Source organism: Triturus cristatus, chromosome 1_2, assembly GCF_964204655.1.
Source record: "Triturus cristatus chromosome 1_2, aTriCri1.1, whole genome shotgun sequence".
Taxonomy (NCBI): domain Eukaryota; kingdom Metazoa; phylum Chordata; class Amphibia; order Caudata; family Salamandridae; genus Triturus; species Triturus cristatus.
Genome location: NC_140580.1, coordinates 457,011,538 through 458,164,970, shown reverse-complemented (window position 1 = coordinate 458,164,970; position 1,153,433 = coordinate 457,011,538). Strand labels below are relative to the sequence as shown.

Sequence of the window (1,153,433 nt, the reverse complement as noted above, 5' to 3'; positions counted from 1 at the left end):
CCAGGAATGTGCCAACTACTTCCATCAGTTGTGTAAAGAAGTCGGGACTGTCAGAATTGGGGGCATAAACATTAATTAGACATATCCCCTGTCCCTCCCACTTCCCGTATATTATCACGTAGCATGCCTCTGGATCTGTCACATGTTGCATGTGTTGGAAATGTACCCCAGGAGCCACCCATAAAAGTGTCCCCCTAGGGACCCCAGAGAAAGACATTGCATATATCTGGCCTCTCCATCACCGCCAGACACATGGAATCACATCCCCCATACATGCACTTCTTGCAGACATGTAATCGCCACTCTGTAGCGTTTCAAATATTCTAGCACTCTTATCCTCTTCTGATAATTTCCCATGCTCCGTACATTCCATGTTATAATTTTCAGTTCTGGCGTTCCCATATTTGCTGGTAGTTTCTCCTGATCATCCTAGGTTCTGCACTCCATATGATGGTCCCCCCTTCCCCCCAGCTCTTTGATCGGTTCCCAGAATCAGACATTAGACTCTTTAACTTTGACTTAGACTTATGCATGCATCCCCAATTAAACACAACAACTAAACTCCCCTTCAACCCCCTCCCACTGGCCATTCCTGTAAGTCTCATCCCCCCTATATGGTGTGGGATATGGGCCTGCAAGTATGCCCTACTCCATCCACCACCCTAACTGTGAGTATCAACTTATTGTGCCTTTAACTAGGCAGTAGGCAGTCTCTTCTCAAAAGATCTTTTTGTACAAACCTAATGAGTGCTGTGCTAGCGGTCTAGTCGCCAAAGATTGTGCGAGGTGGAAACCTACAGCTCTTTCCAAGGGAACAGGCCCATTTGGGGGGGTTCCTCCCCGGGACAGCTCAACTTATCGATCACATATCTTTATTTAGCTTACATGTATGCTATGTCCATGTCTTTTACACATCATTATCTCTCTCACCTTTGCATTATTTCTCAAACCTCGCCCATCTGTTCAGTGTGTTCATCAGTCGTGTCCTGTTCTCTCGATAAGTTGTTTCAGCCCCCCCCCGAATCTAGTCTATTATCCTGGGTTGCAGTCTCCGACTCTTGTATTGTTTCAGTGTCTGAGGCCTGCAAAGTTCCATTGGGGCAAACTCTTACTCTGCCAGGACTTACTCAACGAGATTGTGATTTCTGGCTTCGGCCCCTGTGTCACTCCCGGTTGATGTCCCCCATCGACGATGACCTAGATGATCCCATGGACTGGACCAGACAGGCCCCCGGTATCCCACTGGAGTCTAGCCAGTTGCTTCTCTCATCTGCCGATTGAAAGAACAGAGTGCGGTCGGCTTTTTCTACCCTCAGCTTTGCAGGAAACAGCAGTCTATACTTCATGTTGAGCTCATGGAGGCGTCTTTTGACGTTTAGAAAGGTCTTCCTCTGCTCCTGCACTCGCTGTGTGTAGTCAGGATATATCGATATGGGATGTCCTTCGAATCGTATCGGCCCTTTAGTACGTATGGTCTGCAGGATCACATCACTATCCCTATAGTTGAAGAATCAGGCGATGATGGTGGTGCTCCTGGCCTTGGTGTGGGGGAGGCCAACAATTAATGTGCTCTTTCAATATTAAAAAACTTTGAGAGACGTTTGGGGGCTAGTTCTTTCAGGATCCACTCTCACAGGAAAGCTCTGCGGAGGGCTCCTCCGCCCATTCGGGTAAGCTCACAAATCAAAGATTATTCCCCCTGGACCTCCCGTCAGAGACCTCCGCTCTTGCATCCAGATGGACCACTCTTTTCTGTAGTACTAGTACTATGACCATATCCCTGAGGTTCCACACTTCTGTTTATAATGTCTCCATGTTTTCTTCCATGGTGGTTACTCTGTCGGACACCTTCAGCAGGTCACATCTGAGGAGATTAACATCAATGGCCACCGCATCTATTCTGTGTACCATATCTGCGCGCATGGACTGGATCACCTGCAGTACATCCGTTAATTATGGGGGCTCCATTTCTTTTGGTAGTTCTCCATTGTCACCTCCGCCCATATTTTTCTCTCAGAACTCTGGCCGCTGTAGAAGGGGTAATGCGTAGTTGCGCATTTTATTTGCCTGTGCTTTGGCTCATTTATACTTTACCATGATGGGATCCCATGGTGGAGTACCTCTGCCGTGATACTGAATTTGAGTTCTTTGGGGGTGCCCCTTGATTATCTCTCTCAAAGTGGTGCTTGAAATTATGCCAGTGCAGTATACCAGGTGCCTGCTGGGCACCTAGAGTGTACGATATCCTTCGGCAGTGCAGAACAGCGTGATCGCACATCGTGCCACCTATACCCAGGTCACCACTCACGTTGTAGGCACAGGTAGAATCATTTGCCGTCTTAGTGGCCTTCCATGGTAGCGCACCGGGAATATTGTCAGACTGTCCGTCACTGGTCACTGGGCCGTATTATTGGGTATCATGCAATGCGCTCCGATACTCCCAATGTTGGCAAATCTTCTATGTCCTCGGAAGTCCTATGCACTTGGGCCTTCAACCCCATCATTTGGGATGTTGTCTACCTGATCGGCGCTGCTCCGCTAGTCCTCCAAATTACTCCGCCATTGTCAAGGGTTTCAGGCTGCCCCACGGCAGGCAGTTCACAAGGCTGCACCCTGATTCTGGTGCGGTCCCTCAAGGTTAGTTATTACGGGCTTCATCCTTCTCAGGGTTCCAGTTTGAGCCGCCCCAGTCCAGCCCACAGTCTTGCAGCCACCGGTGCAATCTCCGGCGATGCGGCCACTCACCACAGCAGGTTTCCTCCTCTCCTGCTCCTGCTCCTAGGCCTCGGTCCCTCTTCTGGGAGGAAAGCTCGGGCCGTAGGCGCCCGTCAGGTCCTCAACTTACGATGCGGTCTCTCGGCCACTCGGACCCTCCCGGATTTCCACGCTTGTCCATCATTCATCAAACGTCATCCCTCTGACTCTCCAACTCTCGGGGGGTCTGGGCCGTCAAGAACCCGACCGAGGTGCTCTATCACACTTCGGTCATGCTATCGGACCGGTCCCCTTGCTTCTGGGCCTCAAACAGCCTCTGCACCTTACTTTCTAACATGAATCGTTAGTATACTGGTCCCAGCCTAAGGATCCACAGCCGCTGAAATGGCCCAATCCGCCAGCCTTCCTCGCCTGCCCAGTCGCAGTATGTGTACCATTCCAGCCAGACTCCAAGCACTCTCAGACTACAATATTTCCACGTCCTGTTCCGATGAGAACAGCACTCAGCCCGTCTTTCCTTCCAGGACGCCGCCCAGACAGGACGATGCCACACCTCACCGAATTCTATAGGTGAGTTGCAATGTCTACATTGCCATTATACCTACATATGAACAGTATTAATTGCGGATGCTGTTAAATTATTCTTCCATTCGGGGAGCTACAGCAGAGACGTCTATTCGGCCATCTTGAATGACCCCAACAGGGTTTCTCATTAAGCGAAGAAGAGCAGGTAGATACCTCCAAACATGTTAATAATACACAGCTTCATTGCAAGGATGAGCAATAGAAAATGACAAACTCACGCCAAATACATTCCTGTGTTCGAATTATCAATCTGTATGATCGAAGGTTCAGCATCTGAAGACCCCAACTGGGGAGTATGAAGATTAAAACTGCTTATCAGATGTAGCGGGCTCTCTTGCAGGTTAGGGAGAGGTGGCAAGGAACTACTCAGAAACCTTTGTGGTCCACTATAGATAGCTGACCGAATGGTGCAACTTGATCAAATCAATGGTAACTTGTTGCTTTTGTTTACACCCAGCAAGTATAAATCACAGTTCAAATACCTTGGTTGGTAAGGACAGGCACTCGTGCGTGATAGAATGTTCCAAACTCTTCTTGTATCTGCAATCTTCTCTCGAACTAGATCCCCAACTTTAGGAAGCCATCCAGAAACTGCTGGTTGCACCTTTACTTCATCAGTGGCAGATTGTTAAGAACTTAAATTCAAGTGCTCATCTCGGAAGTCCTGTAATTCCTGCAAGACAATGAAATGTTCATTGATGTCAGAGGGTGCATATTCTGCCACTGCACTAGAGTTATCAAGATCTGGGACAAACATTGGGACTCTAAACAACACTTTATATGAAGTACGGCCACCGAATATTCATCTAGGCAGATTATTTAAAGCTCTCTGTACAACATACAGATTATGAATTCAACTATGACTTAAACCTAATACTCTAGCTTTTAAGGACTGTTTTAAGTCACGGTTCTTCTGTTCCATGATCAAATTTTCTCAGGATGAGAGGGGGCGGAATAATGCACTGCAACGCTGAGGATGCCCATAGGGTCCCGGTATGCCTTAGAGGCAAAATATTGGCCATGGTCCAGGTGGTATGATGTCACATACCAGTACAGTCTTGCAAATCTTTAATAACAGTTTGAGCATCAGCCAAACGCTGTGCCCATGCCCATAGAAATCAAGAACAACAATCAACTGCCACTAAGATATATTTAAAGTCACCACCCATACAGAGTGATCAGCAGTGATCTACATAGACACAAAGTAATGGCTTATTTGAAACTAAAAGCGGTGTCTGCGGCGGACTTGCAACAGTAGAACTTTTAATTTGTTGACAGATGTGAAAATAAAGCACAGATTTTCTGGTCTGCTGGTAAAGACCCTGCCACCAATATTATATCTGTAATAAAGAAACAGTATCCATCACACCTGCATGGGCAGACGGCAAACCCTTATGAGCTGTTATTATTATCTGTAACCTGTGGTACCAAATGGATTTCACTCGATCACCCAGCCCGAGAATACGGGCAAAAGGAACATTTTGAGGACTCTATAGATAAGAGTTCTGAACTAAATAGTCTTTAGGTAAGGCCTCGCCACTAGCCGAGGCAATGACCACAGCCATAATGTCATCATCTATTCTTGTATGTGAATGAGCAATCGCAGCCACAAATACAGTCTGAACAGCGGCCTTGGCAGCTTCATCAGCCAAGTAATTTCCTGCAATGTGTATGCCAACATGTTGATCACTCAGTGTGTGAATCACATGAGCTTGTGGCAAAGCATCTTTCAAGTATGCCATTTTTCCCCAAAGAAGCTGATGTTTTATAGTATTGCCTTTTGAATTTCTGAATCCATTCAAGTGTCAATGACATCAATTATCATTGAAGGCCTGGACACAGTAATAAGAATTACACACTGTAAGTATAGGGAATCCTGAATCCGCATTCTACAAAGCCAGAACCAAAGCTTTCAATTCAGTCAGCTGAGCGGTACAGGCACTCAAAGTTTCTCTATATGTTGTCTGTACCTGAAACTCACCCTCTTTAATGACAGCCTTAACTACAGCAGATGTAGTTGAGTACTTGTGCTTTGTACTCACCGCTGGCTAGGCTGAACCATCAGTATAGATTATGAAAGCATACTCATTTAGAGGCACAATTTCACTGGACATTCCTGTTCATATTGGAGCTATTTCTGTGTTCTCAAACTAGGGTAAAAAATAAAACCTACATCAGTAGCTGTCAAGGCCTCCTGGATCCATCTGGGATGCAAAGCTTTTGCGTTTGGAAAGCTGACCTTGGTGGCAACCTCTAGGGCCGGAACAGGAGGCACGGCAATTATATGCACCTCCTTGTGCCAATGGAAGGCCCTTCAATACAGACATCTAAACTGCAGTAAAAAGAAATTCTGTAGATACAAAAAACACTTTCACATTGGAATATAAATGAGATTTATAAGCAATTGACAATGTTTTTCCTTTATTAAATAAAATATACCCATAATTATGGGGAACACTAAATTTGTAGAATTAACATGTGTATGTAAATGTTTATGCTCAAGCATTTGTTTATTCCAGAGAATACAACTATGTTCAGCAGTACAAATTATACCAGATAATTCAGCACTAATCAAATCATACAACGGTCTAATCCGCTGTGCATAATCTGGAATGTATGTTCTACCAAAATCCAGAAATCTTGAAAGCGATTGAAGGTTTTCAAAAGTATTTGATGGATACTATAGAGCACATTTCTCTAAGAAATGAGGTGCTAGACTTTTGCCTTTATTTGATAATTCAGATCTTAAAAAAGGACACTAAGAATGGCAATTTTAGATTTCATTTTAGATTTCTGAAAATGTAATTTATAGCTACGTTCAGCAGATCTCAGAATAATACCATAAACCCTGGCCAGATGCACGTTTAAATTATCATTCAAGATGTAAACGTCCTCAACATAAGACAATGCTTCTGAGTCAATATCTTGGAAAATTTACATCGCTCTGGCATGAAACAACCCTGAACTGTATTATAACCTTATGGGAGTCAACAGAACTGTCATGCTCCCAATGTGGAGAAAGCGGTCAAGTTCTGGCTTTCTGGGGCCACATTTTGATAGAAAAAAAACATTGGAAATTTCCAATGTAGCTTTGTATTTTTTACTATATTATTCATTAAGCCTGTGCTGTCGGAATTCTATACAGCAAAAGTCCTTGTATAAATGTTTAAATGTTGATAGTCTATGACTATCCAATAAGAAGGATCAGGGTTAAGCACTGGAAATAAGGGATTATTCATAGGGGAGGCACAAGGTTAAATGACACCTTGATATTCTAATTGTGATAGAATTTCCCTAACTGGGCTTTTAGCTTCATGTTTTATAGGATATGTGCTTACACCTGTGGGCTGGACCTTATTGGTATAACATCATAAGGTGAGTCTTTATCCCAATCCGCTTGACTATGATATAGAGCTGGGGCCTGCACAATAGCCCATTCTGCAGCACATGTTGCTTTCACCTCCTAAGGAACAAGAACGGAACAAGAATACCTCTTTTCCTTGTGAAACATTTCTAACAAACTCCAGAGGCCAATCAATCTCAGCCAAAAGCATGTTGTAATCAATTGTCAAATTATTCCAGAATATTACTTCAAAAGTTTACGGTATATTGCTCTCAATTTGAATATCCAAATCATAATTTCTATCTGGAGTGCTAAGCCACTGATCTGGCGTTTCCACTTGCACATATTCATCAGTTGGTCTCACAACCAGAAACTCTTGAAGAGTCAGGTGAACTATTGTGACCTCTGCTGCGGTGTCGAGAAGAGTTCTCACCCACGTCTTGATCCGAAAAAGAGTTCTGTGCATTTGTGACATTATTTGTGTGAATTCCCACCACCATTTCGTTTTAAATTGGGCTTTTTGTTGTGAAAGTTTTCTTTCTCCTTTATTTATACTGACATCAGAGGAGCGTTGTGAGTCCATCTTTGGTTTCACATACTCATGTCTGTCATCGCCTCAACCACCTCTCTCTGACCGTTTGTCTTGAAAATCCTGCAAGGAACGAGAAGGATGTGTATCAAAATGCTGATACCTATCACAGTCGCATAAATAATAAAGTTTCTCATAAGACTTCGATTGCAGAGATCCAGTCCATGTTTTAGTTCTAGTCTTTTCTATACCAGCATTTTTTTAGAAGACTCAGGTGTCTGCTTGGGATTATTGGCATCTGGCTTGCCTTTAATTTGCGGCTGATTTACTCTGGGTACCAAACTATCTCGACCTATAGAAGTATAGGTTTCAAAAATTATTTTAGGCAGCTCGATTTTTTGATCTACAGTGGTACCTAAAGCGAGCCATCACTTAAAATAATTCAGGACACTGTGGCACAATCGCCAATGAGTATCATCCCCAAATCTAGGGCAGGGGATGCTTCATGTTCAGTTTGAATCTTCAAGCAAAACACCATTAGAAGAAGTACCATGAGTACATACAGTACCCCATGTATTACACTGTTCAACTGGGGGAACCATACCAAGTAGAAGACACTTAGGGGCCGATTAAGATGTCAGTAGGAAAGGCTCCAAACTGCATTCAGATTCTCCTAAACCATTTCGGAACCTATGTTTCTGACTGATTTGGAAACCTTTCCGACCAACTGATTACGATAGAAGTTAACAGTTCGGGCTGTCTGAATCGGTTCCGATTGGCACTCGGAGAGCCCAATTCGGTCGGAGCCGATTCGTACTGCTCTATGGACACCATTTCCGACCGAGCGATTGGGAAGACCGAATCTGACAGCCGTTCTGAGTCGGCCTGCCCAACACAAAACGGCAGTCGGAAACTGACTTTGGGGACTTGTCACAGGCCCCCCTTCATCCTGATGTCTCTGGTTGGGGTCCGTGGGGGTTCCCAAGGGACCCCCTTTTAGAACCATGCACAGTGTGGCAGGCACCATGAGGTGCCTGCGACAGGATGCAAGGTTTTCTGCAACCACCCCTTTTTTCAATGGGAGCCTGTGTTCTCGTTCTGAACACAGGCTCCCATTGAAGTCAATGGGAGTCCGACCGAACGGCGTTCTGAAACATCATAATCTGTTAGTTGGACTCGCCTAACTCGAGTCGGTCAGAACCGATTCCGAAACTGAGTCGGTCAGAAGTATTTCCAACCGGCATCGTAATCGGCTCCATAGTGCGAATCCAAAATCTATCTTGGGGCCCCTTATTGGAAAAACTGCCTTAAGCTGATTTGTTTATTTGTGTCAGCCTATACCCAATCTGATCACATTTGGATGGGATCTTAACCATTATAGCATTAATGGTCATTGGACTAATTGCTTTCACAACTAATTGTGCCTGTCCCACTTGAGGAACCCTTGCTGGGGCAATATTTAAGGTACACTTTATGAACTGCATCAGACGTCAATACAGCCTAACCAATGGTTTAAGAGGGCAAGTGTCTCTTGCTGTGTAAAATGATTTGCATTCGGAAAAGGCGTAGGGGCTGCTAAGGTCTACCAGATCATGCCTTTGTTACTGAGTGGGCCTAGTCTACATTTCTATGGGTTTGCGGGTGGGAGCCTTGGAACCAAGTGCGATGTTCCTGGTAAGTTAATGCAATATCTAAATCCTCATAAAGTCATTATGCAGCTGGATCAGTAGTCACAGTATATCTGTGAAATGTCTGTGAATTTGCACTGACTGCAAAAAAATTATCCCAGGAATAAAAAATTTCACATTTCTATGCTTTGTTAGCCTCAACCACGGAGGTAACATCTCCACCGCCATTGGCGAGGCAAAATTTATTTAAATGATTAGTGACTACATGTCTACAATTAACAGCAATAATCACAGGATGTGCTGCTATATTAACAAATGCAATTCAAATAAAAGAAACACTATAGGGAACTACCCTCTGAAAAAACAAAGCTTGATCAACCTACAGAAATAAATAGGTGCTTCCTGTTAAAACAGAGGAGGATGAACCCTTATGACCACGGGTGTCTCTGTATAAAGGCAATAAAGGAGCCTTGGCCACTCAAGAGAAATTATTCAGGAGACCAATCAAATTGGTGATGGTGGCACCATGTTGTACATTTCCTATGAATTTAGTTGGACTGTGTATTAGATCAACAAAACTTTATCATATTGGGACTAAGTCTTCTTATATCATCAGTAAATGTTGGGTCGGCTAGCTCATAGTACTGCATCCAGTCTCCTAATCCTCCAGAATTATAGATGCTGTCAGCAACCTAGAAGATGACCACTCTTAATCCGGAAGGAATTTGTGGAAACAGATCTAACCCTTTCGTTTGTCACTTTTGCATGCCCCAGGATTCACAAAGAGAACACACAAAAATACATTTTCAAATGTTTCTTATAAAGATCCAATCTTGCGAGTAAAACATGAAATGCGATTAGTAGACAGATGAGACATATTGTTATAAGCACATTTAGACTGATGAAAACACCAGCAAATCAACCATGTTTATTGTTCCTAATATTATTCCTATTTTTCACTAATACCCCTACACTAGTGAGAGCATGGTGGGAGTAGCCTTTAGCCAGACCCAGTTGGAATGATCTAATTCCATACCTTGGTGTAATCTCTCAGGAAGCCGGCCTCAGTGCAATAACAGATGCACTCCACCACAGTGTGCAAGCCTGCACACATCTCTGCCTGTGCAGCCATCTTCCTTCATGGAATGAATGTTGGGCCTGTAGAGCCTCATCTCATTCAAAGCTCTCTGCAGCATTCATGATAACCCCGGTCTGATGTGCCTCTCACCGAATTTAATATGGACGCTGTTTAAATGATAAAACACTGGCCTTAACTCATTCTGCAAGAGACTCAGAAAAGCATCTTCACTTAGTCTGGGGATAAGAGTTGTCTCCAACTAGCACAAAATAAAGCCCCTGAAACTAACAGTGCAGACTATAGTATAACAATATCAAACTAAAATGAATGCATGTGGCATGTAGTCGTGTTAGTGAAAAGCATGTTCAAACCACCATCTTAAAAAGGTGCCAAGTTTAAAAGTAAAACTTAAATGGAGACTGAATGTCATCACTAAAAAACTACAAGCTTTCGAGGTTTTGGGGTTTTAAGAGCGGCAAGGACATCCATGGCCGAATGAACCCACTTATTGACTTTATCCACATCCTCTTCAATATAACCCATTAAGCTGTCAGTTGTCTGGCTTCATGCCTACATGACAATACTGACATTTTAAACACATCTTTGCTGTGTCTTGGGAGAATGACTTTCTATTTATGACACTAGACATATCTTTTTTATATACAAGTATTTCACATTCAGATGGTCCAAGGGCAGGTTAACACTATTTAAGATCGAGACCCATTAAATACTACCAGCACACACAAATGATTACGGAGCTGATGAAATTATGCCTGTATGAGAACATTTTCATATTCAATAAAGAAATGCTTTAGTTAGCAAAAAGGGATAGCTATGGGCACCTGTTTTGTCCCTAGCTACACTAATATGTATATGGGTCCAGCTATATTAAGTTATGGCTGAGATACATAGAAGATCACTTAATAATGTGAAGTGGGCCATAGAACCTCAGCACAGGAATTTATAAACCTAAAAATGTTTATGATTTGAATCTCCATTTCAGTAGTACAATCAGTGAAGAAACAGTGACTTTCCTTGATGTACAAGTATGATCACTGACAACAGAGTATGCACATTTGCCTATAGAAACCCACAGAAGGAAATAGTTTGTTACATTTCAAGAATTTCCATCCTATCCCCCTTAGGGAGAGCATCCCATATGGGAAGCTAATATCGGTTAAAAGAAATAGCAGTATGGAGGAAGCATACAGTGTAGCTAGGGATGACACCCTAAAGAGATGTAAAGTATGCACTTCTTTTTAAAACACACTAGGGTGGGCCATGGTCTGGGGTGAACAATGGTTAATGTTTCTTTGAGGTGTAGACACGCATTGGCCTCCTCTCTACGCTGTTTTGGCCCCCAGGACCCCATCCTTCAGGGCCCGATGTAATTTTCAGAGGGAGGAGGCCACACCACTCCCCTCCCCAGGCTGTGTTCTGCCCCCGGGACCTAATGCCCAGGAGCCCAGTGCATTTTTGAGGGGTGTGAGGCACTTGGACCCCTCCCTAAGCCGCACTCTTCAGAAAGGTTTAGCTTTGTTCAGACACAAGGAAGCACCCAGTATGAGTCAAAATAAAACCCAGTGCCTGTTTTGACAGCAAAAGGTTCCCGCAGGCGTTTTGATTGCCTGACTGCAACATGTTGCTCCCGTTACTCTGTCCCGATGTACTGATTGTCTTTTTTAAAAAGGTATAAGTAGCCAGGTAATTTTACCCTGACCTCCTTGGACCTTGTGCTGGGGTCCCAAAGGGACCCTCCTCAGGGTCAAAATAAAAAATAAATTGAGGGGGTTTCTCAATCTTGCAGGACTCTTTCAGGAGCCAGCATGGCGTCTGAACTTCCACAGGAACCAGGGCCTCGGTTTCTATCCAGAATAACCCTGCGGGATAAAAAAAATGGCTCATTGTTCAAAAAAGAGGGCGGGGCTTGCCATGCACAGGTGAAGGCCATGCATGCTGGTCCATGCTTGTCACCCCACATCTCACACCGCTAAAAGTCATGCATGTGACAGGGCATTGGGTTTATGTGAATTAATAAAATATTACTTAATTTTTTTTAAAAAGGCTAGAAATTCACTGAAAGAAGCAAAGCTTAAATGACGTTATCGTTAGAATGTTAATAATATCTTACTTTGCATTGGGAAAAAATCCCTGAAAAAGCAAGTTTAAAGTGACATTATATTTGGGTGAAAATGTTAGTTTAAACATAATGTTTTAAACTAAAAATAAACATTGCAATTCAACAGTGACAGTTATTTCAAGTATCTATGACTTGTGCCCTAGTCATTCACTGCTTATGACCTCACATATTACGACACGGATGACATATTCTGTGACATAATTGATAACATTACTAATGACAATTGAACTTATATCAGTGACGATAACACTGTGTGGCGGAGGCGTGACTTATACAAGTTTGGGACCAGTCTCTCATTCTTTTACAAATTAAGCACTGAAAGGGACTACCCAGCAGTGCGGTTAATAAAGTCATGTTTAAATTAAATTAATCAAATATTAATTCATTTAAAAAGTGCCAGCAGCTTCATAGTATCATTAATAAGTTGAAACAGACAGCAGGAAATGGAAGTCCCAGGCTTTGCCAGAATGCATCTCTGTGTGTATCCAGCAATCTGTGTGATGTGTTGACAGAATGGGGCCAGGGGATGCAAATAAAGAGGACTTGTGTTTTTGCAGTGAATATATTCATTTATATCCGAACTGTTTTATCGCTTGTCATTTTGTAGTTGCGTGGTGTATTGCTTCGACAAAATTATGGATGGCAGGAAAAGCGCCCACATTTGCATCGGAATTCATAAATGATTTGATAAACAGGCAAAATACGGTTTCTGTCCTAGAATATGTTTGCTTCCTATCTGCATAACTCATCCAAACACCCTTAACTCGGAACTTTGTCGAGAAAAGTTCTCATGTATCTTTTATGCCTCTAATCGGGAACGTTCAAGAGAGCTGGATGTGATATGCTAATTCTTCACAGAATGTGAGTTACTTAAATCAGGCGTTTTTTGAGAGCAACTAAGGTCTCTTTCTCCTTAAAAGAATGCAGCACTGCTCAATGCTGCTGAAAGCTATCGAGAGAGAAGTAATGCACAATTAAGTAAAGAATTGGGTGCTTCCACCCAGCACATCCTGACCCCCGAGGCGCATTGTGGAAAGGTGTGTAATCACAGAAACAGAATATTTCGACAAGGGCTGCACGACCTTCACCAGTGCATTGTTCAACGCAACATTGTAATTGAAATTGTATTGATGGTAAAGAAAGTTGGGCCTCCTTGTCAGTGCACATGTATGATCCATGATGCATTAAACCGTTCAACCATTCTGCATTGCTCAACGTCAATGATTCAAAGCAGTAGACCTCACTCACAACCAGCTGCGGTCCCTGCAGGTAACAGCGGTGGGGCGGTGGGGACGGGTGGGGGCAGTGGCATAGCAAGGCCAGGTGGTACCCGGTGCGGAATATTTTTGACACAAAATGGCAAAAATATGTGTTTAAAACACAAGATTTTGCTATTTTGTTACCCCCCCTCAGTGATGACACCCAGGGCGGCCTGCACTCACTGCACCCCCTTCCTACGCCACTGGGTGGGGGAGGATTCTGACGGCCAATGCAGAGGGAAAAGTAAATTAATAATTTTCCGTCTGCAGCGTCTGTCAGAATTCCACCCTCCCGGCCCCACCGCCCCACCGTTGTTACCTGCACAGACCACGGCGGCTCACAACCATTATGAAATTAGTAAATATCTACTTAAGGTGCATGGTTGCGAATTTTGAAAGCAAGTAAAAAGGTCTGCATTTTTTCATTTTTTGAGAGTGAGCCCAAGAAGCACAGTGAGGTATATTGCTCTATGATATTTACACATTGGATTGGGGTTGGTGACCAGCTAACCGTATCTCTGCTCCACAAGACTTCTGAATGTGGATACAATCGAGAAAATGTTAACGTGCGCATAGTGATGCCATAAGAGTTGATCACGCAGACAACCTCATCTGTGTGATGATTATAGAGAACTCCATGTACCAATCAAAACATGTAAGTATGAGTGTTTTGCAACTATGTGTGTCCTAAAGAATTTCTTTTCTGTATTATTGGCTGACACTTAACATTTTCAAGATGATTATACTCTCAGAAATTGTCATATGAAAATGGGAAGTATGATTTTCTGAACCCTGAATTGACCCTTTTCCTTGAATGGGTAGGGTATGATTACATTAAATTGAGGTAAAAAGTGCAGGATTGGTGTAGTGTCACCCCCTAAACATCTACAATTTAGTGAGTATTTCAGCACCTATGTATACTGTTCGATGTTTTTTCTATTTGTCTAGGCATTAGAAAGTTGTTATTAAATTGTGAATGGGGCATGCTTAACAACCAAATAAAAACGTGTTTGTTAGGTCTCAAAAGTATACTCATTGAAACTCTGCTCAACCCTTGGTAGCTATGGCACAAGCAGCAGTCAATTCCCCAGAGAAAGCAGCACAAACAATTTTGAAAACAAGAAAACAAAACAATGAAATTCACAAATCACACACATATACCCAAATAATTACAATTGAATAATGGGAACCAGGGATATTAGTATTCAAAGTTTAATGGCTAAAGCAATCTACAAAAAGAAAAGTGCCATTGAAAAATATCAGTTCACTATTAGCATAATTTTAGACCGACTGCAATGGAGCGGAGGGCAGAAACACCATGGTGGTTGTGCGAGTAAATGTTTTTTTCCTCTAGACTTTGAGCCGGCGATTAATTTTGTCAGGAGTCACTGTCTAAAATGCAATGGATATCTAACCACCCTATTACAATTACCATAGGATGTAATACACTTATATTAAGACAGGTTGGATATTTGTGATCTTTGTGATGGAGTAACTTGTCTGTCAAACTCTAACTACGGCACTCTGTCTGATTTTTGAAAGTCAAGGTCCAATGCTAAAGCCATCAAATGTCCTTTGAAGTTGGACATGTCATTGAGCTACCACTAAAGCCCTTGGGTTTGGCGCCATGAGCTGAGAGCAGGCAGTCGCAGCTGGCATGGCTTACGGGTTGGGGGCGGGTGCAGGGGGTGAGTCACTGCGCACTTAGGATTGGGCAAATCACTCAGCTCCGCCCAACTGCCCGCTACAAAGCAGCAGGACAGGAAACATAAAATGATAATAACTTTAGGTTATTGTCATTTTATATTGCTCACTGCTTAAAAGCAGTGGGGCGATGCTCCTCCGCCATAGCGGATGAGCCGCCCCTGAGAGCAGGGCAAAGCTTGATTTTGTAGCCCTCTGGGTTACTTTACAGATGGCATGGATTTACTGTCCCACCCCAGATCAAGTTTTAGGACATGGTCACTATTTTGGTTCTCAAAATCCTCCAGCAGGGCAAATATATAAACTGTAGTCTGGCAGTTCTAGACAAGGCCAAATACCTTTACTTCATTTAAAAAAAATTGAATTCACTGGAGGAAGAAGATTTTTAATAACTTTAGTGAAAAAGGGACTTTATAAAGGTGTACTGAGAGCATACTAGTTTAGAACTGGTTTGAATTCAACCCCTTGTTCAGCTGGCACCAGGAAGTCTAACTTTAAAAATGTTCAGCTCTGGTTCCATTTATTGTTTTGGTGACTTTTGGTTTACTACATTTTTTCTTTATTTCCTAATTTTCCTAAATTGCTTTGAGGTTTTCATGGAATATAATCTTTGCTATATGCATACTTTTTATCATTTGTACTGTAGCCTACACCTGAGACACCTATGTGAATTGTGTGATGCTTGGAAGTGGGGCTTTTAAGGTTAAAAGAATAGAAACATTGTTTTTTTCTTTTAAATTCAACAAAAAATATTTTAAAATGTAATGACATGAATAGAAGAAAAATGAAGAAAACTTAATGTAGAAATGAAAAGGTATAGCAAAATCAAAAAGCACTCCATAGAAATAATGGAAAAGTAAATTGTGATGTACACCTCTGGAATGAGGCCGGAAAATATCTCCAGATGGTAAATCTGAAGTCTGCTTATGAAAAAAGGACTCCACAAGATCAAATATGTTGATCAGATGGTCCTGCAGTATCCTCAAACTTGGAAAACAAAATGGGTCCCATTAGCCGGCGGTTATGAATGTGATGTCCTCACACACTTTTGGCACCTGTTGCATGTTAAATTCATTGAGATAAAAAACTTGCTCAGTTTTTTTCAAGATAATGGGAATAGTCAAAAACAGTTATCCAACATCACATTTACATACTATGAGTTGCTATTGGAACCTTGATTTTGATACCAAAATCATTGGTATAGGAACATAACAAAATTGAGCATGTCACCTTTGCACCTTGCCTGGATAAGATCCAGAGGTTTCTCCCTTAATCATTCTGTAAGAAAGGGAGTTACTGGTTAAGATGGGTGTAACCCTACTCAAGCAGCAACCACAATCTTTTTTCCGGTAAAGTTACAATCAAACTCTAAATTAACCTGCGCACAACCTTCTCGTAGCTTGGCACAGAGGAGTCAGGCCTAAAAAAGCATAGTGTAAAGCATTTCTGCGACACTTCCAACAGTAATAAAGTAAACACACAATACAAGACAAATGCCACAATAGTTTAGGAATATAGAGTACATTTTGATGAATAAATCAAGACCAAAATGACAGAAATTCCAACAGTAGAACCGGAGTAATGCAATTGTAAAAATGTAAGTGAAAATAGCACCAAAAAGCACAAAGCGCCTACTGTGGATGTGTGGGTTCGCTAGACCAGGACAAAGTCACTAGTCCAGGCCGAATTCAATGGAGTGTGGGCTGGCAATAGGGACCCAGTTAGGCCCGCTAAATAAGAGTACCTTAAATACTGGTGCGAAGAATTGCATAGTCCCATGTCACAGATGTGTTGCGCATCCAAGGAAATATGAGGTCCAGGTCGGAGATGTGACGCGCAGGGTTGGTTCCTAGGCATTTCGAGGCTGCAAGCGAGGTCCTGCATCATTTTCAAGGAGGCCGTCAAAGAAGGGCTTGTGATGTGAAATTCCGCATCGAGGATGTGTTACGCATTGGCTGGTTCAAAAGAAGCTGATGGGCTTGCAATGCAGAGTCCTGCTTCATTGTTGAGGCTGCTGTAGTCAAGAAGCTTGTGATATGAGGGCATGCATCACAAGATGTGTCGTGCAGATGTGATTCAGATGAGGCTGTGGACTGAGAAGGCTATGCGAAGTCCTTGAGCCAGGAAGGTTCACAGAGCAGAAGTGATGCATCTGTTCTGCTCGGGCTGCACTGCCCAGAAGAAGAGATGCGCTGATTCTGCTGGATCCACAGATGGGCTGGCAGAGCACCCACAGGCCCACTTCCAAGGGTCCAGGACTGGGTTGGCACAGCTTGGCAGGGTAGGACTCACAGATGGAAGAGTCCAGGTGCTGGGTTCAAGGATGTGGAGCCTTCTGTCTATGAGGCTCTAGTCAGGAGGTCTGCCAGCTAGCCCATGGAGTCTCTCTGAGGTACTGGGTTCAAAAGATGTGTAAAGAATGAGATTTTCAGACCATATTAGAATTGCACTTTAGAATGCATGTATACCATTGCAGAAATGTTTTCACATAGAAAAATAACACATAGGAAAAATGTGCTTGCTTTAAACGTGTAAAAGAATCACTTTTAGAATGCATTTCAGCTTTGATAAAATAATGTTTTTACAAAGAAAATAACACATAAGGAAAATGTGCTTGATTATATTTATATATACCGCAACGACCATCAGACAATCCAGCCGCATTCTACTCTGTTGCTCCAATAAAATGCCTTATCACAAAGTCCAGGTGCATTGTTGTTTTTTTATTTATTCTTTATTTCATGTGTCATAGCAACACCCCACATGGAACGCCTCCACATTTCGGTTCATGCCTTCAACTGGGCTATCCCAGAGCTCACACACTCTGTGTTTAAAAGGAAACCAAGGACGGATACATCCTCATGACTCACATCTTGTTATCAACATCTAGTGCACCTCCTTAACTTTAATGTCCTGGGATTTCAGCTACATTGGAATTTCCAAATACAAAATATTCATCTAAACACACACCATTCATGATTTCAAATTTGCAGCACACTACACAAGGGGATATACTGATCATTTTGATGCACTTTCTATAAAAAGAAATACCTTTATAGCCTCATATATAGAGGATGCATATGGAACCAGTCTGGGAGGACTGGGTTCTCACACCTAATATCTGGGTCTCTTGCGTTGTTATTAACCATGATATCAGCATGTGTGGCTCACCAGTGGCATTTATCTATCAATCAACATAATATCATCATAATTAATACAACACAGTATACTGATACATGATAATATAAATATTTTCTACAAGCACATAAAGTGTGAGTGCCTCATCCCCTGTTAATATTTGCAACAACCCCATAAAGTGCAAATACTAATTCCTCAACAATGTCATCAAACAGTGTCATTATTCAAACTGATACTGAATAACGTACAGTGTTAATTCCACTATCAACCTTAAAACAACCACTTTATCCACAGTAAAGTGCAAATGCTTCTGCAAACAACCCTCTCTGTTTTTAGGTCGAGCCTAGAGCAGCGCATGCGCTGCATGCTCGACTTTTAGTAGGGGGTACAAAAAGTGCTACCCACAAGCTTTTTGTGGCGTAAAGTTTGCGTGCATGTGCGCGCGAACGCGCGCAGTTGTCATCTGCCTTTCTTATCTCATTAAGCCTTCAAGCCGTCATGGCTCATTAAGTGCATTCGCGTGCAGCGCGCGTGCACACAACTCCCTCCGCCTCTCTCTCCCGCTGCAGCCCCCATCTATGCATTCCGCGCAGCCAATGCTTGTTACCCAGAGTTACCAATTCATCTTTGTTCTAACTTTTAAATTCTACATGACCTCACTCATTTTGGTGCATTATATCTCTTCAGCTCTATCTTTTATACTCTCTTTGGTTTGGAGACTTCTTACCTGGTTGTTGTTTTGGTGACCTGACGTGGCTGTGCCACATTCGTCTCCCCGAAGGAAGCCTGGCTGCTTTCTTTTTAGCATTTCTTTGTTTATTTTTTCCAGTTTACATTCCTAATAAATGGAACGTAAACAACAAAAAAAACGCGTAGACAACAATAAAAAGCGGCACATTTTACAGCGATCACTCATGTTGCAATGTCTCGTCAGCTGAATTACTCACATAGAGATCCATGGTGCATTTCTGATTTCCACTTATTGTGTATTACGAGTCAGTTTCACCCGGTGAGATGCTCGCGTGGTCTTGAGTCTGGCAGAAGGACGCTAACATATAATCCCTACTCGACTAAATCAGCTCTCAATGTTTCTCCAGACCTTGTTTTAATCAAGTGTACATTCTCAGCTTCAGACCAATCATCTTCATAGGCCACGCCTTCTCAATTAATGGGGGAAGGGAGGGGGCTCCTTTCCTTACCCTGCATAGGGCCCTCCTGCTTGAGACTGGCTAACAAGGATGAGTTGAGCATTTCTCACAGAAACCAAGCCACTCAGCCACATCTCACATTAAGAATGTAGCCTCCCCCCCCCCCATGGCTTAAGAAACAACTATTTGCAAAGCCAATCAGTATAATCTTTGGGACCTATTGGCTATGGAAATGGTTTTAGCAATGTGTTACTATATATACGTTGAATATATTCCATATGTAAACAGTTTGAATCTATGAATTTTTTTTAACTCTCTTAGGTTTAATGCAATTTTGTATTGTAATTGGCTTTATTAAGTACTAGCAAAACAAAGAGCTCTCGGCTCTGAAAGGCTAAGGTATTGGGTTTACCAGTGCTTGGATGGTACAATGAGCTGAGTGGCATGTTGATGTCTGGGTGAGATCTGGTTGTAGGAGGTTGTTCATGATGGGGCATGAGAGCTCTGGAGCTGAGGCTGACTGCAGTGTGAGTCAGCGGACCATAACAGGCTTCAGATTATATGCTCATACAATCCCTGGCCTCTCTCCGGGACACATATGGTGATAGTCCCGTATGTACCATTTGTAGTTACCAATTTGAATTATTTACAATAAAGCCTTTGTTGTCACGTGTTTATATGAAACTGCTCACAACCACTCCCAAAAGAACAAGCATTGGCATAGCCAATAGGTCTCGCTTTTGGGACCTTACAAGTGTTTAGCCATGCAACAGTTGATGTTGTTGCACCAAGGATATTGTGCTGCATAACTAAATACTTATAAGGTCCCAAAAGCGAGACCTATTGGCTATTCCAATGTTTGTTTCTATTTAGCGCTCAAAGAGAGAATCTCCCAATGCTCAAATATGATCATGAATCCAGCACCAGTAATGCAACAAACATTTAAATCTCATAAATATACACAAACAGGTTCAGTCCCGGCGCGCTCTACTGCGGGTGCTGGTGATGGGTTGAAGCTCTGAGCCCATGAAACATTTTGTATCCACAATGACGCCGCACTCAGAAGAATCGTGTATAGTTCTTCTTTATTCAGGCAACAACACTGCTACACAAATGCGTTTTGACCTCACAGGGACTTCTTTACGGTAAGTGAGTCTTTCTTCACTTCTCATATATGTACCTATGCCCATCATTAGCCCATAATAAGGCATTGTGATAGTTGTAGTTCAACAACATAACATTAAAAAATTACATTGGGTTTTTAAACTATTTTTGTGTGTATATATGGGTATCTTTGTTCTATACTATAATATTGTAAATGATGTTCAGTACTATGGTCAAACTAGTAATGTATGTTTACCAACATAACATCAATTCCTACTTTATTAGGCATCTCATGAATTCCTGGTATAGTACCAATTAAAGTACATAATTCCTTATCATTGGTCGACTGGAATGTATACATATTTGTACATTTTAAGGCAATCAGTTGTAATACCGCAAGTTGTATGTACTATATTAGGATCCGGTTCCTATAGTTAACCATACTCCAGTGATCAAATTATCAATAGTACATTTGTGATGTAGTATCAATGAAGCTGCCATACAGATATAGTACCAGAGTTCATCAAGTTAGGCTCACTTACTGTGAACCGTGAAAAAGACCCTCTGAGGTCAAAAAACGTTGGTGTAGCAGTGTTGTTCACTAAATAAAGAAGAACTTTACAGGATTCTTTTGAGTGCGGCGTCATTGTGGATACAATATATATATATGTATACATACAGGAATTCTGCCTGTTTTGCCGTGCTCCTGCCTATGACTCGTTGGTGCCAGGCGTGGCAGCAGAAACCACATATGTCGAGGAAATCCAAATCTCGATCGGGAAGGAATTGGCACACCAATTTCAACCCAGGAAGTTATATTTAGTTAAATCAGATTCAACGATAACATATAAATCATATATTGAAATTGAATTTAAACATTCATTGTTCTGATTATAGTCACTATGTCAAGAACATAAACATTATAATTGTGTTTCTATTTCTCACACAATAAGTTTAGTTTGTTAATCTGAACGCTCCTGATGCGTGCTGTTTTTTTTCAACATTTTCAATGTTGATAACTTTATGCGCTACCATCACAGTCAAAATAAATCCCTCAAGTTGGATTTTGTGATTAATCACTCAATTTATCTGGATTTAGAACCGACCTTCTGGTAACACGTATAACATTGGAAAATAAATCCCTCTGGTGGGAAGTGATAACGCCTTGTGACATTTCAAAATTGTGAATAATCATCGTTCTTGAACATTCATTTCTACTACTATACCCAGGTTAAAATAAACAAAATTCAAAATCAAAGAAAAAAGGGGACAGGAAGATTAAAAAGGGGTTAAAACCTAGTTTGTTGGAAAGTCAAAGTTTGTGCATTATTCTTGCTCATGAATGTACAAACAATTTCTCGTCCTGGTTCAAACTATGTGGGATATAGGTTCTGAGTTCCAATATCTGCCTGGATTCTCGTTGACATACTCTTTTTCTCTGTTACCTCCTCGTACATGTGCAGCCACTGTTTCTATGCCATAGAATGTTAGTTGTTTCCAATCACTGTTATGTTTCAACTCCATATGCTTTGCCACAGCATTGCTCCGATCTTTTGTCATTGTGGCTCTTACATGTTTGAGAATTCTTTTTTCAATTCGCAAATTGTGCTTCCCACATACTTTAGAGCACAAGGACACTCTATAACGTATACTAGGAATTGGGTTTTACAGGTTATCAATTTTTCAATTCTTTTTATTTGCCCATATAATTTCCTTGGTGTTCCTGGCAATTTTACAAACCTTACAATTGTAGCATTTAACGAAGCACTGTGTTGTTTTGTTACCTTTGTTTTTCCAATGGTGGCTTCGAACCAATGTATCTTTTAAGTTCCTTGCCTTCCTAAAGGTAATGTTGGGGTGATTCCCGATTAGACCTGCCACTGTGGGATCCAAAGGTAAGATTCTCCAGTTCTTTTTCAAAATGGCTGTGATTTGTTTCGACTCCTGTGAGTGTGTTGTTATCAGGCGGATCACATTAGGGATTTCCGTATGTATCTTAGCTTTGAGGATTTCTTCTCTGTCCTTTGTTTCTGTTTTCTCTCTGCATCTACCAACGATCTTTCTTGGGTAACCTCTTTGTCTTAATCTGTTACTTGTCCGATCTCGATGTTTTGCCCACTCTTCTTTTTCTGAGCAGATTCTTTTGATACGCAGAAACTCCCCAAATGGGATAATATTGATCAGTGTCATTTGATGGAAACATTGGGCCTGTAATATTGCATTGGCAGCTGTCTTTTTCCAATGCAGGGTGGTCTCAATTTTTTTATCTTTCACATGGATTTCAGTATCAAGAAAGGTAACTCGATCCTGACTGATTTCATAGGTAAACTTGAATTGTGCTTCAGTGTTGTTCAGAATCAAAAAGTATCTCTCAAACTCCATTTCAGTACCGTCCCATATAATCAGCAGGTCATCGATAAACCTGAACCAAATTACTATTTTGGTTACATGTTCGTCATTGTCAGGTGCCAGGCAAGTTGTTGCTCCCACCAACCCAATGCTAGGCATGCATAACTGGGGCTAAAGAAAAACACTATAGCGGTCTCTTTTGTTTGAATGTATATCTCTTCTCCAAAGAGAAATACATTTTTCATTAGACAAGATTTAATCATTTGCAACAACATCTGATTGTGTTGAGCCTATTGAATATTGCGCTTTTTGAGGAAGTACTTGCATGCTGTTAATCCAATGTGGTTTTCTATGTTGGTGTAATTACATCCATCGTAATTAATTTATAGGAATTCTGTCACGGTGTATTCTGCAAGTGTCTTAAGACGTCCCCCGTATCTTTTATATAAGATGATAGATTTTGTACAAATGGCAACAGAAAAAAATCCACATAGTTGGCAGTGGATTCAGATAACGAGCCATTGGCTGCAATTATTGGATGCCCAGGTGGTTTGGTGGCATTTTTATGTATTTTGGGCAAAAAATAAATTGTTGCCATTCTTGGATAATCCGTTTTCAGGTACTTGACCTCATCATCATCGAGTAAGTTTGTGTTGGACCATTCCTTCAAATGTTTACCCCATTGGTCTTTGAATTCCGTGGTTGGATTGTCATTTAATTTTGAACGTGTTGGTGTTATATGCTGTAATGAAGAAATTCACCCGTTTACTTGTGGATTAATAAAGAACTGTTACTAAAACTCTGCACTGAGTGCGCTCCACTTTATTCTTCCTGCTGGGAGAATCTGTAAAGGATATATATATATATTCACTGAAAAAACCATAGGTTTCAGGCACGTTATAGTTAGGAATTAGCATTTAAAAAACCTTAGAAATTCACTGAAAAAACCATAGGCTTCAGGGGCGTTATAGTTAGTTGGACATTTCCCTCGTACAAAACCCGTGAAATTCCCCCGTTATAGTTAGTTCAGCTAACTATAACTCGTGCGCCCGCAATGCACTGCTGATGACGTCACATATTACATCATTCATGACATGGTCAGTGACATCAATCATGACATCACTGATGACATCTCAAATGACATCACTGATGACATCATCCAGTGAATGTGTGTCTTTCAGAAAATTAAATATGTTTTATATATGTATATCTCAAGGTCGATGGAAGAATAAATGGGTATATAAGTGTCTAAATGGATGTTTTTTTGTGTAAAATTGATTGTATAACGGACTGATTAAGTGTATCTTAGTGAATACATGGGTTAATGAGTAATGCTTAAATATGTAAATATCTATATCGGTCTCTCACTTTGTGTATAAGTGACTGCATGGGTTGGTGAGTAGCTACATGAGTGTCTATATGGGTTATTACTTGTTTTTTCGAGTATCAGTATGTTATCTTATGTTATGTTAGGGACACTTCTAGAGCGCGCAACTCACCCGGGGGCATCTCTGCGCTATACTTAGTTATTCACTGAGAGGGAAGAGTAGGAAGAAGAAGCCACGATAAGTACTAAGGAGTCAGAAATAGAAAAGTTTTCAATTTTTTCCTAAAGATTGTAAGAGAGGGGCAGTTTCGAATGGCAATAGGAAGCGAGTTCCAGTAACGCAGCGCGAGACATGAGAAAGCCCTAGCCCCTGAACGGGAGCAGCGAATTCTAGGAATCTTCAAAAATTCCATGGTGTTAGACCTTAAATTGAGGATGGAGGTCTTTTTTATTAGTTTGTTTGCCAGGTATTTGGGACCTATACCGTTCAAGGCTTTGTAAGTAAGACAACAGGTCTTAAAGTGGGATCGTTTCACAATCGGGAGCCAATGGAGCTCTAATAGGAGAGGGGCTGAAGGCGTGCCTGCCGGACGATCGAGTATCATTCGGGCAGCGGTGTTCTGGATGACCTGTAGTTTCTTTAGCAGGGACGGGCCAAGTTCGGCGAGTATAGCGTTGCCGAAATCGAGGCGGCAGATCACCATTGCCTGAACTAGAGTTCTTCGGTGCTTGATGGGAAGATAAGGGAGAATCTTCCGTAAAAGCCGCAGGCTAAAATAACAGGAGCTGGTGATTGTAGCTACATGGTCTTTCATTGAGAGGGCCTGATCAAGTGTGAACCCCAGATTCTTCACTACTTGCTTAGGGACTGGAGCCGTACCAAGCTCTTGCGGCCACCAGACCTTGGACCAAGAAAGAGAGGCTTTCCCTACTAATAGAATGTCTGTCTTACTCAGGTTCAACTGGAGAAGATTCTCGGTCATCCAGTTTGAGATAGTGGTCATTCCTGCTGCAAAACGTAGGTGTTCTGACGTTGCATTTGGGTTGATTTTAAAGATAAGCTGGGTGTCGTCCGCGTATGAAATGATCTCAAACCCACAGAATTCAGCTATTTTAGCTAAAGGGGACATGTATGGATTGAATAAGGTAGAGCTGAGACATGATCCCTGAGGGACGCCTTTATCCAGGCCACGTTTGTTTGACCGGAATGGACCTAGCATAATTGTTTGATTTCTATCTGCCAGGAAGTTTTGTAGCCATGTCAGTGCTTGATCTTGTATGCCACAGGAACTCAATCTCTCCGACAACTTAGAATGGGATATCGTGTCAAATGCTGCGGAGAGATCTAAGAGGACCAGAATGGCTGATCCTCCCGCATCCATTTCTAGCCTCAGTGAGTCAGTAACTGCAAGAATAGCAGATCCAGTACTGAAGCCTGGCCGAAAACCTGACTGCGATGAGTCAGTGGCTCAGCTGTTTATTTATAGCTGCTTCAAGTGATTTGCCCAACAAGGGTAATAATGATATGGGCCGATAGTTAGCGAGCGTGAGGGGATCTGCTGTCGTTTTTTTGAGGATGGGGCGAACAAACGCTTCCTTCCAGATGGAGGGGATAATGCCCCACTTAATGGAACTATTGAAGATTGCTTGGATTTCCGAGGCACAGCATGGGGCAATAAGGGCCATGATTCTCGGGGGCACAAGTCACTAGGAGAACCAGACTTTGCCAATGAGAGTAAGGTGTTAACTTCCGTTATTGATAGGGGTTCAAATTGTTTGAGCTTGCCCGAAGTCTTTTGTTTGGTTTCGGCGGAGCTCATGAGGGGAATTTTGGTCTGTGTTGATAAAGATGAAAAATTTGCGTAAATCAGGTTAATTTTTTCCTCAAAGTGGGTTTCAAGAGAGTTGCAGAGGTCCTGTGACTCCATTTGAGGCAGCCTACATGCCTGAGGGTTGACAAAATCTACAACTATATTAAATAGAGTTTTTGAGGAGTTGGTGGCTTGGTCAATTTGTTTTAGAATGAAAGATTTCCTTGCTGATTTTATGTTCTGGTGATATTTAGATAATGAGTGTTTATAGGTCAGTCGGTCCGTAGGGGTTTGACTGGCTCTCCAGCATCTCTCCAGGGCTTTGCACCTCGATTTTTCCGCACTGAGTTCTCCAGTATACCAGGGGGCCAATTTTCGCTGTTTGGAGGGGCAGAACATTTTTACGGGGATTAGGGAGTCGAAGACTGTAGTTAGTTTGGTAGAAAGAATCTTCAACAGTTCTGGAGCATCTGAGCCTGTCGGTGGGGGAGCCTGGGGCAGGGCATTGTTGGTAGCCACGAAAGCTTCTAGGCATAGGTTATTCCAAGGTCTGCAAAGTTGCAAGGAGCGAGGTTCAGAATCCGGTAGAACAATTGAATACTGTTGTCGCATGGTGAAAGGGACCATGAAATGGTCAGACCATGTTAAGGGGAGGGGAGGGAGTCGATGAGGTGCACGATGTTAGAAAAGATCAGGTCAAGGGCGTGACCTGCTCTATGCATGGGGGCAGTTGAAAGGAGGGAGAGGCCGAGTTGTTTTAAGCTGTATAGGAGATTTTCCGTCTCTGGGTTCCCTGGGGCATCCCCGTGATAGTTGAAATCCCCAAGCAGAATGAAATTGCTGGATGCTATGGTTTGCAGGGCGATCAACTCCACTAATTCATTCGCGAAGTCGGTCCTGGGCCCCGGAGGCCAGTAGATCAGGGCCCCGTTCCAGCTGTCTGATGGCGATCTGACCAACTTAAAAAAGCCTAATTCTAGACTAGCCGTGCAGTGAGTAGCAGTCCAGTGGACTTTTAGGTGATCTTTGAAAGCTATTGCGATCCCGCCCCCGTTTTACCCTGCCTGTCTGAATGGATAAATTTGTATCCGTCGGGTATAGCTAAGCTGCTCTGGGGGTGGTTAGAGGGGTTTAGCCACGTTTCTGTAAAGAAACATAGGTCTGGGGAGTATGAGTTGACCATGTCCCAGATTTCAATAGGGTGTTTAGCTAAAGACCTGACGTTGCAGAGAATAAATGTTGGGCTGGCATGGTTTGCGTCTGGCGAGACGTTTGACTCAGGGCCAACAGGATCGTTTAATTTACAGCAGAAGGAACATGTCTTACATGTCACTGGTCCTTCCAGGTTGAGCGGAAAAGATTCTGGACAGTTCGCCCGGATAGTGGACTGTGGTATATGTCGGAATCTATAATCTATTAGTGCCTTTGAGGAATAGCTTATTCGAGTTGGTAGAGGCGGGGCACAGGATATTTGGGCAGAGGTTTCGGGCTTGGGGCTTGTAAGGGCGCGGACAGGCTTGCCTTGTGCACGCCTTCGGCGCGCCGGCGTGTCCGCTGCACGCGTGCGCTGCGCGCGCGCTGAGGTGTCGGCATTTTATGCCAATGGAGGTGACTACTAGACCGCCTCCCCCTTGTAGCCCCAAGATGGCGGCCGTCCCAAGGAGAAATCCGGTCTCTCCCCCGGTACCCAAGAGTGAGGCTCCCACGAGGTAACTCCGACTGTGCAGCGCGTGTGCAAAATAGCAAGTTTAAATTTAAAAAGTCAACAGGAGGTTTAGCAGCAACAACACAGTAAAATAGTATAAGCGATTTCAGTACCAGCTCTAAAAACGTATTATTCCCGGCTTCCGCCTCAGGAACTAAGTGCTGCGCGTGCGCTGAGGGGTCGGCATTTTATGCCAATGGAGCTGACTACTAGACCACCTCCCCCTTGTAGCCCCAAGATGGCGGCCGTCCCAAGGAGAAGTCCGGTCTCTCCCCCGGTGCCCAAGAGTGAGGCTCCCACGAGGTAACTCCGACTATGCAGCGCGTGTGCAAAATAGCAAGTTTAAATTTAAAAAGACACCAGGAGGTTTAGCAGCAACAACACAGTAAAATAGTATAAGCGATTTCAGTACCAGCTCTAAAAACGTATTATTCCCGGCTTCCGCCTCAGGAACTAAGTCTGAGTGTCTGAGTGTCTGAGTGTCTGTATGGTTCAGTGGAGGGTATTACTTAGTGCATAGATGCATGAATGAGTGCGTCACTGTTTGTATATGTTGAAGACAGTATGTGTGCAGGACTGTATGGGTGGATGAGTGTGTGTATGGGTGTGTTAGTGAGTGAATGACTGTCTCAATAGTGTCTTTATAAGTCTTATAGTCTTTCCTACGTTTTCTTTAACAGTCTTTTATTGCAACAAATCCAATTTCAGGAAATTGTCAGACTACGCTTTTCGTTCATAACAATGAACTTCTTCAGGGCATAGGATTATGTGGCGTCTCGTATAAAATTGAAGCGTGTACGATGGGCTGCGTGGGCCTCCTTGATAAGGGCTCATAATCTGTAGGACACAATATCTGCAGCCTTCTGCTCCGTCTGGTGTACATGCTTACATTTTATACGAGACGCCACATAATCCTATGCCCTGAAGAAGTTCATTGTTATGAACGAAATGCGTTGGCTGACAATTTCCTGAAATTATATATAACGCCCCTGAAACCTATGGTTTTTTCAGTGAATTTCTAAGGTTTTTTTAAAATGCTAATTCCTAACTATAACGTGCCTGAAATCTATGGCATTGTAAATGAATTTCAAAGGTTTTTTAAATGCTAGTTTCTAACTATGCCTACAGAGGTAGGACATGTGAAGAAAGAAGAATAAACGCACAGAAAGAAAAAAAAGAAATGCAGAAAGAAGCAACAGAAGTCCTCAAAGACGAAGAAAAGCGCAGAAAGAATAAAGACATGTGCAGAAAGAACCAACAGAGCAGCAGAAAGAGGCCTTGTTACAAAATCATCCTGTGCCCAACACTTTTTCAGATGGGTACTGCTGTTAACTGACTCTGACTAACCAGGCCTAGAGCCAGTGGTATGCTAAAAGATACTTAGAATACAAATGTAAATGTAAATGTCAAGGTACTTATAGAGCGCACTGTCACCAGACGGCCACCTTGCGGTGTCGCCTTTGCGGTTTCCTGGCGCTGATACTCATACCACTGTGGAACCCCTCCTGGCTTTCCCTGTGAAGTGTCCACTCCTGGGCACCCCCAGGGTGAAGCCAGGCATCCTTAGCGCTGTTGGGTTAAGCAAGCTATTGCCCAGAGTTGCAGCGTGGGGCCCATGATTAGAATAAGCACCAAGGCGAGAATAGACAGGTCCGAGGAAATTGAGCCCGAGCCCCGCCGAGGCGGGAATCGAACCCTGGTCCCTGGCCAGAACTCTGCTTCAGGGTCTGCCGCTCTAACCATTGAGCCACACTCCTCCACTGTGAAAACATCTACATACACTAGGGAACACTATGTGTTGGGGTACCCCTGTGATTAGCATAACCTCATCTGTAAGCCCCTAGTACATAATAGGGCAGGGGGATTAAAACTACCTTTTAAAACGTGAAACGGGGTGCGTTTGCACACTGGTGAAGGGGGGGGGGGAGCCTGAGGTGACATGTGTGCAAACACGCCCTGTGGGTGTTTTAAGTTGGGGGATAAGTTGGGGGATAAAGTCCCCTTGAATCTTGAGGGTCCCTGGGGTCCAACTAGCCCACTAGGTACCTCCAGTAAGCGCCACAGAGCTGCGTTACAGAGAGATGTAAAAAGGGGCACAGCCTAGACCACCTCTCTGCAACGCAGCACGGTGGTGCTTACTGGAAGCACCTGGTGGGCTAGTTGGCCGCCAGGGTCCCTCAGGATTGAAGGGGAATTATTTCCCCAACATAAAACGTGTCACAGGGCGTGTTTGCACACGTCACCTCAGGCCCGGTCCCCTCCCTTCACCACTGTTTAAACACACCCTGTGGCCATTTTAAGTTGGGAGATTAAGTCCCCTTGAATCCTGAGGGTACCGAGGGTCCAACTAGCCCACTAGGTACCTCCAGTAAGCGCCACAGAGCTGCATTGCAGGGAGGTGTAAAAAGGAGCACGGCCTAGACCACCTCTCTGCAACGCAGGGCAGTGGTGCTTACTGGAAGCACCTGGTGGGCTAGTTGGCCGCCAGGGTCCTTCAGGATTGAAGGGGAATTATTTCTCCAACTTAAAACGTGCCACAGGGCGTGTTTGCACAAGTCACCTCAGGCCCCGTCCCCTCCCTTCACCACTGTTTAAACACGCCCTATGGCCATTTTAAGTTGGGAGATGAAGTCCCCTTGAATCCTGAGGGTCCCGAGGGTCCAACTAGCCCACTAGGTACCTCCAGTAAGCGCCACAGAGCTGCATTGCAGGGAGGTGTAAAAAAGGGCACGACCTAGACCACCTCTCTGCACGCAGCGCAGTGGTGCTTACTGGAAGCACCTGGTGGGCTAGTTGGCCTCCAGGAGCCCTCAGGATTGAAGGGGAATTATTTCCCCAACTTAAAATGCACCACAGGGCGTGTTTGCACACGTCACCTCAGGCCCCGTCCCGTCCCTTCACCACTGTGTAAACACGCCCTGTGGCCGTTTTAAGTTGGGAAATTAAGTCCATTTGAATCCTGAGGGTGCCTAGGGTCCAAGTAGCCAACTAGGTACCTCCAGTAAGCACCACAGAGCTGCGTTGCAGAGAGGTTTAAAAAGTGGCACGGCCTGGACCACCTCTCTGCAACGCAGCGCAGTGGCACTTACTGGAAGCACCTGGTGCCCTAGTTGGCCCCCAGGGTCCCTCAGGATTGAAGGGGAATTATTTCCGCAACTTAAAACGTGCCACAGGGCGCGTTTGCACACGTCACCTCAGGCCCCGTCCCCTCCCTTCACCACTGTGTAAACGCACCCTTGGCCGTTCTAAGCTGAGAGATTAAGTCCCCTTGAATCCTAAGGGTCCCTAGGGTCAAACTAGCCCACTGGTACCTCCAGTAAGCGCCACAGAGCTGCATTGCAGAGAGGTGTAAAAAGGGGCATGGCCTCTGAACACCTGTCTGCAACGTAGCTCCCTGGCGCATACTGGAGATACCTGTTGGGCTAGTTGGCCCTCAGTATTGAAAGATAATTAATTCCCCAACTTACAAATCGCCACGGGGCGCGTTTGCACAATGGTGAAGGAAGGGGGCATGGCCTGAGGTGACATGTCTGAAAACACGCCCTGTGGCGTGTTTTAAATTGGAGAATTAATTCCTCCTCAATCCTCGGGGCCAACTAGCCCACCAGGTACCTCCAGTATGTGCCAGAGAGCTGCATTGCAGAGAGGTGTTCAGAGGCCATGCCCCTTTTTACAACACTCTGCATCGCAGCTCCGTGGCGCTTACTGGAGGTACCTGGTGGGCTAGTTGGCCCCAGGGACCCTCAGGATTGAAGAGGAATTAATTCCCCAACTTAAAAAGCGCCACAGGGTGTTTGCACACATGTCACCTCAGGCCCCGCCCCTCCCTTTACCACTGTGGCATCACGCCCCGTGGCGCATTTTAAATTGAGGGATTAACTCCCATTGAATCCTGGGGGTCCCTGAGGTGCAACTAGCCCACCATCTACCTCCATTAAGCGCCATAGAGCTGCGTTGCAGAGAGGTGTAAAAAGGGGTGTGGCCTCAGAACACCTCTCTGCAACAAAGCCCCCTGGCGCATACTGGAGGTTACTGGTGGGCTAGTTGGCCCCAGGGACCACCAGTATTTGAGGGAAATTAGTTCCCCATCTGCAAACGTGCCAGGGAGCGCGTGGCCTCTGGTGCGATGCCGGTCTTTTATTATTTTTTTTTTTAAGAAGGGTGGCTGTGTGGCCCCCCTTCTTTTTATAATTTATTGGCCCCCTATTTTTTTTTTTTTTTTTAAATTTGGAAGGGGGCCGCGTGGTGCCCCTCCTGAGGCCATTATCGGCCCCGGGGACCCCATCTCCCGGGACATGGCCATTTTTTTAACTTAATTTTATTGGAGGGGGGCTGCGTGGCCCCCCTCCTCAGGCCAATTTTGGCCCCGGGGACCCCATCCTCTGGGGCCGGCCCTATCCATTGGGGATCGTGGGGACCCCCAATCCCCCCACGGTCCCGCCGGCTCCCCACGTCCTGCGGGAGCCGGCATTGCTTTTCCACATGGGGAGCTGCTAAGATGCAGCTCCCCGTGTGGAAAAGCAATCGTCTTTGGTTTTTGGAAGAGAGAGCAGGTTTCCTGCTCTCTCTTCCAAAAACTGAAGCAGTTTGCTATGGCAGGGCGGGAGCTGTGAGGCTCCCGCCCTGCCATAGCAAACTACAGTGTCCCGGGGGTGGGCACCCCGGGACACTGCAAGAGCTGGCCCTGGGGGGTGGCGGTCACCAGGGCCATCAAGGGCTCCAGGAGGGGGGCTGCGCGGCCCATCTCCCAACATTTACAAAGCCCCCGGGGGGGGTCCCCCCCAAATTTAAAGACCTAGTGTCCCGGGGAGGTGGCGGTCAAGCCCCCCCACACAGGATTAGTTGTTTAAAAAAAAGCCCCGGGGATGGCAGTCCACGGGGAGGCGGGGGGCCGTGTGCCCCCGCATGCAATTATTTAATTAATGCCCCAGGGGGTGGTGCTCCCGGGGCTTGGGGGGGCTTTGATGCCCCCCGCAAATATTTTCTTAAAGCCCTGGGGGGTGGCGGTCCCCAGGGCTTGGGGGGCCTCTGAGCCCCCACCCATGGATTTTTGAAGCCCCGGGGGTGGCGGTCCCTGGGGCTGGGGGGGGCTGTGAGCCCCCAACATAATTTTGAAAATCCCCAGGGGGTGGTGGTCCCCGGGGCGTGGGGGCCCCTCTGGGCCCCCATTACAATTAAAATATTGGCCCCGGGACTTGGCCCATCCGGGGGCCACATAGTAATCAAGCGCAGGAGCCCGCGCTTTGTTTTTTTTTTCTTCGGCTGGATTCATGGATCCTCCACGGATTTTGCCGAATTAAAAAAAGAATTCTTGTCCCTGGGGGTCCTTGTGGGACCTAGAGGGCCTAGAGGGTCAGGGTGTTTCTACCCTGCCCCCTTTTCTTGTTTTGCGCTTTTTTGACTGATTTCTTGTGCCTCGGCTCAACCGAGGCACAAGATGGCTGCGAACACTTCCTGGTTTGGAGTGTTGACAGCCAATTAGCATACAGCTCGTGATCAGGGGGGTGCGTGTATCCTTGGCAGCCATAGATATTGAAACTTTTTTACTTTTGATTTTCTCAGCAACTACTGAAAGGATTTACACCATTTAACAAAAAGGGTTCTTTCTGAACCAAGATCTACCTCTTTGCCAAATTTGGGGTAATTGCGTTCAGCAGTTCGGGCTGTAGCTGTGTCTAAAGTTTCCTAAGGAAAATTGCATCGGGAAAACATGTTTTGGGACCCCCCTTTTTTCTCAGCCCCCGCTTTGCAAATCACCGCAAAACTTTCAGGATAGGAGCGGACCGGAGCTGGCCATAAGTTTTGAAAATTTTGCAATGATTCGTCAACCGGCGCCAAAGTTATTCCAAATAGAATGTTGCAGATTACCTATGGATAATAGGTCCTAACTATACCTACCCACTGGCGACCGCCAGTAGGTAATATATATATATATATATATCTATATATCTATCTATATATATATATATATATATATATATATATATATATATATATATATATATATATATATATATATATATATATTATCTACTGGCGGTCGCCAGTAGATAGTTATAGTTAGGACCGAGTTTCCATAGGAAATCTCAAAATTCTATTTTGAATAACTTTGGCGCCGGTTGACGAATACTCGCAAAATTGTCGAAACTAATGGGGCGCTCTGTTCAGCTCCTACCCTGAAAGTCTCGGGGTGATTCGTCAAGCGGGGGCCGAGAAAAAGGGGGGGTCCCAAAACGCGTTTTCCCCATGCATTTTTCCATAGGACCTTTAGTCGCAGCTACAGCCCGAACGGCTGAACATAATTACTTCAAATTTGGCAGAGAGGTAGCCATAAGGTCAAGGCAGTGCCTTTTGCAGGTCTGGTGTAAATCTGTTCAGTATTTCCTGAGAAAATAGCATTTAAAAGCATATCAATATCTATACGCGCGCAGCGTGCTCGCACTGTGCAAGCCCTGTGCGCGCACCCTGCTGTGCGCGAGCGAAATTCTGATTGGTTGTTAGATGTCAGTAAACATTCGAATCGGTCAAAATCAGGAAGTGTCGGCCGCCATTTTGTCTGTCGCACTGAAAAGGAAAGGTGGAGAACGTGAATAGGGGCAGAGTAGGGAGTTCTTGACCCCCTAGCCATTGTCAGAGGGTCACAGTAGGACCACGAAGGGCCAAAAAAAAGATTTTAATTTTTTTTAAAAACATCGCGGGGTGCGCGCACTCTGCGCGCACCCGAAAAAAAACATTACAAAAAATAGAAATAAAAATCAAGTTTAAGTGTTTAGATATTAGGTGGCTCTAAAAAGAGCCCTTGTGTTTATTGAGTGTTTTTCGGTACCTACAAGTAAGTACCGATGCAGAGTCTAAAGTTCAAGAGGAAGACTCTGTTGCCTTCATCATTGAAATGTACACCGTCTCCTCTATAAATGTCTTGCATGTTGTAACGCAAGTTGTTGTGGTATATATAACCCATACCATAGTCTCTGAGGAAAGCAGAAACAGACTTATTGATGTGCTTTCTTGCTTTGTCAATCTGTGGACAATGTTGGTTGGACCAGTTCCACTTTTGCCTTTGGCATATATTAGAATATACAAAGGCAGTTTGTGGAAAAAGTGACATCAATTGCACAAAGGTGTCCTTAATAAGCATTTCCAGACCTACCCCAGTTAAAGTGCCTAGGTCATTTCCACCACAGTGCACAATAATAAGGTTAGGCTGTGGGAGATGTAGAAAGGTTTTCACCAAAGGTATTAATTGGTGCCACTTTAACCCTCTCTGACCAATCCATTTAATGTCTACATTTGGCAAAGCAAGGTCTTTCACAATACCTCTTTTTTCTGCAAATTTTTCACTCCAGAAGACATAGCTATGACCTACAATCCACACTGTGAACATCTTTCAAGGAGATCTGGATGCACTCCGGAGGTGTCTTTCAGTAGAATGGCAATATGAAAAGAAAGACAGTTGAAAAATGGAGGCATACATATTTTTTTTAATAAAAAGAACTCATTGGCTGATTCAAACCATTTTACAGTTAAAACTAGGCTGTCTGTTTACATTTTTAAAAGCATGTTTTGGATTGGTTCAGAAAAATGTGTTCCCACTGAACATTACTTTGGATTTGCTGTTAGGTTTGAAAAGTCAAGCACTCTTGATCTTTGGATTTGAAACATTGTGTGCTGAACTTATGACCTCTCTGCTCACACCAGTGTTCCATGACCTGTTGCTATGGTAGCAGGCAGAAGTCATGTTGGGGGAAGGGATGATTTGGAAAAGGGTTGAAAGTTGCAACCAATAGAAATGTGTGATTCCATTAGAAAAAATGTGGGAAGGACTGTGATTTTACATTAACATGTATATGTGTGAAAAAAGAGAGGGAAACATTGCCATTTATTGGTTGAGGTGAGAGGAGAGAGGTGTACAGCTCTGAGATTCTGGCTCTGATAATCTGCTGTTTGAGTGCCACATTTCTTTCTCAACTAACTAATTTTAAAGGTGAGTTATGAGTTTGAGAGGGGATGTATGTGGTGATTTTTGATATAAATATTAGAATTGTCATTCTTCTTTTAAAGTTGTGTTTTACATTTTATGTTAAGGAAGATATTTAACTGCCTTGAACATGTTAGATATTATGGAGTATGTCTTCACTATAAGTTAAGGTGTACTGGTATCACTCAGGAATACTGTTTTGTGCCTAGAATCACATCATGAGAGAGTGTGCACACAGGAATTGTTATCAGAGATTTAATTCGTGTTGCTCTTGCTCTGTTACCCTTGCACTCGCAGGAAAGGGGCAGCTTGTTTTTTGTAACACATGGTCATGGTCTCAAGGAGCTGTTAGGACATGTGCTCTTTTCTGCTTGTCTAAAATATAAGAAAAATGTGTCAGGCTGTCACAGTAATTATCACTTGCTCCACCACAGTACTAAATGTGCTTTCAAATTGCCAAAGAAAATATCGCTTTCTGCCTAGAATCACACCATGAGTCTGTGTGCACACAGGAATTGTTGTCAGAGATTTAATTTGTGTTGCTGTTGTTTTGTAAAACTTGCACTTTCAAGAAAGGGCCAGCTTTTTTTCTTCAACTGTGATGGTTAGCACTCAGCAGAAATTAGAATCTCACAAATGAGAGGCAAATGCTAACACATTTGAAATCAACCATTAAGTGGGTCGCACACCGCTCGTCATACTAGCAAGTAGCCCCATAGGATTCTGGACAATGAAGTAGCAGCGGGGAGCAGGTCTGTATGTGGGGTGCCGGTAGACTGCCAAATATACAAGGTTAAATACCTTTCACGGCGCGCGGGTGCGGGATCCTGACTCGTCAGCCGTTTAGCTCGAGGGAGCTTTAAATTCAACCATTAAGTGGGTCGCACACTGCTCGTCATACTAGCAAGTAGCCCCATAGGATTCTGGACAATGAAGTAGCAGCGGCGAGTACACCTATGCTACGAGTGTTAAATAAATGCCATCCCTGGACACGTGTTTCGAGGTAGTTGCCTCTCGTCAGCAGGGAGCAGGTCTGTATGTGGGGTGCCGGTAGACTGCCAAATATACAAGGTTAAATACCTTTCATGGCGCGGGGGTGCGGGTTCCTGACTCGTCAGCCGTTTAGCTCGAAGGAGCTTTAAATTCAACCATTAAGTGGGTCGCACACCGCTCGTCATACTAGCAAGTAGCCCCATAGGATTCTGGACAAGGAAGTAGCAGCGGCGAGTACACCTATGCTACGAGTGTTAAATAAATGCCATCCCTGGACACGTGTTTCGAGGTAGTTGCCTCTCGTCAGAAGGGAGCAGGACCCATTAAGTGGGTCGCACACCAGAATCCTATGGGGCTACTTGCTAGTATGACGAGCGGTGTGCGACCCACTTAATGGTTGAATTTAAAGCTCCCTCGAGCTAAACGGCTGATGAGTCAGGGTTCCGCACCCGCGCGCCGTGAGAGGTATTTAACCTTGTATACTTGGCAGTCTACCGGCACCCCACATACAGACCTGCTCCCTGCTGACGAGAGGCAACTACCTCGAAACACGTGTCCAGGGATGGCATTTATTTAACACTCGTAGCATAGGTGTACTCGCCGCTGCTACTTCATTGTCCAGAATCCTATGGGGCTACTTGCTAGTATGACGAGCGGTGTGCGACCCACTTAATGGTTGAATTTAAAGCTCCCTCGAGCTAAACGGCTGACGAGTCAGGATCCCGCACCCGCGCGCCGTGAAAGGTATTTAACCTTGTATACTTGGCAGTCTACCGGCACCCCACATACAGACCTGCTCCCTGCTGACGAGAGGCAACTACCTCGAAACACGTGTCCAGGGATGGCATTTATTTAACACTCGTAGCATAGGTGTACTCGCCGCTGCTACTTCATTGTCCAGAATCCTATGGGGCTACTTGCTAGTATGACGAGCGGTGTGCGACCCACTTAATGGTTGAATTTAAAGCTCCCTCGAGCTAAACGGCTGACGAGTCAGGATCCCGCACCCGCGCGCCGTGAAAGGTATTTAACCTTGTATACTTGGCAGTCTACCGGCACCCCACATACAGACCTGCTCCCTGCTGACGAGAGGCAACTACCTCGAAACACGTGTCCAGGGATGGCATTTATTTAACACTCGTAGCATAGGTGTACTCGCCGCTGCTACTTCATTGTCCAGAATCCTATGGGGCTACTTGCTAGTATGACGAGCAGTGTGCGACCCACTTAATGGTTGAATTTAAAGCTCCCTCGAGCTAAACGGCTGACGAGTCAGGATCCCACACCCGCGCGCCGTGAGAGGTATTTAACCTTGTATACTTGGCAGTCTACCGGCACCCCACATACAGACCTGCTCCCTGCTGACGAGAGGCAACTACCTCGAAACACGTGTCCAGGGATGGCATTTATTTAACACTCGTAGCATAGGTGTACTCGCCGCTGCTACTTCATTGTCCAGAATCCTATGGGGCTACTTGCTAGTATGACGAGTGGTGTGCGACCCACTTAATGGTTGAATTTAAAGCTCCCTCGAGCTAAACGGCTGACAAGTCAGGATCCCGCACCCGCGCGCCGTGAAAGGTATTTAACCTTGTATACTTGCCAGTCTACCGGCACCCCACATACAGACCTGCTCCCTGCTGACGAGAGGCAACTACCTCGAAACACGTGTCCAGGGATGGCATTTATTTAACACTCGTAGCATAGGTGTACTCGCCGCTGCTACTTCATTGTCCAGAATCCTATGGGGCTACTTGCTAGTATGACGAGCGGTGTGCGACCCACTTAATGGTTGAATTTAAAGCTCCCTCGAGCTAAACGGCTGACGAGTCAGGATCCCGCACCCGCGCGCCGTGAAAGGTATTTAACCTTGTATACTTGGCAGTCTACCGGCACCCCACATACAGACCTGCTCCCTGCTGACGAGAGGCAACTACCTCGAAACACGTGTCCAGGGATGGCATTTATTTAACACTCATAGCATAGGTGTACTCGCCGCTGCTACTTCATTGTCCAGAATCCTATGGGGCTACTTGCTAGTATGACGAGCGGTGTGCGACCCACTTAATGGTTACATTTGAAATCAACAGGGTAGATTTTCCTTCCAATCTTGTAATGGGTGAGGTAGTTCCTACATGTTCGAAACTCCAATTAACCCTTACCACACATGTACTCTTACACACATATCTGCAGTCTTCATGCAGTTGTGGAAGTCTCCATGCAGATCTCTCTTGCACCTGACAATACACAGTCTCCAGAAACACACTCTTTGCACACATGCAGCAGCTTCTCCTACACTCCCATGCATACTACTCAGCTCTGTGTGGTGTTTCAGATAGCAGTGTGTAACGCAAACACATTCAACGTCACCAAGGCTCATTTCCTTTGCTGTAGTCTAATCACTCACCCTGTAACACATGGTCATGGTCTCAAGGAGCTGTTAGGAAATGTGCTCTTTTCTGTTTGTCTAACATATAAGAAAAATGTGTCAGGCTGTCACAGTAATTATCACTTGCTCCATAACAGTACTAAATGTGCTTTCAAATTGCCAAAAAAAATATCGCTTTCTGCCTAGAATCACACCATGAGTCTGTGTGCACACAGGAATTGTTGTCAGAGATTTAATTTGTGTTGCTGTTGTTCTTTAAAACTTGCACATTCAGGAAAGGGCCAGCTTGTTTTCTTCAGCTGTGATGGTTAGCACTCAGCAGAAATCAGAATCTCACAAATGAGAGGCAAATGCTAACACATTTGAAATCAACAGGGTAGATTTTCCTTCCAATCTTGTAATGGGTGAGGTAGTTCCTACATGTTCAAAACTCCAATTAACCCTTACCACACATGTACTCTTACACACATATCTGCAGTCTTCATGCAGTTGTGCAAGTCTCCATGCAGATCTCTCTTGCAACTGACAATACACAGTCGCCAGAAACACACTGTTTGCACACATGCAGCAGCTTCTCCTACACTCCCATGCGTAATACTCAGCTCTGTGTTGTGTTTCCGATAGCAGTGTGTAACGCAAACACATTCAACGTCATCAAGGCTCATTTCCTTTGCTGTAGTCTAATCACTCACCCTGTAACACATGGTCATGGTCTCAAGGAGCTGTTAGGACATGTGCTCTTTTTTGCTTGTCTAAAATATAAGAAAAATGTGTCAGGCTGTCACAGTAATTATCACTTGCTCCTCCACAGTACTAAATGTGCTTTCAAATTGCTAAAGGAAATATCGCTTTCTGCCTAGAATCACACCATGAGTCTGTGTGCACATAGCAATTGTTGTCAGAGATTTAATTCATGTTTCTCTTGTTTTGTAAGACTTGGACTCATAGGAAAGGGTCAGCTCATATGATAGGATTTGAAAAGCTGAAAAAAAAATTGTAATGAATTAAAATTACATAAAGGTATTTTTTTTTAGTTTCTTGCAGGTATTGCTGAGCAACAGTGAAACAATTTAAAGATGCCTATAAAGTCAAGAAAGAGAAAAGAAAAGCAACAACAACTATATTTGAAGACAACTGGTAAAAAAAAAATAGGAGGAGAAGCTCGTGTTGGAAAACAGAAAAAGTCTTCTGGTAAGCAGACTAAAGAATTTTTAAAAAATATCTTTAAAAAAAAAATGTTAGAAAGATATCTTCAAACAGTGTTTCAAGTACAAAACAACAATAGAGTCGACAGCGAAAACAAAATGCTAATGTAGAATCAGAAGTAAGAAAGAGTGACTTAACAGGAAAAATAGATTTTAAAAACATTCGTCGAAAAATGTTTCAGAAAAGAGTGATGTTAAATTTGCTAAAGGATGTGAAAAAATATAAGAAGAAAACCAAATTTTATAAGAAAAAGAAATTTATTGAAAGTATTGTTACGAAGGCTTTGGAAATAAAAAATAAACTATTCATTTTAATTTTGAACAGGATGCGTAGATTAGATAAATTAGTCAATGCAATGAAGTCACAAAGCAAAAGGAAAAGAGAAGTGAAAAAAATAACTTTTGTAAAGTGTTCTTAGGAGAATGGAAGCATAGTTCAAGTACTGAACCATTTTTTGATGAAGAGAGTTATCTTCAAAGTAATAGTTTGTTGCATGCAGTTGACACCAATGGTAGAGCATATGAAGTTAAAGATGGTTGTGTAGTGGAAAAGGAGAAAATGGTTCCAAGAAATGAGGAAGAAGTGATGGCTGCTGAGGTTATGGGGAGACGTCCTAAAGCCCCAGTGTACACTTGGAATTGTAGTAGTATTTGTACTGTGCGTCAGGAATCTATTGATAAATTACGTGACTTTCTAAGAGAATATAGTAAAAAGAGTGTTAAACAGAAGATTAAGGTGCTTCAAAGACTAGATCCATGCAGAGTGAGAGAGAATACTGGTTTGCAAGGACATTCTCTGGCTTGTCTATCTAGGAAAGTGTGTCAAAGTGTTTTTCACCATTTTAGGATGCTAGGATATCATACTGAAATGAGAATGTTTGTGAGAACATTGTATTTTTCTAAAAGTCCAGCACTAAAGTTAAATGAGTTGAATAATGCTCTGTTCCGTGGATCTGTATCAGATGTAGTGAAGGTTACTGATGTGATTCAGTTTTGTTACTTTGGTCCAGAACAAGAAAGTGCAGAAAATTACACAGTTATTGATGAAAATGTGGAAGAGAATGTAGAACTTACTGTTAGTAAAAATTTTGAAGATGAAATGACAAAATTTACTATCTTCTCTAATGAAAGACCAAATATTACTTGTATTTGTTGCCGCAGAAGCCATTATAAAATTTAAACAAGGAATGTTGATCTGTATAAAAAAAGTGAAAATAAAGATAATTATAAGTGGAAAGATTTTGCAACATAAATATTTCTGGAAAATTGTTTTGATTTGGGTGAAGATCAGCGTATTTGTAAATACTGTTATAACAAGTTAGAAGAAAATAGAATGCCAGCTAGAGCTGTACATAATAAATTAGAATTGGTTGATATTCCTCCAGAACTTTCTGATTTAAATACGTATGAGTCTATACTCATTCAATGTGTCCATCCATTTCAGACCATAGTGCGTATGGAGCCAAAAACAGGTAAATTACCTCCTTCGGATTTACAAAGAGGTTTAAAAGGAAGAGTTGTCTATTTGCCATTGGATTTGAAAAAAAATATGGAAACAAATGATGCAGATACTTTGGAAACTAAACCATTAGTTATTCTGGTTAATGGTGTACCTACAAAGAATAAGAACATTTGGCAGGAGCTGGTGGATGTACGAAAAGTACAAAGAGCAAATTTGTATTTGAAAAAAAATAATAAATGGTATGAAGCAATTTATATGGATGAAGATGAAGAAGTTTTACTAGAAGACACAGGAATACCAACTGGGCAAATTGAAAAAGTGGATAAGTCAAAAGAAGAAGAAATTTATGAACATTTCAGCATACATCCTCTTCATTCTAAAGAAGTTATGGGAAACGCTATTGATCTGTTTCAGATGAAGAAAGCAAAAGGAACTCCTGTGAGTGTATGGGAGGAGAGCTTGGAAGCTCGTTGTTTTCCCCAACTGTTTCCTACAGGAGAAGGTGGACGATATGATGAACGTCCAGTACAGATTCCGGCTTCGGAGTATCGGACTACAAGATTATATGCAGAAGATCCAAGATTTCGTCAAAGTATTCCTTATTTGTTCCATCTTTTATTTGAAAGTGACTTGTCTGCACTATCTTATGCAGTAAATCACATTTTGAAAACTGGAGTACATCTACATAATGTGTCAGCAAAGGACTTTATCAACAAAGTGCAACAGCGAGATGATCATTTGGAATCTCAATTGATCAATTTGATGGCTTGTCAGCGTGGGACTAATGAATATTGGTACCGACGCCACGGAGAATTGAAGTGTATGTTACGGAATTTAGGAACTCCTTCATGGTTCCTTACCCTAAGCTGTGCTGAGTACGCTTGGGATGATGTTCTAGATTTTCTTCGAGAGGCAAATTCAAACATTAAAAACATACAATACAAGACAGCAGGAGAATTGTGCTCATTGGATCCAGTTAATGTTTGCAGATATTTTAATCATAGATTTGAGGCTATGATGTCCTTCATCTGCAATAAAAAAAATCCACCTCTTGGAGAAGTTGTGGATTTCTTTTGGAGAAAAGAGTACCAAGCAAGAGGTGCTCCTCATATTCATATGCTGTTGTGGATCAAGGATGCCCCAAAATTTGGAACAGATGCTGATGAAGCAGTTTTATCTTTCATTGAAGAATATGCAACATGTGCTATACCTAAAAGCACAGAAGAGAAAAACTTAAAAGAGAAAGTTTTACGTTTCCAAAGTCATCGGTGTGGAAAATAGTGTCGGCGAAAATACAAGAGTAAAGATAAATTCTACACAAAATGTCGATTTGGATTTCCACGACCTGCTGTGCGACATACTATTACAAGAAAATCACCTAAGAATACCTACAACCTAAGAAGAAAAGAAGAGTCAAAATATATAAATGACTACAACCCAGTCATTTTATCCATGTGGAATGCTAACATGGATATACAGTATGTGGCTGACAATTCTATTGCTGTTGCTCGGTATGTCACATCTTACATCACTAAATCGGAGAAAACAGAATTGAAGGAAATGTGGGAAGAGATTTCTCACGAGAAGACTGTCAGTAAGAAGCTATACAGTTTCAGTTTAAAGATGTTATCGCATCGAGAAATTGGATCCTACGAATGCTGAGATAGGTTATCATCTGCAAGTCTGTACTCGAAATCCAGAAGAATAATTTGGGTAAGTTTAGGCCTTGCAAGAATGCGAAATCGGGTACTGAAATCTATTCGAGAAATTGAATATTTAGCAGAGTTCGAACCAGAAAGTACAGACATTTTAAGAACAAACATGTTGGACACATATTACCCACAAAGAAGTCATCACCTTGAGAACATGTGTCTCTATGAAGTGCTGCAGAACTTCATTTTTAAATGGAATGCCACAGAAGACATCAAAAATGGAAATTATAAAGTCAGTGGTGAGGAAGGATGTTTGGTGAAGCAAACAAAAGGAAGTTTGATAAATCACCAGAAGCTGAGTTGCGACACTCCTGACAAAAAGGAATTTTAATACTTGGCACTTTTGCAGCTGTTTAAACCATGGCGTTCAGAGGACGAACTATTTGGAGAATTCCAGAGTTATGAAGATTCCTTCAATGCTAGCAAAGACAGCATAGAATGCAGTACTTTCACAACTTATGTTCAAATGTTAAATGAAGAAATTGAACAAGAAGCAACAATTGCAGCTGAAGTAGCTAGAGACAGTTCTCAAGACAGTCAAAGTTCTGGGACGTTCAGTCAAGATCCTCTAGGACAACCAATCGTAGAAAATGAAGCAGCAATAGCCATGACTGAAGTCGAAACAGCTATGAATCAAGCTCAGGATGATTTAATAAACTTACCGAATTTGGAAGAACAACTGAATGATGAACAACAACAAATTTATGAAGAAGTCAGGAAAAAAATTGATCACGGATTACTACATGAAAATAAAGAGTGCTCATGCACATCTTTTGAACCAATGAGAATGTATGTAAGTGGACAAGCAGGAACTGGAAAAAGTTTCTTAATTAATGTAATTAGAAGCTACCTACAGAAGAAAACGGATTCAACTTTGTCTTGTGTTGTTACTGCTCCAACTGGGTTAGCAGCGTATAACATAAAAGGAGTTACCTTACATTGTTTGCTAATGTTACCAGTAGAGCATGAGAACAAAATACAATACCACAAACTAGCAGGAGAAGCATGCTTGGAAGTTTCAAGAGTATTGAAGAAAATGAAAGTACTCATTATTGATGAGGTAAGCATGGTATCAAACTTAATGCTTGCCTTTGTGCATTTAAGAATGCAGCAAATACTAAAGACAGACTATGACGTGTTATTTGGAGGAAAACACGTCATAGTTTTTGGGGATCTTTTGCAACTTACTCCAGTTAAAGGACAACCGGTATTCCATACACTTACACATGAAGACACGAAAAAGTCGTTAGGAAGTATAGGCAATGTAAATATTTGGACATATTTTGAGTATAAGGAACTCATTACCAATATGAGGCAAGCCAATGATGAGGATTATGCAAGTATTCTGAAAGATATATGAATTGGACTTCTCACAGAACATGGCAGAAAAGCATTACAGAGTCGATTGCTGAGTAATTTGTTTACAACAGAAGAAATAGTTCCAGAGAAAATATACAAGAAAATTGCTGAAAAAAATACTGTAATCTGCTTAATGCCAACACTACATGAATGCTCTGTATTCAATCAAGAACTTTTGAAATTGGAAAATGAAGAGATCATAAAACTGGAAGCTGTGGATAAAATTCAACATGAACGAATAACTATTATATTGACAGGCAAATTGGCTACTAAATTGGATTCTCTGGAGAAAAACATTTCAAAAACAGCTGGTTTGGAAAAGAATCTTTATGTATGTATGAACTGTAGAGTAATTTTAAGACGTAATTTGGATGTAGAAAAAGGTTTAGTGAATGGAGCTATGGGTAAAGTTGTGGGTTTTGTAAAGTACCAGAAAAAAGATGGAATTGAATTCTTAAAAATAAAATTTGATCAGATTGAAGAGGTTAAAGTCATTAGTCGTTGTTCAGTTCATTTTTTGCTAGTGAAAGACTTATATGTACGTAGGAAGCAGTTTCCGTTTTCTCTAGCATATGCTGTAACTATTCACAAGTCTCAAGGATTAACTGTAGATAGTGCTTTTGTAAACATTGGATCTAGTGTGTTTAAAGAAGGTATGGCATATGTTGCTTTGTCACGCGTGAAAAAATTATCTGGTTTATTCATGATAGACTTTGATGACTCAAAAGTAAGTGCTGATGCAAACTGTGTAAAGGAGTATAATAGATTAAGAGGAAGCTATGCTCCTCATTTAGGTCAGTATCCTGTGTTTGAAAAACGTGTTGTTTGTCGGAAAAGGAGATTTGAGAATATCTGTAATGAGGATGTACAGAAGAGAAAACAAAAAGACAGTGATGTGACTGCAAGCAAAAAGAAAAAGGACAGTGTGGAAGAGGTTGTTGGTTGTCATTTTGAAAATAGCTCTGGTGTCAACTGCTACGCAAATGTAGTGCTGAATGTTGTATTTTATCTTGAATTTTTGCAAGAGCAGATAATAGTAAATCAGGGAAAAAGATTCTGTTCTTTGCTGAGTCTCCTTTATGAGAAGCTGAGTAATGATAAAAATAAAATAGAAAGTGCTTCTGATGTTAGAAATCTTTTAGATGTATGTTCTGGATGTACACAGTTTACACAAAATGTCCAGCAAGATGCACAGGAATTCTTAATGTATATGCTGATGGTACTGGAAGATGAAGGGGTAGAAGTAGAAAATGTATTTGGTGTCTCTTATAAATGGGAACATTGCTGTGAAAACTGTATGAACACATGCAGTAGTAATGTTGATTCTGAAAGGTTCATATATTTACCATTACCAGAAAGTAAATCAGTGACTTTTAGTAAATTAGTTAAAGATGTTAATCACAACATGGAATGTTCTGAATGTAAATCTGAAATGTTGTCAACGTTATTTTTAAAGAAATATGGACAGTATGTAATTTTAATGGTACAACGTTGTAGAGCTGATGGAACAAAATTGGAAACTTTACTAAATAAGTTTGTTGGTAATCAATTATCTATATCTGGAAAAACTTTTGTAGCAGTTGCAATAATTTTTCATGATGGTCCTTCTATAACTTCTGGTCATTACACAGTTTATCTTAAATGTGAAAAAGGATGGACACTGTGTAATGATTCTCAATTGATTTTCAAGCAACATTTGCCTTATGATTTACCCAATTGTTACTTAATTTTTCTGAAACCCAAATTTTAAATAGTAAATTCAGCATCTGAAGAAAGCATTATTTAAATTTTAAAGGATTAAAATTGAATATTTCACTCAAAAAGGATTTTAAACTTACCATTTGGCCTCAAGGAAAGGTAAAACAAACAATTGTGGACTTCTGTGACAGATATTATTTTGGCATATGTTCTTTTGCAACAAGGTTTACAGACGTCATTTCTTGAAAATTGTTATTGTACTTAAAAGCTATTTTTAATACATCTGTGACATTTCTATCAATGTATGTTTTAGTGAGGATACATTTGGGCCTTTTTTAAACAATCTTTCAGATTGTTTTTTTTTTGCCCGCTGTTAAATGATGAATACAATTGATTTCACTATTTTCAGTGAAAATCAAAACATTCTGAAAACAGCAAAAATAGGGCAAAAAATTGCTTTGCTAAATATGAAAAAACATGTACTGTTTAATAAAATGTATTGTTGAATATTAATACTTTTTTCTTTTTTTCAGAAACTAGAAAGAAAATTTAGAAAATTTAATTCAGTGTCCTTGCAATTAAATAAAAACATTTATTTCTAAATAAGTTACTTTGATGGTCAGGTAAGTTTAAAATATCTGTATTTCTCACTCCTTTCGTTTCATGCTTCCTTTTCTTCACCTCTCCTTACTCTGCTTTTCTCATTTCTCTTCTCTCTCTCTCTTCCTGCTTTACTACTCTTTTGTAACTCCTTCTCTACTACTCCCCTACCTTTACTACCTCCATCACTAATTTTTCATCCATGTTTCTTTCTCTGTATCCATATGTCTTAGTCTTTTTATCTGCCTTACTCCTTCTCAGTTGTTTGCTCTCTGTCTCTGTATCTGTCACTCTCTGTTTGTCTGTTTTACCCTTAATTTCCTTAACATCTCTGGGCCAGATTTACAAGCCACCTGCGCCACCACTACGTCACTTTTCTTGACGTACTAGTGGCGCAGGGTGCTCCTCCATATTTACAAGGAGAGGATAAGCCACTCTGTGTGTCTTTCCTCTCCTTGTAAATACAGCCAATTCAAACGCAGCACTGTGTGTTGAAGGGGTATTCTATGGGTGTTGTTGTTTGTGTTCCCACACAACACTTATAGAACTACACCAATCTCCTTATTTACGAGAAATCATAAGTCTGAACTTGTGTGTGAATACTATGCCACCCTAGAGGTGGCATAGTGAAGCACAACAAGGAGAAATGTTTTCATTTCTCTTCATTTTTTCCTCTTTCAGTGCTTGCTGCATGCTACAGCATGTATTGAAAGAGGAAAAGCCTCTTGTGATTTTTTTTTTGGGAGGAAGGTGTCTCATCCTGCACAAGAACAGTTTCCCTACCACACAGGCATCCTTGCACCATGGTGCAAGTGAGCCTGCGTTGGCGTATGGCTGCAGTTTTGGCAACAGTGCAAGGGAAGCATAGAGATGCGACATTTTCTTGTAAATATATCGCATCTCTGTGCTTAAAAAGTAACGCAGCATGGCGCAGCATTATGACTTCCTGCACAATGTTGCGTACGTTTGTAAAAAATCTGCCCCTTTGTTTCTACCACTCCTCCTCTCTGCATCACTCATTTTCAATCTATGTTAATTTTTTAACCTTGTCCGTCATTCTCTTTCCCTCACCTTGCCTAACTGTTACTATCCTTTCCACATAGTCACTCCTATTCTCCTACTTCTCTTCCTTCTGTATGTATCTCACACTCCTTCTCCTTTTTGCAATCTTTCCTTCCATCTCCTTCACTCTGTTTTGCTCATCGACATCCTGACTCCCTTTCTCTCAGTGCTGTTTCCTAAATCCCTCCATCGCCTCACTCTCCATTTCTCATTTTCCCTTATCCCATTTTGTAATCCTCATGCTCTTTTTTTTAAAAACAAAAAAACACAAATTTAAATGTTTTGATGGTGGTTGGCTCTAAAATGAGCTATTATCTTTTTTGATAGGTTTAGGGTACCTATACGTAAGTACTGATGCAGAGTTTAAAGTTTAATAGGAAGACTCTCTTCCCTTCATCTGTGAAATGTACACCATCTCTTTTTTAATTACTTCGCCACTCCCCTCTCTCTGTCAGGGAGTCCCTGAAGGTTTATTAAAGGTGAAAAAAATGATTGATTTTTTTTAAAAACATCATTGGGTGCGCACAGGGTGCGCGAATCCCCCCCCAAAAAATTGACAAATAGATTCAAAAAACAAGTTTTTGTGTTTAGATTTTAGGTGGCTCTAAAAAGAGCGCTTGAGTTAATGTTGGGACAGAGGAAGAGAAAAACGAAAAAAAAAAAATAACAAAACTATGGCCTAGTGCAAGGGTGCGCCTCAAATTTTCTCTGAATGAGATCAACACTGCTCTCCCCCATAGTAATAAGAGTACCACAATCCATGCACCGTGTAGACATCCTCTCAAAACAAGGACGAATATCCAGAGGTGTGTAAGAAGGTGAAGGCACCATCGCAGAAGAAGTGCTCGGCTGAGCTGCCAAAGATGTGCTCGGCTGAGCTGCTGCAGATGTCGTTGGCTGAGCAGGTGGAGGGTTTGCCCCAGAAGCTTGATGAAAAGTCACAGGGTGCATTTTCTCAACGTGCCTCAACATTGTTGGAATACTAAAAGAGTACTTCTTATTAGCATTCCTACGTGATAAGGTCCGCTGACAAAGTATGCAGGTGACTTTTGGTGCATTCACCTTCTTTTGTCCCTCAGGAAAAGTGAAAAACTGCCATATAAAGGAGTCTTTCTGCTTCCTCTGCCTCTGTCTCTCAAGAGTGTCCTGTTCACTCTCAGAAGATGGCTGGTGCTCTGCCATTGTCTCACAAAAACAGAGTAGCTCCTTCTCCAAGGGAATCAGAACTCACAATGAGGGGAGTGGCTGTGGTTTTGGAAGAATCTGGAACTGAAAGTACTTTGAACCAATGAAAAGTGATGTTTCTTGATCACATGACTTGCCATGAGGGGATTGGGTGTGGTGTTGAAACAATCTGAAACTGAAAGTAATGAAAACCAATTAAAAGTGTTGTTTCATTAATCACATAACTCGAGGTGAGCGCACGGAGCAAGCTCAGAGCGCGCACGGTGCAATTACGCATGCGCGAACTTCAGCGCGCGTACTCCGCGCGTATGCACAAGTGTAGCGCGCGGAGCACATAAAAGGCACGCAAGCGAACGTACGCATGCGTACTGGGTGCGCGCTGCGAGCGCGTACTAAAACGTACATATGCGTACGTAGATAACATACGCATGCGTACACAGAAAACGTGCGCATGCATACTAGGTGCGCGCTGCGAGCGCGCACTAAAACGTATGTATTTGTACGTAGATAACGTACGCAGGCGTACATGAAAAACGTACGCATGCGTACTAGGTGCGCGCTCTGTGCGCGCACCCTAAAAATGTATAGAAAAAAAAAAGAATTAAAGTTTACATAAGTTAATAGAACATATTAACTATGCTGTTCAACTTTATCTAAATTCAAAGTAAAAAAAAAATGAGCCACACCAAATTAAAGGATACAGATAATCTATAAATGTATACATAGGGAAATTTTTGTAAAATAAATATATTAAAAATATATTACAAAATTCTAAAATTAGCATTTAAAAAACCTTTGAAATTCACTGAAAAAACCATAGGTTTCACACACGTTATAGTTAGGAATTAGCATTTAAAAAACCTTGCAAATTCACTGAAAAAACCATAGGTTTCACACATGTTATAGTTAGCTGGACATTTCACTCGTAAAAAACCAATGAAATTCCACCGTTATAGTTAGTTCACCTAACTATAACTCGCGCGCCCAAAATCCACTGCTGATGACGTCACATATTACATCACTCATGACATGGTCAGTGACATCACTGATGACATCACTGATAACATCTCAAATGACATCACTGATGACATCACTGATGACATCATCAATGTGATAAATTACTGCATCTTCTCACACCCTAATTTAACCGTTGATACACGAACTCAAAATTTTAGACGTCCATTCACAAAACCTTAGATACTCCAATACCAATAACTACATACCCACTTATTAACTCTTAGGTTTACATACACCTCCACTCATTCATATGTACAGTCACTCATACTTACAGTCACTCCGTACAAGACTATCATATGCATTTATGCACCTACATAGACACTCACACACCACCAATCATCCATAGAGGTACTGTCACACCTAGTCAGTCATGCAAATAATTAATCACACTCCCATCTACTCACCTATGCAGTTATACACACACAAGTTCACTTACTCATACAAATAGTACCACATTCTTACGCTCTTATACAATCATTGATACAAGCACACACTCATCCATACAGCCACTCTCACAATCACACACTCTCACATATACCCACTTATATACTCTTACACACATATATACTGCCTTTCACATATGTAGTTAGTCACAAATGTACCAATGAGATATACATTCAATCCCTAACACACCCATACATACACTCACTCAACCATACAGTTCATCACAGATGCACTGTTAAAACCATGCACCCACGGAATCACCCACTCACACATCTATGCACAGCGTCACACACAGCCTACCCACACAAACACTCAAGCAACCATTCAGATACTCAGACAACCAATCGATAACCCATATAGACACTCATATAGCTATTCACAAAACCATGCAGCCACTTATACACCAACAGACAGAAACATGAAGACATTCACACAGTTTAGTCACTAGTCTGCAGTGAGATACATTTAATGACTCCCTTTTCCAGTCAATTACGCACGTAGAAAATCATCCATTCACACACTTGTACAGCCACTCATTGTTCCACAGGCCTTTCACTATAAATATATAAAACATATTTAAATTTTACAGAAACACACAGTCACTGGATGATGTCATCAGTGATGTCATTTGAGATGTCATCAGTGATGTCATCAGTGATGTCACTGACCATGTCATGAGTGATGTAATATGTGACATCATCAGCAGTGGATTTCGTGCGCGCGAGTTATAGTTAGGTGAACTAACTATAATGGTGGAATTTCATTGGTTTTTTACGAGTGAAATGTCCAGCTAACTATAACATGTGTGAAACCTATGGTTTTTTCAGTGAATTTGCAAGGTTTTTAAATGCTAATTTCTAACTATAACATGTGTGAAACCTATGGTTTTTTCAGTGAATATATATGTATATATATATATGTAGGTAATATACATATATATATTACCTACTGGCGGTCGCCAGTAGGTAGTTATAGTTAGGACCTATTATCCATAGGAAATCCGCAACATTCTATTTGGATTAACTTTGGCGCCGGTTGACGAATGTTCGTGAAATTTTCAAAACTGGTGAGGCGCTCCAGTCCGCTCCTATCCTGAAAGTCTTGGGGTGATCCGTCAAGCGGGGGCCGATAAAAAAGGGGGGTCCCAAAACATGTTTTCCCCATGCAATTTTCCATAGGAACCTTTAATCGCAGCTACAGCCCGAACTGCTGAACGGAATTACACCAAATTTGACAAAATGGTAGCCCTTGGTTCACACTCATGCCTTTTGGTTAAATGGTATAAATCTGTTTAGTAGTTCCTGAGAAAATCAAAAGGAAAATCATAGATATATCTGGGCGGAGCCCAACCACACATCTAATCGTGAGATCTGATTGTCTGTCAGCGCTTCATCCAAGAAGTGTTGGCAGCCATCTTGGGACCAATATACATGATAGCACCTCATTAAAAAGCATTGTAGTTAATAGAAGGTTTTAAGAATTTAGTTACATTATAAATCATTTGTTGATGGTACCATACTCATTTTAGGAATTGTGGTGTGTTCTAAGGTGATTTTACCATGTGAAAAAGCCTTCTGCTGGGATATCATGAATCATGTTTGAGAGAAAACTATTTTCTCATGCTTTTCCCACAGAGGTTTGGAAGGTGATCTATAAGCTAAACTGAGAGCATATTTTCTGTAAATTCACATTATCTTTCTCAGTCATGCGAGAATGAAGTCTGACATTCTCAGTAAAACATGTGCATCCAACAAGGGCAGAGGCTGTCAGTTGATTCCTTTGTGTTCTACTGCAGCTTCCAAGAGTGTTCTAAAGAAGAACTAGAGCGCTAACAGTCCTACTTATGACAAACGTATGGCACGCCTGAAGCCATCTTGATTGGAATAAAGTGGTAACTCTTAAAACATTTAATTTAAAAAGGAACAAAATGAGGGGGTTCATATTGCCATAGAAAGTATGATTAGTGCTGCAGAAAGAAAAATTAGTGCACATTTTGAGTGACTTCTCAAATCCTCTTCTATTTCATTAAAATATTTTGGCATGCAGACTGAAACATGCACTTTCAATACCAGCAGCAGACTTCCCTGGTGAGCAGTAGCTTTACTACAGTGATCTAATGAGCAACTAGAGTGCTAACATTCTGGATTTATGGCAAATGTGTGACACATCTGAATGCCTTCTTGATGGAATCAAAGTAAAAAACTGAAAGTATTCCTACTGAGGAGACTGTAGTAAATGAGGAAATTAGGAAACTTCATAACAAATAAGTCTCCCAAGATGGCCACCAGAGACAAAAGAACCCAAATGTAGCACAAATATCACCCAGTAGCCCAAGTATAGCTCAATGACAGAATGTCCCAGAGTGTTCTAAAGAACAACTAGAGCGCTTACAGTCTTACTTATGACAAAAGTATGGCACACCTGAAGCCATCTTGATTGAAATAAAGTGGTAACACTTAAAACATTTTATTTGCAAAGGAACAAAATGAGGGGGTTCATTTTGCCATAGAAATTATGATTAGTGCTGCAGGAAGAAAAATTAGGGCGCATTTTGACTTCTCAAATCCTTTTCTATTTCATTAAAAAATTCTGACATGCAGACTGAAACATGTACTTTGAATACCAGCAGCAGACTTCCCTGGTGAGCAGTAGCTTTACTACAGTGATCTAATGAACAATTAGAGAGCTAACATTCAGAATTTATGGCAAATGTGTAACACATTTGAATGCCTTCTTGATGGAACCAAAGTAAACAAGCATTGAAAATGCAATAGGTCTCGCCCTCGATTAAGTGAGAGCAATTCTGTTTGCAATTAGGTGGCTTTTTAGCTTTGCTTTTATTAGTGTTTTTCACACTGTCATGTACATAACATGCATATGTATGCATATATGTATATGTATATCTATGCATGCATTTATAATTGTATTTATATAGACATGCAGATTATATATATGTTTATATATGTATGTATTACCCACTGGCGGTCGCCAGTAGGTAGTTATAGTTAGGACCTATTTTCCATAGGAAATCCGCAACATTCTGTTCCCAATAAATTTGGCGCCGATTGACGAATCTTCGTGAAATTTTCAAAACTTTTGGCCAGCTCCGGTCCGCTCCTATCCTGAAAGTCTTGGGACGATTCATGTAGTGGGGGCCGATAAAAAAGGGGGTCCCAAAACATGTTTTCCCCGTGCAATTTCCCATAGAACCTTTAGCCGCAGCTACACCCCGAACTGCTGAACGGAATTACACCAAATTTGGCAAAGATGTAGTCCTCAGTTCAGACTCGTGCCTTTTGATTAAATGGTGTCAATCTGTTCAGTAGTTCCTGAGAAAATTACAGTTAAAAGCCCATATATATCTATGGCCGCGCTGGATCCGCGCACCCTCCCGATCACGCGCTGAATGCTAATTGGCTGTCAAGTGGTTGTCAACATTCGAAACCAGGAATTGTTGGCAGCCATTTTGTGCCTCGGTAGAAGCGAGGCTGAAGAAGTCAGGGGGCAGGGCAGAAATACCCTGACCCTCTAGACCTGCTTAGGGGGTCCCAGAAGGACTCCCAGGACCTCCCCAATTATTATTATTTAAAAAAAAAAAAAAAAGTATGCATAGGGGGTGCGGATCCTGCAGTAAAAAAAAAGAACAGAGCTTTTTTTTATAATTAGCCCCCGAGGGGCCAAATTCAGGGGCAAAATTATTAAATTTAAAGGGGGCCCAGAGGGGCCCCCCAGCCCTGGGGACCGCCACTCCCCCAGGGGCTTCAAAATAAAGTGGGAGGGGCTCGAAAGCCCCTCCCAGTATAATTTGTGGGGGGCTCAACGGCCCCCCCAAGCCCTGGGGACCACCCCCTGGGGCTTTATGTATTGAGGGAGGGGGGCTGTGTGGCCCCCCTCCTGGAGCCCCCAAGGGCGCTGGGGACCGCCACCCCCCAGGGCCGGCTCCTGCAGTGTCCTGGGGTGCCCCTCCCAGGACACTTGTTTGCTATGAGAGGGCGGGAGTCTCCCACCCGCCCATAGAAAACTTGGTTTGGATTTTGAAAAAGAGCAGGGAAACCTGCTCTCTCTTTCAAAATCCAAACCATATTGCTTTTCCGTACGGGGAGCTGCATGTCACCAGCTCCCCATGTGGAAAAGCAATGCCGGCTCCCGAAGAAAGCGGGGAGCCGCCAGGGACTGTGGGGGCATTGGGGCTCCCCCCACGGTCCCCAACATTTTTTATAAGGGGGATGGGGTCCCCGGGGATAATAAAAATTATTGATAGGGGCTATTTTTTTTTATGGTAAAATTAGGAATCGCGCATCCAGCGCGGCCCCCTGGTGTGCACGCGTTGGATGCACGACTACTAACCTGCAGGTTGCTCGACTCCAGCGCGTTTAGTGCACGACTTCTACGAGTCAGATGCACGATTCTAAAGCGTTGGGTGAGCGACTTCAAAAAAAAGAAAAAAAACAATTAAAAATGAACATAAGTCTATTTAAAAGAATAGAAAATAATAGAGAAATATATATATTTATTTTTATCAAAAATATTTTTTTTAAATATGTGTAGTGTAATTTAAAAAAATATATAAAAGTAAGTAGATCAAAATGTAGTTAAAGAATATAAAAAAATTTAGAACAAGAAATACATTTTAAAATATCATTTAAAAAACCTTTGAAATTCACTGAAAAAACCATAAATTTCAGACATGTTATACTTAAGAATTAGCATTTAAAAAACCTTGAAATTCGTTGAAAAAACCATAGATTTCAGACATGTTATAGTTAGGAATTAGCATTTTAACAACCTTAGAAATTCACTGAAAAAAACATAGGTTTTAGGGGTGTTATAGTTAGCTGGACATTTCACTCGTACAAAACCATTGAAATTCCTCCGTTATAGTTAGTTCTACTAACTATAACTTGTGCGCCCGCAATCCCCTGCTGATGATGTCACATATTAAATCATTCCTGACATGGTCAGTGACATCACCGATGACATCACTGATGACATCTCAAATGACATCACTGATGACATCACTGATGACATCATCTAGTAGATGTAATATGTGATGTCATCAGAAGTGGATTGCGGGCGCGCGAGTTATAGTTAGTAGAACTAACTATAACAGAAGAATTTCAATGGTTTTGTATGAGTGAAATGTCCAGCTAACTATACCGCCCCTAAAACCTATGGTTTTTTCAGCGAATATATATATACACATACATATATATATAAATGCATATGCATATATATGCATATATATATATGCATATGTGTGCGTGTAGAGAGAGGTAGAGAGGTAGAGGTGTAGAGGTAGAGGTAGAGAGGTAGAGAGGTAGAGAGAGACATGCAGACTGAAACATGCACTTTGAATACCAGCAGCAGACTTCCCTGGTGAGCAGTAGCTTTACTACAGTGATCTAATGAGCACCTAGAGTGCTACCATTCTGAATTTATGGCAAATGTGTGACACGTCTGAATGCCTTCTTGATGGAACCAAAGTAAACAAGCATTGCAAATGCAATAGGTCTCACCCTTGTTTAAGTTAAAGCAATTCTGTTTGTAATTAGGTGGCTTTTTAGCTTTGCTTGTATTAGTGTTTTTCAAACTTTCATGTACATAACATGCATATGTATGCATATATGTATATGTGTATGTATGCATGCATTTATATGTGTATTTATATAGATATGCAGATTATATATTTGTTGATATATGTGTGTATATGTATATATACACATACATATATATAAATGCATATGCATATATTTGCATATATATGTGCATATGTGTGCATGTAGAGAGAGGTAGAGAGAGGTAGAGAGGTAGAGGTGTAGAGGTAGAGGTGTAGAGGTAGAGAGGTCGAGGTAGAGAGGTAGAGGTAGAGAGGTAGAGAGGCAGAGAGTACTGAGGTAGAGAGAGGTAGAGAGGTAGAGAGTGAGTAACAGAGAGTAGAGAGTGAGTAGTAGAGAGTAGTAGAGAGTGAGTAGTAGAGAGTAGTAGAGAGTGAGTAGTAGAGAGTGAGTAGTAGAGTGAGTAGTAGAGAGTAGTAGAGAGTAGTAGAGAGTGAGTAGTAGAGAGTGAGTAGTAGAGAATGAGTAGTAGAGAGTAGTAGAGAGTGAGTAGCAGAGAGAGAATAGTAGAGAGTAGTAGAGAGTGAGAAGTAGAGTGAGTAGTAGATCGTAGTAGAGAGTGAGTAATAGAGTAGTAGAGATTGAGTAGTAGAGAGTGAGTAGTAGAGTGAGTAGTAGAGAGAGAGTAGTAGAGAGTAAGTAGTAGAGAGTAGTAGAGAGTGAGTAGTAGAGAGTAGTAGAGAGTGAGTAGTAGAGAGTGAGTAGTAGAGAGAGAGTAGTAGAGAGTAGTAGAGAGTGAGTGGTAGGGAGAAGAAGAGAGTACTAGAGTGAGTAGTAGAGAGTAGTAGAGAATGAGTAGTAGAGAGTGAGTAGTAATGAGTAGTAGAGAGTAGTAGAGTGAGTAGTAGAGAGTAAGTAGTAGAGAGTAGTAGCGAGTGAGTAGTAGAGAGTGAGTAGAAGAGAGAGAGTAGTAGAGAGTAGTAGAGAGTGAGTAGTAGAGAGTGAATAGCAGAGAGTAGTAGAGAGTGAGTAGTAGAGAGAGAGCAGTAGAGAGAGAGTAGTAGAGAGTAGTAAAAAGTGAGTAATAGAGAGTGAGTAGTAGAGAGTGAGTAGTAGAGTTGAGAGTGAGTAGTGGAGAGTAGTAGAGTAGTAGAGAGTGAGTAGGAGTGAGTATTAGAGAGTGAGTAGTAGAGAGAGAGTAGTAGAGAGCGAGAAGTAGAGTAGTAGAGAGTAGTCAGTCAGTGTCAGTCAGTGTCAGTCAGTCAGTGTCAGTCAGTCAGTGTCAGTCAGTCACTCAGTTTCAGACAATCAGTGTCAGTCAGTGTCAGTCAATCAATGTCAGTCAGTGTCTATCAGTCAGTGTCAGTCAATCAGTGTCAGTCAGTGTCAGTCAGTGTCAGTCAGTGTCAGTCAATCAGTGTCAGTCATTGTCAGTCAGTCAGTGTCAGTCAATCAGTGTCAGTTAGTGTCAGTGTCAGTCAGTGTCAGTGTCAGTCAATCAGTGTCAGTCAGTGTCAATCAGTCAGTGTCAGTCAGTCAGTGTCAGCCAGAGCAGCTCTGCTGACCTGGTTCTCTGGCTCTAAAGCAGCTCTGCTGACCTGGTTCTCTCCCTCTAAAGCAGCGCTGCTGACTTGTTTTCTCTGGCTCTACAGCAGGTCTGCTGACCTGGTTCTCTGGCTCTAGAGCAGCTCTGCTGACCTAGTTCTTAGGCTACAGAGCAGCTCTGCTGATCTGGTTCTCTGGTTTCTACAACAGCTCTGCTGACCTGGTTCTCTGGCTCTAAAGCAGCTCTGCTGACCCGGTTCTATGGCTCTAAAGCAGTTCTGCTGACATGTTCTCTGGCTGTAGAGCAGCTCTCCTGACCTGGTTCTCTCGCTCTAGAGCAGCTCTGTTGACCTGGTTCTCTCCCTCCAAAGCAGCTCTACTGACCTGGTTTCTCTGGCTCTACAGCAGCTCTGCTGACCTGGCTCTCTGGCTCTAGAGCAGCTCTGCTGACCTGGTTCTTAGGCTCTAGAGCAGCTCTGCTGACCTGGTTCTCTGGCTCTAAAGCAGCTCTGCTGACCTGGTTCTATGGATCTAAAGCAGCTCTGCTGACTTGGTTCTCTGGCTCTAAAGCAGCTCTGCTGGCCTGGTTCTCTGGCTCTAAAGCAGCTCTGCTGGTCTGGTTTCTCTGGCTCTACAGCAGCTCTGCTGACCTGGTTCTATGGCTCCAGAGCAGCTCTGCTGACCTAGTTCTTGGGCTCTAGAGCAGCTCTGCTGACCTGGTTCTCTGGCTCTACAATAGCTCTGCTGACCTGGTTCTCTGGCTCTAAAGCAGCTCTGCTGACCTGGTTCTATGGCTCTAAAGCAGTTCTGTTGACCTGGTTCTCTGGCTCTAGAGCAGCTCTGCTGACCTGGTTCCTTGGCTCTAAAGCAGCTCTGCTGACCTGGTTCTCTCCCTCTAAAGCAGCTCTGCTGACCTGGTTCTCTCGCTCCAAAGCAGCTCTACTGACCTGGTTTCTTTGGCTCTACAGCAGTTCTGCTGACCTGGTTCTCTGGCTCTAGAGCAGCTCTGCTGACCTGGTTCTTATGCTCTAGAGCAGCGCTGCTGACCTGGTTCTCTGGCTCTAAAGCAGCTCTGATGACCTGGTTTTCTGGCTCTAAAGCAACTCTGCTGACCTGGTTCTTATTCTCTAGAGCAGCTCTGCTGACCTGGTTCTCTGGCTTGAGAGCAGCTCTGCTGACCTGGTTCTCTGACTCTAAAGCAACTCTGGTGACCTGGTTCTCTCCCTCTAAAGCAGCTCTGCTGACCTGGTTTCTCTGGCTCTAGAGCAGCTCTGCTGACCTGGTTCTCTGTCTCTAAAGCAGCTCTGCTGACCTGGTTCTCTCCCTCTAAAGCAGCTCTGCTGACCTGATTCTCTGCCTCTAGAGGAGCTTTGCTGACCTGGTTCTCTGGCTCTAAAGCAGCTCTGCTGACCTGGTTCTCTCACTCTAAAGCAGCTCTGCTGAACTGGTTTCTCTGGCTCAAGAGCAGCTCTGCTGACCTGGTTCTCTGTCTCTAAAGCAGCTCTGCTGACCTGGTTCTCTCCCTCTAAAGCAGCTCTGCTGACCTGATTCTCTGCCTCTAGAGCAGCTCTGCTGACCTGGTTCCCTGGCTCTAAAGCAGCTCTGCTGACCTGGTTCTATGGCTCTAAAGCAGCTCTGCTGACCTGGTTCTCTGGCTCTAGAGCATCTCTGCTGACCTGTTTCTCTGGCTCTAAAGCAGCTCTGCTGACCTGGTTCTCTCCCTCTAAAGAGCTCTACTGACCTGTTTCTCTGGCTCTAAAGCAGTTCTGCTGACCTGGTTCTCTGCCTCTAGAGCAGCTCCGCTGACCTGGTTCTATGGCTCTAAAGCAGCTCTGCTGACCTGGTTCTCTGGCTCTAGAGCAGCTCTGCTGACCTAGTTCTCTGGCTCTAAAGCAGTTCTGCTGACCTGGTTCTCTCCCTCTAAAGCAGCTCGCTGACCTGGTTTCTCTGGCTCTACAGCAGTTCTGCTGACCTGGTTCTCGGCCTCTAGAGCAGCTCTGCTGACCTGGGTCTCTGTCTCTAGAGCAGCTCTGCTGACCTGGGTCTCTGGTTCTAGAGCAGCTCTGCTGACCTGCTTCTTAGGCTCTAGAGCAGCTCTGCTGACCTGGTTCTCTGGCTCTACAACAGCTCTGCTGACCTGGTTTCTCTGGCTTTACAGCAGCTCTGCTGACCTGGTTCTTGGCCTCTAGAGCAGCTCTGCTGAACTGGGTCTCTGGCTCTAGGGCAGCTCTGCTGACCTGGGTCTTTGCTTCTAGAGCAGCTCTGCTGACCTGCTTCTTAGGCTCTACAACAGCTCTGCTGGCCTGGTTTTCTGCACTCACGATGCATGCACCCGACTTCGCGAAAATATATTTAAAAATAATATAAGTTTATTAAAAGTACAATTATAATATGCGGGAGTCGCGCACCCAGCGCGCCCCAGCACGTATATGATGTCACTCGGGACCTGCCACCATGCAAGCATCTCATACCGTAATGCGCATACCGTAATGCGCATGTGTCGCGAATGCGCGACAGCAGGAGTCACGGACTGGTCGCATACCAATCACGCACAACACGTAATATTAAATGTATATGATGTAACTGAAAAACACGCAGCCGTCGCACACCGTACGCGGATCCTTCACGACTTTTCTAAAATGGCGGCTAGAATCCACGTACCCACCGTGATGTGTACGCTTTGAGTGCACGACTCCGAAAAAAAAATTGTTTTAAAAAAAAAAGAAAATCATATAAATATATTAAAATAAAAAATGAAAACAACATTTTTTTATCAATATTTCAGTTTGAATTTTATTTTATTTTTGCAATTTTCAGAAAAATTTATAATGTTATTTAATGAATAAAACATTTAGAAATAAACAGTTAAAAAACTGTAGAACATCAGTACAAAATAATAGGTATAACTACTATCATACTTAGAAATTAGCATTTAAAAAACTTTATATATATATATATTCACTGAAAAAACCATAGGTTTCAGGGACGTTATAGGTAGTTGGACATTTCACTCGTACAAAACCATAGAAACTCCCCCGTTATAGTTAGTTCGGCTAACTATAACTTGCGCCCCGACAATGCACTGCTGATGACATCACATATTACATCATTCATGACATGGTCAGTGACATCACTGATGACATCACGGATGACATCTCAAATGACATCACTGATGACACGATAGAAGAATAAATGGGTATATAAGTGTCTAAATGGATGATTTGTTTTTGAAAAATTGATTGTATAACTGACTGATTAAGTGTATCTTAGTGAATACATGGCTTAGTTAGTAATGTTTAAATATGTAAATATCTGTATCAGTCTCTCACTTTGTGTATAAGTGGCTGCATGGGTTGGTGAGTAGCTACATGAGTGTCTATATAGGTTATTAGTTGGTTTTTTGAGTATCAGTATGAGTGTCTGTATGGTTTGTTGGGGGTATTACGTAGTGCATAGGTGCATGAATGAGTGACTCACTGTTTGTATGTGTTCAAGATAGCATGTGTGCAGGACTGTATGGGTGGATGAGTGTGTGCATGGGTGTGTTAGTGAGTGAATGACTGTCTCAATAGTGTCTTTATGAGGAACTACATATGTTTTAAACTAGTATATGTCACTATTGGTGTATATAAGTGAGTATATGTGAGAGTGAGAGATTGAAAGAGTTTCTGTATGAATAAGTATGTGTTTCTATAACTGATTGTTTAAAAGACTAAGTATGTGTAAGTTTCTGTAGAAGTAAGTGTGGTGGTGTGTGTATAACTGTATATGCAAGTAAATAGATGTTTGATTCTTTATTAGCATGAGTGACTATGTGTGTGAGTAACTCTATGGATGAGTGGCGTTGTGTAACAGGATGTATAGGTGTATGAGTACATATGATGAGTGAGTACATGTATGAGTGACTGTATAGGACTGTAGGTGAATGAGTGAATGTGCATGTGGATCTTAGAATTACTGAATAGGTTGTTGTAACTGGTATTGGTATGTCCATTGTTTTGAAAATTTTAGTTTCTATTTTTGAATGTGTGTATCAAAGGTTATATTAGGGGGAGAGGAGGTCTGCCACTCTATCACAAGGATGATGTCATCAGTGATGTCATCAGTGATGTCATTTGAGATGTCATCAGTGATGTCATGAGTGATGTCACTGACCATGTCATGAGTGATGTAATATGTGACGTCATCAGCAGTGCATTGCGAGCGCTCGAGTTATAGTTAGCTGAACTAACTATAACGGGGGAATTTCAATGGTTTTGTATGAGTGAAAAGTCCAGCTAACTATAACGCCCCTGAAACCTATGGTTTTTTCAGTGAATTTCTAAGGTTTTTTAAATGCTCATTCCTAACTATAACGTGTCTGAAACCTATGGTTTTTTCAGGGAATTTCAAAGGTTTTTTAAATGCTAATTTCTAACTATGCCTACAGAGATAGGACATGTGAAGATAGAAGAAAAAACGCACAGAAAGAAAAAAAAGAAATGCAGAAAGAAGCAACAGAAGTCCTCAAAGACGAAGAAAAGTGCAGGAAGAAGAATAACGTGCAGAAAGAACAAACAGAAGAGCAGAAAGAAGCCTTTTTGCAAAATCATCCTGTACCCTCAACTCTTTCAGAAGGATACTGGTGGTAACTAAGTCTGACTAACCAGTCCTAGAGCCAGTGCTATGTTAAAAGACACTCAGAATACTGTGAAAATACCTACATACACTAGGGAACACTATGCGTTGGGGTCCCCCTGTGATTAGCATGACCTCATCTGTAAGCCCCTAGTATATAATTGGGCAGGGGATTAAACTACCTCTTAAAACGCGCCACAAGGTGTGTTTGCACACATCACCTCAGGCCCTGTCCCCTCCCTTCTCCACTGTGTAAACACGCCCTGTGGCTGTTTTCAGTTGGGAGATTAAGTCCCCTTGAATCCTGAGGGTCCCTAGAGTCCAAGCAAACCACTAGGTACCTCCAGTCAGCCCCACAGACCTGCGTTGCAGAGAGATGTACAAAGGGGCACGGCCTAGACCACCTCTCTGCAACGCAGCGCAGTGGCGCTTACTGGAAGCACCTGGTGGGCTAGTTGGCCCCCAGGGTCCCTCAGCATTGAAGGGGAATCATTTCCCCAACTTAAAACGCGCCACAGGGCTTGTTTCCACATGTTAACTCAGGCCCCGTCCCCTCCCTTCACCACAGTGTAAACACGCCCTGTGGCCGTTTTTAGTTGGGAGATTAAGTTCATTTGAATCCTGAGGGTCCCTAGGGTCTAACTAGCCCACTAGGTACCTCCAGTAAGCGCCACAGAGCTGCGTTGCAGAGAGGTGTAAAAAGTGGCACGGCCTGGACCACCTCTCTGCAACGCAGCTCAGTGGCGCTTACTAGAAGCACCTGGTGGGCTAGTTAGCCCCCAGGGGCCCTCAGGATTGAAGGGGAATTATTTCCCCAACTTAAAACGTGCCTTAGGGCGTGATTGCACACGTCACCTCAGGCCCGTCCCCTCCCTTCCCCACTGTGTAAACACGCCCTGTGGCCATTTTTTAAGTTGGGAGATTAAGTCCCCTTGAATCCTGAGGGTCCCTAGGGGCAAAATAGCCCACTAGGTACGTCCAGTAAGCGCCATTGCAGAGAGGTGTAAAAAGGGGTACGGCCTGCACCACCTCTCTGCAACGCAGAGCAGTGGCGCTTACTGGAAGCACCTGGTGGGCTAGTTGGCCCCCATGGTCCTTCAGGATTGAAAGGGAATTATTTCCCAACTTAAAACGTGCCACAGAGCGTGTTTGCACACGTCACCTCAGGCCCGGTCCCCTCCCTTCACCACTGTGTAAACGCGCCCTGTGGCCGTTCTAAGTTGAGAGATTAAGTCCTCTTGAATCCTAAGGGTCCCTATGGTCAAACTAGCCCACTAGGTACCTCCAGTAAGCAGCTCCCTGGCGCATACTGGAGATACCTGTTGGGCTAGTTGGCCCTCAGGGACCCTCAGTATTGAAGGGGAATTAATTCCCCAACTTACAGGGGGCGCGTTTGCAGAGTGCTGCAAGGAGGGGGCATGACCTCTGGCGCGATGCCGGTCTTTTATTTATTTTATTTTTTTAAGAAGGAGGGCTGTGTGGCCCCCTTCTTTTTCTAATTTATTGGCCCTGGGAACCCCATCCCCCAGGGCCTGCACCCTAATTTTTTTTGTTGAAAATAATTAATTTGGCCCTCCCAAGGCCTTAATCGGCCCCGGGATCACCAACCCCTGGGTCATGGCCTTTTTAAAAAAAATTATTTAGGAGGGGGGCTGCGTTGCCCCCCTCCTCAGGCGACGTATGGCCCCGGGAACCCCATCCCCCGGGGCCGGCCTTTGTTTTTTATTATTTTTTTCTAAAATATATTTATAGAAACACCTAGGACATGCTGGACAAACCGTATGTACCTATCACCATGACGATTTGTGTGATATTCATTAAAAGGCGACAATGCATACAATGAATCCACGTGGAATGTATTTACACCGCTAGTGAAGCTCTGACGTGTCTGACGCCCTACCGTGCCTAATTCTGGCGCCCCCGCCGGTGGGTACTCTCCAAGTAGACACCATTGTCGTTTATTTATACAAACATGGGTAGCTATTGACGGGCACATTTAATACACACGCACACCAAGCCATTCTAAAGGGATTCGACAAAAATTCGACCACACTATACAACAAACCCCCCTCACGGTTAATAAAACACACATCCACCGCCGGATGTGTTATACTTTTTATTTTACTCTCTGGAGAGAAGACAAACCTCACTTGAGAGTCACAGTGTGCTCCTGGCTGAGCCCAATGCTGTGTTACACCCACCAGTGCCCGCCGAATGCCACACACCTCTGTGTTGTATTCCACCAACTAGTGCGTATGCTATGACACTCTCTAGCCCATGTGCACTGTAACACCACCCCGTGAATATGTCATGCCACACTTGCCTTCGAACAGGTTATATTGCCCCATCTAACGTGCCTTCCTCGATGCCTATGTTGTAACGCACAGCGCTATGTCATACATATTACAATCTGGGATCCATATCTTTGTCACAGTGCATATGCAACGTTACACTCCCGAGCACATATTTTATATTACAACTTTAGAGACTAGTTAGGTTACACAACACTGCCCTGTGCATATTACACTCCAAGGCGCATATCGCATAGCACGCGCTAGTGCCTGTGCTATCTCGCGCTCTCCAATGAATCTGTCATTGCGCACAATGTATTGCATATTAAATTTCACGCCCCGGTTCATCTTATATCACACTTTTTGGTGCATAGATTATACCATATACTATATCTAGTTTTCATTTTCAATCGTGCTCTCAGGACTATGTTCTATATAATACTGCGTCCACCTACCCTTTTCACGGGCATTACATTTTGCGATGGGGGGTGGAGGGTCAGAGGGTGTTTCTGCCAAGTGAGCCCGGAGCCACAGTCACAAACGTCTTCTTCTTCCTGAATAAAAGTGAGATTATGCTGCATAATTGTTCATATTTTAAGTAGTTCGCACAGACACACATTTTAAAAACAATAAAGTTCCTAATACCCACCTTCTCTGAACAGTTAGCTTGCTGCCCCATCCACCTCCTCCCTATCCTCTGTTGTCTGAATCCATGGACTAGCCTCCTCCCTCCTGCCATGCATGGTCTGATGTGCTGCCACTGCCCTCCATTTAGCATGATGTGCCAGTCCACTCCTCCTGCCCTCCATTGCCCAATTCTATGGCCCATCATTGACCTCCTGCTTAGCCTCTGTGCTTAGCTTGCTGCCCCTATTCTCCTTCCCCCTGCCCTCCGATGTCTTTGTGCATGCCCCTGCTCCATCCTTTTTGCCCACCATATTCCATGGACCTGCCACTCCTATCTACTCTGAGTGTTCTGTTGAGCTGCCACTCCCCTCCCACCTGCCTAGCATTGTCAGATGACTGTAACCTGTCCCTGCCACCTCCACCCTGCCTGTCCACATGGCATGCCCCTATCCCCTTCCTCCTGTCCTCCATGGTCCATTTTACTGCCACACCCTTCTGCCCTCCCTAGTCTGTTGTGCTGCAACTGCTCCTCCTGCCTGCCCTGCATGGTCTGTTGTGAGGCCCCTTCCCCTGAACTCTCTTGTCTGTGCCCAGGTCCTGACCCTCTCTTCTATCCTCCATGGTCCTTTGTGCATGCCCCTGCACCCTCCTTCTTGCCCATCATAGCCATTGGGCTGTCACTAACCCTCCCACTTGCCATGCATGGTCTTCTGTGCTGCCATGGCCCCTCCCACCTTCCCTGTGTGGTCAGCTAGCTGCCCCTGACCCGCTCCCACCTTCCCTCCATGGTCTGTGTGTATGCCATCACAGTCTCATTGTTGCTCTCCATGGTGTGTCTTGTTTCTAGTGCCCATCCGGCCTGACCTCCATGGTCATCTTGCTGCTCCTGCCCTGCCCCCTTGCCCCCAGCCCTCTGTTTCCATGTGCAGACCCCTATTCCCTCCCTCCTGGCTTGTCTGTTCCATTACAATGCCCCTGACCTGTCCCTCCTGCCCTTTATGGTCTGTTATGCTGCAGCTTTCTCTCCTGTCTGTCCATTATGGTCAGCTAGCTACCATTGCCTCTTTCCCCTCTGTTCTCTGTTGTCCATGTGCATGGTCCTGTCCCCTCCCTATTGCTTTCTATGGATTGTTGTGCTGCACTCCCATCCCGCATGCCCTGTGTGGTGTATTGCGCTGCTGCAAACCCTGATGCCTGCCCCGTAGGGTCAGTTTGGTGCACCTCTCCATGTCCCTCCTGTCCTCTGTTATCCGAGTCCATGTCCCTACCCCAATTCCTCCTGCCTTCCATGATCCAATGTACCATACTTGCGAACATTTTGAACTTTGTAAGAGGGAGATTTTGAAAACAAACGGGGGTATTGATTTTCCCCTTTGAGTTACATTGAAAAAGAGGAGATTGTAGACAGGAGACAGATCAAATAAAGCCCATTTGAGCTTAAAAACATTGGACGTTTCCTGGCTGAATCGGGTCTGTTGGCATGTATGATTGTACTAACACTTCCTCTTCCTTCTGCCCACAATGGTCTATTATATTACCAAAGCCTCTCTTGCCAGTCCTGTATTGTTGTTTTTTTGCCCAAGCCCCCCTTTCCACTGCCCTCCATTGTCTGTTGTGCTGCCACTGCCCTTCCTGCCTGGCCAGTGTGGTCAAATTGTTACCTCTGCACTCTCCTACCTGCCTTCGATTTTCAGAGTCTGTGCCCCTGGCCTCTGACTCTCAACAGTATCCCAATGAACAACTAGATTGCTAAGATTCTATATTAATTACAAAAGTGTGGAACGCCTGACGTCATCTTGATGTAATCAAAACTGTAATACCTAGAGCATTTCCTTTAGAAATTACATATATGAGAAGGTCTTATTTGCATCAAAATTATGGTTAGTGCTCTAAAAAATTAAAATGAGGACATATTTTCTGAGTTTTCAAATAGCGACAAAGAACTTTTAAATTATTTGTAATCTTTATGTTTTTTTATCCAGTTGACCACTTGATTAAATATTGCACCTAGGGGAGAGGATGTGGTGTTACTTCCAGAGCTGCAGACTTTGCAACTGGGGAACCAGGTTGGAGTTTCTGCTTCAGCTCAACATTCTGTGATTCTGGTCAAATCACTTAATCTCACCATGTCTACAACCAAAATGAATTTTGATCTTGTGTGATGTAACCAATGCTCATGTAAAGCACTCCATTACCTGACAAGTCTGCACTATATAAAACTGCAAATACAGAAAAAATAAGTGTTTTGCACACTTCTGTCATTGGGCTACATGTGGGCTACATCTGGGTGATATTTGTGCTGCATTTGGGCTCTTTTGTCTCTGGTGGCCATCTTGGGAGATTTATTTGTTATGAAGTTTCCTAATTTCCTCATTTACTGCAGTCTCCTCAGTAGGAAATGCTTTCAGTTTTTTAATTTGACTCCATCAAGAAGGTATTCAGATATGTCACATATTTGCCATAAATTCTGAATGTTAGCACTCTAGTTGCTCATTAGATCACTGTAGTAAAGCTACTGCTCACCACGGAAGTCTGCTGCTGGTATTAAAAGTGCATGTTTCAGTCTGCATATCAGAATTTTTTAATGAAATAGAAGAGGATTTGAGAAGTCACTCAAAATGTCCCCTAATTTTTCTTTCTTCAGCACTAATCATAATTTATATGGCAAAATGAACCCCCTCATTGTGTTCCTTTTTTAATTAAATGTTTTAAGTGTTACTAGTTTATTCCGATCAAGATGGCTTCAGGTGTGCCATACGTTTGTCATAAGTAAGACAGTAAGCGCTCTAGTTGTTCTTAAGAACACTCTGGGACATTCTGTCATTGGGCTATACTTGGGCTACATCTGGGTGATATTTGGGCTACATTTGGGCTCTTTTGTCTCTGGTGGCTATCTTGGGAGATTTATTTGTTATGAAGTTTCCTAATTCCCTCATTTACTGCAGTCTCCTCAGTAGGAAATACTTTCAGTTTTTTACTTTGATTCCATCAAGAAGGCATTCAGATGTGTCACACAGTTGCCATAAATTCAGAATGTTAGCACTCTAGTTGCTTATTAGATCACTGTAGTAAAGCTACTGCTCACCAGGGAAATCTGCTGCTGGTATTCAAAGTGCATGTTTCAGTCTGCATGTCAGATTTTTTTTATGAAATAGAAGAGGATTTGAGAAGTCAAAATGTCCCCTAATTTTTCTTTCTGCAGCACTAATCATAATTTCTATGGCAAAATGAACCCCCTCATTTTGTTGCTTTGTAAAATAAATGTTTTAAGTGTTACCACTTTATTCCAATCAAGATGGCTTCAGGTGTGCCATACTTTTGTCATAAGTAAGACTGTTGGCGCTCTAGTTGTTCGCTAGAACACTCTGGGACATTCTGTCATTGGGCTTTACTTCGGCTACATCTGGGTGATATTTGGGCTACATTTGGGCTCTTTTGTCTGGTGGCCATCTTGGGAGATTTATTTGTTATGAAGTTTCCTAATTTCCTCATTTACTGCAGTCTCCTCAGTAGGAAATGCTTTCAGTTTTTTACTTTGATTCCATCAAGAAGGTATTTAGATATGTCACACATTTGCCATAAATTCTGAATGTTAGCACTCTAGTTGCTCATTAGATCACAGTAGTAAAGCTACTGCTCACCAGGGAAATCTGCTGCTGGTATTCAAAGTGCATGTTTCAGTCTGCATGTCAGAATTTTTTTCATGAAATAGAAGAGGATTTGAGAAGTCAAAATGTGCCCTAATGTTTCTTTTTAAAGCACTAATCATAATTTCTATGGCAAAATTAACCCCCTCATTTTGTTCCTTTGTAAATTAAAGGTTTTACCACTTTTTTCCAATCAAGATGGCTTCAGGTGTACCATACTTTTGTCATAAGTAAGACTGTTAGCGCTCTAGTTGTTCGTTAGAACACTCTGGGACATTCTGTCATTGGGCTATACTTGGGCTACATCTGGGTGATATTTGGGCTACATTTGGGCTCTTTTGTCTCTGGTGGCCATTTTGGGAGACTTATTTGTTATGAAGTTTCCTAATTTCCTCCTTTACTACAGTCTCCTCAGTAGGAAATACTTTCAGTTTTTTACTTTGATTCCATCAAGAAGGCATTCAGATGTGTCACACAGTTGCCATCAATTCAGAATGTTAGCACTCTAGTTGCTTATTAGATCACTGTAGTAAAGCTACTGCTCACCAGGGACGTCTGCTGCTGGTATTGAAAGTGCATGTTTCAGTCTGCATGTCAGAATGTTTTAATGAAATAGAAGAGGATTTGAGAAGTCACTCAAAATGTGCCCTAATTTTTTTTTCTGCTGCACTAATCAAACTTTCTATGGCAAAATGAACCCCCTCATTTTGTTCCTTTTTAAATGAAATGTTTTAAGAGTTACCACTTTATTCCAATCAAGATGGCTTCAGGTGTGCAATGTGTTTGTCATAAGTAGGACTGTTAGCGCTCTAGTTGTTCTTTAGAACACTCTGGGAAGCTGCAGTAGAACACAAAGGAATCAACTGACAGTCTCTGCCCTTGTTGGATGTACATGTTTTACTGAGAATGTCAGACTTCATTCTCGCATGACTGAGAAAGATAATGTGAATTTACAGAAAATATGCTCTCAGTTTAGCTTATAGATCACCTTCCAAACCTCTGTGGGAAAAGCATGAGAAAATAGTTTGCTCTCAAACGTGGTTCATGATATCACAGCAGAAGGCTTTTTCATATGGTAAAATCACCTTAGAACATACCACAATTCCTAAAATGAGTATGGTACCATCAACAAATGATTTATAATGTAACTAAAGTCTTAAAACCTTCTATTAACTGCAATGCTTTTTAATGAGGTGCTATCATGTATATTGGTCCCAAGATGGCTGCCAACACTTCTTGGATGAAGTACTGAAAGCCAATCAGATCTCAGAATGAGATGTGTGGTTAGGCTCCGCCCAGATATATCTATCTTTTTAACTCTAATTTTCTCAGAAACTACTGAATGGATTTACACCATTTAAGCAAAAGGCCCAAGTCTGAACTTAGGACTACCTCTTTACCAAATTTGGTGTAATTCCGTTCAGCAGTTCGGGCTGTAGCTGCGTCAACAGGACCTATGGGAAAATGCACGGGAAAATGCGTTTTGGGACCCCCCTTTTTCTCGGCCCCCGCTTGACGAATCACCGTGAAATTTTCATGATAGGAGCGGACCGCAGCTGGCCAAAAGTTTAGAATTTTGCGAAGATTCGTCAATCGGCGCCAACGTTATTCCAAATAGAATGTTGCGGATTTCCTATGGAAAATAGGTCCTAACTATAATTACCTACTGGCGGGAAATTTTCAAAACAAATTCTTTGTTGAGATCAGCTTCTATGTTGAAAGTTTGGGGGTGATTCGTGAAGGGGGGGCCAAGAAAAAAGGGAGGTCCCAAAACGTGTTTTTTCAACGTTAATTTCCATAGGAAATTTTAGACAAGGCTACAGGTCGAACGGGTGAACGGAATTACCCCAAATTTGGAAGGGAGAAAGGTCTTGGTCTAGAAAGCACACTTTTGTTTATTTGGTGTAAATCTGTTCAGTAGTTTTTGAGAAATATTGAAATTTACAGATATCGATATCTGGGAATTCTGCCATCTGATTGGCTGAGGCGTTACAAGCTTGCTGGTGATTGGCTGCAAGCGGTGCGAGCGGTTGCAACTAGGAAGTGTTGGCCGCCATTTTGTGATTCCATTGAAGCGAGTAAGGGGAAAAAAGTGGGAAAGAGGAGGGTAGGAGCGCTGTGAGGTTTGTAGGGTGAGTAGGGTGTGCTATAGAGGGAGTGTGAAGCAAATTATTTATCCCTACTGGTGTCAAAGTGCTGTTTTGCCCACTGTGAGATGGTGCTGAGGTGCGGTGCCGGTACACTCTGGGTTGAAACCGTGCTTCTAAACTGTGAGCTGAGTGCTGTAAAGTGATGTGCTCTGGTCGCTGAAGCAGAGTGGGCGCTGTAGCATATCTGTGCAGGTGGTGTTAGTATGCGTTTAGAGTATAGCGGGAGTGGGAAGCAAAGTACTTAGTGGTATCGGTATGAAGACTCAGGGATGAAACTGTGAGTGTAAGTCATGAGTTTATTGCTGTGAAGTGATGTGCTGTGGGCGCTGTAGGATACTGGCCGCTGTAGCATACCTGTGTAAGTAGTGTTAGTGTGTGTTTATTCTATACAGGGAGTGTGAAACGAACTACTCATTCCTATTGGTCTGAAGAGTCGAATGTAGTGTTCTAGGAAGCAGGAACAAAGGAATAATCGTGAAGAATATAATGCAGAAGGTTGCAATGCCAGAGAAGGAAAATGGTAAAATGAGTTGTGTCTAAGAAAGTGGTTGTGTGTAATAAAGGGATGGAGTTTTAAAATTAAATAGAAACTGTCTTTATTTCAGTGCCATAATTGGACCCACTAGTGCAAGAGCTAGGGTATCCAGCTGATGCAAAGTTGAACCACTTCTACTGTATTCAAACGTAAGCTCTGGCATTGGTGAGTTGTATATTACATGTTACAGTTGCATGTGAAATAAGCAATAGCTATTACACTTGAATGACTCTACATTCTATAAAGAAAATAAAGGTAGGATACGATTACCACATGTATCGTTTAAGAAACGAAAGAAAGAAAAAGAAATTGCAAAATGTAGTCATCAAACTTTTTATGTACCTTGGCAGTGCTTTATTGTAACAGAAAATTAACAACAGTAGAATAGTTAGCAATCTGTTGTACAGTAGATTCAATGTGGTATGTGTCAGAATTGGTACTAGTTCTACCCACATTGGAACTTTGAGGATGAATACAAACATTTCGCTTCTGAGAAGCACATTCGGTACCTTTGTAGTCAAACCATACATTATTGTCTTCAGCTGTTTCAAAAAAACATTCTTGTGTAGAGACATAAGGCATCGAGCTGAGACAAACTCCAATTGCTTCTGCTGTAGTCAAATCGAAGCTCCTGCATCAGTGAATTGCTCATTATATGTTACAGTTCTCTGTGACCTACAGAATAGCTATTAGACATGAATAAATACATTGTATAATGAAAATAAAGGTAGTTTACGATTACCACACTGTGCCAACCAGTTCCTAAACAAAGTCGTCTTTTTACATTTTTATCGTGAGGTTCTGAGCAGAGGCTGACTTTGAGTAAAATTGTGTGAAAGAGCTTTGTGAATAACAGGCAGGTAGAGAGGTGTGTGTACAAAGAATAGATGTAAATAGCGTATTTGCATAGGCCATACATCACCGATTCCTGGTTAGACTGGAGACAAAGGGGGAATAATGAGGCTAGAGTTCAAATGACTGAGTATACTTAGAAAGTTATTATATCAAAGTAGTAGGACTGAAGTGTATTACAAAAAATTTAAAGGAAAAAGTAAAAAAAGATGAAAAAAAATCCATTCAAGAATAATGTGAGTTTCTTACAAGTCTTGGAGATTCCAGTCCAGTAGTTCTTCAGCTGCTTGAGATGCGTAATGTTCCAACAGGATATGTTGCCATCGTGTGAGAAAAGCGAAGAGATCCAATTCATATCCTTGAAGGGACAGTAATTTTCCTCGAATGTTGGAGTGGTAATTTGAATGGGCAGGCAATCTGCGATGTTGTGAAAGATCGCAAGTTGCAGGAGATCTTTCGCAGCTGCGCAGAAATCCCATTGCGCTGCGATTCCTTTTTGCATTGCATTCGCCATTGCTACGCTGCCAGAACAATCACGTTCATGGTTTTCAAGATACTCCAATACCTGCTGGATATCTGGAGCGATTGTTGAGATGTTGGCAAGGCATACATCCATTCGCCAGTCGAATGGGCAAGTTTTGCAATCAAACGATGGTTGTGCGCATATTGCATAAGTGTAGATACATTTTATGTTGTAGCTAGCTCCGATAATAGATAGAGGCAGGCAGCCGAAACGTTTTTCCGTTTTTTTTACAGTATTGAAGTAGCTTGGCGTAGAGGCATATTCTGTCGGACATAGGTGTTACCACAGAGAGCGTAGCCATTTCTACAAGTAGAATTAGTAGTTTGATGGCCGCAGAGAGGGTGAGAATTATGGGCACTGTTCCTGTTATTCCAGAGATGATCGAAAGAATGTCTGAATATAGTCTGGTATTAAAAGAAGAACAGTTTGAAAGCGTGTTAGAAGGCTGTAGGAGACCGTGTTAAAAAGTGTGCCAGACCTTGAGTGTGACATGTGTTGAAAATTGTGCAACAATTCACAAAGTGTAATTGGTGGTTCGTATTTAAAAGGGAGTGTATTTTATTTGACGTTTGTGGTATCTGCAGTTGATACATTTATTTTGCAGAAGTGAGGGAGACTTCTGTTCTGAACAAAGGTGCTTTTAGTTAGGTTTGTTTCTTGAAATGTGTTTTCAAACTAGGAATTGAAGGCCAAGTTGAAGTTTTGGAGTTAGTTTGTGTGGGTGGGAATAGATATTGCCACAGGAAGTTACTGTGTTTGAATCAGTAAGGACATGCGTTATGCCAGCTCATATTCCATAGGAGTGTATGTTATTGAGAAGCAGATAACTGTCGTTAGAAAGCTGTGTGAATGTTGGTGTGATTGTGGGAGTTGGCATCCTTTTAAGAAAGGACGCAAGATTGGTGGCTGTAAGCTTAGAAGTGCCGTGTAGTTGGACTTTCTTGGCTATGGTAATGAATGACTGCCATTGTGGTCGCTCTATTCACCTCTGAGAAACACTTTTGTATGCTCTTTAAGACAGCAATATGTAAATGGAATAATCCACTGCTCGTGAATAAACGTGCTACCTTATATAATGGCATTCAACATGACAAACAACATGTGCACGTAGCAGACTCAATGACACTACATACTATGGGAACCGTGGCTAGAAACTAAACATGGAATGGCACCTCTGCCTCACTATGCAGAATGTGGGGAGAGATGAGAGCAAAGTATGTGGGAAGGTGGCAAGTAATTCTCGAATATAAAAGTATACAATGCAAAGTCTTGAGGGGATGTGCCGGACAGACTTGAGTATGCAGAGCACAGACATGTACATGTCAAAATACACTGATGGTCTATTGAGTGAAGTGGACAGTGGACGCAACCATGATAGTACAGTCAGTAGGGAAGATTACGGAATGGCAGCGCGTACGTGCCTCCCCCCCAAAATGTTTAGGGAACTGGGCTGGCTCACCGTACGCAAGGCTAGCGTAGGGGTACGAATAAAAGGCACATTTCTTTGGGTGTGGTTCTCTTCCGGATTGGCGAACGTGTCTGCCAGGTCTGCACAGCTTACACCGCCGTGAGACTGACGCTGTGAGCGAAGGTGGGTGCGTGAATGATGCTCTCAGCCTGCTGGCACTCAGAAACCATCATGGCCGTTGTGACATATATATGCTCCACAGTTCACCTTTCGACACCGCTGTATGTGAAAGAGGGCCGACCACGTGTCGGCGGAAGGTCCTGGGCCGAGGTCTGCGAGCTCGGAAGGCTCCTGAGATTAACGCTGGCTACCGCGACACAGGCACACAGAGCTCAGCCTGAGGCCCAGGAACGTGGAGTGCTCTGTATAATAGTAACACGGTAGTCCGACAGGTACCGACAGTGGAACGGTGTTTTGGTACCATAGTGGACGATGTTAGAACTGTATCTGAGAGTGGAGATGAAGGTACTCCCTTCGACGAGCTGCAACCAACTCTGGGTCCCAACAGTGGAACGGTGTCTTGATCCCATAATGGATGATGTCCAATATTACCTGCTGGTGAGTTTTCAGAGCACTCCCTCGGTTGAGGTGCATCAGACTCTGTGCTTCCGTAGCTAATTGCTGCACATGATTATTGGGCTTGGTTGACTGCAGTCGGTGGAGTACACCGTGGTACAGCAGGTCGGAACAGTGAAACGTTGTCTTGATTCTATGATTGAGGATGTCATAAGTTAAAGTCTGTGATGATTTTTGTGTGCAACCAATTCCGTGCTTCCGAATCCAACGGTATGTGGCTGTGAGTTACAGTTTGTGATGATTTCAGTGTAACCCCTCCGATGAGGTGCAATCAACTCTAGGTCCCAACAGTGGAATGGTGTGGATGATGTTAGAACTGTATCTGAGAGTGGAGATGGAGGTATTCCCTTCTACCAGCTGCAACCAACTCTAGGTTCCAAAGGTAGAACGGTGTGTTGACTCCACAATGGATGATATTAGAACTGCATTTGAGAGTGCAGATGAAGGTACTCTCTTCGATCAGGTTCATCCAACTTTAGGTCCCAACTGTGGAACGGTGTCTTGATCCCACAATGGATGATGTCCGATATTACCTGCTGCTTGCTTTTTTCAGAAGTTGGTGTGTTGAGGTGCATCACAGTCTGTGATTCCATTGCTAACTGCTGCACATGATTATTGGGCTTGGTTGACAGTTGTCGGTGGAGTATACTGTGGTACAGCAGGTGCAAACAGTGAAATGGGGTCTTGATTCTATGATTGAGGATGTCATAAGTTAAAGTCAGTGATGATGTTTGTGTACCCCCTCTGATCAGGTGCAACCAACTCCGTGCTTCCGAATCCAACGGTATGTGACTGAGTTGTGAATGACCACTGGATTTGGTGTGGACTGCAGTTCGCAGGGTTCACAATTTAGATTGCGTGGTGATTGTTTAATTACAAAATCCAGTAGTTAAGTAATTAGAACGTCTATTGAAACATACAGAATATTGTTTTAGTATACTTGCTTCAAGACGTTTTTTTATATCAGTTATAGGTTTAGTGAAATGACCAAATTTATCTTGGAAGTCCAAAGGAACAGTGAATAGTGTAGTCTATGGAGAGATGAAATCCCAATTGTTTTGATTTATTCATTGTAGAGTTCTCTGTAATTGATGTTGTTTTATTTTGTAAAGAGGGAGTGTGAAAAAGTATTGATGGTTGTGTGTGTGAGTACTGCTTTTAAATAACAATGTAGACAGTAGTGTTCACAATTCAGATCGAGTTGCTATTGTAGATGATGCAGTCCTGTAAGAGAAGAGATTGCTGTAGTGTGCTCTGTCTGCACCACTCATACGCATCATAGCAGGCCCCGCACACGTTTTCTTTGCTTCGTGTATTGCAAACTGTAGTGCTCAAGTCAATGCTACGTGACTGTGGGCCCTTGCTGAACGCTTTCTCTGGCCTATGCTGCAGACTTCAGTGTTCACATTTGACATTGAGTCGGTATTGTAGATGATGCAGCCCAGTAGGAAAAGACATTGCTCCAGTGTGCTCTGTCTGCGGCACTCATATGCATCATTGTAGGCTCTGTACACGTTTTTTTTGGTGCGTGTATTGCAAACTGTAGAGGTCAAGTCAATGCCACGTGGCTGTGGGCCCTTGCTGAACGCTCTCTCTGGCCTATACTGCAGACTTCTGTGTCCACATTTGACATTGAGTCGGTATTGTAGATAATGCAGTCCTGTAGGAAAAGATATTGCTCCAGTGCGCTCTGTGTGCACCACTCATATGCATCATTACAGCTCTGCAAACGTTGTTTTTTAGTTTGTGTATTGCAAACTGTAGAGCTCAAGTGAATGCCATGTGGCTGTGGGCCCTTGTGACCGCTCACTCTGGCCTACACTGCAGACTGCAGTGTTCACAATTGAGATTGAGTCGCTATTCTAGATGAGGTAGTCCTGTAGGAAAAGTCATTGCTCCAGTGTGTACTGTCTGCACCATGCATATGTATCATTGCAGGCTTTGCACACTCTTTTTTGTTGCTTCGCTGACGACAAACTGGGTAGGTGAAGTCACTTTATGTATCTGTGGGTCCTTTGTGACCGCTCTCTATGGCCTACACTGCAGACAGCAGTGTTCATAATTCAGATTGAGTCGGTATTGCAGATGATGCAGTGTTGATGGCAACAGATATTGCTCCTAGTATGGCCTGTCTATAGCAAGCATTATTGGTGGCTGTGGACATGCTCAATGCTTTTGATGTGGTTGTGTGAGTGCACTAGAACTGATGGAGCGTTTATGATATAATCTTTTTTTGTATTATTTCAGATCTATTGATTGTGTGTCAGTATACCAGAAGTTGTTGTTCTTTTACGATGGAATTATTTCTGTATTATTTCACATCTACTGTCCCTACCTTACTGCAGCATAAATTATTGATTCTTTTAATATTGAATCTCTGTGTGTGATCCAATGATTACTGTTGTAGTTGAGGCTAGCAGCAACCATTATCTGAAGGCTGGTTTAGACTTACCGCACACACATCCAGCACAGACATCACTGGATATGTCACCATGGTAATAAAAAGGAGTCGAGCGTACGTGCCCGTATCCACTTCCACTATCTATCTGTGTCCGTGAGTTCATTATCTATGCATGATACTGTCTCTGGGCCGTACTATATTACGTTGTGTTGTGGACAGCGTATGCAACCATGTTACCTGTAGTATTGGAGACAATTTTGGTAATGTAACTTTTAGGTGTATGGGTATCATAGGTGGAAGGCTACTTTTCGGAGCATGAATATTGATGAAAATGATGGTTGCATGTTGTGTGTAGTGTAAGATATGTGTATATTGCAAAAAGTTTTGAACAAAGCTCTCTAAGCAGAAGAGGTGTGTCTCATGAAACACAGTACAGATATTGACTAAAATGGGTGGCGTTTTCGAACTGTTACAATGGGAAATGTTATGAACTAATGAAATGCTTTCTTTTTATGGTTACATGGCAATCGTGCAGCCAGTGGGCAATGAGACCGCACCCGATGTGATTTTGAGAAAATATATTTATTATAATATAAGTTTATTAGAGTTAGAAATATTTAACAGTTTAAAATATTTGTAATTATCACTTGCTCTCATGTACACTTTAAAGTTTTTTAGATATAGTTTTGAGACAAAAAAAATGAGGGAATGTGTCTGCGGCGTGATATCGTACGTCTATGACGTAACACAGGGTGTGGCAGAGTGCACTCATCGTATACACAATACGCAGCAGGCACGACCCTATACGTACATGACGTAATGTGCAGCTTGGTAGTGCTTACCCGTCACATACCAAAGTAGCAGCTGGCGCGACCGCATATGTACATGTTGTTACGCGGGACACGGTGCCACATACCCATCGGATACGAAATGCGCATCATTTAATTGTGGTGGATAGGATTCGCATGTTGATCGAGCTTGGTAGACTACCGGTACGGGACTTTAGTTTTCTCAAAAAAAAAAAAAGATATACATATTTTGTGGGGAAGATATAAAAGATTATATCATTTGTAAAGTTTAAAAAAAGGATGATAGAGTTGCAAAATATTAAAAAACAATTTGAAAAATTATAGGTTTTATAAATACTAAAATATGAAATTAACATTTAAAAAACCTTCGAAATTCACAGAAAAAAACACAGGTTTTACAGACGTTATAGGTAGGAATTAGCAATTAAAAAACCTTAGAAATTCACTGAAAAACCATAGGTTTCAGGGACGTTATAGTTAGTTGGACATTTGACTCATATAAAACCAGAGAAATTTGCCTCTTATAGTTAGTTGAGCTAATTATAACTCACGCGCCTGCAATGCACTGCTGATGACGTCACATATTACATCACTCATGACATGGTCAGTGACATCACTCATGACATCACTGATTCCATCTCAAATGACATCACTGATGACATCATCCACGTGATAGTCTGACACACCTCTTCACACTGTAATATAACCTTTAATAGATGCACTCTAAAATACAGACTACCATTTTGAAAAGCATAGACACACCAATACCAGATACTAGATATCCATCCACTGATTCCTATCTATATATTGTGAGCCAGATATACACTGATACAGTCACTCATACATGGTGTCACTCATCATTACATCAGTATAATATCCACTCATACATGTATATATACATTTACACAGTGCTACTGATCCATAGAGTTAGTCACACATCTATTCAGTCATGCCAAAAATCAACCATACACCCATGTACTCACCCATGCAGATATATACACAAAACCTGCCTTATTTATACACACATCACTTTCCTTATTTATATAGATACTATCACATACTTACTCTCTTATACAATCACTAATACATGTACACATTCGTGTATGTAGACACTCATGCAATCACTGTCTTTCACGTAGTCAATTATACACCACAACACTCACATATAGTGTGTAAAAACATATATAGTTACTCACATATATACAACTGAGACATCAATTCACTAATGAACACACCTGTTCACACAGTCAGCTATCTATACAGCCCTTCTGAGATGCACTTTTGAATCTATAGAACCAGTGAATCGGCCATTCAGACATGCATTCAGAGAGTCAGACACCACCCACACACCCACATAGACAGTCAGACCCCCATACAGATACTCATACAATCAAAGAAAAACACATATACTCACTGGTGTAGCTTCTCATCAAGCCATGCACCTGCTTACACACCAAGTGAGAGACTAAGAGAGACATTCACACAGTCTAGTCACTAATCCATGCATTCAGTAACATACATTCAATCAGTGACTTAAAGAGTCAGTCATGCATCTACTAAATAATGTATTCAGGTACTTTTACATCGACTTATTCTTGAATAGACCTTGGCATAGATATATATGAAAAATATTTATACTTTACAGAAACACACATTCACTGGATGATGTCATCAGTGATGTCATTTGAGATGTCATCAGTGATGTCATGAGTGATGTCACCGACCATGTCATGAGTGATGTAATATGTGATGTCATCAGCAGTGCATTGCAGGCGTGCGAGTTATAATTAGCTCAACTAACTATAAGAGGCAAATTTCTCTGGTTTTATATGAGTCAAATGTCCAACTAACTATAACGTCCCTGAAACCTATTGTTTTTCAGTGAATTTCTAAGGTTTTTTAAATTCTAATTCCTAACTATAACGTCTGTAAAACCTATATTTTTTCAGTGAATATATATATATATATATATATATATATATGATTTTACTTTTGATTTTCTCAGGAACTACTGAACGGATTTACACCATTTAACCAAAAGGCACAACTCTGAACCAAGGGCTACCTTTTTGCCAAATTTGGTGTAATTCCATTCAGCAGTTCGGGCTGTAGCTGCGACTAAAGGTTCCTATGGAAAATTGCATTGGGAAAACACGTTTTAGGACCCCCCTTTTTTCTCGGCTCCCACTTGACAAATCACCCCGAGACTTTCAGGATAGGAGCGGACCAGAGCTGGCCAAAAGTTTTGAAAATTTCGCGAAGATTCGTCAACCGGCGCCAAAGTTATTGGGAATAGAATGTTGCGGATTTCCTAGCGAAAATAGGAATAGGTCCTAACTAGAACTACCCACTGGCGAGTAGGTAATATATATATATATATATATATATACATATATATATATTCACTTAAAAAACCATAGGTTTCACACATGTTATAGTTAGTTGGATATTTCACTCGTAAAAAAACAATGAAATTCCCCCGTTATAGTTAGTTCAGATAACTATAACTCGCGCGCCCACAATCCACTGCTCATGACATCACATATTACATCACTCATGACATGGTCAGTGGCATCACTCATGACATCACTGATGACATCATCCTTGTGATAGAGTGGCGGTCGCGCGAGTTATAGTTATCTGAACTAACTATAACGGGGGAATTGTCCATCTAACTATAACCTGTGTGAAACCTATGGTTTTTTAAGTGAATTTGCAAGGTTTTTTAAATGCTAATTCCTAACTATAACGTGTGTGAAACCTATGGTTTTTTAAGTGAATTTGTACATTTTTTTAAATGCTAAGTTATGTATTTATTAATATATATATATATTTTTTAAGGTTTTTCACCGTGCACGCACCGTGCGCGCTAGGTGCGCTTCGCGCACCTTGCGCACGCTTTGGGTGCACGTGCGCGCACCCCGCGATTTTTATAAAAAAATATAAAATGTTTATTTCACCCATGGGGGTCCTTCTGTGACCCCCTGACAAAGGCTAGGGGGTCAGGAACTCTCTTCCCTGCCCCCTTTTCACGTTTTCCACCTTTGTCCCCCCCTTTCCTTTTCACTTCCTGATTTCGTCCGATTCGAATGTTGACTGACATCTAACAACCAATCAGAATTTCGCTCGCGCACGGCACCGTGCGCGCACGTGCGCGCGTATAGATATTTATATGCTTTTAAATGCTATTTTCTCAGGAAACACTGAACAGATTGACACCAGACCTGCAAAAGGCACTTCCCTGACCTGAGGACTACCTCTCTGCCAAATTTCAAGTAATTCTGTTCAGCCATTCGGGCTGTACTTTCGACTAAAGGTCCTATGGAAAAATGCATGGGGAAAACGCGTTTTGGGACCCCCCTTTTTTCTCGTCCCCGCTTGACGAATCACCCCGAGACTTTCAGGGTAGGAGCTGAGCGGAGCGCCCCATTAGTTTTGAAACTTTCGCGAAGATTCGTCAACCGGCGCCAAAGTTATTCAAAATAGAATTTTGAGATTTCCTATGGAAACACAGTCCTAACTATAACTATCTACTGGCGACCGCCAGTAGATAATATATATAATTAATTCTATAATTCACCAGCTATAGTTGCTGCCTAACAAAAAAATGAATGTGTCCATCTGTAACGCAATTGGTGCTCATGTAAAGCGCTCTGATACCTTTGGGTCTAGTTCAAGACATATAAAACTAAAAAAAAAAATCTCAAGTAACGATAACTCGTACCCTAAAGTAACTATAACATTCACCCCATGCATAGTTTTGTCATCAAAGTTGTCATTTCAGATGTTGCAGTGATGTCATCAATGGTGTCATAGAACATGTCATGAGTATGTAATACATGCGGTCATAAACAAGGCATGGTGAGGGAACAAGATCACCCTCATACCGTGCATGTTTTACCAACTCCCTTTTATTTGATAATGAGGCTTGGACGAAATTGTGGTTAAAAAGACTTGAGCTGTATGATGGTTCGAAAGGATCATTTGAAAATGTTACAGCAACTATCGGGCAAATGTAAAATGCTTGTTAATTAAAGAGACATGGGGTTGTGCTTGCAGGGGATCTGTTCTCCAAGGTACGGAGGAGTTAGATACCATTGAGGTTCTCAGCACTTCTGATGTCCTCCAACTTCACATGATATATACCCTGTGATTTTTATTCAAGTTGAATATCTCACACATATTTCCTGTGACTTTCCAGCTCTGGTTGAATTGAGATCTGTGAAAAAGTGCAGTTGTCTCTTTGATGAATTCGGAAAAAGGTCTTATTGTATCTCTATGAGCAAGCATGCTTGTGGTCAATGCACTTGTTTGTGAGCAAGCAGCTGGAATAAAATATATAAGATCGGTCTTTACATCATTCGAGATGTATAAAACGCGGTTTAGGGACAATAACACCTGCTAAGTAAGTGTTAATTGGCAATGTTGTTTGTGCAAAACTATGCATGACCAGCCAAGAGAATGTAATGCTTTAAGTACATTACATACAAATAAAAATGGCATGATTGCACTGAGAGCTCCACATCAATTCACCAAGCTTGGAAAACAGGTACCTGTGAAAAGAAAGGTAAGGAATCGGTTCCAATGATAGTGTTAGTTTATTTGAAAACCGCTCTTTGCACATATGACTCAAAGTGCCTGAAAATAACCCAAACCCAGCCTTTTTAAAAGTAAACACCTGCCCCACTGCCAAAAATTGAGTGACACCAAACACAAAGAACACTAATCTGTGATGTACATCTTGTAAGTAGCTCATCCGTCAGCATGTTATAGATAATATTAGACTGATGGGTAGTATATGAACAGGGAAGGTCAACAACAGAGCAAAAAAACACACAAAAATACTTCACGTCCTTTTCACAGTGCAGTTTCTCCTGCGCGCCTGTGAGTTACTGCACAACAGTTCTTTTTAATGTCAATTCCAGAGAAAAAAAAAGAACACAAAACACAGTCAATACCAGCTCTTTTCTTTCGAGAGAAAGAAAGAACTCGATGTCAAGCTTCAGCAGTGGTAATATTGACAAGCTCTCATGCACTCGTTCACAGGGGTGGTATTGACAGGTCACGTGAAGGCATCTCGCTCAGTGTGTTGTGGATGGTGAGGCATACATTTGGAACTGTACAACAGCTCACAGACCACACTACCCTGCTTCAAAGATACAACCTCGATACTGAGAGTGGCTTGATTCTAGGCAACATCTAGATACTAGACAGCATGTGCCAGTGAGGCCCCAGGAGCTAGCGCAAAGCACACGGCTAACCTATCACTTGCCTGACTAACAAGTGGCAGCCAATCAGGCCCCAGCAGTCAATGCATGGTACTCAGCTAACCTACCCTTTGTGTGACTAACAAGTGGCGGCCAATCAGGCTTTAGCAGTCAAAGCATAGAATGCGGCTAGCCTGTCCCTTGCCTGATTAACAAGTGGCAGCCAATCAGGCTTCAGCAGTCAATGTATGGCATGGGGCTACCCTGACCCTTGCCTGTCTAGCAAGTGTCAGGCTGACACCTTGCCAACAATGCTGCCAGAGAAAAATCAGTAACAAAGTGCTCACAACCTGTTTCAATGAAGAGTGAGGATTCTCTGTGCAATGCTGCTCACTCTGAAACAATCCCCACTCCCACACCTGCTGTGGCCCTTTACGTAGCTTTTCCCCAACAACACTAATCTAGTTCCCTCCCCACTCGTCTCCCTCCCTCCAACTGAACCAATAGTCAAGATACAAAATGAGGGTTGTGTCCGTCCACATCTCATGTCTACTGTGGCCTCTGCAGTAAAATCATAAATTTAGCAGTGTGGGCACATACAATTGACTCCACCCCCGGTTGAGAAAGAGAGGGTTGATGGGGTCAGGATGGGTTTGAGATAATCCCAGAAGATTCATCTGGTGCATGTAGTGTCTTCTGTTTATATTTGCTATTTTAAAAATGTACTGATTAGAGGAAAAACAGATTTAGGTGATTTTTCCTACTTTTGGTTTTGTACCACCCAAGACATTGAAATATTGGTCACACCAGTAAAAATCAGTCAGATGGTAACTCGGGTTACAATTGTCGCGCTACAAACCACAATTTACACTTAGATTTCTACCCTGGCGTTTAACCACCCGAGGGTTCATATTACAAAGGTAAATGAGATTTTAGTAGCCCGGGGCTACTGGGTGTTTTCAAGGGTGTTACTTCCGTCCCTGCGCATGAAAGCTCTCAATATAACCTATACTCTTTCACTCTCTTGTAAAAACATGAAATATCAGGTTTGATTAAAAAGAAAATTGAAAAAATCCCTCTAACATTGATGCAGCAGGTGCAGTGGCACCTGGGGCAAGAACTATGAGGGGCCAAGTGAACTCTGATTATTGATGTATTTTCCACCCGGTGCTGGATCTGAAATTATCTTACAGGGGTTAAGGAACCTGCGGCAGAGCTCGTTGTCAGGCCGTAACAAAAAGTTAAGATAACGCTGGTGATTAATGTGCTTGCGGGAGGGATCCAAGCCTTTCCTAGCCACAGTTTGACTCATTATAAAGTAGCATTGAGGGTTGATGTTCCTGCTCTAAACCACACTTCAGCATTCAGATCTCAGTTTTATATAGCCCAGTCTGTTTTCGCCACAACGATCATTTGGTTATTTGTAGATTATACGTGAGTATCCTTCCAATATAGTACAGCGAGCCGTAAAGCAGCTACAAAGAGCTTCTGGAAACTGCAGCGCCTAAAAAAGCATTGTTAATTTTCTCAATCTCCCTACATTTAACGGGCTGTTTTGTGTTCTTCCAGACTAAGCACACTTAACATATGCCAACCAGTACGGCGGACCTATCTGTATTTCCTGTACTTTGTAACAGAGACATGTCTTATATAACTTGCCTTATATATTAGTTCACACACTGTAATGATTCATTGCTCATTATAATTAGCTGTGTGTTGATGTAAAGCTCTCTGACTCACTAATTTGGTTTGAACAGCGCTATAAAAGAAATTAAATAAATGTGAAAGGGGGTAGTAAAAGATGAGGGTTGTTGGTAGTGAGGAATGTAGTGAAGGTCATGGAGCGGGCGGCAATAAAAACTGTCAAACTGGGAACCACCAGCGCTAAAGCCATCCCTGTCCTCTGTACTCCCGCCCCTCCTCTGAACACCAGCCCCCCTGCCCCTCCTCCGAAACCTAGCCCCACCTCCGAATTCCTGCGTGCCCTCCTCCCGAGCCCCTCCCACTTCAGACCAATTTAAACATCCTCCTAACGGCCCAGAGGGAGAGATTTGAGCCGGGATGAGAGTATGTTGCCATGGAACCCGAATACACAACGCGTTTATAAGGATCCCGACCAGAGAGCATGCGTATTCGAATCTCGCCATAGAGCAAGCTTCTAGGGCACCCACCTAAAAAGAACACATAGGGAACGCGACGGCACTTTTCGGGGGGTGTTATAAGTTTCTACGTATACATGGTGTGTGTTGCACTGGGCTATTGTCTAGGCTGCGTAGACGATGATCTCACACACATACAAAAAGCAACCCTTAGTCCTTAGCCCGGTGGGGGTTTCCATGACCCAGAGGCCATTCGAGACCTGGTTCCCCATCACAGAGCACACGCGTAAGGGGCCCAGTCAGAGACCCACTCCTACAAAGGCACTAGAGAGCAGTGTTGAACAGCACCGAAGCACAGAGCAGGATTACATGGACCCAGAATAAGGCACTGGTTACAGTGACCCCAGAACACTCCACACAGGCCCGTCACCAGCCACAGAACAAACCTGTATCAAGCAGCGGATACCCAGTGCCTTCATTCACTCTTATACAGACCCCAAAATCAGAGGACGCTCATACGGACACCGATAAACAAATGGCTTATATGACCCAACCATAGACCAGACTGATACAAGAAACATGTGCAGAGGGCTGGGAAGGGCCCTAGTGACAGAGGACAGTGCCAGGCTGTAAAATGCCCCCATCAGTCCCTGCTGTGGTGCTCGCCGGAACCTGGGCCGTGCACCATGGTTCTTCACAGCACATTCACTACAGGGACCTGGCGTATAGCACGGTCTCGTAGGACACTCGCTGTGCAACAAGCCCCAGTAGACGTGAAGGCAGAACGCACTGAAGGGTGCCCGTGCTCCGGGACACCACACTGTGGAACATGCTCGCAGGGACTGGATTGCGCGACACCTTCATCAGGAGCTGACAATGCACCACGAAAAGCCGGATGTGGACTGTGTTCCCCGGGGCCACACTCTGGGGTGTGCTCCCTGGGGCCACACTCTGGGGTGGGCTCCCAGGGACCAGATTATGTAACATGACCCCCGGGCTACCAGCTGTGGGTTGTGCTCCCAGGCACCAGACCACGGAACATGCACTCGTCGACAGACTGTGAGCTGTGCACTCCATGTCCCGCTATGGGACGTGCTCCCGGGCACCAGACTACGCAATACGAACCCGGGACAACACGTTCTCAGTGAGTAGAGCATGAAACGTGCTCCTAGAGGGCAGGCTGTGCTCCAAGGGGCAGACACTGTGTGGAACTCCCAGGGGTCAGACTATAGAGCGGGCCCCTAGGGGACAGACCGCAGACTGTGCTATGGGGGGTGCTCCAACGGGCTAGACTAAGTAACACAGACATCAAAGCAACACGATGCGACCCAATCCAGAGAGCAGACTGCGGAACATGCCTACCAGGGCCACACTACGACCCTGGGGGCCAGACCGTGAACTGTGCACTCTGGGACACAATCCCAGGAGTCAGACCTTGGAGCATGCTCCCAGGTGACTACCAGGAAAGGGACGACCCTATGGGGCATGCTCCCAGGCAACACCCAATGAGTCGTTCCCTATGTGACAGACTGTAGAGCTTTCCTATCAGGGAGCACACTATCCAATGTGCTCCTAGGGTACACACCGGGGATCGTGTTCCCAGGGACCGGACTATGTAACACGATACGGGGGCAACACTGGGTGATGCAAACCCAGGGGCCAGACTATGCCCCCCACACAATCTTTTTTCAGTGACTCCGGGAACTGGCCCACCCGGGGGCTTCAATATAACGAAGCGCCGGCCTCGGTTTTTTTTTTATTTTCTCAGCTGAATTTGCGACCCCAGACGATTTAAAAAAAAAAAAAAAGCTTTTTTGGGCCCTGTGGGTCCTTGTGGGACCACCTGAGCAGGTCTAGTGGGTTAGGGTGTCTCTACCCTGCCCCCTTTTCTTGTTTTTCACGTTTGTTTCACTGTTTTCTTGTGACTCGGTTCTACCGAGTCACAAGATGACTGCCAAAACGTCCTGGTTTGGAGTGTTGACAGCCAATTAGAATAAAGCTCGTGGTCGGGAGGGTCCGCGGATCCACCGTGACTCTAGATATTGATATTTTTATTTTTTGAATTCAGATTGTTTTTTGAATTTCTCAGCAACTACTAAACGGATTTACATAATTTTTAAAAAGATCGCTTTCTGAGCCAAGCAGTACCTTTTGCCAAATTTGGTGTAATTCCGTTCAGCAGTTCGGGCTGTAACCTTGGCTAATGTTTCCTATGGGAAATTGATTTTTTGACTCTTATTTTTTTAATTTCTCAGCAACTACTGAACGGATTTCCACCATTTAAAAAAAATGTTGCTTTCTGAACCAAGCGCTACCTTGGAAATTAACGTGGAGAAAACACTTTTTGGGACCCTCCTTTTTTCTCAGCCCCCACTTGACAAATCACCCCCAAACTGTGGGGAATTAATTCCTCTTCAATCCTGAGGGTCCCTGGGGGCCACCAACCCCACCAGGTACCTCCAGTAAGCGCCACTGCGCTGCGTTGCAGTGAGGTGGGCCAGGCCACGCCCCTTTTTACACCTCTCTGCAACGCAGCACTGTGGCACTTACTGGAGGTACATGGTAGGCTAATTGTACCCCAGGGACCGTCAGGATTCAAGGGGACTTAATCTCCCAACTTAAAACGTGCCACGGGGCGTGTTTGCACACATGTCACCTCAGGCCCCCCCCTCCCTTCATCACTGTGCAAATGCGCCCCGTAGCGCATTTAAAGAGGTAGTTTTAATCCCCCTGCCCTATTATGTACTAGGGACTTGCAGAGGAGGTCATGCTAATCACAGGGGTACCCCAACGCATAGTGTTCCCATGTGTATGTAGGTGTTTTCACTGTATTCTAAGTGTCTTTTAGCACTGGCTCTAGGCCTGTTTAGTCAGAGTCAGTTAGCACCAGTACCCGTCTGAAAAAGTTTTAGGCACAGGATGATTCTGCAACTAGGCCTCTTTCTGCTCCTCTGTTGGTTCTTTCTGCACATGTCTTGCTTCTTCCTGCACTATTCTTCGTATTTGTGGACTTCTGTTGCTTCTTTCTGCATTTCTTTTGCTTCTTTCTGTGCGTTTTTCTTCTTTCTTCACATGTCCTACCTCTGTAGGGATGGTTAGAAAATTGCATTTAAAAAAACCTTTGAAATTTACTTAAAAAAACTATAGGTTTCATGGCACGTTATAATTAGAAATTAGCATTTAAAAAACCATAGAAATTCACTGAAAAAACCATAGGTTTTAGGGAAAGTTATAGTTAGTTGCACATCATCCATGTGATAAATTGATGTATCTTCTCACACTCTCATATAACCTTTGATACCCCCACTCTAAATTAGAGACTGCCATTCTCAAAACCATAGACACACCAAAACCAATAACTACATACCCACTCACTGATTCTTAGGTTTACACACACATCCACTCACTCACCAGTACAGTCACTCATACTTATGGTCACTCAGTACACGACTATCATATGCACACATACACCTACATAGATACTCACACACTGCCATTCATCCATAGAGGTACTCACACACCTAGTCAGTCATGCAAATAATTAATCCCACTGCCATTTACTCACCTATACAGTTATACACACACCAGCTCACTTACTCATACAATTACTAGCACATTCTTACGCTCTTGAGCAATCGCTGATACAAGCACACACTCATCCATACAGCCGCTCTCGCAATCACACACTCTCAGTTATAGCCATTTATGTACTCCAACACACATATATACTGCTTTTCACATATGTAGTTACTCACACATGTACCATTGAAATATACATTCACTCACTAACACACCCATACACACACTCACTGACCCATACTGCCCATCACAGATGCACTATTGAAACCATGCACCCACTGAATCACCCACCCACTCACACATCAATGCACAGAGTCACACACACCCCACCCACACAAACACTCAGGCACCCATACAGATACTCAGACAACCAATCAATAACCCATATGGACACATGTAGCTATTTGCAAACCCATGCAGCCGCTTACACACCAACAGAGAGACGGATACAGACATTCACACAGTTTAGTCACTAACCCATGCATTCAGTAAGATATGTTTAATCACTCACTTATAGAGTCAGTCACACACCTACTAAATCATCCATTCAGACACTTATACACCCACTCATTCTTCATTAAGCCTTTCCCTATATATATTAAACATATTTAAACTTTACAGAAACACACAGTCACTGGATGATGTCATCAGTGATGTCACTGACCGTGTCATGAGTGATGTAATATGTGACGTCATCAGCAGTGCATTGCGGATGCGCGAGTTAGAGTTAACTGAACTAACAATAACGGGGGAATTTCTATGGTTTTGTACGAGTGAAATATCCAACTAACTATAACTTTCCCTAAAACCTATGGTTTTTACAGTATATATATATATATATATTCACTTAAAAAACCATAAGTTTCACACATGTTATAGTTAGCTGGACATTTCACTCGTGAAAAACCATTGAAATTCCCCCGTTATAGTTAGTGCAGGCAACTATAACTCACGCGACCGCAATCCTCTGCTGATGACGTCAGATATTACATCACTGTATTTACCCATGTCTTCTTCCATTAATTTTTAGCTATACATATATTACAAATATTTTTTTTCAGAAAGACACATATGTCCTCAGTGATGTAATATCTGACGTCATCAGCAGAGGATTGCGGTCGCGTGAGTTATAGTTGCCTGCACTAACTATAACGGGGGAATTTCAATGGTTTTTCACGAGTGAAATGTCCAGCTAACTATAACATGTGTGAAACCTATGGTTTTTTAAGTGAATTTGCAAGGTTTTTTAAATGCTAATTCCTAACTATAACATGTGTGAAACCTATGGTTTTTTCAGTGAATTTGTACGTTTTTTTAAATGCTAAGTTATGTATTATTTTTTTTTTAAGGTTTTTCACCGTGCGCGTACCATACGCGCACGGTGCGCTCCGCACGCCCACGTTACGCAGTTCGCGGAATTTTTCCGTTTCTACCGTACGTGCACGCTACGCGCACTCAAAATTAAAAGAAATTTTGGCCCTTGGGGGTCCTTCTGGGACCCCCTGACAAAGGCTAGGGGGTCAGGAATTGTCCACCCTGCCCCCTTTTCACGTTCTCCACCTTTGTTTTTCACCCCCTCAGACTGCGAGAGACAAAATGGCGGCCGACACTTCCTGGTTTCGACCGATTCGAATGTTTACTAAGATCTAACAACCAATCAGAATCGCGCTCGCGCACGGCAGCGTGCACGCTTATAGATATATATATGCTTTTAAATGCCATTTTCTCAGGAAATACTGAACAGATTTACACCAGACCTGCAAAAGGCACATCCCTGACCTGAGGACTACCTCTCTGCCAAATTTCAAGTAATTCTGTTCCGCCGTTCGGGCTGTAGCTTGGACTAAAGGTCCTATGGAAAAATGCATGGCCCCCGCTTGACGAATCCCCCCGAGACTTTCAGGGAAGGAGCGGAGCGGAGCGCCCCACCAATTTTGAAAATTTCGCTAGGATTCGTCAATCGGCGCCAAAGTTATTCCAAATAGAATGTTGCGGATTTCCTATGGAAACACGATCCTAACTATAACTATCTACTGGCGACCGCCAGTAGATAATATATATATATATATATATATATATATATATATATATATATATATATATATATATATATATATATATTGAGGCAGCTCGTAATTCTTTTCCTATTAGGAAATCACGGGCGCAGACCACTTGTTAAACCATCAGTTTGCGTTTATTTCCCTTTCGCGATGTCAATATATATATATATATAATCTACTGGCGGTCGCCAGTAGATAGTTATAGTTAGGACCGAGTTCCCATAGGAAATCTCAAAATTTTATTTTGAATAACTTTGGCACCGGTTGACGAATCCTCGCGAAATTTTCAAAACTAATGGGGCGCTCCGCTCAGCTCCTACCCTGAAAGTCTCGGGGTGATTCGTCAAGCGGGGGCTGAGAAAAAAGGGGGGTCCCAAAACGCGTTTTCCCCATGCATTTTCCCATAGGACCTTTAGTCGAAGGTACAGCCCGAACGGCTGAACAGAATTACTTGAAATTTGGCAAAGAGGTAGTCCTCAGGTCAGGCATGTGCCTTTTGCGCGCAATTATGCTCGCGCATGTTAAGGTGCGCGCATATAGATATTTATGTACTTTTAACTGCAATTTTCACAGGAACTACTGAACAGATTAGTTCAGTAGTTCCTGTGAAAATTGCAGTTAAAAGTACATAAATATCTATATGCGCGCACCTTAACATGCGCGAGCATAATTGTGATTGGTGGTTACATGTCAGTCAACATTCGAATCGGTCGAAATCAGGAAGTGTCGTCCGCCATTTTGTGTGTGACAGTGAAAAAGAAAGGTGGAGAACGTGAAAAGGGGGCAGGGTACAGAGTTCCTGACCCCCTAGCTTTTGTCAGGGGGTCCCTGAAGGACCCTGAAGGGTGAAAAAAACATTTTTTTAAATCGCGGGGTGCGCGCACCGTGTGCACATCGCGCGCGCACCATCGCGAGGTGCGCTCACGGTGCGCGCACGGCGGAGAAAAAATCATTAAAAAAATTGAATTAAAAATCGAATTTAAGTGTTTAGATGTTAGGTGGCTCTAAAAAGATCCATTGTGTTAATTGAGGAACAGAGGAACAAAAAAATGAAAAAAATTATAGGGTGCCGCATGTGTGCTGCTGTATCTTGCTCTCTATTAGGGGAATGCTGGTGTCCCCATAAGAGAGAAGAGCATTGCACGCATTGCACCGTATATGCACCCTCTTGAACAGAGGGTGTATATCCAGAGGAACAGAAGCAGGTGAAGCTGCCGCCGCAGATGAAGTGCTCGGCTGAGCTGCCGATGATGTGCTCAGCTGAGCTGCTGCGGATGTGCTCGGCTGAGCTGCTGGAGGGTTGTCTCTAGCAGCTCGAGCAAAAGCCACAGGATGTACTCCTTTAACGTGCCTGATCATAGTGAAAATACTAAAAGAGTATTTCTTTTTAGGATCCCCTCTTGATAAGACAACACCACAAATAGTACAGGTGACTTTTGGAGCAATCACCTTCTTCTGCCCCTCTGGAAATCAAAAAAATTGCCAGATAAAAGAGTCTTTCTGTTTCCTCTCTCTCACAAGGGTCTCTTGCTCACTCCCAGAAAATGACTGCTGCTCTGCCATTCTCAAGTACTGGAGTACTGGAAAAGCTGCTCAGCTCCTTCTCCCAGGGAATCAGAAGAAATAATGAGGGGAGTGGGTGTGGTGTTGGAAGTTTCTGGAACTGAATCTACTATAAACCAATGAAAAGTGTTGTTTCTTAATCACATGACCTGAAACTACTATAAACCAATGAAAAGTGTTGTTTCTAAATCACATGACTTGCCGTGCGCGCACCGTGCGCGCACGGAGCACGCGCGCATGCGCGTACAGAGCAGGCGCGTACGGAGCACGCACGACGTACGCATGCGCACACGGAGCACGTACGCATGCGTGCACCGTGTGCGCACCGTGCGCGCACGCTCAAAAACCCTTAAAAAAATACAAAAAATGTAAGTGTTTATAAGTTTATAGAAGATATTAACTATGCTGTTCAACTTTATCCAAATAAAAAAAAAAAAAAAGTGCTGAGCCATTCCATATTACAGGATAAAATCAATCTATAACTATATACATAGGTAGCTTATTGCTTAGTGATGTCATCAGTGATGTCATTGAGATGTCATCAGTGATGTCATGAGTGATGTCACTGACCATGTCATGAGTGATGTAATATGTGACGTCATCAGCAGTGGATTGCGGGCACGCGAGTTATAGTTAGCTGAACTAACTATAACCGGGGAATTTCATTGGTTTTTTACGAGTGAAATGTCCAGCTAACTATAACATGTGTGAAACCTATGTTTTTTTCAGTGAATTTGCAAGGTTTTTTAAATGCTAATTCCTAACTATAACGTGTGTGAAACCTATGGATTTTTCAGTGAATTTGTACGTTTTTTTAAATGCTAATTCCTAACTATAACGTGTGTGAAACCTATGGTTTTTTAAGTGAATATATATATATATACACACATACATGCATATATATATATATATAAGGAATCGTATATGAACACAGTCATTTCTGGGGGCAAGGTTTCTTATTTCCCGTGAGCAAGGCTTGATACCAGAGCTGAAACGCATTGGGACAAATAATGTTTGCAGGCAGTTTGAATACTGTGTTTAAATAAAGCGCTTTGGATTACCGAGAATCATGGCATTAATGGCTTTTTCTGGTGCAGAGAAAGGTTTGGTTGGATATTATATAAAGTGCAAGTGCATCCAACCCCATCTTTCTAAATCAAATAAGCTGCAATGAAAAACAAATCATTTATGGTTGCATATACATCCCCGGAATGTGGCTGTACTTTCCTCCCTTAAAAGGTTCAACTTACATCCATTGGCTAGTGGATTTTCAGTGTCATGCTGTGATTGGATATTGTCAATTTAAGTGCTGTCTTTACATTTGGAAAGGAATCATGTGAAATTAAAAGGTGTCGTTTGATTGCTAAAATTGACGTTTACCGAACAGAATCAAAATATTTGGGTTTCAGTGAAATTTGCTAAATTAAATTGTAACCATGTAATGTTTTAAAGATTTTAATAAATTGATATGGGGAGATGAGGTTACTCTGGCATATATTAGGACCACAGAACATGGGATAAACTCATGTTTGCGGCTTCGACAATAGAGTAGAAATATGGAAAATGAGGGTGCGTTGAGTTTTCCAAGGTATGGGACATTCAATACCAGAATCCTAGATCACTAGAAGGGCAAATTGTACAAGATGAAGCTGTCACCTCGACCCATGCAGTATGAGGCTTTCCATGCTTGGGAAAAAGTTGCAAGGGAGAAATATCAGAGAAGGATAGGAAGTGCAATGTAGAATTATGCAGACGCTAAATGGGATGAGGCACAGCGTAGATGGAGAAAGGGCATTATTGAAGGAGCCAGACTATATCTGGTTCTTACATCAGAGGGTGCGGAAGAGAATAAGGATACTGGGAGACAAGAAGGAGAGGAGTCAGATACAGATTCAGGAGGTAAGATATTAGAACCGATGTTGTTTTCCCAACCACCATCAGCTAATAGTTTTTCTGACCCAGGAGAGTTAAGTGCTAGTGCCAGTCAAACCATAGCTACAGCCTCAGCGGATCCAGATCCACTTCCAATTGAATGACCTTTACAAGTTTTACAAATTGCTCCACCAATTGTGAGAAGACCACTAGCTGTGGTCCCCATTGAGAATATTGCTTTTGCATCTCGAGCGGCTGCAAGTGCACCACCCCAGATTGATTGAAAGCCAGAAGTCTTAAAAACATCAGTTGATAGAAATGTATTGACAACCTAGAACACACAGTTAGTTCTGTTGAGACACCCACACAATTTGCTGGCTCTGGTAGAAGGAGGAGGAACTCTAGTCTTCAAGACTCCATTAGCTTCTAATGACTTAAGTGTCAATGAAGATGTATATCTACCAGCATGGCGTGAAAAGATTACAAGAAACAAAATGGCAGAGGTCACAGAGCAGCCAAGAGAATCAAAGACAATAAAAGATAGATCATTGGATATACCACAATTGAAGATAGAATTAGAAGATCTAATCAACGGTTGCCTGGGGTTTGATTATCTGGATCAATACCAGAGAAGTTAGTTAATCTACCTGTGTAGGGAGATTGCTTGAAGGGCTGCTATGGAACATGGCAGGGATAGCAAAGAAGTATGATATGGATCTTACAACGTGAATATTCATCGTAGCACAAGGGTTGAGTTGGATGATCAGGTGATAGAAAACGTGAGGATTACAGGAATCCATTTGCACCTTTTCGAACTGACCAAAGCAGTCGCAGATGGAAGTATGTAGAGAAGTTGGAACTTAGATGGGCAAAGAAAAATGAACAGAAGAAGTGGGAAGCAGAGGGAAAACAGGATTATTTGAATGGGAATGAGGCAGCATATCCATTGAGAAAAATATCTATTGGAATTTATGTACATGTACCATGGAATAGAGGTAATTTGATAGCATTTAAGAACAATTATCCGAAATTGAGAGACAACCAGTGCAGTGGTCTAGACAAATTAATATATTGATAAAGATTTCAAAGGTGTTGTGGAGGGATTTGGATATGTTCCTTGTCATTGTGGTAACAGCTGATTTATGGGCAGAATGAAGGGTACCAGCACAATGGCTGAAAGGGAACCATCTAGAGAGAAAGTGATCGGTGCACCATCACCACTGGTGATGGAGAAATATGATGTGGTTATTCAGTTTTTGAAAGGGAAAATACTTCCAAGGGATACTGATTCGCTAAACATTAAAAGAACCACAAAAGAGCCAAAGGAGACACTTCATGAGTACTATGAGAGGTTACTGCAGGTGTTTAAACAGCATAGTGGCTATGAGTACCCTGAAGAAAAGGATATAGGAATTTTTATGACTCCGTTCATATTAGGATTGAAGCCTGAAATTAGTGTCCACATTACGCAAAGTGGTGATCATGAGGCATACCAAGTCATTAGATGAAATCTTGCGTTATGCAAAATACTGTAATGATGAACTGGACATAAAGAAGGAAAATAAAGGGGAAATTCATGTTGGCCCAGACTAAGTTGGTTCAGCAAGGTTTTAAGAACCCGTCTTTTGCAGGAAATCAGGGAATGATGCAAGGAGTTGTTGCTCCACTTGCTGGATTTTGGGTAATTAAAGTTGGAATAAACATGTCCCATGGCAGAGGTAAAGGTTTTCCCATGGGTATGGAATATAGAATGGACATTGCTGCAATGAAAAGAGTTACTGCTTGTCAAGTCTATCACAGAGTGGGGCACTGGAAACGAGAATGTCGATTTATTCCCAAAAATGCTGGAGAATTAATGCAGAATTCACAAGGAATACCAGTTCCAGGAACGTCTATGCAACAAATACAAACTCCTATGCAGAATCAAGCCCATATGTTATCCCCTGCTACTGCACAAATGGCTAATCCCAGGTTTAGTTTAAATTAAATGCTGAAGTTTAATGCAAACCAGATTTAGAATGCTATGCCACAAATCCAAAATCAGAACAAGAATGTCGAGGCCAAATTCCCTTATTCAAGGCTAATAAATTTGCTTCTGATGATTCCCAATTAAGGTGCCTCAGAGAGCAATAAAATTGTGTACTTAGAGTAGTTTTCGAGGTAGACCAGAGTGATTGATTGTAGATGCAAATGTTTATGGTCACGATTTGTCATTTCTAATCGACACAGGAGCTACCCGCTCTACTGTTAGAACAGTGGAGGTACCAGACTTGCCTCACTCGGTGAAAATGATCCAAGTAGTTGGGTTTACAAATGAATAAATGCTAAATACGATTTCAGAAGAAGTTCCAGTGAAAATAGGAACCTGCAAAGACATGCATCAATTTGTGGTTTGTGATACAAGCCCAGTAAATCTGTTAGGGAGAGAACTGTTTTGTAAGTTAAATTGCACAATATGCTGCACACCGGATGGTGTGGCATTTCAGACACATTGGTCCATATGTAGGTAGCAACACATTTACCGATTCATAAATACCGAATTTTACCGATTCGGTATTTATGAATCTGTAAATGTGATGTAGGTAATGATTCGGTAAATTTTACCGAATCGGAAAAATTCGGTAAATATGAATCGGTATTTACCGATTCGGTAATGGGGCATACCTTCCCATTGATTCCTATGGGCCTGGAAGCTCATAGGAATCAATGGGAAGCCAGTCACCATTACCGATTTGGTAAATACCGATTCGGTAATGGGGGGAGCATATACAAGGGTGGCAGGGTGTCACATTGACACCCTGTTGCACCCCTGATTCTTGCATGTGTGCACATGTGGCGCACATACATGCCCTAAGGGCATGTATGTCTGCCACATGGCACTCTTACATCTGCAAAATCTTGCGTTTTGCAAGGTATTCGTTATTTATCACCAACCTGTATTTGGTGGTAAATAAGGAATTCTTAATTCTAATTTGCACTCTTTAGAGTGCTCCCTACATTCAGGATTCGGTATTTACCGATTCGGTATTTTACCGATTCGGTAATTTACCGAATCCTGAATTATGCCTCCTACATCCCAAATAGCTAAATACCGGTCGGTAACGGGATATTTACCGAATTTCGGCCGTTACCGACCGGTATTTAGCTACCTACATGAGGCCCATAATGAGGATTTTGACTTTAAAATGATCAGACAAAATGGTGAGACATGAGATCCCAAATCCTACCGGGTTTTGGAATCAGACCCTACCTCTAGACTTACTCTAGAGATCAAACAGCTGGTCGAGGAAGGGGAGGCAGAAGGGTGGATCACACCACATGAGGCCAAATTCTTGGTGACCAACAACTCTGTGATGCCCTACTTCTACTGCCTCCCCAAAATCCACAAACAGCAACGACCGCCTCCTGGACGTCCCATTATTTCTGGGATTGGTTCATTATTGGAACCTTTGTCCAAGTTTGTAGATGTATTTTTGCGGCCCATGGTCGCTGAGATGCCGACCTATCTCAAAGACACGTCTGATGTTCTACGGATCTTGCCTGGGATTGAATTCAATACTGATACTGATCTTTTGGCCAGCCTTGACGTGGAGTCACTCTATACGTGCATTCCACAATTAGAGACGCTCGATTCCATCAGAGGTCTTTTGGAAGCACGTATGTTGGATAGCATTACCCCCGTCACCTTTATTATGGAGTGTGCCAGATTGGCCATGATGGAGAACTTGATGGAGACATCAAACAGGCAGCGGGTACATTTCCATGGGCAACAGATGCACTGACTTGATAGCCAGGTATTGTGCACGGCTAGCATGCACATTTAATGGAGGTTTCCCATGCAAAGCTGAGGAAGAAAGTGCTTTTGCAATAATAATGGAATTAACTGACACTTGGGAGGAATTGAAAAGAGTACAGGAAAATGTGTCTCAGGCATAGCAGAATGGGTGGATCAGGCTGTGTAAGGAATGCAAATGACATCTGGATGTCAACAGATGGAAGGCCAGTGTTGCCTGATAGCTTGTTGTTTCCAATGGCACATTACTACAATGGCTGCACACATTTAGGAAGAGATGCCATGGTGAGATTCTTTTGACAAAGTTGGTACAACCCCAGGTTTCGAATAATTGCTGATGAAAATTGCAGAAAATGTATGATGTGTCAACAGCTGAATGTAGGGAAGAAAACATGCTAGAAGCACACATAGGGAGATCAAAGTGCCTTTTTAACAGACTACAGGTGGATTCCTTTGCGAATGCCTATGCATAACGGGTTGAGATATATCCTAGTGATTATCTGTGTTTTCTCAAAATGGGTGGAAGCCTACCCAAAGAGGAGAAACATGTGTCTCACTGTAGCTAAGCTGTTATTACGTGAACTCATTCTGAGATTCAGGTTGCAAGTCCTTCTTGAGTAAAATAGAGGAACACACTGCAACAGTGAAGTGATGAACATGTTATTTGCTGCTCTACAGATTGAACAACAGCTACATTGCAGAGTCAGATCAGAAGAGTCAGGCATAGTCAAAAAGATGAATAGAACAATCAAATCTAGACGCGAAGGTGTGTGCTTCAACTTCACTGAAATTTCCAGATGCATTACCCTTGGTGCTGATGAGCGTTCAAAATATACCAGACAAGAAGACAGGATTATTCCAACATGAAATCCTGATGAGAAAGACAATGAGACTGCCTGCTGTGCCCACAAATGCCCTTGTAAATATCACAGGTGATATGATATTTGACTGCTGCAAGACACTGGCTGTTCTAGTTCATTCTGTCTCTCATCTATTCAAGAGCCTCACTAAGAACAGTGCCATGACCTCAATCCTGGTGATTGGGCTGTGATCAAGAAGCACGTTAGGAAGACTTGTCTTGAACCCAGATGGAAAAGCTCATCTTTAGCACAAATTCCAGAAACAGTGCATGAGGAGAGTGAACAGAAGACAAAGGTGATTTTGATCCAAATCATCAAGTCCTAACAAGGTCAAGAAGGACTAGATTAACTTTGTAAAGATATTCAGCACCTGAATAGTCCTACACATAAATGCAGCATTGAATGTTACTTTGGAAGATTTGTGCAAAGTGAACCGTAAACTGTTACAACCCCCTTGAACTGCAGAGCCATTTCAATTTGGAAAAATCAAAAAAGATTAACTTAATACAAATTGAAGAAAAACTGTGAATTGTGCCTCTTAGATGTTTTTTATTTTAGTGGCTTATTTTTCAGAAGACTAACCTATGTCCGAGAAGAAAGTTACAGAAGTATAGGGATAACATCTTAGAAGAACACGGAGTAGGGTTAAGGATTGTATATTAGGGAACTGTGCTACTAAGAATAAAAGGAACTTAACAGCTTTAAGAAGATCATTTGCTAATCGTTTACATCAAGCTAATCAATTACTGACTCAGAACGATGCATTGCATCAAAAATAAGTGTAAATGTATCATCGGTGTGGTTTTTGTAATAACAGTTATAATGATCACAATAGTACTAATAGGATTTTACCTAACACCTGATTCAGAGCCATCCGCACAAATGTCACTAGTACACATGCACACAATATTAAGGACAGTATGGTTACTAAAATGTTTGTGAGTTACAAGAAAGACGATTTCTCTACTTATGTAGATTCTAGATTAGTACAAGAATTCACTAATGCCATGATTGTTAAATATTGCTTTGTATGCGCACACTTGCCGACTTCTGTTTCTGAAGAGGTCACATACTGTCACAAACCTATGCGGTTTCCTGTAGCATTTTGCTTTCACTATAGTATAATATGAACTACAACGTGTTCTGTTGGGTAATACATTTGCTTAGTATAAACAAGAATTATTCTAATGAAGACAGAACAATACTTTAGTTAAAGTGTACAGTAATGAATACTTAGCACTCATTATAAAGATTAAATTTAAGTCAACACACCACACAACATTGTTATTCAATTTATATATTCAAATTCATATTCTTAGAATAATATTTTTTTTGTATATGGCTGTCATACATGCATAAAACACAACAAACATAACATGGGGGCGTGGCCAAGCGGTCCATCCTGGCTGACGTGGCTTGGCCGAGCTCCCATAGCCGGTTACAATCCTACATGGTCCTGCCTGCTACGGGTGCTTATAACATCATATTTAGGACTCTTCTGAAGCTGTTGATGATCCGGGTCACAACATCGCTAATCTGCTGGTGAGAAGGAGTGGGGTACGCCGAGCCGGAGAGGGGTGGCGACCGGGCATGGGCCTAATCCAGAGAGTACAGATGCAGTGCTGGTGGTCTGAAGGGCGTAGCCGTGGACCCGCGGCTGTCGCGATTTTGTGCCTGACCTGGTGCGCGGACTGGAACAGCGAGGCTGGAGAAATCGACCTGGGGCTGTGCGATTGGGAAAGTCGGCGCTGCGTTGGCCTCACCCTGGGCCCTTTCCTCGAGGCATCATACCTGCAACTAGAGGGATGCTTCGGGGCCTACAGTCGCGAGGTCCAAGATTTGAGCCCGGGCCTGAGGGTGTGGCCCAGAACCTCCTACACCTAGTGGACAGCTCCGACGAAAGGAGGTAAGACCGGTGCCGGTGAAGAGGGGGCGAATGCCGCACACTCGTCCAGGGGGTGCCATCGGGGGCGAGGGCTGTCAGGGCTGGTATCCAGCCTGAGGTGTGGCCCCCCCATTGCTGCAATTGAAGTGCAGGGGGCGATAACCCAGAGGAGGAGATGAAGTGGGCCTGACTCAAGCCCTCTCCGGGGACGCCGGTTGGGGATGATGCAGCTCTGCGAGGCCTACCAGACAGGAACTTGACGAGGTAAGACGAGACCCCCAACTTCAGTGATGTCCTACATCAGGATGGAAGTCGATACCCCATGAGTGCCTGAGTAATATTTTCTATTTATTACAATCTCCTGCGTTGCTTCCCACAAAAGTCACTACCATTGGAATTATTGGTGGTGCAGCTTGCAGTGACTGAATGTGACGGACTGTACAACCTGCTAAAGATCCCCTGAGTCTCATGCCGCAAAACACTCCCTCAATGAACATTATTCGTGGCGTAGGCACCAATATCTGAATGTGATAGCTCCTATTCCGAAGTGGATTGTAGATGAGCTAAGGTGAGCACCCGATAGAGGTGGGGGGGACCTCACCTGCGGAGGCGGCCGGGCTAGGTTCCGGTGCGGCTTGTGAGTGGGGGAGACCCTCTCAGAGTGCTCGATTACCCCATACAGTACAGTCCCTCCGCTAGTGTAGGTCTTCACAATATTGGTGCCTAGAATCACACCACCTACGAAGTGCAGGCCCACAGCATATGCCAAAATTTCGAAGGGCTCGACTACTGGGGCTGCAATGAAACAGAGCACAATGGACAAATTTACCAGCGGCAACGTGAGCTCCATAACCCTGGGTGATGATCCAGCCCCTGGTACAGACACCGCCGCAATCCTATATGCGATCACGCAGTCACGAGACATGCTAGATGCCAAGATCAGTGCTGTGGGCGCGGATGTTATGCATCCACGACAAGATCTACGTAATGTCACGGACCGAGTGACTCACGCAGGGACAAGAATCTCTGGAACAGAAGATACTATCATCACTCTGCAAAATCGTGTCACGGCTCTTGAAATACGCACCCGCAGCCTGGCTACACAAATGGAGGATGCAGAGGGGAGAGCCCGCAGCAATAACACACGCTTTGTGGAATGTCTGGAGGGCTATGAGGGCACCGGCATGTGCCAATGTTTGGAACATTGGCTCAAATCCTGTATTCCTGAGGGGAAGCTTTCCTCTTGCTTCATCTGAGAATGTGCGCATCGGGCCCACACTTCTAGGCCGCTGCCTGGCACCCACCCTCGGCCTGTAATCGCACGGATACTAAACTATCACGATCGAGATACCATCTTACGGCAGGTCCAGATACAGAAGTCCCTTACGTATGAATCTCACTCAATAATGATCTTTACGGACTACACCAAACTTGTCCAACAGCAAAGACAGTCTTTTACAGCCACAAACAAACGCCTCCAAGAACTACAAATCCCTTACATGCTACTCTTTCCGGCCCGACTTAGAATCACCTACAAAAACAGCACCATATTCTTCCATACCCCGGAGGAGGTCTTCCAATGGGCTGACGAACATCAATATGTTAAACCTCATACACCACAACCCCGGGACTCAGACTCTTCCTCTTGGGATCCTCATCAATGTCAAGTCCATAACCAAAAAGATAAACAACGGCGCAGGTCGCGGTCCACTTGGGGATCCCGTTCCCGCGGTGATTAGCAAGCGAAGTCACAGAGAAAATGACATTGAGCCGCCTTCCAACAAACAGCATATGCTACGTCAAGAAATGTACAGGAGAGTCCGATTAACACTAATCACTACTAGCATGAAAATGGCTACATAATAAAAGAACTAACTGTTGTAGATTCCTTTGACATTTATTAGGGATGGGATTTTCTGGGATCCTTTGAATTGTCCCAGCTTCCCTTCTCTGTTGGGATAGGAGCTGTTTGCACTCCGCGACAGATGCTTCATTGTTATTTAAGGTATTGGGGTGGGTTTGGGTGGGATAGGGTGGGGGAGGGGCATACAGTTTTCAAGATGTTATAGATTATGGTTTTTGCAGTATCCGTGCAGTGTGAACAATCTTAGTTGTCGGTGTCCTCTATTTTATAATTCTGAATGTCACTTAACATGACAACACACGCTAATATAGCAAATCACATGGGGACAATTACGGTAATCACTTGAAATGTCAGAGGTCTTTTAGACAAGATTAAATGTGGGGCTGTGCTCAGACATGCCATACGCCGGGTGGAATTTCTGGTGATTCAGGAAACACACTTATTGGGAACTAGGGCACCATGCTTGGACCGATACGGATATGTTCATGTCTTCCATTCAGGGTTTACTAGAGGTTCCAAAGGGGATGCTATTTTGATTCATCATAGACTGTCTTACACACATATACATACCTGGGTGGACACCTTTGGAAGAATTATATTTTACAGGGTGTACTCAAAGGAGAATCAATAGTTTTGGGATGTGTATACGCCGCCCGCCACTTAGTCACACGATCACTGAAAGAATTTTGAAGCTGTGGAGCTCGATACCAGACGGCTTTTGCTTGATAGGAGGGGATTGGAATGACGTTATGAATCCAAACATCGATAGATGTTGACTTGCGGCTGCACAACATGCACTCAGGGAATTCCATTTATGGTGAGTGTGTCAGGGTGGACAGACACATGGCGAGTACTCCACCCTGATCCCGCTAATTACATGCTTTTCTCGACCGTACATGGTGATATATTTATCACTAGAGAACACATACATCGACTGACGAGCGCAGACATCCTTCCTAGTGGATTATAAGGCAATTCCCCTGTCCAAGTAAAACTTGAAATTGGTCCTGACGATCCCCAGTCCACTGGCGCCTGTCGCTGTGGCACTTACATAACTAGGACTATAAAACTAACCTGCAGAAAACCCTGACAGAATACTTTCTATTAAACGAGACATCAGTGAGCTCTACCATCATCCAATGGGAGGCCATGAAGCCCACCATTCGAGGCTTCGATATCAGCCACAATACGGCTGCCAAACGGGAAAAGCACCTGACATTAATGCAACTGGAATCCCAGATCCTACAAACTGAGTCGCGGGCGCTAGAACACATGGGAGAGGGTGCCTGTAGATAATTAGGAGCATTACAACGACAATATCAGAGCATCCAGTTAGACGAGGTTAAACGCATATGGCAAGCCACACAGAGTAGGATATACCAGTGGGATGATAAGTCAAGAAAATTCCTACATAGGTTATGCCAAAGTGCCCTAAAACCAACTCATATACCCATCATCACCTCACCCGGGTGAGGACATGATCATGGACCCACTGCACATTGCCCAAGCTTTCACAGAATACTACCAAGCACGAAGTATTAACCAAATTGCAGATAGAAGACTTCTTAAGGGATATCCCACCCAGGGCGCTGTCTAATGCTGCACGTGATACACTCGTGGAGCCACTCACGCAGGAGGAATTGGTCACAGCCAAAACAGACATGGCACAAGGTAAATCCCTGGGTCCAAATGGATTCCCCATTGAATACTTTAAAATGCATGCCACAATACTGGGCCCGCAATACCTCGCGGCCTTAATGAAGGCCGAGAGAACAAATGCCTGCCTTTGAACTGGAGAAACGCAGAAATTGTTTTCTTCTTAAAACCTGAACAGCCACCAGAACTATGCTCTTCATATCATCCAATTTCGCTCCTAAACATTGAATCCAAAATTCTTGCTAAAGTGCTAGCAAATAGACTTAAACCATATCTCTCAGATTTAGTTCATCCGGATCAGGCGGGTTTTCTGCCTCACAGAGCTACCTGTCACAATATACGCCAGGTGCACAATGCGATCGCAGCGGTCGACAGATTGGAGAGACCATCAGCCATTCTCTTGTTGGACATGGACAAGGCCTTTGACTCTGTCAGCTGGTCTTATATGTTCATATTACTACGACATATTAATATGGGGCCCGATACATTGCATTAGTGCGATTGTTGAACACCGAGCTCACCGCCTCCATCCACGTGGCTGGGACCTTGTCGGCACATTTACCAACAATTCAATGGGGCACTCGACAGGGGTGCCCTTTGTCCCCCATATTTTTGGATCTTGCCATAGAGCCCCTAGCTACATGGGTCAGAAAAGATGCACTTCTACGGGGATTTGATTGGACTCCCGAAATATCCGATCGTATTGCTTCGTATGCTGATGATGTCTTGTCTTTCTAATGGATCCCCAAAGCTCAGGCCCCAGAATACTCCAAGTAATGTGAATATTCGGAGAGACATCGGGTCTCTATATAAATACCTCTAAATCATCAATATGGCCCATTAGAGGATCCATAGGAGGTGGTTGATGGGCGGAGGGTCACACAGTCGTGACACATGTCTTCACCTACTCAGGTGTATATATATATATATATCAGATAACCAGGCTTTGCCCTGGCATCACAATATAGAGATAACTACAGAGAGGGTTAAGACTGAGGTGAGGAAGTGGTCAATACACTCCCATCCCTTTATAGTAGATCAGCAATTTGTAAGATGGTGTCTTTACCAGGTCTGTTATATCAATTGCAATCATACCCATATCCAATTCCAATATCATGGTTCCCACAAATAAATGCGATTATGACACATTTTCTATGGGGGTGGTAGCACCGCTCGGGTTGCATTGCGCACCTGCATGCAGTCCACATACTGTGGTGGCATTGCTGCTGCTGACACACAATCATATCATGCAGCAGCACACCTTCAAATATTGAATGAGTGGTGGTAGGGCCCAGAGTAGACCCAGCACTTGAAGTCGAACAATGGCTCATGGGCGACCCTTCTGTGCACTCTTTTATATATAGCGGGTCCGAACCCACGGACCTGCCTCCGGCGACAAAGGTTGTAATTATGACGTGGTGACAGGCGCTACATCGAATGGGCTGGTGGGGCCGCCTCACACAAGAAACCCCACTGTGGCGCAATCGTCTCCTTCCACAAGTTGCGGAGCTTCAAGGATTCCTCAGTTGGGATTGGATCGGCATCTCTACTCTGGGGCACATAATCAAGGGGACAGCACTAAAATCATTTGAAGATCTACGCAGGGAATTTTCCATGCCCGATTCACAATATTACAAATATTTACAATTACGACATGCCCTTCTCCCCTACATCAAAAATATAACAGATTTACCTGAATTTAGCCCATTGGAGGGTAACCTTCTTATGGGAGATTTACGGGAACACAAAGTATCTAAAACATACCAAACACTTGTGACTAACAGCCCCACGAATATTAACTCCCTTCAGGCTGCATGGGATGCCAATTTAGGCCCGATTGATGAGGATGACTGGACGGAGGCCCTCCAATCCCCACGGGAAGCGGCAATCTCAACTAGACTGAGATACATTCAGTTTAAGTGCTTACACATGGTGTATTTTGCACGGCACAGATTTGGAGAGCAGGATTGATTGAGTCACCACATTGCCTCTGGTGTCAGTGAGAAGAAGGCACATTCATACATACGGTCTGGCACTGTCCTAGATCGCTTTTGGAGAGGGGTATTGGCATGCTTGGGGGAGGTTTTGGCATGGGAGCTCCCGAGATCCCCCAAGTTCACAATGTTGCATTGCACAGAGGGGTGGGCGGAAACAGATATAAAAGACATCTTCCCTTCCTCTGCCTTACTATGGCAAAAGTGACATTGCCCAACAATGGAAAGCAGAGGGTTCTCCCCAAGTGTCCCTCTGGAAGGCTGGCATGGACCATGCAATGGACTTAGATTTCCTGATCTTCTGCAAGGGGCTGCCCTCAAAAACATACGCAAATCTGCACTAGGTGGGCTGCCTATAGGGGAATCCCCATGAACATATATTATGTCACAGATGGCTTGTCTGAAGGTGAAACTATTAAAACCGTGTGAATTTAGGGGAAAAGATCATCTGATTGGACACAAAAGCATTTGATGAGGGATATAAATGTAACTGTGATTTAAACCTAGACACTGCATGGTATGGGTTTATACCAGGGTTATGGTATAAAGTTTCTTGTGTTTACTCTGAGGGGTTCAAGAAAGATGGGATATTCTCATTGTATAGAGTCTATATTTGCTTACATTGCCTGTCTTATGTCACTTGAACACTTGGAACCTTTGTAAAATCAATAAAATTTGTTCCCAAAAAAACCCCCATCAAACATAAATACGTTACAGCAGCGTATTGTACAGAACAACAAAACAATTCATCAAAATGATGTTTGAGCATAAACAAATGTCTGTCCTTTTAAAACAATTGGTTTGACACACTCCCTCTATCTCCATTTGTTCTAATTTAAAGGTGACATGACATAGTACATGAACTGATCAGAATATCGTTGACGTTTTCAACCCCAGGTGTACACGCTAATAAATGTATATCACGGCGGGTCTTCTTCAGGACTGGTATAGGTATTGTAGACATCCTATACGGGAAGTCTCATGTAAGTATGGTGTGTATATTATGATTAAACTTCAATGAACTGTATGAGGGGGCAAATAGGCAACTCACCAGAAGGAACTAAAATAAATTCAGGGGACCTCCTCCATCCGAGAATGGAGTCCACAAGGAGGAGTCAATCAAGATTCAAAAATGGGGTGTTTTCGTTGAGGTCATCTCATGTCAACAAAACAACAATTCTATAGAATAAATAAGTACACTATCATGAATATAGGGAATCATGTATTCCTTATTTAACCATAAAGGCCCCAAATGGGTAAGGAAGCTCACCCATAAATCAGGAGGACAAACATCATTTGGCCCCCTTGTGTAATTTTTCAAATGGTCGGAGGCTGGAAGAAATCCGAGCACACTGTTGTGTTTTTGTTCGAGTGAATTGTAAAAGTAAAACGGAGAGGATGATAAATCAAAACTCCCCCACATGGAGGTGTCATGTAATAGGTGAAGTTTTGACTTACCTGAAATAACTCCATGCAATAAATGCAATCTTTTCTTGGCATGTGAATGCCACCCGCTGCAGGGAGAAGAGCTGGTTATGTAGCATGACAGTTTAGAAAAGATATCAAAAAATTTGTGTAATACTTGCTACATAAGAAGCAGCTGAAAACACTGATCAGACGCGGCCGCTCCATAAGTGTGCACATCCTAGTAACAGCTGCTATGATGCGTATGGCCCTGTCAGTGGCAAACAATGTCTAAGCCTCATAGTGTGTGGTGAACAAAAGTGGGTTCAATGAAAACAGCATCGCTGTGCCCATTAAGATGTTAGGAATTTTTGTATGTGTTCTGATTCAAACAATTTAGCAAGTGGTGCTCATCCATGCTAGATGTAATGATTTCTATTTGTGTATAGACTGCCACAAGCTAGCGAGACATCCCGATCAATTACACTCAAAAAGGAAATAACTGAAAATAGCCTTTTAGGGTGAAAATAATGTCGAATAGTAATCCCACTAATGTGTGGAGTTACCTATACATAGTGGTGTTTATTATTGTACACAAATCCGCATAGTTCAAACAAGACCTCTACTTCTATCATAAGAGTGTATTTGTGATAGGCATAGTTCCCAATTACAATAAGTAATGAACAAGTAACCTTGCAAATCTAAAATTACAGTAGTGTTAAAAACAAGGAAGCACAAGGACATGAGCATATAACAATGTGTTTAAAACATAAAAACAAAAAAAACTTGTGCATGTTTAAAGAAAAGAATGTAACAATATTATGCATGTATATAAAGCAATAACATTGTAAAGTTATTATCCCTATCAGAGAAACCACATGAGAAACTAATGACAATGTTATACATGTGTATAAACCACTTAGATTTAAAGTTGGTGTGCATCCAATGTGAGAGAAGGAATTTGATGTGCTAAGCAGCCCTGTTTGTCTGTTGGGCTCCTCAAATTCATTTAACCCTTGATTTACTGTATCAAAGGTATGAATCCATTTGCATTCTTTGATATTCAGAATGGATGAAGTGTCTCAACCTCTGGGATTACGGGTTATCTTTACAAGTACCAGCATTTCAGACTTTCTGCTCATTGGCCTGTGGTTTGGAAGTGTTCAACCAAGAGGGGCCCTTGAACTCTGCATCTAATCCTGCTGCAATGCTGCAGGATCCTCGCTTTCACTTTTTGCCTCATTTGCCCTACATATATTTTGTCACAGGGACATCTAATCGCGTAAATCACCTCAGAGCTGTTGCAATTAATATGGTGTGACAATGTATGTGTGCGATCTAAATGTGTGAATTCCTTTATCTCTTCTGTATGCTCACATGCCTTGCAATGTCCACATTTAAAATGATCCACTTGGAGTGGAAAGCTCAATTGTGTTCTGATGTTTGGTGCACATGTGGTTTTAGAAAAGGACTCACAGCAAATTCTTTTACATTTCTTCCTCTTTTGAAGGCAAAGAACATTTGTTTGTATCATGCCTAACTCCGTTGTCACCAAGTTCTAGTACTTGTTGATCAATTTTTTAATCTCAATACTCCTTGTGTTTAATTTGTTGACGCAAACTAGTTTATTCTTGCTGGTGTCATCCTTCTCCTTTACCTCAAGTCACATGTAGCCAGTGCCTTGCTGCAGGATAGCACAGGGCAGAAAGACCAGCCAGCTTTTGCGGCAGCAAGGAAGAGTGCTGTGCCCGTGGGGAGCTGGCAGGGGCAACAAGGTCTGGGTTCCTTGGGATGCCGATTCCACAATAGTAGCTGCTCCTAGGATAATGACCGAAAACTCTTTTAGGTATTAGCTGAGAATGCTGGCATCTCACAAAAAGTGAAGGACTGCCCTCACACACCACCAGGTGTCATGTTTCATCATTGGCAGTCCTCGCTCTCTAGAAACTTGGTTTGGTTGAGGGCGGGCCTTCACCTGGAGACAGGGAGGCACTTCTAAAGCTAAGTGGGGGCCCGTGAAAGTGAGTGAAGTTAAAAACCAGTCCAGTTACCAAATTACATTTAATAAGAGAGGTAGTTAAATGGTACTAAAATTACAGAAACTGTGACATTGGGGATATTATTGTCCCCTCACCATAGTGATTGCTATAGTCGACATGTTTCTGCCTTCTTGGCCCAATGGGTCCACAGCATTCATCTAGACTAAAAAGAAAAGGGCTCCGTTCTTACCAAATTGATGGTATGAATTTATCACTTGGTGGGATGACTAATATCATACTCCACCTGGGGAGGACTCTCAACAAGCCTGTAAAACAGAAGTGGAGAGAGACACAAAAATACCATCAAGAGGTTCGGTCATAGCCAATACAATTATATCCACATGCTCAAAATTTATACAAAGGGGCTAATATGTGTGTAACACGTGACACTGCAACTGTGAACACACAAAATAAAATGAACAATGCAACAAAATTCTCACATTCTTACCCTTAGGTTGTGTTCTACACACCCCATGGGAGGGGAGTGGAGGAGAGACCCCAGTTGTCAGACTCTGAAGAAAAGATGAGAATATAGAGCATGTCAGAGCTCTATTCTGATGTAAACAACATTATTACACATCCACACCTCCATGCACTCTCTTGCTACATCAAGGTGCGTCCCTCGTGGGTGCACCTAGTGGTGTACGCTCGCCCTCCCCGAAGATAAATGAGCTGTGTCGGAGCAAGGGTTTATATAGTGCTCTTAAATGGCGTAAATATGTAAACTAATAAATCGCCTACACATGCGTTAATAAGCCAAGGGGTTCCGGTGTCATGAGACTCCCTTCACTGCAAGTGGTTGAAGCAGGATCCGTTGTTCTAAATGTTCTGATGACCCCTGCATCAGCCTGATCGTGAGCCAATGGGGGCCATGCTCAGGGCGGAACCCATGTGGGAGGATAATGTGAGGACGCCGCGAGATGTGCGGGGTGTGTCTCATGCTGTTCATGGAGCGCATCTTTTGCCAACGATCGTCAGCCAGGGGCGTGACAGTTAAATGAGTAGCGTGCCTCACCAATCAAATGGTAGGTGGGTATATACCGCTTACGGCTCGTGAGTAGAAGGGAATAAACACGAGTCTAGTTCAGAGCAAAAGTTTATTACATGAGTGGTGCATGTCTTTAAGAAAAAGGCAGAAAAGCAAATCTACATGGAATCATGTATATAAGAATGTGCATTTATTGAGTTTCTCAAAAAGAATAAATATTTAGGAAACGAGTCATCAGGCGGTAATGCTACCGGTTTGGTATATGTAAAGCCCAGAGCGGTATTTTCCAAAAACTTGTTTTATGATTGCACAAATTATATGTGGGGACCAACCAGGTGTGTGTTCCGTTAATTCATGGTGACAACACAAGGATATCAATGTAGCGTCTTAAGGTACAGAGCAGTAAGGGGCATATTAATAAGGCGGCACTATAAAATTATCGCCGCTTTTGCAGCCGTTTTTGGCCGAAAAGCGGCAATAATTGTATTGCCTTATCAGCAAAGACACGCTATCACGTGTTTTGCTGACTTAGTGCCCGTTTCCAGCACGCCTAACTTTGCATCACTAATGAGATGCAAAGTAGGCGTGGCTGTGAAACCAACCAGGGAAAATATCGCGAAGGCAGCTTTGCGATATTAACAAGGAAGGGTAGCGAATATTTAAATCGTGTTAAGTATGCCTTAACACAGGAATTTAATGTCTGTTAAATTCCTGACGAAGGCATACTTAACATGTGGTGTGAATTCTGTGGCTAAGACCACAGGCCCTATCATCTAGGATATCGCCGTTTTCCACCATGGAAAACGGCAATATCCACACTATCTCTGGAATTTTTATTGCCTCGGCGATGCACATTGTTGATAACGCGCTAACCGGATGATAAATTCCAGAGATAGCCGGTGATAAATATGCAAGCGCTAAGCGCGCTTCGCGATATTTATTGCCGGCCCTTGTTAATATGCCCCTAAGTTTTTAAAGACTGAAAATAAAATGGAAATATGTGGATATAAGTAGACCGTTTTTTAGGGGAAAGGGCAGTCAGTTGTTAGTGAAAAAATGGTGGTTAAGGGTTCCATGAACCTAGATACAGTTTATTAATAGTGGAGCAGTCATGGTGTTTAGTATTTAAAACCCCATTGGACTACTCATTTGCCCATCTGGAGCCACAGGATCTCATCATTCAATCTCGTCTCCCATGAGCACAGGCAGTAAACCCAGCGCTGTTCTCTGATATGGAGAGACCTTGGGATGTCAGGTTGTGTTTTACTTATTACCTCCAGCACTAACCATTTCAGATCTGTGTCTTTATGGTTGTGTTCCAGGTAGTGCCTGGTCAGTTTCGTGTTGGTCTTCTTGCACCGAGCAGTGCTTCTGTGCTCAATGACACGAACCTTGATTATCCTTGTGGTCATGCCTACATACATAAGTTTACATGGCATGTTAGTAAATAGAAAACATTCTCGCTGTTGCAGTTACTAAAGTTCTTAAGTACCCAGGGTTTGTTGGTTTTTATATCAACCTGGTCTTTGGTGGCCCCAAAGTGTGGGTTGCTCTTCATGTTTAGGAGGTAGTGCTTTTGAGTGGACTAGTTTGTCACGAATGCTCCTGTTCCGCTTAAATGCAAACTGAGGGATGGGGCACTGTTTATCTGTACCATTCAAGATGTGCCAGTTTTTTTGTATGATATTCTGTACTTTGTTCGAAACACGGGGTGTATGTAGTCACACACACCATCCTGTTGTTCTTTTCCCTTTTCCCAGTCTTCCAAAAGGGCTTCCCGGTTATTGTTTTTGGCTCTCTTTTTTGCTTTCTGAATCATTTTCTTAAGGTAGTGTCGGGCGAGAAGTTTTTCTCTAGTGTTTCAGCCTGTTCCTCATATGTTTCTGTGTTGGAACAGTTCCTCCGAATCCTGAGGAATTGGCCTACCAGTAGGTTTTGCCAAAGAGATCTAGGGTAGAAGCTCTCAAATAGCAGTAAGGTGTTCTTGTCGGTGCACTTGTTGTGTTACTTTGTCTGGACGCCGTCCAATGTCATGGTTATAACCAGATCTAGGAAAACTGCCTGATCTTTACTGATTGAATGTGTGAACTTCAGATGTTCATCTTTTATGTTCACCCATTCTACGAAAGCCTCTGCTTCTTCTTGATTCCAGTGCCATACAATGAGAACTTCATCTATGTATCGCCACCAGGTTTGTAGTTGCGCTCCATATGGGTTATTCTGGTGAAAGATGAAGTCTTCCTCAAATTGGTGTACATAAAGGCATGCCATGGTGGGAGCGAAGGTGCTTCCCATGGACGTACCTTTAATCTGGTGGTATATCATGTCATCGTATTCGAAGAAATTCTTTGTCAGGGCCAACTCAGCGAACTCCATAATGAAATGTCTCGGTGTCATGAATTGCCAGTCTCTTTCCAAGAGGATTTGTTCTATCACAGTGAGAGTGCATCTCTGTGGTATGCTGGTGTATAATGCCTCTATGTCCATGTGAATGAATAGATCTTCGGCTGGATTGATCTCAAGATCTCTCAGGAGGCAGAGGACATCTTTCGTGTCTCTCAGGTAAGAGGCTAATTTCTGTACAATTGGTCTGAGAAACCAGTTGCAGAACTGCGACAGAGGTTCTAGAATTGAGCCTATACCCGACACTATAGGTCTCCCAGGTGGGGGCATCCTGTTCTTATGGATTTTTGGTAGGGTAGAGAATCTGGGAGTAGTTGGATTGTCACTCACCAGAAATTCTGCTTGTGTCTAGTTATCCAGTCGTTTGTTATTCCTTCATCCACCATACTCCTGATTCTATTCACTAGTCGAGCAGTGGGCGCAGTACGATATACTTCGTAACTGTTTGTGTCTGAGAGTAGTCTTATGTGTTCCTCGTGATACATAGCTTGATTCATAACGACAATTGCGCCTCCCTTGTCTGCCGGTTTAATGACAAGTTCCGTGTTTCATTTCAACTCCTGGAGTGCGTTACTTTCTCCTTTCTTCAGGTTCTGGAAGCATTTGATGTTCTGAAAGTCAATTTTTTCTTCTTCCTTGAGTACTGCTCGTTGAAAAGCCTGTACTTGGCATGAAATGACCTGTATGGGTGGGGTGAAGGTAGATTTCTTCCTTAGTCCTGTACTGGGGTTGTTGCGAAAGTCATTACTTGAGTCCTCGAAGTAGCTTCTGAGTTAAATTTTTCTAACAAACTGCGCCAATTCAGTGTTCAAGGCAAACGGATCATTCCTGGGGGTTGGGACAAATCCTAATCCCTTGGAGAGAACATATTCTCATCCTGTGATCATATGATCTCTTAGATTGACTATATTGGTGGGTCCCTGCTGGTTGTCGGACCTTGTTCTTTCCCCTTGCTCCGGGTTACCACTATGTTGGGTGTCTGATCTTCCCACTGTACTTTGGAGTGTTGTTTTGATTGTCTTTGTCTTCCTCTTCTCCTACCTCTGCCCCTGTATAAAAAAGGAGGTGGGCCTTGTGGGAATGAAAATCCTGGTGGGTAGTAGGGCTGTTGCCAATAGTCAAATGGATGCATCGGAGGGTGCATCAGTGGTTGTTGGTAATTTGGGTGTTGTCTCCCCTGTTGGCGTCCAGTAATTTAGTTACTGCTGCTGTCACTGCCACTTCTTTTCTCTCCAGAGCTGAAGGTCCAGTTCTGTGGGTTGGGTCTGAACTGTTGCTGTCTCCTACCTGCAGACGGTTGTTGTGGTTTCTCGTAATGCTCGTCTGTGATGTACGGGTAGACTGTTTCACGACTAAACTTCTGTACATCTTTTTTTTTTCAGAGCCAGAAACAATAATTGGGAAGACCAAAAAAGGGAAGAGAACAACAGGATAGTGTGTGTGACTACATACACGCCGGTGTCGAACAAAGTACAGAATATCATACAACAAAAATGCCACATCTAGAATGGTACAGAAAAACTGTGGGCCCCCGCTGTTTGCATTTAAGCGGAACAAGAGCATTTGTGACAAACTAGTCCACGCAAAAGCACTACCTCTTAAACATGGAGAGCAACCCACACTTTGTGGGCCACCAAAGACCATTTAGACACTACCCATGCAGAGGATGTGTGGCATGTCCATTCAAAAACCAACAAACACTGGGTACTTAAGAACTTTAGTAACTGCAACAGCGAGAATGTTATCTATTTACTATCATGCCCATGTAAACTTATGTACGTAGCAATGACCACAAGGAAAATCAAGGACCATGTCAACGAGCACAGAAGCACTATCTGGTGCAAGAAGACCAACACGAAACTGACCAGGCACTACCTGGAACACAATGATAAAGACACAGATCTGAAATGGGTAGTGCTGGAGGTAATGAGTAAAACACAACAAGACATCCCAAGGTCTCTCCATATCAGAGAACAGCGATTGAATGATGAGATCCCGTGGCTCCAGATGGGCAAATAAGTAGTCCAATGGGGTTTCAAATACTAAACACCATGACTGTTCCACTAATAATAACTGTATCTAGGTTCATGGAACCCTTAACCACCAACTGACTGCCCTGCCCCCCAAAAAACGGTCTACTTATATCCACTGATTTCCATTTTATCTCCAGTCTTTAATAACTGACTGCTCTGTACCTTAAGACGTTACATTGATTTCCTTGTGTTATCACCATGAATTAATGGAACACATGTAATGTTGTTTTCATCAGAATAGAGCTCTCACATGCTCTCTACTCTCATCTTTTCTCCAGAGTATGACAACAGGGGTCTCTCCTCCACTCCCCTCCGATGGGGTGTGCAGGACACAAACTAAGGGTGAGAATGTGAGAATTTTCTCGCAGTGTTCATCTTATTTTGTGTGTTCACAGTTGCAGTGTCACATGTTACACACATATTAGCCCCTTTGTATAAATTTTGAGCATGTGGTTATAATTGTATTGTCTATGACCGAACCTCTTGATGCTATTTTTGTGTTTCTCTCCACTTCTGTTTTACAGGCTTGTTGAGAGTCCTCCCCTGGTGGAGCATGATATAGGTCATCCCACCAAGTGGTAAATTCATACCATCAATTTGGAAGGAATGGAGCTTCTTTCTTTTTAGTCCTGATGAATGCCGCGGACACATTGGGCCAAGAAGGCAGAAAAATGTCAACTATAGCAATCACTACGGTGAGGAGACAATAATATCCCCAATTTCACAGTTTCTGTACTTTTAGTACCATATAGCTACCTCCCTTATTAAATGTAATTTGGTAACTGTACTGGTTTTTAACTTCACCCGCTTTCATGGGCCCCCACTTAGCTTTAGAAGTGCCTCCCTGTCTCCAGGTGAAGGCCCGCCCTCTACCAAACCGTGTTTCTAGAGGGTGAGGACTGCCGATGATGAAGCATGACTCCTGTTGGTGTGTGAGGACAGTCCTTCACTTTTTGTGGGATGCTAGCATTCTCAGCTAATACCTAAAAGAGTTTTTGGTCATTATCCTAGGAGCAGCTTCTATTGTGGAATCATAGTAGGCTGAAGGCTTGCTCACACCTAGTGTCCCGCACCTCTAGTTCCCTCTCCTAGGACTCACCTGGGGTTAGTGTGTTTTTTCCTTGGGATGCCCCCATCAGTGGGCCATTCCCCCATCTTTTGTAGAAGGACATGGGGTGACCCGGTGGGGCCAGGCACCCCAAAGAAAAGAGAAGATCACACTGAGGACAACAACAAAAAAGGAAAACCCAATTAGCGGCTCTCCTCGAAGCAGCCAGAGAGCAGATCATTGAATATTCATGCTACCAGGACGTAGCACCAACATAATGCCCTACAGAGCTTTATAATTTGGCATCTTTTTTTCCCCTTGTGATGATCCCCGGATGGCGGGCCACCACCATCAATACACAAAATATCTATGGAATCTGCAGGAGTGCAGCAACTTCCTGCAGGAGGCCCAAAACTGGGCTTAAAATGCACTGACCCTAAGTTTTCAGGGTTCATGAAGAGATTTGACAATGTTTAAAGTTTTCCATAGGCTGGAGCATGTGCTCTTCAGCTAGGAGAGCCACACGGTGTACTGGCTAAGTTTATGCCTACGTTTCTTGCAGCCTGAAGGTGGTTAAAGAAACATATGTGTTGTGCAGCACCCTCTAGCGGCCCAGGTAATGGTTACATGTTTTGTGACCAGAATGTGATGCACTCTAGGGGCTATTTAGAGAATTGAATTTTCAATGTTGCAAGTATATAAACAACAGACAAACCCATGAGAAATGCATATTGTGTGCGGTTCGTATTCGTACTTGTAACGTTTTCTCCAGAGACCCGCCAGCGCCGTCCGAGGCTTGGGTTTGGCTGTTCCACCTCACAGTGGGCAGTGGTGGTCATGGACGCGAAATCTTTAATTTTCTAATCGTCGTGAGGGGAACAGCTGTTTACCTCCATTTGCCCACCTGCATTTGCATCTTCATCTGCCTGCCGTGAGGGGAACGGCATTGAAACTGCCGCAATTCCGCTAGCCCGGACTCCAAATCCCAGAGGGCACAGAGCTTCCAGAGCGACGGACGCCATCAGAGGTCGCAGGAAGCCCTCATAAGCTGCGAGCGCCTCCTGCAGCGTGGGACACGTGCGGGCTCGCCCGGGCTCGCCCGGGCCAAGGGCGGGCCCGTCCTTGCCCATCACTGACAGGAACAGGCAGGGCTGGGCCACCCCCTCAACATTGACACTCAGCTTGTGCTTATAAGGTACTGTTGTGCTCTGTAGCTCCTAGGGCAAATGTAATAGTGTACTGCCTATGTCGTATTAATACTGGGTCTTCCCTCCTGCCGATATAGCACAGTTATTGTGTAGCTCGCTTTGTTTCCCTGTTTCTCTGTATTTTTGCTATCGCCTGGAGGCGGCTAAAATTTTGTTGCTGGACCTTGGTTTGCTTTCTATGAGATGACAGGGAAAGGGAAGCGCACAGGAGGGGGAGGGACAGTATCTGGTACCTTAGACCAGTTCATAACAGAGCCGTTTCGGTTTTGGAGCACGAAATTGCTATTACTGAGCCGCGTCTTTCTACCGAGCCTATGTATGCTAGACGCTCATCTATTGGGTCACTAGCATTAGCAAAATCCCCTATTAGGTTAGTAGGGCAGGGTACTAGTGATTTGGCTCAGCAGGGGGACGTTGTGGGTAGCCCTATTGCTATACAGGACAGTGGTAAGATCATGGAGGCCCCCGGTGAAGTTGTCTCTATAATTGACGGTTCTCCAAAGCCTGATGTAGCCTACCCCCAGACAAGGGCCAGTAAAAAAGCTACAAGATCTTCCAACTTGAAGAGGAAAAGAGACGGGGTTGCTCAAGGGGGGAGGCAGTCGAAAATTCCCAATGTTTCGAAAAATGTATCCAGCATGTTGGGTGATATACCAGCTGATGATCGTTTGTTTCTGGGCGAGGCAAATAAATGCCCCTCTGACCAGTCTCAAATAGGAGAAATGATCCCCCAGATAGAGCAGGTGGTGTTATCATTAATACTCCCCCTTTTAGAAAGGGTAAAACTGGTTAATGAAAGGGTCGAACGCCTTGAACAAACGAGCCTTGATTATTTCTGCTCATTAAAAAATGTGATCAAATTAGCCACTAAAGGCAGAGCAAAGCCTAACCCCATGCCCTCTGGTGCACCCACCATTCCTATATCTATCCCTTCTGTTGATCCTGTTGTGATAACCAAGGTTATTCCAGGAACTGTCCCTCACAAGGCTCCGGTCAATGATAATTATAACAACCTAGGGGCAGGTCAGAAAACCAATGATTCTGGGGGCAACATTAACATTAACAACGTAAGTAAGGGCGTGAGTGAAGGCGAAAACCGAGAGACTAGTGATAAATCTATTAAATCTCCTATGGTTCACATCCATCTCCCACCGGACTCCATTCCTTATGTTGCCGTACTGACTGGTGTCCCCGAACTAAAAGGTGGTAAACCCGAATCTTACCAGAACTTAAAAAACAAAGTAACATTCTGGTTAAATAAGAACAGACCCATCCCCAATTATATGAATGGGAAGATCCTCTTTGTCAGAAGGGTTAGCTGGGTGGAACCTAGATTAAAAGACGTCCCGGGTGACTCCATCATTGTTAATTTTGAAGACAGGCGCATAGTGCGCTTCATCTGTGACCATCCATCCTTTGGGGATTGGTCGGGTATTGGGGTGCACGACCTAAGGTATTTCTATAACCCAGCCCCTAATCCAGCTGGAAGTACTAGACAGGATTGGGTAAGAAGTGGTACAAAACCTGGGTTCATTATTCCCCCCTTTGATTACTACAATGGTATGTGTAATTTAGTAGATCTGGCCTGACTGGTGACAGAGGGGTCGATCCTAACAGTGTCTAGTAATGGAAATACCGCTGGAGATGCACCCATGGGTGGAGTAGATGTAGTCCATTCTGTATCTCCCAGGACGCCTAACTTAAAAGGGGCACAAAACTCAAGTCCGGACAGGGAGTACCTGAGGGAATGTGAAACAAGTCCTGATATTTCCCACCAGGCTAAAAGGTTCGGATCGGGGGCGGGTTCAATGATCTCTTGGAATGTTGCTGGTCTGAAGGCAAAAATGGATTCTCCTGAATGGGTCGAATTCATTGGTAGTTTTGATGTATGCCTTTTTCAAGAGACTTGGTCCTGCGAGCCCCAGTTTATGCAGGGATATCTGACTTTCTATGTTCCAGCAATTAAGGGACCTAAAGGGCACCCTATGGGTGGCCTGACAATTTGGGTTCGTCAAGATTTATTTTTGACGGTTATCGAAGTACCGACTGGGTCCCCTGATATCCAACTAGTTAGGCTATCATTGGGCCCCCTGGTTGATTTGGACATTTATAACCTGTATATGAGAGGGACCAAGGGGTCTGGATCACGGATCCTGGTCAGTTTGGATTCCCTTATAGACCAGCACTCGAGTGAGAGGGGAGTGCTTGTCGCTGGGGACTTGAATGTTACTTTTGAACCTCTCCTGGATCCAGACCTTGGGTGGGGTGTTGATCCTGAGGAAGACTAATTTTGGGGAATACCTGGGCTTGACCTCGAACCAATTAAAAGGTGGACTGAGGCCGTAGTCCAGGTCAATGCTCTTTGTTACGAGCAAGGACTGAGGGCGTTGAATGGTAGGACGCCGGGTGATAAATCAGAGGCCAATACATTTGACAATGGTCGTCATTCAAGTAGGATTGATTATGTCCTTTGTAGTTTGAAGCTATGGCGATCTATAAAGGACATGGTGGTCATATTAAGAGTTGAGAGCGACCACAATCCAATTTGCGTAACTCACTGGTGGTGGAAGAGTAGCCAATCAGCAGTAGAGGTGATGGAACCTAAGCCACCTGAAGTTGTCCCCTCAAATGACATGCGCAGGCTTAAGTAGCAGGAGGTCAAGATCAAGGACAAGGCCATTGCTGATATTGATAATAAATTAGCTAGAGCTACATTGGATCTAGATGGTGCCTTGGCCATCAAGACAGGTAGTGCTCTAGCTACTGGATTCCATGAAACATTGTTTGAGGGAATAAGTTTATACTTTATGAAACCAGTAAGAAAATCCAACAAGGCCCCACCCAAGCGGCTACGATGGTATGATGGTGATTGTAGGAGAGCCAGGGCTGATCTGGCTGCAGCCCTTTTTAGTAGACATAATGATCGTGTCCGAAAGGCCAGACAAATATATAAAAAATCCGTAAGACAGGCCAAAAAGAATTGGGACGAGCTCCACTGGCTTGATTTGAAGGGAGCGTGTAATGCTAGGGACAGCCGACTATTTTGGAATAATATTAAGTGGGATAGAGGAGGGCTGCCTGATAGACCCTCAAACCATGTCTCTCAAGAGGAATGGTTACAATATTTCAAACCACAATATGCTTGTAATCCTAAATTTAATTTCATTTGGGCTACAACCTATGTTTTTTATTCCCAAGGCCCTTTTAGCAGGAAAGATGCTCTAATGGCCCTGGGATCTGTTGCAAGTGGGTGCACTCCGGGACCAGATGGGGTTCCACCTGACGTCTTTCTCCACAATAAAGTTTGTTGGAGCAAGTACATTACTTTATTGGAAAATGCTGTGGCTGAAGGTGCGCCAGTCCCTAAATCATGGGGGGGGGGGGGGGGGGGGGGCAGTTATAATCCCCATGTTCAAGAAGGGAGACAAGGCACTCCCAGGTAACTATAGGCCAATTAGCCTGATAGACTCCATCCAGAAGGTTATAGGGAGGATGGTTTTAAACCAGATATTAGAGTGGATTGAAGACAACAAGATCCTGTCCCTCTTTCAAGCGGGTTTCCGTAAGCTAACCAGTACAGTGGACCAGGTTTTTCTTTTTGTCCAGCTCCACCGGAAGGTAGTTACTTTGGGAAAAGGCAGCCTCTATGCTGCTTTCATGGATTTGAGAGCTGCCTTCGATCTTGTGCCTCGCCTACGGTTGTGGGCAGTGCTAGAAATACTAGGTCTTCCCATAGAAATTTTGACCCTGGTAATGAGGTTACACGAATTTAATTTTGCCAGGATTCAGTGGGGTGGGCCTGGTGATGTCACTCCTGAGTTTCCGGTAGAGCGTGGTGTGCGCCAAGGTTGCACCATGGCACCCACGCTCTTTTCACTGTACATTAACGGGATAGTTGACCATATGCTCTGTGCTAGCACTGACGCCCCAAGGTTGGCTGGAGTCACCATCCCAATACTGATGTTTGCGGATGATACGCTTATTGTATTCAAAACCCCGAGCGGCTTGCAAAGAGCTTTGCTCGTGTTTGACGATTTTTGTCTTGGCCATGGTCTGGAGGTAAATGTGGCTAAAACGAAATTTATGGTTTTTAATCCACACCCAAGTTATAGAGGGAAAAGGCTATTTATGAATGGACAACCATTAGAGATGGTTAACAACTTTATGTACCTAGGCATGCACGTAGCAAATGATAATAAATGGAGTAAGCACATAGAGATGGCCGCCCTGAAATTTAGGCAACTATCGGGAGCCCTAAGCAGGGAGCACAAAAAATCTTTTACGAAACCAATAAATCCTGTGCTCCAAGTTTATGAGGCTAAGGCCTTAAGCTCTGTGCTTTACGGGGCAGAGCTATGGGGGTTTGACCAGCTGGCTTCTTTAACCAGAGTTGAAAATAAATTTTTTCGAAGTATAACTGGCCTTCCCCAGAGTACTCCTTTGGTACCTTTAAGATATGAACTAGGTAGGAAGGCCATTTCGGATATAGCAAAACTTCGGCCGGGTTTATACTGGCGGAGACTTTGGACCACTCCTGAGCTTTCCCACTATGCTAAAGGTCTCATGGACATCATTAAATTAGATGTGTTCCATAAGATCGGATGGCTGAAGAACCTCCATGAGACCCTGAATGATATGGGTATGGAGGGGTTATGGAGTGACCCGGTGGCTGCTCTGTTACCCTCAAAGAGATCCCTTAAAATGGCATACTGGGAAAGAGTTGAATATCAGGTATGGAGTAGAGCAAACCCTTCGGGGATGTCTGGCCATTATCTGGAGGCAAAAATTACATCTGCTCTAGGACCGTATTGGGACCTGGTTGCCAAACCTGGAGACAGGAAACTTTATTTTCAGTTTAGAGCTGGTTCTTTACCACTCAGGTCTCTGACAGGAAGGTGGTCCAGTGGATGTGAGGAAATATGTCCTGCCTGTGGGTTGCAAGTAGAAACAATTGCCCACTTCCGGTTTGTCTGCCCTGCATTTGCTACTCCAAGACGAGTTTGGTTTCCCCAATGTGCACGACTTTAGGTACTAGGAGTAGTGTTGTGGCATTAATATTTTGCGTACAAGCACCTTACCAATCATTTCTATAGCATTAGCAAAATTTTTGGGATGGGCGTGGATTTTAAGGAACAAAGCCATTAAGTAAACCCTTGAAGTCCTCTAACAAAAAACTGGGGCTCGGGTTCCTCCTCTTGCATTATGATATGTTTTTTTAAATAACGCAGTAATTTATACATTGCAGTAGACTCTTTTGTCATTTTTAACTATGTATTTCTACTTACCAGTCTTCTGACTTGTTTAATGCTTTTTTAAACTTTTCTAAGTATTTTTTTTTTTTTTTTTTTGAAACCGTTTATTGCAATCTCAAGAATATACAAGTATGGGCCTACAACCTTCCGGCCGGCCGCTAGAATGACAGGAGCATATGACATACGTTCAAAGACACTTGGCCGTGCAGAGAAGCCGAATCAGGAGGTATCAACGTCGTGGGCCACATCACTCTGACCCCACAATACGGTTTCATTTTATACAAACAACACGAAAAATCACACCCGCAAGGCAACCCGCAATCGAAAGTAACAGAACGTGCTCCCCGAATGGGGGACCCCAGCCATCCACAGGAGTCTAAAGAGGGGAAGGGGAACAGATCGAGGACTGGGGGAACTCTGTGCCCGGGGCTGGGGAAGGGAGTCAACTAAGGGGACGGGGTTGGTGAGGCAGTAGGCAGCAGTGGTGGCGCGCAGATACCCCCGCGGTAGGCGTTCCAGGGGCCCCATACTTTCACCCATGCCCCAGGCTTACCCCTCGCCACATACACCACCTTTTCTCGGAACATGCACCAATCCATGTGTTCTTTCCAGGCCGACACCGCCGGGGGCCTCTGGGATCCCCACAGTTGAGCAATGTCACGCTTAGCAATCATATATCCCAGAGTCACCCATCGCGTCTGCGGAACCGAGTAGTCAGTTGGTTCCCACACATTCAGCAGGCATCTCCTCGCTTCAGGCAGCAGCGCGACATGCGTAACCACTCGCAGGACCTCATGCACACCACGCCAGAATCGCTCCACCTTCGGGCATTCCCACAAAATATGCAAAAAAGTAGCCAAAGCACCACACCCACGCTTACACAACCCATCCTCAGCATAGCCCATACGCAGAAGCCTTGGCCCCGTCATGTAAACCCGGTGGAGTATCTTAAGCTGGACGAAGCGAAGGCGAGCCGGTATGGCCACCTCCTTCGGAGAGGCCACCGCGGAAATCCAGTCCTCGTCGTCCAACTCCAGCCCATCGGCAACCCAAGCCTCGCGGAGGCCAGTCAGCAAGCCCGATCGGTCATTAATCAATTTTTTGTAAATAAGGGAGATCGTGCTGTCCGGAACGTGGCCGTCCAGCACCCTATCTTCCAGGGGGGAGGACTCCGGGATGGAGGCGACGTCTGGGAAGACGGAGCCCAGTGCGTGACGGACCTGCAAGTACCGAAAGTATTCACTGCCCTGCAGCTGAAACTCCGTCTGCAGCGTCTCGAATGTTTTAAATCCCCCCTCATCCAGAGATCCCCCACTTTACTGATGCCTATCGTGTCCCACCTCTCGAAGCCCTTCGAGGTCCACAGGGAGCCCAATCTCTCAGACGCGTACAACGGTGATGCCCGGGTCAAACGGTCCTTCCACCCCATAGCTGCGTTAGCCGCGTGCCATACTCGCACCATGACACGCGTAGGTCCCGTTAGACGGGGGCCGGGCGCGCCAGAGTAGAGCGCTCGATTATAGTCGCCACCAGGCAGGAGCATCTTGTCCATTTCAAATGCCGGGTTTAAGGCGGGCCCGTAAAGGCCATGGTTAATTGCAGCTAGCTGGGAGGCCCAGTAATACCGTTTAATATCCGGGAGGGCAATCCCCCCGTCGTACCATGGGAGCGTCAACTTCGCCAGGGCAATACGCGGCCTCCCGTCCCAGAACAGGCGGCGCTGTAGACTCTCCACCTCACGGAAGTAGCGCGCTGGGACTAAATCCATAGTGTTCTGGAGAGCGTACAGGAAGCGTGGCAACGACATCATCTTAAACAATGCCGCCCGGCCGTGCGGCGAAAGCGGCAGGCGCCGCCAACGCGCGACGTCCTCCTTCAAGCGCTGGAGGGGGGGAAGCAAATTCCGCTCGTAGCGGGCCTCCGGGTCCAGAGTAATATAAACACCCAGGTACCGAAACCCCTGAGAGGCAATCTGGATCGGACAGCCCCGCGGGAGGACGGGAGCCTCCCCGGAAAGCACATACACACATGATTTAGCCCAGTTGATGACAAGGCCTGAGTTGCGGCCGAATGAGCGCAAAACATCAACCAGGACAATCAGTGATTTACGCGGGGAGGCTAGGTACAAAAGGATATCGTCAGCGTATAGGGACACGCGGTCCTCATACTTGGGGGTCCAACGGAGACCACGGATGAAAGGGTGCCACCGCAGCCACTCCGCCAGGGGTTCCAAGGCCAGCGCGAACAGGAGCGGCGACAAGGGGCAGCCCTGTCGCGTGCCCCGTCCCAGCTCGAATGGGACCGATACTCTTCCATTCACCACCACCTGCGCCAAAGGGCCCGAATACAACAATTTGACCCAGCTGATGAACCCCGGGCCAAATCCAAACTTCGCCAGCATCGCCCAAATGTATGGCCACTCGAGCGTGTCAAACGCCATGGTGGCGTCTAAGGACGCCAATACGGCCGGCTCCCGCACAAACGGGACACGCGCGAGAACCCCGTGCAGGCGCCGCAGATTGAGGGCCGTGTTGCGATGGGGAATAAAGCCGGACTGGTCTTGGTGGACCAGATCGCCCACCACGCCGACCAGCCGGTTGGCTAGCACCTTGGCGAGGATTTTGGGCTCCGCATTCAAGAGCGAGATGGGCCGATAGGATGTAACCCGGTCCCGGGGTCTCCCTTCCTTGTGGATCACCACGATTGTAGCCAGACGCTGGTCCGGCGGGAGGGAGCCCAGCGAGTGGGCCGCCAGGAACATCGCGCGGAGATGGGGTGCCAGTACATCCGGTCGCAGCTTATACAACTCGATAGGGATGCCGTTCGGGCCCATGGCCTTGCCGGATGCGACCGAGCGTATGGCGAGGGCAATTTCGTCGGAGGTGGGAGCGGCATCTAACGACACCCTGTCCTCCACCGAAAGGGAAGGCAGCGCGATATCCCTAAGCAGGGCATGGGAATCCTCCTCCGAGCAGGGAGAAACCGGGGAATACACATCGCGGAAATAATCCGCGAAACAAGAGACAATGTCTTCTGGCTCGGTGACACGCACACCATCCATCCTCTCAATCAGCGGGACCACGCGACTCGCTCTCTCCTTCTTATCCAACCACGCAAGCAGTTTACCAGCCTTATCACCCACATCATACAGTCGCCCCTGTTGCTCTCTACTGAGGCCCCTGGCCGCCTCCGTGACGAGGGCCCTGTAGGCCGCCTGCCTAAGTTGTAGGACATGTAGTGCAGCATCCGTCACCCCACCCTCTAGATCACCCTCCAATTCAGCAATTTCGGCCTCCACCCGGGTCACCTCCTCCTGCTCGCGCCTCCGGGCATGGGAGATAAAGGAGAGGGCCTCCCCTCTAAGAACTGTCTTGAAGGCTTCCCACAGGGAGATAGCCGAAGGGACGGACCCCACATTCTCATCAAAATACCGCTGCAAGGATTTAATCAAATCAGCGCGAATGGTGGGGTCGCGCAGGTACCAGGCGTTGATTGGAGCTACCCTGCCCTCCCCCCTCGGGAAGACATCAAAGTGTAACAGGAGCGGGGAGTGATCTGAAATACCCCGCGCCAAATGGCGTACCTCTCCTACCCTCCCCACATAGGCCGCAGGGACAAGGACATAATCAAGCCGAGAGAGGCTACCATGGGCACCCGAGTGGAAAGTGTACTGCAGCTGCGTGGGATGTTTTAAGCGCCAGCAGTCCACCAATCCCAGTGTATCTAGAAAGCCGGACATCCACGCCTGTGCCCGGGGGAGGTCCCTAGGGGGGTGGCGATCCACGGTCCCAGAAACCACCGCATTGAAGTCCCCCCCAACCACCAGAAGCCCCCCCGGAAGGTCAAGAAGGAGGCGCCCCAGGTCTGCAAAAGTGGTAGACTGTAACCCCGGTGGGACGTACACTGATACAAAGACAACTACTTTGCCCTCCATTCTCCCCACTAAGACAGTGTAGCGTCCCCTCTCATCATGGCGCACCTCGTCTATTTCCAACGGGAGCGAGTTCTTCACCATGATGCCCACCCCCCGTGAGCCCGACGTGAAGCCCGAGTGGGCCACCAAACTATAGCCACGCCGATTCATGGCACAAAAGGAATTACCAATAAGGTGTGTCTCCTGCAGAAAGACCACATCTGGCGAAGTTCGTTTCAGATACTGCAGGACCACACCTCGCTTGATCCTATCCCCCAGTCCATTAACGTTCCAAGACAATAAAGTCAGGTCCCTACCCCCCATCACGTACAGAAGCCATCATTCGTCCCCCTGAGAGCACCTTAAAAACACCAATACAATAAAGGGTTTGCCTTGCGGTAAAAACAAACAACACCCCACCCCAACCCACCCATCCCAACAAAACTCCCCCCTCCCTGCACCCCTGCATGAGCCCAAACAGCCCCCCCAAAGTGCAGTGTGCCTGTCGCCCCATAAATGATTAAACTAACTAGTCCCCCAGAGGAGGAGGGAGAGCCCCCAGGAGACCCCGTACTACCTCCACAGGAGGGGAACTTACACGAACAGTCAAAAGTGACGATAATGTTGTCCAGAGCGAGGCCTACTATTAGTCCCTCAGTCCTGATCCGGCGAGCCCTCCCCTCCAACCGCGCCCCCCCCCACCCCCCCGGCCCCGATCCCCGGGCAAAGAGTCCAACCAGTCCCCGGCCGCTTCGGGACGATCAAAAAAGTGCGTGCGGCCATCCACCTCCACCCGCAACTTAGCTGGAAAAAGCATCGCATACTTGAGGTTCAGGTCCCGTAGACGACGTTTAACTCCGAGAAAGCTCAGTCTCTGCTTCTGGACCGCTGGGGTGAAATCAGGATAGAAGTTTACGTCCATATTGTCGAGTCTGACCGGTCCTTGTAGCCGAGAAGTCTGCAGGATAGCGTCTCTGTCCCGAAAGTTGAAAATCCGGGCAATGAGAGGCCTCGGAGGGGCTCCGGCCTTAGGTCTTCCTCCGGGAACCCTGTGGGCACGTTCCACCGCAAAGAATTTACTCAGCCCCCGGGGCTGGAGATGGGTGAGAATCAGGTCCTCCACAAACAGGTCCGCCGCCGCCTCCTCACGTCCCTCCAGCACCCCGACAATGCGGACATTGTTCCTCCGGGCCCGACCCTCGGAATCTTCCAGTCGACGATCCATCAGGGCGCTCGCCTGGCCAAGCCGGCGCACCTCCTTTTGGAGGGCCGCTACGTCCGTTGTGAGGCCCGAGGTGGTGTGGGCCAAAGAATCGACCCGGTCATTAGTCTTGGATAGATCGGCCCTCACCAGGCCAACATCCACGTGGACCGAGTCAATCTTCTGCGCCAGTGTGTCAAAGCGCTGGTCCACCGAGGCCTTCATCTCGGCGATAGCACCCATGACATCTCGCAGGGTCAGATCCGCGGGCAGAGCAGGAGCATCAGTCGGGCCCTCAGGGGACCTACGCGGCACCTCAGGAGATCCCTTCTGGAGGGTGTAGCGGTCCATGTTGTTGGACTGATGGGCTGCGCCACGGCGGGTCGATTTCACCTTTGCCCGGTCGCCATCTTGCTTTGTGGACATGGTTTCAGTCCCCAAATCGTGCCAATCACCTCGGAAAAGGCCGACAAACCAGTTCACGGGCTCCGGGGGGGGGCAACCACAGGTCCGCAGGACGGATCACAGCCGGCGGGCCGGCAGGGCACCCCAACGAGGCCACACCACCGCACACCGCCCCGCAACCCAACCTCGCCTACGCAGCAAGGAGGGTGTAAAAGCGAAAGTGAAATTGCGGGGTACGCGAGTCGCCCGGCCCTGCCCGCCGCTGTTGATCACTTTGTCTCCGGATCGCCCCACAACTCCAATCCGGGGGGCCGGCGTGGAGAAGGCCGCAAACCTCACTCGGTGCTCCCGCCGGTGTCCGAGGTCTAATTTGGAAGCGGAAAACGGGTGACACCTCAGCTCGGGCTCACCAACACAGTCCCCTCATCTAGGACAGGATATTGTCAGGATTTATGTAGGAGGTCACGGAGGTCCTCGGGAGCCTCGCACCTACGCGGCCATCTTGGTTGCGCGCTAGGCTCCTCTTCTAAGTATTTATTGATGGTTTTTCTTATAACTTTTTTGGGCACAAGATGTTAAGTTCTGTTTTATGTTTGTGTCTTTTATGATCTTTTTAAAATCGAATAAAGACTGATGATGATGCATATTTAATTTTGTTGTAAATGCTTTATTGAATTAATGATGTTGTCAGAAGATCCTGGTCAAAGTACATATGCTTATTATCATTAATAAGTGCATTCATTCATGGTTAAATTTGATTATTGCATTAATGCCTACGATTTTTTTTGACATAGTGTTTGTTGTACTTGAACCCATCTGATCAGAGGTGATTAGACAATGTAATCAAATGGATTTCCAACAGCATAATGTAGATTTCAAATTACTGCATAGTTTGGAGTAGTGTGTGTGTAATAAATGTACTTTTAAAGAAAAAGCAGTCTAGACAGTCACTTATTGAGTGTTATTAATTGCATGCCAGAGAATGGTGATTACTAGCCCACACCACTTCCCCTGAGTAGGCCTTGGTCTGCTCCGCTACCCAGAAAGAGTCAGAAAACAATCTCTAAATTTGCAAACACATTCTGGCAAAAGAGCACTCAGTTCCCAGGGATCATTGGCTTTCAGTAGTAGACTCAAATCCAGCCCCACCTTATTTCCGTTTTGTTTGTGGAATCATTCATTCATTCCCCTCCTGAATGGGAATAGTGAAAATGGGCACTACCAGGGATAGGTCAAACGCAAAGTCACCCTATATTGAGAACACATATTGCTGGAATGAGTGGACAACATAGCCCGCAACCCATCACAAATTTCTCCTTGTGGAGCAGGCATGAGCCCTATAAAATATTGAGAAACCAAGGTTAATGGGGTAGCACATAACAAGACTCTGGGTTGAATGCCCCCATTGGCCAGCAAATCTGCTCCTCTCACTTACAGTCTCTTCCTCTCTTCATTTGCAGACACTGCTTCACCAGACATTCTGGAACCAGAGGTGTTAATCCTACAGTGGTTCAGAAAGCGGCTAATTCTTAAAAGCAACCAGGTTTTGGACAACCCCGCTCAGTGTACCATGATGGCCCTTGTGAGATTCATTTGGACCCCTGGGGTATTTCTCAGGTTGGTCCCTGCACAGCCTCTGCTCTGTCAAAAGTGTATCATGGTTTCATTAAAACACAATAGGGTAGATTTTCAAACATTTCGGGCTCAGTTAATGTCACAAGAATGACACTAACCATAAAAAAAAAATGTTTTTAATTACTTTCCAGCACCAAACTTGTTTTGCATTGTAAAGTACCCTAGAAGCAATGCAAAACAGCGTGAAGCATTACTTTGCGTTACTTAGCACCAAGGAGACGTTACATGGGTGGTACATTGGAGCTCCCATTTAATCACCCATGCCTTTTGATGCAAAACCCTATCTACAAAGAATTGTAGACAGGGTTTAGTGCCCAAAGTTAACACTATCTGAAAGGAGGCTTTAAGAGGAGAAATATTTTACTTTCTCCTTTCTTTGGCTACTTTGCATGCGTGCTGCACTGTGCAGCACACATACAAAGTAGGACAAGTGTTTGAACTTGTCTAGGCATAGTATTTTGGACAGGAAGGGTACCCTTCCTGGACAAAACCTAGACAAGACTCAGGCACACACCTTAACGCTATGGGTCTAAGGTGTGTGCCTGGTGCACGGCAGCTGAAATCAGCACTAGGGAAAGGGGAGGAGAGAGCCATATCTTTGTAGATATGGCGTTCCTCTGCTCCCTCCCTTTCACACAACGCAGCACAGTTTCTTTTGGTGGGATGCTGCGTTGTGTGCCAATTTTGAAAATCTGTCCCAATGAGTCGAATTTTAAATCAATTATTTCTCTCACATGATTACAGACACATTCACCAATCATACAATGTGTGACCTCAAGCAGCTCATGCAGCCACTTACCAGTTGCACAGCTCTTTGCCTCAGACAAATCATGATGTTCATTTCCTCATGCAAACAGACCGATCACATACTGAATCACCACAGGATTCACATCCAATCAGAACACTGCTCTGCCTTCCTCTAGGAAGCAAATTTCTACTGTCAAGGTCCATCTTACACATATTGGTATACTGGTGAACATGCATAGTCTTAGTCAGTTTACTAACCTAAAATCATTGCACTCAAAAGTCGGTGCCCATATATTTTGCAAATCAAACATGTCTTCCTATTTACTGGTTTCAATTACAAAAATCCCTATAGCACTGCTCTGCTTCACTTCAGCAGAGACACCCATACCATGTCTCCCTACAACAACAGAACACTTCCACTCAAAGAAACTTGGGGTTCATTTATGAGCTTTGTGACCCAGCGCAGCGCAGCTAGTCACCTTGCAGTGCTGCATGGTATGACAGGGCAGGAATGCGCCGCATTTAATACGTTGCATTTCTGTCCTTTCCCATGCGCTTGTGCCCAATGGGCTGCCTAGCCCCAACCCAGGCACCCTTGCACTATGATGCAGGGATGCCTGCGTTTTATGCAGGGTTGTTTTTGTGCAAGAAGGGTCACCTTTCTGTACAAAAACTATCCTAGGAAGAAGAATGGGGCATATCACCAACAACCGGCAATAATTGTCGCTAACGCACTTAGCGCTAGGATAATTATCGCCCGCTATCGCTGGTTTCTAACGCTGAGATAGCGCGATATCAGCGACGCTTATCTCTAAAGTCATAGAAATACCAGCGATAGCTACATATTTTGCGATTATCACTGGAAATCCAGCGAAAATCGCACAATGATTGGCGAAATGTTGGTGATAGGGCAGGACAGACTTAACCATTATATCCACCTTCCATTTGATATAATGGCTAAGTCAGATTAAAAGCATGCATAAGAAAAGAAGCGATAACCGCGGTTAGCGCTACTTTTCTTATCGCTCTGCAGGTTAGCGTGAAGCTAGATAATTGGAGAAGTGTCGCTTAGCGACATTTCTCCCGTTATTTGAGGGAAGAACGCCCACTTTGCATCTCATTAGAGATGCTCAGCTGGGCATTCAGGGAAATGTCAAAAATGCATGGGAACACGCGGTAATGTGTCCATGCTGATAGGGCGTTGAGATTATCGCCGCTTTCGCGGCAAAAAGTGCCGCTAAAGCGGCGATAATGCCCTTGCTGATATTCCTCCATATTCCTCTGTCTATGTGTGCTGTAGAATGCAGCACACATAGAAAGAGAAAGAAACAAGGTGAAATAGAGATATTTATCCATGTTACATCTCCCCTGGGAAGGTGCAAGATTTTGATGCATCCCCAGATTTACAAGATCTTGTTATGTTATGTTATGTTATGTTATAGAGGGTTTTATAGCGCGCTCAAATACTCGAGAGTGTCCTGGCACGTGCAGTTACCATAGCCCAATGGAGTGGAAAGTATGAATCAGCTAGTTGAAGAGAAAAGTTTTGAGTTGTTTCTTGAAAAGTCTAAAATCCTCAATATGCCACAATTCCAATGGGAGAGAATTCCAAGCCATAGCTGCTTTAACAGAGACGGACTGACCTCCCAACCGTGACCTGCGAAATCGGGGGATAATCACCCGACGTTGGACGGCTGAGCGCAAAGCTCTGCTGGGGACGTAGAAGCCAAACCGCTTCCTAATGTACAAAGGCCCCAAACCATGCAGGGCTCTGTGGGCCAACGTGAGAACTTTAAATTGCACTCTTTGGGCCACCAAAAGCCAATGCAGGTCTCGTAAGTGCTGTCTCACGCTGGATCTTCCAGAGATATTAAACAGAAGTCTAGCCGTGGCATTTTGTATGGTCTGCAGTTTTCTCAGCAAAGATCCAGAGATGCCAAAGTATAGCGCGTTGGCATAATCAATGCGAGAAACAATGAGTGCACGGGGGACCATTTCCTTGGCAGGCTTGGGAAGCAGGGGGATGAACCTTCTGAGTGACTTGAGAGTGCCGAAGCAAACTCCGGTGAGTTTCTTAATTTCCACCGAAAACCGATGGTCTTCGCCAAACCAGATCCCCAAGTTCTTAGCAGAGACGCCCTCTGACTTAGGTCGAGGGAAGTCTGGCGGCCACATAATTTCTCTGAGGGCAGGTGGAAATGAGCCATACAGAAGGACCTCCGGCTTATCCTCGTTGCACTTCAGTCGGGCACAAGCAAGTCACTGAAATACAGACGAAAGACAGTTCTGAACCAAAGTTGTCCACAAGTCGGAGTCCTTCCAGGTGAATAGGAGCTGGGTATCATCGGCATAGGCAATTATTTTAGCCCCCAGCTCCTCTGCCAAAAAAATTAGGATCACCAGATAGATGTTGAAAAGTAAAGGGCTCAGGGTAGAACCCTGAGGGACTCCCGTAGACACTTTTCTGGCTGCCGAAGAAAAAGGTGGCAGCCAGACCTGTTGTAAATTGTAACTTCGATGTGATTAAGCATTTACCAAAGACATGAATTCTCCTCCCTTACACATGTTCCTTTTGTTATGTTGACTGAAGTCTGGACTCCATTTTGTATTGTCATGTCTCCACGTGCTCAACACGAGGAGAGTCTTATCTTTGTGTTAGTTGCTCTTATAATCTGCCTAGTAACAGTCTATAAATAGTTCCTTTGTCCGTCTGGCGCATGCCCAGACTTGACCACATCTGTTATCAGTTAGTCCTTGCTTGACCATGTTTTCGCGGGCTCAAGGAGTATGTCAGCTCCGCCCACATATCGATCTTGTATTGCAAATGTCCATAAAAGGTAACATTCCTCGTCTCATGTCGTGCCCTCCCACTTATGAGCCCCTCTGTTGTGTATAAAAGGGGACCGTGTATGCAAGTTCTTTGTGCTACTCTATGCAATACTGAAGGGTATTGTATGGATTGTAGGACCACCCTTAAGGGTTAATAAACCTTGTCTTTGTACTTTGCAGTTTCCGTGCCAACTTCCTTATAGATTCCATTGCAGGAGAGCGAACCCTTTTGTCCTGCGGGCCTAGCTGGGGCCTGTATTCATCAATTGGCGCCCGTCACGTGGGGCTCATCGGCGACTCGGATGCTCGAAGGATTGGTTGCGACGAAGGTGAGGAATTTGGCCGGGGATGTGATCACTGCCAGAGGCACTTTAGTCCTGGCATCCCGAGGTTTTTCTTCCTTCCCTTCCGAGCTGACCATCTGGGTGGCGCCGGTCCTCGACTGAGACCTCTTCTGTCGGTTCTGCCGTGACAGCCGTTTGGGCGAATTTCGGAGCTTGGCAGTTGGAATCTGGACTCTTGATTGGTAAGAACCGTTGTACGGTACTTGCTCCGAGTTCTTGAAGCCTGGGTTGGCTATTTGAGTTTGATTTGTGATGACCGGTCATATCTTGTATTGATTATTGTGAGAATATATGCGTTGCAACACATATAGGCAGGTAATGTGGAGATATTTCTCCGGAACTGTGTAACTTTGATCAGCACAACGTTTAAGTGCCATTTTTTTGATAATACTGCATATTCTGCATTATTTTCGAGCATGCCTGCTTTTAGCGCACTCTGTAAGTGGTGCTGCTGCTTTGGAAACCGGTTAAACCTCGAGGAATCTGCTCCAGCTCCCCCAGAGGGGACTCCTAATAGGGATATGTATGTGAAGCATGGTCTTTCCTCCATAATGTACAGCACAGTATGGAGGAAATATACCAGAAAGGATCCTGAGTTACGGTGGCCGTTGTATGGGTCGTTTGATATACGTAAGATTGAGTATGTGGAACAGTGTATGTGTAAACGGCGTGCGCGGCAAGATATGTTTGAATGTGTGCGACTATGGGTGAAGGAAGTGCGTGAGCGAGAGAAACGCGAGAAAGCGCTGTTTGATAAAGAGCAACGAAAGAATGATCATGTGAGAGCGCAGGAAGCAAAGCGTCGGGAGGAAAGAGAACAGACGGAGAAACAAGAGAAAGAACATAGGTTACAAGTCTCGGGTCAATATGCTGTTCGTCAGCCACTCTATCCTGTCCTTAATAATCATGACGATGATTTTTATTTATTAGATCGTTCGCCGCCTCCTTATGTCGGCGCGTCTGCCCCGAGGCCGCAAGATTCTGGATCGGGTTCGAGTAAGGTAGACACGCGATCCATGTTATCGGCTGAGCGAATGGGTGAGCTTCGGCAGGTTTCTTATTGTGCATGTAAGGGCAAGTTATCCCTTGATGAACTGTTGGCTTCTTGGGCACCGTGGCAGGATAGAGAAAGGTTGTATTTCTTGGGACACTTTTCTGATGAAGTGATTGGCGCCTTTCGGAAATATTCCAGCGTCTTTGAACCTGACGATGTGGTATTGGATGCTAAAGCATTGCGTAATGGTGTTTTTTTCTCTCCCTCTAAGGCGCCTGAAGCGGTTCGGCGACTGTTTGCGTTGCGGGATGCGGCAGCAGACCTTAAAGAGAAAGCGCGCCAACATCTTGAGGAGGAAAGGCGGTCGGATTCGCGTACTGGAGGCGGCCATTCATCCATCTCTCAATCAGATAAGAGCGATCCAGTGCATGCTAAACCAATGCGCGAGGCGGCGCCTTTGTATGTTCCTCCTAAAGGAGCGGGGACTAGCTCGGATATTACCTCTGCTGATGCTAAGGGATATTTTGTGTATAATTGGGTTTATACTCCCTGGCACAGGGCTGACGTCATGGCATTAAAGAATGCGTTGCCTGATCCCCGCAAGAATCCAGCGGCCTTTTACGAAGAAGTCGAGGGGGCCTTGAATTCTTGTATTATGACCTTAGCGGATATAGATTTGTTCTTTGGGCTTATTCTACCACCAGATATGTGGCAATCCGTGCGAAAGGTAGATGATGTTGCCACTTTTAAGGCTCGATGGTCTGAACTGGAGGATGAGGATAGGGAGAGAAAGCCCGCGCAGAAACCACCTCAGATTATCTTAGATCTCCCCGCTGCTATTCTGACTAAGTTGAAGACCATCATTCCTCCTAAAAAGATTGACTGGAATATGCTAGCCTCGTGTAAGCAGAAAGCCGATGAATCAGTTGCAGATTTCTTTACGTGCTTTGAGGAGACGTTCCATGATTTTAGCGGTCAGTCCCTTACGGATGATACGGGTCGGCACCTTTTTGCTGACAAATATGTGGCGAATTTATTACCGGCAATTGCAGCTCGCCTCAAAGCGAGTGAAAGTTCTTGGTCCACTACGACCCCAACAGCCCTTCTGACTATAGCTCAATATTATGAGCGCCAGGAGCTAGAAGCGAAGGGGCAGGAGGAAAAGAAATCGAAGGATTTAAAAACGAAGGTGATGTTAGCACAAGTATATGGTCCGCCCCGACGGGGTGTAAATAGAGGTAGGGGAGGATTTTATGGTCCTCCCTCGGGCCGATCTGATCTGAATAGGAATCAATGTGCGTATTGTAAGCAATCGGGGCACTGGGCCAGAGAATGCCCAGCGTTGCATGCTTCACGGCAGGGGCACGGTCAGGGACACACTCAGAGTGGCCCAAGAGGTAGAGGGGGTTTTTCGAATTTTAGAGGGAATTCTAATGATCACGCTCGTTTTGACCTTGCTGGGCAGCAACGAGATAGGTCTAATGTTTTTGATCGACAAAATCAGTATCAAGTGTCGGGGATTGACCGGTCTGGGTATCATGATTCTCAGCATGCATAGGAATGCGTTGGATGGGGGTTAGAATCAGTTGAGGTGCCAGTTGATCAGAGGGGTCCTTACGTATCAGCTGAGGTTTTGGGCTCCACTGATCAGTTTCTAGTGGACACAGGAGCGACTCGTAGTGCGCTGTCTAAACAATTGGTTCCGAGGGCTCCCCCATCTGGCTTAATGGTTACATCGGTAGGGTTTGATGGAACACTCTCCCGAAGCCCTCTTTCGCAGCCCCTTGCATTTCGGGTTAATTCCTTTTCTGCACCCTGTCCGTTTTTGTTAGCTCCGAGCACGCCGGATAATATTATGGGCCTTGATATGCTGAAGCACTTCAGAGCTACGATCCGGTGTTCCCCTGCTGGAGTGCGGGTGATATTGAATGACAATTATCCCCTGTCTGAACGGATGTGTGTGGCTACAGAAGATGCTGTGTTAGCTGCCCTCCCCCGTGCTCTGTGGGCCACTTCGGATACTGATGTGGGACAGATGGTGATTCCGCCTGTTCACATTAGTGTCCAGGAGGGGGCGGTGTTACCACGCCTTCCACAGTATCGTATTTCGCAGGAGGGGGAAGAGGCTCTTATACAGATTGTGCAGGATTTGATTAAGGTGGGAGTGGTGGAAGAAGTTCCCTATAATGTTTGTAATAGCCCGATTCTACCCATTCTGAAAAAGGATACGGATGCTAAAGTTTACCGGTTTATCATTGATTTGAGAGAAGTAAACAAGATCGTGATACCCCAGTACCCAGTGGTTTCGGATATCACGACGTTGCTTACTTTGGTCCCACCTACGGCGACCACGTTTTCTGTTATTGATTTGAAAAATGCCTTCTTTTCCATTCCCATTCATCCCGATAGTCGATACCTTTTTGGTTTCACTCTCAATAATAGGTCTTACCGATTTTGTAGAATTCCCCAGGGCTATACGGAAAGCCCTAGCATCTACAGTCAAGCCTTGAAAAGACAATTGGACTCTTTTGTTCTGCCCGAGGGTGTCGCCCTCATTCAATATGTCGATGACATCTTGCTGGCGGCTGACACCCCGGAGTTGTGTGAAACGAGTACGTTGTCTTTGCTTTCCTTTTTGGCATCCCACAATCACAAGGTCTCTCGGAAAAAGTTGCAACTTTGTAGACCAAAGGTGACTTATCTAGGTCACCTTTTGTCTAAGGAGGGACGTGCACTCACACCAGACCGTGTTCAAGTGATTCTGGATACACCGACGCCGTCCACGCAGAAGGACGTGCGCGCATTTTTGGGTCTTGTCTCTTTTTGCAGGCAGTGGATATTAGGGTTTTCGTATATAGCCAAACCATTGTTAGCCCTTTTGACAAAAGATACACATATCCCGCTCCCATGGACGAATGAGTGTGACACTGCCTTTCAGAAACTGCGACAGGCCCTCTGTTCAGCACCAGTATTAGGAACACCTGATTATACCAAGCCTTTTTCGTTGTATGTGCATGAGAAAGATGGATGTGCATTATCAGTTTTAGTGCAGATGCACGGCGATAAGCAGCGCCCTTGTGCATATTTTTCGGCTGTACTTGATCCTGTTGCCCGAGCATTGCCTGGTTGTTTTCGCTCGGTTGCGGCGACAGCTGTGTCAATACGCCAGAGCGAGGGAATTGTGTTATCTCATAAGCTGTTGGTATTAGTCCCCCATGCTGTTGATGCCCTGCTTAATCAGACAAAGACGCAGCATTTGACCAGTGCCCGTTTAACGGGATATGAGTTGACGCTTTTGGCTCCTCATATCACGTTGAAGAGGTGCGTGACGCTAAATCCTGCCACATTGTTGCCATACCCCGAGACTCGGTCTGAGGCACGAGAAGCACATGATTGTATCCTCACGACCGAGGAACAAACGAAGGGTCGTATTGATCTCCAGGATACGCCCTTTTCAGATGTAGATGGAGAACTGTGGGTGGATGGGTCATGCCTGAAGCTACCAGATGGTACGACTTCAGCAGCGTATGCGATTACCACATTGCAAACAATAGTGGAGACAGCACGCATACCACAGAAATCAGCTCAAGCAGCGGAACTGATAGCATTAACACGAGCATGTGAGCTCAGTACAGGATTGTGTGTGAATGTTTATACAGATAGCCGCTATGCCTTCGGAGTAGCGCACGATTTCGGCCTGCTCTGGAAGGAAAGAGGGTTCTTAACGTCGCATGGAGTACAAATAATGCATGTGGAGTTAGTTCATAATCTTTTAACTGCATTGACATATCCGAAGAAAATTGCTATCATTAAATGTAGCGCCCATAGGAAAGTAGTCGATAAAGTTGGAGAAGGGAATGCGTTAGCAGACCGAGTGGCGCGGGAGACTGCGATGCAGCCCGGTGCTACTGCTATGTATGTAGTGAAGTCACAAGTAGAAAGATGGCATGATGCGAAGGAAGAAGTGCGAGAAATACAGAGGACCGCTTCTGACAAAGAACGGGAGAAATGGTCCAGTGAGGGAGAATTGGATGATGAGGGTTGCTGGAGAAATAAGCAGATGGATCGATGGAAATTACCCACAGCTTTTGTACAACCTATGGTTCAGATGGCACATGGGCTAGCACATGTTGGAGCTTCCGCAATTGTAAAATTGCTTACCCAAGTCTGGGAGCATCCAGAGATTGCTAGCACGGCAAAGAGGGTGGTACAGACCTGTATGATCTGCCTGAGATACAACCCAGGAAAGGGGACTCGGACCCCAGCAGGAGGGTTCGTAACGCCTACTGCACCCTTTGAGGTTTTACAGATGGATTACATTCAGCTCGAGCGTTGTAACAATTTGAAGTATGTCCTAGTAGTGGTGTGTGCCTTTAGCAAATGGGTTGAGGCCTACCCTACGAAAGACAATACTGCAATGACTACCGCTAAGATGCTGTTGAAGGAGTTCTTCCCTCGATATGGCGTTTGTAGACTTCTGTGGAGTGATAACGGGCCCCACTTTATAGCGGACGTTATAAAGTATGTTCTGAAGGGTCTAGGAATCACCCAGAAGTTCCATGCAGTATTCCACCCTCAATCTGCAGGACTGGTCGAGAAGTATAATGGTACACTGAAGCTCAAGATCGCTAAAATTCAAGCTTCAACGTCTTTGACTTGGCCAGACGCCTTACCGCTGGCATTGTTGTCAATTAGGTCGGTTCCGCACTCTCGAATCGGTCTTACACCGTATGAGATTGTCTTTGGACGTCCAATGAATATTTGGGGTCCACCAAAACCCAAGACTGTGTATGATGTACCTTGTGTGATGATGAATGACTATCTGGCACAGTTAACGGATAACTTGGTTTCCATTCATCAACAGGTCCGGGAGGCGCTCCCTGATCGGTCCACCGGCGAAGGACATAGTCTCCGGCCTGGAGACTATGTCATGCTGAAAATCTTCGACAGGACGAATAGCCTGGAGCCGAGATGGGTGGGCCCTGAGCAAGTCTTGCTGGCAACAAGGACGGCTGTGCGAGTTTCCAACAGAAAGAATTGGATCCATTCCCTGCACTGCCGCAAAGTACCGCCCGGATTGGTGGAGCCCGCTGTACTGACCGATCAACGAGAGATTCTGACCACAGAGAAAGGCCGTGCTGTGGAATCGAACGACGCTGAGGAGCTCTTTCCGGACCACGCGACTCCTGGAGGAAGGCGATATCATCTGAGGCCAAGAAAGTGAATCCTTCAGTAGCGGGACATGTTGTCAGAACGGCCCTTGGGTTAGTGAAACGGAGAGCCAGTGAGGCAAGGGGGGGGGATCAGCCCTGCATTAGTGTAGCGACACCCGTCTTGGCCCGTTGGTGAAGAAATCGACCGCTGCCCAAGGGGAAGAGTTCTGACAAACTTTTAGTTTCAGGAAGATATTGATTTTCTATTTCTGACATGGAGAAGAAGAAGATCCTCTGTGCAACAGGTTTTATGCTCACAGTAACTATTGTTGGGATAACCACATGGTTTGTGGAGAACGTGACTCCTGCCCGAGAGTTGCTTGTATTGACTACTCCAGTGCCTGCTGAGCACTATTTCTATACCCTTCCGTATCAAGAATTGAAGCATCGTCAGTCCTATTTGAATAACACTTTCATTCAGATGTTACATCATACCCATGTTGCCACCAATGCTACGAACTGTTGGATATGTGGTATGATGCCAGCTCATCAGAAGAAGGGAGGAACGCCATTTATACCTCTTCCTTTCTCTCATAATGGCTCTTGTAGAGCATGGTACACATTGCTTTTTGCCACTCGGAAACCCACAGTGGGACGATTACTCTTCAGACTCAATAAAGAATGTCATCAAAATAAAGATGGATATCCGCAAGCGAATGGGACAATTTGGGAATGGGAAGAGTATCGACCAGACAATGAATCGATTCCAGATGTTTTTACGAACACCAGAGACACTGTGGGAAAAGATAAATTTGTGATTCAAGTGGCACAAGCTCAAGCGGACCTGTGTGTCCAAAGTGTGGGTTATATTCCCGTCGGTGTTAGCGATTGTATTACCATATTAAACATCGATGGATTGAATAACAGTACTTTTTTAGCATCCCATAATACGTACTTTGTGTGTGGAACTAAAGGTTATTACCGTTTACCAGCCGGTTGGTCTGGAGTATGTTATGTATCATTCTTGTTACCTCCTGTATTTCTGGCACCTGCATCCTATCATAAGGATTTAAAGTTGTTGAATAATGTGACTGTAAATAGGTATAAACGTACTTTATCAATTGATGATGTGGATCAAACTGACACCAGTTTACAGCAGTATATCGACTTCAATCTAGGATTGTTTTTCTTCGTTGGAGCTGCCCTAAATAGTAGGAAAATTCGAAGATTAACACGAGTGGTAGAGGCTGTGACGAACCAAACCGCTGCTGCTCTTGGGAATCTTACGGAAGAATTACAGATTACTAGAATTGTTGCATTGCAGAATCGTATGGTGTTAGATGTTATGTTAGCTGATCGAGGTGGAGCTTGTAAAATTATCGGAAGTAGTTGCTGTGTGTTTATTCCTGACCACACACCTTCAGTCTACAATGCAATTAACAGGTTGCATAAAATTGCAGCTGAAATCCATACAGAAAATGGCACTTGGTCCTTTTCTGGATGGTTCTGGGCATTGATCACTGCTTGGGGTTGGAAGGTTTTGACTGGTCTTTGCATAATTATAGCAGTTCTGTTTTCTTGCTGTATCTGTATTCAATGTGGTCCCTTGCTCTGTTCTGTATGTGTATCATTTTGTATCCCCGATAAGAAAGCTATTGCCAATGTCACTTATCAGAAACGTTTATATATATGATGATTATTCTAACAAGTCGGATGTATTCAGTAAATGCTGAAAGGGTCGTCTGTTGTAAATTGTAACTTCGATGTGATTAAGCATTTACCAAAGACATGAATTCTCCTCCCTTACACATGTTCCTTTTGTTATGTTGACTGAAATCTGGACTCCATTTTGTATTGTCATGTCTCCACGTGCTCAACACGAGGAGAGTCTTATCTTTGTGTTAGTTGCTCTTATAATCTGCCTAGTAACAGTCTATAAATAGTTCCTTTGTCCGTCTGGCGCATGCCCAGACTTGACCACATCTGTTATCAGTTAGTCCTTGCTTGACCATGTTTTCGCGGGCTCAAGGAGTATGTCAGCTCCGCCCACATATCGATCTTGTATTGCAAATGTCCATAAATGGTAACATTCCTCGTCTCATGTCGTGCCCTCCCACTTATGAGCCCCTCTGTTGTGTATAAAAGGGGACCGTGTATGCAAGTTCTTTGTGCTACTCTATGCAATACTGAAGGGTATTGTATGGATTGTAGGACCACCCTTAAGGGTTAATAAACCTTGTCTTTGTACTTTGCAGTTTCCGTGCCAACTTCCTTATAGATTCCATTGCAGGAGAGCGAACCCTTGTGTCCTGCGGGCCTAGCTGGGGCCTGTATTCATCAGACCTGCTGAGAGCGTTCTTCCAGAAAAGATCTAAGCCAATCCAAGGCAGGACCAGCAATGCCAATATTTGAGAGACGAGTAAGGAGGAGTTGGTGGGGCACCGTATCAAAGGCGGCAGAGAGGTCAATCAAAATCAAGGCTGCCTTGCCGCCCTCGTCCAGGCATTCCCTGATTGCCTCTGCCATTTCCACTAGTGCAGTCTCGGTGCTAGAGGATTTCCTAAATCCGGACTGAGCCAGATGAAGGGCACCGGATGCTTCAATGAAGGTGTCAAGCTGACGAAAAACCATCTTTTCGCAGACCTTAGTCAGAGCCGGAAGGAGAGAAATGGGGCGATAATTGGCAACTTTGCCTGCTTTCAAATCAAAGGGACCCTCGCTGTGCGTAAAGAAAGGTTAATGATCAATGTTACTTCTGGATAGACGACCTCAGCAACTCCCGCTAGAACCCTGGCAGGACATGGGTCCGTCGGAAAGCCCGATTTAAGGGTTTTAAGAATAGCCAACATATCTGACCCAGCTATAGGAGAAAATCCTATAAATGAAGGTGGCACAGAGGACAATGTAGTGAGAGGCAGAGGGTAGGGGACACTCGGCCCCCGAACACTCTTCACCAAACTATCTTGGATAGATTGTATCTTTCCAATAATAAAGGAGGATAGCTCACCACACCATTGCAATGAGGCAGGTGAAGCCACTTGTTTGGCGCAAGGTGTCAGAAAGCTTCTAACAATGGAAAAGATCTTTTTAGCTTTGGCAATACATTCTGCATAAAAACTACTCTTCGCCAGTTTAATGGCTGCATAATATTCGCTCTGGGCTCTACGCAGGTCAATTTTGGCTAATGGAGAGTACTCCAGGCGCCAATGACGTTCCAATTTCTTACAGCTCAATTTAAGCTCTCTAAGTGCTCCGGTATACCCCGGTTGAGATGGAGAAGATCGCAACTGCCTTTTTGAAGTAGGATGGGAAACAGAGTCAACACCCTGGCTAATCCAGGTAGCAAAGCAGTCTACAGCCTCTTCCAAATCGTAAGGTAACATTGGACGGGAGAGTGAAAGGGCCGTAGAAAGGGACGAAATTTCAATCTTCGGTAAAGGTTTGCTTTGAGTCGAAGCGCTGAGGGTAGGAGGAATCCCCATAGACCAGGAAAAGTGGACCAAAAAATGGTCAAACCAAGTGACCTGGACAGGGTCCCCAATAGACAGGGCGAAGTTGGAACACACCAAGTCGATCGTATGCCCCCCTATATGAGAGGGAGACTTCAACCACTGGGTTAATTGCGCCAAATCAAGCAAATCCATTAGTTACCTGGCATCCGAAGTCTTGTAAACCTGGGGATGCTTCAAAATCCATGGGAAATGCGTTGAAACACCCATGAAACGCCCATGCAGGGCATTCCCAGGGCGCAGTAACACAACGCAGCGATTCGCTCTGTGTTGCGTAACTCCAAATATTTGGAGCTACACAAAGTAGATTTGCGTGGCTTCAGAAATCTGTCTTAATGTTTGCATCGCCTCATAAATAGGCCCCTTTATTTCTTATCCAATAAGACTTGAAATAAAAGGGCAAGAGAGTACTGTCATCTGCTAAACATAACGAAAAATCTTATGAAATGAAAACGTGATTTCAAACTAAAAAAAAAGAATAATAGAGCAAAAATGGCATCACAATGTAGTGAACAATTGACAACGGAAAGGCTGCTCTTCATAATAATTACAATTAAAATATTGGGCATAATTTGCAGAAAATAAACTTTTTTTTTTATCCCCAAATGTGGAGAAAGGTTACGTATTAAAACAAGCAAATTGCATTAATTTAAAGGTTGACTAGGTTGGCTGTTTCGCAGATTACATCTTAGATTAACACAGGGGCACTGTATGTCATGTGCTTGAGTTTAATGGCGGAGAGGCTCCCGTTTGCGCCCCGCTGCTGTTCTCCAGATTGGCCAACTGTGAAGAGATCAGACCTGACAAATCAGATTGACTTATGCATCGCTAATCCAAATAGATCAGCCACGTCTCTTGAAATGCAAATTTGAAAAGATGAATCCGAGGCTTTTAAAGGTATAATTGACGGGTTCTGTCTATTAGTTTGTATTTCTTGCCAAAGGAATCTCTGCAAACCTCAGAGAGATAGAAAAAAGGTCAACTCCAACAGCTGACTGGAAGCCTGCAGGCAAACATATCGCAAGGTGCTTGATTTTCCTTCTCCGGAGCCCGCAAAGGAATTCGATGCAGGGTTATTACAGATCCCGCATTGACAAGCACGAGAAACCTTTGCGCTGCTGTGAATACCTGCGCCGTTCCTCAAGGACAACATGAAAGATGCACTCGGTAAATCAGTCAAAAGGAAATATCCTCAGTCAGAAATAGAGCCACGTCAGAAGAACAAGAAAGGGACCACAGATGAGCTTATGTCGTTAATCAATATAGAACTCTCCTCACAGGTGTAAGGCATTTGTTGTTTTTGCTTTACCTTTCTCCAGGCTCTCACGCTGCGAAGATTATCCGGTCAAACAACCCATGCATTAATGCAGTCTGCAAGTCACTCTTCCTGCAAGAAGTATTTGCATGTAACGGCCTTTATTGTTCACATGCTTGTAAGTTAGAATGTGTAGCATTGCTTCACCATCAATTTAAAGAAAAATAAACTCCGTATATGCTTAAAAGCCCTTGTTCCTGGTTCATGAGGTTGGCCATGAAAGTTTCAGAACGTTGCGTTGTTGAACTAACAATAGTCATTGGCGATTTTTTTAATGCCGAACAGCTTCTTTGCAACATGAAGTGATGAGCCATTTACACGGCCACTGGAATTATGCGGCAGGCGAGGACCCAATTATGGGGCAATGATGACTAAATAATGTTCAACGAAAAGGAAAATTATGCGGTGTAATTCAACATATGTTGTGCTAGTCTTCATTTTTTTAAATTGTCATTTTTACACATTGTCACTGTGTGAGCAAAAGTTTAATTTCATTACCACCAGTTCAACACAAAAATGAGGCACATAACAGAAAAGTGTCCAGTCAGCCTCTACAAAGGGTCACCAACTGGTAGACAACATGAGTAGCTGAGTTCTTAGTAATTTTTTATCAGTTCAAGCTGGATCATGTTGCAAATGCGGCGGGTCAAACAACGGCAATTCGTCAAACAACGGCTAGAGATATTGTTTCATTGTATGCTTCAATTATCAGGCCATTATATTGGGAGTAGTCGATGTGAACATGACGTTGTCAGAGCAGAAATTATTTTTTATCTCTATGGCTACACTCAGATTATGTTTAGCAACTGTCTGGCTAGATCCCACACCTCCGTCAGAATATGAGTGGTTCAGTAAATTTATAAATGTTGGGAAATGGGAGCTTTTGGTTTACAGAAAGAGAGGCCCAAGGGCCCGCAGAAATGGGGAATCAGTTTGGGCACCTTTAATGAATTGGCTGGATGGTGCAAATTATGATGTTTGAATTAAGTCTAGATTGATACTGGTGTATATTTCTTGTATATATTGTATATATTGTGCTCTGAAGATATTAATTTATCGGGATAACTGGCTCAATGTTTAATTGATTTTCCATATCTATCTCCAATTCACAGCCTCTCTGGGGTGGCTGGGTGGGCTCCGTGGGGGGGTATGGGTTTGAAAATTGTAAAATACAGAGTCATGATGCTGATGATATAGATGATACATGTTCTTGTATCTCTTCTTTCTTTATGATATTTTATTTTGATGGATGATACCAGTGTCATGTTACTCTCTAATAAAATATTTAAAAAAAAAAAAAGCAAATGCGGCAAATCCATGAATATGTGGAAAACACCACTACAGCAAGATTGCATACTTCCAGTGACCCCGACTATATTAGCACCAACAAATGACGGTGTCTAACAGGTTGACAACCTTGACTCTTCTCCAGAATGTCGCAGGCTCCCGGTTTATGGAAGACATTGGTAATGGTGACAAAAGTTTTGCAACACATTTTCCGTCCACAATGCTGACAAAAGTTTTGCAACTCATTCTCGTTTCAACTTGGTGATGACAAAGGTCAGAAATGGTGGATTTTGTTTTCCGTTCAGTAAGAAAAATATTGAAGAGTCTAACTGCATTAATTTACCTTTCAATCAATCAATTATCCAGCATTTGTATGGCACAGCACTGTCGAAAAGCCAAGTCTTGAGATTCTTTCTGAAGTCTGCCAGGGAAGGAGTTGTTCCAAGGTGGAGTGGCAGGTCGGTCCAGATCTTGGCTGCGATGTAGGAGAAGGAGCAGGCCCTGCCGCGGCTGCGATGGATACGGGGGGGTGTGTGCGAGGGCAGTTGAAGAGGAGTGTAGGAGTCTTGCGGGCAGATGGAAGTTCAGTCGATTGTTGGTGTAAGACAGTCCTTGACAGTGTAGGGCTTTGAAAGCGTGGGTAAGGATCTTGAAATGGCATCTCTTGTAGATGGGGAGCCAGTGGAGGATTCTGAGTTGGGGGTGATGTGGATCCATTTGGAGAGGTCCAGGAGGAGCCTGGCTGCTATGTTCTATATGGTATGGAGTCTTCTGATGAGCTGCGTGGAAATTCCGATGTAGAGAACATTGCTGTAGTCGTGGTGGCTGGTGATGAAGGCCTGTGTGATGGTCTTTCTGGTGTTGATTGGGACCCACTGGAAGATTCTGCGGAGCAAGCGAAGAGTGTAGAAGCAGGAGGATGCAACTTCATTGACTTGTTGTTTCATGGTCAGTTGTCTGTGGAGGATAATGCCAAAGTTGCATGCATGGTCTGTAGGTGTGGGTGTTGGCCAGTGTTCCACTGGCTACCAGCTGTGGTCCTATATGGAGGTGTTCTTCCTGAACACAAGTACTTCTGTTTTGTCAGAGTTGATCATGGTGTTGCAACAATTGGTTTTGGTGTTGGAGGGGTCCTCAGTGAGCAGGAGGATTAGTTGAGTGTCTTCTGTGTAGGAGATTATCTTGAGTCCATGGGATCTGACAACGTCTGTGAGGGGGGTCATTTAGATGTTGATCAGGGTGGGGTTGAGGGATGTTCCTTGGGATATGCCACATATGATGTTCTTCAGTGCGGAGGTGAAGGGAGGCAGACAGATGCTCTCTGTGCATCCTGCAAGGAAAGAGGTGATCCACTTGAAGGCGTTTTGCTGTATGCTGATGTTGTAGAGTCTGTCAATGAGGGTGTGGTGGAAGACGGTGTCAAATGCAGAAGAGAGGTTAAGAAGGATCAGGGCCCCAGTTTCTACATGGTCGAGGAGGGTTCTGATGTCATCTGTGGCAGCAATCAGCACGGTCTCATTGCTGTAGTTGGCATGGAATCCTGATTATGAGGTGTTGAGAAGGTAGTTTTGTTCCCGGTATTCGGTGAGCTGTTGGTTGATGGCTTTCTCAAGAACTTTGGCTGGGTGAGGTAGCAGGAAGATTGTTCAGTAATTTTTGAGATCTCTGGAGTCAGTTGAGTGTTTCTTCAGTGGGGGTATGACCTCTGTATATTTCTATCTGTCAGGAAAAGTTGCATGGAGATGAACGTGTTGAGGACGCTGGTGAGTTTTTTAATGATTAGGTTGGCTCTAAAGTTGAGGTGGTGGTGGGGGAAGGAGCTGGGGGGCACCCCGGAGCGGATGTAGGACATGATGGCTGTCATGGTCAGGTTGGTGAGCGGAGACCAGGTGGTGATAGTTTGGCTGGTGTTGGCAGGTTGGTTGACACTGAGAGTGGTGGATTGAGGGCCAAACCTTCCCAGATGGTCTCCTGTTCAGTATGCGAACAATGAGGTGCAGTATGATAGGTGCTTGAATGATGATCTATGAAACAGGTCTCATTCCTCCTCTTTAAATTTAACTCATTGTTTTCCCAAAACAGAATCCTTCTGAGCACCATGAAAAATGTGATGCATGGAGTAGAGTTTTCTGTAGTCCACTAGTGGGACTAAGCCCACAATGGTAGCAGGCAAAGGTACCCTCTGAGAATTGTCCTATAGTGCTCTTGCCTCTAGAGAAGAACATTAGCTACTTTGGGCCACATTCTGAGCTCCCGCATATTTCTGTTTAGGCTGGTAACAGGAATTACAGCACCCACTGGAATTAAAAGATCCACAGAAACACCACAGGTCTGTTGTTCATCTGGACATTTTAACTAAGCGTTCTGCAGCCGGAATGTCTGGGTGAAACTCCAGAGAAAAATGAGGAACTACAGAAGGATTTGCTGCAGCATTTCTGATTCCCCCAGGGAATCCTAATTTCTCAAGGGATCTCTAGGTATCCCGACTTGATCCTGTGGTATCCCCACTGAAGTTACCAATGCCCCCGGCATCAGGAGGATACTGTGCTGAATTACAGCCATCTTTTACTGGGCTTTGTAGATATGTATTGCATATCCTTTCTACTGGTACTGTAGTTAATAAATAATGTTATTTATTGACTTCTCTGTTTTATTTTTAAATGTTTTATATTCAATGCTGAATTAAATAGCACTAGTTTTCTTATTGCTGGACATCTCTAGTTGAAGAGATGCCTCTTGGCAGGTGACAGGTTCCTGCACCTCGGAGCCCCCCCACCAAGATCTGGGGGAACTTCACTGTCCTGTGGAGTAGTGACACGCCAACTGAGAGGGCCGGAGAATGTTGAGGCCTGGAATACGGTGCCGGAGCCTGCTGATGCGAATCTCCGATTGACCCTGTCCCGCAGCCCTGGATATCGGTGCAGCCTGACAGCGAGGTGCAGCGGTTGTCGGCTGCCCGAAGAGATCCTCTGCCTGACGTGCCCGGCCCCTGCCCTCACAGGTAAGCCTGCCCGTGCTGCTTCCGGAGGTCCTGCGGTGACAAGGGGCCACGGGTGAGCCTGGGAGCCGGCCACTCAGCTGCATGGGCTGGCTCGTGGGTGCTTGTGCATTCGATTAGGACAACTTTATTTTGGATTTCAGCTACACACCGCATGTAGCCTACAGGATTTTCAATTATTAATGTTATTGGCAGTGTTTATTTGGACACCGCTAACAAGAAGTATCTGTTGCGTCGTGGAACCCTGACTCCTTTTCTAGTCTGGTGAGTGTTGATTTAGCCTTTTTTTTAAAATTTTAACACGATTACTGTCTAATCACTTTGAATCACGTGGCGTTTTTTGTAATACAGCAAGTTTGGTGCATGAGGCATCATGGACCTATCCCGCCATTACCGTGTGTAACACCTTTGGTGTAGGTCTACCTGTTTCTTCTATAATCTCTCCTCGATTGGTCATCTACTTTTAATGCTCTTTCTGTATGATTGATTGTAATCTACAATTGCTGACATCTATCATTATATAGGGTGTCTACCAATATGGCATCCTATGCAGTTGACTCTAATTCATGGTGTCTCTTCATTTCTTCCTCTATTACTTGTTTTAAGTAGGAGAAACAGTCATAGATAGTAGATGTGCCTGTATTAGTTGTTAAATATAAGAGCTTATGGACTGTATATGATGTTTATTTTCCAGCCTTGAAAAAGTCTGAATACTAATATGTACAGACGAAACACGTGTTGGCATTAAGAACTGCTGGGAAGTTGTCGTACATAAATAAAGGAGGTCTTTTTCATTCTAATTTGTGGATGGTCCTTTAAAAACCGACGTGGGATTGGAATAGGATATATCGCCTTTGAACTTTGAGACTTTTATACATATTGCTTTGATAAATTCTTATATGGAATACACGATTTGATTGACTTCATTGTGACTATTAAGGGTGTGCTACAACTGTACTTTTAGATATAATATGAGCCACATGGATACCTTTGTAGAAACCTTACTCACAGATTTATTTGGAAAAGAGTCCTTCACTTCCAGCTTTGTGGTTGAACGAGCGCATCGCAAGCATGGGCCTCGACCCAACTCAGGTTCTCGACCGAGACCGATATTAGCTTGCCTCTTGAACTTCCGTGACAGAGACACTACACTATGGTTAGCACGAGAAGGTCGCACTTTGTCCTGGAAGGGATCAACGATTACACTATTCCCAGACTTCACCGTTATGGTTCAGGAGGCGAGGAGAAAGTTTACCGGGGTGAAGGCCACACTCCAAGACCTAGGCCTCAGGTACGGCATGATCTACCCAGCTCGACTGCGAGTGGACATTGCGGGGAGGTCTAGGGTGTTTGATACACTCACACGGGTCAAGGAATTCTGTCGTGACTATAAAGGTACTGGTGGCACCCAAGAAAAAGATCTACTCAGAGTATCTCCTCCATGTAGCGGCTCGGCGGCCAGTGAGAAACTCTTCTCGACGGAGTGATCCGATCTGATACAATATGTATGGCCGGACAGACTAGCACTGGGCATTCATTTATTCAGGGCATATTGTGAACTTGTATTTACTCCTTTACAAAGTTGGGTAGGATGGCGAGGCGTTGCCTCTTGTTAAATGGTAGCGGCAGTTTCAGTCGATAACCCTTCAAGTATTGCCCGGCGGAAATCGCCTCTCATACCATTCGATAATTTACCAATGAAAGAGGCAGGCGCCGGAGACTGGAAGGCAGGAAACAAAGTTTTTATTCCGTCGGAGCAGAACACATCAGATCAGACAGCAAGGTATCGTCACGAGGTGCTCTAACTGCATCTCTGAGGCCTGGCCTCTTATACACAGGTTTATGACTTTATTGCAGGGTTATCATACATGGCACATTCTTGAGATTGTTTTGGAACATGAAAGAACATCCTCGGAATCCCCACTTCGAGCTCGCTCCCACACATATCTACAGTGGAAGTCCCCACCCCATCCACAGTAGGAGATGGCTATCACACAGCTGGACATTCCGCCAATTCCCGGGGGTGTGTGCGACCGGCCGGGTCTCAGGGGGTAGGGGCTTTGATCTACTGTAATCCCTTTGATGTGGGGTGTTTCCCTTACAGTAGGGGTAATAAACTGCATCCGCAGGGCTAGGTGATGGCCTGGGATCGGTTCGGACAATGGGGCGCAGAGGAAGGGGGTTATCAAAAGAGATGCATGACCATGTATGGGATGTCGGTCAGGCGTGGGATGTGGTTCTATGGCAGGGTCGCGCAGAGGGAGAGGGTTTATGGCCCGTGTATGAGAGAGCGGGGGTGGCCGGCGCGTGGGGGATGCTTGCAGCGCCAGGGGGACACGCTGGCGATCGGCAATGAGCAGGGAGAGACCAGGGTGCCTAAAATGGCTGCCGTGCGCTTTCCTGTGTGTCGCGCTGGGGAGAGACAAGATGGCGCAGATAATGTTCAGTTCGCAAGCTAAATTTCCACAGTCCTCCCTTTTAACATGTCTCGCCAGCTTGTCTAGTTTGGATCTACCCCCATAATACTACGAACTTCCATCTCATACAGAGCTTTCATTCGTTCCGCTTCAAAGTTCAAAGTCTTAGGGCAGATGCAGTTCATAAAAAGCGAGCATAAAGGTGGCAGACACTGAATCCCCAAGCAACATCCACATAGTATCACAATTGGTATTAGGATAAATGAGAACAGCCTCCATCCCCAATTTCTAATAGTGTCCCAAAACCAACTCCCCAGTGACCATTCTTCTTGCTCCTGATGAACCTCTGCGGAAAGTCTGTGGAGGTGTTCAATTGCTTTGTAGACTGAGGGTGAGTTATCCGGTACGTAGGTACAACAGCTGGACCCAATGATGCGGCATGCTCCTCCACGATCAGCCAGAACCACATCTAGAACGAGGCGGTTCTGAAGGGCCACTAGGCGGACAGCCTGGAGCTTGGCGGTGTTGTTGGCGAGGGCGCCAGCCGTAATGTTCATCGCCGTTTTGACTGCCTGGGTTAAGTGGCGGATGGCACGGCTGTTTGCCATTGGACCCCAAAGTGGAACAAGACCTTTTACTGCGTCCATGAACTGTGCTCCGGTGGAGTCGGCTTGCACAATGTCTTTGGCACGTTTCTGTCGGTGATGGTTTGCTGGAGCCACATATGTCGGAGGAAGGACAAAGGCGATGTAGCAGGTGCCTCCCCAACCTTTCGGAAGCCAGGTGTAGGCCTTAGTACCACAGCCGAAGTACATATTCGGGGAGGCAACAAAGGAGGGTGGATCAACTGAGTCCAATGTTCGGGTGATGAGGCAGGAGCTGCGGCCCACCAGCTGCGCCCCCAGGCCTTCGAGGCACACAAATCCAGTGATGTTGATGACGGACAGGGCCACTGTTAGGGTGGCGGCCGTCCGTTTCCGGAGGTAAGAGAAGGTGGGTCTGGCTGGGTTGTTGAACACTTGCATTTCAACTCATTCTTTGGTAGGGATGTCCATGCGAAAGGAAGTGTTTGATCTCAGAGGGCAGAAGGGGGCGGAAGTTCTTCCAGTTTTGTTCAGCCAGAACCCATGGTAGAAGTGTGACATGGTTCTGCCGGAAGTGGCATTGTCCTTGTAGCTTTCTTGCAGGAGGATTAGCCAGGCGAGGCAGGAACCATGGACAGAAAAAGGTGAAGGGATGAAAGGGATAGAGTGTCCAGTAGCATGTGGTAGCAATCCACAGATCCAGCAATTAGTGGCGTTGGCGGCAAGATTGTGTTGGTGGAGCAGCTGCACAAAAGAGTTATTCCAGAACTCCTTACGCCTTTCTCGGAGTTGGGCTGAAAGTGAGATCAGATGGTGTTCTTTCATGGTGGTAGGTTGAACGGTGGTCAGCAATGTCTTATGAGCGGGTGTGCTCTCCTCCATGATCCAGAAGGTGACCATGAGGAGAAGGCAAAAGAGAAGGGTAATGAAAAGTGTAATAGTTTTTGAGCTGTGCATTCTGTCAGTCTTTGGGTTTCTGTAGTGGATCTTCGGACATCCGGTTGCTTCCATCATCTTCATGTCGGGCGCTTCCATCACCTTCAAGAGACTCGGTAGCGGGCAGAACCATAGACTTTGTTTAGTTTCTCTCCTGGTGGCCTTTGAGGTGACTAGGCTACCGCTCTGTTGGACAGTTATACAAATAGTTATACATGAGGACGTCCGGGACGTCGTGGATGGATGTTGGTTTTGGTGCAGTCCAAAGGTTCATGGGCCGCCCAAAAACGACCTCGTAGGGGGTTAAGTGGTGTTTAGTGGGGGTGGAACGCATTGATAGCAATGCTAGCGGGAGAGCGTCTGGCCATTTCAGTCCTGTGGTGGCAACTATTTTTGCTATCTTAAGCTTCAATGTGGCATTATGTCGCTCAACCAGGCCTGCAGATTGGGGATGGAAGACCGCGTGGAATTTCTGTTTCACACCCAGCCCCTTTAGGATGAGTTGGATAACCTCGGCTACAAAGTGGGGGCCATTATCGCTCCACAAAATTCGACAAAGGCCGTATCGGGGGAAGAATTCTTTCAGTAGTACTTTTGCAGTTGTCATAGCGGTGTTGTTGTGGGTTGGGTAGGCCTCCACCCACTTGCTGAAGGCACACACAATGACAAGTACGTACTTAAAACCTTGGCACCTTTCTAACTGGACATAGTCCATTTGTAGGACTTCAAAGGGGTGATTGGGAACCCCAAACCCTCCCCGGGGTACAGCAGTTCCTTTCCCAGGGTTGTGTTGGAGGCATACTAGGCATTGTTGGACCAGACGTTTGGCTGAGTCTGGGATTTTGTCGTTGTGCCAGACTTTGGAGATGAGTTCGATCATGGGGGCAGACCCTATGTGTGCGGGGGAGTGTGCCATGGTCAGCATGGGGATCAAGTATGAGTCAGGTAGCAACCATTTGTTCGAGTCTTTAGTTCGCCAGCAACCGTCATCGTCCTTCAATCCCACCCGGGCCCATTCAGTTAATTCGTGTGGTGTGCTGGCTAGTTGGATATCCCTAATCGTTTCCCTAGCATCCTTCCATTTCTCAGTTTGTGACCTGGTCACGTACATACGGGCCGTGGACCTATTCTCGGCTGTGGTTCGGGCAGTAATGTCAGCTAGTGCATTTCCCTGTCCTATAATGTCTGTCACCTTCTTGTGCGCCTGGCATTTGATCACGGCCAGCCGTGTGGGGAGGAGGACTGCTTCAGTCAGGGCAGAGACTAGATCTCCATGCAGGATGGGTGTGCCGTGGGAAGTCAAGAATCCCCTCTCTTTCCATAAGAGCCCAAAGTGGTGAACTACCCCGAAGGCGTACTGACTGTCTGTGTAAAAGTTTGCGGTTGTCCCTGCTGCCAGGATGCATGCTCGTGTGAGGGCAATTAGTTCCGCCACCTGTGCGGATCGCTGTGTGATGCGGGCTGTCTCAACAACTGTTCGGGCTGTGGTGACTGCATAGGCAGCTGAGGTGGTGCCATCGGGGAGCTTGATACATGAGCCATCCACCGACAGTTCTCCGTCAGGGTCCGGGAAGGCAGTATCCCGGAGGTCAACCCTACTCTTGGTCTGTTCGTCGGTGAGGGTCACGCAGTCATGTATAGGGGACGCATTGGGGTCAGCGTCAGGGAGAGGTAGTAGAGTTGTTGGATTCAGAGTGGTGCATCGCTTCAATGTGATGTGGGGTGCAAGCAGAGTTAGTTCGTAACCAGTCAGTCGTGCGCTAGTCAGGTGTTGGGTCTTGGTTTGGTTTAGGAGGGTGTCAACCGCATGGGGTACCAATACTGTGAGTGGGTTCGAGAGCACGATCCCCTCACTTTGCCGGATAGAGACAGCAGCGGCGGCTACTGCTCGAAGGCAGGCGGGAAAAGCTCTGGCTACAGGGTCAAGAGTGGCAGAGAAGTAGGTACAAGGGCGTTGTTTAGGGCCTATGGACTGGGTTAGAACAGACAACGCACATCCCTCCCTTTCGTGGGTGTAGAGGGAGAAAGGTTTAGTGTAGTCTGGGGTTCCTAGGACTGGGGCCGAGCAGAGGGCGTCTCGTAATTCTTTGAAGGAGGATTGGCATTCGGATGTCCAGGGGAGGGGGAAGGGGACATCTTTAGCCAGCAGGGAAAGCAGAGGTTTTACGATAAGACTGAAGTTTGGCAACCATTGTCGACAAAAGGAGGTGAGGTCTACTAGGGACCTTACTTGCTTCTGAGTTTTGGGAACAGGGGTTTCTAGGATGGTCTGAATTCGGTCAGGGGTAAGTTTTCTCCCGTCTTTGGATAGTAGGTGGCCTAGATATGTTACTTGGAGTTGGCAGAATTGCAATTTCTTCCTGGAGACCTTGTGACCGTTCTCCGCAAGGAAGTGGAGGAGGTGAATGGTGGCTGTGACGGCAAGTGGAGTGGTGTCGGCCGCCAAAAGAATGTCATCGACGTACTGTATTAACACCACTCCATCGGGTAGTTGGACTGCATCTAGTTGCCTTTTGAGGGCTTGGCTATAAATGCTGGGACTCTCAGTGTAGCCTTGGGGTGCCCTACAGAATCTGTACGAACGGGCTTTTAAGGTGAAGCCGAACAGGTAGCGGCTGTCTGGGTGGATGGGGATGGAAAAGAATGCGTTCTTGAGATCAATAACGGTAAAAGTGGTGGCAGTGGACGGAATCAGGGTGAGGATGGTGGTGATGTCTGAGACCACGGGGTACTGAGGTATGACTACTTTGTTAACTTCTCGCAAGTCGACAATAAAGCGGTATGCTTTCTCATCTCCCTCGCCTTGCTTTTTTACAATGGGTAGGATAGGGCTGTTGCAAACATTACTGACTACTTCTTCTACCACTCCTGCATCGACTAGGGACTCGATGATTTCCACCAATGCCTTCTCGCCTTCGGGCGATATCCGATACTGTGGGAGTTTTGGGAGCACTGCGTCCGGTCGGACGGTTATGTGTACTGGGTCGATCACCATGCGCCCTACATCTGAGTCGGTTTTAGCCCATAGATGTGAAGGTAACGTGTCGAGTAGGGACAGGTCAGCATCGGTTATAGAGAGCATACGCCGTGTGTGACGAGGTCTGAATGGATCGGGGTTATCGTGCAGGATGACTCGAACTCCGTCTGGGGAGCATCTGATGGTAGCCCGAAAATGTTTTAGCAAATCAAGTCCCATAATAGCATCGGGGGTGTTGGAGGAGAGTAGAAAGGTCGTGTCAGTGACGTTATCTTCTAAGTCAAAGGAGATTGGTGCTGATAAGGGGGTAGTGGAGGGCGTTCCATCCAAGCCTATTGAGGTTACATGTGAGCCAGACAAGGGTGCCCTAGGAATCAGTCGTTTAGATAACGCACTATGTGTCGCCCCAGTATCTACCAGGAATGGAGACTTGGTGCCCAAGACCTTAGCAGTGACGTAAGGACCTTGCTGGTCAACACGGAGTTCGACTGGATCCCTCCCTTGTCCCTGGCGGTCCTATGCGAAGTCATGGGTGCTTTCGTAGTCGGACTGCTGACACTGGTTTTGTCGGGGGCGATCAAAAGTGTTTGGTCTGCCTGGCCTGTCGTTGATGGCGTCGTTCGTGTACCCTCGTCCCTGTCCTCTATTTCTGGGGTCATATGCTGTGTCTCTGGGGTCCCTATTTGTGTTCAATTCCTGAAGGACCGGGCACTGGGATTTCCAGTGTCCGAACCCTCTACAGAACGCGCATTGGTTCCCATCTAAGTCTCTCCGTCCGTTGTAGGGTGCAGGTGTATGGTCTCTATGGGGTAGCTTTCTAGGGGCGGTTGGTTAGTAATTCCCTTTCGGGGGTTCCCTTCCTATGGTCACCCCTTGCAACTGTGCTATCATTACCCTCTCCTTCAGTTCCTTTTTCTTTCTCTCGGACGCCCTATCGTTCTCATTCTTTTGGTTTTCGTAGTATTGGGCCATCTGGAGGATTGCTGCGGGTTTAGAGGCTGCCCAACTACTCTCGCTGGTCTGTAGCTTCTGGGAGACTTCTTGTGACAGACCCTTCACATAATTCTGAACAAAGAGGTGATGTCCGGTTGCAGTGGTCATGTCCTGGCCACTATAATCGGAAAACACAGTCTCGAATCTAGAGAAGTATTCAGACACATCCTCCTGGGGTTTCTGGCGACAAGCCGTCACTATCGACCAGTCTACCTTTCTTTCTGGGATTAGAGTCTTCAATTTCTGTACAATCTTGTCTGGGAGCTCCAATATGGCTTTCGGGGGTTTCTGTCCCGGTTCTCGCTGTTTATCTATGGTATCGAGTTGTACCCAGGTATATCCGAACGGTTCAGCGTGGTCAACTTTCCGGATTTGCTTCCACACATCAGCCGGCAGACATAATCCGAAGAACAAATCGATATCTGCTAAAGTCATTATTGTTGAGCCTAAGGCTGTACCTAGTTCGGTGTAGAAGGCAGTCGGGTTCTTTCTTAAGTCGGGTAGAGTTTTTCTAAAGGTCAAAATATCTTGTCGGTCCCATGGCTGGTAGACCCAATTATATACAACCCTTCCCTTCGCATCTTGGTGGTTGATGTCGTCATGAGTTCCCTGACCTCGTGGGGGGACCCAATAGGGGGCGGCCTCTTTGATGGGCATCATGGTATCAGTCCTTCCTTCCTGGGGCTTAGTTGCTACGGGGGTCTCTGCTTTAGTGGCCTGTCTGTGTTCTTTAAGGTGTCGATAGACCTCGAGTGTACGAGTGAAGAGGTTCGTCACATCGCCCTCTCCTTCTTCCCCAATGTCTACCTTCCTATATAGGGCCGCTAAGCCTTCGGGACCTTTATCGTGGTACCTATCCTCATATGTATTCAGGGCGTGATAACAGAGTCGCACGACAAAGTGTCGTCTGCGGCTGTCGGCATATGAGTTATACACGTCTGTTATATACTCCTCACTTTCCTTTCGCTCCACCAGTGTCCCTACTATCTTGTCGATTCCTGCTCGTTCCTCCCTTGTTAGTCGATTCATTCTGGTGGGATCTTTCTTTCTCATCTCAGGGTCATCCAACGTTATTGCCGATGTTGTGTTCAGTACAAGAGGCTCGGCCGGCGCGGAGGCCGTGAGGACCGAGGCCCCTGTACTGCTTTCGCTTGTGTTTAGGGGCTGTGGGTGTTGCACTACCGATTGGGAGGGTGCGTATGGAGGGGGCATGTAAATGATTGGGGGACCTAATAGTAATTCATCATTCGTCCGTTGCTTAGAGGACAACTCAGGGTAGAGCATAGAGGGGGTCCTAACAGCGTACTGGCCTGATGTTTCGGGCTCCTGTCTTAGTTTTGTTTCCCTTCTCTCCTTTATCTCTTCCTCTAACTTTCTAGCGGCAAGGTGAGCTGCCTTTCGTAATTCCTTTTCTGCTTTTACCTCTTCCCTCTTTTTCCGTTGCGTTGCTTCTTTGCGCCACATGCCGATACTGTCAAGCATAGTAGGCGTCGTTTTATTGCTACGCAAAGCTATTTCTAGCATTTCTATCTTATGGTCGTCGAAGGATCCCATCAGTGGCCACTGACTCTCGGGGTCCTTCCTTGTATATTTATGCCATAGCTTGCTATAAGCTACGGCGACTAGTCCATATTTAGTGAACATGTCCTTATTAGGGGTGCCTTCCAGTGGAGCCGGATGGTCCACCTCTAATAAGCGGTCCGGGCAGAACCAACTACCAATCAGTGGGGAGAAGATAGGCATGACGGGTTTCAACGGGGACAAAAGTCAGCACTACCTATCTTTTCACTGCTTGCAAAGACTAGACAGAATATCTCTATTCCTCGTTATTTGTAAGCAGAGAATACCTCCAAAGAACCAATATCGAACAACTAGTGTTCGGACAATCAATCAATTAATGGGGAGATAAAGATAGGCACGACGGGTTTCAACGGGGACAAAAGTCTGCGTTACCTACCCTTCACTATTTGCAAAGACTAGACAGAATATTTCTATTCTACGATATTTGCAAACAGAGAATATCTCAAAGAGCACTATTCTTCAAAACAATCAATGTTCGGACAATCAATCAGTGGGGAGATAAAGATAGGCACGACGGGTTACAACAGGGACAAAAGTCTGCGTTACCTACCCTTCACTATCTGCAAAGGGAGAGAGAGAGAGAATTTCTACTCCTCCCCGTTTGTAGACAGCGAATATCTCAAAGAGAACAATCAATGAGCAATACTAGTATTTCAGATAATCAATCAATTATTTCGCAATTTGTCGTGTTTCACGACCTCACCCGGACCGCGTGGACAGTTTCTCGTCTTCCGCCTCCAGAGCCCGATCGTCCTCTACTTTCCGTATTTGCCGCGGCACTCCTGATGGTTCCCAGTCAGGACCGTAGATCACTCGAGAGAGGTCTGCTCGGAACCAGTGAAGTTCGGATGATCGGCTGCCAGACGAGGGTCTATTGGGCAGGAGCTCTCCCGATCGTTGCAGTCGTTCACTCTGTCGTCGGAACCTCTCCCACTGGATCCACGTGTCGCTGATGGGCCCCACGTTTGGGACGCCAATTGTTAAATGGTAGCGGCAGTTTCAGTCGATAACCCTTCAAGTATTGCCCGGCGGAAATCGCCTCTCATACCATTCGATAATTTACCAATGAAAGAGGCAGGCGCCGGAGACTGGAAGGCAGGAAACAAAGTTTTTATTCCGTCGGAGCAGAACACATCAGATCAGACAGCAAGGTATCGTCACAAGGTGCTCTAACTGCATCTCTGAGGCCAGGCCTCTTATACACAGGTTTATGACTTTATTGCAGGGTTATCATACATGGCACATTCTTGAGATTGTTTTGGAACACGAAAGAACATCCTCGGAATCCCCACTTCGAGCTCGCTCCCACACATATCTACAGTGGAAGTCCCCACCCCATCCACAGTAGGAGATGGCTATCACACAGCTGGACATTCCGCCAATTCCCGGGGGTGTGCGCGACCGGCCGGGTCTCAGGGGGTAGGGGCTTTGATCTACTGTAATCCCTTTGATGTGGGGTGTTTCCCTTACAGTAGGGGTAATAAACTGCATCCGCAGGGCTAGGTGATGGCCTGGGATCGGTTCGGACAATGGGGCGCAGAGGAAGGGGTTATCAAAAGAGATGCATGACCATGTATGGGATGTCGGTCAGGCGTGGGATGTGGTTCTATGGCAGGGTCGCGCAGAAGGAGAGGGTTTATGGCCCGTGTATGAGAGAGCGGGGGTGGCCGGCGCGTGGGGGATGCTTGCAGCGCCAGGGGGACGCGCTGGCGATCGGCAATGAGCAGGGAGAGACCAGGGTGCCTAAAATGGCTGCCGTACGCTTTCCTGTGTGTCGCGCTGGGGAGAGACAAGATGGCGCAGATAATGTTCAGTTCGCAAGCTAAATTTCCACACTCTCTTCAAGCGTGTATCACATAGGATCAGATATACTGTTTAGAATGTATGACGCTTCTCTCCATTTTCCATACTTGGAGTTGTTTTCTATTACATTTCACTTATTAAGCATTGGTATGTTTCCCCGCGTTTGGGTGTGCAGGGATGGGTGGGGGTGGTGGAGGGTCTGTTTGTTTAGGTTATATACCATTGCTTTTGTCCCCAATAACTCAATGTGGCTGGTATGATGTATTGAAGATAGCGCACACAGTCTCAGTTTCAAATTTGGTAAATGACTGCATCGGGTAAATTGTCAACTTTTTCTGATATAACTCTGCTCACTTAGAACGTCAAGGGCTTAAACAACGCCAGGAAAGGGAAGCAGGTGCTGAATTACTTGCAGAGGCATCATGTAGATATTGCGTTTCTTCAAGAAACCCATTTGCCAACAACAACACCGTCGCGCTTTGCATCCTCCTGGGGCCCCCATAGGCACATTGCAAATTACAGCACATGCGCTAGAGGTACAGCAGTACTTATACATAAGCGCCTACCTTTCCAACACTCAGAGGTTGGCACTGACATTGAGGGCTGGTTCACTATGGTGGTGGGACACCTTATGGGGCGCCAGATGGCATTTATCTGCATCTATGCACCTAACGTAGATGATCCAGACTTCTTTCACACATAACATTCACACATCCTTCAATTAGAAGTGGATTACATTTGTATGGGTGGAGACTTTAATCTCCTTTTAGAAACTGCATCCGCCAGCACATCGGACTCCCCTGATACAAGCCTCGAGCTTGCTATGCCTTGCTAAAGCTGTGCGAAGCACTAGGCCTCATAGACGTGTGGCGACATTGTCGACCCGATGACTCAGCATACACACATTATTCATCGCCCTATCGCACTTGGACGCACTTGGATTTTGGGCTGGTAACCCCCAATTTGGCAGCTTGGTATAAGGAGTCCCAACACCTGCCTAGAGCTCTCTCTGACCACTCCCTGGTGGTATTGACACTCAGGGTCCCGCGGCCGGAGGGATGTGAGAGGCAGTGGAGGTTTCCTAGTCAGGCCTTGCTGGACAAAGTCTTCCATTCTGAACTACAAGACGCTATTATTGAATATTTTAATATAAATAACAGATCAGTTCAATCCTGGGCAACACTTTGGGAGGCTTTTAAAGCGTACCTACGAGGGGTATGCATCTCAAAACACGCTGGAGTCCTGCGCGACTTGAGGCGCACATTGACAAGTATTGAGCAGCAGCTGACTTCACTAGATCAGGAACAGGTGAGGTGTCCCGGACCAGCCCAACACGGCGATCGTTTGACACTCTTGATGGAGCTTAGGGAAGCTACGGAACGCGAGGCCCGCTTTTTAAATAAAAACGCTACTGCCCGCAGGTACAGGGAAGGAGATAGGCTGGGTCGCACACTACCGCGACTCCTGAGGTCCTCTGTCCGGCAATCATGTATTGCAAGTTTACACTCCTCACAGGGGCAGATTTTAACAGGCACTCCTGATATTCGTAACGATTTTTATGGCTATTACACTCAGTTATACTCGACGTTCATAGCACATAGTGAGGAAGACCGCGGTGCATATTTAGCCAACGTCGCATTAGTGTGACTTGAACAAGCCATGCAACAATTTTTGGCTGAACCATTTACCTCGGATGAAATTATTAGCGCCAATAATGCCATGAATGGCTCAACCGCACCTGGCCTTGATGGGTCTACTGGTAACTTCTACAAGGCCTACAAAACCATATTAGCTCCGTACTTGCTTGCAACAAGGCCCTCGAACGGCGGGAGCTCCCCCCTACACTGCAGGAAGCTGTGATCATTTTGCTCCCTAAGCCAGGCAAAGACTCGCTCCTTTGTGGGTCATTTAGGCTACTGTCATTATTAAATCTGGATTCTGAGATCTTGGCAAAAATGATAGCGTTATGACTGGCTCTGTTGCTAGATCGGATTATTTTACCTGCTCAGTCGGGCTTTGTCTGACACAGGTCCACGGCCCTGAACCTTCGGACTCTCTTTGACACTATCAACAGGAATGACCCTGACATTCCAGTGGCCGCAGTTCTGCTTGACACTGAAAAAGCCTTCGACTCCTTGGAGTGGCCTTTTTTTCTGGCGGTAATGATAAAGATGGTGATGCCGAAAGTATTTATTGAGATCACTGCTTTGCTCTATACTTCGCCCACTACTCAACTCTGGCTGAATGGCATGCTATCTCCCCAATTTCACCTAGACAGGGCTGCACACTCTCACAGTTACTTTTTATTATAGTACTATCTCACATTGTTAGTCAATAGCTAGAGCGACACTTACACAGAGGGCTTTAATTTAAAATTGGTCCTCTTTTAATTTTCCTCTATGCAGACGACATTATATTATATGTTCGTCACCCCCAAGAGAATCTAGACCCTCTAGTTAGGGAGGTTATCTGGTTTGGTGGATACTCAGGGTAGGGCATAAATTGGAGCAAATCCGAAATCTTTCTCCTGACGACTGGCACTGCTCGGTGGGAGTGTAAATTCCCACTGACGTGGTGCAATGACTCCACTAGATATTTAGGGATACAAATTCATATGGAGGCGGAGCAGATTGTTTTCTAAACTATGGCCCAGCACTATGCACGTTAAAACAACAAGTGGAACGTTGGATAAAGCTCCCCCTCTCCCTGGCCTGGAGAGTGGCAATAATTAAAATGATCCTGCTCTCTAAATCCTTGTACTTATTTCAGAAAATTCTCATCCCCTTACCCAACAGTGTTTTTCTGAACGCTTTGCTCAGGTCTGGGGCGGGGAAAGAGCCAGGATTAGCTGGGACACTTTTACACTGCCATATGATAGGGGAAGGGTGGGGGTCTAAAACTTTCAGATATATTATTTAGTTGCACAATGCAGTTATGCACACTCCTGGTACCATTCAGGTGCACATATCCCTTATACTAAGCTTGAAGCTGAATTGGTACATCCTGCCCTACTTAAAACGGTTTAACCAAAGGGATTTTCTAGAGACCTCAAGACATTCAGACCATGTCCACCACATGTGGGCCTGGAAGAAACTAGTACGAGTGACCGGTGGTCACACACTATACTTCTCTTTGCTGCCGATAGTCAACAACCCATGGTTGCCCGTCACGGAAGAAAAGCTGGTACAGCGCACACTTATTAAATACTCCCTAACACGAGCTGGGATCTATTTCCGAGTGGACATGTTTTTATAGCTCTGAGGACCCCAGGTTCAGCGAACTTCATACTTAGTAGGCTACGCAGTTCGCTAAGAGCTCTGACCACTGAGTCCCCGCTGGAACCGGAATCATTTCCACCACTGACACTGTTGATTACAAGCACAAGGGGGTACCACTTAATTTCAAAGTTACATAAAACCTGTTTGACTGTCATCCCCGCCAGAGACGTCTGGGAGATTTGGGAGCCTGACCTGGGACACCCTATAGAGGACTCCCATTGGACCTTTTTCTGTACCCAAACTAAGGAAGTCTCCCTGAATAGTCGACACAAACTGATTCACTTGAAGTTCCTATGGAGGGCATACATGTCCCCTGCTACACTTAAATCAATAGACCCCTCTCGATCACACAAATGTCCTAAATGCGGAGCACATCATGCTGACTTTGTCCACATGACCTGGAACTGTGAGAAGATAGGAGGGTATTGGAGAGCAGTGTTTACAATCCTTTCGCATATGGCACACCTTGATCTCCACCCCTCACCAGAAATGGATCTATTGGGGTATGTGCGCAACGTCCCCAAACAGGTGTGCCGATTCACTTCTATTGTGTTGCTGCTCGCTAAACGTGAAATAGTGTTACACTGGGGTAATGAGTTGATTCCCACCACTAAGGCCTGGCTGAATAGCCTCATTTACTGTAACACCAATTGTGAGCTGTTTGCATCAACCCTACCCGTGACATCGAGGCCCAAGGCTATATGGAGCTCTCTGAAGAACTACCTGCTGGAACTGTGGATGGCCACCCCATCGCAGCCACCTGCAGGGATAGTTCCTACTGGAGTAGGCTGACTCTCCTTCCCCGCGCTCAACTAGTTAAAGACATCTGTTATATGTTATCTGAAAATACACGGGGATCTTTCAAAAAGGCAATAGTTGATTTAGAATCTAGGTGAAACCACGTAAAAATTGCCGCTATCTGAAAGTGTTTATTGTGCTTTATAAGTTGATAACCGCCTGTTGTGCTGCAACTACTCTATAGCTACATTGAGAACATGCTTTAAATTGTCGTGATTTTGTATGAAAATGGTAAATAAAGTTTAAAACAAAAAGAAAAAGTTAGCACAATTCTTGATATTTCCAAGTTTCAGAAGAATCTGAAACCTACAAGATTGCTGCATAGATTTCCATTTTTCGTGCCACTTTCACCCTTAATCCGCTCTGCAAATTTCACCTGCTTCTGTCCAGTGAAATATTCATGGGTAAAAATATCAGGCATGCCCTGTTGTCGCATTTCTCATAATCCCAATTTGACCAGTAACTCCTGTTACCAGACGATAATGAATTATATTTAAACTTGGAATGCCAAGAGGGGGGTCACCAGAGAGCCAAGACACAAAATAGCTGCACTCCAGTGGGGCTCTAATAGCCGGAGAGCACAGTCCTCCTCAATCCTCTTTCCAGAGTCACTCTCGAAAAATGTGGGCAGCATTGAGCTTCACCCTTAGTAATCCTGCTGTGATAGGTAAATTAGTATGCGGACAAAGGTGCTGCAGGGCACTCAGAACTCAGACCCTTAACACGCCGCTAGCAGCTCAAGATTGCAGATGCTCATTCCTGACGGACACCGCTCTGAAAGTAACGTTACTGTGTGGGTGCCCCAGGACTGGATTAGCCCACAGTGCTTCCTGCCTGAAAGGGGTTGCCCCAACAGAGGGATCATTCAAAACCACACCAGTGTGCCTGCAGAATCTTCGGAGTGTGGCGGATCAGCAGGCCTGCACTGGAAGAGGGACCTAAGGCTGCATGGCAAGGTCAGAGAGGGGAGCCATGCACCCATTGTGCATCAAGAGAGTAGTTCGCCCCCTCTACCTCCTCTTCTCAATCCTGCTCCTGAATAGAGTCCCCTGCTGCCCCGACCCAGGACCGTAGTTAAACACCCCCCTCCCCTGGTGTCTATCCCCAGGAATAGTAGCCATTGTGATTGTGAGCTGTTTGCTGCTGCCTGCTGCCAGTGAGGTCCCTGGACTGATTCCAGCCCTAGTCAATTCAGGACCCGAGTGGTGTCACCTGGGCTCTTGCTTGTAGACGACCCCTACATTGAGCCCTCTGACTCTGTTCACCTCAGTCTAACAGTGGGTGACTCTTTGGATGAGGGCCCATTCCCTACAGACAGGATCATCTGGCAGTCGGGATCTGCTCATGCCCTTCTAAACTTTGTTTGGGGAGAAAGTGGGATCTCTAGAATTTGGCTGGTTTCAGCCCCCTATTCATCATCTATCTGGACTGCTGTATGTGTTGGGGTCCCAAGCCTGCCAGGTGGCATTGTACTTGGTCACCTGCCCCCTGACTTCCTTGGCCTGCAATCTTTTGGAGTGAGCCCTGGTTGCTCTACCCTATACTCCTCTTAGGTGGAAACGGTTTTCTACTTCTCCTCAGTCTGCACCTGACCGGTGAACAGCATGGGAACAAATTATACCAGCAGACCAAGCTATAGTTCGAGGACTGGAGGGTCTCTAGGGTGTCTGGGGCAATGGTGGAACCTGCATCAGTGTGACCCCTGCCTGCTGACCAGGACACACAGGATGGAGGCATGAAATCTTGACTCTGAGCAATGCAGGAAAGCCTTCAATCGATTGACTAAAAGATTGACTCATTAACCCCTAGAATGGATTCCATATCCAATAAATTTTAGAAGCATGACAGGAGAGTGAACTTGGTGGAATAGCGAGTATCGGATGTGGAAGACAATGACACTGAGAAAGGCAAAACCCTCCCCAACATGGAACAGATCCTGAATGTCATTGCTGTAAAAAATGAGGACCTTGAGGCTTGGTCCCGATGGAATAACATTTGAATCCTGATTGTTCCGGAACCAGCCAAAATGGGCAAATTTGAGGACTTTGTGAACCAGCTGTTGCTTGCCTTGTTTGGATTGTAGGCCTTGTTGTGTCTATTGGTGGTGGAAGCCCCTGCTCGACCGATGAATGCTAGGCTCATAATCTTTAGAGACAATGATAAAGCACTGGGACTTGCACGTGAAAAATGAGATCTTTTGTATGATGGAATCCATTTATCCCGTTTCACTGACTTCATATTTGCTGTGTAGGAAGCTAGGAGGAAGTTTGTCCCAGCTATAAAGCTCCTTCTAAAAAAAGCCATGAAATACACAATCCCATATTCCTGTCTCATGAAGGTAACACATCACAGCAACACTCATGTTTTGCCTCTCCTCTGAAGGCATTGGAATTCCAGCAACCCCTGGCTAAATCAAGTCCAGCTCGAAGTGATATGTGGGGGGTTATAGATCCCTGGCCTCCAGACAGCAAGACAATGGCTGATTGCATTCATCACTTGTCCAGCTCCACACTGTGGCACCCCTGCACTATCTGAGTGCATGATGTTTGTTTACTGTACACACCTGTAGGATCTGCTGGCTTACATGACAATGTTAACATTGTCCTTTGTCACTTATGGTGCCTCGCTATAATAGTCTCACATGCTTTGCCAGAATTGCTAACCTGCCACTTACTCTATGCATCCCTCTAATTTGCCTGGGCCTGCATGAGTTGGTTGCCATGCCTCCCTGTTTGCTCTTTTGCTGCTGTAAGACTTCATGTTCCGACTGTGTTCTTGACTGGCATGCAGAGTGCACACCTTCCCCCACTGGCCCCTCTGTTCTCATCTGTATTTGTGAGAGAGGGAATAGTGTGGGCTCCTGACAGCTGCAACTAGTGTAACCCCCTCAGATGTGGTTTAACCATCATATCTTATATTTTGTGGTATCATGCTCTCAGCATGGCTATTTATCTCTGTTACTGATTAGTTCTCCTTTATGGGCTATGTTCTGGTGGATTTAGGCTACCAGTGTGACTGGGGTATGGTTATTTTGTTGTTACCTTTTAGGGTTATGGGAAGCTTTAATTACACTGCTGTTCATGTTAACTCGCCACTTCGTATATCTCTTTGCTCATTATACTTTGCTCTGGCTCGCTCCTCTGGGACATGCTAGCTATCCTTACAGCAACATGCCACTTATACTACATGAATAATCCATCTGTTTTGTTTCTTACTTGGAATGTTAGGGATCTCAATAATCCCTGTAAAATCTGTTCCATCCTTTCCTACCTTGACGGCCATCAAATTAATATTGCCCTGCTATAAGAAACCCCCCTGACAAGACAAACTGAATCCACGCTTGCCACGCAATGGGAATTGTATCGGATAGTCGTATCATATTCCTCCTATACTCAAGGAGTGGCTATTTTGATGAAGAAGGGAGTTCCCTTCATTCTAATTGGCTCCCAGATGGGTAAATGTGGTAGGTATGCTACAACCTGGTGAACACTAGGAAGCTTCCACACCGTCTTTGTAAATTGGAATAGCCCGAATGTGGATGACCAAGCCTTCTTCAGCTCTTTATGGGGCAGGGTTCTCCCATCTGGGTCACATGCCCTCATCCGGGGGGGAGACTTCAACTGTGTACTCAATAGTTCCTTGGATAAAACATCTGTCATGTCTGGGGTATGCTTGTCTGCCATAGCTTCACTAAGACTCATAATGTCAGGGCATAACTTCATGGATGTATGGCCCCATAGGCACCCTGCTGCCTGGGAAGGCACCTTTTTCTCTGCAGTCCTTGCTACGTGATTTTGCCTTGATTATTGGCTAGTCTCAGCGGATGATGGGCCATGGGTCAGGGTGATTCATCATTTGGCTTGGACACTGTCTGACATTTCACCGGTCTTGTTTCAATTGGATGCTCCAGGACTCCCCCCTGAGAGCAAGATGTTGAGACTAGGGTCAGAGGCCTTGCTAGACCAACAATTCTGTGAGAAGCGTAGACAGACTATTGTGGAACATTTCCAAATTAATCAGGGATTGGTAGAACAGGTGGAATCCTCTGGGAGGCATTCAAGGTGGTTGTTTAGAGTAACTGCATAACTAGACAATGTGGGGTGCTAAAATCCCTAAGGTCACGCCTATCATGCTTGGAGAGAGAGATTAGGGATCAAGAATCAACAGCCATTCAGCAACCTGAAAGCCACAGGCTGAGTCGCATCAGAAACAAGATCACCAAATATTTGGAAGTTGCGCAGAAGGATTGCCACTTTAGGGGGAAATATGCATGTATGTGTGCTTATGGTGAAGGCGAAAGCCCTGAGAAAATCTCTAGCAAACATGATCAAGCGCCTACAGGCAGCTAATAATATTACCAAAATTATCAACAACTGGGGAGAGATGCATTTCACCTGCCTTACATCCTTGCAACATTCTCTGAATACTTTGGTGAGCTGTACTTCTCCTCCGAGGTCAGACCCTCTGGGTGTATCTCAGAGTATCTGTAGGATACTGGCCTAGCCTGGATTGATGATGCTCATCAGCATTTTCTGTCCTAACCATTCACACAAGACAAGATAAGCTTTTTCATTAGCTCGCTACCAGTGCGCTGGACACCCAGGCCGTATTGCGTTCTGGAAAAATTCTACTGGAAATTTCCTGATATAGTGGCTCCCCACTTCCTTGCAGTGTTTGAGGAAGCCATGGAGAGCTGAATCCTCCTTCATGTCATCAACAAGGCTATTCGTATAGCAATGCTAAAACCCAATAGGGTGGCCTCTAGCTATGGGTCATACAGACCTCTGCCCCCAAATCAAATGCACCACCAAAATGCTTGCTACACTTATTTCCAGTTGCCTGGTCCTCTTACTCCCTGATTTGGTGCAACCTGATCAATTTAGGTTTATTGTGGGCAGATTCACTCCCCAAAACATGTGCACCATTTTCCGATTAATCCAGGATCAAGAGCTTACTCTGGATGCCAACTCCCCACGTCAGAATCAATGGGGACACCTCTAAGAAGATGTCTAGTTTGAGAATGTTGAACCCAGTTGTTAGACCTGGCTCCTTGGCGTGAGTCTCCCTTCCACTTTTTGTCGCTGTGCCTCATGTGTTTTGCTGGTGTTAGCTGTTCAGAGCACTGTGCGACTGCCAACCAGTGCCACAGTGCAAGTGCTCCCTTTTTAAAATGTATATGTTGGTTGGTTCCCATGATTGGCTTATTTGGTTTATTGTCAGACCCCAGTAAAGTGCACCAGGAGTGCCCAGGGCTTGTAAATACAAATGCTGCGGGTGGGCTTGCAGCACTGGTTGTGCCACCCACAGAAGCGGCCTAGTAAAATGTGTCTAAGGTCTGCCATTGCAGAACCTGCGTGCAGTCTGGTACTGTCATGCTGACTGGGCAAGTGCACCCACTTCCCAGTCCCTAAACCTTCCCTTAACTTCATATTAGTCACCCCTATGGTAGGCCCAAGGGCTGGGTGCATTGTAAGTATAAGGTAGGACAAGCCCTGATGTGTGTGGCATGTCCTAATAGTGAATTGCAGCCATTTTCGTTTTTCACTATTGTAAGGCTACCTGTTCTCCATAGGCCAGAATGGGCTGTTAGAATTGTTACATCCTATGATCCTAACAGACCCAGGGAACATGGTAGAAAATCAAGTTTAGTATGCCTGAACTCAGAATAATAAAATACATCTTTTAGTAAAGTTTATTTTAATATTCTGTGTTTGCAAATACCACTTTTAGAACGTTGGTATTTGCTTGCCTAACCATTTCAGCCCGCCTCTGCTATGATGTGTATCTGCCTGTCTGGTTTGTGTGAGTGACAGGGCTGGGGAAACCCAGAGGGGCAGGGCTAGGTAGCCTGGTGGTGAATGGAGAGATTGACATCCAGATGGGTGGGAGGAGTGCACCTGGACTCTGAATAGGGCTGTGCTCTGCCACCACAATGCTGGCTCCACCTCCTGTGGAGCGGCTGATGTCGCTGCCCTGCACCCTGAATAGAAAGGCAGAGTCATGTCAACAAAGTGCTCAAGAACTGGTTTGGACTGGGCAAAAGCCCCTCTACCCCAGAGGAACACAGGAATTAGAGGTATAAGTATTGGGACCCTGCTCCCAAGAAATTAGATCCTGCTTGACAAGAAGAACCTCTGCCTGAGGAGAAGGAACTGGGAAAGCTGTAAGGAGGAGTACTGTCCCTGACCTGGGGGATTGGCCTGCAGTGGTTGCCTTGCTGCTGAAAGGAGAGGAGAAAAGACTACAAAGACTTTATCTCAACTTGTGCTTAAAAGATCCCCAAGGGCTTGTGCTGAGCTTGCCCCCTGAACGAAGTCCCAAGACCAGTGGACTTCACCCCCAGCTCCCCAGAGTCTTTTGGAAGTGCCTGCTGCTGTTGTTGGGCCTTCTGAGGGACTGCATGTCGCAAGGAGCTGGAAGCGCGACTCGAGAAGGAGAAGCGTGCCACCGTCGGAGCTGTTGTCGTCGCATCTCGCAAAGGGTGTCGCCACTGCAGCATCGCATCGAGCGGAAGCGTCTCGCATCATTCTGGAAGTATCTCGCAACGCCAAAGAAGCGTGTCACCATCGCAGCCATCGTAGCTGACGCATTACACCGCATCAAGAGAAGAGTCTCGCATCGAGGAAGAAGCGTGTCGCCATCGCACCCATCGTAGTTGTCGCATTGCACCGCATCAAGAAAAGCGGCTAGCATCCACGGAGAAGCGTGCCGCCGTCGGAGCTGCTGTCGTCGCATCGTGTAAAGGGGTGACGCCGCTGCAGCATCGCATCGAGCGGAAGCATCTCGCAAACGTCGGAGAAGAGTGCCACTACCAAGGCCGCTGTCGTCGCATCGCGTATAGGGGTGACGCCGCTGTAGCTGACGCATCGAGTCGAGTCTTCTCGCAACATCGGAGAAGCGTAACGCATCTGAAAGATCTTCACGTCTTTATTTCTTTGCACCAAAAACTTCATCGCATCAGCATCGTTGCAACACTTTCGTTGCCCTGCGTGTCGCATCTAAGGTACATTGACTTAAAGTGTCGCATTTAAGAACTTAAGAGAACTAAGCAAACTTCTACCATCTAAAGGAACAGTATTGTGTATTTTTGTTGTTTAATGGTCTTGTGGTAACTCTATATAAAGAATCCTTATTTTTAATATAAAAACCTGTGTGGTGTCCATTTGTAGTGTTGTCACTGGGTTACTGTATGTGTTCACAAATGCTTAACCTATAACGCTCTGAGATAAGCCTTGTCTGCTCGCGCCAAGCTACCTAGAGGGTGAGCAGGGGTTATTTTAGGAGTGTAACCCCTTACCCTGACTAGAGGAAAGGTTCCCTGCTTGTCACAAGTACCTACCTGTGCCAACCAGAGAACCCGGATTCTAACATTGGTGGTCAGCGGTGAGGATTCTGGACTTGCATTAGTGACTCATGTACAGTAATTTGTGAACACTACTTAGTGAGTGCAGACCTTAAACGCAACCAATACTTGTTGGTAGATTTCTTTTGGGACTGTCTATTTTTGAGCACTGCCAAGCTTAACCATGGTGGAGAAAGCAGCATCCATAGTCTCTGTTAATACTGAATTTGAATGGGAAGAAGAGAAACTGGAAATCTACAAGTTATCACAGCTGAAATTCTTTTGCAAGAAATTTAATGTTTGCACTACTGGATGTATCGGGCAGTACGTTCAATGATGGATTCACATGGTTTAAGGGATGTTTGGGGCAGCATAGAACCAGGGAATTCAGGTTTCACATATTTTTCCCACCCCTTTAAGAAATACTCCAAGCTAGACTATTTTATGATTACCGCCACTGAGATTAGCTCAGTAAAAATCTACAAATTACCCAAGATAATCTCAGACCACAATCCACTGGTACTAACAATAGCTTTTAATAGACCAGTTAAATCATTGAGGCCATGGACCTTTGATAAGAAGCTTTTACTGATAGTACATATATAGCATATATGAAGAATTGGTCACAGGCGTTTTTTGATGCTAATAGATATAGTGCATCGCGAAACTCTGTTTGGGACTGTTATAAAGCTGCCTTAAGGGGAGAAACCAGTAGCTACACCTCTCGCAACTGGAAACGACTTAACCTAGAAAGAGAGCAATTAATGAATAAATTAACAGCAGCGGAGGAACAGCATAGGAAAGATATATTGGATAGAAGGTCGGACATTACAAGTTTAGAAAAAGTGAGTATTATCAAAGCTGAGATACAAAAGCAATTAGCAGAAAAAGCTGCTGCTGAATACCAAGCACAGAGAAGGAAAATTTATGAGACGGGGGAGCAAGCTGGGAGAGCCTTGGCACTACGTATTAGACAAGTAACGTCAAAAAATATTATCCCACGCATAGCAGAGCACGGCAGGATTTATGAGCAGCCAAAGGATATTATAGAAGTCTTCAAAAGATATTATCAAATACTGTATCAGGAAGATATGGTGAGAGTGGAGCCATTGGGTGAGTGGACAGGATCAGAGATTAAATTGGCCCATAACGATAGAGAAAAGCTAGAACAACCTATCACTATGGATGAACTTTCAGATGCCTTACAAGATGTAGCAGCAGGGAAGGCCGCAGGCCCCGATGGGCTACCAATCGAGCTTTACAAAAGCTTTTTTGAAGAAACATCAATACTTTTGCTAGACCTTTTTAATGGGGTTATAAATACAGGTTTAATCCCCGAGTCATGGATGAACACCAATATAGTGGTGTTTCATAAAAAAGGTAAGCCCACGGAAAATCCGGGCTCATACAGACCCATATCCTTAATAAATGCCGATAATAAATTATATGCTAAGATCTTGGCAACCCGCCTAGGACGGATCGTTGGGTCCCTGGTCTCCCCTTGGCAGCACGGCTTCATCCCTGGTAGGGGAACCACAGATCATATCAGACGAGCTATTACACTGTTTGATATTCAAGCTGCCAGGGAAGGAGGGGTCGCAATGATCCTCCTAGATGCGGAGAAAGCTTTCGACCGCGTCAGATGGGAATTCTTGTGGAGTGTGCTTGTCGAATTGGGGTTTGGACCAAGGTTTATGAAGGCTATTCAAGCCATGTATGCCTCTCCAGTGGCGAAAATTCAAATGATGGGCGAGAGTTCAGATAAGATCTTTATCACGAGGGGGACAAGGCAGGGTTGTCCATGCTCACCCATATTATTCGCACTATACATTGACCCCCTAATACGCCAAATAATCAATAACACAGCAATTAAACCAGTAGTTACAAATGGATTTCAAACAAAAATTTTGGCATATGCCGATGATCTTGCTGTCATTACTATTGATCCCGAAACAGCTATGCGAGAAGTAGTGGGTACCACGAGTAAGTTTGGCGAACAATCTGGCTACCGTCTAAATGTGGGCAAGACACAGGTACTTTGCTCTAAGAATATAAACAAATTAGACGCCAGATTTGTCGACTCTGTGGTTTACTTGGGGATAACGATCAATGCACAGCCGGAGTTAATAATTAGAGACAACTTCATCCCTCTCATGGAATCCATGAAGGAGAATCTGAAAAGAATGGATACCCTACAACTCTCAATCATTGGCCGTGCCAATGTAATCAAAATGACTATGCTCCCCAAGGTGCTATACAAATTCCGGTCGATCCCCTTTAAAATAGAGGGGAAAATCATTAAGGAAATAGAATCCATCTTTATGAATTTCCTGTGGCAATACGGCAAGGTCAGAAGATCTTTGAAATACATGTCATTACCTCAGGAAAGGGGTGGTTTGGGAATGCCAAACGTTAGATACTATCATTGGTCTTGTCTTCTTACACAGATGGCTATCTTATTTGAACCAGTGGGAAGAAGCTCAAACTTCCAGAGAAGTCAAGACGCAATCCCATCTATTTTTGAATTACTACTTGGCAGTGAGGCCACTGGTGTTTTGCTAAGGAGAACCGACAGGAAATATTATAGTAAGAAGAGACTTAAGACACTCGAAGGAATTTGGGGGGTCTGGGCAGCAACTCAGAAAATATTTTCAATCTCCAAATACAACCACCATACCCCACTCTGGAATTCTGGCCTTTTTCCCAATCTAAGCAATGATGGGCCCTGGAGATACTGGGCTGGAAAAGGTATCCTGACACTGGGGCAAGTAATTCTTAGGGATGAGTGTAGAACTCTGGAAGAACTAAGACTAAGGCACTCCCTTCTGGGTGTACAAGATTATAAATATGCTCAGGTGGTCAGTACTATCAGATCAATAAGGCCCCGAATCGTCTTAAGGGAGAGGTGTAAGTTATTGGATTATTTGAAGGTTTGCGATCCTAGAATTAACGGTGTATACAGGCTGTTTTTGCAGGAATCCCAGGACGATATTGGTAAAACCGAGGCAGCCTGGGCTGCAAAGTTGGAGGATCCGGATATTGACCTGGATAGAGCCCTTGAAATGGATAGAAGAATCCTACGCTCCTCCAATTTAAGAGCTCAACATTTTAAAACATTATTCAATCTCTATTACACCCCCTCTAAACTTCATGATTGGGGCAAGAGGGACAATAGCAACTGTCCCAGATGCTGTAAAGGACCAGCCGACATCATTCATATGTTCTATAAGTGTGAGAAACTAGAATCAATTAAAAGAGAGATCGAATCATTCTGGTTAGGACTGCTGGATGCCCAGATAACCTTGTCTTCGACACTCATGATTATTGGATGTCAAAGTCAATTGAAATTAAATATTGAGACTGAAGCCCTAATTTTCATCTCTACTGCTGCACTCAGAATCTTAATCTCAGCAGCTTGGAAAGATACACAGGCCCCAACATTTCAAATGTGGTTATCCCGATTTCTAGGTATACATAATGTGGAGGCGGCTCTGTATCAACTTAAGGGGAAAAAATCAAGAGAATTGGGGTTGAAGATTTGGGCACCAGTGGCTGCCTGGCGCACTAGTAGATTGTCATAATCTTACTGATTTTCAGAATATAGCTACGTCTGTCTTCTAATATTTATATCTTCATTAGCTATACGTTCCTTCTCGCTCTCTTTCTTCCTCTGATTGTGGCAGATGGCTCTTTGTTTTACTATATGTATCTTAACTTCAATATCAACATCGATGCCACATCATTCTATGATTTACAACCTCCAATCTCAATTAGACACTAGAAATGTAATTCGTCAACCGACTTCTACATGCCTTGTTCTTGCTTTATCCATTTGTTTTTTTTTTTTGGCTATTTTTGTAATTTGCTTATACCTCATTCAGCTTTCTTATTTAGTCAAAATGTATTCATATTGTATTGCTATAGTGTAACATGAATCCTCAATAAAAATTATTTTAAAAAAAGGATGTAGAAACAAGGCAGAGTTCTACAAGGCGCTGAGGGCCTGGGTAGAAGCAAGGAATGCCACTGATGATAATATTGCAGAGGAGCAGCTGGATGGGCCAGTGGGTCCAAGAGGAAGGAGAACCCCTTCCCCTGCAGGTAGCAGTGTTTCTAGTAAAAGTTTATCTCCAGAGGAGTTGGCAGACAGGAAGGAAACCAGAGCTCATGAGATAGAGATGGCGAAACTAAATGGACAACTGGCAATGGAGCAAAAAAGGCTGGAAATGGAAGAGAGAAAAAGCCAAATGGAGCATGAGATGAAAATGAGGGAGCTGGAGTTGAAAGCCCAGGGCTTGGGAAGCACTTCCTCTGGTGGCAGCACACCCCAGTGCAGGTAGAGTCCAGAGTGTACATACCCAAAGATGTAGTGAAGGAATTTTTTTAAAATGATGATATAGGGCAGTGGTTCAAAGCCTACGAAGTAGCCATGTTCTCCCACCGGGTCCTTGAGAAGGATTGGGGAGCGGGGTTGTGGGGGCGGTTCTTGAGTGAAGGGTGGGACACACTGCTAGATTTGCCCTCAGATTCGCATAACTCTTACCCCCATATGAAGGATGCTTTAAAGGCTAGGTATGGGTTAACCCCTGAAATGTATAGATAGAGGTTCAGGGGTTGCACTAAGATTCCCAATAGTACGTATGTGGAGTATGTGACTTTTTTTGCAGAGCACTGGATGGTTGGGTGAAGGGTAGCAAGGTTGATCATTTTCAAGGGCTTCTTGATTTAATAGCATGGGAGCACTTGTCCAGTAATTGTTTTCCTGAGCTACGCCAGCACCTGATTAATAGTAGGCTGAGTAACCCTAGGAAGCTTGCTGAGGAGGCGGACCGCTGGGTCAGTACCAGGGTCCACAAGGGTCCTGTGGGAGACTCCGCCAAAGGTGGGCAGGGTCCCCAGCAGAAGAGCGGGGGGACAAGGATAAACAGAGGGAGTTCCAGAGGAGGCCCCAAAGTAATCCCCAAGGGAACCAAGGGAAAGGTTCTCAGCCTCCCCCACCCCAGAAACCGACTGGGGCCCCGACAGGTACCCCTGTGCAAAGAGGGCCCCCAACCTGTTACAGATGTGGTGAGCTGGGTCATTTTGCCAATGATCACAAGTGTCGCCAGTTTGGTAAACCAGCACCCCCTGGTGCAACCCCCCGGCAGACGGCTAGTGTAGCCCTGGGTGGAGAGATGGGTGTCCAAGGTGGGTGGGGTTCAGTAGAAATGTCCCTGGTCTCATTAGGAGACCGTGAAGTGGTCCCCAAAACCAAGCTGCCTGAGAACACTAAAAAATACAGGCAGTGTCTGACCATAAATGGCCATAGGGTGGAAGCTCTCAGAGACACAGGAGTCAGTGTGACGGCTGTCAAGCGCCACCTGGTGTCTCAGAAGCAGGTTGTCCCAGGAGTATTCTATCCGGTTGTTGCCGCGGACAACACCGAGAGTCACTGCCCGGTGGCTCAGGTTCCCTTTGAGTGGGGGGGGGAGTCTCTTGTACTCTTCAGGTAGCTGTGAGGCCCGCCATGTCTGTTAGGGAATGATCTGGAGAGCTCACCTTGGGCTAAGGTGGAGCGGATTGCTCACCTGGAAATGTTGGGTATGCCAGATTGGGCGTGTGTCACCACACAGTCCATGACAGCGAGTAGAGGTGCTCAAGAGGACCTGGAGCCTGAGAGGGAGGCCCAGGAACTGGCCTTAGGGAGAAGAGGCAGGGGGTGCGGGAAACCGGCCCCTGAAGTTCCCACGGTCCAGGAGGAAGCAGACCTTGAGGGGGATGCCCTGGAACCTACAGGGGAACAGATAGCTGAACTGGGGGACCAGCCTGAGCTTACCCATTGGCAGCAGGAAGGAGGACCCTCCAGGGAGTGCCCTTCTCTCGTGGGTATGCGGCAGCAGGCTGCAGACCAGGCCAACGGTGATCAGTCTGGAACACATTTCATTTACTGGGAGAACGACCTCCTGTATTCTGAGCCTAAGGTTGCTGAGCCTGGGTCAGCCCGTGTGCTGGTGGTACCCCAGCGCTTCAGAGCCTTCCTACTGGGGTTGGCTCACGATGTGCCATTGGCAGGACATTTGGGGCAGAACAAGACCTTTGAAACGCTTGTCACCCGCTTCTTTTGGCCCCAAATGCGCAGTAGTTCAGACACTCACTGCAGGACCTGCCAGACTTGCCAGGCAAGTGGGAGGAGTGGAAGGAAGCAGAAGGCTCCACTCCAGCCATTCCCTGTGGTCGGTACCCCATTCCAGCGAGTGGGGATTGACATTGTAGGGCCACTGGACCCCAGGACAGCGATGGGCAATAGGTTCATCCTGGTCCTGGTGGACCATGCCACCCGGTACCCGGAAGCCATCCCTCTGAGGACAGTGACAGCCCCCGTGGTGGGACGTGCGCTGATGGGAATTTTCTCCCGAGTGGGATTCCCTCTAGAGGTGGTGTCTGACCGGGGTACCAATTTCATATCTACATATATGAAATCCCTTTGGCAAGAGTGTGGTGTAACCTATAAGTTCACCACACCTTACCACCCCCAAGGAAACGGGTTGGTTGAGAGATTCAACCGAGCCCTAAAGGGCATGATAATGGGTCTTGAGGAACCCATAAGGCGTAAGTGGGTCCTTCATGTCAACCGCCTCAAGCCCCACTTGGAGAGGTCACAAGTGGGCATGCTCTTAGCGACAAATGCTGGGATGGAGGAGGAGACCGAGCCTCTTCCTGACCTCCTGTCAGCCAAGGAGCAAGATGGGTCAGTGGATGGTGTCATCCTCTCTTCCACCCTGACCCCTGAGCAACAGAACGATTGTCGCCAGTTACTGGGACAATTCTCTGACCTGTTTTCCCTGACTCCCTGTGTCACTGATTGGTGAGTCCATGATGTGGACACTGGGGATAGTACACCTGTGCGGCACAAGGCCTACAGGGTGACTGACAGGGTAAGGGCCTGCATCAAGGAGGAGGTCTCCAAGATGTTTGCCCTTGGGGTAATTGAGTCCTCAAGCAGTCCTTGGGCCAGCCCAGTGGTCTTGGTCCCAAAGGCTGCAGCGCCGGGAGCCACACCCGAACACCGGTTCTGTGTGGAATACAGAGGACTCAATTCAGTCACCAGGACTGACGCACACCCCATCCTCAGAGCTGATAAGCTCATAGATCGGCTAGGGGCTGCCAACTACCTCAGCACGTTTGATTTAACGTCTGGGTATTGGCAGATCGCCTTGACCGATGGGGTCAAAGAGAGGTCAGCATTTTCCACCCCTGATGGGCATTACCAGTTCCGGGTTATACCCTTTGGGATGAAGAATGCCCCTGCCACCTTCCAGAGGTTGGTCAACCAGGTGTTGGTTGGGCTGGATTCGTTCAGTGCAGCCTACCTGGATGACATCGCAGTGTTCAGCTCCACGTGGGAGGAACACCTGCGCCACCTCTGGGAAGTGTTGATAGCGCTGCGGAGGGCAGGCCTCACGATCAAGGCGAGTAAGTGCCAGATCGGGCAGGGTTCAGTGGTGTACTTGGGGCACCAAGTTGTGAGTGGCCAGGTGGCACCCCTTCAACCCAAGATAGAAACCATCCTGAATTGTGAGTCGCCCAAAACCCAGACAGAGGTGAGAGCCTTCCTAGGTCTCACCGGGTACTACAGGAGGTTTGTCAAGGGGTATGGCAACATTGTTGCCCCTTTGACAGCGCTGACTTCAAAGAAGCAGCCCAGGAAGGTGATTTGGACTGACACCTGTCAGAATTCTTTTGAGGCCCTGAAAGCTGCTATGTGCACGGTGCCCGTGCTTTTGGCTCCCAACTTCTCCAAAGAGTTTATCGTTCAGACAGACGCTTCAGAGCATGGTGTGGGGGCCGTTCTTTCACAGATTAATGAAGAGGGCCTAGATCAACCTGTAGCCTTTATTAGCAGGAGGTTACTACCACGGGAACAGAGATGGAGTGCTATTGAGCGTGAGGCATTTGCTGTGGTCTGGGCGCTGAAGAAGCTAAGACCCTACCTGTTTGGGTCTCACTTCCGGGTTCAGACAGACCACAGGCCCCTCAGATGGTTGATGCATATGTGGGGTGAGAATCCAAAGCTGTTGAGGTGGTCCATTTCCCTACAGGGTATGGAGTTCACGGTGGAACATCGCCCTGGTAGAGATCACGCCAATGCTGACGGTCTGTCCAGATTTTTCCGCCTTAGTGATGAGGAACTCCCTGGGGTAGGGTAGTTCCCCCCACTTTTCAGCTGGAGGGGACACGTGTTAGACCTGGCACCTTGGCGTGAGTCTCCCTTCCACTTTTTGTCGCTGTGCCTCATGTGTTTTGCTGGTGTTAGCTGTTCAGAGCACTGTGCGACTGCCAACCAGTGCCACAGTGCAAGTGCTCCCTTTTTAAAATGTATATGTTGGTTGGTTCCCATGATTGGCTTATTTGGTTTATTGTCAGACCCCAGTAAAGTGCACCAGGAGTGCCCAGGGCTTGTAAATACAAATGCTGCTGGTGGGCTTGCAGCACTGGTTGTGCCACCCACAGACGCGGCCTAGTAAAATGTGTCTAAGGTCTGCCATTGCAGAACCTGCGTGCAGTCTGGTACTGTCATGCTGACTGGGCAAGTGCACCCACTTCCCAGTCCCTAAACCTTCCCTTAACTTCATATTAGTCACCCCTATGGTAGGCCCAAGGGCAGGGTACATTGTAAGCATAAGGTAGGACAAGCCCTGATTTGTGTGGCATGTCCTAATAGTTAGTTTCAGCCATTTTCGTTTTTCACTATTGTAAGGTTACCTGTTCTCCATAGGCCAGAATGGGCTGTTAGAATTGTTACATCCTATGATCCTAACAGACCCAGGGAACATGGTAGAAAATCGAGTTTAGTATGCCTGAACTCAGAATAATAAAATACATCTTTTAGTAAAGTTTATTTTAATATTCTGTGTTTGAAAATACCACTTTTAGAAAGTTGGTATTTGCTTGCCTAACCATTTCAGCCCGCCTCTGCTATGATGTGTATCTGCCTGTCTGGTTTGTGTGAGTGACAGGGCTGGGGAAACCCAGAGGGGCAGGGCTAGGTAGCCTGGTGGTGAATGGAGAGATTGACATCCAGATGGGTGGGAGGAGTGCACCTGGACTCTGAATAGGGCTGTACTCTGCCACCACAATGCTGGCTCCACCTCTTGTGGAGCGGCTGATGTCTCTGCCCTACACCCTGAATAGAAAGGCAGAGTCATGTCAACAAAGTGCTCAAGAACTGGTTTGGACTGGGCAAAGGCCCCTCTACCCCAGAGGAACAAAGGAATTAGAGGTATAAGTATTGGGACCCTGCTCCCAAGAAATTAGATCCTGCTTGACTAGAAGAACCTCTGCCTGAGGAGAAGGAACTGGGAAAGCTGTAAGGAGGAGTACTGTCCCTGACCTGGGGGATTGGCCTGCAGTGGTTGCCTTGCTGCTGAAAGGAGAGGAGAAAAGACTACAAAGACTTTATCTCAACTTGTGCTTAAAAGATCCCCAAGGGCTTGTGCTGAGCTTGCCCCCTGAACGAAGTCCCAGGACCAGTGGACTTCACCCCCAGCTCTCCAAAGTCTTTTGGAAGTGCCTGCTGCTGTTGTTGGGCCTTCTGAGGGACTGCATGTCGCAAGGAGCTGGAAGCGCGACTCGAGAAGGAGAAGCGTGCCGCCGTCGGAGCTGTTGTCGTCGCATCTCGCAAAGGGTGTCACCGCTGCAGCATCGCATCGAGCGGAAGCGTCTTGCATCATTCCGGAAGTATCTCGCAACGCCGAAGAAGCGTGTCGCCATCGCAGCCATCGTAGCTGACGCATTGCGCCGCATCAAGAGAAGAGTCTCGCATCGAGGAAGAAGCGTGTCGCCATCGCAGCCATCGTAGTTGTCACATTGCACCGCATCAAGAAAAGCGCCTTGCATCCACGGAGAAGCGTGCCGCCGTCGGAGCTCCTGTCGTCGCATCGCGTAAAGGGATGACGCTGCTGCAGCTGACGCATCGAGTCGAGTCCTCTTGCAACATCGGAGAAGCGCAACGCATCTGGCAGTTCTTCACGTCTTTATTTCTTTGCACCAAAAACTTCATCGCATCAGCATCGTTGCAACACTTTCGTTGCCCTGCGTGTCGCATCTAAGGTACATTGACTTAAAGTGTTGCATTTAAGAACTTAAGAGAACTAAGCAAACTTCTACCATCTAAAGTAACAGTATTGTGTATTTTTGTCGTTTAATGGTCTTGTGGTAACTCTATATCAAGAATCCTTATTTTTAATATAAAAACCTGTGTGGTGTCCATTTTTAGGTCTCGCTGAGGCCAGCGCATGCGCTGGCTCGGAGAGACATTTTATAGTTGGGATTTTTCAAGTGCTGCCTGTGGCCTAAAGCTTGAGTGCACGTGAGCGTGCACGCGCGCAGCCGCCAGTCACTGCTGCGCGCGCACCACTCGCGTGCTTGCCACACAGCACTCCCGTCCAAGCGATCGCGATCAATTTCGCTTTGATCGCGATCGTTATTACTTTCGTTTTTACGGCCTCGCGGCCGAATGCTTGTTTACTTTTAGCGCGAGGCGCGCGCGCTTGTACTTTAGCTGTCTGACCCCGCTCCTCACTCTTCCCTCAGTTTCCTGCTCTCCCCACTCTTATCTTTCAATTTCTCACTCCTCTTTCTATTTCCGTCTTCACCATCGCCATTCCGCCGAGATGCACTGGTGACATTTCTTTATTTCCAAAGAGTCGGAAGTCGAGTCTTTGTCTGCCGAGTGTGGAGACTTTCTGTGCACAGCGAAGCATTTCAGCCGATCTCAGGTCTGGTAAACAATGTCGGAGTCCTAATTAAGGGACATGCGTAGGTTTGCCGACATTTGCTATTTTATTTTTATATAGCCAACTCTGATGCTGCGAACGAAGTGACAGGTGAGGCTGTAGTATGCGGCGCTCCGTTCAGTCACACACCATTGAGGCGCGCGCGCTTGTACTTTAGCTGTCTGACCCCGCTCCTCACTCTTCCCTCAGATTCCTGCTCTCCCCACTCTTATCTTTCCATTTCTCACTCCTCTTTCTATCTCCGTCTTCACCCTCGCCATTCCTCCACCTCTCTCCAGCCGCTCTTCCCCTGTAGCCCTCTGTCTCTCAGGCTCTCTTAGAGTGTCCCCTGTACTCAGTTAGAATGACTGACCTTAAGCTGCCGACACCCCAGAAAGGCATCTAAGATCAGAAGAAATTGAGGTCTCCTCGCCGCAGGACCCGCGCAGTGGAGACGCCGAGATGCACTGGTGACATTTCTTTATTTCCCCGCGCAGAGCTCTGAAATCCTCTCCTGAGCTGCCGATTAATGAGATGGTGGAAATTGAAGAGTCCGAAGTCGAGTCTTTGTCTGCCGAGTGTGGAGACTTTCTGTGCACAGCGAAGCATTTCAGCCGATCTCAGGTCTGGTAAACAATGTCGGAGTCCTAATTAAGGGACATGCGCAGGTTTGCCGACATTTGCTATTGTATTTTTATATAGCCAACTCTGATGCTGCGAACGAAGTGACCGGTGAGGCTGTAATATGCGGAGCTCCGTTCAGTCACACACCATTCTCCAAGAGTCTCGCTGCAGTCCAGCTCCAGCCACCGCTTTCAAGCAACGAAGTTAAAGCAGATATTTCTAAGAAATAAGGTCTGCTGCTTGGGAATCTCTCGCTATGCAGCTTTACAAAGGGAAAGAAGTCTGTCATTGCAGAAGAAATGCAATGGTATGTATTCGTGTATTTAAGCCCAACTGGTGTCTCCTAGTTAGATGAAACATTTCTTGCTGTCTCATAGAGGAAACATGTCAGAAATTCAATAAAAAGAACATTTGTCCGGAATCCAGTTAACCAACCACAATCTTCAGCAATCTTAACCAATCCAAAAAGATGGTCTAAGAAAGTAAATAAATAAATATACATATTCACTTCAGGTGAGGAGAAGTCATGGTTCAAACTAATAGATGAATGCAACTAAAACTGTCCAACTGTGATTAGCGATGCAGGGTTAACTCGCTTTCAGATGCACTGCTCATGACCTAACAGACGGCACTAGTTACATCATTGTAGTGGGCTGGGCCCACATGTTCAGGTGATGAAGTAGACGTAGCACTACTATCATCCATAATATTAGTGCTGCCATCACATTTGATCTCACCATATACTTCTCTATGGATACACAATTGTTTGTATATGTGCCCTTATTTACTGATTTTGCCTTGCTATATGCTATTATTGTTATCGCATATCACCTATACCCAGGTGTGGACAAAACCGCACTTCAGGGGTTGATCACAGGCCCTGCCCAGTGACCTGATCATGCAACTTCCTACCTAAACCCGGTTGATAAAATGCCCAACACACCACCATCAAATGTACAGAGTGGGGGGTTAGCACAGGTCCTTACCTTTGACCAGGGCATGTGCTGTAACCTGTGAGCTGGTGTGATTCTTAAAGATTTTAAACAATTCTGTACTTTGGCCATGTATATTTACAGTTACTGATTTACAAGGCTCTTAACTATTCAGTATGGGGCACTTGATAGCTTTGTATGATGTCATTTTTGTCTTATATTGCTCATGAATAGTTTTTTTTTTATAGTCGTAGGATGTGTATTTATTGTTTTATTATTATGATAGTATAAATTGTTGTTTATTGTTTTACGAGCTGGTGACTTAAATAAACAAACATTTTGGATATCTACTGGTTACCTGGTTTTGAGATATATGAAACATCTCTAAGAGCGTCTTAGAAAGCCTGTTAATTGTAAACAATGTTGCAGTTGTCTAATCATGCAATCAACAAAGATCCAATGAGATTTACCCAGCAGTCAGCTCAGAGGTATGTTGGAATGCTCTTGGGAAGGTAATGCTGCAAGCTGATGCCTTTACTGACTTAGGATGACTCTAAGATGAAGAAGATGACAATATTCCGTATTTTCTGTGACGTGGGTGGTGGCGCATTTGGGCTTAGGCTGAGTGGCCCCTCAAAGGTTGGTGTGTTGGTTCTGTTGCTCCCAACAGGAGGATTTCAGACAGTGTCAATTTCAGACATAGAAAGTTCTCCTTCATCCAGTGGAGCACGTGTCCCAGACAAAATTAATTTTGACGCATGTCATTTATAATTTTTCTAGCTGGAAATAGATTTGTGTATCATTTTACATTTGAAAATTTGCCAATGCTTTTCTATGAGATGGTCCTGAAGGCATACATACATATCGAACATCAGACAGGATAAAAAACAAGCATTGGCATAGCCAATAGGTCTCGCTTTTGGGACCTTATAAGTATTTACTTATACAGCACAATATCCTTGGTGCAACAACATCAACTGTTGCATGGTTAAACACTTATAAGATCCCAAAGGCGAGACCTATTGGCTATGCCAATGCTTGTTAGTGTTGTCACTGGGTTACTGTATGTGTTCACAAATGCTTAACCTATAACGCTCTGAGATAAGCCTTGTCTGCTCGCGTCAAGCTACCTAGAGGGTGAGCAGGGGTTATTTTAGGAGTGTAACCCCTTACCCTGACTAGTGGAAAGGTTCCCTGCTTGTCACAAGTACCTACCTGTGCCAACCAGAGAACCCGGATTCTAACACCAGTCCTTTCTTCGGAGTCACCACATATTTTGCCTTCCTTTGCTGAGCCCGTTTATGTTGGTGTTTTGGACTCTGCAATTTTTCCCTGCTAACCATGGTAAACAACTTGCATTTTCTCTCTAAAACATGGGAAAATGTACCTGCACCTGAGCGGTACATTTAATGTACATGTAAGTCCCGAGTTAATGCTGGTACTACATGTGCCCAGAGCCTGTAAATTGCTATTAATGGGCTGCAGCACTCCTTGTGCCACCCACTAAAGTAGCACTGTAAAACAGTTCTCAAGCCTGCCTCTCCAGCCTGTAATGCAGAAGTAAACTTTTGCCAAGCCTAAACCTTCCTTTTTGATACTTATAGGTCACTCATAAGGCAGGCCTTAAAGGCCCATATGGCAGGATGCATGGTAATTAAAAAGTAGTACATGTGGGTTAAGGATTTACATGTTCTGGCAGTGAAAACTCCTGAAGTCAATTTTAAATGTTGTAGGGCTATCTCTCCCATTGAACTAAAACTGGGTTATCTCATTACACTTAATAATTGGAAACTACAGATTGGGACCAGATAGAAACATGCTGCCTGCACTCAAATGGATTGCACATTCAAATAATCTTAATTGAATGTCAGATTTTAGGTTATCATATTGAAAATGGCACTTTTAGAAAGTTTGAATTTTTCTGCCTTAACCAAATGTGCCTTTTTGCAGGAGCGCAGGGTGACATGACTATGAATGACTCTCCTGTGGTGTTTTGTTTATTCCTTCCAGACATGGAGACACAGTGGCATTGGGTGTGGGGCAGCATATTTCTCTCCGGAGCAAGATGATCTGTGGGGATTGAACTCAGCTTTCCTGAGCTTAAAAGGTTAGCCTCAGGGCTTGCCCACCCTTCCAGACTTCTAAGGGATTCTAGCCTTGCCATTGACTCACACATAATCCTACCTGCCCTTTGTTACGCTAGATAGTTTGGAGCCAAACCTCACAAAAGATGGAAGGTGAAAGAAAGGGGGCATCCCCCACCCACAGACTGGCACTGGAAATACAAGTGACATCTTTAGAATCTCTCCTCAGAATACTCCTGGGCCTATGGAAGATTCAGTAGAAGGACTGCTCTGTTATCTGAAGAAGGGAGACTGGGCCTGCATGCCTTAAACCCAGGCTCCCCAGAGGCGACTCCAAGGGTCAGTTGTCTGAACTATTTGAGCTGAGGGGCACAAAAAGCTTCCAGAGGCCTCCCTGAACGGCCCAGCTGGCCAGCACCAACTACTAGACCTGCATGAACCGTACTGATAGCATCTGCTGGAGCTAGTCCGGAGCCCCAAGAGGTGCCCCCCAGGTCCTGGACACTTGGTTGGCATCAGAGAGTACTCCTCCTTATAAAACAGTGAAGTTATAGAGGTTTTGGGCACCTCCTGATGTGATCACAAAGTGACTGCTTCATGCTGAGAATCGACTGCCCACAATGACTGCAACAGGAAGCTCCAGCGGGACCTGTTCTTTATACAGTCAGCAACCGTCTACGACGACTGCCAATGTAATGCTCTATTGAGATCTGCTCTTCATGCTGACAGCGACAGCCCGTGTCAACCACCAATGTGAATGCCCAGTGATGACCAGCTCTTGACACTCAAATTTCTCCTCATGCTGACAATGTCCTCCTCATGGCCCCAGCTCACGGGAACGGCACTCTTCGCACAGACTTGAGACTGTAAATCTTCAGTTAGACAAATATGGTTCCTGTATCTGACCTGCACTCCATTGTGGTAGACTTGTTCTTGTGACTCTCTGCAAATCCCACACGACCAGATAACCGTGAGTGGAGCTTTGTGCTTTTTGGCTCCTGCAACTATAAAATCTCTTATCTCCAGTTCTACTAATCAGATTTTTGTCATTTTGGTGACACTGTATTTATTAAAATGTACTCTATTTTTCTAAATTTGTTTTGGATTTTTCTTATGCTGTGTTTTTACTTTATCACTGTTTGTTTGAGTGCTGCATACATACTTAACACATTGCCTCTATGCTAAGTCTGAATGCTTTTGTGCTAGAGGGTTCTGCACAGGTTTATTTAGTCACTCATATGGTTCACACTGACAAGGATTGTTTTTTTATTTGAGTGGGGTTTCTGAGGGGCATAAGACAGGGTTGCCCACTCTCTCCACTTCTTTTTGCTGTTGCCCTAGAATCCCTAGCTGCCCAAATATGAAAGTATTACTCTGCTCACAGTCTCAGGTACACAAGCTGACAAATCCTAGTTTCCATGTACATGGATTACATGCGCTGTGCCTTGGAAATCCTGGGTTTTGCCTTAATTTGATGTTGAGAGAATTCTTAACATTTGGCTTCTTCCCTGGCATGACTATAAACTGCAAGAACCCATACATTTTACTCCAGGCTTCCCTCGGCACTGGTGTGAGGACTTGTTAATGCACTGGGGCATCTGGATCAATAGGGATAAGGATGTGGTTATTGGGGAGAACTAAGGGTGGTCCTGGATAAACTATTTGTTCAGATGCCCTGATGGAAAGCCCTCCTGCTATTGTTAGCGGGCCAACTCTCGCTTTTGAAGATGGTAGTCATCCCGAAACTATCAAACCTCTTCATTAAAATTTCCATCTCACTCAGAAATCTCTTTTTCCAGATTCTTTGATTGGAAATGGTAGAACTGGCATGGAAAGGTTGTCAGGCTATGATTAAGTGGGAGATGCTAACATGCCCTTTCCCCCTTGACTGATTAGAGGCCCCTGACTTCCAATTTTATTATCTTTGTGAGCTGGCCCACTTTGCAAATTACTGATACCATCCATCCCTGTGTACTATACATGTCTCAGTTGAACTGGATAGTGCGGCCCACCTACCACTCTGTTCATTGCTCGGCCTGCCATCCCCTCGACCATCGCAATCTATAAGCACTGCCATGCGCACAGTACACACTTGAGCCTCACTGAGAAAAACTGTGAGTCACAACACTCTCTATGTCCAGGAGCTGCTGTTTCTTTACTGCCCCACACTGGAGGTTACACATGAACTGAAAGCTGTTTCACAGATGCCTTACCTAAGCTAGTGTCTTGGAGCACACTCTATAAAGAAGATGACTTTAAGCAATTGGATGATATTTGAGAAAGTCTCCCTTTGCTCCCCTCTGAATGTTTCCTTCTACTACCGTATTCAAAGGGATGGTAGATTTGTATTTTCAGTGGGTGCTGATGGTGTTTTAAACCCTGAAGAAATTTCTTGCAAAATCTACTATGAGGCAGATGGTTACTAAGCTTTCGCAATCAGTTCTGAGGGTGGTCCCCGACCCTGAGGACAGGGCTAAGTCCTGGTGGGAATTTGCTTTAGGGCAGGTGCTGCTGGACAAGGTTTGGTGCTTGTGCTGTAGACAGAGAGCTACGCTACCCACGAGTAGTTAGCTGAGAATCATCCATCTTAAATCCCTCCACCGGGTACACTACACCCCTTGCAGGATACACATGCATAGGCTCCAAGCACCCTCTAATTATGATAGATGCAGATCGCCCAATTTCGACTACCTCCACTTGGTTTCAGGGACATCTTAACGATTTTCAGACCCGGGCCAAGCGTATTGAGGAGGCTCCTGTTCATAACAGCTTTGTATTTATGATCCAGGTTCAGCGCTTTCATGCCCTCTTTGGCCAGGTCACTGACAGTGCACAGGCACACTTGTCTGAATTGTAAATGTGTTTGCTTCTAATATTCACTCGGGTATAGTGATGTGTGTTTTCAATATTGTAACACAGCAGCAGCTGACACTAATATTAGAGCAAATAATCTAGTTGACACCCTTCCATTTCTCATATGTGAGGTCCTGGTATGATCTAAAAGAACCTTTATTATGGGTGTTGCAAGAAACATAAGCACAACATTTCTCTGCAAAATGTCTGTAATAGACTAACAAATCACCCACAATAAAAATAAATTAAAGGAAAATGGTATTTAAGACAATCTGTTTAAGAATTATTCAAGGTCATCAGTGTAGGAGAGTAGGATCTGCTTCTTATAGTTACCCCCACTTTTTGCTGATGTTTCACTGTTTTTCGACTTTAGTTTGGCTGGGCCCATGCTAACCAGGGCACCAGCCTAGCTGCTTCCTCTCTAAAATGAGTGCATGTACTTTAGGTACACTCCAGATTGGATTCTGGGGTACCCTTATAAGTCTTTGGTATATGGTATACTATGTACCCAGGGCATAGGTACCCCAGAGGCCTACCAGGGGCTGCAGCATGTATTATGCCACCCCTGGGAAGCCATTTAAAATGACACAACAGGTCTGCTACAGCAGCCTGTGTAAAGTGATGTATGCACCCCTTACTGAGATATAGGTTCCCTATATCTCTCCATATCACTGCACATATCAACCTATCAGTCACCCCTATGGCAGACCTTATCAATCCTGAAGGCAGGGTGCTGGGTTTTACGTGAGAGGGTGCCCATGCATGAGCAGAGCTCCTCTGCAGCCTTTGGAACCTTTATTACTGGGTTGTTTGTGATGCAGCCAGACCATATACTCTTAAGTGCATTATAACCTCGCGGTAAATGTTATCTTTGGAATGGCTGCACAGAAACATGTCGTGTTTGGTGTCAAACACCTTGGAATCATACCCCCACACCAGTAACTGGTGTGGGAGGTATGATTCCACCCTACTAGTGGGAGAAATATGACAGCACCGGTATACCCGGTACCAGCTTTGCAAGCCCTGGCATCACAAAATGGATGCTGCCAGCCACAGAAACGAGTCGGTCCTCCTGCTGCTGACTGTATTTGGGCTGTGGTGGGTGCACTCCAAGAGTGCTTTGAAGTCTGCACTGGGGGCACATTTGGTGTCCCTGTGCATAGTCCAGCTCAAACCGGTTGCAGGGGCTACCAGCCCCTGCTCTGGTGCAAAACTGGATATGGGTGTAGCCACCCCTCTGTCTTGACCCTCCCATAGGTGGGTCCCCAGACTTTGTCCCACCCCTTCTTTGGGCATAAAGTAGGAACCCCTGACTACAGGACTTTACATTTACCTGGACGAAACTCTGCTACAGAATCCCAGAACTTCTAGTATCTACATGACGTTGGATGACCGAAGAATCTCCCTTGGAGTAAAGGAGTTACTCCCCTGCAAGGCAGGCACCAAAGACGCAACTATACGGTTTGCAACTACACAGCTTCTGAAGGACTCCGAAATTTTTGCAACGCAGGAGGTGGGTTTCCAAGCTTCCCTGAGGCTGGTCCGTGCTCTCAGCAAACCTGAGATCCAAAGCCCTCATGGGGACCGTGCAACCTGAACCCCTGGACACCACTACCAATTGCAGCAGTATATGTTTTTTTGGCGACCCCTACGGCTGTGCTTTGGGCTACTTGTAGTCCTGACCCCGAGCAGTGATTCCACTGAAGATTACTGGCCTACACTCCTCGAGTGACCCGTGGGTCGGTATTGAGTGATTCCTCTTGAGGTCCCTTCGCGATCCCTTGTCTGTTGACTTGTGGATCCCTGAGAAGGGTACTTTAACTTTCAACGGGCTTTCCTGGTTGCTCCAGATATGCCTTGACTCTCCATTGCTTGGGGAGTCCACAGGACCTTGCTGGTCCACACCAAAGCCATTTTCTCTCACCGCGTGGGTTGCCGTTGCCAAGGCTTGTTGGTCTCCAATCCGGACACCGACCCCCCAGCACTCGACGTCCTTCATGGGACAGCTTGCCTGCGGACTGTGGTCATCGTCGACGCCTCCTGGTCCCCGTGGCAGTGGAGGCAAGCTTCACCTCTTCGCACCTGAAACACCCGACATCGGTGGGCATTTGTCTATCGTGCCCCTGGTCACTGGCAAGAGACCCAGAGTCTGTCCCGTCTGCTTTCAGGCTCTTCATATCTTCAATCCAGGCTTGGATCACCTCGGACACTTCTCCTTTCCACGGCAGCAGCACTTTGCAGCACATCACCATTGAAATCAACAATTCTCGACATCATTTGACACCTATGCACCCGGCTTCCCTGGGTGAGGTAACACAAGTACTTTGGTGCTCCCGTGGCTGCTGGCCCTAGAACCCTCTAAGTCTAAGGGGGTTTGCTCAAAGTCCTCTCCTCAGTGTCCTTATTCTTTAAAATTCCAACCGCGACTTTCCTATTGAATTGTACGGGGCTCGCGGCTGTGTTCTCACACTGCACACGTCCCTCATGGGTCTCCTGTGTCACTGCCTTGGGTGGTTCCTTGGGGTCCCAGCTATTCTACGTGCTCTAGGCACTGTATCTAGTCAAGTCGTGGTTCTTATACCACTTTCTTAATATATGGTTTGGTCTCCTCCTGGGGCGTATTGTATATTGTGCTATTTACTGTAGTTTAATAACTGTATGATTGTGTGCCGTGCTCTCTAATCTCATAAAGAGGTTAGTAGAGGGTGTTTAGACATAAATACATATATTTTATATATATACCTTGTGTGCTTCTCCTTTCATTTAGTCATTCGGAAGGTTATAATCTGGTAAACCAAGCTGCTTTACACTCCTTCAAGACTTAGCCTGAAGGCTGCTCTCCATAGCTACCGCTAGTATAGCTTTCAATAAAGGTTGTCTTAATCCTAATCATCAATAAGGGTTGTTTTGACTGGTGCAAGGTGCCCACTAGAACTAGTGAACAGCATATACCAGGCCAACTTCTCACAATCAGGGTAAGACTCTCGGTAGAACAGAGCTGCTTGCATCAGGCTGGGGCCCTGGGCCAGAGCCCACTTTGCCCATGCCTTAGAATGCCTCTGCTTGGTTTGGTCATGCGACACACTGGTTGGAATAGTTGAATTAAAAATTCAATTGGAAATTTAACAGTTTTGTCTCAAATATCAGCTTATGAGTTTTGAATATACATATATTTTCATCTTAAATACACTCATCCCTGCAGCGGGCAAAACCAGCGGGCGCACAAACAGCTCACCAAAGGCTAATTTGTTTGTGCCCATCTGTGGCCGGAGAGCCCAAGCGCCAGAACCCCTGGCCTTTCAACCTCCCAAACTTGCACTAGAGCAGAACTGCTAGATGTTGGTAATCATGGTAAGTCAGCCTCTTGATCTCCTTTTAAGTTTAACCTACAAACTTCTCACTATTGTTATCAAAACTATAGTCTCTCTTTGTCCACCTCTCTGTGCATACGGCACGCTGGAGATAATGGTCGACTCCTGACATGCCCAGATAGCGCTGATAATTACACTAGATATGAGTTAAACTGATTGTTCCTTAACACACGATCTTTCATTAAACATAATGTGGACTTTGCCGATCTTATGGATTCAAAAAATCCTGATATCGTGAAACACTGGAGGACATTACCTCTGTCATTGCTGGGCCGAGCGGCCCTCTTCAAAATGTTAGCTCTCCCTCGTTTTTTATACATCCTTCAGAATTGCCCTTCAAAGTTCCCGAGTCCTAATTCCAGCATGTCGACAGTGAAGTCAGGACACTGCTATGGGACGGGAACACCACATATAGCTAGACACAAACTGACCAGAAACTGGCACGATGGGGGAATAGCGCTTCCTGATGTGCGCCTTTACTACTGGGCATCACAGCTAGTGGTTGTCAACCACTGGGTATATTATCCCCAGGCAGAACCAGCCTACCCACTGGATCACTATCAGATGGGGAAAGAGGGTTACAATGGGGCTCTATACTCACAGCCAAAGAAGGGATGCTACATCGGCCCAACTGCCTTAACAACTGACATATGGAGGCAAGCGAATAAAAATCTCGTCTGGCACAATAAATTAACACTCGCCACGCCGTTATGGTTCACCCAAAAACTCGGGAAACTCGGCAACCAACCGGGGTTTGATAGCTGGGACACCATCGGCATTTCCAATATTGGACACTTATTGAAAAAGGGAAAACCCTTAAAATTCTCTGAACTCCAGGTAGCATATGAAATAGATCCAAGGGAGGTATTCCAATACCTACAAATCCACCATGCCCTAAGTGCAGCACTCCCCACATCAGTGGAGCTGCCGGAGACATCTCCCCTTGAGGATAGAGTACTATCAGAACCCCTGAAGAAAAAGGCAATATCATTAATATACAGAAAATTGATTAACAATATGCCAGACCCACTCCAATCTCTACGTGAATGATGGCAGACTGACATAGGGCCTCTTGATGACGAAGAGTGGCAGGACGCACTAATGTCCCCACGAGAAGCGGCTATTCCATTGAATCTCCGCCTTATCCAACTCAAGATATTTCACAGAACCTACATGACTGAGCACACCTTACACAGGATTGTTCGCAGAGACGATACACTTTGCCTCCGACGCGTTGGGGGAAGAGGCCACATTCTACCATACAGTGTGGGACTATCCGAGTATAGCTCCATTCTGGGGGAAACTCACAGCAAATGCACAGGGCGATAGGTAAGGCTATACAACTAACACCCGGGTTGGGGCTCCTTAACATATGGGAGGCCATGGATCTCACCGAAATAGAGCAACAATGGATTACTTTGGGGTAAATGTTGGCCAAAAAATGTATAGCAATGCATTGGGGAGGTGCTAGGGGACCCACTCTGTCATCATGGACTAAAGAACTGGATAACTGTATGCTTGCAGAAAAAACAGTGTTCTACAATAGAGGGAATGGGACAAAAAATGGGGAAAATGGAACATCTATCAAGGTGGACTCTGTATCGCCACAACTGTTGAACTGGCGATGAAAGCGGTACCTGGTACAGAGTCAATATAAAGAACATGCTTCCTGTGACGGAGCCACAGGGAGACGTGAACGTGTGACCAAAGGTAATATATGTAATTTGTAATAACATCATGACAACCTGCATTGTTTCTTTTGTTAAATCAATAAAAAGAATTTATTTTTAAAAAAGCCTGATATCGCCATTCTGACGGAGACTTGAGCAGATGCAGCAGCTGACCCGGACTTTAAAGCGAGAATTCCTGAATTACACTGCCAGCGCACAGCAACAGCAGAAGACCTTCAATGAAGTCAAAGTCAAGATGTGAGCCATGCAAATGATGTTCACACCTCTTTTCCCTGCGTGGTTCAAGTCTAGTTATCAAGTGAAGGCATACTTTTTCGACACACAGAAGAGACCCAGGCATGGATAGAGGGTACACTGCCCTGACCTCAAGATTCAACAAGATACAAACATATAGTCACACACACCGGGGGGAGGTACGAGAGGGTAGCTTGGTTATATCATCGGGTTCTTTTACAAGCCCTTTTTCTCCCTGGCGCTTCCAACAGGCTCCATGCCTGACAGTTTTGGGAGGGTTCCTATGGGGGGGTTAAGGGGTGAAGGGGGTAGAGTAGGGCTCTGGGTGGGGAGCAGTGGGAGAAAATAAAATATCAGTCCTTATTTTACATATTATCAGGATCCATTTTTAAAATAGTGAAACTGAGGTCCTTTGGTCCAAGAAAGCTGGTGTACTTTAAGACTAATGGCCGGGAAGAATAATAATTTACAGATTGTAACCTGGAATGTCAATGGCCTAATATCTAAAAATAGACAGAGACTGGTAAAGAGATATCTGGAAGAATCTAAAGCTCATGTAGGTATTATACAAGAGAAGAGACCCACCTAACGGCGAGTGAGAGTAGGGGGCTATACCTACAACAAAGTTGAATAGGGAGTTATGCTGCCTCAGACCAATCAGAATACTCACAGGGAGTTGCAATAATAATTAGGAAAGGGTCAGGTGTCGAGATGATCTCATCTAAAACTGATAGCTCAGGTAGATGGGTCATGGCCACTCTTAGATGTTGGGGTTCCGAATTTGTCTGTGCTGGTTTTTATGGTCCAAATGTGGACGACCCCCAGTACATTGTGGATTTGCAACTCACGTTAGCTGGGGCAGCAGCCCCTATAATAGTAGGGGGTGATTTTAATACCCTCTTAGATCCAACTTTAGATAGGTCTACAAGTAGGAGAGGGGCCCAAGCCCAAGGGCCGAAGACGAGACAGGCCTTTAAACATATGCTATTTGAACTGGGTTTGGTCGACTCTTGGAGATATTTAATGCAAGATAAGAGAGGCTATACCTTCCATAGTAAAAAATATTATCATTTCTCACGATTGGATTACTTGTTAGTCGATAGAGAGTGAAATTAAAAGAGGTTTCTATACTCCCAGGGCATATTTCTGACCATGCTATGGTCGCTATTTCATTGAAGGGAGTTAACATGAGGAACAATACGAGATGGATGTTGAAAAGATCTGTTTTGTTAGATCCAGATGTTACCGCCCACCTGAAAAAGAAACCTTAGAATTTTTCCAGATTAATGCTCATTCGGCTCCAATTGGTGTTATTTGGGACACTTTTAAAGCCTATCTTCGGGGGTCCTTCAAAGTCAGGTCTCATTTAAAAATAATGTGGAAAGGGCTGAGTTAAAGAAATTGGAGGAGGAGATAGGGGCATTAGAAAGAAGTGCACAGCAAGAAGTACATAATGCACAATATATGGAGGAGATTTTGAAAACGTTGGAGGAAGCTAGACTGAATTGGAAGATCAAACTTGACACAAAATGTAGGGAAAGGTGGGCCACGGGGCGTATGCAACATTTTGAGTGCGGCAAAAAAGCTGGAGCACTTCTAGCTTGGAAGTCGAGAGCTGAGAGGGTGAGAAATCATATTGGGGAGCTGGTTATTAACCCAGAGGGGGTTTATTACGAACAAGGAGGATGAATACAGGAAAGTCTGGTCTCACTTTTTTTAGAGCCATATGCAGAATCAGGGAGACCAGACGAAGACGTCTTGAAGCACTGGCTAAAAGACGCAGGCCTCCTGGCCCTTGCAATAGAGTGCAGAAATAAGCTTGATGCCCCCATTACAGAGGGGGAAATAAGAGAAGAGCTTCAGCATATGAAGAGCGGAAAGGCGGCAGGCCCTAACTCCGTACCAGCCGAGGTCTACAAGTTGATAGCTGACGAGATAGTGTCGGAAATGAAAACTCTTTTTAATTCAGTCTATAAGGAGGAAGGGCTGATCCCGATTTCTTGGAGAGAAGCTATAATTACCCTGATTTTAAAACCAGCCAAGGACCCGAGGAGGGCTGTCTCATATCGGCCAATCTCCCTACTGAATGTGGATCAGAACATTTATACAGGCATTTTGGCTGGGAGATTGGCGAAGGTAGCACCCCAGTTGATTCATACGGACCAGAAAGGGTTTGTCCCGAAGAGGCAGATACTAGAACTCACTTTGTCACTGATTGGAACAATAGACCTAGCAGTCACTCGATCGATTCCGTTGGCGGTGATTACTATAGACGCCGCCAAGGCTTTTGATCGTGTTAGCTGGACATTTCTCTTGGCCATTTTAGATACAATGGGTTGTAGTACGAATTTTATTAGAGCAATCCAAAAACTATATGAGCACCCTACGGCCAAAATTCTCCTAAATAGCTCCCTAACAAGGAGTTTTGATATCCACAGAAGGCATACTTTTTCGACACAGCAGAAGAGACCCAGGCATGGATAGAGGGGACACTGCCCTGACCTCAAGATTCACAGAAGATCAAAGACCTTAGGGTTTGAGAGGTGTCAGAGGTGGAAAGGACGGACTAATTCAGCTCCAGGCCAAAAGCATGATTGGACTGAGAACATGAAACATCTGCATTTGATGACCAACTCCTGAATTCTAAAAACACATCTAATTGAAAAGAAACAGACCTGCAGCGGCCCAACACAATCTCGACCTCGCAGTCATCAGATCTGAAAAAAGAAAAAAGCCCTGCAAGGAATTAAATATGGTTCCTCTCCCTTCTGCATGTCAACTAGCAGATGGCAGAAGCAAATCAGTCAGTGGGCCCTCGACTAGAATGAATGAAAAAACATTTAAAAAGCGCATAGCTACCCTAAGGCATCGCAACGCTATGTGCAGCAGCGGACCGAAGAAGCATCTTTACTGTGCGATGCCTTGGAAAAGCCACGTTTTAAGGAGTTTTCGGAAAGGTAAATGGTTGGGTTCCCTGCGTTTGTAGGGAGGGAGGGAGTTCTGGAGTCTAGCGGCATTATAAGAAAAAAGAGCGGCCACCGCTTCTTGCTCTCTTTATTGTTGGAACTACGGTGAGCAAGAGGATCGCCGAGTGGAGGCTTCTGTTAGGGTACTAAGGGGTGGCGATCGATTGATTAATCGTCTGTCCTTTTCCCCAGAAGGACTTGTGGGTGATACATAAAGTCTTACATTTAATTCCCTCCAATATTGGCAACCAATGAAGAGTCTCCAGCACAGGCTTGGTGGATTGCCGATAAGGGATCTCGAGGAGCAGGAAAGCTGCGCAGTTTTGAATAACCTGCAGTTTAGAGGTAGTAGATTGGGGGACTCCCAGATAGAGCGCATTCCCATAGTCCAGACGTGAGAGAATCAAAGCTTGCACCATTATCCTTCTAGCAAGGAATGGGAGAAGAGGAAGAATTTTTTTAAGCATCCTCAAGATGCAATAGCATGCAGAAGACAATTTTGCCGCTTGATGGTCAAAGGTCAGAGAACGATTCAAGCCACAAGCCCAGACTCTTGATTTGATTATTTGGTGCTGAAGCAGGGCCGAGACAGTTTGGCCTCAGTAGCACTGAATTAAAAATTGGAGTGTTGCCTAGGATCATGAGCTCCGTCTTATCTCCATTTAGTTTCAGGCAGGAGAGCTCCATCCAATCAGCTACCTTCTCCAGACAGGGGCCTAAGGTGTAGAATGGATTTTTTGGGTGGTTTAAGGCCACAACAAGTTGCGTGTTGTCAGTGTAAGTAACTATTCTTATGCCAAATGGACAAACTATCTTGGCTAGCGCCCTCATGTATACATTAAATTAAGTAGGGCTCAAGGAGGATCCCTGAGGCACACCGCAGCTAGGAGACATACGTTTAGAGACAATATCTCCTTCGAAGACCTAAATTGACCTGTCCTCTAGAAGGACTGCAGCCAGGTGATAACACCCCCATCACTTCCAGACTCCTGAGTCTGAGGATCAAGATGTTATAATTGACGGTGTCGACTGCTGCGCTGAGATCCAGGAGAATGATAGCTGCTGAGCCACCCTGGTCCAAAATCCTCCTGGACTCTTCAGCCACCGCAAAAAGAGCTGTCTCTGTCCCATGTTGGGGCCAGAAACCCATCTGTGAGGAGTGAAGCCAGTTGTTAGACTCTAAGAACCCAGATAGCACTGAATTCACATGCCTCTCAAGGATTTTACTAATCACCGGGAGGAGGGAGATAGGACGATAATTCCCCCAGTGCTCCGGGTCAAGGTGTTTTTGCTTTCACCAACTGGCACATTTCCAGGGCGGGGGAACCACTCCCAAGGAGATAGAGGGGTTAATCAATTCGCAAATCACCAGAAGAATTGTTCCTGTCGCTAAGTTCAGAGCGTGGGGAGAGGCGGGGTCCCAAGGCGAGCCTGATTTCACACGAGCTAAGATGGATTCTAGGGATTCAAGGTCAAGCAGAGGAATATGTTCCAATGTCACTTGGGTACCAGAGGGAGAAATAACCATGAGGGGCAGGTTCTTATAAGTGGCTGCAAGAGGGAAGGTGAGATATATGTCGTGGATTTTCTTGTAAAAGAATTCTGCCAGATCGTTGCAGCGAGCAAGGGTGCCATCAACGGAGACTTGTGGAGACAGAGGTTTAATGAGAGTTTTAGCACTGCGGAAAATTTCACACGGAGAGTTGGCTGCGAAGCTAATTTTCTCACCATAATAAGCCGCTTGTGCGGATTTGATTTCAGCTTGGTAGGTTCTAATAGCCTCCCTATAATTTTGTTTACTAGATGCTGCTTAGTCCCTTCTCCGTTTCCTTTCTAATTTTTTACGTATCAACCCACTAACGAGCATGATCGATAGCAATTTTCTGTACAACAGTTATACTTGATAATGGAGCACAGCGGGGACCTGGGAGGTGGAAACAGATACCATTCCAGATCAGATAGGTTGGTGAGGTGGTCATTTTTGATTTGATATCTTCCGTGATTTATTTTGCCTCCTCTTTACGTACCGGTTTCTTTCTTGTTATATTAATAGGGAGCCTGCTTAGTGGAAGCATGCATTTGTAGGCAACACATATTTTAGTTTGGAGGGGGTTGTTGGATGGAGGTTTTCATGGTTTATTTGTGTTTGAGTTTTCACCCACTTATGGGTATGCAGCACTGCACGTATTTGCTCGTGGATTCTCTTTACCCACACCCCTAACGATACATGACACAGGCTCAGACACATTAACATTATTGCGCCCTCTCCTAGAAAGTAAATAGCTAAATGACAAAAACGAGTAGGCAGTGGTCCTCAGATTTGCTCAGACATGAGGCCCAGATGTCCTCCTAATTCATGAGACCATTGACTGGGTAAGAACTCCAACCTCCTTAATAAATATGGTTACGCCTGCGTTTACCATGCTAGAAGGGCAAGAGTAATAGCCATCCTTCTTTAACACTCCTTCCCCCTGATAGTTACCAGCTTACATGCTGATTGGCTAGGATGCCTTGTGACATTAAGTGATACACAAGAGGGTCATAACTGGCCATTTGTGAAAGTATACATACCTCTAAATCTGTTAAAATACTCACTAACCAAATTATCCGAAATATTGACATTGCAATCGACTGGCCAATTAATAACCGGTAGTGATTTTAACAGTGTCATGGACCCTGCCATTGAGTCCATCAGTGCTAGGAAGATACACATGGTGACCCCCATGGTGACTTGGGTAACCTCTATATGCTATACAGTGTGTGGTGCATATGCAACTGGACTGACAGACACTACACCTTTTTCTCTCACTCAGATTCCTCTTTCACCTGACTCGGATACTATGTTTTTCCAGCAACAGATGTGATGGGTGTGAAGGGAATTCTTATCCTCCGTTATACCAGACCACACACCAGTGGAACTAATCTTTAGAGCAGCTCCCTGGGTGAAACTCGGGAATTGCCTCTCAAATCCTGGTGGCAGGAGAATGCACACTTTGTAGACAAACTCAGGGAAGGGGATCACAAGCTACTTTGAGGCCAATATATAATCAATCAACTCTGCACTTACCATTCGGGAAGCACTTAAAGTGGTTATCTGTAGGCACATTAAATCTCTAATAATTGGGGAAATGCGGAACAAGGGCAGAGCCATTGCATACTTGAAATGTCTAGTGCAAGAACTTTAGCACACAGCAGTTCATACCCAAGAGGATCAGAACATTATGCTATTTAACTCCGAAGTCGAAGAGCTATGACATCTCAGGTTGGTGTAAGCTAGACTAACTTCGCTCACTTGCCACACAGCATCAGGTCTATGAAGAGGACAACAAATTGAGTAAATTACTGTACTGGCTTGCAACCCAAGACCTCACTAACCATGTGGTACCCAAGCTCCAGCGGAAAGATAGTGTGGTAGTCACAGATCCTGTACCTAGAGAAGCAGCATTTGGGCACTATTATGCCTCCCTTTATGCAGCACAGTCCACACCTGCTAGTGAGCAGTCTAACCTAATAGCGAACAACCTTGTTGTACATGCCATAGAATCTGACCAAAGGCGGACACTAAATGCTTCACTGACAATGGAAGAAAGCTAAGAAGCTATCATGGGTCTGAATACTGGGAAGGGTCCTGGTCCCAATAGGTTTCTTGCGGAACTCTAAAAAGTATTTAGTCTATTTTGGACCCTTACTTATTACTGATATATAGAAGCAGGTCAATGATCCCCAACTTTAGAAGCACTCTGATGGACACAATTCTAAAGCAGAGAAAGGACCCAGATGATTGCTCCTCATATATGCCCACGCCACTCATAAAAAGAGGCAAAAATCTTGGCCCGAATTCTAATGCAAGCGGTGGGATCCTTGATACATTATGACCAGAATGGATTTATGCCACATTGATGGATGCAAAACTGTATACAGCAATTTCAGTTTGTTCTGGCCAACACAGCACATTTGAGTGGGTCAGCAGGAGCAGTCCTAGTGGAGTGTGAAAAAGCTTTTGATTCAGTACACTTTCCCTTTCTGTTTCAGATCCTAGAGTGTATGAACTTTCTACCTCAGTTCCTCAGTAGTGTCCACATTTTTTATCGGCCCTCATGGGTGTCTGTTTGTGTCAATGGTGCACTATCCCATCTGTTCCCAATAGAAAGTGGCCCAAGTCAGGACAACCCTGTTTTGCCCCCTTCTCTTCGCACTTTCCATTGAGCCACCAACAGAATGGATCTGACAAGATTTGGGCTTACAGGGTTTCAGATGGCAATCAGGTCATGAGGATTGATTCTCCATATAAGCGGATCACCTCCTGGTCTATATCCAGTGGCCCAAATGCTCGCTGCCCCAGCTGCATGAAATGCTCAAAAAATATATAGTGAAATGCCTGCCTCCAAATTAATTCAAATAAATCACAATACATCCCGATTGCTTTGAGACAACCGGAGCTCCTGGTGAGATCACGTCTCATGGACCTGGGGATCTTCTTACAATATCTGGGTAAATATATGACCACTGACACAAATATGGTGTTACTCTAACATAGCACCCCAATGGCCCAAACTAAATCTATTAAGAACGTTTCTGCAAGTGAGATAATCAAGGGCTTGGATTAAAAATCCAGTATTTGATGACATGAAGCGGCCAGCTACAAAGCCAGATTGATCACTATGAATTAGCTCTTGAGCGGCTGCTGTAATCCGCAATAAAATCCCCTCAATGTTTATGATGGTCGATGCCGAGAAGGCTTTTGACCTCGTAAACTGGGAGGCATTATTTACTGGGCTCAATAAATTCGGATTTCCGCTCTCTGTCATTCACATGCTAAGGAATATATATCAGGGGGCTGAAGCCAGAATAGTTGTGAATGCTGAACAGATTGGGACAGTATCCATCAGGTGGGGGACCAGGCAGGGTTGTCCCCTGTCCCCCCTACTGTTCACTTTTTTTATTGAGCCATTGGCAATTAGAATTCGTGAAAACCCTGAAATTAGAGCGCCTATAGATGGGATGGAGAAACTGAAACTCTTCGCGGATGATATAATTCTTTATTTGCTTCCTGATAAATCTAATCTAGAGCGGCTTTTAGCCGAGTTTACTAGCTTTGAATCTATAGGGGGGTATAAAATTAATCAAAATAAAACAGAAATCATCACATTAAATATCAATGATAATTCTTTTTTACCACCCATTCTGCAAAAACAAGCATCTAAGTCAGCCCCCATACGCTATTTGGGTATTTTCATTTCTAAATCAATAGATCAACTGTTTACACTGAATTACACAGCTATGCTGATAAGAATAAAAAACCTGCTGGATAAATGGTCAGTACTTCCTTTGTCAGTTATAGGACGTGTGGCACAGATAAAAATGTCCATTCTCCCTCTTCTGGTGTTTCTTTTCAGTAATGTCCCTCTAAAAATTAATGCAAGCTATTTTAAAGAAATAGACTCTTTATTCAGGAACTTTATATGGGCTAAGAAGGCTCCTAGGGTGAAACTTGAAGTGTTGCAATTGGAGGTAGATAAAGGGGGGCTAGCACTTCCAAAAATTCGTACTTATTACGAGGCTGCAATCCTCGATATAGTAGCTCGCTTATTGGATTTCAATAATTTACAAGATCATTTTTTTCTAAATCGAATGGTTCAGGAGGCAGGTGAACAACTTCCTACTTTCTTAAAAATTATTAAATTGCCAAAAAACACAAGATATAAGACATTACGTGATCTGTCATCTAGACTTCAATTGTTATTTAAACAGCATACTTCTCCAGGCTGGGTTTATTTAAGGCTCCAGGAATGCAAGACCTTAGGCTTATTACTTCATCCCTCACGAATTTCGAAGTGGAAGGAGATTGGTATCGAGGAACTGGGTCATTTCTATACGAATAATAAGGTGATCTCGTGGCAGGAGGTCCAAACCAAGCTTATAGATCAAACTATACCCAATTTCCTTGACTACTTGCAGGCCATCAATTTTCTGAAAAAGGCCAATTTTCCCACCCCTTCCGCGACGATGAATTTGGCTTCCCTGCTCTATAAAACCAAAGTAAAAGGCATAGGAAAATGGTACACTTTGCTCCGGAAAGATAGTGAGATCCCTATCCTACGTATGTTTTTGGGGTAGGTTGAGCGTGAAACGGGGTGTGCATTGTCCGGTCAAGAATGGCAACTTCAAGCTTGGCTCGGCCATAAGGCTCTGAGAGCGGCTAATTTTAAACGGATGGCTTTTTTAAATAGATGGCTAGCATACTATACCCCCAAGACCTTGAGTAAACTATATCCAGATGTAGAAAATAGATGCTTTCGTTGTCAGGCCGAGGAGGAAGGAAATTGGCTTCACATTTTCTACACCTGTCCTAATCTTAATGAATTTTGGGGAAATATCTTTACAGCTATAAGTCAGGCCCTCCAAAAGCCGGTAGATCCTGAAGCCGAAATTGCCTTATTCGGAATCTCCAGAGTTAAACCAGGACTGACCAAATATGAAGAAGCATATGTGATGATGTGTTCAGTGATGGCACGTTCTTTAATTCTTCAAAACTGGAGGTCGCTAGAGATCCCCTCTTTTACGAAATGGGTCAATAAAATGAAGCGTACGAGGGGCTTTGAGGAAGCGTATGCTATGAGGGTGGGAGCAACAAGTACATTTCTTAAGATCTGGCAGTTATTTGACAACGGTACTATGTACACTCTTTAAGTAGACTCCTTCCAGCACACAATATTTTAAAACATTGCTTCACTGTAGTAAAAGAACTTCTATGTATAGGATTGACAGGAAAGAGGGTTTAATGTTCTACGATAATGCAACTATGGATGTTATCCAGTTCTGTGTATTGATTTAATATGGAGTTAGTATTATGCAGCAAATACTGTTTTAAAACGTATATGTATTGTACTGCGATATTTTTTGTAAGTAGCATTAGACTTTATGTTAAAATATCTTTAGCCCCTCTCTTGCGTTTTTTTTTTTTTTTTTTTAATCATAGTAGTGTAGTACATCAATGTCTTATGGTCTCAGGTGGTAGATTATTAGGATTATGACTGATTTGTATATGGAGAATTTTTCCTGATTGTTTGTTACTATCCCTGTTCTGCTCAATAATTAAAAACATTTTTTTAAAAAAAAGAACGTTTCTGGGGGAGTTCTTTCAACATCCTTTGAGACTCACACCAGATGAAGATTATTGACCTGAAGGCCTCAGACAAACCCTTCCTCTTGGTCATGGGCTGTGGCGCTCCATTTAAAACAGAGACCCTCCCAATTTTCCTCTATACCCTTCAAAGGTTCTCCTATATATTTTCGGACACTTGTTTTACAGACACAATGCTCTCAGACTTTCTCTTGGCAGTCCCCCAACCCCCAATCACACTCACCAAAAGTATTCAAATCCCTTATGTTGGAGGGCTGGGGGGGTCCTTCCGACCCATCATACAAACTAGAGAGGGACCCCATACAGACCTCTCCACCAGATGCAATCCCGTATAGCTCTTCGGTCTCGAGGGGGCTCACTGATCTCACCATGATACCTTTGAGCTGTAATTACATGGCCTTGAGAAACATTGATTGGTTTAAAAAGATCACTAGGGAAACTCCTCTGTGACGGGGTATCTGGCTGCCACAAGTTTTGAACCTTGCCAGTTTGGGTGATGGGATATTGTTGGTATATCAAAAGTGGGAGACATTTGGGAGGAGGAACATTCAAGGCATTTGACCAACTGACTGCAGATTATTATCTTCACCCTTTACAATTCCTCTGCTAGCTGCAGCTCCAGCATGCCTTTCATCCCTACCATCTTCTTCTGAGGCCACTGCCAGAATTCAACACCCTTAATCCTAAAATTATAATGCAGTCAATTGCTAAGAAAGGTATCTCACCTAAATACAGATCTCTAGTATTACACTCCCCTGACCCTCTCATAACACTAAGGGACAGATGTCTGTTGATATCGGTCCATTAGGGAAGATGAGTGGGTCGATGCAAAAATGCCAGCCCGATCAATGACTATATTGGTTAAAATCAAAATATTACAAATTAAATACTTCCATCATACTAATTATGACCCCACTAGCCACTGGTGCCTGGGCCGGCGCAAGGACCTGTCTTGCCCAAGCTCTAAACGGAAGCAAGCAGATTTTTCCCACCTGATCTGGAAATGCCCCAACATTGATTATTACTGGTCAGAGATATACTCCAGACTAACCAGAGTGGTGGGATACCTACTGAACCCTAACCCCGCACAGGCACTGCTGCAAGTCATGCAAGGAGGGGGACCTGATGCCTGCGTGCAACAGGATTACTGATTGCTAATGGGGACATACCTATCACTGGATCACGCCCCTGTCGCTACCCTAGATGAGTGGATACAAGGGATGGCCATCTGTGCAGCAGCAGAAACAATGGCAAACAAAGTGAGAGGCTGGTTATGAAAATTCCATAAAATATGGACAGATGGTTTGCACAGTACGAGTGATACAGGGGTGGAGAGTTGACGGTCGAGGAGGGAGGGTATTTGTGACACATGATAAATATTCTCATACTTTGCCATGGACCTTAGCCGTTGTGTTTGGATCTGTATGTGCTGCTTTGATTCTGGCTTACTATAATAACAATAAAAATATTTTATAAAATCGGTGGAAGCAATGTTTGTACATCTGAATGCTCAATTGATAATAAAGCAATTATAGGTACTTTCTTTACAGCATTTCTTCTTGGAAAGTGGTGCAATGCACGATACACAATAAACAGACCAGTTGTCGTGAATAATAGCTTTCATAATATCTGACCCAGAAGTTTGCCTTAGAAATTATTTATATATAAGACTTGATTCCAGTGTCTAGATAGCTAATAGTGTTAATTTTCTGCTCTGTATTAGTTGTAAAATGTTTTTGTAATTCATGTTTTGGATTGTCTTGTACCTTTCACGAGTTTTCCACAAGAAAAATAAGTCTATCACTTTAAGTTTCCAATTAATTTTTTAGCTAATTCATTTATTACTTAACACTTAGATGACTGGTTGACTTATTACTGTTGGTGATGGTAAACGATCTTCTAAAACGATGATATATTTTCATCCAAAGAGTGTATTATTATGTGCTTTAAGCAGCTCATACATTCTCAATTTTGAGACCAAAGTTAAGGCTTATCGTGACTAATAATTTGTATGTATATATTTCTTGAAATCCAACTAACATGTTGACTGGCTTCATCAGTTAGTTTTTGATGTTCAGGTCTATTATCATTTTGTACCAGTAACAATAAGAAGTGATGTAAATTCATACTTTTTATGTTAAAAGCTGCTAGCCAGTATGAAGTTACTAAATAGAATGTTGGAGAGCACAGCTACAGTGTACCCTGGCCGTATTATACAAAGGTTACACTTTCCCTGTTCGTTTGCACCACCGCTGGGTACAAACAGGACAAGCGTGCCCTATTATGCTGAATATTCTAATGTGCTGCTGTGAACGCATGCTGCCCTGGGGACAGCACATTCAAGTGAAATACCGAGCGGCTGCTTTACTCAGCTGCTTTGTGGTTCACTGTACAGGTGGCACCCAACTGCACTATCAAGAGGGCCGAGAGGACCCCTTGTAAGCAGGTGCAGCAAATGACTGCACCCACCTGCAGGGAGGTGTCTGGGGGGTCCATATGACCTCCCCTTTAACCCTTCCTGAGGGCTGCCCTCTGGGGGATAACTGACAGTACACCACCTTTTTGTGGTGCACTGTCGGTGCGCCTCCGACAACTTCTTTGTCTTTCCACCAATGTACATAATACGGCTCAGCGCAGAGGCAAAGGGATTCCCTCATTTGCATGGTTTTGCGCTCCCATTGAAATGAAGAAATGTCCTTTCATGAGTGCACTGGTGCACATGTGGGCCAGTGCTTTCAGTATCACAGAAGGGGCTGAACAAGCAGCTGCAGCCCCTTCTACAATAACAAAGTGGCCAGCGGGGGGGGTGCAAAGAGGGCGCACGTGCTCTTGTGCCCCGAGGGCACTTTGTGCAATACAGCTCCCTAAAAGTCGCTAGTACTTCAATAAGATACCTTTTGTACATGCCAGCGAACACGTTCACTGATAGACAAAAAATTCTGTGAATTGTTCAGACAAAGCATGGTGTTTCATATTGTTGCTATTCATATTTCTTGTATTTCATCAAAACAGCAGTAATTTGCGGTAACAATGTATTAAACTTGTTGTCTGCTGAAATTAATCTTGCTCCACTTCACAAATGTCTATTTCTGCTTCATTTTGAACAATTGGGTTTCCACATGGTGCAGGTGTTAATCATGTTGGCACAGCATTTCTTTCAGAAGTAATTGGTAGCAACTCACCTATGCACGTTTTTCTTAAGAGATTTCATCATTTAACATTTTTAAATATGTAGGTAAAAAAGGGGAAGTCAACGTCTGCTTCAGAGTTTCAAAACCGAATTAATGTGAGTGAATGTTGTCAAATATACTTTCCTTTTGTACATGGTAAAGAATGATGTCGTTTTCAAAAATAGTAATGTCATTATCAACTGCCGAGGTTGAAATAAGTTACGTTTTGTTTTCCCTAATTTTACCAAGCTCCCATCATAACCTTCCACTTCAAATTTTGAACTGTTGTCACCTTGTGAGACGTTTGCCTACATGTGATTTTTTTGTGTCATTTTAAACAGACACACCTGAGTTTTTCTCAATATTATAAATTGATCCACAACTCCAGTCTAATACTGTTCAGAGGTGTTTTAAGGATTGGGAAAAGTGGGCAATGGCCTCCGGCCTCCACCTTTCCATTTGTTTTATGCGTTGTGGTGTGACATTTGTCCTGCATGAGAATTGTTGAGCAATTTTACATAGATACCTTTTCATAGCTGGAAGAGCGTTTTAAATTGTGTGAGTTTTTACACACATTATCACTTAACGTAAAAAATGATGTACATGTCCAATGTAATACTGATCATAGACATGGGAAAAGTGTATTAGGTCCCCTGCCCACACCTTCCAAGAGGCCAACTAGTAAAGTAATATCTCTCTCTCGCTCTACTTATCACCATTGTCTATTTCTGTATCTCAATTTCTCTTCCCCTCTCTTTGTACCCCAAATATCTTTCACTCTCTATTACCTCACCACTCACTACCTTCCTAAATTCAACTCTTCTCTACGTATGTATCTCTTTTCCTACTGTTTTCCTCTCCCTCTTTACCAAATTACACTCCTCTTTACCTCTTTCTCTACTTCTATGTCTACCTCCTTATAACATACGCCTCACCTCACCTTCTATTGTCTACCTTGCCTCTTTCTCTACATCTCCCCATGCTTTCTAACTTACTCTCTCTATCTTGTTTCACCTTAATTCTCGCTATCTGACCAATCAATACATTTCCATCCTTGTCTCCACATCCTTCTATCTAGCCATCTCTCTGGCTATCTCGGTCACCTCTCGACCACTCTCTCTATCGCTTCAATCATCCTTCTGTAGCATGTCTGTCTCCTTACACCACCTCATATCTTCCAACATATCCCTCTGTTTCCCACTCTCTACTCCACATCTCTACTATACCTACACTATATGTATCTTACCTCTATCACTCTCTCTAACTGAATGTATGACAGTATTCCACATGCGTTTAGGATGCATGCGTTCCGAACACCGTCTTTTGTATGAGCACGTCTTTAAGACGCATTTATTTGTTGTGCAAGTCGTTTTAACGACTTGGCTTAGGGAGGTGCTGGATGTTTGAATACGTTAATTAGCTATTTCAACTCCAGTCTGTGCAGCAGTAGGAAAGGTGTTGGACTTTAAATCCAACACCATACCACCAATGCGCCCCCCTAAAAGCAAGCCATTGTTACGACTTGCGTGCTGAACGAATGCGTGCTAATGCCGCGTTTGCTCTTTTGCAGGCTCTGTGTTGGCACAATGTGATTCTGGCTTCGTCCCAAAGTGTGTTTCCCCTCTATCTGTACATCTCTATTTTACCTTCTCAAATCTCTCTACTCAATAAACTTAATCTCTCTCAACTTCATCTCTCTCTTTACTTCTATTCTCTATATCTGCGTCTCCCTATAACTCAACTCTTTCTACCCTTTTCTCACACTTCTCTCTGCCTTGCCACTCTCTTCCACACCTCTCCCAGTGCCGTATTCATCTCTCTACCGAACATTTCAATCACGTCCTGATTTCAATATACTCCATACTTCTTTCTCAACTACCTAATCTCTTAATGTAACTCACCATTTGTTTTCTCCACCTCCCCTCTTTCTGTCTCTGCTCCTTATCCCTCTTCATTCTCACTAACTTAGTAATTTCACACTAACTCTTTTAGAATGTCTACCTCTTTTTTTCTATCTATAAATAACTCCTATCTCTCTCTCCAAACTCTCTATGTTGCACCTCTAGATCAGTTCACATCCTCTACCTCACCATTCTCTCCATATCACGCTCTCTCTTTCCCACATCAAGCTCATCTCTCTTTTGCTACCTCAGCTATCTCTCTACTTCATCATGTGTCTCTCCAAAACGCATCTCTCTTTCTCTCCTTCACACTTCTCTCTCGAACTTTCTATCTGTATCATTATTTTTGGACCTGGCCCTTTTTGCAGGGTTATCCCCAAACTTTGCCTTCTTCCTCCTATTTTTTCTGACTCGTCGTTGCTGGCTTAGGACTGTGGGCACCCTACCAATGCTAATCAGTGCTAAAGTGCATGTGCGCTCTCTTCTTTGAGCATGGTATTATTGGTTTACACCGGTTTGGCAAATTTAATTTATTTTTTACTATTTAATAAGGGGGGGCAATATAGTCACTGTATATCTCTCCCCATGGGTGGCTTTGTTCTGTTATGTCCTGATCACCAGCATTGCAAGTCCAAGAGGCCACAAAGGGCCCTGGACTCAAGGGGATTTGGGTTTGCATCAGACCCGAGCGGTCCCTTGATAACATGCACCTTACTAGGGGCACTTTTTCTTTGGTTACGTGTGGACTTTTGGGGCGAGTCTTCGACAGAGGCCCCCCATCAGGATCGTGGTCCCGGGAAGGAGCTTACTATAATATACCTATTAGTAGGGAATACGTTTTTCATGCCTTAAAGGTATTATTGTTTATAGGTAAGACTGGAGAATTACTGTATATCCTGTAATAGGAGCACAGCAATGCTGTGCTCTATTCTTTCATTGTGCTAATGTGGTTATTCATGTATATTATAACCTGCTGCATTTTATGCCCTGATGTTTACTAATGTATGTTGTTTTGATCATTGCACTGTCAGGTTAACAAGTACTATCACAGGATTGCATAGTATGCACAGCATTTATGATTAATGTGTTTTTATGCTATAACCTGTTGTATTTCATAGCCTGATGCTATACTATATGTCATTTCGATTCTTGCCTTATCTGGATAATGCATACTGATTTAGTATTTGCGAGGATGCACAGTATTTATGATTTATGTCATTTTTGGTCTATGATTTATGTACAAAATATTTTCATATAATTCTGTGTGGAGTCTCTTTAGTGGTGTATTTGTTGTGTTACTGGTGTGATTGTGTTGCGCAAACGCTTTACACATTGCCTCTGGGATAAGCCTGACTGCTCTGGCCAAGCTACTAAGGAGGTGAGCAGGGGTTATCTTGGATGTGTAACTCCCTTACCCTGACTAGAGTTGTGAGTTTTGCCTGTCTTAGGTGCTTACCCTAGCCAACCAGAAACCCTATTTCCAACAATCACTCTATTTACTTGACATTTCTTTTTTTCTCAATTTGCCCCTCTCTCTACTTCCGCATTCTCTTACTAAATTGAATTTCTCCATATGCACAATAACAGTTTACCCGATTAGATGGCAGAGGACCAGAGAAGACGCAACACCTTGGAGGAGGTAAGGCACAACTCCATACATTGGGGTTCTCCTATACTTTGTTGTCTCTGGCCCTTCTATAAGTAGTGGACTCCAACTCAACTCATTTCTTCCCATCTCTGGAGAAAGCTTGGGTTTGGCTACACTCCAAGGGTGTACATGAATAACCCGAGGCATCTAGAGATAGCTTACAGAACTGGTCTGAGGCAGTACCCAAGCACTGCTGCCATCCATGCAAAACACTATCCCACCCTACTGAGGAGCAGGCAGCTCAACCCTTTGGTTTTGCTTTGTTCGCCCTAAGTTGTCAGGGTATGCCCAGACGTGGGTCACTTGCTCACTTTGCCACTGGATTCAAGCTAGCCTGGCTGATGACGGCTGATTAGCCAGAAACTGGTCCCAGGATGCTTGTTTCCGGTCCTGGGAAGACATGGCTTGGCAGTTCGGGCTGGACCGTTCCCCTGAGGCACAGGGTCAGACTGATCTGCATATGGCCATGTCTGAACTGGGGTGGAGGAGTGAGCTAAAGAATGATGATGGATTAAACCTAGATCAGTTGACTGGGGGTGAGTGCTTGCAATGTTCAACACTCTGTCCATCATCCCCTTTGGTTTTGGTTTGTTCGCCCTAAGTTGGCAGGGTATGCCCCGCCGTGGGTCCCTTGCTCACTTTGCACTGGATTCAAGCTAGCCTGGCAGATGATGGCTGATTAGCCAGAAACCGGTCCCAGGATACTTGTTTCCGGTCCAGGGCAGACATGGCTTGGCAGTTTGGGCTGGACTGTTCCCATGAGGCACAGGGTCAGACTGATTTGCATATGGCCATATCTGAACTGGGGTGGCGGAGTGAGCTAAAGAATGATGATGGATTAAACCCAGATAAGTTGACTGGGGGTGAGTGCTTGCAATGTTCAGCACTCCGTCCATCACCCCCTTTGGTTTTGCAAGAAAGGGCCCTGGCGATCACTGAGATTCAACACGTAGCACTAACAGATATCAGGCCCTGGCCACAGACACTGACTTGGACTCAGAGCTACAGGCTCCTGGCTCAATCTCTTCAGATGAGGGTTCCTTGATCACTCCACTGAGTCCCCCCCACAGAGCAATGCCAGATATGTGATGTGTTCTGGATGGTGAGTGCACTCAACCACTGAAGTGAGTGCTGGAACTGATCATGCCATGTGGGGTAAGCAAGTAAGCTTTGGATGAGACTGAGGTGGGGCTAGCTGTTTGATTCCTCGTTAGCTGGGCCTGGGAGGATTTACTTGGCATACTGTATCTCATTTTTCCACTGGGCCTGACCCGTCCCTCCAAATACATCCACACTGACTTATTATTGTTAAAGGCATGTATAATGTTTATGTTCTACTGTCGGGGACATTGTGGCACAATGCCTGTTGGAGTCTAAGTCTGGGGTAGGGGAGTTTTTGCTAAGTTCCAGTTTTGTGTTTTTCTTCTGGCTGGTATGGAGGGCATTGAGAGGGTGGTGGGAGTCCTTTTCATTGGGGAGGGTAGACCGCCTTGGAAATCGGAATAACAGGGAAATCTTTTGCAAATATGGCTACCTCCTTTAATATAGTAACCTCGAACATATGGGACATGGTGACCCAGGCATATTCACATTGCATGTCTCCAAGAAAAACAACTCACTAGAGGGTAATGGCTCTTGGCTCTAGGTAGGCAGCATTATTCCACCGTTACTGGTAAGTCTGTTTAAAGAGCCATGTCTTCAAAAGTTGTCTGAATCTGGTGTAGTAAGAGGTAGTCCTAAGCTCCAAGGGTAATGTATTTCATGCTCGAGGGGCAGTAACGGAAAACCTACACCCACCCGTCCTATGTTTTTTATGAGTGGGGATGACCAGGTGGAGTAGGTGACTGGATCTTAGTTCTCTGGTGGGGCAATACTTGGTGATCTGAGATTTTATGAAGGCAGGACGATTCAAATGTAAGGCTTAAAGACAAGAACAGCAGACATTGAACCTAGTTCTCTGTGCCTCTGACAACCAATGGAGGTCCTTGGTCACCCGAGATATGTGACCGCATATGGGCAGATGTAATATCAGCCGAGCGGCCTGATTTCGAATTAGCTGGACCCTGCGCTGAAGAAATCTGGGGAGTAGTGTCTTTGAATGAGTGAAGGATGTCCTCATCTTATAGATCCTCCACCTGAGCTATCCCTGTCTTCTGCCATGGTATCGGATCATGCATTCCCAACAGCACTCTCATAGCAGGGTAATCCCAAAGGGGGAGCTGTGGTGCATATGCGACCTGATTCTGCCTGGGCTGAATGTATCTGTTACAAACCATTTTGGCAAAGTGCATGAGTCTACCCATACCCCTCACGGGACCCCTGGACACAAGCAACCACTCCATCAAGCCCCTACATTCCAGCTCTGCCAGCACAGATCTACATTCCCCCATCATATCACCTGCTAGCCATCTCATTGGCCAATGCATTGTACCGCTGCAAATTACAATTCGAGGTCTGGCCACCCCAGGCCGCCCTCCATCGTCAGGCAATGAAGCACTTGAATCAAGATGCATTTCTGAGTGGGCCCTATACCAATTCAGATTCTAATTGTCTCAGATCCTCAAAAACTAATTCCAAGACATCCAGGATATCAATGGACTTGAATCGGGCTTCTTCGTTACTTACCATGTACTCACACTAGCACTTAGGGACACATGATCGGCGAGTGGCGGCAAACCAAAGCTACACCAGGGTTTGCAGTGTCTTCTCACACATGGATTAGGGCGATATCAGTACTTTATACTGCGCTGCTACCGGCAGGCGCAGACCTTGCACTTAGCAGTAAGTCGCGATGGGAGGATGGCCTGGGAGTTGAGCTAACCACCAAAAGATAGACGATGGTGCTGGAACACATGAAACGCAGGCCGCAGATTGCTCGAATATAGTTTACGCATTTTAATTATCTTCAGCAAACATACATCACACCACATCAGCCTCATGCAATATTTCCAAGGGTGACACTGGCATGCCCCAGATGTGGACATGCAGATGCCACATTTCTACATATGGTCTGGGAGTGTCCACCAATTCCACATGTATTGGTCCAGGTACTAGACCATAGAGCCACAGTGGTTGACATACGGCTACCTCTGATCCACTGCTATGCCTCCTAGAGATCACTAAGCATATCAAATGATGTAAATATCATTTAAAAATGGTGGACTTTGCCCTGGCCCTGGTTAAGAGATTGATAGTCATGGCCAGGAAGGCAACACAGCCACCTACGATACTTTGTTGGCTTCAGGCAACCCATACATGGGCATTAGCTGAGTCGGACCCTATGGTGTCTACTCAACAGCGGCAGGGAGGCGAGCGAGCCACCACAATCTGGGACACACATATACTCAAACTATTTTACAAACTGAAAATACCTCCCACCAGACCTCTTAGGCAGATGAAGAGGATCTGTCATTAACCCTACTGGTTAAAGTCCGGGGGATCAATTACGGCCGTACTGGATTGTCAGTGCCATTAGATACTACTAGATGACCTTTGCACCTTTTTCTGCTTCCCGCCTTCCTGCCACAAACCGGGGGATCCGTGATAATGAACCACGTCACGTTTTGCATACACCACCAGAATCTATGCACACCCACCTGGGGGCTAGTCCCAGCCAGAAGTTTACATACGTTTTAGCTTTTTTTCCAGTTACTAAGTAAAGAAGGCTACTGTTCTGATGGGCAGGACGTGATGGCCTGAATTGTGTTGTCAGTTGACTTAATTGATATGTCATGTTGTCCTAATTTATTGGTTCTGTATTTCGTTTTTGTCAGTTGCCAACAACGTTGCTATACTCATGGTATACGCGAGAGTACATATTATTGCCCAATGTATACCGATTGGTTTTGTTGTTTAAATGGCAATAAAGATATATACAAAAAAAATTACATTGAAATTGTACTTCGTGACATAGAAAAGACATTTTATATTGAGTATATTTTACGTGGGGGCATGTACATCCATATATATCTCCATAATGACTGTTAAACGACAAACTATTACTCAGCTTGCAGTTTTATTATGTTTTACAAATTCATTTGTTTTGAACTTGTGACACCATTGTTACATTTTAGTCAAAATCTGAGAAATATTTGACTTTTCTCAATACACTCAACATTATCTAAACTTATTTTATGGTGCTATCCTGCATTTGAGTTATTTTATTATACATTATCAATATGTTCCCATTGTTAACACTTCAACTATCTGGGCGTCTGAGTCCCTGTTCTTTTATAAGCAACATGTGAATATTTAATATGCTAAAAAATAATATTTACAAACAGTTCAAAGATGACTTGTAAGTCTTTATATCACTACAGACTCCCCATTTCAACAAATGCATTGTCAGGCTATCTGATTTGTGGAAATGAGTACAATTACATTAGCATGACCCGAGATATAAAAAATTACTACCAACAAAAACGACATAGTAAATTTTACAGTATTTTTTTCAAGTATGTACAGCTGAAAATTAGTTGTGCGATTTTATTTAAAAAGGGACATTGCTTTAAACCATTGAAAGTGACAAATAAGGGAATACATCATGTTTGATAACAAACCTATTAAATGTGTGTTGTCCTAAGATCACCCATTACATTTGAAATTGATTAGTAGCATTGGAATATTGAGGCAGACTTGAATTTCTTTCGGCACACCTTTTATTATTCTATGCCCAATATCCTCATACCAGTGCATTTATTTCTACCTAATACAAGTCACAGCGCAATAATGTCTGCGGGAATTGTTTACAATGGCAAGTTCAAGAGATAGCTCTATTTTAAAACTTTCAGTGCCAGTTAAAGTTATGGTTAACCATTCTATAAAAGTTTGTGTTATGCTCTCTGAAGTATGAATGGAGCTGATCCAGGACAGTGCTGTTCACAACAGGATGCGGGCGACCCTTGGACTCGTGCAAACATCTCTCCCGCCCATCACTTCGAATGCAATAAAATCCCTTAGTTTGGTTAAAATAAAAATTTGATGGCACAATCCTGGGCGGCAAATTGAGGAATTTTTCCACCTTTTGCAATTCAGGAAGTGGATCCTTAATCAATGTATTTCCATCCACAATGTGAATTTGATCCATGCTGAAATGCTTCAGCCATTTCTCCATATGAACATCATAAAGGCTTCTCTGAATGGCCTTATACTTGGTATTTAGCTCTCCGTTTTTAATTACGATGTTCTCAAAGGGTTGAACAGGTTTGTGACTTTCCAGCCTGTTGTAATACACTTGGGTGTAATCAGATATTACTCTCTCCGTTGGGTCTCTGAGGATAAGCAACAGTTTGATAGAGCTATTCATGGCATGGATCCTCTCCGGCGCATAGGGAGAAGTAAAATATCCTGGGGTCTTCTCTACTGTAATTTGGTTTTCATATGAAAATGGCATCAGACCTCTGTACCAGTCTACTCCTTTCATGTAATTCTCATCCCAGTCAAAGAAGTGAACTTCTGTCGCTGCGACTACAACATTAGGATGAATATCCAACATTTCCAAGAGAGCCCTGGTACCTCCTTTACGAACACCAATAATGATGGTGTGAGGTATTCTTCGACTTGTACCTGGTGGTTTCACCTGTGCTGAATAATGTTCACTTTTATTGCTTAACAATGTTACTTCACTTTTCAGTATCTCCAGAAGTCCCCCATTCTCTATCTCATAGTGGTCGATCGGTGCGCTGTGAGTCTGGGCCAGTAACAGAGCTGACAGAAGTAGGAAGGCCATGTGGAGAGCAGCTTGGGCAGTCACTTCAAGATGGAGATTTTGATGGGTGATGCAAAACTATTGTTGGTGTCTTCTGAAGATGTCCATGAAATGCCTGGATTAACAGTGTCTGTTAGACGCATCTACAAAATAAGGAAAACAAATGTTGATAAAGAGCACGCAAACATTTTGCTATATGATATTGTTAAGTACACTGTATATGACAAAACAGCTGATTTGCGCCATATAAATTATAGCAATCTCCAGGATGGTTACAAGTGTGCGAAATTTATGTAATTTCCATTAGGAAAATTATGTGAAACAGAAAAGTGAAATTTTGCACTTTTTTTTAATGCAAACTGCTACTTTGCTTCCAAAATTGATGCGAAGAAGCAATTTGCGCTATAAAATTAGAGTAAAATGCACAAGGGCAGCGAACAAGAGCCTCTCATGTTCTGTCCATGCTTGTTGCTGTGTTTACCGCTTGATAAACATTTTTACCTGAGTGATCACAATTACACCATGAGGAATAATAGTGGGATTTCGCAGAATTTAGAGTAATGATGATATCCTGGAAATTACACAAATTTTGCCCAAGCCTGTTGTTTTCATATACTTAGCAATCTACCTTCTGCGACTTTTGTAGGTAGAAAAACCTTTTGGGGTATGATAGGCATTCCAGACGGTTTATCAGAAGAGGAACATTTCCTAAAGTGAGCTATTTCTCATGATTATTGCAAACACACACAGGTATGGCTGTTAAATCATTCATTTGTAATGCATGTACTGTACTGGTAGGATCTGTCTTCACATACATTTTAAGAACATTATTAAAAGATAAGAATAGTCATTGGGCTCCAACCAGCTGCTACATCCATCTCAGTTGAGCTTCCACCCTGGGCACAGTATGGAAGCAACTTTGATTGAAGTATCCCATACCATCAAGCTAGCAGTGGACCAGGGGCAGCAGGTGGCCTATTGCTTTTGGATCTATCCACGGCATTCAATACGGTCTCCGATCCTTTTCTCCTTCAGCGACTGAGTAAACATCGGGATAGGTGGGGCAGCCTTGACATGGTTTGGATCATTTCTATCTGACAGAAGTCAATCAGTTTGGATACCACCTTTGCTTCTGACACTAAGGGGTCTATTATAGTAGCGGGCGGATCGCCACCGCCCGTATGCAATTTACCCCCTGCCTGATTATGTTGGTGGGGTCTACCACGGCAGACGGGAAGACCGTCTGCCGCTTTTCCGCCCGGTCGATGAGTCGACCGGGCGAAAAGTTTTGAATATGGTGGCGGTGTCTGTTAGACACCGCCATCCATATTACTATGCATGCGGGGATCAGCCTTTCCGTGGCGGCAAGGCATGCGGATTTCGCCCGCCACAATGATGTGGATGGGGGATGCCACCGCCACTGTGGCATCCTATTTGCCGGTGCGGGACCGCCGCACCACTGGCGGCCGGTCCCAGCACCACAAGGGTGGCGGGCAGACATAAGTCCTCCCGCCATCCTAATAGGCCCCTAAACCATTAAGATTTGGTGTCCCTCAGGGATCTGCCCTGAGCCCTATGTTATGTAATATGTACATGACTTTCCTAGCAGATTTGCTGCATCCCTGTCAGCAGTATTTCAGTGAATGTTACAGAGCAATCTCCAATGCAACACCAGTAGGATTGAAGTATTAGTCTTCGGCACCCCACTCAATCCTGGGGCAGTGAGTTTGGTCTAGCTCTGCTCCTTCTCCCCTCATACTTGTCATAGCTGCACGCAACCTGGGGGTCAAATTCAACAATAAACTATCCTTCATTTCCCCCAGGTGGACAGTTTGGCAAGAGCATGCTTCAGCCTCCTAAGATCCCTGAAAAAGTTTTTATTCTTGCTCCCTTCACATTGCCAGAAAAAAGTCATGCAGGCACTTATAATGGCAATACACTATTCTGGGGCCTTCCAGCGTACTAACTCAAGAGACTCCAGCTGGTGCAGATTGCTGCAGTTTGACTTCTCCTAAATCTCTGAAAACATAACCACATTCATCTGCACCTCAAGGATTTGCATTGGTTGCCACTCCGCCAAAGAGTTCATTTCAAGGGTCTTGGGATGGCTCACAGAGCTTTGTATAAGGCTCGACCCCACTTTTTGGCCAACATATTCATTCATTACCTTCCAACTAGAGCTCTGCGCTCCTCAGACATCTTGCTGGCTGCTGTGCCTAAAGCCAGGAGGAAGAAATGGGGCAGCTCATCCTTCTAGGCCCTTGCTGCCTCCAGCTGAAATGCACTTACCCTTCATCTATGAGCCACCAAAGATGAGAGCACCTTTAAATGGAGACTAAAATCCTGGCTGTTCAACTAGGCCTTCTAACAGTCAACCTTTCTCTGACTAGTGGTTACGGGACCTCAGCGCCGGGACACTCATGCGAGTAGCCGTGCGCTTTACAAAAAGCAAAAAAATAATTGAATAATCTTCATGCCCCTTACCAGCTGAAATAGAAATAGTCTTCAAAATCTCGTAAAGTACAAGAACAAGAATCTCATAATTTCATTTTAGAAAAAATTGGCAAGACTTGTGTAGTATCACCTATGAATGGCATTACGGAAAGAGGGGCAATAATAAAGGTCAGCTTAAAAACACACTCTACAGAGATAAACACATCAAATTGTGGTTACCTGTATAATATAATGCAAAATGCAATCTGGAATCTGATAATACCACCATGAGCCCAAGTGCAGTCATGTAACCTCGCCAGAATGCATTCCCTGCCCCTGTCCTCCATCAGTCTACTGATAGTGAGTATCAGTGCCATACTGGCTACCAGGCGTTTTGGTGGGCTGCCAAGCTGGTGGCTGGTGAGCATCCTCAAACTCACATGTGGCCTCTTCCTTTGCTCTTATATATCACATGTTCTAAATCATGTTCCTTCCACAATCCAGAACTAAGGTAGGCACTGATTTATGCTTCTTAACAATCACAACAGCTCTATTGCAAAGGCCTCATACAACATTTTTCCAACACAAACCAATACTTTCCTCAATGGCTGTAATATCCAAATTCCACTAGCTGATGCTAATAGCCCCAGCTTTACAGACCATACTATAATTGTTACTTTCTGCAGATATAATTTTTTTTTTATTTTGTGTTTTTTGTAAAGCACTACTAGCTTCCCTCCCATGGCCTCAAAGTGCTTTTAGCGTTGGTGCAATAATGTTTTGCAGAGCCTGGAATTCAAGATGTACGTTGTCCTTCAGGAAGGGTCGGGCATCCCAGGGTCACTCAATATCATTGTGTCCCAAAGGATGATAAAGCCTCAATGTACAGAATCTTGAAGCCAGGATTGAAGACAATATGCTGGACTTTTCTTTCCCGACAATTTCTGCCCATCACACTCCAAGATTTCTGGGATTAGCCCTCGCCAGTTTATTGGAATCTCTCATCAATACCATATTGCTTTCATCATTCAAGTCATGACATTTGCTGTGCAGCTAATCAAAATGTATGTGAATACATTTATCACATTGTACCGCATTATCCTGAAACCCTCTGTAAACTTTGCCTAGATTTATTGTGTATTACTCGGAGTAATGTTCTTATACTCATTGTGTGATTCCACAAAGAAAAATGTACCTCATTACGAGTGGCCTAGAGTAGTATCCCAAGTAGGATAATGCTTCAGGAAATCTCAAATCCTTGGGTGTTTCCAAATTTGGAATTACTGGGCCCACAAAACTCAAGTCTGGTAAAATTGGGTCTGGAAGCACTGAGTCTGGATTCAACCAGTGCCGCCAGGGCCAGCTTTAGCGTTGGTGGCACAGGGCTACAGTCTTTTTTGGCACCCCTCTTCCAATGACCTTCTCCTCGGATTCCCTCACTACCATCTGGCAAAAGTGCTCTCATCTCTCCATAGCTCATCTCTCACATACATTATATTTGTTTTAAAGCACTGGTAAAGGCTGGCTTTACTAATCCACTCACCTAGCCTCATAAATGCAGATCTGTTCTTTGCAGCAGGCATATCAACCCTCTGTGCTACTTTATGGTGAGTCAAAACTGCCACTAGACAAAACTCTGAACTCTTTCTCTAGCAGGAACATTAATCACAAGAATTATCTTGACATTTTAATTGCTGCCCCATGCATAAGGAACTCTGTAGCAGGCATTTTTAAATTATAAGAAGTTGCTAAACACAGAGCCCCTCCTTAGTACAGTGTTCCTCCCCCCTACAGGTCAGCGCCCAGTGCGGCCACACCAGTCGCACTGCCCTAAAGCCAGCCCTGAGTGCTGCTCCACACCCAGTTAAACTCCAATCAGTGGCTGTAAGCAGTGTCACAGCCCAGCCCCTGCTTGACCCATTCAGCAGTACACAGTGAGCAGGCAATGGTCCTGCCAGCATGGCCTGGCACTGCAGAGCACTCTTGCCAGCCCCTGACCACCGACCCTCAGCACTGCACCCCTGCTCAAAGGAGATAGCAAATGGCACAGTAAAAGGTTCTGGTAATTGACCATGATGTTGTGATGACGTGGAAAGGACCCAGTATTCCCTGATCCACACATTATTCCCGATTCTGGATGGAATAACTTGTAATGCCTGTTATTTGATATTTATATACTTGTAGGAATCGGAGATCATGTACCCCGCACCACATAACAGACGTCTCGTGATGTGGCCAGTTTTGTTCTTTCTTACCCTCTCTTTTAAACTGAACTTGTAACCCTCAACTTGCTTGTCCCTTGCAATCAGATTTCAGCTCATCTGAAATCCGTTGATAAAGTTTGTGCAAGTAACACACACTTATGCTCACAGATTGAGATTCTCATGACTTTGCTCACTATCCACCGTGTGCGGGATTACATTAAAATATCCTAGTGGCAGTAACATTCAAGAGATCATAATATTAGTTGCCAAACTGTTTTGTTATGCGTTTACTGTCAAAAATAAACATGAGGCATGAAAAAAAACCAAAGTACTGAAATGAAACTACTGAACTTTGCATATGCTTCTCCTATACAGGAAGAGAGTTGGGAGATACCATTTTTAAATGTTCATGTTTCTAATAGTAGCCACTTTCTGTTTGTAGAGACAATGCTTGCTTTTTGCTCTATGTCGCCCACCAGAGGTAATCTAGGCGATTATCCAGAATGTTTTTAAATCTTGCTGGCATTCTGCAGAATGTAACTGCCAGAAAATACAGCTGCTGCGGCTTTCATTTTTCTCTGTGTTGTAGGTCACAGGACGAGAAAAATGCATCAGTACAAAATGTCAATTCAAAGAGTCCGTCATCTGTTATTTCAGAAAGTTGACATTTTAAACTTCCGGAAATTCTGATGTGGTTGGACTGCAGCAACGTGGAAGGGACGCAAAAAAAGATGAAATATTCGACAAACCAGCTTGTTCGAGACGTGTCCACAGAAATAATTCCACGCTCGGTGGTAGAACAAGCGCTCTTCTTGCATGATGAGTGCAATTTTAACACGGATATGGAACATAGTAAAAAATGCCCAGTCTTTGAAAGGGAGAGGACGAGAAAGGCGGGAATATGAGAGAAAGAAAAACGTCATGCGGACTTTGACGAGAAATGGAAGTATGGAACCATTATTCAAATTATATCTGGCATCAAAATTGACAGTCTATAGTTTAAATTCTTGAGACGAAAAAGAAAATACGGAACAGCCCTTTCTCTATTTGATCCGTAAGGGCTTCATTAAGAGTGAGAAACTGACTGACTCCTTTGAAAGGACTTGACTGTGCAGGACGAAGCACTTACAAAAATGGATTCGTAAGAAGAAGCAAACACATTGAAATACAGAGATTGCTTTTTTCAGACTGTGCCAATTTAAAAGCTGCATTTGGAAATGGGAAAACATTCACTCATATTTGTCTTGTATTGCTTATGATTGCTACCAATCTGTTTCGTAAACACAGCCATTGCATTGCCTCGCGTTATAGAGCCATTACTAGCTGGAACACAGACGCGGATGGATACTTTGTGCCAAAGACTTAAAGAAACAGCTTAATATTCAACTTCATGGAGACAGGTTATATTATTCCACATGCAAGTTGAATTCAGAGTGCAGGCGACGACGTTTGACACTGCGACAAATCCAGCTACAGAGAAGTGGCAGTTGTTGGAAAGTGTGTTATTAGTAGTGGTAAATGTGCATCTACCACTGGCAATAAGGACACTAACACGGTCTAGGGCTCAATATACTTCTCTCTAACTTATTCCCATGCTCAATCCTTGGTAGCTTGACTGTAAGCAAGAAGGCTCAACTTCAGAGACAGGTATGTAAAGCATTTAAAAGCAACAATTCAGTAAATAATTAAGACACAACACATAATAAAAATCCTACACCAATTTATAAAAATAGGAAATAATGTTATCTTTAAAATGATAACAAAACAACAAAAATGTTTAAATATTACCACTTTATAGTGCTTAAAAGCCTATGGCGCCACTTTGGGACATCTGAGCGTGATTGAGTTGGATAAAGTGAAAGTTTCAGACCAACTGAGATGGAGTCCTGACCGGATGCACTAGGGGGGAGGCCCCAGTCAAAATGATACCTTCGCACTTAGAACCTTTTCTGGAGCTTTTGCTTCCAACACCCCTCACAGCGACTCAACAGGCTGGATTTGCACAGGGTTCACCGGCTTGAGTTTCTGCAAAGCTCCGGTCAAATCCTGGAAGTCGGAGCTCCAGAGCTTTTCAGCGGTACGTACCAGCAGTCCAGGCGGGGTAGTGGTTGAAAAAGGCCGGCTTGGCTCTCCCAGTTGAGTCGGTCACCTTCTGGAGTTTTTTCTGAAAAGTTCTCCAAATTTCAGGAGGTGTTTCCTGAAGGTCTCCTTGTGGGTTCAAAGTGTCCAAAACACAAAACCACGGGTCAAAAATATCCTGGATGGTCCTTGGAAGGTTGAGACCACAATTGCCACAATGCACCTGGCCAAATTCTTAAAAGCCCACTGGATGCACGTCAGGCTGGGGACTCTTGGTGGTGAAATCTGTTAACCTGTAGCTTGCAGGGAGTCCACTCTTTAATCATTTTGATGCAAGGTACATTCACAGGGCTGTAGTTCCAGACAGTGGAGCAGCCACAGTCACTCAGAATGCAGAGCCTGATTGTGCAAATCAAGTTTCCAGCATGGCAAGCCTTCTTTTTTTTAACTTAGTTTCAAGCAGCAGATCTGAGAGGCTCTGCACTTATCACATATTTATTGGGTGTTCTCTGGAGTCAAGCAGGAGAGCACTCCTGTCAATGAGGTGCAGGGCAACACCCCAGAGCATGACAACTTCCTCCAAAGTGTGGCATATTCTTGTCCCAGAAACCATTCCTCCAAATGTCACGATGGCTGGAATATCAGCAGAGAAGCAAGAACTAGCTAAGCCAAACTCCAGTGTGGCTCATTTCTACAGCTCTCCTCTTCTTAACATCTGCAGATTCCTTCCTTTAAGCCTGCTGTCTGGCTGTGTCACAGAGAATGGGTGTAGGTAGGCATGGCATTCCCTGCCTATCCTTTACAACCCTCCCCCTGTTCAGGCATTCCTGTGTGGCAGAGCCCTCTTCAGCAGATAGCCTCTCCCCTGGTGAGCCACTTATCACTTTATCAAAAACACCTGGCTAATCCCGTCAACTCTGACCAATCAGGAAACACAGCAGAAAGGCTGAAATTTGGCTAACAGACAAGAAAGTCTCATAACGTCTATTCTGTTCAATTTAGGATACATTCAGCAAAGGCATATTGTTGGATTTATCACTACTATTCTTCTGAGTCTTTGAATTATATTTCATTCAATTCCTACCAATATTTATGCATCCATAAACTATTGAATGTTTTCCTATGGGGTTAGGTATCTCCAATGGAAAAATAAAGTCTACAATTTGTCCATCACCAGGGCGAATAAAACATCTTTCATAAAGGTCCTGCTTATAATTACATGACTTCCCACCCCTTGGACACCAGAGAAGACATTGGGGGTCCTGGATATGTAAACATATTGTGGATCCTCACCCCACAGTGCTCATAGCACCAAAGTTGATTTTGGGAGGGCTTTTACTACAATGGGGGAATTGCAACGTGCAATGTCTCTATCCCCGTGGCATATAAAACATCTTCTATAAGGACTCTGCTTATAATTACATGACACCTCACCCCTGGGACATCCAGGGGAGACACAGGGGGTACCTAATATGTAAAAAGATTATCACTTTTTAAGTGCGCCTACCACCAAAGTTGAGTTTGGGTGCAATTTACATTTCAAAGCAGTGCTGCAGAGCAGGGCTGCTTTAAAAATGACCTCTGGCACTTAGCAGTGCACACATGCAAGTGCAACAAAGGCTGCTGGTCCCGAAACGTCCACGACCTATTATAATACTAGGGATTAAAAGGTAGTTTTAATCCCCCTTGCCTTATTATCTACTAGGGAATTAGAGGGAAGGTCATGCCAATTATAGGTGTACACTAACAGAGAGTGTACCCTAATGCATGTGCGTGTTTTCACTTGTGTTTTCAACGAAGCACTGGCCTGAACCTGTCAACAGAGTCCAGGGACACAGTCAGTCAGTTACCACAAGTACCATTCAGCAAAAAATGGGGGTGCACAGGGCACACAGGATGACTTTGCATCAGCAAATTTTTGGTGTCTTTATTGACGTTTATTAACCATAACAGTACCTAGGTCACTTCCTTTAGGCCTCCACCCCTTCTGGTGTTCTAGCTACATACATCATGATTTTCTGGAGACTCACATTTCTCTTTATAAACATAGACCTGCAAAAGGGACCCGCAGAGCAGTTGGAAAAAGCAGATTTTAGCTGGTAGAAGCCATAAAAATCTCTTAATTTCCCTAGAATTTTGGAGCACCCAAATAGTGCTTGACAGAAGGATATACAATGTGGCACCTATTGGATTTCAAAATTCAAGATTAAGGATAGTTTTCCCTAGGTAGATTCTCATAATCTATTTAGGCATTTATTTAGGTTTGGGTAAAAATAAAAAAAATCTTCCAGTTCCTGAAGAAAATATAATCCAGAACGAAGTAAATTCAGTAAGTGAATCTGCTGTTCCTCCGGAAAATGCACTATTGGTAAGACCATCCAACCTGAAAACAGGACCTTAGTGTAATGCACACATTTTATGGAACTACTAGATTTCCAAGTCTATATATTTTTTTATAATTTCTCATGTGATTGATAAAGACGTAGTGGGGTTATATAAGTGTGTTTCTATGTGATTTTTAAAACATATTATCTGAAAACAGACTTCTTTTTAGAGCCATTTAGTGGGCTTTGGGACTACAAGAGATATACACCATTTAATCATATTAACTTTACAATATTCAGAGCCTATTTCACACAACAAGGTGGCTCTGAACTTGCAGGTTTACTACCCAGAAAAGGTGCAGATTTATGAATTTTGTACATTCACAAAAGCTCCTCAGAATACATATAGCCCGAAGATAGTTGCAGGCTTCCAAAAGTACTCCTGGAAATGTTTTGTAGTTTTAAATATATTTATGCACCAGCAGATCTGGCTGAGTAATTGTAAATAGTGAGTGAATGCACAAACAAAAATGCATTTTCATCAGTGAAATGTAACTCTTATTTTTTTTTGATAGGGAAAATATTTTCACAACACTCTAATCAAAATTCAGAGTGGTCTTATCCAATTCAAATCATGAGAACAGATTTACTTCTGACTTTTAGAGGAATAACTTTTTTATTAAGGATGGGAATGGGTCATGGAGAATTTGTGAATGCCTACAAACTTGAGATGTCTCAAACCTTCCACAGAATCCATGTCTTGCAACATCTACCCATTGCTCACTTAGCCATCATTAATTGTTCAAAGATAAAAGCAATAAAAATATTTGGCGATATGTATTTGTATTTAATATTTAAGAATTGATTTTGAAAAGATTTTGTAAGAAATCTGCCTTTTCTGTGTGGTCACCCCAGATTTTATGCCCTTTGCCAGACCTTGTTTTACTACTGGCTTTTAGTCTCTGCACACTGGGGTATTGTCCAGTGGGCAGTAAGTGTAGGGTCCCCCAACCCTTAAATCATGGAGAAATTGGCTAATCCCTGATAGGAGTATTTAGCTTTTCTATAAGGCCATGGTATATGATGCATGGTATATGATGCACTCAAGGTATGAAAAGTTATCTGTCACCTGTAGACTGCAGCACTTATTGTGGCATCCACTAGTGTGACAAGAGAAAATATGGCATCAGGCCAACCCTGTGTAGCCTGACTGCGACAGTGTGATTTGTTAAAATAACCCTTTTGAGAAGTACAAATCTCGCTTTTAAATATTAGTAAGTCACCCATATGTAGGCCTTATAGCTCACAAGGTAGAGTGGGACGTATAGAAAATTAATATTACCATGTCCCCACAGTGACAATGCCCTAATAGCTATTTTCATTGTGACAGGCCTATCTGTCTTATGTAGAAAACCAGAGTACTGATTCTGCATCTTGGGAGTGGGACAAGCTAGAAAAAAAATGTAACCACAATTTTGAATAGTAATTAACAATTCAATTTAGAGGTGAAATCGTATTTTAAATAAATATTAAAGAAAAGTTACTTTTGAAAGTTGCCTTTTCCTGTCCGACGTTCTTGGAGACACATTTTCATTAGCTCTCCAGTAGTAGCCCATCCAGTGATCAGCCTAGAATAGGTATGAAAGAGGTGTGAAATTCCTCCCAAAAATAAAAAATAGGCTGACCTGAATGGGCAGTGGTGGCTCCTTCAAAAAGTGCGGGATGAGGGCTGCTATGGGCCTCCTGTGACATCACACTGTCAAATTCTGCTTGTGAAGTCTGTTGAGCCACATGTAACACTTGGGGCCCACTTGATAGGGAGGTAACAGTTTTGAGACGGAATCTAAAAAAAATTGTGATACAAAAATCATATTGCAGGGTCATCATGACGTTAAATATATTTTGTCAAACAAATTTGAGTGTAAGCATCTAATTTTTAGGTTTGTTTTTAATGTCATTATAATACATTCCGGTAGTTGTAAAATGTATTTTATGTGTTTAATTTTAAAATTTTTGATGTTATGTTTATTTATATTAAAATGTTATTGTATTGAAAACTGTTTATGATTATATCATGTATGCTTGTTTTCTTTCAAAATTTTCAAAACAAAAACATGTATATTAAAAAAAATTCAGAATTTTGGATTTATCGGGGAAAAAGGTGAAGAGATTTATAGAATATATTTATGTAAATATTAATTTTATTCAGATAATATAAAAATTACATATTTATTAAGTAATTTTAACATTTTCAAAGACAAAACTTTACATATATGTAAAGGTAAAAATAGTTTTTTTGGCTTTTTGATAATGTTTTAATGTTAACATTTATTTATTGCAAGTTATAAATTATGTTTTATACAGTCTTAGTTTAAAAGCTTTGTAGTTATTATTTATTTAATTGTATGTTTATGTTACATAATTTTATGTATATTTGTGTTTATGGTAATTATAAAAGAAATATTTAAAACATGTATTAATGTATCATTTTAATATTTAGTAATATTTTTATTCTAATTATCAATTAGTTTTCATTTTTTTTAAACAATGTTTACATTTCATTTAAATTTAATTTGTAAATAAAAAATGTGTACAAAATATATTTTTGGGATAAATTATTTTATGAACTTTAAGTTTTTATTCTTTTAATAAGATGATTAAAGATATTTTTATTAGTGGGATGTTGGGTTTATAGGAGGGTAGGGCGATTTGGGGATTTTTAAAGCATTTGATATTAGTTGTATATTTTAGATAATGATTTATATTTAAGTTATGGTACAAGTAATTATTTTTTAAAGAGTTACATTTTAAAATGTAAGGTTAAATATTGTTTTTCTTAAATTGTTACAATTCCATTAATTTCACATTATGTTTTTTAGGGCCTGATTAAGATGACTTTGGGACTGCCACTTACAGCCCGTCGGTGGAGGTCCCACAGCCATCGTAATAGTGTTTATCCGCCCACCACATTAGGATGGCAAGTGGACAGCCCCACTTACATTTCAAATGAGCTGCCTCAGCACACTCACAAACACCTCATTGGCTGCATCCTACAGCTTTATCTTGCTATAGATTTTCAACTTCCAAAAAAGGGACCATGTCCAAATGTACTCTTCACTGCTAGTTGTACAAATGTAGGAATTACTGAAATGCACTTCTGAACCACAATGATAACACAAAATCACTTTCTGCCTCTCAGATACTAGTTTACTTTCCTCTCCTCTATATGTATTGTGCTGGCACCCATTTCACATACTGTTTCAACTCTCGCTAAAACCCTTGATGAATGCCTGGATCACTCAATACCTTTAGCAATATGTATAGATTCCATTAGTGTGGGATTACAAAAACATAATAATTGTTCCAGAATGTTTTTACTGAAACTTTCTAATGACAACGAATCTCTTGAATAAGTATTAATTTTTGATTCAAAGTTACTGGAATATGCAAAACTCCTTGGAGTTGCTCTATATTCATCAATGGATCCCTCTCAGCTTTGTTTTCATGAACAAAATAAATCTCTCAACCACTGCATTAGGTTCTTCTGAATACTGTATTTCAAGTCTTTTCGCAGCATCCCAATACTTTCCCTATACTCCAAAGTTATCCTGTGATGGTTCTGTTTCAGGGGGATCAAACATTTCCTGCCTAGCTGCACCCAGAAAAATGAATAATAAAACTTTTTACCTTTCCAGATAATTCCCTGCGGGCTGTTTAGGGACTTCCTTAGGGTGATTCTATGTATTAAGAAGCAAATTGTAAGCCTGGCAAAGGGCTTATTTGTCAGGTCGAATGGGCAGTTTAAAACTGCACACAGGCTGCAATGGCAAGCCTGGGGCATGTTTTAAAAGGCTACTTAAGTAGGTGACACAATAAGTGTTGCAGGCCCACTAGTGGCAGATAATTTAAAGGCCCTGAGGTCATGTTCTATCACTTTAAGAGAGACCTATCAGTAAATTATATGTGCTAATAAGATGTAGGCCCATTTTATCATATTTTAATGAGTGAGCACAACCACCTTAGCACTGGTTAGAAGTAGTCCTAAAACCAACAAAAACAAATGTCAGTACACAGGAGGGGAAGAGGCAACACATTTAGGGGAAAGCCACCCTAAGGCTGACAGGTCTAACACCTACTATGTATTTTTCAGAAATGATTCTGCAACTTGGGTTCTAAGACAAACAGAAAGTTAAATTTCAGTGAGAATTAAAAATGCTTGCAAAGGAGGAGGTTGAGTAGAAGTCATGCCTAATGGAACATTTGGTGTACAATATCCATACCAAACATGTAAAAATCACAGATGGAGGAAACACTGTGTCTGCCCATCCTGGTCTGAGGCTTAATGCAAAAAGGCTTTCAAGACTCTTCTATCTGCTTTATAGACACAGATAAGGAAGACTGGCCACTGTGGAGGGGAGCTGCTCCTGAACTGAAACAAACTCCAAGGGTGGAAGAGGCATGCAGTATCATACAAATTTAAAGCATTGAGGGGATTCAAAGAGGAGCAGAGATTTGAAGTGTAGAGGAATTAGATTAGTGGCATGTTGAAAAATGGCCCTCTCTGAAGGGTCACCCCTAACTTTTTGCCTTCCTCCTCCTCTTTTTCTGGTCTTGTTTTTGTTAGCTTTAGATCTTTGAGCACTTTACCGTTGCTATCTATTGCTAATGTGCATGTGCTCTCTCCTATAAACATAGCTTAAGCGATACATCCACCTGTTTGGCATATTTAATATAGTGCCAGTACACGGGGTCACGTGTGCCCAAGGCCTGTACATTAAATGCTAGTAGTGGGCCTGCAAAACTGTTTGTGCCACCCACACAAGTAGCACATTCAACATCTCAGGCCTCCCGCTGTAGAGCCTGTGTGTACAATATACACTGCCATGTCGACACGGCATTTAAAACCCCCTGTCAAGCCCTAAACTCCCATTTGATTACATATAAGTCACCGCTTGAAAGGCCCTAGGTAGCCCATAGGGCAGAGTGCTGAGTAATTAAAAGGTAGGACATGTACTAATAAGTTTTGCATGTCCTGCTAGTGGAAAACACCTAATTTCATTTTTCACTACTGTGAGGCTTACCCCTCTCATAGGTTAGCTTTGGGGATTCTTTATTAAACTTATAAGTTGTAATTCCCGATTGAGAAGGAGTAGGTCAGTCATGTTTCATATCATTGAAAGGAGCAGGTCCTCATGCCAGCTCCCCCTGAGACAGTTCTTCTGTCCAGCTTGCCTGCAGTCCACTACCCTCTGCTCCCTGTCTACCTGCTGCCCTCTGTTTGTGTCTTCTCTGCTCGTTTCCTGCTGTGTTTTGCCTTTTTGTTCATTTCTGCTCTCCATTTTGCTTTTTCTTCTCATTTTTCTGCCCTCTGTTTTGCCCTCCTCTGCTCTGTTTTGCCTTTTCTGGTAGTTTGTTCTGCTCTCTGTTTTGCCTTTTCTGTGTGTTTTTCTGCTCTTCATTTTGTCTTTTCTGCTAGTTTTTCTGTCCTCTATTTTGCCATTTATACAAATTTTTCTGCCCACTGTTTTGCCCTCTTCTGCTATTTTTTGCCTTTTCTGCTTGTTTTTCTGCTGTCTGTTTTGCCTTTTCTGCTTGTTTCTCTGCCCTCTGTTTTGTCTTTTTCTGCTGGTTTCTTTCCATTTCTCACCGCTTCCCTCCTCCTGCCATTTCCCTCCTCCTGCCACCCAGGGCCCCATCTTCCCCCCAGGACCTACTCAGTGGAGGCCACAGCGTGACCCTATTGCCTTTTCTGCTCGTTATTCTGCCCGCTGTTTTTCATTTTACTAATTGTTTTTCTGCCCTCTGTTTTACCTTTTGCTGCTCATTTTTCTGCCCTCTGTTTTGCCTTTTTCCTGTCCTCTATTTTGCCTTTTCTGCTAGTTTTTCTTCCCTCTGTTTTTCCCTATTCTGCTCTGTTTTGCCTTTTCTGTTTCATTTCCTGCCCTCTGTTTTGCTTTTTTCTCCTCATTTTCTGCCCTTTGTTTTGCTATTTCTGCTCACTCGTTTTTCTGCCTTCTATTTTGCCTTTTTCTGCTTGCTTCTTCCCTCACTCTGCCGTTTCCTCAGGACTTGACTTTTCTACTGAAACCTCACACCCCAGCATTCAGATACCCCTACGGGTGACAGTGCCGTGCTCTAATAATGATGATTGAGTTATTCCCCTATTATCAGTACCCTACACAGAAACTCCTTAGAACTTGGAACTGATTTAATCTCCCTCATTTTATTTATTATACAGGTTGCTCTTCACCCTGTCCTGATGAAGACCCCTTATTAAGGAGTTAATTGGCCTACCTTCCATTTGGGGTCAAAACGTCGACACATACCTATTACCTATACCAGAAATACATAATTTGCTAAGGAAGATATTGTAGATCAGTATTAAAAGGAAGTTCCGGATAGGCATTTTTCACATGAATTTGTATACATTGATTATACCTATAATCTTTGTCTTCTACTTGACCTCTATAATGTGCACTTTTTATCAAAAGCTTTCCTACTCACGACACATACCTATTACCTATACCAGAAATACGTTTCGTATCTTTGCTCCAAGACATAATTTGCTAAGGAAGATATATTTATGAATTTCGGATAGGCATTTTTCATACGGATTTGTATATATTGATTTTACCTATAATCTTTGTCTTCTACTTGATCTTTACCACAATCACTTTTTTCTAATCACTTTCCAACTCTCTGGAGCAACTTATCAGAATTTCTAAAAAATAGAATGTACTTATGATCAAACAAATGATAAAATTCAACAGTTTTGCACATCTTTGAGTGTCTATTTTCCATATATTTCGGGTACTATCTATGTTGAAATAATCACATTGGGACCAATTGTTTTTGTACTAGGCCTGGCAGTTTAGGCTGGACTGTTCCAATAGGGAGCAGGGTCAAGAATGATGTGCATATGGCTGGTCCAAAATGGGGTGGCGTGGTGGCAAAACATTTTTTTTTTTGCTTGCAAACAAAAGCATTACATTATATTCAAATAAAAATGTATTTTTCTTGAAGTTATTACTTTTCAAACATTTAGGGGCTGATTCCGATCTCGCTCGGAAGGGCTTCGAACGCAATCCATCCAGAAAAAGTACAAGCCGTACGCGTGTTTACCGACCGACTCGCACAGCTGTACGAGCGAGCAAGTACGATGCGAGAAACGCGAAATCGCCGACCAACTCATTTCTGGGTCTGAACCGCTCCGTACATCTCGTCCGTAAGCAAACCGTGCCATGCAATGGTGGCGATTTCCGACCGAGCCAGTATGATGCACGATTCGGACAGCCGGATCGAGTCGGAGCCTCCGACACGTAAACGCACCGGGAAGCGGACTTCGGGGGTCTGTACCGGCCCCCCTTCACCCATAGCCTTACGAATCAGTCTCAGGGGGAGACCCAAGGGTCCCCCCACACATGCATGTATGGTGCGGATGGCACCAACGCGTACACACTACAGGTGGTGCCCTTGTTCGCAACGTACCCATTCAGTCAATGGCAGCTCGTGTACGCGTCGTACGACCGGCTCCCATTGACTTCTATGGGAATCCGAGCGACCCGAGTCTGTCAGCATACGGCTGCATCGTACTCGCTCGGTCGGACTCCAGGGGCACGGTTCGGTCGAAAAACCCTCTGGATCCGACTCGGACGGAGGGCTTTCCCAATGAGATTGGAATCGGCCCCTTAATGATAAATATTTCTTTGTAATCTTTTGGTCTGTCTAATTATTTCCTTAAACATATTTGTCCTGATTACTTACTGGTAATCTTCATTAGAGCCAACAACAACTAAAACACTGGTTCCAAACTCTAAAACATCTAAATCTCCCATAACCAGTCTCAATATGTGACACAAACATTGAACATATTCCCCAAGTGGCATCTTTTAATTATCCTGAAGAGGAGCACCCTCAACTTTTGTGCATTGAGCTGCCATACCATGGATGGAACAACCATGAATAACCCCAGGCGATGGAACTCCTTGGAACTCATAAGCTATAGAGATTACCTACCTGATCCAATGGCGTAAGGTCAAGGAAGAGCATGTTTGTCCTTTACGTAAAACACCAAAATTCATAAAAAGGGTATCTGATAGTCTGTGATTAAAAAAAGAATGCAATAGAGAGATCTGAACTGCACTAACAGCGTCACATAGGTGCAGTTTCTTCTGTTCTGAAGAGTGGTTCAGAAAAAAAAGATAAAGTAACTTTCTGTTCGGGTAGGAACTTGGGACTCAGATATGAAATATTAGAATCCTGAAAGAGTTAACTGACAAAAATAAAGTTTTGAGAATCAAACATTTAACATGCCCCTCCTCTACGGATACTAAAAGTAGAGACTGTAAAGTCTTAGGTACCAAAGGGAAATCCCAGGGTAGAACTGATCATTTTAAAGAGGGTCTCTGCAAGGGAAATACTTTTAACAAGTGAGATCTGAAAACCTGCATATTAGCTATTTCTCTCCAAGAGGAACGAACGGCCTTGATTGCTGTGCACTACACCTTAAAGGTTGCAGCAGCTAATCCTAAATTAAAGCCAGCCAATGAAGTGCCCATTTATGATCACAGGTGCATGGATCTAACTTATGGTTTGAGCACCAAGAAACAAATGAAACCCAATGATGATCTTAGATCTCACAAGGGGCTACAGTTTGGAAACAAATATGTGTGTAACAATTTCTGGAGGCTCCAATTCCATCAGAAGCAAATTATTTCTCTATTTATTTTCTAGCAGTTTTGGAGGAGGCATTACGGCCACCTGCCGGAACATACCTGAACTGGTTCCAGGTCATTCTTGTACAAGATGATGTAAATGATCTTGGAAATAACTGAGCGAGGACTTAAGTCTGAACACTGGATAAACTTGGCCCTTTCTACTGGTTCAGAGTCAGGTTTCTGAGCTGTCACATATTTAGGAGAGAGGTATGAAGATAATGATGAAGGTGTTGACAACAGCCCTGCAGAGACTGTGGAAAATGAAGAAACAATGAAACGTTATGCCACTGGACTCTCTATAGTGGTTGGTACCTCTACAATGCCTTTGTTAAAGACTTTATTAAGTCTGTATTTGGGCTTGAATTAATACAGAGGACGATTAGGCCCATTCCTTCTCCTTCTCATTGCACCTTCTCTTTCCTCGTCTTCTTTAGAAGCAATATGGTGATGCTTAGCTATGTGTTTGTGCGGCTCCATCATCTCAGCTGCTTCCTTGAAAGTTTTGGGGTGATCAGATATGTGTTTCCCTGCCCGCGCTCTTGGGGTCAGGGAAACTCAGACTGCTCCCTCGAAATGGGTGCATGCAAAAACAACTGCTCCCGCCAGGTGGGAGAAATGCTGGTTTCCTGATGCACCTAAGATGGGAACTAGTGGGCCGTGTGGCACTGAGTTATTCGCCCGCAGCCTTCAGTATAGTCTTTTATGTGTGCCCCGGGTTCACACTGGGGACCCACCTAAGACCCTGGGGTATGGGATCCCGGGGGCCACTATTGGCTCAGGGAAGGGGGCTGCATACTCACTTCCCTTAAAAAAGAAAAGGATCCAGGGTTGGGTCCCAAGGGCCCATAATGGTTTAAAATGGGGGCGATGTGTGTCCCTCTCCCCTTGATAAAAGAAAGTCCTGTGGGATGGGGCCCCTGGAGCCCCTAAGGCTTGGGTAGGAGGGCCACACACCCCTGCCCTTAATCGAAAAGAAAGGCCCTGGGGGATTGGGTCCCTGAGGCCTTAACGCCTAGGGAAGGGGATGGTGTGCCACATACCCTTAATTAAAGCAAATAGCCTGGGAGATGGAGTTCCCGGTGTCCTAAAAGCTTGGGGAGGAGGATCACATAAAAAATAATATGGACCCAGGTTCCCTCCCAAAAAAACAATACAGCCTTGGGGGATGGGATCCCTAGGGCATTTGAAGGCTTGGGGAAGAGGTACACACAACCCCTATCAACATTTAAATAAACAATTGTTGGTTCCTGCTGGCACTTAAGATGGGTGGCTGCAGGGGAACCGATGAGGCAGCGGTGACCCTAGGGCTCCTCTCACGACTCCTTGTGATTGTTTGTGGCCAGGTTGTGCAACCAACCCCACGGCACACATGGCTACGAGTGGCGTAAATTTGGCGTTTAACATTAAAAAACGTAAAAATCCAAAGGTTAAAGTGAGGATATAGTTAGGAATTGTAATTATATCGTACTTTACGTGAAAAAAAAACCCTTTAGAAATTCACTGAAAAAAGTAAGGTTAAAGGGATGTTATCGTTAGTGAACATATCGTTTTAAACAAACAAAACCACTAAAATTCACCAGTTATAGTTATGTCTGAAAGGCAGATTTGACTGCGTTCTTTGTTGCGAAATTGAAATTCTCTTATGAGATGAGTAAAGAAAGTGTAATTTTCTTGGATCTCAAATTGGAGATTGCAGATAGTCAGAAAATTACATCACTCAATAGAAGGCCCACTGCAGTAAACAGCACCTTAGATATAAGCTTTCTACCTGACCCAAAAATATGCAACATCACATATAGACGCTTAGGCAGAAACAAATATGTGGTACTGAAGACAAATTAAAAAATAGAGTTGGATTATAATTAATCGCTTTAAAGCAAGGGGCTACCCTGAAGCTATTCTCAACACAGACAAAATAGAGTGAAAACAGAAACAGGAGAGAACTTACTATTTGGCATATCAACCAAAATCAATGAGAAAAAACATATGGAAATTTTACAAAATGATGTGTGTTTCTTTACACTGTATAGCAGTAAACATGTATTGTGAGCAGTGTTATAAGGAAGCCTTTATAACATTTCTTGCTTACCTGATATTGTGCTACCACACACTCCCTTGGACCATAGTGCAACGGTGTGTGCTTTCTCTAAAGAAGAGAGTTTGTACTGGAAGGGGACCTTTCTACTTCAAAAAACTAACCTTTGAGACTTTTGCCACTTAGGGGTCGATTACAATGTCATCCAGAAAGGCTCCGAAGGGTATTCAATTAATTTGAATCCGATTTGGAACTCGCCTTTCGGACCGACCCAGACGCGTTTCCCAACAAGCTATTACGATGGCTGGGAAGCGCTTGAACTGTCCGACTCGGTTCCATAAGGCATTGAGAGTAACCAAGTCATTCGGAGTGGAAACGTATCAGTCTATGGAGCGTGTTTCCAGCCGAGTGATTAGGATGTCAGATTCCGACAGCCTTTCCGAATCGGTTGTTCCGAAATGAATCGGCTGTTGGAATATGATTTTGCGGACCCGTAGCAGGCCCTCCTACACCCTGAGCCCTCCAAATCAGGCTCTTTGGAGTACCCATGGGTCCCCCCTACCCATGCATGCACACTGTGGCAGGCACCATGGGGTACCCATGAAAGGGTGCAAGGTTTTTCCCCAACCACCCCTTTTGTCAATGAGAGCCTGTGCTCTCGTTCGGATCACAGGCTCCCATTGACGTCAATGGGAGTCCAACTGAATCATATCCGGAAGCATCCTGATGCATCAAACTCACTCCGTTGGACTTCCCGGATCCGAGTTGTTCGGAAAAGCATTTCAGAACAGAATCGGTCGGAATGCTATCTGGACGAGATCATAATCGGCACCTTAGTATGTGTGTTGTACAATGCAGAAAATATGCAAAGTTGGAAATATAAAGAGAAATAAAACATTTCTCCTTGTTACGTCAGCCTTAAAGTTTAATGCAAATCCCTGTCTATGAATGCTAGCAGATAGGAATTTGCATAAAAAACCATAGGTGTGTCCATGTGAACACCCATGTATCACCCATGGAACACCACCTTGATGAAAGTAGTGCGAAGCAGCAGATATCATAGCGTTCTGTTACTTTGGTGAACTTTCTAATGCAAATCCTGGATTGTGTTGCATAATATTTCCCACCTTTATAATTTGAGCTGGGTTTGCATCACCTTTGGAAAACGTTGGTAAATTTGGACTGTTGTGGATGTGTGGCACAGTTCAAATATGTAAGGACTGGGGACAACGTTGACCTGAGGAGTTCATATGTATACATCTATAGCAAATAAATCCCAAATTTATTATTGAAAAACAGTTGTCTTTGTTATTAATTTTAAGAAAAACCTAGTTCATATATAACCATAAAAACATTATTGTAAGCCTGTCGCTTTAATAATTTTATTACACCTCTGATTTATGTTTACCACTTGCTCTGTGCAGGTGGTAAAGTTAAATGCTAATTCCTCATGCGGAAGAGGTTCCCTATCAGCTTGTAAAAGCTGTTTTCCATTTCCACACTCCTGGTAAAATCACATGAGAAAAACTGCATACTCAAAATTTGCAGTTAGGAGAAGTGAAACTAACGCATAAAATCGTGCATTCATTTCGCCCTGCCTGATTCGTAACCAGGATTCATGGCTAGATTAGACTGGGCCATTTGTTTAGATATCTGTACCATCCACTCCCCAATGGCACAAAACAAGGTCACACAAGGTTACTGATCTGAACTTTCCTCTTTCAGCTTTTCTGCTTTCTGAAACAGCTCTGTTTTCTGCAGGCAGCAGATATATTCACACCTCATCAAGGCATAATTTCTATCAAGGGATGAACGCCATCAGAACTGAATTAATTAAAGATGATATTTCCAGGCAGTACATAGTACGGTTTTGAAAACTTAACGTTTCTAATCTAGTTATCTAAAATCTACCTTCACAATTGAATTAGATTTTTCATAAGTATTAAAACGGACATTAAATTTGCTTTTAGCCGTTTTCTGTCTGACACTGTAAAAATAAATATTTATACACAGCCAGGCCTCTCTAGAGAAAAATGGCAAATGTATAAAAAAAGGTTGCTTTCCAAATCGCAGATACATATCTCTGACATGTTACCACAGTGTTTTAATCTAAAATTAGCCAGGACACAATGGTGACCATAATCTCGCAATCATAAAGTTGTTTGCATATAAGAAATATACTGCAGCTTACATGAGAAAATTAACATCCAAACCAATGGTATAGTGTTTGAGCCAATTTCCATACATGTCCATTGGGTGCAGCCAATATTATATTGTTTTATGGGCAAGAATTACATGCAATGTGAAAGTAAAGAAAAGTGGCATGCGGCAAACAGTAAAAATACCAGCAAAAAACTATCTGATAAAGTGTGGGGGAAAACTGAAAAGATGCATTTCTAAGCTCAGGCAAGGTCAATTAATTGGTAGTGTCTCACACCCTCTTAAGGTGTTTATAGGGAAGGTCCATTAGGCCTCAGTCGACAGTTTAACATCAGCAAAGCCAGCTTGGAAACAAGGTATTTAGAGGAGAGCAAGAGAACAAAAATGCAACAGACATATAATGTAGTAAGAGCCGCTTTGCTATAAAGAGTGATACTGAGGGAGAGTCAATGGTTCTGGGTTTTTAATAAATGGACACTTTGATTTTTCAGTAACTTACATATAAAATGGGGGCATCTAGGTCAAGAAAGCTAACAGACCTAGCCAGAAACGTTGGGGACTTTAGCTTGGCCAAAGGAACTGAACTGAACTGTACTGAATACCTGCTGGGATAACATATATGTGCATCTTCCAAAGTCTTTAGGGCCTCCATTAGAAATACATTCACCACTTTTGCCACTGTTAAAGTATGATGATTCTTCAGTTAGCAACTAGATCCTGAGGCTGCACATCTTGATGTTTTTCTTCAACCATTGGTAAGTATTTTGGAGCATGGTCTTCCCCTATTGGTAATTATTCTCTGGACTAAATTACATGTCATGAGGGCTAAGGTTTTTTCTTGCATTAATGGCTGTCTATTTATTGGCTAATTCTAACACAGCTCACATATGGTTTCCACTGCTATTAAAGCTAACTGTTGATTTTTGCCAGTCTGATTAAACGTGTTCCCACATTTTCAATAAATCTGACTAGGAACACCTTTGACAAACTATTTCAGATCATCTGACCTTCTTACTATGCAGGATGTCTGCTGGCTGATATTGAAAGTCAACAGGGATTCGTAGGCTCCATCACCTCCACTGATTTATAGTCATAATTATAGACATGGTTGGAATGAGTTTCTTAGTTTCAGATTGGATATTTCTGTCCAGTACTTCTACCTGTAATGGTGGCAGTGAGTTTCTTGGCTCACGTATATGATGGTGGTAATGCTTAGTGGACTATTAATACTAACAGTTCAGCCATTTTGGTACATCATGCAATAGTTTAAGACATGACTGGTTAAATATCTCTTGATCATGATTATCTTTCATAATCAGGCGACCTTCTACTGGAATTTTCTCAATAAAATATTTGTACGCTAAGTAGATTTTGTTATTGTTCTTTATCATGTATCATAGAAAACCAAATCCTTTATACGGACAAGACGTTTCAAAAGAAGGGAATTCTTTTAATGTCATGATTCTCACAATGAATGTGACGGTTACCCTTCACTTTTTCTCCTAATGCAAAATTGTGTGTTGTAAAATATTAGGGCCCTGATTCATAGCCTGTCTGAATGAATTTGTTATTTAATGCACTTATCATGTGTTTTGGGGGAATGCCATGCAGATTTGTTACTTACCTCACCAAAATTAACATGGTACTGTAAATACTATGCACTTTTCCCTGTTAAATTGATACAGATTTGACCTGCCAGAATTTAATAAAGGGTGAGATATTTAAAGGACCAGGTAATTCCTTGTTGCGGAAAAAACCACCTAACTCAGAATTCCAGTCCCTGTGAAAACAAGAGTTTAAGGAGGGGTCAGAAAATTCAAATCAACTTGCAATCAGGCAAATAATGTGTTATAAAGCTAGAAGTCCAACATCAGATCCCTTATAGCCTCACAACTATCAATGCACTTTCAGATTACCTATTTTCCAGGTTCTTTCAGCTAGCTTGTCTCATCAGGGCTGACATGTATCATGCAGAAGACTGACATTGATGTGACCATTTTATTTATCCAAAAGTTTGTAATTAATTCACTTATTAAAGCAGTGGTACAAGCATAACTTATAGTATTGGTGTTCCTTTAAGTCGCTTCAGATACACCCGATCAATGTGCTAAACACAAAGCATATACATTAAAATAACTTCCTTAAGCTTGCTATATATTACCAATGTTCTTGTTCATTACCCACATGGAAATACCATAATCCATCAAGACACTCTGGGTAAGAGGACTGAATAAAGGTCATATTGTACATATGTATTCATACAATGTCATCAATTATTAGAGCAGTTTCTTGGTGGTGACATGGTTACATCAATAGCGACAACTCAATGCAGGGGCCTCAGGTCAGCTTGGTCATTCAGTGATTCCATGTAAGCTCATAAGAAATATTGTCTCTGTCCTTCATGATAGATCAAAATAATAACTTTTGCTGACAGTCTTTCCATGATGCTTCATTTTTAATGTTTGATAAACAAATTGTTGTAATGAAAGCACAGTTCCATGTCATGCCACGGTGAGAAAACACTTTGCTAAAAAATAATTCTAGTTATGGGAATTTAAGCTGGAGGCTTATAGAAGATACATCTTTGCTAATGTAAAAAGCTACCAAACATGGCAACCACTCAAGTTCTCTTTGAAAGTTTACCAGAAGTGTGACACCACCTTACAATCACACAACTTAAAATCAATCAAGTAAATTCATAAGCTGATTTAATTCTGTGGGCAATGATGCCTGTAATGTATGCTTTCCTCAGACATTAATATTGAATTAATTTGAGCCTGGTATCACAAGACAGTAGTTTGGGGTGCTATCATGCTCCAGTCCATTGAGCTTCTGTTAACTATCCCTTAATCTTCTTTCCATTTTATCTTAAACTTTACCAAAAGTACTGTGGGACAAGGCTTAGCATTGTGGTATAATATGCTGATTCACTCGCCACCAGTCCCCAATGATCGACATTCACATTTTAATAGGTGTTTCTGGAGCCCTAATAAAGGCCTCCAATATCATGGGGGCTCATTTACCTTGAAGGAAACCACTACAGTGCTATATGTGGTCATAAACATTTCATATTTAATGAACTGATCTTGCCATGTAATGGATACATTGTTTCATGATTGTCACCATGTCTCTCTGAGGTAGGGGTTCCTTCCCGGTAACGCACAGTTATCACACACCAGTCATTACACCATATACTGTATCTTGTACCCTCGTGATAAGATCATTATTCCATGTCCACCTTATCATTAGAAAAAAATAGGTACTTGCTGTGGAGAAATGCTCTATTTAGTGTGGTCACCCCCATTGTTTGGCTCCTTTTTATTGCTGATTTTTACAATTTGCTCCCCGGGGCATAGCTATCCAGTGCCCAGTGCATGTGCCCTGTCTCTTAAACATGTCGACATTGATTTAGTTCTAGTTGGCTTATTTATCTTTCCTATAAGGCCACAGTATATGGTACCCAAAATGCATCCATGGCATGGAAAGTTAAATGTCGTTATGGACTACAGCACTACTGTGCCATTCAATAGTGTGACAAGACAAGTCTGTCTCCAGGTCTACCACAGTTGCCTAGCTGTTGCAGTTTTAAAACTGCAGTTTGAACTGTCAAAATTGCCCTTTTTGACAGACGAAAACTTTCATTTTAAATATAAATAAGTCACCCACATGTTGTCCCTATATCTCACAAGGCAGAGTGCACGGTATTCAAAAGTAGGACACGTGGAAATTTAAAGTAAACATTCCCATACAGTGAAAGCTGTTTTCAGTGTTGGAAGGCTGACATGCCCACAGAAGAACACTAGGATGTACTAATACATATTAATTCTGTAATCTCAGGCTAAGGACCAGCTCAGAAAATGATTAAGCAAGTATTTTAGCATTTACTAAAAGCCTAACTTAATGGTGAAGTTGGACTTTTAATAAATAAATACTATTAGCCCTCTAACTGTCACCCAGAACAGAGACAATGGCTTGGGTTTGTAGAGGTGTTTTTGTTTCTCATACAGGAAGTCCAATTTGTGTGTGTCCAGGAATTTAATTTATTTCAAAGGGGCATACTCTGTCACAAGCAGATGTCAGATGACACCTGGGCGGACCGCTTTGTTGGTCCTCCCAGTCAGACAGGTACCAAAACCAGTGGAGGAAGACCTGCCTGCAGAACTGGTTTGGAGTGACCAAATAGGAGGGACTGCTCATTACCATGGCCACACCCCTGGGTGGGCATGCAGGCTCTGCACAAAGGGAAAAGGGTTTCCCAATCTCAGATTTAGTGGGTGAGGGGCACTGTGGGATTGTCTGCAAAAGAGCACACAGAAACTGATACCACTCGGAACTTCTACCCTATTGGTTAGGGAGGGGCCAGAAGTAACCCCAAGGCACAATCTATTGTCAGGCATAAATGTAGCACCCCTAGGATAGTTTCTTCAGAACACTGCTGGACCTGAGGAAGAACAGAAGAGGATTGGTCCTGCTGCCTGTGACCAGTGAGGAGCCATGAAGTACTGAACCTGCTCCCTCTTGGACCCACAGCACAGAGGTGGGCTCCAAGGGTAAGTTGGTTGGCCTCCTGTTTGACTACAGGGTTACATAAAACTAAAAGAGTTATTTTCCTCCCAGGTGCCCAATTCCAGCTAGAACTGATGTGGACCCTGCTCATGACTTCTGCTCAAGTGAGTCTTGAGCCCCAAGTATTGTTCCTAAGGTCCTGGGCCCCTTGGATGTTTCTAACTGAACTTCTACTGACATCACTGGGAATGTGGGACTTCAAAAAGTTTTGGACTTCAAGGCTTCGGGAGGTCTGGGGCAACCTTGACAAGCTAATCCACCCAAAGCGTGACCTCACTGGGCTGCAGAAACAGGGTTCCTCGGCTCGGAGCTTCTCTGCAGTCTTGCCCCCCACCCCTAGAGGATTCTGAGCTCTAAAAAAGAGACTAAATCCGAATATAAAAATCTTCACCAGAGAAAGGCGCCAAACGTATCTGGCAGGTGAGAAAACTTTCTTTGTGAAATGTTCTCACTCCGATTTTATTCTGTCAAAACTAACAGCTTCACAGAGACCTTGTCCTGTGCTATACTAGAATAGTGGAGCATTCCTTGCATACAGCCAAGGATTTTGACTTCCATATTTGAGACTAAGGGGCTCATTCCAATCTCGCTTGGTAAGCCCTCAGTACAAATTGGACCTGGAGGGCTTTCCAAGCGAGAGGCGCTGGGCGAATCCAACCGAGTGAGTACGATGCAACCGACTCGGTTCGGCCGGACTCCCATAGCACTCTAGGGGAGCTTGTGTACAGATGCATACACAGTCTCCCATAGCAAAAAGGGGGTGGGTGGGGAAAAGCATATACACCGTGGCGGGCACCCCATTTTGCCCACCACACTGTGCATGCCTGGATCATAGGGACCCATGCACACCCCCGTGAACGATTCGGAGTGTTACTGGTGAAGGGGGGCCTGCTCTGGCCCCCCGAAGTCCAATTTCGACAGCTGCTTACATTCGCTGAGACCGAGCCGATACAGCTGTCCCAATTGTACATCGTACTTGCCCGTTCAGAATCTGGCTCTATTGCGCGGCACGATTTGGCTCTGTACGAGTCGGTCGGATAGATTTGGGTTCGTAAACTATGTAATGGTAGACGATTCAGACGGAAAGATAGGCACCAAATCGGAGTTGCTCTTTATGAATCCCATTTGGAGGCCTTCCTTACGAGACTGGAATCGGCCATTAAGTTGAGACTGAGTTCCAAAGTAAAACCTCCGACGGAGTGGAGCATGGTTGCTGTATCCAATCAAAGCTCTATTGCAGTCAGGCTGAAATTATGCCTAGGCCCCGGTCTACTGTGACCAGCTGACCTGCAATGGCACTTAGTGCTTTTAGAGCTAGTTTTCCTAAATCTTAAAATTTTCATATCTCCCATTCCCCTTCTTTGATTTTTTCATTTTGGTGTCATTTTGTTCATTAAAGTTTTTCTGGTTTTATAAATTGGAATGAGATTTTTTATCATGTTGTGTTTTTGACTTTTTAACTGCTTTGGTATTTCTAAACGTTTTACACATTTTCTCTGAGTTAAGACTGCCTGCCCCATGCCAAGCAACCAGAGGTTGAACTCAGGTCTAAATTATTGAAACCTTTAACTGGACCTTACAAGATAGTGCCTTTATTACACGTGGTGGCTCTCCATCTGCCCCTACTAATAAACCTCTTTCTCACACTTGCAATTTAAGACCAGACTCATCATGTCAGTCACAAGATGCTGTGGCTTTGGCTTAAACCAATCTACCACATGCTGTAGTATTGTTGCTAGTCCAAAGTTTTTTTGCAGTCACAAACGGACTGATTTGGAGAAACAAAATGGTTTTTCCACTGTACAAACCCCTATTTTGCGATTCATTAACCTGTTACGGAAACGCAAAATGGGTTTGCGAGTCAGTATTAGGAAGGGGCATGTCAAGGACATCCCTTCTAATAGCAAGTCGCAGAGGTATGTAGGAATGTATTGCGACTCAATATCAGTTGCAAAACATTCGCAGTTTACCATCAGATTCAATCTGATAGTAACCCATTTGCAAATAGGAAGAGGCCACCAAGGGACCCCTTCACCTTTGAGAATGGTGGTGAAAACATTTTTTAAGAGCAGGCAATGGTCCCATGGACCACTGCCTGCTCGTAAAAATGAAAAGGAAACTTCATTTTCTTCTCCTAAATGGATACCATTTTTCTTTAAGGAAAACAGGCTGCATTTGATTTTGCTTTAAACATTATTTAAAAACGCAAACACAGACATGGTGGTCTGCTGTCCCCAGCAGGCCCCTATCCCTGTGGTATAGCCCATTCCCAATGGGTTGCAAATTGCGACCTGCCTCATGAATATTGATGAGGCAGGCAGTTTGTGATACCATTGGGAATCATTAATGTGTCTGAGACACATTAGTGCATTTCATTTTGTGTGTCTCTAATTGCAAGTCGCCAAAAAATCGCAATTAGAGACTCGCAAAATGAAATCTTCGTACATCTAGCACTTAGAGTATGGTGCCTTCATCCTCCTGCCTACTCCTGATAAATGGTTAAACCAGTTCTGCAATGGGATTCTTACAGAATCTTTGTTCTGTAAATTGATGTAATTTTATAGACTATCTCTTTAAAGTGGTCTTTTGCTGTGTGTATAGTATTATGGACAGTAGTATCATTTTAGCATGCCTCAAAATGACATTGTGCAATGGTGAAAAGGTACCACTCAAAACTGACAAATTGGAGCATCTCTTGAAAGAGGCAGGTTAATCTTATGTGCCCACCTTTTGTACAAGCTACCATTTCTCATGGATTTATACAGTCATATTTTTGGGGCTTGAATTATTTATAGTCCTGGGATGAATTTAAACCAATAAAATAGTCGACAGTCCTAGTGAATATGAAAAATCAAAAGGTTTGTACTGGGATTTAAATGTAAAATATTATGATACGCTGCACTATGCTATATTAGGCGTTATTTTGATATATTATATAATCCTATTTTATCATATGGTATATGTTATACTGTGACATCTTATTTCATGTTAGTTTTTATGTTATGATATGCTAGTTCCTTTACTTATTGCTACCCTATGTTATTGCATTTTATGTTATCATTGAGTTTGTCTATTTGCCGACTGTGGTGTCTTGCTGATTGGCTCTGTTTACATGAATGTTACAAAGGACAGCAACTTTGGAATCCGCCTGACCTTGAGATTGTGATCTTTTGTAGCTCAACTGAGGGAGTCCTCCTGAAGGCTGGAAACTGCAACAGCAAAAGTGCAATTTCTAGTACAACTAAAGACAATAATGGTGTTAACAGGGACCTGATATCTCTTTGTAGAACCTAACACATGAACATTCAAATAAAAATATGAGGGCAAATTTATTGCCCATACTTATGAATTATATACCCTGCCATCTATAATAGTGGAACTATTTTTTGGGGACTGGGTTGCTTTATTGTCATACAGGTAGTTGGAATAGAGCAATAATCAAACCAATAAAAACAAAATCTTACCAATTCTAAAACATTACCATTTAATAAGGCCAACAGATACAGGAGTAACAAATATGCCAAAAACATATATTAAAGGGCCTAGAAGACTGGATTGAAGAACAAAACCTTAATCTAGTGGTACAGGGTGATTTTGAGGAGGGCCATTCTATGATGGATCATTTTAGTTTGTTGACTAGGGTTAATCTATTCTGCTGCTTTGTCAACATTTGGGTGCCATTTGATTTAGTGGGTAGGAAAATAGAATGAAAAGAATTTATGGAAATAGGATACCCCCAGCTCATCTTTGAGTTTTGAGGGACCTCCACTCTGATTCCTGGGCGAGGATGGAAGTCAATTTGAATGGCACCTTGACAGATAGGATACCAATACATAATAGGCTGAGGCAGGGTTGTGCGCTTGCACTGATGTTCTTTGCATTATATCCTGCAGATCTACACTCAAGTTTGTTAAAACACTCTACCCAGAGGTGGCTGAAAACATATCCCGTAAATTTTTTTACACGATGTATTAAAAATTGATCTTACCCAAACTAGTCTGCAATAGAAGCTAAATGTTTTACATAGATACTGCCAAGACAATTGGCCAACTATAAACATGGAAACAAACATAAACGTGTCCCTTTGAACACAATGTCAAAGTAGTATGCATGGCAATAGGCAATATAAAAGTGGAAGAACAAACCACTTACATGTATTTAGGTATATTTTTTCAAAAATATATGAAATGGGGTCCCCAGCAAGAAGTGTATCAAGGTGAAATTGTGTGCCCATTCGTCTGTTGTAGGCCCAAAAAAATGTAATAAGGAATTTGGTGGTTTTATGCATGTCCCTCTGCTGCATGCTTATAAAGTCATGGTGCAACCAAAGTTTCTGTGAGAGGCAGAAATCATGTGCATCAGGAGTAGGGATACCTGGGCCAAATTTGAAAGTCTGGGACTCAAGAGTTTGCTACCATTACGACCCACCCCTTCCAGATGGTGCAAACTATAAATTGAGATTTGAATGTAATTGTGTGGAAGATTTTGGCAACTTTTCAGAATGAAATATTTGGGAATAGGCATTCCTCTTCTTTTATTCATAGAATATCAAATTATTGCTTAGTATGCCTTAGAAGAAGTGGTCAACGGTGAGTTAAAATGGGAATATGATGTAAGGAAACAGAGTGTAGTAATATGAAGGTGTTATGAGCAGGATAGAGAAAACCCAATGTCCCATTTGAATCTCTCAAAAAATGAATTAAAGATTCTCACTTCAAAGATCTCGAGGCAATGTGCTATGTATTATTTTGGTTCGAAATAGTCAGTAGCATTGATAAGAATATCCTGGGTGGAAGGGGAAATGTTTCTATATCTTTGAACATACAGAGTATAGCTTTAGGCAAGAAATGTGGATGAATTGGCCTAGATTATTTTTATTCTACCCCTATGGCTGCATATACGTTGCAATTTAGTTAAGGGATTGTTGGTGCAAAATAGGAGGAGGGAAATTTACAAGTATTCATATTATATTTAACGGTTTGAATTTGTGGAACATAAGGTATTGTTTTTATTTAATCGGTAGTCTTAAAATATGGTATTTTCTCGTGAATTAGCCCAAAAAGCTTTTTGATATAATCTTTTTAGATATAGTATGTGGAGTGTAATTTTTTTAATAATCTAAAAAAAGGGTAAATTTTAATAATTGTATGTATTTTAATGTACTTTTCAAGTGAACGACAAAGTGCACTGGAATGACTCCCTCTAATAAGGGTGTCTGCCTTTTTGTTTAGCACCACTGGCAAGTGGGAAGCTCTATTCTGTATTTTATGAAGTTTTATTACCAGAATAAGCACATTTAATTTTATTTCTACATCATACTGAGGGTTCTTTCTACAATATGTGGCTCTCATGAAAATGTGCAATGCAATTAGAGTACGTAATGCTAACTTATGTGAATGTGTTTACATTGTCCAGTCTGCCCAGCAGCCTATCTGTCTTTGTCTGATTCTGTCAGAGTGCCTGTTTGTCTTTCTATTTATCCACATTTACATCAATATAGCTCTGTCTTTGAACATCTTTGCTTTTAACTCTTTATATATGAAAGGAGAATATTACTAGAGCAAACCCAAATGTGCAATAAAAATATTGCCTCAACAGACTATAATTGCTTGTGGAAACAATTCCATCAGAATAACATTACAGGTTCAGCTAGAGATTGATTGATTTTTATGATGTTGCAGGATGCTATATCCTGTGGTTAGGCTATAATTGCTACATGAATGCAAAACAAATTTGAAACAACGTTGCAATTTTTTTATGAATAATTGTATTAGTCCTTATCATCAAAAATAAATAGACTTTACAGGGGATGATACATATTTCTTTTTAAAATGAAAACAATATATTCACAATTGCTTCATGGTTTGAATCCTCCGTGTCATCCCTTCCCATAGGCTTTACGATGCACAATTAAAATATTCCCATAATACTGCAACAAAGTTATAGTGTTTCATTATATGCTAGAACATTCTTTTTATATCTCTGTTGCTTAGTAACATTAATAAAATTGGTAAATAATGTATTAAGAAGAGTCAAGAGAGGAGGTTTGCAAAGCTACCCAAGAGAGCAGAAATATTAAAAAATGCACATGGAGCAGAATAACCTGGTATTTGAAGCATGTGACAACAAAATACATTTAGCATTTAAAATTCCGTCGTACTGCCTAAGAGTAGAAAGTTTAGCTTTGGGTTTACATACCAAACTTGAGTGGAGAACTAGAAAAATGTGGAGTGAACTGTCACAGAGGGAATTAACCTCTTATGTTAAGAGGATGTGAAGGTAGTTTAGGTTATAGCGTTTCATGATGGGGTACATTATATAGTGCCTTTCACTTGAAGATGTATTTAGGCCTGCAGTATATACCATATCAATATTTTGTCATCCCACTGACGTGCAGTGCAATAGATCAAGATAATATCAATTGATTCTTAGTCTTTCAAGAAAAAGACACGCGTTGGTCTGAAATTACCTCTTTGCAAACAAAACCAAAGAACAGCCATGTGTACTGAGGCCTCAGTTGATGTCAAAGCTCCAAGCATCCTCATGACAGTTCAATATATCCTTCTGGTTCTTCTTCAGGGCAACGTCCTAGTCCTGCGATGTACGGCTGACCACAAAATGTTTTTGAATCATGCAATTTCATACCCCTGTTCTTGAGTTAAAGCAAAGTTCACGTTTAGAACATGGACATGCCAAGGCAACAACCATCGGCTACAAAATGAAACACCACGACTGCACTAACAGACACAAAGGCGGCATTGCCATTGCACACAAGGAATCAATACCTTACACCATCACCAATGACCAAACCACGCCGATCATGGAATAGGTAAATGTCCAGTGCCGCACCGACTATAACACCACCATCAAAGGTGCTCTTGCATACAGACTACCAGGAACATGAACCAGCATCAATGACACCATCACTGAATTAATCACCCCGCTCGCCATTGAATCTGAACACCACGTCTTCTTGGGAGATATCAACTTCCACATGGACGACTCCACTGACACCAACTCCACTGCCCTGCTGGAAAGATTGGACATCATCGGCCTCGCTCAGCTGGTCACAGACCCCACGCACAAACTGGGACACATGCTTGACCCAATTTTCTCATCGAGTAATAGAATCAGATACAGCCACACTTCGGAACTCACCTGGTGGGACAACTCCATCAGACACTTCACCTTCACCTGACCTCCCCAAATTAGCACTGCTTTTCGCAGCTGGACCATGGTCACTCAGCAAAAATGGACCGATGCCCCCAGCACCGCACAGCCAATGTCAACACCAACCTGGATCAGGCATAACAGAAGTTCAACAACTAGAACACCAGCACCACTGACAGGCGAGGGTCCTCCACTAGGGCGGAGGACCGTAACCCCACTGTTTTCTCGCAGTGCGAGAAGAAGAAACATAAAATGGTTATTACTACCATTTTATGTTTCTGCGTCTCACACTGCGAGAAAGCAGAAGGGTTTGGTTACTGGCGGGTGGGCGGGGCTACTCTGTGAGCAGGGGAGGAGTGGTGTGCCCACTCCTGAGGGTGCAATGACTGTTTGGTCGGCCCTCTGTGGCTGCCCAAACTAGTCATGTGCACTCTGCGCTTTCTCCATGTAGGCTGCAATGCAACCTACATGGAGAAAATGGCTTCCCCGTAAGCCCATGGGCTGGGTGCTGTCCCCACCAATCACAACACTGCCATTGCAGCGTTGCGATTGGCTAAGGGGAGGGGAGGGGGGCTGCCTTTTTCATGTTCCTGCTGAAGGCAGGAGAGCAGGAGCAGGAGCCAAGAAAACGCGCGACCCGGCCAGCCCCCCACCAGTGATTAATGCCAGTCGCGACTGACCGCTGATCGAGTCGCTCCAACAAAATGAGCCAAAACACAGAGACGCTCCAAACAAGCCAGCTGGTACACCCCGACTCAGCACGTCAAAACAGGGGTTTTAACAGTTGGAAAGAACATGGTGCACCAGCAGAAACCACACTGACCGAGCCACCTTCAAGTCAGTTGTTAACGACTACCACCGCCAGATCAAAGCTGCAAAAAAGGAGGCCCTGACACACTGGATCTAGACCAGCACATAACCAAACCTAGGAACTCTTCACCATTGTCAGAGAGTTCAACTGCCCATCAACCACTGACACCCCAATCCACTATTTACAGGAACTCTGCAAAGCCCTCGCCAACCACTTCCACAACAAGATAGCAACCATCTATAGAAACCTTGATACCCACCCCTCCAACCTCCTTAGCATCCCATTGACAACCACCAATGACACCCCACTAACCACATGGGAAGAACTCAGCACACTGATCATAATCACTCTTTTGAACTCCATGCATTCAGGAACACCCACTGACCTCTAGCTTAACAACCCCAGAAGAGACCGGATCAGCAGTCAGATCACCACCATCCTCAATGCTTCAATAACCACAGCCACCATTTCCGCTGCCTGGAAACATGTGGAGGTCAGACGCCCCATCTCAATAAACCCTCTGCAGATCCCAGTGATCTCCAGAGCTACCATCCCATCTCACTACTCCCATTCCCTGCCAAAGTCCTGGCGAAGGCCATTAACTTCCAAATCAGAGAAGCAACCTACTGGACCCTTTCCAATCAGGCTTCAGAGGCAACCACAGCACTGAGACACCTCTGATCGATGAAATCTGCACATGACAGAGGAGATTCACCTGCCCAGATCCTAATCGACCTCTCCTCAGCCTTCCACACCATTTGCCCCCACACAATCATCAACACAATCTCCTCAGCTTGCTTACACATGCTCTGCATGTTCCACAAAGTTTTCAAGTGGCTCCTCATCAGCACAAGAAATATGGTGGCACAGGCCGTCATCACCAGCTGACTGGACTATGGCAACACACTCTATGCAGGAAACACCACTGAACACTCCAGGTGATCCAGAATGCAGCCACCAGACTGATCCTCAACCTGCCAAAGAGAACTAACATCACCCAGCACCTGAAGGACCTTCACTGGCTCCCCGTCGAGAAGAGATGTCAATCTAAGCTCCTGACCCACGCCTACAAAGCTTTCCATGACCAAGGACCTACCTACATGAACCACTGCCTGCATTTCCACCTACCTCCTCGGAACCTCCAATCTGGTCACCTTTCCCTCGAATAGATACCTTGCGTACACCGCTGCTGATCCGGAGAAGTACGCTCCTTCTCCCATTTTGCCACAAAAGCGTGGAAGGCCCTCCACGCAGCACCCTCACTGACCCACTTCGAGAAGAGGCTCAAGACCTTGCTCGTAGACCGATACCTGCAGCTAGTGCCTTGATTCTATTTCGGGTAACAATCCATGCTTTATAAGTACCACTTGATTGATTGAGTGATTGTATGCACATATTTGTTGTTAGGACTATAGTGATTAGATATTAAGGGCCCGATTTGGAGTTTGGTGGACAGGGTAAAGAGTTCCCTGTCTGCCAAATCCTCGGTCTGCCCTGCTCATTTTTTAGATAGGCAGACCTTAAGTTTTCTGTAAACAGGTCTCCTATTGGCTCTGTTGACAGAAAACATCCTCCAACTGATTAGCAGGCTGTCAGAGGAATCACACTACTGCCCAATTTATTATGGATATTGTAATGGCTTTTTTTCTTTTCTGTAACTGCCTGAAAAATCTTGGTCGTGAGGGAAAGAGAAATATTGAACCCAACATTATTTTTTGTGTCCGTCTTGCAAGTTTGTTCCAGTAAAAATAAAAACTTTTGAAAACTTTGGTGACTGCCCGTCAAAATCGATAGAGGCCCTTAACCAAAGGTCTGTACACTGAATGAAACCTCCTTGATGATGGTTCCTTTCAATGTATAGCCACGAATGCTGGGCAGGTGACCATCACTAAATTTGCCAGATGGTAGCTCACCAGGATGAAGGGGATAATGTCGTCCCTCACCCAGACGAACTGAGTAGTATTCGTTAAATGCTAAATCAGGCCCTAAGTAGGGTTCTATTCCACAAATGGGGAAGCATTGTCCTGGCCAGATCCATGCAAAATGTGTGAAGCTAGCAGGATAAATGCAACTTCTGGTCTTTTTGAGATGTTTTTCTTTTTTTTTTTTTACAGAAATTTACCAGTTATAGATAGCTCTAGTAACTGTAACTCATGCCCTACGATAACTTGCGTCCCACCATGCACAGTGTTGTCAACAATGATGTAATTTCAGAAGTTGCAGTCTTGCTATCAATGATGTCATGGAACATGTAATGAGTGATGTAATATGTGAGGTCATAGCAGTGCATGACAAGGCCCGAGTTAAATGACTTCATATTATTAACCTAACCAGTAACATCAGCCCTTACCAGTCACAATGTTATCTGTGTATCTGTGTACCTTGTAATGGAGAGACAACATCTTCATATCAAATGTATGGAAAGGAATGTTTCCATTGGAAACATTTTTTTATCCTTTTGGAGAAATGACAAGATGTTTAATCAGCCTCTTTGAATCTAATTTCTTTAGACAAAACTTCCAATTTTGTGAAATGCCTTACTGCATGATTTTTATATATTTGAATACTCAGGAGTTCTACGACTGTTGTATATTTCCTTGAGCACTCCTAGGATCCTTTGTGAATCCCATAGTAGTCAAAATGGTCACAAAAGTTAGGGATAAAGTTGTTTTGTAAATGTCCAACTTCCAAACTAGGAAGTACAAAAATAGCTCTCCTATGTCTTGTCTGAAAGACATCTGTTTGTTCACGTGAGTACTTTGAGATTCTCTGCCTCCCTTGGGATTTGGGCTGTTCATGACCACAAACAGGTCAGTTTACCCGGAGTCTCTGCTGTCTGCAATTACAGCCAATGCGAAGCTCCACTGAACACGCCTCTTGGAGCTCGAGCGACCACCAGCGACAACCGGCACCTTGGGATCTGCACTTAGTGATAGGCCACGTTGTCTGCCAATATGAAGCTCCAGCAACGAGAGTCCGCAAAGCCTGACCAGCTCTTTGCGATAGTGACAACCATCCGCAATGTTCTCCTTGCTCCTCGTGGTCTCCCGCAAACAGAACACTTTACACCAGATTTCGCAAAGGTAATTTATTCAACGGACTAACCTCGTACAGTATTTGACCTCGGTTGGCATGACCTTGTGACTTTCCCCTGGGATAGCATGACCAGATGACCATGAGTGGTGCATTATGCTTTTAGGAGCTATATCTACTTAAAACTTTAGAATTGAAAATCTCCAGTTATACTGATTAGATTTTTACCATTCTGGTTGCATTTTATTTATTTAATTTACTCAGTTTTTCTACTTTGGTTTGGGATTTATCTTGTGTTGTGTTTTTACTTTATTATGGTTTGCATGCTGAACAAATATTTTACACATTGTCCTAAGATAAGCCTGATTGTTTCTGTGCCAAGCTACCAGATGGTTAAGCATTGTTCAATCTAGTGAATTTTGTGGTTCACCCTGACAACGACTGTGGTTATTGCCTGAGTGCGACTTCTACCCCCACCCCACCCCCTCACCCAATAATCCAGGTTCCTAAAGGTCGTATATTTCTTTTTAAACTAAATTCAAAATTGCAGGTTGTCCAATTCTATGTGCTTCATTGCTCCATCTGGTGGAACAGGATTAATACCCTTTTTTAATGACAGGCTTGAAAAGGGTAAAAAAACAATTAGCCAGCACGTCATATTATAAAATGGCCAGTGAGTGTCAAAATGAGGAGAACCTAGCATTTTAATTTTAAAAACCGACTTTGGAACTGCTGCTAAATCAGTTTACACATTTCATTACCTAGTTTAATCATTAGATGGGCGTAATTATTGGGCAAATCAGACCGGTTATTTAGACAACGGCATAAAAGTGGGGTAAGAATTGTTCTCCACAGAACTGCACATAGGTTCAATGAGCTCAATCTCAATGTTCGCAAAAGTATTTCTTAGAATTCCATACCAAAACGTGTTAAAGAAAAATATATATTACCTTAAAATTTACATTTTTTAGTTATTACATTTATCCTGTTAAAATGAAAAAGCTGCACATGTTGGTAGCATGAAGTACTAAAATTGATTCTTTTTACATGGTTACATCATTAAACTCCAACCAAGAAGATGCGGGCCGTTATTTATTGTAACAATGAGCCTGAAACAGAATGCTCACCAAATCACAATGTAAAAAGAAGTCTGATGTCTTTCTTTTCCCAGTAATTGTCCTGGATTAAATCTTTATAAGTGCAAATTCAAACGCCATTGTGTACTTGTATTCTTTTACTAGACAGCAACACATAAACATACAAATCAACTGTTATGATTACAAACCTAAATATATCTCATTTGTATATGTGTATTTGCAATTGAGATTTATATAAGTGCATTACACCTAAGTGTCTCTTGGCACTAGTTGGAGAACTGTGCAAAGAACAGGAGGAGAGATCATGAAAATATCTTGTTTTTGAGCCTTTCTGGAATGAAAGGTGGCATGTCACCAGTTGTAGTGATGAAGGCAATGAATTCCAAATGGAATAAGCTGGGACAGAATATCTCCATCTGCCAAAGTTAGCTTTATCAAAAAAAGGAATACAGAGGAGAACATTTCTTGTGGCACACTATTATGTCTATTTCAGGGAAATTCATTTAGGGGAAATGTAATATTTCAACTTAGAAACAATGAATTTCTGATTCGCCCTAAGCAGGGCTTGATCATCTGAACTGCATGTAACATATAACAATCTTGACAGGAAGCAACTAACTTGCTGTGGCAGGTTTCAGACTTACCCAAAGAACAAATTTTTGTAAGAAAATTGATTATTATTTGGGGTCGGCAGTTGTCCATCTCAAGGAATAAGAACATTAACTTGTCAGTGTAAACCACAATAATCACTAAATTAACACTAGATCAACTACTTGGTAGCTGAAGCAGAGAGCACACAGATTTGCTGTGTGGCAGTGAGTAAAGTATCCACGCAGTGCAAACAGTAAGAAAAGTCAAAATATAAAGCAAGAAAGATCACCATCTGAATTTGAAAGATAAGAGTACATTGTAATAAAAAGAATGACTTAAAAAGTATAACATTCCAATAATTGGAACCAGAGAGACCAGTTGCCCCAATGGTGTAAAACAGAATGCACAGACCCACATAACCAGCTTAAATTAGCTCAAACAAAATGTCCAGGGCCAACGGTTGATATAAAAGCTGCGATGGGTACCTATAAGAGTGTAGTAATTGTGAGAAAGGAAGAGATAAGATGCAAGGGATTGGAAGATGTGATAACAGCCGGGAATTTAAAGAACACTAGTGCATTCTGGAGAGTGGTTCACTTCCCTTTTTGACTTACTGTTAACCACCAAAGTCTTAGAGTCTAATCTCTGCCGACATCTGAACTGAGCACTTTTCAAATGATTTTGAGTCTGGTCATATTACAACTGATTAATCTGCTCAGGGTGAAGGAATATGCGATCAGGCTTCTGCTTTAGCCTCACAATTGATATGGACAAAATAATTCCAAGAATTAAGAACAGTCCCTCTGGAAAACCCCCAGGCATGAACAGACCCCCTATGAACTTTTTTTAAAGAGACTATCACCCTCGGCCCCAAAACTTACAAGCATAGCCATAGCAGCCATAACTGATCCAAGTGTAGCATCTTTAGCATCATGGAAGAAGGCAGTTATGGTGCCTTTCTTTAAAAAAGGTGACAGGAATATGGCCAGCTGTTGTACCGCCCAATCTCTCTATTAGATTCTACCACCAAAATCTTAAACAGACTTCTTTCAAGACTGACGATATGCGCAAAGGCAAACAAGGTCCACTCTAAAGTACAGTATAACTTTTGCCTGTGTGTTGGAACTGTAGAGCAATGCCCTAGACTTTACCTTCTAATGGGAAAGTATGTCAAAGCTGGGAGAGGTGCCATTCATATGCAGTTTATGGAACTCTCCTGTAACTTGGATGAGTAAATTGATTCAAATTGTGGAACCTAATGGAAAACATGGGAATGGAGAAAGCATTAATCATCTTGCTCAGATGCACACACTGGGAGACATCTGCTAGGGCCCACTATGGGCCACACGGAGAATGTCCCTGTGTTAGAAAATCTAAATCTGGGGCTTGTCAGGTTTGTGTTATGGCCTATTTTTTGTTTTTAATTTACATCAACGGGGTGGAGAGGTACTTGAGTACCACTAGGAAAGACATGCTACAATTGGGGAAATGACCGGTTACAATCCTCTTATAGCTGGATGATTCGAGCCTTATTTCGAGGACTGCAAATGGGTTACAAAGTCTGCTTGACTCTTACGTACGTTTCATTAATGACTTAGACCTAAAACAAATTTATAAAAAAAATTCATTATCATGAGTGAACCCTCAATAACGTGAAATCAAAGTCTTCCACGATTGGGGGAGTTTGTGTCATTAAAGTTAAAAGCTTCACATAATTTGAGAATCCATTTTGCACTGTATCAACATGGGCCACTAACTTAATCTAAGAACACACAAATTACCAGAGTTGTTGACTTGGTCTTCAATTTTGCCTCAAAGGTTAACTTTAATGCAGTGAAAGAGATTTTACAAATTTATAGGACCAATTTGTATCTCTGTGGGGCAACAGGGGGCATGCACATGGAGGTATATTAAAGTGACGCCCTACAGAGAGTAAATAATAATGTTATACATAGACTAGTAGCCATTCCACCAGACTCAGCTACTCAGATATGCCCTTCTGAGGTGGGATAATATTATCTGGAAGATGCTATCAAAGTATGTCTATTGCAGTTATGGCTTAAAATGTAATGAAAGCCAAAAGCTAGCTTTTTGAGGGCAGTCATCAAAGATTTTTTTTTTACTTTAAATAATATGCTAGCAATTCCATTGCTTACCTCTATGAAACACCCATGTATTAGTTTAGGGATTCCTACGTTTTTTACAAAACCTGAGAATGAGAAAATAGATGTTGTATCAAAAGACCTTGTAAAATGCCAGTTTTTTACATTTTTCTGCTAAGGTGAGAATTGCTTGCTCTGTACTCTGTTCTGTCTACTACAGTTGAGGTGGATCCCTATTTAGCTCTAATTTGGAACTCCCAATAAAGACTTTGCCTAACGTATCTTTGATTTAAAAGGTTGCACTTTCTGTTTGCATTTCCTATGCAGGAAATTTGGTTTCTAAAGCTCTACAAATGCCCTTGTGGCAATTCCTCTGCACATATGTCAGAAACGTTTTTGGGCCCTGATTTTACAAGCAGCCAATATCAGCCAACATAAAATTGGTATGATATTTTTACATCATCCGGGACCCGAACCAACCTGCTATGTAGTGATTAATTACATTAGGTGCACTTTGAACGCTAGAAAAAGATATGTAGTGGGGAATTGTTTCCACAACTGTGAGCAAACATTTAATCACAACATGCTAGAAAAAATGCCTGGTTTTGACTTTTATTATTATGTTTTTATTGATTCTAATAATGTCCAATGATGATGTTCATGATGAATGAATAGTTGGGTATTCGGATTGGTGGAGTGATAGCTCTTCCAGAGATTCACATGACATATAACCATGAGGAACACCTCTTTCCCATACCCTTACCAATAAAATGCAAATCCTTAACACTTCTTTGTAATCCTTGGATTTAACTGCGTCAGAATGTAACTATTTCTATAATAACATACCTAGTTTACTAACCATTAGCTCTGGAACATAAATCTATATACATGAAAGTCTAAGGATGAAATCCGAAATCAGTGGCAACAAACGACAGGTCAAACAATTGCATATAAATAAGGTGGTCCAAATTAGTTAGACCAGGATAAATAACAACTCTATGTAAATCGCCCTGAAGTAGTGTAAATAAAAATAATGGAAATAAATGTTCAGCGTACACCTATAGACCTGTATTTTACCTACTCATAGTGTCAGGTAAATAGACCGCTATCTGATTAAGTAACACTATAATACTTAAGTGACAGACAACTACTAGATAAAATGAATTATGGGCATTACTTTTAACTATTGTAGTGAGTGCTAAACCCATATGCCTCAATCTCAGATCTTTATGATTAGGCCACATGTCCTAACTTGTTACCTTTGGGGATCACAACATTTCTGAGCAATATAATCCCATGAAGATATCTTTGTGTTGGTATCTTTCAGTGTGCTCCTACTGAAAGAAACCTTCATTGTAATTTTTAATGTTGCAAATTAATGTAATTGAATAGACCATGTATTTTATTGAGTTGTGCAAGCCGTCCATTTTACAAATCTGTGCAGTGATTGTTTTACTGTTGGAGAATTATTATGACATGCTGCAAAACTGTAGAACACAGAGAGGTAGTACGTGAACTCCACACCACAAAACAAAAAACACAGATACAAAACACAAATTGTAGACATACAGAGGATACGTAATATTCCAAAAGTCAGGTTTATTGGAGAGCAAGTGGTAACATCCGCAGGTACGTCTTCCTCCTGTACATAAAATGCTAGTTCTACACCCAACATTCTAGAACTGCTCTATGCCTGACAACTGCTGCCACAACACTATTTACTTCAGATACCACGTCTTCCAATTTTTATCATAACAAATAGTTCATAACACAAATTATAAAGAGTAAATACAAATACAAATATATAAATAGAAAGCAAAATAAAACTTGTCAATACACTAAGTATAACATCAAATTATAAATAGTAAACAGAATAACCTACAATACTTGTTTGTGTTACTAAAGTATTTGCACATAAACACAAGGAAGAGGAACAATATCCCCAGTGTGTAGAACAAACATAACACTTCTAATAGCATCATGGATAGTTAACATACATAACACTTCTAATAGCATCATGGATAGTTAATACTTCCAATAGCATCATTAATAGTTATAAGATAGGACAGCACATTTTCACCATTGCCACACCTAAATCTTTAAATTTTGCAGAAAGAGTAGTTGCTCTTCAATACTGAGTGGTAGTAGCTTTTGTTACAGCCCTCTGCAATTCAACAGATTTTCTTGTTATTTCAGCAGTCAGCACACATTCAAAACTGCATGAATTTCCATCGCTACTACTGCAAGATGTTTGTTCTGTATCATAAGAATCTACATCCATAGGTTGGAAATGCACAGCACACCAGTTAACTTGGGGCATCATACCAATCTCTTCTTCCCACAACCATGACTTAGGTCTATCTGATTGATCACATTCTTCTATCACTTTATCCCAAGAAATGATCTTACATCTTGACAGTTCGCCGAAGTGCCAAACTCTTCCATCACTCGGTTAGGCTGAACATTTATACATCTCTCTCACTTGAAATGGATTGGAAAATGTTCTACTTCCTTTTCAACTTTCTTCTCCAACTCTACACGCACGTTTTTGAACAACTTCTTTCACACCATGCTTCTTATCATAACACTTTTTAAAGGTTTTATGTGCTTTCTCCAGATTGCTTCTAACTACCTCAGGGGACCATTTCCTTTGATACTCTTGAGACAGCCACACATTGTTGTCTTTTGTAAATGGTTCTTGCCCTTCTAAGATCACAAATGGGTTATACCCAGTTACCATAGGTAGAAGCCCAAATCAGTTTACACAATTGTTTCTCCCAAGTCCCACCAGCATTGATGGCAGATTGAATGCTTCCCATGATAACTCGGTTAAATATTTCCACAGCTCCATTCCTTGCAGGATGATATACTGCAGTTGTTTCAATTGGATACCATTTCTATTGAGAACACTCTTTAATTTTTCAGCTATGAATTGTGGGTCACTGTTGCCTACAATTTAGAATACAAATATAAAAGAACAATGATATTCTTAGGCTCACCACTGCAGTGCAATATCAGACCCAGAATGTCTATAGCTAAGGTTTACAATGATGTGATAGGTATTTTACTAATACCTAATGGAGGCCTGAACGTCACTTGTGATTTATCGGCATTAGCACCTTGTTTACACATTCTCACAAATGTCCCCATATCCTGGCCACCAATATAAAGTCTAAACCCTCCTTTTGGGTTTTACTATTCTTTGTTGTCTTTCATGCAATATATGCAAAAACACTAGCCTGAGACTACAAGGTGGAACCACTCTTTCCCCTCTAAATAGGAATCCCAAACTGGAAATAGACAACTCCTCCTTAAGTCCCCAGAACGTCTTACTTTCACTGCTGAGTTTATTTTTGCTAGGCCATCCCTGAAAAACATAATCCAATAGAGTTTTCAACACCTCACCTTCCTGATAACTAGACAATGATTCTTCCTTTGAAATAGCAATAGCCTCACAATCCACACTTGCAACACTTTACTCTTCTCATTTATTGGAAGTCTATTTCTGCATTTGCAACAGGGTTCTACTCAAATAGTGTGCTACTCTAGTTTTATGACCAGGCAAATATTCAACTTCATAGGTGTAATCCAACAGTCACAAAGACATCCGAGCAATGCGGGGAGTAGTTCTTGCAGAGCCCTCAGTCATCAACACATTGACTAATGGCTTGTGATCAGTGTGCAACAAGAAACTCGAATCCCTCAGGTATTGCCTACATTTTTCTTTTACCCCTACACAAATCAGCATTTCTTTCTCAGTGACTGAATAATTTTACTCTGAGGAGGACAAACAATGTGACGCAAATGTTACAGGGCATTATCCTCCCCACATGGGATTTGTGATAAGACCGCTACTAGACCCTTACCACTAGCATCAGCGGTTAGTATAGTGCGAGCATTTGTAGTATACCCTTTTGGGGGAATGGCAGCGCAAATATCACTCTGGAACTTATTTTGCAATACCTCATTCCAATCTAATTCTTGGCGCACCTTCAGCAACAGTCTCAAATTGAAAGTTTTCTAAGCAAAGTTCCGCACAAATTTAGGGTAAAATTCTGTCAGACCAAAGAAGGACCTGACATCAGTTTGAAGTAGGGTCAGGAGCCTATCTTATTAACTGACAATTTCTATTTTGGGTGAAATTCCATCTTCACTTACCTCATTTTCTAAATAGGTCACAAATTGTCTTTAAAATGTATACTTCTTTCAGTCAATTCAAAGGTCTTAAACTTCCACAACATGGCCTGCAACCTACCATCATGCTCTTTCCTGCTGCTTCCTGTTATCAAGATATCATCTTGGAAGTAAACCACATCAGTAAGTCTTCTCAATAACCTATGCATCATCCTTTGAAATACTGCTGCGGTAGACGCTAACCCAAATGGCATACAAATGAATCCCTAGCACCCAAATGAATTGATAAATGCTGTACTCTCTGAATAAGGGTTTTTTGATGGTAAGACGGATTTCAAATCAGTTTTTGAGAAACACTTAACCCCTTTCGTGTTGGCTAACAATTCATCAAACCTTGGCAAGGCAAATTTGTCAACCACAATATTCCTATTCAGCTCACATAAGTCAATGCAGAGCCTTACCATCTCATTAGCATTCCTAGCAACTACTAATGTTGCAAGACACTCAGCACACTCCACCTGTTTGGTAATACCCTTAGTTTTCAATTCCAACAATTTGCTGTCAACTTCATCTTTGACATTTAAAAGAATGTTCCTAACAATGTGGTTGACTGGAATGGCTTTGTCCTTGAGCATGATCTTGTGTACAAACCCCTTCAATTTTCCCACAGTGCCTGAAAATAAATCAGGAAGATCTTCTTTAAGTTTCTCTATCAATTCCCTTTCAGGGTCTTCAAACAACAGTACTTGATCTTTACTAGTAGGATCTAACTTGATACCTAAGGATCTCTGATCCATCCAGCTGAGAATTGAAGCTCCTACTTCAGCCACATGCAATTTCCTACAATTATCGTCCCTTAAAATTCAAAGCTCAAAGTTCTGTAACCCAAGATGGGAATTGTTTCTCAGGAAAGTGTCACAGGGTGTATGTCAGTTTCCTCTAAAGTATTGCCCAACTCTTCCAAAAATGTCTCTTTCCATACGATTTATTTATTGCAGTATAAGGTGACCCAGAATCAACCACAAAAAATCTCAATGCCCCCAATTCTTATAGCACACAATGGTTTATTCTTAGATGTGATATCTATGCTCAGCACTGAATGACAGACATACAACACACATTCAGATTCACTCAAATGTTCCTCATGTTCTGAGTCTGACTTTTAAGATACTAACTTAACCATTTGTTGTCTATTAAGTTACACCACAATAAGAGAATTTTGCTTTAATAGAATTTTTTTTTCATCTGACCATACACATGCAAACCTTCTGGGTCAAAACAGTGCAATAGGATCTTCTTCTTTCTAGATGCAGAAAACTCTTCTGGATCTTTTTCTTCTATAGCTCCGATGTAATTAAGGAAATATTCCTTCCATTGAGGCCATTTCATTTGGGGTTCTCCCAGAACTGGAAGGAAATGTAGAGGAAGCATTAGCAAAAATGTTTGGGCGCACATAGTTCAACCTTAGTGTACACCAAAGATAACACTGTGCATGGGAAATCACTTATAAATTGGTAAAAGCCACAGAAGGGATTTTCATCCACTTACAATACACTATATCCAGTAACTACGCTGCAAAAATTAAAATGCACAGTGTGCCCTCACTGTAATCAACTAACAGCAGAACTGTCAGCACAACATTGCATGCGTCAGTCCAAATCCAAAATGGCCTCAACAAAGTAGCACGACGTTGAGTCTCTGAACGTTTTAGCATCCTGTGAAGTATAAAAATGCGGCCCGCCCATGTGTAAAAATAAAGGCGTATCCTGGCAACACGCACCAACTAATAATCATGTATTGCTCGTACACGTCTTGCTTCAACAGCCATGCTCACAGTACTACGTCTCATGCCTTAGGCTCGCGCATGCCTTACATCAACGGTCACTTGGTCTCCCCCTTGAACGGGCCTCAATTACTTCAATTATAAAATTAAAAACTCTCACTCATCCATCGAGGAAATTGCCCAGCACAAAGAGGCACAAGGAACAGGACTCATCTCTAACAATCTGTAATGCCGATACGAAGCAGAGTCCGCGCCAAGATGATGGTTTTGCAACTCGTAGGAAAGTACCATCGTCACTAATTTGTAGGGAAACACAGGACACAAAATATTTAAAAATTCATGTTTATTGGAGAGCACGTGGTAACGTCTACAGTCTTCCTCCTGTACATACATGCCAGTTTTACACCCAGCATTCTAGAACCACTCTATGCCTGGCAACTGCTGCCACACAACTATCTATTACAGATAACATACACAGAAGCCTCAGAATAGCTCTTCAACTCCAAGCTGGAATAAATAAATTGAATTTAGTAACATCTAGAAATACCTCACTGCATCATGGAGGATTCTCATCAGACATACCCATTAGAACCGCATAAACCACAGCCAGGAATGTAACATAAAATACATCATAGAATGGATCAATGGATCGTGAAAAGATTTGTCTGAATAAATGCGTATGCGCCCATTTCACAAAGGTATTTATAGCCATAAACACACATCGAGAGGTGAAAATAGCTCATTTATGCCTTTCAGGAATTCACAAAAGGATTCCTTTTAAGTGCGAATGTGTTTTTTACTATTGTAGAGAAACCAGCAGTAGTAGGTTTCACAGAACGGAAAGAGCATTACAAGGTATGGTAAGTGTGTGAAAACTCAGACAGCATTGCTCTGTATTTTATTCTCCTCATTTTGTGGCTAGCAATAATGCTTCAAGAGAGCAGGTTAGAAGAGATTTCTAGTCTATCTGTCTTTCAGAATAAGAGACCTTTGTCATTAGATTTTTGCAAGTCACTTGCTCAATACATTGCTCTTCACACCATTTACTCCATTGTGGCTAGAAATCTCCCTTAGCCAAATGATGTTCAATCTGCATGCTGCGCCCACTGCAGTCTTAATCAAGAATTTTCAATTGTCTTGCATGTGTTATGCGGATGACACTGAAATCATCCTTACATTGAATGGCTCTGGAGCTCTGACAGCCACGGATTACTGTTTAGGTCTACAAGCACAGCAGTCTGGGTGTTGCTTAATAGTTTGAGGCTTGAGGCTCAATTCAGATGAAATGGAGGTACAGATTCTGACAGGCTCTGTGTTCTTTTGGACTCTTGATAGGCGGCCAGGCTCTTTTGCCCAACCTCCAGTACCCACAAACACAGTAAAAAACCTCAGGTTTGTGTTTGACTCTACTCTCTCTTTCCAGACTCAGATTGACAAACTGGCATCCAGGCATCCTCCTGCTTTTGACAGCTGAATATGTTGAGGAAAAGTCTTTCTTTTTTACCCCAGTCTTCTTATTTTTCAATCGCTATGGCCACAATAGAAGCCTGTTTGGATTATTGTCATGCACTTTACCTGGGCATTCTTCCTTACTCTGTTCACTAACTCAAGTTGATCCAAAACAGTCTGGCCCATTTTCATCTGAATCTGCTTCGACATGCACCATACATAGTCTGCATTGGTTTCCAGCGCATGTGTTTCTGTTTTAAGCACCATAACAACTTAAGCCCTTCTTGTATCCATCAAAGTTTTATCAACATTGTCGGCAGAGGTTGTGCTGCTCTGCCACAGCCTATTTTTGTTGCAGCCATAAATTTATAATATTTGGTAAGGAGATATACTTTGATCGTTCTTACTAGAATTAGGAAATCCCTTATTTTAAGACCTTAGGATGCAGTGCTATTTGTATAGGTTTGTTGTTAACGTCAGGATGCCATTAGCATTTGTGCACTCCACAGCACACATAAAAACACATAAATAACTAAACATCTTAATTTGTGGGTATTTATGTACTTTCGACCATGAAGATGGCCAAAACGTTACTCCAGCAATGGGCTTGTGTACGTTGTGTTGAAGGGTGGGGGTAGTTGTAGAGGAAGGTGTTTCTCCACAGGGAAGAAGGTTTTCCGGAGAGCTAAAAAAAGAAAAAAGTGTGCATTTGCATCCAGGCTCCTTTCTCCTTGTCCTAAATGTACGCTATGTAGATCTGCGTACTGTAGAAATAGGAGGCCATAGGAGATCATGGCCGTCCTGAAAGAAAGTTTGGAAAGCTCCACGTGGCACACCTTCAAGGCATACGTCTGGGAATGTACGTGGACGAAAAAGCACACCATTACATTCAGGTGGAAATGTAAATCCCCCCTGTAAGTTTAGCCTGTCTTAAATTACAGTGCGCTGCTTTATTTTCGCCTTTCATGCATTTGCTCCCTTTCACAGGAATTCCCATTATCATGGTTGACATGCTTGTCACGACCCTATTATCAGCTATATTAACATCAGGCAGACGATATTGCTCAGAACCGTACAAGATGCTCCTCAAAGACATATCCTCTGAAGCCTGTCATTCAATCCATTAACCTTTGCAATCCATCAAGTTCCCACACCTTAACCAGATATTTTCTTTCTTTCATATTCCTCTAAGGGCCCCTTATGAAGGACACGTCAGCCATTCAGCTCAAATATCAATCATGAGTGATATTCCAGCTATCTTCAGATGTGCTGCCAGGCATACTGCAAAATGGGACAAGCAATATTGTTCTATTCACATATAGGTTCATAGGTATTTCTCCGATAACGTCACAACCGGACAAGTCGGCTGGTGCCCTCGCTGCCTGATATGGGATTTCACTCAGTGGTATTTGCATCTTGGACTGGAACATAAAACCGTGTTGATGGGTGCAATGTCAAATCCTTGCTGGTATGTAGGAAGTGGCTTGGTACAAACACATTTTACCATTCTATTATAGAAGCAGATATATGGTGGTTGTGAAGTGTAACTGTAATATTTGTGCATATTCCGCAGACAGAATGTAGGTGAGGTAAAAAAACACCAAAAAACATGCAACACCATATCGCAATAACATACCACAAAAACAGCAACACAGCACACTAACACAAGAAAACATAAAAAAAACAACAGAACAACAATAATATGAAAAAAAGGAAGCACAATAACTCAATACAATTCACCACCAAATGCACCAACAAAACAATGACAACAGTTAAGAAAAATGAAATAACAACGCAACATGCAGTACAAATGCAACGATACGTTCCAACACAATACACTAGCAGTGCGACCACCAACAACATAGCACAACAAATTTGCAATTGTGTTTTTTGTATTCTGGTATGATGCTATTCTGTCATTGCTTTAGTTCTGTTTTTCTTGAGTTGTCTCACATTGTTGTGATGTTGTAAAGTGAGCGATTGTGGTATTGCAGTATATATGGTTGGCGTTTTTGTTGAGTTCTGTTGTGCCATCATTCTGTTTGGCAAGTGTGTTACTGTGTTATATTGTGCTGTGCTACAGCGTTATTCTGCTCTGTGTTGCTGTGGTTTAATTTGAGATTATGTTGATGTTTTGACCTATTGTGTTGCATTTTGTTTCAGATGGTGATGCTTTGCACAGTGCATTGCATTGTTGCTGATATTTTGTACTGTATTTGTTATGTTGCATTATTTTGGATTGTTTTGGGTCTGTATATGATGGGCTATTCTGGCTCCCTGCAGAGTACCAGCCTGTTTAATAGCCTTCAGTAGGTAAAGTGAATTAATTTAACCCACAATTTCTCTGAGTTAGGGCTTGATTTTAAGACATTACAGCTTGGAAACTGTGAGAATTTTGCCCCGTCCTGGTTCTGAGCTGTGGTGTCTCAATTAATACACTGACTCGGAAATATTGAGTTAAAATAATTCACTTACGCAATGCAGGCACGTACACACAATGCAACACAACAAACACGGTTAAAACAACAGCTCATCGTGACACAGACCCGTTGTGTTCTGTTATGCCATTCTGTGTTTTTCATATGTTGTTCTGATTCTTACTGTTATAGTATTGTGTTGTGTTGAATTGTGCTTTGCAGTTACTTTAGAGACGTCAACAAATGCTGCTTCATTTTAAGCCAAAAGCATGATATCCTTTAAAAGTCCTTGTAATAAATAAACATTTATCACATTCTACATTCCAGCTTTCCAACTACTTTGGTTACTAATCAACCTGTAACTGCGGCAGAGACCATGTCGAAAATAGTAACTTCATAGCAATCCCCTAGTACTCATCTTTAAGGCCTATGAATTGAGTGATCATACAGTTCCGAAGAGAAACATGGTGATGACATGAAATTCACATTCTTTTTTTTTTCAAAAACTTTTTATTGGTTTTCTTATAATATAAAGAACAATCTGTGACATTGCATACCTTGCGAATCCTTACATCAGTATACATAGTATCATTCCACATCAAAAACAGCACTACAATCATTGTCAGGTACAGTATCTCTGCTTTAAGTGTAAGCATTCTAGCCAGGACCACAGCTGGGCCTGCCCATCTACCAGTACGTCCCCCCCTATGCCTATTCACTAAGTTCTGAATCCGAGTTCTCCCTCGGGGGCTTGCATATGTCTCCTCGGTAACTATTCCATGCCCCCCATATCTGTGCCCATTTCTTGGGGCATCCCCTATGAATATATACTGCCTTTTCAGCAACCATGATGGAATCCATGTCCCTACACCACTGGGGGAGGGTAGGGGACTGGCTAGACCCCCACTTCTGCGCTATGTTTCGTTTTGCAACCATCATGCCTATTGTTACCCATGTTTGCATTGCGCGGTTAAGATCAGTGGGTTCCTATATATTGAGGAGACACCTCCTGGGCTCCGGGAGCGTCGTGATGTGTGTTGCCTGCGAAAGTGTACGCACGACCACCTTCCAGTATTGGCTCACTATGGGGCATGTCCACAGGGTATGAAAGAGGGTCCCTTCCTGCCCGCACCGTCGAAGACAGAGGGGTGAGTCTGTCTGCTTGAGTTTATAAAGGTTCGTGTATAGTACGTAAAACTCCACATTCTTAAACATTTCCACTGGAATACAGCCATGAGGGCTAGTGTTGTTAGTGAGGACTATAGTTACAGATCTTTTACTGATTGCTTTCTTGCTATTTAAACAACTGTCATGAACTTAGCAAAGTTTAAACACTCATGCCTGTTTGGGAGCAGCTGCACCTGAATATTTGACCTATTACATACATTATCCATGTGTACTGCATGCTTCTTTTGCAACATTTTAAGGCCTCATTATGAGTGCACCTGCATTTTATGTAGTAATACCTCTAGTGCTTAATTTGAACCGGTGGTTGCAGGTGAGGCTCACTGCACTCATTTTCGGGGATGGCACCTATTTTTTCCTAATGAGATTTTGACTCAGAACAAGAGAGAAAAACTTGAAAGGGGGGTGAGGGAGGAAGGAGGAAAACAAAAATGGGAGCAGTGAAAAAGAAACATTGCAAGCCTGGCAAAGAACATGTCAAAAGTGACATGAAAGAGCAGGGAGTGTATGGTGACGTATGTAAGAGGAATGAGGTGAAGTCAAGATTATGCAGCCTTGATATTCGGCATGCCAACATACAATAGCACTGGTCACGGGCTTCTGAGCAAAATATGGGAACAGTCTCCCCTTCTCAGTTCTGAGCCTTGGCATGGAGGATAACATGTTGAAACAACATGCTTTGAGTTGCAAAACTAGGAATGACATGGAGTTTAACCATAAAAACTGTACATGGCAAAATCAGTGCAGTAACAAATCACTTTACTTTCACAGTATTTTTAATTACAAAATGGGAGCAAACTTGGTTTGTGCCTTACTCTATTAGCACAGGGCTCGGAATGATGCCCTTAGTTGTGGAATTTCATGTAACGCACATTTGGCATTTTCTTTTGTGTACACTCCAGTGTTGCAAGTTTTTAGGTTTTGTTGGGATTGTGCAAGACTATGGCACAGATTTTCTTTTTCTCATGAGACTTTGCCGTAAGAATTTTCAGTCGCAACAAACAGGGTTCAAGTCTCCACTTTGCGATTATTTTTAGACCAGAATGGAGCAGTGTGATATTTTTTTTAATTTTATTTTTGCTGTTTTAGTTTTGACTCGCTGGCACTACTTTTAAAGCTTTAGCCAATATATTTTAATCAGATACATTTATTTTGAACATAAGGAGTGATGTGGGCCTACCATTGACAATTGTAAATATTTGTGTCAATTATGTAGCCCAGATTCAAAAACACATTCAAAGAAGGAGGGTAGAGAAGGGGGCAGTGCCTCCAATGCAGAATCTTTCAAACAGGACAAGGCCTGTACCTGGTTCCTGGCGTCCCATTGACCGGTGAAGGCAGAAACTCACTTAGTTTAATTAGAAGATGGAGGACTCGAAGACACTATAGACTGTTCACTGCACCAGCTTATGTCCTAAATAAAGCAGCATCCCCATCGAGTTGCGTGGAATATAGAAACCTTTCAGAGCGGCGACGCTGTTTCAGGTGAGACACATGAATATTGCATCAGAATTCATCTTAATTTTTCCACCCCCTTTTCTCCCCACCTTCTTTTCCCAATGATTGATCAGCTTAGAGCTCTGAAGAAGGTGTAACCATATCTGTAGGTGTTCACCGAAACGTACGTCGGCGTATTTCCAGCTAACAAGACTCGAACATCAAAATATTTAATGTTTAACAATTACATGTATTGAAGAAATTATTAGTTAACTATATGTATGTAAAGCAACTGTTTTTTTGTACATATGTTTGTTTTTATTTGTTTATTTACTAGTATATTTTGTCCCTATTTTTGGTTCTGTTCTTGTCTGTCTATCTGTGTGCTGTTGGTATGACTCAGGGGTCCTCTTTTTTTATTTATTCGTACCTAATGAAGAACCAGCTATTGGTGTTTCTATATGGTGATGGAACAATTCTGATGCAATGTTTACCTATAAATGATAGATTGATTGGGTTGTGAATTAATTATGCTCTGAACAAATTGAATGTTTTATATTCTGATGACAACATAATGATAGTCATATATTATCCACACTATTTCTGTATATGAATAATAAATCTGAGGTTTGGTATTCAAACAACCTGCATTTGAAGAATTATTTTGGGGTACCTCCTCCATTAAGAATTTGTACTTCTGATGGTAGTGGGCAGCTATCATCTCAGACTGCACATTTGCGCTGGACAGTTAATCCCTATTACTTGCCCAGTTGAATTTTTAAACAGGAGAAACCTTACGACTGGTTGGTGGGTAGTAAACCTGATGTTTATCTTGAAGTAACATTTGCCTGTAACATGGAGCCCTCATCTGGCTCTTCTGTACCAATATTTGAATCATGGTCCAGATGAACATGACATTGAGATGGAATAATTTGCGTATCAAGTGTGGTATTAGCACTAAAGGATCCAGCCCTCTGAGAGTATCTTGTTAATTCTTTGGCTGAATTCTTTTTACATTCAGTACAACCCCTTATAAGTCAATCTAAGCTGTCAAGGTCAGTTAAAGGCTGGAAACTATTGTTAGTTGTTGGTACGAGTGTATGGTGGCCTTGATGCTGGGTCTAGGTTTGGCAGCAGGGGCTTGGTGTAGTTACACGTGTATACATGAGATGCCTGTAGAAGTACCCCAGGGGCACAATATTAATCCACTGAACGATGCCCCCACACACAAGCTTCTCCCCGGACTTAATCAATTGTTTCACAAGATCGGCGGACCTGCAGTTGACCGCAATGCAATCTCCTTGGATACCTTTTCTCAAGGGGCCTACCCATCCCACTCTTCTAACACATAGGATATCATGAAAACCTGAATTAGAGAAATATGTGTTGCATGATAGCCAGTGGCAAACGTTAATTTTCAATTGACTGAGGGACTCAGTTTTGTTGGCGGGTAGATGGGGAGCATTAGTTAAGATTGCCGCATAAGGGCAGCACTCCGGTGGTAGATCCAGTTTCTCCTCATTAGGAGATCCATAAGTGTTATAATCTGCTTGGGGGTTTGCCTCTGTGTTAGATCTAACTTCTCTTCTACTGCTACTTTGCTTGACACCGGCCTCAATTCCCTGTGGGCCTGTTGATTTAATGACCTCAGTTCTGGATACACTGCCAATTTTGGAACCATAGGCTCCATGCCCCCCTAGTCCTTGGATGGAGCCCCTAACACATAATGGGCCACATGCATTAAGATAAGGAATAGCAATTTCTTAATAGCGATTCTTAAGGAAGCACTACTAAGGAATCGCTATTCCTTATGCATGTAGGTTTCGCTAAAATATTTGCGATTCCTACACATTCCTTAATTGCAAATCGCAAATTGAGATTCGCAATCAAGGAATGCCTTCCCATTCATTCCTAAGGGCCTAGAGGCCCATAGGAATAAATGGGACAGCATTCGCAATTTGTGATTACCAAATAGGTATTCGCAAATTGTGCATGTAATCTCAATGATTCAAGGGGGCCAAAAGGCCACCCTGATGCACCCCCAACAAAGGTAAGCATGCACATGTGGTGCACACACATGCCCTAAAGGAATGTGTATGCACTGCATTGCACTTTGAAAAATGCTTTTTTGTGCATTTTTCAAAGGCAGCCCAACTTACCATTACCTTTAAGTTGATGGTAATTTGCGATTCCAATTTGTGAAAATGCAATTTGCGAATGCATGATGCATCGCAATTAGGGAATCACAATTTGTGATTCTCTAACTACATTCGCAAAATAGGTAATCGCAAAAATTGGGATTACCTGTTTTGGGAATGCCTTTGGGCTTAAAGCATTGGAAATAGCATTTTACCGGTCGCAAACGGGCCTGTTTGCGACTGGTAAAATGCTTGATGCATGTGCCCCTTAGTTACTTGGGAAATAGTGGGGGTAGATTCACAAAGCTGGGTTTGAGATTGTGTCTTTGATCTAAATGCCTCTTGATCACCTGCATCAGTGTCACAACTCCTCAAGACTGGTCTCATGGGGATATCAGATTTCCTAACATTATCTACAACGCTCTGTAATCTAACCACAGCGGGATCTAAAATACTAAGGGCCTCATGTAGGTAGCCAAATACCGGTCGGTAACGGCCGATTTTCGGTAAATATGCCGTTACCGACCGGTATTCAGACAAGTGAGATGTAGGAGTCCAAAAACCACTTTTCGGTAAATATGAGGCGGTAAATACCGATTCATAGTTACCGAATTCTAAAATACCGATTCATATTTACCGAATACATTATTAACGAATCGGTAAATATGAAGTGGTAAATATGAAGTGGTAAAAATTGAAAATGACATGTAGGAGCAGTCGGTAATTAAGAAATCCAGGAAAATCGGTAAATAAGAGTCGGTAATTAACACGGATGGAAAGCAGGTGGTAACCATCAACAATGCACATAAGCAATCCCAAAATGCAACAGCGTGGACAACATGGCCGCCATGTACGTCATTGCAAGGCGCCTACGTCTACAGGCAGCAGGACTGAGGGTGTGGCGACGGGAGGAACAAATCTACAGACAGCGCATCACACTATTCCAGCTGACTGATGCAGAGATACATGAGAGGTACAGGCTACACCCCGAAACCATCATGGACTTAATCAGGGACCTTCACCCACTCCTGGACCAGCCAATAAGAAGGGCGCACGCCATACCCCCACATGTGCAGGTGCTCTGCAGCCTACATCTGTTGGCATCCGGCAGTTATCAGGTGGTGATAGCTGCGGTGGGTGGGGTATCCCAGAGTTGCCTGTCACGTTTCTTCAGGAAGTTCCTGGATGCCATGATGCAGAGAATGCACCACTACATCAGCTTCCCAAACACACAGGCTGCACTGCAGAAAACAAAAACAGACTTTTATCACATGGCACAGTTCCCCCATGTCATCGGCTGTATTGATGGTACACACATCCCAATCTGTCCTCCAGCTGACACAGAGCACATCTACAGGAACAGGAAGTCCACCCACTCCATCAATGTGCAGGTGATCTGTGATGCAGGGAACATCATCACAGATATTGTTGCAAAGTTTCCTGGGAGCACCCACGACTCTTACATCTTCCAGAATAGTGGGATCTACACACGACTGAGAGCCGGAGAATTCGGAGAGGGATACCTGCTGGGTAAGTAACAGTGACGCCCCTTGAAACCTGCAAATCAGAGTGTATAGAGGCATGTAACTGATGGTTCCCTTTTACTCATCCAGGCGACAGTGCATATGCATGCCGGTCATTCATCCTCACTCCCTACCTACACCCAGCAACCCAGAGTGAGAGACGATACAACGTGGCCCACAAATCTACACGCAATGTGGTGGAGCGCACGTTTGGACTGCTGAAGAGCAGGTTCCGCTGCCTCCACAAGAGCGGAGGCGCACGCCAGTACAAACCCATCACCTGCTGCAAGATAATTGCCACTTGTGCAATGCTGCACAACCTTGCCACGAAAAAAGGTACAGATGTGGAACTAACATATTTTGAGGACAACGAGGATGAGTCAGGCCAGCCAGAGGGCAGCGCAGCTAGAGTGCCAACTGCAATCGATGGGAGAGAGAGACGGGCAGAGATCACATGCAACTATTTCTGAGTAAGTGAGGGGACACAGCGAGTCGTGAGAAGTCATGACGTAGTTTAATGTGGCACCACGCCATGAACACATGAACAGGCCAATCTGGCAATATGCCATCTATACAATGAGTATGTCCAGGGTTACGTCACCCAATGGCAAGTGGATAAGCAGGGCCACATCAATGTTTGCGCATACGCGCTGCAGTGGTGGATTGCACGGCCTGTGCATCCTCACTAGAGCCAACCCCAAGCCGCCTGCTGCTCCTGCGTGCTTCGGGGACGGGGGGTGTGATGCTGCTGCTGGTGTCGATGCTCTCCGCAGCATCCCCTGCAGCAGTTGTCGACGCCTGACTTGTCAATAGCACCCCTAGTGCACTTGTCACCTGCACCATCCCCCGTGACAGGTCGCTGCAGCACTGTGTTAGGCCCTCCTGCATCGTCACAGAGCGCCGGCAAAGTAGGGAAGTCGCAGTTGCCAGACGGTTGAGTGCCCTGCTGGTAGTGTCCCTTCTCTGGCGTTCCCGGCGCCGTGCTTCGATGTCAGCATCTAATTTGCTGCACAACTGCTGGATTGACTGGGACATGTCCCGAATGCCCGCAGCCATGCCGCCAATGTTTGTGTCCATGTTGACTAAGCTTGTCCTCATCACCCGCATGTGCCTCTGGACTGACATTACTGCCTTTGATTGCAGGCGCTGTTGCTTCAACATTTGGCCCTCGAGCCCCAAGAAGACACCATGGCCGTCAGTGGGTGCTGGTGGACTCTGGACACGCGACCTGCGGCGCCCTCTTGCTCCCGTCTGTGCTGCCTGTGATGTTTGGGGCACAGTGGGATGGCTCCCTTCCTGGGGCCCGGTGCGGTCTTCTGGGCCCATGCTGTCGTCTGACGAGGTGTCTAAGGCTCGTAGCCTGGCTGCTGGACGCCTCCTCATTCTCACACCTGCAAGCGGAGATGTGGCCGGTGAATCGAACATGAGTGGCGATGCTGGCTCTGGTGGTGGTGATGCTGGCTCTCGGTGAGGTGATGCTGGCTCTGTGTGCGGCGAGGCTGGCTGCGTAGGTGGTGCGGCTGCAAGTGGGCCTGCTCCCTGGTCTGCACTCGTGCTGGCTAGAGGTGATTTTTGTGGCCGGTGTGCCGTCTCCCCTGCAGCATGCCCTGTACTGCATGATGTCACATCTGTGGACAGAAAAACAACATTGGCTCAGTGTCCCCGAAGGGCTGCATTGCAAGCGTCACAATAAATCATTTCACATTCCAATCTGTCCTCTGTCTCCTTGTGCCTCGAGTGCGTGACATGCCTTGTTGCCCTGTGACATTTACGTCATGGTTAGTGTTGCCCTGACTACATCTCCCGGAATGCATTGCCTGTCTGCACTGACACGTGTGGACTGCAGTGTGATTCTCGTGTCACAATGGGGGATGTGGGATAGGGGTAGGGGCGGCTACATTGCTGTGCTTTCGTCTTACCTTGGTGTGTTGCGGCTCTGGCAGAGCTGTCGGCGTCCCCAAGACCCACGACGCTCTCTTGCTCGAGTGTGGCCGCCACCAGCTCCTCCAGTTCGGTGAGGGCAGGTGCCCTGTTGGTTCCACCTCCGGTCTGGCTGGCCTCCTTCTGGATGTCGCCCATCTTCCTCTTGGTCACAATCCTCAGGTCATACCAGCGCTTTTTGAGGACCTCAATTTCCCTGTGGGTCACTCCCACAGCATTGACCTGCGCCTGGATGGCCAGCCATATGTTGCGCTTTTCGGCCTCAGGCACTTGCAGGGATTGCCTCCCAAACAGCTTCTGGTGCTGCTTCACCACCTCCTCCACCAGCACCTGGAGTTCCTTGGGGCTGAATTTGAGCTTCCTCCTCCTTTCCCCTCCGTCTTTCTGTGTGCTCTGGCTGGACATGCTGTTCGTTTCCCGCTCGCACATGCAACTGCTCCCTGCCTCTCCTCTGCACTCCGAGCCTCTCCAGGGTCGGCTAATTATGTACACCTGCCTGGGTGTGGCCACTTCGGCTAATTGTGTACACCTGCCTGGGTGTGGGCAGTTCCTGGTTGGGTGGGCTGTCGTTGCACTGGATTAGCTGTTTCGTCAAGTCATGTGATGTTATTTACCGAATCCGTACGTACCGATTCGGTATTTTCCGATTCGGTAGATACCACCTCGGTATTTTCCGATTCGGTAGATACCACCTCGGTATTTTCCGATTCGGTAATTATCACCTCGGTATTTACCGAATCGGTGAATTCCGATTCGTATTTACCGACTGTTACCGAATCGGTAACTGTTACCGAATTTTTACCTACATGTAACTTACCGATTCTAATTTACCGATTCGGTACGGCTCGGTATTTAAGAACCGGTAAAATTTATTTACCTACATGAGGCCCCAAGTCTCTGCAAGAGCCGGGCGAGGTTAGCATACAATGCTGATTCAATTTTGCTAAAAAGTGTGTCCAGATTCAGCACAAGTGCAGGATCAGACTCATTATTGAGGTTGACATACTGAGTCTTGTCTGTGCAGGTTGGCAGTGGTAGGTCTCCTTTGTCCCCCCCTACGTTGGCAGATATTTGGAGTCAGCTTTGATCTAGTGCATGCCATTTGATTTGCACCGCTATCTTTTGTTTTCCTTTTCCTCTTTGTTGGGGGCCATTTGCGGTTGTTGGCTAGAGATTTGGAGAAGTTGGGGAATTTTGGGCTATTATCGGGGCCTCAGTAGCAACCCCCTCTTGATGGATTGAATCACTTTGTGCAGATGTAGGGACTTGAGATGGATTAATGTCTGCGTATTGTGAGTGGATTTCTCCTCTGGGCATTGAAAGGAGTCGTTGAGTATGTGTTATTTCATTATCTAGAGCTCTAGCGGTACGCACCAAAAAATGTCAAGGGTGGTGCCTTGTGGTCTCTTGGCGGAGCCCTCTTTATCCCTCGTGGGCATCCTTTTTTCCATATTTAGGTGGGAATTAGTTTAATATCAGTATCAAATCAGTTATCAATAAAATAAGATAGAGACACCTACCACACTTGCAGGGGGAACAACCAAGGGAATCAGCCAAATTCAGCCGCATCCAGACGGAAGAGCTCCAACGATATACACAAGACGCCTCCAGATGAGAGACAAGCAGTGAGATGGTGGTCACCGCAAGAGCACATAAGTTGGTAGTTCCGACCTCTCTCTCTAATACCCAAATCTTGGTAGCCTTGATCCAAATATTCCTTTCTAGGCAATTTTTTATACAGCATCGCAGTGAAGATTCAAAGCAAAGTTCTTTCCCAGAGTCAAAGAACCAGGACAGGGGGCACAGCACAGCATCCTCCGGTCTCTGATCGGCGCGGACGGGCCCACTTTGGCCTGGCGCGGCCTGCGCACATCCATGGCGGCGGCTGAGTGATGATGCGCTTAAGAGCACAAAGCTGGTGCCCGTAGCCCCTCCTCCTGGGGAAGTGTGTCCTGGGACATGGAGTCCCTCTGCTGAAAACAGGCTGTGGCAACTGATGTCAGGCATCCCGCGGCGGCTGAGTGATGAGGCACTTAAGAGCGCAAAGCTGGTGCCGGTAATCCCTCCTCCTGGGGTAGTGTGTCCTGGGACAGGGAGTCCCTTTGCTGAAACAGGTTGCGGCAACAGATGTCGGGCGTTGAAGTAACACTTATTTTGATGTCTATTGAAAGGTATTCTGTGGACAGGAGTTTGATTGGCATTTGAGCATTCAACTCAGTGGAAATCCATGGTTGGGGAACATGTGCTATTCGATGCAGGAACTTTTGATCTATAAGTATCTGTGCCCCCTCCACGCACACACAATATTATCTGGCACCTGTAACGTCCCCTCATCAAGAACCATCCAAAGTCTACCTGTACTGCACAACATGGTAGATAAGCATCTGCCCTGTAAACATAAAGCCCTGTGTCCTCTCCCTGACCTAGGCCTGGTCTACATAAAATACCTTAAACAAAAAAATAGGAAACATCCTATTGGGTTGAATGCAGATTTACCTCTCAAAGATAAACGAGTTGCGTATCAATGCAACAGCCGATATTTTCAAGATTGTTAAGATTTAGAAATATATTAAATTTGTATTAAATATAAGATGCTCCTATCCATCCATGAAACCTTGCATAAACCGATGTAATTGCAATACGTGCCAATTTGAAATAAACATGTTACACATTAAAACTGATGATAAAACAGTCAAAATTAGAGATATGACTTACCACTATTCAGGAAACCTTTCAAAACTGTTTATGATTTTAGCATTTTGCTACTGACTACAAATGTGACTGTGCAAATTAAGTGTATCTTAATGCATTTGAAGAATAACTTCTTTATGCATCAGGGATCTAGAGGCATTGCTTGATAAGAGGGAACATGTGCCTAGTTGGATTAAAAAGGGTCTATCCAACCAGGAGATGAAGTGAAAACAATATTTAAGCTTCACCTGATGAAAGGTTATTCAGCACCAGGTAATAAAGGAACTGTGAAAGAGGTGGAAGCATTTGCTGTTGCACAAATTAAGAAAACGTTAGTTACTTTACCTGCACAAAGCCTTTAATGAGGGTTTTTACACTAGATACCGATTTACTAATATCTTACAGATATCCCCAGATTCCCATGACTGGGGCAAGCATAGCTTGCATTCTTAGTGTGGTATGGTAGCCATGTGGCATATTGCAGTGACTCAGAACATTGGTTGGTAAATAATGTCTCATGAGATAACTGAGGATCCTGATGTGCTATTTCAATGTCAATACAAGGAAGATCTTGGTAGGCATCTGATAACTGGTTGTAAATAAAATGAGCTCCATGAACCTCAGTGACTGGTGTGAAGGACATTTGATCATTATTTATCTCCTGAGATGGTAGTTGTAAGGCATGTTTCAGCTAAATGAGAACATATGAATTGATATAATACAATTTTTGCATTTGTAAATGTAGAGTGATATTAAATGTGATTACTCTCTGTAAAACCTGCATCAATTTGAAACACTGCAGGGGGCTCCTCATCAAACCTGCAAGGGTCCTTTTCACTTCCAAGGTGTCTTCCTCATCACTGATAACTAAAGCACTTCCACCAGCCAAAGATCATAGCACTATAGTCACATTAAAATGTGAACTGAATTATTGCGAAATTATTTAGTCAATATTCTCTCTGTTAAGATCTAATTTTCCAGCACACACTTGAATTCAAATGTAATACCGTGCCAGCATTTTTACACATGCTTTTTCTTTGTAATGCAATTTCGTAGTGCAAACGCAAATTTGCACTATGAAATTGCATTACATAGAATGCAAATTCCACCCCCAGAACATTACTGCTTTGTACCACAAATGCAAGTACAATGAAAACATTAGAACAGAAAAAGAATAGTAAACATGTAAAGCACACTTCTATTGCTAAAACTATCCAAGTAAGCTGTTATGCAGTTATGGTTCACAAACCCCGGGAAGTGGTATCCACTTATACCAAGCAAGAGCGAGATAGTAGGTTAATTTTATCAGCAATATTACTGATCAGTCACACTGTCCCAGTCCACGTCATAGCGCACCCTCGATTATCAGTGCCCACCACAAAGGGAGTGCCTCAGACTATAGCAGAAAATACTCTCTCTCCAGCACAGGCATGAACTCTGACAGTTCTCAACCGTGCTGAGGAGAGGTCTGCAGTGAAAAAGAGATCTGAAGAAACAGAAACCCTTCATCTCTTACTTGGACTTCAGGGCGACAGTGAGAGCTTTAGCGCTCACTTATCTCTGCGGTGTCACGCCGTTTCTCTTTGGCCTTGCCAAATCCTCAATTACTCCTCTCAAAGTCATCTTGAATGCAGCTCCCTCACTACTTACAGGCCCCAAGAAGTTAGATAACATTTAACCTCTCCTAAAAGAACTCAACTGGTGGCTGGAATTACATTTAAAGTGGCTTATTTAGCACACAAAGGGCCTTATTCCGGAATCCTCCTTAATTCTGTGGGGAGATACTAAGTCCTGAATTAATAATTCAGGTCTGTGAATTAACGAGGACATGAATTGTTTTCCAGAGAATGGATAACAACATGCAAATCCGATAATACAGGGTCCAATTCTACATGTTTTCTCCCTTCTGGGGGAAAAAACTGTCTCAAATTCACAAGCATCTTCCACCTGATTGGTGCAGGTGGTAAATACTGTGGGGCTTTTTCTTTTACCCTAGTGGGGGTGAATGTTCTTTCTTCCGGGTCCAGTGTCTCTAAGCCTGTAATTATTGGGTGCAGATTTTGATAACCCAGTGATTACAAGCCTAGAAACACCAGAAAACCTGTAGTTGCCCACTACATTATCCACCTCGAGGAATACCACTCTGACCAACTGGTAATGAGGGCCAAAGTGCTTCACTACAGTTCATCAACCTATTTTAAACGAAACCTCTACTCCACAGGAGGTCAAATAAACACCATGAGGCAAAACAAAACTAGTAAGCAAAACAGAAAAGTAAGTTGCTAAATCAATCCTTTTCTTGCTAACCTCACAGAGAGTGGATCATGAGCTTGAATCATATTAGACTGAACTTTGACCTACTAATTTTAAGGAAAGAATTGAAGACTCATCTTTTCAGCACATATTACAATGGTAGCAATTGGAGCTAGACATCCCATCCGTAAAGAATTGCTATAGTGGCAGAGATTATTAAGCCAACGAATTGCCTTTGTCTGCATAGACTCATTGGTGCTCTTTGATTAAAACATCCTGCTACCAACAGAAGTGAGTCAGTGGTCAGTCATTTAAATTCATGTAGATGCCAACAGGAGCACACAGGTTTTCTGTGAGAATAAGTAAATGTTCAAAAGTGTTTGTAAAGTTTTCATGTTTTCCTTTTATTGAGAGTGGCTTAGTTAACCTACTTTGGACTCGCATCTAGAACAGCTAAGATGCATTTAGTCCATGGGACTTTTTCAAGGCTGTGAATAGATTTTAACAGATTAACAATCGATTTGTGGTATTACATCAAGATAACTTATACAATACAAGAATTGAACAAGAGGAACCAATGCAAGAAGAGAGTCATCGGTATGGTAATTTCCACACATCTGTATATCGATTTGATTTGTTCCACTTAGCTCTTTTATCTATTATTATTTCTTAGACTTTTCATTCACTTAAAAGTTGACACAGCAGGTAGTACTAGCTCCCAAGAACATCTAATTTATCCATTTACTCAAGTACTCTTTTTCAAGACTACTGAAGGAAGCCATACATAGAGTTATATGGTACAAAGGACCACACTTCTGTGCAAACAACATTGAAACATTGCATTGAGAAACATGAAGCTCTGATCACACCATACAGTACTCAAAGTAATTGCATATTTAAGATTCTGCCCATAGAGTAGCACATGTTGAAAACTGACACTAGATCATGTAGACTATTAAATAGGAAGCCTTAGATGATACATCACACAGGCAAAGAAACTGATTAAATTTGTCATTGTGTTTTAAGTCCACTAGAAAAAAAATGATAGACCTACTAGTCTATCATTGACACCCGAAGGTGTTCAAGAACTTATTATTTATATACCACGGTATAATATTATTTTTCAGGCACTTAACTGATCATTATCAAACTTTATCTCCTACATTTAAGTAATATCTAGTTTTGTCATTTCTTAACCAAGTCCTACAGGAATATTAGATATTAGATGGTTGTTTACTTTTTAAAAACATATTTCCAAATAAATTAAATTTTCTTAACTATGACCACAATCTACTTTGGTTAGACAACAAACATCTATAAACAATTGGACTACATATGTATGGACCTGATCCGTAGTTCCTCACTTTATTCAGGCATTATATATATTTATAGGATGAACTATCATGTAAACAATAGACTCAACTTATGATAACTCAGCACTCATTTCTTATCAACCTCACCCATCCAATTATATATTGCATTTTACAATAAAAACAAACCTCTCATTGATTGATAGTATCGCAATCATTTGACAGACTATCACTAAGGTCACTCAAGCGTTTTTTGACCAATTTGACTCTATAAAGACCTCCATGGTTATTAGATGAGTATGGCCTTTCCAATGATCTGCATTATTTTACGCTGAGGCTCACATAGATTACAATACATTTGTTAAATCTTCCTCAAACTCAATTAATACCTTTTGCCTTCTGCTCATCATTCACCAAAACAATACTTCTCTTCATCCTAATAAAAGACCTCTACCATAAATGACAACTGATGGTACTGCCTCAACTACCTTCTGAACACAGAAGGTTTCTTTCCATTCCTTATATAAAATCTTGCTTACACTTGTAGAAATATTTGTACTATCGCTTACTCATGTTTAATATATTTAACAACTATTTTTCACATCATAATTTTACTTCCGCCTGTCTACCTTCAAGCACTAGACCAGTAATTGGCAGTGCTCCCTGTGTAAATTGTAAATATGATTGGTCATCCCTAATTGCCATATCTGATTTACTGGTAAGCCCCAGGTAAAGTGTACTGTGTGTGCCAGGGCCTGTAAATCAAATGCTACTAGTGAGCCTGCAGCACTGCTTGTGCCACTCACACGATTAGCCCTGTAAATCTATTTCGGACCTATGACTGTAGCTTCTGCGCATGCAGTTATAAACTGCCATGTCGACCTGGTGAGTGCACCCAGTTGCCAGGACTCAACCTTCCCTTTTCTTACAGGTAAGGCGCCCCAAGGTATCCCCATGGGCAGTGTGCAGTGTATGTAAAAGGTAGGACATGTTTTGGTGTGTTTTGCACATCCTGATAAACAATTACTGCCAATTGCAAGCCTATCTGTCCCATAGGCTAACATGGGAGTTGCTTTATAACACCATACAAGTATAACTTTGCATTGGGATAAGATAGACAAATTGAGTTTCGGTTCTCTGAACTCAGAATTTAGTAACACATCTTTTTATGATGATGGTTTTTAAATTGTGTGTTTCAAAATGCTACTTTTAGACAGTAGGCATTTTCTTGATTATCTATTCTGTGTATTGACTCTCTGGTTGACTGTCTGGATTTGGAGTGATATGAGCTGTGAATGTGCCTTCACTGCAGACAGCCAAAATGGGGGTTGTGGTGTGTCCTGCCTTTCCTGGGTGACTCATAGCTGGGCTGAATATACCTTGGGTGCATTTAGAGTGGTGGGAGGAGTTTCACTTGCACCTGAATAGGCTGTGTCTTGTTTGCACAATGCTGTCCCCACCTCCTGTGGTCATGCTGCACCAGAGAACACAGAACTGGTTTGGACTGAGCTCAGAGACCCTTGCCACAAAGAGAAAATGGGGTATAAGTACTGGCCCTTAAACCTCAGAGAATTATATCACTTCTGGACTCAAGTGATACCTCTGCCAAGGAGAAGAGCTGGAGAGCTGTAAGAAGGCGCACTGCCCCTTTGCTGTGTGTGCTTTACTGGGTTGGCCTGTAGTTGCTGCTTCTGTCAAGGAGAGGACAAAGACTGCAACTTTGCTATGAACCTGCTTGACGAAGAATCTCCAAGGGCTTGTGTGAGTTTGCCTCCTGCTGTGACGTCTTGGGTAAACACACAAAAAGAGAACTGGGGGTCAACAAAAAGGATCGCACAAAGAGATAAACGCATACGTTTACAAACAATAATAATAATACCACATAGGCATTCAGAGCAGAGCATGGATTTCCATCAATCTACTTCTCAGAACAGAGCATGGATTTAAATCAATCAAGCTCTAGTGATCAATATTATCATTTGGTCATCCGCCACAACTGAGAGGTATGTCCCTTGATCATAAGGACTAACTCACTGGCAAGCTCAATTGCTCAACGTGAATGCCAGGGCGGGACCTCACATAAAGAGAGAGAAGGTATATAAATGTCCAAAATGACGGAATCCTATGTGGTGCAGTGCAAGGAAAATATATCTGTGAGTGAAAAATTTAAAAAAGGTTGTGAGGAGAGACAAACAGCTCTGAATGATCCAACCCTCCTGACACCTAGTAAAAACTGTGCAGAAAAAAACTTTAGCAGTAATACAGAGTGACTGCTATGTAATAGGTCCTAGACCAGTGCACAGTTTTTACTAGGTGTGAGGAGGGTTGGATCATTCAGAGCTGTTTGTCTCTCCACACAACCTTTTTTAAATTTTGCACTCACGGATATATTTTCCTTGCACTGCACCACATAGGATTCCGTCATTTTGGACATTTATATACCTTCTCTCTCTTTATGTGAGGTCCCGCCCTGGCATTCACGTTGAGCAATTGAGCTTGCCAGTGAGATAGTCCTTATGATCAAGGGACAGACCTCTCAGTTGTGGTGGATGACCAAATGATAATATTGATCACTAGAGCTTGATTGATTTAAATCCATGCTCTGTTCTGAGAAGTAGACTGATGGAAATCCATTCTCTGCTCCGAATGCCTATGTGGTATTATTATTATTGTTTGTAAACGTATGCGTTTATCTCTTTGTGCGATCCTTTTTGTTGACCCCCAGTTCTCTTTTTGTGTGTTTACCTAGTTTTGAAGAGGGGATTAGGACTAGGGCAGGTCATTGAAAATGTTCCCTTAGACCCTTTTATTGACTGGATTGTTTGATGCTGAAGTCTTGGGTCACATAGACTTCACCTGAAACCCACTGACCAGCACATGGACTTCTCTGTGGACTCCTACATAACAAAAGGGCACCAATTCCAGTTCTTGGGCCCAGAGAATTGTGTGGTTGGTGTTGCAAAGCAAGAAGAACAACTCCGATGCCGTCAGCGCCACTGCCTGTGATGCTGTGATCTGCACCGAGGCTGGGGGCCCAACTAGTGAAGTGCACAACACATTTCTCCGTCTGAATCGCAGTTCCAATGCCCTTCGATGCCTGCCGATACCTGCAGTTATTGGCCTTCCCGATGCCAGCCTCGAACCAATGTCATCAGCTCCAGCATCCCATTATCGAGGAGCTGATAACTGACGGAAGTGACTTTACCTACTCTTCAATGCCGCATCACCTCACCAGAACCGACGCCTCACCGCCGACGCCACCAAATTTCACTGTCCTGGACTTGACTCCTCGACCCCTCAACCTCTCACAGACTCGACACCTCACCTCCCCTGTGGGTACCTGCATCGCCTCAGCACCGCCACCTCACTTCCATGATACACGATTTCTGCCTGTCACGAAGTTGCAATAGCCCCAGGTGGAGCTATTTGTTTCTACAAGTGCTATTTTTAAAGTACCTGTTCTAAAAGTCATATTCTTTATACATGTATGTTGGATTTTTGTCGTTTTGATCTTGTTTGGTTCAGATAAAGATACTATATTTTTCTAAACTGGTGTGGTGTCCATTTGTGGTGTTTATGCCATTTTTGCCAACAGCAGAGCAATGCCTCAACCTCTTCAATGAAAATCACCTATCACAACCGAACCAGGCTGCAAGCTTCCCTCAGCTCCTTAGTTAAGTCACCAGTTGCTTCATGAACATTTAATGGCTGTTTAAATTTTTTATATGGATTGCCAAATCTATGTATTACTATTATCTAGGACTATACTGAGCAATTGTTCCTTGTGACCCGTTAATGTGAACTTGTTCTGTATCAACGAACCATGTCCTAATACATGTAAAACAAAAAGGACAGTCCATGGACAAAGGCTGTCAAAACCTTGCTGACAAAAGCAACAGAAAGCCTTTGGGCAATCACTTCAACTATGAGCGCATCTACTGGCTTCCTGTGGGATCCGCCTTGGACTGGGTCCCTTCATGCTCCAATGTGGAACCTTAATGGTCTGAATTTTACCCAGTAGCTTTTCAAAATCTAAGTTGTAGGATAGCAGCACTTCCTTATTCAGGGTTTTAATAAAGGGGGTACCTTTGGGTTGGCACACTGGGGATGTGCTGGCCATTGGAGCCAACTCTGTATATCTTTTCCTTTCCCTGTAATAGGTAGTGTGTAGCTCTCCAAGGCTGCTGACTGTGATAGGGAAGCAGATCATCCTAATTTGCAAAGCCTCAGTAAACAGGCCAGAAACATCAACTATTATCTTCCAATGCATAATAAAAACTATAATGGGTTGCTCTTTAAAATATTATCTCAGAGCTGTCCTAGCAATAATTATTTGTTTTCTCAGTGGCATAATTGGGAAGCCAGAGGGTTTGTTTGAATTGGTGCACTAAACTCCACAGCAGTAACTTGCAGTGTTATTACTTTTTGAGTCTTGATCACAGAGCTGCTTCCATATTGGTAAAAATATAAAGGTTTCACAACTTAACTTGAGTTTATATAATTTGTATTAGTTTCATTAAATAGACCTCAGTGCAATAGAAATAGGCATATAATACAGATCATAAATGATGTGCACTACATGTACAGTGATTTGCTTAAAAAAGGTAAACAGCTAATTATAAAAAAATGATTAAAATGTAGATTAAAAAGGAGAAATACCCAGATAATTATAATTTACAGATTAAAAATGATAATTAATATATCTCACACAACATGCATTCACAATCATTCAAACATTAGGGGACAGGATGTAGCCTGACGGCTATAGCGGTCGCCCTCAAAGTTGGGGAGCCGGTTCGAGTCTCGCAGGCACGCTCAACATCCTGTGATTCTGAGCAAATCACTTAATCCCCCAGTGCCTAACACAAATGAATGTGTCTTTCTGTAATGCCATGATGATATAATGGGGTAACCCACAATTGTCCACGGATCTGGGTAGCAATCGATATAGAAAACAATGGTCCTAGACTTATTTTAAGCTACAGTTTAGTGATGAGAACATTCATTTTTCAAATACACATCAGATACGTATATGATTAGCATATGGTCATTAATGCACACAAGTTTCTCAAATATGCAAGTATGTACATCCTCAAATGACACAACAGCACCCAATATAGCTCCAATAGTGACTGTTTATTATTTCCCAATTACTTTTATAACAGATCTCCATATTAAATGCTTCAACAGAAAGGTTGCTCCAAAGGGAGTGTGAAAGGGAAATAGAACAGATATGAAAGAGGGGAATCAAGTCAGGATAGAATTCAACAAACAGTCAATTTACACTTCAATATCCTAAGCAAACTGGCTATGGTTTATAATGGCACCAGTTCACAACATAGGCCTTTCCCTCATAGATTGTTCCAAAGTTTCATTTTTTGATTTTCTGAAGGTGCACAGAGAGTTTATCATCTGTCAAATGGGCAGGGCTGGGGTGGTATCAGGTACAGGCCCACTGGGGGAGTGTCGACGTTTCGATCCTGGCGCATAGAGGGTAATTTACATCCTCTGCCGATTGGTCTTCCTCAGGACAAGGGGAAGGGAGGCAACCTGGGGTTTGACTAGTTAGAAACAATACATGAAAACTAGTAACTAATGCAAAGGAGGACTGCCTACTCACTGACCTATGGTTAGGTAAAGTCAAGATACAGCCCCTCATGTGATGGTCTGATGTGTTTTTGAAAAATGAATGTTCTTATAACTAAACTGTAGCTTAAAATAAGTCTAGGACCATTCCTTCTGTAATTCAACTGGTGCTCATGTGAAGCGCTCTGATACCTTCGGGTCAAGTTGGCGCTATATAAAACTCTGGAGAAAAAAGCATATTTCAACTACTGTAAATTTCATACATATCTTAGGTCTATTAAAGTTAGTGCAATAAAACCATAACATCAATCCCCTCACCTACTGTTACCACTAATCAAAGAAAGCAGCCATAAATGAAGTGTCAAAATATTTCACATGATCACGTATATCACAGTAGGACCCATTATCTCCCAATTTATCAGCATGTAACTAGATTTCCTTTCTTTCACCCACAAGGACTCAGGGAGCTATTCAATGAATCTGTGTCTGCTTCTGGGGCCAACAAACTATCCACCAGGTGTTCCCACGTTTTAATTCTTTCAATTTTCCCTTGTTCTCTTTTTATCTCATGAAGCAACACAGCACTCTCCAAACTTGCCCATTTAACCATCCCTTTATCTGTCAGGTCCTGGGTGAGGAGAAGCGCTAGAGGGGGCACATAAGTATGGTGTGAATGCCGAAAGGGGACTCAGAACTACATCTCCCATGCCACTGAGAGAAAGAACTACTGCTCCCACAATTCTAAGAGCGCTACGCGATTGGCTTACTTAAGCTCCGCCCACCAGGAACGCGGGGCTTGCCACTCGGAACACTTCCTGGATTCCCTGAGGAATGGATCTAGCTGACGAGTAATTCACTCGTATGAAGAGACCGTCATTTGTCTACTATCGACGGAAACACCACCGGGCGTGTGGCCCGTTCTCAAGTAACTTTCCTTGTTGTAGCGCGTTGCGCTACCTGAGCCGCTTTGGGCGCCTGCGCCATTGACACGCTGATCGCGGACCAGGAGCTCGCATCGGCTCCTCGTACATTGCCCTTACAGCGCGTTGTCTGACGCGAAGCCTCTGCACTGCTGAGAACGCGGACACTACTATCGAGGACGAAGAGAGCGCGCCGGCTCTCCGTAACTTGTCCCACTGCGCGTTTGCTAGCGCTAAGCCTCCGCACTGCGGAGAACACTTGAACTACAAGAGCGAGGGTGAATACAGCGCCTTCTCCACGAGGACACTAGGGAGTTGCATGACGCAGGAGAAACATTGCTCAGCTAAGCCTGTTACTTGGTGAGGTAACCAAGAAAGGAAAACAGGTTACGTATCCTGTTCCTGCCCTCTGGACTCTGCAACTCTGGAGATAAGTACATTCTCAGTATTACTAAAGACCGCCTAAGCCTCTAGGCTTTCTGTTATGGTTTTGGACGTGACTGCTGTACAAAGGATTATAAGTCTGTTTCTGTAAGTGCGCTTTCCTTAGGAGTGCGGGGAGTGGGGAGGTGTGTACATAGAGTTCGCATGATGCATTGTGTGTTTATGTCTCACTTTCAGGGTCTCTGGGGTGGAGCCTAGCGAGAGAAGGTCTATCTAGCGAGGACATCCCGTGCCAGCCTATACCAGCAGTAGATTATTTTGTTTTGGTTTCTTTGTCCCTTTTTTCCCTTTCCCCCGGAGGAGGTGGTATATGTGTCGTGTTTATTGAGCACGCATGGGTGTCACCCCTAAGGGGAGAGGGTTAATTAGCTACTCATCTTTCCCGCTGTACCCGGCTTCAAGGTGTGTCCTGTCTCCCTCTACGTGATAGAGTGGCAAGCCCACGGTTACATACAGCCTGAATGATGGACACCAACACCGTGCTTACTTCGGTGTTGGAAACGCTAACAGCCTTGCGAATAGAAGTAGAAACCTTTCGTGGCGAGAACTTAGAGCTCTGCAACGAAATGAGTACTATGAGGCGGGAAGTCGCAGGGTTGTCCCGTCCTGGGTCTAGTGATGCGCGAGGAGCCCAATATATTAAACCTTGGATGCTACAACCGCCCAACCATCAGGGGGTAGGAGGAGGACAGGCAGCTCAGGCGACCGGGGGTTGTTCGGGCCCCTCAACCATTCAAGTTATTCAGCCACCACACCTGTTTTAGCACCACCCGAAAGGGACTACGGCGACCCAAAGAAGTTTGGTATTTTCTTGGGGCAGTGCAAGTTGCACCTCATGTGTAAGCCAGAAGTATTCCATAACTATCAGACAAAGACAGCGTTCGTCATGTCCTATCTGGGTGGGAACGCGGCTAGTTGGTCCTTTCCCCTCATTGAAAGGGATGATCCAACCCTGCGAGATTTTGACACTTTTTGTGACGAGATGCGCAAACTATTCGATAGGAAGGCGCACGTCCTCTCCTTAGACAGGGAACTGCTCACATTGAAACAAGGTAGTCAGGACTTACTTACATACATCACTACCTTCAATAGACTCGTTTCCGAAACAGACTGGCCCATGGAAAAAAGATCCTCCCTGTATTACCAAGGATTGAGAAGCGAGCTCAAAGACGTCTTGGCCCAAGTGGTACATCTGCCTTCAGCCTGTGATGAGCTAATAGATCTCACGGTACAACTAGATCATAGACTACAGGAGAGGAAAGGAGATAAACCACGTTCCGAAGTTTGATACACTTTGCCTCGCTCCCGAACGGCCAACGAGGGCTCCCCCCCAGCATAGAAGGGAGCGACAACGTCTGTGTTTATATTGCGGGAAGTCTGGACACTTCATTAAGGAGTGCAAAGCAAAAACCCGACATCCGTATCGAGACAGCAAGGGGGAGCAGAAAGTACCTGCGATGGTATACTCCCCAGAAGTGTCGGAAAACTAGATTGCCCAAACACGATTCAGACCCCTTGTTTGAGGCCACAAGAGGATGAGGTCTGCCATGCAGCGGTTAACACCGTTCAGCACGCTGTTGCCCATCTCAACGTCTACATTACTTTGGATGTACCGGAAGTAGGCTTGAGGTCGGTGCATGCTTTATTGGACTCTGGAGCAACAGGCAATTTTATCGATCAAACCAATGCACGAGACATCAGCTTGCAAGGCGTTAAGAAGAAGATACCAGAGTTGGTTAAGGCTGTGGACGGCTCAGAGTTAACATCAGAGCCCATAAGATATCATACTCCCGTGGTTCAGATGCGGATCGGAGCCTGTCACAGGGAGTTCATCCTATTCGATTTAATAGACACCCCCCAGTTTACCCTGATATTAGGCATGCCATGGCTCACGCTTCATGATCCTTTTGTACAGTGGACAGCAAGGACGGTTACGTTCAACTCTCCCTATTGTACGGAGCATTGTAATCTCGAGACAGTACAAACACCGCCAAAGAAAACTAACCCCGCGGAGTTTCTAGCCAACAGTTATATACCCGCCAGCGTGAATTGTACCACGCTTCTACCTAACGAATACCAGAAATACCAGAACGTGTTCAGTGAACAGGAAGCTAGTAATCTTCCCCCTCATCGGGAGTATGACTGTGTCATTGACATCGAACCTGGAGCCAGTATCCCGTGCAGTCGCATATACGCCCTCACTAAAGCAGAAAATGCCTATCTGCAACAATATCTGAGTAAACTCTTGGCCAATGGATTCATACGTCACTCTACCTCTCCAGCGTCATCCCCTCTTTTTTTCATTCTGAAACGTGAGGGAGGCTTAAGGGCGTGTATAGATTATAGAGCCCTCAACCGCATTACAAAGAAGAACAGGTACCCACTCCCCTTAATTCCGGTACTATTGGATCAATTAAAAGGGGCCACGGTGTTTACAAAATTGGACCTCAGGGGAGCATACCATTTGGTACGAGTACGGCGGGGGGATGAATGGAAGACGGCATTTAGAACCAAATTTGGCCTATATGAATATCAGGTAATGCCTTTTGGTCTCTGCAATGCCCCCGCTGCCTTCCGGTATTTTATGGATGAGGTGCTGAGAGGATTATTGGATGTGTCCTGTATCGTCTATATCGACGACATTCTAGTGTATTCCTCCTCCATGGCAGACCACGTTACGCATGTGACGGCCGTATTGGAAAGGCTCCAAAGACATTCCCTCTATGCGAAACTCGAAAAATGCCTTTTTCATTCTCCAGAAGTAGAATTCCTGGGGTATGTCATCGGTCTGAAGGGACTCTGTATGGATACGAAAAAGACATTGGCCATTCGTGAGTGGGAATCTCCTTCCTGTGTAAAGGCCCTGCAAATCTTCCTGGGGTGTGCAAATTTTTATCGAAGATTCATATAAGACTTCTCGAAAATCATTCAGCCAATGACACAACTTCTGAGAAAAGGGGCGGTGTTCCACTGATCACCACTAGCCGAAGACGCCTTTCAAAATCTCAAACAGCGCTTTATGTGCGCCCCTATCTTACGACATCCGGATGCGTCACAACCCTTTATCCTAGAGACGGATGCTTCTTATTATGCGGTGGGAGGAATACTGTCACAACGCCACCCAGAGACTGGTCAATTGCATCCGGTCGCCTTCTATTCTAAAAAATTAACCCCTTGTGAAGTTAACTATACCATTTCCGACAAGGAGCTATTGGTCATCAAAAGAGCCTGTGAGGAATGGAGACATCATCTGTTGGGAGCCAAGCACACCGTAGAGATATACACTGACCACCGAAACCTGTTATTCTTGAAAAGCGCCCGAGCCCTGACACCTCGACAACTCCGATGGTCACTATTTTTTCCGGACTTTGATTTCGTTATCAAGTACAGACCAGGCCCCCAGAATGGAAAGGCAGACGCACTTTCTAGACCCCCATCTGCCGGAACCATGGTGTCCAAGGAAGAAGAAGAACCTCCCGTGATACTGCAGAAGGCGTCCTTTCCTGTAGAGACGGTGGCGATACTCTCCTCTCACGACTTTCTTAAAGAAATAAAAGAACACGCCTCCTTCGTCAATCAGACATCTTGGGTACAGGAAGCCCCCCAACATCGACATGAGAAGGATGGATTACTATATCATGAAAACAAACTCCTGCCTACAAAGACTCTCCAACAACAGGCCTTACAATGGATTCACGACTCCACCTTGGGGGGACATCCCGGAATTCATAAAACGGGACTTGCCCTATCCAGATTTTTTTGGTGGGAATCTTTGCATAAGGATGTGGCCACATACGTGTCAGAATGTTCCATTTGTTCCCAAGCCAAGGCACAACATCAACGACCTAGTGGGTTACTCAGACCAATTCCCACACCACCAGCCCCGTGGCACACAGTCTCCATGGACTTTATAGTGGAAATGCCTCTGAGCCATGGTTATAATACCATTTTAGTGGCAATCGACCACCTAACCAAAATGGGGCATTTCCTCGCCCTTACCAATTTACCCACTTCCTGTGCCTTAGCCTCTATCTTTCTACAGAACATCATCAAATTACATGGAGTGCCGTCATTCATCATCACCGATAGGGGAACCCAGTTCACGTCCATGTTTTGGAAAAACTTATGCGACATCATGAAAATCGACGCCCGCCTATCTACCAGCTATCATCCCCAAATGGATGGGAAAACCGAAAGGCTCAACCAAACCTTAGAGCAATACCTTCGTTGTTTCACGCTTCAACACCAGGAAGAATGGAGCAGATTACTGTGGTCCGCGGAATTTGCGTACAACAACACTTCCCATTCATCGTTGGGGTGTTCACCTTTCTATTGTCTCCAGGGGTTTCATCCCAACATGCTACCTTTTGAACATCCAGTAGTATCCACGCATCCCTCTATACAGGAACATCATGCACACCTCAAACAGACATTAGACACTGCCAAAAAACACTTAGAAGAGGCTCATGCAAGAGACAAGAAACAGGCAGATAAAAAGAGGACGCATGAACCAGCATATAAAGTAGGAGACAGGGTGTGGCTTAGTACCAAACATTTAAAACTCAAAGGGAATACTCGATTACAACCCAAATACATAGGACCCTACCTAATAGCCAAGGCCATCAATCCTGTTGCCATGAAACTTATACTGCCACTACAGTGGTGAATCCACCCGGTATTTCATGTCTCCCTACTCAAACCGTGTCACCCAGGGACACGGTTACCAGTCCGACCCTCAGTTATAGAGGTAGAAGGGGAAGAGGAATACGAAGTGCACAGCATCCTAGATTCCAAGGTCGTCCGAGGACGAGTACACTACCTCGTTGATTGGAAGGGTTACAGTCCTGAGGACCGTTCATGGGAGCCCGAGACCAATCTGCATTGTCCACGATTGGTACGGCGCTTTCATTCCCGTTACCCCATGAAACCAGGCAATCCGTCGAGACGACGGACATGGAGAGGGGGTGCTGTTAGGTCCTGGGTGAGGAGAAGCGCTAGAGGGGGCACATCAGTATGGTGTGAATGCCAAAAGGGGACTCAGAACTACATCTCCCATGCCCCTGAGAGAAAAAACTACCGCTCCCACAATTTTAAGAGTGCTACGCGATTGGCTTACTTAAGCTCCGCCCACCAGGAACACGGGGCTTGCCACTTGGAACACTTCCTGTATTCCCTGAGGAATGGATCTAGCCGACGAGTAATTCACTCATATGAAGAGACCGTCATTTGTCTACTATCGACGGAAACACCACCGGGCGTGTGGCCCGTTCTCAAGTAACTTTCCTAGTTGTAGCGCGTTGCGCTACCTGAGCCGCTTTGGGCGCCTGCGCCATTGACACGCTGATCGCGGACCAGGAGCTCGCATCGGCTCCTCGTACCTTGCCCTTACAGCGCGTTGTCTGACGCGAAGCCTCTGTACTGCTGAGAACGCGGACACTACTATCGAGGACGAAGAGAGAGCGCCGGGTCTCCGTAACTTGTCCCACAGCGCGTTTGCAAGCGCTAAGCCTCCGCACTGCGGAGAACACTTGAACTACAAGAGCGAGGGTGAATACAGCGCCTTCTCCACGAGGACACTAGGGAGTTGCATGACGCAGGAGAAACATTGCTCAGCTAAGCCTGTTACTTGGTGAGGTAACCAAGAAAGGAAAACAGGTTACGTATCCTGTCCCTGCCCTCTGGACTCTGCAACCCTGGAGATAAGTACATTCTCAGTATTACTAAAGACCGCCTAAGCCTCTAGGCTTTCTGTTATGGTTTTGGACGTGACTGCTGTACAAAGGATTATAAGTCTGTTTCTGTAAGTGCGCTTTCCTTAGGAGTGCGGGGAGAGGGGAGGTGTGTACATAGAGTTCGCATGATGCATTGTGTGTTTATGTCTCACTTACAGGGTCTCTGGGGTGGAGCCTAGCGAGAGAAGGTCTATCTAGCGAGGACATCCCGTGCCAGCCTATACCAGCAGTAGATTATTTTGTTTTGGTTTCTTTGTCCCTTTTTTCCCTTTCCCCCGGAGGAGGTGGTATACGTGTTGTGTTTATTGAGCACGCATGGGTGTCACCCCTAAGGGGAGAGGGTTAATTAGCTACTCATCATTCCCGCTGCACCCGGCTACAAGGTGTGTCCTGCCTCCCTCTACGTGATATTATCCATCTATTACTTTGTGCACCATTGGTATTGCATAGTCAATTCTCATTTTGCCAAACTCAAACTTAAGTCAGTAAATCTAGTAGTAGTTTTCTTATTTTTAAGGTGAGAGTATCCCCCTAGGAGGCAGACCAAGGGTGTGCAAGGGATATTTTGCAAGGGTATTCCATTACCATATTGTATTACTTCTTTCTAGACCCCGCTAATGAAGGACATACAATGTGGGACATATCTGCCCCTAACTCACCACATCTAGGACATTTAGCAGCAGCAGTCACATAGAACCTGTTAATCCTGCCAAGTGTAAGATAAGCTCTATTAAGCATATAGAAATTGATTAGTTTGAACTTAACGTTTCATGAAAAAGCTGGTATATGCACTACAATCCTATCCAAGTCCAAATCATTATTTTGGAGCTCTAAGTCTCGCTCCCAATTTAATTTGAACTCAGCAAGAGGGGAAAATATATTTGCATGAATCGCACAATAGAGATACAAGACCGTTCTTACAAACCCTGTTGTACAGAGCTGTTGACACACCTGATGTGTGGCACTTTCAGCATCTCGATTTCTCTAATAATTCCTCATTATTGTAACCAATGCCAGGTGTTCTAAAAATTGTCCTCTAGGTATATTAAAATCTCCAGCCAAGTCTTCAAACCTAAGCAATACTCCATCCTGATATAGGTCTCCAACATGGTTAACCCCAAAAGTAGTCCATATTTCAATCCCTACCAACTCTCTCACCTGGGCCACTAATTTCATCCATTTTAATGGCATATCAGGTGAACAGGGCACCTGGACCAGGCAATGTCGCCAGCAATGCTGTATCACTAGCAGCTCTTGAGAAAATGCAGGCCGTCTACACTGAGGAAGCAAGAAGCGTTTCAATAAGTCCTTCAAATCAGAGAGCCAATAATACCCCCCACCCCAGGGTTAACTTGACAGTAAACCCACTTATTTAACCATTGCAATTGATCCGCCAGATAATTAGATTAAAGGTCAGGGGCAGCCAACCCTCCCTCCCATTACGGGGCTCTGTAGTTTTGTTAGTGCTACTCTATGCCTACCTGTTGCCTAAAACAATTAAAGAAGTAGCGATTCCTATTCCCTAAATAATTGGCGAGGCACTACCAATGGTAACATGTTAAAGAAATAGGCCAATCTCGGTAGCACCACCATCTTAGCTACCTCTATTTTGCCAGTCACAGATAATGGTAAGCTTGTTCAAAAATGAATACTAGTTCTAAGTGTTCTAACAGCTGCTTCAATATTCTCATCTAATAAATCTTGCTGGCTATGATGTATTTTTACACCTAAATACTTACTGAAGGTAGAGTTCCAATTGAGCCCACTGAAATTCAGGGGCTGCACGGCATCTCGGCAAAGTGGAAACAAGTGAGATTTTTGCCAATTAATATGCAGCCAAGATACTATACCAAAGCGGTGTCATGCATCTATACAACCAGGCAATTCAATCCCAACATCTTGGCGAAAGAGCAACATAACATCAGCATATAATGTTGCAAAATGGGTTTGCCCATGGACCTCAATCCCATGATAAACATTCCCGGTACAGGCATAACTGGCCAGAGGTTCCATTCCAATAGCAAATAAGGGGGACATTGGACACCCATGTCAAGTCAAGCGACCCACATCATAGGGTTCAGATACCACTCAGCCAGTACGCACCAGCACCTTAGGACCTGTATAGAGAAGTTAGAACTAGATATAATTGTATGGCCCATTCATATAATTTAAAGAAAACAGGAGAAAGGGAGACTGGGACAAATATCAGTTTTAAAGTACATGGAAGAACATTTTGAAGATTGTCAATTTGCTGACTCTCTTCTTTCCATTGGCCGTTCGTGGGCGCAGAATCTCCACTTACCGGGCAAGGAGCCTCACTGAACCTGAATCCCCAGACTAGCGGGGAAGTTGTTGGTGTTGTAGCGCTGGACGAGCCTGATTGCCGGGACTGCGAGGACCAGGATGCAGTCGGCGGACATCACTGGGCGCACCTGGAAGCTCTTCTCGGCCCCTCCCCCCTCCACTTCATAACGCCTCACGGCCCCCGCTTTGCGGGTGCCGTTCGTGGGCGCAGAATCTCCACTTACCGGGCAAGGAGCCTCACTGAACCTGAATCCCCAGACTAGCGGGGAAGTTGTTGGTGTTGTAGCGCTGGACGCTGGGGGAGCCTGATTGCCGGGACTGCGAGGACCAGGGTGCAGTCGGCGGACATCACTGGGCGCACCTGGAAGCTCTTCTCGGCCCCTCCCCCCTTACTGACATCGACACTCCTATATAGATACCCTCCCACCCGCGCTAGCGGGACGCGCACGGGACGCTCACCGGGGCGAAGACCGGGCAAAGAGCGGGCCGTTTGAGGCCGTTCGAGACTGTTTGAGCCTGGGCTGGGCCCCCCCCTGGTCGATATTCCAAGCAAGGCAAATATTATGGCAACCGGATTTCTACGGGTGGGCACCAAGGGGAGTAATGTTATGGGGACATTGGACAACTTCATAACTCGAGCGAGCAACGTTCTGGCATACGAGTTTGCTGCCACTGAAAGAAGGCTATCCCATGACCCTCTACTAGGGAAAAGATCTTCATTGGGACCCATTGCGCTTGCCCCTTCCCCCCCTTCGAACAACCCTGAGCCTCCTTTAGCAAGTGGCCATTCAGTTGAAGCACTGATAAGGGACCCCCTGTCCCTTGCCAATTCCACCCTAGCCGAATCGTTTCTCTCTGGGTCTACACAGGATGACAACTATGCTCCTCCACCCATTGCCAACTGTCCCAAAACAAGGTCCATGGCTGACCGATCTGCTAGAAGTAAAACCACCGGGTCAAACCCCCCAGTTGTAAAGGCCAAGAAACGAGGGGGTGCTACAATGACATATCCCTCAAAAAAAAAACAAAGAACCCAAGCTCCCAACCCAGCCCACAATGTCCCTACCCGAAACACAGACCCACAAATCACTTTGATCCAGGACTCTCCTACACGTTCTACCCCCACAACTACAAGTGAGGAAACTATGGGGGTGTTGCTTCCCAGTAATTTTTGGGATAAAATGGCCGATGTAATTGACGGAAGGTTGTCCCCTCTAGTTAGGCGCCTCTCTGCAGTAGAATCAAAGTTAGCTTCGATAGTTGAAAGGATTCAATTAGACACCGCCCCTGCAATACACTCAACAGCGAAATTAACTAGTCAAAAATCAACCACACTGTCTTCTAACACTCTGAGTAAAAGGCTTACAGCAAACATTACTCAGTGCAATCCAGCCGAGAACACTGGGGAATTAGCCCCCAGTGAGAATGGCAGACTTCTCCCCCCTGCCCCCCTTCCCCAGTCGATTGCTCCCATTATAGTGGGCACCCAGGTAGAATCCCTAACTCAGCTTCCTACCCCCCCTCTGATTAATTTAAGACCTGATACCCTCCCCAATACAAAGCCCTTCCAGAGACTCGATCTTCCCCCTGATTGCAGCCCATATGTGGCTGTCCTATCAGGTGTACCCGAACTTCCGAAGGATAGTGCTGAACCTTATCTATCACTGAAGTTTAAGGTAATACATTGGATGAATAAATATAGACCCTTGCCATCCACTCTGAACGGGGAAATCTTAATGGTTCGAAGAGTCTCATGGGTGGGTCAGGGCCCGAAGAACATCAGTGGAGACTGCGTAGTTGTAACGTTCAAAGACTCAAGGGTGCCACAACATGTTCATAAGGGGGGGTGGGCGGATACTGCTAATGGAATTCATACCCTCCCCCTCTCCCATTTCTATCCCCTTGGATCACTCACCCATGGGAGGGATATAGCCAAAGTGCAACCAGGTAGACAGAGAATGGGCTTTGGCCAAACTGGAAACCATGATGTTGAGACTCATATGCTCCAATACAACATTCCCTGCTATAACAGGTTCAGTCCTTTGGACTGTATAGACTGACTGAAGCTTAGTCTCCCTCATGGGCCTGCTGTGACATTACCAAGGGACCCCACCCTGTGTTTGGTTACTCCCCCATATTCCCCGGCTCCTCAGGGATATGCTAGCAGGGAACCCTCGGATGGTGGTTATGTCCTGTGCTCGGGGGGAAAATTCTCTAGACCCTTCTCGCCATCGTTGGCTCAACAAAGATTAGGGAAATCTGGGCACAATCTGGGAAAGGCTGACGGTCAGGGTACCATTCCTATCTTGACCCCGACAGACCACAAGGATGGTCAATCCACAATAGGGCCTAAAAATCGATCTATGGGGAGCCCAACGGTTTCAATCTTTCCTATTCCAGCTGTGTTTTGTTCCCCCACCCTCGATACTAACAACCTTTCTCTTCCACCTCTTACAGACTCTTCTAGACCAAGAGGTATTAATAGTGATAGTTCAGCCATCCCATTGAGTACCACCCCAACCTCTCGTACGACCCTCTCCGGTAATCCCACTACCAGTCAGACTGCCGGGTTGAATATCCTTTCCTGGAATGTGGCAGGTTTGACACGCCTGCTTAAACTCCCCGATTGGGGGGAATTCATTGATAGACACGACATCTGCCTACTACAGGAGACTTGGGCACTGAGCCCCTGCCATCGTGCGGGGTTTGCTACCTTTTGGGAACCCGCAGTAAGGCCAAAGAAGGGTAGACCGTCGGGCGGGTTGCTCATTTGGGTCCGAACACATCTGGGATATGCCATCAAAAAAATACGTACTGACTCCCCAGATATTATGTGTTTAGATATATCCCTCCAGGACAGGCGTAAGTTGAACTTGATAAGCATATACTCCCGCCCAGTGAGCTATGGTCAACTGTCCCCCACTTTGGCCAGCTTAGAGGCTTTCCTGAGTACGATCACTAACCCTGAACATCTCATTATTGGTGGAGATTTTAATTGCCACTATGAGCCACTGAATGGCCTAACCATGCCAGTATTACAGGAGGAGGACCAAGCATGGGATATACCTCCACCCAATACCTATCCCACAAAAGCCTGGACGCCTCTGGTCCTCCAACTCACACAAATTACACTCGCCTTTTCAGTACGAGCATGTAATGGCAGGTTCCCTCCAGATAGCCCAGGCAATCCAACTTTCGAAAGAAATGGGCAATCCTCCATAATCGATTACATCATGGTTAGTATGGGACTTTGGTCTAGGACCTCGAATTTCGAAGTCATTAAACGCTACGAAAGTGACCACAATCCCATAGTTGTATCCATGGAGGGTCTTAATATTCCCCCTACTACTCCCAATGCTTCACCTATCGCTCTACCGCTAACAACTTACGATGGGGCACGAAGAATCAGATGGGAGAAGATTGTTCAATCTGAAAGTGATCTCGGTGCAATGTATTCTGAGATCTATCCTCTCCTAGAGAAAACAATGGGAGAATCCACTACATCTGAGGGCTATGTAAACATAGAACTAATTGGATCCACCCATACTGAACTTTGTGCCATCCTTGGGACCCACTTTAGTCGAGTTATTAAGACCAACCCGGCGCTAACCAGGGGGAAACCAACCTGGTTCAATAAAAATTGTAGGGAAGCAAAGTCATTGCTTTTGATAACTCTCAAGAATGGCAACTCGCTGGAAATTAAGGAAGCGAGGGCCTCTTTTAAGAAAATCCTGCATGATGCGAAGCAAGATTGGGAAACCACTAGATGGGAGGAGATCTCCTTTGCATTGAAGAACAGGGATTTCAAATCCTTCTGGAACTTAGTTAAGTTAGGATCATCTGCCCCCAATCAAGCACTCCAACCTAACCTTGGGGAAGAAACTTGGCGTAGTCATTTTAAAAACCTATACGCTTTTAACGCACCTGCTGAAAATATACATCCCCCTAGTCCCTACGCCAGCCCTCACACTATTCCCGGGCAGGCCGACATGTGTACCTTCAGCGAGATTAGAATGGCCCTTAGCAAAGTACTGCCTAATAAAGCCCCCGGCTTAGATAAGATCCCAGGAGATCTTTTTAAAAGTGAGCCTGATATATGGGTCCCATATCTCTATGGCCTATACAATGCAATCCTAGGAGGAATGCCATTACCATCTACATGGGCTGGAGCCGAGATAATACCAATCCACAAAAAGGGCTCCCCACTCGATCCGGCTAATTATAGGCCTATTAGCCTCATCGACGTAGCACAGAAGATCTTTGCTCGCATCCTTCTAGGGAGACTCCAGACCTGGATGGAGGACTCCAACATTTTAACTCCCCTACAGGTGGGCTTCAGAGCAAAGATGTCAACTGTGGACCAATTGTTTAGGCTGCAATTGATCCACTGGAAAACCATTATCCTCGAAGGGGGCAGTCTTTACCTCACGTTTGTTGACCTAAAGTCTGCCTTCGATATGGTGGACCGTAGACAGCTTTGGGAGCTACTAAAGGAAATGGGAGTGCCCCTCTATCTTTGTGACTTACTAGAGCGACTCCACAAAGACACCTTTGCCAGGGTCAGGTTTGGATTAAAGGGTGAACTCACGCTCCCATTTGGGGTTGAAAAGGGAGTGAGACAGGGGTGTGTCCTTGCCCCAACCCTTTTTGCCTTATTTCTAAATGGGCTCGTCGAGGAAATTCTGAGCCTAAGAGATATTGACGCCCCCAAGCTGGCGGGAAGGAAAATCCCTGCACTAATGTTTGCTGATGACACCTTGCTTCTTTCCAGGACTCCTATGGGGATGGGAAGAGTCCTCGATGGCTTTGCATCCTTTTGCAGGAAAAGGAACTTAGTCATCAATGTAAGCAAAACTAAATATATGGTGTTCCATGCAGACACTACTAATCATCCTATACCTAAACTGGATGGCCAGCTCCTAGAACGAGTCACTACATTTGATTATCTGGGTCTGACCCTTAACAACAAAATGACCTGGGGACCTCAGATCTCTAAAGTAAACCTGAAACTTGTCCAAATAACCGGGGACATCACTAAGATGCTTAAAAACAGCCACCTTAAACTGATCAGCCCACTTGTAGAGATTTACAAAACCCAGGCTCGGGGTGTTGCAGCCTATGGAGCAGAATTATGGGGCCATACCCCCTCCCCGATTTTACTTAAGTCAGAAAACAAATTTTTTTAGAAACATACTTGCACTTCCAACGAGCACTCCTATGCAGCCACTTAGGATGGATTTAGGCATCCAACAGATTACGGACATGGTTGCTTCCAGACCAGTAATGTACTGGCGCCGCCTATGGAGTACCCCTGAATTGATAAACTTTCAGGAGGAACTGAAGTCCATTTTGTCGATTCTAATGGCAGGCGCCATCCCTTGGCTAGCCTATATAAAGAAATCACTAAGGGAGATAGGGAGAGAAGATCTCTGGCACTCGCCAGAGCATGCATGCTCTTCTCTTCCAAAGAGATCTCTGGCAAAAATTCTGGAGGAAAGAAATTTGACCCACCTTATTCGCACTGCTACCACAGCAAACTTGACCTCTGTATTCCTAGAGGTCAAAATTAGCTATAAATTTGAGTCTGTAATAGACCTGATCCATCCAGTTATGGCCAAAAAGCTATACCTACAGTTTAGGCACGGCTCCCTCCCGCTCTTTTCGAGAACAAATAAGTGGTTGGGTTCAGTCCGGCAATCCTGTCCTGGTTGTGGTACTTTGGAAGAAACTGAGGTACATGTCGTTTTTTTCTGTCCGGCATATACAACCCCGCGCAGAAAATGGATAATCCAACTTGCCAAGAACATAGGGGCTAGACATTGTATGGAACTTCATAGGTTGTTAAAGTATGACTCTTCTCCTTTTTATGCTACTGTAATCGCCAAATTTCTTTTTTCAATGTGGCTAATTAGAAGAAAACTGCTACCTCACCAAGGTTAATTTGGTTTTATTATCTGTATCTTATTATCTGCTCTTATTCTATGTAATGACGAATGAGTCTTATCAGACTATTGTTGTACCAATTTTAATAATATTATGTCTTTTTATGCACTTTTATGGCAACAGCCGAAATAAAGTTTTTCTGACTGACTGACTGACTTTCCATTGTGAATTAAAGGGGTTGTTATTTTTGCCTCTTTTTTTGCAGGACATATAACTTGCAATTTAAATTGGTTGGTCCTGTAATTAACTGTTTCCTTCTTTAATATTTTTAATGCTTTGATAAATAAATAATTTCACACATACCATCAGCTCACAAATGCTCAGTATTATTGTATATAGCCATATATCATTTATGACTGCCAATCACAAGTAATGAGGGGCTCAAAGTGGATAAAACACACTCCTGCTTACTTTTATTTGCTGCTACCTACTTACTTCTACTCACGCTCCTTACTTCTCTTTGTACACTTTGTACTGTTTTCTAGTCTAAATGTAATTTACTTATACCCAATCCTAACATTTGCCACCTACTTAAATGTACGTATTTTGATTTTTGATCCTTTGCCTACTTACTCTTTATACACTCTAATTTCTATCAACTCCTACCCTCTACTTACTCCTACAGTTACTACCACTTGCTCTTAGTATGCCATCTATTATTTTACTTGCACCAGTTCCTACTCGTACATATATGTATCCTTACTCAGGTTGACTTCTTATCCTACCTACCCTTACATATAGCTTTTTACTACTACTCATACACCTACTTAATTTTATTTATGCCTACTCATACTCCCACAGCTTCTTACTACTGCATATTGTTACTCCTGCCTAGGCCTACTAGGAGCTTAGCTACAGTTTGATGGAGAGGATATTCCATTGTAATGGTGCCAAACTGAAGGTCTGCCCACCTAATTTACTGGTGGATGGACCTTAAGTATGTCAGTGACAGAGATCGTTCCATCTCTGTCCCTGACATATTCCTCTGACGACCTACAAGAGTAAGGGCCATGTAGTTTTGGCCATTCAGCCATCTGCCCGATTTAGAATGGGCAGTTTTTACTATCTGTCACTACCAGTTAAAACCTGTAGGTAAATGGCAGTGAAACTGCAAAATGATCCCAAAACCAAGGGAGACAACTCTGATTGTGTGTGGGTAATTAGTTTTTGTATTTACAAAATAAAATCCAGCTATGGGATTTTTTTGGGGAAAATTCAAAAACATGTAAAAAGTTTAACGGGTGATGCCTTCATGTTGACGGAGTGGTCCGTCAAACTTTTAGTAAATTGATAGGAACAATGGTGATGAAGGTTCATGCTCATGGTAAGAAATGTCCGCTGGGCTGGCGGACATGTCTAAATTTAGTGCACAGTTACGACAAACTATAAATCAGACCTGTTGTCCTACCCATGCCAATTTAAGTCTCCTTTCACAGATATACTTTTACTTATTCCTAACTACTTCTAGTTACTCCAACCTGTTCCTGATTAGTTTTCTATTTCATCTTCATCCTACGTGTCTTCCTACTCTTACTTCTACCTGCATCTATACTTACACCTACTAAATACTAATCCTGAACTTATATATGTTTTATTACTCCTAGCTACTTATTCTAACTTGCATTTGTACTCCTACTTGCTGTACACACACACACACACACACACACCTACTCTTAACCCTAAGTCTAGTTACACCTTTATACTGTTTATCCTACTCCTACCCCTACTTGCTTCGGTTCTCCTACTTACCCCCAACACTTACTTCCACTTACTCGTATTCTGACTTCTACTTACACCTATTCTTGCTGCTACTCTTACTTCCACTAACACTGGTATATGCCCACTGTTACTCCTAAATACATTTACTTATGCCTACCATCTCCTACTTACACTTACTCTGGTACTTACTACTTTACTCTTTTATTTACTCATACTGATCCCTAATCTAACTTGCACTTATTCGTACTTCCTCCAGTTTATCTAATTACTCCTACTATCTTTTCTCTTACGCTTGCATCTACTTACTTCTAACCAACATCTTTATGCATCTATAATCCAACCACAGTAAGCCCATAACCATCCCTTTTCAAGCATTAACCCACAACTAAGCATTCATTTATCCACCCATACTTCAATCCACTAACCTATGCAACCACACATGTCCCTCTACCACCTCACTGTGAAGTCCCGGTGGCCATTTTGGCTTTTTGTACGTCACCATTCTGACATGGCTGACGGTCATGTTGGAACACTAAACCTAAAATTAAAAAGAAGTGCAGAGCGCCAACGCAAATAAACATTGGTAACGTCCACATGTCAGCATTCAATTTTAAAGGTGCGACCTATTGGCCGTTCTAAAGCTTGTTGAAACAGGCTTCCCTTTTCAGGCAGCTTTATTCATCAGGTCTATCTGTAAACCTTTAGAGAAATAAGAAATGCCAAATCATGTAGGCCATGTATCCATGTATAAGCCAGGCTGAAGTCGCAGCAAGGGCCAGGAACAAAGCAAAGGTCAAAACTTGGTAAAAAAAAGTTTTCAAATATGATTTAATCTTCTTCCCAGGACAAGCGCTCCAAGGTCTTCTGAAACTTAATCTCTGAGACAGCCATGCAGTCAACCAACAATGAATGTCCAAGGGTCAGGTTTCTCAGGAAATTCTCTATGAAAATGCTGATGAGAGAAGTCTGCGATTTTCTACAGTTAATAAAGAAAAATATTACTTCTGGAGCAGAACCATCTCCGGTAAACAGTTCTAATTTTCCTTGCATGGCAGTTCAATTTGTGACACATGTCAACCCTACCCTAAGACAAATATGGTATTCCTCGGTGAAAAGATGTTTTGTCAATACAAGAGTTATTTTACAAACACTGTGGCGACTTTAAATATCTGAAATACTGTATTACTTTTAATATAACAATTCAAAGGTTTTACTGATTTGCCATTTCACATTATAATAACCGCTAATGCAATATTTATATTTAATGCATTCATATATTTGGGTATTTTTTCTTGTGCCAACATGTCACCCTGTAGTCATTAAGTGTACCGTTCATCCAGCTGAACAATGTAATGGAAGCTAAGGTTGGATTCCAATGTCCTACTTGTACTTAGTATCATGTGAAGCCCGTAAGGTTAACACCAGAAAATGGGAGTGGGACCAACAGCAGTTGGGTTGGTGGTCAAGAGAGGGCAGCTAGACTTAGTGATGTGAAGGGTGGTGAGAGTCTATTGAAGTAACTGTTTGAAACTTTTATACAGTGTAACCTTCTCCATTTTTATTACTCATTAAAAACATATGGTTATTGTCACACCTGTATATAAGGACTTTCATTCATATGTCTCTCTGACCAGTTAAAAATTTCAGCATTTTCCTGAAGGTTGGATGATTTATTTGTGACCTCATGTCTACAGGCACTGCTAACCAGATATCAGCCTTGAACTTTGCTTGTACGATGGACATTACATAGAACAATTAGAGGTTGCTGGGTGCAGAATGGTAAATGCCCACTTCTGAAAATATTATGGGTTTCATTCACACGGGTAAATATTTACTTATGTGCATATTTACTCATGTGCAAATTAACTACTACACCTAAGTATAATTTGTTACATTTTTGGTAGTCACCATTTGCGGGAGGAGATTGAAAATTGAGATATGTAGGTGTAGACTTACATGTCCACACTCCTTCAAATGAGGCAGTGAAACCCCCAACAATTGTGTTATGAGAGTAAAGTTATAACAAGTAAATTTACAAAAGTACTTTACATTTTGACTAATTGGAGGACCTGTTCACCACACCGGCAGAGAACAACACCATAGAGATGGGAAATTATAGGCAAGGTTATTTAAAATAACTCAATAAATAAATAAAATATTTTCATATATAAATTATATGTAAACACATTTAAAAAACCTATTAACCTGAAAAAATAAAATAGTATTTTGCAACACATTAAATCCTCAAATATAGTGTATATTAAATAATAACATTATTTCAATATATTAATTAAATCATAAGTATTATCTTTGAACATTATCTTAAAAAGAAAATTACTTACCTTCACTAGCATTTATTTTTATCCAATATTTAGTCAACTTTGTTAAAGTTATATATTTAAAATAGGCTCTATTTTCTGGGAACTCCCCATTGTCCCTCCCACATTTAGTACAAAAACGTGTATCTATATGTATGGATAGGTAGAGGTCACCTGCTGTAGATCTGTAAATTGCATTTTGTAGTACAGGAGAAGTACTAATTCAAATTCTAATTTGTAAATTGGGCCCATAGATTTTAAAAATGTATTCTAGCTCCCTCACATTGTTTCACTTCCTAAGGAGGAGGATGTATGTCAGTACAACGATGCAACGTAGTCCTGAAAAGGAGGTAACATTTTTGCTGCTCAAGGTATATCTGCTCTTCCTATTTCCTTATAAAGCAATGTGGAGCCTGCACACTCTCTGCTTGTGGAGTCGACACCAGTGTTAGTGGTAGATACAAACTTGTCTATGCAGTCTGCTTAGCCTGTGCAGCATTTATGAAAAGTTGACACAGATAAATATGATGTCCAGGCTTCAGGAAAAGTGGTTTTTGTAGGTGGTGCTACTGCACTTCTCCAGGAGGCCAATAAAGTAACTTTGATCACAAATATCACAAATTCCAATGAGTAGTCGGCCCTCCTCTGATCACAAATATCAGCCAGCCCTCATGAGCTGCATGATACGCTCAGCATATATAATAAAGTACCAGCTCAGGATTCAGTTGCGGCCAATGGGACAGATGCTTCAAATAGGTTAAATTCTGGGCATGACTCCTCAAGTAGGTGAATTAGAATGAGTGGGGGTACACCCTTATCAAACTGCCATGCTGATAAATCTACAGAGCCGAAAGGCTTGAATGATAGTATGGGGCCAGGAGCCCGGCCAAAGGAGAATACGATATGGCACTGAGTGATTAAAGAATCAAGGAGCAAGAAAAAGTACTCTCTTAATGGTGCAGCTCCTTAAAACCAGGTCTTGGGCAGCAAGTGCAACAATCAAGTGTGCGCAGAGTAATAGAGAAGAAGGATCTCTAGCTAAATACTCATCCAGGCAGTGCCAAGCAGCAGCGCAAGGGTGCTAGCATTAATGTGGCTATAGAGAATAAATGTAGGGTGTAGTCCAGGATCAATCCCCTGCAGGGAGACCCATATCCAGCAACCTACATAGCTCAAAGCTACCATCCCAGCTTCAAGAGAGTGGTAGATACGAAAGACGTTGCTATGGCTGCATCAAAGGCAGTTAGAGTGCATGAAAGCCAGCTGCTACTGGACCAATCTAAGCTGGAAGATTTAGAGAATCACCAAAGTTGCAACAATTTAAAGGTACTGGGGATTCCTGATTGGAAAGAAGAGGGTGACACCCAGCAGTTTGTTATTTAACTGTTCCAATGCACTTTCCCAGATTTGTCAGACTAGCACTTGCACTGTCAGACACAACATGGACAATGGCTGCCCGCATCTCTGGGCAGGTGTTGATATAAACTGTAACAGTAACAGGCCTTACCCAATCTTAATCCACTAGGAAACTCCCTCTTGTGATAGGCAATTTATATAAAAAGCGCAGCCATCCGCACCAGTCACTTCAATTTTTTTTATGTGCAGTTTGACTTTTGTAAGCTAACAATGGATCACAAGTGGAAGCAGTGAGAGCTGATCCATCCACTGAAAGGAGCTGGGGTGTATGTATTCTTTCAGGAGCTTGCACATTTAAGAATTCTGCATTATGACAAAACATGATTCTGCTTAACGGAGGGGGGTGAAGCTACTCTTCTCCGGCAGTGGCAAAAGTAGTATTTGTGGGATGAAACGATTGAAAAAATCATTAGTAAAATAAATCTCTATATTAGTTGCTGATGCTCTGATTTCTCTATTTTTCATCTCTGTTTTTCTGCTATTGGTTGAGCCCGAGTATGGATATTGGTCATTTGGTCCCCTTGTGGATGGTATCGAGGCTGCATCTATGAGTTTGAATTCTAGCACCTGAATTCGGATTTCATATGTAATGCGTGTATAGTTATTCAACTTGTTGTGTGGTGCTTTGAGCTCTGAATATTATTTTTTATAGGAGCATTGGAGGGTGGAGGGCGGTGGAGAGGATGAGTTACATTAAGGGCTGTTAGTGTCTGACAACTAATAAGGTGGATTGATTTTCTTCCCTATTGAGTACAGGTGGGGTGGTCGAGGGAGCTTTTTGAAGGATTCTTTTCATCACATGGGGTGAACCTTTATGGGGAACTGAGATAAAACAAGTTGGTATAATTACTGATGTTGCAATCATTATCTATTGGATTGCCTCTCAGTCTTGCAATGTGCTGAAGGTAGAGAGGAAAAATGCACGTCTCAGTTTAAATTGATGTGCTGGAACGTGGCTCGTTCAAATTGACCATTGAAAAGACATTTTAAGAGGGAGGCGGTCTGTCTATAAACCCCAGATATTGTGTCTAACTAATACAAATGTTGCTTTTAAGAATTGGGCATGGTTAAGGCAATTGGGGTATGATATTATTGTAAGCACTACTCAACAGGTTTCTATTTCGGGAGTAGCTGTACTAAGCTTTCTACATTTTAAATATGAAACTCTTAAAACAACATCCGATGCAATGGGTAGATGGGAAGTGGCACAGGCTAAAGTACAGCACAATATCTATACTAACTGCGCACTGTGTGGTCCACATACTGATGATTCCATCATATTTTATATGCTTTCGAGTTAGCACATTTGTCTGGGGATTTGATAATACTTGGAGATTTCAACTGTGTAATGAGCTATAAAATATACACAATGAATTGAGTTGCTGTACCTCAAATGGTGAAAATTAGGCAATCTATAAGAGACACAGCACAGGTGCATGGTTTAGTGGATATTTGGAGGATGCTTAATCGGGATAGACAAGGATACACTTTGTACCACATATTATTCCAGGATTAATATAGTGTTTATGAAACAGGTTTTGATTCGACAATTGAAAATAGAGGTCTGCCCTAAGATTACATCTGACACAATCCTATACTTTTTACTCATCGGTTATTAGAACGTAGTAAGGAAGGGCGCAGATGCACATTCCCCAGATCACTATTATCAAATTTAGAGTATAAAACTAAAAAGACCAATTTACTGAGAGTGTATAATGGTAAATGTAGGCTCTACAGTACTGTGTGTGGCTTGGGATACTATGAAGGCTTTCATACTGGCAGTGACCGCATATTACATTCTGAAACAAACCAAAATACATAAGACAGAGTTCGTCAGTTGTATAGGGTATTACAAAAATGGCAGCACCAGCATGCTCAAGCAATTTTAGATAATGATTTAGATGAGCAAGAGAAGATACGTTTAGAACAGCAGAATTGACCATGTCTAGAGACAGGAGACACTGCTGGACTTCAATATAAATACAGGGAGCAGATATGGAAAATTCTGCTATACAAGGTTGCAGAAAGGAGACATGAGATATTGGCTAAGTGTATCAAGGATAAGGAGGGGAAATGTCGTTATGACTCGCAGGTTATACATGATCAATTTGGAGACTTTTATAAGAAAATCTATGGCTGTGCAGCATTGCCTCAGCAGAATGAGATAGATGAATATTTGCAAAGGGCAGGTATCTCCTGCCTGAGTTTACTCCAAATACAGGCCTCAGAGGATGACATCCTCTTGTTGGATGTCCAAATGGCTATTAAGTCTCTTCTATCAGAGAAAGCTATGGGTGATGATACCATACCATTGGAATTTTATAAGGGCGGTGATACACTAGATTCCTGGAGTTATACATATAGCCCATTTCCTTAATCAACATGGATACTAAAGTCTATACTAAAATACTGGCTTGCTGGCTTGTTGAAGATACAACAAATTTAGGCCCTGATTACGATGTCAGTCAGACCGCCACTAACAGGCCACTGGTGGTGGTCCGACCGACTAACAGCCCTTCTCTCAGACCACTGGATTACAATCCAGGACTCTAAATGGTCGGGAGGAAGACCACCTCCTCCGACAAGATCAGCGATCCCGTCAGGGTGGCGGTTGGAATTGCAATCCCGAATGGTAGCGGTGCCGAGGCAAGCACAGCCGTTGGGATCCCAATATCCCTTTCCAACAAACTCTTCATGTCAGAAAGACTGCCATGAAAAGGCTGATGGAAAAGGATTTTGGGGGCCCCAAACAGGTACCCCTTCCATCATGGGCCACCACCATGCATTGTGTGCCATTCACCACATGCTGTGATAGAGGTCAGCAGTCCAACTGGCCGCCATCATAATAAGGCCCTCAGTATCCTCACTGCAGCATGGATTCACCACTCACATTATTTGACGTAGCTAATACTACTAGGAAATGGATCAGTATGATTGTCTCAAATGCCAAAAAGGCACTTGACACGGTTTCCTAGGTATACCTATGATCAACCAAGCGTGCTAAAGGTATTACTGATAAGTATATGAACTGAGTTAAAGTTCTTTATGGAAATCCAATGGCTAAGCTAGATTTAGATGGACATAACTCTTCATCATTCAGTATTTGCAAGGGCACGCGGTAGGGATGGCCGTTATCCCCGCTAGTATTTCCCTTGTATGTAGAACCTTAAGACAGCTTGATATAACTCCCTGATTCATCCGGTAGGGCTGAACAGGATGGAAATAAAAATTAACACCTATGCAGAGGATGTCACAGTATTGCATCAAACTCATTCCAAGCCATGGAACAAATTACATAAGAGGCTAAAGGGTTTTGGGTTATTTCTGGATACAAGCTGAATTTAACTAAAACGCAACCTATACTTAACTTTGTGATAGACATGAAAGTGGCTGAGATAGTTCTAGTAACTATCAATTTAAGGGTCAGGGTTACAAGCAAGGTGAGTGGATGTTTTATCTAAATTATGAGCAGTTATTACTTTCATGTATAGCTAAGATGAGGAGCTGGAACTGACTTCCAATTAGTATAATAGGGCTCTGCAATATTTTCAAAAAGAACATGATTCCAAAATTTCTTTCTCTATTTCAAGATAGGAAGCCTTGATATGCATAAGCCTCACAAAGAGGTTGAGGATATGGGAACCCTTGCTCCTAATAGTAATTCAAAACATCTTAAATATACTGGCCGGAACTTCTATCAGACCAGTGAAGAGCAAGGAAGTGGGAGAAAGTAGATTTCAGGTAAAATTGAGCAAGAGTTAAGTTGAAAATATCTTATGTACAGTCACTTCGGTAATTTCCCAACCACATTTAATAATGATAAAGATAAATTCCCTGATGTATTTTCCCATTTGGATATTCTGGTTTGCTACTGATGTACCCTCTGAGCATTTGTTCATACAGTAGTGGATTAAACGTAGCATTTTGCAATTTGTTATGTCAGAAATAACACAAGCACATATGGCTTACCCAATTACAGTGTGGCAAATCCCCTTTTGAAGGACCTGCATCCATGGCTATTAGATAAGTGGATGCAAAGTCCTAACTATGGATGGTGACAGCGTGTACAACCACAGTACTGGGAAGGGAGTTCCAAAACAAATATACAATAAATAAGTGTTTGAGTTGTAACAACTCCCCACCGAATATACTGACCCTGCCATCACCTGGTTGTGCTGACTGAGATCAACTGGTGATTATGCATACCCATAAAAAAGCATGGACACTTAATTAGCTTAGACTTTAAAACAAAGGTGAACTGAATCTAGGAAAGTTTGTGCTCAGTTTACAAGGACAAACAATTCTAGCAAAACCTCTACTTTTGATTTACAATTGTACAGTCCTGCTAGGAACTGCAGGTATATACTAAGTTGCAAAGATGGCTTCCAGCTGCATCATCTGTCTACAAAATCTAGGAGACTGTTTTTCAAACAAAGCTCAAGAATGTGTTTGAACACAACGATTATAAAGCATCTGTTCCCTGTGAAACATTACATCTTAAAAAGGTAGTTGTGATTTAGTAGTCTACTTTGCACAGTTTCAGAATTTGGTAGTTGATACAAAATGGAATGAAGATGTACATTTAATTGTATTTCTCAGAGACTATAAATAATTTGAAGGGTGTTACCCAGTGGCGAGTGTTCCCCCCTGCCAGCCTCAAATTTGGAAAGATAAAACGAGAATAAAACTTGTTTATTATTGTCTCATTTTTCTTTCATTTAATGAGGCTTGGGGTTGGGGCCATCAGAGGGCAAGTCAGGAGGGGAAGTGGTGGGCACTGCCTTCAGTGCGAATGTGGGTTTGGCCAGCCGTCTCAGTCCGGCCAAACCCACATGCACAGTGAAGCTGTCTCCAACCCAGCTGCATTGCTGGGTTGGAGAGAGCAGGCACAGGCTCCCGGTCTCCCTGGGAGTGCAAATCCTCGGCACTTAGGCCGATCCTGATGTTGCTCTCATGCATGAAATAAAACAATAGAACAATGACTCAACTGGTATATCAACGGGGGGACTGTTCATCAAATTGTATCAATCATATAGCACAGGAAAAGGGACAAGGGAGACCAAAGTAAGGTGGAAAGGTTGTTATTTGCAAATAGAAGCACAAATTGACAACTAAATTGTAGTAACCATAACAACCAAATGTGCACTGGAAGTGGTGCAGTGAATAAACGGCGCAGTGACTCAAGTGATTATGAAACAACGTGAGGCGGCGCGGGAACAATATACAGTGGTGGGTCAAACAAAAGTATTTACAATGAATAGTTACAATTTCAAAGTTTGTAAAGAGACCCTTTGATTGCCGCAAATGGCGTTGTGGAGTCGACGGCGTTTTGACCAGTATAACTAATGGTCATCATCAGGACGATGGTTACATTAATTCTTGAAATGTGCTCTATAGAGTAGGAAAGGAAATGGGGAAGAATCAATTGGATGAAGGCCCAGAGAAGAAATCAAGCAAAAAACATGAAGGAGAACACTGGCTGGGAGGCGGATACCTGAGGTCACTATGGGGAGCGAGAGTCCAGAGGGTGCAATCCAATCGTATAAAATTCGTCACTTGAAGAGGACAGCGTTCAATGGCTTAGCTGAGGTCTATGTAAAGGAGGCAAGGGGACAAGTGCGGAAATTACTACCGTGGGACCAAGGGGTGTGTCAAGAAAAGGCGACCAGCATGGTGAACACACAGCGGTCTTACCTTGTGGAGGATATCCAAGGTCAAGAGAAGGTGGCGAGTCAAGGGCCGGGCTGTAATCAGAACGGAGGGAAATGTGTTCAGTAAGGAACCGCAGACAAAGGGTAGGCATAGAGCATGGAAGCACGGGCAAACCAGCACCGTAAGCCTACCTGGAAGACAATTAACACGGCTACAGGAGCTGCTCAATGAATCCAAGGGGGAGGGAAGGTCTGCTGGGTTGAGTCCAGAAAGCCGTCGTGAATCCGGAGGGGGACGAGTAAAGCGTCACAAACGTGCTACTCAGCGGTTCCGGTATTTGTTGGAACCAGGCGATGGATCACGTGGGCGCGCTGGGAATGAGTCATGCAGGATCCAGTAGAGAAGGGAGACTAGAGAATAGGGACTATGGGTCAAGTACCCCAGGGGGACTAATTAGAGAATTACGGCAGTAGAAAGATGGCCGTGAGTGAAAGACACTGAGATATGGTGACAGAACATACATATTCTCGTGGTAACAATTACATCATGATCGTTATCAGGGTAACAGAAAAATACAATGAATTACATTACGTATTGAAACTGCGTGATGTAGACCAAATAAATTATGTTATACATTTGAGGCTTGCGAGTCACGAGAAAAATTAAACAAAGGTGATTAAACAATGAGGTAAATGGTCTCAAAAGTATTAGACCGTGTGTTTGAATACAAGGCCCTAGAAGCGTGATAATTTGTATGAACAAGTGAAAATGAAACACAAAAGGGACAATTAGTTTAAGCATATAAAACCAACATCTATTATACATCTGAGCACCAAATCATGCTTGAATGGTCGGTAACACTAATGTATGCACAATACGAAGTATGACAGAGTGTATTTCGGCAGAGAAGGATCAGTGTTCTATACTGTGGTGATTACTGTATTCCATTCATCAAGCGAACTGAGTCCTTGGGCAACAGAACTGCAGCATGTGATCCATCTACATTCACATTTGTTTTGTAGGAGTTGGAGATTAACACCACGAACAGGTAGCAGAGGACGGTCTATGACCTGCCATGTCATATCTGTCTCAGAGTGGTTGTGTTCTTTGAAATGTGTGACCAGCGGTGCAGTAGTAATATTACATCTAATGCGGCTCTTATGTTGGTAAATGCGTTGCTTAACCATCTAAGTTGTCTGGCCTATGTAAAGTAAATTACACGGGCAACGGATCGCATAGATGACATTATTAGTACGGCAGTTGGAGAATTGTTTGAGTTGATAGGTGCGTTCAGTGGTGACAAATACCTTGGTGTCACTCGTGAGGTCACAAACGTTACAACTCTGGCATTTGAAATGGCCTCTGAAGGGCGGAAGCCCCCATAGGGCAGTCACTGATGGGTCACTCTTTTCTTTGGGTTGCCATGTGATGGCGTGGACCAATTTGTCTGACAAGTTACCACCTCTTTTGTAGGAAAGTAAGGGGGTTACTTTGAAGTGTGAGAAGGTACGGAGTAAGGTCCAGTTTCTTTTAATGATCTTGCCCACCTTGTTACTCGACGGGCTATAGGTAGAGACAAATGGAATACAAGAATTTTGACGTTTGATTGACGGTGTCAGGATTATCTCTCTATGGCTGTACCATGCTCGTTTGAGGGCCCTTCTGATCAGATGTTTGGGATAGCCTCTGTTGGACAATTTTTCAGAGAGGATGGCTGCCTCACGAAAGTAATCCTTTTGCCACTTACAATTGCGCCGAATACGGAGAAATTGCCCATATGGAAGGCCGTCACGTAGGCCACGTGGATGATAACTCGAGTACAGTAACAAGGTGTTATGTTCTGTGGGTTTTCGGTTCAAAATAGTGCCAATGGTCCCATCCTCTACGTGTAATGTGAGGTCTAGGAAGCGTAAGTCATTTTTACGGATGTCAGCGGTGAAGGTGAGGTGAGGCTGGTTGTTATTGAGCCATTTGACAAAAGAGGATAGGTCATCTTGTTGTCCTTGCCACAATAGAAGAATGTCGTCTATGTATCGACGCCAAAGGGTGATATTGTTCAAGAAAGGGTTCTGGATGGACAGAATGAGTGTAGTTTCCAAGTGATGGACATAAAGGACAGCAAAATTGGGAGCGAAACAAGCGCCCATCGAAACTCCTTTAATCTGGAGATAGTAGGAGTCCTTATATAAAAAGTCGTTATTGGTCAGTGCAATTTGTAAGAGTTGGATTATGAAGTCTGTAGGTATTCGCATGGGTCTAGAACGTGTATCCAACAGGTGTTTCATTATTGTTAGGCCCTCTGATTGGGGAATGTTGGTATACAATGATTCAATATCGAAACCAGCCATGAGGTCAGTCTCGATGTTGAATGGGTGATCCTCAATTATGTTGATCAAATGGGTACTGTCTTTGATGAAAGTATTGGTGAGGGGAACAAACTCTTTAAGGATGGAATCAATGTATTTGCCCACTTGTTCCAAAATGGAGCCACAAACAGATACTATTGGTCGGCCCGTGGGTGTGGATGGATTTTTGTGCACTTTAGGCAAAGTATATATCACAAGTGTTCTGGGGTTTGGGTTATTGAGGAAAGCGTGTTCTTTTTTACAGATGATACCGGTGTGCAGTGCCTGGGTGGTTAACGTGGATATTTTGTCTCGAATGGAGGGGAGAGGATCTGAGGTCAATTTGCGGTAGTGTGTGGTGTTGTTAAGCTGGCGAAGGATCTCACCATTATATTTGTCCTGGTCCATCACAACTATACTCCCGCCTTTATAGGCGGGTTTTATGACTATATTCTAATTTTCGCTCAAGCTTTTTATGGCAAGTTTTTCAGTAAGTGGCAGGTTGTACGGGACAAATTTGGATTGGTGCTGAAGTTCTTTAACTTCGTGTAAGACCAGTTTTTCAAAAGTTAAAATTTCAGGTGGCATCATAGAGGTAGGTGGCAGAAAGGTGGGCACTGGCCTAAATTGTTTCTCAAAGGGGTGGTTAGTATCTGGTTTATCAGAAAAAAATTGTTTTAGACGGAGATGTCTAAAGAACAGAAGTAAATCTTCCTGGAGTTTAAAGAAATTACTGCGTTCAGTAGGGACAAAGGAAAGTCCCTTGCTGAGTAAAGAAATTTCGTCAGAGGATAAGGGATGAGTAGATAAGTTGAAGATGGGTATACTTGTGTTGGACAGAGAGGGACTCATAGGGGATGAAGGAGATGCAGTGGGTGTTGCCACATTGTTTGTGTACGGTGGTAGTGGCCAGGTATGCACTGTCAGGGGTGGCATGGGGATGGTAGGCAAGATGCTGTTCTCTGAATTGGCAATGTCAGATGAGGAGGGTATAGCAATGTTAGGAGACGTTCTCATTGCTGGGGCGCCCATTGATAGAATTTGTGGCGGGTCTGTCTCTTGCCCGCGTATTGGTATTGATAGTTCTGTCTTCGGCGACCCCGTCCGTGTCTGCGGTCCGCTCCTAAAAAACCAGTAGAAAGAAGTGGTGGTGGATGGGGTCGTGGGTGTGGGCCTGAGCTTGTAACTTCTCCACTATCTGAGTCCTCGATGGATGTGTTGGAGGAGTAAGAAAACGTTAAGAGTTGGTTATTACGGTATCTGACCCAGTTCTTGTTTCTAGTGGTTGGTAGGGTGTATTGTAGAATTTGTCTAGTAAATATGGGTAAGTCTGGTCTTTAGTGTAGTTCTTGATATCCTTCTGGATTTTATTTATTTTCTTGTTCTGTTCGAAAGTATGGAAGGTAGCAATAGTTGCGTTTACTCTGTCAATGAGACCTTTGGCATCAGTGAGTGTGGTGTCAGCCAAGATGAGTTTTTCTAACTCTGCAATCTCTTCCAGTTCTTTTTTACTGTGTTCTATCGCTGTGTCAATGCCAAGCACCATCCAGTGCCTGGAGCAGGTGGTGGCCAGATGACTGAAGCCTGTGCGAAATTTTGGGTCCTGAGTGAAAATGGCAGGAATGTTACGTATTTGTTGGCCAAGGGGTATGGTGTTGGATTTGAGGTATTCAGTGAGCATGCGAGCATGCAGATCGGTGCGGATTTGTTTTTTCTTGAGATTTTCTAGTCTCTCCAGTAGTATCCTAGAGGTATTGCGTGCTGAAGGGAGAGGGGTGGAGGTCTGTGACAATAAGGAGGGGCCACTGAGCATGAAAGCAGCATCAGGATTGGGCACAGGGGAGGCTGGGAGCCTCTGCCTGCAGCGAGGAAGAAGCAGAAGAGCGGCACGACAGGCCAGGTAAGTTCTTTTTTATTTACTTTTTTTTAAACAATTTTTTTTGCCCGTCAGTCCGACTGCACACCAGCTGCTACAGGTGAAACCTTTAATAGAGCTGACACTTTCTCTACCTAAATCACATGAGCATTTCAGTAAACAGCCCAGAGAACACTGCACAGGATAATGGGTTAGGCAAGAATTCTGGTGAAGGGACCACAAACCCTCAGAGGAAACTACTCTAACTCAGTCCCTGAAATTACCATAGCAGCTGAAAGATCCAGTAACTTCTGAAGGAACAGAATGTCATAAAAAACTGTTTATGTGGTAATGATATGACAATCCAACAACACCTGTGTTGATTGATTTTTGGAAAAAACAATCCTATAATACTGTTCAGTGTTTGATTGTTTTAAGCTACACATTTGACCTCCAACTCAAGAAACACCCAACTTAGATATCACACGAAACTTTTGAACAATTTCTTTAGATGAAAACAGTAGAACGTGTTGTGTGTCTCTCACAACATGCCTCACACAGGCATTGTATAGAGTAGTATTAATTCATGTATGTGTACAATTCATTGTCCATTCCCTCACATGCCTTCCGCATAGGACCAAACTCTATGCATATTTACTTGGAAAAGGCCACCACCAACTGGCTGGACACTCTATGCAGATATGTAAACACATTTCAAAATATCCTTAAATAGTTATTAAATACATTGTAGCTGCGGTGAATGTGAATTGCATTTTGTGTTCTAGATTCAATCCAGACACATTCTAATTAAGAGAACTGTCTCACTGAATAGGAGCTGAATTTTAACACTTAAACGTAAATTCCAATGCGCTCCAGGGAGATTTCCTCAGCGCAGAAGAATATGACTTTCTTCTTAGTGCCTCGAGCACTGAAATCATGCAAAGAGAGCACACACTATTGCACTCACGTCCAAAAGGATTCTCAGCTTATCAGTCAGTTGTCAAATTCGGTTACAGAAACTGAATTAGCTCTGTTCACTGCAACCCATAAATTCACATGTTTTAAAAACCAAATATCAATTGCTGAAAGCAAGGTGTCAGATGCTTAGCTTTGGTCAAAAAAGATTAGTGTTACAACATCAAGTGAAGAGCAGAACATTAGAAATAATAAAGAATGCATTACTTTGAAAATATTTATTTTAAGCTACAAATAACAGCAGTATAATTATCTGTAAAGGGCTAGGAAGGTTGTTAAATGCCATATTTCTTAGCTATAAAGATCGAGAGAACCTTTGGCAACCTGTGTAGCATAGGGCAGATGTTCTGTAATGCTATTAGAACATGTCACACAGAAATGGTCAAATGTTTAAAAATAAAGAACAGAAACAAAACGACATGCATAATAATCTCGAAGCAGAAGGTCTATATGAACTGCAATTGACCCTGAGACACTTCATTGTTTTTAATGGAGCACCTACTATTTATCTATACTAATGATCAAATAAATATTAGGGCCAGAGGTGCACAGTATGATACTAAATTACTTCTCTTCATTGGTGAATTAATAAATGAGAGCTCGATGAGTGTTATTAGAGAGGTCATTTGGATGAAGCACAACAATGTATAAATGCTACAAATTGTGCTCGATTACAGAGCAGACTACACAGAAAGCCCAGACTAATAGTATATTAATGCTAACTCTGGACACCCTGTCAGACATATTAACAGCTTCCCGTTTCGTGAACTAATTAGAGACAATAGTAATTGTAGCACAAATAAAGTGTTTGAAAAAAAAAACAAAGAAATGATCAACAGATTCAGGGAAGAGCTCATAGATAGAGAATTTGGCTCAGACTCTGACAAGGGTCGAACATATAAATAGACAATAATTATTTCTGGAGAGACTCAAGAGTGAGAAACAACATGGCATGATGTCATTTACATATACTAAATTAAATTAATATAATTTTTCCGCAGTTTACGTTAAATGATTTCCCACCTAAAGAGGAAAAAATATTTTGCATTAATAATTACTGAAACTGATACATAGAATTAATTGAAACGAATTTCATTAAAGTTTAATGAAAATAAGTAAAAATAATTGTTAAATTAAAAAAAGCTATTAAACTATTTTAAACTAAATAGTAAATTATATTAATTTATATTTTTTCCTATTTTAAAAAAGTTAATTTAATTAAAATGATTTCCTATGTGTTATTTTTTAAGCAACTGCTCCCAATATTTTCAGTGGAAGGGCGTTCCATTTATCAGTGGTTGGCCATCTGTGGTACTGGACTTATTGAAGCTTTGAGCTGGAGTATTTTACTACTGTTTTTGGCACATTTATGGCTGTAGTAATTTTAGATGTGCAGTTTGTGCATAGCATTGGACTTTCTCTTTTGAGGAAGGGGCTTATCCTTCGGAAACCCCCTCCCTAAACCCCTAATTAATTCCCCCTCATTTCCTGCCTTTTGATCATACGTATTCCTTATGTTCTAGCCACTTGCTTCTGTCTCTCCCACTTTTACTACTAAAACATATCCTGGTGTGTGCAGTGACTCCATAGTCTGGGCAGAGATCTCCATACAGGACAAGTAGGATATGCGGAAACAGAACTGCTGCAAGTAGGTTTGTGAATAGGATTTTATAGTACATTACTATTTGCAATGTACTACAAAATGCAATAAGCCTCAAGGAGAACTCTAGTAGGCTGACAAAAAATGTGCACAGTTGCTACATAAAAAGAAATACGCATCTTGTAAACACATTATAGATAAATTGCAGACATGCTGGAATTTGGATAGAGCAGTAGTTTTAAGATTAAAGAGTTTATTATCTGATAAATAAATGTATCTATCTGATCAGCTGCAAAAGAATGTAAAAGGCAATATGTGGGTATGATGAAGAGACACCTATGAACACATACGAGCTCAGAAGGGAAACAAGCTTTACAACGCAACTTTTACAACGGTATGCTATTACAACGCATTTTTTACAACGCAAAAGCTTTTACAACGCATGCATTTACAACGCATGCTGTTATATGGTAAGTACTTTTACAACGCATATACCATTACAACGCATACATTGCAAAAGCCTTTACAACGCATGCATTTACAACGCATGCATTTACAACGCATGCTGTTATATGGTAAGTACTTTTACAACGCATATACTATTACAACGCTTTTTTTTTTTTTTTAAGAATATTGTGTTTTGAAAAAAATTTAATTAATATTGTATTATTTAAAATAAATACTATATTTGATAAATATGAAAGAGTAATTATTGAGTATAATTTATTTATTAATTTAGAAAAATTAAAAAATGTGAGTAGTTTAACAAAAGATTAATACTTGAGTATTTTTCTAATTTCAAAGAGTATTTTTTAAGTTAAATTAAATAAATATAAATTTAATAATAAATGATTTGTCTTATGAGAAATTAATACTTGAGTATTTTTTATTTTATTTTAATATGTTAATAATCTAAAAATTAGAATTATTATAAATTATTAATACTAGAGCATTATAAAAAAATATAAATAAAAATTTATTTAAAAATTAGTATTATGAAAGATTCATACTTGAGTATTTTTAAAATATCAAAGAGTATTTTTTAAGTTAAATTAAATAAATATAAATTTAATAATAAATGATTTGTATTATGAGAAATTAATACTTGAGTAATTTTTATTTTAATTTAATATGTTAAAAATCTAAAAATTAGAATTATTATAAATTATTAATACTAGAGCATTTATTAAAAATTAATATCAATAAAAATTTATTTAAAAATTTAGTATTATGAAAGATTAATACTTGAGTATTTTTAACCTTCTTATATAAAGTGTAATGATTGTTAAATTTTTTTTAAAAAAGTAAGAGTACTTTTGGAGTATTATAATATAAAATAAGAGAAATGTTAACAAAAAAATAAAGATAAAAAACTAAAAATATTTATAATATTAATAGAGTAATTAGAAATGTATTTAAAAAATAATTAAACCAAAAGAAAATAGAGCAAAGAAAATAGAACTTACTTTAAAAAAAAGTTCCCACGCTTTTGCATTGAAGTCTATGAGCTTATTTGTCCTTCATTTATTTTGGCAGCTTCAGAATATACAACCCGCGGAACAAGAAAAGAAGGATCAGAAAGAGAAGAAAGCGCAAGTTTGGAAGGAAAAAGAAAATAGAGTCGAGGTAAGGAACACATTTAGTAAATTTACATTCAAAAAATAACATTTTACATGATTAAATTACAATTTTTAAAAATAATAACAGTAAACAAATAATGTTTATAAAATATTTCTTTATTGGAACAAACTTAAAAAATAATCATAATTTTTATTGATTTTTGGAACATAATGTACATTATTTAGAAAACATAGAAATAATTTATTTACAGATTAGATAAATAAAGTAGTCCGTTATAAACATTGAAGCGCGCGATGACGTCATGACGTGAGCGTCGACGTAATGCGCCATTTTGAAGAGCATCGGAGGAGGAAGCAGCAGGAAGCTGATCTGCGTCCAGGTAGAAAACATTTTCACTTTTAATTATAGATTAAACCTTTAATAGTGATACATATATAGTAAGAAAAGAATAAGGAGAGGTTGCGGAAAAACTAATTGATGTTGTAAATGTTTTAAATCATGTCCACATTTATGTCATTAATGTATGCCTATGTCGGGTCGCGCAAAGGAATTGGTTCATTACAAAAATGTATGTAACTGTAAAATTATTTTTAGTTACTGTTCACAAAGTTTATTTCTTAACTTCGGAACCAAAAATACTGATTTAGATCTTCATTTCTAAGAGAAAAATAATAGCGTATTCGTAAATTTTGGAAAAAAGTGATTGAATATAAATTGGTGTTTATGCAGCAATGTGCATTTTGGATAATGGCTTGACTTGTACAATTTTGAGTAGTTTGATTTTTGGTGAATTTTTAGGCCGGTAATTAATAAAGAAGTTTTCTGAAATTAAACTAATGGCGTTTGGTTGTTGAAAAATTGGTCCAATACTATGGAACAGTAGATTTGATCACATTGGTAGTTTTGCTATAAATGAAGATTTGAAGAAAAAAAAAAAAAAAAAAAAGACCCGACTTTTAAGTTTGTAAAAATTTTTAGAAAAACATTGTATGCCAATTGTAATTTAAAAATATTTAAATTTGAAGCAAAGCAAGAAAGTAAGTACAAAACAAATTTTAGAAAGAAAGAATGTTAGAAAGATTTTCCAGGTAGTCTATAGCCACACACAACGAAAATTGTTGTACAATAGCCAATAGTCTCTCAGACATTTCCTTAGTTTTGACAGTTACTCGTGGGTTTAGACTACCTGCAAGTGTTTGGGCTATTCTCATTTCTTGAAAACTTTGCTCCTTCTTCAAAGTTTCCAAGAAAGAGTAGAAGTTTGGATGAGGTTTGCCAATTGTGTGGTTGAAGGAGTTATGCCATCCCTCAATGGCATTGTTTGTTTTTGCTTCTCCCTCTAAACAACTCGTGTAGCAGTTCCACCACTCCACATGGAATCGTGGCTTCCTCCTGCGACCCGATCTGCTTAGGTGCCCAATCCATGTGTGTGTCCTCGAAATAATTTAGAATGGGTGCCAATTTTTCTTCGTTACTTGTATAATAAACAGATTCTATAATTGCAGTGTAGTACTCGTCCACACTATCGGGAGCAACAAAACAAAGTGCTGTTAATTTTTTTAGTTCAAATTGTAGTTTGCTATCACGAGAATATTCTGCAACTAGGGATGTTTTCTGTAATTTACGCCAAAATGCCTGGGAAAAATGAAAAAAACATCCCTGAATTTGGGTATCCGTGTACGTTTTATTGATCACATTGATCATGCTCAATTCAAAATCAATAATTATTTTCCTAGGACTTTGAGATGTTTTACTTTTAATAACTGATAAAAGTTCAGTGTATGTTGCAGAAGTCTTATCAGGTAGCAAACTATATACTAAGGGGATTACACTATTGTTAATTTTGGCATGTATAGTGTAAATTTGAGTGAAAGGATGGGGTGTACTTTTAAACGTCCCATCCATCATCCAAATTTCACTACTTTCTAACTTTGCAAGGTTACGTGGGGTACTAAAAATGAGAATTCGTTTCTGAGGGTTTTCGTTATCATGCAGAAGGAAAGGTTCATCAGAAAAAGAAATAGAAAGATCATGTGGAATTCTAATGTCAGAGAAAGAATGTGGTGTAGATAATTGAATGTTACTTGCCTGCTTTTGTCTTTGAATAATTCTTCTCAAATTAGGAATTATAGGCATGTTACTAGCAACATGACTGGGGACATGCTGTGCAACCTCTCTTAAAATGGATCCTGTAGAATCATTGGAGGTGCTTGCAATAGCTTTCATTTCGTTAACTGTTTCTCTTATTTCTACCTCCATTGCAGAGGCAGAGTGGTTGTGTTCTGTTGTTTTCACAACTAAATTATCAAGAGTAACCGCTCTGCCACTGCAATGGGTAGTGTAGTATTGCACACACCTCCAATGATTTCTAGGAAAACTTATTCTTTCCTTACTATATATGTATCCTCCATGGTTTAATAAATTTTTTCCCTTCCTGGATTTAATGTACTTCGCAGCTTCAAGACTAGACATTATCTGAAAAGAGAAGAGAAGAAAAACAAATTAGGATGAAAAAGTAAATGCTATACCTCAAATGTTACTCTTACACCTTCCAACACTTTCCCTACTGCTGCAACTTCTTGGAGTTAGAATAGTAAATTGGACCCCTACACCATCCAACACTTTCCCTACTGCTGCAACTTCCTGGAGTTAGAATAGTAAATTGTACCCCTACACCATCCAACACTTTCCCTACTGCAGCACCTTCCTGGAGTTAGAATAGTAAATGGTACCCCTACACCATCCAACACTTTCCCTACTGCTGCACCTTCCTGGAGTTAGAATAGTAAATTGGACCCCTACACCATCCAACACTTTCCCTACTGCAGCACCTTCCTGGAGTTAGGATAGTAAATTGCACCCCTACACCATCCAACACTTTCCCTACTGCTGCACCTTCCTGGAGTTAGAATAGTAAATTGTACCCCTACACCATCCAACACTTTCCCTACTGCAGCACCTTCCTGGAGTTAGGATAGTAAATTGCACCCCTACACCATCCAACACTTTCCCTACTGCAGCACCTTCCTGGAGTTAGAATAGTAAATGGTACCCCTACATCATCCAACACTTTCCCTACTGCTGCACCTTCCTGGAGTTAGAATAGTAAATTATACCCCTACACCATCCAACACTTTCCCTACTGCTGCACCTACCAAGAGTTAGAATAGTAAATTGTACCCCTACACCATCCAACACTTTCCCTACTGCTGCACCTTCCTGGAGTTAGAATAGTAAATTATACCCCTACACCATCCAACACTTTCCCTACTGCTGCACCTACCAAGAGTTAGAATAGTAAATTGTACCCCTACACCATCCAACACTTTCCCTACTGCTGCACCTTCCTGGAGTTAGAATAGAAAATTATACCCCTACAACATCCAACACTTTCCCTACTGCAGCACCTTCCTGGAGTTAGAATAGTAAATTGTACCCCTACACCATCCAACACTTTCCCTACTGCTGCACCTTCCTGAAGTTAGAAAAAAAACTTCTTCCAACTGAAACCCTTATGTTATATATTTTGGGATTATATTAACATTAATAAGTAAATGGTTTGTCTAACAAATTGATGGTTTAAATACAATGCTGTTTAAAAATACCTTGTTTTTTTGGAATTGCTTTCCTTGGTGAGGCTTCTGAAGTGGAATTGGCCTGCTGGCTGGAGTTGTCACTTATGTGTTGGACGGAATCGTACAACAAAAACAATTGTCTGGAAAAATGAAAAAAGAGAAAATGAGAAAACTGAACGTTGTTGACAAATGCAAATTTTGAATTACTTTTTGAAAATATGATATTCAATATAACTAATAGTACATGACACTTTCCCTACTGCTGCACCTTCCTGGAGTTAGAATAGAAAATTTGACCCCTACACCATCCAACACTTTCCCTACTGCTGCACCTTCCTGGAGTTAGAATAGTAAATTGGACCCCTACACCATCCAACACTTTCCCTACTGCTGCACCTTCCTGGAGTTGGAATAGTAAATTGCACCCCTACACCATCCAACACTTTCCCTACTGCTGCACCTTCCTGGAGTTAGAATAGTAAATTGCACCCCTACACCATCCAACACTTTCCCTACTGCAGCACCTTCCTGGAGTTAGAATAGTAAATTGGACCCCTACACCATCCAACACTTTCCCTACTGCTGCACCTTCCTGGAGTAAGAATAGTAAATTGCACCCCAACACCATCCAACACTTTCCCTACTGCTGCACATTCCTGGAGTAAGAATAGTAAATTGCACCCCAACACCATCCAACACTTTCCCTACTGCTGCACCTTCCTGGAGTTGGAATAGTAAATTGCACCCCTACACCATCCAACACTTTCCCTACTGCTGCACCTTCCTGGATTTAGAATAGTAAATTATACCCCTACACCATCCAACACTTTCCCTACTGCAGCACCTTCCTGGAGTTAGAATAGTAAATTATACTCCTACACCATCCAACACTTTCCCTACTGCTGCAGCTTCCTGGAGTTAGAAAAAAAAATTCTTCCAACTGCAACTCTTATTTTTATATATTTTGGGATTATATTAACAATAACAAGTAAATGGTTTGTCTAACATATTGATGGTTTAAATACAATGCTGTTTAAAAATACCTTGTTTTTTTGGAATTGCTTTCCTTGGTGAGGCTTCTGAAGTGGAATTGGCCTGCTGGCTGGAGTTTTCACTTATGTGATGGACTGAATCGTACAACAAAGTTACAAACAATTGTCTGGAAAAATGAAAAAAGAGAAAATGAAATAACTGAACGTTGTTGACAAATGCAAATTTTGAATAACTTTTAAAAATTATGACATTGAATATAACTAATAGTACATAACACTTTCCCAACTACTGCACCTTCCTGGAGTTAGAATAGAAAAATGTACCCCTACACCATCCAACACTTTCCCTACTGCTGCACCTTCCTGGAGTTAGAATAGTAAATTGTACCCCTACACTATCCATCACTTACCCTACTTCTGCACTTTACTGGAGTAACAATAACAAAAGGAATGACTATTCCGTTGTGGAATTTATAACACTGAAAATTTAAAATACCTTTTTCTGTTGCTGATTGTTTTCGTGGCTTTTTGGTACTGCTGGCTGCAGGATTAAGTTAGTTTTTTTAATTGATTTAATCCACAAAGTTGCAACCGATTTACTGTGAAAATGAAATTTTTTTTAAAAAATTAATGTTACTTAGCCAACGTTGCTTAAAACAAAAAAAAACAAAAAAAATTGTAAATCTGATATTTTATTTCACTCTACATCACATAACATACTTTTCATGGTGCTGCATGACAAATGAGTATGAGTAACAATTGGTAAAGCAAAACATAATACACTTTCAATGCATTATTAAATAAGAGTAATAATGGATACCCCTACACCATCACTCAATTACTCTACTGCTGAACATTCTGGGACTTACAATAGTAATAGTTACCCCAGTAACATGAAACGCTTTTTCAAATGCAGTACCTAACTGAAGTCATATTAGTAATTGTTACCCCTGCACCATCGCATAATTTCGTTTACGATGCAGTGTGAATGTGTAAAAAATTAATATAATCCCCTTTACCATACAACACTTTTGCTAATGCTAAAAACATATTTTTAAAATAATAGAATTACAATTAAAAAACATTTACCTTCTCAATATTAAAGGTGAGTCGATTACGTTGAGGTGATGCAAAATTAGGTACACGAATTCTTGATTTTGGAAAAATAACAAGTTTCTGTTTTGTTTTAAGTTGGTATATATTTTTAGTGATAAAAAATTAGAAACAGTACATTTTATAAGTTAATATAAAAATTTAAAAAACATATTTTGTATGGAAAGAAAACATAATTTACGCTAAAGCAAGGTGTTAAAATATTTTAGTGACTTACTAGTAGTTGCAAACTAACAATGCTTTTCCAAACGAATTCAGTGCTCTCTCAGAGGAGGTCGCAGTGGAGGTGTCAGAGGGTCAGGTTTTGACGTCTGGTCTCTCTGGTAGTTGATAATCAACTGATTGCAAAATGGTGTCTTCCTGGTATTTATAATTTTTTGTCAGTGTCACTATTAATTTTTTTTAAAACTGCGTTCGTTGTGTTTTTTATTATACTTCATTTTACTGTGGAAAATGATAATTTAAAAAAGCATTTAAAAATGTATTGTTTTCATTAATTTGCTCCGTTTTGGCATCCATTTTGGAACATGTCTTTTGCTATTGTTTTCATAGAAAGTGTTGTAGGACAAGTTTTACAAGTGAGATGGATAAAATGGCGCCTATGTGTATGTGTCTTCTGTTTTACTTTGTTTACTTATTTTCTGATATATTCATGATAAAAATGTGTATGAACTGTTGTTAAATTTTTCGTTCTTTGTGTAAAACTTTGAAATGTGTGAAAAAGGAATTTTTGGGGGGAATTGGAGTATTAATTTTAATACTCGAGTATTAATTTTAATACTCGAGTATTAATTTGGTAATGCATTTGAGTAGATTTACGTACAGTTTATCTCCACATTTTAATACACTTCCCCACCCTAAAACCCCTATTTTCCCTGCATCCCGTGCCAGATTTTATTGTACTTTTTAGTAAAAAAATATTTTTTTCGCGTTGTAATGGTATGCGTTGTAATGGTTTTCGTTGTAACAGCACTTTTAAGTATTTTAATAGGTTTAGCGTTGTAAAAGTATTCGTTGTAAAGTAAAGCGTTGTAGTAGTGTTTGCGTTGTAAAAAATGCGTTGTAATGGTAGGCGTTGTAATAGCATGCGTTGTAACGTCATACATCCAGCTCAGAAAATGTGTGGCATTAAGTACCTACAGGTAACCCACTTCAAGGTCCACTGTACTGATGAGGACATCAAGGACGTGATACCTTGTGGTAATCCATCACATCAAGAAAGACAAAAGAGGTAGCATTTGAGAGAAGATACTAAGGTAAATCAAAATAAGGGATTCACTCTGATAGAGACCTCTTTTATATGGTAAGAATCACTAAAGACATTATTTGTTAATGCTATTGATGAGGTGCCTGAACAAATGTTACTGTCTGTATTACAATTTCTTACTTGGAAGAGAAAAAACTGTTTTCATTTGGTATCTATGCAGACTCAACAATATCCAAAGAATTTTGATTTTGAGATTCTATGCATATTAATTCAGGCAATTAAAATATTCAGAAACTCGGTTATATATATCTTTCCAATGGTTGTTCATAACTCTTTTTTCAGCTCTTGCTTCTAGGGTACTTCAATACATGGACAAACCAACAGGTCATCTTGGAGAGAAGTGTTCACTCTATCAATATGAACTATATCTACGGCAGATAAAGACATATCCTAAATATGTAAAAGTTGGTAAATTTGATATGTTTCTCATAGTGCATCTGTAACATAATCTATTCAACTGTACTTAGTGGTGAAGGTGAGAACTCAATGAAGCATGCCACTAAGACAACTAGTGTGTGAGAGTCATTTTATAAATTAGTATATAGACCTATCCAGTCTATGGCCAACAGAGAAAGAACTGAGATTGTGTGCTTCTATTTTTTTATGTTAATATTCTTGATTAATAGACAATAAACAATTAATGAAAAGTACATCATGAAATAGGCTACATTATGGGGTGTCTTATAAGAGAGTTCTCTATCAGAGTATAATATAAATAGTACATTGGTGTGGACTAAATAAATTGCAGCACCAGTGGGTATCTAGTCTTTTAGGGTTGCACTCTCCCATCGTGGGCCATAAACATTAATACTCCATATTGATATTTATTTTATAACTACGATCTGTCTTGAAATGTGTGGCTGTAACAATGCAACTAGTGAATTAACCAGAGGGACACGTGCTAGATTTAATCTGTAGTATTTGAATCAATTAGATTAGTAGAATGATAGCTAGTGTCCTAGGCTGGTATTTTTATATGGAATAATATATAAATACAAACCACACATAATAAAGAACTCTACTCTGTCTGACAAACTCTATGTTTTAGTAATCATGGCATACAGGTGCATCTTTTTAAGACTGCTGTTAGAAATTGCATTTCTGGTTGACAGAGGTATGCACGCTGTCCAAGCAGAAATCACAGTCCTAGTCAGGATGGGTCACAAGCGCACTTAAAATTAACCTGTGCTCACCCACTGGTAGCTTGGCACAGAGTACTCCGGCTTACCTTAAGAGAAAATGTGTAAGTTGTTTTGCAACACTTCAAACAGAAACACAGTAAAAACACCTGAACAATACTCCACAAAATAGATTATAATTATATAAATAAAACAAGACCTAAACAATAAAAATCCAATGCGTGGAAGTCTAGATATGAGTTTTTAAAGATTAAATATAAAAATAGCGCTTACGAGTTCAGGCCGACTTCGATGAAGTGAAGGCCGGATACAAGAGTCACGCAAGGGCGCTGAACAAAGTACCTTGATCCTGGTCACAGCGGTGAGATGCGGGGTGCAGCCAAGCAATGCATCAGTGTTGATCCCACAGTCGACGTGATGCATCGATGTTCTCGATGCAACGATGACGTTGTGGCAGTTCCAAAGATGAAGTGCCGAAGCAGAGATGCATTGGTTCTGAAGCTGAGGCGCAGGGTTCCTCCATGCAGTCAAGGGGATGCGTTGATCGTCTCTCACTGCAGTGATGCAGCGGTTCCAATGCGTCGGTTCTGAATGCGATGTGCTGGTTCCCACTGCGGTACTGGTTCATGCAACAGCGGCAATGCATCAATTCTGCATCATGGACCAGGCGCAGGAGATGAGACTTTGATATCCCTTAGTCTCAAAACAGGAGGCAAGTCAGCATGTCCTTGGAGATTACTCTGGGTTCAAGCAAGAGTCCAGATCTTCCTCAGCAGGAGCAGAGGGTACCAGGCAGCAAGGTAGCACAGCAGAAAAGCAGTTCTTTATGAGCAGCAGTCTGGAAGACTGGAAGTCCTTGTAGCAGCACAGCAGAATGTTTTTACATTCCATAGTACCTGCTTTGGTGGGGTAGAAGCCCAGTACATATACCCAGTTGTGCCTTTAAAGTGCAGGTGACTTCAAAGAGGGTATTTCAAGTGTACATAGGTCCTCCCTTCCCAGCCCTGGCTCCAAACTCTCTGCAGGGAGGTATGCAATCCGTTGTGTGGGCGCAGGACATTGCTCATTCAGGTGTGTCAGCTTCTGCCTCCCATCCTGCCCGGGATGCACCATCAAGAGGCAGATGGCCATTCAGTCAAACCTAACCTTCCTTTGTATGTTGTATGTTCTAGAGGAAATGAACAAAGTCCAGCTGTTACCCACACTGACGTGTAGTAGAGACAGGCCATCTTTCTAAAAGTGGTATTTCTAAAATAGTAGTGTTAAATCCAACTTTGACAGCAAAGAGGATTTATTATTACCATTCCAATGATTTTAAACATGACAAAACTACTCCTTCTCAATCAAGAATTACAGCTGAAAAGTGTAATAAGAAATACCTAGTGTTAACCTATGAGAGGGGTAGGCCTCACAGTAGTGAAAAATGAATGTAGGTGTTTTTTTCACTACCAGGACATGTAAACTTTAAAAATTATATGTCCTGCCTGTTACATACACAGAACCCTGTCCTGTGGGCTGCCTAGGGCCTACCATAGGGGTGATCTATATGTAATAAAAAGGGAGTTTAAAGCTTGTTAATGTGTTTAAATGCTAATTTAACATGGCGGTGTAAACTGCACACACATGCTCTGCAGTGGCAGGCCTGAGACATGTTTAAAGGGCTACTTGTGTGGGTGGTACAATCAGTGCTGCAGACCCAGTAGTAGCATTTAACTTACAGGTCCTGGGTACAAGCAGTGCACTCTACTAATGACGTGAAGATAAATTAAATATGCCTATAGTGGATAAGCCAGTGAAACCATGTTTAGGGGAGACACACATGCACTTTAGCACTGTTACCAGTGGTAACGTGCTCAGAGTCCCAAGGCCAACAAAAAGCATATAGGAAAAAATTGAGGTAAACAGACAAAAGGTTTGGAGAAGACCACCCTAAGGCTGTCAGGTGCAACAACCGCATGCCTGGAAACTTTCGGATACAGATTCTACTTGACAACTGATGTCATAGCCCTTACTCCAGTGCTACCACTTGAGTCAAGATGTTAAAAAATATACTATAATTTGAGTTAATTTGCTGCTTGCTTGTATTCCAAGTATAGCAAACCTGAAACCAGAAGGAGCAAACTCCATGTTGGCTTAAGGTGATAACATTAACATTGTCAGGATATCTGTTTCCACAGCATTTCCCTGAAATGTATGCTCCTCTGGTGGTCAGCATTCTTTCTCCTCGTGTTCTTCCTGCAAATTGTACTCTGACTATTTGGTAGCCCCCTGTTCTATAAACCCATTATACAAAGGAGTTACTGGTATTAGGCTCCCCATAAATTGGGTCCCCTACTAACATGACTCCATCCCCAACACCACTGGGTGGCGGGTGATGACATATTTTCAAGACAGCATCCTTGTGAAATTTTGGTCTTGTCCCAGTCACCACAGGAAACTAATGCTGCATCATTATAATGACAGCAGTGTCAGGGCTGTACCGGTGGAGATCAGACGAGCTTTTTGATGGTATTACTATGGGTGGAAATTGCATTTGAAGGTCTCTGAAACGTCTCTCCATGAGATGCTGATATGCAAGAGTATTCTAGTGGACCACATTTCTCTGTGGAGGCCACAGAGTCCCCCGTTTGGTGGAATTATATGGCTCCTCTGCTATAGGGGAACTATTACTTACTTAGGGAGCCCTTCACTGCAACACCACCATTGACGCCCTTGCTGCCTGTAACGGGGACTCCAACCCCCAGCTGTCTTCGAGGCAGGAGCCACGCGAGCCCATCGAGGTGCCAGGAGGTGCTATGAAACTTGCTCAGAGCTTTTGCGGTGCGGGAGCCCTTCACTGCAACACCGCCCTTGCTGCCTGTAACGGGGACTCCAACCCCCAGCTGTCTTCGCGGCAGGAGCTGAGTGAGCCCATCGACGTGCCAGGAGTCACTATAAAACTTGCTCAGGGGAGCCCTTCACTGCAACACCGCCCTTGCTGCTGTAACGGGGACTCCAACCCCCAGCTGTCTTCGTGGCAGGAGCCGCGCAAGCCCATCGACACACCAGGAGGTGCTATAAAACTTGCTCAGGCGGGAGCCCTTCACTGCAACACCGCCCTTGCCGCCTGTAACTGGGACTCCACCCCCCAGCTGTCTTCGACGCAGGAGCCGCGTGAGCCCATCGACGTGCCAAGAGGTGCTATAAAACTTGCTCAGGGCTCCCGCCCTTGCCGCCTGTAACAGGGACTCTAACCCCCAGCTGTCTTTGCGGCAGGAGCCGCACAAGCCCATCGTCGTGCCAGGAGGCGCTATAAAACTTGCTCAGGGCTCCCGCGGTGCAGGAGTGATAAGGGAAGAGACCGTGAGAATGGATGTACCCCCCAACCAAGTTGATGACTGGGACTCACTCGTCCATTCATCTGTCTGTAAAGGGATGGAGGAACGCTGTATTTCACGTTTGGAATCCATTTTGTATGACTGTTGCGAAAGACATTATAGACTCGATAAGCACTTTAGTCAAGGGGGTAATGGGTAAATTAGAGCGTCTTGAGTCCCATATAGGGGGCCCAAAAAATAACTACGCACTACTTAACAATCATGCCCCTACGCTGGTACAAACACAATTCTCTGGAAACTCAAGGGAAGAAGGAGCATTAATAAAAATAAAACTTTGACCAAGGTTAGCCAGGATTTTATCCCTAAAATTAACTCAGTACCAGCTCCAGATAGACCCGTAGTGGGTCCTCAACGTAATCGTAATGAGTTAGTACCAAGGCCTACTGCCAATCATGAGACCCCGGTTCAGGGTAGAACTCAGGGTAATCAATAGGCCAACAGGGTGACAAATAGCTGCAGACTTGATTTTCAACTAGAAGCTACACTGCTAGTGGCTGTCCTCACAGGGGTTGCCCCGATTAGAAAGAACTGTCTGGAATCTCCAATGGAGTTGATACGTAAAACTAAACACTGGTGTGATCAACACTCTAGTAGCAGGGCAGGGTTTCCTCTCATAATATAATGGCCAAGAGAGGGGGATGGGTGGGTCATAGACATAAACAGGTAGTAGGTGACTATATTGTCGTCAACTTTGATAGCATAGATATAGCGGGGCAGCTATTCCAGGTAGACCCGAAGGATGGGGAGGGGGGCATAAGGGCCCTACCCCTGGGTTTCTTTTATTCACCACCCAAGGGGGCACACTATTGGGCAGATCACACCGGGGGGTTTAGGCCCGCAGTAGATAGATGGGGTGTTTTTCTACCCAATTAAGCTTTAGTGACCAGGTACCTGATATGACCGCCTGAAGGTCAATGACTCCACTTAGACTGCCAGCAACGTTCACCGAAATGCTAGATGGAGATAACAACCTGGCTTGTCAAAACAGGTTCCTGCTATTAGCCAATCTAGATGAAAATGACTGACTGGAGCAGCCTCGTTGTGTTCAAAGCTTAATTAATGACACCGCTAATGGACAGGGGTCTGGTGAGAATTAATTCTTTAATTCTAAGTTTATTAGCTGGAATATAGCGGGACTGAAGTAAAAAAGATGACTCCAGATGGCTTGACTACATAGGAGAATATTATATAGTTAGCTTGCAGGAGACCTAGGATCAGGAGATCAATTTTTGGGTGGATGGGTATAAAACATATGGTGTGCCTGCATGGCCCTCTTCATCAGGCAGAGCAAAAGGGGGTCTCTTAATGTTAATTTCACTTAAATTGTGGGGAACCCATAGTAGGGTGGATGTTGGGTCTCACAACTGCTTAGCAATTTAATTTATTTCTACCAACATGTCAAAAATGTTAGTTGTTAATTTCTATAACTCTTGTGAGAACCACTTTTTAAATGAACATTTGGGTGTGCTGAAATGTTTTTTAGAGGAGTACAGATCAAAGCAAACCACTTATTATTCTATCATAATTATGGGTGGTTTTAATATTCATTTATGTGATATGAAATGTCAGGTTGAAGATATTTTAGGGCTGACAAATTGCTCCATTCCTCACTTCGAGCACACACAGTGTGGGGAATGCTTGGAGGATCTGCTGGCAGACTTAGACCTCATAGAACCTAGTTCCAATGTAACAGAGGGGAGGATTCCTACTTTTAAAGCTTGTGGGCGGGACACCATAATAGATTATATATTTATGCCCCCATTTTACAACCTTATGTAATCCTTTATAATGCTAGGTGGTGCCATTTTAGTGATCATAACCCAGTTCTTCTGGTATTAGATAGGGGCTGTGGTCTAAAGGTTAAACTGGCTTTGCAAAGTACTGATATCTGTTTGAAACAATGGAGCAGGGCCGGAAGCTAAAATGGGCTAAAGTAATCCCAGGTCTCTTTTTTCAGGACCTTTGTGAGAAGGATGATGAACAGCTCACCACCTGTCTTGATAAATCTAAAGAGGGGATAGAGGTTCTCACAGCCTTTGAGGGCATCTGTGTACAAGTGGCGTTGGACCTCTCCTTGCCCATTAATGGTTGGTCACATCATGGTGAGGGCTGGTTCAACAGTAATTGCTCTAAAGCACACTGTAAGTTGGTAACTTCATTGAAACAAAGCCCCCGAGATAAGGTCCTTAAAGCCTCGTTAAGAAAGCTGTATAAGTCTGCTCGTAAGACCCAGAAAAATGAAATGAAAGAGGAGGCATGGAATGAACTAATTTCAGTGGAGGTTTTAGGAGATAGTTCTAGACTTTGGGCTATCGTGAATAAACCTTTCTTATCTGGAATTGAGACCATCCCCCTAGAATCTAACATTACAGAAGAATAATGGCTCTCCCACTTTGAATCTATATATGAGGTCCCTGTTACTTTGGACCTATCTGCTAGCCCAGAATACATAAGGAACCCCCCGGAACTGGTTTTTAATGAGGAGGAAGTAGAACAGGCTATTTAGCAAATGACCAGTAATAAGACCCCTGGTCCGGACGGCGCACCGGCCGACTTATACAAACAATATCCTATGTTTTGGGCCAAGAATTTGACTAACGTTTATAATGCGTCATGTCAACAGGGTTTGCCTTCATCGTGGTCTTCTTCTATTATTATCCCGGTTTTCAAAAAAGGCCAGAGAGGTGACCCAAGGTGCTATAGGCCGATTTCTTTAATTGACACTGCTGTAAAAATACTAGGGAGAGTGATCTCAACTAAACTAATGGACTGGCTGGATGAGAATGGTGTTTTATCAAACCTCCAATATTGCTTTAGACAAGGAAGGGGTACCCGGGATCAGTGTTTAAATTTACACTTACTAGTAGGCAAATATACATTGGCTAAAACTGGGACACTCACCTGGCCTTTATGAACCTCTCCTCTGCTTTTGATCTAGTAAATAGATCAAAGCTATGGTCCATTTTGATGGAGATGGGCTTAGATCAACACTTGGTTCACTTCTTGGCTGACCTACATAGGGATCTCACCGCTAGGGTGAGAGTCAACCAAGAAGGGAACTGCACAAAGCACTTTAGGTCCGGAAGAGGAGTCTGTCAGGGCTGTATTTTTGCGCCACTGCTTTTTACTTTAGGTACGTTTTTAGATTCTGCCAGTTTAGACATTCCGCGAGTAGGGGACAGGGTTATTCCAGTGCTTTTATACGCATATGATGCTGTATTAACGGCCCGTACCGGGGTAGTGCTTCAGGGGCTTCTGGATTCCTTTGGAGCCTTCATAAAATCACTGGACCTAGTAGTTAACAAGCTAAATCAAATACAATCATTATGGGTCAGGGGTCAAAAAAGCCAAAAACTTTTTATTGTGAAGGTGAAGAGCTACCCAGAGTGGCCTCTATCACCTGTTTGGGGGTACTTTTTGATGAAAGGGGCTTGTGGGTCCCTCAAGAGAAAGCAAAAAAAACGTGATGGCAAGGTCTATGGCAGCTGTTCATGGTTTTGCACAGCGATTGGGGGCTAGACCAGTTGCAGCCATGCTTAACATCTATAGGTCTAAGTGCTTAGCCATCGCAACGTAGGATCTGCCATCTGGGCCACAAGATGATGGAGGGGTTACAGATAGTTGAAAACAAGTTTTTACGTACTCTTCTGTCAGTCCCCCAATCTACCCCAACCTTTATAATACACCAAGAGTTAGGTGTTAGATATGTATCAGACTGGTTAATGTTGGCCCCAGTGATTTGCTGGCTTATGAACCGGATGAACACAGAACTTTGAATCATGCGATTATTAAGGAGTATGTCTCTATGGAGCAAGCTAATTATATCCCTTGGTTATCATACATTACGCAAATTCTAAATAAACTAAGGCGCTCAGAACTATTTGACTCCCTGGACAAAATAAGAAAAAAGGATCTGGTGTGGGAAAAACACAATTCTTAAATCTAATGTCGGCTGAGAGAGAGGTGAAGGAGTTAATAAAGCCCTCAGTAAAGGTCTATTTCTTGTTAAAAACTTCTCCGACGATTGAACCATACATGACTATTGTCACTAAGCCTTTCCATCACTTGGTTTTAACCTGGTTCTGTTTTAACTTATTTTTTTTTTTTTAGGAGACTAACAAGGATGGGAAAGGGCATATGATTAAGGCCCTTGCGAAATTTTTTAATCTCAGGACACTATGCATTTTATAATGTTCTTTGATTATTATAGTGATATCCGAAGGAGGTTTTTATTTCCAATTTTAAAGGGGAAAGGTTTTATTCAGGTTAGACCTGCTTTACTTTATCTTCAGATGCTGAATGACCTATGGGAGATATTTAACATTGCGAGCTACATGGTGGCCACTGTTAGACTTAGGAGAAAACAGTATCCCCGGACAAGTGTATTGGGAGTTCCTGTCATGATAAAATGATTGCTGTTGTCATGATGACAAGCTTATTGTTGAACTGCTCTTAAATCACACATTTTTTTATAGAGCCATTTTTTATTATAGATATATCTATGGCATTGTGGGTTTTTGTGTCTAAATGAAATCTGACTTTGTATTGCTTATTATTTCGCCCATTTTTTTTAATGAATTGTATTTAATTGGTTTTTATTGTGTAATGTACTATGTCATATGTTTTATGGTTTTCAGTAATAAAGTGGTTTGACTGACTGACTACTTAGGCTCTGATTGAGTACTGAAGTAATATAGCCATCCTGGTTGAACAATGTATCACCTAGCCCATTTTCATCTTCAACGTGGCAAAGAATTACTCTCTGCACTGGCCTGACTGCCAGAGCAAATTAACAATACTGCTGACCGGATTGGACCTCCTGTTGAAAGCCCTGGTGTTACGTCAATGCATTCATGAACATGAACATCTCTTCTGACTTCAAATATACCACACCATGCCTTCAATACTGTCCTGCAGTGATAGCCAGCTGGCTTCTCACATTTCACTAGATACATACTACCGCCTGTCATTAATGGAATGAGTGTCTCTTTCAGAGGCAGTATTTTCAGTGGGACAGGAAGTACTGCTTTTCATTAAACTGATGAGGCCATGGTTCTTAGTTAAAATAACCAATAGGCCGAGAGCAAAATAATTATAGTGTGCATCAGATCTCTCTTGTTTATTTGTTATCCAGGTGATCTGCCATATTTATTGTTGAATGGGGTTTGCCGTTTGGTTGCATCTCAACAATTTATGCTAGTGTAGCTGCAGTTTACTGCTGTGGCTCCCTCAACACTACTACACTAGTCAATGGTAGTGGTCCATGGCACAGCAGCCACCTTAGAATAATTTTTCTGAAAGAAAAAGAAAAAAGATTCAAAGATGGCTGTCGTGCATAGGGTGAAAACTTTGGATGTATTAAAAACTATATAAAGATGACAATGAAACTGTGACAGGCAGTGACGGATCATGAGTGGGGTTGGGGGCATGAAGGTGCTGCGGCATAATTGTTTTAATGAAGAGAGCTGGGGCAAAAAAGGTTGAGGGCAGGGGCAATATGAAATGGAAGACCCTGATGAGAGCAGTGGATGAATTAAATATAATTGCTCAAAACATGGTGAGAATGACATTCTTCTTGGGCACGGCAAACACAAAGATAGGGAGAAAAACTATCTAATCGGAGATGGGAAATGTGGTAGACAAGAAAGCTAGTTGTTCATGAGCAAGGAGAGGACACACTAATTTTATATTGGACACCACGGAGTTTTTGGCAACAGTAGGTGAGACCTAAGAGGGTCGGCAAACATCTAGCATACACTTTTTAAAATGTTAAAATAGGGAAAGGGAAGTTCAGGAAACTGGGAGATTTATGGCTTTTTTTTGTACACAAAACAGGTTGTTACCTTTAAGAGAGGTTATAATCATGACTTAAGGAGGGAGAGACACATCTAGCTAAGTTTATTTGCTGCTCCGTTGGGGGTATAAAGCCCGCACCAATGGACTTGTGAGGTATATCCATTGAAAGAATGGTAGAACCTTTACTTATAAATTATGAAGCAATCGTGCAATATAAATATGGTCACTCTATCTGGTCCTGGTATGTTAATGGACCAAAGCAAATCCATTTGCACTTCAGTGATGCCAAACTTTTAATTATGAAGACAAAGTTAAAGAGAATCGCGTTTATAAGGCACAGGAACAGGAGATGATGAGAAAAGAAAGAATATAATCACGCAAGAGGCTCCTAAAATTATGTAGATGTCTGATATTCAGATTCAGTAAAAATCCCATTTAAAGTCAGCAGTAGCTCTATATATATGATAATGGGCCCAGATTTAATAAAATAATTTTTCTCAATATCCGAAGACGCTGGCTGGTTGCTATGAGAAAGGCATAGCTATTAGTGACGATGCTCTCAGAAACTGATCTATAGCCATTACAAATGTTAAGTTTGTACTTTAGAAACTTGGAGGCAGGATATAGTATTCTTCAATACAGGTACCCATTTATTATTTTCAGTGCATGTTACACAGTGTTATTATAAAGAGCATGTGTATATTGCTCTGCAATGTTCAATTCTCGCGGTCTGATGAACATCCTGTGCTTCTGGGTAAATAACCTTATCCATACAAGCCTGAAAAAATGAAGGTGACCTTGTGTAACTAGTTGGTGCTCATGTAAAGCTCTTCAATACCTTCTGGTCATGTTTGCGCCATATAAAATCTGCTGAAAATTTACAAAGAGGTAAAAACAAATCAAACAAATCATTAACACAAAAAGAAGAGACAAATAGATACCCATTCAGTGGATGATTTTTACAAAGTAAAACTTGAAAACCTGGCAAATCGTGGTTTCCCTGCTTAAATTATGTGATCTTAGGCAAATAATTTATTTAACCAAAACTTCATTTTCTTCATAATTACTTATGAAAACACTTTCAAAATACACAATCTCAAAATACTAGCTTGACAAAAACCTACTGTGATTGATTTAATAGACTGCAATATTACTTCATAGTGACCTGGATTACATACAGGGTTTAAATGACAACTTTCTTTCCTCTTAATTCACTAATGGCACTGTCACAAGATTGGAGAAGACGGCAGCATGTTTAAAAACTATTAGCATGTACTTTTCAGTGCAGTGCTATAATGTGGCGTATTAAAGTCAAACCTTCTACATGTTAAAGAATTTTTGAATTTTGAAGGGACTTTTGATCATATTTAGGGCTCCCGCTTTTATGGTATTTATTTTTGTAACATTTCCGTCTGTATTCATCCATATTTAGTTTTTGACCACCTTATTGGTATTTATCCATATTTATTTTGTGTTTTGAGACTAAATAGAGTCGCAAAATGGAATATTTCCATATTTATTTAACACTTAGACGTGCACTCATACATGGATGCCTGTTGCCTTTTAGTACTAAAAGAAGCCACATATAACATAACACTACACCCATAAGTACATATTAGATTTATACTACAAATATATATGTTAACATATGCCTGTATTTAAGGAAATCTCATCCTATTTTTAACTCCCTATGCTGTCTAGCTGTTCAGCTGTTGCCCTGGGATTCAAGAAGCACAATTTTCAGTTTTTTATCAGCTTTTATGCTTTAAATCTTTCATTTTAATTGAATACTGCAAGGAGTAAATTCACACTGTAAGGGTCACCCAGGACCCACCATAAATGCTAAGTAGTGCATTAATGTTACAAACTAAACAATCAACAAATACTTACCACCCGCCACCCGAAAGTTGAAAAAGGAAAAAGGAATTTTTTCAGCTTTTAAAAATGAATACGGACAGGACTCACATTTTTTTCTGTCTGTTTTTAGCTGTAAAAATCAGTAAAAACTGAAAACTGGGAGCCTTAATCATATTGTATGTGATGGTTCTTGTATGCTATACATGACACACATTTTCAGGGCTCGAAGAACCATGCCATACCCCTGGCTTGGCTCAAACAGTAGTCAAAGTGCAGGTAAAGTAGTCAAAAGAAGAAAATCACTTTGAGTAAATAACCAAAAGTTGATTGTTTTTGTGAATGTCAAATTGTTACATCTGTAGGTCTATGGCTAGTCTAGGTGATGTTGACATCTGGTGGCACACTGAGACATGATGAAGATGTACTCTTGTTAAATCATTTGCCTCAATCCTCTTGTATATTAGTATACATCCACAGACTTTAGAAACTTGATGAGGCACACCATACTGATGAGAGGTTGAAATGAGACATGCAAGCTGCTATGTATGCTCCAGTGGTTATTTTGTAAAAATGTGCCTGGGCTCTGGTCAGGAGGCAGCTTTGGCCAGCCCATTTTTCCTGTTAGCGCTGCCTAACACAGAACCAACAAACCCTACAAGTGGGGAGAGGATGTGGTGTATTGGCCAGAGCTACCGACTTCAGAGCTGGGAAACCAAGTTTGAGTCTCTGTCAGTTCAATATCCTGTGATTCTGGGCAAATCACTTAATGTCCCAGTGCCTACCAAAAATGAATGTGTCCTGAACTGGTGTTCAAGCACCAATGTTGATGATTAAGTGTCGGTACTGAGCACTGGAAACCACCAGCTCAAATTAAGCACTGGTATGCTCCCCTGCAGAAACTGGCGATAGTTTCGAAGAGTTAGTTCAGTTTGAAAAGCATCTACATGTAAATGCATCCTTAAACTCCAGTATTGCCACTCAGTCATGGTCCATCTAGATGCCCAAGAGGAGGTGAATTCAATGGGATGGGGATAACCTACAAGAGTATTGAGGTACCTGAAAACAGGAAAAATATTGCTTACAACGCCCCAACTAATAAGGTAAATACAATAACACATGAGGGAAGATTCTTAAAGGGCTCCCCAATAAAGCGACTGTCTGATTCACCTCTAAGTTATTTCGAGGGTATATTGGGAATCAGAACCCTGATTCAAAGTAATTGGCCTGATGGCTATGTAATGTCGACTCATATGCTGCAGCAGGTCATGTGAGTCAAATATCTGCACTACCAGAGTCGAGAGCAGAGACAGAGGAGACTGATTTTCCTTTCCTTTTGCCTACTCTTCATTGTACTCCTCTGAGTGTGTCCCAGTGTGCTCTAGGTAGTACAACTGTTGTATGAGGTTGTACGATCACTTCATTATTTCTGGGAAGTGAGTCCTATCCTTTGGGCCAGGAAGCCACAGCATAATACATTTCCAGACAGTTTTAGCCTTTTTTCACATTAGTAGCTATTCCGAGTACCGGTCTTTCCTAGCTTGTCCGCCATTTTGCGTGTATTTGTATCCAGTAAATCCATCACTCAGGGCTTTAAGTGGTCCAGGTCCTGCCGGTGCTCAGCACTGGCAGTTCTAAAAAGCAGGTGGTGAGATGGGTCCCTATCGGGCTCTGCATTTTTGCCCCCACCGTCGGAGTGAAAAAGATAATCTTAACTTGCAGCAGTGCCACCCTTCATTCATTTCCTTTGAGGTATTTTCAAAGAGACTCGTTATAGTTTTTTCAGTGTCATCATTTCAGAATGGAAGCTTTTTCAATACTATATACAACGGAGCCATAACTGTTGCTAAATGTATCTTATGCAACTAACAACCATTAGCAAAGCCAATAGTCCTGGCTTGTTGCAGGTGTAATGTTACTTGCTGTATTATATATCTGGATGAAATGATAGAAACAGCAAAATACCAGTCTGGCGACGCACTATGATAAGCCCAGATTTTTAGCTGGGGTGTTTTTAGGCCACGCCCTTAATAACAATGGCCACGTCCCTTTGAGAGACCCCTCCCCGTTTTTTTCATCCCACTTAAAGCCCTGCCTTCACTGGTTATCTGCAGATTGCAGGCCCTTCTTATTCCACTTCTTTCCTGCCTAGCAACCATTGTCATGACAAGTGTGTCTCAGCACAGGGACATTCTGTGTTTTTTCTAGCTCAGTTAACACCACTTTAAAAGATGATTCCCCAGGAGGGACCGAAGGAAGAGATTGCATGACTGATGTGCTTGATATCAAACAGGAATCTTGCCACTAATGTAGTAATTATCTTGAGTGTAGAAAGAAGGTGCCAAAAATTCCTCCAATGGGGGGGGGTGGCTTGAGCCACCGCAGGATGGCCGCGACTCGTTGAAGCTCTGCGCCGCAAAGTCGGCAGTTTTTCTCATGGAGCAGCTGCCCAGACTCATTGCCCTTATGAATTGAAGCTTTTTGTTGCGCTGACGCAGGTAAATACAATTTTTTTCTTCTCCGCGAGTCTTTTTTGGCCTGTGTTACCCCGCGTAGCATCCTCCTCAGCTGTAGAGCTTTCCGTTCGCCATTTTGCAACACTCGGGAAGCGGCGGTGAATGGCAATATTTCCAAAGCCCCTGTCATCTTACAACTGCCTCACCTTTCTTGGACAATGCCTCGCCTTATTTAATGGTCACATTCTGAGACTTATTTCTCAGCCACTCATCGAACTGTCATTTATTTGCCGCAAGTGTACCAGGAAGTTCACAATACGAATGAGAAGCAGTTACTTTGTACCTCTTACTCCCTGCTGACTGCGATTTACTTTTTGTTTCTGCTCCTACCGACTGGTGTCTTCTAAGGCTGTGGTGCATCATTTTATACAAAACAGTTGCATTGCTCTTCCACTTTCCTGCTGACCTTGTTACAGTTTTTGTTTTTCACTCTTGCATATTAGTCTTCTTTGAGGCTGTGGCACACCATTTTTACGCCCCTTTTGCGCATTTATGGAGCCATCTTCTCTCCTCAGCCAGAAGAGAGCCCCTTTGGTCATGTTTTCCTCCTGCAAAGACACCACCTCTGCAGCTACAAAACAGCAAAAGAAGGAACCCAGTTCCCCCTCTAAATCTCCGTTGACCATCACATTAGAAGACCTTATGGAGGAATTAAAGCACATGAAGCCCTTAGTCATTGAGACCAGTGCTACTCTTCAGCGACTCGAGGATAAATGGTCCAATTTAGAGTCAAGAGCAACGGAGATGGAGATGGAGCAGGGAATTAGCGATACACAGGATGTACACCCTAAGATGGAAGCAATGTCTAAAGAAATTTCTCTCCTCAAGCAACAGACTGAGGACTTGGAAAACCGCAATAGGTGCAACAACATTAGGATTTACGGTATTCTGGAAGGAGAGAAGGGGCCTGATATGCTCGCCTTCCTAAAAATTCATATCCCCAAACTCGTTGGCCTCTAAGACGGTCCCACCTTAAATTTGCAGCGTGCTCATTGTATCAGACCCAGGTTTGGTGGGTCTGCTTCCTCATCGTCAGTCAGTAGCCCGAGAGGCATTTTTGTTTTCTTTCTGGAATATACTGAACTGTTAATGGTTTTGTCAGCTGCCAAGCAAAGAAAACAAATTCTCTGGTCAGGCCAAAGATTTTTTCTCTCACAAGACGTGGCTCGCACCACAGCTGCGCGCCGCAAGGAGTTCCTCTCATTTTGTCCTGCACTTCGTTCAATGAACGCTCGCTATGGTCTTGTACATCTCTGCTTTTTTAAAGTCACTTACAAAGAACAGACTCACTCATCTGATCGCCCTGAAGATCTATGACACTTTATTCTTCTACACAAAGGAGAGGAAATAGACCTTGGGAAAACTTGATTTATGTCTTTTCTCTCCTGTCTTAGCCTTTTTCCCGTTCAATTTTCCCTAATTTAAAAGTTCTGTTGGTTTATGCTTTTTATTCATCTAATTCCATACTGATTTTGTGGTTGTTAAGTGTAGATATGTTTCAAGGTTCTATTTTATAATAATTATGTTTTTCCTTTTACAGATTTCTTTTATATTGTTCGAACTCCCCTCATTGAGGTCTCGTCATTTCTGTTCCTCCCTTCCCGCCCCTAGTGTATAGTGCTCTTCCCTGGATGGTGGTAAGTGTTATTCCCTTCACTAAATACGGTTTTATCATCTGTTTGTACGTTATAGTTTTTCTTTTTATTTTCTCTTGAAAAGTTATTCTTGTTCTCCTTATCTCCCTTGCTGCTGTTCCTCATTATATCTACTCTGTCTTCATCTTTTTTTCCTTTAAACGGTCCTCGTTGTTCCCTTTGGCCTTCATCGATTCTGTCGACTGTCCTCTTTCGTGGTTCCCTGCTTCTCTTTCTTATGCTGTTTTTCTCCCTCTGGTCTCTTTCTTTGGTTTGCTTGACTGAAGTCTTTCGGCTTTTTGTCAACCTCTCATCTAATATCTTTTTTGTCTTCTCCTCCCTTTTCTTTCTTTTTCGACTCTTTCCCTGTTTGGCATTTCTTATTCTTTTTTTCCTGATTTTTGACTCTTCTTGTTTTTCTTCCCTCTCTATTTTATTATCTTTGCTTATTTCCTCTTATTGGTGGGCGGTGATTGTAACCAGGTTATGGATCATTTCACCGACAGGAAGTTCACTTTTAGATACATCCTCAACAAGATGCAAAAAACATTCTCGGGGGCTAATCGTTCCAGAGGTCTGGTGGATGCTTGGAGAATATATTATCCCGATAGTCTGGAATTCTCCTTTTATTCTCCCACACATAATTCTAAATTCAGAATTGATTACATTTTTCTGAGTCCCCACCTTCTCTCTAATTTAACCCATGCTGAAATTGGATCCATTCTCATCTCTGACCATGCTCCTGTTTTAATCAATTTAGATCTTTCCTCTGAACCCTCTAAATCCGATAGATGGTGCTTTAACAATTACTATTCCTCAAGCGCTTCAAAGATTTTTTGTTGGAATTTTTTCTCATCAACACCACCCCCGATATTCCTTTCCATATTACTTGGGACGCCTTTAAATCAACAGCCAGGGGATTTATCACTGACAACATCGCTACTAAAAAGCAACTTCTTCTCAGGGAATCATCCTCTATACTTTCTTCTATATACTTTCTCCTACTTTTCCTCTAACAACAATGCTGTTCTTAAAAAACTCATACAGGCCAAATTACGTTTTAATAGAAAATCAACAGAAGAAGCCTCCGGGCTATATGGGGGCACTAGGTGGCGCGCACGCAAGTTGGCCGCACCAGCGTGAGACTCTGGCAGCCCGATGCAATAATCCTAACAATTATCCTGCTTTTTGGTCTCCTCACTGCCTGAAAATGGCAGTCCCTGCTGTGCGAACCCTGGTGGCTGACCTGTGGACCTGCGGAGCCGCGTTGATCCGACCTGCGGGCTGCTGTGGCCTCCTGAAGTTTTGTCCGAGAGGGCCTGAGGAGCAGAGTGGTGGCGCAGAGCGGCATCGGCCGCTACGACAGCCTGCGGCTGCCCACGAGGTTACAAGGCCTGGCAGGGACGCAGGGGGCACTCCGAATACTAGCGGTGATCAGCACAGGTGGCCAGATAGAACAGCAGAGGTGTGTGCGACCCGGGGGCAGGCGTAATAGAGCAAGCCGAGGCATATGAGGTGAGCCCGTGGCCATTTCCGCCCCGCTGGGAGGAGAGTGCGGATCGGCGCAGGTGGACCGCTGAGTGAAGCAGAATTGTGCACCGGTGTGGAGCGCTGACTGCATTGCCCGACTCCGACTGGGATAATTGCCGCACTGAACCTTGCACCCCAGGACGTTGCAGACTGCTTCCTGTACTCTGCCAAATTACCAGGCACTTCACTGATTAACTCCCGCCATTGTCATGCAGGGCATGGGCCCTTGTCTTAATAGCACTTCCGGCCTTCATCTCACTCACTGCAGGTGCCCTTTCAAGAAAGACACTGGCAGATAAGCCTCCACTCCCAATTGCGGGAGTGAGGTGAAGCGCTTACGCTTTAGACTGTATCCTAGAATTGAGACTTGGATTTGCTTGCCACCACGTCGTTGAGATTTGGAGGTAACGCACGGGGTGGCTGGGGGCGTGGGAGATGTAGCTGCCACTTTCCTCCCCGCAAAACATTGGCTGTTGTCAGCTGAGACTCGGCTGGTGGCGGCGGGCTACGGTGGGGCGGCCTGGCATGGAACATCGCTGGTACTGGGACAGTCCTTCTGGAGAGTGTGGGCTGCGGCTGTGATCCCTTTGCCTCCAGGGGACTAGGAGTAGCTCCGGCACTGCACGGAGCAGGTTGCAAGAGCTGACTGCTGTGCAGGTGAGACTGTTGCTGGGGGCTGGTGGTAGGGGCGACTCAGTTGATGTGATTGGGCGCCCGCCCCGGCACAGGTTGGGTCGAGAGGGAGGACACCGACAGGGGCATTGATATACCACTCAGCAGGAGGCTCGAGGGGAGATAAACAAATCAGACGGCAGGCAGCCTAAGCTGAATTTTGAGTCCATGAAAAAAGGTCCCCGCAGCTTGCAAGCAGATCGGACTGGAGACGGTGGAGCGGAAGCGTCTGGAGGGTCTATGTCGCAAGATACCGATGTGCAAAGTATCCTGCAGGAGATCAGACTGGGCTTCGCCACGATTGTGGATAAGGTGGACAGAATGTCGACGCGAATGGACGCCATTGCCCATAAGCTGGAGGGGCATGATGACAGGCTGAAGGAAGCAGGGAGACGTGTCTCGGATACTGAAGACGTGACCTCCAGACATACGACACAGATAGCCCACATGGATAAGCTGCTGAAGCTCATTGCCGCTAAGAATAAGGACTTAGAAACGCGCAGTAGGCGCCACAATATTCGCGTAATTGGCATTCCCGAGTCGACCAACACTGGGAAAATAGAAGAGTATGTCGAGAAGATGCTGCTGTCTGCGATTGGGGCCGAGTCCTTCTCCAGTCAGTTTATCGTAGAGCGGGCCCACCGATCACTTAGACCGCGCCCGCCACCTGGCAGCACCCCGAGACCCATCATAGCGAGGCATTTGAATTATCGAGACCGCGATGTGGTGCTGCGGGTGGCAAGAGTCAAACAGACTCTAACTTTTGACGGGAACACGTTCTCCATCTACCCGGACTTCACACCGATGGTCCAGGAAGAGCGGCGTAAATTCATTGAAGTTAAGAATAAGTTGCGAAAAGCTCAAATTGACTATGCTTTACTATACCTTGCGAGGCTCAGGGTGACCCACCAGGGCAAACAGCAGTTTTTAACGAAGCCGCAACAAGTGGAAGAATTCCTTAAGAGGATTAGGCGTGCGAACTGCGCTGATGGCAACATAGATGTATCGCAGAGGTCCGCATCGATGGAAGAGGAGGATGAATCATAGTTTTCTTATACTCCTTGGCACTGTTGTGCACAAAACAGTGTGTGCTGAGCTGATCGTTCAGAGATAAGACTCATGGCGTATATAGTATAAGGGTTTAAGAGGAAGACCCAATATGAGCACTATAGCATAAACATTGGGCACTCTTTGCCTGCACGAGCCTTGGGCGGTCATCTGAGGTGGGCTCGGCGGGTGAGAGGTTACTGTGTTGCCACCTATCAATGTCCCCCAATGGGCATCCCCCCGGAAATGCTCCCTGCACACTTAGTGCAAGGGAGGTAATGGGGTTGTTGTTTCTGTTGGAAGTTGGGGAGGGTGGGTGGGTGAATATTTCTGGCAGGTTGGGGTTGCTGCAGTGGGTGGGGGAGGGAGGCGGGGGGGCTGTTGTTTTCTTTTTTCATATGACAATCATCCCACAAGTGATTACCTTTTGCTGCTCTGGAGGTGATATCAAGTGCATCAATGTGCGCATACCTGGTGCAGAGGCAGGACTTGCTTTTGCAGTATGGGGAGGTTATGGGGCACCATCCGAGAGAGTATTATGTACGGTGCTGGTAAAGGATGAAATAGATGGCGGATAGTGAAACTGAAACGTTGAATATCATTACCTGGAATATCAGAGGCATGGGGGACCCGAGGAAGAAACGGCACATAATAGCATATCTGGACAGGCACAGAATACATATAGCTATGCTGCAGGAGATGCATCTCTCTCCCCATAGACCTAACACCTTTGCACACAAATGGGCGGGCGTTAGAATCTTCTCTTCCTACTCATCTTATGCGAGAGGTACGGTAATCCTTATTAAGAAACAGATACCATTTCAGCTTGCAGGAACCAACTGTGATCCGCAGGGCCACTACTGCCTGGCATGGGGAAGACTGGGGTCAGTATCAGTCACATTCGCCTGCTGCTATGGGGCTAATGTAGACACACCAGAGTTTTTTTCCGGCATTATGGGCTAGGATATTTGATATAGGCTCTAGCCATGTTATTTGGGGGGGAGACTTCAATGTAACGTATGACCCTAGCCGGGACAGATCACACCCTGCCCCTCATCATTACACCAAAGCAGGCGCGGCGCTTCAGGATACCATAGCTACCTACCACTTGATCGATGCTTGGAGGCACGCCTACCCACAAGATAGAGAGGGAACACATTATACAGCACAGGCGGCGGCATGGGCACGGCTGGATTATTGGCTGCTTTTCCAGGGCCTGGGGCCTGCGATAGTCTCGGTGCAGCACTTAGCTAGAACATACTCTGATCATGCCCCAGTTAGGATCTCGCTGGCGTCCGCAGAACTTCATGCTCTGCGCAGAGCCTGGCGATTGCATGCACCCATTTTATTGGATGCCATCTTCCAGGCGGAGCTCCGAGAAGAGATTAAGGATTTCTTTGTATGTAACAAGGGCTCGGTGGATAGTGTGGAAACTATCTGGGAGGCGTTTAAAGCCACTCTCCAGGGGGTTTGTATCGCAAAAGGCGCGGGGCTGCTAAAAGATATACTTAATACACTGCGTAGATTGGAAGGGGAGCTCAAATCACTGGATGCACAACTAGCTGCGAGCCCAAATAGCACCACCCAGCTCAAATTCAGGTGGAAATTCTGGGTGGCGCGCTGTTATGGAGAGGGAGATAGACCCGGTAAGGCCTTAGCGCAAATAATAAGGAGGGACCGGCAATCCGGGTATGTGATAGAGGTGGAGGACACCGACGGAATGCTTCATGGTGACACTGCCCATATTCTCCATGCATTCACACGTCATTATACCCAGTTGTACACAAACTCAGAGGGAGGACAGTTTGGAATTGGACGGGTTTCTGGATGATGTGGCGCTGGGCTTGCTGAGCGATAGGCAGAGGGATTTCTTGTGCGCACCATTCGAACTGGATGAGGTCAGGGATGCTATAATGAGTATGCAATCTGGGAAAGCTGCGGGAACAGATGGCATCCCCATGGAGTTCTACAAAACATACATAGATCTCATGGCCCCCATCCTACGCGAGGTGCATGAGGAATCCCTCGAGGTTGGCTGCCTGCCAGCATCAATGAGAGAGGCTATCATTGTCTCCCTTTTGAAACCTGGGAAGTCGCCCCGACAGTGTGACTCCTACCGACCACTCTCTCTCTTCAACTGCAACGCTAAAATTTTAGCCAAACTTATTGCCACTCGCTTGAATTTGCTTATGGAGAACTTGGTTCTCCCAGATCAATCGGGCTTTGTGCCCGGAAGAGCCACCTCTCATAATTTAAGAACTCTATTTGCAATACTCAATATTGTCTCCCTGGATTTACCGTTAGCCGCTGTATTTCTATACGCCACCAAGGCGTTCGATTCCATCGAATGGGATTATATTTTCGGGGTTATGATGCGGATCGGTTTCCCACCACTCTTTTTATCATGGATCCGGCTTTTATATCGCTTGCCGGTTGCTAAAGTGCTAATTAATGGGCATACGTCGCAGGCTTTCCCCATCACCAGAGGCACAAGGCAGGGGTGCCCATTGTCCCCCTTGCTCTTTGCCCTTGCAATAGAGCCTCTGGCAGCCAGATTGAGACACCGGCATAACGACAAGGCTTTGCGGTGTAATATGCGGCAGATACTAATCTCACTCTATGACGACGATATCACGCTCTATATACGAGACCCGCAACAAAATCTGAACCCGATATTACGAGAATTTATACTATTTGGGGCGCTATCGGGGATTCAAATCAATTGGGGGAAATCTTGCATCTTACCGCTGATGGCGATCAAGAGACGGTTCCCATTAGATTACCCCTTGGAGTGGTGCGAGGAAGAGCTGCGATACCTGGGTATTCGGGTTACTAAGGATAGGGAGGATATCAGTCGATGGATAGCCCTTCCCCTCTCTTTGGCGGGGCGGGCTTCCCTTATTAAAATGGTGATCCTTCCCCAACTACTTTATTTATTTTTAAATATCCCATACTACCCAGGTTTTTTTTTTCAAGACGCTCCGATCCAAATTGATGCGCCTAGTATGGGGAGGGAAGCAGCCGAAGCTGCAATGGGAGGTGCTTGTCAGACCATATGCACAGGGAGGGTTCGGAATACCGAATTTTGAACTCTACTACCTTAGTGCACAAGTTCACTATGCGTGGTTTTGGGTGAAGCAGCCACGGTACATGCCACAAGTGGCGGCTGAACATTGGCTTGCACACCCCACCCCGTTAGAGGGGGCGCTGTATGACTTGAGAATGCCCAGAGATCGTAAGCCGACCACCCTCACATTCACCACAACCGCCTGGCAGCATATAGGGCGCAGGCTGAATGTTCCTCTGCTCTATTCCCCATTATTGCCTCTTAGCTATCACCCGAGCATGCCCTGCTCCAGGAGAAATTATTTCACCACTTCAGGGAGCGAACTCGAATCACCACCTGGGGGGACCTATATCATAAGGGGCGCTTTCAAACTATTGAACATATCTTCCAGGGCCTATGACAGACCCCGATGGATGTCTTTGTATATATCCGTCTTACACATGGACTTCGGTCTTTAACTCCGGACTTTCCTGCGGAGCCGCAGGCTTTATCTCCACTTCAGAGTATACTTAAAAACACGACGAGCAAACGGCTGGTCTCCCTAACATATCGAGCGGTACATACGCAGAGTCCGGCACTGGACACGTCTTCCCGTGGACGCTGGAGTGCAGAGTTGGGCTTCGCCTTGACGGATGACCAATGGGAATATTGTAGTTTGCAAACTGAGAGGGTCTCGGCCAGCAGCAGGCTCCGTATACTCCATTATAAATTCTTACACAGATTATATTACACTCCAGTACAGATGCATAGATTTAATCTGCGTGACTCAGACAGATGTGATAGGTGTCGGGCTTCAGGGGCAGATTTTTTACATCTGGCTTGGGATTGCCCAAGGGTGCACGATTTCTAGGGGCTCTACTGGGGTATGTTAGGTTAGCCCCGGCGGTAAATCGTAAATATGTTGCTCTTGCCCTACTTATGGCCAAGAGGCGGGTGGCTTGTCGCTGGGGCAGGGGGAGGGCGCCTAAGTTCAAGGACTGGATTGATGATTTAGTGACTTGCCAAGAAAGACTCACCACGTATGCTGAGATGCTTCCTGTCGCCTCTAGGCCCAGGGATATCTGGGCCCCCCTGACATGCTACTTAATATCACATTCACATAGCCCTGGCTCCTCTGACACTGCTGTGGCTACGCTATGAAGCTTATTCCTGAATTGGCGGTATCCGGGAAGCTCCTTTACGTGATACTTACCTCCCACTTGGCTCGAAGACCTATAGGTGCATAGGGGTGGTTGGGGGCATAGCTTTTGACCTGGAGTGGTGAGGGCACACTTGGCGCGTTGTAGGGAGGGGTGGCTGTCCTCGGGATGAGAGGGGGACACCAATACTACATAACACTTAGCACGTAGTCTCTGGCCTTCAACAACAGAAAAAGCTCATGGGTCCCTAGCAAGACTACGTGCAACTGGAATGGGCAGCTACCCGCATACCTGGATATATGGTAATAAAGCAATGTACAATGGGCATGTGGGCGAGACGAGAGGATGATGTCGGAGAAGCTATTACCCAGTTCAAATGTATAATTGATACAATGTTCGGCTCTGTGCTAAATATGTCAAATGATCTGCTGTAGACGCAATTGTAGCCTCATCAGGATAAATGATGTATTATTAACCGCCTGTAATATTACTCTGGATGATTGTCTGTTTTGTTCTGGTTGAAAATAATAAACAGAATTAAAAACAAAAAGAAGCCTCCGGGCTATTACTTAAAGCCAATTCCAAATTCTATGGTGGCCGTAATAGGGCTGGTAAACTATTAGCGAACTATTTGAAGGTCAGATCCCAAAAATCTAAAATAGTGAATATCACTGATGATAAGAGTGTTAACCATTTTAAAGATGAGGAAATACTCAACTGTTTTACAGATTTCTACAAAAATCTATACACTCCCGAATCTTCTCCTTCCGACTCGGCTTTGGATTCTTTTTTGATTCATTACCTCCTCGTTCTCACTCCTCTATCGATTTCTCTTCTTTCGACAGCTCTCTGTCTCTTTCTGAAATCAAATTAGCCTTAACCCAGCTACCCAAAAATAAGGCCCCTGGCCCTGATAGCTTTACCGCCGAGTTCTAATCCTGCTTCTCGAAACTTCTTCTTCCTCATATTTTATCTCTTTTTCAGTACTTCTCTTCTAATCACGAGGCTCGCGGTACCTCTCTAGAAGCCATGATTTGTTTAATCCCTAAGAAGGATAAAGACCCCTCAGTCTGTGCCAACTATCGTCCTATCTCTTTAATTAATTTAGATTACAAACTTTTCGCTAAGGTTTGAGCCCTTCGTATTAATCAGATAATCCCTGTTTTGATTGGCCCCCGAAGAGACGGGATTTGTCAAAGGTCGAACATTGGCTGACAATTCTAGAACTTTTATAAATATTATTCATCTTGCCTCCAAGAGTTCCTCACCTGTTGCAGCCATTACTCTGGACGCTGAGAAAGCCTTCGATCTCATTCATTGGCTTTATATGATGCGGGCACTCAAGTGGCACGGTTTTGGTCCCGGTATTCTTTCTCTTATCAGCTTATTATATTCTTCCCCTACCACTTTGGTTTTTGTTAATGGCTCTCAATCTTCTTTCTTTCCCCTGGGTACTCGTCAAGGCTGTCCTCTTTCACCTTTACTTTTTATATCATCTCTTGAACCTTTTCTAGATACTTTGTGTCATTCTTCTTTATTTTGAGGTTTTATTCATAAAACTGTTGACATCAAATTCACAGCTTATGCTGACGATATTTCGTTACACATCTCCGATCCTCTCCCTTCTTTGCCTGCTTTTGCTAATATCCTTTCCTCCTATGCTGCCCTTTTGGGTTATAAATGAAATTTTTCTGAATCCGAGGTACTTCCACTTAATAAATATTGCCTAAAAAGTATGTTCGAGGGAACAGGTTTTAAATGGACTACTTACTATATTACTTGCCTGGGAATTAAATATTCCCCCTCCGTTGTTAATATGGTCAAACTCAGTCTGGACGAAGTTTTGTCAAAAGTGACTCATATGGCCGAGAAATGGTCTCCTCTATTTTTATCCTGGTGGGGTAGACTAGACTCTATTAAAACGATGATGCTCCCTGTTATTAATTTCACTCCGTCTATGTTACCTGGTAGGCTCCCTTTAAGGTTCTTTAAATCTCTCAATAGTATTTTAAGTAAATTCCTTTGGAACAATCGGAAGGATCGCATCTCTCTGTCTTCTTTGTTGGCTCCTATGGACCAGGGTGGTGTCAACTTTCCCAATTTTTGACAATATCATTCCTCTTTTCTAACTCGTCAAGTTCTACCTTATTTATCTTCTTCTGAACCACCACCCTTTCTATCGGTCTGGCACATATTGGAGGACTCTTTGATTCAACACCTCCCTTTCTCCCTGCCTGCTAATTTTTCCCACTCTCTTAGTGTATTTAAGTCCCCAACTATCTCTCAATTTATGTCAACTTTTAATCCGCTTCTTCATAAATTCCTTTACCCCTTGCAAGCTTTTCTGGATTCACCTTTATCGCATAACCGATCTATTAGAATTTCAAATATTACTCTTTTTTGGAAATATTGGATAGCTAAAAGGATCATTCAGGTTAAGCATATATTCCAGGGCTCTCACCTCCTTTCTCCTCAAGAACTACAATCTAAATTTTGCTTATCTGCCCCCTCTCTTCTTCGATACCACTCTTTACGAATACTCTTATCCCAACAGTTCTCTCTTCTCTCCAGTTCCCCTTCTTCTTCTTTAGACCCTTTATGCAAACCATGATCTGCTTCCCCTCTTGTTCAGGCCTCACATATCTACAAATACCTTCATTTTTCTCTCCCCACCCGTCCTAAGTCCAAGACTGAACTTTTATGAGAATCTAATTTGCAGCATACTCTTTCGATAGATACTTGGAACTCCATGTGGACACGAATACAACACACCTCTTGCAATGCCAGCACTACCCAAACACTTTATTAATTCTATCAGAGGTTATATTTAACCCCGCTCTCTATCTCCAAGTATAGCTCTGACACTTCTCCTAACTGTTGGTCCTCTAACACTTCTCCTGGTACATATTTACACTCTTTTTTTGCTTTGTCCTTCTCTTTCCTCTTTTTGGTCACAGGTATGCAAATCAATCTCCTCTATTTGTTCTACTACTTATTTGTTTGATATTTACTCCATATTTTTAGGTAGTAACTCTGCCAAATGGTTTGGTGTTCATAAGTTGGGTTTGTTTGTGGACCTCCTGCTTGCCATTGCACTCCAGGTTATCACCTCTAATTGGAAGGATGCCACCAAGGTTTCTTATTCTGGCTGGTGGAACCTCCTCTGCTATCATCATAGGTTGGACAGATCTTCTATAACCTCTTCTCAACAACTCATTCGAAAAGAGGCCTATTGGCCTCCACTCACTAATTACTTATCTTCCCTGGTGGCACACAACCAGGACCGTTCTTCTGTTTTTCAACCGCCATGAACTCCATGTTGTTTGCTTTTGTTATATTGTTCTTACAGAGATTGCGTATTATTAAACTCATGTTACTTGGAACCTTACAGTGCTTCCTTTTGGATGTATTTTTCTATACCGCTTGATAAAGATGTTAATTTTTCTCTCTGTTATCTTCTTCCTTTTACCTATTTTTCTTCCTCTTTCTTTCTTTATAAAATCTTAAAAATGCTAATTCGTTTTGGTACATAATTCATCAATGTTCCTCATAGCCATGGGTATTCTTTTATTCTAGATGTTTGTTGCAATATTAGGTCTTTCATTTTTACCAGGTTTTCTTGTAATACATGATATCCTCTGCACTCTTTTTTTCCTACCAGAATTGTATTGTTGTACCCTTGTTTTTTTATCTATTTCAATAAAGCTTTTTAAACTAAAAAAAAAAAGTCCACTAATGTTCTAGATCAATGGAATTATGTTTTTTTCTGTTTCCTTCAGTGATAGTTGAAATCTTCAAAGTATTTTTCTCAATATCCACGTAGCCGTTTTTCCAGACAATACATTAAAATATATTATTATTTATCAGAGACTAAGCATGTCTTCACAAATTACACATCACAATGAAGAGAGGAAAAAAGGACAAGAATGTGTGTCTGCTATAACTGTAGAAGATGAGAACGGACAATACCCTGGGCATTGGCGTAGTGGAGCTGTCTTACAGTTCACTGTGCTTTACTTACTTCACTGTACTTTTGCTTACTGATTATGTGTCCAGCCTCAATCTTATTATATTTTGGTCACTGCTTTCCATTCTTTGGCTATGATTACAAACTTCCCTCTCTTCTGTTCACTTTGCCATCTGCCACAAGGGCTTGGGAGGAGTGATAAATGAGACAAGGGGAGAAATAGGTTGGGAATAGAATAGTCAATGGTGCAAATGTTCATCATACATTGTAATCCACAGCGCAGAGAGGTGAGCAAAGAGGAGGGTTGGATCTTGCTGAAATGGCTAAGGGATGATACCATGGATAAAAAGGGAAATGCAACCAGTGTTTCTGGTTTTTGGAGCTTATGCCTGGGCTATACTTAAGAGGTTTATTTTGCCCCTCAATGTATTGACATTTGATTACAGGTTTTCATTCCTTTGCTGTTATTTCACTCTCTGCACATTCTCTTTGTTGTACTATCTGTCCCTTTTGGCATGAATAACATGGCACAGATGAGAGAAACATGCTGGATACAGAGGAGCACAGAAAAGCATCCTCTGTTTAAATATTTCCTTTCAGCGTATCCATCCATGGTGCTGCTTCATATTAAGCTTACAATAAGATATAAGTAATTATTGACTGCGAACAAAACAACAAAACAGTGTTATAACTTCATATGATTCGCACCAGTCTCTTGGCTCTACTCTGTTTCCAGTAGGCTCATGGACCTAGGCCTACTTATTTACACCCATGGGCTTCTGCAGCTCTCGTCTTCAAAAACGTACCCCATTGCTTTTAGTATTTGTCCACTCTAGCATTTTTTGCAGATCATGAATTTGTTCAAATGTCCCTGTGATTGTTACATTACTTTGTCAGATCTTTTAATGCTTCTCCCTAGTCTTGATTTCTCTCTTGAGAGCTTCAACTATTATGTTGTTTTTGTCACCCCTTCAAGTGAACTTGATAAAGGATGTTATCAGTGTATTAACTGAGCCCTGCTTCCTTGTACAAGTGTATAACAGAAAGACATTACCCCTTAGCTTTTTTATTCTTAGAGTACCTGGCAAATTTAGTACTAGTCATATATGTCCTTTATTTCTAATTTAACCAAGATATTGTTCTTGTATTTTCACCTTAACACACTACTTCTCAAGTCAAGTCTCAGGCTCAAGAAATTTCAGTTTTTAAATGTCACAATCTCGTTGAAGCTACTTTCATTAGACTTGCATTCAGTCATATGCTGTACTTTTGATGGTTAATATAATGTTTCACCATTCTTCAAGACAGCAAATCCATTTCTCTGAGATAAAATTTACGCTCATGGGATCATAAACACTAAAAAGGGACTACACGCCTACAATTGTAATTATAAACTCCTATATTTATAAGCTTCGAGAACCACAATTTCTGGCATTGTCTGTAACACCACACTTAGGGGCCCATTAGCATGGCACGCAGATCGTCACTGCCCGTCTGGAGGTGCCGATCCGCCTGCCAAAACACCCCGCCGGACGGCCTTTTACCCCCACCACATTAACATGGCGGGGGGTGCAGCGGCGGACGGAAAGACCGTCAGCCGCTTTTCCGCTGGTAGGCAATTGTCACGATAGCCAACCGGGCGGAAAATGCCTACAATATGGCGGCAGTGCCTTGCAGGCACCACCATCCATATTATGATGTTGGCGGTTTCATGCCTTTCCATGGCAGAGACTCCGCCATGGAAAGGCATGCAGTGTTTACTTTGGGGGCCCATTGCGGGCCCCCATCAGGACATAAAATTTGATATTCACCAGCAACTTGTCCGTATGATCATTGACAACTTTCAATATATTAAATGAATCTCATGAAATACAACAGAAAACCACGTACAAGTGTATAAAAAATATTACAATATCACTGCTGTGATTCTTTGGTTACAAATTAATAAAATATATTTGTGGGAAGCGATTTGCAACCTAACGTACAACTGTGTAATGCACTGAGAGACTCTGACCTGCTTGATCAATGCAAGGAACATTATAAATGCTAATATGATATAAGCAATATCACTGTAGTATTTGAGCACTCTGAAGCATTTAAATATCCCTGCTGCTGTTGAAGTGTATATCATTATGTCTATACATTTAGGGATCTGTAATAATAGTGACCAGTTTCAAATCAGTAGCTAAGGTTTGCATGACCATTTCTTTCTGTATGACTGATGATAAATTGTGCTACAATCAATCCTTGCAGTATGATAGAGACAAATCTATATTATGGCGATTATATAACTACTTTTAATAGACTAAGGAATCCGAAAAAACATATTTTGCCACACAGCAAGACAACTGATTTAAATGAGAGTTATTCCCCCCCCCCCCCCCCTCCAGCATCATACCTCACTTGGGCTGAAGAGGTGTCATGCCTTCCTTCAGTGTTAAGTAACAAACTAAAAATTTTCAGAAAAGCTATTTATCCTCACCTCAAACTATACTCTACATGATGGCAAAGGGACCTATCCCATAACTTTTTATGTGCAATGGTTATAGGAAGCATTCTGCAAATGAGTAGTGGGAACAAACTGCTGTATTATCATGTTAACGGTATGAAGATTCTCCTCAGAATCAGGTGGGCCATGAAATAAATACAACATGTACTGGCATACCTTGTAAATTACCACATCCGGACAGGGCAATGTTGGCTAAATTTAAATGGTACTAAAACTTCCCTGGCATTCAGTAGTCAAACTCACTCACAATCCTTGCCAGACATCTTAGACAAAGTCTGCTGTTAGGGTGAAAGGAAATGTTTGGAGGTTATCTTGTTGACAACCTATCTTTGAGTGTTTAACCTAATTGGAGCGTCACAGTCGGTTCCAGATTAGACTACAGTAACTCACTGCATTTGTAGGACATATAGAAATACCTGCATAAACCACGAGTTGTGATACATGCAGGATTATGAATAGTCACTAGTCTGAAAAAGGCTCAGAGTTTGGGTATGAGGAGAGATCCTAATTAATTTCCTTTAAAGGGAAAGAATCAGATAAAAAGCTAGGTGACTCATCCATAAGAATCTAAAATGTTCTAGTATTTTTTAGTGTTTTAGTACATACAGGAATGGATTCATTCATACCAGACAACACAAGCCATATTTTACAAAACGAAAAAAGAATGCCCTTAGTGAAGCTCTTTTGTAACTTATATAGGACGCAGATGACTACTTTGGGAGTTCAGCTCTTGAAATATACATTGTGTCCATGAATCAACAATCTCAAGCATGAAGCAACATAGCCAGATGACTGAGGGGAGGGTATGGGGGTGGAGGATTTGAGGGAAATCAGCTATTGTATTACAAAAGAGCCTTATCCAATGGTATACTAGGGTCTCATCGAGCTTTTGTGATGTAACATTTTTCAAAGTAAGTGACAAGTTGTTGTTTCAATAAAAAGAAATACAAAATCAAATCTCAAGCATGCTTATATGCCTAAGACACCCTTTTTTGCGTAAATAGTTGAGGTCTTTTGATTGTCAAGACGCATCATAACACATCTGTTCATGCCAATTGGAATTTCGCATTTACTTTGGGTGTTGCATTGCATGGAATCCTATATAGACTCACTGAACAGGACTTGTGTGAAGCTCATACATACAAAACCGAATAGTACCTAAGATTTGAATTGCAGAAAAATATTCTTGTGCAGGGGTGGGTGGAACTTACGGAGTTTCACTTCACATAATTCCACAGAGTTACATATAAACTCTGCGAGGTTCTGTGTAGTTCCCCCAACAGATGGAAAATATGCCTGTTACACTGCTTGCACCACTCGTGCTGCAATTTAGCACCAGTAGCGTGAGGAGCGCTGAAAACTCAGCGCAAACTGCACGATTGCCGTGCCCAAGAGCGCTCAGCTATTTGAGTTGGTTTTGCTGCTGCTCCAGTAGAAAATCTACTCGAGCTGCAGCAAATCTACTCAAGAAGCAGCTCTTTGACCGCAACCGCTCACACCCACCGACATGTCAAATCTCACTTGCATTTTTGGAGCAACGCGGGAAAAAATTCCACCACGCCATCAATGGCGGAATTTGGTCGGAAATCCATGTTTGAATGGACAAATTCCTCAAATTCTGTGGATGGGATGAAGCATTCTACCCACTTTTACTCTTGAGTTATGAGATATTAAGATATGGGGTAAACAGTGAGCTATTGTTACCTTTGGTACGGTGTGTGGTAAAAAATATAAAGCATGTCTGGCAAAAAGAAAAAGATTGTGGTAATAATGTTAAGCTTTTCATTATTATTTGGTACAGAAATCAAAGTCAAACCTTACATAATAAAGATAACGGGCATGTGCTGTGCCTTCATATGCCTTAAATACCTGTAAGAGTGAAGCCAAACTTAACTTTCAAAACGTTAACTAACTGGAGAGATCCGCTGATGCGGGATTCTCAACATTAGTTCAAAAGGACAGTGTCCCTTGACATAGTTTCACCATACGAACCTTAAATTTATATTTAGATGTATATAAATGTATCTAGTGACAATATCCTGAACATATTGCATTATATGTCCCTCATGAACCAATATTGGGCATCACCATGAACTATGAAATGCGCAGAAAATGCAGAAAACTTGGTTGTCTCTAAAATCTACATTGTAGCTACTGTAGTGATGTCATATTTTTGCAGCTTATCAGGGAAAGAAGCTTGATAGGACTTATCGATTCCAAATATTTTACTTACATTGCTTTCAAATATATATATAGGTGCCAATATTAAATTTAAATAACCATATAACTGATTATTGTGGAATGATAATTATTATTGATCCTATTTACTTGGTAGCTTTGAAGTGCACTTGGTCATCCTGGAAAGCAAAGCAGCCAAGTAACAAGGTGTTAGAAGCCTCCCCCTCCAACAAACAGGATGTTAGTTAACAATAATAGCAGTAACAAAGTCTCAAATACATTTTTTATGGAGCCCATGAGTATCCAGATACATAGTTGCAAGAAATCTCATGTGACATAGGTGAACTGTTTCAGCACATCTGAAAAATGAACAAATATGGGATAGAAAAGAAGAAAGTAAAACCACCAATTCAGAGCAATATTTATTTTCATTTCAGTAAAAAATAAAAATATATAGTTTTATATCATCAATATCAAAAGGAAAACATTTCATGATTTGGGAACTTTTAAAATGTATAACTGAATAGCTATTTATGCTAAGGCATACATTTACAATATCGCCTCCATAACTGATTTGCATTTTTTAACAATGGCTGGAAATTACTTTTTGCAATAAACACTAAATTCAACAATCAGTGGTAAAGCCAAAAGGCCTGGCCTTACCAGTGGATTTAATGTGATGTTGTGTATTGCTTTGTAACTCCACTGGCTGTTGTAATATGCATTAGCAAAAATTGAATTTATTTTTAAACATCTTTTTTGCTTGTTAAAGGTTCAAATGGCAAATAAATCTGCATCTTTTTTTGGTTTTAATTTCCTTAAGTGTAATAGTTTGAAAGTGCAAATTCTTAGTACTACGCATACATGTCTAAATGAAAAGTAGACTTTCAAAAACTTAAAAAGTGCAGAAAAGCAAAACTGTGTTAGCTAATCTAATCATTTTTGTTAACATAGAATAGTGTTGTAAGTAAGTGAAAGTTTAAAGTGAGTAAATGAGATGGATGAGGCAGAAAATCAGATGATAAAGATAGAGACACAAACATGCATGGTCACTCCTAAGATCTTATGTCTTTTTCTATACCCCACTTGTGCTGGCATTAGGACTCTGTACACTGTGACACTCCTATTCAGTGTTGCGGTGTATGTGCTCTGGCCCTAAAATGGTATTGGTAAAATCAAATTGGTCTGTTTAACTTTCATGTAAAGTCATTATAAATGGCTCAGAAAATGCACCAATGACATGGTAATTGAATGTAATATGTGAGCTGCAATGAGTGGGGAGTAGCTAATAGGCTTTAAGAAAGGCCGGTCTGGTGCAGAAGGGGTCTGCTTTTCTTTAATGTAAAGTAAGGCAAAGAGGAAGTGCTGCTAAATGTGTTGGGGAACTGTGAAAATATAGAATGGAGTGGCAGAACGCCCTCAATCACGGGCTAAAGCACAGGATAAGTCTGACATACTAACTCCCACGTCTTCCGAAAATTCCAGGACTGGAAACACTTCAACTGAATAAGAAGGCAAAACAAAAAATAGAATTCTGATTCCTACTGGAACAATATGACTCACTTAAAGACTCAGTGGCTCATAACTCCTACTCGCACCCAGGGACTAAATCTGTTATCCAAGGGTCAAGCAGTTGGCCTCCTATTTGCCTGCTTCTGGGGGAAAAAAGCAGAAGGTCTCCTAACTCTAACAGTGCCCACCTAACTACAGAGTATTAGACCCTTTAGGAGACCTCGTCGTAGAGAGAACCGGTGCCTAGAACACAGAGATAGAGAGAGATAGAGTAAAACAGAGATAGATATAGCTAGAGAAATAGAGAGATTTAGAATTAGCCAAGCTAGAGATAGATAGATAGATAGATAGATAGATAGAGAGAGAGAGAGAGAGAGAGAGATAGATAGATAGATAGATAGATAGATAGATAGATAGATAGATAGATAGATAGATAGATAGATAGATAGATAGATAGATAGATAGATAGATAGATAGATAGATAGATAGATAGATAGATAGATAGATAGCTAATGTATAGAGACAGACAGTAAGAAGAGATAGCAAGAGAGATAGATAAAATGAGAAATAGTGACAGACAGAAGTTAGAGACAGAAGTTAGAGACATCTAGATATAGATTGATGCATACAAACTGAGATACATAGAGATCGAAACAGTTACATAGAGAAGAGCTAGAAACACATAGATAGAGACAGGAAGGAAAGAATCAAGATAGAGACAGAAACAGATGTACTAAGACATAAAGAGAGAAAAATAAGAAAAGACAGAAGCAGATGGAGAGAGACAGAGAGATAATGACAGATAGACACACATAGATGCAGATGAGCAGTTTTGCATTGAGGGTAACTGCCTGGGCAAGGCATTGAACAAATGGCATTGAACAACAAGAGTTAAAAATGCTCATTGTTCTTCAATGGCCCACCTAAGCTGGGCCCTATTAGCCAATTGGAGGCTGTGTAGGTGAGACAGTAAAGCAGATTTTGTAAGTCTGTCTTGCAGCTTGGTAAGTGATTTAATGATCCATGTGGGGTGGTGAGTGGCAGCTTCTTTGGTATAAATTGAAAATGCAAATAATGAAAGAAATAAGTAATGATCAGCTTTTCTGCATTTGGTATGATGGTGGCCCACCAGTAAACATAGCCCGACATAAACAAGTGGTAAAATGGACATATTTTCCTATTACAAATAGGTGTCTCATATACTTTAAATAAAATGCCTCTTATGATGTGCAGAAATAAAAAGGATCAAGATGTCATGCATACACCATTGGCAGTGGTGAACGTATTGGGCATGATAGAACTTTTTATGAGAAGGATCTAACATGTTAAGTCAAATTCAGCATTAAACATCATGTGGGTACAGCTGCATCAGAAGGAAATTCTTCATGTTAGCTGGAATGTTTGCTGCATTTATGTCATGATTTGGAAGGTAATTTTGTTTTATCAAAAACCTCATGAAATTTATTGATGTATTTCCTGCTTTTTATACAGCAGACTTTGTGGCACGTTTTGTTACTCAGTCTGGCCAACAGTTATTGTTGCAAATTAGTGATCACGTTACCCAGTAAATATTTCACCTAATTCAGAAAACTCGAAAAAAGTGTGTAACCACCGTAAATCAGCTGATTTGTGGAGGTGGTAATGTGCGACTAAAATATTTGGGCATGGTCATCGATAGCAACTTCAGCTGAGGTGTAGCAACACTACAATAATAACATCACATAGCAGTATCACAGCACAACAAAACAACACAATAACACAACAATGTCTAAGCAACCAATATACACCTCAACATCAAGCCACACAATTCTGTTTTGTCTTGCTGTGTTATATTGCTTTGGCGATGTTGGTGTGGTGTTGCAAAAGAACTTTCTTGTGGTACTGTGGAATTTTGTGTTAGCAAATTTGTTTTGTCGATGTGCTCTGTTGAGTAATTATGTTGCTGTATACTGCAGTGTTATTTTGGCTTGCAATATTGTGATATTTTTGTGCATTATTGCGTTGAGTTTTTTGTTTAGGTTGTTTTTCAGTGATGTTCTATGCAGTTTTCTAATTGTGTTGAGATTTCAAAGTAGTGATATGTTGTTTTATTTGTATCACTGCCGTGTGATTTTGTTGCAAAAGTGTATTTTTACTGTTGTGTTGCTTTCTGTTTTTATAGTTGTGTTGTGTTTTTCTCATTTTATGTGATCGAATCCAATAGCTAAAGAATTTTTTAAACTGGAACAGTTCACAAACAAGACAAAGTTAGGAACAGGTTACAAATAGGACAAGGTAATAACCAGTTGTATCATCAGCTTGCATTGCTAGTTCATAAATAACTTGAATATGGAGAATTCACATATAGTAATTTGAAAGGGACACAAAATTATAGGCAAGTCAAACCTAGGAGAGCTGAAATCACTTAGTCTCCCAGGCTAACATACACTAAAATGCACAAAGTACAGATAAATATAGGTTATTAGGACATATACAAACTGGCAAAATTGCCCTAAACAGAGTACATCAGGAAAATGCGAACACTACAAAAATACTCCTACAATATTTACCCCAATTAGAGGTGCTGTGATGAAAGCCAGCCAGCGGCGCCGCTGCACTATGATATAGCAACCTGTAACTGCAAAACACAGCTTACTTACATCTATAAACGTCTACAAAGATGCTTGACAGTAATAATCTTTTATTTCAGAAATGTGCTGGGGATCTAAATGGCTTAAACCACCATGTTAGAGCGAGATATCGTTGAGTTGGCTGCGCGGGCTAGATTCTTTGCCATTTATTCTGAAAAATAATCATTTTCCGCATGCTATGCGATGATTGTCAGTAATTGTGTAAGATAACCCCAGCCTTATCTGCATCACTTTTCATTTTTGAAGTTCTGAAAGTCTTATTAGGTGTTTAAATTGTGCAACTTTTTCAAGTATATGTTGGCTCTGAATTATTCAGGACTTGCGATTTTCTTGCATACACATCCAGGGAGGCATGGTGCAACTAGAGCTATATGAGAGAGCGGCATAACGTTTTTTCTCCAAGGAGGAGAGAATCTTGGGTCTTTGCCTGTTGTGTATAATGCACTCCTGCTCATGTGAATGTGAAGCATAAAGGATAAATCTAATTTTACCAAAAGCCATAAACTGTCTCCACCTTGCTGTTCGTAGAGTAGGGTAAGCCATCAAAGGAACTCATTACTTTCAATGAATACACCATATTCAACTTTCAGTCACCAAACATCTTAAAAAATTATAATTATTAATTCCACAGCCCCCAAAGAACAAGGAATATTATGACTTCATCTGTGTGGTTAAATTCCCACATTTCAGAAGAAATGTTCTTCTGTAGCAGTCCCTGCTGTACTCAAGTATGTTTTTTATACCCGGGGGATATGGGCCAGTTATCGTCAATTGAAAGATTCATATGTGGAGGGTGCACCTAACAAAACTGGTATGGCCAATTATTGGAATTGAATGCCTAGACTGTGAATTCTAAGCAGAATTAAAAAAACACCATCAAAACGGTATTATTTAATATATACATTACCCCCCTAATCTCCCTGTTAGCTTCTTTTGGAATTGCTACGACTTCATATGCGGATGATACGCAGCTAATTTTTTCACAGGGTCCCTTGCCACAGAACTATACTTCAAAAACTTCCTTACTGAAGTTGTCCTGTGGATGCAATCAAACCATTTAAAATGCAACACAGATAAAATGAAGATCCTGTTATTTGGCGAGTCTAACTGTTTTTCTCCAATCCAATTGTGGACAATTTGGGTACCCCCCCCCCCGTCACAGTAGAAGTTGCAAGAAATGTAGGCGTGAAATTCGACAACTCACTCTTTTTCCGCCCACAAGCTATTTTTTTAGCTTAACCAAATCCTTAGCGTTTTTCGACATCCTCCCATTAGCTACCAGAAAAACTGTTGCTTTCACTCTTGTCGCTTCCAGACTTGATTACTGTAATAATCTCTTTGCATGATCCCCAAAACCAATACTCTACAAACTTCACATGGTTCAATATGCGGCAGACAGACTTTTGCTGAAACTCCCTAGATGGACTTCTGCTTCTGCTACACAAAAGGATCCTCTTTAAAATCCTTTGACTGGTCTTCAGAGCATTCAAAGCCATCAGACCTATTTACTTGACTGCAAGATTAACACACTAGACAACCCAAATATCCTTGAGATCCTCTAACATTAATATTCTCAAGCTCCCTCTGTTTAGACTTAAATCCCGAGGTGGCAAATCCTTCTTGGTACTAGGATCCAAGGCATGGAACCAACTACCCAGTCCTTTGCGGTTCATAGATTTTGAAGCTCTTTTCGAAAAGTCTTTAAAGACCTTGCTTTTCCTGACCCGATGCACTTGTTACTCCCTCATCTAGTCAGCATCACTTTCTCTCTTATTTTCCCTCTCTTCTGGGTTATTGGATTTAAAACTGTAGCACCAGGATGCTCCATTGCGAGTGGCAGTGTGCTTTGACAGTTTCAGATTCATTCATACAGGTTCTTGCAGTGATCTAATAAATCATCATTAACCAACATAACACATCAGTGCTTTATATATTGCAGAGAATTTAATAGTGATCAGCATTTAGCATATATTATTAACATGCACCTGGTGTAGAAATGGTGTACTGTCTGTTTTTGCAACATGTGTTTTCAGTTTTCATTGCTGTTAGTGTTACAGAAGGGTCCACAGACCCATTTTCCAATATTTTAAGTGATGGCTCTCTTGGTATGTATGAACACTGTTGCAGGAGAAACTCCTGCGACTGCACTTTTTACACTATATGCAAATAGCATTACTTCCTCAGAGACCACAGCGTTGCATCACAACACAGTTTCTCTAAACAGTGCGATCACCACAAAGAGCAGAGCAACAGGAGGATCCCATGGTTCTAAGGGGGTGAATACGATAGCCGACAGACTTCAGTCAGTCCGCAATTGTATCAGGAAGTGGGACCACCTGCCTACAAGGCGGCAGTCCCACAGTGGGAATTACTATGTGCCCGCCACCACGGTGGTTGCACTCCCCATATTTTACATTGCGGCAGGTGCTGCTGGCAGCAGCACCCACCGCAATGTAAAAATGGCACGTGTTACATTTCCCTGCATTACGTGCAAGGCACCATGCGGTGCCTGCCACATGGTGCAGGGAAATGTGGGGGGGCACCATAGGTGGCACCCAAGTGGAAAAACAAAGTGTCCGGGGGCAAATTCCATCCCCACCAGCCTTTCCATGGCGGATGAACCACCATGGAAAGGCTGGCACATGGTGCAGGGAAATGTGGGGGGGCACCATAGGTGCCACCCAAATGGAAAACCAAAGTGTCCGGGGGCAAAGTTCATCCCCACCAGCCTTTCCATGGCGGATGAACCACCATGGAAAGGTTGGCAGGGATCCAGCATCCTAATCAGGCAGGTGGTGCCGACAGGCTGTAGTTGCGGGTTCACCGCCGTCATAATCAGGCCCTAAGTGTGGTTTCAAAATGCAAGTTTATTCTTTGACTGCATCCAGTTCCAACACCAATTAACTTATAAAGTGGGATTACACAATAAATGGCATTGAAATGCTGAGCAGAAACTAAATTAGAAAATATGAGATTGCCCAGTTTTAATCAGTTTCTTGAATACTTGATGATACACATTTATGCCAACTACCTTTGTATGAAGTTGCAATTCTTAGTGTCATGTAGAAAAACACTCAACACCAATATTAGGTATAGACTAGTAGTAGTCTGCAATCTTAACACATTATCAAGTAAACATGCAAATGCTGTTTTTAATAGATTGATGTTGTTTCCATACATTGCAAGATGAGTAACTCCAACCCCTAAAATATTATGTGGCCATGACTGGTACCGAGAGCAACACAAAAGAAATTACAGAATTTCAGCTTAGAACAAGCAACTGTATGAACAACTATGAGTTGAGTAATGTGCTTCTGCACAGATGTGTTGAATAAGCAGCCAGGCCACAACCATTGTCACTTCTTGATAATGAGATAGTAAAACACCAATAAACAGTGCTGGTTGGATCTAATAAAGAGGGTCAGATGGAATTTCTCAGTAAGTCACAAATATGTAAATGATATTGCAACTAAAACTTCCTGTAGTTTTATTTGATGTAGATTTAAATCAGCATACGGTGGCCTTCTTCACTGACCTAAATAAAGCGAGCATAATAATTTTATGAGGGTCAAGCATTTGAGGACATAAGCAAATTATATGTTAAATTTGTTTCTTCAACAGGTTTGCAGAAACAACATAATTTCTAATCTCCAGCTAGATACTTTTATCCACCTTCCATTTCAAGAACAGGACTAATCACTAATGTTAATCTTTGATAAACGTTTCTTGTCTTTACCTCTAAAATGGAATTCAAATAGGACTGCCTCTTTAGTCTTTATAGCCTAGGTGTTTAGAACATAGTTTGAGTTTGTATAGGTTAGAGAAGGAGCTAAGTCATAAATGCAATAAACATCTCTTTTTGTGATTTTCAGTAACTTGTTCATGGAGGACAGCATTTCTGTCAATGGTAGGTGATGTACCCTCATGATTGCATTGCTGCGAATACTGATTGAGGAACGTATGTTAGCACTCATAGTGTCTTTACAAATATATATTTTTAAATATAGTCTTCTGCATTCATACAGTCAGAAACATATTTGACCAATGCAGTATTCTCTAATACAGTGAAAGAGGTGAGTCCCAGTACAAACCTCATTCTACAGTGGGGTGCTGAGGATCTAAGATTATGTTCTTTGAACCCCCTCACCCAAAAGTTACATTTCAAGATCTATTGCAGGGCACACATATTCAGCAATACGTTTGTGCCTGCAGTTCGAAACGTGCACTGATTAGGCTTTAGTTAGCCACTTGCTATAGAAGTTGTTACATAACGAGAAAACTAGTCCAGATTACATAAATTGTACTGGTGCGGGGTAATTATTAATTGTAATTTGCACGGACCACTTGGCAGAACAACTAAATTTGCACATATTGACTAATGCAAACACAACATTTTGCACCATTCTGTAACTGAAAATGTCATTCTTCCAGCAGTCTGATAAATGTCCAATATGATGTGGACTTTGTAATCTGACCTTGTTTTTATGGTCTGGCTTGATAGCGTAGCTGTCGCCGGACAATTATGTGAGCATCACCAGAGAGGGACTTTGGCGCCGCCCACATGTTGGAAGCCAGGAGTACATGTTTTGTTTAGGCAGAGGTTGTGTGCTTCCACAAAAATGTGTTTGCCATCCACGCAGCTGTAGTCATTTTATTTATCCAGATGCCTGAGCTTGAATTTTCAGGGCCACACACATGACCTTAAAATGCTATTAAAGTGTATTAGATAACTAGATAATTTATTGTGTTTTTCTCTAGCAGCAGCAATGATGGGATGAAGGTGGTCATTAACCCACATAGATGTTTTGGTCTGGCTTGAGAGTGTAATTGTCATCTGACCTTTTGACATACACCATTATTGTGTTATGCTTCCAAACAAATACATATCCATTTCTATGCTATTTACATGTAATGCTTCACATCACCACAGAACATTTCTTTAAGGCCAGAAATATTGGCTTTGTCAATGCTTGTTTATTTTGAAGTTTGAGTAAGGGCCTGATTTCTGCATTCAGCCTAAATGCCTCGGTACCCTGAGTTATTCTGAACCATTCTCAAATTACCTAACATGAACCTATACTGTCAGAAGGAACAAGCCTCTTTTCTTCATCCAAAAACAAATACAACCTGAATATTTCTGTTTAATAGCTTCCTCTAGCCCATCCTTTTCCTTCAACAATGTGATCACAATCAGAAGCAGTGATCAAATCCAAAGATTTGTTTAAATATTATTTTTTTCAAATTGACAATTGATTGCAAAACTTGCCGCAGCCGGCATTGGGTGTTCCCCAGGAGGCTGTAAGGGTGGGGGGCAATTTTGCAGGAGTGGTTTTGCAGTGGTGCTGCAATATCATCCCCAAGTAACACAAGCAGCAGTGCTTCACACTTGCACGCCTCCCTCACTACCCCCCCCACACATGTAGGGGGCAGGGCTGGTCCGCCAAAATTGACAGGGTGGCTTTGGGTTCCCAGTCCGGCCCTGAGCGCAAAACTGTAAGAATGTAAATAGGAGAAATGTTCTGAAATGAAAGGAATGAGGAAAGCCTAAATTACAAGATGAACTGTGTACCCATTAGTTATTTACTGATTCTTTTAATAGTGCAGTCGCTAATAGGAATCTTCAAAAGCCGTTCCAAGCCAAAGCACCTTTCAATATTTTATAAGGATATTTCCCAAGATCATTTAGAAATCCATCTGCTTCGCCGGAGAAGTGGTTTCTTTATATATTTCGACCACACGCTGGTTAGAAAAACACGTTTTTGACGATCAGACTCTGGCATGACATAAGGCTGGTGCCAGATGAAAATAAAAATGTTTTAGTTAGCTTCCCATCAAATTAAGGGGCATATCAGCAACGTGGCGATATAAAATTATGGCCGCTTTTGCATCCGTTTTCGGGCGAAAAGCGGCGATAATGGTATCGCCTAATCAGCAATGTCACGCTATCGCGTGAAACCTTGCATTAGCGCCCGGATTCTTAACGCCCAGCTTTGCATCTCTAATGAGTTGCAAAGTGGGCGTACCTGACCTGACATGACTGGAGAAATGTCGCTAAGTGAAATTTCTCCTATCATCAGCCCCACGCTATGAAGCATAGCGGCAAGAAAAGTAGCGATAACCCCTGTTATCGCTACTTTCCTTAAGCCTGCTTCAGGACTGACTGAGCCATGATATCCTATGGAAGGTGGATATCATGGCTAAGTATGTGAGGCCCTATCATCAAGCTAACGCCAATCTTCGTGAGATTATCGCTGGGTTTCCAGCGATAATCTCACGTTTGGCAGTTAGCGCTAGGATTTTTATCGCTTTTGAGATAAGCGTTGCTAATAGCACGCTATCTCAGCGATAAAAATCCACGTTAGCCGGCGATAATTATCCTAGCGCTAAGTGCGCTTAGTGATAATTATCGCCGGTTGTCGCTGATATGCCCCTAAATTCTTTATTTACTTATAATTTGGAATTCCAAGGACACAGGCAATGCGGCACAAGGAGTTTACCACTTGCCCCTTGTTGATCTACCCTGTTTAGGGTTGCGGTGTAAAACGCTATATAAAAAAACCAAATTACAGTTTGTTTTTTTCAGCTATTGTTCCATACCAGCATTAGCACGCTTCTAATTCATGCAATATATAATTTACATGACTTGTTATATTACGATAACATTTTAAAATACCAGTTTAAAAACACTTGTCACAGCGACCGTCGCTACATATAGTGCATACAGTTAAACAAATATTCCATGGTGGATTATTAATTTTCAAAAATCTATATTTGCAACCTAACCTACTCAACATTCTAAAACTAATGATAGCTCATGCTTCTAATACGCTTTTAAAAGAGCGGGGTTCAATGTTATAGAATAATTAAGGGAGAAATTACGTACCTAATGTTCCTATAAAAATAAATGTAGGCCTCAGTGACTTGTTGCCGTTAGACATCTCAGCATTCCTCTTTAAAGCGCAAATGTAAGAGGACCTATTGGTTTTTTTAAATTACCGTAATGACAGTTTAAATGCCTACTGTCACGCTTACCCCGACTACCTGCTGCTGCATTGCTATGCCAGAATTCACACTGTGAGCAATCTTCATCCATTTTACAATGGTCATAATACATGACAATAGAGGATGTAACTAAAATTCTTTTTTTTTTTTAACTCTTTTTATTGATAACATGCCATGATATTTCACAGAAATTGTTACAGCGTTGAGTATTATATCTTGACCACTGGAAACACAATAAATAACACTTTTCTTCAGTTATTTTTATTGTATCTCCTTTCAATGGCAAGAATCAGGGTAGGGGTATAATGTAGGAGGGCCTATGGTATTGTGTTGGAATGGTCCAAAACTGCAACCATGTGAAGTGAATATATTGTTAAACTGGTCTTCAAATGATCACAGTTTTGATCCATTCCTATGCCAAGAAGCAGAGCCACCATACAAAATTGCTTTGTAAGGTAAAATGTGAAAATGCAGAATCTAAAGACTTTTGACATTCGCTGGAACTTCCTAAATATCTTGGCACATAAACATGAGAAAACTGATGCCTTACCCATACTTTGAAAGGCATTGTTAGGTAGAAAGGATGCAGGAATTCATGCAGGTCACTTTGCCCTTGAAGTACCTGGGTCTCTAGTTTTTAGAATGCCCAAGGGTGGCACAATAACATGGATGTCGGCCAACTTCGGGCGTGAATACTGCAGCCACTCTTAATGGAAAGTTGGGCCTTTTATTCTGAGCAGGAAATGCACCCAACTCCTTGCCATACCACACATGCAACGGCACAAGATAGACATTTGTCTCTTGCAGGAGACCCACTTGCTGCCTGGGACCTCCTCCAGACTTCATTCGCGCCACTGGGGTGAATCGCATTCTTCTTTTTATTCCTCTTCCTCTCGGGTGGTGTCCATTTTGATATGTAGGGGGCTCCCCTGGCAAACAATTCAGGTTCTTACGGATCCTGACAGATGGTATGTGATTCTGCATTGCTCCCTGTTGTCCCAACCCATGACAATTGCTGCAGTGTACGGCCCCAACTTGGACGATCCCGATCTCTTCACTCATATCTGGCACCTCATTTCTTCCCTGGGCCCGGTGGTCCTTCTCTGGGGGGGTGATTTAATATCACCATTTCTGAAGCCTTGGACCGCTCAGGCCCCCACTCTTTTCACCCTCATGCCACTGCCCTCCTTCAGTCCATACTCGCGGATAACTCGCTATATAATGCCTGGCGTCACATGTGGCCCGAGGCCCATGAGGGCACTTGCGTCACTGGAGCACGGGGCTGCTGGTCCCGTATTGATTTATGGATCGCCTCGCCGGATTTTCTCACTTGGCTCACCTCCGCTACTCATATGGCACGCACACTCTCGGATCATGCCCCAGTCCAAATCTGTATCGGTCTCCCTTATTCCCCACAGCGTGCTTTCACATGGCGGCTTCCTCCGAATGCCCTCCGTGATTCCATCTTTTGTGACGAGATCCAAACAGCGATTACCAACTATTTCGATTTAAATGTCGGTTCTGTGGATTCTGTGTCCATCCTGTGGGAAGGCTTCAAAACAGTAATCCGTGGCGAGTGTATATCCAAACAGGCTGGAGCCCTTCGGTCCATCTGCTCCACATTGGATAAGCTGGAATCGGAAATCAAGGCTTTGGATGCCCCTCAGATGGCCCACCCCGGGCCTGAGACCCTAGCGCGTTTGTGGGAAAACATACTGAATTTGCTGAAGAGGCCGACAGGGAACTCACTTTCCTTGGTAGAGAGGCCCAAGCCCGTCGCTTCGGTGAAGGCGATCGGCCTGGAAAGACCTTGGCCAACCTCCTACGTCTCCCCCGGGCTGTGTCGTATGTTGCGGCTCTCCGAGATGGTGGCCCCACTAGGACCACCTCCCCTGCCAAAATCAAGTCTCATTTAGGGGACTACTATTCGCAGCTCTATACCGCCAGCTCCCCTCCCTCGCGCAAGGCCTTTGAACAATATTTTGATATCCTCTTGTAGGTTTGGCTTGAAGACTATCATTGTGAATATAAGGAATGTGCCCTTCACTAAGGAAGAAATACTTGCTGCCATAAACAGTCTACCTAGCGATAAGGCCCCCGGTCTCGATGGCCTTCCAGCCTCTTTTTATAAGACTTTCGCTTCGCTCCTGGAGCCACATCTGGCTGCCATGTATAACGATTCCTTTGACAATGGCCTCTTCCTTCAATCTCTCCGTGAGGCGATGATAACGCTACTCCTTAAGCCGGACAAACCAGCTGATTGCCGTGATTCCTATCGCCCCCTCTCGCGCTTTAACATTGACAACAAGATTTTTGCAAAGTTTTTGGCCTCCTGCCTTCTTCCCCTCATGCCCCTCATTGCTCTCCCCAATCAGTCTGGTTTCATCCCTGGCCGGGCCACCTTGCACAACCTTAGGACTATTTTTTCGGTTCTTCATCAAATTAATCCTAGCCTCCCCGCTGTGGCCGCTCTACTCGATGCCACCAAGGCGTTCGATACACTGGAGTGGCCTTTTTTATTTTTTCTTCTACCGCGTCTTGGATTTAGCAATATGTTCATACGTAAGATATCTCTCCTCTATACTCGCCCCTCCGCTCGTCTTCGAATCAATGGTCAGATTTCCGATCCTATTTTGATCAAGCGCGGCACTCGGCAGGGATTCTCCCATGCTCTTCGCCATCGCAATGGAGCCTCTTGCAGCCAGATTCCGGCAACACCATACTCAGAAGGGCATAGGTTTTTCGTCCCGCTCCCTCCTGGTCTCCATGTATGCCGACGACATTACATTGTATGTCCGCCACCCCCAAGACAACCTCAGCCCTCTTGTGCGAGAGATAATACGATTTGGTGGACTGTTCGGCATACAGGTGAATTGGAGCAAATCAGTGTTGTTCCCTTTTACTGATGCCAACAAACCATTCACGCCGGATTTCCCCTTTGTTTGGGCCTCGGGCCCCACTCGCTATCTAGGTATTTGGCTGAGCAGGGATCTGGATCATCCTCTGGAGGGCCAACTTTGGGCATGCGGTTGACTGGCTAGAGTCTAAAATACCTCACTGGAACCGACTCCCACTGTCCCTTGCTGGCCGCATAGCCATTACCAAGATGGTGGTCCTCCCGAAAGTCCTCTCTCTTTTTTTTTTAAATATCCCAATTCTTCTCACTGCCCATTTCTTTCGTAAAATTAGTTACCTGATCATCTCTCTTGTCTGGGCTAGCAAACAGCCCAGGATTGCGTACGATATCCTCACTCTCCCCATGGCGGTAGGCGGTATGGGCGCTCCTAATTTTAAGCTTTATGCAGTAAGTGCCCAGGCCAGTTTTTTACATTTCTGGATTCACCCCTCTCCCTATCAGCCACATGTGGCGGTTAAGGCTGACATCGCAAATCCCTAGCTGTTGACCACCGCTCTGTTTGTCCCGGCGAGTCGTCCGCGGGTTGAGGTAGACATGGTTGAGACCCTGCACTGGGCCTTGTCCGGACTGAGCCGTCTCTCCAATGCTCCAGCGTTATCGGCTAACGCCATGCTGATCATACTCCATCCTGCTTTCCCTCCTCTCCAACCAACCGGCTAGTCTAAACATGCCACCCGCTTGGGGCTGACGACATTGGCGGATCTTTACCCCAGTGACACATTCTATTCTCTCCCTGCTTCCTCTGGTCCGATGGACACATTGCTTTTTTACCAGCTGCGAGTTATTTGCAAGGAGTTGCATCCAACGTTCCCCCAGCCTCCACCTTCGATGCCTGCCCTTGATTTTATATATACATCCCCCACTCCTTGTTGACTAAATGATATGCCCTCACGTTATCGTCCACCTCCATCTCTACTGACCGCACACGCTTGGCTTGGGGCGAGGACTTGGACATGGATATTGCTCAGGCTGACTGGCTTTATTGCTGCAACCAGACGAAGAAACTGTCACCTAATAATCAGCTTCGTCCTATACATTTTAAATATCTGCATAGGCTATACCGTACTCCTGCTCAGCTCCATAAACTGAGAATCATACCTAATGATAGTTGCATGCGCTGTGCTGCCCCTGCTGCGGATTTTACTCATCTAGCTTGGTTGTGCCCCAAGGTGTCGGAGTTCTGGCTGGCGGTATGCGCCGCCATCTCTGATATTGTCTCTGCATCAGTACAGCCAGACCCACCGTTGTGCGTGCTGGGCTTTGACAAATTTTGCCCAGACTCATCTCGACACCTGATTGCAATGTTGCTCGTCCTGGCTAGGAGTAGGGTGGCCATGTGCTGGGGTCATAGACCGGCGCCTCAGTTCGCTCACTGGCTTGAAGACGCTTCGAGATGTCATACCTTGTTATCCGAATTTTGGGACTTACTGCCTGCGCGATCCCGTCCAATAGACATATGGGGTCCCCTAGTGACATACCTTCATTCCCATCCTCATCTGAGCCATGCTGCCTCCCCCGCGCTCTCCGCCGGCACACCCCAGCGGCTCCAGCTGCTGCTGGTCAGTGAATGCCACCCTCCATGTCCCTGCCTCCCCCTCTGATAGCGCCTGCCCCTAACTCTACAGTGGTGACAACATCTCCTTTAGCACCATGTTGTTTATGGTGCCATAGCCGTGCTGCACAGAATTAGGTTTGTGTATGATTGGATTATCATTACATCTATCTCCTGTTAATGACCTGCTGCGTACGATGCTCTGATCTGATGCTAAAGGGTATTTTGTATATGCTGAATATGTCAATAAAGGTTTTTGAATTATTCTTTTTTTAAATAAAAAAACTCCTTGCCATACCACCTAAATAACGCTGAGTCTATAGTGCTCAGAAATGCCCAGGCTTCACAGGGTTCCCTGGATTCCCACTGAATCTAATTCTGAATATTGCTGCCGCTCCAAAAGAAAGTGAGAGAAAAACTGCACCTTAATACATATATTTTGTTGACCAATGCAAACCACCCCCGGCCTTCTCCTGCATTTCTAGCTTTCGGAAATGTCCAGGGATGGTATGATTGCCTGGGTGTCGACCACCCCCAGGATTGAATAATGAAGCCATCCTTAATGGAAAGGTAAGAAAAAAGTGGGCTTTTCAAGATTTTTATATTTTCTGGGAATTCTGGGTAAGACAACATACTGGAATCTAAGCAAACCTAGACCACCCTGGATTACCCCCTTGCTAACTAGTTTTAAGAAATGTCAGTGGTTGGTAGATTTCCCTGTGTGCCAAATACTGCAACCATCCCTCAGTGACAGTGAGAGGAAACTGACTTTAAGGAATAGTTTCTCCAGTCCTCCAAACTGCCTGCCCATGGGAGCAGAAAGAGATTATTGCCATGGGGGTGGAGAGTGTGGCTTGATGCCATTACGGACTGACCTATCTATCACCCAGTTAGATACAAATAATCCCTGGTGTTGTGAAAAGTTCCTACGTTTGTGGACCTGGCAGATTGGGCTAAACTTCCTCTGTTCCAAAATCGGCTCACCGCCAGCTCGACATGCACTTAAAAATGTGATAGTTTGGACCTCCATTGCCCTGTCAGAGGATGATCGGACCGCCAAATATTTAATAGGGTGTTAAGTTTGCTCTTGTGGTAAAAGGGCTGGCTGGTCCAACACTTCATTCAAATACCCATTCAAATAAATAAAATAGTGCTTATATTCTAGCTCACGGGTGATGAGGCCTGATCCCAAGAAGGACTGTTCTAATGCCATTCATACAAACGTAATAGTACCTGCTTACTTTGTGCCCAACTCAGGTGGGAAGATTGGGAGTAAACCTGGCAATCTGAAGCCCAGGGAGTCCTAAGTTTGGGGTGGGAGGGTTGCAGCCCTATGCATTAAGAGGAAAGCTCCAACACAACAAAGAAAAAATACTCTGTGGTGATCAAGAAGGCTTTTTTTCATTGGGCCGTAATATTGGGATAAACCCATGAGAAAGGGAATGAGGCCTGATGCAAGAAAGTTGTAAACCCTACCCCACTGATCTAGAAAAAGTGTCAGGATACTAGTGAGCTTTCTGCCCCCATTAAACAATGTCAGCACCATCATGTGCATCATTGAATAAAAAATGAAGCCCCAGCTGGGGGCGGGGGGAGTGTTTCAGCTCCCTGCTGGGAAGGTACTTGATCAGGGAATCCTTTTTGTGCATTTACCAATTACTTCTCAATTGCTGGGAGGTAGGATGTGATCTCTACATTCTCCACACTACAAACATATTGTAGAGGATGTGGAAGTCAAGTCCTTCAAGCCCTCCAACCATAAACAATGAATGTGTTTCTTTATTTTTAGAAAATGCATTTTGGTAAAATAGCAAAAACATTCTTGAAACAACAGTAACATGTTAGCCAAATATCATTAACAGAAAACAAAATTGCCACAATACATACTACAAGGTAAAGAAAAAATAATGTATTCATTTGTGCTCACAGAGGATTTAAGGCAGAATGTAAATGTAACATTGCACATTTACAATAAATGTACAACTGCAATACACCAACTAATTAAAGAGGTGATGATTATTATTATTAAACCAAAGGCGTTTTGGTGGTGTCTGCTGGTGAATGGGAGATCCCTTGGAGTGGGTGGGATCCAAGAGTATGAGCTGGCTCTACAATCTGCCTTTACCCCATTTACATGCAGGTAAATAGCTGTTTCATTCTCATCTTTTTATTTTGCAGAGCTACTTGCCTTTGCAATTGATGTAAATGAAGTGAAATCCATTTACTCGCAGGTTTTAAAATCCCGCTGGGACTTTCTGCGACTATGTGCATCCTTGGTTGTTTCCTTTGTTTTTTGATGTGGTTGACAAATTAGGTGCTTGATTGTCTCACATTTCCACTTCAACCAACTCTCTAGCTGTTTGTCACAACTCTCCTGACCCAAAAACACTAAACCACAGCAGGACCCAAGCTTCAAAAACACTAAACCCCAGCAGAGCCCAAGCTTCCTGTGAAAATTATGAAGGTAGATAATTAAGTGAGCTGACTTGCTCTTGTAATGATTATAACTCACAGGAACAGGGCACACATTCATAATTTCCCTGATTTAAAAGTGTTTGCATTTGTATTTCTCTTTCCTCTGCAGCTCATCTAAGTTTCATTTGATGTGGCCCTGCATGCCTTCATGACCACTGGCTTTTATGCATTTGGGCGTCCTCACCATTTATCTATCCTCCCATTTCATATTTTCCCTGCCGAGGTGTGCTATGTGAACCCTTGGAGGTAAAAACAAACAATGGGGATGAAGCGCAGGAAAAAACACCCCGGAGAGTCATGGCCATTGCTTTTTTTGTTTTATACAAGCAAATTCCTAACCTGGGAGTTTGTCTGTGAAAAACCAAATAAAGAATGCTGTGAGGACAAAAACAATGGAGCAACATTCAACATTCATTAGCGACAAGGCCTATGCCACGCGAACGGCCTTGGCAGAATACCTTTGAGAGCCCAAATGGCCTCTTCATTCTGCCTCTGTGCTGCGACACAGAAGAAACTGAAAACTTAAAGTTATTATTCAGCCTTGTACATTCAAAGATTGCTAATTCGAAACTTATATTTGTAAGTAGCTGTAAGTCATTCCATTATTTCAGAGTGCAAGGTTATCTGCGTGGGGAAAACAAATCTGTAATGTTGATAGATTAAATCTTTAAAAATAAAAAAAAAGTCTAACCAGTGTTACCTTTTCACAGTTTTGCTAATGCACACTGTTCACTGTATCAGCATCTGGTGAGCTATCTATATGCAGATGGTTAATCTTGTGAAATCTCTTGCATGTTGATCTCATGAAGAAAGCAAACCAAGGTGTTCATTACAGAATATGGGAAAAACTCTCTTTCTCTGTGGTCCAGCAGTTGACCTCTGGTGCAAGCAAGGTGAAAGGTCACGTTCCATTTTTCCGACTCCTTGATGACCCTGACCTTGGATTCATACCTAATGAGAAAGAGGATAGTTACAGAAATTGAAGGCAAAAGCCATCTAGGACTGAAATTAATTGTTTCTGAATATCCAGTGAAGCCACAAATTGATTCTCCCAATATTTGAAATGTCACACTGCTGAAAAGGTGGAGTAGATAAGTTTAGTGACGAGTGAGGGCCAAAAGGCTTTGGAAATTATACTAATCAGTTTAGAGATTTTGCATATAAAAGGTCGATGTGTTCACCAAATCTGCAGCAATTTTTGAATTAGAAAAATTCCCAACTTCTCAGAAAAATAGCTGGTGCCTAATGCCCTGACATTAATCACTACAGCTTGCTGAAAAAGACTCAGCTCTGTAAAATACACAGCGGAAAACTCAACCAAGGCAAACTGTTGAAAACATCTAATAACTGGGCGAGCTGCTTTGGCCACCAGAGGTGACCCACTCTTGACCTCATATTTTTGCAGGCTGAAAAATCTCTTCTAGATGATGTCGCCAAGCTTCAGCATTTACTGAATTGAGCTTCAAGACAACCCGAGCTGGAGAGACATGTTAATGCTGGGTCTGGTGGCTTAGTGGACCAATGCATCAACTGTAGGGGAACTGTTTTTGACCTCATGGTCACAGGTTTAAATCCAGGCGGGTCTACGCAGGCTCTCATCCTTCTGAGGTCAATAAAATGAGTACCATTGAGCTGGGTAACCATAAACATCTGATATTCAGCGTCAAAATACTATTGGGTGAATGTGTGCCTTACAAATACATGTGTTAAGTTCCAGGGACATTATTAAATATTAAGGCCATTTAACTACAGTGCCCTTCTCATGCTAAAACTATGACAAATTTTAAAGACATGTTTCCATTTCGATGGCTTACACAGGTCTGATTGTCTTTCCTTATCATGAGTATTCAGTCAAAATATGGAGTTGAAAATGTCGACTTACACTAATATCGAGTTTTAAATATGGTGACACAGAAATATAAACATCAAGAATATTGTGGTAGAATATCGACATTAAGCTAAAAAATATTGATTTTAAAAATATAGAAGTCATTAATATCGTTTGCAAATATATAGTTGTTTAAATATCGATGTTTTAATTAGTGTTATGTATTTTAGTATATATTTTAAATGTATGTGATTTTTTTGTGTAAGTATTTTTTATGTTTTTTAATATATGTGTTCCGCTTTTAGAAGTTATTAATTTTATTTTAATAAAAGTTTGCATTTTTAAGTTCTGTAGTGGGTTGTGGGTTTACAGGAGAATAGGGTGGGAAGTAATTTAATTATAATAAATCAATGAATATTTAGTATTTATTAATATTTAGTTAATTGAGATTTTATAAGGTTGCTTGTGTTTTAAATTGCGGGTTGTCGGGTTTATAGGGGTAAAGTGTGGGAAGTTATAAATTTGTAATGAATTAATAATTCGTTTTTAATTAATATTATTAATTGACAATTAAATATGGAAATTGTGTAATTAATTTTAGTTTTGAGTTGTGGGGTTTTTAGGGGTATAGGTTGGGAAGTAATAAATGTTTAATTAATTAATAATTAGTTGATAATTTATATTATTTTTTATTGATAATTAATTAGGGTAATTGTTTAATTATATTTTTTGTTTGGGTTTTGGGTTTATGAGATGCAGGGTGGGGAGTAAATTAATTTTACTTACTTTATAATTAGTTGCTAAATACTATTAGTTATTTAATTGAAAAACAAATTTAATTGTGTAAATAATATTTTTACAGTTTAACTTTAGGTGTGGGTTGTGGGGATTATAGGTGTAAAGGGTGGGAGGTTAATTACATTTTGCGTGTTTTAAATTGTTTTTTACTTAATAATATTTGTTTAACTGATATTTAAATATGTTAATTATGCAAATACATTATTTTTTTTTATATGAGGTATGAGTTGTGTTGTATTAGGCTAGGAAGCAAATAGACTAAATGCTTGTAATAATGAATGTTTTTGTCAATAAATAATTTTTGTATGGGGATATTTTGAGTGTCAATATTTGGTCAGTGTACCCTTATCATGGTTTACGCATATGCGACTATGAATTGTTTCATTTGTTTCTTGTGGTTTTCTTCAGTTTATGTATTCCAACTTGTACGAAATGTGAATTCACTTTAACTATTTGTATTCACAATTTCTTTGTACCATATGTTATTTTCCCCCTAATTATATAGTTGTCAGAATTTGTCTGCCTCCATCCTCCAAAACCTCCTTCAAAATATTTGTTTTGAGCAGCTACAGCATTTATTAGAGTCTCTCCATACATTAACAGAAGAAAGCAGATTGATGAGAATCCCAAAAATGAGAGTGAGATAAGTCCTCTCCCAAACCTGGATGATAGATATCTTTAACAGCCTTGCACCAGAAGACCGTGAGTAGAATGGATTGGAAATGGAGGACTGGAAGTTAGTCATAAAAAACATGGGAAGTCTTATCTCCAAGTTACTAGAAACACGGAAAGGAAGAAAAAAATTGGCACTGAATGCAGTGACCTATATAATAAAAAAAAAGAACTCAAACTGTATGCCTTGTGATGAAACACAAAACATGAATTGGATTCACTATTACTCATGATGAGGTAAACAATAACCCTAACTTGGCAAATACTGAAGGGACTATTCACAAACAGTATTTCGTAGTACAAACAGTCGTACTACAATAGTACTATCAATGTACTACAATATGCTATTCACAAATATACAAATGTAAATCTTAACTTCCAAATCTCCTATCTTTACTATGGGGAGATCTTTACACATGTAAGTTTACTACTTAGGGGCCGAATCCAATGTCGTTCGGAAAGGTTCTGAATCTGATTCGGGTTTGCCAAATCCGATCCGGAGCCCTTGTATCCGACCGAATCGGACATGCTACAGAACGATCAAGTATGATGCCTGGAAACCAGCAGGACTGACCAAATCATTCGGACAGGTCGCATCTTTCGGAGGAAAATCGTACAGCTCTATGGACTCGGTTTTCCAAGCGAGCAAATATGAGGACTGATTCGGACAGCCATTCCGAATCGGTCTCTACGGAATGAATCGGTGCCGAAATCAGTCTTTGGGGGCCCATAGCAGGCCCCCCTCCTCTCGGGGCTGTTCGAATTGGGCTTGTGGGGGTACCCAAGGCACCTCCCCTTCCAACCATGCACAGTGTGGCACGCACCATGGGGTGCCCGCCACAGGGTGCACGATTTTCCCCAACCACCCCTTCTTCGGAATGTTCTCGATCCGAACTCAGGCTCCCACTGAAGTCAATGAGAGCCCGACCGAATCGTATCCGGAGGCATCCGGATGCATCATGCTCACTCGGTCGGACTCCCCCAATCTGAGTCATCCGGAAAGCATTCCAGAGCTGATTCGGTCGAAATGCTTTCTGAACGAGATTGTAATCCAGCCGATTCCGAGGTCATTAGGTAACTGTTCCGAACAAATCGGTCTCGGGCTCGTTTCCGAACAAAGTGAGTCCTGAGAGTCCGGACGACTGATTACGATGCTATCCAACACCGTTCGGTCGACACACCTGTGATGCCTGGATGGCACCAGGGTTAGGTTGCCCCGCCCCAACCCGTCCGGAAGAAGACTCGCAGCGGAGGTCTAAAACTACCCCCTCCTTGCATTATTCGAGTCGAAACGTCAACGCTCTCTGTCCACTTGAGGCCTGTACCTGTCTCCCCGTCCTCCACTCTGAAGATGCATTGATGCATGATTGAATTATATGATTTATTGTAACTAATATGTTTATGTATGGACAGGTCTCTCAATACTGGTCTTCATTACCAGTTGTGTGTTAAAACATTTGAATTGTTTTGCCTTAAAAACTGTGATCCTCGCCTTCTCCAACCCCAAATGAGCAAATCCCACCCCCTTCCCCTTTTTTGCAACCTATTAACTTAATGTATGAAATTAAGATTTGAGTCTAACTTTAAAAATAAATTCATGAAAGATGAATCATGCTTCTCTGGCGCTCTAGTGTTGTTGCTTGTTCTTCCTAAATTCAGATTGCATAAACGTAATGTTATCCACATGGGTTTAAATACCAGTGCTGGAGTCTTTACACAACACAGATCATATAGGTTTGAATTTGCTTCTCTTTGAAAGAGTCACGGACCGTTCTTTTCATTCCCGCATTGTGCCCAGGTCCGGTGACGACTTTTGGGTTACCCCATTATCTATAATGGCAAAGTATGTAAGAAGCATCACTGCTCCAGTCACTGATTGGCATATTGACACGATTGAGATTGTCCAAGAAACGTGTACCTATCAGGGGAGACACACCTCCTCTGTCTACCTGAAGACCATACTGGGTCAATGTGGAGTACCTTACAAGTCCTCTGCTTAATTCAACCCTCAGTATAATATGTTCATGCAAAGGTCTAATAAAACCCTAACAAGCCTGATTGGTGGTCTACATTTTCTTCTGAATGAGATATACATCATCCTCACGCCATGGTTTCTTTTTGCCTCAGGGTGGTTAATGAGAATGGAAAGGGCTTTTATGCCTTTTATGGGATCATCCAGTATGAAATACTGCTGAGCCCTATGGTAGAATGTTCACATCTCAAGTTTTTATTTTTAATTTTTAGTGGTCTTTGTAAACAAATGTTCAACACCATTTCTGTATTAATTATCAGAAGTGAAAATGAGATCATACAATTAAAAACATCTCAAATAAGCTTTATAAAGCTTATTTGAGATGTGTTTATTTGGACCCTATCAGGCATGTTTTTTACATTCATCATATATCCTTAAAATGTCTGAAAAACTGTTAAACCCCATGATGTACAAAAATCGCCATCTGATCTCTGCCCAATAGCTCACAGTTGAAGAAAATGGGCCTAAAGCACTTTCATCAAAGAAACCTCTTTAAATTAAACAAATTTGGTCACTTGTTTCTGCACATTTTCACAAACTCACAATACCAAGCATAATTATTGGGTTGGGTAGGGGAGGGTATGGAGGCAATCCAAAAAAGTCTAACTAATATGAAGAACTGTAGGCAACAAAGTTCCTTTAATATAAAAGGCTTTACGCCCTGCCATAGCTATACTGGCATGATGCTACTTCTTGTGAATGATAAATAGCTAAGTGGATATGTTGCTGTGTCATTGGTGTTGATACCCTATTCATGTTCCTGGTCAGGGCCACTGGCTCTGGATCCAGAGTTTGGTACCACATAATTGAGCTTTAGTGTGGATTACAGTGCTTAGCTTCGTCATCAAGATAGATACTCACCGAGACCTACCACTGATGAGCATATGGACAATATGTGGGGCAATTTGCTCATTGCTTTCAATAGGACATTGGACTAGTTTAAATTGTATTAACTGTACGTGTCAAGAAGACATCATCATTCTCATTTTGCACTGATATCCTTTGGGTTATGGAGTCACTCTAGATGCTAGCAAAATGGGTACATATTTCTAGACTGGATCACTTTAGTGTGACTTGCCTGGATGATAATACCTTTTCACTGCTCCTGGAGAGAATCTCCAATTGTACTTCAGGGCAGGGCTTGAAGCACTTCCATGAGCACATGTGAGTCTTCCAATGAGGGATTCTCTGTACAAAGTTCTACCAAAAAGGTGTTAGTATAAGGAGGTCAAAGAACTATTAATGTCATAGGGATGGTTTGAGAAAGGATATTATAAGCACTCTTATGGTGATGATAATGACTAAAACTTCAGGTGGAAACAGGGGCTGGTAAAGGACGAAGGGAGATGACTAATTCAGGGATCAATGTGGAGATTACTCTCTCATTTTGTAGACTTTGGACTGTAGTGAGGTCCTGCACTCTGATCAGATGCTGAGATAACCAACTAGATCACATTGTCTCCAGCTGTAAACAACAAGATGATAATGGTTTCACCCACTATTCTTGAAGTATATTCAGACACAGATATTCTGTTGTCTTCCACAAAGACCGTATGATCAGACAAAGGCGTTATACATCTTCATCTGTTAGGCACTTTTTAACCAGTTTGATTATAAGCTTACAGTGAAGAGGTAAACTGTAGATTCATTGAAGGCATGGGCACATTTTCTGCAGTGGCTGAATCAGGGAATTAGCACATCCAGTTATATAGGCAATTTTAGGTTTTACAAAGACTCTTTGGTACGACATCTCTTGACAGACAAATTGGAGTTACCACACTCATGTAGTTTGAGGTTCATGGCCCAAGGTAACTGTTGCAGGTGGTTATCTGGCTAATTGATTGTTTCTCATTTGAAACTCTAATAGAAACTATAATAGATTGCTCTTCACAGGCCAAAAAGTCCCCTCTGACAGGAAACACAAGCAACTCCACTTAAGTTTCAGCCATTATGTGTTAGGAAGCTCTTGTTAGAAATGGGGGTTTCTAGGTGGCAGTGGTTTGCACCCTGTCCCAGTAGGGACCCTTCCTTCTAGTCAGAATAAGAGAGTTACACACCCAGATAACATTCCGGCTCACCCACTTGGTAGCTTGGCATGAGCAGTCAGGCTTATCTCAGAGGCAATGGGTAAAGTTTTTGTACATAAAACACAGTAACACAGTGAAAAAAACACCACAAATGGACATCACAATAGAAAAATGATGTATCTTTATCTAAACCAAAGAAGACCAAAACAACAAAGGTTTAACATACACAACTCAAAATATCACTATTAAAAGGTTTCAAGCAATTCTGCCCATAGAACTCTATAGATGCAGTGATTTTACACAAAGTACCTCCAATGCGTCAAGATTCACAAGTCAAAACAGCTGCAGAAGAGGGAAGCACCGGAAAACACAGTGATGCGTCGATTCCTGAGATCTTGTGGAGGCGATGCATCAGTTCTGCTGCACGCAGGAGAAGTGTTGGGTCAAATCTAGACTGTAGGGGAAAGTGAAGCATTGATTACAGGAAGGTTCTGGTCGTGAAAACTTGCTGCACAGGTCAGATGCGTGGTAATCCATAAGCGCTGGAGGTCGATGTGGCGGCTGCAAAACAGGTGCTGCATCGACTTCTTCAGCCATGTCCTACATTGCGTCGATTCATTCAGCTGCACAGCAGGGCCTGTGGTGGAGTCAGTGCAGGGCTCTCAGTCGCTGACAGGCACTGCAACAATTTCTTTTGGCTGCACGGCAGCGGTGCATCAAACTTTCTCCAGCACGGTGATGCATCATCGGAAAAACAGGTGCTGGAAGGGCGATGTGTCGATTTTGATGGTTTCACCAGGTCTTTGCAGCAGGAACAACCCCAAGGGACCAGGACTGGATTTGGCACCACAAGGTAGGTCAGAACTTCCAGCAGCGGAGTTCAAGGATGCTGCAGATTAAAATGTTTGATGGCCTGGAGACTTCTTACCAGGAGGCAAACACACTCAAGCCCTTGGAGAAACTTCACAGTCAGGATACAAAGCAAAGTTCAGTCCTGTTCCTCTCCAAGGCATAGCATAGGCAGCAGCTGCAGGCCAACCCAGCGAAATAACACACAGCAAAGTGGCAGTACTGCTTCTTACAGCTCTTCAGCTCTTTTCCTTGGCAGAGGTTCCTCTTTTTCCAAAAATGCTTTAAAGTCTAGGCTTTTAAATCCAATACTTATAACCATTTTGGCCTTTCAAGGAGGCATTCTTCAAAGGATTGTCTTTGTAGTGCACACGTTCTTGCCCTGCATGTTCTTGGCTCCAGAAACACTCCAGGGGGTTGGAGACAGCACTGTGAGAGGCCAGGCACAGCCCTATTCAGGTGCAGGTGACAGCTCCTTCCACCACTCTAGCTCAGGAAGGCCAATCAGCCTAGTGATGTGCCATCAAGATATGCAGGGCACAACTCAACTCCCTTTCTGTGACTGCCTAGAGTGAATGCACAAACAGGCCCCTGACAATCTAAGCCAGACGTTGATTCCACAGGCAGAGGCACAGCATGGTTAGACAAGAAAATGCCCACTTTCTAAAAGTGGCATTTTCAAACACAATTTAAATAACACCTTTACTAAAAGATGTGTTTTTGAATTCTGAGCTCAGAGAGCCCAAACTCCAACTCTCTAGCTGTTCCCAATTGAAAGTTACACTTGTAAAATGTTAGAAGGTTTCTCCAATGATAGCCTATCAAAGAGCTAGTTCCAGCAATAGTGAAAAACGAAATTGGCAGTATTTCACTATTGGCTCATGTATAACACACTGGTACATGTCCTACCTTTCAAATAAACTGCAGCCTGCCCATTGGGGTACCTTAGGCCTAACTTAGAGGTGCCTTACATGTAGTAAAAGGGACGGTTAGGGCCTGGCAAGTGGGTACACTTGTCAGGTTGACATGGCAGTTTAAAACTGCACTCAGACACTGCAATGGCTGGCCTGAGACAGGTTTACAGGGCTACCCATGTGGGTGGCACAACTAGTGCTGCAGGCCCACTAGTAGCATTTAATTTACAGGCCCTGGGCACACACAGAGCACTTTACTCGAGACTTATTGCTAAATCAAATATGCCAATCATGCAAACCAACTAGAATTAAAATTTATACAGGGAGCACTTTCACTTTAGCACTGATAAGCAGTGGTAAAGTGCCCAGAGTAACTAAACCAGCAAAAACGAAGTCCAGCATAACAGTCAAAAACACAGGAGGTAGAGGCAAAAAGACGGGATACCAAACCAAGTATGCCAAGTCGAACAGCTCCCTTCTTATACCACGGTGGAATAGCGATGGGGAAATGGATCCAAATGCAAGCCAGCAAAATGGTGTCCTGCACCTCAAGTGGGTAGCAAAAAAAACAGTGGGCCCCTCAAACTTTTACACCTGGTGTGACTGCACCTGCTGTATTAATTACAGCCATGGCCGTCACTGACCTGCAACTTTAAAACATAAACGCAAGCTAAAAAAGCTGAAATTTATGACTCAAACAGAGGCTCAATGTTGACTTGCAACAGGGGCTCATCGTTGGCATGATGATAAGTCAGGTGGAACAAAATCTCTCTTCCTGATTATTAGAGTTTAGGTTTTCCGCACCCAGATATATACTGTTTGTGTGGAAGAACATGAGCCAATGTTTCCAGACAGCTCAACTAACCACAAAAATCGCATGATGTTTATATGTAGTAGTAGCCGAGTCTTCTGCTGCATTTTGGGTGGTAAATTTATGTGGTAAAACCACAGGGAATAGGGGCTTACAAATGGTAATTACCTATTCCATGCAGTTTTACTCATAATCCCATGGCATCGAGGCAATGCTGCCACATGCAAATGGTAAAGTTGCATGTAATTTTAGCATGCGGTAAAATTGGCCCAATTCCATGCAACTCTTGAGACAATCCCTTCCATTTCTCTAGCATAAGGGCGTGAACAGCAATTATATTTAACATATCACCCATGAAGAAAGAACAGTTTTAAGACAAAAATGGTCTAGACTTTTAATTGCAATATATCATTATATCACCGCGTTACACCCTGTCCACATTGCCATTTTTGAACCAAAAGAGCAGGGGCGCAATGTATCTATATTGGTTCTGCTTATTCACTTGGCTAAGATGCTTGCGTGTAATGTACAATAAACATTACCTATACTATCATTAGGCGAAAGCAATGTGTGGGTTTAGTCGGCAGCAAGGCCCACCTTTGCAGCTCAGCTGGAGCCTCGAACAGCGATCCGAAGAGTCGGGGCCGCGCTCGGAACAAAGACGCCCTTGTTACGCCGCAGAGATGTTAATGAAGTGACTGCCACAGTCTTAGCGCCTCCGCCTCTACGGTGCTTTCAAACGCAAATGCACACCAATTAATTTCCAGCAAATGTCTTCCTCTGCCCTGCTCTCACTTTCAACAAACTGTTTCTTGAACAGGAAGCTGCGCTCGAGACAAAAGCCTTGTTTGAATTTAAGCTCATCCGAATGGAAAATTGAGTGGCACGTTTATAGATCGTAAGTGATGAGTGCTCCGCCATGAAATAAATTCAAGAAAAGGTCAGGGGGAATTACAAGAAACTGAGCTCCACATTCCCGTAGACACTCAGAGATACATTTAATGTTGTACAGAGCCTGTTAAGCCCTTTCAAAAGCTTCTTCGCAAAGATTTTTCAATATTTCATGAGAATGTTTCTTCCCCAAGATTATTTAGGCATTATTCTGCAACAGAACTGGAAAGGCTTTCTCTAAACTGCTCTGCCTCTCTCAAACTATTGAAATACTATTTTTGAAGAGTTGATTTTATCAAGAAAAGAGAGTGGCGCCAATTTACCACACCAACCTAACAAATCCCTGAGTGTTGTGTATTAATCTTTCTACCTGAGGCATCAGTCATTGAAAAGCGACGGGTCTATCAATGCCCACACACATGGTGGCAGGAAAGTACCTAATTTCGAGCTACTGCAGCTTTTTTTTAAAACTGACTTGTATCGAACTGTTTCTAATACCTCTTTGCAAAAAAAATCGAAAAGGTTTTTGAAGTGTTTAATTTTGCACTGATTGTATTTGTATTCTTCCTGTTTGTGAACATGCTTGCTCTTTCATATCAAAACAGCTAGATATAGATATGAGCAGTGGTCCAATGTTTTACATGGGAACCAACCATCAGCACTTCTGCCTAGCAGGGCTACTAAATACCGAGGCTGACCAGCCTTCATTTTACATCATGCTTCTATCACCACTCTACAGTGTTCCTGGCTTTTATCTTACTTTTGTAGGTTCTTTTTCATTCCTACTTTATCCTTTTATTACTGTTGCCTTCTTTTATTTTCTTTCTTCCCATGTTTTCAGCCTTTCTCTCTCTTGCTCTGGGTTAAAGTCTGATTATGCAAAAAAAGTCCCCAAAAACAGCCACCATTGCCCGCTACCGCTAACTAACAACCCAAATTAAGCACTGTCATTGCAATTCTTATGCAACTGAAAAGAATTAGTATAATGTTTGAGCAGTAGATCCTCCATGCAAAACCTTGTACAACATTGCTGCATGCAGCACCACTCTGATGAGCCTGCAGACGTAACCTACTCAAAGCCATCTGCATTCTCTCCCATGCATAAGAAGAGATTGTGAACCACAAGCATACAGATGTAAAATAATTAACTACCCAAATGATGGCATTTTCTCATAGTTCCAGAGAATTTTGCATTAATACCAAACACACATTGAACAGCCACAAAATAAGCATTATCAGCTCCCAACACACTTAAAAGTAACACTTAGATCATGGGCACTTTACAAAGACCTTGCAGCTAAAGCACGTCCGGGGACACAAACCTTCCCCTTTCCACTGAGCAATCTTATGACAATGGCATTCAAACCAAGTTTAACCACCCCCGTTTTCATTGGATAAAGTCATGAAAAAGAAGGTCTGGGAAATTATGCAGAATGTGAGTGAATGAATGAATGAATGAATAAATGAACGAATTACCAACTTATATAGGTCAAACAAATACCCGAAGACGTCAAGGCACTGAAGCAGTTCTACTATCTGACAGGAGCAAAGGACCTCAATAATAGCCAATTTACAAGGCAAAAAGCGAGGTCTTCAAGGCCTTGTGAAAAGGAAGATGTAACTTTAGAGAAGAAAAAAATAAAGGAAACGTATTCCAAAGCTTGGTAGCTGCTACCGCAAAGGATCTTCCTCCCCATCTCACCCTTCTGTACCTGGGGACAACCTGCCGATTTTTATTGGCGGATTGTAGTTGTCTAGTTGGACCGGATCATTGGAAGAGATGTCTAATTCCCTACGATCCTGAGTTTTTCAGTGCCTTATGAACAATACACAGGGCCTTGAACAAATTCGTTTCTCTGCTAGACGCCATGTAGTTTCTTGATAGCAGCCGAGATTGAATGATTTTTTGGAACACCTAAGACAAGTCTTGCAGTAGCGTTCTGAACAAGTTGTAGCTTATTGATGGAGGCCCTATTTATGCCCAGATAAAGGGCATTGCAATAATCCATCTTAGATAGAATCAATGCACTGTTGCTTCCGTCAGTGCTGTAAAAGAAAGGCACAGGAATATCTTCCTAGGGGTCCTTATGACCCAAAAGCAAGATGGCATAGTCTTATTAACCTGGGTACTGAAGAATAACACCTTTCACTGTGTACTGGTGCTATGTTTTTAGATCCATTCAGTGCATACGTTGTGGTCAACTATAACACCAAGGTGTTTTGCTAAGTCAACAGGACAAAGACATGCTCCGAGCATTTCTGGCCACCATGAATGGGTCCATATCGGGTGATGGTTACCAAACATCAAAACTTCTGTTTTGTCCCCATTTGATTGAAGATAGTTGTTTTTCATCCCGGATGCCACCTGTGGGACTCCACTGAGATTGAGAGTGGGGTCCAAATAAAATTGGTCAATTTTAACTTTCAGTGACCAATCAGTTAAAAAGGAAGCCAGGAGCTTCAAGGCAGAATCTGTCACCCCGAATTCCTGAAGACGGTCAATCAGCCTAATTGGCAAGATGGTATCAAATGGCAAAGACAGGTCCAATAAGATCAACAAAACGGTCTGCCCAGCATCAACCAAGGTACAAATGTTATTTACTGCAGTTATTAATGCAGTTTCAGACCCATGGGAGCTTCTAAATCCACACAGAGAAGGATCAAGTAGATGCTGTTGTTCCAAATACATACTCAGCTTTGAATTCTGTTGAGACAAGAGTATCTTTATTTAGTAGGGGCTTGATGACCACTGTTTTCTAGTTAAGTGAATAGCATTCAGAAGAGATGACCAAATTGAGCGTTGCTGTGAGATAGGGAATGATAATATCCCTACCCAGCCTCATCAGCTTCAGGGAGCAAGGTTCCTAAGGGGAGCCTGATTTGATTCCATCTAAACTGGTCAGTCTGTTCATGTGAAAGCGGGAGAAAGGCAGACAGATAGTAATCCCTTTTCTTGATATGAGAAGAACTAAGGGATGAGGGATTAATATTTTTCTCAGAATTAAAAGGCTGAGAGTTGAGACTCTCCAAGGAGGGGTATATCTTAGCAATATTGGCGTGAAAATAATTAGCCATTCCCTCACAAAAGACCTGTGAGCTCTCATTATGTGCCGAAGTAAAAGGGGTAGATAGTGAGCTAATCAAATAGAATAAATCTCTAGATGACTTGAGTGACGATGTCATCTGAGTGTAAAAGGATGATTTCTCTGCATTAATGGCTAATTTCTATTCTGCCGTCCTAGCTTTATGTTTTCTTCTCTCCGCTAAATTATAATTTTTACATCAGATGCGGCGAAGGAGAACAGTGAACACAAGAGCACTAGGAATGGAAAATATCAGAACAAAAGTCCTGGGATCACATTCCTGATGAAAATCTTAAGGCAAAATTCTCCCAAAAAGATCAAAATGTGTTAGATAAGGACTGAGCAGTGCACAAAATCTAAGCATTCGAAGTCTCAGTGACTTAATATAGTTAAATAATTTTTGGAGAAAAAAGCCAGAGCCGCGTATTCCTCCGTAGGAGTCCGTGATATCACTGTACAAATTGAAGAGTAGGTTTCCTATCTTCTAGTTCCATGTGTACTATAAGATTGGGCGCCTTTCCTGTTTTATAATTTTTGCATGAGAATTGCCACTAGAATCAAGTCTGTGTGGTGTCTATATTCCATTAACAAAGTGATTCAGTTCATAGTTGATCCAGAGTGCCATGTAAGTTATCTGACTCCTCCTTCACCAGTCTTTAAATGACCAAACACCTTATTTGAGGTTGCTAAAATGATTATGATTATGTCCGAATTATGTCTGTCAGTCATTTTGTATGATTTTACAATGCAATTTTCTTTTTTATTTTGTTACACTGAGGCATTTCTCTGGTCATTCCCAATGTATAAAGTTTGATGGCTTCAGGGCTTAGTGTGTGCTCAAGAACACTATAAACATGATCAAAATTAATTAATTATTAGTGATGCGTGGGAGTTAATGAGGTTGACCCACAAATATTGGTGTATGTTATTGGTGTATTATTATGTGTGACTTCTGGCTTTGGTACTCCTAGCTTACATATGAATTTCAGCAATATGCTAGGAGTATCCTTGCCTAACTACTGGCTTTTTCATGGAATTCATGAGTTAACCATGAGTACGTCATTGCAAAGTCTGTGTTAATTGGGCCCCAAATGTGCCTGGTAATCTTATTGCAGTGATTTATCATGTTTGGGTAAAGTGTTTTAAAATTGTTATTAGACATCCTGCACACCATCTGAAAGCTACTATTGCTTGCAAAAGATGCTTTGTGGTTTACTCCAGGGTAAGTTGTGGTCAACTATAACACAAAGGTTTTTTTGCTAAGTCAACAGGACAAAGACATGCTCCGAGCATTTCTTGCCACCATGAATGGGTCCATATCGGGTGATGGTTACCAAACATCAAAACTTCTGTTTTGTCCCCATTTGATTGAAGATAGATGTTTTTCATCCCGGATGCCACCTGTGGGACTCCACAGAGATTGAGAGTGGGGTCCGAATAAAATTGGTCAATTTTAACTTTCTGTGACCAATCAGTTGAAAAGGAAGCCAGGAGCTTCAAGGCAGAATCTGTCACCCCGAATTCCTGAAGACGGTCAATCAGCCTAATTGGCAAGATGGTATCAAATGGCAAAGACAGGTCCAATAAGATCAACAAAACGGTCTGCCCAGCATCAACCAAGGTACAAATGTTATTTACTGCAGTTATTAATGCAGTTTCAGACCCATGGGAGCTTCTAAATCCACACAGAGAAGGATCAAGTAGATGCTGTTGTTCCAAATACAATTCAGCTTTGAATTCTGTTGAGACAAGAGTATCTTTATTTAGTAGGGGCTTGATGACCGCTGTTTTCTAGTTAAGTGGATAGCATTCAGAAGAGATGACCAAATTGAGCGTTGCTGTGAGATAGGGAATGATAATATCCCTACCCAGCCTCATCAGCTTCAGGGAGCAAGGTTCCTAAGGGGAGCCTGATTTGATTCCATCTAAACTGGTCAGTCTGTTCATGTGAAAGTGGGAGAAAGGCAGACAGATAGTAATCCCTTTTCTTGATATGAGAAGAACTAAGGGATGAGGGATTAATATTTTTCTCAGAATTAAAAGGCTGAGAGTTGAGACTCTCCAAGGAGGGGTATATCTTAGCAATATTGGCGTGAAAATAATTAGCCATTCCCTCACAAAAGACCTGTGAGCTCTCATTATGTGCCGAAGTAGAAGGGGTAGATAGTGAGCTAATCAAATAGAATAAATCTCTAGATGACTTGAGTGACGATGTCATCTGAGTGTAAAAGGATGATTTCTCTGAATTAATAGCTAATTTCTATTCTGCCATCCTAGCTTTATGTTTTATTCTCTCCGCTAAATGATAATGTTTACGTCAGATGCGGCGAAGGAGAACAGTGAACCCAAGAGCACTAGGAATGAAAAAAATCAGAACAAAAGTCCTGGGATCACATTCCTGATGAAAATCTTAAGGCAAAATTCTCCAAAAAAGATCAAAATGTGTTAGATAAGGACTGAGCGGTGCACAAAATCTAAGCATTCGAAGTCTCAGTGACTTAATATAGTTAAAGAATTTTTGGAGCAAAAAGCCAGAGCCACGTATTCCTCCGTAGGAGTCCGTGATATCACTGTACAAATTGAAGAGTAGGTTTCCTATCTTCTAGTTCCATGTGTACTATAAGATTGTGCGCCTTTCCTGTTTTATAATTTTTGCATGAGAATTGCCACTAGAATCAAGTCTGTGTGGTGTCTATATTCCATTAACAAAGTGATTCAGTTCAAAGTTGATCCAGAGTGCCATATAAGTTATCTGACTCCTCCTTCACCAGTCTTTAAATGACCAAACACCTTATTTGAGGTTGCTAAAATGATTATGATTATGTCCGAATTATGTCTGTCAGTCATTTTGTATGATTTTACAATGCAATTTTCTTTTTTATTTTGTTACACTGAGGCATTTCTCTGCTCATTCCCAATGTATAAAGTTTTGATGTCTTCAGGGCTTAGTGTGTGCTCAAGAACACTATAAACATGATCAAAATTCATTAATTAGTGATGCTTGGGAGTTAATGAGCTTGACATACAAATATTAGTGTATGTTATTGGTGTATTATTATGTGTGACTTATGGCTTTATTACTCCTAGCTTACATATGAATTTCAGCATTATGCTAGGAGTATTCTCGCCTAACTACTGGCTTTTTCATGGAATTCATGAGTTAACCATGAGTACGTCACTGCAAAGTCTGTGTTAATTGGGCCCTAAATGTGCCTGGTGATCTTATTGAGGTGATTTATCATGTTTGGGAAAAGCGTTTTAAAATTGTTATTTGACATCCTGCACACCATCTGAAAGCTACTATTGCTTGCAAAAGATGCTTTGTGGTTTACTCCAGTATTTTCTACCCAAGTCACAGAGAAACTGTGAACCTTTTAGAACAATCTCCATTTGATGGGTCTAAATCATTCCCAGAACATTTGAAATGTATTTCAAGTGATATAGATCACACTTCAATTAGGTTAAAAGTATGCTAGAATAACACCTTTCACTGTGTACTGGCGCTATGTTTTTAGATCCATTCAGTGCATGTCTCATTAGAAAAAGGTTCTTTCAAAAATATATGCATCATATACACAGTCTTTGGTTGCAAAGCTTAAATATTTATATTTTAACAATCCGAAGCAATGTCACGTTATTCCTAATTTTGAAAATATTTAAGCTATGAGCATTCCTCAAAGAACCTAGTTAAACTATCTGCATACTGTATTACTTCTAGCTCAGAAATATATATGAATTTGTACCTTGGATTTCTCTCTCAGTTGATTTAAAGTGAGACAGTACTTTGGTGGCTTACAATACACACATGGCAACAGCAGTGCCGTTTTCATTAGTTCAGTTAAGTCAATTAATATTAAGTCCCTTTCCTAAAACATACTCTCTCAATCAAAACTTGAGAACACATAACCACACAACTCTGAAAAGGGGAACATGGCACCAGAAAAGCACGGGTTAGTAAGGAGAAAATATTTTGGGCACTCCACACATTGCAGGCTTCAAAGTAGAAGAAGTTAGTGTAGGGGCGTTTTTGGAGATTTATGGATCTCCCGCAGTTTTGAAAAGACTGAAAGCTTTCACCTATTTGCATATATGCACAGTGATGAACCGCTCATCATTAATCATTTCTCCGTCAAATCAAGATGCAGGATACTGGAGGCATGGCAATGGTCAAAGGCAAGAAATTGATTGTAGGAAAGTGAAGGTCTAGAAGGAGAAATATATGAACATCTGAGGCAGAGACCGATTGCGGGACATTCATGTAACAATGCAGGTACAATGGACACTAAATCACTTTCTATTGCTCAGAAGCGTTTAAGGCCTTGTAGTGAGACCCTATGTGTCTACTTTATACCTCAGTTCTTTTCTACTGCTGGAACATTGCTCCTTTTTTTCTCGATTTCACCAGATAAGGCAGCCTGGAGCCTCCAAGGCTATTTAAATGTCTGTTAGAGATAAGGATCTGGGTTGTCCTCTCCCTTTAGCAAAAGTGTAAATGTCAAAGTCATAAAGTTTTCAATCCTCTGGGCTCCTCCGCTAAGGAGTGCCGCCCCAATTCTCTTCTCAAATATTTTGTTGCCTCGGTATGTATTTCTTAAACCTTAATTTTGGTGTTATAGAGCAGTGCCAAAGGATGCCAATCATACTCAACAAACTATTAACATAGGCAACTATTGACTTACATTCACATTTATAACTAACACAATGCTTTGCAGATACTTAACACAATATAAAAACTAGAAAACATGTATGTATATATGTATGGGGTATGTGATTAATGGTAGGGATGTTACATGACAGATAAGTAAAAGAAGGACATCAGGCATGGAGGAGAAGGAGAGATACAACAACGGCGGCGTCTTCAGCGTGACAAGATGTTGCTTGAAGAGAGAAGTGTTCAATGCCTTATGGAAGTAGGAAAGGATGGGTGTGTGGATCTAGACAGGCATAGCGTATCAGAGCCTTAATCCATCATAGGTAACCAGCTTGATTATACCACCATCAAGATGATTTAGCAGATATTGAAGCGAATGCAGGATGGTAGAGAGAGCGGGTGGGGGTGATTCAGCAAACTTCTTTAATATTTAGACATATTGTTCTAACCTGTTGCGAACTCTCATGGGGAAGGCATTTGAGATTTTTAAACAATGACTAGCAGGGTTTTTCCTGTGCTGCGTTGCGACCCAACCAATGCTTGGATTGAAGTTCTAAAGCAAGGGAGTAGATAGAAAATTTAAATACCCCCCACTTTGAACCAACGCTGTTATAGCTCCAGGCAAACAAAGCAAGTCATTGCGACCCTCCATGAAGAGCTTGCCTGTTTCTTTGATACAAACACATATCCAGTCATTCTTTCATATTTCCAGCTACCTGCTGATATCCACTATTTAACCTTTCCATTCTGTCATCTATTTAATCTTTCATCCATCATTCAGTCTGTCAACATTCCGTCTATTCATCCACCCATCCCAATCCAAACCTATCCGCTCATTTTCAGACCCATTCATCAAACCTATACATCCATCCACCTTTTTACTCAGTTATCCATCCTTTCACTTAGCCATCCCCCTATCATCCATCGGCTCATCCATCGTTTCAGTCATCCATCCATCCATCCATCCTTTCGCTTATCCTTCTTCCCTTTTACTCCATCTTTCCAAACACTCATTCCATCCATCCATCTATCCATCCATCTGTCCATCCTCTGTTTCACTCCACCCTTTCTCTTATACATCCATCCTTTTACTCACCCATTCACCCTTTTTCCAATCCATGCATCCATCCATCCACTCATCCATCCATCCATTTACCCTTTAGCTCACTCATCAATACACCCTTTCACTCATCCATCTATCGATTCACACTTTCACTCATCCATCTGTAACCCTTTCATCCAGCTACCCATCTACCCTCCCTTTCACTAATCCATCCATTCTTTCACTCATCTATCCTTACACCCATATGTCTTTTCACTCATCCCTCCACCCTTTCACTCCATCCATCCATTTATCCATTCACCCCATTAGTCCATCCATTCATCCATCTTCCATTTCACTCATCTATGCAACCTTTAACTGACTCACTCATCCATTACCCATCCATCTTTTCACTCATCCATCCGTCCATTCATCCTCCCTTGCACTCATCAATCATTTCACTCATTAATCCATGCATCTATCCATCCACCCTTTCACTCACCCACCTTCCACCCTTTCACCTTACTTATGAACCTTTGTCTGCCGAGCTGCAGTCAGAAGAAGCCCAGCAGAACACCCCCCCCCCCGCTGAAGGTGCTAAAGCAGGGGGTTGATGACGCCCCTGTTCTAAATTCTGAATTAGGAAGAAAGGATTTCAATGTGTGAAGAAGAGAGAGTTTTATGCAAGTGTCCAGCCTCGGCCATAATTCTCACAATCACAACAAAGCAAGATCAGATAGATGTTTGTATCTTTGAGTTTTACCTACACCCTGGGTACTCGGGGTTCTTTTCACAAATAGCATGTGAATAAATCTATGTGTGAAAATTAACTCTTACACTTTTGAGTCGCTTAACTAATTTTGGCAATTATTCATTTACAAGTGCAAAGTTACTTATAAGGGTAAACTTAAATATCTCAACCCTGAAACAGGAGGCGAAGCCAAATCTAAGAATGTAAATTACTACAGTCAAAAAGGAGCAGTAGTAAGGTCAGCACCACACATAGCCAACCACTGATTCTGAAACACCTTCCTATAGAAAATAATGGAGACAGTGACTTAAAAGAAAAGCGAAAGGAAATAATATTATATTAAAATGATTTATTTAGATTTTCTAAAAATACAGTAATTAAATTGAATGTTAAAACACATAGGTTTTAAAAGTAATTATTATCAAAAGATATATATTTTAAAAACTTTTTTTAAAACACATTTTTTCTAAAAGAAAATGTGCATACATTTCAATTACTTTTAATTTCAATTAATTATATACATTACTTTGTGTAATTTCTAATGTATAGTTAGTAAATATAAACATTTTAAATTAGGTGGACTTTTTTAATACATCTTAAAATGAACTGTAATTGAATATCTCACTTAAATTAATAGTCCTTGAAAAAATAATTTTTCAGTTTAGAATTACTACAGGTAAATTTTCGCATGTATTTAGACGTCTCCACCATGGGGTGGAGAGCTCCGTCTGTAAAGCAAAGGGACATGTGTAAAAGTTTATGAAACTTAAAAAAAATTGAAACAATATTTTAATCTAAATTGTTCATGTTAAAGCATTTTATATCTTTATTTTAATTGTAGAAAGATATAAACAGTTACAACATTAAAAACCTAATTTCAATTTAAAATCTATTTTATTCTGAAACTATTATATTAAATTCTATATATCTTGTTCTGTAGTTTACAATATTGAAAGAAATCCTGCCAAAAGTATAAAAACTATATTTTGTTCTGTATTGAAAATTCATTAAATCACTGAAACTATTTATAGAATGTTCTGTTTGTGGCAGCCCAGGCTGCTGTGGTTTCAGAAGTAATTTTCTTGGTGGGAAATCACAAATTATTCAGGATTCAGGATTGTGAGGTTGTCTTGCAGCTGTGTTCAGCACCTTTCTTCACATGATTGCTAATGGTATGCTTGATGTCTGTGTGCCCCTGATTCTACCATGGTATCACTGGCTTTGCCTTTGTGGATTGAGAGTTGAAGAGGGAGCATACTGTTGTCTGAAGGGTGGGTTTGAGGCCAGGATGCAGTTGAATGATGGTGGCATCAGAGTCTCATAGGCATTTCAATTACTTATGGACTGTGTCAAAGATTAAGTACTTCAATGAACAGAACTGTGGGGTGCATAACTTTGCACACTCTCAGTGAAGGTTCTGCAATGCACTACATTGAATGAGATGACAGTATGATCAGTCCAGTCAAGGTGTTTCGGGACACTGCAGATAGACGGGTGTTGCAGGAGCAGATGCACTCAGTTATTTTGCCCTTAGAATTGAGAGGCAGCCTGACAAGCTGTTTTATTTTGGCAGTATCTAGGAGGTTGTGCAAAGTGGTAATTGGGGTATTAGTTGAGGAAGTGAGTACCCAGGTCAAGTTATAACCACAACCCTTGTCAGGGTGTGACACTAAGACAATAAATAAACCCGAGCTCAACCCCCTGCCTCTGGTACCTATTTCATTGAGCAGACATGCTTAAATTTAAGGCAATATGCAAACTATTTGTGAAGTTCCAAAATAGTAATAAAGTTAAAATACAACACAAGAAACCCCAAACCAATTTAGATAAAAAACATGGACATCAGGCTGTGCTTGACTGGAACCTAGACAAACGTTTAGCAGACCATGAGAAATTTAAATTTCATGCCTAGAGAAGGTCTCTCGCAAGTCAGATACTTTTGGGGACTTTGCCCAAAGAAGATGTCTACCGTTAGACTTAGTCACTTTTTTGAAGCTCAGATTCTTCCAGTGTAGACTGCAGGCTGTAGCCGAAGAAGGCTCCAGGAGGCTAAATACATTTGAAGTCCAGCTGAACTGGATTTGCTGCTGCAGAAAAATGCATCCTTGAATTGGCTTAGCATGTTGGTCCTGATCCTCCTGAGGTATTTGGAGTCAGACAGCTTTCTAGTCCCAGGCTTTAGGAAAAGTTGGGTGGAATACTTTGAAACCAGCAAAGGGTCCAAGACCTTGGAGATGGCACTTGGGGTTAAGGACTTACTCCAGCAGAAGCTAGCAGCAGGGTCCAAGGCAGGTCCAGTTGAAACTGGTCAGTCCAGCAGTTGTGATTCTCTATTTGAACAGGAAGTCAGAACTATGACCCTTGGAGTCCATGTCCTTGCCTGAGTACAAGAGGGAGAGAAGGCCCAGTCATCTAGGCTGTTCACAGGTCACAGAGCAGATCCGATTCTTTCCTGTTTTTCCACTTGTCCAGAAAGTGTTCTGAAGAGGGCACTGTGGGTGATATATTTATGTCTGACACCCACCTGTATGTGGGGGTGACTCCAGGCCCCTCACTAATTAATAGGGTAAAAGTTCCCAGGGGCAACCCAACCCACTTTTTTCAGCACTCTGTGTGTGCCAGTGCATACAATTCCACTGTGCCGCTCTATGCTTAATTCCAAAATGGAGTAACCCTTCTCCCCTTGTACGGAGCCTTTTACCAACCCTAGAACACAGGCTAAGGAAATGAGCAACACCTGCTCATTGCTCACTATAAACTAGTTCTGGCTGCAGCTTCTTAGCAACTGGGATTTGTACCTGATTGACTGGGGACACATAGAAGGGCCCTACCTAAGTGTCAGCTAACATTTGCCTGTGACGGGGAGGGCCTCTTCAAAATTAATCACGTTCCTGGTCACAGTCCAGATGGTCATCTTGTCAGAGCGAGAGAGACATCTCTCCACATCCAAGGCCATTTTTCTGCTCTAGGAACAGTTTCACCTTATCAAGCAACCTATTCAGCTGGCAAGTGACAGTTGAACTTCATGCACACCGTCTTTGGGCATGGAAAAGGTAACTTTCGAAAAAAGTACCTTTTCCAAAATATTTACTCCAAATCTAACTTTACCAGGGAATTGGGCTTGTTATGACTACATTAAAATGTCCAAGTATGAATTTTATAACTGTTTCCGTGCTGGAGATAACAATATTACATTTATTAGGGTTCCCCTTTGCTTTTCTATTGAAAAGCTAACCCTGAAACAGGAATTAGCTTTTGGGGCCTTTGCACTTAAGGACATGTTTAACATTAAACTTTTGTATGTCCTTCTTTTAAGTACCATGTCCCCTGCCTTATAGCAAAATGGCCTACTCAGCAGTGAAATTTATTTCAAAGGAAGGTTTGGACCTCTGAAAAAGTGTTATTTTGGCAGGTTGAATTTGCAGTTTTAAAACTGCACTGCCAGTCTACGAATGGTAGGCCTACAGCCCTGTTTGCATTATCAAGACAGACGGTGGAAGAATGCGTGATGCAGCTCACTGGTGATATTGAATTTACAGGCCCTGGGTACAATTTGTACCATATACTAGCTGAGTTGTCTCCAACCAGTCGATCGCGAACTACCAGTTGCTAAATTTCAGAGTTGCTCCTAGCCTTGAGTTCATTTTTAACTAAGAACTGCAATAAATAAGTGTTGTGTTTTCCTTTTAAAGTTAAGGAAAGGCTATGTTTATGTTAAATTAAAGGCTCCAAATAGCAGAGCCTGATAATGAGATATATGAACCATGTGGCTCACAGAGGATCAGAACTAAAGCACTGATGTATTTAACTCTTAAATACAAGGCTTTCTCAACTCAATATTGGAGCATGTATTTTTCTGTTATAAATATGGCACCATGTCTATAGACCACTAGGTGTAATATGCCTGGTGTTTGTAAATACTCTTTGATATGGGAGGAAATTTAAATGATTCGTTTTATGTAATGAATATTAACATACATTTATCTCTTCAGTTGCATTTTCTCCCCATTTCAAAGTGCCATAAATACACAAAGCAGGCATCTTGCTCCCAGTGGCTGGTAGATACACTGCCATATTTATAACTGAAAAATACAGCCATTTGCTTTTAAATGGGATACATTTAAAGGGCATGGAAAATGTTCTATCAGTGCAGAAAAATGTTCCTTGTTATGTACATTTCTGCAGAACATTTTTCTACACTTTAAAGTTCTCCTATTTAAAACTAAATTGGTGTATGTCTGTGTTGTACAAGTAATGGTGCCACATATATTGAAAGGTATGTCCTGTGCCACAAGTACATACAACACAGGCTCTCAGTCAACCATACACATACATCTCATTCATTGACAAACTCATACATCCCCAGAGACTATGCACTCATTGATGCACATGGCAGCCCTATCATAATACCTCTAGTCACTGTATTTTGTTCAAACCATAGTATCAGACTCCATGAACATTGGGTTTAAAGTCAATGAAGCTGGGTGAGGGGGTGTCTGGTATCAATTGAGTAGCTCACGATGATTTTCACTGATCAGAAGTAGCTCTCATTACAGAACAGGTTGGAAACCCCTGGTCTATGCACATATAGGCAAGTTAAATATGTTAATTAGAGGTATCACAATTTCATCAGGTTGAAAGGGAGAGCACAAGCACTTTACCACTGGTTAGTCGAGGTAAAGTGCACAAAGGTAAAGTCAAGGCAAAAATATGGGGGTAGGCAACACAAAAGATCGTAAATTTCCAACAAATATGTTGTTCTTTTAGTTTGGTTGTAGTGATGAGGACGATCTTATCTGAATGAGGGGTTTGTTTAGTGTGTGTGGTCTGTGTTACCATTCTCTCACATGATCTTCATCTCTTGATACCTAAGGAAGGAATCACGCTAAGGGGAATGATTTTACGTCAATGAAAAGAAAGGAAAAATATGAATTGCCAAAATACAATTTTAAAAAACACAAGATGTTTGAAGGAAAATGTGCAAAAAATTAAACAAATGTCCAAAATATGTTTAAGGAAAAGACAACTATATCAAAATCAAAATTAATTCAAATATGACATTTCTTGAAGGTATTCGTATGTGCCTGTATTGAATAAGGTTAGCTAAAACAGTTCAAAGAAGCGCAGAAGATGTCTGTTATGTTCTTATTCTTCTCTTTCTTCTATTTCTATTTTGCCTTTTATCTCTTTCTACTTCTCCTCCTGCTTTCCGACTTCTAGAACTCTGTTTTGTTGATGATTCTATTCTTGGACTTGAGCCTGTGAAGGAGACTCCGCTGTGGGTCCTGATACTTTGTAGCTTGATCTTTCAGCTTTGCTGAATAAAGAAGCTACTATCAAAAGGCCGTCCACTTTGCTACCCTTTCATCGCTACAATGTCATAGATGTTCAAGGTAATTCTGACAATTTTGTACCGGTGGCAATCTTGAAGAATATATTCATAGAAGGCTGGTATGATTATGACACGCTCGTATAATCACAGGAACTGATACTTAAAAAAAAATCTTACAAAATGTGGCACTACATTGGTATAAAAATAAATCTTACAAATTGTCACCAGCCTGGCTGATGAGAGGGTGTTACCCCCAAACCAGTCCCAGGATGCTTGATTCTAGTTAGGGGAGGACCGGGGTGGACTGTTCCCATGGGCAGTAGGGTCAAGACTGTTTTGCATATGGCTGGGTCCAAACTGGAATAGCATGGTGAGAAAAAAAGGATGGTTTAAACCCAGAACCGTGACTCAAGGTGAATGTTTGATTTGTTCAGCATTCCGTCCATCATTTTTCTTTATACTTTTGTCCACCTAAGTGGGAAGGGTATGCCCAGAGTGGGTCCTGTGCTCATTGTGTCACTGAATTCAAGCTAGCCTGGCTGATGAGGGGGTGATACTCCAAAACTGGTCCCAGGTTGCTTATTTCCGGTCCAGGGAGAACCTGGCCTGGCACTTCAGGCAGGACTGTTCCCCTGGGCAACAGGGTTACGACGTATTTGCATATGGCTGGGTCCAAACTGAGGTGGCGTGGTGAGCAAAGAAAACACAAGGAGATGATGGACAGAGTGCTGAAACTTTTCAGACACTCACCCTGAGTCACAGATCTGGGTTGAATCCATCATCGCTCTTTAGCTCACTTCGCCACCAAAGTTCAGACCCAGCTATAGGCAAATCAGTCTTGACCCTGAGCCTCATGGGAACAGTCCAGTCCGAGCTACCAAGCCAGGTCTTCCCTGAACCGGAAACAAGCATCCTGGGACTGGTTTCTGGGTAACACCATTCATCAGCCAGGCTAGCTTGAATCCAGTGGCAAAGTGAGCAAGGGACCTACGTCTGGGCATACTCTGCCAACTTAAGACGAACATAGCAAACACAAGGAGATGATGGACGGAGCGCTGAAACTTTTCAGACACTCACCCCCAGTCACAGATCTGGGTTGAATCCATCATCGATTTTTGGCTCACTTCACCACCCCAGTTCAGACCCAGCAATATGCAAATCAGTCTTGACCCTGAGCATCATTGGAACAGTCCAGTCTAAACTGCCGAACCAGTTCTTCACTGAACCAGCAGCAAGCATCCTGGGACTGGTTTCTGGGTAACACCCTTCATCAGCCATGCTAGCTTGAATCCAGTGGCAAAGTGAGCTAGAGACACATGTCTGGGCATACCCAGCCAACTTAGTGCAAACAAAGTAAACACAGGGAGATTATCTTTCTTTAGCTCACTTTGCCACCTCAGTTCAGACCCAGCTATATGCAAATCAGTCTAGACCCTGAGCCTCATGGGAACAGTCAAGCCCGAACAGTGACTCCTGGTTTGTTCCTTACTTTTTCTTGGCCCTTTTTGGCTTAAAATATCCCAAAATCATGGATATTTGTTGTTTTGGTGTTATTGTTCCCAACTCTTAGAAATTTGTTGTGGTATATTTATTGAGTTCTGTTATGACATTTTGACTGTTTTAGTTTTGCTAAATACTTCACACATTTTCGCAAGTTAAGGTTGCCTGCTCTGGTCAATAGCAATTAGGGGCTGAGGCCAGGTTTAAATTATTTAAACAGTGTGTTTAACCTTACAGGACTTTGGGACTAACTAATAATCCATTGGCTTACAAGAGTTGGCTTACAAGAGTGATTTAAGTATTTTAGATTGCAGGAAAAAAATAATCACAGTTCTTTCTCTGGCATCTTCTTTTGTCCTTTATTCCATTTCCGTTTCTGGTTTTGCTATAACAATTCTACGTGCCATTAAGTAGCCCTATTCTGAACACCTTCCTGCCTTTATTCTTCTGCTTTACTTCTTTTTGTTGACTTTTTCTCTTGTCCTTAAATGCCGATCAAACACAAATGATCTAGCTGTTCAGATCACTGCCATGTTAAAAGCGAGTGCCGCATCCATTCCTTAAAACTCCTCTACATTCTGGTACTTGTTGTTTTACTTTTAACAAAAAAGGATTCTGTGTAGATGAGGTACTAATTCCTGGCATCGGGCAATATAGGAGGTCAGTGGAATTCTTTAACTGACAGAGGAAAGAGGAATGCTGTACATAGGAGACTTTGGGCCAGATGTACGACCATTCTGTTTAGCGAGTCGTAAATTGCGACTCGCCATTTGTGACTCCCTAAACTGAATGTACAAGAGTGTCTCAGACACTGTTTGCGATTCCCAATGGGTCGCAAATTGCATGCCTCACAATATTCATGAGGCAAGCGCAATTTGCAACGCCATTGGGAATGGCTAGCACTCACAGGGATGGTGGCCTGCTGGGGTCAGCAGGCCACCATGTCTGTGACTGCTTTTTCAATAAAGCAGTTTTGTTTTTCAAATGCAGCCCGTTTTCCTTAAAGGAAAACGGGATGCATTTAAAAAAGAAAAATGAAACTTTTCAGTTTCATTTTTTAAGGGCAGACAGTAGTCCCTGGGACCACTGCCTGCTCTTAAAAGATATTTTCGCACCTATTCACAAAGGGGAAGGGGTCCGCTGGGGACCTCTTCCCATTTGCGAGTGGTTTACCACCTACTTGAAGTAGCTGGTAAACCGCAAATGCAGACGCAATGCATTCGCAAAACAATAGTACATTGGTGTTAGAGTCGTTATTAGGAAGGGACGCCCTTGGCAAGCCCCTTCCTAATAGCGAGTCGCAAGCGCTATTTTGCAAATCAGTGACTCACAAGATAGCGTTTGTACATACTACAACCGTTTTTTGCGGTAGCAAACGGGTTGATTTCCATTTTGTGGCCGCAAAAAACGGTCGTACCACTGGCCCTTTGTGCGGCGGAAAGGGGCATGAAACTTCAAGCAGAGGTATGAGGGGCACTGCACACGGAAATCGCTCTGCTGAGGTAAGAAAGCTAAATGTGAATATTAAAGTGATTACTGTTTACGTACTGAAACATGCTCCACGTGCACAGACATTAATTCACATGCTGCGGCATACTTGGAAAAATATGTCTCCTTCCTTTTGCGCCAAGCTTTAACAACATTATCCCCATCCATTTTTTCCAAGACTGCATAGAATTTTTTTTTTACTACATATTTAAAGGTAAGCTCGAAAGTAAAACCTTATTAGAACCTTGTGTAAGTTTCTTGCTTAAATATTCTTGCAGTTCTTATGTTTTGAAGCTGCTCATCTTGTGGACTTAGGTAGCAAAAGTTCTTGTAACTCACATTCTAATGGCCTCTTGGGCAATCTTTGAAGATTGCATTTCTAATTTAGGATTTCACCATTAACTATGCAACAAAAGCATCACCTGGGGAGGAACAGTATCGAACGAGTAATTAAAGTTCATTTATTGTCAATTATGTAGGATTCTGCAGCTATAATTGCAACTATATTTTTCATGTAATCCAATTTAAGTGTTGGCCATAATTAGTGGCACTTAGTGGAATTACATTTTGTTGTAGATTTCGCCAAAATGAACTGTGAAGGGAGACAAGCCAATGATTGAAACAATTGGGTAAATGCTCCAATACAAAACACCAATTCTCCTGTACTATGAATCACCACGCCTTTTAATAACCTGTTTCAGATGGAGATCAAGTACATTGAAACCACCTGGCTATTTAATCCACTGCTAATATGCTAGTGATTGCTATGAATTTAATGTATTGGAACCAGAATGAATTAATCAAAGATCTTGCATCTTCAATTGCCAGGCGTTCAACAGTTGGACTGATTATAGTTTTGAGAGACTTCAGAAGCAGTTATGCAGTAGTGTACAGGTAAAGAGCAAAAGTGACCAAAATAAAATAAAACCGTGAATGTGATGTACAGATCATTTTAACAAAGCGATAGAAAAACGTAAAAATCTGAAACTGTGATAGGTAATGGAACACAAATACTATTTGTCATCAATGGTAGAAAGGGGCCTAACAAAGTATTAATAGTTTAATGAAAACCCATAATGAATGAAGGAAAAAATTGAATCATTAACAAATGTGCATGCTGGTCATAAACTAATCTTGAGCAAAACAATTTGAATATATTTAGTCAAATAAATACACCAGAGATACTCAAGATCTGAAATTGTGGGAAGGACCATGGAAGGTTAGCTATAGTTTTAAGATTTGCCTCAGTGGTCAGGGACATCTTAAGGATTTTAGGGGCCTGGACCAAATGTATTTTGGGGGCCCCTGTTCAGAACCGCTTTGAATTTATGATCAAATTTCAGCTCTTTCAAGCTCACTGTGGTGAGGTCACAGAGTACACAGGGACCCTTGTCCAAATTCTAAATGTGTTTACATCTAATATTCGGGGATAGTGATGTGTGTTTTCAATATTGTAACACAGCAACAGCTCACTATGATAGTACACATAATTTCTGTGACACCCCACCATTTCTCATAATTGAGGTTCCGTTTTGATCTAATAAACACTTTTTTTTATGGCTGTTGCATGAAACATAATTATAACATTTCTCAGCAAAAATGTCTAAAATGGATTTGTGCACATCACTCACATAAAAAATAAATTAAAGGAAAAGAGCTTTTAAAACAATCTGTCTAAGAACTATTCAAGATCACCAGGTAAGGATTATCTGCAGAACAGAGCTGGCTCTATCAGGGGCCCCCATGAAAGGTTGGGGCCCTGGGCCAGAGCCCACTTCGCCCATGCCTTAAAACATCTCTCTCTGTCAGTGGTATTGACCAGAGTATGTAAACAAATTGGTGTCTAAAGTATTTGAATTTTAAGAGAGTAAAGGTTTGGCATAATGTTCTGCAATGTTTAATGTTAACACCACATTGCACAATATCAGGTATCTTTCACTGTTGCCAGGTATATTGCTAAATAGTAACATTCTTCACTTTGAATTCAAATAATGCTGATAATTGTTGTCCTTGACAAATTGAAATACTGACAACACAGATCTTATAGCATGATCCAACCAATGATAATTCCAAAGATGACAGACAAAAAAATTGTTTGTGTGGTTTGACCATAGATGTTTTAGGCGGAGAGGTGCATGATTCCTGTCCAGTGGAATTGTCACCATTTCTTAAGAGAACTGAGATTTAAATAAAATGAGTAGATGAGTAAGAAAAGAAGAGCAGCAACAATAGCTGTGAACAGCAGAGGCACAGGATAGGATCTCTTTAAGCAATTAAATTCCCTATATTGTCCCCATTCCACCTCTCTGCCAGGGGAGATGTGCCTTTGGAGCCTCATTCAAAGGGTCCTGGCATTGTACCCATTAGCTCACCTCACTAGAGCTACTGATAAGAGGGCATGACTATATAAGGGAGAGAAGAGTTAACCAGTATTATGTGTGGGACTCTCAGGATCCCCTGAGGATTAAGAGATTTCTAGTGGAATCAGTAATCCTGGTACTATTTCCTGAGGGTATTCCTCATTTCCTCCAAGATGTCATCCAGTGTCTACTTTTAGCAAGTGAAGTCTCCAGGTGAAAGAAGCCAGATTTGCAGAATGTCTTCAGATCTAGCAATTCCTACAGAACTAGATAATAGCTCCATCGAAATTACCGAGGACCTCCTAACAAGGCCCTTAGTGGGTATGTGAATATATGAAGGTGACAGACAATGAAAGAAACACAAAGTGGCCTAAAATATTGGTAGAAGTGGGCCAGAAAGGAACAATATTGCTATGAGTGGACCACAAAGGAGCAATCCATGGTGTGTGGGACTGAATTTCATTGTGGTATGAATAGATGGAGCACTGTGAAACAAAGGGATCGTGAATTCATTCTGGCTACCTCTTTTATTTATGGGGATGAAAGCATGGAGAGCCTTAGTGGCAGAAGAAATGCATGGAGAATACATGTGTAATTTCTAACTACTCTTTTGTAACTTAGCTTTCAGGGGGTTATTCATGTGTGCACATTCTGCTTATGTTTGTATGTGAAGAAGTGTGGAAGCAGAATGCTAGGGCAGAATGGAAATTGTAACTGTTTACCTATCAACATTTTTACATTTTTAATATGTTAGCTGACAATTGTCACATTATTGCAAACTAACTGATAGTTTTCTTAGTAAAAAATATTGAACATCTCTTGTGATATTCCTCCGCTCAATCTGCAGTTTCTGCATATTAAAATATTCTGCATTTTCTGTAAAATTGTTTTAGGGCAAAACTTTGGGCCAACCTCAATTATGAGGTTTTTTATCCACAATATACCAGCTCATGCTTATAAAATCCTGATTTTAGAAAGTGACCTCAGCCTGACATGAATAATAAATAATGGGCATGCATAACAAACCCGCTGTTTGTTCAAACTGCATCTACTTTGAATGGCTTCCTCGGTAGCCTACCTTGGTCCAAAACGGATCAAAGCGAAGCAAACAATTGAAATTGTGTTTAAACCTTTTGATCTGCTTTTTAAAAAAACATGCCTTCTGAAATGCATGCATAAGCATTGGACACATTCAAAGCCTTTCAGTGAAACGCGCTGTAGAGTTCTCAAGAGGGTACATTTATTTTCCATTTAAATGGGTAGGTGTTGTGCTTTCAAATGCATGTCAGAAGGTACATCTATGCCATCTGTGAGGGGCGCCTTTTAAAGTGAAATGCTTTGTTGTGCTTTCATGGATTCCAAACGCTCTGGTTGCGAATGAGCGCTTCCAGATCTACAGCACATTGCTTACTATTTTAAAGAGCAGGTACACAATAAAAATGCCTTTTTATTTAAAGAGGACGTGCATCCATCATTGAGCAACCTACCTTCAAATAGACAAATCCATGGGAGAGTAGGCCGGAAGGGGGAGCAGGCGGAGACGGCACTCGCAGCCCAGATCCGCTGAATGGCAGGGCACAAAATGGACAAACAAGGTAGCGAGTTGGAGCCTAACTCCAGGGAGAGGCTACCCCTCCTACCCGCAATCAGCGTGAAAACAAACAGGGAACTTTATGACCCCATAAAACGGCATGTATGATGGCCTGAACAAACTATGAGGTGTCACAAGTATGGTAGACAGATAAGGGAACGTGATTGTGATATGTCAAAATGATTTATGACGTTTCAGCCATTGTGATTTATGACCTGTCACATGATTTATAAGCCTGTCAAAATGATTTTTGACTGCTAAATAAATTGATTAATGAACTGTCATGTCTATGATTTATGAGCTTCTCAAAATGATTTATGACACCCAGTGATGTGGGTTTAGGGCCTGGTCATTGTGGGTAATGACCACGGTACTGTCATGCAAAAATTAATTTGTACATGTTATGCAAAATGAACTGAGGCCAACATATACCCCAAGAAACAAGACACACACGTGTTGGCAAACTTTTTTGGGAAAATATGTGTGAAGTATGACATTGCATGGCAGTTTGGGAGTGGGCCCAGTGAGGAGGTTATGCTTCTTAAAAAAATATGCCTTCTGAAATGCATGCATAAGCATTGGACACATTCAAAGCCTTTCAGTGAAATGCGCTGTAGAGTTCTCAAGAGGGTTCATTTGCTTTCCATTTAAATGGGTAGGCCTTGTGCTTTCAAATGCATGTCAGAAGGTGCATCTATGCCATCTCTGAGGGGCACCTTTTAAATAGGGGTGGGCGGAATTTGCGAAATTCACTTTCGCAAATTATCGCGAAAATGTTAAAAATCTCCGCAAACACGCGGAAATATCGCGAAGACGCAGAAGTTTTTTCCCCTCCCGTTTGCGGTATTTTCTGCGTGGTCGCGGCTCGCCAACTTACCCATGCGGATGCTCGCGGGCGCGGCCATCTTGTTTTCACTTGTCTCGCGGTGCATGATCGTGAGAAGAAAGACGTGATCGCGCGACGCATGACGTTACTGCGGGCGCGAACTGTCGCAAGACAGCGCAAATGGCTACCAACAATCCAACATCTCGTGGAGAACGCGACCGGATCGGGAAAACTTGTCAGCAAACGCGGGGATTCAGGTAAGGCAATCGCGCGCACGTGAGAATGTATTATTTTACAGCGCGAGCAAGAAACAAATTATCGCCAAGCTGCGGAATGCGGAAATTTTGACATTTTCGCGCTTTCCGCGGAACGCGAAAATGCCAAATTATCGCAATTTCCACGAACTGAACGGAATTTTGGCCCAGGCCTACTTTTAAAGAGAAATGCTTTGTTGTGCTTTCTTGGATTCCAAATGCTCTGGTTGCCAATGAGCGTTTCCAGATCTACAGCACATTTCTTACTATTTTAAAGAGCAGGAACACAATAAACATGCCTTTCTATTTGAAGAGGACGTGCAGCCTTTGTTGAGCAACCTACCTTCAAAAAGACAAAACCATTGTTGTCAGCAGAATTGTCATTAAATGATAAACAAAGTGCCAGACTTCCTTAACAGCAAAGAAACGCTTTAAAGTGGAGTCTCAGTACTTCTCAATAGTAATGTTGTATTATATAAGAAACCAATGATTGGCCTTTGTAATTCTACATTTAGTGCCTTGACCTCTTCCAATATAGATGCCCAAGGGGAAGTCATCCATTTCATTTGTAATGTGGCATGTATGGAAGCTTCTATTCCATATAAGGTCTATTGGACATAGAAAGGTCTAAATCAAACACAGAACATAAATGGGAAACTTACCTAAAATATGCATGATCCCTTGCAACTTGTGATAAAATGTGGACTAAAACACATTCTACTGCTCGTTCAATTTTTTGAACACACACCTTATTTTTTTTGTAACATTTTTAAATATCAAAAATGTATACTAGCCAGTGGGAATACCTGCTGAAGGAGTGATGATACTGACGCAGCATAATTACAAATTGTCCTTATATGTCCCAATGTTGTGGCTTTTTGGACTGCAGTATGGTCGAAAATCACTATGCATCCTAATGGTCTTTCAGCCTTTTCCTTTCAGAAGTTATTTGTGGGTAAAATACATGGCACTGGTCTCTTAATGTATGAGTTGGTAAATTTGGAGATTTACTTATCATAATTGCTCTGCAACTTATCACCTGCAATTTCAAGTCAAGGGATGATTTATCAGTTCATCTCCGGTGGAACTTGCCATGCTATAATCATAGATTAGATAATTATGGAGTAGCCTCTTTACAGTTAGTTGCTAAAAGGGAATAGTGTATGGTTGCCAGTTATCAATATGGGTCTAAAATTGCTGACCAACTTCATTCTCTCGCAAACAAGTAATGCATATGAGAATTATAGCCTTAGGATTATTGTCATACAATTTGGTTTAGAGTATGTATACACCAAACATATAATATATGGGGCTTATTTACAAGCCCATAGAGCCACTGGTGCGTCACATTTAGTGACGCAACGGCAGCGCAATGGGCTTCCCTATATTTACAAGGCCAGGTAAATTCACCCAGCCTGATTTTTCAAGGCCTTGTAAATATGTTTCCCTTTCACGCATAACTTTGCTTGAAAGGGGCATGCCATGGGTGTTGCTGTGGCTGTTCCCATTCAACATCCATGGAACTTGATGCATTCCCAGATGTACAACATTTTGCAAAACTGGGAATGCGTCAGAATCCTACGCCTCGTAAGGAGGTGCAATGAGGAGAAATACTTTTATTTCTCCTCATTTTTTTCCTTATCTTCTGCCTGCTGCAATCCGCACGCAGAAGAAAGAGGAGAATGCCTTTAATGATTGTTTTTGTGCGGGAAGGTGTCCCTTCCTGCACAAAAAATAATCATCCCCTCAGCCCAGGCACCCTTGCAAAATGACGCAAGGGTATCTGCGCTGGCGCCTAGTTGCTGTTCGTGCACCAGCACAAGAGAGGAGGACAGGAATGCGCCATATCTTGTAGCGGCAAAACTCCATGTGGCGCTGTCGTGCACCAAACCTTCGTAAATGAGGCCCTATATTTATTGTATCCTCTTCTCCCTTTTCATTTTCTGACCTCTTCTCCTTCCTTTCTTTCTTCTACTAAACAGTCATTAGCTATTATAAGAAAATTAATTTTGAAGATTAATGATATTTTGTGTTATTGTATGCCCACTTTTATTATTTTTTTGATACATTATTTACTAGGGTTTTATGACTTAAATACAACAACCAAACAATTTCTGCAACTTTGCAGTGCATATATTGTTGAACACAGAGTTAAAAGGTACAGTACACAAAAAATAGAATAGGCCTTCTGCCAGTGACCTCATAAATAAGTCCATACACGGCTTAGCCAGGTTTCCATGTCATGGTATTTTCTCTCTGCAGTGAGGGGATGAGTCAGATGACAAGGAGTGGCTAGTTTAATTTTGGTAAAGATGGTATTGGAAGGGCGCTCATATGTCCTTTGAGTAAGCAGTAGGGTGTAGCTCCTTTACATACCGCTCAGAGCAACCTAAGGTATGGAGTCAATTACAAGTTCAAGCATGTCACTCAGGACTTGAAATACATATCACTAATAGTGTGAAATAGATGGACAAAACCAGGGCATGTGCAAAAAATTAGCCAATAATAGTCCACAACTTTGACAGGCACTATGTCCTGTCTCACTAAATTTGGCGATCCATTCAGGAGTGTCGTAATATTGGTGTATTTATTTTAAATGTATCAGTTTGTGTTTGTAATAACAGGTGTGTCTTTCACTTGTGGAGAACAGTATGCCCAAGTCTTATCAGGAAGGATGTGAGCCAAGGTGGCCTGCAATCCCTGTCTGGCTTCAACTATGGCCCTCGCCACAGTGGCCTTGAGCTCAACACGGAAAAAAAACTATGTACTCATCATGGGCTCAAACACCCATGCCTGGAAAGACCCTTGGTGGCCCCTTTGCTCTTGGAGATCCCCCCCACCCCCACGGACCACGCACGCAACCTTGGAATCATCCTGGACTCCGTACTCAAAATGGACCGCCATCCAATCCTCTGCTTCCACACCCTCCGCCTCCTCCATAAGACCTTCAAGTTGATTCCCTCCCGAATACAGGAAACCTGTCATGCACGCCCTCATCAGTAGCAGACTGGACTACGGCAACGCACGCTACGCGGGATCAACAAGAACCTCACCCGCAAACTCCAGAACGCCGCTGCCAGACTAGTCCTCAACCTACCGTGCCACAGCCACATCAGCCAACACCTACAAACCCCTATACTGGCTCTCTGTCGAGAAGAGAATCTCCTTCAAGCTTCTCACCCATGCACACAAGGCCCTCCACAACACCGGACATGCCAACCTGAACCACTGCCTCACATTCCACGCTCCCCAGCATTCTCTCCGCTCGCCCCAGCTCTCCCTTGCAACCGTGCCTAGGATAAAGAAAAGTAGAACAGGAGGGCGCTCCGTCACCCTTCCAGCGACCAAGGTATGGAACTCCCTCCCTCTACACCTCCGACAGACTGCCTTGCTCCCTAAGTTCCTTAAGGACCTTAAACCTGGCTCTTCGATGGAACTCAGTGAAGCTCCAGGATCTGCGGATCACCCCCCCACCCCCTTGAGACCAGTTCCGGGTGAGTAGCTTGCACCTGATTGATTGATTGATTGATGACAGAGGAACAGAGAAATGAGCTGTAGCATCCTATAACTTCTCTCAGAATGTATGTGGTAAGGAGTGGCAGGAGCAGTGGGAAAGGTGGGGAAGTCAGCGCTAATGGCTGAGCATATTCTTTAATATGCCAGTATTGCAAGCAAATAGTGTACATCCCTGTTTAAAAACTATTCGATGATAGGACAGCCAGTAAGGGCAACAATGAATAGTATTTCTATCGGGATTCATCATTGTGGAGTGTGTAGTCTTTTCTTAAAAAATGTACTAATACATTTGTTTCATGGGGGGCATGGTCAAGATGGCGGCCTGCTAGGAGCAATATGGCCTAGCTCCTCTGCCAGATCCTGAAAACCACCAATGGCACCGACATAGAGGTTGCAGCGCTATGCGATTATTCCCCCATCACAATCATTTTCCCCATCCATGGCAATACAACCCCTATGGAGACTGAACAATAAACTCCTCACATATGACTCTATAAAGACTGAGATTCGTGAGACTATCCAGCCTTTTTCTCCAGGCCAATGAAACAGCATCTACCCCACATAGCCCTAGTCTGGGAAACAATAACAGGTGTTTTAGGAGGAACGTTCATAGCCATATCGGGGAGATGAGATAAACAAGTGAAACTGAGGCAGATGTGAGGGAACTAGAAGAAACACACAGAAAATCGTGTTCTCTTAGAATATGTAGACAGTTGACCTTGTCCAGGAAACACCTCAAAGCCCTCAATTTGGGACAGGGCTGAATTTAATCTCCTACGCACCAAGCAAAAAAAAAAAAGTACTATGTGGGGGGGGGGGAAAAAGTGGAATGCCTCCTAGCCCATAAATTGAGTCCTCAAGTCCAAGAGTAGGATCACTGAGATACAAAGAAAGGCCAGTCACAAGGCACATTGCAACACCAATATCACCCACGTTTTTGAGCACTTCTATGCCACACTATATACAGCAGAAGAAACTGATCTACTAGCAATAAGCAGGTTTCTCTCCTTCACTCCTAGATGCTGACATCTGTGGGGATGTGGTGCCAGCCGCCATCTCTAACTGGCCCCGGGAACTGATGGCTTTACCCCAGGCTTTTATAAGCTCTTCAGGCCCCAGCTTGCCCTGGTTTGTGAATGCTTATTTAATTCATTTGCAGAGACTGGTACGCTCCCCGCCATGATGAGAGAGTTGCTGATCACTGTCATTCTCAAACCTAACAAAATATGCAAAGCTCTGCTCCTCATACAGACCCATCTCCCTGTTAAAGGTTGATGCTAAGCTGTTCACTGTAGCCCTTAAAGCTCGCCTATACATGTACATGCAGGGGCTCATTAACCCTGACTAGACTGGCTTTATCCCCAAAAGAGGGTATAGATACAACACCAAACGCCTTCTTCATCTTATGGCTAAGGCTGCTCGCTTCAGCACACAAGTGCTATTTCTATCTATTGCTGCTGAGAAAGCATTTGACCATGTAAATTGGCCGTTTCTTCAGCAGGTACTGAAAAGAGCGGGACTGGGGGACAGATTCCTGAGGTGGATATGGAGTGGATATACCAATCCTACAGCCCGTTTGAGAGTTAATGGCCTAACTTCACACTTGCTCGCAACAGCTAGAGGCATCCGACAAGGCTGCTCATTGCCCCCCACCTCTTCACGTTATATATGGAACAGTTCGCCGAGAGGGTACTTCTGAATACACTAATAAGGGTTATTTTCTTTGGCCCCCAGGAACATAAAATAGCCCTCTATGCCAATGACATCATGATAGCCCTTACTCAGCCCCTATTTTCCCTCCCAGCTCTCATGACCACACTCAAGACTTTTAGCGAAGTCTCTGTTTTCAAGATAAATATTCAAAAGACTCTAATCCTAAATTTGACACTTTCACTGACTGACCAGACCCACTTGGAAACTCATTTCCCTTCCCCTGGGTGAGAAACTGAGTGACCTATTCAGGCCTCACACTATTCCCCACTTTGCGCAAGACTGCTGACCGCAATTTTGTTAACCTACTTTCTATGACCCACAAGGACCTACCGAGCTGGAAGCCCGGAGGTCTTTCCTGGCTGGGTAGGATAGCGTCAGTGAAAATTACGCTATTACCTCGAATACTCCACATTCTACATTATGCAAACACTCCCTCTAATCTCATCCCCACATCTGCTGGGCAAACTCCACATGATGAAATACTGCAAGAAATCTCACAGGGCCAGGATGCAAACATACCTCTCACTGGAGTATGGAGGCCTGGGAATTCCCAATCTTATCCATTGCTACTTAGCCGCCCAGCTACAAGACATGACTGAATGGAATAGGCCTCTCACATTAAAAGACTGGTGTTTCATTAACCAGGCCAATGCAGGTGTGCACATTTGGAAAATCCCATGGTTTCCCTATAAATACCGCCCCATAGAGGTCTACATCTCATCCAATACGTGGGTGGCTGTGGCAGAGTGGAACAGAGTTATAGTGAGAAAGGGAATGTCCATCCGCATCTGTCCCATTCACGCCCATTATGAGAAATCCCACATTCTCCGAGGCCCAAGCAACCTCAGAGTACCTCGCTTGGCAAATGGCCAATTGCAAGCGAACTGGTGACCTATTTGATAGTACAGGTGCACTGGACTTCCCACAACTCCAAGCCAATTACAATCACACAAATTCCTAACAATGGCACTACTCAGCCATCAAGCACTGATTCACTCAGCCTACAATCCCCCCACATGCTTCCAAACTGCTGATGAATATCAAAAAATGGATCATTACTAAAGCAGAAGACAAACACATACTTTCTGACATGTACAGTTACCTAAATACACTATCTGATCCCAGCAAATCCCCGCCCAAGACAATGGGAAGCTGAGCTGGATTGTATCCTCACAACAAAAGAGTGGTCCAATATCTTGCACAGGACTCGTATATCAGCTTACAGTGCCATGGGAAAAGAATCCCTATTGAAAACCACCCACTGCTGGTACTACACCCCAGCCAGACTGGCGAAGTGGAAGCCCCGGACACCTGCTGACAGAACTGAGGCCAAACAGGCACCCTGACCAACTTACACTGGTGATATCCTAAACTAAAGAGATATTGAGAGGAAGTAATTAAACACAGTGACAAAATCTTCTCCAGATATATCCCACACTTCCCCAGCTATCTTTTAAAAGGGCTGCCAATCCTTTGATCTACCATCTCCACTCTGCCAGGGGGAAGGCCATGACCCTGGCCCTTTGGGCCACAAGGTAAATAATCCTAGCTAAATGGGGCACGGACACCACACCCACCCACACAAACTGTGGGACACAGTGACCATGGAGAAGTTCACAGCCTTCCTTGATCACGCACTTCCACAATTTGACAAAATGTGGGGGCCATGTGTACTTTTTTTTGCTCAGGCTGCCCCTGAACTCACTTGTCCCTAATACCTCTGGGTGCTCAGATTGACAGGAGGAGAGGCCCATGGCGAGTGAACAGACCTAAACCGACTCGAAGAATAAAGGAACGCCACCCTAAGGACACCCCAACTAAGCTCTAGGTCACCTACCCACTTACACCCTGACCCATGTGGACCCCATCTCTAAAAGTTAGAGACCCCCCTTCACCCACTCTCCTCACCCTTTCCTTCCTTCGCTCCTCCCCTTTTTCTTTCTGGTTCCACCACACCAGCCACAGGTTGTAGCTGAGAGTATATTTTACTCATACAACCACAATAAAGAGATTTAAAACATAAAATTGTCTCATTAAAGTGTTAATTCTGGTAGAAAGTTTTAGAACCTATCAATAAAAATATGGCGTTAATACACATAAGGCTCTTTTAAATAGGTTCCACTTAAATTTAACTTTTTTTATTGAAATCAAAGCCAGTAAATAAACTTCATATGCCAGAGGACCCAAAGCAAAGAACCTAAGCTAACAATATAAGAGGAAGGAGGCCATGTCTGAATTTAGACAGATGACCCATCGTGAGGTGCTCAACATGGGCAGGAAGGCCTGCAAGCGTAAAGTTTGTGAGAGAGACTACACTGACAGAACCTTTACCTAGTTTACCAGAGGAGATAGGCCTTCTGAGTTACCCGCTGACATTCACAAGAGTGAAAAAACATTATGACCAAACCGGTAATGATCCCAGTGATTTTCCAAGCATTCTATGAGACTCTATATGCCCCACTGTGAAGTTAGCTGTGGCAGGTATATCCTGCTTTCTTGATCGGTACTTGCATGGTAAGATAGTTTGGCAAGGGAACTGCTAAATTCCCCGATAACACAAGTAGACATAAACAAATCCATCCTCAGCCTCCCTCGTGGTAAAGTGCTGGGAGGAGATGGCCTCCTGGTGGATTTTTATAAAGCATACATCAATATTCTAGTGCCTAGGCTGCTGGATATATATAAGGCAGCAATTCCTAAGGCAAGTTACCCCCTTCCACCTTGGAGGTGGTTATCATGGTCCTGCTAAAGCCTATTAGGAATCCTGTGACCTGCCCCTCGTGTAGACTGCTCTCTCTGCTGAATACTGACAACAACTACTACAAATACGTTTGGTACAACACGTTCCTTTAGCACGTAAGTTATTACAACAACTTGCTTTAGGGAAGTGCTGGACTTTAAAGTAGTATAAATTACTATTACAACTCCAGTTGGTGTATCAGTAGGGAAGGTGTTGGACTTAAAATTCAACACCAGTCCAACAACGTATTCCCTAAAGTAAGTTGTTGTAATGACTTGCGCTTTACAGGAACACGTGGTAACCTGCAGTCAGGGTAGTGACTGCATAGTAAAGGCACTGCTTGGTTTTCACTGCGTGGTAAAGGAGGTTTACCTGCACTTCCTGGCATTGCCGGACCAGACAGGTTTCATCACCCAACAGTCCACCGCCTTTATCCTTTGAACGCTAATGGCCATCCACCATTGGCCTTCCTGCCTCCACCTGTGCAGGCAAAAATGCACGTGCCATTGATTTATATATATTCAACTGCTCTATAATCAACAGCCTCTCTTTAGTCTGTTATGAGGGGACCGAAGCCAGCCTTAACTAGGGCTGGGGTGCACACCTATCCATCAGACCATATGGCCCGGTTTGGGAACATCACCAAAATCACATAGTACATCCAGTAGACTCCCAAATTGTTGAGTCCACTTGAGAAATAGACAGATGGCTGGACGAAAAGGTTTACACATCTTTGCGTAATACATGCTTTTTTCATTAATGCACATGGAATGTGCTTATTATGAGAATTTAGCCGTATTTAAAACACATCAGTGCACAATATCTGAAGTGTTCCTTAAAATCAAACTTTTCGTATTAACTTAGCTGATGACTGGGACCAAAGGTGAAAACTTTATGCAAGTCTGTTCAAAAGGTTCAGGGAAATGTGGGTGCACAATTTGAAACATTTGCTGCATTCAACTAAAATTGCTGATTCTGTGACAATCTAAAAAAGACGAGAAGAAACGATTGAGCCAATGGTTATTAATTTCTAAAAAAAAGCTCCCTAGCTAGTATTCTACTTCAACATATCTTAGCTCAAGTGCGTCATTGCTGAAGGAAACAGCTATATGACAAACTGTCTTGAACTCACTACTAAAGAGCCATCTTATTTGAGTAGTAGAAGCCGTCATTGTTTGGAAAACAAGCAGGACTTTCATGTTGCTGGTCCCATGCAATAAAGACTTCGTCCATTAACTCAAACAGGAATGTTTCTTGAAGTGAGTGCCAAGAATACTTGCATATGGGGGTACTCCTCGGTAACAGCATAGCTGGAATAAATTGATAGAACTATATACTTCACAGAAGCATTCCTTGTTATTGAGAAGCTTTAGGTCGAGCATTCCCATATGTCATGTTTTGAATGTCTCACTAAATGAGAGGTCTATGTTCTACAAACTCAATCTACAACTTACTATTCAGGCCCAAGAAGGGCAACATGCAAGTCTTGCTTGTTTTCCATGCAATGGGGACTTCCACTACTCTGATAAGATGGCTCTTAAGTAGTCAGTTCAAGACATTTTTTCATACAGCTGTCTACCTTCAGCAATGGCACACAGCTAAGATATATTTTCAAGATATGTCCCTAAGGACCAGTCATATGGAAACTGTAGATGTCTGGATGATGGCAGTCTATAATCAAGTTTCTGCTTGATCATTATCTTCCCATTACATGCATCAGAGCACCCTTAGCCCTATGAAGAAGGAAGAAAACAAGCAAGATTCTAGATTTGAGCAGTGTATTAATTATGACCGGTTAAAAAAAGATTGAATAACCTGCCATTCTGAGGTCGCTTTCAAACTTTGTTAGGTAGCACATTTTATATTTCCCGTTAATGTTTAGATATTTCTACCAGCACCAAGAAGCTACAGTGATCGCTGTGCTTAAGAAATATCTTTAACACAACATAAAATAACATTGAATTAAATACATAACAGCACAGAATAAAATGGCGGTAGCTAAATTTAACTTGACCCTGATTTCCCATAAGTACCTCCAAAGTAACAGAAATAATGCCTGCATTATCCCACTAACCTTAATTTTATTTGATCTTTCAGAAGAAGCTCTGAGCAAAAGCCCAGAGGGACATTTGCTATGACCTACAAGGAGGATGCTGCACTGCCTACAACAGAGAGAAGCAGACCCCAAAAAGAAAGCTCAAGAAGCAAGGGCCCACAAATTGAACCCTGCACAAAGGATGTTTCCACAAAGTGAGAGTTACAGGAGCCACAAATACCTTGCTGCCCAGATGGCCAGTAGTGGCTAAAACAACTGCTGTGGCTCTAGACAGTCAATATAGTTCACCCTCTCATACCTACCCAAAACAACACTGACTTTGTCACAAATAGTATCTGAAGCCATTCTGCCTGATAAAGAAATAGAGGTTTTCCTCGTCATCTGATGGAATTAGGTATGTTCTGTTGGCTGTGCTTGGTCACTCTGACATCAGAAAATCTGGAAGCATTGCTTTGCCAATATAGCTACACAGATTTTATGGTTGACCTTAAATTCAAGATCCAATTTCCAAAGTCTGATTGATCAACCCATTGTTGTTTGTTGGTTTCCATTAAGGGCAATTTTCAACTGTGTCTAGTCAGTCCCAATAAATGGCACCATGAAGTTTTGCCACTGGCGCTGACATATTTTAGGTGTGAATGAATCATCAGTAGTCACACTGCATTAACAGTAAAAATCTGGGTTCCTAGATCATTTTGCCTGAAGTGTATTGAGTGCAGATGACTAGATATGGACTATGTGAGCAACAAGATTATTGACTTTTGGGAATTATCACTTATCATCCTAAAACATCACTCATTGACTTGGGTGATGATCCTGTTATTTTTTAGTGGTGAGCATGCGGATAAGTTAACTTATGGAACTCCTTTTCAAATTTTCTACCCTCTGGAATTAACCCCACTTATCTGCCTCTCCTTCCAGCAAAGACAATTTAGACATTAGTTACAAATTGAATATACTAGAGCAGGCTTCATTCATCATTATTCTTTATCTGGCACCATTGAGGTAACTCTGCATAGAAAATGTTAAATATTTAAGACCTGAAAGTCCCTGAAGACAGTCAAGGACTACTGCACCTTACTATATAGTACTGGCAATAGATACCCGTATTACTTGTATTATTGCATCTTCCAAGATAAGCAACATAATTGATTTTGGTGATCATACATTGGTGCTAAAACACGATAGATTACTTGTATTATAGCGCCTCACTAGATAAGCAAAATAATTGAGTTTGGTGGCCGTACTTTGGCGCTATAAGAGGCAAGGCTTTTCTGGCTTTCTGTGAGCCTCCTTTTTTTATTTTAAACTTCTACTCTTTTGGATAGATTTCCCTCTGACTCTATGTTGAATTTATCAAATGCAATTACTTGGGTAAGGTGAGCACTCAGGCAGATGAATTATCAATAGCTGTTTGAAACATACAACGTAGTAGCGAGGCATGTATTTTTCAGTCATTAAAACTGTAAAACATTCACGGCCTGATTTAAATCTTGGTGGGACACGTCCCGCCATCGCTTTTTCATTGGTCTTCTCACTTGCTGACTTGGTAGTACGTCAGCCCAATTTAAATGTTGGCAGGTCCATGGGCGAAAGACCACCATGGTCCTGCTGCCTCCACCAGGAATCTTGGCACGCGTTGACAGCCAGAAGCCACTAGCGGTGGGGCTCCAGCCAAGAATCCTTACATGGTGATTACAATGTGCCTTCCTGTCGGGACAACTGTGATAGGAATCCCTCCAAATTCGAGTTATCGGATTCACAGAAAATAGGTGAAAATTTAACTATTTTGGGTTTCCCATCGCATTACTATTTTGAACCTGATTGTCTAGGTCCTTCCTGTGCTGCTGTGACTTTACCCAGATGCTCAGCACCACTGCTGTCACCGGAATCTGAGGAAGGCTGATATGCTATTTGTCTCACTGTGTATTGTATGTTACTGTTAACTTTCTCCTCGTGTATGTGAACATTGCATTCACATGCAATTTATTTATGTGTCATGCATATTTGTTCATCTTATGTTATGTTATGTTCAAATGAATTTGTAAAGCGCACGTACACCGGGGTGGTTTCATGGCGCTATTTTGATTGATACTCAAGTCCTGGAAAATTATTCAAAAGCCTGTCGGAACAGCCAAGTCTTGAGGAGGCTCCTAAAACCAAGGAGATTGGTGCAGAAGCAAATTTCAGAGGGGGGGGGAGTTCCAAAACGTGGGGGCCAAAACAGCAAACTTGGCACCACCAGTGTGCTTCAATTTAAATGGGGGGGATGGACAGAAGTTGCTTATGGGCTGAGCGGAGATTGTGTGTGGGGGCGTGCTTGTTAATCAAGTTGTTCACAAATTTAGGGCTTCTTCCATTGAGTGATTTAAAGATGAAACACCCATCCTTGAAGGCACAGCATTGAACAACTAGGATCCGGAGTAGTTTCCTTAGAAGAGTAGTGACATGGTAGTGCCTAGGTTGATTAAGAATCTGACGTGCGGCTTGGTTTTGTACCATCTGCATACGTTTGGATAGGTAGAGGGGGATGCCAAAGTATAGCAAATTGGCATTGTTGGCATGGGACATAACCATGGCGACGATCACCTGAATCCGAGCTTCATGGGTAAGGAGTCTGCAGATCTTTTTTTTCCTGAGTTGAAAAAAAAAGAGGTGGAGATCACAGATCCAATCTGAGACTTCATGGTGAGGTCCTGTCTGATTATTAGCCCAAGGCTCTTCGCCAAGCTGGATGGAGAGGGGGACTGGCCCAGCTCCCTGGGCCAGAAATGAGGGCCCCAGAGATTTTTAGAGATGCCACCTATTAAAACTAACTCCGTCTTATCCGGGTTCAGTTTTAAATGGTTGCTGTTCATCCATTAGCTAATGAACAGCATGGTAGACTGAAAGGCATGGACCAATTCCGGAGAATTGCTGATGGAAAAGATAAATTGAAAATCATCAGCGTAATTAAATGAACAGACTTGATGCTCTTTCAGAGCTCGGACAAGAGGGAGGAGGTAAAGATTGAACAACAGGGGGGAAAGTGAGGAGCCCTGTGGGACTCCGCAAGAAATTCTGATTCTAGGGGCAGTAAACTGGGCAGTGGAGACTGCCTGGGAGCGATTTTCCAAAAAGGAGCTAATCCAGCCTAGAGCGGGTCCCGAGATTCCCGCGTCCCTCACACGGTCGACCAAAAGATTATGGTGGACCATGTCAAAGGCTGCGGAAAGATCAAGCAAGACAAGAGCCTGCGAGGAGCCATTGTCGAACTCACTACGAAGAGCATCCAACACTGTAAGGATCACCGCCTCAGTGGAATGAGCAGAACGGAAACCCACCTGGTGAGGATCAAGAAATTCAGATTCCTCCAGGAAATCAGTAAGGCATCTCGTAACGTAGGCTTCCAAGACCTTAGCTAGATAAGGAAGAAGGGAGATTAGGCGATAGTTTGTTAAAATTAGCGGATCAGTGTCCACCTTCTTGAAAAGGGGAACGCCGATTGCCTCCTTGAAAGTTGCAGGGACGATGCCCTGGAACAGCGACTCATTTAAGAGATTGAGGGTTGGACTGGGGAGAGCAATGAATATTTCTTTCAAGATACTAGGAGGACAGCAATCAGTGGGGGAGCCAGATTCGACTTTATAAAGAAGGTCCCCAAAGGCCTGCTCACTAATTGTAGGGAACTGCGAAAGAGTACTATAATTTCGGGTAGTACAAGAACGGAAATCAAGATTTTGGCAGGCTGGAATGCTGGAGTTGATTTTTTTAAATTTTATCAATAGAGAAAATATTCAATAAATCATAAAAAGTTTGGGAGGGAGTAGGCTTGATTGAGACTCTATCGGAGTTAGACAACTCATTCACAATGGAGAAAATCTCCTTTGAACGATTGGTAGTGGTCAAGATTTTAGAAGAAAAGTATCAGAATCGAATTTTGTATGTTTTCAAAGTGTTCAGGTAGGACAATTTATCTTCAGGTAGATAATTACGTCTCCACTTTCTTTCCAATTGCTGCAAAGCTAGTTTTTGATTTTTCAGATCATGACGACGAGCGGCATGGATCTTCCTGGGAGGCGCAAACTTATCACTAGCAGCCAGTAACCAAGTAGTTAACTGTCCATCAGCCAAGTTAATGGAAGACTTAAAAAGAGGGACAGAGTTAGCAAGTGAGTCAAGAAATAAGAGTTTCTCTATCTTATTCCAATTTCTGCATGTGCCCCCTTCGGAGATGGGGGTTCTGGTCAAAAAGTTATTGTTAATAGTGAATTTGATCACATGGTGATCTGACCATGTGCACGGTGAGACTGATACAGGGGACATAGTGATGTTAGCTGTCCAGACCTGATCAAGGGTGTGCCCCTTGAAATGTGTAGCCGAGGGCACCTGTTGTATAAGGTTCAGTCCTGTGAGTAGCTCGGAAAGTTCCGCCGATTGGGGGCCGCCAGGTGTTTCATTGGCCCAGTAGTTAAAATCACCAATCAGCAGAATGTTCCCATAGTTAGTAACTAAGTGCGCTACCTGTTCACCCAAAGAGTGAGGAAAAAGGGGCATCCTCTAAGGGGGCCTATAGAGCAAGATACGTACTAAAGGGGCAGCATCAGCTTCTAATTCTAATGTTACCACCAGATTATCTACTAGAGGTAGGTCTAATGGAGTTAGGACAGTAAATTTCCAGTTATGGCGTATAATAGCAGCAACACCTCCGCCAACTTTCCCCTGGGGACAGTTGGCTTGAAGGATGTAGTAAACTGGTGGTAGTGCAGCAAGGATGTCTGGTGATGACTCCTGGGATAACCAGGTTTCAGTAAGCATGAGGAGATCTGGCTGCTCGAGCTTGAGCAAAATAAAAATGTCAATCTGGTGCTTAACCATAATCATATAACAGAAAACGTCCGAGCACCATTACCGTCTTGAGGCTGGAAGAGATCAGTACTATGGGTACCACAAATTTCAGGAAAAACTGTTCTGGACGCCAGAATCCCCTGTTCAGTCAAACTGGAGTAACAACTAAGATGTGTAATAAGATAATGATAAGCTGTACTTACCTGTCTCCACACCCCCACAAACCTTGCATGGCAATGGTGCCAAATATCTTCAGAGGAGGCTGGACTTCTATCGACCTGTACGATCCCTCAGGTCAGAAGCTTTGGCTTTGGCTCGGGTGCCACGCATCAAAAGGGCTCGGCTAGGCGGCCGGTCCTTTAGCTTTCTTGCTCCGCAGCTATGGAATTCCTTACCGGTGTCCTTGCGAAACACCGCTAACCTGCTTGCCTTCAGAAAAGACTTAAAAACCTGGCTGTTCACTGGATAATCTGCCCCCTCTTTAGGCCCCTGCTCTTTTTACTATTATGTTTTCCAGCTCTTTCTTTGGTCTGGAGCACAAAAGCGCCGGGACACTCCTTTGGAGTAGCCGTTGCGCTATAAAAGTCCCATTTAACATAACATAACATAACATAACATGACTACGCTGCCAGGAAACCTACAGCATAACGGGAACATCTAAATCGGCTCAGCGCAATCCCGCAGGCCTGATGGCACATGAGTGCTGGCAGCCAGCAGAGAAGACTACCACCATGGCGGTCTTTTGTCTGTAGCCGCAACATCAAAATATGGCGGGGGATCGCCATCAGCTTGATGGAGTATTTGGAGCCACAGCGGTATGGCAGTAATATCTCCAAGATATAAATTAGACCCTAAGATTTTTAAGAAGAACTGATGTTTCGCTTATCTCTACATATGAATGTAAACAAAGGGGGCATTCCCAAAGTAATCTCTTTTACATTATCACAGTTGTTGTTGTGCTGTGGTATGATACAGAATCAATAATAACAACTCTTCTGTTAAGATTGGGCTAATCAATCATATGAAAAGTGTTGCCCATTTAGATGGCTCTGCTAGAATGTTTCCAAATAGGTGAATTTGGTTGTTACACTGATCCTCAAAAGTGTAGTACAGATTGGTCAAGTGGAGAAAAGCTGCAGTGTATCTACATCCCAAAATCTGCATTTCGCATTCCATACGTTATAGATATTTATGCTACCGCATACACCAAAACTACTTGTCTGACTTCCTCCAACACTGGCATGAATGTGGTGCTTGTGCTTCGATTTGAAAACATTTTGTTTGGCATAACTCTTACGTTGTTTTCTAAAATATTCATCAAAGACCATAATCTGCCTATCAATTACTCCCCTATCAGGAAAACGTATTTGATACAGACTGTGAATAATAGGACCTGGGTGTAGCTAGGGGAGGACCATCCTGCTGAAATGGGGGTAGCAGAGCTGTTCCCTGCCCCAATTACATTTCAAAGGAGCTGCCACAGCACACTCACAAGGAGCTTGACACCAGGATTTTGTCACCCCAGACATCATGGAACCAGGGTAGGGAGGAAGGAAATTTCAGAACCATCTGTGGGAGCAAAAACTTCAGAAGTTTCTTCCACTTCAAAGCAGGCACCACGTATAAATAGTGGACCCGATGACTTTTCATCACATTTCTGGACCTGCGGAAGACTACAGAAGGACTACCTTGTATTCAAGAGCATTGCCCTGCTGCTTGAGTCCTGCATTGTTTCTCAGAGGACTTCTCTACTGCTTGAGACCTGCCTTGCTTCTACAGGACTGCTGTGCTTCTACCAGAGTGCTGGCCTTCTGTTTGAGTCCAGCCTTGTTCTTCAGAGGGCAGCTGCCCAGCTGCTTGAAAGAGAGAGGACCAACTCCTTCAACCCATGACTACCAGAGTGACTCCAAGAATCAATTGGTTGACTTCCTGTTCAGAGCTACATGGATACAAAAAGTTCCAAAGGCTTCTTAACAACAGCCCCGCTGACCTGCTCTGACTTGCCCTGCCTGGACCTGTAACTGGACCCTTCTGGAGCTATAACTGAACCTGCTGCCCTCTGCTGTAGTGAAACGGATCCCCATGCTGTGCCTCCCCTACTCCTGGACCCTTGGTCGGCATCAGTTGAGCTCCTCCTGTGAAATCCTAAAGTTTTGAACTCTCTGTACCATTTTTTAAGAAGGACTAGCCTAGCCCCTGAATTTGGCATGCACTCCATCACAATCAGCCTGTAATTGTGACTTTGCCAGAATCTAGCACGACCAGATACCAGATACACAGTTAGCACTTTTGCATCCTTCTTGGCTTTATTTTTACTTAACCCTTTAAAATCCTGATTGGATCTTTGCCATTTGGTCTCATTTTATTTAATACATGTTACTCTCATTTTCTAAATTGGTGTGGAATATCTCTTGTGTTGTGTTTTCACTTTATTACTATTTATGTTCTGCAAACATCTTTAACAGAGTGCCTCTAACTTAAGCCTGACTGCTTTTGTGCCAAGCTACCAGAGGGTAAAGCAAGGGTTAATTTAGTGACTTTTGTGGTTCACCTTGACAAGAATTGTTGTTGTTGCTTGAGAAGGGATTTCACCCACTCAAACAAAATAACAATTTCTCACAATACATATGAACACTAACAGAATATAAATATAAGTCAAAATGGTGCTTGAAAAGAAATGTTGTGTTTTCCATATGCACCATAATCTTCTGATGCCCATAAAATGCTCTTTTGTGAACATGTCCATCAATTTCAATTTATGTCAGAAATATACTTTATAAGGTACTCACACAACTCCCAGAAATGTCATGGAAACCCACATAGGTTCTAGATTTTCATGTATATTTCTGCTCCTCCCAAGGAAATCCAGTGGGCTGAAAGCATGGTAGAAAATCCACTTACGTATGGCAGAAATGTTGTTTATTTATTGGATCTGTGTAATGTTTTCAGGAGGAACTACAAGTCTTTCATATCCTTAAAATATCCATGCGTTCACTTTTCTTTATCCTCCTGTGATTGCACTTACTCATATATTTACCTGTATTTTTATTTACATTTCCTGGATGGGTAAGCCCAAGCAAGATGTTTTTGACCCCCCCAACTTTAAGAGTAGGTAAATGAATTATGTTGTCTGCTCGCCAGCGTTCCAGACTTTATCATTAGGAATAGAGAGCAAATAAAGTTTGGGACATCCCATTAAAATACCTATTTAACTTCTTCACTTTAATTCAAGCCCTCAAGCGGGCTACTCTTAGATTGCAGAACTGCCATACTTTACGCAGACATTATTATACTCTACTTGCTTAATTACAAAAAATTGACTTATTGGCATGCATTAACTAAATTGTGGATAATGCAAGCGACCATCTTCTGGATTTTTCCAGGCTGTTTGATAAAATTAGTTTATTGTCATTTTTTGACATCACGGAGATGAACTTACATTTATTGCCAATGGTAAAACAAATTTATCCATGGCCATAATGACTGCAAAACCAAGAACAATAAAATATATTTATTATTATGTAACTAAATGGCCACTGTAAGGCTAATATTGCAAAAGACTGGCTTGAAGGTAATCCAATGAATGATAATCAGTGGATGTAGGAGATGATCAGCCTGTCATTGTATCATGAATTATGGAAACATTTTTAGAAATAATAGTCACCAATAACTAATTGCTTGAATGTTTTTTTATTTATTTACTTTAATTTTGTTAATATTTCTTGTCAATTTCAACCAATAAAAGTAGTCATAAAAAGTTTTGTAGGTGGTCTAAGCATTTTCCATCATAACTAAACTTAAGTCAAGAGGAACATTTGCCAATCTGGCAAATGGTCTACTGTAATAAGTTTAGTCTGTTGATGTGCAACTCTGTCGATACTACTCTGTGAAAAGAGATCTCGGATTTACAACATCAGGCGACCTTCAACTATAGTGTACAAAACAGAATTGGATTACCAGTGTCAAATTTGAACCTACACCAGTGCAGCCCAGTCCATAATCTTTGGTCACGCTCTTCTAAACTTTATGAAAATATATTCTATTGATTTCTATATCTGTGCCAGTAGCATATATTTTTCTACTAATAGGTTGTGTCTCCCTTCTGAAAAATTGTAAATCAATTTAATTCCTAGTCAGTATACCGAAACCTTACTTAAACTGTCTCCAGATAGATTGCATATGTGCTCAACACACTTCCTAAGTGGTATACTACTCAGATCATCAGGAAAGTATCTCAATCGAAAATAATAGTCAGCAGATATCTATGTATTAGACTGTCTTGCTAAAAAATACACCTTCTAAAACAAAAGCTGTTCTACTCATTACACCTTCTAATGTGGACCTTAGAACACTGGCTTCTGAAAGAAGTCTCAGAATGAGATACTTCTCCCTGACAAACACTGAGCAAAGCTTTAGGTGCACTATAAAAATTTAAAAGTTAATATTAATGTGTTCTATAAAGTAGCCCTTTCCTGTAACTCCCAGGTGTACTCACAAAAAATTTGGGTAATTGAAGATTTTGTATTTTTGTTCAATATGTATTTTGGTCACACTGTTTCTATAGGTGTATTTTAGTCTTTGATGGACAACGTCTTGTTTCAATGTCCACATTGTTTTTGGTATTTCATTGAGCTCTTAAAATTTGAATGTTTATTTATTTTACTCTAATTTGACCATACACCCAGTTCTGAATTATTTTATTTTTCTTCCTTCTAGTGATTCATCTATGTCCTCATAACACTTCACTGAGTATTATGTTTTCAATTGTTTTCCAATTTGCATGTATTAAAACAGCAGTGATATTTTATTTTTATTTAGCATGCCCAAAAGAGACAATTTTCTTTTTACCTCATTTTGCTTCTGCCACGTGTGTCATTTCTCTTTATCACAATCATTTTATGTCATGGGCAAAATGTAGGTAGTAGAGTACCTTAAGTTCTTTTACCCTTCTAGGAGCAGTAAATTTTGTCTCGCAAACTACTTTGAAGTAAATCCCTTATTATGATGGACAGTAAATTGGGAATTAATTGGCTTGAAACCTTTATCTTACCTACCAATTGTATTACCTGGTGTACAAGTGGGCACCATGGATAGCTAAGAAAATAATGAAAAACAATTCCAACTGTTTACAACAGAGAGTCTGAATTTCATTCTCTTCTTCAATTAGATGGATACTCCTTCCTTACTGAGGGCTTTTCTCTAATATGATTTTTATCTAACAACTTATTTACACCATTCCCTAATTCTTTCTCAGTTCAATACAGGTCGAGACTTTGCTGGTGGTGAAGATACAGAAATAATAATCTTCACAGAAAGCTCAATATGAGAAATTGCAGAAGGTCTACTAGAGTGTTTGATCAAAGGGCCTATCTATGGACAAACTAAAGTGACTGAAAGGCATAGAAAAGGAGAATGTTCTCTAACAAAAGAGGGGCAGCGCGATTTTCAAGTTGTGGGTTGACATGATTTGAGGGTACATATGAAATAATCAGTAACTCTCAGATTAAAGATCTTCTAAGTGCATGCTTACCTTTGGATTGATCTGTCAAATATTCTTATTTCGGGCCAAAACATAATCACTTTCCTTAAGAAGACACAATACTGTTGTCTGCATCCTTCCAGCGAGATTGCATTATTTTCTTCAATAAAGGAAGAAAATCATCTTGAAATATTTTGATAGCTGTGGAAACAGGACATATGGCACTTAAAGTACTACTTACTTAATTTAAATACATATCAATAATGCAAAACACTACATTAAAACATTGCAAAAGAATGAAAATATTAAAATTTTCAGGGACAGATTCCCAAGAAGTGGTCATTAATTCCAAATGCATCGAGTGAATTGAACAGGATTTTATTCCTAACTGTATGGCAGGGATAGGAATGACATGCTGTACACCACAGCCAAAGCAGAGCATGAACATTGGGGTATAGGAGTAAACAGCACATGCTAGAGACAACTATATACCCCGGTATATCATATTTTTCATTCACTAGGACAACATTTGTTTTGGAGAAGTTTACCAAAGCAGATCAAAGAGACTGGTGAAGCCCATCATGAATAGGTTAGAATGATGTATATTACATTACAAATTCCACATAAATTGTGTACAATTCCATGATATCTGAAGGGGAAGTAATGAACCATTATAAAAGTGTGTTATTTTTCCAGACAATTCATTCAGTTCCCCAGGGGTACTTGGGTTTCACCCTCCTCAAGAAAACCTTGAATTAAATGTAGAATGCCTGTGTGTTTCTCAGCAACAATTGCACTTCATTTCACTTTTCCACATTACTAAGTTGATTCTCAATTGTAAGTTTATGGTTGGGGGTATTTGCAACGAAAAATACATTATTTATTTACCAATATCCTCAGGTGGGAACTGGATCTCTACTTTAAATTTATTTTGAAATCAAAATTGTAATTGAAGAATCTGAGAGATGTCATGTTGAGGAATAGGCAACCTTTCCTCTTAAAGTATAGTTACTACCTAGAATGATTACATTTTTCCGAGGCCTCTTACTTTAGGGAAACACCTAATTCTAGTATTTATGGTAAATTAACAACCAGTTTATATGTTCTAAGATTATTTAATGGAATTCATTGCTTTTTTAACAATGCTGCTTTACATCCAACAATATATTTGAGATACTTACTCCCAACTTAATTAAAGGGCTCATACCTAACTACAAGGTTGATTTAACTTTTGCTTATTATAGTGACTTTTTGAGGTTTAAAAAAGGTAAAACTATATTACCATACCTAACTACAATGTCCTCTTAACCTCTGTCTTTTCCTTGAAAATATATATATATATATAATGTTATTATTTAAGTGTTGCTGTGTAGGAAAGCCAACTAATTTGTTATCTAAATTTAGGTATTTGTTGAAGGTTGTTGTTAGAGGATCTTAGGACTCTAAATGGAGAGCATGAAACAAAGCGATCAGAAAGTAATCTGGGACCGTATCCGTGATAGGCCTGGAGACTATGCCAAATTATTTATTATAAAACGTTTTTCTAAAGGAAGCCAGTGAAGATCTCGGTGGAACTATGTCAGGATAATTTGAGCACAAGTCTTACTGTAGCATTTTGGACAACTTGGAGGCTCATATTTAGGTATTTAGACATACCTATATAAAGCCTATTACAATAGTCTAATCTTGAAGTGATTAACGCTCAAACAACTGTTTTCCATGACGCTAGAGAGAGAAAATAAAAAAACCTTTTCAGGGACGGGATCAGAGAGAAACAGGTCCCTAACACAGTAAACACCTGTTGATGAAAAGGAAGGTTGTTGTCAGATATCACTCCTAAGTTCTGAGCTGCTTCCATAGGCAGAGGGGGCTTAGAAATATTCTCCAAACACTAGTCTAAAGCAGAAAACTGATTACCATTTCCAAAAAGGAGAATTTCTGTTTTCTCCGAGTTGCACTTTAAGTAGTCACAATTTATGCAATTGATTACTTGAGAGAAGCAGTTCTTGAAATTTGACTCAGAATTAGAGGAGTTCTTATTGAGTGACAAAATGACTTGCATATCATTAGCATACAACATAATGGAGATGCCAAAATATTTGATCAAGGCGATAAGAGGAGTTATATATATATTAAATAGAGTGGGGCTTGAGAGATTTTTTAGTAGATCTAAAAGCACCCATAGTTACCATGGGTTTCCTATTTTCAAAGAGAGATTGAAACTGAGACCCGCTTAGCCTTGTATCGTGGGATATTGTGCTGAATACAGTCAACATATCTAAAAGAATTAGCACTGCATTGTTACCTCTTTCTAATATGAGTTTCAGAAATTTCCATAAGAGCAGATTTTGTAATTCTGTAGAATGCTGAGGTCTAAAGCCAGATTTTAAAGAGTGAAGATGATTGTGCGTTTCAAGATATTAAACAAGTTAGGCAATGACGAGTTTTTCCAGAATTTTAATTGGTGCCGGGAGAAAAGAAATTGGCCAAAAATGTTACAGGATTTTAGGATCGGCCCTGCTTTTTTTCAGCAGTGGTTTTACCAGGTCCAACTTCCAATTAACTGGCACACAAGACAGCTGCAAACCAGCTGTAATGAGTGATTTAAAATGTATTTTAGAGCTAGGTTAATGACTTCAATTGCTTTCTTAAAAACTGAAAAATCAATGAGAGAGCCTGATTTACTGAGCAGTATAGCACGTTTACATTGTTCCAATGTGATAGGCCTGAACTGTGATAGAGTGTCCTGGAAAGACAAACCTTCTAAAGCAATTTTGGATTATTTTTAAACTGGTTAACCAGGTGGGACACAAGCAATGGATGTCTTTGATTTATTGCTCAAACAAAACAACCAGTTTGTCTCTATGATCTTGATGGACAGCAGGGTTGGTGGTGCTTGCTTAAGGGCAAAGAAAACCTTTAGATATCTGAAAGATTAACTGGGGGTCATCAGTGGCATAGTTAGAAGTTGAAAACTCACAGCAGAACTGGTGGTCAAAAAAAGGAAGGAACTTACGCGAAAAGACAAGAACCACTGCCTGGCTACACAGAGAGTCTACTACTTCTAAAGCCTACGATCAAGTGTTAGGATGTAGACAGAAATGTGGAAAAAAAGGGGAAAAAAAGTGAGAGAGGATTGATAGGATTTCCATCAACTGCCAAGAGAGGCGAGTGTCATCACGTGGTCATCCTTAAATCTTGCTTCTACTCCTCTAAGCCTAGAGGCAAATTGGGTAGCAAAGATCAAAACTGGACAGTAAAGATAGAGCCAGATAGAGAAATCGACCAAGGTCGGCCATTCATGTCTCGTGTGATGAAAATTATAACGCAGTGCAAATGTGTGAAGGTTAAAAAGGGAGTTGGGAGGGAGAAACAAAGACTTTAATGCACATCTCTTTGCCAATACAGTTAAAAACGTGTAGCGGCAACTTTTAACAAATAGGTTGCATCTCAAGTTGGTAGACTAGTTTCAGCCTGAAGGGATTTTATTCCCGGCTTTCTTCAGGACCAGAGGTTGTAATAGCTACTGCAAAAATGTGACAAATAAGAAAGTGCAAAATTTGTAAAACAAGTTGTCAAACAATACAACCTGGTATGGTGAGATCTCTGGACAAGCAGGGTGCACTTCACTAACCAACTCAGGTAAAGGAGACCCCGCCCTCTCCGTCGGTGTCTCGGTCTCTCCTAACCTCCCACAAACTTAGGAGAGACCGAGACACCGACGGAGAGGGTGGGGTCTCCTTTACCTGAGTTGGTTACCGGGTGAGGTGAGGTCAGAATCTCACACAAGTCAGGAGTGAAATGCCCCCTGCTTGTCCAGAGATCTCACCATACCAGGTTGTATTGTTTGACAACTTGTTTTACAAATTTTGCACTTTCTTATTTGTCACATTTTTGCAGTAGCTATTCCAACCTCTGGTCCTGAAGAGAGCCGAGAATAAAATCCCTTCAGGCTAAAACTAGTCGACCAACTTGAGATGCAACCTATTTGTTAAAAGTTGCCGCTACACGTTTTTAACTGGATTGGCAGAGAGATGTGCATTAAAGTCTTTGTTTCTCCCTTCCAACTCCCTTTTTAACCTTCACACATTTGCACTGCGTTATAATTTTCATCACACGAGACATGAATGGCCGACCTTGGTCGATTTCTGTATCTGGCTCTATCTTTACTGTCCAGTTTTGATCTTTGCTACCCAATTTGCCTCTAGGCTTAGAGGAGTAGTAGCAAGATTTAAGGATGACCACGTGATGACACTGGCCTCTCTTGGCAGTTGATGGAAATCCTATCAATCCTCTCTCACCTTTTTCCCCCTTTCTGTCTACATCCTAACACTTGATTGTAGGCTTTAAAATTAGTAGACTCTCTGTGTAGCCAGGCAGTGGTTCTTGTCTTTTCGCGTAAGTTCCTTCCTTTTTTTGACCACCAGTTCTGCTGTGAGTTTTCATTTAATTGCATTGGGGATTTGAACTGTAGTTTGGTCGGTAAACTGTTCCCTTAGACCCTCTTTCTTCTGCCTGGGAGATACCTATTGATAGTTAGAAGTTGTGCTGCCCGTGGCAGTCACTGCGTTTGCTGCCCAGTGGCCGCAAGTAAAAGGGGGGTGCTGGAGATTCCTGCGACAGCCGCCCTGCATGGCTGCAGGTAATAGCGAGGGGGAGGCCGCCGTCATCCCTTGCTACGCCACTGGGGGTGAGTTTTTGCTTATGTTAGCTGTGCAAAACAATAATGTTTTTTTGCATTTTTAATAGATTTATGGTAATTTTTATGGAAAATGTATAGGAGTACCTATCTTCCTGAGTATACTTGGATCTCTATGCCGGCGCTAACAGTCTACAAGCTTACTGTTCCTTATCCGAAGAAGGAGAGAATCTAGTTTCCTGTAATAAGAAAATGGTGTTACTCTAATAAGTTATGACATTTGGAGCTGTAATGTCACAGTGCTTGCTGCAAGAGCCAGCAGACAGCGTGATGGACAGGTCACATAGCTTTATTGCAACTGTTGTTTAAGCAGTGTGATGGAGACCTAGCTTTTCAACTTCTCTGAGCTATTTTGCCTTAAAATGAGTGGTCATTAACAGAATGGAGACATTTATGTCAGTTTGCTTAGTTTTTGAAATATGTGTTTCATTACAAGCGCAGAAATATATATTCATGTTACAAAAGCTTTCGAAATACAACCGCTTTTTGAAGTGAGTTATATAAACTGCTTATAATAATATTTTTTCAAACAAATTACTAACATATTTCAGTTTGTTTACTTTAGCAATATGGCACCCGCTTTACACAAAATATCTTCAGCAATAGTATTTTTGAAAATAAAGGAGCATGAAAACAAGAATGTAAGTTTTTGGGAAGGGTAAAGACGTTACAATGACTAATAAGGAATAAAATACCCACAACCACACGTTCAAAGGATATTTATTGTAAGTCACTTTGGAACTCTGTGACCTTATAAAGGAAATTTGCCTTCAGCCTCGTTCCTGTATATGATCATGGAACTCCTTGGAGCCTCTCAGTATACTTTTATTGTCTGTAACAGTGAACTTTATCCCATATGTAGTGAGCCACATGCGATATTTACCTTTTTCAAGTTATTAGTTACCTGTTGAGAAAAGGAAATGAGTAGTGTCTACTGTTGTAATGATTAAGAGCTGCCATATGACAAACTAGGAGTGTGTTGCTGAAATTGGATATTGATCAGCCTTTCCCTCCAGGAGGGTTCTTCAGTTTCAGGAGGTCGAATGGCATGCCCTTCAGAAGCAAAGGGCTGTGCCAATCCATGACTCTGTCTCTTGCACTTCCCTTACAAATCTGAGGGAAACAACAAACATGTTATTTATAATCCCAGCAAAACAGCTGATTTTCAGTGTACCTCATTGTTTTAATGGTAACCACAGCTATCGCTGCATGTTCAGTGAGTTCAACTGAGTGAGAAACAATGATCTGTTATTTGCCATCTTAGTGTAAAGTCTCTAGGACAAGCCATCTGGCTTGCTCGGTAAGTTCTACAGAGGATCAAACACTGATGCGGCTCATAATCAGCAACCAGCATAAGGTCTGTTGAAATAGTATGCAATACCAGTATCCTAACATGCTAAGTGAAAGGACGAAACATTGATCTGACTCTGAATCGTCAACCAGTGTAAGGCCCTCAATGATGTTGTTTATGTCTTCTCTTCTGAAGTTGAATGCTGAGTCTGGAAGCTTACTATTGAATGAGCTGGAGGAAGTACACTGTTTGCAGCAGAGATTCAAGTATTCTGCATTACCACATCCCGAAAGTCCGCGTCCCTTTACTATCAATGAGCCAGATGTACAAACATTAGGAATACTGGATTCCTAATTGCGATTCTCCCCGAATTGCAATTACGAAATTGGTATGACTAATGTATGTAACTCATTGAGTTTCAGTTAGGGATTCCTTGAGGTTTGCAAATCAACCTACCTCATGAATGTTAATGAGGTAGATCTCAGTTTGGCCCCCATTAGGAATCACAGCCATCACAGGGATGGTAGCCTACTGATATCAGCAGACCACCACGTCTGTGACTTGTTTTTAATTAAGCAATCTTTTTTTAATGCACCCCGTTTTCCTTAAAGAAAAATGGTATGTGTTTTAAAAGATGAGAATGAAACCTTTAAGTTAAATTTTTTAAGAGTAGGCAGTGGTCCACTTCCTGCATTTGAAAAATAATATTATTTACATTCTGACATTGCTAATGGATTACCACCCAATATAAACTGATGGTAAAGTATTACTTTTTTGTGACTTTCATTCGGTCACAAGCAGGGGAGGCTGTGAGAGCAGCATCAGGATTGAATACAGGGCATTGCAGCCAGGGGAGGAACGTTGCAGCAGGATTCAGGTAAGTGTTTTCGTTTATTTGTTTTTTGTTTTGTCCTCCCACCTACATCTGCCCACCACTTTCCCTCGACACCAGCCGCAACTTGTCGCAAAACAGTAATACCATACCGTTTCAATATTTGGAAGGGAGACCCAAAACAAATCTCTTCCAAATACCGAATCGCAAATGCAAAATGCGATTCAGTAACAAGTGACCGAATTCCATTTTGCATTTTGTACATCTGAAAAAGACTTTTTCCAGTTGCAAACAACCTGATTTTGCGAATCTGCGATTCTGCGAGTTGGTCCATTTGCGACCAGAAAAATGCTTTGTCAAGCTGGATCTTGGTTGGAATACCTAAGATTGAGGTAGTGGTGAGGTTTCTCAGTAGTCCATGGAGATAGAAGTGTGATGGTGTTTTTTTCCCTTGTTCACAATGCATTTAATTCAAGTTCACTGACCTAGCTTTACCATGCACCTGACACCTAGCAGGATGTGACGTTTTAAGTTCAATTACTACTTCTCAGCTGTATACACAGTGTTCTTTATCAGTAATGTCTGCACTAGTCCAATCATTAGAAATAAACATGGATCTATCCATCATAGTTATAAAGTACTGTCAAAAAATGACTTCCATTTGCTAACCTTTTGTAGCTATTTTTAAGAACAGTGGTCCCTAGAGAACAACAGTAAAAAGGGGGGAAATTAATATAGACCTAGTCAGTACTATATTTGTATAACTTGTCCTGCTGGACAGAGGTCAGATATTTAATAATTTAAATTTGAATAGGAACAACACAGACAAGACAATTTGTAAGTGGGACCCTAGCCTGCATCCAACTAAACCAAGAGGGACAAACAATGAAGAACACAAAAGGCTCAGGCAAAGCTGTAAGTTTGTTAAACACGCAATTTTCAATGTAAGAAACAAAATGCAAGAGAACACCTTTACACATTAAATGACAATTTAGAGCAGTGTATAAGGTGTAGCGGGTGTCTTGCAATTTGTTAGTTACATTGAAAAGTGTGTGTATAACAAACCTACAGCTTTGCCTAATCCTTTTGCCAGTATTGTTTCTATTCAAATTTAAAATATTAACTATATGACCTCTGTCCGGCTGGACAAGTTATACAAATATAGTACTGACTGGGTCTATATTCATTCCCCCCACCCCCCCCCCCCCCCTTTTTACTGTTGTTTCTCTAGGGACCACTGTTCTTAAAAATAGCTTAATTCCCAAGGTCCCTGGTAGACCTTACTTGGGTTCCCTTATTTCCTTATAATATAACCTTTTCTAGCTAGCACAACAACTGCATTTTTAATTGACTTTAAAAGAAACAATTTCTCTGGAATTAACTGAAAAAAGCGAGTCACAGTTTTAATCGTTGATCCCGTCAGATACTGCAGTCATAAAATGTGCCCACAAATTCTGTTATGTTAAAATGAAGTGGCAAATCACTGCAGTGGAAATGATGTACTGTCCTTAGTGAACAAACCATTTTGAATTTTGATTGTATATTTTATGCGTAAAAAAAATCTATTTCATGATTAATTGAAATATTATCCCATCACCTTCTATTTATGTTTAACGGTGGTTGATGTAGCTCAACTCATTTTTCATCAATGTAAAGCTCTGTACACTTTAGCCGTATTTTAAAATCTAAATCACCTCTCTTGTTCAAATGAGAATGTTTTTCTTGAAAAAAAACCTTTAATGAAGTTTATATCTATTTTTCTGATTTGTGCTTAGAACCTCAGCGCTTGTCATTACACCCTAAATTGTGCCTCTTCTGCCTGCAAAAATGTGGTGAGAAAGCTGCTCCTATCGACTGTATATTACGAACTTGGGGCCATATTATCAAGGAACGGCGATAACATTATCACCGCTTTAGTGGCAGGAAACTGCCGCTAAAGCGGCGATGATGGGCTTGATAATATGCCCTTGTGAATTCCCATAGAAGCCCAGGTTCTGGTGTGAACCTGGGCTTCTATGGGAATTCACAGGGGCATATTATCAAGCCCATTATCGCCGCTTTAGCGGCAGGAAACTGCCGCTAAAGCGGCAATAATATTATTGCCGTTCTTTGATAATATGGCCCTCAGCTTGTTTTTCAATTTAGACGTGGATCATTGTGAAATTCAAAACTCATCACCTGCGTATTTCTGGCCTTGAAGGTGTGAATTGTTATCGCTACATCGACAGAGCTTTGAGGCATATAGTGTGTCTTCGTAACTTTAAGTGAATTGAACAATAGCTGGTACCTGCTGCAACCTAACATTGACTGCAATTTTTCCCACACATTATGCATCAAGGTAACTTTGTTTTTCATCAGTTCTGCATTTTATGGATATTTCGGCACGACAAGTAGAGGAATATTGGGAAATTTTACAAAGTCATATTAGGGCCACACTGAGTTATAACAAATTAAAATTTTATGGCAAATGACCTCAGAGAAGCACGCTACTGTGAAAACTAAAACACGCTGCCATCGACTGTACCAAAGTCTCCACATCATTGAAACCCATGGCTGATTCTCCGATGCGCACGGGACAAGCGTTTAGCAAAAAGGAATGCACTGGAATTATTTTACATTTGGTCTTTTTGCAGCCAGGTACAACACCCTTTTTAAGTCTAAGAAACCACAAATGTCAATCAAAATCAAAAATCGAGTGTGATGCTCTTGTTGGCCAAGAACAATGAGTCTGCTTCACATTCTGGCCTTGAAGAGCCTCCTTCCTGCCTTCAAGATGTCAGACCATGTTATTACTTACTCTTAGCTTGGTGTCAACCAGGGCTCAGGCATTCAGGCAGCCATCTTAGGTGCACTGAATTGCGGGATGTCATGTGTTAAACTTCCTGCTGTACTTAGCAACTGTAATCACACAGTGGTCACACCTCTCGACAATAAAATCTGATGATTCAGTAATATACTACTAGAACTGATAACCAACAAGAGGTAGACCACAAAGTCTGAATGCAGTTGACACGCGGAGAGAGCAGAGCTGTGGACAATTGAATTAGACTGACAAGCTCTCCAAACCTTTTATTAAAGGAGAGCTCCTCCCCCACCCTCCTGACTGGGTGAGGCTGGTTTGCAGTGACAGAGCCAGCAAGCCAGCTCAAAAAAGTGATTGCGGATGACGAAAGGTTTCTGCCATGCAGATGAGATGATAGCCAGGCCTCTCAGAAGGGGCAGTTCCGAGAACTCGTGCAACGTCATTGCTACCAGTCGCAATAACTGAGAAGCTTGTTCAATACACTGCAGGCTAAAAGTACTAAGACTTCTTTCGCAAAAAAATAAGAAAATGGTCGCAAAATGTTTAACAACGTTTTGTGAATGTCATCTGATTTTGCTAACCAACCTATGAAGCTGTGCTGGCAAAATCACCATTTGGAGGGGGTCCCAGAACGACCGGCCTAATTAATGTATTATAAGAGTCACGTTTTGCAATAAAAGCAGTAAACACGCTGACATGACTGCTATTTGAATTAAATATTCACCTTTTTAATATAATTAGTTTGAAGCCGAGTAATATTGATGTGGAGAAGTACTGGCTATAGGGATTTCAATAGAATAAACATGTACAACTTGCACAAAGTAAACTGAGATTATAATGGACATTAGGACATAATAAAAAAGACATACCTCTGGGGCAGCTTATCCTCCATTGTGCACAAAATACCATGCATGCTGCACCATTCACAGTTTTACCTGTTTCACACTACAATAAAATGGGTGTAGATGCCAGTGCTATAAAACGAATTATATCACTGCAAAAAATCTAAGTCAAGTCACACATATGATCTAATTCAGAAGTTGCTTAAGGCTTATAACAGGTGCAAATGTGTTTAATGCTCTGTCAATTACAAGATGAATGAAAACTTGGGTTTTTCAGTGTGCTCTGCCATCAGATTTCAGCTGATAGTGACAGTGAGTGATAATACATTGAAACAGATTGTGAAAGCAGTTTCTATTTTTGTTCTGTTCATTAATTCAGATGAAGTAATTTAGAGATCATCTGCACATACCGAAGTACTGGTACTAAGCATTAACACCCTGCCAGTATTGCACAATTACAAGGTAAATCCCACTGATTGGAGAATAACGAAGGAGAGTCAAAGAAGAGGTATTAAGATTCCGACCAGTAACTGGAACCAGAAGGCTGGAAATGGAGCCAGGTGACTAGCTGGTGAATGAAACTAAACATTGCATCATAACCAAAAAATGCTGGGAAAACCTGAGGGGTCACCACTGTAGGACTGAGAACTATTTAAAGAAATAAGAGTGTCCTATGGGAACCCAACAGTGAGAACTGAATTTATGTTAATTTATTATGAAATTTGGAAAAGCTCTGCATATCTGCGAGTGGCATCCTCAGAACCACACGAGATTGGGAACGAGTAAGGGAGAGGGGATCAAAGTCATGACAGCAGATGGACAGTCAGTCTCTTAACAAAGCGATGGTGATCACTAGACTGAGGCCTCTTTCAAAAGCTGAGGTGGGAGGATGAATGTGTAAATCAAATTTAAAGTGTGACTGTCACCGGAAGAGCAGATGCAACAGCAACGCTACGACTACGAATTCACCCAGAGTCCATTAGGGCACTCCTGAGTGGGGTGTAACTTGAACGCAGGATAATATGCAGCGGGAGAGAAAAGAGTGATATGCTTCAGGGGGCACAGGAGAATATACAACAGAGCAGGACAGGGTGATGTGTGTCACGGAAGCACTAAAAGATGTGCCACACAGGAACACTTGGGGATCTCTCACCAGGGGCCGCTCCTCCACTAAGGCAGAGGAGCATCGCCCCGCTGCTGTCAGAGCAGGAAAAATAAAATGATTATAACACAGTTACTATCGTTTGATTTTGTGCAAGTTTGGGGCTCGGTTAGGTCAGGGTGAGGCTAGTGGCACAAGAGAGGAGTGGTTTGCACACTTCAAGTGTGCATGACTGCTTGGCGGCCGTCTTGGCCACATTACATAGCCTGGTGGGTAACATACCCAGGCCCCTAGTCCCCATCTGAGCCCCGATCCAAGGCACTCAGACCAATGCACGGCACTCAGACAGATCCAAGGCACTGAGACCAATCACAACGCTACATTGCAGCATTGTGATTGGATTACCGGGGCTAATCACAACACTGCATTGCATTGCATTGCAGCATTGTGATTGGGTAAGGGGAGCCTGGGTGCAATCGCTGCCTAAGTATGAAACATACCATTAATATCAACTGGGTCATATTAGAAACCCTTGATACAAGAGAGCACAATGCAGAAAACATCCTCTTTGAAAATGAAACAACGGCGGGTGTACCATCTCAGAACATATGACAAAGGATTGAATGATAACACACCATGGTTATCTATAAAACATTAGTAAAAACCTTTAGACCCTATCCTTTAAAGCCCTGAAACATTATGAACCCCATATGGAGGAATAACATGAGAAAACCAACCAGAGGATACACCGTTAGCAAAAATTGCAGCACATTTAATTTGCTTTTCAGGGTGCGCTCCTCCCCTCCCATGCCCGAAGAAGCCACAGAAGACTCCTTCAAAAAGGTAATTACTTGCCAAAATATCTTCGCCATCAGCCGTTTGCATGTACGGACATCATGGTTAAAAGCTAATGATCATCATTTGTGGCAGACATTAACCGGTTGCCAAAAGGCTAATCACACTGAGGAAACCTCTTGTTGCAAACCTATCTGCCGACTAACAGAGGTAGATTCCTCCTTGCTAGGACGCACGTTAACAGGGTTAAAATGGACCTACCCCTCCCACCATTTTAACATAAGAACACCCACTTGAACTGCCATGAGTTACATATATTTAACTCTTTCCTAGAAAGGGAAATAAACTCCTCTACAAATAACAAGTCAGAATTGCCCCAGGAACTCTGTCATGGCGATGGAACAATTGCAGTCCTAAATGGTTCACAAAGAGAGTCTCCATAGAACACACTTTCCTTCAGACTTTCCTTCCCACAATAGAATGAAACAATTGCTAACATCAACACAGCAACCATGTGAATATGTCAAAGGATTATAACGATTGGAACAATATGAGGAATAATATGATAATCAATTAGACAATTACTCCTTGAGTATCCACCCCCCATTTTTCACATCACATTGGGTTAGACAGAATGTACTTAAGTAATATGTACTGTGTTCCCTATCATTGTCCTGTTTCTCTACAGCTATAGGTACAGTCTACACAAATAACGTCACATATTAAGCCAATGCACTCAATGACAAAGAGGGTAAGTGAATCAATCTACCCTTTAAGAGCAAACCAATCAAGAAATCGTTCCTACCTTGGTCCTAAAGAAGGCCCAGCGACCCTTAAATGCCGTAACATGTCAACCGCTCATGATCAGACACCAGATGCAGTGGTCCACTAAAACATCCACTTAAGCACCGGCCTTCAATTGTAATGTTATTGCTTCCTGGATAATAAAACATACTATACAGGAACGGTGTAATTTTAAACATTCACTTTTTTCTGCATCATTCACATATTTCTCACGACTGTCATGAACCCGATGGTCTCCCTCCAGGTGGAGGACTGTAGACCGCCTGGAGAACTTGAAATTCAGGTGGATTAAGACCCTAATGATGATACAATTCAGCTAACTAGTGCGGTGGAGAATCAAAATATACCACCAAGTTAGAGAGAATGAGGGCCTTTGAAGACAACCCTAAGACCCTGGTATTTCACGAGATTCATTCTCTTTTGATTTATACTACACATATTGATAAATCACTGGAGAAACCCACCCACTGATGCATACTAGGTTGCCACAAAGTGATGCCAAAGAAGACTCAAATTGATCGATTTCTGTTGTATCTCCCAAGTCCTGTTGTTTTCTATTTATTCCATTACGTATAGTGGGCCTCATTTACAAGGCCACTGCATTGCTGGTGCGTCACTTTTTTAGATGCACTGGCAGCGCAGTGTGCATGCTTATATTTACAAGGCCACGTAATGCCACCCTGCGTAACTCTTCATGGCCTTGTAAATATGGGCCAGTTTCACGCATTACTCTGCATGTAAGGGGCATTCCATGGGTGCTGCTGTGGGTGGTTCCCACGCAACATCCATGGAACCTGACACATTTGCAGATTTACAAAGTGTCCTAAACCTGGTGAAATGAGTCACAATCCTACGCCTTCACAGGGGACGCGTAGGAGTGCCACAAAGAAGAGAAATACTTTTATTTCTCCTCCTTTTTTGCTCTTTCTATATGTGTATTCTGCAGCACACATAGGAGGAGGAAAATGCCATCAATGACTAATTTTGTGCAGGAAGGTGTCCCTTCCTGCACAACAACAATCATCTCTGCACCACAGGCATCTTTGCACCATGGCGCAAGGGTGTCTGCGTTGGCTCATGGCTGCTATTTGTGTGCCAGTGCAGGGGAGAAAGACAGGAATGTGCTGTATCTTGTAGATACAGCGCATTCCCTCCCTTTTATTTTGTTGAACAGCAGTGCAGCAGAAAAGCTTGCTGCTCTGCAGTGCATCACAATATAGTGAATGAGGCACAGTGTGTTTTTTCTTCCTAAATGCAGTACTTCATTGACTAGCATGCAAATAAGTTAATAGATGGGGTGCTTAAGCCCTAATTGTAAGAACTGGGAAAACATTTTGAAAACTAAAGCAGTGAAAATTCAATTTCTGTTGGGAATACTGTTGAGTTACAGGTTTAAAAAGGAAAGGGCGACATGTACAGGTAGAAGCCACATTTAAAATGGCTTGAATTGTGCAGACTACCATATAAACAGAGAATACAGAGGAGCAGCCTTTAAGACTTGAACAACACACATAGAACACAGATGCAGAACTCCATACCTGCCAATTAGCCGAGAACTTGTGTGAGTGCTTCATATATTCTAGGTTTTAGGCCAACAGTAGTTTTCACGGTGGGATTTTTAGTTGGCCTGGGTGAAATTTGCTTAATTTCATTTGTGGAAACATCGCAAAATGGACAAACAATTTGTGAAATTAAGTGTTATCATGTGAAATTTTGGCATTTTTCACTTTTTGAAGTGTGAGATGTGTCCATTTGGTATATAAGGATGCATATTACCCAAACAAATACAGTGCCAAAAGCATGTGATGCGAACAACATCTCACATTGGATTTCAGAATAAACACTTGGAACCAGATACGTATCTCCCAGTGATATAGACTAGCACTGCAGTTTTTACAGGGAGGTCTCCACCAGGATTACAGACACTATGGCACTTGTTTTAGGCCAGGGTCAAGACTGATTTGCATATAGCTGAGTCTGAACTGGGGTGACAAAGTGAGTTAAAGAACGATGATGGATTCAACCCAGATCTGTGACTGGGGGTGAGTGTAGGAAAGATTGTGGTGCTCCGTCCATCATCTCCTTGTGTTAGCTTTGTTTGCCCTCATTTGGCAGGTATGCCCAGACGTGCGTCTCTTACTCACTTTGCCACTGGATTCAAGCTAGCCTGTCTGATGAGGGGTGTTACCTTGAAACTGGTCCAGGATGCTTGTTTCCGGTCCAGGGAGGACCTGGCTTGGCAGTTCGGGTTGGACTGTTCCCATGAGGCACCAGATCAAGACTGATTTGCATATAGGTGACTCTGAACTGTGGTGGCAAAGTGAGCTACAGAACGATGATGGATTCAACCTAAATCTGTGACTGGGGGTGAGTGTCTGAAACGTTTCGGCACTCCATCCATCATCTCCTTGTGTTTGCTTTGTTTGCACAAGGAGTCATTCCATAGGATTCTGAACTCTATTGCTTAATATTCCACCAGGAGTAGCCCATGTGTGTCAAAAATACTTTTTGCAAACTCCAGTGAAAGTATATTGTGAAAGAGTGTGTGTGGTGTGGATTGTTGATATCAATGTTAGAAAATATATGAGAGCCAAGGGTAGAAACTAAGCATGCAAAACTAACAACACTTTTCATGTTATAGTTACCACTCTTACCTTTGAATGTAAACCAAGCACATTAGGTTATTCCTTAATATTGAAGGTTACTCTCTTTAGCATACAAGCTATGATTCACAGTTACTATATCAACCTTCATTGTATTTCTGCTCAGAAGAACAATCAAATTTCAATTTATAATTCAAAATGGAAATACAGAGAATGTCAAGATATATCACAAACAGTAGTTAAGTTAAAACTTCAGTGTCCTAACTGAAGTGATGCAATGTATCATCTTTACTTTTTTAGATATTTAGGCTCATATATTGAAGACTAAGTCTGGCTGTGCAATCAGGTGAGTGACAACATCCAGTGTTTCTATTTCTCACGCATGTCCCTTTCCCCTTTCTCCAGTCCTACTGCAAATCTCCATGACAGTATTGTGGGATTTGCTGTAGATTTGTTAAACTGTGGAAACTATTATTAGTTCAGATGGATCTGGATTTCCAAGTTAGTGCGTCTTAATGAAATGAAAGATTTTATAAAGTGCTTGTATGCTGAGGCATCTTAGCGCTAGCTGTCATTAATCTATACAAGAGGGAAATGATAAAAAATTATGGTTTCGGCTCAAAAAGCCATGTTTTTAATGATTTCCTGAAAGATAGTCGGTTGGTTTGACTTCTGAGGCTGATGGGCAGGGTGTTCCATAATTTGAGGGCCAAGCGGAAAAAGCTTCTGCCACCTCATTTTTCTGTCCTTACCTTGGGAACGACGAGTAGAGAGGCCGATGATGACCTGAGGTTTCATAGTGGGATGTGGCATCTAATATGCTTCCTAAAAAAAGCAGGCCCGGCCCAGTTCAATGTCTTGTGCACAATGCACATTGATTTGAATTTGGTCCTTGCCTGGACTGGGAGCTAGTCCATGTCTCGAATGCTTTGGGTTATAGGACTAAATTTAGGAATCTTAGGCAGCAGTCGTGCAGCTGCGTTTTGTAGTGCTTGCAACTTGCGTATAGTTCTCTTTTTTGCCCCTAAGTAGACAGCATTACAATAATTGATTTTTGATAGCACCAGAGCAACGATCACTGTTTTCTTAAAATCCATAGGAATGAAAGGTAGAATTTTTCGTAGAGTCTTCAGCATAAAGAAGCATGATGAAGTGATGCTATTTACCTGGTCCGATAGTGATAAATGGTCATCTATCATGACACCGATGTTTTTTTACCTTTTTTACTGGCAGCGGGCATGTCCCACCTGCTCCCGGCCATCATGAGGAATTCCATAAGGAGATATCCCGAACAAACAAAACCACTTCCGTATTGCCAGTATTTAGCTTTAAGCAGTTATCACGTCCTCCGACTTTGAAGACACCACTATTTGCGTGCCGTCAGCATAACAAATAGCGGTGAAGCCGTGGGAACATACGAGTCGGGCCAGTGGAGTGACACAGCCATTGAACAATGTTGGAGATAGTGAGGATCCCTGAGGCACTTCACATGGCAGGGCGTAGGGATGAGATTTATGTTCTCTCATCGCTATAGTTTGTTCTCTGTCAGATAGGTAGGATCTGAGAATATTGGAGGCATTGCCTGTATTCCCTTTTTCGGAAAGGCGGTGAATAAGTATTTGGTGATTAACCGTGTTGAATGTGGCTGAGAGGTCAAGCAGAATCAGTATAGCTTTCCCTCCCAATTTAGTTAGACACATATTACCTCAGGGGCAGCGATCAGAGCAGACTCTGTGCTGTGTAAGGGCTGAAATCCATGTTGCTCAGGGTCTAGTTTGTCGTTAGACTCTAGGAAATGAAGCAATTCTTCATTAAGACCTTTTTCAAGAATTTTAGATGGAAACGGTGGACAAGAGATGGGCCTGTAGTTGATAATCTCCCTAGGGTTGTGAGACGGTTTCTTCAAAATAGACCTGACCAGGGATTTTTTCCAGATAGGAGGGAAATGTCTGGCATCCAAGATGTTGTTAAGAAGGGGTGCTAAATGGTCTGCAATAATGTTGGGGGCTGCATGAAGGACCATAGCAGGACAGGGGTCCAGTGGGGATCCCGATTTTGTTGACATTATGAGCCTCTCAACTCGTTCTGGCGTTAGGTGGTTATATTTTTGTAGGTGACTCTGCAGGGTCGCCTCGCCTTTGTTAATCCCATCCAGATTATCTCCGGCCTTACTACTAGAGAACTCATCGTATACAATTTTCACTTTGTGGTGAAAAAACTCTGTTAGTTTGTCACAGAATTGCTTATTAGGACTGAACTGTTTGCTTTCGCCATATTTGGATAGGGCAGAGACGGTTTTAAAAAGTTTTTTGCGGCATTGATTTTCTCACTTAAAAAACATGCTTTTGCCGCAGTTTACTATTGCCTCATTATATTGATTTTTTTCTAGTTCCGAGTATTCTTTCCTCCATGCTTGTTCTTTAGCCCTGCATTTTTTCTTTAATTTTTTTAACTTAAATGTGTACCAAGGGGCTGATGGTTGTTTTCTGCAAATGCTTGTATGCATCTCTGGGCCAAGCTTCATGGCTGCCGAGTCAATCCAGCCCTCAAAGTTCAGGGCTGCAGAGTCAGGGTCCGTGTTTCGGTTGGGGCTATGAGAACGTAAGGCGAGTTCCAGATCTGGAGTGTTTATTTTACGCCAGAGGCGTGTTTTACCCATCCTATTATTGTTTGATTCTTTAAGGGGTGGTCCCATGAGTGATAGCTCAATGAAAACAGCACTATGATCACTCCATGTCATAGGTAGTGCTCTGATAAATTGTATACGAGCATGATTGGTGAAGATGCCATCCAATGTATGTTTCCCTATATGTGTAGGTTCAGTAACAATTTGATTCAAGTAGAAACTCTTTAGTCCATCAATTAAATTGATGGTGTCCCGACTTTCGGTGGACTCTAAATGAAAATTAAAATCCCCCAGTACTGAGAAATTAGAATATTCCATGCAAGACTCCATGGTGGTCTGTATGGGGGAAATAAAAGGGTTTCTGGGACCTGGTGGGCAATAGATTAGTATCCCATTGAAAACTATAACATTGTTGCATTTAAATGTAAACAGGACTGCTTCTTCCTTCAGTTGGGGGATATCTGCAAATGAGTCCTTAATGTTGGAACGGTATGCGATTGCAACCCCCCCCATGTTGTCCTTCTCTATCGATTTTAAACAGATTGTATCCTATTGGTATGCCCGTATTCAAATCCAGCTCAGAAGAACTATTTGTCCATGTCTCCGTGAGGAATATAATGTCCGGCTAGTGTTGATCAAAGAAGTCGGATAGTTCATATTTATGTTTAGGAAGTGAACTAGTATTGAGTAGGACACAATTTAAGACATGGTCATTTGGCTTGCGTGTGCACTCAGCAGGCAGATTAGTAGTCCTGGCTTTGGTGTTGTGAAGACTAGTAGAAATAGTAGACATAGCAAACTTGCATGTGAGGCAATGTTGTTCCCAAAAATCACCCTTCGAGTTTATAGGTTTACAGTTATTTCGCTTACTTGCAGCTCTGATATTTACTAAGGTCTCTTTAGGGTATGTCATTACAGCATTTTCACCAGGAGTTCTGGCGCACGGTGCATTCTGGTTGCGGATGGGTGCAGACGGGCTTGCCTTTGGGGTGCCTTCGGTGCGCCGGAGACACGCACGCCCCTCGCGTCTGCTGCGTGGTCACATCAGTGTTCTCCGTTATACTACAGTGAGGGCTGAAACAACTACACACAGTTACTTGTATATCCATAGATGAATATGATAATCAAGAACTGTACTAATTATAAACACCAGTAGCAGGATTTTGTTCTACACATAGAACCAAAATAATGCATGGTGTGGAATATTCTCTTCCACAATGAAGACTGCTCACCAAATGATTACACAAATACCAATCCCTTAAAAACAGTTCTCTTTGTTAACCTAATAGTGCTGTTTAATAGTCTTTATAAAGGCTCATAAAATACAAAGTGAGCTGAAGCTCTTTGACCTTAAAGGCCCAATAAAATAAATATTGTAAACGGAATGAAAGAATACACTTTGTTCTGAAAATCACAGACATTGTTGTAATTAAAATAATTTACATATGATGCATAAGCAATGATTAATGTAACAAAATATATGTGAGCTACATTTATGTATTTCTGTCAATAGAAAAGACCTCACACTTAAGGATATGTTCTTTTGTCTTCTCATAGAAATGTGTGTCATCTGCACAAAATGACTGGTGTTGAAATTATCGCACTTTTTTCTCAAGGCATAACAATATTTCCTCAAGCTCACAATTACAGATCTTAGATAATGTAAACAATAATTGTTAGAAGCAAAACACTACACTTGCAATTTTTATATAATTCCATAAACATTTGCAGGGATTCATAGAGTACCACAAGAATGTACTTTGTTACAACACATTTGCCTAGGGTCAGTGACTAAGCCAGTTTTCTTTCAAAATAACTCCTAAAATATTCCTCTCAAAGAACATTTTCTTATATTGCTTAATCCCCAGTTTCACAAAGTTGCAGAAAATTGCTACATGTAAATCACCATGGGGCAGATTTACAAGCCCCTTGTGACAATTTTGGGCCGCCGTTGCGTCACTTTTGTGACGCAGCAGTGGTGTAAACAATGCAGCAAATTTCCCACGCAGGAAAGCCTCATAAAAGTGACGCAATGAAATCTGCAAGATTTCACTGCGCCACTTCTAGGACACCACTGCGCCAAAACCTTATGCCTGCTTCAAGCAGGCGTAAGGAGTGTCACCCCACAATAAGTATAAGCCTCAACATGCATTGATGAAGTTGTGTTGTGCCTGCAACACGACTCGAGGAATGCGTGACCTTTGGGACGACAGAAGCGTAAGAATTTCTAACGCATCTGTCAACCCTTGCGCCATGGTGCGGCGTATTGTAAATACGGAGCATCCATGGGGGCGCAAGGGCATCGCAGGCTGGTGCAGGGAACTGACGCATCTCTACAGATGCATCAGTTTCTTGTAAATCTGCCCCTAAAGGGACTAAATTCAACACAGGGCAGGCAGGATTAGCCACAAATATTGGCTCTTGTCACGCACCGACCAAACTCTAAAAAAAACCTTATTTTTAACTTATCCAGGATAGGAGATTTTAGTTCTCACTGCCGTAAAAATATTCATTCACATGTCAAATATCACCAAGCTTATGTAGCTTTACACATCAGTAAATTTAATTGTAAAGGAAAGTTCAGATTTTACTTATATCAAATGTGACTCTCTTCTTGTCAAATATCCAGCAGAATTAAATTTAATTGAAGACTGCAAATGCGTTTCTGAATCAGGACCAATGTAGATAAATTGTCACTAATTGTAAGCATTACAGGATTAGATCAAAGATTCACATACATAATCCTGGAAGGCATTTCTATTATCTTCATTCATGAACCACAAGCTTTGGTGTAATTGGGTGAAGATAGCAAGTTCAACTAAAGTGTGTTGCCGTGATTCTACATTTTTGGAAATAAATGTTGCTTCATTTAAATCAATGGGTGTGAATGTGCCAGACCTTCTGTCATTCAGATCACACTCTCTAAGAAACAGTCTTTAGTGATAAAAAGGAGCCACCTGTGAAATGCTATACATTGATGCTTATATGATAGACAACAAATTATGAGATAGCTTTTTTACAATATTATTTCATTAAAATGTTTTATAATGTTAGTCTTTCTCTCTCACGTCTCCACTATTACAGCCTGTCTTTCCCAACATTTTTCATTCAGTACCATGAGGCTTTTGTGTTGCACTTAAGAGCCCCCATAAATAAAAACCAATACGTCCCATTATTTAGCAGGCATTTTGAGGTCTGTTTGTGAGGAAAAACCTCCTGCAGTTTTTCCTTTGCTCAGGACTTTCCTTTTATTTTCCATTCTTGTCCAGTTTGAAGAGCCCAAACTCCGAAGGAAACCTCCAAACTGCACCTCATATTCTCCTTGGTGACTCCTGTGATTTACCCTAGGAAATGAAGACTATCCGGAGGTATCTGTAGCATTGTTGTGGATGGCCACTCCTGACCTCCTTCTCTGAGAATCACTGTGATGGTTGAATTGTTGTATTTTTCTGGTGCACTAGTTGCACCTGGTGCTTATATTTCATGGGCATCCACTTAAATCAAATCCAGGCACCCGTGGTAGCAAGAATCCTTTTTATTTTATTTAATTAATATTAACAAACTCTGTTTGCAATAATGATTGTGGACCTTGGAATCAGTACAGATTGAAGACTCATTGCAATCACCACCAGTGCACCATTTATCATGGCTATATTTAAAGCACCAACAACTTTGTGTATCCATCATCACAGCCACCTTCCCCGATGCATGGAAAACATGCAGAAGTCAGTCCTGCCCTCAAGAAACCCTGCACTGACCATAGAGAACTCCAGAACTACCGCCCATCTCGCGGCTCCCTTTCCCCGCCAAAGTCCTCGAGAAGGCCATCAACCAGCAGCTCACTAAATACCTGGAGAGAAACAACCTGATCAACACCTCCCATTCCGTTTTCCACACCAATCACAGTACAGAGACCACCCTAAGTGCCGCCACTGATAACATCCGTACCCTCCTCGACAGAGGAGAATCGGCGGCCCTGACCCTACTTGACCTTTTCACAGTATTTGACACCATATCCCACCACACACTCATCAAGAGACTGAACCACATCAGGATTCAAGAAGATGTCCTCAGATGGATCGCATGGTTCCTCACGAAACTCAGAAACAAGACAAGACTGCTCTGACAGCCTCTTCTTTGAAGAGGTGAAATCTGCCCCAACCTGAATGTTTGGCTTGTTATATAGTTGAAAGCACTTTAGCTGTGTGACAAATGCCAACTATCCATGTGCTGAGGGCTGTGAATGTAAGCTGGAGCACCACTGAGTCAAGATCTACACTGAAACAGATCCGCATTGACCCTGCTGCAGTGCAGTTCAGAATGTGGAACTGTGAAATTCCCATTTCTGATGGCTAGGGCTAGAGCCAATGCACTAATGTATCTTTGCTCACCTGCTCTGCTACTGCTGATTTTATCAGTGTGAAATTTTGTATGAGGCCCGAAAGACACCAGAGACACTGACCCAGAGTACCAAGAAACCCTTTATACACATTACCATAAACTGGTCACAATCATTTCCTGTATCAACAAAGTTTGTAGGATCATCCTCAGCATTATCTTACCCACCAAACACCACTTGATATGGTATTCATCCACAGACCCCCCTCTACCGGCTTAGTAATCTGAGTGCTAGCAGAAGTGTTGCATGTCACACTGGGAAAGGCGGGAGAACCTGACTTCACCTTTCTGTGCAAAAGAACCTCATCCTCATCCAGCATGCTTTCACTCTTTTGGGATCCCAAATCTTGAAGAGGTCCTGCACAGTCCTTGGGTAACCATGTGGTCCGGCACCTAACTTTTTTCAAGAGTCTCTCCCCTCTCCACCACCCCCTGTTTCCTACAGTGCATGTTTGATTTTTCAAACTGCATCCACATTATTGGTCTCAATATCTCAGTGTAAACTGTAGAGTGTGTCCCTGTCTGTTTCTTCTGAAGAGGTAGATTATGGTAAGGCATAGAGATGTTTCATGTAGGCCTCAGCGTCTTCCTGTCTTGACAAGTTTAGATCCACCATGCTGTGCCTCAGATCCTTCTTTGGACAGATGTACAGCTTATATCACTTTGGTCTGACATTTTGGGAGGTTACGCAGTATAAACTTCAAGGATTAAATATATGTCATTGAGCTCCATGAGCTGTATAGAAACTATTTTGAAGAAAATCCAAGCATTTTTGGGAAATCAAATCACTGAGGTGCAGAGTAAGTTAAATGCCATTTAAATAGTCATCCATATCAACACAATGAATGGCACTAGGGCTCTCAATATTCACATCTCTACTTGACGTGGGGCACAATTAATTGATTGTTACTGGCATTTGGCATGAGTAAAAAAATGGACAGAACATCACCAAAAAACTTTCCTTTCTTTATTTTGTGACAATTCGTTCCTTATCACAATGCACTGCTAAAGGTATAGACCTTTCTTTTTTAAATCTTTAAGGCATTGTAAACTGGCAAAGCTATTGATGGGGTCTTATAACCTCAGGGCTCAGATTATTTGTCTTGTTTGCAGGCAACTCTATGAACAAGTTACAAAACAATACACAGAGCCAAGCCCCTGTGGAAGCAACAGATTTGTTTCTGTTATTCTAAGCCCACTCGTTCATGGAGTTTACACCGGGCATTCTCTTGCCAAGACTTGCAGTTCACAGATGGTGGATGCTCAGTTTTATTTGTGATGTGCGTTCTAATTAGGCATCACACAAGTGATCTAGGCTCAAAAGCCCACAAACCTTCATGCAAAAGAATTACATTACTCTGCAAAGGCTTTAGAGTTAGAAAACACACTTGGGGCCGTATTACCGGAGTGCCCCTGGGGCGCATTGTGCGTTTGTGCCCACTTTGCGCTCCCCCGTGGTACTTTGGTATTACAGAAAGGGCGCAGACGTGGGTGTGTTCCATTCTGTATTACCGATAGCGCTGGTACACATAAAGCGCCAGCACTATCATCAGAGGGCGTTCCCTCATTTGCATGGGGCGTGGCCCCATGCAATTGAGGGAATCCCTTTGCCACTGTGCCCATGCTGCATACAGATGCAGGCGCAGAGACAAAGAAGCTGTCAAGAGGCGCACTGAAAGCTCCCTGATAGCAGCCCTCTGAAGGGAGGAAAGGGGGTACCATGGACCCCCAGACATGCCCTTGCAGGCAGGTGCAGCCACTCACTGCACCAGCATGCAAGGGGATCTCTAATACCCCTTCAAAGTGCAGGTGGGTTGCTGCTTGCACTGTGAAACATGGAGCAGCTTCAAAGAAGCCTATCCTTTTTTCACCTAAATGCGCATTCTCTTTAATGTGTTGCATTTTCCTGGTTAGCCTGGGCGCACCTTTCTGAAAGATGCGCTCAGCGCTGACCAGGAAAAGTGCTGCCTACCGTAATATGGCCCCTGGATCCTCTACTTTCTGCAGCTCGGCCAATGTGGTTTGAGATGCTTTCTCTGGTTTGAAACATGTAAGTGTTCCTTTGCATGCTCTTGATAGAATTCAGTCCCAAATTAGCAAGCATTGGCAAAACCAATAGATCTTGCTCTTGTCTAGTTTAACATTTTTGGTTCTTCATTGACGTGGTATGGAAAGAGGAGGCAGAGAGGGTTGACACAGGAATACGAGTTAGGTTGGATGGAATATTCGAAGAATAAATGACAGGTTGGGGATAGAGGACTAGAAAGAGGAATTACAGAGAGTTATGTTGGATTGCTGTGTGAATGTTGATGTGTGTAAATGTTTGCTTAGTGCTTGCTTTGCATTTTCATGCTCAACCATTATGCTGGCAGCAAAGACTGGAGATTTTTTTTAACCAGACCTAAGAAAGATATGTCTTAATGTAGTACAGAAGGTTTTCTAAAGAAATGAAGCAAGGTTTCTTATTTACAGGGTGGAAATGTTGACACCTGACCTATGTTATCTATACAAATATGCATGTTTGTGAATATTTAGTGATTATTTAGAGAATAATAAATAAGATATGTGCATGCACACAAACACTAATCAACAAATTGGTTGTAATGACTCATGTTGAAAAATATTTCATACCATGATATTTTATATTAAAATATGGTGTGGTATGGTATGTTACTTCCTGTTCCAAAACAGATAAGTCCTCCTTAAAATATCAAAGGTTAGGTTCATAAAGTACCAAGTCCTGCACAAATGTGCTCGAAACTGTGGAACTATTTGATGAACACTTCTCAAGTTGTTCAGGGTATTTTCCACGTCGATAATGGAGAACTCGTGTGGTTGTATTGTGCTATAGACCTACAGTCACCTGTTATTCTCCATTTTCACATGCAAAACAAAGAATATAGAGGCAAAATCGCCCTGGAGAAAAACATTTTATGCACTAAAGTCGTCCCCCAGGTAAATTTAACGATCCAGAAAAAGTGTGGCAATCAGAATGGGGCCAATGGTGTTCATAAACAAAACGGAACCATGTCGAGGCCCAGATTAAGTTGAGCAGTAAATGTTGTTTCCCCTGCTGCGAACATTAGGAAGCATTTGCCTGATTTGTATGTCATGACTATATCTAGTTGACAGAGCCTGTCATATTTTCATTGATATATGTTATATGACGCCTAAGCGTTACCTATTAGTTGTGGATGTCTATTTGTATTACTTTTTAACTTGTATGTCTTTTCACTGTCCCGTCGACCTGCCCTGGATTTAGTTATATGTGAGAGTAGTGCCTGGTCTTCATTACCACTAACATGCCTGACCATTAGAGGAGTTTTTGTTTTTAGGTTCCTATCCTCAATTCTTTTTGTTTAGCTATATGGTGTGGGTTTCGAGACTTGTGATTCTGTTTTCAGTTTTAATGTTAACATATTAACTGTGTGGTTTTAACTGTGCACTCTGTTTTAAATTCATTGTTAATATATTAACTATGCTGTTTTTACTGCGTACTTTTAGGGTTTTTCGAATAAAGAATTAAGAAAGAAAGATAGTTGTGCAGTTTAAGGATTAGTAATCAATAACCACTTAGGCAAGGGAGAGAGGGAGATCTGTTCTCCTAATCTTATAGTTATAGAGAGGTGCTGGGCATATTCTGATACAAGATTGGATCTGGATGTGGTACTAAGGAGTACTGACATGGACCATAAACTGCGTGCTCGTGCTCAATACACATGAAGCATGCGGGTGAGCTAGATGAGTTCGGCGCTTAATTTGTGCTAGTGATTTCTGGGTGGGTACCACCGGCATTTATTTGTGCTCATTTGGACTTTTCATATCATTCCAGGGGCCGCCCTGCCACTTCTTTTATTGATCTGCTGGTAGTGCTGCTGCTGAGGGTAGTGCTCGTAATTTAGTTGTTTTGCTAAATTTCAGTGCAAACTGTAGTACAACGTGGTCCGCAGTTCTGCTCTACTAACAATTGCACCTCAAGGACTGATGATTTGTTGGCAGCTCAGCTTTGAAGGCCGTGCATGTGTGCTCTGCTTGGCTAGGCCATGAATGTGTGCTCACAAACATTTCCATCTGTTGGCCACTCATGCTTATGGTTTCTTTTGAATCTAATTGGTGCACTGAACACTCGCAGCTAAGACAAGATCCTCCACCATGCTATCTCTGTGTGCTCCCTGGAAAGTTGGGCATGGGCACTAGGGCTTAATTTCTACCGGTTTTGAGGATCTTTTCAGAGGACCAGAAGATCTTTTCATTTAAACAGGCAGTGAGATCTTGTGCACATACTAGTTGCCAAAACTGCATTTTACATCAATGACACACAACTTAAAGAGTTCTCTGGCAGACTCAAGTATAGTAAAGACTCTCTAACAATTTGTGGTGCCTAAATGACACCACCATTGCCACACAAATCTTCCTGACCTCATACCCAGACCCATCATCTAATACCCACAGGAAGGACAGCTGTAACACTGGCCTGTCTTCTATTGGATAATTCGAGTCATCATCCTGTGTGGACCAAGCCATCTATTACTCACACCTTCCTGATTCTTGATAAAGATTGGTGATTGACAGGCATAAGCAGTCCTCTTCGTCGTAGCACTACCATAACCTCGCCATGTTCGAGGTCTCTCGGTCAAGCTGTAACTGTTCCATACATTTTCAGAGCTGGGCACAATGTCCTGTTTCTTAAGGAAGACTGGTGATTTTTCATTGACTATAGGTTAGGCTGGCCTATTGGGTAATCTCACAGGGTCAAAAGGGATGCATGACTGTTAGAAATGGGGGTCTCTAGTTGCCAATGGTTTGCACCTTTGTCCAAGTAGGGACCCTTGCTTCTAGTCAGGGTAAGGGCGTTACACCCTTAGACAACCCCTGCTCACCACTTTGTAGCTTAGCACGAGCAGACAGGCTTATCTCAGAGGCAGTCTGTAAAGCATTTGTGCAAACATACAGTAATATAGTGAACAAACTACAAATGGACACCACACCAGTTTAGAAAAATAAGCAATCTTTATCTAAACCAAACAAGACCAAAACAACAAAAATCCAACATACAATAATCAAAAGACGACTTTTAGAATGTAAAAACAGTTCTGTCCATAGCAAACTATAGATGCGACATTTTCAACACAAAGTATCATGGGTGCGTCAAAATCATAAACGAAAACAGCCACAGGGAAGGAAATGCATCGTTTGCTTACCCACAGGGAAGATGATGCATCGGTTCCTTACGCACAGGGAAGATGATGCGTTGGGTCATTGCTCTAGGGAGGTGATGCCTCGGTTCCTTACTGAAGAGGAGGTGATGCGCTGGTTTAATTACTGTGCAGGAGTAGATGCATCGGTTTCTTCCTGCGGCCCAGGCATTGCTGTAGACTTGGCGCCCCAGTGCGATGCAGGGGGATTCGGGGATACGTCGGTTCGTGATGAGGCAGCGGCAATGGCGGTGCTTTGATCCCTCCCACCACGGTCCCATGATGCGTCAGTCTTTGCAGTCGCACAGCAGTGCTTGCGTAAGACTCGGTGCGGTGATCTCGGACTTTGGAGAAAGGTGCATGAGACTCGGCGTGTGGTGATTTCTCCAGCTGTGGGCAGGTGCTGCATCGGTTTCTTCAGCGGCCCATCAGCGATGTGTGGAAATTCTTCCCACACTGCGGTCTTGCATCTGAAACAGGTGCGAATGCATCTTGCTTCCTTAGTTGCTTCTCTTTTCCCAGCTCCCAGCAGCAGGAACAACCTCCACAGGTCCAACACAGGAAGGCACCTCTTGTAGGTCAGAACTCCCAGCAAGGAAGTTCAGGGGAGCTGGAGGAGACTTAAAAACAGGAGGCAAGCTCTTCTTGAAACCCTTGGAGATCTTCTTCAAGCAGGATACACAGCACACAGCAAAGTCGTTGTCCTCTCCTTGGCAGTAACAGCCACTGCAGGCCAACCTCAGACAGCCCACAGCAAGGGGGCAGTAGTTCTCCTTCAGCTTTCCCAGCTCTTCTCCTTGCCAGAGGTTCCTCTTGAGGCCAAAATTATTCTAAAGTTCTGGGGTCTGGGCCCCAATATTTATACTCAATTTCTCTTTGCTCCCTTGAGGCAGAGAGGGTCTGTGCTCAGTCAAAACCCGTTCTGTCCAATCCAGTCCAGCTTCCCAGCAGGAGGTGGAGACAGCATTGTGTAAGGCAGACCAGGCCTATTCAGGTGCAAGGAAACCTCCTCCCCTTACTCTAAATGCAGCCCAGGTCTATTCAGCCCAGCCCTGACTTTTCCAGGGAAGGCAGGACACACCTCAACCCCCCCCCCCCCGTGGCTGTCTGAGAGAATTCACATCCCCAGCCCCTGTCATTCCAATGCCAGACAGTCAATCCACAAACCAGCAGAGGTTCACAGGATGGCTAAGCAAGAAAATACCCACTTTCTAAAAGTGGTATTTTTAAACACACAATATAAAAATCATCTTTACTAAAAGATGTATTTTTATATTCTGAGTTCAGGCATACTAAACTCCATCTTTCTACCTTGTCCCAATGGGAAGTTATACTCATAAGGTGTTATGAATAAGCTCCCATTTTATCCTATGGGACAGATAGCCTTTCCATAGTGAAAAACAAAATACATTGTATTTCACTATCAGGAAAGATCGCACACACCAGTACATATCCTACCTTTCACATACACTGTACCCTGCCTACAGGGGTACCTTTGGCCTACCTTAGGGGTGACTTACATGTAATAAAAGGGAAGGTTAGGGCATGGCAAGTGGGTGTACTTGCCAGGTTGACATGGCAGTAGAGACTGCTAGCAGACACTGCAATGGCAGGTCTGAGACCACTTTGAGAGGCTGCTTGTGTGGATGGCACAATCAGTGCTGCAGGCCCACCAGCATCATTTGACTTACAACTCTGGGCACACACAGTGCACTGTACTAGGGGTACTAGGGTTATAGCAGTAAGACAAACAAGCCAATCATGGAAACACCAATCCACAATAACAATGTACACAGAGAGCAAATGCATGTTAGCACTGATTAGCAGTGGTAAAGTGCAGAGAGTCCTAAAACCAACAAAAACTGGTCTGGTTTTTACTGTTCAATTCCCTTACATCATAATCATTGCAACTGAATTACAAATGTGAACCCCTTTATTAGCTATGCCATTTGCTAATGGGGGCCACTTCTATTTTGGTGCCTCAGCTTATTTTCTGTCTCAGTCCAACACTGACTGGCCAGCCTCCTCTTCACAGAACTATCTATGGTCCTTTCATCTTCGGGGACCCTTGGATCAGCTGAAATTGTCCCATAAATTTGCAAAGTGGGGTTGAGGCAGGCACTTTTCCGAGGACCATTGCCTAGGTCCTGTTTTCCCAGTATCCATAAATACCTACCTGTAAGTAACGCTTGTCATAACAGTGATCTCTTGGTACAAGATGAGACAGTATTGTGCACACACTATTTACAGGATAGAAAGTAGCAAGAAATTAACCGCATGTGGATCTAGACGTAATTCCATAAATGAAAGGAAAACGGTGGTTTATTTGTGCCGGGTTTTGCCGGTGTTTCGGTACCGGAACTTATTTCTCAACACCGGCACTTTTTTCTGATAGGCTACCATATAGTGGTGCAGCAGAGGGTTTAAAAATTCAATGTGCACTGAAATTAAAATCACAATGCATCGTTCGGGTCACTTTAACAGGTTTGGAGGCATGGAATAATTCAAATGATCACATTTGTTGGTGTGATATCAGTAGGTAACAATCGCATTTACATTTGGAAGTGCTGGTAGGGTGTGCAAGATGCAGTGGTCACCCGTGAAACACCTTAGACCCTGGCACTTCGTTTTACAAATTAAGGACTGAAGGAAAAGCATTCCTCATCGGTGTAAAGTGCCCCAGAGGTGCGTCTGGCTGGCTGTCTGCAGCTGAGGACAATGCAGGTCTGTCAACGTGTATCGTTTGAACATACATTCTGTGAGGAGAATAAAGCATGTTGATGAAAGCACATGGTCAAACTGCCTTCACTGCCTAATATCATATAATTATCAGCATTAAAGCACAAATAATAACAAAAACATGGACCCAAACTACTGACATACTAATATATTATTGTTTGTTGCTAGTGCGGTAACTCTAATGGTTTGCTAAAGAGATTGAAAATCTCCATTTTGACTATGAGAGTAAACATGTGGACCAAAACATAACCAGGTGTCCTGCTTCTCCGATTATCAAGAATTAAAAGCTGCAGCTCCTGGTGGAAATGGGTTTGTTCAGATGGACTATTTTTCTTTTTTTCATGTATTTTTTTAACCTTGTGCATTCTTTGTTATGATAGAGTGACTGGTAGCTTACAGTCACTGCGTAAATCATCATCATCATCAAAGAAGCTTTATTCGACTATGCAAGTCATCAAATCGTTACAGATAAAGAGTTTAAAAGAACAAAGATACAAAGTTAAAATCAGGGTGAACACATTAGAGTTAAAACTTTTGTGCAAATAAGCAATCAGAGCTATCATTATATCAGACATAACATGACAGAGCAAAGTTAAAAGCATCAAGTGCAAACAATCTCAAATGCCTTAAGAGACATAATAGGCCCCACATGTCCTAAAATGCCCACGTGCACCTACACAGTATTAAAATATTTAATCATGGTAATTTACCCACTCTAATTTGATTGCAACGTATGTGCCACATCCACTTCAAGAATTTTGCCATCGGGATTGCGTACCTAGGTGATGGATCAGAGAAAAGGATTCGCAGGGCTATGTTGTGTGATCTTGTGCTCAGGTTCTTGCAGTGCTGAGCCAGCCAAGCTTTCCGCTGGCCAGCGTCAGCGGGGCAGGCAAAGAACACATGTGAATATGATTCTATATGTGTGGCACATACATGACATTTGTTGTCCCCGGTTGAAGACCATTTGGATGTTTGGATGAAAAGCACTTCAGGGGAAAAGATCCTGATCTAAATTGGAAGTAGAGTTTTCGGTCCAAAGGCTTATTAATAATGTACCAATAGGGCTCAAGACTCTATCATGGTTTTACCTGAAGAAAGAGCCCCGAGAGTGAGGTGGGGGTCATAAAGCCTAAACTCTTCATATGCAACCATTTCCCAGTAGATTCCTTTGAGGCTATTTTTTTACGGGAGCGTTGAGGTACAAGGGGAATCCCACAAGTGTGAAAGGCCCATTTTATTAATCAAACTTCTCAAATCCTGCAGCCACTTTAATTTTGGGAAAACAATCCGAATTAATAATATCCCATAAACCCTCTGTGTATGCTGCCAGTTCCTGCGTGCACCATAATCTATGCCGGAATAGAATTGGCTGAAGTCTGGCTAAATCTGACAGGGCTTTCCTGCCTAGGTTGTTCCTTAGTGGGAGGGTGGGTGTACTCTGTGGCAAACTAGTGATCGTGCACAAAAACGCATTCTCGGCTAAAGCATAGAACAACCCCACCAATTAAATTGGAGAAACCGAATACCGTGGATAGTGGACCATTCTTAATGATGGACATCTGTGCTTGCATTCTTATTGAACCGCAATTTGATGACTGATTAACAGTGGTTGTCAAAAAGATTCAGTTGCTTTCTCTCATAATTGTTTTCATTGCCCCTGTAGGCACTGAAGTATGGATATATGACAAGTTCATATTTCCTAACTTAAACTTTCTTTGACCGCCCATCTGCATTTTTCTCAATCCCAAAAATACTGTTAAAAGTATGCAGACATACCTTAAAAATAATTGTTTAGAACCATTAGAAGTGCGTTAATCATTAACCCTACTTATGGTCTAACAGTGAAAGCACAAAATAGCTCAATGTTATTTTAAAAGCCTCTCTGGAGAGTAGCTCCCCCAAACAACCTGTAAAAAGGCAGACTTGGTTGCTTCTCTGTTACCAACTCTGGTCAAGTTTTTGGTGTTGTTCAGGTAGGCAGGAGGAGGTACCAGTGTTGGAGGCAGGAGGCACCGGCAGCGGATGTATGTGCCCTAGTTGTAAAAAGCTGGGACCGCATTCTAAAGATAGTTTTGGTACCAGCACTTATTTTCTTAGAAATTAGAAACTGGTGACAGGAATCCACAAAAAAAGGTGTAAGAGGTGATGAAAGGCATCCATAAGGGCATACGAGGTGATGACAGGCATCCACAAGACCATAAGAGGGGGTGACATGAATCCACAAGGGCATAACAGGTGGTGGCAGGCATCCACAAGGGCATACAAGGTGGTGACAGGCATCCACATAGAAGGGCGTAAGAGGTGATGAAAGGCATCCCCAAGGGCATAAGAGGTGGTGACAGGCATCCACTAGGGCATGAGAGGTGGTGACAGGCATCCTTAAGGGTATAAGAGGTGGTGACAGGCATCCACAAAGATTGGCATAAGAGGTGATGAAAGGCATCCACATGGACATAAGATGTGGTGACAGGCATCCACAAGGGCATAAGAGGTGGTAGCAGGCATCCACAAACAAGGGCGCAAGAGATGATGTAAGGCACCCACAATTTGATTGCAGGTTCTTGCAGTGCTGAGCCAGCCAAGCTTTCCGCTGGCCAGCGTAAGCGGGGCAGGCAAAGAACACATGTGAATATGATTCTATATGTGTGGCACATACATGACATTTGTTGTCCCCGGTTGAAGACCATTTGGATGTTTGGATGAAAAGCACTTCAGGGGCAAAGATCCTGATCTAAATTGGAAGTAGAGTTTTCGGTCCAAAGGCTTATTAATAATGTACCAATAGGGCTCAAGACTCTATCATGGTTTTACCTGAAGAAAGAGCCCCGAGAGTGAGGTGGGGGTCATAAAGCCTAAACTCTTCATATGCAACCATTTCCCAATAGATTCCTTTGAGGCTATTTTTTTACGGGAGCGTTGAGGTACAAGGAGAATCCCACAAGTGTGAAAGGCCCATTTTATTAATCAAACTTCTCAAATCCTGCAGCCACTTTAATTTTGGGAAAACAATCCGAATTAATAATATCCCATAAGCCCTCTGTGTATGCTGCCAGTTCCTGCGTGCACCATAATCTATGCCGGAATAGAATTGGCTGAAGTCTGGCTAAATCTGACAGGGCTTTCCTGCCTAGGTTGTTCCTTAGTGGGAGGGTGGGTGTACTCTGTGGCAAACTAGTGATCGTGCACAAAAACGCATTCTCGGCTAAAGCATAGAACAACCCCACAAATTAAATTGGAGAAACCGAATACCGTGGATAGTGGACCATTCTTAATGATGGACATCTGTGCTTGCATTCTTATTGAACCGCAATTTGATGACTGATTAACAGTGGTTGTCAAAAAGATTCAGTTGCTTTCTCTCATAATTGTTTTCATTGCCCCTGTAGGCACTGAAGTATGGATATATGACAAGTTCATATTTCCTAACTTAAACTTTCTTTGACCGCCCATCTGCATTTTTCTCAATCCCAAAAATACTGTTAAAAGTATGCAGACATACCTTAAAAATAATTGTTTAGAACCATTAGAAGTGCGTTAATCATTAACCCTACTTATGGTCTAACAGTGAAAGCACAAAATAGCTCAATGTTATTTTAAAAGCCTCTCTGGAGAGTAGCTCCCCCAAACAACCTGTAAAAAGGCAGACTTGGTTGCTTCTCTGTTACCAACTCTGGTCAAGTTTTTGGTGTTGTTCAGGTAGGCAGGAGGAGGTACCAGTGTTGGAGGCAGGAGGCACCGGCAGCGGATGTATGTGCCCTAGTTGTAAAAAGCTGGGACCGCATTCTAAAGATAGTTTTGGTACCAGCACTTATTTTCTTAGAAATTAGAAACTGGTGGCAGGAATCCACAAAAAAGGGTGTAAGAGATGATGAAAGGCATCCATAAGGGCATAAGAGGTGATGACAGGCATCCACAAGACCATAAGAGGGGGTGACATGAATCCACAAGGGCATAACAGGTGGTGGCAGGCATCCACAAGGGCATACAAGGTGGTGACAGGCATCCACATAGAAGGGCGTAAGAGGTGATGAAAGGCATCCCCAAGGGCATAAGAGGTGGTGACAGGCATCCACTAGGGCATGAGAGGTGGTGACAGGCATCCTTAAGGGTAGAAGAGGTGGTGACAGGCATCCACAAAGATTGGCATAAGAGGTGATGAAAGGCATCCACATGGACATAAGATGTGGTGACAGGCATCCACAAGGGCATAAGAGGTGGTAGCAGGCATCCACAAACAAGGGCGCAAGAGATGATGTAAGGCACCCACAAGGGCATAAGAGGTGGGGACAGGAATCCAGAAGGGCATAAAAGGTGATTTTTCTGTAAGAAATACGAGGTACAGTGACACTAAAACTTTCTAAGGGTGAAATCAGCACTTTAAACTGTGCCCTCAACCAACTGAGGGAGCAGTGGAGGCTCTTCTGAATGACTCGTTTTAGGCAGATGGTCATATTTTAAGTTATTTGGTGATGCCCCTGGGGATACGAGGGAGGGCTGCACTTGAGAGCATCATCTTAGATCAGGGTGGAATTGATTCGATTCACTATTAAATTGGCATGTGTGTCCCAAGCATGTGTGCTAGGACTTTGCTTAACTGGCTGAGCTAAAAGAAGACTTGTTTAGTTGCATGCGTTTCTCTTGCAGATGGTTTAATGAAGGACAATAATAACAACATCACTGAATGAATCAGTGATCCTGCGTACTTAGTAATACCCATTTAGATATTGTGGCTACTGACATATACACCAGAGCCAACAAGTGGTATAGGATGTTTCACATTTAACCAAAGTAAAGATATTTGGACCAAACATCAAATGACCTTATGACACCTGTATGAGATTTGGGATAGTGCTAGACACTTTTTTCCCCCAGAATTCAGTCGTGTTTATATCGTGGTGGCCATAAAGAATGTGGATGTAAGCCTGGTACAGTAATTGAGCTTTTCAAATTGGATAAATAGGGTTAAAACTAGTGCAAGGAAAAATCAAAATAACGTTAGCATAATATGGGTATTTTGGGGAATTTTTCATAACACTTGTTACGCGTTGTTCCGGAAATTATGCCATTGCGCCAGTCATGTAATTACACTGGAATTTCTGGTAAAAATATAGAGCAGGAGTGCTGGTATTTGCAGTAGTTGTGTTTTCCACACAATTTTTTTAGTGTGAAATGTGTCAGTACTTCAAAAATTGACATGGACACATTTCGCGCTATTATATACCACTAGATGATAACGGCATAACACGTTTTGCTTTACTTGCATAGACAAGAACTATTGGCTTTGCCTATGCTTGTTTTAAAACTACTTTCTTGAACTCCATAAAGAAGGTCAGAAGACAGGTCTTGCAAGACTGGAGACTTCATGTACTATATGTAAAAAAAAACGAAACGAAACTAAAAAAAATTCACATAATGGTTGGAACACCTTTCATGGCTTCTCTAACAAGAAAGTATGTGAAATCTGTTACCATTTGTGTAAAAAATAATAATCTCTAAATGGTGCTTTGTGGAAGAGATCTGGGATCATCGGATGAGCAGAGGAGCAGCTAGATCCCAGAGGTGGATTTGGTGGTGAGACCACAGCAGTTAAAGCCTTTCACAGGTTGCAATGCTAGTGAGACAGCTGCTGTCTGCCCCTGACGTAGATGGGAGGAAAGACTGAAGGCATGTGTGTAAGGAGCAGCCTGTGGGAGTCTAAAACCTGATGATCGATTAAGGTCCTAGCGGAAATAGTTTCAGTAGAGAGGTTTTTGGGGTTGCCTGTCTCCTGGATTAGTGGACATGTTGTATTTTAGCCAATAAAAATGTAAAACGTTTCTTTAGAGAGGTGAGGGATCCATAGTGCACCTCTCAAACCTAATTATTAAAAAACATATTTTTCTAAAATACTCAACTTTTTAGTACAGTGAATTATGTGGTTTGGCAGCCCAACATTTTACTAATTTCTTTGACATTGGAAGGATAAAAGGCTGATATGTAAGTATTGGGGTTCAAAATAGAAGCACCAGTTTCCACAGATCTCTTCAGGGAGACAATAACTAGTTTTATTTTTTGCAGATTTATGTAGAGAGAACTCAGCACAAGGTCATTAGAGCGCTTTACATGCGCACCCCGCATATTTTATGCAAGTCAGGTTCTTTTTCAGCATGCATGGGGAGGACAAGTGATTTGTCCAGAATCACAGGATGTTGAGCTGACGCAGGGACTCGAACCTGATGTCCCAGCTCCAAAGTCAGTCACTGAAGCCTTTAGGCAACAACTGGCGGGCCTACCTGCTTGGTCAGTGACTTACCAAGTGACTTCAGAAGCCATCAATGATGATAGTAAAGGCATTGAACATCACTGATGACATCATACACACGCGCTTTGCAAAGTTAACGAGCTCCTGAAGTGATGAAAAGAGGAATATCAAAGGGTTCCTTTGATATGTGGATTGTTGTACTTGACTAAGGAGGTTTAAGGAAGTTGGTCAGTTGGTATGTTTCAGCAATGTTTGTTGTGGCATAGAGCTTCTGGCCTCGAAGAGCTATGATGGTGCAAAGCTATTCAGGCCCTCATTTATGGCACTGCGGAACGCAATGTTCTGCAACACTTTGGTCCAATGAAAGGATCACATCCTCGTATTTGAAGTTTGCTGGTATCGCTGTATGCGGTGAATCCAGAAGGTTGACGGTGGCTGCACAACTGCTAATAATATATAACACTACTTCCACCATAAAGTAGGTGGTAAACCCTCAGATATACCACCAGGGAGAGGCCCTGTCACATTTGCCAAGCAGTCAGCAGCAGCAAACACCAGTCAAATGGCTGCTGAATCGCTAGAGTGTTATATATTCCTCTATCCGCCGGCACCAATGCAATTGTTTTCCTTTTTTTGTGTGTGTTTGTTGAACAGCACAATAGCTCCAAGGAGCCCTGGCACCAATGCTGGCATCAGTCAGGTTATTTGATGTACCAGGAATTTCAATAATGGCCTGTGTGGGAGGGAATGGCTAACAGTCAGGACACTTAAGAGATGTAAAATATTGTGTCATTCTTCCAAAACATCTGTAAGTCATGAGCACATACCGAGCACGACCCCCCTGAGGGTGGGAGGCAGCTCCTCTGCTGGCTTGTCATCCTTACAGAGGACGCTCAGCAGGAAGCTTGGTGCTACCTCAGAAAGACGAGCCTAAACAAACAAGCAGGGAGGCAGAGAAAGCCCTCCATCCAGAGGTTTACTTGTGCTCACAGCTCTCTTGACTTGCTGCACAATAGTTGATACAATGAAAACAGCATCCAATTTGAAACAGAAGGATGGGAAATGGGATGGGGTGGAGGGACAGGGGGAGAAACACAGAGGTGCAAGTGGGGGGAGGCACCGGGGGTAGAGAGACAATGACAAGATGGGTGTTAGAAATTAGGGTTTCTAGTTGGCAGAATTATGCACCCTGTCCAAGGAAGAACCACAATCCTAGTCAGGATAAGTCACCAATACCGGCGCACCCCCCTCGTAGCTTGGGTGGAGGGACAGGGGGAGAAACACAGAGGTGCAAGTGGGGGAAGGCACCGGGGGTAGAGACAATGACAAGATGGGTGTTAGAAATTAGGGTTTCTAGTTGACAGAGTTATGCACCCTGTCCAAGGAAGAACCACAATCCTAGTCAGGATAAGTCACCAATACCGGCACTCACCCCCTCGTAGCTTGGAACAGAGAAGCCAGGCTTTACTTAAGAGGCAGTATTTGTGCAACACTTCAAACAGTAAAACAGTGAAAACACCACATAAAAAATCTGGTTCGAAAAATAGAGCTTAATTTAATGAACAAAGCAAGACCAAAGAGACAAACGTCCATATAAGTTTAACCGGAGTTAAGGAATTTTAATGATTAAACTGAAATGTAGTCCTCAAAAGCATAAAGCACCAACTGGGGCTATTGGTTGTGCAAGACTGGGTTAAATCAAAAAGTTAAGGCCATCACGATGGAGCGTGGGTTGGGTACATGGTACCTTGTTTGCATTGTCGCTGGAGTTCCGATTCATGGAGCAAAGGAGGGCGATGCATAATCGTTGATCTTTTGGATGTAGGCTATGCATCGGTTCAGAGATGGGCAAAGTCAGAGATGCGTCGAAGCTGAAGGTAATGCACCGCGCTGGCGGTGAAGTGCTGTACTTGATCCTCGCAGCAGCCGCGATGCGTTATCGGAGGAGATGCACGAGTTCAATGCGGTGCAAGGATGGCGATGCATTGATTTTGGCAGTTGCGGCACTTTATAGCCACTTTGAAGTGCCCAGGACAGGATGGGCACCACTTGGATGCTTGGAAGTCTTTGATGTCCCTGAGACTTCAAACAGGAGGCAAGCAGGCAACCCCTTTGAATGACTTTGGTTCTGGGGTTGAGAGATGCAGGTTCAGTCCTTCTCACTCCCAGGCAAGAGGACAGCGGGCAGCAGGTCAGCACAGAAAAGCAAGAGACCAGCAGAGTAGCAGTCCAGCAGAGTGGCAGTCCTTGTAGCAGCACAGCAGACCTTATAACTGGCACAGCATCCATAGATCCAGAATAGTACTGAGTTGGTGGTGTCAGAATAGACAGTTGTGCCTTTGAAGAGGGGGAGACGTCAAAGAGAACACTTTGAAGTGCAAAGAGACCCTGTCCTTCCTGCCCTGGCTTCAGACTCACTAAGGGGGATAAACAGCCCTTTGTGTGGGGAATGGACACTGCCTATTCAGGTGTATGTGTCAGCTCCTTCCACTCATCCTGCCCATGATGAGGATGGCACATCAGTAACACCTAAGCTCCCTTTAAGTGTGGCGTCTGGAGGGAATGAACAAAGCCCAGCTGTCACCCACCCCAGATGTTTATTCAGAGACAGGCAGACGGCACCAAATGCTGAAAGTAAGAAAATGCCAACTTTCGAAAAGTGTCATTTTTAGAATTACAATTTAAAATCTAACTCTACCATCAGTTAGGATTTTAAATTGTGATTCCAGAGACACCAAACTTGGGTGTTCCATCTCTTCTCATTTGGAAATTACACTTATAAGATGAAATATGGTAATCCCAATGTTAACCTATGGGAGAGATAGACTCTGCAGTAGTGAAAAGAAAATGTAAGAGTTTTTTACTACTAGGACATGTAAAGCTTAAAAGTACATGTCCTGCATTTTAAACACGCAGCACCCTGCCCTTGGACTGTCCAGGGCCTACGTTAAGGGTGACATAAATGAATTAAAAAGGAAGGTTTGGGCCTTGCAAGAGAGTTAACTTGCCAGGTTGACATGGCAGTTTAAAACTGCAAGCACAGGCTCTGCAATGGCAGGCCTTAAACATGTTTAAAGAGCTACTGAAGTGTTTGGAGCAATCTGTGCTGTAGGCCCACTAGTAGCATTTAATTTCCAGGCCCTGAGCACATGATGTGCACTTTACTAGGGATTTATAAGTAAATTAAAAATGCTAAATGTGGATAACCTAATGTTACCATGTTTAAAGCAGAGCGCACATGTAAAGGGCCCGAGTCCTAAGGACAGCAAAACTTAAGTCAGCATAAATAGAAGGTCTGAAAGCAAAGGGTCAGGGAAAACCACACCAAGGATGCAACGTCTAACAATGAGGAATCCAGATAGTGATGGAGGGGCAAAGGTTGTGACCTTAGAGCCAGAACTGGTGACTTTTGATCTGGGGAACTGGTGAGCTACTGACTGCTGAGCCATCTGCTCAACTTCATGTGTTTCTAGGCACATAAATTATACTCTTCATGCATAAAAAATGAATGTGACTGTGTGCAATGTAACTTGTGCTCATAGTAAAGTGCTTCCAAAGCAGAAAAGTTTATGAATATGGGTTAACACTAACATGGAAGCAAGAAGTGCTGAGAAGCACACTGTGCTTGTGAGCAACAAAGGGGGTGGGTGAGAAACATACAATGGAGACAACTAGATAAAACATGCACTCTGATGGAGTAATTCAGGAACAAGCAACAGCGAACAAGCAATGATGCGGGAAGAAGAAAAAATAAAGTTCCTCGACTGTGAGTAGTGGGAGGGCACCAATAAATACACTAATCAATACATGGTCCATCAAAGAGTTGAACACACAAAGAGGAAATTAAGTCTGCGAGCACTTACAAATGAGGAGCAAGGAAATCAGAGTCACAAAGAAGCCAACCGATGGTAAGTAATGGGAGAGCTAAAAGCTCCCTTTAGACTTTTAAGAAACAATAGATCGCAAGCGACAGTGCATGCACATTGCTCAGAGGCGAGACCTAAAAATGTGTGTTGCTCCCTAAAGGCTGCATTCAGGGCTGGTTGGTCTGAGTTTCTGACACCTTATGGGCCTGAAAGCAAATTCCCACTGGAACGTTTTCTGTGTTCTGCCTGCCATGATCAGCCTGTAGCTCAGTTTTTAAATGAATGGGTTTCTCTTATAACTCAGGGCATTCACATTTGACTCTATTAAAAGTTGGCTCTAATCTTAAAAACTAAACCCAATACATTTTCCCTATTACTCATGCATCTGTATAGAGATTTGAGAAACCAAGCTCTGTAACAGAACAAACACTTATAGGAATTACAACTCACTACAGGGGTGTAGTTTCCATTGGTGAAGCAGGCACAGTGGTACCTGGCCCAGAGCCCTGATGTCAGTGGTAGCTCCTCTGCTTTGGTGGAGGAGCATTGCCCCACTGCTATTTCAGCAGTGCGAAAAGGAAAATGATAATAACATGACGTTATTATCGTTTTCTTTTTGTATGTGGGAATGGGGGCAGGGCTGGTTCCGTGAAGCCCGAGCAGGGGAGGAGTGGTTTGCACTAAGTGCACGTGACACTTTGGCCATCCCTCTAGGGCCGGCCAAACTATCATGCACACTTGGCATTTTCTCCATTGGGCTGTGTTGCACAGCCCTGTGGAGAACATGCACAGCCTCCCCAGGCACTGCCTGAACGTCCAAACAGGATGCTCAGACCAATCACGACGCTGCTCCTACAGCATCGTGATTGGCTGGGAAACCCCGGGAAGCCTGAGTGCAGCAGAAAGAGGAGAGGCGTGCGGTGGCTGGAGTGGCGTGCAGCTGCATGGCAGACAAGGTAAATTCATTTAAAAAAAAAAAATGTAATCCCCCACCACACCACCACCGTTCTGAACGAGCCGCCACTGCCTGAGTGAGGGACCCGCTTAACCCTGAATATTGCTATATTTCACAGTTCAAACAGTGGCCAGGGGTTCCATTCCCTTCCTTGTATGTACTAGGACCATGAGGCACTGGGTATGCCACTGCTCACTACTTGGTAAAATATTACACTTCCTCCAAAACAATAACCAAGCAGACCCAGAAATAGATTGATTGTATGTGTTTGCAAACCTTAAACATCTGCCATATGAGTTTGCTAATTTTACAGCAAAAATAGTAACCACGCTTGTAGTGAACGAGGAACATAGCTAGAACAGTGGTTGCTGTCTTACCGAGGCCCAGAAGAAGAAGGCACCAACTACATGCCAACTACATGCCATTCATGGCTGTATCTCATTACCCAAGCACCAGGCGGGGAGGCCCATGTTACTTGTTTGCCCCGCGGCCCATGAAACCCCTGGTGCACCACTGTACTGACCTTAAATGAGAAATGTGAAGCCAGTGTTCTGGAAAACAACATGTGCAGGAAGTGTGAAAAACATCTGTCTTTTGAGGCACATGTTGTGGTGCTTTACCTGATATATTTCTAGAAAGAGACATTTCAAGGGATGGGCAGCGTGAGAAGACACCATTATAAAACTCCGATGATATATCTATTACAATAGATGAAACAATTTAAATATAGCTTGCTTGTGGTGAGAGTTTTTTGAGTAAAAGTGCTGCCATTGCTCGAGGGCTGATTGTAAGGACCTGGTAATCCGTGACCGGGTCGAAGTCTCAAGTGTCTACAGTTGATGCAAGAAAAAAAATACACACGAAAGGATTACCTCCAAAATGAGAGCTGATTTACTCAACTTTGGCAGCCTTTTGGAACAACACTCAAATTGATATTCAAAAATTGATTGATTTATGCCCTTGACTTATTTAAAGAATTATTTGGGAAAATGAAGAACGCTGTATTTGTGTGTGGGAGAGATGTGGAGCTCTGCGCCCTAAGTCTACAAACCCTTTGAAATGAATTTAATGTAGTGTGATATAAGTGAATTACAGAAATACCTGTTCTCCTGCTAGCCCCACTATTCAGGGTCATCCTTCTTCCTGCTGCCCATTTTTCCAGCTCTCCCCAAGGTAAAGATGAAATGCCCCGGGTGCTCAGTCCCCGCCCTGTAAAGGATGGTTGGACCTCCCGTCATCAAACACATTTGACAACACGCCAGCTTACAGTGCTCAAACCGTTGCTAGTAAATACAGCTCACTAGTTCGCTGTTGGGATAAACGTGACACATTTGAAAATGGTACTTCATTTCTGTTAGAGTCGGGGATCTCTGGTTGGCGCAAGGTTGCCCTTGTGTCAAGCAGGAACCCTCTCCTCCACGTCAGGGCGCAGGATAACCCCTCGCGAATGACCCTTGCTCACCCTCTAGGTGCGTGGCGTGAGCAGCCAAGGCGATTCCTCAGGCGTTGTTGGTTAAGCACTTACAATCGTACACACAGTAAATACATCAATCCCCCCAGAAACGGACACCAGACTTGGATATATATAAAAATACGATCCTTTATGTAAAAATAAGGTATATATATCTCAACAGACTTATCACAAGACCAATAACGTTTTCGCTAGGCCGCCAGGTTATACAGCAGGCAAATGTTCTGGGTTCGTAGTTTCAAATGGATACTTTGTAGTCTCTTTACTTGTAGTTCCAGTACTCACAGAGATCGGCTCCTGCGAACGGGGAAATAAGGCGTTGCGGGCCCCGAGCCCGACACTGGAACTTCTTTCGTGATGTGGAGAGTTCGGCACAGGTCGGTGCGACTCTCAGCTTGGGGAGTGTTCTTGGGTCCTCAATCAGCAGGTGTGGGCACGTAGGCAGGCGCGGCCAGCGACCCTGTAGCACGGCGGTGCAGGAGGGTCTCCACAGCGGGGGCGGCGCGGCCTGAGATGTCCGGGGATAGCGAAGCGGGGTCACAGGGCACAGTCAGTGCAGCTGGATGACCCGGCGTAGATCACAGTCGTCGGACGGCTTCCGGCAGGAGGGGTGATAGCGCGTTCAGCGCACTCCAATGGCAGGCGGTGACAGGGATGCAGGCGGCCTGGCCCGGGAACAGAGAGCGGCTCGGGACGGAGCGGGGCTCTCACGGGTTGGAGGCAGGCGAGCTTCTGAGTGTCACCGCCCTAGGAGGGGCGATGAGGGGCGCAGTCTCTTTTCCAGCGGGATGCACACACGGCTCGAATTGGAGGACGAGCAAGAAGCACAGAGAACCCACTGTTCCTGGGGTTCAGTTCAGGGGGCAAGCTCAGATCAAGCCCTTGGAGAATGTTCAAGCACAAAGTAGCAAAGTCTTTTCAGTAAGTCTCTTCCTCTCCTTTCTCAGCAAGGCAGGCAGCAGGCCAGCTCCTCCAGCGTCTCCTTCTCCTTCTAGTCGGGCAGAGGTTCTTTGTGGTAAACAGGATTCTGATTTCTTAGGAGCCAGGCTCCTACTTTTATACCATGATTCTTTTGTTCTTTAGCGCCAGGGGGCCTAGGCCTGGCTCAGTCCAGTTCTGGAGCACTTTGTTATGGTAACTCTGCTCTTTCCTTTCAGCAGCAGGGCAGAGACATCAGCCGCCCCACAGGGGGTGGCGCCGGCTTTGTGGTGGCAGAGCACAGGTCTATTCAAGAGTCAAGGTGTACTCCTCCCACCCATCCAGGTGTCACCTTTCTACCCACCACCTGGCAGCCAACCTGTCTCTGGGGATCCCCCCACCCTGCTCCTTACTGTTGCTAGGCAGAGCACACACACATACAGCAGAGGCGGACTGAGATGGTCAGGTCAGTAAATACTAACTTTCTAAAAGTAGTATTTACAAACCCAGGATATTAAAATAAACTTGACTACAAGAAGTATTTTATTATTCTGAGTTCAGGCATACTAAACTTGACACTCTACCATGCTCTCTGGGTCCACTGGGGTCACAGCGTTGGCGTGATCCCGGCAGCCCATTCTGGCCTATGGAGAGCAGGTAGCCTTCAATAGTGAAGAACGAAAAGGGCTGTAATTCACTACTAAGACATGCCACACACTCAGGGCTTGTCCTACCTTACACCTACAATGCACCCTGCCCGTGGGCCTACCATAGGGGTGACTAACATGAGGCAAAGGGAAGGTTTGGAGGCTGGCAAGTGTGGGCACTTGCGCAGTCAGCGCGACAGTCCAGACTGCACGCAGGGTCTGCGGTGGCAGACCCTAGACACATTTTACAAGGCCGCTTCTGTGGGTGGCACAACCAGTGCTGCAGGCCCACCAGCAGCATTCGCATTTACAAGCCCTGGAACTCCTGGTGCACTTTACTAGGGGCTGATAGTAAACCGAATAAGCCAAACATGGACACCAATCAATGTATACATTTTACCATAGGGAGAGCATATGCACCTTAGCACTGATCAGCAGTGGTAAGGTGCCCAGAGTCATAAAACAGCCAACAACAGGTCAGAAAAAATACAGGAGGAAGGCAAAAAGTTTAGGGATGACCCTGCAAAAAGGGCCAAGTCCAACACAACCCCCTTCCAGCCAAAACGCAGGGTAGACCAATCACCACCGTGATGGTCTTCCCTGCTTGGGGCGATAGAACAAGGACCTGGCCCGCAACTGCAGGGGCAGACTCCATTTCTACGCCAATCTGAACCTATCGGACTCCCTCTGTCCATACTCTCAGGGCCCACCAAGCCAATCCATGGGGAACCCTTCTCCTCACCTGTGGACACCACCTGTGCAGCACCTAACCTTAACTGGCCCACAGGTGTGTCCCAACAGACAGACAGCAAAATGCTACAGTGGCCACTGACAGTAGTCAGGGATGAGACCCAGGCCGTAGGCCTCTCAGGGCTCTCAATCCTCTGTGGCGCCAGGGAGCGGGGGGCAGTAGCCCCAGGTGCTTGGCACCCTTTGTCCATTCTCCCCCTTGTCAGGTCAGGTATGACATCCTGGCACGGACCCACCAGTTCATGTGTTCTATCCTGCAACTGGGCCTCCAGGTCCGGGGGGACACCCTGAACCTGGCCCTCCAACCTGGGGTCTAAACCCTTCAGTTGAGCCGGGGTCAGAGGCGAGGACTCCCTCCCTCTGCACCCCCTTCCAGAGTACTGCCCACTCCCAACTGGCGTGGTACCCCCAGAAGCAACATGGGTCAGGACACTGATTACAGTAGTCCCACCCTCCAGGTCAGACAACACCTGAACCTGGCTTCCCCACCCTGGGACCAACCCAGGCGGTTGAACGCTCGCCTGGCGCACCAGGACTTCCCGGGGAGCACGCATGCCCCCCCTGAGGGTGACACATAACTCATGTGTAGTGTGACAATCTGCCTGGCGCTGATCTCCCGACCCCTGTCCATCTGACAGTGCCTGAAGATCCCCCAGGACAGAAGTGGTGTCACCATGGTCACTCACGGGAGACGCAGCCCTTCTGGCTGGCCCCTGACCCACTGGTTCTTCCACTGGGGACTCTTTCCCCCTCTCACCCCTCAATCTGGACCTCTGCACCCTCCCAACTGGAGCGGTACTGCCAGACACCAGAACTGATGGAGGCCTGCTTACAGACACTCCCAGCTCACCAGACACTAGGGGATCCCCCTCAACGGGCGGCCCATCAGGACAGCCTAGGCTCCCCGCCTGGTGTTCCCTTAAAGAACCATCCAGGCTCTGAGACTGGGTTTCGGGCACCTGGGGGCACGCAGCCCCACACTCACTCCTTCTCCACTGAGACAGGACGTGAGCCCCTACACCCCTCCCACTACCATGGGACCTAGCTGGGCTACTCTGCACCACTTCCACCACTCTGGGTTGGAAGATACATGAGCCCCTCCCCACAGGGTCACTCCTCAATGCCTCCCCAGACCCTCTGGAATCCACCAAAAGGTCTGCCTCCAATGTGGTCTCTCTGCGGTCAGAGAACTCACCCTCACACAGGTGTTGGCAGAGCTCTGGAAAACAGGGACTTACAATATGCTCTCCCCCAATTGGATCACACAGCCCCCTAGCAGGGTTAACCAAACTATCCTTCACCTTACCATTCAGTGCCTCACACACGTACTCCACACCACTCTCCTGAGACTGGCAAGACAGTATCTGACTGTCTCTGTCCCACAACCCACACTCTTCTGGGCGGTCTTCACACTCACCCACCAGGACTTCAATTTTGGGGGAACCCCTCTCCCTGTACCTCTCAGCTAGAGTCAGTAGAGTGTCCCTCCCTCCACTAGGACTATGAACCCCTGCGCCAGTTACCCTATTCCCTTCAGGGATACTGCGCACTACTGGAGCTACCTCATGCCCTTGAACCTCCTGGTGTATGTTAACCCCCTCCTTCAAGTCAGGCGCCACATCTCTGGGTGTGCGTACTACTCTCTCAGCACTGTAAAACTCAATATTGCTGCCACCAGAGGGAGAGCGGTCTAAACTCTTGATCTTGCGATCCAACTCCCTCATTTTTAGATCATGATCCATTTGGCGTTGTTGTGCCTCCAAGGCCAACTTCTGCTTTTCCATTTCCATTTGTCCTGCCAACTTTGCCATCTCCATTGCATGCGCCCTGTCTGCTGCCCTGTCTGCCAGCTCCTCTGGCGACCGGACTCTGCTGGGCTCCTCAAGGTTGTCGGGTGGAACGATGTCCCCCGCATTCCGTGGGTCTCGTGACTCCTTCCAGGCTCTCAGCGCCTTGGCGTACTGGGTTCTCCTCTTGAATCCAGCATGGGGAACTCGGAATTTTACACTGTAGCCTTTCAATTGCTCCATCGAGTAGCCTTCCAGTCTCTCCCAATCCACCTCATCTATTCCAGAAATCACAGAGAGTGCTCTCCCAGCGGAGAGTGAGCTAGGCATGGTTGCAGTAATGGCAGATGTCTCAACAAAGTTCCAAAAATGAAAACCTGTGGCTGCGTTATTTGGTCTGCTCTCACTATCTGGTGATTAATAATTCACTGTATGCAAATTACAAGTGCAAATCCGAAATCCCAGCCGCTGCCAACAATGTTAGAGTCGGGGATCTCTGGTTGGCGCAAGGTTGCCCTTGTGTCAAGCAGGAACCCTCTCCTCCACGTCAGGGTGCAGGATAACCCCTCGCGAATGACCCTTGCTCACCCTCTAGGTGCGTGGCGTGAGCAGCCAAGGCGATTCCTCAGGCGTTGTTGGTTAAGCACTTACAATCGTACACACAGTAAATACATCAATCCCCCCAGAAACGGACACCAGACTTGGATATATATAAAAATACGATCCTTTATGTAAAAATAAGGTATATATATCTCAACAGACTTATCACAAGACCAATAACGTTTTCGCTAGGCCGCCAGGTTATACAGCAGGCAAATGTTCTGGGTTCGTAGTTTCAAATGGATACTTTGTAGTCTCTTTACTTGTAGTTCCAGTACTCACAGAGATCGGCTCCTGCGAACGGGGAAATAAGGCGTTGCGGGCCCCGAGCCCGATACTGGAACTTCTTTCGTGATGTGGAGAGTTCGGCACAGGTCGGTGCGACTCTCAGCTTGGGGAGTGTTCTTGGGTCCTCAATCAGCAGGTGTGGGCACGTAGGCAGGCGCGGCCAGCGACCCTGTAGCACGGCGGTGCAGGAGGGTCTCCACAGCGGGGGCGGCGCGGCCTGAGATGTCCGGGGATAGCGAAGCGGGGTCACAGGGCACAGTCAGTGCAGCTGGATGACCCGGCGTAGATCACAGTCGTCGGACGGCTTCCGGCAGGAGGGGTGATAGCGCGTTCAGCGCACTCCAATGGCAGGCGGTGACAGGGATGCAGGCGGCCTGGCCCGGGAACAGAGAGCGGCTCGGGACGGAGCGGGGCTCTCACGGGTTGGAGGCAGGCGAGCTTCTGAGTGTCACGGCCCTAGGAGGGGCGATGAGGGGCGCAGTCTCTTTTCCAGCGGGATGCACACACGGCTCGAATTGGAGGACGAGCAAGAAGCACAGAGAACCCACTGTTCCTGGGGTTCAGTTCAGGGGGCAAGCTCAGATCAAGCCCTTGGAGAATGTTCAAGCACAAAGTAGCAAAGTCTTTTCAGTAAGTCTCTTCCTCTCCTTTCTCAGCAAGGCAGGCAGCAGGCCAGCTCCTCCAGCATCTCCTTCTCCTTCTAGTCGGGCAGAGGTTCTTTGTGGTAAACAGGATTCTGATTTCTTAGGAGCCAGGCTCCTACTTTTATACCATGATTCTTTTGTTCTTTAGCGCCAGGGGGCCTAGGCCTGGCTCAGTCCAGTTCTGGAGCACTTTGTTATGGTAACTCTGCTCTTTCCTTTCAGCAGCAGGGCAGAGACATCAGCCGCCCCACAGGGGGTGGCGCCGGCTTTGTGGTGGCAGAGCACAGGTCTATTCAAGAGTCAAGGTGTACTCCTCCCACCCATCCAGGTGTCACCTTTCTACCCACCACCTGGCAGCCAACCTGTCTCTGGGGATCCCCCCACCCTGCTCCTTACTGTTGCTAGGCAGAGCACACACACATACAGCAGAGGCGGACTGAGATGGTCAGGTCAGTAAATACTAACTTTCTAAAAGTAGTATTTACAAACCCAGGATATTAAAATAAACTTGACTACAAGAAGTATTTTATTATTCTGAGTTCAGGCATACTAAACTTGACACTCTACCATGCTCTCTGGGTCCACTGGGGTCACAGCGTTGGCGTGATCCCGGCAGCCCATTCTGGCCTATGGAGAGCAGGTAGCCTTCAATAGTGAAGAACGAAAAGGGCTGTAATTCACTACTAAGACATGCCACACACTCAGGGCTTGTCCTACCTTACACCTACAATGCACCCTGCCCGTGGGCCTACCATAGGGGTGACTAACATGAGGCAAAGGGAAGGTTTGGAGGCTGGCAAGTGTGGGCACTTGCGCAGTCAGCGCGACAGTCCAGACTGCACGCAGGGTCTGCGGTGGCAGACCCTAGACACATTTTACAAGGCCGCTTCTGTGGGTGGCACAACCAGTGCTGCAGGCCCACCAGCAGCATTCGCATTTACAAGCCCTGGCACTCCTGGTGCACTTTACTAGGGGCTGATAGTAAACCGAATAAGCCAAACATGGACACCAATCAATGTATACATTTTACCATAGGGAGAGCATATGCACCTTAGCACTGATCAGCAGTGGTAAGGTGCCCAGAGTCATAAAACAGCCAACAACAGGTCAGAAAAAATACAGGAGGAAGGCAAAAAGTTTAGGGATGACCCTGCAAAAACGGCCAAGTCCAACAATTTCTGGCTAGGTAAGGTCCAAAATTAAGATGGGTCGCATGTTTTGGCAAACGTTTGCTGTATGTTCTTCAGTTGGCTGGGTTCCTTTTTCAGGAACATGTTATCAAACTTTTATCTACACTGAGCAATCATTTTAAAAGCCAGTGAAGCTAAACTGAGACCCGACGGTGTCCACTCAAGAGCACAGCAGAAAGTGCTCATCCTGTGTGAAGTCTTCCCAATGAAGTGGAAAATGTAAGGAAGGGTGGTAGTTAAGTCAGCAGGCGTGAAAGGACATTTTAAAAGGTAAACAGTCTGCCTAGCCACAGACTCATTTTAAGTAACAAGCTTCTGCGTGTTGCCAAGTTAACCTAAAGCCTAAATTAATCCTTAGCAGAAATGTCAGGCACTGAATGGAAGGCAGATACTAAAAAGCAATCATTTAATAAACTTGCGATGATGGTAAAGATGTATTTGAAAACAAATCCAGCTTTTTTATACAGTTATTTAGAACCATTGCAACAAATTAAGACACCTAGGGCCAAGATGTACAAGAACTGACGCATCTCTGCATATTAGCAGAGATGAGTCAGTTAATTTACGTCACGCAAAAAAACCTTGCACCACCATGGATGCGTCGCATTTACAATGCGGCACACTGTGGGGCAAGGCTCGACAGATGTGTGACGCATCTGTTGGCGTAAAGGCAACGCATTGCTGGAGTCGTGTTGCAAGCACGACGCAACTCCAGCAATGCTTCGAGTGCCTATTTCTATTATGCTGCGTCACTCCTTACGCCTGCTTCAAGCATGCATAAGGTTTTGACGCAGTGGCGTTGACGCAGTGAAATCTTGTAGATTTCACTGCGTCACTTTTACGAGGCTTTCTTACGTCGGAACGCCCACCCTGCATACGTTATACCTGATGCAGGTATAATGTAGTGCAGGGCTTTACAACGTGACGCATCTCCCTAGATGCAGCAAGTTGTAAATGTGCTGCAACGTGGAGCATTGTTTACGATGCCGCTGCGTCACAAAAGTGAAGCAACGGTGGCGTAAAAGTGTTGCAAGGGTTATGTAAATCTGCCCCCTAGTCTTAGTGCACCATTGGGTCTTTTGGTAGTTTTCGATTATAGATTTCGTAAGTGTGTTTCTGACCCTGTCAGTTGGGCACAGGTTTTGAAAAGCAGTGCTCGAAGAAGAAGGCTTTGCTGAATAAAGTTTGGAAAGTCTTGCTAGCAAATCTCATTCATAGATGTGCATGGAGAACATGGTTTCTGATACCATATTGCTTTCAATACCACTGGTGCAGCCCACACTTAAGTTTCTGGTCTCTTCCTTACACACGGAGGTCTCTTGTATTTGATCATGTTATCCTGGTCTGTGAGTACATCACTTCCATTCGCTCTTTCCTCCTATTTCTATCTCTCTCATTTCATAATTTACTCACTAAAACCCTCTGACTCTGACAATGCAACGAAATGAATTGCAAATTCTTGACCATTTGCAGTGTGCAAAGTCCATCAAAGCAGTCAAAGGCCATTGCGGGAAACAAATGATAGAAAGTGGCAGATAAGTATAGATCATCCTTTCTCTGTGCGCTGAATAATCCATTTTATAAAAGACGTTGGACTCTTTATAGCAATATAATACAGGGGAAACTACAATTAGTGTATATAAGCCTGTCTCTAATTTCCTTATTACAGTCGAGGTTTGATGTCCTAATGACACAGGTATTCTACTGTAATAGGTTATCACAGTTGAGTTCTGAAATCACAGTGCCTACTACCAGAGCCAGCAGCCGAGGTGAAAGGCAGGTCACAGAAGATCTTCACATTTGCAGTTTAAACAAGAAAAACAGGAACTGGCTTTTCCTTCTTTTGTTTTCCTTTTTTAAAAAGTGATCAGTGAAAAGGTGGCATTTATGGCAACATGTTTATTTTTTTGACAAGATATAGCTCATTACTAGAAAGATAGAACAAATGCATGTTTCTTTAGAATCTGAACCAAATCATTTTTTAAATATGATTTACATTAACCCCTTCAGTGCCACGCCCTTTCCCCCTCCTGTGCCGGGCGTTGCACTAGTGGGTGGGGTTCATGACGAGATAGTCTCGTCATGGGCACAGCGTAACCGTGCTCCATGACGAGACTATCTCGTCATGGGCACTGAAGAGGTTAAACCAAGTGTAATACCTTTTTGCAAAAACTACTAACAGCTTTTTGGTGTGTTAGAAATTAGGTTGTTGGTTGACTGGAGTGTGAGCCTTGGTCAAGCAACAACACAGTCCCTTGTAGGGTGAACCACAAAAGTCACAAAATTAACCTGTGCTTAACCCTGGGTAGCTTGGCACAAAAAGTAGTCAGGCAATGTGTAATGAATTTATGCAGCACACAAACAGTAATAAAGTGACAACACAACCCAGAAAAAATCCTAAATCAATGTAGAAAGATAGTCTAAAGTTTAATAAATTATTTGACACCAAAATGACAACAATTCAATCAGTAGAACTGGGGTTCAGAATTTTTAAAGATTCTAGTACAAATAGAGCAAAAGATCACAGAGTGGCAACTATGGATATCTGGTTGCACTGGACTGGGTCAAAGCCACAAGTTCAGTCCAACTGTGATGGAGCGCAGGGTGGCTACATTCACTAGGTAAGTCACGCTGAAGCTTACCATCCCAAAATCCATGCCAATAGTCCTGTTTGTGGTGGTTGGGCCACAAATAGCAGGGAGAGCACTGCAGGAGGCTGCTGGCATAGCGCGAAGAGCAGGCCAGGCATTGCAGATGGGCATTGCCGGAGCTTAGCGTTGGTGGTCCTCGCAGCAGTCGATGCTGTAGCACGAAGAGTCGGGGTCATGGAGTTTCATGCTGAGTCGTGGTGTGTGCAGCCTCTGTTTTGGTGCAAAGGGGCTCATTTGTATTCGCAATGAGCTAAAAATCATGATTTCAGGTCACTGGGCCACACCAACGGCCCAGAGCCCGAGGGGTACCAATTGTGGGTCAGGAACTCAAGTCAGCCGGGCACAGATGTTGTATCGTGATGTTGGGGAGTTTTTTAAGTCCCTGAGGCTCAGATCAAGAGGCCCTCAGACTAGCACTTGGAGTCACTCTGGTAGCCCTGGATTCAAGATGAATATGCTGGCTCAGTTCTTCCTCCCCAGGCAAGAGGGCAGCAGTCAGCAGGTCAGCACAGCATGGCCGCAGTCCCTTCAGAGCATCAGTACAGCAGAGTGACAGTTGAAGTACCGGGGATTTTAGGACCCCAGCGGTGCCAGGGATAGCACCCTATGACTTCGGGTTATCCTGTTGCTGTAGTATTATAAAAGACGCTCTCATGGTAATGCAACAAAGAAACCGGCAGAAGAAGCTGAAATATGAAAAGACATCTTTATTAAACTCAAATGAGTGAGACTACGTCGCACAGAAGCCTTAGCAACTGAATGAGGCAGTCTGCAGAACGAAAACCAGTGTTCTCTTTTATAATGCATATTATGCTCTGGGCAACACCGCCCTTCTCTTGCAGTTGGTCATTCACATATTTTACTTCAAAGAACAAGCAGAGTCATGATTGCAATCTCACATTTCAGTTCAGCCAGCCCGCAATTATTTACCGAGCAAGGCTCAGATCCCACATCTGACCCCAATAAACATGAGCATCTCCTGTTTTGAGAAACAGGCCATAAAGCAGGAACAAGCAGGTGCGAAAGTGATTAGCCGGAGGCTTGTGTGCGATGAAAGGACTTTATGGTGTGTCAAGCCCTGATGCTAATCACAGGTGGCCGGAGGAAGGGGAGCTCGTGAGACCGGACTGACCTGGGGCAGCGGAGACCAGCTGCCCAGGTCATGGAGAAGTCAAGCAGAAAGTACATGTATTCTAAAGGCTTATAATGTGTTTGTCTATGTGAGGGCAATGACAAGATGGCCACCGCTCCAAGATGGAACCCACGGAGTCAATGTATAATAACGTATACATAGTGCATTTGGCAATGGGACGTTATGCAAAGCGCTTGTAAATACCGCATTGACCAATCGCGGTTTGCTAAGACATGAATAAACAGGGGTAGGGCCCTGTCTTCTACGTGGTCCCAAATACCAAAGTACGACAGACCCTCCTTTTGCCCTTACATAGGCAATCACTATACTCATACTGATCTTAGTCCAGGTCTACAGACATGAAGTCATGGAGATGTTGCTGTAGCATCATCCTGTTACTTAGCGACTCTCACGGGACACATGTAGTAGCACAAAGGCCACATATGGCAGGACAAAATAAGGAATACCTCTATCTAGGTGGCATAAGATCACACCCCCAACAATTAGTGATGTTTACTACTAACTAGTGTCGATGCAGAAGCTGTATAGAAGAATTGCTTACGAATTCTGATCTTTTAACCTGCTCATGTTCAGGAAAAGGGTGCAAAGAAACAGTAGTGGAAAAAAAGACATAGGTTGAGAAGCGGGTGCAGAAGTCAATTGGGTAGAGAAAAACAATCCCACCCATAAATGACAACGTCATGTTTAAAAAACACTAGAAAACATAGAGACAACGGGAGAAAGTAGTAACCACTATTACAAATGAAACAATAATTTTTATGTTCAGGTGAAACAGTGGTGACCCTCATCAATGCTCTGAGGTGAAAAGGGGGCACCTTTCCACAGAAAATGGATTTTATTCTGCTTATACTAGACAATGCCAGCAAAACAAACAGTCTTCTAACACCTAGTCTATACAATCACACGGAAACCTCTCGTGAAACCACCTATGCCCAGAGTCCGTTCAAAAAGCCTCTCTGGCAGGCTTCTATTGTCCATCAAATCTTCTTCTGTTGTTTTCTTTTGCATGGGCCTCTTCATTCAAGCCTTTCATGAAAAAAAGAAAGTACTGCTCAGTTGGAGTGCCCTCCTGGCAAACACTCACAGCTCACGGTCTCAATGTTTCAAGGCAGTGCACCTGTGTCTTTCCTCTGCTGCAGACACTACAAATAATATGCTCTTCATTGGTCATGGGCACAGATCATCTTGTGCAGACCTGGGACCATTCTCAGGATCCAACACTCATCATTCGGTGTCAGAGGACGCTCAGGCTGCTCTTTCATGGGCACTGGAATGTAGTGCCTTCTGTCAATCTTGGATCCGTCGGTGCACTGCACTTCCATTGAAGCAAAGGAAAAGAGGGGGTATGTGTGGCCAAAAACTCAGGCCAAGGGGCTCAAGGGACTGCACACTGTCAGAGGTTACCAGCACATGACAGGCGCTCTTTTGTACTGAAATTCTGGTTCTGTGGCAAAACCAGCTCCTCCATCTTTTCTGATGTTGAACGCCTTATGTTCGTTGTATAACAAGGGGACTGTAAACAGGTGGCCTGCGGTCCTTCAAAGGAGTGGCCACACGCCATGGGACAATTTTGGTCCAGAATACACTGTCTTTCTTAGGAAGCAATACAAATAAAATAAAAAGGCAGTAGGCAAAACAGTGCCTCTAAGCTTTTCAATTGGGTTTCCGTGTGAGAGCCTTCATCATCTAAGGGTAGATAACTACACGAGAATTCTATCTAAAATGGATGTCTTCACATATGGTGGCATTGTCTAATAGGGCAAACACACATTTTTTTTCTGAATGATTACATTTAAGTGTTTCTAAATTCCTTATCTAGGACATTTCAATAGAGAAATCACATGGTACAGATTATCATAGGCATGTAGAAACCTTTCATATCAGGTGCACTAGGCAATACACAGGCTAATAGTCAGATATGAAAACAAAAGACAAGAACTAGAGGGTCCTGATATTTGCATGATTAGAACACATCTGATCCCACCAAAAATTAAAGCAGCAGGAACAAAAAGGGTAAAAACCACATTAAAAATAGACATTGAAAATTCGTCATGTTCAAACGGGTAAACGCAAGATATCCCCTATTGGTATGGAAAACTTGTCTTACTATAATATTGAGTCAGTTAGCCAGGCTATCGCTATCCTGACAGTCAGGCTGGAAAACATTGAAGCAGGCCTAAGGAAAATTCTTAGAAACCAGTCTGGTCATACAAAAGGGAATTGTACATAATATGGGGGTTCCTGGTGCATCACTGCAGTCTGGAAGTATGTACCTGAACAATACACCTACAATAATAAATGGGCTGACTGGTGAAAGGAATACGGAAAAGGGAATTGGAACTAGGACACAACTAAAATCCCCAATCACTAAGCATAATGCGACATTGGGCAGGGAAGAAACAAAAGCAATAAAAAAAATAAAAATCTATAGGAAGGACAAGAATTTAGTAGTCAGGCATGTGACATCACCAAGAGTACGGGTGATACACAAAAGGCCAAAGTCACATACATTTTAACTCTACCGCTGGCGACTACACCATATACGGTAATCTTAGGTAATGTTCCAGTTCCTTCTGCAGGGAAAAATGAAAACCTAGTTTCCTTTTAAGAAGCAAAGGCCATATGCTACTTAGGAGACAGGACACCATTACCTCATGTAATATAGAAATTAGGCCACCTTGAGTCACAGATCTATAATTTCATCCTTAGGTCCAATCAAGGATACATAAATGTAGGGCTGCCTGTTCCTTTAAGGGAAGGGCAGTATAACGTGACAGGTGACACACTTTGATCCTGTAGATCTCTTTTAGTTTTCTGTAATACCATTATAGCCAATTTAGACATGCACTGGTGAAGTGTTGTCTCTCATGTTCACAGCATGAAATATCATTAGCTGTGGAATTTAGTAACCAGAACAAGTTCAACCAACTGTTGCGTAGCGATGGGCATCGTCATGACCATCCCCATGCAATATAGGTAAACAAAACGTAAAGCCATCAGATATACTTGCTGTATATCAAGCACAAAAAAGCATAGACAAAACAATAGCATATGTAATAAAACGGTGACACACAACACCATGTCATGTATTTCATGCACTGTAAAAATGCAGCCCAAAACCCAATATTTGGGCCTGTTTAATTTGTCAGGTTTAAAATACTTACCCTCCTTTTTGACAGTAGATCACCAGGCTATGGAAATCTGCTGTCAAACATAACTCTACTGTTTCTTTTCTAACATACAGGACCAGCAAGAACAATTCATGATAGAACCAAATACACAAAAATAAATTGCATTACTTAACTGTTACCCTCTTGTCAGTCCTTTCAACATCCAGCCACTCAAGTTTTACATTTCTAGAAATAAAAAATCGTTACACTGACACTCCATAGTAATTTGGCACCTACAATTTCCACTGTGAAAAAGAAGTCTTAATTGGCAATGCATTTTCACGTAGGCATGTAGCCTTAAAGAAATTTTAGAAAAAGGCTGCATCTTGTTTTCTGTCTAAGACTTAATGCAACACTTCGTTTTCTGTTAAATAAGAGCAACTATAGCAGGCATCATTCTATTTTCTTTTTTTTTTAGAGCACCAATGTATCAGCAAAGCATTTAACATGATGTTTGGACTTTCAAAGAAAACCCCTTTTCCCGGTGGAATTAAGTTCTTTAGTTTTAGTGATGCTATGGAGAAACCAGAAACCCCACCTTTAGAGGCCCGTGTAGCAAGGTCATTCTGCATTCCACAGAGGCAAGGCCCTAATTTAAAAGGTCATAAAAGTCAACGTGGCAGCCTACTCATTGTTTACACTAAAGATAGCATCTCAGCAGCCTGACCGAGTTGCTCTGCAGCTCCCAACCCCCAGCTTCTGACACTCTGAATTCGTCAAAGCCAGAAGGCCTTCCTAATCCCTCCTAACTTGCAATAATTCGCTCTATGTTGAAAAATAATTTCTCCTTTTTAGGCGCTAAAAAAATTATCCCTATTCCCAGATTGTTAAACTACATGTACTGTGAATAATTCACAAAACTTAATAACACACATACCAGTTTTTAGAATAAATGCTTGTTGTAATCCTATGCAATGGTATACATTTCATCAACCTTAAGTGAATTGTATTCACGAGTTTTGATATTTTCTTCATCATTTAGTCATTTGCCTTTATTCGAGCTCTGTTAGTCCCTTTTATATTAGCATATGAAACTCAGTGCCTCCCGCCAGGTAATCACAATATTTTCACCCCTACTGCTAGAACCTGCAATCTCATCTTTCCTCTCCTACTTACTCAAACCAGTACCATATTCCTCTATATTCCCTTCGTCAATACAACCTTCCTCATGCTACTCTTCATGTCTTTATTACTCCCTGTCCATCATCTCTCTTCCCTCCATGGCATTCTATTTTCCCAATCGTTCCTCTCCTTCCTACGCATTACCCAGTTCCTATAACCGTAGTTCTACATTTCTCCACCCCTCTATCATTACTGACTTCATCACGTACCTGCTCACAAACATCCTCTTTTTCCTTCATCAAAAAACAATTCTCCATTTCTCTTTCTCTATGTGGGTGCTAACTCCATTAAGGCCGTTTTGTATTAACATCAAATAGTTGCGGGTTGCAACACCATATTTTATTTAATTTCCCCAAGTTTTTTAAAAAAAAAGGTCTTGTTTTTCATAGCATGTTCAGTGGTATCGTGACAGACACAGCTAAAGTTAGAACCTTCAACCCTGATATTGAAACAAGCCTTTGTACTGGCACATTGACTCATTGAATCATAAGAAGGCACAACCTGTAAATATATATCAAAACCTAAACGTATGCATTTACTGAAGCCTGGGACACTTTAAACAGTACTCTGAATGAAAGAAAATGCAATTGAAACAGTCCTTTTTACCCAAATTCGACTTTGATATTTTAAGCATTAAAAAATGAATATCCTACAATTTTCTTGCGTAATATGCATTACCAGAATGTCTATTACATAACCCATGAGTCAGGCATTGGAAATAATAACTTATACTGTATAAAAATGAGCTTGTTTGCGCCTGCGCCAAGGGAAAATTGTACGCGCGAATGCTTGTCATTTTAGTGATGCAACACAACTTAAATCAAATTTTAATGCTAGGAAGTCATAGTATGAGTATTAAGCTTTATAAATATCAAAAAACGATTTTGAAAAGCACTTATTTTTTAAAATAATTTTTCCCATGATTAATAATTTTTCTTTTAAAAAAATCCCAATTATTCGTTTTTGTGATAATTCCATGTATAAAAAGCAAGCTGCATCCCTTGCCTATCATTTTGGACACATTTAACTCACAAGCCTAAGCGCATAAGCCCAATTTGAAACGCGTCACATCTTTGCGCCACTTTCATTTAAAAAGACGGTTCTGCCAAATTTCACCCGTGTTCAACTGGGAAGGTGCTGGCTGAATGAACATTTCTATCAAATATACTGCAGCTGAAAAGTTTGCCTGTGAACATCTAATATAATGCATCTAAGGAAAATGCTGTAAATTTATTTACTTTTGCAAAAATAGATAATTTCGTTTTTGGGGCCTGATTTATATCTATCGAATGTGTTTCTAATTTTATCCTTTAAGCTTTGAACGGCAGTTTTGTATATAGGCACAATTGCTCATTCTATAAATTAAAGAGCAACACATAGCTATTTTAGCACATCACATTGTTCATTTCTGGATTTTTTTCCTAAGTTTCTACTTGATATTAACTAACCAGCAATTTATTTAACAGACTGAAAACATCAGAAGACCCACAAACACACATTGAGCTCATTTCAGACATAAACAGAAAAGGGTTAAACAGACAATACAGCGCGCTTTAGCCATTTTTCATAAATAGCGCCGTCGCAATTTACTTACGGAAGTTGCACTAATGATAAAAAAACCACAGACATTTAAACACACAGTTGACTTACAAATCAATACGCATGACAGAAAGAAAGAACAGCTTACAGACTATACTTGAAACAAACCATTTGCAAATACTGGTTGTAGGTCATATTTACAAGCAACGCTTTTCAATAGTGTTCCAAAAGGCTGCATAAACAGCCCCACAGACAGATGCATGTCCAAGAAGTAGTGAATGCGCTCAATTCACTAGCTTTGCCTAGCAGAACACCACACAAAATCGTTCTGCATATCTTCATTCATGAAACTGCGCAGAACGAAGGATCCTTGTTTTGTATTATGTCATATTTTAATTCCCTGGGGATACAAAATCACCAAGGAAGAAATATGTTTTTAAATCTAACCTATTTAGATATTTCCCACACTATGGTACCTTTCAAAACAAAAAGCAACACATTTTTCCATGTGAGCTTACAAAACAGGCATGCCAAAAATACTGCTGAAAACGCAAGTATTATAATCAAAACCAAATGGAGAAATATCTCCTCATTACCTGCCTACGCAAATTGCAATTCGCATATCCAAACTTATACAAAAAAAAAGCTGGCCAGCACAAATTTCGTAATTCCAAAGCTACATTTCCAAATTTGCTAAGATCAGGCATCTTATAGCTCACTAATCTAGCTTCAAACTTCAAGGGTTTATCTCTACGAATAAACTCGCAAATATGCGAGACCCTCGGTTTTGGTAATTGCAATGACCAAATCAGAAACCAAGAAACCAACGCCTCGGCTTTGGTAATTGCGATAACCAAATTAAAGACCCAAAGAACCAAAGGACTGGGAGCGACCCACTTATACTTAATTCTTATTCTTAATAATCAAAAAGGTTATCCAAATTCTAACTGTCAAGTTCTTCATAACAAAACGTCTTTTATAATACTCACGCCAAAAAGGGCTCTAATCGGGAGTGACATCTTTTGGAGAGTCAAAGTCAGAAAGATCAGAGATATACTGGGCTGCAGAGACAAAGAATCCCCCAGAACCTCGGTGCTCAGAGTAGTACCTGCTTAGTGGATTTCTGTCCTGTTCTTCCCAGTAGATTTCTGTCCTCTGACAAGATCGCTCCTCCAGATAGTCACTTGTATTGATGCCACGCTGTCGGGCGCCAACTGAAGTACCGGGGATTTTAGGACCCCAGCGGTGCCAGGGATAGCACCCTATGACTTCGGGTTATCCTGTTGCTGTAGTATTATAAAAGACGCTCTCATGGTAATGCAACAAAGAAACCGGCAGAAGAAGCTGAAATATGAAAAGACATCTTTATTAAACTCAAATGAGTGAGACTACGTCGCACAGAAGCCTTAGCAACTGAATGAGGCAGTCTGCAGAACGAAAACCAGTGTTCTCTTTTATAATGCATATTATGCTCTGGGCAACACCGCCCTTCTCTTGCAGTTGGTCATTCACATATTTTACTTCAAAGAACAAGCAGAGTCATGATTGCAATCTCACATTTCAGTTCAGCCAGCCCGCAATTATTTACCGAGCAAGGCTCAGATCCCACATCTGACCCCAATAAACATGAGCATCTCCTGTTTTGAGAAACAGGCCATAAAGCAGGAACAAGCAGGTGCGAAAGTGATTAGCCGGAGGCTTGTGTGCGATGAAAGGACTTTATGGTGTGTCAAGCCCTGATGCTAATCACAGGTGGCCGGAGGAAGGGGAGCTCGTGAGACCGGACTGACCTGGGGCAGCGGAGACCAGCTGCCCAGGTCATGGAGAAGTCAAGCAGAAAGTACATGTATTCTAAAGGCTTATAATGTGTTTGTCTATGTGAGGGCAATGACAAGATGGCCACCGCTCCAAGATGGAACCCACGGAGTCAATGTATAATAACGTATACATAGTGCATTTGGCAATGGGACGTTATGCAAAGCGCTTGTAAATACCGCATTGACCAATCGCGGTTTGCTAAGACATGAATAAACAGGGGTAGGGCCCTGTCTTCTACGTGGTCCCAAATACCAAAGTACGACACAGTCCTTCCAGCAGCACAGCAGTCCTCTTCCCTGGCAAATTATCCACACATCCAGAAGTGTACTGAAGACTTGGTGTCTGAGATCTGCTTTTTATACCCTGGTGTCCAGGTTCTGTATGGTGGCAGAAGCTTCTAGACATTGGCTTTGAAGTGCAATGAATTGCCTGACTCCCGTGCCCTGGCTCCAAACTGGCTGCAGTAACACCGTTGGGTCATTGGGACCTTTGTCTCAAGGCAAAGCACAAGCTATTCAGTTGTAGGTGGTGCTATGCTCAGTCCTGTCCCCCATCCTCTCAGCAGATGGCCCATCCAGGCACACATAACCCCTCTATTGTTTGACTATCCAGGAGGAATTCACAAAGTCTGTCAGCTACATCCAGTCATGTGACCCAACACAGGCTACAAAAGGGCTAAGGGCAGAAAAATGGCATTTCAAAATTGCAATGAAAAATCTGACTTTACCTTTTAAGAGGCTATATCATTACAATTTCATATACACCAAACATGAAATAGCTATCTGCTCCCAATTGGAAATGACAGCTCAGTAAATGTAATAAAGAATCTCAATTGCTATCCTATGGGAGGGACAGCCCTCACGATAGGGAAAAACAAAATTAGGAATTTTTCACTACCAGAACATATAAAACGTAAAAGTACGTCCCCTACCTTTTGATTACACAGTACCCTGCCCTAGGGGCGACCTAGGGCCTACCTTAGGGCCACTGGAAATATGCGGCAGGAAAGAGCCCATTTATATTGCAGGGTTGAGTAAAGTATGCAACAAGAAAAAGCAAATTGTGTAGTGCAATGCGGCACAATTCTAAATACTATTACTTTATTATTTTTTCATTTTTATACTTAACACTGTTTGGGCATTGATTGTACCTCATTAGTACCAGTTTAATACCCAAATATACCAATAAATAACAGAAAGTTTACCAGTCAACCTTTGAAAATGGCCTTCCACTGCGCATCAACACGTCACTGGGTTTTTAGTAACTTTTGAACCGTTTGAGCTAGACACAATTTTGTTGTTGTTAAAATCAACTGATTATGCATTAGATGCTGGATTATGTAGCAAACGCAGTCATCTACAATTATGCAGAAAAACATTGCAGCCACACAATTGCATAATTTCAGAGGCCCTGCTTATATGTAATAAAAGGGGACAAGTTTGGGAAGGACCACCCTAAGGCTAACAGGTCTAACAGTGTGTTTCATTTAACAATAGAAATGATGCTTTCATATTTCATGCCTGCAATGAACACGAAAGGCACCAAGGATTCAAGTTTTTTTAGAAGAGTGATGGATTGACCAGGAGAGTATCTTTTGGGGTGTTTGGCGTGGAACACCCAGCACCCCAATAACTCCACCGTCAGTCCCACAGCCTCCTGGTGATCAGGTCAGGTCATCAAATTGCTACTGATTGGAGTATGAGGTGTTCGCCCAAGCAAAGGTGTGTCCCAGTATATAACTGTTGTGCAGGAAGTTGTCGGGCTGCAGGCATGGGTCCGGGTAAAGAGGGCAGCATGACCTGGAGTGACGGGAGGCACAACCACAAAAGTCAAAGTTGTGCGCTCATCAGTTTCATAGAGTGTCTGGTGAAGGGATTTTCACTATCCTTCAGAAAGCTGAAGCTAGGTTTTGTCACACTCCCAGTCTTTACAGCCACACTGGGTTTCATCTCCAGCTTGAATGTATTTGTTAGAGAAACGTTCCAGTGACCTTTGTTGGACTGGTGATACTCAGCAAGGATTCAAACTCCAAGAAGCAGGGTCTCTGAAATTCCAGCTGTTCTCTTAAGCACTTTTGCCTATTATTATTATTATTAATTTATAAAGCGCCCGAATCACCCCTGAAGGGGTATCTCTGCGCAGAGGAAAATCTGTAGAAGGTTGAAACGATACATCATATTAAAACAGTACAGTTTTAAGAAGCCTTCTAAATTGAAGGTAATCAGGGCATTGCCGCAGGTGGATAGGGAGTTGGTTCCAATAAAAGGGATCTAGATGAAAAAACGCTTTGCCCCCTAGGCACGCCTTTTTGCACCATGGTACAATGAGGAGGGATTTAGTACCTGAACATAGGTACCTGGGAGGCAGATATTGGGTACATTTTTCTTCAGGGTAGCTGGGACCCCTGCCGTTCAGGGCTCTCTGCACTATGCAGCAAATCATAAATTTTATCCTTTTGCGCAACGGAAGCCAATGAATTTGTAACAGCGGGAGGGAGGCTGTTCTGGGGGGGGCATTCAAGACTAGGCGAGCCGTGGTGTTTTGGACTACTTGTAGTCTGCTTAGCGATGACTCTTAAGCTGAGATCAGGAGGGCATTACAGTAGTCTAGGTGGCTCAACACCAATGCCTGGATGAGGGTTTTCCACGTGGTCAGTGGCATAAAGGGAAATACCCTCCGTAGGAGGCTTAGCACATGAAAACAGGAGCCTGCAGTGGTTGCAGAATGCTCCTTCATTGTCAGTTTCTGATCTAGGAGAATGTCCAGGTTTTTGACCACAGTCTTGGGAGCCGGGGCAGCGCCTAGCTCCTCAGGTAACCAACTCAGGGACTGCAGCAAAGGGGCATCTCCAAACATCATGATCTCTGTTTTCCCCGTGTTGAGCTGGAGGAAGCTGTTTCTCATCCAGCTAGCAATAGCCATCATGCCGTTCGCGAAGGTGGACTGAGCGTTGGGATTATGTTTGTCAAAGGTGAGTAGTAGCTGGGTGTCATCAGCAGGAAACAACCTTTACACAACGCAGTCATTACATCGCACTGCCTTTACATAGCAGCGTTTACATCACAACATCCTTTACATCGCATGTCATTACAATGCAGCCATTACATTGCATGTCACTTCAACCATGTCATTACAACGCATGTCACTACAACGCAGGCATTACAAGGCAAGTCATTACAATGCATACCATTACAACGCATAGTACCCTTACATTTTCCAACACTTACCCTACTGTTGCACTCACTGGAGTTAGAATAATAATTTTTAGCCCTACACTATCCAACATTTACCCTACTGTTGCACTCAGTGGATTTAGAATAAAAATGATTACCCCTATACTATCCAACACTTACCTTAAATGCAATGTAATGGCATTCATTGTAATGTTATGCGTTGTAAAGGTATAATGCGATGTTTTGGAATGCGTTGTAAAGTTAGTTTCTAAAAATGTGATGTAATGGCATGCGATGTTAAAGAATGCGTTGTAAAGGATGTTGCAATGTAAAAACTGCGTTGTAAAGGCATGCATTGTAAATGTATGCATTGTAACGTCATACATTCGTCATCAGCATACGAGATTGGTGTGAAACCCCAATTCCTAAGTAATATCGCCATGGGGGCCACGTAAATGTTGACTAGAGTGAGACTAAGACATGAGCCCTCGGGTACTTCCTTAGATAGTCCCATGGTCTTGGAACAAAAGGGGCCTAAGTTAATCATCTGAGTTCAGTGAGAGAGAAAACACGACATTCATTGGTAGGCTAGCCCTTGGATCCCACATTCTCTGATTCTCCTGAGCAGTATCTGATGAGAGACCTTGTCGAAGGCAGCTGATAAATCAAGCACCAGTAGTACTACTTGTCCGTTGTCCAGGGACAGCCTGATAATATCACTTTCATCTTCTTGCACTTTGTGCTGGCATTGGGAAGTGAGGCTTTTGTGGTTCATGACGGCGAGTCTCAGCTCAGCACCGCCTTAATTTTGGGAAGTAAATCTAGCTAAGGAAAGGTACTATTTTAGTTAGGAGTCAGCAAACCATAATTAGCTGTGGTTCATGTTACAGTATGAGTGTAAAGTGCTAATACTAAAGTCCTGTTGTGCTCGAATTGCTCCAGTTTTTTTTTGTTTCAGTTTGCTTGCTCAAATTATGTGTGCCCTTGAAACATATCATCTGTGAAGTGTCATGAAGTGAGGATTGCATCCTGTAAGAAATTGGAGTACAGCTTTAGGAGGTGCGTAATCACCTCAAATAATGATCACAATCCTTGTGAGCCTGTTAGAGCTCTGAGCCCGTAAATGTGTTTGGCAGAGTGGCAACGTGCCAAAGGCAAGTCCGTCTGCACCTGTCTGCGTCCAGGTCGCAGCCAGCGTCAGTCCCCCTGCTTAGGAGACTCCAAGGTAATTTTCTCTCCTCAGAATATCTGCAATCGAGTAAACATTTAGCCCCTTATTGTGGCCATGTGTGGAATCCCTTGTCCATTGAGGGCCCCCTAGTTTGCATAAAGTGCAAAGGTGAGTTTAGTCCCTTAATAGACGCATCCTTTGAGAGTAACTACGCCCATAGCTCCCAAAACATGTCACTATCAGGTGGGCTTATAAATGCCCACCCACTCTCTTAGTAAACATACACAGGAGGTACATGATTTAATTGAGGAACTTCAGTTAGATTTTCTGTTTATTACGGATCATGGCTTAAAGACATTGTCTCCAGCCTCCCTAGAGGATTACCATATTAAGACAAGATAGGGAAGTTATGCGCAGGGGTGGTTTGCTATCATCTTCCGTCATATATTTCAATGTTGCACTTTACATGTAGAACTTTTGAAAGGTGCCAAAAGCCTAAGCTTTTACTTTAAGATCTACCCCTGGTAATCCTTTGCAAGTGGCCTAATATACCAGCCCTGGATCTACCTTTCTAGCTTCCCCGGGAGAAGCACTCATACCTCTTCTACTGCACCTTTTCACCATTCTTGGTGACTTCAACTATCAATTTGAGACTAGCAGCAATTCTGATGTATTGAATTTCATCAAACCCTTAAACATCATTGGTCTGAATCAATTTGTCAGATTTCCGACGCATACTGCAGGTCACATATTGGATGGCATTTGCTCTAACCACCCTAATTTTGGCAGTTGGAGCTCCCACCCCACAATTCTGGTCAGACTATTTTTTGATCCCCTTTAAAATTCTAATCAGTCCAGACTATTTTCCCCTGCTCACGGCAACTGTCCACTCGTAGATGTGTTGTTAATGGGGCAAGATGATGAACGGCCCAAGTTTAATCCCACGTCTTACTTCCCCTGCTCCTATTCCTATGAGGAATTTAGTTGAAGACCTCTCCTCTTTTAATATTTGGATTAGGAACCTAGCCCCCGTTGTATCAGCTAAGAATTGCAGGTGCTCTCCTTCAGTCCCATGGTTCTCCCCAACTGTAGCAGAGCAATGGCTGATATGTAAACAGGATGAACGTAAATGGTGGTAAACTTATAATCTTCAGAACCTGGCTCTTTTTAAAAGCGTATCACACCCAGATTAAGGCAGCGAAGAAAGTATATTTCATGACATAGATCGAAGAAGCACAATTTGAGGCTAAAACTATTTTCAAAATCTTTATTACAGCCAAAGTTGGTCTGATAAATCCCTCTGTCTCAAATCCTGTTTGATCAGATTTTCTTTTTTATAAAGAGAAAATACAGGCCATTCAATGGGGTTTTTCAACCACTACGCCATCTTTGGTCAGGGTTTTTCCAGATATCACTTCAAAGGAAGGGATTGGAGGTTTGGCAACTTTTCAGATTACACTGTCACAGTCACGATAGACCATCCTCTCCTGCAAATTGGGTTTCCCTTTGATCCATTTCCACCAATCTTCCTTCATAAAGTCATTGACATTGTGAATCCTTTTATTATTAATATCTTAAACATCTCTTTGTCAGTGACTGAGGCTCCCTCTGATTGGAAGCTTGAAATCTTTACAAAAAATGTTTTAGCAGACACTAACACGCTGTCCAGTTTATGCCCTATCTCACTGCTCCCTGCCATAAATAAAATGGTGGAAAAACTGGTGAATGGCCAATTAAGTTCCTTTCTGGAATATTTCAATCTTCACCGAAAGCAATCCAGATTCCGTCTTAAACATCCCATGGAATCAGCTTTGTTAGAAGTCTCTGACACTATAAAACTGACTCTAGATGCGGGAAAGAATGCAGTATTGATCTTACTCGATCTATTCGCCCTATTCAATACCGTTCCACATGCTATACTCCTGCTACGAATCAAGGATTATGGCATTTCCCACAAAGCCTTGGCATGAATAAAAAAATTGTACCTGGTCACAGACAAGTAGTCACTTTGGGACCAAACAATTCAACTGAAAAACTAGTAACATCTGGAGTTCCCAAGGGATCATCTCTTAGCCCTGTACTTTTTAACATTTACATGGCCCCTCTAATTTCTCTGATAATCTCTTTTGGAACTGCCAATAAATCATATACCGATGACATATAGTTGATCCTTTCACTCGATTAAGGTTCCTTAGGCTCAGATCTTAATTTTCAACACTATTTTAAAGAAGTTATCTTGTGGATGCAAGCAAAACATCAAAAATGCAACACCGATAAAACAGAGATTCTTGGAAAGTTCAATCTTTTGTCACCAATCCAATAGTGGCCTTACTCTGTGCCTCTGCCTCCTGCCACAGTAGAAGTTGCTTGAAACCTGAAAGTTAAAAAAAATTGGCACTGCTCATCCCTTCCATCAACAAGTTATAGCAGTGGCAGGCATGTGCTTCAACCTTATTAAGTCTCTTAGAAAGTTTTTATGTTTCTTTTTTTTGTTGCCAGGAAATTTGTTGCATTTGCCCTTATCACTTCCCAGCTTGACTACTGTAATAGTCTTTACACCGGAGCCCCGAAATACACTTTAAATAAATTGCAGAAGGTGCAACATGCAGCCACCAGTTCTAAAACGTCCCAGAGTGAGCGCTGCTGCCCCTGCCTTGAAAAATCTGCATTGTCTACCAGTCCATAAAAGGATCCATTTTAAGATACTCCTACAGGTGTTCAGATCATTGAAAGCTGCTGGACCCACATATCTTACTGCTAGATTTCTGCACTATACCCCTACAAGAACTCTCAGATCTTCGCATGCCAGTCTTCTTAAACCCCATTCTTTCAGACTAAACACTAGGGGTGGTAAATCCTTTCTGTGTTAGGTTCCAAGGTGTGGAATTTCCTTCTTAGCCATCTTAGTTTCACAGAATCTGAAGCCCTCTTCAAAAAGCTTCTGAAGACATGGCTTTTCCAGGCCCTGCACACACTCTGCTGCTCTCCAATTTGATGACTGTTTTTTATTTCTTCCTATCTCTCTTGAATTTCAATCAGTTGCAACCCTAGCGTCATGATGCTCTTTTGGAAGTGGCAGAGCTATTCTACAAATGTATTTTAATTAATTAAATCATTCATTGTCAGGGTAAACCACTAAAGTCACTAATTAAACCTGCGCTTAATCGTCTGGTAGCTTGGAATTAAGCAGTCTGGATTAACTTGAAGGCAATTTGTAAAGTATTTATGCAGCACTCAAACAGTAATTAAATGAAAACACAAGAAAAATTTAAAACCAATTTAGAAAATATAGAGCTGGCAGTTGGATCCAAATCGTGGCTCGACCAGGGGCAGGTTGCTGAACAGTGGGTATCAATGCAGTCCTCGATGAAGGCAGGAAAGCATCTAGCTGGAGAAGTCCAAACTCTGTACCTGGGAAGGCTTCAGTTTTGATAGAATGCTGCACAACTTCAGTCCTGCTGAAGCTCTCTACTTCGGACTTAGAGAAAGTTTTCTGTAAGTCAAGTCTTCTACAGCGGGACAAAACAAAAAAGCTGAGGCCCACCGGTAATTCAACTTTGACAGCTGCAGCTTCGAGGGTGATCCCGATTTCCATCAGTTCTTTAGGCAGAAGGTTTGTAAAAAGTTTTTAAATGCCACTCCTAGCAGTTTGGAAACAGGATGAGTACACTCTAACACCATCCAAGAGTCCAGGCCCTGCTGAGGACACCACTCAGAGGATTAGGGCTCACTCCAGTAAAGGCCAGCAGCAGAGTCCAGGGCAGGTCCAGTTGGTATTAATCAGCTGGGAAGCAGCAGGGGAAGGGCTTCTGGAAGCTTGTTGTGTCTCTGCAGCTCAAAGACGAGGCCAGCCATCTGTCCCTTGCAGTAACCTCTGGGTTCAAGATAAACAGGACCCATTTCCCTTCAGGTTCTTCAGACAGGAGTCTTCGTTCACCTTCTAGTTCTGATCAGTTCCTCTACCCCCACTGAGTTTGGTGCCATACTGACTAATGAGACAAAGGAAGGCAGGTCTCCATTTAAAATTGCACATCTAGTTCGCAGTGGCAGGCCTGGGGATAACTTTTGCAGTGCTACTGTAGAGGGTAGGCACATTGAGTAGTAGCATTTAGTTTGCAGGCCTTGGTGCACAGATGGTAAAATCCCTGGTGACTCTGCAAGAAGGACACATTTCTAACACACACCATTCTCTTAAATGTCACTCATGTCAAATTATTTAACAGATTTATAGTTCAACACCTCTGCATCATCCAACAACTACCAGAGCCTTACCTACAGAGGCCCGTTCCACATCCCTGGTGCATTGCATAGGTGCAAATGCATTCCCTTGTAAGACCACCTGAAACAATCTCAGGATATACCCCTAGACTGAACCATGATAAGTGGCATAGATCTCATGGTTTAAAACCCTCACTATAGATGTAAAGTCTCTACACTCCCTCTGTCAGTGATTTATAAATCACAGGGTTTACACTGTTTATTATACATATCGAGCCTAAGGAGAGCTCAGGACATCAATATCTCATCACAGCTATAAGAGTGCCAAGGTCTCAAAGCATTACCTGTGTAATGCTCCTTAATGGGCTTTATTGATGTTAGAGTACAAAGACTATATTTTACCTGCTAGTGTTGCATATGTTGCACGGTGATAAAGCTATGCTTTGCCTGTTAGGGCAGCAAAGAACTTGTGATACTGAAAGCCTACTGTTAGGGCTGAACATATCCAAGGTAGTATAAACTCCATTCTGAATCTCAGTGTGGTGGTAGTCTCAGGTTATCACTAGCATGCAGTTCCTGGCACAGACATAGCTTTAATGAGTTGCTAAAAAAATGGCACCTGAGTATCAGAGTTCTCAAATCAAATCAAAATACTTTATTTGGGCCTATAAGGCCATAAAAGTGAGAGAACAATACAATATGATACATACATTAAAAAATGTTTTTAGAAATCATACCTCCATTGCTCACTTCATCAAATCAATATACATCTAGTCCAATATGGTTCATATTGAATTTAGATGGATTCCACTGAGTAGTCTTGGCAATCTAAGGGTTGACCTATTATCTTGTTCACTTGTAAAGTGCCTGTGCAATTTAATAGCAGCAAAATACTATTTGTTCTGTACCAATATCAATTTCAGGAACCGTGCGTGTGCAATAGGTGCGCAATAGTGCAAGTTGTTACAACATACCGTTATACATGAACATCAGCGTAAATTAATTTATGTTTCGGAGTTCTCTAGTAAGAACACCTGTGCACAACTTTCAAGACTTTATTTTATAAACCTCATGCAATAGTTGCCATGAATGCAGAGTGAAGAAATTCCTGACAGATTAAGTTCTTCGAATGATCCAGAGAATTGGATGACTCCTAGTCTGTGGGGCATTGATAGTGGATTGAAGCCCCAGGAGTGTGCAAAGTATTTTTTATACCAGAATGGAGCAGCTAAATCACTCATGGAAATCATCTTAGGGATACAAATGATTCTCCTCCACAGGTAACGTGAACAAAACCTAGGCACCACTAGGTGTGAAAAATATGGCAAAGAGAAAATGTGCAAAGACATTTTATGGGGTATTGATGAGCCAGAGCAGCACAGCCCCATCGCCCATATTTCAACTCATTCCGAAGGAATATTATGAAGTAAAGAGGATGTGCGAAATTTGCTATTTTATTAAAAAGCAGGTGCCCCGGGGATCTATGTATCTCAAAATTACAGGGCATAGCACTAATAAGATAACTCGCGTGGTTAATGCAGTTGTTAGAAAGATTCCTGTGAAATACCGCATTACAGGTTTGGTGCATCATAAAATAACTTAGTGGGTTAATGTAGCAGCTAAAAGAGTTGGATGTAGGATAAGGTAACAGACTGTATTCTATTTCAGGTACCTCTTTTGGTTAATGCTTTTGTTGCAGAGATCACTATGCAACCTGCAGATCACAATGTATGTTCCTGTTAAAGTAGCTTGTTGCAATACGCTTCTGATGTGCTGTTCTCTTTTACAATATTCTTTTTTCTTTCTTCTTTTTTTTTTAGTTTTATATAGCGCAAGACTAGAACTAGGCCAGAGAAATCAGGTATCAGAGCACTGTACATGAGCACCAATTTTGTTACAGAAGAACACATTCATTTTTTTTTTTTAGGCACAGGGATTTGCCCAGAATCACAGGATGTTTTAGCGTTGTTGCCGAGACACGAACCATGTTCCCCAGCTTCGTTGTCAACCGCTCTAGCCGTAAGGCTACATCCTCTCCCCGTTATTTGATTACTTCAGATAAAACATTAGAATTCAGCAATCTAATCAGCATATGGAGCACATCCTATAATGAAAAATGTCAAAATAGAAAGTGATCCACTTGTTTCTAATCAATTACCTGTATTATATTTGGGCCTGTTGGCCTCTTTGTTCCCATGTCGGATAGTTGCTGAGTGGAGTCTAGTAGCCACTTTATCCACTACTCCTCTTTTTGGAGTCAGTCAGGGATTAGAGGCATAATTCTCTTTGTTTATATTACAATTGCTTTGCCTCTAATGTATGACTTTGCATTAGTGTGTGATATCTGAAAAGTTACTATATTTCGCTCTAATGTTCAATGAAAGTTCAATTAAAAGATTTGGAATATAATCAATTACCAATTGAATATAATACTACCATTCACTACTATCAAAATTGACTTCTCATAGTATTATATTGAAAAGTACCTCTATGCATTGTGTTGGAGCTCTTAACTAATGTTCTCTCTTCAATCAGGTCAATTTAGAAATTTATTATGTCAATTCCCTAATATGAAAACAGACACAGTTTACAATGTGCTCAACGTAAAATACCTCTTTTCATGATGTAGAAATATAACATTTTCTAAAATTATGGATCTAATCAACTCAATTCAGAAATAGGAACATCTGATTTGTTACATGTAAAGAATACATAAATTACAGTATGCATTCTAGTCAACCAACTCACCAAAACTACTATATTGTGACATCACTCCACCGAGCACATTGTTTCAACTTGCACCTTGCATGAGTCTGTATTTTTTTGAGCGCCTTCACAATTTAATGTAAAGGGCCATGCGGGCAGAGAAAGGACAGTCTCCTTAATGCACTTCAGATGATTTAATGATGATGAAGGTACAAATTGTCATCAGTTTATTCTTTCATTACTAAAAAATAATCAGACAACCCAATATAATGAGGTATCATCCAAAAGAATAAGGACAAAGAAAAAGAAAAAAGCCACAGTACTCAAACTCTCTAACATGTTCCAGACATACCTGTCATATTCAGAGAACACAGCTACAAAATAGCATAGTCCAATAAATGCTAACACCTGTATAGCTTATATTAAAAGTCAACCTGATTAATTCCACCCAAGTCAGACTGTGATGACTAGAACGTCCAGTGACATGATGGCATAAACTATTTTTTTTTGCCAGTCCATTTTAAAATCTTTATTTCCATTATAAAACCATAAAAGATACACACATATTCTTCCTTGACAGAGGAACCCATGATACAGTTGTCACAGTAAAAAGTATTTAATACCCCAGGTTCTAATAGTCAAGTATCTCATGATATAGTTTGTAAACCCAAAAGAGATCACTAGGATACATCGTTAGCTATGTGTATACTCAATTAGAACCAAATTCAATAGATAAAACAAGAATAAAGTGCGAGTGCATTAGTGTCTAGTGGTCTCCACAGTTTTCACTCTGAAGCTTTCAATAGGGACCCTGTTGCCTTTGTAACTTTAAGTAAAAATGATATAAAAAGTTTTGATAAGAACTTTTAAAAAAGGAGTTAAAAACAGGATCCTGGAAATTAGGTCACCCTCAAATCATAGAGACGTTGCTGCAGCTAGTCCCTAGCACAAGGAAGAGTAGACAGAAGCCTTCGCCTAATGGCCCAAAACTGACCAAGAAATGTTGCAACGGCACATACAAAAGATGGTCTCGTATCTGATCTTAAAATCCGGAAGGCGTCAAGGTGGCTATGAGTCCCCAACTGTCTACATAATGGAACCAACCAATTCCTTCATGGTCTGTCATAAGCTGGACATGCAAAGAAAACATGGCCCACAGTTTCATTTGAATCTGGGCAGGAAGGGCATCCCTTAAGCTGGCTGGTTTTATTTAGCCAAAGATTGATAAAAGCGTTAATAGGTAAACAACCAAACCTAAACTGTGTATCCAATTTCCTGACCCCAGGCACTTTGATGATGTCAAACTATTTCTTAAGATGTTTAGAGAGTTTTAAACTATTTAGAAACTGAAGCAAAAGCTTCTTTCAAGATGGCAACTAAAATTCTCCTCAATCTAATCATTTAAAAAATACCAAGAAAACACACACAAAATACATAGGAAAGAAGAAAAACCAAAATCACATTGATTTGACACTTAAGCCCTGATTATGAGTCAAATGGAGTTCAAAGTGGATGATGTTCCTGCACCTGGTTTTAGCACATGTGGGAATACCATACATAATTTTTCTAGGAGGTAATTTCACCTGGAAAGATAAATGCATGGATGTTTAGCTATAGAAGCAGTCAAACCTCATTCCCCATTTTTTTCTGTCAGAGGGATCATACAATGCTCCCACCCATCAGTATTTAACTTTACCTTACCTCCTCTATTCCTCACTCACCTTTCATTGCGTCACCCCACCCTGAGGCATAATTATACATTTCCCAACTGCTCTGAGTTGTATGTATGTGTGGAACTCCATGGAACTAGGAATTTCGTTGAGTTTGACAACCAGCAAATCCAGTCCCACAGAGAAATTTCCCAGTCACTTTTTCCACATGGTAAAGTTAGATTTGCATGCAAATGTATTACCCTGTTAGTGCTGTGTAACTTGGAATCATAACCACAAAGTCTTTGAACCAAAAATTAGAGAATGGAATGTAACATGATAGAAGTTTAATAGATTGTGGCTTGAATCCTCTCCGATGCAATGACAAGGAGAAAAAGAGAACATCTGAAATAAAACAACAACTTGTATCTCAAGTTACCTATGCTGCATAACAAAGATGCGCCATTACAACCATATCATGACCATAGGGATGGTGAACTACAGAGAACTAAATAAACATTAACACACATTTTCCACTCTCAGATTTGTGCTCAACTAAGTAAATGCTCGACTGAGCTAGCTACATGTGATCTACTGGATGAGTGTCAAACATCTATGCTAATGAGACAGTAGACTCCATCAAGACAAAAAATGTAACAATGAGAATGTTAGAACGGGCTTTTTCAGTGGGTTTTTCCCTAGACTTTTTGCTTTTTGGCCTTCTGTTTTTGTTGGTTTTAGGACTCTGTGCCCTTTACCACTGCTGTTCAATGCTAAAGTTCATATGCTCTCTGTGTAAATTGTTATTATCGATTGGTGTGTTCATAATTGGATTATTTGATTTACTACTAAGTCCCTGGTACAGTGAACTGTGAGTACCCAGGGCCTGTAACTCAAATGCTGCTAGTGGGCCTGAAGCACTGATTGTGCCACCCACACAAGCAGCCTTACAAAAGGTTCTCAGACCTGCCACTGCAGTGTCTGCGTGCACTTTGTACTGTCATGTCGACCTGGCAAGTGCACGCACTTGCCAGGCCGTAACCTTCCCTTTTATTACATGTGATTCACCTCTAAGGTAGGCCCAAGGTACCCCTGTGGGCAGGGTGCAGTGTATGTGAAAGGAAGGACATGTACTGATGTGTGTGGCATGTCCTGATAGTGAAATACAGTGTCTTTCATTTTTCACTTTTGAAAGGCTATCTCTCCCATAGGTTAGAATGGGAGTTTATTTATAACATCTTATACGTATAACTTCCCATTGAGACAAGATAGAAAGATGGAGTTTAGTATGCCTGAACTCAGAATATAAAAATATATATTTAAGTGAAGATGATTTTTATATTGTGTGTTTAAAAATACCACTTTTAGAAAGTGGCTATTTTCTTGCTTAGCTATCCTGTGTGCCTCTGCAGGTTTGTGGATTGATTGTGTGGCTTTGGAGAGACAGAGGCTGGAGATGTGCATTCTCTTAGCCAGCTACTGGGGGGGGGGGGGGGGTGATGTGTGTGCTGCCTTTCCTAAATGAGTCAGGGCAGGGCTGGATAGACTTGGGCTGCTTTTAGAGTAGGGGCAGGAGATTTCCTTGCACCTGAATGGGCCAGGTCTTCCGTACACAATGCTGTCTCCATCTCCTGCCGGGAAGCTGGACCAGGGAGGACAGAAATTGTTTTGACTGGGCACAAGAGAATAAAGGAAAATGCTGTATAAATATTCAGGCCCAGACCTCAGAACATTGGATCGTTTCTGGAATTCAAGAGGAACCTTTGCCAAGGAGAACAGCTGGAGAAACTGAAGAAGTACTGTCACTTTACCTTGTGCTGACTGGGGTTGGCCTGCAGTGGCTGTTTCTGCGAAGGAAATGGCAAAGACTTTGCTGTGTACTGTGTCCCCAGCTTTAGGAAGATCTCCAAGGGCTTGGAGTAGAGCTTGCATCCAGTTCCGAAGGCCCAGGGACACAAAGACTTGACCACCAGCTCCCCTGAACTTCCTTGCTGGGAGTTCTGACCTGAAAGAGGTGCCTGTGACTGTGTTGGGCCTCTGGAGGCCGTTCCAGCTGTTGGTAGTTGGAAAAGCGACGCAACTACGAGAAGCGTGACCCATCCTCACCTGTTTGTGACAGATCGCCGAAGAAACCAACGCAGTACCTGCCTGCGGCTGGAGAAATTGCCACACGCTGAATCCCGTGCACCTATCTGCAAAGTGCCAGATCACTGCACCGATTCTGACACAGGCTCTGCTGTGTGGTTGCAAGAACCAACATATAGTGGGACCAGGGATGGAGATACCAATGCAGCGCCGTTGCCGTTGCTGCATCAAAAACTGACGCAGCCACGATCCCTATGCATCGCACCAGGGTGCCAAGTCTACAAGGACACCGGGCTGCAGTAGGAAGCCAATGCATTACCTCCCCTCACAGTACAAAACCGACGCATCACCTCCCCTTAAGTAAGGAACCGACACATCACCTCCCTTGTGTGGCATTAAGGAACCAAGGCATCCCCTCCCCTGTGCATAAGGAACCAACGCATCACCTTCCCTGCGTCTGTTTTTGTTTATGATTGTGACGCATCCAAGATACTTTGTGTTGAAAGTGTCCCATGTATAGTTTGCAATGGACAGAACAGTTTTTACCTTTTAAAAAGTCATATTTTGATTACTATATTGTGGACTTTTGTCATTTTGGTATTGTTTGGTTTAGATAAAGATTACATATTTTTCTATACTGGTGTTATCACAGTATTACTGTATGTGTGTACAAATGCTTTACATACTGCCTTATTTAATTGTGGCAGAACGAACAGTCTGTCACAGGAAGCACACTTTATAATGCAGCCGGAACCACGCATTACCTTTACAACGTGTTCGTTGTAATGCATGTGTCTTTACCATGCATGTCTCTACCACACATTTTTTTACCACAAATATGAATTTACCACGCATGTCTTTACAATGAAAAAGTAAGTATTTTGCAGGTAAGTGTATTATATTTATTTTTTTCAGTGAATTTCTAGGATTTTTAATGTTATTTTCTAACTATAACGTCCCTTTATTTTGAGTTTTTTTAGCGAATTTCTACGTTTTTAAAAACCGTATTTTCTATCTGTAACCTTAGAGGATGGGTGCGTGAGTAGCTTTATGTGTCGGGGAGAGGGTGTGCGTGGCTATATGAGTGGGTGAGCGTCTGTGTGATTGGCTGTATAGGTCTATGAGTGGGTGTGTAGTGGTTTTGTGGGTGTGTGACTGGGTGTGTGAGTATCAGCGTGGGTCTGTGAGTGGGTGTATGAGTGTCTGTGTGTGCCTGTGAGTGGTTGTGAGACTAAGTGGGTCAGTGAGTGGGTATGTGAGTAGCACCATGGGTCTGTGAGTGGGCGTGTAAGTGCCTGTGTGTGTCTGTGAGGGGGTGCGTGAGTGTCTGTGTGAGCCTGTAACTGGGTGTGTGAGTGCCTGTGTGGGTCTGTGACTGTGTGTGCCAGTTCCTGTATGGGTCTGTGAGTGGGTGTGTGAGTGTCTGTGTGGGTCTGTCAGTGGTTTCAGAGTGTCTGAGTGGGTCTGTGAGTGGGTGTGTAACTATCTGTTTGGGCCTGCGAGTGGGTGTGTGAGTGGATCTGTCAGTGGGTTTGAGAGCATCTGAGTGGGCTTGTGAGTAGGGGCATTAGTGTCTGTGTTGCTCTGTCAGTGGATGTGTGATTGTGTCTGAGTGTGTCTCTGGGTACGTAAGTGTCTCAGTGTATGTGAATGGGTGTCTCAGTAGGTCTGTGAGCACGTGTGAGTGTTTGAGACGGTCTTTGAGTGTGTCTGTGAGTGGGTGTGTGAATTTTGGAGTGGTTCGATGAGTGGGTGTGTGATTTCCTGTGAGGGTCAGTAAGTGGGTGTGAGTGCCTGAGTGGGTCTGTGAGTGGGTGTGAGAGTGTCTGAGTGGGTCTGTCACTGGGTGTGAGTGGGTTTGTGAGTGGGTGCATTAGTGTCTGAGTGAGTGTGTGAGTAGATATATATTATTTTTTTACAGAATTCGTGAATCTGCCACAGAGGTACATGTGGGGCCGTACTGAGCATTGCGGCAGATTCACGAACCCTTGAACATGCAGAAAAAATAATTCCTGGGCATTTTTTCCACAGCCAGGATTCCCCAAACCCCCTATATTGCACCCATGGGGTCAGGGTACATCACCCTTACGCCTTCTACTACATTGTATGTCAATTTTTGCAGCTGAGGACCCCGATATCTAAAATGGCAGCCGCAACTGTCTACTCAGGTTGCGGCCAGCCAATCACTGCATTGCTGTTGGCGAGTGGATTTGTGAAGCGCAGCGATGGATTCACACCTTTAGATATACAACATTTTTTTTCCTGTAATATCTCAAAAACTACTGAATGGGTTTACACCAAATCACAAAAGGGCCCCTTCTGGACCAAGAAGTGGCTTTCTGCCAAAGTTGGTGGAGTTCCGTCCAGCAGTTTGGGCTCTAGTCCTGTCTAAAATCTAAATGGCAATTACCATCCGAAGTAAACTTTCCATGCACAACTAGAGTAAGTGGGGCAATTTTATGGAAAATTTTGTGAAGATCCGTCAAAGGGCGCCAAAGTTAAAGGCAAGTCAAAAAAGCTTTTGTGTGCAAGGATATTTTTATATTTATTTGTGGTAGACCGAACAGCCTGTCACAGGAAGCACGCTTTACAATGCAGCCGGAACCACGTATTACATTTACAATGTGTTCATTGCAACGCATGTGTCTTTACCATGCATGTCTTTACCACACACTTTTTTACAGCAAATATGAATTTACCACGCATGGCTTTACAATGATGAAGTAAATATTTTGCAGGTAAGTGTGGAATATATATTTTTTTCAGTGAATTTGCAGGATTTTGTAATGTTATTTTTTAACTATAATGTCCCTATATCCATTGGTATGTTTAGTGAATTTCTACGTTTTTTTTTTTTAAAACATATTTTATTTTGTCAATGTGACTATCACACTGCAGGGCTCTGTACTCCAGAGACATCTGCCATATCTATCATACATATACAGGCAAGCAAATGACAGTTGTGCATGAAAAAAAGAAAAAAATCACAATATATAACAAATGCATATTTGAAAACACTTAGTTTCACCTCCATTAACTCCCCCCTCCCTCTCCCAACTCCCCTGTGATCGCACCACTTCCGAATTTCTACGTTTTTAAATTTTTTATTTTTCAACTGTAACCTTAGAGTATGGGTGTGTGAGTAGCTTTATGTGTCGTGGAGAGAGTGTGAGTGGCTATATGAGTGTGTGAGTGGGTGTGTAGTGGTTTTGTGGGTGTGTGACTGGGGATGTGAGTATCTGAGTGGGTCTGTGAGTGGGTGCATGAGTGTGTGTGCGTGTCTGTTAGTGGGTATGTGACTGTCCAAGTGGGTCTGTCAGTGGGTAAGTAAGTAACACTGTGGGCATGTAAGTGTCTGTGTGGGTCTGTGAGGGGTTGTGTGAGTGTCTGTGTGGGCCTGTAACTGGGTGTGTGAGTGCCTGTGTGGGTCTGTGACTGCATGTGCCAGTTCCTGTGTGGGTCTGTGAGTGGGTGTGTGACTGCCGGTGAGGGTCTGTAAGTGGGTGTGTGAGTGTCTGAGTGTGAGTTCAGGGTGGGTGTGGGTTTTTGAGTGGCAAGTGCATTTCTAGGGATCAGGTTGAGTGTGAGTTTTTATGTGACAATTATATTTTAGGGTTTAAGGTGGGTTATGGGTTTTCTTAGTAATGGCATATGTGGTAAAGGCATATGCATGGTAAAAAAAATTAGTGATAAAGACATGCTTGGCAAAGAAGCATGCATTGTAATGGATGCATTGTAAAGGCATGCGGGATAAAGGCATGCGTGGTTCTGTCATACAACTATCCGTCACATATACATTATAGCCTATGGCACTTGTAATACCAAACTCTAAATAAGGCCCTTAGTTACCAAACAACTTTAATCATAGTCTTTCAGTTGGTAGGAGACACATCATCAAACACGCTTTTCTTTTCATATCCCCTAAAGGTTTAATATTCACCCCCTTGTTGTCAACATAGTTCCACCCATGGGGCTGTCCTATATGTACCACACATCAATGTAAATTGTATTTTTCTGCATTGGGAAGAAGGGTGGAGAATGTGGAATCAGATTTAAGGAAATGCTGTTTTGTTTAGTGAGGAGATTGAAGAGAAACTAATGTTAATGTCAGTGACGTTTGGAAAAGGAAGCTGTACGAACATGCAGGGCAATGTTTAACAGGTTGTTGTACAAGAAAATGCAGGATATTCAATGTATATTTGAGTGTTGTATGTAAAGCAGTTGATAAAAGAAGATCAACGTTTATAGGAGCATTTTGGGTTTAGGAATGGTCTGATCAAGTAAACACAATTATTATTACATCTTATCCTGTGTGCAGCCGCGCTTTGGTTATCTTTTGTTTTATCCAGGGTGGGCATGGTCATTATAATTCTCACTGTTGAGAATACATTTAAACACATCCTCCAAGAGTAATCTTTGACAAATGTCAATGGTGAGTCATATACAATAAGCTACAAGGATTTTAATATGTTTTCTGGGTCATACAACGCCTACTGGTGACTCTTACACAGACATGCTTGTGAATCATCAAATACAAGATTAATGGTAATACTCGGGCATAAGTGCGTATTGTTGTACCTGCTCTAAAAGGTGCTCCCTTTAAGACAGAGAAGTGTCAGGCACATCATGTTGATTTATAAAATTCTATACCACTCAGTGCCATTTACATGCGTGTGCCTGTATGTGATGTATAGTTCTTTGATGATCTATGTGTAGAAATGGTTTATGCATACAATGCCTCGAGTATTATAAACCCACATGGACAGCTGGGATGGGTATAACTGCAAAACAAGTATGCATTGTGAATTTGTCGTATGTCATGTGGTGTGTCCTTTTACTATGTTCTTATTAAACTATGCCAATTTAAGGGCATGTGGAAAGTGTGTTATTTAGCCGAAGTGACATGTATTTATTTACAACCCATTGCATCATTTCACTTTAGAGAAGAGTGTTTTTAAAAGTTCTGAAAAATAATACTAGAGAATCGATTTAATGCACTGTTCCAATAAAAGTGAGAGTTTAAACTATAGGAAATAAACAATATCTGAAAAAATAAATGCAGAAATGGTGATTAGGCTAAGAAAGACATTATATGGTAGAGTTATATAAATCTGTTCTTCTAGCTTGAACGGCCAGTCTACTGGTGAGCGCCAAATCGAAAGGCCATTGCAGAGTCCATCCACTCTGCATGTATTACTTTCTTGTGCAAAATAATTTATTGATTATAATCAAGGCAGATAATTAGGAAAATACATAAAACAGCACTGTAAGGAACACAATCTATTAAATCGTATGATAAACATAGTAATGATACCTTACATAAGCAGATTAAATTAGTGAAGGTGGCTAAGAACCTAAAAGAAATAACTTAAATCAAAATTATAAGACCTACTAAGATTAAAAAAAATAGAGCAATACATTCTTAATGCTACCATGCATTAAATTTGATACGTATTAACCATAGGAGAAATAAACATTAGAGAGTTCTTACATGGAGCTAATAATGAAGATCGTCTAAAAAAAGTATTCAGTTCCACCAGGCATGAACAGTTAATACGTTGGTATCTTTCCATTTTTAAGTAATAGATTTAATAGCTATAAAGATAAGGAAATCAAAGAATTTGCTATCATTACGAGAAAGTGAGTATGTAAGAGCATAGGATTTACAAATAACTAAGTTGATTGGCAAAGGTAATTGAAGACTAAATATCAATAACTTTCCATACTACTGTCCAAAAATTGAAAATAACATGTCAATTATAAAGCATATGTCTTACAGAAACGGTTGCATGTTTGCTGTGTCAAAGTATTTTGTGTTAGACATTTTGAGTGGAGACCAAAAGCAATTATATAAAAGAAAAACTTTCAATTGTGAGAGGCTGGGAGAAAACCATCCATATAGATTTCCATTGCTCTATGGATTTTTGGAAATCTAATTCAGGATTCCATCTGTGTGCTAGATTAATAAAAGGGGAGAGACTAACAGCGATCTTTTTATAGACTTTAGAGGCAATGTGTCCAAAACTACTCAATACGAGACACTTTGGCTGAAGGTATCTAATTGGAATCAGCATTGAGAATAGAATTACAAAGCTGCTAATATTTCTCCAAATATCAATTTTAGGTAAAGGAAATTTAGACCTTAATACTGAAAAAGAATAAAATATATATCTCCTAGACAAATATCACTAACATAGAAAATGACTGCATCAATCCATACATTTCAAAAAGAGATATGTTCGTTAAGTTTAAAATTGGAATTATTCTAAATTAAAACCTTCTTAGAGGACTGCACATTGATGCAAAACGTTTTATCAAACACAATAAAGCAAGTTTAGTGACATTAAGAAAAGGGGAAGTGTACCAATTTCAGTGCTGCCCATGGTTAAAAAGGCAGGTAAAGGAAAGGGGGGTAAAAATCACGTTCCATTAATACCTAATTAGGGGTGTGTGGAAGGACAGCAGTTTAAAGTGCAATGAGGAATGATTAATGGTATTTTTTTTAAATCAGGTGATCCAATACCACCATCTTTTTAGTAACCCTGGGCGTAGTTCGTGAAGTAGCGCTACGCGTATCTACGCAAGGTGCCCTTTGCACTACGCGAGCTACGCTTAGCACTTTGCGTACCCTATTCGCACTGTGCAAGATGCCGTTTTCAATGATTGCACAGTGCGGACAAGCATCCGGCACTGTGCAATCATTGAAAACGGCATCTTGCACAGTGCGAGCTGTAGTTTTCTGCCGCTCGAGTAGATTTTTACTCAAGCGGCAACTTTCTCAACGCGGACTGGTAGTTTCTCATCGCGAGCGGTCGCGAGCATACACGACCATTCGCAATGAGAAACCTGACCTCCCCACTTTGAGAATCTCGCTGGGAGGTTTATTTTCCACGCTCGCGATCGGCGACTTGATGTTGCTGATCGCGAACGAGGAAAAAGTCTCGCCGGGATGTCATTTTGCTTGCTCGCGGTCGCCAACTTGAAGTTGAGGACCACGAGCAAGCAAAAAATGACCGCTGCACTACGCTACGCTACGCTACGCTACGCTAGTTTGCACTGTGCTAAGTGCAATTCGTGTAGTGTGAAGTACCGCAAACTTCGCAAACTACGCGAGCGTAGCGTAGTGCTTTGCCCAGGCTTACTTTTTAGGTATCTGAAAAGTTTTATAGGTAATGTGTTTAGGTGTGTTGCTCCAAATAAATATGAATTAGTTTAGATAAATTATCATAAAGAGTAGACGGAACGCAGATAGGTAACATAGATAACATGTAAGCTATTTGAGTGATAAGCATTTTAATCACTTCCATTCTTCCTCATCAATTTAAGTGAAGGAGAGACCATTTATCAAGTTTGCCCTTTGTCTTACTTATTATGTTGGAAAAATTCATTTTTTCTTTATAGAGTTGCAATTGATATCTAGCTATTCAATTGAAGAAGAGTTCCATAGAATATTCATGTCTGTTATCAGGGTCTGAGTACAAAATCATTTAAGGGAAAAAAATATGTTATGCTAATATTTAGTGTATAACCAGAGACATGCGCATTCGAACTAATAATATTTAAACAAATAGGAACAGAGGTTGAAGGGGTAAAAACATACAAAACAATATCAACAGCATAAGTTGAAACTTTTATACAACATCTTTTATAGGAATTTTAGTACATTCTTTATTAGTGCAATGATAACATCAAAGCTTAAGGCTTAATAGCAAAAAGAAATAATAGAGGTGAAAAGGGGCATCCTTGTCTGGTACCCTGATATAGATTAAAGGAGGGTCATTAGAGTTTATCAGCATAATATAAAACATGACATAGGAGACATGTATTTATTATGTGCAGAAAATCTGCCTTTCATAAAACCATTTTGATTTGATTGGATAATAGAATTTAAAATAGGTGTCAAACTGTTACATTTTATGTTCTTGGTTGACAAGTGAAATTGGAGGGTAACTAGCAACTGAAGTAGGACATTTATCTAGTTCGGTGTAACAATAATAATGTTTTTTTTAAAGAACCATCAACAGCAGTATTTAACTGAAACTCATTAAGTAATGAATGTAAAATAGATGATAATTGAGTTTGAAAACATTTGTAAAATTCTGTTGGGTTTCCATCTGTATAAAGAATGTTTAAAAGAAAACAAGACACCCAGAGACGTATGGACTATATAGAATAAATACACAACCAGAAACTGAATTCTATTACTTACATGTATGAAGGCAATCGGACATTTAGAATATATATGTACAAAATAATGCAGATTGCTCCATTAGTGCAAAAGTGAACGTCTCCTTGTGCAGAGTGACAAGTGAAAATGTTGTAACTGAGAACATAAGATACAAGTTAAAATTGCAGTGCATCAATTGCCTGTGTAGTGCCTGTCTTGAATGTAGTGATTTATGCTCCCATACATCCAGGTCAACAGATAATTATTTTTAAATGCCCATGAGAGATATTGAATTAGTAGTGACCAACAATCAGATTGTCGATGTTTCGAACCAAAATAACACGATTACTCAGAACCATCTGGCGGGTCTTCATCAGGATGTGTCTTATTGGGTTCATTATTAAAAAAATAATCACTAATGGCATTTGAAAGCTTAGTGGACATAATTTGATTCAGGATTATATCACAATTTATTCTCCATCCATTTTTGGAGGAACAGGCATCATGTATTATGAGAGAAAAATAGATTAAAGCATGGTCTGAAAGTGAAAGGTGTTAAATTGTAAGGGTTTGTGATCATATTACACAAATGACTAAAGGTAAGTAAGTTGTCAATTCAACAAAAAAGTAGAATGTGTGTTCGAAAAAAAGGTAAATTCTTTCGCTACAAGGGTAGCCAGTCTCCAAATGTTAACCAGTTTACTTGTGGAAAAGAAACATTTCAGTAAGTAAAAGAGTTTAGTAAGCTGAAATTGGAAAGTTGAAGAACTATTTAAAGGGGCATCCTAAATGAGGTTAAAGTCACTTCCCATAATAAAGGGGACATTGCCTAGGTATATGATTTCTGTAGTGATGTCTTTTAAAAAATAGGGTTATCCATAATTGGAGTATAAATGTTTGCAAGCAGAGCTCTTAAAGATGAGTTTGGCAGGGAGTATGAATGGGTTAAAAATGTCTCTAAATCCTGATTTCATGATTTTTATCCAGCAATGTCCAGGACAAGAATAAAAACTATTCGATGTCATCAGGATGTAATGTTCCCAGACATCTAGAAGGTCAACATGTTTCAGCCGTGTCACTGCCCATATAGGGTCAATCTGTTTTCCTCTGGATCTAATATAACCCTGCATCAGTCAGTTACGTATTAACTTTTTAGTGTGCAATCACTTTTTTAGAAAACATGCACGTAGCAACACAGACCATACTCATAGTATCTTTTCCTGGTTTGGCCATAGCTGAAAAGAAAACAGTATGTATCAAAACTCACCTTTAAGAACTTCACTTACATATTCGTCGAGCCCACCGATTCACACTAGGGGTCTGGGGGTGTGTTCGGTGATGAAGAAAGCCATGGGCGGTACCTATGAGTGAGGATCCTACAAAAATATATATACATATTTTTGTTTATACACAAATATCTACCTACCCGAGAAATGTCATACAAGCACTAATTTACCTGGGTGCAATTTGCTCACTTGGGATACATATAACATACGCGCACTCCATAGAAATACCTTTCTAAATTGGGTTTCCCCTCTCATTGATTAGTTGGAAAATTGTAGTTTGGGATGCTGAGGGACAATCCACTACAAGACTTCTCACTCCTTCTGACGTTTTATGAATTGTAGAATCAAGCCAGGATGGAAGTAGGGAGTGATCACATCAAGCAACAGGAATCAGAGCAGCAATCTCATCGTTTGATATGATGGCATTTGGTATGGATACCATGGAGTCATATGATAGACAGGAATATCTTGCTCAATCATATATGATGCATCACATGTAGCCTGTATGTTCACACAATAAGTGTATATGAGATTGCAAAAATATCCTTCCTGCACTCTAGTCAGAGTGACTGGACTAATGTGCAAACTAATTCTGGAACCATGTTTTATGATAGAATATGAGTTTTGCTAAACTGACAGCTTGTGTTTCTGTGTGGGTGTTAGAGAATGTTTCAACATGCTTGAAGAAGGCACTCATCATCTGATGTACAACTGGCTAAATGTGGAATGTGATTCCCTGTGAGCAAGAGAACAGTATACTAATTGGCAGAGTGTCACATATAATTAATACAGAACTGGTTGCACTGCAGTTCTTAATTGAATTTATTGAGATATATCCTCCACAACAATGACCCGCATATAAATTACACTATCCATATGAAAATGGTATTCTTTGAGAATCATGCTGTAAGTTTTGCATGTGCTTTTTGTCTAGTTGCACTCACTTAGAGGGGCACGGCTTTCAGACAGAGAAAACACAGCAAACTCTGGAGCAGTTGATATCAAAATAAGGCTGCATTAAACTTGTGAAAACACTGCTAAATTGCCTGCGGTAAGAGTGATTGAATTTCATAATGCTTTATGCTATGCTAACACTAATCTTGTATTGCAAAGAAGAATATTACTATTATGCATACTGGTAAATGTAAAGAATCCACCTTGCCAACATATATTTATTTGATTAGGGAACTCGTGAGTCACTTTTATGTGTACTACATCAAGCCTTTATAGACTAACGGTGTGTTCTACTATGTATTCAAGTGTGTGTGTGAACCCATATTACTCAGGGAACCATGAAATTATTTCAAAGTTGCCTGTAAAATATTGCTTTGTTTGTTATAATGGCAGAACTCAATCCACTCGGCAGAGCTTAACCAATGGCTGGGCTGCTTGGATTATACAGTATGGAAGGCCAAATTATGCAACCAAGTTATCTAAATTACGTAGGAAAAATTCAAATTATATTGTACATTCTCTGGCAGTATTCTTTTTATTGATTTGAGAAAAAAAAGAAACTTTTTGTGAAATCTGCAAATGATGCAATTTATGTGGGAATGTGCAAAATGTATTAAACACTACAAGAAGAGAAATTGATACATTTAAAAGGCCCTCACTTTTGCTTACTGTAGTAACATTCTAATTGAAGTCAGTGGCCATTGTTAGATGTACTTTGAAGAAAACAGTCTTTTTCAAGCTTGCTACCTTATAATAAAAAATACATAGCAGGCAATGTAAAATATAATGTCTATATTGCTTTCTTGGAGATGCTGAGATAAACCAGTAGGCTTTCAGCCTTCTGGTTGATAATGTCCCTAGGCATGAGCTAAAGTTTAACTTAAGTGGAGTAACTGGCACAATTGTGGTAATTTTGTGTAATGTAATTCATGTGAAATTAGAGAGGTTATGCCACATTGCATAATTTCTTTGAGAAACTTTAATACAAGGTGCACAGTTCACGTAATTGTTTTACCCAAGTGGACATTAGGGTTGTTTTTGAATGCAAAACTACAAATCCAATTATGAACTACAGTGTTTTGAATGCAATCAGCAGCTTTTTAATGAGGGTGGCTGACATATATTTCAAGTATATTTCTTTTGGAGCAAACCATTCGGGTAATTTAAAGCACACAATTACAAATCTGAATGTTGCAATGTTTTGAATGTGAGCAACTGGAAACCATTTCAAAATTACATTTTCAAGCTAAATTTTTATCCGAATGGATCATTTGGGTGATTTTGTGTGTGCAATGTGCATATGACATTGCACTAAGAATATAAGTATATATAATTTGGATAATTGTGAGCTCATTTTGTAGAATTACACTAACCTAAATTATGCAAATTACACCCACCCCTAAATGTCATCAGAAACCCTGGATGAAATATTGCCTCATATACCATTATCAATGGTTATGTACTCTCAGTATAATTTAGCCTAGTGATTGTGGTTTGAAAGAGATCTGATGGGGGAAGAAGGTGAATGATACTAATAGCTTTGGTGTCATTACATAGATATGATAACATTTAGCAGACTCTTGGCATGTTTAACAAACTGTTATGTTGAGTTTCATGCAGAATTGTTGAGGGAGGCATGGTTAAAAGGGGGCAAAGTGATGATTTGCTAATAAAATTGGCACCCTTTAGCAAATCTGCACAACATTAATCAATAATCTGCATGCTTGTTTTCTGTTGGCTAGTCAAATTAGGCTTAGCGCATGAATCCCTAGTATCATGCATGTTAGAAAAGGAGGGCAGAAGATGGGATCAACAATGCTTTGATTTGCTAATAACTATGGTGCCATTTGAAACATTTACACAAAAGGTGAGATATTGGATTTGGTGACTTCACCAAATAGTGTAGTTGACAGTTGGCAGCTTGGAAGCTTGTTACCTGTGACAAAAAGCTATATGCCATGGTGGTGTGCTGCAATTTGGGTTTGCCCAGAGTCTGATCTGTGGTCATCCTCTAGGGACTAAGCTGCATCATGATACAGACGAAAATAATATTTTAACCTTTTCTAAAAAACACAATTAAAATTAAGCTGGGGTTAGCTTTCATCGTACACTTTAATGTATGTTTAAAAACCTCTGAAATTCACTTAAAAACCACAGTTAAAGTGCAGTTATGGTAACAAGATCAAACTTAAAACACATGAAGGTTCCCAGTTCTGGTAAGCTCCACAAACTAAAGCTTGTACACCTGCCATGCAAACCACAACTGACACACAAAAGCAATGTGCATGACCTTGAAATATTTATACACAGGAAACATTTCAGTGAAGTTGAAAAAGTGTCTCCGCTTTTGGCAAGCTAAGTTTCAGACTGATCAGTGTGGCAGGAAAAAATGAAGGGGTGTTCAAAATATGGGCATTAGCCATTTTATCTATTGTAAGAATATTTGCTTCCTGGTTCAGCAAAATTGGCTGGACAAAAGTACACTACAAATGGCATGAAATTAGAATTATACTCATAGGATTGCCTTTGGTTGGTTTGCCGTAAATCTTTTCAGTCATTTTTGAGAAATTTGCATTACAAAATGGTATGAGGTGACTTTTAAAGGCTCAGTTATTCAGAAATCTTGACCATTAATTTTGGATCTTCTAGGGATTCACTAATGTGTGGAGGATCCTCAGATATTTTTTTAAAGTACAGATATGCAAATGAATGGGGGAACTTTTTTTCCCATCATCCATTGTGGATTTGTGAATCTTGCTGCATTTTAATGAATCTGCATGCTGTTATAGCTGGAAATCATAGTAACATTTTTGTTGCAGCCACCATTTCCCAGTAAAGTGCACTGAACGCTTTGTAGTAAAACATAAAAAGAAATGGCATAAAAATACAGTATTAAGATCACCACAGCCCCCAAGAAAATGTTTGGAATGAAAATGCATTTTTAATGCCTAAATTTTCCTGCAGGATTTGTGTATCCTGATCCCTCCCTGTATTCTGTCAATTATCCTAGAGGGATACAAATGATTAAATCCAGTTGAAAATGAGAGAATCCTGAAAAAAATCAATTTTTGGTGTCTCAGACGTGCACAACCAATGGCTTTGGTTATAACAGCTTAGGGGCCGATTCTGATCTCGCTGGGAGAAGGCTCCGTTCTACACGGATCAGGAGGGCTTTCCGACCGACTCGCGCTTTGGGGCTCCGAGCGCCAGAGTACGATGCGAACAAGCGCTGACGGACACGGGTCGCTCGGAGCCCCATTGAAGTCAATGGGGGCCTGTGGTACGACATGTACTTTGGCTCCCAATGATGAAAAAGGTACGTTGCGCACAAAGGCGCCCCCTGTAGTGGGGACGTGTCTGTGCCACCCGCATCGTATATGCATGTGGAGGGGGGATCCTTGGGGCCCCCCTGTGATCGACTTGTAAGGCTACGGGTGAAGGGGGGTCCGGCACAGACCCCCGAACTCCGCTTCCTGCAGCGTTTACGTGTCGGAGGCTTCGACTTGATCCGGCTGTCCAAATCGCGAATCATACTGGCTCGGTCGGAAATCGCCTCAATTGCACGGCACGGTTTACTTACGGACGAGACGTACAGAGCAGGTTCGGACCCGGAAACCATTCGGTCGGCGATTTCGCATTTCTCGCATCGTACTTGTTCGCTCGTACAGCTGTACGAGTCGGATGGAAAACACACGTACGGCTCTGACTTTTCCCGACAGGATCGCATTCGGAGCCCTTCCGAGCGAGATCGGAATCGGCCCCCTAGTGTATGTTAAAGGAATCCTTGGAAATTTCCTTCATAAAACAAGAAGTAAAGTATAGTTATGAGTACAAATTAAAATACAAAAACTTGATATTTGAAAGTTATGGCTAGCTCTGGAATCCATAACTCAGCCAACAGCAATACAAGGCTCTCACACTAAATATGTTGTCAATAAAAAACACACCTATAGTTCAAACCGACAAAACTACAATAACATAATTTTAAAATTGAGCAAGTGCAAAGAGGTTCTGGTGAAATAATCAGAGCAAATTTTGATTGTTAGCACTGAGAGTGGTACAGCAAGAAATGCCAGTAGGCAGTTGCATGATGAGGAATTTAATGAATCTATCAATAAAACTGACTATTACGAAAAGATTCCTTATGGAGTTAAGTCACTGGCTAGAACAGGAATTGTTACAAAAATAAAAAGATCTTTATTGAAAAACGATCAAAGAAAAATTACTGTTATTTATGTGTTGCCTAACATACACAAAGACAGACTCAATCCTCCTCTGCAGACCTATCATTTCTGCCCAAGACAGCCTCTTTGAAAACAACTCTAATTTACATCAATTATTTCCTCCTCACTCTAGTTCCAATGCCTCCTTCATATGTACATGATACAACTGGTTTTTTTAAAAGATCTTTGACAATAGATGGGAGGAAGGCTACATAATGATGACCTTAGATGTTTGTTTATTGTACACCAGTATTTAACATCTCAGTGGTCTAAATACTTGCAGATATTTTCTGAAATCTAGCCTATTTAGCTTATGCAAATGCACACCGATGTTAATGTGAATGACAGAAATGTGTGCAATGAAAATGTATTATTCTATTTAACAAGGCTAGGTATCGCCAAACATGAGGTATAGCTATAGGTACCTTTTAACTACCAGCCATGTCAATTTGCATTTGGCTTGGCAAGAGGAAGCTTTGAACACTAAGCAGTTAAGCAAATAATATTATTGTTTAAGTATACATTTTGGAATTTAATGTGAAAGAATAGGTGACCTAATCCTGATAAAGAACTTGAAACATATTTGGGTGCATTAGTTTACTTTGATCGTATATAGATTGTAGCTACACATATTAACATGAAAAATTATTTTAATACTTTAAATCATGCCTTTCTTTCTATTAGGGTTGTTGAAAAATATATTTACATTTTTAATCACTTTTTTGTTGTGAGTGAAAAAAGACTAGATAAATGGATTTTACTTCAAGTAAATTTGAAGAGTTATGCAATAATTCACAATGAACTGATATGTCTACTATGGCACCACTAAGATTGGACACAGTAGATTTGTTGTATATACACAAGTGTTATGTTAAGCCCACATGGACATGATCTTTATTTGTGGCAGAATGGCAGGAATTATAGAAACTTGAATATATAAGGCTAAGAAATAATAGTATATCTTCTAGTTAAAAATTTGTTCTATCCACTGGATGACTTTTAATTTACAACACAAAATGGCAACCAGCCTTAATGAAGGGTGAGTGCAACTCAAACTCGTCAGTTACAGCCACCTTTTGAAAAATTAAAGGAGCATTTTACACTCCTGGCGTGCCAGTGGTGTCTTCATGGGAGAACCTGATTCTAACATGAAAATTGGATAGCAGTCCTGTGTACTAGTGCACCCATCCATATATCATTTGCCTCACTGTAGTTAATTTTGAGATGTGATTTGCACAGGAATAAACTCTTTTCTATAACGTCACTATGTTTTTGCCATATTTGGTGCCAAATGTTTAAGGGACGAAGCAAAGTCAAAGGGAGGTTCTATAAGTACCACTTACAATTTAAATCTCGATAGGGAGTTTCATTGGGAAAGTTACTGAGAGAAAGTGTATCAAATTTGACTGTCATGTAGTTCCTTGATTCCATTTGCCACCTTCACTTAGGGCCTGATTATGAGTTAGGCATGTAGGACCACCACAGCAGCACCCACAGAATGACCGGCAAGTCTGTGGTGCACCCGCCTGCCAGATTTCCAGTAGAATTCAGGGTGGACATTCGGGGCGGTGGCAGTCCCAAAGCGGTGGCATGCTTTGACTAAGAATTACAGCCAGCAGTCATGCCGCTGCCGTTGGACCACTGCCACGTCAGGTGCAATGTTTGGCATACACCATGTGGTGCCTGCCACACACTGCAAACAGGAGCAAGGACTTGTGGGGGGCACATGTTGTGCCCCCTGCTTCCACCCATATGGGCAGATTTGCCCAGAGATCCTGTAGGGGGTTCATTTCCCTACCTTTTCGCAAAGTATTTCATGGCAGGCTCACTGGCATCATCCCAGGACTGTTGTACTCATAATAAGGCCCTAAGTGTTTAATGTTATAGAGAAAACACCAAAATAGCAAAATAATAGTATGTCATCACTTTAATTGAAAGCATTTGTGACTAGCTGTAGTGTGTGACGAATGACATCCTGAAAGAGTTTGGCAGCTGATGACAGTCTGAAACATAGCATTTTATATCTAAATAAACCAACATGAGTCAAATAGGTAGTAACAAGCCTGCAATTTTCTCCAAGTTTGAGTTGACGATACCCTTTGTTGAAATTAGGGCAGAAAAAAGACTTTAGCTCCATTCATGTGTGGAATAATGTCAGCAATATGTGGACCTGGATGTTGTTCTCTTTCAATTATCTTGTTCGCTTGCTGCATATCATTGCAGATGAGTACAGCTCTTTCACTGTCCTTCTTTGGCCCTACCCCTATGGGTGATACCCATGGTGTTGGACCAGTGGATCGCTCAATGATGTTGTGCTTTAATAGTGTTTCAAGTTCTTTTTTAACAGCCTCTTGTAAATGAAATACAATTCGGTGAGGTCTTTGAGAAACAAGATGGATGTCCTCATTTATGTGAAGTTGCAATTTCAAGTTCTAAAGTCTTCCTAGTCCCTAAAACAAGCATGGAAACTGATTCACTATCTCATGATATGCATTGACATTGTAGTTTACAGAAACCAGCCCCATGTCGACAGCATTACTGAAACTGAGTAAACATGCACTTGATGAAGTTCTTTGCAGGACATGAATTGGTGCTTCACAGTTGTGATGAATGAGCCTTGACTTTGCAGTGGGGTTGAGGCAGCCCATGTATACACTTTGGTTTTCGAGGGGATTAATCGGAGTACAGGAAACAGTTCATTGTACTTTTCTGCTGGCATAATGTTTATCAATGTGCCACTGTCTATGATAAAAGATATGGAGCACCAATTCACTTTCAGTGTGATTTTGGGACAGTGTTAATTTGTTGACCTGGCTTTGATCAGCATTGTTCCTTGCAAGAAGCTAATCTTACATGTACACCTTGTTCCGCGGTCAACATTGACATCACACTCCCATCTTCCACACTGTTGCTTGACAATGAGTGTGATGAACTTTTAGACAAAGAATTTGATGACAATTGATGTTGGTCAGTTTCTACTTGCCTCAACTAGTGTTGCCGCTTACATCTGTTGGGATGACTTGAACGTCTCCGGACCTTTCTGGCATCCATTTTGTTTTCTAGTCGTGACGCACTTGATTTTACCTCTGTTTTGTTTTCTCGACATGACACATTTGATCTTTCCCTCACTTAGCAAACCATCACAAAATGCTTCTCATTCCTGCTGCCTTTGCAGATCTGTTTAATGGCGGAACATTTATATCTCTGTGGAAAGGAAAATCCACACCAGAAGCATATCTTCTTTTTCTTTGGATACATTGCTTTATGGCCTTCTCCCTTTTGTTTCAACTTACTTTTCTCACTCAGCACTGATTCATTTTTAGCCGTTCCAGACTACATTTTAGCTGCTTGTTTGTCAGCTCTTTCTTCTGCACTGGCAGCCATGAGCACTCAGTCCAAGCTGCGTGTCTCTTTCAACATTCGTCGTCTGAAGGTTATCGTTGAGACAACCATCTGTTACCCTGAGACACATGGCCTCTTCATCATAGAACTCATTAAACTTGCAGTGCTTGATGAGCGAATCAAATCTTTCTACAAACCCATCCATTGTTTCACCGGTTTTCTGCCTTTCTTGGTTGAAAATGTACCCGTCATAGTCGACATTTGGCATTTGATTGAACTTGGTGTTCAGCACCTCTTTAATTTGACAGTATGTCACATCACCACCAGTGCTATTTTTTATCACTTCTTTTACTCTTTCACCCGCTAAATTCTTCAGATATTTAAAGATCATTTTGTTATTTTCTTCTTCAAGAGCATCAATAAAATCATTGAAAGATTCAATCCAGACAGTCCATTTGTCACAAATATTCTGCTTTTTGGACGTATCAAACAGAGGCATTGGTTTTAAGAAGGAGCTGCACCATATTTTGTGCTCTTTTCAGCAGCTACTGAGAAATTTCACTATTGTGAACTCCGCTCACAGCCTTTCAGTTGGTTCGAAGTGATTCACCAGCCTCGTGAGCACATATTTGTGCTTTTGCTTTGTTTACGGAGCCTGGTGCTGAGGTCAGATGGCTACTCTTACTCTGGTGCTGGTAAACATGATTGTATCCTCTATATCCCTGGTAATGATCACTTCTAATGGCTCTATAATTTTATCTGCTTCTACTCACAGTATTCTCTTTCCCCTGGCTGTTGCCACTTGTTGCATTGTCTGCACCTGGTTGTCACTGTCTTTAACGTTGCTTTGTGTTAAAAATGTTTTCTGCTTTTAGCTCTTCCTTGCACTTAGTGATTACTGCCTTTAGCGCTTCTCTGTATCTGGTTGTCTCTGCCTTTAATGTTGTCATACTGTATGAATGACGGCTCTGTGTTAGGCTGTGGTGTTGTATCGTTGTCTCGACTTTGCCAGCAAATTGCTAGCCAACGACAAAGAAAATTTCCTTTAGCCCTTGACTTTCTTCACCGGCCTTGAACTGACTGGAGTGGCGCTTTGACTCTACGTATGCCAACTGTTGATTTTCACTCCAACGGAGGCACCCGTGGCATGCACAAGCAGTTTGCTGAACCACGCAAACTCTTTGGTAGAGCACTCTCGTTCTTCAGGTTGAGGGATTTACATAATCCTTTATTTTGCCCCAGCCGGGTACATGCGAAGAATCACGTCACACATGGAGCTTGGTATTACACATCTTTGGGGCATATTTACAACGAGGCGATAAAAAATTATCGCCGCTTTAGCGGCCGTTTTCGGCCGAAAAGCGGCGATAATTTTATCGCTATATTAGCAAGGTCACGCTTACGCGTGAAACCTTGCTTTAGCGTGGGGATTTCGAACGCCCAGCTTTGCATCTCTGATAAGATGCAAAGTGGGCGTTCCTGACCTGACATGATAGGAGAAATGTCGCTAAAGCAACATTTCTCCTATCATCAAGCCCCACGCTATGAAGCATAGCGTCAGGAAAAGTAGCGATAACACCCGTTATCGCTACTTTCCTAACACCTGCTTCAGGACTGACTTAGCCATGATATCCTATGGAAGGTGGATATCATGGCTAAGTTTGTGAATCCTTATCAACTAGCTAACGTGAGATCAGGATGATCATGGCTAATGCTTGCCCCATGGCTCAGACCCTTCAGAAAATATATGCAAGGCCACCAGGATTGATGGAAGCCTGACATGGGTGAAAGAAGCGCTAGCCAACAGATAATAGCATTGTTTCCTGGATGGGGTTCTGAACCAACTATGTAGGGTGAGTAGTGAACTCAGCAAAAGTCGGGACAGCTGATTGTGATGCCCAGGAGCCTCTGTGTCCGTGTGGTCTACCTGGGACACCAGGGACACCAGGTGACAGCGAAGACAAAGGTCTGCCCCCACAGTAAGGTCTGGTTTCCAGGCATGATGCAATGGTCAATGACAAAGTACACAACTGTCACCCGTATGCCATCATGAGTGGAGATCCCTCACTTGCATCGGTCCTGATGGAAAAGCCCTTCCTTCAGCTCTGGTCAAAGGTCAGCATTGAGTCTGGAAGCTTCCCAGATGGATGGATAACTGTAGTAGTCATCCAAGTTCCTGGTGGTAGAGGTAGTGCCATCCACAGGTTCTCCCACATCAAGCCCATCCTAGAGAAGACGTTTGCAATGATGGGCCTTCCCGACGAGGTGAAGTCAGACATTGGATCCCCTTTCCAGAGATGTGAATTTCAAGACTACTTGGAGGCTCTGGCTATTCGTCACTGGAAGAGTACCCTGCAGTGGCCTCAGGCTAATGGGAAGGTGAAAAGATTCATGAGAACACTGAACTGAGCCTTGAGGATTGGTGTGGACCTTGGAGAGGAAGCCAAATGCGGCCTACACAAGTTTCTATGGACATACAGGCAAACTCCTCACAGCACAACCAATTGTGCTCCTGTCCATCTACTATATAAAAAGGTCAGCATGAGACAGCATCGTTGGCTGATACTGAATGGCGTCAGTCGACATGCATGTTGAAGCCATGCAGCTGTGTAGAAGAACCAACAAGGACAAAGCCAGCCAGCTTTGTGGAGCACAGGGCCCACTCTGCAAGTTGTGCATCCGTCATCATGAAGGACAGACATCATAGGTGGAAGTTTAGGACACAGTATGAGACTGAAGTCTGAGAAGTAGTTAAGATCGATGGAACTATGGTCACCGTGCAGCAAGGTGAGCAACAGATGACTAGAAGCATCTCCTGGTTCAAAGACGTGGCGGCTGCGATGGATTGCTCTGAGAGACTGGCGGACAAGAACACGGGAGATGAGGGACACTATTCCATGATTCCCACCTTTCTGCCAAAGGGCAAAACTTCATGAGCATCTGAAATGGCCCATGCAAGTAATATCCCTGTGTCGCCCTCACCTGGACAATGGCATACACGAAAGGCCCTGGTTGGGGAGTCAACTGATGATTGATGTGACTAGCAAGGGCCGGACGTCTGGTCATCGGCGGAATCTGGCCCCTAGCCAAAGACTGAGAGACTTTGTCTGTTAGGCTCGGGTAGCCTGATTTTTGTTTATTGCAAAAATATTTATAAATATGGGAGAGATGTAGAGTGCCATTTGGCCTCTACAATAAAAAGTATCTCCTGTTGCATGCAGTGGGCCGGGCTCGGTCCGAGGTAATAAATAAATTGGCAAACGGTCTCTCTGGGTCTTTGCCATACCCGCAACCAGAGTAGGCATGAGTGTCTTTTGGGGCTAAGGGGTGCAAGGCCTACCCAAGCGGCTTTGTGCAGACTGGCCAGCTACACAAACATTCATAGATAGATTTCTGTTAAAGTAAGCAACAAATCAAATTAATATTTTTAAGGAAGGTGGGTGATTCACTGTGCAGTAATGCATGCTATCATGCAAGAAAATTAAATCAATAAACGAGCATGTAACTTTCAAGCTGATTGATTGAATTGTCATTTAAAACTAGCATTGTTATCTCACATTATTAATTTGAGCATGCTAAATTCTATTATTCTTAAAATGTCCAATGAGATACTTGAATATGGTTTTTCTGAAATGTACTGAGGCTCATAGCAGAGGCTTGAAGTTTATGTACACATAGCCAAGCTGCAGAATGCATAATATATGATTTATTCACGGTTTTTAATTTGCCTGTAGAGTAGATTCTCGCACTGGTAAATATTAACAAATATTAAAATTCCATCAACTGAGAACAGATTTATTTTCCTGAATCTAAAGCTGGGACAAGATATGGCACACGCTGCATGTGTGCCTTCATTCCTCTAAAGAAAGATAAATAGCATCAGATGCTCACAACAAACAGCAAGGCAGCTTTATTTACAGTTTTATCCAAGTTTTAATTTTGCCAAGAGCATTTGGTATGAAAGTAGAAAAGTAAAATGTGTGTTGCATCTGCTTAGCGAGAATGACAGATAAAACACTTGTGAATGAATGGGATGTCAACATGTATTTATTTGCTTAGAACCACAGACACTCGACACCTGGTGATAAATGGGTGCTGTATTCACAGCAGGTTCCAAACTAACCACCCGCTACAACTAAATATCTATCTATCTATCTATCTATCTATCTATCTATCTATCTATCTATCTATCTATCTATCTATCTATCTATCTATCTATCTATCTATCTATCTATCTATCTATCTATCTATCTATCCATCCATCTATCTATCTATCTATCTATCTCTGTCTGTCTGTCTGTCTGTCTGTCTGTCTGTCTATCTATCTATCTATCTATCTATATGTCTGTCTGTCTGTCTGGCAGGCTGTCTGTCTGTCTATCTCTCTCTCCTTCTCCCTCTCTCTCTAGCTTTCTCCCTCTTGTTATATATTTGTTGTCTCTCTATCTCTCTCTGGCCTCGTTTTTCTTCTCAGGGTTTTTGTCTCTCCTACATTGTGGTAGTTAAGATTACAATGTAATTTCTATAGGACGGTCTTTTTAAATTACATTTTGTATAACTTTGGACCGCTCTCACCAATCCACTCCAAGCTTCCCAAATGTTAATACACTTAGGAGCCTATTCACAAATTACATTTTGTAGTATGTTTTGTACTACTATAATAATACTCCAAACATCCTACAAAATTCTGTTCACAAAACTCTGTGCAATGTCTCTGCCTCCGCCTCTCCTACTTTTTTGCTGTGCAGAGATCACCGCCCCGAATATGGAGTCGCAGCACCGGTAGCTGTGAGTTTTAGTAGTAAATGTGAAAGGGATAGAGGAGAATGGCTAGAAAATGAGGATTACTTAAGATTAAAGGGGAGGGTATTTGGGAGGAGTAAGGAGGAGTTTAGGAAGGTTTAGTGAAATTCATGGAGGGTTCAGGCAGGGACGCAGAGACCACACTCCCACTAGAGAGCATGCGCATTGCTATTCCCAAACTGAACTTCAAACATTACTACAGCCATAAAGTGACCCAAATTAGAAGTAAAGCACTCTATCTCAGAGCTAACATAGGTCCCGCACCACACATGGCCAAACTTTGGTACTGTACCCTACTGTAGAAAGTAACAAAGAGAGAGAGATTATATTTAAACCCTTGTTGGAAATCATTTTTAATTACATTAAATTATTTAAAATAGCTAGAAATATAAGTAATTATAAATAATTATAATTTAATGTTTAAAAATGATAAACATAATATGTATTTATTATGTAATATTTAACAACCTTTTTTAATTTTAAAAATTGATATACTAATACACTTGATTAAAATATAATTACAATATGTATATTTAATGCTATACATCGTTTTAATAGTTATGCATTATAAACCTTTTTCTGTTTACCTTAATTGGTATTTTTTACATTAATTTATACTTCAGGAAAATAAATGTAATGTAATTTAAAATATTTAAATTCAATTCAAGATTTAATTCAAACTTAAGATAATAGTGCTGAATTGTTATTTTATTTTGTTCCACATTTAAAATAAATATGCAAAATTAATTTTCATTAATATTTAACATAAAACATATTTTTACAAAAATTGTCAAGTTACTTTATATAAACAATTCTGTACTTAAGCATAGAGAAATTCCACAGTAGGGTGAACATCTTTGCATGGTAATGTATAGGGACAATTTCAAAAAAGTTGGTTAAACTTGGAAAATATTTGTAGTATTGTTTTTAGATTAGAGATTAATGCAAAATATTTGTAGATATGTATTTTATGTAAGACTAAATAAAAAAATGCTCCAGCACTATTAACTTCATTTTTTAAAAAAATCTTTAATTATTGGAAATATTTTGAATTAAATGACATTTATATTTCTGAAATGTACATGAAAAATGTAATTTTCACTTATAGTTATTAAGCATTAATAATCAATATGTGAGGTATAATTTAATGGTATTTTATTAAAATGTATCCTTACAATACCGGTTTAACTCAAAAACAAGTATTAAAATATCTTATAATTAAATAATAGATGTGAGCTACTTCTATATATTTTTAACATTATAATATAATTATCTAACAGTTTTGAAGAATTTCATTTAATTTGACATTATTTCCTATGGGGTTAAACATTAAGTCTCTATGGGAGGGTGTCAGAAGTTTGACATCTTTTTTACAGGGAGTGGGACCCCAGTTATGAGGAATGTTACACTCAGATTTTGTGAATAGCCAAAAGTAGTAAAGTTACTCAAACTTATAAAAGTAAATTGTACTTGGAAATTACTCAAAAGTGTAGTTTACCTTTGTGAGTAGCCCTGTCAGATGTTACCAATGTAAGTGCAGAACACATGGGATGCATTGGGGAATGTAAACGGGCCCCAAAAGCATTATTTTCCTTGGACAAGAACATAAAGAACTTTCACTGTCAAAATCAAAAACATAACAAAAGTAAAGCACATTTGGCATGCATGATGAGCTTGGCTGTATGTGCTTTTTCCTCATTTAGTAAAATTTTGTTCTGCATAAGGGAGAAAAAAATGAACTAGCTGGTAGATATGCATAAGATACATACAGTTATTGCTCTGTTTGTGAGTATCAGCTAAAAATAGAAAACTAGCCATTTGAGTTGCTGAATTTGCCTGTTTGCAAACATGATACACAGGCACTGGCAGTTGACCTCAGAGCAAAAAAGCTAGGCTTTATCTTTCCCTATTTATTTTTTGCCAGTTGTACGTGTGTGGCTCAAGATGGATGTGTGTGCATATCTCACAGTATTGTAATGGATTTTCTAAATTCATAAATCCATTCCTTGATGGCCACCTTTGCACATATGTGCTTTGCGAAGTGAGCCTTATGACCCACTCACACATTTGCATTGTGATGGGGTCATGTGTTGTGACAAAGGCAATTATTTTTAATTTACTATTCTAATATGATGGATGGCTATGTTAGAAGTATACATTCATATATAAAAAAATTGAAAGCAAGAAGCTCACGTGAAGCGCAAATGAGGAATGCAGTGGTTCAGTCAGCACTGGACAGCTTATGAGTCCTCCTAACAAAGGGACTCATTAGGATGGTGGACAGACTTGAGTCCATCCGCCATCCTGTGGTAAACCGGGATCGTGCGCAATACATGCGGTGGTCCCACATACCAAATCAGGATGCGACCACCACCATGGTGGTCGCATTTTTGTTTTTAAACATTTCAGCGGACGCTGCTCACAGCAGCCCCGCCGCAAAGCGAAAAACCATATTGTGCATGAAGTGGTAGTTGTGAAATGTAGGGGTACCCAACCCCTCAAGTGCACCCTCACCTCCCCCCAACACATGGGGGCCCGCAACAGGCCCCCCTAAGTAATCCCCACATGCCTTTCCATGGCAGCATTGCCACCATGGAAATCCCTGCAAATACCATCATCAGAATTTGGTGGATGGTGCCTGCTAGGCACCACCACCATTTTATGGTCCCTGGACCGTCCGCCTGGCAATCTGAATGATTGCTTATGGTGGACAAGTGACGCACAGTCTTACCGTCTGCCACGGTCCGGAGACAATTCCCCCGCCATCCTAATGCGGCGGGGGAAACTCACGGTCGGCGGACGGAAGGACTGCCACCGCATGGCTGGCGGTGGCGTTCCTTCCACCATCCTAATCGACCCCAAAGTCCCTCAAAAATAAATAAATAATAATATATATATATATAAGGAGAGGGATGGAAGGGATGGACTAAAAGGAGCACATAGGGGGTAAAAAATAAAAACAAGCAGAGAGAGCAAGTGAAAGGTTAAATCTCATCCTTTGTGACCATTGTGAGAACAAAATGCCCCTGGGTGCAACAAACACTAAAACAGGGAGGGAAGCCATTCAATCAGGAGCAGACAAGTGACATTGAAAAGAAGGCTATCCAATCATGAGCAAGAGGCCCACTCTAGGTATATGTTATGTAATGGAAACAAAAGGTCTACCTACATAGAGCCGAGGCTGCCTGCATCCAGACATACAAATGAGTGGCTTAAAAAGGTAGCTATATGATTTGCAGAGGAGTGGAAAATCATCTCTGCATTGACAATGACTCCATTCAACTGTCATGGTCAGTCTTTTTCACATCCATATAAGTGGAAAAGAGACCCATGGCTGCTGTCTCCAATTTGTAATTATGAATGAGAAACCAGGGCAGTTCAATGCTGTACTATTCATCATCTGACATTCATTCCTACCTTACTTTGCATGAAGCCGATGGAGGAAATTAGTGTTGTGCACAAGCTCTTGTGTTGGCAGTGTGCATTTCTAAATGCCCTAGGCCAGACCGGGTAGTTGGGGTAAAGCACAATTTTGCACAGACTCTTTCTGTAAACCATGACATGCCGGGAGAGGACGCATAAAAGTTGGTGGACTTACGATATGCTAACTTTGGCATTATACAGCATGGAGAGCCTCCCTTTGCGCTGCATTTTACTGTGAGTTACACTCAAAGTACTCTCAGCCTACTTCTAAATTTCAGGAGTAAGTGAAGAGTGCTTCACGAGTAAATGGCAAATACTCAAAGAAAATATTTCTGGATGAGACATTACAGGTATAACTCATGCATGCACACTGAACAAGATAACGCTTTTACACATGTGTGTCGCATACCTGCCAATGCAGGTCTCACTTTGAATGTGACAAAGTGTGAGTTTCCTAAAACCAAACTTGTGTTCTTTGGTTATAACTTTTCTGAAGAGGGTATAACTCTGGATCCAAATAACTTACAATCCTTGTCATTCACGTCTCCCCCACAAAATGTAGCTATGCTTCATTCCTTCTTTGATATGTCCATTTGCTGTTCAAGGTATATGACTTTTTTTCACTTTAAGTGTACTAAATCGAGCCAATTGAGAATGCCACTGAAAAGGTATACTTTAATCTGAAATTGCAGACAGAGGTTGTCGTTGACACAAGCACAGTGGGGTTGGGTGCCATCCTTTCCAAACACACTGACCATCTCAATGCTCCAAGACACATTGTGGCCTATGCTACCTGAAATTTTTCATCGATGGAATGTGGCTATTTACGACCTGAAAAAGTCAGCCTCACCATGGTGTGGGCTTGCAAGCCTTTTCATGTAATCCTATATGGAAAGCATTTCACAGTTATCACCGATCACCAAGCATTGCTCACCATTTTTGGCAATCATAAAGCCAAGATGCCCCCACGCATTGAGAGATGGGATTGTGATTGCAGGTAGTATAATTATACAATTGTGCATCATCCAGGAAAAGATCAAAACCCTGCTGACTAATTCTCACATGTGCCAATACAGTGTCAGGGCAATATTTCTAAAGCGGCTGATGCTTATGTTAACTACATCATGAAATCCAGTACCCCTGCTGCCATATCGGTAGAACAAGTCATTGCTGTCATGAGCACTGACAGAGACATATTAATTCTTAAAGACCTTATTACATATCAATAATGGCAAAAACATACTTGATCACTTCATGATGACCTGGAAAAACTAAAACTCAAAAATATGCAGGAGGAACTTTCCATTACCCCTGAAGGCAGCATCTAACGAAGATCAAGAATTGCCATTCCAGAGAGTCTGAGACAACAAGTTATTGAATTGGCCCATGAGGGATATCGTGGAGATATTGCTACTAAACGAGCTCTAAGGGACTGAGTGTGGTTCCCTGGTCTGCGATGAAAGAGTTGAAAAAGAGTTAAGGCCATTCATTTGTGCAACTGCTTGTTATCCAAAACAACCCCACATCCATGTCTGATCTTCCAAAGCATGTATGGGAGAAGATTGCAATTGATTTATTTGGACCCCAGATCTGTTGTCAACTACTTCATGGCATAGTCATTGAGAGATTAAAAAGTATTTTTGCAACTTGGGGTGTCCCTTCAACGATTAATTCTGACAATGGCCCGTCTGTCAATAGTCAAGGATTTAAAGATTTTCTCACTCATCTGAATGTCCAGCATCAGAAAAGCCCACCTCTTTGGCCAAAGACGAATGGTTTTGTCGAGAGATTTCTGAGTATTTTCAAGAGGACCGTTCAGAGTGCTGTGCTGGAAAAGCTTGAACACAAGTAAGTTCTTCAGTCTACGCTTTGTGCATATAGGTCAACTCCCCATTCTACCATGGGTGGAAGCCCTGCCACCTTAGTGTTTGGAAGAGCCATTGAAACCGAGTTGCCACAATGAACCACAGAGAGATCTATTGACATTGATAAACTTTGCACTACTGATTCATCTCACAAACGAAAAATGACGACCTATGTGGACAGACGCCACTGTGCTCGGAACACCATCGTCAAAAGTGGCGACCAAGTCATTGTCAGACAGAAATGGAAATGCAAGTCTGATGCTCCTTTTGATGCTGATTTGCTGAGGGCTTTGACTAGTAAAGGACGCATGGTGACCGCTCACTATCCTGGAATGATCATGACACAAGACACTTCCCATTTCGAGCACCGAGAGCTGGAAGTCTCTTTGGAGACTAGCTATAAGCCTGAATATAACAGATATTTGGAGGAAGAGTAATATTGATGTCAACATTTTGTCATATTACAGAGGGAAGGACAACACGCATTCACAGTTTTATGTCTATTTATCAGATCTAAGGGAAGATTTGTGATCTAAATACTTGCCCTAGTACCTGTTAGACCACTTTGATTTATGTTTGGATTTACAGTTAACTCAGTTACTGGAAGAACGAAAAAAGAATTCTACTAGAAAGGTGATGCTTTGGAAAAACGTGTATGTAAATCTGAAGATCTTTCCACACAGTTAAGGAACTGTGACATGCAAATAAAGCCTTTTATTGAGGCATCCTCACTGTAGTATGTTGGAAGATAAGCATGTGTGAGGAATAGGAGTGGCAACGTTTAGACTCAAAGGTGCTGTTTCACAAGGACACATTTACAAACGTTGTTCTACTGATCTATTCCTACAGCAAGATGGAATTGACCACTCTTTTGCTAATCACTAGTTTCAAGTGAAATTCACACATAGAAGTAGACTTAGGGAAATCTATGCCCTCAAATAAGAGGGTGGAGCCTCTTACAACTCATTTTATGACTGGTAAGTATCTATTTCTAACTCTAAATATTTCTAACCCTAAATATAGGGAACATTTTATTCAAATGTTATTAATTTACATTGCTGTATTGTAGAATACAAATGTGAACTAATTTAAAATAATTACTATCAACCTAGAACAAATAAAATAAAATTACACATGTTACCTCCTGAAGTAAATTTGTGTAAAACTTCATGATAAAGTAAATATATAACTTTAATTTATAAATATTTTTTTCTAATTACAAATTTAAAAATAACATCATACACTCTCAGTCAAAATTGTATTTCCTTTGTAAATAACTAATTTGTTACGTTTTTAAATTATTTGATAAAATTACCTACTGTCATTGTGCTTTTTGCTATTTTGCAGAAAAGTCTTTGAGTTTAGGAATAGCTATTGCTATTCTTGCCGAGCTGAAAAATGACAAAAGCCCATTACAAGACCAATGTTACATCTTTGGATTGCTAAAATTCAATCCAAGCCAAGCTGGAATGAATAAAAGCAATGTGTTTTACTTTTGTTCAACTCATCAGGGAAGCACTGATTTGTCCAGACACAAGCAAGTAACCATAAAGCCAATTGATGCACTTTCATGCTTAGAGTGCTGCATACATTAGTAGTAATGGTAGTTCCCAAGTTTTAGGTAGAGACCAGCTCAGTTATAACCAGATTTACATAGAGAGTTCTCAGAAGAGGACAAACACACAACACGTGTCTGACTCTCCAATTGCACACACAGGTCTAATACTAGTTCAATAACATAAACAACACCACAGAGTTTCAAGTTACATAACATAATATGACGTTCTTCTATGCAGTTCAAAGATACATAGCTGTCCGAATTTCCGAGTTTCCATTCTTCTTCAGTTCGCTAAAATATTTAATATATAATACAGTGTTTCCCTGCAGTTCAGTCAGTCAGTCAAAATTACTTTATTCGGTTCATAACAAAAACCATAAAAGTACAATACATCAGATACATACATACATAATAAATAACATTTAAAATAGACATTTACAAATGTATTTTAAAAAGTTAATAAAAACTAAGACTTCGTAAAAGTTAATCAAAGGTCAAGAAATATTCAATTACAACACTATGTCCACCTGATTTTTTTCCTTAATCTCATTGCAATGGCCAAAAAATTTGCAATGTTAAAAATCTCCCATGTGGATCCTAGCAGCTGAAGATATAAAAGAGCTGGTTTGACTTGCCTGAATCCTTTATTTTTGATAAGGGGGATAATAAACTTTTTGCGGAGAGGGAGCAGATGTTTACAAAAAAAGATAAAATGTGTAGTATCCTTAAGGGAGAATCTGTCACAAGAACAGATCCCCAGGTCCCTGTCCTTCATCCACCCTGGGGAATCAGTGAGCAAGAGATGGTATTTGTTCAGTCTAAACCTGGTCAATAAAAAACGATGATTCATGTTGTTTACTATTGCCAAGTAAGGTTCAATATTATTAGAGGTGATAATTAACTGATGGGCCTTAACTGTGGGTTTAAGTAACTCCTTTTCCTCTCTAGCTAAAGTTATCCGCTGCTTATACATATTCTTCACCCATTTTATATCCCCCTTTAATACATTACTTGGTTTATCAAATAATTCTGGACGGCCTAATTCACTGGTCATGTTCTTAACGTGATTCAGCCAGGGGATAAGTTTTCCGTGCTCTAGGGATAAGCAATCCTTTATAATTTCACGGTTTAACTCAAGTTCCGGATTCTGCCAGATTGATAGCCATTTTAATAACGGAGCTACAGCTATCCGATCCACTAAATAATCTAATCCACATTCTTGATGGACAATGTAGCCGGGGGTTGCCTGAGGAAGTGATAGAATCGATTTAAGAAACTTATCCTCTACCACCTGCAAATCCTTTACATTTTTGGTTCCCCACAGGTCCGCACCATACATTGCTATGGAAACACATTTCGCTACATAAATGTTCATCATAGCCTGCATGGGCTTAACCCCCAAGTCCAAAACACCTGAAATTGACCTGGCAAAAGTGTTTCGTTTAGCTGCTAGCTGGGGGGCCCAGGTAGATTTATCATCAAAAATGACCCCCAAATATGGGAAGCTAGTGACTCTAGATAAGATATGCCCTTCACAGAGCATAGTCTTAACTCTCTTAGGTTTGCAGCCTACAACCATGACATGAGATTTAGTAAAATTCACGCTTAAATCAAGTTTTTTCATAAAATCAGCAAAAGTGACTAAAAGACTTTGCAGCCCAACTGCCGTGCGTGCTAACAATGCAGCGTCGTCTGCATATAGTAATGCAGGAATAAGATACTTCCCAGCCCTAGGGATGTCCTTACATGACTCAGTTAAGGCAATGGCTAGGTCTTGATATAAAGGGTGAAAAGTAAGGGCGCTAAAATACAGCCCTGCCTGACCCCATTGAAGATTCCAATTTTGCCTGTGCAATTGCCCAAACGGTCAAATCTGACAGTGGCAGTAAGGTCTCTGTGTAGATCCGCTAGGAAATACACGATATTTTTGTCTAAGCCATACTTAAGAAGTAATTCCCATAATTTTGACCGATTCACTCGGTCAAAAGCCGAGGACAAATCCATAAAGGCAAGGTAAAGCGTCCCTTTCTTAGCTATAGTATATTTTCCTATTAATAGGTGTAAATTCAGGCTTTGGTCGATAGTGCCCCGGCCCTTCCGAAACCCATATTGTAAACATGAAAGGATGTTTGTGTCTACCAGCCAATCTGTTAGCTTACCCAAGACAACCCTCCCCAGGACTTTAACTGCTGAGTCAATAAGGGAAATAGGACGGTAACAACTAGGGTCCCCCCTATTTCCTTTCTTGAAAATCGGTATGATCGTTGACTCGGACCAAGAGTCCGGAATGCCTGCGACACAGACCCTATTAAAAATATTAATTAACACTATAGACCAAGTCTCAATATCAGATTTAAAAAGGTCCGCTGGGACACCATCGGGACCGGGAGCCTTATTAATTGTCATCTTACCGATGGCCTCAGCCACCTCACTCTTAGTTACCGAAAAAGTATATGAATTCGTAGAGTGGGAAGGGGCATTCAACCCCCCGTTTGTTCCCACTTCATAGACTGACTTAAAATGGGTACGCCATAGTTGTTTCCTGATGCCGCAATCTAATTTGTCATTACAAGGGTCATGAAAAAATGGTTTATTAACCACAGACCAAAACTTTGCGCTGTTGCGGAGTACGTCGACGGAAGATAACTCTTCCCAGGCGTCCTCCCGTATCGTCTTTTTCCTGCGCTCCAAAGTTTTAGTGTATTCTTTCCTTAGCTGGGCAACGATAGACCGGTTCACTGGTTTGCTGCTCAAGGCTTCCCTCAACTTTCTATTAGCCAATGAGCAGTTTTTATCGAACCATCCCTTCTCAGCCTTATCATTAGCCTTAACAGGACATCGAAGGTCTGCTGAGATCTGCGAACAGATTACAGAGTACGCCCCTAATACATCCTCATTTCCTGCATCTAGGTCAAGGCACATATTCAGCTCAGAGCCAACCTTCCTTTTTAAATTAAGAAAAAAGTCACCGGGGATTATGTTACTCCATCTGATCCTGCGGTCCTGGTCTGTAGGACGGATGTTAAGTTTATCCGTCTTCTCCTGAGTTATAACAGGTTTTAAGAGAAAATCAGACAAAGTAAGTACCACAGGATTATGGTTGCTAAAATGTGACCAAACAGCTGAATAATCGTTAATTCTTTCCCCCAAAGCTGTACTGACAAAAATGTAGTCGATCACCGAATGTTTACCGTTCCCTTTAAAAGTAGGTATGTTCTCGTCTCCCAGGGGTGGAAGTATCAGATCATAATCAGCCAGGACAGTTTCCAAGAACTCACCCTGAACTGAGTGCTCAAAATGGGTCACCCCCGACTCTGTTGGGCCTAAAGGATCTATGGAAAAACAATTGTCCAAACACCCATGAACATTAAAGTCGCCCATGATAATGATGAAGCAGTTATTTTCGTTATTCTCCTTGTAAGTACCCAAAAAGCGATTTAATGCGGTCAGGTGTTCAACTATGGCATCTCTATGGTATGAGTTATAAAAATAGACAATTAAAATATCACTTCCCCCAATTGGGGAAATTTGAACTGCCAGACAGTTACAAGAGCCCGTGTCTAATTGAATCTGTTAGCCAGCAATGCTTGCAGAGATCAATGTAACCAGCCCGCCCTTAGCCCTACCCATGTTAGGTGGTACTGCAGACAGATAAAAGCTTGTATAACCATCTAAGGCCAAAGTATTATCAATGTCCCAAGTTTCTTGAAGACAGATAACTTCTCCCATACCTATGAGATCTCTCCAAACTGGGTCGTCTATTTTGTTTCTAAGACCGGCTATGTTCCAAGAAACCAATTTTGTTAGAGGGCCCGAAGGCCCCAGATCAGGGCCATTGATTACCAAGGTTACTATATCAGAAGTGGAGAGCCGGGTGTAAGGAACAATAGTGTCTTCCCGTATCCCTAGTCACTCATTTTCATCTAAGTTGGAAAAGGCAGAAAACCTATTTGTGACAGGGACAGCATACTCATAACAACCACTACCAGTAGGATAATCATTGATCGCTCTCCTATCATGGACTGGTGGATAAAAAAAACCCAGAGGAAAAACGTTAACATACTCCTGATGGATTCTAACTGAGCCAGCCTGCCTCAAAATATCATCAACTAATTTAGGTGCTCTAAAACGTATAACAATACAATCACCGTCTAGACTCTTTTCAGTCCTACCCACCCACGGGACTCTTCTAATCATCAAGAAATTGCTGTCTAGATGATGCCCCAAAACAGTTTTATTTGCCAAGTAATGTAGGGCCTTATTTTTTAGGGAGGTCCAATGCTCCCGTTTCCCATCCGTTAACTTTGGTACATTGGCTAAGATAATTGTATAGGGGCATGCCTCTGGAGGTAAGTGCAATGGTGAATCCCTCCCGACAGGCTGTGCAGTGGAAGATGTCCTCCCCCCAGGGTTTTGTATACAAGTTTCTTTGCCCCGAACTGTAGCGGGATCTTTTGGTGGTGGGGATAAGGTTTTAGGGCCGGTACCAGAAGTGATAGTAGAAAGCACAGGTTGTTGATGCGGAATAATTATAGAGTCCAACAGGTTGCTGACTGTTGTTGTACACGTATTTAGGGAGTCAACTACCATGGTACTTGGGCCTACAATTGAGCTTTTTTTGTTAATGTGTGATTCAATTTCAGTAATGCGATCCTCTATTCGCTTCAAAGAGGCCAATAGCGGCACAGTAAATAGCTGAAGGCGGGCATCTATAATCTTCGCAAGCTCAGTCGCTATATTTGCACTGACATTTTCAGGACCCCGATTTCTTTGTTCAGTTATTTCCCCAAGTATTATCTCGCTACCTGTCTGTGGGGCACTAATTTTGACCTGGTTCAACCCAGGTGCGGGACTGGTAATTTTTCGAGATTTTAGCCATTTTCCGGTTACCCTGGGGATTCTTCTTAGCCTTTCTTTTACCCAACTCAATATTACCCCTACTTAGTGTCTGGTTGGATTTAGCTGTAATGTATGACTGTCTTGTACGAATGGCCACAGGGGAAGGCGCTGGGCTTATGATAAGTAGGTGGGCGGGTGTAGCCAAAGAAGAAACGTCAGCATTCGATCCATTTAAAGTTATACAGGACTGAGCGGCAACAGGGAGTACATTGCTTGGAGCAGAGTCCATAGGAGATGTAACTAACAGGGGCTGCCTAATCGGTTCTAAAGACAGCCTACGCTCCACCAAAGCTATTTCTTTCACAATGGCCGACTCGGCCTGTTTGAGGTAACTGTCTAGAGTTCCCATGCCAGCAACTCTCGTGCTCACCTTGGCGTTCATATTCAGTACTATATGCAAATAGACACTACCGGGAACCAAGCATCAACAGTGGCTTCACAACAATGCACAGACCATCAACCCGTGAGTGATCAATGGGCTGAAACACAAATCCAAGAGAGTAACCCCAGCCCAGCCTCAATCGGCCTCTGAGGGCCTAAGAGGGCCCCACCCTTTGCCCGGGCTTAGCCCGGCGCCGCCCGCGCGCGTCCCGCGAGGCGGGAGTCCCGATTCAAATTTAAGCGCCACTGGGCGTGAGCAGACGGTGAGCGTCGTCCAGCCGCTAGGGCTCCTGGGAAGTGTAGTCTCCCCGCACAGCGGCCGCGCCCTTGGGTGTAACGGGGCTGCAGGCAGCGGGGGAGACCAGCGATGTGTATTCCCACAGGACCCCAGGGAGGACAAGAGTTCAACAGGGGCTCGCAGATGGTCCGCAGGTTCCAGCAATCAGGTGAATCACCCACACAGTTCACGGCAATACTGACAAGGCTCCACTGCAGTTCCTTTATGATCAATGTATATCTTACCGTAAACAGTGCTAACTCTTGCACCAGCTCCTCCTCCTTAATTTAAGGATTGATGCAGGTACTTGTGTACGTATAGTTGAGAAATAATGGATTGTATTACCAAAATACTCTTTTGTCTTACTTATTGATATTTAACTCTGTCATTCAGTTTGTGAATGATGGTAATTTGTTGCATCCAACATGATTTATGATTTGCATATTTATATTTATTTCTAAAATCAAGAAAAGATGCCTCATTACTGTGCAATAATAACAGTCAAACGAGGATAATTACGTTCCACGACCAATAAAAGATTACTCATCAGCTCTTATGAGATTGTGCTTTTTCCTAGAAACCATGACAGTGCTTTTATTGTAAACTATGTAATCTTTTTCTGTAAACAACATTCTATTTAAGGAATGTAAATTGGAGGCCGATTTCATTCTCTGTAGAGTAAGAAAGTAATTGCCATATTTTAAATAATGCATTCCTTTGCTTTCAAAATGGGAGGCAGGCATATGTATTCCCAGAAAACTGCATATTCCTGTAATGTGACAACGGAAAAGGGAAGGAATACCTAGCCTTGCTTAGGGTCAATGTTGAAAAACATAAATTCTTCACAAGGGCATATGACTGGTATGTAAATGCTACCAAAAGACAGATTATTTCTTCATTTACCCCAAGTGCTTTTGTGCTTATCAGGCTCTCTCTACCACCAACGAGGCCTGTGCTGTAATCCGTGAAAAGCAGAAGAACCTGTATACACTTTAGAGATCTCCAGGCTACACCAGACTAGTCCAAACAGTGCCCACTGGTGGTGTCATGAGCTACTGCAGTCAAAAGAAACTTTGGCCACCGTTATGTCTTCTAATATTAGTAATATTAGGTAGATCTCTTAAGGTCCAATTAGGCCTAGGGCCGGTTTACGTAAAGTGCCTTGGGAGTGAGAATTATATTTACAGGATATGTGTATTATTGTGTAATTCCTATCGGATCCTCCTGTTAGACTAACTTTTTCACAAATAGCTTTTATGTTCTATATGCACCACTTGCACATCAGTTTCAAAGACATTGGGCCAGCCCCCACCCCCTCCCAAAGTGATGTGAGTTTAGCAATAAAGGTTGACTAGCCTACGATATCAGAACAAACCTGTTATTAATTGGTACATGTTTCCATTTCAAGTCCAAATATTCAAGAGCCGCTCGCAACCTTGGATTGTGTGTTTGCTGCTGGGGCTGACACGGAGAACTTCATCGCTGAACCGGGAGGCAGAGGACATTTTTATTTGCTTTTAGCCACCTCGGGACTGCGAGGACCAGGGCGCTTTGCTGCCTGCTGAACTGCCGCACCTGGTTCCTCTTCCCGACTCCTCCCCTTGCATCCATTTAGCGCCTCGCGGCCCCCGCTTCGCGGGAGCCGCTCGCAACCTTGGATTGTGTGTTTGCTGCTGGGGCTGACACGGAGAACTTCATCGCTGAACCGGGAGGCAGAGGACATTTTTATTTGCTTTTAGCCACCTCGGGACTGCGAGGACCAGGGCGCTTTGCTGCCTGCTGAACTGCCGCACCTGGTTCCTCTTCCCGACTCCTCCCCTTGCATCCATTTAGCGCCTCGCGGCCCCCGCTTCGCGGGAGCCGCTCGCAACCTTGGATTGTGTGTTTGCTGCTGGGGCTGAAACGGAGAACCTCATCGCTGAACCGGGAGGCAGAGGACATTTTTGTTTGCTTTTAGCCACCTCGGGACTGCGAGGACCAGGGCGCTTTGCTGCCTGCTGAACTGCCGCACCTGGTTCCTCTTCCCGACTCCTCCCCTTGCAGCCATTTAGCGCCTCGCGGCCCCCGCTTCGCGGGAGCCGCTCGCAACCTTGGATTGTGTGTTTGCTGCTGGGGCTGACACGGAGAACTTCATCGCTGAACCGGGAGGCAGAGGACATTTTTATTTGCTTTTAGCCACCTCGGGACTGCGAGGACCAGGGCGCTTTGCTGCCTGCTGAACTGCCGCACCTGGTTCCTCTTCCCGACTCCTCCCCTTGCATCCATTTAGCGCCTCGCGGGAGCCGCTCGCAACCTTGGATTGTGTGTTTGCTGCTGGGGCTGACACGGAGAACTTCATCGCTGAACCGGGAGGCAGAGGACATTTTTATTTGCTTTTAGCCACCTCGGGACTGCGAGGACCAGGGCGCTTTGCTGCCTGCTGAACTGCCGCACCTGGTTCCTCTTCCCGACTCCTCCCCTTGCATCCATTTAGCGCCTCGCGGCCCCCGCTTCGCGGGAGCCGCTCGCAACCTTGGATTGTGTGTTTGCTGCTGGGGCTGACACGGAGAACTTCATCGCTGAACCGGGAGGCAGAGGACATTTTTATTTGCTTTTAGCCACCTCGGGACTGCGAGGACCAGGGCGCTTTGCTGCCTGCTGAACTGCCGCACCTGGTTCCTCTTCCCGACTCCTCCCCTTGCATCCATTTAGCGCCTCGCGGCCCCCGCTTCGCGGGAGCCGCTCGCAACCTTGGATTGTGTGTTTGCTGCTGGGGCTGACACGGAGAACTTCATCGCTGAACCGGGAGGCAGAGGACATTTTTATTTGCTTTTAGCCACCTCGGGACTGCGAGGACCAGGGCGCTTTGCTGCCTGCTGAACTGCCGCACCTGGTTCCTCTTCCCGACTCCTCCCCTTCCTTATATTAGTCGCTCCTTGTCTCGCGTAAGCGGGACGCGTGCGGGGCGTAGTCCGGGGCGAAGACCGGGCAAAGAGCGGGCCGTTTGAGGCCGTTCGAGTACGGTCGAGGGAGGGCGTGGGGCACCTCAGTTTGTCTATAATCCACTACATACTAGGTGCTGTCGGTGACATTATGACCACGAGAGAAACCAGGAGCAAGAGTGCTATGGCGACGGGAAGGCCAACAGGTACATTGGATACGTACTTCGCTAAAGCTGGGTCCCTTCTTGTGGATGAGATTTCCATTCTTGAAAGACGTATCTCCCAAGAAATAGACTGGGTGAGGAGATCCTCCCTGGGACCCATCGCACATGCTGCCACCCCCGCCAAGCCACCAAGTCTCACAACACTTCCGGCAGGGGGTGAAGCGGGACTGCCTGCTCTTCTAGACCCATCTGATACCAACTGCTCCATTACCTCCTCCATTGACTGTGAAAATTCTGAGCATGCAGAGCTTAGCATCCTACCTCTCCCAAACTGCAAGGGCCCCTTAACACACACCACTGCTGAGGCAGCTGTCATTGAGCAGTCTATAAGCAAGACCCAGCCCACACAGCGGGAGAAGGAGGGAGCAATCCCGAAAATGGATAAAAGGGCCAACAAAACTAGGGGGGGTATTTCTGAAGCTACTAAAGTTAACCCTAGAGTTAGGGGAACTAAACAGGACATAGCTAGCAAAGGGCCGGCCTCATCCCGCAAACACGAAGCCATCCATCAACACACCCCGGAAAAAAATCCTCCCAGCAAACAAAACGCTGCAGGGATGTATGATAGTATGTTCTCTGATTTACGCACTCTTCTGAGGGAACTGCTTAATCCCCTAGAAGACCGTCTGGCCAACATTGAAATCTGCCTAATAGATTTGCGCAAGGGATTACTAAGTTTAGCATCAGACCAAAGAGCAGGTATGCATGCAGTAGGTGGGCACTCTAGAGGGGTTCCCAATGTACCTAACTTACCTTCAGATTCCATCATCGCGCCCCCCTTACCCCCGACAGCCACCTTATTGGAAAATGTGCAGCCGGCTCCTTTGCTAAAACCCGCCTCTGCACTACCCGTCACAGGATCTTCCAATAGGCTGAATCTATCTGGTACGGCCTCTGGTATTAATCAGGTAAAATCACCAAATGACGTAAGGAACCCCAAAGATAGGCAAGACAGTCAACAAGATAGGCGCAAAGTGGTTAATCTGCCTCCTGAGGCTGCTGCCTATTCGGTTGTCTTGAAGGGAGTACCCCCGTTTGAGGGAACCGCGCTGGAACCATACGATGCTTTACATAACAAGGTTACTAGTTGGCTTAATACTCACAGGTCACTTCCACCCAATACTAGGGGAGAAATTCTCATGGTTAGAAGAGTCCCTTGGATCGGCCACACCGATAAGAAATGTGCTGGTGACTGTATAATTGTAAATTTTAGGAACCCCAAAATTGTGTCCTATATTTGCAATTGGACCGGGAACAAAGGGTCTACATCTATTGAAGTGGTCCCCTTGTCATATTTTTATCCCAATACTTTTAAGCCAATTTTGACCATTGACAATGGTTGGACCCGGGTTGGACCGTCCACGGATGGCTACAGAGTCAGGCCCACCCGTAATGCTTCACGCATAAACCTTGGTAACCTTTTTCATCCCAATAGATACAGCTGTCTTGAACAGACGGATTGACTCTCTAAGGGTCAGGGGCATGGTGTATGTGAAATAGATATCGCCATTCAAGAATATGGCGCCCCCTCACGGGTGATTCTGACATCTATCAACCCCCACGGTGAAGAAACTGAATCATCTAAAACTAAAATTGTCTTGGGTGGTACTAATAATAAGTTAAAATTGCCAGTTCCAACGCTTCATAAATCAGACCCGAAGGAACTATCTACTGTGGAAACATTCCTGCCCAGTCTTACGACTGTACTATTGGATGTTGCTCCGCTCAAAAGTGCTGGAAGTCTCCCTGACCCGCCTGACATCCCTTTAAAGGTTCTCTCCTGGAATGTCGCTGGCATTGCAAATAAACTTGACACGAGCGACTGGGAGTCCCTGATAGCTAACAGCGACATTTGCCTCTTTCAAGAGACTTGGGCAAGGGAGTCACTATCTAGAGTGGGGTATGCTGTGTTCGAAATCAATGCGACTTGGTCAGGAAGAGGGAGGCCCTCCGGAGGGTTGGCGATCTGGGTGGCTAGTCACATTGGGTGTAATGCGGAGTGTTTACCGACGCACTCGCAGGACATCCAGTGCGTTCTACTCAGGTGGCCTAACGCTTCGAGCTTAGCAATAATCAATGTATACTCCCGTCCCACCAAGCTGGCCATGGAATCTCCCACACTTGACGATCTTACCAGCTTCCTGGCCACCCTCCCTAATGACTCTAAGATAGTCTTGGGAGGCGACTTGAATTGCCATTTTGAGCCTTTAGAAGGCCTTAAGGAAGGAGCCCTTGCTGCGGAAGACGACCTCTGGGGCGTACCGCGTTGTCAATCGCCATATGTCAAAATCTGGTCGCCCCTTGTAGTACAAATTCTGTCCTTAACGCTAAATTTTTCTTTAAGGGCATGTAATGGCCGCAGTATTTCAGATACACCCTCTGCATGTACTTTTAACAGGGTGAACCAAGAATCCAGGTTAGACTACATCTTTGTTGATATCAGTCTCTGGCCCACGGTTCAGGATTTTAGAATAATACCAAGAACGGACAGTGATCATAACGCACTTGTAATGTTTATGGTGCACCCTAAAGGTGCTGATCGATCACTTGCCGTTAAGCCCAGCAAAGACCCCGGGAACTTGATAATTAGTTCCAATAGACGCAGGATCAAATGGGGGAAATTGGCGAGCTCCGAAGAGTCCCTAAGCAAGATTTTCCGGCTAGCACTCCCGAAGTTAATAGAAACGGACAATCTAATTTCACAGCCAAGAAATTTGGAATTCAACAAGAAATTAGCCCACATACACGAGGAACTGGTGGCCCTTTTAGGTGAGGTCTTTTACCCAGTGTTACCCCCAAGGAAAAATATAACTCGAACTTCAACCTGGTATAATGCATCTTGTAAAAAGGCCAAGTCTGAACTCCTGAAGGGCGTCAAAAAAGGATCAGACAAGAGCAAACTCGCTGAGCTAAGACAAATTTACAAGAAAACAATGGCAGCGGCACGAGCCGAATGGGACTGGAATAAATGGCAGGATCTAACATCAGCACTGGAAGCGAAAGATCTGAGGAAATTTTGGTCCCTGGTAAATACTGGTATGCCAGACCCCAAAGCTGCAATTGAGCCAAATATTGCAGCATCTATATGGGAGGCCCATTTCGGCCAATTATACCAGGAACCACACCAAACCGATGGTGGGAGGGACATGGTCTCCACTGTTGCTCCTGCCTTAGTACCAGCCCTAGAATTTACTCTTCCCGAGGTGGTAAATGTCATTCTAGCCCTTTCGAGGGGGAAGGCCCCTGGTCTTGACAGGTTGCCTGGCGATCTTTTTCGCTCATACGCAGATATATGGGGTCCTTATCTCCTTACACTCTTTAACGCCATTCTGGGTGGGATGGAGATTCCTTGTACTTGGCTGGGGGCTGAGATAGTGCCCATTTTCAAAAAGGGTTCGCCTCTGCTCCCAGCCAACTACAGGCCAATAAGCCTCATAGATGTCCCCCAGAAAATTTACTCGCGCCTACTCCTAAACCACCTTATGGAGTGGATGGAGGAAAATAAAATTCTCAGCCCCTTACAAGCTGGCTTCCGGAAAAACACGTCCACCATGGATCAGATCTTCCGCCTCGTACTCCTATACTGGAAAACTGTGACCATTGAGAGGGGAAGGCTGTACATGGTGTTCGTGGACCTGAAGTCAGCTTTTGACCTGGTCCCCAGGAAGAAACTATGGGAGACACTAACGGGGCTGGGAGTTCCACCCCATCTTTTAAATGCCATTACTAGGCTCCATGAAAACAACTTTGCACAGGTCAGGTATGGAAGGACGGGTGCGCTGACATCTAAATTCCCAGTTCGTAGAGGGGTCAGACAGGGTTGTGTCCTTGCCCCGACCCTGTTCTGCCTCTACGTTAACAATGTAATTGCATATCTTGACAAGGTTCATGATAATGACGCCCCGTCTTTGGCCGGCAGGAGGGTACCGGCCATTATGTTCGCGGACGATACCCTCCTGCTGTCCAAATCCCCGATGGGGATACAACGGATTTTAGATGGCTTTGGCCTTTTCTGTAGCCAATATGGCTTGGAAATAAATACAGGGAAGACCAAATTTATGATATTCAACCCCTCAGCCAAAACCAGACCTAATCCATCCCTGAGTTCAGTTACACTGGAGAGAGTAAAAACCTTTCAGTACCTAGGGGTAACGCTGCATGAGAACCTATCATGGGAACCTCACGTAGCAATCAGTCGTATGAAACTCGCACAACTGTCTGGGGGAATTTTGAAGGTAGCAAATTCCTCCACCTACAAACCAATTAGCCCGGCAGTTGTAATGTACAAGTCACAAGCTAAAGCAGCCGCATCCTACGGTGGAGAACTCTGGGGCTACAAGGCGGGTACAGGAATTATTAATGCAGAAAACAATTTTTTAAGGCGTCTCCTGGCCCTCCCCCGAGGCACACCCCTTCTTCCTTTAAGAATGGATATGGGTTTACCCTCTATAAAAGAGGACCTGGAACTTATGCCACTAAGGTTCTGGCATAGGCTCTGGTCCACTGTTGAGCTTCTACACTATAGGCAAGAGCTTGCACATGTCATGAATCTGAACTCCTGCGGCAAAATTACCTGGCTAGCCTCGATAAAGAAAGAACTTTACAGGCTGGGACTCCACGAACTATGGGACTCGCCAGAGCAAGGTTGCCTTGGGGTCTCCCGCAAACGTCTTGTGGGTATATATAGGGAACAACGTTATGCCTCCCTGGTCTCGGCATCTAACAAAGGGTCCTTGACTGACCGATTTCTGACTTTCAAGGACCATTATCAGTTTGAGGGATTTATGGACATTATTTTTCCCATTCTATCTAGAAAATTGTTTATACAATGGAGGCTAGGGACTCTCCCTATTAAAACTTTTACCCACAACTGGACAATAAAGAATGATAAAATCTGTCCAGGGTGCTGCAACCATGATGAGGTAGAAACCCACATTCTGTTCTTTTGCCCAGCTTACAATAGACCAAGAAGATACTGGCTAGTCCCACTATGTAGAAATCTGGGTATTAGGAGTCATCAGCAGGTGTACAGAATACTGAAAACGAACACTGATCCGCATATAGTGTTTGCAGTTGCAAAATTTCTAACGGCTATGTGGCATATAAGGTCTAACATAAATAAGAACTGTGTTGTTTAATGAATTCCATTTTCTAGATGCCCGTAACATTTGTACATTGATTTTACTGCTTTTATCATGTTTGCATTTTTAGTGATGTTCTAAATGTCTCGTGTGATTCTATCTTTTATGGCCTAATTGGCCGAAATAAAGAAATTTTGGATTGGATTGGATTACTCATCAGCTCTTATGAGATTGTGCTTTTTCCTAGAAACCATGACAGTGCTTTTATTGTAAACTATGTAATCTTTTTCTGTAAACAACATTCTATTTAAGGAATGTAAATTGGAGGCCGATTTCATTCTCTGTAGAGTAAGAAAGTAATTGCCATATTTTAAATAATGCATTCCTTTGCTTTCAAAATGGGAGGCAGGCATATGTATTCCCAGAAAACTGCATATTCCTGTAATGTGACAACGGAAAAGGGAAGGAATACCTAGCCTTGCTTAGGGTCAATGTTGAAAAACATAAATTCTTCACAAGGGCATATGACTGGTATGTAAATGCTACCAAAAGACAGATTATTTCTTCATTTACCCCAAGTGCTTTTGTGCTTATCAGGCTCTCTCTACCACCAACGAGGCCTGTGCTGTAATCCGTGAAAAGCAGAAGAACCTGTATACACTTTAGAGATCTCCAGGCTACACCAGACTAGTCCAAACAGTGCCCACTGGTGGTGTCATGAGCTACTGCAGTCAAAAGAAACTTTGGCCACCGTTATGTCTTCTAATATTAGTAATATTAGGTAGATCTCTTAAGGTCCAATTAGGCCTAGGGCCGGTTTACGTAAAGTGCCTTGGGAGTGAGAATTATATTTACAGGATATGTGTATTATTGTGTAATTCCTATCGGATCCTCCTGTTAGACTAACTTTTTCACAAATAGCTTTTATGTTCTATATGCACCACTTGCACATCAGTTTCAAAGACATTGGGCCAGCCCCCACCCCCTCCCAAAGTGATGTGAGTTTAGCAATAAAGGTTGACTAGCCTATGATATCAGAACAAACCTGTTATTAATTGGTACATGTTTCCATTTCAAGTCCAAATATTCAATATTAAGTGTTTCTAACCATGTACACAGCACAACCAGCTGCAGCAGAGCAATCTCCCCTCACATACATACTGGTCAAGCAGCAACAGTGCAAGCTTCCAGCAAATACACAAGCACATCACAGTCAAGAGCATTGCAAGCTTCCATAACACAGGAAGAACATGTACAGCATGGGCTGCAGTCATTGAGGTGTCTAATCTCAATTGGAGCTGAAGACAATCTTATCCAGCCCATGGAATCTGTCTCTGCTGAGCCTCAAGTATCCTAAGAGCACCTCTGCTAGCCTTCAAGCCCTAAGAATATCAATCCCTCATCTGTGCTAACAAGGGCCCTTCAGCTACTTTCAACTTGGCGGTCCTAAACTCTCTAGTCCAAAGGAAACTCGAACACTTCCATTCAAGGTGCAGCTTGGCTGTTCTGTGTAAAATAAGGATTTTAAAGCCCGGCTCAGGGAAAAGTGGCATATTTATTTGCAGCAATCTTTTTCACATGAACACACATTTTAATTTTGTTTTACTTGCTTCCACAGTCTTGCTGGTTAGTAGCAATGTAAATCCCAGCAACATATATTTCTGTATGTGTTCATTCGATTGTCGCACTTTCTTGTTTTGCCTGGAGTTCACAAGTTCTTATGGTGGGAAATGGCTTATGCTCTTTCTTTAAATATTTGTACGCATTACAAAAAACATTTTTTATTCTTCAGACAATGATAAAACAAATGTCATTCATTATTTAAAAATAATGACAGTGAGCTGATTAGTAACATTGTATCAAAAAAAAGAATCTGTTGGTCTTTAGCCTTCTTTGAACTTCTTATTTGATTGCAACTATGCTTGGCTCTGCAACTCAACAACCAAAGTTGTGCTCAATAATGCATAGCTGGACTCCACCTACATCTGCAAAAAGAAGAGCCCATCAAACTCCAGATCAAGGGATAGCCTTGAGACTTAATTGTATGCCTAAATTTGAACATTGCATTGCACCTACATTACAAATGTAATCTAATGGGAGTATTCAAAAAGTTAACTTATACTTGTTAGTCAGTCACCCATGTAAGTTTGCTCTACACATTAGAGTATCTTTATTACTCTTAAATATTCACCATTTACAAATGTAAAGTTACTCACAACTGTAGACTAGAATTTCTCCACCCCTGAGGTGGAGATCACCCTATGGTAAAGGATAGGGAAAAGTAAGAAAGTTGTTACATTAAAGAACAAGATAGTAAAAATATTTTTATGCTAAATAGTAATGTAAATGAATGTTATATCTTTATTTTAAATACAGATGAAACTAAAACAAATGCTACAGCACCATTATCATAACTTTAATCTAAAATGTAATTCTTCTTATATTAAACCAAAAAATGTTTCTGAAGTTTAGGAAATTATTAAAAGTTTTGTATGGAATTAAGTGTACATTAATTATATTCTAATAACAAATAATGTTACATTATTTATTTTAAATTAAAAAAAGTTAGTGAAATATTTTCAAATCACAAATGAATGTTTTGTGTTTAGATAATTGTTTTAATAATAAGCGTCTTATTATGATGACGGTCAGAGTTGTCACCGATCAACATCGCCACACATGCAGAACCGACCGACCTCCGATGAGCGGTCCCGACACCACAATTAGGATGCAGCCGCACATGGTCGCAAACTTTCATTTTATAATGGGAGCTTGTTTGGTGATCCAAAATCGCCTGTAGCACAAGCTCCCATTGTACAATGGAAGTTTTTGCACATCCCTGCACTGTGTGGCAGGCACCTCACAGTGCCTGCCACAGAGTGAAGGTATGTGATGGGGGCCACCTTAGGTGTCCCCCAGGGCCACAACCGGAGGGCCAGAGGAGAAGGGGGGCCTGCTAGGGTCCCCAAAGTTGCTTTCCGACAGCCTTTCCATGTCGTAGAGGGCTGACATGGAAAGGCTGTCTGAAACCAACATCATAATCCAGACAGCAGAAATGCCATCCTAAAGGGATTATGAGCCGTTTCTGATTTATTGACGGGGTCCTTGAGCCAGTCAGAACCAAGTTGGTTTGCCTTGCTGGTATACACTCTGACCACCGACATTGTAATTAATCAGTCGGAGTGTAAACTTTCCATGTTGGTCAGAAAGCCTCCGGCCAGAGGCTTTCCAACTTTTAAAAAAAAATAATTCGACATTATTTCAAATTGCTTTTTATTTTAAGTCCCAACTTTAATTATTTTCGATAAGAGAGTAATGCAGTACCAGTGGTTGGCCATGTGTGGTGCTGTACGTATTCAAGCTCTGAGTGTACATTTACGACTGGGATGGGTCATTTTTTAGCTGAAGTAACTTTAAAAGTGCAGTTTGTGACTAGAAATTGGATCGCTCTTTTGTGAGTGTGTGTCATTTCAACCTAAACCCCACCCTGGCCCTCTCTAAATGCTTTTTTAGTACTCTCTAAACCTTTCCACTTTAGAAGAAGGTATGTCCCTTTTTCCCAGCCACTCCTCCCATATTTACTAGGAAGCAGTAAAGTTACAGATGTAAGGATCTTCCAATAGAAAAGGCAGGGGAGGGAGAAGTGGAGGTTTACATTAGTAGGTTATGAATTACTTATTGTAGTAAGTAATTCTACTGTAGTACTACTTAACATAATACAAAATGCAGTTGGTGCACCGTACCCTAAGGTGGAAACAGAACTACTTGTCAACCAGATTTCCAAACCATTTACTAGCGATATTGCAGGTTTCATTCTAATCAGTTTTAACGTTCCTGCTTTTCATTACGAGATGTTTTAACAACGTTATATTTTTTCCAATAAGCAGATTTTGTGCACTAGTGTCTGGGTTCTGTTAATTAGAATGCAGGCCTCGTTCTTGGTCCAAATGCTGGGAGAACTACCTTTGTTATCCTTAAAAGTTGGGAGGAGATCTGCTGGATGAGGTGGCCTGGGAGACGAAATCATAACAGGTAAGCGCTTGTCATATCATTTTCTCAGACCAGTTGTCAGTACCAACAGACTGGTATTTGATTGAAGGCAGACATTAGGAAAGGTTCAGTACACCTTACTAACCCACTAAGTTTGGTCCGGTTTATTGAAAATGCTAATCGGCCCACAGAATGTGTGAATTCAAAGCAAAGTGAAGTCCCCTTTGCCTTATGTAACATTTTCTATACACTAGAGTGACCTATTAGGTCAGTACAGGAGCACAAAACATGTTCTTTCTAGTGGTGTGAAAGCTGGCTAAATTGATAAAAATGTTGCAAGGTTGATATGTGCTTTTACAATAGGGTTGGTCTGTTTACTTACTTCAGTCAGTGTTGCTCTCTGTCTGAAACAATATTTGAAGCCTCTACAGAGCAGAGCCAGTAGATTGCACACTCGTTAACAGAAACAGGGGACAAGGACCTGCCGGGTACTACTGATTCAAAACTGGTATACAGCCACCGCCAAGCATTTGGAAGCCAGAGCCTCGACAGAAGTCCCATGAGGTATGGAGTCCCCATTTGGTGCCGCCCTATCAGACGCCAGAACCCGACTCTAGGTGTCAATACCTTTCCTCATACGAGGACTTAGCTTGCTTGCATGATGCCATGTACACTGGGCACAAAAAAATCATGATGATACAGGAAACAGTTGGATAACTTAGAAAGGGGTGCATGCTTGCAAAAAGTAATGCAGGGCACATTCCCATTCAAACAAGAATCTAACAACAATAAAGTTTGCAAATTTGCTTTCACGACCTCATCAATTTTCAAGGACATACGGAAACATTTTCCAAATACTCATCAAAGCAACTGAATATTTTACCAGTTGGAGCGCATGCAGTATGTTGAGAATGGCAGAGTATTTCTCAATGATGGTGTGGGTCTTGGCCATCTCTAATGGGTACTATCAATATGTATGAGTGCCTCAAATCCTTTGATTGTCTTCAATTCAAATAATATGATATTCTTTTTCTAAGGTAATGATCGGTTCATTATCTTTAAATTACTTTACTAGTTCATCAAGCTGCCTTTTTGGGTAGTTTGAGATTTAATCTAATATAATATTCAATCTGCATATTAGCAGGCATTTACCCTACCCGGCATACTTTTTTTTGTGGGGGGTATGTTTTAGACCCTTCATTTCCCATTTGGTTACTGCTCCAGGAATAATTATGTCACTTTGTTTTTAATATATAGAACAGTAGTTCCCAAACTGGGGTCCGTGGACCCCTAGGGGTCCGTGACACATTCCCAGGGGGTCTGAAGGCAGCAGTTTTAAAAGCACTGTAAAGTTCCTTGTATAGTCAGCAGTTTTCAAAGCAACAATAAAAGTGTCAAGATAACTCCGGTGATTAATGTACCTGCTGGAGAGAGATGGGAGTTTTGTCTAGTGGCAGCTTTGACTCCTCTAAGGATGCGCAGAGGTTTAATATGCCGGCTGTAAAGAACGTGCACCATGCATTTAAAAAAACAATATTTTATGTGCATTGCTCAGTGCGTTACTGCTTCTGTCACAGAGCTTCTGTTGTTACTCTGCAGTTCATAAGTTACAATTGTAAACTAGCACAGTGAGCTATGAACTGCCATCAAAGAGCTGCATTCAAACTGCATGGTTCAAGTTAGTTAGTTATGCTTTCTCTTAGTCTTTCATTATCCTGATGCTGCTAATAAAAGTTTATTTGGGTAGAAATAAATTCTTATTAGTAACGTCAATGCTAACCCCTGTGTTATGTTCTGAATCCTGAGTTTGTGCTTCTCCAGATCAAGCACTCTTAAAATAATGCCTACCAGTATGGATGACATGTGAATCCTACACCTTGATGTCCCTTTGCCTTATGTAACATTTTCTATACACTGATTTACACACGTATGATTCATTGTCGCTGCCCTACACTGGTATGAATGATGCTATAAAACAAATGTAATACCTGTGAGAGAAGGGCTATGGAGAGATAAGAGGCACTTTTGGAGAGTGATAGTGAGGGAACCATTGAAGAGCCCCAACAAAGATTGTTGTATCCTGGTACACAGTAAGGTCAACATTTACTATGCTTCAAAAGCTAATACAATTCACTATACTTCCAAAAGTGGAGCTGTCTGCTTTGCTTGTGCCACTGGAGCTGTTTTCCATGCTTGCCTACTTACGCAGTGGACTTGACGACCATGCAGAAAAGTTTGAAGGAAATGTGTGCTGGATGCTGGGTCCAGTGTAGGTATTTCAGATATGTGATCTACCTGAGTTTCCCTTGGGTAGTGACCAGCAAGGTCACTGTGTACAGGGCATACTTTAGTAATAACGGAGGGTTGTCAGGGATGACAGTTAGAACACATTTATGTCTGTCAGTGCAAGCAAGTACCAGACAAAAAGGGATCGAAACGTGTTTGATGACTGGACAGTCTTGTTTTTTTACAGTTTGCAAAATCATGTAACAATGCAGTCTGGGCTTTTTATCACATGGTCCTTGAAGGATAGGTTGCAGTCTCTGTGTATTCCTAGGGATTTGGTACGAAATGAAAGAGTGGCAGAGAAGGCATTTAGCTTCATATTGGAGAGACCGCACTGAAAGCTGGAGTGTGCTGCCTTCGGTTGGGTTGCATGTGAGATAAACCAAGTAAATCCAAGTGTGAATGTTATCTAGGCAAAGTATGATTTTATAGTTGCTGATGGCCAGTATCACTTTCATGTATTATTGTATGTCTTCAGCATTTTGACAAACTCTAATGTCCTGATGGCCAAATAGTACCCACAGGGCCTCCATGTATAGGTTGAATAATGAACCCTATGTAAAACTACAAATGACAGGAAGAGGTACAGATATGTATGAGAACATGTGGACACATTGGTTTCTGTCAGAGAGAAGAAAGAAAATGATTTCAGAATGGTTTTGTGATGCTCGTTGTTAGACCTGTAATGTTTAGGCATGTGTCCCCTGTATTTTTGCTTTCGGACGTGCTGGTCTTGGTGAAATGCTGGACATCGTGTTTGCTGGTTTGGTGTCTCTGCACATTTTCTCATTGCTGTTCAGTGTTAAAGCGCAAGTGCTCCTACTGTAAATTGTGTCATGACTGGTGTTTTCCTTATTGGCTTATTCTGATTCACTACTAAGTTCCTTGTACAGTGCACTGTGGGTGCCCAGGGCCGGAAAATCAAATGCTGCTAGTGTGCCTGCAACTCGGATTGTGCCACCCACACAAGTAGCCTTTCAAAGGGTAGATGGAAAAGTGGAGCTTAGTATGCCTGAACTCAGGATTTAAAAATACATATTAGTAAAAATGATTTTATATTATGAGTTTGGAAATATTACTTTTAGAAAGTGGGTATTTCCTTTTCTAACCATCCATGTGCCTCTGTCTGTTTTTGTGTATTAGCTGTCTGGGCTTTAGACTAACAGGGCCTGATTTGTGCATTCACTCTAGACAGACCTGGGGGGTGTTTGAGGTGTGTCCTGCCTTTCCAGGGTGACTAATAACTGGGCTGACTGGACCAGGCTGCATGTAGAATACTATGAGTTGTTACATGCACCTGAATGGACTTTGGCTGTCTCTTACAAAGCTGTCTCCACCTCCTGGATTGAACCTGGTTTATGCATGCCTGTGGAAATTTGTTGGTACCAACTTCAAAGGGAAATGTGGTATAAATAGTGAGGCCCAGACCCCAGAAATTTAGAACTACCACTTTGCTGGGTGCTTTGCTGTGTTGACCTGCAGTAGCTGCTTCTGTCTTGGGCACAAAAAGGACTGGACTGAACTTTCTGCAATCTTCTTTCTAAGTGTTATCAAGGGTTTGAAGTAGAGCTAACCCCCTGTTCAAGAAGTCTCAGGAACAGCAACAACCTTGCGTTCCTCTGCGTACTGCCTCTGGGACCACGTTTCTCATGTACCGCAGAGGGAAAACGCAACCCAATGCAGTCACCAAGACCACTGGCAGTTCTGTGGCCTGAAGACATAGCAGAGAGCACTGCCGCACTTTGCACCACAACCCTGGTCTCACCGACGACAACGTCTGCCGCCACCACCAAGCATCTGTTGCACCATGACCTGTGGGCATCTGAAAGTCCGGAAGTACCAACCATGACCCACTTTTGTTCTCAGCACTCTCTCCATGGCTCCTTTGGAAAATGCCACTTACTTGTGGAGAAGGGATAGGTGGTGCTCCATCAGCCTGTCGTAAGTAGGTAGCATAGAGACTGGGGTAGTTTTGAAGGGGAGGGAATAGCCCCTTCAAATGACCTGCAAAACCCATTGGTCCAATGTTATAGACCACCAGTGGGGGAGTTGATGGCAGATTCTGCCGCCCACTGAATGCCCATTATGGTAAGAGGGCAGACTATAAACTGCTGGGGGAGTGGTTATCTGGTCCGACCTCTGGCTGCCCGACTCACAGGGTCTGTAGGTAATGTGTCCTCGGCCACACATAGGCTGGGAAGCTTGCATGCAGCAGTGACTGGGTGGGGAAAGGCATGGCTGGAAGCCCCTTCTGTGGCAACAAAAGGAGAAAATGGCAGATTGGAGGTGACGAGGGGCCATGGAAAGGCCCAAGGACCTACCCATAGCCCTGCTGTCCTTAAAGAGCTTCAGTGCTGCATCCGCCTTGTCTCCAAAGAGAAGGTAGATATCAAAGGGCATGTCCATAAGTGATGTTTGAACATCACCAAAATAGCCAGAAGTCCTCAAAAAGGCATGGAACTATAGGGACACTGTGTATGAAACCGCTCTGCCCAATGAGTTGGTGGTGCCCAGTCCACATCTAATGGTGAACTTTTCTGCATCCCTCCCGTTGGCAACAGCCTGGGAGAGCATGGCCTGTGCCTACTCCTGATCCATTGGCAGCACCTGCGGAACCAAATCCCATAGAGCATGGCGAAAGTGGCATAAAAGGCATGTTTTGTTCACAGACAGCACTGCCAGGATGGTGGAAGAAAACATTTTCTTGCCTAAGTTGTCCAGCCTATTGGATTCCCGATCTAGAGGTGCGGTAGGGAATGCGCCATGATTTACATGGGAAGTGGAGGCTTGGACTAGCAAGCTCTCCAGGATAGGATGGTATGTGAAGTGTTTGGTGTCCCAGTTCAGCATGGCATGACCAGCACCAATTTGTATCCATTGTTGATCCCGGGAGCCTGACTGGCACAGGAGCTGTTGGTGTCAATTCAGTAAGGGCGCCTCCCAAACCCACTGGGCCTGAAGGCACGCCCGAGGGAATGGGATGACCAAATATGAGGTCCATAGCCTCATAAAATTCTTTCAATTGGGCAAGGGTCGCTCTGGCTCCCGGAAACTCAGGGAGGCACAGAGAAGGTCAAGGCATTGGATCAATAGCGGAGTCAGGCCTCAAGTGACAACACTCTTTCGTCTTGTCAACCGACAGACGAGATGACGTCGAAGCACGCGTTGACTTCTTCTGGTGATGAGACTTACCTGAATGGACTTTAAGTGAGAAGAGGATCTCGGACTCCATAACCGCTCCTGGGATTTTTATCTAGACCAGGATCTGGATCATCGTGGTGTCGCACTTCGAAACACTAGGAGCTTGAAGGATCACTCCCTCAAGGCCTCTGGGCCTCTGGGCTCATGGCGTGTCAATAGGAGCAGGCCTTTGGGTCGAGATCGTGCTCAAGGCAACATAGGCAAACAAGGTCCGGATCTGTCACCATCATTGAGCATTGACAGGTGCCACAGGGCTTGATGACATTCCTCGAACCCCAGGAGGAAAAACCCTCATATAACTGCAACAAAACATCGAAAAACATTAATCAAAAATTGACTAAGGGGTATCTCATCCCGGATCTGCACTGACTCAAGCTGAAAGAAAAAACTGACATCAGCGTGCTGGGGTGGTGCCTATAGACGCACTGTGCACGTCCCTTCCAGCGCGGACACCGCCGAGCAGAGCCAAAGAATGCCATCTTCCAGCACACAGAGGTACTACTCAAGAAAATGTCCGGATACATCCTGATGCCTGGGGATAATACTGAGGTAATGAATGTGGCTAGAAGTCTCTGCTGTTGTGAGTGAAATATTCATGAATGTCAGTTGATGTTTATGTTTATGCTGGAAGGGTAATGAGAGGGCGGAGGGAGTTGAAAGGAAATACTCTTCAATGTTGCTTACACCTCAGAGAAAACCATCTTTGTAAACAGTTTTGAGCTGTTATGTTCTTTTTTGTTTGAGTTTGGTGTTGGTATGGTATGTTCTATTGATTTATTTTCATTATTGAGCATTGTTCTGTGTTATCAATAGATTGTTGTTTTCTATTATTTAGTGTGTTATATTATTGTGTTGTGTATTTGTATTTGTTGACCTGGGATTATCACTCCTTCTCATTGTCTCTGTTCTTCATAATAGGCTTTTTAAATACACATACCTGCATTCCTCAACACTTTATTACCTTGACTGGGGGTGAATGTTTTGATTTGTTCTGCATTCTGTCCATCAATTGTGTGTCGTTTGCTTTCTTGCCCTAAGTGCGCCAGGAATGCCCAGACGTGGGTCCTGGGCTCACTGTGCCACTGAAATCAAGCTATCGTGGCTGAAGGGGGTGAAACCCCGAAACCGGTCCAAGGATGCTTGTTTACGGTCCAGGGAGGACCTGGCTTGGCAGTTAAGGCTGGACTGTTCCCATGAGGCACAGGGTCAAGACTGATTTGCATATGGCCAGGTCTAAACTGGGGTGGCATGGTGAGAAAAAGAATGATGGATTTAACCCAGATCTCTTGACTGGGGGTGAATGTTTTGATTTGTTCTGCATTCCGTCCATCAATTGTGTGTCTTTTGCCTAACACAAAGAAGGCTGATTTTGATGCATCAATTTGGGATTTGGGAACAAAGGAGCCTAACCTTCCCACACTGCTCTTCCCCAATCTCCATACGCTACATCATTAAATACGCTTTTTTCCCAGGATCAGTGTAGTGCTTTTTTGACAGAGGTGAGAACACTCTTTTTTCTGGTCATCTATTAATCAGTAGGCTGTATAATTCATTCCTGATTCCAATTTTGCAGGGGTTCTGTGAATTACGCCAGGCTTCGATGATGCTGTACTCCAGGCATGCAGTGGACACCGCTTGTTGTGCTCAGCTGCATAAAAACTGCAGCCACAGAAAAAGAGCAGAAGAGGGTGAATCTCTGGGAATCTGGGGCAGCATAAGATGGTCCTTAGGATGACCTGGTGTGTGTGCATACCTCAGTTCATTAACTCATTAAGGCGGCTGTGCAGCTCCTACAGTCTGATCGAGCAGGTAGCCTCGCCCCATGGCAGGAATAAAATAATGCCTTGAGACTAGGTTGCACGTTTTTCTTTTTTCCCTCTTACACCCCTCATGAGCAGCTCATCATTTCTTGGTCAGCTGCCACACTACCTTCCAACATGTTACGAACATGTTGGTCTACAAAAGTGCCAGACGTAAGGAAGCACAGAAGTGATGGGCCAATGCCAGAATCTGACCACATGAGCAATTACCTCACCGCACTATAACAAGAGGAATAAGAAACCAGCAGAGGTAAGTCTCCAAGTAGGACTATTGCCCAGTGTTGGCAAAAAAAAGCCACTCAACTTGATAGTTGTGTCTGGCCCCAAATGTGTCCATTATGTATTTCCAAATGATACATTTTGACTTGTAGCCTCACTTCAGATGCACATGGCACAAGGCACAACATAACACTGGCCGAGCATTGCTCAACAATGCACCTGCTTTCACAAATCTTCCAGACACCGCCACTTGTCCAGACTCCTACTTGCACACACCTCGTGCATATGGAAAACCAGATCTGTCGGTCGAGCCTTCCTCATCGCTCTTAAAGTGTGGTACAACCTACCATTACACAGAAGAGCCTCCTCCTCGATTCTTGAATTCCGCAAAAAGCTGCAGACCTGGTTTTTCGAGTACTCCCACAAGGCCCAAGGTTTGGCTAGACTCACACCTGGTCAGTGTCAGGATCCTCGCCCAGGTGATAGTGCACTCTACAGATCTGCTTAACATAACATAACATAACATAACATAACATAACATAACGTAAAAAACCACAGCGTGACTTTAGTGAGCTAACAGACTTGCACTGGTACGCTGCGTCAAATATACATTTTAGTTTTGCTGCCTTCCCAGCACACTCCTTGGTGCTTTCATTAAATGTTATCTCTCTGCTGTAAAGGAATATTGGGCTAACCAGGGAACACGATTTCATGCTTTCATTGTATTCCAACAGCTAACACTTTGCCTTATTTTTAAAGCAAACATAAAGAATTGCTAATGTGCCAGAACAAAATTACTTGTGCTGCAAAGAACACATCCTTCGAGGTTTATCCCTCCATTTATTATTGTTCATTCGTGTTGCATAATACAAACTGTGATCATTTGCAAATGGTACCAATAAAACATTTCCAGGGCCAGGGATCTAGACAATAGTCTTATTGGTTCAGTAAATCTTACCCTTTAACCAGGAGAAATACAGTAGGGGGTGTTGACTCAGACCCATAAACTTTGCCATGAAGCTTTCTAATAAAAGACATTGCAGAGATTAACAGTACGTGGCCTGTGTTGCTTTTGTGCTCAGCTAATGATCCGGTACCCAACATGGTGCATGCCTCAGAAGATATTATTGTGCTTGTAGGGCCTGTAATCAATTTCATATTTATTCATGATTGCTACAGAATATGGTGCCACCTACACAGATGATTTGAAGCAATTTTACACTGGAGGGGAACACTGTGAAAAGAGGCGGTGATGGCATGATTATGTTTTTCTTTATCAACTTCGGTATTTGCACATTGGTCCACATCATTACAGTTGGCAGCTCATTCTCCTTTTATGACGAGCACAATCTTTGGTTGCGCTTAATTCATTCTCTAAAATGTTAACACTGCAATGGAAATGATATTCCTTAAGAGGTTTGATTTAATCCAAGCAGCCCATGCGAATTCAGTATGTTGCAAGCAGAAATGTCTGACGCTGCGGCCATTTGTGCATAAAATATAGCAGAAAAAGAAACAACAGTTTGGATTTCAGCTAAGGCATAATGTGAAAGTGCCCCAACGAATGACAAAAACACAGCAGCATCTAACACAAAGACAAACCACACTTACACATGAATGCAACTAAACAAACAACAAAATAATGCAATACCAAAACCACAATACAGAGCAGCAACAGCACACCAACACAATACAGCAGTGTCTAGACAACACTTGTGCACCTCTGTATGTAAAAGAACTATAAAAGAACACACGGACACAACAACAGAGCACTCCAACACACAACAATGCAATAATATAACTGTTCAGCAATACAACTACATACTAACAAAGCAAAAAGCAAAATATCAACCAACACAACAACCACACATCAACACAATACAAGATTACACAATAAAACACCAACATAAAATAACAACTAAATACAATACACCAACTAAATATAGCAATTAAACAAATCAATAGCATGCAATCCAATTGCATTTTGTTGTGCTAATTTTATTTTGTTTTATTCTTTGCCGTGCTGTTTTGATTTGGTGTGTTTTATTGTTGCAGTGCATTGGTGTTATGATGTGGTGAAATATAGTGTTGTGCGATTGCATCGATTTGCTTTAATGTTTTGTATTGTGTTGGTGTAGCTGCTTTTTCAAGTTATATTCTGTTTTGGTTTTCTTGTATTGTTCGGTCATCTTTACATCTTTTGTCATGCTAGATTGTGTCAATGTACGGTATAATCATACTTGTAGTTGGTGTGTTGGTGGTTTGTGTTGGTATTATGTGGTTGTCTTGTATTTACAATCAATTCTTTCTTTATTCGAACTGGTAAAAAAAAAACAGATCATAAAAGATGCATTGAAGAATTACAGCAAATCCACTAAGGCTTTAAGAATAGATAGAAGAATGGTAAAATATACGTTTCAAATATGCAATAAATTCTTGATATTACATAAGACACGCATAAAAGTACATACTGAATACAATCAGCGCATAAAAGTGAGGGTCAAATGGAAGCCAAAATACAGTAAGAAATGGCCAGCATAGGGCACAAACTAAAACAGCATAGATTTACGTAGATAGTGTTTTTTTTTTGTTTTATAAAGAGCTAAACGGATTTACAAATAAGTGGATCATCCATTTGTTGGATAAAAACTAGCATCACTCTACACACAATAACGGAATTAATAAGCGTTCGGTGAGGTGTTGATAAAAGTTATAAAAGAAGCCGAATTGCAAAAGGGTTTGTGGGGATGTCTCATTACAGGGACAAATTCTTATCTCAGAGAGGGGGGGAAACTAGCCTTGAGGTAAACACAGCAACCAACTAATAGAGCCAGCTCTGAACACTATCAGTGACGTCCTCACCCACGTGTTCTGGACAAGAATTAGATATGGAGCCACTGCTTCCTCCCACTGTGCCCGTTTGTGGGTTAAAACTGTCTCTAATTCACCCTCTATCCTTCTTTATAATGCTTTCAGGTTTCTCAAAGATGTACTGGCAGCCTAGTAAGGCGGTAGTCTCCTTAATGTACCCAAGCCAGGTGATGTTTGAACTGTAGGGGCTAGACAGGCAATCAGATATAATTAGGTGATTGACACATGCCTCTTCATTCAGCCAAATTCAACAGCATAATAACTGAGGGGCTAACTTCAAATGGTCCTCCATATATTCCAGGCGTATCTCCTGGTGAGCTATAAAATGGGGGGTTGAGGGCGCGACACCCAAGATCTGCCAACAGACCCTATTCTCCTCAACTTGCACGCTGCTTGTATCCCTATAACCCCAAACACCGCACCATAAGTCAGAGTGGGGAGACATTTCCTCCTGTAGATCTCAAGAACGGGGGGTGATTGATTTGCCCCGAATAGTGGCAGCTAGTGAAAAGATAGAGTCAACAGCACAGGAGAAGCGACTTTAGCTACTACCTAGGCAAGTCATCCAGGTGAATGATTCATCAAATGTCAGCCCTAGATATGGAAACTGGCTCACTCTCTCAATAAGATTTCCCCCAATACACATTGGATGTGTTTCAGTGTTTTTAGGGCCACAAACCATTATAAAAGTTTTTAAAAGTTTAGTCTGTAGGTCCAATTTGTCCATTAAACTCACAAAGCTGGAAATCAATGTTTCAAGGTGATTTAACCACAAGCAAGCAGGACTGTATTATCTGCACAGAGAGTCGCAGGTCTGGGCTTGTTTTCTACACTGGGTACATTAACCCCCAATTTAACAAGAGCTGATTCAAGATCATTAATATAAAGCAAAAATAAAATTAGGGTGTGCACACACCCAAGGTGTACGCCCCAATTGACTAGAAGTGGTGTGGAGCACTCTCTGTTGACCTCATACCTTACGGACACCTTTAAATCGCATTGGAGATGCTGCAGGAAGGAGACCAGGACAGCATCCAGACCAATGGAAGTTGAGATAGCCCACAATTTGGAACTGTTAATACAGTCAAAGGTGCTTGATAAGTCCATAAACGCCAGCTGCACGGAGGTGCACTTTGCATGCTTGTATTTAGAGGTTAGTAATTGGAGGTTAAGGCACTATTGGATGGTGCCAAGGCCCTGCAATTTTTTGTTTTGTTTTGCAAGGCTATAGCCCTACTCGGTAGAGGGTCGCTGGGGATGGCCACAACAGCAATAAAATCCTTTTTTTATTTTTCAAACACTATTGACAGACTTTAGGAAGCGAAAAATGTTTCCTTCTTTTTAAAAAATTAGTTTAGAGGAAACTAAGTCAAGTGTTTGGTAATAAAAAATGCGAAGTCACCCCAAAGCCTCTGGAGGGGGGCACGGAGACAATTATTTTGAGTTCTGGGCAGACCCTGGGCAGAGCGACAGCAGCATGGAGCCTATTACAGCTATGCCCACTAAGACCTCAGTGCAAGATCCAAGTGATTCTATCCCGAAACCAGAGACTGCTCCTTTAAAAGAACTTATGAGATATCCCCTCTTCACTAAAGCGAAACAAGGTTTGGGGCCTAATGCAGCTCCAGTGACGGATCAGTTTGAGAAGACGCAGCCTTCACAACTTCTACAGTCTCCACAGTCTCTGCTGTCACTGTCTCTTCTTCCCATTCTTTCCTCCAGAGATAAGCTGACGGTTTTCCAACCTCTGACATTGTCTAATGAGTCGGCCACAATTCAGGATGTATTAATTCCAGAGCAGGTAGATTCAGGAGGTGGAAAGATGCAACAGGATCTATCACGCCCCCAGTCGGTGAGCTATCTCAGGGGGGGAATATCCGTTACATTGCGGTCTTCACACTGCAATACCTATACAACACGGGCATTACAACGAAGTCATTACAATGACTTGCGCTGGATGGCACTCTAAGCTAAGGAATAGTATGATTTACTATTCCAACACCTTCCCTACTGTAACGTAGGCTGGAGTTGGAATATGGCAAGGCTAGTGTTAAGTCGTATCCAGTCCTGGATTGACGACAATGACATAATGTCCCCGTTACAGGCTGGCTTTCGCCGCCATGTCAGCACTATAGACCAAGTGTTTAGGTTTATATTAGTCTATTGGCGTGTAGTAATCATCGCAGGCGGCACGCTATACGCGGCCTTCATTGAACTTAAATCAGCATTTGATTTAGTTCCTCGCCCTAAGCTGTGGGGGGTTCTGGAGGCTAAGGGCATGCCTCCCGAACTGTTATCTCTGGTGATCAAGTTACACGAGTCAAACTACGCCCAAGTAAGATGGGGATCTCAGGGCAAGATAACGGAAAGATTTCCGGTATCCAAGAGGGTCCGTCAAGGATGTGTCATGGCTCCAACCCTTTTTAGTCTATTTATTAACAGGGTTGTAAACTACTTTACCATGTTTCCAACTGACGCTCCAACTCTTGTAGGTGTGCAGGTCCCCCTGCTTATGTTCGCAGATGACACTCTGATCATTTCCAAAACATAAATAGGGCTGCAAAGGGCATTAACTCGTTTTGAGGAATTTTGTGCAGACCATGAGCTACTGATGAATGTGGACAAAACCAAACTAAAAGAGAATGTTATAAGAGCCTGAAGTGGATCTTCCGGAAGCGTGGGGATCTCTATAGGAGATATTCCATTACCCAGATCAGTGTGGCAACATCCCTAGCTGCGGTTGATATGGGTCCAGGGGGGAAGCTTGTGCCTGAAATTGTTCAAAAGTGCGGTAAAGTAGTATATTGGAAAATATCGGACTTCCTCAGGGGAGATAGGTGGCACAACTTAGGTAAAGTAAGACTGAGTGTACAAGATGATTTTCTCCTTTTGGGCTCATTTAAAATACTTACTAAGGTTCTATTGGATCTGGGCCAGATCCTTAGTAGCAGAGAGATGGCGACTGCTTTAAGTGGTGAGGGGTTTTTGAAAAGGCCAGGGGAATGGAAAAGAATGCCTTCGTGTGTAAGGGCCCCAAATCCACCCAAAAAGTGATTAAAAAATGGGATCAATAGAAAGATTTGAAAAACAGACAAAATGTGCAAAGAAGTAAATATATAAAATTTTAGTGTATTAAGAGTGGCCAATTGGCGACAGATGCTCTTCTTTTCTAAATGGCTTTTATATAGAACCCCTGCCTTTCTAACATACATCAACCCCGCTATCCCAGGTAATTGCACCGGTGTAGAGGGCACTCCCCAGCAAACTGGACACATGTGATTAGCCACTGTTCATCCATACAGAGATTCTGGACTGAAATATTTCAGTATCTTGCAGGTGTGGGGAAGGTCAATTTGGTTCCAACCACTTGGCTTAGAGTCTTTGGATATGACCCGGGATTGGACCAGTCTAATAAGTGGGTAAAATTACTATATATTGCAACAGCTGTATCTCGATCCCTCTTACTCCAAAATTGGCGAACAGATCATCCCTTCAATGAAAGATTGGCTACAAAAAAAGAGACCTGTTAGAACAAGTGAACAGCTATATGCAATTCGAACCGGGGGAACCAGGAAATTTGAGAAACTTTGAGGACAATATTTTCAATTTGAAGATAGAGAAGCAGTTTAAGGAGAATGATTAAATAGGGTAAGCTTCCCCGCCCCAGCCTACTGTAGACACTATATAAATTCTTCCCCCTCCCCTCCCTCATTCTATCTGGTTTTAAATCAACTGCATTTATAACATTTGTAATATTGATGTGATACCTTGTGTATTTATTGTATTTATATTGTATATATGTATTGTGTTTGTATAACATGAAAATTCAATCTGTATTGAAGACTCTTATCTATAATTTATGACAAATGTTTACTGTAAGTTATATCTATGATATTACAATATCTGGATCCAAATAAAAATAAATATTTAAAAAAAAAATGAAACGAGTGCACATACTGGAAAAAGCTCAAATATCCCCTATGTCTGGCTAGAGTCATTTTTGGTTAAAACCACCCACCATACCAGTGGCAAACTCTAGATTTGGCATCATGCTGTGTCTGGGGCAGCCTAGGTGTTCCTACTACTGCTTCGGAGGTTTGGCTGCATACCCATCACACCTTAATTAATCCCAATCTGAACTTTGAGAATTACCATTTGACGACATATCCGACAGGAGGTAAACAGACAAATGGAATAGATCAGTTTAGTGTTCAAAAGCGTGCTACTAAATATGGATATGCAATTCCATTAGATGCATTTGTGAAAGTACTTCTTTGAATAAAGGGGGAGCCTCGCAAAATTATAAGGAAGTCTAATGAGATTTTACATCGATTGGAGTTAAATGCAATTATGAAGAAATAGAAAAGAAATAGGCATTCACTTTTTGCTGCTTTCATTTCAAATTTAATTAAAATTATATCAAAGGAAAGTTTAGACTTGGTAAAAAGAAAAGGAACTTACTAATTATTTGGGCTGCATTCAGCTGTTCTTCAAAGCAAATCCCTGGTAGGTTTTGTACTTAGAAGGTAAATTGTCCTACCGTGAACATGTTTAAATATATATTTACCAGTCCTTTAGATACATATACAGAGTTCACCAGGTTGAAGGATTCGTTTTCAATTTACACTAGCAAAGCGCTGGGTCCATTTCTGATTCTTACTTGATTTTCTTACAAACTGTCTGAAGGTTGGAGAAAGTAAAAAAACACTGGGCTTCTTTTCAGGGTTTGAGACAGACATTTCTTGCCCCTTTTGAATGCAGTTTGCAGTGCCCAAATGTTAACATCAATTAGAATTCAAGTGTACTGCTGTCTAAAGTAGCGTTAAATCTTGTACTTCTTCTTAAGCCCTGGAGTGATAAATATATCCAACCAGGTTTGTCATTATTTCTGAAATTGATTAAAATAGTTGTAAACTTTCATTCATGGTCAGTCTCTCCAACTTTGTAGTCATACATATGGTAGCTGAATGTGTCAATACAACAGGATACACCAGATTAGAAGATGTACTGGTGAAAGAACCCTGCAGTTTGAGTAATGCCCCTCTGTGATATTTTAATAATATCTATTATGTTGTACTATTTTATGCCTTAAGCAGAATTATAATGCTATGGGTGTTTCACATTTTTTGCGGTTTGGATAGTAAACTTGCTATCGCCATTCATTTTTGTTTTAAAGTTTCATTTTATAGCTGGCAGTAGAGTTTAAGAATTCTGGCTGCGTATTACTTTCATAGAGAATCGGTGGAATAATCCGAGCTGACCTTCCAGCAGACAATGTTAGTTAACAGCTATGTAAACACTGTAAGTGCTGCGTTCTTGAATGCATTGCAGTGATCGATTTCAAGAGATTATGTTAGATCTATGGATCTGGATACCCATGATTCTGCAGTTGAAGCCCAAATCTCAAATTTCTGCATGAGGACACTTGTCGAGTGGTTTATCATATCAAATCCAGCTGCTGGTAAACTCCTGTGTGATTAGTGTGGACATTTCACTTCATAGGTGCATTGAACACGCTGTTGGTTTGAAAAATATCAAAGTCTTAATCTTCTGTTTTTATCAGAGTGTGAATTTAAATGTGGTCCTTGGATGACTTGGTACTGCAAATCAGTGGCATTTCATCAAGGTAATGGAGGCAATGAAACTTTGATGTGACAGATGACATGGTGTGTTTTACCATTTCCAGGTGTGTTACAGCTGTGGCATAAACACATTGATATACAGTGGACCTTTGCTATCATTGCTCTTACAGCCTGATGAATGTAGGTCGATGCAAGGGCTAAATGAGAAATTGCAGTGGATTACTATAACGCAATCTATTTGGGTACTGTGAGCGTATCTTCCTGTTCCAAGAATCCTGGGCAGGCTGTCACTCCATCCTATGTCTAGAAGGATTTAGCAGCCATAGTTTCTAAGGTCTACTTTTTTACAAAATCTCTACCATAATCAATTATTTAACCAATAAAACAAATTAATGCAGATCAATATTAGGAAAGTAGACCGTCTATATTATTCTTGTCATATTTGGAAAGCAATCCATAGCAATTATACAGTTGAAGTCCCATTTGTTCCTATCAAACATGGTTTATGTACTGCCAACTGTGAAGAGTTCATGTCATTCCTGGTGCAGATTAATTAAACATGTTTTACAGTGCCAGAGAATGATCAGTTTGAACTGTCTAATGTTTAACTAGGTGACTTCATCTTAGCTGTAATGTCGGCTCTATATTTTTGGGTGTTTTGTGCCTTTTCCATTATGAAGCTAGGTCTCATTTGTGTGCAGTCATTCCCATAGTGCCAACAGTTTCTTATATTCATAATTTGGAAATATATCAAACGTTTCAGCTAAACCCAGGTAAACCCTTTCAAGTTCTTAATAATCTTGACAGAATCTTACACAAATTAGAAATGTTCAACGTCTGGGAACATTTGACAAATTAGAACTAATTTAAAGCACGGGTGAAAAAACCCCAAAATTAATTATTGTCTCCTGGGGAAAATATAGAACACATTTTGATGTCAAAATGTGACAATGACCTGATGGCATCATTTATCAGCCTGTGTCCCCATACCTACCTCCAAAATCATGTCAAACCAAGAGTATGATGGACATTTATGAGATTTTGTTATCAACCACTCCCGATAGCTGAAATAAGGGCCAGCTGGAAAAAGAAGAACATATTTGGCTGCAATTGTTGGAGACTCTGTGGTGAACAGGACAGAATCCATTTCACCTAACATGTTCATGTCCTCAATTGATGATCCAGCACAAATTATTATTTCGTCCATGCTTTTATTGCATAGGTACAAGAACCACCATAGAAGCAATTAAGAAATACATAGAAGTGAAAGACATGGACCTACTTAGTTGTTTAGTAGAGTTTGCAATTTCTTAGTTGGAAAGCAAACATCCAGCTCAGCATGCCAAAGACTAAGTAAATCTCGTTCACTCAGTACTTCTTAAACAATGTTTGTTAAAATAACTATGACAGATCTTTGTAGTTTTATTAAGGTTGTTCACTTAATATACATGTTTAGATTATTGCACTTTGCCTTTTTTCTTATTTATGCTGGGCATTTATAGTAATCCAAGTGGTTTTATTAACTTTCAATTAATATACTGTATGTAGAAATGCTTATTACCACAATTGCTTGATCAAAGCACAGTAGCATAGCATGGAGAAATGATTGTCTTCTCCTACAGTTTCTTAAACAGAAATCTAATCTTCAGTAAGCTCCACCAGATTCCCAAGAGTCCTCTGTAGAATTAACTAAGCGACAACTGGGTTTCCAATTTCAGAGATTGGCAGACGTTGAAGACTTGATGGCAGCAACTGTCTCAAGTTGATCATAAAAAACGTAGATAATGATTATATGTGGTTAGACAACTTCTCTGTTCATTCTGGTCACATGGACTAGGATCCTACCTTTTCCTTGTCAGTGGTGTGAAACAAGTAGTGGTACTGCTGCTCTGTGATTTCCTGTTAGCAAATCAGGATGCAGCAGTAGTTTGAACCAATTTTTCGAAATCAACGTATTAAAATATATCTTATCTCTGGCCATATTTAATGCAGGTGGCTCTTTTGTAAGCTGATGCAGAAGGCTTTAAAATCTTCTCTGTAATTCACCACCCTGTCTTTGGTTCTGCTCTGAACGTTCTGAAAACAAAATTACTCACTCTATTAACAGGCAATCTCTACTAGTAACCTACTGAATATATCCCAGTTTCAAAAGCCACAGAATTGAGCATATACTTTGTTTGTGTTACCCCCTGTACTTTCAAACAACACTTTATTCAAAAGTGACTCATAGTTAACAATATAAGGCTTAGGCAGAAATGAAAAAGATGTCTGCTTAATAATGTCTTTAAGGCGAGAAGTTTAAATCTCAGCTCTGTGCTTTTCATTCACCACTCGATGCTCCCTAATTCAGAATGCACCCACATGATACCACCTACTTCACAGTGCTCCTCAATAACTCATTCTGGTTTGTGCATCACAAATCCAAACGTTTCTATTAAGGCATAGGTATTTCTTCATATTGGCACAGCTGAGATATTCTATTCCTTCCAGGCATGAGAACATAAACTCATGGGACCAGTTTACATTCACTCACAGGCTTTCTGCCATTTATATGCCTTTTTTATCTTACAGCGGTGTTGAGCAGGCACTACAAGGTCATGCAGAAGAAAAATCAGAAAATAGATATCCTACCTGAAGTCCACCTGAGTACACCTTCAATTTCTAATGATACATAAGGGAGTTATAATCAAGAGAAAACACAAAGAGGGAGGGTCAATTCTGTATTGGACACTCGGTTTTTGTCCCTCTTTGCACCCAATTGGGTACCAGGGATGCAGAGCAGTCCAGGACACTCCACCTGCTCCATTGTAGTGTTCTCCCCAAACGATGAGTAGTGAATGTGAAGTGGATCCATTGTCCACTTTTCAGTCGCTCATGTCTTTAATACGTGAGACCATCTTCAGTACTGTTTGACATGGGATTAGTGTAAGTGACCCCTAGTAAGAGCATAGAAATTAAAATAATGCCCAATGACATGTATTAAACAAGATACAAATAAAGAAGATATTTGAATATCTTCTTTATTACATGTCAATTAGAATGCTTTTGATTTGCCAAAACTTAGGGGGCCCGATTCACAAAAGTAAAGTTGGACAAAAGTCTAACTTTACGACTTTTGGTATTTACAAAGGGCATTTACTACTCCTAAATGCACTTTGTGAATACCAAAATTCGAACTTTATGACTTCCTGTATTCAGAAGGACATTTACGAGTAGTAAATGCCCTTTGTGAATACCGAAAGTTGTAAAGTTAGACTTTCGTCTAACTTTACCTTTGTGAATCGGACCCATAGTTTGGGGACTGAATCTTTAAAATCTAAAACTTAACACCAAATACCTGACCTGGGGCTAGTCCCTACTGAGAGTGGATTATCATACATTTTATCTAATTGGGTTCTAGACTCAGACATACATCACTCATTCCTGACAAATGTATGAGTCTCACTGTTTTGTTCCCCATTACAATTTTCTCATTGTTTGTGGTTTATTTTTTATATACAAGAACTGTGGATACTGTCATTGCTCAGTTACTCTCCCAAAAAAAGAAATCCACCGGTCTGACAGACCAGAGACTGGAAGCACACTTCAGACATCTGGACTGCAATGCAGATGGTATTATATACTACAGGAAGACTTATTCGAATGAGGTATTCTCAAACCAAGTTAAATCTGAGGTCCTACTCCTATGCTCCTACGAGTACTCATGCAGAATAAGGGAAGGACAACTTTCCTCTATGTTGCCGGTGCACTGGGAGTCGCTACCTGGCAGGGAATCAAGTCGCTGGAAGATCTGAATTTCAGATCATAAAGCCCTCACACACCTGTTAGGGTGTCATGCTTCATCATAGGGCGCTCCTCGTCAGACCGGCGCTGCAATGTCTGACAGGCCTGGTGGCTTCTTTGGCAGAGATCTTCAGATCTGAGGATGCTGTATGTGGTGAGTGCATGTGGGCTAAAAATAGTGAGTTGTGATGTGTGCAAGGTGACTTAAAATAGGCACCAGACCCCAGAACCGTTTAATTCAATGAGAGTCCAGAACTAAGTAAAAGCAGTGGATCTATCAGGAGGTCCTAAGGTACCAGGATAGCTTGTTATGGGCGCATGGTCAACATGTGTTATGCCTGCGGAGCTCCAATATCGGGTGGCACTTCATCAGGACCTTAATAAACAATAGGAATGGGCCCCCTGGTGGGGCCGGGGGACTCCCTGTGACTCGAGAAAGTCCTAATAAAGTGTGCCTGATCCCGGATAGGAATCAGTGAAAAGCCTCCACCTCAATGGTGGGGGTACACTACTTCATAGGTGGAGGGGAGGGACCCGACCACTGTAGGGATCACCTAGCTGGAAGATCGGGCACTGCCATCTCACCTGCGCATCTCTCCATGTCTGGATATTCTCAAATCATTCTGGGAGCTGTTAGTGGAAACAGCCTTGACAAAAGGCAGGCAACCAGAGGACCACAGCATTGATTCAGGAGCTTTGGGGAAATAAGGACACGGAACCCCAGACACACATAAATCACTTAGTCCGGGTATAGGCAGATTTTGCTAACAGAACAGTACACGGTGCTGCCGAACAACCTGAAATAACCACTGCTGTTTTTGTCTGTTTTCGTAGTCAAAACAACTTTTCCTGGGCTTTCCTGTTTCCCTCCTTGTCTCTGTATAAAGGAAAAGAAGAAGTATACATGACTTCTTGTTTCTCATGGACGCTTAGCACTGAAATGGCTATGACACAAATGTAGCTGTTGCTACCCCCACAATCTTGCACAGTAATAGGGTCCAGAGAAATAGGTGTTAGTAGCCATTGTATTCTGAGATTATCTGTTTCCCTGCGCCCTATGGGCCCACTAACACTTGCTGAAACTTTGGTTTGTGGTATGTCGTTATTATCTTTGCAATGAAGCATGTAATTATATGCTTTTTTGCTATCTCAGGTTATCTCAGTTTATTTCACTTCTTAATACATCTGCATTCCTAAAGTTTTGCACCGCTCTTGGCCTGGCGAAAAGAAAGAGTTGCTCACTCTATCCACATCATATGTCATTTATTAAATATAATTTTTACCTCTTTCAATGACATTATTGTGTTAGCAAATTATTTCTTACTATAGTCAGGTTTTGATGTTCCATTTATTTTTCAATTCAAGCTCTTTCAAAGTCAATCAATCAATAAAGGTTAGCTTTATTCGGTTTTAAGTAAAGAAACAAAAAACATAAAAGCACATACACTATACAATACATCAGATAAATGTAATGTCAGTAAAAACGGATAAAAATAGCATAACATGTAATGCAAACATAAGATCTCTGCTTATTGTGTAAATACAACTAATGCGGTATGTATGAACAAGGGGAAGTCACCTCAAGCCTCATATAATTCCTAGTCACTGCTGTTCCTCAATCTTACAGCAACTTTCAGATAATAAAGTATACTAAAAATTATATCCCACAAAAGCATTTGTAAAAACATAATGGCCGTTCTAATTTGGGAGATGTTTGCACTTTTCAGGATAGGGATAACATACGCTTCCCTTGGCATTTCATAAAAACTGAAAAAACAAAGTGAAATGCAGTGTATCCTGCTGGTATCTATTGTTGCAACGCAGGGTATAAGTTTATGGTGCCTGTTTCTACCCCACGGATAGGCTACCAAGAAGAGCAGTAAGTCAAAACAGAACCAGGGGGGTCATTAGGATGACGGGGGGGAATCGCTTAGTGCCCACGGCGGTCACAAAGACCACCATCCACACTTCCGCCACAGCAATCATCACGATTGCCTGGTGGAGCGGTCAGCATGTGTGAAATGGGGGCGGTGCCTAGCAGGCACCGCCCGCCAGCTTACAATGCTGGCATCAGCCAGCCTTTCTGAAAGGCTAGCGGAGGCTGGGTTCTTGGGCCTGTTGTGGGCCCCCTCTGAGGGTCTATGTGCACTGCATTTCCATGCACAAGGAGGCAGACACCGCGTGGTGCCTGCCATGTTGTGCATGGAAATACACTACGAGGCATTTGTGCATTGCGAACGGTGCTGCAGCCGGCAGCACCGCCCGCAATGATTAGGGGCCTGGATGCACCCGCCATAGTGGAAGGCACATCCTAATACACTCAGCGTGACCGCTGCCTTACCGGCAGGCGGTCCCAGCACCACAGCGATGGCAGGCGGACTGATGTCCGCCCACCATTGTAATGTGCTACTTAGTTAGCAAAAAGTGGTCTTCTGGTGTTACCTTTGTCGTAAGGTTTCACCTATTGGTGTCTTTAAACTTTATGAACTTGCAGTTCATCAACCTTTTTCTCTTTGTATAGTCTGCAGAGCTGTTGATCTAATTGGTAATATTATCACATGGATCATTCTCCCATTGACTCTCTGATATCTGTGAAAACTAAGTGAATAGTGAGTGCCTGACCATTTGCATCATGGAACACCCTTGATTTAGCTATAGTCAAGCACCAATGTGGAATGTTTAAGAGAACATGCAACAACAGACACCCTCCTGGGGATGTACTGACACATGACAGCTCAGATAGCTTGCACAAACAAATCTGTGCACCTCGTACAACCATTATGCTGCTAAAATTAGTATTGAAATAAACAAACTGATTTGCACAAGGCAGGCCTTTGTCTAAAATGCTAATTGGCATGATGGGCTAAAAATGAAGGGCTGGAATGTGGCCCAAGCAATTGCCAGTGGCTAAGATACCATCCAGCTAAAATTACCAGGGCTTCTAATTCCCCACAAGACATATCCAAACTGTCAAGGGGTTTCTTTCCCTGCCCTGAAAGAATGTTGTTATTCTCAATCCACTTGTGTGCTTCCCTTTTTCAATGTTTTCCCATGATAATGTTAAACAGATCACTAGTTCTTCAGAACAGATTGTACAATAATCTTAAATCTGTTTTATCACAGTCACAATCTATTTCCAAGATCTCTCATGATGCTTTTACACCTCTTTCACTCAACATTACTGAACAGCTGCAATGCTCTATGGAAACATATTCACCTTTAAATCTCTTTTAGGTCAATGCAATCCTACTATTTTCCTCTCTGGTTCTCCAGTCCTACTGTGTTGACTACTTTAATTGAAGTCTGTTATGTTACATTAGATCTGCAGTAGTATCTGTAGATTAGAATTAAGGACATGGTATACCTTTTATTGAAAACAATATCTGCTGACTATAGAGTCCTCATTATCTTTCATCCAGTAACACTTCTACCTCTTCCTTGCAAGACCCTGGTGAGCATGTCAACATCCATATTATGTTGGCTCTGATAGAGATCACTCATGGTCCTAGGATGACTTCAAATTAGGGCGGGATCTGTTTGCCTCTTCCCTGACAGTAGCATCAAGGTAAATGTTCTAGCTAGGCTCAAATCTTTTTTTGACCAGCACTTCCAAGCAGTACATGTGCCTTAATTTGTCTCTAACTTCAGGCCATTATTATATTCCTCTGGTGTCCTTGGTAAACCTTCTCTCATCAATGTCACCCCGTTGGCTCAATTGATACACACCTTTGTTTCCCTAATGTCATATGCTGATAGCACACAGACTCTACCTAGGCTGAAAGTCTACTCAAGACAAGGTTTGTAATTGTGTCTCTGGTTCACTTTTAAGCTTAATTCAGAAAACACCTAAACTATACTTCTCAGTGGCTCTCTAACAATCTGGTCTACTGCATGATGGCCCTCTGAATGTGGACCTACCTCTGTTCCTATAGATTCCGTCAAAACTCCTAGCTTTCCTCTTAATCATATTCTTTGTTTTGCATCAAAGGAAGTTACAGCTAACTGTGTTTTCTATGTTTGTTCGGCTGAGCAAATATTTAGATTGCTACATTTTGTTTGCAGGGAAATCATAGCCCTGTCTATTGTTTTTCTAGGCTGGAGAACTGTAGTTCTTTGAAGCCTGTCTTGCCATATCACCTAATCTCCTAACTTCAGGTACTATACTATGCTATGCGGGTTTATACAGCGCGTAGCTACCCAAAGGCTTCCCAGCGTTAAGTGACTACCAGCTGCCTCGACTCACCTTTCATAGACCTCCCACTTTGGCTCGCTTCATTGCCATCATGGCCTGTCTCTTTTCTTGTGTTATCCTCTACCTTGGTGCACAATTGAGTGTTTTTATTCTCCCCCACAGCACTGTTATGTAACTACTTGTAACCTGGTCATGATAATGCCCTAACATTGTATATAGGCTGAAACGCCGTCGACTTTTACAGCAAAATATACACCTGTCTGTCAGCAAACTGCTGGGAAAGAGGATGGCATGATAGGGGTGAAACCAGGATTTTAACATTTTTCTAAACCATAGCTCATTCATTTCATTTCTCAACTCCTGGGGCATTGAGTTCCATAGCTTTCGTATAAAATGTGAGAAGGACCTTCCTTCCCATCTGAGCCTTTGTATTCATGGCACCTCTAGTTGCCGTACTATGGAGGGCCTTAAGGTCCTGCTAGGAGTTTAAGGGACCAGGAGGTCCCTCGTCATAGGGGGCCCATTAAGGTTGATTACCCTATTCCCCAGATAAAGTGCCTTAAATGGGATCCTCATCTCCACAGGAAACCTTGCAGGGAGTCCAGCGCACTTTTTACAGAGACATACTTGGGAAGTTTAAAAATGATCCTTGCGGCCGCGTCAAAGACTACCTGGTCTCTTATTAATATATTTAGGCGAGCACACAAACAAAGAGTTGTTGTAGTCCAGCTGGGAAAGAATTAACGCCTGAACCACTGACCTCCTAGATTGTGGGGGTAAAAGGTCTAGGATTTTCCGTACGATTCTGAACAAGCCAAATAAGGTGACTTTTAGTTTTATTTTACCTGGGCATCCATAATTAACGAGCTATCTAGCCACATGCCTAGTTTCTTTATGGGAGAGAAAGGGGTGGGTGGACTTTCCAGGCTCTCCGGCCATCAGTTGCCTGTTTGTGGCATTGGTATGTTTTCTAGCAACATCAATTCTCCATTTAACTTGAGTGAATAGTTTGCAATCCAACTTGCCACTTTTTCCATTAGTAGATGGTCTCTGCTGTTGTGATATAGATTTTCACAATTCTAACCCCAGATATGTTCAGCATTATGTCCATGCCTTTGGGTAATATACTTGTGATTCCCAAAGTGTGTTAAGTGATTATCGAGTTTGAAGTATAGTTATACCACAATATCAGGTGAAAAGTAGAGTAAATACCAAAATATGGGGGACATGATATCAAAGGTAGATGCACAGTTTTGTGCTTTATAACAATATCGACATTGAAATGTTGTTTAATAAAATATCTTTGAATTTAATATATACAGTTTTAATAGCATAATGTTTATGTTTATTAGTTTATTTATGAAGTTTTCTATGTTAGTTGTCTTTATCTTGGTATGTAATTTGTTGATCTATTTTTTAACAGGCTGTGGGTTATTGTGGGGATTTGGGTGAGTAGTGTTTAATTTGCAACATAATCAATACGTTTCAAAATATTTTTAAAGATCCATTTGTTTTATGAGATTGTACTTAATTTCATGATTTTTTTTTTAAGCGGATACATGGAAATGATTTTATGTGTTATCAGTTATAAGGTTTATTAGAGGATTTGGTGGGAGTATTTTAACATTACTTTAATTTAAATATTTATTTGCATGCATTCATTTAATTCTTGTTAATATTTGGTGATGAAAACTGGAAGTAGTTTTCACACCTCACCAGGGCTATACACCAGCTGGCTGACAGCTGGAGGCTAAAGAAAATTATCCCACAGGAGATATTTGCCATTTTGTTGGACTTTTAATAAACATTATAAACAGTCCTTAAATTATTTTTCTATTTGATTACTAGCCTGAGCTATCTGAAATAATATGTAACTACTTCCCAGTTCTTCTCTATGGGAAAGACAGCCTTCCACCAGTGAAACTAGCATTTGAGTGCCAGTCACAATAAGACCATGTTAACTTTACATTTCTACATGCCCTACTTTTAATTACGATGCACACTGCTTTGTGGGCTGCAATGCCTAATATTTAAAGGGACTCGTTTCCCCTGTCAAAAGGGTTCATTTCGACAGATTAATCTACAGGCCAAGCAGCCAAGCCACAGTGGCTGGCCTGGAGCATTGTTTGCCTGGTCACGCTGTTAGATGGCACTATAGTGCTGTATTCCATAGTTGACATTTAACTTTCTATGCCATGAGTGTATTTTGGACATTATATACTATGGCTTTGTAGAAATATTAAATATGGCAATTAGGTGTTAGCCAAAACAACATGTTTTAGACAGAGCACATGCACTCAGGCCTGGTTAGCATTACCCCAGTGCAGAGAGAGTTTAAAAAAAAACAAATTATCATCAGTGCACAGAAGCTAGGGATGACAGCCCAAAAAGAGGCACTTTCTCACAGTTAGTACTTTATTATTATTATTTTCTCATTGTGATTATTTTAATATTGGATGAAGTCTCTCAGAAGTGGGTGATTATGTCTATTTCTTCAAATGCTTGGGTGATGTGGATTGTCTTCCAGACCTTCTTTTTCCTGCTAATGGTTCTTTTGAGGTTTTGTACGTGTGACATTTTGCAAATTAGTTATCATTTTCTGCCATTTTTTATGGCTTCTTTAAATGTGGTCGTACATTCATAATATCCAATTCAGTGATATTTAGGACGCTTACGTTAACAGCGTTTTCCTTTTCGGGATTTAGTACATGTTGGTTCATTTGACATTGTGGGATCTATAAAGGATATAGATTTATGTAAACTAGATTTATGTGTGTAATTAAATTTTTCTGGAGATTTTATGAATATTAAAGTATTTTGTAGTAAAATGTAAAACTATATTTTAACTTACTGGCTGTTTGTCTACTTAAGTGATGCAGTTTTAAACTTTCAGCAAAATGAAATAAATGTCTACTGTAGCATATTCAGTTCGGAATATTTTCAGAAGGAAGATGCATCTGTAGCAGGAATTAAATAAAGGACAAATATGTACTTATTTCAGTTTTTCCTGTAGTTACTTTTGTACTGCTGAGTATCATTCTATTCTCTCCTTAACGTTTTTGGTTTTGAATGTGATTGGTTCAGTAAACGTTTTCTCACTGTTTTATTAAGTAGACATTGCTTTTCAATTAATATACCTTTTAGTAAGCATTTCTAAGTTTGATATATATACATTTTTATTTCATTTGGGTTTTATAAATATGCTTATTGATATTTTTGTTCACAATATTTGGAATGATTGTATTTTGTCTCCTTTCATTATTTGTTAAAAAAGTAATAAATAGAAGATAAAAATACAATCCTTAAAATTCAATCGATAAATGGACACGCCATTTGCTTTAAGTATGCCCACCCATTTTGTTTCGGAAATACCACTAAAAATGCAGAGTAAGTAAACAAAATCTTGTTAAATAAAATTGTTTCTATGTATTTATGCTGAATGTTAAATAAAAAATTTGTTGAGTGGGGAATAAACAAGGGGGGCCTCGGTTTGTGAGCGGCGTATGTTTGCCCCTGTGGAGTGCGCCTCTTTTATGATATTTTTCACATTCTCCGGGATGCCGGCTGGGCAATCAAAATAATGTCCCAAACCTAACGTGTAAAAGCCATCCCTGACAAATTGGAGCCAGGGGATAGTTACTGCTCCTTCAAAGTTGAAGCAATCTTTTATAATCTCTCTGGAGACCACCAACTCCTCCGATAACCAGATTTTAACCCATAAAAGCAGGGGGCAATATCTATATAGTCCTCCACAAAGCCAAGCCCCAACTCATGATGACAAAAGGTTGTGGGGGCACTATTTGGGATCATTAGTAGCCTTTTTATAAATGAGTTTTCCATGGTTTGTAACTAGCGGCAGTTATGATAACCCCAAACTCCTGCTCCGTATGTTGCCATGGGCACACATTTGGCTTTGTAAAGTGTAACTAGCTCAGTCACTGGTTTATGAACCAATTTACATGCAGAACGAAAAAGACACTCAACAACCCTGCCCGCGTGTTCCACCCTTGCAGTGACAAGCGAATCCCAATTCAGACTATTATTAAAAAGGTTCCCTAGGTAATTAAAACTATTCATTTTGTCAACTCTCTTAACCCCCACAGCATATTTTCTAGTTTTAGTCGGTTTAGGCCTACATACCATAACATATGACTTAATAAAATTAACTTTTAGATCAAGTGTTAGCATTAAATCGACAAATGCATTAAGTGATTTTTGAAGGCCATTTGCTGTCAGGGCCAATAAAACGGTATCATCCGCATAGGAGCTTCATCAACTCCCATTTTCCCCATGAGTGCCCACAGCTTGTCCCGATTTACAGTGTCAAAGGCACTGGACGGGTCCATGAAGGCCAGATGGATAGAACCCTTCCTGGCCTTCATGTACTTGCCCATAATCAAGGACAAGTGTAGGCACTGTTCGGAGGTGCCCATCCCCTTCCTAAAGCCATACTGTGTTTGTGCTATCACCCTAGTGTCTGTAGCCCAGGTTTCAAGTCGAGCAAGAACAACCCTTCCCAACAACTTTGCTGTGGTTTCAATATGGGAGATTGGCCTATAACAGAAAAGGTTGCGTCTATTACTTTTTTCAAATACAGGGACCACGATGGCCTCCTTCCAAGTTACTGGGATAGGACCAGTCACCACTGCTTTGAACACATTGGTCAATAATGGGGCCCACAGTTTAGGAGTACTTTAAAAGATATCCAATGGTACTCCATCCGGACCTGGAGCTTTCATGCTAATTCCTTTTGCTATAGCTTCCTCGACCTCGGCTACTGAAATTGACACACTTAAATAAGAAGCCGAAGTGAGGTCTAGGGGCAGATCCTCACTGGGTACCTCTAACTGGCGGCCATTGGGATTAAATATAGCCACAAAGTGAGCTTACCAGGCTTCCCCCAGAATCGAGGAATCCATCTTGCCCACCTCTTCATTGAACAGTGGGCGATTTATAATTTCCCAAAAGCTTTTTGAGTCATTAAGGGAACTAGCTCTCTCCAAGTCGTCCCAAGCCAAACACCTCAGTTTTTCTTTCCTCTGCTTAACTACACTTTTATACGTCCAAGCATATTTAATTTGAGCCCTGTCACGAGGATTTGCGTGCAATGCCAGCTTTAAAATGTTATGGGCGCTTTAAAATGTTATGGGCTCTTTAGAACGCCACAGTAAACCACCTTTTCTCTCGGACGTTCCTAACCTTAATTGATTTGGTCACATTTTTGGCTACATCAGAGCAAATCAATTGAAGATTCCTGAATAATCTCGGCTGGGGGCAAATCATGGGCTAAACACCTCATAATCAAGTCATAATTGGTTATAACTGTTTTTACCTCAAATTCAGAGAGGTTTACTTTATTCCAATTGAGTCTTACCCCTTTGTTGGAATTAAAATGGACTTGATAGCCGTTTAAGTTACCTGTCTAGGCTATTATACTGAGGGACGCTGTAAGGGGATTATGCTCACTCATGATGTTTGGCTCCACCTCAAAGTCTCCAATAAGTGGCAGAAACCTCTGTGAAATAAACAAAATAATCTATAAAACTTTCACTACCTCTACCAACATAAGTAGGGTACTGTATTGAGGAATTACTAGCTAAGTCATTAATGAGGCCCAAATTATTCTCCAAAATAATAGAATTTAGGGCCTCACCCTGAGGAGTGTGGACAAAATGTGACAGGGGCCAGCCCCTCTGCACTTAACATCCCACAGGCATGGCCAGAGCTAAGGGGACAAATGGAACAGTTAAAGTCACCCACCCAAAGAATACATAAAGATTGACATTTCTCTGAGATATAATTGATTTCTGCCTGTAAAGCCTTAACCTGGCAGTTATTATGATTACAAATGTTATAATACCAGTTTACCACTAGTAACTTAGCTTGTAACATATTAGAAATCATAATTAATTTAAACCAGGGAGAAGTACCAACAACAGTAATTGTTATTAGCTTCATATTTAACTGAGATTAACAGAACCAACCCTCCTTTCGCCCTCCCTGCTGGTGAAGGTATAGCGTGGACCGTGTAAGAACAATAACCATTCAGCACGATGTCATTCTTGTACCACGTCTCCCGAAGACAAATCACGTCAAAGCCTCCGATATATTTTAGCCACAGCTCGTCAGTCAGTTTGGGGCAGATACCTGCAGTATTCCAAGAAATAACTTTAAGTAGGGACTTTTATGACCCTGATTTTTCAACCCTACAAGTTCATTATTTATAGCTTGATCAATTATAGTAATAGGAAGACCCAGATCCTCTCTAGCTGTGGTATCATTTGAAGTTAAATTGAAGCAGGGCGAACGATTTTGGGCTTTCTTTCGGCTTTTCCTACTGCTGTTTATTTTAGGGGAGGAGATTTTTGAAAGATCCACAGCGTCCCTTTTAGTAAGTTCATTCATATGAACTCCTCTCCCTTGAGCACTATGATACAATCCTATTCTCGCCGTGACAGCTGGTTGTCTAAGGCGGTCAGTTAGTCAGTCGATTTCTGGCAGCCCAGAAAGGACGTCAAAACGGTTAGGGTGACTAAATGGAGGAGGCTGCGTGATGTGTTCTTGAACCCGACCACAAAGACTGTTTTCTCGCCATATCTTCAAATTGTGGAGGGTAAAAAAAATAAAAAATAGGTAAACTTCAATTGACTCACCATATGAGTCTTTAAAGTGCGTTAGGGCAAAACGTACACACCATGCATTATTGACATTAAGCACAACACAATCCCCACCCCCACATTTAGTCGTGTGGCTCAACCAGCTCACTCGCCTGGCAATGATAACTTTTTCTGACCAATTTATCTTCGGCATGATTTTCCTAGAACACCACTGAATCATATTTGAAGTCAATATTATTGTTGTTGCTATTACTGTTTGTTTTATAGGATGGGTCAAAAGGCAATACATATGCAGTAGACATTTAATTCATGCTTTTTTTGCATAGTATTTTTGTAGTCAATATAATGACAAACAAATTCCTAAGATTGATAAATCCCGAATCAGAGGTTGCTCTTTTGATTCTTTGGCCCAATGTTCTGGAACCAACTTGCCCTCATTCATCATAAAATAACACTTTTTTACAATTTTGAAAGCAACTGAATGCAGATTTTCCCACTGGTCTAGCTCCTTTTCCAGTATTGATTACTCGAGTCCCATCTGTTCTGCACCACTACAATTGATTCGCTAACAACACGCTTGACAATAGTAACCCTCAATCAAACAATCAGTCAGGAAGGGTTGATATAGTCCAGTAAGATATTTGTCAGGACCTACACAAGAGCAGATCTTAGAGGGTTATAGATCCATGTGAAATTCATAAACCAAAGAACGGCATGGTACCTTTGGTTCCAGGTAGATGAAGGCAGAAGAGTTGAGGATGCAAGCATTGGTATTCTAACCATTCCAAGACAGCAGGGCTCTCCATTTGGGGAACAGAGGTCAGACCAAAGGAAGACAGTGACCATGTTTCCCTTCTGGGTCACAAAAGGCAGAATAATATTTAAGGTCTACATTCTCAATCAGTATTTGCCTTGCTCCTGTGCAATGTTGGTGGGCTTATTCAGCCCTCATTCCAGTTCCCCTCCTGTTTACACATTTGTTATTTCCTGTGTTCCTGCAGGTAGCTTCACTACGCAGAAATCATGGTGCTGTTACTACTTAGCTCTCACTCTCTCATTCAGCTCCTTTTATCCAGAAATCTCAGGATTCAACGTGTCAGCAAACTGTCCCACAGTTGGTGAGGGGATTACCCAATGATTGCGTGTATGTGACTTACCAATTGGTGGATAATGAAAGTATGGGAGAGTCTAAGTGGATGCTATCAGTTTAGCAATAAGCATTCACTATAGATTTTGAACAAAGGAGTCGGAGACAGTAGTGAGGAAATATTTGGAAGCTTACAGTTAAACCATCAGAATGAGTGCGGATTGTATGGGAAGTATCACTGGCTATCAGAAGAAAAACCAAGGAAGCTCTTGTGGCAAACTTTGTGATAATTGTGGTGATGTAGAAACAATTGTGGTCACCAAGGCGGATGATAAGCCATTACTCAGGCACTATACCTATGCACCCAGAAGCTCTTTAAGGATTAATACTAACAAGAAGAAACAAATAAAACATTGGCGATTTATTAAACTTTATTGGAAACATAGAAGTTCCAGTGACTTTCTCTGCTTAGAACTAACATATTAGATCATTATGCCATTAAAACAAAGCAACGTACCCCCTGCATAGAATAAGGGCATCAGGACTTCTCATAGATAGTCCAGCATGTCTAACTGAATTCAACACAGTTTTAGGGAAAATCAGCATCTGAAAGTGCACCACGACCCAAGCAATGAATCCCAAAGCAGAAGGCAAGATTCTCTAAAGAGGCTATATTAATTTATGAAACAAAAGATCCGACCAAATTATGTACAAAGCCTATTGCTTTTATGAACAAAATATCTCTGAATCAGAGAGTACAACTGCTGTCTATGAGAAATGTAACTCTGCATAAAATAGTGACACACAGTTTTACTAAGTCCATTCATACAGAGCAACTATGTACAATCCTGTGTAAGGAATGCATGAAAGCAGATTCTCAAGAAAAACTGTGTTTCTTTTAGAATGCTATCTATGCAGAAAACATACAAGACAGATATGCCTACAGAAAATTGAGACTTCACCAGGATAAAGACTCAAGCACATAGGGTAAAGCTACAACATGGCTATGCCATCATTATCCTTCAACCAACCCAGCACAGCATTAAATGACTGACAACAGAAGGGTTTATGGGAGGACTCGGGGGGCATCCAGAGATATCTGGGACACCACAATTTGCCTTCACCTTCTTGCACAACTTCGCCACTTATTAGTTACACAAGCAGTAACGATTAGGAATGTGTGTGAAAGCTAGATGCCATTTTTCAAGACAAATGAAATCTTCTTCCCACTAAATGAAGTCAGCCTCTGTGTCACTCTTCAGCATCACCCAGGAAAACCCCTTAACAGCCTTGGGAGCATGGCTGTCAGAGATTCTGTGTCAGGGCATACCAAAGCAAAGTGGGGGCACATCTTGGTCTAAAAAATTGACACGATTGACTGCCAGTTAAGTTGAGCTAGTTACTAGATCAGAACAGACCATGTCATCCCATATCCTAAGAGAATAAATACAAAGAGTATCTAAGAATAACGGGGCTAAACAAGGTGCGCACATTGTGGCCCTAAGAGAGAATTTGGCTATATATGCAAACTCCGAAGCTGGGTGCTATTCGTCCACATGCAAATAGCACTTATGCAAAACAAAGAGCAGCTAAGAATGACATGACTAAACAAGGTGAGCATATTTAGATCTGATTGTAAACTTGATGCAAATTCTGTTTCAGGTGCAGACTCCCAAGTCGGGCATTATTTGCCCAAGTGCCAGTTGCTACTTGCCTACAGGAAGGTCAAACCTTGTGATGATAGTGTAGGCAAACATCGCACAATTTTGATTTTATGCACCCTGGGAAAGGCATAAGCAATCCAGAGTGGACAAAATAAAAAAAATGAAATGATCATTTTGCAAATGTTCTGCCTCAAGTTCCTTTTGGCCATTTTTCATAATCACAGTTTTTCCCAGATGAAGTTGAGACTGGGTCGGGCCTTATTTGGCCAAAATATTTAACGAAGAATCTTAGAGGAACAAGAAACACATAAGATAATCAAAAGAGGAATATAACACAAGTCTAACACCTGAAATATTCAGCATGGTAAGTAGGAATTGATTAATGCGTCTTATTTTTGTTCATTTCGGTGATTTGATTGATTTTAAATGCATTCAACATGCACATTTTCTGCCATCTTTCTTTCAAGTGGGGCTTGTTTCAGAATGATAAAACAATCGGCATCCCTGTTGTGCAGTGCTGACAGTTGTCTCTCATAACTTTGGATATGTTTTTGGTTTTATCCCGCGTTGGACTCCCATGTTTGGACATTCTGTCAAGACATAAACAACATTGGAGGACCCACCCAAAATATGATAGACCTTTTGATCCAACATGCATACCATAAACGGTGATAAAAGCCAATCTTTACATGAGGTTGGAGAAAAAAAGCACATTGTGTTCTCTCACATGAATGGAATTTGTCCACCAACATGAACAGGTATTTTTTTTTATAGAATATATCATCCATCACAAAATGTTGTTGTTTTCTTCTGACGTAAACAGGTATAGTATTTCTTCTTTAACTGTAAGTTGGATAATTATTAATATCATGGGAGAATGTCACTCTTGGTCTGCGAAAGGCACTTAGGTGAACCCTGATTCAAATTAATTATGCATTTAGAAAGTCTAATGTTTGCAGCAATGACAATGACCACATCTTCAAAACTACCTTAAGTCATGGAATGAGCCTCGTGAAAAACTATTTCATAATCACATAATGACTTACAGTAGAAATGCATGCAACATCAAAAGATTGTGATAACTACTGAACACTAACCTTTTGCTGCGGTCTGTGGTATACATTCATTCATTCGAGAAGTTCCAAGTTTTTATTTTGATCGTTGTTCAAACCAACTGGGACATGACTCTTCCATTATAGTGTGCATTCGCAGACTCTTAAGTACTGTAAAGATAATAAAGTAGTATTTGTGGTAGCCAATTTAACAGCAGTAATAAATCAAGTAATTTAAACAATTGTATTAATTACATATATGAATACATGTCCAACTGTTCACAGCAGAGCTTGAGCTTTACAAAGAACAGAAAGATTTAATGACATCGTGAAGCATCAGTTAATAGACTGAATGCCTTCACGTTTGAGGTAATTATTTCTAAAGAGCTAAGGCCTCATTTGAGATACTGAGGGAAAAGCATAATAAAAAATGCCTCAGGAATTTTTTTAACCTGCTTCCATTTTGTTCCCATTGCAGTGGGGAATAACATGTGGTAACTGTGTTTTGGATTACCACACAGTATTTCCCTTTTTTTTAGAGTTGACATGTATCTAGGTAGTACCTAGAAATAAAACCAGGGACTAGGCAGAATGTTTTTCGCCCTGTGATGTTTCAAAGTTGCTCATGCACTCAGAAAGAGCTTTCAAGTAATTTTCAAGTGGTATTTCTTAATTTTGTTTAAAACTGATCTAGTATATCACAGTTGCAAAATTATCACAGTTGTTTACATACTACACTTACTATTTGCCCCAAAATATATATATTCTACTGGGACATATTTCATGTCCATCCCCTCCATTAAGGTGGCACAGTCTACATCATTTTATTCCACACATCTCTTCTTTGGCGCTAGTTTGATGTTTAAGCTCCGAGCCTTATTTGACTCTTTTCAATCCTTAAATCTGTAAAGTTATGTTATTTTCCCTCACTCTGTCCAGTTGCTTTTTCTCGTGCCCTTAAAATTGTAAAATACGCTATGCAGCTAACAATAAAGAGGAAGTCTGTGAGTGTAGTCTCCTACTGCCCATGTGATTAGGCAGGTAAGTCACAGTTACTGTTTGGCTTTAAACCATTTCACTGCTCATGTCAACTGTCCATAATTCAACTCAGTTACAATATCTTGGGAACTGTTCACAGCACTCGTAGGCAAACAGAAGTGAGAGTCCAATTCTACTCCTCTCAGGAGTTTTAGCTGTGTACACATTGCTCACAAACTTATTGAAAGAAATTGCAACTACAGCTTTATTCCTTCTCAGTGGTGCATACTTACACATTTTTTTAAATTCAGAAAGGAGTGTTCTTGGAAAGGTTGACTATTCTTAAAACAAATGAATGTATAACTGGTTCCGGAGTGAAAGTCTGGTGTGAAGAAGTTTGTAAATCACAGGTTGTCATACAACTCCAAGTTGGACTGTGGTATATAATATATGAAACTAAAAAGTGCACTAGCTAACAGCTACTGTAACAATCTTATAGTGAGGGAGAACAAATCTATCCTAAAACCAGAACTGTGAGGAGTAAATATTGGAATTGGGTTGTTAGACCTCTCAGCCTTGCGGTGGTCTTCCCCCAAACTTTTTGACTACTTGCCTCCAATCTTTGCTGAAATTATTTTTTGCTGACCTGAGGACCCTGTGCACTTCACCACAGCTAACCATTGCTAAAGTGCTTGTGCTCACCCCCTTAACATGTTTTGATTGGCACATACCTAATTGGCATATTTAATTTGCTTGCAAGTCCCTTGTAGAATGGAATATTACATATCCAGGGCCTCTAAATGAAATACTACCAATGGCCCTCCAGCACTTTTTGGTCACCCACTTAAGTAGCACCTTAAACCATGTCCCACGCCTGCCATTGCAATCTGATACAGTTTCCACTGCCATGTCGACTTAACATTTAAACCTCCTTTCTAAGCTTAAACTCCCATTTTATTACACAGAAGTCATCCCTAAGGTAGGCCCAAGGCAGCCCATAGGGCAGGGTGCTGTGTAAGTAAAAGACTGGACAAGTACTTTTAAGTTTTACATGTGCTGGTAGTGAAAAACTAGTAAATTTGTTTTTTGCATTACTGTGAGGCCTACCCCTCCCATAAAATAACATTGAGGATTTCTTATTGTATTTAATAAGTATGCAATTACTAATTGGGAAAAGGTAGATAAATCACGTTTGGTACCTATGAAATTGCAAAGATAAACCCTCTTTAATGGTAAAGTCAGATTTGTCACTACAATTTTGAAAATACCATTTTTAGAAAGTTGGTATTTTCCTGTTCATAACCCTGTGTGCCTGCAGTCTGTTTTGGGGTAGCTGCTAGTCACTTTTAGAACGAGGTTTATTAGTAGGGATACAAAGGGACTTACCACTAGCAATAAGGCCACAAACACAATAAAAGTTTCTGTTAAGGTTTCAATAAATTATTCGGTTGCTCAACCCTTGTTAGCTGGCAATGAGCAGGCAGTTTTAACTTAGGAGGCAGGTGTGTAAAGCATTTAAAAACAACAATACAATAAATAGGTAAGGCCAAATAAACAATATAAATCTAACACAAATTAAAAAAAATAGTTTATATTCTAATGAACAAATAGACACCAAAGCCACAAAAGTCCAATGTAGGGAACCAGAGATACCATTTTTTAAAGATTTAAAGTAAAACCAGTGCTTAGAAGCAAATAATTCACAAAGGGTTAACAAAAGATCGCACTGGCCAGGGACAATGTCCAGGGTTTAGGCCACCCATGATGTAACTCTTTTACACATACTTCTAAAAGTATTTCTTGATGCAGGAAAGTAGTCCAAAGCACAAGCCAAGGGTTCAGATGCTCTGGTTTGTCTCCTGGGGTCTGGGACTATACATGCACCTACAGTACATCTGGTCAGCTTATCAAGCTTTATACAAAAGTTGCTCCAAACTTCTTCAAACTTCTGGGACTTGTTCCTGAAATCCCTCTTTTGGGTTCAAAGTGTCTGAAACACCAATCCAAAGGTCTAGAAGCTCTGAGAGAGTCCTTGGGATTTTCGGACAACGTTTTCCAAGATGCACCCGGCCAAATCCTTAAAAGACAAGGTCCAGATGGGTTCTTCTTGATAGAGATGATGCAGGTGGAGCTCTGTTAACCTGTAGCTTTCTAGGAGTGCACTCCTTAACCCTTGTGAATTCAGACAAAGTCCTTAGGGCTGTAGTACCAGATTGTGTAGCAGGTACAGTCCTTCAGAGTGTAGTTCTTTTGGTGCAGATCAGGGTTCCAGCAGGGCAGTCCTTCTTTTCCTTGTTTTTTTCAAGCAGCAGATCTGAGTCGATTTGCAACTCTCCCATATTTATTCAGTGTTCCTGGGCATCAAGCAGGGGGGCACCCCTGACCAATGGGATGGAGGGTGCCACCTCAGTTATGACCATTTCCTCCAAAGTGTGCCAGATTCTTGTCCCAGAAACACCATTCATCCAAAATCCATAATGGAGAAACTGTCCTGGAGGGTTAGATCTGTCTGAGCCAACCCACTGGTGTGGCTACGATTCCATAACACTCCCCTTCCAGCGTGTTCACTAATGTAATTGCAGGGGCTCCTGTGTGGCTGGGGGTGCAGGATGAGGGGGTGGGCCTGTGCTGTCCTAAACCCCTTTGAAGACCAGTTTGGCTACTCCACCTCCCTCCTGCCTTGTGCGCTGTAGTTAGTAGCTCTCCTCCTACAGAAAATCCTTTGTCTATAGTCAGCCTACTTCACACCTCATTAAGGCAGCTTGGCTCAGCCTGGCACAGGTCAAACAATCAGAGCACGGCTGCTGGAAGGCTGGATTTTCACTTACAGAACAAAAAGTTCTATGATCTCTTTTCTGTGATAGTTATAATAAATCTAGCAGTGGCAAGTTGTTATATTAATTCTAGCTATCATTTTAATACTTTGAAGAATATTTGTAGCTCCTTTCTGTCAATATTTATACTTAAAGAAAGAATTCCCATGTTAGCCTACAAACTAGTTTTCTACAATGGGGGAAACACAATTGGCAGTTTTTCCCTCACCAGGGCTTATAAAACATCTTTTATAATGCCCCTGCTTATAGTTACAAGGTACCTTACCCCTGGGGCACCTAGGGGAGATCTAAGGGGTGACACATGTCAAAATAGTGTAGTTTAATACTTTGGAATTACCTTTACTTCCAAAGTCGAATTTGCATATAATATCAATTTAAAAGCAGCCTGCAAGGCAGGGCTGTTTTTTAAAATGATAACATGCATTGCAGCAGTGCACACTTAAGTGCATTAAATCTACTGGGCCTCTAGACCTACAAGCCCTACCATATACTTACCAGTGACTTACAAGTAGATTGTCAGTACCAATTGTAATTATACTTAATTAACATGTACTTTTAATCAGAGCACAGGCCCTAAGTCTGGTTAGCAGAGACCATGGTACAAACCTGCATCTAGTAGTCAAAATGGGGGCAAAAAGTGGGGGGACACTGCAAACAGGTCCTGGTTTCTTACAGTCAAACAATAGATAGGGGGATTAGGTGTGCCCCAATGGGCCATCTGCTGGCAGGATGACGGTGGAGCTGAATAGAGCCCCACTTATAACTGAATAGCCTGCTCAAGGTTTCATTTAAAGGGCCTAACGACCCTCTATTGTCATTGCAGCCACCTTGGAGTCAAGGCAGGGGAGTAAGGAAATGTTATGCACATCAAAGAACCTTTCCAGAAGCTTCTCCCACCTTTCATTAGAAGGGCACCAGGGTATAAAAAAATAGAACCATTGGACAAACTCTTCAGTTCACTACTATACTTATGGAAGGACTCTCAGAGGACTTCAAGCTGTTGTGACCTGCTGTGCACTCTGCCGGGCTGCTGCTGTACCTGGGAGGATGGCTTTTCTGCCTGGAGCTGCCTGGAAACCTCAGAGGCCAGCCCTGATGTTGAGCCCTGCATCTTCACCTGCACCCAGGCTTACCACAAGTGATTTCAAGGGCTAGTTTGCTGGCCTCCTGTTCAGAGCCACAAGGACATAAAAGGCTCCCACATCTTGAACCGGTCTCTGGACCAGCCTGATTGAGTCCCAAACCTCCAAGAGTTGTTGTTCCAGTCCTGGAACCTTGTTTGTGGTGCTAAAGGTGCTCGTATGGCCAAAAAAGAAAACTGAGGATTTAGACAAATTTTGGCCCAAAAGTGCTCTGAGGACAAGGGGAAGACTGGGACAAATCTGCTTGCTTACCCACCTGATGTGCATAGCCGATCAGATTCACTTCGCAGCTTTTCCCACTATGTTCCTCTCCGCAGAAGCAAATCTTTTCAGCGGGCCTTCACCAAAGAATTATCCGACCCCTTGGAATGTTTTCAGCTACAGCCTTCTACCTCATCCTGTTGGAGATTTGTAACTTCCATTTCAATGACTAGGTCAGAATGTACAAACATTCACCAGGACTTCGACCCAAGGCCATATGACAATGAAGCTCCCTCCTCGAACACATACTGCAGCTTTAGTCTACTGAACTTTATCTTCTCAGACACATTTTCACAGAATTTCTTCTAAGTTCGAATGTAAGCACTGACCGCGCCCAATACACTTCTGGAATCCAAACTGTGCTCCATCGCAGTCTGCCATATTTTTCGACTTTGGCCCAGTCTCACCGGAGTAGATGTCTGTGGTTAGTGCTTTGAAATGTTGGCCTCTAGTTTTTGATAAAAACTTCATAACTCTGGTCAATGTGTGGCAGAATTATTCTGCTGTTTGTGGCTCACAGGAACAATGAGGGGCTCCCCAGCACACCCTAGTGAGTGTAAGCAAGATGTGCCCACCACTGGCTCAATTTACCAGATTCCTCAAAGCCTTCTGGTGCCATTTTATATAACGCTGGTGGACACGAGCGGTCACAGTCAGAAAGGGCTGCTATTTGAGTAGATTTGCTGCTGCTCGAGTAGATTCCTACTCGCACGGCAGCAAAAGCAACACGAATGGCCGCTTGCTCTTGGGCAACGCATTGGATTGATTTTTAGTGCTGCTCACGCGAATGTATGACGTATCAATGCTAACATTCACAGCGCATGCCTTTGCAACACAGTTTTTACATCGCAACATCCATTACAGCGCATGTTTTTACAACGCATGCCATCACAACGCATTTCTAGAAACTACAGTTACAATGCATTCCATTACAATGCATACCATTACAACGAATACTATTACAACACATATTACTTCTAGGGCAACAGGAGGGTAAGTGTTGGATAGTGTAGGGGTAAAAATTACTATTCCCACTCCAGTGAGTGCAACTGTAGGGTACGTGTTGGATAGTGTAGGAGTAAAAATTACTATTCCCACTCCAGTGAGTGCAACAGTAGGGTAAGTGTTGGATAGTGTAAGGGTAAAAAATTACTATTCCCCATTACTTACCTTATAATGTGTTGTAGTGACATGCGTGGTAGTGACATGCGTTGTAGTGACATGCATTGTAATGGCTGTGTTGTAATGGCATGCGATGTAAAGGATGTTGCGTTGTAATGACTGCGTTGTAAAGGTAGTGCGTTGTAATGACTGCGTTGTAAAGGTTGTTTCCCGGCTCACGCTACCAGTGCTAAATTGCAGCGCGAACAGCCCGAGTGGAATATTTTCCACCCACTGGTGGAATTCCATGAAATCTTGTGGAGTTTTTCGGTAACCCCGTGGAATTCCACAGAGCGAAACTCCGCGAGTTCCATCCACCCCTAAAAAATAGGTACTTTTAAAAGTAAAACACAAATGTGAACGTCATTTTTTCACAGAAGCATATACACTCAACCCAATTGCTTGTGAGAATATGTTTCTAAATTCTTGAACAAACAATTATCAATAGCATGGCATAAAATATAAGTGCGATAGTGTTATCTATAATATGTAATATTGTTCAAATAACGCATAAACAAAAACAAAATGGGGCACCACCTTAAAATAATCTGGCCTCTCTTAACTGTGTTGCTACTGATGCTTTCAGAAACTCGCAGGTCTTTTTTGTTTTTGATATGGCTAGAGAGCTTTGCACTGTGTTTCTGCCTGCATGATGTGATGTACATACCATCTAAACTTCAATAATCAGAAATTTAAAATAGGTAAATGAACGGCTGGCTTTAGGAATAACCAGGGTATCATGTTTTGCAAATCCCATAAGTCCTGTTTCATTTTTATATTTCGACAGAGTAACTGTCACAAAAAATATACTCATTGTCATCCTTATTTTTACCTAAAAGTAAACTCTCTACTCCAATAAAATGCTGGCAGACAAAGATATTTGCCTTGCTCTTTAGCGTAAGATAAAGGAAAAGGTACACAGTGCCACTGTTTAATTATCAATTGTTACTATTTGCCACTTGAATTTTGCTCAGTTTTAAGGCATGACCATATCCTAAGCAGGATGAGCTGAATTGATAAAGTCCCACATTGGTGACAATGTGTGTTGGTAGCCCCGAATAAAAGCCTACCAGGCTCATAAAATGCATTTTGTTACACTCATTATGAATATCAAATATGGAGGGGGGTCGCGAGAAAGGGACAACTCTGTCTAACTGTGATTTGTATAGAATTATTTTAGGTGTTTATGACTGAAACCTCAGCCACCAACCATTGATTAGATACTGACACAGGAATCGAGGTGGTATCTGATGAAGCTGTATCCATCAGACAGCCTGCCCTTTGTGAAACGTATCAGACAGCCTTGCGGTGAGCAGGTAATAATCCTCATTGAGGGGGACACAGGCTCCTTTAAAAAGGTTAATGTGAACACAGGAATGGTGGTCTGTGGTCCCTTGCAGGCCTCCATGCTTGCATTTTTTGCCAATAATAAGGTTCCCAAATAGTATTCTAACTCGTTAATATTCACTAGGCAGATCATTTTCCCAGCTTCTGTGAATAGACAATTTGTGATGAGACCTCTTTGTGCAAAGATTGTATTGAAAATTGCATCCATGTTTGCAAACCAACCATCATACATTGTAATTAATTTTTTCTTTTCTCTCCCTCACCACCAAGTTCTTGTTTTCATTCTTCCTAGCAGTAAGCTATGAGCCCAACTTTTAAAGATGTTCAAAAGATTTCTCTGTTTTTCTATCTTAGCCTCCAAATCTCTTCCAAATCAGCTCTTGAAATGAAAACTCTTGACACACTGTAATTAACAAGTTACAATTCAATAGTTTTCTTGCCTGGAATAACTTCACCTTTGTGAGCACCAAAACAAGAAACAATTACATAAAGGATGGAGTCACACAAAAAAAAGACTTTTCCATTAAGATAGTTCTTCAAGCAACCACAATCATTTTAGGAGCTATAGCTTTTAAACTGTACCTCTCCAGTGTGTGTGTCCTCTTTTTATAAACTGTAGACCTACTTTGCTATAAATTATCAGTACTTCTGCAGCGGGCAAACATAGACAGCAATTGAGTACACATAGATAACTAGATTTGCGTGTATATACACAAATACTTCTGAAAAACTTTCTGAATTGAAAATGTACTACAATCATAGGACTATCCATGTAGAAGAGGAACTAGGAGTTTCTTAAACCTAATCTCAAACACGAGACAATTTTGGAAATGCCAGAAAAGTCCATTCAGTTTTTGCAAACAGGCTAACAGAAAGCCTTACTCTTCTGAAGAATTGCAGGCTCAGATATAAACAAACAAATCATATAGAACGGACCAATAAGATAGTGAATGCAAGACGTCATTATTTCCAGATTCATAAAAATATAATAAGTAAACAACATAGCGTAGATATTTTTCTTTAGTGCAGTTAATGCACTACATACATTTTGTTGCAGTCTGCATTACTAATGAGCTCAAACACCTGACTCAATGTTGTATCTGCTAAAGCAACGCAACCAATCTTCACCTGGAATCCTAGCACTAAATCAAAACATGGACAAAAATGGCCAAGTAGAATAACCTGTTACATTCTAATGTGAAAATGTGTAATTCGCCCAAACTACATATTTAATGTGGGTTACCTTTAGGTGGATGTACTGGATGGTGTACCATACGTAAAAGTCTCAAGCAACACCTTGCTTCCTTAACTTTGTGCTGCTTAGCATTGTACTAGCATGCTATTTTTCGCGCGAGTATGGCTGATGACATAATTGCTGGGTAACTAGAAGTAAATTTGTTGCTGCATATTTTGTTTCTCTTTTACACAATTTAGCTTTGTTGACCTTCACAACCCGTTCTGCTGCCTGATTTTTTGTAAATGTTGAGCTATGATTAATTAGAACATTGGAATGTTGAATGCTCCATTGACGACAATGGAGTGCTCCGGACTTATAATGGCTGGTAGAAGCCCAGAGAAACAGCATTCCAATGTTTGTTCACAGATACTGCTGTGGATAAAGGCCTCACGGAGCCAGAGGTGATTTCAAACCCCTCCGGCTCCGTGACGTTTTTGTTTTACAAGTTAGAACATTCTGCCCTCTAGGGGCGGATTATTCTAATACTCTTAGAGCCCTCAGTTATGGGCTCTAAGGCTTTATTAGAACATTGGAATGTGGAGCACTTAATTGCACACAATGGAGTGCTCTGTGCTTCTACGGGCCAGTAAAGGCCCGTAGAGCAACATTCCAATGTTGTTTAAACAAAGGCCTCTCGGAGCCCAAGGGGATTTCAATCCCCTCGGGCTTCGAGAGGATTTTGTTTAATTAGTTAGAACATTCTGCCCTCTAGTGGCAGAATGTTCTAATAGCCTTATAGCCCTTTGTAGCTGAGCTATACCAGCTAGTAAAGTCCTGCTCCCTTGTTAAAAGCCCTCGCCTCGGGCCTTTAATGCTGGAGGGGGTCTTTAATAGCTGGTATAGCCAGCTAGGATATATTATGTCATGAACTCATGCAACCTACTACCTATCTTGAAACTCAAATACTGATATTTTGAAGATATAACAGCAAATAGACAAAGCTTGATCCAATGGAATCCTTACACCTCTCAGGAATTCACATAGGGAATCTTGTCAGATGTATGCCCAGCTACATGGGGATCCAGCAAAGAGAGGGCATAAATCCCTTTCCAGTAGGTGTATAGGAAAGGTATCCACAAACGAAAAATATTTTCCCTGATGTAATATAATGTGCATTTGCAGAACGGATCCCATTCTACCTGTGCTAAATTCTCTGCTATGGAGAGAACTCCAGACAACAAGAAGATGATCCTGCTAGGAAAGTCATATGGCATTCCAAGAGTTGCCCTGGAATGTTTTGCCTGGCACAGCCTTCCAGTCTGTCTCTTGGGAATGTTTGTAAAAAACAGAAAGACACAAAATCACATTAAGGTCAGAGCAGAGATCACCTCTGCAATTTTCTTACTCCTTTGAGACTCAGTGTTAGAAATGGGGATCTCTAGTTGACAGTGGCTTGCACCCTGTTGAAGTAGGGACCCTTATTTTAGTCAGGGTAAGAGGGTTACACACCCAAGATAACCCCTGCTCACCCCCTTGGTAGCTTGGCATGAGCAGTAAGGCTTATCTCAGAGCCAATGTATAAAGCATTTGTACATACACACACAGTAACATAATGAAAACACTGCAAAAGAACATCCACACCAGTTTAGGAGAATACACCAATAAGTATATGAATAAAACAAGACCAAAACAACAAAAATCCAACAAACACAACTCAAGATATCACTTTTAAAAGGTTCAAAATAGTTCAGTCCATAGAAAACTATGGATGAATGACTTTTATCACAAAGTACCTGGAAGGTCTCAAAATCGAACACGAAAACAGGCACAGGGAAGGTGGTGCGTCGGTTCCTTACTGCAGCCCAGGGGAGGTGATGAGTCTGTTCCTTACAGTCAGGGGAGGTGATGTATCAGTTCCTTACTGTAAGGGGAGGTGATATGTTGGTTTTTGGGCACAAGGTCTCAGTTTCTTAGAGCTGGCCAACATTGATGAAGACAGTGGTGCACAGGTGTGATGCATCGAAAATCTGAACGTGCTGGGTCAATGCGCCGGTGACAGCGAAACAGGTGCTGCATCGATTTTCCAGCCGTGAAGCAGGTGATGCATTGATTTCTTCAACTGCACAGCAGAACTTGCGTCTGAGTGGGTGCCACGGACATCGGTGACACAGTGCTTGTGACTTGGGCTTCGGCGATCTTTCATCGCATGGCAGGTGAATCGTCCATTCTTGGTTTTTCAACCACAGGGCAGTGCTGCATCAGGAAAAACAGGCGCTGGAGGTAGATGCATGGATTTTCTTCAATCCCTTTGAAACAAAGCCACCTCAAAGGTCCCAGACCTGGAATTGACACCACTTGGCAGATAAGAACTCCCATCAGAGGAGTTCAGGTGAAGTCTTTGATGGCCCTGTGACTTCTTAACAGGAGGCAAGCACACATAAGCCCTTGGAGAACCTTGTCAAGCAGGATACAGAAAGCAAAGTCTTGTCCTTTCACTCTCCAAGACAGAAGCAGCAAGCAGTAAGCAATCACAACACAGAAACAAGCAGAATGGCAGTTCCCCTCCTACATCGTCTCCAGCTCTTCTTCTTGGCAAAATCTCCTCTTAGTCCAGAAGTGTTCTGAAATTATGGTATCCCAGCTCCAGTACTTATACCAGCTTCTGCCTTGGAAGTAGGCAAACTTAAAAGGAATGTCTTTGTAGTGCCGAGACCGTGGCTTTTCCTGACCTGTCTCCAGACAGACTATGGAGGGTGGGGGGGGTGACAGCTTTGTGTGAGGACAGACACATCACTATTCAGGTGTCAGTGACATCTCCTCCCACCACTCTAGCTCTGAAAGACCCATCAGCCTGGTGATGGGGCATCAGGATATGCAGGGCACTGCTCAGCTCCCTTTGTGTGACTATGTAGAGTGAATGCGCAAACAGCCCAACTGTCACCCTCCCTCAGACACGGATTCCACAAGAAGGCAGAGGCACAGAAAGGTAAAGCAAGAAAATGCCCTCTTTCTAAAAGTGGCATTTTCAAACACACAACTTAAAAGCCTTCACTAAATGATGTATTTTTCAGTTGTGAGTTCAGCGACCCCAAACTCCAAATATCGATCACTTCCCAATTGGAAGTTTCACTTGTAAGAGGTTAAAAGGAATCTACAATGATAACCTATTTCATTATCAGGAAAAGTAAAACACAACAGTTCATGTCCTACCATTCACATACACTGCACCCTGCCCATGGGGCTACGTTGGGCCTACCTTAGGGGTGCCTTACATGTAGAATAGGGAAGGTTTGGACCTGACAAGCAGGTGCACTTGCGAGACTGACATGGCAGTTTAAAACTGCATTCACAGACAATGCAGTGGAAGGTCTGAGACATGGTTGCAGGGCTACCCATGTGAGTGGCACAATCAGTGTTGCAGGCTCACTAGTAGCATTTGGTTTACAGGCCCTGGGCACTCACAATGCACTTTACTAGGGACTTACCAGTAAATCAAATGTGGCAATCATGGATAACCAATCACAATTTATACAGGGAGCCCTTGCACTGAACAGCAGTGGTAAAGTGTGCAGATTTCTAAAACCAGCAAAAATGACATGCAGCACACAGTCAAAAACAGGAGGCGAGAAGCAAAAAAAAGACAGGGGAAAAACACGCAAAAGATGCCAGGTCCAACACTCAGTCCACGGGGAATTCACACCAAAAATGCCTTATCACATACAGAGGACTGCCTGAAATACCAGACTGACAAACTTTCTGGTTGCTGTAGCTTCTCAGTGTGACTTGCCTAAATTTGTTGACTAACAATTGTAATGGTTTATGTTTTCTCCCAAAGTGCCTAGGGTGGTAAAGAAGAAAAATGCATCAGTTTATAAGCTCATTAAAGAAACCCTTATGAACATAATCATTGTTCAGCATGAGATTAAAACTTAAAGAAAAAGACAAGATAAGAATTGAACTTTGATTGAGCGCATTCGGGAATATAGTTTTTAGGTGAAGATTAACAATATGTCTGTTACACCAATTCCCCAGAGAAGAAAACTAAGGGGCATATTTATAAACCAAAATCGCCACAGGAGTGCCACTTTTAGTGATGTTCCTGTGGCGAAATGGGCTTCACCTTATTTACAAGACAGCTTTAAGCCACTTAATGTGGCGTAATGCTGCCTTGTAAAAGCCCCCCTTTCACGCTATACTTAGCATGAAAGGGGAGTGCAATGGGTGTTGTGGTGGGCGTCCACCTCAGCACCCACTGATTTTGACGCTGCCCCATATTTGCAAGGGCAGCGTAAATATGGGGCAGAGCCAAAATTAAGACCAGGGAAACCTGGTCTTAAACAGGTGCAAAGAGGAGAAATGTTTCATTTCTCCTTGTTTTTGCTGCATCTATGCGTGTTGCGTTGTACACCACACATAGAAACAGCAACATGCCATTGATTGTTTATGTGCATGTAGGTGTCCCTTCCTGCATATAAACTATCAATTTAAAAAATAACGTTTTGCAACTTCTATGTGTGCTGCATTAAGCAGCACACATCGAAGTTACAAAACACCATTTACAGATTGTTTATGTGCAGGAAGGGACACCTTCCTGCACATAAACAATCTTCCCCTACAATGCATGCACCCTTGCACTATGGTGCAAGAGTGTCTACATTGGTGCTAGGCAGCTAAAATTAGCGCCAGTGCAGGGGGAAACGCAGAGCTGCACTGTGTCCTTGTAAATACGGTGCAGCCCTGCGTTTCAGAAGTGGCGGAGCGCAGCGTTAAGCCAAGGAGGCTAACGCTGCGCTCTGCCACTTCCTAGTAAATATTCCCCTAAGTATCTCATTTAATTAGAATGGCATTAAGCTTGATTTCCATGATATGTTTCTAGCATCTCAAACAAATAGTGATATTATAATGTGAGGGAAAACACTGACAATATATCAATGAATAGTAAAATTCAGTTTGACACAATATTATATGCAATGGAATCATATATGAAGAATATTAAGACTGCATACAAATATTTGAGAGATTTTGTCTATAGATGCTCCCTTCGATTTGCTTCCTCTGAAATATAGGTTAAGCACAATGTCGCTCAAGTGTCATCAGTCACTCAGGAATGGAGGATGCAGATCAAAAGCTTATCACTTCCACAACTAGGTCAAATAAATATGTACAGCCATGCATTTCCTATCTGATTTTGTAGAAATACCTTGGATGAAATCCTAAATTCTATTTAAATGTCTCTGCCATTTTTCAACCCTCTACACTCTGTTCACACTGATTTCCTTGACCTATTCAACACAGCTATTCAATTCTACTTTATTATAACCATTCTTTAACAGAAATAATTTTCAAATGGATGGCGTTTTCATAGTAACGGTTTAAGTTGAAAAAAAAGGACTCATTTGTACATGAGTTCCACGAAAGAGCATTGTATTTTTCCTGCTATATATATTTCTTTCATAATTTTCATGAATAGGCCTGCCCACTAGTGCATATGCAAAATGGTTACTTACACTTGAAGGAAACACAAAACCATCTACTTTGCAAGAGTAACTTGCAACAGATATACCTTCACTCAGATCATACATACATTTGTATTTTATTTCCTAAAAAAAACCAAATCTCATCTGATAATCGCTAACCCTGGGCGTAGTTCGCGAAGTAGCACTTCGCGAAGCTACGCAAAGTGCACTTCGCACTACGCGAGCTACGCGTAGCACTTCGCGAACTGCGTAGTACCTTGTTCGCACTGTGCCAGATGTCGTTTTCAATGATTGCACAGTGCGGACAAGCAACCGGCACTGTGCAATCATTGAAAATGGCATCTTGCACAGTGCGAGCTGTAGTTTTCTGCTGCTCGAGTCGATTTTTACTCGAGCGGCAGCTTTCTCAACGCGAACTGGTAGTTTCTCATCGCGAGCGGTCGCGAGCATACGCGACCACTCGCAATGAGAAACCTGACCTCCTCGCGTTGGGAATCTCGCCGGGAGGTTTATTTTCCATGCTCGCGATCGCCAACTTGATGTTGCTGATCGCGAACAAGGAAAAAGTTTCGCCGGGATGTCATTTTGCTTGCTCGCGGTCGCCAGCTTGACGTTGAGGACCACGAGCAAGCAAAAAATGACCGCAGCACTACGCAACACTACGCTACGCGTGTTCGCACTGTGCTACGTGTAATTCGCGTAGTGCGAAGTAGCGCGAACTTCGCAAACTACGCAAGCATAGCGTAGTGCTTTGCCCAGGCTTAATAATCGCTAGGAAGGTGGATAAATTATAACGCAATAAACAAATAGATACATTTCTGGAAAAACCTTTTGGAGGAGTTTATTCTGTGCTAACCAATGTTTAAAGACTTGTAAAAAGGAACACCTTGTAGATGTAGCCAATGATTTAATAATCAATATCGATACAAAATAAACCATGATTTAAGTCATAGAAAATAAAAGCTACCAAATTCATCTACAAGATTTTCCTTTATAATGGAAATACTCTGCTCAGGGTTTTAAAAGCCAATTCTGCGTTTACTGACAGCGTCTGAGTTATTTTATGATTGATAGATATGAATGTTTATTAATGAAAAATTCCCCTGAAAAAGGATCACCTTTTGCAAGCTTTTTTAGTCTGTGATTGCAGATGGTTATTTCAATTGTCTGTGAATAATCAAACTTTACAGTATATCTTCTTCTTCCTATGCCTCTTTTTGGGTAAACAGTCAGAATATCGAGTTTTTATTGTCAACTTGCACTACTATTGAGTGCAAAATATCGCGATACAAAAATAGCGACTGTCAGAATATTGTGATGAAGAATATCGATTTTAACAATATCGAAGTCAATAATATTGTTTTTAAAAATATCAAAATCAATATCGTTTGCAAAAATATAGTTCTTTTAGTTAGTGTTATGGATTTTAGCATGTATTTTAAATATATGTGTTCTATTTTTTTGTCTAAGTATTGCATTTGTTTTTTAATATATGTGTTACATTTTTAGAAGTTATTAATTTTATTTTAAGTACATTTTGCATTTTAATTCCATAGCGGGTTGTGGGTTTATAGGGGAATAGAGTGGGAAGTAATTTAATTATAATAAATGTATTAATAAAATTTAAAAGTTATTAATTTTGTTTAATTAAATTTAGCGTTTTAGTTCCATAGCGGGTTGTGGGGTTATAGGGGAATAGGGTGGGATGTAATTTAATCATAAATAATCTATCACTATTTTTTATTAATTAATATTTATGTATTTAATATTTTATATTGTTAATTGCAGTAATTAATTTATTATTAATTATTTATTAATGTGTTGTTACTTATTCTTAATTAATTGGTAATTATGTTAATTGTGTCATTTATGTAGGAGCGTGTGGTGGGTTGATAGGGGAATAGGGTGGGAAGTAGTTTAATTATAATTAATTAATTCATTTTTTAATTATTTATTTATTTATTTTGTTAAATGTTGTAATTATTTTATTATTAATTATTTATTAATGTATTGTCAATTATTATTAATTAATTGGTAAATATCTTAATTGTGTCATTATTTTAGGAGCAGGTAGTGGGTTGATAGGGGAGTAGGGTGGGAAGTAATTTAATTTTAATACATATATTACTTTTTTAAATATAATATTTAATTTATTTTATAGTGTTAATTGTGTGAATTAATTTATTAATACTTATTTATTGTTATCAATTAATCAATTAATTGATAATTATGTTAATTGTGTTATGTTTTACAAAATTGATGGTGGCATTTATAGGGGGATATGGAGGGAAGTAAATTATTTATAATTAATTAATAATTTGTTAATTAATTGCTAATTACATAATTATGAAATATGCTAATTGTAATAATTTTGAAGTGTGAGTTGTGCTTTATTTTTACACATAATGGGGTTTATAGAGGTGAATAGTGGGAAGTACATTTTTTTAAATTAATTAATGATTTGTTAATTGTTATTAATTTTGTTTATGTAAAATTAGTTATGGAAAATTGTGTAAATAGTTGTGGGTGGGTTTTTTGGTGTTTATTGGGGTAGAGGGTGGAAAGTTATTTATTTTAAATAAATTAATCATTAGTTGATCATTAATATTCATTTATTTATTGATAAATAATTTTGTAATTGTTTTTATTTTGTTTTGGGATTCATGTTCAATAGCTGTAATGTTTGGTTGTATCCCCTCCGCTATCCAACACTTTCCCTACTGTTGCACTTGCTGCATTGGAAATAGTAAATTATTTCCCTGTGCTATCCAACACTTTCCCTACAGTTGCACTCATTGGAGTGGGAATCGTAAATTATTCCACTCCAATATCCAATACTTTCCCTACTGTTGCACTTGCTGGATTGGGAATAGTAAATTATTTTCCTCCGCTATCCATTCCATTTCAAAAAGCTTTATTCGACGTATTAGGTCATAAAAGCACAAAACTTACATTTAGGTCCTTTCACAAAGCATCTACAAGCAATTCATATCTGCTCTAATCAAATTCGACACATGCCCCCACGGATGGAAAAAATATAAAATCACAAAACTCTATGTACAAGTCCAAAATTTTGTTAAAAATTAATATGCTAAAAACTTTGTGAATAGACTACAATACATACTACAGTTGATACCAATTAGTTAAATAAGGAGCAATTGATTATACAAAAATACATTACAGCCTGGTAGAAGTGCTAATGGACAGATGCCTTGTCGTAGGACCTCGCTCTTATTGCCCACGCCCACACCAAATATTTTGGCATAGATATAACAATCGCTTCAGTAGTATCACTTCTTAAGATTCTTTCCGCCTCATGCGCCCTTCTTGTTCCCAAGAGCTTGCAGATTGGACTCAACCAGGCGTGACGTGGAGCTTTATAACCAGTGCATTCAAACAAAACATGGGCCAGTGATTCTTTTCCATTCCGGCACACCGGACACAGATAATTTCTAGGTGTGGACCATTTGCTAGTAAAAACTTTTAGCTGCAGTGTGCCCACCCTAAACTGAAAATATAATTTCCGCTTATAGGGTTTTGTAATAAAGTCCCAATATTGCTCTAACCCAGGTATAGGTTTATAATCCAGAAAAAGCCCTGTAAGAGAAGAGAACTCACAACTTTTCACTATGTTGGTCTGGCCATTTCCCAATATTTGGCCTTCAAGATCTTTTATTGCAGGACAAATTGTGTTTTTGTGATCATCCCACAGAGAACTCATGCCCTTAATCAATAGGGTTGCTTTAGGCTGTCTTAGAAATTTTATTTGGCGTAGTGTGTCTGCCCTTATTATATCTAGAAAGCCAGCCGCATACTCTGCAAGTTCTGGAGTAGACCAAAGTCTGTGCCAGTACAAGAGGGGAAGTAGTTTGGTAGTTTCCGCGATTGGCTTTCTCCCAAGATCGTTCAATAATGGGCGTGTCAGAGTACTCTGAGGCAAGCTGGTAATATTTCTAAGGCACTTATTTTCCGAGATAGTAAGTTTAGATAAGTTCTCATGCCCCCAGAGTTCTGCACCGTATAAGGCAGAGCTGATAACTTTCCCTCCGCTATCCAATACTTTCCCTACTGTTGCACTCACTGGAGTGGGAATAGTAATTTTTACCCCTACGCTATCCAACACTTTCCCTACTGTTGCCCTTGCTTGAGTGGGAATAGTCATTTTTACCCCTCCACTATCCAACACTTTCCCTACTGCTGCACTCCCTGGAGTGGGAATAGTAATTGTATCCCCCACTATCTAACACTTTCTCTACTGTTGCACTCATTGGAGTTGGAATAGTATATTATTCCCCTCTGCTATCCAACACTTTGCCTACTGTTGCACTCACTGGAGTGGGAATAGTAAAGTATTCCCCTCCGCTATCCAACACTTTCCCTACGGTTGCACTTGCTGGAGTGGGAATAGTAATTTTTACCCCTCCGTTATCCAACACTTTCCCTACTGTTGCACTCGCTGGCGTGGGAATAGTAAATTATTACCCTCCGCTATCCAACACTTTCCCTACTGTTGCACTCGCTGGGGTGGGAATAGTAATTTATTCCCCTCCGCTACCCAACACTTTCCCTACTGTTGCACTTAATGTAGTGTAAAATGTAGTTTAAAAAAAAACAATTTTAATACTTTAAATATATATATATATATATATATATATATTTATATATATATTACGTTGTGGACCACTGCCACACTTGAAGACCTGCACCCATTCCGGAGTGCTGAAGAGCGGCCATCGGTGGATGTGAGCTGAACCTTGTAAGCCGCGTACTGCACCGCCATGTCAAGAATGAGCAATGTTGCAGGATTGAAGAGGATAGGAGAAAACGATCGAGTCGGGTGAGCTGAAGGATGCACAAGTCTTGATAGTTTAGATTCCTCTCTTGCAAATATTGAAAATTCAATCGGATGAAGTACGCCGAGAAGCAGCAGCTGGTATTTCCAAACGGGGCCCAATTCAAACAGGGGCCGAGAAATCCAATGTTACAGAAGCACAAGGAACTTTAAAATCACATTTCACCAAATTGGAACATCTGTTTGAATGTGAAATACGGAAGTGGTGGGAGGCCACTTCCCTGCAAAATTACATAGAGGAGCAACGCATACCACGTGGCCTACGTATATATATATATATATACTATCCCAGCCTATGAAAATCTGGACCTTAAACTCTTTGTTGAGTGGTCAGCATATAAGACAGACCTCTCTGTAGGAATGTTAAAAATTTTAATCAAATTTGCATGGAGTGATCGTGAGAAATGCTTGAAAGAGATAGCAGAACTAGAAGCCCTAATCATGCAAGACCCAAATTGCAGTTCCAGAGAAGAACTCAGGGAGGCAATGAAAACACGTCTCCTGGCATATGAAGAGAAAATGAAACAACGCAAACATACAAAATTTAATAGAGACCCCCAAGACTACGAACAGGGCAAAATACTAACCTTCTCCCGAAAATTTGATGCACCACGCAAAGCCCTGAGAAGCAATGTTAATCGCAGAACAGTAGAACCGCAAGAAATCTCTGAGTCAGATATTACCACAGATAATGAACAGTCCAGAGATGACAATGTAGACCCTGGGCTCAACTCCCTGGCTGCTCCCATTTTCACGAGGAGTTTCAATTGATGAGACAATCTCGGCAGCGAGGAGGCAGAGGCAGGCCCCTAGATCAAATACGACAGAAAAATCTAGAAAAACAAGACGGGGGAAGCAAGAGGTGGAAACCAAGGTACACAAAAATAACAATTGATGGACAGAAGGTATAGCCTCGCAAACAAGGAGCAAGAGAGGAACAAGAATGTGATATCACCAGATAACCTGAAAATAATAAATCTGACTCCCAGAAATTTGACTAAAATGGAGGAAATGGTTTTAAAGAAAGGACTGACATTCTGCCCAACCAAAGGCTTCAAGTACACACAAGTATGGATAGATCTGTACCTTTTCACAAGGAAATTAAAACTCCAGAAGTTCTTTAAAATAAGAGGACGACAAGGCTCAAATGAACATACCATAATCGCAACAAATCCGTCCATAGATATTTTAACTGGAGATGACCTTGAAATGCTACAAGTATGTGACAGTCAAATGGTTCTAGAAGGTAATGAGAAAGATACTGTCTCTATCTCTGCCATTGAAGGTCTAGGTCTCACCCAGAGAACTGTAAAAACAAGTTTCAAGCCAAAATCAACTTTTATACCACCAATGAGCTACACACCATCGATGTATTTGAAGAAACAGTCATTCAAGACCTAGTAAAATTACGGCAACAACAATTTGGGAAAAGGGATGATATAAAAACCAATCTCACACTAGATCAGCAAAAAGCATTAACAAACATTGAGAAAGATCCAGAAATTGTTTGCCAAACATCTGATAAAGGAGGCAATATTGTCCTTATGACTGCAGAATACTACTGCAAGGAGGCATTAAGACAGTTATCTGATGAGAATTGTCATGCAAGAATCACCAACGATGATTACAATAATAGCATTCAAGATTATCATCTGTTTATACAGAAATGGTTGGACAAAGCAATGATAAGCATTGATGAATTTAAGTTTTTGACATGTCCACATCCGGTAACTGCCACATTTTATCATCTCCCAAAAATCCATAAGGACCCTAAAAAGCCCCCTGGTCGTCTGATTATATCTTCCAATGAATGTCTAACAGAATCTATGTGGCAGTATATTATCTTTTTCCTTGCAGAATTCGTGAAACTATTGCCATCGTATATTCGCGATACAAAAGATTTTATTAGAGCCATTTCCAATATACCATGGGACTCAGATATGTTAATGATTGTATTGGATGTTGCAAGTATACACCTGCATAAGTCATGTTAATGGTGTCCAAGCAGTCAGATATTTTCTAATGGGTAGATCTTTGAGGTATACTCAACACAATGAAATGCTGATAGAGTTTCTGACTTTCTGCTTAACAAACAACATTTTTATTTTCCCGAAACAATACTACAGACAGATAAAGGGCACGGCAATGGGCACCTGCTTCGCCCCCAGTTACGCAAACCTGTTCGTGGGCTGGTGGGAGAAGCAGGTGGCATGGACCGAGGGAAACAACTGTTGGGTTTCGTCTGTAGTACGCTGGTATAGGTACATTGACGACCTTTTTATTCTCTGGAAAGGCTCCCGCACTCAGGCTGAAGCATACAGTGACAAACTAAATAACAACACAGTAAACCTCCACTTCAGTGGACACATCAGTGCAACTGAGTTGGAATTTCTCGACTTAAAAGGTTTCATACAAGATGGGGCAATCTGCACATCGCTTTTTAGAAAAACGACAGCAGGGAATTCAATTTTGGAGGCCCATAGTAACCATCCAAAATCCCTAAAAAAACAGCATCCCCTATGGGGAATTACTCAGGCTTAAAAGAAATTGCACTAGAGAAAATGACTTCCAGAGGGCAGCGGAGGAGGCAATAGATTTATCGTGAGGGGATATTCACCAGCACTATTACAAAAGACCTTGAGTAGAGTTGAGAGGATCCCATGGCATAGCCTTCTCAAAGATAAGAAACAACCGATAAATGACCAAAGGGACACACCAAGATTTATCACCACTTTCTCAAGTGACTCTAGTGATGTTAGGCCAATCATCTCACAAAATTGGCATATCCTTAAATCTGATGCCATAATCGGCAAGAGCCTAGCGGATCATTTGCAAATTACTTATAGGCGTTGACGGTCTCTTAGGGATACCATAGTTCGAAGTCACTTTGTAAGGACCATACAGAACCCGAGAATAGGTAACCTTACAGGATTTTATCCATGTTCCAAGTGCAAAGCCAGCAAAAATAGCCCGAAAACCCTCACATATGAAATCCCTGGCAGAAAACAGCTTCGAAAAATTAACAAATTCATGACATGTACCACGCCCTACTGCATTTATTGCTTAGTGTGTCCCTGTAATAAGAATTATATAGGGAGTACAATCCACCCGGCCAAACTCAGAATTTGGGAACATGCCTGAGCCATCGACAAACATGATTTAACGTATCCCGTGGCAAGACATTTCGCTCAGTTCCATCAGAGTGACAGAAAACGTCTAAGGTACTACTGTATAGATCACGTACTGGCACATGAATGGGGAGGCGATAGAGAGCTGAAATTGCGTAGGCTGGAGTCACGATATATAGTTGATCTGCAGACTAAAAGCACCTTTGGGATTAAAGCTAGCGATCCATTTAGTATAGGCTAGAATCTATTGTCTATATAGTTCCCTGCCATTGAGTCGTGGGTTGTAATCTGTGATTTGTTGTATGAATTTATAATTTTTTAACAATAGAATAATGATAGATACAAGATCATTCTCCCACTATAATATCATTGGGGAAATGACTATATTTGTCTAAGACTATGACAATGTTGAGTGCTTCGAATTGCCCATTCAAGGCTCAAATTTGCTTTAGTGTGTTATGATGACTGTCCGTTTTCTTTCTCGTTGTTACTTAGTTTTATCACTGCATAAATTCTGAATTAAGCTGGTTTATGAAAAATAGTATTCAAACAATAAATTGCAATGAATGCGCATATTTCATATAATATATTTTTTCCAACTAGAATGATGGCACCCAGCGAATGCTCATACGGAGCCTTATCACGCAATGATTCTAGGAATGTAAATATGTATATACATGCACTTTACAACAATTTTTTCTTTGGATTACTATGATGAAGTAGAGTGAGTGCTCATACAGAGCTTAATCATGTTTTGTATGTATCAATTTGAAATATTCACATGTATATAATTTAATCGTCAAGCTTCTAAAAACATTGTGTTCATTACAAGATGGCGTTGAGAGATAAAACAATATGTTAGTCCCTTTTCCATGAGATTGCCAAGAGAGCAAGCATCGGCCAAAATCGCTGTCTTGTTTCTATGTTTATTGGTTTATTTAAAATGCATTGTCTACCCCGTTCTCACTAACAGTGGAAAAAGGCGCTTTGCTGATACGCGTCCTGTCCCGCTTTATTTTTCGGTAAAATAAACCCGAACGTACCCCTGGATATTGAGTGTGGTCGTCTTGTTTTCCTGTGGGAATATGAGTTGGGAGCTGATATATATATATATATATATATATATATATATCACACATACAGGTGTATATATATATACATATGTATTCATAATTTTTAATATATTTCTCACATTTTATAATTTATTAAAATAATGATTTATTAATTATTATTGAGTAAATATATATTACATTTTATATATGTATGTTACATTTTTTTTACATTACATTTATTACTTATAATTGTTAACATTTTCTAATAATTCTAAATATTTGTTTAAGGGAAATGTATTATTTAATTTATTTGACATTATTTGTTATAAATTGAAAAAAACCGAAATTTTGTACTTCGATATTTTTAACAACGATATTTTTTTCTCTATATTTTAGTACGAATGAAGATAGGATGTTGATATTTTTACATCGATATTTATGTCACGATATTTTGGGAACACAATATTTTGTAACTCGATATTATGTCAGTGATCCCTCTTTTTGGTGCACACTGTGGGTGGGGGAGAATCTTTACTCTGGCAAGAGACCTGTCAGCCCACCAAGTCGGTGGGGGCTGTGGCCCCTTCTTCCCTGGCAGACGATATCCCACCATATTTTGAGATTTCTCCCTGTCTGGAGTAGATTTCACTGCCTTCAGAACAACCACCTGTGCTGCAGCTGGTCTGAAGGTAGAGAGCACTCTGCCAAATGAGTGGCATCTTTTTTTGCCCCTGCTGGAAACAAATCACGAATGTGGGAGTTTGTTTTCCGAAAATCATTAAAAAAAACTGACTGGATGTGTAGGAAGTTTTCTCCTTGCACAACAAACTCATTATATACTTTTTTATTCATATGCCCAGAACTTCTATGTCTCTTGGGATGTGAAAGGAGAAGAGAGTTCTGTGCTACAGCTCTATCCATTTCAAGCAGAGGAATCTGGGAGATCTACTTAAAACAGCTTAACTAAACTTACAGAATAGCAGTTTTACTGCTGCTGCACAATATGGGATATCATATTTCCTGGGTATGGTGGGATCTGCTCCACTTGTAAAACGACAAAATACAATTGCTTCCCTTTGAAAATGTTGATGAACTCTTCATAGCACATTTGCATTAGAGCTGAAGTGAAATCTTGTTTTGTTTTATCTAGTAGGTGCCCTCATGTCGAACACCAGCAAAGGAAGTTTCCAAAACCACTGGTAATGGTAACTTTTTAAAAAGTAAAAAATGTTTTGTTGGGGTTTATCGACAATGTGTGGTAGCATTATTTAACCCCTTCTGTGCCACGCCCTTTCCCCCTCCTGTGCCGGGCGTTGCACTAGTGGGTGGGGTTCATGACGAGATAGTGTCGTCATGGGCACAGCGCAACCGTGCTCCATGACGAGATTATCTCGTCATGGGCACTGAAGAGGTTAAATGATGTGTTTTTTTTAACATTCCAGCCATTGTCTAGTGCTTTTGCATATTTTGCCAATGTTAAACAGGTACCTCTAAGCAGGACACCCTTATGTACTCCATTTATATATATTTTTTGAAAAATAAGAATTTTAAAAAATGTATAGGATAGCTTTCTGTACAAAAACTCAGGTTGTTAAAGTGCTTTTTAGTTTGCTTAGGATCTTTTTATCAATTACAGTTAAACACTCAAGAATTAAAACTGCTAGTTAAATATTTCCAAAATCCATTTTCTAAATGTTACGGTTTAGTCAAGTTAGAGTGAATTAATTAAAGAAAAAGAACTGAAATGGTAGGAGTGCCAGGAAAATGACAAGGCATTCTTGATGATTTTTAAGAGAAGGCTAAAGATAGTTTGGATGAACATTGTAGGACATGAATGAATCGAAAAATAAATTCTTGTGAAAAGCCATTACAAAGGCACAATTAAAAGTGACAGTGATGACTGCTGCTTGGAGAGCAGTTAAGTGGAACAAATATAGGAATTAAACAAGAGATTAAGTTAAGTTGAAAGAAATTGAGATTTAAAAAGCCGAATTCACCCTGGAGGTAGAACAAATATATTTCAGATTTTGAAACTGGCAAAAAGATAAAGAGGTGTGATGTTAGAGTGAGCAGAAAGCTGTGTGGAAAACAGTATATTTGGAAGGTGAATAATGAAGTAGGTTTCTTATATATGAAATATGTGATCAAATCGGAAGTAGTCAAGTAAGAGAAAAAAGCTAGTGAGTACAGGTAGAAACAATAACAAGGTAGAGACAAAGGAGAATGAATGAGGATTTTATAACAGAAGTCCTTAACTGATTAACTTCTTAAGTGCTGCCCATGGCCAATAGCCAACACACACACTACCTCCTCAGTGCGTGTGACAGCCATTGGCCAACACTGGGGGGAGCTTCAAATGACTCTCTAGTGCTTGCACTTTTATTTTTACAGTTTGAGATGCTGGGGAAAAGCTTCCCTCTGACATTTTACTGAAAGTGAAACGAAATGATCTAATTGGCTCATATCACTTTTTCTGGATCAGTGCTTGGGGGCATTTCACATCCCTCAAGCACCAATTTTAATGGTGGAGGTATCACTGGAAAGGAGTGACTCTCCCCTTTACACTGGTATCACTCCCTGGTGGATTTCTGCCAAGGGGTTGCTGCAGGATGCCTAATCACAAGCAGAAATCCACCTACTCGACACCAGGGATATGTCTGTGGCTGGGCAACAGACCCCCAGCATGGGCCTGTGGCCCCCTGCTTTGGGGTCCATGAGACTTTCTGATCAGTGTGGGGGTGTTGCCCCTTTTGTGTCCACTAGACACTAGGAACTGCATTTATGCAGTACTTTGGGAATGGAGTGCTGTCCTGGGCCCATGCTCCCACTTACTGGGGATTAATAGACTTTCTGCCCCCCTGTGGGGTGGTTAGGGTTTTCACCCCTAACTAAACACTTGGGAAAACTTATTTTAAAACAAATAAGCGTGGAGGCTATGCCCCCACCCAAAAAGGGCAAAACAGTCTCCCTGCCCCTCAGGGGGCAACTTGGAGATTTGCCCCAATTGCCTCCCCAGAGGGTAAAGCCCCTAGACACCATGGATTTCAAAATGGCACCAAACAAACAAAAGAAAGGGATGGGCTTTCCAGGCATCGAGCCATACCCCCAACCCAGAAAAGGCAAAAGTGTCTTTTTTTGCCCCCATGGGGGCAGATAAAAGGTGTTAGAAATGGGATTCTTGTTTAGCTGATGTATTCACCAGGCCAGGCAGGAGCCAACAGTCTAGTCAGGGGAAGCTAGATACACACTAAAAGATAACCTGTGCTCACAATCTGGTAGCTGGGCACAGAGTAGGCAGGCTTACCTAGGGAGGTAATGTGTAAAGTCTTTTTGCAACACACATGAACAGAAACACAATGAATACACCACAAAAAGACTACACAGGGTTAGAAAAATAGGAAATATTTATCTGCACACAATAAGACCAGAACAACAAAGATCCAATCAGTAGAAGTCGATATATGAATTTTTAAAGATTAAATGAAAAAACAGTAATTAGAAGTCAATAGCGCTAAAAGATTACTTTAGGTTGTGCTAGATAGCGGTAAATCCAAAGTTCAGGCCAACCGCGATAGAGCATGGATCGGATACCGTTCCAAACAGGTCCCTCTGAAGTTTTGCCTTCCTAAGCTGAACCAGGAGCCCCATACATGGGGGAGATGGCCGCCAGGCGCAAGTAGAATATGACTAGCAATGACCCTGGGGGTGCAAAGAGTTGGTCAGGTTTCGCAGACAGGTCCCGGCAGCCGCAGGTGACGATCCGTGCTGTGTGAGGAGATACCGTTGCGGTGGCTGACACTGATCCTTCGAGTGAGCGGCGCTGCCTCATTGTGAATGGGCCTGCTCCTGGTTGCAAAGGGCCCAGAAGCTTGATTTCAGGGGAACAACCACCACTTCCAAGTGCCCAGACCTTGGAGATCATTTGGAGGGAAGGCAGAGTCATTCCAGCAGAGTGATGGAGCAGCAGTCAACTGGGTAACAAGAAAAGCACTCCTTCCAGAAAAGCAGTTCAGTTGAGTGCTTTCAGCAGTACAACAGTCCTTCTAGTAAAGGTTCAGTTCAAGATCCAGAAGTGTCGGATTTTAGGGGGTCAGAGACCCAGTGCTCATATCCAAACGTGCCTTTGATGGGGGGGGGTGACTTCAAAAGAACTCTCTGAAGTGCACAAGGATCCCTTTCAACCAAGTCCTGTCTGCCAGGCTGTCCTGGGCAGTATATCAGTGCTTTGAGTGCGGACAGGACACTACCTATTGAAGTGTAACTGTCAGCATCTTACATTCCTCCCTGCTCAGGAAGCCCCATCAGAATGCAGATGAGTGCTCAGAATGCAGATGAGATTCACCTTCCTGTGGCTGTGTAGAAAGAATGCAGATAGTGTAGCTGTCTCTGTACCCAGATGTGTATTTGAGGCAGGCTGTCAGGCACAAAGAGGTGTAAGTACAGAGAAATGTCCTTTTACTAAAAGAGGTATTTCAAAAACAGTAATGTTAAATCCAACTTCACCAGTAAGGAGGATTTATCATTACCATTCCAAAGATATGAAACATGAAAAAGCCATTCTTCTCTGATCAGCAATAATAGCTTAAAAGTGTATTAAAGAATTCCCAATGCTGGCTTGTGAGAAGGATCGGCCTCACATAAGTGAAAAACTAAATAAATAGGCTGTTTGTCACCACCATGACATGTAAAACATTAAAATCATGTCCTGCCTTTTACTTACATAGCACCCTGCCCTTAGGGCTACCTAGGACTTACCTTAGGGGTGACTTGCATGTAATAAAAGGGGAGTTTAAGGCTTGGCCAGTAGTTTTAAATAACAAGTCAAAGTGGCAGCAAACTGCACACACAGGCACTGCAGGGGCAGCCCGGAGACAGATTTGAAAAGTTACTTCTCTGGGTGGCACAGTCAGTGCTGCAGGCTCACTAGTAGCATTTAATTTACAGGCTCTGGGTATATTGTATACCATTTTACAAGGGACTTACAAGTAAATCAAATATGCCAAAGCGGTATACACCAATTATACCATGTTTAGAGGAGAGATCAAATGCACTTTAGCACTGGTCAGCAGTGCTAAAATGCTCAAAGTCCTACAGCCAACAAAAACAAAGTCAGTCAAATAGGAGGAGGAAGGCAAAAAGTTTAGGGTGATCGTTCTGAGAGGGCCATTTCGCAACAGAAGGTCCTAATTGGGGACGTTACCCCAGATATACACCTGATGGGGAAGAAAGCCCACTAGACAACAGGGATTTTGCATTTGGGGCAAAATAAAAGGGCGGAGCAGTTGTACTCTAGCATTGACCATACCCCAACACCAAAAGGGACAACCCAGTCTTTCTGCCCCCCCCCGGGCAGATGGGGGGTTGCCGAAAGCCCACCAGATGGCAAAAATGTGTTTTTTTAATGGAGTAGAACTGGCCTATCCTGTCATAATGCCCCACCCTCACTCCTAAAACCTCAAAAGTCTTTCAGCTCCCCTACATACTAAGACATCCCATCCCAATGGCAATCGAGAGGACATCTGAATACTAGACACTGAGGGGAGTCCAGAGTGGTATGCCTTGTATTGATCCTACAACAGTTGCTTACCCACAATGCCCTGCAACCCTAGTATTTTTCTCATGTGTCTGTGATGGAAACTTCCAGAATCCACAGGGATCTAGTAAATTCCTACTACCCAGCATTACCTCACTTGTCCAGATAAAATTACCACCCCACTTGTGTGGCTAATCCTAGTTCCCATGACAGGAATGGATCCAACCAGGATTAATGTGAGTCCTTGGGTGAGGGGGATGTGTGAGTGTATGCAAAGTTTGAGGCTAACAGACCGGGCCCAAATACCGCAGCTACCCCATTACCAAATGAGGTCTTTTTTTCAACAGGAAATCTTGATGTTTACATATTGAATCGCTTACCTGTTGTGAGCACTATACTCATGCACACAAGTAAGGTACTATTTCAGTCAGAGGCTTAGGGGTCTGCTTGATGGTAGGAAATGTACAGCTCCCCACAGATTACAGATGTTTTACTCACAGAAATGTGAGGAAAATGTCTGTTTTTAGTCAAAGTCTGAGGTTAGCAAGGACTTCTGTGTAATAAAACCCAGAGAGAGCCACATAAGTCACCTCGCCCTAATTTCCTATGGTCTCTAGTATTCAAAAATGTGCAGGATTCCTAGGTTTCTCTAGGTGCCAGCTGAGCTAGAACTCAAAATACACAGCTATCCAAATTATGAAAATGTGATGTGTCCATTTTGAGTTTTTGTCCCTTTTCTTTCTCAGGCACTAGGCGTACCAACACAACAAGTGAAGTACCATTTTTACTGGGAAACATGTTGGAACATAGAATAGTCAAACATGTGATATTACAAATCAAAGTTCTCTGCATTTGTGCTTTCCAAATATAATCTAGTGTGTAAGAGAGAATACATTTGGAAAAAGGCCCTCTGGATCCCATGCTATTATGGGTACCCACATATTAAGAGATGTACGAAAAACCATTGCTACTAAACTCTGAAGTTGTGTCTATTTCAGAAATACATAGGTTTCCTTGATACCCATTTCTCACTCCTTACATTTTACTATATGTATTGCTCTACACTTTGCATTTAATGATAAACCATTGTAAGGTGCAGTTCAGTTGTTGGCTCTGGGTACCTCAGGTTCTTTCCACAAACAACAACAGGTAGCGGTTATTAAAGGACAGAAGGGTACCCACTTTTCATGGAGTCCAAAAAAACAACTCTTACTAGCCCAAACATTCAGTTAATCATGAAAGTCATTACTTTTACAATTTATGCATTTTACATTAATTCATAGATAAATCAATCTAACATTTATTTAAAAAGAAAAAAAACATACAGTTACACAAAATACAATATAGTAAAATCAATTTAACCCCAACCCTACAGAATGAATCCAACCCAGAAATGTAGTTTGTAAATAAATCAGGGCTGCAGCTGTAGACATAAAGTCCAAATCTAATGGAGGCAAGTTTTCTATTTTATTCCTTGTGTGGCTGACAGTTGTAGGCAATTTAAAAAGATGTTGACTTATGTTTCATTTGAACCCATTGGTTTTACTTCCACATGCATCAGGACACAAAACAATAATACTATGGTCTGAAGAAAACAGAACCTCAATCTTTCTCTTGTGTTGTAAGGGGGTCTAACCAAAAGACAAAATATTGCAAACAATCATTTACACATAGGTACAATGTATAATGAATTAGATCTGTATAGTCACAAAAACTTCGAAATCCATTGATCAAGAAACCATAAAAACAGCCCATTGTGCATTTCAGCGAGAGCATTCAAGAGTCAAGAGGAAAAAGTAGAACAAAACAACATAGATCAGATCTGTACAATAACTTAGAAATCCATTGGTCAACATTTTATACATTACAGAACGGACCTTTCAAAACAAAATCTTAGTGAAACCTTGCAACAAATTAGTGGACATAGAGACATTATCAATTAAGAATATTGTAATAATAATCCACAATCTGTCTCAATTTGCTGTCACAATGAACATTTGGTATGTTCAATTGCAAATGCATAGAATAACATATCCCACCTTAAATCATTTCAACCTAAACTCCTGAATAACAATTTATTCACCTAATAAGGACACAAACCTTCCAATCTACATAATTTATACTCAGAGATACTCAGCAAGATTTGAATAATAACTTACTAGCAAACATAAAACCACTGTGAAAAAATGAGAATCTTTGTAATCACATCTTGGAACTGTATGTAACAGCAGAAGTACCCAGAATACCCCATAGTACACGTCAGCAGCAGGTACGTGTTAAAACAAATAGGGTCCTCCAGAAGATACTGGACAAAAGATGGCAATATACACCTGAATCTTGAAACCTATCCTATGGGCCAAGATGAATGGTGATTATAGCATTTAACAACATACCCAAAAACTTGAAGAAATACCAGGAGGTCGTGTGCGACCTTGTGATGGAATAAAGAGGGACCTTTGATCAAAGCATATCTTACTCAGTTGCTGAAAAGGGGATTCAAGTATTGCTAAAGGAAATATCACAAAAAATGAAATTACTCATATCTTATAAACCAAACCTTTATACAGACTGCACCCCTCTTGGCAGGTGTGATGAAAAACAAAACTTAATGAAGGAAAAGAAAAAAATCAAAATCCTGCAACCATCAGAAAGGTCTGTACAATAATCACTGAGGCCTCAGAGCCAGCCACGGCCCGTGCAGGTAAGATGGTAAGAGCGGTGGGGCGGTAGGGCTGAGCGAGGGAAATTTGATTATTTATTTAATTTTCCCTCATGGTCGTCTTTTGAATCCCCCCAACACCGCCCCACCACTATTACCTGCACGGGCAGCGGCTGCTCAGAGCAAATAAGAAGCTGAAGGAAAGAGGTTATTACTAATAGCGTAACAGATCAGGAATGCTGTGGTGTCTTCATATGGACCAATCTACAATGAAGGGAGAAAACTTGTGCACCCATCTAGACACCCCCCCTCAAACAATCAATTCAGCATACAGAAATCGGCAGCTGTGATGTGCAAGCTGTTTCTAGGGGAAGCCAGTGCTATGCCTCTGTGCCACATATAAAACCAAATCATTGTGTCAACTTTGGCCACATATTCCCTTTGACTCGGAACAATAGAATGCTACCCGCTAGGAATATACCTGCCATACAGTTATACACAGGTTCTTGGACAATCTACAAACCCTATATATACCCACAACCAGAAGTGTCTAGCAGACTTAGGGGCCGATTCCAATCTTGCTCGGAAGGGCTTCGAACGCGATCCGGGCAGAAAAAGTACAAGCCGTACGCGTGTTTACCGACCGACTTATACAGCTGTACGAGCGAGCGAGTACGATGCGAGAAACGCGAAATCACCGACCGACTCATTTCCGGGTCCGAACTGCTCCGTCCATCTTGTCCGTAAGCAAACCGTGCCGTGCAATGGAGGCGATTTCCGACCGAGCAAGTACGATGCACGATTTGGACAGCCGGATCGAGTCGGAGCCTCCGACACATAAACGCACCGGGAAGCGGACTTTGGGGGTCTGCGCCGGACCCCCCTTCACCCGTAGCCTTACGAATCGGTCACAGGGGGAGACCCAAGGGTCCGCCTTACACATGCATGTACGGTGCGGATGGCACCAATGCGTACACACTACAGGGGGCGCCCTTGTTCACAACGTACCCATTCAGTCAATGGCAGCCCATGTACGCGTCGTACGACCGGCTCCAATTGACTTCAATGGGAGTCTGAACGTCCCGAGTCCGTCAGAATACGGCTGCATCGTACTCGCTCGGTCGGACTCGAGGGGCACGGCTTGGTCGGAAAACCCTCCGGATTCGACTCGGACAGGGGGCTTTCCCAACGAGATCAGAATCGGCCCCTTAATGGTATATTGCTGTTGTAGATCAATCAGCGTGGTAAGAAGTTACAGATGAAAAGGTTGTCATAAGCGGCTGTTTTTGTTCTACACATTTTTAATATTTTTTATTTCAACAGTTAGTTTCTGGAGGGTTCTATACAAATTAATCCTTGCTGATTTCAGAATTTTGTCTACTTTTAAGAAATCTATTGCTTTCTAGTATCACCCGTGGGTTTCACACCGGTTTCCCGCACAAACTGTAAATAGGTGACAGCACAAAATTGATGAAAAATTGACTACCTCTTTGAAAAATACCAAATGAGTGGTAAAAACAGGTTTTATGTTTCAGCTCTGCGTGTTCCTGAAAGCAGGGAATATGGCGACTTTATCAGAAAACACTTTTTTGAGGAGCAATTTATTTCTATTTTTCCCCAAAACTCAAATTGTAGCTACATTTTGGCTATTTCTGTGTCCCCTCTTGGGGAATCCATAAACCCTGGGTATGGGAAAATAAACCTTGGGTATGGGAAAATCCACAAACCCTGGAATGCCCAAGATATTGGGAACAATTATGCAAGTTTGTTGTGGATACCAAATGTAGAAAAAATCGAATGAGGTTTAAGCTCAAACTACCTCAAAGAAAGCGACAAAAAAGTTCAGCACTGAGGTGTAAAAGCCTCAGCAGTTAAGGGATTAAAGTAAAATTGAATCTTGTGCATCAAATATGGAAAGACAAGACAGACCTGTTGAGATTTTACACCAATACTCTGAGACTCAATGAGAAATGAAGGGAGAGATAAATGAAAGTAAAAAATACATGAAACCTGGAATTCTAGAATTAAACCCTGACTCAAATGTTCTCATTATAGTATAGTTGTAGCATCACTAGTAACCTGTAATATGAAAATGGCATAGCTTCTCAGCTGTAATAAGTTATTATTTGGTTTTAGGAAAGTGCCTGCATACTGCGAAAGGGGTGCGGTAAGAGAACCAATACTCGAAACACTGGATCTAAATGGAGGCTAAAGAATATTTTAATGGATCTTAGGGAGACTGTATAATACAGCCATTCTCAGTTCTGAATTAATCAAAAAGACATGCTCTTATTGACAAATAACACTCCTTTCCTTGGCACCAATTACTTGTTCACATATACAGGAAGTCAAATCTTTCACAGCATTAGATGGAACTTTAACATAATACTCAGAACTTTAACATAATACTCAGAAGCTTTGAGCATATCTTCCACCTTCTTGGTGTAAAGGGCTGTGTCTAAAATATTAATATCTCCCCCTTTGTCACTCTCCTTAATTGTGATCCTCTCATCTCTAGACAAGGAATCCAAAGATTGATGTTCTTCCTACGATAGATTAAACTGTGTTTTTGGTAGGAATTTCAATGTCTTCTCAAGGCCTTTGATGACAATTTTCTCAAAAACGCCAACTTCCAAACCCACAATTTCTATACTTAGAGTAAACTGGGACTATCGTTTAAAACCTGACATATTTTTTTGATTGTATGGTTTATGTGGGTGGCCCTGGATTTTTTTTTTAGTCTAAGCTATTAGCAGGGTAGGAGTGGGAACAAAAGACAATACTTTCCCTGGAATGGATATTGCTGCCTCTGTAATAGAACATAAGGAAATATCAGAATCCTGTCTTTCATTTTTTCGAGTACCTTTAGTGCCTCATTTGCATATAGTCCTGAGAATGTTCCACTCAAGTGAGCCAGCCTCTCCCAAAATTCTGTCTCCTTCTCCCACTTTGTCGTGATCTTCAAGGGGCAAAAAATGAAGGGGATCAGCCTTGTCCTAAAGAGGAAACTCCAGCAGCTGAGCTGAGTTGTAAAGATTTGTACTACCAACTGTTCCTCCTAATTTATGTAGCAGTCGTTAATCAAGTGAAGGCCCTTCGTTTTGATGACTAAGAAGGGATAGTGTACGGAGAAGTGTCCAATCTACTTTGTTTATACTAATAATCTAATCCACTGTCTCCCTCTCTCAGGAGAGATAGAAACAAATTTGGCGGCAAATAAGGGTAAGCTTTCTCTTTTGGAAATTCCTATTATCTTTCCGAAATTTATTTGTCTTACATCTAATCAAATAATCATCAAACCTATTCAATTCTCCATTAATATCTTCCAACTTTTTTTTGCTACATCTATTGAAAATTATTTCTTTAATTTATCATCTAGTTCCTGCACTTCTTTCACGAATGTTAAGATTTACTCGCTTGGCGTTTCAATAATTAACATAGTCCAGTAACAGGAGCAACTATTTGCAATGAGTATCCACTTCTTTGAGAATTTCTACAGCTCACAAAATAGCCTAGGAATATTTGTCAACTGTAACCCATTGAAATAACTTCAGCTGTTCAATATTAACCCCTTTACCACGAGGTAAAATCCGCCGCAGTGCGGGCGTTTCCGTGCACGGGTGGGGCCGCGTCGCCCAACGGACATGCGCAGCACTACGGAGGTAGTGCTCTCAACGGCCGTTGACCGACGCATGCATCCAAGGGGTTAAAGCGAAATGTTGTGCATATGCTTTTTTCTGATATACTTTCTTTTTCGGATTCATTAATGTCAACCATTATTCATTGTCAGTGTTAACAGCAGAGGAAATCCTGTACACTGAATCTCAGCTGCAAAGAACTGCACAGTCTAACTACAAACAACAACAGGACGTGGGATTTAAAGGGCAGAAAGTACCTACTTATTATGGAGTCCAAAAAAAATAACTCTTCCCAGCCCAACCTTTCAGTTGGTCATGAAAATAATGACTTCATCAATACAACAATGTATTTATTATAAATTAGTTAATAGATAGATCAATCTAATATTTCTTTACAAAAGAAAACAACAGCAACTTAAACAAAATATAATGTAGAGGAATCAGTTTCATCCCCAACACTACAGACCCATGAGTGATCCTGGAAAGCTATAGCTTTGGGGTGAAAAAGCCTCGGCAGTTAAGGGGTTAAAGTAGAGGTGAATGTTGAGCATCAAACAAGGAAAGACAAGAAGGGCCAGACGGTAATGGGAGTTTTCTACACAAATACTCTGAGACTCAATGAGGAACGAAGGGAGGAATAAATGGGGTTATAATACATGAACCCTGAAATGCTAGTATAAAACCCAGACCTAATTTTCTTATTACAGTCTGGTTGTAGCATCACTAGTAACCTGAGATAAGAAAATGGCATAGTTTTTCAGCTACAATAAGTTATCACTTGAGTTGCCACATCAAAATGCCTGCTTGCTCAGAGTGCCTTGACCTCATAAGCAAACTTGGTCTTCTTCCTATATAACGCCAGGGAATTAATTCATGACTTGCAATAACTATATATAGTATTGTAAATATTATGTCCCATTTAATAATTAACTCTTTATAATAATTCCTGGGGCAATACAGACACCCTTTGCCTAAAATAAAGGAATTGATTGAGACTTCAGGACTCGGAGACTGAAGCTTTAAACTTTCACAGTTTAATTCAGATGGTGTTCCATAAAAATGGTTTTCAAAGTGATAACGTAGGATCCAGACTCTTGGTTTTGGTGGGAATCCAGGAGTATAGCTAGATAACACTACAATGAAAATTGATTGGTTGAGGTTTTTGTTAAGTTGAATCCGTCCGACATCCGTGTCTGAATGGTTTAGACAAAGAATTATCTGGAGATCGGGAAATATACATCATATCTTATAAAATGCAATTAAGGTTTGATAGACATATGAACTGCCGTTAGGTACATGGGTATGGTCTTAGCTACCCCATCCATACGATTAGACAAATATTGGTGCAGTCTTCAAAATTTGCACAAACTTGTATCCAACTTCTTTTCAACTCACATTCAGGGCCTTATTATGAATGTGGCGGGATCCCCACCTAGCACATGGTGCGCTCCCCATATTCTGAGTTGAACTTAGGGTAGGCGGGAAGTGCTGCGGCAGTCTCACGCAGCGGCTGTGTTCGCCTCATAGGAGAAACTTAAGAGCAGACCGCCGCTGTGACAGCGATGTATCATTTTGTAATATGCTTTAGCTACATTCAAATAACATATCGACATGGACATTTACCGTGGGAATCGAAAGAGAAGACGAGGGACCATCATCAGATCCTTTCCTATTGGCTAGAGATGATCCAACATTCGGGGCACTATTCTGATGCTGTTAGGAAATCTTCCCGATCAAAACGGTTTGGAAATGGTTTCTAACTAACTTGGATCGGGAGAGTCCGACCGACCGAGTATGATGCGTCCGGGTACGATTTGGTTGGACTCCCATTGACTTCTATGGGAGCCTCTGTTCCTAACCGCATCATAATATGGCCCTCGGTCGGGAAGACATGTTCCAGATCCGATTTGGAAAGAGCAAATGCTGTTAGGAGGCCTTCCTAACCGCATCAGAATCGGGCCCTAGGTGGGAATGCTTTCCTAACGCAACATAATCAGGCCCTTAGAGTTAGAAACATGTTTTTTGCTTTTCTACAGTACGAGTTCCTAGTTAGAGAGTCATTGCATTTATGCTTTTTTTTGCATTACATTGCATGCTAGGTAATCTTGAAATGCATTCTATGCCAGTTAGCACTTGACTTTGCTATTCCTGCCTGAATTGCTGTAAGCTACTGCGAGCATTATTTTATTTTGTTTTCCTGATACCTTTTAGGAGACTTGCTCCATGCTGATCATAGCTAGTGCTGTGATTAATTCCTTTTACCTGTTTTAACGGTTGCTACTGTAGCTGTTAGGGAAATCGGCTCAGTTTCCGGAACTACTCTTTATGAGGAGTTTGACTTTTCATAGCTATTAGCCTGTTGCTCCAAATTTCCCTTTCTCTTTTCCAAAAGAACTCTTATTGGGTTCTTGCTAGGATAGGTTAGGTCATTTAGATTAAGATAGGGGATAATTCCTTTATGGAACACGCTGTTATTTTGTATGCTGTCTCTAACAAAATTTTACTCTATATGTCTGTAAACAGACTTATCCGAGTAACTTGAATAAAAGACAAAAAAAAATACAGACTAATCTCTTTAAGAGAAAATAAAACTTTCAAAACTTCATCAAACCTCTCATCATTACGTAAATATTGAATACTGTAATTTGATGATTATTTGAGAAATGTATTTGGGTTGTGCTCTATTCTAACAGTGTGGCAGAGATTCATCAACCTAAACAAGAAATTGGTGTGGAAATTTGAAACTCAGTATGTTTCAAGGTGGAGCTGTTTATACATTTTTATGAGATTTCCGCACTCACAGCAGAATTGACTGGTCTTAGGTATGACCAACTGGCAGAGTGACTGGTGAAATCTACGATGTCCATCTGAAGTTGCTGCATCGGTTGCCGCCAGGAGAAGCAGAAGCAACCTCTCAATGCGTGAAAATCTGCCTGCGTGGAAGAGTACCTGGTAAGAGTATGCGCCACAGGCTACAGCTGCTGCCAGAAATGCATGATGGTAAAAATCATTTCAGCAGCCTACACTGGTCGTAGGCTCTGCCTTGAGACACGAATGCATGTGGCAGGGTCAAAACTGCTGCCAAGATTGCCTTTGACGTGGATTATCATTAAAAGATCAGCCAATTCCACTATTAAATGCATTTTCAAGTACTACCATCAAGCAATGTATGTATGTGCCAGTTGTAACAAACTGATCCCAGCTCATCTAACAACTCTGATCACATCGAAAACAAACATTCAAATCAGCGAATCTTTGCATTTTCAGCTCAATCTAAGAATGTACATTTTTGTTTATGGCGTTCTTTTCCTTATGTGCAATTATACCCTTACTGTTACAAGTCCCATAGTATATTGTGGACTTGAAAAAACAAATGATGTATTTTTCATCCATTAAGCAAGACTTGGCGCTCTCGAGTATCTATACATTTAATTATATTGTGGGCTTTTCTGGAGTGATGTTTAACCCATCCTTAGAAACATGCACAACGTGGTAAAATATTATAATTCCAAATTAAAATAAACTTGAGTTCACATCTACAGGTGTGTTTGTCGTCACAGGCCACAACATAGTCACCTATAGACTTATAACAAAAGTGATATTGTATCATTATCTTCTCTAAGTGATTGGTTCAGGCATTAACATACTGCCAGTGGTGCCATTATATTGCTTTCTGCGACTCCTAAACAGTATTGATGCCTAGGAATCTGGTATGGCACTTACTATATAACAAGTAAGAAAATCTATCCAAAGAACATTCACAAGAAATCACAAGAACAGGTGCGCCCTGCAATTTTTTAAGGACCACTTTACAGTAAAAGTGCTAAACTGTTTTTATAGTGCACCCACTGAGTGTTCCTAGAGAAAAGAGGGATATATCAAACATCATAAGATTCAGTGTAAAGTGGCTGCCACAAATTTGTAGTGTGTGATTTCTTTCAGACTACCGAACTGAAGCATCGAACAGCGTAGGCTGAAAGCCAAGTTCTAATTAGTGCACGACAGTACAGAATGGCTTCTCTTACGTGGTTAAAAAAAATATATAAAGCACATTTGTTGACACATCCACGTCTATTTGCCTCAATTGTGCCAGGGAAACAGAAAAGAACATAATTAATTTGGGCAGCAGGTGGCTTCAAGACTTTTTTGTGGACATGTATAAACAGGAACATAAAGGAAAGCACGTTATTGCTTCTGTGAATTTGGCAGGTTTCACTTACAAATGAAAAATGTAAACTAAATGATTAAAATATATTTTCGGTCAAAACACACAATTGCAAAATAAGTTAAATGTAACTCTTACTTAAGAACTTCATTTTTTAGTTTTGTGGAAAACGCAAAACTGTACGTACTTCTTTGTACATATTTTATGCAACACAGAGCATATTTTCCTCAATTTCGTAAGGAAACAAACAATAGGTCTGGTTTTGTTGTTAGTGGTGTGTTCAGAGATAGTTGGGCAACTTGTTGTGCTTTGCCACTAGCAGCCCTACAATGACAATTCCATGATGAAAATTCTGGGCTCTAGCATCATGGAAGATGGGAGTAGGATCCCAGTCGCTTCAAAGAAGAGCGTTATTAAAAAGAGTCAGAAGATTAAGTTTGCATTGTAAGTGGTGAACCCAAAAGGCACACATCAAAGTATTGAATGGTAGACAATGTTGAAATAGGGCCCATATTTCCATTGCATTTCTAGGGAAGCCTTTGTGTGTGCACATATTTACAACACAAAAGCCGTAAATCTAGAACATGTTACCATGACAGAACAGTAAAACAAATGAACAAGCAAGGGCGTAGACTACTGTGTCTTAATGACAAATAGGCATTTAAACAGGTTTGCCATAAAGCCTCCTTTTCTTGTTAGTGTTGTTTGTGGTAACAGTCCAAAGGGTCTTCACACTGTTTTTACAAAGATTAAACAAGGCTCCGAGTTTCCTTCACTCTCGAGTGGTAATTTTGTTTTTACAATAAAGGCTTAGGCTGGTATGTAATTACGGTTTTGTGCTCTATTACAATGTAAAATGCAGTGCAAACAAATGATGTACAGAATGCTGAACAAATCAAACATTCACCCGCAGTCAAGAGATCTGGGTTAAATCCATTGTTCTTTTGCTCACCATGCCACTCCAGTTTGAACCCAGCCATGTACAAATCAATCTTGACCCTGCTCCTCATGGAAACAATCCAGTCTAAACTATCAAGCCAGGTCCTAGACCAGAAACAAGCATCTTGGGGCTAGTTTCGGGGTGCCAACCCTCATCATCCAGGATAACTTGAATCCAGTGGATTAAACCCAGATCTGTCACTGGGGGTGAATATTGATTGGTTCAACATTCTGTCCATCATCTATTCTGTTTGCTTTTGTCCACCTAAGTGGGAAGTATATGCCCAGACGTAGGTCTCCTGCTCACTGTGTCACTGGATTCAAGCAAGCCTGGCTGATGAGATTATTTTTTTTTTTTTTTTTTTTTTATTATTTCTTTTTTACCCCCACAACACGCAAAACACACCTAAAAGTTTACAGACAAAAATTTCCTTAATAGACATAATTATCAAATTAACAATTAATATTAATGATTCCTTCTATTAATTAGTTAAAAGTAATTTACTCCTCACCCTGTACCCCTATATACCCCACAACCGAGACCTATAAAAATGATTAAACAATTAACATAATTATCAATTGATTAATTAATATCAATCAACAACTAATTTTCTTTTATTTTTTTTTCCCACAAGTACATAAATACACAACCAAAAGAAAAAACATATAGTACAATTGACATTACCAGCAACAACAAACAGAGAAAAGCAAAAGAATACTATTCAGAAAAATAATCTGATAATGGTTGCCAAATAGCCACGCCCAATTTCTTTTTACGCGTTTTTTCCAACGAATACATACTAATTTCTAAATTATAAATATTAAATAGTTTGGCTCGCCATAAATCAAAACTCGGTGCCTCAGGTTGTAACCAGGCAGTGGCAATAGAAAGTCGCGTTACAGCCGCGATGATAAACAAAAAGTAGCGAAATTTACACAGAGGCTGTCCAATAGATGAGGCCCCATCAGTCCCTAATAGAATCAGGCTTGAAGAAACTGTGATTGGTTTATCTAAAATGTGAAACAAAAAACTTTCAATTTGATTAAAAAAGGGACGTAAGGAGGGACAGAAATAAAGATGTGCACTATATCAGCATTGCCAGCTTGGCAGCGAAAGCATTCCCCAGACTTTGAAGCTTGTGAAGGGTTACCCCATTTCATAATAACCGCAGGAGTATAATATAAGTTAACTAAAGTTTTAAAGTGCTGGGCTTTTAGTGAAGCAGAATAAAAAATCTTATGAGCCATGTCGATGGAGTCTTCAATGTGAATAGAGGGAGATGAAAGCCAAGTTCTCCACTTTGCGTTAATTTTATCGAGATCATCTGATCTAGAAGCCAATAATATATGATAAATAGAGCCGATTCGTAGTTGCGATCTCACTGCATCAATGATACGAATAGAAACAAGATGAGAAGTATATTTCTGTAGAAAATCCCGAATCTGAAGAAATTTAAAAAATTGAGTGTTGGCTAGGTCAAATTTCTTTTTGAGTTTGTCAAAAGAGAGATAAGCGCCGTCTGAAAAAACAAAACCCCTAACCGAGTAATCCCTTTAGAATGCCATTGGCACGCTATAGAGTCGAAAAAAATTGGAGGTAACAAATGAGGTGCAACAAGAGGGGTATAGACTGTAAATTTAGGAATATGAAACATCTTTCTAAGACTTTTCCAAACAGAAAAAGCAGAAGCAATGATTTTAAAACGAGTACGTTTATAATAACTGCCATCGGCTTCAATTTGGAGACAGTTCTTAGCACAGCAACCTAGAGCCATCTGGTAGATAGTAGGTGCTTCTGAGGGATTACCTGCTTCTTCCCCTGTAATAAGGATACGCATCTTCAGAAGTAGGCATGCCATTTGATGTAGCCCAAAGTCAGGGATAGCCCATCCACCACGAGCAGATGGTAGCGTCATCAATCGGGAGGCTCTGCGAATCTTGCCAGGGGCCCACAGGTATTTTTCACCAAGTGACTGAAGTTGCCGAATCTGAGGCTTTTTGACTAGTAAGGGAACAGCGCGAAAGAAGTAGAGTACTCTTGGTAAGATAACCATTTTTAGCAAATTGGATCGGCCAACAAGAGTAAGATGAAGACTCTGCCAAGAATCCAGGGTGGACTTAGTTTTATCCAAAATATCATTCCAATTAGTTGATATCATATCATTTAAATTAGATCTAATCTTAATGCCAAGGTACACCACTTCCTCCACTACCCTGGGATCGATTGCTGTATCCGGATTTGTACAAAGACATTGAGTTTTGGCAGAGTTTAACTTATAGCCCGAGTATCTACCAAAAGAATTAGCAAGATGTTTAATGACCGGCGGGGCAGTATCAAGGTTAGAGGTGACCACAGTGATATCGTCCGCATAAGCAAAAACAATATAGGGCTGATTCTGGACAATAAAAGGGGGAATCTGCGTATTTAATTCCAGCATCTTCACAAAAGGATTGATATAAAAAGCAAAAAGAAGAGGAGAGCAGGGACAACCCTTACGGGTCCCCCTGCAAATCTGAACCACCTCTGATTTAATTCCCATTGCGCATATCTTCGCAGTAGGAGCCTGATAGAAAACCCGAAGAGCACGGATAAAACCGCCCCCAAACCCCATGCGCGCCATTATCTCCCAAAGAAAGTTCCATGCAACCCGGTCAAAAGCCTTTTCGGCGTCGAGCAGGACGAGACCCAGAGGTCTGAACTCCACCTGCGCAACGTCGAGAAGAGCAACAACCCGGCTAACATGGTCAACCGTACCCCGACCAGGAACAAACCCATGTTGCTGTAATGAAACCAACCCCACAACAAATGGGGCCATTCGATTAGCAAGGAGTTTGGCATACAGCTTACCATAGCAGTTAACCAAGGAGATGGGGCGATAGGATCCCGGCTAATCAGGAGGCTTCCCCTTTTTAGGGAATATAACAATATGCGCATCATCCCAAGATTGAGGTGGAGATCCCTGCGTGGCCGCCTCAAAAGTCTTCAGCATATCCTCTCTGAGTTCGTGAAAAAATACCTTATAGACCTCCATAGGGAGGGTGTCTGGCCCGGCGGCCTTTCCCGAAGGCATTTTGGATAGTGCCCGATCAATTTCCTCAAAGGTAAAAGGCATATCCATTTCCTCTACTTCAGACTGGTCTAGTTGTTCCCAAGTCAGTGCAGGAAGCCTCAGATCCGTAGGAAGATCCCCAACATTCGGTTGGCTATATAGTTCAGAGTAAAACAGGTGAAAAACCTTCATAATAGTCTGAGGATCATAGACCAATGAACCTTGAGCGTCATGGATGGCTTTAATCTTTGAAACCTGACTTTTGGCACGTATTCTTTGAGCCAGAAATCTCCCTGAAGATTCGCAGAATTCATACAGCTGTCTCCGGTAAAGGTGATGTTTGAGTGCTATCTCCTGGGCCCATATAAGATTAATATTGGCTTTGCACTGGGCAAGCCTAACTAAAATTTCTTTGGTGTCTGCTGCTGCTCGAAGCTGGGTGGCAAGGTCCAGTTCAGCATTCCGAAGAAGTAGAAGAAGCTCTGACATTTTATGTTTAAGTGATTTTTGAACAAATAAGCCATAACTGAGGACTTCGCCACGAAAACAGGCCTTAAAAGTATCCCATACACAGGCCGGAGTGGCAGATCCACGGTTACACAAAAAAAAAGTTGTGAATCCATTTTTTCATATGGTCTACAAAAAGAGGATCATATAACAATTTTCTGTCGAACGAAAAAGCCTTAACACCTCTAGAAATAGCGACATTATAAAGGGAGATAACTAAGGCAGCATGGTCAGACATTAATCTAGGATAAATTTGAGTTTGAGTACTGTGAGCCCAAGCCATGGACACAAAAAAATAATCTAGACGAAATAATTTGCTAAGGGGTGAAGAAAAAAAAGTATACCCAGGATCATGCGGATAAATTATATTCCAAACATCTGCTAGCCCATGTTCATTCATTAAATTATGCAGAGCTCGGAAAACTTTAGGTTTACGACCCATATAAACATACGAAGGGGAAAGAGCCCAGTCACCAGATAAATGAATGTTCAAATCTCCACAAAAAATTAGTGGAGTGGGCCACAGAGCAAGTTCCCCATTTAAATATTTAAAGATGTCTGGTTCATCTGCATTGGAGCCATATACGGAGCAGAGGGTGAATTTTGTCTCCCCCACTAAACATTCGAGAATGGCCCACCAGCCATGGTTATCCACCAGAGATCGCCCAGGAAGGACTAAAGAGGATCGAGCTAAAATAGCCACCCCTCGCGTCGTATCGGATTGTTTGGAGAAAGCGAGTGTAGTATATCCCAGATCAGCTAATTTCTGGCTGTGGGTCCAAGAGATATGCGTCTCCTGCAAGCAGATGATATCTGGATTAATAATTTTTAATTCAGCCTGAATCTTCTTGCGCTTATCATAATTGTTAAGACCACAAACGTTATATGTGACTATGCTTATCCCCTTATTAGCCATGGACCAATATGTAATGAGTTATCCCTGAGCTTAAACCTTTTCATGAGAAGAAACTGATAGACAACAATAAAAAAGAATAAAAATCTGAAAATGTACTGTGGAACAAATTTGTAATTAAAGACCCCCCCAGAACTTCCAACCCCCACCCCACACAACCTTCCCTCGAGCCCTCGAGCCCCCACCCCCCCACACCCTCCCTTGCCGGAGGCAATGGGACCTGAGCCCCTGGGATGGGAAGCTGGTGACGCTCCCTGTGGTGCCCCCCTTGAACCACCCACATACAAACGCAAAAAAAAAAAGGCAACCTACGGAGAGGACCTATTTATATGCCCAACTTATGCCTTCCTGCCTCAAGATCCAGACTTAAGTGAATGTAAATAATCCTTGGCCTGAATTTCAGAAGAAAAGAACTTATTCTGGCCCTGATACACGATTTTCAACTTTGCAGGATTAAGAAGAAATGCTTGACCCCCCTTAGCTTGAAAGAGAGGTATTAGTTGGCGGAGCTGCCATCTCCGAACAACTGTCTCGTGGCAGAAATCAGGCCTAACAAAGAAATTAACCCCTTTGGCGGATCTCTTCTGATTAGGTCTAGCTAGATCATAAACAGCTTCTCGCGCAAGAAAGTTATTTATAGAAATCAAAATAGCACGAGAATAGGGAGTCTCTAGTCCAGGGCGAGCAGCTTGAGGTTTACTATGGAGAGGAAAGCGGTGGGCTCCCTGAATCTCGACCTTCCAGTCCCAGTGAGTGAGTTCAGGAAAAGCTTCAGCAAACAACTGAATAACAAATTGTCTTGTATCGGCCCCTTCTGCCCCCTCCGGTATACCCAAAACCCGTAGGTTATTACGTCTCAGCCGGTTTTCCAATTCAGTTAACTTCCATGAGACACCTTCTTTTTGATTCTTTAACTCATTGACCACTCCTCTCTGTGTTGCCACTTCGTACTCTAGAATAGAAATACGAGATTCTGTCTCCCCTACTCTGATGCCGATCTCAGAGCATGTCTTGCTTATGCGTCTGATTGCATTTTGAAGCTTACGACAAGCCCCCTGCATTCTGGCATTCTCAAGTCTTGACTCAGCCCTGTGGGAGAGCATTGTATCGTAGATCGTTTCAAGGGTAATCGGCTTGTTAAGATCGACAGAGCTGACAACGGCTGAGACCCCCTCACTCCCGCCGTGGCCATTTGTTGGTGGTTGAGAACGAGTAGTCCCAGGCCAGATTCTCCACCGGAGGGTCAGAGGTGGTAATAGTTAGTGCGGATGTTTCAGACAAGACCTGTATGCCTGAAGGCTTAACTTTCCGAATTGTGCCATCGAGGGGGGGCATATTCCTATAACCGCCCATCAGACAATCATCAATCTCGCCCTGGCTAATAAATCCAGCATCAAACTCAGCCCAGTCTCCGCCAGTAACATCGTCATCCTCGGAAGTGGATGACCCATCAGACAGAGAAAAAAATTTGTCCAGCACATCGTTATCGTGACTGAGCTCAGCTCCTCCTATAGCCTTGATCTTAACCACTGGATCCCCCCACTAGCCCCTAGCAAGAGCTGATGAGATTTTGATCGAATTAATTGGTAATGTTTTCAACCCTTCAATGGTTTGGCTTTGGTTCTAAATGTATTTCTTCTGTGAAACTTACATATTCTAAACCCCATGCCAGTGTATTTGTTAATGGACATTTCTTCCCTTATTTTGCATTAAATAGGGGTACCAGACAAGGTTCTCCCTAATCCCCTTTATTGTTCGTTCTATGCTTGGAACTATTTCTTGAACGGATTCAGTGTAATTCTTATATAACTGCTTTTAAGAATGATATGCAGGAAGTTAAACTATTGGCATATGCTGATGATATTTTGATATACATGTCCAATCATCTTACGTCGTTACCTTCTATTTTACAAGGAATTTTTGTATATTATAGTATCTTGTGCTATAAACGTAACTTTACTGAAACTGAGGTTTTACCCTTTAATTCCCTTTGTTAGCAATACTTGTTTACAAATTCCAATTTTATTTTGGTGCGCCTCATTCATAAAATACCTTGGTGTTTGGTTCTCCTCCACTATTCATGAGTGTATTAGTCAGAAGCTTACTATTTAAAGTCTAAAATACAAATCATACTTTCGGCTTAGTCACCCCTATTTTTATCATGGCGGGGAAGTTTGGGTATTATCAAATTGTTTATTGTACCGTATGTTTTTAACACTATTTTAATGCTGCCTTTTAAAATACCAAATTATTATTGCAAACAATTGGAATCTATTTGTTTAAATTTTCTGTGGAATAATAAACCTCCACATATTGCCATTAACAGACGTATATGACTCAAACTTGAAGATGGGGTTAGATTTCCTGATTTTAAATTATATCATTCCTCCTTTAATTTTAAACAAGTTTGTGCTCTCACTACAATTACTCTGATCAGCCTATTTACTCATGGATTATTTTTGGAGTACCTTCCTGAATGATTTTGCTTCTACTGATGGACTCATTTTGTCTAATTGTACCTTTCTTTCCAAAAACTATTTTAAGATAAGCACACTTTTTAATATATAAATTATTTTGGGGTAAATTTTCTTTTCAACGCTGTTTTTTTATATTCATCTATTTAGTTAAATACAATTCTTAGAAAATGTAAAAGATCTTTCTATTTTGAACATTTGCACCAATAAGCGATTTTTTATATATATCTCAATTTATAAACGGTGTGCCTATTGTTACGTTTTATTATTTACAATCAAAATACCATTTATCTAACAACTTTTTTGATGAGTGCAATTTAATCTCAATTGCCCTTCAATCCTTTTTGTCTAAAGCCATCCAATATTAGCCCTGGTTCACCTCCACCAATACCGACTACATATCTTGATGTTATTTACAATATGCCTCTTCCCAAGGCTGCTATTATGTATAAAACTCTAGTATACCCACTTAACTCGGAACTAAAAGCGTAATTGTATTATTAAGGGAAGAAGCCTTAAATATTACCTTGTCTTCCCAACTTTGGCTTAAATTATTTAGAACCTCTAAAACCGCGCACATTACACAATCACTTTTCTTTATTATACTAGAACTATTCATACCCCCCAGAACACATCACTAAATTCAATACATCAATCTCTCCACTATTTGGTCTTGCTCCAAACATACTGGATCATTAATACACATGTTATACAATTGTTCTCAAGCTCATAGATTTTGAATTTTAGTTTGGAATAATTGCTTACAAATTTTCCAATATTCCTCTAACTTTACAAAATGTTTTATTGGCTCTTTATGCATTGACTCTATGATTCATTGACATGTATCATTGACATTTTTTATTTTTCATGCTTTCAAGGTAATACTTTCCTGAGGGACATACTTTACCACACTATCTGTAACTACTTGATGGACCTTTTTTTGTGATGAGCAAAGAATCCACACTGCATCATCTCTCGCACTATTCCAGAAGATTAAGTCTGATTTATACTGCCACCTTTCACTAACTTTCTCTCCCTGCACTCACTCATAATTTTCTTACTTTCTTTTCCTTCTATTGTTTCCTCTCCTTCTCTTTTCCCTTCTCCTCTATTTTGTATCTCTCCCTTTTGCTTACTTTCTTTTTCTCTATTTTCTCTAAATCCCAAAATTATTCTATTTACGTTTGATTATTGCAATCCTAATTTGTACCAGTTTCAATGATTGTAATTAATTCTCTGTATTGCTTTCTGAAATTATAATAAAACAGTATAAACAAAAAGAAAACATTTATTTAAATGTGGTGGTTCAAAGACCTATTTCCAAAAGCCAGTTATCATTATACAACTTGTTCCACTCTGCCAATCACATGAACCCACCACACTTATTTATTGCAAATCATGCATCCACGAACACCAACTGAACATGGTCGAAAGTGTTCTTAACAAAACCCTATGACTGGCTAACGAACTACCCAGCACTGGCAACCTTAATAGGTCTGGGTTTAATCTGCTAAAACATGTAGTGTACGCACATGAAACCCAAGGAAGAAACAAATGGCAGACTATATTGAAGGTTCTCTTACTCTCCGGTTTTAGAAGTGTGGAAAGCAAAGGACCCTTCATAAAAGTCATTTAGTTTCTAGGGCACAGAGAGAAAGGAACTACCATAGTGAATGCTTGCTTGCCAATCAACTTCTTTTGACATAGAAACAAAAGTGGGTCGGTATTAAAGCAAAGCAGGCCTGCAATAAAGACCACCTTTCTTTTCTATGAAATTTTGAAAAATATCCTACTTTGGCAGAATATATCAGAAGCTGTCTGGACAAAAGGGTGGTCGGGGGATAGGGAGCACAAATAGGAGGGGCAGGACCGAGATATAAGAGGTTGGTGGGAGGGGAAATGAGGAGCACATAGGAGAAGGAGGGTGGTTGGATGGAGATACAAGAGGGTGGCATGATTAGGGAACAAGGAGAATACTTGGGAATGATGGAAGGTTGTGAGTGAGCAGAAGAGGAACAGAGGGGCTGATTACGATGGAGTAATGTATGCCACCGCCGTGCCGGCGGTTACGACCGTCATGCCATCGTAACGTGAATTACCAACTGCCATATTACAATGGCAATGGGTATTGCGGTGGACGGAAAGTCCGTCCGCCGCTTTTCCGCCGGTCGGCAATCGTTACGATTGCTGGCCGGCACCGCCATCCATATCATGATGTTTAGATTTCAAGGCCTTTCCTTGGAAAGGCTGGTGGGGATTTGCTTTGGGGGCCCATTGTGGGCCTCTGGGGATGGGGGTGCACTTGGGGGGTACCTATGGTATCCCCCTACATGTCCATGTACAAGGTTGGAGGCACTGCGCAGTGCCTCCCACGTTGTGCATGGAAATGCACAACATGGCATTTTACCATTGCGGCGAGTGCTGCAGCCAGCAGCACCCACCGCAATGATAAAATGTCAGATGCGACCGCCGCGGTGGCGGTCGCATCATGATCAGGGGTGTGGGACCGCTGCATGGCAGGCGGGTGGTCCCATTCCTGCTAGGATGGCAGGCGGACACAGGTCCGCCTGCCATCCTAATAGGCCCGAGAGTGAGAAACAGGGAAACAGCCAACACAGAGGGATATAGTTCAATGCAAGCACTTGAGTGGAGGAGGGAGAATACAGTGACTCAGTCTGTAGAATTAAGTGACAAATGAACATGGGCATGAGCCAAGACAGGATTGACAATTACACAAGCCCATGGGTGAAAGAGGCTTGTTGAAGACAGCTAGTGGTTGAACGAGCCAGACCCAAAGCCCACCTTATGTCTGCTAAATTCACAGGTCTATTGACTGCTGCACTTTCGAAATCCAGCCCGAACATAAGGCACTTATCCATGCTCCTGGTAGGTTCTAAAGAGTTTCAGCGCAAAATTAACTTCAAAATCTTATGCCTTTTCTACAAATGCTTGTCAGAGATAGCTCCTGCACACTATCATGACACAGATTGCCAAAAACAACTGAATAACTCCCAAGCCCAGATATACCAGAACTGATAGAAGGTACATTGATACCCTGATACCCAAGAACCCCAGCTGTATGGCAGTCTTCAAATGAAAAAACTCTCCTCTTTCTCTCCAATAGCAACATCTAAGGATTGTACACAGCAGCTGTGGACAAGCTAACATCATTTTAGCTAAGGGAGCCGACAAGTCTGAATACCTCCATGCTCCGCCACTCCCTGTGATGTACTTACAGGAGTCCCTCAGGACTTTGCCCTAAGCCCTACCCTTTTTAATCTATATCTTACCCCTCTGGCTCAACTAGCAGAAGATCTGAGAGCAAAAGGGATCTCCTATGCAGATGATATGCAATTGCTTTTCTCTTGGGACAAGGAAGTTGAGTTAAAGGGTACGCAGATTAAAACTTGCCTGACTGCTGGTCTTCATTGGCTAGCAATGTCTAAACTCAAATGCAGTTAAAAGAAAACAGAAATTATCTTCTTCTTTGGGAAGATCCCACCAGATTTCTGGCAAACCTTTTGGCCAGATGATGCCTCTCCCAAAGGACCCCAGAAAGACTCAGTTGAGAATCAGGGCATTACATTTGATAACAGGCTGTCCTTTAAGCCTCAAGTAAAAATGCTGGTATGCACTTGTTTTGGGATTGTGAGGTCCCTAAAGAAATGTCTGCCTCTCTTCTCCTTTTCAGCAAAGAAAACGGTCATTCAGGTGCTGATAACATCTCAAATCGATTATGGTAATGCATTATATTTTGGCTTACCAGAGTACTTGATGGACCAACTCCAAGTGATCCAGAAAGCGGCGGCCCTGCTCCTATTAAATGTTCCTCAGAGAACACGGATTTTGCCATATTTGCGTGCATTAGCTGCTCATCAGGGAAAAAGCAAAATTTAAGGCTCTCATATTGGTAAATGACGCCTTATATCCATCAGGCCCTCTTACCTCAGACCCAGATTTGACTTTCATAACCCCACAAGACAGCTGAGATCCACCAATAAATTTCTGACAAAGATCCCCAGGATTCAGTGGGCAAGAGCAGGAGGAAGGTCTCTAGTGTACCTGGGTTCAACAGCTTGGAATCAGCTTCCTCTGTAGCTGCGGATTTATGAGTGACGTAGCAATGTTTTTCATATTCCGACCTCACTACTTCATGCCGGAACACTCCTTGGAGTAGCTGTGAACGGTACAAATTGCTATCATCATCATCAGTATATCCACCAGTGGCGGCACCTCAGGTAAGGCGAAGGAGCGTTGCTCCACAGAGCAAAAGGAAAAAATAAAATGATAATAACTATTGTTATTATCATTATATTTTTCCTATATACTTCAGTGGCTCACGGGCGGGTCAAGGAGGGGCTGGAGGAGTAGGGAGAGGAGTGGTTTTCACTCCTGGTGTGTGCAGGACTGCTTGGTCAGCCCTCTTGGGGCGGCCAAGCAGTCCTGTGCACTTTGCATCTTCCCCACCAGGCTGCATTACACAGCCTGTTGAGGAACATGCAAACCCTCCCAGTCCCTGTCTGAGCGCCGATCTATGGTGCTCAGACCAATCACAACGCTGCATTGCAGCGTTGTGGTTGGCTATGGGGAGGTTGGGAGCGAGGGACTTCCTGAAGCTGACCAGGAGTGCCGGAAGATGTCGGAGGGACGGAGGACAAAGGAGTTTCAGATAAGTGGTTTGTTTTCTTTTTTTGTCCCCCCGTCTCACCACCCGTGTCCGGTACCATCCACTACTGATTTCCATGCTTGTCTACTAGCCTCTCATCCTTCTTACGTGTGTAGTAGCTGTTCCTTGAGATGTTTCAGTTTGCAGAGTATGCATTAGAAACATAATACTTAAAAAATACACGGAGTAGTCCCACCAGCTGTACACGTTCCTACCTTTTTCCACTGACAGACCACATGATCCGTCCTTTCATGTGCCCGCCACCCCAGGTGTTGCTGAGCAGCTCTACTGACATGTCGCAGCATTATAAAACAGTCTGTTTTTCATGAGATCTTTTCAAAGTCAAGCTTCTGTCAGATAAACAGAGCACATTCTGAGTCCCCATAATATCTGCGACAAACCCTGGTTCCTCTTGTAAAATCAGGAAGACTAAATAATTCCTCATGCGTGTTACACTGTGAGCTGGTACCTAATATCAGCTCTAACTGTGACTATATAAATTAGGCTTCAACTGTGTGGAAAGCGTGCAGCAAATATGGCTGGATGTCTAATGTCCCTGGATTAGAGATACCGCACTAATGAAGTGATACCCACATTAGCACACTAACATGTTCCACGCTACCGCAGGGGTTTAGACAAAGCGAACAGCGAGATGTCTTCCTACTCAACAAACCTGTGATTCTGATATATAAAAGGAAAGCGTGAAGATAAATTAGGAATTTAGACCCCAGAATGCTTTAAATATAACTAAAATGTACAAATACTCATTCACATGTTTGAAAATGACACTCATCACAAAGTACAGATAAAATCCTGGTTAATTCTTGGTATTGTCGACGTGTTTTAGCTATTTACGATACTGAGAAAGTAGGACAATTAAACTCTCTTTTCAAAAAAAGAAAAAATGCTTTTAAATCGTACACCACTTTGAATAACCTGTTTCTGGTGCCAGAAAACAGTCAAATAGCCAATGCCAAAAACATGCTTTTCGACAGCTTTATCGGTTTCAAGTGTTTGCTTGACAATATGTTACTGTTTACAGTCGTCCTGAAACGAAATCTACTGTGTAAAATTAACAATAACGAAGTTATAATGCATACAACCGCGCGGAAGTAAGAACACATGAACACCTTTTTCTCATTTAGGAATTGGTGTTACACATTCTGGAAACCATTTAGTGGAATTTCAGCAACTTTCCAAAAGACGGTTCATTCAGTAACATTGTAAGCGCCATTAATGTGCGGACACCTCGGCAACAAGCAGTGTTTAGGGATACGAATTTTCACGTATATTCTCAAAACTCATGGCACGATCTTGGCTTCTTCTGCCTCCACTTGGCACGGGCCCAAGCGCGACAGTCTGCAGGAGAATGCTTCAATGGGAGTGGAATGGAACACTTTTTTTCTACAATTTTCAGATTACCTACATGTCGGTTATTTTACGTCTGTGATCATAAATAAAGGGGTTTAAGTAGAGAGTGCACGATGAATAATGGCCCAGCAGCCTGATAGGCTTGGGGGTGACAAAGAGGCATAGCCCCCCCTTTAGAGTGCCCGTTAAAATACCCGGAGAGTTCCTCTCCCTTTAACCCCTCCGCCGCGGCACGAATTCCGCCGCGGCGCTGGGGGGGTTTGGGTTCAGCGCGGCGCCGCCATGCTCATGACGGAACCACGCCGTCATGAGTCACGGGCGAGCTGTGCTCATGACGGCGTGGTTTCGTCATGACTCCGCCCACTTGCATTGATCGCCCGCACAGGCGGGGAATCAGTGTCGCGTGGGCGGAGCGGCCGCCAACGGCCGCAGTATGACGGAACCACTCCGTCATGAGCACACGGCGCCCGTGGCTCATGACGGACTGGTTCCGTCATGAGCAGGGAACGGGTTAAATTACTTATACCACTTACCAGGGGTCCTGGTAATTCTGGAGGTGTTGAAATAAGATTTTGGGGAAGGACATATTGAGGCCCATTCACTAAGGTAAAAGTACAGCTGAGGAAATCAACACATGTAAATTTACTCTTACACGCTGTAGTAAATGTACTGCTTTTGGCTATTCACTATTGCAGAGTGTAAATTTACTATAAAGTGCAGACAGAGATTTCCCCAGCCCCCCTCGGATGGAGCCAATTTTAAATTGTAAAGTACCTACTAGTAACTTTTCACAGGTCTGCAGAGTTCTGCACCACCTGGCCAAGATCCCTCTATCGTAAAGCATAAGGAGAATGCAAAAAGTATAATAAACGTAACAAACAATTATAAAAATATTTTTGGGTGTTAATAGTGCTACAGCACTACTATAATTTTGAAATAAATATTTCAGTGTTTTAGATATATTAATTAAAATAAAATGTATAATTTTAAATCGGTATTACAAAAAATCCCACCAAAATTATAATGTTTATATTTATTTGTTATTTATTAAAAAATTACAAAATTATATGGAAGAATTCAATCGAAATTAAGTCAATAATATGTAAATTTGTATGCAATATTTAAAAATCTAATTTAATTGATGTATATTTTAAAAAAGTCAAAATGAATTAGTTTATTTTAACAATATTTCCTATGGGGTTCTATTTTACAACCTTGCCTCCATTATTATCTACGGGGAGATGTTGAAGTTCCAGTGGTTGGCCACGTGTCATGTTGGACTTACCCCAGGTCTGAGCTGGACTACAATAATTACTTTTTGGTAATTTTTAGCTGTAGTATCTTCAGAAGTGTATTTTGTGAGTAGCAATGGGCTTATTCTGCTTTAGATTTGTGTCAGTCCCGTCCTAAACCCCTTGTTTTCCCTCCCTAACCCCCCCCTATTTACTAGTAAGTGTTAGATCTGTCAGCCTTAGGGTGGTCTTCCACAAACTTGTTGCCTGCTTGCCTCCAATTTTGCTGAATTCTTTTTGTTGTCCTTAGGACACTGAGCACTTTACTACTGCCAACAAATGCTAAAGTGCATGTGCTCTCTCCCCAAACATTGTTTCATTGACTTATCCAGAGTTTACATATTTAATTTACCTATACGTCCCTAGTAGGGTGCACTACATGTGCCCAGGGCCTGTTAATTAAATGCTGCTAGTGGGCCTGCAGCACTGATTGTGCCGCCCACACAAGTAGCACTTTAAACGTGTCTCAGGCCTGCCACTGCAGAGTCTGTGTGTGCAATTTACACTGCCAAGTGGAATTGCATTTCAAACCCCTTGCCAAGCCTTAAACTTTCCTTTAATTACATATAAATCATCCCTAAGGTAAGCCCTAGGCAGCCCATAGGGTAGGGTGCTATGTAAACAAAAGGTAGGATACATACTTTTAAGTTTTGCATGTGCTGGTAGTGAGAAAACATCCATATTCGTTTTTCACTACTGTGATGCCTACCCCTCTCATAGGTTAACATTGAGAAATCCTTATTACACTTTATAAGCTGTGATCCCTGAATGAGAAGGAGTAAATCTGTCATGTTTCATATCACTGCAATGGTAATGATAAATCCTCTTTACTGGTAAAGATGACTTTATCACTACCCTTTTAAAAATGACACTTTTCGACAGATGCCATTTTTCTGCTATAAGCCCTGTGTGCCTGTACCCTGTCCCTAATACATGTCTTGGGTGGGTGACAGCTGGACTTTGTGCATTCACTCTAGACAGTCAAACACAAAAGGAGCTTAGGTGCGACATCCTGGGTAGGATGGGAGGAAGGAGCTGGCACTTACACCTGGAGAGAATGTGTCCTGTCCCCACACAAGGGGATGCATACCCACTTGGAGTGAGTCTGGAGCCAGGGCTAGTGAGGGAGGATCTCTGTGCACTTCATAAATCTTCTGAAAGTCTACCCCAGTTCAAAGGCACCACTGGGTATAAGAACTAGACCTCTGATCCTACCCCTTCAGTACGCTACTGGACCTGGTAAGTACTCTGCTAGGAGAAAGGACTGCTGTACTGCTACTAGGACTGCCACTTTGCTGGACTGCTGCTCTGGAAGACCTGCTTTTATGCTGTGCCGTCTTGCTGCCCGCAACCCTATACCCTGACTGAGGAAGGACTGGACCCATCTCACTTGAACCCAGAGTGACTCCAAGGGCATGCTGGTTTGCACTCTGTTCTAAGTCTTAGGGACAACAAAGATTTCAACTCATCCTGCAACAGCACCTCAACTTTGTTTCCTGCAAATTTGTCCCTGCCAAGTGGTTCCAATCCAGTCCAGGGCCCCTGGAAGTGCACACAAACTGCTGCTGTAACCAAAACCCATGCATTGATACAGTTGTGATGATTGGAACTGGCACATCTCCCTTGACACTGATGCATCACCGCTGCTTCTAGAACCGCGGACAACGCAATGCTGACTGCGCGACACATCATCTCCAACTTCCAAAGCATCTCCAACTTTGCATGGCTCTGCCACGACACATCGCCTTCAATCCTGTGCTTCTACGACAACACATCACCTTCTGATTCCTGCATCTTGGCTCCAGCGACGGTGCGTCTAAGGTGCTGTTCAGCGGATCAACGCCCGTTCCTGTATCCAACCCACGCTCCATCGTGGTCAGCCTGAACTTTTAGATTTACCCCAGTCTAGGGTGACCAGATAACCCCGGTTGGTGCCTTAAGCGTTTATGCACTATATTTCAGGTAATCTTTCAAAATTCATAACTCCTGTTATACTTATTCTATTTTTGTCATGTTGGTCTTGTTCTGTTCATTAAAATATAATCTTTTTTCCTAAACTGCTATGGAGTCTTTTTGTGATGTTTTCACTGTTACTGTTTGAAGTGTTGCAAAAATACTTCACACATTGCCTCTCAAGGTAAGCCTGACAGCTCTATGCCAAACTACGATAGGGTGAGCACAGGTTAATTTATGGTCTGTATCTGGCCTATCCTGACTAGGATTGTGGTTAATGCTTGGACAGGTTGCATACCTCTGCCAACCAGAAAGCCAATTTCTAACAGTAAGTATTCCCAATTGTCCAGCCACTTTCCAGCCCTGCCAACATTTATTGCAAAACCGTATACCTACATATGCAATCTCTGCCATGTTGACATAGTTCTCTTCACAGAAAGATAGACAAGGCGGAGGCACCGGTCTCCACTATGTTCTGAAATAGTATTTTGTTGTATGTGAGCAATACTACTGTAATGCTACTTTATCTACTACAGATAGGCCCCCGTATGTAGGCCCAGGCACAATTTCAATTGCACAAGCATAATTCGGATAAGTTCTGGAATTTAATTTAGAGTTACCCTTGTTATGTGAAGTTACCAAAATTCCTTCATGATGCCATGTTTGTTGCAAATTATACTGCAGGAGCATGGGAAAAATGCTAATTGCCGGAAAGCGAGTGGCTCTTGTCCTCAGTACATGTTGTTTTGGTGCTATTTTTGCTACCACAATATACATCTTCTTTTTCAAAATGGATGTGAGGACGTTGTAGTATCCTGTATATGTATTTATACTGTTGCTTTCTCCCTGCTTCTCAGCCCATACTGCAACTGTCACACCTTTTTAACAGTGTGATATAAAGGGGGAGGATATGTAGTATCCTGTATATGTATTTATCCTGTCGCTTTCTCCCTAGCTGCTCAGCCAGTGTGATGTGCTGCATGGAATGTTGGTGTGGTGATGCTGAATGAAAATTCTGGGTGCCTGTGAGGTGAGGTGTGACAGTTGGCGTATGGGCTGAGCAGCAGGCAGGCTGCTCCTGGTGGGGCTCTTCTACATGAGCTTAACAACCTGTAACTAAGACTAATAAACCTACTTAAACTACATCTCGGCTACTGGACTTCATCATCACTACAGATGCATTGTGTACTGTCGTATTTGCTTTTCATGTTATTATGTGTTTTATGTGTAAATACACAAAAACGAATTATGTGAATTTCACACACCCATAATTATACGTCCATTTTTGTTTTTTGGAGCTGATTGTTATTCACAACAGGATAGGGATTGCTTAGAGACTGGATATCCCTCATAAACAGGAGCTGTTGTTTGCTGAGTGCCCATAAGACACATTTTCTTCATGGGTTTTATTTTTTCTGTGTTTATTATGAAGTTTTATAAAGCATGGACTAGAATCCAGAATGGACATCCGAGTTCTGCACATACAACTCTGTTCAAACAAAAAGATACAATATATGTAAAGGCCAATCTTTATGTAGTGGAGAAAGAACATATGGAAACTGCAAATCTCCTGAGGGTTTGCACATCATCATCATCAAACAACGTTATTTCGGTCTGAAGAACCATAAAAGCACACAAAGGAAAACAGATACAAAAAATTCATAAAACACAATAACTTATAAAACTCAAGTTGCTACAATGCAATTGTTTAGACTGGTATGAGTTCAAATTGCAACCTTTAGCATAAATAATTGATTGATCCAGAGGTATACCCCAATAGGATTTCTCAATACTAAAACAAAGGTCCCGAAAAGCAAAACCTTTTTTTTTAAAAGCCCTATAATAGCTCCAAATATGTTTGTTATGCTATCCGGCAAACTGAGATAGTGACCATAGGGGGAGACTCAAATATGCTGACTATTACAAGAAATAAAAGTGCATAGTGCAAGATGTCAAGGATCTCAATGAATAGATAAAATTAAAAGTTCATAAAAATGTTTGCAGTTCAAGTAGTGCTTGAAACAATATACAGAAAAGAGGTATCTGAGACACATATTATAAAAGATGCATGACGTATTTGGTTTAAAAAGGTAGAATTCTACTATTTAAGCCATTCCTTCAAAAGGTATACTAAGAATAATGGAATTTCACACACCTGCCCATTATAGTCAATCCCCTGAGCTGAGACATTTGTCCTTGCACGTTTGAAGACCACCTCGCCCCCCTTAACACTAGTTCTGGGGTTTCTAGTCTCAATAGCATGAATGCACTTTGATCGATATATCCAGGCTGCCAGTAGGTATCTTGTAACCACAAACCCCACCAGCCTAGAGGTGTCGGAACTCAGGATCCTAGTGGCAACCAAGTAACTCTTTACACCAAGAGATCTGCACAAGGGTGGTATCCATTTCCTTCTCTTGACATTGTACGCTGGACAAAAAAAATTAAAAAGTTGGATAGATATTCTATAGGCTTTACTGTGCCCCAACCCACCATGTGGCCCAGATATACCACGGTTCCGGACCCTATCTGACACTTACTGGCTGTGATACTCAGGCCCGCCTGCTGGAGGGGCTGCAGGATCTCCTGGAGGTGATACAGATGCTCTTCACAGCTGGAACCGCAGACAGCTTTGTCATCTAAGTAGGCAGCTCAGAATACCTCTTTCCTAGCCAGGACCCTGTTTATTGACCTCTGGAAGGTAGCAGGGGCATTCTTTAAACCAAAAGGCATCACCCAAAATTGTAAGTGGTCCTCTGGGCCAAGAATGCTGACCTCTACTTGGCCCCCTCAGTCAGAGCAACCTGCCAGTACCCTGATTTAAGATCAAAGCCAGCATGTCTATGAGTGCATCGGCCTTGGAGATGGGTTGAGTGTCAGTTGTAGTGCCTGAATTGAGTCCTCTGTGGTCGACACAGACCTAAGTTCTGGGGTGGCATTCAGGGGGCGGCCTCAGGCACCAGCACAGCAGGATCGTCTTTAATATGATTACCAAGTAAAGGAATAATATTGGAAATTTTGTGCAACAAACCCAACACGAAATGCTAGAAATTAGATAAGATTATGCTGCCATAATTAACGTTTGCCCAGGCCTAGATATGAAGGGGTAAGTTTGTTATAATACTTGAGTTATCTTTGGCACTTCACAAACTCTATCTAATAGATTCCATATGTTGTTTCTGCCACACTACGGTCTCATATCTGGTCCCAGATTCAATAAATACAAGTTGAAACCAAGTTTGTCTGTATAATGAAGGCCAGTGTGATATTCTATATTTTCTCTAATTAAATTATACGGTCAACATGCATCTTTGGTGCAAGGAAGGCAAAGAAAGAAGAATCGCATTTTATGTAAATTACGAAACAAAACTGGAAATGTACTCAGTAATTGCAGGGTGAACTGTTTTATAGTATGTTGTGTCTCGCGATCCATTGCCCATTGAAAGGCAGACTGTTTGTACTGGGTAGATAATTCATTTTTTTGTGTACAGCATTAATTACAGATGCATGGACATAATTATTCAATTATTTAATATTGAAGGTATTCAAATAAAATGTCAGATCACAGGCACAAATATGGTGACAATCACAGAGATGCAGCAACATAGTGGGAAATGGTAGACTAAATATAATATTTCTGCTGCAGCAGTTCTGCAGTAATGTTTCGATATTCCTAGAAAATTGTTATGTAACTTTTCCTGCTTTCAGAGACCTGCCGGTTCAACCAAGGGCTGTGGCTAGAGGTGGGGGCAACGTCCCTTCTTCAATCTGAGATCAATTATTGTGAAAGAGAGACTAACTGCAACATAGCAGCAATAAAAAAAAGCAAGCATACCTTATTTCAATTATTTGACTGTTCCAATTGGCGGATAATATATTTTTCCTGTTTCCAAGTTTTGATTGCTTTTTTTGTGGCGACAACTCCTAAATATGTTGAGCATCCTTGATTGTTTGCATTGTTGAGGTTTGTGCTGACGGTGCTGCTCTTGACAGATGCCGCCACCGCAGAGAGTCAGAGTGTGTGTAGCAGAGCGGATGAGCTGGGCTGTGTGCTGTGTGCTGCTGGGCAAGTGACATTGACCTACACTGCCGGGAGGAAGGCGGCGCTTGTGGCACTGCCTGTGGATGCTGTTTCGGCCACAGCCTTGGCTAGTAAGGATTTATGGCAGGGGTGCCTGGGAGCCATTTGCTACACTTGCTGCATCGGTCCCCGGTCCAGCCTGCTTACCGGACCTGCTGCCGTACCACGCCATCGCCACTATTCGGCCTTCCAGCGCTGTCCAGGCTGTGTTGCCCCGCACTGTTCTGCCTCATTTGTCAGTTCTATTCTCCCAATACCATCTTCTACCTGCTCATATTGAAAACTATATAAGGCTGGGCCAGGCACAAAAAACAGGCATGCCTAGTACCCAGTACCCTCACTAAGAATGGATCCAGAATCACAATCTCCCAAAGGTTCTCAGAAGACCTCAATCTACCGAGGCTCCAAAGCTCAAGAAGGATCCTACTGAGAGAATTAAGTGGAGCCTCAGAAAACCAGAAAGCTGTGAGGAAAGCCCTGTCGAGTGACATGTCATGGGGGATTCAACCTTGCCAGGGATGAGCGTGGTTGTGGTGTTAGAGCCTCTGCCCTAAGGTTGAGCAGGTGTGGCACGGACAGGTTAGGTACCCATGCAGCTTGCATCTCTCTGTGTGTTCTCCTGCTCCCTGTGCCCTTCCCACATACCAACACATTTAAATGCAAAAGTAAAGAAGTCAACAGGATACTGTTCTGACTACTACATTTCTTCACCCATGATGCAGCTACCCTGCAAAAATATGTAAGTCATATCTCCACATAGGTGTGGACCCCAGCTACTTTCAACCATTTTCAGCATTTTAACTTCAGTGAAGGGCTCCATCTGCCAGCTCAAAATGCAATCAATTATAGTGATATATAGGATATTCTCAGCATAACTGCAACCATCACCAAGTAATTCAATGCTAGAGTCAATCTGAGCTTTTTAAACAATAAACAGTGTCTAGACAGACACCAGACAGCAACCATTAAGATCAGACTTCTATTACATCTCATGTCATTCAGTGTTGAGTAAAATAAACCATCAAAATTACATTCAGATATTAGGAAGATAACGTCACATTCCATCATAATGAGGTCAGGCAAACTCAGGGGTGAGCCCTTGCTAGCCCAACATAAAATGAAGGACAGAAACGACTCCGGCTCAGGTCTGCAAACGTCCCAATTTAAGCAAGACCTTCCATCTAGCATGGCTGGCACACTAATCTCACCTCTTGATTCACCTACTCCTAACATGTTTTCCCTCTAACTCAGATTTCCCAAATTGCCATCAAAATTCTCATTCATGAAAGACGGAGGGGCATCTCTATACTCATCTACTGAGGAAGCCAACGGAGTGCTGCCAATCCTACAGGCCCCACTAGCCCCTTATGAGGATCACAAGTCAAGGGTCTGTCCGCTGATTCATGAGACCAGCTGATTAATAAGATGGACAAACAAATTATGTCTAACTCAACCAAAACAAATTTAAATTCTTCACTAGAGCTGCAATCAGTATGACATTGATTCCTCCCTACAGCTGCAACCACGATTGGATTCAAATCTGGACTTATCGGATACTGCAATTAACAACACAAACAATGTTATATCAGATGAGAACCCTCTACCCCAACAACAAGTACTGTCATGTTCACAAAGAACTCCATCAAATATTTCTTGCTCTACACTAATAGAAGAGACAGTAGACAATAATGGGGTGGGTTATTCACTTCCACACCAGATCATGCAAGTGCTAATAACCCAGGTACCCAGAAACAAATGCTTACTTTTTATTTTCAAGCTGTCTCAACTGTTTGCAATCATGTCACTGGTCCTCCTTTGGAAATTAGAACTTGGCAACAGTTAACACACTAAATATTACAGCCAAACCCCTGGAATAACAAACAGTCCAATAAGTACGACCTTTAACTCTCCCTTTTAGAAACCCTATCTAAATACATGTCGATCACTGACTTTCGATTTGAACGCTTAAACTCTACTATTAGTAGCCTACTGACAAACTTTGGTAAACCATGTACTTCACCCACTCCTAATACACAAGACTGTGTCTGTTCCACACTCAGGGATAAGCTGTTTGCATTGTCTTCCATAGTGGGTGATCTAGTCCAGGAGGGACAATGGTTAGCAAAGCGCAAGATCCAGGCCGCAACTCGCAAGTTGCTTTGCCACATGCAGCACCCTTGTGCACCATTGAACAGGCACCATCTTTGGTAGTACAATAAGAGAATTTAAAAAAGGAGCTTATGCCAAAAAGTATTACTCTCTGCCAAGCAGAAATGCACCCACCCTGTGTATTCCTGAACTCTAAAACAACAATGAAATAATGACAGCAACAGTGGCCAGTTCCACTGCACTTAGCAGCACCGTAAACACATAAAAAAATCCTAACAATGAATACATTCGTACCTGTGATACTTCGGCCACTCAATTGTCGAGACATAAAAGAAAGCGGCTTCGTAAACTGAATAAAAAACAGACAAGATCTCGAGATCTGCAAGGCAGGCCATAGCCTTTCACTGCTCTGCAAAATTCTACCAGTGATCAAGCCCAGACATACTTAGGCCTTGAAAAATCAAATGATCCTAAATTCACCCTGCCAGTCATTCAGGGTGTCCAACCCAAGAAAGATCTCAAGTGTTCCTCGTCAAACGTTGTGCCAGTAGTAAACCTTCATCTATTAGGTTCTCCATCACCAAGGCAACATCCCAAAGGCGAATCTCCTCCACTTCAATATCTGAATCATAGGTCACCTGAAGCCATGTCTACACTTCAGGCTCTCATAAGAAAAACTCACACCCAAACACACGGAACCGAACATTAGACCCCCTTGTTCATCCTGTTATGGATAAATAAACAAACCCATTAATCAAGATGTTCCAGCTTTGATAACAATTTGGCACACAGAGTATACATCAAAAGGCAGCAATGACATACTGAATGGCAGTAACATTGCTAAACTTCTAACTTCACATCCAAATCTTTGCCATCTTAAAGTCAGTAACATCTCTTTCATACAATTCAGCCCCTCAAGCATACTAGCTCATAAGGAAGCAATTGTAGTGACATGCTCATCCCTATCTGCGGTTAATAAAATATCTGAACATTTTAGAAGACTGGGTAATATTGAATACGTTTCCATCAAAGGCTCGCCATAAACAGTTCTACTAAAGAAGGAACCCAGCTCCGATTCACGCAGGCATCACAAAGCTCTGACAAAAGCTACAGGCCTCAGTACTTCTTACAAATGCAATAGGCCCTCTCCATTCAAGTGCTCCTATCAAAACACAAACATTAATTATTTCATGTCACAACCAGGCTGATAGACGTTACAAGTTCATTACCACAAACACAGATAAAGTGTCAGGAGGACTGGGGATGGCTTGCTACTACTCTAGTCAGGCCCCAACCAAATTGACTTGCCTCCAGAAACTAGCCCACATCAAAGCTAAATTCTGAGAATAAACAAGCAGCCATATCCCTTGTTCCCTTGAATGTGGCAGGGTTAGAAAAACTGTTAAGACAGCATCATATGCATTCAAGAATCCTGATGAGACAGCAAAACCCCGCTTAAAGGCTACAATAAGTTATTTCCTCCCTCATTTAAAAGGCCACGCAAAGGGTGTTAAACAACATCTCCTTGTCTAGGTGTTAGTTCAAATCAATGCGTGACACTCAATCCAATGCCACATATCGCTTCGACATGAACGCCGATACGCGTCCTCAAGATATTCAGAGACTGAACGGGCACAGCGTATGGCCCAATCAAGCAACTTAGAAGGGCACCTATCCGCGTCCTAAATGGCAATGTGTGTGTGGCCGCTTGGTACACCAAGTGGCTAAAATAACACCTAGACAAGGAGGTGTTGTTTAACACCCTGAGGAAGTTGTGGGTTAATCCCCTGGAAGACAAAACACATGTTGGCTGGACTTCTAAAGAAGATAATAAAAGATCAAGAACCACTACACTGTTTCATTGATGACTTGTAACGAAATTGATTATTTAATTCAAATATGTGTGCTCGGGCAGCGACTTGTTTCTTATATGGATCCCTAGGGGTCACATTTAGAGGTTAGGGTGATTCCCCCTTCCTTGGGCACCATAGTGTTAGAATCAAAACAAAAACATACCCGTCAAGGGTGAGCGCCAATTCCACACGGTGCCCTATCACCCACGGTATAGACAAACCTGTGGTATGGATGTAGCAGGTCCTGGTGGACTGCAGACAGTGTTGGAGAGAACTCCACCCTCAGTGTCGGCCAATCTCATACAAGGTTACAATGTCGCTGCCGTCTTGAAACTACCGCCGCCATTTGATACTGCCAAAAAGCTGAATATTGGTGACAGAAGGACTGTCTGGATAGACATTTGATGATTTCATTGATGCGATAAAAGAAGCATGTAACAAGAAGATTATCAAATAACTCAAGAATCTTGCTGGTGAAAGTGTAAAAGAAGTCATCAAGAAAATGCCGCGTGCTGACAAAATTACATACTATCAAATCAAAGTAACTCTGAATCTCAAGGTCAATCCAATGCCAAATGTAGATTACAAAAGATACATTTTCATTACAAAATGACTGAAGGTTGATGAAACGATCCACAAATTTGTTAAGAGACTGGATACGCTCATGAAACACTGTAAGTTCAATTAATTTAATGATGAGGAAGCTGTACGCCTCAGAGTGATTGACGGATTCTTGTCAAATCCGTTCAGATGACGAATGCTGAGAGAAACTCTTAGTCTGGAGCGAGGTATTATGGCTGACAGAGCTGAAGAGCGTACTGATCGACAAGCTGCTGACATGGAAGCCGGAGGTGCCCAGAGTGAGTCAGCCATGAACGTGAAAATTAAGCTAAAGCACAAGGCAGAGGCATACAGAGTGATTTCTCCACAGAAGAAGAAGTTGTGCTTTCAGTGTGAATTTTCCTTTCCACACCAAGGTAAATGTGTCATCATTCGACAAATCTGCACAGGCTGTGGGTAGGAGAACCATTTTGTAATGGTCTGCAAGACGAAGGAAAAAGTAAGTGCGTCACTGCGCAAAGTCAAAATGGCCGCCCAAACGTTCCAGAAGTGACGTTCGACACACGCACCCACAAGGTAAAGCACCCACATCAGCTGAGGAAAATTAACACCAAACAAATGTGATTGCCGTATAAATCTTCATCAAACAGTTCTTCAGTATCCATGTCAAGTGAAACTGAATTAGATGGTTGTGCCATGTCGATGTTTGCATAAGAAACGTGCGCATGTTAGACTGGCTGTATATGAGGAAAAATACAGGTTCAAGAAAAGTAATCACTACAAAGTACCAAAGTCATTCAAACATTGTCTGAAAATCACACTAAAAGTCAATGGTTGCTCAAAACCTTTCATTATCAATAGTGGTGTGTCAATACATATCATGGCTGAGGAGAAATACAATGAACTATCTCCATTGCCCCGACTTAAGCCATCGGAAACTAAAGTTTAAACTTGAGCTGCATGGATGCCATTAAGAGGTCAAGGTTCATTTGTAGCTACGGTGAAGCACAAGAAAACAAACGTACAATCACCTGTTCATGTTCTTTAAGGTAAGGCGTTAAGTGCCTGTTTACTCAACTTCACAACAGCTTTTGATATGAGACTTATATCAGTGAACAATAACATGAATGCTCTTCACAAACTAGTAAGTCAATTTATTTTATTGCTTCATGTGTTGGGAAAACTCAAGACTATTAAAATCCAATTACACATTAATGAGGACATGAAACTATTGTTCAAAGAGACAGACAAACTGCATTTCATTTACTGGAAGCTGTTGTAAAAAAAATTAAACCCTTACTCAAACATGATATCATTCAGTGCTTCACTGGTCCAATGCCATGTGTTTCTCCCATAGTGGTAGTACCCAAAAAGGACAGTGAAGGAACTGTATGCATCTGCATGGATATGCGTCAAGCGGGCCAGGCAATTGAAACAGAACAACATCTAGGTCCGTACATTGCGGACGTGATAACACAAATTGAATTGTGTGAAGGTATCCTCTCTCCTTGATCTGAATAAAGTATATCATCAGCTGGAACTCGAGGAAAATTACAGGTACATTGCAACCTTTTCTACACATATTGGCTGGTTTGGTTACAAAAGAGTACGTTTCGGTGTGTAGTCAGCTGCAGAGCTGTTTCAAGATGTAATTCGACGTAATATACAGCCTGTCATGAATGCTTTCACTTATAGTGTTGACATATTGGTTTTCATAACTACAGAGAAGGAGCACTATAAAGCTCTCAAACAAGTGTGTCCCTTGCTCAATGCAGGTTTAACTTTTAATGCTGAGAAAAGTGAGTTCCATAAGACAAAGTTAACATTTTTTGGCCATTTCTTTTTTGATGGAGGCATGACACCTGATCCAGCTAAAGTGCAAGTGCTGTCAACTGTCAGTCTTTCAGTAGATGTTTCCATGTTAATTATACTCCATGGCATGACCAGTTGCTGTTCACGATATGCACAAGACTTTGCCACTGTCAGTGCACCATTAAGAGACTAAATGAAAAAGAATGTTTCTTTTCATTGGCAAAACTTCCAATCTATTGAGAATGCTACTAAAATGACATACTTTGCTCCAAAGCTTCATACGGAGATTGTTGTCGATGCTAGCCCTGTCGGGTTAGATGCCATACTTGCACAACACAGCAAAACCAAAGAGGATGATAGACGGAGTGTTGAACATTGCAAGCGCTCACCCCCAGTCAACTGATCTGGGTTTAATCTATCATCATTCTTTAGCTCACTCCACCACCCCAGTTCAGACATGGCCATATGCAAATCAGTTTGACCCTGTGCCTCATGGGAACAGTCCAGCCCGAACTGCCAAGCCATGTCTTCCCTGGACCGGAAACAAGCATCCTGGGGCCGGTTTCTGGCTAATCAGCCGTCATCAGCCAGGCTAGCTTGAATCCAGTGGCAAAGTGAGCAAGGGACCCACGTCTGGGCATACCCTGCCAAATTAGGGCGCGCAAAGCAAAACCAAAGGGGATGATGGACGGAGTGTTGAACATTGCAGGCACTCACCCCCAGTCAACTGATCTGGGTTTAATCCATCATCATTCTTTAGCTCACTCCACCATCCAGTTCAGGCATGGCCATATGCAAATCAGTCTGACCCTGTGCCTCATGGGAACAGTCCAGCCCGAACTGCCAAGCAATGTCTTCACTGGACCGGAAACAAGCATCCTGGGACCGATGTCTTGCTAATCAGCCATCATCAGCCAGGCTAGCTTGAATCCAGTGGCAAAGTGAGCAAGGGACCCACGTCTGGGCATACCCTGCCAACTTAGGGTGAACAAAGCAAAACCAAAGGGGATGATGGACGGAGTGTTGAACATTGCAAGCACTCACCCCCAGTCAACTGATCTGTTGACATATTGGTTTTCAGAGCTACAGAGAAGGAGATCTATAAATCTCTCAAACACGTGTGTCCCTTGCTCAATGCAGGTTTAACTTTTACTGCTGAGAAAAGTGAGTTCCATAAGACACAGTTAACATTTTTTGGCCACTTTTTTTCCGATGGAGGCATGACACCTGATCCAGCTAAAGTGCAAGTGCTTTCAACTGCCAGTCTTTCATTAGATGTTTCCATGTTAATTATACTCCATGGCATGACCAGTTGCTGTTCACGATATGCACAAGACGTTGCCACTGTCAGTGCACCATTAAGAGACTTTATGAAAAATAATGTTTCTTTTCATTGGCCACATGAATGATGGCAAAAATTCCAATCTATTGAGAATGCTACTAAAATTACATACTTTGCTCCAAAGCTTCATACGGAGATTGTTGTTGATGCTAGCCCTGTCGGGTTAGATGCCATACTTGCACAACACAGCAGACACCCAAATGCTCAAAGACGTATTGTGGCATATGTAAGCAGAAGTTTGTCCCGAAATCAACGTGCTTATTGACAACCCGAGAAAGAAAGCTTAGCAGTGGGGTCGGCTAGTAAACATTTCCACGTATTCTTGTATGGGAAGATTTCCACATTGTGACAGATCATCAGGCATTGTTGACAATCTTTGGAAATCCAACGGCAAAAAGGCCTCCTTGCATTGAACTATAGGGATGCGATTGCAAGAATACAACTACACCATCGTGCATCATCCAGGGAAAGTTCAAAACCCTGATGACTACATCTCACAAATGCCTTTACAGTGTCCTGGCACCCCTTCCAAGATGACTGAAGAAAACATATATTTCATTGTGAAATCAAGCACACCAGCTGCCATTTTGTTGGAACAAATTGTCACTGGCAGGAGTCAAGATAATGACATGTTGACACTGCAAGACATTATTAGACACCAGTCTTGGTATCAAATATCAAATCCTTGACCTCTTACCACTAACAGTGAATACCAGAATTTAAAAAATGTCAAAAAAATGAACTGTCCTTTATTCAGTAAGGCATTATTCTGAGAGGTTGGAGAATTGTCATTCTGGAGAGTCTGTGACAACAGGTAATTAAAGTGGCCCATGAATTACATCGCGGACATCACTGCTAGAAAATGAGCTCTCTGAGACTGAGTCTGTTAACACATCTCGATGAGAATTGACAGCCTGTCATCTATGCAACTGCCCGTCATTGAAAACCACTCAACACACCTTAAACAAGCCAGAGTTACCACAGCATGTATGGGAAAAAATTGATGTTGACTTCTTCGTTCTTCTTGACAATGGACATCACCTGATGGTGATTGTTCATGAGTACTCCCGTTTTCCATTGATAAAAGATCTCATCTATCACTCAAGAAAGATTCAGTGAGAGATTAGACAGAATCTTCGTGATGTGGGGTGTTCCAGCGATCTTAAAATCTGACCACGGCCCACCTTTCAACAGTCGAGAATTCAGAGACTTTCTCAGGCATCTTAATGTAAAGCATCCGTAGAGCACATCTCTTGAGCCACAGGCCAATGGCCTTGTCGAAAGTATCATGAGTACTCTTAGGAAAGCTGTTCAGCATGTTGTATTGGAAAGGCTTGATCTTAAAACTGTGTTGAAGTCTGCTCTTTGAGCTTACTGTTCGACCCCTCACTCGACTACCAGTAAAAGCCCTGTAAACTTGATGTTCGGGAGAGCCATGATGACCAAGCTACCTCAATGGACCAACAGAAGATCAAGTACTGAGAAAGAAACCCGTATAATTGACGGGTTCCTAAAAGGAAAACTGTGGCCTTACAAGAAAAGTGCTGACATGCAAAAGACATTATTTTACGAAGAGGAGATCGAGTGCTTGGCCATCAGTCTAGGAAAAGATAATCTGATGCTCCCTTGGATGCTGAGTTCTTTCATGTTGTGACTAGCAAAGGACACATGGTGAATGCTCAACATCCTGGGAAGTCCATTTTGCGAGATTTCTTGCATTTCCGACATTTGGCTCATCACTCATTAGGCACTGATGTCAATGTAGAGACTGGGCCTGAAAGGATACATGAAAACCCCCTAACTGCTGTTGTTCCTACATTACCAACGCAGTTACTTGACACTTCTCTTGCCCATCCCCAGTTTCCAAAGACATGGTCTAGATGTGTGATCAAAGCACCAAGAAGACTTATTGCAGATCTGTGATTGTGTATATAGTTGTAAAAACAATTTTAAAAAATGTCATTTAGCAGAGGGGGAGATATATCATGTAGTGTTGTGTGAGTTAGCAATCATGGAACCCTTGTGGCTCCTGATGTACTCCATAGAACTGAGACCTAAGCATTATAGCGTAGTGAAGTGAATGCAGGTTTAGGATGTTGGGTTTGTGGTTAGACGCAGAAGAATAAAGAGGCGTTATATTAAGCTATGTGTGTGGTGTAGTCATTGACGAGTACCTGGGCTGGGGAGGACGGTACAGGAAGTAGCCACAAAATATGCCCTCTGCAAACCACCGCTGCCCATCCAGTGCAATGTTCCCCTTTACATGATTACTGACATGGATCTCCTCCTCCAAAGGTTAGGGCACTTCTTGGGCAGCAGCTCACGCTCAATCTCTTTAGCAAGAACTCTCAAGCCGACCCCCAAGCACCCCTGGTTTACAACAAAACTTATGACTCAGGAAAGAACTCTCAACAAGAAAATAAGATCACTCAGATTTTCAGTGGCAAATCTATCCATGCTGGTGCAAACAAATTTTCTACACAGCTCTTACAAAAAAAAATCTGGCAAGATCAACAAAAGTATGAGGAATTGCTTCAGATCAAGCTCTTTCTTGCTGTCGCAATAAAACCCAAATGAGTTTCGAATCATTATCAACTGCCTGCACAGAGTTCTGAAATTGGAAGTGTAAATGGGAACAATGTTGACCCTGAAGATTGGATCAACCACATAAGCGTGCTGTACATGGCTCAATAAAATGCCTTAAATTACCTCCTAGTAACAGCAGGTAAACTTCAGAGGATATAAGCCTTGAGGAGGTAAAAGGCCAAATCCTCCAATATGCATTAGCCTTCACAGCTACAAGAATTACCAAACGGACCCAGAAAGCAGACAAATGGGGCCCCTGACTCCAATAGTATTCCAACCTCAGTCTACAAACAGGATGCTGAATTCAGGTTCACATCACTGAAAATGCTCATGAGAACATGTATGGCCACTGAATCCATCCCGTCATCTTGGCAAGGCTCGGTTTTGCACCCCAACTATAAGAAAGGCCCAGTGGCAACTCCTGACAGTTTCTGCCTTATTACTCTTTTGGATGTTGAGGCCAAATATTTTGCCTTGCTCCTGCTGGAAAATCTTGCCACATGAGCAAATTCGAAGAACCTAATACCCTTGAATCAAACCAACTTTGCACATTTTTCTCAAACCGCTGATTACTGAGGGCCTAAATATGATGCCGGTTGGACCGACCGTCTGACCGCCACGGCCACAATCTGATTCTGACCGCTGAGGCAGGGAAAGTTCCCCCCACCGATCACGATGCAACTGCTGGTACCACGGAGGTCTCATCTACGGTGGTGCACATACCACTGAATATGTCGCTGCAAGTGCGTGTAAACTCACAGAAAATATGTGAATTGTACACACGTATGTAGGGATATGCCTTGTGCACCATGTACCTCATTGCTGGAGTGCGGCGATCTGTGCACAGTCCAGTCAATGGGGATACATGCCATCGACGGGCTTACCTGCATTCTGGTGCCCACAGGGTCATAGTCTTCGGGGTACCGCTGATATGGTGTAGGGGGGATCTGGAGGAAGGGATCCATGCTGGAGACTATCGGAGGAGAAGCTGATTTTAGGGAGTTTGCACACCAAATTCATCATTTCCGATGACTCAAGGCAGACGTTCAGACCGCCACGGTTGGGTCAGCAGAAACCCACATCGCAATCTGTACGGATGTCAGAGATCCCTGTACTGCTCTATGGATGCTGTTCTTCTCTGACTGCCATCTCGGCGGTCAGAGAAAGGCTGTCAGAGTCAGCAGTCAGTCGGAGTACAGGAGGCCTGCATCATAATCTGGCAGTTGGACCGACCGCATATGACGAGACTGCGGAGATTGGCCTGCCTCTATCAGGACCGCGGAAGTCGTTCTGACCAGCATCATAATCAAGCCCTTAGTGTCCATCATGCTGCTTGTAGCACAACAACTAAGAAAAGGTGAGCTCCTCTACTGGTGTTTTAGAGATTACAGCAAAGTCTTTGACCATGTAAATCACCAGTTGCTTAGGTCCACATTCACTGCCTGGCAAACATCATTACCACTCCTACACAGCATTCCACTGTTATATTCTTATACGTGTGAGTGAGTAAAACAATGAAACAATAATTCCATCTTCAGTAAAATAGGACCCATCACAGTGTCAAAATAGGGGGTGTACTAGCCCCGGCCCTCTTTAATTTGTATATTTGTAATCTGGTACCTGAACGATCCAAACTGATGAATAAACCCATAACTACACTACTCCATGCATATCATGTAGTTCTACTAAGTCAAACAGTGACAGGACTACAAGGATTGATGTTTGCATTATACAAACACAGTAGCTCAAATACAATAAAAACAAATCTTGGAAAAACAAATATAATATTTGGCAGAAAAAGGAAAAAATTAGGTGCCTGTTTTTTTAATAACCACCATTTAACTAAACCTAACACATGCAAATATTTTGGATGCTGGCTGTATGAAATGGAGGCCACTTAACACATCTCAATTCTTTGTAGCAAAAAAATGCATTTCTTCAATTTTCTTTTCAAACAATACTTAAAACCACAAAGTGGCACACTCTGGAACACATTTTGAAGATAATCAATGCCAAATACATTCCCACATTGGCATATGGCACGGAGACATTTCTAGATTCGGTGCCTTTTTGAACAAAGCACATAGCAATAGCACTATCTTTAGGTCCTTGTTTAAGCTGCCACACAACACATGACCGGCAAAGATCAGGATGGAATTTAAAATAAATGATCAACAACTCACCTAGAAAAAGCTAGCTTCTTAAAGTATATGCACTCAACACGAGTGGCCAATGGAGGATCCCTAAAGAACTTTATTTGGTCTGAAGAAATGTCCATACCCATGGTCAAATGTCCTCACCGAAGCCCTGGATTTGAAAGGCGCTGCCACTCACTGGAATCAACATTTCCCTCATTAGCAAAAACAGCTGTAAATGAAGAGGTTCATATAGTCTCCTTCATAACGGATCGCCACAAGTTCAAGAAAAAAGAAAGAATGCTCATCTTGATAGTGATAGCTATGCTCAAAGTGGGATACAAATGTACATCATTGAGCCATTTTCTGCCATTACAAGTACAGGTTGTGGCAGCTACATATGGGGTGTTTTTCTTCATTAGATCTTCTGTCTCCTGGGGCATGGCAACCACCTACTAACAAGTGCCATTTATACGCTATGTTCCAGGAGATGCTGTCACACCTTCTCTGCATATATCCTCACTTAATAAACAAAGAAGTTGTGCGGCTCGTGCGGAGGACGATTGTCATAGCTGGGTTTCGAACGGTATTGTCCGCCGTGTGGTCTTCATTGTCCTCCGTTGGGGAGCCTGCGAATCGCGGCTCATGCGGAGGACGTTTTGCAGGGTCAACAATCAAGCAAGCTATCGCTCTGCATTTTCGGCCGTGTTCTACGCCTGCCTAAGGTGCTGCTTGGTTTAACCCGGTCCACCGGAGAATACAGATAAAGAGGTACTGTGATTTTCTGGTTGTTTATGGGTGACATAACCCTGTATATCTATATTCCTGAAAGACACCTCACCACAGTTGTTGTGCTATTTATATAACACTGATCATTATTTTGGGTCATACTGTGACTATACAACAGGGTGAAACAAGGGACTTCCAGGCGTTAACTGATGCTTTAAGGATCCAACGTAGGTTGGAGATATTCCTGGACAACGACACCCTCGAGACACAGAATACCCCGAAGAGAATTATCTTCTTTCTTTGATGTACTTTATTCTTTTACAGGTATAGCATAGAACTTGTCTCAATGAATTAGTACTGTGGTGTCCAATAGAGTACTACTACATGACCTCTTGTTTGTCGTTTCAGGTCTCCTTCCCTGCAGTTTCTTTCCTTACCTTCCCTCGCTTGATCCTTCCATTGACCTAGGCTATTACAGCAATCTGGGCTTGGTTAGATCAAGAGGTGGACCCTTTTGAGCATCACTCTGATCCTGGGGACCGTGACGATAACAGAATTTCTGACCCACAAATTAAGCTCCTCCCGGTCAGGTGGTGCTGAGAATGGCTACTCTTGATGACGTGCTAGCAGCTTTAGCCTTAGTGCAGACAGAGCTAGCTGTGTCTAGGCAGGAAGCTGCAGATTTACGGACTAGAGTGCAGGGGCTTCGGCTACAACCCCGCCAAGTACAGTGGTGGTGGAGATGCCGGTTTCTATACCTTTAGCTTCCCGAGAGCGATTTAAAGGGGATTCCAGCAACGTACAGGTGTTCCTCAAGCACGTCATGTTGCACTTCGCTTGCAAACCAAGGTCCTTTCCCACTAACCAGGCTAGGTTCGCTTTTCTTATCTCGTATTTGGCAGGAGATGCTGCACAATGGGTAGTACCGCTGGTACATCGAGATGACCCTCTCATACACGATTGGGAAGACTTTCGGGGCGGAGTTCATAAAGGTATTTGACCGTAGGGGTGACTCATACACCGCTGATTGGGAACTGTTGGAACTCCGACAGGGCAATCAGGACCTGCTCACTTATTTGAATATCTTTAGGCGGCTTGTCACTGAAACCAAGTGGCCTGAGGCAAAACAAGCTGCTCTTTTCCATCAAGGATTGCATGAAGATATGAAGGATATCATCGCCCAGATCGACCCCCAGCCTGCAGCCTGTGAAGATCTGATCAACTTGGTGATACGCTTGGACCATAGGTTAATCGAACGTAAAGGCGATCACAAAAGAAAGGAAAGACATGTTCCTACTTATGGGCATCAAAGGACCATAGACTCTAGCCATGCAACAGGTTCTGAACCGATGGAAATTGGTACCATTAGGGCAGCCTTAATCAGTGCCGAGAAGGATCTCCGCTGCAAGCAAGGACTCTGCTTATATTGTGGCTAAAAGGGACATTTCGTTCGGGAATGTCCTGTAAAACCCAAGATGGATCGATTTCGTACCAATCGTATGATGACCGCTGCCTTAGACAAGGTGTTGGAAAACTAGAGGACTCTAAGAATGGCGAAGGGGTTCTTGGGAGTCATGTTTATATCCCTTCTTTGTTGAATAAAGAAACGGTTGGGTCCAACCATTTGTTTATAGAAATCATGTTGTTGATACAGGCTGAATGGATACCCATGCATGCCATGGTAGATTCTGGAGCCACTGGCATGTTTATGGATCTGAGTGAAGCCAAACGCATTGGTGTCTGTCTGATTCCTAAAGACACACACGAAGAAGTATACGCAGTCGATGGGAGGAGACTTGTCACAGGTTCCATTGGATACAAAACCGAGGAGGTGGAAGTACTATATGGAAAACACCACAGGGAAAGGATCAAATTCAGCATTATCAATGCCCCCCAATATGGGATCATATTGGGAATACCCTGACTGCAAATACATAATCCGGAAATCGACTGGAGTACAAGCACAGTTACACTGAACTCTCCTTATTGCTGGAAGAATTGTTATGGGATTCCTGAAAGCCCGTCGGCAGCTTTAGCTGTTGGATTGTGAATAGCCACAGCGGCAGAGAATGAGGTACAGCTGCCTTCTATATATCTGAAATATCAGGGGGTATTCAACGATGTACAGGCTGAAGAGCTTCCACCCCATAGGCGGTATGACTGCCAAATCAACCTTGTTCCGGGTGCGGTGGTGCCCAGTGGACGCCTTTATGCCTTGATATAACCAGAGAATCTCCATCTTAGAACATATCTGGATAAACTCCTGGAGTTAGGTTTCATCCGCCCCTCCAAATCTCCGGCTGCCTCCCCTCTTTTTTTTATACCAAAGGCCAATGGCGAATTAAGGGCGTGTGTGGACTTTAGAGCCCTGAATGCAATAACTGTCAAGAACCGGTATCCATTGCCGTTGATCAATGTGTTGCTTGAACAGGTAAAGAAAGCTACCATCTACACTAAGCTAGATCTTAAAGGGGCCTATCACTTGGTTAGGATGAGGAGTGGCGACGAATGGAAGACTGCCTTCAAGACCCGATACGGTCTGTTCGAGTATTTGGTGATGCCGTTCGGGCTCTGCAATGCCCCTGCGGCGTTCCAATACTTTCTCAATTATGTGTTGCGGGAGATACTGGACCACTATGTGGTCGTCTATATAGACGACATTCTCATTTATTCCGAGACTGAAGAATTGCACACAAAACATGTGGAATCTGTACTGCAAATCCTACAAAGGCATCATTTATTCTGCAAATTGAGCAAATGCGACTTTCACGTGACTACAGTAGAATTCTTGGGGGTCATGCTCAGTCCATCTGGCCAGGAGATGGCGGAACGCAAAATTCGGGCTGTTCGGGATTGGCCCCCACCACAGAACATGAGAGACGTACAGTGCTTCATTGGCTTCGCCAACTTTTACAGGCGATTTATCAAACAGTTTTCTCAGGTAGTCGCCGCCATTACACAGCTATTGAGGAAATCACAAACCTTTGTATGGAACCCTGCGGCCCATGAAGCATTTCTGGCCTTGAAAGCTGCCTTTGTGTCAGCTCCTGTATTGTCTCATCCGGATCCAGAGAAACCTTATGTAGTGGAGACAGATGCCTCTGAAATAGCGCTGGGGGCTATACTCTGCCAAAGGCACGAGTCTACGGGACAACTGCATCCAATAGCCTATATGTCGAGGAAGTTGAATGATGCTGAGCGCAACTACCACATTGCGGAAAAGGAACTTCTGGCAATAAAGGACGCCTTCACTGAATGGAGACATTTTCTGATGGGGGCCAGACACGTGGTTACGGTATACACAGACCATAGGAACCTACAGTTTATGACCGCAGCGAGACATCTTTCACCACGTCAGCTTCGTTGGATGCTTTTCTTTTCAGGGTTTCATTTCATCATCACCTTCCGGCCTGGGGCGGAGAATAGGAAAGCCGACGCACTTACTCATCAGTCCTCTACCAGGGATCCCGTCAACACAGTGGATAAGGCCATCATAGACCCCGCCAAGATGCTGTGTGTGATACAACCCGACGCCTTCCTAAAGGGTATACTAAGAGGAGTTAATACTTTCTCCTGGAAGACCTGGCTTCGGAGGCATAGGGAATGGCAAATCAAGGACGGTTTCCCGTTGAACAACGGTCGGTTGTTGGTACCTACGATTCCATTGAGGAAACAAGTGTTCAGGTGGTGTCATAATTCTCCTAGTGCCGGTCACTTGGAAGTGGAGAAGACGGTGGAACGCATTAACCGACAGTGCTGGTGGCCCTCGCTGAGGGTGGATGTCAAGGAATGGATTTCGGCATGCGAGGTCTGCGCAACCGAAAAATCAGATCACCGTCGCCCTCAGGGTCTGCTACAGCCTCTCCCTACCCCTTCCAGCCCTTGGGAGCGCATCTCGCTGGACTTCATCGTAGGCCTACCATTGGATCAAGGATGTACTACGATCCTTGTAGTCATTGATTACTTGACTAAGATGGGACACTTCATCGCCTGCCAGCAGATACCCACAGCTGGGCAGCTGGCACGTTTGTTGATGTTGACCGTGGTGCGGTTGCATGGGTTGCCTAGTGTCATAGTGTCTGACAGGGATTCCCAATTCACGGCCCAGTTCTGGAAGTCTTGGTGTTCCTCCCTACATATGACCTCCGCTTTGTCCACCAGCTTCCACGCCCAGACGGATGGATAGACCGAGCATCTCAACCAAACACTGAAGCAGTATCTGAGATGTTACGTCGATCACAGCATGGAAGAATGGGTGGATTATCTGTGGCTTGCGGAAGTCGCCTATAACAACGCTACTCATAGTTCCACACGTGTGTCCCCATTTTACTGTAACTATGGGCGACATACACGGTTCCTTCCTTTTCTCCATCCCGTCAAGGAAAACAATGTACCTGAGGCCGCCAGGAGAGTTTCACACATCAAGGACACGCTTATGATGGCTCAGGAGAATCTGAGGGCCACTAAGGTGGCTTACAAACACGCAGCTGATAAGCACAGATGTCCTGGACCTTTGTATCAGAGAGGGGACTTTGTCTGGTTGTCTACCAGGAATATACGTTTTCGGAAGCACAGCGTGTTTAACCCACGTTACATAGGTCCTTACCCAATCGAGAAATGCATCAGCCCGGTGGCTATGAAACTTAAGCTACCTATGCATCTACGGATCCATCCGGTGTTCCACGTGTCTCTGCTGAAACCCTCGTTGTCCTCAGTGAGGAGACTCCCTCCGCCTCTCTTGGTCAATGAGGAGATGGAATACGAGGTAAAGGGGATTTTGGACTCACGGTGGAGGGGGCGCAGGTTGTGGTACTTGGTGGCTTGGAAGGGGTATGGGCCGGAGGAGAACTCATGGAAGCCTGCGTCTTGAGTTCATGCGCCTAGACTGGTAACCTTGTTCCACAGTAAGTTCCCACAAAAGTCTGGCCCTTTGCGGCACTCTCAGTAAGAGGGGATGCACTGTTAAGTGCGCCAGGCGTGAGCGCCTCATACCCACAAACGTTGCCTTGTATCACGGAAAACTGTGTATTAGGAAGCTACTTCAATTCCCAGCATGCCTAGCGCGGCATGACCAACTATGTGGGTACTTCCTATTTAAGACGCCCATTCCTGGAAACAGTGTCGGAAATTCTTGGCTGCGAAGTACTTCCTGGTATAGGAGCGCTGTTGATCCCATTCTTCGTACTACCGACCAGTTCCCTGGAAACCTCTCCTTCGTAGGTGAGCGCTGCTTGTTCAAGCGGTGAAGGAGGAAACGTGTTGTCGAACGGCATTGTCGGCCGTTATATTCTATGGTCCTCCGTTGGGAAGCCTGCGTGTCTTGCGGCTCATGCGGAGGAGGGTTGTAAGTTGCTGATTGTTGAACGGCAATATCGGCCGTTGAGTCTCTGTGGTCCTCCGTTGGGGAGCCAGCGTCGTGCGGCTCGTGCGGAGGACGATTGTCATAGCTGGGTTTCGAACGGTATTGTCGGCCATGGGGTCTTCATTGTCCTCCGTTAGGGAGCCTGCGAATCGCGGCTCATGCGGAGGACGTTTTGCAGGGTCAACAATCAAGCAAGCTATTGCTCGGCATTTTCGGCCGTGTTTTACGCCTGCCTAAGGTGCTGCTTGGTTTAACCCGGTCCACCGGAGAATACAGATAAAGAGGTACTGTGATTTTCTGGTTGTTTATGGGCGACGTAACCCTGTATATCAATATTCCTGAAAGAAACCTCACCACAGTTGTTGTGCTATTTATATAACACTGATCATTATTTTGGGGTATACTGTGACTATACAACAGGGTGAAACGAGGGACTTCCAGGCGTTAACTGATGCTTTAAGGATCCAACGTAGGTTGGAGATATTCCTGGACAACGACACCCTTGAGACACAGAATACACCGAAGAGAATTATCTTCTTTCTTTGATGTACTTTATTCCTTTACAGGTATAGCATAGAACTTGTCTCAGTGAATTAGTACTGTGGTGTCCAATAGAGTAGTACTACATGACCTCTTGTTTGTCATTTCAGGTCTCCCTCCCTGCAGTTCCTTTCCTTACCTTCCCTCGCTTGATCCTTCCATTGACCTAGGCTATTACTGCAATCTGGGCTTGGTTAGATCAAGAGGTGGACCCTTTTGAGCATCACTCTGATCCTGGGGACTGTGACGATAACACTGTGGGGGCGATCACCCTTCGTGGTTTAAAGGTGTCAGGCAAAGCTCTTCTAGAATTAGTCAGTTGAAGCTTCGGTTACGTGGACAGGAGCTCAGGCGTTAGTCAAAGCGTCAGGCAAAGCTCTTATTGATTTAGTCAGTAGAGGCTCCGGTTATGTGGGCGCGGGCTCAGGCGTTAGTCCTGGTTCGCCGGTTCGATAATATTAGTGGCAGACAAGACACATATGTATATTTCGCCACAGAGATATTTTTATGTAATCTACCAATTCTCCTGTCTTTAATTAGATAGAACAACCATTCGGACGGCGAAACACACATTTTCATTATCCGCCCTGCACTAGACTTAGCACTTTATCCTCTCAGAGCATAGCACTGTATAAACTACAGTGGCACCTTAAATATCTAGGGCTCACTTGCATGAGTCTTTTTTAATCCTGTGGATGCTGCTAAATGGGATCTAATGTTTTGATTTAGTCTTAAAAACCCCAGGTCAGAATTGAGGAATCTTTAAAAATCTTCTGCGGACTGTGGATTTAACAACAATTATGATTCTATAAGTAGTTACTTGCACTTTATACTGGTATCCATATTGAGATTCATTTTTTTTAGTATCCTTTAATCTAGAAAATAACTAGGATTGTGTAAATAGACACTGTGTAAACAGACACTTGCACTGTATAATGGTGATTATATTTAGGCGCATCTATTTAGGATATTTTCATTAAAAAATATGTCTCAGATTTGTACATTAAATGATTTTGCTTGCACTTTAATGGACGTGATTGTCTAAATAAAGTACATTTTCTCTCTTCTTTCTCCTTGATTGTTTGCAGCACTCGGCAGTGCCACTGGCATTTGCTGCGGAATCTGGCACAGAAGCATAATTGCTATTGTTCATATTCCCAAAGGGCTGAGAAAAAGACAGACATTTTCTTGAATTGCGTTGCTTCTCCTTTTGGAGGGAGTGCTAGACCTTTCAGGAATTCTCCAAGAATTCCAGGATACCTCAAGGAAACCGACGGCAGCCGTCGGCAGTATGCTAACAAGTATTTCTGCAGGTGCAAGTCCAGCACGAATATCCATATGTAACATTTAGTAAATATTTTTACTGCCGAGAAACCAATTTCCCTCCACCTCCATCAACTTGGCGTGCTTTTATTTAATCGCCTTTCTCAGCCTGGAGCACACTCACTCCAGCCACACTTGTGTGCATTCTCAGTGAGGAAACTGTTTGAAATTGTCGGCGAGTTCCTGAAAACATGGAAGTTCGTGCATGTGAGCTCCAGGTGCTTACAATCCTTTGTCAGAAAAGCTCACAAATCCTCCTCCCACCTTGGATTACAACTGTAGATACCAACTACGGGGCAGATTTCACAAATTAACAGGGTGGACGAAATGGCATTTTACTAGCTCACTGTCTGTTTGCCACTGTTGCGTTTCTGGCGCCGACCGGATATATCTTGTGGATTCTGCCACTGGGAGAGAATGAATTCTACATATCCACCTGAAGACGGTTAACAAGCATGCTTGTGCGAGGTCGTTTACCTGCTCGTCCAACACTTGCCTGAAATTCCTAGTCACTGTGTTCTGTAATATTTGATGTGCCTGTTAACAATATTGCAAATATTGCATATATTGTCCATGTGATATAGGTAGGCAAGCATAACTTGGTGAAACGAAATGTAACAGCTGTGCATTGTACTTGGCCATAACCTGCACGTTACATGTGGAACCCTTTATTGTGCGTGTATTGTGCAGCGAGAATATGTGTGGTTCATGATGTGCTGTCTGTCTACCCAACTCCTGCAAATGTCATGGGTTGGAAGAGAAAGTGGGAACGTGGATGGGCTGTTTCTATAACTGTTAATATTTTGTTAATGGATTTTTCCACACAATATGTAATTTATAAAAATGCAATACTCAATTTATGATACTAACAACGTACCATTCACAATGTGGAAAAACTTAAATATCCACTAGTAAGTAGTCACTGTGTCTGAAGTGTACATCAATGTCAAGGAATCAGTAAATGGTCAGTTAATGTACATATATGTCTACATATAACCAAGGATATTAAGAACTTCTGCCTAAATTTATGTACTGGACTGGACATATAGAAATACAATAATCCCTAGTTCAGGGGTCTTCAATGGAAATCTAAGGAGCTATGGGCCAGATGTACGACCGTTTTTTGCCGTCGCAAATGGGAAATCGGCCCAAAGGTGACCACAAAAAAGGGTCCTGGCATGTACAAACGCTATTTTGCAATTCGGTGACTCGCAAAATAGTGTTTGCGACTTTCGCTATTAGGAGTGGGCATCCTTTCCTAACAGTGGTTGCTGGTGACATTTCAAAGTGGTGAGCTGTAAAAGTTGTGAACGAGTTTTAATTAGTGAGCAGCTAAGCAAGGGAACCCAACTGACATTTTGAAAAAAAAAAAAAAGGCAAATGGGGCACTTTCAAGCTAATTTCAATAAAAAATGTTGTGAAAAGCAAGATTTAAAAATCAATTCCGAACATGTGGTCGTGAAATTTTTAAATGATTAAAGAATGTCCAATATCTTACTTTATTAAATATGTTCAGCAGTTCCTGTATCAAAATGTCTATCTGGGTGAGTTCAGTTTGACAGGGGTGTTTATGACAGGGAAATATTGCGAACTCTATAGCAGAGTGCCTGTTGATGTGTCACAGAGGTGTTCACACAACTGGCACATCCAATCCTTAGCGTCTCAGTGCTTCAGTGCCCCACATAGGGGTAGTAAGCGCTATATAAATGTTGCAATACAATAAATACAATGTATAAGGCCCTAATGTACTTCTTATCTTTATGTTTAATAGCTTCTGTCAAAGCCAACAAAATGGCTTATTTGTAGAACTTCCCTCTCAGCCACTCTGGTCAGTTAACCATTTGCTCTGACTCATGCTAAGTACATGTTGCTCTTGCGCACATTTCTGATAAAAATATTTCTTAATTGATAAATACATTCACTCCAAATGCTGGCCAAGTGTTTGATAAGAAGCTTGGTGCTTTTTTATATAAGAGCAGCAGAAGTGCAGTGCGTGACTTAATCAACCCGGAGTCTTTTGAATCAGCTCACGTGGGCTGCGGTTAGCTGCCGGGCTTCTCCTGGTATGCTCTATCATCTATGTCCATTTAAATGTTTCTCGTGTTTCAGCGTTGAAGCAGTCACTACATCGGCTTGTGCTTTTATTCTCCGTGCCAAACCCCTTGCTCGTTTTTGCCTCAGCCTTCGTATTGTCTTGGCCAGCTTAATTAATGACGCTGTCATTTATTTCCATTCAGTAGCGCTTGGTTTCTTATCTCAAAATTGCTTTAAAATCTAAATTTGCAATCACAACCGAAATCAGGTGGTTTGGTGGCGGCGGAACTATGCAAGTGTAGCAGACTGTGCTTCTGACGTTCTTTAGTGGAAATGATACCTCATTCATACATTCCCGTAGCACCCTATAAGAGATGAGGTGCAAGTCAAATTTGCAGCCTGGAAAATGAAGAAATGTGGAAAACCAAAACTCGTTCAGTTTTTGTACTGTCAGCGTGATGGAGATGTGACACAAAAACATCTTGTTCCAGAGCGGTCAACTTGGCCAAAGTCTCTATCAGCCAGTGGGTTATTAACCATCAGTTATAAAAACTCAAGGATTAAAACAACACTTCCTCATAGGTGAATCATTAGGCAAATTAATATCCCTATGAGGAGAAAAAAGGCGAGTGGCCGTGTTATCGTAAAAAAAATATCAACAAGGACAAGCATGGACACGAACCCACGTAGACATGATTCTGGGGAACTTGGGCAAATCACCAGTCCCTGCAAATCTCGTATGTCCCTCTGGCCCCGCCTACCAAAAATGAAAGTGTCCTTGTGACTGTACAGTGAAGTCACTGTCTACACACTCCCACTGAGGGGACAAGGAGTAAGACTGTCAATATTTTCCCTCACAGTGGTTGTGTGTAGACACACGGCTGACACGATTATGAAATGGAAAAGTACAACTAGGCCAGGCCATAATTATAGGCCAGATAAGTAAAGCTCTAAAAGGCGGCAAGTGGCAACAACACCTATTTCATTTGGTAGCAGACTAGTTGGTATTCACAACCCAAGCTTCCTTGTGTGCCGAAGAGGGGAGGTGGTGGGGGGAGAGAGGATGATGCAGCTAGGACAGAATGGCCAATCACTGCACGGCTACACAATAAAGCCATGCAGTCATTGGTGATTATGCTCCCATGCTATGGACATTCTCAGTCCAACCCCTGCCCTGTCTGCCTGGCAACTCTACTCTACAGCAGCCAATCCTGGTGCTGCTAGAGCAGCGCCAGGATTGGCCTGAGCAGGACAACTCAACACTCATTAGGAGGCCGGGAAGCTGCGGCTTCAATCCCCCCGGCTCCCTAATTCTACAGGAGAGACTGCACAAGACTGCGCATGTCGGGCTGGCCGGAGAAAGCCACCGGCCCAACTCGACATGCGCAATTTGAAATACAGCATTGTCGCATTGTCTAATGTTTTGAAACGGGATTAATTTTTTTTTACTCTAGTCCAACCCCCACTAAACCCCCCCACTGACCCCACCGCTACCGGTGCAGCCCTCGGCCACAAACCACACTGTAATTTTGGCCCCCGACAGAACATTTGTGAGTACCCATGGTCTAATACAACCACCATAACAAATTTACATGCTTTGAGTACAACCTTGTATGCAAAAATCAGACAAATTAGATGAGGAAACAAATGCAAGACACCACCACTGATTTTCCAATCAGAATTGTTGCACTCCTGTACCCCAAACCCTGATCACTCATAGATAAGCTGTTCTAAAGTGCTAAGCAGTGAAATCAGTTTTATGAAATCAACAGACCTACGTGTTGTGAATTAACCCATCAAAAAGAGATATCATTTTACAATTGATAGGAATATGTTCTCAAAAATCTTCCAAACCTCCTCCAATTTTAATTAACACAACCACGAAATTGCAGATATGGCAGAACATTACACAACAATGGCTACATTGTTTGAGAACGGATCCAAAGAAATAAAGTGATCATGACGTAGTTGACAGCAAACGGTGCCCTTCATCCACACACATTTCAGTAACCGCTAAAATTGTTTGAAAGCCTCTGCTACTGGCAGCACCCATCAAAAGGCACTATCAAAAAATATGGGAGCTTTTAGTAACTCAAAAAACTCTACACATTGAGCTTAACCTGCACACAAGATTAATCACCCTAAAGAAATCCTGTTACTTGATAAAGAGCAACTTCATTAACTAACCACTAAACAAAACAGAGCAACATATTGTTATACTTATATTGATTCCTCTACAGCTAGGTCCAGTGGAAATCAATAACATGTCAAAGCGGTTTCTTGAAAGGTTTTTTTCTCTTTGGGCGGGGATATGTTTAATGGGGGGGGGTATAATTGTGATGCTGTCAAAATCATCCCAAACTCCAGTGTATTTAAGCTCTTCATAGTAAGAAAAGTGTATAGATCATAAGTGACATTGGAATATTTGACATTCAGGAGGGAAGGTTCTTGAACATATTTACATTTTGTGTTGGCTGGTTTTGTTGCAGTCAGCGCTTTTGAAGTGTATGTGTTGAAGCAGCACAAGCATTTCAATATTGCATTCTTATTTTAATTATGTATACTTTAGAATTTCCTCAGGTTGTTTATCGAGATGCTAACCTAGGAAGTTACCCCTCAATGGGTTACAAAACCATTCATTGTCTTCATTCGGTCACATACAATACTTCGATAACCGAATAGACGAAGAGCACTGCCTAAACTTTCGCCATTCAAGCTAAAGGAGAGTACCTTTACATCTACCCAGAAGGGTCAAATGATCATACTCCTTGACCGAAGCCCATGCCAACCACAGGCAGGATGTGGCCTTAGAAACACCCGTGCTTATCATTAGGTGATTAGAAATAATGCTTATCCCATTGAAACAGGTAAAACACTAGCGGTAAGCAGTGTAAGGAACCTTTTCGAGTTTTTAAAAAGATGAATTATAAAAGAACAGCCTGTGCGTGTCTTCCAAGTGCTGACACTCCTAAGATAGAAAAGCCTGTGCGTGTCTTCCAAGTGCTGACACTCCTGAGATAGAAAAGCCTGTGCGTGTCTTCCAAGTGCTGACACTCCTGAGATAGAAAAGCCTGTGCGTGTCTTCCAAGTGCTGACACTCCTGAGATAGAAAAGACTTAACCCAATTATGACTTTGGCAGTGAGGCGCCAGGTCTGCCCTGCCGCCGCACAGCAAAAATCAGTGATCGGACTGCCCCCCAGAATAGGAGTTTCCTCCTGTCTGGCAGGCTTTGTTTTTGAGATTCCCATGGCGGTGCCCTGAAAATAGCCACAACAATGGGAACACCAAAAACAGTTCCTGCACAGCATGGACTGAATAGTCCATGCCGTGCAGGAACTGGTGTGTATGCACACAGTGGGGCACATCATCTAAGCATGCTGGGACATCTCTGGAATCTCTAAGATTACTACCCTTTTAATTGCTTTTGAACCTTGAGAAAAGATCATTCTAGGATTGACTTAGGACTCACATCCTGGAGAATCTCTTGGATTCTCTGTACAGTGTCATGCTGCACCGGCCAACTTGATGATGCGTAAAAAGGCCCCTTTAGTCTGTCACCTTGGCCTGGTGGCCCCACAATTGAGAGGCAATCTGTTGATGGGTCCAGTGGAATAAAGAAAGGGAGCTGCCAGAGTGTAAATATTGATAGAGATGTAGGCCCCACTCATGCCTAACTAGGACCATATGCCCTCCTTATCTGAGAGGTAGATCATATATTGTATTACGGTAATACCACTCCTCATGATAACAAGTTTTAAAGGGTGCAGAATCCTACCTGATGTTACAAGGTGAGATTCTATGCCTAGCATTGCTACAACCATTCATACCACCTGATTTTCCGTTCACATACATGTGGGATGTGTGACCAAAATTATTGAAAATGTGTGGTAAACGTCTTTATAATTCCAGGTGCGGCACATGATTCTAAATTTTGGTCCCAAAACACATATTGTGTCCCTGGTATTGGAGTGGGAATTCCATGGCAATACCAGGTTTGGTATTGTCACCACATAGGCCCCAATTCACCAAGGGTCTCGTCGCTCATGTTGGAGGCCCAGCAGTAGTGGCGGCGGTCCTGCACTTGTGGCAGGAGCTCATCACTGAGGAGCATGCCACGTCTGTGGGCCTTTGGCAAGACTGCGGGCCTCCACCACGACTGCGGGCCTTCACCACGACTGCGGGCCTTCACCACGACTGCGGGGCTTCGCCACGAGAGCAGAGGCCCTTTGTGAATCGTGCCAATAGAATCCTGCTGACATAGTGTGCACTGACAGCTCTACCACAAACAATATTTTAATGAAATTGGGAAATGGCTTGTATCTTGTGAATAGAAACTCTATTTTGAAGTGAACAGTCATTTTAATTCCACAAACCACATTAGTTACCAAAGTGTTGAGGTCTTTTGAACTGGCAATGTTTCTTTACAGCAAACCTCAGCTTACCTGCTGTAGAGATAGAGATTAGGTTTAGAGAGTAATTATTTTATTAAGAGATTGTAATTAACATACTTCTGTTTATTGAAATAGATTACTTTTCACAATTTACAGCATGGAGAAATGCAGTTCATGCTATCGTGCCCAGTATTGTTGCAGAGACGATCCTGCTCAATTAATTCTAATTTACATGCATGCTTTTTTGTTTCTCGTTAATTAAACCGGTAATTGCCAGCAACATATCCGACAATTATGGTGCATCGGAGAACCCAGATGCACCCTAATCTGCAAAGATTTTGACATTTTAAAAGGCAATTTGCAAAAACCTAACTCTGGCAAAGTATTGGGGTTTAAGCAGAGAGCGAGACCGTATCCAAGGCGAAATGAAATCCTCCTGTGGAATGGAAGTTGCTTGTTCATTAAGGTCTCCTCAGTTACACTAATGTCTAACAGACCTCTGAATTAGAGCGGAGGATGCCAGCCATGCTCCTCCGTGCCATTCAAACCACTACACAATCAATAGCAGCCACATCTCACACATACATTGAGTTGCCAAGCGGCAGACTTTTGCCTTTTATGAAGTGGATACAAGCACTCAAGTATACTTTTACAATTTATTATGCACACATGCCTTTGTGGAGCCCGAGGCACCTTGCTGCAGAACATATTAAATGTAAGCTTGGGCAGAAGATACAAACTAGGCGGATGTGTTTTTTACGAATTTATGGAACTGACTTTCTCACTAAAAACAGAAATCATTGGGTAGGGTATAAATGGTAAAAAGAAAACTCTTAGGGAATGAGCACTTTGGAAAATGTGTTTGGGGCCGGGGGTGGGGTCTGTGCATACCCCAAGCTTGACTACAAGCCTAGAAAGTCACTCGTTAAGAAATACATTTAATCCGTTTACCTCAAAGGGAGAATGCATCCAACATTATTTCATTAATTCATTTGAAGGCATTTTTCTCACATGATATGTTTTCAGAGTAAGAAGCATTGATGTGTTTGTACAGGGTGAGAATTTATTGTGAGAGCAGGAAAACGATAGTAACAACCACCCCTCAGCGCCTTGAGACCCTAACGGGTTCAAAACCCTGATTGATTGACTGAGCATGTTCGCCTGGTGCTTACTTTCGTGTAAGCACTCTGTTCTGTACACAATCCTTGTGTCTTGCTTATTTTCTGTGATATGATTCTTAGATCAGGCATAGGCTCCATGGCATATGACTCTCCGAGTATTTGGCCAATACTGACTTAATTTCTAGTCATTTTTGATCTGAATCTATCATAATCACTTTTGCCTAATTCACAACGTTAAATTTACACTTATTGTTTAACTAAATGATTGTTCGCTATTCGCAAAGGTGATTTACGAGGAGGATCTTTACAACTGTGGTGTATTTGCACATAAAAAGTTAGGACAGTCCTTTCTTTTTAAGTCTGGAGACTCCGCAGTGGTAATGATGCTACTGGTAAAATACCTTTGTGAACAGCAAACAATCGCACATACGCAAAAGTGTACTTTTACCATTGTGAATCAGGCCCTATGATTGTTGACTGCATTCACTGACCGCATCACACTCCAAGGGAAAAGTGATTGCAATCCTGGTTACAGTAGGAAAACGAATGTAGTGCCAATGTGCGTGCTCACATCGAGGGTAAAACAGTAGGAAGACATGAGGCTTCATTATGAGTCTGGTGGTCCACGGACCGCCAGACTCGTAGGTGTGTGGCTCTGGCGGTCTACCGGCCATCCTATTATGACCAGTGCAGTGAGGCCACCCTGGGACCACCGCAATCAGAGATCTCTGGAGGTGGCGTGGCAGTTTTGAGGCCGCGATATGCGTGGTGGGACCACTGTAGCCCCGACAAGCATATTATGAGTTTCCTCACCGTCATGCTTTTCATGGCAGTGAAACTGCCATGAAAAGGGTGGGAGTAAAGAAACAAAGGGGGCCTTACAGAGCCTTGTTGTGCCTCTGCGCCATGGGGTGCCTGCAGTGGGGGCAAATGTTGCACCCCCTGTGTGCATGCACCCCAGTACCTGCACGGCATGGACTGCAGCAGTCTTTGCTGTGCAGGTACTGATTTTGACTTTCCCATTGCGGTGCCTATTTCATAGTCACTGCTGGGAAAATGTGAAAGAACAGCCCGCCAAACAGGAGAAAACTCCTAATGTGGTGGGCGGTTAAACCATCGGGTGGTCCCGCTCCAGCACCGCCAAACTTGTAATGAGGCCCATGGACTTAGTGATGGGGACAACTAGGACTAATTAAATTGTCACCATGAAAGGAAGTAGGTAAAAAATAAAATATCGTTTCCAGTTATTTAAAACCATAACAATTTACCAAAACTATTTAAAATTTCACAATTGAAAAGCCGTGTGGTCTCATTATAAAAGATCCAAGTTTGGAGATAAGTTCCAATTTTAATTCCTCAAATCAGTGAACTGATAATCCCATGCCACTCATTTAGGTCTGCACAAAGTAAAGATGGTGAGGTTGGGCCGGGACTTGGCCAGTCTGAGGAGTTTGCCCCATCCTAAATAATCGCACTATTCTTAAACATGTATATAATGGCTCGGCTGTTGTTCATCAACATATGAGCTCTATATTCATCAAAAATTGGATCCTGCTAGACAAAGTGCATTTTGTTTTAGATATTTAAAAGATTCTTGAAATCGCACTATAAACCGAATATTTGCAGCTTGGTGTGATACATAATGGCTCAGCCGCTGTTCATTAACAATTGAATTCAGCTAAAGTGCATTATACTTTAAATGTTTGAGCGATTCTTAAAATCACACTATAGTCAAAACATTCACAGTTTAGTCTGATATATAATGGCTATGCATCACCACATACATTATTCACTGAGAATCTACTTTACATTCAGAGACAGTTGAGGCAAACTATGTAAAATTTCACTTTAAATGTCAGTACTGTTTTACAAAAACCGTACAATCAAGAAAGACAATGGCAACTAGTCCAACTGAAAGTGTGTTTTACTTTAAAAGTTAATGCAGCTCTTCAAAGAAGTGTAGAGACCCATCATTGGCAACTTAGTATGGGAACAGCACTCTTGTTAGTGAACCAATGAGGGAAACAGCCTTAACAACGTGTGCTCAGCCATGGGTGCCATTTCCCGCAAGCTGAACGACACTTGCCTGAAACATGCATATACCTTGGCAACGCAAATGTGTGGTTAAGGTAATGTCTGGTCTAGATGCAGGCACCCGAAGACAGGAAGAGGAAGGACTGGGAGAGGACGCATTAAGGTATGTGGGGCTGGGTCTTGAGGGGGTCGGGAGTAGTTTTTCAGGGGGAGGAGTTTTTAGGGCTCAGGGTTGTTTATAGGACTGAGAGCAGTTTTAGTGCTCAGGGCAGGGGGGGGCTGGACCGGTGTACTTTACAGGTGTTTGGTACAGTTTTGAGGGCTCAGGCCTGGGGGGGTGGCTGGGGTCAAGGTAGATTTTCGGGCGTGGGCTCAGTTTGTAGAGCTCATGGCAGGATGGGAGAAGAGACAGTTTTTGAAGGCTGGGGCAGTTTTAGGCATCAGGTTGGGGGCGACGGGGTCAGGGTAGTTTACAGAGGTAGGGGCTCAGGACTGGGGGGCTGGGGTCAGGGTCATTTTTAGGGCATGGGGGCAGTTTTTAGGCCTCACGGCGGGGTGGGGGAAAAAGGGACAGTTTTAAGGGCTGGGCGAAGTGTTAGGCCTCAGGGCAGTAGGGCTGGGTCGGGTTACTTTACAGATGTAGGGGTCCATTTTTAGGTCTCAGGGCGGGACGGTTGGGTTCGGGGTCGTTTTTAGTGCATGGGGCTAATTTAGGACTCTGGGTGGGGAAAAGGTACAGTTTTCAGGGCTGAGGGAAGGAGTATGATCTTTAGCACAAATGTCCCTTTACCAAGCATGTTGTTACCGCAAAATTGCGTGGAAAAGGCATGTGTGGTAAAGACACATTTTTGGATACAACCGCGTGGTTCAGGCATGCAATGTTCCATCATACAACCAGCCAGTGGATCTCTTTCATACACTAAACAATCCTAAGAGTTGGTTATGGGTAGCCCCCAGCTAAGATACATTTTTGACATAAAACCTAATTAGCAAACAGCAAGACGAAAAATAGCACAGTAAATTGCACTGTGCATTAGGCAGCAAAGGCAATTCTTAACATGGAATAGGAAAAAGATATATAGCAACTTTATCCAGAAACAGCACTTGTGCTCATCAATTATAGACGTCCGTAAGAGACTTCACAAACCTAGCTGAGATCTGTGGAAGATCCCCACTCAGCACATTGTTATCACTGTTTTGTATTGCCTTATACTAAGTGGGAAAATGCTAGTTTTAGCCAGTAACGCCTTAAATATTTTAGGCTGCTATAAAGGCACACAATATGGAATAGAGATTCTTGTTTGTAGTCACACAGTCTGCAATTACAGGAGGCCATTCCTTTAAAGCACCCATATTTGTATGCTTTAGGGGAATTAATCCACATCTCAGTCTCATTAGGTCTTTCTTACACACAAATCCACATGTGCCTTCAGTGCTAACTCATGGCGATCTTACTCACCAGATATTATTTGAGCGTTTTTAGCAAGGATTTTGGCACACAGCTGCAGCAGCAGATTTTGGTCAAGCATACCATGTGCACTCAAGAGATCTATTGAATCTTTTATGTAGGGCTCAAATTCAAGTTTTTATCATGAATGCTTTACCTTATCAATTCCTTTAATGATCCAGTAGGTGCAGATCTGAGCTTGCCATAGTATCTTAGGAAACTTGCTTTGATCATAATTGATTGGTTGCAAAAGCAGAATTCAAGTTTGTTAGACCTGGCATCATTGGCATGGGTTTCCCCCTGTATTTTGTTCCTTTTGCCTCCTGTAATTTGCTTAGTGTTTGGACTTTGGTTTGCTGGTCTAGAGGCTTTGGGCACTTTGCCACTGCTTTTCAGTGCCAAAGTGCAAGTGCTCCCTCTGTAAACTGTTGTTATGGATTGGAGACGCTCCAGGGCTATTTTGGCCTTACCTTCCTGCAGTGAGGGGAACGGCTTTCCAGCAACAGCACACGCCGTGAGGGAAACGGCCAGCATACTCCAGGTCGTGCCGTGAGGGAAACGTCCAGCACGCTGTAACTCGCGCCGTGAGGGCAACGGCAGAACTCCATCCCCCAGCCGCCCCTGCACCAGTGATGCTACACTCGCACTCGGGGGCAGGACAAAAGGCTCGTCCACCTCCCGCAGCGTGGGAAGTGCGCGGGCGTAGCCCGGGCCGCGCGCGGGCAAAGCCCGGGCCCGTCCTTGCCCGTCAGTGACCGGAGGAGACTGGGCCACCCCTCTGTCATCTTGTTCCTTCCGTTAATTGATCATCCCCACTAAGGTGAGTGCGCATATATTCTTTGCCGCGCACTGGTCAATATGGGAAAGCGAGGGGGACCACCCCCACAGCGACCTGTTACCTCCAGCATAGATAGCATGCTGGAAAGGGCTGTAAGCTTTGTAGCTAATGAGATTGAATTAACTTAGAGTCGCCTTTCGCTTGGCATTGCGGCCCCTCCGATGATAGGCCCTACGTCAGGGGGAGATCATGCTACCAACTCACCTCTTTGCAACTCTAGCGCCCGTTTGCATAATGGCTGCATTAATAACTCTACCATTGATATTGAGTCCAATGATGGTGTAGACATTGTAGCTCAGCCAGCAAAGCTGGCTCCCAACTCAGCATCGGTGGGGACTGAGATAGTTTCTGGGGCAAAACAAAAGAGAAAGCCAGCGAAAATGGTTACTGCAAAGAGGAAGCAACCAACCCGCGTAACTTCATCTCGCGCCACCCTGAGCTCCTGGATACACACCCCAGCCTCTGTTAAGAATTTTGAAGCACCTATCCAAACCTCAACCAAGGAGCTTGGCAATTCCATTAGAACTCGGACTGATGCAGGTTCTCCTTTTTTAGAGGGTCATAATAATCAAGAGGACCCATTCACTACTTTTGTTATAGATACTGTGTATGGACGCATTAGAGACCAATTGGATAGTAAATTCGATGTCTTGCGGAAAGGGCTGGAACGTTTGGATATGTTTAGTGCTAATTTAAATACACAGTGTAATCCTATTGAGCCGGCCAATATTAGGTTGGCGCCATTGACTAGTGAATCTAATTCTAATCCTGATATTTTAGTCAATGAACCAACAATTGCTCCAACCATTGGTATTTGTGTAACCTGCGAAAAGGTAAAAGATTGCTTTGCACCAGAGCGTAGCAACGTAAGAATTAACATTGTAGACACTGGTCGTGCTGCTAGCCGTGGCCATAACCGGTTAGTTAAAAACTCGCAACTGACCTAAGATCCTCCTACTGACTCTACTTGTGCTCCAGCCCTCGATATTCCTAAAGGCATTAGATCAGGTGAGGGTGGTTTAGACCCCGAGCTCATTTCAAACCTAAAGTGCAGTCAGGAGTCATTGGACCTACCACCACCAGCTTCTCCCTATGTAGTGGTCCTGGCAGGAGTACCACCCCTCAAAGAAAACCAGATCGAAACATGAGACCAATTACGTAATAAAAGCGTTGACTGGCTCTCAAAACATAAGGGATTCAAGGCATCATTTACTAACAACATCATTATGACGCGAAGAGTGGGATAGGTGGGACAGTCCTTAAAAAACATCGAGGGGGACTGTATAATCCTCAATTTTCGAAACCCATCCTTGGTGAAATCAATAGTAATGGCCCAGGAGACCCACCCCAATGTTTCAACCCAGATCTGGGCTTTGCCTCTGGGATATTTTTATAAGTCACATTCAGGGACCCTAAACATTGCAGCTCCTGTCTCCACATACAATAGGTTTTTGTCCCTGTCTGATATGGATAACCAGGATTGACTTCTCCCCATTGCTGTGTCCTCTAAGGCACCTCCTTTATGCCCTGAACCCCTAGCTCGGGGCTCTTGTACTCCAACCGTGCCCACCATTGTCCCCGATTATGAACTCTCATCTCAGGGCCCCTGTATTTCAATCATGCCCACCCCTGACCCTGATCTTGACTTAAAAATACTAAGTTGGAACGTCGCCGGCCAGGCTTCTAAAATTAACTTGCCAGACTGGATAGAATTTGTCCAAAAACAGGACATCCTAATGTTCCAGGAGTCATGGGCAACTAGAAACCTATTTTTGGAGGGGTTTGAGTGTTTCAATTCTCTTGCTTCTATTCCAAACCTGGGTCGCCCGTCAGGAGGCTTGTCAACCTGGATAAACATCTCTGCAGGTGGCAGTGTAAAGGCCCTGGATACCAATAACGACAAATTCCAGGCAATTATTTATAAAAGAGGGGTTTCTATATGTTTTATCAATTTTTATAATAATGATTTTCAGAATTTACCAAATATTAATTTCGCTAATCTATTCAAATTTATAAGCACTATACAGAACTCAAATAGTTTTCCTAATTCGGCGGGGATCTGCTTAGGGGGAGATTTTAACGCCAAGATATTTAACGGTAGCTATACTGCTACTCATCAATCTAGTAATACACCTATTTGTAATAGGGTAATTGAATTAACAAATTATTTGTGCATAAACAATTTTGTGGATGTAATGGAGATTGTCGAGGATCCAGAATGTGAAAATTATACTACACCTACATATAGAGGCAGGGGCTGCGCGTCTATTATTGACTATGTTTTTATATCCCCATTATTAGAAGACTGTTTACTCAAAGCTGAGGTTATCGATACTACTTACGGAGATCACAATCCTGTAAATGTAACCTTGAGACTTGCTCCTAGACCAATATTTAGTAAAGAGTGTGGGCAAGAGATCTGTCCCCCTCTACCGATAACCTTAGATTGGTTTGGCGTGGTGCTGATAACACAGTTTTATTTGGCAAGGTGGTAAAAGAGCATTTGGATCTTGTAGACATCTGTTTGACTTTTGAAGAACATTACTCGGACGTAGTTGGCATCTTACGCAACTATGTGAGGCTATCAAACACATGCTTTCTAGGCCCGTAAAGGAAACACCCTTAGGTCCTAGATGGTTCAACAGCGATTGCTCTGCAGCTAACAGAGATCTTAGAAGGGCAATTGCAAAAATTCCCAGAGACCAGGTGGCCATCAAATTGTGTAGACAACGATACAGGGCTGCCACTAAACTAAGAAAAGATGACTTAGTTAAAGAACACTGGAATAAATTAGCATGTGCTGCTACATTAAAGGACGGGAAAGGTTTTTGGCAGGCTGTTAAAACCATGAGGTCTTTAGGACACCCGCTGACTCCCATCAGTTGTAATATCAGTAGCGAGTCATGGGAGAATCATTTCTCAAAGATCTATTTTGCTCCAGTCTAAAACATGGTTTTGAACGAGAATTTGGTACCTACCAGGGTACAGATAACCCTTTCTGAAGTAGAGGAAGCAATACATCAGAGTCTGGGCAATAAGGCGCCAGGCCCAGACGGCTTGCCAATTGATCTTATTAAACACCAACCTGAATTTTGGGCGCCTCTTTTATTTAATGTTTTTAATAATTTATCGGCTTCATCAATCCCAAAAACATGGTCTTCCAGTATCATCGTGGCACTTTTTAAAAAGGGCGACCGTTCTAACCCAAGTAGCTACAGGCCGATTTCCCTGATCGACAATACATTGAACATTTTAGGGAGGATTTTGTTTAACAAGATGAGGGTATGGGCCGAGGAGGGTCACATCCTCCACCCTTGCCATTTGGGGTTTAGGAGCAAAGTTGGCACTGTTGAGCAGTGCCTTAACCTCAATCTGATTATAGGTAAATATACAATCGACAAAAAATCTCCTATTTACCTGGCATTTATGGATCTTACCTCGGCCTTCGATTTTGTTAATAGGTCGCGGCTTTGGCCCATCCTTTTAAAATATGGCCTGGATGAGGTTTTAGTGCACTATTTAGCCTACTTACATAAGGACATGCACGCCAGGGGGCGGATCGGGAAGGGCGGAGAGGTATCGAAGGGCATAAGAGTTGGCAGAGGGGTCAGGCAGAGTTGTGTCCTGGCCCCTCTGCTTGTTATCCTTTATATCAATGATTTGAGCGAATCATTGGTATCACTTACCCCTGATGTCCCTACTATTAATGGTAATACGTTCCCGGCCCTTCTCTACGCTGACAATGCGGTTTTAATGGCACGCACCCAAATGCCCTACGCATATTGGTGCGGAGCTTTGTAGATTTTATGGCAAACTTGGACCTGTGTACCAATTTTAAGAAATCGTTTTTAATGGCTTGTGGATCAAAAATGTATTTAAATAACACCATTGTTTTGGATTCAGGCTGTTTACAGAGCACTTGCACTTTCCCCTATTTGGGGCTGGTTTTTGAACGGTCTATGGGCGGAGCACGTAGCGCATTGTGGAAAAAAGTTTTCTAGAGCGATCAACAACATACTCAGCTTGCCCCAGCCTGGAAAGACACAGGTCGTTTCTGTCATCACCAACATTTTTAAACTACAATGTACCCCCACTGCCACCTATGGTGCTGAAGCTTGGGGTTTTAGGCAGTGTGATAGCATTCAGGGGGAAGAAAATAGATTTTGTCGTAAATTATTGGGCGCCCCTCTTTCTAGTTCACAGTACGCTTGCCATAGTGAATTGGAACTTCCCTACATTGAAGATTATATCAAAGCCCGACCCGCCTTATTTTGGCTCGCGGTTTGGAAGAATCCCGCGGCGCAGCTAACAAGGGAAATAATTACAGATTGCCTTGGCTGTGATAAAGGAAGAGATATACACTGGCTTGCTGATGTTAGGAAGAGTCTGATTAGCGTAAATCTTGAGCGGATATTTTTAAATCCAACCGACTCAGATGGTATAAGTAAAAAAAGCCTACAGAAGTCACTTTACGCGGTATACAGCAAAATTAGACATGAAACAGAGGTAAAAAAAACCTCAGTATCTAGATATATGATGATTGAGAAAACCTCCCTCCAACCCTGTAGTTATCTCTTAAGACCAATTGGTAGATGGGAGAGGGGTCTTTAGACTAAGGGTGGATACTGTGAAATTTTTGCTCTGTTTCCCATTGGGGTTTAGTTCCAATCTCGACCAACTTCCTTGCCCCTGTAATGCCCAATGTAAACAAACAAACAATGCACTTTTTATTTTTTTGTAGTTTTTATCTAAAATATACTAAACAGTTTTTGATACCATTTTTTAAGACTACACCAATAATTAACTACAACGTAGCATATGAGCACATTGTTACTCTGGAAGACGAGGAGCTAACCTTCCGAGTAGGATCCTTTCTGAAAGTGGCAGTACGTGCCCGCAATTCCATGTGCACCTATTAATTTATATTCCTTGCAAAACTTACTGAATATATTGTAGATATATCTTGTGGAGCTTCTTTTTACTGTATTTGTAAATATGATGAATTGCTGTATGTATTTGATGCAGGTGATTAATGATTCCCGCCTTGTTTTTCTTAATTATTTCCCTCCCCCTTTTTTTTTTAACTGATTGAAAGTGTGATTTGTGCTTTTATGGATATTTATTGTATCTGAATAAAGATTTTTGAATTGAATATGGATTGGAGATTCCATGATTGGCATATTTGATTTACTATTAAGTCCCTTGTACAGTGCACTGTGTGTGCCCAAGGCCTGTAAACCAAATGGTGCTAGTGGGCTTGCAGCACTGATTGTGCCACCCACACAGGCAGCCTTTCAAAGGTAACTCAGACCTGCAACTGCAGTGTCTGTGTGCAGTCTAGTACTGCCATGTTGACTTGGCAAGTGCACCCACTTGCCAGGCCCTAACCTTTTCTTCTCTTACATGTAATTCACCACTAACGTAGGCCCAAGGAACCCCTGTGGGCAGGGTGCAGTGTATGTGAAAGGTAGGACATGCCCTGATGTGAGTGGGATGTCCTGATAGTGAAAGATTGCCAATTTCGTGTTTCACTATTGCAAGGCTATCTGTCCCATAGGACAGAATGGTGAGTTAACTTATAACATCTTATAAGTATAACGGCCCCTGGGAACAAGATTAGAACATTTAGTTTAGTATGCCTGAACTCAGAATATGAAAATACATCTTTTAGTAAAGATGATTTTTATATTTTGTGTTTGAAAATACCACTTTTAGAAAGTAGGTATTTTCTTGCTTAGCCATCCTGTGTGCCTCTGCTCGGTCTGTGTATTGACTGTCTGTTTTTGGTGTGGCAGGGCTGAGTATGTGCATTCTGTTCAGACAGCCACTTTCGGGGGGGGGGGGGGTTGAGGTGTGTCCTGCCTTTCCAGGGTGAGTCAGGGATGCACTGAATAGACCTGGGCTGCATTTAGAGTAGGGAGAGGAGATTTCTTTCACACCTGAATGGGCCTGGTCAGCCTTGGACAATGCTGTCTCCACCTCCTGCCGGGCAGCTACACCAGAGAGGACAAAACCTGTTTGGCTGAGCACAGACACTCTGCCTCCAAAGAACCAAAGAACAAAGGATTTTGTACTATAAAAAAACTGGGTCCCAGACCACTGAACTTTAGATCACTTTTGGACTTCAAGGGGAACCTCTGCCAAGGAGAACAGCTGGAAGAAACTGGAGGAGGAGTAATGCCCCTTTGCTGTGTGCTGTCTGGGGGTGGCCTGCACTAGCTGTTTCTGCCAAGGAGAGGAACTCTGTGTGTGTCTTATTGAGAAAATATCTCCAAGGGCTTGGAAGTGGAGCTTGCCGCCTGTTCAAGAGGTCCCAGTAACAGCAAAGACATCACCATCCTTCTGGACACATCTCTGGAACCGCTGGTTTCAGTTACCACAGGAAAAAAAGGGCAAAAGACTCTGTTACCGATTCTGTCACAGGATTCCATGTCCTTAAGGCCAAGCAGAAGGCCCCGTTGCACTTCGCACCGTGTCCTTGGTCTCCCCGACGCAGTCTTGACGATCGTAACCGAGCCATTGCTCTCACTCACTGGGCCCCATATTCCGCGCCGCCTCGCTTCAACCTGCCTAGACGTCACCGACACCATCGCTGCTTGACCGGAACATTGACCGGCTCCATCGCCTGCACCGTAAACTGCCAGCACCGCATCGAGCGCTGCTTCACCCTGCACCATAAGCTTTGGCCTCACCAACGCCATCTGGCTGATTGTCAGCAAACCGCTGCCTGCACCGCATCCTGAGGGTACTGCACCCTGCACCTCTTCTATTTTTGCAAAGCAACCGTGACACTTGCCCCGACTGGCTCGTACCATCGTGTCGGCTGCAACGAGAAAGGTACTGTTTTCAAATCTGTCTTTTGCTTTAGCTGACCCCACACCAACCGGTCAGCTGGAATTGTTAGACTCTGCCATTTTCATCATCGTAGTAACCCCAGACGGAGTTACAGACTCCGCAGAACTGTGTTCTTCAGCTATTTCTGCAATTCAAAGGTTATCTTGCAAACCAACTTTTTTTTACAATATTGTATGTAGGATTCTTTTTGTCGTTTTTGGTCTTGTTTGGTTTAGATAAAGTTTTGCTTATTTTTCTAAACTGGTGTGGTGTGCATTTGTAGTGTTTTCCCTGTGTTAATGTATGCATGCACAAATGCTTTACACACTGCCTCCGAGATAAGCCTGTCTGCTCGTGCCAAGCTACCAAGCGGGTGAGCAGGGGTTATTTTAGAAGTGTATCTCCCTTACTCTGACTAGGAAGAAGGGTCCCTACTTGAACAAAGGTGCAAACCATTGCCAACTAGAGACCCCCATTTCTAACTAAGCTGTATTTGACCGGACTGAGTGGCAAAAGGCAGCAAAATAGTGATCTATAACAACAGGTTTGAGCTTCATCCAGCCAAGTAGCAAGGCGGTCGTTCAATAAAGCTGTAAACCAGAGTTGGCATAAACTTAACATCAATAACACAACAAATTGCAGTAAATTCTGGGCCGCATTTTTTTTAACAGTTTTAAATAGCTGATTATCATAGAAACTGATTTTCCTTTTAGTACTGAGAGCTGAGCTTGGTGGAAACCACACTGATTAAAATCAATACCCAGATATTTCACACTTGATACTTGCTTTAATATGACCTCAACCATAAGAAAGTTTACTTTGTTGGTGGCTCTGGTTTGACAGACCATGGCTGTTATTTTCGGAAGATTAATTGAGATCTTATTTTCCTTGCAATAAAGTGTCAATGAGTCCAAGGACTGCTGCAAGCCCACCGTAGTATGGTCAATCATGTTATCAGCATATTGTAAGCTCTGGATATGAGTGTCTGCAAGCTTAGGTGGAAAAGCGTTCACTTTGGCTAGTGCATTGTTTATATATGCCAAATAGAGATTAAAGAGCAAGGGCACCATGGTGCACCTCTGCTTTAAACCTGTATTAGTCAGATCTTTTGTGATGTAACTCTATTGGCAAAGAGTTTAACTCTCATCTATGTCTTTACATATAAGCTCATTATACCTCTCAACAGATTTGCCATAATGCCCTAGTGGTGAAGCTTCAGCCACAGCCTCACTCTATTAACTTTACCAAATGCAGTGATATAGTCGATAAATGTGCATAAAGTGGTGGGGCATCTTTTTTAGTTGCTTAAATCAGAGAGGAGAGGATAACCAGATTGTCTTCGGTGCCATGACCATGTCTAAAGCCTCATTGTGTGATGGGAATTAATTGTCTTGAGGTGGCCCATTTATCTACATCCTTGCTCAGGGCTTTGGGAAAGCACTTAGCATTGAGTACAATCAGCCTAAGGTTTCCTGGTTGAAAAGATGAAACCGTTTGTCTGAATGGGAGTTAATATGGAACCTCTCCAACTATCTGGCACATCATTTGTCATGGTACAGTTATTGAACAGAGGGCTTAATAAAGCGGCCCATTCTTCTATTGCGGCTATGAATATGCTGAGAGGGACATCATTAGGCCCAGTTGCACCAGGAGACGAAATTAAGCAATTAAAGATTTTATATTAACTGTATAGAAGCTGTTGTCTTACCAGTCTTCATGATTTTCCAAATGATGTCCCGTATTAGAGGAATTCCATAGCTCTTCGCACATACCTTCAAACTGATGTAACATACAGATCTGAAACATATTTTGCCCACTTAGTTGCAAAAATGCACAATGCCACATTCTGGCTGTTTCTGTTTGATTGTTTCATCACCAGCCTTCAAAACATGTTAGATTTTTTTGTTTTTGAAGGAGTTAAATTCACAGTTTTTCGTCATTTTGTTTGCAATTTTCCCATAAATTGGCTCTATAAGCCTTTCTTGCCTTACGTCTCTTGGCTATTAGTGAGGAGTAGTTAGTGTTGATGCGGACCCTACTCAAAAGACTATTCAATTTTTCCTTAAGAGCTTTAAACTCAGAGAGAGGATTAACTGATTGCCTCTTTATGGCATTGAATGCCATTTGAGAAATTTGGTGAGTAACTGCTCGGTGAAGATTGACCATTGCTGAGGAGTTGGGAGCTGGTCACTTGACCCTATTGTTAAGGATTCATTCAGTTCCTCTGTTCTTTGGACAGGTATAATAGAAGACAGTTTTATTGTATGAAGACCACAGAATCCCTCCGGATCACCAACCGTTTTAACTTGCGGCATTCTAGTACTAATTGTGGAGAGCTAGTAGGTTAACTTTATGTAATCAATAATCAGACTGGGGTGTACTTGAAAGTTTCTCACCTGATTATAATTCTGAGTAGAGACCCAGATATAATTGATTAGTGAGGAGCTGGATTTTGGAAAGCACGTGCATGCCGGGAGGTTGAACTGTGGAACTTCTGCCATTTAAAGTTCCATAACCCTGCTGATTTAGTGTGGTAGCACATTTTTCCCTAAATTGTACTTTTCGGCTTTCCCTGAGTAAATCTCAGAGATCTCTCATGCAATATGTTCCTCCTGCTGTCATATTAAAGGCTCTGCTGTTTCTAGGAGGTACATATTGAATTCCCCTGCTAACACCTATGTGGCTTCTTGATTTTGTTGTCTTAAAGCTTTAATAGCTTTTCAAACTTTCCCAGCAGTTAATCTTTTCTATGGTTGTTCAGGGGTTATGCAAAATGTTGCTTTCCTATGTTGTTTTTTATTTGCCGAGGCTAATTTAACAAAGATGTAAGCACCAAGACCACTTGCTAGTTACATTACCTCTAGTACCAGGGATTTGTGTATAAGATTTGATACACCACCAGAGGAGTGGCCTCCTTTAGTGGAAGGATAAGCTAGCAAGAATAATTTAAAGTGATCTGCCACGTTGTTTCAGTGAGCTGTCACGTCTCTTGCAAAGCATAATATTTCATTTATGCTCATTTCCTCAACCTCTTTGCCATTTGCTGTAAGATCATTTCAGCCTCAAACATTCCAGGAGCAAAGTTACATCATAAGTGGGTGGTTTAGGGAGATATTATTACGATCAGCCTTGCCACGTTGACAGTGGTGGTTTGTCTGCTCATCCTCGATGTACTGTTGTCCTATATTTCTGAGGGAATCATCATCTTAATTAGCATTTCTGGGAAACCTATTCAACCTCCTTATGGAGAGTGTCTAGTCTAGGGGCATGGAGTGACTCACAATTGCGGATACTGATGGTTTAATCGTCCCAGTCAATTATTGCTTTATCACTATTGACATTGTGGACCTCTGTACATTCACCATGTTAATAAAAAATAAACTGCTACTATGTTTGTAGTTTTTTTGTGCACTCAGAGGTTTGGATGTCCACTATTTTTATTTCTGGGGCTAGGGGGCCACGGTGGTTTTATCTGCAGCTCCTCTAGCTGGGAGTCTATAACTTTGAATTCCTTGATACCATATGTACTGGTCAGTTCAAGTATTGGGTTCTCTTTTATTGGGTCTACCTTTGTGGCTTTTGATCAATTTTATCATGTGGGTGGCCCACCTCCGGTTGCATATTTTTATTACATCCCACTGTTTTGTTATCCTCCATATTGTTCCAATCATTTGGACAAAAAATATAAGAGGGAGAGAGAAGCAGAGATTCATTTGGCTTCCAAAGTTAGCAATCCAATGATCAAAGGGGAATGAATCACTTGTGTCAGTATTCAAGAGCCTCAAGAGAATTGTATCGGACACCCTCAACCACACATGCACAGTCAAATGTATATGTTTTTTCTCCACTCATGTGGTCAGGGGAATAGTATCATCATTGGATCTTATCACTTGATGGTTCGGTTCTCAAAGTGATTTACCATCCTCCACCAGGAGAGAGACTGTCTGGATAGTGGCAGTCATGAAAGTGATTAAAAATATCGAATTTTCTGTATAGAAAATGTATTGGTCAGGAAAAAGGATATAATTAAAAGAAAACTGAGGTGCTCAAGTGAATACGTTATTGGCCCACTGAACCTCAAATGAGGTCAACATGTTTTGGCCACAGAATGCCTGTTTGGGTAAGGTGGTCTTCATCAGGACCAGAGTGTGAGCGAGTGGTCTAAAGTCTAGAACATTCCATGTCTAGCAAAGGTAAGTTAAAATCACTTACCAGTCTTCGTCAGTGAACCCAGTTGCTCGTTGCTGACGTGGTCATAGGCGTAAACCTCTGACTAAGGAAAGCTGACAATCCTCCATGGGACGCAAGAAGCGATATGACGGTCCTTACTGACGGCCGTCTCCACAGGCACTGCTGCAGTACTCCTCATGAAGTGATAAGACACAATGATAATATTATCCACCTGACCACACAAGTGGAGAAAAAACATATACCACAGACTGTGCATGTGTGGTTGAGGGTCTCCAATACAATCCTCCAATCATTTGGAACCAAACTGTTTTGCTGATAATGGTGGGATTGTTGAGTTTTGACTTCTAAGTTTGGAGATCCTGAATGGGAGCGGTTGCCCCCATTCTCTGACAGTTGCAAATGTTTTGTGTTATAGTACTCTCTTATCGCCTCGCTGGGCGTTGTTTGCTTATCCATGGTCAAATTGGCGTGAGATCTTATAGATAGTGGAGAGCTGCAGAAATTGTCAGCAAGCAGTTTCTCCTGTTTTCTTTTACCAGGGTTTGCCTTGGCCCTAGTTGCATGCGCTTTAGGAGCAATGAAATTGTGGCATCCTTAACTGAGCAATCTTTTTTTCCCTTTTAATTGTGCAGGCCAAGAGCGATCTGCCCCACCCCACTGACTGACATGGTGCATGTCTTGTGCAGCCTATCTGGCCAGAGGGATTTTCACAATCTGAATGGGTGACCATAGAAGGGTCACACGACTGAGACCAAGGATTGGGCGTGCTGTTGCTTGATCTAGCGTGTTGGGACAGATAAAGTTCTCCTAATCCCTTTTGCACCTCTTCTTGGTGGGGGTGGCTGGTCACATGGCAGGCAGCCTCCCACACTATCAAGCCACATCGGCCTACTGCCAGATGCTTCTGCTAGTGCCCAGCACTTACCAGTCCAACTCCTTCTCTTTCTCTCCTTTGTTTCCGGGCACTTTCAGGTGCTGCTGTTTGATACTTATTCACACTGCCACTCTCTCTGCTTCTGCTCTCTTACTCCCTCTGCCCCTCTGACTCCTACCCCGTTCCCCTCCTGGCAGGCTCTGCAGCTGACTTGAGCAAATGGAAGAGGGGCTTGGGAGTCCCTGCAGGAGAGGGCCAAAAGACGAGCGAGAGCAGGTGAGAGCAGGTGGACAGAGGCAGGCATGGGGTCGCTTGGTACAGAACAATGGCATTAGGCTTCTTCACCTGGGTTCATTAGTCATCCGGCAGGCCAGAGATAGGGCACAGAACTTTGCGTTCACAATACTGTGCTAGCCGTTCCCCTTTTGACTCTCACCTTGCTCTGCCTCCCTGTCCGCTGTATGCAGAACATGCTGCAGTCGTTGCAAATGTCTAACATTAAAGGAGACATGAGAAGGATTGTGGCAGAGGGATATCATCACCACCATAATCCTGTTTACAGCAAGTAGAAAATTAAGCAGTGACATTCTTGACTTTCAGTAAACTGCTTTTGCTTACAGTGAGTTCACCTTTGTAGCAATGTATCTGTTTCTGGCCTACAGACAGTTAGCAATTACCTTCAGAGCTGCTTATCTGCAAAAAAGGTGTGATGCCCTTTGAAGGGAGACAGGGAAATAGAGTAGCTTGAACCCTCTGTTGAGTCACTAACACAGAGGGGAATTTGCTAGGTGGTGATGTGTTCCAGTATGAAATTTTCATCTTACAGAAAATGGGTTTCATCATCATATGTTACAACTATGCTACTGTGAACACACCACTGGGGAAATCCTGCAGGTAACCCAGGACCAACACCATCCTTAAAGGCACTTAAAAGGATAGACAGGATCACTGTATTTGTTTATTACAAAAAGTCAGAGGATGGGAAACTCATAAAAGGGGAACCAAATTAAGCGGCCACTATTGAAGTGCAGTCAAGGTATGTATATAGTGGTAACTGAATTAGGCAGGATAAAACAATGTTGTCCTTGAGACACAGCTAAGACAAGAGGCCAGTACATGAAAATGTCCAAAAGTTAAAGAAACACAAGAAGCAGGGAGCCAAGAGGTATGAGAAAGGAGACCCCAGGAAGATGCTCTGCAGGGTGTGGGGAGGTCTTAGAGTGGGACACCTTATCTAATAAAAAAAATGTGTGACTAGCATGTAATATAGCATGCGTAGCTTAGCAAAACAATATAATAGTCAACTACCTAAGGCAAATTCATTTTGAACAACACAGTGTTTATGGAGGACCATCTCACCATCTTTTTGTTCTGTACATCCAAGATTACAATGGGGAACATCAAGTGGTATTCTTGATGGGTAAAGTCTGCACCAGGCAAATTCAGTCTTAGCCTCCGTGTTTGCCCATTTCTGATGTGTGATTAACCCTACAGAACGTACTGAACAATCACACTAGATCACACTAAACACTGATGCCCCTTCCTTTTCCACATTGCAATATTATTTGACAAGTCATTCTAAGTATGTGGCTATGAGTAATACCAGACACTCTGAGGTCTACACACTGTATTATGTCATATTTTATACCACTAATATTATTAGTCCAGTTGTGAAGCTGAGTGTCACAAGACTGTGCAAGTCATGAAGCACGTCTGCCCTAATTACAGATTCTCACTGGCATGGAGAGATTTCAGTGTAAAGAATGGAGTCACTGCCATAGTGTTTCCCTTTACAATTATGAAGGTTTGCTGGGTGGGAGCCATGTTTAAAGCACTCAACAAGCAATCTTTTCGATTTGGAAAAAAGAAACTTCCAAGGTAGTAGTTTGTTTCCTCTGAACACAAAATAAATGGCCTGTCATGCAGGGAGATTTCTCCTTGCATTTTAGGATCATTTTACACTTTGACCTGATTTGTCCACCATCTCTCACATTGTGGGCATGGGTAGTGAAAATGAGTGGTGGTCACCCCACCCTAAATTGTAAGGTGTGATGTGGCTTAGTTCCATGTTCCAGCGTGGAGCGTGTGGGGTTCTTATGGAGTCAGTTGGCTCAAGCGTCCGATGGATGGGGTTGAATATTAAAGCCTCGCCTGTTTAATCCTCTTATCCAGTGTCTGGACTTTATTACACTGGAGACGATCGTGTGCAGACTAAGGCTTAATCGACCCCAACATTGCGAGGCAGGAAGGGAGAACGGAGCGAGCTGGAGAAAAAGAGAGAAGGGAAATGAAGTAAAGCGGCATTGGAGAAAAGTGAAATCTGCTTACATTGGTAGCGGATCACTGTAGGCATGTGCTGTGCTGGAAAAAGAAGATCCGGAGAAAGAGGAGCAACGGAGAGGCAAGCGGAGGAGAGGCTGTGGCTGCTAAAACGCAGAGCTCCCCTGCAGTTCACTTCAGCTGATGTGTTCGTCAAAGTTGTGAGTAGAGAGCTCAACTGGCTGTAGAAAAAAGGCTCAGTGCCACATGTAAGCAGCGCGAAAAAAACAAGCCCTATCTCCAAAAGAAATCAGCTAAAATGTTTGCGTGGTGACGTCGGCGGCCATCTTAGGGCCAAACATAAGGAAAATAGAAAACAAGCCCTATTTCCCCCAAAAATAAGTTGTAATGTTTGCATGGCGATGGCGGCGGCCATCTTAGAGGCAAACATAAGGAAAATAAAGTTTTTCATCGTGGAGATTCATGGAAAAGGTGGAAATTGACAGTATCTTCTGTGGTTTGAAAAGTTAAGAAGATTATCGGTAGTAAGCTTGCCACCACGGTGACAAGCACACCTTAACGTTCGTTTTCAGTAATCTTCGACTTGTTGAGTTTGATGATAAAAGGATTAAAATATCATTAAAAGTGTATTTTGAGTAAAATATAGAAATTAAGTGGGGTGTGACTTATATTATATTCTAAGAAAATAAAGTTCATTTAAATTGAAAATAAGTTAATACAAAAATACAAAATGTAACTGCACCACCCTTTTTCATGACAAATCCTGGGGAGCCACCGGTGAAGTGGCAGAAGTGGAAGAAAATATTTGAGAATTATGCAAGAGTTTGTGGTACAAATTTGAGTGCGGAGAGGAAACAGGCACTTTTACTCCTCTGTTTAGGTGGCGAGGGGCAGGAAGTGTTAGAGAATTTTCCTCCATTAAGTCCTCCAAGTCAAAGAGGATTAAATGAATATGAAGTATGTATTAAGCAATTAGACATACATTTTCTGCCAAAAGTGAGTACCATTATAGAGCAATATTATTTTAGTTTAAGGGAAAAAAGAAACAGTTGAGGAGTTTGTGACTGCTCTCAGGAAATTAGCATCAAGTTTCAAATTTAGGAAATTGGTGGAAGAGAGAATACGTGACCAATTTGTATTGAAATGCGGTAGTGACAAAATAAGAGAGGAGCTCTGGTTAAAAGACGAACCTCCTTTGAATGAAGTTATGGTAATTGCAAAACGAGTTGAGCACATGTTAAAATGTGTGAGTGAATTGAGCAAGGTGGGGAAATCTACTATTACTCCAGAAAAAGTAGAAGAGGTTGTGTGTCATACTGTACATAGGTCTGACACAGATCATAAGAAGAGTGGGGAGAAAGAGAAAATAAATAACAGTGGGGAAGAAGCAAAAAGAAACGTTATGATCTTTCAAGGAACTTGTTATCACTGTGGCAAAGTTGGTCGCAAAGCTAATGCTCGTTTTTGTCCTGCTCTCAGTGTGGTTTGTAATTATTGTGGAAAAAGGGGTCACTTTTCAAAGAACTGCTGTTTTCGCAACAAAAGAGATGGCAGAAATGAAGTGATAGAAGTCAGTTTTCAGGTGAATGAGTTGTGTGGTTTGGAACATCCTTCAGAGTGGTTCAAGATAGGAGATGTAAAGATAAAAATGAAGTTCGACTCTTGCTCTCATCTTATTTCTAAATATGTCTTTGAGATTTTTTTTAAAAACAAAGTAAAAATATTGAAAACTGATGTAAGACCAACAGGTTATGCGGGAACTCCTATAAGAATGTTGGGTTACTTTCAGATGTGTGTGGAGTGCAATGAGAGATTTCTATGATCTATGTGGCAGAGAAGGAAGATAATTGACTAAGTTGGATGCACCAAGCACGTATTGGCATTATTCTCGAACCCAATGGTAATCCTCCTGTACATGTGCAGTCTATAGAGAATGTTGAGAACAAGTATGTGAAGAAGTTTGGAGAATTATTCAAGAATACACTGGGACGTGTGAAGGGCTACAGTCACAAGATTAAAACTAGATGCAAAGCCTATTGCAGCAAAAGTGTTGAATATTCCACTGAGTGCACAAGAGTCTGTACAAAAAGAAATTGACAGATTATTGATTCTGGTGTGATTGAGCCTGTGGAAGCGACAGAGTGGTTGGCTCCCATAGTCGTGGCTAGAAAGAGTAACAATGAGATTAGTCTATGTGTGGCTCTCCGTGCGCTCAATAAAGAAGTTGTGGAAACATTTCTGCTACCAAATATAGATGAGATGGTGTCGACATTGGATGGTGCTTGTTATTTCAGTACTCTAGACTTAGCTTCAGCATATCACCAGGTGCCCCTAGATAAGAGTTCACAGGAGCTTACTGCTTTCAATACTCCTATGGGAGCATTTAAGTTTTTAAGGATACCTTTCGGATTAATTTCAGCGGCCTCCGTGTTTCAGAGGATTATGAGTGATGTGGTCAAGGGAGTTTCGGGTGTCAGGTGTTATCAGGACGATCTTTTGATTTATGGTAACGGTATTTAGGAACATGATTGGAGAGAAGAGAAAGTGTTAGAGAGACTAATAAATGCTGGCGTGACTCTGCGTTTTGACAAATGTAGATTTGGAGTGACTGAGGTAGATTTTCTTGGTCACCACATATCTGGGAGTGGTGTAAAACCGAAGAAAGAGTGGGTAGATACAATTGCAAATCATAAGGAACCGTGTTCGAAGGAAGAGCCGGCATAATTTTCGGGAATGGCTGAGTTTTACAGCAAGTTTATAAGAAATTTTGTGGATAAAATATTCCATTTAAGAAGTTTGCTGTGCAAAAAAACTGAGTTTGTGTGGAATGAGGTGTGCAAAGAAGAATTTGCGAAGGTCAAGTTGGATCTCAAAAGTGCTCTTGATTTACAGGCTTTCAAACCAGGTGATTTAACATACATTGTAACAGATGAAAGTAAGAAAGGGCTAGGGGCCTTGATGATCCAGAAGAGGGATACTCAAGAGTGTTTGGTCGCATGTACCTCAAGGTGTCTAAGAGGTGCTGAGGTTAACTACTCAGTCATCGAGAAAGAGGCGCTTGCCATCTTCTGGGCATTGAATTAATTTAAGAAATTTGTTTGGGGTTCCCAATTCATTGTCAGGTCTGATCACAAACCCCTTAAAGAGATATTTGGGAAAAAGGGTTTGGACTCAATCTCTTCTAGGATCAGGAGATGGGTGATTTCCCTTCAGGAATTTGATTTTCTTATGGAGTATATTCCGGGAACAACTAATGTTTCGGCAGATTGCCTCTCATGTTTGGTAGACAGTGTGGAATGGGAAGATGTAAAGGAAGATGATGATCTGGTAGACGAGTTTGATGTGAAAGTGTGTAAAATCACTTTAGGAGTCATTAAAGAAGATGGATAGGAGGAAGAGGTAAAGAAGGACAATGAAATGTTGAGAGTGATGGATATGATTTCACAAGATAAAGGAAACAAGCTTGAGAAACCTTGGTCGTTGGTGTGTGATGAGTTAGCCATTAATAATGACATTCTAACTAGAGCGACAAGGTTGGTTCCTCCGGTGAGTCTGAGAGACAATATTGTAAAAATGGCTCATGAAGGACACATGGGTATTTGTAAAACAAAAGAACGTATTAGACAAGATTTTTGGTCGCCTGGTGGAACGTGTAGTGCGTGATTGTGTTCCCTGTTCCTTGAGCGACAAGATTCTCAAGCCCAGACAATCTCTCATGGTTTGTAGGAGATTACCTATGTGTCCGTGGGATGAAATAGCCATTGATATTGTTGGAGTCTTCGTTGTGAACATCAGACTCCGCATTTAATAGTTCTACTTGATCTGTACTCACATTGGATTGAAGTGAGTTCAGTGCGTGACATCACTACTCAGTCTGTAATTAAGTTTCTAGATGCAATTTTCAAGTGAGAAAGCTTTCCATGTTCTTCAAACAATACTCCGCAATTTTGTTCTTGTGAAATGGAGGAATATTTAGCAAAGTGTGGGATTAAACAATGAAAGACCTCTCTTTATCATCCCGATACCAATGGTGCCATAGAAAGGTTGAACAAAACCTTGAAGAAAAGTATACAACTGGCAAGGGTCAACAGTTTGAATTGGAGAGATGAATTGCAAAAAATGATTATGGCTTACAGGTTTACGCCTCACTCCTCAACAGGGAAGACCCCTTTTGAGTTATTCAAAGGTATATCTGCCAATACCATCATCTGTCCTGTCTGGATGATTTTGGATAAAGGACTTAAGAATAATGACATTGGTCAGTGGAGTAATAAAGAATTGACTTTGCAAAGGAAAAGGAGGATTTATGTTGACTCTCATAAATCAGCTAAGACAGTTGAATTCAAAGTGGGAGACAAAGTAAAAATTAAAGCGCCTGTGGGCTGTCTAAGCTTGTCTAAGTTCACGGATGAAAAGACTGTGGTGAAGTTGTTCAAGAATGCTGTGAAAACCAATGATGGTAGCATCTGGAATCATAGCCGTGTAGTTCATGTTAAGTCAAGATGTGGTGATGTAGGTGGAGGAGAAAGTTCAATTGGATCTTGTTGGACTTGGCCCTTTTTGCAGGGTCATCCCTGAACTTTTTGCCTTCCTCCTATATTTTTTCTGACCTGTTGTTGGCTGTTTTATGACTCTGGGCACTTTACCACTGCTGATCAGTGCTGAAGTGCATATGCTCTCCCTATTGTAAATTATTGTACGAATTAGTGATTCCATGATTGGTTGGTTTGGTTTACCTGTCAGACCCTAGTACAGTGCACCAGGAGTGCCCAGGGCTTGTAAATCCAAATGCTGCTGGTGGGCTTGCAGCACTGGTTGTGCCACCCACAGAAGCAGCCTGTAAAAGTGTGTCTAAGTTCTGCCATTGCAGAGCCTGCGTGCAGTCTGGTACTGTCATGCTGACTGGGCAAGTGCATCCACTTGCCTGTCCCTTACCTTCCCTTTTCTTCATATCAGACACCCCTATGGTAAGCCCAAGGGCAGGGTGCATTGTTAGGATAAGGTAGGACATGCCCTGGTGTGTGTGGCATGTTCTAATAGTAAATTACAGCCATTTTTGTTTTTCACTATTGCAAGGCTACCTGTTCTCCATAGGCCAGAATGGGCAGTTTGATTATTACATCTTATAATCCTAACTGACTCAGGGAACATGGTTGAAATTCGAATTTAGTATGCCTGAACTCAGAATGATAAAATACATCTTTTAGTGAAGTTGGTTTTAACATTCTGTGTTTGAAAATACCACTTTTAGAAAGTAGGTATTTTCTTGTCTAACCATTCAAATCTGCCTCTGCTAGGCTGTGTATTCCCTGTCTGGAGTTTGAGTGACAGGGCTGGGGAATTCCAGGAGACAGGGTGAGTCCGCCCAGTGGTGAATAGAGAGATCTGCATCTAGATGGGAGGAAGGAGTTGCACCTGGGACGTGAATAGGACAGTGCCTGCCCCCCACAATGCTGGATCCACCTCCTGTGGGGCGTCTGATGTTTCTGCCCTGCACTGTGAAAGGAAAGAAGGATTCATGTAAACAGAGTGCTCCAGAACTGGCTTGGACTGGGCAAAGGCCCCTCTGCCCTCAGAGGACAAAGGATTTGGGGGTATAAATATTGGGACCCTGATCCCAATAAATTAGATCACTTTGGGAAAACAAGAAGAACCTCTGCTGAGGGAGGAACCAGAAGAAGCTGAGGAGGAAACTATCACTGAACCTGGGGGATTGGCCTGCAGTGGTTGCCTTACTGCCAAAGAGAGGAGAAAGGAACTTTGTGTGTACTTTTGCTCAACTTGTGAAGGATCTCCAAGGGCTTGGAAAAGAGCTTGCTTCCTGCTGAAGTCTCAGGAACAACAGACTTCACCCCCCATCTCCCCTGATTTCTTTGGAAGTGCCTGCTGCTGTTGTTGGGCCTTCTGAGGGACTGCGTGTCGCAAGGAGCTGGAAGCACGACTCAAGAAGGAGACGCGTGCCGCAGTCGGAGCTGTTGTCGTTGCATCTCGTAAAGTGTCGCTGCCGCTGCAGCATCGCATCGAGCGGAAGCGTCTCGCATCATCCAGGAAGTGTCTCGCAATGCCGAAGAAGCGTGTCGCCATCGCAGCCATCGTAGCTGACGCATTGCACTGCATCAAGAGAAGAGTCTTGCATCGAAGAAGAAGCGTGTCGCCATCACAGCCATCGTAGTTGTCGCATTGCACCGCATCAAGAAAAGCGCCTCGCATCCACTGAGAAGCGTACCGCCATCGGAGCTGCTGTCGTCGCATCGCGTAAAGGGGTGTCGCCGCTGCAACATCGCATTGAGCGGAAGCGTCTTGCAACGCCGGAGAAGAGTGTCACTGCCAAGGCAGCTGTCGTCGCATCGTGTAAAGTGTGTCACCGCTGCAGCTGAAGCATCGAGTCGAGTCTTCTCGTAACATCAGAGAAGCGTGCCGCATCTGGAAGAACTTCATGTCTTTATTTCTTCGCACCAAAAACTTCATCGCATCAACATCGTTGTAACACTATTGTTGCCCTGCGTGTCGCATCTAAAAGGTACATTGACTTAAAGTGTTGCATCTAAGAACTTAAGAGAACTAAGCAAAATTCTACCATCTAAAGTAACAGTATTGTGTGTTTTTGTTGTTTCATGGTCTTGTGGTAAATCTATATAAAGAATACTTATTTTTTATATAAAACCTGTGTGGTGTCCATTTGTAGTGTTGTCACTTGATTACTGTATGTGTTCAAAAATGCTTTGCACACTGCCTCTGAGATAAGCCTGTTTGCTTGTGCCAAGCTACCAAGGGGGTGAGCAGGGGTTATTTAAGGATTGTACCCCTTTACCCTGACTAGAGGAGAGGGTCCCTATTTGTCACAAGTGCATACTGTGCCAACTAGAGACCCCCAAGTCTAACAGATCTTCTTCGCAAAAGGAGTGTTTGGAACCCATACGCAAAAGTGTCAGTTCTTGCAAAATTCCAGTTTATCTCAAAGATTTTGTAAGATGTTAATTTTTTTACTGTTTTATATAGATTTTTATTTTTTTCATTATGTGGGAGGAAAGGTTTGGGAATCTTACAGATTTGTACATCATATGTACTTAGAAATGTATGTTTTATTTCAACTTTAATTATATTTCGAATTGTAAAGAGGAAGAAGTGTGATGTGGCTTCGTTCCATGTTCCAGCATGGATTGTGGAGCGTGTGGGGTTCTTATGGAGTCAGTTGGCTCAAGCGTCCGATGGATGGGGTTGAATATTAAAGCCTCACCAGTTTAATCCTCTTATCCAGTGTCTGGACTTTATTACATGCGGGATGATATTACTGCGATCTGGCAGCCCTTTGTTGGATGGTTTTACCACGAGAAAGGTTTGGATTAGCAAAGCCAACAGAGTTTTCACCAGAAAAACCTGCCACTTCCCCAAGTCTAAACAGAGCACGGAACTGCAAGTCTGGTGGCGCAGGAGAACCATCGAATTATGGCAGACAAACTGAAACACAAACTGCAGGTATTGCGTGGTTTTATGTTGCTAAACAATTTGCATGTGTAGATCAACAATGTCTAAAATAAATGTCATAGTGGCTGTTTCAAGAAACTAAGAACTATCACTCACTATTTGCTGAAGTATAATTATTGGTTGAAAAGTTAAAAGAAGCCTGAATGCTTGCCCATTTCAATTGATAAGATCAAATATAAAATATAATACAGAGTATAAGATGTTTCTAAAGCAGCAGCAGTTAAGGGTAACAATTAGGGGCTTTGATTTTGTTGTTTGGTATAATGTATACTTAAAGAGATTGGTAGCACTCTATAGAATTTTTGAATTCATTCTGTTAGCTTGGGATTGAGAATCGGGGAACCATCATCTCAATTACCCATATAACTCCAATTTCAACAGCTTTGTGTTAACCATTTTCTGTTTTCTTGCCCCCATTTCCAACCTAACACGGGTTAGTTATCTAAAGGCATCAAAATACAATTTGCACAGTGCAAGTTTAGGGTGAATTGGTCAGACCAGCACAGTCCACTCCTTTTTCTACAGCATATCACCTCGCTCCTTACACCATTAAATGTCATCCCCGATCCATATTAAAGGCACTTAGATCGATTCCATATTCCAGAACTAATTAGTTTGTGACATTCTGCTTCAGGTGCGTAATCACACAAAAATATACAACCTTTGGATTTTTTGTCATTTTTTTAATGGTGGTTCTTTTATTGAATAAAAAAGGCCAACTATTGGTTCATACGTTTTTGATTTTGCTTTGTCAGGTCAAAAGATCTGAAGAAAAGTTCAACAATTCATAGATGTATTCTAGGAAAAATGTGTTTCATCCAGAACATTTTTAAAACTTAGGTCAAGTAAGAACATTAAAGATCAGTAAAGTACTACATTTCACAAGGCGACTATGATATTTTACGCTGCGCTTGTGTGACTTCCTAATAACAGTGGTGGTTCATATTTGGAGCAACCCCATCATTCAAGGCCATTTTGGGCCTATGATTACTGCTCTTCTTTACTCGGACACAATAACCCTGTGATTCGTTCCAAATGCCCAGGGAGCCCGAGGATGTCACTCCAGGCATACAAGGCCTTAATCCTCATGCGCTTTCAGAACTCGATTCCATCAATGCAATGAGAAAATGCTGAAATAAAGGTGGATATTTACAATAAAATGTCGGAGTGTGGTGTTACTCCAAAATTGGTAACGCCGCACTCCAACATTTTTTAAACACAGGGATGCACAATATTTACAAAAATATATGCGCGCCTGCATTTTCCCTAGCGCTGGCACTAAAAATGCTGCCAATTGCCAGTGCACGCACCCTTGCCCCACATTGCAAGGGTGGCGATGCTGTAGGGGCGATTGTTTATGTGCCGGAAGGGACACCTTCCTGCACATAGCCAATCTTTAAAGCCAATTTGCTGTTATATGTGTGCTGCAGAGGAGAAATTAATAATTTCTCCTCATATCGCCATCCTAAGACCAGGTTTTACCTAGCCTTGTGTTTTGGCGCTGCCCCAACCTTGTAAATATGGGGCAGCATCAAAAAGCAACGGGTGTTGCAGCAGAACACCCACTGCAACACCCATTGCATGCCCCTTTCATGCTAAGAGAAGCGTGAAAAGGGGTCTTATTTACAAGGCAGCGTTAAGTGGCTTGACGCTGCCTTGTAAATAAGGAGAAGGGGATATCGCCACCAGGAAGTCACTAAAAGTGACGTCCTGGTGGCAATATCCCCTTGTAAATATTCCCCATAGCATATTCTGTAAATGTGAAGAGCACCACTCACTCGTTGAAAATACATGGAACTCCTTTCACTTGAAAAACATTGCTGCTCCATACCATTGTTTCCAAGACACTTATATCCTGTAGTTTGAACTCTTAAAACTAGTTAGGTGATTGAATGGTTAAAATATACGTTTCTGCAATACAAGGCAGAAAAAATGAGGCTACTGCAAAATACTTTGACATTAATAATTTACACCAACAGTCTACCAATGACAGGATGTGGGTGCTGGTGAATTTGAGACCTGGATCACTTATTGTTGTATATTGTACACTTACAATCACACAAGGAATAGTGCACAGGGTTGTTCTCCCTTTTACCAAGTGATAGGTGGACAGATGAACCATGTATTTATTGTATTGTATTGCATTGTAATTGCATTTACATAGCACTTACTACCCCATACGAGGTGCTGAATCGTTTTTTCGATGAGTATCACACTACTCCAGAGACCATAAAGAATTAGTGGTGAATTAGTATGGTGAAATATGAAAGTAATTTGAGTGGTGGATATGTTAGTCAGTTATATGGATTGAGAAGGATAGTGGAGAGATACAAGAGGGAAGGATTAAGATTTGTTTTTTAGCTCAGCAGTGGGAGGAAGCTTGGGATGAGTAAAAGTGAGGAGGAGGGGAAGAGTCAGAGGAAAGTGTTTAGAAAGGCTTGTTTGGGAGATCTGTACAGTAAAAGTGGTTTGCGATGATGCTAGGAGGGGTAGAGGAGGGAGGAGTGTAGAGAGGGTTATTTTGGGGATCATAGTAGTGGTATGAGGTTTGGGATGAATGAGAGAGTGGAGGTAGAGGATATATTGATAGAGGTATAGGGTGAGAAATAGGGTTGTGTGTTGGATATGCTGAATTATAAGAAAAGTAATACATTTATCATTTTTTTGTTATTCAATAGTAAAGCAATTGTAGATAGTTACGATAAACGGTTTACTTATTATTGCAGTCACTTATATACATGTTAAATACATAGAATAATGTAACTATCAGTAATATGTACATTTGTTAAGCAGAACTAACGAATATCTATATTTTAAAAAACATAATTATTATACATGTTTATCCACAGCAATACACATACATAGGTACATTGTTAGAAATGGGGGTCTCTAGTTGGCAATGATTTGCACCTTTGCCCAAGTAGGGACCCTTCTTCCTAGTCAGGGTAAGGGGGATACACTTCTAAATAACCCCTGTTCACCCCCTTGGTAGCTTAGCATGAGCAGACAGGCTTATCTCAGAGGCAGTGCGTAAAGCATTTGTGCACACCTACAGTAATACAGTGAAAACACACACACGTCACTGCCCTCCTCCCGCATAGCCAAAGTCAACCGCCCGCCGCCTGCCAGGTTAGGGGTTTTCTCCTGGTCTGGCTGGCGGTCCTTTAGCGTTTCCACAGTTGTTCCTTTGAAAAAGGCACTGCAATGGGAATGCCAAAGCAAGTTTCTGCATGGCATGTACTGTTCAGTCCATCCCGTGCAGGAACTGTGCAAACATGTACACAGAGGGGCACACCATGTGCCCCCCGCATGCATCCCAGTGTACAGGGGCACCCTTTGTTTCCCCACCACCAGCTTTTTCATGGCCAGCTCACTGCCATGAAAAGGCTGGCAGGGGGCAAACTCAGAATATGCTTGGCGGTACCTCAGCAGCATCGTCAAGCATATTACACCCCAGAACACACACTACCACCAGGGAACGCTGTTCTATTGTGGCAGCCCCAAAACGGTCCGACCGCCGCACTTGTAATACGGCAGTCAGACCACTGGTGTGGGGGTCTCCTATACTACTGCACCTCCAACACGGGCTCGATGGACCGCCAAACTCATAATCAGACCCTTAATGTGGGTATGGTGTTGCAGACTAAGAATGAATCTGGCCATGTGTTTTGAACTCTCGGAGACTGGCGTGCTTCATGTAGGAAAGCCAGAGTATGTGGTATCATTGCTGTTATTGGGACAGTTTTGTGGCGAGGAACAAGTAGGTACAGTGTCTTTTAATTGGCACAACTGGAAGAAAGAGTTTTTTTATTGGAGAATTAACTTGGGACTGAATGAAAGTTCATTCAATAATGACACAATGTCACAGACATTCTTCTGTAGAACTGGAGGAGGTCCAAAAGATATGGTCCATGTAAATGGAAATAATGAGGAGTCCCTGTGGCTTTAAATAACACAACCTCTGCCACTGAGGGATAACCAGTTAAGCTGACTCCACAAACTGAGATCTCTGCTCAATCCATGTATAGCTGATGCCCTACTCAATGGGCATCCACAATTTTGGATACTGAGTCCATGTAGGAGTTTAAGGGGGTGCAGGCAGTGCTTGGTTTGTAAAATGTACAGATCAGGGTCCAAAGTATTTTGCAGAAGTCTACTGCAGCTGGCAACACCCACAGCTCCTGCTACTGCTGCAGACTGTTGGTGCCGACATTAGATTTCCACCCAACACGCTCTTACAAGTGTGTCATTTTGGACTAGCTCAAGTCAGCTCAATCAGTATAGCTAGCCTGGAAGTGCTAGATCTGTAAAAGTATATTGGTGTGTTTAATGTGCTACTAATATGCTCTGCTAAACAGCAAAATGGTAGACAGCACCACCATGTGGTAGACTCTGGTTAATAAATGCAGGTGTTTAGAAATAGGTGCTGGTGCCAAGCACCGGCAAACACCAGCACAAAGTAGGCACTGGTTGCAGGTAGGGCCAAGCCTTAGGAACCCCCTTAATTGACTGGGCTATTTTGAAAAAGCATAGATTCTAGTTTAATTTTGAAGGATGACTTGGTGAAAAAGACATCATCCAAACAAGGACAGACATTTGAATTTGAGGAAAATGTTGGGAAGCAAAGCAGAGCATGTGTTTTCCAGCATTTTTCTGGTCTTTATATCAAATAATCAATCAATCAAATAGGATTTGTTGAGCTCTGCATATCACCACTGAATATGAGGGGGAGGAAGATGCTGCTGCTGAGATTAGTCAAAGAGCAAGGTCTTCAGATCCTTCTTCAACTCTCGCAGGGTGGCGCACGTACAGAGGTGGAGGCAGAGGCTGTTCTAGGACTTGGCCACCATGTGTGAGAAGGTGCGGACATCGCTCCTGCTTCTGTGGATGCAGGGGTGTGGGCCATGAAGAGGGATTAGGAACAAAGTTTGCAGATAGCTTGGTGGAAGTTTACAATGTGGTTGAGGTAGGCTGGGCCCTTGTTGTGGATGTCTTTGTAGGTGTGGGTGAGCAGTTTGTACTGGCACTCTGCTGACAGGAAGCCAGTGTATGACTCTGAGGTGAGCGAGATATGGGACTGCCCTGGGAGCTCGAGGAGGAGACTGACTGCTGAGTTTTGGATGGTCGGGAGTCTGTTTAGTTGTTGAGCGGTGATTCCAATGCAGAGGGCGTTGCTGTAGTACGGGAGGCTGGTGATGAGGGCTTGGGTGACGATGCACCTAGTGTTGAGGGGAGCCGTTTGAAGATTTTTCTGAGCAGGTGCAGGGTGAGAAAGCTGAAAGATGAGACATTGTTTATCTACTTTCTCATCTAGAGCAGCTGTTGAGTATTATTCTGAGATTTCTTGTGTGCTCTGTGGGTGTAGGTTCAGGGCTGAGTTACGTTGGTCACCAGAAGTCATTCCACAGGGAGTGGCTGCTCCCGACGATGAGTTCTGTTTTGTCTGTCTTGAGTTTTAGGCATCCACTACGCATCCAGCCTGCAATGATGGTCATGAACCTGTGGAAATTAGATCTGGCATTAGCCGTGTCAGTCTGAGGAGAGTGAGAGGATGAGCTGAGTGTCATCAGCGTAGGAGATTATGTTCATGCCGTGGGGTCTTACCGGGGTTGCCAGGGGTGTAATAGATATCCTTGCCCTGAAAAAGTCCTTGTGAAGGGTGAAACACGTTGGCTGTTTCCACATTTGTACAAAGGATTTTGAAAAATAAAAAAGACTTGCAACAGAAACCCACAACGCCTACTAAATGAACTTTACTTTTTGTGTACTGTACTATTGATCTTGGGTATTGCCTCTCATCAGTCTTTTCTTTGGTGCCATAGAGGTGTTGAAAAGTATAGAACTTTGAAAAGATCCTTGTGGGATGCTGCAGATTATGTGTTTAGTTCCCAAGGTAAAAGGTGGGATGTATAAGTTTTGGGCTCATCCTGAGAGGAATGAAGAGACCCATTTGAGGGCTTTCCCTTTGATTCCTATTTGGTGGAGACTATGTATGAGGGTGTGGTGGGACACAGTGGCGAACGCTGCATGAAGATCGAGGAGGATAAGGGCGGCAGTCTCTCGCCTGTCTATGAGGGTCCTGACGTCATCTGTGGCCACAATCAGGGTGGTCTCACTGCTTTTATTTGAGCGATACCCAGATTGGGAGGGGTCTAGAAGGTTGTTCATCTCCAGGTGAGAGGTGAGTTGGAGGTTTATTGCTTTCTCTAGCACTTTGGCTGGGAAAGGCATTAGGGAGATTGAGCGTTAGTTTTTTAGGTCTTTGAGGTCTACGGTGGTTTCATTGAGGAGAGGTTTGATTTCTGCATGTTTTCATCCTTCAGCAAAAGAGGCAGATGTGACGGAAGCATTGATGATAGTGGTGAGCTGCTTACTAATGGTGCTTTGTCCTAGGTTGTACATGTGGTGGGGCCATGTATCCTTGGGGCTCCTGAAGAGATGGAGCCCATGTTGGCAGCAGTGGTGTCCGCAGAGAGAGGTTCCCATGTGTTTAGTGAGCTTTTCTGGGGATCTTGGTTGCTGAATAGTCTGGTGAGTTCAGTTATCAGGGGTTGGGGTTAAGGTTCTCATAGATGGTGGTGATTTTGGTGTAGAAATCATATCACTTCCTAAGTTTATACAGAAGCAGGCAAAAGTACTTTCAGAGGCCACTACTGTCACATTTCTGTTTGCCCCAGTTAAACACGGACTTTGATAATATTCTTCTCTATTTGTCTCAGGGTTCTTTTTTTAAGTTCATTTTTTTGAAGCATAAATTTCAACCAAGGGGTGTACTGGTACTGAGAGGATCACAGCAAGAGAGGGACCAATCATAAGAAAAGTGACATTTTCAAGGATTTTATCAGACTGCAATTGCTAGAAAGAGGCCTGTGAGGAGTAAAGAGCATGTTCCTAGCCACCTGCACCTAAAAGAAATGACTATCCAGACATTCTCACTTGCAGTACTGGATCATCAGCTTAGTGGCAGAAGCTTAGCTGAGAAGCCTAGCGAAAGAAAGGTGTGTGAATTTAGATTGCATATATAAGTGTGTGTCTGTTGGTAGAGGGCACCATGGTAGACAGAGCTTTAAATGCAAGTTTCCTCTCTATGTGGAGCCAATGCAGCTGAACCCTATAGAAGAGTTGAGAGAGCATCATGGTAGCTGGAAAATGGCATGTACAGCACAGGGTTGGACCAACTGCATCCTAGGTAGCAGTCTTCTAGGGGAGCCAAGACAGTGGGCATTGCAATAATCCAACCTAAAAGGATGGTCACATGTTACATTGTCATTCAATAGACAAAAGGTAGAAAAAGGCAATCTTTCTAAACCTCTTCAGGTAATCGACAAGAGAAGTAACCATGTGAGATTGTGATCTAAGAGGAATAGCAATCTCATGAGAATCTTGAAGATTTTTAACCATGAATGCCGGAAACGGAAGGAGATCAAAAACAGAAGGGCACCAGTTGTCCAACCAGACATCTCTAGAATGGTCAAGATTAAGTACCTACATATTATCTGTATTCGTCTTGACAGCATTATCTTGCATCAAAGATGCTACTGCTGAAACTTTGCATCAAACCTTACCATCAAGAAGAGATCATTAAAGCATATGAATAAGGCATACAGTTAAAACTGAAGGATCTAGTTTAAGGGCCAGGAGAGATACAAAACATGTTGATTATAATGGGATTTAGAGAAGACAATTCTGGAATACCTTTAGCCAGTTGTTTCAATGCGGAGTACGAAGCTGTAATTTTCATATACTGGGTTTGCTCATGCAAGCCAATTGACAGCCTTGTCCCTGATTGAGTTTTCATGTAGACAGATCTACTTGATGCATGGGAGATGTTATTGAAAGCTGAAGAAAGCTTGAGAATTTGAAAGCACTCTGCCTCCTTGAGAGTTTGTCTAGCGTAATTCATTCACAGCTGCAACCAAGGCAAAGTCCATGCTGTGCAATGGATTGAAGCTTGATTGATCAGGTCAAGAATGCATTCATTAGTACTCATCTTCAGATATATTTTTGCATTCCCTTTTGGCTTGTGCCAATTTGGTGAGTGGGCACGGTGCAATGAACAAGAATGTTTCAGTATGACATTTGCTTTATAACAGCCAAAGGGTCTAACAAGTTGGTAAATTAGGTTTCTAGATGAGATTTCAGATTGTAAACATTTCGGCTATCATAAGTGGCAAAAAAGAGTCTAGGGCCTAGCAAAATGCTTGTTCAGACATCTTATTCCAAGATTTGTTTATGACTGTCTTCTGCAATAATTCCTTAGCATGATAGAAGTCAAATTCCCAATGAAGAAGGATGTCATATGATCCATTCAGGCGACTGGAAAGATCAGTGTCTTCGGTGCTAGGTATAACTTTTAGCATATATGGAAGAAATGCCATATTGGGTTAGGACTGAGTTTGTTCATGCATCTGTAAGATTGTGTATAGCTTGGTTCTCTGTGTGATCAGACCATATATTAAAGTCTCCCAAATCAAGAGGTGGGCCACTGATAGAATCAGAAGAGGTAGTACTTCAAGGGTAGGCTAAAACAAAAAGCATGTCCAGGAGGGCAATACAATAAAATTCCAGTAGAGATACAGTAGGGAGAAAGAGATATTTCAAAGTGAACTGGTTCAGGTGTCTAGAGAGAAAGATTATATGAGCGTGATTCTTTTAAAAAAAATCCATCTAGGCTTCCCCCTTTTTTAAAACCTTGGCCTGCACGAATTACTCTAAATCCTGCTAGTGCTATGGCTTGGCCAATATCATCACACAGCAATGTCTCTGTGGGAAACATGACTTCTAGCCAAAGGTTAGTGATGAATGACATATTTGTGTTTGCCAATGGAGAGCGATTTAAGCAAGGCAGTGAAGCAAGCTCCCATTTGCTTCATGTAAGGGAGGCTCTAAATGTCCATTTTTCAGGGGTTGTGTGTTGATGAAACAAGATTTTAAATCCCAAAGTTCCTGTTGAATATATCATATGAAAGGGCTACCGGTTTGGTGGTAATGGTTGCAAAAGGGCACAGACAAGTGCCACCTACTGCACATGCCCACTTTTCGGCTACTCTTCCCCCTAGACCATACCCTAGATGTGCTCAGAAGTTGTCTGTCAAGAATGTTAAACCGAAGAACAGTGAACTCATTGTGAGAAAGTGCCATCTTTCTTGCATGGTATGCCCCCACTTTTTGCTGAATTGCTGAATGTACTTTGACTGAGTGTGCCCTGGACTCCTGCCAATCAGGTGCCCAGGGCCTATGTTCCTTCCCTAAAAACCTAAAATCCCAAATTGGCAAACTCTGGCCACATGTCAGCCCCTGGTAAATGGTACACTAGGTACCCAGGGCCTTGTGACCAGGGAAGGCCTCTAAGGGCTGCAGCACTCATTGTGCCACCCTTAGAGGCCCTGTACCCTAACACACACACAATGCCCTTGCAGGCTGAGTGTCTGGGTACAAGACAAAACAAAGAGTCGACATGGCACACATTCCTGTGTGCCATGCCCACCACCTACACTGCCCTGGCATACATCAGCCACCCCTCTAGTTGGGTGCCCTATGCCAGTGGTGTGGGCACAGGAGCATGAGCCCTGTGCCCCTATAGTACCCAGGTCCATTCCTGGGCACTGTAAGTGCAGTGCTGCCATTTAAGAGTACATGGTGCTGAGAGCTCGTCAAACACGAACTCCACAGCACCATAATGGCAACACTGAAGACTGAGAAGTTTGGTATCAAACTTCTCAGCACATTAAACCCACACTGATGCCAGTGTGGGATATAATGTACCAAGCACCCCAGAGGGCATCTTAGAGATGCCCCCTGAAATCTAACCTACAATCCACGTCTGGTCTGAGAGGCTGCCTAGGCTGCCACACAGCAGACATGTTGCTGGACCCCTGGGTAGGAGATCCCCTGCTCTCCTGGGCCTGCAACAATGCACATCCTGGGCGAGGTGCTAGATCTCCTCCCCCCGGATAGGCAGGGGGAAGCTTCAAAGGCATGCCGCCTCTGTGAGCTTCCCCAGGCCACTGCAACCCCCCACTCTGGAGGGAAGCTTGGCTGGAAACCCCAAATAAGGACAGGGGATGTGCCAGCCTGCCAACCCCACCCCTCAGGTGGGGGAGGAGAGGTGAAGCACATCTCTGGGTGCTCGCCATCTTGAAGATGGGAGGCCCTACCCAATCAGGACTAGGCTACTGCCCCCCTCCCACAGGAGAGTGGCAGAATAGGGGGTGTACACACCCCAGGACATGGACCCATTGGTCCCTGCCCTTTACCTACCTGTAACGCTCCTGAATCTAGTATTTAGGGGCACCTGGAACCTTCCTTCCCCAGATTCCAGATTCCGAAATACAAAGAAGAGCAAGAAGAAAGAAGACCTGCCCTGCAGCTGCTTAGAAGAGCAAGACACCAACTGCTTTGGCCCCAGCCCTACCAGCCTGTCGACCCCCGAACCTGCTCCTGCTCCAACCCGGCATCTCTTGTGGCCAGCAACCTCACAAACCCCGGAGGACCTGGCTACCCTTTGGCTCTAAGCCCCTGGGACTCCCATGAGTAGAGGCTCTACTGAAAATCTGCTTCTAATCCCTGGCATCAGCCCAGAACCGCAAACCCTTTACACTCTAAACCCGCCAAGCCTGGCCTGTGCCGGAGTGAACAAAGACCATGAGGATGACCCCACGGTGACTGTGACCCCGAGTCTGGCACCCAAGGACTTCCCTCAACGCTCCTGACGACGCCTGCAGCCTCAGAACCAGGTGCCCCCCCCAACCGCAATCAACAGAGGGTAAGATTTCCCGACACCAAAACGCACCCCTGCACCCGGCGCACCGCGGCCCCCTGTGCCCAACTCCGGGGTACCTACCTATCCTCCAACTACCCAACTTAACCCTCGAAGTGGTGGTGGAACCTGAAGAATCCTCGTCCCCGAGCTTGCAGTCTTTTTCTAAACCGGAGCTTTCCCATTGAAATCAATTGAGCGCCCGAAGGCTCAAAAGCACCCTGCACCCAGCCGCCCAAGTGGCCCTGGCAGTGTAACCTCTACACCTATATACTTCCCCATTTGCCCTGAGCAAGTGACCAAGAGCCCAGCTCCCACAGCCGCAGGGCTTGCTAATCAGCAGCCACCAACCAAGGCCCCCCGGCCGCCCATAGGATAACATTGGGCCTAACTCTCTCTGCACCCGGCTGCCCCTGTGCCGCTGAGGGTGTAAAAACTGTACCTACCTGACCCTGGGGGACCCCTTAGTCTATGCCCGGAACCTTAACTCTGCCAGTCAAGTACTTACCTTAAAGCCGATAACTCAATTTTCTCCATAGGGTAACATTGACTGGTTTTTCCTGAAATTTCTTCTAAGTGTGGACTTTTCAAAACTTAAAATATTCACCAAAAATCAGCCGAGTAACGAAAATGAAAATACTCACCTGCTATTAGGTGAGCTCCCAGTGCTGGATCTTGGTACCCAGCACAACCATACTTACCAGTAACCCAATTTTCTTCCATAGGAAACCATTGACTGTTTTTCTGTGAAATTTCTTCTAAGTGTCAATTTCTGCAAACTCTAAATATTCTTTAAAAATCGTATGAATTGTGAAAACGTAATTACTTACCTGTTTTGGATAAAGGTCCCAGTACTGAGTCTAGGCACCCAGTACTGGATTACAAAAGTAACGAGAACATACTATACCTGCAACTTGAATTTTCTTCGATAGGGAATCATTGACTGTTTTCTATGAAATATTTTCTAAGTGTCAACTTTTAAAATAGCAAAATATTGTCTAAAAATCATAACAGTACCTAAGTCGACTTTTATCACTTGTTTCTAAGTACTGTCCCAGGACTGAATCTAGGATCCAGTCCTGGAATCACAAAAGTAATCCAAAAAGTAATCTATTGCAAATAACTTGAAACTTCCATTGAACTCAATGTATTATTGTGTTTAGAATTGTGTTGCCTATTGCAACCACTTGTAATTCTTTACAAAAGACAATAGCATATTGCAAAAGTATTTAACTAAAGCATCTCATTCTGAGAAAGTATATTTTAATACCCATGGTTGGTTATAAAATAAAACAAACATATATTTTTATATATAAACCATTGGCCTAGAGTTCAGTTATTGAGTGTGTGAAATCATTTGCTGACTGAGTGTGTACAACAAAATGCTTTACACTGTCCTCTGATACTGCCTTACTGCTTGACCAAGCTACCACTTTAGAGAGTAAGGTTATATCTAATGTTAGCCTCTGCCAAACCTCTGGGGACTGTGGACTCTGTACACCCTGTACCAATTTGGGAACAGTATACACAGAGCCACTTTCTCACACTCATCAAGATGGTTGCAAATCAAACACAGTAGCTACCAGGCATCTAGTTGTGGCTGTGTACCACTTTAAATCCCCAGCACGTGCTCAGAAGCGGTCTGCCAAGAAAGCAACACCAAAGAGTGACTAACTCTCCAATATAGCCAATGCTCTAATGTAATACAGAGAGAATGGGCCAGAAAAATCAGTGGAGATTATAAGATGAACTAGTGCATTAAACATGTCTCTCAAAACACACAACATTTTTACAGTATACATATGTAAGTTCAAGAGTGTTAGTCCATATAATTATGTTACTTAACACACATCTTCATCATAGTGCACAAATGTGTTACTGAAGGAACAATTTTGTTTAAATACACGTTTGTTATTTTTGCAAATTTCTCACTGGGTAATTTTGTTACTTAATACATTTGCGCTACTTCACAGTTGTGTCCTGAGTTTATTTATATGGAATTGCCTTACCATACACAATTATGTTACTCTGAATACATTTTTGTCATCGCATGCACGTGTGATATATTCACTTGTGCCACTGTACACACTTCTATTCTACTGAGCTATTTTGTATACCTTTGCCTTATGTCTTACGCGTTAATTTATATAGAATTGCTTTACAATACAAATTTATGTTACTCTAAATACATTTTTGTCATCGCATGCACGTGAGATATATTCGCTTGTGCCACTGTACACACTTCTATTGTACTGAGTTATTTTGTATACCTTTGCCTTTTATCTTACATGTTTGTGGTACTGCACACGGTTGGTCGCTTTATTGCACCAATGGATTGTACGGTCCATAAGTCAAGTAGTTCCTGAGTATAGGAAATACAAACATTTGTTACATGAACTGAACTTGCATGTGAAGCCTATGTCAAGTTATTTTTCTGCATAAAATATAAAAAAGATATTAAACTGACTGTATAAAAAAATCTAGCAAATCATAGATGGACTATAGGTGACGACAACTAGGATAGTTGTCAAATGCCCAGGTAGCTGAATACCAAGATTGCATAGTCTTGATTCAACTTGATGCCTCTTTCTGTGTTACAACGTCCAGTCTCTTTATCACTTTCTTGCAGGCTTCTTTGCCGCAATTTTCTAAGCTTTCTCTTTTTCCATCTTTTCTCATTTTTGCTTTTCTTCCTTGCCATGCAACTATCTTCCATGGAGCTCTCAACATTCCAATGTTCTAATAAATTGTTCAAACCATATATAGCTAGTAGGTTTTATGTCACCTTTTAAGCTTGTAAAACGATTCCAAGATGTCTGGGAACAATAAATAAAATTTGAATGTACCATGCAAGGAAGGCAACTAACCCATATTGACACATGCCAGTACCAATTCTGCCACGGCTCGTAATATTAAAATGATTCTACTCTCTTCTCCTGTTACTGCGGGTGACTCATGTCATCACGTCAACTTAGCTTCACATCAAGGATCTAGACAGCTAGCATTTAAGAATGAAAAGTTCAATAAGAGGAAAAATCCCTAAGCCATATTTGTGCATCTGACCCGCTCTTTAAGGCAGTGAAAAGTACATACTGTCAAAACAAGGAACGTTATTTAGAACCAGCAGTAATTTTGTTGAAACTGCATTATTTTGGAAATGATTAAACAGGTGGGTACAACCAGATCTCAATAACGGATCTCGTTCAACATTTCTGAACATGGTCTCTTCTTCAGAAGATCTAGTTAGAGTTCCAAGACTGACTTTGTATCGTTCAAGATGGAAGCGCCTGCTGCCCTCAGAGATCAATCGCATGGCCCGTGAATGCACTGTAGTTTTTCCAGGCATTGATTAACTATGTGTTTGTGTTTGCCAAGCTTCAGCAAGTTAGCATTTTTGGGTTGGCAATTTTTTTATCACGTGCACCCTACAACACTTCCTTTATGTATATGAATCTCAATTTATAACACTGCAGTATGTATGTCGAAGGCTCTTAAACTTTCCCAGCACCTCAGAGAAACAATGCACATCTTTGGTGAGTGACCTGCTGCCAAGTGTTACAGAATTAAAATGAAAATTTCCAAGAGGCTTCATCTTACTGTAGTGCTAATGCTCAGACTGATTTTTACACCTGGCATATTTTGGTGTGGCTTCCCCTGACGTTTTGCCTCTGACCTCCTGTTTCTGACTGTGTACTGCATTTCGTTTTTGCTGGTGTGAGGACTCTAGGCACTTTACCACTGATGACCAGTGCCAAAGTGCAAGTACTACCTGTCTAAAATGTAATTATATTTGGTTTCTCCATGATTGGCCTATTTGATTTACTAGTAAGTCTCTAGTACAGTGCACCAGATGTGCCCAGGGCGTGTAAATGAAATGCTACTAGTGAGCCTTCAGCACTGATTGTGCCACTCACAGGAGTAGCCCTGCAAACACGTCTCAGGCCTGCCACTGCAAAGTCTGTGTGTGCAGTTTTAAACTGCAATCTTGCCCTGGCAAGTACACCATCTTACCAGGCCCAAACCGTCCTCTTTATTACATGTAAGGCACCCCTAAGTTAGGCCCAAGATAGCTCCAAGGGCAGGGTTATTGTATATAAATGTTAGGACATAAACTGTTGTGTTTTACATGTTCTGCAGTGAAATACTGTTAATTTTGTTTTCACTACAGCAAGGTCTATCTCTCCCTTAGCTTTGCATTGGAGCTGCCGTGTAACATCTTACAAGTGTATCTGCCAGGTGGGAACTGATAGAAAATTGGAGTTTGGTATCTCTGGCTCACAATTTAACAATACACCTTTTAGTGAAGTTGTTTTTTAAATTGCAGGTCTGAAAATGCCACTTTTAGAAAGACTCAGATACTTTTTTTCCAATGTGGAACCAACTCAAATAGAACAATCTGAATACAAGGAATTCAAACCTAAAAGCAAATTCATAGCACCCATTTCTCACAAGGTCATAGATTCTTTTGAACCATTGGTCAAAAAAGACTTAGCTGAGGTATCTGTTATATCCCACAAATGAAGTAATCTTACCACAACGGACAAGAAAATATTAAGATCATTGAGAATGAATGAGGCCATAGTGTTTCTCCCGGCAGACAAGGGGGGAGCACTGGTTATCATGGACCGCAGTTACTATGAATCTAAAATTGAGACCATACTCTCAGATCAAACCACATATTTGACCTTAACCAAGGATCCTACATCAGAACTCCAAGAAACACTATGGAAATTGTTGACACATGCCCTTGATATGGCATGGATCTCTGATAAAACGCGATGATTTCTATACTCTAAATTTCCCCGCAGGCCTGTCATCTACATGTTGCCTAAAATACATAAAAACATTTCTGATCCTCCTTTCAGACCCATTGTGTCAGCTTACAACTCGATACATGAACCACTGGGACAATATCTCGACACGTTCCTACAACCATTTGTACAGTCAGGGGCCACTTATGTACAGGACACCACTCATTTTTTGAAATTGCTCAGAGATCTTGTATTGCCACCTTCCAAGGAAATTTGGCTGGGCACTATTGATGTAGTGTCACTCTGCACTTCGATACCTCACTCCGAAGGCATCGAGGCTATAGAGTGGGCACTACTACAGCAAGACAACATACAGGCCAACAAGATTTTTCTTTTGGAAATGTTGCAGTTTAGCCTGTTCAACTGTTACTTTAAGTGGAAAGAAAGATTTTTTCTACAGACCAATGGTACTTCCATGGGTTTTGCAGGGGCACCCAGCTATACCAACATCTTTATGATGAAATTTGAACAAGAAAACATACTCAATGACTCACTGTGGTCGGATCATTTGATCATGTATCGTCGATACATCGACGACATATTCATCATATGGCAGGGCACAAAAAGCCAATTGGAAACGAATCTCAAAGGGTTGAACGACATAAATCCCAGGATCCAATTCACATACACTTTAGACACACAGATGATTTCTTACCTAGATGTCAATGTTGAACTGCATGGTACCAACATAGTCACAACGGTCTTACAAAAAGCCACAGATCGCAACAACACTCTATTGTTCAGCAGTTTCCATCCAGACAATTTAAAGAGACATCTTCCATACTCCCAATTTTTGCGAATCAAGCGCATTTCTTCCAACCATGATCAGTATACATCAGCATTGATATTATCCAAGAAAAACTTTCTAGACCGAGGTTACCCCAACACTGTAGTTGAGGCATCCACCAAACGAGCAGACGAGATCCCCAGAGAGCTACTACTTGACAAAAAGGAGAAACCCCAACGTCAAAGGGAGGTGTTTGTATCCACATTCTCTACTCAATCACCCATCATTAAGAAAATCATTTTACGCAGATGGGATTTGTTACAATCTGAACCTGATTTTCAAAATCTTTTTCAGGATCCTCCCATTTTCACCTATAAAAGATCCAACAACTTGCGAGAACTTTTAACAAGAAAACCCTTCGCTGATTCTGAACCACACAAAGGCATGCAAAAATGCTACAACTGTTCTCACTGCAATAATGTTCTTATTGGGAGCTCCATACCACACCCGTGGTCTGGCAGATCGATACAGCTAAGATTTACCGCCAATTGTAACACACAGAACGTTATTTACGTGATTCGCTGTCCATGCGCTTTGTATTATGTAGGTAAAACAGAACGGACACTGAGGACACGCATCACAGAACACAAAAGCAGAATCAGAACAAGATCACTTAATTCACCACTAGCCAGCCATTGGATATCAGCACACCATTCCATCGCACAACTCATATTCTCTGTACTAGAGACCATTACTACTCACACCGACAGAGACATGTCTAGATACATTACACAAAGGGAAACTTTTTGGATCAGGTATCTCGATACCATGGTTCCAAAAGGTCTCAATGACAAATTAGAACTATCATGCTTCCTTTAGGGTTAGCCTTGTATATTGACCTTAAGTTTACCACACTTCAGATTCAACACACTCCAGTGTTATATCCAGACACCACTCACAAACAGGCTTTATAAGATTCTTTCCACCTGTCAATCTGTATTACCACATCCCATTAGACAGTATGCATGCATGTGTTATCTATATTATTCCAACAGAATGTTGTTTAAACTCACTATGTATAATTGGCTCTAATTTAGATTACACGCAAAGACCCATTTTATCATTACTTATAGTATTGTCACAACCGCATTCCATTTTACCAATTCGCTTTACAAAAACGTTGTGTTCAGTGCGCTCACTATGAGCACTTTATTGTTATCATAATTTACAGATCTCGGTTTGTAAGACCATATTACTTGTACACCAGGCTGTCAGTATTTTTTCATGACCACATGACTTGTGTTTAATGTTAAAGCATTTGAACGTGAACCAGAATTGGCAGATTTTTGCTTGTAACACTGTATCACTCGGATACTAGGTTGTCAGTATTTTTTCATGACCACACGATTTGCTATCTACGTCAAGTGTTTTAATGTGTACCACTACGTTAATCATCCAACTGTTTGAAATGCAGATTCATAATGTTTCTTTTGTCTTTTTCTTTTCTTTGGGTTTGTGATTTCACTTGACTAAATACATCACATCATTCACAAATCGCAACTTACGGCACTAGACAAAGATGACCGCTTGCCATCTTCTTTGACAACTACCTGTCCTATTTCCACATCCATTACATCTGACGCTCACCGTCAAACTTCCGCTGTTCATGAGACACACGCTCCATTATACAACTAAATCATGAACATTGCCGACCTCGCTAGCGCGTTCACTGAAGTCTACGGAATTGGATTCCTACATTCTAACACAAGTAAGTTTAAGTCAGTTTTAGAGTTACTCCCATTCATCACGTCCATTCAGTTATAGCGTTTCATAGAGGGTTTTCTTTTTCTTTTCTCCTTTTTTCACACAGCTAGACCCCTCCATTACTCGGAGTTACCTTTTCTGTAAAGGACCCTGAGTCCTTGTATGCACAGGTGAGAGACACACTCCTACTTTACAGGAAACGGGTAACAATCGCAGGTTCTCAACCATTAGAGTAATTAAGGGTATTTCCACCATTTTTCCCGGGCAGGTCACATATTGAGACAGCATATGATGTGCATGACTTTGGCTCACATCCACGATTACCGCTAGAGAGAGACAGTTGACCACACTACCTGTGTACATCATTATTTGCCATCAGCTCAGTTATATATGGATATCTTGTAATGATCGACATTCCAAGGTAATGCGAACACATGAACGGAAATGATTCTTAGACCTTCTAACAACACATGACAATTTTACTCATTACCACTCATCCACTTGGTGGCGATAGTTTTTCAGTTTTTCTATTTGCTTTTTTCTTTCGAGTTTTCTTCACTATATTCCTTTTATATTATAACCAAAAGCTTTCCGACAGTACTAATTCACGAGAACATTGTGGTGATTCTGGTTATACCCCTTGGGACTTCTCTCCGTGGCTTTCACCCAAAACGTTCTTCTTATTTTTCAAACTCATTTGTTTTCCTCCCGGCAATTGTAAGGCCGCATTAGTATGAATTTGATTATGATTATGTACACACGTGCATACTTACATTGTATATATTTGTACATATTTATTGTAGATTTCCCCTGAAGAAGGGTGCTTAGAACACCCGAAATGCATTGGGAACATATATGCTTTGTCCTGAATGTCAAGCACTTGAAATCACCAAATTGAAGCCTTTTCAACAACTCATGAACTTTGCTTTGAATAAAGAAGTATTGGATAATCTCAAACTCCGGCGTTTCTTCACCATTGAACTTTTTAAGTATAGAATTTTATGACTGGTGTCATTAATTCAATTGTTATATTTGTTTTCACTGTTTAGATTATTGAACAGACAATTTGAGAACACTCTAGATTGAGTACCCCTGGTAGTGCTTACTTTGTCCAGAACTATTAGGTCCTGGTCTACTTGCTTACTTTTAGAAAGTTGGCACTTTCTCACTTTAGCCATCCTGTGCTTCTGCCTTTCTCTGAATACAAGTCTGGATCAGAATGACAGTTGGGCTGCTTGTGCATTGACTCTAGACCACGGTTACTCATAGTACGGCCACGGGCCGCCAGCGGCCCTGCAAGCCTTCCTTGGCGGCCCACAGACCTTGCAGACATCCTACCTATGTTTTAAATAAAAAAATGAAATAGTGTTAGCAAACACTGCCGGGTGCAGCAGCCCAGACTCTGAGACTCTGCTCTGTGGGGGCCGGGGAAATCCAGTGATTGTCAAAGTGGAGATGCAGGGGCCTAAGAGGTGAAATACAACAAAGCTTTATTAACATGTAAATGGTCTTTTAAAGACCTGTGAAGTACTCGGGTGCGGCTGTGTGTGCGCGCGCTGGGAAACTTCCTCAGCCCGGGCTGAGGGCTGACACACACACAGGGTGAGATGACAGAGGGAGGGAGAGGGAGACAGAGGGAGTTTGAGGGAGACAGAGGTTGATAGAGGGTGACAGAGAGAGGGAGACAGATAGGCACAGTCTAGGGGGGAGACAGAGGGAGGGAGACAGAGGGAGAGGGAGGGAGGCAGAGGGAGGGAGAGGAAGGGAGACAGAGAGAGACAGAGAGAGGGAGGCAGAGAGGGAGGAAGAGAGGGAGACAGAGGGAGGGAGACAGAGGGAGGGGGAGAGAGACAGGGAGTGATAGAGGGAGGGAGACAGAGAGAGAGATGGAGGGAGAGGGAGGGAGACGGAAGGAGGGCGACAGAGGGAGGGTGACAGAGGGAGAGCGACAGAGGGCGGGAGACAGAGGGGGCGACAGAGGGGAGACAGAGGGGGGAGACAGAGGGGGGAGACAGAGGGGGGGCGACAGAGGGAGGGCGACAGAGGGGGGGCGACAGAGGGGGGGCGACAGAGGGGGGGGCGACAGAGGGGGGGCGACAGGGGGGGGCGACAGGGGTGGGCGACAGAGGGGGAGAGACAGGGGGAGAGAGACAGGGAGAGAGAGAGAGAGGTAGGGAGGGGGAGGGAGGGAGAAGGAGGGGGAGGCAGGGAGAGGGAGGGGGAGAGAGGGATGGAGAGGGGGGGAGGGGGAAGGGGAAGGAGGGGAGGGAGGAGGAAGGAGGGGGAGGGGGAGAGGGAGAGAGAGAGAGAGAGATGTGTGCATGCCGGGTCTGGTGGCTCAGTGGACGAAGGCGTCTGCTGCAGGGACCTGTGTTCAACCTCATGGTCACAATTTTCTTTTGCTTTAGCCCCGCCCCTCCCCCTCTGACCCCGCCCCCACCGGTACGGCCCTCGGCCACAAACCACACTGTAAATTTGGCCCCCGAGTGCAAGTTTGTGAGTACCATGCTCTAGACAGTCACACATAGGGAGCTGAGGTGTGCCCTGCATATCCTGATGGTCCATCACCAGGCTGATGGGCTTTCCCGAGCTAGAGTTGTGGGAGGAGTTGAAACTAACACCTAAATAGGGCTGTGCCTGTCCTCACACAAAGACGATTCCACCTCCTGCAGTGTGTCTGGAACCAGGTCATGGAACTGCAGGGTCTTGTGCACTACAAATACTTTTCTTTTAAGTTTGACTACTTCAAAGGCTGAAATGGGCATAAGGGCTGGATCTCTGATGCCATATACTCAGAATGCTTCTCGGTTGAGTACATTCTGCCAGGAAGAAGAGCTGGATTGCTGTCAGGAGAGACTGACAATTTGCTGTTTGTTTTGTTGTGTTCGTCTGCTTCTTTCTGCTACTGTCCTGGGAGTGAAAGGACTGGACGTTGCTGTCTGCATCCTGCTTCCAAGGTTCTCCAGGGGCTTGAGTGTGCTTGCCTCCTGTTAAGAAGTCTCAGGGCCATCAAAGACTTCACCTGTTCCTGCTAACAGCACTTGGACTCTCTTGCTGAGGGCCCTGTCTTGCCAAGTAGTGCTAAATACAGATTCTGGGCCCCTGGAGTCAAGTGGTTTGTGCTGCAACCCAAAAACAAGCATTTTCAATACCGTCATCTACGCCGCTACCTGGGCTCCGCTCGTGAAGAGCACGACACACTGCTCCGACTTGCACTGCAGCTCCGGTTGTTAACAGCAGCAACTTACTGACTCCGATGTCGTCGTCAAGGCCGCTGCCTGCACCGTACTGAGGGCACCGCTCGGGAAGAGCATGACGCACCACCTTGACTTACACCGCAGCCCTGACTTCACCGACGACACAGCGGAGTCCATAGCCTATGCGTGTGACCTCCCGACCTCCTTGACCTTGCACCGTCGTAAGGATCCCAATGCCCCGACTTGCACCACAGCTCCGGTTGCCAACAACAGCAACTTACCGACTCCGATGTCGTTATCGAGGCCGCTGCCTGCACCGGACCGAGGGCGCTGCCCATGAAGAGCGCGATGTACCACCCTGACTTACACCACAGTCCTGACTTCACCGACGGCACAGCAGAGTCGATAGCCGATGCGTGTGACCTCCTAAACTCATTGACCTTGCCCTGTCGTAAGGAACCGATGCCTCCCTTCCCCTGTCTAGCAGTAGGGAACCAACGCCCCACATGCTCTGTGGAAGTAAAGAGCCAATGCCTCACCAGCTCCAGTGACGCCTCACCTTCCCGTCGCCGTGCAACGTCTTTGTTTTTCATCACCTTTCAAGGTACTATATCTGGGGTCGGTGTGACTTTGCAGCCAGCCACGTTTCCTCGTGATCAGGACCAAACTGTCTGATTAGTACCTGTCATTATGGTGAAATAGCCGCAGTGGAGCTATTGAATTTCTAAGAGCTACAATTGTAAGTGATCTTTTCAAAACTGATATTTTGATTTGTGTATGTTGGATTTTTTGTTGCTGTTGTCGAGTTCTGAAATGGTGCGGAGTCCTTTTGTAGTATTTTCACTGTGTGTGTGTGTGTAGGAAAGTGCTCTTCTTGTATGGTCGCCCCCACACACAATGCTTGCTCAATTGCTGATGGTTATGACTCTGAAAGTGCACTGGAGCCTGCTGCATAAGACCCAGTGCCTGTGCTCTCTCCCTAAATCTGACATGTGTGAATTCGTAATCCCAATAATCAAGAACTTTAACTCACCTGATAAGTCCCTAGTATATGATGCCAGTGGTACTGAGGGCATTGTAGTTAGAGGGGTCCCCAGGGCTTGAAGCACTGTTTGTACCACACTGAGTGACCCAAGTAAACTACTGACATCAGACCTGCAATTGCAGACTGCAGGAGCAGTGCAAACTGCTCAAACTTGTTTTCCCTCACCATATGTGGCAAAGCCAATGCACTATTTTTCATATATGGCAGTCACCCCTAAGGAAGGTTTCTAAGCCCAGAAGGCAGTTTGCATTTAAAGGTGTGGGCATGTAAGTGCAAGCTTTTATGTCCCTATAGTGGCTTTTAGCATTAAAGGACAGTATAAGTGATAGACGATCTATAGGATAACATTGCCTGGCACCTGGGCAAACCTTTCATGGTACCACCTAAATATGTCATGTTTGGTATCAAACAACGTCTCACCCCTGAAGCAAAAATTGTGTTGATGACAATGTGGCATACACCCTGGTGGCTATCTTAGAGGTAAGCCCTAGACTATCCTGTGCTCTGGCAGTCAGCTCATGCTTACTGACACCAAGACAGGAATCTGATGCCCTGCCAGGAGGTGTAAACTCTCCCAGGATCCATAAACGAAAACCTGGATGGAAAGGAGGTCACAACTCCTTCTCTGACAGGATGGCTAGCGAAGTGGCACATCAAACCAGTGAGCTTCAAAGGCCACACTGCCAGTAATATACAACCATGCTGCCAGCCAAAGGAGGAAACAGCTCTCACCCAACCCCCAGGCACATTTGCACATGGGTAGATAGGAATATTAGGTATTCAAGAGGTGCACAGCCCCAGAAGGCTAGCCACACCTCTAGAGTGAGCTACCTGGTCTGCACAGCCAAGGAAGACTTCTGCCATTTTTAAAAGTGATAGAATAGAGGTTTCTCAATAGAAAAGGTGACCTACATTGGTCTCACTGCACTCATCTACACTTCCTTCACCCCGCACCCATACTGAAACTATGTTCACCTTGTACCCATATCGACACGCCACTCACCCTGCACTCATAAGGACACTCTATTTGCCCTGCAGCAATACCAACACACAGCTCACCATGCACTTATACCGACAGCGCTGCTCATCCTGCACCCATATCAACACTTCACTCACCCTGCACCTATACCTGCACTCCACTCACCCTACACCTGTACCAACACTTCACTCAACCGTCATTAGTGCTTAATCTCAGCAGGTGGTTGCTGTGGGGCCAATCGGCACTCATTTCTGGTGACCTGCACTTATTTTTCTTCATCAAATATAGACCGTGAGCAAGGGAAAGAAACACAAATGCGAAAGGGGGAGGAAGGGAAAGATAAACAACTGGCAAAAAGGAAGATAGTAGGGACCAGCAAGCATGAGATAAAAGGGCAGCATGTTTGGGAGTGGATTAAAGAGGTCTGAGGTGAATTCAACACATTGCATTCTTACTATTCGGCCATCTGCTTTTTAATGGCACCTTCAGAGCAGAACATTGGTTACCAGCACTGATTCTGTTACAAATTAACCACTGCCCTGCACCTGCGTCAACACTCCACTCGGCCTGCACCCAGACCAACAATTCCTCACCCAGCACTCATAGACCCTCTGTTGACTCGCAACCAATAAACACTCCACTCACACCACACTTACAATACACAATTAAACCATTCACTCAGCCATACTGCTCAACCAGTACTCATACAGGTAGACTGTTCACCCTTCACTGAGACTATCCACTCAAAATACAGACTGAAACCCTCCACTCAATGCAGGCAAAGGACTCACTCTATTATCAAACAGAACCCCTGCACTCGTAGACAATCAACTCACAATAAGACCTTAAACCCTCCACTCACACAACTCTACCACTCACCATGAATGGTTACTCCCCTAGTGCTGCGGTCAAACTTCACTCACCCTGAACTCAGAGACTCCACTTACCCTGCACTCAAATGCACACTCTCCTAACTCTGTAGTTCTCTCACCTTGCACTCACACACGCACTCTCTTCAAAATGGACTCACCTCATCCTGCACAAAATTCAGACAAGTACTTATATAGGTACCCCATTTATTTTGCACCCCACTCATCATTCACTCACATAGACAAGAAAAGGCAATCTCCTGAAAGAGTTAAAAAACATATTGCAATGCTAAAGCCAGAAACCCTACTAATAAGCCAAAAAGCAGCAAGACTCCACTGAAATCCATCAGTAAAATCGATTTTAATAGGTAGGACGTTCGTTTCTCTGAAAAAGACAGGGTGCCCCCTTACCATGCCACAACATGGATAGCCTGGGTGATAAATTCCAATCTGCTTGCGGAGTTCGTAGCATTTTGCCCAATCTACACTACGCTTGTAACGCAGAGTTCCAGAGTTTCTGGCTAGTGGCTTGCCAATGGTATGTTAGTGAGCGCAAGCGAGAATTGCTTCCCCAAGCCCGATGTTCGGGTGCTAGAACAGCATCCAGATAGATTTTCTCATATGGCAAGCCACGACCATTCACCATGAAAAAGCTGCAGCTCAAGTAAAAAACCTACCCGAGCGGTGGCAAAGAAGCAATGCCCTCTGATGATTTGCGTGGTGCTGTTTGTGAAGCACGGAACAAGCCCCCAGTGCTAAAAATCAGCACAAGCAGCACAATGTACTGATTTCAGGCCACTCATGGAACTCCACAGAATCTCGCTGAGTTTTTATGTTACTCTGCCGAATTCTACGGAGTAAAACTCTATGAGTTCCGCCCACCCCTAACAACAAGGAGGAATTCCGAGTGGCCTGGCCTGCCTCTTCTATACTCCTGGTGGTTCCGGCACTGTGATTCATAGGGAGCTTCTTCCTATTTCCTCGTCCTTCGATGTGCTCTCCTCGCCCCACAGGAAAGGTTAGACCATGAGAGTGCATCACTGGCATGGAGGCAAAAGGTTATAAGTAGGCCATGGCTGTCTGATGCATGTGTGACGTGGGCACCTGGACAACTCCTTTGACCACTTATAAATGCCAAGCATTGGGAACGGACTCCCTCTTACCTCTTTTAATGGTATTAGCTAGCTGTGGAAAGGGGAGAGAGAGATGAGCAGGGCCAGACTAGGGAACCAAAATCACCCACAGCAAAAATTCTTAAGAAAGCCTATTAATTTCCTCTCATTGCTTTAGCTCTCATTCCATCCATTTGCTCTGCTTCTCACTTCCCTCTCGGATCTCTTTTGCTCCACCTCCCTCTCTCTTTATCTCTCTCTTGAAGCTCCCCTGTGTTTGCCACATTTAACCTGGGGAGCTGGGGAAAGTGACAGAGGCACCGGTAGCGGCCATGCCCTTTTAAAACCTGCCTCAAATGTCTCCGAACCACTGAGAAAATGCCTGGTGGAATAAAAAAAACAGTTGCGCCCTGGAGATGGGCGACAGGTGTGATATTTTGTTATTTGGGGGGGGGGGGTTTGGTTTCTCTGCAGAAAGGGGACCCACGCCTTGCACTGGCGCATAGTACAGATGCATTAGTGCAAGTTAATGTTCATAATAAGCATGGCATGGCCTATACTTGTGCAATGCAAGGGACGTGCTGCATGCATTTATACTCTGGGGAAACTATGTGGCTGTCACTTGTACAGTGAAGCCTCTGGATCTCCTTTCTGGTTGCAAAAGGAGGTGAAAACTAAACATGGTATGAGGATTAGGCAGTACATCTAATACAACCCAGTAGGAGTGGTAAATAGTATCCTTGTAATCAGAGAAAGGATTGCAACGGATGCCTACACAGGGCTCTGGATGGTGAGGCTATCCTGCTGATCTGAGACTGAGGTCTTATGTGCAGTCCCTACTTGCTTCTAATTTTAGAAAGGTTTGTGGAAGCTCTCCCGAAGCTTGTGAGATACTGGTGGCTCATACACGTGGTTGTGGTTGTGAAAGGCACAAGGAAAGAACTCAGCATGTCAGGTGCTCAATGGTTTCTGAGAGATGGAGAAGAGTGGGGGTCATTCGGAAAAGAGACAAACAGGGCCGGACTGGCCGTGGCGAACACCAGGCGTTTCCCCGACAGGAAGCCAGGGAGGAGGCTGGTTTTGGACCCCTGGGGGCCAGTTTTGTAATATTGGCCCCCTGTAACAAAAGCAGCTGCAGTTTTTTCCACGCGCATCCCCCGTCCCCCGCGGCCTGTCCGACTCAATTGCCAGGGCCGGTTTGCATTCCCAGTCCGGCCCTGGAGACAACTGAAGCCTCACAACATGAGTCCACCGGCCACTCACACGTGGCAGCGGTCGAACCGGTGAAGAGAAAGGCACTGTAAGAGAGAGCAGACATGAGCAGCACCAGAAGAAATAAGCAGACGATAAGCTTCACCTCTTCGACCCCAAACACGCCTTCCAACATCCTATCCTTGACAGTAAGCGTTGAAAAAATATAAAAACAACCGCGGAATCATCTGCAAGCGTGGCAGAAACATAAAGGATCGATGACCTCCGCCCCCGTCCGATGTGTTACTGGATTATGGAAGGATGCCCTTCTGGAGGGCCACTATGTCATCAGGTTTGAATGTGGCATGCATTTTAAGTAAGGGAAATCCTTCCAAGAGCCAATGGGGGTGAAGGAGAAGCACTCTTTTGGCGGAAGCGCACAACTTCTGCCCAACCAAAATCCCTACTGATGGTAATTAACATCTGAGCGGAGCCAAAGCCTCGCTCAGTAGTACTTCCTGAAGCTCCTTTGTGTGGTGATCAAATGAGTCTAGCAACAGTATCGCCACAGTTAAAACTACTCAGTCAGATGGAGGGTCTCACTGGGCGAAAAATTGCGATCTCGTCTTATTAATTGCTGCTCTAAAGTCACGTTATAGCCTAAAGACCAGCTCATCTTGTTAATAATGTACTCTTTGCAAAAACTAATACCTGTTCCCATGGAAGTCAAGTGAATGGTCATACTTTAGCCTCTTCAGACATTGAATATCTCTATACATTTAGAAAACACTTTTGAACTCGCTACGTTATAATTTTAAATACCCGATGCAATTACCCTAGGTTTGATAAAACCATCACACACCTCTTTCAGGTTTGCATTTACGAAATATATTAAAACAAATGAAACAGGCGAAATAAATCACATCAGTCCATTTGCAACTGCTCTTTAAATCGACCAAAGCATTGCAAAGCACCATTATTGTTTCAGAAAATATTCTCCCGACTTCCTTTGTAACATTTCTCCTATTTAGTAAACCTCAAGCCTGCTGTAATTGGGAAGGATTCCATATATGGTAATTTGAAAGAAACCCACGTAGTACAGACGACTTACTGTAGCTGTTCTCCACACTAAAATGATGTATAAAGATACAACTGAGGCCCAGATTTTCAAACAAGGCACGGAACGCAGCGCAGCAGCCAAAAATGCTGCATTGCTTTGCATGACATGTAGGGAGCATGAGAATGCCATATCTACAGAGATATGGCTTTCTCCTTCCCTCTTGCTAGCACCAACGCGTATATATATATATATATATTTATTTATTTTTTTGCATCTTTTATATAGCGCGAACTCGACCCAAAGGTATTAGAGCGCTGTACATGAGCACCGTATTTACATTACATATTCAGGCACAGGGAGATTAAGTGATTTGCCCAGAATCACACAATGTGGACGAGACCCCGAGGCTCGAACCCTTGTTTCCAGCACCAAAGTCGGCAGTCTAGCCGACGGACTACATCCCCTCCCCATATATCAGCTGCTGTGCGTCAAGCACACACCTTAGCGCCATAGCACTAGGGTGTTGTAGGTTTTGTACAGAAAAGATACCATTCCTGTACCAAATACTATGCTTAGATACACTTTTGAACTTTTCCTACTTTGTACGTGTGCTGCACAGTGCAGCACGCATGTAAAGTTGGAAAAGAAAGGAGAAATAAAGACATTTCTCCTCTTAACGTCTCCTTTCAAATGGCGTTAACTTTTGGTGCTAAACGCTGTCTAATATTGTTTGTATATAAGGTTTTGTATTAAAAGGCATGGGTGTCTGCATGGGAACGCCCATTTATCACCCATGTAACGCCCGTGTCGATAAGTAAGGCAAAGCGGTGCTTCACGCTGCTTTGTGTTTCTTACAGGGCACTTTCCAGCAGAACACATGTTTGCAACAGAAAGTAAATTAAGAAAAAAAAACTTTTTGCTGGTTAGCATCACTTTTGTGAAGCTAACCCAGCGAAAAACGTTTGTAAATCTACCCCTGAGAGTTTACATATGAACTGCACCTACAGCATACTGGTGTCTTGATAAGACACAGTTCAGACGGAGCTACCAGGTCACCTCTGAAAGTACAATTTCTATCAATTTCCTTTAGTATGTGCTGTCCCACCTGGCCCAAATCCGCAAATATCCTGCCTTTGATCATTCTAATACACTCAGGGAACACGTATGCATTATGTTTCAAGTGAAATAGAAAGACTATGGGGCCGATTCACAAAGGTAATCTGAGACAAAAGTCTAACTTTATGACTTTTGGTATTCACAGATATCATTTACGAGTCGTATCTTTACATCCGCTGTCGAGCGGGAATATCCGCACCTGGACTATACTCTCCTACTTGGGCCGTACTCTCCGGCTCGGGCCGGGTGAAGTGTAATCAATGGGCCAGAATGCAATCTTTACAAAAGGGAATAATAGGAATGTGTGATAAATGGTATAGGAGGTTATGAAAATTAGTTTGGGCAGGGAAAAGTGTGTGGCCATACACTACATTATATCCCAGAAAAGTTTGCTCCTTTGCATCATGGTACACCCAGTGCACAATTTGTGTTCCCCTCAGTGTTGACTGTAGTGTCAACACTAAGGGGAGCACCCATAGTGTTGACTGTGGTGTTAACACAACAGTCAACACTGAGAGGAGCGCAAATTGTACCATAATGCAAAGGAGCAAACTTTTCTGTCAGATCTTATTGTGGACAAGTACAAGAGTGTGAGCGAAAGGGTGTGTCTTGTTACCGCGATTCCTGAGTGATCTGGGAGTGTTGTGCTCTGGGATGTATAATCATTTATTTTGCTGTGAGTGAGTAGGAGAGCAAATGAGACACTATAGCTAGTCGGTCCTGGGCTCATGGGTACTAAGGTTGTAGGAAGACTCAGTCCCTATACACCAATGTACTATAATCCTGCGCATAGTTCTGTGCTTGAGCAAAATCCCTGCAACACTACTTTGGCAGCTTTGCATGATGGGGTCGGGATGCAGAGCAGGTGAGGAGTGGTAGCACCCTCCTAAGTGTGCAATGACGGTTTGTCCGGCTCTCTGGGGCCAGCCAGTCAAGTGCACTTTCCCTGTTCTCCTTGCAGGCTGCATTACAGCCTGCATGGAGAGCATGCTCTGGCTCACAGTCCCTGACTGAATGCCAAACCACGGCACTCAGACCAATCAAGGGAGCCTGGGTGCTTACCAATCACAACGCTGCATTGCAACATTGTGATTGGTCAGGGGAGCCCGGCTGCCTGCTTCCTGCTTAAGTCTGGACTTGAGGAGAGACGACATAGAGACATGGCGGTAAGGTATGTTTGTTTTCTTTTTTTTAAATATGTCATTACCCCTCTATCCCTTCAACCCTCTCTCCCCCCACCCACCACCCCCGATCCATGCCGGCCGCTACTGATATTGTATAGAAATAATATGCTATCCATTAGACTGACCCACCACTACATTTTAAGGTAATTGTTTGGCCTTGCTAAAACATTAATCATGCCAGAGTAATCGTACTTTTGGTAATTTCTGTCTTTTGATGCGAAATTATGAAAAATTACATGATTACACCAGTTTGCGCAATTTTGCACAAACATCCTACAGAAGGAGCACATAAAACAACAAACTTGTCGAGTGAGAGCGGTTGCTGGCTGTTGCTGCTCCTCTTCTGTTGAGTGTAATGCTGTGTTACGCTGCTTGTGCAATTCCATAATAATTGATTTTGGCCATAATGTTTTAGTACAATATACAGAACTTGAGAATACATGATGTTTGCAATTTCTATGCTATTTGTGCAATGATAGTTTTGAATATGTTTAATTTATTGAAATATTTGTAAATATGTTTGTAAACTATAATTTAATGTATTTTTAAGGATGGTGTAGTGTTGAGGTCTGGGTGGGTATTGTTATTTCAAAGTATTTGTTAATTATTGTTGCTTGTTTAATATGTTATAAATGTAATGTTTGATATTTTATTATGTTTATCATTTTATATTCTTTTTTCATATGTGAAGTATAGTGGAGGAGTGACAAAAAAAGGTTGAATTATAATTGTGTGTTATATAAGGAGTGCTTGAAGAAAACATTTTTTTAACTTTTACTAGAGCTTGAATAGTAAAACTGACCCACCAAAACCCCCACCCTTGAATGTATATACTTTCACCTGAGGTTGTTAGACTGGAGTTAGAATAATACATCTGACCCTCCCAGTGTAGGTGCTTTCCCACTGTTAGCTAGATTGGAATCTGAATAGGAAATCTGACTCCCTCAATTATGCACATGTTCTTTGCTAGACTGGAGTTAGAATAGTATGTATAGTCACCTCTGGTTCATGAATCTAACACCTCAAATGCTGCTTGTACATCATCCAGACTTGGATGGCGGTGCCTGTTTGAAGCTTTAATCAACCAAGAGAGAATTCTTGTTATGTGTCAAGAATAAAATACAAGAAACAGTACAAACCTGGCTCAATGACATGAACCTTGATGACTTTGAACCCCAGCTTTTACAGCGTGCCATGTCACTTGGATTCTCGTTTGGACACCAACCTCACCTTCAAGGAACGAATTGTCAAAAAGCAATGACAGCCTGGCACCAGTTCTCTTTTCTAAAAATAAATGAGTCAAACTGTCTCTTTCAGAGGGCAACTCCACAACTGCTGTTATAGCCCTCATACTCTCACATTTCAACACATTTGGATGGTGATAATGCCTTATCCCATGGCCTTCCAGACTCCACACTGGCACCCTAAATTCTACAGCATTTCTAATCCAGAGTCTGAACAAATATGATCATAAGACCCCCATCCTGGTGGAACTCCACAGGTTCCCCTGGCAAGCCTGCCCCATCTTCAAACCCAACTGCATCCCTTACAAAATAATCACTACCAGCACCCTGCTTAACTTGCAGACAAGCTCACCATTTCCAATGCTTCTCAGCACACCCACAGCCAGGGCACCATTAGATTGGAGACTGAGAAGTGTAAAAAAGAAGATTGCACGCCTTTTCCATGGATCTTCTCAGGATCTTGAATAACATCCCTTTCTCCATGAGGACCGCCCTCCCACTGCTCCAATTTAGAATAGGGTTGAAGAACCACCTCTGTTACACTTGCGAGCCTTAGGTGGTCTTTCACCTAACTTTATGCCTATTTACTTCCATTTTTGCTGCTGAAATTAATTTTTGTTGGACTTAGAACTCTGTGACAAATGCTAAAGTACTTGCGCTCACTCACCTAGACCTGGTTAAATTGTCCTACACCTGATTGGCATATTTCATTTGCTTATAAGTGCCTTGTTGAATGGAAACCATTTACCCAGGGCTTGTAATTAAATGCTACTGGTGGGCCTGCAGCAATTGTTGTTCCATCCACTTAAGGAGCTCTTTAGAACATGTCCCAGGCTGGCCATTGTAGCCTGAATGCAGTTTTCAACTACCAATGTAACCTGCCAATAAAAAACCCCATGGCAACCCTTAAACTCCCCTTATATTGCATAAAAGTCAACCCTACGTTACGCCCTAGGTAGCCCATAGGGCAGGGAACCATGTAATTAAAGGGTTGGACATGCACTTGTACGTTTTACATGCCCTGGTAGTAAAAAAACTCCTACATTCATTTTTCACTTAATGTGAGACTTACCTTTCCCATAGGATAACACTGACTTGCTTCGTTACATGTAAAAAACTGGCATGAATTGAAAAACGACCAAATGCTTTCAAAGTCAAAATGGGCAATTATTAAAGTGCTGTCATATTCAAGTTCTCCAAATCATAGGAATCCACAAAACGGGCTACAATACGAACTGCGTTATTAGTATTTCAACAGCAGTAATGAGATTCCATTGATGCCAGTATTTTACAAAAAAACTGCAGTTCGAACTACCATGCTTCACATCCAGGAAAGTGCATTATGGTACTTGAATGATTTGAACTGAAGCAAAATGGTCTCTATGCCTTTAAATGCACCAGACACTTTTTGAAATTATTTGTACCTATGGACAAGGCTTCAAGCAAGCTAAAACGCATTAGGAAATATGATGTGCTGCCACTTATACTTCGGAATAAATCACGAGATGAACACTTGGAATCTGGCTTCAGCGTTGTTTGTGCTCATGTTATGTGTCTACAGGATGCTTCGTTTCCCTGGTTGCAGAAGCCGCCCTGTAGTGTCGGAGGATCCCTTCAACAAAGAGGTGCTATATATATATATATATATATATATGTATATATATATATATATATCACAGAAAAAACCATAGGTTTTAGGGGTGTTATAGTTAGCTGGACATTTCACTTGTACAAAACCAGTGAAATTCCCCCGTTATAGTTAGTTCAGCTAACTATAACTCGCGCGCCCGCAATGCACTGCTGATGACGTCACATATTACATCACTCATGACATGGTCAGTGACATCACTCATGACATCACGGATGACATCTCAAATGACATCACTGATGACATCACTGATGACATCATCCACTGAATGTGTGTTTTCTGAAATTTAAATATGTTTTATATATGTATATCTCAAGGTCGATGGAAGAATAAATGGGTATATAAGTGTCTAAATGGATGATTTTTGGGGGGAAAATTGATTGTATAACTGACTGATTAAGTGTATCTTAGTGAATACATGGGTTAGTGAGTAATGTTTAAATATATCAATATCTGTTTCAGTCTCTCACTTTGTGTATGAGTGGCTACATGGGTTGGTGAGTAGCTACATAAGTGTCTATACAGGTTATTAGTTGTTTTTTAAGTATCAGTATGAGTGTCTGTATGGTTTGGTGGGGGGTATTACGTAGTGCATAGATGCATGAATTAGTGACTCACTGTGTGTATGTGTTGAAGACAGCATGTGTGCAGGACTGTATGGGTGGATGAGTGTGTGTATGGGTGTGTTAGTGAGTGAATGACTGTCTCAATGGTGTCTTTATGAGTAACTATATATGTTTTAAACTAGTATATATGAGTATTGGTGTATATAAGTGAGTATATGTGAGAATGAGAGATTGGAAGAGTTACTGTATAAATTAGTATGTGTTTCTATAAATGATTGCTTAAGAGAGTAAGTATGTGTAAGTTTCTATAGAAGTAAGTGTGGTGGTGTGTGTCTAACTGTATATGCAAGTAAATGGATGTTTGATACTTTGTTTGCACGTGTGACTATGTGTGTGAGTAACTCTATGGATGAGTGTCGGTGTGTAACAGGATGTATAGGTGTATGAGTACATATGATGAGTGAGTACATGTATGAGTGACTGTATTGGACTATTAGTGAATGAGAGGATGTGTGTAGGTCTTGGAATTACTGAATAGGTGTGTTGTAAGTGGTATTGGTATGTCCATTGTTTTGAAAATGTTAATTTCTATTTTTGAGTGTGTGTATCAAAGGTTATATTAGGGTGAGAGGTCTGCCACTCTATCAAAAGGATGATGTCATCAGTGATGTCACTGACCATGTCATGAGTGATGTAATATGTGACAACATCAGCAATGTATTGCGGGAGCGCGAGTTATAGTTAGCTGAACTAAATATAACTGGGGAATTTCACTGGTTTTGTACAAGTGAAATGTTCAGCTAACTATAACACCCCTAAAACCTATAGGTTTTTTCAGTGAATTACAAAGGTTTTTAAATGCTAATTCCTACCTATAACATATCTGAAACCTATGGTTTTTTCAGTGAATTTCAAAGGTTTTTTTAAATGATAATTTTTAAATATATTAATTGTAATATTTAGTTTTTTGATACTGTTGTTCTACACTTTTTAAACTATTTATTTTTACATATTTTATTTTTTAAATTACATTACATATTTTTAATATAAATTGAAAAAAAATGTTTTAAAAAATATTGAAACTAATATTGTTTTGTATTTAATATTTTTAAAATTATATTTATAATATTTTTTTATTGGTTTTTTTTCAATTTTTTTCACTGCGCGGAACTTAGTTGCTATTTACAATTGTTGTGTAGGATCCGCGTAGGGTGTGCGATGGGTACGTATTTTCCTGCACGATTGCTATGCGACCGGTACGCGACTTCAGGCGCATACGCGACACATACGTATTACTTTACGCGACGCTCGCGCACTTGCGCGTGACGTCATATACGTGTTTGACGTGTTAGAAGTCGCGCACCCAGCGCCTGCACACCAGGGGGCCACGCTGAGCGCCGCGCTGGGTGCGCGGCTCCTAATTTTACCGTAAAAAAAAAAATACCTCCTATCACTAATTTCTATTCTCCCTGGGGACTCCATCCTCCGGGGCTCATATATAACATTGGGGACCGTGGGGAGAGCCCCAATGCCCCCACGGTCCCAGCCGGCTCCCCGCGTACTTCGGGAGCCGGCATTGTTTTTCCACACGGGAGCTGCTAACATGCAGCTCTCCATGTGGAAAAGCAAAATGGTTTGCATTTTGAAAGAGAGAGCAGGTTTCCCTGCTGTCTCTTTCAAAATCCAAACCAAGTTTGCTATGACAGGGCGGGAGCCTCGGCTCTTGCCCTGCCATAGCAAACAGCAGTGTCCCGGGCGTGGGCACCCCGGGATACTGCAGGAGCCGGCTCTGGGGGGTGGCGGTCCCCAGGGCCCTCAAGGGCTCCAGAAGGGGAGCCCCCCTCCACAACATACAAAGCCCTGGGGGGTGGTGGTCCCCGGGGCTTGGGGGGGCCTGTGAGCCCCCCCAACCATTTTTGAGAAAGCCCCAGAGGGTAGCGGTCCCTGGGGCTGGGGGGGCCTTTGAGCCCCCACCCATCTATTTTGCTGTGGGGTGGCGATTGAGCCCCCCCACCCATTTATGTTGTAGCCTTGAGATTTACTCAGCTGTTACTGAATGTGATTATGAACAAAATAAAGAAGGGACAAACACTGGTAATCTTGATGGTGGCAGTCATTCAGTAGCAGAAAAGCCTTTGAGGAAGGGCATATGCCCGAAACGCGTCAGGCTCTGCTGACGCTGGTTGCACCTGTATCTTCCCTTACTTGGAGAGAGCTGACTGGGAGTGCGCACTGCATTTGGGTGCTTGTGAAACTTTATATATTACGGCCGACCCGGCCGGGGGGCGCACCGCTGCGTTACTTAGCGGTTCCACTGCTGGTGTGATTATCGGCGGAATGGATCAGTCCGGCTCAATATTTGAACAGGGAGGAAGTGTGCAGGTACACCTGTGATTAATGGATTGATATTTTATTGAAATGACTGCCTTCAGCCCACTTGGGATGTATTTTGAAAAGACTGCCAGTCCCAGAATTCCTTGAGATTTACTCAGCTGTTACTGAAAGTGATTATGAACGAAATAAAAAAGGGACAAACACTGGTAATCTTGATGGTGGCAGTCATTCAGTAGCAGAAAAGCCTTTGAGGAAGGGCGTATGCCCGAAACGCGTCAGGCTCTGCTGACGCTGGTTGCACCTTCCCTTGCTTGGAGAGAGCTGACTGGGAGTGCGCGCTGCATTTGGGTGCTTGTGAAACTGTATATATTACGGCCGACCCGGCCGGGTGGCGCACCGCCGCGTTACTTAGCGGTTCCACTGCTGGTGTGATTATCGGCAGAATGGATCAGTCCGGCTCAATATTTGAACAGGGAGGAAGTGTGCAGGTACACCTGTGATTAATGGATTGATATTTTATTGAAATGACTGCCTTCAGCCCACTTGGGATGTATTTTGAAAAGACTGCCAGTCCCAGAATTCCTTGAGATTTACTCAGCTGTTACTGAAAGTGATTATGAACGAAATAAAGAAGGGACAAACACTGGTAATCTTGATGGTGGCAGTCATTCAGTAGCAGAAACGCCTTTGAGGAAGGGCGTATGCCCGAAACGCGTCAGGCTCTGCTGACGCTGGTTGCACCTGTATCTTCCCTTGCTTGGAGAGAGCTGACTGGGAGTGCGCGCTGCATTTGGGTGCTTGTGAAACTTTATATATTACGGCCGACCCGGCCGGGGGGCGCACCGCCACGTTACTTAGCGGTTCCACTGCTGGTGTGATTATCGGCGGAATGGATCAGTCCAGCTCAATATTTGAACAGGGAGGAAGTGTGCAGGTACACCTGTGATTAATGGATTGATATTTTATTGAAATGACTGCCTTCAGCCCACTTGGGATGAATTTTGAAAAGACTGCCAGTCCCAGAATTCCTTGAGATTTACGCAGCTGTTACTGAATGTGATTATGAACGAAATAAAGAAGGGACAAACACTGGTAATCTTGATGGTGGCAGTCATTCAGTAGCAGAAAAGCCTTTGAGGAAGGGCGTATGCCCGAAACGCGTCAGGCTCTGCTGACGCTGGTTGCACCTGTATCTTCCCTTACTTGGAGAGAGCTGACTGTGAGTGTGCGCTGCATTTGGGTGCTTGTGAAACTTTATATATATATCTATATATATATATTACCTACTGGCGGTCGCCAGTAGGTAGTTATAGTTAGGACCCTGTTACCATAGGAAATCCGCAACATTCTATTTGGAATAACTTTGGCGCCGGTCGACGAATCCTCGCGAAATTTTCAAAACTAATGGGGCGCTACGCTCCGCTCCTACCCTGAAAGTCTCGGGGGGGATTCGTCAAGCGGGGGCTGAGAAAAAAGGGGGGTCCCAAAACGCGTTTTCCCCATGCATTTTTCCATAGGACCTTTAGACACAGCTACAGCCCGAACGGCTGAACAGAATTATTTGTAATTTGGCAGAGATGTAGTCCTCAGGTCAAGGAAGTGCCTTTTGTAGGTCTGATGTAAATCTGTTCAGTAGTTCCTGAGAAAATAGCATTTAAATCAATATATATATCTGTAAGCGCGCTCCGAGCGCGCACCGTAAGCTTACCGTACGCGTACGGTGCCGTGCGCTGGCGCGATTCGGATTGACTGTTAGATCTTAGTAAACATTCGAATCGGTCGAAACCAGGAAGTGTCGGCCGCCATTTTCTCTCTCGCACTCTGAGGGGGGGAGGAAAAACAAAGTTGGATATCATAAAAAGGGGGCAGGCTAGACAGCTCCTAACCACCTAGCCTTGGTTATGGTGTGCCAGAAGGCCATCCAAAGCCAAAAAATATATTTTTTTTTTTGGAAAAAACGCCGAATACGCTTACCGTACGCGTACGGTGAAAAATTAAATTGAAAAAATACAAAATCCATATATTCCCCCCCCCCCCGTGTGCAAAATGTGCCCGCAGGGCACCTTTCGTGCATGGCTAATCAATTAACTGAACATGTAATAGAAAACCTTTCACAACGAAGCGCATAATATGTCCTCCGTGTGCGGACGGTGCGCGAAGGGCATCGTGCGTACATGGCCCATCCAGCGTAACGTGGGCACGCGGTGCGCGTAGCGCAGCGCGTGCCCACCGTGCGTGCACGGCACTAACTGCGTTAAGTGGGCGCGCGGTGCGCAAAGCGCACCGTGCGCGCACGGAACAAACTGCGTGAAGTGGGCGCGCACGGCACGAACGGCGTAAAGTAACTTAGCATTTAAAAAACCGTACAAATTCACTGAAAAAACCATAGGTTTCACACAAGTTATAGTTAGCTGTACATTTCACTCGTAAAAAACCAATGAAATTCCACGTTATAGTTGGTGCAGGCAACTATAACTCACGCGACCGCAATCCTCTGCTGATGCTAATACTGTATTTAGACACTTATTTGCCCATGTCTTCTTCCATTAAATTTTAGCTATACATATATTACAAATATTCTTTTTTCATAAAGACACATATGTCATTAGCAGAGGATTGCGGTCGCGTGAGTTATAGTTGCCTGCACCAACTATAACGTGGAATTTCATTGGTACGGTGAAAAATTAAATTGAAAAAATACAAAATCCATATATTCCCCCCCCCCCCCGTGTGCAAAATGTGCCCGCAGGGCACCTTTTGTGCATGGCTAATCAATTAACTGAACATGTAATAGAAAACCTTTCACAACGAAGCGCATAATATGTCCTCCGTGTGCGGACGGTGCGCGAAGGGCATCGTGCGTACATGGCCCATCCAGCGTAACGTGGGCACGCGTTGCGCGTAGCGCAGCGCGTGCCCACCGTGCGTGCACGGCACTAACTGCGTTAAGTGGGCGCGCGGTGCGCAAAGCGCACCGTGCGCGCACGGAACGAACTGCGTGAAGTGGGCGCGCACGGCACGAACGGCGTAAAGTAACTTAGCATTTAAAAAACCGTACAAATTCACTGAAAAAACCATAGGTTTCACACAAGTTATAGTTAGCTGTACATTTCACTCGTAAAAAACCAATGAAATTCCACGTTATAGTTGGTGCAGGCAACTATAACTCACGCGACCGCAATCCTCTGCTGATGCTAATACTGTATTTAGACACTTATTTGCCCATGTCTTCTTCCATTAAATTTTAGCTATACATATATTACAAATATTTTTTTTTCATAAAGACACATATGTCATTAGCAGAGGATTGCGGTCGCGTGAGTTATAGTTGCCTGCACCAACTATAACGTGGAATTTCATTGGTACGGTGAAAAATTAAATTGAAAAAATACAAAATCCATATATTCCCCCCCCCCCCCCCGTGTGCAAAATGTGCCCGCAGGGCACCTTTTGTGCATGGCTAATCAATTAACTGAACATGTAATAGAAAACCTTTCACAACGAAGCGCATAATATGTCCTCCGTGTGCGGACGGTGCGCGAAGGGCATCGTGCGTACATGGCCCATTCAGCGTAACGTGGGCACGCGGTGCGCGTAGCGCAGCGCGTGCCCACCGTGCGTGCACGGCACTAACTACGTTAAGTGGGCGCGCGGTGCGCAAAGCGCACCGTGCGCGCACGGAACGAACTGCGTGAAGTGGGCGCGCACGGCACGAACGGCGTAAAGTAACTTAGCATTTAAAAAACCGTACAAATTCACTGAAAAAACCATAGGTTTCACACAAGTTATAGTTAGCTGTACATTTCACTCGTGAAAAACCAATGAAATTCCACGTTATAGTTGGTGCAGGCAACTATAACTCACGCGACCGCAATCCTCTGCTGATGCTAATACTGTATTTAGACACTTATTTGCCCATGTCTTCTTCCATTAAATTTTAGCTATACATATATTACAAATATTTTTTTTTCATAAAGACACATATGTCATTAGCAGAGGATTGCGGTCGCGTGAGTTATAGTTGCCTGCACCAACTATAACTTGGAATTTCATTGGTTTTTTACGAGTGAAATGTGCAGCTAACTATAACTTGTGTGAAACCTATGGTTTTTTCAGTGAATATATATATATATATATATATACATATACACATCTGTGTACCATCAACATTTTGGACCAGAATATTTTTAAGCAAAATATGTTTGTACATTAGATTATAAGTATGTAAAGGCAATATTTATGTAGTTGCTGTTTTTGCCACAATATTTTCGTATCAGAATTTCTGGGGGTCCATATTTCAATAAACAATATTATCTGACAATTTGACCAAAGTCGTCAAAATTATCATGTCTTTCTCGCATTTCCACTAGTTTCTTCGGACGAACAGTATTACATTTTGACATTATTGCTTTAGTTGCCAAAAATACCTTGAGTTATGACTGAAATGTTCTAATGAATGCCTTGTTCATGACATTATTTCTATGAACCGATATGTAGTAACTTTTTAAAATACACATAATTAGTGGCACGTGGCCTGGTTATTTGAGTAAGGAATGTGACACTGTTGCCAGCAACAGAAATGGATGGGAGACAATATAAGTATCTTTGAATGATATGGATGATTTGAATTATATGGATGCCATAATTTGCTCTTGAGTTCTCCCACGTTGGCGGTTGCTGGCCCTTTTTATTGAGCATAGTGGTGTGTGTCTTGCGGTGTACCAGTAAGATAGTATATATAAATGGGGATGTGGCTATATGGTTAGTTGTTCTATATGGAGGTGAGGTGCTGTGTGGTATTTAAGTGTGTGTGGGGGGATGATTTAGGCAAACATTTGCTCACGGCAGATACTCATTCTAGGCAACCTCTTCAAACAACATCTTTCAGAACTCGCTCTGTCTCCTTCAGTATATGTGCTCTACCCCAAGGTCTCTGCCATCTTTCACTCTATCTTATTTACCTGGCATTTACATATATCACCAACAGGAAACGATCTTCCAGAATGTAATCTGTCTCACTAAGTGCAGATAACCAGGCAACACTGCCTAGCTTAGTATGGATACATGATAAGGTGTCGTCTTGGCAGCCAATGAATAGCCCATAGCTGTAAGTGCAGGAGCTAAACGAAATGTACACTCACATACGGCAATCCTAATTAATTCATTTACATTTATTCTTGACTCAAGAAAAACAATTTTTCAGACAAAGTGAACATTTAAAACATTTGCATGGTGCTCAAAATAGCCTTAACTTCCAGAATAAGCTATTCTGAACACTTTGGCCCTGATTCACGAAGGTAAGCTTACATTTTTGTGTAACTTTATGATTTTTTGCAATTCATAAAGGAAGTAGTATCTTTAGGACTGGGGAGTCGCTGCATTCCTGGCGGAAACTCCACACATAAAAAGATAAGCAGTCATAAAGATACTGCTGGTAAAAATCCTTTGTGAATTGCAAGAACAAATTATAAACTTACACAAAAGTAGAAGATTACCTTTATAAACCAGGCCCTCTTTGTTTAAGAGTGGGTATTTGTTACTGGAATTTTTATGATGGAATCTTGCACAATTATTTCCCAGACACAAGTAAAATATTACGAAACCATTTTAAAATTAGGAAATTATTTTGACTTCGTTAGGGTTTGGCCACAATGTAACCGAAAGACTACATGATGAATTACAATGCTAAAATGAAAAGTTGTCCAACAGAATGAATGTGCACGTTTCTTGAGCAAAAATAGAAAGTGTGAAGTCCTTTTCAGCCAAGAAATGTAAATATTACATCTCTATCATCACAAGCCCCTTTATCAAGGGTACACAGCGTGCCCAAGCTAGAGAGCATCAAAGCAGCTCGCTGTAGCAGAAAAGGAAAGAAGAGGAAAGGCAATGCTCAGAATAGTAAATAGAGTGGAGACATTTGAAGCAGAGTCAGGCTCAAGGGAGGCTTGTATGCATCTAGGAAATCCTGGATGCTGGGGGCCCTGCAGATGCGTGGCAGCATCTCAGAACACAGAGAGCCCTGGAACCTTCCCTCAAGAACCCCGTGGTCAACTTCACGCGAACAGGACCAACGCTGGGCCTAGTTGTAGGCACGTATGCATCAGTTCAGGACCCATTTTACACTGTCAATACCAGTATAAAATAAACACTTAAACCCACTGACCAGTGCAAAAAATCATTTTAGACTTGTCAGTCAGTGAAAATGTTGGTTCTATACGTACAACGGCAGAACGGTATTTTGTGCCTCTGTAGTGCATTAAATATTTGATGTTTGTACATTAGAGTTGAATGGGATTTATAAGTGAAATCCTGTTCTCCAGCTGCTGAGCAGCCGTAAGGGTTTGTCGATTTTCCTTTAGGTGTGTTTCTGTACTTTTAAATAAATAAAGACATACAACAACCTCGATTCGAGGCGGGTGCAGATATGCCTGGTACTGGTGCCAAATTGCTCGGCAGCAATGTAACTTTGCCCACGATATTACAGTGTGCAAAATAGCCATGTCTTGAATGAAATAGGCTCGTATAAACACATACAACCCTCACGTGCAGTTCTTTAAGTATTTCTTCCCCAGAGCAGGCATGTTTTTGTGTAAAGGGGAACTATCAGAATTGATTAACACGTGGAAACAGTACAATTCCTCATTCACAAGGGGGTCCTGAGAGAGACATTGCATTCTCTTCAGACAACCTGGGCTGGATCTGATTAAAAGAACCACTGAGACATTAAGCTTGAGTGGTGGTACAGATCACTTCAAAATGAATACTTGTAAAACATGAAAAACATTGGAGACTGTCGTATATTTAATGCTACTAAAGCTCAGTTTATCAGAAGGATGAAAGCGGATTAAATCGCTGATGTGTTTGAAAGGCTGGAAGTAAATCAGTTTATGAATAGGATTTGCAAATACGGCTTTGTTGATTTGATTTCTAGAGAGTGCTATTAAACTTAAGTCGCTCATCACATATGCCCAAGTGAATTGCTGCTGGAATTTCTTTTTTATGTAATGTAAAAGCAATAGGATTACTTCCTTTGATAAGGGAGTTCTGTGTTTGGTAAAATATATCTTTCTGGTTTTTGTTTTTAAAAGCTTAACTGTCCCCTTTGAAAGGCAGAGAAAGCTTGCATCATCGAAAAGAAAACGATTGACAGAAAAGATGCACTTTTGGATAAACTGTACTCTCTTTATTTCTCTTCGAAGCGTTTTTTATAATGTGAAGATGCATTGTTGTTTTCACGGACTTTTGAAATAAAGCTTTCAGGTGGAAGAAACTGATTAATTTGCACCGGTGTTTGCCAGTGGACAGCAACTGCATTTACTTTTAAACGCTGGTACATGTTTATGAGAGTGTACCACATGGTGGCGGTCTCAGCCCATGTTTTGAGCTCAGCACAAGCCTTCAGCAATTCAGTGTATTAATGATAAAACTCGCACTTCCAGGACACACCTACAGCTTAGGGGGATCTGTAGTAGTCTAAATTGTCACATATTTTAAGTGACTTGGTAGGTAATGCTGGTACTGCAATTCGGCAGCAGAGGCAGGAACTGTGGGGGTGCAGACTGCAGTAGAGTACCATAGGCCCTGGCACTTCCTGTGTAACAAATTAGACACTGGTTAAGAAAGCATAAAACAACGTAATGCATAGCTGCCAAAATCACATTGAAAGTTACAGTTAGGTGCAGTATTGTTTTTTTATTTAATTCAATAATTCAACTAATAATTATTGCATATTTTTTGTAAAAGGTATAAAGTGAAAATTGCTACACATTCTAAGTTTGATTGAATGAGTATCAAGCCTGAATCAGCATAACTGTTGATCAGTCTTCACAGTATTTAATAAGATTTTTAGTTTTAGTAGTCGGTTTTCTATAGCTGCTCAGTTCACAGAAAGGTCTGGGTCGAGGTGCATTGTCGTATTGCTTAGCAGCATATATGTTTCTCAATAAGAACTTCACTGCTGTGTTTGTGCCTTAATTCTGAGGTTAAACACCTTGATGTAAGTCTGTAGCCCGATCCTTCTCCCCCACCATTGTGCTCACTCTCTGCCTCCTCACTCCACCTCCACTTGCCTGATTCCAGTTCTGCCCTCTATTCCTCCCAAGGTACTTGATGCCAGTCCTCCTCTAACAGTTCTTAATTTGTAAAAGAATGAGCGCTGGTGCCCAAAGCACTGCTTAGAAGTCTGTGGCTAGCACTATAAAATGTCAGCGCACTGAATACCAAGGCGGCCTAGGTCAGAGGCCTCTTTTATCCACAACCACACACTTTCTGCCGCTTTATCCCACTCTTGCATGTTCCTGCTTTCTCCTTTGGGGACGGTTTTACTTTTTCCATCTTTCTCTTACTCCTTTTTTTATTGTTTGTGTTTTTCCCTCTCTTGCTCTCGAGAAATGTCTAGTGAGGAAAAATAAGTGCTTACACCCATAAATGAGGGCCCGTGGCCTCCACCTGCAACCACTGGCTCACGTTAAGCATGTCCTCTAGCCTTCTAATGGTCTGTGCTTTTTTTGCTGCTGACGGTGATAAGGTCTGAGAACCATGGGACCTCACTGTTGTATCCTCTGGGTGAGAGACATGAGGAATATGAATACAAGGGACAGCAGAGAGGGGACCGCGGAGCAGAGACGTTTTAAGGCATGCCCCAGGGCCCCAGCCTTTTAGGGGGCCTCCTGATAGAGCCAGCTCTGTTCTGCAGAGAGTCTTGCCCTGATGACCTTGAGTAATTCATAAGCAGATTGTTTTAAATACTGTTTTCCTTGAATTTATTTTTAATGTGGGTGATGTGTGAGCTCTATTACAGACATTTTGCACAGAAATGTTGTGATTATGTTTCATGTAACATTCATAAAAAATGTTTCTTTTAGATCAAAACAGGCCCTCACATATGAGAAATGGGGGGTGTCACTGAGATTCTTTGCAGTGTTATTAGTGAGCTGCTGCTGTGTTACAATATGGAAAACACGTCACCATCCCTGAATATTGGATGTAACAACTTTAGAATTTGGAGGAGTGCGCTTGTGCACTCAGTGACCTGCTGAAGAAGGCATGAAAGAGCTGAAATTGGATCAAAAATTCAAGGCTGTTCCAAACAGGGTCCCCTAAACCATATTCAGCCTTGGGCCCCAAAAATCCTTAGGATGTCCCTGCCTCAGATGAATGTATGTCGTTACAACGAATTCCGTTGCAGCGCATGCCTTTACCACGCATGCGTTACAACGGAATGATATTTCTACTCATAACCTTTACCACGAATATTCCTTTACCACGCATACTTGCATGGTAATGGAATACTCTTGGTAAAGGTTATACCCCTCCCCGTACCCTTACGTGATTCCCTTCCCCCAATACTTTTTATAATTACCCTTGCCCGTTACCCTCAATCCATATATATATATTTTAAATTTATATTCCAATTACCTCTTCACGTCATCTCTTTGTTCTTCCTTGTTGACGTTGTACGTCTTAAAGTGGAAGCGCCATTCCCTTTCACCTAAAAAAACGTAGATTTCCTCCACTTCCCCACGTTATTTCAGGTTATTTTCTTTTCTCACTTTTTTTTGGGGGGGGGGGGGGGGGGGGGGAGACCCCCCAAACCCCCTTTTTTCTAATTTTTGCATTTAACTCACGTCTTCGCCGACAATAAAAAAGGACTTAATGTGACGAGGAAGAAGACGTTCCAGTCCAGCTTGCGTGGTATAGACGTTCGTGGAAGGAATATGCGTTGTATAGACGTTTACGTGGCAAGTGTACCGTTGTAAACGTAACGCGTGGAAATGCCTTCGTGGTAAAGGATGTTTCCCTCCTCAGAGAGATCCTAGACCTACTGTACTGACATGTGCATCTCACATTAACAAATACATTCATGCATCTCACTCACACACACAAGGACATAATGAGTGAAGATTACACTACTGCTCCATGTGATATAATGTTTCTGTATATGTACGGAATCTTACACTATTATTGCACTTGCAGTCTCTATGTGTGAGGAAGCTTTCTCTGCTGCTTTTTATTAATCTGTGTAGTGTGTGAGAACACTCTTCCCTGTGTCTCTTACCAGCAGTCCTGTATGTTACTTGTGTTAGTAAAGCCTGCATTTTCACACCCAGAGTTTATACGGTGTGTGTGTGATGCCTGATAAAAACTTTTTCACAATAAAAGAGGCAAAATAATTAACGTTACCAATGTCTGCCGCTAATTAGAGGTAGAAGTAGGCTTTTAAGTCGGGTTTTCGTGAAGGGGGCTCTACTGTTATTATTTTCTTTTAAACAGTATCAGACACTGCACAAACTATTTATTTGTTCTGTAGTTCTCAGGACAATGCTGGAAAAGATTAGACCACGCAGGAAATGTACTATTTGTCGAGAGTCCAAAATTCCATTTCTGGAGCTAGGTTTTAGTCAGGCAGCCTGATACAGTTATTTTATTCACATACAGTGGTCTAGATTGTAACGTGTTATTCCCCTCGACTTCAATTAAAGATTTTGATATTCCTGTTATTTTAGGGCCGGGGTATTTCATGGTTACCCAAGATATTTGTGAAGTAACATTTGAGACCCTTCCAGATGAAATACCATAGGCTTGGAGTATTCTTACAAATCAAACATAGAATTTTAGTGTGACTGATTCTCCCGTTACACGACTTAATCTAAATTCCTGGCCAGCTCTTAACCAGGGAATGATGGTTACATATACTCCATACATATTTAACAATGGTTGAAATAATTTTTGTTTGCATTTTAATTTTTATTATTTTTGTAATAAAAATTAAAAATATTTGATGAAAAATACAAGTTATTCCTCCTACATCTTGGCTATTGATCCCCACTCCAGATTATTCCTTGTCCGCAGCTACTAAAATGATGACAATGTGGAATATTTCCAAAAGTAAAATTTATGAGCCGAGCATAGAAATGTTACCATAATTGCTTTTCAGCAGGGAAATATTGCACAACCCTAGGTGCCAATACCTTTTTCTTTTCCATGCAGTTTTTCGTGTACTACACTAATAACGGGGCATTTGTTCATTCCCCCATGACGAGAACAAACGTTAGCCTGAAACAGACCATACAATATGTAATTAAACACACCATATTCCATATAGTATTTCAATAGTTATAGCACCACATCTAGAAATATCAATGTGAGAAGCCGAGTCTTTTTTCTTCAGTAGCACAAGTGTGGGAATATCGTAAACACAAAGAAAACCTGACAACAGTGACATACAAATTGAGAATTCTTAAAGTTTAAAACATTTGCTACACTTATAATCTTTCTCGAGCTAAGTACTATATGATTTTTTGTTTGATGCTACAAGAAACTGCTGAAACGAATTACATCAAATATTGCATAAATATATGACTTTACACAGAATAGATTCTTTTCGTGGGGTTTGAAATAAATCCATCCAGCATGTTTTGTAAGTTTAGTTGTGTGACTTGTGAGCTGAATAGTGTTGGGAATCTCTTGTGGAAGTACTTCCATGAAGCTGGTCTCTTCCCTGGAAACAAACATCTGCAATGTGTTCAGGGGGAGTCAGGGGGACTGGGTACAGATGTTGCCTCTGGCCATATATTATGCCCACATCTTGTTTGGCACAGCCTAAATATTTGTCCAAGAAGGTCAGGTTTGACATAAGCATGGACTTTAGCATCAACATTTATGTCCCTTACTAGTACTGTTAGACCTGACATCCTTGGTGTGGTTTCCCCTGTCATTGTTTTGCTTTCTGACCTCCTATTTTGTTGACTTCATTTTTGCTGGCTCTAGGATTCTGGGCACTTTACCACTGATGACCATGGCTAAAGTGCAGGTGCTCTGTCCCTAAAACATGGTCAGATTGGTTTATCCACAATTGGTATATTAAATTTACTTATAAATCCCAAATAAAGTGCACTGTGTGTCCAGGGCCTCTAAATTAAATGAGACTAGTGGGCCTGCAGCACTGATTGTGCCACCCATTTCAGTAGCCCTTTAAAACATGTGTCAGGTCTACCATTACAGGGCCTGTGTGTGCAGTTTTAAACAGCCATATTGACCTGGCAAGATAACCCACTTGCCAGGCACAAACCATACTTTTTAATAAATATAAGTCACTCGTAAGATAGGCACTAGGCAGCCCAAGGAGAGGGTATAAAATGTTGGACACGTACTTTTGAGTTTTACTTGTTCATGTAGTGAAAAACTCTAATTCTTTTTTCACCACTGCAAGGCCTATGTTGCCCATAGGTTATCATTGGTATTACCTCATTCCATCTTACAAAGTGTAATTTCCAATTGAGGCAAGATAGAAATTTCGAATTTGGTGTCTCTGGACTCCCAATTGAAAATCACAACTTCTGGTGAAGTCGGGTTTTAAATTGTAAGTTTGAAAATGCCACTTTTAGAAACTCAGCATTTCCGTACTTTAATCATTCTGTGCCTCTGCCTGTCTCTGAATACACATCTGGGGTGGGTGACAGATGGGACGTTTGTGCATTACCTCTAGACAGTCACACACAAAGGTGTATCATTCACTTCCTGATGGCCCATCACCAGGCTGATGGGCCTTACTGAGCTAGATGGGAGGGAGGGGTTGACACTTGCCCCTGTATAGTACTATGCCTGTCTGCACACAAAAAGCTGCATTCCCCCTGTAGTGCATCTGGAGCTAGGGCAGGAAGGGCAGGGACCTTGTGGACTTCAAATGCCTCCCTTTGAGGCCTCGCCCACTTAAAGGACACAACTGGGTATAAGTACTGGACCCCTGACACCACCAACTCAGTACTATCTGGACCTAAGAACACTCTACCAGGAAGAAGGACTGCTGTGCTGCTGAAAGGTCTGTCACTCTGCTTGACTCTGCTGGATTTGCTGGACTTTTGTTCTGCTGTGCCTGCCCAGCTGCCCCTTGCCATGTGGTGAGAAGGACTGCACCTGACTCAACATCGCCAGAACCAAGTGACTCCAAGAGCTTGCTGGCTTGCCTCCTGCTCTGAAGTCTCAGGGACATCAAAGACTTTATTCAACTCTGCTTCAGCTGCTGGACTCTGTCAACTGTGAGTACTCCCCTAACTAGAGGTGCCAATCCAGTCCCGGACCTTCAAGGGGAGTTCTGCAGCTGTTTTCTGCCAAAATCCACGTATCACCTGCTTTGCACCGGTCAGAACCGGCGCATTTGCCTTTAATGCTGACACAGTGGCGTACTTGGACTCTGTCATCTGTGAGTCTACCCTACCAAGTGGTGCCACCTCATTCCTGGACCCTTGGAAGTATGCTTATGGTGCTCTCCCAGTCCCGGTGTATCCAGCAGTACAAACGCATCTCCATTGCTACGTGGATGGGACCTGTAACTCCTTCGGAACCGCCATGCACGACACATTCTCGGTGCAGGCCTTATATCCAATATAGTTAGGTGCCACATTCCAATCACCCTTGTTAATTACATGTGCAGGCCAAAGGCCATCGATGACCGTGATCATAGATGCTATGAAATGGGATCTTGCAACATTGTGAGCATACTTAGACCCCATGATGAATGTACAACCAAAGGTGTTATCTCTGCAAATACATATCTCCTCTTCAGATCTACACAGCTTTTTATTTGTGTCGTAAGGATTTACAAATCAAGATTGCCAAAGTGCATTGTTTAGGGTTAGTTGGGGTTTGGAGTGATTGAATGTGCCTTTAAACCTGGTCAGTGTACTACTGCTGATTACCTCACTAATCCAATCCCTTTTGTGTTTTTTAGACTCAGAGGAATGGTGCATTTCCTGTACAAGGGCAATGTCTGGAGTTCTGTGACTAGGTATGAGGAAAATTTCTCACGCTTCATGGAGTGGGCTATGCCGCTTAACTTAAGTGACAATGAGGAGTGAGGCTTTGGTCTTGTAAGTTGTGGAAGACATGATGATATAATGAGAAATAGCAATCTCTGGGGACACATGTGCAGAAGGAGGCAAGTCAGCTGAGTTTGTAAACTACGCTGTCTATTTGTCTTATAGTCGGTGAGAAGAGTCCACCAGTAACGTGAAGGGGAAAATGAGGGGGGTGAGGGGGGGGCGGTAAATAGTACTGTGGACATGTCATCTGAATAGGGACCTCTGGGATAGCAAAGAGCTGAGTAGAAGCAAACAAACGAGATGAACAACCCCAGAAAGAGTGCAAGGGCAGGGAACTCAATAAGAGAGGGTAATCCACCTCGTTGTCAAAAATAGAGCAAAGCACTAATAACCATTCCAACAAACCTACTTTTTTCAAGAGGACAGCCCTCCCAGGGACCCATCACATTGCACCCACTCTTTCAATGAAAAGAAACCTAACTGAATGTGGGTATCATACTGCTTATTCATAGGCCAACAGGCCTGCAGAACAATATAACATAGTGGTGTAGCAGAGTCATCCAGAAACGAACATTACTCACATCTATACTGTAAAGGTACAAGAACGTTAATTCAACACAGAGGGTAAAGAACAGTCTCACAGTAAGACCCTGTGAGAAAAAATATATATATAGTAAAACTCACATACAGATTACTGCTCATCACAAAGAAACAGGAGACATGCCAGCACATTACACAGTTAAAGACTGAGGGCTTGATTCACAAAAGTAATCTGAGACAAAATCCTACCTCTACGACTTTCGGTATTCACAAAAGGCATTTAGGAGTAGTAAAGTTAGGAATCCTAACTTTACTACTCCTAAATGCTTTTTGTGAATACTGAAAGTCGTCAAGTTAGGATTTTGTCTCAGATTACTTTTGTGAATCAGGCCCTGAGTCATTGAAATCAAGAGTGTCTTTGACATCAGTCAGTACAACGGTTGGTAAAAGAAGCCTGTGGAGAGAAAAGATTTGATATTCCATGGTACAGTACCCTCTTGGTATCACTATTTAAGTTAACATTTAGTTTTCTCTCTATGCCTTGTCAAAGCAATTTCTCCAGGCTAGTCCATCAGTGAATCTCCCTGTTTGCATTTCAAACATTGATGATTCCTTGGCGGGAATGGCGGTCCCTCTTTTACAGAAGTGACTGAGATGCCTCCTTTCATTGAGCTGATGTCTGAGAGGTATCCATAGCAGATGATACAAGTGCTACCCAAAACATCTGTAGGTTTCGGGCTCATAGACCCATTTATGTCAAACGTCAATAGTAATGAGCATACAATAGTCCGAACCTGATATTCCAATTCTGAAGCATGTGGTGAAGGGTGACATTTTTTTCTCTTTTTATATTTGATTCTTGTACAAAATTAGCTAAACTAAATGTAAAGGTTCTTGTGCAAGAGTGAGCCATTTTACTTCTTGGAAAATTAACTATCTTGTTTCTTGGTGAAGCCAAATATAGTATATATTAGGTCTCCTGCATCAGATTTCACAGGAGCAGATCCGAGGCGCCCTCTGGAATTCAACTGGACAATCAGAGATATTATGTATGAACTGTGGTAAAAATGCTGTGAAAAAGAAACATGTGCTGATCTCAAGGCCTTCTGGTATGCCTGAAAACCCAACAATGTTGCAACGTCTCCTGTACTCAATGTCGATCATCTTCTTCATAGAAATTCTAAAGTTCTTGGCCCAGTCAGGGCCTTGATGTAGCTGCTCAATGTCTTTTTTAATTACAGTGATTCTCCTGTTTGTTGAACCCAGCAGGACTTGAAAGTAAGCCAGGAGAGTCTGTATCGATTTCATCGTTGGAGATGTCATTGCAGTGTCTTCCCTGACTGACCACTTAGTAATTTGTTTATGTTGGTTCTCTCAGAAACGTCTCAAGAGTGATCTCTTGCATGCAGTCTGAAGAGGAAGAGGCTGAGATGTCACGGTTCATTTTCAAGCAACTGTCTCCACAAAAGGATGCTCACATATGTATCTGTGCTTTAACATGAGGCAGCAAGCAAGATGAGGATCACATTCAAAATGCTACAGTAGATTCAGAATATGCAAGCAGCAGGGTGCACAATGGTTGCAATCACCTAACATGAATGAGCCGAGAGGACAAATGAATGACCATATTGGTGTAGGCAGACAACAAGACTTGTAAAAACCAGGATGTTGGAAGCAGCCTCAAGAAAGTAGGTAATCAATTTGTCAAGCAGTACAATGGGACCCAAGGGGGCAGGTGTAAAACTGTATCCTCATCAGCCTAATAACTCTTAAGTCAGAAAAGCAGAACACTCACATTGAGTAGAACACAGTACCATGAGAAGCAGGGTATTCATAAGGCATTCACCAGCACGAAAGAGATAGCTTCAAATTTTTTCCTTCCTGCATATAGCACAGGGGCACCTGATAAAGTCATCTGTTTTCCTCCTTTATCATTCCTTTTTCCTTTAGTATTAAACACACCAGGAATGACCCAGAACTAGGCACAGTGGTTGGGGGTGCCTATCAGTGGTTAATTTGAGCCAGTGGTTCCTGGTGCTCAGTACCTGCACTTAATTTTCGACACCAGCACTTATTACAGTCTGTCACATTGGTGTGCTGTTTATCTAAAATAGAGATGAGCACAATAACATTTGTTTATTAAGACAATATTCACTAAAAATTACTAATATCTGCCGCCCAAGCCATTCTTATAGCTTTGGGGGCCTGGAATAGTCTGAATTGTCAAACTTGTAGGCGTGTGATTGTTAGTAGTTGTGTTGGTAGTGTCATTTGTAGAGCAGGCAGGGGCAATGGGTGGGCAAGTTGCAGAGGCCTCCTGACAAGGGCCCTGGCACGTTTTACAAAGTAAGTACTGGTGCCTACAGTAATTTGACTTCGATGGCCCTGAAGGAACCCCCAGAGCAGGTGTCCCACATTCCCTCAGCAGTCACATAATACAAGAGGTTGAGTTTAGGAGAGTGGTGTGCAGTCCTCACTCAACACTGTGCTGCGTATCACACAAGTTGTGATATTGAGCCACACAGCCTGCACCAACCACAGGAATATCATTTATGATGTTAATAGTGAGGTGTGATGGCACCAGTGATGTCATTGATGATGCCATCTATAAGATCACGCATGACATCCGGAACAGTGCATTAGGGTGGGGGAAGGTTAACCATAACCGTCAAACGTCTGATTTTTGGAGATTGAAAATCAGAACCTTAACTGTTTTTTTCCGTGACTGTATATTGCACATCCAAGCAACTTACTATTATGACCCATATCAATAAATATGCCTTATGTAGGAAAACTGACGTGATGGTCCCTTAACTGTGATGTTGCACGTTAATATGGACCTTCGCAGGCCTTCTGAGATTCGCAATACATAAATCTATATATTTAGCACTACAATAAAACAAACATATTTTGTGTATAGTCACAAAGATATATCATATAAAACAACCCACCTTGTTGGATGCCTTATGTAGAACAATGCAGAGCTCTGCAGGCGGAAAAACTGTCCTACTATAAATAAATTCATCATTTAAAAAAAAAAAAATGGCAATAAGCCAAGTGAACTTTGATACACAATGATGTTTGGCTTTTTCCTTTCAATGGTTCAATCCTCCGCATTACGTGTTTGCAAAAATAGCTTTGCCTGCATTTCTTTCTTGTGCAGGCAAGCACAAATCCAAACACCTCCCAGTGGGCAAAATAAAGCCATGTTAGATGTTTGTGTTTCCCCACTGGCCTTCGCTTGATTAAAGAAATCTGCTTCATTATGGAAGCAAAGTAGAACAATTCCTCCGAGACGTAAACTGCAATTTTCCATATTTATTACCATGCAAGGATTAAAAGATGAAATCTCCGTTTCTAAAAAACCTGACCGCCGGGGTTTAATTTAAGTGATATGCTGCTGAGATGTGGAGCGCTCGCTTTATCAAGTAGACACATTTAAAAACAATTTTAAAACGTCGCACGGTTGCATTATATATTACGTTATCTGTGCTGTGATGCAAACGTCCAATGTTTCTAAAAAATAAAGCTTTGCAAGTTGGAGAAAACAAACTCGCAAATCGTATTGCACGGCGGGTGTTATTTTAAAAACAATGTCACATCTATGGTGTCTTGAAACAGGGCTCGTGTCATTCGCAGGACAAGGCGCCAAGTCATTTCCTGCAGGATTCAGTGCACTAGTCCAGCTTTTACATCAGGAAACTGGGGCGAGCGTGAGAATGCAGCAGAGATGAAAATAATAAGTCTGTTCTCTTGCTTCATTCTCCAGTGCACACGTCAGATTCTGAACTCGGAGTCAGCCAGAAGTGCGAGGAGGCCATGCATAGCACACAGATTTACTTAATGTAGTCTGCCAGGAAGAGGGCACGCATAGCACTTAGGCTACTATATAACAACAACGTAAACTTGGCATGCACACATGACTGTGCTGCACGGTGGGGAATTACACAGAATTATTACAGCAAATGAAATTGGGGCTAAGGAGCAAAGCAATGTGGTTGGCAAGCAGAGGGGATCAGGCTTCGGTGTGGCAGCTGCCCTCTGCCATGATTTGTTTCTGACATCTGCATGCACAGAATTTAAGCAGAAATGGATTTTACGAGCAACACTGTGAAGAAGAAGAAGGTTTTAGTTCTTTGAACCTGGTAATAAGGGCCTAAGTGCTGTGCAGCAAAATCACTGTATGTCAGCAATGGATTTGCTTCCTCAGGCTGAAGTGTTGGTGGGGGGTGTAAGTTAGTCTATAGAGATATTTCAAAACTTCCTCCTGGTTAACCCTCCTGCCTGTGAAGTGTGATACAATGGCGACTTAACTAGGTCACCTCCAGAAAGTGCATCTTTTTCTTCTTCAGCTAATAGAGAACACGTCCAGGGAGCGACAGATGCAGGCAAAGAGAACTGCAGTTCCTATGCCTTTCATTGGTTTCCTCCTTGGCCCTTCACATAGTCTACCCTCAGCCCTGTGAATGTGAATTGTTGCTCATGTCTTCCTCCTCCCTCAGGGAGCAAGTTGACCGTACACATGTTCTTTATTGGGAACACATACCGGACCTAACAGATATGTTTTTCAACCTAAGTCCACACGCGACTTAGGTTAATCCTCATTAGGAACGCACGGGTGCTTCCTCAGTACCTTCAAAATCAACAACTTCCACAATCTCAAAGACATCCCATGCATTACAAATGGAACAAGGGCCATTAGTGCCATGTACTCAAAGGAACACTCTGTAGTATCCTACTCATGCTCTTGTCATGCCCTTTTCTCCCCCTGCTCAGCGTGTGTGTTTGTGGGTGTCCTGCTCGGAATGTTGGAGTGATGATGTGATTGGAATGTTGGGTGCCTGAGAGGTTTGGAGTGACAGTTAAGAATGGGCTGAGCAACAAGCAGGCTTCGCTCGCTCCTTTCTGTCGTCTCCTTCACCTTATTTTCTTTGTTGCATTTGCATTCCTTTCCTTACTAGGATATTTATTGTTACATCTCTTTTAGGTATAGGACTATTGCTTCCGTGTTATAAGAAAGAGAGATATGTAGTGTCCTAGTCATGCTCTAGTCATGCCCTTTACTCCTCCTGCTCAGCCATTGTGTTTGTGTGTGTCCTGCTTGAAATGTTGGAGTGATGATGCGATTGGAATGTTGGGTGCCTGAGAGGTTTGGAGTGACAGTTGAGAATGGGATGAGCAGAAAGCAGGCTGCTCCTGTTGGGGCTGCTTCACAGAGCTTTATTACTGGCTCTACAGAACCTTAACTACCTGCTCTACATGAAACTATCTCCAATAAAGCTTCCTGTATTTCATCCTTCCTGTGTGGACCTCGTTACTACACACTTGTTTTGAGACTTTACAGAAAGATCTTTGGTAATTTTCAGGCCTAATTCATTACAAGGTGCTGAAGCTCATTGATTGGTGCTGATGGTTCACCCTTTGTGTATACATGGACAGAGGAAGTTCATACCTCCAGACATGTTGGGGTCTCACATGTCGGGTCTGGTGGCTAAGTGGACTAATGCCTCCACTGCAGGGGCCTTTGTTCAACTTCTGGTCCGTGGGTGATGCGTCGGGAGAAATTGTCTCACAGGTATGATGCGGGGAAATCTGGGATGTGTCAGCGATCGATGCGGCAGCATCGAGCAGTGCTGCGTCGGTTTCTTCAGCTGCGATCCCTCGGTCCTTGCAGCGGTGATAGGCGCTGCGTCGGTTTCAGCAGCGGCGTGGCGAAGCGTGGAGATTCTTCTCGCACAGTGGTGCTGCACCGGAAAAACAGCCACAAGAAGAGCAATGCGTCGATTTCTTCAGATCTTCTTTTCTTCCAGCTCCCAGCAGCAAGCACAACCTCCAGAGGCCCAGACTTGGAACTGGCACCTCCTGGCCAGTCAGAACTCTAAGCAGCAGAATTAAGGGGAGTTGGGGGGGGGGTCAATGTACCCCTGAGACTTCAGAACAGGAGGCCAGCACACACAGGTCCTTGGAGATCTTTAAGCATGTACAAAGCAAAGTTGCAGTCTTTATCCTTTGCGTGGCAGAAACAGCAACTGCAGGCCAACCCCACAGAGCACACAGCAAAGGGGCAGTACTGCTCCTCACAGCTCTTCAGCTTTTCTCCTTGGCAAAAGTTCCTCTTGAGTCCAGAAGTAGTCTAAAGTTCTGGTGTTCTAGGTCTAATACTTACACCCCAAAATGTCTTCATTCTCTTTGTGCAAGGGTATCTGGGCCCAGTCCAAACCACTTCTGTCCGGACTGGTGCAGTATGACCACAGGGGTGGAGACAACATTGTGCAAGGGAGACAGGCCTTATTCAGGCCAGTCTCCCTTGCACAGCCAAGGTCTATTCAGCTCAGCTCCAAGTCATCCAGGAAGGGCCAGGCACACCTCAACCACCCCAGTGGCTGTCTACAGTGAATGCACATCTTCAGCACCTGTCACTCCAAAACCAGACAGTCCATACACAAACAGGAAGAGGCACGCAGAATGGTGAAACTAGAAAATGCTGACTTTGTAAAAGTGGCATTTTCAAACACAACATTTAAAAAACATCTTTACTAGAAGATGTGCAATTAAATTCTGAGTTCAGAGAGCCTAAACTTTATTTCTCTATCTTGTCCCGATGGGAAGTTATACTTGTAAGATGTTACAAAGCATTTCCCATTCTATCCTATGGGGCAAGATAGCGTTTCAATAGTGAAAAACGAAATTGGCAGCATTTCACCATCATGACATGTCACAAACACAGTACATGTCCTACCTTTCACATACACTGTACCCTGCCCAGGGGGTACCTTGGGCCTACCATAGGGGTGCCTTACATGTAAGAAAAAGGAAAGGTAAGGGCCTGGCAAGTGGGTGCACTGGCCAAGTCGACATGGCAGTTAACAGCTGCGCACAGGTCTGAGATACCTTTTCATGGCTACTTATGTGGGTAGCAAAATCAGTCCCTGGCACACTTCAGTGCACTTTACTAGGGACTTATCAGTAAATCAAATATGCCAATCAGAGAGAACCAATTGTAACAACAATTTGACACTGATCCGCAGTGGCAAAGTGCCCAAAGCATCTAAGCCAGCAAAAACGTAATACAGCACAGCATCAAAAATACAGGAGGTAGAGGCAGAAAGTCTGGGAAAAACCACGTCAAAGACGCCAAGTCTAACATTAACCATGAGCTAATAAAATACAATGTTGCAGCATATTAACTCATTAAATTTGCATTAAATAATTAACTAATTAAGTATATTTATTTATTTTATCAATAGTTCTTAAAAATATTGAATAACATCCCACCCACAATATATTTTTATTTTCAGGTTGGTAGTTATAGTTAGGACCAAAGTTTCCATAGGAAAAGCTGTTTTTGCTTTGCGGATAACTTTGGCCCCCCAATGATGAATCTTCACGAACGTTTCCAAAAATATTTCCTTTCTGGTTCAGCTGCTGCGTTGAAAGCTTTGGGATGATCCATCAAGCGGGGTTGATAAAAAAGGGAAGTCCCAAAATACGTTTCCCCAGGTTATGTCTATGGGGATTTTTCATTATTTGAACATGACTACAGCCCGAACCGCTGAACAGAATGATACAAAATTTGGCCAAAAAAACAAGATGCTGGTCCAGAAAGCATGTGTTTTGTGATTTGATGTAAATCCATTTAAGAGTTTCAAAGATATTCAAGTTTAAAAAAATATAGATATCTGGGAGCCGAACAGCCTACTGAGACCCTACTGAAATTTGATTGGCTACCAACACTTTAACCAGGAAGTATTGGCAGCCATCTTGGGACTCGGCTTGAAGTCGAGTCACACAAAAAAAGTAAAGAGAAAAGAAAAGGGGGCAGGGTAGGAATACCTGACCACCCAGATATGTTGGGAGGGTCTCACAAGGACACCGACGGGGGATAAAAGCATTATTTTTGTTTCAAATGTTGCCGCAATCACGGGTGGACCATAAACCTGTGCCAAAATGTAAAAAAACTTACGTGCAGGGTCCAGCGCATCTTTCAAAAAAAGTCTCTGGGTGGGCTAAATCCTGGGGGCATGCTAAAAATATAGGAGGTCCCCCTCCTAGGCTTTATTTACACCATCACCACTTCAGGGTTTTTCAATTGTATAATGAGGGGGGCCTGTACGGCACTCCTGCACCCAAGGAACCACCACCTCCCCCGAGGCTTATTTCTTTAATTAATGGGCAGGCCTCCTTGACTCCCTCCCAGCCCCGGGGACTGCCACCTCCCCCAGGATTTTTAATAAAAAAAATATGTAGGGCTTTAATTATCATTAGTGGGGGGTGCGTGGACCCCTCTAGGTCCTGGGGACTGCCACCTCCCTGGGGCTTTTCAATTAAAAAAAAATCAGGGGATGGCACGGACACACCACAGCCCCAGGGGCCGCCACCTCCCTGAGGCTTTAATTGTCATTAGTGGGGGGCTGCTCTGGCGACTACCACTCCAGGTACGGCTCCTGCAATGTCTGGGGGTGTGTGCTCCCAGGACATTGCTGTTTGCTATGGCTTGGAGGGAGCACAGCTCCCGCCAAGCCATAGCAAACACTACTCTGCTTCTAGTAAGCGAGATCAACGAATGCTTTGGCTTACTAGAAGCAGAGCAGAATTGGTTTTACACACAGGGAACGGCATGTTAGCAGCTTCCTATGTGTAAAAGCTATGCCTACTCCCACAGGAGGTGGGGAGCCGGCAGGGATCGCGGCAGCCTTTAGGCTCCCACTTTGGTCCCCAACGTTTAAAAAGCAGGTATCCTGGGTGGGACCAGCATTTACACACTACAGACCGGGCCCCGGGGGATGGGGTCCCCCGGGCTGAAATCGGCCAGGGAGGGGGCCTGCATGTCCCCTCACCCTTTTATAAAAAAATAAAAGTAAAATTAGAGGTAGGCTCCGGGGATGTGGTCCACAGAGTTGAAAATGGCCCGAGCAAAGTCCGCTTGGCCGCCCTCCCTGTAAATAAAAAAAAGATTAAAAAAAAATAATAATAATAAGATCGGCCCAAGGAGATGGGGTCTCTACGCTAAAAATGGTCCAGGTAAGAGGGCCATGCAGCTGCCCCCCCTTCATTTTTTTTTTACAAAATAGAAAAGTACCTCCGGCAAGTCACAATCATGACGCTTTTCAGGTTCCAACAACCGGCAAGTCACAATCATGACGCTTTTCAGGTTCCAACAACCTTTGTCAAACTGAGGTTGCTGTTCCCAACCACCCAAAAAAAACATAAGTCCAGGTCATAGAAAGAGACAAGTTACTGTTCAAAAATCTAAATAATGTGTTCATGTAGAAAATGCAGTCTCAAATCAATACATATTATGGAAGATGTATCACATATTTTGAGTGTGAAGCTCAAGGCTTGATTATATACATTTCACATCTTCAGAGTCAATCAGTTCCCATACATCCGTACGCTCATGTCTCAAGCAATAAACATAGAAAAGGGTGTGTTCACAGCTTGCCAACTGTAATAATCAAAGTGAAGCCGAAGAGTGAAGTATAACTGCCACTTTATTCAGGCCATCCGCTCTCGCTCTGGCGAGCGGTATGTGAACATTCTAAGGTAAGCTCCAGGAGATACCAAGGTGAGTGGGAAGGAGGGGGAAGGAGGGGGTGGACGGAAGGTACCAAGGTGGGAGTAAAAGGGGAAGATACAACACATCTCCTTACCCAACATAACAGATCATAGAACCAGCATAGAACATTACATAGCTACTCTGTCCCCACTCCATACATGACCGTCCTCCAACTCCACCACATTTTTTCCCTTGTTCTTAATCTTTTGTGGAAGGAAAAATTAGCTCTGTCCCACTTGTACCCTTGTGGGTTTCTTTATCGACACAGGATCATTGACATTAGGTTTTAAATTCTTCACACCATGTTTCTTGTCATACCATCCTTGGTAGCGGGATTGATGTTGCTGAACTTTAACCTGACTTTCTGATCTGTCATAGACAACAGTCTTACCCCCATCTAGCCAGAGGGAGTACAGCTTGGTGCCAGTTAACCCTGCATTCGTCAGCCTGGTACATACTTTCCTAAATATTGAGTCATGTTCTTCTTCATCAGCTCCGTAGACTAAAACATCATCTTGAAAACACATGCTGTTCGGAATTCCTTCCAGTACCCTTTGCATCATTTTTTGGAAGACAGCCGCCGCCGAGGCAAGGCCGAAGGGCATCCTTCCGAACATATATGTGCCAAAAGGGGTGGAAAATGCCATTAGTGGCCTAGAATCCGGGTGAAGCTCTACCTGATATTAGGCCATGGAAAGGTCTATGACCGAAAAAAACGTAGCCTTACCCATGGTACTCAGCATTTCATTGATGTTAGGAAGAGGGAAACGTTTGATCCAAATGTTTTCATTAAGGCTGCGTAAATCAATGCAAAGGCGAATGCCTTGTCCATTGGCCTTGGAAGCTATGACGATGGGAGATAACCACTCCAATGCGTCAATGGGATGAATGACACCTAAGTGGCATAGTTTGTCAAGTTCATCTTTCAATGGCTGTCTTAAGAGTAAAGGAACTTGGCGAGTTTCATGTACAACAGGTTTTGCCCCTTGTCTAATTTTTATTTTATGCTGGTAGTGTTTCAACAACCCCAGATCATTAGAGAAGAGGTGGGGAAATTTGTCACAGAGGGGTGACTCCCCCGTAGCTTCTTTGACCAAATTGACCTGTTCCTTGCTATTGGGGTCAAGAATAATACCAAGTTCTCTCTGGTGACGCCACCCTAGGAGATTAGATCCTGAGCTGACAAGGTAAACCTTACCCACCGTGGATCTCCCTTTAAAATTAATTTGTGTCTCCACCATTCCCACTAACGGAATAGGGTCTTTGGTATAGCCATGGGGTGTAATATCAGGTTTAGAAATAAACATACTAGGATCCCCTTTGATTTTCCTGAAATCTTCCATATTTAACAGGGTAAATGGAGAGCAGGAGTCTGCGAACATTTCAATAGATTTGTTATTGATTAAAATATTGCATTTTGGATATTCAGTGAAATTACTTCCACCAGAACTCTTTACTTGGAACACAAATCTAAACTGGTCTTCGCTGAGTTCACTGATGGCTTTGACTTGGCTGGTGTTGCTGTCCCTGCACACTCTAGCTAAATGTCCTCTTCTGTTGCATTTCTTACAGTGAGCATTACAAGCTGTGCATATGGGATTGTTAGCTAGGTGATTGCTACTCCCACATCTATAGCATTTGAGGTCAGAGTGTTCTCTTGGAAACTTAATGGATGACTCTCCTTTATTTCTGACTTTCGAAAAATTCTTATTTGGAGCATCAACCTGAACAGCTGCAACCACTTACTCAGATATTTTGATTTATTTCCTTCATACACTTAGCAGTGTGCTCAATAGACTGAGCTATGGAAATAGCTTCTTCCAGCGATGGATTTTTTGACAGCAATTTCTCTTGGATCTTACTATTGCTTGTGCACATCACCAATTGGTCACGTATTAACGAGTCATTAAGATCCCCAAAATCACACCTTTGAGTTAGACCTCTCAAATCTGCAATGTAGTTTTTTACAGACTAATTTTTTCCTTGTGACCTACTGAAAAACTTGTGACGTTCTAGGACCACATTTATTTTATCCCCAAAATGATTTCCTAACTTTAGCATAGTTATATCATACACATCTAGGTCCTCTTCCTCATCCAACTCAGGTTCTGGGAGAGTTTCGTACACTTTACGACCATGAACACCAATATTGTGTAAGAGAATGTGCTGTTTCCGGAAAGCAGAAAACCTTTCCCCACCCATAGCAATCAAATAGGACTCAAAAAGTTTGGTCCATTCCTTCCAATGGATATCAGGATCTCCACAATCATTCAGAAATGAGGGAGGTTGACATATTCCTGGAGTACCCATTCTAGAAGAGAAGCAGAATAAAGATTTGCAAGTAAAGTAGATCTAAATATGAGTGAAGAACAAAGGAAGTCCATGCAAGCAGGTAAGTAGAAAGAATTTGCTCACTAAAGTTAGTTCAAATGCAAATAGAGCCCGACGCAAAGTTAACTTAATTCTTTCTCCGCCAGTTCCTGGATCAATTGCAATAATCAAGTATCATTTAGGCCAAAAAGCACTTAATGTGAGAGTTCCTGTAATTTCAGGCCCAAAAATAGTTCAATAGCTGGCAGAAAATTGTGAATATAAATAACATTCACCACAAGTTCCAAGAATAAAAGTAGTTAGCGCTATTACGAATAACGCATCTCAGAGTGTAAGTTCAAGTAATGCCAAAACAACAAAAAGAAATGGCAAGGAGATTAATATGAAAGTAAACGCCAAATGCTGCGTGGCAACTCTACCCCCAGCTGGACATGGTGAGGTAATTTGCCCTTACACCAACCTCTTTGTCGACAGCAGACGGAGAGAAGCAAACCCAGATATGAAGGATACTCGAAGGCAGTCGACTAAAATGCGCCTCAAAAATGGCAGAAGTCTTGGTCACGACGTGCTGCTTTCCGCTAAGGTTGCTGCAGCGACTACCACCCGCTGGTGGGCGAGAGCCGGCATCCGCAACTCACAACACACATCACGAAATACCTTCACAGAACCAGGTCCCAACGGAGCAACACGATCACCTCTGCCCGCTTGTGGGCGTGAGGAGGAGTCAACAGCCACGTCTGCAGTCCGTCCCAGGGCCCTGCCACGATCAACTCCACCCGCTTGTGGGCGTGAGGAGGCGTCGACAGCTGCGACTTCGGTCCGTCCCAAAGCACGACCACGATCAACTCCGCCCGCTTGTGGGCGTGAGGAGGCGTCAACAGCTGCGTCTTCGGTCCGTCACAGGAAGCTGTCAGCAACGCGGAAGTTTCGCAGAGCAAAGGCTGCCGAGGGAGAACTGCATATGGATGAAGGGAACTTGCTGTCGGAGTTTCCTCAATGCCAACAAATGGTGAAAAGCTCTGCACCCAAAAGCGGCATAACAGAGACTGGACAAAGGGTAAGAAAAGCGTCCTGAGGTACTTTTAGAATGCTTATGAAACCACCCTACGCCGGCACACTCCTCATCCACAGATCGACTTGAAAGTAGAGCAAAATGCACAGCTGATCATCTTCCAGTTCTCGAGAGCAACACAAAAGGGGAAATGACCTGTCCTGCCCCCCTCACAGGATCGTCGCCAGTGTAATAATCAGCTGAAGAGTGAAGTATAACTGCCACTTTATTCAGGCCATCCGCTCTCGCTCTGGCGAGAGGTATGTGAACATTCTAAGGTAAGCTCCAGGAGATACCAAGGTGAGTGGGAAGGAGGGGGTGGACGGAAGGTACCAAGGTGGGAGTAAAAGGGGAAGATACAACACCAACATAAACAACATATTATCTCATTCCATTGTATAATTGGTATATGACAGGAAAATTACTTATTTAGAAAGACAAACGGTCCTTCAAGGACGGTACAGAGTATAGACAATAAATATAGACCAGAATCGGTTCTATATTAATACAACATGTCCAGTCGGACATATAATTTAATGATGTAATGATGTAATGATGGAACAGTCTTCCCCTTTCCCTCAGAGATTGCCCGAGCCATCTAGCTTTCAGGAAACGCCTAAAGACAACCCTGTTCTAGTTGGAGCGCTGCCCTACCTGTTTCTTCACAGCACCGCGCGGAGATACACCTTCGGGTGTGATGCCGGCGCGTTACAAGCCCATAAATAAATAAATAAATAAATGTGCGTGATAATTGAATATACAACTGACAAATAGAGTGGGCCACAGTCCTTTGAACCATCAACAAACAAAACAATTAAGGACAATCACAGTTTTTAAAAAAAAAAGAAACAGTTTTTCAGGCTAAACAAACAAGCTTATCACTAATCACTTTGAGAGCAAAAAATTGTGGGATATTTGTATAAAGTGACTCCACATCTAGAGTGCAGAGCAAGTCCTCATCGGTGTTAAAGGGACGATGTTCAACCGTGTTGATCATATCCATGCTATCCCTGATGTAGCACTGGGTTTTAGGGACAAAGTCCTTAATGAAAAAGTTGACATATTGGCCTAATGGTTCCAATATTATTACACCCTTTTCACTCTGGCTGTCCTCTATAAACCTTAAGGCATTCAAATAGAGTTCCATGCCTTCTCGGGTATACCTCGAGAATGAATTGACATTACAAACTGTTGATCTCTGTTTTTATCCTAATTTTTGTTTCTTCTATGGTAATTCACTTCAGATATGACACGCACTGTCATAAAATGACACTATTCAGGTCACTGTGTGGTAACAATTTTTTCAATTTTTTCTATGTTTCTTCTACATATGTTGAAAAATTAATGCTTTCTCCCTCCTGCCTTTCTTCTTGCTTTCCCTATTTTTTACAGGCAGTGTGCTCTCAGGCTTGTCATTTAATTTAGTCCTGATGATGATCTATATATTCCCTAAATAGATCGAAACGTCGTCGACCTGGTATACAGCATGCATGTTAAACACATGAGTTAAGAATTGTGCATGACTGTTAACTGTCTCCAAAGCTTGCCCTTCTATTCCTTATCGGCGATAAGCTTGTTTGTTTAGCCTGAAAAACTGTTTCTTTTTTTTAAAAAACTGTGATTGTCCTTAATTGTTTTGTTTGTTGATGGTTCACAGGACTGTGGCCCACTCTATTTGTCGGTTGTATATTCAATTATCACGCACATCATTAAATTATATGTCCGGCTGGACATGTTGTATTAATATAGAACCGATTCTGGTCTATATTTATTGTCTATACTCTGTACCGTCCTTGAAGGACCGTTTGTCTTTCTAAATAGTAAATACCCTAGGTCCTTCTTACTCTACGGGTCCCCCTTGTTCTTAATTAATATAGGAAAATTACTTAAGCTTTGTTATCTATGTAAGTCTGGTATACTCAACATTATGACTCCACTTAACTCATGAGATAACACTTTTCCATTATCTTTACAAGATGTAATATCCCAGAAGGACAAACCAAACAAACCATAAAAATCAAGAAAATAAAACGTTTGTACCAGGTGTCATGCAGTTGCCAATTCACTTTATACACAAGCATGCCCACTGGAGTTGTATATTATAAACTTGTTCTGTGATCCTTGGTTAACCTCAAAATGTAAATAATTAAAAGTGTATGTAGAGACATTGTGTGACTGCACTCAACTGACATGTCTCTACAAAATATTCTCTTTAGAGCTCGTAGTATTGCCACAGTGGGCTATTGTCTAGTCCAGCCATAAAATCACATTGCTGATAATATTTGTACATTCCTGCTAACCATGTGGCGATCCAAGCAACCTGCAACAAACACTGTACCAAAGTATTATAAACCATTTAATCTCTATCTAATACCTCAAATTACAAGACCTAGAAGGCAATTAATGCTATGTTACCCCTCTCTTGTTCTTACCCCCACATTGGAGCAAACATTATAGACATGTAACCAGGTTCAAAACCTGATTATAGCACAGAACTAAAGCTGTCCTGTTAATGTACCCACAGGTCTCCTAACATACACTCTGTGCTAGTAGTCCCAGTAGGGGCACAATGGTTAACCAAAGTGTTTATATATTTCCTCATCTTTATTGAGGGCCTGATTGTGAGTCTGGCAGTCCGCAAACTGCTGTACCAGCGGTTGTGGTTTGACTACCACAAGCTTGGTGGTCAGACTGCTGTGAGCTCAGTGGCCTGACCACCGTATTACAAGATTGTCAGATTGCCTTTGCAAAGACCGCAGGTAAACAGCTCACACCGCCGGGGATCTGAAGACCCCCACGGCTACGGTCGGGGAAAAGCTGCTGCCACAGGGCGGTAATAAGAAGTTTCACCGCTGTACATATTACAAAATTGGCTTTCTAATGAGCCAACTGCGGTGGTGGGACTGCCGGCTTCAAGACAGCAGAAACAAAGGATTTGCGATGCACACTCACCCCTTTAGTGTTCTTCGCCATCAGAGTTCGGTGTGGATCCCTTTCCCCAGGTCCCCCCTTCACAGCAGCCCAAAGAATCTGACCCTCTTTACTGGGATATACAGATAAGTTCCTCTTGTACCATATATCCATTGCCTGGGCTGCCAACATAGGGGCCAGACTCCGGCAATGGGTAGGTGGTATTTATCCACATGTATCATGCATATGTGTGCATTCAACACATATGTAGAAGAAATGCTAACACAGGCATCGATATATAAGGAAACCTATTGAACACCGCAAGACCTCCACTCCTACACTGCGGGCACCATGGTCAACTTGTAATACTGCGGTCTTCAAGAAGGTGCGGCGGTTAAGCAGCTGGACCGCCAAACCCATAATCAGGCCCTGAGTCCATAAAGATGTTTAGTACTCAAGCCGATGATATACAGTGATTCCAATCTTCTCAGTGCTTTCTTCAAGTCACCTCCTCTAGGATTGGGGGCACCCTGTAAACTCCCAAAAGTTCTAGGCTGTTATCTGTATCATGACAATCTTGAAAATGTCTTGTGATAGACTAGCTTAAATCCCCATTCAGTTTTCGGATTGGAAATATGGTACTCCCTACATATCTGAGATGACATGGACATTCTAGTATGTATACACAATAAACTGTACTGCATGTAATAAACTGTCCAATCTGTTTCACACGACCATTAGGAAGGGAAAAAAACTTTTCCTATTAGTGAATCCACTATAGGTTTTCCACCTGCTACATTTTCAAAATCCTTTTAGTTTGGAAGACCAGTTATCCTGAGTTCCATCCTCCAAGTGACTATAGACTAGACTGTCTTGCAATGATTTAACTTTTATATAAGTGATAGACACCTGGGTGCTGATGTCTCTGCCAATGACATTGCAATCTCTCCCTATTTTACAGTATCTGGACAGAATATTCCTCACCTCATTGGATTTTGCATTAAATGTAGTGATAGACCTAATTGGTTTTTTGGGTTTGTGTTTGGTTGTACCTGATGAAAAAATTACTGTTTCCTTGTGATGGACCACACCTTTTGTGGTGATTTCTTCACAATCTTATTGGGATAACCCCTCTGAAATATATGTATCATTCTCCTCATATATAGTGGGGGGCTAGACAGTTGTTTCTAGCATTAAGTTGCTCACCATAGTGAACACTCCATTAGCTTTTTAGGGTGGTGACTTGCTTAGGTGAAGCAAACTGTTTTCTGCTGCATCCTTCCCTTGTAAGTTAGTGACTAAATTATTATCAATAAACTCAATGTGTGCGTCTAAGTAATTGATCATTTTATCACTGATTTCTTATGTGAGCTTACATTTTAGGTCATTATCCTGTAATCCATCTATGAAATTCTCAGCAGTCAATCGGTCCCCATCCCAAAGTAGTAAGAGATCATTTATGTATTTGAACCACATAAGTACAAACTTGGTCATGTCCTCGTTTTGTGCTGTCCAGGCCACCTGCTCATCCATAAATTAGCATACCTGGGGAAAAAGCAGGTGCATATAATACACAAAAGAGAGCCGGAGATAATTTAAAGACTCGCAGGAGCCACCTCCCCACCATAGGAAATGAATCACAAAAAAGGCACCTGGGTCTAAATAGAAAGTGAAATAATTGAAAGATTGGAGAGTGATGGAGTATTCCTTTTATAGGACGGTTCCCCTCAACCACCCATAGGTGGCATGCCTCATCATCGGCAGACCTCCTCGCATTGAAAACCTAGTTGCAATGTGGGCTACTACCTCCTCACTGAGAGGGAGGAGCTCAGGGATGTTTTAGTTTGGCGGAAGTGGTTTCCTAAAACCTATGAGAGAGCAGGGTGTGATGGGGAAAGCTAACAAAGTGGGTGGTGAAGGTGAGATAAAACTAACTCTAAGGTACGCAATAAAAGTTTTCTTGGGGCGTTCACAGGTTAGACTAAAAACAAATATTATGAGAGGAGGGGATTAAACCTCTCCTAGAATGGTGGTGGTAAAGCAGGTGCACCAAGTCCCTGAGATTTGTTTATGTAGATATTTTTTTAAATGAATATATTGTGGTATATGCATAGATTTATATTTTCAAATTAATTTTATTTATCATAAGTTCCAGTGAGGTGTTATTTTAAGTCCCTACCTCCTTTCTATAATATGTGATTGTGTTGCAGTTCCTGTGAGTGTCCATGTATGGAGTGCTTGAGTTACTCCAAGGCTGGGCTGGGTTGAATTTACTGTTCTGATACTTTTAGGGCTGTAGTAATTTAAAAAATGTATATTCTGAATAGCAGCGACCTAACTTTTGTTAAAGGGTGTTTGTAGTAGCTCGTCCCTCCTTAAATGCTTTCTTCGATTTCCCTAAAACCCTTCCATGCTGTAGCAGTCCTTCTTTATTTTCCTGCCCCTCCCTCTCACAGATGCTACTAAAACGTAGGCATAGATGTGCCGAGATCTCTGCATATAAGACTAAGCAGAGATCTCCACACCACATGTACGTTAGTGAGTAGCATTTTGTAGTTCATGACTAGTGCTAGTATAGTACTACTTTATGGACTACAAAATGCAGCCTGTGAATAGGCCTTATAGTTTATACGATGGAAAAGAGCATGATGACCAGTCTGATCTCTATCGGGCATTGCGAACAAAATCATTAAAATATTTACAACAGTCTCTGACGCCATGCCTCTTTTATCTGTATCAAGAACAGTATTAACTCCTGACTACGTTACTGCTAAAAGCACAAACTGCAATATATGAGCTAGCTCCTTGCTATAAACAGGAACACTAGCCTTATCCACAAGCAGCACCTTTATACTTATGGTTTAGGTGCAATATTACAAATTCAGAGCTGATATTGATGTAAAGGGGTGTATAAATCCCCGTGAAGAGACATCAGAAAATGACCGACAATATTAACAAGAATAGGGAACAATCTTAAACTGTAAAAAATGTCATGGGTCTATGCAGGCGCTTAGGCTGCCTTGTCATCTTGTACAGGACAGGTCCCAACTATCATATAATTGCATACGTGACACTGCTGCTTGAGAGTAAAAATAGGCATTGCACGCTCATGCTCCAGCAACCTAGTCCTGATACTCCTGACCTGCGAGTCAAAACATTAGTGCACCAGCACCTCACGTTCACTTAGGTATCGAAACATGTCAGGCATAGCACATGACCCAGACACTGCTCCAGACCTGCCAACTCACACAGTTGTGTCACATGACATCGGCTCGCTTTACCCTGTCACCCGTTCAAAAGCTGAAATTACACCATGGCAGGGAAACTAGAAACTACTGCAAAGGGTGGATTTTCAGGTTGTCTTTTGAGGCTTTGACCAGTTGACATCCACTAAGGGGTGTGAAACCACCCCAGGACATCATCAGCAACCTCCGCAAGCTACCAACTTTTGTTTTGGAATAGGGGGTTTGGCTGGTGGAGAGAGGGCAAAAGTGCTTCTTGGGGTCTTCTCAACATGAGGCTTCACCCTCTCCAAGAACCCCACCCTCCCCCCCTTACATGGTATTTATGTTTTTTTAGTTGGCAGTTCCGCTGCTCACTCCTTCCGGTGCCGAAGACTGTTGCCTCCTCGTCTCCTTCCTCTGATATCGGAGGCAGGAGAGGCTTATGCCGCCTTGGAACACCCCTAGCCCACGAGCATCAAATCAGAAGCTCCCAAAAGGGTGTTGTAGAAGCAAAGGGTGGTAGCACTGATCTCCTCCCCAACCCTTAGCATCTCAGCAGACTGTAGTTTGTTCTTGGGAAGCTATGGGAATGGGACAGTGGTCAGAAGCCTGCAGATGGTGAACATGGCTTGGGAGCCCTCTTTACTTTCTTATCCTGGGGCTTCTTTGTGGCCTCATATTCAAGGTTTGTAAGGAAGTGCTCAGGGGTACCAAGAAGAAAGCCTGCTAACTCGTAAGAAACGTACTAGGGATTTCAATGAGGTAATGCATGAACTTTAGAGAGAACAAGTCTAAACAGAGAGGGGAATCTCCGCTCGCCTTTTCCGCCTCGTTCTGTCTGAAGTTTATGAATTACCTGGAGAAATGTTGAATTACATGTATGAACTTTAGACGCCTCAGAGGTACAGAGGGGAGGCTGTCGGCTCTGCGTTGAGGCAGTGCACCAGATCATGATAGGACCTCAGGTGTGCTCGTGCAGTGCATTGAGACACCAGCCTGTGCTCTGAAATTGAAGGCGATCACGAGCATCTAATAGCTGCAGATTGCACAACAAAACCAATGTTATACCATACAATATTCAACAAAGGATGGCGCACCTTCCTAATAACTGTTGAGTCACTTAACCAAGGTTGTGATATGGTAAACCCCGTTAGAAATGTTTGTAAAATGTTTGAAACGAAATGCAATTAGATTAAGAGTGGAGTTTGGCATCAACAGCGAGAAAACAAACTTGTGAATAATACAGATAAAACCGTACATTCCTAGGAAATTGCAAACCTTTCTTTGCTGACCCCATTTAATAATAAAAATACATTTGGATGTCACTGTTTTCTGCTTACAAAGCAACCTCACTTCCACGTTTCACGATACTCCATTTTCAGGTCAATTATATTTTTCAAACCATGTAGTGTCTGCCAGTATTTTCTGAGAAGTAATGATATTCAGTTACTGCTCCAGAAAAATTGCAGGCACCAATTTCCCTGGAGAGTCTGCACAGCTGCAGCGCGCAGGGCTATAGGGGACGTTTCAGCATCACGCAGCTTTGTTTTTAGAGTCCAAATGACACCTCGTGCTATTGTAGAACGAAATGGGCATTAACATGCATGTCAAATATTCCCCTGCCTGTCTCTCACATTCTCATGACTGTGAAGAATCAATACTTTACCACCTCAAACTAAAGAAAAGAAGCGCTCTATAATTCGCTGTGGTGCGTTTCAGAAATGCACACACGTGACGTACATTAAATAAACACGCAAATAAAACACAGTATTCAAGTAAGATTAAGATCACAAAGGAGAGACATGACTGTCCTCAGATTCAAATGATAAGTTTCGAGGCGGCTTTAAAATATCTCTATTCCTCCTTCTGATATGTATTAATAAGGATGGGATCTACCTTTTTGAAGTTTGCTTTCTTTACTGACATAGTCTCAGTTTGGAATACGAGCAAAATCCGAGCGATGCCATTAGTCTTTGAAGTTATATGAATGCTGCTGTGAATCTGCCAACTTTTTCTTTCTTCATGGTGGACTCCATTAGGAAATATTGTTCTCACTGAGAAAACATTGTCCTGTATTCCAGGAAAAGGATTTACTCCTGTCGTTGACAGGAGTAAATCTACAACATTGTCTGGGGTAGGAATGGGTCAGAGATATGTCTGAGAACACCACAACAGTTTCAGCGTGTTAACAAATTCAGGACTTTTTTGCCCTTCAGCACCCACTCCTTACCCACTTCCCATTCTCGGTCGTAACTTACTCACCTGCAAATCTTTGCGTGAGTAAATGCATTTTCAGGAGCAACCACGGCTTTTATGGATTAGGTGAGTGCTTTTTGCACTCCAAAATAAGACTGCTTGCACGTTTAAGTCTGATTTACATGCAAAAACAGTTTGAGAATTGAGGCCCAGTAATTTTTGAGATGCTAAACTGGAGATGTTGATCATATGTGTCTAGGTTATGTCCAGATTTTCTCCCCCCCCCACCCCTTCCACTTCATCCCACTGAATGTGGCATGCAGCATGGCGCTGTCACTGTAATATATTAATCCGTGCTTGCCTCATGCTGCTGCTTACTTGATTAACCCCTTCGCCGCGGCAGGAATTCCGCCGCGGCGCTGGGGGGGGTGGGGGGGGTTTGGGGGCACAGCGGCGGCGCCGTGCTCATGACGGAACCACTCTGTCATGAGTCACGGGCGAGCTGTGCTCATGACGGAGTGGTTCCGTCATGACTCCGCCCACGGCGCTAATCGCCCGCACAGGTGGGGAATTAGCGCCGCGTGGGCGGAGCGGCCGCCAACGGCCGCAGCATGACGGAACCACTCCGTCATGAGCACACGGCGCCCGTGGCTCATGACGGAGTGGTTCCGTCATGAGCACGGAACGGGTTAAATAATTTGATGTGATGTACTTACACCATGCAGATCACACTTAAACTGCAACACCTCTATTTTTTAGTGATGAGACCTGACTCGTCACCATCACATATTAGATACCCAGAAATCACCTAAACTCAATTTTCTTCTGAGATTTCAAAATCAAGCTCATGCCATAGTTGCTCTAGAGCTCCACCAGCTGGCTGAGCCACCTGGCCCATGCCATCAGAAATCACATTCTTTCAAAATTCTTCCTGCATTGACGGTGAGCAATACTGAAAGTAAAAGTTAGATTGCTATTCTATCTTTGACCCTGACTCCGAGTTCACATTTCTTCAGAATAGAGGAATAGAGTGTGTGTGTTAGAGAGAGAGAGAGAGAGAGAGAGAGAGAGAGAGAGAGCTTCAGTTACCTAGGAAAAATCACATGACTGCCCTTTACATTATCACCATGCTTTAAAAAGTATTGAACTCACAGGTCCAAGGGCCTACCACCCCGGGTGCTCAAAAATTAATCTTTGTACTCAAGTCACAACTTTACACAAATCCGAGCTTGGAGACTCCCATTGATTCAGGACATTGACCTTGCAATAACTGAGAGTTCTTCAAAAATATGAAAGAAAGAAACTCTGAACTCATGTGTGTGGAAACAAATGAGAGGTAAAACTTGTACTTCCCACAACTTCAATTTTCATTAAAAAGTGTGTATCCTCAGCTACACAGTTTGTATCTATCGGTCTTGTCTCCCAGTCTACATGGCCAACAGAGTATTTTATTGATTCAATTTGCTCAGTGGGAGCCTTTCCATTTTTGAACATCTTGAATGAGAATGCTTTTGCACTGGCAGTGGTGTATCTAGGCTGGATTACCGCAATATCATCTGCCCTGGTCTGCCAGGCAAAATAATTGTAAATCTAAAAGGACTTGAAATCATGTCACCAACGCTTTCCAAATGTGCACATATCTGTCCACATAACCCCAACGCAGGGCAACTATCATAGCAAAAACTGTTCAGAACAACATGAATTGCCTGCAAGTCTCTGGATAGCAGGTTCCAAAAATATCAACCAACCAGATATTTGAGGTCAGCTGTAGTCAGCTTCAGGGATTTTACACTCCCAAAATAAGCAGTTCATGTTAATATCTCTTCACCATCAAGACCCCGTTAACTGATTTAACTGGAAGATGGTAATGATGACGTTATAAAATAATTAAATATGCATACAGAATGACCTACCATGTAATAAGTACCAGGGGGATGAGATAACGATAACTGAATTTATAAGCAGCTTCAAGGGTGTAAAAAATATCCCTAATTGTGATGCATTTTTCTAGCTTTCAGCATGAAGCTAATGATCTTGAATGAGCTGGAATTTGACAAGGCATGAACTCCTCAATGAAAATGTAATGCTTGCACTTAATAGTATGTAACAAAGAGGGGTCTTATGGTTGGCTTCTCACATTGACAGCTAAATTAGGTGGAGGGTTCAGATGTATTTGCATTATAATCATGAATTAGCCACCTCATAACCTGCAATCACTTTCCTGCAACAGAAGACCTCTTGCAGAATCCTCCTGAGAATAGGTCCTTAATAGAATAATGTATACAGCCGTTTAGCCATGGGGGCTTGAGAGGCCAGATAAACATTGTAGATGGACAACACAGTGCCCATGTTAGTGGAAATTATCAGCATCCTTTCCCCTGATATTGCTTGATTATTCTGACAATTGTAAGGATAAGAGGAAAAGCGTCACAGCTGAACAAGTGACAGACTGAACAAATATAATGGCAGAGGCCTAGTATCAATTAAAAAAACTGAACATCTTTCCTATTATTCATGGATGTGAATGTACTATAACTGGCATATACTTTCAATGTAACTTTGTCCACTTTAAGTAAATCTTCACATTGTAAATAGGAGCAATGCGGATGATCCAGTTATCAGCTCAATTGGTGAGTTTAATGAGTGGTTACAAGATAAAGGATCTACACCACTTGAATACTCAATAGACAAACTAAATGAAAAGGTTCAATACCCATACCTACAGAGGTTTTTTAATTAGTTTTTTTCCCCAAGGGAACTTGAGGGAGAATGGCATTTTTTGAAGTGAACAAAGACCCAGCTATATTTGACCATTCTCCCTTTGCTTTGTTGTTTGATACAGAATGGATAGCGGGAACAATTCTTAGATTGATTTATCATTTCTTTTTAGAAAAGATAGAATTCATGGCACATGCACTAGTGTGTTCCAAGGAGTAGTTTGAAACCAACACTAGTTAGATTGAATTTTTGATTGTTTGGGTCTGATTTAACACTGTTTATGAGGGTTTTACATATATTAAAGAACACATCCTAACATACTGGGTAAAGAGAAGATGGAGTAGTTGGAACAATAAGTGATGTATGCATTTATTATTAAATTGATGAAGAACTGCGTATTGATATAAGACAGATTTGTCAGCAAAAATAAACACTAAGGGCCTAATTGCGATTCGGACGGTCCTTGAATCAGCGGACTCGTGATGGGGTCTTCCGACCGCCACATTACGACATTGGCGGTCATGCCACCCTGGGACCACCAACTCTGCCTGGGAACCGCTGTTCCCTGGTGATGACGCGATGATCTTGAGGCAGTAATATGCTTGGCAGGACCACCACAGTCCTGCCAAGCATATTACGACTTTCCTCAAAGCCACTGATTTCATGGAGGTGAGAAAAGAAAAGGGGCCCTGCAGGGCCCCCTTGTGCCTCACTCCATGTGGATGTGCACAGGGGGGCACAACATGTGCTCCTCTGTGTGCACGCACCCCAAGTTCCAGCCCGCATGTACTTCGCAGGCTATGCCATGCTGGAACTTCCTGTGACGTTCCCATTGCTGTGCCTATTTTATAGGCACCGCCATAGTAACTCCAAAGAAACCTCCCGCCAGACTTGAAAAGTCATACTACATCAGGCAGTTCTCATGCAGGTTTGGTGGTGTGGCGGCAGAACGCTAAACTCATAATTGAGCCCTTAGCAGGGCTTTGAATAAGCAAAGAATATGTGAGGAAAGTCGCTTCTTGGGGAAATGAGTGGAAAGGAAGGTATAAATAGGAAAACCAAGCCTAAAATCTGATCCATAGAAGAAGGTGAGAGTTTTAAGGCGATAAACAACAAACATAAAATAGTGCATGTATTTGGTGAATTAAAACAGGGGCTACATGCAGAAAACCTACGATCAGAAAAGAAGTCAGTTTCAGATTATCTCAAGACAATAAAGTTAAAGGGGGTTGAGGGTAACATAACAGAATTACAAGGGAAGGGCCTCCATCCTCATAGCTATTACAGAACATTTAAAAAGAGCTTTAAACAAGTTCTAGCACCCTAATTATTATTGATATTTTAATTGAACACACTCTTTTGGAAGGTCCCTCCATTACTCCGGGAGGGTTGCTTTTCTTGTTTTTTGAAAGCACAGTGGGACCCAGAACATACGTTTCACTTCAATCCATCATGCTTCTAAAGCAGCCTGCAAAATATAGATGAAGAGACTTGTCAATAGACTGCCTTCTGTGATTTAGAAGCATGCTAGGGCCTGATAAATGAAGACATATTCCTGAAAACTTGCTGAACACATATACCAATTTCTTTAATAAGGTAATTTCTTACCTGAAGTATGAAGGGTAGTCTTGTTTCATAACCATCTCAGCTGATGCAAACGTATTTGATATGGTGAATTCGACCTTTTAAGGAATTTTCTAAAAAGGATTGGCATCTGGTTCCAATGTGTCACATCAAGAGCAGGTATTTATCAAACCTGTGCCCATCTTGTGATGAAAAGAGAGCCAGATGCCTTGATCAGTATGAGCAGAGGGATTCAGCAGAGGTACCCTCTACTCCTTGTTTTTTTAAAACTCTTTATTGACTTTAACACATTAAGAAACCATAATGTCACATTCTCCCCCCACTGTTTCAGTTGGGAGCTCATTTCACCAATATTCAAACAACAGCTCCAGTGCCATCATGTTGCTCTTCATGTTCCTCCACTTCCACCATCATTATTCCAGGCTGATTTCCACAAGGTTCAACTTCAATATGACCCCTTGACCACAAGTTTGGTACTGCAATTTCTTGAGCACCTCACATGCTGTTCTTACCCATTTGATTATTTCATTATTCCATTGTTGTGATGTCAGAGCGGTTTTCTTGATCCATCTGACAGCAATACATTTCTTAGCCACAACAAGCTCCAATTCTACTACTATGGACATTTGTTTAGTAGTTTTATTCCATGGGACCAAACCCAATAAGCATATTCAGATTGTCAGCTTCACTCCTCATCTTGTTAAATAGGGTCTATACTTATATATACACATGGTGAAAACTACATTTATTAGACACACTCTGTGGAGGTCCCAGGGCCCTGCCTTTCCAACGCTCTCCTTTGAGCCTTTGACAGGCAGTGCCATGGGCCAAACGCTGCAGAACTGCCCACTCAGATTACAACTTGTAATGTGGCAGGCAGTCACCGGTGGAGTTTGGCGGTGTTGGAGCGGGGCGGTAGAGTGTTGCCCTGCTACCACATCACCAAACTCATAATCAGGCCCTAAATATTATTCTAATGCATTCTATGTGGGGGAAACTACAAAATATGATATTGTAATTCATGTAAGAGAGAACAACCACCCCCCAAATGATACAGAAGTAGAAGGAACAGAGAAAATGCAGGATATATGAGAGGCAAACACTTGTTCCTAGGAACCCACAAGCAAAATCCTTATAGATATACTACCTAAAGTCCCCAAACACACCACAGGGCAACTAACACACATACCCACTTTAAAACGTTTAATCGCACAAATTAAAAAAGCCACCAGTGATGCCCCCTCCGTCCCTAGGAGATACCAAGACATACATATACCTGATCAGCTAACACCTCATAATGAGGAAACCTTTTATTTACATGACAAATTAAATATTGAGAAACAAATCGTAATATTCTCTACAACAGACAACTTAATAAAACATAGCCAATGTCAAACCTGCATGATGGATGAAACCTTCAAAATGTGTCTCAAACCATTCACTCAGATAAACACCATACATGGTGCAAATCAAAACACAAATATCCCTTTGATATATGCCTTGCTACAAAATAAACAAAGCAGAACTTACTATGACATTATAAACCATATATAACATAAACAAGTAACTACTAATCCCAAACAATAATCATAGATTTTGAGCAAGCCATGATTCAAACCATTCTAAACATTTACCCCCGCACAGCCATATAAGGCTACTACTATCATTTCAGACAAAGTATAATGAGACAACTCCAAAAATCTTTACTTAGTGTAGAATATTCTACAAACAGCCAATTTGTCTTTGAAATAAAACAAATTATAGCACAAGCCTATGTCTCTGTATCAGAAGAGGCCAACCACTACAATTTACTAATAGAAAGTCCTTTCCACCAACAAATTAAGACAAACTTCAGTGCAGATTACAAGTTTAGCGGTCCCACTGCCAAGGTCACGTTGGCGGACTAAGCGTTCTGCCTGTCATATTGATGTTGACGGATTCCAGAATGAAAGACTGCTGGAGCACGCTGCCACTGCCAGCTATTCCCAGACCACCGCAGCATCGGTCTGGGGAAACAGCTGTACAGAGAAGTGCCTTCGCCATTGAATTAGGAGTTGGCTTTCAGATGAGCTAACCGTGGCAGAGGGACACTCTGCTTTGAGTAATCGGACATGAAGGAATTGGGGTGCATACTCACCAATTACCTTTTCTTTCTTTACATCTCAGATGGAGATCCCTTCCTCCAGGTCCCCTCATCACAGCAGCATCTTGACCCCAAAGAAAATGACACTTTTGGTGATGAAATCAAGGTAAGTCCATTTTTTAGTATTTACCCATTGAATGGACTGTGCACGTATGGTCTAGACTCCAGCAGTGGGTAGCAGATATTTTTTCATGTGTCATACATATGTGTACATTCCACACGTGTGCAGTTAAAATATTCACACATGCATCGACAATATGAAAAAAACATTCACCGCTATCAATAAGACTGTCACTGGCCCTTCAGTGACATTGTAATAAGGTAATACACCCGCGGGTGTTTTCTTCAGACTGCCGCTGGGGCAGTACGGTGGTACAGTGGTTGGACGGCAAAACTCATAATCAGGCTCTTAGTCGCTTAATGGACTATTTTGAGGACACTTGGGTTGGCAGAAAGCATCGTTCCATACACAGTCACCAATCCAAATTCCAAATACCATGGTGGAATGTCTATGCCAGTACCTTGGCTCAGGCAGTCAAAACAAACAACGCATTGGAAGGATGGCACAAAACGTCCAATCCATACTAGGCAGAACTCAATCTACACTATACAAATTTATAGAAGCATTTCAAAAACAGTAAGGCTACCAAGAACTATGAATGGAGCAATCTTTTAGCCAAATTGTCCCTAACGTTAGCAAACAAACCAAAAGAATGTACAATATTTCATAAATACCAAAGGAGTAGATTACTTAGAAATGATAGCGAAAAGCATTTTATAAAATGAATAGTAACCTACCAAAGCCCACAAAAACAATGACAAACTCTTAACCAACACACCAAAACTTTAAAAAAGATATATATATATATATATATATATATATATATATACACATACATATATAATTTTTAGATCAGTCAAATAAGTATTGAAAATCCCAATAATAATAAAGACTGATATAATATAATTATATCAAAATTATTTTCTTTTTGCAACCATCACCAAGCAAGATAGTTGAAAACAAACTCAATCCACATAACAATCACATAATTTTCACATAAAAAATAATATCACATTACCCACCCAAAAGAAAATAAAGTTATAAAACTTACTGTTCTGTAGCTGCAGATCTTTCTCTGTATCCACGTAATTAATATAGTAATCCACTAAAAATAAGATAAATAATTTCAAAAATTCCCCCCAAAAATCCCAAAATATAACGAATTCAATGGAAAACACTCAAAGTTATCCAAAGTATCTAAGATAAATAAAAAAAGGCCATAAGTGTTTTAAAAAAGAAGCGCTCCAGAAAACCAGAAAAAAGGAAATCAAAGTAAAAACCATTGGTTAATTATAAACGAAAACTGATTTCCCCCAAAAAAAGTAAACTCAAAATGACCATATGACACATTCTTAGACAAAACCTGTAAAGTAAATGAAAAAAAATGCTAAAGGGTGACATTCACTAAACCCACTCCAATCTAAACCAATTTGTGGAAGGTGTTGGACACTAAAAGGGTGGCATTTACTATTCCAACTCCAATCTAAGGCAATTTGAAGAAGGCGTTGGATGCTTAGGAGTTGACATATAGAATATCCACTGCAAAATACAACATTTTACACCAGCTAATACAAATTAAAAATGTTAAATTAACAATCAGTACTCCATATGCACATAATTGTTTTTATATACAATGAACTAAAATATTATCTAAAAACACACTAATCTAAGCTACAAACATTTATACACATATTTAAATTTTAATATACAAAATTTATATTTTCATGACTGTTGAAAATTATTATATTGGTGGAAATATTTACTATCATTCAAAACGTTAAACAATAAACTGAACATAAAATCATAATATAAAATTAACAATCAAATTAAAAAAAGATTTACATAAATGTCATATTTAAAAATTGTTTTTTAAAACAAACCCTTTTTGTACAAATTTACATTTTTAAAAAGTATATAAAAATCTACATTCTAACAAAATTATTTCCAATTATTCTGCTTTATTAATATATTTTTATGTTTTAAATGTTATAGTATTTTTTTCTTATTGAAAAAAGTTATTTAATAGCATTAATACATATCATTATTAACACCACATTAAAATATACAAATATTAATATACCAAAATAGGATTAAAAAAACCGAAATTATTCCTTTGCATATCTCTAAAATTTTAATTCAAATTCAAATCATAAAGGCCTTGATTTTGATCTTGAAGGTCTTACCATTGTCCCACCGTGGTGCTGATCTCTAGCACTCTGCCGAATTGATGGTCTTTAGCCCACCGTATTTAAAGGCATGCAGGCTGCCTCGCCATCCCCATCAATAGAGTGTTTCCCGTCACGGTCACTGCACATCGCCGCTGACGTGGTGGACTTCAATGCTGGCGAATACTACTCCTTTGTTGTCAGGGTGGCGGGTTACCGCTGAGCAAATTTAGATGTCACAGTTGTGCTGGCGGTCTATTAGCGGTGAACCCCAGACAGAATGAGTCTGTCGCAGTACACGCTTTACAATGCGTCATCACTGTGGCAATTGGTTGGATGCTAGTAGAACACACCTAATGTCCATTGGCCAATTGGAAACACCTGCATACCACACTATAAAGCACACCCCATTTAAAACCATGATCCTTTGCTATTCCAGCTCCACCACATGGTTCGCCACACAAGTAAGGGTTTTACTCTTTATACTCCCTGTCTCTTGTTTCTTTATTCACTTTCTTTAAGTACTTTGTGGTCAATTATTTAACTCAATCTTATTTTTGCACAATGCCAGGCCCGAAAAATCCATGTTTTACTGGGGGAGAATTGTTAGTCAAAGTCGCTTAATGGACTATTTTGAGGACACTTGGGTTGGCAGAAAGCATCGTTCCATACACAGTCACCAATCCAAATTCCAAATACCATGGTGGAATGTCTATGCCAGTACCTTGGCTCAGGCAGTCAAAACAAACAACGCATTGGAAGGATGGCACAAAACGTCCAATCCATACTAGGCAGAACTCAATCTACACTATACAAATTTATAGAAGCATTTCAAAAACAGTAAGGCTACCAAGAACTATGAATGGAGCAATCTTTTAGCCAAATTGTCCCTAACGTTAGCAAACAAACCAAAAGAATGTACAATATTTCATAAATACCAAAGGAGTAGATTACTTAGAAATGATAGCGAAAAGCATTTTATAAAATGAATAGTAACCTACCAAAGCCCACAAAAACAATGACAAACTCTTAACCAACACACCAAAACTTTAAAAAAGATATATATATATATATATATATATATATATATACACATACATATATAATTTTTAGATCAGTCAAATAAGTATTGAAAATCCCAATAATAATAAAGACTGATATAATATAATTATATCAAAATTATTTTCTTTTTGCAACCATCACCAAGCAAGATAGTTGAAAACAAACTCAATCCACATAACAATCACATAATTTTCACATAAAAAATAATATCACATTACCCACCCAAAAGAAAATAAAGTTATAAAACTTACTGTTCTGTAGCTGCAGATCTTTCTCTGTATCCACGTAATTAATATAGTAATCCACTAAAAATAAGATAAATAATTTCAAAAATTCCCCCCAAAAATCCCAAAATATAACGAATTCAATGGAAAACACTCAAAGTTATCCAAAGTATCTAAGATAAATAAAAAAAGGCCATAAGTGTTTTAAAAAAGAAGCGCTCCAGAAAACCAGAAAAAAGGAAATCAAAGTAAAAACCATTGGTTAATTATAAACGAAAACTGATTTCCCCCAAAAAAAGTAAACTCAAAATGACCATATGACACATTCTTAGACAAAACCTGTAAAGTAAATGAAAAAAAATGCTAAAGGGTGACATTCACTAAACCCACTCCAATCTAAACCAATTTGTGGAAGGTGTTGGACACTAAAAGGGTGGCATTTACTATTCCAACTCCAATCTAAGGCAATTTGAAGAAGGCGTTGGATGCTTAGGAGTTGACATATAGAATATCCACTGCAAAATACAACATTTTACACCAGCTAATACAAATTAAAAATGTTAAATTAACAATCAGTACTCCATATGCACATAATTGTTTTTATATACAATGAACTAAAATATTATCTAAAAACACACTAATCTAAGCTACAAACATTTATACACATATTTAAATTTTAATATACAAAATTTATATTTTCATGACTGTTGAAAATTATTATATTGGTGGAAATATTTACTATCATTCAAAACGTTAAACAATAAACTGAACATAAAATCATAATATAAAATTAACAATCAAATTAAAAAAAGATTTACATAAATGTCATATTTAAAAATTGTTTTTTAAAACAAACCCTTTTTGTACAAATTTACATTTTTAAAAAGTATATAAAAATCTACATTCTAACAAAATTATTTCCAATTATTCTGCTTTATTAATATATTTTTATGTTTTAAATGTTATAGTATTTTTTTCTTATTGAAAAAAGTTATTTAATAGCATTAATACATATCATTATTAACACCACATTAAAATATACAAATATTAATATACCAAAATAGGATTAAAAAAACCGAAATTATTCCTTTGCATATCTCTAAAATTTTAATTCAAATTCAAATCATAAAGGCCTTGATTTTGATCTTGAAGGTCTTACCATTGTCCCACCGTGGTGCTGATCTCTAGCACTCTGCCGAATTGATGGTCTTTAGCCCACCGTATTTAAAGGCATGCAGGCTGCCTCGCCATCCCCATCAATAGAGTGTTTCCCGTCACGGTCACTGCACATCGCCGCTGACGTGGTGGACTTCAATGCTGGCGAATACTACTCCTTTGTTGTCAGGGTGGCGGGTTACCGCTGAGCAAATTTAGATGTCACAGTTGTGCTGGCGGTCTATTAGCGGTGAACCCCAGACAGAATGAGTCTGTCGCAGTACACGCTTTACAATGCGTCATCACTGTGGCAATTGGTTGGATGCTAGTAGAACACACCTAATGTCCATTGGCCAATTGGAAACACCTGCATACCACACTATAAAGCACACCCCATTTAAAACCATGATCCTTTGCTATTCCAGCTCCACCACATGGTTCGCCACACAAGTAAGGGTTTTACTCTTTATACTCCCTGTCTCTTGTTTCTTTATTCACTTTCTTTAAGTACTTTGTGGTCAATTATTTAACTCAATCTTATTTTTGCACAATGCCAGGCCCGAAAAATCCATGTTTTACTGGGGGAGAATTGTTAGTCAAAGTGAATGAAATCCTAAGAGTGCAGCCACAATTCCTTGAAGCCCAAGTCCAAAATACACCCCATCACAGAAAAGTCAAACGTGGGACAGAATAGTCAACAAAATGAATGCAGTAGCTTACAACCTGTGCTTAAGGAGGAAATTAGGAATAGGTGGAACGACCTGTGGGGGACCTTCAAGTGTCACATGGTGGCCAACCGGAGGGGTAGTAGTTCTCTCAGGCCCCCAATACCATTCATGCCCTAGGAGGAGAAGGTGTTGCAGATCCTACATACTGAAGGTTTGACAGGAATAACTGGTGGAGTAGAGTCTAGTAAGTTGCACTTTGCAAAGGGAAACATCCTAAACAACGAAGTATTAATTACGACTTGCCTGAACAAAGAAGTACGAACAACGACAAATCCTGAACTTTGAAGTCCTGAACAACGAAGACCTAAACCACAACTTTTATTAATAACGATCCCCGGACTGCAATGGCACTGATACAATTTGTTGCACGTCACTCTTCTCCGCCCCCCATGCCTTTAGGAAACTTGGAAACGTCAGTGACATAATAAATTGAAAAAAATCTATGCTGCTCCAGCCATGGCACACAGCATCTGCGCACATACACACAAAGGGAATTTACACCAGGTCATCCTCCCAGTTGCGCACATGGCAAGGAAATGGCAGGGTTTACATGTCCACAAGAAACACAACATGCAACATATACAGCCATTGCCACTGCCTTTGGAGTGTGCGGACAGATCATCACAGTGAGTAGTAACCAGCTAGTATCTTCTGTTTATTTTCCTTTGAGTCGGCTCTCTATTACTGAGAACACAATGTGGGTGTTGCAGCTGAGCGCTTTCCGTCATAAATGAGCAGAAAAAGACAGGCTCTTATTGTTGACATCTTCAACAGCTTCTCCGGCAGTGCTTATACAAACAGGTTACAGGGGGATTTAAGTATGTTATTAGGAGGGGAGTTCGCAAGGCATGGAATTCCCTAGAATTAGGGGGGGGGGGGTCAAAATGAAAACAAATCTAAGTGCAAATTCACTCCGAGTGTTTACGCCTGTCAGCGTCTCATTGGAGAGGGAATGACGGGTGTTAAAATATACGTTGATTTAAGTATCATCAAATGACAATTGATTATTATTCAAATCATCTATTGTATTAATTTTATTTAAAATGACAAAAATATGCGGATTAAAAAGAACACAGTGGTGAAAATGGATAATGAGCAATATAAAAATATATCGTGGAAGTATTATTACAATAGGGCCATCTATTGGCAAGTCACAAGGTGGATTTTTTCGTGGTTTAGGAAATCGTTGTTAAAAATGTAGTGGATTGGCATTGCTCGTTGTTTAGCCTATGTGGTTTAGGAATTCGTGGTTTAGGCAGTAGTTATTCAATCATACATCCCTTTGCAAATTCTCAATAAACCTCAATGTCCTGTTTGTTTTCAACTCAGCTGTTGCCAATGTATCCTGCACAAATGTTCCTAACATAGAACAAAGTATCAGTATTCAGGTAATTTATATTGTTTGCATGAATGTATTGTGTTGCATTTAAGATCATAGGTGTCAATCTCCATTATATATCACACGATGCTATGGTGCCTGTAAGCGTTTGAACACCAAATAACCCATTACCCATAAGTGTGTCAAAATGTAAGCGTCTGGCCCATTTCCACTGCATATTTTCCACAGCTAAGTGCCACTAACAATTTTGCAAGAGTTGGGAATTTGTCTTTGAAATGACTTCTACTATCATGATGCACTGTTTCTCTTTCACAAAAGAATATTGACCATTCTCTCTGTCCTAACAAAATTCAGCATATGGTAAAGTGTCATGCAGTGATCAATTCCTATTCAATTCTCTCTTCTGAAAATGGTTTGTGCTGTTTTCTGAATGATGTCCTCTTCATCTTAACCAATTGTACCGATGTCATGAGTTTCACTAATCAAACTTTGTCGAAACAAAAATAGGTATGCAAAATACCATGCTCAATATGTGATAATTGCAAAACTTTAGTATGCACTATTCACTTAATGATTAATGCCAAAAATGCATCCAAGTTGGGTAAATGTCTGTTTAGAAGTCAGCTAGGCTTTGAAATTGTCAATTACACATTTCATCTCTCCACTGTATTGAGCTGAATGGTTGGGAGATGTTAGGTATACTCTCTAATCATTTCATGAACATTTCAAGACTACTTATTACCTGCTCATTTGAAGTTGTACTGATTGTAAATTATAAAATTTAGGGTGATATGCGCAATACCACTGGAAGCTATTATCACAATAATCTCTACCTATTTTGTCTTCTAGGTATCTACATTGCCTGTCTCTAAAGATTTGAATCTACAATACACACTTTTAATAATAAGAATGTTCTCCATTTCTCAATAGGTCAAACTGGCCGAGCTCGTGGGCAGGGGCCAGCCACTGAGGAAACCCCCACTCCAGCCCAGAATCAAGCCTCCGGTGAGGACAGCACTCCTGGTAATATACAGGAGCTTGAGAAGTATGGTACATCTGGTCAGTCTGTCTGGGCAGACAGCTCCAGTGACACTCTCTGCACCCACACCAACACCTCCCATTGCGACACCTCAGCAATCAGAAGACTCCACTTGCTGTGCTCCTCTCACTGTGACACCGACCGTGTGTCTCCCAGTCTCTCGGATGATGCGGAGACCACACCACCACCACCTTCAGCTCACATAGGAACCAGTAAGATGGGGCACACTGGGGCAAGGTTAAAGGGTAATGGAGTTACGGGTTGTGGGATGGTGTTTGTGGGCCAGCATACTGAGTCCACTGGGGTCACTGACATCCAGACCACCATCACACAAGTCTTGGGAACCTACCATCAGTCCCAAGACATGATGGTACAGGTACTCACCGAGCTCTGGGAGATGAACCAGATGCAGAAGGAGCACAACTAGCAGGTGGGGGCCCATAATTCTCCCTGATTGGGGTGCTGCAGGACATGTACACCCACCTGTGAAAGGCTTTCCCACCATCATCTGCCTCTTCCTGTGGTCCTACAACATCTGAGCCATCTATATCAGACACCACCATAGGAAGGGAGGTCCTGCCACTATAAGAACCACCTTCAGCTCCACAGCCCCTGCAGCGGTGGATCCCGCCCCTCCCCTCACCAGGGGACCTCCTCACATATCACCAGGAGGTCAAGATGGTAAGACCTCTGCCACTACCAGCAAGAAACCTCAATGTAATTTCCTCCAGTGTGTACCTGCCATTCACTCTGTTGCCTATTTCTGGACACATTTGTCTTTCTGATGCCAGTGGTATTTTGAACCCTTGACTTAAAACTATTTTCTTTCTCCAACTATGGTTTCATTCACCACAACTGACTTCTTCACTTTTTGCTTTGCTTTTGTTATGTTCATCCCCTTTAATTTCTTCATGTTTATCACAATAAATTTACAAGTCGAAACGTCATAGACTGGTATTGTATATCTCAGCTCTATCAATGCATTTGTTTTATTCCATCATAGCTTGACAATGACAAAACAACAAAAGATTGTGCAAATATAGATGATTTACAAGTACGTAATGTTTATTACAAGTTCCCAAACATTACTCTCAAAACTGTCATATCATTCGTTCATCAACTATGTTTATCGCATTTGACCAATACTTGTCTGTCAACATTTGCACTAAAATAACAATTCATACATTAACCTAATACTCAATGCCAGTTTGTACACTTCCAGTTCAAGACCTTGCCAACATGGAAGAGCAAGATATGTCCAAAACTAGATAGCATAGGCAAATTATCACTGAGTCAGGTTATCAGCTCTAGCCAGATCTTCTGGCTCACATAAGGAATCCCAAATAAATAGCACCAAGAGACAAAACCATGGAAGCACTACCTTTTGTAGACACAGGATCATTACAAACCACTGTTCCAGTATCTGCTGGAATGTCACAACCAAGTTTCAGTGGTGTGCCACAAGAACTATGCCCCACAATGATGGAACACATCAACACCAACATACACTTTACACACAATGAGGATTTTACCAATGTGAAGAGAGATTCTCAAGATTTGCCCCCACTAACGCATGATTTGAGCAAATTACGTCACACATAATGTTTTAGTGCCAATGCATAACAGAGAACAAGTCCTATGTAATCTTCAATTCTCCCATTCAATCACAGTAAAAGTTGCCTTGGTATAAGAATTGTACATTCAAATTCTGTGTCTGGTTGTCCCTAGATCAACCCAGGTTTCCTTTGTACTTGGAAACAGCACCATATATCTACAACTGTATCAACTCTGAAATGTCCGAATGAAAGTGACATTGTAAAGGAACCTAAAACAAATCAAAAATAAATATTATCAATCACAAAGAACATGTTGACCATATTACAAATTAACTTCTGGAGGACACAGTTTCACAACACAATCAGGAATAACCAATGTAACTGAACACAGTAGTCAATATGTCCACACTTTGATCAACAAACAACTTTAGCCTGGTTTCCCCTGAACCTGCTCTTCCCAACAAAGTACCACCACATACTTCTCTCATCATCACATCAATAGTTGGTGTTATGGTGAAAGACATGACATGTCAAGATATACTTAAATTCAATAGAAGAAGTTGTCAATGACATCTAGACATAAGGCAACCCCTTCCTCTTCACCACTATCCTCTTCATTTGGCATATCAAAATCCTAATCCGGAACCGCTTCATGGTCTCCATCATCTGTGATTTAAGGGATGTTTCGTCACAGGGTGATGTTGTGGAGCATGCAGCAGGCAATGGTGATTTGGCACACCTTAACGGGTGAATAGAGGCGGGCACCACCAGTTTTGTCCAGACAACAAAACCTGGCCTTTAGGAGCCCAAAAGCCCATTCCACTGGCCAACGTGTTCTTCCATGGACCTCACTGAAGCGGACTTCCCCTGCTGTTGTTGGATTCCTCAGCGGTGCCAACAACCATATTCGGTTGGAATAAGCAGAGTCTCCTAGATGGAAGACAAAGAAAAAAGGCCCAAAATAAAATAACACAATTCCAGATTATGCAACTAGACATACCACAAACTATATTATGAAAGATTGTACTGACCAACAAGCTAGGCCCCCTCAGGTCCAATTATGACATTTGCAGCAGGATGGGGATATTCCGTAGTACTAGGGGATCATTGGCAGAGCCAGGGAAATGGGCACAGACACGTGTTATGTAAAAATTCGATAAGCAGAAAACTTGCACATTGAGTGAATGGAAGTTCTTTAGATTCTGATGGACCTGTTCTCTGGCATGTGGTGGCACTAAGCAATATGTGTGCCATCAATTGCTCCAACCACATGTGGCAGGCAACACAAACTGTAGAAGCCGCCCTTCATATTGGCTAAATCCTGCTGCAGTGGAAACTGGATGAAGCTTCTGAGGTGCCTCATCATTGAATATATAACTTCTTGTAGCACACCACTGAAAGTTGGTTGTGACATGCCACCATATACTGCCACAGTGTACTGGAAGGATCCTGTAGCCACAAAATAAGTACTGACATGAGTCTGACAACTGGTGTGATAGATGTGGAATTTCTGTTGTGAGGCCGAAGATCTGGCTCCAGCTAATGACATAAATTACAGTTGAGTTTGCCTATTCAACCTTAACTTCTTGATTATTTCCCTTTCTTGCATGGTAGCAAGGTCTGGAAATTGGTGGTACACCATCGGTTGTCATATCCTCACTCTTCTAGGTTTCACATGTCTATATTTGAAATACATTTGAAAATATATTTTACCACATATTTGTTGAGTAACACAAGTCATATTTTGACAAAATGTATATGGTTTACTACATATTTTGAAGCAACATTTGCTTCTTGTCCTTAACCCATCACAAATGACATTTATGATCTTGATATGAATCTTAAAAATAAATGTGGAAATAATCCATTTACATAGTATTTTTTTTTACACTTTAAAATGTTTTTAATTTATCACTCCAAAAATACTGTGAGCGAAGGTGTACACAACTCCACACTTATATTGTGGTCCTGCACAGTAACGCACTACACAAAATTATTAAAATAAGATAAGTGTCCATCAAAATGTGATTACATGAACAAACTGGCCCTCATTTTGAGTGGTGGTGATGCACTTAACAGTCACTAACGCACTAGTCTAAACTCCTAAAATAGCGAATGCCTAACCTCGCCAATAAGACATTTGGAATCAGATGGTGGCGGCGTAAGGCGACCAAGCAGTGGGCGGTAAACTGCACGATATATACAGCCATAGGCTAACATTGGTGAACGAAATGGTAGAAGGCCAATGAGTGTGTGCGTCTGCACTGACCACAGCGTACATCGCATACATGTATGTGGCGGTTGGAAAAATAGCTCACTTGCTTTCCAACCCTGCTGCTATTAAGACCTCCTCCACTATTGCTGCTGTTTGTCACCTCTGGGATCAACCAAGGCAGGTCAAGCAAATGAGAGGGGCCCTACCTTCTCAGAAGAAGAGCTAGTGCTTCTGGCAAATGAGGCCCTTTACCTATATGGACAGTTCTATGGCTCACCAGAGGAACAGGTACATGTCTGAAATACAAATATGAATCTGTCTAACTAGCTAATTTCCATTTACATAGGCTACAATGTGCCTTTGAATTCCAGAGTGAAGTGTAGTCGTTGGCGTTAAGTGTCACATATTGTGGTCCTTATATAGGACACTCATGTCAGGGATTTGTAAGCTCTGTACAATGCCTTATAAGCATCAACATCTAGTTTGTTTAAAGCCCTAGATCATATTTGATGTTTATGTAGAGCTCTATGCATGTATATATTTGTTGGGCTTGTGTTAATTTGGCAACACACATCATGGTAAAAGGAAAACCAAATATATACTCTTTACAACTAGAGATTTGTATGTACTCTGTAAAAAGCCATTGCAGATGATATTAGCTATGTGTATAGTCTCACAGTTCCCTCAGCCTAGATCAGGTCCCGCCAAACTTTGGGAGCTCCCAGACACTTTCAGAGTAGCACACAGCCTTGAGCTCACTTATTGGAGGGGCACAAGGTTACCTTTTCAATGTAAATGTTGGGGAAAGGCAGTGTTCATGTGACATCATGATCATCAGACTACAGATAGCAAGGCCTGACAATAAACAATGCCTAGTCAAAATCATGGGCCAGGATGGGCCTGAGTCACAGGGTCAAACAACTGAACCACTGAGGTACAGCTGTGAGCAACAAATATCCTTTGCAGCTAAAGAATGTTGGTGAGCTTAAGATATGCCCCTGAATGCTTTTAAATGGACAACAGTTGAAAGAAAGATTGCTGACTTCTTGAGCAACACTTCTTTCACAAAGACTCACATGTCAAAATATATCATGTTTAAACTGCAGGTCCTGTCTTCACAGTGGCCACTATTCACTGTCCCATACATTGTAATGTTTAGCCTTCAGTAGTTCACAATCCCTTGAACTTGTCAGAAGTGGGTCACATCACAGATTATTTAGGGGCCCCTGGGCTAGATAATGTCACAGACCTGGTTTTGTGTGTTTAGACCATGACATGGATTGAGGATGGTCAACAGGTCACTACCAAAGTGTGTACGAGTATATAGGTGTAGATCAGCAAAGGGTGAGGGGCACATGCTGCACCCTGACCCCCCGTTGGCCCGCATTCCTACGGTGGCCGAACCAGAGCGGCTTGATGGGCAGTTGAGGGCCCAACAGCAGCAATAATGGGGTAAGTCCCTAATCGGAGTTTCACATGTTACATGACCCAATTTTTGTTGCAGGCCGGAATTTTTCCAACAACATTAAGGGGGACCCATGTTCAAAGCACACGAAGAGTTCTTGAAGTGTAAGTCTTGTACAAGATGTATGAGTATGTGCTGTGTCTACCGATTGACTTTTGAACAGGATCCCACCTGATTCCTGTCCCCAACCAATGTACTGTCCTGAGTAGTAATCTCCACATATAGATTATGTAGTTTAATGTAATGGAGGACAGTTGCACCAAACAGGCTACTAGTCTTTTTTATGTCAGATGTGATGCTCCTTAAGTAATGTGGAATATATGATGGTAGCCCTATTATATGTGACATGTCATACTTTGCACGTCTGATGCAGTGGTTGTACCAAATGTCTCATTGGTAAGATGGGAGTCTACACAAACATGACTGAGCATGTGAGCCAAAATCACTTGTGAAATCAGTATTAGTGCCTACATTTTGGATTCTAAACATATCCCAAATGGTGTTTTGAATAACAAATGACTGTTTCATTCCTCTTTAAAGTGTCATATTAGCATGATGTCTCACTCCTTCACAAATATGTGTCTGTAAGCCTGTCTGTATGTTTACAAATAATTGTGATAGGTATACAATTACTGTGAAAATAACGACAGGAACGTGCACCCATTAGTGGCAGGGAAACACATACCCTAAAGCATTACTCAATGTAATTTGTCACGTTCAGATTTTGTAGCAATGATGGAGATAAATGGCATACTTTCAGGGATTTATAAAGATTGAAAGTTCCATGCCATATGTTTAGATGTATTCAATCAGGTACCCTCAATATCAGGTGCCGCCCCAGCGAGTCTCTTGGTGAGAATAGAACCTAGAATATTTTTGGAGGATAAACAATTCCGGGTGGACTGGAGCTATACTGCTAACAAGTGTACCCGCGATTGGTTAATCTTGATTATTCAAACTGCCAAGACATTAAGTGAAGAATTGTTAAAATAAATTCTAGAATTGGAAGAAACCATAAAAAGGGATACAACTATCACTGATGCAAAGGAGCAGCTATTGCGAATCCAAGGGGATTTGGCAGATTATAAAAGTTATATGGTGAATCAAAAAATAAAAGGTCTTACAAGAAATCTTGAGAGGTACTCCCACGAATGGGCGGTACCATATGTGAAGGATGAGTATTACCAGCCAGGAAACGAGCTGGCACCACAAATTAGTTACCAGAGAGGTGGACGTCAACAAGTGAGAACAACCTCTCAAAATTGGACTTTCGACAACGCCTCTAGTGAGGAGGAGGGTGCTCAGCCATCTAACCAAGGGAGGGTCAGATTTAATCCTCAGGCACAGTCCAACCAAGATCTAGGGGCATTGTTACGCTCTTTTTTAGGGCAGGATCAGCGGGGCAACAGAGGGGGAGGACAAAGAGGCAGAGGCCGTGCACGTCAGAATCAGGCTCAAGATCAGGCATGGCAGACTTACTGACCTTGGATAACTGGCAGTCGAGGCAGGACCCCGATGTAAACAATATTGTGGTAAATCTATCTGACCACCATTTGAAATCAAGTGAGTTGAGGGTCCTAAATAAAGGACTGGGGTATGTTCCGACTCCTCGCCATGATCCTTATAAATGTAGGATGGAGTTGCAGGAGATGAAGAGAAAGATCAAGATAAAAAGAAATTTGCTAACAAGGAACCGGATCCACCATTGGTGTTCTCTATATTGTATGGTATTGGAGTTTGAACAAAGGGTACTTGAGGATACTGATGCATTGGAACAATCAGATAAACAGCACACTTTTAATAACATGAGTCGTGACAACTGGCAGGCGATAAAGCCATTGCAGGATAACGATACAATAACTATAAAGTCCGCCGATAAAGGCGGGCTGTAGTTATAATGAACACCACCGATTATGAAGCAGAAGTCATGAGCCTCCTAAGAGTATGTGAGAATTATCAACCACTCCCCAGCGATCCAGTGGGTGGCCTCCAAGATCTGATTAAATCCATGGTCACACAAGCTAAAGATAAGAAATGGATTATTAATAAGGAGGCACTTTTTTTGATTAACACTAAGCCCAGGACTCCGGCATTCTATCTACAGCCTAAAAGCCAACACTTTCCCTGCTGTTGCACTCATTGAAGTGGGAATAGTCATTTTTACCCCTCAGCTATCAAACACTTTCCCTATTGTTGCACTGACTGGAGTGGGAATAGTAAATGTTATCCCTCCGCTATCCAACACTTTCCCTACTGTTGCACTCACTGGAGTGTGAATAGTGATTTTTACCCCATCGCTATCTAACACTTTCCCTACTGTTGCACTCATTGGAGTGGGAATAGTAATTTTTACCCCTCCGCAATTCAACACTTTCCCTACTGTTGCACTGACTGGAATGTAAAATTTAAGTTTAAAGATTTTTAAATAGTTTAAAGTTTTAATTTATGATAGAATGTTTTTTGAGTAGACTTTATGTTATATGTGTATATATATATTCACTGAAAAAACCATAGGTTTCACACATGTTATAGTTAGCGGAAATTTTACTGATAAAAAACCAATGAAATTCCCCCGTTATAGTTAGTGCAGGCAACTATAACTCACGCGACCGCAATCCTCTGCTGATGCTAATACTGTATTTAGACACTTATTTGCCCATGTCTTCTTCCATACATTTTTAGCTATACATATATTACAAATATTTTTTTTTCATAAAGACACATATGTCATCAGCAGAAGATTGCGGTCGCGTGAGTTATAGTTGCCTGCACTAACTATAACGGGGGAATTTCATTGGTTTTTTATCAGTAAAATTTCCGCTAACTATAACATGTGTGAAACCTATGGTTTTTTCAGTGAATTTGCAAGGTTTTTTAAATGCTAATTCCTAACTATAACATGTGTGAAACCTATGGTTTTTTCAGTGAATTTGTACGGTTTTTTAAATGCTAAGTTACTTTACGCCATTCGTGGCGTGCGCGCCCACTTAACGCAGTTCGTTCCGTGCGCGCACGGTGCGCTTCGCGCACCGTGCGCGCACAGTGAGCACGCGGTGTGCTTCGCGCACCGCGCGCCCACTTTACGCAGTTAGTGCCGTGCACGCACGGTGGGCACGCGGTGCGCTACGCGCACCGCGTGCCCACGTTACGCTAGATGGGCCATGTACGCACGATGCGCTTCGCGCACCGTGCGCACATGGAGGACATATGATGCACTTCGTTTCGAAAGGTAATATTTTAATTTTTCGTATATGTTATAAGCCATGCACAAATGGTGCCCTTCAGGCACCATTTGCACACGGGGTGGAGAGAGTGTGGATAATTTTTTTTTTTATTATTATTTTTTTTAATTTTTTAGTTTATGTCACCGGTACTAAGCCATGCACAATTGGTGCCCTTCGGGCACCAATTGCACACGGGGTGGGGAGAGTGTGGATACTTTTTTTTTTTTAATAATTTGTTTACCGTACACGTACGGTAAGCGTAATCGGCGAAATTAGCGAAAAAATAAAAATTCAGTTTTTGGCCTTGGGGGACCTTTGGGGACTCCCTCAACATGGCTATGTGTGTGGGAGCTGTCTAAACAGCCCCTTTACATGTTTTTGTGCTTTATATTTTAAACATGACTCTCAGTGCGAGAGAGAAAATGGCGGCCGCCGCTTCCTGGTTTCGGCCGATTCGAATGTTTACTAAGATCTAACAGCCAATCAGAATCGCGCTCGCGCACGCCACCGTACGCGTACGGTAAGCATACCGTAAGCGCACCGTAAGCTGGCTCAGATATATATATTGATTTAAAGGCTATTTTCTCAGAATCTACTGAACAGATTTACACCAAACCTACAAAAGGCACTTCCTTGACCTGAGGACTACCTCTCTGCCAAATTTCTAGTAATTCTGTTCAGCCGTTCGGGCTGTAGCCCTGTCTAAAGGTCCTATGGAAAAATGCATGGGAAAAACGCGTTTTGGGACCCCCCTTTTATCTCAGCCCCCGCTTGATGAATCCCCCCGAGACTTTCAGGGTAGGAGCGGAGCGTAGCGCCCCACCTATTTTGAAAACTTCGCGAGGATTCGTCGACCGGCGCCAAAGTTATTCAAAATAGAATGTTGCGGATTTCCTATGGAAACGTGGTCCTAACTATAACTACCTACTGGCGACCGCCAGTAGGTAATATATATATATATATATAGTGTTACATTTTTATATCATTTAAAAAAATACTTTAAAATTATTTGTTTAATTATTTTAAAATAAATATATATATATAAATTATTATGTGTTTAACTTTTGAAAATTAAGTTTATTTGTTATATGTGTTAAAATGTATATTAAATATAATTAATTTTTTTAATTAATGTTATTCTTTAATATATTTTCTATATATAAAAAAGTTGTACAACTATATTTATGACATCAATATTTTTTTTCAGATATCTTTGTACTTACCATTATAAATATGGGATGTCAATATTTTTGACATTGAGATTTATAACTCGATATTGTGGTATGGGGATATTTTAGGTGTCGATATTCGGTCAGTGAACAGGTTTGAGTCTCTGCATTGACTCAACCTTCTGTGATTCAGGGCTAATTACTTAGGGCCAGATTACGATCTTGTTAGGAAGGCCTCCAGACGGGTCCCGGATGGTGAGAATCCGATTCGGAGCCTGCGTTTCCGATCAAGTCATCACCCGCTCTGAACGACCAAGTACAATGCGACCGAATCGTTTCTGGAACCCAATCCTGTCCAACCGATTCGCAGATGAATCGTGCCGCGCAATGGACCCGGATTCCGACCGAGCAAGTACGATTCGATCGGAATCAGACTTCGGGAGGCCCCCTTCACCCAGAGCACTTTGAATCGGTCACGGGGTGCCCATGGGTCCCCCCGATCCATGCATGCACAGTGTGGTGGGCAAAATGGGGTGCCGCCACAGGGTGTGCGCTTTTCCCCACCCACCCCTTTTTGCTATAGGAGCCTGTGTACCCACCGGTACACAGGCTTCCATAGAGTTTAATGGGAGTCCAAGTGAACCGAGTCCGTCAGCATACGGCTGCATCGTACTCGTTCGGTCGGACTCGCACAGCGCAATTCACTTGGAAAGCCCTCCGGATCAGAGTCGTATGGTGGGCTTTCCTAGCGAGATCGTAATCAGGCCCTTGAGCTCCCTGCCAACCAAAAATAAATGTGAAGTTATAGTGCCGGTTTTGGGTCTTTCCAAGGTTGCATTAAAGAGACAGTTTAACCCATCTAATGTTGCTTTTGAGTAATTGCTTATTTATAAACTTCTTGTTCTGAGTCTCCTCGTAAATACCGCAAGTGAATCAGTGCTTAGTTTGAGCTGGAGTTGGTGGTGTGGCCCATCGATTATTTTTGGGACCCAGAACTGATTTGCCCTCTACAAATTTTGATGCAGAGCAAGAGAGAATAAAAAGACATGAGATGGAATCAAGACAACACAGCCCTTGCATTCTGCACCTCCAACATTCAGTAGTGCGGGCTGCAGTCTGAGAAAATCTTTGGGCCCCAGCACTTATTCTTTAACAAATGAAGCACTGATGTAAATAAGCACCGCATCATCCTCATGTCATTGCCATCGACAAGGGCATAATAGGTGTCTCCACCAGTCCATGCCTTCACAGGGAATGACGGCAAAAATGTATTAGTCCAAAGCTTCCAAATGTCTTTTGATTTGGATAATTATCCCAATGTGTCATATTTTTCATAAAACTAAAATGAGTAGTTATAAAGAAGTATGGCACATTTTAAAGACCGGTTTGTTTATGTTTCCTGTAGTGTTTTTTTTTTTTTTAATAATTCTTTTTATTAGAACAAAATTGACAAGGCATAGCATCACGGAGTCACATAAAGGTAGCCGCAAAACAAAGATACATAAAGATACAGTAAGCGTATGCAGTAGGAATTACGGGGAGGAGGAGACATCTTCGTCTAGTGGTTGAGGGGGGTACATATGTTTCCACTATATATATTCCAAGGGGCCCATATCTTGGACCATTTACGGGGGCAGCCCCGAGCTGCGTATACAGACTTTTCACGTTGCATACACCAGCCAAGGTCTTTTTTCCAGTCCGCAATTGTGGGTGCATGCGAGGCCCCCCAGAGCTGTGCAATGTTTCTTTTAGCTATCATGCAGCCGAGTGTGACCCATTGTGTGGCGTAGGTGTTGAGGTCTGTAGGTTCCCAGATGTTGAGGAGGCACCTAAGAGATTCTGGCTGTATCTCAACCTCCAAAATTTCGCTCATGATTACATGTATTTTACGCCAGTACTCCTGGATTAGCCCGCAATGCCAGATGGTGTGGATGAATATACCTGGCTGGGAGCACCCTCGTCTACAGGACCCATCGGCATGCACCCCCATGTGTACCAGTTGGGGGCCTGTTACATATATTCTATGCAGGATTTTGAGCTGTACCAGCCGAAGCCGCGCTGATATTGCTACTGTTTTAGGGGATGAAATCGCTGCCTGCCACCCTTCGTCATCCAATTTAATCCCATCCCCGGTCCATTTCTCCCGCAGTGAGGTCAAGGGATCGCTCATGTTGTTAATAAGTTTTCTGTATGTTAGGGATATAGCCCTTTCGGGCACGTGGCCATCCAGGAGTCTGTCCTCCAGTGGGGAACTATCTGGTGGGGAGGTAGCACCAGGCAATTTTCCTGTAGTTTTTAATTTAAATGACTACTGCGTCTTTAATGAATCCATATTCTGTGTTTTTAGGTTATGAAAATAACTTTCCATAGAGTCAGCATATCGTGTTTATTGCCATTGCATGTAAGATATTACAATCTCTAGAGGGGACCCACTGCTGAGTGGGAAAAATGTCAACAGTTCAGATAAGAACCCTTTATAACATTGCTGCTTATCTTATTGCAAAATGTAAAATAATGAGAAATCCTAGAAAATTGTTTGCTGCCGATGTTTGATACATGAGGTACAATTCATAAAGGCATTTTCAGCCATACACGTGTTGCAAGGAAATCACAAATGAATCTGGGCAGGAGTACATCATCGCTTAGATTCTGCATGTTTCTATGCCATGTTGGAGGAGAAATGCTCAGTGGTAACTTGCGCACAAAGAGTGGGAAGTGAGCAGGACAAGGTTACCCTGGTAAGAATATGAATGCACACAAATTTGTGTACTTTTATGTATTCGCATACTCCGATCTGACTCTTTCCCAGCCTGTAAATGGTCAGAAATTTACACATAAAAGGCCTAGATTAACTTTCCATTCAGGGTAGGAAGCAGAAAGGATCACCTCCGAACTTCAAGGATATGTAGAAGAACATGTTTATGCTTGGGGAGAAGAAACAAATATGAAAACATAATATGGATGTGCCGCATTTACCCAGTGCTTAAGTCAGTGCAAAGTAGAATTATGCACTGGGGAGGTAAAAACCGTGGCAACATGTCACCTGAAATTTCCAGTAGGATACCTAGAAACCTTTTCTTTCTCAGCATGTTACTGGCAACATTTCTAAATTCCAAAAAGTATTAAGTTTGCACCAGTAGTCGGAGTACTTTTATGGGTGGAGATATAGGGACTTATTACAAGTATGGCAGTCCTCCCGCATACAGGAGGACAGCCAAGGCTGTTGAGTGCCCGCCGTATTACAACTGTAATCCATGGCTGGTGGTGCTGTGGCGGTCTCACGGCAGAGGCTGTACAGCACCTGCAGCACATTCCTGCATGGTGTGCTATGCATGCCACACCATGCAGGAACTGGGGTGCACTTCCAAGGGGACACAATAAGTGACCCCGCATTCACCCCCAGGAGAGGCAGAGTTGCCTCTCTGCCACCCTTTTTATGGCTATCTCACCACCATGAAAGGGCAGTGGATAGGCAACTCGTAATATGTGCGGCAGTGCCGCAGAAGCACCACCAGCATATTGCTGCCCCTTCCACTGAACGACCACTGCAGGATCCTGGATCCCCGTCAGACACAGCGGTCTTGTAGCGGTCTGGCCAGCACGCTTTGAATACTGGGGGCGGACCCGCAGCGGTGGCAGAGGTCAGACCACCTCCGCGAGCGACAGTCCTGTGGACCGCTGTACTCGTAATAAGGCCCTTAGTACTTTTTTTTCTAATTGCCCCATACTGTGTCAAACTTCTGTGTGAGGTATTTAACCGGAGGCCCTGACTACAAAACCAGCACTGTAAAGATGACATAGGCTCTAGTTACACAAAGTTTTTTTCATAATACTACTCAGCATACACAGGTATTGGAAGCAATTTGTTTTTGTATAAAAGAGACAAGCAGTGTGGGAAAAGCTGTCTGCTTCACCGTGCGCAATTGGCCTGCTGAAGTTCACGTTCAGGCTTCTGGTGTTGCATAAATCAATCAACCTACTGTGCCTAATTTTTCATGACAGTAAAGTCACTTCAGTACAGGGTATACTTTGCAGCAGCCAATACTAATCCAAATTACATAGTCGAGCAAACGAGAGTGTCAGGCTAACGTGTACAGTTCTGGACTGTTGCTAGCTTGTGATGTGCTTATTGACTCTTGCAGACTCAAGGCAAACATTTAAGGGTAAGCAGCACCCAAATCTTTACTCGAGACAATGAAAAGCATAAAATGTGCACTGTTTTCATTAACAATATGCACAAGAAACAAGCTGACAATGTTTGCCATTAAGCAGCCAATCAGTGTGTTTCCACAGTCATAAAGAGTGCGAAGGAAAAATACAGAAAATCCAAGATATACATATTGTTACCTAAGTGCAGGGAGTGGGGAAGTGAGGCAGCGGCATGAAGTTGCTATGAAGCACACAGGTGCCACTCCTTAGCCTCCTTAGAAGGTAGATATTCAAAACAAAGTTTAGAGTGATGTTATAGATAGGTAGGGCGGTAAGGGTTTAGCTTACTTTAAAAAAAACAAATTTACTGAAAAAACACAAAAGGTAAAGTGAAGTTATGGGTAGGTCTTGTAAAAGCAAAAAAACTATTATTTTAAAACAATAAATAATCTGAAATTCACCAGTTAAGGTTTACTGAGCTAACTATAACTTGCACCCCAACCACGCGCTGCTTATGAACTCACATATTACACTCATGACATGTTAAATGACATCATTAAGGATATCACTGATGACATCTCAAATGACATAATTCAAGATATCAATGATGAAATGATACAATCATTATGACACCATTCAGAATGGTCTGTGGACTTAAAGTAATTCAACATGCTACAGTTGTGGCCAACTTTCTATTCATGTTAATATTAACAGATATTCATTTTCCACTGTCAGAACAATTTCTGTAAGTCCATATGGACATAGCTCCATAGTTAGTAAGATACACTGCACAGGTTCTTGAGATGGGCACTGTGGCATACAACCTTAAGGCCATGTTTACAATACCCATAAGGGATGAACTACCTCTAGGTAGGACACCCCTACATTCTACATTATTCAACAATCGCCAATGCCTCATAATCTAAAGTAAAGTTCTGGAAATAAGAGTGCTATTGTATTATGAGTGCATACTTTCTTCGGATCATTGATGATAATCATTCAATGGCTTGAGTCATGACGGATCTCCTTTGAGAGAGAAAATATTTTTGTACAGCAACAAACATTGACATTTTTAAAACCCACTTGTCAACAGTGACCAAAAATCCTCTATAGACAGCCTTTTAACTAAAGGTTTTCGATTGGAAATATATACAGCATACTTGATACTGCTGTAATAATGGTCAAGGTGGCAAAGCAAATCAAAATCCAATCACATCAATTAGTTTTATTAAAAAATAAATAGTGAACATGAAAAACAATATATATTCTATCTGCCTGTGCCTAACGTATGCACTAATAGGTCGGTTCTTAAAGTTCCAAATCGTAGTTGGATGCAATAAGACCTACCTCATGAAATTGATTGAGATATGTTGCAAATTGAGACTCACTATAATTGAAGGCCATCGGAAGGATGATGGCCGGCTGGGTTCAGCAGACGACCATGGCTGTGAAAAATTAACTAAACTTTTATTTAAAATACAGCCAGTTATTCATAAAAGAAACTGGCTGAGTTTAAAACAGAACAGTTTTTGTTTAAGTTTGTTTGCGAGTTTGCAGTGGTTGCGTAAACCAAAGCCTAAATCTCAATACCCAAACTTAGTTTTAACATTCACAAAGTGGAAGATGTCCCTGTGGGACCCCTTCCCTTTTGCAAATGGGTTACCATGCCAACTTGGAGGCTGCTAACTTTTCAATGATTTATGACTGCTATTTCATCAAAAATCAGTCATCCATATGGATAGAAATTGCTATCTGAGAGAGATGCCTACAACACACCCCTTCCGAATAGTGGCTCCTTATCCAATTTTAAAATGGGTTTAGCACATTGCAAAAAGCATTTTTTAAGTTGCAAACTGAGAGTCTGATTTGCGACTGAAAAATGCTTTGTACATCTGGCCCCTGGGTCATTGAGCATTTTTATGCCTGTGAATGCACTTGCTTGCATAATAATGTGAAATGCAGTTACCACTGACGTCCTGGCAGGACTTAATGAAGGACGACCTATTCATTCTGATAAACTGATTAGAAGTCATGAGTTTTTTTTTTTAATGCATCGCTGGTTACTTTGTGGCTTATCAGCAACAACCGGCGATAATTATCGCTCAGTGCTCTCTGCGTGAGGATAATTATAGCCGCGTAACGTGGATTTTTATCGCTGAGATAGCGTGCTATTAGCAGCGCTTATCTCCTCAGCGATAAAAATCCTAGCGCTAACTGCCTAACGTGAGATTATCGCTGGAAACCCAGCGATAATCTCACGTAGTGTGGCGTTAGCTTGCTGATAGGGACTCACAAACTTAGCCATTATATCCACCTTCCATAGGATATCATGGCTAAGTCAGTCCTGAAGCAGGCGTAAGGAAAGTAGAGATAATAGGGGTTATCGCTACTTTTCCTGCCGCTTTGCTTCATAGCGTGGGGCTTGATGATAGGAGAAATGTCGCTTAGCGACATTTCTCCTGTCATGTTAGGTCAGGAACGCCCACTTTGCATCTTATTAGAGATGCAAAGCTGGGCGTTAGGAATCCCGACACTAAAGCAAGGTTTCACGCGTTAGAGTGGCCTTGCTAATTAGGCGATAAAATTATCGCCGCTTTTCGGCCGAAAAAGGCCGCAAAAGCGGCGATAGTTTTTTATCGCCAGCTTGTAAATATGCCCCTATGTTTTTCTGACTAAATCTAAAGCACACACTGCTTGCAGAAGCACTCCCTGGTTCAAAAAGGAATGCAGAAAAGTGCAGCGCTCCCAAGCCAGTGCAATCAGATTAAGAGATCTTCTCAAAGTTTCCCTAGGATAGCCTACAAAGCCTCCATCAGTCACGCCAAGAGCAACTGGGACTCTCAGACATGGAATACTCTCCAGGAAGCCAGCCTGTCTAAAGATACCATCTTGTTTTGGCAGCTTTTAGCGCACAATGGAGCTATGGTTCCAATTGAACCTGCAAACAACATTGCCCCTCTAGCATGGCTCGATTCTTTTTCTGACCTCTATTCAGACACTCTGACAAATAGCCCAATTACCTTACAATGATGCTACCCTGCCAAACTTCCATAATGCAATTTTTTGACATCTTGGATGCGACAGAATCTCTTTTAGTTGTTCCACATGGAAGGGCAGTAGGGATGGACGGTGTCCTGGCTGACGTCTTTCTTTCTGACATAAACTTGTGGACCCATGACATCTTAATAATTGCTAATTCCATTGCTACAGGGGCAGGAATTCCTAAATCGTGGAAAGGTGCAGTCGTTATTCCTAGGGGGTCAGGTCTCGTCCTAACAACTACAGACTGATTATCCTACTGCATACAGTCTTTTCCTGATGTTTGTTGGCTAAGATACAGAACAGGATGTTTGATGAAGACATCCTTACCCTATGCCAAGTAGGCTTTCGGACAAAGTTTTCGACCATTGATCAGGTGTTCTTTTTCCTTTTGGTATATTAGCGTAGTGTTATCATTGATAATGGCACTTTATACATTGTGTTTGGGGATCTCAGATCTGCTTTTGATCTGGTACCACGTTCCACACTCTGGCTGGTGTTGCATAACATGAGAATGCCACCAGACCTCATGTCCTGGTTAGATGCCTCCATGAGGGAAAATTTGTACAAATCAGGTGGAAATCGAGGTCAAATGACTGAGGAAATCCCTGTGCTGAGTGGAGTCTGCCAGGGTTGCGTTCTGGCTTCTGCACTGCTTTCATTGTTTATTAATGATATTGCTTCATTCTTATCATTAGTTGAAGCTGATGACCCCTGGCTGGCTGGATCTAAAATTCCCATTCTCCTATTTGCGGGTGACACCTTGTTGATCTCCAAGACCCCAAGTGGGCTACAGAAGCTTCAGCATCGCTTTGAGGAGTTCTGTTTTGCTCTGGGTCTGGAGATCAACACAAGCAAATCTGTCAAGTTTACGTCATTCAAACCTTATAGATCATTCAAGAGACGTGTTGCTCCTCTTGAGATGCTGGATAATTTCACCTACCTGGGTATTAGGCTTTCTAAAAGCATGTCCTGGAAACCCATATTGATAAGCGGCTCTGCAGCTTAGACAAATAACGAGTGCTCTTATAAGGAATGTTCTTCTTCTTATACCAGACAAATTTCTCCGGCACTATGTATGTACGAGGCCAAGGTTCTGGCCTCTGCTCTTTACGTAGACACACTCACTAGTGCAGAGAATAAAATCATTCACAACCATACTTCTCTTCCTTCCAGCACTAGCACTACAGGATGTTATGGAGGCAGATCAATTCCACAAAGTAACATGGCTTTTGAACATAAATTATTTAACACCCCAGGCCACTCAGATCTCTGGGACAATCCTGCCTCTTCATTTTTCCCATACAAGAAAGCGTTGAAGTTACTCTACTGGAATCTGTAGCGGTGAATGGCTTTAAAAAGGCTGCCTCCTCCAGGCTGTCTTATGACTTTCTTATGTTAAGCCTGTGCGTACATCCGAAGCATATTGGGACTTGGTTGCTGTTCTTCTAGATCTGAAATTATACTTCCAGTTTTGAGTGGGTACCTTACCGCTGAAATCTTTTACTGCTAGGTGGTCCGCGGATGCTTGCCCAGACTGCACACTCTCAGAGGAGAGTGTTGCTCATGTTTTCTGTCTGCCTCACCTAAGCTCACCCCCGCAGCTCTTGGTTAGCCCCCACTTGCAGACACTCGAGTGTGCACAATCACTGTGTGGCCCTATGAATTTTAAGATCAGATTTTTTTGTCTCAGTGGCTAAAATTCTGGGTGGAATGTGGAAACTTCATAGAGTGATCTGGTAATTTTATGTTTTGGTATTTTGGCTATTTTATCTATATTGCAACATCTAGGCTTTCTATGAATTTGAGTTGTGCTGTTTCATGTTTATTTTACAGTTTTAAACTTTTTATTACGTTTTTATATTTGGGTGCTTGTGCTTTTATGGCCCTAGTGGCTGAAATAAACCTATTTTGAAGTCAAGTATAATTTGTGTACAAATAAAAGTATGGTTGATAAAATAAAGAAAAACAAAAGACATGTGAGGTGTCTGTGGGCATATTGCCCTTTTTTGAGCATATGACGTGCAGCAGCAAAAAGTGGGCATAGAACTGACAGGTGGAAAAAAACAAATACATTTCCCAATGCTTAATGGAAGTGTCTTATTTGGACTTGAGGCCAGCATATGTAAACGAATGAAACACCAACTTGTAAAAATGGATTTGGTGAATCACAACATAACAGTAAAGTATCTGTGTGATTATGACAATCTTTGAGAAAGACCCACTAGAATTTTAGAGATTTGGACTGATGCAAGAAGAGCCATTCCAAAGGCGTTATGTTCAATGTTATCTTTTTCTGATCGAGTTACAGCACGGAGGTCCCCTCCTTTGGTACTTCCTCATCATATGAGTGCACTTATAAGGGTAATAGTTACGTGATTTTTCAAGCAACGAAAGCCTTCCACCTTTTGAAATTTGAGACTTTGTTGGGCTTAAAGTAACTATAAAAGGCCTTCTGAGAATCACTTTCATTTACATTTGGGCATAGGTTAGTTTAGGATTGGTGATCGTTAGGGTAGGAAACTACACACAGTAACAAACATTTTCTCTCTATTGTGCTTATCTGAGGACCACTGTCTTTATAGCATTGACTTTGTAGCGTTTCTCTGAATTTTAAACTTTCTTAGGGGCATATTAACAAGGGCTTTATCTTTAAAAGCCAAAGAAGCGGAGATAAAAATATCGCCCTATCAACAACAGGGTGCTAACATGCAAAATCGAATGTTAGCACCCTTTTTCGCTACGCTTCCCTTTGCATCTCTAATGAGATGCAAAGTGGGCGTTCCAGAGCAAAAAAAGCGACATTTCTCCTATTATCAAGCTTCACGCTAACCCTGTTAGAGACATTACACGGCTAAGTACACCATGGGCTATCAACAAGGATATCCCTATACTTGTAGTTTTATCGCTGCATTACCAGCAATAACCTCTCAAAATGCCGCTATCGCTGGATTTTTTATCGCCGCCCTAGGCAGTTAGCGTTGTTAATAACGCGATAACCAGGTGATATTATCCAGCGATAGCGGGCGTTAAAAAAATTAATGCTAAGCGCCCTTAGCGTTAATTTTCCCTGTTCCTTGTTAATATGCCCCTTAATTTCTGACGCTAGAACGAAAAGACCCATAAGTCTTGTGTCAGTGTTCCTGTTGGAATGAAGTATCTAAGGAAAGCTGGAGGGGCCAACTTTCCGATTTATCACCGGACCAGAGGATTGTTGTACCTATTGGTTTCCCCTAGTTGCCTGTTATGGGTGGCCAATGTGATTGAAAGGTGACTTGGTGGTATTTACACTCATGGAAAACAGAGAAGTCAAAGACTACAGTAGCCATAACCGTGACTTGAATTGAATTCACCCCATCTCTGAGAAGTGAAATATGCTTGGGGGACTCAAACTGAGGCGTAGGGATTTGACAAATGAAAATAGAGAACGTTGAACTATGAATGCTTTCCGACCTTAAAACCATGCAACCATTAATAGGTGGGCATGGAGGAAAAGCTGAATTTGGGAATCAGGACTCTTTAAAGTTAGCATTCAGCAGCATTGAGACAGGTTGTTCAGAAAAAACCTTGAGCCCATGAACTTATCATGTGACAAATTAAGCATTGAGGGCATTGATGGCCTCATTACGATGTCGGTCGGAGAGGCTCTGAATAGCATTCTGAATGTCCTAACCTATGTTGGGACCCATGTTTCCGTCCAACTCACAAACATTTCTGACTGACCGATTACAAAAGATGGTAACTGTTCGGTCTTTCTGACTCGGTTCCGACCGGCATTCGGAGGCTCCAAGTCAGTTGGAGCTGAATAATGGGCCACGTTTCCGACCGACGTATTACAATGTTGGATTCTGAAAGCCTTTCCGAATTGGTCTGTCTGACACGAAACAGCTGATGGAAACTGACTTTGGGGGCCCGTAGCAGGACCCCCTTCACCCAGATGCCTCCGGTTGGCACCCGTGCGGGTACCCATGGGTCCCTATGTACAACCATGCACAGTGTGGCAGGCACCATGGGGTGCCCGCCACACGGTGCAAGTTTTCCGGAACCACCCCTTTTAAGGCATGCGCAGTCTGCAAGACCTGTAATCGATATCCCGACAGTTTTCTCACCTGCCGCTTACGATTGGTTGATTCGTGTGACGCTCTTCTTTGGTGCCTCCTAAGTGGTTGCAATATCCGGAACGTCACTTCCTCTGAAGGCTAAGGAGCACCGGTAAAGTACCGTTTCCTTACGCCTTCAGTATTCAAGTTGTTGTGAGGGGGAACTCTTTATGTTATGCTGCATTCCAAACATGGCCACCGGAATAGTCCTCTTTTTCCCTCAGTTTACACAATGGTTGGTTATGTAGTAGGCGCACGCCCAGTGCGACGCCGCAATCCATACTCGCACTCTTTGGCGGCTTCCTCCCTTCTCTCCTGCCCGTATTGGTGCCCATTGCAGCCCGCTGTTAGTGCCTACTTGCGCTCTTCGCCGACTTCCTCCCTTCTCTCCAGCCCGTTGTGGCGCCCGTTGTTTGTGCCTACTCACGCTCTTCAGCGGCTTCCTCCTCTCTCTCTTGCCCGTATTGGCGCCAGGTGCTGCCCGCTGTTAGTGCCTACTTGTGCTCTTCGGCGACTTCCTCCCTTCTCTCCTGCCTGTAGTGGCACCCGTTGCAGCCAGCTGTTAGTGCCTACACGTGTTCTTTGGTGGCTTCCTCCCTTCTCTCCTGCACATATTGCCGCCCGTCGCCGCCCACTGTTACTGCATACTTGCGCTCTTCGGCGGCTCCTGCCCACTGCTAGTGCGGTGAAATAGACTTCATATTTTCAGAGATGCTGTTGGGTTCACCTTTGAGTCCAACGCTAGGGGATGGTCACTTTATTAACTACTTATAGCAGTTGTTGTGTTTTTTGGTAGGGTCGCATTTGCTATTTTAATTATAAAGGGCACCTTTTTGTCACGCTTTGTAAGCAAAGCATATGGCGCGCATGCCTCTGTGGAGTGTTTCATCTACAGTAGGGTTTCAACACTGCATGTCTGTTTTAAAGAAGGAATAGGGGGGTCGTTCTTTTAAACATTTAATTAATTAACCACTTAAGCGTGCTTGTTTTTATTTATATAATTTAACATTGCAGTTGTGTTATCTCCTGTCTTAGAAATAGTCTTTTGTTACGAGATTAGATAATGGTGTCCAGGGAGAGCGAATTGGACAAACTGCATTATCGCCACCTTTATTGATCTTGCATATGGTGAACCACACCCTGCTACTAATTTTACAGAAATCATCCTGTTGAACAGTTCAAAGATGTGCAGTTATTAACTTCTCCCCAACGCATTTTGTCATCCCATTTATATTGTGTTAAAGTAGAGAACCATTTATACATACTGTCATGCGGGCACAAGCATCCCTGTGTATCAAAGACTAGAGAGAGGTTTGAGACTTATCCTCTTATTATTTAGCAGACCGCCCGTGGATGACTAGCCTGGTGGACTTTACCATGTATCTAACAAGATAGACTCACAATAGTTTATTGTTTCTTTCAAAAAGATGTCTTCCTAGAAATAGAAATGTACCTCAGAGTGTAACGGGGACACACTTTTCATATACATACCTCCAACTCTAGATCCCTCATCTTGTGATTCTGCCCACACTGGATCTGTAATCTGCATTAATAGCTCTTTCACGTTGGCAGATGGAACAACTGGACTCTCTCACGACCCTGTCCCACCTCTGACAAGCATTTGCAATGGATTAAACCCAGATCTGTGACTGGGGGTGAATGTTTTGCCAATGTGCAACATTCCGCCCATCATCTTGTGTGTTCTGCTGTTCGCCCTATGTGGGAAGGGTATGCCCAGACGTGGGTCCCGTGCTCACTACACCACTGGAGTCAAGCTATTCTGGCTGAAGAGGGGTGAAACCCCGAAACCGGTCCTAAGATGCTTGATTCCGTTCCAGGGAAGACATGGCTTGGCAGTTAGAGCTGGACTGTTCCCATGAGGCACAGGGTCAAGACTGATTTGCATAAGGCCATGTCTGATCCAGGGTGGCGTGGTGAGCAAAATAACGATGGATTAAACCCAGATCTGTGACTGGGGGTGAATGTTTTGCCAATGTGCAACATTCCGTCCATCATCTTGTGTGTTTTGCTTTAACAAACACCTGCAATAATAAAAGGCATCGTCATTTACAATACCAATAGGTCAAAGTTTCTAAAATGCGAGACCTATTGCATTGCACATGCTTGTTTCAATGGGGGCCTGTGTTGTTGGTCGGAACACAGGCGCCCATTGAAGTCAATGGGAGTCTGACCGAAGGGTGTTCGGAAACATCATAATCAGTCGGTCGGATTCCCCGAACCCGAGTCGGTCGGAAACCATTACGAAAAGGAGTTGGTCGGAATGCTTTCCAACTGACATCATAATGTGGCCCTGAGTTGTTATTTCTTACTCAAGGCTAAGGTGTGAGTTGCAGATAACGTTTCAGGGCTAAGACATATGCATATTCACAAAAAATGCTTTGTGAATCATAGACCCTGAGTAAGCCACAATTAAGCAAAAGTAAAACACTAACACTCACAGACAAATCTGTGTGAATCAGCCCTCTAGTCAATAGCGCAGTTTCAATTGCTAGTTTATTAAGTGACTGGGGTAACAAACGTAATAATGTGTAAATTAAATGTATTTTAAATTAATACATAGTTAAATAGCTATATAGAAATAATGCCAGCTAACAAATTGTAATGATTTCTTTTTAGGTCTGGTGATAGGCAAGATCTTTTCATTTCACCCAAATTATATGTTAAAATTTACAGGGGCTTTCCCCCAGCCCTCTTCATCTACTGGTCTGTTATTTGGTATTTAACATGTTTCATCTGCCTTCTACAGCATGCAACATGGAGCAATAGGGGAGCCCATTCCAGCCATTGGCTAACTTCACAGTGAGTGACGGCATTCTGCTCTGTCATAAGGAACAGGTCCATACACAAAGTAGTTCCATTTAGTGCCTCAGGCTGCCATTGCAATGTATTCTTTTTGATTCCAAATAATATGTTACTCTAAGCCAATGTTTTATTTATGTATTTAAACTGCTGAGGACATAGCTGTTTCCCCAACAATAAAGTTTTGCAAAAACCATGACAAATCAAAATCAAAATAAAGCATTGATACATCCAAAAGACTGTCAGCCAATACCAGACTTATTGGGTTTGCCAATGCTTGTCGTTTCTGTATAGTTATCACCATTAATATATTTATTGACACTGGTTTGTGAATGATTACAGCAATGATGTTTGTTTTTCTTGTATAATGCACTAAATAACAAGTTATAGAGTCAACCAATAATATGATTGTCAAAAAAAAGTCTTTAAACCTTTGGTCCGCATTAACATTTTTATATCAAACACTTTAACCTCACTTACTGGAATAATTACATAATTTGATTTCAAGGGGCTATGTAAACTAGGCCCAGATGAAAGTTAAACTACTCCTGGGCAATTAATGTATTTTCGGAAACTTCGCATTACGCTTATGCAAAACTTCTGAAATGACGCCACTACACCGTGTTGGGTAATTGTGCGCTATACGCAGTAACGTTTTTACAGCGAGCACTCGTGAATACCGAGAAAGGCCAGAAGGCGAGTGAATGTTTCTCATGCCACTGGTGTATTTTGTGCTATTGTTACTGCGAAATGCATCCTTGCAAAGTTGACAGCAGGGCACATTTCACACTAAAATATAGCTCTAATGATGGAATTGCATTTCACATAATTATCCATAGTTTTATGTCATTTTTCTGACATTTCACGTTACTGCCTGAAACCAAATGATGTGAATTTCACATACACAATGTAAATCTAAGAGGCCAAATCATAAAAGGATTTATGAGCATGGGAAATAGTACTACAGGAGTACTCATACATACACTAATATGCATTTGTGAGTCAGCCCAGAAGCAGCCAACTCATTACTATTAAAAGTCTGAAGAAGGCACTGATGTTTCCATCTGTTCTAATTGCATATGAATATTCTCTAAATATTCCAGTTATTCCCATTTCAGATGTTTTGTGGCCATTTCGAAAAGACATGTAAGAGTACAGAGAAGCTACTAAAGAAGGGGAGTACTACTTTAAGAACTTGAAAATGCCTATGTGAATAGAGGTCTTGCTCCTGTTGGCTCAGTCAATTAAGACAGATAAACATAAGTGACATTCTCACCCTGAATTAACTGTTCACATTCACTCTACACCCTTCCTTCTCACAGCATCCAAGACTATTGCTCCTTTCAAAAGATCATTACTCGTGGTTGCTCTTAGCCAATAAGTGTGTTTTATTGTGAAAATGTAGAAAAAACGTATACAACTGCACATTTTTTTGCTTTTTTCCAAAATACTTCTACATTCATTTTGCCACCACTTTTCGCTTTTATGCCAGGTTTCTTTCACAAGTTATGACCAGACCAATTCAGATATGTATATTGCTTCAGTTCTGTGTGGATGTCTCCGAATGATAACGTGACTAGTGGAGGAGGCTTCAAAAACACCCATTTAATGGCTGAAATTCACTAGGACAAAATAGAAGCTGCATGCACATTTCTGCTTCAGAGAATTGTCTGTGAATTAATTCAAAAGGCTTGAATGGAGCAGGTTAGTGGGAAATGCAACTGTGAATAAAGCGTCTATTGAAACGAACAAATAAACCACGTGGCGGTGCACACATGATACAGGCACAGCCCTAACATCCAAAGAAGCCCAGAGTTGAAATTAAAACCCGTAATGTGGCTACTTCCTTTTCACATCCATACATTAATGCTAATATATGAAACAACAGCAACTTGAGTGCAACATTTTTTCGTGAAGTCAAGAAATTACTTTGAAAGAGACGAGACAAGACAGTTCTGAAAGCCACTTGTCTCGGGGGTGCCATTTCCCTCGGTCGGCGTGGTCGTCTGTGCACACTGACATCAAAGCTCCTTAGTCCCAAAACCAACCCCTACTGCATCTAACCGCATAGCTCAGAAGGCATTCACCCAACCCTCACTCGAGTTCATTCTTTTCACCTTTACTGTGTGTGCAGCTTCTGTGCTCGGTTGGGGGGTCCTGCCAGGAAAGGGTTGTGAGTTGTTCCACAGGGAGCAACTGTACAGACTCGAAGCATTCTGTGCATCAAAAGCCTCCACAGAGGAAATCAGTGGCTGTTTTGCAATTGTTGCCTCATTTGCGGGAACAGCCATAGAAATCCCGCCACTTCATGTGGGAACACAACACTAATGTGAGCACACGGTTCTTCTAAAATGTGCTGACATAGATTCAGATCCCTACACACCACAGGAGAGACAACACTGCCCCTCTTGGCTTATCAAGTTGATAACAGAAGTCACCATTGCTTTGAGTCTCACGTGCATATGTTTACCTGAGCTGTCACGGTCCAATCTAATTGACAACTATGAATAGGAATCAACTCCTTGAACCTCTGCTCAGTACTGTGGAAACTGAAACTCTCAGCCTCTCTGTACACCTCAACCACAAAACAAGATTAGCTTTACTGACACTTTTAATTAACCTAAGAACACATGTATTGCTGTGGTGCAGTAAATAGACATATTCAACTCCCCTACATGTTTGTGACATAAATATTCATTTCATGCATCAGGATTCAGGAATACCACAATCCACAAAGAGATGCGACTTTTTGCGTCATACAGTGACAAGTCATTTCCATTTCTTTTGTTTCTCTATACCTCTACAAAATAATTCAAACATTTAAAGGAAGGCTTCAAACGAAGAAAATACTTTACCTCTCTGTGTCCGTAAAGAAGGGCACTGGCTTTGTCCATGAAGTTTCTCCGTGGATGCACGAAAGAAGTGGACGGACTGAGACACGTCTGTGACGCTAGGGCTCCCCCTCTGCCCTTCACTATCGCTCCAGCTTCTTAGAGCTGAAGCCTGGCTCCGGGCAGCCTGCTCCAGACAAATGTTTTAACAGCCTCCGCATCGTTATCAATGAAATAATCCCATTGGCGAGCACAAGAAGGGAAAAAAGGTACAGCAACGCAGATAAGAGGTAACTAGGAGCGAAGGGCACCACCGGGGCGCCTGCTTTGACAGAGAATGGTTTATGGGCAAGTCTTCATCTTTTGCGAGCTGCGAGGAGGCAGCGCTCTCTGAGAGGCTGCGGTGAAGTGTGCGCTGTCATTTGGAAGCAGAAAGTCATGCACGGAGGTTCAGTGCACGATGCAACACCCCCCTCCTCCTCCTCTAAACCGGCTTGGATTGCAGCTCCTGATTGGTGATTCCAAGAGCCTCGTTCTCTGATTGGCCGGCCAACAATGAACTCTGATTTGCTTCTTTTCATTTTCCCACCCTGTTTGTTTTCCTTTCATGTCAGATAGCGTGAACCTTCCCCTGCAGAAGACAGCTTGTGTCTGACTGCCGCACTTAATTTCAGCATCTAGCAAGCTATTTTTAAGTTCCATCTAATTTTAACTATTCCAGGACATATTCGTGCGTCTTAAACACCGAAATGCTGATTGTGCTTGTCAGGTAAAGACCTTGTTTAATTTAAATATTGATATTTTATTACTGTAAGCAGTGCAAATAAACACAAACATATCAGATAACGAATTACAGTGAAATGCATTAGGCTGCTGGAACTGGTAATGGTTATCTCGGGCTTAGCAGCCCTCCTGGGAGACCATTGATCTGCCCGCGCAGTATATTTAACGTGAAGCCATGTAAGCTATTAATCAATGCTGATCATAACCCGACTCCCTTCACATACGTTATTTAATGTCAGGAAAAACCAAGGCTAGTTTCTTTAGCAAATGACTGCCTTTATCCTAAGAGCAGTTTTTTTAGCCCTCTGTGCTCACATCTGCCTCATCCATTCACCTATATTATTAAAATGACAGAACCTTAAAGGGGAACGAATATCAGTTGTGACATATTTAACAGCGCATGAATTTGCATTAAACCAATAGGTTAAATGTTATGTTCATCTAACATTTCCAGCAAAGCCTGCGACTGTTTAGATGTATTGCAAACAAAATACGTTTTTTTTGTAACTAAGTACTCTCCTGCCTTCGTTCTTGACTCTGTTTTGATCGCACCTGACAATGCTAATGCTTCTTCACCCCTGTCTTTCACATAAGCTTAGTTAAGGCATAGTTGTTGCCCCCCCCCTGGGCATAACCTGGCAGGCGTGCTCTTCTGTACCAGTTTCGGCCTAACATTGGTGGTGATGAGAAAGAATGCTGTGATAGAGAGCAGCGAGTAACACTTCATTATTCCTGGGGTGCAGCACGCCCATTACAGGGGTGCAACCCATTATGGTCATCTTTAAGCTTCATACTTCGTTTAATTGCTTGGAATTTAAAAAGCTATTTCTTCATAAATTGGCACCGAATGTTTAGAAGTGCAGTGCAAATTGAACTGAAGTGGGGGTCAAAGAAAGCAACATCACAGAGAGCAGGAAGAGATGTCCTTTAAAAAAAAAGATGAAAGGAGTACATGATATAGTCGAATTCCCTCTTTTGTTTTATAGGCACGACATCTAATCATATAACTTCGGGGTTTATTACAAAGAGTGGAACAATAGTGGAACAAGAGCCGACACGGTTTTCCAGGAACCTCCCATGAGGCTCCTGGGCTCTGGCACCCCCTATTGTGCCGCGCAGAGGTACCCTTTGGTGCCTATTTGCTTCCAGATTGCCCTGTAACTCCCCTGCAACGAGAAAAGAACAACATTGCAACATTCTATGTCTCCCCCGCTGCTTCCACGCCAGGTAAGCGGTAGGGTGGGAGACGGCGTGTCCAAGGCGCGAAAAGAGAAAGGTCAGAGGGTGGGGGAGGCCTATATACCCCCCCTCGTTCCTCGAGCCCCGGAAGTGACGCGTCCTGTGTGCCGCAGCCACTGGCTGCTAGGAGTGGGGGGACTCCTCCCCTAGGGGTCCCCTAGCAGAAGGGGGGTGGGCTGGTGCCTAGCTGGCACTAGAGGCCCGCCCTTCTAGGGCGCCCTGCGGGTGCCAGGGCAGCTGCATAGCACCAGCAGGAGGCAACAGTCCCCACCCCCCACAATAGCATGCATGTTCTTACACATAAATAAAACACACCACACAAATTTTTGTTTGGGTAAGAAACTGCTGCAGGTTTATTACATACACCGTTATGTAATATGGAGGGTTATCTTATGGGCGATCCAAGGGCAGGCACCAACTGGGCCGCCTGCCCGCCTGATGAGCCAAGCAGCACTGGGGCCAACCCCGTCTGTGCTGCCCCTTCGGTGATCCTCTTCCCGGATCACGGTCCCTTATTACTCACGCCCCTTTCAGGGCGGAGCGTAGCAAGGCAAGCCCCCGGTTGTTCAGGCCCACAACCGCCCGAAGGACTGACGGGGCACCGACATGGTTTACCAGGAACCTCCCATGAGGCTCCTGGGCTCTGACTCTGGCACCCCCTATGGTGCCGCGCAAAGGTACCCTTCGGTACCCATTTGCTTCCAGATCGCCCTGTAACTCCGCCACAGCTCTGGATGCGGCCACCGTCGCCGCCAGGGCCACCCAACAAAGTAGCTATAGTCTTGCCCGCTAGATCGTCTGTCTAGGGCCTCCTGTAAGTCTAGATGAAAGGACATCCCTCCAGGATATCGATGCCCCAACTATCTCCCAATAGCCCTAGCTGTTAGCTTGGGTCAGCTAGCGTCTGATGAAACAGACGCCCCATGCCGGTGGAGTTGTGCCAAGCACAAACACTTCATGCCGCAAAGTTCGACTGCGTCACCTGCCTCCGCCCCGTACAGCACAGGACAGTTTCAGGCACCCTGGCTCACGATGCCCACCTATTTTCTGATCACACTGGATGCCGCCCTTCTGGCACCGTGTAAGACTGGACACATGTGTCTCCGATCTCTGGGACAGCACTCACTTGTTAGGAGACCGTTCCTACCGCAATAGCCAGCTAGGCTATTAGGGTGGGAAGGATTATACTTAACCTAGGCGCCGTCCCTTTACTCGCTAAATCAATGCTCACATGGAGGTCCCTAACAGCGTATGAACATTGAGCACGGCTGCACCCCAGTGCAGCCCTGCATCCCCTATTCTTTATAGGAAAACCAACTGCTAGCTCCCTCTGGGAAGTCCCCTAGGCATACCCGCTTAGAGAATCTGCTGCTTCGATACTGGGCGCACTGTCTGTGATTTAGTGCCTAACCTTAGATGAGGTAGATGCCACCCACCGTCTAGGTCATGGGGATCTAAAGGAGCACACCATATCCCCCGGGCGTACCTCTAAGTGGGACTGGCTCCACCCAGCTGTGACGCCAGAGACACACTTCTTAAACCTCTTTACTCGTTATGCACTTGGCACCCTTCTTGTTGCAGCTTGGTGTATTAGTAAAGCGCGCATGCCCACAGGGCACGATGACGCGGCTAGCCAGTGTATGTACCCACTCGCTGATACTTATCTATCCTAGCTGGCCTTACTTGGGTTGAGGAGATGCTGGATGCTACCCCAGGACTGAAGACTTAATGCTCCAACCCACTATGATCCCAGAACTTGGGGACAACCCCAGGGGTGACCCTGTCTTAACTGCTATCTACCCAGCGCTCGACAATCAATGTGATAGGGACTCCAAACCCAAGAGATGCCCCTTCTGTTGTCTGGTTCTAGCCCGCAGGAGGCTAACCCGGGGGGGGGGGGGGGGGGGGCAGACAAGTCTGCGGAACCAGAGGGGAGAGGTGAGTGCAATTACCTGCCCTTTCCTGAATTTTGGGACGCCAAAAGGTCGAAAATTCCCTTTCGTCAAATTGCACTAACGCAGAGTTTACCAAACCTTTCCGTGCCACAGCACACTGGTTAGCTGACAACTACCACCACCCGCCTGCTGCCCTGGTTGATGCGCGTGCGGATATGCCTACTGGAGCTGCCAGATACCGGCCCTTGGCTTGCAGGGGACTGCCCACCCAGTGTACATGGTACCTGGTTCTATATGGTACTCGCAGGTGTGCCCCATGGAGGCCCTCGTAGCCAATTGCACAATACAGTCATCATTTTGTAAGTGCCTCTCTCTGCGTTGAAATTTCTCGAGTAAGTAAAAATTATAATTTCCCACCATTGGGCAGGAAACCGGAGGCAAAGGCAGACTGTTATTTTGTGGCTTCTGGCATTGCCGCTGTGTAACTATTACAAAACCACAATACACCTACAACACACCAGTACCATTGGCTTTAGCAATGCTTGTTAGTTGCATGAGGTAACTGAAGCCACAATTCTGGCTTTGCTGCGTAGCATATTGATCATACCTCCATTCAGAACTGGTGGGACTGTCACCTTACGCCAGACAGGTCACCAGTCCGTGAGCCAGGTACCGAAAGCGGGAGCCCTATGTAAACGGAAAAGCGGTGCACAATCCCAGGGTTGGAGACAAAATTGGCCTAGTTTTACTGCGAGAGGGGCACATGGGGAGACAAAATAACTATTCTTAGCAAAACAGAGCCTGTCCGAATCTATAGCCTAAATGAGGACAACGATGAACCATGATATTATCACTGACCAAGTCTGTGATGTCCTCTTCACTATCTCTGGCATATTTCTCATAATTCGCCATATATGGCTGACACCGCACTCTCAGCCTGTGCTTTGTGTGATCTTGACCCACTTTGGTGTGACCAGAGCCCCGTGAAGTCTGCATCATGCATGGACTGGCCCGAGGGCCACTTCCCCAAAATTCGGCCACAAACCAGTGACCCCCATGATACCGCAATCCTGACATACCCCGGGGGGCAAACGGGAGACTCTTTTAAAGGTGAAAGAATGTGCCAATTCCATCCTTTCCACCCGGGCATAATACTACGTTAGAAAACCACCTTGATGTAATACCAACAAACGGACAGCCGGACACCGCCGTGCCACATCCAAGAAGAGCCTGCCACGGTGCCAAGCCCCTTGAGGGGAGAAGTACAGTTCCTGCCTACTTCAAAACCAACAAAACTAAAGAGAAGTTGGACCTCACTGGAGTGCCCCACCTTGTCCCCACTGACATGTACGAACGCTAGTATAGGGCAGGGAAAAATGACCAGCTGGGTGGACACTCGCTACACCGATTGGGTCGATTGCCCAAACAAAACTGATATTGAAACAATTGAAACCTACATGGTCCACGATTAACTCGGGTGGCATGAAACGGTCTTGAACAAGGACCAGTGGACAGTGAGTCACCCGATAGACAGTTAAGTATTGATGGTTTAGGGACAAAGGCACCGTCCAAAACTGAAACAAAGTTGGCGAGAATAGTTCTATGGAGAAAAGCATTGAAAGAATCGCTCCTCAAAGTAAAGGACATAACTACCCGCTTAGGTCTACCTTGATGGGAAGAAAGGAGCGATGCCTGTTATCGGAATTGGTGGATGAAGGCATTATTCATACGTGAAAAGCCAAATTGTGTGAGACTGCCCCCCAGTAGTCGTCCTGCTTAGTGGCACCCTGCCAGTACAAATAGGATTAGAGCACCAATAATTAACCCCAAACTGATATACTGATTAGCCCCACCCAGGGCACCCTGTTCGGTAACCACCAAGGCAGACGTACCGTAATGCCACTGAAGGCAGAGCCAAACTCATTGTCTGACCTTGGGCTGCTTGCGGCGACACATACCTAGTGATGCCCAGTGTTGCGCAAAACTGGAATCTGCATACGCACGCGCTACATAACGCAAGGCAGTTCTAAGGAACACCTAACAATTGTGCCAATATAAGCCAGGACTCCTGTCAGGTGGCTACTTCCTTTTGCATCACACCGTGCACCTGCCGTGCTGCCAATCATAGTAACACCACAACTACTAACCTAGGACTCGTGCAAACGTGACATCCCGCCTATTTCAAGCCCTCACAACTAAAAGGAAGGCTTGGGCAGCTGGCAACAGTGATTTAATGTCAATTGCATTAATCCATGCCTATAGGGTCATCTCTACAATAGACAGACATCGCCAACTCGTGGCAGACTGTCCCAAGCGCCAGTGACCCATTGAGTCACGTGCAGTGCACCAGTACCAACTTGGTCAAATTACACAGTGTTAGCTTCAATCGCGTACCCTAAACCTGTGTCTCCTCGAGGAGTTTATACTCGCAAAGCTGAAGACATGAGACAATCGCCACCTTTAGGGGTACCAGAGCATGTTGTAAATGATCCCTTAATAGCCTTCTTGAATGCTTTAAACCTATGATGCATAAGGATGCTTTGACCACCTTTTGCATTGCCCACATTTCTGAGTGGTCCCTTGATTATCTGTTATCCACCCACAGGTTAGCCAACTCTGTGTGCTTGCAAGGAACACAGTCCCTTATCAAATTGGCGCCAACCAAGAACTAGTTTCTTTTTATTCTTCTCAACCTGTGGGAGCAAAACTAATATCAACGGTCGCACTACCGACCCTCAGCGCTCCGATTAACGACCCCGGTATGCCTATCTGCAAAGCTTCTCCATGCGCTGCTTGGGCCAAGAGGGTAGGCATCAAGGTGAATGGGTCTGTGTCACAGTGTAACATTCAGAAGACTATGAGACCCCTGTCCCTTGCTGTGTGTAACACCCACCTAAACAATCTTCCTCCTGGCTTGGCTTCATGCAGGCACTAGGGTGCACCTACTCGAGCCCCTTGTTGCCCTTTCGCTGGTAATCCTCTGCGTGGTCGAAAGTAAAGCAAGCCAGGAGGAACTGGCAAGTGGGGAGGGCCTAACAGGACGATTTCTTACAAGAGCCCATCCCTCCGTCTAGCATCGCAACCCCAAAATGCGCGGAAGTCTTTAAGATTCACGGACTGCGTGCAGACCTAGACATAACGGGAGTTTACAAAATAGCACTACTATCGGCACTGGCACATTGTTTATAACAGACATACACCTATGGATGAAATACGGCGAGTGTCCGGTACAGCGCAGCACAAAGCAGCGATGATTAACTTCCCACCAACAGATATTGGCTTCCGGTCATGTTACACCTATATGACAATGAGCAGCCCTAATCACCAGTTACTCGGGGATACCTGCAGTGTGCAAGTTCTCCCAGGCTCACCGCGGAAACACCGACACTGCTCATACACCGGACAGCGAGGGACCGGTGTATAGCCAGGCCGCATATATCGGCGCACTCTTGATGGGCAACGGTTGCCGGTAAGCAGCAATGCACTAATACCCTGAAATACGCTGGGAGCAGAAAAAGTGTGTCTAAAGACACCCCTGCACGGTGCTGGGGTACGATAACTAAACGTCAAAAGCCCCTCGGATGGCAGTAACCGCAAAGCCTACACTCCTCTGTACGGGGGATGGGGGGGGTGGCTAAACTGTGCCAGCAAAGTTCTTTGCATAGCATGATGAGTCGCCTGACTGGTATGTCGCTGTTTCTACACCTGCCTTCCAGGTATATGATGCAGTCAGAACATCATACCAGCAACATGTCAGGGTTCTTGGCTTTGTACACGTTGTTAGCCTAAGGTAAATAGGCAGCACTATACTTTGTATATAATGTTGAAATGCTTTCACTTACAGCCGCTGACACCATGATAATGTTGCTGCTCCTGTGTTTCAAACAGAGAGGGGAATCCACAGACCAGCCTGACATTGGCTATGGAAGATTCCTCTGTGGAGGGGGGGGGAGGAATAGATCCCTCCCTGCTCTGGGACACCAGATAAAATGCTCTCTCTCGATGTATATCCTATGTGCTGCCCCAGGTTTAAGTGGGATGAAAACATGGGGGGTGTTCATGAGGGGGCGTGGCCAATGTACTTGAGGGCGTGACATAAAACATGTAAGATAAGAATCTGTGCTTAGCTGTGGTGTGCCGCCCGACTTGTCTATGGCTGTTCCGTACACTGCGTCCCGCTATATGATATCACAAGTAACATCATACCTACAACAGGTCAGGACCGTTGGCATTGTCAATGGTCATTAGTTCCATGAGATAGATAAGCACGTATCTTCGCTTGTGCCAAAACCTTTGTTCACACCCTAACCTTGTGTGTGTGATTCTTTTTCTGGTAAGTAGCAGTAGGAGCTTCGCAGGAAGAGATGAGAACAGTCGGTCCCACCGCAACTGTGACTGACCCTGATACGCCCATCCCGTGGCTCCTCCCGACGTCAGACATTCTGCAGAGCCCACACCCTTTGCTGTCTAGTCCCCCCAGTAAGAGGGACACCGCACGAGGCCGCCTCGACTCCATGCCGGTGCAAGGTTTCCTGGAGACGGCGGTAGCCCTATCCCAATGCGGGCCCCACCAAGAGGTGGGAGCACAGGTCCCGGGGAGGCCCAGGTCCGACTCACCCGGAATACCGCATCGGAGAGACACTGATGCGACAGTGTCTGCCCGCCCTGCCAAAAGTGCATTTGCTATGTGCGTGACATGGTGCCCCACACGTAACGTATCTAACATATGGCCCAAGACCCTACCCGCAGCCTCGAGGAAATGAAGAGCTAATCTTCCCGGCCGCGGCCATCCCATGCGGGCAGAGCATGAAACCCCCCTCAATGCATGCCCCACCCTCCTCACATCCAGTTTGTCGTGGAGCATGTGGAGCATGGCAAAGCAGACATCAGTCACCAGAAAGCCGGGGCCTAACCCCTGCTGAGGTACGAAGTCCAACCATTCGAACCATCATTGTCGTGCCCACGAATTGACTCCTCTATTGCCTAAATCAGGCAATGGGGCCCTTGGTGCTTTGGCCTAGAGCACCGCAAGCAGCTGCCAGACAGTGTTACCAGGGGCGAACCCGGGCCGCAGTAACGTGGGAAGGGGCTCTACTCGAGTTACCCTGCAACTGCGCATCATACACTCCGTTGCTGTGCCCCCTATTGCAGGCCCCGTTTTTCCGAAAATTAACACCCATCTGCCGTGACATAGCCTCACCACAACACTTTGAGGCCTGCCCGGGTCAAGCCCGCAACCCTGGCGATGTCACCTGGAACCGGCACCCTTTCTAGAAAAGTTGAGCTGCCCCTGGGCGGAATTCTGGATTCCAGCAGTGAAGTATCCCACTGAGCTGCTGCTCCGACTTCACCCGAAACCGGCCCGGCGATGGGCAGGGGGGGGTAGCGCTCCCCACGGGGGTGGGGGGGACGGAGAGGGGAAAAGGTGGGCTGCAGAGGCCGGATGCAGGAAGATTGAGCGATTAGCCCCAGGATGTGTACGCGACCCCGAGGGTCGAATGCTTGCAGTCCTTAATGCGCTTTAAAGTATTTACATGAGTACCGACTTGAGAACCCCCGCCGGGGGGCTGCTGATGGGCCATGCCTGGGGGGTGGAGCGGGGAGCTAGAGAAGCTCCTCCGCGTGCAGCTGCTAGGTCAGGCGTGCGCTGTGAGGGGCCGGGAAGCTTCACACCCAACCCTGCCCCCAACCCAGTCCCTCACCACAACCCCACCAAAGGCACCAACCCCACGGGCCCCCGCGGGGCCGGACCAGGGAGCTTGCAGCTGGGACGTGGTCCCACACAGGCAATGGCCTACGTGGTGGGCACTGGGGGGGGTTTGGATGATTGACTCACCTTGCTTCTAAGCTGGCTGCCTCATGACACCGCCGCAGGCTGGCCCGGAGCAAGACCGGCTGCGTGCCCTGGCCGGAGCTGCACCCTGCTCCCCTCCCTAGCCCCCGGCAGCCTCCAGCCGAGGCTGGGCCGCACACCAGAATCCCCCGAAAGGGGAGATACGGCTTGGGGGATGGGGGGGCAGGGCCTGCACTCGCCGCCACAACGGGTCACCTCCAGAGCGAGAGGTAGCGACGGCATGTCCAGGGCGCGAAAAGAGGAAGGTCAGAGGGTGGGGGAGGCCTATATACCCCCCTCATTCCTCGCGCCCCGGAAGTGACGCACCCTGCGTGCCGCAGCCACTGGCTGCTAGGAGTGGGGGGACTCCTCCCCGAGGGGTCCCCTAGCAGTAGGGGGTGGGCTGGTGCCTAGCTGGCACTAGAGGCCCGCCCTTCTAGGGCGCCCTGCGGGCACCAGGGCAGCTGCACACCTCCCAGTCTGCCAAGCAGCTGGGACGCTGCCACCGGCCGCTGTTCGCACCAGGGGGCTTTAATCCCGGCTAGGGCCCCCACAGCGTGAGAGCCCGTTGCAGTGTCTTTTCGCCATGGGGGGAGTGCAGGAACTAAACCTCCCAGCCTGCCAAGCGGCTGGGTTGCTGCCACCGGCCGCTGTTCACGCCAGGAGGCGCTTTAATCCCGGCTAGGGCCCCCACGCTGTTGCAGTGTATTTCCGCCACGGGGGGGGAGTGCAGGATCTACACCTGCCAGCCTGCCAAGCTGCTGGGACTCCACCAACAACCGCTACTCGCGCCAGGAGGTGCCTTAATCCCAGCTATGGCGCCCGCAGCCCGGGTAAAGCCGGGGCCAAGGGCGGGCCCATCTGCGCCTGTCAGAGCCCGGAGGAGGCTGGCCTGGGCCACCCCCCTGACACTCACTACAGACTTTTGGTTGAAGCGATGTGCCTAATCAACACAAGGTACTGTGCCCCCGGCAGCAAAGGATTGTATGACATTATTATTTGAGGGACATTTGCCACTTGAGTACTTTGGCCAAAAGCCAACCAGGGCCCTACTCTCACTTTTAAAAACTTGTGTAGATCTGATTGTGGCAGGGATGGGGAAGCGTAAGGGAAATCCCAGTTAAAAAGGCAAAAAAGAAGCAAACTCTACCAAGTTTAATGTCAGGTGGGGGTACTAGATCGTATGAACAACCTCCTGGCAGAATGTGAGGTTCTTCTCAATCCCCCCAGCTGTATTTCTCCCCTCAAATCTATCCACGCACAATCCCCACCAAGCCCCCCACCCCGCGCCATATACCAGCTATGTTAAAAAAAGTTAAGGAATAAAGCACCGGACATATTGAACCTGCCTCCTGTTAGGCCTGACAGCGGGGATGGAAATACATTACCCATCACGGTGGACCTGTCTCCCTTTTCCTTCCACAATTGCTTCTCGCCTTTGCTTGAGTATGCAGATCTAGAAGGCGCACCTGATATTCGAGCCAGCGTAGTGCAAATAAGGAGGCCACTGACTGGTACATGCCCAACTGTGGACACTATACCACCCGTCAGACTAGCGATGGGTCCCAATAGTATAGCTGCTAGGTATTTGGATAACCCGCCTAGAAATCCATCAAACAATGTTAATGAAGCCCCTATTCAAAATTTGCTAGCACACCAAATAACGGCCATAGTCCAGGACTTTAAAACACTTAAATTAGCCATAGGTAATTTCGCAGCCTCCCTGAGCAAGGTTCATACCGATGTCCAGAGTATCCAAAACCAACTACGGGCGCAAGCAGCCGCACAAAAGCATATCCAAGGGGGCACAAGCAACACAAAGCAGGTGAAAGGGGGCAACACCAGTCACAGCATAGGATGGCAAAGTAATGAACACATAGAACAGTCCCATTCCACTGATCCATCCACTAGTAGCTATTCTAGGCATATCATAGGGGCAGGACAATCCAAGCCAGGTAGGGTGAACCTAATAATCCAAGTAATAGCGAAAGACCCTTAACAGGACCTGCACGCCACTCAACAATCCACAAACAACTCCCACCTAGCTTACAAAAAAGTACAGACACAAGAAAGATAATCTATCTAGTCAACGTCCCAAAGAACCAAGTCATGACACAAATAGAGGACGAGTGCTCTCTAAATAATCAATGCACTCACTGGATACGGAGAGCAAGAGGATGTCGGTCCATTATTAGGGAAGACATCAGCGGGGCTAAAAGGCTATCTAGCTGGGGGGTCCTGGGAACGCCCCTGACGCATTGTGACTTGGTGCAAAATCTGATAGCTTCGACTTACGCACCCAACACCTGGTCAATACCAAAATACGTTTTTAGTATAAAATCCCAGAATTGACAGTAGTCACAACTTCACTATCTTGTGTAGACCTCCAAAATAATGGGTCCTTATTGAATGAGATTGATTGAAGGTTCATCTCGTCCCCTGCAGCCTCAAAGCCCATGGTCAATGTCTCAGCACATGCCATCAGACACTCACAGTCGTACCTTGTTGAAGACCCCCCGTAGAAGAACCCAGAGTGCGTAATTGGGCGAATGAGATAGATTGCTCCCCATATATCGCTGACCCTATGGCTGGGCTCTCATCTCCTTCCAAATGTTCACCAGGTAGCCTAAGGATAGTATCATGGAACATTGCAGGACTCCGGTCCAAAGGAGTGTCCCCTGATTGCAACTCCTTTATTGAGGAATATGATATTTGTATTTTCCAAGAAATATGGGCAGTAGTACCGTACTTGGACTACCTAAATTATTATAAACCTGCCATTAAAGGAAACAAGGGTCGCCCCTCGGGGGGCTCACAACTTGGTTTTCGGCAGGACATCGGCCTTGCCATTCAAGTACTTGAGGAGGAGAGCAATGATATTCTTGCGGTCGGACTGTGGTGCGGGAGATACAGCAATATTGATAGTTACAATATTTACACTAGAGAGCGCAGTGGGGGACGAAGGTCTGAAGTCATTTCTGGTCTAAACGAGCACCTACATAACATCTCATGGTCTTCCTCGGTAGTGCTAAGGGGAGACTTCAACACTACCTTTGAGCCCTTTGATAATGGGAAATTTGATCTTGCGGGGGAGGAGGACGAGCAGTGGGGTATCCCTAGTTTGGAAATATCCCCAATTAGAAAATGGACAGAGGCAGCACTCCAGATGAAGGCCCTGAGCCTTGAACATGGCCTAAGGGCAGTTAATGGGAGAACAAGAACTGATGAGCAAGGGGCGCACACATTTAGTAATGGCCCTTGCACAAGTCGGATTGACTATCTGTTAATCAGACTAAAAATGTAGCATACCCTACAAGATATGGCCGTGATAGATAGAGCCGAGAGCGACCATAACCCACTTTGCACCATACTCACATTTAAAGATTTACTAGAACAACCACAAAGTCCAAATTTATTCCAGACAGATGAATTGGTATTGACTGATGATGTGCGACATCTTAAATTGCCAATGGTAATCGAACAACCCGATATATTTTCAACGATTCATTCTGACTTGGAACATTCCATAATTCAGATGTCGTCCTTTCACTGTGACTCTAGCCCACTGGAAGAAATAACATCATTACACAACACCTTTTTTGGCAGAATATGCTTACATTTTCAAATTCCCCATCGCTGTAAGGCTAAGGGAAGTCATTCACACAGCACTGGTATAACAATGAGTGCAAACAAGCGCGTAGAGTTCTGTGGGGGCTATAAGACATGGAGACTGTTGGACTTGGCCCTTTTTGCAGGGTCATCCCTAAACTTTTTACCTTCCTCCTGCATTTTTTCTGACCTGTTGTTGGCTGTTTTATGACTCTGGGCACTTTACCACTGCTGTTCAGTGCTAAAGTGCATATGCTCTCCCCGTTGTAAATGTATATGTTGGTTGGATTCCATGATTGGCTTATTTGGTTTACTATCAGACCCCAGTAAAGTGCACCAGGAGTGCCAGGGCGTGTAAATACAAATGCCGCTGGTGGGCTCGCAGCACTGGTTGTGCCACCCACAGAAGCGGCCTGGTAAAATGTGTCTAGGTCTGCCATTGCAGAACCTGCGTGCAGTCTGGTACTGACATGCTGACTGGCAAGTGTACCCACTTGCCAGCCCCTAAAACCTTCCCTTAACTTCATGTTAGTCACCCCTATGGTAGGCCCAAGGGCAGGGTGCATTGTAGCATAAGGTAGGACAAGCCCTGATGTGTGTTGCATGTCCTAATAGTGAATTACAGCCATTTTCGTTTTTCACTATTGTAAGGCTACCCTGTTCTCATAGGCCAGAATGGGCTGTTAAGATTGTTACATCCTATGATCCTAACAGACCCAGGGACCATGGTAGAAAATCGAGTTTAGTATGCCTGAACTCAGAATAATAAGGTACATCTTTTAGTAAGGTGTATTTTAATATTCTGCGTTTGCAAATGCCACTTTTAGAAAGTTGGCCTTTGCTTGCCTAACCATTTCAGCCCGCCTCTGCGTGATGTGTATCTGCTGTCTGGCTTGTGTGAGTGACAGGGCTGGGGAAACCCAGATGGGCAGGGCTAGGTAGCCTGGTGGTGAATAGGAAGATTGGCAGGTAGATGGGTGGGAGGAGTAAACCTGGATTCTGAATAGGGCTGTGCTCTGCCACCACAATGCTGGCTCCGCCCCCTGTGGAACGTCTGATAGCTCTGCCCTGCACCCTGAAAGAAGAAGCCTGCATCGCATCAACAAAGTGCTCCAGAACTGGACTGAACTAGGCAAGGGCCCCCCTGGCCTGAGAGAACAAAGGATTTGTGGTATAAATGTAGGAGCCCTGCTCCTAAGAAACTAGATCCTGTCCTGCCAAGAAGAAACCTCTGTCCGACCTGAAGGAACTGGAAAAGCTGCATGGAGGAGTACTGTCCCTGACCTGTGGGATTGGCCTGCAGTGGTTGCCATGCTGCTGAAGAAGAGGAAGAAAAGACTCAAGAAACTTTTATTTGACTTGTGCTGAAGATCTCCAAGAGCTTGTGAGTGAGCTTGCCCCCTGAACGAAGTCCCAGGACCAGTGGACTTCACCGCCGTGAGATCGCCTTGGAAAAAGGACCGTTTTCCCCGCATCTTCGACTCGAACTACTGCGTACGTCTCGCTGATCGCAGCGTACCCCCTGCAAGCTGGTATCCCGCTGTCCGGCCCGAACAACGTGACTAAGGCCCCTCTACGAGCCGTAGCTCGCACCGCAAAGAAAGGTATCGTCCAGCCTGAGCAACGCGACTAACAGACCCCTACGAGCCGTAGCTCGCACCGTAACGGAAGGACTGCGAACCGTACTTGCTACTGTCCCCTACGAACCATACTGCCGGCGTACGCTCCTTTCCCCTGCTTTGGAAAGGCTGCGGTGCGTATGGTAGTTGCGTACGTCTCCCCTGTGCGGAGCGTACTTTTCGCTTGTGCCCAGCGCTTCGAATCAAGATTACCGATCTCATGGTATGGCACGAACACCGCGACAAACTTTGAATGCATCGTACCTATGCACCGTCCCCTGAAGCCCTGCACGCCCAAGGTCTAACGTACCGTAGTACGCATCGCACCAGGAGGACAACGCACCGTACATCGCGCTTGATGTCAGCGCAGCATCCGTGACAAACTCACCAAAAGTAAAGGTACTGTGCCTGTTCGCACCGTAGGGTGTACGCTTCATCCCAAAGCACCTACAGTGCGTGTGAGACCCGTTCCAAAGCAGTTTTTACCGCGTACGAAGCGTACGGCAAGGAACGAAGCGCACAGAACTTTAAAACTACGCTAAAACTCTTTGTCTAATAAGTATTGTGGGCCGTTTAAGTGTTATTTTTCTATATATCCCAGAGGGGAGTCCATTTGTTGGGTTGTCACTGAGTTACTGTGTGTGCGTTCACAAATGCTTAACCTGAACGCTCTGAGATAGGCCTTGTCTGCTCGCGCCAAGTTACCTAGAGGGTGAGCAGGGGTTATTGTTGGAGTGTACCCCCCTACCCTGACTAGAGGAAAGGTTCCCTGCTTGACACAAGTACCTACCTGTGCCAACCAGAGAACCCGGATTCTAACAGAGACCAGCCCAGAGTCCAAAACGCAAGGCAGATTTACAAGAAGGCGATCAAGTCAATAAAAAAGGACTGGGACGATAAACGATGGCAGGACCTAAAAGAAGCGTGCAATGAGAGGAACTTGCAACGCTTTTGGAGCCTGGTAAAATGGGGTGCTGGCGACTAAGGACAATCCCCCCAAAACCACGCGGACCCTGCAACGTGGGTAAAGTTTTTCTCAGACCAATATGCTGAGAAAGATAATAAGCGTCACGATTGCCCCGGGGTTTATTTCAATCCTTCTGTCACAGTTTTTAACCTAGATGATGTAACACTCGCATTGAGCACTATTACCAGCGGGAGAGCACCAGGTATTGATAAAGTGCCTGCAGATATCTTCCTCCAGAACAAGGCCAAATGGAGCCAGTAGATAATGTTCCTAGCAAATGCTATCGCTCAAGGAGCCCGATTCCGAATACCTGGTGAGGGGCGGAGATAATCCTAATGTATAAAAAAAGGAGATAAATCCTTATCCGGGAACTACAGGCCAATTAGCCTGATAGATTCAATCAAGAAAGTCGTGGCTCGACTTGTCTTCGCTAAAATTCAAACTTGTATTGATGACAATGATATCCTGAGCCCCCTCCAGGCAGGTTTCCTGGCTCATTTGAGCACTATTGACCAGGTCTTCCATTTTATCTTGATTTACTGACGGGCGGTGATCCTTGGTAAAGGTAGCATTTATGCAGCCTTTGTTGACCTCAAGTCTGCCTTTGACTTAGTCTCCAGGCCTAAACTGTGGAGGGTATTGCAGGAGCTAGTGCTGCCTCCCGACTTACTTTTCTTAATTGTTTGTCTCCATGAAAATAACTTTGCCCAAATACACTGGGGGGTTCAGGAAAACAAGACTGACCCGTTCCCAGTTGAGATTTGAGTTCGCCAAGGGTGTGTCCTAGCCCCCACACTATTCTCAGTTTTTATCAATGGCATCATTCGTTTTTTAGCCTACTTTGCTACAGACGCCCCAGTTCTGGCAGGTAAAAAAATCCCAATACTCATGTTTGCGGACGACACAATTATACTATCCAAAACACCGAGTGGTTTAAAACGCGTGCAACAGCATTTTTAAGAATTTTGTACACTGCGTGGCTTAAAAGTCAATACTGCAAAAACAAAGTTCATGTCTTTTACCCAACATAGGTCATTTTAGGGGGGCATAGCAATGGAGGGGCAACCCCTGGAGCCGGTTGATGCATTTACTTACTTAGGCATCACCTTGCACAAAGGACTAATTTGGAGGCCGCATATTGACACCATGGCTTTAAAACATAGACAACTGGCCGGTGCCATGATTAAGGAATTTGAGTCATCACTGACTAAGCCTCACACTCCGGTGCTGCAGATCTACACCACTAAGACACTGAGTTCAGCCCAGTACGGTGCTGAGTTAAGGGGCTTTGAAAATTTGCGCTCTCTAGCTGTTTCGGATAACACATTTTTAAGAGGGATTACAAGTCTACCCAAAAGTACTCCCCTGCTCCCCTTCCATTATGATTGGGGCAGAAAAGCAGTAACTGACCTAGCAAGACTACGCCCCATTCTTTATTGGCGCAGAATCTGGTCCACACCAGAATAAACCATTTTTGCAGAAGGCCATAATGACATAATGGAGGCTGACCACATGCTCAAAATTACCTGGCTGCATGACATTAGAACCTCCCTAACCAGTATGGGCGTGTCACTATTATGGTCTGACCCTAGTAGAACTGAGTTTCCATCAAAAAAACGAATTAAGCAAAGGTACTGGGAACAGATTGTGCAAGAAGAAAACAGAACTAGTGACGCTGCTACTCTGTCAGGAATGTTCTTACAAGCAAAACCATGCCTGCACCTTGAGAAGTACTGGGATGTAATTAGTAATCCATTAGATCACAAACTGTATTTTCAGTTTAGAGCAGGTTGCTCACCTTTGAAGTCTTTTACAGCCACATGGTCCGCTGCAGCCAATGATAAATGTCCAAACTGCCCAAACTTGGAAGAAACATATGCACACGTACTATTTGTTTGCCCCGTGTATGCTGCTCCACACAAAGCTTGGCTGGCACCGGTTTGCAGGAACATGGGTACACATCTGTCAAATGTAGCAATACAAATATTGTGCACTGATCCCTCAGTAATGTATGCAGTATCAATGGCAAAGTATTTAAGATGGATGTGGATAATCAGAACTAAGCTCCTTAAAGCAAAATGATGATTGTAGACCCCTGCAAATCTTACCAACGTGCCACGTCCACTCCTGCTGGGTTTTCTTTCATTTATTTTTTATTGTTTATAATGTCCTTATCCTATTTTTAACAAATATTTTATTGTACTGATCTTTTTTTTTTAAATTTGTGGTAAATGCTTTTATTGTGAAATGCTTTTATGACATTTATTGTCGAATAAAGCTTAAGTTGACTTGACTTGTACATTTTGAGGAAGCACAACAAAAATATATGTGTGAGGAGGTGAAGAAAACAAATAAAACTGTAGCAGGATTCAGTATGTGATAGCCTGTAATGCACTAAACATGCAGACCTGTACATGATACAAAATGGGCATGTGAACTATTCCTCAAAGGGAGTAAACATATTTCAGTGTTTCTAATGGTCCCTAGGAATCCCACACATCCATCAAAACAAAAATTGTCTCTGAACCCAACCTTTGCAAGACCATTTTCGAATTGGACACTTGCATGCATGATATGAAGGGCTTGCAATAAAACAGTGTGCTTATCTCAGCTGCTTCTGAAATGTGAAAAAATAAAACATATTAAAAGCAACCTTTCAAACATTTTGTGTCAAATGTAGACCAACCGGTGCCACGTGTGGGAATCTGTGTTACTTCCATGGAGGCTCAATCAAAATGGAGTAGTGTTTATGTGATTCCACCATGTAGTGATAATGTGTGCATCACAGTAACTCATCCTAAACTTAGATGTAGGGGCATCATGGGTTCAGACAGTGTATATGTGTTAGTGTAGGCATGCAGTCACAACTCTTGTCTGATACTAGGGAGTAGCTGGTAACATTTTCGGAAATGTGTTGTACATCATGCAATGAAATACTTGATAACAATCACCATATTCATGCAAACAAAACCAGGATGTCTACTGCCTCTATCAATGGGTCCTAACATCTTTCAGGTGTCCCAATCCACATCACAGAGTGAACGTTCAAAATAATGAAGACCACTTCCCATTGTGTGAATCACACATATGAAGTAATCTACAATTCACCTAATGCTGAATATAAAGCAACTGGGACTTGTTGTACTCAAAGCCAGATCGAACCTATGATCCCCAATCAATACATGCAGCTATATTGATCAGTCACACCTGGTGCATCAGAAGCTCAGAGAAAGGCAGAGGCTTTATCTGGGAGGAGTCATGAAGTGGATATGTTCTTAACACGATGAACTTGTAGTTCATGTGGCATCATTAGATTCAGTTAAATCTGTGTCCAAGAACAGTTATTGTCTATATTAGAGAGATAGCCATATCATGCTGATACCTATGTATACTTGAAAAGCTACAAGAGGAAAAAGAATGCAATGGAATGCTTTGCAAATCACTGACTACTTACATATGATGTGCACAACTATCTCTCATGAAAACTCACATTCACATATATTCAAATGTACAAATATTCATTCATGCAAATCTTGACGCTCAGGCAACTCTATGCTGGTTATCCAAAGTCTTAACCCACCAAGTTGTAATTTTGCTGCATGTAGTAATCAAAGTTAGATGAGCTGGGGTAAGTGCTTACCTCAAGTAATATCCACAATCCTTTCCAAAGTGAACCCTTAAAGTCCCTAAACTTACCTGAGATCAACTCCTTGGTATCTATCTACACAGGGCAGACAAGCTTAACATAGAGAAAATGTGTAAAGTGTTTGTGCTGCACTAAAACAGTAATAAAGTTGAGATGCAAAGTAATAATTATCCAAAAAGAATTAGAAAAATAGAGTAAAATAAAATGACCCCAAATGACAAAAATCCTATATGAGGAACAAGCAATATGAACTAAATATAAATTATGGCGTAGAAGAAGAATCCACCCACTGACTGGTCATTGCATGCTCTAAATGCAACTGGCCCATAGGTCCCAGATGGTAGATTATGCCCTGTGTGCACATAAACATAAAACAAAGAAACAAAACAGACCCATTCAAATCAAATTACATATTTACACTTTCAAAACACCTCATAAGAGACAGAAAGGCATTCTGCTAAAAAGGGTGAAGATGTATCATACAGTTTATAACCCTAAGGTAGCTAATAGACAGGTACCTAAAAAAATTGTCATCTACGGGGCAGGTTATTCACCTGAATATATGCACATTTCTGCATCAGCATTTAAACCCATTTGAGCCATGGTGTCCAACTCAAGGATGTGTTTTGATTCTGTTTACTGTAAACAGCATAACTTATCTCCCCCTTGATGGATTTGGGTACTCTGTCAATCGCGCAAAATCAAAGTAGATTTTTGCTACTTTCATCTTTTGCATCAAAATGCCATGCCGCAGGATATTGTTTGTCTTTATTATGTATGGCTCTCATGTGTTCCAGCACACATTTCTTAACCGGAAACACTAAACTCCCAATGTATAGTTTGTCACTTGGGAATATACACAACAAACAGAAAGGCACGTCAGATGTTTATCCATTAGTTGTTGGTCACTGGGGAAAAGATTTGTTTCATGTTGTAACTATATTTGTATGCTTTGCAAACCATACATTTGTAAAAACCCACCACCACAGTCTCGTTGGTACTGCTACTATCAGTCACTTCATTTTTACATAGTTTTTCCCTCAGAGATGTACTCTTCTTAAATTTAGGGTGTTCATTAACTACACAGCCAGGGTACTTTCAGTTTTAAGAATATCCCAATATTTGTTCAACCGTTTCTCACTTCTTGAGCTTTATTGTTGTATGTAGTTATGAATCTGGTGGCAGTAGTCATGACTGGTGGCAGTTTATGTTTAGGAACTAAAATGGCATCTCTCCCAACCATCTCAGCCTTAGCTAGGGCATTCCTGAGGACAGATTCTTTGTACCATCTTTCCCTGAAATGCTCAGTCCTGACCTTACCCTCCTCTTGAAAAGTGGTTTCTGAACTGCAGTTCCTGTGAGCCCGCAGGAGCTCTCCATAGGAGATGCTCTTAATGAGATTTCTAGGGTGGCTGCTCTTGGTATGCAAAAGAGTATTGCCCACAGTACTTTTCCTGTGTAGTTTAGATGCCAATTTGTTGCCATGAACCCAAATCTGTGAGCCCAGAAATTCTACATGTGTTTTACTAATCCAACCTTAGATTATATGTATTCTCATTCAAACAAGAGATACATGTGGATGCCTGTTCATGTTCTCTTCTCCAGATGATGAACAAATCATCTATGCAATGTGACCACAGTACAATTTGTGTACTGTAGCCCTCCGGCTTCGGACACCTGCTGCCTCCACACTCCCATCATGAAGTTTGTGTAGCTTGGAGCAAAACAGGTGCCCTGAGTTTGTCTGAAAGATACATTGTAGAATATGAAGACATTTTTCATGATACAACATTTTATCAAAGAGATCAATATCTCCGTATGAAACAGATAAGTAATAGAGCTGACTCTCAAAAATGTCTGCAAGCCTGAGGCACATCACTATGTCCCTAATGTTGGTGTACAGGCTTGCCAAATCTAAAGTAAGCATAAGATAATCCTCTTTCCAGGGAATATTGTATATTCGGAGTAAGAAGTCTTTGCTGTACTATATAGGAAGGTAATGCTGACTCATAGGGACGTTGAAAACTGTCTATGTACTTGGAGGTATGTTCCAATAACGAACCAATTGAAGAGACAATTGGTCGGCCTGGGTTTTTCGAGTCCTTGTGTAGTTTCTGTAACAAGTATAGTAATTCTGTTTTAGGAAATTTATTGAGTGGAAAAGTGTATTCCTCCCACTCAATCAATCCCTGATCATGCCAATGAACACACATGTCATAATATCTCTTGTTCTTGTGAGTATTTTTGTACTAATGTACCCGTCTTATCCCTGTACAGTCAACACCTTTATCATTTAGTATGGGTGCATGTTGTTGGATGAACCTCTGTGTATGAGAACATATGCCAATATGGCCCGCAAGGCTACTACTTTCGCTGAGGTAGTTTGATGTAAAGCCCGTTTTCTATGTCACTATTTATTCTTTTTAAAACTACCAGCACCAATGCTGACCTACCCACGAGCAAGGCGTGTAAGATGCTGAAACGCATTGGGTCAATTTTCGGCATGAAATATTACAACTTTATAAGGATTGAACTGCAGTGGATTGGAACGCGGTTTTCGCTGGCCAGGATTGTGTGACTCTGTGTTTCTCTCAGGAGCAGTAGCAGTCCTTGCCATGAGAGTAAGTCCACTCTCAGTGTCATACTATTGCTCCCACCTCGTCCCTTTCTCCGCACCATCTGCAAATGAAGTGCTATGTTTTACTACCGGGAGGGCCAGTCTGACATTGTCTCAATTTATGGATTATAGGGAAACTGGAGCAAGGGACAACAAACGCATTGGCAAAGCGGTTAAGATGTGAGACCTCATTATTGAAGTGCAACATACTCCAAAATATGAGTAGAAAAGTATTCATTATGCCGCACTATCTGCCAATGAAGTGAGATATTTTACAACAGAAAGAGGGCCGGATTGAGATAATAAATGTAAAAATGAAAGGAACATCAAACATTGCTGGACACTGGTGAGCTGAATTTTAATGTATATTAGGTAGATGGAGGAGAATAAGGATGGCGTAGTCCACAGGGAACAGCTGTTTTGAAAGTTTGGATTGTAGAAATGCTCTCTGTGGCAACCATAAACACTATTAGACTGGAATAAACATTGACAAAAGTGCCCTCAGAGATGTACTCTTCTTAAATGTAATCTTAGGGTGTTCATTAACTACACAGCCAGGGTACTTTCAGTTTTAAGAATATCCCAATATTTGTTCAACCGTTTCTCACTTCTTGAGCTTTATTGTTGTATGTAGTTATGAATCTGGTGGAAGTAGTCATGACTGGTGGCAGTTTATGTTTAGGAGCTAAAATGGCATCTCTCCCAACCATCTCAACCTTAGCTAGGGCATTCCTGAGGACAGATTCTTTGTACCACCTTTCCCTGAAATGCTCAGTCCTGACCTTACCCTCCTCTTGAAAAGTGGTTTCTGAACCGCAGTTCCTGTGAGCCCGCAGGAGCTCTCCATAGGAGATGCTGTTAATGAGATTTCTAGGGTGGCTGCTCTTGGTATGCAAAAGAGTATTGCCCACAGTACTTCTCCTGTGTAGTTTAGATGCCAATTTGTTGCCATGATCCCAAATCTGTGAGCCCAGAAATTCTACATGTGTTTTACTAATCCAACCTTAGATTATATGTATTCTCATTCAAACAAGAGATACATGTGGATGCCTCTTCATGTTCTCTTCTCCAGATGATGAACAAATCATCTATGCAATGTGACCACAGTACAATTTGTGTACTGTAGCCCTCCGGCTTCGGACACCTGCTGCCTCCACACTCCCATCATGAAGTTTGCGTAGCTTGGAGCAAAACAGGTGCCCTGAGTTTGTCTGAAAGATACATTGTAGAATATGAAGACATTTTTCATGAGACAACATTTTATCAAAGAGATGAATATCTCCGTATGAAACAGATAAGTAATAGAGCTGACTCTCAAAAATGTCTGCAAGCCTGAGGCACATCACTATGTCTCTAATGTTGGTGTACAGGCTTGCCAAATCTAAAGTAAGCATAAGATAATCCTCTTTCCAGGGAATATTGTATATTTGGAGTAAGAAGTCTTTGCTGTCCTATATGGGAAGGTAATGCTGACTCATAGGGACGTTGAAAATTGTCTATGTACTTGGAGGTATGTTCCAATAACGAACCAATTGAAGAGACAATTGGTCGGCCTGGGTTTTTCGAGTCCTTGTGTAGTTTCTGTAACAAGTATAGTAATTCTGTTTTAGGAAATTTATTGAGTAGAAAAGTGTATTCCTCCCACTCAATCAATCCCTGATCATGCCAATGAACACACATGTCATAATATCTCTTGTTCTTGTGAGTATTTTTGTACTAATGTACCCGTCTTTTCCCTGTACAGTCAACACCTTTATCATTTAGTATCGGTGCATGTTGTTGGATGAACCTCTGTGTATGAGAACATATGCCAATATGGCCCGCAAGGCTTCTACTTTCGCTGAGGTAGTTTGATGTAAAGCCCGTTTTCTATGTCACTATTTATTCTTTTTAAAACTACCAGCACCAATGCTGACCTACCCACGAGCAAGGCGTGTAAGATGCTGAAACGCATTGGGTCAATTTTCGGCATGAAATATTACAACTTTATAAGGATTGAACTGCAGTGGATTGGAACGCGGTTTTCGCTGGCCAGGATTGTGTGACTCTGTGTTTCTCTCAGGAGCAGTAGCAGTCCTTGCCATGAGAGTAAGTCCACTCTCAGTGTCATACTATTGCTCCCACCTCGTCCCTTTCTCCGCACCATCTGCAAATGAAGTGCTATGTTTTACTACCGGGAGGGCCAGTCTGACATTGTCTCAATTTATGGATTATAGGGAAACTGGAGCAAGGGACAACAAACGCATTGGCAAAGCGGTTAAGATGTGAGACCTCATTATTGAAGTGCAACATACTCCAAAATATGAGTAGAAAAGTATTCATTATGCCGCACTATCTGCCAATGAAGTGAGATATTTTACAACAAAAAGAGGGCCGGATTGAGATGATAAATGTAAAAATGAAAGGAACATCAAACATTGCTGGACACTGGTGAGCTGAATTTTAATGTATATTAGGTAGATGGAGGAGAATAAGGATGGCGTAGTCCACAGGGAACAGCTGTTTTGAAAGTTTGGATTGTAGAAATGCTCTCTGTGGCAACCATAAACACTTTTAGACTGGAATAAACATTGACAAAAGTGCCCTCAGAGATGTACTCTTCTTAAATGTAATCTTAGGGTGTTCATTAACTACACAGCCAGGGTACTTTCAGTTTTAAGAATATCCCAATATTTGTTCAACCGTTTCTCACTTCTTGAGCTTTATTGTTGTATGTAGTTATGAATCTGGTGGAAGTAGTCATGACTGGTGGCAGTTTATGTTTAGGAGCTAAAATGGCATCTCTCCCAACCATCTCAACCTTAGCTAGGGCATTCCTGAGGACAGATTCTTTGTACCACCTTTCCCTGAAATGCTCAGTCCTGACCTTACCCTCCTCTTGAAAAGTGGTTTCTGAACCGCAGTTCCTGTGAGCCCGCAGGAGCTCTCCATAGGAGATGCTGTTAATGAGATTTCTAGGGTGGCTGCTCTTGGTATGCAAAAGAGTATTGCCCACAGTACTTCTCCTGTGTAGTTTAGATGCCAATTTGTTGCCATGATCCCAAATCTGTGAGCCCAGAAATTCTACATGTGTTTTACTAATCCAACCTTAGATTATATGTATTCTCATTCAAACAAGAGATACATGTGGATGCCTCTTCATGTTCTCTTCTCCAGATGATGAACAAATCATCTATGCAATGTGACCACAGTACAATTTGTGTACTGTAGCCCTCCGGCTTCGGACACCTGCTGCCTCCACACTCCCATCATGAAGTTTGCGTAGCTTGGAGCAAAACAGGTGCCCTGAGTTTGTCTGAAAGATAAATTGTAGAATATGAAGACATTTTTCATGAGACAACATTTTATCAAAGAGATGAATATCTCCGTATGAAACAGATAAGTAATAGAGCTGACTCTCAAAAATGTCTGCAAGCCTGAGGCACATCACTATGTCTCTAATGTTGGTGTACAGGCTTGCCAAATCTAAAGTAAGCATAAGATAATCCTCTTTCCAGGGAATATTGTATATTCGGAGTAAGAAGTCTTTGCTGTCCTATATGGGAAGGTAATGCTGACTCATAGGGACGTTGAAAATTGTCTATGTACTTGGAGGTATGTTCCAATAACGAACCAATTGAAGAGACAATTGGTCGGCCTGGGTTTTTCGAGTCCTTGTGTAGTTTCTGTAACAAGTATAGTAATTCTGTTTTAGGAAATTTATTGAGTAGAAAAGTGTATTCCTCCCACTCAATCAATCCCTGATCATGCCAATGAACACACATGTCATAATATCTCTTGTTCTTGTGAGTATTTTTGTACTAATGTACCCGTCTTTTCCCTGTACAGTCAACACCTTTATCATTTAGTATCGGTGCATGTTGTTGGATGAACCTCTGTGTATGAGAACATATGCCAATATGGCCCGCAAGGCTTCTACTTTCGCTGAGGTAGTTTGATATAAAGCCCGTTTTCTATGTCACTATTTATTCTTTTTAAAACTACCAGCACCAATGCTGACCTACCCACGAGCAAGGCGTGTAAGATGCTGAAACGCATTGGGTCATTTTTCGGCATGAAATATTACAACTTTATAAGGATTGAACTGCAGTGGATTGGAACGCGGTTTTCGCTGGCCAGGATTGCGTGACTCTGTGTTTCTCTCAGGAGCAGTAGCAGTCCTTGCCATGAGAGTAAGTCCACTCTCAGTGTCATACTATTGCTCCCACCTCGTCCCTTTCTCCGCACCATCTGCAAATGAAGTGCTATGTTTTACTACCGGGAGGGCCAGACTGACATTGTCTCAATTTATGGATTATAGGAAAACTGGAGCAAGGGACAACAAATGCATTGGCAAAGCGGTTAAGATGTGAGACCTCATTATTGAAGTGCAACATACTCCATAATATGAGTAGAAAAGTATTCATTATGCCGCACCATCTGCAAATGAAGTGAGATATTTTACAAAAAAAAGAGGGCCGGATTGAGATGATAAATGTAAAAATGAAAGGAACATCAAACATTGCTGGACACTGGTGAGCTGAATTTTAATGTATATTAGGTAGATGGAGGAGAATAAGGATGGCGTAGTCCACAGGGAACAGCTGTTTTGAATGCTTGGATGGTAGAAATGCTCTCTGTGGCAACCATAAACAATTTTAGACTGGAATAAACATTGACAAAAGTGCCCTCAGAGATGAACTCTTCTTAAATGTAATCTTAGGTTGTTCATTAACTACACAGCCAGGGTACTTTCAGTTTTAAGAATATCCCAATATTTGTTCAACCGTTTCTCACTTCTTGAGCTTTATTGTTGTATGTAGTTATGAATCTGGTGGCAGTAGTCATGACTGGTGGCAGTTTATGTTTAGGAGCTAAAATGGCATCTCTCCCAACCATCTCAGCCTTAGCTAGGGCATTCCTGAGGACAGATTCTTTGTACCATCTTTCCCTGAAATGCTCGTTCCTGACCTTACCCTCCTCTTGAAAAGTGGTTTCTGAACTGCAGTTCTTGTGAGCCCGTAGGAGCTCTCCATAGGAGATGCTGTTAATGAGGTTTCTAGGTTGGCTGCTCTTGGTATGCAAAAGAGTATTGCCCACAGTACTTTTCCTGTGTAGTTTAGATGCCAATTTGTTGCCATGAACCCAAATCTGTGAGCCCAGAAATTCTACATGTGTTTTACTAATCCAACCTTAGATTATATGTATTCTCATTCAAACAAGAGATACATGTGGATGCCTGTTCATGTTCTCTTCTCCAGATGATGAACAAATCATCTATGCAATGTGACCACAGTACAATTTGTGTACTGTAGCCCTCCGGCTTCAGACACCTGCTGCCTCCACACTCCCATCATGAAGTTTGCGTAGCTTGGAGCAAAACAGGTGCCCTGTGTTTGTCTGAAAGATACATTGTAGAATATGAAGACATTTTTCATGAGACAACATTTTATCAAAGAGATCAATATCTCCGTATGAAACAGATAAGTAATAGAGCTGACTCTCAAAAATGTCTGCAAGCCTGAGGCACATCACTATGTCTCTAATGTTGGTGTACAGGCTTGCCAAATCTAAAGTAAGCATAAAATAATCCTCTTTCCAGGGAATATTGTATATTCGGAGTAAGAAGTCTTTGCTGTCCTATATAGGAAGGTAATGCTGACTCATAGGGACGTTGAAAATTGTCTATGTACTTGGAGGTATGTTCCAATAACGAACCAATTGAAGAGACAATTGGTCGGCCTGGGTTTTTCGAGTCCTTGTGTAGTTTCTGTAACAAGTATAGTAATTCTGTTTTAGGAAATTTATTGAGTAGAAAAGTGTATTCCTCCCACTCAATCTATCCCTGATCATGCCAATGAACACACATGTCATAATATCTCTTGTTCTTGTGAGTATTTTTGTACTAATGTACCCGTCTTATCCCTGTACAGTCAACACCTTTATCATTTAGTATGGGTGCATGTTGTTGGATGAACCTCTGTGTATGAGAACATATGCCAATATGGCCCGCAAGGCTACTACTTTCGCTGAGGTAGTTTGATGTAAAGCCCGTTTTCTATGTCACTATTTATTCTTTTTAAAACTACCAGCACCAATGCTGACCTACCCACGAGCAAGGCGTGTAAGATGCTGAAACGCATTGGGTCAATTTTCGGCATGAAATATTACAACTTTATAAGGATTGAACTGCAGTGGATTGGAACGCGGTTTTCGCTGGCCAGGATTGTGTGACTCTGTGTTTCTCTCAGGAGCAGTAGCAGTCCTTGCCATGAGAGTAAGTCCACTCTCAGTGTCATACTATTGCTCCCACCTCGTCCCTTTCTCCGCACCATCTGCAAATGAAGTGCTATGTTTGACTACCGGGAGGGCCAGACTGACATTGTCTCAATGTATGGATTATAGAGAAACTGGAGCAAGGGACAACAAACGCATTGGCAAAGCTGTTAAGATGTGAGACCTCATTATTGAAGTGCAACATACTCCAAAATATAAGTAGAAAAGTATTCATTATGCCGCACCATCTGCCAATGAAGTGAGATATTTTACAACAAAAAGAGGGCCGGATTGAGATGATAAATGTAAAAATGAAAGGAACATCAAACATTGCTGGACACTGATGAGCTGAATTTTAATGTATATTAGGTAGATGGAGGAGAATAAGGATGGCGTAGTCCACAGGGAACAGCTGTTTTGAAAGCTTGGATTGTAGAAATGCTCTCTGTGGCAACCATAAACACTTTTAGACTGGAATAAACATTGACAAAAGTGCAATACAAAGAAGCAAATTTATAGCAGTCAGTTGTATTTAAATCAACATTTATCATGATGTACATGGTTGTAAGTGAACAAAGGAACTAATCGAGTAGTATTTCTTTGATGTCAATGAAGAAAAGCATATATAATGAGCAAGCACTATGACAACTAGTAGATTGAGAAAGGCTGTGACTAGCTGAAACAAGACTCTTCAATTGGAAGTGTGTGTTGCAATAAACAGTGGATTACTTATATCCTTCAATGAAGAGTCTGTCTACTGTCTGGGAGTTTTGTGGCAATAATAGGCATTGGGGGCAGCACTCTCTGTTCCCCTCCAGTGATTTGGTGCAAGCAGTCATACTGCATAATTTGGAGGAACATATATATATATATTTATATATATATATTGTAATTCCTCGTTCTGATACTCAGACAACAAATCAATAACCCATATAGATACTCATGTAGCTGTTCAGCAACCCATGCAGTTGCTTACACACAAACTGAGAGACTAATACAGACTTTCACACAGTGTAGTCACTAACCCATGCATTCAGTAAGACATGTTCAATCACTCACTTATACAGTCAGTCACGCACCTACTAAATAATCCCTTCAGGCACTTGTAAATGCATTCATTCTTCAATACACCTTGGCATAGATATATATGAAAAATATTTAAACTTTACAGAAACATGCATTCACTGGATGATGTCATCAGTTATGTAATTTGAGATGTCAGCAGTGATGTCATCAGTGATGTCACTGACCATGTAATGAGTGATGTAATATGTGACATCATCAGCAGTGCATTGTGGGCGCGCGAGTTATAGTTAGCTCAACTAACTATAACAGGCGAATTTCTCTGGTTTTATATGAGTCAAATGTCCAACCAACTATAACGTTCCTGAAACCTATGTTTTTTTTAGTGAATTTCAAAGGTTTTTTAAATGCTAATTCCTAACTATAACTTCTGTAAAACTTATGTTTTTTTCTGTGAATTTCAAAGGTTTTTTAAATGTTAATTTCATATTTTAATGTTTATAAAACGTATAATTTCTCTATTTTTTTTGTAATATTTTGGAACTCTATCATACTTCTTTTTTTTTACTTTAAAAATTAAGTAATGTTTTATATCTTCCCCAAAAAAATGTATATATATATTTTTTTGTTGAGAATACTGCACTCCCATACCGATAGTGTACCAAGCTCCGTCACCACGCGAATCCTATCCGCCATATTGCTAAACTCATAAAGGATGCGCATTTCGTATCCGACGGATTTGTGGCACCGCGTCCCGCGTAACATCATATACGTATGAGTTTGTGCCAGCTGCTACATAGGTATCCGACGGGTACGCAGTACCAAGCCACGCGTTAAGTCATGTACGTATGGGGTCACATCCGCTGCGCGTTGCGTATGCAACGAGTGCACGCTGCCAGGCCCTGTGTTACGTCATAGACGTATGGTGTCACACCGGGTATGCCATTCCCTTGGTTTTTTTATGTCTCAAAACTATATCTAAATAACTTTAAACTGTATATGAGAGCCAGCAATAATCTAAAATATGTTAAACATTTATATATTTCTAACTGTAATAAACTTATATTATGATAAATATATTTTCTCAAAATCTTGTCGGTGCGGCCCCCTTGCGCCCTCGATGCGCGATTGCCATGTGACCTTAAAAAAAGCATTTGATTAGTTCATAACATTTCCCATTGTACCAGTTGGAGGACCCCACCCATTATAGTCATTCTCTCTACAGTGTTTGATGAGACACACCACTTCTGCTTAGAGAGCTTTTTTGAAAAGTTTTTTTGCTGTGTACACATAATTCTATTACACACAACATGCAACGATCATCTTGATCAATATTCTTGGTCTGTACATTAGCCTTCCACGTGTGATCGCCATGCATCTCAAATGTTACATCAAAAATCAAATGTGTGTTACACGATGCCCCTGGTGTGTGTGTGTGTGCACATTATTGTGCTGCCTTTCAGCCTGGGTATTGCTGGCCTGTACACGGGGAATGACTTTACCCGCTACAAAGCAAACTTTGTACGACTCGTATCCCGGGAAAAGTAGTTACGGGTGCGAGTCATACAGGGGTACGAGTCGTACAGGCCCCCCATGCATATGTACGCACCTTACAACAACATCATCGCGTATGTACGGTGCGTACACCAACATCGCGTATGTACGCACCTCACAACATCGCGTATGTACGCACCGTACATAGGCAATGTAAAACAGCACAAGGAGGGTCTATTCGACTCGCACAACACCACAAAACACGTCTACAGTGCACAAAACATGGAAATGACTGACCTGGCCACATCCAAACAGGCAAACAGAGGGGCAAACTCACAACCACCCCTTATAACACACCCACCAAAAATTCAAACTGAGGCCCACCCACAAATGGACCAATAAAAAGGGCCCACAAAAACAAACCATGAGCCTTTGCAACAGACTCGCTGCAGCTAGAGAGCACACACCAACAGCTGCACCCATCCACCCTAACATATACACCTTCACACAACCTCCTTCACACATACCCCCTCTTCACATTCAGACCCACAACTTCACATTCACACCCACAACTTCACATTCACACCCACACACCCACAACAATCCACACCCTCACCCCACACCATGCCCACAGACAAGAATCCAAAGTTCACAATGGAGGAGCTGGAGATCCTTGTCAATGAAGTCATCAGAGTCGAGCCACAGCTGTTTGGAACATTGGTGAGACAGACCAGCATAGCCGAAAAATCACGCCTGTGGCAGATGATCGTCGATAGGGTGAATGCTGTTGCACCCATCAGAAGGACCAGGACTGAATGCCAAGCCAGGTGGTACGATCTGCGGAGGGCTGTCAAGCGAAAAATTAATCACGACTACGCCCAGAGCAACATCACTGGAGGGGGTGGGCCCCGCAGACCAGTACATTTCCATCCCTGGGAGGAGAAGGTGATGGCCCTGCTTCTGCCGGTTGGAGTACATGGACTTCAAGGAGTTCCAGAGCCTGGTGAGTACACAAACAACTTACGTAACATGGGGGTAATGGCATCCACACCCCAACTACACAAAATGCACGCAACTACCCCCAAGCCCTCACCGGCCACAACCACAGTCAAAAACAACTCTAATGCCAATAACATGTGTATGCCCCATTGAGAAAGCAAGGCCATGCTATGTCCCATGCTACACGAAGCACCAACCCAAGAATGGATGTCCCGTATGCTGGGAGGGTGGGTGTCACAACACGCATTGTTGAACTTCAAATCAGACACAATTGCCCTCATCCCATATGGCCCAGGTACATACCCATGCACCATGCGCAATGCACAGGGATTGGGAAAGTACTGACAAGATAGCTGACACTTGGGCCGGGCGTAGGCAGCACAAGGCCCTCCTGTGACCAGTGTAAACACAAACACCAAGACAACAAGGTCAGATATCTAGGACAGGAACTCACACTCACTGTCATGGCAGCATGCTCCATGGGGGGACAGCTACATCACCTGGGAGCCCCACTGCCAAATCACACTACACCCACCAGCAGGCTCTGTCACACACACCCCTTACGCAAGCAGACACCCCCGGGACAGGCAGTGGATTTACCCACTGTCACAATGGACTTGTAACACAACAACACCAATACATAGCCGGAGAAGCATCCAAGCCAAAAATCTACATGTCAAAGACTCAGGAGAACATATCAATCTGTCCCCCGCAACATACCCATTCACAAGTGAACATTGAGGAGAATGCTAGGCACATACAACTACCTGGAGGAACAGTGCCAACTTGAATGTGTATGAAACATGGATGTTGCATGAAACAGCATTAACATTGTCTGTCTCTCACACACAGGGCAACATGATGATTCTCCCCCCAACAATGGGGGTGAACAATCACAGTCCCACCCAGGCTCGGGAGGAACCTGATCCCACCGGCAACGACGCCTCTCAACACTCCGTGGATGACCCCGACCGACCTGGACCCTCTGGTGTCCAAGCCCCTGCAGCACCTTGTTCAGGAACATCTGTGCCAACCACCACCCCCATTCCTGCCACATCCCAGGAGACACCGAGGACCCTGCCCGCAGTGAACACCTGAGCCAGTCTGACCAGGAGGGACAAGGTGCGCCGGGCACCCAGGAGGAGGCAGACAACACTGCCACTGCCATCCCTCTGGGGTCCCGTAGACCTGATGTGCCCACAACAGCAGCCCAGGCTCATGTGGGCAGGGGTGGTGGGAGTGGAGGCAGGCGGAGGCGAGAACCTGACCAGCCAGCTGAAGGGACTGGTATGTCACACATAGACAACATCATGGATGCATACCGGTGTGACACCAGGGAGTTCAGCCAGGTAGTGGTGACCCTCACAGAGATTAAGAACCAGCAGGCCGAGCAACACGCCAGTCAACAAGAACACCAAGGACGGATGGAGGCAAGACTGGCTGAGCTCCTGGCGGTGCAAAGGGACATAAGCCATTCGCTCCGTCGGATCGCCGACAACATGGGCAACCCTCCCTATGCCACCAGGCGAAGACCACCACCAGCCACAGGGAGGGAGGAGGAGGAGGATTTGTCCGACGGAGCGTCCCAAGCATCGTCAAGGCCTGCATCTGAGGGTCCCCGGAGGAAGGTGGGTCGTCCACGGAAAAGACCGTGAGAGGCAGCGGACCATCCACATCTCCCAGGTCACCTGGCGTGGCACCTGGCCTCCATGTGCGACAGCATCACCTCATTGACTGACATCATCTGCCACATGGACTTGCTGGTCACAGTCTGGCCAATTATGCCAAACACTGTGGCCTGGACTCTGATGACTTCAAATGCCAAGGACTCCATCTCCCCCTGTGAACTTTGGATTCTATGGTCCCTGTATTGCACCTTTTTCTGTGCACAAATCACGCCCCAGACCTATAATAAAAAAATGTATAATTGTAATTTTATGTTGCAGTCATTTAGCATGAGCCCACAACATACGTGTGGGGATATGTCAAAGTATGCCTGAGTGTGGAACTAACTCCAGCCATCCATACACTTGGATCTGAGTCCGGTCGAGGACACACATGGGTCACAATGTATCACCAAATACAGACATGGAGCCCAATACTCACCCGTGATGGCCTCAAGCTGCTGAGGGGGGGCTTGCAATACTGCTCAGACAGACCAATTTGCCAGAGTGTCATGAAGGTGTAGAGGTCATGGGTCATGTTGTGGTGCCCGGGGAGGGAGACCCAGGTCTGTTTTGCGAGGTGGGAGAACTATCTCCTGCATACAGTTGTTCTGTGGATGTGATGAATGGTGGCAAGGGCAAGGTGGGCTGCATGAAGTTGGGCCAACGGAGTGTTGGAAGACAGACGTCCAAAGTCGGTTTTGGGTCTGGGATTGTGGACTGCCTCCTGAGTGTGGTTCAGGAGTCTGAAGGTGATCCTGCAGCAGACTGTGAGCCATTCTAGCTATCTCAGGTGGATGGTGATGTGGCTGGGGCGGGGGATGTTGAAGATGAGGTGTGCAGATGCACCCTGGATGTGGACAACTTCTCCTGCAGTTTTGCTGTTGTTCCTCCGTAGAGGGCGTTGCTGTAGTTGACCCGGCTGGTGTCGTGGGCCTGGGTCTCGGAATGCCTCCAGCTCCCATGGAATGTGGCAAACTCAAATGAGACATTCAGGACGCCCTGGACGTGGGCTTCAAGGATGGTGAATGATGTGGTTGAGATGTTGTGTGGGAAGGGGCCTGATGGAGAGCCAGAATGGATGGTGCACATGAGCCAGGTGGTGTATTTGTTGCTGACGGGAGTCCAGAACCTGAGGGGGGTTTGTCACGCAGATAATAGTGTTGTCTGCCTCTGTGTGCTAAGGCTGTCATGTATGGCCATGAGCTTGCAGTGGTAGAAAGTTGCAAGGGATGTAATCTGCCTTGCAAGGGTGGGGTGTCTTTTGGATGGAGATCTGCTGTCAGTTAACTCACAATGCTGATGAGCTCCTTGATGTTGTGTGTTTTGGTGCCTCGGCCCTATCTGAAGGTAAATGAAGGTACTTTGTGTTGCAAGGTTTGCACAAGAGTCCGGCTCGATCTGTATGAGTCCAGTAGGTCTGCCTTGTCCCAGGTGGCTTAACTGTTGTTGTGCTTCACAGGAAAGTCTGTCCATGTGGCAAGATTGTTGGATCAGTAGCTGATCCAGTGTGTGAGATTGCAGGGTGTGGCGGTGGTGTTGGTTCGAGTGTCCCACACAGCTTGTCTGTGGTGACTTACATCAAGCATCTTTGGGGGATCGGTAGCGGGGTGTGGGCCAGTGTGTTACTTGTCGGAGACGTGGATGCAAATGTTGATGGACCAATGTTGGATGGTGGTGTGGTTCTCCTCCAGCAAGAAGTTACTGGCTCCCAGCCACATGTAGCCTGTGGAGGTGAGGGCATGCGTGCAGATGTACGTGTTGATGGCTTTGCTGAATTGTGGATGTAGGCCTGGAGATCTGTAGATGAGTGTTACTCTGACGGTTGCCAGGTGGTTGGAGCAAAGCCGGATTTGTGACTCAGAGGGTGTACTTGGGAATAAATTGCAATTCATTTTCCGGGATTGTTGTTGCCGTCCCTGCGGGTGATCTTGTATCCGTCTGAGATGGCAATGAAGAAGTTGTGTGCTGAGGATGCTTTTGACCAGGTTACTGTCATGAAGGTGATGTGTGGGGCCGTTGTGTTGAGGAGGTAACAGAGTCCAACGGCGTGCTTGTGGACGGAGCGGGTGTGGAGTAGGAGGCACATGACCTGGTTGTTCTGACAGGGTCTGGTATGCGGGGCAGCGCTGTAGGCAGTTGGAGTTGCACACTCAGCATGCAAAGGTGTCGTGTGTGCGCTTAGGGGTTGCCTGATAGCAGGCAGTTGATTGTCTGGAGGACATTGCTTGGAGGGTGGCTACAGCATGAGCCTGTTGCGTGACGTGGGTCATGCAAGGACCAGAGGGAGGTGCACTGTGCACGTTGCAGGCGCAGACGGTCCTGCCTTTGGCACGGCGTTGGTGCAACAGTGGCACAGACAAGCTGCTGGCTGCATTTAGAATGGGTGGAGGGGGAAGGGAGGAGCATTTTGGAGGCGTGTGGGTTGCAGAATCAGGGCACTCGGTGGGGCGGTGCCACAGGTGAGGCAGCAGCAGGCGGAAGGGGTGAGAAACTAGGCAAAAAGTAGCACACAAAGACAAGGAGGTCAGAAAGGCACAGTGCAACAGGTGTATGTAAAGGAAGGAGTGTCAGGTTACTCATGGGTCACTCCGAGAAAATGTATGAAGAATCAACAAAAATGACGGCCACAGGATCAGGCAACAAAATGCAGAGCTGCGCACAGTAGACACACCGTCAGCAGGCGTTGACGTCCTGTCATGGGGAGCAACCTGCACAAATACATACACAACCAGGTACTTCATGCACAATGGAGATTATTAGCCATGAAGAAATGAATGCATGTTGCCGAAGTACACATACACTCATATGCTCAATCTTTGACAATTATGCCATAGATTATGCATGCAAACTGGCAACAGATATGCAGTGACAGAGATGAGGCACTTTGGATTGTGCAGAACACCTTTATTGCACAAACTCACACAAAGGGAAATGCATCCATACAAACAGACTCACAGGTCAGTTGACAGAACATTTGGGACATACGCTGGACCCCCCCCTTCACAACACGGATGTTGTAAATCCCAATGAACTGGCACACAAGTCAAGGGGATGAGCCAAAAACATCCTGCTGCACATGGAGATGCTGCAAATCACCATAGAGCCAGTTGTTGTGATGTCCCACACTATGTCCACCCGTAGCATCAGCAATGTTTCAGAGGCAAGGTTTACACACATTGAGGCCTTCATCAGACTCCACACTCCACTACAGATGACTGTCAAGAAGGGTGACTATCATGTCATGGGAGTGATGCTACATGTTATATGCTCCATGGTGAGAAGACATGTATGCATGGTACCACAACATGCACAGAAGCAGTCCCCACACATTCCCAACCCGTACCACCACCAAAAAGCCTTGCTGCACTCCTTACCCAAACTGACATTTCCACATGTCCGTGCATGGAATGCTGATTCAGCACACGTTGCAATTCTCATGAGGAATAGCAGGAGGACAAAGATGACACAAGCAGACAACAGGCTCAAAAACCTGGGAATGACAGACACACAAGAAGTCACCTAAAACAAATCTCGCCGCACACATGGTCAGTTACGAAACATGAACAATGTTGGACACATGCAAATGTCAAAGAAAGTCTCTCCGCAAAACTGTGTGGCATAACATCATCACTCGAGTGACACATCAGTACACACATCAAAGTCACTTTGCATTCAGTCAGCTGGACACACAAATTGCAACATATGCCACTCAATGCTACAAGCTTGCACACTCATACCCAGTGACTCACCATTATGAGAAGAAGTTGTGTATGAGCTGACTCCGGATATCATCCTCCTCCTCCTCATCACTTGCCTCGTGACCAAGCCCTGGATCCTCCACGGGTGGGTGTTGCTCCTCATCAGGGTCAAGGATGAGTGGCACTGCCTTCTCAACGGCCATGTTGTGCAGCATGCAGCACACAATGAAGATTTTGCACACCTTCTCCGGTGCATATGGGAGGGACCCGCCTGTCTTGTCAAGGCACCGGAATCGGCTCTTCAGGAGGCCAAACGTCCTCTCAATCACTCGCCTGGTCTGCCCGTGTGCATTGTTGTACCTGTGATCTGCAGCTGTTCTTGGGTTGCGGAGAGGTGTCATTAGCCATGGCATGTTGGGATATCCAGAGTCCCCTACATGGAAACATGATGTAAATAAGTGAGTCAGGAGATGCCGTAAGAGCCAAAGATACCGCAACACACAGGACCAACAGAGTATACCCACCAACAAGACATGCTCGTTTGTTGTGCAGCCGCAGCATCATTTGTGGCACCCTGCTACGCCTCATGATGTAGGCATCGTGTGCTGATCCTGGAAAACGTGCACAGACATGGAAAATCAGCATGTTAGCAAGACACACCACAAGGGCATTTAATGAGTGGTAATGTTTACGGTTGCGATAGGCTTGCTCCTGTGCCTGTGGTGGTACCAAAGCCACATGTGTCCCATCAATGGACCCAATGACATGGGGCATCCCTCCCAGGGCACGTTCCCTCATGGCAGCCAAGTCTGGCATTGTTCTTGGGACAGGCGGTGCCCTGCAAGACATTGTTAGGAATCATGAAGATTGAGAGTCTGCCAACATCAATGTCAATGAACATAGCACATGCTAAACTGCTACTACACATCAGGTAACTATGGAGTCTGTTGTGTGCAATACATCCAGGACACATATGCCACCTTGCTGGCACTCCTACGAAAAGCCAGATACGCCTGTTGATTGTCAAGTCTACATGACAGGCCCTGAAATGAGCTGGGGGCAAGTCTGAGTGAACAGCCAGAGATATCACCGGAGTGACACACATCCACATAGCTGCATTGGAAGGATATCATCTCATCCAGACAGTTGACTGCAAGGCACACGCACAGGTCACATGGAATGTCAAATGTACATATGACACACATTGCGATGAATTGGTACACGTGACAACAATTAAACACAGCCATTGAGACAACGCAGACATGTATGCCTGGGAAAATATGATGTCCGATGCACACAGACCCTACAGCCGTGGGAATCCACATGTGGCATGGTGTGCGTAGATGTGTGCCATGCCCATCTCCACACAGACCCATGTTGGATGCACCAACAGCAGATGCAGTTGATGGAACACTAACAGCAAGCTCATGGGAACACATGACACCCACTTGACATAGTCACATAGGGGCACGCTGATCGTGACATGTCAGTTGAGAGAGTGTCCCTGTCCCTGGCATCAGGAGACAGGTGTGGGTAGTGATGACTGTGCCATCCTACTGCTGCTCTGCATGACACAGTTGGACTACAGACACACATGTGGCAAGGTGATGCGTGCCACATAGTGCCCCATCACACATGACATGTGTACACAGGTCATCACACATCAATTGTGCAACTAGATGAGATGGCATGTGCAATATCACTGGCTGACACACCTAGGGCCTGCACATGAAAGTATGCAATGACAAGTACTTGATGGGCATCCTTGTGCGACTCGTAGCTCTCCCTTCCTGGCATGTGTATGCCTGTATTACCATTGTAAGCGTGCGAAACGCACCACACACCCGCAATCATCGCGTGTGTATGCTTCGTTTCACTATTGTACTTGTGCCGTAGGGGTACGTGTGAAACGCACCGTACACCCGCAATCATCGCGTGTGTATGCTTCGTTTCACCATTGTACTTGTGCCGTAGGGGTACGTGTGAAACGCACTGTACACCCGCAATCATCGCGTGTGTACGCTTCGTTTCACCATTGTACTCGTGCCGTAGGGGTACGTGTGAAACGCACCGTACACCCGCAATCATCGCGTGTGTACGCTTCGTTTCACCATTGTACTTGTGCCGTAGGGGTACGTGTGAAACGCACCGTACCTGTGTGTGGATTTCAAAATGACATAGTGGACACATAAGGGACAAGTATTAGTCCCTAAATGCATGCTGGTTGTCATGGATACTGAGTTTTCAGTTGAAATGTGTCCATCAGGTGTCCTGGAAGAGTCAGATGGATAAAAAATACAATGTTGCAAAGTGGTTGTTGACTTGACATGATGCTCAAATTTTGAACCATGCAAATGCGTGTCATAGGTGTATGTTTAAAGGGATTGGAGTAAACGTACGATGCAAATGTGTCTGACCAATCACTATTTACTCCTCACAATGAATGCCCCTCAGCAAGACAGATATAAGGCAGCCAGAACCCATGAGAGGGCACTTGCCTGCACAACTTTCCAGTCGAGCACACTGCTGCTGTCTCTGCTTCCTCTGGACCATGTCACGTACTGTGGAGAGGGCCCAGCCATTCACCCTGGAGGAGAATGGGGCCTTGCTGGACGTCCTCCTCCCACAGTACCCCAAGCTGTATGGGAGACCAGGGGAGCAGGTGAGTGCTGACTCCACTACCTTTCCCTATGCACCTGTTGTGTGACTGTCACTTCTGGCATTTTGTCCAGGTGTGACAGACATGCAATGTTGTTTAGAGTGGGTCCCGGGGGGCACATGCCTATGTCTCTCATGCAGAGCATGAAGTAGTTCCTGTGTGCACTCCTCACTTGCATTGTGCTTACTGTGACATTCACTGCATAGTGCATGACACATTCAGCCTGGCAAATCCTTGGTGGCTTTTTTCCTATTTTCCTGAGGTGATTCAGTGGTCCCCCCGGTGTGACAGGTGACTGTGTATGGGTTGAGTGGACCTGTGGTGAGAGTGTCCAAATGATGTGTACGACCTCATGGACATTGATGTGTGTGAATGTTCCTTGTCATGTGGGTTAGTATCTATGTGAAGTGTTGCACCACAGCTGCATGGAGGAGGCAACAGATCTACCCATCTGATGTGACAAGTAAGCCGTGCTGTGTGTCTGACTTGCAGAGCTGGCACGACGCCTGTGACACCCCACTGGCAAGTGGCACATGTGCAGAGTGAGGGTTGTATCCGCTGTTGTGACTGACAGGCGAGTGATCTGTGCCTGGGTGTGTCTGTCTAGTCTGCTGAGGGTGCGTCAGTGGAGTGTGACATGTGACTGCTTGACACATGCTGGCCATCAGCCTGCTGTTGCATGTGCTGCACAGTGTGTGCCATGATTAGTGAGTGTGTCACACCCCTCATGCCACCTGTTGACTTTCAATGCCATGTAGTGCATTGGGGCTTGCACACAGGCCAATTTCTTATTGTGAATGATGCAATTCCTGTCAGCATGACGGTTACTCATGGTACAGTCAGCTCATTCCAGGAACACGGAGCAGTGTGCCCACTACAGTCCCCTGAGACACCCTGGCCTCCTAATCATGTGTGTCATCCAACACTGTGCACATTCTCTGTGGGTTCAGCATAGGTCTGCCTCTGTGGCATTGGTCCCTGGCCTAGTTTGTATTTTTCTAATGTGTGTTACATGTGTCCACTGGACAGGGATACACCATTTTGCTTGTGCATACTCACACTGGGCAGTGCCTGTGTGGCTATTCACAAATATGTGTTGCCAGCCCCAGGCGGTGATGTTGTGTAAATCTAGCAATTTAAGCTGCACAGTTTTAGTTACCCAGAATAAGAGGTGTCAGTTCTTGATCTGTATCAATCACATTGACTCAGGTATGGGTGGTTGTGCGGGAGAGGCCTACATGGGCACCCCTGATTTTTCCTTGCCAGGTCAGACCTGTGTGTGAGAATTGGCTGTACACAGGATCACCGTGCTGTACCCCTGTGATGCTGGCCAGTGCTTAATGTTCGTGCTTTGCAGCCTGTGTTATTTTTTCTACAACATGATTCCTGCTCATACATTTTTGGCACCTGTGTGTGGTTCAGATGCAACGCAGTTTGGACTTTGTGTGCTGACATCTGTGTGGACATTCTGGCTTGCCATGAGGGTGTCTCCACAGTACAGCTATGCTTTTTAACAACTCAATTGCAGGCCCAGTAGCTTATGCATTTTCCTGGGTGTGGACATTGGTGCCACTCCAGATGACAGGCAGTAGGTCATATGTGTGGCCAACTGTGTAATCAGGTGACAGATGGCCATTTGAACACTTACATAATTCAAGTTGTTACTCTAAAAATATTGTACCTTGGCACTCACAGCACTTGTCAACAGTTCTTCATGTTTTAAATGTGGTCATTTGATGATTTGTGTTGAGAACACTGATGTGGCTGCATGAAAGATGTCTCCCAAGGAAGTGCACACCAAACGACATTTCCACTTTCATGGAACACGCTGGCACCTTTGCAAAGAAGCCACTGTTAGAATTAAATGGTGTTGCAGATACTCCATATACATGTTCCCACAGTGGTTTTGGATTTTGTGAGACTCCTTTGTTGTTGGTGATACAAACTAACAAGTCTCAAGACATCCAGACCTCCGTGGGCCCATGTATATGTACTTTCTGCAACACCATTCATTTCTAACAGTGGCTTCTTAGAAAAGGTACCAGCCTCTTCAATGACAGTGTAAATGTAGTTTTGTGTGCACTGCCTTGAGAGACATATTTCATGCAGGCACATGAGTGTTCTTTTTGCGAAATGGCGATTGGCACATTCCAAACATGTCGATTGTGTAAAGTATTGTGAGTCCCAAGGTACCAACATTTTCTCGTTTTGTGTTCCAAAGTACTTACAGGTCTCTGAGTGTGGTGACACCTTGAGTATTGAGGTGTGTCAGTTTACATTGGGTGCACCACTACTGTTTTTTCAGGGTAAACAAGAGGTGGCATGACTTCATTGTATTGCTGTGCTCACTGGTTCACAGACACTAGCTTCTCAGTGTATTTCTCATTCAAGTAGTGGCCTGGTGTGTTCTTTTTTTCCTTGTGTCCAAGTGGCATAGTGGGTCTACCAACTGGGAAGTACGGGGCTTACATATGTGCGGAGTAATCTAGCTGTTACTCATGATGCATTGCCTGATATGCACTATGACCAATTGCTTTTTGTGCTCATGTGTCAGATGTATACAGGTGACTGATGCATTTTGGTTTCTTCTCCTTGCCCACAGCATCATCATCCGCAACGGAGGGAGACACCTGCACGGACCTGGAGGAGGGACCCAGCGACGGTGCCACCAGTGTGTGGAGTCAGGAGGACCCAGTGGCACGGAGGGCAAGGGGAGTCAGTCAGAGGACCTGTCTGGACACGATACCAGCTACGACGCAGACGGGTCCGACGCTGACCTCCTGGGGGAGGCGGAGGCTGCAACACCACCTGGCAGCATCCCCACATCTGTCCCCGCCTCCTCCATTACCATCTCTGCCCTCCCAGTTGCTCCCGTCCCTTCTGTCCGTGCAGAGGCCCACCATGTCTCCTTCGGCCCAGGTACAGCACCCCCTGCCCCTGTCACCCCTGCTGCCCTCAGTGAAGAGTCTGTGGACATACTGTGACAGTTGCAGGTTGGGCAGGCATCGGTGCTGAATGTCCTGCATGGACACACTCAACTGCTCACACAGATGGTGTCGTTCATGGAGGGCATGTCAGCAACGATGTCTGACCAACGCAGGATTCTGCGGTCCATGGACGATTCCCTGACGGCAGCAGTTAGTCTCCTGCAGCGGTCCGCCCCCCCCTACCCCAGACCCATCCACACTTCCCTTTTCCATGCCTGTCCAACGCACACCCAGACAGTCACGGGCATGCACCCCACCAGACACAGCCAGCACACCCCCAAGTAAAGCAAAGCGCACACCTCCTGGCATGCATACTCAGGGGGATGTAGGCACACCCACAGGGTCTGGGGACAGACAACATACACGCAGCCACAGTCGCAGTCCGCAGTCCTCACAACCCTGTTCCTCCAAAACCACTCCCCTGGGCTCCCCTGCCAAACTCTCACCCAAGGAGATCTTTCTGGGTGAGCTGGACCTCGCACCCACTGAGCGACCACCCCACAAGCGGGTGAGGAAGTCCCCGGGCATGGGAGTTGAGTCCCCCAAAAGGTCGACTCCCTCCCCCAAGAGCGCTGCACCCCATCCCTCACCCAGCACACCCTCTGTTGACCCTGGGGAATCCTCAGGTGCAGGGGTTCGGATGGAGGCACTGGCAGCGGTGTGCAGTACCGAGCTCGCCTCCACCCTCGGCGCTGCCCCACCCCCTGTGGTGGAAAAATCTCCCCTGCACCCGCAACACCTACCCTTCCCCCTCCTGTCCCTGCGGTGCCTGGTCCTGCCACAGATGATGCCCCCCCCGGTCGACAAACCTTGAGGTTCCTTTGTGCAGGCAAGCTAGGGGTAGACGCGGTCCCCTACGTCCCCCCCTTGGACTTGAAATATGGACTGGCCATTGGCCATTTTTTGTGCTGAATAAAGCCTTTATTTTTACTTTCAACACTATTGCATTTCAGGTACTTGATGTTGTTGCTGAGGCTCTTGGAGTTGGTGTTCTGGTAATGTGTTAGGGTTCTGCGAAATGTTTTTGTATGATGGTCATGAGGTGGACCATGGTATCTGTGTGCCATCACAATGTCTCTGCAAAGAATCATTGGTAGTGTGTGTTAATTTTGTTTAGAGACATTGTCCCAAGGATTGTACCTTCCTCTGTGGCACCTGACATCTTCCCTGCAAACAGTTGCACAATTGTTGTGCTGCCCTGTGTCAACATTTCCTTTGTTGGTGACGCATCCCTTCAACAATGGCCATGCCTGCTCACCGATGTCTCCTGCTGAATCATCTGTGCCATCCTTGCTAGTCACTGTACTTGTGTTTTGAGTATGTCGAAATGCCTTCATGGCCAAATTCCCCCTTTTCAGCACTATGCATGTGTGTAATCACGGCCTACCACACAAATGGTACTTGTTATGCAGGGTATTTGGGCACCTGACTGACAATTGTGGGCATTGTATCTAGGGTACTTCCACCCTATTCCTTCCATGAGAGACAACCTCTTGGTGGCTGGACCAGCACCTGGACATTCCTATCAGTCCTGGGATGTGTGTGACAGTGTGTGTTCCCTTTGGCTATCTTAGTTTTGTAGGCAGTTACATGACTATACAGTCTTGTGGCATAATATCAGGGTGTGTATAGTGCTGCATCCGCCATGGGTGGGTATGCATGTGTTATATGTCCTCACACCCACTGGTGGTGTGTCATGCAGTGTGTGAAAGACATCCATCCTCCTGGGAGTGGGACACTGCTGTCAGTGATGTGTTGTCATAGCACTATCATCATAGTCCAAAGTTAGGGATGCGTCCATATCACCATGTAGGTGTGGTCATCTGATAATGATGTACACCCCCCCCCCATATCTCTGTCCACTGCTGGGAATCGTCTGCACCCACCCCTATGTCTCTGTCCACTGCTGGGAGTCCTGTGCACCCACCGACATATGTCAGGACACTGCTGGTATTCATCTGCCCACCTCCCTCATATTGCAGGCCACTGCTGGGAGTCCTGTGCACCCACCCCCATATGTCTGGACACTGCTGGTATTCATCTGCACCCACCCCCATATCTCTGTCCACTGCTGGGAGTCCTCTGCACCGACCCCCATGTCTCTGTCCACCGCTGAGAGTCCTGTGCACCCACCCCCATGTCTCTGTCCACTGCTGGGAGTCCTGTGCACCCACCCCCATATGTCAGGACACTTCTGGTATTCATCTGCACACACCCCTGATATTGCAGGCCACTGCTGGGAGTCCTGTGCACCCACCCCCATATGTCTGGACACTGCTGGTATTCATCTGCACCCACCCCCATGTCTCTGTCCACTGCTGGGAGTCCTCTGCACCCACCCCCATGTCTTTGTCCACTGCTGGGAGTCCTGTGCACCCACCCCCATTTGTCTGGACACTGCTGGTATTAATCTGCACACACCCCTCATATTGCAGGCCACTGCTGGGAGTCCTCTGCACCCACCTCCATATGTCTGGACACTGCTGGTATTCATCTGCACCCACCCCCATGTCTCTGTCCACTGCTGGGAGTCCTGTGCACCCACCCCCATATGTCAGGACACTGCTGGTATTCATCTGCACACACCCTTCATATTGCAGGCCACTGCTGGGAGTCCTGTGCACCCACCCCCATATGTCTGGACACTGCTGGTATTCATCTGCACCCGCCCCCATGTCTCTGTCCACTGCTGGGAGTCCTCTGCACCCACCCCCATGTCTCTGTCCACTGCTGGGAGTCCTGTGCATCCACCCCCATGTCTCTGTCCACTGCTCGGAGTCCTGTGCACCCACCCCCATATGTCAGGACACTGCTGGTATTCATCTGCACACACCCCTCATATTGCAGGCCACTGCTGGGAGTCCTGTGCACCCACCCCCATATGTCTGGACACTGCTGGTATTCATCTTCACCCACTCCATGTCTCTGTCCACTGCTGGGAGTCCTCTGCACCCACCCCCATGTCTCTGTCCACTGCTGGGAGTCCTGTGCACCCACCCCCATGTCTCTGTCCACTGCTGGGAGTCCTGTGCACCCACCCCATATGTCAGGACACTGCTGGTATTCATCTGCACACACCCCTCATATTGCAAGCCACTGCTGGGAGTCCTCTGCACCCACCCCCATATGTCTGGACACTGCTGGTATTCATCTGCACCCACCCCATGTCTCTGTCCACTGCTGGGAGTCCTGTGCACCCACCCCATATGTCTGGACACTGCTGGTATTTATCTGCACCCACCCCTACATGTGTGGCCACTGCTGGGAATCCTCTGCGCCCACCCACCCACCCACCCACCCACCCCCTTGGAGCAGTACACTGCTGGCCTGGACCTACACACACACCAATATGAAGGTAACATGCAGGGCCAGTCCATAAGCCCACATTCCGTGTGTGTACGCCTCGTATCCCAAATGTACTGGTGCGGTAGGAGTACGTGTGAAACGCACCGTACCCACGCATTCATTGCGTGTGAACGGTCCGTATGATTGTTCTACTGGTACCGTAGGGGTACGTTTGAAACGCACCATACCCACGCATTCATTGCGTGTGTACGTTCCGTATCACTGTTCTACTGGTGCCGTAGGGGTACGTGTGGAACGCACCGTACCCGCGCATTCATTGCGTGTGTACGGTCCATATCACTGTTCTACTGGTGCCGTAGGGGTACGTGTGCAACGCACCGTACCCATGCATTCATTGCGTGTGTACGGTCCGTATAACTGTTCTACTGGTGCCGTAGGTGTACGTGTGGAATGCACCATACCCACGCATTCATTCAGCAAGTTCTATTCTTTTGTTACTAAATGCCGTCACATAGTGTGTCAAATTGCTTGCAAAAGTGCAAGCACGGCATGAAGTACACTTATGGAAGCCCTTACTGACAAGCCAAGTACTCTTAGGAATAGTTTCAGGGCTTGATTTCACCAAGGCATCCCTCATCGAGGGTGCACTCCTGAAAGTAATATCAGATAAAGCTGGTAAAATAGATCCTAAAGTCATGTCAGTAAGTACTATTGGCCATTGCAAATAAATGATTTTACGAATCTTCTGTTCCTTTACACTGAAAGTGGTTATCAATCTGACATTATGTGTTTCAGCAATATTGTCTGCGTCAGGCACTACCTCAGCAGAGGCAATACATTTTTTTGGGTACAAGCAAATCCTCTCTAGAGTGGTCATTAGCTTTTTTCAGTGCTGTAGTCAATTGAGACAACTTAAAAGCCCTATCCAGAAATCTAGAGAGGGCCTCCTGCTGACATGTGTAAGTACCTGTGTCTAGACTACAAATACGGTGAATCCGCACAAATTCGCTGTAAGGTATACTCTTGATCAGATGAAGGGGGTGGGAGCTTTCTGCATGTAAAATAGAGTTTCCGGCAGTTTGTTTTCGATGTGGTTTTGTATGGATACTGTTCTCATTGATATATACCAGAACATCTAAGAATTCTACACATTTGTCATCAATTGTAGCAGTAAATTTCAAATTTAGCTCATTAGAGTTAATGGCAGTGACAAACTCAAGTGCGGTATCTTTTGTTCCATCCCAGATGAATCAGATATCATCTATATATCGCCAGTAATGTTTAACATGTCTATACAACTTCTTATGTTGGATCTGGGGGACACATTTCTCCCACCAGCCAACATCAAGACATGAATAGCTGGGGGAGAAACATGCCCCCATAGCCACCCTTCTAAGTTGTTGATGTATAACCTGATCAAAAGAAAAATAGTTATTACACATACACATTTCTGTCATTTCAATCAGCATAATGTTGTGCGCCTTCACGTCGATATCCCTATTATCCAAAAATACTTGGCTGCTGCTAAACCATCCTGGTGGTTAATGCTTGTATGTAAGGATTCGACATCCATAACCATCAGCAAATAACTGGAATGCCAAGTCACCTCATTTATCATTCTTAAAAAATCGGCGGTGTCCTTAACATAAGACGGTAGAGACATTACATGAGGCTGAAAAAAATAGTCCACATAGTTTGATACATTTTCAAGCAAGTTTTTCTGTGCTGAAATGATAGGGCGTCCAGGAATGGGAACAGTTTTTTAATGCACTTTGGGCAGAAAATATAAAATGGGGGTAACCGGGTGCTCTACTTTAAAAAAATTAAATTCATCTTTTGTAAGGAGCCCCATCCTCTTCCATTTCGACAAACCTTTGTAGACTTTGTCCTGAATCTGCCGCATATCCTGTTTGGACGATTTTTGATAGCACCATCCATTGATTACGTGGCCAAAGAACTACATTCCCGCCCTTATCTGATTTGTTGATTATAATATCATGATTACTCTTTAATTTATTGATCATAGAATGATATTGGGCATTCTTGTAATTCCTGGCACAATGACTTGACATCACAGTCCTGTTAACACACTTAAGTTCTTCCACTACCCTATCACTAAAAATGTCCACAGCATCCTTAGGCATTAAGGGTAGAAATGTCCATGTTGGTCTAAATGGGCTTATGACTGCCTTGTTTGTCACGATCCCCATTGCTGACATTGCTTGTTGCATTAATACATCAGCATTGTCTGTTGATAGTGCGTGCAATACTTGTAAATTCTGCAAATCTCTTACTTGAAGGGCATCATCAATTGTTACTGAACTAGATGCAGAAATAGATGGGATAGTCGTTGATTTATTTAAACGAAAGTATTTAATCAATTTTACTTTACAAATAAATTTAAAAACATCAATTCGGGTTTGATTGTAAGAGAATTGGTTAGGCGGGCAGTACGTGAGTCCTAATGATAATAATTGCATCTCAGCCTTATTTAACACTGTTTCAGTGATGTTAATGACTGCATTAGAGTTTTCTTTTTCCTTTATTTCCAATTCCTTCTCATGTTCCCTCTCCTGATAGTGCTTGCAATGTTTGATCTGCCTTTTCCTCCTGTGTTGATCCCCTTGCTGTGGTTGAGGATTGCGGGGTCGCAAGGTTTACCTCCAGTCCTCCCTGAGAAAATTCAGCTCTTCCCCAGGGGTAAAGTGACTGGGTGCAGCTCCTGAGGCCCCCGATATACCAGGGCGTCCATCTTCTGAGTCACTGTTTGATGTAAGGGAGGCATTATCTGATTCACCATCGCCACTTGGATTACAATTTAGCGCTGGATTTTGTACAGGATCCATTACTTTATTCGGCATAGCTTCTCGTTTATAATTGTAAATTTATTTTGAAAAAGTAAAAATTCTGCCTGTTGCATAATCGTTCAAATCCCTCGCAAATTTGAAGACCTTGCGTGCCTCATTTCTTTGCGCTTTTTAATATAAACATCAATATCTGCTCGTCCTTTAATTATCACATCTGTTTGTCCTGTAGCATCTAACAATCCATTGATACGATCGATCTCTTCCAAAATGGCATTCCTGTCTATTTCTGCATATTTTATTAATATGTGAATCATATTCAGTGAGGCCTGTAAGTTGTTCTCGGCCCATTCTTGTAACATAGCCGGATTAGGGTTCTCGAACGTTGGAGCTATGAGAACACGCAAGCCCCTAGGCACACGGTTGGCATCCCTGTATTTCTCTAGAGACCTTTTCTCCCCCCATTTTGTGAGCTCATTTTTTAGGAGTTTTTCGAGGGTCCTGAGCAGAGGCCTCACATCAGGATTGTTAGTATTGCTCGTCATTGTTCTCTGTTGATTGTTGATACTTGGTAAATTTTGAAATAGGGCTTCAGCTGCTGCTTCCCTATCACGAAGCGCGTCGCTGGACGCCATAGTGGAAGTATATAAAGTTAATGTCACTGCAGTCAATTTCTTCTATATATGGAGCCAAATCCCGAAACCCATAAATCGAAACTATTGACACTTTAACTCGAAGATTCCCTTAGCGACAGTGCGCTTACAGCTCGACAGGTCCTCTGACCATGCAGATTCTGCAGCTCCATGCCGACAACCGGGAAATCCAAACTCAGTGTCTCTTACAGATACGGGGGGGCACAGCAACTGCAAACTCCTCCCATGTAAAGTCCAATGCGCCGAAGCGCAGATGGCTGACTCTCGGCTGTGCCTCGGAAAAGGAGAAAGGTCCGTGAATCCGGAACCAACCTGCTCCGGAATAAGTAATAGCAAACTCCAAACCCTGGCCTGACACTCTCCGACAGGAAACCCATGCGCGGACCTTGTTACGCTCTAGACAAGAATTACAGAAACGATGAAATGTGCAGAAGCAGTGAAATTTATTCTGGCATAATTTCCACAGAATAACCAGGCATAGTGCCTGCTTTGACGCGTTTCGCACACATCACGCGAGCTTGATCACATGACACGTCTCGTGATCAGGAAACTCAATAAATGCAAAAAATACTAAAAGGTGCACAAATAACCTTAGAAACAAACGTGAAAGCCATCAAAAATGAAAGACAGACTGATAAACAGTTAATACTTCAACTGTATCAAAAATTCCATGTTGTTACATAAGTAGAAATACAATCTGTTAACCAATTCTCTGTTTTATGGATAGGAAAAGAGCCTTCTTTGTGCAAATAAGCCTAGTACTTGATCAATTTAAGTAAAGTACTTGCTATTTCATTAGTCACTGATTACAATATAAAACAGGCCATCAAATTGCTTAATCAATAAAAATAAGCTGATGGATCATACATACATATACATTTAAATAAACTTGAGTAAAATACTTGCTAATTCGTTGATAACTGATTACAATAAAAACAGGTCATCAAAATGTTTGATCATTAAAAACAAACCATTGAATCATACATATATATAAAGTGCAAGTGCAAAATTGATATTTAGTCCTTCATTAATGCAGCATACTACTTAGTAAATAAATAAAGTGCAAGTGCAAAATTATTTGAATATCCCAAATAGGAAATAGCTGACAGCAACTAAGTAATAGCATTATACAGATAGAAAGGACTCAATATATATATATATATACATATAATACATATATATATATATATATATATATATATATATATATATATATATATATATATATATATATATATATATACATATATTAATAGGATTTAAACTTACCAATGTTTGATTTCTCCGTTAAGTTATATGTGATTATTTAATTATATGCAAAGACACTCGTGATAAAATAATATGTGTCTATAATGTTGAAAATACTGTGTTAAAACAGTGGTAATGGAGAAACAGGCAGAATGTAATGAAGTTAAAAACATTACAAAATGACGCCAGCATTTCCCTACCTTTTACTATGTTGATGAAATTTGGTAGTCCCTCATCTATGTTGTTTGTGTTAAGTGTTTTCTTTAAAAAAGAGAAACAAATGGTTGTTCACTATCATGAACAAGGTGGCGAGAGGCCATCGAAACGCGTTGATGTGAACTCATCAATAAAGGAAGCCGTATAAGAAAACCCCTTGGAGTGCAGTGTGGTTACTGTTGAGCCGTTTGTAACCCTATGCTGAATGTTTAAAGACGGGCCGACCGTCTTTTTTTCTGCACCATCGATGTTAAGGAAGCACGCCAGAAACCCATCCAAAGTTTTTTGTTTAAAGACTGGCGTGCCCCCTGAGTGACCTCGATTGGACATTGCCGGCTTTCGGAAAGGAGAAAGGAGCCAAGACCGGGAGAGTTTTTTTTCGATCTTCGCGATCGGAGGATTGCGAAAGAAGTCAAAACACCCGACAAGAGGCTCCGGTAAGCGTGGCAAAAGTGAGAGGGCTCGGGAGTTGAAACCGACACACTGAACTGTTACGAGAGAAATAACTTGTGATTATAAGCTCAGTGTGAGAAGGCAAGGGGGATATATCGGCATTTAAAATGAGTGATGATGAATGTGCGGCACGTGAAGAGGAAGCCAAAAAGCTCTTTGAAGATACGATAACTACACATGAAAAGAGCAGGAATATTCCTAATGTGGGAGGAGCTAATGATTTAACAAAACAGTTACATGACTTTGAAAAACAAAAAAAAAGAGAAATATCTCGGTGGTTGGAGGTGGCCTCCCTAAGGCAGTATTTACAAGTGGGAAGAGTCCCAAGAGGATTGTGAATTATGATCATGCCCACATATGAGAACCCCCATATTGATATGTTGAGTGAATGGGCGGAAAATAGCACCAATAGCTCAACTAATAGGATGGGCATTTTATTAAAATATGCGGAGAAGGAACGTGGAGAAGTGGTGGAAAAAATCAAAGAACTAAACGTTATTTTTGAGAAACATGCAGAAAAGGGAAAAATATAAAAGTTTAAAGCTGATCTAAAAACACGACTTGAAAAATATGAGAAACGCATCAAGGATAGAAAGGCAACGAAATTTACACGTGACCGGCTCGACTATGAGGCAGGAAGAATATACACCTTTGCCCAAAAATTTGATTCTGTTAGACACAAGCAAATTCAAAGTGAGGTTGCTATGCAACAAGATGCCACACATAGCGAGCTTAGCTCTGACACAGGCTCAGAGCAGGAGTCAGAAGAACAAAGAAGGAAGGGGCCAAGCGATGTTCGTCTGGCAGTAACAGATGAATTCCATTTTTTACAAATGGAACTCCAAACAGACCATCGACCTTCGAGGGGTCGCGGAAGGGGAAGAGGTGTAGGAAGAGGAAACAAAGAAGGGGAGGAGAAGGATGTAGGAGGAGCACCAGAATGGCAAGTAAAACGCTCTATGCGTTCGAACACAAAGAAGTCGACAAAGCAATGAAGATGGACAAGACCATTATAAATTTGAGTACTATTAATCTGACAACGGAGGAGCAATCTGTGTTAGAATTGGGATTATCATACTGTGATGATAATGAATTTAATTATCCTCATAGCCGAATGGACTTGTACCAGTATGTACGGAAATTGAAACTTGCCAAAATATTTGCTAATAAACGATTTGAAAAACCCCCCTCAGATCGGACTCAAACTGTCCCAATAACAGATTTGAGCGGCCTAAATGCCTTGGATGCTGGAATCTCTGGTGACTTGATGGGACTTTATAATGAGAATGAATGTGTCTCTATAGACTCTTCGCAGACAATAACTTCAAATAAAGAGGAAACATTTGTGTTATTGAGTAGTGACCATACACCATTTCGACCACGGTCTAAGTTTTTACCAGAAACAGCGCGAGATAACTTGGACGTCTTCTCTGAAAATGTTACAAAGGATTTGAAATTACTGTATTGTAATTTAGCAGAACAAAAAAAGAAAATAGACCCTAAAAAAGTAACAATACAGCAAACGGTGGAGAAATTAATTAAGGAAGATGGAGTATTGGTGAAATCTTCGGATAAGGGAGGTAACGTTGTATTATGGGGACGAGAACTGTATAAGAAAGAGGCCCTTACTCAATTAAATAACATTGAATGTTATAAGAGGATTGATATGCGAGAGTTTATTTTGGCAAAAGAACAATTCCATGCCAGACTAGATGCATGGAAGGAAGAGGATTTATTAAACTGGTATGAGTATAAATTTATTAAACAAAATAATCTAACTCTCCCGGTCTTTTATATGCTCCCTAAAGTCCACAAGAATGCTATGTCACCCCCAGGGAGACCTATTATTTCCTCATGCGGAAGTCTCTTTGAGAACACTTCAAAGTATATAGATTATTTTTTGAACCCTATAGTAAAGACCTTAACCTCTTATATCAAGGACTCTACAGATTTTTTTAAATGTATATTTGATATAAGATGGGATGAGAGTAGTATGTTTTTATTAACGCTTGATATTACCACTCTTTATACAAGCATACGACACACTGATGGTTTAAAGGCGACTGAATATTATCTAAATAGAAGATCTTTGAGGTTTTTTAAACAGAATGAAATGATTTTAGAGATGATGCGATGGTGTTTAACCAGAAATATGTTTTTGTTTGGAGAAGAAATGTTCCAACAAGAACAGGGGACAGCGATGGGCACCTGCTTCGCCCCCAGTTATGCCAGTTTACATCTTGGCTGGTGGGAGGAGCAGGTGCTCAGGGGCTCGTCATTGGAACATTGGAATGACAACATACTCTTATGGGTACGATTTATTGATGATGTTTTTGTGCTGTGGCAGGGCACGGAAGCATCAGTTGAATTGTTTATTAATGAGATAAATTGCAATACACTTAATTTGAGATTCACTGGACAATATAACAAATCCTGCATAGACTTCTTGGATGTAAGAGTAAAAGCAGTCAATGGGAAACTAGAAACAACTGTTTTTAGGAAACCTACCTCAGGGAATACGATCATGCTGGGAGCGCTCATCCTGCCCCTTTAATTAGAAGTATCCCCTTTGGTGAATTTTATAGAGCTAGGAGAACATGCAGTAGCTTTGAAGAATATCTAAAGGTTGAAGAGCAAATGAGTCAAAGATTCTTACAAAGAGGTTACTCACAGGATGTGATAAAGGGAGCAGCCTCAAAGGCAAGAAAACTTGATAGGAAAAAAGTTTTATTTGAACCCTCAAAGTCGGAACAAAGGAAAAAGAGTAACTTTAAACAATGACCAGGTGATTGCAGGTTTATTACAACAGTCAATAAAAACCATAAAGAAGTCAGAACTATTTTAAATAAACACTGGCATTTGGTGAAAAATGATGCAACACTTGGCCCAAAAATGAAAAAACATCCTGAGATCAGTTTTCGTAAGTCGAAATCATTAAAGGATCATATTGTGAACAGTGAATTCATTGAAAGTAAGAAATCAGGACCACCCACATGGTTGACATGGAAGATGGGTTTTAAAAAGTGTTTTCATTGTAAGGCCTGCCAGCATGGAGTGAATCGGACGCATTTTAAAACATCTTTTAATAAAACCATCAATATTAGAGGCTTTTTAACGTGTAGATCTAGTTTTGTGGTCTACGCTTTACAATGCCCTTGCCAAAAAATGTATATAGGGAGCACCACCTTACCAGTATTCCAACGAGTTTTGCAACATAGAAGAGCGATTGTGAATAAAGATAGAACATATTCAATCGCAAGACACTTTGAAACATTCCATCAAAGTGATCCAACAGGTTTACAATACAGTTGTATTGCCGAGATCCCGAAAAAAAGACGCGGAGGGGATAGAGAGAGAGAACTCCGTAAATTAGAAACCTGTTATATCTTGGAGTTCGACTGTATGGAACCACAAGGCTTGAATGTAGATGAAGATCTACATACTTGTCTGTACTAAGGAATGTTTAGGTTGCTAAAGAAATATAATTCAGAAATGAAAACAGTCAAAGTAACTGAAAGAAGTAGGGAAGAGGGAAATAAAAGATAATAATGAGTAAACCTCTCCCGAAAAATATTGAAGTAGAAAGTTGTCGTACATTAAATGGACTATTTGTTTATAGGAAATTAAATTGTTTTTAAATATAAAGAGGTACTCAGATGCTTTGTGGTGGTAGGGTTAGGAGCATATATATAAATAAAAAAAGAAAATAATCTTTTAATTTACAGGTTTAGAGAATATAGCTTTCCCATAAAAGAATGTTTTGAAGTGATTCTTTATTTGAAAACATAGAATTGTTCTATTTTTTCAAGTAATATAGGTACATATTTTATATAAGCATTTTTTAATGTTATGCAGTACTGTATGAAAAAATCAATATTAATGTGGTAATTGTTTAAATTGATTTACTTGAAGCACTAGCACTTTATTGAGAGAGATCTGAACCTGAAGTATATGTTTACATTAAATTAGCACTAGCACTTTGTGAACAAATGAAGAATCAAAATAGAAAATGGTATATATATGCACTTTAATGAAACAGTATGGTTCCTAACCAATAGTAGAAGGATGAGAGAAGAATAACAAGAAATGTAATAAAAAGCACTAGCTGATTATCTTGAAAATTTGATTTAAACTTACCAATGTTTGATTTCTCCATCAAGTTATATGTGATTATTTAATTACATGCAAAGACACTCATGATAAAAAAATATGTGTCTATAATGTTGAAAATACTGTGCTAAAACAGTTTTTTTTAGAGTGGTAATGAAGAAACAGGCAGAATGTAATGAAGTTAAAAACATTACAAAATGGCGCCAGCATTTCCCTACCTTTTACTATGTTGATGAAATTTGGTAGTCCCTCATCTATGTTGTTTGTGTTAAGCGTTTTCTTTAAAAAAGAGAAACAAATGGTTGTTCACTATCGTGAACAAGGTGGCGAGAGGCCATCGAAACGCGTTGATGTGAACTCATCAATAAAGGAAGCCGTATAAGAAAACCCCTTGGAGTGCAGTGTGGTTACTGTTGAGCGATTTGTAACCCTATGCTGAATATATATATATATATATATATATGGTGAATAGAAGGCAACTATCTGCATGTTTAAAAAAAAAGATATTATTCAGTATGCAGCAAACCTGTATATGAACTAAATGAATCAGTGCAGTCACTATAGCTCTTGATGACATCAACCAGTACATGTGATAAGAACAATCTCATACCAGCTAATATTAACAGATGTAAAAATCCCACTTTTGGAATACATAAAACCAGTTTCATCTAGAATACAGTGCAAAAAATGTGCAAAACTCACAACCTTGTGTAAAATAAGTGCTGTGCATCCTACAAATTCAAATAGCAGCATATGTTACTTTCAAGCCTGAATGGTAAACATAGTCTAGTACCAATTTAAGAAAAAATCCTAAAAAATACCTTCACAGACTATTAAATAGTTAGGATATGAATCTTTTTGACACAGAATGTTAAAATTGATTCCTATATTCATATATGATCTTGTGAGATTGATTACAGGAAATTATGCATATCCTCATTCGTATTCATGCCATTTGGCATCCTTGTATCGAGGGCTAAAAAGAAGTGCGATTCCAGTTATATATATATATATATACATACACACATATGCTAATATATTAATTGTAGGTGTTATTGATATAATATAGCATGTCATTTTTAATATAGAATTTTTGATGTTTAATTTTTTACATTTAATTAGAACTTTATAATTTGGTAGTGGGTTGTTGTGTGTAGGGGAATATTGTAGGAACGTATTTAAATCATATAAATTGTAGTTTTTCCTTTTAAATTAATGTTTATGTTAATTAAATATTTTTTTTAAACAATTTATGTATATGTTATAATTTGATAATTGTTATTTAAAGTAGTTAAGTACATTTTATTATTTGTAATGTGTAGTTTTATTTATCTACAATTTGATTATTTATTTTTAATTTAGTAGCAGGTAGTAGGGTTTGTAGGGAAATATGGAGGGAAGTAATTTAAATTATAAATTTTTGTTTAAATTGTAATTCAATCTTGATATTAAATAAATATTTATTTTGTAATTAATTATGTAAATTATTTATACAGCATCTCCACCCAGATCTTCAGAAGACTCCAGACCTTAATGAAAACTGCAGCCAGACTCATCAAGGACCTTCCCTAACGGACCCACATCACCCGCCTCTCATAAACCTTCACTGGCTCCCCATCCAGAAGCGATGCCAGTTCAAGATCCTCATGAAAGCCTACAAAATTCTAGATGATTAAGGACTGGCCTACGTCAACCACTGACTGAACTTCCATCTACCCGTTAGACACCAGCGCTCCTTCTCACTGGCTGGTGCACCCCCAATCTGTTAATGCCACAACAGAGTACACTCCTTCTCCTACATCACTGCCAAGTCCTGAAACGAATTGTGCCTCCATCTTCGAACAGCATCCTCCCTGGAAACTCAAGACCTGGCTTTTCGACAGAGACGTCGCACCCACAGCGTCCAGATACCCCTGGGGGTGACAGTGCTGCGCTATACAAATGCTGATTGGTTGGTTTGAAGATGCATTGTTATTTTAATAATATAAGTGCAGTTTGTGATCTTTAAAATCTATATTTTAGTTTTCTATAGTTTAAATATTAATTAAAAATGTTGTAGCAGGTTGGGTTTGTAAGAATATATGGTGGGAAATTACTTAAATTACAATTGCTTTCTGCCAAATTATATTTTATGCTATTTAAATATTCTATTGGTAACTAATCATGTAAATGATTTAATTGACTATTTGTTATGTGGATTATTTGATGTGCTGTAATTGATTGTTAATGTATTGATAGGTGTGTTTAGTTATACACTGTAAAATTATTTTTTTTAATTTATTATATGGTTTGATTTAATTTCTTTCATTGAATTACTATTTTAAAATTAATGTTGTTTTATTTCAAATGTATTTTACTTTTTTTCGGTGTTGGTGTTTTTAAGGTACGGCGGGAAGTGAAGTGTACTTATTTTAAATGTATTGAATTTGTTTTTTATTTGTTAAATTATTTTTGTATTATAATTATTTTTAATACATTATATTTATTTATAAAGCACATATATGTATATTTTTAAGATGTTTTAAGAATTTTATTTTGTTACGTATATATTTAAATGATTTAAAAAAAAAATGTTAGGATGTGGAATGGTACATCTAACCCTTCCTTCCTCTTCCTCCACCTCTTTCCTCTCTTTTGCTTATGTTGGAGGGGAATAGTGAATCTAAACCCTCCGAAGTCCAATACTTTCCCTAGTGTTACTTATATTGGAGTACGAATAGTAAATCTTTGCCCTCCAAAGTCCAACACTTTCCCTACTGTTGCTTAGTTTGGAGTAGGATCAGTAAATCTAATTGTTCCAATGTACAACACTTTTCATACTGTTTTTTTTGGACTGGAGTGGGAATAGTAAATTTACCCTCTCCAAAGTCCAACACTTTCCAGGATATTGCTTCTGCTGGACTGTGAATAGTAAATCTAACCTCTCCAAAGACCGACACTTTACCTACTATTGCTCACATTAGAGTGGAAACAGTTAGTCTAACCCCTTCAACATCAAACACTTTCCTTACTGTTGCTTAAAATGGAGCGGGCATAATAAATGTAACCTCTCCGGAGTCCAACAATTCCAGTACTATTGCTTAGATTCAAGTGGGAATAATAAATCCAACGATTACAAAGTCCAACACTTTTCTTGATTTGGCCTATGTTGGAGTTGAGATAGTAATTATAATGCTTTCAAAGTCTAGCACTTTCCCTGCTGATGTTTAGAATGGAGAGGGAATTATAAATCTAGGCACTCCAAACTGCAACTCTTTCTCTACTGTTGCTTAAATTGGAGTGTAAGTAGTAAATCTAATCCTTCGAAAGGCCAACACTTTCCCTACTGTTGTTTTCTTTGGAGTGTGAATAGTTCAGGTTTCAAGTTTCAAGTTGATTCCTTTTTGCTCAGCTAATTAAATCCATTACAAATTTGTTAAAACATATAAAACAAACACAGCTAAGTATAACACCGAATGCTATAATATTATATATATTTCAGTGAAAAGTTGAACTTTGTTATTATGAATCCATATCACATGTAAAAAATGCCTGCTTACAATAACGTAGTGTTGGACAGTGCCTTTACACAAGTTATAAAATCAACAACAGAACTATCAATATTTCATAAATAAGTTAATAGTAATACATGTTTAATTAAGACCACAGTCACCGCTATTGCACCCATTATAGTAAGCATAAATAAAAGTAAGGACATTCTGCAAGAGCAAGATTTTGCTCAAGTCCCGCATGAGATAGCTATCTGCGCATTTAATTAGTGCTCATTTAATTACCCATGCATCACTGCTTTATGTATTTGTGTAAGAATAAAAGTGCAAATCGTAGGTAGTGGTTTGGATGCAACAGAACTTTGAGCATAAAAGCACATAAGGAAAGGAGGATAGTGAATAATAGTTTATGTTCCACAAGTAACGGGCAGGGTAGCAGTTCTTAGCAACTTGTCGGCTTTACTTACGAATTTGATCAGACCACAAATAGTTTGAGGATGAGAATCATTGAGCAAGAAATCTAATGCTGCTTGAATTGTAGGGGAACCTTGTTTAATCCATATTTGATGAAGGAGTTTACTGCGGTCATTAATTAGACAAACTCTGAGAAGGCGAGATAAATTCTCTTGAGATTGACCACATAACCGACACTCTATTGATGCTGGGCACATTGACCATGGTGGTAAAAGGTCGAGTGATGTGAAAGTTCCCATCCTAATAAGACAATACTTAGATTTGTAGGGCTGAGTGAAAGTGTCTGTACGATATTTTTGTATCTTTCTTTTATTGTAGCTTCTTCGTATAAGATTGGCATGCTTTCGGACCATGAGGGCCCGACGATCTTGTACAAATTATGCTTTAACGATTAGTCGTTTTAACTCCTTTCTAGTTCTGGTGTGGCAGATTTTGATTCCCAAAATAGTAGCTGTTTTAAGATTCAATGCTTCATGAAGGCAACAGTCTAAGAATTCTGACTGGCTATATGATTCGTTGAGGATGCTTCCTTCCAGATTAGCTTTTTCAGTGTTCCTACTTTGGCTGCACGCATAGCGTATAGATATTTAATAATGCAGGCTTTTTGAGCCAAGGCCTGGTCACAGAGCATGAATTCCAATCAAATCTGGGCTGCTGCAGAATGATTTTGGAGTTTAAATAGTGCTCTGAACACTTGGCTCCGAGATTTGTTCAAAAAGGTGCCCAGTTTCCCGGGAAAGGCTTCCGAACCATATGCCAACATGGGGATTAACTTGGCTTTCACTATTTTCAGCAAAGGTTCTTGGGAAGGTATCTTAGTGTGTTTAAAAATGGATTGAAATGCAAAGAGCAGCGATGCACACTTTGGTTTGAGGTAATGCTCGTGAGTTAGGTGCCTTCTCTTATCATCTAGCCAGCACCCAAGGTGCTTGTACTTTGGAGAAATGGATAGATGGTATTTGTTAAAGTACAATGTCCTGGGTTTGTTATTTTTCCATCTAAAAATCATGACATTGGTCTTCTCAAAGTTCACTGTCATGCCGTTTGTAGTACTGTGTGCAAATAGAGTGGGAACAGTAAATCTGACCCCTCCAAAGTCTAATACTTTCCCTATTGTTGCTTAGACTGGAGTGTGTATAGTAAATCTATCCCTTCTAAAGTCCAACACTTTCCCTTATGTTACTTATGTTTGAGTGGGAATAGTCTGGGTTCCGCCTCCAGTATTTCGAGTGTGGTGGTCAGACTGCCATAGGACCACCGCGTCTGCCAGGATCCATCATCCAGCGATGGTAGTGCAGCTGTAAGGAGCAGGAATATGCTGCCGGTGCCGCTGAAGCACTGCAGAGAATTTTCTGATTTGCTTTTCCATCACCCATTTCAAGGCAGTGAGCCTGTCATGAAAGGGGTGGCAGAGATGCAAATAGGGGGGCCCTAACAGGGCTCCCGGCTGCTTCTGGGCCGGGGGTGCATGTGGGGAGGCACATGTTGTGCCCCCTGGAATTGCAACCCAGTTCTTGCATGGTGTGGCATGCAATACATGGTGTATGCCACACCGTACAGGAACGTGCTGCAGGCGTTGTCACGGCGGTGGTTTGCTGTTAAGGCTCTCCTACGAGCCTAGCACACCCGCCGCCATGAGACCGCCACTGTACCACACTCATAATCAAGTAGGCGGGCACACCACAGGCTTGGTGGTCCTCCTGAAAGCACAGTGGAGGCGGTGCTGCAGGAGGACCACCAAGCTTGTACTAAGGCCCAAAGTCTAACCCCTCAAAAGTTCAAGAATTTCCCTGCTTTTGTTTTCATTTGAGTGGGAATGGGAGAACTTAGCAAAGAGTCATTTCTGAAGTGCATTACTTTGCTAGACATATTGGTCTTAAACCACCCGACCTTGGGGCATATTTACAAGGGCTTTATCTCCTCTTTTTTGGCTTACAAAGCCAAAAAAGCGGAGATAAAACCAGCACCCTTTTTACAAGAGGGTGCTAAAATGCATAATCGCATGTTAGCACCCTTTTTCCCAACGCCTCACTTTGCATCTCCAATGTGATGCACAAAGGGTGTTACTGGGCGTACCCAAGATGGACTACCTTGCAAATATCGCTGATGTTTACATTGCGATATTTACAAGGCAGCCCCATGATTTTAGCACACATTAGATTTTGGCGAACCTAACGTCTGCTAAAATCCTGACTTAGCCATCCCTAACATAGGGGGTGGATTATGCTGATACGACCCTGTGGGTCATATCAGCAAGGTTATCGCCCTTTTGCAGGGAACATTGCTGGTTTTCCAGCGATGTTCCCTGCAAAAGGGCGATAACCTCGCTATCTCTGGAATTTTTATCGCCCTGGAGTAACGCGTTGTTAATAACACGCTACCAGGGCGATAAATACCAGAGATAGCCTGCGATAATATAATTATTATATTAATTAATTAATTGTTAATATACCCCCTTGTGTTAAAAATATATAAGGCCAAATGTATTCCAATGGCCACTTTTGGTTGCGAAATTTGGGAATATGCCAAAATTGATCAAATTCAAGTAGTTGAAAACACCTTTTTGAGGAATCTTTTGGCTGTAGGTTAAAGCACCCCAGCTGAGATCATCCATGGGAAACTGGGAATCTCCTTTATTTCTGACTTCTTTGGTGTGTGCCCGCTTCTTTTGTTGTGTTTCTTCTGATCAAAAGAGGATGTACATTCAAATAGATGAATCCTACAGGATTGTCTGCTTTTAGACAAAGCTGACCTTATACCATGAATCTGGTATATAATGAAAACTTTCACGTAAGTGGGCCGCAGAGCCTTTTTTTATCATCCTGTGGTATTACTAAAAAGGACTCTATCTGGATTAAGCAGGCTTTTGTTCAGAGGGTGATTGCAGACGGGAGAATACTCTTTAACGATCCAGTCGTTTCGTGGTTATGTTATTGTGAAATCAGTCCCGGGCAATGTAGCCTTATCTCCTATTCGACATGTCTTATTTCCAATGGAGTCTTTTAACAACTCTGATACTGAATTTCTTTCATCAGTTGTTATTTCCAAAGGGCGGTCTGGTTCTCTCACTCCACCCTGACTCCATGTACCTGTGACAGTATTTCCATGTGTACTTCCATGCACATAGTACTTTTATGCCCAACATTCTTTGCCCTGTGGCACCAATATTTAAGGCCTATATTATCTGCATATGGTTTTAACCAGATTAGACTCTCCTATCTATTTCTATAGCTTTTGGCTACACCCAAATTGTGTTTTTTCATCTGCCGTTTTTTATCTGGGGTTTTAAGCATTACTCAGTGGATATCTATTTGTCTGCTTACGCTTATGGAATGTTCTGTAAACATGTTTTTCTTTTTTATATCATTTTTATGTTATTGCTTTTTAATGTGACTGCTCTTTAATTTATTTTTTGTGCTATTGTGTCTGATTATTCATTCACCCTTGCTTGTTTATGTAGGGACCCTTTTATTCTGTACTTGCACGATTTTCTTAGAAAATCGAAAATAAAGGTTTATTGACTTGACTTTAGTGGGAATGGTAAATGTAACCCCTCTAGAGTCCAACACGTTTCCTAAGTTTGATTAAATTGGAGTAAGACTAGTCAATATCTCTTGTTTGAAGTCCAGCATTTTTACTAATGTTGCTTATTTTTGATTGCTGTTATTTTTTAAATATTGTTTATTTTTTCTTTAAGGTTTGTATGATTTATAAAATTCAAATTTAATTTATTTTTAACATTAAATTTACTTTTTAAGTAGCTGTGATATATGTGTTTATCAATCTATGTCTGCTACTTTTCAATTCTAAGTTATACTAAATATTTGTAATAACATGTAAAAGCTCTTTACATTTTGTTTTTACATTTAAAAATTATGTGTATGTACAGATATATATACAGACTCATATATATATCAATATATATATATATATATATATATATATATATATATATATATATATATATAGCATGTCCACAGTTGCTCCTTCTGGACTGCTTAACCCGAGAGAGGTGGCGCAAATGTCGGCGGAGCACGCCGACTCGTAATGTCCCCACAATCAACCAATGGTGCGCTCTCAGTAACCAAGAAAGCAAAGTCCGGGATAGTGCCAAAGAGAGGTGTTTATTCCTCACAACGCGTTTCAACTCGTTGCAGAGTCTTGTTCACGTAAGGAAACAACCATGAGTGAGTAATGGATAAAGTTTTTCCGGGGTAAACAGTAACAAAGGACAACAACATAGGTTACACTGATCAAGTGGTCAAATCGGCAGACATATTGTAGTGGCACCAAAGTAAAAGATTGTAATGCTGTTACATATGAATAAAGGTAAAGTACATATGAAAGTAAAGGTAAAATACAGGTAAAATACCACACTAGTATGTATTAGAATGTAGGTGCATCAATATGTCAAAACATAATGAATATACAGGCAAATCCCGAAAGGAAATGACGTTGGTTCGTGTCTTCAACTGTTGCCAAGTGGCTGCCGATTACGAGTAGCCCAAAGGAATTACGCTCCAAGTTGCCCCAAAATTATACATACACAGGGCTAAGGTGTGCCAGTTAGTTGTATGATGAGACGGACATCTGATATGTCAAAGTGCAATTAAGAGTGAGTATGCATGACGGGGATGCTGTATAAATGTCGCTCGTCAATATGTGAGCTCAAGTGAGCAGAAACAGCAATACCCCTGACTGAAAATGGCACACATCAACACAGGGAGCGGATACACGACAAGTCATGGCAAGTGCCAATGGACGTATAATAAAGAGTCCGTTGGAAATCAATTTCAGTCAGTTTAAAATAACATGTGACCATACCCCAGCCGAAGTGAACTTCATCCAAACAAAGTGAAGTGGCGGGGGAAAGGGTAGGAGGCCCGTGATAGTGCTCGTTGGCGATTGGGCTCCTTCCTTCCCTCCTGTGAAATAGAAAGAAACAAAAAACAGATCTTAGTATCTAAAAATGGCAGATATGCAAGATATCAACAAACCATACCTTTGTTTCTAATCAAATATGTGCATTGCATGGAGAGAGAAAACAAAGACGACAGACAGACAGTAGAGGTCAACAAACATATCTGATACAAGAATTTACAATTATGATCATCATATCAATGCATCCAGGTGAGAGTCAAAGTTGACATTGGCAATGACATACAGAGTGACATTGGAATGGGCAATTGGAACAGCCGAACTCAGTCGGTTGTAACTATGTGCTGAAACAAAGATCAAGGAAGTCAGGTACGCTAGTGCAAGATAAACATTCATTTCAAATGTACCGCCATCTCCTCGTCCTGATTCAAACCCCCAGGGTGTTTGGTCTGAAAATCCACGATGTATCTGGATTCTCTCTGTCTAAGTTTCAGAACCCTGTCACCACCTCTGGGATTATTCTGAATTTGCTCTAAAATGAAGAATCTCAGGAGACCTGGATTGGAGAAATGTCTCTCAGTAAAATGGCGAGCCACAGCATATTTCTCATCTCCATGGGAGATGGCACGGTAGTGTTCTAGTATCCGTTTTTTAGCCATAAGGGTTGTGCTGCCAATATACCATAATCGGCAGGGACACTCGATCCCATAGATCACAAATGTGGAACTGCACGTGAGGAATTGTGTGATTTCCTTGTATACCCCATTGCAACTGACCTTTTTACATAGATAACTGTTTCTACAGGCCTTACAGTGACCACATGGATAGAAACCCTGCAGACCATGTTCTTGCCTTTGGGGGTACCTGGTGACATCATTATGCAGGAGTTGATCCCTGAAATTCCTCCCCTTTCTATAAGTGATACTGGGTCTATTAGGGATGAGGTCGCCAATGATCGTGTCAGCTTTGAGGATGTCCCAGTTCTTATTGAGAATGCCCTGTATTTTACGGGAGTCAGCGCTGTATGTCAAGATAATCCTAGTCTCAGTATCTCCTGCAGACATGGTCAGGGTTGTATTGGAAAGAATGGTATCTCTGTTAACCCTGTCAGCTCTACCCTTGGCTTCGTTCAGTACCCAATTTGGGTACCCTCTGGCTCTAAAGCGTTCCAACATACATGTGCTCTCTAGTTGATAAGCTGTTTCAGTATTGCAGTTCCTTTTTGCTCTGAGCAGTTCACCATAGGGGATGCTCCACTTGAGAGTGTCCGGGTGGCTGCTCAGAGCATGTAGGATACTGTTGCCAGCAGTGGCTTTCCAGTGTAGGGTGGTAAGTATGGATTTATCCTTGATAATGAGTTTGACATCAAGGTATTCAGCCGAATTCTCACTGATGGTACTGGTGAGGATAATGTTATAGTTGTTAGTGTTGAGAAGTTTGATAAACTCCAGGGCTTCCGTTTCGGTACCTTTCCAGATGAGAAACAAATCATCTATATATCTTAACCACATCACTGTCTGTTCTAGGTAATCTTTGAAGGTAGGGTTGGCAAAAATCTCTTCCTCCCACTGGCCCATGAACAGATTCGCAAAAGATGGCGCAAAGCAAGAACCCATCGCGGTACCCGTAGTTTTCCTATAGAGGGTACCGTCAAAGAGGAAAATATTGTTAGCCAGACAAAATTCTATCATGCCCAAGATCATCTTACTGTGTTCCCTGTAATGTAGGGGCCTGTTATTCAAGAAATGTTCACAGGCCTCGAGGCCTTGTCTGTGGTCGATAATGGTATATAGCGATTGCACATCTAGGGTAATCAGTAAACATTTGTCAACAAGCTGTAGATTGTTGATTTTACCAAGAAAGTCTTTCGTATCTTTGACATAACTGGGCAGACTGATGACAAAATCTCTCAGAAAATGATTGACATATTTAGATATATGCTCAGTTACACAGCCCCTTGATGACACAATGGGTCGCCCTGGTGGTTTAGTGTGGCTTTTATGTACCTTAGGTAACAGGTATAAAACTGGTAGAATAGGGTGGTCGTTCTTTAAGAAACAGTACTCATCCCATTCTAAAATACCCTTATCTCGCCAGGTAGTAAGCATATCCCAGATAGTAGTGATACTTTTGCTGTAGGTGGCGGTGTTAATGGGTGTGTAGTATCTGGTGTCCGATAGTTGTTTCTGTGCCTCAGCTATGTAATCCTCCCTGTCCATGATCACCACATTCCCTCCCTTATCTGCTGAGCGTATGATAATGTTGGTATCGTCACCAAGTGACTTGAGTAGTGTTCTCTGTTGGACTGACAAATTGGGTTTATAGTGGCGGTTCTTCTTGTGTCTGTATGTACATAGAGTCTTACTAACCATATCTTGAAAAGTATCAATGTTGTCATGCGGCAACATGGGCAAGAAGGTGGACTTGGGCTTAAAACCTGAGTGTGCCGAGGAGTCTGTGGTAATATTCAAATCCTCTAGGATTTGGGTGGTAGTCAGATTAACCTCAGTGGGTATGGAGTCATGTAGGTGTTGTTGATTGGTATTAGTATCAACATTGGTGTCGATTCCTCGACCAAGATCCAACATGGTAATCAGAGTATCAATATCTCCAACATCCATGTTATTGCTACTTATGGGAGTCTCCCTAATGCATTTACTAGGGTGGTCTAATCTCTTGAGTTTATGCCATTTTTTCAATTTTAACTTCCTAGAGAATTTTAATAAATCAATCCTAGTGCCTGTATAATCAAATTGCTTAGAAGGGCAAAAGGAGAGTCCCAAACATAAAGTGAGTTTTTCAGTCTAAGATAAAGGTCTCTTGGAGAGATTTATAATAGTTTTATTCACCATCTCTGGATCCATTAGTACATCTTCTTTGGGCGTGATCTTCTGCTTCCCATTGCGCCCCTTGCCCTGCCTCTTCCTCCATCGTTGGAATATCCTGATTCTTCTATTCCTTCGTTTGCGTTTCCTCTGCCGCGGCCTCGGCCCTGTCCCCGGCCCCTCTGACGTCGTGTTGTCAGCATTGGAGTATTCTGTATAGTCCTCTGGCTTCGCCGGATGTGCTGATACTCCTCTAAAAAATTGATTTGACGAGAAGGTTGATTAGTAGGAATCTTGGTCTCCACCGAGACATCCGATTCTGTGTCACTGGTCAGCGAGGTGGTAGGTGCTTGTGTTTCACACAGATTGTCAGTGGTTGTCAGTTTGGTTGGTTCCGAATTATATAAATGGTCATATTTACGGCTGAAAGTTAAGATCCTGCCACACTCGTAGACCCTGTAGTCGCGGTCGAGTTTCCTCTCCTTTCGAGCTTTGATGTCCTCTTCGTATTTCTTAAGGCGTTCCTTTATAGTGTTCATTGTACACTCAAGCTTGCCTGCTTCCATTGTTCTATTCAGTTCCGCCAGAATGTCCCGTATTTCCTTCATGATGTTATCCCTGTCAATCCATGCATATTTAACAAGGATTTCCAACATCCTTTTTGAGCTTAGTGCAGAATTCTTTGACCATTCGGATAACATCTCAGGGTTCGGGGTTTCATAAGTGGGGGTGGTAAAAATTCGTAGGCCTCTCGGTACCATGTCCTGGTCTATGTAGTTCTGTAGGGAAATTGCTTCCCACCACTTGGATATTTCGAGTCTTTTAAGCTTTTCTAATTTGCGCAATTTGTCATCCACTGGCTGCTTGGTTACTGGTATTGTTCCTGTGGCAGCTTTGGGGTGCCTCTTAGCGAACATAGCCTGTGCAGCTGCCCTCCTTTCTTCCTCTTCCTCCATGTCTCTTACACACCCCTATAGTGAATGTCCGTGTTACCGGAACTTGCACTTGTTTGGTTACCCCTGCTGAAATAGCAGGTTCCTCTTGCCCCTTGCGCGCTCAACGACTGTCAAAACCAGTTCAATGGAGTGATAGGGTGGGTTGGCAGATGGATGTCTTCACAGTATCTTTGATGTTGTCCGTTATGCGCACAGCCCAATACTCCCAGACGGCAAAACAGCTCGATGTACGGTAACCCACACGCCCCCGCTGCTTCCCAGGGAAAGGGGAGGGAGCCCCCACACAGGGAAACCCACCCTCGCCCCTAAGGGGCAGACAGGACAGGCCACGGGGCTTACCTTCAACCAAAGCTGTTGTCCGTGTCTTGGAACAGCGCTGCAATTCGGGCCGGTCAGTTTGCAATCCTCACAATTATAGCATGTCCACAGTCGCTCCTTCTGGACTGCTTAACCCGAGAGAGGTGGCGCAAATGTCGGCGGAGCACGCCGACTCGTAATGTCCCCACAATCAACCAATGGTGCGCTCTCAGTAACCAAGAAAGCAAAGTCCGGGATAGTGCCAAAGAGAGGTGTTTATTCCTCACAACGCGTTTCAACTCGTTGCAGAGTCTTGTTCACGTAAGGAAACAACCATGAGTGAGTAATGGATAAAGTTTTTCCGGGGTAAACAGTAACAAAGGACAACAACATAGATTACACTGATCAAGTGGTCAAATCGGCAGACATATTGTAGTGGCACCAAAGTAAAAGATTGTAATGCTGTTACATATGAATAAAGGTAAAGTACATATGAAAGTAAAGGTAAAATACAGGTAAAATACCACACTAGTATGTATTAGAATGTAGGTGCATCAATATGTCAAAACATAATGAATATACGGGCAAATCCTGAAAGGAAATGACGTTGGTTCGTGTCTTCAACTGTTGCCAAGTGGCTGCCGATTACGAGTAGCCCAAAGGAATTACGCTCCAAGTTGCCCCAAAATTATACATACACAGGGCTAAGGTGTGCCAGTTAGTTGTATGATGAGACGGACATCTAATATGTCAAAGTGCAATTAAGAGTGAGTATGCATGACGGGGATGCTGTATAAATGTCGCTCGTCAATATGTGAGCTCAAGTGAGCAGAAACAGCAATACCCCTGACTGAAAATGGCACACATCAACACAGGGAGCGGATACATGACAAGTCATGGCAACAACAGGTACCCGATGATCGTTGATACCAGATGGAAAGCACACGCGGGAACAAAGATGTAAAGTATTAAATACTTTATTAGTGCAGATCCCCCTTCTCTGACAGACGCGTTTCGCCTTACGGCTTTTTCAATGTCCCAAAAAAAAAAATATCTATATCTATATATATATATCACTTAAAAAACCATAGGTTTCACACATGTTATAGTTAGCTGGACATTTCACTCGTAAAAAACCAATGAAATTCCCCCGTTATAGTTAGTGCAGGCAACTATAACTCATGCGACCGCAATCCTCTGCTGATGACATCAGATATTACATCACTGTATTTAGACACTTATTTACCCATGTCTTCTTCCATGAATCTTTAGCTATACATATATTACAAATATTTATTTTTCATATAGACACATATGTCATCAGTGATGTAATATCTGACGTCATCAGCAGAGGATTGCGGTCGCGTGAGTTATAGTTGCCTGCACTAACTATAACGGGGGAATTTCATTGTTTTTTTACGAGTGAAATGTCCAGCTAACTATAACATGTGTGAAACCTATGGTTTTTTAAGTGAATTTGCAAGGTTTTTTAAATGCTAATTCGTAACTATAACGTGTGTGAAACCTATGGTTTTTTCAGTGAATTTGTACGTTTTTTTAAATGCTAAGTTATGTATTTATTAATTTTTTTTTTTTTCAGGTTTTTCACCGTGCGCGCACGGTTCGCAGTACGTGCCGTGCGCGCGCAGTGCGCGCACCTCGCGATTTTAAAAAACAAAACAAACATTTTTTCTCCCTTGTGGGTCCTTCTGTGACCCCCTGACCAAGGCTAGGGGGTCAGGAACTGTCCACTCTGCCCCCGTTTCACGTTCTCCACCTTTGTTTTTCACCCCCTCAGACTGCGAGAGACAAAATGGCGGCCGACACTTCCTGGTTTTGACCGATTCGAATGTTTACCGACATCTAACAACCAATCAGAATTGCGCTCGCGCACGGCAGGGTGCGCGCACTGTGCGAGCACGGTGCGCGCGTATAGATATTGATATGCTTTTAAATGCTATTTTCACAGGAAATACTGAACAGATTTACACCAGACCTGCAAAAGGCACTTCCTTGACCTTATGGCTACCTCTCTGCCAAATTTCACGTAATTCTGTTCAGCCGTTCGGGCTGTAGCTGCGACTAAAGGTCCTATGGAAAAATGCATAGGGAAAACATGTTTTGGGACCCCCCCTTTTTCTCGGCCCCCGTTCGACGAATCACCCCGAGACTTTCAGGGTAGGAGCTGAACGGAGCGCCCCATTTGTTTTGAAAATTTCGCGAGGATTCGTCAACCGGCGCCAAAGTTATTCTAAATAGAATTTTGAGATTTCCTATGGAAACTAGGTTGTAACTATAACTATCTACTGGCGACCGCCAGTAGATAATATATATATATACCTACCTGGTTACATCGAGACGTTGAGACAGCATATGCTAAACATCACCAAGATCACACCGAGAGTGTGTTGTCTCACGAACTGCATCTTGGGAGTTTGAGTGTGGCCAACGAAGGGGCGTGTGATCAATTACAAACTGGGACACTGCACTTAAAGAGGACACACCTTTGAGAAAGGCAAAATGCTGAAACGCGTCAGGTGCCTCTGGCACGTGATTACCTGCGCCAATTTGAATAAAAGCACTTTTGTCCAGGAACCGGGTCTTGGCGCATTTCTTCTTTGGATGTTGTTTTGCGGGAATCGCTGTCTCCCTTATTTGCTAAGACTGCCCTGCAGGGTTGGGGGTCCCCGTCGACAGCATCTTTCTGGACGATTAAAGTTGGGGGGCATGACCCGCTCGCCCCGCCACAAGCCTAAGGAATGCCGGCGATTATTGTGAGGAGGGGTGAGAAAGGGAGCGGAGCGAGGCAGATGCCTTGTTCAGCAGGTCCTGGACCCAGCGCTGATTTGAGATTGTGTGGTAACAACGTGTCAACAGAGGTGCACCAGTCTCTCTCCATTGTTGTGCCATACCTACCTGGTTACATCGAGACGTTGAGACAGCATATGCTAAACATCACCAAGATCACACCGAGAGTGTGTTGTCTCACGAACTGCATCTTGGGAGTTTGAGTGTGGCCAACGAAGGGGCGTGTGATCAATTACAAACTGGGACACTGCACTTAAAGAGGACACACCTTTGAGAAAGGCAAAATGCTGAAACGCGTCAGGTGCCTCTGGCACGTGATTATCCGCGCCAATTTGAATAAAAGCACTTTTGTCCAGGAACCGGGTCTTGGCGCATTTCTTCTTTGGATGTTGTTTTGCGGGAATCGCTGTCTCCCGTATTTGCTAAGACCGCCCTGCAGGGTTGGGGGTCCCCGTCGACAGCATCTTTCTGGACGATTAAAGTTGGGGGGCATGACCCGCTCGCCCCGCCACAAGCCTAAGGAATGCCGGCGATTATTGTGAGGAGGGGTGAGAAAGGGAGCGGAGCGAGGCAGATGCCTTGTTCAGCAGGTCCTGGACCCAGCGCTGATTTGAGATTGTGTGGTAACAACGTGTCAACAGAGGTGCACCAGTCTCTCTCCATTGTTGTGCCATACCTACCTGGTTACATCGAGACGTTGAGACAGCATATGCTAAACATCACCAAGATCACACCAAGAGTGTGTTGTCTCACGAACTGCATCTTGGGAGTTTGAGTGTGGCCAACGAAGGGGCGTGTGATCAATTACAAACTGGGACACTGCACTTAAAGAGGACACACCTTTGAGAAAGGCAAAATGCTGAAACGCGTCAGGTGCCTCTGGCACGTGATTACCTGCGCCAATTTGAATAAAAGCACTTTTGTCCAGGAACCGGGTCTTGGCGCATTTCTTCTTTGGATGTTGTTTTGCGGGAATCGCTGTCTCCCATATTTGCTAAGACCGCCCTGCAGGGTTGGGGGTCCCAGTCGACAGCATCTTTCTGGACGATTAAAGTTGGGGGGCATGACCCGCTCGCCTCGCCACAAGCCTAAGGAATGCCGGCGATTATTGTGACGAGGGGTGAGAAAGGGAGCGGAACGAGGCAGATGCCTTGTTCAGCAGGTCCTGGACCCAGCGCTGATTTGAGATTGTGTGGTAACAACGTGTCAACAGAGGTGCACCAGTCTCTCTCCATTGTTGTGCCATACCTACCTGGTTACATCGAGACGTTGAGACAGCATATGCTAAACATCACCAAGATCACACCGAGAGTGTGTTGTCTCACAAACTGCATCTTGGGAGTTTGAATGTGGCCAACGAAGGGGCGTGTGATCAATTACAAACTGGGACACTGCACTTAAAGAGGACACACCTTTGAGAAAGGCAAAATGCTGAAACGCGTCAGGTGCCTCTGGCACGTGATTACCTGTGCCAAGTTGAATAAAAGCACTTTTGTCCAGGAACCGGGTCTTGGCGCATTTCTTCTTTGGATGTTGTTTTGCGGGAATCGCTGTCTCCCGTATTTGCTAAGACCGCCCTGCAGGGTTGGGGGTCCCCGTCGACAGCATCTTTCTGGATGATTAAAGTTGGGGGGCATGACCCGCTCGCCCCGCCACAAGCCTAAGGAATGCCGGCGATTATTGTGAGGAGGGGTGAGAAAGGGAGCGGAGCGAGGCAGATGCCTTGTTCAGCAGGTCCTGGACCCCGCGCTGATTTGAGATTGTGTGGTAACAACGTGTCAACAGAGGTGCACCAGTCTCTCTCCATTGTTGTGCCATACCTACCTGGTTACATCGAGACGTTGAGACAGCATATGCTAAACATCACCAAGATCACACTGAGTGTGTGTTGTCTCACAAACTGCATCTTGGGAGTTTGAGTGTGGCCAACGAAGGGGCGTGTGATCAATTACAAACTGGGACACTGCACTTAAAGAGGACACACCTTTGAGAAAGGCAAAATGCTGAAACGCGTCAGGTGCCTCTGGCACGTGATTACCTGCGCCAATTTGAATAAACGCACTTTTGTCCAGGAACCGGGTCTTGGCGCATTTCTTCTTTGGATGTTGTTTTGCGGGAATCGCTGTCTCCCGTATTTGCTAAGACCGCCCTGCAGGGTTGGGGGTCCCCGTCGACAGCATCTTTCTGGACGATTAAAGTTGGGGGGCATGACCCGCTCGCCCCGCCACAAGCCTAAGGAATGCCGGCGATTATTGTGAGGAGGGGTGAGAAAGGGAGCGGAGCGAGGCAGATGCCTTGTTCAGCAGGTCCTGGACCCAGCGCTGATTTGAGATTGTGTGGTAACAACGTGTCAACAGAGGTGCACCAGTCTCTCTCCATTGTTGTGCCATACCTACCTGGTTACATCGAGACGTTGAGACAGCATATGCTAAACATCACCAAGATCACACCGAGTGTGTTGTCTCACGAACTGCATCTTGGGAGTTTGAGTGTGGCCAACGAAGGGGCGTGTGATCAATTACAAACTGGGACACTGCACTTAAAGAGGACACACCTTTGAGAAAGGCAAAATGCTGAAACGCGTCAGGTGCCTCTGGCACGTGATTACCTGCGCCAATTTGAATAAAAGCACTTTTGTCCAGGAACCGGGTCTTGGCGCATTTCTTCTTTGGATATATATATATATAGATATATATGCACCGCAAGTATCCCACATTCAAGGACGACGCTTGAGTGAACTGACGGAGACTGCTTGTTCATGCAGCATTCCTTTATTCTTTACAAACCGGAACATCAAGTACTCGTTTAAAATAACACCGCCCTACGCGTTTCGGAGCTCCTGCTCCTTGCTCACGGGCTCTCGGCATTGTTTGCAGATGGATTAGCGCGTGAAGACAGTCCGCCATTCATAGTCCTTTAGTAGGTGCAGCCCTCTAGTGGGCGTAATTCATCAGAACGATTTCTGGGACTTGTAGTCTTCGCCTCGCTATGTTTCATTCCCACAGTGGGTTCCACCTTGACAAACACAATTTTTGCACAATTTAAGCTCTCCAGTGAGCTACAAGAACCTGATTCCGTGAAATTTACAAGATACCAGTTCAAACCTGCACCAGCATCACAGTACAATCCGTGTGCAGCAGCCCACCTGGGTAGTGGTAGTTCGTCCTCACGGCCGGGACCGGCCGTTATATATGCACCGCAAGTATCCCACATTCAAGGACGACGCTTGAGTGAACTGACGGAGTCTGCTTGTTCATGCAGCATTCCTTTATTCTTTACAAACCGGAACATCAAGTACTCGTTTAAAATAACACCGCCCTACGCGTTTCTGCGAGGCGAAGACTACAAGTCCCAGAAGTCTTTCTGATGAATTACGCCCACTAGAGGGCTGCACCTACTAAAGGACTATGAATGGCGGACTGTCTTCACGCGCTAATCCATCTGCAAACAATGCCGAGAGCCCGTGAGCAAGGAGCAGGAGCTCCGAAACGCGTAGGGCGGTGTTATTTTAAACGGATATATAACGGCCGGTCCCGGCCGTGAGGACGAGCTACCACTACCCAGGTGGGCTGCTGCACACGGATTGTACTGTGATGCTGGTGCAGGTTTGAACTGGTATCTTGTAAATTTCACGGAATCAGGTTCTTGTAGCTCACTGGAGAGCTTAAATTGTGCAAAAATTGTGTTTGGCAAGGTGGAACCCACTGTGGGAATGAAACATAGCGAGGCGAAGACTACAAGTCCCAGAAATCTTTCTGATGAATTACGCCCACTAGAGGGCTGCACCTACTAAAGGACTATGAATGGCGGACTGTCTTCACGGGCTAATCCATCTGCAAACAATGCCGAGAGCCCGTGAGCAAGGAGCAGGAGCTCCAAAACGCGTAGGGCGGTGTTATTTTAAACGAGTACTTGATGTTCCGGTTTGTAAAGAATAAAGGAATGCTGCATGAACAAGCAGACTCCGTCAGTTCACTCAAGCGTCGTCCTTGAATGTGGGATACTTGCGGTGCATATATAACGGCCGGTCCTGGCCGTGAGGACGAACTACCACTACCCAGGTGGGCTGCTGCACACGGATTGTACTGTGATGCTGGTGCAGGTTTGAACTGGTATCTTGTAAATTTCACGGAATCAGGTTCTTGTAGCTCACTGGAGAGCTTAAATTGTGCAAAAATTGTGTTTGGCAAGGTGGAACCCACTGTGGGAATGAAACATAGCGAGGCGAAGACTACAAGTCCCAGAAATCTTTCTGATGAATTACGCCCACTAGAGGGCTGCACCTACTAAAGGACTATGAATGGCGGACTGTCTTCACGCGCTAATCCATCTGCAAACAATGCCGAGAGCCCGTGAGCAAGGAGCAGGAGCTCCGAAACGCGTAGGGCGGTGTTATTTTAAACGAGTACTTGATGTTCCGGTTTGTAAAGAATAAAGGAATGCTGCATGAACAAGCAGACTCCGTCAGTTCACTCAAGCGTCGTCCTTGAATGTGGGATACTTGCGGTGCATATATAACGGCCGGTCCCGGGCGTGAGGACGAACTACCACTACCCAGGTGGGCTGCTGCACACGGATTGTACTGTGATGCTGGTGCAGGTTTGAACTGGTATCTTGTAAATTTCACGGAATCAGGTTCTTGTAGCTCACTGGAGAGCTTAAATTGTGCAAAAATTGTGTTTGGCAAGGTGGAACCCACTGTGGGAATGAAACATAGCGAGGCGAAGACTACAAGTCCAAGAAATCTTTCTGATGAATTACGCCCACTAGAGGGCTGCACCTACTAAAGGACTATGAATGGCGGACTGTCTTCACGCGCTAATCCATCTGCAAACAATGCCGAGAGCCCGTGAGCAAGGAGCAGGAGCTCCGAAACGCGTAGGGCGGTGTTATTTTTTTTTTTTTTGAAACCGTTTATTACAATCTCAAATATATACAGGTATGGGCCTACAACCTTCCGGCCGGCCGCTAAAGTGACAGCAATTAGTGACATATATACAATAAGGCACTTGGCGTTACAGAGACGCTAGCAGGAGGTATCAACAACGTGGGCCACATGACACTGAGCCCACAATACGGTTTCGTTTTGTACAATACTAACAACATAAAACCACACCCGCAAGGCAACCCGAGAACAAGAGTGACAACATATGCTCCTCAAATGGGGGGACCCCAACCCTACACTAGAATCGAAGGAGGGGAAGGGAAATAGGTCCGGGACTGGGAAAACACTGTGCCCGGGATTGGGGGAGGGGGTCATCTAGGGGGACGGAGCTGGTGAAGCGGGAGGCAACAATGGCGGCTCGCAAATACCCCCGCGGTAGGCGTTCCAGGGGCCCCACACCTTCAGCCACGCCCCAGGCTTACCCCGCGCCACATACACCACTTTCTCTCGGAACATGCACCAATCCATGTGTTCTTTCCAGGCCGACACTGCCGGGGGCCTCTGGGATCCCCACAGTTGAGCGATGTCACGTTTAGCGATCATATAACCCAGCGTCACCCATCGCGTCTGTGGAACCGAATAGTCGGTCGGTTCCCACACATTCAGCAGGCATCTCCTTGCTTCAGGCACCAGCACGACACGCGTAACCGCTCGCAGGACCTCATGCACACCACGCCAGAATCGCTCCACCCTCGGACATTCCCACAGAATATGTAAAAAAGTCGCCAATGCACCGCACCCACGCCTACACAGTCCATCCTCGGCATAGCCCATACGCAGAAGCCCTGGCCCCGTCATATACACCCGGTGAAGTATCTTAAGCTGGACGAAGCGAAGGCGAGCCGGGATGGCCACCTCCTTCGGGGAGGCCACCGCGGAAATCCAGTCCTCTTCGTCCAGCTCCAACCCATCGGCAACCCAAGCCTCGCGGAGCCCAGTCAGTAAGCCCGAGCGGTCATTAATCAACTTCTTGTAGATGAGGGAAATCGTGCTGTCTGGAACGTGGCCATCTAGCACTCTATCCTCCAATGGGGAGGACTCCGGGATGGCGGCCACGTCTGGGAAGACTGAACCCAGAGCGTGACGGACCTGCAGGTATCGAAAGTATTCACTGCCCTGCAGCTGAAACTCCGCCTGCAGTGTCTCAAATGTTTTGAATCCTCCCCTCGTCCAGAGGTCCCCCACTGTACTAATGCCTATCGTGTCCCACCTATCGAAGCCCTTCGAGGTCCATAGGGAGCCCAACCTCTCAGACGCATACAACGGTGACGCCCGGGTCAAACGGTCCTTCCATCCCATAGCTGCATTGGCCGCGTGCCATACTCGCACCATGACACGCGTGGGTCCCGTAAGGCGGGAATCGGGCACGCTAGTGTAGAGCGCTCGATTATAATCGCCACCGGGCAGGAGCATCTTGTCCATTTCAAATGCCGGGTTTAAGGCGGGCCCGTAAAGGCCATGATTAATTGCAGCTAATTGGGAGGCCCAGTAATACCGCTTAATATCCGGGAGGGCAATCCCTCCGTCATACCACGGGAGCGTCAACTTTGCCAGGGCTATACGCGGCCTCCCGTCCCAGAACAGGCGGCGCTGCAAGCTCTCCACCTCACGGAAGTAGCGCGCCGGGACCAGATCCATCGAGTTCTGGAGAGCATACAAAAAGCGCGGCAAGGACATCATTTTGAACAATGCCGCCCGGCCGAGCGGTGAAAGCGGCAAGCGCCGCCAGCGCGCGACGTCCTCCTTCAAACGCTGGAGGGGGGGAAGCAAATTCCGCTCGTAGCGGGCCACCGGGTCCAGCGTAATATAGACGCCCAGGTAACGAAACCCCTGCGAGGCAATCTGGATCAAGCAGCCCCGCGGGAGAACAGGAGCCTCCCCGGAAAGCACATAGATACAGGATTTAGCCCAGTTGATGACAAGACCTGAGTTACGGCCGAAGGAGCGCAGAACATCGACCAGGACAATCAGTGATTTACGCGGGGAGGCTAAGTACAGCAGGATGTCGTCGGCATAGAGGGACACGCGGTCCTCATACTCAGGGGTCCAACGGAGACCACAGATAGAAGGGTGCCACTGCAGCCACTCTGCCAGGGGTTCCAAGGCCAGTGCAAACAGGAGCGGCGACAGGGGGCAACCCTGTCGCGTGCCCCGTCCCAGCACGAATGGGGCCGAGACTCGACCATTCACCGCCACCTGCGCCAATGGGTCAGAGTACAACAATTTGACCCAGCTGATGAATCCCGGGCCAAATCCAAATTTCGCCAACATCGCCCAGATGTACGGCCACTCGAGCGTGTCAAACGCCATGGTGGCGTCCAAGGACGCCAAGATGGCCGGCTCCCGCACGAATGGAACACGCGCGAGCACCCCGTGCAAGCGCCGCAAGTTAAGAGCCGTGTTGCGATGGGGAATGAAGCCGGACTGGTCTTGGTGGACCAGATCGCCCACCACGCCGACCAGCCGGTTGGCAAGCACCTTGGCGAGGATTTTAGGCTCCGCATTCAAAAGCGAGATCGGCCGATAGGATGTAACCCGGTCTCGCGGTCTCCCCTCCTTGTGGATGACCACGATGGTAGCTAGACGCTGGTCTGGCGGGAGGGAGCCCCGCGAGTGGGCCGCAAGGAACATCGCACGGAGGTGAGGTGCCAGTACATCCGGTCGCAGCTTATACAGTTCGATAGGAAGGCCATTCGGGCCCATGGCCTTGCCCGAGGCGACCGAGCGTATGGCGAGGGCGATTTCATCCGAGGTGGGAGCGGCATCCAACGAATCCCTGTCCTCCACTGAAAGCGAGGGCAGCGCGATGTCCCGCAGCAGGGCATGGGAGTCCTCCTCCGAGCAGGGAGAGACCGGAGAATATACCTCGCGGAAAAAATCCGCGAAGCAAGAAACAATGCCTTCCGGCTCAGTAATTCGTACACCATCCATCCTCTCAATCAGCGGGACCACACGACTAGCTCTCTCCTTCTTATCCAACCACGCAATCAATTTGCCAGCCTTATCACCCACATCATACAGTCGCCCCTGTTGCTCTCTGCTAAGGCCCCTGGCCGCCTCCGTGACGAGGGCCCTATAGGCCGCCTGTTTAAGGTGTAGAACATGCAGCGCCGCGTCAGTCACCCCACTCCCCAGATCGCCCTCCAATTCAGTAATTTCGGCCTCCACCCGGGTCACCTCCTCCTGTGCGCGTCTGCGGGCATGGGAGATAAAGGAGAGGGCCTCCCCTCCGAGAACTGTTTTAAAGGCTTCCCACAGGGAGATAGCCGACGGAACGGACCCCACATTCTCCTCAAAATACCGTTGCAATGACTTAATTAGGTCAGCGCGAATAGTAGGGTCACGCAGGTACCAAGCATTGATTGGGGCTACCCTGCCCTCTCCCCTCGGGAAGACACCCAAGTGCAACAGGAGCGGGGAATGATCTGAAATACCCCGCGCCAGATGGCGCACCTCTCCCACCCTCCCAGCATAGGCCGCAGGGACAAGGACATAATCAAGCCGCGAGAGGCTACCATGGGCACCCGAATGGAAGGTGTACTGCAGCTGGGTGGGATGCTTTAAACGCCAGCAGTCCACCAATCCCAATGTGTCCAAAAGGCCCGCTAACCACGCCTGTGCCCGGGGGAGGTCCCTAGGGGGATGACGATCCATAGTCCCAGAAGCCACCGCATTGAAGTCCCCCCCAACCACCAGAAGCCCCCCCGGGAGGTCAAGAAGGAGGCGTCCCAGATCTGCAAAGGTGGTGGACTGTAGCCCCGGTGGGACGTACACAGAGACAAAGACAACTACCCTGCCCTCCATCCTCCCCACCAAGACAGTGTAGCGTCCCCTCTCATCATGGCGCACCTCGTCTATTTCTAGCGGGAGCGAGGTCTTGATCATGATGCCCACCCCCCGCGAGCCCGATGTGAAGCCCGAGTGGGCCACCAAGCGAAAGCCACGGCGATTCATGGCACAAAAGGAGTTACCAATAAGGTGTGTCTCTTGCAGAAAGACCACATCAGGCGAAATCCGTTTCAAATACTGCAGGACCACACCCCGCTTGATCCTATCCCCCAGTCCGTTAACATTCCAGGACAACAACGTCAAATCCCTACCCCCCATCACATAACAAAGCCATCATTTGTCCCCCCCAGAGCATCTCAAAAACAACAATACAATAACGGGTTTGCCTTGCGGTAGAAACGAACCACACCCCACCCCAACCCACCCAACCCAACAGAACTCCCCCCACCCTGCACCCCTGCATGAGCCCAAACAGCCCCCCCAAAGTGCAGTGTGCCTGTCGCCCCATAGATAAGAAAACTAACTAGTCCCCCAGAGGAGGAGGGAGATCCCCCAAGAGACCCCACACGACCTCCACAGGAGGGGAACTTACCCTAACAGTCAATAGTGACAACAACGCAGTCCAGAGCAAGGCCTACCATTAGTCCCTCAGTCCTGATCCGGCGGGCCCTCCCCACCAACCGCACCCCCCCCACCCCCCCGGTCCCGATCTCCGGGCAAAGTGTCTAGCCAGTCCCCGGCCACTTCGGGTCGATCAAAAAAGTGCGTGCGGCCATCCACCTCCACTCTCAGCTTAGCTGGAAAAAGCATTGCATATTTGAGATTCAGGTCCCTTAGGCAACGTTTAACACCAAGAAAGCTCAGTCTCTGTTTTTGGACTGCCGGAGTGAAGTCAGGATAGAAATTGATGTCCATATTGTCAAGTTTGACCGGCCCTTGTAGCCTGGAAGTCTGTAGGATAGCGTCTCTGTCCCGAAAATTGAAGATCCGGGCGATGAGAGGCCTCGGAGGGGCTCCAACCTTAGGCCTACCCCCGGGGACCCTGTGGGCACGCTCCACCGCAAAGAATTTACTCAGCCCCCGAGGCTGGAGATGGGTGAGAACCAGGTCCTCGACAAATAGATCCGCTGCCTCCGCCTCGCGTCCCTCCGGCACCCCGATAATGCGGACGTTGTTCCTCCGGGCCCGACCCTCGGAATCCTCCAGCCGACGATTCATCAGGGCGCTCGCCTGGCCAAGCCTGCGCACCTCCTGTTGGAGGGCCGCTACGTCCGTTGTGAGGCCCGTGGTAGAGTCGGCCAAAGAGTCGACCCGGTCGTTGGTTTTAGACAAATCAGCCCTCACGAGGCCCACGTCCACGAGGACCGAGTCAATCTTCTGCGCCAGAGTGTCGAAGCGCTGGTCCACCGAGGCCTTCATCTCGGCGATGGCACCCATGACGTCTCGGAGGGTCAGGTCCGTGGGCAGAGCGGAAGCATCAGTCGGGCCCGTAGGGGACTTACGCGGCGCCTCTGGGGATCCCTTCTGGAGGGTGTAGCGGTCCATACTGTTGGATTGCTGGGCCGCGCCACGGCGGGTCGATTTTATCTTAGCCCGATCGCCATCTTGTTTCGTGGACATAGTTTCAATCCCCAAGACGAGTCAATCTCCTCAAGAAACGGGGGGCCGACAATCCAGTTCAGGGGGTCCAGGGGGGAGCGACCACCGCTCCGCAGGACGGACCGCAGCTGGCGGACCGGCGGGGCACCCCGGCGAGACCACACCACCGCACACCGCCCCGCAACCCAACCTCGCCTGGCAGCAAGGAGGGCGCAAAAGCGAAAGTGAAAGTGCGGGGTACGCGAGTCACCCAGCCTTGCCCGCCGCTGTTGTTCACTTTGTGTCCGGATCGCCCCACAACTCCAGTACGGGGGGCCGGTGTGGAGAAGGCCGCAAACCTCAATCGATGCTCCTGACGGTGTCCGAGGTCCGATTTAAAAACGGAAAACGGGCGTCACCTCTGCTCGGGCTCACAAATACAGTCCCCTCATCTGGGACAGGATTCTGTCAGGATTTATGCAGGAGGTCGCGGAGGTCCTCGGGAGCCTCGCACCTATGCGGCCATCTTGGTTGCGCGCTAGGCTCCTCCCCCGGCGGTGTTATTTTAAACGAGTACTTGATGTTCCGGTTTGTAAAGAATAAAGGAATGCTGCATGAACAAGCAGACTCCGTCAGTTCACTCAAGCGTCGTCCTTGAATGTGGGATACTTGCGGTGCATATATAACGTCCGGTCCCGGCCGTGAGGACGAACTACCACTACCCAGGTGGGCTGCTGCACACGGATTGTACTGTGATGCTGGTGCAGGTTTGAACTGGTATCTTGTAAATTTCACGGAATCAGGTTCTTGTAGCTCACTGGAGAGCTTAAATTGTGCAAAAATTGTGTTTGGCAAGGTGGAACCCACTGTGGGAATGAAACATAGCGAGGCGAAGACTACAAGTCCCAGAAATCTTTCTGATGAATTACGCCCACTAGAGGGCTGCACCTACTAAAGGACTATGAATGGCGGACTGTCTTCACGCGCTAATCCATCTGCAAACAATGCCGAGAGCCCGTGAGCAAGGAGCAGGAGCTCCGACACGCGTAGGGCGGTGTTATTTTAAACGAGTACTTGATGTTCCGGTTTGTAAAGAATAAAGGAATGCTGCATGAACAAGCAGACTCCGTCAGTTCACTCAAGCGTCGTCCTTGAATGTGGGATACTTGCGGTGCATATATAACGGCCGGTCCCGGCCGTGAGGACGAACTACCACTACCCAGGTGGGCTGCTGCACACGGATTGTACTGTGATGCTGGTGCAGGTTTGAACTGGTATCTTGTAAATTTCACGGAATCAGGTTCTTGTAGCTCACTGGAGAGCTTAAATTGTGCAAAAATTGTGTTTGGCAAGGTGGAACCCACTGTGGGAATGAAACATAGCGAGGCGAAGACTACAAGTCCCAGAAATCTTTCTGATGAATTACGCCCACTAGAGGGCTGCACCTACTAAAGGACTATGAATGGCGGACTGTCTTCACGCGCTAATCCATCTGCAAACAATGCCGAGAGCCCGTGAGCAAGGAGCAGGAACTCCGAAACGCGTAGGGCGGTGTTATTTTAAACGAGTACTTGATGTTCCGGTTTGTAAAGAATAAAGGAATGCTGCATGAACAAGCAGACTCTGTCAGTTCACTCAAGCGTCGTCCTTGAATGTGGGATACTTGCGGTGCATATATATATATATATATATAAATTGGTACTACATGATCCAGAAAGCCACGGGAGTGGCCACGCCCACTGGGGCGGGGTTGTGACATTAAATGCCGTGCTGATGCCTCACAAGTCCGGCACCTCTGAAGAAATGCCTCCGGCATGAAACGCGTCAGGTTGGACTTCACCCCTGTGTTACAGCGCCCCCTCCTCGCTGTGTGTTCCTCCATAAAGATTGCTGGTTATTGACTCACCTGTTGTTGGGCTCCTTCTTAGCAGGCATCTTGGAAGTGGATGTAAGTGCGGCTGGCCTGAGCCGCGAAGTGAGCCCCAAGGCTGTTTCAGCCTTCCTGCAACGACGTTTAGTTACGCTGCTGCTTATGGGACAGGAACCTGTTATGGAGGAGTGATGTTGCCAGCGGGGACCCGAGTTCTGCAGCACAAGCCACATGTTTTTATTTTGCACAGAGGTTGAGCACGACACCTCACTGTAGGGAAATTGGTACTACATGATCCAGAAAGCCACGGGAGTGGCCACGCCCACTGGGGCGGGGTTGTGACATTAAATGCCGTGCTGATGCCTCACAAGTCCGGCACCTCTGAAGAAATGCCTCCGGCATGAAACGCGTCAGGTTGGACTTCACCCCTGTGTTACAGCGCCCCCTCCTCGCTGTGTGTTCCTCCATAAAGATTGCTGGTTATTGACTCACCTGTTGTTGGGCTCCTTCTTAGCAGGCATCTTGGAAGTGGATGTAAGTGCGGCTGGCCTGAGCCGCGAAGTGAGCCCCAAGGCTGTTTCAGCCTTCCTGCAACGACGTTTAGTTACGCTGCTGCTTATGGGACAGGAACCTGTTATGGAGGAGTGATGTTGCCAGCGGGGACCCGAGTTCTGCAGCACAAGCCACATGGTTTTATTTTGCACAGAGGTTGAGCACGACACCTCACTGTAGGGAAATTGGTACTACATGATCCAGAAAGCCACGGGAGTGGCCACGCCCACTGGGGCGGGGTTGTGACATTAAATGCCGTGCTGATGCCTCACAAGTCCGGCACCTCTGAAGAAATGCCTCCGGCATGAAACGCGTCAGCTTGGACTTCATCCCTGTGTTACAGCGCCCCCTCCTCGCTGTGTGTTCCTCCATAAAGATTGCTGGTTATTGACTCACCTGTTGTTGGGCTCCTTCTTAGCAGGCATCTTGGAAGTGGATGTAAGTGCGGCTGGCCTGAGCCGCGAAGTGAGCCCCAAGGCTGTTTCAGCCTTCCTGCAACGACGTTTAGTTACGCTGCTGCTTATGGGACAGGAACCTGTTATGGAGGAGTGATGTTGCCAGCGGGGACCCGAGTTCTGCAGCACAAGCCACATGGTTTTATTTTGCACAGAGGTTGAGCACGACACCTCACTGTAGGGAAATTGGTACTACATGATCCAGAAAGCCACGGGAGTGGCCACGCCCACTGGGGCGGGGTTGTGACATTAAATGCCGTGCTGATGCCTCACAAGTCCGGCACCTCTGAAGAAATGCCTCCGGCATGAAACGCGTCAGCTTGGACTTCATCCCTGTGTTACAGCGCCCCCTCCTCGCTGTGTGTTCCTCCATAAAGATTGCTGGTTATTGACTCACCTGTTGTTGGGCTCCTTCTTAGCAGGCATCTTGGAAGTGGATGTAAGTGCGGCTGGCCTGAGCCGCGAAGTGAGCCCCAAGGCTGTTTCAGCCTTCCTGCAACGACGTTTAGTTACGCTGCTGCTTATGGGACAGGAACCTGTTATGGAGGAGTGATGTTGCCAGCGGGGACCCGAGTTCTGCAGCACAAGCCACATGGTTTTATTTTGCACAGAGGTTGAGCACGACACCTCACTGTAGGGAAATTGGTACTACATGATCCAGAAAGCCACGGGAGTGGCCACGCCCACTGGGGCGGGGTTGTGACATTAAATGCCGTGCTGATGCCTCACAAGTCCGGCACCTCTGAAGAAATGCCTCCGGCATGAAACGCGTCAGGTTGGACTTCACCCCTGTGTTACAGCGCCCCCTCCTCGCTGTGTGTTCCTCCATAAAGATTGTCTTTTAGAGATGGATTTTTCCTAAAAGAGAATGATGGACGTGACCCGATCCTGACTGATAGGATACTGTCCTGTGTAAGGATATCCCACCTCTTTTTCAAAATGTTTTTCAATTGATTCGTTTGGGTAGAGAAGGTGGTTACAAATCTGATAGGTGTCAAATCAGTGGGGGCAATTGTTTGTATTGTAGATGCTTTGAAGAGGGCCTCAGTTCTGCTGATACTGTCTACCTTTCCTTCAGCCTGCTTATCATACTCTTTTTGGTGTTTTGATATTCTTTTTCGGTGCTACAATTTCGTTTAGCTCTAAGGAATGTTTCCATTGTTCGGGAGACATATGTCCAGTCATGTATTTTCTTTAACTAAGTTAGTCTTTATAAAAACGAACACTTTCATGTAATTCGAAGAACTATCCCCCTGTTGTGACCAAGTCTGTTCTCACTTTCTGTTTGTGCACGCTGCGACGTGCCCGGAACTAAGTTTGATATATACTTCCTGGTCCACAGGCGAGGTCATGTGACCAAGGCTGCTTGTCAGCCGAAACGCGTCTTCTGGTGTGAATAAACTTTACACTTTTTTTCTTGCAACAACGGAGTGGCTCGTCTTCTTTCCTTGGATGTATGGAGAGAACCTCGATGTAAATTATAAACGGCGGCGTCCGTTGACGAGCCCCGACCCGACTGGCTGGGCTTTCACTTTAGCGCCACATCTCCATTTGGATAGATAGATAGATAGATAGATAGATAGATAGATAGATAGATAGATAGATAGATAGATAGATAGATAGATAGATAGATAGATAGATAGATAGATAGATAGATAGATAGATAGATAGATAGATAGATAGATAGATAGATAGATAGATAGATAGATAGATAGATAGATAGAGCTTCCCACAATGTAGCCCAAGTTTAGACGCCAGCGCTCTATGGTGGGGTGGTGCGTTTGATCCGGCAGGGCCACGCCGGTAAACAATGAAACTAGGTTTTGCCTCTCGGCAAAGAAGAAAAACGCACTCTCTTGTACATAGAAGTTATTGCGGTTTTAATTTAGGATCTTGCCATGCCCAATGCGTTTCACCTTCACATAAGGTTTGATCACGCCATATGTGAAGGTGAAACGTGTTGGGCATGGCAAGATCCTAAATTAAAACCGCAACAACTTCTATCTACAAGAGAGTGCGTTTTTCTTCTTTGCCGAGAGGCAGAACCGAGTTTCATATATATATATATATATATATATATATATATATATATATATATATATATATATATATATATATATATATATATATATATATATATAATAGTAAGATGTATAATATTAGTTCATAGTATTATTTAAAACATCTTTGATATTAATTTTAATATTTAAGCTAAGTTATATATGTTTTGGTTATTTTTGGTTACTTTTGTTACATATATGTGTGTTTATATATATATATATATATATATATATATATATATATATATATATATATATATATATATATATATACATATATATATATATTACCTACTGGCGATTGCCAGCAGGTAGTTATAGTTAGGACCATGTTTCCATGGAAAAAGCGTTTTTTGATTTGCCAATATCTTTGACGCCACTTCATATACCTTCTTTTTCTGGCACTAAAGCACTTTTTCAAAGTTTAAAGTACTTCTAACTGAACTTGGGCATAACTAGGGAAAGGAAGTAAGGTCTGGAATTAAGTATTGTTTGCTTCTAATGAACTAGAACCGCGCTGTTGGCCAGTATAGTTACTGAGGTTATACCAAAATGATCTGCCAGTACAACAGCTGACAATGATTTCAGTTGGTTACAAACAGTTGCAACCCTAAATATGATGTCCTGAACATAATGATCCCTGTTTGGCACAAATGTACTGTACTCAAGCCGAAAGCACTTCTTTGCCCGTTACAGAACTTCGTTACAGTCAATAACGAAAAAGCATGGACTGGAATTAAGTACCTCAACCTATAAACGATATGTACAAAGTGGAAAATATTGTGGCTAGGAAATATGTCTACTCACCTGTTTAATTATAGCACAGTTTTTAGAAAGAATTATAAACACAAGATATATGAAGTATGGAGTTTTATATGTATATTCTGATTTTAAATGAAGCTATGTTTGTATTGCAATGGTTTTAATTAACTATGCAAATAAAAAAAACTTGAAACTTGATAGTTTGGCGCTGTTTTACGAATCTTCGCAAAATTTTCAAAACTAATGGGGCTCTGTGGCCAGCGCCTGTCTTGAAAGTTTTGGGGTGATTTGTCAAGCAGGGGCCGAGAAAAAAGGGGGTCCCAAAACGCGTTTTCTCCATGTTAATTTCCATAGGAACTTTTGTTGCGGCTACAGCCCGAACTGCTGAATGGAATTACACCAAATTTGGCAGAGAGGTAGCTCTTGGTCCAGAGTGCACTCTTTGCTTTAAATGGTGTAAATCAGTTCAGTAGTTCCTGAGAAGTTTAAAAATAAAAGATATCGCTATCTGGTGACCGAGGTGAATTCGCAAACCCTCCCGATCACGAGCTTCATTCAGATTGGCTGCCAACTCTCCAACCATCTTGTGACTTGGTAAAACTGAGTCACAAGAAAACAGTAAATAAAAGATAAAAACCAAGAAAAGGGGGCAGGGTAGAAATACCATGCCAACTGCCCGGGGCTTTTTTTTAAAAAACAAAATGTGTGGGGGGCTCCTGCCCCCCACGCTGCCCCGCGGCATTTCTTATTATGGGGTGGGGGGCCTCCCGGGCCCCCGCAAGCCCCTGTCACTGCCACCTCCCCAGGGCTATTTACTAAAACAATTTATTTGTATTAATATTTTGTAGTTTATGTTTTAAATAAATAACTTAGAATGATTTATATATATATATATATGCTGTATGTAAATATATATATATGTGTATATACAGCCAAGATCCACTTTATTCAACTGAGCTCAGTAAATCATAAAAGCTCATACAATAAATACTTCATTCAATAAAATCAGCGAGTGAAAATACATCCAATTCATCGAGAGCAATGAAACTCCCTTGGTACATAAAAACAAACTGTTTAGTTATCTAAGAAATTGCAGATATAATAAAGCAGGCCTCGCTAGCATAAAACCCAGTGATGAAAGTAAATGACGTATATACTTGTAATGCAGAGTATTGAATTTTGGACAGGAAAAACAATACGCAAATTGTCGATTGCAGCAACCATTTCACATGCGCAGGTTCCGATGGTTTATACCAACTGGCTATCACGCTGCAGGAAAATAAGTTGAAAGTCGCCTATGTAAAACTGCATATCCAGAGCTAAATATAATTTATATATATATGCTTTTTGCCAATAACATGTAACCCTTTTTTCTGCTCAAAAACCTGATATACCTCTTTGACACACCGAACATCAGTTTTAGAAATTCGTTCAGGGTGAGTAAAAAAATAAATTGGCATGCCAAGATCCCCAGAATACCTTGTTGTTCCAATCCCAAACAATCTTTCAGAATCCTTCAGTTAAATTCCAAATATTCTTTTAACCATACAGAAAACCTCTGCAGGTACAGACTCCGACATCCTCAGGATTTTTATTAAAGATTTATTTTAAGCAACCTGAATGGGGTAGCAAGACTTATGGCCCCAGATCTCTGAGCCGAATGCCACTGTTGGGACACATTTGGCTTTATAAAGCAACATTATGGAACTGGCATTAGGATGACCCTATCGTCTCGCAAAGCCATCAATACTCTGGTCCACTCTATTAAACAGCTTTACATGTGCACTGGTTAAAGGATCTAAATTTAATCACACCATTTTTCAGCCCTAGCACCGTTGTGTATGTTTTTGCCAAATTTGTTTTCAGACCTAAATTGTCTTTAAAATTATACAAATAATCTATTAAAATTTGTAATCCATGAGTACGAAATCGTCTGTGTACAGTAAGGCTTGGATCTTCCATTTCCCCACCAAAGGAACATCCTTACACTGTGCCAAAAACAATTGTTCTAACTGACTGAAGTATAATATAAAAAGCAAAGGACCTAAAATACAGCCCTGCGAAACTCCTCTCCGTAACTGAAAGTGGCAGGCTTAAGGCAGGAATTTGCAGATGGTAGGGGAGCTATGGATGAGCCATACTGGAGAGTAGTTTAACCAGTTCTTGCTTCTCTGCTGCAAGTTCAGCCATACTAAAATTTGGAAGAATGGCGCTTTCTGGGAGAAGATTATGCCACACTATGGAGAAAGTGGCCATGCTCTGGGGTGTTGTCCTGCACCTCATTGGACAGGAGTGTTCTCCTGCTTGACCCCAGATACCACTGAATGAATATGTGAGAGGTGCACAGCCTTTCAGATCTGCTGCTTGAAACTAAGAGAAGAAGAAGGCTTTCTAAGCTAGAAACTTGATTTGCACCATCAGGTCCTGCATTCTGACTGACTGCACCTGCTGCATTATCTGGAATGACAGCCCTTTGGATGCACCTAGCTTTAAGAAGAATAAAGAGTGGACTCCCTGCAAGCTACAGGTTAACAGAGCTCACCTGGACCATCACCACCCAGAGTCCACATCCTGGAGTAGGTCCAGTGGATTTGTAAGGATTTTGTCCAAGTGGATTGTGGGAACTGAAGTTCCAAACTTTCAAGGACCCTCTTGGAGATTTCAGACCCTTGGATTGTGTCTTGAACACTTTGGAACCCCAAGTGGAACTTCAGGAAGAAGTTTAAGAAGTTTGGAGAACTTTGGAGCAACTTTGGAAAAAAGCTTCAGAAGGGCACTGGCTCAACTGCGAGCACCAAGCTGGCGACCTTCAACCTCGAGCCGGCCTGCCCTGCTGGTTCATCCTGCTGAAAATTCCGGAGGTACGACTTCCATATTTTGACCAGAAGCTCCTTGGAAAGTAAGCCAGTGAGCCGTCACTGAACCGCACTGGTGAAGAGCATCTAGGGACCCCTGCAAAAAAAGCTTTAGAAATGTTTCTGAGTCAGAAGGAAAAATCTTGAACGAGGTCTACTGCAAGGGTTATCCGAGCAGGGCTCCATCCCAGTCGGCCTGAAGCTTTGACTTCCCCTGGTCAAGCGTGACCAGATGTCTCAAGGTGGTACTGTAGGTTTCTAAGTGCTATATATTGCTAAATCAATTTAAAAATCATATATCTCTGGTTCCCTGCATTGGATATTTCTTGTTTTGGTGTCATACTAAAGATATAATATTTCCTATTTTTGTAAATTGGTGTGCGATTTGTATTGTGTGATGGATCTTAATTATTTAATGAATTTGTGTTTTTAAATGCTGTACAAGCCTACCTGCTTGCAGCCAAGCTACCAAAAGTTGAGCATGGGAATAATTCACTGACCCTATTCTGAGCTCTAGAGTGTGTTAGTGGCATTATTGCCAGTGGTAGATGCATATTTAGCACTACTAATAACCCACTTTCTAACACTCCAGTTGGGAAATGTGGAACAATTTAATAAAGAAAAGGGCAGCTGGAACAGTGTCAAAGTCTGTATCAGCCAAGGCAAAAATGATGCTCTTAATTTAATGCAAAAACAACACTTGACGGACAGAATGCAGAATAATGTCACACATTCACTGCAGTACAGCCATCTGGGCCTAAATCCATTGTTTTTTTGCTCACCATGCCATTCCAGTTTGAACCCAGCCATATGCAAATCAGTCTTGACCCTGTGCCTCATGGGAACAGTCCAGCCTGAACTGCCAAGCCAGGTCCTCCATGGACTGGAACCAACCATCCTACGACCGGTTTCGGGGTTTCACCCCTCTTCAGCCAGGATAGCTTGATTCCAGTGGCATGGAGAGCACGGGACTCACGTCTGAGCATACCCGTCCCACTCGGGGTGACAAATGCAAAAACAACAATTGATGGACAGAATGCAGAACAATGTCATACATTCACCCCAGTACAGAGATCTGGGCCTAAATCCATCGTTTTTTTGCTCACCATGCCGTTCCAGTTTGAACCCAGCCATATGCAAATCAGTCTTCACCCTGTGCCTCATGGGAACAGTCCAGTCCGAACTGCCAAGCCAGGTCCTCCCTGGACCGGAAACAAGCAGCCTAGGCCCGGTTTCGGGGTTTCACCCCTCTTCAGCCAGGATAGCTTGATTCCAGTGGCATGGAGAGCATCGGACTCACGTCTGAGCATACCCGTCCCACTCTGGGTGACAATTGCAAAAACAACAGGTGATGGACAGAATGCAGAACAATGTCATACATTCACCCCATTACAGAAATCTGGGCCTAAATTCATCGTTTGTTTGCTCACCATGCCATTCCAGTTTGTACACAGCCATATGCAAATCAGTCTTGACCCTGTGCATCATGGGAACAGTACAGCCCGAACTGCCAAGCCAGGTCCTCCCTGGACTGGAAACAAGCATCCTAGGACCGGTTTCGAGGTTTCACCCCTCTTCAGCCAGGATAACTTGATTCCAGTGGCATGGAGAGCACGGGACTCACGTCTGAGCATACCCGTCCCACTCGGGGTGACAAATGCAAAAACAACAGTTGATGGACAGAATGCAGAACAATGTCATACATTCACCCCAGTACAGAGATCTGGGCCTAAATCCATCGTTTTTGTGCTCACCATGCCATTCCAGTTTGAACCCAGCCATATGCAAATCAGTCTTGACCCTGTGCCTCATGGGAACAGTCCAGTTCGTACTGCCAAGCCAGGTCCTCCCTGGACTGGAACCAAGCCTCCTAGGACCGGTTTCGGGGTTTCACCCCTCTTCATCCAGGATAGCTTGATTCCAGTGGCATGGAGAGCATCGGACTCACGTCTGAGCATACCCGTCCCACTCTGGGTGACAATTGCAAAAACAACAGGTGATGGACAGAATGCAGAACAATGTCATACATTCACCCCATTACAGAAATCTGGGCCTAAATTCATCGTTTGTTTGCTCACCATGCCATTCCAGTTTGTACCCAGCCATATGCAAATCAGTCTTGACCCTGTGCATCATGGGAACAGTACAGCCCGTACTGCCAAGCCAGGTCCTCCCTGGACTGGAACCAAGCATCCTAGGACCGGTTTCGAGGTTTCACCCCTCTTCAGCCAGGATAACTTGATTTCAGTGGCATGGAGAGCACGGGACTCACGTCTGAGCATACCCGTCCCACTCGGGGTGACAAATGCAAAAACAACAGTTGATGGACAGAATGCAGAACAATGTCATACATTCACCCCAGTACAGAGATCTGGGCCTAAATCCATCAATTTTTTTCTCACCATGCCATTCCAGTTTGAACCCAGCCATATGCAAATCAGTCTTGAACCTGTGCCTAATGGGAACAGTACAGTTCAAACAACCAAGCATCCTAGGACCGGTTTCGGGGTTTCACCCCTCTTCAGCCAGGATAGCTTGATTCCAGTGGCATGGAGAGCACGGGACTCACGTCTGAGTGTACCCGTCCCACTCGGGGTGACAATTGCAAAAACAACAGTTGATGGACAGAATGCAGAACAATGTCTTACATTCACCCCAGTACAGAGATATGGACCTTAATCCATCGTTTTTTTGCTCACCATGCCATTCCAGTTTGAACCCAGCCATATGCAAATCAGTCTTGACCCTGTGCCTCATGGGAACAGTCCAGCCTGAACTGCCAAGCCAGGTCCTCCCTGGACTGGAACCAAGCAGCCTAGGACCGGTTTCGGGGTTTCATTTGCAAATGGCTGTGTCCAAACTGGGGTGGCGTAGTGGGCAAAAGAATGATGGATTTAACCCAGATCTTTTGATTGGGGGAGAATGTTTGCATTGTCAGCATTCCGTCCATCATTTGTTTGCTGTAACGCTCTTAATTTAAGGCACTTTGTATGGAAAAGAATGCCATTCATTCTAGATGTCTATTTTTCTGCAACACAAGCTTATGACATTTCAGATTAATATCACATATTCACAGAAGCTCTTAGAGTGACTGTCTCATACATCAATTAGAAAGAACATGGCTATAATTTCTTTTCTCTGGTAGCAACTAGACTTTGGAAATCCTTTTCATGCTCTGGTGTCCCAATTCTGAAAGCCATTCATACAACGATGGTCAATTTATGCGTGAATAAAGCATGATTTTCGGATGGAAATTCTCATTTGCGATTCTCAAATTATGGATTTACACTGGTATAAAAATGTATTCACAGACACACACAAACATAAACACCCACAGACATATACACACACTCAAACACACTCAGAGTTTTGCCTTTATTGGTATTCACAATCTTTTCAGTGTCTTTGTCCCAGTGGACATAGTTGTATATTTATTACTGCGAAAGGTGGAATTAATGCTATGTAAAATGCTGCTTGTGTAGAGCCCACTCCCAAAATTATTGAGATTTTTCCACAGGGAAATATATTTGCCTTAGAAAAGATTAATAAATATTTTGAAGTGTACTAAAACAATGATACTTCTGCATCAAACTTCTGCATACATGATTACACACTATAAACAATTATTTATGGAAAAATATTTTCTCATGGTGGTTATCACAAATTCACAATGGAATTCCAAGGAACCTGAATATGAGAATTTGTGGCACTCTCTTTTGTGTGAATGATATTTCTTTAATTAGAATAACCCAGGTGTAGGGTGCCGGTGGGTACCGCCCTCTTATCCAGGACGTAAATCCAAATACTGTGTTTATTCCAAGGAACCTGACATATTCACACCTTCTGAGGTACATTCTAGGACACCTTTGTGAGAACCAAAAATGTCAGAAAAGTAATCTAAATGTTGTAGGAAGTCTACAGAAGTAAATTTCTCACTTTGTCTGTGAATCGTACCCTCTGGGGTACATTAATTAGGATGTTGTGCCAAGTTTTCATCACAAAAGTGATACAAATCGAGACTAAATCTTTTAGTTCCAATTTACTTACCAATGCATAACTTGTTTTGTGCTGGTATATCACTTGAAAGTAGCAGAAAGCAGCGTTAGTTTTGGTTTCCATCAATTAGAGCCAAGGGGGAGTTCCATGGGTGCTGCGTGGGCATTCCCATGCAACCGCCCATGGATTTTGATGCAAAACCCAATTTACTGAAATAGGTAGACAGGGTTTGGCATAAAAAGTACCTCCCTTTTGAAGTAGGTGCTATTAAGGAGAAAAGCTTCAATTTCTTCTTTCTTTTCCAACTTTGCATACGTGCTGCATTATACAGCACACTACAAAGGCAGAAGTGTGTTAAAGTTAGTCTAAGCTTGGCATTTTGTACTGGAAGGGTACATTTCCAGTATAAAACCTATACTAGACTCATGCAGACACCTTTGATCGATGGTGCAGAGGGTTGCGCGTGACGCTCAGCAGCTTGATTTCTGCCAGTACTAGGGAAAGAGGAGGAGAGTGCCACATCTCTGATGATCTCTGTAGATATGGTGCTCTGCTGCTCTCTCCTTTTCATGCAATGCAGTGCAGTATTTTTGACTTATGTGCTGTATTGCATGAGAATCTAGTAAATGGACCCTTTTGTGGCACTGGGTAGTTTAAAATTATTTAAAAACCATTTAAAAAAAGCATCAAAAGGCCTGTTTGCTTTTCAAGTTCTCTTTAAGTAATGACCGGAAGCTGTTCAATGAGGATGTGCTGGGTCCCATGAGCTCTGCAAGTTCTGGTTACATCAAAACATAATATGGTCTTAGACACAGTCATAGAAGAACAGGAGGACCAATGATTGCACTTTGTAAATAACCATATCCTATCCAATCTTCCTAAGGAACACATCCTGAGGTGTCTAACTTAACATTCATTGATTGTTTTGATTACAGGCGTCTACCCATAGAAAGGATCTGTATGTTCTGTCATCATACTTAAAGTTTTGTTGACAATTCATGTAATTGCCATAAGAAAATGAAACATATGAACATGTTTACAGGGAACCAAGAGTGAATGCTTAGAAGTAATTTCCTCTGTAGCTTTTTTTTTTGCTGAGGAACTGGTCTGCAGAAAAAAAGATTTCTTGTTGAATATCTCATATTGTGTCTAGATCAACTCTATATGAAAAATAATTCTGGTACTTGGGGCTACATTCACACATACAACGAATGAAAATGAGATGATAATTACTGGATGATTAGAACGGGACCACAAGCAGATTAAAGTTTGAATTGCAACAAATTGCACAGTTTCTGACATGTTCCTAATTACTAGCTAGGATTGTCACATATTTAACATAAGACGCATAAAACTATGACTAATAGCCACGGACTCCTGAAGTCATTTCCAAAATTGGCAGTTATTGTTGAAAACATGTGGTGACAAGAAGAATGAGAATCTGATTGAAACTCACTTGCCATCAGCAAGGGAAGATGCACCTTGACAGTCACAGACTGGCAAATCCGAGCAAGTCAAGTTAAATTCAAGCCATTCTAAATGGTCCTTGCGGAAGAAAAGGGATGTTAAAGCATCCCATGCTAAATAAAACGCCTGCTACAGGTATAAAGCCTTACATGCTGCAGTGGTGCTAGTGTTATGGTCTAAACACGGCCATTTTAGATGTGAACATGATGAACATAATCCTCTAAAACAACAGGGTATTAACAATTTGCGACCACTATGGGGGAATATTTACAAGCTGGCGATAAAAAATTATCGCCGCTTTTGCGGCCGTTTTCGGCCGAAAAGCGTCGATAATTTTATCGCCTAATTAGCAAGGTCACGCTGAAGCATGAAACCTTGCTTTAGTGTCGGGATTCCTAACGCCCAGCTTTGCATCTCTCATGAGATGCAAAGTGGGCGTTCCTGACCTAACATGACAGGAGAAATGTCGCTAAGCGACATTTCTCCTATCATCAAGCCCAACGCTATAAAGCATAGTGGCAGGAAAAGTAGCGATAACCCCTGTCATCGCTACTTTCCCTGCCGCCTGCTTCAGGACTGAATTAGCCATGATATCCTATGGAAGGTGGATATCACGGCTAAGTTTGTGAGTCCCTAGCAGCAAGCTAACGCCACACTACGTGAGATTATCGCTGGGTTTCCAGCGATAATCTCACGTTAGGCAGTTAGCGCTAGGATTTTTATCGCTGAGGAGATAAGGGTTGCTAATAGCACGCTATCTCAGCGATGAAAATCCACGTTACCCGGCGATAATTATCCTCACGCTAAGAGCGCTGAGCGATAATTATCGCCGGTTGTTGCTGATATGCCCCTATGTGAGCAAATCCAGACATATACAACTAACTTACATAGCTAACAAATTGATCACAAGCAAAGACTGACCCAATAATGGTCGAACTGCTACAGCACAAAATAGACAGCCACATAGACTAGTCTGTATCACTTTAATTTAGCATGCCCTGAGAAGCAGAAGGAACATTTTACTGTGTTATCTAGGTCAAGAAATAATTTGCTTAAATGTTTGCACTTATACCCGCGCTACAGTATCCCTCACTCAATCACCTATCTCCTGAGGATTATTAGACACCTAATGTTCACTATTGTCGATTTCATTCTTTTTAATACGTTTATTTGCTAGTCCCATCTATGCTGCGCTGGAAAATGACAAAAGCCTTTTATCAATCTAGGCACAGTACTACAGTTTTGGATTGGTTATCTACCACCCAAGCCAACCTGGAATGAATCACAGCAGTCACTGACGGATGTGTTTCACTCTCACTAGAGTTTGTCAGAGGAAAATAGCTTTGTCCAGACACAAGAGAACACCTAGTATAAGACAAAGTAATACCCTTACAGGCTTTGAGTGCCAGATAAAATATGCAAAAATTGAAGTAGGGGACACTGGGTAGTTCCCAGGTTTTAGGTGGAGAGCAGTTCTACAACACCAAACAACACACTAAAGCTGTCCACCGCAAATGTCTGTTTTTCTAGTGGAGTTTTTAAACATAGGATTCGCATGCACCATCAACTCTGAGGTACAAAAGTGACAAAGTCTTTTGTCATTTCGAATATGTGCTAGAACAACAAATGGATGACAAATTAAAAACTGGTGGCATAATTTAGAGAAATACGGGGCATATTATCAAGGACGGTGTCAAAATTATTGCTGGTTTAGCGGCAGAAAACTGCCGCTAAAGCGGGGATAATGGGCTTGATAATATGCCCTGGAGAATTCCCATAGAAGCCCATGTTCACACCAGAACATGGGCTTCTATTGGAATTCTCAAGGGCATTTTATCAAGCCCATTATCGCCTCTTTAGCAGCAGTTTTCTGCCTCTAAACCGGCGATAATTTTTAACGCCGTCCTTGATAATATGCCCCTACATAATCTACGAAGTAAAGGTTTTAGGAAGAGTGTGTAGAATTTTTTACTATTTGTAACCTCTCAGTGTGTTTCAGAACTATGAGTTAAAGCTCCAACTGACCTGATTTGCTCATAAAGCTCTACACAAAAGTATACCTGTCAAGAGTAAATGCTTGTATTACTGAGTAATTTTATGCCATGAGTGACTGGAATAAAGCAGGAGTAAACCACATACAAGTCAGTCAGTTTGTGAATGCCCACAAGCTTAACAATCCTTTCCCATCATGAATCGTTTGCAAAGTGTGTGATGAGCGCAAGGGATCTATCTACTCTCTTATCTTTTCCTCTTTATATCCTAGGTGAACCCATAACAAAGAAAAGAAAATAGGCTTATGGATAGAGGGAGTAAAATTACAAACAAAACTCAAATTTGCATGACATATTTCAGGGACCCATATGCCATAAATCCATGTGCCTTGGACATTTATGTGGTGTTTAGTCCGTGACGCAAGCAATGGCTTACATCGGCCATTAATTGACTATTCTGACCCATTGTTCTCAATGGAATTCACAAGTTGGTTGAACTGAAGATGATGTGGTTAGAACAATGTTTTGAAAATTAAAAACCCATCACTCGTTGTGAAAGCAAATATTATTGTTTCATCAAATGTCAAGGTAACAACTCAAATTATGTTTTATCCGAAACAAGACATTAGAGGAAGAAAGCCATCGGATGAAAGAAAGGGTGTCCTTGGTGCTAGGATTTGAAACCGAATATTAATCTCTCTTTAATAATGGCATAGCAAAACAACGCAATTGTGTACGTGCAATTAACAATAGCATCACTGACTGCAGTTCGGCGCCCACCTTATTTTCCTGTGCTGCAAATATGGGGATCACAAAGAGGGTAAGAGCTGCTAGTCAGCGTTATTGACTGGCTACAAGGGAGTTCTGATTTCAAGACCTAAATTGGAATATACCTTCGTTTACTTGAAATGTTACATTACATAAATGTGTCCCGTCTATTATCTTTATGTGAGCTCCCCAAGGAAAGGCTGTTGGACATCACATTATTAACTGCAGCTTCTTTTTCCCATAATGAATTTGCAGTAACACCCTGGCTAATCCAGATGTTCGAGGGTTGGCAGCGGGTAGGCTGCCTGCCACCTTTTCATACTATGAATCTAACATCAGTGCCATTTCGGTGTGTGACACCAAAGCCAATTCTCCACGAACAATGGGGCATATTATCAAGCACGGCGTTAAAATTATCGTCGCTTTAGCGAAGCGCCGGTAATGGGCTTGATAATATGCCGCAGAGAATTCCAATAGAAGCCCATGTTGACACCAGAACATGGGCTTCTATCGGAATTCTCTAGTGCATATTATCAAGCCCATTATCGGCGATAATTTTAACGCTGTTTCTTAATAATATGCCTCAATATTCGTCTGGATTGTACATACACTTGAGCACACAGTATGAGTGACTGCTCAAAGGATTCTTATATGCTGTGTGTTTGGTATAACATAAGTGATGTCTACTCAACAGCACATAACACAGGTTTCTTTTGTTCCATATTGCACACCTATGGAAACACAGTGGGGCAGATTTACAAGCCACTTGTGCCACTTTTGCGTCACTTTTCCCATGTTAAAAGTGATGCAAAAGTGGCGCAAGGGGCTTGTAAATCTGCCCCAGTTAATGTATTAATTGAGCTCGATTGCATAGATTGCACTGGTGCCAATGCAATTTTCAACTAAGATCTGTACCACTTAAAAATGTCAAAAACAATTTTTTTAGAGACTGATGAGTAGAATAGTAACATAGGGCACCAATCTGCTAGTCCAAAAGTCAGTGCAAATCTGTTAAGAAAAATGGAAGCAGTGCAGTTTAATGTGATCCCGGAGTCATTAATTATTGCACTTGAGCTATCTCTAAACTTTGACCCTTAAGTAGCGCATGATTAAAAAAAAAACTGTATTCAAAAAGCTGTGTTCGCATCCACATTTGAAAGCACAGTAATAATCTCAGCAGGTATTTAATTAATTTTAAACTTTTTTATTCTTGCAACGAGAAACCAAATATTTTTTTTTTGGCTCTTTAATGGAAATTACATCTAGTGAAATATCTTGTTGTGTTAAATACACCTCTGAATTATTCATCCACTTCTTTTTATGTGCACTGCCAATCGCAGACTCATTCATGCACACGCACTCATTGTATTCACCCTCCATCGGTGAAGGATGGTTATCATTTTCATAAAAAATGTAATCTCTGCTGTTACTTCACTGATGACACTGATGCATAAAGAGCGAAAAATTCAGAAACAAGTTCAAAACTGCACACAAAGGCAAATGAGGGGCTGTATCAATCAGCAAAATAAAACAAAGGTTAAGTGATAAATGATTGGACATTCTGTAAAATAATTGCATGACATACCTGGAGCTTATCTGCTCATTTATTCACTTCTGCTTGTTTCCATCTATTTATCTCCGACTAAGTGTAAAATTCCATTAAAGTGCATTTCATTTTTCCCTTTGTCTGCTTGGTTCAGCTAGCATCGCTGTAATTACATTTTAAAATATTGGTTATGAGACAGACATTTGAAAGTTCTGTTTTCATATTGAACTGTTAATAAAAAGAACTGACTGGAAAATAAGTGACCCATGGTAGGCAATGCAGGTGTGAATGTAAAATATATAATATGTTGGGTATGTGTCCATATATATATATATATTCACTGAAAAAACCCTAGGTTTCAGGCACGTTATAGTTAGGAATTAATATTTAAAAACCTTAGAAATTCACTGAAAAAACCATAAGTTTCAGGGGCGTTATAGTTAGCTGGACTTTTCACTCGTACAAAACCATTGAAATTCCCCCGTTATAGTTAGTTCAGCTAACTATAACTCGCCCGCCCTTAATGCACTGCTGATAACGTCACATATTACATCACTCATGACATGGTCAGTGACATCACTCATGACACCACTGATGACATCACTGATGACATCATCAAGTGAATGTTTGTTTTTCTGAAAATTACATATGTTTTATATATGTATATCTCAAGGTCGATGGAAGAATAAAAGGGTATATAAGTGTCTAAATGGATGATTTGTTTTTGAAAAATTTATTGTATAACTGACTGATTAAGTGTACCTTAGTGAATACGTAGTGCATAGGTGCATGAATGAGTGACTCACTGTTTGTATGTGTTGAAGACAGCATGTGTGCAGGACTGTATGGGTGGATGAGTGTGTGCATGGGTGTGTTAGTGAGTGAATGACTGTCTCAATAGTGTCTTTATGAGTAACTACATATGTTTTAAACTAGTATACGTGACTATTGGTGTATATAAGTGAGTATATGTGAGAGTGAGAGATTGGAAGAGTTCCTGTATGAATAAGTATGTGTTTCTATAAGTGATTGTTTAAAAGACTAAGTATGTGTAAGTTTCTGTAGAAGTAAGTGTGGTGGTGTGTGTATAACTGTATATACAAGTAAATGGATGTTTGATTCTTTATTAGCATGAGTGACTATGTGTGTGAGTAACTCTATGGATGAGTGGCGTTGTGTAACAGGATGTATAGGTGTATGAGTACATTTGATGAGTGAGTACATGTATGAGTGACTGTATAGGACTGTTGGTGAATGAGTGGATGTGTATGTGGATCTTAGAATTACTGAATAGGTTGTTGTAACTGGTATTGGTATGTCCATTGTTTTGAAAATTTTAGTTTCTATTTTTGAATGTGTGTATCAAAGGTTATATTAGGGGGAGAGGAGGTCTGCCACTCTATCACAAGGATGATGTCATCAGTGATGTTATTTGAGATGTCATCAGTGATGTCATGAGTGATGTCACTGACCATTTCATGAGTGATGTAATATGTGACGTCATCAGCAGTGCATTGCGGGCGCGCGAGTTATAGTTAGCTGAACTAACTATAACGGGGGAATTTCAATGGTTTTGTACAAGTGAAAAGTCCAGCTAACTATAACGCCCCTGAAACCTATGTTTTTTTCAGTGAATTTCTAAGGTTTTTTTAAATGCTAATTCCTAACTATAACGTGCCTGAAACCTATGGTTTTTTCAGTGAATTTCAAAGGTTTTTTTAAATGCTAATTTCTAACTATGCCTACAGAGATAGGACATGTGAAGAAAGAAGAAAAAACACACAGAAAGAAAAAAAAGAAATGCAGAAAGAAGCAACAGAAGTCCTCATAGCCGAAGAAAAGTGCAGGAAGAAGGATAACGTGCAGAAAGAACAAACAGAAGAGCAGAAAGAAGTCTTGTTGCAAAATCATCCTGTACCCTCAACTTTTTCAGACGGATACTGGTGGTAACTGAGTCTGACTAACCAGTCCTAGAGCCAGTGCTATGTTAAAAGACACTCAGAATACAGTGAAAACACCTACATACACTAGGGAACACTATGTGTTGGGGTCCCCCTGTGATTAGCATGACCTCCTCTGTAAGCCCCTAGTATGTAATAGGGCAGGGGATTAAAACTACCTTTTAAAACGCGCCACAGAGCGTGTTTGCACACGTCACCTCAGGCCCCGTCCCCTCCCTTCCCCACTGTGTAAACACGCCCTGTGGCCGTTTTAAGTTGGGAGATAAAGTCCCCTTGAATCCTGAGGGTCCCTAGGGTCCAACTAGACCGCTAGGTACCTCCAGTAAGCGCCACAGAGCTGCGTTGCAGGGAGGTGTAAAAAGTGGCACGGCCTGGACCACCTCTCTGCAGTGCAGCTCAGTGGCGCTTACTGGAAGCACCTGGTGGGCTAGTTAGCCCCCAGGGGCCCTCAGGATTGAAGGGAAATTATTTCCCCAACTTAAAACGCGCCATAGGGCGTGTTTGCACACGTCACCTCAGGCCCCGTCCCCTCCCTTCCCCACTGTGGCCTGTGGCTGTTCTAAGTTGAGAGATTAAGTCCTCTTGAATCCTAAGGGTCCCTAGGGGCAAAATAGCCCACTAGGTACGTCCAGTAAGCGCCATTGCAGAGAGGTGTAAAAAGGGGCACGGCCTGCACCACCTCTCTGCAACGCAGAGCAGTGGCACTTACTGGAAGTACCTGGTGGGCTAGTTGGCCCCCAGGGTCCCTCAGGATTGAAAGGGGATTATTTCCCCAACTTAAAATGCGCCACAGGGCATGTTTGCACACGTCACCTCAGGCCCCGTCCCCTCCCTTCACCACTGTGTAAACGCGCCCTGTGGCCGTTCTAAGTTGAGAGATTAAGTCCCCTTGAATCCTAAGGGTCCCTAGGGCCAAACTAGCCCACTAGGTACCTCCAGTAAGAGCCACAGAGCAGCGTTGCATAGAGGTGTAACAAGGGGCATGGCCTCAGAACACCTGTCTGCAACGCAGCTCCCTGGCGCATACTGGAGATACCTGTTGGGCTAGTTGGCCCTCAGGGACCCTCAGTATTGAAGGGGAATTAATTCCCCAACCTACAACTGGCCAGGGGGCACGTTTGCAGAGTGCTGCAAGGAGGGGGCGTGGCCTCCGGCACGATGCTGGTCTTTTATTTATTTTATTTTTTTAAGAAGGAGGGCTGTGTGGCCCCCCTTCTTTTTCTAATTTATTGGCCCTGGGGACCCCGTCCCCCAGGGCCTGCACCCTAATTTTTTTTGTTGAAAAAAAAAATTTGGAAGGGGGTCGCGTGGCCCCCCTCCCAAGGCCTTAATCGGCCCCGGGGACCCCAACCCCCGGGTCATGGCCTTTTTAAAAAAAAAATCTTTAGGAGGGGGGCTGCGTTGCCCCCCTCCTCAGGCCACTTATGGCCCAGGGGACCCCATCCCCCGGGGCCGGCCTTTGTTTTTTATTATTTAAAAAAAATATATATTTATAGAAACACCTAGGACATGCTGGACAAACCGTATGTACCTATTACCATGACGATTTGTGTGATATGCACTAAAAGGCGACTATGCATACAATGAATCCACGTGGAACGTATTTACACCGCTAGTGAAGCTCTGACGTGTCTGACGCCCTACCGTGCCAAATCCCAGCACCCCCGCCGGTGGGTACTCTCCAAGTAGACACCCTTGTCGTTTATTTATACAAACATGGGTAGCTATTGACAGGCACATTTAATACACATGCACACCAAGCCATTCAAATGGGATTCGACAAAAATTCGACCAAACTATGAAAGAAACCCCCATCATGGTTAATAAAACACACATCCACCGCCGGATGTGTAATTCTTTTTATTTTATTCTCTGGAAAGGAGACGAACCTCACTTGAGAGTCACAGCGTGCTCCTGGCTGAGCCCAATGCTGTGTTACAACCACCAGTGCCCGCCGAGTGCCACACACCTCTGTGTTGTATTCCACCAGCTAGTGCGTACGCTATGACACTCTCTAGCCCATGTGCACTGTAACACCACCCCGTGAATATGTCATGCCACACTTCGCACGGGTTATATTGCCCCATCTAACGTGCCTTCCTTGATGCCTATGTTATAACTTACAGCGCTATGCCATACATATTACAATCCGGGATCCATATCTTTGTCACAGTGCATATGCAACGTTACACTCCCCAGCACATATTTTATATTACAACTTTAGAGACTAGTTAGTTTACACAACACTGCCCTGTGCATATTACACTCCAAGGATCATATCGCATAGCACGCGCTAGTCCCTGTGCTATCTCACGCTCTCCAATGAATCTGTCATTGCGCACAATGTATTGCATATTATATTTCACCCCCGGTTCATCTTATATCACACTTTTTGGTGCATAGTTTATACCATATACTATATCTAGTTTTCATTTTCAAAAGTGAGCCTGGAGTCACAGTCACAAACGTCCTCTTCTTCCTGAATAAAAGTGAGATTATGCTGCATACTTCTTATTTTAAGTAGTTCGCACAGACACACATTTTAAAAACAATAAAGTTCCTAATACCTACCTTCTCTGAACAATTATCTTTCTGCCCCATCCACGTCCTCCCTATCCTCTCTTTTCTGAATCCATGGACTAGCCTCCTCCCTCCTGCCATGCATGGTCTGATGTGCTGCCACTGACCTCCATTTAGCATGATGTACCAGTCCACTCCTCCTGCCCTCCATTGCCCAATTCTATGGCCCATCATTCACCTCCTGCTTAGCCTCTGTGCTTAGCTTGCTGCCCCATTCTCCTTCCCCCAACCCTCCGATGTCTTTGTGCATGCCCATGATCCATCCTTTTTGCCCACCATGTTCCATGGACCTGCCACTCCTATCTACTCTGAGTGTTCTGTTAAGCTGCACTCCCCTCTCACCTGCCTTGCACTGTCAGATGACTGTAACCTGTCCCTGCCACCTCCACCCTGCCTGTCCACATGCCATGCCCCTATCCCCTTCCTCCTGTCCTCCATGGTCCATTTTACTGCCACACCCTTCTGCCCTCCCTGGCCTGTTGTGCTGCAACTGCTCCTCCTGCCTGCCCTGCGCGGTCTGTTGTGAGGCCCTTTCCCCTGAACTCTCTTGTCTGTGCCCAGGTCCTGACCCTTCCTTCTATCCTCCATGGTCCTTTGTGCATGCCCCTGCACCCTCCTTCTTGCCCATCATAGCCATTGTGCTGCCACTAACCCTCCAGCTTGCCATGCATGGTCTTCTGTGCTGCCATGGCCCCTCCCACCTTCCCTGTGTGGTCAGCCAGCTGCCCCTGACCCCCTCCCACCTTCCCTCCATGGTCTGTGTGTATGCCATCATAGTCTCACTGTTGCTCTCCATGGTGTGTATTGTTTCTAGTGCCCATCCTGCCTGACCTCCATGGGCATCTTGCTGCTCCTTCCCTGCCCCCTTGCCCCCAGCCCTCTGTTTCCATGTGCAGACCCCTATTCTCTCCTTCCTGGGTTGTCTGTTCCATTGTAATGCCCCTGATCCGTCCCTCCTGCCCTTTATAGTCTGTTATGCTGCAGCTTTCTCTCTTGTCTGTCCATTATGGTCAGCTAGCTATCAATCAATCAATCATTCGCATTTATAAAGCGCGCTACTCACCCATAAAGGGTCTCAAGGCGCTGGGGAGGGGGAGGGTCAGTGCTCGAAGAGCCAGGTCTTGAGCTGCCTTCTGAAGGAGAGGTGTTCAGGTATGGCGCGAAGGTGGCTGGGCAGAGAGTTCCAGGTCTTCGCTGCCAGGAAAGAGAAGGATCTTCCTCCGGCGGTGGCTTTGCGGATGCGGGGTACGGCTGCCAGGGCCTGTCCGGCGGATCGTAGAGTGCGCGGAGGAGTGTAGAAGGAGACGCGGTTGTTGATGAGTTTGGGTCCGAGGTTGTGAAGGGCTTTGTGTGCGTGGGTGAGGAGTCGGAAGGTGATCCTCTTGTTGACGGGGAGCCAATGGAGTTTTTTCAGGTGTCCTGAGATGTGGTGGTGGCGAGGGATGTCCAGGATGAGTCTTGCGGCAGCGTTCTGGATCCGTTGGAGTTTCCTCAGCAGCTTGGTGGTGATGCCCGCGTACAAGGTGTTCCCGTAGTCCAAGCGACTGGTGATGAGGGCGTGGGTGACGGTCTTTCTGGTGTCAGTGGGGATCCAGCGGAAGATCTTGCGGAGCATGCGGAGGGTGTTGAAGCATGCTGAGGTCACCGAGTTCACCTGTCTGGTCATGGTGAGGGATGAGTCCAGGATGAAGCCGAGGTTGCGTGCGTGGTCGGTGGGTTGGGGAGTGCTGCCTAGGGCAGGGGGCCACCAGGAGTCGTCCCATGCGGTGGGGGTGGGGCCGAGGATGAGGACCTCCGTCTTGTCGGCGTTCAGTTTCAGGCGGCTGTCTGTCATCCAGTTCGCCACTTCCTTCATTCCTTCATGATGTCTGGTCCTAGCTGAGGTGGGGTTGTTTGGGAGTGATAAGATGAGCTGGGTGTCGTCGGCATATGATATAAGGTCCAGTCCGTGTTTGCGTGCGATGTTCGCCAGGGGGGTCATGTAGATGTTGAAGAGAGTGGGGCTGAGGGAGGATCCTTGCTACCATTGCCTCTTTCCCCTCTGTTCTTTGTTGTCCATGTGCATGGTCCTCTCCCCTCCCTATTGCTTTCTATGGATTGTTGTGCTGCACTCCCGTCCCGTATGCCCTGTGTGGTGTATTGTGCTGCTGCAAACCCTGATGCCTGCCCTGTAGGGTCAGTTTGGTGCACCTCTCCATGTCCCTCCTGTCCTCTGTTATCCGAGTCCATGTCCCTACCCCAATTCCTCCTGCATACCATGATCCAATGTACCATACTTGCGAACATTTTGAACTTGGTATGAGGGAGATTTTGAAAAAAAACTGGGGTATTGATTTTCCCCTTTGAGTTACATTGAAAAAGAGGAGATTGTAGACAGGAGACAGATGAAATAAAGCTCATTTGAGCTTAAAAACATTGGACGTTTCCTGGCTGAAACGGGTCTGTTGGCATGTATGGTTGTACTACCACTGCCTCTTCCTTCTGCCCACAATGGTCTATTATATTGCCACAGCCTCTCTTGCCAGTCCTGTATTGTTGGTTTGTTGTTCCTGCCCCCCTTTCCACTGCCCTCCATAGTCTGTTGTGCTGCCACTGCCCTTCCTGCCTGCCCATTGTGGTCAAGTTGTTGCCTCTGAACTCTCCTACCTGCCTTCAATTTTCAGAGTCCGTGCCCCTAGCCTCTGCCTCTCAACAGTATCCCAATGAACAACTAGATTGCTAACATTCTACATTTATTACAAAAGTGTGGAACGCCTGACGTCATCTTGATGTAATCAAAACTGTAATATCTAGAGCATTTCCTTTAGAAATTACATATATGAGAGGGTCTTATTTGCATCAAAATTATGGTTAGTGCTCTAAAAAACTAAAATGAGGACATATTTTCTGAGTTTTCAAATAGCGACAAAGAACTTTTACATTATTTGTAATCTTTATGTTTTTTTATCCAGTTGACCACTTGATTAAATGTTGCACTTAGGGGAGAGGATGTGGTGTTACTTCCAGAGCTGCAGACTTTGCAACTGGGGAACCAGGTTGGAGTTTCTGCTTCAGCTCAACATTCTGTGATTCTGGTCAAATCACTTAATCTCCCCACGTCTACAACCAAAATGAATTTGATCTTGTGTGATGTAACCAATGCTCATGTAAAGCACTTCAATACCTGACAAGTCTGCACTATATAAAACTGCAAATACACAAAAAATAAGTGTTTTGCACACTTCTGTCATTGGGCTACATGTGGGCTACATCCGGGTGATATGTGTGCTGCATTTGGGCTCTTTTGTCTCTGGTGGCCATCTTGGGAGATGTATTTGTTATGAAGTTTCATAATTTCCTCATTTACTGCAGTCTCCTCAGTAGGAAATACTTTCAGTTTTTTACTTTGATTGCATCAAGAAGGTATTCAGATATATATGTCACACATTTGCCATAAATTCTGAATGTTAGCACTCTAGTTGCTCATTAGATCACTGTAGTAAAGCTACTGCTCACCACGGAAGTCTGCTGCTGGTATTAAAAGTGCATGTTTCAGTCTGCATATCAGAATTTTTTAATGAAATAGAAGAGGATTTGAGAAGTCACTCAAAATGTGCCCTAATTTTTCTTTCTTCAGCACTAATCATAATTTCTATGGCAAAATGAACTCCCTCATTGTGTTCCTTTTTAAATTAAGTGTTACCAGTTTATTCCAATCAAGATGGCTTCAGGTGTGCCATACTATTGTCATAAGTAAGACAGTAAGAGCTCTAGTTGTTCTTAAGAACACTCTGGGACATTCTGTCATTGGGCTATACTTGGGCTACATCTGGGTGATATTTGGGCTACATTTGGGCTCTTTTATCTCTGGTGGCCATCTTTGGAGATTTATTTGTTATGAAGTTTCCTAATTTCCTCATTTACTGCAGTCTCCTCAGTAGGAAATACTTTCAGTTTTTTACTTTGATTCCATCAAGAAGGCATTCAGATGTGTCACACATTTGCCATAAATTCTAAATGTTAGCACTCTAGTTGCTCATTAGATCACTGTAGTAAAGCTTCTGCTCACCAGGGAAGTCTGCTGCTGGTATTGAAAGTGCATGTTTCATCTACATGTCAGACTTCTTTAATGAAATAGAAGAGGATTTGAGAAGTCACTCAAAATGTGCCCTAGTTTTTCTTTCTGCAGCACTAATCATACTTTCTATGGCAAAATGAACCCCCCCATATTGTTCCTTTTTAAATTAGATGTTTTAAGAGTTACCACTTTATTCCAATCAAGATAGCTTCAGGTGTTCAATACGTTTGTCATAAGTAGGACTGTTAGCGCTCTAGTTGTTCTTTAGAACACTCTGGGAAGCTGCAGTAGAACACAAAGGAATCAACTGACAGTCTCTGCCCTTGTTGGATGTACATGTTTTACTGAGAATGACTGAGAAAGATAATGTGAATTTACAGAAAATATGCTCTCAGTTTAGCTTATAGATCACCTTCCAAACCTCTGTGGGAAAAGCATGAGAAAATAGTTTTCTCTCAAACATGATTCACGATATCACAGCAGAAGGCTTTTTCACATGGTAAAATCACCTTAGAACACACCACAATTCCTAAAATGATTATGGTACCCTCAATAAATGATTTATAATGTAACTAAAGTCTTAAAATCTTCTATTAACTGCAATGCTTTTTAATGAGGTGCTATCATGCATATTGGTCCCAAGATGGCTGCCAACACTTCTTGGATTAAGTACTGACAGCCAATCAGATCTCACGATGAGATGTGTGGTTAGGCTCTGCCCAGATATATCTATCTTTTTAACTCCAATTTTCTCAGGAACTACTAAACGGATTTACACCATTTAAGCAAAAGGCATGAGTCTGAACTGAGGACTACCTCTTTGCCAGATTTGGTGTAATTCTGTTTAGCAGTTCAGGCTGTAGCTGCGTCAACAGGTCCTAGGGGAAAATGCAAGGGGAAAACGTGTTTTGGGACCCCCCTTCTTTCTCGGCCCCTGCTTGACAAATCACCGTGAAATTTTCAGGATAGGAGCGGACCGGAGCTGGCCAAAAGTTTGGAAAATTTCGCTAAGATTCATCTATCGGCGCCAACGTTATTCCAAATAGAATGTTGCGGATTTCCTATGGAAAATAGTTCCTAACTATAACTACCTATTGGCGACTGTCAGTAGGTAATATATATATATACATATATATATATATACACATACATACATACATGCATACATACATACATACATACATACACGCTAATGGTCCCAAGTAGGTAGTCATAGTTAGGACCATGTTTATGTAGGAAAAGCATTTTCGGACTTGACTATATTTGTGGCACCGTTTGACAAATCTTCGCCATTTTTTTTTTAGTACCCCAGTGAATCTTGTTGTGCATGGTAAGTTTCGGGGCGATCAGTTAAGCATGATCCAAGAAAAATGGTGGGTCAAAAAATGGGTATCTCCCATGTTAATTCCCATGGGACCTTTATTCACAGCTGCAGCCTGAACCCCTGGAAGGAATTAACCCAAATTTGGCAGAAAAGTAGATTTGGTTATGCAGATCACGCTTTCAGTTATTTGGTGCAAAACCGTTCAGTGGTTGTAGAGAAATTTAAGGGAAAATGTAAGTGATATCTGTGGCTGTCAGAAATCCCCGAATAATGATAAACTCATCTAGGGAATGCAGACGTGTGGTTGGCTGCCAACACTTCAACCAGGAAGTGTTGGCAGCCATCTGGGTCTCCCTTCAACCGAGTCCCACAAACAAATGTATAAAACAAAAAGAGGGCAGGGTAGGAACACCATGACCCCCTACAGTTGGTATTGGGGTCCCAGAGGGACTACACAACGCTAAAAAAGCATGTTGCTGATAAATTACTGATATTCATGAATTTGCAGGCTGCTGTGCTTCCTTTTAATTACCCCCTGCCCCTGCGTGGTCCAGGTCCTGAGGACAAACCTTATAAATAGGAGTGGGCACCCTCATAGGGCTTATCAAAGCCCTGGGGACCATTACCTCCCCAGGGCACTGCTTATAATGTATGTGAGCAGGCCCACTCAACTTGCCCACACCGCGGGGACCACTACCTCCCTGGGGCAAAAGTAATTAAAAGAAAGCGGGGCCTGTGCAGGCCCCTCACAGCCCTGGTGACTGCCACCTCCCCGGGGAAAAAGTAATTAAATGAATGAAAGGGGGCCTGTGTGCCCCCCCATAGCACCAGGGACCATCACTTCCCTGGGGCCCTTCTTATAATGCATGCGTGCGGACCCACTGGGCCTGCCTGTGCCCCAGGGACCACCACCTATCTAGGGCGGTAATAAATAAAGGTAATAAGGAGGGGCCTGCACTCCCCCCTGCTGCCCCAGGGACCGCCAAATCCCTGGGGCACTGCTTATAATGTATGCGGGCAGGCCCATCTCGGCTCATCCGCGCTGACCTCCACCTCCCCAGGAACCGCCACCTCCCTGGGGCTGAAATGAATAAAAATTATGCTGGGCCAGTGCGACCCTCCTTCAGCTTAAGGGACCACCACCTCCCCAGGGCTAAAATAAATTATTGTAGGGGGTCCATAGTTGGCCCCCCGGGGATAACCACCTCCCCGGGGCTAAGTTCTATGGAGGAGGACGCAATTACCCCTCATGGAGCCATTTATGGCCCTGTTGACCGCTTCCCCCATGGTTGGCTCCTGCTGTGAAACAGCTCCAGATTGCATAAAGCATAGTTTTCAACTGTTTCCCTGCACACAAATATACGTGCAGGGAAATAGATAAAAACATTGCTCCTGAAAGCAGGGAGCTGCTATTTCAAGAAGATACTTACGGGAGCAATACCAGGGACCTCAGGGGCATTGAGGCTTCCCTGCGGTCCCCAACATGGCTCACTGGGTGCTCTGGGTAGGCTCCACAGCACCCAAAAGTGCTAAATAGGCAAAACAACGGTCAGAAAAGAGCAGATAGAGGTAGAATAAAGGTCATAGATGAGTAGAAAGAGGAAGAATAAAGGTCAGCAGCAAATAGATAAATGCACAATATAGGGCAGCAATGAGCAGAAAGAGCAGCAAAAGGTAAAATAAATGTCAGAAATAAGCAGAAAGAGGCAAAGTAACGGTCAAAAGTGAGCAAGATATGGCAAAAAAAAGCTCAGAAACAAACAGAAAGAGGCAATATTAAAGTCAGAAAACTGGCAGCAAGAAGCAGAATAAAGGTAAAAAATGAGCAAAAACAGGCAAAATAAAGGTCAGAAATGAGCAGAAAGAGGCAGGGTAAAGGTCAGAAGCGATCAGGAAGAGGCACAATATAGGTCAGAAACTAAAAGAAAGAGGCAATATAGAGGTCAGAAACCGGCAGCAAAAAACAGAAAAAGGGTCAGAAGCGAATAGAAAGAGGCAAAATAAAAGTAAGAAGTGAACTGTACGAGGCAAAATAATGTGCAGAATGATCACAAAGAGGAAAAATAGATGTCAGGAACAGGAAGCTAGAGGTAACATTGAGGTAAAAAACAATCAGTAAGATGCAGAATAACCCCTTAACTGCTGAGCCTCCCTCCCCCCCCAGTGCTGATCCCTTTTTTGGCTATTTGGGGTAGTTCGTGATTAGGCCTCTGTAGTCATTTTTTGATCGCATAAGGTATCCGCGCCAAATTTGCGTCCTTTTCTTCCAACATCTTGGGGATTCTAAAGGTACCCAGGGTTTGTGGTTTCCCCTGGAGGGTACCCAGAAATTAGCCAAAATACAGGTAAATTTTGCTTTTTGAAAAAAAAAAAAAATGTCCTCACATTTCTGTGGTGGAAACTTCTGGAATCTGCGTGGATCCACAAACTTCCACCCACCTCACGGTCCCCAAAGTCTTCTGAGAAAAATGGTACCTCACTTTTGTGGGAGGCCCAAGTACCCCCGACAGGAAACGGCCCAAAACACATTGTGGACACATCACATTTTCACAGTGAAAACTGACTCTTTTTTTGCAAAGCGCCTAGCTGTAGATTTTGAACCCTAGCTCTGTCAGCACCTAGGGAAACCTATCAAACCTATACATTTTTTAAATCTAGACACCCAGGGGAATCCAGGATGGGGTGACTTGGCTGGCTCTCACCAAGTTCTGTTACCCAGAGTCCCTTGCAAACCTAAAAATTGTCCAAAAAACCCACATTTTCCTCACTTTTCTGTGCTGGAAAGTTCTGGAACCTGCGTGGATCTACAAAATTCCATCCAACCCGCGTTCCCCAAAGTGTTCCAAGAAAAATGGAACCTCACTTTTGTGGGAGGCCCAATAACCCGTGACAGGAAGCGGCCCAAAACACAACATGGACACACCACATTTTCACAGTGAAAACAGACCCTTTTTTTGCAAAGTGCCTAGCTGTAGATTTTGAACCCTAGCTCTGCCGGCCCCTAGGGAAACCTATCAAACCTATACATTTTTAAAAACTAGACACCCAGGGGAATCCAGGATGAGGTGACTTGGCTGGTTATCACCAGGTTATGTTATCCAGAATCCCTTGCAAACCTAAAAAATTGTCAAAAAAAACACTTTTTTCACATTTCTGTGGTGGAAACTTCTGGAACCTGCGTAGATCCACAAAAGTCCACCGACCCCCCGTTCCCCAACTTCTTCCAAGAAAAATGGTACTTCACTTGTGTGGGAGGGCCAAGTACCCGCGAGAGGAAACGGCCCAAAACCCAACGTGGACACACCACATTTTCACTGGGAAAATGTATCCACTTTTTCAAAGTGCCTAGCTGTAGGTTTTGGACCCCAGCTCTTCCAGCACCTATGGAAACCTATCAAACCTATACATTTTTTAAAACTAGACACCCAGGGGAATCCAGGATAGGGTGACTTGGCTGGCTCTCACAAGGTTCTGTTACCCACAATCCCTTGCAAACCTAAAACATTGTAAAAAAAAACAAATTTTCCTCATTTTTCTGTGGTGGAAATTTCTGGAACCTGCGTGGATCCACAAAATTCCACCTACACCGCGTTTTCCAAAGTCTTCCGAGAAAAATGGTACCTAACATGTGTGGAGGCCCAAGTACCCACGAGAGGAAACGGCCCAAAACCCAACGTGGACACACCACATTTTCACAGTGAAAATTGGCCCATTTTTTGCAAAGTACCTAGCTGTAGGTTTTGAACCCTAGCTCTTCCGGCACCTATGGAAACCTATACATTTTTTTAAACTAGACACCCAGGGAAATCCAGGATGGGGTGACTTGGCTGGATCTCACCAGGTTCTGTTACCCAGAATCCCTTGCAAACCTAAACAATTGTCCAAAAAAACACCTTTTCCTCACATTTCTGTGGTGGAAACTTCTGGAACCTGCGTGGATCCACAAAAGTCCACCCACACCGTGTTCCCCAAAGTCTTCTGAGAAAAATGGTACCTCACTTGTGTGGGAGGCCCACATACCCACGACAGGAAACGGCCCAAAACTTAACGTGGACACACTACATTTTCACAGTGAAAACTGACCCTTTTTTTGCAAAGTGCCTAGTTGTAGATTTTTAACCCTAGCTCTGCCAGCATCTATGGAAACCTATCAAACCTATACATTTTTGAAAACTAGACACCCAGGGCAATTCAGGACAGGGTGACTTGACTGGCTCTCATCAGGTTCTGTTACCCAGAATTCCTTACAAACCTAAAAATTTGTCCAAAAAAACACATTTTCCTCACATTCTGTGGTGGATAGTTCTGGAATCTGCGTGGATCAACAAAATTCCACCCACCCCGCGTTCCCCAAAGTCTTCCAAAAAAAATGGTACCTCACTTGTGTGGGATGCCCAAGTACCCGCGACAGGCAATGGCCCAAAATATATTGAGGTGATATCAAAATTGCCTATCACAAAACAACCTGGTTTTGCAAAGGGGTCACCTTTGGATTTGGGCTTGTGCTCGGCGGCAAGCTAGGGAAACCTGCCAAACCCACACATTTCTAAAAACTAGGCACCCAGGGGATTCCAGGGAGGTATAGCTTGTGTGGATCCCCTATGTTTTCTTACCCAGAATCCCCTGCAAACCTCAAATTTAGCTCCCCCAGGTGGAATTTTTAAAAAAACAATCTCCGGTGCGATGCACCGGAGGTTTAAAGGGGTCCCTCCCTGGTGACGGCCAAGAGACGTGCTCCGCACCAGGGAGGTAGTGCTTGTGTCGGCCATTTGCCGACGCAAGCACCAAAGGGGCTAGAGGGCAGAAATTAGCAGCAAGAGGCATAATAAAGGTCAGGAGCAAGCAGAAAGAGGGAAAATAACAGGTTGAATGAGCAGAAAGAGATAAAGTAGAGGGCAGGAGTGAGCAGAGATAATGGAGAAAAGCATGCAAAGAATGAGCAGAGAAGGCAGAAAACTGAGGGCAACAGAGGGTAGTGGACTATGGACAAGGTGGACAGGAGGACCATGACAAGGGGAGCTGACACGAGGACTTGCTCCTGTGTGCCCCTCCTTTTTTACCATGTACCCACTGACAGATACACTCATGCTCCGACTCATAGACCCATTCAAGTGCTTGTGCACCAATTCACAGATCCACTGAGAGACACACACACACTCTGAGACTCACTCACACACTCATGCTCCCACTCACAGACCCATTCAGAGAATCACACAGCCACTTACCGACCCACTCAGAGACTCTTGCATGCTCCCAGTCACAGACCCTTACAGCAGCTCACACAGCCATTCACCAACCTATACAGCCACGCACTCACACACTGTCAAAAGTTACAGGCTACTGTTAGGAAATAAAATTAAAAAAGTCAAAACTCACTTAAAAAACAAAGGTTACAGGGACGTTATAGTTAGGGAATAACATTACAAAAATATAGAAATTCAGAAAACAACCAAAGGTTACAAGGACGTTATAGTTAGGAAATAGAATTTTTAAAAATCTTAGAAATTCCCCCCAAAAACCAAATGTTACAGGGAAGTTATAGATAAGCTTAAATTTGACTTGTACAAAACCTATGTATGCTTGTTGTAGTGAAATGGCGCGGTGAGTGCAATCTTTAATTGGTATGCTTTTATTGATTTTTTGGCCCCCTCGTGGACCTCGCTGAGTGCCATTGTACCACATTGCATTATGGGACATGTGGTCCCTCGAGAATGCAAATATTTCCCTAAGTGGGTCCCAAGTGGTACTACGGCATTCAGTGAGGCCCACAAGGGGGCCAAGAAATCAATAAAAGCATAGCAATCAAAGAGAGCACTCACCGGGCCATTTCACTCGAACAAGCAGCCTTTGAAACTGAGGTTTACAGCAAGCAGCCTTTGAAAAAGAGGTTTATACCTTGAAATGTGTCAGGCCCACAGAACGAACCAGAACATTGAGGCAAGTTGACTCGAAGTCGCAGATGGGAGGCGAGCCGTAGAGTGCTCCTCTAAGCTCTTGGGCACTTTGTTTGATAAAATATATATATATGTATATATATATATAAATATCTATATATATATGTGTGTGTGTAGATATATTTTGTATATAGATCCCGAGTTTGGCGGACACCACGTACGCCTCGTATTAGTATTCAAACACTCCTCTCTGAGTCAAGAAGAAGCCTGCACTCACGTTCAATAGTAAATTTCGTGTTTAACTCGCAGCACTTGTTTAAAAATAACTGGAACACATTTTGCCTGTCCTTGCAGCCTTTCCCAACCTCAAAATACACCAGAATTTTCCTCATTTAAAAGAAAAGCTACCCACAGGTGTTGCTCATTGCGTCGACAAGAGCTACTGCAGTTTTCTTCAAATTACAATATTTAAAGGCACATTTCTGTTTGCATGCAGCCACCTATAGTAAAGCGAAAATTCTTTTACTTTTCTCAGCAGTTTGAAAATTGTATAATGTAAATGTCTTGTTTTTTCAGATTAAATGCGTGTGCGGCATTCTCTATACATTTTATCGATAATCTCCCTGTTGTGTCCACTTTGCTACTTGCTGAAGTCCTGACAATCATTATCAAATTCAATTTATACAAATTTGCAGGTAAATTTACCTCAAATGTTAAATGTCTGTTATCAGCTCTGCACTTTATAACATAATTTTCAGCAGTGGTAGAACAATCCTTTTGAAGTTGCAGCACTCGCCTCCTTACATGATTGCAGAACTGCTTGAGTTATAGATTAAAAAAACAAGTACTGTCAGTGTGATGCCATGTTCCATTTGAATGCACTGTTCATCATAAGTCTGCAACAGCGCCCGGCTCCAAGATTACATATGGTCCAATGTAATGGCTCCCTGCAGAACTCAAGTTCCCTCCCAGGGCAGCCATCAGACTCCCAGCATCGAACCATCACCGCTGCTAGTAGCTGCACATAACTGGAGAGAAATTATTCCAATGCACTTTGGCCAAATTTGACATCTCCAAGATGGGAGATCTATACCCGGAGGGACACATCTTTTCAATATCTGAAGATGCTTGTTTCCAAGAGATACCCTTTATGGACAACTTCATATAGGGGCGACTTCGTTCCACACTGCGTGCCGCTCCGCCTACCTACCCTTTAGAACCCGACACTTTCAAGCCCCTGACATTGCTCATAGAAAACGAGACTGGTGCCCACCTCACATCTAAACTTTATAAAGAAGATGCCAAACTGAGACCGGCAAATGATGACAAAATATGTGCTGCATGGGAGAAGGACTTAGGCCGCGCCATCACTGACGAACAATGGGAGAAGTGCTGTGCAGTCACGAAAGACGTTTCACTTAACAGCAGGCACAAAGTTCTCCACTTTAACTTCCTACGCCGTACTTATTTTACCCCTGCCCATTCTCACAGACTGGATCCGTCAAGATCCCATAATTGTCAGAAATGTAATGCCTCATACGCAGATTTCACACACCTCGCATGGACATGTCCCAAACTGACGACCTATTGGGAGCAAGTTCACAGTGCACTGGGAGGCATGACTAACCTGACTCTTATCCCCACACCGGCAGTAGCACTGCGGGGGTACACAGTTAATTTTCCCAAAAAGGTCCAGCGATTTGCATCTCTGGGCTTACTACTTGCTAAAAGGGAAGTGGCATTGACCTGGCGCTGTAGAGCTGCCCTTAATCTGAAGGGGTGGCTACGCAGCCTAGCATATAGCAACGTCAATAGTAAAGTGTATGCTAGCATGATGCCGAGTTCATCTCGTCCTAAGGACATATGGGGCCCATATCGGGCGTATGTGGAGGCAATGCGACAGAACTCACTCTCTCAATTGGAGAAGGGACTGGTTCCGGAGGGCATGGAGTAACTACCGTACTGGGTCACTCCTCTTGTGCCCTTTATTGGGGTCATTGCCATGATGACGGTTGGGGCTTTGTTTTTTCGGAGTTGGGAAGGGATACCAGGAGGTGACTGTATTGCTGATAATTGAACGGAACTTCAGGGGAGGCTAATGGGACCGAATTTTGGATGATGTAGTATTGCAGGCATCTTGAAGCTCCAAATGATATACGTACGATATTTGTGTATAAAATTTTGCTTTTACAACTTATCATTGTGATTGGCAGTGACTGAACAATACTGTATTGTAACTGGGTAATATCTAAAAAAAAAGTTTTAAAAAAAAGGAAATCATCGCTGCTATTAGCCATTTCCATCTAGCATGTTCCAGTGTAGTTCTCCGGGGCTCGCCAACATTAGTATAGATCCTGAGTGTGGCTTTGCTGGCTAGCATCCTGACCGCCCGTGGTGCAGGTAAGTGGCGGCTACCATGTATGCCTTGTATGAATATTCAAAAACACTCCTGTCCGAGTCAAGGAGAAGCCTGCACTCACGTTCAGTAGATAATCTCTTGTTTAATAAGTGGCAGCACTTGTTTAACCCCTTCGCTGCTAGGCCTTTCCCCCCCTGTGCTAAGCCTTTTTTGACTATTTGGGGTAGTTCACGCTTAGGCCCCTGTAACTTTTTGACCACATAAGGTATCCCTGCCAAATTTGCGTCCTTTTCTTCCAACAACATGGGTATTTTAAAGGTACCCAGTGTTTGTTGATTCCCTTGGAAGTGACACAGAAATGAGCCTAAATACAGCCACATTTAGTTTTTTTGGGGAAAAATTGGAAAAAAGTGCTGCAGATGAAAGCGTCTGTTTTTTTCCCTGCAAATGGTATCAGCAAAGGGTTTGTGGTGCCAAAATCACCATCTTCCCAGCTTTCAGGGACAGACAGACTTTTGTCAGAAAACCAACATTTTTTCCACAGTTGTGGTATTTTACTGGGACATAGCCTATTTTTGCTATTTTTTGTGCTTCCAACCTCCTTCCAGTTAATGGTAGAAATGGGTATGAAACCAATAATGGATCCTGGAAAGCTATACATTTTTAAAAAAAGTAGACATAATTCTGAATTCAGCAAGGGATCATTTGTGTAGATCTTTCAAGGTTTTTTACATTGAAACTAACAGTTGAAAATTGGAAACATTGAAAATGAGTTGAAAAAAACAGCCATTTGTGCCATTTTTACCTGTAACTTCTTCTGTTTGACAGATGTTTCAAAGCAATATACCGTTACATTCACTGAACACATCTGGTTGTGGGGATATATAGGACTTGTAGGTTCACCAAGAACCCGACGACCCGGAGCAAATAACTGTGTACCGGGTATATAGCAATTCATTTGGGAAAATATAAACAGTGAAAAATCAGTATGAAAGACACCTATGTATGTCTGAAATGGGAACAAAAGTGAGGTATATTTTTACTCGGGAGACCTAGGGAAATGCTAGGTGGTAGGACATTTGTGCCAGCACAGTGATCCCACAAGAAAATGTGTGGAAAAAGTGATTTTTTCAGCTAAATTTAAGGTTTGCAGGGGATTCTGGGTAAGGAAACGTTGGGGGATCTACGCAAGCCATACCTCACTGGCCTCCCCAGGGTGTCTTGTTTTCAGAAATGTGTGGGTTTGGTACTTTTCCCTAGATAGCCAAAAAAAAACAGGTGCCCCCCCCCCCTGCAAAACCAGGTAGTTTTATGATAGGTAATTTTTAAGTCTCCACAGTCTGATTTGGGCCATTTCCTGTTGCAGCCACTATGCCTACCGACACAAGTGAGGTACCATTGTTATCGAGAGACCTGGGGGAATGCTCGGTAGAAGGAAATGTGTGTCAGCCTTGTGATCCCACAACATTCCCTCAAACAAAAGTGAGGTATCTTTTTACTCGGGAGACCAAGGGGAGTGCTAGGTGGTAGGACATTTGTGCCGGCACAGTGATCCCGTGTGTGGAAAAAGTGATTTTTTCCAGCTAAATTTGAGGTTTGCAGGGGATTCTGGGTAAGAAAATGGTCAGGGGATCCACACAAGTCATATCTTACTGGACTCCCCAGGGTGTCTAGTTTTCAGAAATGTGTGGGTTTGGTAGGTTTCCTTAGATGGCCGCTGAGCCTAGGGCCAAAAACCCAGGTATCCCCCTGCAAAACCAGGTCATTTTATGCTAGGTAATTTTGAAGTCTCCACAATACGTTTTGGGCCCTTGCCTGACGTGGGTACTTGACCCACCCACACGATTGAGGTACCATTTTTATCGGGAGACCTGGGGGAATGCTGGGTAGTAGGAAATTTGTGTCAGCCTGGTGATCCTACAACTTTACCACACAACAATCTGAGAAAAATTGTATTTTTTCAGCACAATTTGAGGTTTGCAGGGGATTCTGAGTAGGGGAACGTTAGGGGATCCACGCAAGCCATACCTCACCTCCCCCCATAAACCCAGGTAGTTTTATGATAGGTAGTTTTGAAGTCTCCACAGTACGATTTGGGCCATTTCCTGTTGCAGCCACAATGCCTACCAACACAAGTGAGGTACAATTTTTATCAGGAGACCTAGGGGAACGCTAGGCGGTAGGAAATTTGTGTCAGTCCTGTGAACCCACAACATTCCTACACAGAAAATTGAGGAAAATAGGATTTTTGTTCAGCTAAATTTGAGGTTTGCAGGGGATTCTGGGTAAGAAAACGTTGGGGGATCCACACAAGCCATACCTCCCTGGACTCCCCAGGGTGTCTAGTTGTCTGAAATGTGTGGGTTTGGTAGCTTTCCCTAGTGGGCCTCTGAGCCCGGGGCCAAAAATCCAGATGACCCCCCCCTCCCCCAAGCAAAACCAGGTTGTTTTATGATAGGTAATTTTGAAGTCTCCACAATACATTTTGGGTGCTTGCCTGTCGCGGGTACTTGACACACCCACACGAGTGAGGTACCATTTTTATCAGGAGACCTGGGGGAATGCTGTGTGGTAGGAAATTTGTGTCAGCCCAATGATCCTACTTTCCCACACAAAAATTCGAGAAAGATTAGATTTGTTTAGCAAAATTTGAGGTTTGCAGGGGATTCTGGGTAGGGAAACGTTGGGGGATCCAGGTAAGCCATACCTCACCGGACTCCCCAGTGTCTAGTTTTCAGAAATGTGTGGGTTTGGTAGGTTTCCCAAGATGGCCGCCGAGCCCGGGGCCAAAAACTCAGGTCACAACCCCTTGCAAAACCAGGTTGTTTCCAAATGGGTAATTTTGATGTCTCCACAATACGTTCCCTGCCGCGGGTACTTGGCCCAACCACACAAGTGAGGTAACATTTTTATCGGGAGACTTGGGGGAATGCTGGGTGGTAGGAAATTTGTTGTTTCTTTCTGAAGCGTGTAAAGTTTGGCACAGTCATGCAAGGAACATGTGACAGTCACATTTTGAGGTTTGCAGGACATTGTGGGTTAGATAACGTGTTGGGATCCACAATAGAGACATCACCATGTACTCCCATGGGTTTACGAGAATATCTAGAGTTGGTAGGTTTTTCTTAGATGGAATGTACACCTTGGCAGAGAAAGGCAATAAATACAAATATTACTGCACAACCATCTATTGTTCAAGCACACACACATACTGGTTGGATTTGGCATGAGGGCGAGTGATGTTCAGTATATAAAATGCTATTGACAAGAGATTTCACAAAAATGAAATGCACCATCAATAATTGAAAGGACAAAAACTGAACCAGTGACTCACAGCTCGTGAGCTGTAAAGCCGCATCAAGGCCCCAACCGCTTTACAGGCCATTCACACAAATTTCATACGTGATACACACAAGACCATTCACACCACCAGGCACGGAACCAACACATTACAACATTCACAAGGTACACCCTGCTTGACAAAGACAGAAAAGATAAATATTACTGCACAACCATCTATTCCTCAAGCACACATGCATACCAGTTGGATTTGGCACGAGGGTGAGTGAGGGTCCAGTATATACAATTTTATTAACAAGAGATTTCACAAAAATGAAATGCACTGTTAATAATTGAAAGGACAAGAAACTGAACCATTGACTCACAGCTTGTGAACTGTAAAGCCACAACAAGGCACCAACCTCTTTACAGGCCATTCATACACCTTTCATACGTGTGACACATACAAAACCATTCACACTGCCAGCCGCGGGCCCATCACATTACAACACTCACAACAGCAGACATCGCCATTCAAGGGCCTATCACTTTCACACGCCCACATGCCTGACACATCAACCACACCAGCTGACAGATTACGTGGACTGGCGTTTGACTACCAGTGTGTGTAGTGACCAGCAGCAAGTCACTACTTACACACCGCCAGCCAAGCGCCAGTCACACACACCACCAGCCAAGCGCTAGTTCACACACACTGCCAGCCAAGCACCAGTCCATTCACACTACCAGCCAAGCACCAGTCCATGCACACCACCAGTCAAGTGCCATTCCACGCACACTGCCAGCCAAGCGCCAGTCCAAGCACACCGCCAGCCTAGTGCCAGTCCACGCACACTGCCAACCAAGTGCCAGTCCACGCACACCGCCAGCCAAGCACCAGTCCACGCACACGGCCAGCCAAGCACTAGTCCATGCACACCACCAGCCAAACGCCTGCCTACACACACCCCATCACATTAAGTTTTTTTTATACAAAAGAGAAAACGCAAACAAATTGTAAATAGATACAAATCTACTAACACAAAATGTGAAATTAAATACATTGCACTAATGTCAACCTTGAAACTGAAATGTATTTTTTAAACAATACGGACCAGGCAGTTCACTTTGGTACTCATGGATGCTCCCAAAAATTATTTTGCGTGTGGTGCATTCTAAAACAAGCAGGCACACACAGTGCAGGGTTAGAAGGACACTCGGGCAGTACATACAAGTCTTCTTCTGCGTACCTCTTCGCCAACACACTCTACATATCCTACTGGGAAAGTCTTTTGAGGGTGTGGGTGCCTAAGCAGTCGCTTCCATTACATTAAACATTAAAAATAAAGTCCCTGGTGCCTAGCGGAGGTTTCTGCCCCCCCAGGGGGCAGAAAGGCCAAAAGAATGGGCCGATCTGCCCCCAAGGGGAGCCGAGAAAACATGCACAATCTTTACCCCCTTTGTAAGTGGCCCTTGCCCAAGGGGTCACTTCCAATAAAATTAAATAATTCCCCGGTGGCTAGTGGGGGCATTTCTGCTGCGCGATCATGAAGCAGAAATGCTCTGCACAGAGACATCAGTGGAGAGGAAAAACTCTTTCCTCTCCCCCGATGGCTCTGTGCCTGCAGGAACCCCCTCCTGTGCGCACTGACGTCATGGGATTCCCATGGGGGGGGTCAGGTGTGGCAGCGGAAACTTCTTCCACCGACATCCCCCTTTGTGGGAAGTCGTTGGGCTGCCTTTTGGAGGAGCACCAGCACTTCCCCCTTGGGTGGGTGCCATGATGGAGCGGTTCCATCATGAGCACATGACCACCGTGACTCATGACGGAACTGCTCCGTCATAAGCAAAACGGTTAAAAATAACTGGAACATGTTTTGGCTGTCCTTGTAGCCTTTCTCAACCTCAAAATACACCAGATTTTCCTGCATTTAAAATCTGCCCACAGGTATTGCTCATTGCGTCGACATAGAAGAGCTACTGCCGTTTTCTACAAATTACAATATTTGAAGGCACATTTCTGACTGCAAGCAACCACCTGTGGTAAAGTGAAAATTCTTTTACTTTTCTCAGCAGTTTAAACATTGTATAATGCAAATGTCTTGTTTTTTAAGATTAAATATGTGCGCTGCATTCTCTATACATTTTATCTATAATCTCCCTGTTGTGTCGAGTTCACTACTTTCTGAAGTGCTCACAAGAATGTCATATGCAACTTACACACATTTGCAGGTAAGTTTGCCTCAAATGTCCAATGTCTGTTATCAGCCCCGCACTTTATAACATAATTTTCAGCAGTGCTAGAACAAGCCTTTTGCAGTTGCAGCGCTCGCCTCCTTACATGGACACACAGATAACAGTAGTTAACACTAAACTCATGTCTAAACTCTAAAAAGACTGCTAAGAACACTCTATTGCATGTTCGGAGTCATCCCAAGAATTTGATAAACAATATCACGTTAGGTGAGTTCTTTTGGGCTCTCAGGAACTGTAGTTCAGATTCAGATTATCAGTAAGAGTGTAGCACTGTGACTGCTCGCTTCAGAGAATGTGGCTATAAAGATAACGTCATAAAAAATGCCCTAGCCAAAGCAAATAATAAGAGCAGGGAATCTGTACTAGCCCCCCAAAGTGTATCTGAGACTCAGGTCAACCCTACTCTAAGGTTCATTACTACTTTTAATAACAAATCTGCAGACATAAAAAAAAATGCCTCAAGAAACATTGGGACATTTTAAAGACAGAACCAACTCTGAGCAATGTAGTAGATGATTACCCTAGAATCACTTTTTGGAAAGGGAACTGATTGTGTTACAGATGTTGTAAAAATGAGATAACTAACATCAAGCATACTGTGTCTATTACACAGGACTTTTTTACTTGTACTCCCTGCAAAGCCTTTAAATGCAGTACTAATGTAAAGAAAGTCTTTTCTCCAGTTACCAAGACATACAGAATGATTAAGAAACATTTATCATGGTCATCATATTTTTAGTTTATGTACTTACCTGCCCATGTGATAGATTCTACATGGACAGCACCATGATTCCTGCAAAGAAAAGGGTGTTGGAGCACATGAGGGCAATTCAAAATAGAGATAACTAAAATCCAGTGGCACATCATTTTGAAGAGGCCCACAACAGCAATAGAAACCTATTACATTTTTTATAGACCACATCCCTAAATCCATCAGAGGTGGAGATAGAGTACAAAAATGTAGTCAACTGGAGTCCAGATACATTCTGGAATTAGACACGCTTGTTCCATCAGGTTCGAATACTGATGAAGAAATGTCCCGTCATCTAGGGGAGCAACATAGAGGTTCCTGGTTCTTACAGTTGTTCTAGTCTTCTTATGATATGCTTTATAGATCCATAGTTATGCATTTGTACTCCTCTGCTCTAGAATAGTTCATGTTATCACATATCAATAGATATTTCCTACTTTCTTTATTTTCTTGTCTTTTTTTTCTGTCTTAGACCTTATTTTACATTTCTATATATTCTTCATTTGAGATCTATCTAAGTTCTATTCATGTTTTTCATGTTTTCTCTTCTTCTGTTTCTACTTTTTCCATTTTCTTTTTCATTCTAATTTTTTCATTTTCATACTTCTCCCCTCTTTTAATCTTTCGATCTTCAGCTAATGGTTGGTTTCCCTTTTTTCCCAAAAATCTATAGAAAAAATCTATAAAAAATCTAGAATAGACTTATAACTCAGTTTATTTGGCCTTTACTGAAACGTTTTGTAATTTGTAACTAGGTTGTCTGATTTTAACAGATTGTTTTGTCTGTGTTTTACTATTTTCCCATAGGACCAGCAGAGTGGTGACATGTGAAGATCTGTGCATATAGAGAGTTTAGAAGCTATTGTAGGATCAGGATCCTTTCTCCTTTGCGGAGTAGTTGCAGTATCTTTTATAGACTGAGTATTACTCATAGTTAGTATGATAATATCTTTTTGTAGTTGATGGTTATTTTTGCTTATCAGCTTTCATCAGTAACCCATTAAGAAAGAAGATAAGTGTGGCTTTTATTACAGTGCCAAAACTTTGCCCACTGGGGCTGAATTGATTGATATTTTATTTCTAATACGGTGACTGATGACAGTCAATATATTGGTTTTTAAATTATGCATATCATTGTTGCCTGCTTATTTGTACAATATGCTTTCCTAGTTTTTCTATTATGTAATCTATTCAATTTTCCAATAATTTCCTTTTATTTTTCAGCTTGGCGATTGTGGGAGTGTACATATATTGATTGTGATTGATGTGATCATTTGTCCAATGATTATTTGGACAAAAGTAGGATACAGTTGGTTCTGATTGTCAACAACTTTGCTTTTATTCGCATGTTGATGTCACATCTATTGGTATGTGCTTCATGCCACAGTTTTGTTTATTGTTTCCACTGGGGCAGTATTGATGTTACGTACTTAGCATCTAAACATTGACATTGTGGTAATCTGCCAGTCCTTTATTGATATATGCTATTATATAAATATGATTCAAGTCAAGTCAAGAGATACTGTATTCGGCCACTAAAAGCCATAAAAGCAAACATTTGATAAGAGATACCGTAATTAAAAGATCCCACATATACAAATAAAAATCACTCAGGTAAATAGGCTAAAACCGACAATACAAACAAGTACAAGTAAAAATACATTTTTAGAAGCCATCACTAAATGTTATGATAAACATAAAATACAGCGGGTAAAATGCACGAGTAATAAACCGTTAACTCAATAGATGGACTAGGGAGTTGCCATAACAGGTACAGGTTGGCACATATAGTTCCCAGAACACAGTTAACAGATACAGCATGGCAACTGCTAGGACAGCCTCTTCCTACATCTTGTGGCCCCTGTTAAAAAGCTTGTGACCCCAAAACAAACCATGGTAGAAGAAAGCATTTGAATAGATAGTAAAGCAGGCCTTACTTGGGTAAATTGACAATTTCTGAGCAGCGGAAGTATAAACCTTTCCCGTAGGGGGGTCATAAAAATCACAGAAAAAATAAAAGGTAGAGTATCCTGCTCTGAAAAATTGTCACAAGGGTACAGCACTGCTTTAGTTCACCATGTTTCATATAGTCTTTAGGAAAGATTAATAACCAGGGTACCAGATTCAATCGGACTCTGGTTAACGCAAAGCAATGGTATGCGTTAGTGACAAGCAACAAGTATTGCTGTACCTGTGGGCTCATACTCAGTGTAACAAACCTTCTCACAGTGGGCTTAGCTAGCTCATTACCTTCCGTAAGCCCCTGCCTTTTGGCCCGAATCTGTAGCTTAATGTCTCAAATGGCTATCGGAATCATTAGCAAAAGATGATGGGATGCACAAAAATAATTCCTTCATGTTAATCATGCTCATCCAAGAATGCGTGCTAACTGGATATATGCCTTGCCCCAAGTGGCACATGGATACTAAACAATTTTTTGTGGGGCAACATTTTGCCCCAACCCAGTTGCAGAGCTCAATGTGAATATACACTTCATCATATCCTGTACTCCTATTTATTCCAAGGACTCTGTGTTTTACGCCACATCTCAATGCTTCCATCAAAATAATTCCACACGTAGCATGTCACCCTACGTGTGGAATTATTTTGATGGAAGCAGTGCAGGATATGAAGAAGATGCGTATATTCACATTGAGCTGTGCAACTAGGTTGGGGCAAAATGTTGCTCCACAAAACATCAAATGGCTATCAGGCCTAGGGGCATAAGATTAACATACAAGTTGGGGCAGCCGAACCATTTAATTTGCTCCATAATATAATTTAGCCAGGGGATACATAAGGCCCCCTTGTGTGCAATGCAGTCTGTGATGACAACTTGATTTAATGTGGGGGTGGGACAAGCTCAGATTCTCAGCCAGCACAAGAGCGGGGCAACGGCAATCAGGTCTGATTCTCTGGGGGTCCGTGTGACTCCCTGGTTGGCCCGCGCACCTTGTTGTCGGTGCTGTACTTTGGATTTGTACCTGTCACAACGTCGAGATAGTGCTAGTTGGAGCTATTGTCTTCTGAGAGCTATATTTTTGCAAGAAACATTTTACAAGTAATATTTTGAATTGTGTGTGTTGGATTTTTGTTGTTTTGGTCTTGTTTGGTTTAGATAAAGGTACTTTATATTTCTTAACTGCCGTGGTGTCCATTTCTAGTGTTTTCACTGTGTCACTGTTGGTTATATACATTGCCTCTGTAGTTTAGCCTGACTGCTCTGTTCCAAACTACCAGAGGGAGAGCACAGGCAAACTTAAGTGTGAACTTTACTCATCCTGAAGGAAGGGGCCCTACTTTGACAGGGTGCAAGCCACTGCCAACTAGAGACCCCCATTTCCAACAGTGTCTGAGTGCTCTCCCCTGAGGACCTTAGAAGTGCATTCCTGAGATTGTTTGGGCCTTAGAAGAAATGTCAATCCTTTTCTGCAGAAAAATGGCAAAGTACCTTTCTGTTTTGTGACTTAAAAACCTTTTTGACCTTTTTGACTTCAAGACTTTATTGAGGCCAATCTGCTTGATGTATATGACGAGGTCTGTATTGTAGGTGGACTCATATAGCTCCTAGGTCCTGGTCTACCCCTCCCATAGACTGTAACTGGATCTTGTGATTTTGACACAAATTCTGCTTCACAATTTTTGAATTCCCACATCTTGTCCCCCTTACTGAATCTTTGTTGCTTTTGTGTGAGTTTGTTTATTGCATTTTATGCTATTTTTCTAATTTGGTGTGGGATTTTCATTGCCTGGTGTTTCAACTTTATTAGTGTTTTGGTTCTGCATTAATGCTTTACACATTGCCCTAAGTTAAACCTATGTGATCTATGCCAGAGCTACAAGACAGGGTTGGAAAAAGGTTAATTGGGGGATTACCCTGACAAGAGTTGTAATTATTATTTGAGGTGGACAGTCAACCAACCCCAATGATAGTCTAGTTTCTTACAGTCATCATCAGGGTGGAATAGCAGAGCTAAAGGTAGTACTTACCATTCTACTATAGAATAAAATTGAAGTAAAAGACTGAGGCCTATCCTATTTTTACTAGTGCAAATAATATATATCTATGCACACGATGTAGTACTTGAAAAGGGTATTAGATGATCTCCTACATTTATAAGATGGTCAGTGCTCACACTCAATATTCTCTGCAGGTGTGATCTGTGGACAAAATGCCTAACTGAAAGATTTCATTTGTAAAACACTGTGCATTTGCACTTAAGAGAAATCTCTATGAAGTGCTCTTACCATAAAGTACAAGGTGGGAGAGAGGGAAAAATAAGACAAATATATGAGTAGTGAATGTTGTTGCAAACCAATTAAAAAGGGTCACCTCCACCAAGTAGGAAAAACATAAATCAGAGAAGGCGCTCTTCACAATACTCATTACAGTTTGAATGACCAGGACATTATATTTAAGAGTGATCCTGCTAAAAAGGTGGAGCAATAATTAGGAAAATGATTAACGGCACTAGTTACAGAATTAACGGCCATAAGTACTAAGCATTTTCCCATAGACACAGAATGGGTAAAACCCTTTGATACATCTGGCCCTAAGCCTCGAATATTTCTATTTCCGGCTGTGCAAAAATGTGAAAACAGAATAATCAGAGTCAATTACCTGAGAAACGCATGGTTAAAAAATATGGGCACAAGGTAGAATTAACAAGTGCTTGTTTCCACCAGCTGTGTTTCACAACTCTGCAGGATGACACTTTGGAGGTTAAAGAGGGCATCAAAATTGTGGATGGTTACAAGGAAGCACACTAAAAACTTGGAGAGAAAATGAATGGAAATGGGCCTATCATTTTTAAAAAATTGATCGCTTCGGAAAGTGCGCAGTACAATTTGGTTACAAAAGAGAATATTAAAATGCAGTGGTCCAAACAATGAATAACCACAAAAGGAGTATATGTTGGATAAAGCCTCGATGGATTGAGTCAGCACCATATACACATGCACAAGTTAGGAGAACCGGATACGAATCTCGGCAGGGACGGTCAACATCCTGTGATTCTGGGAAAATCACTTAACCTCCCCATGCCTAACAAAATTAATGTGTTAATCTGTGAAACTGCTGCTCATAGTAAAAACTGCAGTTGGTAAGAAGAAGTTTCACATTCAAAATGCATTGGATTTCTGCAAGATAAGTCTCAATAGTGCAAGTGCGTGCATAGTGTCCACAAAATTACAACTTACATTTTCCCCTCTTAACCGCTTACCGGGCCCCTATAACACAGGTGTGTATGACCAACCAGAAAACGCTGAATTTCACCAATTCATTACACACCATAAAGTGTGGAAAGGTAAAAACAGAAGTGCCGACTCATAACAATGTTACACCAGGGTCGGATTGGTAACGCGGGCACTCGGGCAATGCCCGAGGGGCTGGTGTCCAGTTCCAGTTGTGGGCTGCTTTTTTGAGCAGTCTGGGGGGCCGATTTGGGCGGTTTCCGCGTTGTTCGATGCCGCTAGCGGCCCAGTGGGTGCCTGAGTGACCTTTCTGGAGGCAGATGCGCGTCTGTTTCCTCCCTGTGGTCAATGGGCAGAGGTGTCACTCCCTTTCTCTCACTGGACCGGCCCATTTATGTGTGCATATGAGCAGGGGCAGGGGGCCTGAGCAGAAGTGGCTTCACTTGTTTTCAGGTGTATTTCACCAGTGTGAACTAATCCGTGCATTTTTTTGAAACCCCCCCCCCCCCCTTGTTTAATAAAATTTCGCCGAAGCAGTGTTTTGCAGAAAGAAGACAATATGCAAATGTGGGCCACTTTTTTTTAGCGTGTCCGGGCTGACTTTTAATCCCAATCCAACCCTGTGTTACACTGGTCAAGTTTCATTTATGCTCTTGTTCACTCTGTCCCTGGCAGGAACAAAGACGGTTTGTGAGAACCATAACAAACAGCAATTGACAAGTGCAGTGGCCAATAAAGGAGAACTCACAGGACCAATTGCGCTTATGTTCCTGGAATATAAATGGCCAAGCATCTAAAATGCTTGACTCAGACTTCATAGCTTATATTCGATCTTTTGATTTAATAGCGCTTCAAGAAACCTGGCTTGCCGAGCCCCCGCACCTGCAAGGATACCTACGTTTCTTCTCCGGCGCAAAGAGCTTAGCTAAGTATGGTCACTTAAGAGGAGGTTTGGTAACATATGTAGCTAAAACCAGCTTTGCGATGGCCAAAGCAACCGGGCACTCGGCGACAGCTGCACTCGCAGTTAATCTGACTTTGACAACAAGACTAGGTAAAACAATTAATAACTGCATCTTGGTTAATGCTTATATTCACCCCAAAGGAAAGAAAAAAACAGCGGAGGAGTTATATGCATATATTGAAGAGTGTATCACGGGGGAAAAAACAGGGAATTTAGTACTCACTGGGGATTTCAACCTCAATCTTATGGGAACAACACAAGAGGAGGGTACCATGGCACAAAATACATTCTGGGCACTACCACAACAAAGCAAGCCACTAACAGCCGTTCAATCAAAATTGGGAAAGAAGGTACTTGAGGCATTAGAAAACTTTAACATCAGGGCATTAAATGGCAGGTTTGCAGGGGATAACCCGCCAGCTTCAACTTTTCACTCAAAAAAAGCGAATAGCACGCTAGATTATACCTTCATGTCACTTCCACTCTTCCAATTCGTAATATCCTATCAGATAGGAATCCAAGCAGATAGCGATCATTGCCCTCAGGAAATCACTATGGACCTTGCTAAGCCAACCTACGAGCGTTCGACAGCTCCTAAAGAGTTCATTTATACCAAAACTTTTAAAAAGATCAAGTATTCGACCGCAATGGGCGAATTTTTGATTGGACTGGCAAAACAACACTATATGGAGCGCACAGGCCCTAATGAAGTAGTGAAATGGGTGCAGTTTACTACCGCCTTGGGGCAATATGCAACAAAACCCAAACTGCGCACAAGGACGAACAAGCTGGGCACCCTTCCTCAACCATACAGAGTGAAAATTAAAGAAACAAAATACTTAATCTCTAAGTTAAGGAGAACATCACAGCAGGACCACAACAACAAAAGGATGCTGTATCAACTCTCTGAACTAAAAGTCTCATTTAATAAACTTAAGTGGGAAGCAAATAGAACCTTAGAGGAACAACTCTGGGCAACCCTTCATGAGGACATAAAAAAGAATGATGGTGCAAGGTTTTGGAAAACAATAAATTCATTAACGCACCCTGCAAAAACGGAGATAACATCAAACATCACAGAGGCAACTTGGGCAGCATATCTCGAAAACCATTTTAACCGAGATCTGTTGGCCAATCAGAACATGAGCAAACCTTTTCCTGTGCGAGCCCAGGACGTTGGCAATAGGTTACAATGGTGCCCAATCGACCAGGACACGGTGGGGGACACAGATCATATATCATTGGTACCCATAATAAAGCGGCAAATAAAGAAAGGAAGAAGGGAAGGCGCGCCAGGCCCAAACGGGATCCCGCCCGTCCTCTTCAAACAAGATATGGATTACTGGGCAGCGGCACTTGAACCTCTCTTTCGGGAGATCAGACATACAAACATCTTGCCAGATACTTGGAAGGGCTCCATCATTGCCCCCATATATAAAGCAGGGGATAGGGGCCTTCCTCAAAATTATCGGTTAGTTGCTCTAATCGATAACGATGCGAAGTATTTTGCAGGTCTAATCTTGGAAGAACTAAAGGAATGGGCCATGAGGAAATCTCTCATACCTGTCAATCAAACAGGCTTTGTTAAAGCAGTGGGGACTACAACAAACATACTGACGATGGGTATGCTTATTGATAAGGCAGAGATGAAAAAATTGCCTCTGCACCTCTGCTATATTGACTACAAAGCAGCATTCGATAAGATTAATCGCAACCTACTATGGACAAAACTCAATGATTGGGGTATCCCAATAGGTTTGTTGGAGCTGTTAATTAATTTACATACAGACACTTGGATTCAGATCAAGGTGGGGGACGGCTCAATGTTGTCAAGGCGGATACAAACTAATAACGGCCTTAAGCAGGGCTGCGTGTTGGCCCCCACATTGTTCAACCTGTTCTTGGGGGACTTGGTGCCCCTACTAAACAACTGCAACTCACACTCGCCAAAATTAGGAGGCCTCAAATTACCATGCCTCTTATATGCAGACGACCTGGTGTTAATAAGCCATACAAGAGTTGGGCTTCAAAATCTTCTGAATACGACCCAGAGATATTCTGAGTTAAACGACTTAACAGTGAACCTCGAGAAAACGCAAACAATGACAATCAGCAACAACAAAAAGAAGAAAGTTTTCTCGTGGTTCTGGAAAAACACCCGCATCAAAGACACCTCGTCGTATAAATATCTAGGCGTGAAGATAGACAGTGGTGGCCAATTTAGCGAACAAAGGGCTAGCATAAGAGGCAAAGGCACCGTTCTGGCAATCGCCTTAAAAACACTAAACAACAACCTCTCCGGCCCCTCTCTGACCCCCTTACTACATGTCATACGTGCCAAACTGTTACCAACACTAACATATGGGAGTGAGGCCCACCGAGGCAGAGATGCCGTTACACTTGACAGCACAATCGTGTCGGCATATAGAATCATCTTCAGCCTCCCAAAGCGATCCTCCCCAGCACAGATCAGACTGGAGTTTGGAATTGGGTCACAGCTTTTGGTACGACAGGGGGCATATATCTGCTCTTGGGATAAAGTAAGAAAAACGACCGAAGGGACGCTGAACGAATATCTATGGAAAGAACTAGAGCAGACCCAAAACTCACCAGCTGCAAAATACCTGGAAAAAAGCATAGTGAACACCGGGCTGGCGGAGCTCTGGGCGTCCCCTGCAGATCATACAACATTCAACAAATTGGTGAAAAAATCGATCAAGCTACAGTCATGGGTTCAGGATAAAGCCATACTATCAAAAAGATCTCACGCTTGGATGGTATTAAATACATACCTGACAAAAGCCTCCCAGCCTTACCTTGCCCTAGGTTACACAAAAAAAATCAAACTGTGCTTTTTAAGATATAGATTGGGCCTGCTACCATGCATCCTACATCTTCCTCACTGGCTGAGATTGAAAGCAGGACCATTATGCAGGTTATGCGGCACTGGGGCAGAAGACATGTTGCACCTGCTATGCTCGTGTGAGGAACTGCAAGAAGAAAGGAAGCTCCTGCTGAAACGCCATTTCATTCTACAGGGGGTACGCACACGAAGGAATGCAGTGTTAACCTGCTTCTCAGCACAGGATCCTCAGCTGAGCTGCAGATTTGTGAAATTTTTAAAAGTAGTAGAAAAAAAACTACCAAAAATTGATTCATGATTAATTCAGCAAACAGGACATATGATTTAACTTACATAGATTAACTATCTATGCTGAAGATTTTAATGAATTTTATTATGTGTTATTGTATCGCATTGGTTTTAATTAACTGTGTAATAAATTATAAACTGAAACTGAAACTGTTCTAAACCACGTTTCTTTGTGCAATCAAAACTCGTGTGCTATGTACTGAAACATTTTGATTCACATTGACCTTTCATATTATTAATTATACAAAGAGATGTAACACTAATAGGGGCATAAAGGGTTCCATGTTGTGCTTGCAAGTTAGGTAATTTATAACAAGCGTTTGTAATGCAATAGGTCTCGCATTTATGCGAGTTTAAGCTATTGACATTGTAAATGACAATGACTTTTATTTATGCTTTAAAAACAAAAACAAAAAAAGGCATTGTTACTTGCAATGTCAATAGCTGAAACTCGCGTAAATTGCAGGTCACTCTAAATGTCAGCAGCCAGCAGGTAGCTGAAACTCGCGTAAATTGCAGGTCACTCTAAATGTCAGCAGCCAGCAGGTTTCTCACTCACGCATGTTGGTGGCTAAATGTATGGTTCAGCTGCACACTTTTGACATGGGACATGCTTTATTGGTGGTATAGAATGGCGGTGCCTCTTTTAATAGAAAATATGTTGTCACTATGAAATTACATCCCACAAGCCAACTCCTGGCGCACACCAAGAATTCTGCAGACTTGCTGGTGTACATCACCATGTAGAAGAAGAAAAGTAAATGGCTCTCATAGAGATTCTGTGAGGCTTGTCTACTTTCTGGAGCTTCTACTCCTTGCCCTTAAAGGCAAACGTGAGACTGTTGAATGGCCAGGCAAGGGTTATTCTCTATGATATTATCAGTGGTTAAAAGGATGAGTGCTGGGACTTTGACTATCCCAGCCGTTTTGGTGACTCAAAGTCCATATCCCTTACAAAATATTGTGAGGTGCATTATTTTGTGCTGTGCCATTGATGCCAATTATTTCACCCGGAAGACCCATAGAAAGAGAGAAGCAGAAGAGGACATCCTACAGATTAAAGTCCTCTTAGCAAGCTGGGACCTGCTCAAGATGTTTGATTTGTTCTCCATTCCATCCATCATTTGTGTGCCTTTTGCTTTCTCACCCTAAGTGCGCTGGTTATGCCCAGACGTGGGTCCCAGGCTCACTGTGCCCTTAGATTCAAGCTAGCCTGGCTGAAGAGGGGTGAAACCCAGACACCGGTCCCAGGATGCTTGTATCTGGTCCAGGGAGGACCTTGCATGGCAGTTCGGGCTGACTGTTCTAATGAGGAGCAGGGTCAAGACTGATTGGCATATGGCTGGGTCTAAACTGGGGTGGCATGATGAGCAAAATAATAATGGATTTAACTGAGAACTCTTGACTGGGTGTGAATGTTTGATTTGTTCCACATTCTGTCCATCATTTGTGTGTCTTTTGATTTATCACCCTAAGTGTGCCAGGTATGCCCAGGCATGTGTCCCGGGCTCACTGTGCCACTAGCTTCAAGCTAGCTTGGCTGATGAGGGGTGATACCCCGAAACCGGTCCCAGGATGCTGGTGTCTGGTCCTGGGAGGACCTGGCTTGGCAGGTTGAGCTGGACTGTTCTTATGAGGAGCAGGGTCAAGGCTGATTTGCATATGGCTGGGTCTAAACTGGGGTGGCACGGTGAGCAAAAGAACGATGGATGTAACCCAGATCTCTTGACTGGGGGTGAATGTTTGATTTGTTCCGAATTCCCTCCATCATTTGTGTGTCTTTAGCAGGATGGGCCCTGGCAAAGCAAAAAATGTGCACTGAGCCAGGCCCCTATAGAGCCCTCTATTTGTGTTATTCACCAGCTGAAGAAACAAACCCATAACTTTCTTCCTGTCACATGCTAATGCTGCAACTGAGTCACCAGAAGTCCCTTTTGTGACACAGGCCATAAGTGACATGTGGCTACTGCTGTTTACTATTGTGTTTCAGGGAATAAAGCACCATTTAATTTCAAGTGAATAACTAATGTGTTACCATTAACTTTTAATCTTACCTTGTCATGTTTTTGTATTGCTTTTGGCCCTAGGTAAAGGAGCCAAAAAACTGTTAAATAAAATAGCCTACTGATTTTGATTATGCTTTGCACAATGAGACCTTCAATTATGAATATGTCAAATCCAGAATGCCATTTCACATGTATAAATTCCATAGGCATGCCTCAGGTCAAGGCTTCTTGGGTCACACCCGTTTTACGACCTCACCGCTATTGCAAACCTTAGAAGCAGATGCGTCTCTTTGGAGGAAAATCAATGGTAATCCATTATTATAAATGCAAATGTGGGCCACCAACTAAGGGGGAGAATCAGAACAAATTTGGTGAAAATTTATTTTCTCCATTAAATTAAATTGCATTGGAGTTGAGGAAGAAAGTTAAAATAATGTTTTGGTTGAAAGAAAACCATCTCTTTTTCCCCACAGAGGTGTTGTGGTCTGGACTCACTTGCGCGTTTACAAGCCACTGAGTCGACTTGTGGAGCCACGCTCACCATCATCTTCATTTGGCAGGCAGCGCGTGCTACCCACCGGAAAGACTGGTGCCAGAGCAGGGTTATTACAGTGCAGAAAACAGTGAGTGCCACCGGAGTGTGAACAGCACCTAAGAGCTTGCAAATAGAAGGAAAAAAAACAATACCGGTTGCAAAACACCTTCTGGTACGGCTTGTTTGAGCACTTTAATGGTGCGTTATAAAGGGCAGATAGAAAAGAAAAACACACACATTTTGTTGTGCCTCAACAGACAACAGCCACCAAATTCATCCACAGGGATGCACTTTCGTTAAGTGGCATGTCTTTCATCATGGTTTGAGAACACGACTCTTACCCTAAGCTGCACCACCATCATCTTCCCTGACAATGCATTTTGAATGGTATCAGTTTGGCATGGCCATTGAAAGAGACTGGAATGACAAAGTCGTCTAACATCTGTTCTGTCACTTCCTTAGTTTGTGGTACAGAGCTAAAAATGTGATTGTATATAGCACTAGAACCCACAGACTCAACCAAGTGTACCCTGAATTGAGGCTTCCAGACCGTATTTCGATGCTGCTTGTGTCGGGCAGCAAAACATTCTTGCGTAATTCAAGTTTTATATTGTGTTAATAGCCCCTTCAGCCCTTGACGAAGAGTAGAAACAACTTACGTATACAATCTGTGCTCATTTACGTCTCTCCTCGTGATCTGATTCAATTACAAACTTGCACACTTGGCGTGTAGCTAAAACCGAGTCTCCTCCGTTATATATCTCATCAAAGTCTACTGCCCAACTTTTAGCAATGCTGGGCTGCTTGACGAGTGGACTTTCCCCGCCTATAACTGTGCAGAGGCCCGGGGCTTCCTTCCTTCTCCATCGTCCCTGCCCTGCCCCCACGCAGTTAATACGCCTGTCTCCAGCGAGCAGGCTCTGAATGCGGGCAGTGTAGTAATGTCAGAGGAAGGAAGGCTGGCAGCTGCTGTGCCTGGGCTCTGCAACACTTACAGCCAACAGCGTCTGATGTAATTGCAGGAATCAACCAGCATTTGCAATACAATAGGTCCAATTGCATTGCAAATGGGTAAGTTTAAAACTGAGCGTGGCGCCACTTCAAGGACACAGTGCTCGGTTTCTTTTTTTGTTTTACTTTAACACTGAGCCCGGTGTCCTTGAAGCGGGTGCTGTGCTCAGTGTTAAAGTTAAAATTATATCAAGAAACCGAGCGCGGTGTCCATGAAGTGGCGCCACGCTCAGTTTTAAAGTTAAAAAAAACAAAAAATCAAACAGAGCGCAGTGTTCCTGAAGTGGACGCCGCGCTCAACATAAATGTAAAATATAATTAAATAAAGTGAGCACGGTGTCCCTAGCGGGCGCCTCGCTCATTAAAGTAATAAAAAACATACAATTTAGAGCACATATCGCTGCAGACGTCATTGTACCCGTCCATTTTCTAAATAGTGCATGCTTACCAACTAATTGGAGGAGACAGTGTAACGCCGCAAGTAAACGATCCAGTCCTGATGGGCGGTCTCAAAAGGAGACAGGGCGGTAACAAGAAGGGACTAAGAAGCCTCATTAACAATCGGTAGCCAGCATTTACCATGGAGGATGACGCCAGTCAAAGAAAAATATGGGCAGGGCTGCCACACCACTTCTAAAACATACCCTAATACAGCATGCCTTGCAAAGCGACAGCGTATGTGCGCTGCAACGCTAGGCGACACCTAAAAAAGTACATGTACATCTACAGATACCCAGTGGAGATTCCAATGTCCATCTTATATGTTATTTTTAGATTTTGTCGTAGCTTTATGTTCACTAAGGGCAAAGGGTTGCACAGCTGTTATGAGAACAGTGGGCAATGGACAGAGAAGACACAAACCACGTCACCTTTCCTTATCTCATCACTTCCTGCCTTCCTGCAGAGTGTTGCCATCCCTTCACATCATAGTGCAGTGTAAACTAGTGTAAGCATTGCATGGCGATCATATTCAAGGAATGGTTGGCTTGTTTAATGTGCCTCTATGAGTCTACTAGCTGGGCCTTAAACACCCAGTAAGCATTCAGGCTTTACAGGTTCTAACTTATCCCCTCTCACTGTGTGGAATTAGTTTGTATTAGGCATAGTTTTAAAGTCATTTCAGCTTGCTAAACTCACATGGGCCTCAGTGCTTCCAGCAGAGACATCTGTGTGAATAAGGAGGCATTGATTATGTGAACAGTGATTTTGCTTAATGTGCCACTATTCCCCCAAGGGCATCGAGAGAACCAATTAAATAAATCTCCTTTAAGAAGTAGCACTGGGGAAGAGTGAGTTATGCCAGGCAGGCACCACTCCAGCACGACTGGCCTTCCAGAGGCTCCCGCATAACAAACATAACCACTTTGCCCATTCAGAAGTGTATGTCCAGGGGGGCGTGGCTTGGCGCCCGAGCGAGATGGCGGCGCACGGGTGAAGCGCCCGGTGTCTCCTGAAGATTCCATGTATTTTAACCAGCGCGAAGAGGCGCTGTCGGCGGACACAGATGGCGGAATACTCCCCCAGCGCAATGTAACCCTCGGAGCCCCCTTCTGTCAATGGCAAGTGTTTTTTTTTCCTTCCTGCATTTCCGTTTTTGCGGCCGCGTAGTATCGCGTCCGCCATTTTGTTTTTTCTATTTGTACCGCGATTGAGTTTTTCAAAGGAATGAAGTTGCGGATCCCCTTTATTTTGTTCCTTCTGCATCCAGCAGTTTTTGTGAGGAACAATTTTTGTTTAAATATCAGGAACTTTGCTGACAATGCTGCGCTTCCACTGCGATAAACTTTAATGAGGGTCCTGTGAGGTATGAATTTGACAACCATTTTGTGTTTTACCTGCAATTCCAACAGACTTCCTGCGCCTGTGTTCCTCACTTATTGAATTCAACTGAGCTGTGTGAGGATTGCTCATTCTCAGCTTTTTCTAAGGAACACTAGGTCTATATTGGTACTAAAACGCTCAATAAAGTAGCGACAAATGCTCTTTGCCCCATTGGTAATTTCTTTGTTTATATTCATCTGGACTGAAGGCTTTAAACAACGCTTTATGGGCAGACTTAAAGCTTTCAACACTCCTTCATCCAAAAAAGTTACTTTTATAAAGAATTCAAAACTTTTTTCTGAATTTTCTAAGCTTGACATTTCTTTACGGTCCACTCCTCGCAGCTTAGAAGCGACAATGGATCCCTCTTCTGGGAATCCTGGGAAATCAATAACTAAACGTCTCAAGAAAGATCCTACCTCACCACCCAAGTCAGCTTCGCCGGTATCAATGGAAATGTTACTCGAAGAGATTAGAGCCCTCCGACCCTTTATGGAAGAGACGAATTTCAAATTGCAAGTCTTAACAGAGAATTGGTCTCAATTGGATACAAGAGTTTCTGCAGTCGAGAACTCCATTTCTTCCTTTCAAGAAACATGTGTTCAGGTTTCTCAGATACACTCACAAGTCTCTACGCTTCAGAAACAGGTTGAGGAGTTGGAAAACCGCAACAGACGGAATAACCTACGTATTTACGGACTGGGAGAAGGACTTGAGGGATCTGACCCATTGACTTTCTTTAAATCTTTTCTTCCCAAATTGCTTCACATGCCTGAAGGAACTATCATCAACATTCAACGCGCTCACAGATTGGGACGTCCCTCATCTATTGCTTCACCATCGCAAAGACCAAGAGGAGTCATCTTATATTTTTGGGAATATACAGACTTGTTGAAAGTTTTATCAGCAGTCAGAGCATCTCCGAAAATTACTTGGTCAGGTTCATCTATCTTGTTTGCAAAGGACTACGCCAAGGCTACCGCTAAGAAACGTAAGGCTTTCCTCAATATGAGCCCTGACTTATGTTCTCTGAGAGCCCAATATGGCTTATTTCATCCATGTCTATTCAAGGTCACGTTTGACAACAGAACGGCAACATATGAAGACCCGATACGTCTCCAAAGCTTCATTAATTCATGCAAAAAAGATGTTATGGATTCGTCAGGACCCTCGTCGTTATTTAATGCTTAATTAATTGTGCTTGTTTTCTTTTGTTCCCTCACAGGTTGCCTCAGGCTTCTACTCTTCTCTTCATAGTTTCCTTATACTCAAGACTTGTCTCCTTAGACTGTTGTGAAGCTTATTGTTATCACAGAATTTCGCTTGATTTTACTCGGTTTAATGGTATCCATTTGCTCTCACGTTTTCCTGTATGCTTTAATATTTATTCTAGTTTGTTGTCATTTGTCTCCTCTCCACAGATTTAATTTCCTTGTAACGTGGTTTCTTCCTGATTCTCCGTTCGGTTGATCCTGGATGTGTCGCCTACTCCATGTGGTTCCATCCCCCCTCCTCGTGTATTCCTGAATCTCCCCCTTGTAGGTATGTTGTTTCTCTGTATTTCCTTTTTCTTTTTATCTGTCCTCCATGAATCCTCTTGCTTCTCCTCTCCAAACAATCTCCTTTATCTCCTTTTAGGTGTCTTTACTCCTTTTAATCCCTTTGTCTTTTTTCATTACACTCAGTCTCTTTTTTCGGTCTCTCCTATTATTGATGTTTTCGCATCTCAATTCTCATTGTTCCTTACTCCTGTCTCTATTCGCTTACTTCTTCTTAGCATCCTTTTTTATAATTTTCCTATCCACTTATTTATTTCACTACTCCTTTATTTTTTCCTGTTGATGCATCAGGTACACTTGTTTCTCCTTTTTTCTTTTGAATCTTTATCTCAATATATATTATTTACTGTAATGCATCATAGGATATATTCTTGCTTCTTTATTTTTAATTTACGTTCAAGTGAGTTGGGTTATTGGCTTGCATTTGTTGCATTCATTATTATTTCTAAGATGTTATGTCATTGAAATGAGTATCTTGGAATGCTAGGGGACTCAATTCTCCTATTAAGAGGCAAAAGATCCTGACCCATTTAGCAAATTTGAATGCCGACCTGGTATTTCTCCAGGAAACGCACTTTACAGAGCTGGAATCGTTGAAAATGAAAAAGAAATGGGTAGGGGATGGTTTCTTTTCCATTGGTGATGGCAAACGTAATGGTGTCATGATACTTGTCCGTAAACTGCTCCTTGTTAAACTTATCTCACAGGAGTCTGACACCGCAGGGCGTTGGCTTAGTGTTAAGCTATTGCTGAAGGATGTTCCGGTCTCTTTATTTAATGTCTATGCCCCTACTGGTGCTGACTCCTCCTTTTGGTCTGCACTAACACAGCAGATTACTCTTTGTAAGGAGGATAATTTTATATTAGCGGGAGAGTGCAACCAAGTATTTGACCCCTTTATAGATCGCAATTCTAAAGCTTCAATTATCCCTAATAAATCACACAAATCCTTCGTCCATACTATTAACCATCACAGTTTATTAGATGCATGGAGACTATGCAATCCAATCACTAGAGAGTATACCTTTTATTCCCCGGTTCATCATTCACAATCACGAATCGATTAGTTTTTTGTCTCACATAATATTTCCCAAGCATTAATTAGTGCAGAAATAGGACCTATATTATTATCTGACCATGCCCCTGTTTCAATTTGTCTTGATATCATACCCAAGGCTAATGTTTCCAAGTGATGGCATTTTAATAACGCTCTCTTATTGGACGCGATATTTCCTGCCTCATTTACTACCTTCTTTAATGAATACTTCTCAATTAACCAAACTGATTCCCTTCCCTTCTCAGCTATTTGGGATGCCTTTAAGGCCTCAGCAAGAGACTTTATAATAAATTATGTTGCTAGAAAACGCACAATGGCACGCAACGGACTCAAGCTCTCCTATAAAGAGACTGGAACATTCTTTTTATACCTCTAATTCAAAAGATGTTTTGAATAATCTCATAAAGGCAAAATTACAGTTTAACAAAGAATCAACTGACAATGCTTCATTATATTTATTAAAGTCTAGTGCAAAATTCTATGGGGGTAAGAACAAAGCAGGGAAAATTCTAGCTAATTATTTGAAAACTAGAAACAACAAGTTGAACATTGACTCTATTTATGATGATCATTCAGTTTTACAATTTAAAGATGAAGGTATTTTAAATGCTTTCGCTTCTTTTTACAAATTATTATACTCCTCCGAAACAAATCCTATGGACCTCATGCTATACAATTTCTTCTCTGCTATACAAAAATCTCAGCACTTCTCTCCTGATCTATCATCACTAGAATCTGATATCTCACACCAAGAATTGCTCGATGCGCTTAAACACCTCAAAAAAGAAAAAGCACCTGGACCGGACAGTTTTACGGTTGAATTTTTTCTTTACTTCTCCAAACTTTTGTTGCCCAAGCTGTTACTTTTGATTGATTCGTTTTGTCTTCTGGAAAAATCAGTTGGTTCTTTTTCAGAAGCACACATATGCCTCATACCCAAAGAAGGTAAGGATCCCAAGCATTGTAAAAACTATAGACCTATTTCTCTCGTAAACATAGACTACAATTTTTTTTCTAAAGCATTAGCCCTCCGTTTGGAATCTTACCTACCACATATTTTAGGCAAAGAACAATCTGGTTTTGTTAAAGGATGCGTCATTACAGACAATACACGATTATTTTTTGATATTCTTTCTAAAGCTTCACATTTGAAACATCCTCTTGCAGCAATAGCCTTAGATGCCGAAAAGGCTTTCGATAGAGTTGAGTGGCGTTATCTATTTTACACCCTTAAATGGTTTGGCTTTGGTCCTAAATTTATATCCCTAATTTCCCTATTGTATTCAAATCCACGCGCCGCGGTGGGCGCTAATGGGTTAATCTCCTCATTTTTTGATCTCGGTCGAGGTGTACGGCAAGGATGCCCTCTTTCTCCTTTTCTTTTCAACCTAGCCCTTGAGCCTTTCATTTCCAAAATCCTTCAAAACATGATTATACATGGTTTCGAGACACCCACAACTCATATTAAACTTGCGGCTTATGCCGATGACATTTTGCTTTTTATTTCAAACCCTAATGAATCTGTTCCTGCATTTTTAACAGAAGTACGCTCCTTCTCCCTTATTTCTGGATATAAATTAAATAGTGATAAATGCGAAATTCTTCCCTTGACTAAATACACTTTTAAAGCAGACTTTACATCAACTAATTTCACATGGAAATCCAACCATATTAAATATTTAGAATTACAATTCGCGCCTACGATCCCAGGTACGGTAGCATCATGTATGAATACCTGTATTCAGAAAATCTCGGAGCTTACTACTAAATGGCATCCTCTTTATTTATCTTGGTGGGGTCGCCTCGACAGTATAAAGATGATGCTTTCCCCCATAGTGTTATACACCATCTCCAACATACCGGTTCTTCTCTCCTCCTCCTTTCTATGGAATAAGAAGAAACCCTGCATGTCTGTGTCCAGATTAATCCGTCCTAAGGCCGAAGGGGAGTTAATTTTCCCAACTTTATTGCTTATCAAAAAGCCTTTTTATTGTGTCAAGCCTCATTCTGGATATTGGACTCCACAGATGTTTGTCCTTTATGGACGCCGGTTGAAAACTCATTTTTATCTCCATTCTCTTTTCAAGAATACTTATCCTTTTCCCGCAAACCTCAAACTCTTTCTACTCCCATACTTAAACTCACTTCTAAACTTCTGGACTCACTCTACCCTCCGACCCACAGCACTCTAGCCTCCTTCCTCGCTTCACCTATTTGGCACAACATAACCCTATTAATACGCAACAGGCCCTTTTACTGGAAGACTTGGAGACAAAAAGGCTTAGTTTGGATTCATCAACTATTTACCAATTCGGAGTTCATTCCCTTTGTATCGCTCAAGCAATTATATGATTTACCTAATTCATTTTTACCTAAATATCACATTCTTAGAAACTCTGTTCTTGACACTTGTCCCCATTTAATTAATACCTCTTCTATAGCCCACAACTGTACTTTTCCTACAGATTTCTCTTCTTTACTTCGCACCTTACCTAAGGCGTCCAAAATATATACTTTCCTCCAGTCTCCTGACAAAAATAGGCTAATATCAAAGACAGGGCTAGCCTGGGAAAAAGATTTTAACACATCCTGGTGTCTTTCTATGTGGAGTAATTTATGGATCAAGATCCGTAAATCCACACGAGCAGCTAGTCTAACGCAAACATTATTCTATATTTATAATAGGCTTTTATTGATCCCAACTGCCTTGAATAAAAGATTTGCCTGTGTACCCGATACTTGTTGGACTTGCCATTCTCCAAATGCTGATTTATTCCACTTGTTATTTTCTTGCCCATTAGTGCATGACTTTTGGAAGCGTGTGTGGTCTCAAATCAATTCCATTTTCGGTACTAATGCTCCCTTCTCTATCATTAGCATCTTTTTAGGAAGTATCTCACTGATATGGCTTGAGCATTCACACAGTGTTCGAATTATTGATCTGTTATTGGCGGCTGCTTTTCAACAGATAACACGGAATTGGAAGGATTTCTCAAAAATTTCTTACAAAGCATGGTGGTACGATATTTGTCATAATCATAGATTGGATACTTTCCTTATCTATCCCACACATTTGTCCACACAACGTCTACTATTATGGTCACCTGTAACAATGTTTTTTGACACTTGTGCTAAACGATCTTCTTCATTATCTCCTGCCCAACAAGAAGTGCTTAAACCCCCATGAGTCCTCCAGACATTCCCATTTTTTCTACTTTATCTGTTGTTTATTCCATTTTGATCCTTTTTAAAGTTATTGTTTGACTATATAACACTTTATCATGTATTACTTATTGACTGAGTATATGATGTATTGATTGGTGAACACATATATGTATTGTATATTGACACCTCTATGTTTTCAATACATTTTTTCTTTTGAACTTAAAAAAAGAAGTGTATGTCCATCCCACATTCCTGAAGCTCACAATCACGGAAAAAGAACCAAGCTCAAGGTGTTATTTTGTGTTAGTGGTTTGCGGACAACATAGGTAAACATTTGCCACGTATAGCAACTTGCTTTTACACAAAACTATCAAGAGGTTGGGAAGGTACATCAAGTTCTCATTATTACCCCTTTTTGTGAACAAATTATTCACAAGACGTTATTGTCCGACTGAAGGCTAAAAGTTCTAACATGTAATGCTCCTATGCCTCTGGTGACTGGTGTGAATGTTGCTATTCACTTTAATTAAATTGTTTACATGTCAACAGTTTTAGATGAATCACAGTGGATTATCTTTCATGGTTTTGACACGTGAAGCAAGCAATTTGAATAGTGAATTTGCCTCTGATAGTTATGCATATCCGTTTTGGAGTGTGTCCTCTGCATCAATGTCACATGGCAAGAGGGGAAGTGAAATGAGGGTATGCTCATGAATCAGATGTTTCTCTATTATGCCTGGAACCGAAAAAGCGCTGGCACATTACACATTCTAATGGCTATATTAGAAATAAACCAATGAGTGGGACATGCAGTGAAGGAGAGAGGCTGCCAGACAGAAGGAGAAAGAAAAAGCGTTAAAGCGAGTGAGAGTGAATGAAAAAGACAGAGAATGCAAATAGAATTAGACAACGAAAGAGGGAGGGGGAAATAGATAAGAGGGGGCTAGTGGGTTGTGAAGGGCTATAAGAGGTGGCGGTGACAGGATAGATGGCAGAGGCAGGAGAGATGCAACACAGGAAATATGACTAAATCTGCAAAGACGATATGCTTCACATGTGCTACCCTTTGTTAAAAAATGATCCCTTGCGTTAACCCACAATTCACATCAGTGTGAGCATGGTGGATAGACTGCTCTTTATGCAAATGAATCCTGTTGAAAGGATGGGTGGTAGGAGGGTGGTCCATGCCCAATGAACAAAGGGCAGCTGTCCTCTCGAATAAAAGTACATTTGCCGCCCACTGAGATGATTGCTGCTTTCTGTCATGGTTCCCAGGTTGATTAAGGTTAGCGGTGGTTCCAGCAGTAGTAGTATGCTCACTGTGTTATGCCCAGGGTCATGCAAATCCTCTTTTCCACGTTGATAATAGTGAGCGGAATTCTGAAACTGCTTATTCACTGTCAAGTTTTTAATCCTGAAACATGTGGAAGGCCGATGTTTTTTGTCACTGATTTGCTTCCTTCTTGAGACAGTGTGTAGTGTTTCATACTGTAACACGCAATGTTTGTAAGACACTTTTGTTATCAACTCTATAAATTAAGTGTGTTAATTAATGGAGAACATTACTAAAGCTCATAGAGCAAGGCAACACTTTGTCACTCTATTCTGAGAATTCACAAAATAAATTAGCAGTATCAGACTTCTTGTGGGCTATTTTATTTTGTCAATATATGTTGTGTGTGTGGCAAACTTGAACTGACGCAGACCACGCCGTCTGTGAGAAGGAAGCTAACAGCAGTGCTCCCCATACCGTAATATTTTATATTATTTGTATTTAAGTTCTGCAAATCTCTTAACCACTGTTATCATGGCACTAAAAACCAAAGATTCCTAAAAAGTGCACAAAACCATCAAAGCCTCCATAAGCTACAAGATTGGTGGGAATAGTCAATTTTCAACAGCCCTCTGAATTTCAGTAACAAGGGTTCAGAACAGAGATAGAGACAGGATACCCCATCCTGCTGTAGCTGGGAGCGAAAAAGCTCTGTCAGCCAGCGGTTTTAGGGGAGAATTGGGGGCTGCCGAAGATGGAGATTTGCAGATCTTGGTGCACAGTACTATGATATCACTTATAAATGATGGGAGAACAGTGAGCTGTCGGAAGAGTAAAAGTCTTAGTGAACCAGAATGAGTGATTTAAAGAGAATATACTCCTTCACATTGGCCCCTATACAGAAGCAATAACAGGGGAATGTGTTCTCTATAGTTGACACCGGTAGCTAGCCTCACTGCATAGTTCTGAATCAACTGCAATTTATTAATTAGACAAGAGTTGAAACCCAGGTAAATAGCATTGCGGTAATCTAAGCAAGAGGACACATAGGCCGAGTTGGAATAGACAAAAGTTCACCACCTGATTCTTGAGTTGCAAGAGTTAGTGCAGAGACAATTTTTATTCCAAGTGTTTTCACCACTTTCACTGGGACAGCAGCTAGACCCAGATTTGGCAAGTGTAAAAAAAACTTAAAAAATAAATTCCAGGAGTTTTCTTGATCTTAAAATCTCAGTTTGAGAGCATTTCTGCTCATTCATCATTGAGCCTTTAAGAGGCATTCATGAAATTTGGCTGCCGCAGTCAATGGGTCACCTTGAAATTTAACATGTATTTGAGTAGTGTCTACCTATACAGAGATGCTAAAACCAAAAGGCTCATTGAGGTGAGCCAAAAGGATAACATAAAGGTTAACAAGGAGTGCGGATCAGATGGAACCTAGAGGCCCCCCGAAGGACACGGTTATTCAGAGGACTCATAAGCACCTCACACCACTCTAAATAATGTCTGGGATAGAAAGCTTGCAATCCATAGTAATGCTTGGGCAGTAAATCCTAGTTCAGAAAGCCTGGTCAGAAGAGCATATTGAAAGCTGCTGTGTGGTCTAAAAGGATTACGGCAGCAGGACTAATAATATCGCCAGGCAGCTGCAGATCGTCCGGCACTAACTCAATGGTCTGGCCAGAACTATAGCTTTCTCTGAAGCTCATCTGAAAGGGATGCAGTAGTCCGTTGTTGGTCACAAAGTTAGAAACTTGTTGCAAGTTCATCCTTTCTATTACATTACTGAGGAATAGCAGTTGCAAAATAGGTCTATAACTTGATAAGTCATCGGGATTTAGAGAGGATTTCTTCAGAAGCGGGATTACAGAAGCCTTTTTTAAGTATCCGGGACATGACCCTCTCTAAAATATGAGTTAACGAAAGGCTTTGCCTGGATGGCATTCTACATGTGATATGCCTTTTGCAGGACTGCTATAACAGGGTCTCTAGGAGAACCCAAAGGTTTAGTTTGAGTGACCAACATGACAATTGTGTTCACATTTAGAAGAGAAAAAACTGCTAAAGGAAATTAGCATTATCTGGACAAACAACCAAAGAATCTGTTGGTACTTGAAGAGAGATGACAAGGGGCAGCTGGATATCCTCACTTTTCTTTATGTAGAAATTCTGAGTTTGAACGTATAGCCTAATCCTGAGGAGATGGATCACAGAGACTTTTGATAACAGAGAAAATAGCTTTAGCGAGGTTGGTAGAATCTAAGATTGTCTTGAAAGAAAACACAGATATAGTCTTCTGGAATTGTATTTGTGTTTCAACTTTTTCCATTCGCCCTCAGCACTGGGATTATAAACCTGACCCTAGCGGGGTTCGGTCACATGCAGCGATAACTTAAGAACTTTCAACTCTGATGTGTACTAGCCATTGTCTGAACATTTTTCGTAGTCATTTCCGTGGCTGGAGCTAAGATGTCTGCCAGAGATTGAAGCAGAGTATAGTACTGGTCCACCAGGTCTGAAATGGAGCAAGCAACTTCAAATGAGGTGAGTCGAATGAGGGCATGGCATTACAATCCTAATCTGACACCCTTCGCAACAATGCTGGAGAGAGGAACACCTTGATATTGGCTGACTGGAACCCATCGGTGAGTCCTCCCACCACACTTCACCTCACTCTGGTCACCTTGGTTTTTTGCTGTCCTCATGGATGGCCCAGTTCCTTCTCTTGACCCGGCCTAGATAGATCTCCTGGGCACCCTTTGGAGCCTAAATTTCCTGCCCTTACTCAGTATTAGGCTGTCAACCGTTGGCAGTGCTACAATATATTAACAGCGTTCTTTCCCTCCGCAGGTTTCCCCCCCCCCGGGACTCTTCTGCGGGAATTGTTTCCAACCTCTCCTTCAGCACACCAAGACTAGGGTGCAACTCCCTCCCCTCACTGTAATTGGTCTCCAATATTCACACAGGTTCCTCCCTCCTCCCCTCTTTACCCCCCCCCCCATCCTATTTGACCTCGCCGGCTCCTGATACTACCTTTACACTATCTTCTCCTTTTCCTTCCTTCTATGCAGCACTCATTATTTTGTAACCTGGTCCTGGACTGACCTGAACTGAATACAGGTCGAAATACCGTCAACCTCCAAGCCCAATTTTGGGCGCAGCTTTCGTGGTGCATCAAAATGACCTACCTTCTCTAAATCTTTGCAAATGAATTGGAACAACAAAAAGTTCCTTGTATATATTGACATTTCTGTTCCCGTTGTGCCGTGTTTTCACTTGTCACTTGTCACTTGCGCCGTTTACCTTGTTTTTCACGAGCACAAATGTGCACAAGTTTGTACAGGTTACATGTATATTCAATGTAATAGAGTGGCGTCATTGCTTTTCTCTACTTTGTTTAAATACAGATCACTCTTTGCATTTGTTGCTACAACCATTAATGGGTCCCTATCTCCTCCTTTTTGCAACTAGCGTGCATGCTTTCCAAAACAGTCTTTAAATGCTACCTGTTGAGACATTGTTGTTTGTTATACATACTATTCACCCAGATTTCAACTGGTTTTACGGGTATCCTCCTGTGGTCTGGTTTCATCAAGAGAGGAACTTAAGTATTAATTTTGCATCTTTGAAAATGAATTGTAAAGAGTATGCCCTAATGGTCAATCCAGGGAAATAGGTAGGGCATATAGGTCTGGCAGCTCAAAGAGTCTAAACAAATAACGTTGAGTGAAGACCCAAATTATGGGTAGGAAAAAAAGGGTCTGGGAATAAGATCCAAAAATGTGAAGACATCCAGAAACGTAGTTGCCAGAGGGGAGGAAAGTTGATCAAAGTAAATACTTAAATGTCATAGGGGGACCAAATATGAGTCAGGAGTAGCTGATTGGGCTAGGCCTAATGCCTCTGACTCATATGCATCCACAGTCACAGAGGATAGATGATAGGCTAAAACGTGCAGCAAAAAAGTACCTGAGGGATCTTTAAAATGTATAGTTTGCACTTCCAGTGCTGGCCCATAGCACCTCTTTTACCTGAGCAGTTTGTTTCATGATTTGAAAAACCCAGAGGTGGAACATCTTTATAGACATCCTGCTTAAAGTCAGTAAACTAATTTTACAAAATACACAGAAAATCTAGGTCAAAATTCACCATACATACACAATCACACAATACATGTTCCGTATACAAAGGCAGCCTGCACTGCACGTCTGCTTGTTGTGTGCTAGCTGTTTTGAATGTAACATATAAGGGAAGAATGTACAAATGTTGTTCATGCTATAGCCTGTTGGAGAACGTTGCAATGCTGGATACAACGTTATACCACGTATCCTTTCAGGGGATATTTTCACTGCTCCTCATCATGTTTTTCTTGTTTGGTGTGTGAGGATCACCTCCACTTCTACTGGATGTGATGAGCACATATTGTGTATTAAAAAAGCAAGGACGTGATTTGCCTGTGCTGCAGCTGGTGTGTGCGTTTGTGCATGCAAGAGGGACATTTGCACAGCTGATGCCCATGCTACAACTCCTCTGTGTGGCATAAACGTTCGCACAGGTGCCACAGACAGTATTTCTTTTCCGTGTACATGTGCACTGCAGGCACACTGCTACTGCCTGTGCTGCAGTAGTTCTCGCCCTCTGGCAGAATTTTGCTTTCTTTCTGATTGTGCTGCTTGCGGCTGATTTATTGAGATCTGTGTATGTTGCTTCAAGCCAGTGGCGTCACTAGGGTTGGTGTCACCCGGTGCGGGTAACTCATGGTGTCACCCCATCACGACTTACCGCATGGACCTCCTCCGCTCCGAGTCCACTAGTGGACACAGTTGGCAAATAACGGAACCATACAGAATCCTTAGTAACGTTTGTAAATTTAGGTCCTCTATTTACAAAGGCCATAGAAGGGTTTTGGACCGCCTACCTGCACCTGGTGGCATCACCTGAGAATAACCCCATGAACCACAGTGAGTACCGAGTGGTGGGAAGAGGGCCCACATATGTATTGAGCCATACAAAAAACTTTGTGCCTTCTGCTGAAGGTTTTTTCTTCATGTTGTTTAGGTCATCAGGAGGAAGGTCTTACCTTGGGGCACCAAAAAACTCCCAGAGGCAATGTCTGCTCAATAACATGTTGCTTTATTGTGGAGGCACGTGCAGACATGCAGCATTATATGCTTGGCATCCGTCATGTTCTAAAGCTGAACGTCCCAATGCACACGGACTCATCTCCGAAAATAAAATGCTTCCTTTTTGTGGCCTTATGTCACCAAACCACACTGTGCCCACTGCACTCAGTGAGATGTCACAAAACCCCATTCTTATTGTTTGTTTTCTTTGGGTGTCATTTTAGTTTGCCCATTGAAATGGCCACTAAATTTGCACAGACATTCAGTTTTACTGATAAAACTATATTGGTGACAAATGATGATGTGTGGAGCTTGGGTTTCATCAATGAGTTGCGTGTTCTGATTTGTTTTAACCCTATTTAAATCTGTGTTTCCATAACTCTTCAGAACTAAATGGGCTTTGTGCTTGGTTTTCTCACAGGTGAATGTGTACATTTAATTTACAGGTATCTACATTTTGTTGTGGGTTACACAAAATGATAGCCTTCCCTTTCGCACTCCCTGTGCCTGGCAATATTGTCATATAATTCACTTTACTTCTCTGACCACAAAGTGAGAGAAGTTTGTAAATACCAATCCTTCACGTTGAAAAAAACATAGGAAGCAATTTGTCAGACGTCAAATGTCAGGTCATGTCCTCTATCTTTGAAGCATAGGAAATGTGACAAGATAAATACAGAATTTACAAGCATCTTTGTATATTGCTCGGACTAACTTTCAAGACCCACCAAAAGTAAGCTCGACCCTCCAGTGGGTCCTGAGCCACAGTTTGGGAAACGCTTTGCTGCTAAGGCATGCAACCACAGGTAGGGAAACACAAATGCAGACAGACTATTTGTGCGGTGCCTCTGTGTAACCTGTCACTTTCTGTTTGTATTTTTGTCTGTGCCCTGGATTTTTTGTCCTAAACATCTGGTGCTGCTTTTCTTTTTGTTCCTCAGTTTACAGTGCAAGTGCCTTGCCACATGATGGGGTTGGGGTGAATACCTAGTGGAACTGAGCTGCTGACCTAGGGAGCAGGGGTTGAATCCTTGTCTAGGCTTAGCAGTTTTTGTGGGCAAATCACTTAATCTTTCGCTGCTTAAAAAATGAAATAATGTGTACGTAGTATGGTTTTGTTGTTAAGTGCACTAATGCCCTTGGGTCAGTTTCACGCTATAAAAAAACTGCATAAAAAAATGTCCAGTCTGGGGTGACCTAGAAAGAATCATGCTCCACTGAGAGACCACATACATTGTCTGTGTTCGTTTATGCATGCCTCTGTTTACATACGTTAGCAAGTTCTAGTCAGACTTGCTGACTTTGTCAACGCTCGTTTTAATAGGTCCAGCAAAAGTAAATAAACTGACTTGAAATTTGCTGGAAAATCCTTATATGCATGTGGTTACTCACGCCATAAACCCCTTAGGTATGTGGTGTTTACGTTTAAAAGGCATACGTTTCATGACGTTTTTACAGTGGGTAGTTTAATAACAAGAGGTGCATGGCACAGTGGCGCAACCGCCCTGACCTTTCTCAGTACCTATCAGCACGTGATGCAGGTGTACTTGTGAGTGGGTGGATGCAGGGGTACTCGTGAGTGGGTGACATTGCCTTTGTCAGACAGCAGCCCTCATGCATGCATCTCTTCCCAGGGGCATCCAAGCTGACTCCAGGTGAATCACTGTAATGTTACATGAACTGTAACTGCAGTGTGTGTGGTCTTCCGGGTACTACGAGCAGCCTGATTGGATTACACGAAACATCTTACCTTTTAAGACTTCACTGTGGGGGTGGCTGGGCCCCTATCGTATGGGTTCTGCTTCTGCAAATCGCCCAGCAGCCCTCCCCTGCCGAGATTGTCTCTGTCTTCACGCAGTCTAAGCGCGTGGTGATGGTGCGCGTCAGAGGAGCACAGCGCGGGGGCTGGCCCAGGGCCGTCATTGGTAGCGCTATAAGATTGACGGCCCTGGGACCCACAAACTGGGTACGCCACCGCCGCGCATCGCACCATCACCACTATGCTAGTAGGTGGTGATTGCGTGGCGCTGGTGTGCACTGCAGTATTTGTTCCTCTGAGTCCTGATTATAAAGCAGTCAGAGGCAAGGCTGCAGAGCTGTGTTACACTTACACAGCGTAACCAGATTGGTGTCACCCAGGGCCGGCTTTAGGGCTGGTGGCGCCCTGTGCGACAATGTTTGTTGGCGCCCCCCCAATGACCACCTCCACCTCGGATTCTCTCACTAGCACCCTTTAACAGTGACCAATCTCCATAACCACACCCTCTCAGATGCATTGAATTAGTTATACAGCACCACTCATACCAGTGTAGGGTGTCCAAGCACTTTGCATCACACACACATTACACAGAGACAATCAATCATACGTGTGTAAATCAGTGTATAGGCAATGTTACATAAGCCAAAGGACTAAAACTGTAGGAGTCACATGTCATCCATACTGGTAGGCAGTATAGTTTAAGAGTGCTTGGTGTGGAGAAGCACAAACTCAGAGTCGAAAAAGAAACAGCCTAGTTGGGAGTTTTCTTTAAAAATAAGAATCGATTTCTAGCCAAATTAACCCTTTTTGCAACATTAATCAATGCTCTAATAATGTATATTTTGCGGTGTGTATGCAGTTCTAGGATGAAAGTTAATAGCTCACTATCCTATATTAGGACTTTAAGTTATAAATTGCAAGTAACAAAAGGATGTCTCTTTGGAAAGCAGTAACCTGCAGATCTGTTTACATCATACGCACTCTGTAATCTACTTGGTACACGTTCTTTGCAGCAGGCACATTAACCCGCTGCACTAACTTCACATAAAAGTCAAAACCTCATCTATACAAAATGCTGATCTCTCTCCAGGAAGATAATTAATCACACGAGTTATCTTAACATTTATGTGAGGCCTGGTAATTGATGGGGGAAAGAAACGCTGCAGCAGGTGCTTCAAAAGCATAATAAACTTTCGAACACGGTGTCTAAAGCCGGCCCTGGTGTCACCCCATACGATGGTGTCACCCGGTGCGGTCCGCACCCCCCGCACCCCCCTAGTGACGCCACTGCTTCAAGCGGCACTGCACCTGCACTCGGCTGATTCGTGCAGATCAGTGTGTGTTGCTGTAGGCAGGGTGCACCTGTTCTGTATGTGTGGGGAAGCTTGTAGCCAATGCTGCACCTGCTTCCTGGGTGTTATGAACGTCTACAACGCTTCCATCCCTGCTCTATAACTTGTGCATGTGTTGAGCTTGCAACCTGGTGCCTGCGCTACACCTGTTCTAGACGTGTGGGTAAAATGTGCATGCACTTGACCTACCAATTCTTTACGGGACAGATGTACTAACAAGCTGTTGTAACTTATGCACTGAAATTTTGTGACCACGAATTTATTTTGCGACTCGAGCTACGAATTATAAGTTGAGTCACAAATTAAGGCATCAGATGAGGTTGCAGAACAGCCCGCCTACTTAATATGCATTAGGCAAATACACATTGAGCCTCCCTCTACCTTCACTGGAATGGTGGCTTGCAAGGGGAATTAAACCACCATCTCTGTCAAGGTATGTCAAAGTGTATTTTTTTTTTTTAAAGCAACCCGATTTTTATAAAGGAAACATAGCAGCTTTAAAAAAGAAACATTTTTAACCGAGTTGTAAGGAAGCAGTGAATCACAGCTTACTCCCATGAAGCTGCCACCTTGGTTCCCAAACGGGAAGAATTCCAAAAGGAACACCTTCCCCGTTGCGAATCAGTCATCACCCCAACTTGGGAGTCCGCACCTGGTCAATGATTTGCACCCAGAATTCTGCTCGCAAATCATTGATACAAAGATTATCAAGTCACAATTTGGAACGGACGCATCAAACATGCCTCTCCCAAATTGCAAATCATGAATCATTTCTAAACCCATGTGGTAATTCAGTAAAATGTTTCAGAGTCACTAAATTGATTTAGTTCATTAGAAAACGTTTTTTTAAGTCGCAGACCCTTTTATTTAGCGAATCGGAAGGGTTGGCGCTGGTAAAAAAGGTTTGTAAATGTGACCCTATGCTCTTAATGTGTAAGAGGTGTTTGCAAGTTTGCCACATAGGGGCCTATTTACAATCTGCAATCTGTAGTATTTGTGTTGCACTACTATAGTCCTATCAACCTACTCCAAAATACCATTCACAAACATAGGTGCAGAGGCTCTGCCTCTGCCACTCCTCCCTTTTACTGTGCACAAATCTCTGCCCCAACTACAGAGATCTACACACATGAAATCTGATTTACGTAGTGATTTGTATGAGTTTAGCAATGTTGTCACACTTATTACATAAATAATATTCTTTTTATATTATTAAAGAGGTTTTTTTTTTGTAATACGCCTAGACGCCCTTGGGCATTTATACGCTACACAAATTCACAAATCAAATAAAATCAATGAACTCAAATCAAATTAATACACGGCACACTAAGTGAAAGTGAAAAAATATGTCCTTTAATTTTGAAAAGTTTGTCCATTTTGGAGGGGAGTCAGTTTTGTGGTCGGTATTAAAACTCTGTCTTCAAGTTAGAGGGGCTTGTAAAATTGTCACTTTTTGTGACTTTGTAATAGCACAATGCCTTGTTAAATCTGTCCCGTATCGAGTGGGTTTATGCTCTCAGTATCTGTTCCAGTCACTGATTGCTCTGTTCTACGCACATTCAAGCTTTAGTGACCCATACATCCTTGGATCAGAAACACTGATAAAGATGGATGGGCGCAGCATAGGTGGGGCTGCCTACGAGGTATGTTGAATAAACATCTTAGGCCCAGGCCTGAATTCAACAGTACAACATGCCCTTATTAAAGAAACGCATCTCTGTCACTATAAAGTTCTAAATAATGTTTACAAAACAATTATATTTAGATTAGCAATTTAATTTGGAAAATGTAGTCACTCGTGTTAACAGCAGCGTGCAATAAGTGGCAGAATAGCCCACTGTACACAGTGACATTACTCAGCTAATTGCTTCCCTGGCAGGGCTCTCCCTTCTAGAACGGCTTGTTAATTGGAGCTATCATTTGACTTTTAGAGAGAGATGCTCTGAGAAATTCTGGCTGACAGCCCAGATGAAATGGATCTGGCTAGAGGAAACCCTTTCGAACCTTTTCCCGCATCGCAAATCCATCAGGCAGTTTACTACATTTCGCATTCGCCTCTGCACAAGAGAGGAGGAGGAGAAATGCTTTGATGGTGCAATCTATATATATAATGACATTGCCTTGTTAGCTGATTCCATTATGTGCCACATTCCAGGAATTATTGTGCCTTTCTTTGCTCTAAACACCCCAACAAAAACCTTAAGCCCCGACGCTGTTTGTGTGAGGCTCAGAGGGACGTCCCTATAAAGGAGATTATGTCGATATTTTGTATATGAAGAGTAATTTACCGTATTACTGCTACTGGGAAATCTCCTTTTAAACACAGGCATGTTATATCAAAGGCTGGGTTTTGGCGAGCTCAGCAGAAAAAAAACAGTTTTATTTGCTGCTCGAATTTATAGTAGAACAGGGCTTGACTTGCATCAGTTTCAAAGGACATTAAAAATGTGAAAACATCATCGAGTACGCGGGACAGTGAACAATCCTTCTGCTAAGTAATGTGCTACCCCTCCGAGCTAGTCGCGACTGAGCTATATATTTGTACTAGATTATTTAAGAGTAAAGAAGTACACTTAAAACCTTCAACACAGAAAAAATAAATTATCCCTTGAAAGCCATTTGTTGGTGAAGTCCAATGAAGAAAGAATGGGTATTGCATATTACATGGGTGAGTACATTTTAGTTTTTAGGTCTATTGCTATTTAGTCTACCATACACAACCGTAGATGCCTGTGTCAACAGACCTATTGTATCTAGTACAGACTTAAACTGGGCTTTGTGTCCACTCCTTGTTCATGCTTTATTAGCTTTCTTTTGTGTCTTATCCCCCTGCTCCTGATTCAATTGATTTCCTCCATATTCTTTTGTTTGTCACACCCAACAAGCATTTCATGTTCTGTCTCTTTCTGCTCATTTCCTACCCTCCACTCTCTTTATTAAAACATTAACCCCATCCTCAAGCTTGGTTGGTCCTTCAACAATATCTTGGAATGATTTTTGTTAAAGGGATAGAACAAACATTTCAGGATTACTACCCTTCATGGGCACGCAGACGCAGCCCTATTGAAGTCATTCCAAGATGGCTGCCTGCAGGCATGTTTATGGCCGGCAGTCATCAGTGAAAAAGCAAGCATTGGCACGCCAATAGCACTGCACACATCAGGGGTAAGAATAATTGACTTTACAATGCTTGTTACCAATGCAAGGCAGATTAGGTCCCTTAGTAATGAGTGCAATGTGTAGCTAGACCTCGTTGAGAGTCCACTGGTATTGTCAGTGCTGCCATCTTTCAAAAGTTCCCCATGATCGCATTGTAGAGCACTCTTATGGTGGTTTGCTAAAGCAGGTTGCTCCTGGTGCAGGTTTTGCAATGAGAGCGAGCTACATAGCAAGTATAATGAATGCACCGAGATAATGCAAAACAGTCAAGATTTTGCTTTCCTAAGAACTTCTGAAATGCAAATACAGATAAAGAGAGAAATGATGATGCAGTCATGAAGTTTCAGTCTGTGGTGTCAAAGGTCAGCAGAAAATCTATAAGATTTGTGTAATACTTGCGATGCAGATCATCTTCTCCGTACATAGCAAGAGGGAAGTGTAGTGGTAGGGAAGGAGATGACAATTCCTTCAGTCCCGTGGGAAGTGCGATCTTTAGGGCCAATGGATTTTGGGCTTACTGGTGATGTGAAAGATGTAGAGCCTGATATATAAAACCATTGTGCAGGCACAAAAGCTATGATTTTCAAAATGTCAAGCTTTGTGACCATAAAAACCCAAATGGCATTGTATTATAGTTATAGAATGAATTGCTAATATATTTGTGATTCGAAATATACACTTTGCAAATCACTAGGAATCATTACAAAAAGGTTGTATTAAATGGGAAGACCCCTTCCTACTGGTTCACAATCAAGTGCCTCAGTATATTGTGACTGCAATTGCAAACTATTCAAACAACATCCTACTAGGGTGTTGTATCTTTTCCCAAAAGGTTAGATGTACATGAGCGACAGCTTCTACTCTGTGAATGTGGGCTGTGGGTATTGAGGGGTGAGCAGGCAGCTCTCCAGTGGGCTGCAAGATGCTACCCCCCAGTGCTCCTCGCATTTTGTCTATTTTATTTTTTGATTGCAGCCTCTGCTCCTTCAAGCATAGACATGTCAGTCAGGAAACTTTGTTCGGAAGCGTTGCAGCAACCATAAAAGCATTGTATAAAACAGTCAGCAGAAAATGCGCAGTACATGAGGTAGATAAAAAATATAAAAATACGAATAACGACTAATAATAGACAGCTGGACGTTGTATAATATGAAGCGAATACAAAGGATGAGTCGGGTGTTATTAAATAGTTATCTAAGAATACGGCGTGCATAATCAATTTGATAGCAAGTCAACAATGGGGCTTAATTTAGCATGGACCTGCGAGCTCGAACTGCAGATTTTAAAGAACGACCCGACATGTACAATAATTTCTTCATTATCAAGAAGCAACACAAATCTAAAAGCAGGTCTGCACTGTTTAGGAATGTAGCAATATTTTTTTAAAGTGGGACTAAAAAAAGTTTGTAAATCTTGTGTCAAATTACAAAAAAACATCAAATGAAGCATAGATGGGGCACAATCTAGTTCCGAGGCTACTCACAAAACCAATGGGAAAGCAAAGGAGATGTTTCATAGTATCAGACCTTAAGTGGAATAACAGAGAACGTTAAAAAAAGACTGGGTGCCAAAATAACATAATCAGTAGGGTGATTAAACTCGGACAGACTAAGATAACTAGTCGCGATTTGTGTCCCCTCCGGACGCCTAAGCCTCTGAGAGTCCCAAAATAGACTACATGCTTGAGCCACCGTTTTTTTACAAGTGATAATACAGGAAGAAGGGTCAGTGAAAAGGGAATGCATCCCAATGTTAAAATGCGCAGTCCGAACATAAGCAATCCAGGGGATTTGTGATCCTCTGTCCAAAGAAAGACAGTCCAAAATAATATCTCTAGTCAAGTCATCAATGCGCCAAATTGAATTCCAGCGAAGGACTGGGCGGGTCCTAATTAGGTCCATGACATAGAGACGCCCTAGTTCATTGTGCAGGATCAAATGTGCGGCAGATAGAGGGATAGAAAACACGTTTCTACAAAATCTATTTTCTTCTTGTTGAATAACCAAACAGTTTGAGACCACCCCACACCTCCACCCCATGCATTGGGATTTATAAACTTGTAGCAGTGGTAAGGCAGAGCCTCCCCCATGGATTGTGGAAGACTGGAAAGTGACCCATTAGCTGCAGCAAATTTAGCCGTGCGGTGTACTCTACAGTTTTCCATGTACTTCACCATAGGGAGATCTCAACTGCAGTGCTAAAGAAAATCGCCTACATATGAAAAGTTACTAGTGGTAACCTTACACTTGTGAATGTGGCTCTCCCCCCTGTTTCATGGGTGCAGACATGTAAGTCTATACTTTGTAGTCAAAGTATACTCAGAAATGGTGAAAGGACAAAAATAGTAAATTTATCATGGAATGCATGACTGTATTAGATTTGTAGATCTAATCATGTGTAAGTTTACCTTTGTGAACCTTTGTGTTACTCTTTATTTCTTTAACTGGCAAATCCTCTAAATTAAATTGATAGGTAAAATACTTCTTGCCCTGAAATGGCTGATCTGAGGCTATTTTGTCACATGAATATAATGTAGGTATGAGGATACAAGCTATTTACAGATTTTAATGGGGATGTAACATCTCTGTAAGGGCAGAATGTAAGTGAAGCCCAGTTCATTAAATGGACAGTAGTCATGATAAATGCAAAAATGTGGTAATTACAATATGCTACTTCACAATCCTAGTTGCACAACTATCTAGTCTAGCAAACCTCCTATTCATGTGAAAGCTGATCAGTCTCTGAAACTGTGAAGATTGATGATTTGTGCATTTTCTGCATCAGCAGCAGTGATCTGTTTGGAGGATCTTCCTGGGTATGGTCTTCCTTTATTTTGCATATGTACAAGTAAGCAACGCAGTATTCATCTACAAGAGGTTACAATACAGCAAATAACATCAATTTGACATATATCATTGTTAGACCTGTCATGCTTAGGGTGGTCTTCCCCCAGACTGTTTGCCAATTTCCTTTCTGTTTTTCTTATTTTGTTTTTGTTGGCCTTATGACTCTGTGCACTATATCATTGCTAATCAGTCCAATCCAAAAACATGGTAAAATTGGCTTACACATGATTAGCACATTTAATTTACTCATAAATCCCTTGTAAAGTGGAATACCGTATACCAAGAGCTGGTAAATTAAATGTTACAAATGGGCCTGCCGCGTTTACTATACCACCTAATTAAGTAGCCTTTTTGAACATGTCTGCTGTTGCAGCCTGTGTGCTGTTTTAAACTGCGAAATCAGCCTGGTAAAAGAAAAAACCTTTGTGGTAGACCTGGCCTCTGGCCCCCACAGCCGCAGTCGACTGGAACAAAATTAAATAGTCTTCCGTCACCACAGCTGGGCTGCCCCACCACGGTAGGCCAGAAACATGGGATTTGTTGATCCACACCATGGTGGTAGTCCTGGACGGAGCTATCGACTTCAAGGAACTGTATTTTATGTCTATTTTGGCTTATTGGTATTTTGGATTACTGTATGTTGAATTGTTGGTTTGGTCTTGTTTTGCACAGATAAATACTGGGGGGCAGATCTGCAAGCCCCTTGCATCACTTTTGCGCTGCCGTTGCATCGCTTTTTGTGACGCAGCGTCGCTGTAAACAATGTACCATGTTGCGTCCCATTCACAACGTGACGCATCTAGGGAGATGCATCATGTTGTAAAGCCCTGAGCCACATTATACCTGCATCAGGTATAATGCATGCAGAGTGGGTGTTCCCATGCAGGAAAGCCTTGTAGAAGGGATGCAGTGAAATCTACAAGATTTCACTGTGCCACTTCTAGGATGCCACTGCGTCAAAACCTTATGCCTGCTTGGAGCAGGCGTAAGGAGTGACACAGCACAATAAGTATAGGTCACCCTATGCATTGCTGGAGTTGCGTCGTGCTTGTGACACAACTCCAACAATGTGTGACTTTTGCGCCAACAGAGATACAGGGAAACCAGTTTCCTGTAAATCTGCCTCTGGATATTTGTTTAAACTGGTGTGGTGTCCCGTTGTAGTGTTTTCACTGTATTACTGTATGTTATGTGCAAATGCTTTACACACTGCCTCTGAGATAAGCCTGACTGCTCGTGCCAACCTACCAAGGGGGTGAGCAGAGGTTATCCCCTAGGAGATAAGAAGCCATGGGTCTCTTCAGGAAAGCCTGCAGAGACGGGACCCCACAAGTGCTTTGTCTTTGAGCAGATGGGTCACTTGAAGGGAGATCTCAAGTGCCCTAAGAGGGCACAGCCACCCACCAGTGGGCAGTCCAAGGTGTTGGCTAGTGTAGCACTTGGGGAGGAGGGGTACCCAGAGGAGGGTGGGGATCCTGCAGAGATGGCCCTTGTCTTACTAGGGGACAGTAAACCAGGTGCCTACAAGCAGAAGTACTGCGCCTGGGTGACCATCAATGGGAGAAGGATAGAGGCTCTCGGAGATACTGGAGCAAGTGTAACCTCAGTCTGTTGTCACCTGGTCTCCGAGGGGCAAGTAGTCCCTGGGGCATTCAACCAAGTAGTTGCAGTGAACAACTCAGAGCGCCAGTGTAAGGTGATGCAGGTTCCCTTTGAATGGGGGGTCTCAGCTCCCTTGAGGGTGGTTGTGAGCCCTAACATACCTGTAGATTGTCTGCTAGGTAATGACCTGGAGCATTCCTTATGGAATGATGTAGAGTTCCGTTTTCATTTGGAGATGCTTGGGTTGCAGAGTGGGCTTCCATGAGTACGCGATCCATAGCAGCCCGTAAGGATGATGAGAAGGACCAGGAGCCTGAAACAGTGGCCCAGGTACCTGCCAAGCAAATGGGCAAGGGGTGCGGCAAACCCGCCCCTGAAGTTCCCACGGTCTAGAAGGAGGCTGACCTTGAGGGTGACGCCCTGCACCTATAGGGAAGCAAGTGGCTGAACTAGGGGAGCTATCTGATCTGACCCAATGGCAGCAAGAAGGGGGTCCCACCAGGGAAGAATTCTGCAGGGAGCAGAAGGAATGTCCTTCTCTAGAGGGTTTGCAGCAGCAGGCTGCAAACCTGGCAGTTGGTGAACAGTCTGGGTCGCACCCGATCTACTGGGAGAAGGGTCTCCTATACAGCCTAAGGTCGCTGATCCTGGGTCAGCCTGTGTGCTGGTGGTACCCCAGCACTTCAGGACCTTCCTGCTGGATCTGGCTCAGGAAGTGCCTTTGGCAGGATATTTGGGGCAGGACAAGACCTTTGACAGGATTGTCATCCATTTATTTTGGCCCCAAATGCCAAGGCAGTCTGATGCTCATTTTAGGTCTTCCCAAACTTGGCAGGCAAATGGTGAGAGTGGGAGGAAATGTAAGGCTCCTCTCCAACCTTTTTCACTTGTTGGCACCCATTTTGAGAGTGTGGGGATTGACATTGTGGGGCCCATGGACTTCAATTCAGCCATGGGCAATAGGTGCATCCTGATGTTGGTGGACCATGCCACCCGGTACCCAGAGGCTATCCCTCACAGGACAACGACAGCGCCAGTGGTGGGCCGGGCATTAATGGGAATCTTTTCCCACATGGGGTTCCACAGAGAGTTGGACCGGGGTACCAATTTGATATAGAAGTATATGACATCCATGTGGCAGGAGTGTGGTGTAACCTGCAAGGTCACCTCTCCTTACCACCCCCAAGGTAATGGGTTGGTGGAGAGATTCAACCAAACCATAAAAGGCATGATTAAGGGTCTAACATAACCCATGAGGCATAAGTGGGACATCCTCTTACCATGCCTTCTTTTTGCAATCAAGGAGGTACCACAGAAGTAATTAGGGTTCTGTACCTTAAAGCGTCTGTATAGGCAACCTGTGAGAGGGCCTTTCAGTTTGGTAAAGGAAGGCTGGGAGATAGCTCACAGGAAAAATCCCCAGGATGTATTTAGCTACATGCTGGCCTTCAGGAGCCAAACATGTGAACATAGAAGCCAGCCAGGAGTAAATGAACCATAGGTAAGACCAGAATGCTACTCTGGTAGAGTTTCAGCCTGGCCAGAAAGTGTGGGTCATGGCCCCAGTATAGCCTTGCACTCTTCAGGACAAGTGGACTTGGACTTTTGAGGTGGTGGAGCGCAAAAGTGATGTGACTTATATGGTGAATTTGCAGACTTCCAGGAACCCTTTGAGGGTCCTCCATGTGATCCGTCTCAAACCTCAATTTGAGAGGTCTGAAGTGAGCATGCTCTTGGCAACAAATGATGTGGTGGAAGAAGAGTGAACCTCTTCCTGACCTCCTGTCTACCAAGGAGCATGATGGGTCAGTGAAAGCTGTGAACCTCTTGCCTACTCTGGCCCCAGAGCAGCAGAGTGACTGTCACCAGTTGTTGGTGCAGTTTGTCACCCTGTTCTCCCTGACGCCAGGTGTCACCCATTGGAATACTCATGATGTGGACACTGGGGGCAGTCCTCCCGAGAAACAAAATTCACGGGCTGACTAACAGGGTCAGAGCCAGCATCATAAAAGAGGTTTTTAAGATGTTGGAGTTAGGGGTGATAGAGCCCTCCAACAGTCCTATGGCCAGCCCAGTGGTCTTGGTCGCAAAGGCTGCTGCACCCAGTGTCACTCCTAAACTTTGGCTCTGCATGGACTACTGTCATATGGCCGATAGGGACATTGTCGACATCGCTAAGTTGGCATGAGCTCTGCTGCCATGATGCCGCTTTTGCGCACGTTACAACATGAATTTATTTTGCAAGACTCTGTTTATGCCTTTCACATGCGAACTGTCTGCTTTGTGCGTTCTCTGTCTGTTCCTGGAGTTTAGTCTGAACACATTGAGCAAGGTCGATAAACAATGCCCCTTGTTGTTCTGTTCTGGCCAGTCCTTAGCACCTAGACAAAACATGCTAACACAGCTGCCACTGCTGAAGACTCGTGCTTTGATATTATGGGAATGCATGTTTGGTTAGCACACACTTGGAGAGGGACCTTTCCAGAGAGAAGAGCCATGCTGTTCCTATGATGTAGAAATACCATCTTGGCACCAAGGTATGGGGTCTGCTAACAAAGCCCAGAGATCTTCTTTTATATAACAATACTTGTTCTTACCAAGGGGAGGGTGGTTAGGCCCTATCACCCTTTATCCACTGTCTTTATTAGATGACATCTCCCTTTATGATATATGGACTTGCTACAATGCTAACTGTGTTGAGTACATGCATTTTGCTGTTTGTATTAGCTTGTATACTGTGTTATAGAGCCCAATAGTTAAAATAAATATTTTAAACTATACTCGTGTCTCAGGCAATTCTTATTGTGGACAAGTATGAGTGAGTGAGCGAAAGGGTATGTCTTGTTACTGCGATTCCTGAGAGAGTTGGGAGTGTTGTGTTCTGGGGCGTCTAATCTTTTGCATCTTTGTGATTGTATAAGAGAGCGAGTGAGACACTATAGCTAGTCGGTCCTGGGATTGTGGGTACTGAGGCAGTAGGAAGGCTTAGCCCCTAATCACCCAGGTCACGTATTCCTGCTCATAGTTCTGTGTATGTGCAGAAACCCTGCAACACGACTGTGGGCTCAAAGCCATCACCAGGACTGACGCACACCCTATTCCCAGAGCTGATGAGCTCAGAGATTGGTTGGAACCTGCCATGTTCCTCAGCACATTTGATTTAACATCTGGGTACTGGCAGATTGCCTTAACTGATGGTGCCAAGGAGAGGTCTGCATTCTCAACACCAGACGGGCACTACCAGTTCCGGGTGATGCCCTTTGGGTTAAAAAATGCCCCTGCCATCTTTCAGAGGTTGGTCAACTAGGTGTTGGCTGGACTGGAGGATTTCAGTGCCGCCTACCTGGATGACATTGCAGTGTTCGGTTACAGATGGGAAGATCACTTGCACCACCTCTGAGAAGTGTTGAAGGCTCTGCAGAGGGCAGGCCTCATGTTCAAAGCTAGTAAGTGCCAGATCGGGAAGGAGTCTGTGGTGTACTTAGGGCACCAGGTACGAAGTGGCCAGGTTGCGCCCCTACAGCGTAAGATTGACACCATTCTGGCTTGGGAGCGCCCCAAGACCCAGACTGAGATGAGAGCCTTTTAGGCTCTCATGGGTTACTATAGGAGATTTGTCAAGGGCTATGTCACCATTGATGCCCCCTTGACTGAGATGACTTCCAGGAAGCAGCCCAGGAGGCTGATCTGGATGATGCCTGCCAGACAGCTTTTGATGCCCTAAAGGCAGCCATGTCACAGCGCCCATACTCAAGGCACCGAACTTCTCCAAGAAATTCGTAGTGCAGACTGATGCTTCAGAGCATGGTGTGAGAGCGGTGCTCTTACAACTGAACGAAGAGGGCCTAGACCAGCCTGTAGTCTTCCTTAGCAGAAGACTACTCCCCAGGGAACAGAGGTGGCGTGTCATTAAGTGAGAAGCTTTTCCTCTGGCATGGGTACTGAAGAAGCTGAGAACCTACCTGTTTGCGACTCAGTTCAGAGTTCAGACAGACCACAGGCCCCTCAGATGGTTAATGCAGATGAAAAGTGAGAACCCAAAAATGTTGAGGTGGTCCATCTCCCTATAGGAAATTGACTTCGCGGTGGAACATCACCCTGGCACAGAGCACGCCAATGCAGATGGTCTGTCCAAGTTCTTCTGCCTTAGTGAAGAGAACTCTTAGGTGTTTGGGTAGTTCTCCCTACTTTCAGCTGGAGGGGACATGTGTTAGACCTGGCATCTTTTGGCATGTTTCACATGTCTTTGTGCTTTCTGGCCTCCTGTTTTCAATGGTATGTTGGACTTCATTTTGCTGTTTTAGTGCCTCTACACACTTTCTTAGTGCTATACTGTGTTAAAGTGCAAGTGCTCCTACTGTAAATTATATTTATGGATTGGTGTTTCCATATTTGACTTATTTGATTTATTACTAAGTCTCTAGTGCAGTGCACGGTGTTTGACCAGGGCCTGTAAGTCAAATGCTGGTAGTGGACCTGCAGCACTGATTATGCCACCCACACAAGCAGCCTTTCAAAGGTGACTCAGACCTGCCACTACAGTGTCCACACACAGTTTTTACTGCCATGTCGACCTGGCAAGTGCGCCCACTTGCGTGGCCCTAACCTTCCATTTTCTTACATGTAAGGCACCCCTCAGGGAGGCCCAAGGTACCCCCATGGGTTAGGACAAGTCCTGGTGTTTGTGACATGTCCTGATGGTGAATACTGCTAATTTTGTTTTTGACTATTGACAGGCTATCTGTCCCATAAGCAAACATGGGAGTTGCTTTGTAACATCTTACAAGCCTAACGTTCCACTGGTACAACATAGAGAAATAGAATTTAGTATGCCTGAACTCAAGATTTAAAAATACATATTTTATTAAAGATGATTTTTATATTATGTGTTTGAAAATACCACTTTAAGAAAGTGGGCATTTTCTTGCCTGACCATTCCGTGTGCCTATTCTGGTTACTGTATTGACTGGTGTTGGAGCGATAGGGGCTGGGGACGTGCATTCACTGGAGACAGCCACAAGGGGGGTTGAGGTGTGTCCTGCCTTTCCTGGGTGACTCTAGTTGAGTTGAATGGGCCTGGTCTACATTTAGAGTGGTGGGGGTGGTTTTCACTAGCACCTGAATATGCAGTGTCTCCTCTGCACAATGCTGTCTCCACCTCCCATAGTAAAACTGGGCAAGAGAGGGCAGAACTGGTTTTGACTGGGCAAAGAGACCCTTGCCACAAAGAGAACAAAGTGTAAATGGGGTGTAAATATTGGGGTCCTGACCCCAGGACTTTAGCACTCTTTTGGATCAAGGAACCTGCCAAGAAGAAGTGCTGGAGAAGCTGTGAGGAGGGACTACCACTTTGCTGTGTTGGCCTGCAGTAGCTGCTTTTGTCTTGGGCAGAGAAAGGACTAGACTGAACTTTCCGCAATCTTCTCTCTGAGTGTTTTCAAGGGCTTGAAGAAAAGCTTGCCCCCTATTGATAAAGTCTCAGGAACAACAAAGACTTCGCCTTCCTCTGGGTACCGCCTCTGGGGCCACGTGTCTCAGTTGCCACGGAGAGATACCGCAACCTAACAATGTCACCAAGACTGTTGGTGGTTCCATCAGCTGAAGGCATGGCAGAAGGCACTGCCGCACTTCGCACCGCGACCCTGGTCTCACAGATGACGATGTCTGCTGCCAACACCGAGTCGCAGCATGCACCGCGACCTGTGTCTACCATTTCGCTCCACTGCTCTGGTCTCACCGTCAATGCCGTTGCCAGATGACATCACTACCGCAGTCTGCCCCATGATCTGGAAGCACCGCTCATAATCTAGACGAGGCACTGCCCCATCCCACACCGCAGCCTTGGCCCATTAATGCCAGCACCATTAACTGCTGACCTTTGACGGATGCCGTTGCTTGCACTGTGACCGTCAGCACTGCAACGAGCACCGCCCCACGTTGCACTGCAGCCCCGGTCTCACCGACGCCGCATGATGACCGCCACCGAGCCACTGCCTGTACCGCGTCCTGAGGGCACCACACACTGCACTGCCCCACTTCACACCGCACCCTCAATGCCCACTGTCGCCGGCCCACAGCTCCACGGTCGGCCAGAACAAAAGGTACTGTTTAAAGGGTCTTCTGATACCACAGCCGGGCCACACCACTGTGGTCAGCTGGAAAAGTGAGATTTGTTGATCCACATCACCGTGGAAGCCTCGTACGGAGCTATCTACTTCAAGGAACTGTATTTTAACAGTATTTTGACTTATTGGTATTTTGGATTACTGTGTGTTGGATTTTTATCGTTTTTGTCTTGTTTTACACAGATGAATATTGGATATTTTTCTAAAATGGTGTGGTGTCCTTTAGTAGTATTTTCACTGTATTACTGTATGTTATGTGCAAATGCTTAACACGCTGCCGTTGAGATAAGCCTGACTGCGTGTGCTAACCTACCAAGGGAGTGAGCAGGGGTTATTTTAGAAGCATATCCCTCTTATCCTTACTAGGAAAAAGGGTCTCTAATTGGACAGGGTAACAAACTGCCAACTAGAGAACCCCATTTTTAACACCTTGCCAGGCTAAAACTCCCTTTTTAATAAATATGCGTCACTGCTAAGATAGGTTTTAAACAGCCCGTGGGGCAGGGTGCATTGCATTTAAAAGGTTGGACATGTACTTTGAAGTTTTACATGTCCTGATAGAGAAAAACTCATAAATGTGTTTTTCTCTACTGTAAGGCTTACCTCTCCTATTGGATAACACTGCGTTATATTGGCTGTATTTCAAAGTACTACATAATTTCATATTTTATTTTGCAATTTACATGATTGTTGAAACTTTGATAAGCTCCATGCAAATCAAGACCTTTCAGGCCCCTCCTTCAAAAAAAATAGTTTTGTAATCAGTATGCAGGTTTCAATACAATATGATGACAAAATATGAGTATTTCAGACCCTAGCACTTTTTATTTGATGCTATAACATATATAACATCCTCATTTCTTAACTTGTACATCCCTCTAGCCTCTACCTTGAGTTAGTTTATATGCATTTGTGTTTAAGTCTCCACATAGAGATATTTTCTGTTCCTCCATTGTGTGCTTGAGTCATATCCATATGTTACCATTCAATTTCTGTTCCTGTATATTATATGGCCTTTCTTCCATTGTAATTCTTGTGGTCTTGGCTAGGTGGAAACAACATATTCAAACACCAATGTTTCATGTTTTAATGAGGAATCAATTTTCCTGCTTCCATCATGTGACTGGTGTTAGTACCATAAGACTTTCAAACTATATCCAAGAGATATTATGTGAATGTTGTTGAAAATGGTGCTAGATGTGTGATTTAAGATTGTCCTATTATTTAAACAGTGTTAACCCCATTACTTTTTCACACTGCGCTCTGCCTTCCAACCTCCAGTAATCCACATGGGCATTTGATTGCATTAATGCAATGTTTATACTCACACTCTCCAAAACAGGTTAATTTCCTTTTCTTACCCATATCAGAATGATGCACGTTTTCTAATTTGATCCTCAATGTCAAAATTTGTTAGAGAAGGTAATTGACATATAACACTAAAGGTTGGAATAAGGAATCTATTCCTGATATTTTTGGTTAAAAATGTAATTTATCATCATTCTGCATCTTAGTAATTATATAAATGTTTGTTCTTGTTTGTGATTCTTGTAATGGAAAAGGCTATACTAGTTTTGTAATCCAGTCATATAATATTTCATCCACAACAATTCTTGCAATCACATTTTGTACCCAATCAAAGAGTTCTTGTTTAGTTCCTTGTAGGTGTCTGATCATGTAGATCTTATATTCCTTTTAAATCATAGTAGTGTAATTAATTGTGACTATTTTTCCACTCTTATTGGTCATTGTGCTATCACTTTGTTATTTTATATTGATTGTAGTGCCCTTCTTTCATACATTGGCAACTTGGGTGTCTAGCTCCAGCATATTTCAGCTCTTTCAACTCTGCTGTGACTAATCTTTCAAATAATTCTACTATTCTGTTTGTTATTGGTGGCATATATTTGGTTTAGGCTTAATGCCTCTGGTTTGTCATATGCCTGTTGTATCTTCTTATGGGCAGAGTTATCCGGCCGACTGCTGAGTCTCCACAGTCATAAAATTACTATGTAGATCTAGGTTATATTTAATCAGTCAGGCAACAAGAGGGATATTACCTAAGGAATAGTACTGCTGTTAAAGCCTGATGTAGGGCAGATTTGTGTAATACAAGAGAAAACTCTGCATTTTGAGGACTGAGCATCCTCAACCCCCTTCAGGGTCATTATTTTCAATGTCATGCTCAATGTCTACATGTTATGTGATTCATGTTATATGTTCTGTCTACAATTGCCATTAGGAATCAGGAATGCCAATTTCTTAGACATACCAAAGTCTCCGTGGCATTGAGAAAGTTGTGTAGCCAGATGAGAAGAAAAGAAGGAAATGCTAATATATGGTCCTATAACCTTAAAGGTCCACGGTGAGGGACTCCTCCTGTGACGGCAGGTTCTCCCAACAAATCCAACATGGCGGCTGCCATGTTCCGGACCGGAAGCAGGGTGAACGTTCCAGCAGACCAAACCGGAACCTACGGACCACCAAGCAAGGAGAAGGTGGACGGAGCCAAGGACAACAAGGAGACACGGGGGATTGAATTTGAGGTGGAAGTCTTGGAGACAGAGATGGAAGAAGGAGAGAAGACCAGAGAATCGTTCCTGATCTAGGAGGACCATCAGAGAGGATACCGCTCCAGGAGCAATGCACTTGAGTCCAGCACTCTAACAGGAGAAGCGGAAGCTGGGACTCCCACCCCCACAGCCCAGGAAGGTCGTGGGTCCGGGCAAGTGCCACGAGCATGATTCTTTTCCTTTATGGGTTGGTTGACAAGGGTTATGGGCCACACCAACCTGAAGCACTTAAAACCCTCCTTGCACCTAGGTACGGCACATAGAGAGCACGGGTGACGGGAGCACTCTTCCCTAACACGACACCAGACCAATTGATCTGACTGTGTCCTTTTGTTTTATGATCCTTTCTTTGTTTTGGTACCATCCTGAGGAGAAAAGCCAGGCTGCGATGGAGCCTTATCAAGCCGTCAGCTTCCTGTGGACATGGACTTCCTTTGTTTTTACCCAATTTAAGACTTTCGTTCCTCTTCATCCCCAAGCTCAAGAACAGAAATAGGTGCCCAAGAACTATAGGGATAAACTGTAAAAGAACATTAATAAAAGATCTAACACTTCTTATATTGACTCCAGTGTTCTTACTAAAGGGCGGGTGGGGCGACCGGATTGGTCACCAGCTCGCACACACTCACTACACAAGTACAAGCAGTTGTAAGGTTGGCACTGGCCACTTCTTGTGTGACACATCGAGCCTGCTCAGGCTCCTTAGCTAACAACACTATTAATGTTAGGGCATCTGTGCCCATGCTTAGATGTAGGAAATCTGAAGCTACAAGTTCCAGAATACCAAGTGTTGTTAACTTAAAGACGAAAATTGACTTGGTGACACTAATTCCTTTTTGCATGTTGAAGGTTCCCAGAAAACTGTAGTCCTGTTAGTCATCTCTTCTAGAATGGACTATGGAACTACTCTCTATTTCAGTCTCACCATCAATTAATTATATGCCCTATAAACTGCCCACAACTCCATCTCTGACAACTTTAGCCACATGCAGTTTTTGTGGGTTGAAACATAATACAATTATGAAGTTCAATGCCTCACTTTCCAAGTTCCTCCCCAGGGACTACTCCTACCCTTTCTCAAGGGAGATTAAAGTGCTACTTGCGGGGGCGTGGCCAAGCCGAGCATGGAGTAGGACGCGAGCTGCTGGGGCTCCGGGCTGCCGCCGGCTAAAACAAGCTTTTTAAGGCACTTCGACGGCCGGTATACGGCCTCCCCTGGGTGCGAGAGGCTAGCGGAACTGGAGGGGACTGCCGCTGCCTAGTGTGACGGGCTCGGGGAGTGCGGCTGGCGGCACTGGAGGCTGGACGCTGGGCGCTCCCGGGCGCGGAGGAGACGGCCGCCATTTTGCGCGATCTGCGCTGGGGAGCACTGCTGGGTCCCGTGGACTGCCCGGGAGCTTGAGCCTGCCGAGAGGACCGTTTGGCCGGCCTGGAGGTGATCGGAGGTGTCGGAGAGCGGGGGCTGAGACTCCCTGGTACCGGTCGAGGGCAGCGGCGCTGGGACGTCTGCTCCGGTGGGCGAGGCCGCCATTTTGGGACCCTGCACCGCTGAAGCTGCGGCCTCTGCAAGCGAGCGCCGGACCCTGCTGCGCTGGACTCCGCCTGAGGTGAGGAGGTCGGCGGGAGGCATCGGCCCGCGGGGCGGCTCACCCTGACTGTGTAAAGCCTGAAGTAGCGGGGGGAGCCCTGGCGGCGGTGGGCCCGGGCGCTGGAGTGTCCCTGGGAGCGCTGTCCTCGTGGTGGCGGCGGCTGCGGTGGGAGCGCTTGGAGGCCTAGAGCGGGGGAGGTCACTACAGCCCTGAATTTGAGCCCTGGGCCGGAGGCGGCCTGGCTGGTCGGTCCTCGCGGGCTGTGGCCGTGGGCCTGGAGGCCGGACTGGGCCCAGGATACTAGCTCGCCCCCCCTGCTGGACACTAAGGAAGAGCGGGGCTGAGAGGCGCGGCGTCAGCGGGACTTGAGACAGTGGTACTGCTTGGCTACCGGACCCCCCCTAGGTAGTTGCTGAGCTGCGGGGGCAGCGCGCCTCTTGGAGCGCCGGACGCTGTGCTGTTTGCTGCCTGCGGGAGTGGGGAGGGCCCTGGGTCGGAGTCTGGTGGGCCCGGCGACCTGGCGGCGTCCGTGCCCTGAGGGCGACTCATATCGGTGTGGGCCACGAGGCCTTGGTCAACTGCTGCACCTGAGGCACATCCGCTGCGGCGCTGCGACAGGGCCCGCGACTTGGAGTGTGGAACAGCCCTGCGCTGGACGTGACTCGACCTGGCTTGTACACCCTTCGGCGCTGGCTGGCCCTCCGGGGGCGCTGAGTGGACGGGCCGCCTTGCGGCTGGGGTCTCCCTGTAGAGGCGGCGGATAACTTCATAATGACGCGCACCAAGCCGGGAAAAGACTCATCGGCGCCCACGAAAGATGCCACAGTAAAGGACCTTTGGAACAAGCCTGGAGGAGCGCCGACGGGCTCGCAGACGGTCGGGGCTGGTGGGTCGGCGGAGCCAGTGACACAGTCCTTCATGGCGCTCTTCATGCAGGACCTCAAGTCCGAAATCGGCTCGCTGCGCACGGAGGTCCAGGCCTGCGTCAAGGAGCTCCGAAAAGATGTGGGGGAGCTGGGAGACAGGGTCGACGACATGGAGAAGACCCTGGACGCTCGTTCGGAGGATCAGGAACGCCTGTGGCAGAGGATAGCGGCCCTGGAGGAGCAGAATGTGGAGCTGCAGATCAGGCAGGAGGACTTGGAAAATAGGGGGCGCCGCAATAACATTCGCATTAGGGGCGTCCCGATTGGCGCGGAGGGGGCAGACATCATGACCTTTGTGGCGGACCTTCTGCATGAACTCCGGGGGGATGATGACGCCTCTCCACCGACTCTGGACAGGGCCCACAGAGTGTCGGGCCCACCCGGGAGGCCAGGTTTGATTCCCGATATCCTGACGCGGGTCCATTTCTTTGTCGAAAAGGAGGCTATTATCAATGCGACCAGAGACAGGACGGACATCAAATTCAACGGGGCTACGATCCAGCTGTTCCAGGACCTGGCCCCCACGACCCTCCGGCGCAGGCGGGCCTTCCGGCCGGTTACGGACAAGTTGCGAGACCTTAACATTCGCTATCAATGGGGACACCCCTTCGCCCTCATCTTCAACTGGGAGTCCAGACGACGGGTGCTGCGGTCCTACAGGGAGGCCGCGCAGCTACTCCAGATCCCGGACTCCCCTCCGGCCAGCCCGGTGCGCGGTGCCGCGGGGCCTCGTGCCTCGCTTAAGCCTAGCTGGTCCAGGGTGCGCCGGGCGGGGCGCTCTTCCTCCCCTGCTGCTAGTCGCTCCTCGAAGGACAAGCAAGACATCATACGCCACATTAGGTCCCTGGAGGCCGGATCTTCGCCGGCGGGGTCACAGGAGCCCGCTCCCTAGTGGACTTCCGGGCATGCAATCCGGGCTCCTTCTTCCTTGGGAAAATGAGATGGCCCGCTCTGGGGCTACCGGCTGTTGGTGCGGGAAGAGATTGTGGCCCTCTCGCTGTGATCGCTGTTGCAGCTCCTGAGGCCGGGCGGCGGCCCGGGGCTCCTTCTAACTTGGAGAATGGCGGTAGTGCCGACGGACCCCCACTACTATTCCTGGGAGAGTGACATCTCTGGGATAGCCTGTGCTGAAGTGCCTGGCCACTCCCTAGACTGGAATAGTCCTTGTTGGCCATGTTGGCCGTTTTGTGACTCTAGTTCTTTCGTTTGCCCCTGTTTCTTTGATTTTCTCCCTCATTACTTCCTAACCCTCTGGCGGGGGGGCTCTGTGGGGGGGCTGGGGGTGGCGGGGGGGACATCTGCAAATGCTGACCCATGTCTATGACTACTGTACCCTCCTGGAAGGTCGTCTCTTTGAATGTGCAGGGGCTCAACTCGCCTAGCAAACGCCATCAGATCTGGAGGTATCTGCTCCAACAGGGGGCGGACGTAGTATTCCTGCAGGAGACGCACCTTCTGCGGGCTGATGTGGGTCGTATGGCCCATCCGCGCTTTCCTCATAGATTTTGGGCCTCCGCGGCCACCAAGACAGCGGGGGTTGCTATTTTCTGCCGGGCGGGATTCTGTCATGGGGACACACAGGTGCGTAGAGACGCTGCGGGTCGGGTCCTGAGGGTGGAGCTCACGAGGGGGCACCGTAGGCTTACGCTCTGCAATCTTTATGCACCCAATCAGGGGCAGGACGCCTTCCTGCGCGGGGTCATCCGGGAGTATCTTGACCCGGTGGATTCGGACCTCATAGTGGGGGGGGAATTTAATCTGGTTTGGGACGCGGAGCTAGATCGCTGTGGGGGAGGCTTCCGTGGCGTGGGGGCCCTGTCGGCTACTGTGAAAAAATCCCTTACTGCTCTAACCTTGGTAGATGTGTGGCGTTACCACTCCCCGGGGCTGAAAGACTTCACCTTTTACTCACACGCACACCGCTCCTACTCCCGCATCGACATGCTCTTTGTCTCCCACTCTTTGCTCCCAGACACTATATCGGTTTCGCACTCGAGCATTTCGGTCTCCGATCATGCCCATGTGGAGATGTTACTCCACGAGCGCTCCACTCGCGCCTCCGGTCCGCGCCGCTGGCGGTTCCCGGATCATGCTCTACGGGACCCGGGAGACAGGGAGGAAATAAAGACGGCCATCTCGGAATACTTCGAGCACAACGAATTGCCGGAAACTCCCCTCCCCCTCCTATGGGATGCTTTCAAGGCCACGATACGGGGTACCCTCACGGCTATATCTGCCGCGCGGACACGGGAGGCCCAACTGTACGAAACCAGACTCACCCGCGAACTCCAGACGCTGGAGAAGATGGACCAGACCCGCCCATTGGCGGCCCATAAGCGGCGGCTGGCGGTCCTTAGGGGTCAGTTACGGGCACACCGGACGAATAAGGCAGAACGGGCACTTCTTGCGCTCCGGCAGCGCTTTTACATCGGCGGGGATAAGGTGGGAAAGGTGCTAGCGCGGCGGTTGCGCGCGAGAGCGGCCAAGGCCCACATCGCGAAGTTACAGGGGGGGAGGTGCATGGGTGACCACTGAAGCAGCGAAACTTCGGGCGTTCCATGAATACTATTCCTCCCTATACGAGAGAGACCCACCGGACCCTGCATTGATCACAGAGACTCTGGGTAAATGTGAATGGGAGCCGCTGAGTAAACATCACTCCGAGCTCTTAGAGGAGCCCATTACGCTGGAAGAAATAGCGGGAGCCCTGGGCGATCTTCCGCTAGGCAAGACACCTGGGCCAGACGGGCTACCGGTGGCGTTCTTCCGTGCCTTTCTGCCACAGCTACAACCCTACCTTCTCCGTCTCTTTAACTCCTTTGCAGAGTCGGGAGGGCCATCCCCGGACATGGCGATGGCTGAGATTGCCCTCATCCCAAAGCCAGGGAAGGACCACACCCTCTGCTCCTCATACCGGCCCATAGCCCTGTTGAACACGGATCTTAAACTATATACTAAAATCCTTGCCAAACGGCTTAGTGTTCATCTCCCGCACCTCGTGGACCCGGATCAGGTGGGGTTCATCCACCAACGCCAGGGGGCAGACAATGTTCGTCGCATTGCCCACATAGTGGGAAAGGCCAGGCATTGGGATATCCCGGCTTGCCTGTTGTCCCTAGACGCTGAAAAAGCGTTCGACCGGGTAGATTGGGAGTTCCTTCGAGCAGTTTTACGGAAAGTAGGGATTGGGCCCAAAATGGAAGCACGCATCATGGCCCCAACGCTGCCCCGGCAGCCCGGGTGCGCGTGAATGGCCAACTTACGCAGCCTTTCCCCATCTGCAGGGGCACGCGGCAGGGTTGCCCCCTATCGCCTCTGCTCTTCGCCCTGGTAGCAGAGCCCTTAGCTATTCTCATTCGCCAGGCGCCGGATGTCAAGGGTATCTCCCTTCGGGGACGTGACCATAAGGTTGCGCTCTTCGCTGACGACCTCCTCCTCACGCTGTCTGCTCCCTCAACCTCGCTCCCAGCCGCGCAATCGCTGCTACGCACCTACGAGCGTGCCTCCGGGCTTAAAATTAACCACGCCAAATCTTGGGTGCTCAATCTCACGATCCCGGAGGCGGAGGCGGCGGCGTTGCGGACGAGCACCCCATATCAATGGGCGAGCGACTCCGTGGGATACCTTGGTCTCAACCTGACGCCGGACCTAGCCACCTGGACGCAGGCCAATTGGCCGGAGTGCAGGCGCTCTGTCCTGGACGACTTGCGCACCTGGAAGGCACTGCCGCTTTCCTGGCTTGGTCGCCTCAATGCAATTAAGATGTCCGTGCTGCCAAAGATTCTCTACTTGTTTCAGACCCTGCCGACTCCCATCCCGGAACATTACATCCAGGGGTTACAAAGGGACTTGATTTCCTTTATTTGGGGAGGTAAGAAGCCGCGATTCTCTAACAAAATACTAAAGCTCCCTCGGGATAGAGGCGGCCTTGCTTGTCCTAATTTACTTGATTACTACTGGGCGTCACACCTCCGTTATGTCCTGGAGTGGGGGGCGTGGGAAAGCGAGAAAATTTGGTTCCACATGGACAGGGCAGTTACCTGTCGCCCGATTTGGGATCACGCTTGGCTGCCCCGGGCGGCGCGTCACCGTAGTGCGTATATGGCGATCCCCACTAGGACGGTCTTAGAGATTTGGGATAAGGTGGCGGTCCGCAGGGGCCTCACCACCTTCCCCTCACCGCACACCCCTTTAGCTCGCAATCCCCAGTTCCCGCCGGCCTGCTGCGCGCCATACTTTGAGAACTGGACGGAAAGTGGCTGCCGGACGATCCGAGATCTTTTCGAGGGAGGGACCTTCAAATCCTTCCAGCAATGCCAAAGGGACTTTGGGCTGACAGACAGGGACAAGTTCCAATACGCACAGCTTCGGCATTGGGTGCAGGGCTCTTCGCTGATGTAGGCGGCCACGAGACCTCTCACCCAGTTTGAACACTTGGCGCGCACGTTTGGCTCATATAAGGGCCTAGTCTCTCGAGTCTATAAAGTGCTCCAGCATTCTCAGCGGCCAGGCCTACACCCGTACCAAGAGCGATGGCAGAATCTTTCGGGCTCCGGGATTAATCCCGCCCAGTGGACGAGGCTCTGGAGCGATATCCCTAAAACCTTCCGCAGCATTCCCCAACAGGAATCGGCCTACAAGGCGATGACCCAGTGGTACTACACCCCTGTCCGACTGCAGAAGATGTTCCCCAAGGTGTCCCCGCTGTGCTGGCACTGTACCCAAGCGCCAGGAGACTTTATCCATATTTGGTGGACATGCCCGAGTCTGACTACCTATTGGAAGGAAGTCCTCAGCCACATCAAGAGGGTGCTGGGCTACCCCCTGCCAGAGGACCCCCTCACGATTATTTTGGGCCTTCGGCCGACGTCGCGAAGGGCAATGACAGGCCGTGATTGGCACCTGAGCCTTCATATGCTAGGTGCTGCAAAACAAACGGTGGCGGTGTACTGGAAGAAGGCGGAGACACCGTCCATCAACGTGTGGTTCGCTCGTCTTTGGCAGGTTTTGGCGATGGAACTGCTTACAGCCCGCCTTCAGTTTAGAGATACCAGGTTTAAGACCCTCTGGTCTCCCTTGGTGGACCATTTGGGCAGGATAGAACACGCGCGAATGAAACCGCCGAGACTGCGGGCCTTGAAACTGTTTGACGACGAGATCTCCCTGACGCGCTCCGAGGTTCTCACACAGCCGGTGGCATTGACACCCTCGAAGTTGGGGGGTCCCTAGCTGCGGGTGGGCTTGCCGGGGTCGGACCCTACCACGGTGCAGACATGCTTCCCCACAGGCTGCGTCCCTTAGACTTGGACTTCCCTTTCCACCCCGCTGCGGTGCCTGCCGTTCTGCTTCCCCTTCTCCGCCGCTCTCCCCCTCCCCCCGCCACGTCCCCCCCCCGCTCTCTGTTTACTTAGTTTGTCCTGTCTTCAGGACGTGTAGAGGTTAAGTGCGGTAATAGGGCCTTGACAACCCAATGCGGTGGCGCGACGCTCCTCCATCCAACCCCTTCCGACTTTACGCGCTTACATCGGGACACTACACTACCATACATGAGCTACCCAACACATGGTGTACACACGCGGCACGCAGCAGCCCCGGCCTAGCGGCTGGGTGGCCCCCAGCTGTGGGATCCGTGTCGGAGATTGCCGTGCAACACCAGCTACACTTGCCCTACCCGCCCCCCCAGCGGGCGCATACGCGGCTTTAGGTAGGATATGGGGTGGTGGGCGCTCTGGGTATGATACGCTGAAGGCAGAGAACCGGAAGGGGAAAATATGTGATATGTTATGCTGTAAGGCCTTTGTTAAATGGAATTTGATCTCGTTCGCTGCCGGCCAGAATGGTTGTAGGCACACAGCTGTGTACTTTGAGCTCACCTCTTTTTCTAAATAAAAACAAAGTTGAATATAAAAAAGTGCAACTTGCTGCCCCCTGTTCATCTAGTTCTCCAAGGCAAAGTAATCAGCTGTAAGGTAAAATGTCACTTTAAGATTTCTGCTACCCTTAACATAAGTCATCTAAAACTGAGGAGGAGGACAGGTGAGGTGAAAAACTGAGGACACAACATAGGAACGGTGGGGGAAAGAGTCACAGAATTAGGAAAGTGGCTTGTGAATGCTAGTGTTTCATTGAAAGGAGGGCCAATGGAGCAATATGAGGTTGTGGGAAGAAGCTCAGTGATGTTCATACACTCTATCCTGGCACCACCACCAAAGTCATGCAGAGGCTCCGGATAACCCAGAACGCAGCCACAAGACTCATTCTCAACCTACACAAAAGGACCCACATCATGCAGCACCTGAAGGACCTTCACTGGCTCCTGATCCAGAAGAGATGCCAGTTCAAGCTCCTGACCAACATGTTACAAAGCCCTCCATGACCAAGGACCCACCTACACGAACCACTGCCTGCATTTCCGCCTACCTCCCAGGATCCTCCGCTCTGCACACCTTGCCCTCATACAGATACCTTGCATATGCCACCACTGCTCTGGAGGTTGCTACTTCTCCCACCATGCCACTAAAGTCTGGAATGCCCTCCACCCCCGCACCGCACCTTTGCTGATTCACTTTAGGAAAGGGCTCAAGACCTGACTTTTCGACTGAGACTGACAGGACGCGCCTAGATACCCTCTCAGGTGACCTGCCGCAGTCTATAAATTCATCTTTAATTGAATTGAATTCATGTTGTAATAAGGGGTACAATTAATTTTTCTGCTGCATTATCACCCAAGGTTAACACAAACAATGCCAGTAGCAAGACGATATGCATGTAGTTCCATAACTCTCAAAGCCAACAAAGCCATGAGAGCCAGACTGCAAGCAAACTGGTACACAGAAGAGCTCAGGCTCACCAAACACCAATGCATGCAACTTGAATGCAGATGGAGACAAAACCAGAATGACACCAACAAGAGAACCTTCAAATCTACCCCCAGACTCCACAGTCAGCAAATCAGAGCCACCAAATGATCCTGGGCTGGCCTATCACGTCAAAGCAGCACCAACAGTGCCAAGGAAATTGTTGGCATGGTGGAACACTCCACTTCTCGGGCAGCAAGATCCACCAGCGTAACCCCCTTTTAGGACCTCTGCGAACCCAGCTGTCCTTATTCAACAGCAACAAGATGGCCATAATCTATGAAAACTTCGAGCCCCAACTGGACCCTTCTTCCCTCACAACTCTCCTGTCCATCTCTAACATCACTCAGAGGACCACCTTACCCCCCAACACCACAGAAGAAAACGCAAAGACCATTCAGTCTATACACTCTGGAGCACCCTCAAATACCTGCCCTTACCATATCCTCATGAAAGGACTGTACCCCATAAGTGCAGCAGTAAGTCTGATCCTGTATAACTCAATGATCACAGCCACCTACTGGGTCATGTGGAAGCACACCACAGTACCACCCCATCAGGAAACCCTCAGCAGACCCAAAAACACTAGTCAACTACATGCCTATCTCCCTGCTACCCTACCCAGTAAAAATCAACAAAAGATGATGAACAAATGCGTGACAACCCATTTCACTGATAACTACGTCCTTGATGCCACTCAATCCAGATTTAGGTTCAACCACAGTACAGAGACCAAACTCATCGTCTCCATAGACAACATTCTGACAATCAAGGATAGAGGTGAGACCACAGCAGTAGTCTATCTGTAGCCTTCAACACCATCTCTCACCCCATCCGCATCCAACAACTGCATGAAGTAGGCATCCAACATCCAGCACTTTGCTGGATTTGCCCATTCCTGTTAGGCTGTACCCAGTCGATCAGCCTGGCCCCTTTCACCTTGGATGCCATCAATCTCATCTGCGGTGTTAGATATGGATCTGCACTCAGCCCCACACTGTTCAACGTTTACACGACCCACACACCAGCATCATCTGCCCCCATGAACTCATCATCATATGCTATGCTGACAACACCCACCTCATACTCTCCATCTCCAACAAAACACTAAACACCCAGACTAATTTTTTGATCTGAGTAACCAAAGTCGCCTGATGAATTAAAATCAACTACCTTAATCTCAACACAGATAAGATGGAAGTAGTAATCTTCGTCAAATACACCGCACTATGGGACTTCACCTGGTGGCCTGACGAACCCATACCATTTCCAGTCACCTATGCAAAGAACCTCGGAATGGTAATCAACAGCCAACTCCCCAAGACTGGCCAAGGGAACGCAGTCTCCATCTCCTGCTTCCACAAACTTAATATGCTCAAGAAGATCATCAAATGGCTCTGCATCAATACTTCAAGAACAGTCACACAATCCCTCATCACCAGCAGGCTGGACTATGGCAATTACCGCTGTGCTGGATACATTACCTCCACAACTGCATGAACTTCCACAAACCTACCGGACACCTCCGTTAAGCTGGATGCCTACTTTAGCACCCTCCCTTGTATACCCAGATCCAGATCCTGCAGTCATGCCTTCTCCTACATTGTTCCTTACGTCCTGAACAACCGGTCCCAGCACATTGGATCCTCCTCAGTTCTTAAACCTCCATGCAGCTCCTGCTTCAGTGCCAGGATACCCTTCCTGGTGAGTTGTGTGATGTACAAAAACAGATAACATAACATGACATAATGTCACAAATTTACAGGTCGCCACAATCTGAAAAGAAATGTTCATTTTTTTAAGAACCGATTTGTAAATGAAGGCCCCTTGGTGGGCAGGTCTATTTTCCGTCCCAGTACAACCATGCCTAACTCAACCAAGCTCTTCTGCGTTAGGGTGCAGGGGTCTGTGAGGTAACATGGGCCTTCAGTCCTGATAACCGGTGCACCATTTTCAAATAGGCTTGCGCTCCACTACACAAGTAGGGATTAGGGCAACTATGTAAGGAGTTTTAAGCCCCTGCAGGTCATATACAGTGCTCCGGCTGTCACCTGTCCTCTTCAGCGCAGTCTTAGCTGCCTTTCAAAATAGGAGCATCTTTTGGACAGAAATGCACTTCTGAATAGAGCACATCTAAGACACTGACGTAGAAGAGAGTTCTTGAAGAAAGGGCGCACACTGCTGTATTTCTGAGCTGATCTTTAGATAGAGGGAGACAAATATGAGAGGCAGTCTGTTGAGGAGGCGTGGCTTATCGCACGGCACTAAAGGGACCCTGTGCTAACGCAAGAAAATATAATGTTCAGTGCATTGTACATGCTGACCTCACACCTTCCTTCTGACTGATATCGGGCAGGAGCAAGGAAACGCGTTAGTCTCTCCAGCAGCAAGTGACTCTTGACAGGCGTGTGTGATTAAGTACTCTACTGAGATGCCAAAGTGGAAGCTTCTAGGAATAAAAATGTGCTGATGTACGATGAAATGCGCGCGCATAATGAGAGGTGACCATCATCTTTGTATCAAATGTCCGGACTTCCAGATATTTTCTAAATTATTGTATCAGTGGGGAAAAGTAAACTTAACACCGATCCTACCATTCAATTTTATGAATCAATTCAGCTGTATTTACTTAGTTCCATTAGGAGTATAATTGTAGTTCCTTAAACGTTTGCCCAATTTTCATGTCTGCATTTTTTTCAAATAGTTTTTATTTTTATTGAATAGAAAATTGAGTACCAAGTATACATGTTGTATACAAAAGATAAATAACATTGGTAATCGAAACAAACAGGTAAAACATACAACCATATTTAAAGGATTAAATAGAAAAGATTAGGGTACTTATTAATAAATTGGTTAAAATTGAGGGTAGGAAGAGGGAAGCAAGAGAGTAGAGAGAGAAAAAGAGAAAAGAAAGAAAGAAACATAGAGTTTCAACACTGTCTCAAACAATTAAACCTGACTTACTATGGTTACCTTTTACTACTTTCCTACCTGCACATTCTTCCTTACAATAATAACTTTCTGATCATCTTCTTTCCTTCTTTCTCATGTCTGTATTTTTAAGTGTTGTTTGGAGAGACGAAAAAGGTTCTGTTTTTGTGTTTGCATATCTTCTCACCGCCAGAAACAAACCCTGTGAGGCAAAATAATACCAGGGATTCTAAATTCTAAATTCTTAAGAATAAATGTAAGGAGGAAACATCTTTCAAAAGAAATATATTCCAAATGCGTGTCTGCTCGTGTTAATTATTTAAACATTGTATAATTGTACTGGGTAGCATATTATTGTCTGTGGGGCAATAATATGCAACGCTACTCTTTCATAAACAGAAACAAATCATATTTCATGTTATTTGATTTTCTGGGTACATTACTCGCACTATCAGACAGTGCACAGCTTGAGATCAGAAGAAGACTACTGAGGTCCCTGTGTTTAATCTGGCATTGGGATCAGAGCCATTATCACACCACAGCAGCCTGCAGTGCCGGCCTTGAAGGCATACACACGAGGAAGGTTGGAATTCCAGTGATACTGAACTTTATGGAGTCAGAGATGATATAAAGAGGGCATTTACACAACTGTTTTTCGATTCCAGAGAGTCACCGTAGACAATGGAACACTGTTTGAGACAGGATACGCAGGAATACATGTTCGAATAGCTGAAGAATAAATGCTTCTACTTGGGTGTTTGGGAACACCACTGTATCCCTTTATACTTTAGATAAGAAAGCTTATGATTTTTTCTTTTTGTGATCCTAATGTTGAACAATTGAATAAAACTGTTTTGTTTTCAATAAGACCAATCAGTTGATGGCAATTTACTACTTTCAAGGGAAGTTGCGGTTCACACTTCCTCCTAAGGGACCATTGTCTCTTTTATTACTGTATTTATTTCCCAGATCGCAGGGTAATTGGGTTGTCCCTTGTTCTTCATATACAGATCTTACACTAACAGACTGCCAAGCTATATGTGTGCCAGAATCTGGCATCGATTAACATATTGAGCTCAGCTTCAGAGGATATACATTGTAATCTATGAACCTCACATACATCTACACTGACAAAAGGGTGTTACTGGTATTCCCTAAATGGTATATAATAAGCATCAAATAATTTTTATTGTGTGGGTAATAAAAACCACTACACAACAATGAAATACTGTACATGTTAAAATACACTAATACACTAACAGTTCATCTTTAATAAAAACATAATAATAAAAAGAAATAATGGATATGTTTCCACTGACCATACCTTTTGTGCAAATTGATGTTGCATCTGACTTTGGGTAGAAAAACCCTCTCTTCTATAGAGGAAATCTCTCTTAAATCATCTTTGTAATAAAGATCTAAACATATTGTTATTACTTGCAGATAGTGGTCACTTTTTGCGCAGGGATGTATTAGAAAAGAGATGATCTGCTCCAGGAGTCTGGGAGACAGTAGTGTGTAATTTAGCACGCTGGAGAACCTTCTAGCTTTCTGTGTAGTTGCCGCAGGAATATCCAGAAGAAAACATCCAGTGAAATTAATCAACATGCAATTAAATATTGCAACCCAGAAACACTTCTACGGGACCATCTGCGGGATCTTAAAAAAATGTTTCATTTACCTTATACTGACCACTGCAAATATGCTAAAGTGAGTACCTCATTTAGATCCCCAATTACAATGTAGTCACTATCTGGGTAGGCCGACTGTTGATCCTTAAAGTGGAGGTACAGTGTTTTACTGGGTGTTTCCTGGGTTAATATTTCTTTAACATGATCAGGAAGAATATATACATTGTAAACCATAATTCATGTTTTATTCCTGCTGTGAAATTTGTTATTGGTTACTAAGATGTAATTGAAAGCTTAAACTCAGAAAGGTGAGCTGAGAATCGTATTTAGTCCTAGGAGCGCCTGGTAAAGGGTTCCTGCCTATCTGCATATGTTGGTGACCGTTAGGAGCGCCTGGTAAAGGGCTCCCTAATTACTTTGTAATCGCACTGTGAATCGCTGTACATTGTGACATTTTTTAACTCACTACTCATTTGTACATTTTAAATATAATTTGCGTCGTGCACTCACCCATTTAGCAGCACAGAATCCCCGGTCCACCACCGATAATTCGGATTGAGTGGAGGGATCACGTGCAACAGGAAGGGCCCGGCACTTCCGGTTAGCCATCCAATCAGCTGCTGGCAAAAATAACTCAAAGCCAGATGCAAAGCGCAACGCGCAGCGGATGCGCTTAAACTCAGAAAGGTGAGCTGAGAATCGTATTTAGTCCTAGGAGCGCCTGGTAAAGGGTTCCTGCCTATCTGCATATGTTGGTGACCGTTAGGAGCGCCTGGTAAAGGGCTCCCTAATTACTTTGTAATCGCACTGTGAATCGCTGTACATTGTGACATTTTTTAACTCACTACTCATTTGTACATTTTAAATATAATTTGCGTCGTGCACTCACCCATTTAGCAGCACAGAATCCCCGGTCCACCACCGATAATTCGGATTGAGTGGAGGGATCACGTGCAACAGGAAGGGCCCGGCACTTCCGGTTAGCCATCCAATCAGCTGCTGCCAAAAATAACTCAAAGCCAGATGCAAAGCGCAACGCGCAGCGGACGCGCTTAAACTCAGAAAGGTGAGCTGAGAATCGTATTTAGTCCTAGGAGCGCCTGGTAAAGGGTTCCTGCCTATCTGCATATGTTGGTGACCGTTAGGAGCGCCTGGTAAAGGGCTCCCTAATTACTTTGTAATCGCACTGTGAATCGCTGTACATTGTGAAATTTTCTAACTCACTACTCATTTGTACATTTTAAATATAATTTGCGTCGTGCACTCACCCATTTAGCAGCACAGAATCCCCGGTCCACCACCGATAATTCGGATTGAGTGGAGGGATCACGTGCAACAGGAAGGGCCCGGCACTTCCGGTTAGCCATCCAATCAGCTGCTGGCAAAAATAACTCAAAGCCAGATGCAAAGCGCAACGTGCAGCGGACGCGCTTAAACTCAGAAAGGTGAGCTGAGAATCGTATTTAGTCCTAGGAGCGCCTGGTAAAGGGTTCCTGCCTATCTGCATATGTTGGTGACCGTTAGGAGCGCCTGGTAAAGGGCTCCCTAATTACTTTGTAATCGCACTGTGAATCGCTGTACATTGTGACATTTTTTAACTCACTACTCATTTGTACATTTTAAATATAATTTGCGTCGTGCACTCACCCATTTAGCAGCACAGAATCCCCGGTCCACCACCGATAATTCGGATTGAGTGGAGGGATCACGTGCAACAGGAAGGGCCCGGCACTTCCGGTTAGCCATCCAATCAGCTGCTGCCAAAAATAACTCAAAGCCAGATGCAAAGCGCAACGCGCAGCGGACGCGCTTAAACTCAGAAAGGTGAGCTGAGAATCGTATTTAGTCCTAGGAGCGCCTGGTAAAGGGTTCCTGCCTATCTGCATATGTTGGTGACCGTTAGGAGCGCCTGGTAAAGGGCTCCCTAATTACTTTGTAATCGCACTGTGAATCGCTGTACATTGTGAAATTTTTTAACTCACTACTCATTTGTACATTTTAAATATAATTTGCGTCGTGCACTCACCCATTTAGCAGCACAGAATCCCCGGTCCACCACCGATAATTCGGATTGAGTGGAGGGATCACGTGCAACAGGAAGGGCCCGGCACTTCCGGTTAGCCATCCAATCAGCTGCTGGCAAAAATAACTCAAAGCCAGATGCAAAGCGCAACGTTTAGCGGACGCGCTTAAACTCAGAAAGGTGAGCTGAGAATCGTATTTAGTCCTAGGAGCGCCTGGTAAAGGGTTCCTGCCTCTCTGCATATGTTGGTGACCGTTAGGAGCGCCTGGTAAAGGGCTCCCTAATTACTTTGTAATCGCACTATGAATCGCTGTACATTGTGACATTTTTTAACTCACTACTCATTTGTACATTTTAAATATAATTTGCGTCGTGCACTCACCCATTTAGCAGCACAGAATCCCCGGTCCACCACCGATAATTCGGATTGAGTGGAGGGATCACGTGCAACAGGAAGGGCCCGGCACTTCCCGTTAGCCAGCCAATCAGCTGCTGGCAAAAATAACTCAAAGCCAGATGCAAAGCGCAACGCGCAGCGGGCGCGCTTAAACTCAGAAAGGTGAGCTGAGAATCGTATTTAGTCCTAGGAGCGCCTGGTAAAGGGTTCCTGCCTATCTGCATATGTTGGTGACCGTTAGGAGCGCCTGGTAAAGGGCTCCCTAATTACTTTGTAATCGCACTGTGAATCGCTGTACATTGTGACATTTTTTAACTCACTACTCATTTGTACATTTTAAATATAATTTGCGTCGTGCACTCACCCATTTAGCAGCACAGAATCCCCGGTCCACCACCGATAATTCGGATTGAGTGGAGGGATCACGTGCAACAGGAAGGGCCCGGCACTTCCGGTTAGCCATCCAATCAGCTGCTGGCAAAAATAACTCAAAGCCAGATGCAAATCGCAACGCGCAGCGGACGCGCTTAAACTCAGAAAGGTGAGCTGAGAATCGTATTTAGTCCTAGGAGCGCCTGGTAAAGGGTTCCTGCCTATCTGCATATGTTGGTGACCGTTAGGAGCGCCTGGTAAAGGGCTCCCTAATTACTTTGCAATCGCACTGTGAATCGCTGTACATTGTGACATTTTTTAACTCACTACTCATTTGTACATTTTAAATATAATTTGCGTCGTGCACTCACCCATTTAGCAGCACAGAATCCCCAGTCCACCACCGATAATTCGGATTGAGTGGAGGGATCACGTGCAACAGGAAGGGCCCGGCACTTCCGGTTAGCCATCCAATCAGCTGCTGGCAAAAATAACTCAAAGCCAGATGCAAAGCGCAACGCGCAGCGGACGCGCTTAAACTCAGAAAGGTGAGCTGAGAATCGTATTTAGTCCTAGGAGCGCCTGGTAAAGGGTTCCTGCCTATCTGCATATGTTGGTGACCGTTAGGAGCGCCTGGTAAAGGGCTCCCTAATTACTTTGTAATCGCACTGTGAATCGCTGTACATTGTGACATTTTTTAACTCACTACTCATTTGTACATTTTAAATATAATTTGCGTCGTGCACTCACCCATTTAGCAGCACAGAATCCCCGGTCCACCACCGATAATTCGGATTGAGTGGAGGGATCACGTGCAACAGGAAGGGCCCGGCACTTCCGGTTAGCCATCCAATCAGCTGCTGGCAAAAATAACTCAAAGCCAGATGCAAAGCGCAACGCGCAGCGGACGCGCTTAAACTCAGAAAGGTGAGCTGAGAATCGCATTTAGTCCTAGGAGCGCCTGGTAAAGGGTTCCTGCCTATCTGCATATGTTGGTGACCGTTAGGAGCGCCTGGTAAAGGGCTCCCTAATTACTTTGTAATCGCACTGTGAATCGCTGTACATTGTGACATTTTTTAACTCACTACTCATTTGTACATTTTAAATATAATTTGCGTCGTGCACTCACCCATTTAGCAGCACAGAATCCCCGGTCCACCACCGATAATTCGGATTGAGTGGAGGGATCACGTGCAACAGGAAGGGCCCGGCACTTCCGGTTAGCCATCCAATCAGCTGCTGGCAAAAATAACTCAAGGCCAGATGCAAAGCGCAACGCGCAGCGGACGCGCTTAAACTCAGAAAGGTGAGCTGAGAATCGTATTTAGTCCTAGGAGCGCCTGGTAAAGGGTTCCTGCCTATCTGCATATGTTGGTGACCGTTAGGAGCGCCTGGTAAAGGGCTCCCTAATTACTTTGTAATCGCACTGTGAATCGCTGTACATTGTGACATTTTTTAACTCACTACTCATTTGTACATTTTAAATATAATTTGCGTCGTGCACTCACCCATTTAGCAGCACAGAATCCCCGGTCCACCACCGATAATTCGGATTGAGTGGAGGGATCACGTGCAACAGGAAGGGCCCGGCACTTCCGGTTAGCCATCCAATCAGCTGCTGGCAAAAATAACTCAAAGCCAGATGCAAAGCGCAACGCGCAGCGGACGCGCTTAAACTCAGAAAGGTGAGCTGAGAATCGTATTTAGTCCTAGGAGCGCCTGGTAAAGGGTTCCTGCCTATCTGCATATGTTGGTGACCGTTAGGAGCGCCTGGTAAAGGGCTCCCTAATTACTTTGTAATCGCACTGTGAATCGCTGTACATTGTGACATTTTTTAACTCACTACTCATTTGTACATTTTAAATATAATTTGCGTCGTGCACTCACCCATTTAGCAGCACAGAATCCCCGGTCCACCACCGATAATTCGGATTGAGTGGAGGGATCACGTGCAACAGGAAGGGCCCGGCACTTCCGGTTAGCCATCCAATCAGCTGCTGGCAAAAATAACTCAAAGCCAGATGCAAAGTGCAACGCGCAGCGGACACGCGCAGCGGGCGCGTCGCTGGCGCGCCAAAGGCGCGCCAAAGGCAAGCCCGTCTGCGCCCGTCCGCGCCTGGACCGCGCCTAGGGCCCCCCCCCTGATCCACCTAAGCTAGCTCAGCTACCTACTTCTCTAACATACACCAGAAGACAGCTGCTAAACATCAGGAGCATCTCCAAGAAGTCACAAACCTGTCCATGCTGCACCACTATACCACCTCAAGTGCTAACGCCATGCAATAATTGCACACCCAGCTCTGGGATACCACTCTCCACCTCTATGGGTCCCTCTACCATCCCAACAAATAATTATATTGTCACAGCCGCACTTATTAATGTCCGCTCTTTACCTAAGCATAAATATGAAATACTTGCTTTTCTGGAGAATCACAATCTTGATCTCTTATTTCTTACTGAAACCTGGGCCGACCCATCATCAGGGCCTGACTTTGCTGTTGCAACTCCAAACGATTTTTCTGTTAAAAGACTGGACAGAAATAACAAAAGAGGCGGAGGTATAGCTCTTATACATCGTGATATTTACAATATCAAAATAGATCCTATTTTTATCAATATCTATGAAGCTTTCTCCTTTGCCATATCACTCACCAAAGCATTCACATTCAAAGGTATATTATTATATCGCCCTCCTGGATCTCGAACAGACTTCCTCTCTTCTTTATCGTCCCTTGTAGAGCCTTCCGCAGGAGAAGCTAATTTCACTATTCTAGGTGACTTTAACTTTCACCTAGAATCCAATAATGACGAAAATACATCTGCTCTACTTTCTGATTTCGACTCCATTGAACTCTCTCAACTGGTAAACAAACCGACTCACATAGCTGGCCACACTCTCGATGGACTTTTCACCAACAATAAACACATCTCATTAGGAAATATCCTTCCTTTAACATGGACTGACCATTTTGCAATTCTTTTTAACATTAACACTGAACATAAACCACATAATCAGACCACCATTCCCTCGCCCGTCAACTTTAAAGCCTGGAACAGCATTTCCTCAGAAAATATTAAAACACATCTGAAAGCTACGCATCAAGATCTCCCAGACAATCCTGAACATGCAGCCATGCTTTACACACAATGGCTTCGCCTAGCTTTTGACACACTTGTCCCAATAAAAAACACTTCCAAAAACAGGAAAACTCCATCCGCCCCCTGGTTTTCTGAGAAATTAAGGCTAGAAAGACAGAAATGTCGAAATCTGGAGCGCCACTGGCGCAGAAACTACGACAATATATCTAAAATTCAGTACAAGGAAGCACTCTCCAACTACAAAAAACTATTAATAACGGAAAAAAGTAAATTCTACATTAATCAAATCGAATCCTCTCAAGACTCCACGAAAAAACATCTTTACAAAGTGGTTACCAAATTATCAGGTCTAGACACATCTCCGTCATTAGCACCAACTCAAACCCTCTGTGATAATCTTGCCAGCTTTTTTCAAAACAAAGTCATGAACATTTATTCCAGTTTTTCTGCACAACCCACTATGTCCAACATTGATCCTTCTTCACACAAGTGTTCAACATCTCAAAACAACAACCAGGACGTCTCTCCCTCCTTCTCAGAATTAAAAAAAATCACAATCGAACACATAACTGACCTTATCTCCAAATCCAAATCCGGATCTCCCAATGACCCTTGCCCAGCTAATATAATAAAAATCATTCCAGAAATTATAGCCCCAGAATTGGCCAAAATTTGCAACTCCATGTTTGAAACAGGAATATACCCCTCCATCTGGAAAGAAACAGTAATCAGACCTCTCCTAAAAAAAAACAACCTTAATCCTTCTGACTGTTGCAATTACAGACCCATAGCAGGTCTCCCTTTTCCAGCAAAAATCATAGAAAGGGTGATGAACACTCAGTTGGCCGAATACATCGAAAACAACAACTGCTTAGATGAAACCCAATTCGGATTCAGGAAAGGACATGGAACAGAGACAGCTCTCATTAAAACAGCGGATGAAATACGAACAACTATGGATAAGGGTGGAGCTGCAGTCTTGGTGCTGCTGGATCTTTCAGCAGCATTTGATACGGTGGACCACTCAATCCTAATTAACCGTATCTCAGCCATAGGGATCAAAGACAGAGCCAAGGCTTTACTAACTTCCTTTCTAACCAATCGATCACAACAAGTAAAATTGGGCAGTTTTCTCTCTCCTCCCTTTTCCCAACCATGCGGTGTCCCCCAGGGTTCTTCACTAAGCCCTACGTTGTTTAATCTTTATGTCGCAGACCTTGCTAGAATCATAAAAGCTCACGACCTGTGACTTTCATCGTATGCTGACGACACCCAGATTGTTATAGAAATATATGAAAATGGAAATTCAATCGCAAACAATTTTAAAAAAGGAATGTCCACCATCTGCACTTGGATGTCAAAAAACTGTCTGAAACTAAACTCCGACAAAACTGAGGTGATGATATTTGGAAAGCCATACCCCTGCTGGTCGACCTCCTGGTGGCCAGAGGAACTAGGCTCCCCCCCGGTTCCGGTCACTAAGGTCAAAAACCTTGGAGTTTTATTTGACGATAAGTTATCATTCATGCCTCACGCCAATTATATCACCTCGTCCTCATTCTACACCATCAGAATGATAAAGAAGCTTCTACCCTTTCTTCCTCCTAGCGCAGGAAAAACTCTGGTTAGTACCCTTGTCATGTCTAAAATAGACTATTGTAATGGTCTACTTATTAATGCACAAGAAAAAGTCCTGCAAAAATTACAAATGGTACAGAATGCTGCAGCTAGGATTCTCTCAGGCACTCCCAAATTCAAACCTATCTCAGGAGTCATACGACAGCTTCACTGGCTACCCATCAAGAGCAGGACTAAATTTAAGGCATTATGTATAGCCTATAAATCAATCCACGGCTCAGGCCCCGAATTCCTTAAGAAAAGCTTTTGCCTGTACAGACCCAGCAGGACCTTACGTTCTAGCTCTAATCAGCTGCTAATGGTACCTAGAACCAAGAAAGCCACCTGGGGCGACAGGAGATTTGTCGTGGCTACATCCAAACTCTGGAACAAACTTCCGCTTCATATCAAAAGTTCCCCTATATTATTATCTTTTCGGAAGAACATAAAAACATGGCTTTTCCAATAATACTCTCCGTCTCTCCTGACTGGTTCGTTTAAGTTGTCCTATAGCGCCGAGACACCCCCGGGTAGTTGCGCGCTGAATAAATTGCTTAAATAAATAAATAAATATCACTACTGTTAATTATGTATGGCCCACCATATTGGTGATACATGTTTCAAGACCACCCAGTGGTCTTCCATATTCAAAAGCTTCACAGCAGGTTTCATCTTAGAAGTGTGACCATTTAAGGAGAGTTCCTCTTTTGTCCAAGTTTCCTGTAGGCATTATATTAAATCTGTTTATCCATCCCATTAGCTCTTGTTCAGCTTTAAGTTTATAGGCACCTGCTATAAGCAGTGACAGCTCCTGCCCATTGCCACCGAGGTATTTAGATTTCTTAACCAAGGAATTCCTTAGGACACTTCCATTATCGAGTACTATCTTATTATGAGAAGAAATCTGTATGAAAATAGACAGTCTTAATGGATTGGGATACATCATTTCGACATCTTGAACTAGGTCAATACCCCACTCTAAAAATGTCTTTCATTGAGATTTAAGAAGCTCTGCAGTTTCGCATTTGTAGCACCTTATTTTAGTCTTTTCCATTTACCAATACCCTCAATTTCCTTGATAAAGGTCACACTTTCAGCATCACTTGTCTTCATATTGACCAGTACTGGAATTGCCACAAACAGTTGCAAAAGATTTCCCCTGTTTAAATATCATCATGGCTTTCTTTTATATAGTGTGACCTCAACAAGACACTGTGAGCAAGGGAATTGCCAACTCTTTTTATGTGATTAAGCTCCCTGGAGGGGTTTACCTTTCCTAGGTTTGGGTTTCTATTTGTGTCATGTTGATTCGACTTAGCCGGCATTCTTTCATGAGGAGAGAATGGATATCTTTCTACAAAGTGCCCCCACTTCACTGTGATCCTTTCTGTGTTCATTGCTCCAGGGGATTCCCTAGGAGGCTCATTACATTTCAGCAGAGGAAGATAAATGAAATCTAGTTGTATAGAAGAGGTGCTAGAGGCAGTCTAAATATTTGGTGCTAATATCTTAATATTTGTGCACCCCTTTACATTTGTTGGACAGTAAGGGCCACAATCTGATTCACTTGAAGCGCTCATTTAATTACACATTGCGTTTCAGCATCCTGGTTCATTAAATATAAAGGTTGGGATTTATGCTCAGAATTGTGATGTTGTATGGAGACATCCTTCTTTGATGAAGATTGTTGATATGCCTTACAATCTGATTCCCCCATGTTCTTTTGCGTGGGCGTACTTACTCCCTCAAGTCCGGCCGCTTCAGTTTTGATGCTTAAGTTTGAGTGGGGATTCACAGTGCTCTTTGGTGCATTCCTGTAGTCAGTTATGGGAATTGCTCACTCAGAGGGTGAAGATTGATTTAAACACACAGTTTCAGCCATGTCATGCTTCTTTCCTGACACTACCAGCTCAGACTGCTGTGAACCCTAGGTCCGGTTGTAAAAAACTTTATTAAGTTTCTATTGAGCACACTCTTGTCCTTTTTAAGGAGTTTATGAACCCTTTTTTTTTTTCCTCGAGGTTGCGTCCTATCACTCTTTAATTTATTAACTATATGCTCCTTCTTAGGCTGCCTCTGGGGCTCAACAGAGTGCTGTTTGTCATTAAATTGAATGATTGAGTCTGAAGCAAGACAGTTATTATGTACAGCCTCCTTCAAGGGCAACGTTGACCTTAGTTTTCTTACATCGAAAACAATGCTCAAATGAGGATTATCCATTTTTTTTTGCAGTGTTGTACAGGGTTTTCACCAACACATGTGTTACTCATATCCTTTACCATATTTGTAATGTCCATTGGTGGCTTAATCATCATTTTTCTCCTTAAATCCTTTTCAATCTGCATCCATGCTGATATATTTGTATGTAATATACTAGGTGAAGTACCTAATTTTTCAATAATGTCTGCACAAAAGCAGTTGTTAGTAGATGAGACAGAAGTCCTCATCTTTGTGAACAACACCTTGCCATGGAACGATGCATGATGGACTGCGGAACTCGGCCCAAACCCCACCCTGACAGACCACGCCCACAATGTCTGCATCATATTTGACAGCAAGCTATCTATGAAGAAACAGGTAAATGTAGTCTCATCCACCTGCTTCCACACCCTACACATGCTCTGCAAGATCTTCTGGTGGCTCCCATTCAATACCAGAAGGGCCATCATACAAGCCCTCATCACTAGCATGCTGACCTATGGGAACACACTCTACAAAGGTATCACCGCACGCCTACTGAAGAGACTACACACAATACAAAACATAGCGGCAAGACTCATCCTCGTCCTCCTAAGATGGACCCACATCACACCGCACCTCAAGAAGCTACACTGGCTCCTGATCCAGAAGAGATGGAATTTCAAGATGGTGACTCACACATGCACGGCCCTGCACAACAAAGGATCAGCATACATCAACAAATGCATGCCCTTCCACCAAGCCAACCAGACATCTACGATCCTCCTCCCTCTTCCTCACAGACATCTCCCCAGATCTGCCAATGCAACAGCCGAGAATGCTCCTGAAACACCTGGTGTGCTTGGAACAACCTTCCCCTGCATTTCAGGGCCACCTCATCGCTTCGGGAATACAGGAAAGGACTCGACCTGGCTGTTTGAATAAACAAGGCAGCTGGCAACTACAGTGCCTTGAGACCCTCATGGGTGATTTGCCATGCTTTATAATTTCTTGATTGATTGATTGATTGACAGATTGATGTCTTGTACACCTCAATTTCCATATCATCAGTCCATACTACAGATGGATGATCGAAGGATTTTCGGTACTCACTATTCTCAGATCCCACTGATTTTATCTCAGCAGACTGTCTGAGGCTATCAAACTGGGTGGCCTGTTGGGATAAAGCCACACTCAAACTAAGGTCCTGATCACGCTCTGCTTCCTCCAAAGGGCACACATAGACAGCATATATTCTACTGGCCTCCCACTTGCTAATAACCCCACCCTGCCTCCGACCGAGAACGAACTTGTGCAACACCAACTGCGCGGGCTGGGCCTGAGAACAATGGGAGAGGTGTCAGTGGAATGGCCAATCACTACTATACCCCACTATGTAGAGTGGTTATCCTGTGGTGAGGTGTTTTTCAAGAGCCAAGTCACTAGTCACTTTCTACTATATACTGCTGCATACTATTGAAAACTGGGACTGGAGTGGTCACTTTTTCCTAAAGTCCTAAGAGAAAGAAGTAAAAGTTGTAAGTACCGTAATGAAGGAGAGTGTATATTATGTGATTTAAAAAAATGTACAATCACAAAAGTCTTGCTAGATTGTGGTAGATAGGTAGGGGTGGTAGAGAAAACTGTTTATAGAGTAAGATGTCAGTGAACAGGCTTATGTGTTTGAATACTCTACTATCCACATTGAAGGATGCAGGCCTGTTGTCCATCAGAAATACACTAAATGCTCAAGCTTGAGAGACTGTCAGTCGTGAGAGTTTCAAGGGAATGTAAAAAAAGGGGTCAGTAAAAATCTGAAGTACATAAAATCTACAACAGGGTATGTTCATTGAATATGCAAATTCCATTATAAAAGTACGTTCTCAAAAGTTATTTTGTACTTACATTTAGAGCTCTAAAGCTATATCAATTTACAGAGAAATCTGTACCAAAAAATCATGGATGATGTCATCAGTGATGTCATCAATGATGTCAAGTAAGATGTCATCATTGATGTCATAGAACATATCATGAGTCAAGTAATATGTGAGGTAACAAGCAGGGCGGGGCGCAAGTAATAGTGCTACTAACTTCTAAATTTCTATGGATTTTTCAGTAAATTTTTAGGGCCTGTTTTTATCAAAAACAATTTTTTTTATTCAACATAACTATAACGTTACGTCACCATTCACCATTTTTTTTTCTGTAAAAAACTTATATATATATTTGGCAGTTGCGAGTATAGTTAGGACCTAATTTCCAGAGGAAGAGAATGTTTTTGTTTTGCGAATAACTTTGGCACCTCTTGACAAAACTTCACAAAATTTCCAAAACTAGTTTGCCATTCACTTCAGCTGCTCTCAGGGTGATCCATCAAGAAGGGGCTGAGAAAAATGGGGGGTCGCAAAACACTTTTCCTCCAAGCAATTTCCCATGGCCATTCTAGACATGACTACAGCCTGAACCGCTGAATGGAATTACACCAAATTTGGCAGAAATCTAGATCTTGATCCGTAAAGAGTGCTTTTTGTGATGTGGTGTAAATCTGTTCAGTAGTTTTGGAGTTATTTAAATCAAAAAACAGTAATTATATCTAGAGACGTGGATTCATGCCAAGCGCCAACAGCAATGCTGTGATTGGCTGGCTGCAACCTGAGAGGAAAGTTGCAGCTGCCATTGTGTGCACTGGGACATCGTTCCCAGGGGGGAAAATATTTAAAAGTGATAAAAGGGGTCATTATAGAGGTTCCTTGAGAAAATTGGCCAAAACCTTTTTTTGAGCGAGCTCAAGTCCACAGATCCATCGTGACCCCCTGTGTGCTCTGCAACAGATCCACGGATCCAGACCCCAATTAAGATAATACATACACTCACACACAGACCCACACACCTACTAACACAATCACTCATACATGCACACACCCAGTTAAACCACCCACAACCACTCATACACCCACTCACATACCCATATAGCTACTCACACACCCACTCACAAGCCCACAAAACTACTCACACACCCACTCACAGAGCCACACAGACACTTACACATCTATTTGCATACCCACTCACATACTCGTACAACTACTTACACACCCACACAACCACTCACACACCCATACAGCCACTCGCACACCCACAAAACCACTCACACACCCACTCACAGACCCACACAGCCACTCAAGCACCCACTCAAACACCTATACAACCTCTCACATGCCCATTCACAGACCTACAATACCACTCACACACCCACCCATAAACCCACATACCCAATCCCACACACATTCACACACCCACCAAACTAACACACTCACATACCACTAACACACCCACACCACCACTCACACACCCATACAGCCACTCACACACCCAATCACAGACCCACAAAACCCCTCACACACCCACTCACAGACCCACACAGCCACTCACACAGCTGCAAACACACAGACTCACCCACCCACTTACACATCCACTCACCCACACACAGACCCACCAAACCACTCACACCCATGCAACCACTCACACACCCCACTCAAACACCCACTCACATACTCACAACCACAATTACACATCGACCCAACCATTCACACACCCACTCACACACTCATACACCCACTAACAGACTCATGCACCCATTTACACACCCACTCAAGCACTTACAAACCCCTCACAAATCCATACAGCCACTCACACACCCACATAGCCACTCACACACCTATGCACACACTCACACAGCAACTTCCACACCTACTTGCACACCCACTCAGCCACTCATACATCCACTCACACACCCATATAGCCACTAACTCAATGAATGTGTGAATAAAATACAATTAATTGTGAAAATATATATTAGTAAATTAAACTTATGGGTTTAAATTGCAATACAATTTATATTTAAAAAAATTGGGAAATTCATTAAAAAGCCAAAGGGTACAGGGACATTATAGATAGGAAATAAAATTAAGAGAACCTCAGAAATTCACTCAAGAAAACAAAGGTTAAAGTGACATTATAGTTAGTTTCTGATTTTTCACACACAAAACCATAGAAAATCAGCAGATATAGTTACCTAAGCTAACTATAATTTACGCTCCTAGTAATGCACTGCTTATTACCTCACATATTACATCACTCATGACATGGTCAGTGACATCACGGACGACATTGCAGATAACCACTCAAATGACATCACTGATAGTTGCTGAATTTCTATGGTTTTGTGTATGAATTCTGAACCTAACTATAATGTCCTTGTATGCTTTGGTTTTTCAGCGAATCTCTAATATATATATTAATATAGTGTCCCATAAGGAATTCCGGCCACATCCACCAAATGGGTCTTGTCATCGTCAATGGGAAATAAATAAAAATACTGTTGGTATTATAAGAGGTCTGCGCTCGTATGTATATGTATATTCTCAAAAGGCTGGCCTCCCAATAATCCAGAGTTCAAGCGATTTTTACATATATGACCTTGTGTGCCCATGTGGTCTCAGGTATGTGGGCAGCAGAATAGGCTCTGTCAAGAAACGCATTTTGCAACACTATAGGGCAATTAAGAACTTTGACCAAACATACCCTGGTGCGATACATTGGGCCAGCCAACTTCAACAAAATGCTGATCTTATTGTTTTTTTTACAATTGACAGGATTGATAAAGCAGCCAGAGGTGGCAACAGGGAAAGACGTTTGGGGCAAGAGGAGTCGGAATACATAATTCTGCTCTGCAGCATGTACCCTGAAGGCCTGAATGAGAGTGAGGAGCTTCACATACATATCGGCTAATATGGTACTTTACTGAAGTCTTTCTCATTCTCTCCTTTCCTATTTCCCGCATGATGAAACTAGATGTCTCATACTTGATCTATAGCACGTGTCTTCCTTCCCCCTTTCCCTGTTTCCCTCCCTTCGTGAATTAAGGTGATTTAACCATTTAACCATACTTCTGAGTGTATCTATGGATCTTTTGATACATTGGAGTATTTCTTCAATATGCTATCTACCCCTTTCCCCTACCCCCACTTCCAGAGTACCTTCCATCAAGGTTATTTCTGTCCTTTTTTCAATTATGTCACAATTCTCTATTATAGCACACTCTATGGACTGCTCAGTTTGAGCAGGAGATCACAAATTTCAGGTTTATGCCATACTGAGAATGGGGATTTGTACTCATATATGTATGAGACTGGTATTTTTTGTATTTTGCTTTATGCACCTTTTTTGAAACTCTGATTTGTGCAACAGGCCACTTGGCCAATTACTTTCTTGTGGTTCTTTGCTCCAGTCTGGTTGCAGGATTTGTTACATTAACACTTGACCGTAATATGTTTCTGACCAGGCTGTTCTGAATTACATGTTGTGAGCCACGTGGTTAAAAATGTGATGATTATATGTTTCTTTCAGACAAAAGAAATTTACCACTATGTAATTTTTGATTAGGTTGCACAGATCTTCAGCTCTGGAGCCACTTGGTAAGTAACAATGTGATTATTAGTTGTTTATTTTCACATGAAAACTTTTGCTAATATGTTACTAGATCTTATCACTATTTATTTGTTTTTCATTCACAATGAAGAAAATGTGTATAGATAAATATTTATTTAATATTTTGTGTATATTGTGAACTAGTATTTCCAGTCTGCTTTCACATTTTCCCTGTAACAGGCGACATTATGTTTGTGTGTTTTTTCACTGTTCATCACTTTAGAGTTTATTTCTAGTGTTGGTTAGGCACAATTGGTAAATGTCTGTGACAAAGACATTTTCAGGTCAAAACATATTGCTGCAATAAACTTTATTGACTGTAGAACACTGTGTGCGGTCCTGCGCTTTCCTTTGGATTATTCGGAGGCGTGCCTTTTGAAACTATTACACGGGACCCGGACCCGTGATACCGCACCAGACCCATTTGGTGGATGTGGCCGGAATTCCTTATGGGACACTATATATATATATATATATATATCTATATATATCTATGTCTATATATATATATATATATATATATATGTCGATATCTCGCGCTGCAGGCAACGCAGGAAACAGTCGCACTCAGGATCTTGTTTTAAGCAGATAAAGAATTTATTGACTTGACGCGTTTCGACACACTGGCTTTGTCAAAAAGTCATACACTCGAAAACAGGCAGCCATGTCTTTTAAAGAAGCCTTTCCTGGTTACCATCCATGAACATAGAAAACATTTTTACATTCATGCGAGCAAGTCCTGAACACCTCTTGTTGGAAGAAAGACTATCCAATCTTAACAACAAAACTTTATCGTTACAAGTTGACAAAACGATCACATAGAGGTTTCTAAATTAAATAGAATTCATAAGTGAATTAAATATTATTGCATAATCAACAATAAAGAAAATCAGCTTGTGTGTAAAGAAATATATTTATATAATTCAAAAATGCCAAGTGGCAGATATCTATATATATATATATTATCTACTGGCGGTCGCCAGTAGATAGTTATAGTTAGGACCGTGTTTCCATAGGAAATCTCAAAATTCTATTTTGAATAACTTTGGCGCCGGTTGACGAATCCTCGCAAAATTTTCAAAACTAATGGGGCGCTCCGCTCCGCTCCTTCCCTGAAAGTCTCGGGGGTATTCGTCAAGCGGGGGCTGAGAAAAAGGGGGGGTCCCAAAACGTGTTTTTCCCCATGCATTTTCCCATAGGACCTTTAGACACAGCTACAGCCCGAACGGCTGAACAGAATTACTTGAAATTTGGCAGAGAGGTAGCCATAAGGTCAAGGAAGTGCCTTTCGCAGGTGTAAATCTGTTCAGTATTTCCTGAGAAAATAGCATTTAAAAGCATATCAATAGCTATACGCGCGCAGGGTGCGCGCACAGTGCAAGCCCTGTGCACGCACCCTGCCGTGCGCGAGCGTAACTCTGATTGGTTGTTAGATGTCAGTAAACATTCGAATCGGTCGAAATCAGGAAGTGTTGGCCGCCATTTTGTCTGTCGCACTGAAAAGGAAAGGTGGAGACCATGAATAGGGGGCAGGGTAGGGAGTTCTTGACCCCCTAGCCATTGTAAGGGGGTCACAGTAGGACCACGAAGGGCAAAAAAATAGATTTTAATTTTTTTTAAAAACATCGCGAGGTGCGCACACCCAGCGCGCACCCGCAAAAAAACATTAAAAAAAATAGAATTAAAAATCACGTTTAAGTGTTTAGATATTAGGTGGCTCTAAAAAGAGCCCTTGTGTTTATTGAGTGTTTTTCGGTACCTACAAGTAAGTACCGATGCAGAGTCTAAAGTTCAAGAGGAAGACTCTGTTCCCTTCATCACTGAAATGTACACCGTCTCCTCTATAAATGTCTTGCATGTTGTAACGCAAGTTGTTGTGGTATATAGAACCCATACCATAGTCTCTGAGGAAAGCAGAAACAGACTTATTGACGTGCTTTCTTGCTTTGTCAATCTGCGGACAAAATTGGTTGGACCAGTTCCACTTTTGCCTTTGGCATATATTAGAATATACAAAGGCAGTTTGTGGAAAAAGTGACATCAATTGCAGAAAGGTGTCCTTAATAAGCATTTCCAGACCTACCCCAGTTAAAGTGCCTAGGTCATTTCCACCACAGTGCACAATAATAAGGTTAGGCTGTGGGAGATGTAGAAAGGTTTTCACCAAAGGCATTAATTGGTGCCACTTTAACCCTCTCTGACCAATCCATTTAATGTCTACATTTGGCAAAGCAAGGTCTTTGAAAATACCTCTTTTTTCTGCATACTTTTCACTCCAGAAGACATAGCTATGACCTACAATCCACACTGTAAACATCTTCCAAGGAGAACAGGATGCACTCAGGAGGTGTCTTTCAGTAGAATGGCAATATGAAAAGAAAGACAGTTGAAAGATGGAGGCATACATACTTTTTTTAATAAAAAGAACTCCTTGGCTGATTCAAACCATCTTACAGTTAAAACTAGGCTGTATGTTTAAATTTTTAAAAGCATGTTTTGGATTGGTACAGAAAAATGTGTTCTCACTGAACATTACTTTGGATTTGCTGTTAGGTTTGAAAAGTCAAGCACTCTTGCTCTTTGGATTTGAAACATTGTGTGCTGAACTTCTGACCTCTCTGCTCACACCTGTGTTCCATGAGCTGTTGCTATGGTAGCAGGCAGAAGTCATGTTGGGGGAAGGGATGATTTGGAAAGGGGTTGAAAGTTGCAACCAATAGAAATGTGTGATTCCATTTGAAAAAATGTGGGAAGGACTGTGATTTTACATTAACATGTATATGTGGGAAAAAAGAGAGGGAAAATTGCCATTTACTGGTTGTGGAGAGAGGAGAGAGGTGTACAGCTCTGAGATTCTGGCTCTGATAATCTGCTGTTTGAGTGCCACATTTCTTTCTCAACTAATTAATTTTAATGGTGAGTTATGAGTTTGAGAGGGGAAGTATGTGGTGTATTTTGATATAAATAATAAAATTGTCATTCTTGTTTTAAAGTTGTGTTTTACATTTTGTGATTTAGGAGAAATTTAACTGTCTTGAACTAGTAAGATATTATGGAGTGTGTTTTCACTGTAAGTTAAGGTGTGGTGGTATCACTGAGGAATACTGTTTTGTGCCTAGAATCACATCATGAATGTTTCTAACAAACAGGATTTGTTGTCAGAGATTTAATTTGCGTTGCTGTTGTTCTGTTAGCCTTGCACTCGCAGAAAAGCGGCAGTTTGTTTGCTTAAAGTGTGATGGTTAGCATTCAGCAGAAATTAGTTACTCACAACAAAGAGGCAAATGGAAACACATTTGAAAATTGCATGGTACATTTTCCTACCACTTTAAAAGTGGTGTTTTACATTTTATGTTAAGGAAGATATTTAAGTGCCTTGAACATGTTAGATATTATGGAGTATGTCTTCACTATAAGTTAAGGTGTACTGCTATCACCCAGGAATACTGTTTTCTGCCTAGAATCACACCATGACACAGTGTGCACACAGGAATTGTTATCAGAGATTTAATTCGTGTTGGTCTTGCTCTATTACCCTTGCACTTGTAGGAAAGGGGCAGCTTGTTTTGTTCAAATGTGTTGGTTAGTACTCAGCTATCGTTTTCTGCCTAGAATCACAGCATGAGTCTGGTGGACAGAGGAATTGTTGTCAGAGATTTTATTTGTGTTGCTGTTGTTCTGTAAAACTTGTACTTTCAGGAAAGGGCCAGCTTCTTTTGTTCAAATGTGATGCTTAGCACTCAGCAGAAATCACCATCTCACAAATGAGAGGCAAATGTTAACACATTAGAAATCAACAGGGTAGATTTTCCTTTCAATCTTGTAATCTGTGAGGTAGTTCCTACATGTAAAAAACTCTAATTGACCTTTACCAAAGATGTACTCTTACACACATATCTGCAGTCTTCATGCACTTGTAAAAGTCTCCATGCAGATTTCTCTTGCAACTGACAATACACAGTCACCAGAAACACACTGTTTGCACACATGCAGCAGCTTCTCCTATACTCCCATGCATAATACTCAGCTCTGTGTTGTATTTCAGATAGCAGTGTGTAACGCAAACACATTCAACGTCATCAAGGCTCATTTCCTTTGCTCTACTTTAATCACTCACCCTGTAACACATGCTGATGGTCTCAAGTAGCTATTAGGACATGTGCTCTTTTTTGCCTCTCTAAAATATAAGGGAAATGTGTCAGGCTGTCTCAGTAATTATCACTTGCTCCATCCACAGTACTAAATGTGCTTTGAAATTGCCAAATGAAAAATCGTTTTCTGCCTAGAATCACAGCATGAGTCTGTGTGGACTGAGGAATTGTTGTCAGAGATTTTATTTGTGTTGCTGTTGTTCTGTGAAACTTGCACTTTCAGGAAAGGGCCAGCTTGTTTTGTTCAAATGTGATGGTTAGCATTCAGTAGAAATCACTATCTCACAAATGAGAGGCAAATGTTAACACATTAGAAATCAACAGGGTAGATTTTCCTTTCAATCTTGTAATCTGTGAGGTAGTTCCTACATGTAAAAAACTCTAATTGACCTTTACCAAAGATGTACTCTTACACACATATCTGCAGTCTTCATGCACTTGTAAAAGTCTCCATGCAGATTTCGCTTGCAACTGACAATACACAGTCACCAGAAACACACTGTTTGCACACATGCAGCAGCTTCTCCTATACTCCCATGCATAATACTCAGCTCTGTGTTGTATTTCAGATAGCAGTGTGTAACGCAAACACATTCAACGTCATCAAGGCTCATTTCCTTTGCTCTACTCTAATCACTCACCCTGTAACACATGCTGATGCTGATGGTCTCAAGTAGCTGTTAGGACATGTGCTCTTTTTTGCCTCTCTAAAATATAAGGGAAATGTGTCAGGCTGTCTCAGTAATTATCACTTGCTCCATCCACAGTACTAAATGTGCTTTCAAATTGCCAAATGAAATATCGTTTTCTGCCTAGAATCACAGCATGAGTCTGTGTGGACAGAGGAATTGTTGTCAGAGATTTTATATGTGTTGCTGTTGTTCTGTAAAACTTGCACTTTCAGGAAAGGGCCAGCTTGTTTTGTTCAAATGTGATGGTTAGCACTCAGCAGAAATCACTATCTCACAAATGAGAGGCAAATGTTAACACATTAGAAATCAACAGGGTAGATTTTTCTTTCAATCTTGTAATCTGTGAGGTAGTTCCTACATGTAAAAAACTCTAATTGACCTTCACCAAAGATGTACTCTTACACACATATCTGCAGTCTTCATGCACTTGTAAAAGTCTCCATGCAGATTTCGCTTGCAACTGACAATACACAGTCACCAGAAACACACTGTTTGCACACATGCAGCAGCTTCTCCTATACTCACATGCATAATACTCAGCTCTGTGTTGTACTTCAGATAGCAGTGTGTAACGCAAACACATTCAACGTCATCAAGGCTCATTTCCTTTGCTCTACTCTAATCACTCACCCTGTAACACATGATGATTGTCTCAATTAGCTGTTAGGACATGTGCTCTTTTTTGCCTCTCTAAAATATAAGGGAAATGTGTCAGGCTGTCTCAGTAACTATCACTTGCTCCATCCACAGTACTAAATGTGCTTTCAAATTGCCAAAGGAAATATCGTTTTCTGCCTAGAATCACAGCATGAGTCTGTGTGGACACAGGAATTGTTTTCAGAGATTTTATTTGTGTTGCTGTTGTTCTGTAAAACCTGCACTTTCAGGAAAGGGCCAGCTTGTTTTGTTCAAATGTGTTGGTTAGTACTCAGCTATCGTTTTCTGCCTAGAATCACAGCATGAGTCTGTGTGGACAGAGGAATTGTTGTCAGAGATTTTATTTGTGTTGCTGTTGTTCTGTAAAACTTGTACTTTCAGGAAAGGGCCAGCTTCTTTTGTTAAAATGTGATGGTTAGCACTCAGCAGAAATCACTATCAGAATAATGAGAGGCAAATGGTAACACATTTCAAATCAACAGGGTAGATTGTCCATCCACTCCTGCAATGGGTGAGGTAGTTCCTACATGTAAAAAACTCTAATTGACCTTCACCAAAGATGTACTCTTCCACACACATCTGCAGTCTTCATGCACTTGTAAAAGTCTCCATGCAGATTTCTCTTGCAACTGACAATACACAGTCACCAGAAACACACTGTTTGCACACATGCAGCAGCTTCTCGTATACTGCCATGCATAATACTCAGCTCTGTGTTGTATTTCAGATAGCAGTGTGTAACGCAAACACATTCAACATCATCAAGGCTAATTTCCTTTGCTCTACTCTAATCATTCACCCTGTAACACATGCTGATGGTCTCAAGTAGCTATTAGGACATGTGCTCTTTTTTGCCTCTCTAAAATATAAGGGAAATGTGTCAGGCTGTCTCAGTAATTATCACTTGCTCCATCCACAGTACTAAATGTGCTTACAAATTGCCAAATGAAAAATCGTTTTCTGCCTAGAATCACAGCATGAGTCTGTGTGGACAGAGGAATTGTTGTCAGAGATTTTATATGTGTTGCTGTTGTTCTGTAAAACTTGCACTTTCAGGAAAGGGCCAGCTTGTTTTGTTCAAATGTGATGGTTAGCACTCAGCAGAAATCACTATCTCACAAATGAGAGGCAAATGTTAACACATTAGAAATCAACAGGGTAGATTTTTCTTTCAATCTTGTAATCTGTGAGGTAGTTCCTACATGTAAAAAACTCTAATTGACCTTCACCAAAGATGTACTCTTACACACATATCTGCAGTCTTCATGCACTTGTAAAAGTCTCCATGCAGATTTCGCTTGCAACTGACAATACACAGTCACCAGAAACACACTGTTTGCACACATGCAGCAGCTTCTCCTATACTCCCATGCATAATACTCAGCTCTGTGTTGTACTTCAGATAGCAGTGTGTAACGCAAACACATTCAACGTCATCAAGGCTCATTTCCTTTGCTCTACTCTAATCACTCACCCTGTAACACATGCTGATTGTCTCAAGTAGCTGTTAGGACATGTGCTCTTTTTTGCCTCTCTAAAATATAAGGGAAATGTGTCAGGCTGTCTCAGTAACTATCACTTGCTCCATCCACAGTACTAAATGTGCTTTCAAATTGCCAAAAGAAATATCGTTTTCTGCCTAGAATCACAGCATGAGTCTGTGTGGACACAGGAATTGTTGTCAGAGATTTTATTTGTGTTGCTGTTGTTCTGTAAAACTTGCTCTTTCAGGAAAGGGCCAGCTTGTTTTGTTCAAATGTGTTGGTTAGTACTCAGCTATCGTTTTCTGCCTAGAATCACAGCATGAGTCTGTGTGGACAGAGGAATTGTTGTCAGAGATTTTATTTGTGTTGCCGTTGTTCTGTAAAACTTGTACTTTCAGGAAAGGGCCAGCTTCTTTTGTTAAAATGTGATGGTTAGCACTCAGCAGAAATCACTATCAGAAAAATGAGAGGCAAATGGTAACACATTTCAAATCAACAGGGTAGATTGTCCATCCACTCCTGCAATGGGTGAGGTAGTTCCTACATGTAAAAAACTCTAATTGACCTTCACCAAAGATGTACTCTTCCACACATATCTGCAGTCGTCATGCACTTGTAAAAGTCTCCATGCAGATTTCTCTTGCAACTGACAATACACAGTCACCAGAAACACACTGTTTGCACACATGCAGCAGCTTCTCCTATACTCCCATGCATAATACTCAGCTCTGTGTTGTATTTCAGATAGCAGTGTGTAACGCAAACACATTCAACGTCATCAAGGCTAATTTCCTTTGCTCTACTCTAATCATTCACCCTGTAACACATGCTGATGGTCTCAAGTAGCTATTAGGACATGTGCTCTTTTTTGCCTCTCTAAAATATAAGGGAAATGTGTCAGGCTGTCTCAGTAATTATCACTTGCTCCATCCACAGTACTAAATGTGCTTTCAAATTGCCAAATGAAATATCGTTTTCTGCCTAGAATCACAGCATGAGTCTGTGTGGACAGAGGAATTGTTGTCAGAGATTTTATATGTGTTGCTGTTGTTCTGTAAAACTTGCACTTTCAGGAAAGGGCCAGCTTGTTTTGTTCAAATGTGATGGTTAGCACTCAGCAGAAATCACTATCTCACAAAAGAGAGGCAAATGTTAACACATTAGAAATCAACAGTGTAGATTTTTCTTTCAATCTTGTAATCTGTGAGGTAGTTCCTACATGTAAAAAACTCTAATTGACCTTCACCAAAGATGTACTCTTACACACATATCTGCAGTCTTCATGCACTTGTAAAAGTCTCCATGCAGATTTCGCTTGCAACTGACAATACACAGTCACCAGAAACACACTGTTTGCACACATGCAGCAGCTTCTCCTATACTCCCATGCATAATACTCAGCTCTGTGTTGTATTTCAGATAGCAGTGTGTAACGCAAACACATTCAACGTCATCAAGGCTCATTTCCTTTGCTCTACTCTAATCACTCACCCTGTAACACATGCTGATGCTGATGGTCTCAAGTAGCTGTTAGGACATGTGCTCTTTTTTGCCTCTCTAAAATATAAGGGAAATGTGTCAGGCTGTCTCAGTAATTATCACTTGCTCCATCCACAGTACTAAATGTGCTTTCAAATTGCCAAATGAAATATCGTTTTCTGCCTAGAATCACAGCATGAGTCTGTGTGGACAGAGGAATTGTTGTCAGAGATTTTATATGTGTTGCTGTTGTTCTGTAAAACTTGCACTTTCAGGAAAGGGCCAGCTTGTTTTGTTCAAATGTGATGGTTAGCACTCAGCAGAAATCACTATCTCACAAATGAGAGGCAAATGTTAACACATTAGAAATCAACAGGGTAGATTTTTCTTTCAATCTTGTAATCTGTGAGGTAGTTCCTACATGTAAAAAACTCTAATTGACCTTCACCAAAGATGTACTCTTACACACATATCTGCAGTCTTCCTGCACTTGTAAAAGTCTCCATGCAGATTTCGCTTGCAACTGACAATACACAGTCACCAGAAACACACTGTTTGCACACATGCAGCAGCTTCTCCTATACTCCCATGCATAATACTCAGCTCTGTGTTGTACTTCAGATAGCAGTGTGTAACGCAAACACATTCTACGTCATCAAGGCTCATTTCCTTTGCTCTACTCTAATCACTCACCCTGTAACACATGCTGATTGTCTCAAGTAGCTGTTAGGACATGTGCTCTTTTTTGCCTCTCTAAAATATAAGGGAAATGTGTCAGGCTGTCTCAGTAATTATCACTTGCTCCATCCACAGTACTAAATGTGCTTTCAAATTGCCAAATGAAATATCGTTTTCTGCCTAGAATCACAGCATGAGTCTGTGTGGACAGAGGAATTGTTGTCAGAGATTTTATTTGTGTTGCTGTTGTTCTGTAAAACTTGTACATTCAGGAAAGGGCCAGCTTCTTTTGTTAAAATGTGATGGTTAGCACTCAGCAGAAATCACTATCAGAAAAATGAGAGGCAAATGGTAACACATTTCAAATCAACAGGGTAGATTGTCCATCCACTCCTGCAATGGGTGAGGTAGTTCCTACATGTAAAAAACTCTAATTGACCTTCACCAAAGATGTACTCTTCCACACATATCTGCAGTCTTCATGCACTTGTAAAAGTCTCCATCCAGATTTCTCTTGCAACTGACAATACACAGTCACCAGAAACACACTGTTTGCACACATGCAGCAGCTTCTCCTATACTCCCATGCATAATACTCAGCTCTGTGTTGTATTTCAGATAGCAGTGTGTAACGCAAACACATTCAACGTCATCAAGGCTAATTTCCTTTGCTCTACTCTAATCATTCACCCTGTAACACATGCTGATGGTCTCAAGTAGCTATTAGGACATGTGCTCTTTTTTGCCTCTCTAAAATATAAGGGAAATGTGTCAGGCTGTCTCAGTAATTATCACTTGCTCCATCCACAGTACTAAATGTGCTTTCAAATTGCCAAATGAAATATCGTTTTCTGCCTAGAATCACAGCATGAGTCTGTGTGGACAGAGGAATTGTTGTCAGAGATTTTATATGTGTTGCTGTTGTTCTGTAAAACTTGCACTTTCAGGAAAGGGCCAGCTTGTTTTGTTCAAATGTGATGGTTAGCACTCAGCAGAAATCACTATCTCACAAATGAGAGGCAAATGTTAACACATTAGAAATCAACAGTGTAGATTTTTCTTTCAATCTTGTAATCTGTGAGGTAGTTCCTACATGTAAAAAACTCTAATTGACCTTCACCAAAGATGTACTCTTACACACATATCTGCAGTCTTCATGCACTTGTAAAAGTCTCCATGCAGATTTCGCTTGCAACTGACAATACACAGTCACCAGAAACACACTGTTTGCACACATGCAGCAGCTTCTCCTATACTCCCATGCATAATACTCAGCTCTGTGTTGTATTTCAGATAGCAGTGTGTAACGCAAACACATTCAACGTCATCAAGGCTCATTTCCTTTGCTCTACTCTAATCACTCACCCTGTAACACATGCTGATGCTGATGGTCTCAAGTAGCTGTTAGGACATGTGCTCTTTTTTGCCTCTCTAAAATATAAGGGAAATGTGTCAGGCTGTCTCAGTAATTATCACTTGCTCCATCCACAGTACTAAATGTGCTTTCAAATTGCCAAATGAAATATCGTTTTCTGCCTAGAATCACAGCATGAGTCTGTGTGGACAGAGGAATTGTTGTCAGAGATTTTATATGTGTTGCTGTTGTTTTGTAAAACTTGCACTTTCAGGAAAGGGCCAGCTTGTTTTGTTCAAATGTGATGGTTAGCACTCAGCAGAAATCACTATCTCACAAATGAGAGGCAAATGTTAACACATTAGAAATCAACAGGGTAGATTTTTCTTTCAATCTTGTAATCTGTGAGGTAGTTCCTACATGTAAAAAACTCTAATTGACCTTCACCAAAGATGTACTCTTACACACATATCTGCAGTCTTCCTGCACTTGTAAAAGTCTCCATGCAGATTTCGCTTGCAACTGACAATACACAGTCACCAGAAACACACTGTTTGCACACATGCAGCAGCTTCTCCTATACTCCCATGCATAATACTCAGCTCTGTGTTGTACTTCAGATAGCAGTGTGTAACGCAAACACATTCTACGTCATCAAGGCTCATTTCCTTTGCTCTACTCTAATCACTCACCCTGTAACACATGCTGATTGTCTCAAGTAGCTGTTAGGACATGTGCTCTTTTTTGCCTCTCTAAAATATAAGGGAAATGTGTCAGGCTGTCTCAGTAATTATCACTTGCTCCATCCACAGTACTAAATGTGCTTTCAAATTGCCAAATGAAATATCGTTTTCTGCCTAGAATCACAGCATGAGTCTGTGTGGACAGAGGAATTGTTGTCAGAGATTTTATTTGTGTTGCTGTTGTTCTGTAAAACTTGTACATTCAGGAAAGGGCCAGCTTCTTTTGTTAAAATGTGATGGTTAGCACTCAGCAGAAATCACTATCAGAAAAATGAGAGGCAAATGGTAACACATTTCAAATCAACAGGGTAGATTGTCCATCCACTCCTGCAATGGGTGAGGTAGTTCCTACATGTAAAAAACTCTAATTGACCTTCACCAAAGATGTACTCTTCCACACATATCTGCAGTCTTCATGCACTTGTAAAAGTCTCCATCCAGATTTCTCTTGCAACTGACAATACACAGTCACCAGAAACACACTGTTTGCACACATGCAGCAGCTTCTCCTATACTCCCATGCATAATACTCAGCTCTGTGTTGTATTTCAGATAGCAGTGTGTAACGCAAACACATTCAACGTCATCAAGGCTAATTTCCTTTGCTCTACTCTAATCATTCACCCTGTAACACATGCTGATTATCTCAAGTAGCTGTTAGGACATGTGCTCTTTTTTGCCTCTCTAAAATATAAGGGAAATGTGTCAGGCTGTCTCAGTAATTATCACTTGCTCCATCCACAGTACTAAATGTGCTTTCAAATTGCCAAATGAAATATCGTTTTCTGCCTAGAATCACAGCATGAGTCTGTGTGGACAGAGGAATTGTTGTCAGAGATTTTATTTGTGTTGCTGTTGTTCTGTAAAACTTGTACATTCAGGAAAGGGCCAGCTTCTTTTGTTAAAATGTGATGGTTAGCACTCAGCAGAAATCACTATCAGAAAAATGAGAGGCAAATGGTAACACATTTCAAATCAACAGGGTAGATTGTCCATCCACTCCTGCAATGGGTGAGGTAGTTCCTACATGTAAAAAACTCTAATTGACCTTCACCAAAGATGTACTCTTCCACACATATCTGCAGTCTTCATGCACTTGTAAAAGTCTCCATCCAGATTTCTCTTGCAACTGACAATACACAGTCACCAGAAACACACTGTTTGCACACATGCAGCAGCTTCTCCTATACTGCCATGCATAATACTCAGCTCTGTGTTGTTTTTCAGATAGCAGTGTGTAACGCGAACACATTCAACATCATCAAGGCTAATTTCCTTTGCTCTACTCTAATCATTCACCCTGTAACACATGCTGATGGTCTCAAGTAGCCATTAGGACATGTGCTCTTTTTTGCCTCTCTAAAATATAAGGGAAATGTGTCAGGCTGTCTCAGTAATTATCACTTGCTCCATCCACAGTACTAAATGTGCTTTCAAATTGCCAAATGAAATATCGTTTTCTGCCTAGAATCACAGCATGAGTCTGTGTGGACAGAGGAATTGTCAGAGATTTTATATGTGTTGCTGTTGTTCTGTAAAACTTGCACTTTCAGGAAAGGGCCAGGTTGTTTTGTTCAAATGTGATGGTTAGCACTCAGCAGAAATCACTATCTCACAAATGAGAGGCAAATGTTAACACATTAGAAATCAACAGGGTAGATTTTTCTTTCAATCTTGTAATCTGTGAGGTAGTTCCTACATGTAAAAAACTCTAATTGACCTTCACCAAAGATGTACTCTTACACACATATCTGCAGTCTTCATGCACTTGTAAAAGTCTCCATGCAGATTTCGCTTGCAACTGACAATACACAGTCACCAGAAACACACTATTTGCACACATGCAGCAGCTTCTCCTATACTCCCATGCATAATACTCAGCTCTGTGTTGTATTTCAGATAGCAGTGTGTAACGCAAACACATTCAACGTCATCAAGGCTCATTTCCTTTGCTCTACTCTAATCACTCACCTTGTAACACATGCTGATGCTGATGGTCTCAAGTAGCTGTTAGGACATGTGCTCTTTTTTGCCTCTCTAAAATATAAGGGAAATGTGTCAGGCTGTCTCAGTAATTATCACTTGCTCCATCCACAGTACTAAATGTGCTTTCTAATTGCCAAATGAAATATCGTTTTCTGCCTAGAATCACAGCATGAGTCTGTGTGGACAGAGGAATTGTTGTCAGAGATTTTATATGTGTTGCTGTTGTTCTGTAAAACTTGCACTTTCAGGAAAGGGCCAGCTTGTTTTGTTCAAATGTGATGGTTAGCACTCAGCAGAAATCACTATCTCACAAATGAGAGGCAAATGTTAACACATTAGAAATCAACAGGGTAGATTTTTCTTTCAATCTTGTAATCTGTGAGGTAGTTCCTACATGTAAAAAACTCTAATTGACCTTCACCAAAGATGTACTCTTACACACATATCTGCAGTCTTCATGCACTTGTAAAAGTCTCCATGCAGATTTCGCTTGCAACTGACAATACACAGTCACCAGAAACACACTGTTTGCACACATGCAGCAGCTTCTCCTATACTCCCATGCATAATACTCAGCTCTGTGTTGTACTTCAGATAGCAGTGTGTAACGCAAACACATTCAACGTCATCAAGGCTCATTTCCTTTGCTCTACTCTAATCACTCACCCTGTAACACATGCTGATTGTCTCAATTAGCTGTTAGGACATGTGCTCTTTTTTGCCTCTCTAAAATATAAGGGAAATGTGTCAGGCTGTCTCAGTAACTATCACTTGCTCCATCCACAGTACTAAATGTGCTTTCTAATTGCCAAAGGAAATATCGTTTTCTGCCTAGAATCACAGCATGAGTCTGTGTGGACACAGGAATTGTTGTCAGAGATTTTATTTGTGTTGCTGTTGTTCTGTAAAACTTGCCCTTTCAGGAAAGGGCCAGCTTGTTTTGTTCAAATGTGTTGGTTAGTACTCAGCTATCGTTTTCTGCCTAGAATCACAGCATGAGTCTGTGTGGACAGAGGAATTGTTGTCAGAGATTTTATTTGTGTTGCTGTTGTTCTGTAAAACTTGTACTTTCAGGAAAGGGCCAGCTTCTTTTGTTAAAATGTGATGGTTAGCACTCAGCAGAAATCACTATCAGAAAAATGAGAGGCAAATGGTAACACATTTCAAATCAACAGGGTAGATTGTCCATCCACTCCTGCAATGGGTGAGGTATTTCCTATATTTAAAAAACTCTAATTGACCTTCACCAAAGATGTACTCTTCCACACATATCTGCAGTCTTCATGCACTTGTAAAAGTCTCCATGCAGATTTCGCTTGCAACTGACAATACACAGTCACCAGAAACACACTGTTTGCACACATGCAGCAGCTTCTCCTATACTCCCATGCATAATACTCAGCTCTGTGTTGTACTTCAGATAGCAGTGTGTAACGCAAACACATTCAACGTCATCAAGGCTCATTTCCTATGCTCTACTCTAATCACTCACCCTGTAACACATGCTGATTGTCTCAAGTAGCTGTTAGGACATGTGTTCTTTTTTGCCTCTCTAAAATATAAGGGAAATGTGTCAGGCTGTCTCAGTAACTATCACTTGCTCCATCCACAGTACTAAATGTGCTTTCAAATTGCCAAAGGAAATATCGTTTTCTGCCTAGAATCACAGCATGAGTCTGTGTGGACACAGGAATTGTTTTCAGAGATTTTATTTGTGTTGCTGTTGTTCTGTAAAACTTGCACTTTCAGGAAAGAGCCAGCTTGTTTTGTTCAAATGTGATGGTTAGCACTCAGCAGAAATCACTATCTCACAAATGAGAGGCAAATGTTAACACATTAGAAATCAACAGGGTAGATTTTCCTTTCAATCTTGTAATCTGTGAGGTAATTCCTACATGTAAAAAACTCTAATTGACCTTTACCAAAGATGTACTCTTACACACATATCTGCAGTCTTCATGCACTTGTAAAAGTCTCCATGCAGATCTCTCTTGCACCTGACAATACACAGTCTCCAGAAACACACTCTTTGCACACATGCAGCAGCTTCACCTACACTCCAGTGCATACTACCTAGCTCTGTGTTATGTTTCAGATAGCAGTGTATAATGCAAACACATTCAACGTTACCAAGGCTCATTTCCTTTGCTCTACTCTAATCACTCACCCTGTAACACATGCTGATTGTCTCAAGTAGCTATTAGGACATGTGTTTTTTTTTGCCTCTCTAAAATATAAGGGAAATGTGTCAGGCTGTCACAGTAATTATCATTTGCTCCTCAACAGAAGTAAATGTGCTTTCAAATTGCCAAGCAAATATCGATTTCTGCCTAGACTCACACCATGAGTCTGTGTGCACACAGGAATTGTTGTCAGAGATTTAATTCATGTTTCTGTTGTTTTGTAAGACTTGGACTCGTAGGAAAGGATCAGCTCATGTGATAGGATTTGAAAAGTTTAAAAAAAAATTTGTAAAGAATTAAAATTACATAAAGGTATTTATTTTTTATTTTTTCCAGGTATTGCTGAGCAACACTGAAAAAATATAAAGATGCCTATAAAGTCAAGAAAGAGAAAAGAAAAGAAACAACAATTATATTTGAAGACGACTGGTACAAAAAAAATAGGAGGCGAAGCGTGTGTTGGAAAACAGAAAAAGTCTTCTGGTAAGCAAACTAAAGAACTTTTAAAAAATATCTTCAAAAAAAAAAATGATCGAAACATAAATTCAAACAGTGTTTCAAGTACAAACAACAACAGGGTCGACAGCAAAAAGAAAATGCTAATGTAGACTCAGAAGTAAGAAAGAGTAACTTAACACGGAAAATAGATTTTAAAAACATTCGTCGAAAAATGTTTCAGAGAAGAGTGATGTTAAATTTGCTAAAGGATGTGAAAAAGTATAAGAAAAAAACAAAATTTTATAAGAAAAAGAAATTAATAGAAAATATTGTTACCAAGGCATTAGAAATAAAAAAAAAACTATTCATTTTAATTTTGAACAGGATGCGTAGATTAGATAAATTAGTCAATGCAATGAAGTCACAAAGCAAAAGGAAAAGAGAAGTAAAAAAAGATAACTTTTGTAAAGTGTTCTTAGGAGAATGGAAGCATAGTTCAAGTACTGAACCATTTTTTAATGAAGAGAGTTATCTTCAAAGTAATAGTTTGTTGCATGCAGTTGACACCAATGGAAGAGCATATGAAGTTAAGGATGGTTGTGTAATGGAAAAGGAGAAAATGGTTCCAAGAAATGAGGAAGAAGTGATGGCTGATGAGGTTATGGGGAGACGTCCTAAAGCCCCAGTGTACACTTGGAATTGTAGTAGTATTTGTACTGTGCGTCAGGAATCTATTGATAAATTACGTGACTTTCTAAGAGAATATAGTAAAAAGAGTGTTAAACAGAAAATTAAGGTGCTTCAAAGACTAGATCCATGCAGAGTGAGAGAGAATACAGGTTTGCAAGGACATTCTCTGGCTTGTCTATCTAGGAAAGTGTGTCAAAGTGTTTTTCACCATTTTAGGATGCTCGCTGTTCATCATACTGAAATGAGAAAGTTTGTGAGAACATTGTATTTTGCTAAAAGTCCAGCACTAAAGTTGAATGAGTTGAATAATGCTCTGTTCCGTGGATCTGTATCAGATGTAGTGAAGGTTACTGATGAGATTCAGTTTTGTTACTTTGGTCCAGAACAAGGAAGTGCAGAAAATGATACAGTTATTGATGAAAATGTAGAAGAGAATGTAGAACTTACTGTTAGTAAAAATTTTGATGATGAAATGACAAAATTTGCTATCATCTCTAATGAAAGACCAAATATTACTTGTATTTGTTGCCGGAGAAGCCATTATAAAAATCAAACAAGGAATGTTGATCTGTATAAAAAAAGTGAAAATGAAGATAATTATAAGTGGAAAGATTTTGCAACATATATATTTCTGGAAAATTGTTTTGAATTGGGTGAAGATCAGCGTATTTGTAAATACTGTTATAACAAGTTAGAAGAAAATAGAATGCCAGCAAGAGCTGTACATAATAAATTAGAATTGGTTGAAATTCCTCCAGAGCTTTCGGATTTAAATAGGTATGAGTCTATACTTATTCAATGTGTCCATCCGTTTCAGACCATAGTGCGTATGGAGCCAAAAACTGGTAAATTACCACCTTCGGATTTACAAAGAGGTTTAAAAGGAAGAGTTGTGTATTTGCCATTGGATTTGAAAAAAAATATGGAAACAATTGATGCAGATACTTTGGAAACTGAACCATTAGTTATTCTGGTTAATGGTGTACCTACAAAGAATAAGAAAATTTGGCAGGAGCTGGTGGATGTACGAAAAGTACAAAGAGCAAATTTGTATTTGAAAAAAAATAATAAATGGTATGAAGCCATTTATATGGATGAAGATGAAGAAGAAATACTAGAAGACAAAGGAATACCAACTGGGCAAATTGAAAAAGTGGATAAGTCAAAAGAAGAAGAAATTTATGAACATTTCAGCATACATCCTCTTCATTCTAAAGAAGTTATGGGAAACACTATTGATCTGTTTCAGATGAAGAAAGCAAAAGGAACTCCTGTGAGTGTATGGGAGGAGAGCTTGGAAGCTCGTTGTTTTCCACAACTGTTTCCTACAGGAGAAGGTGGACGATATAATGAACGTCCAGTACAGATTCCTGCTTCGGAGTATCGGACTACAAGATTATATGCAGAAGATCCCAGATTTCGTCAAAGTATTCCTTATTTGTTCCATCTTTTATTTGAGAATTGAAGTGTATGTTACGGAATTTAGGAACTCCTACATGGTTCCTTACCCTGAGCTGTGCTGAGTACGCTTGGGATGATTTACTGGATTTTCTGCGAGAGGCAAATTCAAACATTGAAAACATCCAATACAAGACAGCAGGAGAATTGTGCTCATTAGATCCGGTTAATGTTTGCAGATATTTCAATCACAAATTTGAGGCTATGATGTCCTTCAACTGCAATAAAAAAATCCACCTCTTGGAGAAGTTGTGGATTTCTTTTGGAGAAAAGAGTACCAAGCAAGAGGTGCTCCACATATTCATATGCTGTTGTGAATCAAGGATGCCCCAAAATTTGGAACAGATGCTGATGAAGCAGTTTTATCTTTCATTGAAGGATATGCAACATGTGCTATACCTAAAAGCACAGAAGAGAAAAACTTAAAAGAGAAAGTTTTATGTTTCCAAAGTCATCGGTGTGGAAAATACTGTCGACGAAAGTACAAGAGTAAAGATAAATTCTACACAAAATGTCGATTTGGATTTCCACGACCTGTTCTTTCAAAAGGAAGAGTAAACAGTTTTATGTCAGCTGTGCGACATACTATTACAAGAAAATCGCCTAAGAATACCTACAACCTAAGAAGAAAAGAAGAGTCAAAATATATAAATGACTACAACCCAGTCATTTTATCCAAGTGGAATGCTAACATGGATATACAGTATGTGGCTGACAATTCTATTGCTGTTGCTCGGTATGTCACGTCTTACATCACTAAATCTGAGAAAACGGAATTGAAAGAAATGTGGGAAGAGATTTCTCACGAGAAGACTGTCAGTAAGAAGCTATACAGTTTCAGTTTACAGATGTTATCGCATCGAGAAATTGGATCCTACGAATGCTCAGATAGGTTATCATCTGCAAGCCTGTACTCGAAATCCAGAAGAATAATTTGGGTAAGTTTAGGCCTTGCAGGAATGCGAAATCGGGTACTGAAATCTATTCGAGAAATTGAGTATTTACCACAGTTCGAACCAGAAAGTACAGACATTTTAAGAACAAACATGTTGGACACATATTACCCACAAAGAAGTCATCACCTTGAGAACAGGTGTCTTTATGAAGTGCTGCAGAACTTCATTTTTAAACGGAATGCCACAGAAGATATCAACAATGGAAAATATAAAGTCCGTGGTGAGGAGGGATGTTTGGTGAAGCAAACAAAAGGAAGTTTGATAAATCAACGGAAGCTGAGTTGTGACACTCCTGACAAAAAGGAATTTTACCACTTGGCACTTTTGCAGCTGTTTAAACCATGGCGTTCAGAGGACAAACTACTTGGAGAATTCCAGAGTTATGAAGATTCCTTCAGTGCTAGCAAAGACAGCATAGAATGCAGTACTTTCACAATTTATGTTCAAATGTCAAATGAAGAAATTGAACAAGAAGCAACAATTGCAGCTGAAGAAGCTAGAGACAGTTCTCAAGACAGTCAAAGTTCTGGGACATTCAGTCAAGATCCTCTAGGACAACCAATTGTAGAAAATGAAGCAGCAATAGCCATGAATGAAGTGGAAACAGCTATGCATCAAGCTCAGGAAGAATTAGTAGACTTAACATATTTGGAGCAGCAACTGAATGAAGAACAAAAACAAATTCATGAAGAAGTCAGGAAAAAAATTGATCACGGATTACTACATGAAAAGAAAGAGTGCTCATGCACATCATTTGAACCAATCAGGATGTATGTGAGTGGACAAGCTGGAACTGGAAAAAGTTTCTTAATTATTGTAATTAGAAGCTACCTACAGAAGAAAATGGATTCCATTTTGTCTTGTGTTGTTACTGCTCCAACTGGGTTAGCAGCGTATAACATAAAAGGAGTTACCTTACATCGTTTGCTAATGTTACCAGTAGAGCATGAGAACAAAATACAGTACCACAAACTAGCAGGAGAAGCATGCTTGGAAGTTTCAAGAGTATTGAAGAAATTGAAAGTACTCATTATTGATGAGGTAAGCATGGTATCAAACTTAATGCTTGCCTTTGTGCATTTAAGAATGCAGCAAATTCTGAAGACAGAGTATGACGTGTTATTTGGAGGAAAACACGTCATAGTTTTTGGGGATCTTTTGCAACTTACTCCAGTTAAAGGACAACCGGTATTCCATACTCTTACACATGAAGACACGAAAAAGTCGTTAGGAAGTATAGGCAATGTAAATATTTGGACATATTTTGAGTATAAGGAACTCATTACCAATATGAGGCAAGCCAATGATGAGGACTATGCAAGTATTCTGAAAGATATAAGAAATGGACTACTCACAGAACATGGCAGAAAAGCATTACAGAGTCGATTGCTGAGTAATTTGTTTACAACAGAAGAAATAGTTCCTGAGAAAATATACAAGAAAATTGCTGAAAAAAATACTGTAATCTGCTTAATGCCAACACTACATGAATGCTCTGTATTTAATCAAGAACTTTTGAAATTGGAAAATGAACAGATCAGAAAACTGGAAGCTGTGGATAAAATTCAACATGAACGAATAACTATTATAATGACAGGCAAATTGGCTACTAAATTGGATTCTCTGGAGAAAAACATTTCAAAAACAGCTGGTTTGGAAAAGAATCTTTATGTGTGTATGAACTGTAGAGTAATTTTAAGACGCAATTTGGATGTAGAAAAAGGTTTAGTGAATGGAGCTATGGGTAAAGTTGTGGGTTTTGTAAAGTACCAGAAAAAAATGGAATTGAATTCTTAAAAATAAAATTTGATCAGATTGAAGAGGTTAAAGTGATTAGTCGTTGTTCAGTTTGTTTTTTGCTAGTGAAAGACTTATATGTACGTAGGAAGCAGTTTCCAATTTCTCTAGCATATGCTGTAACTATTCACAAGTCTCAAGGATTAACTGTTGATAGTGCTTTTGTAAACATTGGGTCTACTGTGTTCAAAGAAGGTATGGCATATGTTGCTTTGTCACGCGTGAAAAAATTATCTGGTTTATTCATGATAGACTTTGATGACTCAAAAGTAAGTGCTGATGCAAACTGTGTAAAGGAGTATAATAGATTAAGAAAAAGCTATGCTCCTCATTTAGGTCAGTATCCTGTGTTTGAAAAACGTGTTGTTTGTCGGAAAAGGAGATTTGAGAATATCTGTAATGAGGATGTACAGAAGAGAAAACAAAAAGACAGTGATGGGACTGCAAGCAAAAAGAAAAAGGACAGTGTGGAAGAGGTTGTTGGTTGTCATTTTGAAAATAGCTCTGGTGTCAACTGCTACGCAAATGTAGTGCTGAATGGTGTATTTTATCTTGAAACTTTGCAAGAGCAGTTAATACTAAATCATGAAAAAAGATTCTGTTCTTTGCTGAGTCTCCTTTATGAGAAGCTGAGTAATGATAAAAATAAAATAGAAAGTGCTTCTGATGTTAGAAATCTTTTAGATGTATGTTCTGGATGTACACAGTTTACACAAAATGTCCAGCAAGATGCACAGGAATTCTTGATGTATATCCTGATGGTACTGGAAGATGAAGGAGTAGAAGTAGAACATATGTTTGGTGTCTCTTATACATGGGAACATTGTTGTCATAACTGAATGAACACAAGCAGTAGTAATGTAGATTCTGAAAGGTTCATATATTTACCATTACCAGAAAGTAAAACAGTGACTTTTAGTAAATTAGTTAAAGATGCTAATCACAACATGGAATGTTCTAAATGTAAATCTGAAATGTTGTCAACGTTATTTTTAAAGAAATATGGACAGTATGTAATTTTAATGGTACAACGTTGTAGAGCTGATGGAACAAAATTGGAAACTTTACTAAAGAAGTTTGTTGGCAACCAATTATCCATATCTGGGAAAACTTTTGTTACAGTTGGAATATTTTTTCATGATGGTCCTTCTATAACTTCTGGTCATTACACAGTTTATCTTAAATGTGAAAAAGGATGGACACTGTGTAATGATTCTCAATTGATTTTCAAGCAACGTTTGCCTTATGATTTACCCAATTCTTACTTAATTTTTCTGAAACCCAAATTTTAAATCCTAATATCATCATCGGAAGAAAGCATTATTAAAATTTAAAAGGATTAAAATTGGATATTTCACTCAAAAGGGATTTTAAACTTACCAATTGGCTTAAAGGAAAGGTAAAACAAACAATTATGGACTTCTTTGACAGATATTATTTTGGAAAATGTTCTTTTGCAACAAGGTTTACAGACGTTATTTTTTGAAAATTGTTATTGTTCTTAAAAGGTATTTTTAACATTTCTATTAAGGTATGTTTTAGTGAGGATACATTTGGGGCTTTTTTAAACAATCTTTCAGATTGTTTTTTTTTTTGCCCGCTGTTAAATGATGAATACAATTGATATCACTATTTTCAGTGAAAATCAAAACATTCTGAAAACAGCAAAAAAAGGGCAAAAAATTGCTTTGCTAAATATGAAAAAACATGTACTGTTTAATAAAGTGTATTGTTGAATATTAATACTTTTTTTATTTTTTTCAGAACTAGAAAGAAAATTTAGAAGATGTTATTCAGTTTTCTTTGCAATTGAATAAAACCATTTATTTCTAAATAATTTACTTTGATGGTCAGGTAAGTTTAAAATATCTGTATGTCTCACTCCTGCTTTTCTCGTTTCTCTTCCCTCTCACTCTTCCTGCTTTACTACTCTTTTGTAACTCCCTCACTCCTTCTCTATTAGTCCCCTACCTTTACTACCTCCATCACTAATTTTTCATCCATGTTTCTTTCTCTGTATCCATATGTCTTAGTCTTTTTAACTGCCTTACTCCTTCTCAGTTGTTTGCTTTCTGTCTCTGTATCTGTCACTCTCTGTTTGTCTGTTTTACCCTTAACTTCCTTAACATCTCTGGGACAGATTTACAAGCCACCTGCACCACCACTACGTCATTTTTCTTGACATACTAGTGGCGCAGGGTGCTCTTCCATATTTACAAGGAGAGGATAAGCCACTCTGTGTGTCTTTTCCTCTCCTTGTAAATACAGCCAATTCAAATGCAGCACTAAAATGAGCTATTATCTTTTTTGATAGGTTTAGGGTACCTATAGGTAAGTACTGATGCAGAGTTTAAAGTTTAAAAGGAAGACTCTCTTGCCTTCATGTGTGAAATGTACACCATCTCTTTTTTAATTACTTTGCCACTCCCCTCTCTTTGTCAGGGAGTCCCTGAATGTTTACTAAAGATGAAAAAAATGATTATTTTTTTTTAAAAAACCCCATTGGGTCCGCGCACCCAAAAAACCCCCCCAGAAAAATAGATTCAAAAAACAAGTTTTTGTGTTTTGATTTTAGGTGGCTCTAAAAAGAGCCCTTGAGTTAATGTAGGGACAGAGGAAGTGAAAAACGAAAAAAAAAAAAAAAATTATGGCCTTTCGCAAAGATGCTCTTCAAATTTTCTTTGAATGAGATCAATACTGCTCTCACCCAAAGAAATAAGAAGACCACAATCCATGCAGTGTGTACTCATCCTCCCAAAACAAGGACGAATATCCAGAGGTGTGGAAGAAGGTGAAGGCACCATTGCAAAAGAAGTGCTCGCCTGAGCTGCCGAAGATGTGCTCGGCTGAGCTGCTGCAGATGTCGTCGGCTGAGCAGGTGGAGGGTTTGCTCCAGAAGCTTGACGAAAAGTCACAGGATGCATTGCCTCAACGTGCCTCATCATAGTGTGAATACTAAAAGAGTACTTCTTATTAGCATTCCCACGTGACAAAGTGCGCTGACACAGTGTGCAGGTGACCTTTGGTGCATTCACCTTCTTTTGTCCCTCAGGAAAAGTGAAAAACTGCCACATAAAGGAGTCTTTCTGCTTCCTCTGCCTCTGTCTCTCAAGAGTGTCCTGCTCACTCTCAGAAGGTGGTTGGTGCTCTGCAATTGTCTCACAAAAACAGAGTAGCTCCTTCTCCAAGGGAATCAGAACTAACAATGAGGGTAGTGGGTGTGATTTTGGAAGAATCTGAAACTGAAAGTACTTTGAACCAATGAAAAGTGATGTTTCTTGATCACATGAGTTGCCATGAGGGGATTGGGTGTGGAGTTGAAACAATCTGAAACTGAAAGTAATGAAAACCAATTAAAAGTGTTGTTTTATTAATCACATAACCCGAGGTGCGCGCACTGAGCAAGCTCCGAGCGCGCACGGTGCAATTACACATGCGCGAATGCGTACGCGCGCATACGTACTATGCGTGTACGTAACGCGCATACGCAGCACGCGCATATGCGCGAACGTGAGCGCGCGTACTCTACGCGTATACGGAAGTGTACCGCGTGGAGCACGTACGACGCACGCATGCGTACGTACGTACGCATGCGTACTGTGTGCGAGCTGCGATCGCGCACTAAAACGTATGTATGCGTACGTAGATAACGTATGCCTGCATACATGAAAAGTGTACGCAAACGTACTAGGTGCGCGCTCTGAGCGCGCACCCTAAGAATAAAAAAAAAAAAAAAAAGTGGACATAACTTAATAGAGGATATTAACTATGCTGTTCAACTTTATCCAAATTCAAAGTAAAAAAAAAATGAGCCACAGCAAATTAAAGGATACAGATAATTTATAAATGTATATATAGGGAAATTTTTGAAAAAGAAATATATAAAAAATATAATAAAAAAATAAAAAATTAGCATTTAAAAAACCTTTGAAATTCAATGAAAAAACCAAAAGTTTCACACACGTTATAGTTAGGAATTAGCATTTAAAAAACCTTGCAAATTCACTGAAAAAACCATAGGTTTCACACACGTTACAGTTAGGAATTAGCATTTAAAAAACCTTGCAAATTCACTAAAAAAACCATAGGTTTCACACATGTTATAGTTAGCTGGTCATTTTACTCATAAAAAACCAATGAAATTCCCCCGTTATAGTTAGTTCAGCTAACTATAACTCGCACGCCCGCAATCCACTGCTGATGATGTCACATATTACATCACTCATGACATGGTCAGTGACATCACTCATGACATCACTGATGACATCTCAAATGACATCACTGATGACATCACTGATGACGTCATCCATGAGAAAAATTACCACATCTTCTTACACCATAATATAACCTTTGATACACCGAGTAAAAATTTAAGACTTCCATTCTCAAAACCATATATACTGCAATACCAATCATTACATACCCACTTATTAACTCTTTGGTCTTCATATACCTCCACTTGCTCACTTGTAAAGTCACTCATACTTACAGTCACTCCATACAAAACTATACTATACATTTAAACACTTATATAGACACTCACACACTAACAAGTATCCATAGAGCTACTGTTACACCAACTCAGTCATGCAAATAATCACACTCCCATTTTCTCACCTATGCAGTAAAACACACTCAAGTTCACTTACTCATAAAAATAGTATCACACTCTTACACTCTTATAGAATCATTGATACAAGCACACACTCATCCATACAGTCACTTTCACAATCGTACACTCTCATATCTACTCACTTATATACTCTTACACGCACATATACTGCCTTTCACATATGTAGTTAGTCACAAATGTACTACTGAAATATATATTAAATCCCTAACACACCCATACATACACTCGCTCAACCATACAGTCCATCACAGATGCACTCCTAAAACCATTCACCCATAGAATCACCAACTCACACATCTATGCATAGAGTGACACACACCCTACCCACACAAACACTCACGAACCCATACTGATACTCAGACAACCAATCAATTACCCATATAGAGACTCATATAGCTGTTCTCAAAACCATGCAGCCACTTATACACCAACATACAGACACATACACACATTTACACAGTTTAGTCACTAGTCTGCAGTAAGATACATTTAATGACTTACTTAAAGAATAATGTTATGCACCACAGAAAATCATCCATTTACACACTTGTACACCCACTCATTCTTCGACAGGACTTTCCCTATATATATAAAACATATTGAAATTCTTGAGAAACACATACTCACTAGATGATGTCATCAGTGATGTCATCAGTGATGTCATTTGAGATGTCATGAGTGATGTCACTGACCATGTCATGAGTGATGTAATATGTGACGTCATCAGCAGTGGATTGCGGGCGGGCGAGTTATAGTTAGCTGAACTAACTATAACGGGGGAATTTCATTGGTTTTTTACGAGTAAAATGACCAGCTAACTATAACATGTGTGAAACCTATGTTTTTTTAGTGAATATATATATATATTTCGAGTAAAAACTATATGGAATCATGCAACGAAAATAACATTGAAATGAATACCACTTGGGGGTTAAATGTAACCTAAAACGAAAATTTGTACTCATTTTTCGCTGCACCTTGAAAAAAGTGATTATTATAAATGACATAGAATTTGGTAAATGAACTGCCCCTTTAACAAACTGGAAGTATTGACGGTTGTCCTTTCTCAATGTTTTAGGAGTTACGTTATATTTGAACAAACGAACCCACTGAGACTACAGCAAGCGGCATATGATTAAGAGTCGTGGGACTCGAAACGCGTCATGCCTGTTGTCTTTTCGAATAAAGAATCTTGTTTAACACGGATGGTGTGGGCTGTATCGCGTTGTGGAATAAACGCGTTTGCTTTGGGATTTACTAGAGGTGTCTGACACACCTCAAAACGGGCTCCGATCCACGAGGAAGCGGCACTCCTTTTGTCAGGATGTTGGTGAAGCGAGTAGCTTAATGGAATGCCCTCCGGCTGTGTAACTGGACAGGAACGAAGTCTTTGATGGAAGGGCCATTGTGTGAGGCCCGCCACAAACCTAGTGAATGAACATGGAAGCAGCAAGGATTTGCATGAGGAATTTTTCCTACGCACTCCGTGCTAGAGGTAATGAATTTTGAAAATCAAATAACAGCTGTATAAAGACTCAGTGGTAGCGGGACTTGACTTTGAAACACTGTGACCAAGTATCGGAACTGTCCCTTTAAAGCAAGTGTTGCACTTGGTACACGGTGAGACATTGTGCAGTTTTGCCAAAATCGACATTGAGAACCAGTAAGAATGTAACGGGCAGTTACAATGTACTCTGGGAATTGAAGTCCTAAATTTCGAGTAAAAACTATATGGAATCATGCAACGAAAATAACATTGAAATGAATACCACTTGGGGGTTAAATGTAACCTAAAACGAAAATTTGTACTCATTTTTCGCTGCACCTTGAAAAAAGTGATTATTATAAATGACATAGAATTTGGTAAATGAACTGCCCCTTTAACAAACTGGAAGTATTGACGGTTGTCCTTTCTCAATGTTTTAGGAGTTACGTTATATTTGAACAAACGAACCCACTGAGACTACAGCAAGCGGCATATGATTAAGAGTCGTGGGACTCGAAACGCGTCATGCCTGTTGTCTTTTCGAATAAAGAATCTTGTTTAACACGGATGGTGTGGCCTGTATCGCGTTGTGGAATAAACGCGTTTGCTTTGGGATATATATATATATATATATATATATATATATATATATATATATATATATATATATATATATATATATATATATATATATATATATGCAGCAATTCTCGCTTTTCAGCGAAGTTAAGACGCACTCTCTTGTTTTCAGGATAAGTTCAGGCGGATTTATTAAACATGCCCTACGCGTTTCGGTCAAACAACTCTGACCTTGTTCACGGGATTAGTGAAGTGCAGAGAAAAGTTCTTCTTTTATTTCTATCTGCACACAGTTACTTCCTGTTTCGTGTTTTAGTGCATTGTGGTTAATATAGAGTATACATTTTACATAGTGACATTAGTGAGTTAGTGTGCTTGTCTCTTTTACATTTTGAGAGCAATATTTATTTATATTGTTCTTTCGGCAAATTTATGCATTTTATCCGTATGCTTGTTTCTTTATTCATTTATAGATCTTATTTCATGCTCCTTAGTGAGCTGTTTAAATTTCTTCCTGATTCTGGTGTCATGCATGATTTTTGTACTCATATTTTGCTTCCAATTCGTACTCATTAGTGAGTTTTGTATTCATTTTAATGTTTCATTTGAGGCACTGGGATGGGTTTTAAAGATGTACATAAAGTTCTTCGTCCTGATTTAGACCCCACGGATCTAAAGTTCTGAAGGTGAGTATGTGTCTTGATTCTTTTTGACGCAAGGTCCTTTCGCGATTTCCTCCCCTTTCTGAGTGTGGTATTTGTTCTATGGCCCAAAATTTGAGACATTCCCATTGACTATCATGTTCTTTCTCCATGTGTTTGGATATTGCGTTTGAACGATCCTTGTGTATGGTGGCTCGAATATGCTCAAGTATTCTTTCCTTAACCTCAAAGATGGTGCTTCCGATGTAACGTAGCTTACATGGGCATTCCACCATATAGAAGACGTAGTTGCTTTTGCAAGTGGGATGTTGCTTGATCTTCCATTTAGTACCCTTTTGGATATCCAGTTCTTTCATATGTTTTGCAATTTTGCACGCCTTGCATTGTTTGCATGGCCAAAAGCCTTCTCTTTGTAGCCATGTTGTGGTTTGAGTTTCTTTAAAATGGCTGTGCGTGATTTTGTCAGCAATATTTCTTGCTCTCCGATATGTTACATTTGGGTGGTCTCCCATGATCTTTGCCAATGATGGGTCAAGTTGTAGGATATTCTGAAGACATTCAAGGCTTGACAACTTTATTGACAATGGGGGCTGAAACACCATCACAAGAGACAGCAGTCTTACTAGAGTTAGAAAAATCACAACCGCCCATAATTCCTAACTATAACATGCCTGAAACCTATGGTTTTTTCAGTGAATTTCTTTTTTTTTTTTTTTTTATATTTTTATTTTCATCATCATAGTAGGCACAAAGATACAATAAGACAGAAGCATATATAAAAATATACATCAACCATATGATGAATTCAGAAAAGAAAAAAAAGAGAAAAGAAGAGAAGGGGAAGTAAGTAAGTAAGTAAATAACATATAACATATGGAGAAGGAAAGCAGAAGTAATAAAGTAAGCAGGTAATCATGAAGGACCATATAAACACAAATTGAGGTGATCGCCAAATGATATAGAGTAATATGATCGCGAGGGCTCTGAAAAACCTTTACAACTCAAGTTACATAATCACAGAGTCAATATAAAATATGTAAAATATAATCAAAAGGACATTGGTCGCCAAAGTGCTTCTAATTTGACCAGGGAGCGAAGTCCCCTTGTATTTGCCAGGGCAACCTCTAAACCATAAGTTTCTTTAATTATCACCCAAAAATCCTCAGCCTGAGGAGGTGTGGGAGAAATCCAAGCCCTAGCAATAGCTAATCTAGCAGCCGCCATTAAGATTGAAAAGAGACGTGCTAAGCCTGAATTATTTTCTTTGCAGCCCAACATAATTTCAAGATCAGTCAATGGTTGATTCAGTCCAAGTTTTAACTGAAGTAACTGTTCGATTTTCTGCCAAAAGACCGTCAGTGAAGGGCATGAAATAAACATATGTAGCAAATCGGCAGCGTACAATCCGCATTTAGGGCAGTATTTTTTATCTCCCACCATACTGCCTTGATCCCATTTAGCGATTCTAGCCGGTGTGTAATATAGCATACAAGTAATACGTAATTGCTGGAGTTGCAAGTTAACAGAGTGCACCGAGTCCTTTACATTAGCTAGTGCTTGTTTGATCATACTAGGGGAGACCACTATACCCAGAGTTTGACTCCAACGTTCGGCTAATTTTACGCTACCGTCTAGTTTAAAGCTAGATAAATGAATGTACATCATACCTATTAGAGACTTGGTCTTTCCTCCATATATACAATCCCAAATATTTGACTGAGTGAACTCAATTGCAGCAAAACTTGTAGTTAAATAGTCTCTTATTTGCAAATATTTGAAAAATTTTTTTACCGGTAGCTTATACCTTATACGCAGATTTTCAAATGATATGATTCCTCTCTCGTTATAAATTTCGCCCAAGTATGAGATCCCATATTGACTCCAAGATTTGCCTGCCTGATCCTGAAAAATCTCAGGGAGCAATGGGTTCCCCCACAATGGAAATTTAGTATGGATTTTGGGTAGTTTACACTTAAGAGACATATCTCTCCATATAGCCACGATATCCCTCAAAGTCTTAAACTTGACTCTCTTAAAATAATTTGGATCATTTATTCCATACAAAAACATGTCCCTCTGATTACCTAAGATAAGCTTGAATAATGGGTTAGACTGGTCCAGACCCAACAAGCAACGAAAACGACCAATAAATGAAGCCCAGAAATATATTTTAAAATCCGGGAAACCCAATCCTCCTTGTTCATACGAAGATTTAAGTAGCTCAATTGCTCTCCTAGGTTTTTTATAACCCCATAGAAAGCTACTACATATGCCCTCAAGTTTTTTGAACAAATTGTTAGGAATTTTCAACGGGATGGAACGAAACAAATATAGGAATTTGGGAAGTATTTTCATTTTTATTAAGTTAGATCTACCCAGTAATCCCAAAGGAAGCCTGTGCCAAAATTTAAACAGCTTAGTAGTTGCCTGCAAAAGTGGTAGATAATTGATGTCTATGATCTGTTTAACATTAGCAGTTATTTTTACCCCCAGATAGGTTACAGTAGTGCACGCCCCAGACATAGCATTTTGAATCCCTGCTGTAGTAAGTACTTGAGTTTTGTTCACATTCAGCTTGTACCCTGAGACATTGCCGTATTTCTCAGCTTCATCTGTAATCTTATTCACGGCCTCTCCTGGGTTAGTAGCATAAACCGCTATGTCGTCAGCATATGCTGTGAGCTTAAGTTGAGAGGTGCCGGAAACCAACGGATCAATATATGCACAAGATTGAAGGATACGTAGAAATGGCTCTATATATAGAGCAAAAAGTAGTGGAGACAACGGACAACCTTGCCTGGTCCCGCACAATATCCTGAATGATACTGACCTAGAACCCATATAAGAAAGATTCGCTTGTGGGTTACTATATAAAGCTTTTACACAGGACTGGAACTGCTTACCAATACCTATCTTTGATAGAATAGCCCATAAAAATTCCCATCTGACACGATCGAATGCTTTTTCAGCATCTAATAAGATCATACCTAAATCAATTTTCTTTTGCTCTGCATAGTCGAATGAGCTAATAGCCATGTTGACGTGGGCAGTAGTATCCCTCCCTAATATGAATCCGTGTTGACTTTTAGAAACTAAGTCCGTCATGAGCGGGGCTAAACGATTTGCCAAGATCTTAGAAAATATCTTCGCGTCCGCGTTAATAAGAGAAATTGGCCGGTATGAGCCACATTCAGTTGGTGGTTTACCCTTTTTTAAGAATAACACAATCTGTGTCTTATTCCATGATGCCGGCACCTCACCATTAATAGCTACATATTGGATCACACTAGTGAGAGGTAAAAGTATATTCTGTTTGAAAGATTTATAGAACTCTAATGGTATTGAGTCAAAACCAGCCGCTTTCCCATTAGGCAGTGATGACAATGCAGATTCAGCCTCTTCTAACAAAACCGTTTCTTCTAATGTAGTAATTTTCTCGTTGTCTGCAGGCTGGAGGCCGCAGTTATTAATATAACCTAGTATCTCGTCTTGATTAGAGGGCCATGTCAAAGAATATAACTGTTGATAGAACTGCAAAAACTGGTCTAGGATATCCGATGTTTCCGTATACAGTATCCCATTTGTTCCCTTAATAGCATCAATCTTAGTTCTAGCTTTTGCCTCTGCAGTCTGATATGCCAATACATGTCCTATATGCTCCCCATACTCATACTTCTCTAACCGATGCTTACTGTAGTTTGCGACCATTTTTTCTCTTAAGTTTTTTTTAACTGCAACTCTTGCATCAATTAAAGAAAGAAGCATACTTTCCTGAGCCTTTAAATCCTTACTCTTAACCACCTTCACATGTTCTCTCTCAATGTTACGCAAATTAAGTAATAAATTCCCCATTTCGCTTTTTCATTTTTTATTCTGTAAGAGAATATATTTCTGTGTGATGCCGCGAACAAACGCTTTCATAGTATCCCAGACAATTATTGGGGATGCGGAACCTGTATTTATTCTAAAAAATTCCTCTAATTGCTGTGTAGTACTCAGCAGATATTCAGTATCAGTCAACAAGTACCTGGGGAAGGAGAATTGCCTGATCTCCTTATCTTCGATTTTAACCTGAAAAGAGAAAATAATAGGGTTGTGGTCGGAGGTCACCCGGGGACATATTTCCATTTTTGATGCTATGAGTACGCTATCAGACACCAGGGCCATGTCAATCCTGGAGTATGACTTATGAGGAGCCGAATAGTAAGTATAGCCCGGTATTAAAGGATATATATGTCTCCAAGCGTCCTTAATGGACTGAAGCCTCATCATTTGTATGATTGCTCTGCGAGTTTTACACATTCTTAAGTTGCGCCTATTCCCAGTAGAGTCTATATGATAATCTATGACGCAGTTGAAATCCCCCAAGATTAATTTTTCCCCCTCCCAGTTTAATAATTCCAAATTGAGGAATTCGAAGATAGCAGGATCGTCCACATTAGGGCCGTATACAGCACAGATCACATATTTCTTACGCCCTATAATCAGCTGAGCTATTGCCCAGCGCCCCCATTGATCTGCCTGTTTGTTAATAACTTCGCAAACAAACTTTTTATCTTTTAAGATAGCTACTCCTTTAATACATACAGTTTGAGTAGTACTAATGATTACATCTAACCCCAGATCCGCCAATAAATTCCGGTCTTTGTAAGACAAATGTGTTTCTGTCAGGACCACTAATTGAGACTGATACATTCGTAGCTCCTCTCGGACTAGCCTTCGTTTAACTGTACTATTAAGGCCAGCGACATTACAGACCAGACACTTGATCCAATTCATGATTAAGTTTTATCTTTTGTGTTAATCCTCCTCCTACAATAATAATTGTCAAGAAAATTGAATGAGCTATGACATATAATTTATTATTTATACTGCGCAAAACTAAGAAAAACCTTCCCCATTCTTTAAAACCATAGTGCCCCAATGATGACGATTTTCTCCCCCCCTTTAACCTCAAACTCCCTCCCTGACCCTCACCAAACATGATTCAAATCTAAGGGTGACACCACACCCCGTCTCCTAGAAGAACCCCCCCCTTATTAACAGCTGCCGCTGGAAATGGCAGCGCTACAGAGCCACAGCCCAGCTAATTATAATGATAGTCATAATCATAATCCTAAATCATAATTCACAGTTTCTATAAGTTTCTACAAGTTTCTACCAATACTGCAAGAAAAAAAAGGGAGTAAGCGAGAGAAGAAGAACCAGAGTCCACAGACGCCATAGAGCAGACCTCCCTTCTATCCCTTCTATCCCTGTTCGGCAGCTTCTGCCCGCCATTTGGCTATTGCCGCACTTGTTTCCTTTTCTTCCAAAAAAATATAGGTATGACTACCCTTAAGAACTTTCAGACGTGCAGGTTCTTGTAAAAAAGCCTGAGCGCCGAGAGCTTTTATAGGATCGATAAATTGGCGCAGTCTCCAACGTCTGTCCATTGTAGCCTTACTCAAATCTGATCTGACGAAAAAAGAAAAAGAGTCTACTAAGACTGGAGCATTAGGTCGTGCTTTTGTTGACACTGCTGGTCTTAATAAAAAGTTCCCAAAGTAGATCAAAAAAGGGCGAGGATATTGCCCTCCCTTATTCCTCTGAGTTAACGGCAGTCTATGGACCCTTTGGAGTTGAGAGTCCCAGTCCCAATCAGGGAAAGCTTTTTGAAATAATTTAACCAAGAACCCCCTCGGGTCTGAACCCTCCGCTCCTTCTGAAATACCAAAAAGTCTAAGGTTCTGTCTTCGCTGGCGATTTTCAATATCCTCCAACTTAATTTGCATATCCGAGATCTGTCCCTCATGCTTTCTGGCAGAGACATCTGTAAGTGCCGATAGGTCTTCGGTTGCGGAAACTCTCTGCTGTAATTCAGTTATATCTTGAGTTAACCCGCTAATTTTATCAGTCATTTCCCGCAGGGATTGTTGGATTTTGTTATTATCCTCTCTGACCTGTGTGTAGTGCAGCTGCGCCTCTTGTCTTTGCTCAGCTAAAGACTGTAAAATCAAAGAGAGTGATGGTGCTGCTCCCTCATGACAGCCAGCAGTTCCTGCCTCAGATAAGGCCGTCTCCCGAGTAACTTGGGACTGGGTTTCCTTTGGGGAATACGCATCATTGTGGCTTAAGGATTTAGGCTGTGCTCCTCCTGGGACACCATGCCCGGAACTAGCTTCTGATATCAAACCACCAGAACGAGGTATTGGTGAATTAACCCCATTACCGTTAACACCTGAGAGTCTTAATGCCATGTTTCGCACTCCACCTTTTGCTTGCACCCACTTCCTAAGGGGGCTATTATCAGAAATAGCTTTCCCTATTGGAGGCACATTATGTAGGTGGAGTGTACTTTTCTTGGATTTATTCTTAACTTTCCCTTTGGCCTTTTTAATAGTCAACGACTTGCTCCCCGTCTGTACTGGGTACTCGGCTGGTTCTTCAATATCGTCAAATGAAGCCGAATCATTAGCTTCGCTTTCGCCTTCCCCTTCTTCTGTGACGCTACCTTCTAAAACAAGAGTCTGACTCCCACCAGCTATCGCAGCCATGTTATGCTCACCAACTTCTATGCTTTGTCTCGAGTCGGAAGATGTGGGCTCCGTTACCTCTCCCTCTTCCTCTTGTCTGCTGGCCCCCTCATCATGCTGTACTGATGGCAAAGGCAAAGACTCAGGTTGCGAGCCCTCCGCACCCTCTCCGCTACTTGCGACAGGCACACTAACATCACCATCCTTGTCCGCTACCAACAAGACAATGTCTGTTAAAGGAGCAGCAGAGCTAGATGCAACAATGTTACCATCTGTTATCGCGGAGAGTAGAGTCTCCGTAACATTGTTGCCAGACGAGCACTTGCCTGCCAGGAGCTCCGGAACTCTCCCTGTTTGTAGGAGATGCGATAATGGCTTGCTGGTTGTGATGCCTGATCTCTCCTTGCCACCAGCACCCGTGAGCAAGTTTCCCTCTCCTTTTCCAGCGATGTTGCGGCCGGTGCGAGTACACCGCGGGGTCGTTTTCGGCGGCGCCATGCCTTCCCTGCGTTCAGAGTCTACCGCGGCAAAAGAGGTGAGACCAGACCAGTAGAGTGTCGAGCAGCCAGGTGAGCGTCTTGGGAGGGAACGGTAACCAGCCAGCAGCCGCTCTAGCGCTCTCCGCTCGAGTTTTAAAAGAAAAAGCTGCCACATTCGTTCGTTCAGCTCAGAAATCGCCGTAGATTTTCTCCGCAAGTATTTCGCTTAAAATCTCAGCATCGCGCGTATTGTTACTGGAGGTATAGGGAAACCATCAGGGCTGCAGCTCTCCGTGGCGGCTTCAATCCGCCATCTTGGTTCCGACAGACAAACTTTTCAGTGAATTTCAAAGGTATTTTAAATGCTAATTTCTAACTATGCCTACAGAGATAGGACATGTGAAGAAAGAAGAAAAACGCATGGAAAGAAAAAAAAGGAATGCAGAAAGAAGCAACAGAAGTCCTCAAAGAAGAAGAAAAGTGCAGGAAGAAGGATAACGTGCAGAAAGAACAAACAGAAGAGCAGAATGAAGCCTTGTTGCAAAATCATCCAGTACCCTCAACTTTTTCAGATGGATACTGGTGGTAACTGAATCTGACTAACCAGTCCTAGAGCCAGTGCTATGTTTAAAGACACTCAGAATACAGTGAAAACACCTACATACACTAGGGAACACTGTGCGTTGGGGTCCCTCTGTGATTAGCATGACCTCCTCTGTAAGCCCCTAGTATATAATAGGGCAGGGGATTAAAACTACCTCTTAAATGCACCACAGGGCGAGTTTGCACAAGTCACCTCAGACCCCGTCCCCTCCCTTCCCCACTGTGGAAACACACCCTGTGGCCATTTTAAGTTGGGAGATTAAGTCCCTTGAATCCTGAGGGTCCCTCGGGTCCAACTAGACCACTAGGTACCTCCAGTAAGCGCCACAGAGCTGCGTTGCAGAGAGATGTAAAAAGGAGCACGGCCTAGACCACCTCTCTGCAACGTAGCGCAGTGGCGCTTACTGGAAGCACCTGGTGGGCTAGTTGGCCCCCAGGGCCCTCAGGATTGAAGGGGAATTATTTCCCCAACTTAAAACGCACCACAGGGCGTTTTTGCACACATTAACTCAGGCCCGTCCCCTCCCTTCACCACTGTGTAAACACGTCTTGTGGCCCTTTTTAGTTGGGAGATTAAGTTCATTTGAATCCTGAGGGTCCCTAGGGTCCAACTAGCCCACTAGGTACCTCCAGTAAGCGCCACAGAGCTGCGTTGCAGAGAGGTGTAAAAAGTGGCACGGCATGGACCACCTCTCTGCAACGCAGCTCAGTGGTGCTTACTAGAAGCACCTGGTGGGCTAGTTAGCCCCCAGGGCCCTCAGGATTGAAGGGGAATAATTTCCCCAACTTAAAACGCGCCATAGGGCGTGTTTGCACACGTCACCTCAGGCCCCGTCCCCTCCCTTCCACACTGTGTAAACACGCCCCGTGGACGTTTTAAGTTGGGAGATTAAGTCCCCTTGAATACTGAGGGTCCCTAGGGGCAAAATAGCCTACTAGGTACGTCCAGTAAGCGCCATTGCAGAGAGGTGTAAAAAGGGGCACGGCCTGCACCACCTCTCTGCAACGCAGAGCAGAGGCGCTTACTGGAAGCACCTGGTGGTCTAGTTGGCCCCCAGGGTCGCTCAGGATTGAAAGGGAATTATTTCCCCAACTTAAAATGCGCCACAGGGCGTGTTTGCACACGTCACCTCAGGCCCAGCCCCCTCCCTTCACCACTGTGTAAAGGCGCCCTGTGGCCATTCTAAGTTGAGAGATTAAGTCCCCTTGAATCCTAAGGGTCCCTAGGGTCAAACTAGCCCACTAGGTACCTCCAGTAAGCACCACAGAGCTGCGTTGCATAGAGGTGTAAAAAGGGGTATGGCCTTAGAACACCTGTCTGCAACGCAGCTCCCTGGCGCATACTGGAGATACCTGTTGAGCTAGTTGGCCCTCAGGGACCCTCATTATTGAAGGGGAATTAATTCCCCAACTTACAACTGACCAGGGGGCATGTTTGCAGAGTGCTGCTCCGGCGCGATGCCGGTCTTTTATTTACTTTATTTTTTTAAGAAGGAGGGCTGTGTTTTTCTAATTTATTGGCCCTGGGGACCCCATCCCCCAGGGCCTGCACCTTCATTTTTTTTGTTGAAAAAAATTAAATTGGAAGGGGGCCGCGTGGCTCCCCTCCCAAGGCCTTAATCGGCCCCAGGGACCCCAACCCCCGGGTCATGGCCTTTTAAAAAAAAAATCTTTAGGAGTGGGGCTGCGTTGCCCCCCTCCTCAGGCCACTTATGGCCCCAGGGACCCCATCCCCCGGGGCCGGCCTTTGTTTTTTATTATTTAAAAAAAAATATATTTAATGAAACACCTAGGACATGCTGGACAAACCGTATGTACCTATCACCATGACGATTTGCGTGATATTCATTAAAAGTCGACTATGCATACAATGAATCCACGTGGAATGTATTTACACCGCTAGTGAAACTCTGACGTGTCTGACGCCCTACTGTGCCTAATCCCAGCGCCCCCGCCGGTGGGTACTCTCCAAGTAGACACCCTTCTCGTTTATTTATACAAATATGGGTAGCTATTGACGGGCACATTTAATACCCACGCACACCAAGTCATTCAAAGGGGATTCGAGAAATATTCGACCAAACTATGCAAGAAACCCCCCTCACAGTTAATAAAACACACATCCACCGCCGGATGTGTAATACTTTTTATTTTACTCTCTGGAAAGGAGACGAACCTCACTTGAGAGTCACAGCGTGCTCCTGGCTGAGCCCAATGCTGTGTTACACCCACCAGTGCCTGCCGAGTGCCACACACCTCTGTGTTGTATTCCACCAGGTAGTGCGTATGCTATGACACTCTCTAGCCCATGTGCACTGTAACACCACCCCGTGAATATGTCATGCCACACTTGCCTTCGCACGGGTTATATTGCCCCATCTAATGTGTCTTCCTCGATGCCTATGTTATAACGCACAGCGCTATGCCATACATATTACAATCTGGGATCCATATCTTTGTCACACTGCATATGCAATGTTACACTCACCAGCACATATTTTATATTACAACTTTAGAGACTAGTTAGGTTACACAACACTGCCCTGTGCATATCACACTCCAAGGCACATATCGCATAGCACGCGCTAGTGCCTGTGCTATCTCGCGCTCTCCAATGAATTTGTCATTGCGCACATTGTATTGCATATTATATTTCATGCCCCGGTTCATCTTATATCACACTTTTTGGTGCATAGTTTATACCATATACTATATCTAGTTTTCATTTTGAATCGTGCTCTCCTTCTCTGAACAGTTAGCTTGCTGCCCCATCCACCTCCTCCCTATCCCTGTTGTCTGAATCCATGGACTAGCCTCCTCCCTCCTGCCATGCATGGTCTGATGTGCTGCCCCTGCCCTCCATTTAGCATGATGTACCAGTCCATTCCTCCTGCCCTCCATTGCCCAATTCTATGGCCCATCATTGACCTCCTGCTTAGCCTCTGTGCTTAGCTTGCTGCCCCTATTCTCTTTCCCCCTGCCCTCCGATGTCTTTGTGCATGCCCCTGCTCCATCCTTTTTGCCCACCATGTTCCATGGACCTGACACTCCTATCTACTCTCAGTGTTCTGTTGAGCTTCCACTCCCCTCCCACCTGCCTAGCATTGTCAGATGACTGTAACCTGTACCTGCCACCTCCACCCTGCCTGTCCACATGCCATGCCCCTCTCCCCGTCCTCCTGTGCTCCATGGTCCATTTTACTGCCACACCCTTCTGCCCTCCCTGGTCTGTTGTGCTGCAACTGCTCCTCCGGTCTGTTGTGAGGCTCCTCCCCCTGAACTCTCTTGTCTGTGCCCAGGTCCTGACCCTCCCTTCTATCCTCCATGGTCCTTTGTGCATGCCCCTGCACCCTCCTTCTTTCCCATCATAGCTATTGTGCTGCCACTAACCCTCCCGCTTGCCATGCATGGTCTTCTGTGCTGCCATGGCCCCTCCCACCTTCCCTGTGTGGTCAGCTAGCTGCCCCTGACCCCCTCCCACCTTCCCTCCATGGTCTGTGTGTATGCCATCATAGTCTCACTGTTGCTCTCCATGGTGGTGTCTTGTTTCTACTGCCCATACTGCCTCACCTCCATGGTCATCTTGCTGCTCCTGCCCTGCCCCCTTGCCCCCAGCCCTCTGTTTCCATGTGCAGACCCCTATTTCCTCCCTCCTGGCCTGTCTGTTCCATTGTAATGCCCCTGATCCGTCCGCCCTGCCCTTTATGGCCTGTTATGCTGCAGCTTTCTCTCCTGTCTGTCCATTATGGTCAGCTAGCTACCATTGCCTCTTTCCCCTCTGTTCTCTATTGTCCATGTGCATGGTGCTGTCCCCTCCCTATTGCTTTCTATGGATTGTTGTGCTGCACTCCCGTCCCGCATGCCCTGTGTGGTGTATTGTGCTGTTTGCGAGCATTTTGAACTTGGTAAGAGGGAGATTTTGAAACAAAAACTGGGGTATTGATTTTCCCCTTTGAGTTACATTGAAAAAGAGGAGATTGTAGACAGGAGACAGATCAAATAAAGCCCATTTGAGCTTAAAAACATTGGACGTTTCCTGGCTGAAATGGGTCTGTTGGCATGTATGGTTGTACTACCACTGCCTCTTCCTTCTGCCTACAATGGTCTATTATATTGCCACAGCCTCTCTTGCCAGTCCTGTATTGTTGGTTTGTTGCCCCTGCCCCCCTTTCCACTGCCATCCATAGTCTGTTGTGCTGCCACTGCCCTTCCTGCCTGCCCAGTGTGGTCAAATTGTTGCCTCTGCACTCTCCTACCTGTCTTCAATTTTCAGAGTCCGTGCCCCTGGCTTCTGCCTCTCAACAGTATCCCAATGACCAACTAGATTGCTAACATTCTATATTTATTACAAAAGTGTAGAACGTCTGACGTCATCTTGATGTAATCAAAACTGTAATACCTAGAGCATTTCCTCTAGAAATTACATATATGAGAGGGTCTTATTTGCATCAAAATTATGGTTAGTGCTCTAAAAAACTAAAATGAGGACATATTTTCTGAGTTTTCAAATAGCGACAAAGAACTTTTGAATTATTTGTAATCTTTATGTTTTTTTATCCAGTTGACCACTTGATTAAATGTTGCACTTAGGGGAGAGGATGTGGTGTAACTTCCAGAGCTGCAGACTGACTTTGCAACTGGGATACCAGGTTGGAGTTTCTGCTTCAGCTCAACATTCTGTGATTCTGGTCAAATCACTTAATCTCCCCATGTCTACAACCAAAATGAATTTGATCTTGTGTGATGTAACCAATGCTCATGTAAAGCACTCCAATACCTGACAAGTCTGCCCTATCTAAAACTGCAAATACACAAAAAGTAAGTGTTTTGCACACTTCTGTCATTGGGCTACATATGGGCTACATCTGGGTGATATTTGTGCTGCATTTGGGCTCTTTTGTCTCTGGTGGCAATCTTGGGAGATTTATTTGTTATGAAGTTTCCTAATTTCCTCATTTACTGCAGTCTCCTCAGTAGGAAATGCTTTCAGTTGTTTACTTTGATTCCGTCAAGAAGGTATTCAGATATGTCACACATTTGCCATAAATTCTGAATGTTAGCACTCTAGTTGCTCATTAGATCACTGTAGTAAAGCTACTGCTCACCACGGAAGTCTGCTGCTGGTATTAAAAGTGCATGTTTCAGTCTGCATATCAGAATTTTTTTATGATATAGAAGAGGACTTGAGAAGTCACTCAAAATGTGCCCTAATTTTTCTTTCTTCAGCACTAATCATAATTTCTATGGCAAAATGAACCCCCTCATTGTGTTCCTTTTTAAATTATTTAAGTGTTACCACTTTATTCCAATCAAGATGGCTTCAGGTGTGCCATACTTTTGTCATAAGTAAGACAGTAAGTGCTCTAGTTGTTCTGAAGAACACTCTGGGACATTCTGTCATTGGGCTATCCTTGGGCTACATCTGGGTGATATTTGGGCTACATTTGGGCTCTTTTGTCTCTGGTGACCATCTTGGGAGATTTATTTGTTATGAAGTTTCCTAATTTCCTCATTTACTGCAGTCTCCTCAGTAAGAAATACTTTCAGTTTTTTACTTTGGTTCCATCAAGAAGGCATTCAGATGTGTCACACATTTGCCATAAATTCTGAATGTTAGCACTCTAGTTGCTCATTAGATCACTGTAGTAAAGCTACTGCTCACCAGGGAAGTCTGCTGCTGGTATTCAAAGTGCATGTTTCAGTCTGCATGTCAGAATTTTTTTATGAAATAGAAGAGGATTTGAGAAGTCAAAATGTGCCCTAATTTTTCTTTCTGCAGCACTAATCATAATTTCTACGGCAAAATGAACCCCCTCATTTTGTTCCTTTGTAAATTAAATATTTTAAGTGTTACCACTTTATTCCAATCAAGATGGATTCAGGTGTGCCATACTTTTGTCATAAGTAAGACTGTTAGCGCTCTAGTTGTTCGTTAGAACACTCTGGGACATTCTGTGATTGGGCTATACTTGGGCTACATCTGAGTTATATTTGTGCTACATTTGGTCTCTTTTGTCTCTGGTGGCCATTTTGGGAGACTTATTTGTTATGAAGTTTCCTAATTTCCTCATTTACTACAGTCTCCTAAGTAGGAAATACTTTCAGTTTTTTACTTTGATTTCACCAAGAAGGCATTTAGATGTGTCACACATTTGCCATGAATTCAGAATGTTAGCATTCTAGTTGCTCATTAGATAACTGTAGTAAAGCTACTGCTCACCAGGGAAGTCTGCTGCTGGTATTGAAAGTGCATGTTTCAGTCTGCATGTCAGAATGTTTTAATGAAATAGAAGAGGATTTGAGAAGTCACTCAAAATGTGCCCTAATTTTTCTTTCTGCAGCACTAATCATACTTTCTATGGCAAAATGAACCCCCTCATTTTGTTCCTTTTTAAATTAAATGTTTTAAGAGTTACCACTTTATTCCAATCAAGATGGCTTCAGGTGTGCAATACGTTTGTCATAAGTAGGACTGTTAGCGCTCTAGTTGTTCTTTAGAACACTCTGGAAAGCTGCAGTAGAACACAAAGGAATCAACTGACAGTCTCTGCCCTTGTTGGATTTACATGTTTTACTGAGAATGTCAGACTTCATTCTCACATGACTGAGAAAGATAATGTGAATTTACAGAAAATATGCTCTCAGTTTAGCTTATAGATCACCTTCCAAACCTCTGTGGGAAAAGCATGAGAAAATGGTTTTCTCTCAAACATGATTCATGATATCACAGCAGAAGGCTTTTTCACATGATAAAATCACCTTAGAACACACCACAATTCCTAAAATGAGTATGGTACCATCAACAAATGATTTATAATGTAACTAAAGTCTTACAACCTTCTATTAACTGCAATGCTTTTTAATGAGGTGCTATCATGTATATTGGTCCCAAGATGGCTGCCAACACTTCTTGGATGAAGTACTGACAGCCAATCAGATCTCACGATGAGATGTGTGGTTAAGCTCCGCCCAGATATATCTATCTTTTTAACTCTAATTTTCTCAGGAAGTACTGAACGTATTTACACCATTTAAGCAAAAGGCACGAGTCTGAACTGAGGACTACCTCTTTGCCAAATTTGGTGTAATTCCGTTCGGTAGTTCGGGCTGTAGCTGCGTCAACAGGTCTTATGGCAAAATGCATGGGGAAAATGCGAGCGCAATTCTGATTGGTTGTTAGATGTCGGTAAACATTCGAATCGGTCGAAACCAGAAAGTGTCAGCCACAATTTTGTCTCTCGCAGTCTGAGGGGGTGAAAAAAAAAGGTGGAGAACGTGAAAAGGGGGCAGAGTGGACAGTTCCTGACCCCCTAGCCTTGGTCAGGGGGTCACAGAATGACCCCCAAGGGCGAAAAAAACATTTTTTTTTTTTTGTTTTAAATTGCGAGGTGCGTGCACGTTGTGCGCACGGAGAACCGTAGGAGCTCGGTGCGCGATGCGCACTGAGCGCCCACAGCGCGCGCACGGTGCGCGTAGCGCACCGATGTGCGCACGGAGCGCGCACGGTGAAAAACCTGAAAAAAAATAAAATAAATAAATACATAACTTAGCATTTAAAAAAACTTACAAATTCACTGAAAAAACCATAGGTTTCACACACGTTATAGTTATGAATTAGCTTTTAAAAAACCTTGCAAATTCACTTAAAAAACCATAGGTTTCACACATGTTATAGTTAGCTGGATATTTCACTCGTAAAAAACCAATGAAATTCACTTATGACATATGTGTCTTTATGAAAAATATTTGTAATATATCTATAGCTAAAGATTAATGGAAGAAGAGATGGGTAAATAAGTGTTTAAATACAGTGATGTAATATCTGACGTCATCAGCAGAGGATTGCGGTCGCGTGAGTTACAGTTGCCTGCACTAACTATAACGGGGGAATTTCATTGTTTTTTTACGAGTAAAATGTCCAGCTAACTATAACATGTGTGAAACCTATGGTTTTTTAAGTGAATATATATATATATATATACTACTAGCGGTCACCAGTAGGTAGTTATAGTTAGGACCAAGCTTCCACCATAGGAAGAGCATTTTTTGTTTTGCTTATAACTTTGGCGTCGTTTAATGAATCTTCATGACATTTTCCAAACTAATTCTTTGTTCATATCAGCTCCTATGTTGAAAGTTTGGGGTGATTAGTCAAGAGGGGGCCGAGAAAAAGAGGGGTTCCAAAATGTGTTTCCTCCATGCAATTTCCATAGGAAACTTTAGACATGGCTACAGGTCGAACGGGTGAACGGTATTACCCCAAATTTGGCAAGGAGAAGGGTCTTGGTCTAGAAAGCACGCTTTTGTTTATTTGGTGCAAATCCGTTCAGTAGTTTTCGAGAAATAACTAAATTTGCAGATATCGATATTTGGGAATTCTGCCATTTGATTGGCTGAGGCCTTACGAGCACAAGATTGATGCTTATTGGCTGCGAGCGGTTGCAACTAGAAAGTGTTGGCAGCCATTTTGTGATTCCGTTGAAACGAGTAAGGGGGAGAAAGGGGGAAAAGAGTAGGAAACAGGAGGATAGGAGCACTGTAACCTCTGTGGGAGAATGCGAAAAGAAGTAGTCACTCCTACCGGAGTGAAAGTGCGGTGTTGCTCAGGGTGACATGGTGCTGGAATGAGATGCTGCTACACTCAGGTATGAAACCGAGAGCCAAAACCGTGAGTTCATTGCTGTAAAGTGATGTGCTCTGGTCTTTGTAGCATACCTGTGGAAGTAGTGTTAGTAGTAACCCTGGGCGGACAACTACGCTACGCTTGCGTAGTTTGCATAGTTTGTGCAACTTCGCGCTATGTGAATTGCATGTAGCACAGTGCAAAAATGCGTAGCGTAGTTGCCATGTTTTGCTCACTCGCGGTCCTCAACGTCAAGTTGGCAACCGCGTGCGCGCAAAATGAAATCCCGGTGAGACTTTTTCCTCGTTTGCGATCAGCAACATCAAGTTGCCGATCGCGAGCGTGGAAAATAAACCTCCCGGCGAGATTCTCATTGCGGCGAGGTCAGGTTTCTCATTGCGAGTGGTCGAGTATGCTCGCGACCGTTCTCAATGAAAAACTACCAGTCCGCGTTGAGAAAGCTGCCGCTCGAGTAAAAATCTACTCGAGCGGCAGAAAACGACAGCTCGCACTGTGCAAGATGCCGTTTTCAATGATTGCACAGTACGGACAAGCATCCGGCACTGTGCAATCATCGCAAACAGTGCACAACGCAGTTCGTGTAGTGCTACATGTATCTCATGTAGTGCGAAGTGCACTTCGCGTAGCTACGCGTATCGCTACTACGCGAACTGTGCCCAGGGTTAGTTAGTAGGCGTTTATACCATACAGGGAGTGGGAAGCGAACTACTGACCTCTACCATGCTTTTATATTATACCGGAAGTGGGAAGCGAAGTACTCACGCCTACCGGTGTGAAGACTCGGGGATCAAACCGACCTGATTGCTGTAAAGTGATGGGCTCTGGGCACTGTATCATACTGGCTGCTGTAGTATAACTGTGTAAGTAGTGTTAGTATGCGTTTATACTATACAGGGAGTGGGAAGCGAACTACTCACCCCTCCTGGTCTGAAGACTCGGGGATTAAACCGTGAGCTCATTGCTGTAAAGTGATGTGCTATGGGCACTGTAGAATACCTGTGGAAGTAGTGTTAGTTTGAATTTATACACTACAGGGAGTGGGAAGCAAACTACTCACCCCTACCAGTGTCAAGACTCGTGGATGAAACCATGAGCTCATCGCTGTAAAGTCATGTGCTCTGTGTAGTATTCCAATGTAAGTCATAGTAGAATGTTAGTATGTAATGCTACTATAATTTAAAAATGTAATGTTAGAATGTAGGGCTGTCATGAGGGGAATCTTGGGGAGTTTGTACACGGTGCTGGAGAAGACGATTGCCTTGCTGTCTGGTCCTGTTGGTGGCTGTTTAAGCTGTCTTCTTTTCCTGCAATAAATCTACTTATCGGACCCACTGCTGCATTCCTCTTCACTACATATATTTGGCAACGAGCGGGAGAAGGTAAAAAGAAGGCAGCACTCACCAAGATTTTGAGCTTGCTTGCATTCTGCTGAAGACCAGTTTTCTTGGTGAAGCTGTTGCTACTCATCCCAGGTCCTCGGCTCATCGAACGATGTTATCCTACCTTTGGTAGGATTTATATTTTTAGATTTTGGGCTTCCTCTGCCTCTTCACTACACTCTGGTTGCTGTACTACACGTGTGCAAGTAGTGTTAGTAGGCGTTTATACTAATTCTGTAGTTCTGCATTAACCAATGCATCATGGCCCTATGGAGCGCCACCTCCCAGGCGCAGGTCATACAATGTCCTGGGGTGTGCATCCGCGGGACATTTATGTTTGCTATTACAGGGCGGGAGCATTGCTTCCACCCTGTGATAGTAAATTCTTGTTTGCCTTGTTGAAGTGAGAGGAGGAAAACCTCGTCTCGCTTCAATAAAGCTGATCCGGATGGTAAAAATGGAGAAAACAAAATGAAGCGGGGTCTCACCCGTTCATTTAAATGAGCCCACTGGTGGGTAATGTTCCGGGGCCAATCCTATTATTATATTGCGGGGTCTCTGCAGCACTGGGGACCTTAATCTCACATGTAAATTAGGTGCGGGAGGGCACCAAGACAGTTCGCAGACTAGGGGATCGACACCTCCCCGGGTATTGTTTACGAATTGTTCGGGGGGTTTCGAGGCCAACTCAAGACCAGGGATCGGCAACCTCTGGGGCTTTACTTAAATATGCAGGGTGGGCCTCGCCAGTCATTGAAGTCTCGGTGGCCCTAGGCAGTGCCTTATTGGGTCTGTAATCACACGGGCAGTACTCATGGTTTTATAAAGTGATACACTCATAGAACCCTTGCCGTTGTAGTATTACCCAGGCTTCATTTATGTAATAGTCTGTTGGTTTATATTTGGTAGGTGCACCACAAAATTACAAATGTTTTCCCTCATAACCTCCTATCAACCGCCGATTTTCACAATAAACTACAGACAAGTGTTGTCAGAAAAAGAAGACCCATACACTCACTTATTTATTGGTAAAAAAAAATAACTTTATTAAAACAACACAAACAAATGGAAACGTAACTTTATTCAAACAAACAACAGTAAAACATGAAAGAAGTGGGTGGAACTCCTCCGGAAGCAGCGTACAAGACCTGCAAGAGAAAAAAGAAACATAAGTATGTGTGCCATGTCCAAGAGATAAAGAAAGGTAGTCAGAATGAAAGGAAGAAAGTGAGAATGGGACAGAGAGCGAGTGGGTGGAAGGGAGAAAGGGAGGGAGAGTCAAAAGAACAGAGGGAGGAGGAGACAGAGTGTCAGCCTACTGCACCCAGCCCTCACTGTTCACCTCCTGTCACTCGTCTGTCTGGGATGCTGGGGTCCACAAGAAACAGTGCGGTCCAGCAAGTCTTTAAAATGAAACAGAGATATGAATGAGGCCAGAGATTATATTATTATTTACGGCAACATCGCTTGCCTGCACCTGTGCACTCAGGCTGCTGGACCCCAGGCCCTTCCCCCGCACTCTGCTCAAATGCAGATCCTGCGCACCGATGCTTCCCTGCCCACCTGCCACAACCGGTGTGTCCAACAACGTGCCGGAGGGAGCTCCGACTCCGGGGTGCCTCTCAGGGTGGCACAGCAGGTCTCCGGTCTGGGACGGGGTCTTGATACCACGATGGAAGGTGTCAGAAAGGCCAGAGCATCAGCACCGGTTGAGCACCTGCTGCATGCTTTTTCATGCAACTAACTCAGTGTCTTAAAATGGAGAAATAATATAATGGTGGAAACGTCTTCAGGTAAATGAAGGTTTATTTCAAGCTTCAGACAGAACACCAGTTGAGTGCATCCTTCCTTCTTGAAGTAAGATCTACCAAATGTTAGTGGTAATCATGGTTCAAAGAGGAGTTGGAGTACACGAGAATACACAAGGTTAAATAATAATGTTATGCCAACGTTCACATACAAAGGAACAGAGCGCATTCTAGAAGCATAATGTGCGCGTGCAATGCAGTGGTACAAGCCTGTGTGCATGTACACCATGGGGCCGATTCTGATCCGGGTCGGAAGGGCACCGAACGCGATCCGGCTGGAAAATCTGCGAGCCGTACGCGTGTTTTCCGCCAGACTCGTACAGCTGTACGAGCGAGCAAGTATGATGTGAGCTACGTGAAATTCACCGACTGAGTCGTTTCCGGGTCCGAACCGCTCCGTACGTCTCGGTCGTAAGCTAACCGTGGTGTGCAATGGATGCGATTCACGACCGAGCCAGTACGATGCACGCGTCGGACAGCCGGTGCGAGCAGGACAAATCGTCCGGGCGGATGCCTTTGGGGGTCCGTGTCAGACCCCCTGTCACCCGCAGCCCTATGACTCGGACACAGGGGGAGACGCATGGGTCTCCCCAACACAGGCATGTACGGTGCAGATGGCACCGACGCGTACCCACTGTAGGGGGCGCACTTGTCGGCGACGTAAGCATTCAGTCAATGGGAGCCCATGTACGCGTCATACGACTGGCTCCCATTGACTTCTATGTCATACGGCCGCATCGTACTCGCTCGGATCCGGCTCGGTCAGAGTGCTTTCCGACCCGGATCAGAATCGGCCCCTTAGAAGTCAGCTCACTACAGTGCCCCAAAAGCCAACGCCACATGTCTGTAGGGCTGCGCTGCCCGCTGGCTCAGGCCTACAGAACGGTCCAGCAGGTCCTTAAAATGAGACAGAGATGGGACTGAATGAGGTCAGAGATCACATCATTACGCACAGCAACATCGCTTGTTTGCACCTGCGCACCTAGGCTGATGCACCCCACCCCTCCTGCCACACCGCGCTCAGTTGCAGCCCCTCAGCCCCTGTGCACACAGGCCCCACTGCTCACCTGCTGTCATTGGTGTGTGTCCAAACAGGACGGCCAGCAGGGATCACAATTCAGATGTAGTTTTGATTGCCAGGAAGATGTACACCTCATGGATCTCTTTTTTCTATTTTGCATTGTGATATGCGAGTTGGATGCGGCCATATCACCTGAAGCAGTGTGGAAGAACTGGGACATGTGGCGTCGTCGTTATCCTATTTATACGTACGCAAAGTGGGCTGGGCTTATGTACGGCAGGCCAGCGTAGGGGTGTGAATAATTATTCCGGGGACCTGGGCGTTGTTCAGCTCCTGCCTGTCCAGGAAGTGTACTTATGTGTGTGTCCCTGTTGCAGTTTTGACGTTGCACAATCCGCAATTTACATTAATGTAGCATGTACCGGGAGGGCAGCAACTATCGCTAATGAGATGCTGTCCGAAAGCATTGAATGGACAACATCACATGTTGTTGTCAAGGTTGTGGATATGCGCAGACACGCATGTCAATGGTGTGCGGTATTATTGAAAGTGTTGCTATCGCAAAGCGCACACATGTGAATGTGCTCAGATGGAGGGAGGATCAGCAGTGAGGCTACGTCATACACAGTGATAACGCTCATTACAGTCAAGCAATGCATGTCGAACGTGAATCTGAAAGTCTCACAGATGACACACTACTATACTGATAAAGCCTGACAACACAGCATACTGCAAAACAAATCTACACATTACTCTTTACTGTTTGTCACATGTGATCTAGGATGTGCACTCTGCCCGTGGCTGATGATACCCCTTGGAGCCACCAATACCCAGGCCGAAAGACAGAACAATAATGCGCGCACACACACACATCAGGGGCATCGTGTAACACACATTTGTTTTTTGATGTAACGTTTCAGATGCATGGCTATCACATGGAAGGCTACTGTACAGAGCATGATTATTAATCAAGATAGTCGTTGCATGTTGTTTGTACTATAAGATATGTGTACACAGCAAAAAAGTTTTCAAAAAAGCTCTGTAAGCAGAAGAGGTGTCTCTCATCAAACGGTGTAGAGAGAATGACTAAAATGGGTGGGGTCTTCCAATTGTTACAATGGGAAATGTTAAGAACCAATCGAAAGCTTTTTTTTAAGGTCACATGGCAATCGCGCACCGAGCGCGCAAGGAGGCCGCACCCAACGTGGTTTTGAGAAAATATATTTACCATAATATCAGTTTATTACAGTTAGAAATATATAAATGTGGAAAATATTTTAGATTATTGCTTACTCTCATATACACTTTAAACTTATTTAGATATAGCTTTGAGAAATACATGAGGGAATGGCGTACACGGCGCAATATCATATATCTATGACGTAACACAGGGCCTGGCAGCGTTCACTCGTCGCATACGGAATGGCCAGCCGGCGGGACCCAGTACGTAGATGACGTAACGCGCGTATTGGTACCGCGCAGCCATCGCATACCAAACTAGGAGCTGGCGCGACCTTATACGTATATGATGTTAGGCGGTACATGGTCGGATACGAAATGTGCATCCTTAACGAGTTTCGCAATATGGCGGATAGGGTTCGAGTGGTCATGGAGCTTGGTACACTACCGGTACGGGAGTCTAGTTTAAAAAAAATATATACATACTTTTTTTGAAGATATAAAAAATTACATAATTTTTCAAATTTAAACAAAAAGTATAATAGAGTTCCAAAATATTACAATACAAATATAGGTTTTATAAATATGAAATTAACATTTAAAAAACCTTTGAAATTAACTGAAAAAACCATAGGTTTTACAGACATTATAGTTAGGAATTAGCATTTAAAAAACCTTAGAGATTCACTGAAAAAAAAAACATAGGTTTCAGGGACGTAACAGTTAGTTGGACATTTGACTCATATAAAACCAGAGAAATTCGCCCTTTAGTTAGTTGAGCTAACTATAACTCGTGCGCCCGCAATGCACTGGTGATGAAGTCACATATTACATTACTCATGACATGGTCAGTGACATCACTGATGACATCACTGATGACATCATCCACGTGATAATCTGATGCACATACTGATGGCCTAACAAAAACTTTGATACACGCACTCTAAAATACAGCCTACTATTTTTGAAACCATAAACACAACTATTCCAGATACTACATACCATAAACACAACAATGCCAGATACTACATACCACCCACTATTTCCTAGGTCTACACTCACATCTACTCACTTATACATGCAGTTACTCATCAATACAGTACTATAATATGCACTCATACACATATACATACAGTCACAGTCCGCCACTCATCATAGAGTTGTTCACACACCTAATCAGTTATGGAAAGAATCAATCACATAGCCATTTACTCATGTATACAGTTATACACACCAACTGCATTATTTGTACACACACCACATCTCTTATTTATGCAGATACTAACACATACTTACTGTCTTATACAATCACTGATACAAGCAGATACTCTTTTATACACCCACTCTTCAAATAACTTACTCTCACGTGTAGTCATTTATATACTCCAACACACACATATACTGCCTTAAAACATATGTAGTTACTCACACATATCCCAGTGAGACATTCATTCACTCACCAACACACCCATGCATACACTAACTCACCCATACAGCCCTTCCCAGATGCACTTTTTAATCCATACAACCAGTGAATCACCCACTCAGACATGTATGCACAGACGCACACATCCCCCATCCAACCATACAGCCACTCAGGCACCCATACAGATACTCAGACAACAAATTAATAACCCATATAGACACTCATGTAGCTACTCACCAACCCATGCAGCCGCTTATACACCAACTGAGACACTAATATAGACTTTCACACAGTTTAGTCACTAACCCATACATTCAGTAGCACATGTTCAATCAAAATATTTAAACTCTACAGAAATACACATTCACTGGATGATGTCATCAGTGATGTCATCAGTGATGTCATTTGAGATGTCATCAGTGATGTCATCAGTGATGTCACTGACCATGTCATGAGTGATGTAATTTGTGACGTCATCACCAGTGCATTGCGGGCGCGTGAGTTATAGCTAGCACAACTAACTATAAAGGGTGAATTTCTATTTATATGAGTCAAATGTCCAACTAACTATAACGCCCATGAAACCTATGGTGTTTTCAGTGAATATATATATATATATATATTACCTACTGGTGGTCGCCAGTAGGTAGTTATAGTTAGGTCCTATTATCCATAGGAAAATAGTAACATTCTATTCCCAATAACTTTAACGCCGGTTGACGAATCTTCACAAAATTTTCAAAACTAATGGCCCGTTCCAGTGAGCTCCTATCCTGAAAGTTTGGGGGTGATTTGTCAAGAGGGGGACAAGAAAAAAGGGGGGTCCCAAAACGCATTTTCCCCATGTTTTTTTCCCATAGGAAATTTTAAACACGGCTACAGCCCGAACTGCTGAACGGAATTTCACCAAATTTTGCAAAAAGGTAGCCCTTGGTTCAGAAAGCGCCCTTTTTTTTAAATAGTGTAAATCCGTTCAGTCGTATCCTGAGAAATTAAAAAACTGGTGGTCAAAAAATCATTTTCCCATAGGGAACTTTAGACACGGTTATAGCAAAAACTGCTGAACGGAATTACACCAAATTTAGCAAAAAGGTACTGCTCGGCTCAGAAAGCGACCTTTTTAAAAATGGTTTAAATCCGTTCAGTAGTTTTTGAGAAATTAAGAAAGAAAGATAGTGATATTTAGAGGCATGGTGGATCTGCACACTCTCCCCATCACAAGCTTTATTCTAATTGGCTGTCAACACTCCAAACCAGGAAGTGTTGGCAGCCATCTTTTGCATCAGTAGAACCGAGGAACAAGAAAACAGAAAAAGAAACACGAAAAACAAGAAAAGGGGGTAGGGTAGAAACACCCTGACCCCCTAGGCCTGCTCAGGGGATCTCACAAGGACCCCCAGGGCCACAAAAAGCATTTAAAAACAAAATCGGTGAGATTCACGCACCCAGCGCGAATTTCGGCCGAAAAGTTTACAAAAAAAACGAAGCACAAGCTCCCACGCTTCGTTTAATTAAAGCCCCCGGGTGGACCAGGTCCCAGGGGCAATGTTTATATTAAAATGGGGGTCCCAAAGGGGCCCCCCAGCCCTGGGGACCGCCACCCCCTGGGGCTTTTCAAAAATATTTGGGGGGGCTCCTCCGGACCACGTGATTGCAGAGACTCTCCACTCAATATAGTCCTACTGGAAGCAGGGGGAGATGGAGAGATGCATGCAGAGGGGGAGACGGTGGAGCCCGGGCGGCGAGGAGCTGAGCTGCACACAGACCCCAGCCTCTTCCGGCACCTGGGCTGCACGAGAGGACTCGGCGGTGGCGGAGGGCACCTCTCCTTTCCGGGCTGAGCCGGAACTTCAGGGAGGGGTCAGGGAGCTGGGTGAGGGCTCAGTGCCGGCTGAGGTCCCCTCCAGACAGTGCCAGGGTTGTGGGAGAGGGATTTGGTGGTGCTAGCTGAGAACACTTCTCCCATCCATGCAGAGCCGAGTCTGCAGGAGAGGGCTCGGGGTGCCGGCTGAGGGCTGGGTCAGGACTGGTGACGCTGGTCCCCTTCAACGTGATCAGGCACTGCAGGAGAGGGCTTGGATTACCGACGAAGGGTACCTCAGTCTCCCCTCCAACTAGAGCCGGGGCTGCAGGTGGAGGGGCTCGGTGCGGGCTGTGAACAGCGCTCCCTCCTCCAACCAGTGCCAGGGCTGCAGGGGGCAGAGAGGGGGCTGCTGGAGGGCTCGGTGCGGGCTGGCACTCCGCTCCCCTCTATCTGGAGCTGGAGCGACAGGAAAGGGCCTCGGTGCGGGCGGAGGACTCGAGGTGCAGCCTGAGGGCAGCGCACCATTCCAGCCAGTGCTGGATGAGCTGCAGGACAGTGTTGGGGTGTGTCTGAGGGCACCCAATCCCTTTTGTGCATCAGAACCGTGGCTGCAAGAGAGGGCTCAGTGCACGTTGAGGGCACAGCTTCCCTCAACCAGAGACGGGGCTGTAGGTAAGGGTTCTGACTGCCCTTTGAGAGCTCGGGTGCAGATCAAGGGCAACGGTACCCTCCTATCTGTCGGAGCCGAGGCTTCACGAGAAGGCTCGTGATACCAGCCCAGGTGAGGAGGTGAGGGTTCAGCATATCGCCCGAGGGCTCCGAGTGCAGACCGAGGAGGTGCAGGAAGCCCCCGCTAATTTTTGCCCCCGTTCATTTTTCTCCGTGACTCCTCTCCTCGATTTCTTCTGTCAGGTCTGTCCTCTGTCCCCGAGTCTCACTCTCTCTTCTCCCTTTTCTTTCAATTCCTGCTTCCACCCATATTTCTCCTCTTCTCTCATTTCGCTCTTTGTTGACTCCCCTTTCTATTGTGTCTTGTTTTGTGTGTCCCGGCTCACTCCGTTCCATTCTCTTTTGTCCGTGTTCCGCCTTTCTCCTTAAATCCCTTCCATTCTCTTTTTACTCCTTCCCATTTCTGTTTCTTTCTTTCCTGAATGCAAGCCCCCTGCCACCGCTCACCCGCCTTCTTAGCATTTTCTGAACAGACTGCATACAGACATGCATGCACACCTGCATTCTCACACACACCCTGACGCACACACTGTTCCTCTTCGCTCCCCGCTCCTTTTTCTTCTGTCAAAAACTGGCTTTATCTTGCCTGCTCTCTGCCCCTTATGTCTCTTCTCTTCCATTTTTTTTTTAAATATTTCGGCGCTGTTCTTTTGTCCCAGTGGTCTAAAAGGATGATGGCTAAGGACCATAGATTTTGCAAATGTGGACCTTGTTTCGTTCATACATGTTCTTTCCTTCTCTTCTCTTTTAGTTTCTCTCTCATAGAGTTCTCTCTGAGCCTTTCTCTTTTCCCTCTATCTCTCGTAGAGTTCTCTCTGAGCCTTTCTCTTTTCTTCTCTTTTCCCTCTATCCTTCTGCGCCTTTCTCTTTCCTCTTTCTCGTGCACTCTCTCCTTTCTGTACCGTTCTCACTTTTCCGTTTTCTTTTTATGACCTTCTCTCTTTTTGTCCCTTTGACCGGTCATTCTCTTTTCATTCCTCTCACTCCCTTCTTCTCTTTCTAGCCCTCACACACACGCACTCTCTCGTATACACAGCTCCCAATCACAAACTACGTTCGCTTACTGTGGCAGACTTTTTCTGTTGCATTCAGACTTACTCCTGCATGCAATGCGATCTTCTGATCAGCTACAGATCAATACGTTTTAAGGCATAAGCAAAGTGAGCAATTGCCCACAGATCACCTTTTAAGCACCCCCCCTTCCAAATTGATCTATTTATAATCTCACCTTTGTCTGTTTCACTATCTCAACCTCTCCACTATCCATTACATCTTAAAGATCTTGGTGTCCCAAAGTGAAGACGTATATCAACTGTTTTTGAGACGGAATGTAATATTTTGGACTTTGTGCAGACTTTATTTAGCACAAAATGTATGATGAAATTCATGGTGGCTCTGAAGAAGGGCCCCAAACTTTACTTGGCCTAGGGCCCCATAGCCTGTTATAAAGTCACTGCCAAAGGTGGCCCTCCAGGACCCTGGAATACCTCAGCAGAGGACTCCAACCCCTGTGCCAGAAGAAGGAGGCGAGTTATAGCCAAGACAGATAGTATAATTGAGAGGTGCAGTGCAGATTGAGAGCTGTGGTGCAGCGGCCAGGGCTGCTGACTTCAGAGCACAGGCTTCACGGTTCAATTCCGGGCTCTGGTTTCAGCTCACCGCCCTATGTCTCTGTGCAATAGTTCACTTAATTTCCACAAGGGCTCCCAGCGCCTTGAGACCCGTAAGTGTGAGTAGTTTGCGCTTTACAAATACGGATTTAAATATTATTTATAATCTATAGGCCCTTGCCTCGCACAACTATAACAGGCTTTGGAGCTTTTGAAGGAACCGGGGTCCGTCCTGTTGGAATTCAAACCTGCACCAGACAGGTTACTGTTTGATTTCTTCAGGGCACTCGAACCCACTGAGCTACATCTCTCGGAATCAAATATGCCAGAGGGAAGGTGCCTGGGCCGCCCGGGATTATGTAATGCCAAAATATAAGATTTCCCATTTTTCTATCCTCGGAGAGGTTCATAGTGGTGTCCTGAAAGAAAAGCACATATCCCAAGAGAAGAAAATTAGACCTAAAAAGTGCAGATAAAAGTAAGAGTTTGAAAGTAAAGATTACCATCATGGTGTGGGGCGCCCCCTTCAGGAGGTTGCGCCTGTACACTTCTGTGTAACTGTGCGTGGCCTTCCGTCCTTGCCTTTTTTGCGTGCTTGTGAGGTAGTCGCTCACGAGCGCTACGGGGAAACTTTAATTCATTCATAAGTACTTTAAAATGAACCTATATTGAAGCAGGGCGGGAGCGCAGAGGAACATATAATTCACACTCTCCAGGCGGCCAGGCTTCCTTGAGGATGCCAACGTAGTCACAAGGAAAGCGTGCTGACCACCAAATAACTTTATTCCATAATTTCAGTTAAGTAGAACTTTATTCTATTTTTCATGAAAAAAAAGTGGACATGATGAAATTAGGCAAACAAGAAAAATAGGAGGTCTAAATCCCAACCACCACAGGTTACAGAAACCGATGAATAAAAAAAGTTCTCATTCCAATATCAAAGGATTTTTTTTACTCATCCAGGGCTGCACAAGGCCAGACTCATGTGGTTTATTCACGGAACTGGAACAAGTGCTCCAGTGAGTGACTGCCCTAGCACCCACACGTGAGGCACATGCAAGTGATTATGTGGCTGTCCCAGCGGAAGCACGAAAGAGATGCCGAGGGCTGGAGAAGACAATTAAGCGGAAGCCCACAGCTGGGCGACTCGAAAACAGCAGCGTCGCCGGGATCATTAAGTACCTGTGGGCGGACCCCTGCTGGGGGCCGCATCGACCCTGTAGATGAGCAGTATGGATGACGTATTGGTACAGAGTGCCTACTGCAGAGGCGGCTGGGGGCTTGTGCGTTGGGCACCTGGGCTGTGCTCCCATTCAGGAATACGCTGAGACGCACTTAGCCTCGTGCTGCACTTGCATCAAATGAAAATAACGAGTTTTGTTTTCTATACTTCCCTCAAACCTTTCAGTGCCTGAGCCCGGTAATAACAGATGTTATAATTACCCTCTCTAGGTATGCTAATTAGTGCCACTCTTTGTTTTGAGTTGCTTCTAATTCATTTTCTTGTTTCCCATGTAGTTCTGTGCCACAATCATGAATGAATGACTGAATGGGGGCACTTGTTAGCCGGGGGATATGGCCAGAGTTGTCTCATTCTCCCATCAGGCACAAGAGACCACTCAGAAAGAGTACCTGTGTCGGAGTAACAAAGGAGTATAGTTGTTATATAAATGCTGCATCACCCTAACAGAGGAAAATTATTCAGGCATAAGAGTTGCGAATATAAAAAATACCCATACCAAGAAAATAATTCCTCTTCGATAGTGGAAAACACCTTATTTGTGTGGGAGGGTGTGCACACACAGGCTCAGACCAACCATCTCCATTAACCCAGTGCAAGGGCCCAAATGTGCTGAGTCATTTTGTGGTGGCAAACCTTGTGAACCACAAAATTAGATGGTTTGTGATCACAAAATGGCTTACTTGTATTCCCTAAATGCAGTTTGAGATTCAGTAAAGTCTTAGTAAACCGCAAAAGGGTATTAGAAATGGATAATGAAATGCAATTTGAAAGGGTGGCGCTTAGGGCATCCCTTCCAAATTGCAACTCAGTGTAAGATGTATCAGTGGTTTGTGAGCGCAATTGAATTGTGACCAGCACCTCAAAGGAGGTGGCAACTCATTCGCAAAAGTGAAGGGGCCGCTTGTGACACTTCGATTCTGAGTGAATGCGACCACCGAAATGGATAGTACACCTGGCGCAATATTTTGAATATAAGAAAATAACTGCAATGGCAAACGTGTTACTTTGGAGGCCTGCACTAGCCCTTATGAATACCAAGGTTGTGATGTCTTCATGCCACTTCATGCCTCTTATTTCTACCCTTAACGTATTGTCTAATTACTCCACTCTTGCAGGTTCTTTTTCATCCCTGCTTCTCCCTTTATCATTGTTTTCCTCTCCTCCTCTTTCCTCCTCACTTCTTCCTTTTTGCCTTCTGTCTTTTGATCTCTGTTAAAGTTTGATGATGAAAAATAAGTTATGGTCCTTAAAAATGAGTGACTGTGCCCCTGACTTGAAACTATTGGCACAAATAAAGCCCTTCTTGATACAGGATTGTAACCAAAAAGCATCCAAAGGGGAGAGCTACTTAATACTGGAGCAAATAGCCAGCTACTGGAGCAAGTAGCCAACTGGATGAATAAATTGTGGCTTAAGCTGAACGGAGCTGAAACTGAACTCATGATCCTTGGGAACAATTCCTTTCCCTCTAGGGCTCTGGGTGGGCTAGTTTGTCTCGGCCCCCCTCCGACGCCGAAACCAGCTATCAAAAGTTTGGGAGTGTGGCTGGAAAACACTCTGTCTACGGAGCCCGAACTACTAAACTTTCTGCCATTTGCATTGTAATCCAGCATATGCTGTGCAAGATTTTGCCTTTGCTCCCTCGGCGCGCGTGGTTGCTGATAGTCCAGGCTTTGATTCTCTCTTGACTGGACAATGGAAAAATGCTCTACCTGGATGCTCCTAAGGCAGTTACTCAAAAATGACAAGTCGGGCAAAATGCTGCTGCATGCACGCTGTTAGGCAACTGTAGGATTGAGTCAGCCTGGCAGGGTTTGATGGAACTCCACTGGCTACCTGTTGCCCAAAGAATTGAATTCAAATCTTTGTGCACCTGACCACCCTATTTCCTGCCAACTTGTTATCCCCTACTCCCCCACAAGGCTTCTTAGATCCACCAACTCATACCTGGCCACTGTCCCTACTATCAGAAGAGCTAGAAGTAGAGGATGGTCTTTTTGCTTTAATGCAGCTAAGTTCTGGAGTGTCCTCACTTGGCCATCTGATCCACAATCAATGAGCTGTGTTTTTGAAAATCCCTTAAGACCTTGCTTTTTAGGAATTTGTTTTCTTGGTACCCCAAGCATCATCTCTTAGTCCCACGCATTTCAACATCTACATGGCTCCCCTCGCCACCATCGTCAGACAGCATGGACTCAGCATAGTATCCTACGCCAACGACACCCAGCTTATCCTCTCCCTCATGAAGGACCCCGAAGCCACCAGACTCAGCTTCCAGGAAGAAATGAAAGACATTGCATCCTGGATGAGCAACAGCTATCTGAAACTCAACTCGTAGAAGACAGAGCACCTCGTCCTCAGAACCACCCCCTCAGCTTGGGACAACACCTGGTGGCCCATCACCCTTGGCAACACCCCACCCCCACAGGCCACACCTCGAACCTTGGCATCATACTCAACTCCTCCCTCACCATGACCCAGCAGATCAACGCTGTCACCTCCACCTGCTTCAACACCATCTGCATCCTTTGCAAGACCTTCAAATGTATTCCCTCCGAATCTAGAAAGATCGTCACTCACACACTCATAACAAGCAGACTGGACTACGGAAATGTCCTCTAAGCTGGAATCAACAAATCCCTGCTACGCAATCTCCAGACCATCCAGAACACCACAGCCAGACTCGTCCTCAGCATCCCACGACATGAGCACATCACCCAACACCTATGAGACCTCCACTGGCTCCCCATCAAGAAAAGAGATTTATAGAAATCTAATGTGCCAATATTACAGTTCCCTTGTAGGCCAGTGCAGGACACTGCGGGGGTTGATGCTGGAGATCGACTGTACTGCAATCACCATCCTGGATCAACATCAACATCTTGTCATTACCGCCTTTTATCCATTACATTATGCCTATGAGAGGCTAATGACTTATCATGAACATTGGTTTGTGAACATCAAGAGGGGATAACATGGTGTTGCTATATGTATTTAACAACTACGGCCACACAGCGATGGCGGCTGCTAAAATGAAGGTTATGTGGGATGGTGGTAGTCCTTCTTCATTGTTTTTTCAAAAAATATGAGCCACTGGGAATGTGCAGTAATAAAGTATAAATGGATCAAGCATTATGATGCTCATTTGGAATTAACAGGCATTGAAAAAGAGATTGCCGAAAGGCGTCTGTCTGTCTTCAATGATAGATGAGTGCAATATTGCCCTGTGAGTGCCCGTCTTTACTTTCAGAATTGTAAAATAAATATTGCATGAGTTTCACCCTCACGAGCGGTGCACCCATCCTGGAGTTTGGCAGCTTTGGTGAAAGTTGTGAGATATATATATATAAATAGCAAAACACACAAGATGATGGACGGAATGTTGCACATTGGCAAAACATTCACCACCAGTCTCAGATCTGGGTTTAATCCATCGTTATTTTGATCACCACGCCACCCCAGTTCAGACATGGCCATATGCAAATCAGTCTTGACCCTGTGCCTCATGGGAACAGTCCATCCCGAACTGCCAAGCCATGTCTTCCCTGGACCGGAATCAAGCATCCTAGGACCGGTTTCGGGGTTTCACCCCTCTTCAGCCAGGATAGCTTGACTCCAGTGGCGCAGTGAGCACGGGACCCATGTCTGAGCATACCCTTCCCACACAGGGCGAACAGCAAAGCACACAAGATGATGGACGGAATGTTGCACATTGGCAAAACATTCACCGGTCCTAGGATGCTTGATTCCGGTCCAGGGAAGACATGGCTTGGCAGTTCGGGCTGGACTGTTCCCATGAGGCACAGGGTCAAGACTGATTTGCATATGGCCATGTCTGAACTGGGGTGGCGTGGTGAGCAAAATAACGATGGATTAAACCCAGATCTGTGACTGGGGGTGAATGTTTTGCCAATGTGCAACATTCCGTCCATCATCTTGTGTGTTTTGCTGATATATGTATATATATATATATATATATATATATATATATATATATATAATATATATTTTATATATATATATATATTCACTGAAAAAAACATAGGTTTCAGGGTTTTTTTAGTTAGCTGCACTTTTCACTCGTACAAAACCATTGAAATTCCCCCGTTATAGTTAGTTCAGCTAACTATAACTCGCGCGCCCGCAGTGCACTGCTGATGACGTCACATATTACATCACTCATGACATGGTCAGTGACATCACTGATGACATCACTGATGACATCTCAAATGACATCACTGATGACATCACTGATGACATCATCCAGTGAATGTGTGTTTTTCTGAAAATTGCATATGTTTTATATATGTATATCTCAAGGTCGATGGAAGAATAAATGAATATATAAGTTTCTAAATGGATGATTTGTTTTTGAAAAATTGATTGTATAACTGACTGATTAAGTGTATCTTAGTGAATACATGACTTAGTGAGTAATGTTTAAATATGTAAATATCTGTATCAGTCTCTCACTTTGTGTATAAGTGGCTGCATGGGTTGGTGAGTAGCTACATGAGTGTCTATATAGGTTATTAGTTGTTTTTTGAGTATCAGTATGAGTGTCGGTGGGGGTATTACGTAGTGCATAGGTGCATGAATGAGTGACTCACTGTTTGTATGTGTTGAAGACAGCATGTGTGCAGGACTGTATGGGTGGATGAGTGTGTGCATGGGTGTGTTAGTGAGTGAATGACTGTCTCAATAGTGTCTTTATGAGTAACTACATATGTTTTAAACTAGTATATGTGACTATTGGTGTATATAAGTGAGTAAATGTGAGAGTGAGAGATTAAAAGAGTTCCTGTATGAATAAGTATGTGTTTCTATAAGTGATTATTTAAAAGACTAAGTATGTGTAAGTCTCTGTAGAAGTAAGTGTGGTGGTGTGTGTATAACTGTATATGCAAGTAAATGGATGTTTGATTCTTTATTAGCATGAGTGACTATGTGTGTGAGTAACTCTATGGATGATTGGCATTGTGTGACAGGATGTATATGTGTATGAGTACATATGATGAGTGAGTACATGTATGAGTGACTTTATAGGACTGTTCGTGAATGAGTGGATGTGTATGTGGATCTTAGAATTACTGAATAGGTTATTGTGACTGGTATTGGTATGTCCATTGTTTTGAAATTTTTTGTTTCTATTTTTGAATGTGTGTATCAAAGGTTATATTAGGGGGAGAGGAGGTCTGCCACTCTATCACAAGGATGATGTCATCAGTGATGTCATCAGTGATGTCATTTGAGATGTCATCAGTGATGTCACTGACCATGTCATGAGTGATATAAATATGTGACGTCATCAGCAGTGGATTGCGGGCGCGCGCAGTTATAGTTAGCTGAACTAACTATAACGGGGGAATTTCAATGGTTTTGTATGAGTGAAACGTCCAGCTAACTATAACGCCCCTGAAACCAATGGTTTTTTCAGTGAATTTCTAAGGTTTTTTAAATGCTAATTCATTAACTATAACGTGCCTGAAACCTATGGTTTTTTCAGTGAATTTCAAAGGTTTTTTAAATGCTAATTTCTAACTATGCCTACAGAGATAGGACATGTGAAGAAAGAAGAAAAAACGCACAGAAAGAAAAAAAAGCAATGCAGAAAGAAGCAACAGAAGTCCTCAAAGATGAAGAAAAGTGCAGGAAGCAGGATAACGTGCAGAAAGAACAAACAGAAGAGCAGAAAGAAGCCTTGTTGCAAAATCATCCTGTGCCCTCAACTTTTTCAGGCGGATACTGGTGGTAACTGAGTCTGACTAACCAGTCCTAGAGCCAGTGCTATGCTAAAAGGCACTCAGAATACAGTGAAAACACCTACATACACTAGGGAACACTGTACGTTGGGGTCCCCCTGTAATTAGCATGACCTCCTCTGTAAGCCCCTAGTATATAATAGTGCAGGGGATTAAAACTACCTCTTAAAACGCGCCACAGGGCGTGTTTGCACACGTCACCTCAGGCCCCGTCCCCTCCTTTCCCCACTGTGTAAACATGCCCGGTGGCTGTTTTAAGGAGGGAGATTAAGTCCCCTTGAATCCTGAGGGTCCCTAGGATCTAACTAGACCACTAGGTATCTCCAGTATGCGCCATAGAGCTGCGTTGCAGAGAGATGTAAAAAGGGGCACGGCCTAGACCACCTCTCTGCAACGCAGCGCAGTGGCGCTTACTGGAAGCACCTGGTGGGCTAGTTGGCCCCCAGGGTCCCTCAGGATTGAAGGGGAATTATTTCCCCAACTTAAAACGTGCCACAGTGCATGTTTGCACACATTAACTCAGGCCCGTTCCCTCCCTTCACCACTGTGTAAACACGCCCTATGACCGTTTTTAGTTGGGAGATTAAGTTCATTTGAATCCTGAGGGTCCCTAGGGTCCAACTAGCCCACTAGGTACCTCCAGAAAGCGCCACAGAGCTGCGTTGCAGAGAGGTGTAAAAAGTGGCACGGCCTGGACCACCTCTCTGCAACGCAGCGTAGTGGCGCTTACTGGAAGCACCTGGTGGGCTAGTTAGCCCCCAGGGGCCCCCAGGATTGAAGGGGAATTATTTCCCCAACTTAAAACGCGCCATAGGGTGTGTTTGCACACGTCACCTCAGGCCCCGTCCCCTCCCGTCCCCTCCCTTCCCCACTGTGTAAACATGTCCTGTGGTCGTTTTTTAAGTTGGGAGATTAAGTCCCCTTGAATCCTGAGGGTCCCTAGGGGCAAAATAGCCCACTAGGTATGTCCAGTAAGCGCAATTGCAGAGAGGTGTAAAAAGGAGCACGGCCTGCACCACCTCTCTGCAACGCAGGGCAGTGGCGCTTACTGGAAGCACCTGGTGGGCTAGTTGGCCCCCAGGGTCCCTCCGGATTGAAAGGGAATTATTTCCCCAATTTACAACATGCCCTCAACTTTTTCAGACGGATACTGGTGGTAACTGAGTCTGACTAACCAGTCCTAGAGCCAGTGCTATGTTAAAAGGCACTCAGAATACAGTGAAAACACCTACATACACTAGAGAACACTGTGCGTTGGGGTCCCTCTGTGATTAGCATGACCTCCTCTGTAAGCCCCTAGTATATAATAGGGCAGGGGATTAAAACTACCTCTTAAATGCACCACAGGGCGTGTTTGCACACGTCACCTCAGGCCCCGTCCCCTCCCTTCACCACTGTGTAAATGCACCCTGTGGCCGTTCTAAGTTGAGAGATTAAGTCCCCTTGAATCCTAAGGGTCCCTAGGGTCAAACTAGCCCACTAGGTACCTCCAGTAAGTGCCACACAGCTGCATTGCATAGAGGTGTAAAAAGGGGCGTGGCCTCAGAACACCTGTCTGCAACGCAGCTCCCTGGAGCATACTGGAGATACCTGTTGGGCTAGTTGGCCCTCAGGGACCCTCAGTATTGAAGGGGAATTAATTCCCCAACTTACAACTGGCCAGGGGACACGTTTGCAGAGTGCTGCAAGGAGGGGGCGTGGCCTCTGGTGCAATGCCGGTCTTTTTTTTTTTTTTTTTTTTAAGAAGGAGGGCTGTGTGGCCCCCCTTCTTTTTCTAATTTATTGGCCCTGGGGACCCCATCCCCCAGGGCCTGCACCCTCATTATTTTTGTTGAAAAAAATAAATGTGGCCCTCCCAAGGCCTTAATCGGCCCCGGGGACCCAAACCCCCGGGTCATGGCCTTTTGCTTTTTTTATTCTTTAGGAGGGGGTCTGTGTTGCCCCCCTCCTCAGGCCACTTATGGCCCCAGGGACCCCATCCCCCGGGGCCGGCTTTTGTTTTTTATTATTTTAAAAAAATATATATTTATAGAAACACCTAGGACATGCTGGACAAACCTTATGTACCTATCACCATGACGATTTGCGTGATATTCATTAAAAGGCGACTATGCATACAATGAATCCACGTGGAATGTATTTACATCGCTAGTGAAGCTCTGACGTGTCTGATGCCCTACCGTGCCTCATCCCGGCGCCCCCGCTGGTGGGTACTCTCCAAGTAGACACCCTTGTCGTTTATTTATACAAACATGGGTAGCTATTGACGGGCACATTTAATACACACGTACAGCAAGCCATTCAAAGGGGATTCGACAAAAAACTATGCAAGAACCCCCCCTCATGGTTAATAAAACACACATCCACCGCCGGATGTGTAATACTTTTTATTTTACTCTCTGGAAAGGAGTCAAACCTCACTTGAGAGTCACAGCATGCTCCTGGCTGAGCCCAATGCTGTGTTACACCCACCAGTGCCCGCCGAGTGCCACACACCTCTGTGTTGTATTCCACCAGCTAGTGCGTATGCTATGACACTCTCTAGCCCTTGTGCACTGTAACTGCACCCCGTGAATATGTCATGCCACACTTGCCTTTGCATGGCTTATAGAGCCCCATCTAACGTGCCTTCCTTGATGCCTATGTTATAACGCACAGCGCTATGCCATACATATTACAATCTGGGATGCATATCTTTGTCACAGTGCATATGCAACGTTACAGCCCCCAGCACATATTTTATATTATAACTTTAGAGACTAGTTAGGTTACACAACACTGCCCTGTGCATATTACACTCTAAGGCGCATATCGCATAGGGATGGAGTCGATTAAAAACAAAATATATATATATATATATCCAACTCTCTTGAACAAGAGAAAATAGGGTCGCACTCCGCAGAATATAAGAACTGTTTTTTATTTCAGCCCATATAAAGTTTGCAATAAATCCAAAACAAAGCGACGCGTTTCGGTCTTGCCTCAAGACCTTGCTCACGATACTGTGGCTTGGTTTGCATGCACATTTCATAACTATTTTTTTTGAAAAAACAAGAGCATTTCCTGTCATGTGACTTTGAGTGCATTCTGGGAATTGTAGTTCCCAACATCAGATTAACATAAGCTTTTAACGTTATCAGCATGTTTAAATCATTAATGATGTTAAAGGAAAACCCCATTCAACATGGTATATGTAAAGCAATATTCTGCAAACCATTAGTGCCACAATGAATGTATTTCAATAAATAAAAGTACCTCCTTCATTTTTGAAAACAATCTATTGGGCATCCCATAAATTACGTACTTTTATTTATTGAAAGTCTTGAGGCAAGACCGAAACGCGTCGCTTTGTTTTGGATTTATTGCAAACTTTATATGGGCTGAAATAAAAAACAGTTCTTATATTCTGGGGAGTGCGACCCTATTTTCTCTTGTTCAAGAGAGTTGGATATATTGTAATGGTCTGGGCTCGACCGTAGGATACCGCACTGGGGAGAGCGCCATTCTTTCCGACGAGGCGAGCCAGCAACGTGGGACATATATATATATATATATATATATATATATATTATCTACTGGCAGTCGCCAGTAGATAGTTATAGTTAGGACCGTGTTTCCATAGGAAATCTGAAAATTCTATTTTGAATAACTTTGGCGCCGGTTGCCGAATCCTCGCGAAATTTTCAAAACTAATGGGGCTCTGCGCTCAGCTCCTACCCTGAAAGTCTCGGGGTGATTCGTCAAGCAGGAGCCGAGAAAAAAGGGGGGTCCCAAAACGCGGTTTTCCCATAGGACCTTTAGTCGAAGGTACAGCCCGAACGGCTGAACAGAATTACTTGAAATTTGGCAGAGAGGTAGTCCTCAGGTCAGGCATGTGCCTTTTGCATGTATGGAGTCAATCTGTTCAGTATTTCCTGAGAAAATTGCAGTTAAAAGCACATAAATATCTATAGGCGCGCATCGTGCGTGCACCGTGCGCTCACCCTAACGTGCGCGAGCGTAATTCTGATTGGTGGTTACATGTCAGTCATCGGTCGAATCGGTCGAAATCAGGAAGTGTTGGCCGCCAATTTGTTTGTTTTGGGTGCAAGAGTGAAAAAGAGAGGTGGCAAACGTGAAAAGGGGGCAGGGTAGAGAGTTCCTGACCCCCTAGCCTTTGTCAGGGGGTCCCTAAAGGACACCGAAGGGTGAAAAAACATTTTATTTCTTTTTTAAAAAAATTGCGGGGTGCGCGCACGGTGCGCGCACGGTGAAAAACAATAAAAAAAAATAATAATAATACATACATAACTAAGCATTTAAAAAACCGTACAAATTCACTTAAAAAACCATAGGTTTCACACATGTTATAGTTAGGTGGACATTTCACTCCAATGAAATTTCCCCGTTATATTTAGTTCAGATAACTATAACTCGCGCGACCGCCACTCTATCACAAGGATGATGTCATCAGTGATGTCATGAGTGATGCCACTGACCATGTCATGAGTGATGTGACGTCATGAGCAGTGGATTGCGGGCGCGCAAGTTATAGTTATCTGAACTAACTATAACAGGGGAATTTCATTGGTTTTTTACGAGTGAAATGTCCACCTAACTATAACATGTGTGAAACCTATGGTTTTTTAAGTGAATATATATATATATATATATACATATATATATATATATATATATATATATATATATATTCAGTGAAAAAACCATAGAGTTCAGGCATGTTATAGTTAGAAATTAGTATTTAGAAAATCTTTGAAATTCAGTGAAAAAAACATAGGTTTCAGGCACGTTTCAACTAAAGCCTATGATTAAGGAGCAAACTGGCTCCGAAACGCGTCAGGCATATGAAGATTGGGCAGGGGGAATGCCGGGTCTCTGAAAATAAAGATTCAGTGGAATCAACTGTTGGTGGAGTGCATCCTTGCTTGTGGACACCTTTGGGAATATATATATATACATATATATATATTCAGTGAAAAAACCATAGGGTTCAGGCATTTTATAGTTAGAAATTAGCATTTAGAAAATCTTTGAAATTCACTGAAAAAACCATAGGTTTCAGGCACGTTATAGTTAGAGATTAGCATTTAAAAAAACCTTAGAAATTCACTGAAAAAAACATAGGTTTTAGGGAAAGTTATAGTTAGTTGGACATTGCACTCGTACAAAACCCGTGAAATTACCCCGTTATAGTTAGTTCAGCTAACTATAACTCGCACCCCTGCAATGCACTGCTGATGACCTCACATATTACATCACTCAAGACATGGTCAGTGACATCACTGATGACATCTCAAATGACATCACTGATGACATCATCCAGTGACTGTGTGTTTCTGTAAAGTTTACATATGTTTAATATATATAGGGAAAGGCATATTGAAGAATGAGTGGATGTATAAGTGTCTCAAGGGATATTTTACTAGGTGCGTTTGAACTGTAAGTTTTATCGTCATCGTGATACCCTGCATTCCGCATAATCACTGGATTACCCCCACTATACCTACCTGGTTATAAAACAGCATTCTGGGACTTGCAGTTCACACGCACCATTTGATCTGCAACAGGTGAGCTAAGGCATCTGCTTTGGGGTGGAGTGGACCACAACCTATCCGTTTGTGGCAGGACATTGAAAAAAACGATGGCGTGCACACCTCCTGAATACTGCTGGCGCTGAGGAAGGCTTACCTAGCCGAAATGCATTCGCCGTTGCTGTACCATTTTGAATAAAGATGCCTCCATGGTTTCCCCTATTGCGGCCTCTTCTCTTTCTTTGGAGGAGGTTCCTGTGATTTTTCAGCGCGGTGGTCAGAGACGCGCTTCAGATGCCCCCGCATGGTCAAGTTGGCCTGGTTCCCACTGGCTTCTGCTGTGGCAGATTTTTTCGTTTTCCAAGGGATTGGATGTACCAGAGCCCACCTCTGTGTTTGAGAAGAGATAGGGCGGTGGTGGAGTTATTAACTCCACGCTGGGCGAGCTGAACTGTCAGATTTGCCCCCGCCGAATGGATTCCTGAACTGGGGGTTGATGCGGTTGGGGACCCAAGGGGGCGCCTGAGTTCAAGTATTTTACAAGCAGGAAATTGGTTTTATCGTCATCGTGATACCCTGCATTCCGCATAATCACTGGATTACCCCCGCTATACCTACCTGGTTATAAAACAGCATTCTGGGACTTGCAGTTCACACACACCATTTGATCTGCAACAGGTGAGCTAAGGCATCTGCTTTGGGGTGGAGCGGATCACAACCAATCTTTTTGTGGCAGGACTTTGAAATAAACGATGGCGTGCACACCTCCTGAACATTGCTGGCGCTGAGGTAGGCTTACCTAGCCGAAATGCATTCGCCGTTGCTGTACCATTTTGAATAAAGATGCCTCCATGGTTTCCCCTACCGCAGCCTCTTCTCTTTCTTTGGAGGAGGTTCCTGTGATATATATATATATAAAAATATGGCAGACTTGCTTGGCACGAAATAAAAATTGGAATTTGCACTGATTCTTGGTGGTCCGCTCTTCGTCCTTTGGTCCGTGGGAGACTAGTGTTGGTGGCGAACCTCGTCTATATATATATATATATATATATATATATATATATATATATATTACCTACTGGCGGTCGCCAGTAGGTAGTTATAGTTAGGACCACGTTTCCATAGGAAATCCGCAACATTCTATTTTGAATAACTTTTGCGCCGGTCGACGAATCCTCGCAAATTTTATAAAATAGGTGGGGCGCTACGCTCCGCTCCTTCCCTGAAAGTCTCGGGGGGATTCGTGAAGCGGGGGCTGAGATAAAAGGGGGGTCCCAAAACACGTTTTTCCCATGCATTTTTCCATAGGACCTTTAGACAGGGCTACAGCCCGAACAGCTGAACAGAATTACTAGAAATTTGGCAGAGAGGTAGTCCTCAGGTCAAGGAAGTGCCTTTTGTAGGTTTGGTGTAAATCTGTTCAGTAGATTCTGAGAAAATAGCCTTTAAATCAATATATATATCTGAGCCAGCTTACGGTGCGCTTACGGTACGCTTACCGTACGCATACGGTGGCGTGCGCGAGCGCGATTCTGATTGGCTCTTAGATCTTAGTAAACATTCGAATCGGTCGAAACCAGGAAGCGGCGGCCGCCATTTCGTGTGTTTCACTCAGAAAAAAAGAGTGATAACAAGAAAAGGGGGCAAGGAGGAGAGTTACAGACCCCCTAACATTTGTAAGGGGGTCAAAGAAGGACAGAAAAGTACAAAGAAAACATTTATTGATTTTAAAAAAAATCACGGGGTACGCGTACGGTAAGCGTACGGTAAAAAAAAAAAAAAAAAAAGAAATGAAAATCAGATTTAAGTGTTTAGATATTAGGGGGCTCTAAAAAGAGCCGTTGTGTTTATGAAGTGATTTTTTTGTGGTACCTACAAGTAAGTACCGATGCAGAGTCTAAGGTTCAAGAGGAAGACTCTGTTCCCTTCATCATTGAAGTGTACACCATCTCCTCTATAAATGTCTTGCATGTCATAACGCAAGTTGTTGTGGTAAATGGAACCCATACCATAGTCACGGAGGAAAGCAGAAACAGATTTGTTGACGTGCTTTCTTGCTTTGTCAATCTGCGGACAGAAATGATTGGACCAGTTCCATTTTTGCCTTTGGCATATGTTAGAAAACACAAAGGCAGTTTTAGGGAAAAGTGAAAACAGTTGTGCAAAGGTCTCCTTCATAAGCATTTCCAGACCTACCCCAGTCAAAGTGCCTAGGTCATTGCCACCACAGTGCACTATTATGAGGTCAGGGTGTTGGATGTGCATGAAGGATTTCACCAATGGCATCAATTGGTGCCACTTTAACCCTCTCTGACCAATCCATTTAATGTCTACATTTGGCAAAGCAAGGTCTCTCACCATATCTGTTTTCTCTGCATACTTTTCACTCCAGAAGACATAGCTGTGCCCTACAATCCACACTGTGAACATCTTCAAAGGAGAACTGGATGCACTCAGGAGGTGTCTTTCAGTAGAATGGCAATATGAAAAGAAAGACAGTTTGGAAATGGAGGCATACATATTTTTTTTTTAAAAAAAAGAACTGATTGGCTGTTTCATACCATTCTAGAATAAAAACTAGGCTGTATGTGTAAATTAATAGAAGCATGTTTTGTATTGGTACAGAAAAATGTGTTACCAAAGAACAGTACTATGGATTTGTTGTTAGGTTTGAAAAGTCAAGCACTCTTGCTCTGTGGAATTGAAACATTGTTTGGCGAACTTCTGACATGACTCCACACAGCAGTGTTCCATGAGCTGTTGCTATGGTAGCAGGCAGAAGTCAAGTTGGGGGAAGGGTACTAGGCAGAAGTCAAGTTGGGGGAAGGGTACTTTTGGAAAAAGGTTGGTTTTCAACCAATAGAAATGTGTGATTAAATTTGAAAAAAAGGGGCAAGCACTGAGATTTGAAACTAACATGTATATGTGTGGAAAAAGAGAGGGAAAGTTTGCCATTATCTGGTTCTGCTGAGAGGAGAGAGGTGTAGAGAACAGAGATCCTGGCTCTGATAATCTGCTGTTTGAGTGCCACATTTCTTTCACAACTAACTAATTTTAAAGGTGAGTTTAGAGTCTGAGAGGGGATGTATATGGTAAATTAAGAAATGAATAATAGAAATGCAATTCTTTTTGTTGAAGTTGTGTTTATTATTTTCTGTTTTGGGAGAAATTTAAATGTGAGGAACATGTAAAATAATATGGACTATGTTTTCACAATAAATTAAGGTGTACTGGTATAATAAAAGAATAGTTTAAGGGTTTGAGGTTGGACTCAGTAATGCAAATACATTCAGCATCACTAAGGCTGGTTGCCCTTGCTGGAGTGTAGGCAGACACCCAGGTTACAAATGATGCTGGTCTGAAAAAGCAGTTTGGACATGTGCTTTGTAAAAAATCTGAAAAGTGGATTCATAATGTGTCAGTCTGTAAAAGTGTTTATCACTTGCCAAAAAAAAGAGCAGTAAGTGTGCTTTCAAATTGGCAAAGAAATTTCGTTTTGTGACTAATGTGAAAACATGACTCTGTGTGCAAATAGGAATTACAGGCAGAGATTTATTGCGTATTGCTCTGGTGATTTCACAGTTGCATTAGATGGAAAGGGGGAGACATTTTTTGGTGCAGAAGCAGACTCTTAGCACACAGGTAGCTGCTTACCATGTGGAATCATGCACAGTATTCACAAGCGAGTGGGGTTTGAGGTTTCAGTCAGTAATGCAAATACATTCAGCATCACTAAGGCTGGTTGCCCTTGCTGGAGTGTAGGCAGACACCCAGGTTACAAATGATGCTGGTCTGAAAAAGCAGTTTGGACATGTGCTTTGTAAAAAATCTGAAAAGTGGATTCATAATGTGTCAGTCTGTAAAAGTGTTTATTACTTGCCAAAAAAAAGAGCAGTAAGTGTGCTTTCAAATTGGCAAAGAAATTTCGTTTTGTGACTAATGTGAAAACATGACTCTGTGTGCAAATAGGAATTACAGGCAGAGATTTATTGCGTATTGCTCTGGTGATTTCACAGTTGCATTAGATGGAAAGGGGGAGACATTTTTTGGTGCAGAAGCTGACTCTTAGCACACAGGTAGCTGCTTACCATGTGGAATCATGCACAGTATTCACAAGCGAGTGGGGTTTGAGGTTTCAGTCAGTAATGCAAATACATTCAGCATCACTAAGGCTGGTTGCCCTTGCTGGAGTGTAGGCAGACACCCAGGTTACAAATGATGCTGGTCTGAAAAAGCAGTTTGGACATGTGCTTTGTAAAAAATCTGAAAAGTGGATTCATAATGTGTCAGTCTGTAAAAGTGTTTATTACTTGCCAAAAAAAAGAGCAGTAAGTGTGCTTTCAAATTGGCAAAGAAATTTCGTTTTGTGACTAATGTGAAAACATGTCTCTGTGTGCAAATAGGAATTACAGGCAGAGATTTATTGCGTATTGCTCTGGTGATTTCACAGTTGCATTAGAAGGAAAGGGGGAGCCTTTTTTTGGTGCAGAAGCTGACTCTTAGCACACAGGTAGCTGCTTACCATGTGGAATCATGCACAGTATTCACAAGCGAGTGGGGTTTGAGGTTTCAGTCAGTAATGCAAATACATTCAGCATCACTAAGGCTGGTTGCCCTTGCTGGAGTGTAGGCAGACACCCAGGTTACAAATGATGCTGGTCTGAAAAAGCAGTTTGGACATGTGCTTTGTAAAAAATCTGAAAAGTGGATTCATAATGTGTCAGTCTGTAAAAGTGTTTATTACTTGCCAAAAAAAAGAGCAGTAAGTGTGCTTTCAAATTGGCAAAGAAATTTCGTTTTGTGACTAATGTGAAAACATGACTCTGTGTGCAAATAGGAATTACAGGCAGAGATTTATTGGGTATTGCTCTGGTGATTTCACAGTTGCATTAGATGGAAAGGGGGAGCCATTTTTTGGTGCAGAAGCAGACTCTTAGCACACAGCCAGCTACTTACCATGTGGAATCATGCACAGTATTCACAAGCGAGTGGGGTTTGAGGTTTCAGTCAGTAATGCAAATACATTCAGCATCACTAAGGCTGGTTGCCCTTGCTGGAGTGTAGGCAGACACCCAGGTTACAAATGATGCTGGTCTGAAAAAGCAGTTTGGACATGTGCTTTGTAAAAAATCTGAAAAGTGGATTCATAATGTGTCAGTCTGTAAAAGTGTTTATTACTTGCCAAAAAAAAGAGCAGTAAGTGTGCTTTCAAATTGGCAAAGAAATTTCGTTTTGTGACTAATGTGAAAACATGACTCTGTGTGCAAATAGGAATTACAGGCAGAGATTTATTGCGTATTGCTCTGGTGATTTCACAGTTGCATTAGATGGAAAGGGGGAGCCTTTTTTTGGTGCAGAAGCTGACTCTTAGCACACAGGTAGCTGCTTACCATGTGGAATCATGCACAGTATTCACAAGCGAGTGGGGTTTGAGGTTTCAGTCAGTAATGCAAATACATTCAGCATCACTAAGGCTGGTTGCCCTTGCTGGAGTGTAGGCAGACACCCAGGTTACAAATGATGCTGGTCTGAAAAAGCAGTTTGGACATGTGCTTTGTAAAAAATCTGAAAAGTGGATTCATAATGTGTCAGTCTGTAAAAGTGTTTATTACTTGCCAAAAAAAAGAGCAGTAAGTGTGCTTTCAAATTGGCAAAGAAATTTCGTTTTGTGACTAATGTGAAAACATGACTCTGTGTGCAAATAGGAATTACAGGCAGAGATTTATTGCGTATTGCTCTGGTGATTTCACAGTTGCATTAGAAGGAAAGGGGGAGCCTTTTTTTGGTGCAGAAGCTGACTCTTAGCACACAGGTAGCTGCTTACCATGTGGAATCATGCACAGTATTCACAAGCGAGTGGGGTTTGAGGTTTCAGTCAGTAATGCAAATACATTCAGCATCACTAAGGCTGGTTGCCCTTGCTGGAGTGTAGGCAGACACCCAGGTTACAAATGATGCTGGTCTGAAAAAGCAGTTTGGACATGTGCTTTGTAAAAAATCTGAAAAGTGGATTCATAATGTGTCAGTCTGTAAAAGTGTTTATTACTTGCCAAAAAAAAGAGCAGTAAGTGTGCTTTCAAATTGGCAAAGAAATTTCGTTTTGTGACTAATGTGAAAACATGACTCTGTGTGCAAATAGGAATTACAGGCAGAGATTTATTGCGTATTGCTCTGGTGATTTCACAGTTGCATTAGATGGAAAGGGGGAGCCATTTTTTGGTGCAGAAGCAGACTCTTAGCACACAGCCAGCTACTTACCATGTGGAATCATGCACAGTATTCACAAGCGAGTGGGGTTTGAGGTTTCAGTCAGTAATGCAAATACATTCAGCATCACTAAGGCTGGTTGCCCTTGCTGGAGTGTAGGCAGACACCCAGGTTACAAATGATGCTGGTCTGAAAAAGCAGTTTGGACATGTGCTTTGTAAAAAATCTGAAAAGTGGATTCATAATGTGTCAGTCTGTAAAAGTGTTTATTACTTGCCAAAAAAAAGAGCAGTAAGTGTGCTTTCAAATTGGCAAAGAAATTTCGTTTTGTGACTAATGTGAAAACATGACTCTGTGTGCAAATAGGAATTACAGGCAGAGATTTATTGCGTATTGCTCTGGTGATTTCACAGTTGCATTAGATGGAAAGGGGGAGCCTTTTTTTGGTGCAGAAGCTGACTCTTAGCACACAGGTAGCTGCTTACCATGTGGAATCATGCACAGTATTCACAAGCGAGTGGGGTTTGAGGTTTCAGTCAGTAATGCAAATACATTCAGCATCACTAAGGCTGGTTGCCCTTGCTGGAGTGTAGGCAGACACCCAGGTTACAAATGATGCTGGTCTGAAAAAGCAGTTTGGACATGTGCTTTGTAAAAAATCTGAAAAGTGGATTCATAATGTGTCAGTCTGTAAAAGTGTTTATCACTTGCCAAAAAAAAGAGCAGTAAGTGTGCTTTCAAATTGGCAAAGAAATTTCGTTTTGTGACTAATGTGAAAACATGACTCTGTGTGCAAATAGGAATTACAGGCAGAGATTTATTGCGTATTGCTCTGGTGATTTCACAGTTGCATTAGAAGGAAAGGGGGAGCCTCTTTTTGGTGCAGAAGCTGACTCTTAGCACACAGGTAGCTGCTTACCATGTGGAATCATGCACAGTATTCACAAGCGAGTGGGGTTTGAGGTTTCAGTCAGTGATGCAAATACATTCAGCATCACTAAGGCTGGTTGCCCTTGCTGGAGTGTAGGCAGACACCCAGGTTACAAATGATGCTGGTCTGAAAAAGCAGTTTGGACATGTGCTTTGTAAAAAATCTGAAAAGTGGATTCATAATGTGTCAGTCTGTAAAAGTGTTTATCACTTGCCAAAAAAAAGAGCAGTAAGTGTGCTTTCAAATTGGCAAAGAAATTTCGTTTTGTGACTAATGTGAAAACAAATGTAGTAATATATTTAAATAAAATAAAGGAATTTTTTTTTTTTTTTTCAGGTATTGCTGAAGAGCAGTGAACAAAATTTAAGATGCCTACAAAATCCAGAGTAAAAAAAGAGCAGAAAAAAAACCTATATTTGAAGACAACTGGAGGACCTAAGTTAGTTGGAGATGCTCATGTTGGGAAAAAGAAAAAATCTTCTGGTAAGCAAACAAAAGATTTTCTAAGGAACATATTCAAAAAAAGGAAAAATGTACAAAATGTCTGTACTGGAAAGAATGATTTTAATCGAAAAGGACAGGAAAAAATTGAGAATTTAGTTAATGCAAATATACCTTCTGCAACTAAAAAGATAAACTTAAACAGAAAAACAGCGTTTAAAGAGATACGTAGAAAAATGTTTCAGAGGAGAGTTATGTCCAATTTGATAAAGGATGTGAAGAAATATAAGCAAAAGGCAAAGTTTTATAAGAGAAAAAAAGAAATTGAAGCCATTGCAGCAAAGGCATTAGAATTAAAAAGGAAACTATTCATTTTAATTTTGAATAGGATGCGTACATTAGACAAAATGGTTAATGTACTGAAATCACATAGCAAAAGGAAAAGAGTAGTGAACAGAACAAACTTTTGTAAAGTGTTTTTAGGAAAATGGATGCATAGTTCAAGTAGTGAACCTTTTTTTAATGAAGAGAGTTATTTTCAAAGTAATAGTTTGCTGCATGCAGTTGACACCAGAGGTCGTGCTTATGAAGTGAAAAATGGTTGCATAATGGAGAAGGAGATAATGGTTCCAAGAGATGAGGTACAAGTGATGGCGGATGAGGCTATGGGGAGACGTCCTAAAGCCCCAGTGTACACTTGGAATTGTAGTAGTATTTGCACTGTGCGTCAGGAATCTATTGATAAATTTCGTGAGTTTCTAAGAGAATATAGCAAAAAAAGTGTGAAACAGAAGATTAAGGTGCTTCAAAGTCTAGATCCATGCAGAGTGAGAGAGAATACTGGTTTGCAAGGTCATTCTCTGGCTTGTCTATCTAGAAAAGTGTGTAATAGTGTTTTCCATCATTTTAGGATGCTGGCTGTTCATCATACTGAAATGAGAAAGTTTGTGAGACGGTTGTATTTTGCTAAAAGTCCAGCAATAAAGTTAGATGAATTGAATAGGGCTCTGTTCCGTGGAACGGTATCAGATGTAGAGAAGGTTGTTGATGAAATTCAGTTTTGTTACTTTGGTCCTGAACAAAACAGTGCAGAGAAGGACACAGTAAATGAGGAAGAAGTGGAAGAAAATGTAGAACCCTCTGTAAGTAAGACATTTAATGATCACATAACAAAATTTGCAATAATCTCTAATGAAAGACCAAATATTACTTGTATTTGTTGCCGCAGAACTCATTATAGAAAACAAACCAGGTATGTTGATCTCTACAGAAAGAGTGAAAATGAAGATAATTATAAGTGGAAGGATTTTGCCACCTATATATTTCTTGAAAATTGTTTTGAATTGGGTGAAGTTCAGCGTATTTGTAAATACTGTTACAACAAGTTAGAGGAAAATAGAATGCCGACCAGAGCTGTACATAATAATTTAGAATTGGATGCTATTCCTGCTGAACTTTCTGAATTAAATACATATGAGTCTATACTCATTCAATGTGTTCATCCGTTCCAGACCATAGTACGTATGGAGCCCAAAACTGGTAAATTACCTCCTTCAGATTTACTGAGAGGTTTAAAAGGTAGAGTGGTGTATTTGCCCTTGGATTTGAAAAAAAATATGGAAACTATTGATGCGGATACTTTGGAAACTGAACCATTAATTATTCTGGTTAATGGTGTACCTACAAAGAATAAGAAGATTTGGCAGGAGCTGGTAGATGTACGGAAAGTACAAAGAGCAAATTTGTATTTGAAAAGGAATAACAAATGGTATGAATCAATTTATATAGAAGAAAAAGAAGAAGATTTACAAGAAGACAAAGAAACACCAACTGGACAAATTGAAAAAGTGGACAAGTCAAAGGAAGAAGAAATTTATGAACATTTTAGCATACATCCTCTTCATTCAAAAGAAGTTATGGGAGACAATATTGATCTATTTCAGATGAAGAAAGCAAAAGGAACTCCCGTGAGTGTATGGGAGGAGAGCTTGGAAGCTCGATGTTTTCCCCAGCTGTTTCCTAAAGGAAAAGGAGGACGATACGATGAACGTCCGGAACAGATTCCAGCTTCTGAGTATCGGACTACAAGACTATATGCTGAAGATCCCAGATTTCGACAAAGTATTCCTTATTTGTTCCATCTTTTATTTGAAAGCGACTTGTCTGCACTGTCTTATGCAGTAAATCACATTTTAAAAAGTGGAGTACATTTACAAAATGTGTCTGCTAAGGATTTTATGGAGAAAGTGCAGCACCGAGATGATCATTTGGAAACACAACTGATCAATCTGATGGCTTGTCAGCGTGGGACAAATGAATATTGGTACCGACGCCATGGTGAATTAAAATGCATGTTACGGAATTTAGGAACTCCAACATGGTTCCTTACCCTAAGCTGTGCCGAGTACGCTTGGGATGATTTACTGGATTTTCTACGAGAGGCAAATTCAAACATTAAAAACATCGAATACAAGACAGCAGGAGAACTGTGCTCATTGGATCCGGTTAATGTTTGCAGATATTTCAATCATAGATTTGAGGCTATGATGTCCTTCATCTGCAATAAAATAAATCCACCTCTAGGAGAAGTAGTGGATTTCTTTTGGAGAAAAGAGTACCAGGCAAGAGGTGCTCCTCATATTCATATGCTGTTGTGGATCAAGGATGCCCCAAAGTTTGGAACAGATACTGATGAAGCAGTGTTATCTTACATTGAAGAATATGCAACATGTGCTATACCAAAAAGCACAGAAGAGAAAAAGTTAAAGGAGCAAGTTTTACGTTTCCAAAGTCATCGGTGTGGAAAATACTGTCAAAGGAAATACAAGAGCAAAGATAAATACTACACTAAATGTCGATTTGGATTTCCTAGACCTGTTCTTTCAAATGGAAGAGTTAACAGTTTTATGTCAGCTGTGAGACATACTATCACAAGAAAATCACCTAAGAATACCTACAACCTTAAAAGAAAAGAAGAATCAAAAAATATAAATGACTACAACCCAGTGATTTTATCCATGTGGAACGCTAACATGGATATACAGTATGTAGCTGACAATTCCATTGCTGTTGCTCGATATGTAACGTCTTACATTCCGAAATCAGAAAAAACAGAATTGAAGGAAATGTGGGAAGAGATTTCTCACGAGAAAACTGTCAGTAAGAAGCTGTACAGTTTCAGTTTGAAGATGTTATCGCATCGAGAAATTGGATCCTACGAATGTTCAGATAGGTTATCTTCTGCAAGTCTCTACTCGAAATCAAGAAGAATAATTTGGGCAAGTTTAGGCCTTGCAGCAATGAGAAATCGGGTACTGAAATCTGTTGGAGAAATTGAATATTTGGCTGAGAATGACCCAGAAAGTACAGATATTTTGAAATCAAACATGTTGGATACATATTACCCAAAGAGAAGTCATCATCTGGAGAACATGTGTCTCTATGAAGTGCTGCAGAACTACATTTATTCACGGAAAGCCGCAGAAGACATCAACAATGGAAAATATAAAGTCATTGGTGAGGAAGGATGTTTGGTGAAGCAAACAAAAGGAAGTTTGATAAATCACCGGAAGCTGAGTTGCGACACTACTGACAAAAAGGAATTTTACTACTTGGCTCTTTTACAGCTGTTTAAACCATGGCGTACAGAGGATGAACTACTGGGAGAATTTCAAAGCTATGAAGATTCATTTAATGCTTGCAAAGACAGCATACAATGCAGAACATTCACAACTTATCTGCAAATGTTAAATGAAGAAATTGAACAGGAAACTACAATTGCAGCAGAAATAGCTAGAGACAGTTCTCAGGACAGCCAAAGTTCAGGAACACTCAGTCAAGATCCCCTAGGACAACCAATCGTTGAAAATGAAGCATCAATAGCCATGAATGAAGTGGAAACAGCTATGAATCAAGCTCAAGAAGAATTTATAGACTTACAAAATTTGGAAAGACAACTGAATCAAGAGCAGCAACAAATTTATGAAGAGATCAGAAACAAAATTGATCACGGATTTCTACATGAAAAAAAAGAGTGCTCATGCACATCATTTCATCCAATCAGGATGTATGTAAGCGGACAAGCTGGAACTGGAAAAAGTTTCCTTATAAAAGTCATCAGAAGCAACCTACAGCAAAAAACGGATTCTACTTTGTCTTGTGTGGTTACTGCTCCAACTGGGTTAGCAGCATATAACATAAAAGGAATCACCTTACATCGTTTGCTAATGTTACCAGTGGAGCATGAGAACAAAATACAATACAACAAGCTAACTGGAGAAGCATGCTTGGAAGTTTCAAGAGTATTGAAGAAGATGCAAGTTCTCATTATTGATGAGGTGAGCATGGTATCAAACTTAATGCTTGCCTTTGTGCATTTAAGAATGCAGCAAATTCTAAGGACAGACTATGACGTGTTATTTGGTGGAAAACATGTCATAGTTTTTGGGGATCTTCTACAACTTACTCCAGTTAAAGGACAACCAGTGTTTAATACTGTGACACATGAAGACACGAAGAAGTCATTGGGAAGCATCGGTAATACAAATATTTGGTCCTTCTTTGAGTACAAGGAACTTACAACTAATATGAGGCAAGCAAACGATGAAGAATATGGAAGTATTCTGAAAGATATCAGGATTGGACTACTCACAGAAGCTGGCAAAAAAGCATTACAGACTCGGCTGCTACATAATTTATTTCCAAAGGAAGAAATAGTTGCAGAGAAGATATACAAGAACATTGCAGAAAACAAAAGTGTCATCTGCTTAATGCCAACTCTACGTGAATGCTCAATATTCAATGAGGAGCTTTTGAAATTGGAAAAGGAAGATATCAGGAAATTGGAAGCAGTGGACAAAATTGAGGATGGAAGAATTACTGTCACATTAACAGGCACACTGAAAAATAAATTGGATTCACTAGAGAAGAAGATTTCCAAAACAGCTGGATTAGAAAAAAATCTATATGTTTGCATGAACTGTAGAGTATTTTTAAGGAGAAATTTGGATGTTGAAAAAGGTTTAGTTAATGGAGCTATGGGAAGAGTTGTGGGTTTTATTAATTATCAGAAAAAAGATGGAATTGAATGTTTAAAAATAAAATTTGATCAGATAGAAGAAGTTAAAGATATTTGTCGTTGTACAGTTCGTTTCATGCTTGTGAAAGACTTATATGTACGTAGGAAGCAGTTTCCGTTTTCTCTAGCATATGCTGTAACTATTCACAAGTCTCAAGGATTGACTGTAGATTGTGCATTTGTGAACATTGGTTCAACTGTGTTCAAAGAAGGTATGGCATATGTTGCTTTGTCACGAGTGAAAACATTATCAGGTTTATTCATGATAGACTTTGATGATTCAAAAGTTAGTGCTGATACAAACTGTGTAAAGGAGTATAATAGATTAAGAAGAAGCTATGCTCCTCATTTAGGTCAGTATCCTGTGTTGGAGAAACGTGTAGTTTCTCGTAAAAGGAAAAATGAGAATATCTGTAATGAAGATGTAGAGAGGAGGAAAAAAAAGAGGAGTGATGTAATTGCAAGCAAAAAGAATAAGGAAAATGAAGAACAGGTTGTAGGATGTTATTTTGAAAATAGCTCTGGTGTCAACTGCTACGCTAATGTAGTGCTGAATGTTGCATTTTATCTGGAAAGTTTGCAAGAGCAGATAATAGTAAATCAGGGAAAAAGATTCTGTACTGTGCTGAGTCTCCTTTTTGAAAAGCTGAGTAATGATAAAACTCAAATAGAAAGTGCTACTGAAATTAGAAAAGTTTTAGATGTATGTTCAGGACGAACACAGTTTTCTCAAAATGTACAGCAAGACGCACAGGAATTCTTGATTTATTTTCTTCAGGTACTGGAAGAAGAAGGGGTTAACATTGAAAATTTATTTGGTCTCTCTTATAAATGGGAACATAGTTGTGAAAACTGTTATAATATATGTGGCTCTAATGTTGATTCTGAAAGGTTTATTTATTTAACATTGCCAGAGAGTAAAACAGTCACTTTTGCTAAATTAGTTAAAGATGCTAATCATAGCATGCAATGCAGTGAGTGTAAATCTGACATGTTTTCAACATTAATTTTAAAGGAATACAGACAGTATGTAATTTTAATGATGCAACGATGTAGAGCTGATGGTTCAAAATTGGATACTTTAATAAAGAAGTTTACAGGACAGCAATTATCAATTTCAGGAAAAACTTTTGTAACAGTTGCAATAATTTTCCATGATGGACCTACTGTAACTTCTGGTCATTACACAGTTTATCTTAAATGTGAAAAAGGCTGGACACTGTGTAATGATTCCCAATTGATTTTTAAGCAACGTTTGCCTTTTGATTTAGTAAATTCCTATCTAATCTTCCTGAAACCTAAATTTTAGAGAGATTTGACAACATCTGGAGAGAACAATTTTACCATTTTATTGGATTACCATTTGGAATTTACAAATAAAAAGATTTAACAAATTTTCATTTGGCCTAATGGAAAGGTAACCAATTGTAATGTGGAATTTTTCCATTTTTTAAGGAAACTTTGGAAAACCAAAAATTTAGAAAAAATCGGTAACATCTGCACAATTTAAGTTTTGGAATGTTATTGGATTGCCATTGGAAATTTTTTCAAAAAAGATTTTTAAAATTACTATTTGGCCATGCGGAAAAGTAAACAATTCTATTGTGGACTTATTTAATTATTAATTAATCTTTCGGAAACCAAAATGTTACAGAGAAACGGTGACATCTGTACAATTTAAACTTTTGTTTTTTATTGGATTACCATTGGAAATTAAACAAAAAAAGAATTTTAAAATTACTATTTGGCCTAAAGGAAATGGAACCAGATGTATTGTGGAGTTATTTGACATATATTATTGTGATTATACTTCTGAAACAAAAATATCAGACGGTATTTTAAAGAAATAAGTATAGATATTAGATGATATTTTTTTAGAATATTATGCATTTCTTTAAAGTTATGTTTATGAAAAAAGAGATTCTGGGCTTTTTTAAAAACAATCTTTGAGATTGTTAATTTTTTTTTGCCTGCTGTTAAATGATGAATGCAATTGCTTTCACAATTTATAGTGAAATGCAATATTTTCTGAAAACAGCAAAAAAAAGGCAAAAATATTTTTTGAAAAATATGTAAATATGTGTACTGTATTATTAAATGTTTTATTAAATTTTAATACTTTTTTCTTTTTTTTCAGATTGAGATAGAAAATTTTCGAAAACTATAACCATTTTAAAAGCAATTAAAAATAAATTAAATGAATAAATCTTTTTTTGAGTGGGTATGGTAAGTCAATAATGTCATGGTCCCTTTTTTCCACTTCTCTACAATCACATTTGCAGTTTTTAATTGTTGTCTCTCAAGGACCTTGTAATGTGATAATTGATTTTTAGTGTTTTTTTAAAAAAAAAAAAAATTACGCGTACCGTACGCGTACGGTAAAAAAAAAAAAAAAAAAAGTTTTAAAAAAAATATATAAAAAATAGATGAAAGGTAAGGTTGGCTCTTAAAAGAGCCGTTGTGTTCATGCAGGGACAGAGGAAAGAAAGATTGGGAATATTAGACGGTACGACAAGTGTGCTGATCTATTTTACTGTTCACTAGGGAAACACTGGTCTCCCTATAAGTAATTAGATCGTGACAATGGGCGCACCGTACTTCAACCCTCGCAAACCGAGGGTTAATTTCCAGAGGACCAGAAAAAGGAGATGCTCCCCCCACAGATGAAGGGCTCACCTGACCTGCAGAAGAAGGACTCGGCTCTGCAGATGATGGTCCAGGCTGAGCTGCTGTGGATGTGCTTGGTTGATTTACTGAAGGGTTACCTTCAGTAAGTCGAGCATGTGTCCTTCTGTGTACATCCTTAAGGTGTCTCATCATGGTGTGATTCCCAAAGGAATACTTCCTGTCAGGATTAGCTCTTGAAAGTACACGCTTACACAGCTTGCAAGTCACTAAGGGTGCATTTACCTTTTGCTGGCCTTCTGGAAAAGTAAAATAATCCCATACGTAAGAGGTCTTTTGTTTCCTCGCTCTCTGCCTCAAGGTAGTGCTGCTAGCCTCACTCTCAGAAGAGCTCTGCTGTTCTGCCATCGTATCACAAAGACAACCCAGCTCCTTCTCCTAAGGGATCACAAGCAGAAATGAGGGGAATGGGTGTGGTGTAGGAGAGTTCTAGAACTGAAAGTAGTTTCAACCAATCAAAAGTTGTGTTTCATGATCACATGACCTACCGTACGCTTACGGTACGCTTATGCCAAAAGTACGCATGCGCGTAAAAAAGACACGCGCTTGCGCGCATGCGCATAACAGTCACTCCCCGACACTTCCGCGTAACGTGCGCGTGTAGCGTACACGCGTACGCGACCCACGCGGAGTACGCGCGGCTACGCAAATTGCGTAACTATACGCAAACAGCGTAGATAAATTACGGACATTGCGTAAACCGTACGCTTACTGTAAGCTTACGGTACGCGTACTAAAAAAAAAATTTAAAAAAAAGGAAAAAATGTATTGCTAATAAATTTTACCTGTTTATTTTATAAAATATATTTAAAAAAACATATTATAGAATTTTAAAAATTTAACCATAGTCTTTAAAAAAGGATAGAAAATTAAAATAAAAATATGTAAAAAAAAATAGAAGAAAAAAAAAAAAATTAGCATTTAAAAAACCTTGCAAATTCACTGAAAAAAACATGGGTTTCACACACGTTATAGTTAGGAATTAGCATTTAAAAAACCTTTGAAATTCACTGAAAAAACCATGGGTGTCACACACGTTATAGTTAGGAATTAGCATTTAAAAAACCTTAGAAATTCAATGAAAAAACCAAAGGTTTCAAACATGTTATAGTTAGCTGGACATTTCACTCGTAAAAAACCAATGAAATTCCCCCGTTATAGTTAGTTCAGCTAACTATAACTCGCGCGCCCGCAATGCACTACTGATGACGTCACATATTACATCACTCATGACATGGTCAGTGACATCACTCATGACATCACTGATGACATCTCAAATGACATCACTGATGACATTATCCTTGTGACAGAGTGGTAGACCTCCTCTCACCCTAATATAACCTTTGATACAAACATTCAAAAATAGACACTAAAATTTTCAAAACAATGGACATACCAATAACAGTTACAACAACCTATTCAGTAATTCTAAGATCCACATACACATCCACTCATCCACCAACAATCCTATACAGTCACTTATACATGTACTCACATATCATATGTACTCATACACCTAAACATCCTGTAACACAATCCCACTCATCCATAGAGTTACTCACACACATAGTCACTCATGCTAATAAAGAATCAAACATCCATTTACTTGCATATACAGTTATACACACACCAGCACACTTACTTTTACAGAAACTTACACATACTTAGTCTTTTTAACAATCACTTATAGAAACACATACTTATTCATACAGGAACTCTTCCAATCTCTCACTCTCACATATACTCACTTATAAACAACAATAGTCACATATACTAGTTTAAAACATATGTAGTTACTTATGAAGACACTATTGAGACAGTCATTCACTCACTAACACACCCATGCACACACTCATCCACCCATACAGTCCTGCACACATGCTGTCTTCAACACATACAAACAGTGAGTCACTCATTCATGCATCTATGCACTACGTAATACCCCCCACCGCACCATGAAGACACTCAGACACTCATACTGATACTCAAAAAACCAACTATTAACCTATATAGACACTCATGTAGCTACTCACCAACCCATGCAGCCACTTATATACAAAGTGAGAGACTGATACAGGTATTTACACATTTAAACATTACTCACTAAGCCATGTATTCAAAAAGATACACTTAATCAGTCAGTAATACAATCAATTTTTCAGAAACAAATCATCAATTTAGACACTTATATACTCATTTATTCTTCCATCGACCTTGAGATATACATATATTAAAACATATTTAATTTTCAGAAAAACACACATTCACTGGATGATGTCATCAGTGATGTCATTTGAGATGTCATCAGTGATGTCATAAGTGATGTCACTGACCATGTCATGAGTGATGTAATATGTGACGTCATCAGTAGTGCATTGCGGGCGCGCGAGTTATAGTTAGCTGAACTAACTATAACGGGGGAATTTCATTGTTTTTTTACGAGTGAAATGTCCAGCTAACTATAACATGTGTGAAACCTTTGGTTTTTTATTGAATATATATATATATGAAGTCCAAACGCTGTCTCCCACTTCCTGACGGCGAGGAAGAAAGCACACGGACACCAGCGCGTGCTTCGTAGGATTTTAATAGACGTCAGCACCCACACAGCACGCCATTACGCGTTTCGGCCACAAGATGGCCTTGATCACACAAAGTAACTGCCGTTTCTATTGTCCTTATATATTGAGCACTCTATGACCTTGTGATGCTAGTGATACTAAACATAGAAGAAATATATACATGGTAAGTAGAGTCGATACAAGGTATACAAATATACTTGCAATCATTATATCCTGGGTTTGTAAAAACAAGGATCCACTATGTTGTCTTTAACTTATGTCTTGTTTTTGCCATTTTGAACATTGGAGGATGTACAAAACATACACAATGAACAATAAAGAGAACTGGTTCTAAAGTGCGGATGTTGGTTGTGCAAATACGCAGGTTTCTAGTGCAATTTATAGCTATAAGGTGCAAAATATACATTCATAGTGCAAAAAATGCAATTGTGCAAAATACGCAATAATGGTGCAAAATACAAGCAAATGCATGATATGTGCACATGGCAACTATGTAGTGAACCTGATACACAAAGTTCATGAGTATATGAAAAAAATTGTGTCTCTCCAATAGATGACTGGGAAACCGAAAAGAAAAACTGATCGGGAAACCCAGGATACTGTTAAAATAATTTACCAATGTATAAAACTTAAAAGCTTTGTCAAAGGTGAGAAGAGTGCAAATAATAATAGGGTCGGAAGAAGAGAAAGGAGAAAAAAGGGGAGATAAAAAAATATTTTGTTTTTATATTAAAGTACAGAAAAAACCAGTACATATGTACATAATTTTGATTTTAAGTTCAACAATCCACCTGACCATTCATGTGATGAGGCAAAAAATTGGGCAGATCCGGTTGGGCTGATCTCACATAGAGTATAGTTGGCAAAGATGAAAAAAGCCTAACTGAGTAGATCATCAACTTTAGGAACCGGAAACCGCCAACATCAGAGAAAGGAGTTTTTTTTCCTCTTCCCTTTGAGTAAAGAGACAAAAGAGAAGAAAAAGAGCGGATTACTACAGACAGCAAGCCAAGAATACTATTGTCAAGTACTAATAGAAAAAACCTGTACAGATACCTTTAAAAGTAATGAGGATGAGGATTAAGAAAATGAACAGAGCAATGAAAATACCCCAGACAAAGAACAACGAACAGAAGATCATAGCATAAATTATCAATGGATGATCTACGATTATCTGTTGAGGCTTGAAGGAGTATTATATAATGTAGACTGCAGGAACTCAAATGAAGTTGTGCAAGTCCTCAGTGTTGTTCAACCCTGTAGGTGCTTTGCTATCAAACTCGAGTATGTATTTAGTGTCGAGCTGTCTGAGTAACTTTTCTCTGTTGCCCCCTCTCCGTTGTACCGGAATACTCTCGATAACAAAGTATTTGAGGCAACTGAGATCATTATTGTGTTGTTTTTTGAAATGTCGCGCTACAGGGTACCTGGGATCATTGTTCACAATTGCCCTTAAACGTTGTAAAATTCTGACATGGGCTTGCAGTTTGGTACTTCCTATGTAATTCAACCCACATGTGCAGTAGAGAACGTATACCACAAAATCAGATCTGCAGGTAAAATGACCCTTGATTTGTCTGGTGTTGGAACTGAAAGGGACTGAGTATTGAGTGGTATTTTGGCCGAATTTACAAGCCCTGCAGCTGGTGCATTTAAAAAAACCACTTTTGGGTTTGATCCATGAGCCACTAACAGGGCTTTGAGTACTGGACCTCATAAGTTCCCCTTTCATAGTTTTGGCCCTTTTAAACGTAAGTACTGGTTTAGAGGGTAGTGTTGGGGCCAAAACACCATCAGTGAGCAAAATCGGCCAATTTTTATTGACAATGGCCCTGATTTTGTGATGCTGCTTGTTAAAAGTTGTAATAAAGTGCGGTGCACCGGTGATTACATTGTCTGGTCCATTAACTGAATTATTGACACTCATGTTGACAGATTTGTCCTTTATCAGTGTGTCACTGGGAATAGATTCCACTTTCTTATAGGCTTCCCTGAGAGTCCTCTCAGTGTAACCTCTTTGCATTATCCTGCTCATTGCCTCTTCTGAACATTTGGCCTTCTCCTACGACGTGCTACAAATGCGTTTAATACGGAGGAGTTCCCCATAGGGGATACTTTTTATGAGGTGTAATGGATGGGCACTGCTGGCGTGTAAAATTGAGTTGCCAGCAGTGGGTTTTCTATGCAGGGATGTCTCAATCTGGTTCTCGACAATCGTGATCTTAGTGTCTAAAAACTCGACAGAGGTTTTATCAATGTTGGAAGTGAACTTGAGATTAAAAACATTGTTGTTTAAAATCTCAATAAAACTCATCACACTAGTAAAATCACCATTCCAAACCATAAAAACATCATCAATATATCTGAGCCACTCAACAATGTTAGAATTGAATACAGCAGCATGGGTCCCCATGAGAACCTGCTCCTCCCACCAGCCAACATGCTAACAAGCGTAGCTGGGGGAGAAGCAAGCTCCCATGGCGACTCCCCTCTTTTGGGAATAAATGTCATTTTCAAACATGAAATGGTTGTTATTCGGTGCCCACTTAATGAGTTCTAAGAGCATGACATTGTGGCTGTGAAATTTGATGGGTCTGCGGTCCAAGTAATGTTTGGTGGCGGCAATTCCAGTACCATGTTCTATACTAGTGTACAGAAACTCTGGTGCCGATTACGATCCTGTAAAAAAATTCCCCGTACGACTCGTATCCGGTCTTTATACCGTACGAATCGTACAAGTGCCGTACAAACTGCCAATCACGATTTGCATGGTAAAAAGTCCATACGAACCGCATTGGGAATTATTCCCCACAAGTCCTCAGGTCGGAAAATGTGTCCGACTCGTCCTCGGACGATTTACCGTACAAATGTGAAAAGTGAAGTCCGACCGTGGAATCACGATCCATCTCGTGCGTCCGATGTTACAACCGTATGGAAAAAACACCGTCCGCACCGAACTCCCATAGCAACCATGGAGACATGTGCCTGCATTTGCGCCCAACACCCCCCCAGCCCTCCTATGTACGAGTCGAATCCCCACCCGTGTATGTACACCCGTGTATGTACGAGACGTACCCCCACCCGTGAATGTATGGAGCGTACCCTCACCCCAACCGTGTATGTATGACCCGTACCCTCACCCACGTATGCATGGAGCGTACCCCCACCCCAACCGTGTATGTACGACCCGTACCCTCACCCGCGTACCTATGGAGCGTACCCCCACCCCAACCGTGTATGTACGACCCGTACCCTCACCCGCATACGTATGGAGCGTACCCCCACCCCAACCGTGTATGTACAACCCGTACCCTCACCCGCGTACGTATGGAGCGTACCCCCACACCAACCGTGTATGTACGACCCGTACCCCTACCCCAACCGTGTATGTACGACCCGTACCCTCACCCGTGTACGTATGGAGCGTACCCCCACCCCAACCGTGTATGTACGACCCGTACCCTCACCCGCGTACGTATGGAGCGTACCCCCACCCCAACAGTGTATGTACGACACGTACCCTCACCCGCGTACGTATGGAGCGTACTCCCACCCCAACCGTGTATGTACGACCCGTACCCTCACCCGCGTATACATGGAGCGTACCCCCACCCCAACCGTGTATGTACGGACCGTACCCTCACCCGCGTACGTATGGAGCGTACCCCCACCCCAACCGTGTATGTACGACCCGTACCCTCACCCGCGTACGTATGGAGCATCCCCCCACCCCAACAGTGTAAGTACGACCCGTACCCTCACCCGCGTACGAATGGAGCGTACCCCCACCCCAACCGTGTATGTACGACCCGTACCCTCACCCACGTATGCATGGAGCGTACCCCCACCCCAACCGTGTATGTACGGACCGTACCCTCACCCGCGTACGTATGGAGCGTACCCCCACCCCAACCGTGTATGTACGACCCGTACCCTCAGCCGCGTACGTATGGAGCGCACCCCCACCCCAACAGTGTAAGTACGACCCGTACCCTCACCCGCGTACGTATGGAGCGTACCCCCACCCCCAACCGTGTATGTACGACCCGTACCCTCACCCGCGTATGCATGGAGCGTACCCCCACCCCAACCGTGTATGTACGGACCGTACCCTCACCCGCGTACGTATGGAGTGTACCCCCACCCCAACCGTGTATGTACGACCCGTACCCCCACCCCAACCGTGTATGTACGACCCGTACCCTCACCCGCATACGTATGGAGCGTACCCCCACCCCAACCGTGTATGTACGACCCGTACCCCCACCCACGCATGCATGGAGCGTACCCCCACCCCAACATTCTAAGTACGGAGCGCACCCCAGGCCCCAACACCAGCACCTTCACACAACATCGCGCATGTACGAGTCGTACCAAGCCAGACACAAGGACAGCACTGTACAACAAAATGCCCAAAGTACACACCGTACACACGCTAAAAACGCACGTACACAACCAGGACAAAGCAAAACAACACAAGAATACACCATTCGAATGGCACAAAGCCACAAAACATGTCCAACAAGCACAAAAACAACACATTCACTGACCTGCAACTGCCAAAATCCCAAACAGAGGCCCAAAACACAACCACTCCTTATAACACACCCACCCAAACTTCAAACACAGCCACACCCACCAATGGACCAATAAAAAGGGCCCACACACACAAACCATGAGCCTTTGCAACAGACTCACTGCTGCCAGACCCCACAGACAACCTACAGCACCATACTAGAACCTTTACTACACCTTACACTTGCACACCTTCACACACCCACCTTCACAAACACCCCCTCATCACATTCACACACACACCTGCACAACCACACCCACACACCCACAACCATCCACACACACCCCCACACCATCCACACCCACACCCCTCACCATGCCCACTAACAAGAATCCAAAGTTCACTAGCCGAGAGTTGGAGGTCCTTGTCGATGAAATCCTCAGAGTCGAGCCACACCTCTCTGGAACATTGGTCAGACAGACCAGCATTTCAGAAGAAACAGCCATGTGGCAGACGATTGTCGATGCTGTGAATGCTGTTGTGGACACCAGAAGGACCAGGCATGAATGCCATGCCAGGTGGTACGATCTGCGGAGGAGGGTCCGAGCCAAAATGACCGACGAACACAACCAGGCCAACGTCACTGGAGGAGGGTCGCCCCGCAGACGCGTAGAATACCATCCCTGGGAGGAGAGGGTGATGGCCATACTGCAGGTGGTGGCAGTGGACCGATTAGAAGGACTCCGAGACCCGGGTGAGTACACAAACAACTCACCTCACATGGGGGGAACGCCATCCACAACCAAACTCACAAACAGTACGCAACCACCCCAAGCTATCGCATGACTCAACCACACTCCATGAACACGCACATGCCACTGGCGCCACCATGCCCCATGCACCCAGCTGGACAATGGCAAGTCACAGGCCACAGAAAACACAAACACAAGACACGGTAAGCCGGATGGCGGGAGTGTCGGCCCCAAAAATTACATAGTGCAACTCAGAAGCAGAGAACAATGCCCCCTGCCCATATGGGCTAGGTCACAGCCAGACAAACAGTGTGTCCCCACACAGGAAAGACTTGCCAGCAAATGGCGGACGCCTTGCATTAACACATGGGGGTGACGGCACGTTCTTGCACATGACAGCAGCTAATGAACAGCCAACACTGTGAAAGAGTGGCAGCACACACCACCACAGCAGCAGTGCAGACACAGACACTACACCCAATGGGTGCCTGCAGATCAGAAACAAACTCAAATCAACAATCCAAGGGCCATTCAAAGATCTGCTAACAGTGTGTGCCCAGGAAGCTGGGCTGAGGTGACAGAGGGTGACACACAGAGGGAGGGGGACAGAGAGGGAGGGAGACACAGGGAGACGGACAGAGGGAGGAGGCTGACACACAGAGAGAGGGAGAGGGGGACAGAGAGGGAGCGAGAAAGGGACACACAGGGAGAGCAAATCAGCCTTGTGGGGTGTGGGAATGTCTGCTCGTCAGCAGGTGGACTGCGTGCATGTAGACAAGGGTGGCCAGTGCCAGAACTCCCCCTCTTCTCCATGGCAAAACACAGGGCCATGTCACAACCTGTGCACGAGCACAACGACAGCTACCTGCATTATCTAAGTGTGTGGAACCACTCCATGTGCCCACGTACAGTGCAACACGGAAGGCGCCAATGCATGGCTCGCCACACCTGTCCACTCCACTGCTGACTGCAGTCACAATTGACGCAGCAAGTAAGACTGTGCCACACATAGGTAAAGTCGCAAAAGCTGTGGCCAAGGGACATACCCATGCACAAGTGCACTGTGAGTGGAATGCAAGACATATCCAAATTCCCAGAGGAAATGTGCCAACTTCGAAACCAATGAAACATGGATGTTGCATGGAACAAAATTAACATTGTCTCTCTCACACACAGGTCAATGTCGTGGATCACCCCCCAACACTGGGGGGGAAGACTCACAGGACCCGGCTCGGCGGGATGACGGAGCCACCAGCAGTGACGACTCTCACCACTCTGTGGACGAACCCGACCCCGACCAACCTGGCCCCTCTGGTGTCCAATGACCTGCAGCACCTGCGTCAGGTACAACTGGGCCAACTACCACCCCCACTCCTGCCACATCCCAGGAGACACCCAGGATCCCTGCCCCACCACCACAATGCAGCCAGGCTGGCCAGGAGGGACACGGTGTACCGGGCACCCAGGAGGAGGCAGGCGACAACGCCAATGCCACCCCTCAGGGGTCCCGGAGACCCGATGTGCCCACAAGGGCAGGCCAGGTGCAAGTGGGCTGGGGTGGTGGGAGTGGAGGACGGCGGAGGCACGAGCCTGACCAGTTGGCTGCGGAACCGGTATATTCCCATGTCCGAAACATCCTGGACACATACCGGCAGGACACCACGGGCATGCCCCAGGTTGTGTCCACCCTCAACGAGATGAAGGGGACCCTCGATGAGATCAAGACCCAGCAGGCCCAGCAACATGCAGAGCAACATGCCTGTCTACTGCGACACCAAGGGCGGATGGAGGACAGACAGGCTGAGCTCGTGACGGTGTTCACGGGAATTCACAGTACACTCCGTCGGATAGCCGACAACATGGGCAACCCTCCCTGTGCCATCAGGCGTAGAACATCACCACCCACAGGGAGGGATCAGGAGGAGGAGGAGACATCCGACGGAGCATCCCAAACATCGTCACGGCCTGCTTCTGAGGGTCCCCGCAGGAGGGCGAGTCGTCCACGGAAAAGACCGTGAGGGTCGGCGCAACAGCACCATCTCCCAGGACACCTGGCCTGGCACCTGGCCCACTGGAGCAACAGCAGCACAGCAGCAAAAGACATTCTCTGCCACATGGACTTGCTGGTCACTGTCTGACCAATGTTGACAAAGGCTGTGGCATGGACTCTGAGGATTCCAAATGGCAAGGACACCAACTCCCCTAGTGAACTTTGGATTCCACACATCCGGAAAGCCCCTCATGTCATACCCCCCCCCCACCCCAACCAAAATAAAAAGTCACACCATAAAGAGAAGATGCCTACTTTTTGCATTATTACCTTACATGTGTCTTGTAAAGTCTAACCATGCCTGAGTTCTCATTTGACTTCAACCATCCACACCCTGGGGCCTGAGTCTGGCACAGGACACACATGGGTCACATTGTATTAGGCAAGCCAGACATGGAGCACCATACACACCCGTGATGGGCCCAACCAGCTGAGGGGGTGGCCGCACAACCGTGCCGACAGACATTTTGAGTACAGCGACAGCCATGCGCAGAGGTCAGGGATCATGTGGAGTGTCCTGTGGGGCACCCAGGTATGTGTGGACAGGTGGCAGAACCATGTCCTGCAAGCTTGAGTCAGGTGGATGCAGAGAATGGTGGCCTGGCCAACGTTGGATGCATGGGGATGGCACATGTCACAATACCCACACAGTCATGGACATCATGCACAACACACAGTCTAATCCCACACACACCGCTTGCATCTTGCTACTCTACACATAGACACATAGCCACTATCACGGAAAACCATGCCAGACATGCCGGATGCACCGTGGCAACACACCAGCATTGACTGAGAAGAGGCACCTTGGAGGCATAGGGACACCTTTATTGGTCATGTATTCGGGATTGCAGAGGCAACTCGGAGTACACATGAACGGGTCATGTGGAGTAACATGTGGGTCCAACACTGGAACCCCCCTTCTGCAGCACAAATGCGTGATAGCCATGGAACTGACACACAAGTGTCGGCTAACAGCTAAACACCCCCTGCTGCTCACGGAGAGACTGCCATACACCATTGATCCGCTGATGTGGAAGTCCCACACCATGTCAAGCCAATGCAAACCGTATGTGTCCGAGGGCAGTGTAACACACATTGATGCCATCATCACATTCCACAATCCCATCACTGATGACTGTCAACAAGTCAGACCATCTATTCAGGTGTACCCAGCTGCATGTCATGTGTACCATGGTGATGCGACATGTCTGCAGAGGAACCAAACATCGACAGGGGCAGTGTGCATACATCGTAAACAACTGCCACACCCAATACACCCCTGATGCATCCCTTACCCTAAGGAGACTTCCAAACTTGTCCGTGCGTGTAACGCTGAGTCAGCACACGATGACGTGTCCATGAGGAATAGCAGTGCCACAACAATGCAACCAGCAGACGGCATGCGCAAGTACCTGGGGATGAGAGACACACAAGAAGTCAGCCACAAAAAGCACAGCCACTTGCATGTGCATGTACTCGACACATGTAAGGATGACAACATGCTAGGTCACAATTATGACTGGGGAAATACACATCACTGGCACCATCACTCCAGTGACACATCCACACACACCTCTGACTCACGTGCCATACATGCAGATGGACACAAGTAGGACAGGAGAAGCGGTCGTGCTGGAAGTCTACGCAAAATACAGGACAGACAGAGTGTACCCACCAACAACACATGCTCATTCGTTGCGCAGCTGCGTCATCATTTCAGGCACCCTGCTACGCCTCATGATGTAGGCATCGTGTGCTGATCCTGGAAAACGAGCACAGACATGTGAAATCACCATGTTGGACAGACACACCACAAGGGCATTGATGGAGTGGTAGTGTTTGCGATTCCTGTACGCTACCTCCTGTGCCTGTGGCGGTACCAAAGCCACATGTGTCCCATCTATGGACCCAATGACATGGGGCATCCCTCCCAGGGCATAGAATCCACGCTTGACCCCAGTCAACATTTCAGGGGTTGGGAAATGGATGAACTCATCCAGGTGAAGCAACATGGCCTCTAAGAAATCATGCAGCACACGGCAGAACATGCTCTGGGACATGCCACCAACATGAGCTATGGTATTTTGAAAGGTACCCGTGGCAAGAAAATGTAGGGCTGCCATTACCTTCAGCTTGGGTGTCAGTGCCGTAGGATACCTGTGCAGCGGTTGCAGGTGTGGTGCCAGCCTCGCCATCAACTCCAGAATCAACGGTTGGGGGAAGCGGTAGCACCGGATACAGTCATTCTCCCGCATGTCAGCCAAGTCCGGAATTGCTCGGGGAAGAGGCGGCGCTCTGCAGTAATTTGGAAGTGACAAGGAAGAGTGAGTGCACTACTACAACAATTTTTGGGTGCTGAGCACATGTTAATCTGTCAATACACATATGCGACATACGGAGTGAGGTATGTGCCACATGCCCTGGACACGTATGGCTGCCAGGTGACACTCCTACCAAGACCCAGCTACACACGGAGATTGTGAACCTCCACATGCCATGGCATGGGATTAGCTGTGTCCCAGTGTAAGTGAACAGCCAGACGCAACACAGGAGTGACATACATCAACACATTAGCAGAAGTAGGATGTCAATTGCAGAGACTGGTAGCGGAACACTAGAGCCACAGGTCACATGACATTACACTAGGACAGCCCACACACCTTGCCAATAAGGTGTACATGTAATGACTCACCACACATTCATAGAGAGGATGCAGACATGTCCTTTTTACGCTACTCCGTGCCCCATGCATACATACGCACCTCACATCCGATACCACATGTGGCCTGGTGTGCGGAACTGTGTGCCATGTCCATCTACACACAGACACATGTTGGTTGCTGCAACAGCTGATGCTTTTGAGGGAGCTCCAACATCAAGCTAATGGGCACCCCCACACATACATGACATAGTCACATCGTGCACCGTGGGTAGTCACATGTCTGCTGTGGTAACCCCAGTAGCGGGCATCAGGGGACACTTGCGTGTGTCGTTGACTGTGCCATGCCAGTGACGCTCATCCCAAGTGTGCAGTACGACATGCACACATGTCAAAGGAGTTAAGGGCATGCCTGGCACACATTGCACCGTCACACATAACATCTGTACACATCTCATCATACATCTGGTGCCTTCTCCACTCAGGAGTAATGTGCCACATCACAGCCTTTCACACCTGTGCCCCACACATGTAGTAATGCCCAGACAATGCCTTGATGTCCATCCATGGACAAGTATGTCAGCCCTATTCCTTCCTGTGTGCTGCCTGTCACCACTGTGATGTGTGAAAGGCACCGTACTTTCGCTCAGAGGGCCTGTGTACGTTCCCTATCACTATGGGAGTGCTGCCGTATGTGTACCCATAGTGATAGTGAGCGTACAGGCGTGTGTACGGTCCGTACCACTATGAGTACGCATAGGCGAGAACACCCATAGTGATAGTGAGCGTACAGGCGTGTGTACGGTCCGTACCACTATGAGTACGCATAGGCGAGAACACCCATAGTGACAGTGAGCGTACAGGCGTGTGTACGGTCCGTACCACTATGAGTACGCATAGGCGAGAACACCCATAGTGACAGTGAGCGTACAGGCGTGTGTACGGTCCGTACCACTATGAGTACGCATAGGCGAGAACACCCATAGTGATAGTGAGCGTACAGGCGTGTGTACGGTCCGTACCACTATGAGTACGCATACGCGAGAACACCCATAGTGATAGTGAGCGTACAGGCGTGTGTACGGTCCATACCACTATGAGTACGCATACGCGAGAACACCCATAGTGATAGTGAGCGTACAGGCGTGTGTACGGTCCGTACCACTATGAGTTCGCATAGGCGAGAACACCCATAGTGATAGTGAGCGTACAGGCGTGTGTACGGTCCGTACCACTATGAGTACGCATAGGCGAGAACACCCATAGTGATAGTGAGCGTACAGGCGTGTGTACGGTCCGTACCACTATGAGTACGCATACGCGATAACTCCCATAGTGACAGTGAGCGTACACGCGTGCGTACGCTCACTTTCACTATGGGTGTTCTTGCGTATGCGTACTCATAGTGATACGGACCGTACACGCGTGCGTACGCTCACTTTCACTATGGGTACGCATACGCAAGCACACCCATAGTGATGCGGACCGTACACACGCCTGTACGGGCCGTTGCTATGCATTTGTGGTGCCCTAGGGCCCCGGGACGCACCGTACCTGTGTGTGAAACTCCAAATTACATAGGGGACACATGAGGGACAAGTATAAAGGCCTACATGCATGCTGTTTGTCATGGAGACCAAGTTTAAACTTTGAATTTTTTTAAGCAGGTGCACAGCAGTAGTCAGTTTGAATGAATCTACTTTGTTGCAATGTGGTTCTGGAGTTGACATCATGCTCAAGAAAAAAACACAATGAGAACCCACTGACTGTGCTAGGTTTGAAGGGATTGGAAGAAACATAGGATGCAAATGTGAGTGACCAATCACTCTGTACTCCTGTGCATGAAACAGGCCAGCAAGGCAGATATAAGGCAGCCAAGTCCCATGAGAGAGCACTTGCCTGCACATCTTTGGATTCGACGACCCAGCTGCTGCTACTGATTCCCTGGAACCATGTCAAGGTCTGTGGAGAGGTCACAGCCTTTCACCCTGGAGGAGAACCTGGCTTTGCTGGATGTGATCCTCCCACAGTACCCCCTGCTGTATGGGCGACCAGTGTATCAGGTGAGTGCAGAGTCTACTAGCACAGACTGTGTCCCTTGTTTGTGACTGTGATTTCTGGCATTGTGTCCAGGTGTGACACACATGCTATGTACTGTAGGGGGGGTCCCAGGGGGGAATGCCTGATGTCTCCCAGCCAGTGCATGCTGTGGTGCATGTCTGCCGTCCTCACTTGCATTGTGTTTACTGTGACAATCACTGCATGGTGCATGCCAAATTCTGCCTGTCTTGTCCTCCTGGGAATGTAGCCTCTACAGTCCTCATTTTATGATGTGGTCAGCCCAGTGTGACAGGTGACTGTACCCACAGATGTGTGTTAGTTTGGTGTACCTGTGCTGAGAGTGTCCACATGATGTGTTCGTACCCTGGACATCGGTGTGTGTGTAAGTCCCCTGTCATGTGGGTGGGTGCATATGTGGAGTGTGGCACCCGGGCTGCATGAGGGATGGATGTACCCTGCCCATGTGATGTGAGCAGGGAGCAGTGCTGTGTGTCTGACGTGCAGAGCCAGTCCCACACCTGTGAGCCCCTCCCCGTCTAGTGGCACATGTGCAGAGTGAGGTTTGTCGCTGCATTTGGCAATGGCAGGTGAATGTCCTGTGCCTGTGTGTGTCTGTGTACTCTGCTGCGGTAGCGTCAGTGGCCTGTGGCATGTGACTGCTTAGAGGTGCTGCACATTATCCTGGTGTAGCTTGTGATGCACAGTGTGAGCCTGGATCATTGATTGTGTCGTTGCCCTCATTCCACCTGTGTCCTTTCAATGGCACGTACTGCTTTTGCCCTTCGCCAGAGGATCATGTCCCTATGACAAAGGTGCAATGCGTTGGATGCATACTATGCCTTGTTGTGAACAGCAAATTTGTTCTAATATGTGTCTCTGTGACATGTGCCTGGTGTATTGATGTAGTGTCACTTGTTCATCCTCACAGGTAGGCACCTCTGCCAAGAAGCAGATATGGATGAACGCTGTCAGTGCCGTGAGGAGGACGGAGGGTGGCAAGCGGCGCCTGGCCCAGGTGAGGAAACGCTGGCAGGATATCCGGTGCTGGACGAGGAGGATCGCACGGGTCCTGCTGGGGGACTCACCTGAGACCCATAAGAACCGCGGGCGCCGCCGTCTGACCCACATCCACAAGCGTGTGCTGGCGGTGGTATTTCCAGACTTGGACAGGCGCTTACAGGAGTAGCAACAGCAGGAAGGGGGTAGGTACATGTGTGTTTGTTGTGTGTCACCAGCATTTGTAAGTGCACAGTTGCATGGATACACTGCCAGGGTTTAAAGGTGCTGTGCAGATCCAGTTAACCACAGTATAGCGGTGCTCTCCTGCCTCCCTTCCCCTCCTTGCAATGTGTACCCTGGTCTGTGTGTAGTCACTCCATCACAAGGTTATGTAGGCTGGCGCTTTCTCCACGTGAACTATGCCTGTAGCATCATGTGTGGGGGTGGTGTGTAACAGGTTTTGGGACCTTGCCTGTGCCCTGTCCAGTTCAGTACATGTGGGTTCCATGTCAGTTGGCACTGATGCTGATTCCAGACATAGGAGTTAGTCTCTCAAGTGCCATGCCTCACAGCACGCATTTCCTATGTTGTGGCCTGTGACATGATGTGCATGAGTGTGCGATACGCATAGTGCAGGGATGGTGGCGTGTGTTGCAGTCAGTCCCATTCAGGACCATGGAGTTGTGTAGCCACTACTGTCCCCTGGGGCATATTTTCCTAGGTGTCATGTGTGTCATCACAAAACGTGGACACTCTCAGTGTCTACAGCATAGGTTGTGCTCTGTGCCATTGTCCCCTGGCACCATGTATATTGACGTAAAATGTAGTACAAGTGTCCACTGTACAGCCTGACCTGATTTTCCTTGTCCATACTCACGGTGGCCAGTGCCTGTGTGTCTTGTTACAATCATCTGATGATGACCATTTGTACATGATTATTTGGACAGGCGCACCTTGGGTATTTGGCGTCCAATCTTGCATTTATGCAGCCCCTGTGTATTTCACCCAGACTAAGAGATGTAAGTGCTTCCTGTGTCTCAACAAATTGTCTCATGTAGGGGGTGGTTGGTGCGGGCAAAGCCTACATGTCCAAACCTGAAATCTCCTTGCTAGGTGTGGCCAGTGTGTGATGTTTGTCTGGACATACACTCAAGGTGCAGTGAGCCAGTCATGGTGGGCATGTTTTCAGTATTACCTATGCAGCATGTGCCTCAAGTTCATGGATATGGTCCCTGCTCATCCCTATTTTCAGCAACGCTGTGTGGTGTAGATGCAGTGCTGGATTGTCCCCAGGGCCTGGCTCCTCTGTCAAACTCCATTTCATGTCATTTGCTATTGTGTCATGCTCTCCATGGTTTTTCAGTGGCATGGTGGGTCAACCAACTGTGTGTTGCATGCCCTACATCTGTACCTTGTTTTGAAGATGTTACTGATCTTTCTTTTCAGGCTATGCACTGTAACCTATGTAGATTGGACTCATGTGACATATGTATGCAGGTGTATGATTAATTGCTGTCTTTTCACCTTGCCCACAGCATCGTCGGGGGACACGGAGGGAGACATGAGCACAGACGGAGCGGAGGGACAGAGCACCAGTGCCAGCGTTGACATCGTGGCTGGCACATCGAGTGGGACTGAGGCGGAGGAGAGTGAGGCCGAGGACCTGTCCACTGGCACGACAGAATATGAAGCTGACGGGTCCGAGGATGATCTCTCCGAGTGAGCGGATGCTGCACCAGCAGCTGACAGCGGCACAACATCTCAGCCCGCCCCCTCCATTGCCATCAGCCGCCTCCCACTTGCTCGTGTCCCTTCCCAGCGTGCCCGGTCACCACATGTCTCCTTCCTGCCAGGCACCGCACCCCCTGCCCCTGTCTCCACTGCTGCCGCCAATGCCGAGTCAGTGGACATCCAGCGGCAGTTTCAAGTTGGTCAGGCTGCGATTCCTAATGTCCTCCATGGCCACAGCCAAGTGCTGAACAACATGGAGGCATACTTGGAGGGCATTTTTTCATCGCAGGCTGACCAACGCAACTTGCTGAGGTCCATTGACTCGACACTGACTGCAGCAGTGGGTCTCCTGCAGCGCTACGTCCAACCCCCTACCCCTGACCCATCCACACTTCCCACTCCCATGCCTGTCCCACGTACACCCAGACGTCAGCATGCACCCACCACAACAGACACAGGCACCACACCAGCAGGGAAGGTCAAACGCACACCTCCTGGCACGCACACACAGGGTGAAGTAGGCACACCCACTGGGTCGGGGGGCAAACGCAGCCAGAGTGGGAGTCCGCATTCCACCAAGTCCACTCCCTCCAAATCCCCTCCCCTCAGCTCTCCTGGCCACATATCCGGCAAAGACTCCTTCATGGCCGCTCTGTCCCTGAGCCCCACTGTGACACCACCCCGCAAGCGGTCAAGGGAGTCCCCGGTCAGGGTGGTTGAGTCCCCCCCCCTGTCCACACCCTCCCCCTGTGGCGCTGCGACCCATCCCTCCGCCCCCCCCCCCTCCTTGGGGCCTGTGGTTCCTTCGGGTGCAGGGGAGTCGCTGGAGGACCTTGCAAAGGTGTGCAGCGCCATCCTGGCCTCCGCCTTTGGCCCTGACCCACCCCCTGTGGAGGAGTCCTCCATCCCTGCACCCACGACGCCTACCCTTCGCCCTCATGTCCCTGCGGTGCCTGGTCCTTCCCCCCCACATGATGCCCTCCCCGCTCTGGAAGACGAAGGAGTCTGACTGTGCAGGCAAGCTAGGGGACACGCGTCCCACTGTGTCCCCCATCCAGCTGTGACTCATGGACTGCCCAATGGGCTTTGTAAATATTGAACTTTCTCCACAAATACTATTTTTGCTAATGCTGAATAAAGCCTTATTTTTTTTTCTTAGAACCCTACTGCTTTTGTGGTATTGCTGTTGGTGGGGCTGCTCCATGATTTTGGGTGGTGATCATGTGTTGGGTGTGTGGGAAATGTAGTAGTGTGCTGGTCATAGGGGGTACCCTGGTATCTGTGTACCATCACAAGGTGTTAGCTAAGTTTCTTTGTTCATGTAGCCTGTTACTGCATGGTGAAATTGTCCCAAGGTGTGTTCCTTTCTCTGTGTACCCTGACATCTTCCCTGCAGGGTGTTTCCAATGTGTTGTGCTGAGCTGTGTCTACATTAGCTGGGTGTGTGACGGACCCCTTTAACTTTGGCCATGCATGCAGAGCGATGTCTCCACCTGCATCATTCGTGGCATCCTTGGTGATAACTGTACTTGTGTATGTAGTCTGTTGACATGACTTCATGTGGACATGTTCCCTTTTAGGCAGTATGCATGTGTGTACTCCCAGCCTCGCACGCATGTGTTACATGTACTGCAGGGTCTTTGTGCACCTGACTGACAATTGTGGCCATTGGATCTGTGGGTACTCCACCCTTTTTCTTTCCATGGGCACTGCTGGGGGCCTCTGCACCCACCCCTCCTGTGTCTGGGCACTGCTGGGAGGACTCTGCACCCACCCCTCCTGTCTCTGGGCACTGCTGGGAGGACTCTGCACCCACCCCTCCTGTCTTTGGGCACTGCTGTGAGCGTTAGGCACCCACCCCTCCTGTGTCTGGGTACTGCTGGGAGGACTCTGCACCCACCCCTCCTGTGTCTGGGCACTGCTGGGAGGACTCTGCACCCACCCCTCCTGTGTCTGGGCACTGCTGGGATGACTCTGCACCCACCCCTCCTGTCTCTGGGCACTGCTGTGAGCGTTAGGCACCCACCCCTCCTGTGTCTGGGCACTGCTGGGAGGACTCTGCACCCACCCCTCCTGTGTCTGGGTACTGCTGGGAGGACTCTGCACCCACCCCTCCTGTGTCTGGGCACTGCTGGGAGGACTCTGCACCCACCCCTCCTGTCTCTGGGCACTGCTGGGAGGACTCTGCACCCACCCCTCCTGTCTCTGGGCACTGCTGGGAGGACTCTGCACCCACCCCTCCTGTGTCTGGGCACTGCTGTGAGCGTTAGGCACCCACCCCTCCTGTGTCTGGGCACTGCTGGGAGGACTCTGCACCCACCCCTCCTGTCTCTGGGCACTGCTGGGAGGACTCTGCACCCACCCCTCCTGTCTCTGGGCACTGCTGGGAGGACTCTGCACCCACCCCTCCTGTGTCTGGGCACTGCTGTGAGCATTAGGCACCCACCCCTCCTGTCTCTGGGCACTGCTGGGAGGACTCTGCACCCACCCCTCCTGTCTCTGGGCACTGCTGGGAGGACTCTGAACACACCCCTCCTATTTCAGGATATGTACGCTTAGAACATACATGGGTGTGGGTTCGCTCCATGCATACGAGGTGGGGGTACGGGTCGTACTTACACGGTTGGGGTGGGGGTACGCTCCATACGTACGCGGGTGAGGGTACGGGTCGTACTTACACTGTTGGGGTGGGGGTACGCTCCATACGTACGCGGGTGAGGGTACGGGCCGTACTTACACTGTTGGGGTGGGGGTACGCTCCATACGTACGTGGGTGAGGGTACGGGTCGTACTTACACTGTTAGGGTGGGGGTACGCTCCATACGTACGCGGGTGGGGGTACGGGTCGTACATACACGGTTGGGGTGGGGGTACGCTCCATACGTACGCGGGTGAGGGTATGGGTCGTACTTACACTGTTGGGTTGGGGATACGCTCCATACGTACGCGGCTGAGGGTACGGGTCGTACTTACACTGTTGGGGTGGGGGTACGCTCCATACGTACGCGGGTGAGGGTACGGGTCGTACTTACACTGTTGGGGTGGGGGTACGCTCCATACGTACGCGGGTGAGGGTACGGGTCGTACTTACACTGTTGGGGTGGGGGTACGCTCCATACATACGCGGGTGAGGGTACGGGTCATACTTACATGGTTGGGGTGGGGGTACGCTCCATACATACGCGGGTGAGGGTATGGGTCGTACTTACACTGTTGGGGTGGGGGTACGCTCCATACGTACGCGGGTGAGGGTACAGGTCGTACTTGCACTGTTGGGGTTGGGGGTGCGCACCATGCATACGGGGGTGGGGGTACAGTCCGTACAGATCCGTCCCCAGCTATGTGATGCTTGTGCGGGCCGTACCCAGGCCTTTGCCACGTGGGTACAGCCGTCCCGCCATTGTTGGGGTGACGTAGGTGTGGGCGTGGTACGACTCGTACCCACGCTCTTAGGGCGTGGGTACGGGACGTACCTGTATTGTTGTGTTGCTGGTTCGCGTCGTCAAGCACTTCCGTTGTGGCGGACGCTGGCTTTGCTGGACACGCCCCCACCCCCTCGTAGTGACCAGGGCCTCGGGGTCAGGTATGTTCAGGGCATGTGTGCTGTGTGACTTTGGTGGGGGTTTTGTGGCCTGCCCCTGGTCCTGCCCCCCCCCCTTTCCCTCCTCCCTTTGTTGTTCTGACCTTCTGCGGCGTCTGCGTCGTAACCTGTAGAGGAGGTCCACTGCTATGAGGGCCGGGATGACACGTAGGTTCGGGTCCATGTCTGTCCGTCGCGTGCAGGTACTCCTTGTTCGCGTCGTCCTGATTTCCCGGCAGTTTTTGGCTGCCGGAAAATATTCACCGTGCGGAATGACGTCGGTGCGAATCGTAATTCCTGGTTCGTGAATGGCAGGCTGCGTGCGTCCCGACGTCACGTCGGCGCTTTCCCGGATCACATTTGTATGTTTATTTTCGTCGGTCGGGGTTTTGTACGATTCGTACGGAAATGGTATTTCTGTGCGAATCGTAATTCCATGTTTGTATATTTTTTCGGCCGGGTACGCGTCGGACGGGGAATATGCTCCGTCCGACGGTTCGTACCCGGTTTTTACCGGATCGTGATCGGCACCTCTATGTCTAAGGTCACCAACAGGAAATCCTCATGCCATTGAATGTTAGTTAGTTTCCTGATAAAGCCACCAGTGTCTTTTATGTAAGTAGGTAAATCTTGGACTAATGGTTGTAAAAAATAATCCACATACCTACTCGCATTCTCACTGATGCTCCCAATGGATGAGATGATTGGTCTGCCCAGTACCGGCTTCACTCCTTTGTGGATCTTTGGTATAAGGCGAAGCGTAGGGATGATTGGAAACTCATTAAAAAGGAAATTGAATTCATGGCTCGAAATCAGTCCCTGCCTTTTGTAGGAATGCAACATTTTCTTCAAGGACTCCTTAGAGGTGTTGTAGATTTTCATGCTGATTTTTTCATAGCAGTCTGTATCCGAAAGCTGCCTTTTAGCTTCAGTCCTGTACTCTTCCTTAGGCCATATGACCACGTTGCCCCCCTTATCAGACATACAGATCAAGAGACCAGGATTGTCATTCAATTTGCGAATAAGGTTCTTATATTGTAAATCCTGTTGGTTTATCTTCCCGTTTTTGGAGCTTGTGGCCCGGTAAAGGTTTTTTAGATCATTGGTAACCATCTCCTGGTAGATATCGATGGTGTCCTTGGGCATCATGGGAATAAAACTTGATTTTCCTCTGAACGGACTGAGGCCGGCACATGGCTCTGTGCTAATGATTGTACACATTCCCCAGCACACGTGATTTCAATACATATCAATTTCTGATGTTATTCACATATGATTAAAGACCACATTAAATCAAACAGTCGTTTGTTTCTTCTTAGTCTTTTTCCAATGGATTGACTGAATAGCAGTATATAATGTGACGATAATTCCGGATCACACTAATCCTGTGGAGTGAGGTAAAATGAAAATCTGCTGGGCAGATAATTCTCCTCTCGCACTCGAGGAGAGACGGCGTGAGGAGCGAGGACGCAGATCGGCGTTTGGAGCAAAAAGATTTTGGAACAAGAATACCGGGAAACAGAATTATATAACCAGCAGATTTTCATTTTACTTCACGCCACAGGATTAGTGTGGCCCGGAATTATCGCCACATTATATACTGCTATTCAGTCAATCCATTCAGCCGTGAACAAGTCGCATGTACAAACATACTGAGGCGACGAAACACGTGCTGGCTTTGGCTTTGGAAGAGTTCACTCATTAAAGACTTGGAAAAAGACTAAGAAGAAACAAACGACTGTTTGATTGAATGTGTTTTTTAATCATATGTGAATAACATCAGAAATGGATATGTATTGAAATCACGTGTGCTGGGGAATGTGTACTATGTTCTTTTGTTGCTTCGGCCACAAACAATAGGGAGGCAGGTGGTTCTCTCAATCCCTTCAGCACCGTTACTACTCAGAGCTCAACCATAGATTTTGCTAGTGTGAAATTTCCGATTGCCGCCTACACCCTATTACCCATACCACCATTCCAAGTAGAGTTATACATATATATCTTAGCCTTAGTACCCAATTCAGTTATATAGTGTGACATCGCACTTCTCTGAGATTTTTCCATTGTCACCTCCTCCTTTGCGTGGTATGACCCTGTCAATGCCAAAGAAAGAGCAACTAGAGCAGAATCATAGCTGTGTCTTTTGAAATAATGTCTCGCTGCTGGATATGTGGGGTGATAGATAGATAGATAGATAGATAGATAGATAGATAGATAGATAGATAGATAGATAGATAGATAGATAGATAGATAGATAGATAGATAGATAGATAGATAGATAGATAGATAGATAGATAGATAGATAGATAGATAGATAGATAGTCAGATAGATAGATAGACAGATAGATAGATATCAAAAACAACACCTAAAAGCAAATGTAATTAAGCACATACTCAAACCAATACATACGTTTATGTTTATAGTAGTGTCTGTCAAAGTACTAAGGGTAATGGGATATATATCTCATCTGAAAAATGACCTATGACATTTGTAATTGTATCTATTTCATTAAGGTTGAGGTCATGTGCATTGTATTTGGTATTCGAGTTAAGGTTCACTTGGATGTTGTAAAAGCAGTCCAAACTTGTGATTCTCAGCTTTTTTGCTTTCTATTCGTAAGCATGATTTCACCATATCTGTTGCTTTTAAGTGAATTTCAAAATTTTTATTGAAAGATTTGTTACTGTGTAGTAGCCAAAGCTGACCATAACTTCACTGTAACCTTTGTTTTTTTTCCATGTATGCATACAAATTGAGATTGTCCCATGGTGTCCAAGGTGATAAGTAAGGAGAAAAATGCTTTCTATTCCAGACAAGTGGCTGATATGAGGACAAATAAATCAGATACGACTTTCTTTAAAGTTTTTGAATGCCATCAGATGGATAATAGACAACATACTTATTGAAGTGCACCAATTCAAAGAGCATTCTGCATTTTCAGGCATTATATATACCCTGGTGGGTCCTGGGGCTTCGGCTGGGACATTACAGGCTCATAATCAGACTGTGTGAGTCCCTGCTGGGTATTTATTGTGTATGAGACCACAAATGCTCCCTGCCTCACACACAAAAGGTACCACCTGCAAAGAGATGTCCTGCTGCTTGACCTTAGCATTTTGCTGATATAATAGGGGAATTACTGTTCATAGAGAATGTGAATATCTGATGCACTTCAATGAGACTCTTGAATAAGAGATGTTAACTTTCTCTCATCATTTTTTTTCCAAGGATTTACATTTCATTTTAATAAAGTTCTTAAAGAATTTCTACCACCTTTAGAGAGTGACCAACATTCTTCTATCGGGAATATCTAGTAGTATCTGGATACGCATCGAAACAAGTGCTTTCTGACTTTCTACCGACGGCAGCAATGCCCAGTTAAATCTCATTTGCAAATTGGCATCTAAATTGTGAAAAAGTAGTTATGTAGCAGTGTTAGGAATCACATCGCCTACCGTCCGGATCCATTGCTATTGCTTTTCACAGCATGCCTGGAATTGCTTATACGAGATCATTTTTGGAAGCATCAATGGGCTTTCCCTTTGAAAACCGGCTTAATCGGTATTGTTAGCAGTTAAACAATGCTACATGGTGTGACAAAAATACAATTAACACTCCAAACTGAACTGCTGGAGGGCAACCAACTGTGATCCCTTAATTTAGACCAGAGGAAAAAAAATAGAGGAGGCATTACCACGGTTACAAAAATAAAACTGGAGCACAGAAATAGGCAGTGTATTAGAGAACTCCTAGCGCACAGTGACAGTGGAAGTAATTGTTTTTCTTCCAACGAGTAACTGCCAATATGGAATCAAAATGTTTCCTTTAAAGTGCCTTCCGATGAAACATCCCCTCCATTGCTTCTGAGGAAAAAACGTTTTTTTTTTTTATTCGTCTCTTTTTTTTTACTTTTGGAAACTGGATCAAGACTGGAGAAAGCTTTTAGCTAAAGCTGAGATAATAAATAGAAGGGGGCCTTGTAGTTGCACAAAGAAACAAGTATGGACAGCAAATAAAAATGGATATGGAGGCTGATTCACCAAAATATGAGACGTTAGTAGTGGTAGTGATACTATGCACCGCTTAACGACTGCAGTTATCATAGGTATAGAGAAGCAAATCAGCCATGCGTGGGAAGCTTTCATTAATCTCAGGAGCTGATAGTTTCTCAGGCCACATTCCAGACCAGTCAGAGTTGAGCGAGGTCCAAGTCAGACTTGGCCCTGCTTTAGTACGAAAAGGCCAGACTGAACTACCAGGACGGGTCCCCTCCAAATGGGAAGACCAGCAACGCCAACCCAATTTTAGCCTAATATAGCGCTATGCGTGAAGTACAAATTGAATTCAATTCTGCAGTGAACATGGCATTCCTTTCCGGGCTTCCCTTTCACGCCTTTTACTTAATACGTAAAAAGTCATGGACAGAATGCTTTAATCGATATCAGCCACTTATAATTACTTACGGTTTGATTCCAGTCTGTGATTTTTTACCCATAGTGGATTTAACACTCTAGAGAGCGACAAATCATATTCAAATCAGCCTTGGACGTTGCTCCAATAGGAACAGTCCAGTTTGCAAGTTAAGACCATCTAGACAAGCTTTCGCAAAAGGTCATATCAAGAAAGGGAGTTATTTTAGTCACATGAAGTAGGGCCTGCTGTACGTCTAATATCACTTAGGTCAGGTGAGAAGACAACTGTACAAAACATAAAAAGGAGTGAATAAGACAGTTCGAGTGTGGGTAGGCGAAAAACAGTAACCGCGGGCGTAGTGTGCGTAGCGGGGCTACGTGGAGATCCACGGAGTTGAAAACAAACTCTGTGGAACTCCGCTATGCAACCTGCCTCCACCCCCCAATTATAAAAAGTAATGAAACATTATTAAAAAATAAATTGAAAACCACTAACCTGGCACGCGGTGTCCCCGGGCTGCCCTCCTCCTCTTCTTCACCCTCTCACTAATCCTTGTGAGAACTGCGCATGCGCGGGCACGCACGCTTGAGCAGTTTTCACAAGGATTACCAATAGGGCGAAGAAGAGGAGGAGGGCAGCCCGGGGACGCCGCATGCTACGTAAGTGGTTTTTAATTTATTTTTAAATAAGGTTCAATTACTTTTTATAATTGGGAGGTGGAGGCGGGGGCTGGCCAACTCCGCTTCGCTGTGGAGTGTGCAGAGATTTGCCTTCTCTGCATTCTCCGTGGAATGCAGAGATGGCAAATCTCCGCACACTCCACGGGTGGAGCGAAGGTCTCCGCCCGGAGTCAAAAAACAGTGCAGTATACATAGGCCTCTAGTGAAAAGCACACAATGGAGTCACGTGCATTTATGAAGTAATACCACTAAGAAATTCAGAGGCAAGACAAGGGGCATGATGGAAGAGTAAAGAAAAAGGACATAGTAGCCACTTGCAAGGCGTACCAAAGTATAAAGCAACCAGAAATGGACATCCAAACACAGAGCTCTGATTTGCCAGTGGTGAAAGTGGTCGGAATTGATTGGTTTTGATGGCTTATTCCTAATTAAAATATTCTCTTGGAAGAAGACTAAAACGTATGAAAACTCTAAAAATGCAATGTGTGCACTTCAACCGTCGTAGAAATATGCCTATTCATATCCATACAATTTAAAAGCCTTATGCATTCACAGCAATTCTCAGGAAAGCCAGAACTCATGAACTCATCACATGCGAACAAGCAAAATCCGACATAGGAAAGATGACCAGCAGAACAAAGTCATGACACTTGTCATCGCAAGAGGTGTAACGCACTGAAAAAAATAGGTAAGGAATGTGAAAAAACACGAAAATAAGTTAAAGAACATCAGCTTGTCAACCCAGAAGGATACAAGTTGCAAAGTCATTGTCAAGCAACATATGTGTATACTAAAGAGAGTGAATCAGAGTCTTCTGACAATCATTCTGCAACAGTCAGGAACACAATCAAAAGCACAACGTCCCCTATGATATCAAGAAGCTGTAGCACATCCATATTTGCCCCAATCTGTGGTTGATTACTTGAATGTAGAATGGACAATGATCAGCAATGTAGTGATACAAAATATAATAAAAGATATTAAACACAAAAGGAGAACAAAGAGTAGAGAGAGGCAGCTCTTAATAAAACAGCTACAGGTGTCAAAATCACCTTTAGTGTGACATAGAGGGGACAGAAGTGTTGCACATCTGCTAATATGATGGACAAGTTTGCCTGGTATGGGTTTCCATAGAGAAACTAGGGTTGTCCTCTGGTCCTTGCCCTTTCCTTAGGACATCTTAAAAGGGAAATGTGAAAGTTATACATAGTTGAACCTATTCCTTAACCGCAGCTTGTAGCACTACAGTTATGTTTTGTAGTACTACAGCAGTAGCACAAACGTGCTACAAAACACTGATTCACAAACTTACATATAGGGCCCTATTATGATGTCGGTCGGAAAGCCTCTGACCAACATCTTAGGTTTGCATTCCGATTACCTTATTACAATGAAGGCGATCAGAGTGTAAACCGGCCATTCCAACCAAAACTTAAGTTTAACTGAGATAAAAATCTATCTTTACTACTTGTAAATGTCCTTTGTGAATACTGAAAGTCATAAAGTTAGACTTTCGTCTCAATCTACCTTTGTGAATCAGGCCCTGCATGTTCAAGTATGCCTAGCACTATCATAATACACATGTGACTCAATATTACTTAAAAGAGATCTCTTACCATCTAGGTACATGCAAACATGCCCTATAATTTAGCAACACCTACCCTAAAGGGTTTTTAATACATACCTGTCAAGTTTCACAGGTTCAAGTGTTAAGTACACTTACAGTGCATGTTTTTTCCTCTCAATTATGGTGCCGATTACGATCCTGTAAAAACCGGGTACGAACCGTCGGACGGAGCATATTCCCCGTCCGACGCGTACCCGGTCGTAAGAAGATAAAAACATGGAAGTACGATTCGCACGGAAATACTATTTCCGAACGAATCGTACAAAACACCGACCGACGAAAATATACATACAAATGTGATCCGGGAAAGCGCCGACGTGACGTCGGGACGCACGCAGCCTGCCATTCACGAACCAGGAAGTACGATTCGCACCGACGTCATCCCGCACGGCGAATATTTTCCGGCAGCCAAAAACTGCCGGGAAATCAGGACGACGCAAACAAGGAGTACCTGCACGCGACGGACAGACATGGACCCGAACCTACGTGTCATCCCGGCCCTCATAGCTGTCGACCTCGTCTACAGGTTACGACACAGACGCCGCAGAAGGTCAGAACAACAAAGGGAGGGGGGAAAGGGGGGGGCAGGAGCAGGGGCAGGCCACAAAACCCCCACCAAAGTCACACAGCACACATGCCCTGGACATACCTGATCCCCAGGCCCTGGTCACTACGAGGGGGTGGGGGCGTGTCCAGCAAAGCCAGCATCCGCCACAACGGAAGTGGTTGACGACGCAAACCGGTAACACAACAATACAGGTATGTCCCGTACCCACGCCTTAAGAGCGTGGGTACGAGTCGTACCTCGCCCACACCTACGTCACCCCAACAATGGCCGGACGGCTGTACCCATGTGGCAAAGGCCTGGTTACGGCCTGCACAAGCATTCCACAGCGTGGGTACGGATATGTACGGACCGTACCCCCACCCCCGTATGCATGGAGTGTACCCCCCATGCCAACTGTGTATGTAGGACCCGTACCCTCACCCGCGTATGCATGGAGCGTACCCCCACCCCAACAGTGTATGTACGACCCGTACCCTCACCTGCGTATGCATGGAGCGTACCCCCACCCCAACCGTGTATGTACGACCCGTACCCTCACCCGCCTATGCATGGAGCGAACTCACACCCGTGTATGTTCTAAGCGTACATATCCTGAAATAGGAGGGTTGGGTGCAGAGTCCTCCCAGCAGTGCCCAGTCATAAGAGGGGTGTGTGCAGAGGCCTCCCAGCAGTGCCCAGACATAAGAGGGGTGTGTGCAGAGTCTCCCAGCAGTGCCCAGACACAGGAGGGGTGTGTGCAGAGGCCTCCCAGCAGTGCCCAGTCATAAGAGGGGTGTGTGCAGAGTCCTCCCAGCAGTGCCCACACACAGGAGGGGTGTGTGCAGAGGCCTCCCAGCAGTGCCCAGTCATATGAGGGGTGTGTGCAGAGTCCTCCCAGCAGTGCCCACACACAGGAGGGGTGTGTGCAGAGTCCTCCCAGCAGTGCCCAGACACAGGAGGGGTGGGTGCAGAGGCATCCCAGCAGTGCCCAGTCATAAGAGGGGTGTGTGCAGAGTCCTCCCAGCAGTGCCCAGACACAGGAGGGGTGGGTGCAGAGTCCTCCCAGCAGTGCCCAGACACAGGAGGGGTGGGTGCAGAGTCCTCCCAGCAGTGCCCAGACACAGGAGGGGTGTGTGCCTATCACTCCCAGCAGTGCCCAGACACAGGAGGGGTGTGTGCAGAGTCCTCCCACCAGTGCCCAGACACAGGAGGGGTGGGTGCAGAGGTCTCCCAGCAGTGCCCAGACACAGGAGGGGTGGGTGCAGAGTCCTCCCAGCAGTGCCCAGACACAGGAGGGGTGTGTGCCTATCACTCCCAGCTGTGCCCAGACACAGGAGGGGTGTGTGCAGAGTCCTCCCACCAGTGCCCAGACACAGGAGGGGTGGGTGCAGAGGCCTCCCAGCAGTGCCCAGACACAGGAGGGGTGGGTGCAGTGTCCTCCCAGCAGTGCCCAGACACAGGAGGGGTGGGTGCCTAACACTCACAGCAGTGCCCCTGCAAAGAAAAGGGTGGAGTACCCACAGATCCAATGCCCACAAATGTCAGTCAGGTGCACAAAGATCCTGCAGTACATGTACCACATGTGTGCGAGGCTGGGAGTATACACATGCATAGCGCCGAAAAGAAAACATGTCCACATGAAGTCATGACAACAGTCTACATACACAAGTACAGTGACCACCAAGGACGCCACGAATGATGCAGGTGGAGACATCGCTCAGCATGCATGGCCCAAGTCTAACGAGTCCGTCACACACCCAGCCAATGTAGACACAGCTCAGCTCCACATATTGGAATGACCCTGCAGGGAAGATGTCAGGTTACACAAAGGAAGGAACACACCTTGGGACGATGTCACCATGCAGTAACTGCTTACATGAACAAAGTTATGTAGCCAACAGCTTGTGATGGCACACAGATACCAGGATCCACCCTATGACCAGCACAAGACTACAATTCCCACACACCCAACACATTATCACCACCCAAAATAATGGAGCAGGTCCACCAACAGCAATACCAGACAGACAGTAGTGTACTAAGGAAAAATAAATTGCTTTATTCAGCATTCAAAAATCTGTTTGTCCCTTGAAAGTTCAAAATGTACAATGCCCATAGGGCAATCCAAAGTTCAAATCCAGGTGGGGGACACAGTGGGACGCGTGTCCCCTAGCTTGCCTGCACAGTCAGACTCCTTCATCTTCCAGAGGGGGGGGCATCATGTGGGGGGGAAGGACCAGGCACCGCAGGGACATGAGGGCGAAGGGTAGGCGTCGTGGGTGCAGGGATGGAGGACTCCACCACAGGGGGTGGGGCAGTGCCAAAGGCGGAGGCCAGGATGGCGCTGCACACCTTAGCAAGGTCCTCCAGCGACTCCCCTGCACCCGAAGGAACCACAGGCCCCAAGGAGGGGGGGGTCAGAGGGATGGGTCGCAGCGCCACTGGGGGAGGGTGTGGACAGGGGGGGGACTCAACCACCCTGACCGGGGACTCCCTTGACCGCTTGCGGGGTGGTGTCACTGTGGGGCTCAGGGACAGAGCGGCCATGAAGGAGTCTTTGCTGGATATGTGGCCAGGAGAGCTGAGGGGAGGGGATTTGGAGGGAGTGGATTTGGTGGAATGCGGACTCCCACTCTGGCTGCGTGTCTTACATTTGCCCCCCGACCCAGTGGGTGTGCCTACTTCACCCTGTGTGTGCGTGCCAGGAGGTGTGCGTTTGACCTTCCCTGCTGGTGTGGTGCCTGTGTCTGTTGTGGTGGGTGCATGCTGACGTCTGGGTGTACGTGGGACAGGCATGGGAGTGGGAAGTGTGGATGGGTCAGGGGTAGGGGGTTGGACGTAGCGCTGCAGGAGACCCACTGCTGCAGTCAGTGTTGAGTCAATGGACCTCAGCAAGTTGCGTTGGTCAGCCTGCGATGAGAAAATGCCCTCCAAGTATGCCTGCATGTTGTTCAGCACTTGGCTGTGGCCATGGAGGACATTAAGCATCGCAGCCTGACCAACCTGCCACTGCCGCTGGATGTCCACAGACTCGGCATTGGCGGCAGCAGTGGAGACAGGGGCAGGGGGTGCGGTGCCTGGCAGGAAGGAGACATGTGGTGACCGGGCACGCTGGGAAGGGACACAAGCAAGTGGGAGGCGGCTGATGGCAATGGAGGGGGCGGGGTGAGATGTTGTGCCACTGTCAGCTGCTGGTGCAGCCTCCGCCCACTCGGAGAGCTCATCCTCGGACCCGTCAGCTTCATATTCTGTGTTGGCACTGGACAGGTCTTCGGCCTCACTCTCCTCCGCCTCAGTTCCACTCGATGTGCCAGCCAAGATGTCACCGCTGGCACTGGTGCTCGGTCCCTCCGCTCCGTCTGTGCTGATGTCTCCCTCCGTGTCCCCCGACGATGCTGTGGGCAAGGTGAAGAGACAGCAATTAATCATACACCTGTATACATATGTCACATGAGTCAAATCTACATAGGTTACAGTGCATAGCCTGAAAAGAAAGATGAGTAACATCTACAAAACAAGGTACATATGTAGGCCCTACAACACACAGTTGGTTGACCCACCATGCCACTGAAAAACTATGGAGAGCATGACACAATAGCAAATGACATGAAATGGATTTTGACAGAGGAGCCAGGCTCTGGGGACAATCCAGCACTGCATCTGCACCACACAGCGTTGCCGAAAATAGGGATGAGCAGGGACCATATCCATGAACTTGAGGCACATGCTGCATAGGTAATACTGAAAACATGCCCACCATGACTGGCTCACTGCACCTTGAGTGTATGTCCAGACAAACATCACACACTGGCCAGACCTAGCAAGGAGAAATCAGGTTTTGACATGTAGGCTTTGCCCGCACCAACCACCCCCTACATGAGACAATTTGTTGAGACACAGGAAGCACTTACATCTCTTAGTCTGGGTGAGATACACATGGGCTGGATAAATGCAAGATTGGACACGAAATACCCAAGGTGCGCCTGTCCAAATAATCATGTACAAATGTTCATCATCAGATGATTGTAACAAGACACACAGGCACTGGCCACCGTGAGTATGAACAAGGAAAATCAGGTCAGGCTGTACAGTGGACACTTGTACTACCTTTCACGTCAATATACATGGTGCCAGGGGACAATGGCACAGAGCACAACCTATGCTGTAGACACTGAGAGTGTCCACGTTTTGTGATGACACACATGACACCTAGGAAAATATGCCCCAGGGGACAGTAGTGGCCACACAACTCCATGGTCCTGAATGGGAATGACTGCAACACACGCCACCATCCCTGCACCATGCGTATAGCACGCTCATGCACATCATGTCACAGGCCACAACATAGGACATGCGTGCTGTAAGGCATGACACTTGAGAGACTAACTCCCATGTCTGGACTCAGCATCAGTGCCAACTGACATGGAACCCACAAGTACTGAACTGGACAGGGCACAGGCAAGGTCACAAAACCTGTTACACACCACCCCCACACATGATGCTACAGGCATTGTTCACGTGGATAAAGTGCCAGCCTAGATAACCTTGTGAAGGAGTGACTACACACAGACCAGGGAACACATTGCAAGGAGGGGAAGGGAGGCAAGAGAGCACCGCTATACTGTGGGTAACCGGATCTGCACAGCACCTTTAAACCCTGGCAGTGTATCCCGCGGTTCTTATGGGTCTCAGGTGAGTCCCCCAGCAGGACCCGTGCGATCCTCCGCGTCCAGCACCGGATATCCTGCCAGCGTTTTCTCACCTGGGCCAGGCGCCGCTCGCGACCCTCCGTCCTCCTCACGGCACTGACGGCGTTCATCCAGATCTGCTTCTTGGCAGAGGCGCCTACCTGTGAGGATGAACAAGTGACACAACATCAATACACCTGGCACATGTCACAGAGACACATATTAGAACAAATTTGCTGTTTACAACAAGGCATAGTATGCATCCAACGCATTGCACCTTTGTCATAGGGACATGATCCTCTGGGGAAGGGCAAAAGCAGTACGTGCCATTGAAAGTACACAGGTGGAATGAGGGCAACGACACAATCAATGATCCAGGCTCACACTGTGCATCAGAAGGTACACCAGGATTATGTGCAGCACCTCTAAGCAGTCACATGCCACAGGCCACTGACGCTACCTCAGCAGAGTACACAGACACACACCGGCACAGGACATTTACCTGCCATTGCCAAATGCAGCGACAAACCTCACTCTGCACATGTGCCACTAGACGGGGGGGGCTCACAGGTGTGGGGCTGGCTCTGCACGTCAGACACACAGCACTGCTCCCTGCTCACATCAGATGGGCAGGGTATATCCATCCCTCATGCAGCTGGGGTGCTACACTCCACATATGCACCCACCCACATGACAGGGGACTTACACACACACCGATGTCCAGGGTACGAACATATCATGTGGACACTCTCAGCACAGGTACACAGAACTAACACACATCTGTGGTTACAGTCACCTGTCACACTGGGCTGACCACATAATCACATGAGGACTGTAGAGGCTACATTCCCAGGAGGATAAGACAGGCAGAATGTGGCATGCACCATGCAGTGATTGTCACAGTAAACACAATGCAAGTGAGGACGGCAGACATGCACCACAGCATGCTCTGGCTGGGAGACATCAGGCATTCCCCCCCCTGGGACCCCCCCTACAGTACATTGCATGTGTGTCACACCTGGACACAATGCCAGAAGTCACAGTCACAAGAAAGGGACACAGTCTGTGCTAGTAGACTCTGCACTCACCTAATACCCTTGTCGCCCATACAGCAGGGGGTACTGTGGGAGGATAACATCCAGCAATGCCAGGTTCTCCTCCAGGGTGAAAGGCTGTGCCCTCTCCACAGACCTTGACATGGTTCCAGGGAATCAGGAGCAGCAGCTGGGTCGTAGAATCCAAAGATGTGCAGGCAAGTGCTCCCTCATGAGACCTGGCTGCATTATATCTGCCTTGCTGGCCTGTTTCATGCACAGGAGTACAGAGTGATTGGTCACTCACATTTGCATCCTATGTTTCCTCCAATCCCTTCAAACCTAGCACAGTCAGTGGGTTCTTATTGTTTTTTTTCTTGAGCATGATGTCAACTCCAGAACCACATTGCAACAAAGTAGATTCATTCAAACTGACTTCTGCTGTGCACCTGCAGAAAATAATTCATACTTTAAATTTGGTCTCCATGACAACCAGCATGCATGTTGGCCTTTATACTTGTCCCTCATGTGTCCCCTATGTAATTTGGAGTTTCACACACAGGTACGGTGCGTTCCGGGGCCCTAGGGCACCCCAAATGCATAGCAACGGCCCGTACAGGCGTGTGTACGGTCCGTATCACTATGGGTACGCATACGCGAGCACACCCATAGTGATACGGACCGTACACACGCCTGTACGCTCACTATCACTATGGGTGTGCTCTCGTATGCGTACCCATAGTGATACGGACCGTACACACGCCTGTACGCTCACTATCACTATGGGTACGCATACGCGAGCACACCCATAGTCATACGGACCGTACACACGCCTGTACGCTCACTATCACTATGGGTACGCATACGCGAGCACACCCATAGTGATACGGACCGTACACACGCCTGTACGCTCACTATCACTAAGGGTGTGCTCGCGTATGCGTACCCATAGTGATACGGACCGTACACACGCCTGTATGCTCACTATCATTATGGGTACGCATACGCGAGCACACCCACAGTGATACGGACCGTACACACGCCTGTACGCTCACTATCACTATGGGTGTGCTCGCGTATGCATACCCATAGTGATACGGACCGTACACACGCCTGTACGCTCACTATCACTATGGGTACGCATACGCAAGCACACCCATAGTGATACGGACCGTACACACGCCTGTACGCTCACTATCACTATGGGTACGCATACGCGAGCACACCCATAGTGATACGGACCATACACACGCCTGTACGCTCACTATCACTATGGGTGTGCTCGCGTATGCGTACCCATAGTGATACGGACCGTACACACGCCTGTACGCTCACTATCAGTATGGGTACGCATACGCGAGCACACCCGTAGTGATACAAACCGTACACACGCCTGTACGCTCACTATCACTATGGGTATGCATACGGCAGCACTCCCATAGTGATAGGGAACGTACACAGGCCCTCTGAGTGAATGTACGGTGCCTTTCACACATCACAGTGGTGACAGGCTGCACACAGGAAGGAATAGAGCTGACATACTTGTCCATGGATGGACATCAAGGCATTGTCTGGGCAGTACTACATGTGTGGGGCACAGGTGTGAAAGGCTGTGATGTGGCACATTACTCCTGAGTCGAGAAGGCAATAGATGTATGATGAGATGTGTACAGATGTTATGTGTGACAGTGCAATATGTGCCAGGCATGCCCTTAACTCCTTTGACATGTATGCATGTGGTACTGCACACTTGGGATGAGCGTAACTGGCATGGCACAGTCAACAACACATGCAAGTGTCCCCTGATGCCCGCTACAGGGGTTACCACACCAGACATGTGACTACCCACGGTGCACGATGTGTCTATGTCATGTATGTGTGGTGTGTTCCCATTAGCTTGATGTTGGTGCTCCCTCAAAAGCATCAGCTGTTGCAGCAACCAACATGTGTCTGTATGTAGATGGACATGGCACACTGTTACGCACACCAGGCCACATGTGGTATCGGATGTGAGGTGCGTATGTATGCATGGCACACGGAGTACCGTAACAAGGACATGTCTGCATCCTCTCAATGTATGTGTGGTGAGTCATTACATGTACACCTTATTGGCAAGGTGTGTGGGCTGTCCTAGTGTAATGCCATGTGACCTGTGGCTCTAGTGTTCCGCTACCTGTCTCTGAAATCGACATCCTACTTCTGCTGATGTGTTGATGTATGTCACTCCTGTGTTGTGTCTGGCTGTTCACTTACACTGGGACACAGCTAATCCCATGCCATGGCATGTGGAGGTTCACAATCTCCGTGTGTAGCTGGGTCTTGGTAGGAGTGTCACCTGGCAGCCATACATGTCCAGGGCATGTGGCACATCCCTGACTCCGTATGTAGCATATGTGTATTGACAGATTAACATGTGCTCAGTACAAATAAATTGTTGTTGTAGTGCACTCACTCTTCCTTGTCACATCCAAATTACTGCAGAGCGCCGCCTCTTCCCTGACCAATTCCGGACTTGGCTGACATGCGGGAGAATGACTGTATACGGTGCTACCGCTTCCCCCAACCGTTGATTGAGGAGTTGACGGCAAGGCTGGCACCACATCTGCAACCGCTGCACAGGTATCCTACGGCACTGACACCCAAGCTGAAGGTAATGGCAGCCCTACATTTTCTTGCCACGGGTACCTTTCAATATGCCATAGCTCATGTTGGTGGCATGTCCCAGAGCATGTTCAGCCGTGTGCTGCATGATTTCTTAGAGGCCATGTTGCTTCACCTGGATGAGTTCATCCATTTCCCAACTCCTGAACTGTTGACTGGGGTCAAGCGTGGATTCTATGCCCTGGGAGGGATGCCCCATGTCATTGGGTCCATAGATGGGACACATGTGGCTTTGGTACCACCACAGGCACAGGAGGTAGCGTACAGGAATCGCAAACACTACCACTCCATCAATGCCCTTGTGGTGTGTCTGTCCAACATGGTGATTTCACATGTCTGTGCTCGTTTTCCAGGATCAGCACACGATGCCTACATCATGAGGTGTAGCAGGGTGCCTGAAATGATGACGCAGCTGCGCAACGAACGAGCATGTGTTGTTGGTGGGTACACTCTGTCTGTCCTGTATTTTGCGTAGACTTCCAGCACGACCGCTTCTCCTGTCCTACTTATGTCCATGTGGTTTCCATGTAGGGGACGCTGGCTATCCCAACATGCCATGGCTGATCACACCTCTCCGCAACCCATTAACGCCGGCCCAGCTCCACTACAACACCGCCCATGGCCGGACAAGGCGAGTGATAGAGAGGACATTTGGCCTCCTGAAGAGCCGATTCAGATGCCTCCACAAGACCGGCGGCGCCCTCCCATATGCCCCGGCGAAGGTCTGCAAAATCTTCATGGTCTGCTGCATGCTGCACAACATGGCAGTTGAGAAAGCTGTGCCACTCATCCTGGATCAAGATGATCAGGACCATCCACCCGTGGAGGACGAAGGGCTTGGCAATGGGGCTAGTGATGTGGAGGATGTGGTTCCGCAAGAGGACATCCGGAGTCGGCTCATACGTGACTTCTTTGCTTAGTGGTGAGTACCAGTGTCTGAGTGTGCACGCATTGGTCCCCGTGTGGCATGTGTTGCGATGTGTGTGTTCATCTGCATGTATGCCACGTGAGTCAGAGGTGTGTGTGGATGTGTCACTGGAGTGATGGTGCCAGTGATGAGTGTATTTCCCCAGTCATAATTGTGACCTAGCATGTTATCATCCTTACATGTGTCGAGTACATGCACATGCAAGTGGCTGTGCTTCTTGTGGCTGACTTCTTGTGTGTCTCTCATCCCCAGGTACTTGTGCATGCCGTCTGCTGGTTGCATTGTTGTGGCACTGCTATTCCTCCTGGACACGTCATCGTGTGCTGAATCAGCGTTACATGCACGGACAAGTTTGGAAGTCTCCTTAGGGTAAGGGATGCATCAGGGGTGTATTGGGTGTGGCAATTGTTTACGATGTGTGCACACTGCCCCTGTCGATGTTTGGTTCCTCTGCAGACATGTCGCATCACCATGGGACACATGACATGTAGCTGGGTACACCTGAATAGATGGTCAGACTTGTTGACACTCATCTGTGATGGGATAGTGGATTGTGATGATGGCATCAATGTGTGTAACACTGCCCTCGGACACATACAGTTTGCATTGGGTTGACATGGTGTTGGACTTCCACATCAGAGGATCAATGGTGTATGGCAGCCTCTCCGTGAGCAGCAGGGGGTGTTTAGCTGTTGGCCGACACTTGTGTGCCAGTTCCATGGCTATCACACATTTGTGCTGCAGAAGGGGGGTTCCAGTGTTGGACCCACATGTTACTCCACATGACCTGTGTATGTGTACTCCGAGTTGCCTCTGCATTCCCGAATACATGAATAATAAAGGTGTCCCTATGCCTCCAAGGTGCCTATTCTCAGTCAATGCTGGTGTGTTGCCACGGTGCATACGGCATGTCTGGCATGGTTTTCTGTGATAGTGGCTATGTGTCTATGTATCGAGTAGCAAGATGCAAGCTGTTTGTGTGGGATTAGACTGGGTATTGTGCATGATGTCCATGACTGTGTGGGTATTGTGACATGTGCCATCCCCATGCATCCAACGTTGGCCAGGCCACCATTCTCTGCATCCACCTGACTCAAGCTTGCAGGACATGGTTCTGCCACCTGTCCACACATACCTGGGTGCCCCCCAGGACACTCCACATGATCCCTAACCTCTGCGCATGGCTGTCGCTGTTCTCAATATGTCTGTCGGCACGGTTGTGCGGCCACCCCCTCAGCTGGTTGGGCCCATCACGGGTGTGTATGGTGCTCCATGTCTGTGTTGCCTAATACAATGTGACCCATGTGTGTCCTGTGCCAGACTCAGGCCCCAGGGTGTGGATGGTTGAAGTCATATGAGAACTCAGGCATGGTTAGACTTAACAAGACACATGTAAGGTAATAATGCAAAATGTAGGCATCACCTCTTTATCGTGTAACTTTTTATTTTTGTTGGGGTACGGGGGGGGGGGTATGACATGAGGGGCTTTCCGGGTGTGTGGAATCCAAAGTTCACTAGGGGAGTTGGTGTCCTTGCCATTGGAAATCCTCAGAGTCCATGCCACAGTCTTTGTCAACATTGGTCAGACAGTGACCAGCAAGTCCATGTGGCAGATAATATCTTTTTCTGATGTGCTGCTGTTGGTCCAGTGGGCCAGGTGCCAGGCCAGGTGTCCTGGAAGATGGTGCTGTTGCGCCGACCCTCACGGTCTTTTCCGTGGACGACCCGCCCTCCTGCGGGAACCCTCAGAAGCAGGCCGTGACGATGTTTGGGATGCTCCGTCGGATGTCTCCTCCTCCTCCTGATCCCTCCCTGTGGGTGGTGATGTTCTACGCCTGGTGGCACAGGGAGGGTTGCCCATGTTGTCGGCTATCCGACGGAGTGTACGGTGAATTCCTGTGAACACCGTCACGAGCTCAGCCTGTCTGTCCTCCATCCGCCCTTGGTGTCGCAGTAGACAGGCATGTTGCTCCGCATGTTGCTGGGCCTGCTGGGTCTTGATCTCCTCGAGGATGAACACAACCTGGGCCATGCCCGTGGTGTCCTGCCGGTATGTGTCCAGGATGTTTCTGACATAGGAATATACTGGTTCCGCAGCCAACTGGTCAGGCTCGTGCCTCCGCGTCCTCCACTCCCACCACCCCTGCCCACTTGCACCTGGCCTGCCCTTGTGGGCACATCGGGTCTCCGGGACCCCTGAGGGGTGGCATTAGCGTTGTCGCCTGCCTCCTCCTGGGTGCCCGGTACACCGTGTTCCTCCTGGTCAGCCTGGCTGCGTTGTGGTGGTGGGGCAGGGATCCTGGGTGTCTCCTGGGATGTGGCAGGAGTGGGGGCGGTGGTTGGCCCAGTTGTACCTGACGCAGGTGCTGCAGGTGGTTGGACACCAGAGGGGCCAGGTTGGTCGGGGTCATCCACAGAGTGGTGAGAGTCGTCGCTGCCGGTGGGTCCGTGATCCCGCAGAGCCGGGTCCTGTGAGTCTTCCCCCCAGTGTTGGGGGGTGATCCACGACGTTGACCTGTGTGTGAGAGAGACAATGTTAATTTTGTTCCATGCAACATCCATGTTTCATTCGTTTCTAAGTTGGCACATTTCCTCTGGGAATTTGGATATGTCTTGCATTCCACTCACAGTGCACTTGTGCATGGGTATGTCCCTTGGCCACAGCTTTTGAGACTTTACCTACGTGTGGCACAGTCTTACTTGCTGTGTCAATTGTGACTGCAGTCAGCAGTGGAGTGAGCAGGTGTGGCGAGCCATGCATTGGCGCCTTCCGTGTTGCACTGTACGTGGGCACATGGAGTTGTTCCACACACTTATATAATGCAGGTAGCTGGCGTTGTGCTCGTGCACAGGTTGAGACATGGCCCAGTGTTTTGCCATGGAGAAGAGAGGGGGATTCAGGCACTGGCCACCCTTGTCTACATGCACGCAGTCCACCTGCTGACGAGCAGACATTCCCACACCCCACAAGGCTGAATTGGTCTCCTTGTGTGTCCCTTTCTCACTCCCTCTCTGTCCCCCTCTCCCTCCCTCCCTGTGTCAGCCTCCTCCCTCTGTCCGTCTCCCTGTGTCTCCCACCCTCTCTCTCCCCCTCTCCCTCCCTCTGTGTGTCACCCTCTGTCACCTCAGCCCAGCTTCCTAGGCGCACACTTTTTGCAGATCTTTGAATGGCCCTTGGCTTGTTGATGTGAGTTTGTTTCTGATCTCCAGGCACCCATTGGGTGTAGTGTCTGTGTCTGCGCTGCTGCTGTGGTGGTGTGTGCTGCCACTCTTTCACAGTGTTGGCTGTTCATTAGCTGCTGTCATGTGCAAAAACGTGCCTTCACCCCCATGTCTTAATGCAAGGCGTCCGCCATTTGCTGGCAAGTCTTTCCTGTGTGGGGACACACTGTTTGTCTGGCTGTGACCTAGGCCATATGGGCAGAGGGCATTGTTGTCTGCTTCTGAGTTGCACTATGTGATTTTTGGGGCACACACTCCCGCCATCCGGGTTACTGTGTCTTGTGTTGGTGTTTTCTGTGGCCTGTGACTTGGCATTGTCCAGCTGGGTGCATGGGGCATGGTGGCGCTAGTGGCATGTGCGTGTTCATGGAGTGTGGTTGAGTCATGCGATAGCTTGGGGTGGTTGCGTGCCTGCTTGTGAGTTTGGTTGTGGATGACGTTCCCCCCATGTGAGGTGAGTAGTTTGTGTACTCACCCGGCTCTCGGAGTCCTTCTACTCCATCCACTGACACCACCGGCAGTATGGCCATCACCCTCTCCTCCCAGGGATGGTATTGTACGGGTCTGCGGGGCGGCCCTATTCCAGTGATGTTGGCCTGGTTGTGTTCGTCGGTCATTTTGGCTCGGACCCTCCTCCGCAGATCGTACCACCTGGCTTGGCATTCATGCCTGGTCCTTCTGGTGGACGCAACAGCATTCACAGCATCAACAATCCTCTGCCACATGGCTGTTTTTTCAGAAATGCTGGTCTGTCTGACCAATGTTCCAAAGAGGTGTGGCTCGACTCTGAGGATTTCGTCGACAAGGACCTCCAACTCTTGGCTAGTGAACTTTGGATTCTTGTTAGTGGGCATGGTGAGGGGTGTGGGTGTGGATGGTTGTGGGGGTGTGGGTGTGGATGGTTGTGGGTGTGTGGGTGTGGTTGTGCAGGTGTGTGTGTGAATGTGATGAGGGGGTGTTTGTGAAGGTGGGTGTGTGAAGGTGTGCAAGTGTAAGGTGTAGTAAAGGTTCAAGTATGGTGCTGTAGGTTGTCTGTGGGGTCTGGCAGCAGTGAGTCTGTTGCAAAGGCTCATGGTTTGTGTCTGTGGGCCCTTTTTATTGGTCCATTGGTGGGTGTGGCTGTGTTTGAACTTTGGGTGGGTGTGTTATAAGGAGTGGTTGTGTTTTGGGCCTCTGTTTCGGATTTTGGCAGTTGCAGGTCAGTGAATGTGTTGTATTTGTGCTTGTTGGACATGTTTAGTGGCTTTGTGCCATTCGAATAGTGTATTCTTGTGTTGTTTTGCTTTGTCCCGCTTGTGTACGTGCGTTTTTAGCGTGTGTACGGTGTGTACTTCGGCAATTTTGTTGTACAGTGCTGTCCTTGTGTCTGGCTTGGTACGACTCGTACATGCGCGATGTTGGGTGAAGGTGCTGGTGTTGGGGCCTGGGGTGCGCTCCGTACTTAGAATGTTGGGGTGGGGGTACGCTCCATACGTACGCGGGTGAGGGTACGGGTCGTACATACACTGTTGGGGTGGGGGTACGCTCCATACATACGCGGGTGTGGGTACGGGCCGTACATACACGGTTGGGGTGGGGGTACGCTCCATACATACGCGGGTGTGGGTACGGGCCATACATACGCGGTTGGGGTGGGGGTACGCTCCATACATACGCAGGTGTGGGTACGGGCCATACATACGCGGTTGGGGTGGGGGTACGGTCCGTACATACACTGTTGGGGTGGGGGTACGCTCCATGCATACGCGGGTGTGGGTACGGGCCGTACATACACGGTTGGGGTGGGGGTACTGTCCGTACATACACGGTTGGGGTGGGGGTACGCTCCATACATACGCGGGTGAGGGTACGGCCCGTACATACACGGTTGGGGTGGGGGTACGCTCCATACATACGCGGGTGTGGGTATGGGCCGTACATACACGGTTGGGGTGGGGGTACGGTCCGTACATACACTGTTGGGGTGGGGGTATGCTCCATACATACGCGGGTGTGGGTACGGGCCGTACATACACGGTTGGGGTGGGGGTACGCTCCATAAATACGCGGGTGTGGGTACGGGCCGTACATACACGGTTGGGGTGGGGGTACGGTCCGTACATACACGGTTGGGGTGGGGGTACGCTCCATACATACGCGGGTGAGGGTACGGGCCGTACAGACACGGTTGGGGTGGGGGTACGGTCCGTACATACACTGTTGGGGTGGGGGTACGCTCCATACGTACGCGGGTGAGGGTACGGGTCGTACATACACGGTTGGGGTGGGGGTACACTCCATACATACGCGGGTGGGGGTACGGGCCATACGTACGGGGGTGTACATACACGGGTGGGGGTACGTCTCGTACATACACGGGTGTACATACACGGGTGTACATACACGAGTGTACATTCACGGGTGGGGGTACGGCTCGTACATACACGGGTGTACATACACGTGTGTACATACACAGGTGGGGGTTCGACTAGTACGTACACGGGGGCTGGGGGGGTCGGCGCGTATGCGGGCACATGTCTCCATGGTTGCTATGGGAGTTCGGTGCGGGCGGTGTTTTTTCCATCTGGTTGTAACATCGGACGCACGGGATGGATCGTACTAGCGCAGTCGGACTTCACTTTTCACATTTGTACGGTAAATCGCCCGAGGATGTGTCGGACACATTTTCCGACCCGAGGACGTGTGGGGAATAATTCCCAATGCGATTCGTATGGACTTTTTCCCATGCGAATCGTACTTGGCAGTTTGTACGGCACTTGTACGATTCGTACGGTAAAAAGACCGGATACGAGTCGTACGGGGAATTTTTTTACAGGATCGTAATCGGCACCTATGTGTCTTCTAGTCCTCTTTTAAAATGGAGTAAATAGAACTACAAGTTCCAGAATTAAAAAAAATATTCTTCCTCAACAGCACATGATTTAGACACATACATTTTACACATCTTATAATACATTGTTGAGTATAAGTTTTTTCTGGCAATTGGACCATGCAGTAAAACTGCACATATACGATATACCATTCCAGAGCAACACATTCTGAACCAACTTCTCACACATCGAGTCTACACCTAAAATAAAATGTTACATGCTCATACACTCAGAAATCAACCTACACACTTAATAATAAATATATAAAACTACTCACACTACCATTAATAGATAATTTCATGTACTTCCAATAATTTTCAATAAATTTCACAGTCGCTTTTAACAACCTCACATAGACATATGCCTTTTCAATTTTTTTCCCCCCAAAGTTAAATGTAATTCACAAACCTGAAAATTGAGTTAGTTGATGTAATAGTTGTTTTTGCACTGAGTAGATAAATTCAATAGTCTAAGGAAATATGAAAACTAAGCATCAGAATGGCACACCACTCTAATACAAAGCAATCATAAATGGCAGCCTTTTCAACTTTGCACTCTCTGATACTGCAAAAGACAGCAAATAAAAAAGTATCTTTCATATTTTAGTTTTGCAACTCCTCTTCTGAATCTATACTATACATTAACCCTCTCATGACTTTATATAAACAAGCCCAGCATGGTAGGGTATTTATGCATATTCGTGACTTATTCCCGATCATTGCAATGAATACCAGAAAAAAAAACGGGAGTCTAAAATCTTACTTACCTAGCTTGTTTTATGAATTTCAAAAGTATAGTACAGTTTACTACCAAGCCCTCATCAGAAAATGAAACCCTTTTTATGCAATAATCAGTATAAAAACCTCAAATTTCTAAAAACTCTCTAACACCCTTCCCCAATACACTCTTTGCACAGTCTACAAAGCTACCCACTATAATCAGTAGGTCACAAGTTCACAGCACATTCTAGAAGGACCATACTAGCTACAAAATGAGCTGCAGCAGGTGTGGTTTACATGACAGTACAAAAATCATATCCAACTTGTAAAACAGTAAGAATGAGCGTAAGCAGCATAGATGATGAATCAAATCACTGACAGAATATCGAAGGTCAGAATATAGACCTACAGAAATATTGAAGCAAGATTATCGAAGTCAAGAATATCGACGTCCTATCTACATTATGGTAAGTACAAAAATCTTGGAAAAAAAATATTGATGTCACAAATATCTTTGTTAACCCCTTCGCTGCTGCGGACATTCCGCTGCAGCGCTGGGAGGGCAGGGGGGCAGCGCGGTGGGCCTGTGCTCATGACGGAGCCGCTCCGTCATGAGCCACAGTTGAGCTGTGCTCATGACGGAACGGTTCCGTCATGACTCCGCCCATTTGCGTTGTCGCCCCGCACAGGCGGGGAAACAGCGCCGCGCAGGCAGAGCGGACGCCAACAGGATTGTCATGACGGAACCGTTCCGTCATGAGCACACGCCAACCGTGGCTCATGACGGAACGGTTCCGTCATGAGCGGGGAAGGGGTTAAAAATATCGTTTGTTATTTAAGTGAAAAAATAATGTAAAATAAAGTAAATATTACATATAATTAAAATAAAGAGTTACATTGTTTTTAAATGTTTAACAATTATAAATAATATATATATATAATGTAAAAATAAATTAAACATATACATATAATATATAATATATATACTTACTTACTAATAATTTTTAATAATTATTTTAATAACTTATATATATATATTGAAATATATAAATTATAAATACATCTATACACATTAAATAACAATATAAATAACAAATAAAAAAATATGGTTTTTAATATTAATTATATACTACATTAACTAAAATAATATAAAAAAAATTAGATAGCAGAGGTAATGAAATTACTATTCCAACTGAAAACAGTGCAACAGTAGGGAAAATGTTGGATAGCGTAAGGGTAAAAATTACTATTCCCACCCCAGTGGGTGCAGCATTAGGGAAAGTGTTGGAGAGCGTAGGGGTAACAATTACTATTCCCACCCCAGTGAGTGCAACAGTAGGGAAAGTGTTTTCTATAGTGTAGGGGTTAAAATTAATATTTCCACTCCAGGGAGTGCAACAGTAGAGAAAGTGTTGGATAGCGTAGGGTTAAAAATTACTATTCCCACCCCAGTGAGTGCAACAGCAGGGAAAGTGTTGGATAGCATAGGGGTAAAAATTACTATTCCCACTCCAGGGAATGCAACAGTGGGGAAAGTGTTGGATAGCGTAGGAGTAAAAATTACTATTCCCACTCCAGTGAGTGCAACAGTGGGGAAAGTGTTGGATAGCATAGGGGTTACATTAACATACTTATTAAATAAATACTTTTTGTAAAATAAATAACATATTAAAAATTAATTAACTAACAAATTAATAATAAATACCAATAAAATAAAATTAATAATTACCTAAATAAATTTAAATTACTTCTCACCCTATTCCCCCATAAACACACAACCCACTACACATTAAAAAAAGCACAATTAATTTAATTTTCAATTAATCTATTAATAAAAAGTAATTACCAATTAATAAATTAACAATACATTAATTAAAAATAAAAACAAATAAAAAATAATAATAAATTGTGTATAATTAATATAATGATAAATTAATCAATTAATACAAATTAATTACTAATTAATACTTAATTAACAATACATTATTAATCAAGAACAATAAATAAATAAATATTAATTCATTAATTATAATTAAATTACTTCCCTCCCTATTCTCCTATAAACCCACAGCCCGCTCTGATACTAAAACACAAAATTTACTTTAAAAAATTGACTAATTTCTAAACATTTAATACATAGATTTTAAAATAATAAAAATACATTACAAAAAATGTGAAACATACATATAAAATACATACTAAAATACATAACACTAATATAAATATCGATACTATTAACAACCAAATTTTTGCTAACAATATTACTTACTTCGATATTACTAACTTTGATATTAAAAGAAAAACGATATTACTAACCTTAAGGTCGCTATTCTGATCAATGATCTTCTTGACATCGATATTCTGTCCCTACGATATTAAAAACTCGATATTATTGAAGGTCGATATAAAAATTTCGATATTTTGACTGCTCACCATCAACAACAACAAAAACTGCATTTTGACATGCATGGAATCTATAGAAGTGATGGAGTTCACTTTACAGACTAAGGCGACAGAATGTTTCTCAGCAACTCGAAACTTTGCATCTAGTCTTATGTGTAGCGGTCATATACACACAATGAACACAAAGGCTCTTCTCAGAGCCACCCTAGTGCCCAAAATGTTGTTCATTTTCATTTAAAACAACTTTTAAAACTTGTTTTTGATATTTGCGACATCACAATATTCGTTAATACTTCGCAAAAACGCAAAACAAAAGCAGACATTCAATAGCCAACAGGCCATTCAAAACTTATAACTAAATAATTGATTCTAACCATCACAGTAGATACATTACATTCTAAATAACTCTACAAAACATGTATGAGTCTCAGACTATGTCTGTGACAGTGTGTTTGAGTTTTGGAGTGGGATCTTAACTGAGGGGGTGAGTGCGTCAGTGGGTCTGTGGGTCGGTGTATGAGTGTCTGAGTGAATCTGTAAAAGGTTACAGGAGTGTTTGAGTGGGTGCATAAGTATCTGAGTGGGTGCATGAGTCTCTGATTTGGTCTCTAATTGGTTGAGTGGGTCTGTGAGTAGGTGAATAAGTATCTAAGTGGATCTCTGAGTGGATGCATGAGTCTCTCTGTGGGTCTGTCAGTGGGTGCATAACTGCTTCAGAAGCTCTGTCAGAGGGTATATGAGAGATTCACTGGCTCTTTGAGACCGTATGTGTGTGTCTGAGTGCATTTGTGAGTGAGTGCATTAGGCTGTGAATTGGTCAGTGAGTGGGTGCATTTGTGTCTAAGTGGTTCTGGGAATGGGTGCATGTGTGTCTGAGTGGGTTTAAAAGTGAGTGTATCAGTGTCTCATTGGGTCTGTGAGTGAGTGTGTGAATCTCTGAGTAGGTCTGTGAGTGGGTTCATGAGTATGTGAGTCTTTGTATCAGTCTATGAGTCTGTGCACAAGTTTATCTGTGGGTTTTTGAGTGGGTCCATGACTATCTGAGTGGGTCTGTGAGTGGCTCATGAGTCTGTGAGTCTCTGAGTGGGTCTCTGAGTGGGTGCATGACTCTTTGAGTGGGTCAGTGAGTGGCTGCATGAGTTTGTGAGTCTCTGAATCAGTCTGCGAGTGGGTGCATAAGAGTCTGGGTGGATCTGTGAGTGGGTGCATGAGTGTCTGTGTGGGTCTGTGAGTGGGTGCATGAGCATCTGAATGAGTCTGTGAGTGGATGCATGAGGGTAAGAGTGTATCTGTGAGTGGGTTCGTGAGTCTGAGTGCATCTGTGCATGGGAGAATGAGTCTTTGAGTGGGTCTGTGAGTGGGTGCATGAGTGTCTTAGTGAGTCTGTGAAGAAGTGCTTGGATCTCTCAGTGGATCTGTCAGTGGATGTGTGGGTCTCTGAATGGGCCTGTGACTGGGTGTGTGAGTGTCTGAGTGGGTCTATGAGTAGGTGTGTGGGTCTCTGAGAATGTCTGAATATGTACATAAGTCTCAGAGTGGGTCTGTGAGTGGGTGTGTGAGAGTGTGAGTGTATCTGTGAGTGGGTAAATGAGTCTGAGTGCATCTGTGAGTGAGTGCATGAGTCTCTGAGTGGGTTTCTGAGTGGGTGCATAAGACTGAGTGGGTCTGTGAGTGGCCAAAAGGGTCTGTGAGTGGATTTGTGAGTCTCTCAGTGGATCTGTGAGTGAGTGGATGGGTCTCTGACTGGGTCGATGAGTGGGTGCATAGGTCTCTGAGTGGGTCAGTGAGTGGGTGAATGGGTCTCTGAGTGGTTCTGTGAGTGGGAGAGTGAGTGTCTCAGTCAGGCTGTGAGTGGGTGTGTGAGTGTCTAAGTGAGACTGGGGATAGCTTTCTAAATATATATAGTATTTTTAAATTTTTCAGTGATATTCACAAATTCGTCACAAGGTATATTTGCAAATTCATCGCAACATTACCCAGCAGCGACACTAGCAGTCGGCATGCATTTTCAAATATCAGGTGTGGAAACAAAACCTCTTTCTCCACATATTATACACATCAGGGATCCCTCAAACACCCCTATATTGCAGCCATGAGGTCAGGTTGCATTCAACCTCAGCTCTCATGACACTTTCTCCCATTTCATTTCAGCCCCTGGGGAAATGGTGGCCACTACTCTCTGTTCAGGTTGCAGCCAGCCAATCACAGCATTCCTGTTGACACTCACATTTGCGGTTAATTGCGAAATCGTCATGAATTAGCTGCGGTCGCAGATACATAAATTTGGATTTCCCTATATTTCTCACCAACTACCAAACAGACTTTCACCAAACAACTGAAAGCATAATCTGCAGACCAAAGCTACATTTCTACCAATTTTGGTGTAATTCTGTTCAGCAGTTTGGGCTGCAGCCATGTCTAAATAATCTATGGGAATTTACATGGGAAACACACTTTTTTTTTTATACACACTTTTTCTTTGTCCCCACTTGACGGATCACCCCAAATCTTTTCATGCACAACACAACATGGTCCTAACTATAACTACCTACTGGCGACTGCAGTAGGACATATATATTTTACATGAAACATAAGTAATATTAACAATTCAGTTCCAAAACATTAAATACATTACGAAACAAATAAAATAAAAAAATAAAAACACATGTACAAAAAACATTATACACGTTTTTTAACAAATAAAAATATAAACAAATACTAGAAAATTTAATTCATAACCAAATATTAATACAAAATATATTTAGCCAGTATTAGGGCTTTTATTGGCATCTGGAATTAATAGATATACTATTCCCACTCCAGTTTGTGCAACAGTAGAGAAATTGTAAGACTTTGGAAGGGTTAAAATATTAATGCCACTCCAAACAGCACAACAACGGAAAGAGCTTTGTACATCAGAGGGGTTAAATTTACTCTTCCCAAACTAGTCTGTGCAACAGTAGGTAGAGCATTGGAATTGAATAAGTAACAATAAATGAATAACTAATTGTTAATTAATTACTACTTAATTAACTTCCCACCCTATACTCCTATAAACCCAGTTGCCCGCACCTAAAATGTTACTAAAATATATGATTATTACACAATTTACTTAATTCAAAATCAACTATATAACTAATAATAAATTATGCATTAATTACTTTCATGCATGCTGGTCCCGCTGCGAGGAATCACGGGTACGGGCAGAGAAGAATAAAACTCCTCTGATCCTGCACTAGGACGATTCACGTTCTAGTGTTCAGGATCTTGTTTATCTCACTTCCGGGTCCTTCCTGTTGCTCGTCTGGTTCACCGCCGGGTTTCCAAGGTTTCCTGTTTGCATCGCGTCAATCCTGCAATTCCCTCAGGCGTTCTCGAGCCCCGCGTCAATCTTCTGTCTCCTTCTCAATGTGTCTCGTGGTTTGGGCATCTCATTTCCATGAAACCAAAGAAAAGAAATAGTCATTAAGACGTTATTAGCGTTTCATGCTGAAAACAAGTATTTATGTTAATAAGTGATTTATACTTATCTGTTGGGAACCAGGTCCCTGGAGATCAATTTTTTCTGTTTTCTTTGCCTCATTGTATTCCTGCAAACAAAAGGAATTTCATGTTATTAACATCTAATTAATTAGAAGTTTAAGGTCTGGGGGGCGTGGCTTGGCGCCCGAGAGATATGGCGGCGAGTGAGTGAAGCTCCGTGACGCATCCAGAAGAATTTAATCTCCGAGCAGTCTCACTCTCTGTCGAGGACGTATGCGGATATCGGAAGGTGCCGGGATGCTTTAGGACGCTCGGCGACCTTTTTTGATGCAGGATGAAGCTTTAATTAGATGCAGTGAGTTATTTGCGGTCCCGATCTTATCGCGGCCGCCATCTTGAATCGCTCGCGCGATTACACATCTCCTCACAAGAACTCCATAAACAAGCCCTAATTGATAAAGCTTGCTCACCACAATTCTAGAAGGTTTTTCATGGCAAATGGATGTCCTCTTTGAAGCAATGGTGGCGTTGGCACTAAGT

The 1,153,433-nt window shown here is 43.2% G+C and overlaps 1 protein-coding gene across 7 annotated transcripts; it reads right to left on the bottom strand.

Annotated features, from left to right (window-relative positions):
* Positions 1–215,494: 215,494 nt before the first annotated feature.
* On the bottom strand, positions 215,495–819,983 carry LOC146867489 (heparan sulfate glucosamine 3-O-sulfotransferase 1-like). 7 transcript variants are annotated; one of them, XM_085606182.1, is made up of 6 exons: positions 819,541–819,983; positions 593,010–593,135; positions 434,704–434,853; positions 263,910–264,050; positions 227,914–228,071; positions 215,495–217,331 (listed from the first exon to the last, which is right to left on the bottom strand). In XM_085606182.1, exon 6 carries the CDS (start codon positions 217,207–217,209, stop codon positions 216,268–216,270), a length of 942 nt encoding a protein of 313 aa, XP_085462308.1. In that variant the 5' UTR covers positions 217,210–217,331; positions 227,914–228,071; positions 263,910–264,050; positions 434,704–434,853; positions 593,010–593,135; positions 819,541–819,983; the 3' UTR covers positions 215,495–216,267. The 7 variants fall into 7 exon arrangements, with proteins under 7 accessions (XP_085462308.1, XP_085462311.1, XP_085462310.1 ...); XM_085606185.1 differs by lacking the exons at positions 227,914–228,071; positions 263,910–264,050 and adding an exon at positions 520,631–520,739; XM_085606184.1 differs by lacking the exons at positions 227,914–228,071; positions 263,910–264,050 and adding an exon at positions 381,322–381,572.
* Positions 819,984–1,153,433: the final 333,450 nt, after the last annotated feature.

Bases quoted from the DNA above. Each gene is read 5' to 3' on its own strand.
- LOC146867489 (XM_085606185.1), bottom strand. From the start codon at position 217,209: ATGGCCTTCCTACTTCTGTCAGCTCTGTTACTGGCCCAGACTCACAGC.